Source organism: Equus caballus, chromosome 10 (genome assembly GCF_041296265.1).
Source record: "Equus caballus isolate H_3958 breed thoroughbred chromosome 10, TB-T2T, whole genome shotgun sequence".
NCBI classification, from domain to species: domain Eukaryota; kingdom Metazoa; phylum Chordata; class Mammalia; order Perissodactyla; family Equidae; genus Equus; species Equus caballus.
Genome location: NC_091693.1, coordinates 53010419 through 54163851, shown reverse-complemented (window position 1 = coordinate 54163851; position 1153433 = coordinate 53010419). Strand labels below are relative to the sequence as shown.

General features: G+C 35.2%; 2 long non-coding RNA genes across 6 annotated transcripts; one reads left to right on the top strand and one right to left on the bottom strand.

The window, feature by feature from the left end:
- Positions 1 to 700585: 700585 nt before the first annotated feature.
- On the top strand, positions 700586 to 704886 carry LOC138916048 (uncharacterized). Its single transcript, XR_011422682.1, has 3 exons — positions 700586 to 701728; positions 703092 to 703235; positions 704039 to 704886. It is a non-coding gene; the product is annotated as an uncharacterized lncRNA (long non-coding RNA).
- A 430686-nt stretch (positions 704887 to 1135572) lies between these two features.
- On the bottom strand, positions 1135573 to 1148573 carry LOC102148577 (uncharacterized). Of its 5 annotated transcripts, none has more exons than XR_002811196.2 (7): positions 1148397 to 1148531; positions 1148120 to 1148183; positions 1144767 to 1144904; positions 1143127 to 1143313; positions 1140069 to 1140163; positions 1136191 to 1136260; positions 1135573 to 1135801 (listed from the first exon to the last, which is right to left on the bottom strand). It is a non-coding gene; the product is annotated as an uncharacterized lncRNA (long non-coding RNA). The 5 variants fall into 5 exon arrangements; XR_002811197.2 differs by having other exon boundaries at positions 1148393 to 1148516; XR_002811195.2 differs by lacking the exon at positions 1144767 to 1144904 and having other exon boundaries at positions 1148393 to 1148573.
- Between the last annotated feature and the right edge of the window lie 4860 nt (positions 1148574 to 1153433).

Sequence of the window (1153433 nt, the reverse complement as noted above, 5' to 3'; positions counted from 1 at the left end):
GCCCTGGGCTACGGTCCTCATAAAGCTTTGTTTAATTTTCTCCTGCTATTCTGTCTCATGTGAATTTAATTCTTTCTCTGGCCAGACGAACCCAGAGAGGGTAGAGGAAACGTCTTCCTCCCCTACATATATTCCACTCACAGTATATCGTGCTGTGGTAGAGATGTGGAGAGTGATGAAAGAATTGTGAAAAAAAAATAACTCAATCTATTTCAGGGTTTGTCTCCAGGTTGTGCCCAGCTATGACAATGTTGACAAACTGTTAGATTACTCAACGAAGAAATTATTTCTCCTAGATTTTACATAGAAAATAATCTCCTGATATAAAAACATTTCTATTTTAGGGGAAATACTTAATGAAGCTTTAGTATGAAAACAGTGACTTTTAATAAAAGCAGTGTTCTGCTTTAATGAAGAATGAAGAATCCTAAATTTAAAAGGAGATCTGAACACCTCCTTGATCTCTCACCCAATAGTGTCTAGTACTACACTTTTATCTATGTTTATGTAAAAATATACTTGGGCTGGCCTGGCAGGGTAGTGCTTAAGTTTGTGTGCTCCACTTCAGCGGCCTGGGGTTCGCGAGTTTGGATCCCAGGAGCAGATCTACACGCTGCTCATCAAGTTATACTGTGGAGGCATCCCACATACAAAATGGAAGATGTTAGCTCAGGGACAATCTTCCTCAAGCAAAAAGAGGAAGATTGGCTACAGATGTTAGCTCAAGGCCAATCTTTCTCACTAAAAAAACAAATACTTTAAAAAAACCATATAGACAACAAATCTTACATACTAAAGAAAAGAAAACTCCTCAAGTTCAATGATTTCTTTCATATTTTGCTAAAAGTAAAAAGGTTATATACTGAGAGTTGTGGAGATAGTATGTTATTGTTTAATGATAATGTTATAATTACTCCTCACTTTGAAGAAAGTGGCTTACCAGCTATGGAATTCTAGGTGTGCTAACAATAATCTAGTATGGAAAGTCCAAACATATCATTCTAGTATACTGTGAATAGATTCATCACAACTAATATATTTTTTTATACAGGTCAGAAAATTTCAAAGTGGAGAAATAAAAGCTAAATCCAAAACTGTTGAGGAGCACCAGATGGCCAAGGAATTCAACCTGAGAAGAGCATCAAACTGCATAGGACTAAACATAAAAACACTGGTTAATGAATGGTGGGAACGAAAAAGAAATATTTGGGGAGATACTATATAAAAATTTTGATCACTATTATTGCTATCTAAATCATGTAACCCTCTAGATTTCAAATTCCATAAAGATCTTCCTTTGGGCTCCTGGATCCCATTCCAATGTGTGTTGGGAGGAGGGTTTCCTTCACACCAACATGTGATTCTTGGACACCAGCAGGCTTTCGGAGAATTTAACTCAGTTTTGAGGCCTCTCTGCTGGAGATAGCAACAGATTCCACAGGTGAAGGCTTCAGTCCTACAAGACTGTGTTCCCCCTAACCCCCAAACCTCCTACCCCCAGTTCAGATGCCAGTCACAAGCTCAGGTTGTAACTTGTACTTTTGAGTGACTGGCTATAAATCAGAGGTTCCCATGACTCCCTCCTTGGGTTCTATCAATTTTCTAGAGTGGTTCGCAGAACTCCAGAAACTAGATTACCAACTTATCATAAAAGGATACAACTCAGAAACAGTCAGATGGAAGAGATGCATAAGGCAAGGTATGTGGGAAGGGGTGCGGAGGTTCCATGCCGTCTCTAAGTGGCCATTCTCCCCAAATCTCCACATGTTTACCAACCCGGAAACTCTCTCAACACCATCCTTTTAGGTTTTTACAGAGGCTTCTTTACATAGGCACGATTAATTAAGTCATTAGCTATTGATGTTTGAATTCAATCTCCAGTCCCTTTCTCTTCCCTGGAGCTCAGGGAGTGGTTCTGAAATTTCCAACCCTCTAATCACAGGGTCAGTTCTCTTGGCAACCAGCCCTCATCCTTACATGGTGTCCAAAAGTTATCTCACTAACATAACAAACAATAATTTTGTTGCTCTTATCACTTAGGAAATTCCAAAGGTTTTAGGTGCTCTGTGCTAGAAAAAGGGATGAAGATCGAATGTACTTTTCTTATTATAAATCACAATATCAGGCATCCTGTATCTATTTATGCTTGCATCTTTATCATAGTTCCTAGCATTGAATTAAAAGATAAAAGCTTATCCTAGAAATTTTCATCCTAATATCCTGGAGATGAGTGTGAATCTGAATGGTTAAAAAATTACAGAAACAATTCAAACAACAAAAGTTATCTCGAAACTAACTTATTCCATACTACAGGGCCCAACAAGAAAGAGAATTTACAGATATTTCAAACGCAGGGATTTTAAGACAGAGACCTATATAGGGGTGTGGTGGGCAGCACAAAAGCGAAAAAGTGTAGGGTGAGGCAACTGCAGGCTAGCAAGAGCAGCGAGACTTTGTGGCTGTTACCAATGAAGGAGCAAAGGGAGAAAATACTGCTGCTGGTGCCCAGAGAGCAGTGGAACCCTGCGGGATTGATCGGCCAGGTGAGATGTGGCCCTAGAGGGTGACAAGTACTGCTAGGTACACACTACTGAAAGAAATAGAGGGCATAGAAAAAGCCTTCTGACTTGTCTGGTATCCCAATCAGCCAACTCTTGCTCTTTTCTTCCATTGGAAGAACTGGAAGCCAGCTCGCAAGAAAGTGGTGGTGTTGCAGTGTACAGAGATCAAACTCCCAAGGCACCAATTAGGGCAGAGAAGGATGAAGAACAGATCTGCAGGGGGCAAATCCAGGATACATCTTCCTCTGCAAGAGTGATTAATGGAGTAGAGAGATAATAATAACTAAGGTCAGTGGGGACGATCTAGGGAACAGACAGCCACACGAACCAAACTGACAATGACCGGCATGCATGAGCAAGGTGGGAAGCAAAGAAAGTCTAAGCATTGATTCTCTATCCAGAAAACATCTGCGACATCCTGGGACACCACCAAAAGGAAGAGAAGAGAGCAAACTATGGTAATTCACTGGGAAGACTCATATATGAAGAATAAATCTGCCAACTTGGGGGTGAAACCTGGGGAACATAACATAATTACTTAAAAAATATAAGTTAAGTCTACCTTAGTTTAATGAGAGGTGCTATAGTTGAATATACTATTTTTATTAAGGTTCACAAAATGTTCTTATAAAAACATATAATTTCTTAATGCCTTTTCAATCTTATCTAATATCTCTTGATCCACTATAGGTTAAGTGTTTTTATCATGAGACTTTCTCAAGCATTTATGAAGAATTCGTTTTGTATATGAATACGAAGTCTATGTCTTCACTCTAGTTAAGCATATGATATTGTGGAATTTTATATAACAAGTTGCTTTCCATACCACAGATTTTATTTTCATGTTTATAGCAGAATATGTAGTTATGAATCATTTTTTATCTTGTTCAGGAATTTGAGATTGGAGCTTTCTTTCTCATCTTTAGGAATTTTGTAGTAATAGAGAAAAAATAATACATATGAACTTACAATATTCTGAATAATCTGCATATTACAATATTACAGTCATGCAATAATCTGATTAATACAATATTCTGAATAATATCTTTACCCTGGAGTTGAATTTATTAACACAGTCCTTTTTGGATGCGAAGATCTTTTTGTTAAATTAATGAAGATAAAAGCTATTGTGCCAATTTTATCTTCTCTTGAAGAATTTGAAACAGTATTCTAAGTTGAGAAGAAGCAATAGAAATATTTTTTTCAAAGGTTCACTTTAAGGAATAGTAGCTTGAGATCCCTTAAGCTTTTATATTATCTCCACGGGTCTGGTGAACTGTTGCCTGCAGCCCAAGTCCTGCCCACGGCCTGTTTTCAAAAATAAGGTTTCATTGGAATAAAACACGTTAGTTCAGTTAAATATGTTATCGGTGGCTTCTTTCAGAGAAAAATAGCAGAATTAAGTTGTTGCAACAGAGACCTTATGGCTCACAAAGCTTAAAATATTTGCTATCCGGTATAGAGAAAGTTTGTCCACCTTTAGTATGCAGTGATATTCTCCACTGATATTAAGAAAGTAATACATTTTTGCCTGTATTTTTGGTGGTGCAATAAAGATATATAATTCTAAGAAAGTAGCTACTTGGTTGCAATTCTTTCACTGACAGATGAAATTTCGTACACAAAAGCCTTTTGGGAAAATAAAATCCTTGTTATAAAATGATATTAGGCCAGGACATAATAGGCACTCCATGAATTTTTATTCAACTGAATGCAATTAACTGCACATTGAAGAGCTGCTCAATAAATATATTTTTAGTATGAGTGACATATTAACTAATTAATATAGCCATGAAATCTGGCTTCATCCAATAAAGCCCCTTCATATTAGGCCAGTAAATTTACAGAATAATATATATTTAGCATTCCTCTTCATAAAGAAAAGTCTCTAATTTGATGATTTAATATTAATAGATTTAAATATCTCTCCAAAAGTGTACATCCAATAATTCTTGAGGTACCACAAGGACCATGCTACAAGTGAGACTATTTCAGGTGAAGATTGAGGACCAGAAAAGACTAGATGCTGCTCTCACCTCAATATTAGCTTTGTACCAGAGATTGCAGCCAAAGTAATGATAAAGAAAGAAAGAAATGGAATTAGTGTTAAGAGGAAAAAATAAAATTCACTCTCTCTAAATGATATGATTGTCTACCTAACACAACCAGGTGAATCAACTGAGAACCATATAAAATTCATAGTGTTTTCATAATACTGGCTAACATTTATTGATTACTTTAATTTTACCAAGTAGTATTAGAGGTTCTTTACACATATTACTTTATTTAATTTTAATTTTTAAGTTTGACAACTTTTTTGTTGTTGCTGGTGAGGAAGATTAGTTCTGAGCTAACATCTACAGCTGATCTTCCTCTTTTTGCTTGAGGAATATGGTTGCTGAGCTAACATTTGTGCCAACTTGCCCTATTTTGTATGTGGGACACCTACCTCAGCATGGCTTGATGAGCGGCCTGTATGTCTGTATCTGGGATGCAAACCCATGAACCCCAGGCCACTGAAGCAGGGTGTGCAAACTTAACCACTACACCAGTGGGCCGGCCCCTATGTTTGTCAACTTTTCAAAATAAATGCTATCATCTCCACTTTAAAATTGAGGAAAACTGAGACACCAAAAATTAGAATTAATTTTTCTATGGTCATATATCTATAAGTGGTAAAACAGGAGTTGTGTGGGGCTCTGAAGTCCATGATTTGAATCACTAAGCTTTACTACCTCTTTTAGTTCAGTCATGGCCAAGTAAGGGATATATTTATAAAAAGTTCAATATCAATTGTAACCATAAACTATAAAGTACGTAGGAATAAATCTGAGAAGAATCTGTAAGACAGCTCAGAAGAAAATACTGAAACACTACATAAGGACAGTAGTAAAAACATGAATAAATGAAGACATAAACACATGCAAAGATAAGAAGAGTTAACAATATAAAGATACTCAACTCTCCAAACTAATCCGTAAGTATAAGCTAATCCCACTAAAGTTCTGATACAATTATTATAAAACTTGTAAGAAAATATTCAATTTCATCCAGCAAAGTTGAGAGGAAAGAATATCCAAGATAAATTTGTAAAAGCAGAACAAGAAATAGACCTTACTCTATCAAGTATAAAATCAGATTGTAAGAAGTAATAAAATAGTAAGCCCAAGATACTCCACAGATACAAGGAAGAGCTTGGCTGCTACAAGAAGGAGGCATAGGAATACTAAGAAAGCTCTGTCCCTGAGACCCAGGCATACAGAGCCTGTGGCTAGACCAGGAAAACTGAGAACTACTCTGTCCTCAACACTGTATTCAGATTTAGTAACAATCCATAGCAATCTACAGCTGGGGGACGGACAAGAGTGGGGGAAATAACACCACTGTGATGGAGGCATACAGGCCCTACAGAAGCAGAGCATGAAACAACGCAAATAGGTTAGTAGCATCCTGACACTGAAGGAATTTGAAGTTTGTGGTGTGCTGAGGTAAATATATAATAATGAAAATCAAAACCAGCTCAACCATTGACTGATTGAATCCCCACCACCAAAAGCCTGAAAAAGGAAGAGGCATAATTCTGTTTACTGCAGTTTCTAGTGTTCTTTAGCATATAATGCCCATTATTCAATTAAACCCCCCCCCCAAAATCAAATCAAGAAGAAACAACAAATTGTCAGGAAAATACATAGTTGACAGAACCAGGCCTAGAGATCGTTCAAGTTGTTAGAACCATCACATAAGGAATTTAAAAACCTATGACAAATATTTTAAAGGAGCAACTTGGAAAATAGGACAATATGAAGATACACAAAGAGAATTTTGTTAGAGAGATGGAAAAAAGAAAAAAACAGCCACGTGGAAATGGTATGAAAAAAAGATATCAAATACAAAGAATTCTTTTGATGATATTTTCAACATACTGGACATAGCAGATATAAGAATTGTACTTCAAGAGAAATTATCCAAACTGAAATAAAAGAAAAGAAAAGAAGTGATTTAAAACAATTCAGAACACAGCCTCCAAGAGCTATGGGACAATATTAAATGGTCCTAACTTTTGAGTAATTGAAGTCTCAGTAGAAGAGGAATGATACAAGAGGGCAGAAGAAATACTTGAAGAGGCAATAGCATAAATATACACACACTTAGGCAGCCATAGTTAAATTGCTAACACTAACAATAAAGAGAAAATATTGAAAGGGAGAACTTATCTACAGAAAAACAAAAATTAGAAATAGAGCAAGATTTTGGTACAACAAAATGAAAACCAGAGGACAATGGATTGACACATAGGAAGTACTTTAAAAATAACTGACAACCTCACATTTTATATACAATGACGATTTATTTCAAAACTAGAGTCAAATAAAGGCATTTTAGATGAATAAAAGCTAGAGAATGGATCTTCAGCAGAACTGCCCTATATCAAGTAGTAAAGGAAAGAGTATGATAGCAAATGTCAATTTGGATCAATACGATAAATAAATAAAACACAATAAATAAGAGCAACAGAAAGGTAAAAAATGAGGATAAACATAAAACACATTTTTAAAAATTTCTTTAAAGGATAACTGCCTAAAACAAGAATAATAACGACGTGTTTTGGGAATTATAATATATAGACAGTAATCTATGAAAACAATGGCACAATGTATGGGAGGTGAGAAATAGGGAGTTTCTCACACTGTACATGAAGTGGTATAGTAATAGATGAAGGCAGTGTCTTGAAAATTAAAGAAATGTATTGTAAACTTTAGAGTAAACACTAAATAAAATGGAGTTCTAACTAATAAGCTAACAGTGAAAATAAACAAGACCATATACTTTACATCAATTTAGAAAATAAATATTAATCCTGAAATATGGCAGGAAAACAGGAAAAAAGTAACAAAGAACAGATGGGTTAAGTAGAAAGCAACTATCAACATGACAAATGCAAATCAAGCCACGTAAATAGTCTAAACACTCTAATTACAAGTTCAAGATTGTCAGATTGGATAAAAAAGTGACAGATTCATGGATCAAATATGACATCACAAGGAAAATAAAAAATAACTTAAAATGAATGAGGGGCCTGCCCCATGGCCAAGTGGTTAAGTTCTCGTGCTCTGATTGGCAGTCTGGGGTTTCACTGGTTCTGATCCTGGGTGTGGACATGGCACAGCTCATCAGGCCACGTTGAGGTGGCATCCCACATGTCACAACTAGAAGGACCCACAACTAAAATACACAACTATGTGCTGGGGGGATTTGGGGAGAAAAAGCAGAAAAGAAAAAAAAAAAAAAGAAGATTGGCAACAGTTGTTAGCTCAGGTACCAATCTTTAAAAAAGAAAAAAAAGGGGCTGGCCCCATGGCCGAGTGGTTAAGTTCGCGCGCTCCGCTGCAGGCGGCCCAGTGTTTCGTCAGTTCGAATCCTGGGCGCGGACATGGCGCTGCTCGTCAGACCACGCTGAGGCAGCGTCCCACATGCCACAACTAGAGGAACCCACAACGAAGAATACACAACTATGTACCGGGGGGCTTTGGGGAGAAAAAGGAAAAAATAAAATCTTTAAAAAAAAAAAAAAGAAAAAAAAAGACACATCACTCAATTGCAATGTGCCTTATTTAAAAAAAAAAACATGAATGAAGATAAAATTACAGTACATTAAAGATTATGGGATCAGATAAAGCAATGCTTATAGGGAAATTTATAGCATTCAATATGTATATTAGAAAAGAAGCAAAGTCTCAAATCAATCTTCTAAGTTTCCCTCTTAAAAACCTGGGAGAAGTACAACAAAATAAACCAAAATCAGAAATATGAAAATAATAAACATAGGAGCAGAAATGAATACAAGTGAAAACAAAAATCTGGGAAAATAAAAAATACCAAAATTGTTTCTTTGAAAAGATCAATGAAATTCATAAATCTCTAGCAAAACTGACAAGAAAAAAAGAGAGAAGATATAAATTACCAGTATTAGGAAAAAAAGTCATTACTGACTTCACAAGCATGAAAATAATAAGGGGATACTGCAAACAACTCTATGCAAGTCATTTCACCAACATAGATACAGTTAAAAATTTATATAAAAGGCACAAACTACCAACACTCATCAATGTGAAATATATAACCTAAATATATCTATTAAAGGAATTGAATTCATAGTTAAACTTTCCAAACAGAAAAATCTGCCTGCACGGTTACTCTCAAGAATTCTACAAAACATTTAAGGGAGAAATAATACCAATTCTACATAATCTCTTCTAAAAATAGAAGAGGAGGAAATATTTCCCACTTCTTATTTGAGGCCAGCATTAGCTTAATAGGAAAACCACAAAAAGGCAGTACAATAAAAGGAAATTACAGAGTAACATTCTTTATGAACACACATACAAAAATTTTCAACCAAATATTTGCAAGTTTAATCCAGCAATATACAAAAAAAAAGAAAAATGCATGATAAGCAAATATGGGTGGTCCCAGTAACTCCAGGCTCTTTTAACATTCAAAAAATAAGTCAACATGACTCAACAAATTAGCAGAAAAAAAGGAGAAATATGTGATTATATCAATTGCAGCAAAAAGAAAAAAGGAATATGAAAAAATCTATTCTTATAAAACAAACAAAAAACTAAGGCTAACATAATACTTGATGGTGGAAGATTGAATGCCTCTTGCCTTAGACTGGAAATAAGGCAAGGATACCTATTCTCACCATACCTGTTTAATATCTTACTGTGAGTCTTAGCCAGCACATTAAACTAAGACATTTTTAAAAAGTAGAGATTGAAAAGGAAGAAATATAATTGTCCCTATTCATAGATGACATGATTATCTACAGAGAAAATCCCAAGTATGCTACAACACACACCCTAGAACCAATAAATGTGTTTGCCAGTGTTGAAGGATAAAAGGTCAACATATAAATAATCACATTTCTATTTCTATATACTTTTTTATTTATCTGGCTGTGACTTTTTCTTTTTTTTAAAAAAAAATTTAAAATTCTTTTTATTGAGGTGACATTGGTTTATAACATTATATAAATTTCAGGTATTCATCATTATATTTTGATTTCTGTGTAGACTACACCATGTTCACCACCCAAAGACTAATTTCTGTATACTTTTACTAGATATTTGAAACTAAAATTTAAAAAGTAATACACCATATAATACCTTAACAAATAAAATACTTAGGCATAAGCCTAATAAAACATTTGCAGGATGTATATGTGGAAAATTGAAGAAACAAAATTCAAAGGAAATTTAAACTCTTGGAGACAAATACAATGTCTGTGGGTTAGAAACATAACATTTTTAAGATGATAATTTTCCCCTAACTGCTCTTTAGATTTAATGCAATTCCACTTTGGGGTTTGGAAAAGCAGTGGCTTATGGGGAAATTCAGAGCATTCAATGCTAATATTGGAAAAAAAGAAAATTAGTTTATATTAATTAATTCTCCACTAAGAATTTCTGTAGATATTGGCAAGATGATTTTAAAAGTTATATGGAAAGACAAATGAGTTAACCTAATTTAAAAATAGTTGAAGAAGAACAATGTTACACGGCTCATGCCACTTGATTTTAAGAATAAGTATGTAGTTACAGCAATCAAGACACTAAGGTTATAGGGAAATCTATATATCTGTTGATTAGAATAGACAGTCTAGAAAAAAATTTGCAGAAATATGGTGAATTGTTCTGACAAAGAAGCAAAGGCAATTTAACAGAAAGAGGCTAGTCTTTTTAACAAATGGTATAGAAACAATTAAATATCTATATGCAAAAATAAATGAACCTTGATCTATACTTCATGCTGCATACAGATTAAATTTACTATGTATAAATTATACCTTCTAATAAACCTGTGTAAAAGTATGTGAGAACATTATGATGTCCTTCATTTTTTTTACAACCATACTTTCTGTACATATAAATGTGTGTAAACACACGGAGTAGTTCAGAAATATACTCACTAAATATATGATTCTAAGCATATGGTGATTGGCAGTGGTGGGCAAAGGGAATTTGGGTTTTCTATAAATATTTAACAACATTAATTCAGTGCCTGCTACGTGCTAGCCCTATTCTGCGGCTTTACACATATTAACTAATTTAATTTTCAAAGAAACCATAAAAGGTAGATACTGTAATTATCTCCACATTAAAATGAAATTAAGGCACAGAGATGAAAAATAGCTTTGACAAGGTTACATTTATTGTATACGATAGATCAGTCATTCAAACCCAGGCAGTCTTACTCCGGGTTACATGCCCTTAACTGTGAAGCCATGTTGCATCTCCGCCCTGCTTCACTTCCACTCTGAACTTGTACAAAAGCGAAATTGTAAAAAACCTGTGGAATAAAATAATAAACTGTGAGGGGGTGGGAAAAAGGCAAGTCACAGTGCCTCAAAGTCTCTGCATGACCTTTTAAAGTAGGTTGCCAAAGATAAATCATTAAAACACATGAGTGGGAATCACATACAGGCTCTATCAATTTCTACTATTGAGCTATTTGGGGGCAAAAGAAATGTATTGCATCAGAACTTACTGGTATTAGTTTCACTTCTTTTCATAAGCCTCAATTTTCTTTTGGAACCTTTTTATAAAAATATCTATGATTATTATCTCTTCAAAAACATAGTAAAGCTTTATTTGGAAGAGTATATATTCATATATGAATATTATAGGGAGTCAACTAGTTTCAATCTCTGCACATCATCACCATAGTTTAGGTCTAGTAAACATCAAGAAACACGTATCAATGATTTAGTAGATACAGTGTGCAGAACAACTAGATAGGCCCCTCTCAAGGACCAGAATCCTGACTGCAATGAATAGATAAAATATTCTCAACTTGGACACCTCTCTATAACGTCAGGGTGAGAGGAAACTTTTAATGACTTTATGTCTATGATGCCTGTCAATGTCCTTGAGCCAAATACCACTGGGAGCATATCTGGGTTGCCAGTTGGTTTATCGAATCATACAATAATGGAGACCTCACACCATGGGAAAGGAAGGTGTTAGAAAGGACTTACAGGATTTGAGTTTGCGTTAGGTGATTGTGGGGGGAGGGGTAAAGGAAAAGAGGCTTTGTTCTGGATTCAGTCTGGTCCGGAAGAAGCAGTAGTATATAATTACATATCTAGAAGGAAGGAAGAATAGAACCGAGTTAAAGATAAAACTGCCCAACAGTCAGTCACAATAGCTAAGACAGGGAGCCACGTCGCATATCAGTGGTTTAGATACTGCTCTTGTTTTTGGTTGTGCTCAAACATGATTACAGAGTGGTCTTGTTTTTATCTTGATCAATCACAATCACGGAAGGGCCTTGTCTGATGTTGGTGTTCCCGGAAATGGTGTATGTTTGTCAGGAACGTACCAGTCTAGCTGTGAGCACCAGAACGGAGTCAGCAAAATGAAACCTTGGGAGCTGATGGTTCCCCAGCAGCTTCCAGCTGTCAGCAGCAGCTGCATTTTTCTTCACGGAGACAACGGAAAGAGTTGAAAAGAATGAGGAACTCATTATTAAAAGAGAACTCCATACATTTTACTCTAAAATGTACTAAAACTGATAATAAATAGTAAACTTGAATCTGATAAGCAATAGGTGTACCGATAATGATTTCCAACTCCCTTCTCCCTGCAGAAGTCAATAACAAGAGATGACAAAGCAATGGTTTGTGTTTAGATTCCTTCTGCTTTTCTGTTCTTTGCTAATCCCTTCTGATATCCTGGCTGCCTATGCACATAGATGGTCTCTGACCCTGGGATCATTTTACTATTATTATTTGTGGGAATTTCTTAAGATCTGTTTCCTCAGTTAATCAAAGTTCAATATTAGTAGGAATCCTCTATAATTGGTATTTATACAGATTTGCAACCTCCTTTTGTATTTTTTAGAGTACCCGCACACGTATTTTTTTTTATTTAAAGATTTTATTTTTTTTCCTTTTTCTCCCCAAAGCCCCCCAGTACATAGTTGTATATTCTTCGTTGTGGGTCCTTCTAGTTGTGGCATGTGGGACGCTGCCTCAGCGTGGTTTGATGAGCAGTGCCATGTCCGCGCCCAGGATTCGAACCAACGAAACACTGGGCTGCCTGCAGTGGAGTGCGCGAACTCAACCACTCGGCCACGGGGCCAGCCCCCGGCACACGTATTTTTATTTTTTCTAGATATGGCCCTGTATGTCTCTACTACGAATATGTCCCAAATTATTTGGGTCAAGTAAAAGTTTCCTCACTCTTGCTTTTTTTTCTTTACTCCTCACTCTCCACAATGGCAATGGAAGCCATCAAATTCTGTTCTTAGTTAGCACAAAGTATTACCCCCTGATCAGGCCCCCATAAGAAATTTTGCCCTATACGTGCAGACATATGCACACTTTTATTTCCTGTTTCCTGAATTATCTCCCTAGAGTTCAGCAGCTCTTAAATTTTACCACTTATCCACTGAATATGAAATATCCCCATCAGACATATCTTTCAGTAATATTTTTGTCAATTTATTATTCTTAGACTTTATTTTACAAAAGCTAGAATCAAACATCATATATATTTTTAAAAATCTCTGATTTGGGGGCCTGGCCCCATGGCCAAGTGGTTGAAGTTCCGCACTCCACTATGGCAGCTCAGGGTTCATGGATTCGGATCCTGGGTGTGGATATATTCCAGTCATAGGCCATGCTGTGGAGCCATCCCACATACAAAAGTGGACGATGAGTAGCATGGATGTTAGCTCAGGGCAAATCTTCCTCACAAACACACACAAAAAACATGAAAAAAAAAATCTATGATTTGGGTCCCTCCTGCAATCTTTTCGTCAAATAGGGAATTTCTCAATGAACTTTGCAACAGAAAATACTAAAATTTATAGTTACTTTGTGTGTGTGTATATGGTTTATTTTCTATAATTACTTTGTAAGTAAGCTATTTGGTCTTGTTGCTTACATATTTTTAAAGAAGTTTATTGTGTTCTAATCATTGTACATTATCATCATAGCTTATATGGATAAGGAATAAAATCATATCCATAACCTGAATTTTCACCAGGAGAAGAAGATGTCATTTTATTCCTTTGAAAATGGGGGCTGATTGGCACACATCAAAATGCAAACAAATTCCACTGAGAATAGGCTGTCACTAGGAAAGCAGACAATTTTGGTGGTAGCTCTGTGTGTGTGTGTGTGTGTGAGAGAGAGAGAGAGATTGAAGGGGTGGCGGGGAGAAGGGACCCGGCTGAACAATGATTTTACTGCACACATTCTGCTTCCAAGCAAAAGTGATTTTTGAAAAGTAAATCCTTGCTCAACTTATATTTCTCTATCTGCATTTTTCAGTTTGTTATTTCTGTAATGTAACTGAAAGGATTCAAATCTTCCTTTTTATTACTTTATACTCTTTACTCAAAGAGTAAGTGTTCAACCCTTCTATGTCCAGAGTATCTTAGGTCTCCTGCAGTATATTTGGAATATTATCTCTGATATTTTAGGGCCTCTGTTTCTGTAACATCCTACTAAATCTTTGGTGTGCTTCTGACTCCTGATACTATTTATTCTTGCTTTTTTATTACAGTTGTAATCCCATTACATTAAATTATAAAACTTAGGAATAAAAAAGACATACAGACTACAAAATAGACATAAAATAAGACCATATAGGCCGCTGACATATTGCAGAAAAGAAGCATAAGGTTTCAAGGTCAGTACATCCCCTGGGCACCCACTTGTAACAGTATTGAGACTAGAGTGTTCGACCAATTCAGTGTTAGGCCACCATGCCATGCTTCCTGTCCCAAAATGGATTGCTGCTAATCAAGGATTACTCAAAATTTATACAGCTATAATATATTAAAATTTTAACCAGAGTAGTATGTTTTTCAAAGCTGCTTTTTTTTTTTTCAGAGTTGATAATATAAGATGCTATTTTAAAGAAATATGTAACTACTAAAACAACCTGGACATTTAAAATAATCTCTGAGATCAATTCTGATATGATATTTGTACTTTATATTAGTATAATAATTTAAAATATTTAACAAGACAATTTTCTTCCATCTCCTTTTATTGATCTAACATGAGGTTCAAAATCACAAGCAAAAGAAATAATCCATTTGCTGATGCTTGGACTGAAAACATGGAAAAGAGTCCCATAGCATCCATGTAAATTTATTTTTCTGCATTCATAAAAGTAATGATCAATCTAGATATTATCTACTACTTTCGTATTTTTATACTTATGTTTATATATAACACAAACTTTTATGATAGTTATCCTAAATAAACAACTGGGCATATAATCTTTCAATACTTCTGGCAAAGTATTTTATAATAGGTAAATAGAATTAACAGTTCCCCATAAGTAGAACTGCTAAATTTCTGGTTGTTTTTCAATAATTTGGTTTCATAAGTCAATTTTTATTATTTCATTATGATATTTTATTTTGATCTATTTTTTCTTATTAATTCCAAATCATAAATATCACAGCATTCTATTATGAACAACAAATAATTTAGTTGTTGCATCAGATCAGTGTACCCTGGTTTTCCAAGTGGGTGCTTGTGGTCTCTGGGTATTCAATCTGTGAAATAAATTGTCCATCTGTTGTCCCAATCCATCTGTTATTTTGACTTTAGGCATTATGATTGTTTAAAACTTTCATAAAAATACATAATAATTTAATATTTTGGTTTGATACTTTAAGATTCTCAACCAGTCTATTCCCAAGCCTAGTTCTTATATATTTTAATTTAAAATGCTTTTCTAATGATAATATAATATTCAAGCCGGTTTACAATCAAGTAAATGTTATCTCAAGCAGCATAATCACACTTATAATACTGTTACTTCACTTCACTGCATGACATGCTACAGAACTATTTGTCCCTTAGATACACTCACACTTTTTTGAATAACTTTTATAATACCAATCATTTCTTTTTTGCAAATCTCTTTTTTCTTGATTTATTCTATCGTCATGGACTTATGCTTCTATGTAGAATTACTAACCCACGGATTAAGTCATTAAAAGATGAATCTGTCATTTCTGAGGGTAAAAAATGTGACATTTGAATTAAAAAATAGAAGCAGGTCAAATATAGGCCAAGGAAAAGGCCCACAGAAAAATCTTCTTCAGCTTTCCCTTAAGACATTCATCTGATAATGAAGTGAATGATTTCTCATTAAATCTAAGCCATTTAACATACTATTATTGTGGGTGAAAATGACAGTAGTTTGGCTACTAGTTTTGCACTTGGGAATTTTTGCTTCCTTTATATAAATGTTAACTTGGATTATCAATTAAATAGTTCCTGAAATTATTTGCTTAGTTTGTATAAGATAATCATCATTTTTTTTGAGTTCTTTTGTTTCTTTAACCAGCATGTTGTATTATCTCGTCTCCCCATTAAAAGCCTTCCCTCTATTTCTTGCCTCATTTCTCCTCTGAAGCTTTCCCCACTCCTCCACAATAAAATATGACAATTTCATCCCCTGTCAATTTAATGCAATGCCTGCGCTCACCACAATTTGTGGTTTTAGAACAATTGTAAGAGGTCTCAGCACATCATGTATTTCAGTACTGAGATAGTTTCTTCTCCATCAGATATATTAGGCAATACTAAACACATAGACAATCTATGGTTATCCTCGTTAGAAATGTCACCCAAGAGCAGGGGCAGATTTATCATCAGTCAAATGAGCTTAAGCTTTAGGGACTCTAATTAGCATGGTTCCTTTCCAAGGCTTTGGCAGGGGCCCCAAAATTTGTATCAGTAACATATTTTTCTTTTTTATAAAAGGGTCCACAAACTATAGAGGCTTTGGGTACCAGAAAACCTAGATCTTTTCCTGCCAAGAAAGTTTAGTTAATGATTAGTCCTCCATGTTGTTTCAACTATGTAGCTCCCCACCCCAACATTCTAAAGTGACTCAATCTGACATCCTTCCTTTATACTCTTGAACACAAGCTTGCCATTTCAGGCCTTAGACCTGCACATCTGCTTTGGGTCCCACTACAAGAAAAGAGATTTTTGTTTTGTGTTTGATGGTGCAATACCTGATTGAATCTTAGCTTGATTCTTAAAACTGTGTGAGCAGGGTAGTGATGCATTAAATAAGCACTATAATATCAAATAAAGAAAAATAACCTAGCATTACAGCAACACAAATAGATAAGATTGAAGAATTTAGTTTTAGACAGGATAGATTAGGAAAAATAAGGAGATGAGAGACAAAAGTCCAATTGAAGGAAAAATACTATGAAAACCAGCTTTGTAAATTTTAAGGTTAAATGTAAAGAAATGGAAGAATGAAAACTGAAAGAACAATTATAAAGAAACTTCTGCAAATTATTTTAGACTTTCCCTATTAGTATTTTAAAGGTGAAGATTTTTAAGTCTGTATTTCAATTTGAGAGGTGACAACTTTGTTTGTACTGTTAATTGAGGTCAGGGTCTTCTACGATCATTCATCTGCGAATATCAAAGTTTTCATTAATATTTTCATGTAAAAGTATGTAAAAATGAAATGACTGAAGATAAAGGACTTATACAGCAGCATAAAGAAAAGACCAATGCTTCTTCTAAAAGAAATGCACTGAAAATCAGGTCTGATTGTAAGCTGTCAGTTTGAACTGCTAGTTTTCATTAAGATTTCCCTGAAGGGATGGAGCCTGCTACTTCCAGGTTTTCTGTCTCTCGGGGAGCCTGAGAGACAGGTGACAGAAAATCAGATCAAACAATCAAAATGTCAGAGGTGCATGATTCTGCTGCTTTCATGCTGAGCACATAGTAGGCACTCAGTCGGCCTCTGAATGATGGATTGGCCCAGCTGTGTTAAGGTAAACATGCAAAAAGCAAGGTTAGAATTAAGAATAAGCCTACCATAAAGACTTCCATTATGAAGATCTTCTAAAAGTGCTAACGTTTCCGTTTGGTTTTAAATCCGATGCTTGCCTGCATCCCAGCTTGTATACTCCAAATGCAGTCCCTTAGTCTATGATTGCAAGGGACGTGTCCTTTTAGTCTCTGCAAATGTTGATCAACTCTACAGGAATTTGTTTAATTCTTTAAATATATTCCAGAACTGCCACATATTTTTACAGTTATTTTAAACCATTTTCAAGATTTATTTATGAAATTCAGTTTCTTTCTTCATGACTTTTGAAGCATTTCTACTGTGTGTGTGTGTTTATGAGAAAGTGAGTGTGACAGTGAGCAATTTTTCAATGGCTGCTTTTAGAAATTTATAGTATCATATATTTCAATTTATATGGTTTTCAAGCCAGGATATGATGGACTCAGTTAAAAATAAGTTGCGGGCACTTTTCTAAAATCTCTCAAGTTTAATTCTATTACAATATCCATATATAAAGAAAATGAGGCACACAGAGGTTAGGATGTGCATATGTAAAATTTGATTAATCTCTTTTTATTGTTATTTTGTTATTGTAAGGCTGGGTAATACAACAACCAATAAAGAATGGGAGAAAATTGAGAACTTTTAAATTTCAGTAGTTTCTTTTGTCAGAATAGTTCATTTTGTTTTTTGATCCATTTAAAACACAAATCAGTGAACTTCTATTTTTTGCAATATAGCAGATTTGATATTCTAAAAGACTGTCCAGAGTCAACAATTACATGCTGAATACATAGCTAAGAAAAACCTTGTTTATTTCTGCACATACGAAAATAGAAGGAAAATCAGAAAATCTGGTGACTGAGCACATGCAGGACTGGCTTCCTTACCTTCTGCTAAACCCAACATCATCAAGCGCAAGAAACAAGAGATAAAGGCTAGACCTCTCTCCTCTCCTTCCCCCTCAGTGTAATGCGTTTTACAGGAGATTGCAAAAGTCTGAGACCCCGAAGGTCAATGCTATCAGTATAATTATATTAATATCAAATTTTCTGGGAAAGGTCGATCAATGTAATGTCTTATATAGCTGATGAGGATGCAAATTGCTACAACTTCTTTTATAAAAGTTTGTAATTATATATTAACTTGAAAATTCACATGTGCTTATCATTCAGTCATTTCCGAATGTGAAAAGAACATGCACATATTTTTCTTCTTTAACTATTTGTTTATACTCTATCAAAATTCTTGAATATATATACACCATGGAACACAAAAAGAAATTTTTCTAGCTGTATTTTAGATAATAGCAAAACCTGGAAATAAAATTTCCATCAGTCATATAATGAAGTACTAAATTGTGGTAGGTACATACAATGGAATACTTTCAGCAGCAAAAAATAAATGAAATTTAGTTAAATGCAACAGCATGACTAGACCTCAAAAACGTCATATAGACTGAATGGATTAAGTCACAAAAGAACACATGCATTTTTATTTTATTCCTATAGAAAAACAGATTGAACCAAACATTTTATTTTTAGCAATGGAATGGTAAAAGCACTATTCAGGATAGTGGGAACTTCTGGGGGGAAGAAAGTTGGGATATTTTGGGAGGCAGCACAGTGAGTTCCTAAGGTCTTGCAAATATTCTATTTATTATTGTGGAGGGTACTTATTTAACTATTTTATTTTATTTTATTTTTTATTTACTTATTGTTTTGCTAAGGAAGATTCACCCTGAGCTAACATCTGTGTCAGTTTTCCTCTGTTTTGTATGTGGGTCACTGCCACAGCATGGCTGCTGATGAGTGGTGTAAGTCCATGCCCGGAAACTGAACCTGGGTCACTGAAGTGGAACATGCTGAATTAACCACTAGGCCATGGGGCCTGCCCCCTTGTTTAACTATTTCAATTTAAATTGTATATATTTTAAAATTTTGTGTATATAACATGTCACATTGAAAATAAAACAGTAAAATGAAAGATGAGAAGTGAAAGGAACATATAGTAAGAAAAATAGGATGAAGGAGTATGCCAATTGTCTTGGGTAGGGTCCCACAAAATATTGTGTATATTGGTGAGTGTGTTAATGACAGATGAAACAAATAAATGAGTGAAATGGTAAAAAAGAGTAAATAAGACATTAAGAGAAAGAAAGAAAGAGTTGTGGATAAGGAAAGTGGAATACAAAATATTAAATATGAGAGTGGCTTTTATTTAAACATGGTAGATTGAATATGTGTGTTTGTATCCACTCTTCCTTGAAATTCCTTCATATTGACATTAGGTGTAAGTCCACAAAGACCAATAGAGATGGAGAGGAAAAAACATATAATATTGCATGATGAAGTCTAGGCCCCTCCCTCTCTCTCTTCATAGATATTGAGAAAGAGACAGACATAGAGATATATCCATCTATCTACCTATTTCTCTATCTACGTATCTTGAGAGAAAGAGACACTAAAAATTAAATATACAATTTTGAACATAAGACCTAAGAAATATCACAGAAAGAAAAAAAATCACGAAAGCAGCCAAAAAAAAAAAAAAAGAGCAAAAACCATGGTTGAAGATTAATCCAAGTGGTCGAGCAGTCTTCCTTCTGAGTTGTAGGGGTTGCGGGGTTGCAAACATAAATAAATGTCTTTCCTCATCAAGGAAATTAGTCAAGAAATTTATTGGAATAAGAAGACTTAAATGTCGACATTGAAAGGGTTTACTGATTGCCTGGGAAAAGAAAGTTTAAAATGCCCCCGATAAGATAGATCATTATGAAATTTTAGAACTCTAGAGATAAAAAGTACACTTTCGACAATCTTCGGAAAGAATACTAAAAGGTCACAAAAGCTCAACAATTACAATGGCAGTGGATTTTAACAATATCAGGATTGGAAGTTAGAGGACAGTTGAGAAATACCTTGAAAAGTCTGAGAAAAAATAATTTTATACCTAAAATTTTGTGTCCAGATAAGTTAACATTCAGGTAGAAAGTAGAATAAGATGCTTCCAGATACACAACATCTTGAAACTTTATCTCCTATAGAATCTTTCTCATGAAGATAGAAGATAGTGTGGTCATGAAAAAGGAGGGAGTAAAGGAAGAAAACTGTCATCCAACAAATAGGAAAGATGAGAAGAATCCTCAGGATAATGACAAAGGGAGAGTCTAGGATTACAACCAAGCCTGGAGAAACACAAGCCCTGACAGGAGCAGAATGTTGGAGGGTTGCTGGAGGATGAATGTAGATTTACCAGGGAGTTAGAGGACGAGTTATTGATTCACACGAAGAGAACTAGGCAAGCAAACCAAAACAAGGACATATAATCACAGTATACGACATGTCTCAGCTTCAATAATATTCACATAGTCATCAGTAACAATTAAAAACAATGCTGCCTATTCATCTATATTAATAAACTGGCAAAAATGGGAAAAAGCAATAGTGGTGCATAAGGGGAGGTTGAAAAGGTAGATTTTCCATTTCGTCTTAGGTCTTAAGTCTATAGATCTTAAATGTAAGATTATATAAAAATCTAATAATATAGTTACCAATATGTGGAGGGAGTGAATAGGGTGGAAAATCAAGAATGAGAAGAACCAGCACTTTTTACTTTTAAGTAGTAGAATAGTATAAACTTATTGCTTTGGTAAAACAGAAATCAAAGCTGAGGAAGCAGTGATGCATAAGAAAGCTGGTTTTCATTCTAGTCTCGATTTCTTTGTTCTTTAAAACAGTTGTTATGCATAAAATTAAGTAAAAACTAATTTTTAAGAGCAAGTTGACAAGAGATTGATAAAGAAGATAAGTACAAAAAGTAGCGGAAGGAGGCTGATTACTCCTATGGCTATGACTGCAGAATAAATATTCCTCTTGATTTTGGGGAACAGATATTCCTCTGGCCCTAATGTTCCTTTTGATTTTTCTTTTTCCTTTTCCTGGACTCTCTTCCATATCCTTCTTTCCTATTTATACAATTTTGATTTTTTAACTTTCTTTTGGTCTCTTTAATTATCTTTGCCTTGGTTTTCTTTTCTTTTTTTTTTTTTACTTTCTTAATATCATAGGCTTTTATTAAAAAAATGTCAAAACTTGGACCATGTTTCAATACCTGTAGCTCCCCTCAGATATTTTAAGACCTCTGACTGTGTCTCTTTCGTTTACATTGGTCCGGTGGTCTCAACAGATTCAGAATAAGTGTAATACAGGGAAAAGTTATGAAAATTACCAGGGAAACATTTTCAAATTGAATATACCCTTATCTTCCCATTTGGACAAGAATCTCGAGTGTCCTATAATATGATAAGTATCTACAGATGGTTCTCGTAGTGTTTTAGAAGATGTCTCAATATGGAGTTTTTAGGTCTCACTCTGGTTAAATTAAACTTTATGTTCAAATTACCAAATGCTCTCAGCAGCATGATTGAAAATCCTTTGGACAGCAGGGACTAAAACTTTCCTCAGTCAGTAACCCAATAATGAGGTCTATAAGTTCCTTTCTATTATTGAAATATGTAACTTACGTCTCAACTGGGGCTTTGAATAATTTAGTTCACAGAAAGCTATTTCGGTAGCTACCTTTCTGTGTAAGGACATAGCTGATTTATCTCACATACTTTTAACATAACAATATATTTTAAATAAAAATACTTGATAATTTTAACAATAGAAGCCAAAATTCTAACTTGACTGATATAAATAAAATGAAAAATTATACTAAATCATAATGTGAAGTATATTTATTTTCAATAAAATATATAATTTGGAAGAAACAATAAACTAAAACTGCTCTTTTACTATATTCCAATATGTTGTGTATTTTCAAAACTCCATTTTCTGCACACAAGGATTTCTGTGTAAAATGTTCTTATCTCCATTTATCATGTGCCAAATTCACATACATATATTAAGACCCTCCTCTGCATGAAGTCCTTCCCAATTCAACAGATGGATTTAGTTTCTCCCCACTCCTTACAATCCTAGCACATTTCAAACTGCCTTTTTGTCAAAAATATAATAATTGTTTATAAGCTTGAAAACTATACCAGAATAATAAAACTCTTGAGAATAGTGACCACATTCTGTGCTTTTTTTGTATCTTTGGAATTTGGAAAATCAATATATCTTTCATATTTTATGGAAACGATTTTTGGGTAAATAAAATTACCCAAATTAAACATTACCTAGAACAATATTGTGAACCCCTATGTACACACGACTCATAATCACCAATACCTATAAACATGCATAAAACTTCAGCATGTAGCTCTAAAAGACAAGGCCTCTTTCTTTTTAACACTACCAGAATACCATTTTCACACCTAAAAAGGGTTTACAATAATTGCTAAATATCATAAAAAATCAGATTAGTACTCAATGCCCTCAATTGTCTCATTTCTTAATATACATATGAAAGGGTAACGAACTTGAGCCAGCACGTACCACCTTGTGAGAGTCTATTGTTGAATTTTCAGTAATTTTGTGAGCTCAGTGTTATATGCAGCCATTATTAAATTTAAATTATATAATCTTACAATTGAATAAATTATATTGAAAAATGAAAATAAGAAATACTAAAAAACTCATCCTTCCTAATTACTTGACCACATTTTTCTAACATCTATGACCTTGACGTTATTTACATCTATTGTATCTGCACTGCAAAAATATTATATACCGTTGTGTGACACTACATTTTTTCTCAACTTTGCCTTTAATGGTGCCATATTAGTAGCTTGAAATTAGCTATGGTGGGGGGAAAAAAAGACATGCATTTCTGCTCCTAGTTGTGTCCATTGAAAAATCTCGAAACAGGGAACAACTCAACAGCAATGAGAAACTGTAATGCCCAGATTGCTATCTGTAATAATATTTCATTAATAAGAATCAAAGATCCTTGGAGAAATCGCTGATTCTAGATCTGCAGTAGAATATGTGCGTGATGAGCCTGGAACATCTTATTATACAAGGTAACATGGAAGCTATAAAGACTAGTGGGCTCATATTAAACAAAACAAAACTTAAGCAGATACCTTCAGTCAAAGATCGGACAATACGAGCATCAAAAATAAAAACTGCAATAGATTGAAACACATCAAACACCATGCTGATATTCTTGGATTAATAATTCTAATAAAAATAAGCGTTTGTCACCTTAATTATGTGCTTTAAAATCAATTATTATTCTAAATAATTGGTAAATATGAGAACAATTCATGATTTATGCTGCATTTCCTTTGTGAATTATACTTCACCATACCTAGAATAGTGTAAAGAATTCCAGATAATGAAGGAGGAAGGTATGATAGAATTAGAATACCACCATTTTATAACCCCTAAAGAAATAATGGAAAGAGACAATCATTAATGGCAGCTAAAGTACTTAGGTGAAAGGCTGACAATGAATTTTATATGGACGGGTCAAACTGAGAACACCTTGACACACAATCAAAATTAACCTCATAAAAAGAGAGGTAGTCAGACATCTTGTGTCTCTCCATAAGGTGCTCTAAGAAGTACAGAGAACCTCTCTGTTATTTTTCTCAAAACCATACAGTATGAAAGATGTGTAAATGGATGTGAGAATAAATAAGCAGAATTTGAAAATTATTAGCTGAAAATTTCCCTTTTAAATTAATTACCTAAAATTAAATGAAATCACATTTTGCACTTGAACAGTAGGGCTCTCTATAATGCTAAAACAATATTTAAAAAAAATCTATTTCTTTAGAAAGACTAATATTTTCCCTAGGTAACTGTCATGGTAGTAGGGAAAAATTTTAAAGCTCATGGGATCCAGTTGAACATTTTGAAAATTATCTCCTTGTTATCAAATGACTCTTTGAAAAGTCTTTGGCAGTGAGGCTTCTTAATTAATTATAAATTATATTTTGAAAACTTTTGCAGAGAAAATGCATGATAATTGCTGGTATCTAACTTGCTATGTTATCCTATTAATTTAAATGTATTATTTCAAACATGAAATACATATTTCAAAGAAATAAAATATGTTCAATCTATGAAGTAACGAAGGTTTAAGATAGAAGTACCTGTAAATAAAAATTCTGTATTTCCAGAATCAGAAAAGTAAGGGTAGTCAATAAATGACACATCTTATATATTGTTATTTAATAGTATATATTTGTTATGTCTGCCTATAGATATAATAAAGGTTGGGGCTGGCTCTAGAGCTGAGTGGTTAAAGTTCTGCACACTCTGCTTTGGCGGCCAAGGTTCATGGGTTCAGATCGCATGTTTGTGGGTTCAGATCTTGGGTGCAGACCTACCCCACTCATCAGCCATGCTGTGGAGGCTTCCCACACACAAAATAGAGGAAGACTGGCACAGATGTTAGCTCAGGGTGAAGTTTCCTCACCAAAAATATGTATCTATATAATAAAGGTATTTATTTCTGTCTCCTTTACTATCTCTTTCATACATGTGGATGTGCACACGTGTGCCCACTATATCTATCTATCTATCCATCTATCTATCTAACTTTCCTGTGGATGGATAAGAACTCAATTTTTATTTTTGAATTTTATCGAATTCCACAATTTCATATTTTTCAAATTTTACTTATTTCTTACATGTGAGCACATCAACAAATTTCATTTCCATATTGTCACATGTGTATAGTATTAGGATATGTATAAAAATAATCCTTTGGTCCATACAGTTCTTAACGTGCTAACCGACAACGCAAACTATGTAAACTCCGCTTGGTAATGGGCTGCGTTTCCCACATGTGGTAGTAAAGAGTTGGATGGCTGAGTCAACTTGCTGCCTACTTGAGACAGTTCTACTTTATACCGTAAAGAGATGGGAGGGATAAACTGCATAGATGAAAAGAATTAATGACAACATTATCAGTCAATACAGAGATATCCCTCAGCATTACTGGCATGGTAAATTATTAAATAAAAAAAATACAGCACCGGCCACAGCAAAGCTAATGGTGCGGATCTTTAAAAAGAAGTAGCAGCCCTAGGTGGTAGTATTTATACAGTCTGCACCTAGAATGTTCAGTTTTTCCTTTAGAACGCATTGATTAGCTAGAAAGGCTTTGATTGAAGGGAAAGAACCTTTAACCTTCACAATGAATAGGCTTCACGTTGCTGCTCTAATGTTCTAAGTCCTCGGTTTATCTTTGTTTCTAGCACTGTGACTCTAAATCAAGATTAAAAAGCAACTCAACATGAGGTAAAATAAAAAGGAGGTCATTTAATCACCTTGTTAGCTTCAAATGATTATTGATTCTTGGAGGTGATGTCTAATTCTGCCAGAAAATCCATTTCAGTAATGATTACTGCCTCAGTTTTATCTATGATACTGGAGGCTATTAAAAGTGGGAATCTCAAGGGAAGTTTACAACCCTAGGCCACTAATATCATATTTAATTCTTTTTTATCAGAATAGAGTTTCTAGCTCTGCCCTTTAACCTACAACAGAATCAGAGTAGTCATTTTGGACTAGTCCAAATTATTATACACAGTCTTTTGGGAAACAGAAACACACTGAAATACCTGATAGATAAATATCAAACAGTAGAGGGCATATTGAACGTCTCATTGTTTCTTATTACCACACATCCACAGCACTCAAGTATCATGCCTAGAAATCTGACATGACTATATGGCATTTTGTTCACTCAAATTATTTCAGAGTCATGTCTGAAATGTTATTAGAATCACAGATTTGCTAATAACAAATAGAAGTTTGCAAACTGTTCAAAAAGATAAATGCGGACAGTATAGGTATCTCTAATACAGGTAACTGAATCTAGGATGACTCTTTATATAAGATTTGTTAAGGGTGATGTGCCACCAAATTGGAGATTTGCTTCTGTGAACACGTCTCTATACTTGTAGTTGCTTAGCGAAATCAGGCAGAGTAAGAGAGGAGGACGTAAACTAAAAAGTGATGTCTCGAGACTGAATTTATCATTTAAACTTCTATTGAACTGTAACCCAGAATAGATCTAATGAGCAACAGGAACCTCAAGCAATGGAAATGAAGAAAAGAGAGAGCTCTGAGAGTAGAATTGTTATGCATTTGGCAGCAAGTGTATGTTGAACATACGGTAAATAGTGTAATCCAAGATGACTACCATATTTATGAAATAGGCAACTGGATGATATCTCAATAAAACAAAATATAGTAGAAGGGGTAATTGGTAGGAAAAATTATGAGCTCAGTTTTGAAGAAAATGGATACTAATTCAAAGCTATTATCTATGAGGCCATTGAAAATATGACTCTAATGTTCGTAGAATAGGTGTAGCATGGAATGAGAAATTTGTGCATCTAAGTTCATATGTCATCATGACAGTGAATGGGGTGCTGAGGAAAAAAGTAATAAAATAAGCAGGTAAAAAGGTAGTATAGAAATTATTTTAGCTTCTTTTGAATTGTGTCTTTAAACTACCAAACACCACACTTCATTTAAACCAGATGCTAATCACATTAAGTATACTAAATATGGGGCCTTCAATTATAATCATAAAAAGACACATATTATAAAATAAAATAAGAAAAGCAAATTAATATAATATTACCAAATATAGGTGTTTTCACCCTAATTTGCAGACTAAAAAACATTCATGTGGAACTATCCATCTGCAAAAGATGCTGTCAAATGTTGCTATTAGGTGTTTATTTACTTAATTTGCATAACTATTCCACAGAGATTACATTCAAGCCAGGAAGGACAGATAATAACAAAAATAAATAAGTAAAAGCTTATGTAAATAGTGTTATATGCAATGGAAAAAACTAGAAGGTGGGGATATATGAGTATGAGAATGCTACAATTTTAAATAATCATCAGGGATAGCTCACTGAGAATGAAATCTTTGAGATGGCATCGTCTTGTTTTCATGTTAATAACATAAAAATGAAACTGCACTTTAGATAGATCAGATTTATCCAAATTATGTTAATAAAGTCTTGCTGAATGATAAGCATATCTATATTCAAACTTCAAATTTATTTTTCATTTCTTGCCTATAATTATAGAAAAGACATTCTAAAAGAATCTATCTGTATATTTATGTATGTATAGATATATAGACATAAATATATATCTACATTTATATTCGTATTTGCATACAAAAGTTATTTTAATTCTCATTACTTTTTCTTCTGAACACATTGAAAATATCAATGAAATTGATAAATAAAACATTCCTCAAAAAGCACTAACTACTATGACTCACACAATGTGACCTAGAAAATTTAATATCCCTAAACTAATAAGGAAATTGTATTCATAAAATTCCACCCAAAATATTGCTAATCCCATATTATTTCACTGGCAAATTCCACCAAACTTTAAAATAAGAATTAACACCATTTCTACACAATCTCTTACATAAAATATACAAAAATTAATTCAAAGTGGATCTTAATTGCAAAGGTAAAATGTGAAACTATAAAACTTTTAGACAGAAGTATAGCAGAAAACCTTTGGGATCTAGGGCTGGACAGGGCATACTTAGATTTGACATAAAAAATACAATCTAGGGGCTGGCCCCGTGGCTCAGTGGTTAAGTCCGCGTGCTCCGCTGCAGTCGGCCCAGTGTTTCGTTGGTTCGAGTCCTGGGCGCGGACATGGCACTGCTCATCAAACCATGCTGGGGCAGTGTCCCACATGCTACAGCTAGAAGGACCCACAACGAAGAATATACAACTATGTACCGGGGGGCTTTGGGGAGAAAAAGGAAAAAATAAAATCTTAAAAAAAAAAATACAATCTATAAAATAGAAAAATGATAAATTGGACTTTATCAAAATTAAAAACTCTTGCTTTGTGAAAGATCCTACTGAAAGGATGAAAATCTACATTCTGGGAGAAAATGTTTTCCAACCACAATCTGACAAAGGACTTGTATCTAGAATATTTAAAGGACTCTCAAAACACACTGTAAAGAAAAAACAAAAAATCAAAACCCACTAAATTAGAAAATGAAAAAAAAGATGAACAAACATCTTCCCAAAGAAGATATATGCACGACAAATAAGCACATGAAAAGATGTTCAACATCTTCAGCCATTAGAGGAATGCAAAATTAAACTACAATGATATATCACTACACACCCACCTGAATGACTAAAAACGCTTAAAAAAGTGACAACACCAAAAGCTGACAATGTTGCAGAAAAACTGGATTACTCATACATTGTTGGTATAAAACAGTAAATCCACTTGGGAAAACAGTGTGGAAGTTTCCTATAAAACTAAACAGTAACCACCACTAGATCTGGCAATTGTACCCTGGGGATTTATCCCAGAAAAATGAAAAGCTATGTTGACACAATATCCTGTAGATAAACGTCTATAGCAGTTTTATTTAAAATAGCCTAACCCTGAAACAACCCAGATGTTCTTCATATGGTGAATGGTTAAGCTAATACTGTTATAGTCACACCATGCATTACTACTCAGCAATAAAAAGGATCAAATTACTGGGGCTGGAGGTGGTGTAGTGGCTAAGTTCCCACACTCTGCCATGGTTCGCAGGTTCAGATCCCAGAGCGCGCCTAGCACTACTGGTCAAGCCACCCTGTGGCAGCATCCTACATAAAGTAGAGGAAGATTGGCACAGATGTTAGCTCAGGGCCTATCTTCCTCACAAAAAGAAAAAAAAAAGGATCAAACTGTTGATACACATAAGAACCCAGAGGAATCTCCAATAATTATTTCAGATGAAAAAAGACAGTCACAAAAGGTTACATGCTATATTATTTTATTTATACAACAGTCTTCAAATGTCAAAATAATAGAAATGAAGAATGATTAGTGGTTCTAGGAGTTAAGATGGGGGTAGGGTGTGAGGGAAGTGGGTGTGGTTATAAAAGGATAACACGAGAGATCTTTATTCATTTGTGCATTTCTAATGGATTAAGTCCTAAAAGTGAATGCCAATTTGAAAATTGTCACAAAAAAATTGTAGCAGTTTCAATTTATAAAATTGTATGAGAGTAAATTTTTCTACACTCTCTAAATTATTAGTGTACAAAATGAGTCAAAAATATTCCATGAGTATGAGAATATTTTCTAAGGTGTGTTTAGGCATGGATGGCAAGGAGGAAATCCGTTTAGAATCCTCAACTTGCATATTGTGTCTCTTAAAATGTAATGTACCATCTCAGGAGCTCATAAAGAGAGTACATCCACATCCCTGGATGTGTGGGACAGACTTGTAAACTTCCTGAAACTTGAAATAAATCTACTTCTCCTAACTTCTCATCAGAAAAGAAATGGAGCCCAGAAGGCAGTGGATGACATATTGGAAGCACTCAAGGGAAAAAAAGTTATCCAAGAATCCTCTGTCCAGCAAAATTCTCCTTGAAAAATTAAGAGTAAATAAGGACATTCCTAGATGAGCAATACCTGAGAATTTTTTTGTAAGCAGACCTGTCTTACAAGAAATACTAAAGGAAGTTCTTCAGGCTAAAAGGAAGTGACCTCAAACAGTAATTCTAATCAACACAAACAGAAGAATGCAGGAAGAGGTAATTATGTGGGTAATTATAAAACACGGTATAATAGCATATTTCTTTTCCTTTCTCTTCTTGCGGGAATGCAAAATCATAGGGCCATTTTGTAAAACAGTTTGGCAGTTTCTCAAAATGTTAAAAGTATAATTACCATATGACCTAACAATTCCAATCTTATGTATCTATGCAAGAGAAGTGAAAACAAGAGTATATATAAATACCTGTACATGAATATTCAGGGGAGCATTATTCATATTACCCAAAGAGTGGAAACAATGCAATTGTTTATCAAAAGATGAATGGACAAACAAAACACCGTGTATCCATACAATAGAATATTATTCAAAAATAAAAAAGAACAAGGTACTGATATATACTAAAACGTGGATGAACCTGTAAAACATTAGGCTGAGTGAAAAATGCAGACACAAAAGAATACATATTGCATGATTTCATTTATATGAAATATCTAGAACAGGCAACTATCTAGAAACAGAAGTAGATCAATGTTTGCCCGAGGCTAGTGGGAAGGAACAGGGAGTGACTACTAACGGATATTAGGTTCAGTTTTTGGGTGCTGGAAATGTTTTAAAATTAGACAGTGTCGATGGTTCCATAACTCTGTAAATATATTACAAAGTATTGAATTTTAAAAATTCATTGAATTTTTAAGTGAGTGAAAATGGATGGCTTTTATGATATGACTATTACACTTCAATGAAGCTGTTCTTAAAAAGTTAAAAAATTCATTTTAAAAAATATACAGAGGGAATGTTTCAAGGAATAAAGGCTTATGAAAGATTAATCAAGATAGGGACTGTTAATCTTTACAGTTAGCAATCTACTCTTTATCTTCGTAGTAAAATTTCAAGACGACATATGACTATGTTAAGTCTTTTTCTGTTTGTTTTGTTTTTTCATTTGTTATGCTTGTTTCTAGAAACACGCCCTTTGAATTCGGAGGCTTACATTTTTAAGCACTGAGGAAATCTTCATTACTCATTTAACAATATCCTCCACTCTATAAGCTGTGATCTTTCTCACTTGAAAGTTGAATACCCTGTGTTCTTGATCCAAACATCTAATATTTGATCGTATTTACTCTATCATCGTGCTTTTGTTTATTGAGTGTTATTTGCATTTCTGTATAGATTTCAAGAGATTTATCTTGTTTTGTTTTTTCTTTCCTAACTAAAGGACCCTAGTCTTATTTATGGATAAAATGTCTTCTTACATTTCTTCTGAGCATACAGTCAGAAATTTCTAAATATAATTCTGTTTTGACCTTTGTTTTTCTATCTTTTTGGGGGCCATTTTGGTTCACCTTGCTTTTTGGATTCTCTTTTTCCTTTTTTATATTTTCCACAAAAGTCTCGTGAGCTGTGACTGTACATTCACATTTAAGAGGAAGACTCCAAAAATTTGACTGGGAGTGCAGTATCCACAGGTTCACCTTCTCTAATGGTAGACTTCAAGTTGATTGCCCGAGTAACTGACTGTTACTCTGGAAACTCTAAATTGCTAAAATATGGTGGCAATTTCTCTGCAGTCATTTATTCTATCTGATGTTGACAGGGAGAGCTGTCTGGCAGGAAGTTTCCTGTTTTGAAGGTTGTGAGGCTTCGTCTCTTTTCTTTCCACATCCCCAAACGTTTATTAATCTGCTTTCTGTCACTAATTTTAGAATTTTTAAAAACTGGAATCATGCAGTATGTGCCTTTTTTAATCTATCTTTCACTCACTCTAATTGAGATTCATTCATGTTATAGCACAGTTTACTCCTTTTTATTGCTGTATTAATAGTTCATTCTATTTTATTTATCCATTATACAGATAGGCCACAATTTGTTTATCCCTTTACCTGTTGATGGGCATTTGGGTTTTTTCCAGTCTGGTTATTACAAATAAAGCTGCTATAAATATCATGTACAAGTCTTTATATGGGCTAATGCTGTCTTTTCTCTTGGGTAAATACCTGGGAGCAAAATGGCTGGATCATATGGTAGATTTATATTTTCCAAAGTGGTTGTATCATTTTACTTTTTCTTTTTCTTTTTTTGGTGAGGAAGATTGGCCATGAGCTAACATCTGTTGCCAATCTTCCTCTTTTTGCTCGAGAAAGATTGTCACTGAGCTAACATCTGTGCCAATCCTCTTCTATTTTGTATCTGAGAGGCCACCACAGCATGGCTTGATGAGCACTATGTAGATCCACACCCAGGATCTGAACCTGCAAACCCTGGGCCGCTGAAGCAGAGCATACAAACTTAACCACTATGCCACTGGGCTGTCCCCTCATTTGACATTTTCACTAGCAGTATATGAGAGTTCCAGTTCCTCTACATCCTTGCCAAACTTTGTGTCTTTTTAATTTTGCCATTCCAACAGGTATCCATATAAACCTCCTCATGGTTTAATTTGCATTTTCCTAATTTCTAATGATGTTTATCATCTTTTCATGTGAATAGTTACCCTCTGTATGTCTCAACTGGTGAAATGTCTGTTCTAATATTTTACTCATTTTTTTACATTGTGTTAATTATTCTCTTCTTGTTGAGGTTTAAGAATTCTTTATATATTTTGGATTCAAGTCTTTTATCAGATACATAATTTGCAAGTATTTTTCTACTGATATGTAGCTTCTCTTTGCACCCTCTCATCCGTGTTTTTCTTGATGAGCCATAGTTTTTCATTCTGATGAATCTCAATTTATCAATTTGTTCTTTTATGAATTGTGCTTTTAGTGTTTAATCTAAAGAAACTGATGCTCTGTCCTTGTTTAAATTCTATTTTCTGTCTGTATTTTATGTTAAAAAATGTGAAATGCCTAGAATTTTACCCTACTTATGAACTAACAAGTTAGTCAACCACGGTCTCATATATGCTGGCAGAAGACAAGAGACCCTGGGTCAGAGACAAAGGACTGTATTACTCATGGCACAGCAGGCAGGAAGAACTTCTGTTTCTTTTGCTATCCAAGCCCTAGATGTGCAATGTGGAATTGAGCTCAGTGGGACACTAGACACACAGTGGGTTTGTGCAGCTGAGAAATTTCAAGCTTGGGAACTCAAATCTTTTACAGGAGTCTCTGTTTATGTTTTCCTTCCCTTCTCCAGAGCCTGAAACTCTCTCAAAGTCAGTAAGTTTGGGCAATCACTGGATTCAACTTGTTTGTTTCCTGTGTCTCAATGATCAGTGTCCTTCATTGTCTGAAATTCAATATCTTGGAAACTGTTATTTAATACAGTTTGTTGACTTTTGATTTTTTTTTCCTGATTTTCTATTTTGACCAAAAGTGTAGAGGGTTCTGTTAAAGATTGTGGTTATATAGTCAAAGTGATATCAGACAGCTTGTGTGTGTGTGTGTGTGTGTATGTATATATGTGTTATGGTTACCAGCCATCCCAATTTGCTTTGGAACAAGGAGACTCCTGAGATGTAGAAATTTTAATGCAAAAAACAGGAAGGTCACGGGGCTGGCCCCGTGGCCGAGTGGTTAAGTTTGCGCGCTCTGCTGCAGGCGGCCCAGTGTTTCGTTGGTTTGAATCCTGGGCGCGGACATGGCACTGCTCATCAAACCACACTGAGGCAGCGTCCCACGTACCACAACTAGAAGGACTCACAGCAAAGAATATACAACTATGTACCAGGGGGCTTTGGGGAGAAAAAGGAAAAAAAAATAAAATCTTAAAAAAAAACCCAAAAAAACAGGAAGGTCACAAACAGACAGGGAGATTTTGTCATTCCAGGTTATGTGTATGAGTATGTGTTTGTGTGTTTATATGTGTGTATGTGAATGTGGTTTATGTGTATGTTTGTGTGATTTAGCTACTTTTAGTGAGTTCCATTCAGATGAACATTGTACACATATATGACTTTTGTGCAATGGAATTTCTAAGGAACTTGTCAATATGATTTGTTGTGCCTTTATTTAATTCAATCGAATTTAACAAATATGTAATAAGTGAGAGGGATAAGATGGGTACTTTCATGTCTTCTCCTCAGAGCCTTGACATTTAAATGAGCTGTGGTAAATTGCAGTAAAAGCTTCTTTGAGCTGTCTGATTCATTCAGGCTCTTTCTAAATGATGGTAAAACAAGCTTTGCTGTGTCATAAATTTAGTCAGTTATCTGTAACCATGCTGATGAGAGAACCAAAGTTTTCCATCTAAATTTAATCATTTACTTGAAAATTTTGTTATTTTTTGTTAGAAAGGATAATAGTCATGTGATACAAACTATAAAATGCCTATTTTATTTTTTAAGTTTTATCAGAGAGAAGTAAAATCTTATGTGACTAAGAGATGTGTTAGATCTAATTTAAAAAGATCATTGCACAATTATTTCGTAATTTATAGAGAATCATGAAACACCATTCCCTATTTTCAAGGTAGATGGTCACAATTAATCAGAATTCAATTTGTATCTTCATGTCAGATCTCACTGTATTTTACACTTCCAATATATTTTACAAAAATTGCTATTGACCCTATAAAGAGAGAAAAAAAAATGGAATGCATAAGATCCATTAATACTGACTAATACCATAGTGTATGATTAGGTTGAACAATTGTCTAGTACCGGACTAAAAACTGGCAGATCATTTCACATTGTCAGTGAATTCACTGTCAGCCTTACCTTCTGTTAATCCCTGCCCAGCTCAGTTTCAAGCTGTTGATCCATTTCAGTGATGAGACATTTCATGCTTTATTAAAAATTCCACTAACACACCTAGATATTTAATCTCCTCTATTTTTGTAAGACTATTTCTTAAACATTCATAAGTACTGCATACACTGGAATTCTACAAAAAAACAAACTCAAAACACTGCTGTATTTAAAAAGGTTCCACAATATTAGGATTATTGGAAATTTCTTTATCTGCTTAACTCACCAAATCCTTTAAATGGTACTGAAGATTTTAAAAATGGAAGGAAGGAATTTTGACCATTAAACATGTTTGCAAGGTTTCCAGCCCATTCAGTGAACTCTTGTAATGAAGAAAGAAGTCTGAGATGGCTGAGGAGGACAGAGGGGGCAGAACAAGAGAAGACATGGAATGGGATATGAGAGACTAACCTCCTCCAATGTAACAAAGAGCAATTAAGTTTAATAACACCAATAATTTACGCAATATTGCTTCTTTCCATTATAGTTAATGACTTGTTTAGAGAAAAGGGCAGTGAGAGCTAGAATGATGGGCACGTATCGAACTCAGGGAAGTTTATCTTGTTTATCTAGGGAGCTCACTATTGCACCTGTATCTGCTTGCTTGACACACAGGTGTTACAGTCTGTATTTACAAGACTGTCTTCCAGCCTGAAGACCCTTTGTTGTGAAGGGCGTAAGCCATTGTGATTATAGGCACATAAAATCGAAAGCGAGCCGTTCCCTAATCCTCCTCACTTCCATCTGTTTGGTTGCCACTTGGTGTAATTGAGACAGGCAGATGTGCAATCTGGGAATCCATCCAGATTCACTTTATTTTACTTCCTTTTTAAGAAAAGAGGAGCATTCAATATTGTCTCCAGAAAACAATTCAGTTTCCAGTCTGCGGTTATGTTTTATTCTCCGATCATAATGTGGGAGAAGGCTGGGTCCTGAGACTTCGACATTGGTCCTCTACTTCTTCTGCCTCTTTTGTCACCTCGGACAATGCTGTTCTCTGGCAGCAGTGTCTAGCACTTTCTCCAGAGAAAGTTCTTCGGTTGTGATTGTGGGTCTCTGGCTGATGGCAAAGGGCTAGAGGAAACCTACATAAAATTCCCTTAATATGTCCCTTTTGCTAACCCAACTGTGAAGGCAGCCAAATTCTTTGTATAATTGACATAATAGTAAGGTTTAGGGCTCTTTTAGAACCCAGACACAACTGGATATCCAGAACACTTGGGAATACAGAATGGTCATTCTGGGGGGCAGATCAGGGAGAGAGTGGAGACAGACTAACTGCAGCGACTTGTGGCCTGTAGTATTAGTCAAAATAGGCTGGGTTATGCTATGATAACTAAATTAACCCTGAGATCCCGGCAACTCAAAAAGACAAATGCTTCAGCCTAAAATGATGCATGCGTCCTTACAATGAATTGGTCAGAGCAGTCATTCGACCTCATTTAATAGCAAGTTGAAAACAAAAGGGTAATTTTCATGAAAGAAGAGTGAATCGAATATGCAAAGATGTTAACAGTCTTCACCATACTGACTTCATGAGTGACTGTTAATGTATAAGTTGATTTATTCTTTCAGTTCTTTATTGTTTCTCATTAGGCAAGGATCCTGCGAAGCAAAAAAAAGTCTATTATTTATTTATATGCACCCCACTCAAAATTAGATATATTTTTTCCTAGTTGCTAGAATATTCAGTTAGTCCCATAACTATTGTACCTCCATCTAAAGAACGTTTAGGTATATAGAAAAAGGAGGTAAATATTATCTCAGTTATGAAATATTTAGTTTTATTTTCAAAGGACACTGCCATCCCTGACTTAGTGATGCCTGACTTACTGAAAATGATGGCAAGATCATGCTTGGAGAGGTCAATTGGAAGCAGGAAAATGTGGTAGCAGATGGTGACATAGTGTGTGGGAGATAGGGTGGTGGGAGGGAGAATACACAAATAGAAATAAAAAGATTAACTATAGGTGACAGCTGCTGGTGAGGGAGTTGACAGATTTTTTTTTCTGGTGTGGAAGACTTTCACCACACTTGTTTTAGAGTCAGAAAATGTGAAACCATTGTTGGCACTTTTGATCTGTTTTGGCATCACCCGGAGGTCTTGCATTACTGTCATCAATATAATAAGCCAAGAATCGATCCTTTGAAATAACTGACAATACCAAAGAAGTACTGATAACCAAGTGCTCTTGTCCCTTTTGTTCTCGTCTTACTAAATAATTATTAAAGAAAAACCATAGGTGTCAACAAGAAGGAAGCAAATGTCAAAAGGTTTATGTTTTATTTAATTGTATTAAATCCTATTGTTATAAGAATCTGTTATTATGGATACCATGAAGGAGCTTGTAATGACTCAAAATTGACCTCATTTAATAGCAACAATATGATTCATTGACTTAGTATTCATAAATCATCTTAGAAGAGTGTTTGGCACATAGGAGGCACAAGTGTTTGTTAAATACACAATTAAAAAAAATTGGTTTTAGTCAAGTCAGAATTATCTTTCTTAGGTCATAAGTAGCTATGTGTTTCTACCAGGTCAAATTTAAAGAAATTCTTCATAAATGTTTCCTCTTTGTCGTGAAGTTCTATAAATTTTGGAAAAGAACTTGGATAAACAAGATTATATAAGTTAAAAAGGCTTTCATATATATATGCAATGTAGATAAGGGCAAGTAACACCTCCCAGAAGAACAGAAAGGGAACATAAGGAGAATAAGATGGAAATAATAGTTACAAAGATTTAAGGTTTTCTGTCCCCTCCCCCCTGTTTTCTTTTTTTATTTTCATGATGTGGGACTCTCTAGAGGAGAATAGGTTGCGCATAAAACGTTTTTTGATTTCCTGGAAGAAGGAAAATAAAGAGAGAGAGTTTAAAGAACTGATGAGAGAATATTTCTTGACAGAGAAGAGAGATGTTTATTTGCTGAAGGCAGAAATCCCTGGCCACTTCCACCACTCAATAAAAACTTTGGCAAATTGGGAAGCTTAAAAAGTGAAAATAGGAAAAATGTATGAAGGGAGAGGGGTTGTAGGTGAGGTGATTATATTTTGTGGATTGAGGTGCCCTAAAAATTCTCAGTGTTGCTTTATATTCTCATAATAAATTCTGGTTCAAATGACAATGGTATTGTTATTTAAGAGTCTCACTGTAATTTTATGGAAAAGTACTTGCATCCTAGGATATTGGGAAAAGAGAATAAACATCCAACTCCATATTTGATGTTAATTACAACAAATTAGAGTGACTTGAAAAGTTGCATGGGTAGAAGCGTTAGAGATCCATGGGTTCAGTTATCCTTAGTCACCACACCACATCTTGGAGGCGATCTAAATGCTCCAGAATGTGGTTGGATTAGAGAGCTATAAAAACACGAATTTAATCTGTCAGTATAATATTCAACGTTTATCGTTTTTCAGCAAATAATTCACTAGTCTATGTCTGCTTTGTACACTGAAGAGGAGATAGGCCATCAATACAACAGATGTCTATATTTCAGCCATATTTTTCTTGGAAATGTTATGACCCAAACTATTACTTTTGTATCATGGCACTTAAAAGTCATTACAGTCTCTTTTATGGTTTTCTATTTTTGACAGATAGTCCTGTTTAGATTATTGTGTTTTACACATAGTTAATCTGGCAGGGTACCACTGAGTACACTACAGCAACAAAGATAAATCCTTTCCTTAAGAACCGAGAGATTAAATATCCACTCACTGGACAGGACCAACTTACACCTGAGTTTTTAAAGATCAATCATATTTCAGAGAAATAGTTTCTAACTAAACACAGAGAAGCAGCAGGAGTCATGTACAGTTTTCTGACCTCTCAAAGTTAGGTCACCCAGTTTTACAATCTCATTTCTGATGATTTGTTTTACAATTGCAGGTACCACTATTGAATTAAATAATCGATGAAGGTGTCTCACAGCATCCATTACTCTCACTGGGTTGCAGGCTCCACTGGGCATTTCTAGCTTATTTCTCCATCCTTATCATCTAGCATATTGTTTCATTTATCAAGTCTCAGTTTCCACATAAGAATAATACAATATAATAACATATAATTTATTGGGAAATAGCATGGTGTTGTAGTCAAGAGCATTGATTCTGGAATCAGATAAACCTAGTTTGTATCTTAGCTATGGTAATTAATAATTATGTAAGTCTGGAAAATTCCCTAGACTACCCAGTAAAATTTTTACTTCAGATATTATATTTTTCCATTCCAGAACTTTAATTTGCGCTTTTTGGGGCTTCTTTTTCACAGGTCCTCTTTCCTATAGAGATCCTAGACTGTCTATCCCAGTATCTAGATTATTTCAGACTTATCTATTGATTTCCTTTTTTCTTGAGGATGGATCATGGTGCCTTTAAAAAAAAAAAACTATGTGTATTCTGGAAATTCTGGATTATATTCTAGAAACTGGATGATACATTGTGTGGATTCTGGGTCCTGCTATATTTCTCTAAGGAATATTAAGATTTTGTTTGCTTCCTTATTTTAGCAGACAGTTATCTCGGCTAAACTCAACCTACAAACTCTGTCTGCCATGTAGGGTGCAGCCATTGAAATCAACGCTCAATTCTTTATAAATAGCTGGCCTCCTTGGAGTCTGCCCCAGGCGTTCATAGAGCAGGGAGCAGCTGGAAAGTTGGGAAAAGTTTACATGCAGAATTTGGGGCCACCTCTCTGTGGCTTCCTCCTTTGTACAATTTCACTCTTCACATCCCAGCTGCTGTTGTACTCCTCATATCCGTTTCCTAAAATTGCCAATGCTATCCAAGTTCTAGCTGCCTGTCTTGGGTGCTGGCTGAAGACTTTCTTGAGGCAAAACTGATTAAAACAGGAAACTTACTTACAGCCATTCCTTTTTTCCAAATGTTGATTCTTCTCCAGGATGGGTTTGGTCACCCTTGAGCGCCTTGAGATAGTTATTTTATATATATATATATTTTTTAGAGTTTGTGATTGTTTGTAATTGTAGTCTGGAGAAGGTTACTCCACCATTACCAAAAGTCAAAACCTTCTCCCTAAACTCTCTAATAATTATTTTCCATATTTGTTTAAAAAAAGTACCAGCTAAATAGTAATATAACAGCTCAATAAGTTGCGGCAATTGTTGATTGAGATGATACATATCAATAACTCAACACATAGACTGGCATATAATGAGCGTTCAGTATGTGGCAATAGCACTTATAATAATTGCATGACAGGATTGACTGAGAAAATATACAGCACTTTAAAATAGTGAAATATCATATTCTCAGGATGAATTAATTTGATCAATATGTGGCCAATAAAGAAAATATTAAATTGAAGATTGTATCACTAGTTTAGATGGTTAATTTCCTTCTTCTGGAAATCAAACCCCTTCAGATATATGCTTTAGTTAGTGTGCTGTATTGTGTCCTTGAAGCATTTTCATTAATCAAAGAGTCTATGTGCATCAATCATCATAATAGATTTTTTTTTTAAAGATTTTATTTATTGCCTTTTTCTCCTCAAAGCCCCCCAGTACATAGTTGTGTATTCTTCGTTGTGGGTCCTTCTAGTTGTGGCATGTGGGATGCTGCCTCAGCGTGGCTTGATGAGCAGTGCCATGTCCGCGCCCAGGATTCGAACCAACGAAACACTGGGCCGCCTGCAGCAGAGCGCGTGAACTTAACCACTCGGCCACGGGGCCAGTCCCCGTAATAGATTTTTAATCTAAATCTCTTGATGTAGTTGGGTAACAACTATCATCCTTATTTCTTTATAGTAACAAAATTGACAGCTAGACTTTAAGCAGAAGTGCATTCAAACTACATAAAGAATCTTTAGGCTAGTCAATTGAAAATCTTGAATAAGCATGATAAACTTCCTGTTATCTATGTCACTTTCTATTTATTCTCTTTAACAGCAATTTCAGATTCTAGGAAGCAATGTTCTTTTATTTTTCTGCACTCAAGAGATGATGTTGATGGTTTTGGGTGTTACATTTGCAAAGCGTTTTCTATTTACAATGTAGCTTAGTTCTTCTAATGCCCTCGGTGAAGAAGACTTCCACCTGTGTGCTTCTGCCTGCACTAACGAAGATTATCATCGAAGTCCCTCTGCATTTTCTTCTGTCACTAGGAATAATGAATACACATAACAAAACTAGAAATTGCATTTGATGGCATGCTTAAACATGAAATAATTACTAGCTTTACAGTCATCCTGGCGCCAGGTACTGAATTTACCTTAAGAAAAATGTAGAACAGTTTTAGACAGAAATCATTTGATAAGAAATTAGCAATGCTGATTTTTACACACCTGTTTCAGAATAAAAAAGTTACCAAAAAAAGGCTATTACATATTTTCTGGAAAAATTTTCTGGGGCATACTCTTATTTTGAATTCATTTTGTGTGTTATTCTTTGATTACTCTTAAGATATTCGTTGATTTCTCTGTATAAAATTCAACTTTTTAAAGAATACTTAGAAACATTTTAATTATTCCAAAGGGTACAGTATGTGTATTTACATATATATGTATAAATATATATGCTATATGATTTTACTTACACACATACACACACACGTCACACTTACAGCCTAGTTCAGGCACTTTTTAATCCCTGCCTTGATAATTACAATAGACTTAAAATCTTTATTCAAGATTTCCAGCTTGGCTAATTGTAAAAGTGTGATTGTGGTATGGCATCGTGGATTAAATGGGAGATTCTTAGGATTTGGGAGTGTTTGTGGATAGGAGGAGAAGAAAGAGATTCTCACATGTATGTGAGCATGTGTGTGCATGTGTGTGTGTTATAGATAGACCTGCACGGAAATCCATACTCCACCATATAGTAACTATGTCTACACAAGTTCTCTATCTGTAAAATGAGGATATTAACTACCATCCAGGATTAGGTGATTAAATAATATATTTAAAATGCCTATTTAAATAACTGATACATAGTAGATATTCAATGTATTCATTTTCTTTCTATCTAAACTCACTTCAAGTTCCACCCTTGCTTAAAAGCTTGACCTGCCAGCCTTACTCCTCATTGATTACTCCCGTGTTGAATTCCCTAATGCCCAGGCCTTCTGCAACCTTTTCTTAGCAGATGCTACCAAGTATTTCCAGTTATATATTGATAAGCATCTTGCATTTTTCAAGTGAGGTTGTAAGACATTTAAGATATTGTTGAGGAGAGGGATGGATCATTATACCTTTCAATATATCAACCATTCATCCAGGAGTCTAACACGTAGGAAATACATAATTAGGTGTTCTTTTTTGCAGTACTTATCAAACAAAGAGAACCATGGAATTGCACAATTTTAGAATTTAGAGCAATCGTAGATATCATCTAGACTAGAGGTTTGCAAACAGTTATTATAAAGGGTCAGATAGCAAATATTTTAAGCTTGGCAGGCCAGATGGTCCTGCCATAATTAGTAAACTTAGTCATTGTGGCGTGAAAGCAGCCATAGACAATATGTAAACAAACGGACATGGTTGTGTTCCAATAAAACTTTATTTACAAAAGTAGGAATTGAGCTACAGTTTATCAACACTTAGTTTAATAGATTCATTAGATCCATAGGAAAACAGACTTGAAAAATATTTTTCCTAATGTGAAAGTCGTCAAAAATGGCAGAATGAGAGCTAGGATTTCTTTAGCAGTAGTCTAGCCCTCTTTCCAGAAACCCAAAAGCCAAAGGAACTAGCGGATTAAATGCGTAATAATATTTTAGCATATAAATAACATAAAATTCAACTTAATGTGATGAATTATATTTTTTATGTCTTTGGAAATGGCTCGTTTTAACTGTGTAGGGCCACAAATACCCAATTTAGCATTTCATTTGATTATCATATCAACTGAATCAGAAATATACTGTACGTTTACTCAACAACTGATATTTTCCATTCTTTTTATCATAATCATTTGAAAAATAACTGATCCCTTGTGGAGCTTATTTGACAGGTCACAACCTTCTTAAGGGTAAAACATAGATTTGAGGTTTAAAGGTTAAAAATAGTTCAGAACAGAAGGCACCACAAGAGTGGACTTTCTATGTCCTTGTAGAATGGGAAAAGACACAGGTGCCCAGTTTCATTGAGCTTCTGAATGAGTGGAATCCATACAAATAAGATTGTTTGCATTTACAGGAAATAACTTTGAAAATAGTCTATTCATACTGAAATAGACTCTAAGATTTCTGTGCCAGCATTAAGACTCTTATTCTGTAATGATTTAAGGAGCCTCATACTGCAAAAGGACTGCTGTGCCAACTCTGCAGAGTTGTGTTAACTTTGCTGTTATATTAAAGATTTAAGACATTTCACTTGGAGTATATGTTAAAATCAATTTTATGATATACAAGATTTATTTTTTTGCATCTTACTTGAAGATATTTTTAATAGTCTCATGACAATATTTGACTATATTTAGGCAGATAATAGATGTCTTAGAAATTTAAAATCTTGTCGTATTTCAAGGTAAGTCTATGATTACTAGTTTATCCTTATCTTTTACACAATATCTCTTAACAACCAAATCAAAGTAGATATAAAAATGTCATAGAGCTAATGCAAATGATACTAAATTTCAATTTTTATTAATCTAAATTATGTATACAGTTTTTAAAAACTGATATTCATATATACTCATTATATTTGACCACACATAGAAGTCTACATTCAGAATTGTGTATTAGGAGGGACAAGAATGTTCTTTATAGTCAATAGCTCCTTCCTTTGCTGGGTCTGGAACCTTGAGTGTCATGTTTATCTCTTTATGACTTTCTCCAAATGCAAGCTGGGGCTAATACAATCAAATGTTTCTAAACAGGAGGTTTTATGTGATTCTACTATTTGCAAAAAGGCTTAGCATGGGATCTGGCATATTATATGTATACAATAAACATTAAATTTCATAGTTATTATTAGTTCTGGGAATCACATTGCAAGAAGAATATAGATAAAACAGAGCCAGTAAAATATAGTAGAAAGAGAAAAAAATCTGAGGAATTATATGCCGTTTGACTATTAAAACCAGTTTCTTTATCTGATAAATGTATGCCAGTCTCTTTTTTAGGAATTTATGGTGAATTCATGAGCAAAACAAACAAAATTTTGGTCGCAGATGACAAACATAAAGAAGTACATGTATAGTATTTTCAAAGGTGATAAGTATTATATATGTGATATGTATATATATTCACATACATATGTGTAAATATATTATTTAATAATAAATATATATGTATATCTGTGTGTCATATGTATGAAAAGGTAAAGTAAAATGGAGGAGTTTATTGAGAATTGAGATGCCAGGATATATGTGGTAGGAGGAGCAATAAGAAAATCAGTTTAGGCCTGACACTTGAGAAAATGACATTTGCACAAAGATTTGAAGAAAGAGAGAAAGTTAGCAAGTCAGATATTTTGGGGAAGGGCAGACTAGACAGAACGAAGAGACTCAATGATGGGAGCATGACTCACATGTTCAAAAATAAGCAGGTAATCCAACATGGTTGTAGCAGAGTGAGGGGAAGAGTAGTTAGGAAATGAGGTTCAGAAAGGTCATGAGAAGCAGGATCACAAAGGGCCTTTAGGTCACTGCATGATTTTGGTTTTTAGTTAAAGTGAGATATTGAGTTACAGCAGGTTTTAGAACAGTGTGACATGATCATGTTGTTTAAAGGATTAGTGTCATTGCTGTGTTGATGACAGATTATAAGCGAGAAAGGGAAGAAACAAGTAGACCGATTAGGAGGCGATGGCAGTAATATAGGCAAGAGATGATGGTGGCTCAGGCTAGGGGAAATGTGATCAGATTTTATGTTAATTTTGATATTCTCATGGATTGAATGTGGGCAAGTAGAGAAAGAAAGGAATCAAGAATGACCTAACTTCAAGATTTTTGATGTGAGCAACTCGGAGGATGTATTTGCTATAAAATGAGAGGCAGAAGACTGCCAGTGGAGAAGGTTGTTAAGAGGGTCAGTAGGAATTATCTTTAAGCCAGTTTGAGATATATAGTAGACTTGCAAATAAAGATGTCAAGTAGGCAACGGATATAGGAGTCTGTAGACCATAAAAAAATATCTTGACTGAAAATAAACACATAGGAATTATTAACCCATTGATAGTATTTAAAACCATGAGACTGAAAGAAATCATCAGAGAAGAAGACCAAAGACTAAGCATCAGAGCTCACTACCACCAAACAAACAAAGGAAATTGGGAAGAAGCATCCAGTGTGATTTGAGGAAAATTGTATTGTCCTGGGAGACAAGTAAAGAAAATGTACTGAGTCATCCTCGTGGCCAGTACTTGTTTGCGCTGGGCTTCACCAGCCCAGGGTTTTGCTGGTTCAGATCCTGGGACCAGACTTGGCACCTCTGGTCAGGCCATGTTGAGGCGGTGTCCCATATGCCACAACTAGAAGGACCCACAGCTAAAATATACAACTATGTACTGGGGGGATTTGGGGAGAAAAAGCAGAAAAAAAAATAAGATTGGCAACAGTTGTTAGCTCAGGTGCCAATCTTAAAAAAAAAAAGAAAATGTATCAAGGTCAAATGCCATCAAGGTCAAGTAAATAAAGATTTAATATTGACCATTGAAACTAGCAACATGAAAGTCATTCATGATCTGAAAGGAGCAGTTAGGGTGGATATGATTAGAAGTCATTATAACAGAAAATAGGGAGAGACAAATTGGAGACTGAAAATATAGGTAATGTATTTAAAGAGTTTTATGCAAATAAAAGAAGAAAAACTGGTAGTGGTTGGTGGAGGAAATGGGGTCGATATGTTTTCTTAACATGAGAAATAGCATCATATTTATATGGTGATGTGAATGAGACAGTGTACTATGTTGAACGGCGTGCCCTCTACCAAAATTCATGTCCACCCAGAACCTGTGAATGTGACATTATTTGAAAATAGAGTCTTTGCAAATGTCAAGTTAAGATAAGATAAGCTCTAATCCAACATCTACTCTCCTTACAAGAAGAGGGGAATTTGGACACAGACATAGATAGAAGAAAAGGCTATGAGAAGATGAGACAGAGATTGAATGATGCATCCACAAGCCAAGGACTGTCAAGGACTGCTGGAAACCAACAGAAACTAGAAAAGACAAAGAAAGATTCCTCCTCTATGGCCTTTAGAGAGAGCATGGCCCCGCTGATACCTTGATTTCAGACTTCTAGCTTCCATGATTGTGATAGAACAAATTTCTGTTGTTTTAAGACACTCAGTTTGTGGTACTTTGTTGTGGCAGCCACAGGAAACTGATACAGACGGTACAGATTGTTGATGAATGGGGAAATCAGTGATGAATGGGGAAATTAGAGTAGTTCATCTATAGTATAAGATAGAAAGGCAGGGTATGTGGATGTAGCTTCTAGTAAGTGAGTAGATGTAGCGTTAAAGAGACTCCTATTTTTTAATCGTGAGCCTTATCAGGAGGACCTTAAAAGCTTACATGTAGACCATAAAATATATTTAAAAATTATTAATCTAGATTAGCTTCCATCTTTTAAGATGAAAAATTTAATAGTGGGGCCTGGCCCAGTGGAGCAGCAGTTAAGTTCACATGTTCTGCTTCGTTGACCTGGGGTTAGCCAGTTTGGATCCCAGGTGCCGACCTACACACCGCTTGGCAAGCCATGCTGTGGCAGGCGTCCCACATATAAAGAGGAAGATGCACACAGACGTTAGCTCAGGGTCAGTCTTCCTCAGCAAAAAAGAGGAGGATTGGCAGCAGACGTTAGCTCAGAGCTAATTTTCCTCAAAAAAACAAAAATCGAATAGTGGCATCTAAATGCTATGTATCTCCTATGTCCTTTCATAACTGCCTGTCTTTGCTCATTCTTATATTGAATGCCCCTTTACCTTACATATTCATCTATAAAAATCATATTTATACTTCTAAATGTAGACAAAATATCACCTTCTATCAAGCTTTTCCAGGCACCCTTTCCCTGGCTGTATGTACAAATAATATTTTGTCTGCTCATTTTTAAAATTTGTTTAGAGAACATTTCTCCCTATCTTTCTTGTGAATACGTATATTTCAACTAATTTTCAAGTTTCTTGAGATTAGGAACCATATTTTAAGTATCCTGAATCTCCTAGAATGTCCAACAAAGTACTCTGTACCTAAGTTAAAATAATAGAATTTTGGTCAGGACAAAATCAGAAGTCATCTAGATCAAATCCCTTTCATCAACCACCAGGAAATTTATCCCTATCTCCTTAAATGAATTGACTAAGGTATTTTTATTTGACCTAATGTGTAGTGACATTTTCACTATATAGTGTTGCCCTCAGCATTTTCTAAATTATTCTTTGATAGCACTAAGATATATACGATGTTTATAATAAAATTTTGAAATCATACTTGAGTAAAATAAAATAGTCCGCAACTGATGTAAAAATAAAACATTCCAACTTTTTACACGTAATTGGGCTGACTATTTTTCTTGGTCTTCTCTTCCATTTGGCTTCCTAAATTTTCATCACTTATCTCTACTCATTACCATCTGTATCTCATGGCTAATAGAAAAGAAAACAAGTTTGGGGTAAATTTAAAATGTGTCATTTGCTTATTTCCTGGAAGCTTTGACCAGAATTTAGTTAAGGATTTGAACATTAATGACTGCAGTAAGACCGGGGGTTATTTGAGAATTTCATTCATCCGGATTCTGCTATTTCCCATTTCCAAGGGTAACTGAGAGTTGAATGAATCATGAAATGACGTTGTCCCATTGGTATATCTAAAATGGTTCCAGTGGATGAGAGAGTTAATATTCCGCGGCCATATCTATGTGCAATTCCAGAATTGACTACTTTACAGCTAAAATGTCCTTTCTGGATCTTTTGAGAACTGAGTTTGACACAATGGAAAGGATATATTATATATTCATCTCAAATTGCTTATTTAAAGTGACTAAAAATAACAGTTTATTGAGAAAAGTCAAATGAGAATTGTCAAATAGATATGATCAGAGGGTTATGAATTTTTCTCTACTTTTGAAAGTAATGAAATGTTCTTTAAGCTTTTCCTGCATTTTAATCAAACACAAATATTTTTAATTTTTACATCTTCAAATTGCAAAGAACTTATTCAAATATTCAGTTGATCCAAGTGCAAATGAGTCTCAAACACAAACAAAACACTTACAACACTTTCACAAATTTGCCTAAATCTCAGTTAATTTCTGGTACTTTCTACCATATTTGGAAAAGGACATCTGAGTTTATCATATTAAATATAAAGTGTTGATCATTTAATGATCAACTTTTATGGTATTGTCTCCCCAGTCTAATTAAAATGATGCTACAAGGTTGCTTTTAAAATGCTTTTAGAGGCATTTCCTTATTTGATCTTCACAATACTTACATTGTGAAGTAATTAAGGCATGGATTATTATTATTAGCCTCATCTTAGAGATGAGAACTCTTTGGCTCATTTAGTGAGTAAGTTGTGAAGGCAAAGCATGAATTTGAATTGTAATACTCAAAATATTGTGCTCTTTCTGCTACCCATAGCTGATTTGGTCAGTGACGACTGAATGTTCTCAGACTTGGATTCTAATGCTGGTTCCACCAAACATTAGGAGCATGGCTAAAGAAATTTTAATAAAATGCTATGGGTGAGGACACAGTTCTACTAAGTATAGAACAGACTAACATCTTTTTCCACTTTCAAGTTGAACATTCTATACATCTTCACGTTTATAATTGTGTATGTCAATGCATGCATGTGGGCTTATATATAAAATTCTGAGAGATATTATTGCAATTTGAGGTTGAATAAAAATTAAGAAAGTTCTTTACGAATTCTTGAACTTTTAATGTATTAATAGATATTCTGAATTTCAAGCACCAGTTAAATTTTGCAAAATTTATATAATTTTATATAAATGTGAATTCTTTTTGTCAAGAAAGTCTATGGTATTCAGTGAAAGAAGTAATTTTCTGAATATATTTTGGAAAAAACAGATGGAATATATTTCTATTTTTAAACATCTAGTAATGAATTTATGAATCTCCTTTGGAATTGACATTACTTCTATTGCTTCCCTTGGGGGAGGGGAAGAAGATATCAAAGCACGAGAGATTATTGCTAATTTTGACTCAGTATATATTTGGCTAAAAATTTAAAGAGCTTGAAAGATTTCTAAGAAGTTGATTAAATAAGGAATTATTTTGGATGTCACTACTATCTCTGGGTATCAAGTGTCTTTACAAAAAGAATATGGCTACGGCAAACATTCTTCATTAATTGGCTTTATTCATTTGATTACATTGTGGATAAAATGATATGATCTAGAAATACATCGTTTTATATGCCAACTTCTCTACCTACTTGTTCTCTGATCTTAGAATGGTTGTTTAGCCTCTGAAAGCTTTACTTAGACGTCGGTAAAATGGGATTTTAGTAGTCATGTTGCAGGGTATTTAGAAATATTAAACATAATTTATGTAAAGTGAACTAGATTATAAATTCTTTGGTTTCCTGAACCATTGCTGTGTCATATGTACCTGTACTTCAGTTCCTCTCACAGTGGAATTAAGACCTGATATGCATGGGTGACTTCTGTGTTTTAAGCTGGGGTCATGATAATCACGATATCATTTATGATAGTGGGAAAAGTAGGTTACACAGTGTAGCTATTTTCTAAGGTGTTAGGAGAACTGAAAAGTCAGAAGGGGATAGTGGGGTAATCCAGAATTTGGGAATAGGAAGAAGCCTCTACTACTCCTATGGCTGGAAGTACAAGGAAAACATGGAGTTACCAAAGGCTGGGAGCAGGATCACTGGCTGCATCTTCACCCATGAAGGGCAGGCCTCCCTGGAGATTGATGCATCTATAGAAGAGAGATGGCCACTTCCACATATACCCTTGAGGTAGGAAGGGGGAGGTACTCTGTATCTACTTCCCAATCTCAAATTTCCTGCCAGAATCTTCCATTTGTCAAAATTATCTCAAATTCAGATTGCAAGGAAAATATAACTTCCAGAGAAAGCATGAGGAATGGATTGAGAGCAACTAGCCCAATGGAACACACTGATGAGATTGTCTGATACTTATATAAAAATTGCAGTTAGGAAAAAGAGTGACTGACCAAGACCAGAGACTTTAGATTGAGAAGCACCATGTAGAAGTTGAAGATTTAAGATGAATCTTCATATCAACTTTATAAAAAAATAACTAATTTGACGAGAGGCAGGTCAATGGGCAAGAGAAGGAGCAGAGGGAGGAGGAGGAAAAAGAAAAAGCAGAGGAAAAGACCCTACACAGGAATCTTAAAAAAGCAATCTGACAGAAAGTGAACAAGGAGGATATGATCTCTTTGACTACAAAGGTAAGATCGAAAGAGAAGGGAGGCCATCAAACAAATAATATCCAATTTCTAACTCTTCAATTTTACATATGTATATACATAATGTATAAATATGTATAAAATTGAATATATAATATATATTATACACACATTCATGTATGCATCTGTCATATAAATGTTATATATCTATATTTTTATCTATAGATGTAGCTGTATATAATTACATATATGTATAAATTTATTGTGCAAATCTCTCTTTATATATCATATACATACATGCACACACACACACATATATATGCTTCATAGAGATTGATAAATGTATTTCTTTATTACCTCTGTAAGGGTTATATAAAATAACTTTCTTTATATTTCTTTATATTTCTTTGTTATGTCTCAGGTGAAAAGACAATGAGGAAGCGTCTCCATGAGCTGGAAGCTCATCCTGTTCCAAAGTCCCTTTGATTGTGTGAATGTCTATACCTAGAAAAGGGTAGTGCTATTTTTCAGTGATGATTGAGTGTGGAATATCCTGTCCTCCATGGAAATCCTATTTTGTGTTTTAACCATGATTCTGCTCAAGAAATTAATTTTCATATTCAGTGTAATGTGTGTTTATTTTTACTTTACTTTGTTCACTCTTCCAAGGGCATAGAAAATGTTTATTTTTTTCTTCTCAACAAAATCCTCCTATTTTTAGAGCCAGTCTCATCACCCCCAATGTGACCTTCTAGGCCGGATCACTATCGTGTTTCCCCTGAACCATTTCAATAGCTCTCTCACTAGTTTCCTGCTCCCACTCACGCCCCAGTTCAGTGTAATTCAGGCTCCACAACAAGCTGTTTTATGCATTCAAGTGTAAATCAAGTTATTTCTAAAGTCAGAATCTTCCAGTGTCATTGCTTCCATATAAAAGCTAAAACCCTTAACATGGCCTACAAGTCTCTTCAACATCTGTCCTACGTCCCACCTGTGCTCCCTCTTTGAGTACATATCCTCCTGCTCACACCATGGCTCACTATTCTCCAGCCGATGGTCCTTAAACACGCTAAGTCCTTACCCCAAGGTCTTTCCTCTTTCCATTCCCTCATTCTGAAATAGTTTTCCCATATATAAAGCAATCATTTACCTTCTTACTTCCTTTAGGTTCCTTCCTAAATGAGAGCTTGTCAGAGAAACCTCTGATTATAACTTTCTGTCACTCTGTTGACTCGCCTAACTTTATTCTTCCTTTGTCTTCAAGTTCGCAGACACTTCCCTCTGTCACCCCCATTCTGCTACTGAGCCCATTTACATTTTTCATTTTATTCTTCAGTGATAATATTTCCATTTGCCTTTTCTTTTTATTATCTTTTTATTTGGTGAGAGTTTTTACCTTTCCATTTATTTCAAGAGGGATCACCCTTACTTATTGAAGTATGCTTATAATATCTGCTTTGAATGCTTTGATAATTCCAACATCTGTGTCATTTCAGGGTTAGCGTACATTTTTGTATTTTCCTTTGGGAATTCAGATTTTCCAGGTTTTTCACAAGCCAAGTAATTCTGGATTATATCCAGACATTGTGATATTTTGATTATATATTATGAGACTCAGTATTGTTTAAGTATTAAGAAGAATGGTATTTTTTCTTTTATTTTGTTTTAACAGGCAATTCGCCTAGTTAGGTTCACTGAAATAGATTTTTTTTTCATAAATTTCAATTCTATTTAAAAAAAATTTCAATCCACCTTTGCTGAGCTGTGTTTGCAATGTCAGTTCACTTGTCAAAGCACTTGCAATGCTATTCACCTGTGTCTTATGAGCATACCATCTTAGTGACCAGTCTGGAACTTGGGCAATGACCTTTTCTGTAGTTGGCTCTCTAAGTCTATGGTATGCTGTTCAAGGTCAGAACCATGGATGTACACCTTGGAGGTGAGCTTTGAAGTTCATATACAACTCTGAAGGCCCACTCTCTTCTCTGTAATCTACCTGGCATTTCCTTTCTTCCTACATACCTCTATTCCCTGACTTCCAGTCAGATTTCTGAGTTATTGATTTCCATATTTTGTCACACAGTTCCTTCTACCAGCAACATATCTGGAACCAAGCTATGGAAAGAGAGAAAGAGGGGAGGATATTTGTCCCACTGTCTGGGGACCACAGATCCACTAGTCAGATAAAAATGGTTATCATCCTCAGGGTTTTCGAGGTCAGCAGCTGCTTATGTCCACCTACTGCCATCACTGCTGAGGTTATTGCCTGGGAGCTTGTCTTGCAATGAAAGGAAAAAAGAAAAAAAAATAAAATCACAGTATTTTTATCACTTTCTCTGACCCATAGCACTCCTGTTTCATACTCTGGCCCAGAATGAGCAGGCTGCTTTAAGAACTCTTTCCGTCCACACCTGGTGTATGCAATGTGTTTCGATCTGCCTCTGAGTTCAGGAAGGCAGTAGTGGAGGAAAATGGTAAAACCTGCATCAATGTGGTGGGACTTTGAAGTTTGGTCTCTTCTCCAATCCGCCTGCTATTTTCTTCTCAGAGTTCTCAGAAAGCTGGTCCATGCATTGTGCCCAGGGCCTATAGTTGTATCCAGTGGGAGGGACATACGAGAGTCTGCTTACACTAGGTTCCCTGGGATTGGAAATGGTAATCCCTCATTAATATTTATTTGGTACCACAAAAGTTTTCTTCTTTGTGATTTTGTTTAGAAAATGATGTTGAACTTGTAACTGCTTAAAGTATATTTTTGAAACAGTCAGCTAAAAACTTTGTACAGACAATTAGCAAATCAATATATTTTATCAGTGACTAATCTACAAATTGGTAGTAAATTTAGTTTAGGGAAATACCTGATAACAACTTAAGCTTTTGATTGTTCAATCTATAAAGACAAAACTGGTGTCTCCTTTGCAAATACAACATTGAATTTCTTAATACTTAAGAAATACTCTTTTGGATACATACAATGCCAAGCTTCCAAAAGAAAAGGGAAAATGCAGTGAAAGAAAATTTAAACACAATTAAGCAGACTTTCAAATAACCCAGTTGTTTTTGCCTACTTTTCCATACTTGGGATATGTAATAAATAGTAAACTAATAATTAGAGATTTATTCAAAAATCAGTAGTTTTTAGGTCTTCTATTTGGGTCAGTAGGGACCAAGGCCAGTATCCTGTACTCTCACTAAGATTTCATCTCCATCCTCATGCAATGAGAACAGATGCTTAAAATGATGAGCCTGAGGCTTTTGCAGATCTTGAATTAGCACAGATTCAATTATCTTCAGACTCATGAACTTGCTAAGGTGGGCAAAAAGACTAATGCATTTGAGAAAGATTTTAAAATAATAAGGATTGACCTGAAATGATTGAGAGTTAATTCTTAGTATTCATGGACTTTTATTAACCATATTAGCCAAAATTTTAAAGCATTAGTGATAATCAAGACTTTTTCTACATATAGTCTTCTGGTTTGGAATTTACTTTGAATATTAAGGAATATATATGCAGAGAAAGAGTAAAAGTTTGTTCTTTTGTGATAGCAACAAACTCCCTGTGGAGACTTTCTATACCTATGAAGGAGTTCAATAGCTATTTTCTTTATCTTTAATCAGATAGAATAGTGTAGCAACTATGAATTTGTCAAGATAATAATATCTGGAAAATAAATGTTATTATTTATTATCATTTACTAAATAAATATTATTTATTTCTTCATTCTTTCATATCTCAACAGTTATTCTTATTTATAAGTAAATAGATTGTTTTAAATTAGGGACTGATAATTGATTAGAACTGGTATTTCATTGATGTTTCCTAATACATATTTAGTTATGCAACCATATTCCTTTCGTATCTTCATGGATACACACAATGAAGATCTTGGAAAATTGTCTATTTACAGGATGATATATTTTATTCCTGAAAGAGAGCAAGCATATATTATGCAATATGTAAATTGTAGCACAGCTTTTAAATATCAAATTCATAATTAGATATCCTGCTTAGCTAGACTTCATTAATCCTTAATCTTGTAACATGCTGTGTGCTTCTTGAACATAAACTATATCTGGCAGAAACTATTTCTCAGAGTAAGCCATGCAGACTTTTGTGACATAAAAACAAAATGATACATGATTTATCTGAGAACATTTAAAAACAGAACAAAGCACATTGCTTTAACCTCTGATTCTACAGTTTATTTTGTCAAACTTTTGCTTATTTTTCAGAGTGCACAAGAGGCTGACAGTCGTAAAACACTCAACTGAATACTTAAGTTGAGAATGGTCGAGCCACATGGGATGTTTCCACTAAATTGAGAATCAAAACATGCCATGTTTAAAAGAGAAAAATTGATAGTCAGATTTTCGTCAAGAAAGACATTGATTTGTCTAATAGAAAATGCCTGTATTTGAAGCATTTTAAACTTGATTTGAGTCATTCTCTATTACATAGTAAGCATTCAAATTATTTTCCCCTTCTATTGGTTTTTTTCCATAACAGTAATGTTGGAATGGTTTTTAAAATATGCAGAAGAAAGGAAGTAGAATTACGCTAAAAAATTGCAGTCTCTGTGTTTGAAATAGTGTTTTCTCAGGTAAATGTTCTAAGAAAAATCTCACGTAGAACCAATGTGGTATAAAGCAAAACTATATTTACCAATAAGATAAGACATAATTTCCCAGGATGGGGACATGCAGTAGCCCTAAAAATAGAGAGAACTTAGAGGTTATCTAATGATAACCTATATTTACTAATAAGATAAGATGTGATTTCCTAGGATGGGACCACATAATGGTCCTAAAAATAGAAGAAACTTAGAGGTTATCTAATGATGTGACATTGCCTGTGACTCTGGGTGACCGTAGGAAATTCTAAAGGTCACACTAGAAGGTAGTATAGAACTGGATCTAAATGCCCCCATCTGATTCAGAGTACTTGGTTCCTTGCACTATATCTGCTTTCTCTCAATTAGTGGCTTTATTTTTCTCAATTTAATAAAAATTTCATAACTTCCTGTTATTGTCCCTGCTGATATTCTGGATCAGAAGAAGTTTGATTCTTCTTTATATTTACATGCTTGCCTTTGGTTTAGTTTTTCTGCCATTACCTTTTTATTTATTAATGCCTACACTCATTCAACACCTATTTAGAGAGTACATACTTTGTATTGGACACTATTATAGGCGTCTGGGGAATGTAAGTGAACAAACTAGAAAAGGATTCTTGCCCATATGTTAGAAGAAATAAGTGCTAGGAAAAAGGAATTCAGAAAGCAAGACCTTGGAGAATTGTGAGAGTCAGAGGGAAAGAGAGAGATTTCAGTGTTAATTGGAGCGGTCAGAGTAGGTCTCGATGGAAAGGGGATATTTGAGCACAGACTGAAATAATTTAAGGGAGTTAAGAATGAAGATATATAGAGGAAGAACATTCTGGGCAAAGGAGACAATAAAAAGGGCCTTGGGTGGACTTGTGCCTAACATGTTCTAGGAACAGTAAGGTGGTCAGGGAGCCAAGACAGAAAATAACACAAAAGGCAGTCAGTGAATGGGATACCAGATCATGAAGGGCTTTGCAGGCAGCTAAAGAGTTCCAGGTTTACTCTGAGCATAATGGGAAGATCCTGGCAGTTTTTGAGCATAGGAATGGCATGATTTAACTTGAGTTAAGAAAGGAAGAGGTATCTACAAATGTTAAGAGATAAAATGGAACGGGAATTCAGAGAAATAGTGGAAAACTGAGGTGTGTAGTTGTTCTGAGCAGGCCCACAGGGCCATCCTAAGACTGAGGTTCAACCAAGAAAACAGGGTACCCCTATCCTCACCACAAGGCTAATGAGCTCCGAATACAAAGCAACAGCAGTCTAATGGTGGAGAAAGGGCAAGAGTTTGGAGAGGGACACCATCTGTGACACAGATCTGCAGGATGACTGAAATTTGACAGTGGAACTTTAACACTGACTAAAGCCCCCTGGTAATGTAGCCCCACTTAAGCACGAGTTAGGAAACTGTGAAGCCTATGGTCTACTTCATGTAATTATAGCAATGACAAAATGCAAACTCAGCTCAAGTACACTGACTAAATGAATTTAAACCTTCCACACAGAAACCAACTGCTTGAAAGAGCTGTGACCATTACTGAATGCAAATGCTATTTTCCTCAGACTTGTCTGCTCTAGAAAAGATTGCTCCATTCAGTTAAAAATTACAGAACACTTAAAAATCAAGAAAAAGGCATCTCATTAAGAAAAGACAAAGCATTAATAGAACCAGACTTAGAGATACACAGATGTTGTAAATCTCAGATACAGTGTTTAAAATAACTATTACAAATGTGTAAAAAGAAATCCAGTGGAAACATTGTACAACATGCAAGAACAGATGGGGAATTTCAACAAAGCAATAGAAAATATAGGTGTGAGACAAATGGAAGTGTTAGGATTAAAAATATAGTAATAGACACGAAGAAGTACTTTCCAAGACACATCAGTAAGCTCAATATAGCCAAAGAGAAATTAATTAATTTTAAAATAGGTCAACAGTAATTACCCAAAGTGGAAAAAAAAAGAGAGAAAGAGAGAAAAAAGATAATATATTAGATGTAAATAAACACTCTGATCAAAAGATTGTCAGACTGGATAAAAAAGCAAACTCAACTATGTGAAAGGTATAAGAAGCACACTTCAAGTATAAAGGCAAAGATAAAAACAAAAGAATGGAAAATCATTTAATGTGCAAGCAGTAATCAAAAGAAGGCTCAAATGGCTGTAGTGATATAAAAAAATTAGACTTCACTGCAAGGGAAACTACAAGAGAAGGAGAAGGGAATTACATAAATATAAAGAGATCACATCAGTGAGATGATAGAACATTTCAAAATGTATGCATACAATTATTAATTTACTTATAGTAAGAACACAGTTCTGAAATTCATGAAGCAAAAATTCATAAAACAGAAGGAAGGAATAGACAAACATAATTATGTTTGGAGGCAAATATTTCTTTCTCGGTAATCATGAACATAGACACAAAAACCCTCAATAACATATAGAAAATAAAATCCATCAATATATTAAACTTATAACACATCATGGCCATATCCTGGTCATACAAGCTTGGCTCAACTTTTGAAAATTAAAACAATATACTTCACCAGATCGATAGAATATTCATATATATTCTCACTCACTCACTAGGAATAGGAGAATCTTTCTTAACTTCCTAAAGAGAATCAATCCAAACCCCACTCCCCCTTGCCCCCAAAACCACCCTACAGATAACATCATACTTAATGGTGGAACACTGAATGTTCTAACAGACAGATATATTTGCATTTGTCACTCTTATATATCATATTACTGGAAGTTCTGGTCAGTCCAATTAGGTAAGAAAAAGAAACAAAGGGCATATCATTTTAAAAAGATGAATTAAAACTGTCTCTATTTACAGATGATATGATTTTCTTTAATTTATTTTTATTTAGATATAATTGACATATAACATTGTGTAAATTTGAAATATAAAACGTGTTGATTTGATACATTTGAATATTGTAATATAATTACCACCATAGCATTTGATAACACCCCTACCACATCACGTAATTATCATTTCTTTATGCAGTGGGAATTAAGATTTAGTCTCTTGGCAACTTTGAAGTTTGTAATATTGTCATCTATGATCTCTAGGCTGTGCGTTGGATATCCAGGACTTGATTGCCTACTAGTTGTGAACTTGTACCCTTAAACTACATCTTCCGAATCCTCTCACCCCCCAGCCCATGGTAATCACCATTCTACTCTCTGTTTTTATGAGTTTGGTTTCTTTAGATCCCATGTACAAGTGATCATACAGTATTTATCTTTCTCTGTATGACTTATTTAGCATGATGCCCTCAGGCTTCCTGCATGTTTTAGCAAATGGCAGAATTTCCTTCTTTCTCATGGCTGAATAATATTCCATTGTATGTATGTATATATACCAAAACTTCTTTATCCCTTCATCCATTGATGGAAACATGATTTTCTAGTATTGGATTGCAAAGTCTTTAAGGAACCGCTAGAACTAATGAGTGAGTAAGCAAGATCACATGACAATATGGAAAAATAAATTGAGTTCCCATATAAAAGCAAAGTGCAATTAGAAATTAAAATTTCATAAAAAGTACTGTTTACAATAACAGAAAAATTATGAAGACCTTTGGTATAAATCTAAAGACATATCCAAGATTTGTGTCCTAAAAACTACAAAACATTAACGAGAGAAAACAAAGATATAATGAAATGGATGTACATACAATATGCGTGGATTAGAAGATGTGATTTTGTTAATATATCACTTCTTCCCAAATCATTCTATAGATTCAACCTACTGCCACTACAAATCTGAGCAGGTATTTTATAGACATCATCAAGTTGTTTCTAAAATATACATGGAAAGCAAATTAACTTTTTTTTTTAAAGAATAGAGTCTGTGGACTCACACTATCTGATTTCAAGGCATAATGTAAAGCTACACTAATTCGTACAGTGTGGAATTGTTGAAAGAGTAAACATAGATCAGTGGAACAGAATAAAGAAGTGGAAGGAGACGTGCACACACAGATGCACACACCCAAACATATCTATTTAACTGATTTCAACACAGACATCAAGTCAATTTAATGGAGAGCTGATAGAATATCTAACAAATGATGCTGAGCAATTGGACATCCATACCCCCCCCAAAAAAGAAACAATCTTAACCCCTACCTTATAACTTATACCACATATAAAAATTCATTCAAAATGGACATAGGCCTAATGTGAAACCTAAAACTAATAGAAGAAAACATTCAAAACCATTGTAACTTTGTGTTAGGCAAAAATTTCATAGAATAAATAAAGTATGAATCATAGAAGAAAATTAGAAAAAAATAGACCTCATCAAAATTAAAAACTTTAGCTCTTTATAAGGCACTGTAAAGAAAATGAAAACGTAAGGCACAGATTGGGAGGAAATATTTGGAAAACACATACCTGATAAAGGACTGAAATTCAAAATATAGAACTATCAAAACTCAATAATAAGGGAAGAAACAACTCAACTTAAAAAACAGGCAAAATATTTAAGCCTACACTTCACGAAAGATGATCTACAAATGGCACATAAACGTGTGAATTGATGCTCAACATTATTTACTTATTTTTAGATAATGTGGTAAAATTACTCACCTATTAGAATGAGCAAATTAAAAAACAACAACAACAAGGAAAAAAAACTGACAATATCAAGTGCTTGAAAGAATGTGGAGCAATCAGAATTCTCATACTTCAATGGTAGGAATGCAAAATGCCACAATCAATTTGCAAAACTGATAATATTTATAAAAATAGATATCAACATATCATATGATCCATCAACACCTTTCTCAGATATTTATCCAAGGAAAATATGTCCATACAAAAACTTGTATTTGAATATTTATAGTTAATTTAGTCATAATTATCCATACCCCTAAGCATCCCAGATGTCCATTACTGGAGAAAACATTACAAATCTTAGAGACATTGATACATTGGAATACTTCTCAGCAATAAATTGGAGTGAATGGACTTCAAATACATATTACAACATGAGCAGATTTCAAATGTATTACACTAACTAAAAGAAGCTGAATTCAAAAGGCTACATACAGGTTTTTTTTATATTAGGTTTTTCTTTTTCTAAAGTATATGTTTTTGGTGAGGAAGATTGGCCCTGATCTAATATCTGTTGCTAATCTTCCTGTTTTTTTTTTTCTCCCCAAAGCCCCGGTACATAGTTGTATATCCTAGTTGTAAGTCACCCTAGTTCTTCTATGTGGGACGCTGCCACAGCATGGCTTGATGAGCAGTGGTGGGTGTGTGCCTAGGATCTGAACCAGCGAATCCTGGGCCACTGAAGCAGAGCATGAAAACTTACACACTTGGCCACGAGGCCAGCCCTGGCTACACACTCTTTGATTCCACTTACAAAGCATTCAAAAAATCCCAAAAACTACAGAAAGAAAAATGTCAGTGAATTCCACTGGCTCGAGTTTTGGGTAGGGGATTAATTACAAAGGAAACTTTCCAGGTCAGTGAAACTGTTCTATATCTTGACTGTGGTAGTGAGTATATGATGGCACACATTTGAAAAAATTGAGTACTGTACACTTAGGTTAAATTTTGCTGCATATAAATATGCTTCAATAAATGTACCATAAAAAAACTATCATGATAAAAAATATAGCTGATACTTGATTATAGGCTAGTTGGTATTGAAGACGATATTGACTTACTGCTATGGCTAATGACAATGTTGATTATTTTCTACTATATGTATAATGATTGATTGAGTGTCAGGCACTATGTTATTTTACAGATATTATCTTTAGTGTTTTACAAAATCGGGAATTATATGTAATATAATCCTTTTTTTCTCCACTGGGAATTTGAGTTTCAAATTAGTTAATGATTAGCCAAAACAATACAACTTAAAGGTGCCCAAGCCCTAAATGATAGGATCATTTGATTCTAAAAGATGACCCCATTTTTTCAGAAGTGAGAAAATACGAAGGAAAGGAGCTAATAGAGATCTTAGTGAGATTTGGAACATGTTGCATTGTTGTAAGAGCATGAGAAAGGTGCTAGAAAGGAGATTAGATTCAAAGAAGGAGATAGAGTGGCCAATGACTATGGTGAAAACTGAATTGGGATGACAATAATCAAAGCCCTGGAGATCAAATAAATGCGGCATTATGTTTTTAAGAGGGTCATTAACATGTATATTGAGATTTTTGAGGTTGATGGCAAACTAGGAGTAGGTTCATGTTTAACTCATTTTATTATAATTGAGAATTTACTTAGTTTGTGTATGAATTTATTTCTGTGTGTGCATACAACATTAAGGTCTTCAAATGCACAAACAGGGCTGTTTCTTAAAAGGAAAGGAAAACGTACTGGGGCTGAAACACTAGCACCTATTTCCTGACTACTGGAAAGAAAGGAAGGAGGGAAGGAAGGGAGCAGGGAAGAAAAGAGGGAGGAAAGGAAAGAAGGAAGAGAGGAAGAGAGAGAGAAAGAAAAATTAAGCTAGCTTGTTAGCCTGCAAATTGGAGGAAATACCAGCTGTACAAAAGTTTAATAAATAAAAAGTAAGAATGAAAGTGGGTATTTTCATCTTGATCCACAGGGAATTAAGTGCATAAATCTCTACATTTACCTTGTAGCCTGACCCTAGGAAGTAGAAATAATTGAGAAAGTGCCCACAGAATCCCATTATTAGAGAGCGAAATTACATAGAAAAGCCTAATCCTGAAATCCTCACGCAGGTGAAGTCTCCTCGCAGACAAGCTCGTAGACCACAGGGAGCTGACAAATGAAATTGTGTGTGAGATGATCAGCCTCCTGGAGACTCTTCTGTATGCTCACTTTATTGGAACTGCAACAAGAGCTTTCATCTCCTGGCAATGAGAAGTGCCTTAAGAATTTATCTATCATCTAGGAGGAGTGTGAAAAATATCCTGTACAATCATCTAAAAGTATGTTCATTTGCTAGGAATGAAAATTGAGGCCAGCTGCTTATAATTGGTTTGAAAATCATTCTCTAACATAAGAAAGGAAGGCTTCAGACATTTCACTAGGTTAAAAAAAAAAATCACACACCCTTGATCATGCGGCAGAAAATAAAATACTGTGCAAAATAATTTTATTTCTCCTTTTCAGGGCATTGGCTTTTTGAAATATGAATAATTCATAAAATTAATAGTACTTTTTAAATGTAAAATGGAGAATGTGCCAGGGCATTCCATTGCCATATTACTCCATCTCTACATTTTAAAAATGTTAATATTATTGTACAGTTCTAAATGCTTTACATATGTCATCTCAATGAATTATCTATGATGATGCATCTTCTGTTTTTGTCCCTATTTACAGAAGAGGAAGTGGAGGCAGAGGAGTGTGAATCCATATACTCTGGAACCATAAAGAATGTTTTTCGAATTTTCCCTGCAGAGCCTTGTTGACCCTGGGAAAAATTTGCTATGGCATGATTTCCTTTTTACCTCTGCTTCCTCAAAAGTGCCCTTCTGCTGGTTTTTTGTGAAACTTACTTGGGCCAATTTGGTGGGCAAAGATCCATGCTCAGATTTTTTTTTCTGACATTCATTTTCCTTCTTTATCAAAATTTATTTATTGGTCTTCATTCCCTGAGGACCTTGCTAAGTAATTCCTTCTCATAGGCTAATGGAACAATGTACTACCCTCCCAGCTAATAGAGTTGCATTTCAAAAGAGCCATTTTGGAGACATTAACTTATGGCATTACCTTACAGAAAAAAAATTGATATTGTTGAAGAGACTTTCAGGCTTCAAGCAGGCCTCTAACCCAATATCTTAAGCCATTTAGAAAGGCATTCTGTACTGTTCTGCTATAATGTACTTAGTCATAGCATTCAAGTCATCCTGGTAAAAGCTGAACTTTTAAACATCTGGGCCCCCTAGAGCTCTTCTAAATTGCCTTGTCAAATTATAAGATGTGCACAGCGACCAGAGGATATCAATTTCAACAGAATTGTTCACTTTCAGGAGATGGATCAAGATGTTTGTATTTAGCAGTTGGAAGACTGTTAAAATCTGAAACTGACATGGGTCTTTCTTCTCTGAGCAAGTGCTAACACGATACCACCAAGACATGCATTTCTGATATACTCAGCTACGTGCAATCTTAAGTGGCAGTAGCATGAAAAATTGTACAAAAGTACAAGATATTTTGTTGGCTATAAAATATTCAGAAGTCTTAGAAATTTTTCTGAGCAACCCAGGTTCATAGCTATGTATGTACTATTGTTAACAAATAAAACATCCTCACATTCTAATGTGATAGTTTATGACATACCTGATCAATTGTAGAATTTTTAAAACCCTTGGCTATATCCTGTAAATTATTGAGTATATGACATACTTTTGAATTAAGCAATTGATGGTCATGGGCATCAAAATCATATAAGCTTATTATTCTTGCTTTCAATATGAATCTATAAAAATCTTGTGTAAAAATTATGCAAATATATTCTAACTGCTTTATTATGTCACTGAATATTTATTAGGTGCCCACCAAGCAGAATGTTCACATGCCACATTTCAAAAGTTTAGATTTGTATTAAAAGTCCTCTCAGAGTTTCCTCAACAGTTATCTGATAGTAGATATTCCCCAATATTTATTTTGGCCTTAGAAAATTTGAGTTTACACAATACATCCAAATTCACATTATGTCCATTGATAAAAGGATTCACTTCTGATCTATTGGTTTTCTGTATTGAAAGTAGCATTTTCATATACAAAATTTTCCTATAAAATAGCATTGTATCTTAGGGAAATTGTGAAGTGGGTGAGATTTGCTTTTTGACCCTTATGTCCTATTCATATCCACTTATTTTATGTTTATTTCCTGAACACCAACCTAAGTTGATTGATTGATTGATTTTTTGTCTGGGAAGATTCACCCTGAGCTAACATCTGTTGCCAATCTTGCTCTGTTTTGTATGTGAGTTGCTGCCACAGCATGGTCACTAACAGGCCAGTGGCACAGCTCTGCACCTGGGAACCGAACCTGGGCATCTGAAGTGGAGCGTGCTGAACTTGACCACTGGGCCACCAGAACTGGCTCCTTAAGGTGATTTTTAAGATATGTCACACACATTAGGACTTTCCTTGTTGCCTTCTTCTTAAATCTTATGCTTCCATTTTTCTCCATGTCTTTCTTATATATGCATGTGTATATATATACATATGTGTGTGTGTATGTATGTATCTATATGTATATATGTATTTTTATACACACACACACACATATGCATTGATTAAACTAATCTCCAAAGGGCCATGACCACCCTCCCACATCTCCCACAATTTCATTACTTATTAGCTCTTCTTGATGGCACATTGGGATGAATTTCAATTTCTTCTTCTCAGGATATCATAACAATCCAAGACGGCAAAGAGCTGATCTGTTGAACCATTATGTACAAACAGAGAAAGCAAGAGGGATTTCCTAGAAGGAGGCAACAAAGAGAAAGACTTTAATGCGTGTTGGTATGACTAGATGGCGTAATTAGTTTTGGAAAGTTTCTTATCTTCCCTAAATTTGTTTTGTCATTTGTAAAAAATGAATCAATAGATCACAGGATTTATTTGAGATTCAAATGACTAAATTATGCATGCTTTTATACAAACAAAAGTGGGAGCACAGTGCTGGAAACTTGGTGCACACTCAATGAGTACCTATTGATTTGAATCTCACTTGAGGAAGTAGGATACAGAGAATTAGTGGCTGGTATCAGGCCTGGGGTCTGAGAAGCAAAATAATAAGAAGGGAGGTGGGAGAACGGGTGTTCTTGGGAAAAGTCCTGCTATCTGGACATCAGTGATTGATACGAGAAGGCAGAGGGCACAAGCGAATGCAGGAGGTTATGAGAATTTGGACAGCGCAGAGCTGGAGCTGTGGAGCTCTGTATACTGAATGGTAAATTGTTTTATGGAAAGAGGATAGATAAGGAAGGGAGGAGAAAAATGAGATTCTAGATTAACAGCTATGGGTAAATGAGATGAAGAGTCAGTGACTTGAAAATTGGTGAGGTCGTATGTAATAGTGATATAAGAAATAGAGATATAAGGAAGAAATAGTTTTATAAATCTGGGGAAGTTACATGAAAAGGAGTAAGACTTGGCCATAAAACTTAATCTCAGTTTCCAAATGTGACTTCCACACATTCCCTCTGACTCTTTATGTGATCCTTTTTAAGAAGCAGATTCGATATTCTTTGTAGGAAAAAAGAAGTGCCTTAAAAGAAGATTAATATCATGGCACTTAAAATCTCTGAGGTTGATCCTGTGCTCAGTGTTTTGTCTACTTAAAAAGGAGCCATTTGACTGTTGTGATAAAAATTGACTATTTATATGGCTGAGAAATTTAATCATCTAGGTTGCACTGCAAATAAGAGGCCATGTGGAAGCACTGAACAGGCCATACAAATCTTGAGTAATGATAATCTTTATCTGAAGATTCATGTATAAAATCATTTTAAGAATCTATTAGGGTAATAACTACACTGGCATTTTTCTTGGACACACGGAATATTTTATGATTTAGGAGATCTATATGTACTAAACTTGAAGCTGAAACAAAATATTCCGCTCTGTATGTCATCGATGGCTCATTTTTGTTCATAAGCAATTTTGAGTTATCGCGTGATGTTTAATGGCTGAGGACCTTCTAAAATAGGCTTACAGTTATCTGTGATACATAATCGCTGACTTTTAAAAGTTCAGAAAAAGTTGTTATGGTTTATTTGGAGATATCATATAGTTTACCGAAGGCTTCTGGGCTTGTTGACATCCCTGACACTTTGTGAATGAGACCTTTTTTATTCTCTCTTCATTTGTTTAGCTCTTTACCTAATTGATTTTCTGTGCTAATACACTAAAGGTCTGAAGAAGGCAGTGCCTCAGGTGTGACAGATGAAATAAGGCGCTTTTAGTCATTGCTTTTATCTTCCATATCTAATGTGTTGGTTACAGCTGTGCAGTTTAACAGCGAAATCAATACATCATTTGCTGCAGGTACCTGAAAGAATTTGGAAGCCCTTAAGTATTTTAACTATTAGATTTCCTCTGGAATTTTATTTATTTATTTATTACTTATTGACTTATTTGTCTGTTTTCTGAAGCTGCATGCTACAAGGTGAGGGCTCTCTTTTTTCTCCTTCTTGCCTTCTCCTGAAACATTGTCTTTTTCACGATCCAGTTAAGTTACTTTTCTTTGGGTTTGGAACATCTGCCAATCTAAATGAATCCTGTAAAGTGTAAAATAAATGTTTAAAAAATCTTTTCCATTTTGCCTAAATCATCTTTGAGCTTAAACATTTAGCATATGTTCTACTGAAAATGGAACCACTTTGTATTGTGCACGGAAGGCAGTATGTGTGGGGGCACTTGGGTAATTTCTCATGTAAATGGATGCTTTTATTGCCAGTTTTCCATTTTATTTGGCAATGACATGGTTTTCAGCCTGAAACGGAAAAAAAAAAATCCACTTGATTAGAACATTTTCCCTATTCAATATTCTCCATATATTTATGTTCTTTCTTTTATTCAGTTTTAAACAGTTCTCCAACTGTTTACTGCATGTTAGTTTTACTTTCATGCCTTGAGTGTAAGCTTCCAAAGGGCAGGAAATGTGGCCTGTACTTCTCTCTCACCCTACACAGACATCACAGGCCCACGATGAGTGAGGGCAGCTCATGCAGCTTTGAAACCCCACACATACTTTACCAAGTTGATTTACTCATAGTAGGTTCTCAGCAAAATCTGTGGAATTTTTTTTAAAGTGGATTTTTGCTAACAGTTGAGTTTTTCTGCATATGTCCATGCCCTTATATAATTTATGAAAGTAGATGTCTTATTCATAATATGGACTTATTTTTTATAATGACTTTAAAAGATGATTTTCATTAACATGCTTATTTCGAAGAAGGTGCATATTTAGGTGAAGTAGATATAACAGAGTGATGCTTAAGAGAACACACATTAATTCAGCAACACTTATTCCATATTTTAGCATGCTTTTTGTATTAAACCTTATTTAAATCTTACGATCTTAAATGTTAACATCTAGAAAGATTAAGGATTTAGAAGCCCCCTCATGTTAATGAGTTTTATAAGTGAGGACAAACAGCAAGTAAATGAACTATATTCATGAATTTATTTTAAGTGTAATTTTTAGGATATGTCATAATATAGGATATAGGCTTCTCTCTTTATGGGCTACAAAGGCCCTGTTTGCTCATAAAGATGACTCAAACAAAGTGAGACCCTGATTAATGTTAACTCAGTTTATACTATGGTTCATGTTAGCTCAGTTTATATAACCTCTGTATAAGTGCTTTTTAATTTAATTCTAGTTAAAACTTCAAAAATGTAATTAATTCAAAAATATGTAATTTCTCTCAGTTTGACCAGAAAGTTCAATTTACACAACGTCCTAATTTTCAACCATTCATTTTATATTTTTAAGAAATACCTTTTGTAAGTTTCATAAGTGGTATACAAAATTATTTAAATAGTTAAACTATTGATTTACCGATCTATTCTTAGATGAGATTTAATGTTATTCCTCTTGGATCTCCATAAAACATGGTGAGATTTGGATAGGCAGGAAACATGTATTTTATAGTTACACATAAATATACTTATATGTCTGAGCATATTTATGTTAGCAATTGCTTAGTACTTTATGCAAGATGTCTGCATTAGTCATCAAAGGATTTTTCTAAGGTGAGGTAGATTTCTCTTCCTGAACTTTCTTAGCTAGTTGTCTAGACAGGTTCAGATTTATTTGTAATAGTACAAACCTATGCTTTAATTGCTCTGACTGAAGCAAAGTATTGGAATGAGGCTGAATCATGACAAAGGCTTTGTCTCTACAATAAAAGATTCTTCATTAAAATTGTAGAACTTTTTTGTTTTTTGTAGAATTGATTACTTATTAGTGAACAATTGATTTGGTTCTGTTAATTAAGTGACTAAAAGAAACGACTCACGCCTATTATTTTCATGGGTACTTGTGCACGATACATTGGTTTTTGACCACAGAATGCAACTAGATCCCAAAGGAACGGTGTTGAAGTTGATTGTTGAGCTAAAAGAACACTGAATCAGAATATTTAGTATGACCTAATCTTAAAGTAGAATACAGACTCAAAGTCCTTCATGTTTTTGCCAAATATACCCGTCTAGAAGAAATACAGGCTATTAGAGAGGTGCCAAATTAGCATGCTTTAGACAGGACACAACTTATTTCCGGGGAGCAATAGATCTTCTTTTAAGGGAAAGGATTTCTTTACATTGCTTAAATGTAATTATGTTGGTGCAAATCAAACAGCCACAGGCAGTGCTGCATTTGCATTCCAATGGCATAACATTTTCATTGTTGTACTCAAGCTGCTTTAATCTGCTTCATTGTTTAAATTGGGAGAATAGCCAATTTTATGGTATACTGATCCTTTGGCAATCTTGCCCAAGATGGAATCATCAATCTTTTGAAAAATATGGACAAGAAAATTATAGACTTGTTGTGGTTGTTAGTCAAGAAAGTAGGCAATAATCTCACGAAAAGCAGAAGTAACAATATGTAAATTCTAATTCTTTAGGGATAAAAAGGCTTAAGAAGACATTCATATTCTATCTTCCTCTTCTGAGAAAACCTTACCTAAATAAGATATATGTATGTAGGATGTGTCATCTTTTAGAATTATATGACTAGCATTACTATGTAATTTGTATTCTTTAAGCACACTAGAAGATACAAAGATGAATAAGACTTTGGTCACTAGGAATTTATAATCTACTGGTAGAGGTAGCCGTGTGCACAGATATTGAGAATTTAAGCAATGAAGAGCAGACAAGGGACTGAGTGAAACTCTAGATTGAAAACTTAGCAGCTCAGTGCTAAGACTTCCCTGGAGTTCTTAGGAGACGGCTACTCAACTTCTTTCAGCAATACATTTCATCAAGTGCATTCTTCAATATTGCCCCAAGATGGTCACACTGCCATTTTTTTTTCTGTATGTACCCATTTTTCTGATAATTCTACCTGTAAGCTTCATCCTGGTCAAATTGTATTCACCAACTCCAAATATTTTTGTAGCATTCCAGAATATATTTAAAAATGAAATAATTAATAATTTAGAAATAAAGGCTCCCTGCTGATTTCTAATAATCAATAGCAGAAGAAAATAAATATAGGAGGAGTGCAATTTCCGCCTATATTTTAATGTGGGATCTCTCTTTCTGAAATTTATCTTTATTTAACTTCTAGCAAAGTGTAGTGCTACAGAGATAATTTTGGTGTTTGTTTTCTGATTAGCTATATCATATCAGGTGATACAGTGTAGAGAATACATTGAGCATAAGGTAGAGTAGCATATTTTCAAAATCTTGGTGGTTTGCGGTGAACACCAGACCTGGAATTCAGTCAAATCAAATTGATTATTTTCAAGTAATTTTTTATATAGCAGATGTAGCAGGAAAATTGGGTGCTGTCAATAGGACATATATATATATGTGTGTGTGTATGTGTATAAATATATACACTTGTATATAATATATAAATATATAAAATTATTATATATAATATACATGAATATATAAAATTATTATATATAATATACTTATATAGATATATTCTGGAGAATTCCAGATATGTCTTTCCAGGCAAGAGTAGCTCTGGCTTGAGATATCACAGTAACATAGATTCCTCCCCTCCACCTGTAACTTATATAAACACAGAACTCACTCATTCCAGAATGCCATGAAATCTACCTAAAACCTTGAAAGGCACGGAAGGTAACTAATTTGTCCGTTCATTAATTAAAAACATATATTGATTGCCTACTACGTGCCAGGTAGTAGAGAAAGGAACTGGAGGAATAAAAATGGGCCTTGGTCTCAATAAACGTGCTGTGAAAGAAGTAAGGATGGAAATCAGAGAAGCGAATCAGACCAGTGCATCTCTTTGGGGTGTTTTGTAATCCCTGTCCAAATCCACGCACAGAATGGCTTATGGGATAGTGCTTCAAGGCTATTCTAGGCCTGGCTTCACTCCCTAGGATATGTGTAGGAATCCTGTTTCTTCGAAACTAGTTTGAGCTATTTCAGTAAGTTTACTAAAAGAAGGTGGAAAAGACAAGTTGTAGCAAAGCTTCTCCAATTCTACAGCAATAAAGTAGACTTAAATACATCCATACCAATTTAGTATCACCATCCAGCCCGCACTTCCTACTTGCCACAACCAAACACAAATATAAGAAGCATGTTTTTTGGCACTATTTTAAAATATATTCCTTGAAGTTATATGACTTAAGGATGTATTGACCCAAGAGATCATACTTAAAAGGCAGTTGATAGAACAGCTATGATCTTTAGTACTAACTTAAAAAAAAAACAAACCCAGTTCTCTGGAGTCTCTGGGTGTTTTTAAATAATCAGCAAATTACGTGGTTTTTAGATTGTCAAATGGTTAGCTTTTTCATTTATTCATGCTTTTTTTGCCAAGGGTGCAGAAGGAAGACAAGTCTGCTATTTCTCATCTAATTTTTACCTGGCTATAGCCAATCAAGTAGCCTCTGTCTAGTCCCAAGGTACCCTATTGAAATGCTATATTACGTGGTTTTATATAAATGGTTAAGAAAAATTGTAGTTTTCATTTTTTTTTTGTTTTTAGAAAAAGGAGAGTGGTGAAGCAAAAGTCTTGTATTATGGGAGCATAGGGAAAGTAGTGAATTCGTCCCAAAGAAATTCATTCTTCAATTTATTTGTGCCTTTTTCCATGATAGTCTCAATTGCATCTCTCAGACACTATTCAATATATGTTTCCTGGGCATAGGGAGCAAAGGAAAAGTAAAACAGTGAACGTGTGGGAGGGGCTAGGTAAAAGTGGGAGCTTGTCTTTCATTCACCATGCCTATCGTCTCTGGGAGTACTTAGTTTCTGTGAGCGTTGCACTGTTTCCAGGACTTTTGTAACTACTTTTATTTACAAGATCTCAATGAAATCAAAAGAATCATTATAGGAGGCCCACTTGCTTCAATAGATTATTTTGTAGCAAATGGTTTATTGGTGAGCTAAATTTACACCGTTGTAGGCCACACAAGTTAGGAGTTCCAGCAATAGAACTATAAGTGGATGCAGACATCTGAATGTTATCAAGGCACATAGTCATGCTATAAATGGCTCTTTTGTCTAGTTTTTCTATATATTTCTGCTTACAAAGGATGTAACTCTAAATTGCCTTTTCCATAACATTGAAATCAGTTGATCTACAAGACTCATGGAATACTATTTCAGCAAGATACAATAGTATTTCAGTGGGAAGCAATGGGGTCCACTTTAATTTATAAAATGCAGCATTAATGCAGTCCTCTGTAATGCGAAAGTCAAAGAAAATGAAAACCAACACTGTTTGGTTCTTTTTTTACATGCAAGCTGTCAAATCAGATAAAAGGCTTGAATTCCTGTTATTATAAAAGGAGAAGACTGATCAGGGAGTGTGTATGAAACTCTTTGAGGAATTAAAAAAAAAAACTGAGTAGAGTTCATGTGGAAATAATTTCCAACATGAGTAGTGGTCCTTTTCTTTATATTTTCTGTATTCCATACTATTTTATTGCTTTATCTATTTCACCTGTGGAGGTTAAAGCCTGTCCTCATAGTTGGAATTGATGAAAATCTATAGTATGTCAAATGCTAGGTACACATCAAATGACAAGCCTTAAGGGTGATGGATGGTGAGTCTTGCTGTTAGGTGTTTGGCAAGTGAAGGAAACACTCTATATTCTAGCAGTGCTCCCAGTGACTTTTCTCCTGATTTAATTTGAAAATTATTGACCTCTGGAATCTCAATGCAAACAAGATATTGTCATTCCATAATATTTGCCAGTCACATGCCAAAAAAAATTGTGTAAGCTAATGTTAAAACAAACAAAGTATAGGATTTCTAAGATAGAGTGTGTCAAGTATTATTTAAATTAACAGTTCGAAAATGATTAATGGTAGAAATGACATCGCCATACTTAACTTGAGAAATTCCAAGTTACCCTGTGGTTGCTTAGGGACCATAGTTTTTCCTCACTCTTTCCTTGAAGTAGATAGAGGTTCTGTTTTACTAGTTCAAAGCATTCTCAGGAGAAAACTCCCACCATAAGTCAACAATAATCCAATCAGGAGTCACATTAGGTTCTCTGGACATTGTATGCATATCTAACATAAAACTAAAAGTTCCAGGGTACTAAAATTGTCTGGAGTCCCTAAGATTAATACCACTTCTTGACAAACTTCTCCAGAAAGCAGGACATACTTTATATATCAAGGATATGTGGCTTACGATGTTGATGTCATCAGCAATTTTTTTTTCATTTGAATTGTGATTTGGTGAATTTCACCAAGATGCATTACTATATTTGCTTTTCAAAACAGCTTCTTAGGCATTATGCCACGTAACAACTGGAAAGAGTTGTGATACTTCAGTTCAAAGCAAGTATTATTTTAGCAGTGGGTGAAGTGTGTCCGATGTATACAGCCCCTAGAGCATTTTCTTATTCTTTATGATGTAGTCCTGTAGAAGTATAGTTCACGTCATTACCTCTAGTGCTTTCCAGAGTAGAGAAGCACATTGTATTAAATTGGTAGTAGACAGATGAAAGCTTTTTCTACACAGCAAAGCAAAGCTGTGAATTTGAAATATCACTGATAAATTCCAAATCTCTTATGGGTTATTGCAGATTGCTCGCAAATGGTCACATTCTGACTCCCAAGGGAAAATCTGAAACATTCTCATCTTTTCTGATAGGAGTCTTGAGACAGTTTTAGGCAGAATACCTTTGTAGAAAATACAATTTATGTTTGCATGTATGTGTGTGTAGCCAAATCTTTCATCTGTTGTCAATAATCTATTTTGTTTTAAACCAATTACTATAACATTTTGTCCAATACAGGACATACATAACCTCTGTCTTTCTGTCTTGCAAAGGGAAAACTTAGACTATTATTAGTATTATCATTTTCATCATCATCATCATCAAAAAGGAAGGAGAGGAGGGATTTCCAATTTTAGCCATAAAGGAATAACAGTTTTAAGACTTATATTCCTCCTACAAACTTCTAGAAAACTAGGCAAAAAATATAAAATGATTGTTTTCACACGTTGAATAAGAGGACTATAATCCTTGACAAAAGGGAGACAATTAAGGGATGCTATATATTTTCTCTACTTTTCCTCTTGGGGAAATTTCCAAATCACAGCATAAGAAGGGGGACTTTCCAAAGTAATAACAGGGCCCCATAAATCTGTATAAATTTACTGTTAATCTTTGACAATTAACAATTAGCCCACATAGGGTAAAAATTGACAAGAGTGGTCACAGATAAATTTGGGGGAAAATAATAATGACCTGAATTCACACGTCCTGAAATAATCTAAATTTTCTTTAGCAAGTATGAAAAAAAAATCTTTGACTACATGGAGCTCTCGGTAGAGACCTCAGACGGGTTAGGCGTCAGTAGTAAGGCTAAACTTGTACAAAGGTAAAAGTATTACAGGCTAATCTTATAAAAATGAAAACAAAAAAACCTCAAAATTATCAAAACAATCTTCAACTAACTTTTTTTGTCTGTGTGTGGAAGATTGGCCCTGAGCTAACATCTATTGCCAATGTTCCTCTTTTTGCTTGAGGAAGATTGTCACTGAGCTAACATCTGTGCCAATTTTCCTCCATTTTGTATGTCGGACACGACCACAGCACAACTTGATGAGTGGTGTGTAGGTCAATGCCCGGGATCTGAACCCATGTACCCTGGGCTGCCAAAGTGGAGCATGTGAACTTAAGCACTATGCCACCAGGCCAACCTCTGCAAGTGACTTTTTAACTATTAGGCAGATCAAAGTGCAACATTCTTTAAAGTAATACAAAAATTTAACACTCAACATTATAAAATCATTATATTCAGCATCCAAACAAAAACTACTAGATGTGAAAAAAATGGTAAAACAGAACAGGAGGAAATTCAGTTAGTTTAGATCCCAAAACAATGAAGATGGAAGATTACGTTAAAGAAGCTCTCATGAATAAGCTTAATATGCTCAAAGATTTAGTAGAAAAGGTAAAGCATGATGAGACATGAAGGAAATCACAAGAAGAAATATCAAGGGATAAAAAATGTAATATCTAAAATAGAAAAGTCAGTAGATATGATTAACTGTAGATTAGTCAATGCAGGAGACAATACCAGTGAACTTAGGGCTCAGCAATATACGCTATCCCAAAAAATAGCAGGAAAAAATGACTGACAAAAAGAATAGATTCTTAGTGGCTTATGGTAATATACTAAGCAGTCTAGCATACAGTACTTGGGATGTTAGAATAAGGAGGTGTCATAAAAAATATTTGAGGAAATAAATGACATAAAACTTCCAAAATTTGGAGTAAACTGTAATCCTAAATATCCAAGAAGCTCAACATAACCCAACAAGGATTAACAGAAAGCAAGCTATTTTAATACACAGAATAATCAAATTGTTATTGAAACAGTGATAAAAAAGAAATGTAGCCCAAGAAAAAAGGTATATTAGCTACAGAAACATTAGAAAATCACAGACATCTTGTCAAATATTATGTAAGCCAGAAAACAAAGAAATGGCATCCCTATTAGAGTGCTGATGAAAATAAAACAAAGCTCTGAATCTAGAATTCTAGATTCAGAGGCAATATCTTACAGAAATTAAAGTAAAAGAAAGACTTTTACAGAGGAAAGACAAGGCTTATTTTATACCAGTATTATTATATTACATTAAATGTTGAAGGAAATCTTTAAGACAAAAGAAAACGATATAATTTGAAAACTTATATCAATAGAAAAGAAGACAAAGCACCAAAAGTGATAAGTATGTGGTAAATATAAAATTTATATTATGTTTTCTGCTGAGGAAGATTCACTTTGAGTTAACATCTGTTACTAATCTTCTTTTCTGCTTGAGGAAGATTTGCTCTGAGCTAACATCCATCCCAGTTTATTTTGTATGTGGGTGGCCACAACAGCATGGCTGCTGACAAATGGTGTAAGTCCAGGAACCAAAGGAAGCAAATCCAGGCCACTGAAGCAGAGCAAGCCAAATTTCACCACTAGGCCACGGGGCTGGCTTTGTCTTTTTAATTTCTTAAAAGGTTATTTGACTATTGTAGGTTTTACAACATATGTATAAGCAAATTGTATAATTATATGGTAATAAAACAGAGGAAAGGAAGAAATAAACAGAAGTATACAGTTGTAAAACTTTACTTACAATGTGAAAGAATGTAATTATCTTTTGATGGTAGATTGTGATAACTTAAAAGTGTACAATCATACTCCAGAATTACCATCAAAGAAAAATAAAGAAGGATAGATAATAAGCCAATATTGAAGATTAAATAGAATGCTAGATATTATTAATCAAAAAGAAGTTAGTAAGGACAAAAAGCTATAAGAATAAACAAAAAATGAGATGAAAAATTATATAGTAAGTTATTAGATTTGAAGCTAATTTCATTGGTAACAACAATAAATATAAACGGTCTAAACATTCCAATAAATAGGCAGAGAGAGTAAAACTGGTAAAAAGAGCAAGAGCCAACTATACGCTATGTATAGATATTCAATTTAAATATAAACATGCAGAAAAAGGAAAATATGTAGCATACAAAGAGAAATTATAAAAAATCTGAAATGGCTATTTATACAAGAGCAATTAGATTTCAGAACAAAATTTCATCACATATAAAAAAAGGGGAATTTCATAATAAGAAAGGGACCACTAATCAATAACAATAATAATAATAATATACAAATGCAAATGAGTATTCATACAGTAGCAGAGTCTGAAAGTACACGAACTAAAACTGACATAGGTGAAAAGAGAAAGCGGATAACTTCACAATTATAGTTGGAGTCTTCAGCACTACTCTATCATTAATTGATAGAGCAAGTCAATAGGAAACAAGTAGGTATAGAAGCTGTAGCACTATCAACTAAATTGACCTAAATAACATTTTAGAATACCACAACAAATAACTGCAAAATATGCATTCTTTTCACATGCATGTTCACCAAGATTGACCATAGGCTGGCCCATGATGAAAATCTACAAATGTAAAATTGCATCATAGCAAATATATAATATCAGCACAATTAAATTAAATTAAAGATCAATAAGAAAATACTCAAATATCCAAATATTTGGAAATCAAACAATGTAAGCCTGATCAATCCATGAGTCAAAAAAATCACAAAACATGTTGGAAAATATTAAAAATGATAAAAAATGAATCAAAATTTTTTGGCCTCAACTAAAGCAGTCTTCAGAAGAAAATTAGTAGATTTAAATGCTTATATTAGAAAGGAAATAAGATCTCAAATAAATAATATGACTTTCCAACTTTAGAAAACAGAAATAGAAGATCAAATCAAACTCAAAATAAGGAGAAGCAAGGAAATAATAGTAACAAGAGCAGAAATCAATTAAACAGAAAACTAACAAACATTAGATAAATTTAATTAGCTCAAAATCAGTTTCTTAGAAAATATCACTAAAATCTTTCCTAACTGACAAAAACTGATAAATTTTAAAGATAAATATAAATGATAAATAAAATAAAAATAAATGAATTGATTAAAAAGATAAAATATTATTTACCAACATCAGGAATGAAAGAAGGGTTATCACTACAGATCCCTGAGACATAAATGAAGAATAAATCAGTATTGTGGACAATTTTATGCCAATGGATTTGATGTATTTGAAGTGTTAGTGAAACAGACAAAGTCCTTCTAAGGCTTACATTTTGAAAACTGATCTTTAAGCCTAAAAAACCTAGAAAGGCCCTATATCAACTAAAATAGATTAAAAAATCAATTAAAAATCTTCCCATACGGCTAAAAAGTAACAAACTGATTCTAGAATTTGTATGGAAATGCAAAGGAAAAACAAAAAGCTGGTGGACTTGCATCTTTGGGTTTCAAGCCTTGTTATAAAGCTTCAGTGATCAGGAGAGTGCAACATTTGGCACAAGAAAAAACATGTAGATCAATGAAGCAGAAGACAGAATCCATACTCATATCCACACTACATATAGTCAATTAACTTTTGACAAGGTGCTGAGGAGTTTAAATGGGAAAGGATAGTCTTTTGAACAAACAGTGCAAAAGCAATTAAGTTATATCCAAATGGGAAAAAACCAACTTTACTACTGCCTGACATCATACCAATAGTTACTATGATGGGGACTTCAGACTTAACCTAATAGCTAAAATAATATAACCTCTACAAAAACACAGCAAAATGTATTTGCAAACTTTAATCAGGCAAGGATTTGTTAGATAGAACACAAAATACACAAGCCATTTTAAAAAATAGATAAATTGTACTTCAGCAAAATTAATATCTTCTGCTTTTAAACTATATCATTAAAAATGAAAAGATGATACAGACTGGGAGAATATATTTACAAAGTACATATCTGACAAAGGACCTATATCCAGAATATGTATATATACTCAACAAGAAGTCAAGCAATCCAATAAAAAATGGACAAAAGATTTGAACAGAAACTTCATGAAGGGAGATTTGAGTGGTCAATAAGCCTAAGATAATTTCGTTAATATCTTAAGTTATTCAAGGAAATGAAAATTAAAACCATAGCGAGATATGACATTGATAATAGAATGACTAAGATTCATAAAAATTGGCAATACTAAATGATGATCTGAATATGGAGCAAAGCACAGCTCTCATACACTGCTTTTGGGAATGTAAAATGTACAAATACTTTGGAAAACAGTTTAGTGGTTTCTTAAATATTTAGATGTATACTGACTTTATACCGCTTAGTAATTCCTTTGTTAGATGTTTACCAAGAGAAATTAAACTCTATATTCAAGCAGAAACCTCAATAGGAATAACATGGCAGCTTTATTTTGATAACCCCAAAGTGGAACCAACCCAAATGCCCATAAACAGGTGAAAGGATAAATACACTGAAATATATCTGTAAAATGCAATACTGTTCAGTAATACAAAGGGACACACTACTCACACACATAACATGAATGAACCCAAAAACACGCTGAGTGAAAGCCAGACATACAAGAGTACGTATTGCATGATCTTATTTTTATAAAACTCTAGAAAACGTAAATTGAATATGAAATGATAGAAAGTCAGTGGTTGCCTAGGTCAAGGTGTCTTGTAAGAAGATTTCCTTATAAGGGGTACACAGCAACATTTTTGGGAGAGGTACTTGTTTTACATCTTGACTGTGGTGGTGGCTACGTGGGTATTTACCTTCATAAAAATTCATTCAGTGGGGCTGGCCCGGTGGCCTACTGGTTAAAGTTTGCATGATCTGCTTCAGCAGCCCGGGGTTCATGGGTTCAGATTCCAGGCGCAGACCTACATACCACTCATCAAGCCATGCTGCGGTGGCATCTCACATACAAAATAGAGGAAGATTGGCACGGGTGTTAGCTCAGCGACAATCTTCCTCAAGCAAAAAGAGGAAGATTGGCAACAGATATTACCTCAGGGCCAATCTTCCTCACACAAACACACACAGACACACACACACTCATTTAGCTCAATGCTTAAAATATTACTGTACATAAATTATTGATTTATAATATAGGAGGGAAAAAAGGCAGCAGAATGCAAACGTAAGAAAATTTACCTATTCTTTTCCTAAGGGTCAGTAACTCAGGAAAGATTTGGGGTTTAGAACTCAAAATTAAATAATATATGAGGGCAACTATAAGGCCTCTGCAGAGCAGAACCATCTTGGTAGTTTTCCATTATGTTGCCCTCTCTCATAGTTGAAACGAACTGTACATACATGACAAGGCATCACTCTTCAAGATTAAGCAAAAGTTGCAGTGGGGATATCTCCAGGAGAACAAGTTTGAAATGAATGTGTGGCACTAGGAAGATGGGTCATCAACATAACACTGTACTAGCATGTTTACCAGATAAGAGGTTTTCCAGGACAGGGGATCCTGGTCAAATATAGGTAAGCTTCAAGACAAGGAAAGGAAGCAGAGAGCAATGAAGACTATATGGATAGGAGAAGGCATGTGCAGAGTTGAACCTTGGAAGCAAAATTGCCTTTGGTTAGTGGTGTAGAAGATTTGGGGTATGAGTAAGGGAGCCCAAATGAGTCTTGATGAAAGTGAAGGGCATGGCCTTTTTTTCTGTTTTGTTACATGATGTGTACCTAGATCTAGAGTAACGTGTAGCACATAAGAAGCACTTGATAATGTTTGTTGAATGAATAAACAAATAAAGTGATAAATATGGGTGATTATCAAAAGAGTACATGAAGCAATGAAAATAAAATTAATAGTCAAACTCCCAGCATAGGCATGGGGCATATATTGTACTCAATGTGCTATGGCTTTAATAAGTATTATTTCATAATTTTGGCTGAAAGCAACCCTGTAATAATTGAATTCTAGAGTCATCAATGAATATCATGGAATATTTTTTTAAAAAGGAGAATATGTAAAGTTAATTAAAGCAGGACAGTTATAAGGAATTCATTTTAGCGAAGTTTAAATTTCCTCATTTCCCATCTGTTCACATTATATTTAAGTGCTTTAGGGGAAAAACCACTTTGATCTGAAGTTCAGAGCTAAAACTCAAGTTAAAATAAAAACTGTTCAGTCTTAATTACAACAACGAAAGAAGAGAAAAGTTAGGGAACTATGTACTTGTGATTTAGTTACTCAAATAACTTTAGTATGAATGAAAGAAGATTGTTAACTCATCTGGATAAAAAAAGAGGAGGAGGGCCTTCACACAAGTATCACTCTTCAACATAGGAAGCTGTGCCTCTTTTCCAGGCCCCTAGCTTCAGTGGGCTCCTGTGTTCTGGCCTGCCTTCCTCAAGATTTTCTCGGGTCTCCTGGATCTGCCAGGGTAGACAACATTGTAAGAGTGAGGCATCCCATGTTCTGACCGGGACCCTTCAGGGTGCTCTGTGAACCTCTAACACACCCTACTCCCTCTGCCTGTGGAGTCAACCGTATGCCCCGAGAAGCCCTTGGACTCACACATAGTGTTATCCTGAGCCCCTGTTTTTGGAATGGTTCCAGAAGTATGGCTTAGGGAGAAGACTGATTCTGTTGCCCAGTGTGGTACATCTTTCCAAGGATTGCAGAAAATTGGGCTCAAGAGTTGTGCTGACATGCTGATTTGGAGCTATGCAAATTGTTTGTATACACAGGGGCTCTGTTAAAAATGGCTTTCTGTCTCTCTTATTCTAAACTGAGAGAAGAAAGATAAACTGTAACATAATAAGAAAATAGTAAAGTGACAATATCTGAAAGAAGATTTAACAAGAGTGAAATACGAGCAGTCCATTATAAACGTCATGCTACAAATGTAATTCCACTAAGGTGGAGTTGAGATGTAAAACTGGGGTAGCTAAAATGCACGTAACTCGATTAAAACAAAAATAAGGCATTTGAAAGCCAAAGCTAGGTAAAGTATGGAAGTAATTAGAAAAATCTCTTCAGATTGGGGACAGAAAATACTTTCTCTGTAGCTCCAAAGTACAAAATAATTGCCGAGCAAAATGACTCTAATCTAGAAAATAAACCAATGTACATTTACATCCAATGGCTATTGAACTAGGCATATCTAAAAGTTATTTAGTGAGGCATGATGTCATGCCTAAATGATTCCAGGTCTTTTAAATATTGTCTCTCACTTAGTAGACATGCAATAAATATTTGTAATCTAAATGGAGCTTATAATTTGTTGGATATTTTAAGGTTTTTATTTATTCATTATTATTTCTTTTTCTTATTGAAGTCATATTAGCTTATAACATTGTGTAAATTTCAGGTGTACTTTATTACATTTCAGTTTCTGTATAGACAGCATTGTATTCATCACCAATAGTCTAGTTTTTATCTGTCACTGTACATATGTGCCCCATTATCCCATTCACCCTCACCTCACCCCATCTTCCTCTGGTGACCACTAATCTATTCTCTTTATCTGTGTTTGCTTATCTTCCACATAAGAGTGAAAACATATGACATTGGTCTTTCTCTGCCTGACATTTCGCTTAGCATACCACCCCCAAGTTCCATTCAAGTTGTTGAAAATGGCACCCTTTTGTCTTTTTTATGGCTGAACAGTATTCTATTATATATATATATATATCACATCTTTATCCATTCATCTGTTGATGGGCATGTAGGTTGTTTCCATGTCTTAGCTACTGTGAATAATGCTGCAATGAACATATGGGTGCATATATCTTTTTGAATTATTGATTTCAAGTTCTTTGAATAACTACCCAGCAGTGGAATAGCTGGGCCACACAGTATTTCTATTTCTAATTTTTTGAGAAATCTCTATCCTGTTTTCCATAGTGGCTGCACCAGTTTGCATTCCCACCAGCAGTGTATGAGGCTTCCCTTTTCTCCACAACCTCTCCAACAATTATTTCTTGTCTCATTAATTATAGCCATTCTGACAGGTGTGAAGTGCTATCTCACTGTAGTTTTGATTTGCATTTCCCTAATAAATAGTGATGTTGAACATCTTCTCATGTGCCTGTTGGCCATCTGGATATCTCCTTTGGAAAAATGTCTGTTCATATTCTCTGTCCAGTTTTTGGCTGGGTTGTTAATTTTTTTGTTCTTGAGTTGCATGAATTCTTTATATATTTTGGAAATTAACGCTTTGTTTGGTATGTGATTGGCCAATATTTTCTCCCAGTTAATGGGTTGTCTTTTCATTTCATTGATGGTTTCCTTTGCTGTGCAGAAGCTTTTCAATCTGATGTAGTCTTATTTATTTTTTCTTTTGCTCGACTTGCCAGCTCAGACATGGTATTCAAAAAGATACCAGTAAGACCAATGTCAAAGAATGTACTGCCAATATTTTCTTCTAGGAGTTTTATGGCTTCAGGTCTTACACTCAAGTCTTTAATCCATTTCAAGTTAATTTTTGTGTATAGTGTAGGATAATGGTCTACTTTCATTCTTTTGCATGTGGCTGTCCAGTTTTCCCAACATCATTTATTGAAGAGAATTTCCTTTCACCATCATAAATTTTTGGTTCCTTTGTTGAATATTAGCTGTCCATAGGTGTGTGGTTTATTTCTGGCCTCTCAATTCTGTTCCATTGATCTGTGTGTATGTTTCGCTGCAACACCAGGCTATTTTGATTACCATAGCTTTGCAGTATAATTTAAATTCAGGGAGTGTGACATCTCCAGCTTTGTTCTTTATTCTCAGGATTGTTTTGTCTATTTGGGGTCTTTTGTTGTTCCATACAAATTTTAGGATTCTTTGTTCTATTTCTGTGAAGAAAGTCATTGGGATTCTGATTGGGATTGCATTGAATCTGGAGTTTGCTTTAAGTAATATGGACATTTTAACTATGTTTATCCTTCCAATCCACAAGCATGGAATATCTTTACATTTTTTTTATATCTTCTTCAATTTCTTTCAATAATCTATTATAGTTTTCAGTGTATAGACATTTCACCTCTTTGGGTAAATTTATTCCTAGATATTTTATTCTTTTTGTTGTGATTGTAAATGGGGTTATATTCTTGACTTCTCTTTCTGCTAGTACATCATTAGTGTATGAAAATCCAACTGATTTCTGAATGTTGATTTTGTACTCTGCAACTTTGCTGTAGTTGTTGGTTATTTCTAATAGTTTTCTGGTGGATTCTTTAGGGTTTTCTATATATAGAATCATGTCATCCACAAACAGTGAGAGTTTTACTCCTTCTTTCCAATTTGAATAACTTTTATTTCTTTTTCTTATCTATTTGCTCTGGCCAAAAACCCAGTGCTATGTTGAATAAGAGTGGTGAGAGTGTACATCCTTGTCTTGTTTCTGTTCTCAGAGGGATGGCTTTCAGTTTTTCACCATTAAGTATGATGGTGGCTGTGGGTCTGTCATATATAGCCTTTATTATGTTGAGGTACTTTCCTTCTATATCCATTTTATTGAGAGTTTTTATCATAAATGGATGTTAGATCTTGTCAAATGCTTTCTCTGCATCTATTCAGATGATCATGTGATTTTTGTTCTTCATAATGTTAATGTGGTGTATCATATTGATTGATTTTCAGGTGTTGAACCATCCCTATCTCCCTAGAATAAATCCCACTTGATCATGATGCATGATCCTTTTAATGTATTGTTGTATTTGATTTGCTAATATTTTGTTGAGGATTTTTGCATCTATGTTCATTAGCATAATTTTCTTTTTTTATGTTGTCCTTGAATAGTTTTAGTATCAGGATAATGTTGGCCTTGTGGAATGAGTTAGGAAGCTTCCTCTCCTCTTAATTTTTTGGAAGAGTTTGAGAAGGATAGGTATTACGTCTTCTTTGAATGTTTGATAGAATTCATGGGGAAAGCCCTCTGGTCCTCAACTTTTGTTTTTTGGGAGGTTTTCAACTACTGTTTCAATCTCTGCTTATGACTGGTCCATTCAGTTTCTTTATTTCTTCTTGATTCAGTTTTGGGAGGTTGTACGATTCTAAGGATTTATCCATTTCTTCTAGCTTATTCAGTTTGTTGGTGTATAGCTTTTCATAGTATTCTTTTTTGACCCTTTGTATTTCTGTGGTGTCTATTTTAATTTCTCCTATTTCATTTCTGATTTTATTATTTGAGACCTCTATTTTTTTTCTTAGTGAGTCTGGCTAGGGTTTCCAATTTTGTTTATCTTCTCAGAGAACTAGCTCTTAGTTTCAGTGATCCTTTCTGTTGCTTCTTTGGTCTCCATTTCATTTATTTCTGATCTGATTTTTATTATTTCCTTCCTTCTGACTTTGGGCTTTGTTTGTTCTCCTTTTTCTAACTCTTTTAGGTATAAAGTAAGTTTGTTTATTTGATATTTTTCTTATTTGTTGAGCTAGGCATGTGTTGAAATAAATGTCCCTCTTAGTACTGCTTTTGTTGCATCCCATAAGTTTTGGTATGTTGTGTTTTAATTTCAATTTGTCTTTATGTAGTTTCTTACTTCTTCTTTGATTTTCTCATTGATCCAATAGTTTTTCAGGAGGATATTATTTAGTTTCCACACATTTTTGACTTTGCTAGATTTTTTTTTTGAGGAAAATTAGCCCTCAGCTAAATCTGCTGCCAATTCCCCTTCTTTTTTGCTGAGGAACATTGGCCCTGAGCTAATATCTGTACCTATCTTCCTCTGCTTTATATGTTGGAGGCCTGTGACAGCCTGGCTTGATAAGTGGTGTGTAGGTCCATGCCCAGGATCCAAATTGGCGAATCCCAGGCTGCTGAAGTGGAGCATGCGAGCTTAACCACTTCACCACCAGGTTGACCTCCTCAACTTTTTTCTTTAATTAATTTCCAGTTTCATATCACTGTGGTCAGAAAAGATGCTTGGTATGATTTCAATCTTCTTAAATTTATTGAGGCTTGCTTTGTTTCCCAATATATGGCCTATCTTTGAAAATATTGCATATGCACTTGAGAAGAGCATGTTCTGCTGTTTTGGGATGGAATGTCCTATATATATCTATTAAGTCTGTCTGGTCTAGTGTTTCATTTAAGGCCACTGTTTCCTAGTTCACTCTGTCTGGATGATCTATCCATTGATGTAAGTGGGGTGGTAGGGTCCCCTACTATTATTGTGTTGCTGTTAATTTCTCCCTTTAGGTCTGTTAATAGTTGCTTTATATACTTTGGTGCTGCTGTGTTAGATGCATATATATTCATAAGTGTTATGTCTTCTTGGTGGAATGTTACTTTTATCACTATATAATGCCCATCTTTGTCTTTTATTATCTTCTTTTCTTGAAGTCTGCTTTTTATGGTATAAGTATGGCTACACCAGCTTTCTTTTGCTTGCCATGTGCTTAGAGTATCCTCTCTAATACTTTCACTCTGAGCTTTTGTTTGTCTTTAGAGCTGAGATGTGTTTCCTAGAGGCAGCACCTTGTTGGGTCTTGTTTTCTAATCTATCCAGCCACTCTGTTTTTTGATTGATGAATTCAGTTGATTTACATTTAGAGAGATTATTGATATTGAGGACTTAATACTGTCAATTTACTTTTTGTTTTCCAGTTGTTCTATATTTCCACTGTTTCTTTTTCCTTGTATTTCTGACTGCCATTTCAGTTTGGTGGTTTCCTGTGTTGGTTTTGTCAGTTTTCTCTTTAGTTGTGATTTGTGACTCAGCTCTGATTTTTTGGTTTTTGGTTTCTATGAGGTCTGTGTAAAAGATCTCAATGGTGAGAGAGTCCGTTTTCTGACAGCCTCTTATCCCCATTAGCCTAAGAACATTCTATCACTTTCCTCTTCCCCTTCTTTTTTGTTGTCATAAATTATTCTTCTTTTGTGTTTTGAGTTTGTGACCAAATGGAAGTGTTTATAGTTACTTTTGATAACTTCTTTACCTTTATCCTTTATGTTATAATTAAGTGTTTGCTAACCTATTCTGATACAGAGCTGCAATTTTCTGATTTTGTCTGTTGATTTATCTCCTTGCTCAAAGCTTTGTAAGTCTTTGCCTTTTTGTTTCAGGTATGAGGGCTCCCTTCATCATTTCTTGTAAAGCAAGTCTAGTGGTGATATGAACTCCCTCAGCTTTTGTTTGCTGGGGAAAGCTATTTTTCTCTATCATATCTGAAAGGTAATTTCACTGTATAGAGTATTCTTGGCTGATAGTTTTTGTCTTTCAGTACTTTGAATATATCATTCCACCCTCTCCTAGCTTGTAATGTTTCTGCTGGGAAATCCACTGAAAGCATGATTAGAGTTCCTTTGTAGATTATTTTCTTTTTTCTGCCCTTAATATTTTATTTTTGTCATTGGCTTTTGACAGTTTTAATATAATATGCCTTGGAGAAGGTCTTTTTTGCATTGATGTAATTAGGAGTTATATTGACTTCATGTTCTTGTATATCCAGTTTCTTCCCCCCAGATTTGGGACGTTCTCAGATATTATTTCTTTGCATAAGCTCTCTGCTGTTTTCTCCATCCCTTCTCCCTCTGTGATACCTATAATCCTTTTTTTTTTTTTTTTACTTTTCCTAATTGAGTTGGATATTTCTCAAAGAATGTCTTCATTTTTCCTCTCCTCCACCTCCTCCTGAAACATTTCTAGATTTCTATCTTCAAGCTCACTAGTTCTCTCCTCCATAAGGTCTGTTCTATATTTTATGCTTTATACATTATTTTTTTATCTCATTAATTGTTTTCTTCATATTTAGAATTTCTGTTTGGCTTTTTTTTTTTTTCTTTTACAGCTTCAATCTCCTTGGTGAAGTATTCCTTCTGGTCATTAATTTTATTCCTGAGTTCACTGAACCACCTTTCTGAGTTTTCTTGTAACTCATTGAGTTTCTTTATGATAGCTATTTTGAATTCTCTGTCAGTTAGATTGTAATCTTCTGTGATTTCAGGTTTGGTTTCTGGAGAGTTGTCATATTCTGTCTGTTCTACTGTGTTACTGTAGTTCTTCACGGTGTTTGATGAATTGATTGATCCTCTGCACATTTGTGGTAGTAATAAACTTTCTTTATTTGAGTACAGCTTTAGTTTCTCTGGTTCTGGCCACCTGGATCTTACATTCCTCCATTGCCTCTCTGCAGACTTGTATGCTGTTGTCCTGTGCACCAGCTATGCTGCCATTCCTGGGTTGCCTTGGTGTGTTGTTTGCACCACTGCCAGGGCTGCTGGGTCCATGGGTGTCACTGTCACTGGCAGGAGCCCATGAACCCAAAGACATGTGTGCAGCCCACACCATTGGTGGAGTTGGTGTCTGGGTTGCCACCACTGGGGTCTGGGTCAGCAGTTTTGCTGTGGCTCCTCATGCTTCTGGTTGCAAATTCTACCTGCCACTGCTGGGGAAGGTGTCAGGGGCTGTTTTTCTGTTCCCTCCCCATCTGATTGTAGTTGTGCCAGTCAGGCTGCTCCACATTTGCACAGGCCTGGCCACTGCCATTCAGCAGGATGCATTTGCATAGGCTAGGCCAGCAGTGGTTAGTGTGTGCTCTTGTGGGCCAGGGCACCACTGCAGCTCCATGGCAAGGGACAGACTGCCTCTGCCTCTACTCATAGTCACACTGGCTGCTGTGTGAGGATCTCCATCCTGAATCACTATGCTGGGGAGTGAGAGAGGATAGCTTCCCTAGTTCCGCTACTTACCAGTGGTCCAGTCCATCCACCTTCAGATGACTAGCTGTATGGATCTCTCAAGCATCCTATTGTGATAAGTAGGGAATCCTCTGTTGATCAATGGATGTCCATTTCGTTGTAACTTAGAGGGGAGAGACAAAGGGAAGAACTCATTCCACCATGATGCTGATGTCACTGTCATAATTTACTGGATTTTTATATTAATAATACATTAAAGTTCTGTGAGAAGAATAAGGCAAATTCGAAGGTATGTAAGACATTTTTGAAACACAACAGGGCATGCAAGGAGGAAGGACTTTGTATTATCCAAGGTGCTATAAGCATAATGTCACAGCATTGAGAATTGACACTCTACTCCTTAAAATAAGCCAATTAGGGTTTTTCAACTTTGAATTCCTCAGTATACAAATAGCATTTTCAAAATAATATATGGAACACAGAGTCAAAAAGAATGTGCCTTCTTTGGGCAAGAGGATCCAATCCTTGAAAATATTTTCTTCTTAAAATCTTCTATGAAGTAGGTCTTAAGGAACATTTAGATTATGCATTATACACAGACATTTATATGTATGGATGTGTGTTTCCATTTTGGAGTTGCTTTTATTTTTTGAAATATTATACTTAATCCCTGAGAATTTTAAGTAAAAATATTTCTAGATAAAATGTTTGTTTGGCTGTCATTTGGGCCTAAGATCAGATCAAGTTCTGATTCATGTTTTCTTATTTATCAATGATTGTTGAAGTATACATTTCATATAATTGGATATTTCCTATAGTTTATATTTTTGAATTGAATAGTGTTATTGTAACTCATAATTCAAAACATGGAAAAAATAATGTTTTGAGCTCTTAGCTTTAGAATTATACTGCTGCCAATAAAATGTGGCATTTCTCTAGAGCATGTGCATATCCAATTCTGTTTGGCTACAGGAACAGTTAGCATGGGACATATTTAATTGGGTAAGGCAGATTCTGGGTTCTCCTAAGAAACTAGATCCACTATTCACCATAAAAATATTGAATTTAAAACACCTTTTCTTTAAAAAAAAATTTGTTTTTCATAGTATGTCTCTTTTCTAGTAGATAACTTCTGAGAACTTCCAGAGAAAATATAATCTGATGTTAGGTCTTGTGGGTTGAGGTATATGTGATAATGTGCTGGGTAGACTAAAATTCCAAGTTCATTAAAAATAAATACTGGAAAATGGACAAGTTATACAGGATGGCCTTTCCATGGATAACCTTCATTTTTAGAAAATGTGATATGATTATAAACATAGTCATATTAAAGTGATTTTTCTAAGGATAGAGAAATAGGATATGTTCTCAAGTTGTGAAGAGTCAATTTTAAGTATTTTTAATATAGCAAGTCCAAGTATTTGAAACTAAATAGTCTGCCTTCTGTTTATTAGCAACTCTAGTTGAAACTATTTTCAGGATGAAAGATATAGAGACTGAGAGTGATGATTTAAATTGGTAAGTCCATGTTGACATTTGCCTACTAGCTAATTCCACCAACCAAAATGATTCCCTGTCACATCTCCAATAAATAATAGAATTCTTATAGAAAAGATTGATTAAAACAGGCTTCTTTTTCTCTAACCACAAACATTACTTCAATGCACTTTGTGCATTTTTAATTTTTATTACAATTTTATGCTTTTTAAATGGGGCTTCTGCCTAGGGAGAGTTAGTTCCTGGATCTCTCTGGCTATCTCATTTGCCTCTTTCTCTGAAATCGTGCATGAAACATGCTCCAAAACACCCCTACTGTGACATACGAATTACCTGTCTACTTGTGGCTGGGAAAACACGGAGGGGAATGTGCAATGAAGCTAAAACTCATGTTTTTGCCAAAAGCAAAAATTGGACAAATAACATAAATCTAGTAGTTTATTTATAAAAATTCCTATTCGAGTATGAATTTCTTTAAAATAAATGAAACAATCTTTTCTGTTTCTATGATGCTAAGGCTTATGCAGTTAACATAGATAAATATTTACTTAGCGTTTTTTTCTTTTTTAAGTTTCTATACCTAGTAGTAAAGAATTTCTTCAGAAGGTGAGGATACTTTTTCTAAACAGTCAGACAATGGAGATAAAACCAAACCCAACTGATCTCCTACAAAGCATGTTTATTATAGACATATTCAATAAATACACAGTTTTTAAACTCTGCTTACTACTTCTGTAATATCATTCTTTTAATAGTTTGCTACTAATTTCCATATATTCTCTTCTTTCTTATTCCAAAGATGATCTTCAGGGTCTGGTCAACAAAATCTTTTGAGGGAGTAAAACTCTTATCTTTCTTCTTGTTTTGTAAAAGAATTAAATTCTCTTCTCAAAATATATCTGAAGACAGCATCACTATTGTTAACATCAAGATGAGGTCAACTTTATAGAAAATAAATCAGTGTTTTCCAAACTAGGGTGCATAAGATGATTCACTCAAATTTTAAAAAAGTAACAGAAGACATTTTCATATTTGTATTTCATCATTTTCTAGTTTCGATCTTTGTGTACATTGTATAATATTCATGCAGTTTATACAATTATTGTGAAATTTATGCAATTAGCTTAGAAGGACAATATAGAAGTAATAATGTATTAAAGTGCTTAAGGGTGTGCCTCTGGAATCTGAGCACTTAGGTCTAAATCCTCCCTTCATCACCAACTAAATAAGGCACTTTGCCAAAATTATTTCTCTATGCCTTATCTTTAAAATACAGATGAAAATAGTACTTGCCTCGTGGGTGATGCGATGATTAAATAAGTTAACACTTATAAAGTACATGTTACATGTTAGCTCTTATTAAAATATTACTGAATATAATTTACAAAAAAGTAAACAGATATATTGAGAATGTATACATCTAGAAACTTAAGATAGTACATGATCAACATTTAGAAATAATTTAAATGTATGCATTATTAATCCAAGGATACACAGATGTCATGAGAATAGTTTTTAAAGTAAAAGCAATCATCATTTTATAAATGAGTAGAGAAGAAAACTTAAAATTTAGTGTATAAAAAGGTTTCCTGATGAAAATGTTTCCCTTGCGGAAGCATGTCAGAACAGAAGCATTTCAATTCCTGAGGACAACAGATCGAGCTTTGTTTCTGACTCTGCCAATGATTCTTCATGTGCTCTTGGACAAATTATTTCAGCAATCTGAAAATCACTTTTCTCATCTAATGAATTGCAATAGTAATATTAATTCATAGGTTGTTGTAAAGACTATGCAATGTGTGATGCATAGGATGCTGAGCATACTGTCTGCCACATCATCAATGTTGAAAAAATAATCAGTTTAGTTCCTTCCTTCTCGTGACCACAGTGCTTTAAATTCCTATATTTCTCAGCTAATAGGAAATTTTATGAATGAAAACCATGTTGGAATATCTTCTTTTGAATCATTGATTAGCTAATCAATTCATCTAAAGCATCCTGAGGGCATAGAATGAGTATGTTGATGAGGTTATGGAGCAGAATGGAGAAGTGTAGGTGTTTTCTGTACGCATGCTTAAACATGTCAGCAAAGTCTTTTCCTTATGGGGGACCTCCACAGGTTAAACTACATCTTACTCCCAATAATAATTCACATGGTGTTGTCCATGAGATTGCTTGACTAACACACTCCCTCAGCACAACCGTAACACCAACCATGACACTAACTTTATGTCCAGACCAATTTCCAACTTTTAAGAGTGAACTGGGAAGGAAGAAACTATCTTCTCATTCTAGGCACACTAAACTTTGGTCTTCTGAAGCCTTAAGTATGGGTTATTCCTGTACATCTGCTGGCTTTCGAAATCTCTGGGGGCCAGCCCGGTGGCGTAGTAGCTAAGTTCTCACACTCCATTTTGGCAGCCCGGGGTTCACCGGTTTGGATCCTGGGCACGGACCTACACACCACTCATCAAGCCATGCTGTGGCGGCATCCCACAAAGAAGAACTAGAAGGACTTATAACTAGCATATACAACTATGCACTGGGGCTTTGGGGAGCAAAAGACCAAAGAGGAAGATTGGCAACAGATGTTAGCTCAGGACCAATGCTCCTAAAAAAAAGTAAGAAATCTCCAGACCAGGATCAGGGACCAGTCCCTCTATTAAAGTATATCCTTTGCCATAAGGGACTGATATCCACACCTTTCCGAAGAGAAAATAGACCCTATACTTAGGCACCTACAATGTTCTCAGAACAGTCACTTTCTCTAATGTCTCCTTCAGATAAAGGGAGAAGTCGCCAAAAACCGGTTTGACTTCTCTTGAGCACAGAAGAAGATTAGGCATCTCACACCAAGATTTGCGCCCCCTCAGAACATAGGGTATGAGAATTTAATAATTTTCTTCTCAGCTGTGTGCTATAAACCATAATCTTAGGTCTGTTCGGCAACCTGGATGGATTATCTATCTACCCATCTATTTATCTGTATATCTATCTACCTATTTCATAGGGATGGATATCATATCATACTTGTTCATACCAAATAGAGATATATCATATATATTCGTATATACACACATACAGATTCACATGAACACATACGCAGTTTAATGTGAAATTTATGTCATTAAGCAGCCACATAAGGGGAATAGGATACAGAAAAATAATAGGAAAATACTGAAGGATGCTGAAATAAACTTCCTTTTTAAAACATATTTTTGCTATGCTTGGCCCTTAATTTAATACAACAGAGAACCCAAAAACATCCAATTTTTCATTGTCTGTGAGATATTTATTTTGGCAGAAAGAATGAAGCAGTAGTTCAAAAATCGATGGGTTCTGATCTGGGCATGTTAGATTCGAGATGCCTGTGGGCATCTCAGTGGCAATGGGCAGTCAACAGCTGGGTCCGTGGGTCTGGATTCATGGGAAGATTTACAACAGGCATCAGCACACAGGTCAACAGGGAAGCCTTAAGCAGGAATGAGATCGCTAAAAGAATGTGTGTGAAGTGCGAACAGGGTGTAGAACAAAAACTGAGCTACGCTGTTTAAAGGTTTGCACGGACAAAAGGAGTCTGAAGGGAAACCTAAAGTGTGTTACTACAATATTATGAGTTATTGCAGAAACAAAAAGGAGAGCCTTTTAGTAAGTAGGGAGTAGATAGCAGTGTCAAGATCTCCAGAGAAAATGTAACTGTATAGAATATATTGAAACAAAAACTAAGGGACAATTGTTCATTTGGTGAGACAAAGTTTCAAAAAGTTACATTGATAGAAGCTATACATTAATGAGTTAAGAATAAAAAATAGGTCAAAATATAGAGACCAAAGTGGATAGAAGTTTACAACATTTGAGGACTTAAGAGCTTTACTAAGAATTCTCTCATAAACAATCAAAAGCTTTATAGAAATATGCTTACGCAGTAAAATCTTTCCTCAATCTTTACACTGTCTCATTATTTCCTACATGTTCAACCTGATTCTTTGATTTCTTATCAATGCATTAGGTAGTTTGGATCAGGAGAATGGTCCAGAAGTTTGGGTAATGTGATTAGAAATATTGAGCAAAATACAGCATGCTTATTGTAAAGAAAAAGGCTGGTAGTCACATACCACTCGATATATGGTCAAGAACATAGTTAATGGTAAAGACAAATGCTGAACTGCTTCTGGAAGAAATGTGCTTTCAAAACCAAACTATCATATTTACTGAGAGCTGAGACTATGTATAGGTAAAGTGAGGAATATTCTCATAAACATAGTTTGATTTGAGATGAACCAAGAATTATACCCTATTCATAAACTCTTTTCAAATCCACCTGTGAGTGGGGCATGATCTAAATTTTAGAGACTTAATACCCTTTAAAAAGGGACTTACTTAAACAAATGTTTAGATATCACGTCTATGAGTGATGGTAACATTTATTGGTCATTTAAAGCTCAGGTTAAATCACTTCTTTCTCACCGTCAGTGAACTGAGAACATGGAAGAAGAGGCAACAGGGAGTAGAAGGCCTTAGAAATCTCAACGCCTGGATAGTGGAAAGAAAAGGATGCTAAGAAGGGACAAGCTAGAAAGAGATGATTGCCTGCCTGTGCTAAGCAGATAAATAGTTGCTCACATTCACCACCAAAATTTTAAGCCTATGAAGATTTAGTGAATAGAACAAAGTAAGTGCTGTAATTGAATGTTTATTAGTACCAGAGAGGACAGGCTCTTAATATCACATTATCTTTCTGGATTAGATAATTGCTGAGCAAAATTTCAAGAGAATTACATTGATATAGATAAAAGAAATGATAACAAGTGGCAGATTCATAATACCATTTCAGGCATCTGTTGATTCCGAAAGAAAACGTACATACTCATTCTGTTAGGGAGACTCATTCACTTACTACAATCCATCAGCTGTGGTCATGAGTGGATAAATCCATGCGAGAGATGGAGATTGTGCTATTCCTGAAGATTCAGCTTCACAAAGCCAGGATCTTTTTCCTTCATTCTTCCTTCCTTACACATTTTTATATTATTTATGTCATTACCTCATTTTCTTTCATAACGCTCTCAATATGTGCTGACTCATCATGTGCTCCCAGACAGGTAATCTGCAAGTTTTTATATCTGTGAAAACGGTCAAAGCTTCACAAGCTTAAGGAGAAAGGTCCATTACTCCTTTGCTTGCGTGAACTATGTACTTGTCACCACATCCAGACCTTTAGATGCTCAAACAGGTGGTGAATGGGCCTTCAAGAGATCCTGGGATTTGGCTGGTTTTCCAGATACTTCTTTGGTCAGTTGGGAACTTATTTACACTCTCAAATATTAAGATTTATGCTTTTCAAAAACTCCTCCAGGCTTTATGCTGTATCCATTCCTTAAGTTACAATTATCTTGGCCTCAATGAATAACAGAGGCCTGTATAACACAGTCCTGTTCAAAACACAAGTAAATTTAGCTAAAAACTGGCCCCTTTTCTGTAACACTTATTTCTTAACGTTTAGATCCCACAGCCCTGAGGAAACTCTTTTTTGGATTCCAGGCAAGTATCTGTGGAGTGCTATCGTCCAAACCCGTACTGGGACACACAATGTCGCTATTTAGTCATTTCTCTGATATTGATTAGTAGTTATGCATATACTTAAATTATTCTACTAATGAGAGAATAAACTCTTTGAAAGCAATTATTATTGTCATTTTTTATATTTACTATAGTATCTATATCAGTCTTTTACAAATTTTTAATTAAGTTAATAACAGATAGGATTTCCAGAATTCATGTTTTTTCCAGACACCAAAAAGTCACATCCTTTCAATATGAACAATTCATATGTAGAATTAAAGCAAAAAGTAGAGGACCCCTAAAAGAGAGAAAAAATGGACTCTGTGTGGCTAGCTGAGACCTAAAAGAAAACAGAGTCAAGCAGCTGTGCCAGCACTGAAGGGCAGTCGCATACTCTTTCCTTAGAAAAATCACAGCTTATCCCTGAAACTGAGTGTTCCTTCCTGATGGATGACCAGAGCCTGATCGAGCTGATTTTAGAAGACCAGTGTCTATAGGGGAACCAACGAATCAGAGGGCTTTCAATACAATCCCTGTGGTCTATGTTTTTGGCCTTTATTAGCTCTGCTCTCTTATACCCTACCCGGAACGAACTTTCAATTTGTTTTGGAGGCTGTGTCTCCCTGGTTTGCAAACTGTATGAGCAATAAAGCTTTCCTAACTATATTCTTGTATTCTAGGTATTTTTGTTGCCACATATATGTTTCATTATTCAGAATATCGTTTAAAAAGATACTATCTCAGAACCAATATATTCTTAAACAAAGGCTGCCTTCATCAGCACAGGCCCTCTAAATATATAAAAAAAGAAAAAATAAACTAATTCAAAACTTCTATATTTTACAGGAGGTTTTACTATATGTATCAATGGGAAAATTCCAATTCCAAATGCACGTTTCATGGAAAATCAGTGTGGCTTTAACAGAGTGAAGTCTCTGTGGAGGAATTCATGATGCATCTTTAGAAATTCACCAGCAGTAAATCCCTGGAACTGGATGAGTGCTCTCTGACGAGGTGTGGAGAAAATACAGTGTGAAATAGCAGAGATATTGACAAGGATATACCTTAAAAGCAATAAGCACTTCATGATTGGAAAGTTTCCCATACTCAAAAGGGAGTCTAGAAATCTCAGCGAAATCTGAGCTTAACCTCAGAAAAGCAGTAAATAATATAGGAAATAGATGATTCATTTCAAGTAATATAATTGGAACACACTTTATGGGTAATTGCTTTAAGGTTTGAAACTAAGATTACCAGCCTTTTTCTGATTAAAGAACTCATGTGTCCCACATGAACCTCCTGATTTAAAACATTTTATCTCCTAATTGAATATATTAAATTACTTTTAAATTTGTTTGGTTTGCATTATTCCAAAACATTACCAATCAAATATTTTAATCAGCATTAGAAAACCAGTGTTAACACAGCAAAAAGCAAAACATAATCAAAAACATTAAAATAGAAGATACTTTAGCCTATGTTGTTTTAAATATATTTCTTTCAGGCTCTTGAAATCTTGAAGCAACTTCTAAATCCTCATTTCTGTTAACATTCAGAGTCTTTTAAGTGTCTAAAGATCTCTTATTGAGAACAATTTACTAACACACAAATTTTTTATGATTTTATTATAATTTTTCAAACTATTTAAAAATTCCTCCAATGAAGAAAAAAAAACGAATCACAGTAAATATCTTTCTTTCAAAACGTTTTTGAAAACTGCTTAAAAATTTTTTTTCCTAATGAGAAATTGAGATATTAATTCCTGCCTGGCCGAACTGTCCCAGCTCATCTGGCCAGCCTTCTTTCTGTGGCACTCAGGTCGCTGACCCGCTAGGAGCTGGACTTTGGTTGTGATTAATTTACCTGTAGAGGTACCACTACCACCGGCAATGTATTACATCACAGAAATTTCCAGACTATTATGTTGTCAAGATTTATATCTTTTATGACCAGAACAACCAAAAAGTAAGAAGAGCAGTTATTGTTTTCATTTTACTTTCAAAGAAACTGGGACTCAGTGAAGTTATCTGAATTTATTTGTCAAACCACATAATCAGGAAAAGAAAAAAAAGAAAAAAGAAGACCCTTTGATTTCTCATTAAGTTTCCCACCCGCACCACAGAGATGAATCTGCGTGCCCCTCCACTTCATGGGTGCACATTTTCGAGCTGGCGGACCGGGTTAAAGAGGTGGTCTAAGGCTATGAAACAATTGTGTTTTTTCCCCCGTGAAGCAGTAATTGATGTGCTTGGTGGCTGCACCTCTGTCCTGACCTCATTATTAATATTCTCAACAGGTACGCTGATGAACTCTAATGAAATTAATACTCTTTTTTTTTTCTCTGTTGAGAAAGACGGTAGAAGAAAAAGATCAAAAATGTGAGTAGATGTTAGAAAAATTCTAGGATAAATTTAGTATCTCAGAGCTGGAGCGGCATCAGATCCCCATATTGTGTCTGAATTTACCAGCTCCTATAAGTGTGAAAAAGGCTTAGAAACTTCATAGATACCTCAATGTCCATGATCCACCCACTTTAGGGTGTGATTTGAAAAGCAAATGGTGTGTTGATGGCATTAAAAAAGGTATAAAAGACATTTTAATGACAGTGTAATCAAAGATTATACACCAGCTGTCACAACCAAGGCAACCATAGTAATTGGGGGTGACCAGAAGGCTTTCCAAAATAAGCTTCTTTTAAAGATTCGTTTAAAACTGTCACCAAGGGACTGTTGACATTTTAATTTTTTCTTTAGATTGGGAGTCGTTATTTTATTTCTTTTTATCTTTTCTTTGCAGAATAGTACAGCTCAATGTATCATCAGTCTGCTCTATAGTGAACGATCAGATACAGAAGCAAAGAAAAGGAAAACATTTGTATGATGGAATTTTTATTAAAATTAAGGCCATTTTGAAGGCAAGCATGGAACTAATTGATTAACATATCAGTTTGCCTTAAATATCACATAGAGATAGTTTGTACAACCATAATTAATATTTATATCATATATTTGGTTGGTAACATTTCTTGGTCTTCTGAGCCAATAATTCTATGCTCAAAAAGCAATTGCTAGTGTTAATATCATTGTCATGTTTAATTGATAATGATGCATCTTATTGTTCTATCTTTCAAGAGTTTTGTATAATAAAAGGTATAAATATACCTCATATATAAATGAATTATAATCGTGTTTTCAGCATTTTTGAATCTTTCCTATTAACCTCACTGAAATTATACTTTACTAATGTTTCATTATGTTAGTAAAGTACTTAGTATTTTATAAAATGTTTCCTACATGTTTTGCATTTGTTTCTCACAACAGCCCAAAAGCATATATAGGATAAGCATTAACAGCCACATTTTACCACAAATTCCAAGATGAGGAAATTGAGAATGAGAAGGGTTGACTGCTCTATTTAGACTACATAATGAAGAAAGAGCGTACCTGAAGCTTAATTTTGGGACATCATTGCCAATGCTTGGTATTGTCAGTCTATTTTAAGCCAATTGAATAGGTGAGTAGTGATATCTCATTGTGGTTTTAATTTGCATTTCTCTAATAACTAATGAAGTTGAGCATCTTTTCTGCTACATATTTGTCATTAGTAAATCTTTTCTGGTGAAATGTCTGTTCAAATCTTTTGCTCATTTTTTTTAATTGGGCTGTTTTCTTATTATTGAGTTTTGAGAATTCTTTATGTAATGTGCATACAAAGCACTTGTGAGACATATGATTTGCAAATATTTTATCCCATTCTGCAGCTTTTCTTTTCATTTTCTTCATAGCGTCTTTCAAACAGAAGTTTTTACTTCTAGTGAAATCCACTTTGTCAATTTGTTGTTTTATGCATTGTGCTTTCAGTATTGCATCTAATAAATCTTTATCTAACTAGGCTTACAAAGATTTTCTCCTTGCTTTCTTCCACTATTTTTATAATTTTACATTTTATCTTTAAGTCTATGATCCATTTTGAGTTAATTTGTGTATAAGGTATGAGGTGTGGTTTGAGGATTTTCTTTTTTGCATATGGTATGTAATTATTCCAGCACTGTTTATTGAAAAAGATTGTCCTACTTCTGTTGAATTCCCTTGGCACTTCTGTCAAAAGTCACACCAATATATTCTGTGGGTCCGTTTCCAGACTCTATTCTGTTCAATTTATCTATGTCTCTATCTTTCCAATAAAATCACACTGTCTTGATCAGTGTAATTTTGTATTAAATGTTAAAATCAGGTAGTGTGCATTCTTCAACTTTGTTTCTCTTTATCAAAGGTATTTTAGATATTCTGGTTTCTTTGTCTTTCCATATAAATTTTTATTGAGGTTATGATAGTTTACAACCTTGTGAAATTTCAGTTGTTCTTTATTATTTTTCAGTCATATTATAGGTGCACCACTTCACTTTGTGCCCACCCTCCACTCCCCTTTCCCCAGTAATCACTAATCTGTTCGCTTTGTCCATGTGTTTTATTGTTTTCCACACATGAGTGGGAGCATAGAGGGTTTGTCCTTCTCCATCTGGCTTATTTCGCTTAACATAATACCCTCAAGGTCTATCCATGTTGTTGTGGATGGGACGATTTTATCCTTTTTTACGGCTGAGTAGTATTCCATTGTATACATATACTATATCTTCTTTGTCCAGTCATCAGCTGATGGGCACTTGGGTTGTTTCCACCTCTTGGCTATTGTGAATAATGCTGCAATGAACATAGGAGTGCAGGAGTGTCTTTTAATTGCTGATTTCAAGTTCTTTGGATAGATATCCAGTAGTGGGATGGCTGGGTCATATGGTATTTCTATTTTTAATTTTTGAGAAATCTCCATATGTTTTCCATAGGGGTTGCACCAGTTTGCATTCCTACCAGCAGTGTATGAGGGTTCATTTTTCTCCACAACCTCTCGAACACTTGTTATTTTTTGTGTTGGTTATGTCAGCCATTCTAACGGGTATAAGGTGATATGTTAGCGTAGTTTTGATTTGCATTTCCCTGATGATCAGTGATGATGAACATCTTTTCATGTGTTTCTTGGCCATCTATATATCTCTTTTGGAGTAATGTCTATTCATATCCCCTGCTCATTTTTTGGTCAAGTTGTTTGATATTTTGTTGTTGAGTTGTGTGAGTTCTTTATGTATTATGGAGATTAATCCTTTGTCGGATATCTGATGTGCAAATACTTTTTCCAAGTTGGTGGGTTGTGTTTTTGTTTCAGTCCTGCTTTCCCATGCCTTGTAGACACTCTTTAGTCTGATAAAGTCCCATTTATTTATTCTTTCTTTTATTTCCCTTGTCTGAGGAGACAAGGTGTTTGAAAAGATCCTTTTAAGACTGATGTCAAAGAGTATACTGCCTATATGTTCTCCCAGAAATCTTATGGTTGCGGGTCTTACCTTTAAGTGTTTGATCCATTTGAGTTTACTTTTGTGAATGGCATAAAGGAATGGTCTATTTTTATTCTTTTACATGTAGCTATCCAGTTTTCCCAACACCATTTGTTAAAGAGACTCTTTTCTCCGTTGGATGTTCTCAGCTCCTTTGTCGAAGATTAGCTCTCCATAGATATGTGGTTTTACTTCTGGGCTTTAAATTCTGTTCCATTGATCTGTGGGACTGTTTTTATACCAGTACAATGCTTTTTTGATTACAATAGCTTTGTAGTATATTTTGAAGTCACGGATTGTGATGCCTCCAGCTTTGTTCTTTTTTCTCAGGATTGCTTTAGCAATTTGCCGTCTTTTGTTGCCCCACATGAATTTTAGGATTCTTCGGTCTATTTCTGTGAAGAGTGTCATTGGGATTCTGAGTGGGATTTCGTTGAATCTGTAGATTGCTTTAGGTACTATGAACATTTTAACTATGTCTGTCCTTCCAATCCATGTGCATGGAAAGTCTTTCCATCTCTTTATGTAATGATCAATTTCTTTCAGGAAATTCTTGTAATTTTCATTGTATAGGTCTTTCACTTCCTTTGTTAAATTTATTCCAAGGTATTTTATTCTGTTTGTTGCAATTGTGAATGGGATTGTGTTCTTGAATTCTCTTTCTGTTAGTTTGTTATTGGAGTATAAAAATGCTAGTGATTGATGTAAGTTGATTTTATACCCTGCAACTTTGCTATAATTGTTGATTACTTTTCATAGCTTTCTGATGGATGTTTTAGGGTTTCCTATATGTAAGATCATGTCATCTGCAAACAGCGAGAGTTTCACTTCTTCATTGCCTATTTGGATTCCTCGTATTTCTTTTTCTTGCTTAATTGCTCTGGCCAAGACCTCCAGTACTATGTTGAATAAGAATGGTGAGAGTGGACATCCTTGTATTGTTCCTGTTCTCAGAGGGATGGCTTTCTGTTTTGCCCCATTAAGTATGATATTGGCTGTGGCTTATCATATATGGCCTTTATTATGTTGAGGTACTTTCTATACCCATTTTATTGAGAGTTTCTATCATAAATGGATGTTGGATCTTGTCAAATGCTTTCTCTGCATCTATTGAAAAAATCATGTGGTTTTTCTTTCTCATTTTGTTAATCTGGTGTATCACATTGATTGACTTGTGGATGTTGAATGATCCCTGTGTCCCTGGTATAAATCCCACTTGATCATGCCTAATGATCTTTTTAATGTATTGCTATATTCAGTTTGTCAATATTTTGTGGAGGATTTTTGCATCTATATTCATCAGTGATATTGGTTTGTAGTTTTCCTTGTTCAGTTTTGGGATCAGGGTTATGTTGGCCTTGTAGAATGTGTTAGGAAGTGCTCCATCTTCCTCAATTTTCTGGAATATTTTGAGATTGATATGTACTAAATCTTCTTTCAATGTTTGGTAGAATTCTCCAGAGAAGCTGTCTAGTCCTGGACTTTTATTTTTGAGGAGGTTTTTGATTACTATTTCAATCTCTTTACTTGTGATCGGTCTATTCAGATTCTCTAATTTCTTCTTGATTCAGTATTGGGAGGTTTCAGAAGTCTAAGAATTTATCCATTTCTTCTAGGTTGTCCAGTTTGTTGGCATATAGTTTTTCATAGTATTCTCTTATAATCTTTTGTATTTCTGTGATATCTGTTGTAATTTCTCTACTTTCACTTCTGATTTTATTTATTTGAGTCTTCTCTCTTTTTTTCTTAGTGAGCCTGACTAAGGGTTTGTCAATTTTGTTTGTTTTCTTGAAGAACCAGCTCTTTGTTTCATTGATCCTTTCTACTGTCATTTTTGTTTCTATTTCATTTATTTCTGTTCTAATTTTTATTATTTCCTTGCTTTTAATGACTTTGGGCTTTGTTCTTCTTTTCTAATTATGTTAGGTGTAGTTTGTGATTGCTTATTTGAGATTTTTCTTGTTTATTGAGGTGAGCCTGTATTGCAATGAATTTTCCTGTTAAGACCACTTTTGCTGCATCCCAAATGAGTTGCTATGGTGTGTTTTCATTTTCATTTGTCTCCAGGTAACAGTTAACTTCTCCTTTGATTTCTTCAGTGATGCATTGGTGGTTCAGTAGCATGTTGTTTAATCTCCACATCTTTGCACCGTTCCCAGCTTTGTTCTTATAATTGATATCTAGTTTCATAGCATTATGGTCAGAAAAGATGCTTGATATGATTTCAATCCTCTTAAATTTATGGAGGCTTGCTTTGTTTCCTAATATATGATCTATTCTTGAGAATGTTTCATGCACACTTGAAAAGAATGTGTAACCTGTAGTTTTTGGATGGAATATTCTATATGTATTTATTAAATCCATCTGGTCTAGTTTTTTATTTAATTCTACAATTTTCTTGTTGACTTTCTGTCTTTATGATCTATCCATTGGTGTTAGTGGAGTGTCAAGGTCCCCGACTATTATTGTATTTTTGTTGATATCTCCTTTTAGTTTTGTTAATAGTTGCTTTACATACTTTGGTTCTCCTCTGTTGGGGGCATATATATTTATAAGTATTATGTCTTCAGGGTGGAGTGTCCCTTTTATCATTATATACTGCCTCTCTTTGTCTCTCTTTACTGCTTTGCTTTGAAGTCTACTTTGTTTAAGTACAGTGATACCTGCTTTCTTATTTTCACTGTTAGCTTGGAGTATCGTCTTCCATAACTTCACTCTGAGTCTGTCATTTTCTTTAGGGCTGAGGTGTGTTTCCTGGAGGCAACATATTGTTGGGACTTGTTTTTTAATCCATCCTGCCACTCTGTGTCTTTGGAATGGAGAATTCAATTCATTTACATTTAGAGTGATTATAGACATGCGGGGGTCTAGTGCTCGCATTTTATCACTCGTTTTCTGGTTCTCCTGCATTTCCTTTGTTTCTTCTCCCATGTGTTTTGGACTACCAATTCATTTAGATTGTTTTCTATGTTGATTTTCTTAGTTTTCTCATTTGTAACTTGTGTCTCTGTTTTAATTATTTGTTTAGTGGTTACTATGTGGTTTGTATAAAACATCTCATAGATGAGATAGTCCATTTTCTGATAGCCTCTTATGTCCTTAGACTAAGCTGGTTCTATCCCAATCCTCTTCCCCTTCTAAGTTGTTATTCTCACATCTTGTTTTCTTCTTGTGTTGTGAATTTGTGGTTAAAATGACAAGATCTATATTTATTCTTGGTGTTTCCCTTCCCTTTGTCTTTAATGTTATACTTCAGCATTTGTTAACCTGTTCTGATGGAGAGCTTCAATTTTCTGATTTTGCCTTACTACTTATCTCCTTGCTCAGGGTTTTGTAACCCCTTTCCTTTTTTTCTTTTCAGGAATGAGGGCCTTCCTGAGGATTTCTTGTGTGTGTGTGTGTGTGTAGGGGGGTGTCTTGTGGTGATGAACTCCCTTAAATTTGTTTATCTGGGAAAGCTTTTATTTCTCCATCATATGTGAAGGATATCTTTCCCTGGATAGAGTATTCTTGGCTGAAAGTCTTTGTCTTTCAGAATTTTGAATATATCATTCCACTCTATCATAGCCTATAAGATTTCTGCTGAGAAATCTACTGACAGCCTGATAGGGGTGCCTTTGTAGGTTATGTTCTTCTGCCTTGTTTCCCTTAATATTTTCTCTTTGTCATTGACTTTTACAAACTTCACTACTATATGCCTTGGGGTTGCTCTTTTTAGATTGATAAAGTTTGGAGATCTATTGGTTCTGTCATGTGGATTTCCACCTCCCTCCCAAGGTTTTGGAAGTTCTCAGCTATCATTTCTTTGCACAAGCTTTCTGCTCCATTCTCCTTCTCTTCTCCCTCTAGGATACCTATAATCCTTGTTTCATTTCCTAAGTGAGTTGGATATTTCTCAGAGTTTCTTCATTTTTTTTTTAGTTTTAGTTCTATCTCTCCTCCTCTGTCTGAAGCATTTCCATATTCCTATCCTCCAGACTGCTAATTCTATCCTCCATATTATCTGCCCTACTGTTCAGGAAGTCCAGATTTTTCTTAATCTCCTCCATTGTGTTTTTCATCTCCAGCATTTCTGACTGGTTCTTCTCTATAGTGTCAAGCTCTTTTGTGATGTAGGTCTTGAACTCATTGAGTTGTCTATCTGTATCCTCTTTTAACTCATTGAGATTTTTAATGAAAGCTATTTTGAATTCTTTGTCATTTAGGTTATAGATTTCTGTGTCTTCGAGATTGTTTTCTAGGTGCTTGTCATTTTCCTTCTGTTCTGGAGATTTAATATATTTTTTCATACTGCTTGATAGCATGGATTTGTGCCTTTGCATGGAGATAGAGTTTGGCTACTGCTTCCACTTGCTGCTGCTGGGGGGAGAGGGTAGGAGCTGTGTAATCTGCACTCACCAAGATCCCTGTCAGCTGTTCCTGATTGAGCCTGGGCCACTCTTTGAGATTGCAGTGGCCTTATAGGGTCTCTCATCAACTATAGGAACAATCACACAGGGCCTTTGGGTTGCTGCTGCCTGTTCCCACAGACCTGCCTCGACATGGTCTCTCCTTAGGGACTGCAATGGTGTTATGGGCATTCACCACAGCTGGGAGTTTGTTTGCCCACACTCACAGCTCTGCCACATTCTTGTCTTTATGGATCTCACCTGCTCCCTCTGGGCTGGAGCAGAGCTATGGGCATCTGATGCAGTCAGCAGTTAGCTTTCCCAGGAATATTGCATCTACTTCTAGGTCGCCCAGGCTTTGTGCTTGGTAGGCGAGTGCCTTTCCACTAGGGCTGAGCAGAGACTTTCCCTGGGGCCAGCATGGGACCATGGATTTTACCATGAGACCAAGGATCAATCAATCAAGCTGGGACTCCGGATAGTCACTGCACACTGTGTGGTCCCACTGGATCTCACTTGCCCCCTCAGGGCGGCAGCAGAGCTATGATTGTTTAATGCAGCTTGCGGGTAGCTTGCCCAGCTGTGCCACTTCTGTTCCCAGGTCACCTAGGCTTTGTGCTTGCTGAGCAGGACCTTTCCACTAGGGCTGAACAGAGACACTCCCTGGGGCCGCTGTAGGATCATGGATTTTCCCACTGGTCCACAGAGCAATCACAGGGGGCTTAGGGCTTTAGTCACCTGTTTCCAAGTTGCACTGAGGAGCACGCCCACCCTCGGGGGCTGCAATGGTGCTATGAGTGCTTCAGCCAGGATAGAGTTGTTTGCAGGTACTAGGCTGTCTAGGGGCTGGAGAGTTCTCACCTATCTCCACCTCCTCTCTGGGGGTAGTCCATCCACCTTCTGATGTATAGCAGCATGGGTCTCTCAGGCAACCTGAGGTGCTGTGTGAATATCCTCCATTGATCACTGAATGTCCATTTAGCTGTAGTTCAGGGGGAGAGACAAAGAATATCGCTCACTCCGCCATGTTGCTGATGTCACTCTTTCCATATAATTTTAAAATCAGTTTATTATTATCTACAAAAATTGTTGCTGTGACTTTGACTAGGATGGATGAATTTGAGAAGAAGTGGCATCTTAACAATGTTGAGCATTCATATCCATGGACATAGTATATTTTTCCCAATTACTCAGGTCTTCTTTGAGTTCTTCCATTTGTGTTTTGTAGTTTTTTGAAATGCCAATTCTGCACATATTTTGCCAGATTTATGCCTATGTCACTTTGCTTGCCTTATTTCCTCCTTCCCTTCCTTCCTTCATCTTACATTTGAATTATAATCAGTCTCTTTCTTATGATAAAGCTCTCAGGAAGCTGACAGAGGCCATATTTCCAGACTGACTTAGTCTGAAAGAATGAAGGTGATTTTCAGAGAAAAGCAGGAATGAGAGAGATAAGAGAAGCAGAACAGACAGAGAGATGCCAATCTGGAGGCAGGCAGATCTGTACCACTCAGCTCCAGTTTGATTTGGACTTCCATAACTTATATAGAAAAGAGCCATGACCAAACATTGAGCCACTTACATTTTTCTCTTCGATTTTACATAAACGGCACCTGTTGCTGAACCATTTTATCACTTATTAGAAAAATTAATGACATCCCATGGAACTGGAAAACACCCATTTGAATATGCTCTCAGAACAAGAAGCTGTCATTTATTTTCAAGTCAGGGTTAAGATAATAGCCACTGATATTTCACCTTAAGATTATGAAGCTTTCTTAGCCACTGAGGGGTGGGTAGCACTGATGTGCCAATCACTTCTGCTCTGGATCAATACCTTATACAGAGGAGAATTCTGAAGCAAATACTGAGGAATCTAGTATGATTATTAAGTAAGAAAAGAAAGTCTTCAACATCATTTATAGCCAGGTATTTATAATTGTAGCTATTGTTAGTATTTCATGATTATTTATTATACTCTAAATCACAACTCCCCCTTAGGATGTACAACCACACACTTGTTTCAAAGTTTGGTTGAAAAATAGCAAATGCCAGCACTTTGAGTCACTCCAAGGTTATGTTACACCACCCATGATGATCTTACTTCAGGGGGATTAGGGTCAGATCCTAAATGTTTCTGTGTCTTAAATTGAGTGTGACCAGGAGTAGAAAAATTACTCAAGGAGGCAAGCCTATAAAATCTGTTGCTGAGTTCTCTGTTTATAATTTATATCTTTAATAAAAAATTATTTTTATTATTGAAAGATGTTGTTTATACTAGAACTTTATCAAATTCCACGAAGCATATTTTGTATTCCAAATATCCAACAGTAAAGGATTATTTTTTTTTAAAAGAAAAGGAAAGGAAAGGATGCTACAATCATATCAATACTAGGCATTCATCGTAAGTGATGTGACCAGATAAATCAGACATTGTTTTTCATCTCATGTAACACAGTAGGAAAAACATAGCATTGCCTAGAAATTATTCATGTCAATAAAAATTAAGCCTGTATCTAATCAAAACTAAAGATCTAAATATCAGTTTACAGGAAACGCAATAGGGAGAGTAGCATGCCAATAATACCATAAAGATGAAATCAGTCAAATCCAGAAGGTAGAAAATCTTACGGTCCGAAGATCCGTTTATTTTTCTACAAATAAATAAGATAATGAAATAAAGCAACATAAAATTCTAAAAGATTTAAACTGACTTAAGAAAGAACCAAATTCAATGTGTACATCATTTGGATCCTGATTTGAACAAACCAATTGCAAAACTACAAGGTTGAGACAATTGGAGAAATAGTAAACTTTGTCCATTACATAATATTAGGAGATTATTGCTAATTTTGTTAGGTGTGATTATGTTATTAGAGTTATATTTTCAAAAGGTCCTCACTATTATAAATGCAAACTGAAGTGTTTATAGATAAAATGATATTACAGCTTAAATTTACTTTATAATACTCCAGAAACAAACAAACTATTAAAAAATTTTGGGAAGACAATAGATGAAACAAGCATCTACAAATAATGTTGCCAGTTGCTTATGTTGGGTATTGGGTACATGTGGGCTTATTATACTATTCTCTCTATTTTTGTGTATTTTTGAAAATTTGTATAATAAAAAGTAGAAAAAAATTAATGCTTCAGGAGAGCATATAACAACACAAGAAAGTGTTGGGACCAATCATATAAGCTAAGAAAATAGATACCTAAACTGCATATATGGTATAAACAAACCTATGTAAAATGTAACCTTATAAAAATTTGTATATGAATATGCAACTACGTACCTCAAAATGTTAAATATTAATGCTTATCTCTAAGAGAATCATTTTGTTTTTATATATTTTAGAACTTTTAATAATTAATTTGTATAAATTCCATAATTAGAAGAAAAGTTCAAAGTTATTTACAATTATGTTAATTATCCATTGTCTTTGAGGAAGCTTGTAACTCTTTGATTCATGGTTTTTAAAATTGCGTAAAATGGTCTTACTGCCGTTCTCAAACTACTGGCTTAACATTCACAGTTTCATGTGCTTTCATAACAAATTGAATTTATTCCAATTAATATTATAACACTCTTATTCCTTACAATGTGGTCTATGTTCACTCCCGGCCACATTAATAGAGCTGAGGACAATAAAAGCTTTTGATGTCTATGAATATTGAAATTCTCATGTGACAGTTTGAGTTTATGTTGTTGTTGTTTTACACTTAGGTTGGGAGTACATACAGCTTAAAGATCCCTGAACTGGGTAAATGTACAAGAAAAATGGGCAAGAATGTATTTTTATTGCTCTTTTTTAGTTCTTTTGTATCAGAATGTTATATGAAAACGCTGAGGCTCATGAGCTTAAAACAAAGGTGTGCAAAGTGATTACACATTCCAAGAGCTGCTGGGTCATTTGTAAGAACTTAATAAAAAGGGACTGGAAGAGCACACTTTGTCCCTCAGCACACCTAGAGGCATATGATGGGGTGACTTGCAGGGGAAGATGAGGAGAGAGGATTTCTTTACAGGAATTTGCCTGAATGCTGTACGTTTCCACCCCTCCCTTCTTACCACTTACAGAGTAGAGGTGCTTTTCAAGAGGAGAGATCAGCTCCTTCCCCCTGGCTGAATACTGGCTGGGTTGCGGAAATCTGTGAGGCTCAAGGCCGCCAAACTAAAGAGTAGAATGTGACAAGAGTCTGACCTATGTGTGTGGTAGTTTATGGGGGTTGAATTGGTGGTCAACCTTCAAAGAGAAACTCCTCAGAGAATAACATGGCTGGAGTTCCCTGAAGGCAGACTAGGCAGAGAGCTCTGCAGGGAGTACTGGGTGAAACACCCCTGACAGCAAGCCATGGTAGATGTTTCCTGCAGACTGGAGTGGACACTGAGAAGCAAACTGTGCTTGATTCATCTCTGGTTAGTGTAGTGGGTTCAATAGGGCCCCCCTTCTCCCAAATTCATGCCAGAATGTGACCTTATATGGAAATAGGGTCTAAATGTAGGTATTAGTTAAAATAAGGTCATACCAGTTTAGGGTGGGCCATAAATCCACTGACTGCAGTCCTTATAAGAAGAGAAGAGGACACAGACATACTCATATAGAGAAGTTCGTGTGAAGATGGAAGCAGATATTGGAGTTAGGCTCCCACAAACCAAGAAATGCCTAGAGCTACCAGAAGCTGAAAGAGTCAAGGAATACCAAGACTGTCCAGGAACCATCAGAAGCCAGGAGAGAGGCATGGGATGGTTTCTTCCTCGGAGCCTCCAGAGGGAACAAACCTGCTGATATCTTGATTTCAGACTCTGACCTCCTGAACGGTGAAAGAATAAATTTTGTTGTTTTAAATCACCCAGATTACACTAATTTGTTATGGCAGCCCTGGGAAACTAGTAAAGTGAGGGTAAATAAAATTTATCATCCTGACCAGAACTTTTTTGACAAAAGGCTTTACAATAGTTTAAGCAGCCCGCAAGACTGGCCCCTTACTGCTCTCTGACCTCATCTTCTGACGACTCTCCTCTTATTCACTCCCTTACTTCAGCTACCCTGCCTTCCGTGCTGCTCCATGAATCACCAAAAACTCCCCATCCTCAGTCCTTTGCACTTAATGTTCCACAGCCAGGCAGGCTTATTGTCCGCATAATTGGATGGCTGCCTCTATCACTTCCTGATGGCTTCTGACAAGTGTAACCTTATTATTAGCGCCTTTTCTGAATATCCTTCATTGAATAACAGAAGCACTAAATGTCCTTCTCTCTGCATTTGCTTTCCTCCATCATATTGCACATATTGCTTTCAAAACCACTTATCATGAGTTATATGTTTACCTATTTTTATCATGACTGTCGTTATCAAATAGACTATAAGTTTCTTGAAGGCACGAACAGGGTATTTTCATATGGCAACAACTCAAAAAATAAAGATAGTATGAATGAATTATTTATCAAGAGATATATGATAAGAATTATTTTAAAATAAAAAATGCAATTAGATATGCCAATGAATTTAATAATCTAGACAAAATTGATTAACTTATAGAAAGTGAAATTTCCAGAATTGGACTACGAAGAAAAATAACTCAGAAGGAAATGCTACTCAATACACAGAAATGGCAAACTCTTTACTCGAAAATTTTAAGAAATATACATGATATACAAAAAAGAAAAAGAAAGAATAAATAGAGGAAATGCAGTTCAATTAATTTTGTATATAATATATAAAAACTATAGGGGGCCAGCTCTGTGGCTGAGTGGTTAAGTTCATGCCCTCTGCTTTGGTGGCCCGGGTTTGCTGGTTCAGATCCTGGGCACAGACCCGCCCATCAAGCCATGCCGTGGTGGTGTCCCACATAGAAGAACTGGAATGACATACAACTAGGATATACAAGTATGTGCTGGGGCTTTGGAAAGCGAAAAATAAAACAATAAAGAGGAAGATGGGCAACAGATGTTAGCTCAAGGCCAATCTTCTTCACCAAAAGCATCCTTAAAAAAATTATAAATGCATATAGGTATACTTAGTTTCAAATATGTAAAGAAAATTTGAGATACCCTCCAAGAGAAACTCATGTATCTGTCATTTATTTCCTCACAGTAATTAAAGATGAAGCTGACAAAAATCAGACAAAATATAGTAGATTGGCATTGTACAGTTAATAGTTTGTTCTGGTGGGTACATGTAATTACTATACCCAATAGTTACCGAATACACCTTCTGCACCAGCATACATGGAACATTCTAAAACCCGACCACATATTAGATAAACAAACTAGTGGCAGCAAATTTAAAGGAAAAGATATTATAAACCACCTTCTTGGACACAAACAAAATTAAGCTAGACGTCATTCACAAAAAAGATAACTTTCTTTTTTCTTTTTAATTTTTTTTGAGGAAGATTAGCCCTGAGCTAACATCTGGCACCAACCTCCTCTTTTTGATGAGGAAGACTGGCCTTGAGCTAACATGTGTGGCCCCCTGCCTCTACTTTATATGTGGGATGCCTACCACAGCAAGGCTTACCAAGTGCTGCCATGTCCACACCCAGGATCCGAACCGGCAAACCCCAGGCCACCCCACTGCACCACTGGGCCAGCCCCAAAAGATAGCTTTCAAAGAGCCAATATAGTTGGTAATATGAAGGCATACTTTTTAAAATATGCTTGGGGGGAAGCAGAATTTTAGGCCCTAGTGTGTAAGGTTTTGGTGCTCTGTGGTAACTGAGAATGGTGTTTGAGGGCAGGACCAGATCTGGCTAAAATCAGAACTCTCCCTGATTGGAGAAGCTGCCAATGGAACTTTTCCAACTAAAATGTTGACTTTGTGGTCACTTTACTGCTCCTGGTCTGGTTGCCATCCCCTCCTTCTGCTTCCCTTCCCTCCTGAGCTGGCCTGACTACTCATGATGCCATTTCTTCCTCTGCATTGTAGGCAGAACAGATACCAAGATGTACAGCCAAGTGGTCTTTCAGCAAAGGTATTATGAAGAGAGATTAGTAAAATGCCTTAAACAACACCCTGAATGCACAACTAGAGGGTTGCCTTTCACCACTACAACCCATAGAAAGTCCTGTGAAAGCCATGAAAATGCAGCATATAATTACTGTGTGTTTTGTGATGTCTGGCTGTATAAACCAGGGGATCTACTTATCATTGGGACAATTCTCAAACTTGAGATAATTCTCAAACTTCCAGTAATGTTCCCCTCTCTCCAAGTATTTTTTTCAAGTTTCTGCAAACAGATGAAAAAAACCCCTTGCTTTATAAGGCATTTACCTTATACAGCAAACATTATGGACAACCATGAGGAGTGTTTACCATAAATTTTATGTTGGTTAGAATTCTAATAGTCTTAGTAATCTGGAAAATGCTTCAGTAACTATCTAGAGATATCTTAGTAATCTCATTGTTTTTCTGATTTCTGTAGTTATCTTCAAGGTTCTGTTGCAGTTGCTATTACAAGCATCTGCATAAAATAGACATGAGTGTTATAGGTCAATGTGCATTCTATTGGAGTGTTATTAAGTGATTTGTCAAGCTCCAGAAGAATAAAAGGAATGTGAGATTTTTAAATTTTTAGCTACACCCAGTTAAGCTACTGGAGTAGAAACTCACAAGATGGTCAATGGGTTATATAGCTACAATATACTCCAATGAAGCTCTGAAAGCTCAGGGACGGTCCTTGCACACGACTTATTCTTACAAAGATAACAGTACAAGGATAACATTCCTGGTCTTTGTAGAACATCAAGACCTTAAAGTTAAAGGAACATTCTTCTCCCATTTTCTAATAAATTCAGTCTTCATATAACCCGATTATAAAGCTTTGTTATCTAAGCAATTGAAAGAAAGCTCTCATCAAATAATTCTCTAAGTAAGACAGACAATATAAGTAAACTTTGGTCAGGGAGCCAGTCCATCAAGTATTATAATCTTGTAAAATATTTCCTATATTCTAAATTCATATTCTTTCCATACTCGTGCACACATAATATGCTTTCAGAATAACATTGTTAAACAAAGAACAGGATGAAAATTTATGAATAAATATTATTTATAATGATCTATATTAGAATATAATACATTTACATAAGGAAAAAGAAAGACAAAAAAAAACTTATGTAGACTTTTAATCAGCAGTTATATAGCTTTCCCAAAAAACTAATTAATTACTCCTACAAATTTTTTGAAAAATAACACATTCCATTTTTTTGTCAAATTCTTCTAGCAAATAGGAAAGGGAAATACAATTCAACTCATTTTGTGAGGCTAATAAGCTCATTTAATTTTATTAGCTATGCCATACGAGAAGGGCATTGTAAAGGGAAATTAGAAGCCCATCTCATAGATTATCAGTGTGGCAAAAATCCTTAAAAATATGTTAGCAAAACACACCCAATATTATATCATTATACACAATTAAATTTATATATGTTCAGATGAATTTCTGTAACTAGTCATATAGGCAAATAAGTAGGTCAAGGCAACTACAGCATGACTACCATGTAACTGCTCACTCCATGAGGCAGAAGGACCATTTTGTTTTCTGCTTGCTAGAAGGTCTGATGCTTTATCAAAAATCACTGGGCCCTTATCCTGCATTCCTAAATTGTGACACAAACTCACTGCATTCTTAGGATTGTGGGCCCCTCACATCACCCTGTGGGACTTGGGAGCAAGAGGAACAGGACAAAAGTGGTATGCTCATACTACTTGTCTGCCTTGAGAAATAAAGTCCTTTGTCTCTGACTCAAGAGTATCCTGTCTTCTGCCATCATCCCTGAATCAGTAACAGGCCATTAGGGTAAAAGCTGAGACTCTTCACAAATTTTGACAATACAATAATATAAATTCAACATTATATAATAAACTATATATAAATGCATATGTGAATATATAATCATTTCAGTAATGATTAAAAACTAGTTGATAATATTCAACAGCTATGCATGATTTAACTTTCAGCAAGAAAGGAACTTCCTTAACACAATAAATCCTATCTACAACATCCATACACCATGTATCATTTGTAATTGTGCATCATTAGAAGCATTCTGATAAAATCTGAAACAAGTCAAGCAGGCCTGCTATCAGTGTTCCAGTTAATATTACAGCAGAGGTCTTAGCTTATTAATAAGAAAGCAAAAAAGTAATGGAATGCATAAGGACTAAGAGGAGGAAACAAATGATCATTATTTAATGTGATATGATTTTTGAAATAAATATCCAAGACAATCACCAGGAACAAAATGAGCATATTAGTCAAATTGTAAGTATGAATGCAAGATATAGAAATCACATCTACTTGAGTATACAAGCAAAAATAGAAAATAAGGCTAAATGTAAGAGATACTATCTTCAACAGTAACAATATAGGATACATCATAATAAATCTAACAAAGTATATGCAAGAGCTTTACAGGGAGAACTAGAAAGTATTGAAAGTCACAAAAAATTATAAATGAATGTAGATTTATGCCATGGTCTTATATAAAAAGGGGCAATAATGTAAAAAAAAATAAATCAATTCATCTAAAATTAATCTCCAAATTAACTGAAATTTTACTAAAATTTCAAAGCTTTTAAAATAAAATTTTCAATATGATTGTAAGAAAATATGAAGAGAAATAGCCAAAAATACAATCCCATAGAAATTCTTCAATCCTGAAGACATAGACAAGTATGGTGGCTTTCCCATGAAATGAAATATCAATATTGATTATGGAAATTAAATAACTAATTTCGGCATGTGATTAAAAGACTTTTTGACCAATACATAAAGGAATAGACCATGAATGAACCCATATAAGGGATGCTGATATGTTATGGAGATGACACTCTAGAACAATTGGGCAAGGATGGATCATCTAATAATTTTTTTCTAGTGTATTTGGATATGCATAAAAATAAAATTAAATCTTTAACTCATGCTACATACAAAAATAAATTCTAGGATTATATTAATTATAGCAATTCTAGTATTTATAGACCTAAATATGGCAAATAAAACTGTAAAATATCTAGAAGAAAAAAGGTACAAGTTGAAAGGATTTCTTAAAGCCTGCCAAATCATTATAAAACTTCAAGAAGGAACTTCCAGTTTGCAGTTCTGCATGTAAAGAGCTTGCAAGTTGCCATTCTGTCTTAACAGCAAGTAAAAAGCTGAATAGCCTGAAAAATTAATAACTCTTCCTGGATCCCTAAGAGAGGAGAAGACACAGGGCAAACCACTGCCCCCAAGATTGGAGAGTCAGACAGAAGAAAACAGGCAAACACAGGAAGTTATGTCTTATCTGAACAGAGACTCACCAGCAGAAACCACCATAGGAACCAGTGCCAAGGTAAGAAAACCTGAACTGTAATTGACAAATTGCTGAAGGGTCAGTGTGGACAACTCTGAGAGTTAAAATCTCTAGGGGGATCCAGTCATGCAAGACCCCTACAGTATTGTGAGATTTACCACCAGGGTTCCACCAGATTCCCACAGTAAATATAAGAGAAAAATCCCCTCTGGCTTCTGGCAGGAGGAGGGGAAAAGAAACTACTTTGAAATACACCAAAGCACTCAGTTCTTCATAATAATGCCTGCCTCTCAGGAGAAACCAGTTAACAAAAATCTAATTGGCTGGGGTATTAGCAGAGCCTAACTGACATGGGGAAGGGAAATACCCAACTCCAGCTTGCTCTAACCATCCTGTCCCACTTAAGTGGGGAGGAAGAAACTGAGAAGTGCTTGTGAAGTTCACAGTTCAGAGGCATAAGGTCACTAAAAGACTCAGACCTAATCATAAGACTATAGAATGCTTCCTTTCCCCCCACACCTCATTTCCACATTATTAAAAGCCTGTTTACAACAGTTCCTTTTTCCCAGTACCTCATGACCTGCTATCAAGAAAAAGGCATACCAAAAAGCAAAAAATAGTTAGAAGAGACAGAGCAAGTATCAGAACCACATATGTAAGGATGTTGGAAATGATCAAACTGAGAATTTAAAACTATGATTAATGTGTTAAATGCTCTAATGAATAAAGTAGACATCATGCAAGAACAGATGGGTAATGTAAGCAAAGAGATAGAAATCCTAAGGGAAAAAAAAATGAAATGCTAGAGATAAAAAACACTGTACAGAAATGAGGAATAATAAATGAGCCTTTGGTGGGCTTATTAGTAGACTAGACACAGCTGAGGAAAGAATCTCTGAGCTACAGGATATATCAATAGAATCCTCAAAAATGAAAAGCAAAAAGAGCAAAGACTGAGAAAAAAAAAAAAACAGAATATACAAGGACTGTGGTACAACTGCAAAAATGTAACATACTAGAAGAAGAAGCAAGAAACAAAGAAATATTGAAATAAAGATGACAGAGAACTTCCCCAAATTGAAGTTGCACAGCAAACCACAGATCTAGGGAGCTCAGAGAACACTAAGAAGGACAAATTCCAAAATAACCCCAACACCTAGGCATATCATTTTTACCTACAGAAAATCAAAGATAAAGAAAAAAATTTCAAAGAGGAAAAGAACACCTTACCTAATGAGGAACAAAGATAAGAATTATATCTGGTTTCTCCTCAGAAACCATGGAAACAAGAACAGAATGGAGGGAAATATTTAAATTGTTGACAGAATAAACTCACCAAACCAGAAGTCTTTACCTGGCAAAATTAGGATTCAGGATAGAAGAAATAAAGAATTTTTCAGAAAAACAAAATTGGGGGAATTTGTTGCCACTAACTTGCCTTGCAGAAAATAAGTTTTTTGGAGAGAAGGAAAATATGTTATATATATATATAGAGAGAGAGAGAGAGAGAGAGAGAGAGAGAGACTATATATGTATTTATATATGAGTATATATAAGTGAAATGAATGATGGAAATGATACAAGGGACAGGAGGGGAAGGAATTAGCATTATTTTGTTATTATAAGGTATAATTATATTATATAAATATATTAAGGTATGAGTATACTATTATATACTACTTGTGAAGTAATATAGTGTTATTTGAAAGTGGACTTGCGTTAGTTGCAAACGTATATTGCAAACTCTAGAGGAACCACTAAAAAACGTTTTTAAAAAGTATAACTGATATTCTAGGAAGGGAGAGAAAATGGAATCAAATAAAATGTACAAATAAAACCACCAACAGTCAATGTGGGAGAATGGAAGACAAAAATAGAAACAAAGGACAAGGACAATATGTAGAAAATCATAATGGGAATGGTAAATATTAATGAAACTACATCAATGATCATTTTGAATATCAGCAGTCTAAATGCTCCAATTAAAGCACAGAGATTGTCAGAATGGATCAAAATATATGATCAGATTATATGTTGTCTACAAGAAACCTATTTTAAACAGAAAGACACGTAGTTTAAAAGTGAAAGGATGAAGGAAAATAAACCATCTAACACTAATCAAAAGAAAGCAAGAGTAGCTATATTAATTTCAGACAGAGCAGACTTCAAAGTAAGGAAAGTTATCAGAGATAAAGAAGAGCATTACAAAATGATAAAGGAGTTAATTCTTCAAGAAAACATAACAATTCTTAATGTGGAAATGCCTAACAACAGAGCAACAGACTATATGAGGCAGAAACTGATAGAAACACAAGAAGAAATAGATAAATCCACTATCATGGTTGAAGACTTCAACCCCCTTCTTTAGAAATGGACAGATCCAGCAGGCAGAAAATTAGTAAAGACGTAGTTGAATTCAACAACACTATCAATCAACTGGATATGATAGACATCTATAGACTGATTTATCCAACAACAGCAGAATACACATTTTTCTCAAGCTCACATGAAACATTCACCAAGACAGAGGGCATTCTGGGCCATAAAATACACCTTAACACATTTAAAAGAATAGAAATCATATAATGTCTGCTCTCAGATCAGAGTGGAACTAAACCAGAAATCAATAACAGAAAGATAACTGGAAAATCCCCAAATACTTGGAGATTAAATGACATATTTCTAAATGACACGGGTAAAAGAAGAAGTCTCAAGAGAAATTTTAAAATATTTCAAACTAAATGGAATGAAAACACAATTTATCAAAATTTGTGAAATGCAGTGAAAGCAGTGCTTAGAGGGAAATTTATGACATCAAAGGCGTATGTTGGAAAAGAAGAAAAATTTAAAATCAATAATCTAAGTTTCCATCTTAGGAAACTAGTAAGAGAGAAAATTAAATCCAAAGTAAGCAGAAGAAATGAAATAATAAAAATTAGAAAAGAAATCAATGAAATTGAAATGGGAAATCAATAGAGAAAACAATGACATCAAAAGCTGATTATTTGAAAAGATATTAATTCAAATATAAATGAGCTTTTATATTTCAAATCAATGAGCTTCTAGCCAGGCTAACTAAGAAAAAAGAGAGAGGACACAATTACCAATACCAGAAATGAAAGAGGGGACATCATTATGGATACCATAGAAATTAAAAGGATGATAAAGGAATATTATGGACAACTCTCTGCCCACAAATTTGATAACCTAAATGAAATGGACCAATTCCCTGAAAGATACAATCTACCAAAACTCAGACAAGAAGAAATAGATGATCTGAAGAGTACTATATCTATTAAAGAAATTGAATAACCTTTCAAATCAGAAAGTACCAGGCTCACATGGGTTCCCTAGTGAATTCTAATGAACACTGAAGGAAGAAATAATGCACATTCCCTAAATCTCTTTCAGAGAATAAAACAGAGGGACTACTTCCTAACTATGAGGCCAGCATTACCCTCATACCAAAACCAAATAAAGACTTGACAAGAAAAGAAAACTACAAATCAATATCTCATAAACATAGGTGCAAAAACCTTCAACAAAATATTAGCAAATCAAATCCAGAAAAGTATAAACAGAATTCGACACCATGACCAAGTGGGATTTATTCCAGGTATGCAAGGCTGGTTCAACATTTGGAAATCAATTAATGTAATCCATAACATCAATAGACTAAAAAAGAAAAATCACATGATCATATTAATAGATACAGAAAAAGCTTTTGACAAATTTCAAATCCATTCATGATAAAAAATTTCAGTAAACTAAGAATAGAGGGGATCTTTCCCAACTTGATAAAGACTATCTTCAAAAAAACTACAATTAACATCATAGTTAATGATGAGAAATGCAAAGCTTTCTCACTAAGATCAAGTAAAAGGCAAGGATGTCCCTTCTCCCCACTCCTTTTCAACATCATACTGGAAGTTCTAGCCAACGCAATAAGATAAGAAAAGGAAATAAAAGGTAAACAAATGAGGAATAACGAAATAAAACTATCTTTGTTTGCAGATGACATGATCATTTATGCAGAAAATCCAAAAGAATCAACCAGAATACTCCTGGAATGAATAAACAATTACAGCAAGATTAACATACAAAATCAATTGCTTTCCTATATGAAGATGAATAAACAATGAACCAACAACAAACAAGTGGAATTTGAAATTAAAACCATAATATCATTCACATTAGCACCCCCAAAAATGAAACACATATGTATAAATCTAAAATAATACGTGCAAAATCTATACAAGGAATACCACAAAGCTCTGAGAAAGGAAATCAAAGAACAACTAAATAAATGGAGCAGTATCCTGTGTTCATGCAGAGGAAGACTCAATATTACAAAAATGTCAGTTTTACTCAAATTGCTGTATAGATTCAAGGCAATCTCTGTCAAAATCCCAGAAAGTTATTTTATGTCTATCAATAAAGTGGTTCTGACTTTTATATCTAGGCAAACAACTCAGATTACCCAACATGATATTGAAGGAAGAGAACAAAATTGGAGGACTGACACTACCTGACTTCAAGATTTTTTATAAAGCTGCAGTAATCAAGACAGTGTGCCCATTCTTGGGAAAATAGTAGACAAATCGATCAATGGAATAGAATAGTGAACCCAGAAATAGACCCTCAAAAATATAATCAACTGATCTTATATAGAGGGGCAAAGGCAATACAATGGAACAAACATCGTCTCTTCCACAAATTGTGCTGGAACAATTGGACATCCACATCCAAAAAAAAAAATCTAGACACAGACCTTATAACCTTTAGAAAAATAAATTCAAAATGGATGATAGATCTAAATGCAAAACACAAAACTATACAACTCCTAGAAGATAACAGCAGAAAACTGAGATGACTGTCATAGTCTGCTGGGGCTGCTATAACAAAATATCGTGCGCTGGGAGCTTATACAATAAGTTTATTTCTCACAGTTCTGGAGGCTGGAAGTCCAAGATCAAGGTTCAAGCATGGTCAAGTAAGGGCTTATTCCAGGTTGCATACTTCTCATGCTATCTTCACAGGACAGAAGGGGCTAACGGAGCTCAGTGGAATTTCTTATAAGAGAACTAATCCTATTCATGAAGGTTGCACCCTTGTGACCTTAGTATCTCCCAAAGGCCACCTACTAATAATGTCACCTTTGGGGGGGTTAGGATTTAAATATATGAATTTTAGGGTGATGCCAACACTCAGACCTTGGCAATGACTTTAAGTTTGGATGCCATTTTAGATAAAATACCAAAGACACGATACATGAAAAAATAATGTTTAAGCTAGACTTCATTGAAATTAAAAACTTCTGCTCTGTGAAAGACAATATCAAGAGAAGTAGAAGACAAGTTACAGGCTGGGAAAAATATGTGCAAAATACACATTTGAGGAAGGACTGTTGTGTAAAATACATGAAGAACTCTTAAAACTCAATAAAAAACCCTGTTAAAAATGGGACAAACACCTTTACAGATACTTCACCAAAGAAGATGTACAGATTCAAATAAGCATATGGAAAGAAGCTTCAAATCATATATCATCAAAGAAATGCAAGTTAAAACAACAATGAAATGCCACTACAACCTCTTAGAATGTCCAAAATCTAAAACATGGACAACACCAAAGGATAGCAAGGATGTGGAGCAACAGGAACTCTCACACATTGCTGGTGGGAATGCAAAATGGAACAGCTACTTTGGAAGACGATTTGCTTGTGCCTTACAAGACTAATCATAATCTTGTCATACAACCTAGCAATTGTGCTCCTTGATATTTATTTATCCCAAGGCATTGAAAACATACGTTCACATAAAAACCTGTATATGATATTTATAGGAGCTTTATTCATGGTTGCCAAAAATTGGAAGCAACTAAGATGTTCTTCGGTAGATGAACGGATAAATAAATTTTCCAGAGAATGGAATATTATTTAGCACTAAAAAGAAATGAGCTATCAGGCCATGACAAGACATGGAGCAACATTAAATATGTAATACTAAGTATAAGAAACCAATCTGAAAAGGCTACACACTACATGATTCCAATTACAGGACATTCTGGAAAAGGTAAAACTGTGGAGACAGTAAAAAGATCCGTGGTTACCAGGGGTGAGGGGTGGAAGGTGGGGAGAAACCGGTAGAGAACAGAGGATTTTTAGAGCAGTGAAAGTACTCTGTATGATATTATAATCATGAATATATATGTCATTGTATACTTGGCCAAACTCATAGAATGCACAAGACCAAGAGTGAATCCTAAGGTAAACTATGGACTTTGAGTGATTATTATGTGTGAATAAAGTTTCATCTTTGGTAAAAAAAAAAAAACAAGTGCCATTCTGGTGAGTGATGTTCATAAAGGGGCGGGCAGGAGATATGGGAAATCTCTGTACTTTCCTTTTAATTTTGTTGTAAACCTAAAACTGCTCTAAAAAAATAAAGTATTAAAACAAATACAAAACAAAACAAAATCACATTTTACGTCTTAAATATGTACAAGTTTTACTTGTCAATTATATTTAATGTCTGGAAAAATATAAAATCTTAAAGTTTAATGTCAATAAGTTTGACATATGAAAATAAAATAAATTTCATCAAAAGACAATTGAAGAAATAGTAAACCTCTGGGTAGATATATTTTTCTCTTTTAAGTTCTTTAACATACGTATGGTTGTCTAAGGCAAAGGAAAAATTAAAATATTGTTTGAAGTGTTTCAACATATGTGGATATATGCCTATGACAACTACAACAGAAAAGGAGGAGAGAATAGAGATAAAATGGTAGTAAGGTTGCTACATTCCCTTGAAGAGGTAAACTATGAGTTCTGATTAATTTCTTAGTCTAATAGAAATAAATACCGAAATTAAAAATTAATATTATCCGTTGTAATCGCTAGAGCACACACATGAACAACGTGTACAAAACTTGGAATATAATGATGTCGGCAGTATAGAAGGAAATAAACTGAAAAACACAGCAACAAACACTAATCGAAAGAAATCTACATTGACTAAAATGCATGTATCCAAAAACATAGCTTCAAAATGCATAAAGCAAAAATAGATAGACCCAAAAGGGAAATGGACAAATCTGCAGTTATAGTTGAAGAGTTTCAGACTTCAACACAAGTATACAGGAAAACAGTACATGTTTAGCAGTATAGAACAATTATCTTGTACCAACTGTATATACTGCACAATATGGAACATTCACCAAAAGAACAAAATACATATTCTTTTCAAGTACACGTGGAACATTCACCAAAACAAAACATCCCATAGTCACAAAACTAAGCTAAATTTAAAACCTTTGAAATTATACAAAGTATGTTACCTAACTATAGTGACTCTAACTAGAAATCAGTAAGGGAATATTTTTACTTCTCTTTGGAGAACAATTTGGAAATACCTAGTAAAGCGGAAGTAACATCCCCTTACTATCAAGCAATACCATTTCTTGGCATACACCTTAGGGAAACTTTTTCACATGCCCACAAAGTGACATCTACAAAAATTATTCCAATATTGTTGTTTGTCACAGCAAACAGTATGAAACAACTTAAAGATCTCTCAGTTAATCAGTCTATCAATTCATAGTTCATATGAGAGAATATAGCATAGCATTGAAAGTGAATGATGGAGAGCTACATATATTAATAGAGATGTGTCTCTCAAACAAAATGTTGAGCTAATACATTTAAGGCTTAGTCAGACGTGGAAAATACATACTCAGCTGTTAAAGATATAAGACATTAAATGAGAAAATGAACCCTGAACTGAAGAGAGAAGGTATCCCTTGGTGTAGAGGAGAGGCCGCAGATGAGATGGCAGAGAGAGGATACATAGAGCACTTCAATCAGATTTTAAGGTTTTCTTTCCCAATTTCAATCATGGATAAATGAGTGCTTGTTGCATTTTTTTTGTGTAATAATATCATGTAGTTATAGGCCTGAAAAATTTCATATTTAATTTTTAAAATATAATCAGTAGATTCATAATTAAAGGTCCTTGCTTTATTTCAAAAATAGTGATTTGACCCCTACTTGTACATTTTAGATTTAAATGTTTTGGATAAAAAAAATGCAAAGGACTGGCAAAAATTAAGAAGATTTGGAATACCAGCTTTGTGATACCAGGAATTGGTGAGATTGTGGAGAGAGAATGCTTGCATGTTGATCTGAAGGGAATATACTATTCACCCATTTTGGAAAAAAATCTGGTGGTTCTTAGTGAAATTAGTGTGCAACGCCATCTGACTCAGCAAATACACTTCTGAATACATTTCCCAGAAGATTCCATTACACACCTGTCAGAGCTACACGGTTGCCAGTTAAAATATTGGACTCCCTGTTAAATTTGAATTTTGGATAAACAACAGGAATATATTTCCAGTATAAGTACCTCCAAATTTTGCATGGAGCATACTTAGACTAAAATTGTATTTGTTGTTTATCTAAAATTCAAATTTAACTGAGAGTGTCACTTTTTATTTGTTAAATTTGGCAACCCCAATAAGGGTCCATGTTCATATTTAGTTAGCAGCGAATTCACGGCAACATAATTTTTATTCTCTAGGCCAGTGGTTTTCAAAGTCTGGTATTTGAAGTAGGAACAGAAGCATCATCACCTGAGAACTTAGAAATGCAAACTCTCAGGCCTCATTCCAGTTCTAGGGAATCAGAAACTCTGGGCCATGTGCCAGGCAATTTGTATTTTTGCTAGTCCTCTAATGCTCACTAAAGTTTGAGAAACTGCTCTGTGCAAACTGAGAAGTAAAATGTTTGAGAAGTCATTATCTCTTACCTGGATTTCTGTCATAGTTGTCCACTACACCCATCTTTGCTCTGTTCCACTCCACTCTGGACAGAGCAGCTACAACATTCTTTTAAAGAGCTATCAGATGGTTACTCTTGGGTACAAAACACTTTATGGCTTCATATGGCCACTATAATACAATTTAAATATCCTTTACACTTGCAGAACTTTTTTCAGTCTAGCTGCCTGCCTCATCTTGAATCACTCTTGCTCTTTTTAGGCTCCGATGTTCTGGTTTTTGATTCCTTCAGGTACTGAGCTCTTGAATTTCAATGCTTCCATCAATCAGTACCAAAACATAGTTCTCTCAGTTTGGAACAGTTTCTCTCCCACCATTGTTTCTGTTTTGCCTTGCTAACTCCAACTTATACTTCAATTTAGCTAAAAATTAGCTACCTTAAGGGGACCTCCCCTGGTCCCTCAAACTCTTCAATTGTACTCTTTGGAAGGTAATCACTATGTACAGCCCATACCTGAGTGCCGATCTCCTTGAGGACAGAGGACAAAAATCATTCAGAATTCTTCTGCATGAGAGATCTCTCTATTCTCCCCCATTAATGAATGAATGATTTTCTTTATATCAGTATAATCTCACAGAAATATGTCTCATACTTTGGTTTATAATCCAGCACTACTTTACTTATTTTGTTGCTCATATTGTTCCAAATTTGGAATTGGGAGCTCTTTCATTTGCCACCTATATTTCTTTGACAAATTCTGTGTGTGTGTATGTGTGTATGTGTCTGTGTGTGTATGTGTGTATGTATGACAGAGGAAGAGCCAGAGAAATAGAGAGAGAGAACATCCTCAATTTGGGGTAGTACAGGATACTCCAAGATCATCTTGTATATATCCTACCCCAGTCCTGGAATCAGCCATTTGCTCAAGGCTCCTTTGTTCTTCCAAAGAACAGTATTAGAAACCAAGATCTGGATGCTAAGTATGCTTGTTGCTACTAGGATGTCATTGCTTCTAGGCCCTCTCAGCAAGGAAATATATGCTAACCTGTACATATTTGCATATCTATAGATATTTCTGTATGTAATCATCAATATCTGTATTAAGGTAAACATGGGTTCATACTGATGTCTCCAACATAATCTATTACCGTGTGGATCATTCTAGCATCCTCCTCTTGCTTATGTGTAACTTCCCACTCCAACAGTAAGAAACCTGGCTCCTACCATCCGCTATCCATTTCCTTAATTGTTCAACTGATGTATACATGTATGGTGGTTTCAGAAATGTTAACCTTCCCCCATGTGGGAATTAACTTTTATCACCTATAGTACAGCGCTTGTATGCAGTTTTTCTGCCTTTAGACTTAAGATTCCACTTATTTCCAAAGTTACTTACGTCAGCACATTTCACCCACTCCCTCCAGAATATTTTGCAACAGGAGTAATTTGGTTGAGTTAGCAAAGGGCAATGCCACAAATTTATTCTCAATCTTCTCTATCCAAACCTAGATAAGGATTTGTAATGGAAACAAGAATATATTCAACATATTATTACTATTGATTTTTACGTATTACTTTTGACTAGGAACCATAAAGCTGGATGCACTTGCTTCCTAAAATCACACCTAGAGTTACAAGGCTTTTTTAAATTTAAAGACAACTATACAGATAGATCACTTTGGCATCCCCAAACTGATTAATATCAAAAATGTTTTCACCCAATAGATTTGAAAACAGTAGGGACTATCTAAGCAAATTATATGAAAAATAAAATAACATTGGCTTTTTACCACCTGAAGATGTACAGTGAATGAAACAATAATTCTTCTCTAACCAATATAATTGCAAAAGTGAGGACACCTGCCATTTTCTTACTACTAGATATAGGATACAACTTGAAAGAAAAAAGAAATTCCATATCTGGTTAAAAAGTTTTGTTTGTAACATAAATAAAATATATATATATAAATCTTTAATGTTACATTTTTCTTCTTTTTATTCTATTAGTAACATGTTACAGAGATTTGTGTTGAAGAAAGATAGATGCACTAACGTGTAACTCTATCAACTTTTGTTTACCTAACATAATAATTGCACAAATTTTTATATAAAGAGAAACAACTAGCATTGCATTTCCCATTAATGATTAAAAGGGGTAGAATATTTTGGTGGATAAAGTGATGAAATTTATCGAAAATGTCTCATGATTTAACTTTAAATCAGCTTCTAAAGCGTGCCAATCATCTACATATAAAAAACAAAGATAATACCCCTGACTTCATGGGAATTTTATGAGGATTAGTAAATAATGAGTGCAAAGCTTTTTTCATTGTCTAGATTTAGTCACTAATTAAATACAAAATGTCACTGTTGAAAGATATACAGATAATATTCAGAAAGTGCTGAGATAGATTAAAAGTAGACAATGATATACTATGTTCCGAATTATTACTTAATCCAACCTTTCTCTACAAAGTATAATTTCGAAAGACTGGATGCTGTAGCTACCTATTGATCTGACTACTAATCACCATATACTAGCACCTTCAACATGTGTAAATCTTAGAGAATATGCTGAAATAACAGGCATTAAGCTGCAGACACATAAAAGAAAGAACATAGGAAGATATGATAGCATCTTTGAATTGTTGGTTCCATGCATAAGTAGACCTCATCAATGTTTTCTAAAAAACAAAACAAACTAGATACACATTCTTTATTCCATACAAATTTGCATACTCTGTTATTCAGGGGGCTAAGAAAAACATTTGACTAGGTAGTCCAACAGCGTCTTCATTAGTTTACGGTAAGTGTAATTTTTGTCTTTCTGTTCTAACAATGCTCTCGTGTTCTAAGCCAAGTCAAAGGTAGATGCATAATAATTTTTAAAACATATACACGTACCAGAAAGTAATCTCAAATACTGGCAAAAAACTGTGAAGACGTGATTATGGAAGCATAGTTTTGCTCAGAGTTTAAATGGCTACCGTGTGTTAGCTATGAAAGATAAAATCATTAAAGCACTAATTAGAAGCTGCTAGGCATACGCATATCATCTGTTTAAGTCAGGAACACTATCACATGCTGTGTAGAGCAGTACATAGGTGTAATTTGTTTAGCCTTTCCCTCAAACAGCCCACCGGCACCTACCACAGGCAGGTTTTAGTTTAGATGCACTAATTGTCTGATCCATTATACTGAAATTCATGGTCTTATTTGAAGAGATGATGAGAAATCATTATTTAAAGGATATCAAAGTGATGGTAATTGTGTAAAATAATCATTAGAGTCTATGTTTTGACAAGCATATCCTTTTCATCATTATTAACATCTATTTACTTCCTTGGGTTTATTTTTCTTTGTCAGGAGATATGTTAATTTTATTCAAGGAGCAAACACAATCCTTTGTCCAAGATTTTTCCAAAATTCAAATTCAGTACTATTGATGTGTCTTTGTAGCTTACTGTGATATTTTTTCAGAATGTGAGCAGAATATTAAAGTAGGCCCTTTAATATCGGTGGCTCTTAAGTTTAAATTGGGATCTGGTGTCCTATTTTTAAAAAATTGGTTGTATGGTGGTATTCTACACAGGCAATAGCTTAAGAGGCAAAATAATTTCTAAAATACCATATTAAAGATAGTAACAAGATATATGAGGAAAGTAGCATAGTCAAAATCATCAAACTCAAGAACCTACAAGAAATTGAGTGCACAGCAAAAATAATGAATATCTTCATTGTAATTTTATCAGAATAAAATATTAAGAACCTAATATTTGTACAAAAAATCAAAGATGTTATTTGTCAGAAAAGTATGTCAGGAATGTTCAGATTTTGATAAGATAAATCAATTATTTTGACCATATGACATTCTCGTAGTTTTTGAAATTGATCACAGCCAGAATGATCAATTATAAAAACAATATGAAAAAAATAGTGATAGTAGGAAACCCACTTGCCTATTGTGTCAGACAGTTATGCAAATAAACAAGACACAAAACCTAGATATTGCTGAAATTGTTTATACTTAAAAATAAGTAACACAGAAATGAGAAAATCATTGCTAAGGGAGAGAATTCTTAAGCAAATAGTATAGGAGAAAAAAAATAATAATGTAAAACCTGAAGTGACCAATTCCACATTCCTATGCAATATTTTATAATCACTACAGTAAAAATGTGGTGGTACAGTGGGAGGCAGACCACCCTGGAGGGAGATGGACTTTTCTAAACAAGCCTTTTTATAAAATTTTCAGGTTGAGGTAAGTTAAGGCTCATCATTTCATTCTCACAGATGGGTATAATTCTATCCCAGACCTTGGTGTGCAGTTTGCATTTCCATGCATGTTCGGAGTCCCATGCTGGAGCTGATAGGAATAAGATATACGGAGGAACTCATAGACTTAGTGGCCTATGGAGATTTCAAGCCGTATTTCCTTCAGGCCAAGGAATTGATCTTAATTCTTTGATATCCACCTAACTACAAAGAAATTAAGTTATTCTAAGAAATTCAAGCAATCTGTACTCAGAGGCCAAAGGTCCTAGATCAACCTTTAATAATCATTGAGTAATTTACATAATCTAAGAATCAGTTTCCTTATTTGCAGAATGGGAAGAGTAAGAATAGTTTTCTCATCAAGTCATGGTGAAGCTCAAATGAAAAATTACTATGTGAAGGTTTGTAACGAGCTACTAAGTGAAGTACAGTTGATATTTCCTTAATAATATATTAAGAACATGTACTTGAAACTTTCAGGTTAGGCTACCACAAAATGACCACCATTTTAAAGAAGCTAAAGAAAAGTTACCCAGGGCTCCCCTAGAGAAATTTGATGTGGGTGTGGTGGTTGGGGGAGAGCATTAAATATGTCCATATTGCTATTAGAGAAGGAAAGGTCTAGGGCTATCTTTCTTTCAGTTTTCTAAATATTCCTGTGGATATGTGCGTAGTCATCAAAAATTTAGAGCTCTCAAGTACACAACAAAATGGGTGCTATCAGCGTATTAGCAGCTTTAACTTTGGTTTTTAGTTTCTGCTTTCCGCCCCCCGAGGCAGGAGGGCTTTCTGAGAAGTCCACAGTCAGCTAGTGGCCTGTCCCCTGTGCGTGGGCTGTCTCCATTAATTCCCCGTCTCCAGCTAAATCGATGTGTCTGCATGCTGCCAATCCATAAAGGAACACTTTTTTTTTTAATAAATACCAATCGGATCTCGACATAATTTAAATGAATATATCTTATTTTGGCCACGTTTGCTTAGACTTTACGTTGCTCACTACAAGAAAAAGAAGTTAAATTTTTTCTTTCTATTGAACTTTGAAATTTGAGTCTCTTTCTCTTAAACAAAAATCAATAATCATGGTAATAAAAGATGTCTCAATAATCTGCCCAAAGAGTCTTCAGCTAGCAAGTAATAACTTAATTTCTGTATAGCTCGGGGTGGGTGGGGGGGGCGGGGAGTTGCAAAGGGAGTGTGAGAAGTTCATTATTATCCAGCAGAAAAAAAGGGAGCATGCTAAGAAGAAAGCAGCATCTTTCCTACTGGGATTTCTCTTGGACTACATGATTTGCATGAAGGGCGCCACATCAAACACAGTGGGTGCCCTTTTTCAAATATTAATGTGAAGCTTGTTTTAAGTTCTCTCTTGACTTTGTGCCACCTTGTATCAAAGGAACTTAAAAGTAGGACTTGGGGGCGGGGAGAACTTTTCCAACTGTTTTAACACTTAGTGGAATTCTTTCTGCATTTGATCAGTGTGCCTCAGATTCGTAATAATTTGACATATATGCACATTTTTCTAGGATGCCTATTTTCGTGACGATAAATCTTCTTATATTTTGTTGCTGTGTGGATTGTTTAAATATTCTAAACTGAAAGGCTTTAAGAGATGGATCAGTAAATGGCACACAGAAGCAATAAATGCAGACACTGATAGTTACTTGAATTTATTGTGGAGAGACGATTGCTAGTTGCTGTTATTTTAAATGAAAATTCTCAGCTATTTAAGTAGAGGCTTTTAATCTCCTTCCTTCTGGCATGATTAAAACAAATCAAATTTGGGGACTAGTATGGAGATGGGTCTGTCTGGGTGCAGATGTGCATAAAATAGGGTGTAGGTCATGGAATGAGATTGGTAAATTGATCCACTGTGAGTAAATCTAGATTTGTCTCTGTCTGTCTATGTGGGTCAAATAGTAATTTGATCTCGCTATTGCTTGTTAAATAATTTAGTGCTGCAGCAGGATAGTTCACGTTCAGACATGTTTTTGGTTATTAATTTCAAGAATTAAAATTTGAAATATTTATAGCTTGATGTCAATTTATGCATATTTCTTAAAACACAAGCTTGATATAAGATTCAAATTGAGAAAATACATCTTAAAATGTAAAATCCACATAAGAGACTTGTTAGTTCAGGAAGAAGATAATTTTATTGATTAATATTGATCAACATATTATTGGTTGTATGCTCTTAATTGCTCTCCACCATAAGATGTTATCCCTCCCACTTTTCTCTGCTTTCTTCCTTCACCTTCCTCCAAAGTTACATTAGTTGAAAAAATCATCAGCACAGTAATGTGCCTTATAACAACATTTTGGTCAACGACAGATCGCATACACGATGGTGGTCCCATAAGGTTATAAAGAAGCTGAAAAATTTCTATCACCTAGTGATGATGTAGTCATCATAACGTCATAATGCAATGCATTACTCACAAGTTTGTGGTGATGGTGGTGTAAATAAACCTGCTGTGCTGCCAGCTGTATAAAAGGGTAGCACATACAATTAGGCACAGTATACAATACTTGATAATAATAAAGGACTGTGTTCCTGGTTTGTGTATTTACTGTACCATACTTTTTATCATTATTTTAGGGTGTACTCTTTCTACTTATAAAACAAAGTTTACTGTGAAACAGCATGCCATATTATGCCGGCAATAGCCTCATACATCTCGTGTTTATTGTGTCTCTTGATCGCATCATTTTCTTTTGTGCTTGATTTAATATTTTGTTGTTTTGTTCATCATGGCTCCTAAGCATACAAAATCCACTGCTGAAATTTCTGGTAATAGACCATGTTGAGTGATTGACCTGGAAACAAAATTAAAAGTGATTAAGGGCTATGAAGGTAGAAAATTAGTTATGGTTATTGCTCATCAGTCAGGCCTGTCCCATTCCACCATAGCTATCACCTTGAAGAATAAGACCAAAGTGATGGAAGCTCTTAAAGGATCTGCTTCATTGAAGACAATGACACTAACAAAAGTTCCAGAAGGGCTTACGTGAGACATGGAGAAAGTGTTAATGACCTTGATTGAAGACCAGACAGAGAAGTGTACTCCTTTGAGCACCATGATGGTCATGGCCAAAGTAAAAAGTTTGTTTGTGGTGGGGAAAGAAAAGGCTGGACTTGACTATGATGTTGAATTTACTGCTAACTCTGGGTGGTTTAAACAATCCAAGAATTGTTCTTCATTACATGTGAAATGTGAAAGTGAGTAATGAATCTGAGCGAGCTGATGTGAAGGCAGCTGGAGAATTCTTTGAAACTGTGGACAAGCTGACTGGGGAGGAAAATTACTTGCCAGAGCAAATATTCAATATGGATTAAACCTTCCTATTCTGGAAGCGGACGCCTGAAAGGACTTTCATCCATAAGGAGGCCAAGTCAATGCCAGATTTCAAGGCTTTAATGACAAGACGAGAGTCTTGCTTGGGGAAAGATTTCAGGCTACAAATTGAAATGCTTTATGATCTATCACAGTGAGAACCCCAGGGCCTTCAAGTATATCAATAAGCACACACTGCCAGTATACTACATGAGCAATAAGAAGTCATGGATGAGCCAGCTCCTTTTCCCAAGATGCCCTCCTGAATTGCTATGCCAGTGAAATGGAGAAGTACTGTTTGGAGAATAAATCTTTGAAGATTTTGCTTATTGTTGATAATGCTCCTGGACATCCTCTTTTTATGGGTGATCTTCATCCCAATATCAAAACAGTGTTTCTCCCTCCAAATACCACCTCTTTGATCCAACCAATAGATCAAGGAGTTATAGCAGCTTGTAAGGCCTACTACCTTTGCCCAGGGTATTGCTGCAACTGAGGAAGACACTGAGGCAATTCTGGAAGGATTACAACATCTATGATTGGATCGAGAATCTTGCTTGAGTTTGGGGTGATAGCACCAAGAAGTGTATGAATGGCATCTGGAAGAACACACTTAAGAGGTTTGTCCATGACTTCAAAGGATTTGCCAAGGATGAGGAGGTTGCAAAATCAACAAGGCTGTAGCTGAGATGGCGAACAACTTTACCCTGGGTGTGGACGAGGATGACATCGAGGAGCTGCTAGAGGGGGGATCCTGAGAAATTGACTAATGAGGAGTTGTTGGAGCTGGAGCGGAATGCATAGCTGAAGAAGAGGCGAGAGGAAAGGAGACTGCAGGAAAAGAAAAGGAAGAACCCCCCAGAAAAGTCACAGTGAAGAGTTTAGCAGAAACTTTTTCACACTGCAATAAACTCCTTAAAAATCTGAATACATGGACCTCAACACAGAAAAGTTTTCATTAATAGAGGCACGGTTATGGTGTATTATCTGCTTACCAGCCAATCTATGATTAAGAAAAAAAAAAGGAACAAACCAAGCAAACCACCCTGGACATACTTCTGAAAAGAGTGACATCTTCTCAACAAGAGCCTCAGGTAGGTCCTTCAGAAGATCTTCCAGAAAAAGTCATTGTTATCATAGGAGATGACAGTCCATGGGTGTCGTTGCCCCTGAAGACCTTCTAATGGGACAAGATGTGGAGGTGGAACACAGTGATATTGATTATCCCAAACCTGTATAGGTCTAGGCTAATGTGTATGTTTGTGTCTTCATTTTTAAGAAAAATTTTAAAAAGTAAAAAAAAATGCCAAAGAAAATTTTAAAAGTAGAAAAAAGCCTTTAGAATAAGGATATGAAGAAAGAAAATATTTTCATGCAGCTGTACGTGTTTGGCTTTTAAGCTAAGCGTTATTACAAAAGAGTCAAAAAGTTAAAAAAATTTAAAAGTTTATAAGAAAAAAATTACAGTAAGCTAAGTTTAATTTATTATTGAAGAAAGATACTGTTTTCCAAATTTAGTGTAGCCTAAGTGTATAGTGTTTGTAAAGTCTGCAGCAGTGTACAGGAATGCCCTTGGCCTTCACATTCTCTCACTATTCCCTCACTGACTCACCCAGAGCAACTTCCAGTCATGCAAGCTCCATCCATGGTAGGTGCCTGACACAGACGTATCATTTTTTATCTTTTATTTTTACTGTACCTTTTCCACATTAATATATGTTTAGATGCACACTTACCAGTGTTTTGCAATTGCCTACAGTATTCAGTAGAATAACATACTGTACAGGTTTGTAGCCTAGGAGCAATAGGCTATATCATATAGCCTGGGTGTGTCGTAGGCTATACCATCTGTGTTTGTGTAAACGCACTCTATGATGTTCACTCAACAACTAAATTGCCTAAGGACACACTTCTCAGAATGCATCCCCCTTGTTAAGCAACACATGACTGTATCGTTAGGACAAATAAAACACAAATGGTAGGCAAAGCTGGTTTCAGTTTTTATTCATTAATAATAGATAATCGTTGGGTACATATTCTAGGGGTCCTGACGGCGACCTCTGGGAATAAAGAGTTTCACCTCACTCGGCACTATAGAGGACTTTGTAGAGAATATTTTACGCTATGGACTGAATGTTCCTGTTCCCCTTAAATTCATATGTTGAAACCTATCCCTGCCGCTATGTCATGGTGTTACGAGGTGAAGTCTTTGGGCTGTAATTAGGATTAGATGAGGTCATGAGGGTGGAGCCTCATGAACAGGATCAGTGCTCTTATAAGAGTCACAAGAAAGCTTGCTCCTTCTCTCTGCTCTCTGCCATGTGAGGATAAAATGAGCAGCCATCAGTATGCAACCCGGAAGAGGGACCTACCAGAACTCAACCATGCCGACATCCTGATGTTGGACTTCCAGCCTCCGTAACTGTGAGAAATAAATTTCCATTATTTATAAGCCATCCAGTCTATGGCATTTTTGTTATAGCAGTCTGAACAGACGAAGACACTTTATTTGAAGAGGGTGCTTTAAAAATGAAACTATGTGCTATGGACTGAATTATGTCCCCACAAATTCCAACGTTGGAGTCCTAACCCTAAATGTTAAAGAATTTGGACATGGGGCCTTTGGGAGGTAATTAGATTGAGATGAATCCATGAGGGTGGGCTCTCATCATGGGATTAGTGCCCTCATAAGAAGAGAAATCAAAGAGCTTGCTGTCTTTCTCCCTCATATGAGGACGTGGAGAGAAGGTTGCCATCTAGAAGCCAGATAGAGAGCTCTCCCCAGAAACCCAACAATGCTGGCACTCTAATCTCGGATTCAGCCTCTAGAACTGCGAGAAAAAATATTTTGTTCATGCCACCTAGTTGGTGGTATTTTCTTATGGCAGCACAAGCTTATTAATATACTATTTGACTACACATCTACACACACGTGATAAAACTGTGTTGATTAGTAAGCTGTTTTACACTATGCTAGGTGTTTTTGCCATTAAATATTTGAGATGAGTTACATAAATAAAATATCAATATAAAAATATTAGGCTATCATGAGTCTTATTATTCACAATGTAGTCTCATATTGCTTCCTCTATAATTTATTTCCCTTGTGTTTATACTTCCTCAACTACATAATGCATTATACGTGTAGTGATAGGAACAAATATGTACACTCTGAAAAGAATGTATATATTTCTCAATTTCTATGCTTAATGTATTGATTTTAGTTAAACTATCTCACCACAATAGGTAATACAATATAATGTAATAGGTAATATAGTGTGACACATTAGGTGTTACAAACAAAATTGTATAATAATACACTAAGTTATTAAGCACAATTTAAAACCCATGGACATACTGCCAAACTTAAAAATGTTAACATTGCCAGTCCCTTGCATCTAGCCATGTGCCTCTGTGTCCTCTCACTCGCTGGCCTTCTCTGTGCCCACAGAGGAAAACACTATCTTGGATTTTGTCTTCGTCATTCTCTTGTTTTTAAAAATAGAGCATTACCATAGGAGTTATTTCAACCAAAACAATATATTGTGCATTTTTGTGTGTTTCTGAGCTTTGCAAAAATTCTCTATCTACTTTGTGATACGCAGGAGAAGTCCACACCCTAGTCTCAGGAACCTGTAAATATGTTCCCTTACATGGCAAAAGGGACTTTGCAGATATGACGACTTTATTGAGGTGGAGAGGTTATCTTGGATTGGCCAGTGGACCTAATGTAATCACAGGGTCTTTATAAATTAAAGAGGACATGGGAGAGGCAGAGGCAGAGAAGGAGATGTGATGAGAGTACCAGAGGTTGGAATGATGCAAATGCTGACTTGGGAGGTGGAAGGGGTCTATGAGCCAAGGGATTGAGCAGCCTGTAGCATCTAGAAAGGGCAACGCAATGCATTCCCTCTTACAGCCTCTGAAAGGAATTCAGACCTGCTAACTCTGATTCTAGCTCAGTGAGATGAAGTTTGGGCTTCTGATCTCCAGAACAGAAAGATAACCTGTGTTGTTTTATGCCACTAGTTTTGTGATAATTTATTACAGCAGCCATAAGAAACTAATACAGAATTTGATGACACCTGTGCTTTTCAACACACTATTATGCATCCAAGATATATTCACGTTTTTAGAGTTAAGCAATTCCGTTGTGTGAATGTGCTACCATCTATTATTTTATTTTCCTGTTAATGCACATTTGTAAGGTTTCCAAAAGCAACAAGTTGGGTTTTTTGCTCTTGAGAACAATAGTGTTAAGAATATTAAGAACAGCTGGCATCTGATGCCTGAATGCTAATTCTCCCAAACTTCTCTAGGTTGTATAGCTGGAACTGAAATTTCAGGTTATAGTTTTCAAACTTTTAGTTTCACAGTAAAACAAACAATTATCTGAAGTGGTTGTACCAACTTTTTATCTCATCAGTTCCCAGTGCTCCACACCTTCCCTGGTATGTGCTACTAACTTCAGGGAAGTAATTTTCATTTTATGGGTACTATTGTTTTGTCAGTGTTTTATATGAAAATATCTTTCTTCAATTTGGGGCTTGGTTTTGCACTCATTTAATAGTGTCTTTTGTGTACAAAGTAATTCTTTTTAATGCATTAAACTTGAAAATTTTTTACATTATAGTTACAACTTCTCATTTTATTTTTCAAATGGACAATACATTGTCCCTGTCATTTATGGAGTGGTCTCTTCTCCCCACAATAATCTCAAAAACAACCTCTGTTATACTAAGTTTCTATTTATATGACAATCTATTTCTTGACTTTGTTCTGTTTCATTGTTCCCCAAAACCATTTTGTGTTTATTCTAATAAGTTTAAAATGAGTTTTGATATCTGTTAGGCCAAATCTTCTTTAGGAGTCTCTTGGCCATTCTTAGTGTGTTGTTCCATATAAGTTGAAAAGGTGAAATAGGTTAGATATATTAAAAATGTAAAATTGTTGTACACTGTTTAAAAGATAAAAATACCATGAAAATTAGTGTACACACCACCCAGAATAATAAACAGAATAGTCCAGAATCTTTGACAATCCCTTCATGGGCTTCTTCCTCAACACAGTCAGGAAAAGTAAACAACCTTCTGAAATTTCTGTCTAATATTCTTTGTTTATTTTTTTATTATATTAAAACTTCTGTATAAATGTCCCCAAAGGATCCACTGTATGTGTTTTTTATTCTTGCTTATTTGAGCTGAGCATTAAGTTTGTAAGTATCATCTACATTATTTTTTGTTTGTGTTTGGGTATAGAAATAAATGAGATTTTTTTTGTGTAATAATCTTATAGCTAAACAACTTGTTAAATGCTTCAATTATTTCTTATAATTTTGATTGTCAACTTATATGATTATATCATTTTCAAACAAGTCAGTTTGGATTCTTTTTTCCATTCCAATTCTTGGGATATTAATATTTATCCTCATCATACTGTGTTGACTAGCTGCCCCATCAAAAAAAATTGAAAATTGAATGTAAATGATAATGATTTACTTGACCTTAAATATTTTTTTTAAAGATTTTATTTTTTTCCTTTTTCTCCCCAAAGCCCCCCAGTACATAGTTGTATATTCTTCGTTGTGGGTCCTTCTAGTTGTGGCATGTGGGACGCTGCCTCAGTGTGGTTTGATGAGCAGTGCCATGTCCATGTCCAGGATTCGAACCAACGAAACACTGGGCTGCATGCAGCGGAGTGCACGAACTTAACCACTCGGCCATGGGGCCAGCCCCTTGACCTTAAATTTTTAAAATGAGTTTCTGTAATTTCTCATTATTAATATGTATTATAAATTTTTGTTAGATACTTTTAATGAGTTTAGTAAGTTTGCTTTTATAATATCTATTAATGTACTAAATGGCAATGAGCATGTTCTAACGTTAAACTTTATAATCCTGGGATAAATTGAAAGAGGTCATGATTCAATTTTGTTCAATGTTATAAATTAAGAAATTACAAAACAAAACATGAAATAAGCTTTATAGTTAAGGTAAGCACAGGAAAAAGCTTAAAAAACACATTTTGACAACACAAAATCATTATGTGGCATGTTTAAAATGAGAAAGATATAAAAGAAAATAACTCAATAGAAAACAGATTGAATGTATTAAATGTAAGATATGACAAACATAAGAAATGGATAAATAGCACTTCTATAAATATATATACACATATATATATCTGTATTATCATATATAGTCAATGGCTACGTATATATGTGTGTGCATATGTATGTGTGTGTGTACATATATATACGTATATATTATATTCATGCACTAAGATTTAAAACTCAGAGTATGACTGAGCCAGCTGTGATGGCCTAATGGTTAAAGTTCAGTGTACTCTGCTTCAGCAGTCCGGGTTCAGTTCCCAGGTGCAGGACTATGACACTCTTCTGTCTGTAGCCATGCTGTGGTGGTGGCTCACATAGAAAAATAGGACTTATAACTAATGGTGTACAATTGTGTACTGAGGTTTTGGGGAGGAAAAAAAAAAGAAAGGAAGATTTGTAAAAGATGTTAGCTCAGGGCAAATCTTTCCCAGAATAGAAAAAAAAAACCTCAGTGTATGAGTTCAACAGCACATAATGAAGAAGTGAAATGAGAACTGGTGAAGTGGCCATTAAATCTGAAGAATTAACCTAAAATGGTGGAAAATATAAAAAGAAACAAAAGCAAAAGACATGAAAAAGCAGTGCAGATTTTTGGCATATCAATTTAGAGTTCTAGAAGGTGAAAAGCAAGTGAATTAGAGAGAGAAAATATTCAAAAAATAAATGGTAAGAATTTTACAGAATGAGGAAGTTTTCAGATATGAGGAGCAGGACGAACTACTAACAATGAAAAAAAAAACCAAAAAACAAAAAATACTAACCCAGACATTCTGTAGTACAAAGTCAAAGTGCCAAAACCCACAAGAAATTCTTAAAGGCAGATTTTCAGATAAATGAGATTTTATAAAAAGTAATTAAATTTTAGAGAAAGAGCAACTTTTAACAGCAAAAATTAGAAGCCAAAGTCAATGGAATTATATCTTCTAAGCTATTAGACAAAATAATTGTCAACCTAGAATTGAATACCCTGCTAAATTATCATTCAAGTTTGAGAGCTGTATAAAAGCATTTCCAGAAAATAAAAACTTGAGGGGGCTTAAAATCAATACATATTTACTAAAGGAAATTCTAAGGATGTACTGAGAATGAAATAAAATTAATTAAAAAAAAAGTTTGGACATACAAGAAGGAAAGATGAGCAACTCTATTGGTAAATAGGCACAGAAATCTAAAGTAATACTGATTTGTAAGCCAATAGTAATGGGGTTTGGAGTTTCAAAACAACACAGAATGAACCTATTGGATTGGTTTGACATGTGAGATGTAAAAGTTTTACTTCAAGGTGAATCTTACAAAGATGTTTGTTGGGGAACAAAGAAGATAAAATCAATACATTTGACTTTAAGTTAGCCTGACTTTAAAAGTTTAAGTCACTAAAATAACAGAATTAGAGAAAATATTTTCCAAACCCGCAAAGTGAAAGTGGCCTGAAAATATTCAAAGAACATCAAGAACTACCGGGCTGCTCTCCAAAGTGGCTGCACATTATACATTCCCTTCAGCAATGTGTGAAGGTGCCAGTTTCTCTGCAACCTAGCCAATGCTTGTTACTCTCTGTCTTTTTGATTACATCCATCCTAGTGCGTGTGAAGTGGTGTCTCATTGTGGTTTGATTTGCATTTCCCTTGTGGCTAACTATGTTGAGCATCTTTTCACGTGCTTATTGTCATTTGTGTAGCTTATTCAAGAAACATTGATTCGGATCTTTTGCCCATTTTTAAATTTGTTTTTTTTTAGTAATGGAATAATAATTTATTATTATTATTGTTATTATTATTATTATTATTATTGTGTGTGTGAGGAAGATTCACCCTGAGTTAACATCTGTTGCCAATCTTCCTCTTTTTTCTTTTTCTCCCCAATGCCCCTGTTCAAGTTGTATACCCTAGTTGTAAGTCATTTCAGTTCTTCTATCTGGGATGCCACCAGAGCATGGCTTGATGAGGGGTGCTAGGTTTGTGCCCAGGATCCAAACCAGCGAACCCTGGGCTGCCCAAGTGGAATGAGCAAACTTAACTACTTGGCCACGGGACAAACCCCAGGAATCATAACAGTATAATTATTGTAAGAGTTCTTTATATTTTCAAGATATAAGTCCCTTATCAGATATATGATTTTGAATATTTTTCTCCCATTTTTCAGGAGAAATTAAAATATTCTTCCCCACAAAAATTTGTGCATGAGTATTTATAGAAGTATTATTCAAAACTGAAAATGACTCAATGTCCATCTAACAGATGGATAAATAAATTTGTTATATCCGTACAATGGAATACTATTCAATAATAAGGAATAAAGTACTGATATGGTACAACATGGATAAACCTTTAAAACATGATGCAAAGTCAGACAAATCACATGTTGTGTGATAGCATAATTCCATTTACATGAAATGCCCAGAATAGGCAGATCTATAGAGCAGAAACTATATTAGTAGTTGCCTAGAGGTGGAGTTGCAGGTTGGGGGATTGGGAAGTGACCACTAAAGCCTATAGAGTTTCTTTCTGTGGTGATGAAAATATCCTAAAATTGATTGTGGCAATAGTTACATAATTTTGTGGATACACTAAAAATCATTGATTGTACCCTTGAAATGGGCATGTTGTATCATATGTAAATATATCTCAATAGAGCTGTTACCAAAAAAAGTCAAGAAAACAGATGAATATGAATATAACAAAGAAAGACAGGAAGAAATACAAAATATTGTGAAAGAATAAATCAATCTAAATAAATTATACTTTAAAACAAATAAAAATTGCCTAAACTTGCCCTCTAAAAATATATAATTGTAATATTGCTTGAATATCTACTATAGAGCTGTAATCTGCTTACATTTAGAAGCAAGGTTACATCCAAACTGAAAGTATTAAAATTAAATGAAGAGGTGTACACATCAGAAAAATAATAGAAACAACAATAAGTGCATATGTGTCTATATTACCATGAGACAAAATATTTCAGGTAAAGAGAGTTGTATGAAAGAAACAATCCATAACAAAAATAGAACAGTCTAACTGATTTGCTTGTATATAAATACACACACACACATACATACACATTCACACATGCATACATATATATGATGATATTATGGGTCTAAATAAAATCTTTCAATTATATTAAGAATTTAAATAATCTGTTCAGTTACACATGGAGCATTTAACAAAGTGATGACATATTAGATCATAAAACAAATCTAAACACAGTTAAAAGAGCTGTTAGTATAATGAACATAGACTTTATATACTTGTTATACAAGGTAATTAAATGGGAAATCAAATTAAAAACAAAAAAATGAAAACTTTTACATCTGGAAATTTATTTGTTTATTTTTTATTTTATTCCAGTAACAGTGGATTTTAACATTATATGGCTTTCAGATGTATGTCATAATATATTTCGAATTCTGTGTAGATTACATCATGTTCACCACCCAAAGACTAATTACAATCCATCGCCACACACATGTGCCTAATCACCCCTTTTGCCTCCCCCTCCCCGCTTCCCCTATGGTAATCACCAATCCAATCTCTGTTGCTATGTGTGTGTTTGTTGTTTTTATCTTCTACTTATGAAAGAGATCATATGGTATTTGACTTTCTCCCTCTGACTTATTTCACTTCACATAATACCCTCAAGGTCCATCCATGTTGTCACAAATGGCCAGACTTCATCATTTCCTATGGCTGAGTAGTATTTCATCATGTATATATACCACATCTTCTTTATCCATTTGTCCCTCGATGGGCACCTAGGTTGCTTCCAAGTCTTGGCTATTGTGAATAATGCTGCAATGAACATGGGGGTTCATACATCTTTATGCCTTTGCTTTTTCAAGTTCTTTGGATAAATACCCAGCAGTGGGTTAGCTGGATCATATGGTAGATCTATTCTTAATCTTCTGAGCATACTCCATACTGCTTTCTGTAGTGGCTGCACCAGTTTGCACTCCCACCGGTAGTGTATGAGGGTTCCCTTCTCTCCACATTCTCTAACACTTGTTTCCTATCCTGTTAGCTCTAGCCATTCTGACAAGAGTGAGGTGATATCTCATTGTAGTTTTTATTTGCATTTCCCTGATAGCTAATGATGTTGAGCATCTTTTCATATGCCTGTTGGCCATCCATATATCTTCTTTGGAGAAACCGCTGTTCGGATCTTTTGCCCATTTTTTAATTGGGTTGTAGGTTTTTTTTGTTGTTGAGCTGTATGAGTTCTTTGTATATTTTGGATATTAACCTCTTATCCTATATATGGTTTGCAAATATTTTCTACCAATTGCTAGGTTGTCTTTTTGTTTTGTTGATGGTTTCCTTTGCTGTGCAGAAGATTTTTGGTTTGATGTAGCCCCATTTGTTCATTTTTTCTTTTGTTTTCCTTGCCCAGTCAGACATGGTGCTTGAAAATATGTTGCTAAGACCAATATCAAAGAGTGTACTGCCTATGTTTTTTTCTAGAAGTTTCATGGTTTTGTGTCTTATATTCAAGTCCTTAATCCATTTTGAGTTGATTTTTGTGCATGGTATAAGGTAATGGTCTACTTTCATTCTTCCACATGTGGCTATCCAGTTTTCCCAACACCATTTATTGAAGAGACTCTCCTTTCTCCATTGTATGCTCTTGGCTCCCTTGTTGAATATTAGCTGTTCATAAATGTGTGGGTTTATTTCCAGGATCTCGATTCTGTTCCATTGATCTGTGTGTCTGTTTTTGTGACAGTACCATACTCTTTTGGTTACTATGGCTTTGTAGTATATTTTGAAATCAGGGAGTGTGGTACCTCCAGCTTTGTTTTTTCTCAGGAATCCTTTGGCTATTCGGTATCTTTTGTTGTTCTATATAAATTTTAGGATTCTTTGTTCTATTCTATTCCTATGAAAAATTTTATTGGAAATTTGATAGGGAATGCCTTGAATCTATAGATTGCTTTAGGAAGTATGGACATTTTAACTATGTTAATTCTTCCAATCTAAGAGCATGGAATATCTTTGCATTTCTTTGTGTCTTCTTTGATTTCTTTCAACAATGCTTTATAGTTTTCAGTGTACAGATCTTTCACCTCTTTGATTAAGTTTAGTGCTAGGTATTTTATTCTTTTTGTTGAATTGTAAATGGGATTGTATTCTTAATTTTTCTTTCTGCTACTTCACTGTTAGTCTATAGAAACGCAACCGATTTTTGTATGTTGATTTTGTATCCTGCAACTTGACTGTATTCATTTATTATTTCTAAAAGTTTTTTAGTGGATTCTGTAGGGTTTTCTATATATAAAATCATGTCATCTTCAAAGAGTGACAGCTTCACTTCTTCTTTTCCACTGTGAATCCCTTTTATTTCTTTTTCATGCCTGATTGCTCTGGCTAGGACTTCCAATGCTATGTTAAGTAAGAGTGGTGAAAGTGGGCATCCTTGTCTAGTTCCTGTTCTTAAAGAGATAGCTTTCAGTTTTTCTCCATTGAGAATGATATTTGCTGTGAGCTTGTCATATATGGCCTTTATTATGTTGAGGTATTTTCCTTTTACACCCATTTTATTTAGAGTTTTTGTCATCAAATAGGTGTTGTATCTTTTCAAACGCTTTCTCTGTATCTATTGAGATGATCATGTGATTTTTATTCTTCATTTTGTTAATGTGGTGTATCACGTTGATAGATTTGCAGATGTTGAATCATCCCTGCATCTCTAGAATGAAACCCACTTGATCATGATGTATGACCTTTTTAATGTATTGTTGCATTCGATTTGCTAGTCTTTTGTTGAGGGTTTTTACATGGATGTTCAACAGTGATATTGGCCTGTAATTTTCTTTTTTTGTGTTGTCCTTATCTGCTTTTGGTATCAGGAAAATGTTGGCTTCGTAGAATGAGTTAGGAAGCCTCCCCTCCTCTTCAATTTTTTGGAAGAGTTTGAAAAGGATAGGTATTACGTTTTCTTTGAATTTTTGGTAGAATTCGCCAGGGAAGCCATCTGGTCCCAGACTTTTATTTTTTGGGAGGTTTTTGATTACTGTTTTGATCTCCTTACTGATGATTGGTCTACTCAAATTCTCTACTTCTTCTTGGTCCAGTTTGGGAAGGTTGTATGTTTCTAAAAATTTATCCATTTCTTCTAGATTATCGAATTTGTTGGCATACAGCTTTTCATAGTATTCTCTTATTATCTTTTGTATTTCTGGGATGTCCATTGTAATTTCTCCTCTTTCATTTCTGATTTTATTTATGTGAGCCTTATCTCTCTTTTTTTTTGGTGAGTCTAGCTAAGGGTTTGTCAATTTTGTTTATCTTTTCAAAGAACCAGCTCTTGATTTCATTAATTTTTCTATTGTTTTTTTTGGCTCTATTTCATTTATTTCTTCTCTGATTTTTATTACTTCCTTCCTTCTGCTGATATTGGTCTTTGTTTGTTCTTCTTATTCCAGTACACTTAGATGTGCTGTTAGATTGTTTATTTTGGATTTTTCTTCTTTGTTGAGGTAGGCCTGAATTGCTATAAATTTCCCTCTTAGAACCACTTGTGCTGTATCCCACAGATTTTGGCATGTCGTATTTTCATTTTCATTTGTCTCCAGGAATTTTTTTACTTCTCCTTTGATTTCTTCATTGTCCCAACTTTTGTTAGTAGCATTTTGTTTAATCTCAACATTTTTATTGCTTTTCTTATTTTCTTCCTATAGTTGATTTCTAGTTTCATACCTTTGTGGTCAGAAAAGATGCATGGTATTATTTTGATCTTCTTAAATTTATTGAGACTAGTTTTGTGGCCTAATATGTGATCAGTCCTGGAGAATGTTCCATGTGCATTTGAAAAGAATGTGTATTCTGAGGTTTTTGGATGGAATGTTCTATACATAGCCACTAAGTCCCTCTGGTCTAATGTGTCATTTAAGGTCAGTGTTTCCAGATTGATCTTCTTTTTGGATGATCTATCCATTGGTGTAAATGGAGTATTAAAGTCCCCAAATATTATTGTGTTACTGTCTATTTCTCCATTTATGTCTGCTAATAATTGCTTTATATATTTAGGTGCTCCTATGTTGGGTGCGTAGATATTTACAAGTGTTGTATTTTCTTGTTGGATTGTTCCCTTTATCATTATGTAGTGCCCTTCTTTATCTCTTGTTACAGTTTTTGTTTTAAAGTCTATTTTGTCTGATATAAGTATTGCTAACCCCACTTTCTTTTCTTTGCCATTTGCATGGAATATCTTTTTTCGTCCTTTCACTTTCAGTTTGTGAGTGTCTTTAGGTCTGAAGTCTGTCTCTTATAGGCAGCATATATATGAGTCTTAATTTTTTATCCAATTGGCCACCCTGTGCCTTTTGTTTGGAGCATTTATTCCATAGATATTTCAAGTAGCTATGATAAGTATGTATTTATTCCCATTTTCTTACTTTTTTTTCTGGATGTTTTAGTAGTTCTTCTCTGCTCCTTTCTTTTTCTCTTCCTCTATTCCTGTCTGGATCTATGGCTTTCTTTAGTAATGTGTTTGATTTCTTTTGTCTTACTTATTTGCTCTTATAGGTTTCTGATTTGTGATTACCATGATGATCCTATATAATATTCCATGCATATAACAGTCTATATTTAGTTGATAGACTCTTTAGCTTGACCTCTTTCTAAAAGCTCTACTTTTTCACTCCCCTTCTCCCACATTTTATGTTTTTGGAATCATATCTAATCCTGTGTTTTGTGTGTGTCTATCCATTACCCTCCTATCATTGAAATAGTTAATTTTAGTACTTTTGCATTTCAACCTTCATATTACCTTCACAGGTGGTTGATCTGCTACCTTTACTATATTTTTGCCTTTACCAGTGATTTTATTGACTGTTTTTTTGGAGGATTTCTTTTGATAATATTTTTATCCCTATTTGTGGGCATTGCTTTCCCACTTAAATAAGTCCCTTCAGCATTTCTAGTAGATCTGGTTTCTTGGTAATAAACTCCTTTAATTTTTGCTTGTCTGGGAAGCTCTTTATCTCTCCTTCCATTCTGAATGACAACATTTATGGATAGAGTATTCTTGGCTGTAGGTTTTTTCCTTTTAGCACTTTAGATATGTCATGCCATTCTCTTCTAACCTGTAGAGTTTCAGCTGAGAAGATCTCTGATAGCCTTATGGGCTTTCCTTTGTATGTCATTTGTTGCCTTTCTCTTGTTGCTTTTAGGATTCTCTCTTTATCTTTAATTTTGGACATTTTAATTATAATGTGTCTTGGTGTGGGCCTCTTTGGTTTTATCTTGTTTGGAGCTCTCTGTGCTTCCCATACTTGGATGTCTGTTTCCTTCCTTATGTTTGGAAATTTTTCAGCTATCATTTCTTCAAATAAATTTTCTGACCCTTTGTCTCCCTCTTCTCCTTCTGGGACACCTATGATATGAATGTTAGTGTACTTGATATTGTCCCAGAGTTCCCTTAGACTGTTCTCATTCTGTCTAATTCTTTTTTTCTGTTCATCTTGGGTGATTTCCCTAGTCTTTCATCTAGCTCACTGATCCATTCTTCTGTATCCTCTACTCTGCTATTGAGTCCCTCTAGTGAATGTTTCATTTCCAGTATTATATTCTTCATTTCTGATTGATTCTTTTTATATTTTCCAGTTCTTTGTTGACAAGCTCACTGTGCTCATCCCAATATCCGTGAGCATCCTTATGAGTCTTTTGAACTCTGTGTCAGGTAGGTCACTTATTTCTGTTTCATTTAGTCCTTTTTCTGGGGTTTTGTCCTGTTCCCTTGCTTGGCATGTATTCCTTTGTCCCCTCCTTATGTCTCTTTCTCTGTGCTTATATCTATGTATTAGCTAAGTCAGTAATGTCTCCTGATCTTGGAGAAGTGGCCTTATGTAAGTGATGCCTTTTGAGGCCCAGCAGTGTGCTTCCCTCTCATCACCAGTCCAAATGATCCAGGACTGACCCCTTTGTGGGCTACTTGTGCCCTTCTGCTGTGGCAGGGTTGCTCTTAATACAGGTACCCATGGAGTCTAGTCTTCCCTTGCCTGGCCAGCTGTTTGCAAATCTGGTTTGGGGAACCTCAGCACCATTGGCTACAAGGTCTAATAGCACACTCCTTTTCAGTTTTCCTGTTAATTGGGTAGGTACTCAATGTAGCTGGTTGCTAGGCTCAGGGGCTTACAGTTGCTATAGGTCTTAGGCCTACCAGGCTGCTGTCAGTTCTCTTAGGAGTACAGCTGTGTGGGGCAGCTTAGGCACTCAATTGTTTCAGGCTTTGGAAGGTGGGACTGATCCTTTTTATGGCTATTTGTGAAGCACAGGTCTTCTGCTGCTGATTAGCCTCACCCACCCCTAGGACCACACACCATCAACACAGTCCTGGTCCATGCACACTTCTCAACCCCCAGAGTGTACCCCGGCACCACACTGCAGAAGCCTCCACCTCTCCACCAATGCCCCCTACAGTTCACCTGGTCCTCAAACAGGCCCTGCCCCACAGAGGTGGACACACTTGCCTGCCTGTAGAGGATCGAGGCACCCAGTCAATGCAGGTCGAAAATTAGCCTGAGGGCTTGCTTTTAGGTGGGCTGGTCCCTAGGGCTGGCTGCCTGCCCTGGCTGAAGTGGATTAAATCTGGTCTCTAGTGGGTGTGGCAGACCCCTGGGCTAACAGGTGGGGGGAAGAATTTCAATGGTGTCTGCCTGCCGGGGTTGGGGGGTGGGGAGGCTGGAGGTGTCTGTGTCAGCATGCCTTGGACTAGGTTACCACAATGGGACCACCAATGTCTCAATCTCTGTAGAGGTCTCTCCTCTCACCACGATGCCCCTAGAGCCCAACAGATGACTCTCTTTTCTCCAAAGGACTGTCTGCCTTCTCTCTGATGATTTTAGGTTGCTGAGATGGGTGAGTTTGTGCCTGGGCCCTTTAAGGCCTAAATACTTTCAGCTTTCGACCATAGCTTTTCTTGGGGTATCCACGCTGCAGTTAATAGCCAGCGAAGCCAGATAGTAAAACCCTCATCTCAGTTGTGCTGAGTCTGAAGGACTCCAGGGACAGCTGCTTACCTTAGGGTGGCTCCTACCTGACTGGCTGAGAAGCTCCGCTGCTTCTGAAGGTGGCTTTTTTTCTCTCCAGCAGGAACTTCTGCCTCTTCTGCCTTAATCAGGACTGTCCCTTGTTGTGGGGATTCTTTTTATTCAGTTTTCACTTTTCTATCCAGGGTAATTTTTCCAAAAATAGTTGTAACCTGGTTGTGATCGTGGGAAGAGATGGGTTCAGAGTCTGCTTACACTGCCATCTCGATGAGATCTCCGACATATGGAAATTTACAAACACAACTTCTAAAGAAATCATGTGTCAAAAACACAAAGGATATAGAAAAATTCTTAAATACAATAATGAAATAATTCGTATATTCTTTGTATGATATACTCAAAGTGGTACTGACAGGAGAATTGATACCTTAAATTCCTAATGTAAATAAAAAGCTGAAATAACTGAGATAGGAATTCAAATCATGAAATTGGGTTAGAGGGATGATTAGTGAGAGTAAATTTGTAAAGAGTAAAAGGGGGGAATATTAAAGCACATAGGTTAATAAAATTGAATATACCAACAAAAATAACAAGAAAAGAGAGGCAAGCTTCAGCCAAGATTAGTCAGAGAGGGAACGGGCATCAGAGAAAACATATAAAAGTACTAGAAATGAATAAATAGATTTGGAATAGGTTTTTATGTTAGTAATATTGATACTTTTATTAAATGGACAATATAATAAAATACTATAATTTAAACAAATTAAAACAGAATATGGAATAAATCAAAAAACAATTGCATTATCTTGCATTCTTTTACTGATAAATTCTGTCAAATGTTCCATAATAGAAAATATCAAGCTATTTCATATGCTTTCAGAAAGCATTTTTTAAAAGGAGTAATGGCAACCTATTTCATGAAGCTTATAGGATCATGATATTAAAATCAGTCAAGGACATAGGAAATTACATCACAAATAATTATCACAATTATAAAAACAAAAGTTTGAAATAAAACTTTAGCAAATTAAAAACAGGAATGCATAAAAACATATTAGTGACAAACTGTCAAATTGAGGTTTATCTGCATTGCAGGAACAATTCGAAATTAGAACATCATCTAATGTAATTCAGCATAATGACAGATGAAGGAGAAAAATGATAAAGATAATTGCAATATACTCAAAACAACTTTTGATAAAATTCAGTATTATTTCATAATTTTAAAAAACCTCTTGCAAAATAGAAATATGAGAGAATATTAAGAACATTTCCTTTCAAAGCGACAAGAAAAGCGTGCTCACTAACGTTTTTTCTACTCATCATTTTCTGCAGTTCCCAGCCACTGAAATCAAAAGAGGAAACAAATGAATAAAATTACAAATATTGGAAATAAACAAATAAGTCATAATATGAGGATAAAATGGTTTTCCTCAGAGATAATGCAAAGCAATCCAAAAATTATAAGTATTAAAAATTTATCAATATTGATAGAAAAATATTAATATGTTAGAGTAAATTATATTCTGAAACACAAACATCAAAGATATGGGTCTTTTAATTTTATAAAGAATATATAATTTAGAATGACATCAAACACAGATTCCTAGCAATAAATCTAACAATCTATATGCAAAACCTTTTAATATTTTGAATGAAAAAATATTGAAAACCGTGAAATAAATAGAGAAATAAATGATGTATTATTTATGTGGAATTAGTAAGAGGAAAAATAATGATATAGGAGAAAGGGACAATTTCTAGAGGTATGTCCTGGAATAATAGAGATCAGGAAGGATTGAAAACATAAGTCCAGAGACCAGCTTTATGTAAGAGCAGAGAGAGTGTATCCAGTTACAAAGTAGAAGGCAGGGTGTAAGGGCAGCACGCAGGTGGATGGTAGATGAGGTCCTGGGTACCTGAGATTGCATTAGTGATGTAAGTGAGATAGGAAGGAAAATCAAACCAAGAATGACTACGAGGGAGAAGGTGTTAAAGGTTTGAGAAAAAAGAAGCATGAAATCATTGTACTGGGGAATGGGAGGATGAATGGGATATACAAATATAGTGTAATTAACAGATAGCTCTTTGAGGCTCTTTTGATTAGTAGTCATGAAATTAAAGTGAGACATAGCAGCATGTCTTTCCATTTTTTCTAGAACAGATTAAGATGCATGGTTTTAGGCAGAGTACAGGCAAAGAGTTGAATTTAGCCAGGATAGGATATTGCCAAGATCGTCTGAAGAGTGTGGAGAGAAGCACCAGATACTCGACAGCTTAAACAATGACAGACCAAGACAGGAAATGCAGAATACTGAGTACTACATGAATGGAAGGTAACAGGCAGGCAATCATTAGGAAAGGTGTGGTGACATGGGTTTTAGGGAGGAGAGAGTATCATTGATCTAGAAGTGTGGCAAGGAGGATCAAAAGAGGCCACTACCCAACCTCCAGGCTAGGGGAATGGAGGGTGAGAAAGTAGAAATATCCACTACCTACAAGGATTGTAGGCAGGCAGTGTCCTCAGCCGAGAGGGAAGGTAAAGGAATGACCAGAGCAAAGTTTGACTATTTGGAGGATTTAGATAATGACTGAGTATGTGTTTCCAAAAGTACAGGAGGTACATTTCAGGAGTTACAGAGAGGTAGAAAAGTGAGTTAGAATAGAGGATATAAAAGCTTACAGGGATGAGATTCCAGGAGATGGGGTGTGCTGACAGTCCCGGCTTACCTTGTGGTGTTGGATTTAAAAATGAATATAGGACATAATTAAGTTGGTTTCAATTGTCTTAAAACTTAGGCAAATGCTTTTTAAAAAATTCTATTCGTCAAGGAATATTGGTTGCTTCTTTTGCCAATCAGCCGTGAATTTTCAAAGTTTTAAAAAGTTTAAAAAGAATTTTAAATATTCTTTTTTGGGAGAGTTTCTTAGAACATCTAATATATCTCAAGTAAAGAATCCTAATGAGATATTTATTTCAAAAAGATTCAATAGCAATTGCGGCTGCTTTATTATGGCAGACATTACGTTATTTGCTGTACCTGAATTTTCAAGGACCTTACCACCATCTGAGGACACACTAGGGTAATGCTCAGGCAGGACTGTATTGTTAGTGATGGAGTTTGCTTGCTCACCTACCCTCTAACAGAAAGTGGTAGTCAGTTACCAGTATCCCGAAAATGTACAGGAACAAGCGCATCTCTTGGTGGTTGTTTGTCTTCCCTATTAAATTTTTTTTTCTATTTTCTTTGATCAGCCAGAAAAGAAAGAGTGACCATGGAATCTATCAGAATAACCAAGGAGACAGGGAGGCTTAATGTCACCTGCTGAAAAATGATTTGGTCAGGAAGAAGCATTCTGATTAGCTTTTAGTGTTTCCTGTGGCATGAGTAATGCCTTTATGAGAACAGAGGCTGCAGGATTATTATTGTGTGTAGGCATGGATGTGTGTATATGTAAGTGAGATGTGTGGATCCATTTAGAATTTTCTCTGGAAAGGATGACCCTTAATCATCAGGAAAAAAAATAACCTATGTAGGAGTTTGATCCAAGTGGTAAGTGGCATTTTTAATTACAAAAGAAAAAAAGTCAGTATTATATTATTTTCTACCTGAGGCTGAGAGGTAAGTAATCCCTCTTGGCTTGTTTCATCTCTACTGAAAAACACTTTCTGAAGGCTACAACCTTAGGCATTTTTATCCACAGCCTGCAGCCCTGGATTGCTCCCCATTTATGGTATCTAAGATATATCTACGAGCCCTTCTTCTAGCATTCCTAAATCTATTTTCATAGAGTTCATTTAGCCAGAAAATGATTAAATGAAACCATTTAACTTTTCTTTTCCTAGCCACAAAACAAATAAAGCTTACGCATCCCATAAGCTAGGTTTGTACATCTTCAGGAAAAAACAAAAAGAATGTGGAAGGATGCATAGTAAACTGTTAATAGTCATTACCGCTGGAGAGAGGGATGATCAAAGAAGCGTGCAACTCTCATATTGATTTTATACTGTTGGAAAAATTTAGGTTAATCATGCATTTTATAATTAAAAAGTGAAAACCTAATGTTTGAAAAATTCACACTAAATTTTCCATATTAAGAAGTAGATTATGAAACTTGAGGACAAAAATATAAAAATAAATCTGGAGAAAATCAAACTTGAACATCGCTGAATCACTTAGTAGAATAAATATATGAAAACACATGGCTAGGGGCCAGCCGGTGGCGCAGCAGTTAAGTGCGCACATTCCGCTTCGGTGGCCCAGGGTGCAGGCATGGCACCGCTTGGCAAGCTGTGCTGAGGTAGGCATCCCACATATAAAGTAGAGGAAGATGGGCACGGATGTTAGCTTAGGGCCAGTCTTTCTCAGGGAAAAGAGGAGGATTGGCAGCATTTAGCTAAGGGCTAATCTTCCTCAAAACAAAAAAAACCACATGACTAGTCAACAATCCTGCTGCCACAAGGGAAGTCAGGAGTGGGATGCAAATTTACTTCCAGTTCTTTAGTCCAGAAGTCTCCCTGGCTGATACCAAAGCACCCAAGGTATTGAGCTAAGATGACTCATAGAAAAGAAGTTTACTTTTTTGATCTTCATTTATCTCAGAATGCAGGCCAGGGATCTATACGCATCTGAAGCTAATACAGTGATTAACTCTTCTTTCTTTCTATTTTCTGTTATATTTGTCCGCTTGTTATCTTGATTTAGGGCTAGCTTGAAACAAAGATAAACTGAGCAATGAGGCTGCTGTAGTGGCCCATAGCAAACCATCCATCTTCAATCCACATATTTTCCCCAGACTAATCAAACTTTGACACAAAATCGCCATCCTCTTTATGGACATCACGGGCTCTCAGCACATTAACAATTGCACTGTGGGCTAATGTGCCTCCTAGCCATTTGGGAAAAAAGTTTGATTTGTAAAAGCAGAAGTTTCACATATAAAGTAAAGGATGCTTTTTAGTTTAGAAAAAGCAGTGACAGGTGGTGGGCAATCTGAAATGATTCAATTCAGCCAATTTTTTAAATCTGTTTTTCATACGGAACATCAAAATGATTTTGCTTTGACTCATCTTGGCTGCCACAGCAGTTTGTTTTAAAATTTCTCTAGTAAATGTCATTGTAATGATAGAGGCCATATCTTAAACTTGAATGTCATCTAATATTTGCAGTGTTTTGATTTTAGACATATCTGGAAAATTTAAACACTAATTGAAAACACAAAACTACTTTATTCATATCCTTCCTGCGTTCAAATACCTCTAATAAAAAAGCCATCTTTTACTATAAAGCAATTATGTAGTCTTAAAAAGTCCAATCCAAAAGCAAGATCTTGGATATTATTCCGCTGACCCAATTTCTGTACAAAATTGAATATTTTCCAAGTTGATAGTAATTTAACTAATGAAATCACGTAGAAGAGAACAGCAAGCAAAACATGCCTAACTGTCCATATTTTAAAATATTTCTATAAGCTGAATAAAGTAATTGATACTTTTGTTGGCCTAAACAGTGACATCTTAAAAAAAGGAAACAAAATAAAGTGGATTAAAAATATATACTTTAATGAACACATTTTCTGAACACATTTGCCTCAATAGTAGACAGAATAATCAAGATCAAGTTGCTTTGATGGTTCAAGCTTCACTTCTTAGTATTCAGGCAAAGTGCTTGTGATTTGTAAGAAATGAAGAAAGAGGAAAAAGTGTGCCCCAATACAATAAAAAGCAGTAAACAATATAACGTGGGAATATGTTTATTAAACATATGGCAAAGGGAGTCAAACATAAAAATAAACACGTCCTGATTTTCCTCTCTAATTTAAATATTTTCCAAAATCTTTTTAAGATTAATTTAGGAAAATAGTAGCTCTGATTGAAGTGTTAATGGGTAAAAATTAATGAAATGAATTATTTATTTTTCTAGAATACTTTTTCCAGAATTTCCAGGTGTTAGCTGTGCATATTCCTTAATACTTCATGAAATCCTTTTACGTAATTACATAAAATTCTGAGCTTCTACTCATTATGTTATTCATCCATGCATCATATGAAGCATGACACTGATTTCATCAGGGAAACCAGAACCTTATCTACTTGTTCAGCTCCCCTCAGTTTTATGAGTTGTTTTCTTTGGGAGCTATTGATTGAAGCTGAAAAAAGAAAAAAAAATTGTCCCTGCCGAAATATCGCCATGGCCCTTGCGGAGGGCTTTTTTGGATTGTCTTCAATGGTATTCATTCCAATTCCCTAGGAGTAACCCCTCTCTGGACTCAGATTTGAAATATATGCCTAAAATCTCCATTGCCCAGTTTCCCTTACAGCTACTGTTCCAACTTACATATAGATTCTTCCAATCATATCTGTCTTTTAAAGACTTTAAAGACATATGCAGAATAGCATAAGTTAGCTGCAATTATTCTGCTTCTGCTATCTCTGCTGGCGAGCATAATCATGGATGCCTTTACTTTTTGTGGAAACTGTAGCAAAAGTTCTCAATAGGATTGTGAAGGAGTACACAGGGCATCCATCCTTTTTTTTTCTTTCTTTTTTTTTGTTGAGGAAGATTGGCCACGAGCTAACATCTGTTGCCAATCTTCCTCTTTTTGCTTTAGGAAGATCGTCCCTGAGCTAACATGTGTGCCAATATTCCTCTAATATTTTTTATATGTGGGATGCCTCCACAGCATGGCTTGATGAGTGGTGTGTAGGTCTGTGCCAGGGATTCAAACATGTGAACCCTTAGGCCACCAAAGTGGAGCACATGAATTTAACCACTATGCCACCATCTGGCTTGCCCCCAGGGCATGCATTTTGATGGAGTGAATCATGAGCTTACAACAGTATGTCAGCTTCCTGATTTCCTAACTGACTCATTGTGGCAGAACTAGAAGCTCTCATGATGAGACAGACCTGTGGAGTCTTCATAGCCAATGCTGCTAGATTCTGTAAATATCACTCACCTATATTCAATCACTTTCTGCTATCTGCAACTTTATCCTAATCAATATACCTCCCCATCAGTTAGGGTACACAAAACTACATAAAGGCCTAATAACCCCCTCCATTGCTGAGTATGTCAGAAACGCACATACATTACCAAGTGTGGCAATCATACTCATTCCAGAGTGATGAGACCAGATTTCCCTCAATCACCCCACATCAAGACCTGCAGAATCTCAGTTTCTTGGCTTTCTCATCCTCGGCTATTCTCTTCCTTCTAAATCGGCCTTCTGTGAGGTTTCTTCCTTGGCCAAAGCTTTTCCTTTTTTCTTTTCTTTTCTTTTTTTTTGCTACCAGAGAGCAATACCAGGGCAGCTTGTGTTAATTTTAGAGCTTTTAAACTAATCTAAGGCACATGGAGATTTGTTTTTTAACTAAATGTATATATATAACTGAAAATGCAAGAGGGCATAGGCAATTCCAATTTTGAAGTGTTACTAAACATCCTGCATGTTTCTGGGGTAGATTCTAGAACACCTTGTGAGTTCCTATTTTAATTAAGGAAGAATCTAAATATAATATGTTTATTTGTTCTGTAAATATCAATTGAGCTCTTAAATACTTGCCAGGGTATTATTCAGTAGGGGAGCCATTGAGGTGTTCTATTGAAGAAGGTAATGTGATTAAATATATACTTTAAAAAAAGATCTCCGGCTCCAGTGTGGAAACCTGATTGAAGCTGACAAATACTGGAGATGAAAAGACCAGTTAAGGAGGTTATTGAAGCAATCCAGGTTAGAGATGATTGGGGCCTGACTTAGACAGTGGCCATGGCAAAGAGGTGAGTGACATAGATGGGTTCCATAGGTAATAAAGAGGTGGAAGCAGTAGGACTTTAGGGATGATTAGATATGTGGTAAGCAACCCTCGTGGTCTAGTGGTTAAGATTTGGCACTCTCACCACCACGGCCTGGGTTTGTTTCCTGGTCAGGGAACCACACCACCCATCTATCAGTTGTCATACTGTGTATTGCTCTGTGATTCTCAGAGCTGTGCCACCAGTATTTCAAATACTAGCAGTGTCACCCATCATGGACAAAGCTTTCAGACTAAGATAGACTAGCAAGAAGCAACGGGCCACGCACTTTTTAAAAAAATAGCCATGAAAACTCTATGGAATAACAGCTGAGCATTGTCTGATACAGTGCCAGAAGATGAGAGGATGGCACAAAAGATCATGCAGGGTTCCACTCTGCTGTACACAGGGCCGCTAGGAGTCAGAATCCACCCGATGGCACTAATAACAAAGATGTGGGGTGGTGGGAGTAGACGTTGGGAAAGGAGAGGAAATCAAGGATTATATCTAGGTTACTTCCTAAAGAACTGATATTATGGGCTGGGTGTTATATACTGTACTAAGAAACACAGGAGAAGGGAGAAATTTTCTGTTATTTTGAGAACTAGATAATTGTGGCAAAATATTTATAAAAATTTCAAATATTTTTAAAAGCAGATAGAGTATTACCGTAGTACTGTCTACTGTCATAAATAGAATAGTACCATTTACTGCCATGTATCTATCATGCAATTTCAGCAAGACTTTGCCACATTTGTATCTGTCCCTTTTTATGATTTTTCATTGTTAACATATTTTAAAGCAAATGGCAGCCATATCTTTTTACATCATACTTCAGTAAATAGCTTGCATTTCTAAAACTAAGGGCATTTATTTTTATATAACCACAATTTCCTTTTCATAGCAAATAAAATTGACAGTAAGTCTTTGCATCTGTCTATTGTGTGGAGCGTTGTTACATATTTATAATTAATTGTATTATTAACATTTTTATTGAAGTAGATGAGTCATACAAAACAATGTGCAAATGCAAACTGTGCAGTTCAGTGAATTATCTTAAACTCACTTCTATAACCGTCACTCAGATCAAGAAATAGTACCACCTTAATCTCCCTTCTTGCCTCTGTTAAGGAGTACTTGCTCCCTTTCCCAAATATGACCATAATCTTGACTTCTAACACCATGGTCTTGCCTCACAATTTATTTTATATAAATGGAATGACATGTTATATATCTCTTTCTATTTTTTTCCAAAGAAAAAAAGCGAACATAATATTCTGGGGAATGCTCTAAAATCAAGCTGTCCCACAGAGTCACGTTTTCCTAGATGATAATAAATATGGAATTAGATTCAAAGTTAATTAAAATTAATTTGAGACACTGACTATCTTTTAAATTCTTTATACTAAAACTGATATAGGTTTTTACTGGTAATTGGAAACCAGAGTAGATGACAAATTCAGTTTTAAAAGCAATTAGCATTTCAGAAACCATTTGGTGATGAATGACAGGGTAGTTGGAGATAAGTAAATTGTTCAGAACAACAAATACTAAACACATTGTATCTATCCTCCAAATATGGTGAGTAGTCATATTATAAATTATACCAGTAATCTTTAACATTAATTCAAAGATAATTACTAGGCCTAGTCCTTTATTTTTAGATAATTCCATAGAAAGCACTCAAATATCTACACCTTGGAGGATTTATTTCCACTGTAGTTTAATTTAATAAAGTCGTGCCCTATGGCTGTTCATCTTGGTTGCACATTAGCATCATCTGGAAGCTGAAAAACACCAACGCTGGGTTCCGTTACCCAGAGATTCTAATTGGAATTGGAATGGCACTGGATATTGGTATCAATTTTAATCAATTTGGAATGCCACTGAATATTGGTATTTTTAGAGTTCCCTGGTCATTCAAATGTGAAGCCAAGATTAACAATCTCTGGTGCTCATGGTGGGGGCAACCGCTCTTTAAAAACAGTGCTACTTAGTGTTGGCTGTGATTTACTATGATCTAGGAAATTATAAACTTCCAATACTAGGGGTCCTGCCTATACTTACTTATATGTATCTGTGGAAATGGTTGGAGTGAAGGAATTCCAGAAATCTATGTTTTTAAATATTCCATAGATGATTCTGATGCAGTCAGGAATGACAGCCATTGCTTTATTTATTTATTTACTTCCTGTGAGGAAGATTGGCCCTGAGCTAACATCTGTTTCCAGTCTTCCTGTTTTTGCTTGACAAAGATTGTCACTGAGCTAACATCTATGACATTCTTCTTTTACTTTCTATGTGGGTCACTATCACAGTGTGGCCTGACGAGTGTGTAGGTCCATGCCTGGGATCGGAACTCCCAAACCCTGGCTGCTGAAGCAGAGCATGAAAGACTTAACCACTATGGTCACAAGGCCAGCCTCAGAACCACTGCTTTAAAATACAAACTTTTGGGGCTGGCACAGTGGTGTAGAGTTAAGTTCGCATGCCCCACTTCAGTGGCCTAAGGTTCGCCTGTTCACATCTCAGGCATGGACATATTCCCCGCTTAAGCCATGCTGTGGTAGGTGTCCCACATATAGAATAGGGGAAGATGGGCACAGATGTTGTTAGCTCAGGACCAGTCTTCCTCAGCAAAAAGAGGAGGATTGGTGGCAGATGTTAGCTCAGGGCTAATCTTCCTCAAAAACAAAAAAAAAAATACAAACTTTCATTTAATCCTAATGCATTATTTATTATTTTATTTTAGTAACATCATCATGAGTATTTACTATTTTATGTTATCTGGTATCAGTTTTGTGACTCTTAAATTCTATTTATATTTTGGCTTAATTTTCTTGGGACTTCAGTTCTCCTCCTAAACTTTTGAACATAGTACCTCAAGCTAATGTATCAGTAAACATAGTGCTGAAAATTAAGGTGATTAGGGTAACATAGTTGGTGGACCTCCTATACTTAGTATGCAAAGGAGTTAGTAGTATGTAAATCATTTAGTAGTAATGAAGTCAAACTTCCAGATATAATGTCTATACAGCCCCACCACCAGAAAGCAGAATACAGCATTCTGAGGGGTGCTTCCTGGCCATTTGGAGATATATTTTTATTAAGATGAGCTAAAGGGAATTTCCAAGTTGCATCAGTATTATGACTAGCGAGCAAGAACTCAAGTGAGGGGCCGGCCCCGTGGCTGAGTGGTTAAGTTCTCATGCTCCACTGTGGCGGCCCAGGGTTTCACTGGTTCAGATCCTGGGCATGGACATGGCACTGCTAGTCAGGCCACATTGAGGCGGCGTCCCACATGTCGCAACTAGAAGGACCTACAACTAAGATATACAACCATGGGCCAAGGGGGATTTGGGCAGATAAAGAAGAAGAAAAAAAAGAACTCAAGTGAATTGGGGACTAACAAGAGTATTTATAGAGAAGCAGAGGACATTTGAAAGGGCGCTGAGGATAAACACTACATATAGGCAGTGAGGGAGGTTTGTGGTTCATATTTAACTTCAAGTGGAATGATATTCCTTTCCTTTTCCTTTGTTTCTTTCTATTTCCTTTCTTATTTAAATTGCTTTCACCTTTTTGATAGTACTTACCAACTTGATCCATTAAAACTGTTATCTATCCAGGGGGCTGGTCCCATGGCATAGTGGTTAAGTTTGGCACACTTCACTTCAGCAACCCTGGGTTTGCAGGTTTGGACCCTGGCATGGACCTACACCATTCATCAGCCATGCTGTGGTGGAGACCCACATGCAAAATAGAGGAATATTGGCATGGATGTTAGCTCAGGGCTAATCTTGCTCAAGCTAAAATAAAAAAAAAAGAGAGAGGAAGGTTGGCAACAGATGTGAACTCAGGGTGAATCTTCTTCAGCAAAAAAAAAACAACAAAAAAGCTGTTATATATCCAGATGGAAAAATACAAATGCACAAAATGCAGAGTGGGAGTAGGAAATAACAAATGACTTGACTGATCTTGCTTGTTGGATATTATCAGAGTTTTCTACTATAAATCCTGTTCTGCTTTTAACGTGCAAAATTTAGAACTACAAAAAGTAGCAAGACTTACCAATCTTTTGTTTTGCAAATATTAATTTGCACACTAGTTTGATTTTCTGACATTCTAAATTTACAGATATAACATCCACATTTTGAGTAATCTAATCTAATACCCACATATGTTTGTGTAAGTGTCTGAATTTTCACATTTGTATGTCAACAAGTGCTGTGTAGGCAAACGTGTTTATGAACGTGATTTCCTTTTTCTTAGCTTTTTATATAATGAAAGATCTTCAAATCATACTGCAGCTGAGTTAGGAGCTATATTGACATAACTTCCATGGCAGACAGGTCTGAGTTATAATCATGTTAGAGGCAATCCAACACAGGTTGCAAGGAAGGGGAGATTGGGCATTTATTGAACAGCTGTATCTGCCAGATATCAGATGTTTTCACACACAATCTCTCACAACATCAGTCATTACGCCCTGTTGGTTCTTCGCACTAAATACATCTTGATCTGCCCTTTTTTCTTCATAACACTGCTTGCCCTTGAATTATTTCGAGTATAAAGCATCACTCCTTCTAGGGATACTCCTATTATTTCCTAACTGTTCTTTCTGCCAAGAAGTTTTATTTCAACATTCTACCCTCAGTAATTCTCTTTCAAAGTCACAGATTTAATCATGTTTTTGTGTGTCTCTTGAAATCATAAATCATTTGCCTTTGAAATGAATGACACATGAAATTATTCCTGACCTACATACAAGCCTCATTTTCCACAACTTTTACCAACACTTCTTTTCTTTTCCCCATTCCCATCCCAAATGTACCTTATGGTCAAATTACTTACAGCTTCTGGTATATGAATATTGCTGTATATGAAACTCTATTTATCCAGTTTCCTAGTTTGCCCTTCTCTCAATATGCCTCTTGCCCTTCACAATTTCCTCAACCACTGGGCTGGGAGTTACATTCTTCTCAATGTTCCCATAATACCTACCGTATACCAGTTACTGCCTTACAAAGATCTTTGAGTGTCTGTCCAATCAACATCTAGTCTTCAAAAGAAGGGCAGAAATTCCCTATTTCTCCAATGAAGTATATTTCCCTGTGAGATAAATCAGATTATTGCATCAAAAGATCCTTCCATGAGATTTAACCAACGGGAGCTTCAAGCTATCTGTAAAATTATATGCAAGACAATTTTGATGAACCTTACTTTCCTCATCTGTAAAATTATTGTAGTGGAATAATATTTTGAAGTATTAATCTCTGTTTTGTTTTCCTGGCTTCTCTTCTATGTGACTCTCCCGCCGTTCAGTCAAAAAGATCCATTTAATTAGGCAAGATTAAAATTGGTTAGTTTATCTTTAATTAATTCAACCTCCTATCCATCTGAGAGAATTTTGAAATCATGGCACAGACAAGAACCTTGAAAGGCAAGTTTTTTGCTTTGTAAGAATAGAATTTACGAAATAGAGAAAATGTTTATGGAACTAAAGCAAAGCCATGAAAAATTCAGGCTTCAAATTTAGAATTAAGATCCCTCCACATTTTCTCTAACTGTTCTAGGAGACTACCAGATAAGGACTACCAGAGAGAATCGGAAGCGAAGGGGATACAGGTGAGTAGATCTCTGAAAAAGGGCCGCCATGCGCTGCTGCTACATAGGGACAAATTACATTGGGAAGGTAATAGAAGGTTCTGGAAATTTGATGAACAGAAATTATGGGACCTTCTCAGTTACATGTCTATTTATTTTAAAAGAAAGCAAGATTATCAAGATTTCTCTCTAAAGTCTTATAAAATTCTTTTCCAATCAGTAATAATAGTGGGCATTTTCTCTATTTCTATGGCAATTATTATGACCAAATCAAATAGGCTTGTGAACATGCTGTATGAATGGCAAAGTATAAGGAGATTTTTAACATGATCTTTAAATCTTGAAGATAAAAAGATTATTGTTTACTTTTAAATTATTTCCTCCACTCATACCCCATTTCCTTATCATAATTTTAAATAAAATTCAAGTATTTTATAAAGCAGGAGAAAAAGTGAAGGCAATGTAGAACGTTCTGGAAAACAAGAGAAGTTTTACACTTGCATTATCTCTAATCCCTAGGTGGGAGGATTAGAAATTATACTCGTAAAAATAAATATGCTCTAATAAAAGAGTTCTGTCTTTATATATAGTCCTGGTGTTTGTGCTGATTATAGGTCCTCACTAATTGGTCTATATTCTATATCTTTGGCAGTTATTTATTCTTTTTTACTTTGTTGGTACATTCTAAAATCAACTTAGAAATGCCCTTTTATCTTCCTTTTTCACTATCTACCCTGCTGTGCCTTTCCATGGCAATTCTCTCTTCATCCAGATTCCTAAGCAGACACGTTAAAAGTGAAGAGGACAAAAACATTTCCTTGGCTCAAGCTAAATTTAAACATAAAGTGACATATAAATTTGACTATTATCAGATAAATAGATCCATCTAAATAGCCAAACAACGTCAGAACAAAGAAAATCAAATTTTCTAGACTGATAAAACAAAATAGATAGTTGCCATATGCCCACTTCTCTTTCAACTCTGTGTATATCAAGCTAATTCCCAATGACAGTGCAGTGTGTAATCATCTCTGTAGCCTGCATATACCTTAAAGCAGCTTGTACCCTCACAGAAATCTTAGCTTCAGAAACAAAAATAGAAAAATGTATTTTCTATGTGGATGTATATTCCATTGCAATAAGTGACAAAGTTTGTTTCTGTTTTGAAATGACGGTAGTCAAGTAGAAACCTGTCATTTATAAAACTGAGAAGTCTTTCTCGCAACTCCATGCATAATCCCTGGCTGGCTTCAGAGTCAAGGGAACAGAAGGATAAAGAAGATGGAGGAGGGCAGTGTCTTCTCCAGAACTGTGTCACTCTTTGCCTACAGTGTTCCTTTGTCTGTCCCCTGTCATGATCTCCCAGGTTGGGCATGGAGGTAGAGTACTGGGGTTGGCGGGGGAAGTTCTAGTAAGTTTCAAAGACAAAATAGTACCTATTTAATATTATGTCTTGCCAGAATTAAAGAGAATGTATGCAAAACCTCATGATACAAACTATTACATGACTGCTTTTCTTACATAATTTGAACAAGATTACTTATTAAGTGGAAGATTGAACACTAAATCCTGGTCACCTGATGCCTCAATTAAATGAAATTTTCAATTGTGTAATTGTTGATGCATTTCTTTTTACTTTCTAGTCTTTGGTATTCTAGCGTTCTCATGATTTCTCCTTGAAGAAAAAAACCAAAATAACAAATTCTGGGTCTGGCTTTGTGGCCGAGTGGTTAAGTTCACATGCTCTGCTTCAGCTGCCCAAGGTTCCGCTGGTTGGGATTCTGAGCATGGACCTAGCACTTCTCATCAAGGCATGCTTAGGCAGTGTCTCACATAGCACAACCAGAAGGACCTACAACTAGAATATACAACTATGTACTGGGGGACTTTGGGGAGACGAAAAAGAAGAAAACAGAAAAGAAGATTGGCAACAGATGTTAGTTCAGGTGCCAATCTTCAAAAAAAACCAACTTGCACTGCAACACTTCAATAATCTCAAATCTCAAATGCAAATGAATGGCTACTTTTTCCAGCACATTTCTATTCAAGATACTTTACAGAATGATTGGTTCCAGCTTTCTAGTCTAATTTCCTGCAAACATTCCCATATATCCTATGATTCATAGTCAATAACTCTAAAATCTCCTGACAGACCCCAAGATTTTCCTCTCCTGTGTCTTTGATCATGACTTTCCTGGGCAATCTTTCCATGGCCTACACGGCTGAAGGTATTATGAACCCTTACCCAATTTTCAAGGCTAATTGCACAGGCCTCCTCTTTTCTACTATCATTTTCCTATTTTAGGCCTTTGTCATCTCCTGCTTGAACATGTTTACTGATTCTGACTCTAGCTTGGTTTTATGAGAATTATCACTTCTGCTGTTGCCTGGATGTTTTATCAGTATAACAAATTCTACCTTGCTACTCCCTTGCTCCACCAACTGCAGAAAAATTGCAGACTGCTTAGCATGGAAGGAAGTCCTTCATAATTAAGGCCAAAATATGTATATAGTCTCTCAGGTCACAAAATACCTGATTGGAAATATCCTACTGTATTAATCCTGAATTACTTGTAATTTTACTTACATATCTTGCTATTGCTTATTTCTTCTCTGCCTAGTGTCTGCTTTCTCCATTTTTGCAACTGGAGAGCAGGCTATTAAATTTTCAACATACAAACCTGTGGTAGGCAGAATTCCAAGATTGTCTTCAAGATTTCTGCCCAGTCTACACATTTTGTATAATCCCTGGGACTTGCGAATGTCATGGATTTCATTCTCATGTTTAAGTTTTGTGATATGGCACAGTTGACTTCAGGAAAGGGAGATTATCCTTAATGTATGGAATCTAACTGGGGGAAGCCTTCAAAGCAACTAGGTTCTTGCTGGAACAAAAACAAAAAAAACAACAGAGATTCAAAGCATGAGAGGGATTCAACATGAGGGAGATTCTCCTTTGCTGACTTTGAATTTTGAAGGACCATATGGCGAGGAATACGGGTGAACTCTAAAAACTAAGAGAGGCGACAGACTAGAACCACAGTCCTACAACTGCAAGGAACTGAAGTTTGCCAACCACATGAGCTTACAAAGAGAATCTCAAACTCCGGATAAAAACAGCCTGGAGGCCGGCCTGGTGGTACAGCAGTTAAGTTCACACGTTCTGCTTCAGTGGCCGGAGGTTCGCCAGTTCGAATCCTGGGTGCAGACCTACGTACCACTTGTCAAGCCATTCTGTGGCAGGTGTCCCACATATAAAATGGAGGAAGATAGGCATGAATGTTAACTCAGGGCCAGTATTCCTCAGCATTTAAAAAGAGGAGAATTGGCAGCAGATGTCAGCTCAGGGCTAATCTTCCTATAAAATAAAATAAAATAATAATAAAAAAAACCCCCACAACCTGGCCAGTACCTTTATATTAGTGTTGTAAAACCCTGAGCAGAGAACCAGTTCAGTTGTCACTGGATTTTGGTGTGGAGATACTATGAGACAAAAAATGAGTGGTTTTTTTAAGCCACTAAGTTGGTGGTAAGTTTTATACAGCACTAGAAAAGTAACAAAAACTTCAGTATTATTTCTCAAGAGACCATCTCTCCATCCTTTGCTTTCCTTCCAATTACCATTTCAATATTGTAGTTAGCTACAGCTCTTTGTTCCTCACACACTCAAAGAAATGGACTGTAACTCCAACTAAGAGCCTTTGTAAGGGGCATATAGCACTTGTAATTAATTTGAACTGAATAATGCAATGAAGAAACAAAGTATCACAGATGTTCTATATGCCCACAGACAGATGCATTCAGAAAACGAAATTATTTTCCAGCTTTTTTTAGCAAAAAGGTTACTACTGGTAACAATGAGCCTACTAGCACCAAATCTTGGTTTCTAATACCATTCTCCAATAAAAGGAATCATGGCTCCTTGGAGAAATGGCTGATTCTAGGACTGGGCCAGGCAAGATGCAAGAAGATCTTGAAGCATCTTGTATTGTCAACTGTAAGGCACTAAAAAACCAACAAAAAAGAACAAACAAGAAAAGAAACAATGATGAGTTAAATCAAATGGACACAAAAGCCAACTGAAAAAACCCGCAGTGGCCTAAACTGGAACAACTTGAGCCACAAAATAAATAAAGCAGTATTAGATTATGCTCAAAGCATAAAATAAAAATTCATTACCCATACTGATATAAATAAATGATTGATTAAATAAATAAGTGGAGAGGATTAGATCAATGTCCTGTGCAGAAAAATTCCAAATAATTTATGTTGATATTCCATAATGAAGGAGAACTTGAATCAAGTATTCCTTAAGTGAGGTGACTTCCTTCCAAAGAATCTTGTATGGAAACGGTGAAAAAAAAGACTAACTTTTTTTTATTAGATTGGCACCTAAGCTAACAACTGTTGCCAATCTTCTTTTTTTTCCCCTGCTTTTTTCCCCCAAATCTCCCCAGTAAATAGCTTTGTATTTTAGTTGTGGGTCCTTCTAGTTGTGGCATGTGGGAAGCCGCCTCAACGTGGCCTGATGAGCGGTGCCATGTTCACGCCCAGGATCTGAACCAGCAAAACCCTGGGCTGCCAAAGCCGAGAGCAGCAACTTAACCACTCTGCCACTGGGCCAGCCCAAAGAGTAGCTTTATAGTGGAGAACCTGACAAACATTACCTAAGCAAGCTGATCAAGGTCAGCATCAACAGTGATGAGTTGTGTTGATAGTATGTACTCTTGGCATGATGTGATGAAAATGGCGCTTTACCTCTGTGGTCCTCCTCCAAAAAATACATAATCCCAGTCTTATCATGAGGAAAACAAAAGATAGCTCCCAATTGAGGGACATGCTACAAAATACCAGACCAGTCCTCCTCAAAATCGACAAGGTCAACAAAAACAAAAGTGAGAAACTGTCACCTCCAAGAGGGGCCTAAAATGACTGTATGCAATGTGATATCCTAGATGAGATCCTGGGCCTGAATGTGAACATTAGGTAAAACTAAGGAAATCTGAACAAAGTGTGGGCTTTAGTCAATAAGAATGTATCACTATGGTTCATTATTTGTGACAGGTTTCCCACACTAGTGTTAGAAGTTCCTAACAGGGGAATCTGGATGTGGGATATATGGTAATTCTGTGAACTATCTCTGCAATTTTTTTAAAATCCGAAACAAGCTAAAATTGTAAAAATTATTTTAAAAATTGTAAAAAAAATTTTCCTTATGGTATGAGTGAGAAGATCAGGGAAGAGAGGGAGTAACTGTCTATAATTATACAGGAAGATATTGTACATAACGAAAAAAGTTTTCAGCAGATTAGACTGCCTGTGGATTCTTAAATACCCACAAGCTGTGGTTCACAGACGACAATGTGGGTGCAATTTTGTGCCAGAAATTTGGAAGATGCTTTTGCCAATATTTCATTAATATGTACCCAAATTTAGTTCAGAAATATTTGAATCAGATATCTTTATTTTTAGTGTTTGTTTCACAAATAGCAGGAGAACCAGGCTATCTGCTTTCTATTGATGGGAAACCACTAATTGAAATGCTAATAAAAACCTAACAGGTTTAGCACTTGCAATCCTTGAAGTAGACGAAACCGTTCAAATGTGAGATATACACAATTTAAAGTGAGCTTTTTCTTTACTTTATATTAAGACCTGTATGCATAGCCAGTTTTATTAAAATCTCTTTAAAATTTACTTCTTGGGAAAGAAATACCATTTGATTAAGTAGTTTCATTAAATTTAGAATATATGATAAAGATAAATGCTAGAAACACAGTAATCCAACCAATGTTGAGAGAATAAATAATAATTATTGAGAATTATTTTGAAAAGAAGCATCTAAAAAGCTGGAATACCACATATTTTGACTTGTGATGCTTTTAAAACACAATAAAATTTGTTACAACCTTCACCTTTCAGTATATCCAGTTTCTATCTGTCCTCTTGTTATCATTCTCAGAGGATCAGTCAGTTTCATCTACTACTTGTCTACTGTACATAAACTCTAATACTCTCACTGTGATGATGAACTAAACTGATACTCAGCTGTGACAGAAGTCATATACAATGTACTTCAAAATATCCTGCACATTAAATTGTGAAATAAAGAGAAGAACTTTGTTTCTGTCCCTGAGAGCAGCGATAAAACAATATATGGTAATACTGAAGCTGGAAGTGAACATACATTGTCAATAATGGTAAATGTACAATTACAGTTTTGTATAATGGAGCAGAACCTAAACCACAAAATATTTTCTTCTTAGTCCCCAATATCATAAAGTTTTCTGTGATATTGTCTATGGTGGCACTGCCATCAACTCTCCCTTTCACGTCTGACATATGGATGTTATTCTAGACTCTTCTCTCACCCCACCTGCCAGGTCTTGTTGGTCACTAAATCCATTTGATTATATTTCTTAGAGGTAAGAAATTAGGGAAAATTGGGGTGCCACTGCATGGCATTTTGATGAGATTATGCATGGATACCAGAATACCTTAATCTCGTCTTGGCGGAATCAACATCCTGCCCCCATATCTTCCTGGATGGAGACAAACAGGGAATAATGGAAAATGGAATAAAAGTACTCTTATTGTTAGGCTGGGTTGTACCAGAAATGTCACTAAGGGACTCTAGTGAACTGAGCTAATACATGTTACAGCACAGAAGCTACAGTGTGGGCACTATAATTCACACTGTGCTTCTTCACTCGGGAACACAATCTTGAGGCTAATACATTTTCTTTGTAGTTACTATCCCATGAACCTCTGATCCCTCAGAGGTGCCAGCTCCTAAGAAGCTGGAACATCTGGGCAATCTACATGATGCCCACAGATCCACAAAGATATCATGGAATTCCAAGGATTTATACCCAGAAGAGGTTTACCAGGAACTGATATCCAAGTGAGAGGCACTCCATTATGCCAGAAGCTAATGGACAACTACCTGGACCACTAAAAGGAGAAAGATGTCATAAATCTCATGACTTCCATACCTGTTCTCTCTGTCCTTACCATCACTAAGAGAATCCACAGACACATTTTATAACTTCTAAATCTGGTTCAACAAAATCCAATTGTTTATTATAAACCTTCTAATCTACAAAGATGTCCCATATGGGGACAACATATCTATATTGAAAACATTTCTGTCTCATCTCTGGATACACTGTCTCTTAGTCAAGGATCTAAAACCCTGAAAACTGTATTAGATAGCATAACAGTGGTGAAGACCTAACCCCAAACTTAGAAGTAAAAAAGTAAGGTAACATTTTATATCAAGCAACTTTTGAGAACCTCTAGCACCACTTAGTGAATGGGGTTTCAAGCAGGAGACGTTAGCCTCTCTTTGACCATGCTCTTACTTAAATGTTCAGGTCACACTCCTGAAAATGACCACAAAAAAGTTTTACACATTAATGAAGCATTTGTCTAAGAGCTCAGAGTTATCTCATTCTATACCCGACAAACCTTTTCTCTCTCTGGATGTGGACTATTGGTTTTACACTTGACTTTCCTGACTCTTCCTATGTCATTTTAACTTGGTAGCTTTAATCTAGATGATCTCTTTTATTACTAAATTCTTAAATTCCATAATTTTTAATATTTTTGTCTTCAGAAATTTACTCATTGTTTCATGCTGCCCAATGATGGCCAAAATGTGCATTTAGTAAATGAGAATGTGAAGTATTTAAAACCACCAACTATTCGGCTTAGATAGCAAAATGGGTAGACAATACAGGAAGAACAATAGTTTATGTTAAACGTTTATTAGTTCAGTGTTTTACTTACTGAAGTTGAAGTTTATAGAGAGTTAAATATTACCCAGGAGTAAATGTCATCTAACTGAAAAGATGTATGGCATGGTAGATCTGCTTATCAGAAGTGACTTAGGGATTAAAAATATAAATAAAGATGCACAGATATAGCTACACATGTTCTGGCTTATTAGGCTTAATATTAAGTATTCACAACTATAGTTTTCAAACGTTCCCAGGTGATTATGATGTATAGCCAGAGCTGAGAATCACTGGTATAGAAAAAGAAGTAAAAGATAAGGAAAGAGTCAGTATTCACACAGATAGAAGGAAAATTAGGAGAGAGTGTAATTCTTGATGATGAGGAAAGAGTAGGCAAATCTACAGATATAAGAGAAAGATTAAATAAGGGCAGGGAAGAAAGTTGTCTATTGAATTCTGCAAACTAAAATCATGTTTTGCAATAAAAAATAATTTTGATCCTGGAAATAATATTTACAGGATCCGCAATTGAAGAACAAGTAAATGGCAAGGTAGTAGACTCTTATCTCTGGCAATCTGGTAGCCTAGAGAACCTGAAAAGAAAACTTGGTACAGAACTCCTAAAATGCAATATAACATACGTAAGATGTATCAGAGCTGAGGTGGCAGTAGAGGAGGAGGAAATCTCAAAGGTCAAGACTTAAAAGGATGAATCCTGAAGACAGCACCTTGCATGGGGAAAACATACTGCTTGGTTTCCTGAAGCTCAGGCTGATACAGGCTGGATGCAGAGGAAAGACCAAAGACTTGAGGGTCTGCTCAAATGGAAACATCAGCATAAATCTGGAATCACTCTAAAGCAAGATCCACAATGAGTAATCTAGGAAGGAAAACAGTAAGCAACAACTACACTAGGAAGATGTTAAGGAAATTTTTGTGTCCTATTCTTAGCCTGGAGTGAAGGAAAAAAATAACTATGTGGAAGGAAAAATGACTAACTTGAAAAACAATTGGGTTTGGAATTTACTTTATTTTTATTGAAGTGAAATTTGCATAATATAAAATTAAGCATTTTAAAACGTACAATTCAGAAGCATTTAGTGAATTCACAATGTTTACAGCCACCACCTACGTCACGTTCCATCACATTTTCATCAGTCCAGGAGGAAAGCCCACACCATTAAAGTCACTCCACATTCCATAGATATCTATGGATTTACCCATTCTGCATATTTAATATAAATGGAATCACATGACGTGTGAGCTTTTATGTCTGGCTTCTTACAGTGAGCCTGTTTTCATGTTCACCCACATTGTAGCATTATCAGTGACTCATTCCAAAAGGAATTACTGAATAATATTCCATTGTTATGCATATGCCACATTTTGTTTCTCCATGAATCCACTGTTTGACATGTGGGTTGTTTCCACTTTATGGTAATTAATTGTGAATAATCCTACTATGAACATTCATATGTGTACAGTATTTGTTTGAGTACTTGTGTTCAATTCTTTTGAGTATACACCTAAGGGAGCAATTTTGGATTGTATGGCAATTCTATGTTTAACTTTTTGAGGAACCATCAAACTATCTTCCACAGTGGCTGCATGATTTCATGTTCCCACTAGCAATATATGAGGGTTCCAATTTCTCCACATCCTTGTCAACACTCATTATTTTTCATATTTTTGATTACAGCCATCCAAATCGTTGTGAAATAGCATCTAATTGTGGTTTTGATTTGCATTTCTCTAATAACTAATGATGATGAGCATCTTTTCATGTGCTTGTCGACTGTTTGGATAAATGTCTATTCAAGTCTTTTGTCTATTTTTTTAATTGGGTTTAAAAATTTGGGGGGGTTATTTAGTTGTAGGAGTTCTTTTTGTATTCTGGATATCCCTTATCAGATATATGATATCTGATATCATATATTTTATAGAATTTGCAAATATTTTCCCTATCCTGTAGGTTGTCTTTCACTTCTTTTTTTTCTGTAGGCTGTATTTCACTTTCCTTTTTTTTTAAAAGATGGCACCTGAGCTAACATCTGTTGCTAATCCTTTGTTTTTTCCTTCTTCTCCCCAAAGCCCCCGAGTACACAGCTGTATATTCTACTTGTAGGTCCTTGTAGTTGTGCTATCTGGGATGCTACCTCAACGCGGCTTGATGAGTGGTGCTAGGTTCACGCCCAGGATCTGAACCGGTGAAAACCTGGGCTGCCAAAGTGGAGTGTGCAAACTTAAACACTCGGTCACAGAGCCAGCCCCTCACTTTCTTGATAATGTCCTTTGATACACGAAAGTTTTAATCATGATGAAATTTATCTATTTGGAATCATCATCATTTTTATTATCAATTTAGCTTTTTTCTTTTGTTGCTTATGTTTTAATATCACATCTAAGAATCCATTGCCAAATACAAAATTTATTCCTATAATTTTGTCTAAGATTTTATAGGTTAGCTTTTATCTTTAGGTCATTGATCTATTTTGAGTTAATTTTTTGCATGTAGTATGAGATAAGTGTCCAATTTCATTCCTTTGTATGTGGATATCCAGTAGTCCCCACCATTTCTTGAAAAGATTATTCTTTCCCCACTGAATGGTCTTGTCACTCTTCTTGAAAATCAATTAACAATAGATGTCTGGATTTACTGATGGACTTTCAATTCTATTTCATTGGACTATATAGCCATCCTTAGCCAGTACTACGCTGTTTTGATCACTGTAGGTTGTAATAAGTTTTGAAATTGGGAACTACAAGTCCCCCAACTTTGTTCATCTTTTTCAAGATACTTTCAAGGTAGTTTTGGCTACTCTATGTCCTTTGAATTTCCATATCATGTATTTAAAAACATAAGATCATGCAGTTATGTAAAGGAACAAATTATTGATGCACTCAAAAAGATCAAAAAGATCCAACACCACGTAGAGCAAATGAAGTCAGAGAAAGAGGATTTTACGAATTATTCTGACATAAAATTGTATACAAAAATATTAACACATTATCTCAAGGTAAATCAAGAAATATATACGAAGAATGCACATTATAATAAATTTGGTTTTCATCCAGAAATACAGGTTGCTTCAATATTAGAAAATCTATCAATATAATTTCATGTGTTATTTGACAAACAAAACAAAGCAAATAAACAAAAGCAGCTCAATAGATGCAGAAAAAGTTTGAAAAAGATCAAATTTCATGTCTGATTTTTTCTTAATCTGATAAGAATAAATCTTAAAAAATTGTGGCAAACATAAAATTTAATTTTTAAAAGTTGCAAGCATTCACTGTAAAATCAGGAATGAGGTAAGGATATTTTCATCTCCTACATTTTACAAGACATCCTATTCATCAAATAAGAAGAAAAATTAAGTTATAATAAATGTCTTTATACAAAGATGATAAAATTATCTCCATAGAAAATACAGTAGTACATTTAGCAAAAGTTTTAGAATCAACAAGAGAGTTTATCAAGACTGTCACATTAGTCTAACATACAATATAAGCCACAAATATTTAAGACATCAAACATAAAAATAGGTGTTATAACAGCATCAGACTTTGAAATATATTGAATTAACTCTAACAAATACATAATATCTTTTATGGAGAAATTTATAAAGCTTTATAAAAATACATAAATGACCTTAATACAGGTTATATATATATATATACACATATATATACACACACACACACACAGGGAGATTTTAAAAGCTACATGAAAGAGGACTAACTAACAAATTAAGTATTATGTAAAAGTAGAGGATTTAGTCTTGAGCAGAATCAGGAACTCTGTGTCTCAGCGCACCTCACATTAATATGAAAATTATGGATGGATGCAGAAGTAGATATGTAGAAAATTTAAGGTAATTTTTGCCAAATGAACTAGATATTTCCTGGAGAATGTTAAGTAAGAATATTAAGTAAAAGAAAAGAGGACTGGGGAGATGGTTAAAATTTTGGATAGCTGCCTGTTATTTCCTCCTACGATGGAAGTTTCTCAAACACCTGTTTTAAGATATAAAGTAAAACATAAAGTTAAACCTACCCCTTTGTTTCATTATAGGATGTAAATTTTTTCGTAAGTATATATGTGCAAATTGGATGATCTATATGGTACTTTATATGATACTATGTCCAAGAGTAATATAACTTTTACCTACCAATCTTTACTATTATTATTTTAAAGGTATCTGGGATTCTCTTTAACCATGTATTTTAAGACGTGCAGAGTGGAAATGACCATCATGAAGGAAGAAGTTTTAATATACTCAAAGGTCCCTGGAAACAGGAGGCACGGCACCCCACACAGAGCCAGACAATGAAGCACCAAGGCCAGATGGGTAGGCTGAGTGAGAGAGAGAACTATGGGCTAGAGCCTTTCTTGTAGTTATGGCAGGAAAGGGGGAAAAGCAGAAGCTTCTTATTGGTGTAGGCAAGGAATGAAGATATGTTTAAATGTGATTGGTTATTGTACAATATGAACTGCATGCCCTCGTGAAAGGAGTAATGACACAGCTAGACCTAAGCTAGTACACAAAGGTGAAGATTGGTGTAAGGTCTATGAAAGGATGCCAAATCATCAAATACAGAAACTAGAAACATGGTTATTACAATTAGCTTCAAGCAGAATCCAATTTCCTCCATTGAGTTAAAAATGCATTCCTGTTTTCCAAAAAAAGAAACAATGAAAAGAAAAGAAAAGAAAGGAATAATAAGCTATTTCTCTTTACGTATTTTGCTACTATTCATATGTATTCTCTGATCCTCTAATTTTGCTCTCTTTTCTTTAGGTATATTGACTTTTTGGGTTTTTTTCAGTGAAAGTTTTTCCTGAACAAGGAGTTCAAAACTGGGTCTCGGCAAAATTTACTGTGGTTCCACTCACTTTGTAAAATGAACTCTTCCTCTCTTCCTCCTGAATAACACTGAGTTAAGGAACAAAGTCAATATAGGCCATTAAAAATAAGCTTTTACTAGGCCAATATCCCTGTACAATATTTAACGTGTATGCTACATAAAAGAGAATTTAATAAGCAGCTCTAAGGGGAGGTTATTGACTTTTAGGAGAAAAAAAGGTTCATCAGAAGATGTTGCTATAATTAAGTATAAACAGTAGCACTGTGCTAGCAGAGAGAATGATAATCAGAATAGAGCATCTCATCAGGAATGTACATTAAATGATAGAGCAAATATGATAATGCACTCAGTAAAATAGCTTTCTATGTTTTAGTTTTATGTTCAGGATTGCTTATTCCTAAAAAAGAAATGTAGAAAATTTCTATCTTAGAAACTACAATTATCAGAAGTGTCCAATATCCTCTACTTTTTGGCTGGATGACTTTCCTCATGACTGATATGCTGACCTCCCAGGCTCACATCAAGCTTCAACACTTCCTTCCTGCTGAGCGGCCTTCCAGAGACTCTTAACTTGCTCTTGGTTTGATCTCTATTCTGCATTCTCTGACTCCTATATTCTTAACTTGTTCGCAACACTCTGAACTTCTTATCTCATTGGTCACTCATCTTACACTTTTTTTACACTCTTAGCAAGGACAATCTTGATCTTATGCTTGTGTGGAGATTTTCTTTGAATGCCTTTCTGTCAACAAGTTTTTACAAATCTCATATTGACTTTTTTTCATCTCACCATTTTCCTTTAAATCTCTTCCCTTTCTCATCCTTGAGGTGTTTCATACAACTTGCTTTAATGTGGCTTCTCTCTTTCTAACTGGTACCTCCCAAGGAGATTCATAGAGATGGTAACATAATGGTGGCTAAGGAGAGAAAGATAAACTGCTCTGAGGCCATATGAGATTGTTTGGGGCCTTGGATGTATAGACAAGGAGAGTGATTTCATTCTCGGTAGGTTTCGGGAGGCATAAAGAAGCTTCTGTATTTCATCAGCACTAATAAACACATAGTGGAAAACAAGTGAATAGTGGGTGACCAGGCCCAGCACATTCCCAAAGTTCATTAAAATCATTATCATTGTGTACTCACTGTTTGGTAGTTTAATCTGGGAATCTCCCTTCAGATTCTCTAGCAACCAGGATCATACCCTTTATTGTATGAATCTATCTAATAATAACATGGAACAGTATTAAAATAACTAAGAGATTGGGACATAAGACAAGAATGCATTTAATGAAGAAGAAAGATGTCAAGATATGTCAGTCATGAAATTTAGAATATAAGAGAAATTGGAAGGAGTGGAGGCTACACAGTAGGAGGGCAAGATTATGCGGCATGCTATAATAGAAGTGATGAGCCCCAAGAAATTCCAGATGGAAGCTACAATGGTGACACCCGGAGATATCAACATCTCATGTTTCAAATCATGTCACAATTTTCCAAAGTGTTTCAGACCACCTGGGCATGGCTAGATAATCCTTTTCCAGGCTTTGACATCATGGAATAAATTCCTCTATAACAATACTTACAGAATATTCATATTATTTTCTAGTACAGAATCTCTCCACTAAATTATGAGAAATATGTTTCATTGTGTCAATATTTTTAATGCAAATCATATATTAATAAATGTTGAACATATAAACATTTGTAAGCATATTTATACATTGCCTAATGTCCTCCAAATTTTACAATGGCTGCAAAAGTCAAAAAAGATAAAGAAAAGAAAAAATGAATAAGAAGAGAGCATGTAAATGTGAAGAAATGAAGTGGTCCTGCAATCACTCAATAAAAACAACAGTAAAGTAGAACAACATTAAAAGAACATTTTAAACACACTGAGAAGCATCCAAGAGTAGACAGAAACAGAAAGAGAGTTTAATCTCAAACAAGTTAAAATGGTAGGAGTAAGAATTGAATCTTCCTTTCTCCAGGGCATTGACCAGCCTGCAGAGCTATGGTTACAGAAACCATAGGCTGGAAATCACAGCCATCAGTGCTAAAGACGGTAGAGATAAAAGATGAGGACTGGAAAAGCAATGTAAAGGGAAAATGTTATGACACAACATTCATGGAAAGAATGAGACTCAGCACTTACAAGAGAAGAAAATTATGGACCAATATCCCTGATGAATATAGATGAAAATCCTCAACAAAATATCAGAAAATCAAATTCAACAATACGTTAAAAGGATCATACACCATGAGCAATGAACAACTGGGATTTCTTGCTGAGAAACAAGAATCGTTCAACATATACAAATCAATCAATGTGGTATACTACATTAACAGACCGAAGGATAAAAGTTATATGATCATCACAATAGATGCAGAAAAAGCATCTGACAAACACCCTTTCATGATAAAAAGCTCTCAATAAATTGGGTACAGAAGGTCCATTCTACAACATAATAAAGACCATATTTGGCAAACCCACAGCTAACATCATATTCAATGATTAAAAGCTGAAAGCTTTTATTCTAAGATCAGAAAGAAGACAAGGATTTTCATTCTGGCCACTTTTACTCAGCATAGCACTGGAATCCCTAGCCAGAGCAATTAGTCAAGAAAAAGACATAAAAGGCATTCAAATCAGAAAGGAAGAAATAAAATTGTCTGTATTTGCACATGACATGATATTATATATAGAAAGCCCTGAAGAATCCACCAAAAACTGTTAGAACTAATAAACAAATTTCAGTATGGAACTCAAAGCCACAGAGCAGTTGAAAATTATGAGTATCTCTAGTAGCAAAGAAATCACAGAGAAGGTAAACCCTATTTCTGCTCAAGAACAGGAATCATGGTAAATAGAAATAATACTGTTTTAATGTTTGTAATTTTTTCCTGAAGCAATTCTACATTAACACTAAGTAAATAAGTATAAGAAAAATAATGGAAAGAAAGATAGCTAGAACCCAATAGTTAAAAGACAAAGAGACATTAAGACATAATTAATACAAGGGGCCAGCCGAGTGGCATAGCCGTTAAGGTCACGTGCTCCACTTCGGCAGCCTGGGGTTCACTGGTTTGGATCTCCAGTGCGGACCTACTCACTGCCCATCAAGCCATGTCGTGGCAGGCATCTCACATATAAAATAGAGGAAGATGAGCACAAATGTTAGCTCAGGGCCAATCTGTCTCAAAAAAAATAATACAAAATAATCAAAGAAAAGATGAATAGAGGAATGGAAACAGTTGAGACAAAGAGAAATTAGCAAATTTGCAGAATAAACACAAAAATATCAGTAATTATATTAAATGCAAATTAACCCTTCCAATCAATTGGCAGAGATTGTCAGACTGGATAAAAGGTAAGAATCAACTGTATGCTGCCTAATGCACTTTAAATCCAAACACAAACAGCATAATAGAGATTGGAAATAGGATGCTACACAGAGAATAGTCGTAAGAAAGCTTCAGTTGTTCTAAAGAGGTCAGGCAAAATAAGTTTAAAATGAGGGATTATTGTAAGAGTAACTTCACAATGATAGTGAATCAGTCTAGCTTGGAAATATAACAGTTGTAAATATATATGTAAGTAACAGCAGAGCATCAATATATGTGAAGTAAAAACTGGCAGAAACAGTTCTTCAGTTTCTTAAACATTAATCATACACTTACCACGTGTACCAGAAATCCCACTTTTAGGTATATGTGTAAAAGAAATAAAAATATATGTCTACTTAAAGAGTTGTATGAAGATGTTCATAGCAACATTATTCGTAATATTGCCAAACTGGAAACCATCCAATAACCCACCAATTGAAGGATGGATTAATAAATTGTGGTTTTCCCATATGGTGAAATACAACTCAGCAATATAAAACAATTGACTACTGATACACAGACTTCACACACCAAAGGCTATATGCAGTATAATTCAGTTTATATAACATTCTAATAAATCTAAGACTATATGACTAGAAGCAGATCAATGGTTGCCAGGGGCTGGAATTCAGGATAGGAAACCACAAAGGGATACAAGAAAATCTTTTCAAAGAAACGTTCTAGTATTATCATTAAGCTGGAATGTACACAAATGTATACATTTGTTAATTTCACCAAATCATACATTTAAATTTAGTATATTATATTGTTTGTAAATTACATTTCAATTTTCAAAAGAGGAAATATTAGGTTTAAAAAAGTAACAGGAATATGAAAATGAGATTAGAATACTGTTAAATCTTACACCATTGTTGTTAATACACTATTAATTTTGCTTAAAATTCTAACCTACGGTAAAAGATATGATCTAACACAAATTTACGAGAGCTGTAAGAGGAAAAGAAATAAAAACCTATAACCTAGGTAAAGTAGAATAATTCTTCATAATGAATCAATGGAAAAAGTTTTCTTAAAGTATGATAGAATGTATTTTCCCAAATATATGCAAGCCCTTCCTGAGAGAAGAATACATACCTCTGCCCTATCCTATCAGGCTTGGCTGTGAAACTTAAAATGTTTTTCCCGAAGGAGGAAGAAACAATCACCTTGCTGGCATCAGGAGTAGGCCTATTGATCCTAGCAACTTGTTATGCCAGATGAAATTGAGAAGTGGTGTGTGTGTTACTTCTGAATACATGTTATCACATTCAACTGGTGGTCCACCCCAAAATTTTCTATACCCTTCAAAACACAGGCCAAGTTCTGGTTAAGGGCTGCTTGATTAGCCAAGGTCTCAGTGTTACGACAATATGAAGCAGAGCCAAAGCAAGTCAATGACGGCAACGTAACATGACAAATGAGTATTGGTTCTTTGAGAAACTGAGGTGTTGGGTCACTTGTTTAGGAAGGATAACTAAGCCTATTCCAACTTATACTAGCTATATGAACTAGACTTTTTATTTCTGTTTTCACTGTTGCTAAAACTGAATGTCTTAGAAATAATTTTGTAGTCCAAAGTTAAAGTTGGATAGCAAGGCACGAGAGAGAATGTTTTAAAAGAGGGGCATTTTTAAATGTCTTTCTGGTAAACGTTTTAGTATTTGTTTGTTTCATAAGTTGTTATGAACTGAATGTTTGGTGGCCCCCAAAATTGATATGTTGAAATTCTAACCTCTCTTGTGATGGTATTAGGAGGTAGGGCGTTTGGGAGGTGATCAGGCATGAGAGTGGAGACCTCATGAGCGGGGTTAGTGCCGTCATAAGAAGAAGCACAGAGCTTGCTTCCTCTCTCTGCCGTGTGAGTATATAATGAGAAGACGGATGTCTGCAAACCAAGAAGGGTCCCTCAGACACAAGACCTCTTGGCACCTTGATCTTGAAACTTTCCAACCTCTAGAACTGTGAGAAATAAATGTTTGTTGTTTAAGCACCTCTGAATATGGTAATTTTGTATAACAGCCTGAACTAAGACAAAGATTTTAATAAATTAAAAAAACAAAAACAAATGTTTGAATTAAAGACCAGGAGTTCTAAGCACAATTTTTATTACGCCAACTGAAAGGCAGACCATATGTGCCAGGTATATGGGATAACTTATTTTATGATCTGGGACTCAGGAGAATGATAAACATAGAAAACATTGAATTTTTAGATTTTAAAAATATGTTTGCTTGAAGGGATTTCATGTCTAGTTTAATCTATGGGTAAACTAAAACTCCATGAAATTCTATAATCTAGCAAAGAGGAGGCAGAAGCAGCTCATGGATAATAACTGGCTATTCTGACCCCCAAGTCCAGCACGCTTTCCACAACTCATCTTTCTAATATTGGACAGTAAAGATTAAAACACTACTTTAATATCATGGAATCAATTAGTCAAAGATATCAACACCACAGGCAATACTTACATTTTATGTATTAAAAAATTAGTACATCAAAAATGCATATTAAATACTATGTGTGGAAGGGAGAATAATATTCTCTCCCATGCCCAAAGATTCCACATCCTAATTCTTAGAACCGGTAAGCATATTGTTTTACATGGCAAAAGGGACTTTGTAGATGCGATTAAGTTAAGGATTTTGAGATGGTGAGACTGTCCTGAATTATCTGGGTGGGCCCAACGTAATCACAAAGGTCCTTATAAATGACAGAAAAAAGGAGAGGCAAAGTCAGAGAATGAGCTGTGATGATGCAGGCAGAATTGGGAGCGATGTAACTGCAGGTTTTGAGGATGGAGGAAAAGACCATGAGTCAAGGTGTGGAGGTGGCCTCTGGTAGCTGAACAAAGCAAAAACAAAAACAAACTAACCAAAACCCAGAACAACAACACAGATTGTCCCCTAGAACTTCCAGAAGGAATACAGCCACGTGAACATTTTGATTTCAGCCCATGTGTTTCAGACTTCTAACCTGTAAGATAAATTTGTGTCGTTTTAAGCCACTAAGTTTGTGGTAATTCATTACAATGACATTAGAAAATTAATACAACATGTGCTCAAAATTGCTATAAATAAGAGTTATCAGAGAATTGGTGAATTTCATAGAATTTAGGAAATGGTCACTGATAGTATTGTCAATGGGATTTAATATAATGTTCTGGGGAAAGGAAGAAAACAATTAAGTATGATAAGTTGAGTGAGTTTGTTATGATCATCTAGAAAAATATACAGAAACCATGATGATCTATAATAAATATGACAATAGCCTGCACAATATTAAGAACAGTGAGAGAGCTATGTAGCTCCTTTTGTAGAAATTCAGACACTTGCAACTAAACTAAGATTAAAATAGACTATATAGGACCTCAAATAGTGATTTTCCTATGCCTTTTATGGAAATATCATCATTTCCCAGATTGTATATTAATACAGTTTGGCATGCCAAATGCGAAAATGCAAAAAGCATGGTTTTTTAAAATTGTATGTGGGGCTAGCCAGGTGGTGCAGTGGTTAAGTTTGCACGTTCCACTTTGGCTTCCTGGGGTTCACCAGTTCGGATCCTGGGTGCAGACCTACGTACCACTTGTCAAGCCATGATGTGGCAGGCGCCCTACATATTAAAAAAAGGTAGAGGAAGATGGGCAAGGATATTAGCTCAGGGCCAATCTTCCTCAGCAAAAAGAGGAGGATTTGTGGCAGATGTTAGCTCAAGGCTAATCTTCCTCAAAAAAAAAAAGAAAAGGAAATAAAAAAATAAAGTTATGTGGATCCTAGTTTTAACTTTGTATAGGAGTAACCTTGAGAACATTTGTTAATCTCTCTGCATCTCAGCCTTTTCAAAAATAGTGAAAAATGACACCCTACTTTACATGGAAGAGGTGTGGAAAAATAAGTGAAACACCTGACATGGTGTCTGATACACAACAGGATTTAATAAATGTCAAGTTTCTTTTCTGTCTATGCCCATCACTCCATATTAAGCATGCTAAGATACCTAGTCTTTACAATTATTACTATGTTTGGCGTATTTTGCACATATTTCCTCAAACTCTCTCTACTATTTGCTGTGAAAATTGTTGTGAGGTCTAACCCCAGTTTCTATGAATGCAAATAATTTCAATTGACCATTCTTTAGGAACAGCAGAGTTCTGGTAAAATAAATTCTGGTTCAAGAGGTTAATAATTTCTTTTTTTTTTTCTTTTTGAGGAAATTTAGTGCCAATTCTCCTCTTTTTAGCTGAGGAAGACTGGCCCTGAGCTAACATCCATGACCATCTTACTCTACTTTATACGTGGGACGCCTGCCACAGCACGGTTTTTGCCAAGTAGTGCCATGTCCACACCCGGGATCCCAACCGGCGAACCCCCGGCCTCCGAGAAGCAAAACATGGGAACTTAACCACTGTGCCATCAGGCCAGCCCTGAAGAAGATAACAATTTCTAAGATCTATTTTTTAACTGGAAGTTATTCAGTAATATTGCAACTAATGAGGGAGAAGAAATTAATGGGAAAATAATTTTGGGTCTAAGTCCTTTTCAGATTTAGCGACAGTTAAATAATTTAACATAGGGGCCACCAAGTGATTAAATTTGCTCACTCCATTTCGGTGGCCTGGGGTTCACTGGTTCCGATCCTGGGCGTGGACCTACATATTACTCATCAAACCACGTTGTGGTGGCATCCCACATAGAAGAGCTAGAACGAGGATGTACAACTATGTGCTGGGCCTTTGGGGAAAAAAATTAAGTTAACATGGGCAAAATCTCTTAGAAATGCTATGAAAAAGCAAAGTGTAATTATTCTAAATAAAAAATTATCGTTGTTCAGTAGAAGCAAATTCCACCATAACTATTTTATCCCAGCACTTAGAATGTTGATAGTATGTTGATTATTTGCAATATTAAAATAAGTGTAATTTTTGATGTTTGACCATTGACAGCTTTCAATCCCCATGCTTCTCCATTCCCCTTTGACCCACATCTGAGCAAATCTATAAGAAGACAGCCCTACTTCTCGGCCAAAATCGACATCAAAATCACCCACTTTCATCTCTCTTGTTTCCCTCCAGACCTAACCTGAGCCCTTCTCTTTGGAGAACCCTTTTGCAGGTTACTATGTAAATAATAACTCCCCTTTTCTTTTCATACCCATTGGTGCCTATGCATCATTTGTCCTGACATTTGTATCAATTCCTAGCCTAGGGGCTGCCCAGAGCCTCCAAATAAAACAATAAGACAAACAATATGCCAGCTGGGAAACTGATGTGTAATTTCTTCATCCTCTTTGGCCATTCATTTTCCTCCTTTCTCCCAATAGTGTAAGAGTGGCTTCTCCATCATATATATATATGATATATGATATAAAATATATATATATTTTTTCATGCCAGTAAGGAGCAACACCCATAATTACTGAAAAAAATGTGTGGTTCCTTTACACCCGCTGTGTGACATAGTACTTCGAAGACCAGTCACCTCATTTGTCTACTCAGGAAAGAGACTAAGTCTAATGTATACAAAACACAAAAAGGCTAAACACTTTGTCTAAGTTGTTTCTATTATCTTGAAAGGCAAATCTGTGGACATGTTTGTGTACTGAATTAAAACTGTCCCCGAGGTTTAGCTGGAGACGCATGGGAGCCAGATTGTACCTGTCAAAAGTCACTATTGAGAAAGCTTTGGTGTGGGAGAAAGTATGATTGTTTTTAATTGCTAATGTTTGCTTTGTGACCTTCCCATCAGCAGACACGTGTGCCTCTACTTACTGATACATTCATCCATCTCTCTAATGGCTCTGCCTCTGTACCTGCTCTTAGCACCGGTGATTCATCACTGCGAGTAGAATATGTTCTAATCCTGGCATGGCCTTCATTTCAGCTGAATGTGGGAAGGAAAAGTTATACATTCAGGCCAAGTTCTCATTTTTTATTTTCTATATGGCTTAATACTAATGTAAATTTGAAATTCAGAAACACAGACTTCTTTTCCCTTTGAAGTTTGCAGGAAAGGATCTTTTCTGAGCTAAAATATAAAATGAGGTGGAAGACAAATTTACCTTAAGTAACAGACTATTATATGTTGAAATACATTACAATATACTTTAAATCAATACTTGCTACACTTTGATAGTATTAGAAATTAAATAGAAAATAAATAATATATAAATAGGGCAGTTTTCTTCTTATGAAATGCAATCACATGGCAGTCCTCTTACTTACACCATTCAAGTGATTCTTTCCATTTATTCCATAAATGTTTACTTTCTTAGAATGAGCTATCTTTGTTATATTCTCTTTTTTTCACCTGTACACATTTTTATTCCATTTCTCATGACTAAGGATTTATTATACAAAAGCTTTCATTCAATTTCTTAATTATTTCTCTGTGGCACATGTTTTTGGCAAGCTCAACCTGACTAATCTGAGATGACTCATAATATATTACTAAAATATAGATACAACTACTGATTTCAAGAAAAAATCCTGTTTAGAGTATATTGAAAAAAGGATTGTGCAAAATAATATAAAAAGAAGGATATAATTTTGAAAAAAAGGATTACAATGTTGGAATTGTAGGAAAAAGGTTAACGACCTATGTATAAATGTGAAAGTATGACTTTGCAAATTCTAATTATCTTTTTTGCAGACTTAAATTGCATGTGTTTATTTTAACCACCTGGCTAACATTCATAGTTTCTAAGAATAATTGAAGATGTAGATGCTTATGTTACCTTCCTGAAATTTAATTCATCATTGGTATATATCCTACCACAGCCAAGGCTGACCTGGATTTGAGGCATACTAAGATCTCTGTCCCATTGAGCAATGAGGATTTGGCTGGGAATCTAGATCTGGGTTGGCCAGAGACATAGTCTAATATACTGCATTCCAGGGTTTAAGAGAATGTAGAGTGTCAGTGAACCATGGGAGCAGGATGTTTTAGGCATGGGTGGCATGAGAATTCAGGTAGACGGCATTGCATTCATACAATGTCATTAATTTGTTTAGAACAGGACCTTCTGCCATTGGGTTGGTGTGGAGATAATTCATAACATTGGTATCAGTCTTGTAGAAGTTGGATCGCAAAGTGAACAAGGCTTCAGCAAACTTACAACAGATCTTTGGGGTCAGGACATACATAAAAGAAAGAAAAGGTGTTCGCTTGTAGCAGAATGGCAAGGGTTTAGGGAAGGCTGAAGCCTGGGGCGCACATGTCTAGGGTTCATTTTACCCCTGTTGGAAATTTAGCCAACTCTAGATTGATCATCTCACATGGTGGCCCTGCCTGCCCTGGTCCTGAGGGAGTGAGCCTATGGATTGAAGACTTCATTTCACCAGCAGGTGTAATAGCCTATATTTCAAAGCCATCTGTGTGTTTTTTCAAAGCGATTAAAGCCAACAGTAATTAGAAGAGGAGGAACACATACCAAAGAGTATGGAGGATGTCAGGCAGATAAAAATACGGTGGTTTATTACATTTTAGCACTTTTATTACCATATCATCATTCAAACAGTTTGGTGCTTTTAAAATGGAAATATTTTATATTTTGCTTTACTATTAAATGAATCTTATTTGATTCTTATCATTAATATAGAAGGTTTCAATTGTAATGTTGTTCACTGAGATGATAGAAAATTTTTAATAATAAAATTGCCAAAATACTACCCCTTTGCTTTATAGTTTATAAGTAACTAAACTTCTTACTTTCATACATCAGACAAGTCTGGAGTTATATGTCTAACTCTTATACTAAAAAATACATAATTTCACTGGTCCAGAATGGTCTCTGAGACATATTTTTCCGTAAATGACATCTTTGCCAAAACTATAAACGAGTTTCCAATTATCACTAAGAATCCATGCCCTGAAATCTTTATAAAATTAAAGTTCATGTGAAATGAAATTTAAAAGTGTATTTATAAATATGAGATTATGCATTCATGTAGACATTCAATCTGAGATAATCCATTTCATAATTTTTGCAAATAAATTGAATGAATGATATAAATGCTGAAATTATCCTAGCAAGACTCTCAAAATGTAATGTATATAAAAATTTTTAAACATGAATCTATTGACAGGAATTATAATTCCCAGTTTGGGGATTTGCATTGAAAAAAAAACACCTACAAAATTTTATATAAATAAAATTACTTATAGAAACAAAGCACACTTGAAAGGCAGTACAGTGTAATGGTTAAAGCATGGACTTTGGAACTGGCAATGAATGCTGGTTCCACCACTTACTGACGGTGTGACCATGGCCAGTTTCCTAGCTTCGTGGCTCAGTTTCCCCAAATCCAAAATGGAGATAATAATACTAATTCTTTCATAGAAACTTTTTGTGGATTCATTAATTATATGTAACAAAACAGTGAGTGCCTAATATCTAGTATGTACCACGGTAGTTTTCTATTATTGTTGCTGAGCTTTTAACAACAAAAACCTAGTAAATCATTTTGACAAACCACGTTTTTCTCTCAATTTTCCTTATACCACATAAAAGCCAAAGTTATGAAGAAATTAAATAACTTTCTCAAAGACCCCCAGTCTTAACAAGAACCAGGTACTCAATTTATGTTGCATACTAATGGTCCCTACTTAAAAAATCAATAGTGTCCAAGGTGAACCAAGACACTAAGTTAATATATTTGACAATAATAACAAAGCTTCCATTGGTTGAGTGCATACTGCTTCACATGATGCCTCTCTTGGCTTCTCTCTTACTCTTTTATTGCTATTTTAATTCCCACAACAACAAGGCAAGGTAGGAAATATCAACCCACCTTGAATCTGAGAGAAGGTATAAAGATATTAACCTATTTACCCAAGGTTATCTACTAAGTGGGTGAATGGGGATTCAAACTAAGGACCATCTTTGTCCAAAATCTTAGCTTTTTCAACGGCATCGCTTTTGATTTGACTTTTATAAAATGTACACTTAGGGAGAATATAAGGTAACTTCACAAAGCTTCTTTTTTGTCTTTTGATAGTTTAAAAATCCATAGTGAGCTCACTTGCCAGATATAATCTGTTTCTTAAAATAATTTGATATTTTGCTCTCCTTTAGTTTGTACAGTGCTAGGTCAAGAACTAATCTGCACGGTATTCAAGACTATACTCCTGACTCTATAGATTCCTGCCAATTAACACTTTCCAGGAACTTTCAAACAGTCTGACAGGGCTATTGCTTGTGCAATGTACTGAAAAACCATTGAATAAAGTATTTTAAAATACAGAATATAATCTATTAAGTGTTTGCTATCTTGATGGGGTGGTGAAACAGTTTTGTTTAATAAGTCAGGGTGTTTCTCATTCGTGCTGGTTTATAAACTTTGCTTGTATACCTGTTTTAACCATCCATGCATGCTTAATAGCTCCTTCTATCTACTCTACCTGAAGGTTAATCTAATGTCTGTATTAGGTCAATAGATTCTGTAACAGAAATATATGCAGATGGGCTATTAAATATCAGAACTACTCAAGCAAGTCAGAGTGGCCATTTATTTTACCTTAATTCCCTTAGAGTCTGGGGAAGAGTTTGAAGGAGTATATAAAAACGGTAATGGAGAAGGTTGAAATCTAGGAGCTATTCCATCAGTTCGTCTCTTTTTTTTCCCAAGTGAGAAAGGAATATAGCTAATTATATTATAAGTATACAAAATATTGAAACTAAAGCTTTTCTCCTGGTATAATGAATTTTTTTTAAAAAAGTAGAATTAATCTCCTTCCTCATTTATCTTTAATCCAAGTTATAAATTTATTGAGGGATATACACGTGCATGTATGTGTGCATACATATAATCACTGTACAACTTAGTACAATAATAAAGGAGTCAGGTCTTGACTTCAAGAGTCCAACAATCTGGTGAATTGTGAAACAGATATTTAGCACAAGAAAATTTGGTTTTGCAGAGGTACACATCAATAGACTCAAGAAACATTTATTGAAGCTCCAATATGTGTAGGCAGTGCACTATAAAAATAGACTAAATAAATAGGACAAAACACCCAGAGTAAGGAAAAATGAAAACAAATATCAGTAAGTGTTCTAACAGTGCTATGCATCTGGTATTATAGTAAAATATAAGAACGATTTGGAAATCAGTCTGGTGGGATTGGAGGGGGAATGAGAGATTGAAAAAGAAGTCTTCTCATTAGCTATCTGATAAATGCCAAGCTAACGGACCTGCCATTCAAAGCCATCCATGAACTGGACTATGGCCATCTTTCTAGCCTCAGCTGATGTCCATTCCTGCCTCATCCCTCATGTATATATAAACAGAAAAGAGAACCTACTCCCAATCTTCAGACTCCATTCTGCACATGTAGTGTGAGCTATCACTTGCTTGCATTTGCTCATGCAATCGCCTTTTCCTGGATTGACCCTGCTCTTCACATATTATCTCAGAATTTAGGCTCAATGTTGAGTCACTTTATTTCCTTGACGCTACTCAGCTGTTCATCCAAAGTCAGGTTAGCAGCCATTTGACTCTCAGAAAATCCAATGCACATCCATAATCCTTTTCACGTACTTTGTATCATCATTGCTTTCCTCATAACATGGTAAGCTTCTCCAACACGAAGATTATATCTCATTAGCTTTGTAACTGCAGCACCTAGCATGGTTTACGATTACATAATAGATATCCAATAGAAATTTCAGAATTGAATACAGGTGACATTTATTTGAAACTTCAAGGATGAGGATAAAAGTTAAGCTGGCAGATAAGGGCATTAAGAACACTCTGGGAAGAAGAAAATGAATTTGAAAAATGCAGCTTTATGAGAAAATATAATGTTAGATCATCCTATAATGTGACTCAGAAATGAGTTTTTGGAATTTGCCTGGTTTATTATTGTATCCTCACAGGAGACAACATGGTTACACTGAAACAGTATACAAAGTCTGTAAGTCTCGGGTTGCAAAATTCAGAGACCATGATTTTGCCCTGAATGGCCTTCAATATCTTGATTTCTCATGTCATCAGTATGGCTATGTAAGCCTGTTGGAGAAACTAGGATAGAAAAAACATAAAGGAAAAGAACCAAGTAAAAACAGAGATTGTAAGTAAGAAAGAACTAGAAGTTATCTAAGTATTCCAACTTGGTCTTAAAAATCTCCCCCAAGACTTGAATTTTTAATTGTCTATTGAGCAACATGATTCCACAGACCAACAGGCACTTCTATTCATTCCCAGGTCTTCTCTACCTGCATTAATGCCTTCAGTTGATGACACATTCATTTCTTATCTTCATAAATATTTATTTATCACTTAGATTATATCTTTAATTGTGCTAGGGCTTGGGTATATTCTTGTGAATAAAAGACACATAATTTCTACATTTTAGGGAATATTTAATCCATGTAGCCTAGAAACCCTCCCAGACCTCTGCTTATCATCACATTTTCTGTATCCACTCAATTAGGTCACTGGTCTCTTTCTACCCTACTTCCTAAATACTATGTGCCTCAAGTCCATCTCTTCTCTGTTTCTACAATTACTTTGGTTTAGATTCTTAGGCTATATTCACTTGAATTATAATAGCTTCTTAACAGCTGTTTCTCTGCTTTGTACCCAATATGTATCTTCCACGATATGTTTTTATAAACAGATTTAATCATGTTACTATCCTGCTTAAAAATCTTTCAATGTTTCCACTTTGACTATAGGTGGAAGTTGTCTACAAAAGTCCTTTTCTTCCCTGCTTCTATACCAACAGAACACCTATTTTAAAATTTTTAACCTAACCCTATTTGTTTTAGGGAAAGGTGACCTCAAGTTGAGCTTCTGGGGCTGATGTTGATTATCTAAGCCAATCAAGGTCACCTCTTTTTCCATTGCCACTCATTGTTTTAGGAATAGGCACGTGGTCCCTGGAAAATGAGAAGCAATGAGTGTCTTTCGAGGGAATTCTTGGAAAAATTTTCTTTTCTCCTAGGAAAGATTTTTAGGAGAAAATGACAGCATCTCTCGATGTGGTACCTGGAAGAGCTGCGTCCGTCATGCTACCAGCTTGAGAATGAAGGCCACACGACTTTCAGTGAAACTTAACTCATCCTCTGAAGTTACCATCCCTGTAGTCCACCTTGACTCTGGACATTGAACAAATGTCTTTATCTTTAAATCCTCTGAGTGAGGGTTTCTTTTACATACATCTTTATGCATGCCAGACAATGCCTTCCGTGATCTGCTCCTGCTGCTCAACCTTAGCTCTTGTACCCCCTACTTTTGGGATTATGGTTTCAACTAAATCGGTTGAAACACCAAGGTGTGCATACAAATTATCTGGGGCCTTGTTAGAATGCAGACTCTGATTCAGTAGGTTTCAGGCAGGGCTTGGGATTCTGTGTTTTAGGTTACACAATGTTGCTTGTCCATGAATCACACTTTGAATAAGAAGGAACTAGAGGGGCATAATGATTAAGTTTGCATGGTCTGATTTGGTGGCCTGAGATTTGTGGGTTTGGATCCCAGGTGTGGACCTGCACACTGCTCATCAAGCCATGCTGTGGTAGTGTCCAACATACAAAATAGAGAAAGATTGGCAACAGATGTTAGCTCAGGGACAATCTTCCTCAAGCAAAACAAAGAGGAAGGTTGGCAACAGATGTTAGCTCGAGGACAATCTTCCTCACCAAAAAAAAAAAAAGAAGAAGAAGAAGAAGCAATTAGATTACCTGTAAGTACTCTTCTTAAACCATCAAGGCAGGGAAATGACAAAGCCAGCACTGAAGCTGTATATTTTATGAGTCATATTTTCAGTTCTCTGTCTTATCAATAATTTTTTATGAAACATTAGTTCCTTTGGAAATTGGTTGAGTTCTCCAATAGCATGAAAGGAATGAGCTACACATTGTTAACACTCAGAATCAGAAGATATATGTATGAACACTCACACACACACACACACACACAAATATACTTAAATGATGTTTTTCATTCTTATTGTCATGTTTCATTGTTTGCTCTGTATTTTTTCTCTGAATTAACTCCAGCAATCATCTAAATTAGGGATTTTAAAGGGTATTTTTCCTAAATTGGGTCATTAATTTCTAAATTCTATGCTATTTAGGTAGAATTCCTTGAGAAGGAACTCCAGATAAATTTTAAAGCAATATTAATTACTGGAAACCAGCTTCCTGCAGCTAAGGAAAGCAAATTACCTAAGGTAATTGAAAATAAATACCTACTGTTATTAGTATAAAGCTTTGTTTTCTAAATTACTGGTAAAAAATGTCTGGTTTTTACAATTTTTTTCTATTCACTGGTTTCCAGGGTGCTCTTTTCCTTCCTGAGCTAAAAAAGTTTGAAACACTGATAATTAGCTTCTACAGGATTCTGACGTTTGAAACATTTAACCATAGGAAAGAATTCTCTATCTTCTATTATGAACTTTTCTCTTATGGGAGAAAATGTAATTACAGATAAAACATCAAGAAGATCATACATGAGAATTGTTACTCAAACCAAGATATTAATAAATAATACAGTGTAAATATTTAATAATTCATACCTAGAATAACCACAAAAGGACAAATTATTTAAACTTTAATAAGAATGTTAGTACTTTTCACTGGGGACAAGAGTCTCAGAATTTTCCTAATGTATATATTGTCCAATTACTTCTTTGTCAGAAAAAATATAGATTTAGATTTATGATTTTTTTACATGTAGTTGACTATAGGTTATTTTTCATAAAGATATAATTTAAAATTAATCATACAAATATAAATTTAGTTATAAGGGAAAACTTTCATGTGTGAATGTGGCCATTTTCCCCACTCCATTTGAACTCAAAGAGTAACATGCTTAAAAAAACAGTCAAGCTAGAAATCTCGTGCCACAACTAGAAGGACCTGCAACTAAGATGTACAACTACGTACCAGGGGGGATTTGGGGAGATAAGGCAGAAAAAAAAAACCAAAAAAGATTTAAAAAAAAGGGAGAAATCTTTTCATATTTAAATTTCTCAATTCTTCTGCTCACATTACAGTAAATTAACCTGGAACAATTCTCTTTGTAAAACTCCCTTTTTATTAGAAACATCCTAAGGTCCAATATCCATAATCATTTGTAAGTATTAATATTATATTGTTTTTGTTTATTCAATTATGGCAAGATTGGGTAAAATTATTATATGTAATGGACTATAAAGAGATGTTGATAGTTGCTAGAAGAATTATTAAACTCTTCAAGGATTTTAATGAATCAGATTAACAATTAAAATAATAACAATAATAATAGGAACATTTACTGTGTGCCAAACTATTCTATTCTTCACAACAGGTTTGGTATCATTGTTTTCTCCGTACTATTCTAAAATGGAGTACAACAAATTTACCTGGGCAAATTGTTCTCTTAAAATTCTCTTCTTCCTAGAAACATCCTGAAGTCCAATACTCATAGTCATATATGAGTTTGAATAGGATGTTACTTTGGAACATGCAGATCTGTTACATTTGTTTTACCAGTTATGATATTTGTTCAGTTATGATTCAATTATGAAAATATTGTTTTACAATTTTTATATGAAGTAGATTCAAGAAATATTAATGACTCCTTCAAAGATTATTAACTTATATAGAGATTTTAATGAATCAGCTTAGCAGTTAAAATAATTATAAGACCAGCAATAATAAATTATTGATAGTAATGGGCACATTTACTATGTGCTAAACTAACAAGTTCAGTATCATTATTAAGCCTTGTCTTTCTCTGTACTATTTTACTACGCAGCTATTCCCCTCCTCTGTAACACAGGGTATTTCATGAAACCGCAATTTTACTTCAATCTGGTTAAATTTTTATTTGTTCTTTTCAGGCTTGGGTGCCTTTTTCTCTCTTTCTTTTATGTACAAAGAAACTTGGGCTTCTTCGTGATTTTTATGACGTTTTTGTAAGAATGCTTATTTATTTCCTTGTATTTTAAACGTACCCAGAGGCTCCATGCTCCGTGTCTGTAAATTTAAATTTAGGTCTAGTTATTCAGAAATAAATGAGAAGATATATAAAATATGTAGGATGGATGCAAGCAGACATACAGCAGAGCACAACACGGTTTGATTGTTGACTAGAAAACATGGGGAATTTTGTCATCTTTGATTTACCTTGCTTCATTCTGACCAAAACTGTCTTGACACAAATAACAATGTAGAGAATGGAGATGTGGTTTCTGGAACAGTTGAGATTTGTGTGTGTGTGTTTTCCCCTGAAGCAAGTTATAAGCACAGATGCCATTCAGTTGGAACACTGACTACAAGTTGAACACAAAGGGTCCTGACCTCATTGAAACAGTTATTTATGGTGAGGCAGTGTCTGCAAATAGCATCCATTAGGACTAAATGCCTAGTGCATGAGATGGGAAAAGGCACCGTCACACAAAAATGTAATATCCAGATTAGGTGCCTGCTCCTGAAATTACTGAATTTAGTAAGGCAAAGTTCCATTTGCTCTTGGCCCTGAGAACTACACAATACATTCTCCTATCTCCAAAAATCAGCCCTAGTTGAAAAGATACAATTTTAGAAGGAGAAAGAATGCTAATATTGAATGGATTTATTTCAAATTTTTCTTCACAGGGCATTTTCCTCTCAAATTCTTTCACATTCTAAGGCATATCTTGGCAATAAATGTGGATTTTTACATATGCAAGTAATCCTGATATACAAATGTTAGAACTTGCAGTATTGAAAAAATATACTGAGTAATTAATTTTAGTAATCTGCCAAAATGTTAATACAAATGTCAATGTTCAGACTGAAGAACATCGTCTTTTACAACGCAATCAGCTCTTAGAATGTGTTAGTGGTGTCGAGCTTTAAGTAAGGAGCTCAGCTGAGGAGGAGAAGATATGGGGCTACCATATTTCAAGCAAAATTTAGGGGCATATTATATGCATTTCGAATTAAATATTTTAACACACAAGTGTTAATAATTAAAATTGTATTTTGTTGATACGGAAATTAAAGCTCATATAAATCATATGTCATGCTCAAAGGTATTTCATTCATGAAAATCTGTGTTTTGAAAGTAGTTCTATCTGAGGATGCCAACAAAGTTTTAACAATAGATACATAGTGGAGAAAAATATATCATGCAATTGACGGAAATTTACGGAACACTTGTTATGTCCAAGGCCTTGTACTAGGTGAGGGAGAATTTACAAATAAATTTAAAAAAATCAATAAAGCCATTAAAATATTAGGACTTAAAATGCTTATACTCAAATCAGAAAGATAATATATCTTCAATACTATGATTTTCAGACGAGGGGGATACGCTTATCCTGATTCCCTTCCTGGATTGTTCTCCCCTTCCTATCAACATTTTTATTATAGCCAACTTCCAGTCTGCAGAATAAATTTAGTCTTGAACCATGTCAATGGAAATTTATGTCTCTTTCTCTCTTTTGTTTTTCTTCTTCTCCCCAAAGCCCCCCAGTACTATGTGGTATGTTCTGACTGTAGGTCCTTCTGGTTGTAATGTCTCTTTCTTGAACCACTGATACAACATTTATCCCATTACATTATATTCATCTGTGTAATCACACCAAAATGTATGAAGACGACAAGGGTAGGGACTTTAGAAGTAATAGTCAACACTGGATTCTTATACAATGCAGGTGATCAATAGATATTTCCTAAATTAATATATGAATGAAATTTTTACACTACTCATTATTATAATTGTTTCTTTTGTGCATATGCTATTGATAAAGTAATATATTTTTTAATATTCTCAGAGAAGAGGACTATGTCCTCCATTTCTCTGTATCCCTTATGTGCTTGCATAGTGATTTTCACATAGTAGGTTCTCAATATATATTTTTATTTTTTTCTCTTTTTTTCCTAATCAAAGAGATCTGCAGAGTGAATTTAGGTAGGTATCTTTCTGAATTAAAAAATAATCAAATCAACAACAACAACAAAAAAGCACAAACATTTGCTTACATATGCCCACACTGCCAATTAGTAGTATTTCCTAAGGGATTTAAAACTGTATATCATCCATCCGAATATATTTTAAACATAATGAAATGACTAAGTTTCTGAAATTCAGTAGGTAAGATGAACCTAATTTCTCTGTCTATGCATTTTAGTTTTAGTATTTATCAATAACATAATTTTGCAGTTCTCATATAGCTGTGGAAGGAGAAGTGCTTTAGATCTTCAAAAAAACTAGATGAAACTGCCATTGCATTGATAGGCACAAGATTTTGTTCTTGACATCCAGTGGCTCAAAGCCTGATTCTCTATGCTTCTTTTCTTTTCTTTTACACTGAAAACAGTTGATTCTTCCACTTTGATGCATAGCACCTGACTACTACTCTGAAATGGGGATCAAGACGCTGGTTCAAGTCTGTTCCTTTGGCGATCTGCGTTACCTGGAGGAAGCTGTTATATGTGTATGTATCCAACTCAACAGTACATAAGAAACTCTTCTACACTGGCATAATTTTGTGAAGGACTAGCTTGAATTTCTCCTATTTTTCTTTTTGTCTTCCCTCTTTACAATTGAGAATGAGGTATCAGCGAAGAGTGATATGTAAATTTCCAAATGTAACTTACAAGTAGAATATACAGCTATGTACTGGGGCTTTGGGAAGAAAAAAAGGAAAATTGACAACAGATGTTCGCTCAGGGAAATTTTCCTCAGTAAGAAAAAAAAAAAGAGGTGGTTGTTAAAAAAAAAGAATTTCCCAATGCAGAATAAAATTGATTGATGGAGTTAGAAGTAACTGTTCATATACTATATAGTATGCAATCAATTATAACATGCTGGAGGACTATTAATAATTTGATGTTAGAACCCAGTTCACTTTATTCGTCAAACGTTATGTTTAGGTTTTTTGTTATTATTGTTATCTCTACTTCTATTCATTCCTGTTCTTTCCCCATTCTCTGGATGCGATTCTTAAGCTTCACTCTCTTAAGATTTCTCATTTTGATGTGAACAATTGAAGTTGATTTGTTCAGCACTTTAACAGCTTGACTACTCTGTCTGATCAGAAAAATTACCTCTAACTTTTGTGACATTTGTAAAATACCTGTATGACATGCTATTACCAACGCTGGCTTAAATAGTAGTTTTTACACAGGCCAAGTGAAAGGCAATACCTGGTAAAATAATTTCTTTTTCTGAAAAAAAAATAATATTTTGAGAGGTTCAAGAGAAAGGAATCATTCAGATAAAACATACACTGTGGTCCTTTCAGGAATAGTAAACTTTCACCAGAAGTAAAAGCCAAGGTGTAAGAATCACCCAGCAACCCCCCATCCGCCTCTGGCTAGGCGAAAACGTGTAAAACGTGTAGCTGCCAGAAATAAACAGAGGGAACTCCTTTTCAGGACATTGACATTTAATTCTATTTGAGGCTTGTTAAAGGTCATTCAATTTCTTTGCTTGCATTTTGCTTTCATTATCTTGCAAGCTACTTTGGTGAATTAATTCATTTAATACTGTGAAGATGAAAATTGATTTGTATCAGATCAGCTCATCCTGTGGATAACTTGCTAATTTCAGAAACATTTCATTCTTATTTGTAATGAGGATGAAGGGGATGGAAAAGATTTATGAGAAAGCGAAGATCAGGGAAATTGGATATTATACTAAAGGCATTATCTTCCAGAGTTTCTTTTTAAAAAAATGACCATATTTTTATTTTGTTATAACAGTAAATGGAAGAAGGAAATGAGTGCTATAAAAAACTGTTTATCAAAAACCAAGGGAAAGGAATAAAAGTATAAATATGACTAGAAACATCATACTCAGACCCAAATAAAAACATCAGGAGAGATCTAAAGTATGTGTTCAAGCTGAGAGCAGTTATAGCAAACACGGAGACAGCAAAATTATCTCTACAAAACCTTATAGTTACAAATGTAAACAAAAGAGGGGTGTAAAATTGATAAGAGAATAGAATGAGCATGATTAGATCAATTCTATTAAAAGCTATGAAAGACGATAAATGATTCAACAGAAGTAATCTGCATCCGGGTTTGCTCAGTAATCCACTGGAGGTCTTTGTCAAAATCTTTTGACAAGCTAATTAAAAGCAGACAGTTATGCAGCATTTGGTGTTTACCTTTGTGAAATGAATCAACTCGTCTTCAAGTTCCTATATTCATATTTTCTCCATTGCCTTGTCATGGTGACCTTTACGGTACAATACTACGAATAAGCTGCATATTCATCAAGACAGCCTCAGAGTCACAGGGAAAATAAGATGTCCCCAGAAAAGATTATAAACCAGCATTTAAGTCAATGAAATAAACATTCCCTGAACATTGATTATGTCCTGGACATTACAGAGAGTGAGAGGCACACACAAGAAAGTCAGAGCCACTGCCCTTGAGGAGCTCATGATAGGTTAAATATTTTAAAAATATGTAGCCTGAAATTTTCATTGTTATATTGCTCTTATTTTTTTTCTGGGTTAGTGGGATATATTTTCCTCAGGATAATTCTGGTCCTTTTACAATACCAAATTCTACATAGCAGTATATATTCACAACCAGCAAACCCCAACAAGTTTACTAAAATAAGGGAAAGATAGGACAAAGTTTGATTTTTTGGTTTTGTTGCTGGTTTTAATACATATTTTGGAATAATTTTGCAGTGGCTCCATAGGATAAACTGACGCCTTCAGGCTAATATGGCTTATATTTTCCATAGCGCCTGACAAATTGGTGGAAACTGGAATGAACTATTCTTTACACCAGCAATGTCCTTCAAGGTCACTTTTCCTTTAACAAACTCCTCCTGTCTGGAAGATTCAAAGCAGGCCAACTTTTCTTCTGGTAATTCATCTCAGACTCAGGCTCACAACTAGGCCAGGAAGCTTGGGCAGGCCAGCTGTTTCTCCACACGGCTGGTTTTGAAAAATCATATTGCAGGGTTTTGAGTGCTTTGAAAAAAATGTTTGAATGAACATATTTTGAATAAAATGGGCAATTAGAATCCAACTAATGTGCTAAGGAAACATTTCTTTAAGCAGATAGGAGTATCAATAATAACTCATTTTGGGGGGCCAGCCCATGGCTAAGTGGTTAAAGTTCCACATGGCGCCTCTGCAGCCCAGGTTTGCAGATTCAGATCCTGGGCACGGACCTACTCCACTCATCAGCTTTGCTGTGGAGACATCCCACATACAAAATAGAGGAAGATTGGCACAGATGTTAGCTCAGGGACAGTCTTCCTCAAGCAAAAAAAGAGGAAGACTGGCAACGGATGTTAGCCCAGGGTGAATCTTCCTCATCAAAAAAAATCAAAAAACAACCAACTCATATTTTAAAATTCATTGAATATTTTAAATCTAGGGAGCATTAATGCAAATGCTTAAAGTAGAGTGATATTTCTGTGTTCTTGGCATTGATGCTTCAGTATAGATTCTAAAATGAAGCCAAGGTCTGATACCAACAACATTGAATTGACATCCTTTTATTTTTGTTTTCACTATAATGGACCACAAGATAGCTCATCCTATGTTTCAGTCCCAATACTAAGCATTTCACAAATATTACCTCACTGGATCCCCTTAACAGGCTTGTGAGGAAGATACAGCTACTTTTTCCATTTTGCAGGTTAGGAAATTGAAGCATCAATAGATGAAGTAACTTGTTCAAGCCCAACTTAATCACTGGTGGAGACGGGATTCTAAACCAGGGCCTGTCGACAGATTCTCAGCTCTTAACCAGACACATTGAAGCTTCTAATTGTACTTTTGATGTTGAGATAACTTTTGTTTTAATTTATTTTCAGCTCAATTAAACTAATACATGTACACAGACCTGCAAACTGAAGAATAATAACTAGCAGCCTTCTGCTCACTACTACTTGTCTGATTCTTACGGACTCAAAGTAATAAGGTTTGGGTTTTTTCTGTCATTTATCTATGTAATTCTAAAAATAAAACAAAGCCTGCTCATATTATTCTTTCTTGATTTTTAAGTGCGTGATATTTTCTACCTGCTACAAAGAGATGAAAGTCAGGGCTTATACATGGTAGACACACAACGCATGCATCCACTCCTGCCATCTCATCAGTGGTATTTCATCTTTTTATTAAATCAGTATTCATAATGACATGACACTATGTAAATTTTGGGCCTGGATAAGTGACCACAGGGATTACCTTTTATTCCTGTACAACTTTTAATTTTCCCTGAAGTTGCTAATTGCCTCATTTCATTCTCTTAGATTTCTGGGTACCTACCGTTAATTCATTCCCAAATATCCTAACAAACTATAAATTTCCTGCAATACAGTAAAACCCACAGTATATCTGTCAAGTGCATTTATTTCCCACCTCCAGTGACCTCCTTTCTTGAGTCCTCTGCCTTCCTGCACTGATCTGAACTGAATGGTCACCAGTCCCAGCAAGTCTTTTCACTATGATTCTGAGCAGCCGTCGTCTCCCGTTTGTCTGGGTTTGATCATTGATCTTTATAAATATTTTCAAGGAATTCTCCAGTTTTCAACACCACCCTCAAAAGCAACTCACCTTCAAAAGCATCTTTGTCACCAAATCTCCAGCCTTTCAAAGAACATTAATTTGGGCAAGTGGTGATAGCCCACATCTACTCCTATTCTCATCAGCATAGATTTCAGCTTTCTCTCTTCTGCTAAATTAAAACAATGTATTTATGTGTGTGTGTGTGTGTGTGTACATAGATATATACACACACGTATTCTAGGGAGGTCAAAATCAGATGAGCCTGACAGATCTCTTAGTTGAGGAGACAGAGCCAAGAGTCTGAAGAGACCGAAGTAGCTAGAATTCACAGAAGAGAGTAAAAGAGAGAGCTATACAGAAATGTGAGATCAATACAAAAATCAATCATGTTTCTATATACTACCAACAATCAAACAAAAGTTGAAAACAAAACAATAATACATATATAATAGAATCAAAAATATGAAATACAGATAAATCTGGCAAAAGACATGAAAAACCAGACACTAAAAACTACCAAATTAAAAAAAGATCTAGATGAATGGAGAGCTTTACCCTGTTCACGATTAGAAGATCAATATTGTTAAGAAGTGCAGTCTCCCAAATTGATCTGTACATTAAACACATATCCCAAATTAAAATTCTATTAGGCTTTCTTGTTTTGGTAGAAACTGACAAGCTAATCCTAAAATTCATGCGGAAAACAAAGGGTCTAGAATAGCCAGAAGATCTTTGAAAAAGAAGAACAGAGTTGAAGGGCTAACAGTAACTGATTTCGACTTATTATAAAGCTACAGATAGTAAGAACTTCATGGTATTGACAAAAGGTTAGACACGTAAGTGAGTGGAACAGAACAGACAGTCTAGAAATAGACGCATACACATATAAATGACTTATTTTTGATACAATTACAAAGACAATCAATGGAGAGAGAATATTTTCAACATTTGATGCTGAGAAACTTAATTAAACATATAGAAAAGATTAACTTTGATTCCTAACTTTCACCATATAAAGAATTCAAGATAGACAATAGACCTAAATGTAAAATGTAAAACTATAAAAATTATGAAAGATAATACGACACTTAGGTTAAACAAAGAGTTCTTGGATACGGCACCAAAAGCATGATCCATAAAAGGAAAAAATTGACAAAATAGACTTCATCAAAACTAAAAACTTTTGAGATATATAGAAGACCATATAAAATACAGTATAAATAAATATATACATATATAGAGAGAGACAATCTCAAAACTCAATAATAACACAACAAGCAATTCAATTCACAAACTGGAAAAAAATTGGGGGCCAAAAAAAAAAATATGGAAGACAAATAAACACATGAAATGATACCTGACAGTATTAGTCACTAGAAAAATGCAAACTAAATCACAATTAGATACCACTAAATACTGAGCTTACTAGAAAGGGCAAAACATAATTCTGATTGTACCTAGTGTTGTCACGAATGGGGAGCAACTTGAGCCCTCGTATACGACTGATGAGAATGAAAATGATCCAACCACTTTAGAAATCAATTTGGCATTTTCTTAAATTGTTAAGCATTCATCCACCAGATAACCCAGCCATTCTCTTCCTGGGTATTTGTTCAAGAGCAATGAAAGCACATGTCCATACCAAAACTCATGCATAACTGTTCATAGCCGCTTAATTTATAAAAGCCTAAGTTTGGAAACAACTGCAATATCCACTAAATAGTCAATGCATAAATTGTATTATATCCATACATTGGAATACTACTTAACAATGAAAAGAATTATCTATTGATGCAGCAACAACATGGATAAATCTCTTATACTGTGTGAAAAAAACAGGTGAAAAAATAATATATGATGTAATTCAATTTATATAAATTTCTAGAGAATACGAAACTAATCTAGTGACAGAAAGCAGATGAGTGGTTGCCTGAAGATGGGCGGGAGGTGTTGGTAGCAGCGAGGTGAGGAAGAGAAGGATTACGAAGACATACAAGGGACATTTTGGGTGATGGATAAATTTGCTATCAGATTGTGATGATGATTCTTAATTTTATACAGACGTCAAAATGCTTCAAATTGTACACACAGTGCTAAATAAGCCAATAAAAAGTAAGGGGAAAAAAGCATTTGCTGTCATGTTCTCTTTGTCTTTGTAGGATTACTCCTTTTAAAATGCCATCATTTTAATGGTTTTTTTTGGGGGGGAAGGGAAAACCCTAGTTGAGATAAACATGCATATTCAGTCATGTTTGACTAGAGGCAAGATTTAGTTTCAGTTTCTAGTTTATTTCATTTTAAATTAAGACTCTATTAAATAATAGCACCATATTAAGTCATATTCAAAAAAAAGTTTTAAAATGACGCTACTTAATTTCCACTGTATCAGCAACAACTTGCATACCAAAGCCTCTCTCCTAGTGAGAAATGCTATGAAGGGCAATGGGAAAACTGACGAAAAGTTGCTTGCTGATAACCTATAAATTACTTTCCCTTACACCTTCAAAACTTGTGAACATGGTAGGAGATGGGATTGTGAAAGAACGTTGTAGATTGCAAAGCATTATACAAAAGGAAGATGACCTTACTACTCAGTCAACTGAAGGAAGGCTATGAATCAGAGCCAGGTTGTTATGGTCGGATTCAGGGACAACATTCTATATAACCAACAGAAGAAGGATTCCTGGGAAACAGGCTCAGTTTTATAACTGTATCCTTAGGTATTTGACAGGAATAGACAAAGGTCCTGGATCCATTGATCCTAACTCCTCAAGGTGTATAGGACAATGCTGAAACCCTGTGAGCTGTGGTCATTTGTCCATGGTATCCAGTCACAAAGAAGTTACCTGGTTCCTGCCAGGAGGGCAGTATCTACCAACTCTTTGCTTGAACTTCATTTCACTACACCCAAAACTCCTACTATCCAGGGAGCAGAGCTTAGTGGCTAAAAGTCCTAACTTTGAACCCAGACTGCCTGAGTTTGCATCCTGCCTCTACTGCTTACTAGCTGTAACCTTTAGGTGTTAAGGCTGTTTGTAAGAATTCACGTCTCTTCCTTTCAGGTATACGGTAGGATTATACTTTCCTCTTTGAAAGTTGATGTGACCCTGTGATGATGCTTTGACCCCCAAAATGTGAAAAGAGTAACATGTGTCTTTTCTGGAAAGAAGCTTTAGGATCCAGTGCATGATTTGTCATGTTTATTTCCTCTTGTTGAAGCAAGATGGGAGCTGGTGTCAAAATGGTCCTCGGCCAGCTTGGGTCCCTGAGCAACAATACTGAGCATGAACCCCTGTAAACTTACTAACTTGTAGTCTTAGGATGAAACTTTTGTTTTGGCAAGCCCCTGAAATTTCTTTATTTATTGCAGCATAACCTAGCTTATCCTGAGCGATATTGTATGTGACTTCGGGTAAGTTGCTTAATTGCTTAGCTCCTCAGTTTCCTCATCTGTAAAATGGGAGTAATAATAGTTTTATTCTGAGGGTTCTTATGTGAAGTAATTGAGAAAAACGCATGTAAGAATATGCTAAGCACACAGTATTTTTATTAGTGGTAAATTATTCGCACCTTCTTTGAAAGATTGAAAAACCTCATGATTCTCATTCAAGGTAAGCTACTATGTAATGAATACCTACTGCAAGCCTGGTAGTACAAAGACCATTTTATGTGAAATATGAAAAATAATTGTCATGACAACATTGTAGGCATTATTCGGGTCTATAGTTTCCATTTATGAGTATTCAGAAATATTTGTATGGTTTTGTTGTTGGAGGAAAATGTCCTATTTTGATTTAGGCAAATATTTTAATTTTCAAGTTTTCTTTAGAAGGACTTAATTGAATCAAAATATAAGAAAGCAGATTATTATTCTCAACATAATTAGAACAGAGTTCTATATTGGTAGGTTTCTTCTGGCTACACTAACAAATTGACCCAAATCTGTGTAATGACTTACATACAATAGAAGTTTGTTTCTTCCTCATATGTCAATTATGCATCTTTCTTCCTTGTAGTCATTTATGGAATCACGTAGATGGAGACTTTGCCACTTTCAACAAAGAGTGTGTAGGGTCCCCTTGCATCTGGTCTCCATTCCAGCATTTTCAAGGGAGACAAACAACAACAACAAGAAAAGTAGAGGAGTCTACATGGGAGGTTTTTATGGACCAGGTCTAGGAGTCAAATACGTCACCTGCTCAGACTCTACTGACTACGGCTTAGTCACTGTGTCACCCATAGAGGAAGACCTGAAAAAGGTTTCTAACATCGGGCCCAGAAAAAGAGGCAAATAGATTGTTCTGACACATGTAGCAGTCTCTGCCTCAGCTTCTTAGATCCTGAAATCTGTGATTAAAGGAGCTTTTCCACTCAAGGTAGCTCCTGACAGAGTAACTCTAACATATTTATTTCAACATTTTCAGCTGGCTAATATTCTTTCATTCATTCTCATTTTGCTCCTCACAACAACCCTCTGAGGGGTAAGACAGGTGTTATGATTATTCTCCACTTAAAGTGGAGAGAATTGAAATAAGGGTTAAGAGTCCCTGGGTCAAATGGAGCAGAACTGCTTAATAGAGAAATTAAGTGGATGTGGGTAAAAGGGATAAAGCGAAGCTATGCTTGGTGCCCAAACCTCAAGAGAGGCTCAGGCAAGACCTAGCTTTAAGAAGCCTTCACTCTCAGGGACATTTCTTTATGTATATACTCACGTCGTGTTAAACTATCTTTTTCTAATTTTTCCTTAAGAAAAATGATTGTATAAGACTGATGCATAACACATATAATATTAGTGAATTTTTAAAATATTCATGCATATATAAAATCTGACACAGTCTTTTACTGTCCTTATCTTCTCCAAAGGCCAATTTATCTTAGATGGATTTCATCCTGGATGAAAATGGGGAGGGAATTATAATTTAATGAGCAGGTTTATTATGTGAAGCATTCTGCTAGTATTCTGCGTATATTATCCCATTTAAAGAAAGTTTTAGGACACAGTATTGTCTAAATTTTATACTTGTGAACCCTGAGCTAGAGAAAGTAACGTTTTTTGGGAATCATAAAATCACGAATGAAATTCTAGAAGATTAAGTTTTTCCTGAAATAATGGTGATAGAGGTAAGGGAATTGTTCCAAAGATTGTGAAAGCAACTTTCCATAATAACTATCACATTAACAGCAGGTGAATTTTTACAGAAATCTATACCAGGTACGGTTGGCAATATTGACTTTAGCAAAACTAAATGTTAATGGTTGAAACATTGAAGGAGTTCTGTTGTGTTGATAGCTTGAGAAGTCAAATGACGAAATCTGATTTTGGTCTAACCCCATTATTAAAAATAAGCTGTAAGACAATGGAGATGTTAATTCTTGAGTAACTTGTATTAAGCATGTTCCAGCCCTTCAAGTCCAAATGGTCGACTCTTGTGCCAAACAACTCATATATCCCAAGTATGCAAGCTGAGACCCTGGCAGAAGGAGGAGTAATTCTTCAGAGAATGGGTGGACAGCCTGCGGACGCAGAATCACAAATAGCACATCTCGAAGCACATCTCCACTACTAGCCTTTTGTCCACATACATTTTAAACAAACTATTACGTTTATAAGAAAAATCAACTAATCTGTGTTATCATCCTTCCAGTCACCTTGTAATTCCAGATGAGGACCTACAGTTTGGAATTCTATTTTAGCCTCTGTCGTGTATTGGCTGTGTGGTGCTACTTAAGACACCCTATTTGAGCCTCAGTTTCCTCATCTGTAACACTGAGAAAATAATACCTCTGTGGCAAGTTAAGAAGATTAGAGATATTATTAAAATAATGGAGACTATTTCTAGCACAGAGTAAACCTTCACAAAATACTTTTAGTTGTTGTTATTGTTGTTATTGTGATGCTAATGCTGGTGAAGGGGATGATGATATTTGGTCTCCAAAGCCCAACTCATTTAACATACCAGAATACCTTCACAATGCTTATTTGCATTTTAGGCATAACAATTTTAAAGTTAACTTACATTTACTGAAAGCTTTATTTTTGGGAAAATATTTTCAAGCATATCATCTCATTTGACTCCCGAGATATTTTGATTCCCATTTTAGAAATGAAGGGAGTCTAATATTGACGTCTCATGGCCAACATTATGACTGTATTCCAAGGCTGTTGCTATCCTACCTCAACATTTCTATGAGAAATGTTTTTCAGTATTTAACACAAATATAAGATTGAGCATAAAACTGATCCGCCAAACTCAATTATATAATTTTACTCAGAAATGTATGTCACTATTCTCTGTTTATCGGAAGCCAGGCACTGCATATATATGAGCACAAATTACTGTAAATGATTTCCCCAGGATAGATTCAGTGCTGAGGTAAGTTTACTTTCGCTTAGAGTGGATACCATAAAAGGCCTAATGAGGCCTCTGGATCCTGGAGACAGAAAGGAGTGGGAGCAAGTTTAGATGTTGCCCTTGCCCTCAGAGAGCAAAGAACATAATCCAAGAGAAAAACAAAAGAGTAAACATTTAAAAATAGAGCACAAGAAGTGCTCTAATGCAGGTACAAAGCAGCGCTTAGGGAGCTGCATGTCCTTTGTGCAGACATGGGTCAGTAGCAGGAACAGACGAGCAAGGTCCCAGACACACACCATGAGGGAATGAAACTTGTTTTGTTGTTTGCTAGGTTAGTTGGTCAGTTGATCACATCTAAAGTTTACAGAGGGAAATCAGCATTTTCATGTTATCATTCTGGAAATCAGCAACATTCTTCAAACACAGAATAACAGATGGAGTCATATATCAGCCTCTCCAACAGACACACAACTGCATAGGGCAGCCTGGCCCAAATACTTTAAAGAACATGGAGTTATAGAACCAGAAAAGGCATCTGTTACACAGGCGTCCCCAGAGTCATCACGCCCTTACACCACCTGCGAGGTGTCTCCCGTGGGAGCACAAACAGAGAGGCAGTGCTCTGGAGCATAAAATCCCAGACATTCTCAATATTTTGGAGTTGAGCAGAAGAAGCAATGTCCTTATTTGGAAGTTAACTGATAATGATGAGACTGGACTTTAGGGCCAAAGTCAATGACCAGGATTTGGGGGAAAGGATTCAGTCTGAGAAGGGCAAGGTAGAAAGTACCATGCTGGCAACAACCGGAGGGTTCAACCCTCATGTCTGGAGCATTCACTGGGGTCTAGGTATGCACTTCAATTCCAAGTTCCGTTATGTGGGGAGCAGGCATGGAATACTGAAACTGTTATTGTGCTATTGACTTTGTGTCAAAAGACGGGAAAACTGAGTTTGTCGATTTTTTGTGAATCCAATTGTTTGAAGTTGTGGAAGTGTAGGACAGAAAATGGGAATACCACCAAAAAGGCTGGTAGATAAGAACACATTGGTCAGAGAAGTAGATAAGTAGGTCTAATTTAGGAAGAATTCTAATTTTTCCATGTTAGCCTGAATCTGCAGCTCTTTTTTTCCCTCTAGGAATCATGTTATATTGTTTCTTGAGCTTTAGGCCAAACAGAAGAGTCATTCCTAGGATTTGAATTCATTTTCATAAATACAATTTACATAAACTATTTAATTTGACTCACACAGTAATCCTGTGAGATAACTATTATTACTTTACACTTCTTAACAAATAAAGAATTTGAGGTTTAGCTAGGTGTAGTGACAGCCAGTAAACGATGGCGCCGGAACTAGGTTTCACATCCCAGATGCTTTCAACTCCACTTGCCATGCTACCTCTCTCCCTGGTCTTTCTCTTTCCTTCTTTTTTCTTGAGGTTAATTTTTATTGGCTTTTATTCTTATTATAAAATAATATTTTAATTTATTGTCAGACAATAAAGTACATTTTATTAAAAAAATGGAAATTGAAACTATGCATAATTTCATCACCCGCAGGTAATTATAACTAATATTTTGCTGTACTTCCAACATTTTACCTGTGAGTATGGGTATGTGTGTGGGTATATGTGTAGGCTCAAGTGTACAAAAATGTTATCATAAATGCATACAAACTTGGAAATCTACTTTGTTTTAAAATTATATTTCAAATATCTTTACTCATAATTATATATTTGAGTTTCCAGAATATTTTTATAAAAAATAATATCTTCTCTTGGTAAAATTTCTAATAATTCAGAGGGATGTGCACAATAAAAATAAAAAATCTCGCCAATTTTCCACCAGAAATAAACACTGTTAACATTCTGATAAATATCCTCTGACTTTGCATATATATGTAGAATAAAGGAATGAAAGAAAAAAATAAACACGTGAATTCTTTTCATAAAGAATGGAGTGCCATGAAGTGAAGTCTTGATTGTGAAGTCAGGTTACATGGAATCAAATCTGGTCTCAAACACTATGAAATAGGGATTGTTACAGTGCTAACCTCAGGGACTATCCTGAGGATTTAATACGTTATTGTATGTAAAACTTAAAAGAGTAGTGTGCATGGTCATAAAGTAAGTTTTCCATAAATATTACCTGCTATTATTATTGTCATCATTGTTGCTTTCATAGCCATCATGACTCTAATTGTCATATTTTTAAATAATGCTGATGGATATTATTTGTGTTTACTTTTTTGTTTTGAACATTTTCATGTTCGCCTGATATAATACCACAGAGCACTGCTTTTATGTCCCTTGGGAATAATAAACACTCTGACAAATAAGCCTTTTATAAGTAACAGTTATCTGCAATAGCTGGAAAGATTCATTGTAATAAAAAAATGACAGGTTTGGGGTAATCAGTCAGGACTCCCTTTTTTGTTTTTCAGGATCCTCGTGAGACAGAAACTTAGGTCAGTGGTGATTGGTTTCAAGTTGTCCAGACTGAATTTCTGCAAGATTGTGGGAAACCTGAGTGTGGCTTTCCAACTTCTCAACCTCCAACCAGGTAATGCTGGAACTCAGACAATCGCCTTTTACAGTGCCTTTAGCAAGCCGTCTTACCTGGCTCTAACATCCGGGTTCTGAACATAATTTCTTACTGGAATGATCTTTCTTACTTTTCCACGATTTATAAGAAGAAATAACCAGACATCACTCTTGCACAGTTACGTAAGAATAACGACATGTTGATCAGGCTGTAGACGGAACTGTCCCTTTTGTACAAGAGCAAAGAGGACCTGAGAATTCTAGACCTGTGTTGATCCTATTTCAACAGATTTTTGTGTCCTCTTTACTTTTTATGCTTCTCTAATTTATGTCCTCAGATAAATTTCTAAAGTGGGATTTCTGGGTGAAGGATTGTATATAGTTTATGTGTTGATATCATTGCTAAAATGTACTACGACAGAGATTAAACATCGTATTCCTGGGCAAAGTTCACTGGAGGAGTCTGAATTTCTGCTGGCTTGGGGGCACTGCTCTAGGCTCGCCTCCTACATTCCAATGGTAGGTACCCAGTTCCACCGCAGGGAGCTTTCTCTAATCCAAAACCATCACCACGTGACACTCACCGTCAACGTCATGGTCCAGGCTCTTGTCCACTCTCTAAATCTTCTCAAAAATCTTCAGACAATCTCCCTGGCACCACTCTGGACTCTAGTCCACCTTTTCTCACTCCTGTCAGAATGATCTAACAAAAAACTCAAATGGTTATGATTTTTACAGGAAGAAAATGATTTTCTTAAATCATTTCTGAAACATCTGAGAAGCAAAATGTCCCGTTTTATTGTCTCTAAAAAAACCTTGAAGAAAAAATTTTATCCTGCAGTCCCTGATATTTATGCTACCTGAAAGACGACTGAAGGGCACGCATTTATCAGAAAGCATCAAGACTCTCCCTGAAATTTTGCTATACTGCTTAATGCAGTTTGTAATTATGAAAATTGCACCCTGTTGTGTTTTATTGATTAATATTTTTGGCTTAGACCCATGTATTCATGTAATTTATAATTTGCATACCAAAGCAACTTCTGTGATAAGAAATGCAATACAATGTCCTAAATTTGTCAGTTCAAGTGTATGTTTAGTCTTTTGGGGTAATGCCATTAGTTTAAATCTATGCTTCACAAGATTTAAGGGGAATTTTATGCATTAAGTGCAAAAATATGATACAAGGGATATTTTTTATTCCGTTGCTGAGGAGAATTGGCCTCTTGAATGTTTCTCCAGAGGACTAGTTGTTGCAGTAAGAGGCCAGAGTCTCCCCACTTGGAAGGAAGTGTTCTCTCATTTATCCCCTTTGCTTTACTCCTCTAGAGAGACAAAAGGAATAAGACTAAATTTCTGAAAAAAACAGTAAGGGGTGAATTAAGCCTTCAGCAGTAGACCTTATTTCTGAAAGTTCAAAGGGGTCTGTGGCTCCCTCAAATTATTGCCCATCTCACCAGAAGTTTAATTTATATTCTGGACTCAAATAAACAGCTTGGGTGCCAATAAATCAGGGTATTTAGCTGCAGACACTTCGCCTCTCCCTCAAAAATCTGTGGCATCTGTGGGCAGCCGGTTTAAGGAAAACTAGATTGTTGTTGTGGTTTTTATCTTGTTTTCCAAATATCAAAATGTTTATATGACTAACAAAAGAAACTGGGATATAATTTAGATTTATTCACTACTACCATTTATGATTTCCATTTTACACACACACACGAACACTTGGACCCAAAGCCTGTCCAGCAGCTGAATTCAGCCTGCAGCAGCCTCAGCCTGTGAGATAGAGCCTGGACCTAACAGCGTAGATGAAGGAGCCCGTCTGATGGGCCCCTCGCCGGTACTGATTCGGTATCAGCACTGCGCCCGCCCTCTCAGCTTTTGTGTAGTGATTTCACTAAGCTTTTTGCCTGTGTTAATATAACTGTTTTGTATTGCTCTTTAACCACAATTTAACTAACTCCTTTATGATGAGATAATCATATTTCTCCACATCTTTAACTTTAAAATCCTTAATAAAATTCCCTTGAGGGCTTCTGTCTTCCAAACCAAATAATAATACAGCCATTTCTGTTTCTCTAACTAATACCAGGAACCATGTAGTTCAGGTAGATACAACACTATAATATAATCACAACATCAAAATTGAGACAGCGTGGTTTAAGAGATAAACAGAAAGTTGTAATCCGAAACGTGCTGTTAGTTCCCTAAGGTGGGAGGTGCCAGAAAGACACAAATAAGGTATATGTGCTCGCTATTAACTCCAGGCTGTACCAAGAGTTGGCAATACAGCATCAGCAATCATTCTCCGGTTTATTCTTAAGATATTTTCAATCACTAATATGAGTTTCTTGTAGCGATGCAGCCAACATTGAGTGTACAGATGACCTAATAGCATTGCTCTGTACAGTCATAAATTTACACCAGTGATAAACATAGGCTGTTAGAATTTTCCTATCACTCGGTCACTCCATTTCTTTGGTTTCTAAGGTGCTCATTCTTTTGAAAGATACAAAGAAGTTTGTTTCCCATGTCGATTTTAAGTTTACTGATAAAATAGCCAGATGGTGAAGTCACTATTAGACCCACTCTATGAGTATCATCTTCATCCTTGACTTTATTTTTACATTAAGAGGACTTCCCTGCAAATACCTGTAAGTGCATCAAAAGTTCAGGCTCAAATCTGGCAAACTTTGTTTTTCTTTAACATGAAAATTTGGGTTCCATCCCTTATAAGTGCGTTTCTGCCATCAAAGTTACACATAAAATATAACAAACTAAATGCAATGACAGTGGATAACAAACAATTGAAACAGAATGATATAATACTCTCAAGCTAGATTATGAAATTAGAAGCAGCACAAAGTACCTTGATAACAAACAATACACGGAGTAGCTGAAGCCTAACTTTGGACCTGAGTCCTGTACAACATTGGCCGAGTTACTCTTTGTGCTTTAGTGGCCCGATGATAGCAAACACTCCAAACTCGTGATGCTGTAGTAAGGATTAAATGAGTTAATATGTGTTAAAAAGAACAATACCTGGCATTTGAAAAATGCTATTAAAGTAAGCTACTATTTCTTGATAGTTTTCAGGCTTTAAATTTACAATTTGATCCTTTCCTTATCGAAGGGAATGCAGCAACCTATCCTCCACTACTTCCTTTCCCCCTCAAGAATCTTTGATAGATTCAAATATGATATGCATTTCCCAAAATATGTACGCTAAATGAGATTTCTCTGTCACTGATACATTGCAGATTTAATTTGGGGGGGTAGTAAATCATTTTATTCTTATTTCCTAAACATCTGAACTGCCATGGATCAATAGAAAGGTTTTTCGTTTTGGTTTTGATATGTACGTGGTGTGTGTGTTTACTTATTACTAAAAACTCTCTGAGAAGCTTGAGTTCTTTTTTTTCTTTTGTTTTGAGTTATTTTTATTGAGATATAATTGACATATCACATTGTACAAGTTTAAGGTTTATGAAGCAATGATTTGGTACACGTAGATAATATGAAATGTTTACCAAAATAAGGTTAGTTAACACATTCTTCACCTTACATTATTGACATTTTGTTGTTGTTGCTGTTATGGTAAGAACATTAAAGCTCTACTCTCACAGCAACTTTCAGTCTACAATATAATATCATTAACTATAGTCACCACACTGTGTGTTAGATCCCCAGAGCTTATTTATCTTATACCTTAAAGTTTGTACCCTTTGCCCAACATCACTCCATTTCCCCCACCCCACAGCCCCTGACAACCACTACTCTACACTCTGTTTCTCTGAGTTTAATGTTTTTAGACTCCACGTATATGTGAGATCATGTAGTATTTGTCTTTCTCTATAAGTATTTGTCCTTATCTGTCTGGTTTGTTTCACTTAGCTTAATGCCCTCAAGGTCCATCCATTTTGTAAATGACAAGATTTCCTTCTTCTTTTATGACTGATATATATGTCACACTTTCTTAATCCACTCATCTGTCAATGGACACTTAGGTCGTTTCCGTGTCTTGGCTATTGTGAATAATGCTGCAAAGAACACGGGGGCGCAGATATTTCTTTGAGATACTGATTTTGTTCCCCTTCAATATATAGCTAGAAGCAGGATCCCTGGATCGTATGGCAGTTATATTTTTAATTTTTTGAGGAACGTCCATAGTGTTTTCTATTTTACATTCCCACCAACAGTGCACAAGGGTTCCCATTCCTCCACATTCTCACCAGCATTTATTACCTCTTGTCTTTTTGATGATAGCCATTATAACAGGTGTAAGGTGATATCTCATTATGGTTTTGATTTGCATTTCCCTGATGATTAATAATGTTGAGCACCTTTTCATCTACTCGTTGGCCTTTGTGTCTTCTCTGAGAAAATGTCTATTTGAGCCCTCTGCCCATTTTTCAATTGGAGTTTTTGGTTTTCTGCAATTGTGTTGTACAAGTTCCCTGTATATTTTGGAAAATAACCTCTTATCAAACACGTGCTTTGCAAGCATTTTCTCCCAATCTGTAGGTTGCATTTTCATTTTGTTGATTGTTTTTTTTGCTATGAAGAAGCTTTTCAGTTTAATGTAGTCCCACCTGTTGACTTTTGCTTTTGTTGCTTGTGCTTTTGGTGTCATATCCAAAAAGTCATTGCCAAGACTGATGGCAAGGAGCTTTTCCCTGTGATTTCCTCTAGGAAGTTTACAGTTTCAAGTCATTAAGTCTTCAATCTATTTCAAGTTAATTTTTGTGAATGGTGTCCAATTCTATATTTTTTTCATGTGATTATTCAGTTTTCAATAAACACTATTTATAGAAGAGGCTATCCTTTCTTCCTTGAGCATTCTTGGCTCCCTTGTCAAATATTAGTTGAATATATATGCATGACTTTATTTCTGGGCTCTCAATTCTGTTCCATTGTTCTGTGCATCTGTTTTTATGCCAGTATCATACTGTTTTGGTTACTATGGCATTGTAGTGTAGTTTGAAATCAGGAAGTGTGCTGCTTCCATATTTGTTCTTTCTCAAAACTTCTTTGGCTATTCAGGGTATTTGTGGTTCCATATTTGTTTTAGGATTTTTTATCTATTTCTGTGAAAAATGATATTGGAATTTCGATAGGTATTGCACTGAGTCCTTAGATGGCTTTGGGTAGGATGGACATTTTAACGGTATTAACTCTTTTGATCCATGAACACAGGATATCGTTTCATTTATTTGTATCTTCTTCAATTTCTTTCATCAGATTCTTACAGGATTGTACAGGTCTTTTGCCTCCTTGGTTAAATTTATTCCTAAGTCTTTTACTATTTTTGATGGTATCATAAATGGAATTGTTGTCTTTATTTCTTTCTCAAATACTTTGTTATTAGTGTATAGAAACACAACTAATTTTTTACATTGATTCTGTATCCTGCAACTTTACTGAATTCATTGATTAGTTCAACTGCTTTTTGGTGGAATATTTAATATTTTCTCATAAAGGTCATGTCATTAGCAAAAAGGGACAACTTTACTTTTTTTCTTTTTGATTTAGATGACTTTCATTTCTTCTTCTTACCTAATTCCTCTGGCTAGGACTTCGTATGTTGAATAGGAGTGATGAGGGTGGGTACTCCTGTCTTGTTCCTGATCTTAGAGGAAAGGCTTTCAATCTTTCACTGTTGAGTTTGGTGTTAGCTGTGGGTTGGTTGTGCATTGTATTCATTATATTGAGGAATGTTTCTTCTATATCCAGTGTGTTGAGGGTTTTTACCATGAAAGTTTATTGAATTTTGTCAAATACTTTTTCTACATATATTGAGATAATCGTGATTTTTGTCTTTCATCCTATTAATATGGTGTTTCACATTTATTAATTTGCTTGTATTGAGTTATGGTTGATTCTCAGGGATAAATCCCACTTGATTATGGTGTCTGATCCTTTTAATGTGCTCTATATTTGGGTTCTCTTGTAGCTCTCTGAGCATCTTCAGAACAATTGTTTTGAATTTTTTGTTGGGCAATTCATATATTTCCATTTCTTCGAGGTCAGTTACTGGAAGTTTACTGTGTTCCTTTGGTGGTGTCATGATTCCCAGATTCTTTGTGATCCCTGTAGCCTTGCATAGGTGTCTTCACATTTGAAGAAGCAGACATCTCTTCCAGGTTTGATGGACTGACTTTGGTAAGGAAAGAACTTCACCTTTAGGTGGGGACACACTGGAGCAAGCTGTGACCCTGGGTCTAGTAGTGCAGGGCACTGAATGTGAGGGCATGTGGCAGCTCTAGGTCAGATAGATATGAAGTCTCTTCAACTCAGGCCATTGGGGTCTACAGCATCAACAACTGTGTGGTCCTTGGTAAGTGTTGTGGGGGTTCAGCAGTAGCTACAAGGGATGTTGGGGCCCTCAGCAGTTCCACCAAGTCCAGTGGCCAGGCACCAGGGCAGAGAGCAGTGGTGGTCAGAATCAGTGGTGTGCACACACTCAATCAATTATGTGGGCCAGCTCCAGGTTCCTGTGTAGTCACAGGGCCTCTTGCAGACACACACATATTGGTGACGGGTAGGGCCAGCAGCAAAGACCAGGGCCAACTGCAGGCATACTGGCAACTGTAGGGGCTCTGAGGTCAGCATGCACTCCTGTGGCTGCGGGTCTTATCAAGGACGTGTGCTTACCAGTGAAGGTTGGTGATAGAAGTCAGGGCAGCAGGATGCAGGACCCAGCCAGAGTGTTTAGTTGCAAGTAAGCTCAGCAGAGCAGACCAGTGACAGCAGATAAGGCCAGAGCCAGGCCCACAAGCAGCTAAGGGACCCTTAGCTGTCAGCATACATTCTTGCGGCTGCAGGGTCTCCCTATGGGCACATTCATGGCAGTGGAGGCCAGTGAAGGGACATGGATTGGAGGTGTGTATGTGCACAGCTGGCAGGGCTAGCTGTAAGTGAGCCCAGAAGTGTAGGCCACTGAGAGAAAACGGCCTAATCAGGGCCCACAAGCAGCTGTAGGGACCCTGGTTGTCAGTGTGCATTTCCTAGCTACAGGATCTCTACCACAGGCATGCACATGGCAGTGAACCCAGTAAGAATCATCAGGTCTGCAGTGTGCAGGTGTACAGCTGGAGAGTCTAGTCCCAAATGCGCATACAGCAGTGGGGGTCAGTCACTGATGTTTATGCTGGTTTCTTGCACTCTTGCAGCCATGGTGGCATGGGTCAGCTGACTGACCAGATCCTGGCTATGGCGGAGTGGTAGAGAAAAGGAGGGGGAGGGACTCAGGAGGCTGGCATCTTGGAACATGAATACCTGTGGTTTCTTCAGTAGTGAAAGCTGCTGGGGCCCTCTGCAGAGCAGGTCCCTGAGTACCATGGTCATTCCCACCATGTGGCTGATACTGGTAGCCCCTGCTCTTCTTCCTTGTTCCTAGCCATCTCTATATATCTCAGCAGGAAGAACTCATATCTTTGTGGAAATATTCCCAGTATCTTTTCAAGGCTGTTTATGTCGTGAACAGCTTTGGAAGATAAAATTGATATCGTCTCTCCAGACCAAACAGCAGGTTATCCTTAGTACTTTTCTCCCTCACATCCCGGTTCTAATCCTCCAGAAAATATGTGAGTTCTTTCTTAAAAATATATCTAGAATTTAACACCTTCTTTATATTTCTGTGGTTCAACTCTCCAATGGCTCTCTATTTCAATGAGCAAATTCCAAAGTCTTTAGAGCAGCCTACAATGCTCACCATGATCTATATCCTAGCACCCTCATCACCTCTCTGACCTTATTCCTTACTACTCTCCTCTCCACTCCTTCTGCTCCAGCCACACGGCCTTTCATGCTGAGCCGAAAGCATACCTGGCATACTGCTTCTTGAGGCCTCTGCACTGACTGCTTCTTCTTCCTGAGATGTTCTTCCTCCAGCTATCCCATGGCTAACTTCCTCGCCTTTTTTAAGTATTTTCTCCCCTATCACCTTTTCATCTCTGGATCGTCTTATTTATATTTACAATCTCCCTTCATTCCCACTCCAGCCCTTATACTTTCTTATCTCCTTATTTCTTGTTTCCATGTTACCTTCTAACATATATAAATATATAATTGGCTATATGGAGAGAGTCTTTATTCCTTTGTTACAATTTGAAGTCAAAGGGCATATTTTTGTATGTTTTCATTGATGTTTCCAAGCACCTAGAAAAGTACTGCGCACATAATCAGTGCTCAATAAATGATAGCTTAATGGATGATGAATGTTTATCCCACAAATTTTCTGTGGAAGAAGGCAAAACATACGTATATCCATACGTAAGTCCGGTTCATAATTGTGCTGTTCCTATGCTTTTCTTATTAGAAGCATATTTTAACAATGTTCCAGAATGCTCCTAACAGGATAAAACCCTTCCTACTTTTAAGTTTTGAATATGCTACTGGTCATGACGTAGGCATATTTAGGGTCTCAGCTAGAAGTGACCTTTGTTCTAAAAACCGTGTTAGGACTGATAGGCAATGCTTTCTTGGAGACAGAATATAGGCTCCTTGTGGAATTTGCAGTAAACAGGTCTTCACTGTTTGCTGCACATTTTCTTGTTTCTCTTAGAAAAATATTTAGCAAGTTTCAGGTTACAGCTTCCTATTTTTCTCTTAAACAATCTTGCCTCAATTTTTATTATATGATTATATCCTGGTGTTCTATCTGCTTTAACTACAAAGATTCCGGCACAAATTTGGGAAATTGCAAAAAGATTGGATTGAAAAAAAAAAATAGAAGTGACCTAAGACGGTAAACATTAAAGAAATATGGAAACATGATGACTTCTTCATGGCCCTCTTCTCTTCTGTTAACAGAGGAACTAAACAGATAGCAGTGTAGAAGTTAAATTTAATGTTATTATTCTACAAAGTAAAAGTTAAATTAATGAGCTTTAGGACGAATATATGATAAACAGTAAATATTATTCATGCCTTCATGAAAGAACCATAAATTTAGAGTTCAAAAAACCAAGCACATTCTAGAAAAAAAAGAGCAATTGTTAACTTTATGAAACAATATAAGGTGATACAATAATAAATTATGCTGTATGAATGTTTTGTTTTTGGTAACAATGTACAATCCTATCAGACATTTGTGAGACTTCCCTGCCCAAAATTAACGTTCAATAAATATCATCTCCTTTTATTAACTTGCTTCTATGCCGTCTTGCCAAGATTTGGTATTAAAATAAAAAATTCCAATGCGAAATAAAGTATTTTATTATTGTTTTAACGTGCATTGCTTTGCAATTCGACATGTTTTCCGTAAGTTTATTGGCCGTTAGTACTTCTTATGCTTCTTGTTTGGGTCTCCCTTTTATTTTTCAAATAGAGTATTTATCTTGTGATTATTGATTTGCTAAAATTTTATAGAATAAGAATATAAAGACTTTGATTTATATATATGCCAAGCATTTGTCATTTGTTTGTGATGTCTCTTTCTTTGTACATTTGGTAGTGAAGTTTTTACATAGCCAAATCTATCAATCTTTCCTTTGTTAAAATACTTAGTAAGACCTTCCTCAGCTTGAGATCAGACATATATTTTCTTACATTTTTTAAAAGCTATTTTCTGCTTTCATTTGTCACACTTAATCTATCTGGAATTTATTTTAGAAGAAGGTACAGGGTAAGAACCTAACTTGTTTTTTCTAAATAGATAACCAATCTTCATGAGTTTCATGACATGATATTTATTTAGAGAACTAAAACCAGGCTGTAATTGTAGTGATTTGGGATAATTGCAAGTAACAAAATTCATAACTCTTAAATGTCTAAAATAGAGACATATGCAAGAAAAATTTTTTTAGTGTTTAATTACTCAATGCCTTTATTTAAGTTCTGAATGAAGAAATCCTAAATGTGCACATTAAATGCATTCCATGAACGTATTCATGTAAGCATATTACTATTCTAGAAATTAATAATAAAATGATACTTTATAGAAATAACTTCCTAGAAAATAAAATAAAATTCAATGGGGAAAGAATCAATAGATCCTTGAAACATAATATAGAGCCCTAAAATAGATACACACAAATATAGTGCAAAGGAGCAAAACCAATTCAGTGGACAAAGGATAGTTTTTTAAACAAATGGTGCTGGAACACCTGGACAACCTTGTGCAAAAAATGAATGTATAAATGCATATTACCAAGTGAAAGGAGCCAATCTGAAAAGGCTACGTACTGTATAATTCCAGCTATATGCCATTCTGTAAAAGACAAAACTGTGGAAACAGCAAAAGTTTCAGTAGTTTCCAGGGGTTAATCAGGGGTTGGTAAGGGATAAGCAGAGCACAGAGAATTTTTAGGACAGTGAAAATAGTCTGTATGATACTATAATGATGAATACATGTCATTATATATTTGTCCACATCCACGAAATGTACACCATCAAGAGTGAACTCTAATGTAAACTACGGACTTTGGGTGATTATGATTTTATCAATATAGACTCATCAATTGCAACAAATATACCACTCTGGTGGGGGATGTTGATAATGGTAGAGACTAGGCATGTGTGGGAGCAGTGAGTAAATGGAAACTCTCCGTACTTTCCTCCCAATTTTGTTGTGAACCTGAACGTGCTCTAAAAAGTAGGCTTTATATATAAGGAAAAAAATGAATCTAGCCACAAACCTTACATGTTTCACAAAAATTAACTCTAAATGGATCATAGACCAAAATGTAAAAGGCAAAACTATAAAAATTCTGAAAGACAGCATAGGAGAAAATCTAGATGATCTTGGGTTTGGCAATGATTTTTAGAGACAACACCAAAGAAACATTTTATGAAAGAAATAAATGATAACTTGGACTTCGTTAAAATTAAAAACTTCTGCTCTGCAAAAACACTGTCAAGAGAATGAGGAGATAAGCCACAGACTAGAGAAAATGGTTGCAAAAGACACAACTGATAAAGAAATGTTATCCAAAATATGCAAAGAACTCTTAAAAGTCAATAAAAAAGTGAACAACCCAATTAAAAATGGAAAAAAGATCTGAACAGACACCTCGTTACAGATGATATGCAGATGGCAAATAAGCGTATGGAAAGATATTCAATACCATATTGCATTAGGGAATTAAAATTTAAAATAACAGTGAGATACCACCACAGGCATGTGAGAATGACTACAGTCTAAAACATTGACAAGACCAAATGCTAGTGAGAATGTGAGCAACGGGAATGTTCATTCACTGTTTGTGGGAATGTAAAATGGTACAACGACTTTTGAAGATAGTTTTGTACAAAACTAAACGTACTCTTACCATGCTATCCAGCAATTGTGCTCTTTGGTATTTACCCAAATGAGTTGAAAACTCATGTCCATACAAAATGTCAGGAATGTTTATAACATTTTCATTCATAACTGCCAAAACTTGGGAGCAACCAAGATGCCCTTCAGTATGCGAATGGATAAATAAACTGTGGTACCATAAGACAATGAAATATTATTCAGCTCTAAAGAGAAAGTCCAGGGCTAACATTTGTACTCAATCAGGATAATAACACGCTTAATTGAGTGTTACTTGTAAGTAATAGAAATTTAACCTCTCTTTATAGTGTGAAATGTATACTCATCCGTATACATATATTATACATTGTGTTGATTAGAATATGGTTCTTATACAGAAAAAGGAATATTAGATGATATCTGGAGAAAATAGAAAATAAAAAAGACAATTTAACAGAGCTTCATAAAGATAACTGAAGAAATAAGGTGATTTCCATACACTTCGTACTTCCAAACACTTTGACTACTTTCTATTATTTTGGGACTCAATTACTAGAAAATATCTCTAACAACTTTGTATGATCTACCAGAAAAACTATAACAAGGGAAAATCTTGTATAGTTTCAGATACTAACCTAGCAGGGTCAGTAGGAGAGGAGAATCATAAGTAATCAACCCTTAATAGTGTAATACAATTACATTTGGTAGGATAGAGAAAGAGAAGTCACCAGAGAAATATATAGGTGGATCCAGATAGTCTTGTGGTAATAGGATGAGCCTTAAAGTAATGGGCGCAACTGAGGGAAATTCTATTTTAATCAGTACCAGTTTGGTGCAAGAGAAATTGGCTTAATAGCCAAAAAAAAAAGCTTGAGGTTGTCTGACTGCAATACAAAGAAAAATTCTCCATATGGCTAAATACAGCATTAAGATAAATGGAAAGCAATGTTATCATCAAGAGCAATTTAGAATAAGCCATTATTTACATAAACTTTTATAATTAAATCTGAGAGAATGCCATGGAATTCTCTTTTTCAAAAAGGTGTAAAAAGGAGGAGGCGGAGCAAAATGGCAGGGTGAGCTGACCTGGGACTCTCTCCCCTCCAAAGTACAACAAAGGAATGACAAAAAAAACATGAATTTCAGCTAATGAACCTAATGCCAGGACTCAAAGACCTACAGTATCAAAAGACAAAGGCCAGAGCCCCTGCTGCCAGCCTCGGAGGAGCTGGAACGGGGTAGGAGAGAACATCGCTGCATCCCCTAGAAACCAGGATTGCCGCACGGGTCCGGGAAGGAGTGGGGGAGGGGCCATGCGACCAGAGGATTGTCTAGGACTCCTGCCGCCAGTACAGTGGAAACCCGCTGATGGGGGAAAGCTTCCATGCATGGGGACCCCATAAACCCAGGGCCCCGGGAGACCAGAGAACAGAACTAATCGAATCCAGATCAGTGCGCGAGAGAAGCTGCCCCTGCCCCCACCCCGGAAAAGCGCACTGGGCGCCGCCATCTTGCCTGAAGGCGGAGAGCTCAGACTGTGTGGCACTCTACCCCCATCTAGTGGCGACAGGCTGTAACTGTAACTGAATTCCACCACCATGTGAAAAAACTGCTCCTCTACCATTCAGCAATTTATAAAAGCCCCAGACCAGAAGGAAAGCAATAAAAACATAGAATTAAGTTTAGAGGACTTGGAATTAGGTAAACTAAATGAAAATGAGTTCAGAGCAGCTATAATCAAAAAACTCAATGAGGTAGAGAGAAAGAGAAACAAGCCGAGTTCTGGAGTTACTTCACAAAAGAGATTGAAATTATAAAGAAGAATAAAACAGAACTACTAGAGATGAAAAACACAATGGACCAGATAAAACAGAATACGGATTCCCTGAATGCCCGGGTAGACTCCATAGAAGAGCAAATTAACATAATCGAAGATAGACAGGCTGGATGGCTCCAGACAGAGGAAGAAAGAGAACTAAGGATTAAAAGGAATGAGGAAAGTATTAGAGAGATAGCAGATTCAATGAGGAGAAAGAATTTAAGGATCATAGGAATTCCCGAGAACGTCAAAAAGGAAAATGGAGCAGAAAGTGTGCTTAATGAAATTATAGAAAAGAACTTCCCAAATCCAGGGATTGAGGGAGAAATGTGTGTAGAGGAAGTTTTCAGATCGCCTAGATTTGTCAATGTAAAAAGACCTAATGCAAGGCATATAGTAATATAAATGGCAAAAATGAATGACAAAGAAAGAATACTCAGGGCTGCAAGACAAAAGAGAATTACCTACAAAGGAGCTCCTATGAGACTTTCAGTGGATTTCTCTGCAAAAACCTTACAAGCTAGGGGAGAACGGAGTGACATATTCAATCCTCAAGAAGGCTCCCATACCTGAAAAAAGAAAAATGGGAAAAAGGGGTCACAAACCACAGAGTAGGGAGACAGATAAATAGAACCAGAATAGGATAGCAAATAATCAACTATAGCATTAGGATAAAGGTTAGGAAACTACCAAAACAAAGACGATCTTATCACTCTAACTACAAACTCATAACACAAGTTGGAACAAGAAGTGAAAATAATAATTTAGGAGGGGAAGAGCAAAGGGACTAAATTAGTCTAGGCCAAGTAAGTAAGAGACCACCAGAGAATAGACTATATTGTACACGAGATTCTAAATACAAACTTCAGGGTAGCCACTAAACTAAAAAACAGAACAAAGACAGAAAACATAAATAAGCAAAAATCTAAGAAACCCAGCATAAGAAATTGCAGTATCAAATGGGTAGGATAAAGCACACAGGAAGAGAAAAGCAGGAAAGCCAGATAATGAGCAACAGATTGACAGCTTTAAGTCCACATGCATCAATAATCACTCTCAATGTAAACGGATTGAACTCTCCAATAAAAAGACACAGAGTGGCAAAATGTATTAAAGAACAAGATCCAACAATTTGTTGCCTCCAGGAAACACACCTCAGCCCCAAGGACAAACACAGGCTCAGAGTGAATGGGTGGAGGACAATACTTCAAGAAAATAGCAAGGAAAAAAAAAGCAGGTGTTGCAATTCTTATATCAGACAAAGTGGATTTCAAAATAAGACAGGTAAAGAGGGACACAGAAGGACAATATATAATGATCAAAGGGACACTTCATCAAGAAGAAATAACGCTTATAAATATCTATGCACCCAACATAGAAGCACCGAGGTTCATAAAGCAACTATTAACAGACCTAAAGGAAGATGTTAAACACAACACAATAATAGTAGGGGACCTCAACACCCCACTCACATCAATGGACAGATCATCCAGACAGAAAATCAACAAAGAAATAGTGGAGCTAAATGAAAAACTAAAACAATTGGACTTAATAGACATATAGATCACTTCATCCTAAAAAAGCAGAATACACATTCTTCTCAAGTGCACATGGAACATTCTCAAGGATAGATCATATGTTGGGAAACAAGGCAAGCCTCTACAAATTTTAAAAAATTGAAATAATAACAAACATCTTCTCTGATCATAGTGCTATAAGGCTAGAAATGAATTACAAGAAAAAAGCTGAGAAAGACACAAAGATGTGGAGACTAAACAATACACTACTGAACAAGCAATAGATCATTGAAGAAATTAAAGAAGAAATCAAAAAATACCTGGAAACTAATGGAAATGATAACATACCATACCAACTCACATGGGATACAGCAAAAGCTGTATTAAGAGGAAAATTTATCACAATACAGGCACATCTTAACAAACAAGAAAAATCCCAAATAAGCAATCTTAAACTACACCTAACTGAACTAGAGAAAGAAGAACAAATAAAGCCCAAAGTCAGCAGAAGGAGAGAAATAATAAAAATCAGAGCAGAAATAAATACTACTGAAATGAAAAAGCCGGTAGAAAGGATCAATGAAACAAAGAGCTGGTTCTTTGAGAAGATAAATAAAATTGACAAGCCCCTAGCCAGACTTACAAAGAAAAAAAGGGAGAAAGCTCAAATAAACAAAATCAGAAATGAAAGAGGAGAAATAATAACACCAGACTCCGCAGAAATACAAGGGATTATAAGAGAATACTACGAAAAATTTTATGCTAACAGAATGGATAACCTAGAGGAAATGGATAAATTCTTGGACTCCTACAATCTCCCAAAGCTCACTCAAGAAGAAGCAGACAATTTGAACAGACCAATCACAAGGAAAGAGGTTGAAACAGCAATCAAAAACATCCCAAAGAATAAAACCCCAGGACCAGATGGCTTCCCTGGGGAATTCTACCAAACTTTCAGAGAGGATTTAATACCGATCCTTTTCAAGCTATTCCAAAAAATCAGGGAAGATGGAACACTTCCTAACACATTCTATGAGGCCAACAACACGCTGATACCAAAGCCTGACAAGGACACCACAAAAAAAGAGAACTACAGGCCAATATCACTGATGAACATAGATGCAAAAATTCTAAACAAAATTTTGGCCACCAGAATTCAGCAATTCATCAAAAGAATCACATATCATGATCAAGTGAGATTCATACCAGGGACACAGGGATGGTCCAACATCCGCAAATCAATCAATGTGATACACCACATCAACAAACTGAGGAATAAAAACCACATGATCATCTCAATAGATGCAGAGAAAGCATTTGACAAGATCCAACAGCCATTTATGATAAAAATTCTGAACAAAATGGGCATAGAAGGGAACTACCTCAACATAATGAAAGCCATATATGACAAACCCACAGCCAACATCATACTCAATGGGCAAAAACTGAGTGCCATCCCCCTGAAAACAGGAATGAGACAAGGATGCCCTCTATCACTACTCTTATTCAACATAGTACTGGAGGTCCTGGCCAGAGCAATCAGGCAAGAAAAAGGAATAAAAGGAATCCAAATAAGGAGGGAAGAAGTGAAACTCTCGCTGTTTGCAGACGACATGATCTTATATGTGGAAAACCCCAAAGAATCCATTGGAAAACTGTTAGAAGTAATCAACAACTACAGCAAAGTTTCAGGGTATAAAATCAATTTGCATACATCAGTAGCATTTCTATATTCTAATAATGAACCAACAGAAAAAGAACTCAAGAACACAATACCATTCACAATTGCAACAAAAAGAATAAAATACCTCGGGGTAAATTTAACTAAGGAAGTGAAGGACCTATATAATGAAAATTACAAGGCCTTTCTGAGAGAATTGGATGACGACATAGGAGATGGAAAGACATTCCATGTACATGGATTGGAAGAATAAACATAATTAAAATGTCCGTTCTACCTAAAGCAATCTACAGATTCAACGTTATCCCAATCAGAATCCCAATGACATTCTTTACAGAATTAGAACAAAGAATCCTAAAATTTATATGGGGCAACAAAAGACCCCGAATTGCTAAAGCAATCCTGAGAAAAAAGAACAAAACGGGAGGCATCACAATCCCTGATTTCAAAACTTACTACAAAGCTACAGTAATCAAAACAGCATGGTACTGGTACAAAAACAGGTGCACAGATCAATGGAACAGAATTGAAAGCCCAGAAATAAAGCCACACGTCTATGGACAGCTTATCTTCAACAAAGGAGCTGAGTGCATACAATGGAGAAAATAAAGTCTTTTCAACAAATGGTGCTGGGAAAACTGGAAAGCCATATGTAAAAGAATGAAAATTGACCATTCTTTTTCACCATTCACCAAAATAAACTCAAAATGGATCAAAGACCTAAAGGTGAGACCTGAAACCATAAGGCTTCTAGAAGAAAATGTAGGCAGTACACTCTTTGACATCAGTATTAAAAGGACCTTTTTGGACACCATGTCTTCTCAGAGAAGGGAAACAATAGAAAGAATAAACAAATGGGACTTCATCAGACTAAAGAGCTTCTTCAAGGCAAATGAAAACAGGATTGAAACAAAAAAAACAACCCACTAACTGGGAAAAAATATTGGCAAGTCATATATCTGACAAAGGCTTAATATCCATAATATATAAAGAACTCTCACAACTCAACAACAAAAAAATCAAACAACCTGATCAAAAAATGGGCTGGAGACATGAACAGACATTTCTCCAAAGAAGATATACGGATGGCCAATAGGCACACGAAAAGATCTTCATCATCGCTGATCATCAGTGAAATGCAAATCAAAACTACACTAAGATATCACCTTACACCCATTAGAATGACAAAAATATCTAAAACTAATAGTAACAAATGTTGGAGAGGTTGTGGAGAGAATGGAACCCTCATACACTGCTGGTGGGAATGCAAACTAGTGCAGCCACTATGGAAAACAGTATGGAGATCCCTCAAACAATTAAAAATAGAACTACCACACGACCCAGCCATCCCACTACTGGGTATCTATCCAAAGAGCTTGAAGTCAGCAATTCCAAAAGTCCTATGCACCCCAATGTTCATTGAAGCATTGTTTACAATAGCCAAGACATGGAAGCAACCTAAGTGCCCATCAACAGATGAATGGATAAAGAAGTTGTGGTATATATATACAATGGAATACTACTCAGCTGCAAAACAGAACAAAATCATCCCATTTGCAACAACATGGATGGACCTTGAGGGAATTATGTTAAGTGAAATAAGCCAGTTAGAGAAAGATAATCTCTGTATGACTCCACTCATATGAGGAATTCAAAAATGTGGACAAAGAAAACAGATTGGTGGCTACCAGGGGAAAGGTGGGGTGGGGGGTGGGCACAAAGGGTGAAATGGTGCACCTACAACACGAATGACAAACATTAATGTACAACTGAAATCACACAAGATTGTAGCCTATCATTAACTCAATAAAGAAAATAAAAAAGGTGTAAAAATATAACTTGTATCAAAAGGACATTAATATGGTCTTTTCTTTGAAACTAAACACTACTCATGGTCGTACCTAGAAGCTATGGGCAGGTCTGGAGTGGAGCATTTTTAGAAACTTTAGGAAATTAAGAATTAAACTCAGAATATATTCCCATTACATTTTCATGAAGATCTTGAGGTTTCTTAAATTTAGTATGTTCATGAATATATTAAATTTGCACTTATATACTTTATTAAAATGCCTAATACACACATACATAGACAAACACCCCTGCTAGAATCCAATTAAAGTAGCAGGAGCAGGATTTTCCCTCTGAAATGCAGTTACTGTGCCTGAACTCCAACTATACCCAACACATTACTTATCACAGCATAAATACTTGCTAATGATCACAATTGTAAAGATAGTTACAGTCTGCACTCTAAGACAGGATTACAACTCTTTTGGTGACAGCAACTCAAACTACAGGAGTGACATTATGGAATGAGGACCCAGATAATTCAACTGTGCTCACTTCCTCGAGAGGTTTATTAGTATCTGTGGAGTATATAGGCATAGACGGCTTCTTTTCTAAATGATTAACTAGTGAAGTTTATTTATATAATGTGTCTAGAACACATAAAAGTGAGATGATCGATGATTTGGTTTTATTAACATCTATCTAGATATGTAAAATGAAATGAGATACTTTAAGAACAAGCTTAACATTTTAGTTGTATCTAGTATATTGATGTAACTAGACCAAGAACACTGGGGTGAAAATGCATAATATCTACAATTAAAGAGAGCAATCTTAAAATATACCAAAGGAAAAAAAGCAGCGTACTCATTAAAAAAAAATTAAAATCACAGATTTGTGAGGTTTTCTTGTTACTTACAAAAATCAATGGCAGAAGAGACCAGAATAAATTTAAAGTGATCAAAAATATCATCTTTTAAAGGGAGAAGTAACTATGTGAGACAAGATGTAGAAATAAAATAAGAAAGACTTCTTTCTTCCCATTTCAAACAATTAGAAATTCTGATTAAAATTTAACTACAAAATGATTTAATACATAGAACTATAAAAGAAATAATAGTAAATTTCAAGGGCCTAGAACTAAAGAAAATGTTGGAAGACATTCTCTGTGGGTTTCTGACATTAAGTCATCTCTTATGAGGGAGACACTGTGATTTTGGTCCTGTCTTTTGATGGACTTCTTTATGGCAAACAGCTTTGGAAAACAGGATGGTGTTTCCCTCTGTAGCAAAGGACAGATTTGGTTACTGCCTTGGAAAACAAAGATAGTGACTTTTGAGAAAAAGTCAGGCATGCCGGTTGCTCAATATAAAGGATTCAGGATCCCTAAGCTCATGGGTCCTCTCCTACAATATACCCACTGAGTGTTCAAGTTTCATTTGGGCCTCTGCATTTTCTTGTTGGATTTCAGGCTTGGTAAACCAGCACAAGAAAATATTGATACTCTGGTTAGTGCTATTGTTGTGAACAATAAACTATCCTTCACTTCTGATCCAGGAGTCTCATCTCTTCTGTCAGCATCCGTGGAACTGTGGCAGGCTGACTTGATTAGCTTGAAAGGACGGTAAAATCTCTAATCTTCCACAGTTTTTGACAGAGGGAAGTAATGATCTGGGCAGTCATTTTGTAAATTAGTGCTCTGGAAGCCCAGAGAAGTATTGTGTTCAGATAAATCCATTAGAAGCCAGAGATTGGAATTGTAATGGCTTCACAAAGTCCTGTGCACCAATGAATTCACACAGCTATATAAACAAAGAAAAACTATCATCTCTTTTCTGGCTTAGGAAAGCTTGACTCTATATGGGGCTGTGCACGGGGGAAAATGCTTCCACTAAGCAATAGAAACTCCACATGTACATCATGCATGGATGTATGGACAGACTGTCCACAGTCCACACGGTGTTGGAATCCAGGAGAGCAGATAATATCATAAAAACAAGTAAAACCCTTGAGGTAGAAACAAGGTCAAAATCACTCTCTAGAGATATCTCCTCATTTTAGGAATATATAGGCATCTCATAAAATACACTCTTCCAATGAGAGTAAGTTCAACAACAAAAATGTAAAACTGCATAAAGAAGCAATCACCATGAGGGAAGAATAGAAGATTAACTAAAAGAAAGTATTACAACCCCAAGACTAAGAGAGAAAAAAGTAATCTGAAAGACAATAGAAAATAAACGTGCTTAATTGGTTAAAAATATAAAAGAAAAATGAAAAGCAAAGTGAAAGAACAGGAACACAATAAAACAATATACACACACCTGCACAATAGAAAAGGAGCTATATTGAAATTCCAAACATAAAACAAATCACTGATATATAAGAAGAAGCAGATTAATTAAAATATTAGATACAGCAGATAAGAAAGTTGGTAAGTGGGGCCAGCCCATGGCCGAGTGGTTAAGTTTGCGCACTCTGCTGCAGTGGCCCAGGGTTTCGCTGGTTCGGATCCTGGGCACGGACATGGCACCACTTGTCAGGCCAAGTTGAGGTGGCGTCCCACATGCCAGAACTAGAAGGGCCTGCGACTAAGATATACAACTATGTACTGAGGGATTTGGGGAGATAAAGCAGAAAAAAAAAAAGGAAAGTTGGTAAGCAATGAAATCTGAAGAAATTATACAGAATGCAATATATAGAAAAAATCTAAGGGAGTTCAAAACCAGGGTAAAATGAAAAGGCCCAATATATATCTAATAGTTCATTGATTTATTTAATAATTTGCCCATTTATTGTGTCTGTGCATGTTTATTTTATTTATAGTTCTTAAAAAACTTAGAGTTTGAAGAAATATTATTTCCTTAAAGATGCAAAAATGTGAGGAGTAGAGACAATGCTGCAGTTTAGAGATTTTTGAGACATTTGTACTTTAAAGATAAACTAAAACCTTCTAAGTTAGACATCTTGAAAAAAACACTATGGTCAATTATATTTTGTGTTTGAGTTCTATTTTTTAATTAATTAATTAATTTTCTTTTTGAGGAAGATTAGCCCTGAGGTAACATCCGTGCCCATCTCCCTCTACTTTATATGTGGGACGCCTACCACAGCGTGGCTTGCCATGCAGTGCTATGTCCGCACCCGGGATCCGAACCAGTGAACCCCGGGCTGCCGAACAGGAATGTGCAAACTTAACCACTGCACCACCGGGCCGGCCCTGTGTTTCAGTTCTAAACCATCAAATAAAGAAGGTGATTTTGCTTATGTTGTCATTTTGAGTGGCAATCATGGACTTTGCGCTGAATGGGCTAAGGAAGGCATGTGACTAGAAGCAGTCTAACAAAATCAGACACATGGCTCGAGCTGAGAGAAAATGGCTAAGCATCAAATCTAATGGGCAAAGCTGAGATAGAAATGGGAAACCATATAGTGTGTTCATGATGGAGAGCATTGAAAGGAGGACATGGAGTCGTGGGAAAAGCAGGGTCAAGATGTAGGTTTATGACTGACTGTGAACTGCAATGACATTCTACGGAAGTGTTTCTACATGGTACCTTGTCACTTACTTCCTAGTAGATTGATGAATATTGACATCAGGTAGACTATATCTTTTTCAAAGAATGCATAGCACATTACCATTACATACATACACACACACACACACACATCTCAAACACGGTCTTAAAAAATAAATTAATATACAAAATATACAAAGAACTCATACATCTCAATGACAAGAAAATATGACAACCCAATTAAAAAATGGGCAAAAGATCTGAACAGACATTTCTCCAAAGAAGATATACTGATGGCCAACAGCACATGAAAAGATGTTCAACATCACTATCAGGGAAACGCAAATCAAAACTACAATGGGATATCACCTCACACCCATCAGAATGTCTATAATTAACAAGACAGGAAACAATAAGTGTTGGAGGGGATGTGGAGAGAAGGGGGAACCCTCATACACTGCTGGTAGGAGTGCAAACTGGTGCAGCCACTATGGAAAACAGTATGGAGATTCCTCAAAAGATTAAGAATAGATCTACCATATGATCCACTTATTCCACTACTGAGTATTTTTCCAAAGAACATGAAAACATGAATGCATAAAGATACATGCATCCCTATGTTCATTGCAGCATTATTCACAATAGCTAAGACTTGGAAGCAACCTAGGTGCCCATCAAGGGACGAATGGATAAAGAAGATGTGGTATATATACACAATGTAATATTACTCAGCCATAAGAAATGATGAAATCCGGCCGTTTGTGACAACATGGATGGACCTTGAGGGTATTATGCTGAGTGAAATAAGTCAGAGGGAGAAAGTCAAATGCCATATGATCTCACTGATAAGTAGAAGATAAAAACAACTACAAATAAACACATAGAAACAGAGACTGGATTGGTGGTTACCAGAGGGGAAAGAGGGAGGGAGGGGGGTGAAAATGTTGATTAGGCACATGTGTGTGGTGAAGGATTGTAATTAGTCTTTGGGTGATGAGCATGATGTAATCTACACAGAAATGGAAATATATAACGATCTACACCTGAAAATTTATATGATGTTATAAACCAATGTTACCATATAAGAAATAAATAAATAAATTTGCCAGTGAATATCGACTGCATGTTGTCTGATAGACAATACTGAACAAAATGTTTACGCAATTTAAAACATAGCTTCTCTTAACCAAAGAAATAATAGAGTGAATTACAAGTATTAGATGGGGAGTAATGCAAGATTTAGTAAAAAGAGCAATTTACGTATATATTTTTTGTATTTTATATCTATATGGCAGAGAATGATAAACATGTGAACAATAAAGTGATTTCAGTATAGAGGAATATATATTTATGTATATAACTGTCTGAATTTACTCTCATTAATTTATACTGTTTGAGACTTTGAGACCATTCTATCATTCTGATCACATTGAGTAACAAAGGGAAGCAATAGAACAAAAACATGTTTTACTTGCTTTTTAGAAAGCTTGATCGATAGGCCTATAGATTTTCTTGATTTTGATCCATTAAGGGAAGACAACATATATTAAATATGGTTTCCAATTTCCAGAAACTAGCTGCCATGTATGTGCATTTGGTTTCAAGGCTGATGTGTTCCTACTGAATTAGTCATATTCTAAGCAGCCTACCCTGTGTATCTTCCTTTCCATGCTATAACAGTTGTAATTCAAGATAACATCTACTTCCAGCAGAATGTTAGAGATGATTGGGCCTTAAGGAACATATATTTTAATCCTAGCAGTTTACATATGAAAGAACTGAGTATCTGAGAGTTTGAATTATTTTCCCAAGGTCATCTATCTAGTTAGAAGCTGAATTGCTTGGTTACCTTAAAAAAAATCACCAAAGTTGAAACAGAGTTCTTTATGCACAGCCTCAAGGAAATGCAATATTTATACCAGTAAGGAGAAAATTAGAATATTCTTCCTCTGCTAAACTCTTTAAAATTTTCATCTCCTTTTGCTTTTTTGCAAATCCTTAAAATATTTTGTAATTTGGTTTACAAATTGACACTGAATAAAAAGGAGTGTTTAAGATGGTCTCTGTCAATTCCTTGTGGAAATTACCATCATTATTCTACACTAGTGCTAAAAAAAAAAAGGGAGATTCCCTCAAGACAAATGGGCCCTGGAGGCTTTTCTCCTATTTCTTCTGGACAGGAAGGATCAGATTTAAGCATTCTTATTTGAATCAACTATTATCTTTGTGTGTGTTCATTTTAAAATAACTTTCATACTTCCTCTTATTTATTATAGACCCTAATATAAGCTAAATATGCCACACAATGCCCTTGTGGCATAAGTACATGGGTCAGATTTTGAACTAGAAACATCTCATGACATTAAATTTGATTTTGTTCTCAGATATTCTTTTATTTTCTTCTATTTTAATGAAAAGTCACCTAGGTTCATAAACTGATCATGAAGTCCCTGAAGGTAAATATAATGTCAAATATCCAGACACAATGTGAAAAAAAATTAGAATGGATTTATGTGTATGATTGCAGAGCTCGTTTGATAAAAAGACTGGCTGGTTCTCAAATGATGCCCAAAGGTAGCCCGTCAGCACGAAATATAGAAAGATTGCTTTCTTCGGTTCATAAAGGTAGATTGCTAAAGTCCTTAAAGGAGTGGGCTATGGCATGACTCAAAGGTAAGTGGTATAGCTAACTCATCATTTAAATGGAGATGTTGCTGTTTACCTTAAATAATTTTTGCAGGATTAAATGGCAGTGTATGTAAAGTGTATAACCACGTGTCTGGCACCTTGTAACCAACTATTCCATGTTTCTTTCCTCTCTTTACATGCTCACGTTCCTCTGCCAACCTCTACTTATTGAAATATGGCTACTTTTATTTACCATCTCTGCAGAAATTCTTAGACCTCCTGGTGGGGTAAATCACATCTTCCTCTAATTACTCTTTACACAGGGCTTGCCCCTCTTTTGTAGTATTTCCCTTTCCCTCTGTATTAAATTCCCTTATGTCTGTGTCCCTTTGGAAAGGAATTGCCCCTGGAGTGCTGTATCTTATCCAGATCTTAGCCGTGTATACTAAAATGTACTCATAATGTCAGTAAACATGCATTTGTTAGCCGAGTTAAATAATTAAATACTGAAAAAAATTAACATCACTAAAAAGAGTATTATGCCATGTCTGCATAATATTTTATATCTGGTCAGCTAGAGGTTTGCTTATTTCCTTAATACATAGCTAGAATATATGTCTTTGTGTTGTCAAAACATTATCATACCTGATGAAGTTTGTTCATAATTTGTGCACGTTTACATTGAATTTAGCCTTCAAATTTGCCTCTATATCATCAAAATTGCTGAATTTGTCTACTTTGTATAAAATTTTGTGTCTCTAGTAATGTTTTCAAAGCATTAAATTTAATTTAATAGCATAACCAATATGTTGCTAATGAATTAAAATTCAGTTATAAGCTAATTCTGGGCATAATTTCCAGTATAACTTATATATAAAGCTTCTCAGAGGCTAGTTTAATTTCTAAAAGGCTAAGGAGAAAATTATCCTTTAGGTCATGTGTAATAATAGCTAGGACAATGTGTTTTGATACTTACAAAAAAAAGCATACATATGCTTTATATTAAAAAGTCAATTTTCCCAGTTTCACTTGTTATATCTTAACTTTTCTTGTTACATCTCAAGTGACAGGGAAAAAGAGGTTGATTTTACTTTAATCTTAGGTCATTGACATTCAAAAATGTAATTAACATCAAAACCTGAAATGGAGAGAATAGAAGCTTTAGAGTTAAATTCTTAATGCCAAAATATTTGGCTTACAATATAGGACAATATGAGGAAGCATTAAACCTGGTCTCAATATCTGTTTACTTTAATGTATAATTTAGTATTTGTTTGCTCAGATGGAAGATATCTTCCTCCAATTATAGCAGATTTTGCACTTCCCTAAATGTTACATGTCATCTGTTACTACTTGAGTATACCAGCACATAGTTTAATAAAGCCTGGGGTGTTTAAAAGGAAAGTAAATAATGATTGCTATTTGTGATAAGTTTATTATAGAATTTCAACCTTATCTCCTCAGTAGGTTGAAAGTAGGTGTTTTAAAATTAAATACTCCACATGAAAAGGTCATCCTAGGTTGTGAATCTGCCTTTTGCCTTTATCCTTCCAGTACAAAATTTATTTGTTTGCAGTCTGGAACAGATATTTAAATTACTCTTGTGGGACTAATTATATCTGAATCAGTGTAAGTATCTTTAAGAGCAATTAAGGAATCATTTTCATGGTATAAGTTCTATAAATATCTAAGATGAATTAGTTTGAGAAATTTTCATCGCAGCAAGAAAATAATTGTACAGTTTTCCTGCATACCTTTATTATTCATCCATATCAAAATGCCATCACCAAGTAGGTTGCCTTTCAAAAGACAACCAAATCGCTTAGTGCTTGTTACAAAATTAACCTTTATTTTCTCAACTTTTTGACCTTAAGAAGCTATGTTAGCTATTTACACCTTAGAAAAATCAAAACTACAGCACTGACTAGAATTATTTACAGACAGAAATAGTTTACAGCAATGGATAGACACTATGGGAAGTATTAACTATCATGGGTTATGCTCAGAGGCTACACAATTTTCTAATAGGAACTTTAAAAATACTCTAAAACAAAATTAGAGAGAGACAAAATTCGCTGACGTTACGTACTCAGTTGCTTCAATTTGTTCACCTTTATGCTTTATGCAACCTTCTAAAGTTGTCACTTCTCTTTTAAAAATTTTCATTTCTTTTATTGTTCTGCCCATCAAAGATGTCTCATTCTAATATTTTTCTCACTTCCAGATGATGCCTATTTAAATTCTTTGTAATTTTAACTAAGCATTTGCAAGATATTAAATATGCAAATACAAGAATATATATGCACATACAACACTTCTAATGTTAAATCCTTATACACATACGTATAAAATCTCCAATTTCATGTCATTTTCTACATAGGTGCATATATACAAAGAATGAATTATGTGAAAGAGAGACAGTTAGTAAAATAATATTATGTATATTTACAATTTGGAAAACATAACTAATATCACCAACTCATTTTTTTATAGGTTTTTGAGACTAAAAGTAAAGAGAAGAAAATTCCTCTTTTACAGTGTCATTCTTGTTTGACCAAATCAAAAGCCACACAAAATTTAGAACAAGAAAATGCTAATCTTGTTGATTAGTCTCTTTTTGGTTGTTAAAGGGAGATATATGCACATTTTTTGGTGAGGAAGACTGGCCCTGAGCTAACATCTCTTGCCAATCTTCTTGAAACCCAAATTTAATTTCAGAGCAAGTGTATATGTAAGTACTGTGTCTTCACAATCACTAATTGTAGGATGTCATTTTCTAATAATTCTGTATTGGACACCCAATACAACTTTGATTTGTTATACAAAAGCACAAGTAATTTTTGGCACTTGATTTCTTTCCAGTACATGTAATAAAAGCTGTAAATATATTGTTTATTATTTACATTTGCATAGCAAATCTATAAAGTATTGCATTAAACTCAACTATATTATCTTTGATATTTAGATTACCAGTAATTTGAAATTTATTTTTTGTGTTTTCCAATTCTTATGTAATGTGTCCATGACTTTTGTAATCAGAACAGAACTTTTTCTCTAAAGAGAAAAAAAATTTTAATTTAACAAGTTTTTTAAAAAACTGCCCTCTCCTTCAGTGTCTCCCTGGAAAGTCCCAACAGGCAGCACGGGAACTTCTTGCCCCTGCCTTCGTATTTCATCACTCCAGTGTATGTTCCATTTTAGCTCTTGGCTGGAGTATAGATTATGTATTTGGAATGATTTTGTGTTGATGCACACAACAACCCCCAACTTCTAATCTAGTCTGTCGCAAAAGAAAATCAGTATTTAAGGATATTCTGAACAAAATGAAGACAGCTACACTTGTCCAAACTATCTAGATCACCAAGAATGTATTGTGTTATTTTAATTCAAAGTACTATCACTTTATAATTATGAATGACATCATTGATTTCATCTGTTAGTGTGAGGCTCAAATTTCATATTATTTTCTATCAGCAAACAGAATAATAAGCCCAATTTTGCATTATCACAGCTCTGTGCAACTGTGATGAAGAGTTTCTAACGTCACATATATTTGTAGAATTCTATCTAAGTCATCTGCAACAGGAAGATTTGGGAGCACACTTGGCCACTGATCATGCAAATTTAAATGTAAATCTTGTCACAGACAACTCAAAACAAACTTCATAATTCTCTTCTCCAAAATAGAATAAATGCCTAGTGTGTGAATCACCTAATTTGACTAAAAATTATTTGAATGTTCTTTTAGCCATTTTGAGCGGTTTGTACCACACAAACAGTAAATTTTTTTCAATCCCTGTTATTTGTATTCTTATCCCTAGTGTTGAAGTGCGTTTATTCACAGTCTTTGGATTACACTTTCTGTTTTAAGTAAAACATCTGTGTGTTACCACCCGCCTACAACCACCCTTGCAAAAATGTGGATTCTGGCAAGCTAACAAGAACAAACTGACACACCAGATATTCATAGCTGCAGGTGGGCCGAGGTCTTCCATCTGTGGTGCACGCCACTTATGGTCATTTGACAAAGGTTATAGTATAAGTTGGAATAATATGTGCAAGGCAAAATTAAACTAAAAATTTAACTTTGTGATATTGGCATCTTTTCCTCCTTTTATTCTTTGATTGTATTGCTAAATAAAGATTAAAAAATTTTGATAATATGCTACAAAATTATTTTCCATGCAATTTCACCAAATAAATATTACTGCAATTTTAGCACCAAAATTATAAGGTTATTTCACTTATTGAAAACAATAGGGTATTCTTCAGAGGGGTTAAGATATTCTCCTCTGTTTTTTTGAAACTGGCCTATAGCTGTAACACAGTTGAAAGTGTTAGCTTCTACTAAGCGTTTCTGAAATTTTACTGTAGCGACTTTAATTATGTAAGACTGTCCCTCTACTGTGGCCCTGGACCGGGCACCTCAGGCTGCTTTGGGGATGGTTTCATTTTGATTGTGATAATCTAAAGTCTATCAATAAATTATAATGCCTTTTTAGTTATGCAAAGTTTTTATTTTAAAGAAAATTTCAATACATAATAGGAAATTAAGCACTTTTGTTATGTAAAAATGAGCATGTCTTTCTACTCCACATTATATAGATTAATTTCAAGTATTTATTTCTATCATTCATTTGCAAGAAATAAACCTTCAATCAAATGACATTTATTTCCCCATTTTTATGCATAAATGATTAAACTGTGTAAATTAAATAATATTGGATGCCTTATTTTTTCACATTTATAACAGAACAGTTTCTCTTCTTTCAATAAAAATTTTATAATACAGGGGCCAGCCGGGTGTCACAGTGGTTAAGTTCGCACATTCTGCTTCGGCAGCCTGGGGTTGCCCTGCTCGGATCCCTGGTGTGGACATGGCACCGCTTGTCAAGCCATGCTATGGCAGGTGTCCCACATATAAAGTAGAGGAAGATGGGCATGGATGTTAGCTCAGGGCCAGTCTTCCTCAGCAAAAAGAGGAGGATTGGTGGCAGATGTTAGCTCAGGGTTTTTATATTTAATGAGCCTTGCTTTATGAATCACTACATGGATTATTTCACACTTGAAAAAATATTTGTATGCTACCATTATTGTGTACAGCGTTTTTGATATGCAAATTCATTAAGTTGATTGATACTGTTGTTCAAGTATGTAAGAAGAAGGAAAGCTGAAATTTTAAACTATAGTAGCACATTTGTCTATTTCTCTTTTCAGATCTGTCAGTTTGGCTTCACAATTTGTGAAGCATTGCTATTAGGTATATACACATTTATTTATGATTATTTTGTCTTCATTATTTGACCCATTTATTTTGATATACTCTTTTTATCTCTGGTAATATTTTTTGTTCTAAAGTCTCCTTTAATCTGATAATATTATAGCCACTCCAGTTTTCTAATAATGCATGTATACTTATGATTCATATACGAATATATTTGTATGATATTTATCTTTCATCTTTTTACTTTGTATCTGTTTGTCCCTTTATAGTTAATGTATTTTTGTTGAAAATGCATACTGTTACTTCTTGCTTTTTTATCCACCCAGATAAATTCAGGGTGAATTGTTTTTTTCCTGATGTGTTTAGAAAATTTACATAAAATGTAATTATCAATATGACTGGCTTTAAATATATCATCTCGCTATTTTTTTTAACTTGTTCTATCTGTTCTTTATTCCACTGTGGTTGTTTTCTGTCTTCTTTTGGAATACTTGATTATTTTTAGGAGTCTATTTTATCCTTATTATTGGCTTATAAAATATACCTCCTTTAAATATATATTTATATTCTATGGTTACTGTAACATTTGCAATATTCAGTTTTAACTTATTATAGTATAGTATAAAATATCCTCAAACTTCAAGTGCAGGGTAGGAAACATAATAGTATGCTTCCATTTTTCTCTTTCCACATTTTGATATTGTTTGCATATATTTTACTTCTAAATAAATTATGAAAATGCACAATGCATTGACTTTTTAAAAAAGCAATTATTTTTTATAGAAATTTTAAGAGTTAGACAAAAGTTTTTCTGTTTATCAACATATTTATCATATCCAACACTATCCATTTCTTTGCCTAGATCAAGGTTTGTTCTACTCTTGTTTTCTTTCAATCTCAGTAATTGACTTTTCCATTTCTTAAATGCAGATTGGCTGGCTGAGAAGTGTATCAGTCAGCATTTTTCTGAAAAAGGCTTTTATTCTCCTTTCAGTTTTATAGGTGATTTTTGCTTGATGCAGAATTCCAATTTGACCGTTGTTTCTTTCAGCACTCGATGTTATTAATGTAGCCTTTGGCTTGATTGGTTTTGATTTTTCCCCCATGAGAAGTCAGTGTTCATTCCATTCTTTGTAAGGTGTTTGTTTTTTTCTGTGTTTTCAGTATTTTCTCCTTATGGAAGGGTTTCAGTAGTTTGATTTCCTGTGGTTTGTTATAGTTTTCTTCATGGTTATTCCACATGGCTCAGTTAGCCATTTGGATCTTAGGTTTGTAGTTTACACCGAAGTTTGAAAGTTTTCTAACATTCAAGCACTCCCCATTCTCCTTCTGTGAATACAATTATACATGTGTTAGACTGTTGTATACTGATGCACAGTTCACCCTCTAAACATTCTGTCACATGTAGATGCATTTCTCTCTACTTCAGTTTAAATGGTGTCTCTCACTGTCTTCAAATTAACATTTGTTGTAACTACAATCTAACTTGCTGTTAAGCTTTACAGTAATTTTTCATTTTAGATAACAGATTTTTAGTTTTTCTTTTTTCTTAATGTCTTCTATTTTTCTATTCATTATGTTTTTGTTTTCTATAATTCTTTCAACATATTTAAAAGCAGTTTTCTGAAGTCTTTCTTACTTTCAAGTCTGTTTATATTGAGTGGTTGTTCTCCATGGTACAGATATTTATTTATTCTCTTGCTCTTTACCTCTTTGTCTCACTCTTTCATTCTCTCTGTCTCTCTCTCTTTCTTCCTCTTTTCACATACCTCATACTTTTGATTAAAGGCTAGAAATTGTGATTGTTGCATTTTTGGCCATCCTTCACACGTTGCCTACTCACTGTGTTGATTTTGGAATAGACTCAAGGTTACCTCCATCTCCTTGCCCCTACAAATAACACTGAAATGAACACTTTTATATATAATCCCTTATGACTCACTGTGATGATTTATCTGGAAACTATCTCCAGGAATATTATTTCTGGGTTATAAACATTGCATCCTCAACTTGACTACAGAGTAGCAAATCACTCTATGGCATGACTTCCTCAAGGGGGGGTTCACTCTCCTCCAAGATTATAATTTTATCATCTAGTTATAAAATTCATACAATTCTTATAGGCATGTCATGATATCTTGTTGATGTCGTTTGCATTTCCATGATTGCTAAATCATTTGATTGCTATTTCTTTCCGAGCATCTTCACTTATTGGATGACCTCTTCTGTAAATATTCTTCTCATATTATTTGCCCATTTCTCTCTTTGCTTTATAGGTGTACATATGATCATTCTGCAGCTGCAAGGCCATATTTAAAAGAGGTATTTAAATACTTGCATACTGGCTGAAAGTACTTATTACTAAAGTCAAATTTTTGGCCAGCTTGGTTATGTCTTCAATTTGGGCAAGATGACTTGGGGAGACAAAGAACAGATCAGAATGCATTGGGTGACAACGACAATACAGAGAATACTTTTTAAAGAAGAAAAACACAGATGTAAGTAAGGGCAGAGATGGAACCATTCCTCTTGTCCAGAATTAGTCTGATGTCTCCCATAACACAACATTTAACTTAAATATAGATTGAATTCTATAATTAATAGGTAAAAGTGATTAGTCAAAGAAAATAGGGGAGAAAAATCGAGGGAGTATATAAATAGTCTGTAAAACACACACAAACAGAACAAGTCTGTAGGAAATTAATTTTAAAAAGTGGTTGATATATGAGGTTTGTACTTGTTTATATTGTAAAATTTTAAGTTCTAAGCTTCTTTATAACAAGCTCTATTTGTTTTATTTAACAGTCCCCAGATGCTGCAGTTTTCTCCATTCCTTATTCTTTAAATAAGAACATTCAAATCAGTCATGTTTAATATTTCTAAAGTACTGCTTATAAGAAATACTTTTTGCTAATATTCAGGAAAATAAGAAAGGAATAAAAAAATTGATCTAATTCTAGTTAATCTTTCTTATTACTGTTAAATTTGGGAATTTGACCCATACTTGACAGAATGGGAAAGTTATAAACAATTTTAATATATTCACAATTAAACATATTCTACTGACCATCAAACTTTCTTGAATCCACTTGCAGTCACAGTGGACTGACCACTTACTCCATCACCTCTCCTAAGCTCAGTATCTAAACCCCGAAAGCCTCTTACTATCCGTTTGCTTTGTTTGTTTTCTAAATAAACAGTCATCTTTATTGTCTAATAAGGGAACTCTTTCAAGAGACATCTCATTATATTTTTGCCTCCCTTCTTTACTGAAATCTATCCTTTTCAAACTGTTAGATTCTTATTCTAAATCGAAATATTCATTAAAAAATTTCCCATCTCAAACATGTTCAATATTCAAGAGTTTGCACCTACGTTATTTCAGTTGATGAGAAGAAAACAACCTTGCAAGGTGTTAGGTAGAAATTTTTACAGATGAAGCTAGTGAGCTTTGGAAAAGTAAATTCTATTTTCTCAACTTGTTTGTCCTGTATGTGCTGGAGAAAACTGCAAACCTGAACCTACATTCTATTATAAAGTACATAGTCTTAATAACGACACACACAATAACTGTCTTTCATTTTTGTTTTGATCCTTATCTTTTCTGACACCCTACAAGAAAACTCTAATTTAACTACAATGATCTTTTCATTGACTTATTATTGTGTGCCTCTTTGCCATTATGCTTTGGTTCATAACAATTTTGTTTCTCTCCTTTCTTCCTCTTCCAGTAGCAATTTCCTTCCTTCTCTTCCAGATGTGTAAAAATCCTTTCAGAAATTCCAGTTCTAAATCAATTCTATAAAAACGCTATTTAACTGCATAATTGATGTCTACACACTCATAAGTATAATTGTATTTTATTTATGTAATTGATTCACTATATCATTTTTCATTTTATATATTTAGAGGTTTTTTTTTAAGAGGAATGTATTTGCTCACCAGGACCCTTCCCACCACATTGGACCATGAGTTTTCAAGAACAAGAACTATCTGCAATTTCTTACCTTATGTAAGTTGGTAATAAATAAATACCATATAGATATCCTATTAATTGATATAAAAATAAATAACCTAGTTGCCAATGCCCAGTTTTGTCTGATATTAACAGATCATTCCAGCTATTTCTTTAAAGGCAAATTTTTGATTATTTAATCTGCCAGTAATCTATATTACAGTCTCTTTGGAAGAAACCAAGTCACTAGGAATGGATTGATACAAACTTATTCAGCTGATATTAGATGAATAATCCTAGATTAGCTCATCTGCCTATAATTTGTACTAGTTTGCATTTTTCAGCATTCAGCAAAGCATTTTACATTTACAATTGAAGTTTTTCTCTTGTATATGAAAAGTTAAAGCTTTGATAATCAAGCAATACTAAGCAGAAAAGATATACAATCCAAACATACTTTTTATTTCTGCTTTTGGTCAGAAGGAAAGAAATAGTATTGGAATTACACTTTCATAATAGAAAACTGAGAAAAATATATGAAACAACTGGTTTCAGATATTGGACAACAGGCAGTGCTGAAGAGACAGATGTCAGAGTTTGGGACACTCAGCAGCTGGAATGTGTGAAGCAGATTATTGGAGAGAAGGAAGCTACACAAAGCAAGAACTCCAGAAATCTAAGTAGGGGTAATCTTGAGTCTTTCAGTAAATACTTACAGGTACATTCATAGGATAAGAATCTATAAGACCTGGCAAAGAACAAATTCAGGGGAAAGAACAATAACTAGGCAATTTAAGATGAAATGTTCCCCAAATTGAAACAGGGCTAGAAAATGTTCAAGCTTCAACCAGCCAGATCAGAGAGAATTAATTGAACAGCTATGATAGTCATTAAAGACCTCAGAAAGGTCATACCTTGTAGAAAGGCTTAACTAATCCTAAGGTAAAGACTATGCTAACTTACCCCAGCAAAATTGAAAGTGTCAGACTGATCCCCAAGTAGCTTAACTGCCTTCTGAAACAAAACTCATCCCACTTTAAAGATGCTACTCTTAGAAGCATTAGATTAAAAATCACCTAAACTCACACATGGAAGTTAAAAATCATAGTGTTCAGTGAATCAAACACAAGCAACATCATAAGTTTAATAATATAATACAATAGTAATTTTTTAAAGGAACATGTTGAAACAAGCAACAAAAAAAGGATGGTATACAAAGATTGCCTGTAGCAGAGTGAAGAGGGGTAGGAAGGAAAGTGGAGTATGTGAGTGAAAGAGAATGGGTGAAATAAGAGAAAGTCTTTCTGTGGAGCAAGGATGATACTGTGACACTTACAAAAGAATATTATTAACCCAACCCTCTTCAAATGAGGTTGAGAACAAAGGGCTTGATAATACCATATTTGCAAGAGTGTTTATTAGCTAAGGTCCACAAAACCAAAGCAAAACATGCTATGAACAGTGTTTATTTGGGTTAATGTAACATCAGTGTGTGTGACTTCCATTGCACATTGACTTGTTTTTAATTTACTTGAATAATCTGACCAGTTGCTTCAGTTTTTCATGGCTGCCTTGCAGCTCCCTGGCTGACACATTATTCAGGTGACACTATTTTGTTATCAGTTAAGTGGCCACAGGTAAAACTTAACAGTCTAGAGAGAGAAGAAGCAAGCAGAGAAGGTGAACAAAAGAAAAGCAAAAATAGAGGAAGAAAAAATGAGAGATGGAGGCAACTGAGAGAAGCAGCAGCAGAAAACTAAACAACAAGCCGGACATTGTAAATCCTTCTCTTTTAGGGGTCTTCTCTTCCATTGCTCCCTCTCTCTTTCCTTTTTGTAAATTGAGTTTGTTTTACTAGTCATATTCTCCCGGAATGTAAAATCTTACTTAGTTTGCATTAAAGGAAATTATATAGAGGAGCTTTCAGTCAGCTGGACGGTGAAGAAAAGGAAGTATGGAGCTAAAGGGCTGTTTTAGCTGCATGTCTCTAACCCTCAAGTCAGGGTCTTATCTTCCATCAGTCCACGTTTCCATAAGTAGCGACACAGTTGCTGATGTTAGGAAGTCCAAAGAATCAACATGCACTATCTTGGAAAAATTAAAGCTGGTGACTATAAGTAAATAGGGGTATAGTAAATAAGATACATGGACAGAGAAGATCAGTAAAAGATACAGTAGAGGAAGAGAAACAAACACTGTTAATTGGTCTGGTGCAAAAGTGAACAAATGCTATTACGTTTGGAGGAACGAAAGAAGAGACGTTTCAAAGACAATACAAAGACGTGTGCTTCTGATACTGGCTGTCTTTAGCATTTTGTCCCTTCTTTTTTGATTATAATATGTTTAATTTGTTTATCTTTACTGAGAAACAAAAATGCAGTAACACATTATACACAAAAGCAAACCCTGTGGAAGGGAAGGAGATTGATCGGCCTCAGGGAAGGTGGTGAAGTCCAGTGATTGACAGACAGTAAAAGAACAAAACAAAAAGCCTCACAATCTTTTCTGTTTTTGTCATATATATGAGAATTTTTGCTATATCTATATAACGTATGATATATCTAATATATAATATATACAATATCACCACTCATTTTTTCAATAGAGCCTGCAGATTCTTTGCCTTTCTCACTCTGCTCTGAATAAATGGCCCCTCCCACAGCTGCCTTCCTTGTAAATTCTGCACCAACCACCACTGATAATTGCTTGTGTTAAGCATAATGTTTTCACAGCTGCAAGCAGGATTTTTAAATAGCAAAGGTGCACTGAAGCCATCCTCAGCAATCAATAAATACAATAGTAACAACATTTGCGCTTGTGACTTTTTTATTCTGAGCATACCAAAGCACTTTACAAATAAACATGTGTTATTAACCTAATTTTTTACAGATGGGGGGAAAACCCACTAGATTTAGGTTAAGGCCGCGTAAGTGACAAGTCAGATGCATGACCTTGAACAGAACCCAGAACTCCAACAGGGCCTCTGCTCTGCTTTGTGAAATCCAGCACATATTAGCATTTGAACTTTAAATGAACACCACTTAATGAACTTTGCACATCATCATATTTGTAGTAACATTTGCCATGAAAACCAGTGTGTCAGTTCTGATTTCCATTAACTTTTTTTCTATAAAAGAGCAAACATTATGTTTTAGAAAGATTTTTACAGAGAAAGCCAAGCCTCAAATCAAACCACTCAGACACTGAGGAATGTGTCTTCTCAGGAGTCCTGTCAATGAACTCCCTGGAGCAAAGGAGGAACTGTTGGTAGGCATAAGGGAGGAGATTCCCAGGCCCTGGATGGCTTTCAGAGGATGGAAGGCAGGAAGAGACTAATGGAAGGCCCAGGATGTTTGTTCAAGAGATGTGTTCCTAGCCAACTACCAAAACTCATGAGGCTTTTTTGTTTGTCAACATAGAGAGATTAGATATTTGTAATATTATATCTCAAGTTCACATTTAATGCCCAAAGGCCAACTTGTCCACTGGTAATAAAGTGTGCCTTACTTTCCACTAGCCTACGAACTCTGTAGAAACATGACTTTTGTGCTACATAACTATATTTATAGTCCTTTATTGTTTAAAAGACTGTGAAAGCAAATTTTAATTCAGTATCTCAATCTTCACGAACACATATGCCCTCTGGTTTGGATTTTGATCCCACCACAGAAGATTGTTATCTGTTGGGACATTTTCCCACCACTCTTCTCCAAGTCAATATGGCAATCTTAAATGAAAATATAGAAAATATAATTAAATGTGTTGATATATTTAAACTTCAAAACCATAAGTTTATCTACTCATGATTATGATATTTTAAAGCAACATTTTTATTAAAAACAGTACATGCGAATGCATAAAAATTAGAATAGTCTGATATTTAACTGAAATATAGCTGTTTTGTATGGAGATTATGCAAATAACATTCTTCTACACAGTTTTTCAAAAACTAATACATTGGTTTTTTTTAGAGTTAAAGAGCAACTGAAACACAAGTGAGATAATATATGTTTGCAATCAGAGTTCCTCTGGCCAAAAATTAGTTTTTAAAATAAATAAGAGTTAAATGATTATAAAAAAGGAACAGTTTATACCACTGACATGTATATTACAAAAGGAAAGTATATAATATGTGAAAAATCCTGTGCTTAAGTACTGTACTGTGGGAAACACCAAGAAAAATAGAATGATAGCTTCCTTTATAGGATGCTTCAGATTACAAAGCTCTAATCATGCCCATCATATGTAAGTCCTGTAACAATCCTTTCAAATAGTATTTATTATTTTCTTTAAAAATCTTTCGCTTTTTCCATTAACTGCGTACTTTTATATTTATAAAAATAATAAACATGTTTAAAGAAAGAAAATATAAAATAATGAAATACATAACTCTTAAGTATAACATTCCTCCTTGTTTCACAATGCTCCAGTTGTACACCTGAGTTAAAAAATTAATACAGACACACACATATATTTTTATAAAGACTATATGCATATTCATATATGCATCTTAGCGCCATTATGTACATAAATGGAAAATATTATGCATGTTCTCCAAAAACTTGCTTTAAAGTTTGCAATGGAATTTTAAAGAATTTATGTACCAGTACAAGTAGATGAACCTCATTCTTTTCAAGATATGCTTAATATCTAACCAATCCTCAATTGATAAACATGTCTATTTTTTCCTGGTTTCTTTCAATTTCAATTAATTCTACAAAGCCAACGAATGTATAACTACTTCACAATTTTTGAACATATCTCCATAAACTTCCTCAAAGTGAAATTATTTGGACAGCTAATACATAAAATTTAGAATGCAAATAGATATTGCCAAATTGCCCTTTAAAAGTCTGAACTAATTTACAACTACTCTAACAGTTTCTGAGAATACTAGGACAAATGTATTTGTCTCTAATTAAATAAGTAATACATTCAACTCAAAATGATGATATCGTAGAAGCCCACAATATTGTCTATATGAAATTTTCAGTAATATAATCATAAAAACATTGGTATACTCTCCAAAATGGACTCTCAGAGAATTGAATGCCCGAATTGTGGACATATCAACACTAAAAACAGACGAAGCCAGTTCGAAAGAAAATGCATTTAGGCTTCAACTTTTTGCCAACATGCCTGTGTTTCAAAATGTGATATAGACTACCTAAAAAACCCTAAGGATTACTCAGTCCCTTCTGTCTGTTTTCTGTATTAGAGACTCACAATATGTAACAATAAGAAAACCGGACAAAGCTCAATCTGCATCTTCGAATTTTGTTCTAGTCACCTTTGTGCAACGTCCACGTCTTGGATACTATCTTTTGACATCTTTTCAGAACGAGTAAATCACACAATATATTTGCACATAAAGAGTGGACTAGGGAAGAAGTTCTAAAAAGGAATTGGGGGAAAAACCATTGTCTTTGCTGTTAGAGGAATATTTTTTCAAACATACCACCGGAGAAAGAGTAGAAGACAAGAAAAATGCTAGTAATTGTGCATTCTGGAGAACTTTAGTTTGCACGTTATTTAAAAGTATTAGAGAACCAAGTAGTGGAGTATGAGGTAGGTTCTGGAGAAAGGCTAAAAATATCCAAAAAATGGTATTAGAAATATGTCAAATCAACTTGCCCTACATTCAATCCCACATATGAGAAATGGATTTCTTTTCAATTATCAAAAATAATACTGACAAGGGGGAATAAGTACATATTCATAAAATATGAGCCAAGACCATGTTATTGAATAAAAAAAAAGTCTGAAATGTCTCCAATAAAAATATGTTGGAAGGAAAAGGGAATACCACAAGTGGTTACCCTTGAGATAAAGATCTAATGCAGAATTCTCACTCCTCAAATTTCAGACAAACATTCGGCGTTATCATGACTGTGAAAAAGACATGTCCTTCATGAAATAAGAACACAAGAAGAAAAGATCACTAGTAAAAAAAAGTTAAAAAATGAAAGAGGATGCGATGAAATAGCAGTAGAATGAAATAAAATAGGAATACAATAATATAAGAAGGAAAAAGAAAATAAAGTACCATAGTGTAATTTATACCTACTAAATCACAATACCATAATCAAATAATTAACTCCTAAACCAAAAAGCCAAATCGATATTAAGGAAAATTAAACCAATGAGGTGGAAACCAATTTAAAGAACACCCACAAAATGCAAATGAAAATGCCTGACAGTGGAAAAAAAATCATTGAGGAAGATTCATATGCGTAATTCATAAAATGGAAATACAATTAATTTTTAATTGGTATTCCCGAAGAATAAGCCAGGGAAAATAAAGGAAACGTAATAAAGTAAAAACAGAAATATAAACTGAAAAAACTCTAAATGATATTCTAAAAGAAATTGCACACTTTAATACACACTGTGATTGCATTCTCAGGATAAAGAAAAATCTTATTGAACACAAATGTGTGTAAGGTAATAAAGTTCAGACAAGACCAAAACCTCTTCTACAAATTTAAATGAAAACTGTTACCATGACAACACATATACAGTATTGATAAAATGTCTATCACGGACTATTTCTATACCCAGCATTTTCATATATAAATTTCACAGAAAGAGAACATCAGATAAGCAAGATATCAAAAAATTTTGACATATTTACTCTTCTAAAAATGATTTGAAGGTATATTCTAAGTGACAAAGAAATACTTGAATGTTAATGTTAGCCAAAAAAGTGAATGTTATTTTCTAATTGAACTTGTTGTGGGGACTGATTACAAATTAAACATATAAAAAAGTAGAAAATTTCCGGCCATCTTATTATTAGCAAATGCAAATGTAAAATTTTTTGCAAGGAGAAGGTATGTATAAAAATGAATTCTAACTTTAAAGGCCAGATGTATCAAAAATTACTGAAAAGTGAACAAAATTGAGGGACTGTGAGGAAAGAGATTGAGTTCTGCTTTAAATGGAGAGCTGTCCTTAATGATTCTGTTCAATCTTTATTCAAACAATTAGAAAAATACAGTCAAGAATAAGAGCAAAAGGGGCCAGCTCAGTGGCATAGTGGTTAACTTTGCGCCAACCACTTCGGCAGCCCAGGGTTCACATGTTCAGATCCCGGGAGCAGACCTAGCACTGCTTGTCAAGCCATGCTGTGGAGACGTCCCACAGAAAATAAAGGAAGATTGGCACAGATGTTAGCTCAGTGACAATCTTCCTCAAGCAAAAAGAGGAGGATTGGCAACAGATGTTAGCTCAGGGCCAATCTACTTGACAAAAATAAAAAATAAAAAATAAGCCCACAAAATATATATTTCATACAAGTCTATGCGACTGAGAGAGAAAAAATTTTGATCAAAATGACAAAGATAAGCAAATATAGCTTGTAAAAATAAATTAAATGGATTGGAGTTCTCCTATTAAGAAATGTTCCCTGAATTTTCAAACACAAAATATAGCCTATGCAGGAGAGAGAAGGTATACCTTAAAAAAAAAGATACAAGAAATATTAGAAAGGAAAGGTTGAGCAAAGCCATGTCCAACTAATGTAAATAAAAAAGCCTCCCAAATCCATGTTATTATCACATAAAATAGGACTGAAAATAAGATTACATTATAACTTGTATCAAAGAATATAATTCATTATCAAAATATAATTATAATGAAAATTTTGCAGTCAGTCATAAAAATATTCAGTGTAAAAGCTGTCAGGAAATGCAAATATAAATAGAAAGAAATAAAAAGCAACATTACATTTTTGTATTCTCCATCTTCAGCAGATTAACTGAGCAAAACGTATACAAAGATTAAGTATATATTTAATAGTATAAATAATATAGTTCATTTATTGAAAGAATAATACACTTTTTATTGTTCTTTGTACCTTCTTTATAACTACATTTTCTACACCAATGGAATATTTGCCCCAAGAAGAGTTTATTCAAAGCCTACCTTGATCAATTTTGTGGGCCATAATCTCTATACATAATATGAATATGTACACTTTCACAAGATGAGAATATAACAAAAAAATCACTCTCATATTTACCATTTAATTTTTTAAAAAATGCACTGCTATGGAGTTGTCAAGTGAACTGTATTTATTGACTGTCTAAACTATTTCTTTCCATCATTATGTTAATTTTCTTAATTGTTATATAGTTCATTTATGCTTTTTAACTTACCTAAAAGTTATGCTACAACTTTTCTATTTCATTGCTTCTTAAAAAAATAAAATAATTAGAATAATTTTTAAAGCAATTATACTTATATTTTAAATGATATTATACACTTTTTAGTATTAAATCTGTCTTACTCTTTTTTTAAGTCTTGTTTCATTTGTTAATATTTTTACTTTCTTGGTTGATTATTCAGTTCAAATAAAATTACTTACAATCAGATAACGCTAAAATCACTTCAATATATACCAAAATGGCATTTGATAAACTTTGTTTACTTATGAAAAAATTCCATAAATGATAGATAGAAAGCTATTTTATTATATCAAAAGCTAAAATTATATTTATATTAAAATATGAATGGATGGTGTCCAATATTGATTGACTTATAAATGATTGTAATGAAAGATGTGGCTAACACTTATGCATAAATTTTGGGGCATGCATGCACATGACAGACACTGCACACACACACATACACTTCAACACACAAAATTAAGTAGAAGTTAATCAGTGCTCTTTACAGCAGAATGTGCCATAGCCCTCAGTATGCTAAGATGCTTTTAGAAATTGTTTTCCTGTTATCTCTTCAATAAAGTTGTATTACTTATATAATTGTAAAGCATTAACAGTGTGCTTATTTCTGAGTATTTTGATTGTACGTGCTTATCCTCTTCCTCTAGTCTATATGCATTTTCTCATTGTTCTACAATCAACACGAATTGATATGAGAAATAATGTTTTTCAAAATAGCATTTAACTAGAATAAATTATCGGAGATTTGAAATCTTAGAGTGGGAAAATTTTTCTTATAACATAACACCTAACAACCATAAAAAAGTGATAATGTTAACCATTTTATTAGGCAAATTTCAAATGTGCCCAAAAGAGAAAACATTAAAAATGAACCCCTGTGCAGCATTTCAAAAATTATCCACAGTTTGCTGATCTTGTTTCCTTTATTTCCATCCACCAACACCATTTTCCCTTTTTTTCCACCGAATTCCAGGTATTTAATTTACCTATAAACACTTCTGTATGTATCTCTAAAGACAGGTTTTACTAGCATAAATTCAGTATTACTTTTAAGCATAACAAATTTCCAAAATTATGTTAATTTTATCTAAAACGTCTGTAATTTGATATTTGTCCCCTTTTTACAAAAAAATGTTTTTGGTTGATTTGTCAAATAGGATGGTTTTGCTTCAATTTACTAGTAGTACACTGTTGAATAATACTGTAGTGAGCAATAATTATAAAATAATATAATAATAAAGCAAGGTCTATACATATATTTCCATTTATTTTTGTTTAGATATAATTTTACGTGTAACAATTTCCCTCCATTTCAGATTTCCTTTTTTTCTTTTTTTAAAGATTGGCACCTGGGCTAACAACTGTTGCCAATTTTTTTTTTTCTGCTTTATCTCCCCAAACCCCCCCTGTACATAGTTGTATATCTTAGTTGCACGTCCTTCTAGTCGTGGGATGTGGGATGCCGCCTCAACATGGCCTGACGAGCAGCGCCATGTCCGCGCCCAGAATCCGAACCCTGGGCCGCCACAGCGGAGCGCGGGAACTTAACCATTCGGCCACGGAGCCGGCCCCTCAAATTTCTTATATCTTTTTTTTCTACTTAAGTATAGTTAACACACAGTAAAAGACACATCTCAATTATATGGTTTGAGTTTTGACAAATGAATATATCCATATAACTCACATCCATATTAAGATATAAAATAATCTTCACCTCAGAAAGTTCCCTCCTGCCCCTTCTCAGTAAATTTACTGCCAACAGGAAGACACTTGCAATTTCTGTTACCCAATTTAATTTTGCCTGTTCTGGGACTTTATGTCAATCAAATCAGAGGGTAAAAACTCTGTGTAAGCACAGCATGAGTTTTTGTGGGATTCAACCCTTTGTTGCCTACAATGGTTGTTTACTTCTTTTAATTGCTGCTAATATTCCATTTAATATTCCATTGTATGGCTATTTCACTACCTGTTTGCCTATTCAACCCTTTTATAATGAACTATTTCCGTTTTAGGGGGTGCATTATGAAGAAAGCTTCTAGGTATATTACTTTAGAGGCCATTTATGAATATGTTTTTATCTCACTTGGGTAAATACAAGATTGGAACTGCTAACTCACAGGATAGATGTATGTTTATTTAAAAAGTTACCAAATAATTTTTGCAAAGTGTTCATATAATTTCATACTTCCACCAATAATTTAAGAAAGCTTGGTGTACATTTGGAGTTTCAGTATTTTTAATCAAGCCATTCTAATGGTATATAGTGGTACTTCATTACTGTAAAATTTCCAATTTTTGATGAGTATTATTGTGTACTTTTCCACATATTTCTTGGCTATGTGCACATTTTCCTTTTAGAATTATCTGTATAAGTCTGTTAATCATTTTTAATTTGGTTATTTATATCTTTACTGATAAAATAATTTTAAATATATTTATATATTATAGATAATATAGTATTTATAATCTACTTTATAATATAATATAATAATTTTATTATTATAGCTCACTACAATATTATTCAACAGTAACAATGGCTAGTACAATAAGAGAAGAAAAATAAATAGATGACCTAAAGATTAAAATGGAAAAAAACTGTCTTTATCATAAGTATTGTACTGATAATAAAGATAATATAGTCACAAACCTTAAATGATATAGAAAAAAGGCATTAGAACAGCTCCTTTTTTCTTTTTTTTGGAGCAAGATTAACCCTGAGCTAACTACTGCCAGTCCTCCTCTTTTTTGCTGAGGAAGCCTGGCCCTGAGCTAACATCCATGCCCATCTTCCTCTACTTTATATGTGGGATGCCTACCACAGCATGATGTGCCAAGTGGCGCCATGTCTGCACCCGGGAGCTGAACAGGCGAACCCTGGGCCCACTGAGAAGCAGAATGTGTGCACTTAACGGCTTTGCCACCGGCCAGCTCCCACCCCCTTTTTTTTTTAAATAAGATTATTTTTTTTTAACGATTTTATTTTTCCTTTTTCTCCTCAAAGCCTCCTGGTACCTAGTTGTGGGTCCTTCTAGTTGAGGCATATGGGATGCCACCTTAGCATGGCCTGAAGAGCGGTGCCATGTCCATGCCCAAGATTAGAACCAGTGAAACCCTGGGCCGCCAGAGCGGAGTGCAGGAAATTAACCACTCAGCCACGGGGCCGGCCCCTAGAACAGTTATTTTAGCAAGGTCACAGGACAAAAGATCAATATGCAAATATCATTTGTAATTCAGAATACTGGCAATGAACCAACTGCAATAGCATCAAAATTAAAATACCAAAGAATACATTTAGTTACATATGCTTAGGACAGGGGACTGCAGAGACTTGTGAAGAGAAATTAAAGAAAATATGAATAACTGGAGATGTGATACTAAGGGATTGAAGAATTCAATATCATTAAGTTGCAACTCTGCCCAAGTTGACATGTGATTCCAATTAATGTCCTAGTTTTTTAATAAATAATCAACAGGCTAATTTTAAAATTTTTATGAAGAGGTAGATAATCTAAAATAACCAAAAAAGCCTTGGAAAAGAACAAGGTTTGAGCTAGTCCTGGTGGTCTAGTGTTTAAGATTTGGTACTCTCACCAGCATGGCCTGGGTTCGTTTTCCAGTTGTGGAACAATACTGCCTGTCTGTCAGTTGTCATACTGTAGAGGCAGCTCACATAGAGAACTCCACTAACAACTAGGATACACAACCATGCGCTGAAGCTCAAAAAAGAACAAGGTGGGACAAATGCTGAGGTAATTCAATATGGAGTAAAGTTGACTTCACCAAGTGGTGCTGAATAGCCATATAGATATCTGTATGGAAAACTACTTGGGTCTTGGGGTTTTCTGTTGTTGGTGGTGGTTTTTAATCCTTTCTGTCAATCTTTGCCTTTTAGTTGGAGTAGTTTGTCCATTAGCATTTAATCTAATTATTAATATTGTTGAGTTTGAATATACTATTTTATAATTTGTTGTGTAGTTGTCCCTGATTTTATCTATTTCTCCTTTCTTGTATTTCTGCTTGTTTGAATTTCAAAATTCACCCCATGTTCATGTCAGCAATATTCACAATAGCTAAGACTTGGAGAAAACCCAAGTGCCCATCAATGAATGAATAAGATGTGGTATATATACACAATGGAATACTACTCAGCTATGAAAAAAAATTAAAAAGATGAAATCTTGCCATTTGCGACAATATGCATGGATTTTGAGGGTATTATGCTAAGTAAAATAAGTCAAATGGAGAAAATCAAATACTGTATGATTTCATTCATAAGCAGAAGATAAAAACAACAGCAACAAAAACACAGATACAGAGATTAGATTGGTGGTTACCAGAGGGGAAGTGAGGAAGAAGGAAGGTGAAAGGGGTGAGGGCACTTGTTTATGGTGATAGAGGGTAACTAGTCTTTGGGTGTTGAACACGATGTAATCTACACAGAAGTTGAAATATAATGGTGTACACCTGAAATTTATATAATATTATAAACCAATGTTACCTCAATTAAATAAATAAATAAAAGGGACATTTTTAGCATATGTTTAATTTGATCTCAAAGTATTTTATTTAGGAATTGACATCTTTTTTCGTAAGTGAGAGCTACAAACCTCACCTATCACATCCTCTTTTTAGAAGACAATTATGGAAATTTGCATACCAACTGATTGTGCGGTATAGAAATGTATAATGTCTGTTTTTTCCACCAAGAATTCATCTTTTTTAAAGAAATAAACATAACAACTAGAGCAATGACTATTACACTCAACACATTTTGTGATGTACTAGCTTGTAATTTTTTGTTTTGTGTACTTTTGGCAGGTTTTATCAGAATTATATGTGCTTCATAGTCAATCGTTTTCTTAGATCTATCTGTACTTATGTTTCATGGATATTATCCTCATTTATAAAATTAAAAAGCTAAAACTCAGAAAGTTTAAGTGATTTCCTAGGGTCATGCAACTAGTTAACGATGGAGTCAGAATGAGAACCCAGACCATATTATTTCTAAAACATGTCTTTCTAAAACAACATACAGCATTATATTTTCACATCTTGCTTTCGGAAAGCTCACATTCTCATTAGCAAAATTATCATGTGTAAAACAATTTAATACTATAAACTGGATCTTATTAAGTAATTTAAGATAGTATAAATACAGTCCTGGTTAATATTTGCATTAATATTTTTGTATTTCAAATTATCAAAATTCAGGATGGAACTTTTGATTCATCCTCTAAGTTTATACAGACCCAAATTCCTAAAGGAAAGGACTCCATCATTAATTGAAAATAGGATCAAATGTCGACATTTAAAATTTGGTATCAAATTCTATAGTATAAATTTAGTTACTTTTGAAGTTATTCATTCAATTGATATCATGGTCAAAAAAATTTTATCATGCAAAAATTTGTCCCAAAGTATTTCATTGTGTTTGTCATATAACTTAAGTAGACTTGCTCTTTCCAAAAAAATATTACTTTATATTTTCTTTCTTTTTTATTTAATTTTCTCTAGTAGCTCTTAACAACCACTCACTGGTCCCAGAGTTTATTATCCTAATTGAGAAAATGTGAAATGAAGTACCTCAGCCACTCAAGTTGTAAAACTACCACATCGTTTAGCTTGGGAAATGGGATCTCTGTTCCACGACTTTCCATTCTCATATTCAGAGAAAGCCAATATAACCGAGGTGAGTTTGTGGGAAAATATCTGAAATGAACAAGTAGATGAGGCTTTTCTTTCCTCTAAACCATTGAACATGTATTTCTTATTGAGAAAGGTAAATTACCATCCCTCTGTGAAGTATATTTGAGGCAAGTACATTCAGCAGTAAGTGGGAAATGCAATTCTCTGGCAGAAGTAGATCTAAGAAGTACTTTTTAACTTATTGGAGGAGGGGGAAATAGATAATGTGATTTTCTTGCTGTAAATTCTATTCTCTGTTACAAATTCACAGGGGAATTTTGTGAAGCAGACAGTTTAACTAGTGACTACCTCGAGTCAGGAAACATTTGAATTCTGTTAAATAATTCATTTAAAAATATTGATTGATTGGTTGATTGATTTGGTCGATTAATGGAATGCTGTCTATCTGTCAGGCAATGGAGCTAAAATTTTGAATGTATATTTTAGTGAAGAAAATATCTTCTTTGCTTTCTGGGGATTTTTTTTTTCTTGCAAAAATGATCTATATTTATTCAGACCTGGAGGAGAAATGAAATGATTTTTCAACTGAAAGGGAATTTTTAAACTACTTCTTAGATTCAGTGCATGCAGCGGAAGTCATGGAAATGCTGGGAGATCTTGAATTAAATCAAATTTTCCAAAAGTCTCCCATAACCATTTGACAGTAAAAAAATACAAGAAGACATCAATAATTTCAAATTACATTAACTGGTTCTTTATAGAGATATACTATTTATGTGCTTAATATTAGATGTGTTTATTCTATAGCATGCATTATTGATCCTTTAAATATAATTATAGGGCAAAATTCCTTGTTTTATAATTATCATAATCCAGCAACATTTATATTTTTAGTATTTAAGCAATACATATAGCAAGGCATTGTTCTAAGTGTCTAAAAATGTTAACATTTAAAACTCATTGCAACTCTATAAAATAGGTAGTAATATTACCCCCACTTTCAGCTGAAGAAATTGAAATAACAATGTTAGGAAACTTTCTAAAGTGCACACAGCTGTTAAGTAGTGGACCTGGGATTTGAATCAAAAAAGCTCTACTCCAGAGTCCATGGTTGTTTAGGTTCATTTTGTTTCATTTGGAGAGAGACTAGCACAATGAAACCTCATACCCATGACCCAGTTTGAAAAATTAGAAATATTTGTCCAATTTTGTTTCAACTATATCATCCCCTCATATACTCATTTTTTAATATTTTTTGGTGAAGTACATGTGATCAAGCAACTAAGGTCAGCAAGGACCCTTCTGACACTCATGCTGCATTTGAATATATGACGAAAGAAAATTACCTTTCGGGGAAAGATGATGACTTTGCTGACTTAGAAGAACTTTCTTCCCAAACTGATAGTGGAATGGACAAAAGAGACACCTCAAAGGAGTGCCTTTCTCTTGAGCTAGAGGAGCTAAGGAAGGCTCAGTCACAATTAATCAGTTCCACTACGGAAGTGCAGGCACAGTCAGCCTTGAACTTTTCAGGAACAGAGAGTGATGCTGAACTGAAGGGGGCCCTAGATTTAGAAACCTGTGAGAAGTGAGACATAATGCCAGGGTGGACAAGCAGTCTGATTCCCCAGAAAGCCAGGTGGAAAACACACTGAACATACATGAAGATCTAGATAAAGTTAAACTCATCGAATATTACCTTAATAAAAAAAAGAAGAGTCACATTTATCTGAAAACCTGCAGAAGGCAGAATTAAGCGATGGCAAAAGTATTGAACCAGTGGGAATAAACACCACCCTTAGCAGTTCTCTTCCCCAGAGAAATGGTCCCCCAACTGAGGGGGATTGCAAGGAATTTCATTAAAAAAAAATTTAACTTAAAACAAAATTCAAAAAAATCCTTTCATATGTTAATAGTATGTATTTTGAATAGATAGAATTTTCTTACAACTTTAATTTATTAAGCACAATTAACACAGTTAATAATAATTCTTTAATAGTTTCTAATACATAGCTCATATTCTAATGTAATCAATTGTTTCAAAAGTATATTTTTATTGTTGATTCATGTGAATTAAGATCAAATAAGATCTATACATTACATTTGGATGATGCATATCTTTATGTCTTTTTTACCCTAGGGCATCATCTATCCTTTTCCTTGTTTTGTCAGGCCGTTTATTAGTTGAATATATGGTCTAATTTGTCCTGTAGAATTTCCCACCTTCACATTTGGTAAGAGGCGTTGCATGCACTAGGGTGGGTTATAGGAAAGTAAAGCTAAGTTTAGGGAACTTTAGTTTTTTATAATAGTCAAAAATTACACCTTCTCATTGTTCTGGAGTGAGACACTACATTTATTGTATTGGACACCAAGCATGTCTGCACTTTGCTCTTGAGGGAGATATTATGTCTATCTCCCAAGAGATCCTCTATGCAAACGTCATTGGAGAGAGAAATCAGTACCTCACTCACAAGACATGTAGAGACATGAGAGATCTGTGGAGAATTGTCTCCTAACAATATTCACCTCTCATTTCGACATTGTCTTGAATTCTGGTGAATTTTCCAATAAATATGCCATTGTATCTGCCTTTCTGTTTAATCTGATCTACAGAGGCTAGGAGCAAAATCCTTTCAATTGTTTCATACAACATTTAATTAAGGATATTTTCAGTAAGATTCCAACCAGCCTAATGAGGACAACCTGAAGTCTTGACTAAGATATACCATCCAAGTTACCAGACACAGCTGAGCGAACAAATCAGGTTTTAAAACTTAGAAGTCATGGTGTCTTTCTCTATAAGTTTCAGCATTGACCTTTCCACTTGGCTCGAGGCATTAGTCCGGGCACAGCAGATGGATTAGTGATTGCACAGGCTTTGTCTTGGCCAGGAAGGAACATGTTTCAGGCAATCATCCATAACAACCATGACCAGTGAGTCCAGGCTGAAGTGAATGCCTTCCAGGGCCATTGCAATGGATTTGATCACTTCAGTTAGAGTTGGGGATAAATTTTGTACCATGGTTTCTAATTTATTGACTCACATTATAGAGATAACTGCCTCCGAGGAACACATAAATAATAAATCCATTATCCCTCTGGGAAGTATCCTTAAGCAACCAAAGTAGCCTCATTTTGAAAAGATATCCACAATCATACATGGGCTGCATTATCTGCTGTTAGTGTTTCATAAAACACCTGTAGGTCTCTTATATCTACCCATAAATTATAAGTCTCTGTGTTTTGGGGAGGGGGGTAAGTTAGTTTATTGTTACCAGATAAGAAACACAATGCCAGAGACAGATATAGTGTCCCTAGAAAGAAACTCTTTTTCAAAATTTTGGAGTCTTGCAAGCAGAACTAATATCCTTTGGGAGAGGGCAGAGATTAAGAATGCCTCCAATGTAATCTCCCAAAAAACTAATGAGCTTTAGATTGCTAAATTCAATTTGAATAATCAATCTAATTTTTGCTTCAAAGGGAGTGTCTAAGGTACCAGGAGGATGGCATCTGTCTGCCCCACGTAATAACAAAGTGATGGCTCTGGAACGTGGGTGGGTAAGATATCCTAAGACCTTGACAGATGTTTTCTTTTGCAGATGTGGTTACTGGGGACCTCCCCTCTGTTCCAATCTAAAAGATAAATATGCTTAGCATCTCTCCCTCTCCCTTACTTCCTAGCATGTGAAGTGTTGTCTCCTCAGGTGATAAGGCTATTGTTTTGTCTCTACCACCACAAAATAAGGGTGTCTTGTCATCAATTCTCTCCTTATGCCATATACACAACCAGAATTTTTCCCATTAGGCTCAGGAGAATTTGAAGGCAAATCTAAAAAACTTATCCAAACTGAAATGCAAAGAGGAAAATATTAAAAACACATAATAGAACATCCAAGAGCTTTGGGGGAATATGAACCTGTTCAACATATGCATGATTAGTGTCACAGAAAAAAGAGAGAGAAAAAGGAAAGAATAAATATTGAAGAAACAGTGGCCAAGACATTCCTAAAGCTAATGACCGACACCAACCACAGAACCAACAATTTCAGAGAAAACAAGATAAGCAGAAAAAAAAATGAAGTGACAAAATATACATCAAAGGATGTCATTTTCAACTATTGAAAATTAAACACAAAGAGAAAAACTTGAACATGAGAAAAACACAGAGTATCTACATGAGAATAAGAAAAATAATCTAATAAGACATTTGTTGGAAATTATGTATGTGAGAAGACTATATGATGACATTTTTAAAGTGCTGCAAGGAAAAAATATCTCAACCCGTAATTCTGTACCCAGCTAAAACAGTCTTCCAAAACGTGATGGAGGATGACATGAGTGAAAATGATGGAGTAGGGACTGCTGAAATTTGTTTCCTCCATAAAATGAGAAAACTGACAAAACATCATATTACATTTTTTTCAGAGCTCTGGCTATCAACCAAAGGCTTGCAGCAACCCAAGGAATATTTTCTTCTTAAAAAATGAATGATCTCAGTAAGAACAAAGAGTTTTGTGGGTATTTTAATTTGCCTTTGTCTGTAGCTACATAAGAGCCACTACAGTATCTGTCTTATGGGTCTGTGGAAGACTCCTACTTGCAGAGATGTATTTATTCAAACTGACTCAGGGCTCATTCAGCAAAACCTCTCCCGGTCTGTGAAAGTTATGAGCAGCAACTGCTTGACATTCCAGCTGCCTGAGGCTGTGATAACATTTGAGGCAAACAAGAGACTGACCAAAAAATTTAAAAGGAAATGTTGGTGAATGGGTGCTCACAGGGAGCTTTAAAGATCTCAGATATGTCCCTGAGAATGTAGAAGACTGCACACGTGCACAGAATGGTGTGCATGCCCAAGATTTGTGCATGCCCAGGAAAGAGCTGATAACTCCTAGCCCTCAAGTGTGGCTTACCTTGAGGTTCTGCACAAGCCAAAAGTGAAGGATAATAGAGTGTGGTAAATTACTTGCCTGCACGTTGAAGGTATATACCAGAACACACACAGAACACCTCAGCAAAGACTGGAAGACTTCTGAGTCCAAGGCATTTGAGGAAATCTGTCCAGTCATTAGCTGGCCACTAAACTAGCCAAGCAGAGACTTCAGAGAGCACACATGACAATAAAGATAGACTTTACAGAATTAATTTAGAATAGTTACTAAAACAAACAACAACTGTAATAAATAGTAACAACAACAAACCATGGGGGAGGAGAAGAGTCTGATTTCCACAGTTGCCTCATTATATAATTTAAAACATCTATTTTTACAAAAAATTTAAGGGCATACAAAAAGTAGAAAACATGGCCAATAAAGGAAAACATAAGGAGTCAAAAGAAACAGCCTATGAGGAAGCACACACACTGGATTAAGAGACAAAGACTGTAGATTAGCTATTTCAAATATCTTCAAAGAACTAAGAAAAATTATGTCCAGATAACTACAGAATAGTATTATGAGAGTAATGTCTCACCAAATAGAGACTATCCATAAAGAGACAGAAGTAATAAAAAGGGAACCATAGAAATTCTGGAGTTGAACAGTACAATAACTCAAATGGAAATTCAATAGAGAGACTCAAGCAGACAAAGAATCGGCACACTTGAAAATAGAGCAATTGATATTACCCACTATGAAGGAAAATGGATGCCAAAAAAAATGAGCATATCCTCAGGATAGATCATATGTTAGGCCATAAAACAAGTCTCAAAAAATTTAAAAGGTCTTATCATCAAAGTTTTTCTTCAATCACAATGAAAGGAAATTAGACATCAATAATAAGGAAATTTGGGAAATACACAAATATGTGTAAATTAAACAACATATTTCTAAATAATCCCTGGGCCAAAAAGAATTAAAAAAATAGTTTGAGATGAATAAAAATGAAAACACAACATACCCAATGTTTTGGAATGTCGTTAAAACAGTGCTTTAAAGGGAAAGTTATAGCTCTGATGCATATATTAAAAAAGAATAAATATCTCAAATCAATAAACAAACTGAAGTAGAAGAATAAGCCAAACTCAAAGAGAGTAGAAAGAAGGAAACAGAAAATAATAGAGTAGACAAATGAAATAAAGAATAGAAAAATAGAGAAACTTGGTGAAACCAAAGTTTGTTCCTTTACAAATTTAACAAAGTTAAAAACATCTTTAGCTAGACTGCACAAGAAAACACAGAAAAGACCTAAATTACTAAAGTCAAGAATAAAAGTGCAGATATTACTCCTGAGCTTACGGAAATTTTTAAAAAGGATTATAAGAAATGCTATGAACAAGTGTATGCCAATAAATTAGATAACCTAGATGAAATGTACAAATGCCTAGAAAGACACAAACTACTGAAAATGACTCAAGAAGAAATGGAAATCTGAAGAGATTTATGATAAGTAAATTATTGATCCCAAAACTTCCCCCAAGTAGAAGTCCATCCCACAAGTTTTCATTGTTGAATTCTAAGAAACATTCAGAGATTTACCACTGATCCTCCACAAACTCTCCCAAAAAGTAGAAGAGAAGGGAATACTTCCAAACTCAGTCTATTATGCCAGTATTATGTTGAAATTAAAACCAGATTTAGAATCGCAAAAAGTACAAAATACAGAACAATGTCCTTTATGAATATAGACACAAAATTTCTCAACAAAATACTAGCAAATTGTATCCAGCAACATGACCTAGTGAGATTTAGCCCAAAATGATAAAGTTGGTTCAACATATCAAAATCAATCAATGTAATATTCTACATTGAGAGAATAAATAACAAAAACCTCATGATCATTTCAATAGATGCAGTAAAACACATTTGACAAAATCAACACCCTTTGAAGATAAAAACACTAAACAAACTAGGAATAGAAGGGAACTTTCTCACGCGGATAAAGGGCATATATCAAAAAAGAAAAAAACCCACAGCTAAAATCATCCTTAATGGGGAAAAATAGAAAGACTTCATCCTAAGAGCAAAAATAAGACAAGGACGTCTACTTACGCCGTTGTATTGAACTGGAGGTTATAGCCTGGACAATCAGGCAAGAAAAAATAAAGAAAAAGTATCAAGATTGGAAAGAAGTAAAACTATCTCTAGTCACAAATCACATGGCCTTTTATTTAGAAAAACTTAAGGAATAAACAAAAATGTCTTAGATCTAATAAACAAGTTCACCAAATTGGTAGGACACAAGATCTATAAAGAAATCAATTGCATCTCAATACTTTAGCATTAAACAATTCCAAAATTAATAATTTCATTTCCAATAGCATCAAAAAGAATAGAATTTTGAGAATAAACAACAACAAAAAAAACTGTAAGATTTGTACATTGAAAACTGTAAAACACTGTTAAAAGAGGTTAAAGAAGACCTAAATAAATGAAAAGATGTCTTGACTGGAAGCCCAATATTGTTACGATAGCTAGACTTCCGAAATTGTTCCACAGATTCAATGCAATCCCAATCAAAAACCCAGTTGCCTTTTTTCAGAAATTGACAACTCAGTCTAAACTTCATATGGAATTTTAAGGGTACAGATTAGTCAAAAAAAAAAATCATGGGAGGAAAAAATAACAAATTTGGAAGGTATTGGAGAACACAGGCTTCCTGTTTTCAAAACTTACTACAAAGCCACAGTGATCAAGATAATATGACACTGGCATAAGAATACACATATATGCCAACAGAATAGAACTGAGAGCTGAGAAATAAACACTTAAATTATGGTCAATTGATTTTCAACAAAGTTTCAAAGATAAGTAATAGAGAAAGAACACTCTTTTCAACAAATGATGACCAGACAACTGAATATCCACAAGCAAATAAATAAATTGGACTCCTTCCTCATATACATACAAAAATACACAAAATGGATCGCAGGCCTAAATGTAACAGCTAAAATTATAAAAGTAGTGGAAGAAAGCATAGACATAAATTCTTGTGATTTTGAATTAGCCAGTGGTTTCTCAGATAGTTCTCCAAAAACAAAGCAAGAAAGGAAAAGTAATAGATAAACTGGACTGTATAAAAATTAAAAACCTTTGTGGTTCAAAAGACACCCTCAATAAGTTGAAAAAACAACCCACAGAATCAAGAAATTATTTGAAAATCATTAAGGGACTAGTGTCCACACTATATAAAGAACTTTTACAACTTAACAATAAAGATAAAACCCAATTTTAGGAATGGGCTGACTTTAAATATATTTCTCTAAAGAATCAATAAAAATGGCCAGTAAGTACAGTATAAGGTGTTCAACATCAATAGTCATTAGTGAAATGCAATCAAAGCCAGTGAGATACTACTTCATACTCAGTAGGATTGCTCTAATCAAAGAGATGGACCAGAACAATTATTTGTGAGGATACTACTAAATTATAACACCTACATATTGCTGGTGGGAATGTAAAACAGTGCAGCAACTTTGAAAAATAGTTTGACATTTCCTTAAAAATGTAAACATAGAGTTACCTTATGACCCAGCAATTCCACTTCCAGATATGTACCCAAGAGACCTGAAAACTTATGTTTACACAACAACTTGTAAACAAATGTTCATAGAAGCCTATTAATAATAGTTAAAAAATGGAAACAACTCAAATGCTTATCAACTGATACATAGATATTTATGATTTATCCATACAATGGATAAATATTTAGCCATAAAAAGAAATGAAGCACTAATATATATTACAAAATGATTGAATTTTGGAAACATTATGTTAAGTGAAAGAAACCAGACACAAAAGCCTACATTTTCTATGATACCTCTTGTAGGCAATGTCTCAAATAGACAAATTCATAGGGATAAAAAGTAGATAATTTGTTCCCAGGTTCTTAGGAAAGGAAAAAAAGAGAGTGACTTCTAATAGACACAGAGTTTCTTTTAAAAGGTGATAAAATGTAGTGGTGATGGTTGCACTACTTTGTGAATACACTAAAAACCAAGGATCTATGCCCTTCAGAAGGGTGAATTTTATGGTATGTGAATTATATCTTAATAAAACAAATTAATATTTTGAGTCACTTTATATTTTCATAAGGAAAAAAAAGACCTTGGGTTCCACATATCACGATATGTTATAATCATTTCCTCATAATTTTCACAATGAAATGTGAATTTTAAACCAATTATGCTTCTGGCAAGTACAAGAAATACCTTCATGACAAGCAGATAGATAATGATAGCTTAGACACAAAAAGCATCAATCATGAAATAAAAAATTGATAGTTTAGACTGCATTAATATTAATATTTTTAAATCATAAATAAGTGAGTGAAATCTTTGATGATAAAATGGAAAAAAATATCTTCAATATAGTTGATTGACGAGTCCTAACCAGATTGGATAAAGATCATTTACAAACCAATTAGAAAAAACAAGTGACCTAATAAAACAGGTAATTATCAAAACATAATATTCAAAAAACCAGGAAATACATTACTTCATATTTCACATGATTATGAAATGCAAATTAAAACTGCAATAAGATGACATTTTATATCTACCCGGACATTAAAACAAAAACAAACAAAACATTGACCACGTTAAGAATTTCCAAAGATGTGGTGTGATTGGAACTCTCATACACTGTTGTTTAGAGTATATATCGGTAGAATACATTTGGAAAGTGGCAACATTCACTATGGTGAAGATTAGATACCATATGACTTAGCAATGCCACTTATATTTTCTACATACATGCGTATGTTCACTCAATTACATGTACATATTTGCACTAGATGACATGCATAAGAATGATCTTAGCAGTATTGTTCAAAATTACCCCAATTTGGAAACAACCTAATGTTCACTAATAGTTGGTGGATAAATAAATTGTGGTATATTTTCAGTGGAAGACAACACAGTATTGGAAATGAAAATAATATTGTAACACGTAGTGACATGGATAGATCTCACAATCAAAACATTTGAGCAATAGATGTTGAAAAGAAAAAGATACGTACCGTATGACTCTGCTATGTAGCATCCTAAACCAGGTGAAAAAGATCTATGGAAGTAAGAAGAGCACTTATCTTTGTGTGGATTATGACTAGAAGGAAGCATAGCAGAGGTTTCCACAATGTGGATATAGTTCTATTTCTTGCTTTGTTTAATGGTTGTATGGTGTGCTTATTTTGACAAACCAAACAAAGTTGAGGTAAATTAGGGAAATTACATAGATTTGTATATGAATAATTTTAGCATAGTTATATTAATTCCACACTAGTTTTTACACATTAGGAATTAGAGTAGAAAATGAAATTATTTTTCAAGCCACCACCATAGCTTACAAGCCATTTTCTTCTATATCTTCCCCTATGACATTTCAGTCGTGGGCCAGAAAAATATTTATGTTAAATTCATGAAATTACTTTCTAAATAAGCTTGAAAATAAAGATGCTGGCTTGTATCTCATTCTATGTTTACAAGCTAATAGATAGTATAGTTAAGAGAATTAACAATATGTATATCTCCCCAATAAGTCAAATAATGGGCTCCTTAATATTTGTGTATTTGTGAATTGTATTGGCAAATACACTTTCCTTGTACAGAGACTCTGTGATAGAAAAGTTTTCTCCAATTGAAATACACAGGAAAAGTCTACAAGCCAACACGAATATCATATTCTTATAATATGTAGCGAATCATTCTCTGGATGAAATATGTAACCACCTTGTACCTGCTGAATAACTGAATATTATTCTCTTTCATTGTTTCTTTTCAAATTCATTAATGTACAAAAAAACAACAAATATGCTAATATTATCAGAGCTTACTTTAAAGAAATACGTTTATAGAATTAGTTTTTAAAAAATCATTTCATCAATTTGGGCTTTGATAAGTCTGATTACTAATCAAAATCTATATATCAGTTTTGAATATGTTTATCAACTTAAAAATGATGCTGTCAAGATGAATACTTGAAGCAAGGTTTTAGTTATAGTCAAAATTTACCACTATTACACAAAATTAGAGTCCTTCCCCCTAATTTCATAGAAGGGAAAGAAAACATGTAAGTGTTCTTACTTACGCAGCACAAACAGGACTCTGTGAAGCTGGCAAACCTTTAGAGCATGAGAACAGGACAACTACTGCCTTAGGAATTTATTTTGATTAAGCTGTTTCAAAATAGAAGCAACAGCACCAGTGGTAGCTTCAGAATTTCTATTTAAGAGGGGCTGAGGAGAGCCGGTCTGACTGGAAGGGGACTGTAGGGGATCTGTCTTGAAGATATATTTGAACAGTAAGCACACTGTATTTCTACTGGTATTTATACGGGGGGACCTAGGAGAACTGATGGAGATGGAAAATAAAGTAGCCCCAAACATCGTTATTGCTGCCACTTAATAGTATTTTATGGAAATACAACTTCTCTTTAGAGACTTATGAACGTTCTCCACAATCTGGTTTGCAATGCAAAGAATGGACTGTTTTCATAAGGAGCTCCTCTGGTGTGCTGGGATGAGCCCAGTTTACTAGTCTCAGTTTTATTCAGATACTAAAAATTTCATTTCCATGTGTTGGAATTTGTGCCCTGATTCTCTAATATTGACAGAAGAAATAATCATGACAATAAAAAAATTCCGTTTTTGTGGAAAATAAATATGCACTCTCCTAGAACTGAGTCGCTCAAACTAGTGTTCTTCCCTGAATGTTATAGCAGAAATAAGGCAGAAAGCAATGGAAAACATTTTATTTTTTGAAAGCTGTCAATATTTGGGGGAAAAAAAGAGTTTGAGGGCAATTTTTAGAAGAATTGCATCTGTTTTGCTTAGCTTACCTGTAGGGAACTCCACAAAGTAAACACATGCAGTATTATGAATAAACTGTGAAGTGAGTTTTCTTTAAAAATTTCTTTTAATTATTACTGGCACTTGTGAGCATAATACTAGAATCAGCTGAAAAGTGATATAATTGTTAGCTGGCCATAGCAATGTGAGACTCAAGCATAAGTGACTGGTTATGGTTTAATAATCCTAAAAAGGACACATATATAAACCAAATGTTTAATTTCAAATACCTAACATCAAAGGCACTTTTTTTTCTTCTGACAGTTAAACTACTTTTAACACAGTCTGGAAATTGGTTTACAGACTTTTCTTACAGCCAAAGACATAAGAACAGAGATTCTGGCCATGTGGCTGCCTCAAGCTGTAGCCCTTGGCCTGCCATAGATGATTAAAAATGTTCTATAGAGAAAGAGTCAAGACTTGCGGTCTATGATTATAAGTGAGTGTGGTTTGGAACGGTTTTAATGGGGAGAGACCTATATTCTTGGAAACCTTGACTCTTCTTTACTTTTTTTGTTCTTTTCAGCTGGCTAGAGCCTTTGCTTTTCTCCAAATCAGGTGCCTGTCTAGATAGAAGCCAAATTTTTAAGAATTACATGGAAATAACACTTGTTATTTCATATTTTTGAATGTCAAATCTCCACTGAAAGGTAAGGGCAATTTAAACCAAAAACATGCATAAGTTGGCTTGGAATTGCTAGGAGGAGTTAAAGGAATAGATATGTTGTTGTAAATCATATGGCAGAAGTGCCATATCCAACCAAAGTCACACCTGGTTTTCTTTAATAGAGAAGTCACTCCCATTATGCAAAGAATTTCCCTGTAGCTATTCACATCCATTTAGTGTTCGACAGCTTGCTGAAGTGAGAGTCTTTGAAGGCTTAAATATATTCATACGTTCATAAAAATGACATACTCATTAGCAATTATTGGACCAAAGGGAGATTTGCATTTTCTTCTCAAAAAAAAAAGGTAACTTCATGAATAGCAATGGAAGTGTTTTTGTTTTGTTTAGTTTTTCAATCATTATTGATCATGCATTATATGCAGGCCCCTTACAAAGCATGAGATGCCCTGGAATCAAATCACCGGGGACCCCAGACCCACTTTCTGTTTGATCTTGAGCAAATTATTTAACCTTCATTTGTCTCATTTTCTTATTCTGTAAAAGTGAGAAATAATAATACATAACTTATGGAGCTGTTGAAGATTAAATAAAAGTATCTAAAATTTTTAGGAGAGAACTTAAGGACCACATCATACTAAGGACCACACTTGTTACATAGTAGGTGCTCAACAAAGATTATCTGTTGTTATTATCATCATAACTGATCTTCATGACAGCCCTATGAGTAGGCATTGACAATCTGAATATGACACAATTGAGAATTTGTAATGCCAAGTTATTTTCTCAAGTTCATTCAGAGATCATAAGCAGTAGAGCAGGTGAGCTGGTACACAAGCCAGGTCCCTCCAAGCACAAAGTCAACTCTTTTTTCTGCAGTTAAGCTTCTCACACTTCTTAGGACTATTTCTTTCTTTCTTTTTTTTTTTTTTTAAAGATATGAGTTTTGTTGGGGAAGATTGGCACTGAGCTAACATCTGTTTTCAATCTTCCTTTCTTATATATTTTTTTTCTCCCCAAAGCCCCAGCATGTCGTTGGTATATACTAGTTGTAAGTCATTCTTGTTCTATGTAGGATGCCACCAGAGCATGACTTGATGAGCAATGTGTAAGTCCACACCCAGGATCTGAAATGGTGAACCACAGGCCATCGGAGCAAGACATGTGAACTTAACCACCCAGCCATGGGGCCGGCCCCCACAAAGTCAACTCTTCTCTCTAGCTTGTCAAATTACATTCAACACAAATATATTGAGAATCAATATATTGAGTATGGGTCAGGTCCTCTACCTGGATCTAGGCAAAGGTGAATAAGACACAATCCATCACCTAAAGAGACTATATTCTTCACAGTTAGACATATGTGAAAATCAGTCATTTAAATAAAGGATGATAAGGGCCTTACAGAAACATTAGTGTAAGCATGAAGGCACTGCTTCACTGTTGCGGTGTAGACTGTTGCCTCTGAGGACTGGGAAGATACCACAGAATACTCAGCATCCTCAACCAGGCTTGCATACACAGAATCTGTATCTTTAATCAGATACACTTTTTTGTAATGAAACTAAAAGCAAAATCCAATAAAACTTACCTATAATAAGTGGGGTTTTTTAGAAATCTTTGATACTCAGACCTATAGTTTTGGATATCCATGTCAAATGTGTTCACTATTTCCTTCTAAATAACCAATTAAACATCAAATTAGTATAACTAACAACTTTCAGCTAGATTTTAGAAATTTTATTTAACAATACCTTAAATCCAGTTGTCTACAATAGTAATAATTAAGGTGCCATGCAAAGTGTGCTTTTCCAGTTTTTATTGCTTTAAGATTTATAAAGAAATTTTAAAATACAATTTTTGAGATTATTTGAAACATTTTCCAGTAGTTTTTTTCAGATGAAATTAGAAAATTTTCAATAAATTACTAGCAAACACCAATATAATTGAAAAGTTCTATTACATTACTCTACATTTTACTTTTATTGTTATACCTTCATTAATTACATTTAAAACCATGTGTAGCAGTCTTCATTTAAACTTCTTCCAAATTACAAGGATTTATCAGACTTGAATCTGTGCCTTTGCACAATCAGCAATTTGAGGCTATTTGAGATCCTGCCACTTGGCATTTTTCTGCTTCTTTCATCCCATATACATTGCACTATCTGCCCCTAATGTAATAACAAATAATTAGAAGTTGCAAGAAGCATGTATACATTCATTTTTCATAAGCAGTGCAGTGTATATTTTTAAATAACTGCAAATGTCCCTAGAACACCCTGCTGGTTTTTAGTGAAAGATATTTTGTTTTCAACATATTTGATACTACAATATATCAAATGCAAAATGGAATGTGACTACTGCAAAGAGTGGCACTTTGGTTTCAAAACAGCAGTGAGTTGATATTGTTGCTCACAAAAGCACTATCTATAATTCATGACTTCCTTTTGTTTAATTTTTTAAATCTTTACTTATTTATTATCTAACAAAGTTTGTATCAACAGCCCAGAGGGTGATTTTCAATGAGATTTATTAGTCAGGAGTGAAGTAAATGAAAAACAGAAGTAACTTTTCTTTAAGCCCCAGGAAAAAACTCTTTAGTTCAACTTGATGAAGCAAAGTTTATCTGTAAAATGTCAAAATTAAAATGGCTTTGGCAGTTTTATAAATTAGAGAAGAGTATTGCAAATTTAGAAATACTCAAAGGAGAATGGAGACCAATCTAGTAAATACTTAAGTAATGTTCTTTTGATAATGTTAGACCTTTTTTGAGATTTAGACTTTTTGTGTTTCAAATTGAAGGCATCATTTAAACAATTTTATAAATTCTGATTTTTTTAAACCAAAAGAAATATGTATGTTAAGGTAGAAAATTCTTAATTATAATCCTACTTTGCTTAGTCTAAAAATGTTCCAGTACATTCCATTTTTATCTTACTATTATAAAAAACATGAAATACACAGAAAAATGAAAGAATCTTATAACAAACACCAACAGATTACATTCATTACTTTGATTAAAAACTCTTTAAAGTTTTGTTATAATTGCTTTATCTACTTAATACTATTTATATATTCATATTGTTCAGAACTATTTGATAGTTACAGGCTAATGATATTTTATCTGTATATAAATTGGCATGTTTTCCTAAACAGGACATACTCCTGCAAAACCACAATACCAACATTTACCAAAAAATAATAGTATTTTCCTAGTATCTTGGCTTACATATTCATATTCAAAACTCCCCAAATGTCTGCCAATATATCTTGTATTACATTTTTAATTTCAACCACGATTCAAAGTTTCACACATTACATTTTTTCATGTCTTTTTATTATTTTTAAAATATATTTTAAACCCTCACCTTTTTATTCTTTTAAGACATACATTTTTGAAGACAATAAGTCTGCTTCTTTTAGAATTTTCCACATACTGAATTTGTCCAGTTGTTTCCTAATGATGGCCTTTAAACTTTTCCTCAAACGCCATATTACCTCTAAACTGGAAATTAGGTCTAAAGGTCTGATACGATTCAAATGAAATATTTTGGTGAAAATATGGCACAAGTTGTGCTATGTATTATATGTTGAATCCTGTCAGTTGGCACACAGCATCAGACTGTCCCAAAATAAGTGGTACTAATTTTCATCTCCCTTTGTCAGATGATAACAGACCGTATCTCTCCATTATAAAGATATATTTTCTTCCTTTTGTAATTAGCAAGAAATCTGTGAGATAATACTTTTGACACTTTAAAAATATCTGATCCCCAATAATCTTTCATTCACTTTTTTGCATATGCTAATGATCATTTACTGAATCATCAATTTAATAAGTAATTTTCTAATTTTGTTGTTCTTTTTATATTTTTAGCTATCCTTCTGTATAAGAAAAGCTTTTGATTATCAACAGGAGATGAATTATAGCTTTTTATTAAAGAGCAGCATTTATGTTTAATTCTGCCTCTTTAATGAATTTCAGATAACAGAGTTGGGGTAAAATTGGTGACAAATGAGTTTTTCTTTATACTTTTCTCCCTCTATTTTTTTAACATCATCATGAACTCATCAATTTTTATTAATTGATTATTTTAGAATCTCGTCCAGTCATTATTCATTTGGATGCTCAAAGGCTGGAAACTTATTTTATGAAGAAGAATATCTATGGAAATAGAGAAAATACCTATAAAAATAAATGAATGCTTTTCGTTTGTGCCCCTGAAAATGTATTTAGTTTAACATATAATATCTTAGTCCCTGACAGTATTTAAATCATTATGCCATGTGCTTTCGTGTTATACATGAACTCAACAGAACCGAATGTTACTGAAAAATTCAGGAGATACAAACATTCAGCTAGAAATTAAATAATCAAACATTGTTTGACTTACTCTACAGCATTGCAATGACTGTCATTATCATCTTCATCAAATATTTAGTACACCACCATCTAGGAACTGTCTTTCTCTGCTACCTAAATAGATCCATTTATGTTACTACACGTTTTTCTAATCTTTCTTATACCAGCATCAGTTTAAAAGAGAACAGTATCACTTCTGCATTTAAATACTTTGTGTTTTATTTTCGTGTCCTATTTTACAGATCTAAGCAGTAGCATTTATTAGAAAATCTACAAATCAAACACTTGTCAACATAAATATTGTTGAATTAAAAAGGGTTTTAATGTTTTACAATTTGTTTTCTAACCCATGGAACTCAAGGAAGGTAGGAACTGCTTCTATTAACAATTAAGTATAAGTCCTTATAATGATATCATATTTACAAAGATAAAATCTGCAAAAGTTATCAATATAAACAAATTATAAAATAATATTTAATAATAATATTTAACATCATAACATCCAAAAGAAGCATTAAGTCAGTCATTTTAGAAGTGGACTATCTTACATTAGCTCTATTGTATCTTGGCGCATGGCTGGGTCCAGATTGCTAAGTTTTATGGAATACTCAGACATTTGAGGAAGAAACCTACAAGTAGACACTCTTGCTAGAAAATGGGAGACACCAAGGAATCATATGATGGGGGAAAATTAAGCCCAGCATTCAGAATATGATAACCAGCACTTCAGGTCATGGAATAAATGTGTGGTGGCTACCAGTATTCAAAGGTATCAGGGAATTTAACAGCAACTAATGAGTAGGACGCATTCATAGAGATTATGAAACCCGATCCATTTAGAAATTTAATTTGACAATTCTAGAATTTACATCTAGGTAGACAGTCAATCGACATTATGAAAATCTGCCTTATGATAATGGGCAAAAAGCCATCAGAATAAATTCAATACAACTTTGGTTTACCAAGAGAATGTCACAAGCTTGACAAGACTCCTTGGCTTATACAGACAAGGGCACTGGTAAGCTACTAATAGAAGAGATGTCAGGTACAGGAAACGGCAATGGAGTCCAGTTAACACAATTATATTATAAGGTGGGTCCTGGGTTTGGGGATCAGAATGAACATCCTCTAATTTTAAATTTAAAAAACATAACAAAGCTAGTCTAGCTTCAAGAAATGACTTGATGTGCAGTCTGAATATTAAGCTGGAATTTCTTAATTTTGTATAGACCAAGATGAAGTAGGTAGGGCCTGAAGTATGATGATTCAATCATAGTGATATGGAGGGAAAACATATGGAGGCTGAGAAGAGACAGGGCTTGATGGACTGCAGACCAAATAGATTTGAGATGCCTTAAACTTACAACTAAAATTGGTTCTAAGTTTAAAACTAAACGAATAGAAAAATGTAATTTAAATAATTTCAGGAGTTCCTATATTCAAAAATATACATCAAACCATACACTTATATTTAGGTAACTACAATGTTTAAAAGGTGGAGTTTAATAGAGACTAACTTTTAAAGTTTTTGATACACATTTCACATTTTGATAAATTGTTCTAGTCCCATATGACTGAGGTATTTAATGTTAAAATATTTGCATGATTTATTGAGTGAAATTTACATCTTAAGGTTTCCTTTTATTCATGCATTTACTCTAATGCAATGCACCACTTTTGTGCCATATAAACACTCCCACTGGCCTTTTTTCTTATGAAAATATGTTGATTTTTCCATGAGACACATTTCAAAATAAGTATCAAAGTTTTTTTTTTGTTACTGTACTAGTTTCATGTCTTCTTAAAAGGACAGGATGGCCCAGCTAATCAAACTTCATATTTGAGTCCAGATAATTGGACAGTTTTTTCTTATTTAAACTTTCAATGTATGAAAGCATTTCTATGAAAGTTTAAAAAAACCCACAGAAGCAGGATCCTTCACAAACTCGAGTAAAGCATGCATTATTATTTAGTGTGGTACATTAAACACATGATTATGTATAACAGCTTTACACCATCATTTTAGTAGCACATTGTTTTAATTAGTTTAACTAAATCCTGTTCATTGAAAAATGTTGTGACAGATTGTCTGGTGACAGTTCATTTTTCCTGATTATACTTTTAATAATATTTTATTGATTACATGGAATACAGTTTTATCTCTGCAATAACAGATCTCATGACAAGGAATCTTTCATAAATACACTGAAATTATTATCTTTGCTAACTTTTTAAGACCCAATTCTGAGTTTGTTTTAGTTTTAAAACTTTTCCCTATAGTTGGAAAAGGAATAATAAGTATTTTACCCATATTCAGTGACAAAAAGAAAAAAAAATTGTTGTTAAAAGTAGGAGAAGTGGCATGTCTACCAAAATTTAGAGTAATCAAATTTTTCCCTTTTTATAGTTCACTTTCGTGCCTTGTACCATGTTTTAATGCAGGCTTTGTAAATGTGTTGAAGCCTTTGGAGTGGCTCTGCCCTGACAAATAGTGCCAGTTTTCCTTTGGTCAAATTTAGTTCTCTGGGGGATGACTAAACTTGTGTTCCTGATCTAAGCTTTGCTTCTCAAAACCCTAGTTCTGGATTGATAAAATGATTGTCTTTGAAAATGCAAAATCTTATAAGAATTATATTAATAGTACTAATATGATTATATTATAATTATGTTAATTATATGAACGCCTTTTTTCTAGATTATGGGATCAGTATATAACTTATTGATGCTTAGTGCTTTCTCTCTCTCTCTCTTTCACTTTCATTAGCATACCTCTTCTGTATCATATTTTCTGTTCTTGTCCTCTCAATTTTTGGACACATCTGTCTTAAACATTTATTGTACTTACACTTTAAACGGAGTAGCCAAATTGTGCAATGAAAACATGACTTTCATGGCAGAGGTCCTATGAATAATGGCTGATACTTATGAAACTTATTTATTTATTTATTTCAAAGATTGGCACCTGAGCTAGCATCGGTTGTCAACCTTCTCTTTTTCGTTTCTTCTTCTTCTTCTCCCCAAAGCCCCCCAGTGCATAATTGTATATTCTAGTTGTGGGTCCTTCTAGTTGTACTCTGTGGTATGCTGCCTCAACGTGGCCTGACGGGTGGTGCCATGTCCAGCCCCAGGATCCGAACTGGCAAAAACCCTGGGCCACCGAAGTGGAGCCCATGAACTTAACCACTCGGCCCTAGGGCCAGCCCCATCATTTATTTTTTTAGCTATCATTTTATACCAGACAAGAATAACTGTAGTTTTGAAAATATGGCCTTTCAACTCTCTGTGTTCAGGCTCAACAATCAATATGAGACATGGTCAAACTGTATGCAGCTTTTTAAAATATGAAACTAATTTGCTCCAACTCATTTTAATGACTAAGAGTAAATTGCATGCTTTCAATTTCTGGTAGATAATTTTGTCATATAGAACATCCTATGTTCACCATCTGCTCTCCTATCTTAAAAAACAATATAACTCCTTGACCTAAAACTACATGCTATTATTTTTGTCGTCTTTATAGGAAAAACTGTCTATATGCACAGTCTCTAAATTTCTCTTCTCCAATTTTTTTTTATTAAGGTTATGAAAGTTAACATCCTTGTGAAATTACAGTTGTACACCATTAGTCATGTTGTAGGTACACCACTTCACCCCTAGTGCCCTCCCCCCACCCCCCCTTTCCCCTGGCAACCACTGATCTGTTCTCTTTGTCCATATGTTAACTACCACCTATCAGTGGAGTCATACAGAGTTCGTCTTTCTCTGTCTGGCTTATTTCACTCAACATAATACCCTCAAGGTCTATCCATGTTGTTGTGAATGGGATGACTTTGTCCTTTTTTATGGCTGAGTAGGATTCCATTGTATATATATACCACATCTTCTTTATCCAATCATCAGTTTCTGGGCACTTAGGTTGGTTCCATGACTTGGCTATTGTGAATAATGCTGCCATGAACATAGGGGTGCATGGAACTCTCTTCTCCAATTTTTCAAATTTTACTTCAGTTGAGATTTTTGTCCTCACAATTGCAAAAAGAAAAATTTTATTTTCAAAGTCTTGTTAACACAAGAGTCAAAATCAGTTCTTAATTCTTTTCAGTCACCAGCATTTAACCCAGATGATTATCCTCTTGTTCCTAAAACCATCCCTTTGATCCCCACTTCTCCAGATGCCCCAGCTCCTCAGCTGGTTTGTTACTTTCTCCTCATTTTCCTGGTCACTGTGGTCAGCATAACCTGGGTCTCATCTCTGACATCCTTTCTTCTCTATATACTCTGTCTCCTCCTTAGAGGAGCTCATCAAGTCCCATGCCTTTAAATACCATCTCTATCCTGATGACTCCATAATTTATATCTCTAACTTGATGGCTTGTCTAGACATGAGAATTATAAAGCCAACTACCTATATACCTGGATACTCTGAACATCCAAAGGCATTTCAACTTTAATATGTCTGAGAACAAACATTTGTTTACCCTCATCATACCTGATCTTCCTTATTTCTGCCCATATTAGTAAATCCCAAGATCATTCATTTGTTTGCTTAGGATAAAAACCCCAAAACACATCATCTACCATAGGTCTCTTATACATCACATCTACTTTATCTGCAAAAGTTTTCATGCCTTTATTCATTATGCATCTCAAATCAACAACTATTTATTGTTCCACCACTATCATCCAAATACACTGGTATCTTATCTTACTTGAATAATTTCAAAACCCTTAGACCTGGTGTCTCTACTTCTGTGTTTAACCTACAAGTCTCCAGTTCACATTGAAAGCAATTATATACAAATATGTCAGATTCTTACTCCTCCCTTGCATAGCCCATGATTGCATTCCATCTAATTCAAAGTAATACCTAAAATTCAGCAACCTTAATGTGACCTAAAAGGTGCTACGGAATCTGGCTTACCTAACTCTTCCCTTCTGTGACACCCTATTCCTCTGCTTCGGTCACACTAGACTTCTTGCTCTACAACCTACATGTGAAATAATTTTCTCCCAAATAACTCCATGGTCTAGACCCTTGTTCAATTCATTTATCTTAAAAGTCATGACAGGCATTCCCTATCCACTTTGCATAAAAGAGTAACTGCCACCAAGTTGTGACTATTTATCATTTCTTGCCTTATTCCTTTTTTTTTTTCTTCTACGGACCTATCAAAACAGCTTAAAAATTTTACCTAGAGTTATTTCAGATTTGGAAGATTTTCTTTCTTTCTCATTCTTTTTTTTTTTTTTATCTCTTTCTTTCTTCTTTTCAATCAAATTTCTCTTGTGAGGAGCAGTAGAGCTATAGAGTGAAAACAGGATTTGTGTTAGCATGAAAGAGCCTTTATTGCTCAGGGGTAGAGGACTTGCACTGACTAGTCCAGGAAACTTCTCATGATGTCATGTGAAGAAGCAGAGCTCCAGGGGTGAGGGCCAATTTAACTTCCTTACTATCTCTGAGACAATTAACACAGGGCATGTTACGAGAGAAGGCACTGAGCAAATATCGTATTGCTCTCTAGGGTAGCCCAAACCTATGGTCCTGCTAAAATCAGTTTGCGTCGTGAAATGGTAACTGAGTTGCATCATTGACATTCTTTGTGTTGAAAGTTTACCTTTATTAGATTAGTTTAAAAACTAGTAATGTACCATATTACGTCTTACATAGACGAAACAGGAGTTGGTGCCAGCATTTCAAAAGTCAAAGCCTACAGAGAATAAGTAGATGGAGGAAAAGAGAAAGGAGGGTCATACTGGGCTCATTTAACAGTATTCCATTCAAGCATGCTTCACTTCCCCTCAGGGCATGGTTATCAAGATGGTCCCTGCTGAGTTGAGGTCTACACATTACTCCTTATATCTAGAGGGAGAGACAGTTAATGGTTTTACATACCCCTTGCTGTGCTCAGAATCATATGTCTTCTCAATCAAATGACACAGATAATTAGTAATTCTAATAAAGACTCAAGCTTGACAAATTTTACAGAATTGATTTTAATTTGTTTGCAGCATGTTTGAAATTCCCGAAATTTTAAGATAATCTTTTATCAATATAAAGTCCAATGGAGAACAGACTTGGCCTTGTTGTGCATAGATCTTAACAAATTGATCCAGGAGCTATTGTCTAAGTCTCTCTTTTTGGAATCAGATTTTAGATCTTTAACAGAGTTTAATTTTTCAGTTTTTTCACCTATAAAATGGAAGTATTTTATTAATAGAATAAAAGTCAGTAATCAATGGAGCAAAACTACAAAAATAGAAAAAAAAGATATGAGTTTTATAGCTGTTGTTTTATTCTCTACAAATTTCATTGTTCTGTATTGCAGAGTTAGATAAATGACAATTATGTAACATGAGTTTAATTAGTTTTTATTAATGTACGTCTTGGGAAAAAGAGTCAGGATACAACTTTAAGATAATCCCTAAGTCACTTAGAGTGTAGCATACCTTTCTAGGACAAGATAGTGTAAAAATTAAAATTTATTAGGTTAGCATTCTTGTATTTTATGAAATATAAGAACACTTTTTTCAATGCATGGTGGAAGGATTTCTGATCGAATAAACTGCAGAAACATAAAGCATTGCCTTGGATAATTCAGTACGAATAAAAATTTTAAGCATCTAAGAATCCTTACAGTAAATATATGGATTTACCTTTGTTTAAATAAGAATTTTCAAAAATTGCTTCATTATAGCATATATTCAAAGAACATCTATTTATATTATGTATTGTGAGGGATCAGAATTGTGTCTCCCACCCCAAATGTGTCTTTTTGGCTTGATTATTCCTGAAGAGAAAAGACTCTGAAAGAGACTTTGACCTTCCCCCTAACTGTCTAAAAGAATTTAAGACAGAAAGTCTGTTCCAAGGACAGGCCATCATCATAGATAACTCTGGGTATAACAGACTTGGAGGATCCTTGCTAAGCTCGTTCTTATCAAAGCTCTTCCTCTGGAGTCACATTGTCTAGAGACAGCCCAGCAAACATTTGTTTACCAAACATTTGCTTTCCCATCTCCTTGTGAATTGCCCTTCCCCCCTTTGAAGTCCCAATCCGCTACCCTCAACATCCTCCTTTGTCTTTAGCTGAAGATGGTATTTAGGTAGTGGCTTCAGCCATTTTGCCTCGTTACTCAGTTTTCCTGGGTTTCTCCCGTGTATACATGTTATTAAATTTGTTTCCTATTCTGCTATTCTGTCTCATGTCAATTTAATTTGTAGACCAGCCAGAAGGACCTAGAGGGTAAAAGAATATTTCTTCCTCCCCTAGAGTACAATACCACTTTAGCAGAACATAGTTTGGAAAACAGAGGTAAAGTTATGATGGCTTCTTTGATTTCTTCTAAATATTAATACTATGTAATTATCATTGAAAACTTTTACTTCCTTTTATCATTATGGAAGAAATTGAAAGCATAATTGTTCAGAATATTTTATCATCTTTCTTTTAACACAAGACAGAAAGGTTTGTTTCATTACTTTCCATGTATTCTATGGATTATTTTAAATTTTTATTTCTGTTTAGTTGTTTTCTTCTTACCTTTGATTTTTGCAATACAATGAAACATGAGAAAAATTAGAAGTATAGTATAAAATCACTATACTACCCCCACCACTAAATTTATAATTTAAAAGTCACTGCTAGTGACTGTAAGTTGATTGTATCTGTGGCTAATTTTTTATGATTTTAGATTTATAAAAGGAAATTTATAAAAGACATTGAACAGTTGGGAAAAGCTGCACATAAAAATACTATCTGAGGGTCGGCCCTGTGGCACAACAGTTGGGTTCGCACGTTCCGTTTCAGTGGCTGAGGGTTCACGAGTTCAAATCCTGGGTGTGGTCCTATGCACCACTTGTTGAGCCTTGCTGTGGCAGATGTCCCATGTATAGAGTGGAGGAAGATGGGCATGTATGTTAGCTCAGGGCCAGTCTTCCTCAGCAAAAGGCGGAGGCTTGGTAGCATATGTTAGCTCAGGGCTAATCTTTCTCAAAAAAAAAATTGCTGTGTGTTTCAGCCTATGCCATTTTTTATATTATCCTGTATTATTCCTGTGGTAATTCACACAACTTATCATTTTGCATTTGCCAATTAATTATTGCCTCATATTTTGAATTCTCCAATTGTGGGTTTTGTTTCACTGTTCTTTCATTTACTGCATTGTTTGTTGATATAATATGAAGAAGCTGTCCAAATTGGTCCAGAAGAAGAAAAATGGATCATGAAGGAATAAACATATTTATCCTTTCCTTCAAGGAAGTGAAGATAAGATATTTTTAAGTGCTTACTAAATATATTTGTGATGCTAAACTTTGGGGTTCTGTTCTAAGATCATTAACTCTTCTGGCCATATGGTCATTATATACGATTTTTTTTTTTGAAAAAGCAGATTTGGAACTTTTGATTGTAAGAGATAGTGAAAATGTGGACAGAAATAAAATGTAAAAGTGATTGGGTGTGGAGGGTAACCCTAGGTCTAGGACCTTCTATCTTGGGTGAGGTCTTAGCAGTTCAGTGGTTTGGAGAAAGCCAATTTACCATAAGAAAGAGCCCATGATATGATATTCTGTAAAGTAAATGGAGACATGATGAGTCCCAGTACAATATCTTCCTGTATAACTGCAAGAACAGTGGTAAAAGGGACCATTGACCAGCTTGTAGATCCTGCCCTCAGACCTCCAGAGTACTGCGGGATATTTGTATCATTGAATACATAGTGGAAGGAGGGGAAACCTATATCTGTAATTTGATGTCCTACTATGACATATTTGTGCATCTGGGCCTAGGTAGATAAAACATTAAACACTACCATCATTTGACGTTTTCAAGTTTTAAAGCTCCACACATTTTCAGATTGATGTAATCCTATTACTGTGCGACAAGAAATTACAATTCATGTATGTTTTGTTTCTTTTTGATATTTTAATTTTGAACACCTTTGTTTAAATTACTTTATTGTGACCTTTTCTGAATGGCAAGGTCAAAAGGGCAGAGAATTTTTGTGCTTTAAAGAGAAGTAGATAGCACAAATGGAACTATTTCTGATGGTTGACCTTTTGATAATTCAGTCCTGAACTTTAAATTCAAAATAAACCAAAGTTGTCAGAATTGGCCAGTTATGTTGGTGCATACAGACCCATGGGAGCATGCAAATGCAAATCAAGTCCACCTGCAAATGCAAATCTTGAGTTCTAACACAAAGGATGGACGTTTAGACACTTTTCTAGACTTCCTGGCTAAAAAAAAAAACTGGTTTTGAATTAAAATGAGAGGAAAGAATGAGAGTTGAAGAAAGGCAAAATCATGTAATGTCTTTAACAAAAAAACAATGACAAAAGGGTGGTTTTAGTAACAACTTGAAATGCAAATTAGCATTGAGTAGCAAACAGGAACCAATAGTAAATGCTGGGAAACAGCATATTGTACTGGACAAAAAAAGAATAGTAGATGGTGGGGGCAATCACAAAAAGACAAAGCAGTTAACACACCACGATATACTGAAAAGGAGAAAATAGCATGAAAGGAAAACAATAGTCCAGTGAAGTGAAAAAAGGAGACTATTCTTTAATTTAAATAGTTTAATTATTTTAAAACTCTCATCTGATGATTGTTGCTTCAGAAATTTCCCCTGTCCTTGCTTTTCCCAGAATTAGTCTCAGCCTTCCTCATATCTTTATCATCAAAACAAAAATGGTTTGGTAATTGTTTTACTGTAAAAGTAAACCTTTATCTTTGTTAAAAAAATCTCCAAATTATAAAAATAAAAATAAAACTCTCTTGATACGATTATCCAGAGAAAATTGCTATTAGCACTCAGAGTATATCTACTAATTTTTCTAATTGTTTTCAATCTGCATAGATATGTATTTTTAAGCAGAAATCAATTTTATATCTATACATTTAAAATAGGATTAATATGCATTGTATAATCCTTTTTTCATGTGAAATTTGTCTTATTTATTTTTACATGTCAAATTGATCTGTGGCAATTTTTTATTTTACATATCTAGATATATTAACCCATTTTGGTTGTATTAAAATTTTCTGCCTCTATAAACAATGTTGCAGTTAGTATGTTATATGAGCATGTCATATAGTTACTAAATTCTTTTTTTGGGATGAATTCCTTGAAGTGGAATTGCTGGGTCAATGGTTATGCATATTTTACATGATTTTATGCATATTTACCAAATGCCTTCCAGAAATTTTATACCAGAGTCTCTCTTTGAGTCTGTTAGATTACCTGTTTCTTTCTTTTTTTTTTAAAGATTGGCACCCGAGCTAACAACTGTTGCCAATCTTCTTTTTTTTCTCCCCAAATCCCCCCAGTATGTAGTTGTATATTTTAGTTGTAGGTCCTTCTAGTTGTGGTATGTGGGACGCTGCCTCAACGTGGCCTGACGAGTGGTGCCATGTCCACACCCAGGATCCGAATCAGTGAGACCCTGGGCCGCCAAAGAGGAGTGCAAGAACTTAACCACTCGGCCCCCGGGCCAGCCCCTACTTGTTTCTTAATAATCTCCTCAACAACGGAAGTTTTCATGTACATATTTAAAATCTTTAATCTTTCATGATTTTTTCTGTTTTGCAATAATTTTGTATATAATGAACGTGAATCCTTTCTTCACCATTTATATTGCAAATATTTTCCCTATTTTCCCTTTTGTTCCTTCGTTTTATTTGAATTCTTTGTTCTGTTTAAAAGCTCTTTAATTCTTACACCATTAAATTATCAACTAATTCATTTATGATAATTGCTTTCATATTATGCATAGAATGCATTCCTAAATTAGCCACACAATCAGAAGTCATAAAGATTGACATCAAACAAAACAATCACTTATATAACAGAAGACATCATGAATAAAGAAAATGCTGTGATAGAAGGGGACATTTTTAGCAGTATCCAGAACAAATAATGATTAACTATTACACAAGAATTTAAAAATCTTTGAGAAAAAAATAATGTAAAACATTTTTCTAAAAATGCTGATTATTGCCAAATGATTTTCACATCAAAAACACCAATGACTAATACACATATATACATTATACTCTGCACTACCCTTTACTAATAAATGTATTATTATTCATCCATCTGATTATGGAAAACATAAAATATTGGTAACATTCAGTTTTGGCAAAAAAGCACTTGATAAGGAGTTTGTATCTTATTTGATATGTCTAAATTAAAAGAAAAAGTAGAGGATAGACCAATTTGAAGCACTTTTCAAAACTGAAACTATACAAATTTGACTCAAATAAGCAACTTGTAGCAATTTTTCCACAAAAAAATAACTGCACATATGCATATCGATATTGATGCATGTTTCATTTTGGTGTGATAATAATATATATATTATGTACATATATATGTACATATATACATATAAATATATACACACACATAAAGAGAGACATAGCTCTCCATATTTATTAATTCTGGTTGCAAGTGACAGAAGCTAACTAAAACAAAATTAAGGAAAACATAATATATTTTATATACAATGAAAATGTCCAGAGATAGTCCTGGCTTTAGTCAAAGAGACATCCAGCAGTTCCAGCAATATACTCAAGACATATTATCACTTTCTCTGTCTTTTGAATACTGTATTATTTGTGTTCATTCTAGGTTGACTCTCACTGGTTAGTGGCAATATAGCTGCCATTAATTTCAGGCTCAGTTTTCAATCCAGCAAAAATATAAATCTTTTCACAACAATAAAACACTTTGAATTGTGTTACAATGTACATTGCCCATCCCTAAACTAGACACTGTGCCAAGGAAGATTCCATAACCTACTTAGCCAAACTTGAGTCATGTGGCCACACCTAGGGTTAGCCTGAAGTTGGCACATCCAATCCACTTGAACTGGGGTAATGGCTCAGAAAGATGTATTCTGTTAAAAGAATGGGAGGAATGGATGCTGGAAGCCCAATGATATGCTCTAATGAGTTATACTGTTAGGTGTGAACAATACAATTTTCAGAATGATAGAAATTATATATCTTTTTATAAAAAGTAAACAATAAGTAAAGATTTCCTTAAGATATACATGTGTGAGGGGGCCATCCCGAAGTTAAGTTCGCACGTTCTGCTTCGGCAGCCCAGGGTTCACCAGTTTGGATCCAGGTTTCAGACCTACACACCACTTGTCAAGCCACACTGTGGCAGGTGTCCCACAAAAAATAGAGGAAGATGGGCATAGATGTTGGCTCAGGGCCAGTCTTCCTCACCAAAAAGAGGAGGATTGGCAGCAGATGTTAGCTCAGGGCTAATCTTCCTCAAAAAATAATAAAAATAAAAATAAAAATAAAATAAATAAAATAAAAATAGATATACATGTGTGAAAGCAGATATAAAAAGTACCTAATGTACACAAATCTGTCAGTGTTGGTTACCTCTGGGGAAGGGCTGAAATTCAAATGAAGTCCTTTCATTACTTAATATATTTCTGAATCTGTAACCCTCTACAATATTAATTAACAGGTGACATTTACTGAGATGTTACTATATCTAAAACACTGCTAACTTGTTTTATATGTACAATTTCATTTAATTACAACAAATATTTTAAGAGGAAAATTCTATTTTTATAATGATTTACAGATGAGCAAAATGGAAACAGACTTAGCAATTCATTAGTGTTACGCCAGAGCCTTTATTTTTCTTAACTACAAGGCTATATATGTTAAAATATGTATATATATACACATACATATATATGATTGTTTATTAATATATGTGTATATAAAAGTCAGTGCATTATTTTGAATCCTTAGTGGATAGTATATTATTATGAATTACATATAAATATAAAGATTATAAACTGCATTTTGTGTTCATAGTTTCATTTGATATTAAAAACATTCTTTTCCATATTCATACTATAAAATAATGACCTAGGTATCAAGTACTTCTAAAATTTTCAGTTTTTCATTTAAAATTTTAATTCATATGGAAATGACATATAAGACATTGATACAGCCTTAATATTTTCCAAGTTGTTCCTAAACTGTCCCAAGAAAGTTTATTCAATAATTCTATTTTACCACTAAATATAATGACCACTTTACTAAATAATAAATAATTTTAATATTATAATCTGTTTTTGAAATACACGTTCTGCCCCACTAGTCTATTCTGATCCCAGAAATATTTTTATTTCTAAAAGTTCTTTCTAATCTCAAACTTATATAAGTCCATGTGATATTTAGAAAAAATGAAAAGTCCATACCTTCCCAAATCCATCAGTACTCTATTTTGATAGAATTAGATTTATACACTATTTTAAGAAAATTGGTTTCTTTATAATATTGACCTCTTATGTCTATAACAGGGGACTTTCTCTCCCTTTTTTAAATAACTCCTTTTATAGCTCTTAATTAGTTTCATAGTTTTCTTCACACAGTATTTCTCATTATGGTATTAATGTCCCAAGAGATTTTACATTTTTTAAAATTACTGGAGTGCAACACTATTTATATTACCATTTCTAAATGGTTATCACTGAAATATAGGATAGCTAGTGATGTTTTTCTTCTTCTTGCAATATTAATTTACTGTTTGAGTATATTTTTTAAATGTTATTGAAATATACTTCACTTACCATAGTTTCATCAACTTAAGGTGGTTTTTCCTATATTCACATGTTGTACAACCATCACCACTGTCAAACTATATGTGCCTGGCTTTTTGCACTTAACAAAATGTTTTCAAGATTCACCCATGTTATAGCATGGGCCATTGCTTCATTATTTTCATTGTTGAATAATATTCCATTGTATGGATACACCACATTTTGTTTATCCACTCTTCAGATGATGGACATTTGGGTAGTTTCCATCTTTGGGGTATTATGAGTTTAGAGGGGCTGGAGTTGGGTATTGTATTAACTGTGTGTTTTCTTCTCTGTATTCTGATGCTTTGACTTCTGGGGCCTTGCTGACCCCAGAGAGACTGCCCCTCCCAGGGTCAGCCAATCCTTAGAGATAGTAAACAACTTGCACATGAGCATGCTTTTCAAATGAAAACCATGCAATCCAGAGCCTCCCCCTTCAACCACCCGCTTTTTCAGACTTTCAGACTGTGGGCCACTGACCATCTGCTCTAATCACCCAGGGACAGGTACCAGAAAACTAAAGAGAGGCTTTATGCCCCTGAGCCTGCTGAAATTATTCAACTTAGCCTGCTTACCATGCCTGGCTCACACCTTCCCAAGGAAACCACAATAAATGCTCTCGCCCATAGTTCTTCTCTTCTCCCGCAGCCTCCTGACTGACCTGGTGCTTCCAGGTGTGAACCCCCATGGAGTGGTGTGGTATGCTCCTGCCAGTTGGAAACTTGAGTAAGAAACTATCTTTTTTTGTGGCAATCATCTCTTGACCTGTTGGCCTTATTATGCCTCAAAATTTCCATTAACACACTATACTTTAAAAAAGATGTCTTTTCCCTAGGTCATTTAGGCTCTGGTAAAACTTAAGTCTGTTAGTCTCTGGTAAAATAGTTTCCACTGAAGGCAATTCTTGTTAAGGAAATGATAATGCTCTGGGTGTATTTCAAAATAGCTACATTTCTCTTCCTTCTCCTGGAAGGACGAGAAGGTTTTTCTTCCACCTTCACTGAGAACCTAGCAGGGTTTGTAATAGTGAAGCACATGAAAGTGTGACCACCAAATGACTGGGTCACTATGGTGTTTTTAACTCTCAAATTTGTCCACACTGAACCTCTAGCAATTCATCTATTCAGGTTAAGTTGTCCTACCTACGTGCTGGCTCCAGCAGAGATTTCTGTTCCTGTGCTTCTGCTCAAGTAAACTATAATTTTACATGTCTGCCTGTCTATCCCTCAAATTTTGGGGACAGGTTTGCCCTGTGACATCAAGTCTCTGAAAAACTTAAGAAGAGTTGTTAATTTTCAGCTTGTTCAGTGTTTTACTTGTAGTGAGGTTGGGAGTGATGACTTCTAAGTTCCTTACAGACTGGGCTAGAAACTGGAAGTCCAGTGTGTTTATTTATATTCTTTAATATGAAGATTATTTAATTTTATATTTCTCTTTTTCCCTAATTTTTTATCAGACTGTATTTCATGTTTTATTATTTTTAAAAAGTAAATTAATAAGCTTCTCATATACTTCTCTGCTATGTAACAGTTTTTTTTTAAATGTTACCTAAAGGGATGATTTTTATGAAAAATATAGTATGCTAACATGACCATAAATAGGCAGTAAATCAGAATAAGTAAATAATGGTGTATAAATACAACACTTAATTAAAAAATTATCCTCAATGATATTATATTTGAGTTCTACCAATCCTTTGAGAATATACCATTCCTAAGTAATAAAAACTTTTACACTATTTAATCTCTTGTTCATAGATTTTTCTGTAGAAAATATATATATTTACACAGATTGCACTCTAATGATTAGGCTCTCCCCTACAGCAGCATATCATTTGAATAAATAGAGTATTACTTGGTATTCAGATTATAATGAGGCAAATTGCCAGCATTTGACATGAGTTTAGGGCAATGAAACTTTCATCAGGCCCAAGAGATAACTTCCAATGCCCCTTGCTGGGACAGTAATTAAACATCAAGCACTGAGACTCTGGAATTAGAAGACCAGAACTCCCTTCTCACTCTGTCCCTTGATAGCTCTGTTAATTGGGCAAGTTACTTAGCCTCTCTGTTCTTCAATTTCTTCCACTATGAAAGTGCTACATAATAGTCCTTCCTTATCATTGTCATGAAAATTAACGACGTCAAAATGTACTGTGCTTTGAGGACTGCCTGACACACAGTAAGCAGTCTGAAATATACCAACTATTAAATTCCTTTTAATGTATTTCTGCACATACAAAATTTCAGAGATTAAATCTTTATATATTGTACCCATATGTCCAGTATATAACCTAAGGTGTCTCTGAGCATTTGCTTTAGGAGTTTACCATACTTCCACAGTGGTACGTTATTCATAAACCCAGTGTTTATTACTGAACACAAATCCAAGACAATACTATTTAGAAATAAAAAAAATTATTAATTCATATAACTGTGAAATTTATTTGTGGAATTATCTTCAGACAAGCTGTATACAAACACTCAAAAATGTCATTCCATTTCTTGATTTTCTTTCTCCATCTCTTATTTCAGTCTCTCCTTTCTATTTGCATACTGGTTTCATATCCTTCTGCAGATATGCTCTTCCAAAGTGCTCTGAGACACGACTGTTCTTAGCTCCATATTACATTGTCTACTTTTGAAAAACAGGAGACTAGAGAATATCAATTTTTCAATCCTAGGGGAAATCAGGATCATGATTCTTCTTCCGTTTCTTTATACAAATTACCACCACCAAGAGACAGTGTGCCCTTATTTGTCAAGTTAACTCACTTGCCCCTCTCTGTTTAGCTTGGGAGCATCCTCTCCTCTCACAGCAATGTGGACATGTAGAGGTGGTTCCTCAGTGAAAGAATGCTGTGTAGGCTGGAGCAACATATAATCCCTAAAAGAAGTATAGAACATTGTGAAACCATTTTCACTTAATTTTCCTCAATATGTTATTGCTATTTTTTGAGGTTAGATTTATTTGTTACTTGGGAAGATAATGTAGCAATTCAAACAATATTACTACTGTCAATGTATAAAATAAACAGCCTACCACATAGAAAATAAAAAGAAATGCGTATTTCTTCATATACATCCTCAAAACCCAAGATTGACATTATGAATGATAGATGCTATCAACAAAAATGAAAATAAATGATTATTTTTTATATCTGCCACTATTGCGTTTCAGCCTCTTTATGTCACTCTAGGAATAGTAACAACTTAAATTTTAAAAATGACCTCAAATACATGATTATTTATCATCCTAGTATTTATGTACGGATGATGCTAATGCAATAAGTATTCAACACCAATGTACTACTTTTGATTTTCTAGGTTGATATTTATTATGATTTGAAATGGTCTAATACAAAATAATAAAATGAAATCAAACTAAAAAGAAAAGTATAATTTTACCCATTTTTATGTATAAAGGATATATGAAGGATATATAATCTAAAAATGATCTTTTCCCTCAATTATAATCACTTTACTGAGTACATTTTATCATAGGCTCTAATGTTTGCAGAAGCAAAGTGAAAGAAAGAGTAAGGGTCTACAACCTTATGTCAGACATCTTCATAGTCTAGTTATTTCATTACTGTGTCAAAAAAAATAATAACAAATACACCTTTTCATGTTCAAAAATTTAATAATAGTTAATATGAAAGAATTTTTAGATTATACTTCTTTGACTCTAGTTTTGTATGAAAAAAATCAAGTTAGAGCTTCTGTGATTTGCTTTTGTTCAAATAATCTTGATAAATTTGAAGCAAGGAAGAGGGCTTTAAAAATTTCTAAATAACATTTGGACAGTTAAATTGTAGGACTAGACAAGGCATAAATATAACTGAGTTTCTCTTTTTCCTAAAATGGATCTATGAATAATGAGATTGGTATTTGTGGTTCCCTCATGGTCAGAGGGTTATAAAAACAGGCCATGGTGAATCAGATTGATTTAATCTTTTGACCATGTTCAATTAGACTGCACACATATGAATATTTCCAATGTTAGAAGTTATTGACATTCTTATGAATTAGTGTGTTGTCTACACACTAATGTGATAGTTATAATAGGCTATTCTAAAACACCATTGAACTTTCATTTGGTCTGATTGAAATTGAGATTATAGTTAAGATCTGTTGACTTGTTATCAGTCTAACATTTATTTCAATGTTTTTCCTTAACACATTATAGCAAAATCTTAGTGTAATTGTTGTGTAATGAAGAAGTTGGCTAGTCAGTGTCCCCATTTCCTAGGATAGAGCCTCTGAACCCTCAGAATTCCCCCACTTGAGGAGAGTGTATTTATTACTGATGGTGGGTCTCTTGGACCACACCTGAATTTATGCTAATGAAGTGACTCAAGTAGGCCCTTGATTGTTTTAGGATGAGGGCTGGTCCTACCAGAAATGTGAGCCATGTGATTAGAGGGTTGGGGTTTTGAGTCACGTGACACCAGCTCAGTCTCTTGGGAAGAAATGAGGGTTGGAGATTCAGTTCAACTGCATGACCAGCAATTCAATCAACCGTGACTACATAATGAAATCCAGTAAAAACAATGGACATCCAAAGCTCCAGTACACTTTCCAGTTGGTGATATACATTGATATGCCAGGAGGGTGACTCATCCTGCCTTCACCGGGAAAGGACACAGAAGTTCCAAATTTGGGGCCCTCTCAGACCTTGTCCTATGGGTCTCTTCTTTTGCTTTTTCTGATTTTTCTGTTTTATAACAAAACTATAATCATAAGTATAGTGCTTTCCTGAGTTCTGAGAATCGCCCTGGTGAATTATCAAACCTGAGGGGTTAGTGGGAACTCCTAAATTTGTAAGCCGTTGACCAAAAGTGTGTGTGGCCTTGGAACTTTCAAATGCAGCTGGTGTTTGATTTAAGGTAGTCTTGTGGGAGACTGTGCCCTTAACCCGTGAAGTTTTACCTAACTCCTGATAGTTAGCAATCAGAATTGCATTGCAGTAATATAAAAATACTTTTTAATTAAAGTAGGAACTACTTAATGAGAACAAATTACTTAAAGTTTCTGTACCCATAAGAATAAAATATTGAGCAATCTATAATAACAGGATGATTTATTCTTTAAAATATAAATAGCTCAGTGACTAGGGCATCATGAGCAACACATTTTATCAAACTGAGTAGCTTTTTGATAAACTAAAATATTTACAAATATTATATTTGAAATAAACATTGAGTATTTCCAGCATCATACAATTTTCATATAAAATTCATCAAAGTAAGTCTTATGGAAATCTATGAGAAAAACCAACTGAGAGAGATATGGCAACAAAAGTAGTTGTGAAGATTATTAGCAAAACACACAAAAATCTATTTGACTCATGATATTTAATATCTTGGTATATACAGGCAAATAATAGATTTTCCAATGTGTGTGTGTATTTGTGTGTGAGTGAGTGAGTGTGTGTGTTTATATATATGTATATGTACATATATATATTGCATTAATCACCTGAAAAATTGTACAAATTAAATATATAGTCAGAAAGAGAAATTATAGTATTCAAAAGCAGGAGGAATTACTCAAGTTCATGTTGCTATATCTCAAAGCTATTAACAGGGTCTGAGTTACTAATGTCTCTTTTATCTTTCCTTGATACCAGCAGGAGTGGCCAGAAGTGATGGTAAGTGAGACTGAGAAAAATCTAGTCTAGCAACCCAAACTTACCTATGTGCTCTGGTGTTAGAAGGGTAAAACTCAAAGTAAAATAATGTTGGTAATTACATTCTATATTCTATCCATCTCAGAATGTCCCCATGTGCCTTATTGTTGGCAATATAAGATATGGTTCCAAGAACATAAATAACACTGAACCCTTCCCTTGGCCTAGCGTGGTCTAATTGCTATATCTTCAAGGACATGTTGCTTTTCTGCAGGTTACCTTGATAAACATCTAGCATGCTTCCTGAATTGAGGAGTAAATTTTTTAATTGCCTCTTTTCTCATATATGTATAATAGTCTACATCGATAGATAAACATTTATATATCAGAAAGGAAAGATTGATAATGGATGTAAGCATATCTGACACATTTTTTCAACTTATTTTCTCAATGCACCTTTTTTGGACAATGTTTCAGGAGCTGTGTAAAATGCTAGAAGTGCAAAAGTAAGCCTTCAAGAAAGCTTCAATCTGGGACTAGAGATAGAAGTACAAAACAATGAATGCAATAAAATTGGCAAGTACTATAATTGAGATAAGTTGGTACAGAAAAGAGAAATAGTGCTTTATTTTCAAGAATTACTTGTCTTATATTTTGAGGAAATAAATTAACTACTCAAAGCTACTGTGCCTTTATTTGTGAATGTATGTAAGAAGACATAACTCTCAGATTGCCATATTTTTTCTTTTTTAGAATTGAGAAACTGTATAAATTATGCAGCTCGTTTATAAAATGAATTTTAGCTATTTTTTTTGCTTTCAATTTGTCTAGAAATGCATCTCAGAGCATGTTCAGAAAGTACTCAAGGGAAATTATAGTGAAATAATAATATTTAGGTTGCGTTTTAGTGACTAGCAAGTTCCTGTTTGGATAATGTGTGGATGGTTCTTAAAGTAGAGCAAAGGTAGTAATTTTTAAGCTATAGGTAAAGATGAAACAGTACAATTTCAGTAATGAAAGTGTTCTTTGTTCAGGGGATGGTGTAATTAAGGCAGAGCATCTATAGAGATTGTTTGGATATGGGATTCAGGACAAGAATAATATCTCTTCTATAGTCTTCAAAGATAGTAGGCTTTAATAACTGCAGTCTTCACGTCATTTTTTAAGAATGTATTCACCATTCCTTGAAGCAGACAGTACCCCCTTTATCTTAGTGAATAAAAGCCATTTTAGTAAATAGGCTGACAAACCACAGCCCTTGGACCATATCCAGCCAACAGACTGTTTTTATGAATAAAGTTTTATTGTAACACAGCTATGCATTTTCATTGCCTGAAAAGCTTTCACACCTATAATGGCAGAGGTGAGTGAACAGAGACCTTATTACCCACAAAGCCTAAAAGATTTACTCTCTTGCTGTTTATATTTTAAAAAGTTTGCCAACCCCTGTTCCACAACATTCAGGAAGATGGAACGGAATAAAGGGAGAGAGAGTAGGTAGTGGACCACTGTGTCAGTACCAGCAAAGCAAAAAAAATGAAAGATTGGACTAGGGTGTGGCCATGAAATAGTGAGGAGGAAAAAGAAATAATCAATCTTACCTGAGCTCAGGACAATGATGTTCTATTATAGATAATAGTGCTACTACAAATACTCACAGAAAAATTCTAGCAGTAAGGAACTTTGGGTTGTTTTTATTTTCTTTGCTTTATGTCAATGAAAAAATTTAGCAGAGTGCTGCAAAAGTTTGTAAAGTGTTCAGACCAAAATCAGACCCCCATGGAGCAGTGGTCCTACCAGGAAGTTTTTACTGTTATTTTAGTAATATACCATTTTATTAATTTTTATTATTATTAGGATTATATTCCCAAGCAAAGAGTATGTTCTTTTGCTACTCTACTGAGCACTTTCTAATGTAATGATTACTCTTCTCTTTTTCCACAACTCAAAGTCAACCATTAAAGAATTCCTGTAGCAAAAATAATTCTTCCCTTTGACAGTGTAGCAAATGTGATTGTCCCTTTGACAACGACAAAGGCTTCTCTTCCCATGAAAGTCTGGTGAGTAAACATAACTTTTCATTCCACTTAAGACTTATTGGTGTCAAATTCAATACCCTTCACATTTAGTCACACATTCTGATACCACCCAATGGGCTCACTCTGTTGGCCACAATTTGAGCCAATTAATCAAAAAAAGTTAGAGGTAGAGAAAGGAAGTTTAATTAGGTTAGATTAGCAGGCAAATTGGAAGATGAGTGACTAATGTCTCAAAAACCCATCTTCAAGGATTAAAGAATCTGGAGGCACTTATACAGGGAAAACGGGCAGTAAAGAGGGGGTTTAGAAATGTTCATGACAGACTCTAGGATCTCTTATTGTTCTTTTCCTCTGTAATATTCTACAGGTATTCTTTCTTCCTGGAGGTCTTCTTATTCCTTGGGAAAATTCATTGAAATTGTTAAGAACAAAGCTATCAGAGTACTTCGGCAGGGGTATGTGCACAGGACCAGGGCAGAAAATCATGGAAGTGTGCAGCAATTTATAATGAGCATATGCTAGAAAGATTTCAACTAAGAAAGGGTTATTCAGTGTAGCAAGATGGGCTCACTTACGTTCACTTACAAGGTGGCTTTACTTATGTTCAGTTACAATTCCCTTCCCAAAAGAGCTTAGTATTGGCTAATTATTGTACCCCTCTCTGCCACTTCTGCAAGTTTTTGTCCTTCACTAGTTTATCCTCTCTCTCCAATAACCCAAATTCCCAGAATTCTTCAAGTCCCAATTAAAGTGCATTTTTCTAGAGCTCTCTAGATTACTTCAACTCACAGTGGCTTCCCTCACACTAAAATCCTGAATTCTTATTTATTGATCTAGTAATTAATTAATTAATTAGTTACTATTTTTTGCTGAGAAAGATTAGCCCTGAGCTAACATCTATGCCAGTCTTCCTCTACTTTATGTCTGGGTCACCACCACAATGTGGCTGAAGAGTGGTGTAGGGCCACACCCGGTATCCAAACCTTGGCACCTGAGCTGCTGAAGTGCAATGCACTGAACCTAACCACTACATCATGGGGCTAACCCCCTCTTGAGTTATTAATTTCAATCCCACCTTACATTTTGATATCTCTTGTATTTCACTATGAATTGTTTGATACCACTTATAATGTCCTTTGCATTCTATGTTTATTTCTCCTTTCTCCAAGCACATTGCAAGGTCTTTAATACAGAGGACCATGTTGAATAGCGATATGTATCTATATCATCTTTATCCATGAGTGATAATTTTTCCATCCTCCTATGTAATTTTTTCGTTTTAATTAATTAATTAATATAATTTTTTTTTGTTGAGGAAGATTATCGCTGAGCTAACATCTGTGTCAACTGTCCTCCATTTTTGTGTGTGTGACGTCACCACAGCAAGGCTTGATGAGCAGTGTTGTAGGTAATCCAAACCCACAAACCTGAGGCCACCAAAGCAGAATGCACAAACTTAACCACTATGCCACCAGGCCAGCCCCTTTCCTTTTATTTTAAATCACTACATTGCTGAGGGGTCTTTTGGTGTGAGATATACAACTACTTCACATCTGTGAACAATTTTTATTCTTTGCTCAGAAAAAATAAGTAAAGAAGAAATGATTAATTTTTTCCCAGAAAACCAGGCATGTAATACAGCCAGCATCATTTTTATGTCAGCATTTGAGGAAAAGAAAGGGATTTATCTCTCAGTTGCTGACATAAACTCCAAATTTCTAGGATTCTGTGAGGACTAAAAGTGAGCAAACGACAGAGGCCGTCCGGCAGATAATCTGGCACAGATTAAGCGTTGAGCGAATGCTAGCTCCACTGCTGCCTGCTTTTTCTCTGGAATAAAATTCTCATTCTTATTTTGAAAGTGTTCACTTCAAGAAGTATGAAACTCCATGCTGTGGATGACACGTGGATACAACAAATTTGTCCAATAAAAGAATTAACTGTTTATTTTTTGCTCCCACCAGCTTTTTGGCTTTCTTCTATATTTGTGAGCGATACATGCATATTAGTTTCAAAAATACATTGTGGAGTACAAACTTCTTCTTTTTTTGTTTTTTGGGAAGATTAGCCCTGAGCTAACATCTGCCACCAATCCTCCTCTTTTTGCTGAGGAAGACTGGCCTTGAGCTAACATCCATGCCCATCTTTCTCTACTTTATTTGTGGGATGCCTGCCACAGCATGGCTTGAGAAGTGATGTGTAGGCCTCCACCCGGAATCCGAACTGGCCACCAAAGCAGAACATGCAAACTTAACCACTGCACCACTGAGCCCGCCTTCACACTCTTGTTTTTTAAGGATATACAAATAATATACTTTTTCAGGTCTAATAGGCAAACTGTAATATTAAAAATATGATTGCATAATACACTAAAATTAGATAATTAATTTTTACATTTGTTCTGAAACTAATTATTCAGCTCATCCAGAGATAGCATCTCTGTGATTCTCACACTCAAATAGGGCCAATTTCAACAGTTCATGTGGTGGATACTGTGTTATTGCATCTAGATATAATCTTACATTTGAAGAATTTATCCTCTCAGTTTCTAGAATCACTCCCCAAACATATTCCTCAGCTGTCAGCCTGTTATAGCTTTGCCTTAGTTGAAGCAAACAGCCTTTCTCAAGGTCACATATTCTTCCAGAGGAATCCTTCATTCAATACTTGATAAACACAAGGCTGTATCGGTGTGGCCCCCTCATCCAAACTTGAACAAATCTGAAGGTCCATACAAGGTCCAGAGCTCCCGCCGTTTTAGCTGAGGCCTTTGTTAGAAATGCGTCCACTTCCGTCCTTCCCAATACTGCTTGCTTCTTTCCCTTGCATAGCGTCGATCCCAAGAACACTTCCTTGTAAACATCCTACATGCTAATACATGTCTTAAAGACCCATACTTGGGGATACAATTTGAGACAGTATTAAATAAATTATGAATATTCTTCTTAATTCATAAAGATTTCTCTAGTTCAGAGCCTTCGACATTTAGAAGCACAAATATGATATTCTGTTATGACATTGTGTTTTTCCACTTAAATTGTTTTTTATATTCATAAGTGGGGGGGAAAGAGATGTCACAGCAGATCCTATGTTTCTCATTTCTGGGTTCAATTATCAGATTGGTTCAATCTAGACAAACTAGAACACTATTTCATTTTTCATGTAAAGGTGATGGATAGAAATTGGAATCAATCTGGATATTAAGTTCACTGGACAAAGTATGAAGAAAGTAGCCAACGATTTTAAGAACTTGGCAGAAGAATTTAAAAGGCCGTCTGGAAGTAAAACCATAGGTGAATAGCTGTGACAATTGACAACAATGACAAAGGGATAAAGAAAGAAATAAAAGTAGAAGGAAGGAGAGAAAGATACAAGGAAAGAATGAAGGAAAGATGAAGGAAGGATAGGAAAGGAAGAAAAGAAATTGGTTGAAGAGAGAACTTTCTGTATCAAAATTTATAAAATTCCATATATTTTTTAGGTATTGCCATTTGTATAGGACTTAATATTAATGATAATGAAGTTAATATGTAAATGTTAATATTTATAATAATTTAGTATATGAAATATTCACATGTCATAGTATGGTAAATAAAGACTCATAAAATGTATTTTTGGAAATGATTTTTTTATTAGTGAAGTTATATCTGTATATCACTAATTACACTGAGAATAATTCCAAATAGAGTAAATATTAAAAGGTAGAAAATAATCCTATGGGATGAGGACCTTATATATAACACAGACACAGACACAAACACACACACACACATAAATCATACAGCAAAAGTAAAGACTTTTGTGTAATAGTATTATATAAACAAAATTAAAAGCTGAAAAATGTACTTTTAAATTGATCTTCAACAACAGAAAGAGATGCCCTACCTCACGAATAAGAAAATTCACATTTTAGGAGCCAGCCCCGTGGCTGAGTGGTTAAGTTCGCGCGCTACGCTGCGGCGGCCCAGGGTTTCGCTGGCTCTGATCCTGGGCATGGACATGGCACCGCTCATCAGGCCACGTTGAGGTGGTGTCCCATACGCCACAACTGGAAGGACCTGCAACTAAGATATACAACTATGTACCAGGGGGTGTTTGGGGAGATAAAGCAGACAAAAAAAAAAAGATTAGCCACAGCTGTTAGCTCAGGTGCCAATCTTTAAAAAAAAAAAAAAAAAAAGAAGAGAAAATCCACATTTTGACAATTATATTGTTAAGTTTTAAAATGATAATAGCTAGTTATGGTAAAGTTATAATGGAACAGAAACTCTCATTGACCTCAATTTGATCGCAATGCCAAAAGCCTTTTAGAACAGCAATGTACCTTTACTATTTACCTTAAAAATGCATACACATTTTGACAAGCAGTTACAATTCTAAGAATTTAGTGCATACAAAAACATATAAAACTTTGCAAACATATTCAGCAGTACAAAAGTATTTACTGTAGAATTTTGTCTTATTCAAATTCAGAAACATTACAAAAAATTACATTTCTAGTGTATGATTTAAATATAATTTAACCCAATGATGAAGTCCCACATGCATCAACAGTGGAAGACATCAATGATATATTAGTGAGTAAAAGAATAATTTCTAAACAATATTTATAACAAACTCTCATTTTCTCACTTATAAGTCTAATATAAAGGTTAAAAGTATTGAAAATAACTATTGCTACAATAATTTGTTAATGGATACACAATATGGAATAAAAAATGTAAACTGTAACATCAAAAACATAAAATGAGGTGAGGTAGAGAGTGAAAACATATAGCTTTGGTATGAGATCAAATTAAGTTATTATTCGCTTAAAATAGACTGTTGTAAGATATTTTAGGTAAGCCTCATGGCAATTATAGAACAAAAACCCATAGTAGATACACAAAAGATAAAGAGAAAAGAATCAAGGTAGAAAATCATAAAATCACAGAGGAAGACAGCAAGAGAAGACGAAAGAAACAAAAGACTTACAAAACATGTAGAAAACAATTAAAACTGTAACAGTAAGCTCTTACTTATCAATAATCACTTGTAAATGGATTAAATTCTCCAAACAAAAGTCAGAGAGTGGCTGAATGGATTCATAAAAACAAGATGTACCTGTATGCTGCCTACAAGAGACACACATCAGCTTTAGGGTCACCCATAGAATGAAAGTGAAGGGATGGAAAAGATATTCCATGCAAATGGAAACCAAAAGAGAGCAGACATAGTTATAGTTATATCAGAGAAAATAGACTTTAAGTAGAAAACTATAAACAGAGAAAAAGACGGTAATTATATGATGATAAAGGGATCAATTCATCAAGAGGATATAAAAATTGTGAATATTTATGCACTGAATATCAAAGCATCTACGTATATAAAGCAAATATTAGCAGATCCACAGGGAGAAATAAACAACACTACATTAATAGTAGGGGACTTCAATACTCCACTTTCAACAATGAATAGATCATCTAGACAGAAAATAAATGAGGAAACACTGGACATGAACCATATGTCAGACCAAATGGACCTAAGAGACATATACAGAACATTCCATTCATGGCAGCAGAACACACATTCTTCTCAAGCACACACAAAACATTCTCTCAAATAGATCATATATTAGGCAACAAAATAATACTTAACAAATTTAAGAGGATTGAAATTGTAGCCAGTATCTTTTCTAAACACAATGATACAAAACCAGAAATAAATAACAAGATAAAAACTGGAAAATTCACAAATATGTGGATATTAAATAACACAATCTTGAGCAACCAATGGGTCAAAGAAGAAATAAAAAGGGAAACTAAAAAATAAAAATGAACATTTGAAATGTTTCATTTTATTTGTGCAACAAAGGCAAATGGAAACAAAAAATACCAAAACTTATGGGATACAGTTTTATAGGGAAGTTGATAGCAATTATCACCTACATTAAGAAAAAAGAAAGATCTCAAATAAACAACCTGATTTTATGCATAAAGGAATTAGAAAAAGAACAAAGCCTAAAGTTAGCAAAAGTAAAAAAAAATAACAGAGATCTGAGCAGATACAAATAAAATAGAGACCAGGAAAACAAAAGATCAACAAAGACAAGATTGGTTTTTACAAAAGATAAGCAAAAGTTACATACTTTTAGCCAGACTAATCAAGAAAAAAAGAGAGAAGTCACAAAAAAAATCAAATCAGAAAAGAGAAGACATTACAACTGATACCACAGAAATACAAAGGATCCTAAGAGACTACTGTGAATAATTATACATCAAATTGGATAACCTAGAAGAAATAAATTCCTAAAAAGAAATAGCCTCCTAACACTGAATCATAAAGAGATAGAAAATCTGAATAGATCAGTAATGAGTAAGGAGATTGATTCAGTAATCAAAAACCTCCCAACAAATAAAATCCCAGCACCTAATGGCTCTATAAGAAAAGAAAATTACAGGCGAATATCCCTGGTGAACATAGATATAAAAATCCTCAACAAAATGTTAACAAACTGAATTCAAGAGTGTGTTAAAAGGATCGTACATCATGATCAAGTGGAATTTATACCTGGCATGCCAAGATAGTTTGCCATATGTTAATCAATAAATCAATAAAATGAAAGATCAAAATCATGATCATCTCAATAGATGCAGAAAAAGCATTTGAAAAAATTCAACATCCTTTCATGTAAAAACCCTCAACAAATTAGATATGCATGGAATGTGCCTCAACATAATAAAGGCCGTATATGAGAAGGCCACAGCTAACATCATAATCAATTATGAAAATAGGAACACTTTTCCTTTAAATTTAGGAAAATACAAGCATGCCCAATGTCACCATTTCTATTCAATGTAGAACCAGAACTCCTAGCCGGAGCAATTAGTCAAGAAAAAGAAATAAAAGGGATCCACACTGGAAAAGAAGTAAAACCGTCTCCATCTGCAGATGATAGGATCAATATATAGAAAACCTAAAAGTGTCCACCAAAACACTGTTAGGACAGATAAACAAATTCAGTAAAGTTGCAGGATACAAGATCAACATGCAGAGATGAGTTACTTTTCTATACATTAACAACAAACTATCTAACAAAGAAATTAAGAAAACAATTTCATTTACAATAACACCAAAAAAAAAAAAGTACTTAGGAATAAATTTACCAAAGAGGTTAAAGATCTGTACACTGAAAACTGTAAAACAATGATGAAAGATATTGAAGAAAACACAAATAGATGGAAAAACATTCTGTATTCATGGATTGGAAGAATTAATATTATGAAAATATTCATACTATCCAAAGCAATACAGAGATTCAATGCAAAAATCTGCCAAAATTCCAATGTCATTTTCCTCAGAAATAGGAGCAATAATCCTAAAATTCATATGGAATGACAAAAGATTCTGAATAGCAAAAGCTATCTTAAGCCCAAAGAGCAAAGCTAGAGGAATCACGCTTTCTGATCTTAAACATAATTTTTGTTTCAAATATAATTTTCGTAAGGCTTTGATTACAAAGCTGTAATAATCAAAACAGTTTGGTATTGGCATGAAAACAAACACATAGATCAATGGAGCATAATAGAGAGCCCAGAAATAAACCCATACCTATATGGCAATTAATTCACAAAAAAGATGTCAAGAATACACAATGGAGAAAGGATAGTCTCTTCAATAAACTGTGTTGGGAAAACTGAACATCCATATACAAAAGAATGAAATTGACCTCTTTACACCACACATAAAAGTCAACTTAAAGTGGGTTAAAGACTTAAACACAAGATCTGCAATTGTAAATCACCTGGAAGGAAACGTTCGGGGAAAGCTCCTTGACATTGGTCTGGGAAATGACTTTTTGGACTTGACACCAAAAGCAAAGGCAACAAAAGCACAAATAAACTAGTGGGATTACATCAAACCGTAAAGTTTCTGCACAGCAAAGAAAACAAACAACAAAATGAAAAAGCAACCTAAAGAATGTGAAAAAATATTTGCAAGTCATATATCTGATAAGGGGTTAATATAAAAAAATACATAAGAAGCTCATGCAACTCAATAGCAAAAATCAAATAATCCAATTAAGAAATGGGTGAAGGACCTGAGAAGACATACACATGGCCAATGGGTATGTCAAAAGATGCCTAACATTACTAATCATCAGGAAAATGCAAATCAAAATCACAATAAAATATTACCTCGTACTTGTTACCTCTTAAAAAGACAATAAATAACAAATGTTGGCGAGGATGTGGAAAACAGGGAAACCTTGTAGATTGTCAGTGGAATGAAAATTGGTACAGCCATTATGGAAAACAGTATGGATGTTCCCCAAAGTATTAAAATTATAAATACTCATAATCTGCCAATCCCACTTCTGGGTATCCAAAGGAAACAAAATCACTATCTGGAAGTGATATCTTACTGCTATGTTCATTGTAGCACTACTCACAACAGCTAAGACACGGAAACAACCTAAGCGTCTGCGAGAGAATGAACAGATAAAGAAAAGTACACACACACTCGGGAATCTTTCTCAGCCTTAAAAAAGAAGGTAATCTTGTCATTTGTGACAATATGGATAAACTTGGAGGGCATTATGCTAAGTGAAATAACCCCTACGTAAAAAGACAAATATTGCATGTATTCATTTATATGTGAAATCTAAAGAAAAAGCATAAAACTCATAGAAGCAGAGAATAGGTTGGTGGTTGCCAGGGGATAAGGGTGGGAGAGAGGGTGGTAAAAGGGTACAGACTTTCAGCTCTAAGATGACTCTGTTCTAAGGATCTAATGTATAGTATGGTGACTATATAGTTAATGATTCTTTACTGCACACTTGAAATTTGCTGAGAGTAGGTCTTAAGCATTCTTACCAAAAAAAAGATAACTGTGAGGTGATGGATGTGTTAATTAACTTCACAGTGAGAATCATTTCACAATGTATACATATATCAAATCATCATGTACATTTTAAATATATTACAATTTTGTGTGTCAATTATATCTCCATAAAGCTGGAAATGATTTTAAAGAATAAAGCAGAAAATAGGAAAGGGGAGAGATAAAGTGTTTTAGAAGCATACTTGGATATTGACTAAATGTTAATGATTGTCTTTTAGGAATAAAGATACTAGAAGTCAGGGAACTTTAAATTTGTTTAAAGCTTTACATTATCTTGTAATTTATATAATTTCGTGTATTTTCATGATGGAGAAAGGATTACTGCTGATTCTGCTCTAGTTCATTGTTATGACGCGTTTTCCATCCACATTAACGGACATATCATTCACACGAATTTTTTCCACAGGAGTATCTGGGTGCAATTTGGTGGATCTCTTGTCCAGGATGTATGCATCATTAAATTACAATAGTTTTATAACACTTTACTAACCACATTTTTAATTGTTTGGCCCAAACTGTATCTGTACACTATTCGGTTTGAAAATTGTTTTCTCTCTGGATAGCTTCCAGAAACAAAGAGAAAAATATATTCTCAACCGTATACATACTGCCAGAGTCTAGAAGTGCTAAATAACACACTAATAGATAAGTCTAGAGCTAATTTTATTTACAGTTCTTATGAGGGATGCGGTTGCAAAGAATTTGTGAAGCTTTTTTTAAAAAAATCTCTCCTTATATACATATATTCTTTAAAAAGGACCATTTGACTTTTCTTTATTCTGACCAAACCATAACAGAATCAGTGAAATTACTTGAAAAATAAATTTGATTTATCTCAAATTATATTGAAGATTCAAAAGAGAAAATATGGGAGAAAAGTTTCTGGCTAAATGAAAACAGGAGGACAGAACAAATTTGGAAAACATCCGAGTTGACAGAAAAGGCAAGTTTTGTTGAAGGAAAGAAATTGTATTCCTTGGATATTCTCAAACATAGAGAATATGAATATGAACTTTCGAAGCCTAGAACAAGCAAATTATGAAAAATGTATACTGCAAAGATTAAGCCACTCATTAAAAGTGCTTTTCTATTCATTTTAGTACTTTTGTTTGAATTTCTCCTATTTACTCCTGCAACCAACTATATTTGCCCAACAAATATAGTGTATTTGTAACTTTTTTCTCTACTATTCCTGGACTTACTTCCTCTATATTCTTTTAGTTACATAGACTTAAAAGTCTATCAAATAGCGTAGTGAGTAAAGAATCTATTTTCTGTGCCAGATCTATTGCAACTTAAAAAAGTAAAAAATATATATATTTTAATTTGTGAGGTTAGTCTCAATACAAATCACAAACAATGTATTGTTCACTCTATAAATGAGATTAAATCATGCTATGGTATTTTTGGATTTTGGTATCACAGGCACTATGTCTTAATGTCCTTTGATTTTCTTTTTTCCTTCTTCTTCCCCCCAAAACTCCCCAGTACATAGTTGTATATTCTAGCTCTGAGTGCCTCTGGTTGTGCTGTCCTTTGGTTTTTAAAATTACTTCTTTTACATTGCCACTAAGTCTAAATCGCCTCTCTTTTGAATTCAGCAGCATACTCCTTTTATTTTACTAAATGTCAAAGTGGAAATGATCCACTTATTTTACTTGCTTTAGACTGTTTAGACATAACTCATGGAGAATGCTTGCGTCAGAATGAAATAAAGGTTTTTAGTTAATCACAATCAAGCCCAACTAATCCATGACTAATTCATCTGTTTCTCAGTGTGGCTGCAGAAAATGAAGTTGTGATCAACTCAGAAGGAGGAACTAGAGAGTTAATAACACTATTGATGTTACCTAAGAAAGAATTTCAAATTAATTAGCATGTCTACAGTAGGCCACTCAGTTTTCTTTCTAGTATCATGTGTACCATGAAGGTTCAGATGCTCTGAAAGTATAATGACAATTGTTCCTATTTCTGTCTCTCCATAAAGTGTGAACTACTAAAGATGTCCCAACACTTAATTCTAGCTTTTCCTACAACATGCAAACATTTAGTGTATGTTGAAATGCTTTGTAAATTGTAGATATCAAGGTATTAGAATGATAAAAAAAAAATATGCCTATCAAGCAAAACAGTTGGAGAATATAGATTTCCAATGATTACTGCAAATAGTAAGTTATATATTAAAGTTTATTTGTCTCATAAATACTGAATTCAAGCCGGTGGGTATCACAGCCCAGGATTTCAAATTCTTACATAATTTGAGTTAATGTCATCAAAATAATCTAAATAACAATATTGTGATTTTCTTGCTTTCTTACCTATTTTAAACATGTTCAAACCTAGACAAAAGTTGAAATTTTCAGTGCATATTCTTGAATAATTTACCTAGATTTTTAAAAATATTATTTTTGCCATTTTTTGTTTAGTTCTCTCTGATTTTGGTATGCTACTTGAAAGTAAGTTGCAGACTTCATGTCAATTTATCCCTAAGTATTTCAGCAAAAATCCTATATATTTTTTTCAATTTTTCATACAATTAAAACAATGTTATCTTCATTTTACTTAGGAGAAGCTGAGACAAAGTTTGTTTAATTGACTTGTTTACTATAGCAAAATGTCAGAATAACATTTTGAATTGAAAACTAAACTTCCCCTCAAATCTATTCCCTGATATTTGAATCCTACAGATCAGGAATCAGCAAACTGTAGCTCACAATCCTGCTGCCTGTTTTTATAAATACAACTGTATTAGAACCCAGCTACATCTTTTTATTTAAGAATTATCTATGGTTGCTTTCATGCTATGCTGACAAATTAGAGCAGTTGCAACAGAGGGTGTGTGGTCCACAAGTGTAAAATATTTACAATCTGGCTTTATAAGAAAAGTTTGCTAAGCCATGTTCCAGATTCTACAATTCTTTCAACAAAGCTTCCTGTACTGAAACTTGGACCAACTGAAGAGACTTGGTTAATTTATTAGTGCATCTGGTTTATTTATCAGTACACCACTAACCAGTTGACCTGGTTAACTTATCTGTACTCCTAAACATGTCATATGATGCTTTTCAAATACAAAAGAAGTCCGCCAAGCAATGTCCCCCCATATTGAGTGACAAGAAATAAGGTATAGAAAATGTCCTCCATTTTGAGGGAGAAGTCTCAAGATGCACAGGACTCCCTTTATCTCAGGTGATTTACCAAGGGGTCAAACCTCTGCATGTTATCGGATATATCTCTGATCCTCAAAGGAATACTAGTTATTTGTTAATTTCTAATTTCCTGTTTTATCAATATAATATCATTAATTTATAGACCAATATGAGGGTTTATGGAATGAGGAGATGATTAAAATCTTTACAATCCGAATTGTGGCATAGAATTTAAGAATTCACTTAATCTGAAGGAAAAAATGGCAAAGATGTTCTAATGTCCTTCATGGAGGAAAACAAACATTTCTATAATCTTTTTATTTAATGAGACAGAGAAAATCAAGGACTTTCTTGAGCAAAAGCTGAGTACCAGTTGCCTTTATCCCTTAGCCCTGGTACCAATATATATTATTCTGAGTTTTCCTAGTTGTAAGCAATAAAAATTGACTCTTAATTAGTTAAATAAAAAATAAATTTATTGATCATAGAAGTAGTAGGATAATTGAAGAACTAGGCTCTAGAATGAGACAGAAATGAAGAGGCTGGGTAGCCAGAGTCACAATCAAAATCCTAGCATGGGGTTGGTGTGTTTAGAACACTGCTATAGCAACCAGTACATGTCAGATGCAACAATTTGCTATAAAAGACCATTTTTTATGTAATCTTGCCATAAAAAGACCAATGGACACTGCCTCTGCCATCTTTGTTACCTCTGTTTGTTGAGAATAGAAATTGTTGTCACCGCTTCTGCCAACACAAGCATGACTTCCTCAGTCTTGCTTTTGGTATCTTTGTCTTCCAATTCAAAAGCCAGAGAAGGTATGTGTAGGTCACTCCTAAGATTTCAGTGCATGGGAGAACTGAGCTATGAATATCAGATCTTTTTGGCTTCAGTAGTGTGAGACAAACTCTGCTGTCCCATAAGTAGGTAAAGTTTTTAAAGATACTGAGGGAAAAGGATATTCCAGAGAGAGAAAGAGAAGAGAAAATGAACAAATTTAGGGACAAGAGTGAAAGGCATATCTGAGACGTCTGATAGAGTACTCTAGATGTTCATCATGCTTATAATGAGTATATATTGACTGTATATTGAGTATATACTGTATATGGAGATATAATGTAAGAGTAACTCTTTCGAACCAAATTTAGGCTGGTCTTGAATGTCAAGAAGAGAAATTATAAAGATTTGTTTATTGGTGATTTTTCTAATCTTAATTGGAAGTACAAAACTCAACCCCTCAGAAGAGAGTGGTCATGGCCCAAGTGTTATGAACAGAAGAATAGACTAATCCTACTACGCAAGTATCAAAAACCTGCTGATGAAGCCAATGTGATTCATAGAAAACTATTTAGTAATGTGGTCACACATATTATTGTACCATAAGTCTTAAACTTTAGGCCTATTTGGTGACACTCCCTATATTATTATTCAGTTCTTACTTATCTTTGAAGACCAAGAAAAACTACACAGTCTCTAGAGCCTAGACAATGATAAAATACAAGTTACAGTACTTTCCACTCTTTTGCTTTAGCATGTGTTAAATTACACTCCAGTTATACTCCTGATGCTTAAAGGGTTTATTTTGATTTATTTGAGAAAAATGCCATCATACTGCAGAGAAATGGATCTAATATACAAAAATAATACATCAACATCTTAAGTGACTGAATACAATGTAGACTTTTGAGAGCCCAGCCCGGTGGCATAGTGGTTAGGTTCGCATGCTTCCCTTGAGCAGCCCAGGGTTCACAGGCTCAGATCCCAGGTGCGGACCGAGCACCGCTCGTCAAGCCACACTGTGGTGGCATCCCACATAAAATATAGGAAGATTGGCACAGATGGTAGCTCAGTGACAATCTTCCTCAAGCAAAAAGAGGAAGATTGGAAACAGATGTTAGCTCAGGGCCCATCTTCCTCACACACACAAAATATAGACTTCTGATAGTTATTGCTTAAAACACAACAGCTATTATTATTATTATTGATTAAATTCACGTCACATATAACATATTAGATTATTTCTTTTATATCCTTAACTGCACAATACAAACAAAATCGTGACCTCATTCTAATAAGCATATAGTTGAAATTGATGACATCACCAAGATCAGAAATTTTCTCAAGCTTAGGAAGCTATTAAATGGATTCCATTACACTGTAACTTTTACAGTGTGCACCATCAATGATAAAAGTCTATAGCTCAGTTTCTCTTAAGGTAAATGGATTGTTTTATCTCAATAGAAGGTTAAAATTAGAAAGCATAGTCAAATATTTTAATTTTGTGGTACTTTTCCAAGGGTATAAAAAAAATTTTTGGTAATCATAGTAACATAATAAACTCCCAATAATATACAGTAATAAGGGCAATAAAAGTAATTCTTATGCTTTATAATTACTTTAAATGACTACAACACAAAGTACTGCATATATATATATATATATATTTATGAAGTCATTGCCCTCCAACAAAAGGCTTTTACCCAGCAGCCAATTTCCTTAATAAAGTTGTCAACATTTGCAAGTTGGAACAGTTTGCAGAAATGCATACAATTCCAGATTCTTTTTGAAGAATCTGAAGATCAGGAAAAATGGGCCCAAATTCCCATACTCACAAAAAGTCAATTAAAGCACCAACATGGAGTAACAATGTCGCCTCTTACATGGAGTGCGTTCTCTTTTTTGCACTCTAAGCCACACCCACTCCATCCCAGTTCTGAAGCTAGGTGCCCATCGCTATTTATTAAATGTTCGTCCCACCCCACACTGCTTTGCTTTAACCCCACCTGCCTGGCCCTGTAGGCACATGTATCTTTGACCACATGCTACTGGATGAGGGGGTGGTAAGGACCTCGCCCCCTAGAGGCTGCAGTGGTGCACTGGGTCTGATTGAGAAGGATTTATTCCTATCAGACAAAGTATTTTCAGAACAAGACATGAGAGTCAGCCAGAAAAAGAGATTTAAGATTTTGCAAGAAAGTAAAGAAAAAGTACAATCCCTGATGATCTGTTGAGGAATGAAGCTCAATGCTTCTAAGGTACTCCAAGCTGTGCACGAAAGGCTCCAAGTGCCCCGGAGGATAACACTGTTAAGGTGTTGTGAATGAGAGCCCTCCAGAATCTTCCTTATCAATTTACCTTTAAACAGTTCCTTCTTTCTTGCCTCAGTATGAAGTGTCAATTCTGGTATTTTTAGAATTTTTTTCTTCCCTTGAATGGTTACCCCAACAGGCCCTTTTGAAAAAATGGTACATTTAAAAGTTTTATGTAATTACAACCTGAGGTCCACTAGCACTGAGAGGAGCTTTATAGTTAGAATGCCTTGCTGTTCCCACAGAAAAACCCTGTGGTTCACTGCTTGTCTGATACTTCAATTATTTGGCTGCAATCACATACTAAAGCAGATATTGATTTCCTGGGTATTCAAATTACACCCCTAACTGCAAGCACCAGTAAAAGGGTTTTTTATCATTTTAAATGATAGACAATTTGGTGTAATGGGCTTGTTCTCACGTAAGGGTATACATTCATGAATTTTCAAAGCTATATTATAAAACTCTATCACAGGGCTAATTTCTTAGACGTATTTAGACTTTTTCTTGCAGGAGGTATACTTTTCATTGGCGTATAAAAGGAAAGGTACATTATGATGAGAAGATTGGGACATTCATGAAAGTAAACAGTTATTTTTTTCTTCTCATACAGTATAAGCAGTGCATATGTATTTATTTTTATTTTGTGTAGTTTATAAAAGGTATGTGATTATAGATTTCCCAGACACATATAAAATGTAAAAATAGTGGTAGCGATTGAATAGAACATTGCCTTGCCCAGTTTTGTTATTGAGCTATTTTCTTTCTCAATACACTATGGGCATTTCAGAGAAAGATACTTAATGCTGTGCCAATTTGAAAATGATCAATTACATTAGTTTTATTTCATAATTAGTGTTTGAATACTCCAATGAAAAACCCAATACTGGCAAGAAAAAAAAATCTGACTAGTTATTCACAAATTTGGCTCTAATTTTTTTCTACCAAAGAAGTTATATTTCTTTCCTATATGTTTCAAAAGCTGAAAGATAGAAATAATGCTCATAAAGTCCAGAAGGAAATATTTTCTACTTTCTCTTATAGGTTGGGGTAGCTGGTTTGAGTTGGAACACACAAGCTACACCACAGGAGAATGGAACTGGTACATCCTAATATGTTTGAGCCAATAAGTAAGATCTTTTTGAAATGGGCCATTCTTCTTATCTGGGAAGAGTTTTGGTTAAGTCCTTGGCAAATGTGTACTACTGCCTTGTCCAGAAATAAGAATCTCTTACCTTTTTGCTCTCCTCCAAGTAATTGAAACACTGTGATAAATCTGTAATTAGTAATTAAAATTTTGCATTACTTTCTTTAATGGCCATAGTTTTAAAGGATGAGAGCATGTACAAGAGTTGAATATTTAATAATTAAATTTTGTGTCAGTTCTTTTCTTTTCTTAAGGATTTACTCAAACCATCAGAAAGATTTATTTTAAAATGTAGTCACCATGTTTATCTTGACATGCTTTCTCACAGGTTTCCATTGATTAAGCAATAATGGAAATCAAGATTATATTTTTATGCTATTTCTGAGTTGTCATTAAATATTTCATACATAATCAATATACTTAAAATGACTTTAAATCATAGTTTACATTATTTATAAGGATACCGACTATCAAACTGAATATACTGTCTTGACTTTGTAACAACTATTTTTATTTGACTTTATCTGCCCAAAATAGATTTATTGACAACTATATAGCTGGATGGGTAAAAATAATCTAGTGGGTGTCTGTTATCTCAAGGTTTTCTAATTATATGCAGCCGTGAATGATAAGCACTTACAGAGAATGCTAACTCTAGGGAGTTAATTATATTGAGAAATAATTCTACAATTGGTTTTAAATCATATCATTTTTGCTCATTTTTAAAAACTACTGAGAACATCAAGAAAATTAAACCGCTTGCACATATGTTTACAGCATGCGTCTGTACAATAATAAACATAGTTTTCATCCACAAACACAGAAAATCAAGTGTATCATGAAGTGAACAGCAGTATCTTACTGACCAAGCCTAATTATAATTCAATCTTTCTTTATCTTTCTTTTTAATACAGTTTAAAAATTATACTTTAAAAAGGTGCTATACATTGATAACCACAAATCATTTGGCAGCAGAGGGAACTATGTTAGAACTCAGTTCTAATTTACCTATTGTATGACCCTTAACAGATACTTGATTTTTTGAATATCTGTGTTTCATTTTCAATAAAATGATGATGATCATTAAGCACACTGCCTGGTAGCTCCTAGCATTTTTAATTGATACAAGAGAGTTCCCACTGGTATTATCTTTAGTGTCTCTTTCCTTTTATAACCTGAAGGTTTTCCAATTATTTCCAAAACAGCAACTGGTACAGTGGCCAGACTATTAAAGGTACTCTGTAAATAGTTGTGTAAGAACCAAACGAGTTTTTTAAAAGTTGTGAGTTGAATTGTGTACCTCCTCTTAAAAGATACGCTCAGGCCCTAACCCCCTGGTGTCTGGGAATGTGAACTTATTTAGGAACAGGATTTTGAAGATGTAATCAAGTTAAGATAAGCTCATACCAGCTTAGGGTAGGCCTTGAGTCCAATATGGCCGGTGTCCTTGTGAGAAGAAGAGAGGACACAGAACCACAGGAGAGACACACAGGGAGAATACCACAGGAAGATGGAGGCAGAGATTGGTGTGATGAATCTATAGGCAAAGGAACTCCAAGAACAACCAGCAGCAACCAGAGGCAAGGAAGAGGCAAGGAGAGATCGTCCCCGAGAGCTTTCAAAGAGAGCATGGACTTATTGACACCTTGACTTTGGATGTCTAGTCTCCAGAACTCTGAGAGAATAAATTTCTACTATTTTAAGCCACCCAGTTTGTGGTACTTTGATAAGACAGCCCTAGGAAACAAATATAATTTGTCATAGTTCATTACAGTGTGAAATTAAACTCATAAAATAAATAAGTATTGCTTACATTGTGCCAGGTGTCATTCAGATAGATATAATTTTCTTTGGTGATATGCTTATGGATGTATAATTATTTACATTATATACATTAATATTGACCCTATGATTTTATGTAAATTTCCATATACTTATTTATTTAATTCTCAGAAACTCCAAGATACATACATATCTCTAATTTACAGTTAACTAGGCCCAAAGAGGTTAGGTAATTTATCTATGACCTTACAGACAAAATATCAGGGCAGAGGTTAGGATCTGCTTATAAAATTAAAAAAGAAAGGAAAAAAGTTGCTATTACTATCTCAGCAAAGGACACAAATTCACAAAACTGAAATAATTGTACTGGATACCCACCTTTAATTGTTCAGAAATTTGGTTGCACTTTAAACCTCCTTGACCTGTTTATTTTCCCCTGTGAACACAGTTTTCACAATTTTCTATCCCACTCCATTTCTTCTTCAACAGGAAAATCCCATGATAAACCTATAACTGATCTATTAGCCAGGCCATCCATTACCATCCAAGCTGAAGAAGCCACACACACCCCTATAAAGCACACTTGATTTTGTCACTCACTTTAGTTTATTTCATTTGGTGACCACAGTAGCACCAAAAATGATCTTCAAGTGCTTGTTTGTTTATTTTCCTTTTTCTCCTTGGAATAATTACCACCACAATCAGCAGAGCCTAGAGTAGCACCTAGCCTAAATAAACCTATATAACCTACTTATTTCCTTAGAACTGTTTTACAGTGTTTGTTTTTTGTTTGTTTATTATATTTGAATAAAAAAGGTAGAAATACTGACAATCAATCCTCTATCTTCCCAGATTTGATATGTACAATTTATCCAAGAAGAGGATTTGTCTTAGCTACGACGCGTGGGTGCTGATTTCATCAATATCCTTGACGGCAAGATATTGGGAACACCAGTATCCATCTGGGAATTGTTAGCGCTTATAGAGTTCCCATTCCATGTGGACATGCTGTTATACTGTGAGCATCACTATTTGTTCAGTGCTTGATACAGTGCCTGACACACACCTGGCACTCAGTACTCTTTTTGTCAAGTAAGTGAAAAGACTTGATAAGTCGAAAGGTGCTACAAATTCATAAGAAGTAAGATGTTTAAAGAGATTCCTGAGCGTTCACTGGAGGAATGCATCCCATGAAGAGGATTATCCTCACCCTTCTATCTTCATAGAAAATATTCACTCTCGAATTACTATGGAATATGAGTTGCTGTTCATAGTAAGAGGAACAAACTGAAAAGAGATAGGAAAAATGATGCAACAGGGAAAAGGCTTAATCTATATATAAAACTGTGCTAAATCCATTGAATATGAAATCTTGCATTACCTATTTGAATTCCATGTTGTTCATATTAAACAGAGTGTTATGAATCTGTATAAGTGTTGACCTTTGTCCTCTTCAGGCTAACCCAGAAATTCCATGAGTTATGGAGTATCCTAAAGCATTAGCCTCTTTTTCTCAAAAGTACTCCTATGGTAGAGAATTATTTGGTTGTTGAAACTTGAACAGTTTTTTTTCAGTTAAATTAAAAAATGGTTCTTTTGAACATGTTATGGTACCAAACGTGCCATAAGTTTGCTGATAAGACTGGCGAAACAGAAGATGTGTCTTCAGAGCTCACTGGATTTGGCAATAAAACCTGGCGTTTCAGTTACAATACATAATCAGAATGACTGCTACCTTTGGCAGCTTGAGAGCAGTTAATATGTGTAGTACACAGAGCAGTAAAGAGTCTCTAAGATTGATTAGATGCCAAAGATAAACATCATTCTTGTCAGTTAATCAAACTTAAATGAAGCTTATTGCAAATATACTACAAGGTACCTAAGATTATTGCTGCTCTAAAACCAACTAATACAATACGTAGAAGTAAAATTTAGGAGAATTTGGTCATATGGCTCTAAATGGGAACTGCCTAGTCTGATACACTGAAATTATTCCTGAATGACTATACGCTGATTCATAAAACAGTGAAAGTCCACAATCAGTTGCATCAAGAAATACAAAGTTTTGCCTTTTAGTTGTGTTCTGCTGCTCATTTTTATTTTGTGACTACGATAAATCAAATTGCAACTTGTTCTTAAATGAATTCCTAGATGCTTAAGATCACCTATGAGTTCTGAATAACTATCCAAGAGCTAACTATCAAATATTTGGAACTATTAAAAAACTTCAGATAAAAATGTTATACACAAATGCCTATGACTTAATAAGAAATATGAAATTATTTCCATAAATATAACAGAATCACATTTTATTGTCTTTAATAAATTTTCATGAGCTGTGCACTTCACTGAGTTGCTTTAATGGAGACAATCCATTAGAGATATTTCACAGACAACAGCAGTCACCTTAATTCTTTTTCGGAAGGCACAAAGGCTAGATGTACAAAGAGAAGAGTCACTCAAATCCAATCTCTCTCTTTCTTTCTCTCACTTTGGCTCTCTCTCATCTTCCTCTCTTCAAGTGTATGTCTTCTTTATAAGCCTGAACACCCTACTGTTGACAAGTACAAAATAGTTTACAACAATTTGTTTATATGACTTAGAAATTACCTAAAGGTCCTACGTTAGGTGAATATTTAAGTAAACAAAGGATCATTTAATCAATGGAAAATTCTGTACCTACTGAAATGTATCAAAATGAAGATCATCAACATCTAAATACATTTGCATTAGTGTGATCTAAGGAAAAAGGATTTTTTATATTGTGTGATTATGACCACTTAAGTTTGAAAAACATAACAGACTGGCCAGAAAGATTTGCAACAGAATCTTAATAATGGATGTATTTGTGCTATGGAGATCATGACGATTCTTTTCTCCTCTTCTTTCTTCTCCATCCTTCTTTAAAGAAACATCATATATATTCGCTTCAAGTGAATAATGAATTACTCTAGAACAAATTAGAAAGCAATATATTCTCCTTCTTCTATAATATATATATAAAATTATTATTTCCTGTGTACTTACTCCAAATACAAAAGAAAAGCACAGTTTTGTACTAGTTTTCATCCCATTATACTTGGGAAAACTCATATAATTTTTACGTAAATAAAATTGAGAGTTTTTCTTCACATCTACTAATTCTCTAACTCCCTGGACACTAACTGGATGTCCTACAATTACTTTCTTTTCTGACACTATCTGGAGTTAGTGCGGCCTCACAGGTGAAGAGCTGAGTCCCACAAGACTGCCCTCACTTCAGATGCCAGTTGATAGTCCAGACCTCCCATAATTCTGACCAACGACCTATAAATCAGCAGTTCCCATGACCCTCTTCTTGGGTTCTGTAACTTGCTAGAATGGCTCACAGAACTCAAAAAGGCACTTGAGTTACTATTACTTGTTTATTATAAAGGATGCAACTCAGGAACAGCTAAATGGAAGAGATTCAAGGAACAAGGTACGACAGATGGGGTGTAGAACTTCTCTGTCCTCTCTGGGTGCACCACCTTCCTAGTACCTTCATTTGTTCACCAGTCCAGAAGTTCTCTGCACTCTTAAATCTAGGAGTTTTTATGGAGGTTCAATTACATAGGCATGAGTGGTTAAATCATTGGCCATTAGTGACTGAACTCAATCTCTAGCTCCTCTCTTCTCCCTGGAAGACTGGGGAGTGGGGCTGAAAGTTTCAATCCTCTAATCAATGGTTGTTCTTCTTCAACTAGCTCTCACCCTGAAGCTATCTAGGGACCCACAAAGAGTCCCCTCATTAGCACAATTTTAGCAATGGTTGAAAGAGGCTTGCTATGAGTAATAAAAGATGTTCCTTTTACGCGTTCAGGAAATTTAAAGGGTTTTAGGAGCTCTGTGCCAGTTTTCGGGAATAAAACCAAATATATATTTCTTATTATATCACAATATTTTAATTTTATATAAAATAAGCTTTATTATAATTATTAATACCTTAGAATTTGGAGAAAATATTAATACTTTGGAAAAAATATTAATGTGGATATTTGATTTGCTACTAGAGCATTATGTGGAACCTCTTTGAGTTTCAGTTTCCACTTCCATGTTATTATATATGTTTGTGTAACAATCAAAAGAAGTGATGCCTGTATACAGCCAGGAAGGATCTGAGACACAGTGACTGCAAAGCATGATACATATTATTAATGTCTTGGCTGCTACTGCTACTATTATTGTTGCTGCTGCTGTGTCTGTCATTTAAGTTATAAAACAGTATATTTGATTAAGCTTTATAATAGACATAAGGCTTAAAGAGTTTTAAAATAGAAATAATGAAAAACTTGATTGATAAGTGAAATAGAAGCTGGTTTGAGGAATTTGGGGAAATGTGGGGCAGGTCAAGACTAGGTTATGGGAATGGGCAAGACAAAAAGACGGGTAATTTCCAAAAAAGAGTTTGAGTCTTCCTTATGTGCTTCCATATCACCCTATGCTTACCATGATTAAACCATTTAATACTCAATTTGGGGATGATTTGCATCTGTGTTTGTCTTTAGACTGAAAGTGATTTGTAGAGAAAAAACGTGTTTGCTTCTCTTTATTCTTTACATTCACAGAGTAAACCCAGAGCCTACCACTTAGTAGGTGCTCAAGAAAGATAAGTTGAACAAATAAGAATCCCTGTCTCAAGGTTTTTTCTCCAGCAATATGGCTGTTTTAATAAATTTTAACCATATCTTTAAGACACAAAGATATTGTGTATATCTGTGGTGTACCACAATAGAACCTCAACATGCTAGTTTATGGGTCAGAATACCTATCTTTTTTTATTCTTCACTGTTATGCTTTTAATTATTCCTCTCTATTTTAATGATATATGGAGACTCATAAGTTTTTTTTTTTTTTTTTTTTTTTTTTAAAGATTTTATTTTTTTCCTTTTTCTCCCCAAAGCCCCTCGGCACATAGTTGTACATTCTTCGTTGTGGGTCCTTCTAGTTGTGGTATGTGGGACGCCGCCTCAGCGTGGTTTGATGAGCAGTGCCATGTCCGCGCCCAGGATTCGAACTGACGAAACACTGGTCCGCCTGCAGCGGAGCGCGAGAACTTAACCACTCGGCCACGGGGCCAGCCCCCGAGACTCATAAGTTTTTAAAATTTATTTTGTTATATACAAAATATTTAAGTTGTTTCAATATCTAATATATTTTTAAATGTAGTAAATTTCTAATTTATTATTTTCCAAATTAACATTTCTTTTTTTGCTGAGAAAGATTCACCCTGAACTAACATCCACTGCCAGTCTTCCTCTTTTTGTATGTGAGCTGCCACCTCAGCACGGCCGCTAACAGATGAGTGGTGTAGATCTGCACCTGGGAACCGAACCTGGGCCGCTAAAGCAGAGTGTGCTGAACTTAATGACTAGGCTGCTGGGGCAGGCCCTCCAAATTAACTTTTTGCCAGAAAATTAATTTTCCACCAATTGATCATAATTGGTAGTCATTATATGTATAATGGCAGCCATAATCAATAAATCACACTCTAACATAATATTTTCACATTGGTAAAGTATATTTAATTGAAAACACTTAAAAATGAATTATATATTATAAGGAAAGAAAAATAATGGAAAATAATTCACAAACAATATGTTATTCAACCTAGACATAATCCTATTAGCCTTAACATGCATCCTAAGTGTCCATGTTTCGAAACTATGTATTTATATTAGTCTACTTTAAAAAATTACAAATACGTTGAGTGAAGAAATAACATCTAAATAAAAATAAATATATGGGGAAAAAAAGATTACCTGTCATCTCACGCCCCTCCCTCAACCACTGCTAACATATTACACTGTTTCCATATAATACATATATTTATGAAAAAATGACTCTCCTAAAAGAGGTAATAAGGAAAACGCCAACATTAAATAAGGAAAATCTAGCCTTTGTGCACATTAACATTGAGAACTTCCCAAACACCTGGAAAGTTTATCCAGTTCACTACACGCCAGCTTGTTGCCATATTTTAGCTGCTACTTTACATTCTAATGACATGGTAAGGAAGAGACAAAACTCTTGTTTCCCTGCTGACGAGGTAATCAATATACACCTGTTTTCTGCTGGGAAAACTGCAGCAGTAGACACGGTGGCATTTTAACCTGTAAGATGGTGACAAAGTAGCATACTGAAAACACATGAATTTGACAAACTTTCACATACTGTTTGCAAATTGAACACAAGCAGTGGGATGCTGGCATATGTTACTATTTCCATGATGACAAATTATGATGCCTCAGGTAAAAGTTAGAATCCTTCATGGAAAAGAAGAGGAAACCCAGTTATGAGACAAAGCCATCGAGTGTGTACTTTGCGTTTTCTAATATCATCCAAATACGTTCATTTTGGTATTAAGGTTCTTCTAAAAGCAAAGATGTTAAGTCAGCAATATCCATAGAAGAGGAAGAATGGAGAATACTTTAGACTTGTTCTTGAATTTTTTGTATGAATGTATTTCAGATAAAATTAAAAGGTTTGAATATAATGTTTTGAATAAGTGTTTTAATTTTCTTTAAAATTAATTATTTATGCAATGCATATGTAAAGATAAGCTATGTCTGAATGTATGTGCACCATCAATTATTTTTCCTCCAAATCAGGATGCAGTATCTACAATTTTTCTTCTTTAAAGATTGACACCTGAGCTAACATCTGTTGCCAATCTTCTTTACTTTTTCTTCTTCTTCTTCTCCCCAAAGCCCCCCAGCACATAGTTGTATATTCTAGTTGCAGGTCCTTCTGGTTGTGCTTTGTGGGATGCCGCCTCATCATGGCCTGATGAGCAGTGCTGTGTCCACACCGAGGATCCGAACCAGCAAAACCCTGGACAAGTGAAGAGGGGTGCATGAACTTAACCACTCGACCATGGGCCGGCCCCCTATTATCTATATTTTTAGTGTATGTCATGCAAAATAAAACAAATTGGCCACATGATCAAATGCTTTCTTCCTTAGAACAAAATTAACAAAACCAAATATTGAATTTTTGATCAATTATATTTTGTCATTTGTTGAGTTTGCTTTTAAAGGCTGTTATTTTACTTTTATGATGGAGGAAAAGCCAATAGCATTTTAGAAACTGTGCCAAAACTATTTGTATTGGCAATTTTTTTAAGTATCCTTCTTAATTATTGATAACAAATAAAATTTCAAGTCTTTGTGTATTTACCAATACATTTATTGATTTATTAGTCAGTTATTTTTCTTCATATGTGATCATACAAAAATAAAGTCTATTTGAATTTGAGCTCTGATTTTAAAAAGTTGATATAAAGAGGGGCCGGCCTGGTGGCACAGTAAAGTTTGCATGTTCCCTTTCGGCAGCCTGGGGTTCGCCAGTTCGGATCCAGGATGACGACATGGCGCAGCTTGTGGAACCATGCTGTGGTAGGTGTCCCACACATAAAAAGTAGAGGAGGATGGGCATGGATGTTAGCTCAGAGCCAGTCTTCCTCAGCTGAAAAAAGAAGATTGGTGGCAGATGTTAGCTCAGGGCTAGTCTTCCTCAAAAACAAAAGTTGATATAAAGACAATCTCTAACCAAAGCCACTGCACTTTGAAAGAATTACATTATAACTGGGAATCATCTAAAATTATGATTTTCAACCATATTTTTTCAGGTAAAAGAGCACAAATTTTCTAGTTTTTTTTTTTTATCTTGCTTATTTTGGACATTATATTACAATATTTAATTTTGTTTTGTATATTATCCATATCGTGCTGTTTTCATCCAGTATTAAATAATAAAGCAGTTTAGAATGTGATGCTAAAGATTCTAATTACACATGATTCTGCTTACAGCAGGAAATTGTCAATGTTACTGTAACAAAAAAAGGAAAACCTGAGATAGAAAGTATTAGCTTTCCCTTTTAAAAGTTTGCATTGTATGTAATGAAATCAATCAATCTCTCAGTGGACATCGCAGGAGATATGGCTCCAAACATTTCTCTTATCCTAATTAGCCAATAGACCCCTCCATCATTTGCAATTTATAATCTACTGTTTACTGAGGGACCAAATAGTTATGCTGTTGAGATGCCACTCACGCTTCATGTGTAAACTCCCAAGTTTACCCCCTTGGTTAACGCTTTCCCTGACTCTCTCCTATTTTGTTCAAGTATTTTACTCTTATTTGTAACTGTTTTGTTTATTTCTTTGCCTTTGGTTTTGTTGAGTTTGTTGTCTGATTTCCTAAAATAGGATGTAGAAATCCTTAAAGGAAGAACTCTTGGCTATCTGAGTCATTGCTATTCCCCAGATGTCAAGAACAGTGCATGACAAATATTACATAATCAACACGGGAGGTTACTGGGGTGAAATAATAAATAAATGAACAAATGAATTGTTTAAATTAATAATAAAAAAGTGTTTAGGAACATGACCCACATTGTCTACACTATGTAAGTTTTATTCTGACTAATCTGTGACCATTTAATATAACCCTCTGTCAATGATAAGGATACTGTCAAAACCTAGGCTAAATCTTTAGGGCCATTAGGAAGTTCTAGTCAATCTTGCTGATAAGACAGATATTTATCTTCTCTATTTCTTTTCCTCAATGAGTTTTATTTAGAAACACAGAATAGACACATAATTTCAGACTTGGATATTCATCTATTTATGTTTACGCTTGCTTTCCTTGAATACCCTATAGTGGTAGAATGTAGGGTAGTAGTTATAGATTCTTAATTCAGTATGGAAGAAAATCTCATAAGGAACATTAACCTTGAAAATACTTTTTGAATCCATGATATTGCACTCTTAAATACCATCCCACAATCAATCCAACTCAGCTAGTTTTCCTTCCAGTTTGAAATAGATTATTATTTCTTAAGTATTAGACGATATAGTTGACTTGTGGTTTAGAGCCATTTTGATTAAAATACAAGCCTTAAACATAAGAATTTCACTTAGCATTTTGTCATATTTACACTATCAGAGAGCATAAAGGTACATATTACAGTCTGAAATCTTATGCTCACTTCTGAGCGTATGCTAATGGAGTGAAAAAATGGGGATAAATGCCTGCACAATTAAACTTTCTGTCTCTCAGGAGTAGAATTCAACCCCACTCTAATATATAAAGTTTCCTTGATGTTTACCCATTCCAAAGGGTACAGACAATAGCTTTTCTTGCCTTGAATTCAGAGAATTATTATGAGATTGAACAAAGCAGCAATAGCAGCTTACCTTTAGTGCCCCTCTTCTCTGTGCTCAGTGATATATTTAGCTGGACAGCCTGTGCTTGACTGGTGTTTGGTCCATCTCTACATTCTTAAATCCAACTGTCTTGGGATCTGACTCTGCCAAGGCCTGGTCTACACCATCTGCTCTGACTGAGTGCCAGGATTCCCGGCTGCCCTGACAAGCCTGGAGAGAGATTCTGGTTTTTGTCTCTCCTGTGAATATTTGAGGTTTTCAAATAAGTGACTCTCAGATAAGTGAAATATTATAGTGTCCCAATCATAGACAATAATACTTTTATTCCATTGATATTTGAAGTGATTTCCAGTTGAAAAAATCTCCAACACCTAAAGTATAACACTTTGTTTTAGATGACAAAATTGACAAGAAACATTGACAAACGGAAGCGTATTCAGAATTATATTAGTGAATATAATAATGCTAATTCTTATAACTATATTTGAGATGGAATATCTAAAGAAACTGACATGTATGTCCTGGAAAACGGAATATTAAGGCATAACATGCTGGTGTCGACTTCATGTTAAAATGAGATTAAAAACAGTTTAAGGAATGAGGAGATTCTTTTCCAGAGTCCACAGCCTCTCATTGGGTATTCATCAATGAAAAACTCTCTCATGTCAATTCAGTTTAGCAAATGCTTACAAAACTGCAAACACTTGACTGTCCTCCGGACTTGGGGTATCAGTGTTCTAGATCCTCAGGGTCTGATGGTCAAGAATCGCCCATAATCGTCTCTAAATTGGGTGACTCATAATAATAGCCTACAAAGCATTGACATGGTCTTTTTTTCTTTTTTTGAGGAAGATTAGCCCTGAGCTAACTGCTGCCAATTCTCCTCTTTTTACTGAGGATGACTGGTCCTGAGCTAACATCCGAGCCCATCTTCCTCTACTTTGTATGTGTGGCGCTATCACAGCATGGCGTGCTAAGCGGTGCCATGTCTGCACCCAGGATCTGAACCAGTGAACCCTGGGCTGCTGAAGGGGAGCGTATGCAGTTAACCACCACACCACCAGGCCGGTCCCTGACATAAGTCTTTGCATAGAGTAGACATTTGTATGCAAACTATTTCAAATCACGTATTATTTTTTTCCACTTTCGTCATTGGTGAAATAGAGATACTGATGATCATATCAATCTGATTACTACTTATGTAAAATGTTCAGTCTTCAAGATATTTGAAAAACTCTGAAAATATTAAAATCTAAGTATTAAGAGAGCAATATATTTTCAAATAATTCAAAATCAGAAAACTTTTAAACTACTTCTTATTTTATATTTATCATTGTTATGTAGGTTAGATTAATGGGTTGAAGAAGAATATTCTGTCTTTGTTTTCAATTCTGCTTCTTAAGTTTGAGTCATTTCTATAACTGGAACTATTTTAAAAGAATGAAATTAGAGTGGTTCTTGCTTTGAGAATTTATATTCTCAAGATACGCTCATCTTGACTGCTGTAGGCTTTATTCGTTGTAATTAACACATGTCGAGATTTTCTGTTGATTGTTTAAAACACTTGCAAGTATATTTTTCTTAAAAACAATGTATAATGCATCATATTTTAAATGCATTTGGAGAAGCTGTGGAATTGGATTACCCATAGTAATATAAAAGGCAATATAAGTGATAAATATTATAGTTGTTTAATCTAGAATAAATATTACTTCTTGAGCATTTGGCATTTTTGTTTATGGTTTGCTTATATCAAGTTATTAAGCAGCTTTAGCTAACATTTTTAAAGCCAGAGTTTTAGAGAACATGTACTTTAGGAAATATAAAATTATGCTGTGATTGGAAAGTCTCTCTCTCAATCTCTCTTAGATACACACACACACACACACACACACACATATACATGCATATCTGTAACCACACACATATATAGGTATAATATTTTTTTTCCTGATATCAATAATAGAAAAGGAGAGAGAAGTAGCTGAGTAAAATAAAGGCAGCATCCAGGGGTAAGAGCCAGGAAGAAAGAAGAGTACGAGTTTGAATGAAATCCAGAAAATTAACAAAACTAGAAACTTTGCTCACTGTATCTAATGCATCAACTATTTTTCCACCTGTAGCTCAGGGCTAATCTTCCTGAAAAAAAAAAAAAAAAAAAAAGCACATATCCTAAATGATAGAGCAGCAGAAGGACAAAGGACTAAAGAAATAGGCAGTGCAAATATTTTCAAGGGAAAGGTTAGGAATAGCACGAACTTTTAAAAAAGGACAGATATCATCATGCCCATTTACAATGATATAGATGCCATTCTGGGAGTTAATTTTTTCAGACAAATGGTAAGCAATTGGTGGATACACAATTTCTATCATTTAGATTCTTTAACAAAAGCCGTTCTTTCCGCTCTCTTGATAAAATTTGGCAAAAAATTACTTTAGAAAACAGTCATAAAATTGTAGTAGATAAAGATTAGTAGCAACCAAAAGACCCAATAAGGTAGCAGTTCTTGCGCTCTTGAAGAATTTAAGATTTCAGATTTGTTGACATAGATTGTTGCACTAAAAACCAATGCATCCAAGGCCACATGGGTATTTAAATGTCACAAGTAACACATATCACATTTATATTACCTCTATAAAATGACATTAGGTTATTTTCTGCCTACATTGAGAAGATTGTTAAAGCTTGCAATGTAAAGTACTAATAACCTCAAATTTTCACTTGTGATAATTTCTCATTCTTTGTAAAAAAAAAGGAAGTTTAATTGTGGGCTTTCTAATGTCAAACCTGAACTCACTTCCTTATGTTATAATATTGACACTCATTTACTAATTTATATTCTCAAGAACAATGTAATTTGCATTTTAGATATTGTGAATAAGGAAGAGTATGCTTGATCATTGTTTTAAAATCATGATTCCTTTTATCTATCGATCTAGATTATATCCAATGAAATTTTCCCCTTTTGGTATACAGTTCTAATGAGTTCAGACAAATACATAGAGGCACATACACCTTTCACCAGTCAAGATACAGAACAGTTTCACTACTCCACGAAATTCCTTGTGCTGCCACTTTATAATCAATCGATCCCACACTCCCAACCACAAGCAACCACTGATGCTTAAGTAAATGCAGTCATTCAGTATGAGTCTTTTGAATCTGGTTCCTTTCACTTATATTTTCTTGTAGATTCATCTGTGTTATGTGTATTAACAGTTTGTTCCTTTTTATTGTTAAACAGTATTTCATTATATTGATGCACCACAGTTTGTTACTCAAGCACCAGTTAGACTTTTTGCAAATTTTAGCAATTATAAATAAAGCTACTACAAACATTTGTATACAAGTTTTTGTATGAACAAAATTTTTCATTTTTTAATCATATGATAGATATGTTTAAGTTTATAAGAAATTGCCAAACTGTTTTCCAAAGTGGCCGTACCATTTTATATTCCCACAAACAATGAATGAAAGTTACAGTTCAGTATCTATGTCAGCACTTGCTATTGTCTTTTTAAAATCTTACTTTAACTCTGCTTTCTTTTATAAACCATTCTCGAGCGCAAATAGCACAATCTGACATAAGTATTTATTTTCCTCCTTCAAAGCATAGCTGTGCCACAAACTATGTGATCAGGTGCATGTGATTGATTTTTTTTCTTAAAAAGTTTAATATTTATCCTTAGTATAACTGACAATATCGTCAAACATTGCACACATTTTCTCAAATCTCACTTTACCTCTGAGGTTTTGGGGTTTTTTTTCTTCTAATTATTATACAATCTCTCAAGAAGTGCAACCCCTATTTAATCACTATAAACAGAATGCTAACTATTGTATGTGCAAACCTGCATTTGGTCTTCACGTACAACGATTCAAAGGTAAAGAGCATACATTTAAAAAAATGTGATTAAACACATTACTAGATCAATCCTTGTTATCCAAACATGTATACAATCGTGTGATTTGAGTTTGTATACATGCATACATCCATAATACATGCATGCATACACAAATTTATATGTACACAAAATTTTTATTTCTTTTGTAATGATGGCAATGATAAAGAAATTTTCTGTAGGTTTTTTGTATTTAAATGCATTATGCAGTGATTTCTAATAATATCAAAAAACTATTAAGTTGTGAAATAATAAAAATGATTACAAACTATATATGTCTTATTTCAAAAATGTGTGTGTACATACATCTTAGAGGAGAATCTTTATATAGACAATGTCCTATTGTATGTCCTTGGATCACATTCCACAAACAGTTCTTTAATACGCACATAGATTATGGATTGAAAGACTGTATCTCAAAAGCTAATGGCAATTATCCACTAGGTGGTAGAATTTTTTTAAAAAATTATCACATGAACTCTATCGATTAATAACTAAATATCATAAAATCTAATTTTACTCACTCTTAAGGATTTTACAAATTAACAATAATTTTAGAACAGTTAAATTGCGTATAGACACAATGTGAAAATAAAATGAGCATAAAATAAAACGTAATACTGTGAGTATTTTCAAAAAGGGTACACTTAAAATTGCTGGTTAATTTTATAACCAACTGTCATTATTATAATTCTGCAAACTAATAGAAGAGCATTCGTATCTGATGCTTTAGCACTCAAAGAATTATAATGTAAAATAAAATAATTACTTATAATGTTTATATTCCTTTCACAGCATTACTTTCTATAGACATAAAAAGGCACACTTAGTTTTAATTACTTGTACAAGTAAAACAATTACTCGTTCAGTTTTGCAAAATTACCTTAAAATATTTGTTTTCAAGACGTTTCGCAAAAGTAAATAAATATTTATAAGTAAGGAAAAATTACTTGGTATAACACCAAGTGTTTTTCACTGTAAATTTCTTATAAATAAGCCCCATGGCATTACTTAATACTATTATTTTACTTTATATATTGGTTTAATTTAATTTAGTCAGCTAATTATTTAAGCCTGTCTCTGAACTTTTAAAAGAATTTACTTTTCTCTCTACTTCTTCCTGAATTCCCGCATCACGTCCTGGGGAACACAGAAACCCAGACCCTGCACGTTGTCCGGCTTCCTGCTTTCGTCTCCACCTACAGTTCATCCCCCTCTAAGCTGTTTTTTCTTCTCAGAATTCCTGTACCACTCTTTCACTATGGTTGGCATGTTATTGCATTAATAATTTCTAAAAATTGCTTAAAATGCCACTTTTTAAACTCCACTTTTGCTCTATTAGGGTTTTAGTGATAATGAAGTAAAAAACAATTCCTGGTTACTTTAAAAACACCTCCACTATGAAGCCGTTTGTTCTCAAAGAGTAAATTCTACCAGAAGGACGATTACTTTGCATATTTCCGTCTGTTGAACTTGTCTAGACTTTTCATCCTCACTCCGTGCTTTAGAATGACGTTCATTCTTGCTGATTTGAGTCTCTTGTCCAATAAGATAATGCAAAAGATTAAAATTACTACGTATTTTATAGCTTTTATAGTTGAATATTCAAACCCAATTACCTATGGTAGATATCTACTAGATGCGGTACGCAGTGTTTACCAAATTACCGCTCGTCATGGTTTTTGCTATATATGTGTAGCACTAGAAATCTTATTTCAATATATGATCCAAAAGATCAAAACTGTTTGCAAAGAAATTCAGACACATATGTAATTAAGCCTCCCTTGTTGTTTCTGCTGGCCAGGCATCTAAATACTTTTTGGGGAAGAATAAGTTGCTGCAGTCATAGACATGCCTAAGTACCAGGTCTCTGATTCACGTGGTCAGAACAGACTAGAACGTTAAAATATTCCCCAAAGAGCCTCCTCCTGAGCAATAATATCCATAAAACCATAGCTTTTATGTGCTATATATTCTAACATGTACATCTAAGTATATAAAGTAAAAATTAAACTTCATTATTGTGATGTAAAATTATCTCACATACCACTGGTGACAGTTTGGGCAATACTCACCAAAAAAATTATTAATGAAAAGAATTCGTAGAATTTCTATCATTGCCTCCTAACTTACTTCCTTTTGATTGTGTTAGATTGGTACCAAATGTAGCTTATGCATGCACATCATGTTAAAATGATCTCTAGGCTATAAATACTATGGCCCTAGGGATATAAATGCTATAGTCTTACTGTTTTATGAATCATATTTATTTTTTAAGGGAAAGAATCTGACTTATTTCTCTTTCTTATTACTTTTTGCATTACTGGGACCTAGCGTATTACCCAGGTCGTAATAAACATACAAGATATATTTTTTAAACTGAATCCTGAAATAAATTCAGCTTTTAAGAAACATAATTAAGCATATTTGTAATAGTATGATATGGTACTCATTATATTCATAATATTCACTATCTACGTGTACTATTGTAGTACTATAATTACTGTGCAAATTTCCCATCCCAAATATTTTCTTTTCTATACTTTTTTGAAGAAGAAGATTGGCCCTGAGCTGACATCTGTTGCCAATCTTCCTCTTTTTTTTTTCTCCCCAAAGCCTCAGTACATAGTTGCATATCCTAGTTTTAAATCTCTCTACTTCTATGTGGGATGCCTCCTCAGTATGGCTTGCTGAGTGGTGCGTAGGTCCATGCCCAGGATCTGAACTGGCAACTCCTGGGCTGCTGAAGTGGAGCGTGTAAACTTAACCACTTGGCCATGGGTTGGCCCCTACACTTTTTAATGTTACATCTATAGTCTATGTATTTCCTTCCTTTTTTTCTCCCTTCCTACTTTCCTTCCTTCCTTCTTTCCTCCCTTCTTTCTTTTCTTCCTTCCTTTCTTTTTTGCCTTCTTTAAATATAGCCCAAGGATCTCTACAAATTCCTGAGTTACAGTCTGAGAGATTCTGATATACTAGGTCTGGAAAGGTACAAGGAAATGAATTTTTTAAATATCTCTGGTGATCCTAATGCAGACGGTCACTGGGCAACACTTCAGGGTATACTATAATCATAAAAGGAAAATAACTTGGTTAATTTTTTAAAACAACCCATATGCTAATGAACCATTTTGGTAAATTATAATTTATTATAGGTTTAACACAAGAGATCAAGAAATAGAGAAATCAACATAAACTAGAAATACAGTAGTCTCTCCCCAATTTGATGTTTATTTATTTTATATAATCAGTAGGAAACTTTTGGTTGAGAAACATGATTCCTAAAGTAAAATTAATTTAAGAAGACCAATAGCATGAGTGAATCTATGAATTCATTTTAAATTTTAACATGAGCAGCAGCACTACCACCAACAATAGCAGGATAGTAAATAGAAAGGATATCAATAATATTTTATATATGTTACATATATAGCAATGAATTCTTCGTATCATAATTTTTACATAATTTTCGGCAGGAGAATTTGTTTTTCGCCTCTCTTAGACACAGTTCAAGGTCTGTCTGAATGTGAGGCCTGGGTTTGCTGAAGTTCGCTCTCCAAGAGGACCTGTGGCCCAGGGAATCTAGAGACTGTGAATTCGAGCATTCCAAGCCAGCCACTATTGCATATGCTGTTCTGGCGCCACAATTACAATAGCTAGCGTTCCGTAATCCTATATTCATATCTTCTCTTTTATTTACAGAAATAGAAAACCAATAGAGAAATTTATCAGTAACCAAAATGGCCTCTACATTCCCCTCCACTTGACTAATCTTTACACAGGTTTTGTCCTGACTATAGGCCTAAACCTTCCGTTTTCCCAGAGCATTTACTTTAGAAACTTGGAATTGCAAATTCATTCTCTGCCCCTTTGAGATGTATGATTTCTCCCGGCCTCCTGCCAGTTTGACAAGTTAGGCATGCCCTTCTCAAGGACCTGGAAGCCATCCCTTTGAAAAGTAGTCCTAAAGGAAGACAGTACCCTTATCTGCCAGTCTCTGTGGCAGGGTAGGACCTTAACTTCCAGAAGTGCCAGTTGGCAAACAGATGGCCTAATCACATCCACAAATCTCCTCCATAATGTCCTCCAGTATTTTTTCCACTTCCTCACCTTTCCTGCCTTTTGTTTTGGGGAAATTGAGTTCCCTTCCTTCCCCTATAGCAATGGTGTTAAATAAAGTCTTCCCCGCCTATTAACTCTGTTCACTGAAAGTTTTTTTGGCATTAGTACTTACTTCTTCACCTTAATATTATAAGGAAAACTCTTACATTACTGAGAAAACCTTAAAAATTCAGAAACATTCGATATATGTGATATCAGAAAACTCTTCAGCTCCAGGATATCCAGCTAATCAATTGCTTCTTAATTAGATTTATAATTGCCAGTGACTCTCACATTAAAAATTGCACTTGATATTGATGTGTCATTTTAACTTATCTCTCTAGTCCCACGATGTCATAAGAATACCAACTAACAGCCTCTTTCTACAAGCTGCATATTTGTTTTAACATTACTTCCTAATTCAAATAAAGATATTCAAGATACAAAAATGATGGAGGCTTTTTTGGAAGAGTGGACAGTCATTATTACTCTCCAAATCTCTGTCTTCTGATCGCAAATTCTCTTGCACCATTTGAAGACTGAAGCAATTTACCCTGTAAATTCTTTGTATGCTATTTTTAAAATGTAAGAATACATAATTAAAAAATAGTGGCTATTCAAAAATATATAAAAGCTGATTCATTCTACTGTGGGGGATCAGAATTGGCCACCCCAAAATGCATCTCTTTGCCTTGATTATTTTTAAGAACAAGAGACTCTGAAAGAAACTTTGACCTTCCCCTTAATGGCCTAAAGGAATTTAAAATAGCAGGGCCTGTTTCAGGAAGAAGCTAACATCATAAGATAACTGTAATGTAATGTAAAATGTGTCTCCCAGGTCACATTGTCTATAGTTGGCCCATTTGCATTTCCATCTCCATGTAAATTGCCTTCCACTCCCTTGAAGTCCCAAACCACTACCCCCAACATCCTCTTTTGTCTTTAGCTGAAAATACTATTTAAGGTGGTGGCTCTGGCTATTCTGTGAGTTACTCAGCTTTCCTGGATTTCTCCCATGTATACATGTTATTAAGCTTTATTTAAGTTTCTCCGGTTATTCTGTGTCATGTTGATTTGATTCTTAGACAAACCAGAAGGACCTAGAGGGCAGAGGAATTGTCTTCCTCCCCTACTCTACCAGAGGAATGTATATTCACCATGCCCTAATTTTAAGGCATCATCAATTAAATCACTTAATTTTCTATAGACTTAATCAGAATAGTCTTAAAAGATACAAAATGACCAGTATAAAAATTACTTAATATAATTCTACTGGTATTGTTGATTATTTGAATAACATTCAGATCATTATGAGACAAAGGCAACCATAAGTTGGCATATAAATCATAATATGATGGCATTAGTGATTCTATTGGGGAGCAATTAAGTTTCAATATATAAGGAAGTGCTTTGGGAAATTTAAACTTTTTTATGACCTCATTATATTAAAATTTAGCAATACAGTTGAAGCACATATTCACAGCTTAGGGCTTCCTTAAACTATACAAGAAAACCGTTTAATCTTTGAAAATGGGTTATATAGCCACACTTTTACAAATTTTTCTCATGAGACTGATCTTTTTCCTAACTTGAAAAAAATTTATCTCAAATACATAATGATGTGGGTTCAGTGAGCCAAGGAGTAGAAAGAAAGATTTCTTGGACTCTCAAGTTCTGGTAACAGTGCTCCTTTATTCAAAGAATAGCATGGAGTAGCATGCGGACAGGACCCATGGGCAGAGAAGAGCTGCAGTGGGTTGAGGGTAGGGCTAAATTTATAAGGCATAGGTATGTGAGTTATTTCTTTACAGGATAAAGGAAAGATCATGTAAAAAAGTCGTTAACATGGTATCAGTGCAGGTGGGGTCTGGTTATCAAATGGTCATATAACTTTGGATACGAGTCAGGTTGGATCAGGTCAGGACGTCCTATGCTTCCTGGAGGATGACATAGGTCAGTATGTAGGCCAGGACGCCTTGGGCTTCTCTCCCTGGGGCAGCCTTGATCCTCATCACATAATAATTATTAAAGCATGCACTTACTGCATGAAAATTCTTAACAAAAAAGCAAAACAAAACACCTCTGCCCTCCCTTTCATCATGTATACCACTTCTCTCAGCTTGTCCCAACTTTCTCTCATATAACACAATTAGGACTCAATATGTTCATCCAGTTTTTCTTAACATTTCTCATTTCTTGGCTGTAGTTACTGGAAAATATGACTTAAAGTCACAGCTATCAGATACTGCGCTTTGAATTATCCGAGTTTGGAAGGCAGAAAATATCTGCCCAATAGAGGGTTTGTTCAAGTTCTCATTTAAGCAAAATCCTTAGTCAGTAAATCTTGAGCTGTTCAAATAAAATCAACTTTCAACTAAAACAGATCTATTGGATTGTTTCTGGAACCTGTAATTCTATAACATTGGGAGATTGCCCACAAAAGAAGCCAGTAACGAAATAAAGATGGACTGATCCTTGTGCTGTCAGTCTCTCTAGAAGGGAAAAGCAAGAGGCAATGTGACTGTTTTGATTTTTTTTTTTGAAAGCAAACATTTGTTCTAGTAAAAGTGTAGTCTTTTCTTCCCTTCAAAATATAACTGGCTTTCATTTTCAAACATTTTAAAAGAGATATTCTTTAATAAAATGACGTTAACAGTTAACGTAATTTTTGTTAATGTTAAAAATTTAAATTAAAAGTTTATTTTAAACTTTTTAAATAGAAATAAAATAAGAAATGTATATCCTTACTATTTGTATCTGGAAGGACCTTTTACATTCATCTTCTTGTATTTACTTTGAGCCCTGCATTTTTTAATGTCCTCAAATATTTAAATGGAAATAATTTATTTCTCACAAATTTGCTTTCTATAAAAGTGCACAGATGCTTGAAATACATCAGCCTCTTCCAAACATGCATATTAAAATTGCTAAAGCATTAACTTTTATACTCAAAACAGCACAAAATATTGAAAATTATAAGAGCAGAATATCTGCTTACTGAATTCATTCCCACAGCTCTTCAGTATAAAGTAAGTTTGGAAAATTCAGACTTTAATATATATCTGACTCCGTAGCAGCGCTTCCAATAATTTATTGACATAAGTTATGAACATAGGTGAAATTGTAAAGCAATAAAAGGAATCTAGGTCATTAGTAGGGGAAAAAAGAATGTGGAATGCAAATGGAGTGCAGTGATGGTGAGGTGTAGACACATTGACAGGTTCAATGATTTCCTTTTTGAAAATAAAACCACAAATGATTCAAGAATAATAAAAAGTCAGCAGTCTTCTTGACCCATTGCTAATTCTATACTTAAATTGAGAGATGGAATAACCATATTACTAATACTGATGATCATCATTTAATTACATTGGACATAACATTTTGATTTTCTCCCATTTAATATGGAAAATTGCTTTGGCTAAAAAATGTCCATTTTTTCCTATTTTTAAAATGCAGCCTCTGTATTTTAATCTATAATCTCCTAAGGTATTGAATTACGTGGTTTGACTTTACACTAAGTGAAGATTAAGTATTTCCTTTTGTTCCTTTTAAATTAACCTTCCATTAGTTTTGAGTGATCTCTCCTTCTTGTATTATGGAACAGCATATAAAAAAGGATCTTATCAATTTTTACTATACCCTTCAAAATCTTAAATAACTCAATTATATTCGCTCTATCTCTTCACATTTCCAGGCTAAATAATCTTAGCTTCTCTACTCTCCTTTTGTATATGTGTAAGTTTCATTCTACTTTAACCATCTTATATGTCCTTTTGTGAACTCTTTCATCCTTATCTTCCCCCAGGGAATGTATCCCAACTTAAGACAGTGCTTCACATTCAAAGATTCTATATATAATTATAACATACATTAGTGCTATTAATTTGCATTTATATACTATTTCATTTATGCAAAGTGCTTTTCAGTTTATCTTTACAATATTGCTGGGAACATATTAGCAAAAGGTTTTGGAACGAGAAAGTATAAAGAGGTTGAAACTAACCCCAAATCAGTAGAGGTACATCTAAATCATCTTTTTAAAACAACAAAAATGATCTTTTTCATTTAAAAAATCTATTTAAAATGCTAATTTTATTGATAGGAACTTACTAAAAGGCACTGTTAATTTTCTAGCAATAAAAAGAACTAGTGAACAAAATGATAATTTTGATTAGTTATCCCTTTCAAACTAGTAAGACCCCTTTTTAATGTATATGAGAGTGACTTAGAAAAGTATAACTTTGTATTTATTTTCAGTCTAAAATGATTTTGTTCAAAGAATAATGAATTTCCAATGTTTTAAAAACTAAAGGTAATTGCACTCAAAATTAATTGAGGTGACTTGAATCTTGGAAATACCCAAAATACATAGAGATTTCAGTTTTATATCCCAGGAAATGCCTCCTCTCCATTCTTACATATATTTGAGGTGCCTGTTCTGATTATTTGAGTTACACAACTCTGTTTTGGATTCTCAGCTTAGTGGAAATTTACCATATTAATGCCTGGATTTTCTTTCTCTCACATTAGGTGTAATGTCTGAAATTAAGGTCCAATACTGTGTACAGTCTTGACTGGTGAAATCAAGAAAGCCTCAAATGGCCTAATCAAAGGTTTAAGGTCTTCTCTCTGCACCTGCAAATAAGGTCCCCTAAGCAAACCAAGCTTATCAAGCAGGTGAAATCCCCGTGAGTCATTGGATAGCAGGTTTCAGTTCCATGCTAGCCCACAGAATGATTCAAACAAGCCCTTCACATCCTCCCTGGGGAGTCAGGGGGCACACTACCCTCTTGCGGGCCTGCCTCCCGCAGCCCCCGGTTCTTCTCTCTGTTCCAGATTGCAGCCCTTTTGGACTGTGGTATCCTCCTCTCCTGGGCTCTGAGTGTATGTGACTCATAAATTGCTGTCTATCTTATCTACCCAGTGTCAGTTTTCAAGTGTCTAGCCACCTCTATAATTCCAGGGTGGGCATCCCTCCTTTAGCCAAGGGAAGAATAAGAGGTGATTAAACATCACATAGTGACAATTCTTGCATCACTAGATACATTGTCCACCAATGAGGGACAGCCATAAGGAGTGTTTCATTTGTTAGCATGCTTATATCCCACATTGATTTATTTAAGAATGTGAAGATGTGGGCATTTACAGATAAACATGAATGTTTTCCAAGAAAATATTTTCATTCTACAGTCCCCTAGGGGAGAGATGTTTGCAAATCAATTTCTTATAATAAAATCAAATTCTTAGGGCATCAACTGTATTTTCTAGACCATCTAAATTTCTAGATTTTTAAGAACCTTGGTGAAATGTGGCTAATTTCATTTTGGCATGCAGAGCTACCAGAAGAAGAAAGCAAGGAATATCTCAGGAGTAGAAACAAAAAAGGCCTATTAATAAATACTAAACTTATAGATAAGATGCTATGTGACAAAATAAATACTAGGACATCATCTCACTTAATCTTCACAATAATTCCAAGGGCCAGATGTTATTTCTTCATTTAAAACAAGAAGAATCTGATTCTGACAGATATGTAACCTTTTCAAAATTTATACAGTTGGTGAATAGTAAAAGAGTATTTTGGTTGGTTTTTAAAAATCACATTTACTTTTCATTATACTAGAAAAAAATGCAAGAAAGAAAAGAAAAGAAAGAAAGTAGAAAGAAAGAAAGGAAGGAAGGAAGGAAGGAAAGGAGGGAGAAAAGGAGGAAAGGAAAGATGGAAGGAAGGACAGACACAGATTGGGGGGATCAGTTTCATTACTCTTTTTTTTTTAATGTATGAATAATTAAAACTATGGAAATAGGGTAATTCTGGTACTCACTTAAAAAATGGTCCGCAGGTTCCCTTTCAATAAAGTTACCATGGAGACTAGTGGTCTTCCTTACCTGTCTCTCATCATTTATTATTGTTGAAAAGTGTATGAGAAGCGTTATATAAGAAAAAGCAAATTTAAACCTAGAAATGAAATTAGGCATTATAAAGTACCAGAACCATCAATTTCTAAAACCATTGAAAATGTTCAGAAGTCCCCTTCAAAAATGTTCATCTTGGGGCCAGTTCGGTGTGGCAGTGGCTATGTACAGGAGCTCTTCTTCAGTGGCCCAGGGTTCATGGATTTGGATCCCAGGCGTGGATCTACTCACGACTCATCAAGCCATCCAGGGGCAGTGTCTCACATACAAAATAGAGGAGTATTGGCACAGATGTTAGCTTAGCAACAATCTTTCTCACAAAAAAAAAAAAAAAAATCCTTGTGTTGCTTCTTATTATCTTCTATTTAAAATTTCCTTTCTTTAAGTACCAGCAATCACGATAAAGGCAAAAACCTAGTTTATAGTTATGTTTTCAGTCTGATTTAAATTTTTTATTTGACTGTTATTTTTTTCTTTTTTACATTGAATATCTTGCTGATGATAAGGGACCTATAGTCTTTTATGGAGTGGCTTAGAAAAGTTTAGAAACATAATCTGTATAAAATTATTTATGTGAAAAATGCTCTCTTAGTTCTAAATAGTGGAATGACTTATCATTTTATTAGTACAGCAAAGGGAGAGAGTGGTGCTTTATTTAAGAAAGAGAAAAGTTGAAAATTTTGAATACAATTCATTTGAAATATATGTTTAGCACTTTTCTTTTTGGTGAGGAAGATTTGCCCTGAGCTAACATCTGTGACAATCTTCCTCCATTTTTTTGTATGTGGGATGATGCCTCCACATCATGGCTGACAAGTGGAGTAAGTCTGTGCCTGGGACCCAAACCCATAAACCAGAGGCACTGAAGTGAAGCGTGTGGAACTTTAACTACTTGGCCACAGGGCTGGCCCCTGTTTAGCACTTTGTAAGAGAGAAAAGCACAGTGCCCTTTTCAAAAATCTCCACAATCCTTGTCTAAGTCTTAGTTAGTAATCCTCGGGTCAAAACCTTCAATGGAGGTGATGTTACATACATTACTGATCTTGACTCATATTTACCATATCATCATAATTAGCAGTGAATGAATACAATGTGACTTAAGTTAAATTAGTCAAAGATTCTCTGTACTCATCAACCTACAGAATACTTCACTCACTTCGCTTGGACTTAGAAAGTGAGGGTAATCGTAACTTTGTTTTCAAAGTGGGGAATAAAAAAATATATATACTAATGTTTCCTGTTGTGGTTTACTTTAAAAATCTCAAGTTTGGAAAATCTTCCCTGCATCCTCAATATTTGTGATTGTTGAGGAAAGTAAAGTACTATTTTTGAGACAGAAACTATCTACATAGCAAGTACCCTTTATAGAGGAGTAAAGGGCCTTTTTGTGATTGTTGCTACAGTCCAGTATCTAAAACTTCTCTGATCGTAAAAATTCACCTGGGAAACTTGTTATGAATGGAGATGTACCCTCAACCTGCACCTTCAGTAGGCCTGGGGTGCCCAGGGAACCTGTATGCTAGGGATTTTCTTTGTACTAAATGTTAATAGTTACCAATAACTAGTTATGTATTAAAATTTAAAGCTCTAAAAATCAATAAAGCTACTGGAAGTCTTGTAAGAATAAATTTGTATTTTAGAGATTCCTTTAATTTTGATAACTTTATCCTTTGTCAAAATTATCAACAATTACTGATAATCTGGTCAGGATTATCATTTTTAAAAGTTAAAGTCTTTGCAGTTTGGAAGAAATATTTCTTGTTTGTACCTCATGTCGCATTAAAGTTGAGTTATTGATGAGCAATTTGAGCTTAATTCTTTATTCTAGTATTTGCCAAACCTGTGACATTTCTCTAAGTTCTTTTCAATTTTTCCCTTACCTGAGTATCACTTGTTCTTTTTCTAATTTAGTCTAACACTAGTTTTTAGACTCTTTCCCTGTGAACATCTGTGACATCACAGGTTGTCTTTGTTTAGGCTGCTGTAACAAAAATACCATCATCAGGGTGGTTAAAACAACAAAGATTCATTTCTCTCAGTACTGGAGGCTGGGAAGTCCAAGATCAAGATGCCGGCTAATAGTTTTGGTGTCTGGTGAGGGCTCATTTCCTGCTTCATAGACAGCTGTCTTCTCTTTGTGTCTTCAAATGATGAAAAGCGCAAAGAAGCCCTCTGAGATCTCTTTTATAAGGCCACTAAAATCACCTCCCAAATGCCTCACTTCTAAATATCATCACATTAGGAATTCAGTTTCAACATACGAAGTTTGGGGGGGACACAAACATTCAGTCTATAGGACAAGTGTAGTGATTTAATTATATTTTTCTAATATACAAAATGAGAAATACGTAACCAGGAAGAACTTTTAAAAAAGTCATCTGAAAAAAACCTAAAATCTCTTAATTTTCATCATTTGCATGCATACCACACTTTGAGAAAGACTGCTTTGAGAAAGCCATCAATCACAACACAAATGTTTTTGCTAAACTAACTGTTGGAAGTGCAACTGACACACTGATGGGGCTTAAAGATGGAGCTAAGGCAATACATTTTAGTAGATAAAGTCTTCAAATAAAGCAGTGTTGTGCAAGTTTGAAAGAGAAGAGGCAAAATACCAAGGAAGTAAATTCAGAATGCCTTGGTGTCTGTGTAGGTGTGTGTATTAATATCCTAATACTGATTTAATACATTGCTACAAACTTAGTGACTTAGCTCAAATTTACTATCTTACAGTTCTAGAAGCCAGAAGTCCAAAATGCATCTTATGGATGGCAATAAAGATGTTGGCAGAGCAGTGTTTCTTCTGGAGACTCTGGGGGTGAGTCTATTTTCTTTTCCAGTTTTCTAGACTCTGAATTCCTTGGGTTGTGGCCCCTTCCTCCAGCTTCAAAGCAAATTGCTTCAACTTCTGATTCTGTCCTAGTATCTCCTCACTGACTACGATTTTCCAGCTCCCTTGTAATTACCTTGGGCCCACCTCAATAATCCAGGATAATCTTCCCATCTCAAGATCTTTAACTTAATCATATCTGCAAAATCTCTTTGCCATGTTAAGGTAACACGTTTGCATATTCTGGAGATTGGGATATGGGCATCTTTGGAGGACCATTATTCTGTCCGCCACAGTATGAGTAGATGAAAATGACATCAAAATGATAACAGAGAGGTAAGTCAGATTGTGATCAGGGATGAAGGGGAAGGAACAGACTGAGCGTGCACAATGCATGTATGTATTTGTGAATTGATAGTTAATTCAGTTATTCATGTTTTGGATACTGTAAACCAATGTTCCGGATGGAGTTTGGAGGTAGAACTCTAAAGACAGAACTATAAATTTGGGAGACATTAATATAGAGGTAATAATTTAATATGCTGGACTGGATAAGAATGCTAAAAGAAAATATATGTAGAGGACAAGATTCTGGAGTTAAGAGTCAGGAGGAAGAAAGGAAAGATAGTAAAGGATTAGAGGAGACTGCAGATTTACTAAAACTAAGGAGGAAAGTGTTTTAGGGAGAGAATTGTCAAGTCAGAGAGTGAGGTAGATTAGAATCTGAGCAACAGTTATTGAACCCCAAGGGAAGAAACAGAATTAAATAGAATGAATACAGGTTGATCACTCAATCTCTGTCAGTCTCTATGCTAGGTATTTTATGTATCTCATTCTCACAGTAAAATCATGGGGTATATGACGTTAATAATTTTTCAAAGTTGAGGAAAGTGAAGCTGAGCAATGGACTAGTCTTCCATAGTCAGCTATCTAATGATTGCTGAGATTGGAAGCAGTTGTGTCTAATTCCCAAACTTGTGGTTTGTTCATGACATCATGCTGCCTATTTGGGGAGGAGAAAGCAGAGAAGTGATTCAAGAATTAGAATATGTAAACAAAAAACAACCAAAAATGTGAAGACAGTGGGGGAAAGTAAAGAGAGATAGCTTAGAAGACAATTCCATAGAACTATTAAACTGAAGAAAAATAAGTACTTTTTAGGCCAAAAAATAGAAAGTCTATTTTTTAGGTTATGTATTTGTGTGCTTAGAATAGGAGAGAGAAGATATTATTCATGGAAATGAGTTCTTTGAGAGATAAGAAAGAAGGAAATAAAAACTATAGATTGAAGAATCAATCTTGGTAAGGAATCCCGCAATGTGGGGCCCAACCCTTATATTCAGTCACATTCCTACATCCCACTGTGTCAAATTCTTAACTGCTTAGCTAACATCTTATCTGTTTTGTAGTTCTAGGGCAAATGTCCTCCCCATCAGTGGGTTCTGCGTTGGCAGACTCAAACAACAACAGATGGAAAAGCCTACAATGGTTGCATGGTTACGTCTGTAGTGAACATGTACATACTGTTTTTCTTGTCATTATTCTCCAAGTAATACAGTATGACAACTATTTACATAGAATTTACTTTGTCTTAGGTGTTATAGGTAATCTAGACATGATTTAAAGTATACAGGAGGATGTATGTAGGTTATATGCAAATACAATGCCATTTTACATAAGGGAATTACATATCTGCAACTTTCGGTATGAAGGGGGCTCCTGGAACCAATCCTATATGGATACCAAGAGACAACTGTAGTTTCTTCAACTTGAAGTTCCCTTTCTCCTATTCTCTGTCTAGTAAAATTCCACTCATTTACCAAAAGCCTGCAGCTATATAATCATCATTCATAAAGCTGTATCACTTCCACTTACAGAATTGTTCTTTTCTGTTTACTTTCTCACTTGGCACCTCTCTTTATGAATGACTTCACAGTGAGTCATAATAATATTATTATTATAATAGCTATGATATTACAACATCCTTAAGTTCCAGATACTGTGCTATGTGCTTTGTGTATAATACTTCATTTAATCCTCATGCAATCTCATATCTTCATTTTTATCAAAAAGAAAACTGAAGAATCAATGTTAACATTTTCTTAATATTATGCAATTAATTATGAGAGTAAGAAGGATCAACATTTCTTAGTCTTTTGCCTTATGTCACCTCTAGTTGGAAACAACAAAAATTACACAAAATACTTTAAATAAAAGAAAATAGGGGTATTATTTTAATGAAATATTTCTCGTAAAATCTATAGAAAATTTTACATCTGAGTCTTAGGGAGATTAGGAACTGCAACAACTCTAGAGATCATAGCAACAGGTGACGACAAGCCTGTACCTTCATGCTCCACTCTTAATGTGATTCCATGATCAACTGACAATTTCTAGTCAAGAATGCTAATTGAGAACGACACCAATAATCCTACACCACATTATTTCATGAGACAAAAATTTGAGCAGGAAATATAAAAGTATCTTATAATTAATCAACAAATAATTATTTAACCAGGGGAGTTAATATTTATTCAGGGTTTATTTTCTTGTAAGAAACCACTCAAATTTTTTTAGGTAAAAAGAGAAATGAATTAGAAGGTGAGAAAGCTATCTCATAGAACCTAGGCACAGTAAGAAAATCAAAAGCTTTCAAGGAACTAGTGTTGGGACCTGAGAAACCAGAAGTCTAGGTCACTTGTCTCTGCTTCTCCATTTGGGTTGATTTTATTCTTGTCTCTTTCTGCTGGTAGATTTCTTTTTGCCTCAAACATAGTTTGGTATAGCTTTTGGTTAAAATTTCCATCAGAGATTACATTATTTGAATATTAACTTTATTATTGAAAAATTCCAGTTTCGCCTCGTTGCTCCCTCCTTATCCAACCAGCTAGAGCTCGTAGAGCATTCTACGAGCAATTCAGCAAAAGCTGGGGGAGAATATAAGGTAAGAGCTTGACAACGGAGGGAAGATTCTTCATAAAAAAAGGGACTGTGTACCAGGAGTCTCCCCAAGAGTTTGTTTTCTATTCTCCTCCTAAGGGTAATACCAATAACACTCATGCTCACTTTTATTTGTAGATATATCTATAGTTAACATATCCATTAATTTGGATTGAAAGATTTAATTAGTAAGGCTATATAACAAGGAAGTTTAATAAGGATTTTTAAAGCATGTCGAAAGAAAAACAGACATTTCTACCTTTTGATACTTTTGTCCTTGTCTAACTCTGTCTTAAAATATGGCAAACCAATGATTTGCACCAGTTTTTTTACTGAAGGGAAATGATTCAAACATCCATAATGATACCCTTATGTGCCTATGTAAGCCTGAAAAATCATTCGAACATCGTGATTGATGAATTTGCTGCTGTCTCAGCTTTTAAAATTAATTGGAGAGAAATGAAAATTGTAATACAACTTGCTTTGTCTGCACAGCATGCCTTCTATGTAAATCACTAAATGAACACAAGAGGGAATTAAATATTTTGGAATGGTAAGAAAATAAATTTGAAATAAATGCAAAATTATGGAATGAAATATATAAAGATTTTCTTAAGTTTATTATAATATAACCATTAAAATTTAAAACAGAAGGATGTTCGGTCTTTAAAGATAATAGTGTTAGAAAATAAGGTTAATTAGGTCAGGGTTTCTGCTCATTTTGTTTTATGCTTTAGAATAATGTTGTTTTATTATGTTTATAATATGACAATCTAAATTTCATCAAATCATATCTTTTATGTCCAACATTTCCAGAAGCAGAAATTCATTCTACATAATTTCCTTTTTTCTTTTTTTTCCTTTTTCTTTTTAAAGATTGGCACCTGGGCTAACAACTGTTGCCAATCTTTTTTCTTTTTTTCTGCTTTATCTCATCTCCCCAAACCTCCCCCTGTACATAGTTGTATATCTTAGTTGCAGGTTCTTCTAGTTGTGGGATGTGGGACGCCGCCTCAACGTGCCCTGACAAGTGGTGCCATGTCCGCGCCCAGGATCTGAACCCTGGGCCGCCGCAGGCGGAGAGCACGAATTTAACCGCTCAGCTACAGAGCCAGCCCCTACATAATCTCTCAAAGTGAATTTGATCCCTTTTCAAAGTCAGGGCTCTAAACTCAAGGTAGAGAACTGGGGCTCCATTTCCTCGGCACAGACAACTCAACTTGATGTCAAGCTGATAATCTACTTAATTGAATTCCTGAAGCTGGCTTGCTTGCATTCTATGTCACAGTGATTTACCTTTTGAATAAGTAATCTGGTTTGTTTTAGTTTATTGATGTCAACAGTTTATCTAGACTATTCTAGGCATACCACGACTTTACATTTTGGATGCTAGGCTTGTTATTTCCCCAAACTTGGCCGTTCCTCTGATATTTGTCATACTCTAATATGTTAATATTAGTAAGTTAACTTTGAGTACTTCCTTTGTTTGAAATTTTACTGAAAAGCATAAACCATGAAAGACAGAATATTTAAAAAATTCAGGAATGTATTTTGGCAAATGTAGTACAATTTTTATTTCACATTTAGCAGCTTAATATGAAGTGCTTCATAATACTTCAGGAGAATTATATGACGGTCAATACATTTTGTATAATTCCTGATATTGAATAAATAATTATATATTTCTATGAATGCTTCTCTATAGAGTCAAAACCCATTATGAGACACAGGATTCATCATCATTCTAAGGATGAGGAACGCATCAGACAAATTCCAACCAGTGGACATTTTACAAAATACCTGACTAGTGCTCCTTAACACTATCAAGGTCATGAAAAACAAGGAAAGTCTAAGAAACTGTTCCAGCCAAGAAGAGTCTTAAGGAGACATGACAAATAAGTATAATGTGGTATCTTGAATGGAATCTTGGAACAGAAAAAGGATATTAGCTAAAAAATAAGGGAATCTGAATAAAGTATGTACTTCAGTTAATAATAATGTATCAATACTGATTTGTTACTTGTGAAAAGTTTGCCATAATGTAAGATTTTAATAACAGGGGAATATGTGAACTCTTGGTACTATCTTTGCAACTTTCTATAAATCTAAAACTATTCTAGTATAGCGTGTTTACTAAAAATAAAGTTATGTGTCTTTTGGGTGATTCGAAACCAGAATATAATGTGCTGGGATTATAATTAAAATCTAGTGACTTCAAAGTTTAAAAAAATCTTTCTATATTATAGAATAAAAACATACATTTGATGTCAGAAGTATTGTCAGAAGTATTAAAGTTGCTTTAATATAAATTATTCCCTTACTCCTCATAGAAATGTTTAAAGAGAGTTTCATGTATATATGTAAGACTATCTACAAAAACACTACAGCCTCTCTCACCACTCCTTTTCAGCATAATGCCAGAAATCCTTGTTAATGCAATAAGACAAGAAAACAACATTAAAAGTATACAGATTTGGAAGGAAGACATAAGCTGTCTTTATTCTCAGATGACATAATTGCGAATGCAAAAGAACTAACAAAAAACTTCTGGAACTGAAAACTGATTATAGCAAAGTTTCAAGATAAAAGGTTAATATACAAAAGTCAACTGTTTCACTATATACTAACAATGAACAAGTGAAAGCTGAAATTGAAAACATAGTACCATTTACATTAGCACCCCAACAAGAAAATACTTTTATGTATAAAGCTAAAATAATATATAAAAGATCTATATGAAGAAAACTATAAAACTCTGATGAACAAAATCAAAGAACTAAATAAATGGAGAGATATTCCATGTTCATGTATAGGAAGACTCAATATTGTCAAGATGTTAGTTTTCCCCAAATCAATCCGTAGATTCTATGCAATCTCAATCAAAATGCCAGTAAGTTATTTTGTGGATATCAACAAACTTATTTTTAAGTTTATAAGGAGAGGCAAAAGACTCAAAATAGCTAACACAACATTGAAGGAGAAGAACAAAGTTGGAGGACTGACACTACCCAATTTCAAGACTCACTATAAAGCTACAGTAATCGAGCTTGGTGGAAAAATAGACAATAAGGTTAATGAAACAGAATAGAGAACCCACAAATATCGTCAACTGATCTTTGACAAAGGAGCAAAGTCAGTACCATAGAGCAAAGATAGTCCCTCAACAAATTTTCTTGAACAAGTGGACATCACATACCAAAAAAAAAAAAAAGAAAAATAGACACAGACTCTTCACAAAAATTAGCTTAAAATGTATCACAGACCTACCTAAATGCAAAGTGTAAAACTGTAAAACTCCTATAATATAACATAGGAGAAAATGTAGATGACCTGGGTATAGCGATGTCTTTTTAGATACAACACAAAAGACACGATCCTTGAAAGAAATAATTGACGAGCTGGACGTAATTAAAATTAAAAACTTCTGCACTGAGAAAACACTGTCAAGAGAATGAGAAGATAAGCCACAGACTGGAGAAAATGGCTGCAAAAGACATATCTGATAAAGAACTGTAACCCAATACATACAAAGAAATCTTAAAAGTCAACAATAAAACAAACAATTTGATTTAAAAATGACTTAAAGACCTTAACTGACACCTCACCAAAGAAGATACACAAGTGACAAATAAGCTTATGAGAAGATGCTCCACATATCATATACCCTTATAACCAATCTCCACCCTACCTCTAAGCTCCTGGCAGTCACTGATCTGTTCACCATCATAATTACAACTTTACAGAGAGTCATATAAATACACTACTTCAGTGAGTGGCTTTCTAAGTCTTATTTGTTTCACATAATATAAGGCATCTATATTTCACCCATGTTGTTGAATGTATCATTAGTTCATTCCCTTTGATCACGGAATAGTATTCCATTATATAGATAGATGCAGCAGAGATAACTCATCTAATCATGAGATGAGGAGTTTGCTTATTTCCAGTTTTTTTGCAATTATGAATTAATCTGCTATAAACATTTATGTACAGGTTTTTGTCTGATCATATATTATTATTTCTACTAACTCAACACCAAGAAGGGGAATTTACTGTACTAAATTTCCTTCCCTAATTCTAGAATCAGCCATTTTCCTAAGGAACCTTGGTAATGGAAACCAAGATCTGTATGCATAGCGTATTCATTGCTACTGAGGTGTCCATTCTGGGCCCTCTCAACTGACAGAACAAGAAGATACATGTGTATGTAGTAACCCATGTATATACACATATCTATATGTAACCGTCTATGTCTACATTAAGTTAAATATAAGCTAACAGTAGTCTCTCCAATGATAATCCACTATCATATGGATAATTGAGCCTCCTTTCCTTGCACATCTGTAACTTCCAGTCTAACAGTGAGAAACCTGGCTTGCATCACCCAAAAAACATTTGATTAATTGTTCAAGCCTGTATACATGTAGAGTGATTTCAGAATTGGTTACCTGTAACCCCACTGGAGACAACTTTGTCAATTAAAGTACAAGGCACTTGTACAGCTCTTTTGCCTTTTGTTTTAAGGATTCCACACATTTCCAAAACTACATAGGTAAATATCCTTCCCCCTAATCCCATCAGTGAGGTTGGTTCATACATTTATAACACAATTAGAATGTTTGTCGCAGTCTGGATTCTGTCTTGGGATGGCCTGACTATCTAATTGATTTATTTTTAAATTTGCCTACATTAAGTTCTTTGTGATGTAAATTTATATGGGTTTTGACAAACGTTTCAGGTATCTACCATTACCATATCAAAAAGAAAAACTTGATTTGCCCTAAAATATCCCCTGTGAATCAACTATTCAACTTTTCCAACCCTCCCTGAATTTAGGTCAAACACTGATCCATTCAGAGTCTCTATAGGTTTGCCTTTTCCAGAGAAATGGAATGCAGCGCTTTCCAATTGGCTTTTTTCACTTTTTAATAAGCATTTAAAATTCAAAAGCCAAGCCTTTGTTTGGCTTTATAGCATATTCCTATTTATTGCTGAATAATGTTCTGTTATATGGATATACCACAGTTTATTTTTTACCTATGGGAAGGCATCTTGATTGCCTCCAGTTTTTGACACTTGTGAATAAAACTGTTGTGTATATATATAGCCAGGTGCAGGTTTCTGTGCTGACGTGTTGAATCAGTTATCCTGAGATTTTGATTGACATTGCATTGAATCTATAGATTGAATTGGGGAGAATTAACATCTAAAACATATTGAATCTTCCAATCCATGATCATGAAATCTCTCTCCATTTATTTAGATCTTCTTTTGTTGTTTTCATTAGTGTTTTGTGATTATCTGCATACAGATCCAGTACAGATTTTATTAGATTTACACCTAAGAATTTCCTTTTTTTGGAGGAGGGAGTACAATAATAAATGGCATTGTTTTTAATTTCAGATGTGATTAATTCATCCAATTATTCATTGGTGGAATATAGAAAGCAATTGACTTTTATATAGTGACCTTGTATCCTGACACATTGCTGTGTTTGTCTGTTAGTTCCAGGACTTGTTATGTAGCTTTCTTGGTATTTTCTATATAGATAGCCAGGTTTATGTCTTTCAGTGAATTGGTCCATTTCACGTAGGTTATGAAATTTGTGGACACAGCTTTGTTTGTAGACTTCACAATTATCTTTTAAATGTCCATGTGAACAGTAGTGATGAACTCTCTTTCATTTATAATATTGGTATTTTGTGTCTTCCCTATTTTATTTTGATTAGCATGTTTAAAGGTTATCAATTTTATTGATCTTTTAAAGAAACCAGTATTTGTTTTTTTTCCTATTGGTGGCCTGTTGTAAATTTTGTCAGTTTCAGTAATAATTTTTATTGTTTCTCTCCTTTTGCTTGCATTAGGCTTAAATTGCTCTTCTTCTTTTAGTTTACAAAGGTGAAAGCTTAGGTTACAGATTTTAGATCTTTCTTCTTTCCTAAGATATGCATTTAATGCTATTAATTTCCTTCTAAATGCTGCTTTCCCTGTACTCCACCAGTTTTCAAAAGCTGTATGTAGTTTTTGTTTAGTTCAAAATATTTCTTAAATTCTCTTGAGACTCTTAATATGACCCACATACTATTTAGAAGTGTGTTGTTTAATTTCCAAATATTTGGGGAGAGGTTTCCAGGTATATTTCTATTATTCATTTCTAATTTAATTTCATTGTTATCTGAGAATATACTTTGTATTCTTTCTCATTTGTTAAGTAGTGTTTTATAAACCAGAATGCTGCTATCTTGTTAAATTTTCCACATTAAGCTTGAAAATAATGTGTTTTTCAATTGTTGGATACAGTATTCCATAAATGTCAAAAAGATCAACTTGAATGTTGGTGTTGTTCATATTATTTATAGTCTTACTGATTTTTTGTCTGCTTGATCTATTATTTACAGAAGGATGCTAATTACCAAACGTAAAAGTAGATTTGCCTATTTCTCCTTTCAGATCTATCAGTTGTTGCCTCATATATTTGATGCTCTGTAGTAAGTGCATCTACATCATGGATTGTTATATCATCATGGAAAATTCACCCCTTCATCTTTGTTTAGTGTCCCTCCTTACTCCAGATAGTTTTCCTTGCTTGGAAGTCTGCTTGTTTTGAATTGGTACAACTACTCTAGCTTCTTGTTGTTTGTTCTGGCATGGAATATCTTTTTCCATCCCTTCGCTTTTAATCTATTTGAATCTTTATATTGAATCTTTACATTTAAAGTAGATATAGAGAACATATATAATTTTTTATCCATTCTAACAATTTGTCTTTTAATTAGTGTATTTAGACCATTCACATTTAAAATTATTTCTAAAGTTCCATTAATACATTTCATGTTTGTAGTTGATTAGGATTGATTGCCTTTGTTCTCTGTTTCTTTTTTTATCCTGCTTTATCTGGTTTTCATTGAGCATTTGATATTATTCCACTTTATCTCCTCTCTTAGCCTCCCAATTATTCATTTTAAAAATGTTTCTAGTTGTTGCCCTAAAGATTCCAGTATACATTTTTAACTAATCTCCATCCACCACCAAATAACACCAAATAATATCACACATAGTGTAAGCACCTAGAAGAGTGTATTTCCAACTTCTTTTGCACATCACTTGTGTCATTCCTGTTACTCGTTTCACTTATCCATGCACTATAATGACCAAATATTTTCTTACTATTATTTCTTTAAATAGTTATCATTTAGATTAATTAAAAATAAGAGAAATAAAAGACTTGACTTTACCTTTATGTATTTTTTTCCTATAATTCCCTTCCTTTCTTTACGTAGAACCAAATTTATGACCTATACCATTTTTCTTCTACCTGAATTTCTGTTAACATTTCTTGCAGTGCAAGTGTACCAGTGATAATTTCCCTCAGTTTTTGTTTTTTGAGAACACCTTTATTTGTCCTTCATTTTTGATGGATCATTTTGACTGATATGGAATTCTAGGTCAGCAGTCTTTCTTCATCTCTTTACATATGTCATTCTACTCTACTCCTGCTCATCTGGCTTCTGATGAGAAGTCCACTGTAATTCTTGTTCTTATTCACCTGTGGGTAAGGTGCATTGTTTTCGTCCTTCTCTCTGACTTCTTCACGATTTTTCTCATCTTTGGTTTTCTGCAGTTTGAATATGATATGCCAACATGTATTTTGGGGCTATGATTGATGTTTGTTGTAGCTATGGTTTAATCTGTGTTTGTAGTATATGCCAGAGACTTCAAATTCCTCTAGTATCCTTATTTTGTTCATCCCTCTTGACTTTGATCTACCCTAAGTACTTAGAGAATCTGTGTCTACTGCTCTTTCAGCTGTAATCTATTGTGATGCTGAAGCACTGTTGCCTGCTGGCGTGATGGTAAGGTGTGAGGAGGGAGAGTGTTCTACAATCTTAAGATTATGTCTCAGTCTTTTAGTGGATCTGTGTCTCTGATCTTTCCAAGTGTTTCTTCAGTAATACAGCTTTTCCCCCTGCCTTTTCATCTCTTTCCAGGGTGCAGCATTCCCAACCCATTTCCTTGAAGCCCTGATCCCTGTTGATTACATTTACTCTCCTCCCCTTAGGTAAGATGGGAACACTAGAGGGGACTGAAGTGGGAGGAATGATCTTTTCTCAGCTGGGATACGCCTCAGGAAAGTCTTTTCCCTTAGAGTATAGGCCTTTTTGTATAGAGAAGTCTCTGGGACTGTATCTGCGAAATAATGATTCCTCTTCCGCTTCCCCTGCCAGAGTCATGGGGGCATCATTCTCAGATCTTCACTTTGAGAACATGGTGGGATTCCTGGAGGTAAAGCCCACAAAACTGTGCAGCTTCTCTAACAACATAGACCCTAGGAGTTTCTCATTCGCACACTACTCCACACTCAGTGTCCCGCTTTCATCAAAATTACTGTTTAAGCGTTCTTATCAGTTTACAGCTCCAGAGGCTTCTGCTTCTGGAAAGCAGACTCTGCTCTTAGCTATGACTCTCAGGATGCACCTGTCTCTCCAGATTTGAGGTTGGTGGTTTCCCTGCAACATTGGTTGTCTGAAGCATCCAGGAAAATTCATTCCTTTTCAGTTTGTCCAGATTTTTCTTATGGTAAAAATGGGAGTGATGATTTGCAAGATCCTCACATATTGGAACTGAAACTGGAAATCCTAACCCATTGCCCTACCCCCTCCTCCACGATTGGTTTTGTCTTATTTTGAGTCATGAGACATTTTCTCATTGGGCACAAAAGTCCTTTATTACATACCTTATTTGAAAATATTTTGTTAGTTTTTATTATTATTATTATTTTTCTTTTAGTGCCTTCTTCAGAGCTTTTAAAAATTTTTAATAAAACGCAAGGTATTTTGTTTTGTTTTGTTTTTTTGATGTCATAGCCAAGGATACCATGTCAAATCCCTGGAGATGTTTATTTTCTTCTATAATTTCTTCTAAAGCCCTTATTATTTTACTCCTTACTTAAATCTCTGATCCATGTCAAGTTCATTTTTCACACGGTGTAAAGTATGGAACAAGGTTCATTTTTTTGCATATCACTACCTTTTCTGATGCACTTTTTTTCCTCCCACAGATCCAGATTTCCCTCTCTATCATTTCCTTTCTTCCTGAAGAACTTGATTCAACAATTCCTTTAGTGAGGTTCTACTGGGGAAGAATTCTTTCAGTTTTTATGTATCTGTAGATGTCTTTATACTGCCTTTTTTTGATAGATATTTTAATCTGATATAGAATTCTGAGTAGTGGTTTTTTTTGTTTTATTTACACTGAAAGATGCCATTTTCTTGCTGAGTTGTTTTCAATGGGCAGTCTACTGTCAATCTTATTTTTTCTTTCCTTTGTACATAATATCTTTTTTTCTCTGTCTGCTTTTGTGATTTTCCTTTATCACTGTTTTTGAATGATTTGATTATAATGTGTTTTAGTGTCACTTTCTTCAGAATTCTTGTACTTGGAGTTCACTGAAAATCTTGGATCTGTGGATTATAGTATCTTCATATTTGGAAAACTTTCAGTCATTATTTCTTCACTTTTTTTTCTGGCCTCACCTCTTTGAGAACTTCAGTTGTATGCATATTAGCACTCTTGAAATCCCAAAGCTCATTGTTTCTCTTTTTATTACTTTTTATTCTGTGTTATATTTTAATATCTTCTACATTTTACTTTGAAGACTTTCTATCACTATGTCTTCAGGTTTTCTAATCTTCTCCTCCTGCCATGTTTAACTAGTGTATGTTTCATCCCAGTTATTGTAGCCATCAATAGACGCTATATTTGTGTCTCTTCATATTTCCATGTTTCCACAAAACTCTTTGAACATATGGAATATTGTTTTAATGTCCTTTTATCTAACATATGTGTCAGTCCTGGGTAGATTTTGATTGACTCATATTTTCCCATTCATGGATCATATTTACCTGCTTCTTCGTATGCTTGATCGTTTTGGATTGGATAGCTTACATTGTGAATTTTACAATTTTAGGTGCAGAATATTTCTGTTCTGTTCTGAATAGCCCCTAAAGCAGTTAATTTACTTGGAAGTTCTTTTACCTTTTCATGTCTTGTTTTATGGTTCATGGGGATTGGTGCAGTGTTTAAGATTAAATATTCTCTACTACTGAGGCAAGATCTTTCTGTGTACTCCACTCTTACCCCATGAATGATGAGATTTTTCCAGTCCGCCTAGTGGGAACAGGCAGTATTCTCAGCCCTTCCCAAGGGCTGTACTCTGCTGTCTCTAATTCTTCAAATGGCTATTTCCCCAGCCTTGGGAAATTTCGTCACATGGATACACTATCAGCATTCTTCTGAATGCTCAGGAGGGTCCCTCTGTAGATCTCTGGGGTTCTTTCTTGCAAAGCTGTGTCTTGCTTTATTTGTTTGTGCATTCATTGGTTTGTTTGCCTCTGAAAGTTCTCTGAACTACTTGAAATGGTGGATTATTGTCTTTTATTATTTTTGGAAATTCCCAGCCATTTCTTCAAATATTTCTTCTGACTCATTCTATTATCTTTCTACAATTCCAATTACATATATATTAGACAGTTTGATATTGTCCTATATCTTCTGCATTATTATGATAACGATCACTCTTTTTTTTCTCTTTGTGTTTCAGTTTGAATAATACCTATGGGCTTATCTTCGAATTCACTGATCCGTTCCTCTGCTGCATTATTGCTTTTGGTAACCTGTCGAAGGAATTCCTCATACACATCTTACATATCATGTTTTTGGTTTTGTTTTTGTTTTTGCCACTTAATTCTTTAACACGTTAACTCTAGTTATTTTAATGTTCCTGTGTGACAGTTACAACATCTGTGTCATAAATATTGTGCATTTAAAATGAATATAATGATATATTCAATATTTCTGGTAAAATTGACATAAAAATTATGTAAACCCTCAAATATATAGTGCAGCTCTTTATGTTCTAAAATTGCCCTGTTAAATAAGATTTCTACAATAATGAAAACATTTAGTTTGGTAGGCACTAGCCACTTATACCTAGACAGCATGTGAAAAGTGACTAGTGTGACTAAGGAATTGAATTTTAAAATTTTCCTTAATTTTAATTAAATTTAAATAGTCACATTGAGCTTATGGCTACTCTATTAGCACAACTGTAGAGTTTATCAAATCTCAGCATAGTCTTACTATTTTCAATTAAAGAAAATCTAATTCAGCACAGATTACTCCACTGTATGCTGGAGTACATAAAAAGAAAGTGCCTTAAAGCACTTAGCAACCCATCAGGTGAAGGGGCGCTCTAAATATGTTCACAGCTAAGACTTTATCAAGAATGACCAATAGTCCTTCATGTCCATAACTAAAAACATTCATAACTGCTAGAAAATGGAATAAGGGATTGCACAAAAGTTCAAATAACCAAATGCTTTCGTTTTCTATATTACTCCTGGAATAAAAGATCCCTGGAGTCCCTGGGGGACTATGTGGCTTATTCTTCTGGATAATGAAGTGTGTGTGAATTTAACAAAGTATGATTACTCAAAATAAAGGGAGAAACTTATCACTGCACTCAATTTTCACGTATTTGTAAATAGCATCATGGTCCCACACAGAGATGTCAAAGTTGGAAATTAGAAATGGTCATCCTGGCTTATTGTGCACCTGTCTTGAGCATCAATTCTTTGAGCGTCATTTTCCTCTTGTGTAAATTGGAGATGATTTACCTCATGCAGTTGCTGAAAGTGCAGAGGAGATATGCATATTTCAAGGATTGTGATTTTTTTTGTGTGTGTTTTGCTCAGAACAGTCGCCAGGATTCTGACATTACAATTCAATATAAACAGTGACGGCATCAAATGTTTACATTTATTTGTGTATATCATGTGCATGGTACAAAATATTAAATATGCATTTTAATTACAAAAACTCACATCTACATGACATTGAATTTAAAATACTTGACCAAATCTCATTTAAGTGGCTTCATTTATAATCATTTATATGAGATAGGATGTGTGATAGTGAGATCTAATTCGAATGTCCGTAAACAGATCTATTTATCAATTTGCAGGTTTGCCCCATTCACCCCCTACAGTTTGCCTGCATTATTTCAACTAGATGAGGTGGTGTACACACTGCTGGTAATTTAGCCAGCTGTTAATAGATGCATATCGTTTTAACATTACAGCAGGGAGTCCTTGTCTTGCCTTTTCAGTTCACAGCATTGTTGCTCAATGTAACACCAATTAACACTTAAGTGATAGAGTTTCAGTTTCTACGTCAAAACTGGGAATCTTTCTTTCATGCCTCTGTAGTGGAGCCTGTGTGGTTATGCTATTTAATCAGCTGAAAGCCCGGGGCATGCACTCGTAGTTGTGTTATTATTTATAATTGAATGCAGCACTGCTGCTGTGGCAAACCTTACCGGCATCATTTGTGGAAGGTTTAATGGTTTCTGGTACTGCTCCTAACTCCTCACTCACCAGGCTATTCTGCTATACTGTGGCAAAGTATTTTAAAAGACTTATTTGTGACTGAAGTCAATAGGGGTGTGGGAGGGAGGAGAAACAGTACCGAAAGCTGAAACATAATAATTAATTTTCAAAAATAAGCATGATCCTTCTTCAATCCTGGCCAATTTTCAAACTCACAAACATGATACAATGACTCAAAAGAGGATAAATAGTAAGGTTTAGAAGAGGATAAATAATAAGTCAAATATCCATTTTAAAGTTTAAAGAGACTTTAGCATCTGGTCTAGTTACACATACACACACACACACACAATATACAAATGAGGAAAGAAGTAGGATTTCACAAATCATATTCTGAAAATCTACTTTTCTGAGCGTTAATGTGCTGAAGCTTGGCTATATTCACAACAGAACTGCTGGACTGCTGCTAGCATGGAAATTGGCATCACTGCTATTACAATGTAAGTTTTATACAAAGACAGCAGTATTCCAATACAATAGGATGTGAAATAGGCCTATACAAGTTTCTTTCACTAAACATACATTAAATCCTTAGGCTATCATATCTTTAAGGGAACACTATGAATGCATGTTTATTAGACAAAAATATAAGCTACTATTGAGGTAAATTCATAATTATAATAACGATGTGCTTTGCGACTTCTTCCAATATATCCTCTAATTTTCCTTTTCAAATCCTTGTTTTGTTATCCAAATGTGGATCCAAAGATTTATTGATGTCTTCAACAACAAAAATTTGTGAAATATCTGCTATACTCTAAACTGTAGTCAATATTTTGGGGATGCCTCTTTGAACAAGATAAATTCAAATGTATCCAAAAAGTTTCCACAGTCCCAAACGTCTGCCTTCATGGGGTTTATAGTCTACTGTAAATATCCTTGCAAGGGATCCTGTCACTCTCCCTTCCAATGATATGCAAATGCAATGAAGAACCACCATACTAGCACTAGATTAATTGGCATGCATAGTTTCCACATAAGTGTCCTTGATCTTGAAAAGCTATGGCTAAAAGCCAGCCTAACCCTGTCTTTTCTGCTTGCTAACTTCTTCCTGAGTTTTGAGACTGATAGCTGTTGTAAGAGACTGATTGTTGCTACTGCAATAGTTTTTCTATGCAGGAAAAGCTGCTTTAAGAGCAGCTGCAGCTTACACACTGGAGTAGTAATTTGGAAAATATAGTAATATAATTGAGTTTATTCATCTATATTTTTAAATATCATACAGACAACATCAGCAACAAACCTCTATTGTACAGTTGAGAGGATTAGATGCATTTGCATATGGAATACCCCCTTCGTAGTTCCTAGCACATTATAGACACTTTTATGTATTATTTTGCCTCTTTTATTATTTCTACCAGGCAGAGAACACATTATGTGGTGGTCGACATTTGTTACCATACCTTATGATCTAGAAATTAATGGCATAGGAAAGAAAAAAAGAGGTATATCAGAAAAATCACTAGATGAGGATTTAAAAGATACGAGGTTAAAATTCAGATGTGCTACAATTAGCAGACTTCCAGTTTCCACGATTCTCAAGGGCTGAGGATAGATGAGCTAATAATTGAAGGATTATTTTATAATTTGAGAGAGAATTAATTGCAAAATAGTTTACTCTTCTTAAAGTACTAAGAATTATGTGATACAAATATTAGCTTTTCATTTAAGTGATTAAATATATTTCCCTGTGAATTAATATGATATTAAATCTAATCTAAGGTGTTTATAATGATATGCAGTGCTTCATCCCCCCTTCACCAAGAATGATGAATTAACAAGAAACTAACTTTGTTTTTAATAACTTGAAATTTTATGGTAGACAAAAACGATAAACTCTGTTAGAACTGATGAATTACTTGCTTCTTGCTTCTAGTGGGTAGAGGCCAGGAATGATGCTCAACATCCAACAATGCACAGGGTAGCTCTGCACAACAAGGAACTATCCAGTCAAGATGTCAATGGTGCCAAGGTGGAAAATCCTGGGTTAAAGAATCAAACCAGATAGCAGGACACTCGAGGAGGATACCTACGGGGGGACACAGTTCCCACCTGGAGGACCTCAGGGAGAAAGGATAAAATAGTTACTGGTGTTCAGTGAAAGCTAGAATCTTGGATAAGTGGGCCTACTAGTGGAAGTTATGACCACAGAGGGATGCTATGACTACTAGGGACAAATATGACAACATGGACTTAAAACTTAAAATAAAGATAACTGCAGACTTCTGTAATGCCTTGAGGAATTGTACATTTTAAAAACATGTTAAGGAAGCTCTTCTGATTTTAGTATTAAATAAGTCCTCTAGTACAGTGCTTTTCAAACTTCAGGCTGCATCAGAATCATCTGGAGGCGAGCAAATACCTAAGCTGCTGTCTTCTGCTTTCAACCACCTGTGCTACCATTATCCGAATCCAACTGCAGATAGCTATCAAGGGAATCTCAGAGATACAGTGTCCAGGAGTCAGCCTTCTGGACTGAGAGCAGTGTGGAAAACGGTGGGGAATGGAGCTGGGGTGGGGTAAATGGAGGAAATAAAAGCTTGCCTAGTAGAATTTAGTTTCTTTTGAAACTTTATCATATTACATGGATTAACTTAGTCTCCTAAAAATCACATACAAAAAGGAAATTTGGATAAAGCTCTTTTCCTCTTTATTTCTAAAACAGGTATTCCTACCGGTGTATTTTTTTTAAAAGATGAGAAATTTGGAAAATTCTAAACTTAGACTACAATCTTTTTTTCTTCTTTTTATAGAGGAAAAACATTTTACTTCTAATTTCACGGTTTAAGACATTTGAAACAGTTGCTTTCCATTCACATTTTTGTTTAATATATATTTTCCAGGAAACTGTTCTCAACTAATGGCTTGTAGCAATTAAACCTGTGTGGGAGCAGAAGTTTTAAGAAACTTGCAAAATGTTATTACCTTATAATCTAACTATATTAAAAATCGGCATTGCTCATAGAGAGTCAATTTCAGTATTTCTCTTTTGCTCTTAAAACAGGACCCCTAACTGAGGATTAAATTAAAATAAGTCTTTTCATAGATGGCTCCCACTGAAATGTAAATTACAGTTCTAAGATTGCTGGTTCTCATGGTCTGTCTTTCCTATTTTTCTATTAAAGCTTCTAATTTTAGTAGACACTATTAGTGCATTTTGGATCTAATGAGAATAGGATAGCCAGAAAGGATGAAGATTAAAAGGTAAATCACACGAGTCGGATCAGTTTGTGTCAAGAGACTGACTCGGTAGACGCATGTGTCTTTTACTCCTCAGAGACTATATGAGTGAAATACTCTGGGGTTTTTTGTTTGTTTTCGATGTTCTAAGTAGAATTTCACCTTGGAAAGTAAACAAACAAATAAACAAAATAAGAAGTATTGAAGCTGGGAACAGATGCAGCTCTTTTTTTGTATTTTGATTGTTTTATTTTGGCTTCATTTCACGATGATATCTCAATAGTCTTAAATATGGACTACAGCAATGCTCCGTGAAGTGTGGGCCATGAAACAGAAACATGAGCCTCACCTGGAGGACTGTCACAAAGGCAAAGTCATGGGCCCTGTCCTGGACACAGTGAATCAGAGTCTCCGGGGTTAGGGTCCAGGAATTAGCATTATAACAAACATTCCAGATGATTTGGATGCAAGCTAAAGGCTGAAAAGCACTATACTACAGGACACATTTAATAAAATCAGAAGACCATCCTTAATATGTTTCTAAAATATATAATTTCTCAAGGCCTTAGAGGTCTACAGTTACTTTCATTTTAAGATTTTTAAAGTCAAATATGCTATGAACGAATACTTGAAAATCATTGGTTAGTTATGTTTACTTTAATATTACGTTTTCTGTCACTAAAAAAATCTATGACAAGAATTGTTTCCTACTACAGATTCTGTCCCCACATTGTCTCTTCTCTGGAAATAATGTAGGCTGATCACACTTGAAAATGATGATACAATTTACAAATGATTTTGGAAATAAATGCTTTACGGTAATTATTCTTCAAATTCTTCTAATCTGTTTGATGTGAAGTTATCAAAAAGCAAAACTTTACTTGAGGCTAATTCCAGTAGGAATTATCAGCCTCCATTAAAAATGTTTTATCAGTGTAGAATATCAACTTGTGTGCAATTCCCACACAGGGAAACAGAAAAATAATCTGTTGATATGAATAAAGTTAAGCAGTAAGAACTCTACACGTGAAATTGTTGCAACAATTATCAAAGTCATAAATGGTTCCAGAAAATAAATATTTTTGGAGTAGATATAAAAAATGAAATTTTAATGTATATTGTTATTTTGCCTTCAAAAACAAGACGATATAGCACTTTCCCTTAAGAAGCACTTCAGAAATTTAAATTATAGGGACAATAGAGCATAGATATTTTTAAACCAGGCTATAAGTCTATAGGCCTTAAATTTGTTCTAATCCTTACTCTGCCAAGCTATAGAACACTGACCAAGTTACTAAATCATTCAGACTTTAGTTTCTTCTTCTTTAAATTGGAAAAATGACAGTGCCTAATTTACAGAGTTATTGTGAATATTAATCTATTTAATACAGGCAAAAACATTTAAGAGTATGTCTGGCCCTGCAAAATAAATATCAACCATTATTAGCTCAAATTTCAGGAAATTGGTGTTTCTGTACAATTAGTTATTTCTTTCCCAACTATTTTATTCCTCCATCCAATATAAGTGTTGTGTTTCTTTTGAGCCCCATCTATCTGACTAATTTCACATACTTGCAGCCAACCCAATGGCACTTCACAAATGACTATGCAAAAAAATGTGGTTGAAAAGATTTTTTATGAAAAATATTTGCAAAGCACTTACGCATTGATCAAGCCATTCTAGACTCCTAGAATCACTTTTCATCAGTTTACATATCCGTTCAAACTACTAGTCCTTCGAACCTACGTTTTACACCCTTTCAACCCTTTCCTTAGCTCCACTCCCACTACTATGTCTGCTTCTTCAGTTTAGTATCTTCTCAAGCTCTAACATCCTTCTCACCACTCTATTGCAGTGACTGTTCTAAAGCCAAAATTTCAATACCCAAGCAGAAAGCAAATTAGTGCAGGAACTATGCATTCTAGACAGTATTACTAGAAAAGGAAATATGTGTGAAAGATATGAAGCAACTTATATCAACAGAATTTATTTTGAGAAAAAAAGAATGTTTAAGATGGCCCTATTAACTGGTCATGTCATAGTTACTATTAATGACTATCAATTTCAAGCTGACACACCTCAATTTTGTTTATTAAATGAAGGGATGAGTGAGCAGACATCACATATCACGTTATTTGCTTTTTTTTCCCCAAACAGCAAGTTTTAAATAAGTCACTGTAAATGAAGTACAGGAATAGAAGTAAAGAGATGAGTCCTAGATTAACATCTCTTAGCTAGATAGCAAGGGTGTCACATAATTGTCTGGTTCTATGTTCATTGGGGACTAGAATCTGACAGCATGATCAAGGGGGAAAAAAGCATTAAAAAATATCTAAAGTTTTAATTTCCATTGTCCCAGGCAGAGGTTCACTATAATTATGATTGGGAGTTAGGCAAAAATTTTATTTTAATGTATCTCACATTAAAATTCTGTTCACCACTCCATCCTCAACATCTAGCAGAATGCTGGGAAAGAGTAGGGGTTCATTGAGGTGATCAAAGATGATGGAGGGTCTGCATAAATGCGTATGTGTATGAGGGCAATCAAGTGAAGATATTAGGCCAAAGAATGATTTCAGTAGAAGTCCTTACCTAGGAAAATTGCTTCCCTGAGGGCCTCTACTGGGCTGCTTTATCAGAGAGGAGCTGGAAGGTTTTAGGGCAAATCAATTGAAACCTATGGGATACAGATATTACCAACTGAGCTAAGTGAATTTTTCAACACTGCCATTGGACAGTTACAGACAAATCATCTTAAGATCTAAAGTATATAACAGAATTTGTCCCCGTATACAAGATCAACTTGGGAAAAGCCTAAACTTACAGGACAAAATATCTACCACTGAAAATTCATGGAGGCCTTCCATACAAATTATAATCAAAGGGGTCTTTGATGGGTCCAAGATTTGACCAGAATGCTTCAACTTCAAAATATAAACACCATGAGATACATTTTCTGGAGAGATTGTAAATATGTGTGTGGGAGAGGTGAATAGTATGGAACTTTTTAAAATATATTTTATCTGCCCTCTCATCTAAAGCACCAGAGAGCACAATTTTGCCATATTTACAACAATATCTCAAAGCTCTGTGTCTCCTGACTTGATCAAATTTCAGAATGTTTCTGGAATCCTTTGGAGATGCAGGCTTTTTCTGCAATTCTCTTGCTCTGAGAGTTTCTCTAGCAACCTCTGAGACTGGGGAATTGTCACATATAATCAGACATGCTGTTTGTAACTTTCTAATTCTTTTCTGCTCTTATGTTCACTGCATCGGCCAGCATCTTGCTCTGCTCACTGTCAATGGCTCTACCCCATCTGGGCTTGTCTAATTGGTCAACCTCTGTGCTCTTTTCTCTCCCTACTCCTAGCATGGAAACTCTGCATCTCATCATAGACAGCTCTTTCAGAGAAGTTATCCATAGTAAAGCTTTGGTGCTGATAGTGGTAGCTTCCTTTATTTATACCATAGCTTTAAAGGGCGTTAGATGAAAGAGCCGTTGGGCACAGATGCGCATTATAGCAAGAAACATTACCTAATCTCACATTCAGGCCCTGTCTTCCTTTGTGGCTCAGATAGTCATACTACTTCACTCCTATGACTTTTCCTTCAGTTTTTCATTCTCTCCCTCTATTTCAAGCTTCTGGGGCATCTAATTTATTCTAATTAGAACTTTAATAGTGGATTAAGATTAACTCCTCTCCCCATTAAACTCAAAGGGCCTTACTGTGTACGTTTCACTATCCCTGACATTCTGAGACAATTAAGATAGACTCTAAATTTTCTGTTCTTCGTGAGAGTAGGCTTCAGAGAACCCACAAAGAATCACAGAGGTATTATTGCAGAATTTCTCAAAATAAATTCAGACAGGTTCTGACTCAGCCAACACATGTCACAAATAAATCTCTTATGAAAATTGAAATTTTGAGCACTGATACAGAAAGAATTAGACTGGATGCTATGAGGTAAGAAGGAGATAGTCATGGTCATTTGATATCACAGGAGAAACACCAGAGAACTTTTCAGTCAAATGGAAAAGATGAAGGATGAAAAAGTTAAACTACGTGAACTAGCTGTTTTTGTAGGTCAAAAATAGTTTAATATTGGCATTCTAGTGATATTTCTGTTGATTTCAATCATGGGAAATCCTTCTGGGTCTGTGGTATTGCTACTCTTTTTGTAACCTATATTTCAATTCAGGTCTTCATAGTCTAACAAATCAGCATATTGACGTTCAGGGCAAATTCTATTTGCTGAGACATGAAAGCAACACTGTCCAATTAAATATGATATAAGTCACAAGTAATTTTAAATTTTCTGGTAGCCACATTAAAAAAGTAAAAAGAAATAGTGTAATTAATTTTAATAATATGTTATATTTAATGCAATATGTCCAAAATGTTATCATTTTATCATGCAATCCATATAAAAATTATGAGATATTTTACTTATTTTTTTACTGAGTCTTTGAAATCCAGCATGCATTTTATGCTTACAAACATCTCAATTTGGCTTAACTACTTTTCAAAAGCTCAATAGTTGTTCCTGGATAATGGGTACTCTACTAGAGGTGCAGCATTGGATTTTTAAATCTGTCTTTGGTGGGTTAAATTGTATTTATATATTTTTTTTTGGCTGGGAAAGAGTCACCCTGAGCTAACAGCTGTAGCCAATCTTCCTCCCTCTTTTTCCTTTTTTTTCCTCCCTAAGTTACACAGTTGTAGATTCCAGTTGTAAGTCCTTCTAGTTCTTCTGTGTGAACTGCCGCCACAGCACGGCTACTGATGGGTGGGTGATGTGCCATGCCCAGGAACCAAACCGGGGCTGCCAAAGTGGAGTATGCGGAACTTTAACCTCTAGGCCAGTAAGTTTTTATGAGAAACCAACTCATACACAATATATATATTTCCATAATATATTAAAAATAGTATCAGGGTAATGCTAGGGATATTATATTTTCACTGAATTTTGAAAAGAATAAATATCCTTTGGATAAACTTGTTCCTGTGCTTTTTGTGCAAAATTCATATATTTTTAAATGTAATATTTTAACCGAGTAAAATATATTACTAGCATTCTAGAGCTATGAAACAGAATAAACAACGTGATTTAAAAAACCTACTACATTAATAAAAGCATAACTATCAAATAAATGAAAAATCTTATTAATAAATTCTGGAGAAAAAAGTACTAACTAGATTAACATGGAAAAAATATCTAATTTCAATATCAATTGGCCTAATTTTAATCTGAAAAACTTTATCACCTGTTTACAGTGCCCTGTAGAGATACAACCAGAGCCCAGATCTGTGAACTGTTGGTGAACAAAACCCATCAACTATAGTACATTTTTTCTGTCCATTTTAGCCATGTTGATGGCAGTGAAGGTCACACAGATCATCCATATTTGATCACAGCCATCGAACTAGTGATCCCAACTGAAAATTGCAGAGGCTCAAGGTTCCTTGTGAAATTGGATTAAACCTTTTAGCAAGCGTCAGGGGCATTGCTAAAGCAGGTGAGATGCATTAATTTAGCTCAAGGGCCAGAGGTAGGGAAAAGGGTCCTTAAACTAAGAGCCCTGGTGGTGTCCAGCATGTTGCAATGCAGCCGCAAAGGCTGTGGCTGAAGGATCCACAAAGCAGAGTTCTTTAGATGGTTCAAGTGATAGTGACCAGAAGAGATCCCCTGGAGTACAATTGTGGCTGGAAAGCAGCTGCCAGTGTCCTTCTACTTCTCCTTAAGTGGGAGAAGCTCTCATATTTCAGTAGGTCTCATTAGATTGCCATGACCAGTCACCTTCTCTCCTAGTAATCTCTGAGAGGGCCATTAACTCTGGAGAAATGGAAAGAAGTTTAGACACTGTGAGGCTCACTACTATAATCTTGAAGTATGAAGTTTTTCTACCTACTTATTTGCTTAAGAGCCCAAAATTAATGGCCCAATCATAGCCAAATGTCAGTTTTACATTAACAGAGCCCAGATTCGCTTTGCCATTATTGTGACATATGGGAAATACCTTGGGGCTTTTCTTGATGTGACTAAGTGTTATTGATTTTTCATAACTTTAAAAAATATTTGCTGGTGTTAATTTAATCTGCAACATGATGAACACCAAACATAAAATAATACAATCATTTGCTAAAAAGAATTAGTAGAATTATTTGTGGGTAAGGGTGAAAGAAAATGAATTTTCTTATAAACACGGAACAAAGTGCATGCTTAGCAATGTAGTTAGGAAAATAACCTCAATTTAAGCTCACTTTTGTCATGAGTTTGAATTAAATGATTGTAAAAGATCACAGCTGGCTTGTTGTGCCTAAGCTAGCCATGCGTAAGAATTATTTAGGAGGCTTTTAGAAATACTAATTCTGACATTCTGGTTAAGATAGTGACCACGATGACCTTAAAGTTCCTCTCAGGTTGATGAAATTTTTGACCGGCTTCTTCCTGACTATAGGCACCTCATCTTCCTTTACTTAGACGATTTACTTTATAAAGCTTACAATTATAAATTCTTTCTCTGCCCCTTTGTGATATAAATCTTATATAACCCAGGAATAAATACATTCCTATTTATTGAGTATTCCACAAATGCTCAAGGACCTGGGAGCCATTCCTTTGAATGTAGTCATCAAGAAAGATAGGTCCCTGTCTCCCAGTCTGTGGGAGGGTAGGAGCCTAGCTTAAATAAGTGCCCATTAGCAAACACAGATGACCTAATCACATAGCCAATCCCTTACTAATCTCTTCTAGAACTTTTCCACTAACTCACCCCTGCACTTACCCCACCCTTGTTTCCGGGCAGTTGAGTTCAATCTCTCTGCCCTATTGCAATAGTCTTGAATAAAGTTTTACTGCTTATTTAACAAGTCCAGTGCAATTTTTCTTTGAAGATGATTAACTAAGTTAACTTCACTCATGTACCTCCCTCCTCTCTCTCTTTTAATCTCATTAAAATAACCATAAAAGTATACCATGAGGGATAGACTTGTAATGCCTCTGAAAGTAGTGGAGTAGTCATAAGTGGCTCAGAAACTTAAAAGAATTTCTAGAAGATAACAATGGAAAAATTGGAGGAATACACCAAAGTGTAGGAAACCATAAGTGAACATTTTGGAGAAGAAGGTACAAGTGGGGATGGGACTCCTTTGCTTTCCTTTTTAATGAAGACTTTTGTCTAGAGGTTTCAAGGTAGGAGTCTACATATATTAGAAGAAAGATGGAGAAACAGGACTGTGATCAGGTCTACATAGGAATAACTGTGTCAGTTCTCTTACTGACTTACTCAACATCCTTGCACATATAGGATTAGTGACAGCAGTATTGGCGTCTGTGCTGAATTTAGAGATCTTTTCCTTAAAAATACTGAATAATCTGCTTGACAAGATGATTTGGGATGTAAATTACAAAAATTTCAAATAAATGTAGCTTATATAATATGAATGTTTATCGTATACGAAAAGAAGTCTGGAAGAAGTATTACTTATGATTTGGCCCTGAAGTCTCTTCCATCTTCTTCAGCCTATTGTTTGGCCCTTAAACTTGTACTGTCATTGTCTCAAAATTAAATCACATGTGAATACTCCAACACTGAAACAAGAATATACCTATTTTTATCGGCAAATTTCTTTGGAATGGGAAAGACATATTTCTGTGTTAATTTTCTTCTTGGTACTAAGTCTGGCAAAGTCAGAATATAAAAATATAAGAATGTGTGTGAGTGTGTGTGATGTAAGTGTGTGTGCGTGTAACTTCTGCCGTGAAAAACCAGTGTCCAGTGTTTGTCAGGAATTTTCATCATCCATCCTCTGAAGGGACGGCTCTACGTTTTTTAGGGAATTTTTTAAAACTTCCTTTTTTTCAACTCCACTTTTATGACTGTAGAGTGACTGTATATTTTAAACGTGCTACTCCCATGTGCATCGAAAATTTTACTTGAAGCTGTCGTTTCAAAAAGCAACCTAATTAACTAAAACATATTTGACCTAAACAGAGGAGGATCTTTGTTCATTTATTTTTTTAATTACCTCAAAATTTAAATGTTATATAATCAAGTTCTATTTCTCTTAAATTAACACTTAATACAACTTGAAAAATATTTTCAAAAACTACCTGAGAGAATGCCATTTAGTTGTTATTCATTTGAACATTATTCATTTCTTCTTTCTTTAAACATTTAGTGTCTACTTTGCATCAGACAGTGTATTGACCACTGGGAAACTGTCTAAGCAAACTAGAAGGAGACAATATAAATATATGTCATTATTATGTAATATATAAATATATATGTTTATTATATAATAAAGTAATATATTCTGTATTATAATTGTATATCATCCCTCTATATAGAATATAAAATCATGTGATTGTAATTATATGAATTATGCATAAAATATACATATTGTACTCTTTCTATATAATAGAATGACATAGGACTAACATAAAAATGGAGTCAATGGCAAATAGTGATGTCTTTGCAGCTGAGGTGGTATTTGAGATGAGTCTGGAAAGATGAAAATATGTAGACCAAGTAACTTAAGGGATGGCTAGTTTGTCACTTTAACAGCAAGAGGAAGAGCAAGTGGAAAGCTACAGTATACTTGTTAAGAGCTGAGCTGCGAAAGCTGAGCTGCCAGGTGTTGGTGCAGTGGATTAAGACAACAGGCCAAAATGAAAATAACAGTAAAGTCTTTTATCATTTAATGTAATAGTGTAAGCAAGAGACTAAACAGGAGAATGCAACAGCTCCGCAAATGTTGTTCTATTTTCCCCCGTGGGACAGCACTGGGTGAGGATCAGGTTGATCAGTGCAGACTTGGGTGATTATCCCTGCAGAAGGGAGCTTGAACAAAAGCCTCCAGTCATTTCATCAACCCGGCCTCCAGGGACAGAGGTTGGAGGGAGAGGGGGGGAAGAGGTAGAAGTGGAAAAGTAACGAACACTGAATCAGAGTGGAGACAAAGTATCTTCAAGTTCCCCAATAAGGAGACCTCCAAATGGAGGCATCTAGGCTACAAATGCAAATATGCATAAGAGCATGGCCACCAGGGGAACTGGAGGTCTTTTACTGCAACTCTCTTCAGTGCCTACAGTACATTGGCTGTGCACCAGTGTGTTGTGGGGAGGGCAGCTATCCCCCAGACAGTCTGCTGGGTAAATCCTTGGTAACTGCCTGCAGTTGGGTCTGAAAGATTACACCTAGGTTTTCGGCTAAGAGCTAAACTCCTCAGTCCTCAGGAGATATTCATTCAGAATGACTTGGCCATATAACATCAGATAGGGATGATGGACGATGTAATTAGAGAGCTAGTTTTATGAATGATTATGGAGGGTTTTTGAATGCTATGTCATGGAATTTATCCTTAACTGCACAGAGATTTTTAAAGGATTTTTGCGTTAAACTTAGAAAGTCTTGCAGCCTTAATCAGGCACATATATTGAAGGGTTTTAGCAAGTGATTGAACCAATAATATTTGCAGTTTAGAAGTATAATACTATCACAAAATATTGCTAGCAGTGAAAACAAATATTTCATAATGATTAAAAATGAAATTTACCAGGGAGATATAACAATGCTAATTTTGTATATTATTAGTAACATAGCCTCAAAAATGTAAGGCAAAAATGGACAAAAAGGAGAAAATCCAAAATCATAATGGGAAATATTCACTCTACTTTTGTAGAAACTGATAGAACAACAAAGAATTAGTAAGGATACAAGAAATTTGAACAATTCATAGATACAAATAGATTAAAAACATATTAGCAAACTAATTAGGGTATATAAAAACAATAACGCATTATAATCAAATTTGCTTTTACCAGAATTATGAGTTTCATTAAAAAGTTTTGAAAATCAATCAATGTAATTCTCCACATTAAGAGAATAAAGGAGACAATTTACATGATGACATCAATAGATTAAAAAAATTGTTATGATAAAAACTTTAGCAAAAGAAGAAGAGAGGACATTCATTCATTATTCTGAGAGTATGGATAGTTAGATGGATAGATGACATTTATACAACTTACATTACATTTAATAGTAAAATGTAAAAACAAAGATATTTTCTAAATTGAGAATGATTTGAGAATGATTTAAGAATGCTCAGTATGACTATTTTTATTTATTAGAAGAGATAGCCAGTGAAAGAGTACAATAAAAAGATAAAGTGAGTGATACAAAATGAAGAAATAAAAGTATCATTTATATTAATTTTGAAAATGGAAAATTAAACAAACATACAGAAAAATATTCAAATTAATAAGTAAGTCAACATGGGTTGATGAATGCAGGGTCAATATACAAATATCAGCTGTATTTCTATAAACAGGTAGCAAGCAATTAGAAATTAAACTAAACAGAAAGTAGTTTTCAATACCATAAAATTTGGAAATATAAAATCAAGAGATAAATTTAATGAAAGATGTGTGGAAATTCTTCAAGTAAAATTTTGAACATCATTAAAGACATTAATAAAGACATAAAAATGGAAGTTATATTATATCCATGAAATAGTTAGATAACATAATATTTTAAGGGTATCAATTGCCCCCAAAATAGTCAATGAAATTCCAATGAAAATCTCATATATTTTGTGGTGGCAGTTGAAATAACAATTCCAAAATTTATCTAGCAATGCAAAGGGTCATGGATAAAGATAATTCCTATATACTTGAAGAGGTAGAGCAAAGTGAGAAGAAATTCTTCACCGGACATCAAGATTTGTATTAAAGCTGTACTAATTAGAGAGAGGGAAGAAAATGATCAGGCATGGAATTCCAAAATAGCATCTAGCACTGATTTATGACAAAGATGGCTGATGACAGCTGAAAAGTGTGGTGTTTTTAATAAACAATGCTAGGTCAATTGGATATACATATGGACAAATAAATAAACAGCAATAATAATAATAAATAAACAATTTTTGTCTCATATCCTACACAGAAAATAATTCCACGCAACTCGTGGAAGTAGCAAAACAATAAAACTTCTAGAAGAAAAATAAAAGAATACTTTAATAACCCTGAGATAAACAATCATTTCCTAAAAATTAATCATTAGAGGATTAACAATTGCTCAGCTGACTACATTAAAAATTTTTAAAGTTGTCTATTAAATGACACTATAAGATAAAGAAGGGAAGCTATGGAGTCAGAGAAAATATCTAAGACAAAAAGTTCACATTGGAATTATATAAAGAACTATAATTCAATATGAAATGGCAGGCAAGCCAAAAGAAAAATGAGCAAGAGGTTTGAATGGACACTATGTGGAGAAGGATACTCAAATAGCCAACATGCCTATTAAAAGCAGCTTAACCAAAAGATGATATCAAGAAGTATGTTTAAAATTTAAGAAGATTGACAGTTCCAACTGGTGAAGATGGGAGTGAAAACTGGAAAGAAATCAAATGTCCTTGCAAAAGGGTTTAAATAAAACCCATGTAATGGTTTATGAAGGCAGCAATGAAGAAACCACTGGAGAGGAACATATAATATCGCGAAAAGATTGTCATGCCCTGTGTGCATGTGAGAAAGAGAGATATTGAGAGAGAGGGAGAGAGACAAGACAATCTGAATAATAGTACACACATAATGATTTGATATTTAAAAAGCAAACCAGAGAAAAGACTAAGATGATATAAAGAAAAAACGCTTTTTTCTCTTAAAATAGGAAAGTAAAAATATCATAGAGACATCATCAAAATAAAATAAAATGTCATAGAAATATTTTATTTTCATTTTCTGCATGTATGTTTTAAATATTACAAGATAAGAGGATTAGTATGACTATATTAAGCTACTTTCTACACTAAAAAGCAAACAAGAAAGATATGGGGGAATTCAATTTCTTAATTTTCCTTGTTTCAGTTGATAGTGCAAGTACTAGTCTTTAGTCTTATCCTACCGGCTCCCTCTGCCAAATTACACACATATTCCATATGCCCCTAGGAGAATAGCAAATTATCCGACTGATGCTTTTGAATAAGAGACTGCCAATGTGCCCCTCAGCCCCTTACCTTCCTCTTCCTCTTTGGTATCTCCTGCCTTCGAAGTCTGAGTCCCATGTGACCACAGACATGCAGTGAGCTCAGTGGGGCAGGGCTTGCCATGTGCCAAGCACAAGGCCTGCAGGTTTTTAGCTGGGCCAATGCTTGTGCGATGAAAGGACCCTTATTTGCGGGTGAAGAACGAACAAGCCACTGAAGCTACCACAGATCTAAGCAAGCTGCTTCATTACCAATCTGTAATAAAACTTGTGTTTTCATCTCCATCTCTTTGTCTCCCTTGTCTATCTTCTCATTGGATTTCAACTTGGACAGTGAATATAGTGTTACTTGTCAGATTGCCTACAATGCTAAAGAAGAAAAAAATGGTAAAATGTGTGGCATTATGTCCGTCCTTTGAATCAAGTTTTTCCTTTAAGATATTAATCTCTTTGGGACTATTTTATATTCTATTTGTATTGAATATTGTATCACATAATATGAACGTTTTCTAATTCACTGCCTCAGTTATCCAGTTAACAGTTGACAGAGTAAAATATTTCTATGTCCAGGACTGGTTTGAGAAGTAGCAGAATAACAGTTACCACTGTTTAGGAAAAAGTTAAAGTTGTGGAAGAAGGAGGAAGGGGGTAAATTCGAAAGGATGGAGTAGAAAGTCTCAAAGAACATTCTAGAGTATAATCCTTTCTTGTGGTAATGTCCAATGTAGTACCTCTGCATTAATCTGTGGCTTATTTAACTTAAATTAATGAGATTTGGAGATTAGTATTTCAAAGAATAGCCTCTAGAGTTAAATTCTCTAGGTTCGAATCCCTTTCTACTGCTTACTGGATCTGTCCTTCAAGGTACTTAACCTATTTATGGCTGAGTTTTATCATCTGTGGAGGAGGAGAATGACTAAGTCTCCTTCACAGAGTTGTGTGGAGGATGTGAGAAAATATATATAAAGCATTTTGTACAATATCTGTATGATGACCCCATAAATGTGAGATCTATTATGATGACTATTTATATTATCATCATTACTATGCTAATGCGGACCATTTGTTCTTGGTATTTTAAGGACAAAATTACTTAATATTCAATTTTAGCTGACTATAAAACTCAGTTTTTTATTAAAAACCTTCTTTGGTTTGTAGCTTCTTAGGAATTATCTTCTGTGTAAAAAACTCCGAAGAGCCACTGAAAAATAGAGAAGAATCACTTGGATTTATATTTTGATCTTACACGAATCCACGCTGTCTTCTTCTTGTTGAGCAGACTGAAAATTTGTGCTAGAGATGAGTTAACGCACTAGTAGTCCAACACTATTAAAGTTTCCAGGAGCTTAAAATAAAGAGACTCTGCTTTTTTTCCACAGCTTTGCCACTAACAGGCCCCAAAGCCCCACTTGATAGTCAAGTTATCAGATGACTGTCAAGAGCCACAACAAATGTATTCAAATCTCTGCAGAATCTCTTTCTTTCTGTCATTATTTCCATGGTCTGTAAGTCAATAAGAATATGCCAAATGCCTTTAGAGCACTGCAACTTGGTGTTTTGAGGGGTGGGCTCAGACGATGTTTCTTACTGTTTAATATAAATTCAGAAAAGAGTCACTAATGCCTTTGGTAGCTTTAGGACAGTGTCTAATTCCCAACGCTGCATATTAAATCAGTGATGCTATAGAAGCCGCGGTTCCTAAATGGTGTTGTCAATTCCTGGGTGTATTAAAAGCAGTTTCCCTCTCTCTCTCTCACTTTCTTTCTTTCTCCTTCCCTCCATCCCTCCCTTCCCTGTCTCTCTTTCTTTTTTACCTTTGGGATGGTTGTAAGATCTCGACCTGCAATTAATGTCATCATTACATTTTGTTTATGAATGTATCTTAAATGTCATGAAAATATTTTCAAGTAAGAAGCATATATTAAGATATTTAATTTGGAATAATCAGGTAAACGTATTAAAAATGGACAAACATGACTGAATCAGGGGTTACATCTGGGAAGTGCATCCTAAGGTTTTATTCTTTAGATTTTTCTGTATTCTTTTCAAAATTTTCTTAAAAGAACAACCATTCAATTACAAAAAGGAAACAATAAAGCTATAAAACAAAATACTATATATAAAAGTACTGGGTAAATTTTAATCTTTATATAAATGTAAGGAAGTATTATAATTTTCCTATTTGCCTCCTTCAGGAATATACAAATTACATCTTACAAATCACATTTCATTTCAGGAAGAAGATTTTCTGCTTGCCCAAAGCAACTCAAAGTGACTTTCAAACACTGTTCTATCAATATTCATTACATTTCTTTGAGGTTATTAGTAATTTTTTTTATGGTCAGAGAAAATAAAAATAGATAGTTGATTATCTAAGGTCATACAATAGGTCTACAAATGAAGTCAGCTTCTCATACTCAATATCTGATTTAGATTTTATTGCTTCCAAAATACTGCTTGGAGAGGATATCCATCAAGGTTTTTACAATATTGAGAAAGTTCTCAGATAATCATGCACATGCCGAACAAATAAATACATCCCAAGATCTTTAAGGATAGCTAAAGGAGAAGCAAATTTAAACAAGTTGATAAAAATGATTTCATTCCCTTAAATTCACAGAGATATTAAATTTTCAAAGTATAATAAAGAATAAATAGAAAAACAAAAGCAATATGCACATGAGATTGCAAATAAAAATTATGTGAAGCAGCAAGTCAATGAAGGACAGGTAATAAATAAATTATATTATAAGTATTTACATACAAACTTTTCTACAAACTGGTTATTTGGAATGTCTGAAATAAACTAGGAATAAGATTCCTCATCCCTTGGGATAAAACTGAAGACAGTTATTATACTTAGGGAAAAATAAAACATGAAAATATATGACAATAACATATGGCTTTTTGTGCAAAATTAACAGGCAAAATATTATTGCAGAATCTTTTAGAATCACACTTTATCAGAATTGTGGCAATCAATATTTATTCCATTAACTTGGTGAAACACTGGCCACAAAGTGCTGTAATTGCCCTTCCTTCTCCAAGATTTAGAGAAAAGTGGATTTTAAGTTCTGGATAATGCAACTGCCTTAAAAGATAACCACTTACTTTTGGTTCACAGGCAAAACATGTTTATTGTTTTTCACACAGATAACGTCCGTTACTACTTAAATTACTCTTCCCCAGTGACCTGAAACAGAAAAATTGCAGTGAGATTTGTAGAGGAAACACATTAAAAGGAAAAACAAGCATTATTGAATTAAATAACGTTTCTCTCAATTGGACACCTACAAGATAATATTTGCGAGCATCTCTCCTTGGTCTGATCCACGTAAAAGATGGAGGCGTCTCTCCTTATAACAAAGGAAAAATCGCTTCCTTGGTTTTGGTATGAATCTCATTGTCTTCCTTATTTTCACTACCTTCTTCCTTCCATTATTCTTTCCTTTTGCCATGGCCAAGCCTTTTACTCTTTACTGGCTCTTTTTTAATAAACATCTTTAAAACAACAATAAAAATTTTCTATAAAAAGCATAATTTTGCAAACATTTTATAAATTCTTAACGTATGTGACAAGTTTTTTAACTCACATTTGAAGAAAAATGGAAAAGCGACAAAAAATATATATGCACATCTTAGCCATTTATTTGATTAACACCCTAAATCCTTTCTTCTATTTCACTGTGGCAGTCACTAAAATGCAGTCATTGCTGTATTTTCCTCTAATCCATTTTGTAATTTCATATAGTTATATCTATCATTATTTTTATTTGAATCATAAATTTTATCATTGAAAAATATTCAAAAATTTCCTTGTTTTCATAAATGACTGGGTTTTGACACCTATCTTTATTGATTGTTTTATATTAACTACTTCCATTTCATTGCTATATACATATAATGAAAGAATATACTACATTTTATTTCTAGCTATTGCTAATGGTGCCTTAACCCCATACTGAGAATAAATGGGTCTTTTGGAGATTTATATGGGGCGAGGTTTAGAAGAGGAGTTTTGGAGATATGTTTTGGTTTTCTATGAGCTCCCAGGATAAAGATTGCCTGTTTCTCAGTTCTGGTCCGGTGAAAGGGACTCAAGACGCCCATGTCGGATGCTCCATATGCACTTCCTGTAGTTGGAGGATGTAATGGACTGGTGTCAAATTCCTGCTTGACAGATCTACAGGTCTAGAGAGTCTAACTAGATGTTGATGGACAAGCCAAAGTAGATCTTTCTGCTTCAGTAGGATCTGCTTGAACTAGATCTTATTAGGGTAAAGGACGAATATATTAGTGTTTTCTATAGACTGGTTGGAGACTGAGAGAAGAGTGTACAGGAGGGTGTCATGCTAAGCCTTTCCATAAAATGTCCCTGGCAAAGAAAACAGACTTCAGCAGAGCAAAGCTGGTATCAAATCACTAGATGCAGCCAGTCAGAGAGGGAAAGAATATGACCCACAGGAAGGGCACTGCTGTGAGATATCCCAAGCAGTAGGAGAGTTACTCTGATGAACAACAAACACACTCCAGGATACGAGTCTGCTTTTAACATCTAAGCCAACACATGAAAATGTTACCAGTTGATAAAGACTTGTTATGTCCTCTAATTTCCCATCTTTCGTTCTATTGCTAGACTTCCATCCTTGGAGAATAAAGAGCTAAGGAACTCTGAAGGTGAACAACAATGAGAGGAAAGATGTAATACTTTGACTATGTTCTTATTCTCAGAGTAGAGACTCCCCACTCACTAGAGGTTGGAACTCAGGTTTGGAAAAAGAATGCAACTAGAGTTTTTTTATTATTATATTATATTTTATTGTCATCTTTTATTTTTTTAAAATTGACATTACGTTTTATGATTCAGAATCTTCAGAAAAGAGTAAGAGTCCTGCAAAAATTCTCAGAGTAGGAGTGTTACCAGGCAAAGGGTACAATCCGCTCACTGCAAGACAAGAGCCAATCCATCAAGAGGCAAGATGGCGACAGAGAAAGCGCATTTTATTAAGTGATGAGCGAGCTGATCAGAAGATGATAGACTAGTTCCTAAAGAACCATCTTAATGGAGTACAGAATCTTTAAGCAGTTCTATAGGGATATTGGGTTACGGGGGGGGCTGGTTAGGAATGCTGACCCTGTGGTGTTATAGACTAGGAGTCGCCATACCAGACCTTTCAGCTGTCATTGATGATAGAATCTGTCCAAGGGTCATCAGATTCCTAGGTAACTTCAAAAAATTATCGTCTACTGCAGCCAGGAGGTATATACGCAAGCAGAGGCCATAAAATCTACAAAGCACGCGTGTCTCCTGGAGAGTGCATATCCAGCTGGGTTAGTTAATCAGAGGTCATTCAAAGTTACAATATGGCTTCTTTTCTATACTATGGCTTCCCTTTTGCTAACTTTGTGTTGAGCTGGTATCAAAAGACCTAACTCCATCAAATAAAGATAAAGGAGCTCTGGGAGATGAAAACAAAACTGCTTTATTTCTTCATGCCATGATTCATGTCTTCTCATCATACTGATTTCTACCATTTGGTCATATGAAATGATAGTCTTGCTTTATATAATCACAGGTACACACGTGGGTGCTAAATAGATGCTTAAAGTAGAATTCTTAGAATTAGAATTCTTAGAGGCCTTAGAGTATATGCATTATAAGTTGTACTAGATATTGTCAAATGGTACTCCAAATTGGTTATAATAATTCGTACTCCCACAGCAACGAATAAATATATATTTTCCATAGCCTTGCCAACAAGTGGAATTTTTAATCATATCTAAATTTTTAATTTTTCTGTTCTTGCACCTGTCATTATTTCATTTTCAATGATTTTTACATTTTATATTTTGTGTAAGAAAATATGGTCTTCTGCAAAAGTCATAAAATTATTTGCTTTTAATTGTTTTAAAGTTTTGGTTTATTTATATTTAAAAATTTAATCTACTTTGAATTAATTTTTAATCATCATGAAGCACACATATATATTAAAATTCAATGAATTATTTTATTACCATTTATTAATTAGATTATATTTTCTTTACTGGTTGCTCTCTTCTATTTGATTATAAAAGAGTTTTGAGTATAATTCCACTTTTGCAAAAAGTGGCAAATGTATATATATACACCAATGTCTGTGACCATCTTTATATCTATATCCATTTACATTTAAATATATAATTTACATATGCAAATAGTAATTATTTTGTCAACTAATTTTTCTGACTTTTTGCATATAAAAACCATAAATTGTTTTTTTTTTTTGAGGAAGATTAGCCCTGAGCTAACATCTGCCTCCAATCCTGCTCTTTTTTTGCTGAGGAAGACTGACTCTGAACTAACATCTGGGCCCTTCTTCCTCTACTTTATATGGGATACCTTCCACAGCATGGCTTGCCAAGCAGTGAGTAGGTCTCCACCTGGGATTCAAACCGGCAAACCCCGGGCCACTGAAGCAGAACATGGGAACTTAACTGCTGCGCCACTGGGCCGGCCCCTATAAAATATTTTTAAAGGTGATTGTACATAGACATTTTTAAATAATAGGTATAAAAATAATGATTATCTCTTAAAAGGAAATAAAAATTTAAATGTAACATAAAACAGTGGCATAAGCTATATCAAAGTGGATGCATTGTTTAGTTTTAAGACTGTTGGTGTATACATTTTCTTTCTGTTATGCAAGAGACAATATGAATCAAGATTTTTTTAAAACTTTATGTTCTTTTATCATTCATTTCAGTTCTAGAAGCCTATCCTAACAAGTAATCAAAACCGACTATGAAAACTTATACATCATATAGCTCATTGCAACTGCTTATAACATAAAAATTATAAATAATCTAAACTTCAAACAACAGTTTAACAATCAAAGAAAGATCATGGGGCTAGCTCCGTGGCCGAGTGGTTAAGTTCGCGCGCTCCGCTGCGGCGGCCCAGGGTTCGGATCCTGGGCACGGACATGGCACCGCTCGTCAGGCCACGTTGAGGTGACGTCCCACATCCCACAGCTAGAAGGACGTGCAACTATAGAGATATACAACTGTGTACGGGGTGGGGGTTTGGGGAGATAAAGCAGAAAAAAAAAAGAAAGATCATTAATGAAGATGTGAACTTTATATTCAATTAGAATAAAGTTTTCAAATACATTTACTCCCACAGGGAAATGTTATTAACATCATGTATGAAAAAATAAGTTTGAACAAAATGATACACACATTTGTTAAATGAAAACTGCAAGCTATAGAATAATGTATATGATATGGTATTATAAGTATAAATTCCTGAGTAGTATTTATCTGCACATTCTTGTATTCACTGGTAAAAATATTGAAATAGGTGTGAAAAGATAACAGTACATGTTAACTTTTTTTCATGAAGCATCTTATTAGAGAGAAGGGGAAATGATTAACTTTTCTTTTATATGCCTATTTATATTATTTGTTACAAACATGTAGTAAGGAAAATAAACATGTATAGAGTTATTTCAATTTTTAAAACTATAAGAAATATACACACAAATATACATAAATAGAAAACAAAGTAATTTTCCAGAAATATCAATAATTATTGATTCGTTTTTTAGTTTTTAAGTTTCTAATTTCCCAATTATTATGTACTGATTTTAAAGAATACATTAATTTACCAGAATGGTAACTTCTCAAATTTGTGTTTGAAGTAACAAATAGAAACTCAAAAGATTTTAATTCATACATACATTCATACACAACTGTATGTAATTTCCAGAAGAAAAGACTACAAATAAAACCTAATATTTAAAGTGGTTATTTTAATATCAGGGATATAGATAATTTACTCCTTCATATATTTTTCAAAGCAAATGCTTTTATACAGTTAGCCATAAATTATTTCATAAAAAGAATTCAATTTATTTTCATTTTAAAAATAAGTGTTTATGGATAAAATAATAATGCAGTTATGAATACTAAAACCTGTAACACTTAGTTGTACTTTTCAAGAGCAAAAGGACCTACAGAGACTTATCATAAAACATACATTTCTGTCTTTGTCTGCAGAACCAGCATCCAAATTTACAACAATAAGCAAGTGCCACTCATGCCGCATCCAGATCAAAGTTGACAGACAAGCGCCAGAGCAGGTGGATTGCTTCAGTCTTTCGCCATCTATGATGAATACAAAATAAGTTCTAAAGCTTTCCGGAGCTCTGTAGGATGCTGGTGATAGTTCAGAGGAATATGACATTGGTGATGAAGCTTGGGCAAGATAAAAGTTCCCCAAAAAAGACAAGGCATTGTTTTTTGTGGCCTTTGGTTTGGCGGCCATTTAACTATAAATGCAACAGCTGGCCACTGAAAGGATGGTATCAGGACCAGTTGAAGGGTGCTGAGATGTGATGCTATTGGCAGGCCGCCTATGTATTTGAGATGAGATAAACCCAGCAACTGGACGTTTTAGCAGCTGGCCAGACAAAGGATATTGTTCAGATATTTAACAGCTGATAATTGAGCATTCTAGTAATATTTGTTGAAAAGAAAGTGGTTACCAAATGGGTTGGCAAACGTTCGGAGACAATCGATATTCAAAGTTTGAGGCAAGAATTTATGGGAAGATAAGCCAAGAAGCATGAGACTGTCATTATCTCAACTCTTTCAGGAAGACGTTCAAAAAGATTAGACTAGAGATTGTGTGGTATAACATGAAATGGATCATACTAAACTCCAACATTAACGAACAATTTTACTCTCTGGCTTTCTAGTCACTGCAAATCCATCCTCTTGCCATAATATAATCCATTACTTATTTATTGCCACCTTACCTCTCAAATACAGTAGAAAGATGTAGCAATTTAAAGCATCTCTCTGAAATTTTGTTTCCAAAACTTAAACTGTACCTTATAATGATAATTTTTACATCACTTAGAAAGTTTTTTTGTGGTGAAATATATATTTATTTTTAAAATTAAGAATCATCATGATGTATATTAGCAGTGGTTTACAAACTCAAGAGTTAAGTCAAAATGTTAACATTGAATTTTGATTTCCATGCAGATATTTGCAATTTGTTTTTAGATACCAAGCTTTCAAACATTCCTAGTTGAGAAATCACTTTTTACTCAAACTCACTGCTTTAAAGTTGTCCTTTAGCATTGATCAAGGAATTTCTCTTGTAAAAAATGTTCTATAAAGCCATAATTGTTTAAAGAAACTGGTAAAATTTGATTACAGCAATTCCTATGATTTAACTAGAAGAGATTTCTTCTCTGAAATGAATACCTAATGGATTTCCCAGGATTTGATGCCAAATGAAATACACCGTACAAAGTTGAGACACACAAAGAAAGATCGCATCTTATCTCACTTTATGTTATATGCACCATATTGAAGACAAGGGTCAGAAAGTGAGAGAAGAATGATATATTACTCTGAAAGGACATATGGGCAAAACAATAAATGTAAAGACATTAACCAGAAAAAGAGTTCAAATCCATGAAATGGCGACTTGAGCTCTTTAGGGTTTAATGAGCATTGGAAAGAGTTTATAAGCTTTGTTCAAGTGGGGTCATGTTTCACTATAAAATTCATGCTGGCCAAAGAAAGAAAAAATAAAACCTTCTTGCTTGCCTTAAAATAATCCATAATCCTTAACATAACTCAATATTTGTGAGAAATAGGAGTTCTTGAAAGATAATGCTTCTATTTTCAATACTCTTTTTAAAATGATAGAACTTAGCATAATTAAACTTCAAAACACTTTCAAGACAAAAATCTCAATAATTTTGTCTATTTTACAGAAACAATATAGACTACATTAAAAAAACACAATAAGTATGCATGTTTGCGTGTGTGTAAACTTGGCCACATGTCTATATATATATACGCATACATATTCACCTATCTACTTTTCTACTTTCAGAATGATTGGTTAGACATCCAGTATTCTTAAAATGTCCAATCATTATTTGTTTTATAAAAATTATCTGAAAATTATTGTGTTCTTTAATTTTTTATAATACCGTCTTGATGTTGGTAGAAATAATAATTAGGAAAAGCAAAATTTTTTATGAAGAGTGTTTTGATCATCTGTTTCCATTGTTGTGTTTTGATGTCCTCAACACACAAGCTAGTATAAGCATTTTACGGTCATCATTATTTTACTATTTCCCCTTGGTTTTTAAACCAGCTGTCTTACGACTTTACAAATGGTGTTCTCATTCTCCCAGTGTTGACTCCTATGTTTAAAATATGATGCTATTTCCACTTAACTTAGAAAAAGTAAATATTGAACAGCCATATTACTTCTCTAAATATATTTTAAGAAACAAAATAAATAATTTTGCCTTACAATTTATGTGTATATTTTATTATTTTGTCTTCATGGCTATATGCATAATATTATTATCCCTATTAACTGATAAGAAAATTGGGAAAGAATACTTAGCGATGTTAACTGACTCATTCAAGGGAATACGTACTTGAGTGAACACTCAAGTTCAAATGTTCTTTCTAGTAACCGCGAGAAAATTATAATGGTGAGCTCACATTTTCTGGATTCCAATAATTATGAAACAAAACTATTTTGTTTTATGTAACTAATCTAATTTATTTAGCAATAGAATTTTAGAGTAGAATAAAAATTAATAAAATCATCAGTTACTTCATATTAAGATATGAAAATCAGGACGTGGAGAGGTAAGTAACTTGTTAGAATTCTAGCTGTATTTTGTGTCCGAGGCAGGGTGATTAGAATGATTCTTAACTCTTAGCATGAGGCTCTTTCAACTACTCTATCACTTCTCTGCTCTCATCCTAAGTATTCATACAGTTTAATATAAAATACGTTAAGAATAGTCTATATAATTTAAGCCCCAAATTTTAGTTTCCATTATTCCTTGGGCTTTACATGTCCAAAGGTAAATATGTGAACAAAATTCATTAAAATAAAAGTTCAAAAACAGATGTTTAATATTTATTCCTCAATTTAACTGACCTATAACTCTAAATTTTCAATCCAAGCATCAGAAACATGAGACATGTAATTACTTTTAACTGCTCCCTACTCTTGCATTCTGGGCCATCCATTTATATTTCTGCTTTGCAGAAAAGTAGAGAAAATTAATGTGACTGTGAATCAAAATGATAGGCGTGAAAGGAAAAGAATACAATCTTTGTGGTTTTTGTACTAACTTTTTAAGTTGAAAGAAGAAAACTACAATAATTGAATTTTATTTCTTGCCTTACTCCTATTTAAACTTCAAAAGTATCATTGACATTAAAAAAGACACAGGAATCTCTAGATACCTTGTAATAGAGAGAAAAAAGTTCCTTAAACCTACATGACAAATCTTATATATGTCTAATCCGAGATTGCAATAAAATAAAATAAATCACTTTTGTATTAGAATTATGTCGGTGTATTATTATTTCCATAAATTATGACAATGACTTTTTAAGTTGAAAAAGAAATCACTGAGGTTCATTCATAAAACTCCTTTGAAACTATGATCCAGTGTTCAAGATCTGAGAAATTTTACATCTATTACAAAATTTGACAGTCAACCATTTAATACAAAAGAAAATGCATTCTTTACCTCTATCACTCAAACACATTAAAGGCGAGACAACACTTAACCTCCCCAAATCTCTTCTTATATACTCTATAGGCTTGAACTCAGTTTTATCCCAGTCTACACCATAAAGCCTATTTTCTCCATCTCAACTTTTCTTTCCTCAGTTCTCAGCCCATAGGACTTGTACTCTCTTCCTCAATAAGTTCCTTCTTAGCACTTTTACATGTAGATTAAATATAAGTGTTTTCCATCCTCTTCCTGGCATTCATTGTAGAAGAAGGTTATTTCTTTTAAAAAAAGGTCTATAAGTATTGGCTTGGAGGCCAAAGAGTGGCTAGCAGAGGCCGAGTTGTTGTTTTTTTTTTTGAGGAAGATTAGCCCTAAGCTAACATCTGCTGCCAATCCTCCTATTTTTCCTGAGGCTGACTGGCCCTGAGCTCACATCCGTGCCCATCTTCCTCTACTTTCTATGTGGGACACCTACCATAGCATGGCATGCCAAGCGGTGCCATGTCAGCACCCAGGATCTGGACCAGCGAACCCCGGGCCACCAAAGCAGAACGTGCGAACTTAACCACTGTGCCACTGGGCCGGCCCCAGAGGCAGAGTTTTATATGCTTACAAGATGGCAGTCAACATTTTACAGTGGTAAAAAAATAGCAAACATTTCATCTGAAGTACTTGAAGGCGGATAATGTATGAAATAAACTTGTAGGATGAGGAGAAAGCACAAAATAATGTTATTACTGGGTGTCTATTTGCATTGACCTCTCTTTGATGAGAAAGAGAAGAGATCAGAAAGAGTTTCCCAGTTGCAAGCAAGATTGCAAAAGTTTTAAAGAGATTCCAGAAATTCACGGCTTTGCAATGCTAGAAAAGCCAGTCAATTTTAGACTCCAAAGAATAAAATGAGAAATTTTTTGAGGAAAAAAATGATTGATTTAAGGGCACGACATCACACACATTATTAAAACCCAAAAATGGATAGAAGTGTTTCAGACAGAGACCAATTAAGGATCTGGGAAAAATGAAATCCTTTCAATTAGACAAAATGCCTCAGCGAAGGAAAAAAAACTGAGAATATTGACTGTCCCACCAAAGTTACATAAGCTTGAGGTATATGCAAGCACAACTGAGTAAAATGGAACCAGAACAGGGATACGAAAGCAAAAGAATATACTGCTTCTGGAAAGTATGTCTCGAAAAGAACTCTCGGCTTGCTGTTTCACACATGGATTTGGCTAGGTATCTACGAGAGATGTCCTGCTAAATGATGCACTGGCGTGGCCAAAAAGAAGGGAAAAGTTACTCTTTAAGACTTAAAACTTATCTTTAGGCCCCTAATATACTAGGCTCAGAGAATGAGTTGAAAATCCTGTTCCTCCGTGCATTCCCTGATGGCCTCTTCAGATGCGCGGAGACAATGGAGAAAAAGGAGCAACTCTCAGAGTGCAGTGTCACGTGAAAGTCAATTTATTGCAATAAATTGCAAACATATACATTTGGGGATAAAACAGCTTAAGTAATTTTTTCAAGTCTACAATGTCAGCCTTTTTTATACTGGTTTTAACAAGTTTAATGATATGTTTCAACTGGGTGAAGTGGAGATAGGAATTGGTTTAACTTCCTCCCACCACTGTCTTAAAAAGACTTTCCATAGAATTTAAACTGAAGCTCCCTGAGGGCAAGCATTTGGTTTGTTTTGTTCATGGGTACATTTTCAATAACTAAAGCAACGTCTGCTATGTGGTAGATGCTCAGTAAGTAGCCACTGATTACATGGAGCAATAACTGCTCTTTCAAATTGTGTTTTCTTGCCTCCCCCAATTATATCGTGTGCAGATCCCATAAATTTTGAATCCCTTTCTATTCTTAAATGCAATTTAAAGCTTCAGTTTCAAAGTGGATTTAAACTTCATCACTTCTCATGCCCTCAGGGCTGACTTAAGCTGGGATTCTGGACTGCATGAAATAAAGGAGAAGCATGGTCTGCCTCTGAGATGTCTGTCCTCTCCTTTGTCTTCAAGGTATAGGCCTTTTGTGTATTTGGCTGGGGAGAAAGAAAGGGAAGTTGGCTTAGCCCGGCAAAAGTACTACAATATAGTTGTAACTTTCTTGAAGTTTCCCTAGACAACACTAAAAATAAGAGACGCTCTTTGTAGGCTAACAGTTCAAATGCTGGTCCTCTCATGGAGTTTTTCAGCATCCCCTTCTTGCACTTCCTGCCTCACAGTTTTCTGTGACACCCCCAATGGGACATTCTTCTGAAGCCCAATGTTCTCTCCCCTTCAGCTGGCTGCAGGTTCCTCTCACTGTGCACCTGATGAGCAACATGATCAGAGATGGGTATATTTGTAACTGTATGCAAGATATTCTTTAGTAATATATTAAAAAATATTTCATATATTTTTATGTTCCATAGTTAAAATTGGATTTCCTTAAGAACCAAGTGAAGAGCCATAGAAATTTCCAGAACCTCAGGATCTGAGAAGTTTTATTGTATATTAAATAAGTCATTGAACAAGCTCTCTTTATTTAACTGGCAATGCATTATAAATATCTTTTAACTGATCTCTGCCTCTCAACTTTGTAGGAATGAGTGTGTAAGTAGAAGGAGCCCTGTCTTTCATAGTCAAGCCCAACTCCACACCACTTGAGCACTTACTGCATTTCTGTGAATTACAGGGCCCTGTGGGAAATGAAGAACCAGAACAACACATAAAAAAAAGTCACACTGCTCTAATCTATGTGATTGATTTGCAAAAATCACACTTCCCTGTACGAAATGAAGTGTCTTGAAATTTTGGAAAGGTAGCTTTCCTAAAAAATTCAAGATGCTTTTGTATTCATGAAATTGTTCTTGAGCTAATGCATAATTTTTACATTAAAAATAAAGTGCTAATAAATAAACATGACTTACATGCCTTGTCACTCACATATAGTTTGACACTAGAAGTAGCAAAAAGAGTTTGCCTAAAGAGAGAGTCTCTGAAACACTAGAAATGAAGACAGTGGAAGGCAGCGCAGACGAAACAGAGCTACAGTGGTGACAAGAGAAAATGACTATGATTTTCCACATGCTATTAAGGAGGGCTCTCAGTTATAGGTGTTAAAAGTGTGTTGAAGAAATTATTATATAGCTGAGGAATATCAGAAACCACAAAATGTCTGCTTATATCAAAAGTTAAGATGTTTTGGTTTGGAGCAATTCTAGGGTTATGAAGCTAGAATGGCATTTAGCACAGTTCAGTCATAACTGAGATGAAGGACAATAGAATAATGGAAATCAGTTTTCATGGGAAATGGGACCTGAGTCAGCTTCAAAGCCTGGACTCCCCCTGAGCCTCCGCTGCGGTGCAGAAGGCAGAAGGAGAAGGAGTACCGGCAGTGTAAAAACACACAACCAGGGACGTGCCTGCACTCAGCCTCACACCCATCCTAACATCCTTTGTCATCAAATGAGGCAAGAAGAGTAGAAAAATATTCCTTTAAGTTGTCAAAAACACATTTTATTGTGGCATTTTCTATCTTCTAAACAGAGTAGTATAATTTTTATTGGTAAGAGATAAATTCTTTATAACTCCTTCCACATCCAAAGTCCAGTGGAGAGAAAGGGGAGGATTAAATGGTAGGGAGACCAAGGTTTTTGTTTCTGTGGTCTTGAAGGTTGATAACCTAATAGATACAGCTTTTGTTCAGAGTAATTTAATGTGCTTTCCTTTATATATCAATATAGGCCCAGAGGTGAAAATCCAGATTGATTTCCTGAAACTTTGAGAATAATTGAGTTTGGAAGGCAGCTCTACAGGAAACTGTTTTAGTAAGTCTGAGAGACAGAGGCTTCTCACAAAAGCCTCTCACAGCATTTGTCATTGCTGATTACTTCCTCCCCTATTAAAACACATTTTTCACTTGGTGTGATGGTTAGTTTTAGGCTTCAGTTTGACTGGGCTAAGGGATGCCCAGATCACTGGTAGAATATTACTTCTAGGTGTGTCTGTGAGGGTGCTCTGGAGATTAGCATTTGAATCCATAAGCTGGGTAAAGATCCACCCTCAACAACGTGGGTGGGCATCATCCAATCCATTGAGGGTGCAACTAGAACATAAAAGTGGAGGAACAGCAAATTCTCTCTTCTTCTTGAGCTGAGACATCCAATTTCTCCAGCACTCAGACATCAGAGGTCCTCTTGTATATCTATATATATCCTATTGGCTCTGTTTTTCTGGAAAACCCTGACTAATACACTTGGTTTCTTAAACACCACACTCCACTGGCTTCCTTCTTACCTCACTGGTTTCTTCTTTTCAACTTCATTTTCTGGATTGTTCTCTCCTTGCAAGACTCTGAATATTAAATTATTTCAAGAATTAATTCTTTACACTTACCCTTTGATTGATTCTGTACAATCTTGTGGCTTTAAATGTAATTGATAAGCCGTGACTTTCAAAATAAATATATCCAGCTTTGACTACTCCTCTGAGGTTCAAATTCTTATACCTAACTGCCAATTTGATGTCTCCACATGGATACTTAAATGGTACCTCATTCTTTATGTGACAAGACTATTCTTTTTCTCCCTTCCAAATCTACTACTCTCTCACTCTTCCTCCCCTCATCAATTGGCACCATCATTAATCCAGTTGCTCTTATAAAAATCTAGAAAATCACCTTTTACTCCTCTCATTCTACCTCATCCTATATCCAATATTACTTCATCCCCATTATCTTTCACAGGTGTTACTCCCCCCAAAACCTCCCACTCCTCCAATTTCCTCTCAGTGCCTGTGTATTGGAGGACCTGGACTGACATACTCTCCATGGCCTATGAGACTGTAGAGGAACTGGCACCCGTCTACTCAAATATCTGACCTAGTCATATACCACTCTCTCATATTCTTGTCATTTCTTAAAACAAAAGCAAAAACAAAAAAACACAACCTCTTTTCCTTTGCTTTTGCATTTTTTATCAACAGCATGATCAGAGCTCAGCTCAAACTGAAGAAGTTAGCCAGGGAGAAATTGCTGGTGGCAGTTGTGCCAAATCTTTAAAAGAACAGAAGGTGTTATGTTGAATTACAATTTATTTTCTAGATTTCATGCTAGCCCTTCACTTCCCCATCAATAATTTGCATATTCTGAAATATATGCCTGCCTTTTATGAATGATGATTTTGAGAAATCAAGAATAATGAGGCCACTTTCCTCATTTAGATTATGCCAATGGAGATACAAGACAAACTACAGGGAATGAAATTGAGAATGTTTCTTGGTCCCTGTGTGGGAAAACGTGAGTCTCACTCTCTTAGTTTCTGGTTTGACAGACTATGGGATGGGGAAAGAAAAAAACAAACATGAGCTCTTGGCAAGGTTGACCTAGCAGGATATGAAATCAAACACTGAAGAAGCTTTTTAGGAACCTATAAAATGTTAAACTTACTATGAATTTCTTATTGTACCACAAAGCATAAACTTAATATATTAAATCATTTTGGAGAGTCCTAGGTCTAACTTTTAGAACTGATAATAAAAGCGATTTTTGAGCATAGATGTTCAAGTTTTGGCACTCACAAGAAAGGGTGTAGATAAACAATGATGTCACATATTGTTCAGGATGCTTATCTCTCAGAATTTACAGCATTTGGAACAAAGCTTCTGGTTTCCTGGTGCCTAGTGTCTCTTGAGTCTGGGACCCTGTATTGTTCTTCAGAGTTCATTTAATTTAACTGTGCTCAATGAATGCTTTAGCTACTAGAATTATTGAATGTCTATTCTTTCTTTCTTTCTTTTTTTCTGGTGAGGAAGATTTGCCCTGAGTCAACGTTTGTTGCCAATCTTCTTTTTTTTCTTTCTTGTTCTAGGAAAATTGGCCCTGAGCTAAAATCCGTGGCAATCTTCCTCTATTTCGTATGTGGGATGCCTCCACAGCATGGCAGATGAGTGGAGTAGGTCTACGCCTGGGATCCGAACCCATGAACCCATGCTGCCAAAGTGGAGTGCATGGAGCTTTAGCCATATAGCCACAGGGCCGGCCTCTGAATGTCTATTCTAGGAAGAACTCTGAATACCTTGATGATTACTAGCCATTCTATGAATGTAAGTCATGTTTCAGTATAAATTCACTGAACATTCTGTCTATACCTGTGCTGTCCAATAGACTAGCTATTAGCCTCATGTAGGCCTGAATTGAGATATGCTATTAATGTAAAACACACACCATATTTTTGAAGGCTTTACATTAAAAAAAGAAGATAATTCGTTAATTTTATATTGATTGCATGTTGAAATGATATTTTGATATATTTTGCTAAATAGAAGACTATTAAAATTAATTTAATCTACTTTTTATTCTTTTAAATGTGGCTACTAGAAAACATAAAATTACATATGTGACTTGCATTACATTTCTATTAGACATGTCTAGTCTATGCATCTTTCTAAAACATCATCTCATTACGTGGTTAGATAGTCCATCATACACTAGACCTTATTAATGAGCTGCCAGATAGTGTCTCCCGGGTCTAGTCTACACAGTATGAAAAGAAACAGAGGTGCAGGCACAGTAATTCCATTATTGATCATTGGGATGCTCTATCATCTTGTGGAACATTTTACCAAGAAAAACAGAAGTTTGTTTGTGGCATTATTGACCTTTCCTGATCTTTGAATATATTCATAGGAACATTTCATTCTATATGGTGATGAATACACTGCTGGCTCTCAGTTACTAATGCTCATTTAAATACTTACTTTGTTTTGTTTTTCTTCATTTTACTATGAACATTTGCAAACATACAAAAATTGAAAGAAAATTACCTTGAATACTCATATAACCAAACACTTAAATTCTACCATTAAAATGTTTTTCAGTCATGAAATGTTTATTGAATGTTAAACCATGTACTAGGTATCAGGGCTACAGTGGTGAAGCAGCGAGAGCTTCTCAGCATCATGGAGAAAACGATCTAGAAGGCAAACACAAAATGCATAGACACACCATTACAGCTTGTGGTAAATTCACAGGGTGCAGTGAAAAAAAATTGTGTGTGATCGTTAGCTTTGAAGTTGCCAAGTTCTCATTCTCTGAGAATGAGCTTGGCTGGTTGGTGAGTAGGAATTTTGAAGCTGGAGGAGCAATCAAGGCAGAAAGACCAGCCTGAACAGAGGCCCAGAGGAAGCAAGGACCTTGGTAGGTTTGAAGAATTGAAAAAAGGCCAGTGAGCCTTGAGCATAGGAGGAAAGGAAAGAGGACAGGCGCTGAAACCTGAGGTAAGAAGGAGTTGATCTTACAGGACTTTGTTGCCTGAGAAAAGGAAACTAAATTCTATTCTGAGAACCATGAGAGGGCATTAGAGGTGTTTTATGTTTTTATTCAGTTTTATAAATAGGGTATTTTCTTCCATCATATTTCTTTTTATAACTCATTTTCTGTTTGAAAACTTTCTTCAGTCTCTTTTTTAGAATTTCCTGGCAACAGATTCTCTTAGTTTTACTTCATCTGATAATAGTCTTGATTTCCCCTCATTGCAGCTGGGAGAGAGTAAAAGTCCTGTTAGAGGTTCACTCAACCTCTTGAATCTGTAGATTTTGCCAAATTTGGGAAATTTTCAGCCATTATTTCTTCAAATACTTTTTTCAGATCCATCCTCTCTCTTCCTTTCCTGGGAATCTAATGAGATGAATGTTACATCTTTTGTTATAATCTTACAGGTCCTGAAGCTCTGTCCATTTTCCTCAGTCTTTCTCTCTATTACTCATATTAGATAATATCTATTATTCTATCTTCAAGTTCTCTCATTCTTTCCTTCATCCTCTCCATTCTGTTCTTGAGTTGCCAATCTGTTTTATTTTTTGCTTTAAGTTCCTGTATTTTCCAGCTCTAAAATTCCCATTTGGCTTTCCTTTATATCTTCTATTTCTTTACTGAGAATTTGTTTTGTGTATATTCATTTTATGATTGCTGCTTTAATATCCTTGTCATACAATCCTAATATCTGTATAATGTTGGTGCTGGCATCTGTTGATTGCTGTTTCTAATTCAAGTTGAGATTTTCATAGTTCTGGTATGACAAGTAATTTTTTTACTAAATCCTGAACATTTACGGTATTATGTTGTGAAATGCTGAATTTTACTTAAACTATGTGTTTTAAGAAGCCTCTTCTGACGCTGTCCCAGCAGGGAAAAGGGGAGCATTGTATCATTACTGCCAGCTGGAGTGAAAGTCCAGGCTTTCTGCTCAGCCTCCATCCAAACCCAAGGAATTAGGAGGCATCTCCCCACCATTGGGCAGAGTGTAGTAAGGCTCCTCAGTAGGTTTTCACTGATGCAACCTTGGCTGGGAGATTAGGGCTGCCTCATTACTGTTCCACATGCACCCTTCCTTCCACAGGTGAGAGACGTGGCTCATTATCTCTGGGTTGTGGTGAAAATCCTAACTCTCCAATGGGCCACCTCTGGCACCACTCTAGCAGACTGAAGGGGAAGGGATTCTTATTACACCTGGTTGAAGGTATAAGTCTAAGTTCTCCATGCGGTCTCCACTGACAGCATGGGGAGAGAGAGAAGTTCTCATTATCATCCAGGGGTGATGCAAGTCCCTGTTCTTCATTCAGGCCTCTGGCCTCCTGTGATACAAGTCTAGTGGCAAGGCAGGGGTGCCTCATTACAGCCAGCTGAAGGTAAAAGGCTCAGCCCCCGTTCAAACTTTGCTCACAAGAGGTACAAGGGGTCTACAGTTTATTCTGTGGTGTTTGGCCAGAGTAGGACACGTATTAACTAAATGCTTTCTGTTTTGCTAGGGTCCTTTCCTGGTTTTTTGACTAGAGAGAGGTTTTTGTCGAGGTTTTTCATCTCCCTGCCCATTGGTGTGTTGGGGTTGCCAGCTTCTCTAGTATTGAATTAATGACATATAAGACAAAAAGAAAACCCGGGGACTGCACTGCCATGCCATTCCTCAGTCCAAAGATCCATAGACAGTATGCCTTCTCTCCACATTTCAGAGTCCTCTTATGTTTGTTTTATATAACTATCAATGTCCATGGCTTTTAGCGATACTTGATGGAAGGAACAGGGAACAGTGCGTCTATTCCATCTTGTTGAAAATACTGACTTTTACTACTACTTTGAGGCTCAAAGACTACATGAATAATTTCCTTACACAAACACAAAAGAAGATATAAATTTCTATATACTTATATCCCCTCACATAACTTGTGTCAGCTATGTTTTCTCATTAACTCATTTATAGCCCATTTTGCATAATATATAAAAAAACAAGGCTCTCTTAAATACTGATTACATAGTTTTGTTTTCACAAAAAAAATAAGGTTTCTCTTACCAAAGAAATGTTTTGATGTTAACAATTCTAAAATACTTTATTTATGCTTACAACATTTAAATGGATCATATCTAATAATGATATTAAAATTATTTTGGGGGAAATTCTCAAGATAACGATCTCCATAAATATATTATTTTGATTTCAATAGTTGGCAAAAATGATAGCAGCACTTACTTTTTCTCTCCATAATGGGTGACTTTAATTCCTGCTTGAAATTTTCAAGTTTACTTTAACTATGTTGTATAATTTGTAATTTTAGGAACTCAATACTTCTATTCTCTATTGCATTAGATCATTTGTATTCTTAGAAGCTGTCACAAAAATCTTTGTGTAAAATGGAGGTTGTCTTAAGTTTTATTCTTGTGTGAAGTAGTTCAAGTAAACACTGAAAAGGGGAATAAAAGTGAGACATGGAAGGGAAGATACATTAATATACAAGTTTGTACTTTGGGCTACTGGGGCTAAATCAATGGACCTCTTGGAGGCCATACAAAACCTGTTCAGAGTTGTCCCACCCCATGACTGGGACATTAAGTGTATTTATTCATTCACCCCCACCTGTTATTGGTTGTGAGCTGAACTTGGGGAATTAACTCCCTGGCATCTCTTATGAAAGAAGTTTCAGATATTGCAGAAGAAAACCGTTAGTGTACAACAGAATGGGAAGTACAACGGTTATATGTGCAGGTCCGTGATTGTGTGTGTCAGACTGGGGTGAGTATAAGTAAAACATTAAATAATCAGACAAATAAACAACAACTATAAACAGGTATCCCACGTGTTGGAGCAGTCAGAACTGAACTGCTGCGTTAGAGGTCTTCTCCCTTTGTTTACTGAAAGTCCATCTTAGGACAAAGAGGGTTTAATTTTTGTTTTAGGCAGATCACTGGTTAGGTTTCTTAATTTTAACAAAATGAGGTCCATTCTATCACATATCAGTCCTGTCTCTAAAAAGTTTGTCTGGTTTTTGAAAAATAGAATTTCATCATTAAAAGAAACCACTAAGATATTCCAGTTACTTCCTTAGTTAACACCATACAAAATGGTTGGTTTTAGTCTCTGCTTAAATAAATACTTTGAAAAATATTATAATTTATTCCATCAATGGGCAATTATAATAGTTATATTTAAATACTGCCTACTACCCATTGATTGCTTAAATTTTGCCTGTTATGTATATAAAAGAGATAAATAAGAAAGGGCTTAAATCACTCAGAAAATTCCCTTGATATTTTTATTATGCACAGTTTGGGTAAAACACCAATCTCAGCCTGTCTCTGCCCACATAAACGCAAGCACCACAACCACATATTCACCACCTGATTACAACCTCATTCAGCCATTGTCCTGGACCTTCCCCACTTCTGTTTAACATGTTCTCACTCAGACCCTGTCTCTGAACTCTGTCTCTTCTCCTGCAATTCCTACCTCTTGGTCTCTAGATTCATTCTCCATCGTGGGGGTGTCCCTGCCACTTGGTTCCTGGCTTTTCCCAAATGACTTTTGTTGATTTCATCACTATAGCTTTCTCCTATCCCTTTTTACACCAGACTGCTATTCATAAGTTTCCACATTACAGGTTTGTTCCCTCAGAATTATAGGCATTTTTCACATGTCTTGGGGTTAAAGAAAGGTGGGAGACAAAAGATACTTTCCACGTATCCGTATGTATTTAAGCAACTGGAAGGTACGTTTCTTTCTTCAAGGACTTAAATGCTCTATTTCACCTTCTCTAGAAAAGACAGTAAGAATGTTTTCTGTATTCCTGTTTGATATTTATATTAACAAGTGTTATAATGCGGGATGATACGCTTTTCATTTATACATTCAAAATTCAGGGTACTCATGCAATAGTTAAGGACAAGAAATGGCACCCTCAATTTCTGCTTGTCAATAATTTTTGCCTCTTCATAACTATGACCAGAATTGAAGTAAAGAAATATTTTAAATTCCTTTGTCATTATATGCATACACAAACCTGCACACCCACACACATGCACAGCTGCACGTCTTTAAAAAATGCCCCCTCACAACAATAAAACTGACCTATGCACTTCATCTGCTCAAATAAAGTAGAGTTTAACACGCTCTGGCACTGCTGTTTAGGTTACTGCCTACATATTTTGCCCTTTATTCTCTTTTGCTATTTTACTCAGAGGCGTCTATCAAGAGAACACGTACAGGAATATCAAGTAAAATCTATCATAAAAAAGGAACTCTGAGAACCTAGTGACCTGAAAAAATGTTACTTATGAAACTAATGACCTAAGAATGCCTTTAACTCAGAGAGCATCTAGTATGGCAAAGAGACCTTCAAAATGGACTTGTACGCACTGATCCAGACAGAAGATTAAATAGCACGATATATTAAAAAGCATAACGTAAAATAGGAAAAGTTGGAATTTTTCACTGCACACAAGTATGTCATTCTGTTGCTGAGAGAGTATTTCTTTCTTTCTTTCTTTCTTACAGTATTTTACTGTCTCTTCCTGTTTGGATGTCAGATTAGGTTATACTATTCCTATATTTGAAGAAACTAGAATAAGATATTTATAGAGCAAGTCAAATATTGATTCATGGGTATAAAATATGCCATTGCACTATGCTAACTAGGATTTTCATGGGCTTATTAGTGCAATTAATCTGAGGAATAAATGCAAATTATCTTTGGATGCTTGCATACAGATAGTTCTCCAGTGAAAATATATTTTAAAAATCTTAAGGATGTCTAACAATAAAGTTTTAAAATAATTATTAGTACAACTTGCTAGTTCTTAATGTGTCTGATTATGAGTCTGCATTAAATTTTCACGTTGGCCATAGTGAATAAAACTATTGGCTTTCCATTCTCTAATCAATGAAATATTGACAAGCTTTAGAGCCAAGTGGCAAGACCAAAAGGAGACATCCACAACACTTCGCTAAAGAGTAAATCAATAGATGAAGTTTTATTAACGTTCAGAATGACAGTTCTATTTTATTTGACAGGAGAAAACACAGTCATTATGTCCTTTTCCATTTAGGATGGTGGGGCAGAGGTCAAATGTGCATAATGAATTTGAATCTGCAATTTCTTTAGATCAAAAATACCCTCGAAGCTCAGAAATTCACTTTTAAACAGATATATTATCCCTAGTATACAGTTCAATAGACTTCATTAAAAGTTATGGATGAACGATCACAATTCTGAAATGGACTACGAGCCTGTTTATACACAACTCAATAATCTCATAGTGTTGCACAAAGTACATATTCATTTACATAATCAGCTGGTTATTTTTCTTTCTACTTCCTGCCATAATTAAATAAATAAAAAATGTTATCAGGCAATTTGTGCATCTCAAAAAAGCTTCAAATAAATCCACATCAAATCTCAAAATTAAACCTAATTATAAATCAATTTGTTTCAGATTTGCTTTCTAATGCAGGGTCACGAGAGGAAGTAAACAACATATATTTTTATTCCACTTCTGATTTTGATTGTTATTCACTAGATCTAAAAAATTTGTATTCTAGGTTTGACAATGTTCTGCCTGCAACAAACTTTTGTATATTTTTATTCATTTTCATAATCTAGTATCATTTAATAGGAAACCAGTTCATATTTATTGGAAAAGAAATCTGTTTACACAGAAAAATTTCACCCATAATTCTACGTTCCTGAGTAAAACATTTTTTATATTTTTGCATAAATACACATGCTGTAATTGCCACACAATCTACTGTTGGGCTTGCTTTCCAAACTTGTCTTTTCCAGTCACAAAATAGTATTCTACCACGTAACTTTGAATAGTTGTATGGAATGCCATTTACCTATGCAATTTCACATTTGAGGAAACTTAGATTGCTTCTTATTTCGTACTATTGTAAATCATATTGTGATGAATATTCTTATAGTTTTCTTTTCTCTAGTCTTTTTGGAATTATAAATTCCTACAAATCTTTCTAATAGGCAGAATATAGTATTTTAATATTATTTAATTTTATGCTTTCACTACAAGTGAGTTTAACATTTTTTCTGTTTATTATTATACACTGATAATTTTTCATGTGTAAAATGTTTATTTATATTCTTTAACAAAATATTGTTTTTCAAGAGGTTCTCTCATTGTTGTTTTCTATTTATATCAATTTGTATTTTGCCAATACAAATGAATAATGTATTCATCATATCTAATATATCAATTTTTCCTACTTTGTCCTTAAACTTTTATTTTCTTATTTTTTAAGAAGATTGAAAAAACTTATTTTAGGCCTTATGCTTTTCTTCCTGTCATTTTAATGTACTTCAGGTACACACTCTTAGTTACATTTTTAAAGGGTTGTATTTTGAATCTATAGCAAGAGACCAAAGAAAGGTCAAAGAAAAAATAACCACTTTTACCATTTGGTTTTTACTCAGTTGCAAAGGTTAATGTAGGTTTCATAAGATCTGCTTTAAACCTTGACCAGAGATGATAATTGAGAATGAACTCTGGTTTCTTTTCGGAGTAAGGGAGGAGTGCTGAAAAAGCGTGAAAAATCTCAGAGACAAGTCATTTCTGGGACAATAAATAGTTGAAGACAGCACTTAGCAACGAATTAAAGGAAAATCAACCCATTCCTATATTTCAACACTGCAGAAGTCTATGAATTAGTTACTGCTAAGAAGAAATACATTGATGAAGAAGCATGAATTTCTGCAACTGATGTTAAAAGATAAGAACCAAAGAATTGACCTTACAGTGGAATAATATGACTTCAAAATTCTCTGGATCAAAACAAGAGGATCAGTTAATGCAGAAAAAGGAATTGGATCGATTCTGGAACAGGGTAGATATATTTCCTTTAACAAATTCTGGCTAAGAATTCTCTCAATCACTTGTTCATTAGGAATTAAGAGGTAAAACTACAACCGAATTAGTGATGCTTTATATTACGCATAAAGTTCAACCATAGAAAACATTCTAGGTGCAAAGGGGTTACTGCCTCACCATTAGTTTAAAACAAAAGATTGGGGGGGGGGGATATATCTAGCAGCCTGGGAGGATCCTAAATAGTACTTGCAAACAAAATCCTCACTATATAGAAGGGATAGAAAGAATTCATCTTATGGATTAATATAATGAGTAACCACAATGACAATATTGTGTGTTTAACGTATGTCCAGCTCTGCATTCAGTACATTATATGCAGTTCCTTAATTTTTCCTTTTAACAGCCTTATGAGGTAACTCTACTTTTATATGCAGATGAGAAATTTGAGCCCAGGAAGGCCAAATAAAATGAAGGAATGAATGAAGGAATAAACAAATAAGTAGAATCAGGTCTTTCTGACCTGAGAACCAATGCCTTCAGCCTTGCCGATTCCTTTAAAATGTTTACAAATGAGTTGCAATAATTTAAATTGTTTTTACTGATTGTCTGATGATTTCCCTGAGACATTTATAATTTTTAAACCTTTTTTCCCATAGATTGTCTTGCATCCTAATTGGTCTGTACATTCTACTTTAAGTCCATATGTCTCAGGTAAAAACCTGAGCTGTTAACATTAAAATCTCTGTCACAACCCTGTTGCAAAGATCAATCATGATAATGGCTTTTAAATTGATTTTAAATTACCATCCAAATATAAGTTATCATTACACCAGAGTTTTTACTCCTGTAATAGTTTTATGCATAAACTTGGCTGGGTGATAGTCCCCAGTTATTCAATAAAACATGAATCCAAGTGTCACTGTGAGAGTATTTTGTACACATGGTTACCATCTACAATCACTTGACTTTAAGTAAAGGAGACTTTTCCTTGATAATGTGGATGGGCCTCAACCAATCAAATGAAAGTCCTTAAGAACAAAGCTGAGGTCTTCTGTGGGAAGAAGAGATTCTGTCTCAAGGCCACAGCAATAGCTCCTGCCTGGCAGTTACAACCTCCCAACCTGCACTACAGGTTTCAGACTTGCCAGTCCTCATGGCTGCATAAGCCAGTTCCCTGAAACTTATCTGTCTGTCCATATATCTGTCTATCTATCTATCTATCTATCTATCTATCTATCTATCTATCTATCTATCTCCTACTGGTTCTGATTTTCTGGACAACCCTAGCTGATAAACTCCCTATCAGTCTGAAACTTCCTTAGGAGGGATCCATGCAGACATCAATTTCTCCGAACTGATCTCAGAATCTATGAGTGTACTTTGGGCTCTTAATAAGTATATGCCAAATAAATGAAATTTCATGATATTAATGCTAGAGAGGGAGCATTAGGGCTCTCACAATAGCTTAAGGAAGAAGTTGGGATATTAGGATAAAACATATCTAAATAAAAATATTTTATTCCATCTACTCTATAGAAATCAAGTCCAATGAGATGTCTGTTCTACCTAACCTCCAAAGAAGTTTCCCTTATCTGTAATTGCCTTGTTATCCTCATTTTTGTGGTCAAAATTTTAATATACTTACTTTTCAAATAACCTAGATTTTAGAAATAATATGTCCTCAGGTTCTTCCTGCTGCTTGTACCTATCAAGCAGAGAGTGTGACGTATGCATCTTTTTCAAAAGAATCTCTGTATCTTTTCTCCAAATATTGGTAATAAAGAGAAGATATTTTATAATGCTAAAATTCAAAAGTTATATGTAAAAGACAGGGTAGATGTGTATATATGTGTGGTTTTGTGTGTAGACGTGTATCTGTATCTCTCTCTCGCTCTCTCTCTGTCTCTATACACTGTTCAAACAAATAATGTTGCCTTTTATATCTACCAAAATCCAGGGCTAGTTTAAATGGAAACAACGGACAGCAGCATTCTAAAATCCTCTTGTTTCTTATAAATATATTTTTGTAACTTTTTGTGCCTGACATTTGTACTTTAAGTCACAAGTGCTTATATGAAAGCAATTGTTTTTTCTTCCTTTTTTACCCATCTTCTCCAAAATTGTGTGGGACAAAGTGAATCGCTACCACTCAATCCCTGACATTAATTCAACAGAAATATATTTTGCTTTCAGAAGAATTATGGAAACATTCTTTCAGAAGTGAACAATGAAAGATAGCATTCTGAGTTTAGCACAATTCAGTTTTCCTGGTGGCAATGGAGCATTGTAACGGCAAAGTAAATTGCTTCCTATTTCTATCTGCTTTATAAAACTGTGACACTGACAGAGTTGAATCACTGAGAACACATCTGTACACAGCTAAATGAAAAGTTTTACATGATGGTAGAACTAGGCAGAATTATTTTGTCCTTGGATGTTTTGATGACTAACGATGCTTAGGCCATTGATTTGCACACACTAGAGTAATAGTCAGGATACTGTCAGGAAACTCCGTTTTTAATTTAACAGATTTTTATGAGGGGACTCTTTACACAGGTGTGACCTGGATTAAAAGACACAGCAAGTTATGGTTGTATACTGGAGTGTTAATGGCAGGCCTCCTGGGAAAAGGGTGGGAATGATGCTCTTGAAGCCTCACAGAGAGTTTGAAGTATCAGAAGCAGAGCTGTCCAACAAGAATTCCAACCATAGAATACTGGCATTGCCCACATTGAGGCAAGGCAAGGACAGAGATCCTTAGGATTGATAAATACCTCCTAATTTCTCTCCTCTGATTTCCTGTGATACCACTGACCAAAACCAATCAGAGGCCAGAAATCAAGAGAGCCTGAGTGACACCATATGTAGGAGTAAGCCTCCTTGAGCACAGAACAGGGCAGGGAAGGGTGAACAATAGAGTTTTAAGGAAAGCAGCAAATCCACATAGTAGGCATACAAGGTTTATATACAAGCTGATTGGTAGATGTACTGTACAGTGACTTACTTCCTGGTTTCCAGACAGGAATCTTCTTGTATCCTCACACGGCAGAAAGTGGAGAAAGAAACTATCTCTCTCTTTTCTTTTCTTTTTCTTTTTTCCCTCCCCAAAGCCCCAGTGCATAATTGTAAGTCCTTCTAGTTCTACTACATGAGCCTCTGCCACAGCATGGCTACTGACAGACTAGTGGTGTGGTTCCACGCCAGGGTAATGGACCTGGGCTGCAGAAGCAGAGTGTATTGAACTTTAACTGCTAGGCCATCAGGGCTGGCTCTCTCTTACATTTTCTTCTAAGGTCATTAATCTCATTTATGAGAGTTCTACTCTCATGACCTAAGTACTTCCTAAAGGCCCCACCTCCAAATACCATCACATTGGGGTTTAGCTTTCAACATATGAATTTCGGAGTGACACAAACATTCAGTCCAGAGCATACTGCAAGACACCATTGCAGATAAAGGTGAACAAGGCAGATATGATCTCTGAAGTTCAGAATTTCTAATGGCCATGTCATAAAAGAAAGAAACAGCGTGTTGAGATAGAGAATATGAATAGAGGCCTTGTTTAGATAGGGTGATCAGAAAAGTCAATGAGGTGATGATTTTTGTTTGAATGGATGAATAAAATAGACAAGCAAGGGGCTGGGATTGAACATTCCAAAAAGAGGAAACAGTAAAACCCTTAAGCAGGAAGACACTTGGCATATTTTAAGAAATGGAAAGCCAAAGCGGAAGGGAGTGGACTAAGTGAAGGAGGCATTGGCATAAGATTAGGATGGAAAGAAGGGAGAGTTGAGATTCTCTGGGCCTTCTTGGTCATTGAGAAGCCATGCAGCAGAATGATATGATCAGTTCTTTTCTTCTTAAAGAGCACTCTGGCTCATGTATTTTAAGTAGATTTTAGAGAGGCAAGAGTGGGAACACAGGGATCATTTAAGAAGTCATTGAAATAACCACTTAAGAAATGATGGTGGCTTTAATAGGGTTGAAGGAGTGGGAATGAGGGAAAGCAGACGGACATCAGATCCATTTTAGAGATAGAATGAACAAGATTTACCCAAATTGGCTAAGGGAGGTAAGGAAAAGTAGTAAGTGGAGCATAATGCCTAAATTTCTGGCTTTAGTTACTTGGTGGACAATGATGCCATTTACTAAATGAGTAACAGGTTTTGGGGAAAAAGAGAATCAAGACTTCCATTTTGCACACAACAAATTTGACATGATTAAGTGGAAATGTTAAGTAGAAATTTGAATATACAAGTCTGAGGTTCAGAGGAATTGTTTTAGCTTGAGCAAGAGGAGGTAGGTGGTGGGGTGGGAGAAATGGGTGAACTTGTTTTTTATTAGTTTGAATAAACTGAATAATTTCTTTTTAAAAGCCAAATAAAAAAAAAATAAAGCACCTAACAAGAAAAAAAAGGGTCAGCCCCACGGCCGAGAGGTTAAGTTCGTGCTCTCTGCTGAGGCGGCCCAGGGTTTTGCCAGTTTGGATCCTGGGCGCAGACATGGCACCACTCATCAGGCCACGCTGAGGCTGCATCCCACATACCACAGCTAGAAGGACCTGCAACTAAGATATACAAGTACGTACAGGGGGATTTGGGGAGATAAAGCAGAAAAAAAAAAAAAGAAGATTGGCAACAGTTGTTAGCTCAGGTGCCAAACTTTAAAAAAAAAAAAGAGAGAGAGAGAAATGTTGATGAAAATTATCCATAACCAATCTATAAATGAAAATTTGGGAGAGTTTATTCTGAGCTAAAATGTGAGGACCACAGCCCAGGAGAGTCCTTCCACAAAGGAACGGAGCACTCCAAAGAAGCGGGGGTATACAGGGTGGTTATATATCCTCAAAGAGGATGTTTCACATATGATTGAAATGTCCCTCTTACAATAGTCACAAGACTGTGCTGTCGGCACAGCCGTTTGATGGATACAACAGGGTGGGTCTGCTATCTCGGTGGGCGCAGCAGGAAGAAAGTCTATTGTCTCAAGCTGGGTGGTCACAGGTGAACACAGCAATCAGTTCCTAGCCTAAGGAAAGATGCTTAATCTTTAAGGAAATGCCAACATTGGGAGGGGGAGGGAAGTTGCACCTTTATCTCAAGGGCCTTTGTTCTTGCCATTGGGAATGTCTAAAGCAGATATACAATGCATGCTCAATGGCCTCGGTCAGGCCCTTTTGGAAAAACAAGGTCAGGCCGAATTAGGTTTACACCAAATGGCTTCCTCATGTACTCCAATACATCCTATTGCTTGCCATTTCTATTTTTCAGAAAGAAAGATAATTTTGAAAGTAATCAACAAACAGATGGCTTTAAGATTCGGTGAGCAGTGCATATAAAGTGAAAAGATAATGACCTAGGACATAATTCTTTAAATCAGCAGAGAATATTGAGAATAAACGGCCAATAAATTATGGAGAAACCCAGGACTGCATATTGTCATGAAAGTTAGTATGAAAAGTTAAGAAGAAATTTATAAAAGGTGGAATGGACAAATCTATAAAGTGCTACTGAGCAATCCAATGAGATTAGGATAGAAACGTTTCTTTTTGGTTGGAAATATGTAGGTCATTGATGGACTTGAATGCACAGCTTTTGTGGACCATGGTGGAGATTAGTAATTTTTGCAGAGCAAGTAGAAACTAATGAGTTGTCTAGACAATTAATCCTTAGAATTTTGCTGTAAAAATAGGAACAGAGAAATGGGTTCTTAGAGAGATTTTGACAAAATTGCTTTTGTTTTTCATTTGCCTGAGCTGAAACAGAACAGAACATGGGATCGTAAAGGCAAGAATGCTCCAGACGGAAATTCAGAAAAAAAGCTATGGTACAAAAGAGAAAGAAAATAGGCAAAGGAAGAATGTGCTTGAGAAGAAAAATGAGGATAGGCTCTCGTTGTCAAGGCTAAAATACATTTAAAGGACCTCCACTGTTTTCTGACCACATAATTCAATATTCATAACAAGAGTCAAGATTAATATCTCAGGATATATGAAGGAGCAGAGAGAAAAATCTCAAACTCTGAATCAAGATACAAGTGCACAGCCTTCATTTTATTCTTATTATTGACCTCTGAGTTTTTGAAACTTCTGCTTCCATAAATTCACAAGACAAATACAAATCATCCCTAAAATGTCTCTCTTTACGTGAAGAAGTGCTAAATTGAAGAAGAAGAATATAATTTCTTTGAAAAACTATGAGAGGTTTGGGGACCATAATTTTAAAAAGCCTCACAAAGAATTCTGATAACCTCTCCAGGCAGGCATGGATATTCCACTTGGAAAGGAGATTTTACAACCTGTTTCTTACGCTCCAGACTTGTGTATTCATCTACATACTTGACATCTATAGTCTGATGTATAATAAGCATCCAAAAATTAACACATCCAAAACAAGCACTTGAAGAGGAAGATGGGCACGGATGTTAGCTCAGGGCCAGTCTCCCTCGCAAAGAGGAGGATTGGCAGCAGATGTTAACTCGGGCTAATCTTCCTCAAAAACAAAACAAAACAAAAAAAACACTTGATTTTCCCCTTCCTTATTCCAAATCTGTTTCTCTTCCAGAACTTTTCATCTCTGTAAATGGCAATAATGATTCATCTAGTTGAGCAAGGAAAAACTCTAGGAGCTATCATTGGCCCTTTTTCTCTTTCCTGCCTTTTCCAGTTGAATACCTCATCAGCTTGGATTGTCTTCAAATCGCACATGTATATAGAGTCTGTCAGATTCTATTTTCACCATTTATACCCTACTCCAAGCCATTAATGGCTTTTGCCTAAAATAATGGAATAACCTCTACCTGCTTCTCACTTTTGTCTCTGTTATCCATCCTCTACAAAGCAGTCATAGCGACCTTTTAAAAACAGAACTCAGATCACCCCCGCTCCCTGCTGTAAACTCTCTAATGTTTTCCCATCACCCTTAGCCTCGAAGGCCTCTGAACACCTCTTCGATCTCATTTCCTACTCTTTTGTCCCTTACTTACTACTCTTCAGTCACCCTGTCCTTTTGGTTCCTGGAATCAGCCAGATACTTACCCACGTCTTCCCCCGGGGTCTTGAAGGGGTCTTCCTCTAGATCTCTGGGCCTCAGCCTTCTTCTTATAATGGTCTCAACAGAAATATCATCTTCAGCTAAAAACGAAGTTAAAAGTTACAAAACAACTCAAGAAAGAGACAGCACTGTGAAATAGTAGTAAGTCAAATCTGTTCCATAATGGAAAAAACAGTTTTCTGCTAAGTGTTGTTCTCACAAATACAAGCAATAGTTAAGAAATACTATGGAAAGCAATGCCAGGGGTCTGTGATTCCTTAGGCTGGCACAGGAAAACAAGAATGGTGTGATACATGATTTTCAGATGAAGTACAATCTTAGTAGGCCCCATGATTTAACCACATTATTCATATTATTTTGTAAGATTTCTTAATTACAGTCAATGAGTACAATAAATGAATTTTAATAATGTATTGAGTGTATTGTTTTTATTGTCATTTTATTTTTAAGCTGTAACTTTGAAATAGCTGACAGTCTTTGATTATCACTATGCAAAGTTTCAGCACTTAACAACAGCTTAAATCTCAATTAATTTTGTCAGCAGGGTTTTATTAATACTTGTGCAATTAGAAAACATCAAAAAAAAAGATAACATAGTATTACAGATTATAAAGGTTTAGCAAGACTCCAAAATCATTTTTCCAACACTTTTCATCACGGACTATATTTTGAATGCCTTCCACAGTAACCAAAAGAATTAGTCTTCAAACCTACTCTGAATCAATTACAGAAAATGACAACCCGCTTTGTTACTGAAAAACACTTTGCATCTGGTTATTTCCGTCCTGTGGTCAAAATTCTATTAGTTAAAAAATTCCAAAGCCAGGATTCTTCTTCCTTATGACCTCAAATATTTAATACAGTTGCTGTGTTCACTTTCATCATTTTTCCAACATTTTATTCACTTAACACATATTTATTTTTCTTCTACTATATATCAGACATTGTGCTAGAGATCTATGATACAGAAGTGAGCAAGACAATCCTGGTGCCTGCCATTATGGAGATGACATTTCTCAGATGGCATTATTCTGCATCTCTTTACAAAGTTGGCTTCCTCCATGTACTAAGTGCAAACAAAACATTAAACACATACATAAAACTAAAGTGAATATGATCCAATGAGGACAGAAAAGAATGATCATATCCCCTTTATCCTTAAACCATGGCTCCACTTAATACAGCTTAATGCTCACTATTTCTTAAACTATTGCATGACAGTCTACATTTAAATCATATTTCACTTTCCAAACAGCATATAGAAAAAATTTGTATTAACTACAAAAGAACTCTTTGGATGGCTCTATTCTTCTCTCCTGTTCAATTGTTTATCTTAATAAATCATACTTTCCTATCAGAATATTCCAATTATGGGTCTCATTCTACTACACTTAAAGGTATTTGTATGGTTAAATTTATATTGTTTGCATTTTAATCTCAAGACCACTTTCTTCATTATTGTATTTTTGGATTAGAAAATAGACATGTGAACCCACATCAACCATACATTTTTTTCTCATAAATTATTAGGCAAACTCATCAGTGTTTTTTCTGTCTTCACTCAATAAATATCTACCATGTGTTAGAAATTATGGTATTTGTGTGATTATCAGTGGTTAACCAAAGAAACATAACTCTTGGCTTTGTAGATATGGATATAGATTATACAAATCATAGACAAATACATAAAAATAGTGATAAGTTCTGTAAAGGAAACTAACAAAGTAGTGATGGAGAACAAGGTAAAGAAATCTCCTTAGAGTTCATGGTCAGAGGAGCTCCTCAGAGCAAGAATTTTAAGGGTCTAGTTATGGGAAGAGCAGAGAAAAAGTGATCCAGGCAGATGAAGTTTGTTGTATCTGAGGCACAAAAGGCCTTGTCGTCTTCAAGGAACTGAAATGAAAGATGACAAAAGTACAGAGGTTGGGCAAAAGCGTGGGCAGTGATAAGGTTGAGGAAGCAGCAGGAGTCAGATTCTGCCTATCCCATCTGATATTCTTCACAGTGAAGGCTTTCCAATTTCATCTAGTGTTTTCCTCCTCCATATATTTTAAAATTCTCTGCATTTAGTCAGCTGATGTCATTGATGATCTATGTATCTATGTATCTCTCTATCATCTATCTATCTCTCTATCTACTTATCAACCCTAAGGTGGTTTTTCTATGATCACAAGGTATATTTTGAAATTCAAACAATATATACCAAACAAAGGTTCAGTTTCCTTATGACTATTTTTATTTCATCTGAAATCGACAATATTTATCAGATAAAATAATGGAAAAATTATCCTGGCATTGTGTCTTCTAGATTCCGCCAAAGCTCTCAGAGACTCCAAAGTTGCTTCCTGGCTGCCTGTCATGTCATTTACCCCTCTCTGTCTCTCTCCGTCTCTGTCTCTCTCTTTCTCTCTCCTATTATGGTTGGTCCATTTGATAAGCCTGAGTTTTCATTGAGAACATTCCAAGATAATGCTTTAAGGAAACCAGCATGCATTCTAACAGGACACATCAAGTCTCCAAGTCTGCATTAAGCTAACACCATAGCCATAAACAGAAAGGCATCAGCCACTAAAAAGAGTCTTGTTTCCAGAGCCAGCATACATTTTCTTATTCTTCAATATTTCTTCTCTAGAAAGTATGGGTTTATAGAGTATCGGATATTATTATTGCTTGCTGTGTAGCTTCCAATGAAATGAATTTCTTCTTTTCTTCTCCCATGCTACATCATGTTCTCTACATTTTCTGTTTGCAAATTTTTATGAATATGTTTATGAATACTTGTGAACCTCATCTGACTGTTGAAAATTTTATAAACCATACTTTCCATTTGACATTGTATTCCCTAAGCATATAGATGGACATTACTGAAGACTTTTTACTTTTTCCTACGTAAGTGGCAACTTGCTCTCATTTACCAAACATACACTTGGCTCTGGCAGAAGAGCAGATTTAACACATTCCCTCTTTGCTATTAAAACAGTTCCCCAGCTTCCATATCCCTTAGTTAGATTTGAAATGTCACATAAAAGTAAAGCTCTATGTGGCTTCCTTTTATAGTATTTTCAGCTTACTCCCTTAGCAAATTGCTGCCAAACTGACAGATCCTTATTTACTATTGGGTACTGATAACATCAAATACTAAGAATTTGTTTTTCACCTTTAAGCATCTCACAATCTCTTATTTTATTACACCTGCAGAGTAGGACTTTTTCCTTTGTCCATTGCCAAAAGATTGCCTCTAAATAACAAGAGGGCATTTTCTTTTTCCAACAACCATCAGGTTACAATACATCCTCCAAATGAAGGATAGACCTCTAAGCTTTGGCAGTTTCCTTTAAAGACCAAGACTTAGAACAGAAAATCTAGAAAGCCTTAAATAACTCTCTTTGTTTGATGTTTTAACTTCTGAATTGTCAATGATCTTCTGATTTAATTCACAGATAGAGGACAATAAATAAGGGCATACCTAAATTACATAGATCCTGAATTGCATCTTGATGGGGTACTCGAAAAGAAATTCACACATATTGATTTGGCTTTAATATGCAGGTCATAAATGATGAGATTTATCATAGCATTTGCAGTTATGTAATTTCTTATATCCCATGGACGTGTGAAACTTGCAGCAAAAAGTTGAACCTCACATTTAACTAGTCATCTGACAAGCGTATGTGCTTCATGACAGCAAAACTGGGGGCAGCACAGTCATCAATAACTGGTACCACTCGAGGATATATTCAAAGCTGACCCAACTGTTGCTAAGTCAGTTTTGTCACCGTTAATACACATATGTAAACCCACATAGCCAATGTGTGAAAATAAATTTACGTATATAAGCTTACGTGAAAATAATAGAATGAATGTGTATGAATTACACTTGTGTTAGTTTACTTAAATAGTAGCAAATTTTCCAAAGGTTGAACAGTAGTATATTCAATTTTAAATGAAAGCACATTTTGACTCTGTCTCTGTGAGTAGTAGAAACGTAAGCTCTTCGATGCCGTTTATAAACCCATGCCTCAGTGTCTGTTTCAGCCTGAGGCAGAGCCAGGATGTCATTGCAGAGGGAAGCTTCGAGAAGTGGTAGACTCGGCTTTCTTTGCTCCAAGTAATGTGAAAGGAAAAAATGCTGGCTTAGAAATTAAAACTTTCTATTCTGCTCACAGTCTGCTTTGGCCATAAATTTAACTAGGAATAGATTAAAAATGGGAGTTTTTTCTTTTTACCTCAAAACTTCTTCTCATGCTTGGCTTCTTAGAGTTTTAAAGCAAGTTCAGTCTTAGTCATGGCCTCTTTAGATGATACGTCTGGTTAGGTCGGAATTGAAATTCAGTTGTCAAATCTGGTTAATTCTGTGGAATTTTGATAATCAGGAACCTACTCTTTCTCATTGTGTGTCTTTCACAGTAAAACATAGTGCTTACTTCTGTTTCTGAGTGAAAGCAGAACAATGGACACCTGATCACTGATAGTGGTCAAGCTGAGTTTTCATGATCATTTGCTAAGGAGACTGAGAAGGAATTCTTGCACTGGATGGCAGATTGGACTGAGGTGATCACAGGGGTTCATTCTAATTTCAAGATTCTATGATTCTATGGAACTACTTGTAAGCAAAAAAAGACCAAAGTACATCAAAGTAGGGATATTTCAACAGGATTTCATCTTTGGAGCTAATTCTGTTGAACACTGATGCAAAAAAGCATCGAAGGAAAGAACATATTATATCTACTAGATAATAGGACCTCAAGCTGACAAGCACATTTCCAATCAACCAATTGGTAAACTGCCTTGGACCTATTGTGGCAACTTTTTCAACATTTTCTATCATTTTCAATATGCTTTATTGCTATAAATTCTCAAACTTCTTCAGTTTGTATTGATTTACTTTGCAGATGTACGCTAAGAAATAGAAAATAAAATAGAAAGGGTCCTTATTACAGAAATGGCACTAACTCCTATTAGTAGTTCCTAACTCCTACCTCCTACAAATAAGAATTTGACACTCTAGGAAGGACAAAAACTAAAACAAACATCTCTTTGAAGAGACTTCCCTCTCTGGGGAGACTTATAAGGACCACCATAAAACATCAGCTGCAAGGCTGAAATCGCTGAGCAGAGATATAAGCTGCTACCCACTGCAGGAGAACTGAAATCTGAGTTTGAGACTTGCCAAGTTAGAGGCAACTGGTGAACACCTCAGGCTTCCCATTGAAACTTCATTTTTGGAGTAAAGACTATGTCCATCATCATTTTCCCTAAGCCAGAGGGTAAAACCCAGCATACTTGCACTAGCAAAGTAGAGAAAAACAAGATTCTCCAAACTCAAGGTCATCAGCTACTATTTCATTACCTGCCAGAGAAAAAAAATCAACACACTTCAGAAGAAGATAATACATCTGGATCATCTAAAATTATCATCTATAATTTCTACTCACAATCAAAAGTTACTTCACATGCAAATAAACAGGCAAATACATCTCAAAAATAACAGAAATGTGCAGTTAGTAAAAAAACACTCAAGGTGATCCATACATTATAAGTAGTAGGTAAGGGTTTAATGCAGTTAGATAAATATGTTCAAGCACTTAAAAAATCTAAATGAACGAATGGATTGAAAATCTCAATGAAGAAAGGAAACCTACTAAAAGGAATCAAATGGAAATTTTAGAACTGAAAAATACAATATCTGAAATGGAAAAATCACTGGATAAAATAAAAGTAAATGAGATTGCTGAAAATAAAATGTCAGTGAATTTAAAACAAATCAATAAACCTCATCTACTCAGAATAAAAGAGAGAAAAAACAAAGTTTTAAAGATGACCATAGAGACACTGTTTCTGTGATTGAAGATGATGGGGTTCGGGGCAGGCAGCCCCAAGATGCACCACTCTGGTATGTGGATTATTTCGAACTGAAGACAATAAAGACTCAGCAAGAAGATTTGACCTTTCCTCCCTAACTGCCTAAAAGAAATTTAAAATAAATGCCTGTCCCCAAGACAGGCCATCACCATAGATAACTTTGGGCTCTGGTAGACTGGGAGGATCCTTGCTAAGCTCACTCTTATCAAAGTTCTATTTAACAAACATTTGCTTTTCCATTTCCATGTGGGTTCCCTTCTTCCCCTTTGAAGACCCAAGCCACTACCCCCAACAGCCTCCTTGTCTGCAGCTGAATATACTTAAACAGGCAGCCTTGGCCAGTTGGCTGAGTTGCTCAGTTTTCCTGAGCCTCTCCCATGTATACATGTCATAAAGCTTTGTTTAATTTTCTCTTGTTATTCTGTATCACATGAATTTAATTTGTTGTCTGGCCAGAAGGACCCAGAGCGGCTAGAGGAAATGTCTTCCTCCCCTACAGTTTGGCAACTTGGACGGGTAAAATTTCGCTGGCTGGACACTGCTCACTCCTGGACTGCTGTAGCTGAGAGATCCTGGACTCCTGATGAGAGCTAGCAAGAGGTAAAAGTTCTTAACATGTCAGTCTCCGGGATCTCTGCCTGCAGGGTCCAATGGAAGTGAGAGTGGTGTGGATTTTTGCTTTTCAAAATTTAGATTAGCAGGAGAAAATTTTGGTGAGATTAGCTTCTTGGATTCTGTGACTCTAGGATTTGGTAGGGTACTCATTGATTGTAGATCCTCTTCATCCCAGAGATAGTACTTTTCCTTGTCTCTGTCTTTTTTTGTTGTTTGTCATAAGACACAGGCATCTCTATAAGCTTGTTGACTGGGAATATGAGCATAAGTGGAAGCTGTTGCTAAGGGCATCTTGGAAACCAAAAATGCTGCAAATTTGGTGGGCATGAATTGAGCAGTTAAGAGCCACTAGGGTGTTTGCCACCTCAAGAAGTCTCCCATGAAAGGATGAGTTGGTCACAGAATGGGGTAGATGACACAGATCCTCCACCAACTTCAAGAAAATGTCTGTGCAATGACAAGGTACTCTGTAAAGCACACAGGACCCCCAACCCTGTGCCACCTCCCTCCTAGGTATTATTCTGGCTCCAAGAGCCCCAAAGCTTAGCTAAAACTGTTAATGTGCATATTAGATGAGGTTTGTTCTTTTGTCTTGTTCTATGTCTTGAGAACTCGGCTTTGTGACCTTTCTGGTCTCCGCCATAGGAGGATGCATGTACTGGCATGCTTGTTGGCAGCTAGTCGAGTAGACTGGGGTTCTGGGACACACTCTCTTTGTCCATCTGTGTCAGCTCTCAGGGGAATTTGTCATAAGGGGTCCAAATTGCTTTCATAAGGGGCCTTTGTCATCTGAACCTTTGTTGCTTGCTGTGCAATGAAGGCCTTTACGTTCTTAGACTATTTTTGTGAGTGAACTTTCTGGATCTCTTTTGGGGATGCCTCTTGCATCCACGATTAAGCTTATTGGTATAAGTCACTGTTAAGATCCTACTCGTCAAGGTGGCCAGATGATGGATCATTTAAACTGGGAAAACTGCTGAATTGGGGAAAAAATTTGTGAGAGCTCTCATCATAATTTTTACTGGTACCTATGAAAAGGCCAAATTAAAAAGGAAACACACATGCAAAAAAAATAATAATAATAACAACTAGCTTTAAGCCCCTGACTCAGGTTACAATTGAATTGATGAAATATGAAAGTCTAAGTGTTGATAAGATTATAAAGGTTGGAATGTTTGAGCTGATTTTTTTTTTATAACGAGGTTATATCAACTTTGCCTGAGTATGTTTTAAAATGTCTTGCTGGGAACACTTCTCTATCCAATATTATAAGACCAAGATCTATTAATAAAGTCCTGCCCATGGGTGCTGTACCCATGCTATTCTCTGATTAAGGAGCACTACTACCAGACCTTGAGAGTCCAAGAAATCTTTCTGTTGACTCCTCACCTCGCTGAGCCCACATCATTTCTTCTGGTGGCCCATACAGGCATCTAACTTCTCTGGCTTGTGAGCTGAAGTTCTAGTAAGTGAACTTTTCTTCCTTGTGCCTTTCTCTTTTTCAAAGATGGATCTAAATTCATTTCTTCATCCAGAACCTTCTCAGACAGCTGCATGTATCCACGTTTGCTGCCCGTGTCTACTCTAGGGGGCAAACCATGGCAATCAGCTCAAAGAAAACCAGTACCTTAACCCTGAGGGTGATGAAGAATGAATTAATCCATTCCTTCCTAACCCTATCTCTAACATATAAATTTTACATGGGCGCAGATCGACCACTTAGGATGGTCATCAATCTCCAAGACTCCCGTGGCAGGTTTCTTTGCCTAAGGCTGGATTGGGATCCAATTCACCAGGCACCTATTGCTGCCATGAATAATAGGGAATATATACAAGGGATGCAATGCCAGGGGACGCCCCCATCACCCCTTGTTATAGGAACCCCACAGGCAGAACAACGGGTAGGATGCTGCCCTAGTTTCAGGGGGGAATTTCAAGGTAATGGACCCTTTCTTTCCTCTTTCTTAATGTTGCAGTGGCCATTTGGGGCTCCTTTTGAGCTTTGCAACTGAGAAACAAAGAGATCTTTAAAGTGTCAAAGGGTCAAAGGCTCCAGCCCTGGGAGTTCCCACTCTGGTTTCCGGGCCTGAACACTCCGACAACCTCAAGTGGGGTGCCCTCTCTTGGTGGTTGACTCATTATTTTAGGCACTTACTGAGTCGCTTATGAGGATTGCAGACCTGTGATTTATTCTGTGAACTGTCCTGCTGGTGTTGTGTGCTCTGGCACAAGAACTGTTGTGTTGAGCCTTATCTTGATAACCGTTGGGAAGAGGCCATGAGGGTGAGGCCTGGTCTCCTCTTTTCCTTTCTTTGTCTGTTTGGTTTGTCACCTCCTCTCTTGTCACCAAGTCAAGATTAAGTTCAGGCTTGACCTGAGCAGAACCTGGACCTTCTATAAAACTGAAAGCTTGAAATGCTTTTGCCAGGGACTTAACTCTCAACCCAGGCACTGGGAGCCCCAGCCCCCAGCCAGCTCTAGGCCTTTGCCTCCTGCTTCCCTGACTCACCTTGTACTGGCTCAGGGACTACGTGCCTGGGCTGAGTGGGACTTAACTACATCTTATAACTATATTGATGCCCACAGCGGGGCTTTGCACCCTTCTCTGGGCCTGCTTTCAGTTGGACACCAGATTTGTTGCCATGGGGAAAACCCCAAGAATCCCCAGAGACTCGTTTTTTGGGTGCATTTTAATTGGAAACATTTTTAATTAGATGGATTATGCCCCAGAAACTCCATATTGGAGAAAACTTGAGGGGTTTCTCTGTGGCTTTATGATGTAGTTGGACAGGTAGATCAACCTATACTGCCCAATTTCTGGGAAATCAAGAGCAACTATCCTTAAAAAATTCTTGTAAGGCTGGAAAAGCAGTTCTAAAGTCTGTTCAGGTTCCACCCATTTCTCTTATCTCAAAGAGCTTACAAATCCTCTGGGGACTATCTAGCCCATCATTACTTCCCAAGACTGAAGGAAAAAAAGAGGAAAAGGCCAAAAAAAAAAAAAAACAGCCATAAGCGTGCCCTTGCCAAAAAAAACTAGCATTTGAGTGTCTTCTCTACAAATATTAGTAAAAGGCAATTTGGATTCATAACTGGTGAGCTTTGTATTACTGTACCTAATTCATGGTAGTAATTTTTAAAACAATAGCTGTGGAGTCTCTGTGTATGTGTGTCTATATGGATGTAATATATGTGTGATATTTTACCACCAAATGGTATGGCCAAAACTACGAGCTCTGCTTAATTGGCTTACACAAATTCTAAATGTAATAGAAATTAACCCAGTGTCTTTTAAGTTAAGATGATATAGATTAATCTTTGGTTAATGGAAGTTTAAGGGTGTTGGTTTGATTAAGATAGACATGTCCTCCAGAGTTAGCATTGGATACGATGCAGACATGCAGCCTGGGTTTACTAGTTAGGGGAAAAAAAAAGCTCTCGTTATCCCTGATACAAATTTGTCAGCATAATAACTTAGACTGATAGATAATTTTGCCTAATGTCTCATAAAGTTTTTGTGGATAATCTGTACATCATTATTGGGAACAAATGATTTAAATATAAATGAAATAAGAGTTTATAGATAAACTTTTAGTGGTAATTACAGTTTATGGCATGTGTATTTAAAATAACTTCCAAAATCTTTTTGGTAATTTGAAACTTTGAAGTTTTGCTGGGTTAATTTAAATGATAAAATTCATTGAGTATCTAGATCATTTCCAAATAAGATATTACACATTAATTATTAAGTGTAAGTTTATCTACTTTTGGCTTCTTATTGCAGAGAGGCTAAAAGTGTTTGGGTATATTACTGTAAAGTGATATGTTTCTAGAAATTATGAAAAATGTTTAGAATGTTGATATAAAAGGCAATTCATAATTGCTTATGTTTTTAGTGTTTACTAGGGTCTGTTAGGCGTTAAAAGTTCTAATTAATATATATAATTAAAGCTGCTGGAAATTAATAAGGAAAACAGCTCTGTATTCAAGGAAAGTAAAATGCATGTTTTCTGTAAAGAAGGTATAAAGAATGGAAATATTTTCATTTGTTGGGTTAAGAAAGATAAATCTGTCCTAAAGTACTAGCAAGGAAGAAAGAAAGCGTGGGACAAATTCTGAAGGTGAAAAGAAAGTTGTAGAAGTTTGTGAAGGAGAAATTCTGAAAGGAGTTTTGTGTTGTTCAAGTTGAGTAAGATTAACTAAATGGAATTAAGTAAATGAGTTTTAATGTTAAAAAATGAGTGGGTGCAGAAGTTAAAATTTGCTTTTTCTCTCAAAGGATAATTTTCCTGAACTTTTAGTCTGCTCTTGGTAAAGGGATTATGGAAAGTTTTTTTCTCTAAGTAGTCTAGCAGAAGGGTGGGGATTTTATGTTTTATGAAAATAAATTTCCTGTATTGTTTATGAAGTCTTTAATCACAGGTGCTAAGGTCTGACAGCTATTTAATCTTCTGGATTTGCCTAAAAATCTATAATTGTCACTATAGTTAAATAGATAACTAAACATTGTTTCAAAGGGACCTAAGGTATTATGTGGGTAAACGTTATTGATATAAGTGTTTTAAAAATTATATAACATTCTTAAAATTCTGATCTGTCCTGGTTGTCAGCCATAATTCTAATTATCTTAAAGTGTTGTATGTCACAGAAATAACCAAGTTTCTTTGTAATTTGTCATTTTCAAAGTCTTTTATCATTTACACACAGTTAATGTTTTACTCTGATGCTTTTTGCTTTTCCAAATATGTCTCATCTTCAGAGAGATTCATGGAAAAGGACTCTGACACTTACTCTGGAATGCAGGTTTCTGATGAACTTTCAGATCGCAAAACTGAACTGGGCAAGAAATTACAGAAATCTAATGGAGAAACTGATGACCTCAAATCTGCTAACAGAAGATTAAGGTCAAGAATCAATTATACAGGACTATATAAACAGATGAGAATAATTATAAATTTTTATGACTTTTGTTCGAAATAATGTTGATTTTTTTGATATTTTGTTTTCTCAGAATTAAGGAAATCTTTTTCTCTTTTCTCTTATGCTAACTATGACTTATAGCAACTTGGTGAAATTATACCTTTGTAAGCAGAACTGAAACATTTATCTTTTTCTCCCTACCTGATCCCTCCAGAATTTGGAAACTTAGTGAGTGAGTGGATATTGTTATTTTCATGGCAATATAGTTAGTTGCATAAGTTCAGTAAGAATCTGTTCTCCTTATAACACAACACAATTGGAAACACTGGTTATCTTACCAAAGCTTTGACTGGAATGTCATATTCGAGAGAAACAGGCATAGACTCAGATATGACCAAACAGCTTTTGAGAAACAAGGATTGGACTTTAGGGAATAAGGTCACTTGGAAATGGTGGCCTAGTACCTTGTTTACAAGGATTCCAGCACCCTGGGTAAGTAAGGAAGGTTGCTTATTTGGCAGGTGCCTGGAACCTTAAAATATGTTTGGGAACCTCAAGAGAAGAGAGGGAATCACCCAAATCTAAGGTATTGCAGGCTAGGTCTGATGGCACAAATCATTGGCTTGGCTTTCCTGGCCTCAAGAGGCCTTTAAAGTTCAATCTGATATTCCTTATAAAAAGCTCCAGCAAAGCATATTTAAAAGAGCCCATATGGTCAATTGCTATTCTTGCTGCGCTTATGTAAATAATTGGGCCAAGTTTACTGAAACTACACTTAGTTTGCAAATCAATTAGTCTTAATTTGGCTATCTTTGGTAAAAATGAGGGTGATTTTAGAGAGAAAAATTACATTTCAGTAAAAACTATAATGCCCATTTGTGGATATTAGATCCTAGTTCAGTTAATTGTCTTCTAGGTTTTTTTCTACCTGTAAACTGGATTGGATCCTGAATTCTTCCAGTCTCCCGAAATATCTGGCTACAAATCCCCAAACTAACATTTTCAATTTTTCCCCTCATTTTCATTTGGAATCATTGAGAATTGAACCTGCCCTTTTTCCTGAAGCCTTGCAAACTGAAGCTGAACAACTTGATATGAACTTAAGGGAGATTCCTGTCTGTTGCTGTGCCAGCTGTAAGCCACTCAGAAAGACACCCCAATGCCTGATGACATCATCAGAGGCATTTCAAGCTGCAAATGATATTTTGACTCCGACATCTAGAAATCTTCTTGACTGGCTTCTGCCTGGGCTCAGGAACCAGTTTATAATTTGCTCCAACCATTAACATTATTTTTCTTTTTATTTCCATAAACATACTTATTAAATACCTTATTGCTTGCTTCTAAAATATAGGCCCCTCTTTAGAGCCCACCTGCATCACCCTCTTCCAAAATGAATTTCACTAGACTGATCTGTTACCAGGACTAAGAAATGTATTCAGTGAGATGAAACAGTCTACCACTCAGCTTCTGGACTAAAAAGTTCTTAAACTTTCAAAGGACTAAGAAATTTAAAAGTTTCAAGGATGGGAAAATTACAAATTTTGATTCCTTTGTTCTTAAGATTGTGACACATAAATGTGCCAGTTGGGAAGTCATGGAGAATCCACTTGTGTATCACAACTCCAAGTTCCTTTCAGTATTTAGAGTCTTATTCCCCAGCTTTGGAGACGATGAGTTGGAAAAGGTGATCTTCAATCTCTCCATGGTAATGGAACAAGAGTTCAACATCACCATGCAAACTTTGAAAATACTCCAGTCAGAGATTAACAGCCTAGCCTCTGTGGTACTCCAAAATCAACATGCTCTGGCTACACTGACTGCCCAGTGAGGAGGAGCCTGTGTAATCATCAGTGAAAAATGTTGCTTTCATGTGAATCAAACTGGCCACCAGCTCAACTTTTTATATGTGAAACTTCCAGGGAAATTTCAGAGGAGGGAACTTCACGGCAGGTTGCCCCAAGATGTGCCATTCTGGTATGCGGATTATTTCAAGCTGAAGATAGTAAAGGCTCAGAATCAGCAAGAACATTGGACTTTTCCACCCTAACTGCCTAAAAGAAATTTAAAATAAAGGCCTGTCCCCAGGACAGACCATCACCATAGATAACTTTAGGTTGCCTTCCTCCCCTTTGAAGACCCAAACTGCTACCCCCAACACTCTCCTTGTCTGTAGCTGAAGATACTTAAACAGGCAGCCTCTGCCAGTTGGCTGAGTTGCTCAGGTTTCCTGAGCCTCTCCCATGTATACATGTTATAAAGCTTTGTTTAATTTTCTCCTGTTATTCTGTCTCATAAGAATTTAATTCCTTGTCCAGCCAGAAGGACCCACAGTGGGTAGAGGAAATGTTTTGCTCCCCTACAAAAAGCAACTAACAAATAACACTCTTGCACATATCACCCATAAACTCAATTAAAAAAATACATATCTGAGTGTGAAAAAAAGCAGGAAGATTTTGAAGGATAGTTAAAGTTTGGAAGAAGCAACCAAGCATGCAGTAATATTCTAGGTTTCTTCCTTCCCTCATTCTTTCTTTCTTTCCTGTCTTTCCAATGACAGCCACAATCAAGAAAGGGATTTAGGGTAGCTAAAACTCTAATAGAAAACCCAATATATTTCTGGAAAGAGAAATCTGGACACCAAGAACCTCCAAAGAAGGATAAGGGAATCAGAAAGGAGAAAGTCAAGGAAGAGGAACTCAAATCAGTTTATACATTCTGCCCAGGTATCTGCATGGCCCCTGGACCTGGCATAAGATAAATTAAAATGAAATTACTAAAAATGTAAAAAATAAACAAGACAGGAAAGAAGATACAATGGAACAAAAAGCAGACAGAAAACTAACAAAAGCAAATAATAAAATGCTATACCTAAGTCCAACCATAACAATAATTGCATTAAGCGTTAATATTCTAAACACTTTAATTAAAAGGTTGAATTTATAATAATAGATAAAAAACAAAAGTAACTCCTGAGCTTCTGGGTAGGAGTAGATGATCGTAGGTATGTAGTAATTAATCTTCAATAATTTCCCAAACTAAAAAGTAACTGAGTATGAAGAGAAAAATCAACAAATTACAACAATGTGGTCTCACACACTCCTGTATCCTCTTCCTTGATTCTTTTTGTGAGCAAAGACAGAGGGGAAAAAACTATGGAGAAACAGAAGAAGAATGCTGATAAGGAGCTTGATGGGGAGTAGAAGGAATGAACAGAAAGGTTAAATCTTTCTTAAATTTGAAAATTCTAAAACTGTAATGGGACAGTCAGAGCATGGTATCCAGGGGAAATTATTTCAAAGGGTCAAAAGCCTCAAATAAATGGTCTATCTTGTGATTTAAAGAGACATTGCCTCCAAAAGGCTCCAAGCCTGATTTAAAGGGAAAGGGACAAGTGTGGTTTAAAGGGATGCTCTTCCAAACACATAGCTTTTAGAAGAGAAAAAGGGCAAAACAAAGGAAGAAGAGCTTTTTGCCAAGTAAGTGGTGAAATGGGAAAGAAAAATAATTGGAATTAAGCTAGAAATATGGTAAAATACCGCCAATATAAAAAAATTAACTATAGGACTATAAAGTCCATTGAAGAAAATGAGAAATTATAATTCCCACAGATCATTGGAGATCTATATCTAACTCTCATTTCAAAAAAAAAAAAAGCATAAAGAAGAAAACTCTAAGTCTACACTCCAAACAAATTAAATGTACTTAAACAAAAATGAAAACCATCTTGAATCAGAAATTCAAAACCGAAGATGAAATAGGTGTAAATAGGGACAGATGAGAAAAGAGCAAAATGAATTTAGGAAAGAAATAGAAGAAGACATATTTAATTCAGGAAAAAAGTAAGTTACATGAAGCCTAAGGGAGAAAAGATTCAATAAAAATTTAATTAGGGACATTGAAGTGGGGTAGGAAAACAATGTAGATAGCTAAGATAATATAAGGAAGAAATTAAGAAAAGGGTCAAAAAGAAAGAAGGGGAATGCAAGACTAGCAGAGGAAGAATAATGTTCATGTTATCTCAGAATCCTTGATGAAAAAAATACGATGACAATGGAACAGAACTAATATTCAAATCTATAAGGTAAGACAACTCTCCAGAAATAGAAAAAAGTCTGAGTATACACATTAAAAGGGCTCACCAAGTACTACGGAAAATTAACTCAGGACAATCAATGCTGAGCTTTATCATAATGGAACCATTAGATTTCAAAGGAAAAATAAAACCTTCCAGGCTTTCAAGACAAAAGATCAAATGACTTGTAAAAATTAGACCAGCAGTTTGAAGACCAACGTACAAAGCAAGGCAACAATGGAGAAGTATTTTTTTTAAAACTCAAAAAATTTATGAACCAATGATTTTACATCCAGCTAAGCTCTCCTTCAAATATAGTGTTTAACTATTGAAAACAGTTTTCAGTGTGTAAGTAACAAGGCATTCCTGCACCCATCAACCTCCTTCAGACATCTACTTAGAGGATAAGTTTCGTTCACCCCAACAGCAGAAGTTATTTTTCTCCCATCTTTAAAAAGATAAAAACACGCCATTGTCTTTATTTATCCTTTATTTTGCTCCTTTTATATTTCATTGATATCTGACTGAAATTTTTGTCACTTAATCATCCTTTCTTCATGTTTATTGTTTTTGTTTTACCAATTTCTTAATGTGGACTTACAGCTCATTAAGTTTTAACCTTCTTATTTTCTACTATAAGATTTAATGTTACAAATTCCTCTCAAATATATATTTTTTCAATATTACAAGCTTTTATATAGAATTTTACTACTATTCAATTTTAAAAATTATTATTTTTAATTTTCACTATAATTTCTCCTTTAAATACATTTCATTTATGGACATCTTTTAAATTGTTTAATACATAATGGTTTTAGTGTATTTTTTAGGCCTCTATAATTATGGTGCTATAATTTGAGAATATTATATTTTCAAAACCTATTTTGAGTAGTTAATTATTTACTTGTGTGTTGAGAGCTACTATTTGAGAGGTCATATGTCATGGGCTAACCACATAGACTTTGGGGTCAAAATGATGGTTTTAATTCTAATTCTGCCACTTACTTATATACTTTTTAATCACTTCTTCCTCAGGTTATTCAGTGTAAATGGGCATAATAGAAGTATTCCACTTATAGGTTATTTGTGATAATTGAATGACTTAACATATATAAAGACTTCTGAACATTTTCTGGCATATGGCAAGAACTATATAAAATGTAGCTAATTAATATGCTAATTAATGTAAAATCACTTCTGTAAATACTTGCTTACTTTCCAACTGTTACATGCAGATTTCTATACACACTCAGTATATCTAGCTAGATGATTATATTTTTCAATTAATCTTTGTCACCATGCATTGTTTTTTTTTGTCTGATCTTTCCATGTTTAAGAGATATGTGTTAAAATCTCCCAGTCGGATGGTGGATTTATATAATTCATCAAGGAACAGATATTTTTTACCTTATATAATCTGGAAATTAGAAAAGGTATCAAAATTATTTTGTAAGGCTGATATAAGTGTGAAAATAAATAAAGGAAACCTTATTTAAAATGTAGTTGGGAAACCCTGAAGGGAAAGCTTCCACATACGTACCACACTAGTTGCAGTCTGCATAACCAGCAGGAAGAAAGAAGATAAGAATTATTCTGATGAGGGAGGACATTAATCACATGGGTAGTTCATATCCTGCTTTAAGAAAAAGAAAGAAGATGCCTTCCAGCCCTAGCAACAACGCACTAACCATCACTTTCTGACAGCGAGAAACTGTGATGACCTCAAACTCTTGTTTCTCTCCAATGAACTTTTGTTCAAAGCAATCTTCCTCAATTTCCTCTGAACTCTTAATAAAACCTGACCTTCCCTTTGTCTCTTTGAACTTTCCTGTATCTTGCTACATTTGTATTTCGCAAATTGCAACTCCTCTGCTATTCTTGAATAAACTCATCTTTTTGAGCTTGCCTCCATTTACCCCTTTATTTAGATTGACATTCATGGTGGTCAGAATTTGGATCTAGAGAAGACCACCACCAACTCTGAGACTAATGAGGAAATGGGTTCCAGTACCAACTGAGCCCACTGAGCTCACTGTTTTCTCACTGACCCTGAAGTTTGAGGGTAAGTGTCTCCTGGATCCAAGCTCCACTCCACTTGCATTTTGAGCTCTACTGCTTTATTCAGGATCCAGTTTAACAAAGGCATCATTGTTCCTGGTGAGTACTCCTTTGTTTTCTGATAATGGCCATTCTGGGGAACCATCCTTTCCAAACCTCTCTGAGACAATGGAGTGCGTTCTTTGGTTGGAATGCAGAAGTTTCTACAAGATAAAATGACTTCCAAAACATACACGCACACACACACACACACACACACACAGCTCTAAAAGGATCCTTACTTACAGCATGCAAACAAACAATCAAAATATCCTTAATGAAAAACTTTGGCCATCTGATCAGGTAAACTTAACTTATTCCATCTGAAAGAAAAACTATTTGGATCCAACTATTCCTTTGAATTTTATACCTGAGATATGACTAAAGTTTTTAAAAAACAAAATCTATAAGATCTCTATGTCTATCTGTACATTATATATGTCTATGTGTGTATGTTATAGGTATGCAATATTTTTCTGCCTCCTGATGATATTGCCAAAATTAATTTGTAAAGAGCTCTATTTAATTGGCTTAAAGAAAATTAAGTATTTAGGTAAATCAAGGATACTCTTAGAAATATAGAAATGAACTCAAATGTATTTCAAGTTCACTTGATCTAAGATAAATAAAAGCTAGTATATTGGTTTAATAAAAACAGGCATGTCTGCAGAGTTATCCCTGCTAAATACAATGCAAAGAAACCACTTTTACTCAACCTAGGTTTATTGATCAAATAAGTGCATGCTATCTCTGTGTTACAAAATTTTTTAATAAGGGGTTGGCCCAGTGGTGTAGTGGTTAAGTTTACAGGCTCTGCTTTGGTGGCCTGGGGTTCTCTGGTTTTGGATCCCAAGTATGGACTTATGCACTGCTTATCAAGTCATGCTGTGGCAGGTGTCCCACAAAGATGAAAAAGAGAGGAAGATGGGTACAGAGGTTAGGTTCAGGGCCAATCTTCCTAAAAAAAAATTGTCAACAAGAAAAATAACTTAAGACAATGGTTAACTATTTAATGTATAATTCAAGCATGATTGTTAAAAACGAGTGTTTCAAATAAATGTAAATAAGATAAAAGATTATCTGAAGTTAAACTAAATAATGGATATTCATTGAATATCTAAATCATTTCCAGAAATGTTGATTGTTAAATAAGTTTGTCTAGTTTTGGCTTTTTAATTTTTACAGAGAGAGAAAAGATATTTGGGTCTATCAATAGATATGTTGATGCGGGGTCGGTGAGCTGAGGAGTCGAAAGAAAGATTTCTTAGACTCTTAAGATCTGGCAGTAGTGCTCTTTTATTTAGAGAATAGTGTAGCATGGGGACAGGACCCATGGGCAGTCAGAGCTTCTGCTGCCCCAAGTTGAGGGTTAGAGCTAAATTTAAGGCATAGGTATATGATTCATCTCTTTACAAGACAAAGGAAAGAACATGAAAAAAAGTTAAAATGCTATCAGTGCAGGTGGGGTCTGGTCATTGGGTGATCCCATGACTTTTAGACAAGAATCAAATTGGATTAAGTAAAGGTTAGAAAGGTTAGACGCCACCACCCTAAACCAGTTACATGAGATTGCCAGACAGCAACCAACTTAAGTTCTTGCCTTCTCCATTAAGAGTTTCTAGGGATAAGGTCATCTCTCTTCTTCTTCCTGGTACAGAGAGGGAGGCACCTTTTACAGATAGAGATTTACCTTACAAATGCAAATGTGTCCCAACAAGGGCAAGTTCCATTCCCCAGAGCCTCCTTCCCTGTCCCAGTTTATCAAAAGCAATCAGCCCAAAACAATCCCGATGCCAAAGAGTCATATCTTGGGGTGGCCAATTTCAGGTCCCTACAAGTTCATCCCCCCCTTCCTTCACAAACGCAAATGTCTCTCAAAAGGGCAAGCAAAATTCCAGTCCTCGGAGCCTGCTTCTCATCTGTAGTTTAAAAAGTAACCAGCCTAAAATCCTCATCACTAAGACATAATAGAGAGGTCACAATTGTCTGCTTGCTAGTTTTCACTGGAAAGCAAAGGTTAAAAAGTTTTAAAAAGTTGGAAGAAGAGCTGAGAATACAAAATGAACCAAAGCAAAAATGTCAAAACACTTAAAACAATAAACATAAATTAACACTGCACTAACTATGTGTACTGATGCTGAGAGAATGCAGATAAAGTGGCAGACACTCCTTTAAAAGATGGGAAGCAATGGAACGCCCATGGGAGCTTCCTCCTACTATGGAAGGATTTATTGTCACAGACCATTGATAAGTTGTGATTAACATTTATTTAAATAGATAGCACACATGGTACCTTCATTTATCAACGTAGATAAATGAATAATATATATCTTCAATTTTATCTATAACTTAGACAAATTTATTATAAATTTATTATCTATATATAAATAAAAGTAAATAATTTCATAATATGTAAAATAGAATGCATGCACGGCATATACTAAAAATAAGAAATATATGTCAGTTAATTAAACTTTTACTTCAGTTACTTACATGGTTTTATATATGTACGTATGTGCTGGGCCATTATATTTCTTGCTATAGAATGATCCATCATGTTGGGAAACCACAGCTCTTATACCACAGTATACTGAGCAACAAAAATATGTGAGCAGCAAGCTGTAAAGGCCAATACAAGACCAACCAGTTTTCTGTCCTGTACACACAGGGCTAACTCCCTAAGGCCAGGCTGTAACCATTCCTTGATAGGCTCATGCTTTGTTACCTTGACCTTTCAGATTTGCAGCCAGGCAGCAATCTTTATTTAAAAGAACTTCCCCCATTTCTTAGAACTACTTGCAAGGCTGGGAATTCTGGTTGCGGCTTCCTAGATATTTATAGCTCCACCGTCAATTTAGAAGCTGTTGTCCCATCTTTCAAATCTTTATCCTGCCTACTCAACTTAGAGCAGCCCACTTCAACAATAATGTGGAGATCCTGTTGCCCCTGCATGTTCTACCATTCCCAGCTTAGCAAAGCAATATCAGGATGAACCTATAGACACGAGTGAATCTCATACTGTAACCTCCAAAAGGTATATGGTTTATTTTTTGTGGTCTGTAGAAGAAATTTATATTCATCTAATGTAATACATAGGCAATTATGCCATCCTCTAAGAGTAAATCTGTAATTATTCTGAAGCAATTGCCTTGCATCATTTCTTTCCTAAATAAACTTTGTAAGTTTTTGAAATTAAGACAATAACATTTGAACTAATAAGGATGAAAGAAAATAACTAGATATGAAAAGTAGGATGCAGGCAGAAAAAATAAGAAGCAAGAGAAGATATGAAAAATGGTGATGCATTTTTTGAGAAAACAATAATTGTGCCCTAAAATAAAATGATTACCAGGATAAGAAAAAAAAGAAAAAGATAAGACAAGGCTGAATGGAAATAGTAAATTGGAGAGAATTTATAAAAAAGGAATCCTTAAAAAGGAAATTTAATGTATGGTCAAGCTGGCTGAAATTAAAATGAACTTTAATATCAAAGGTACACTTATGCAAAATTAGAATTTGATCTTTCTTTCTGTTAAACAGATAAAGTTTCTTTGCCTTTAGTATGATCTGCCTAAGAGACAAAGATTCCGTGTTTTGTCTTTGTCAGGTCTTTGATTACTCAGAAAAGCTGAATAATTTTTTTACCAGAAAGTAGCTTTGGGAATTCTCAGAGGGCCCCTGGGACTTCTCAAAGGATTTGCTCTCTCTTCTTATAAAAAAGGAGATATTAAACTAATTGGGGCTTGTGATACGTTAAATTACCAAGGACGTATTGTCAAAGAAGAAATAATGCTAATCTTTCTTAGATTATATTTATGTGTACATATGTTATTAATATAAATCTTCAAGAAATTATAAGAAATTCCTAAAATTCTGATATGGCTTGGTATAACAATCATAATTCTAGTTGTTACCTTAAAAGGTTGTGTATAAGAAATAATCAAATTTCCGTCAATTTCATTATGACGAACTGTCATCTGATCTTTAGCAAGGAGCTTCTCTAAGTCTTTTCAAAGATAGTTACTGTTTTACTCCGATCTTTTGCAAAAGTGTTCCTACAAAATGCTTCATCTTCAAGGAGACTCATGGAAAAGACCCTGACAAGGATTCTAGAATACAAGTTTCTGATAACTTTAAGATCATAACACTAAACTGGGTAAAAATTTCTGAAACTTTAATGGAAAACTGATCGATTCATATAACTGCTAACTGAGGGGCCGGCCCGGTGGCACAGCAGTTAAGTTCGCCCGTTCGGGTTCTCGGTGGCCTGGGGTTCACCAGTTCGGATCCCCGGTGCAGACATGGCGCAGCTTGGCAGGCCATGCTGTGGTAGGCGTCCCACAAATAAAGTAGAGGAAGATGGGCATGGATGTTAGCTCAGGGCCAGGCTTCCTCAGCAAAAAGAGGAGGATTGGCAGCAGTTAGCTCAGGGCTAATTTTCCTCAATAAATAAATAAATAAATAAATAAATAAATAAAACTGCTAACTGAAAATCAAAATCAACAAGAACTAATTACAGGAGACTAAATGAACTAATGAGGATGATTATAATTGTTCATGACTTCTTATGCTGGTTCTCTAATATTTTACTTTTCCAGATTTAGGGGAACTTTTTCTCTTAAGCATCTATGACTAACAGCAATTTGGTAAAATATACCTTTGTAAACAAAGATAAAACAATTATCTTTTTCTTCCTAACTGATCTCTCCAGAATTTGGAAACCCTATTAAGTAGTCTTATTTTTCATGACAACATATACATTTGCATAAATTCAACAAAAATCTGTTCTTCTTATAACAGGACACAACTGGAAATATTGGCTACATTACCAAGGCTTTCACTGGAATATTGTATTTGAGAGAGACATATATAGACTCAGATATGACAAGACAGCTTTAAGAAACTGCATTAAAAAATCGACCTAATACTTTGCTTAGAATTTTCTAGCAAGGCAGTGTTGAAAGAGAGCTCATATGATCAATCACTATTCTTGCTGCATTTATGTAAATAATCAAGCCAAGTTTAATACAAAAAAGCTTAGTTTTACTGTGATTATCTTTGAAAAAAGGGGGATAATACGAAGAGAAAGATTATGTTTGCACCTCTGTAGATATTAGATTCTTGTCCCGTTAATTGTTTTTAAGGTTTGCTTACACACCTGTAAGCTGGACTGGATCCTGAACTCTCCCAGTTTCCTCAAATATCTGACTACAAATCTCCAAACTAATGTTTCCAATTTTCTCCCACCTTTCTGATTTGAAATAAAAAAGAACAAAGGCTATCCTTAAATCTCCTTGGAAGGGACTATACCAGGTATTCCTCACTACACAGATGGCAGCCAAACTTCAAAAGCTTGAGCCTTAGGTACACATCTCACAACTAAACGAGGCTCCAATTAACACCCGGTCTTATACAAGCAATCAAAACCTCTCAATCAAATTGACCAGGAATTGAAGCATACTACAACTGAGGGAAACAGCTTTCCTAAGATGACAGGGTCAGGCTTGTATACCTTTTTTCCATTGTTACTTCTTATCTTATCCTCTCCCTCTTTTTCTTGTAAAGACAACATTCCTAACTACATTTCTCAATCTATTACAAAAGGAGGAAACTTATGTCATTGTTGGATTTCTTACCAGAATCTTTGCTCTGTCTATGACAATGGTAACCCTTTAGTCCATCCTGTAACAATTTTCTTCTCACCTCTCCCATCAGTGGTAATTTCACTCAGTGTCCCTCTAACGTAAGCTAGAGACTAAGACTTTCGAAGCCTTCCATGGTCCACTCCATTAAGCCTCCATGGCTGCCTTAAATGAGACTTCCAATAGGAATACATGACTCCAAGTTTGTCTTTGTAAGGAGAGCCTTTCACCTTTTGGTTGAAATAATTGCCAATGAATGCATGAGCAGAAATTTCTTTCTACTTTAGGAGAGCTAGTCCATTCCACAGCCAAAGCAATAGTAGTCCGATAATGATCACTTGACTCATTGGCTAGAGTAGTTTTGAGAATCACACAGTCCTTGATTATCTACTTGCTGAACAAGGAGGCATTTGTATAATATCAAATACTCTTTATTACACATGGATAAATACCTCTAGAGAGATAAAAACTCAATTATGCAAGATCAGGGAATAAGACTACTGGTTCCAACAAATTTCACCTGATGACCTTTGGTCTTTTGATCTACTTACCTGGTTACCTTTAGGTTTAGGCTCTTGTTTTAGAGCCATCATACAAACTGAATTTGTTGAATTACTTCTAACTCTGCTTTACATAATCATTTTTAAGCTTTGTACTTGTTACCTGTCAAATCTTTGTAAAAATGACATACCCAGTAGGGAGATATTGGCTCAATGCTTTGAGATGATCTCCCATGCTTATGGTCTTGATGAGATATAGACTTTAGATATGAAATGCCTTAGAGTTCTCCCTCCTCATATGTAGCTTCATCTGTGCTTTCCCTCCAATGTGGGACATGACAACAAGGAAAGGTCCTTTCTGGCACAGAGAGATGAAACCACTACATGCAAAAAAACCTGACTCTTGACCAGTGATGCTTTGAGGAAAAATCTTGAACAGAAGGGGATAATGTAAAATAAAGGAACTTTTATTTTAAATGGAGTCAGGAAGCCCTGAAGGGACAGCTCTCATGCATGTACCACTCATTGCAGCCTGCATAAGCAGAAGGAAGATAAGAATTATTTTGACAGGACAGGACACTAATCACATGGGCATTTCATCTCCTGCCTTTAAGAAAAAGAAAGAATATCCCTCCCTGCCCCAGCAACAATGCACTAACCACCGTTTGCAGCCAATGAGAAACCATGGCAACCTCAAACTCTTGTTTTTCCCTAACGAACTTTTGTTCAAAATGAACCTTCCCAGTTTGCTCCTAAAACTTAATAAAATCTGACCTTCCCTTTGTCTTTTCAAACTCACCTGTGGCTTGCTACAGTTTGCATTTCCAAAATTGCACTGCTATTCCTGAATAGACATATTTATGAGCTTGCCTCAGTTTACCTTTCTATTTAGGTCAACATAACACTATCTATTTATTACATAAACATACCACAGGAAATAAAAAATATGGCCTAATGTCACTTAGAACCAGAAATATTAATATTAACATAAATAATAGCAAAAGAATACACAGGGATCTGAGGATATTAGTCCCAATGATAAATTTGTCTTGAAGATCTATGCCCTTGTTTAGTCCCTTCACTCATTCAGTTGGGGTTGGCCTATTTAATGAATAGAATCAAACAGAAGTGACAGTGGGTGACTCCAAGACTGTGTCAGAAAATGCATTGTAGTTTCCACTGTGTTCACTTGGGTTGCTCATTCTGGGTGAAGCCGTCCTCCATATAGTGAGGAGACTCAAGAGGTCCTATGAAAATGTCCACTTATAAAGGGAACAATTTGCCAGCACCAATTGCCAGGCACATGAATGAACCCACTTGAAAGTGGATCCTTTGGCCACCGTCAAGACTCTGGATCACTATATCTCTAGCTGTCTTGTGAGAAATACTGAGGCAGAACATCCAGCTGAGATGCTGCCAAATTTGTGTACTCACGATATCATAGGAAATAATAAATGATTGTCTGTGTAAGCTATTTGTTATGCAGCAATAGATAAGTAATACAGATTTCTAAAAATAATAATATTTCATGTGCAAGTTGAGTCAAAGAATGAAAGGCAAATATAGCTCAAACTAGGAAAATTTATCTACAAAATGATTTACATTAAATGAGAAAAACAATGTCATCATCTGAATAGATTCAGAAAAAGCATTTGGCAAAATTAAAATTAATTTCTAATAAAAATCTCAGCAAATTCAAAATAAAAGGAAACTTCTTTAACTTAGTTGACGGGAAACTGTTCATATCATACTTAAAAGTTATACATTTGTGACATTCTTGTTAAAGACAAGAATAAGCAAGTTTGCTTAATATACTACTTAGTACTATGCAATATTGTACTGGGAGATTAGTGACTGCCTAGGGCTGTGAATGGAATGAGGGATGGCTGTAAATGGGCACAAAAGATCTTTTTGAGTGATAGAAATGTTTTAAAATTCAATCACTGTGATAACTTCACAATTCTCTAAATTTACCAAAAAGCATTGAATTGTATACTTAAAACAAGTGAGCTCCATGGTATGCAAACCATATCTCAATAAAGCTTTAAAAAGAAAAAGCAAAGGGCACAAAATTAATAAAATGTACCAGGGTCCCAGTCAATGTTTAAAACAAACAACAAAACAATTGGAAATGTATAAACATTGTAAAAGAAAAGATAAAACTGTCATTATTTGCAGGAGATATTATCATCTAAATAGGCTATCCAAGAGAACAATAAGAGAGATCAGCAAGGTCTTTGGCTACAAGACCATCATATCAAACACATTATCTTCCCTATATGCCATCAGTAACCAGAAAGAAAAAGTAATGGAAAAAGTTTTCTGACACAATGACTCCAAAATAAATGATAAGATCTAAAATAAAATGAGGAAGACAAATAAGGCTAAAAAGTCTAAAACTTTACTGAAGAACATTAAAAAAGGACTTACTAAATGGAGAGGTCTTATCAATGGTCTGGATAGGAAACTCACCATAGAAAATAGGATATTTCTTTAGAAATTATTATATTACTGCAAACTAATCTGAATAAAATTCAATTTTTTATGAAACTTCATAAGCTAATTCAAAAAGTCATAATGGAAGAAGGAATGCACATGAATTACCAAGATGATAAATAAAGATAACACTGAGAAATGACTTGCCATATAAAATGTCAACTATGATATGAAGCTATGGGAATTAAAACAAACTGATGCAATTTTTAAATGTCAGAGGTCCATTGATTCAATAAGTTCATTTCTAAAATTTAACATATAAAAACACACACATAGGGGATGATGTAAGTATTAGGAAAATCATCGCTTATAATAGAAAACAGCAAAAGATAAGATAGTCAAAAGTATCATTAATAGAGTTTGTGAAATACTACACAATGGTTAAAAATACCAGTATTCCATAAATATTTAAGTGGAATAATCTTCAAGTTATATGGTTGTAGTTAAGAGCACAAATGCTAGAACCAAATTACATAGATTTAAATTCTGGCTCTACTCCTCATTAAGTCATGTAATCTTTGGCTGGTTAACTCAACACTCTGTGCCTCAGTTTTCCTCAATTATAACATAGATAAAATGATAAATACTTCAGACAACTTTTGTGATGTTAAAAGAATTAATACACTCTATCATCTATCATCTGGGAAATGCAAATTAAAATAACAAGATTCCACTATACACTTATTAGAATGGCTCAAATCTGTGATGCTGACAACACCAAATGTTGGTCAAGTTGTGGAGCAACAGAAACTCTCATTCATTGCTGATGGGACTCAAAATGATACAGCAAATTTAGAAGACAGTCATGATTTCTTCCAAAACTAAACATACTTTACCATATGATGCAACAATTGTGCTCCCTGGCATTTACCCAAAGGAACTGAAAACTTATGTTTATGCAAAAATCTACACACAGGTGTTTAAAGCAGCTTTATTCGCAATTGTCAAAACTTGGAAGTAATCAATATGTCCTTCAGTAGGTGAATGGATAAATAAACTGTGGTACATCCAGATGATGGAATATTATTAACTGCTAAAAAGGAATGACCTACCCAGCCATTAAAAGATGTAGAGGAAACTTCAAAGCATATTACTAAGTGAAAAACCCAATCTGAAAAGACTACACACTGTATGATTGCTATATGACGTTCTGTGCAGACCAAAATAGGGAGACAATAAAGAGATCAGTGGTTGTGGGGGCTGGAGGTGTGTGTGAGTAGACAGAGCACAGAGTATTCTTAGGGCAGTGAACATACTCTGTATGGTATTATCATGATGGACTTATGTTGTCATGCATTTGTCCATGCCCAAGGAATACACAATACCAAGAGTGAACACTAAAGTAAACTATGGAGTTTGAGCGACTATGATGTGTCAGTGTAGGTGCATCCTTGGTAAAAAAAAAGAAAAAAAAAGTATCTTTCTAATAAGTGATGTTGATAATAGGGGTGCTATATGTGTGTGGGGGCAGGGTTATATAGGAAATCTCTGTACCTCTCCTTTAATTTTGTTGTAAATTCAAAACTACTCTGAAAAAATAAAGCCTTAAAAACAAAACAAGAACTGATACCTGTGAAGTTCTTTGAACAGCAACTACAACACAGTCAGTTTTCTCAATTTTCTAAAATAATAATTAACATTCATTCTTACATGAAAAAGCAAGAAACGGTTGAACATAATCTACTATCAATTAGCAGAAACAAAAGTTTTTCTATATTTCTATGCAAACAAAAACAAATACCAATTATATATACAGGCATATGATCTCTCCAGGGGATATACGATAAATTGATAAATATAATTGATACTACATGCAAAAAATCTGGCTATAGAATAGTAGAGAGGAGGTAGTAGGAGAAGACTCACATTTTACTTTACAAGATTTGCAGGTATGTCTGCTATCTTTGCATTAATTTCCAAAAATTAAGCTGAAAGCTTATTTAAAATGACATTAGCATGGTATTTGTGTTGAAAGAAACAACTTTGATCGTTGCACAATCAAGATAGAGATAGTATAAAAATCCATTTATGTATGGAAAGTTAGTATGTGTAAAGGTGGCTCTTCAAAATAGTTACCATTTTTTTCCATTCAAAAGCAGTAAACATGATGACTGGCAAATGACTCCTTTCGTCATGGGACCAAAAACAAGAGTCAAGAGAACCTATTACTGTAAAAGACTTTCTTTCAGTTTAGCAGAGTGACAGTGACACTTCTATTACCTAATGATAAGCGGGCTAGTTTCCGACAGGCACATTCATGTGTTTAGTGACAACTTAACTGCAGTTTTTCTTAAAAATTCCTAAGAAATTTGTAAAACTCTTTATTCTTAGACTGAATATTGGTGTTCTTAACGTGACTTCTGCTTCCAGATATGAAAAAGTAGCTTGTATCAGACAAATCTTCCTAATGAAAATAATTAAAAGCTGGATAAAAGTACAAAAGACCATCTTTTGGAATTCACCTGACCAAGCAAGGAAGCCAAAACTTGAGGGACCATGATCTCACAGAAAAGAGAAGACAGACAAATGCATCCCCAAATCTAGCTGTACAGGGCCAGGGGCCAAGTACCCATGCAAAAAGTGACAGTTGAGAAGCTAAATAGCCAAATAGAGCATTTTGCAGTTTTATGATATTAAGGAGACAAGGATTGGATTTCACAGACCACTAAGAAACCAAGCAAATAGTCCAAGCTTTCATTTTAGATCCCTGAAGTATAAGAAGCTAAGAATCAGAGCAAATCAGAAATAGGTCAGCTCACAAATACTAAAATTCAGCCTCAAATCACCTTAATGTCTGCTTGGATCACACTAACTGCCTGCCAGAAGAAAAGTAAATCATTTATACAGAGAGATAAAATACTTTTCACAGCCCCCACACAATTTTTATAGACAAAAGTGAGTAGTAAATAAAAAAACACCAGGTCTGACAAGGGAGAGTATCAATTGATTAAAAATCAAGATATTATTAAAAAAAGTATAAACAGACCCATAAGTAATCAAGAAAGTAGAGGTCTGTGTCACAGTCTTAAAATGATTGTGATTAACACTAAAGAAAATAGGTGAATAGGCGGAGAATTTTATTAGAAAAATCAATAAACTTAAAAAATCTACATCTGAAATACATTAATAGGAATTAATAACATAGCAGATTTAACACAAATTGGAACAGTATGAGAAAGGATCAGTGAACTGGAAGATGGGTCAGTAGAAAATACGTAGGTCAGAGCATGAAGAAATGAAAAGGATGAAAGATACAGAAAAGAATGTGGAAAACTTAAATGGCACGTGGTAAAATTATATAATTTGTATTTAACTGAGGTGTCAGAAAAGAGATGGAGAAAAAGGAAAAAGCAACATTTGAAGATATACTGCTCAGGAATTTCCAATAGTAGCAAAGGACATCAAAAAACAAGTTCAAGTAATTCTAGGTATTCCCAGTTAGAAAAGGCGAAGAAAACTACACCTTGGAACATCATAGTAAAACTGCGAAAGATTAAAATAATAATAAAAATAATAATAAATTTTAAAATCATCCAGAGAAAACAAAGCGTTTTCTGAAAGACTTTAAATGTATGAAATATATTGAGATATTTGACTGGATAATTCATTTAAGAGTTTAGGTTTTTGTTTGTTTGTTTTCTCTTTTGGTGAAGAAGATTGGCCCAGAGCTAACATCTGTTGCCAGTCCTCCTCTTTTTGTTTTTCTCCCCAAAACCCCAGTACATAGTTGTATATCCTAGCTGTAAGTCCTTCTAGTTCTTTTATGTGGGATGCCACTACAGCTTGTCTTGATGAGTGGTGTGTAGGTCCACGAACTGGCAAACCCTGGGCCACTGAAGCAGAGTGTGTAAACTTACCCACTCAGCTATGTGCCAGCCCCATTTAAGAGTTTAGAGAAATTACATTCGGGAAATATTATTCTGTACTTATTCCAAATCAAATTCATCCTGGTTTTTTTCAGACTGTATATTTTTTTCTTTCTTTTAAGGCGTTATCCTTATCTAAATTGTCACAATTTCATGGCTTAATATGAATTTACTTTCCAAACGTATCATTCAGGTTAATGATAAACAACTCTTTCTATACACCTTATTTCCTGTTTTTGACTTGGCACCTTATGCTAGATATTATGGATGTGTATTAGTTTCCGAGGGCTGCAGTAACAAGTGATCACAAATTCAGTAGATTAAAGCAATAGAAATTTATTCCCTCACAGTTCTGGAGGCTAAAAGTACAAAATCAAGATGTCAATGGGGCCATGCTCCCCCTAAACACTTTAGGGAACAGTGCTTCTGGGCCTCTTCTAGCTTCTGGGACCCCAGTCCATACCTGTTTTGTGGCAGCATAACTCCAACTCGTCCTCTGCTGTCACATGACCTTCTTTCTGTGTATGTGTCACTGTGTGTCCCCTCCTCTTGTAAGGACACCAGTCATTAGATTTAGAACCCACTCTAATTCAGTATGAGCACATCTTAATTTAATTAATTATATCTTCAAAGATCATACTTCCAGATAACGGCACATTCTGAGGTTCTGGGTGGGCGTGCATATTTGGAGAATCCATTCAGCCCACTACAGGGTATGATTAAACAATTAATTTTGCTTGAGTGTAATCTATTTTAACCCATTTTTTTTATATAGACTGAAGATGAATGGCTCATGTTTGAAAGACAGACACCTTATTGTAAATCAGAGAGATTATATAACACAACTTGACACAATCTGTTACAAATTAATTTCACTTTTAAATTATTTGAAGTGATGATATATTAAAAATCTCTAGAAAATAAGAATTATTTTCTTGTCGAAAATAGATGGCTCATATAAACTAGTGACTTTCAGAACCTTTGGGGGATAGATTTAATAATACCATTGTACATGACCTAATTATTTTCCTTTTTCTCACCATCTGCATGTAGAATAAAATCCTGAGTGGGTGAAGAATACCCATAAGATTAAAGTGTAATGGAAGCAAAGTAGCAAAATAAATCACAAAAGTTTAGGTTCCCAAACTGGGTTGGTGCAGCATTGCTGGGTTTCTCTTGTTGGGAGGAGGAAATGTGAGGTCCCATAGAGAAATTTGGGGTCCCATAGGGAGAACATTAAAGCAGTCAGGAGAACAAAGTCTTAAGACAAGTAATGGAAATGGATAGAAGGGCAGTAAGGTGCAGAAAGGTAAAATAAACCACAGGCTGGAGAAAAGGCTCAAATGAGATGTTTAATGCGTTAAAAACACATTTCCCTAAGCTCTTTCGAACAACTGGATGCTGAGGAACAGATATTTACCTTTCTGCTCGGAGTTCACAATAAAGAACTTAGAAGACAGTTGCTAAATATTTCTTCTTTTCTGATTGGGATTCATCTAAAAAAGTCAGTAATTATAAATGATGCTATGTTTAAGTATGTTGAAAATATACTTCTTACATCTTGTGCTTCCATAAACTCTGTTAATTATAAGAGCAATGTAAAGTAATCCTGAATTATTTCTATATTGAATAGTTGGTAAGATCTATATATGTCAGAGCAGAAAGTTAGGAAGCATTCAAAGTAATTTTTGCTTAATTGACATAACGTATATCTAATTTCCACTCATAATTGACGCATAGTGAGTGAATATAAAGAGATGATGAAGGCTGCCTTAGGGGACTATGTTAATAACTGTATTAGGCAGCTTATGTATGATAATTTGAATAATAAATATCCTCATGCTTATTTTTAAAGTCATATTTTTTACTATTAATAACAATGTGTTTTAGAGTATGCGGCAATCAACAAAATAAAAAATAAATTAGATATTGATTTGCACATTTATTTACTGCAGCTCATGAGGAGGCAAGAGTCCCGGAGACATCAAGGAAGATGATGCTGACAAGGAAGATGATGCTCCCTTTTCCATTTACAGTTCATAAAAAACACACTCATCTTCCTGAAAATTTATCCACCAAATTTATCAAAGTCTATTTGATTTTTTATTCTTCGACTCTGACTATTTACACTCAGACAGAGTATTAGGATAAATTTTTTGTAGTTGAAGTAATCCCTGACCAAAGGAGACTAACAGAATAATACTAGATTACATTTTGATTACCGAGATGTTTTAAAGACCTTTCCTAAGAATTGAATTGCTAAAAGTACTTAAGATCTTTTCCAAGAATTTTCATGCTACTATCACTACCCTTAGTCAACTATCTTTCATGAGTATAAGATTCATTATTTGAAATTTCTTATTATTTTAAATTAATATAGTGAAATATTTGTAGCAGAAACAAGAGGATCACGTAAGACTATATGTAGTAAAAATTGTGAATCAGTCTGTCTTCCTATTTTTAAGTGACTACATCATAATCCACGTGAATTTTTAAAATAATAGAATTAAATAACTCATGCTTAGAATAGTCCACGTGTGGATCATACATAACTTGAAACATCAAGAAACTACTGTTACTCACTAAAAACATAAAATAAAATTAAAAATAAAGAAAACTTTCGCCCAAATCCGTTCAATCTGATCAATATATTCTGGAAAAAAAAGTGTCGAATGAACTCAAGTAATTTACCATAAATATAAAATTGAGCTGAAGATTCTGAGACTATCTATTTGACTTTGGCACATGCTATGGTTGTTTGTTAGAAGGTATTGGCTCACCAAAAAGACTGAACTCTGAGACCATGTTCTATAGTAGACAAGTGTGTTCAAGACTAACAAATGGGGTGGTGCAGTGGTTAAGTTCACACGTTCCGCTCCTAGGCGGCCCAGGGTTCATGGGTTCGGATCCAGGTGCGGACATGGCACTGCTTGGCAAGCCATGCTGTGGTAGGCGTCCCACATATAAAGTAAAGGAAGACGGGCATGAATGCTAGCTCAGGGCCAGTCTTCCTCAGCAAAATGAGGAGGATTGGCAGTAGTTAGCTCAGGGCTAATCTTCCTCAAAAAATAAAAGACTAATAAATAATTTAAGCAACATTTTCTCCCTATTCCCTACTAATTATTTAAGTGATCTCCAATAAAATAGAACAAAATAGAAAAAAATCAATCTTATTAGTGACTGAATATAATTTTATGAACCATATTGTTTTTCAAAAGGAATTCCCCAGTGGTCAAAGATTACCTTGTGGCTTTAGAGTCATAAATTTTAAATAGAAGAGTGCAAAAAAGTTCTGACAACATTCAGAAGGTGAACTTTATAAAAACATTGGGATAGCATCTTATCCCTCCCAGATACCTAGTCAGAAAAACATCTAGGTGGTTTAAAAGTTTGATTAATGTCAGCAAAATTTTTTCTTCTTGGCTTACATGAATCTTCTTATTTACGCTAAGTTCAATACGTCTTCCATAATATCTATCTTTTGACTTCCTCCCCTGTCTTTCATTTTTAGATTCTATTGGAGATACTAGTTTGTTGTCATTTTTGGATGCAAAGAAACAGCACTTTTAAATGAAATCAACCATGGACACAAGAAAAGCTAAGAGAAATCATGACTGAAGAAATGAATCTGTAATATCCAAATGAAGCAAATAATTCTTTCATTAATCTAAGAGGTTATGGCCTTAATGTATCATTATTTACCCACTTTGTAAATGCAAATTATACAAGTTACTGTTCCAAATATGCATCTCTATTCCTAGGGCTTTCACTCCCAAGGTCATCTTATTAATTCAGCAATGAATTCTCTTCCTTGTTCTTCTATAGAGCATTGTAAAAAAGGAGTGGTGATTACCAGTTTGTTGTTCTTGATGTAACCAAACATCTAATCAATCTCCCCTGAAAATTTAATTTGATAATAACATTCATTATAATGTGATTATATTTATAGCAAAAAGGGATAAAAGGCATTTTTTAAAAAGTGATCTAAAATGGAGCACTCTATGGAAAATTTAACATATTAAATTATTTGAATGAATGATCTCTATATATTCTCTGTTTAAATTGTCATGTTACAAGTTTTGTTTCAACTAAAATTAATTAAAATACAGTCAATGAGTTGAGGTTGATATCTATAGTACGTAAAATAAAATCTAGTGTATTTTCATTCATCCAAAAAAACTTCCATTAATATTTTGTCTACTGAGTGTCAGGTCACATACTTGGCATTTCAGATATGTAATTACAGGGCCAGCCCGGTGGCACAGTGGTTAATTGCACATGCTCCACTTCGGCAGCCCAGGGTTCACTGGTTCGGATCCTGGGTGCAGACATGGCACCACTTGGCAAGCCATGCTGTGGTAGGCGTCCCACATATAAAGTAGAGGAAGATGGGCATGGATGTTAGCTCAAGGCCAGTCTCTCTCAGCAAAAAGAGGAGGATTGGCAGCAGATGTTAGCTCAGGGCTAATCTTCCTCAAAAAAAAAAAAAAGAAAAAAAAGATATGTAATTACATAAAATCTCTTACCTAGCTTCTAAGTAAATTTCTCACCCTCAAGTCCAAAAATAGAGCTTGGGGGATTTAAATAATAATTCTAACTCAAATATGATCCATCTCTCTAGATATGCCTTCCAGCACCTTGCCTTTCCAGATCTGCAACACTGTGCTAAGCTACTTGAAAAACAGGTTGTTCACCCCTTGGGGCGTGGTCCTGCCAGAGAGTTCAGTTACAAAGATCTATCAAGGAACCTAGTGTCTACTAGGGGAGAAATACTTGTAAACTCACATCTACAGCTCTGTTTTAGAGGTTCTGTAAGAGAAGTCCATATGGAGAATGGTTGATATAAAAATAAAAGTGAGATTTTGTACGACTTGAGTCCATTTCTTGTCTTCATCATTGAGATAAAGAGTTCTAAATCTCGACATATAACTCAATTAAAAAAACCTTTTTTTCATATTCCAAGCATAAGACTGCATATCTGAAGAGACAAATATCTGAAAGATTAGCTTTAAACACACATACTAGCATCAGATAGAAATTTTATGGACACACAATTGGATTTACAAGAAATTTACCATAATGTAAATTACTGTAAGTAGGATTCCATGTTCTTTTTGTCTATAGCTACATATCCAACACTTTGAAAAGTGTCATTTTATTAAGACTGAATGAATACTTGTTAAATTTGATAAATACACATTTACTTTCTATGACATTTATTCCTATATCTAGTACAGACAGTAATCTTTGACTAACTTATGTTGTTATAGTCCTTAAAAAGAATAATGATCAAAATTCATAGGAACAAGAAATTATAGAAAACTACTTTTAGATTTTTGTTTCTTTGTTATTGAGTGACTGGTATAATTCTTGGCACATAGTAGATACTCAATAAATATTTTTGGTAATGACAGAATTGTTTAAGAAACGGTGTGTTACTCAGGTTACCTATTTTTAAGAATTGCATTCAGTTTTTACTCACATGAAAACTGCTTTTTAAAATTTTTATTTTACCCTATTTGCTTTTAAATGTCTCAGCAAACTACCAATTTAAATGCTTGGCCCTTTTTAAAGTTTCTTTTTGTTTTTGTTTTTTTAGCAGTTATAGACACACTTTTCTGAGTGGAGTTTCTAGCCATAGGTTGAAATAGTAAAAACCTTATGGCTTCATTACTGGACACATCTGTATTCCTGTAAGTGAGTTCCAGAGCCAAGGTGATCCCTGATAAGTTATCCCCAGGTGGTTTGTTAGTATTAGAAGAAAAAAAAATATGATGAAACAAATTTTTAACACATGAGTCCTAATATGAGGTAAAGTGACAAATTCTGGGATATAAAGTTGACAAGACAAACATAGTCACTGCCTTTACTCAGCATATATCTTATGCCTTAGAATACATTTTTTGCTACTATTATGTTATATTGTATCTCCAAATCATAGAAAATGGATCAATGCATTAAAAGCTGTTCAGTGAAGTAAAAATGGTAATAGTTTTATTGAGGTACAAATAATATCCTTGAACTACACATATTTAAGTTGTACCATATAAAAGTTTTCACACACACACATACACACACGTACAGACACATTACCACCGCAAAAATACACACATCCCGCATCACCAAATCCCCCAGCTTTCCCACATTCCCCTTTGCAATCTCTACTTCTTCTCTGTCAGCTCCAGACAACCAATGATTTGCTTTCTGTTACTACAGATTTGATTGTGTTTTCTAGAACTGTTTATAAATAGAGTTATATAGCATGCACTCTTTGATTGTGACTCTGTTTTTGCACACAGCATAATTACTGTGAGATTCAATTATAATGTTGCATGTTCAATAGTTCATTTATTTTTATTGTTGAATAGTATTCCACTGTATTTCTATAAACAATTTGTACATCCATTCGGCTGCTGACATTTGGATCATTTCCGTTTTTTGGCTATTACAAGTAAAGCAACTATGTATTCATTTCTCTTAGGTAAACATCTAGGCGTGAAATAGCTGGATCATACAGTTGATGTAAGTTTAACTTTTTAAGGGTCTGCCAAACTTTGCAAAGTTGTACCGTTTTCCATTCCAATCAGCCACATGTGAAGAGCTTCAGTTTTTTCGCATCATCTCCAGCACTTAATAGGAGCAGTCGTTTTCATTTTATTCATGAAAATAGATGTGCAGAGGTATCTCACTATGGTTTTTTAAATGATTTTAAAAGTTATTCTTGCTGTTCCTTGTATTTTTATCCATGCATATACATAATGTTTCTCCTCATAATTTTGTTTTTAATTGAGATATAATTCACATACTATAAAATTTTTCCCTTTAAAGTGTAAAATCATGTTTTTAGCATATTTACAGAGTTGTCAATCACCACCCTTACACATTTCCAAAATATTCTCATCACCACAAAATGAAACCCTGTACCCGTTAGCAGTCACTTTCCATTCCTCCCTTGCCCCAGTCCCTAGCAACGACTAATCTAATTTCCATCCCTATGGAGAGCCAATTCTGAACATTTCATATAAATTGAATCCTATAATATATGCTCTTTTTATATTTAACTTCTTTCACTTATAATGTTTTCAAGGTTCACTCATGTTGTATATGTCTTAGCAATTCATTCACCTTTTTGGCTGAATAATATTCCATTGTATGGTTATATCACATTTTGTTGATGGACATTTGAGTTTTTACTTTTTAGCTATTATGAATAATGCTTATTTAAATATGTATATACAAATTTTTGTGTAGGCATAGATTTTCAATTCTCTTTTTTATGTACCTATGAGTAGAATAGCTGGGTCATGCAATAACTCTATGTTTAACTTTTTGGGGAACTGCCAAAGGTTTTTCAAAGTGACTGCATTATTTTACAATCTCACCCTCAGTGTATGAGGGTTCTAACTTCTCCACATCCCCACCAACACTTGTTATTGTCTTTTCTTTATAGCCATACTAGTAGATATGAAATGGTATCTCACTCTAGTTTTGATTTATATTTCCCTAATAACTAATGAAGTGAGTATCTTTTCGTGTGCTTTTTGACCACATGTATCTCTTCTTTGGAGAAATATCCATTCAAATATTTCATTCATTTTTTAATCGTTTTTTTATTGCTGAGTTTTAAAGAGTTATATATATATATATATATATATATATACTGAATTCTTGAGCATTATCATTTATATAATTTGAAAATACTCTCCCATTCTGTGGATAGACTTTTCACTTTCTTAGAGTGCCCTCATTTAAAACGCAAAAATCTCACATTTTTACCAAGTTCAAATTACCTATTTTTTCTTTGATTGCTTGTTATTTTGGTGTCCTAGCTAAGAAACCATTGCCTAATCTGAGGTCATGAAAATTTAAACCTATGTTTTTGTCAAGAGTTTTATAGTGTTAGCTCTTGCTTATAGGTCTTTGATCCATTTTGAGTTAATTTTTGTGTACGAGGGAGGAGGGGTCCAAATTCATTCTTTTGTATGTGAATATCTAGTTTTCCCAGCAATATTTGTTGAAAACTCTGTTCTCTCTCCTTTGAATTGTTTTCTCACTCTTATTGAAAAGCTGTTGACCATAAATGCATGAGTTTATTTCTTGACTCTCGATTGTATTCTGTTGCTCTATATATGTGTATTTATCCCAATACCACACAGGCTTACTCACAGTTTATTTGCAGTAAGTCTCAATATCAAAAATGTGAGTTCTCCAACTTTCTTCTTCTCTTTTCAAGATTGTTTTGCCTACTCCGGATCCCTTGGACTTCCATACTAATGTTAGAATCAGCTTGTCAATTTCCGCAAAAGATGGCAGCTGGGATTTTGATAGAAATTGCATTGAATCTGTAGAAAAATTGGGGGAGCATTGGCATCTTAACAATTTTAAGTCTCCCAATACAAAAACCTCAAATGTGTTCACATTTATTTAGGTCTTTTTAAATTCCTTACAATCAGATTTTGTAGTTTTACTTCTAATTTCTTATTCTTGCCCAACTGACCTGGCAAAAACCTTCAGTACAAGGCTGAACAGAAATGTCAAGAGCTGACATCCTTATCTTGTTGCTAATATTAGGAAGAAAGTATTCATTCTTTCACCAGTAAGTGTGATGTTAACTGCAGGTTTTTTGTAGAAGTCTCTTATCAGATTGAAGAATTTGATCAAATGCATTTTCTGTGTCTACTGAGATTATCATGTATTTTTTGTTCTTTATTCTACAAGTATAGTATACTACATTGATTAATTTTCATATATTGAACTAACCTTGGATTCATGGGATAAACTCTACTTTGCCATGGTATATAATTTGTTTATGTGTTTCTGGAGTCTGTTTGCTAGTATCATTTGGTTTTAACTTACATGTTCCTAATGATTAATGATTTTGAACATCTTTTCAGGTGCTCGTTTGTCAATAATTTATTTGAGAAATGACTCAGTTAGACTTAGGTATGGGTGAAAAATTTCAAACAACAAAATTTCCTCACTAAATAAAAACAAGAACTGTTATGGATTTTAAATATACATTTTTATTTCGTTAAAACATTTTATTTTTAAAAATTCAGCTCAGGTTCATGGTCTGCATATTAGATGTATGTTCATGAAACTGTCATAAAGTAGGTCTGAGATGTAATATGAGCCCCACTGGGCTAATATCATGGTATTAGCAGGGCTGCATTATTTCCTGGAGGCTCTAGGGAAGAATCTATTTCCTTGTCGTTTCCAACTATTTTTTTTCAAGCCTGCATTCTTTGGCTTGTGGTTGCCTTCTTCCATCCTGTGATGTCACATCTCTGACTCTTCCTCTGCTGTAACATTTAAAACAGAGAAACTCTCATCAGCAAAGTCTCTCTGTTTTAAAGACTCATACGATCAGAATGGGCTCACCTGGATAAACTTTTCCCATCTCTAGGTCTTTAACCTTAATCACGTTGCAAAGTCTATTCTGCCATTTAAGATAACATAGTCACAACTCTCAGGGATTAGGGTGTGGATATTTTTGAGGGACCATTACTCTGTTACTGCATACAGGGATACTCACTTCTCGCTTTCTTCCCCGCCTCTGCATCTCCCATCAGTGCAGCTGATGGCCAAACCCAACCAGAATCTATCATGTTAGGCAATCGATGTAGGTCATATTGGTCAAATTAAATTTGAATTGGGAAAGAATTCTATGCCGATCCAAGGAAGCATTCTAATTTAAGAGTAAAATAAGAACATCTTTGAAAATTTAAGATCTCAGAAATTTTCTTATCCCCTGACAGCCAGGAGGGGCTCTTTCTTGACTTCTCACCATGAGAATCTACTGTGTTTCCCGGAAATAATATCAATAAAAATGTTATGCCCCCCTAAAACTTCAGTCCCCAAGAGGTCTCTTTCAAATTTGTCCACCCGCTGTCTCAAGCAATTCACCAAATTTACCATTTAAGTGTTCCTACCAGTTTATGGATCCAACAGTTTCTGCTGTAGGCAAGCAGTTCTTGGTTGTGATTCCCTAGATTAGCTTGTATCTCTAAATTCTGGGATGCTGGTTTACCTGCAACTTTAGTTCTCTAATGGGTCCAAAAAAAGTCAGTGATTTTCAATTATTTCAGATTTTTCTTCTTGGTTTTCTCTTGAGTCTTATGGGAAATTTGTTGTAATTCTTATCTTTATTCTTCTACATGTATGGTGTCACTCTCCAAACCTTATCTTCTCTCAAGATTTTTTTCCTTTGGTTTTATTCAGTATGATATGCCTAGGTGGTTTTTTGTTTTGTTTTGTTTTTATTACTCCTATTTGATGGTCTCTGAACTCCCTGTATCTGATTTGTTGTCTGTCATTACTTCTGGAAAGTTTTCAGCTATTGTCACTTCAAATTTTTCATCAGCTCTGTTCTCTCTTTCTTTTCCTTCTGGTATACCTATTATGTGTATATCACACCATTTTAAATTGGCCCAGTTTTTGTTTGGCCTATATTGTTCTTTCTTTTTTTGTTTTTGTTTTTATTTCAGTTTTGGAAGTTTCCATTGACCTATATTCAGGATCATTGATTCTTTCTCTCACTGTGTCAATTCTACTAAGGAAATCATCCAAGAAATTCTTCATTTATTTTACAATAGTTTTGATTTCTGTTCAATATATGGGCAAGAACCCATCTGTTCTTGCATGCTGTCTACTTGGTCCATTAGAGCCCTTAACATATTAATCGTAATTATTTTAAATTTCCTCCATAATAATTTCGACATCTGTGTTGTATCTGAGTGTAGTCTTCAGACTGTGGTTTTTGTTTGTTTGTTTTTCATTTTGGTGCCTTAGGGCCATAGCGTTTCACAAGTGTTCCTCTGGTGTTATAGCCTTTGTTCCTCCTCAGTCGCTTACTTCACTCTCTGGTGGTAGGATTACCATATGATTTCATTAAAGTCTTAACTCCCATGGACTTTGTTCCTGGCCCCCTCAGGTGAGACAGAAAGGCTATCAGGGACTGGAATAGAGGAATACACTACCCCCAAAGGGATGAAGCACTAGAAAGGTCTTTTCCTTTGGATTTTGTTATGGAGAAACTTCTGGGTATATTTTTCAATGATTATTCTTCTTTTCTCCTTGCCAGAGCCAGACAGAGTCTTTCTCATATCTTTATTATGAGAACCTATTGGATTTCCTGGAGGCAAAGCCCACAAAACAGAGGGACACCCTAAATCTATGGCGCTCAGTACTTTTTTCACTCTCATGCTATTCCACATTCAGTCTCCAGCTAGTCATCAAAATTACCACTGCTTTGTTTCTTCCATTTAAGTTTCTATTGACCTATCCAGAGGCTCTTGCTCCACATAAACCTTGGCTGTATCTCTGTGGCTTTGCTTATGTTTGTAAATTTGGGGATAGTGATTTGCCCCGCAACTTTAGTTTCAGATTAGACCAAGAAAAGTGTATATTTATGTTTGTCCCTATTTTTCTTATTTTACGGTTGGGAGTAAGAACTTCTAAGCTCTTTACATGTCAGAACTAAAATTAATAGTCCAGTCCATTCTTTTTTTTTTTTTTTTTTTTGGTGAGGAAGATTGGCCCTCAGCTAACATCTGTTGCCAATCTTCCTCTTCTTGCTTGAGAAAGATTGTTGCCAAGCTAACATCTGTGCCAGTCTTCCTCTATTTTGTATGTGGGATGACACCACAGCATACCTTTGATGAGCAGTGTGTAGGTCTGTGCTCAAGATCTGAACCGACAAACCCCAGGCCACTGAAGCAGAGAGGGCAAACTTAACCACTATGCCACCAGCCTGGCCCCCAGACTATTCCTTTTTATTCACCTTTTCTGGCTCTTCTTGTTCTTCCAGACATATGAATGTTGGACTGCCATGTTGGATTCTATATTCTTTTTCCTTCTCTATCCATACTCAATGATTAAGTAAAATCTTGCAAACTTGTGGCTTTAATACCATTTAAATGTATATGATTTCTAAATTCGTACCTTTAACCTTGAAATCTCCACTGTACCCCAGATTCATACATTCAATAAACTCTCATGTTCCTCACTTACAATCTCACATATACGTGTGGGGGCAGGCTGGGGAGAGGGTGGGTGTGAAATTTTCAGTGGAACATCTATAGAACCTGTATTTTAAGAGGAGGAAGGAATAATATTTATGTCAAAAATAGGACATGCATAGAGTTACTGACCCTGGAGGCATGCTGTCAGTCAAAGCTCATACCCTAAAAATAGCTAGCTTCAACAAACATTTATCAAAAGAATGCAGTATGATTTGCAGTAAATTCATGACTAAATACTTACATGTATTATGAATTTCATTTATATTAATTTCAAAACACTTGCTAGTTGTACAAGCATTTTGAGATTGCATTTCAATTTTATTAGATTTATGTTTTCATATATCTCACATATATATGATATCTTCTAAATAAAAAACCTTAAATATTTTAAACTTAAAAAATACTTTAAAGATATCTCTGGGCAAAGCATTTACATTATGTTTTTCTTTAAAAAATAATTTCTGGGGACTCAGTGGGGATGTTGTGTCAAGAATGACAGCTTATTCCTGAAGAAACTCTAAGGCTTTGGTTAAAAATAAGAGAAAACAATGATCTATAAGGAAATGAGAGAATGAAATTAGAAGGCTACTGCATTGCAGACATTTTAAATCCATTTGTTTCAAGTGAACCAATATACATTTTGGAATACAGCATGTCCCTTTCTGTTATTTTTAGCAGAATGGATGCCTTGCTGTGATAAGTGGAGCAATTGTTAATTTCAGCTCAAAATGGATTCCACCAAAGCAGTAGGTAGTGTTTTTATTTAAGCTGCTGAAGAGTTATTCAGTGCTATAAATAGTCCAACATATTATGCTAAAGATCTTTTTTAAAATAAAGATATTAAAATAATTGAAATAATATTTATTGGTTGCCTCTACACTTAGTATGTTTTCTGATTTAGTCTTCAAGATAACATAGCAACGCAGGTATTGCAAGACCTATATTATGGACATTAAAAATTAGTCCAAGAGAGGTTATCTTACCCCAGACACCATGGGTACTATGTACCAATGTAAAATTTGACCTGACTTCTGTGTGTTTCCAAAGTCCATGCCCTTTGCATTATATTAAGTGGCTCTTAAAATTGGATATTATTGTACATTCTTGTTCAGGTTCAACCTAAGAGTACACCTTCACACGTAAATAGTAGCATGAATTCAATATCATAATATTAATTGTCAGCCATTTAATTTAATGTCCAAATGTAGACATTTTTTAGAGTGAAAGGGATGCTGCTAATTAATTATATCATGGCAATAGATGTAAACTAGCACCTCTCTAATCATCCTGGGACATATATTTACTCTAAAATTAGTAGAACTCTAATGTAATGCATTAGAATATAAATTAGGGAGACTGTGACATGGTGGAATGCACACAGTACTTAGTTATTCCTACCAATACTGGCTTTACAGTTTTTGGTAGTATGACCTTAGCCAAGTCATAAACTCTGTCTGTAAAATCAGAGAACCAGATAATCTCCATGATCATTGTCTTGTATATAGAGGTGTTATTGTCTCATGTATTCAGTAAACTGTCCTTTATTGATTGTTTTTTATGTGGCAGGAACAATGCTAAAGGCCAAGATATATGGAATTGTTTTAGGTGCTGGATAATCTTGAAAATGTCTTGTTTGGCAAACAGACCTAAACAACGATCAAAATAATCACATTTATTATAGTTTTACTTCACTGATGACTCCTTCACTATAATTCAGGTTAGAGATTATTTCTGACAAAATCATAAAGCAAAACATTGTATGAATCGGTGGTTATGCATCACCAATTTCCATCAAACTAGTTTCACTGGACAAACTGGAAGAATATTCTTTCAAGGGTCCTGTACTGGATGTCTCACAAATTCTAACAGTTCCATTGCAAAATATCTCAGGTCTAAGTCAAACTTCAGGAACACATGGTGTCCAAAATATGAAGAAATCACCTCTAAAATGTTTGCATTATTATTCTTTCTGCACACATTCTATTTAACAATAAATAGGAAAACTTCATTTCTCGATCTTAGTAAAATGTAATTTGACTATATGGTACCAAGAATAAAAGTAACTTTCCTAAGAATCGAGGTTGCTTAGGGTATCTTTTCATCATTCACAGTACTGAAAGAGAAATTTAAAAAAGAAAGAAAATAGCAGGTAATAGCATAAGCACAAATAATGATTTGTGGGGGTTTTTTTGAGCATGCAAAACACTTCATATAAATATGTTTTCCAATTTGCACTATAGTTAACAAATTCTTTTTTTATTCCGACCTAAATTGTATTTATAATTAATATGTAGGAAGTACCACACATATGGCTTAAATGGCATATATACAGCCTCTCAAAACTTGTTTTCAGTATATAGTTATTTGCAAAGTCAGAGATCATCTGAAAAAGAAATGCCTACCCTTCTAACCATAAAGATCTAACTCCACTCTACTTGTATCACAGAGATATTATGAAATACCGCTCTTCTCTTTTTCTCCATGAGTAGAGTCTACTCACATAACAGCTAACGTCTAGCTTTTCCTCTGCCATGGTCTTTAAGATACAATTTCACACATGACCCTCAAAAAAAAGTTTCCAAGAATTATAGGATATGCCTTTCCAGATTATAGTACTCTAGAGACTAAAATGGATTTCCTAAGGAAATATTTCATGAAAAGTTTTCTTTCAAATACTGGTCTTTACAAATCTATCACTGGATTTTTCTCTCAGCAGGTAGTAAAACAATTGTTTAAATCAGACTTCAACTAGATGACTCTAGATGGCGTGGTTAACGTTAATGTTGTTAGCACACTTAGGGGATCGTTAACTGTCCATTTCTCTTTCTGGAAACGTTTGAGGTATTTAGCTACGTATTAAGAAAGATTTTGGGTTATATACGGCACAAGTCAATAGAAAAATCAGAGGAGATAAAACCAAATCCTAATTTACCTATTTTAAGCCAAATATAACAATTAGTCCTGAGAGTGTTCATTCAAGTTACATTGAACACTGGGTGGTCACAGAAGAGTAGATTTCCACGAATATCTCACCAGTTCCACGGGCCTTGAAAAATATGGATGCTGTACTAATAAAAGAAAAAATGAGAAATGCCATTCATATTAAAATTTTTACGTTGTTCATAATAAAATTTTATGTTGATTTCGCTTCATTTAATGTCATAATTTTACCTTCTTTAAATTAATCTTAAATAGCAATAGCATAATTAAAATAGAAAATTAAGAAATAGAAACTCTAGCAACAAGGCACCTGTCTTCTGAGATGAGGCAAATCACCATATTTCTTGCATCTGCATGTCTTTAATAATAGTTATTATTATTCGTTGCATTACCAAGATATAGAACATAATGTCAATATAGCACTTGGCAATCATGGCTCTACTGGCCGGGTGAACATATCTGAAGAAGTGTATTGACATTTGGCTTTAGTTATCTATTTCACATGATATCTTGTTTTAAAGGCCTCCCTATACTAATCATGTAGACAGAGCTTCTTTATATATTTCAGTCTTTGAAGTAAATGGAAGCTACAAGCTTGGAACAGATAAACTGGATTTCTGAAAAGTCTAAGATTCAGTCCACATTTGACTTGCTCAGATTATATTTTAATGGAAAATGAAGCTTGAAAAGAAGAAATGGGCATGTTGTCAGAATATCTAATTCAAGATGGTAGTCACAACCCAACCAAGTTGCCTTACTCCCTTTCAAGCTTTAAAAGTTTTATTTTCAATTTGAATATGATACTGCATTGAAGCATGGAAATCCTCCCCACAGGCTATAGTCAAATAGGGTGCTGCAATTCTAATGTTTATATCTTGGAAACTGTTGCTGGAATGTGCTTCTTAAAGAAATGGATCTTGAAAGAGAACAAGGATATTGCTCCTTCAGTGAGATAGCGAAAAATGGTTCACTGCATTCTTGAAATATGTATTGAATTGTTACAAAGAGTGCAAGAATCCAGGCAAATGAAGTAAAAGTGACAGAATTATAATTTTTCTGCATGATTACATGGGAAAAGACTCTTTAAACTTTAAGCTCTGTCAACATCCAAAAATAGAGCACAAAATTTAACAGATAAAAGATGTTACTTTTGTTAGTTTTGTGTATGTTTTTGTATACACAGTACAGATATATGAGAGGAAAATGAACACACAACTTTTATGGATAGAACTGTTCAATTAGCTCACAAATGCTTCACATATCAATGGAGAAATATTTCATTCATAATTAAGAGTGAGAGAAATTTAAAAAAATATACCTGTACAAGGACAAAGATGGTTATAATTCTGTATTTGATACTCTAACTTATGAAGTACTCTTTATGAAATGAAGAGAATTTTTAAAATCTATAGTTGTTTTGACAGCCAATACTTGACATTGATCTTTCTAAGCCATCCAAGTAATAGGTCCAATTGAGAAAAAATAATAATAAATAAATAAAGCTATCCTGCCTTTATCTGAATATTTTGGTGATAGGATTTTAAAAACTACCATATAGAAAATTAACTGTATACATTATTTACTGTTTTAAACACTTATATAGTTCTCATTTGCAATATGTTTTAAAATGCAACTGTGCCTTAGCAAATTAATAAGCAAAATAAAAGAAGATGCATTTAATAAAATTATTTTAACACATTTATGTTTATATTTGTCATAAACCTCACCTTACTATATTGGAATATTGCACTATTTAAAAAATTTCTTATGACCTGTATATACTGGGTAATGTAGTAAGACACTTTGTATAATTAGCATATTGTTATTATGTTTTTCTTCTTCTTCTCTCCAACCCCCCCCCCTCAGTACATAGTTGTATATTCTAGTTGTGAGTGCCCCTGGTTGTGCTATGTGGGATGCCGCCTCAGCATGACCTGATGAGCAGTGCCACGTCCCCACCCAGGATCTGAACTGGTGAAACCCTGGGCCACTGAAGCGGAGCGCTCAAACTTAACCACTCGGCCATGGGGCTGGTCCCAGCGTATTATATCTAAAGTACCATTAAAAAGATGAAAAATGGCTGTATTTCACAATCCCAAGCATTTTGGACAAATAAGCGTGAGCACTGAAATATTTCTGGAATATTAGAGCTGGATTCTATCAAATAATGAGACAGAGTTTGATTTTCATTTTATTTCATGAATAGATGATGCTGGAAAAAAATGAACAAATGATTTATTCCTTGAGAGTACATAGGGATTACGTGCTCTCAGAGCTAGAAATGTTAAAATTTTACCCTTTGTGGAAAATATGAAATGCCCAATATTTCAACAATCATTTTAAACTGTGGTAACAACTGATCTATTTTCCAAAAGAACATTTCCAATAAATCTGTGTGAGCACCGGGAGTGTGGAAATGAAGATATATACCATCCAAATGAAAGGACATTTGAGTACTGCCAATTAAGTAAATACATCTTTTAAAAACCTGTTTCAATAATGGAGATTAACTACATCTTAAACATTTAAGTAACCATATGTATTAAATGAACTCCTGTGTCGAATAAACTTTTTATCGATATTTGATATAGAGAAAAGTGTAAAAAATTATAGTGTAGAGCTTGATGAATTATTATAAATTTACCACAGCTATGTAACCTCCACCTAGATTAAGAATAAATATTCCAAGATCTCAGAAGATCCTTTAGGCCTGCTGCCACTTACTGCCCCTTCTTTACCCAGACAAAAGTAACTACCTTCCTGACTTCGAATACTATACACTTTTTGCCCGTTTTTGAACTTTAAAGGAAACAGAAGGCATACAGTAGTTTCTTTTAGTTTCTTTCTCTCGACACCATTTATGGAAGACTCTTTCATGTTGTTATGTAAAGCAAGAACTCATTCTTTTCCACTGAAATATATCAATACTCCTTTGGACAATTATAATACAATCATCCATTCCACTGTGGTTGGATATGTGTTTTTTTCCCGCAGTTGACTTTTGTATAATACTGACATGACCATCTAGTACATTTGTGATACATCTATGAATGTATTGTTGTTGGTATTCAGGCGTATATACTTAAGGAGAATTTCTATGTCACAGGATATGCATCTGGTAAACTTCAGTAGAGACTGCCAACAATTGTCCAGGGAGTGGTTCCAATTTACACTCTCATCAACAATGTATGAGAGTTTATTTTGGCAATACTCTAACCAAATCTTAGAAATGCCACTCTTTTTAATTTTAGCCATTTGGATACTAAAATAGTGTAATAGTATACGCTTATTTTGCATTTTTCTAACGCTTACCAATATTGAGATGTTGACCAAGTTTTAGTATGTTTATTGGCCATTTGGGTAAACTTTTTGTCAAGTACCTGTTGAAGATTTTTTGTCTATTTTCCTTAGGATATCTTCTGGATAGCCCTGCGTTATGTATAATGCAAATATCTTCTAAAGCTGTTAAAATGAAATCCTTTGGGAAATATGAGATTAAATATATTTTACATAGATATATAGACACATAAATCTATGCCTTTCTATATCTCTATCCAGTGACAGCTATCTAATTTCCTATCTATTATCTCTCCATCTGTATCTAATTTTCACCGTGGGTATTTCAATGTACCTATGAAACATCATAAAAATATTGTCCATAAAGCAGAATGGAGCTCAAAATTGTCACAGTAACAGATTTTAACTTTTTTGAGGTGATTATAAGAAAGCAGAAGTAGATACATCACTCAACCGCAGGAAAATCTCCATTTAGGAGATGTTAAGAAGTGTGAGAAAATATAATTGAGAGAGTCAAAATTTTCACTTTTTTCTTATATGTTTCTGAGATTATCCCTCATATTACATATAACATTATAGTGATTCAATTATGTGAGTGATTTACCTATTAAGTTGTAAGCTCTCTGAAAAAGTTTTCAATTCCTACTTTGAACTCCATGGACATTCAATGAATTAATTATAAGTGACAGAGCTTTCAATCCAGCAGACATAGTCAAAAGGTAAATAGCAGATAAAGTACTTCAATATCATATGTAAAAATTTTTTAAAATTTAAAATGGAATTAAAATAAATGCCATCAGATTAATTTCTAAACTAACAATACAGATCATTAATTCATGAAAGGGAGACATATGTAGGGGCTGGAAAGGTATTTAAGAAGAGAGATATTACATAACAAAGAAGGGAGGATTTGGATGTGGCTATATTTATTTCTCCTGATTTTAGCACTGGTGGTTAGTTCTGTTGTGATGACCTCATTGAGAGCTTAGAGCACTTAAGTAGATGGTCAAAACAAGAGGCATCTCTCGCCCCTCTGGGGGGCAATTATTAGCACGGCCTCAGCAGTCAGCATATTGGAGCATCTGGTGGCTGAAGGGTTTCATCCTACTTATGCCCTGTTGATAAATAGCCTGGGGAATTCATGGTGTCCATGCACAGGGGAAACCATCTTCCCTTATCTAGAACCATGTAATGAGGCTCAGAGCATTATTTTATGGCTGGCTGAGCTGTCAGTTACTTTAAGTATTAAAATATACCTTCAAACACACTTTCAAAATTTGTAAATCATCGAAGTTTCTAAATAAAAGTATTTGAAATTGTACCTCCTTTTGCTCCACTTGACCATTCCTTACCTTCTTGCCCCCTCCCTTTGGAAAACGTATTGTATTTCTTAGTGACATACATTTGGGAAACATATTAGTAGTGGTAGAAAAATTCCATTGTGAAAAAAATTAGGCGTGTCAGCACTAGAGAGGTAATCACTTCTCCTTGTCGGGAATGAAAACTAATTTTATATTGTTAAGTCAGAAATACTTAGTATGTGGTTTCGTGTTTTTCTAGACTGCAGTATAATACATCATTTTCAGTCTCGTGCAGCAACATCTCCAGCATTTTTCTTAAATTGTTATAGCCAGAAAAAGATGGTAACATTAGAGAACTATTCTCTAGATCAAAAAGGCCAGGTGACAATATGTACTCACAGGGTTTTAAGCAGTGGGGAATCACACAGTTTATATCCAAAACTCACTGTTTGGATGGCCTGGAGAAGGGGGCCAGATTGCATGCCAGTAGCCGTCCTTAGATACGAGAGAAATCCAACAGCTTATTCCGAACCCCAAACCTCTGCTTAACTGAATTGTAATTCCACCATTCAAAGTTAGTATATTATTTTCTTAATGTGCAATTTGACACAGGTAGACTTCTCTAGCTGGCAAAAAGCAAAGTAGTCTGTGACTGTCACTACAAGCTGAAAATTTAAAAACGTGATTGAACCTCCCTTTAAAAATCTATTATTTAGCTCTCACAATTGTAAGGCCAAATTCCCTCAACTACTTTGCCTGGAAATTGAGCGTCATTTATCATGATCGTACAAATGAAGAGGCCGGGGCATAAAAGGGAAGCGATCTGCCGCTGGTTACCTGCCCGAGTTCATAGGAAATCCAATACTTCAACTGCACAGGTGCTTGCCTAACCCACTGCAACGTTACCATTATCATTATTATTATTTCTAAAGGTTTTCATCTAGTCAATGTCTATTTCACAAAGAACTAAAAGTGCTTATAGAGATGGTCACTGTTGTATATTTTCCCCAAACCTAACAACTGTCTTTTCTTACATATATTTTCAAATGATGGCACTAGTGAATTACAGTGGTAATACTTGATTTCCTCTGCATATTATGAGTCAAAGAATAATTCAGAATAGAATAAAAGCCACAAAATAAAACAAAACAGCCACTACTGCTGCAATAAACAATTATGAGAGAAAAAATAGACTTTTACATTTGTAAAAATTAGATATAGATGGACAAACAATAGATAGGAAATTAGGTAGTTGCAGAGTAGGTAGAAATATAGAGAGACTTATGTGTGTCTCTATAGCTATGTAAAGTATATGCTATCTCATTTTTCCCAAAGGATTTTTTTTAAGAATACACTGTGACTTTATGTTCCTAGTTATTGGAAAATATATAAGGAACATGCTTTTCAGATAGTCTTTTACCCAAACTACAATACTGCTATGTTATATGTATATATTGAAAAAGGCCAAGTAATGTTAAGTAAAGTGCCTCTACTTTCCCTTAGTGACATCAAACAGGATAATGACCTCATAGAGACTGGGGTCTGCCAACCAGAAAAATTGGTGTGTGTGTTGGGGGAGGGTGGATGATATATGTGAATATGTCTAGAAAGAAAAATCGTATTCCATAAAGTACATTTATTCATTCAATAAATAGAACCTCCCAAAAATTGTTAGGCACCCATTTTGAGCAAAGACTTTGTTCTAGCCCATTGAAACACATCAAAAATAGAAAAATTTAAAAAATTAAACAGAATCCTGCCCTCATCGAGCCTACATTCTACAGGGAAACATATAGTGAGGTTCCAGCTCTTATTTTATGCAGCCAACTATACATTTTTCAGCAGAATTCTCCTGATAGTCTGCCCTCATATTCTTATTTGGTACATAGGAAATCACAAAAATATGTAGGAAAGAAAAGTAAAAGAGGGAAATGTAGCAAAGTTTCTTTGGACTCATTTCAGTGTTTATATAGTTAAGCTTATATAACTTGATCTTTATTTTCTAAACATGGAAACATCATCAGGTCTGTGATATCGAAATTGCTATAATATCTATAAATACTCATAACATCATTGTTACTTTCAGGTGTTTGCTGTGCCTTCTGTAATATCCTGGATTATAAACTTAAAAACATTTAAAACAAGAAGGAAGTAATTATTAGTTACACAGAATTAGGTTCATTTGAACATATTAAACCAGGTAGATTCCAGCTGACAATAAAAACAATTTTTTTTAGAACTGCCAAATTCAATAATAAGAAAAGTTCCATAATCCATATTTTTCTTAAACATTTAAAATATCATGAATCTATACAATCTAAGTTGATTTTCCACAAATGGGTTTCTTATATCTGTTAATAGTGTAACTAGATTAGATACTTTTTTAATCTCAAAGACTACCCCCATGCCTACAACAAATGTCTTTCCCGTTATTGAGTAAAGAAACATGCTAGTTATAGGAAGTGTCTAGATCATGTTTAACAGAAGAAATACTTGTGCACTTGAGGAAAATGATAGAAAATATTTTATTGGAGCAAACATGAATCATACAGATTTTACTGATTACACATCTTAGTAATAGGAGTGTTTCGATTAATAGTAGTAGTAGCAGTAAGTAGGAGAATTAGAAATAGTAACAACAATCATGAAATCAAGTAACCTTCAGTCTTCACTTGAATGTAGACACTTGAATACAGTAAAAGCAAACATTGCTTAGTACAAAGTAAATAGATGTTGCCATAGTAGTAGACATCTATGATTTCTGGATTTTCGATATTTGAAAATTCGTCTTAATTTGGGTCTAGCCTCCTACTATAAAGAGAGTAAAAAACTCTCCTGGCTTGGGTGAGGACACTAGGGTTTGTTTTAATGACAAGTTTGCTGATGAAAGAGAAATGCCTGCTTCGTGCCATGAGAAAACAACTAGAAAATTGGAAAAAATATATTAAACAAGTTTTCATGCAGCAAAGAAGAGTCAATAAAGTTCTGTGATCCTGGAAATAAGAGAAACAAATGAAGTAAGCCCTGCAACCATTCGGGCGTTTTGCTTGAAATCATTTTCCAGACTGTGAGGAAGAGAGTAAATATCCAGACAGAGCCCAACAGTGTCACCGAGTCAAAGACAGAAAGTGTTGTTTCGAGTGGACAAGTCAGCTTGATATTTATAAGGCAGAGTTTGACAGAGGAGTGATCAATGAAGAGAAACATGTCCACAAAGCTGTGTTTACGTCCTATTGCATCTTCAGCCAAATACCAATCTGCACATTTATACTGTGAAAGTAAATTCTCAACAATCACATGGAGCCGAGAGTCACGTAAATTCTCACAAGCTAGAGTAGAGAGACCTTATTGAATTCACAGTTGTGTGCCTTATTGAATACCCTAGAAGGGCTACACTGCAGGAGTAGGGCTAAACTAGTTCCAGATTGAAGGTTACTCCAGATGCACCCTATTAAAACTTAACAACAAACTTTAAAATGAGTAACCTGATCTATACATAACTCAACTGCCTGCCAGAACCAAGAGTAAAATTGTTTGAGTAAAAGAAAAGAAGAAAAATGCAATATTCAATCATGTAAAGTTTATAAATCTGGTATCCAATAAAATATTACCATATATGCAAAGAAATAGAAACATTTAACTCATAACTAGGAAAATTAAGCCAATGGAAAGTAATTGAAACATGGTGATAGAATTAACACACAAGGATATTAACATGACTGTTACCAACATACTCAGTACGTATACAAATGTAAAAGAAAGCATGAACATAATGATGAGAGGAAAGAAAGATAAAAACAAATAACACAAACATCTACAGGTGAAAAATATAACGTCTGAAATCAAAATTTCACTAGATTGGATTAATACAAGATTAATTTTACAGTAAAACAGATCAGCAAACTGAAAGACAAAGCAATGGAAACCACTAAAATTTAAGGAGACCCAGAAAAATAAAACTGAATAAAATAAGTAGTGTTTCAGTGATGTGTGTAAAATATTGAGGAATCTAACTCACTCGTAATCAAAGTTTCAGATATGGAGCAGAAACAAAAAAATATTTAAAAATGTAACGACTATTTTTTTTCATTTGGTGAAAATTACAAATGTACAGACTCAAGAACCTCAAAAACCACAAGCAAACTAAACTCAGGAAGATAATACCAAGACACTCCATAATTGAGTTGTTTACTACCACTGCTGAAGAGAAAATTCGCAGGAGAAAAAAAAGATTTACTACATACAGAGGAACAAATATGAGTATTATTGCAGATTTTGTCAGGAGCAACATAAGCCAAATATAATGTCATCCAAGAAATACTGTAAAAACAATAACCAAAAACGTGTGAATGTGGAGCTCTACACTCAACAAAAATATCTTTTAAAAATTCAGGCAAGAGATTTCTAATTTCTATTTGGGACATATAAAACTGGAAAGAGCATTGTTTCCACCCTTACAGAAATAAACAAATAGCTGAACAAAGTGGAAAATTTACCACTTTTGTTGAACCCATTGGAGACATAAGTTTGCAAGACAAAAACTAACCTGAAGTCTATGCAAATTGAAATCTATGAAATCTGAAATCTAGGAAATCAATGCAAACTTGCAAGGAGAGAAAGGACATGCTTAGACGATTATCTGGGCAGAAGCTGCTTGACACTGAGGAGAAATGTTAAATATTTGAAAATTGTTAAAGAACTTGTGAAGGCCAAATGTGGTCTACCAGAATACAGACTCCATGGGGGATGTAAATGCACACACTTGCATGCTCTTCCCCATGGATTTCACTGGAAACTCACCAAAGATTTGAAGAGAAACTTGAGAAAGCATCCCTTGTAATGATGGCCAAGGGAAGGCAGCTGCTGCAGGAAACATAGGAAACAATTCCTTATCTGCTACCTCCATAGAGAACAAAAGTCTTAAATCAGAAGGAAAGAATTACAAACAATATCACCCTTATGATAGTGGAAGGAAGCAGACACAAAGCTCCTAGCCCTGGGGAAAGGGCAGGAACATACCCAGAACTACAGCTATAGGGGAGCAGAGACAGTGAGAAAGCCACACTCTCAAGACTCAGAGAAAGAGTGCCTGCCTAAGACTGAAGCTTAATAAGAGTAATTGAGAATGTGCTTTCCCCCATAACCCAACAACTAAGTACCAGGCTAACAAAAGTCAAAAACGATCAGAAGCAAAATGCTCCTGCAGAAAGACCATCTCTGGGACACAGCAGAAAAGGAAGGCATAGAGCTGAATGTGAAACAGTAACTAAACTAAACAGGAACAAGAACGGTATCTAAAAAAAACACCTCTGACAAATAAATTCCCACTCTAAATCATTAGAGGACTTTGAAGCCTGTGGGGCATTGACAGTAACCATAGTAACAACAATATCCAAATAACCCACCTTTACTTCTGAACAAATTAACCTCGAACCTAACATGATAAGTCTAGCAGGAGAAAAGGTGAAAGAATGCCCATTTGAAAGCATAAATATTATTTTCTTTTGTCTTTATTATCCTTTACAAGCTTTCCTGTTTTTTTCTTAATTATAATGTGAACAGAAAAATCAAGAGATTAAAACATGCCAAGAGATACAACAGTCAGAAGAAACAGACTCAGATGTAACAGAATTGAAAATAGCTATGATTAATATGTTAAAGCTCTAGTGGAAAAGGTGGTCAACATCCAAGATAATATAAGCAATTTAGTCTAGAGATGAAACATGTTAGTAGAGAGAATGAGAGGATAGGAAGAGGACTTTTAGTTTCATAGATAGAATGTGCCAATCTATAGAAAATCCTATAGAAAAAAGTTATAATAAACTTTAAGATAGATGATCAAAATTTACCCAAACTGAAATATAAGAAAAATGACTAAAAAATCAGAAATGAGAATTCAAGAGCTGTGAAACAATATCAAATATTCTAATATATATGTAATTGAAATACAAAACTAGAAGAGGGAGAGAACAGTGTAGAACAAATATTCAAGGAAATAATGGTCAGGAATTTTTTTAAAGTAATGTCAGTCACCAAACCACAGAACAAAGAATTCAGAGAACATCCAGCATAATAAACACACACACACACACACACACACACACACACACACTACATTCTTAAGCATGTTGGGCTCAAAATTCTGAAAAACAAGAGACAAAGAGAAAATCTTGAAAGCAGCCAGAGAAAAAGACAAGCACTGTATACAAAGAAAATAATTACAGCATCCTTCTTATCAGAAATCATTCACAATGAAAGAAAATGGAGTGACATCTTTGGAGTGCTGAAATAAAATATCTATCAACAAAGAATTCTGAACTCAGGGAATATCTCTCAAAAATAAAGGAGAAATAAAATATTTTATCATACCATAAAACGTACAGAATTCCTTACCAACAGAACTGCGCTATAAGAAAGAGTAATTGTGATTTTTCAGACAGAATGAATATGATATCAAGTAGAAAACTGTATCTACATGAAATTTGAAGGATATCAGAAACAGAATAAATATACTTTAGTTTCATTATTTTTGCATTGCTGTAAAATATAATTTTCTGTTTATAACCAAAATAGTAGCAATATCGTGTGTTTAAATATATGTAAAATTAAAATGCTTGATGTGAACAGCAAAAAGGATTGGAGGGAACAATTGATAAAATATGGTTGTGAGTTCCGTACACTAGAAGTCAAGTGACATAATATTGCTTGAATGTAAATATTGATTAATTAAAAATGTATATTTTAAGCCCTAGGGAAACCATTAATATTTTTCAATGTAAAAATAATAAGTTAGTGGGTGACATAACAATTGCCTGATGTCTGTAACATGCCCAATTTTCAATATAGGCACAAAGACAGGCTAAAAGGAAACTGATGGGAGATAGATAGGCTATTAACACAAGACAATAAAGATTTCAAAACAAGAAATACTTTCAGGAGTAATAAAATATTATATAATGATAAAAGAGTCATTTCACCAAGAAGATGCAATAATTTTAAAATGTAAATATATCTAAAAATAGTTTTAAAATACCTGAAGCAAAAACTGATAGTATTCAAAGGAAAAATAGATACGTAAAATCAACAATTCAAGTTGAAGTTGCCTGTACTCCTCTCAGTAAACAATTGAACAGAAAATCAGTAAGAATATAGAAGACCTGGATAACACTATTTACCAACTCAACCTAACTGGCTTTTATACAACAGGCCATTGAAGAGAGCTGAAGACACGTTTATGTCAAGTGAACCTGGAACATTCACCAAAATAGAACATATTCTGGGCCATAAACAAATCTAACAAGTGAGAACCAGTGAGAAGTGTAAAAAGTGTTTCTGTGATCATAAGGCAATAAACTAGCAATCAGTAATAGGAAGATACCTGGAAAATTCCCAAAGAGTTGGATATTAAACAGCATCCTTCTAAATACACGTGTCAAAGATAAAGTCTCAAGGGAAATTAAAACAAAATGTGTGAAACTGAATGAGAATCAGAATGAAACTAAAGCAGTTCTCAGTGCTCTGAGAATTTCTTAACCTGTCAAAGGACATCACAAAATACCTACAAACAACTTCATACTTAGTGGTGAATGAGTTCAATGTTTACCCCTTACATTGGGAACAAGACAAGAATGTACTCTTTCACCACTCCTGTTCAACATTTTACTGGTATACTGGATGCCCTAGCCAGTTCAACAAGATGAGAAAAATAAATAAATTACATACATATTGGAAAGAAAGAAATATATCCATTTCTATTCAAAGATGATATGATTGTCTATGTAGAACCTCTGAAAGAAATCTAGGAAATAAAAGTTCTTAGAACTAATACATGAGTTTAGTAAAATCACAAGATACCAAATCAATATGCAAAATTCATAAAACTAGGCGTCTTTCTGACAGAGTGTCTGGGAATCTTGACAGCTCTTTTAATTAGGTTCCTTTGGTCTAGGCATCTCTCTTTGATAAAATTGTAGAAGAAAACAAAAATGAGTAGTCGTGAAGAACTAAAACAATGTAATAGTGTAAGGATGCTCCATTTTCTAAATGGTTAGCATAAGCCTAAGCAAGCACACAAAGATCCATAAATAATGTACAGAAACAATTACTTTCTGGATGCTGATGTTAGCATGAAAGACAGAAGTTGTTTTAAGTGAAGAGCAGTCATATTTGTGCCTTAAAAAATGATGTATGAAAATATAATTTTTCTCCGACTTTTTCCTTTAGCACCCAGATCCCTCATTCAAGTTTTAGTATCAAGAAAAGTACCACTTAAAAGAGCAATTCTGAAATTTGAGTTAGGTTTGGTAAGCCTATTTGGGAATTCCAACTAATTTTAATGATGATTTCATGACACTAAGTTCCCTATGTTCAAAAGAGCTGCATCTTGGAACACAAGCAGTTTACAAGTTTGGTTAATACTAGGATAGATAAATGCAAATGAATTGACCTTGAATTAAACGATTCATTTAAAAAAGAGAATATGGAAATTTTGCTTTTTAATCTTAGATTGAATTCAAAATAAGCCAATGATGTGCACTGGGAACTACAAGCTATATACATTGTTAGTGTATCCACAGGTAGTTGTGCTATCTCACTTCATACAAGTTGAATATATTCTGGAGTACTGTGTTAAGTTCTGCAGTTCATTTTTTAAGAGTAACAAAATCAAATTAAGGCACACCCAAGATCACGTGAAAGCGTTACTGAAGAATCTCATTCTCCTATCATGAAAAGAATGTTTAAAAGAACAACTGGATATATTTGGCCTAGAAACAAGAATTAACAGGAGAAAAACAGCTATTTTAATTATGATTATTCATTCACTAAATATGTTGAATGGTAACCATGAGACTGTCACTGTTCTAGACATTGAAGATATAGTTGTATCAAGAATGACTCATTCCCTGAGTTCATGGATTTTATAAATCAAATGGAGTAAGAGAGAATAGAAAGTAAATATATTCATGAATAAGAAAATTTCAGATAGCAATAAAAGCTACGAGAAAAATAAAACTATTATTTTACAGAGAGCAAATTAGTATTGTTAATTTAGATTAAGTGTTCAGACAATCTGAACATCTGAGCTGAGTTGTGAACCACAGGAGCATGTCATGTAAAAATCAAGGGGCACCGCCTTCCCATCAGAGGGGAGATAGTAATACGAAGGCTTCTGGGTGGAATTGAGCTTGATTTGTTTGGGCAACAAAAAAATAGTGTGACTGGAATGTCATGGATGGAGATTGTGTCAGAGGTAAGTAGGGGCTTTGAAGGCAAAGACATTCAATGCGAATCAGAAGCAGTTGTGGGGTAATTAGATAATCTGATTCAATTTAAAAGACTATTCTGTCTGCTGTGTGGATATGGATTGTAAAGTTTGGGACATTGTAAGTGAGCACACCATTTAACATCCCACAAAAACCAGCATAGACAGAACTGTTTCTGGTAAACTAGAAAATATGATCTTCCTAGGTATAGCAAATATTTTTTGTTTGTTTATTATTTTCCATTGCTTTTCTCTTCCTTTCTAATAAAACGCCAAATATCCATCCCTTCTCATGCAGCCTTGGAAAGCTGGCTCCAGTTCTACTCAAGCAGGCCTGATTTGTCTAAGTTTACTCCCATTCTCTTTAAGAGGAATTAGATCAGAAATGGGGTTTTAGCCAAGAGGACTCTGAGGGACATTTGTCTGGCAGTTCTGAGTGAGTTTCTGCAAGTGACTCTTTCTTTCTGTTCCTATGCATGTCATCACATGGATTTATCACCTCACTATGAGCCTAAAGCAGACACATAGAATTGATCACAGCCAAGAGATTTGCAGAGAATGAGCCAGTATCACAAAATTAACTCAAACCTGAAGCTTACCTCTGGACTCCATTTTAGTGAGCCAATAAAGGTCCTCATCATTTAAAACAGATTCAGTTGAGTTTTCCGTTAGTTAATATGAAAAATAAATCCTTCTTAAAACAGGAGCAAAAAGTGGTAGCAAGGAAATCCATTATATGACTACTATATTTGCCCAGGTAAAGGTGATTATGGCTTGGATGAGGAAAGAAGTGGACAGATTTGGGATATACTTTGGAGATAATGAAAATGAGCTTTGCGATAATATGGGTTTGTGGAGTACTACAAGGAAAGAAGCAAAGATGACTATGAAGTTTGTCACGTGTAAGCTGATCAGGTTTTTCTGTAACATTGTTGAGGAGAGACCTAGAACCAATCAGCCAGACAGATTTTGAGCTTAAGGAAACACTTTTTTAAATAATTGGTCTTGACAAACACTCATCCACATAAAAAATTATATCATTTGGCTTTTTAAACAATGAAATATGTATATTACAGAAGATAATCGATATGAGATTCATGCCCATTCCTCATGCATATTGTGGACAGTAGGAAGTTGGATGGTAATTTCTGCCATAGACCTCCACCCCCAAAAGCTGAGGAAATAGCTATCTTGGAAGGCTGGGAGGAGGACAGGTTTAAAAACACCACATTGTTTGACAATCTTAATAGTGTAATTAAGCCTGAACTCTATAAAGTTAAATCTTTCTTTCACTTCATAAAAATAGGCACCTAATCCTTCTCCTACTTAGCACAAATTTCTGTCAGAGGCACCCTTAAAGCTATGGAGCAGGCATCGGAGGCTTTGCTCCTGGAGAAATGTCTGTCACCAGAGGAAAGTTCAGCAGTCTCTGATATTTGAATATTCTTCTCTTTTATTACCTTTTCAAGCTTAAAAAATATTCTCATACTGGTGGGAATGGAAGAGTTTACACAGAGGATTAAAATGATAATACCGTTAGAATGGTCAGTTAGAATACAATGAGAGGTAATGCCATTTGAATTTTAAATAAACATGATGTTCATCCAAATATTCTATATCCAGTTAGACCATCAATCAAATGTGAGAGTAGCATGAAAGTACCATCAACCAAGCAGTGATTTAAAAAATGTCCCTCCCATGCACTCCTCAGTAATCTTCTGAAGGGCATGTTCTAAGAGTAATGATGAAAGAGAAAGATATAGAACCACAAAACATGGAATCCAGAGAAGAGCTTGGGAGGACCTCTGAGGAAAGTCTGAAATAACTTAATGAAAGCGACCATTCCACCTTGGAGCAGGGAAAAGAGACCTCTAGATGAGATGTCTCCAAGGGGCAAGAAAGAATCCTGACATGTTTAATTGCACTGAGTTGGGTTTTAAACTTCTGTTGGAGACTTGAGGAAACAGATGATAGAATAATCCAGACAAAAGTAATCCACATAAAAAGTGCAGTTACTAACCCTAGAAATAACAAAATGGTGTCCAGCAAAGGCAATGTGTTTGTTAAACGTTCCTCAGCTTGCCTGCAGCTTTAATAATTTAAAAAGATCTTTAATAGTCACAAGAATTTAAGAAATGTATATTCGTTTAACTGATCTTTGGTTATTTCATCAACTATTAGGTTCATTTTTTCCCCTATTTTAAGATCCCTGAAATCAGAAGTCATTTTATGATCAATCAGCAGCATCTTACAAGAGCTCTCAGCCAGGTATCATTTGTGACATAGTTGTCCCTTGCCTACACATGAAGGAACGTGGTTACTAATTCTGGTGGCTTGCCTGCACACCTATAACATCTGGATTTTTCAAGCAACAACTATTTAATTATCATTTAAAGCAGCAATGAGAGCACAGATGTGGTCTGAAAACATTTTATTGACATCTTTTATTAAGATCAAGAAAATGGCAGGGTGTTAGGGGCTTGGAAAAAATTCGAGAGACAATAGATTCAGTCTTTGACTGAAGATCCTGCATTTCCAGCACTCTTGATAGTACAGACGAAAATAATACTGCTTTGAAAAACATAAAAAATCCCTGAGTTGAAAAGTGATTCATAAGTCAGATTCTCAACAAAGAGAAATTTTAAGAAAGACTTCATCAATTTATTTCTACTGTATTTTCCTTTTTATGTAAGCAAAAGTATGACATATGACAAAAACTTATGTCTAAATATGTGTAAAAAAGCTCTTTAAAAACTCAATGACAAAAATAGTTTAATTAGCAGCATTTTATCTAAGCGATAGCATAAAATAATGCTGCCTTTTGTAACTAGTGGCACCTTCAACTTGGCTAAATCAGTAATAGAGTGGAGGACCAGGGAGAAGGAGGGCTGCTGTGGGTGGGGGTGGAGCATAACTCTGTGGACATCATTCATGTTCCAATCTAGACCGATGGTGCCTCTTGGAGCACAAGTCCAACACTGGGCAAAGTGGCAGCCCAGAGTGAATGAGTTCAAACACCGTATTTATTAGAGAGAAGTCAATACATAATATCTTAAATTGAAAGGTTAGGAAATAATAATGTAAGCATAGCATTTTGAAATATGAAGGAAAATACCAGAAGAAATTTCTAAAGTAATTGAAAGGCATTATTCATAGGCACTAAAAGACAGAGGCCATTTACCTCTGCTTTTTATTGTAAGAATTGTAAGTTTGTTTATAAACTAAGTGCATGAACTACTTTAATAATTTTGTTTTAAAAAATAAAGAATATAATTAAATAATTTTTATGTGGCAACAGATATTTGAAAGTTCAGTTTAATTGAACAGAATGGTGGAAAAGATAAAAAATAAACACCGATGTTCATGTGAATTACTTCAATTTTCTATGTATTTAATGACAATTTAGTTAACAAAATTTTAGACTGTTTATGAAGTGCTTTATACACAAAATAATCAACATAGGGCACAAACCTTTACCTTTGGTATGCTATATAACAGTGTTTTCTAAAAGAATAAAATTAAAGTGTATTATTGCTAATATTAAAGATGATTTTTAGACCCAGAAAGCACATAGAAAGAACAAAGGTTTCAGTAAAACTGAGTAAGGCAGGACAGGAAATGAGGAGGCAGAAAAGTAGAGATGTGCCGATAGTTGACGAGAGAAAGTCAGAAACAGGAACTCGAGGATGACATTGTTAGGAGATTGCCGGAGAGGGGGCTGACGGTGGATTTCCCTATTTTAAAAGCAGAGCATGCTTCAAATGCCCAGAGGTCTCTTACCTACTGTAAGAGAGAGTTGGACGATCACTTTTCCTTTCCTGACAAAATTGGAGGCTGTTCGAGTGATTATCTGCCATCTGTTGTCTACAGCAGTTCAATTGCTGAAGAGTCCTCTAGAAGGGGGGAGAAAGAGCTCATTCTCGACGGAAGGTTGAATGTACATTCAGAGGTAGGTTCAGCTGATCAAGTGCCCAGCTAATCCCCTTTGCACACAGGGACAAGGCTGCCACCAACTCTAATTGATTCTGAAATGAATCTGTATAGAAAATTAGAAGGTTTTGGATTCCCATGTGAGCTTCAATAAAGAGCCAGGATGTAAGCCTGACAGCTGAATGGATTCAAAAATGAAAATCTGATAAGCGGCTTAAAACTGTACTTAAGTCCAGAAATGATTTGAATGCTGTTGTTAATGGCACATTGTATGTTGTCACCTAGTTAATTATCTCTGAAGATGAGTTCTTGCAGAGGAGAAGATGTGCCATTCTTCCACAGCTTTTCCTCATCACATATTTATTAACTTCCCCCCCTTCCCGGACTATCATTACTAGAAGGCAGAAAGAAAGGATTAGGCCGCTGCAGCTCCTCTGTGGCTGTCAGTTCACTGTGCCAAGCTTCAAATGTGAACTGTTGCATGTACTGTCACCGACATTTCCTTTTACATCTTCATTTGCAAATGAGGAGCTGACATTTGTTAGGCCTTGTATTTGCACACAGTTCCACCACATGAAAAGCAAACACTGTCACTGCTGGCTACTTTGTTTATTCCTTTGCAGATAGTATATGGCCTATTTAGAAATTTTCCTCAGAATTTTTTTTTTAGCTAACTGAGAGAGATCGTCACAGAGCTACATGTGCTCATATTTTATTCAGAAGCCGTCTGCAGTTTATGAAGCGTGCACTGCATTTGATAGCTATTTAAAACTGTATTTTTAAAACCGATTTGCACTTTTCTGGTTTACATTCTTTGGGTTTATTTTCTCTAGATAAATGTAGGTTCATCTTGTGATTTAAGAGTTCAGGTTTCTTACCCATTGAGATTTTTTCTTTTAATAATAGGAAAATTTTCCACCAAATGAAAACAGTGAAGTGAATTTAAAACACATAGTAAAATTTCCAAATATTGTTCTTGGTTTATTAAAGTTTTATCTTTTCAAAAGTAGATTGACAATGTCAACATAGTCCAAGCCAGTAAGACAATCATCTCTTATTATTAAGGACCTTTCTATGAAACCAAAGCTTGAAGACAAGCTCATAGAGCAATATCTATGCTTGGAGGTGAGTCAGAAGTCAAGAGTTTATAAACAAATTAAATATTAGAAATGAAAAGTTTAGAACATTGTATGAAGCCAGTGCTCTCTTTATGTAAAAGATAATAGAGGGAAGTGACGTGTGTCTCTCTCACATATTAGGTGGTAAGTTCTTGGGGACCCATGTGTGCACACGCGTGTGTGTGTGTAACTTTGCATCTCACATTTCCCTTTTCTCACGGCTAAATAACCATCAGCTCACTTAAACTGAATAATCTCTCCTTCAATCAGTTGTTTTAAAATGTTTCCCTTTATTTCATATTGCCCTGCTTTGACATCTTGTGAAAGAAATACTACTTCATATGTTACTAAAATATTATTAAGTTGATGTACAAAAATACAAAGTATGATAAGTAAATGCCAAAGGGAATATCTGCCTAGATATCATGTCAATGACAAAGAACGAAAAATGGTAAGAAAATGTCAGAAGTGTAGCAAGTGAAGTTTAATTGAGCTCAGTTACTCAGGTTTAAAATTGTCTCAACCATTTATTTGAAAACTAAACACTATGTCCCAAATTGGTGTAAAAAAGGAGTACAAACTAGATATATGGAAAGAAATTCCTCCATTATTATACCGCTCTCATTGAGATTTATATTATTTATGCAGTGTTTTTCTCATAAGAAAATAAGAAACTTGAAACAAGTGTCAGAGAACAAGTATGTCCATAAAATATGCCCGTTATTTAGAGAGGTATTTAGTGAAGGTAGATAACACAAGAAAAAAGGAACTTTCAAAGTATCCCTTAGGATGAGCGTTTGCTTTCACTAATGAAACAAAAGTTATAAATGGGGTCACTTTGTGCCTTTCCACTGAGCATTTAAATATTTCTAGTAAACTTAACATTTTATGGTCCTTTTATCTCTGGTAAGCAAGTCAAGCTAAAGATCAGTGAAAGGAGCAGGCAGATCCCTCGTTAAAATGACTCCCCTCATCCAGACACCCAGGCTGCTTGGCCTTAGACTCGACTGAAAGTATGATGGAAAGTATCAATTACATTTGATCTTTCACCATTCTTGATTATTTAATTTATTTACTCCTCAGCTAGTTTGCTATCCTCCCATGTTGGTTTTTTTCTCACTTTAATTTTATATCATTTTCTTTTCAATAATTGGACATCAGCTACACCTTCATCCTTAAGGCAATGATAGATAAAATAATGTCAGTTTTGCTCATCATTTATCTTTTCACAATTGCTCAGGTAATTTGTTTTCATGTTTGCACAAAATGTTTGTTTTCAACATTATAAAACCAAAATCTTATGTTTGGTCTCTCATAGATAGTAGCACGTTCTAAAATTTTCAAACTACTCTAGTTTTTTCTTTTTTATTAAAATAGGATTTGTGATTGTTTTAATAGAGACAAATTATATCTTTATATTTAGACAAATTATATCTATATAGTTAGATATTTAGATATACATTTAGGTCTATATTTACAATACTTGCTTTAGAAATTATTTTTTATCCTAGGTCCTTTGTTTGAAATTTATTATGAAAATGTAACGATCCAGGTCATGGTGGTGCTGGATGTAATCCTGCAAGCGGTATCCAATTGCACAGCTTGCTTCCAAGCAAGCAGTGAGATGCAGCTCTTAACATGCAGGAGGCCACAATTAGTACAACACGACTTCCACACAGGCCACAATTTATTGGATCAGGAACCAAAGAGTGACACCTCAAATTAGGCTAGATAGTGACTCATGAAATGCAAGACATGGAAGCATGCTGTAGCAAAGTTACAGCCTGCTAGTTATGAACTGATTGGCTCTAGTAGATCTTACTTTGGGCTCAGTCCTCTTTTAAGGAGTGTAGCTTCAAAATGCCAAAAAAATTGGGCAGGACAAACCAGTAAGAGAAGTAGTTTCGGAAAACCTTACCCTCCCTCCCCAAATGTAAGGAGTAGTACTAGAATAAAGAGCAGAGATCCTTCCACAGAAAATAAGATAGAATGAACAACTCATTAGAGCTTACTCTATATAAAGTGGTGTGTATACTAACATCGTTTTCTATTCTTCTTTCTCAGTGTATCCATTCAGTAAATATTCACTAACAGAGTTAACCAGAACATGGCTCTCATTTTTCAATCTGAAAGAGGCTAAAAAGACAGGCATAGGATAGATGAAGGGTCAAAAAGTTAAGAGAAAACATATTTATAACGTTTAAATTAGAAACTCTCTGATCACAAGCCCAACTCTGTGAGCTCATGGGAGGGCACCAGAGAGACTGAAGAAGAGACTCGGAGACAGCGTAGGAGACATAAGCATTTATTGGAAACTTATATACAGGAAGTCCAGGAATGGCCGCTGGATGGGGTTGCACACTGTTACCGGGAACAGAGAGGGGGTTGCTTAAGTAGGCAGGGGAACAGAGGCTAGTGTTTGCCAAGAGGGACTGTCCAGCATGACCAGCATTCCAAGGACCAGTGGCTCACGTGGAAGGGCTCTGTGTTCCTTCAAGGCCGTGATGTTCTTCGAGATAAGCAGATCTGGGTTGGCCAGGTACTGGATCATTACAATACCAGATGGTTGGCAAGAAGGACACATTGTTGCTATATAGCATCTCCACAAAGGACAGAGTAAAGGTCTCACCACCCAGGGTAATCAGGTAAACTTCCATGCTTTTCACAGTATGGAAACCTGGGTATGTCATTAGTGTATATCAACCACAATATAATTGGTGACAAGTGCTAGTATTTACATTTGCTTTTACTTTCAGGGAGTTACATGGCAGAAGCCAAACTTGACATGATCACTGACCCCATGTGTCCCTAGCTTGGTAATCATGGCCACATGAAATAGTGAGAAATAATTTCTAAATCTGAGGAGTGTTTTTCTTCTCTTCAGTTTGAGTTATTCATCCCTTCTCTGTTACGTGGGTTGCTTTCTGTTGCTCTAATCCCCGTGATCCTGAAACTCACAGAACTGTCTTCAACAGAGCTTTCCATCCTCCTTCAGAGAAAACAAAGTATTTACTTATCAAGAGACTAGCAAAGAGATGATCCCAAATAGATATCGTGTTAAAAAATGTTTCAGGAGCCAGCTTGTGGTATAACAGTTAAGTTCATGTGCTCTGCTTTGGCGGCCCAGGGCTTGCAGGTTTGGATCCTGGGCACGGACCTACACACTGCTCAGCAAGCCATGCTGTGGCAGCATCCCACATACAAAATAGAGGAAGATTGGCACAGATGTTAGCTCAGTGACAATCTTCCTCAAGAAAAAAGAGGAAGATTGTCAATAGATGTCAGCGCAGGGCCAATCTTCCTCACCAAAAAAAAAAAAAAAAAAAAATCACATACTAGATTACCTTTCCCCTTAGACGGGGATGCTAAAAAAGTCTGATGTCCCCTGTGTCAGACCAGCTAGGCTAGATCATGCTGTTATTATGAGAAACTCCAAAATCTTAATGGTATTTTAACAACAAAGGGTTCTTTCTTGCTTACGCTGTGTGCCCATCACAGGATCTGCTGGAAACTATGTGCCATATCCTCTAGTGTCAGGTCTTAGGCTGAGAGGGCATCCATCACATGGAATATTTCCAGTCATTGTAGCAGGAAGAAGGAATGATAGTAAATCATTCACTAGCTTTAGCTATGTTTGCCTAGAAAAGAGACAGATACTTCCACCTACGTTTCACTGCCTGAAGCATTAGCCACAACTAGCTTCAAAGGACCAGGGAAGTCCAATCTTACCATGTCCTGGAAAAATGGGATAATCAGAAATATTTGACAAATAGCTTCAATGATCACCACACTCTCCTTCCAGATAGGCAGTGTGGAAGATGACTACAAGCATTAAATCTGGACGACATCACATGTGTCAAGACCAGCAGGATCGTCAATAAGCTAAAACTAATGAGGCATCTACTAGGTAACAAGCAAAGGGAGTTTAGGGATTGGAGACATGGAGAAAAACTATGACCAAAGAATCAAGGTAGATAAGTGAGGAATACTCAGAATGTAAAAATACATGGTGACTTAGATAAATGGGACAATGTTGGAAGAATTTTATTTGTTCTCAGTGTAACCTAAGATCATTGTGGCTAGAGCTACAGTGAGAATCACTGAAATAGCACTAGCAAGGGTAAAATGTAAAGTGCCTATTCGACATGAGAGTTACCACTAATTGAATGATTCTGGAAAGTTACTTAACTTCTTTGTTCCTCAGTTTTCTTATCTCTTAATTATGGTGATAATAATCCCTAACTTAAAGGCTGGTAAACAGCCTAATTTAGGCAATGCAAAGTGTTCAAGATGGATAAAACACAACAAGTATCCAATAAGAGTAAAGTATTGTTCTTTTACATATGCCAGACTCTAATCTCATTTCATATGCACAGCAACCTGTGAATTAAGCACTATTATTACTGCCATTTTACAGCTGGGTAAACAGACTAAAAGGGGCTAAAAAAAAGTAGAACTGCAAGTCAAATCTAGTTGTCTCATTTGAGGACCTGTAAGCTTCACCATGAAAAGGTTTCCCTACAACAGGCAGAGAAGAGAAGAGGACAACCTTTGGATTCGAAAGGGAAGGTAACAAATTACTCCCTTTATGTTTATGCTGTAGACCATTGATTTACACTGTTCTTTATAGCATCACATGCGTACACATCCATGGCAAATACATGGGAATACAAAGATTTTGAACACTGGTCATTGAAGTAGAGATTCTCAACTTTATTTTAAACCAATGACTCGTTTTGAAACGACATAAAGATGGCATGCCTCCTTAAAGATTCGAATATTTCCTTTCTCTTTATACCATCCCCAAGAGTCTTGCACATTTTTCTTTCTGTCTGTCATTAAAACTATCTGATTTAAGGGTGGCTACATTAAATAAGACATAATATGGTACCTGTGGCCAGCCCAGTGGCATAGTGGTTAAGTTCACACACTCCGCTTCAGTGGCCCAGGGTTCGCTAGTTTGGATCCTGGGCATGGACCCATGCACTGCTTATCAAACCATGCTGTGGTAGGTGTCCCACTTATAAAATAGAGGAAGATGGGCACAGATGTTAGCTCAGGGCCACTCTTGCTCAGCAAATAAAGGAGGATTGACAGCAGATGTTAGCTCAGGGCTAACCTTCCTCAAAATAAATAAATAAATAAAAATATGATACTTATTTCATGACAATTATCTTGTTGCGTATATCATGCTTTCAACATTCGTTTGTGCTGATATTGTGGTGCATTCATTCGACAAATATATATGGACTTCCTTCTCTCTGACTTACCTTGTTATAGGTACTGAGGATATAGCAGTGAACAAGAGGGAGAACACCTATGTCTCAGGTAGCTCACATTCTGAAGGGGCAAAGGCAGGCTTTAAAGGCATTATTCATCCAATTTATATGAAAAAAAATCAATTGAAGAGATTTACAAATGAGAAGAGTCAGCTTCTGAAATTTCAGGGATGAAAGGTCCAGGCAGAAGGCACAGTTAGTACAAAAACTCTTAGCTGGAAACAAAATGGATGTATTTGAGGGACGGATAGGTGGCCAGTTCTAATGGTATATTCTTGGTGAGAGGAAAGTGATACAGCGAGCAAAGCGGTAGCCAAATCATTATGGTATTGAAAGTAAAGGAAGAAGTTGGCATTTGATTCTGTTTGTGAGGTCAGTTACATTGATGAAGCACACTGGCAGTTACAGGTGCACCCTGAGAACTGGATGCCAGTATGCTTGCCAAATCCATGTTGCTTGGCTCCTGGTCTGCCTAATGGAGTCACTGCCTATTAGGGCTTGTCACAGCAGGCACAGCAGGGCAGGGGGATTTGGGGTCATTGGTTTTTATGTTCTCTTTCTTCCTTTTCTAAATAAGGTAGAGCTACTAGAGATGGATTTTTCACTTAGCACATCAATATGTTTACGTTATGCCTAGTACTTCATTGTATTTTCAATATTCTCATCAGTTAGTATAAAATATGCTCACATACAACATTATTTTTCTTTGGTAGAAGATTAAGATGAATGACCTGAATGAATATGCTGTAGCTCACACTTATGGGAATTTCTTAAAGGAACTTGAACTAGTTGACATATGCAGAAGACCACTATAATATTAACACAGTTAGGTAGTGCTTATGGAAGATAACCATTGTCTTTAAAATTTATTAAAAATCTTACAGAAAGCTTTCAGTCACAAAGAAAGTCATGGAGTTTCCCCCTGTGACTCAAGGTATATTTTGGTGATGAAATAAACATAGCCTGGGCTTTTTCCTCCCTTCTAAGAAAGGCAGCTACAGTTCATTCTCTTTGATCTGGCATATTTTCCAAGCTTGGAAAAAATCGAGAGGTATAAAAAATGTATTCAGGCAGGTAAAATGTTTTTTGTAACACATATAAATTTAGTACCTTAGATGAAAATTAGCTTTGTTTAGAACTCACCAACAGTTCTGAGGATGGGTTATGCTCTGAAAAGACCTAGTGGGCAAAATCAATGATGTCTATTGAAATTTCTTTATTGACTTTTTTCATTAATAACTATTGCAATTATAATTTCCTGTACATGAACTGAGCCTGACCTATCTGCCTATGTCAGAAGCCAGGAAATGCTATCAAGGCAATATTTTAAGCAGTTTCTAACACACCTTGGCAAAAATTCAAAGTTAACCTATTCCAGTAAAGAAATATCACATTTGGGAAATTAAAGTAGGTGTGTGACTTTTTGTGTGTGTAAAGGGAAGGAGGAAGTTGAAAGGAAGGATCAGAAGAACAACTTCCATAAGTTCATCATTTAAAGGGTCACCTTGGAAATGAAAAGTTTTGGAAAATTTGGTCAACTCTATATCCAATAATAGCATTTCAGTATTTTAGTTTAGAATAACTTACTTAATATTCTATTGGTTTCAACTGACATCAACTTGGGATAGCTCAAACAATAAAGGATTTTGATAGAAGGATCCCAAGGCAATCAAAGGCAATCGCAATGGGAATTCTTGGTGAATGAGAAACAGGAAACAGAAAGCTAACAGGGACCAGACAGTATTTTCTGTTAATCCCACTTGACTCTGCTTTGCATCTCTGATTCATTTTTTCTTCTGAAGATCAATTTCTCTATATCTCCATGAAAACTTATATCACTGCATTCATACAATTGTGAAATCTAAACACCAATCCCGAAGTCTTTTGGATTGCCCATGTGGCAGCAGATGTCTATCTCACTAGCAAGCATCCCCAGCCAAGAGTTTGTGGTCACATCATACAAACATGAGCATTTCATGGTGGAAGAGTCTTTTCTGTTTGAAAAAAAGAGTCATAAGATCAATGTCATCTTGCTACATGTAGAAAAAGATGTTATGTGTTCATATCTAACATTACAGTACAGATATCTCTGTTAGGATCAGGTGGTAATGACATCTCTGGAGTAGATTTATTGCAAACATATCAAGATGAGAGTGTGCGTGTCCTCCCACTCTCACCTCCAGAACAAGGAAACCCTCAAATTTGAATAGAACTTCACGGATTTAAGCAGGTATGCACAAATTTTCTTATTTTTCGTATCCAAAATTATTCCCTGAAGTACTCATACATTGACATGATGCAATGAACTTCTTTGAATTCTCCCTCACTTGAAAACAACTTACTTCTTGGAATAATATAATGAATAAAAAATTAAAAAGTCACTAGGACAAAATAGTTAAAATTAAGTATCTGCAAATGGAGGCTCTCTTCCAAGGCAAATTAAGACTAGGCGGAGACGTCCAAAATATAATTAAGGGAATGAAAATATTGTCTAAAGAAAGTCTGATTAGGTATTTAAAACAGGGCAATAGTGTAGAGGATTTTATTAACGTATCTCAGGAAAGACTATAACAACAGAAAGAATGGGATCTCCATGAATGTATATAGATGAAGTTTAGATTTGAATTGTGATAATTTCTCCAAGGTTCTACTGTCTTCTGATTCCATTTCTGGTCACTCTGTCTTGATCAACCCTTTACTTTATTCTATAACTTAAGAACCAAAACAAAATAAAAAAACAAAAGATGTAGAAAATCAATTAAGAAGATAAGCGACTATCCCAATATGAGATGCCAAGTATGTTGAAGGAACAGGATCCAGCCTGTGTTTTCTAACTCTCTCCAGGAACAAAGAATGTGGGGGTGAGGCTTAAAATGGAGAAAGGTGATACAATGTCACTTAGTTTAAGAGAAAAGTGTGTGTGTGTGTGTGTGTGTGTGTGTCTCTAAAGAGAAAGAAGCAATATATTACCCCTTTAAAGGTACTTAGAATCATAAATTGTGTAACAGGCCATGAAGGACTAAAAAATGTCCCTTTGACCCTTTCCAGCACTTAGCCTCCAAAAATTCCTCCCCACCTACATTGACCAACCCAAATTGTCCAACCAACAGCTTCTAATCCATGGCCCCAGTCTCGCTACCCTATATCTTATCCTACAGTTAACAAAACCTTTGTTTCCCCTTACCTTCTGAGAATTTGAACAGTGAACAATTCTCATAACAAAACTGAACATCGATTGTTCTTCCTCAGTCTATCCTACTAAATCTTTAACTTTGTTTTCCCTCTGAAATATTCATTTTAAAGCCACTCTCCTATTAGCTATGTTTTAATAAAAATTTGAGCTAATATTTAAGTGTGCTGGTGTATCTCCTTCAGTTTTTGTGCCATGTCGCCATCAGTGCTGGACTCGTAATTGTGCTTTGAAGAGGAAGGATGTCTCAGAGACCCATTGCCATTTCCCCTTTAGGGTTCCCAAGAATGCATTGCCATATGACTTCTGCTTCCATCTTGCACTGTGCCTTGTTATATCAGAGTACAGCTTGAGCATTAATAATCATAGTCCTCAGTTAAGAATTCCCCACTTTGTTTTTCCTTCACTTTCTAGGATGCTTTTGAACACACAGGTAAGAAAATGGTGTTGACATTTTCAGACTTATATGTGCATACATATTATGCTGCTAATTGCACAGATATTTGAAAAAGTTTTACTTAGGAAATTTAGAATTACAAGGATCACGTAGTACTTTACAATGAGAAAATCTGTTAATTTGAGAGGCACCTTAGAACCAACAGGAAGAAACTCTGAAGAGGTCATTGTCTTTTCTGTCTTTATGAGATCACACAAGAAAGAGGCTACTTTATTTAAACCAAATGTGAGAAATCTTTGGATGGGGAGTGTGTGTGTGCATGCATGTGTGCATGTGTATAAAAATAGATTTCCTGCATCTAATCTCCCTCTCCTTGCTTTTTACAATGAAAATTTATTTATCTGACACTGGCTCATCTTTATTATCCTTTGGCTATGTACTTTTACTTTCTTTCCCACTCCTTTCTCTATGCTCTTGAAAATTTTGTGCATTCATCTATAAAAATATTTTTCTGTCATTAGTTGTGCAGTTTAGGAATATGTACTACAGTTATAGAGTAAAATTTTAAAAATAAATAAAAATTATTAAACAATTATTAAACTGCATTTCTTTTTCTTAAAATGTTGATTAAAGAAAGTTAAACCTACAACTCTGATTATAGAGAAAAGAAAAAGCTTTTAAAGGTTAAAGAGTTTCTAAAGTTTAGTTTAGCAAATATAAATATATGAATTTTGTTATGAAAACACCCTTTTAATATTCTTTATAAAAAGATGAATCATCTATAAGTGAATAACATTTGTCTAAAGTCTATATCTTCTTCCAGATTTTATTATATAAAATTAATGTTCATACAATATTTTAGTTTATATGAGACATTAGAAAAACCACATAATTTTATATTTTTAAATTTCTATAATGGTTTTATGAGTCAAAAAAGTTATTATTTATCCAATTAAGATTTCAAATATACAAATTGTGTTTAACTAAGTTAAATTGTAATAATGGATGTTTTTAAAGTGTAAATCTCATTTCTTATAATGTTATAAATCAAAAGGGTTAATGTGTAGATGTAAATTATAATTTTCATATCCTTAATCAAATTTAGTAACTTGCATTAACATTAAATTGTATTAATTAGCAAATAATATTGGGATAATTGGATAAATTCGAAGTAAAAAAATTACCATATTAGTCACTAAACTTTGTTTTAGTTTATCCTTATTCTTATGTATTGCAGAAGAGCTGAAATTTATCAGTATCTTCAAATGCCTGTGGGTGATATGCATGCATTTATATATTTGTAAAGGTAACACAAAATAACTTTTGAAGAAAAATAGATAAGACATTTGAATTTCCTGTCTTCTAGCTTTAGGCCTGGAGGAACAAAATTTGTTCTGATTAAAGATGATAATTACCGTAAATTTTTGAGTTTATCCCAAGTTTAGCAATTATAGGTACAAGGATATATACAAACCAATGATTATGATCTGTCATTTTCTTAAGGAAATCATCATATTTTATTAAGATAGAATAATTAAAATAAAATATACATTGTTTTATTTTATATATTTGATAATGTTAATTATATTTTAAGGCTAAAGTCAATGTTCAACTTTATCTAAATAATTACGTATTTGTATATAAAGTATATCCCACACCTATATACAGATTATGAATGTGAATATGAATATGAGCAATAAAAATGAATGAAAATAATGAAATATGTTAAATATTCTAACAATGTTGCCTCTATGCTGATAAATTTATTCATAAGTGAAAAAGTTTATAGTTCTTTTCCTGCAAAATATTACTAGATAAATGCATAAAAGTAAATTGAAGTTATTTTTCCATAAAATGACCAAGCTATCCTCTGCCCAGATAAAAAGCTTTGTTTTTATCACTCTGTTAACTCAATGCTTCTAGACTATTCATGAACTGAATCATTTTTTGTGTCCTTATTTTGGAGAGTGTAATTTAAATCGCTAAAATCATTGTCCCTTATTGCCGTCTCTATTTCTTTGAAAAACATGGCTTACGTATGTCTTGTCTCCCCTGTCAAGTTCAATTTTTTTGTCTTTCCCAAATTCGGGCACCAAATTCAGGATAATAAATATATGTAGGCTTCCTGGAATGGCCACCAGGTACCAAAATGATTGCCTCCTTACCCTTATGAAAGAAAGATTATAAGATTAATCACATTTGTTTAGCATTTCAATTTTTATAGTTCATTATGTATAAGTAAGATATATTAATATAAATGTTTTAATGATTTTTCTTAGTTGAAATATTTCTTAGTTGAAAAGCATACTAATGTTCAAGCACAAAGACCAGTACAATATTTGTCTGTGAGCTGATTTATGTTTCTAAATTTTATGCACTAGTCACTCAGGGACAATCAGTAACCATTGTGGTATGTCTCATGGTATAAATCAAAAGGCCCCAGACAATTGTCAATGTCCTCGTCATGTTCTCACTACCGGGCAATCATTGACTAACTGTTTATAAACTAATTGTGTGCTATCCTTCAAGAGAGGTTTCCATTCTCTTTCCTTCTGATAATGCTGCCTAACATAATTCATTACCCAGAACAGTTTCATTTTATCCCCATAGCACAGATAAATTATCTCCAGTCTTAAATCAGCATTCATAAGGTAATTTCACTCAAAACTCCTGAGGATATTTCTGGCATATATCCCATCTGCCAAACTCATAAACCTGGCAAAACTGCAAAGGTAAGAGCCAAAGGTCTATATGAATATTGAAAAATGGATTTTAAGCATTTACCTTCTTCAAACGACAATAAGAATGCTCTTATCATTGTCTCTCTAATTTCTGGATGGTTTATTTTCATCTTATAGTCTTGGTATTTCCAACTTGGGGTATAATATTATTTATTCAGTGACTGAGGTACCCATTTTACAAGGACTGTAATCAAAGTGCTTTGTAAGACACTGCCCGCCATCCAGAAACACCATATCCTTATTGTCTTCGGTCACCAGTGAAAATTGAAAGATCAGGGGCCGGCTGCATGGCCCAGTGGTCGGGTTCCTGCACTCCACTTCGGAGGTCCAGCGTTTGGATCCTGGGCGCAGACATGGCACGGCTCATCGGGCCATGTTTGGGCGGCATCCCACATGCTGCCACTAAAGGGACCCACAACTAAAATATACACCTATGCACTGGGGGGATTTGGGGAGAAAAAAAAAAGAGCAGGAAACTTGAAAGATCAAATTATATATTTAAAACAAAGCTTGAAAATTATCTGAAGAATTATCATTGCCATGGCAAAGGGTATCCTTAGCTTTAATGCCTTTCAGAACTTCACCAAAGGAGGTCAGAAGACACCACTATATGAACTAAGCACAGCTCACCCTATGAGACTAGAATTACACCTCTCATTACTGATTATACATTTTTATGGGTTCAAACGGTGTGTTAGTCTGCTCAGGCTGCCATGACTAAATTGCATAGACTAGGTAGTTTAAACAACACAAATTTATTCCTCACAGTTCTGGAGGCTGGAAAGTCAAAGATCAAGGTGCTGGCTGATTCAGTTTCTCTTCCTGGTTTGCCAACAGGCGCCTTCTCATTGCATCTTCACATGGTGGAGGAAAAGAAAGAGAGAGCTCTCTGGTGTCTCCTCTTAAAAAGACACTAATCCTACCAGGTCAGGGCTCTATCCTATGACCTCATTTAACTTAATTATCTCCTTATAGGCCCTATCTCCAAACACAGCCACATTGGGGGTTAGAGCTGTATCACATGAATCTTGGAGGGACACAATTCAGTCTATGGAGAAATGTCAAATACTTCAAAGGTTTAAGAAAGTATAACCACCTTTATAACCAACAGGCCCAAGTGACTTTTCTCGAGGATAAATCACAAAAATCCCTGCAAAACCTTCAACCTGGAGACTTAGTTTTCCTGGAAATGACACCAACATAAGACTGCTCTTGAATTTTATTGAAAGGACCTTCTTAGGCACTACTAACTACAAATGCAGAAATTAAATTACAAGATTTGGATGCTTGGACCCACATTTTCCAACTCAAAACAAACCATCTCATTCCTATGACCCGGGGGTATTTACAACCCAGAGATGTATAATTGAGACTCTCTCAAGATACTCCAGAGAAAATGGCATCATGAAGGAGACAGGTTTCCCAAGAACCTTGGATCTAGGAGCAGACTTCCATATGTAAGCCACCCCAAAGATTGCTGGGCAAAGAACCCCAATATGCCAGAAGTCACTGACCACCATCACTTTCTTTGTCTCTTTTTATACCTTATGTTCATAGCAAACTGTTTCCTTCTGTTAGTTTAAGATTCTAGACTATTAATTATCAAAAATGAAAATGGTGATTTTTTCCTTTAATTCCAAAGCATTAGTTTCCGAGAGCTGACAATACCTGACTAACAGTAAAAAAGAGAAAAGAAAGAAAGAAAACTTAGAGAAGCAGCCACTACGCCACTTCCTGAGTCATCCACTTCAGAGAATTCAAATGGGGACTGAGATCTGTTTTCCTGATTAGGGCTGTGGAAAACAGGTGTACGGGAATGGGTCTATTTATGAATCTACTTTCCACATCCCTTGGCATCACAGTCCTGTTTTATATCTTGCCCAGTCTTAAATGTGTCTACACAGTTGATAACTTGGATCAATGATTGAAGTCCCTACAAGAAATCAGAAGTCATGGGAAAAACTAACGACTGTGCTCAAGACTCAAGCATCTCCTGAGATCACAGAATTTGCTTGTTCTCCAGATTCAGACATTTCAGACAATAGTAAGTTACCTCAATTCTGAGATTTGGCTTAAGCATATTGGCCCTGAGGCCCATGCTAGCCAAAAGACAGGACCATGAAAGACTTTGAAGGCATGAAGGAAATATTTCACTGCAACATTATGAGACCTTAGCGGCCAACAGTTTCTGCCTGCTCCTCTGGATAACCCCAAATTGTTCAAGCAATGCTGCCAAACTATGACTCCAGTCATGCTGCTCATACATCCTGTCCCAAAATTAATGCAACTTAATGTGTCTCCTGAAAAAGACTACTTCCTGGCAAATGTTTTTAAATAAATATACTTAAGAATAGATAAAATAAAATAAGGTTTTAAAATTGTTTTTGTGCTTTACATTGTTAAATTATATACTTCCAGGCTAACAAGGCATTTTTTGTTTACTTAGAACTTACAAAAGCAATGGTTAGAGTAACTCTGTGCCTGCATTTACTTGGGTAGATAAAATACAAGATCAAACAGAAACGTAGGAAATACAAAGGTGTTTTGGTAGGATTACTACAATTCTAATGATCAGGATCTGAGACTCAGTGTCATTTCATCTATTAGCATAAATTATTGCCTTTACATGTGAAAGTGATAGATCTACTGTCTTGTATCATTCAGCAGATTTTTACTGAGTATGTCTTGCATGCATGCATGGATCTAAGCTCTTGGAATTCAACAGTCAACAAAACAGACAAAAGTTACTGCCCTCCCAAAACTTAGAATCTAGTAGAGGAAAATAGATAATATACAAGTCACATAAAAATTAAATATGGGGCAACAATACAGACTCATGATCCGGAGAGTCCCAGGATATGCTTACTGCCATTGAGTTCTATCCATTTTAACATATTTAGAAAATTTTATTTTTTAAACTATTTTTTGAAGTAATTTTAGATCCACAGGAGATTGCAAAGTTAGTTGAAAAAGGACCTCTGTACACTTTCCTAGTTTCCTGCAATGATTACAGCTTACATAATTATAGTATAGCATCAATACAAGGAATTTGATATTGATACAATATATGTGCATAGTTCTATGTCATTTTATCACAAGTTTAGAATAGTGTAACCACCTCTGCAGCCAACAAACAGAGCATCCCTTTACCACAAAGATCTCCCTCTGCTGCCTCTTGACATTCGTATGCATCCCCCTCCCTAACACGATCCCCAAACCCTGGCAAACACAAATGTTTTCCACTAGTATTATTTCATTACTCAAGCATTGTTATACAAGTGGAAGCATACAGTTTCGACATTTTGCAACTGGCTTTTTTTTTCACTCAGAATAATGCCCTTGAGATCTATCCAAGTTGTTGTGTGTATCAATAGTTCATTCCTTTTTTATTGCTAAGTAGTATTCAATGGTATGAATGTATCACAGTTTGTTTAACCATTCACTCATTGAGGCACATTTTAGTTGTTTCCAGGTTTTGGCTATTGCAAATAAAGCTGCTACGAACATTCATGTACAGACTTTTCTGTGGACAGAAGTTTTCAATTCTCTGGGACAAATACTATTGCTGAGTCCTGTGGGTGTTCCATGTTTATTTTTTACAACACTGCCAGAGTGTTTTCCAGAGTTTTTACGTTTTACCCTTTTAGATTTTTACCTGCAATGTATAGAGATTCAGTTTCTGTGCATCCTCACCAGCATTTGGCATTGTCTTTATTATTTATTTATTTTTTATTATCTTAGCTTTTCTATTTGATGTGTGGTGATATTTCATCACAGCCTTAATTTGGATTTCCCTAGTGGCTAATGATGGTGCATATCTTTTCATGAGGTTATTTGCCAATCTGAGATACTGATCAGTGAAATGCCAATGTCTCCTCAAGTCTTTTTCCCACTTACTAATTGGATTTTGTTTTAACAGTTGAGAGTTCTTTATATATTCTAGATATGTATTCTTTGTCAAATATGTGGTTTGCAATAATTTCTCCCAGTCTGTAGCTTGTCTTTGCATTCTACTAACTGGGAATTTCACAAAACAAAAGTTTTAAATTTTGATGGAGTCCAATTTATCAATTCCTCTTTGGATCACGTGTTCAGCGTCAATTTTAAAAACTCTTCACTCAGTCCTAGGTCTCAAGGATTTTAGTCTACGTTATCTTATGAAAGTTTTTAGCAATGTCTTATAGTTTTCATTGTATAAGTCCCCCGCCTCCTTGGTTACATTTATTCCTAGGTACTTTATTCTTTTTGTTGCGATTGTGAATGGAATTGTATTCTTGAGTTCTCTTTCTCTAAGTTCATTATTAGAGTGTAGAAAAACAACAGATTTTTATAAGTTGATTTTGTACCCTGCAACTTTACTGTAGTTGTTAATTTTTTCTATTAGTCTTCCAATGGATTATTTGGGGTTTTCTCTATATAAGATCATGTCATCTGCAGACAGGGAGGGTTTCACTTCTTCACTCCCTGTTTGGATTCCTTTTATTCCTTTCTCTTGCCTAATTTCTCTGGCCAAAACCTCCAGTACTATGTTGAATAAAAGTGATGAGGGTGGGCGTCCTTGTTTTGTTCCTGTTCTCAGGGGTATGGTGTTCAGTTTTTGCCCATTGAGTATGATGTTGGCTGTGGGTTTGTCATATATGTCCTTTATTATGTTGAGGTAATTTCCTTCTTTCCCCATTTTGTTAAGAGTTTTTATCATAAGTGGCTGTTGGATCTTGTCAAATGCTTTCTCTGCATCTATTGAGATGATCGTGTGGTTTTTATTCCTCAATTTGTTGATGTGGTGTATCATGTTCATTGATTTACAGATGTCGAACCATCCCTGTGTCCGGCGTAAATCCCTCTTGATCATGATGTACGATCTTTTTGATGAATTGCTGAATTCGGGTTGCCAAAATTTTGTTGAGGATTTTTGCATCAATGTTCATCAGCGATATTGGCCTGTAGTTTTCCTTTTTTGTGCTGTCCTTGTCAGGCTTTGGTATCAGAGTGATGTTGGTCTCATAGAATATGTTAGGAAGCGTTCCATCTTCCCTAATTTTTTGGAATAGCTTGAGAAGGATAGGTATTAAATCGTCTCTGAAAGTTTGGTACAATTCCCCAGGGAAACCGTCTGGTCCTGGGCTTTTATTCTTTGGGATGCTTTTGATTACTTTTTTCAGTCTCTTTACTTGTGACTGGTCTATTCAGATTATATTTCTTGATTCAGCTTTGGGAGGTTGTAACAGTCTAAGAATTTATCCATTTCCTCTAGATTATCCATTTTGTTGGCATATAGTTTTTCACAGTATTTTCTTATAATTTGCTGTATCTCTGTCGAGTCTATTGTCATTTCTCCTCTTTCATTTCTGATTTTGTTTATCTGAGCTTTCTCTCTTTTTTCTTTGTAAGTCTGGCTAGAAGTTTCTCAATTTTATTTATCTTCTCAAAGGACCAGCTCTTTGTTTTTTTGATCCTTTCCACTGCCTCTTTTGTTTCAATAGCATTTATTTCTGCTCTGATTTTTATTATTTCTCTCCATTTGCTGACTTTGGGCTTTGTTTGCTCTTTTTCTAATTCAGTTAGGTATAATTTGAGATTGCTTATTTGGGATTTTTCTTGTTTGTTAAGGTGTGCCTATATTGTGATGAATCTCCCTCTTAATATGGCTTTTGCTGCCTCCCATATGAGTTGGTATAGTATGTTATCATTTTCATTTGTCTCTAGATACTTTTTGATTTCTCCTTTAATTTCTTCAATGAGCCATTGCTTGTTCAATAGCATGTTGTTTAGTCTCTACATCTTTGTCCCTTTCTCAGCTTTTTTCTTGTAATTAATTTCTAGCGTTATAGTTGTGATCAGAAAAGATGCTTGTTATTATTTCAATTTTCTTAAATTTATTGAGGCTTGCCTTGTTTCGCAACATATAGTCTATCCTTGAGAATGTTCTGTGAGTAATTGAGAAGAATGTGTATTCTACTGTTTTTGGATGGAGTGTTCTATATATGTCTATCAAGTCCAACTGTTTTAGCTTTTCATTTAATTCCACTATTTCCCTGTTGATTTTCTGTCTGGATGATCTATCCATTGATGTGAGTGGAGTGTTGAGGTCCCCTACTATTATTGTGTTATTTTTGATACATTTTTTTAGGTTTGCTAATAGTTGCTTTATGAACTTTGGTGCTCCTGTGTTGGGTCCACAGATATTTATGTGTTATTTCTTCTTGATGGAGTGTCCCTTTGATCATTATATACTGCTCCTCTTTGTCTGTCTTTACCTGTCTTTTCTTGATGTCTACTTTGTCTGATGTAAGTATTGTGACACCTGCTTTCTTTTGTTTGCTGTTAGCTTAGACTATCTTCTTCCATCCCTTCACTCTGAGCCTGTGTTTGTCTTCGGAGCTGAGATGTGTTTCCTGGAGGCAGCATATTGTTGGGTCTTGTTCTTTAATCCATCCTGCCACTTTGTGTCTTTTTATTGGATAATCCATTCACATTTAGGGTGATTATTGAGGCATGAGGGCCTAATGCTGTCATTTTATCACTCATTTTTCAATTTTCCTGCATTTCCTTTGTTTCTCATCCTGTGTGTTTTGGTCTACCCATTGAATTGTGCAGTGTTTTATGATGTGTCTCTTTGTTTTCTCCTTATTTCTTGTTTTTGTCTCTCTTCTATCTTTTTTTATTTAGCTGTTACCCTGAGGTGTGTATTGAAATTCTTGTGTATAAGATAGTCCATTTTCTGACGGCCTCTTATTTCTCTAGTCTAAACTCATTCAGTCCCCTCCCTCCTCCCCTCCTAAGTTCTTTTTCTCACATCTTATTCCATCTTGTGCTGTGAGTTTGTGGTTAAAATGACAGAATTGTCTTTGATTTGGTGTTTTCCTTCCTTTAGCTTAATGCTATAGTTGGATATTTGCTATCCTATTCTGATTCTGTCTACCTATTTATCTCCTTACTTTGTCTTTTGTAATCTCTTTCTCTCTCTTTTTTTTTTCCAGGTATGAGGACTTTCTTGAGGATTTCTTGTAGGGGGGCATCTCATGGCTACGAAGTCCCTTAGCTTTTGTTTGTCTGGGAAAGTTTATATTTCTACCTAATATGTGAAGGATATTTTTGCTGGATAGAGTATTCTTGGCTGAAAATTTTTGTCTTTTAAAGATTTGAATGTGTCATTCCATTCTCTCCTAGCTTGTAAGGTTTCTTCAGAGAAATCCACTGAAAGTCTGATAGGGATTCCTTTGCAGTTATTTTCTTCTTCTTTGCCTTTCATTTTTGCCAGTTTTGCTACTATATGCCTTGAAGTAGGTCGTTTTACATTGACATATCTAGGAGATGTGGAAGCCTCTTCCACACAGATTTCCCTCTCTTTCCCTAAGTTTGAAAATTTCTCTGCTATTATTTCTTTGAATACACTTTCTGCTCTATTCTCCTTCTCTTCTCCTTGAATACCTATAATTTTTATGTTTCATTTCCTAATTGAGTTGGATATTTCTCAGAGACTTTCTTCATTTCTTTTTGGTCTTAGTTCTCTCCTCCTCTGTCTGGAGCATTTCAACATGCTTATCTTCTATTATGCTAATACACTCCTCTATGATGTCCAGTCGAGCATTCAGGGAAACTATATTTTGTTTTATCTCTTCTATTGTGTCTTTCTTCTCTAATATTTCTGATTGATTATTCTTTATAGTTTCAATCTCTTTTGTGAAGTAGCCTAACTCATTGACTTGTTTCTTTACATTCTCTTTTACCTCGTTGAGTTTTTTGATGATAGCTATTTTGAATTAATTGTCATTTAGATTACATATTTCTCTGCCCTCAAGACTGAATTCTGGGTACTTGTCATTTTCTCTCTGGTCTGGAGATTTGATATAGTGTTTGATATTGCTATAGGAGGTGGGTTGGATCTGATGCATCCTGATATTATTTGCTTGCAGTTATCGTCTATCACCACTGGGTGGGGGTCAAAAGCCGTGTATTCTGAGCCCTCTGACTTGAGCTGAGACCCCAGTGGTGGAGTGGGCACAAGGCACATGGGGAGAGGGGTGTTTTCTCCTGCATGCTCTCTGAGCTTTCTCACTCTGCTTTTACTATCTGATCTCCTCTGTGTTAGCTTGATGAGGTCATCCCCTGCAAAAGCTCTTCCCCCATTTGAGATCTTCCCTCTAGGCTGCAGAGGCCCTCGGTGGTCCTTGATGTTCCTGCAAATGAATGTCCCCTCTCTTGTTCCTTCCCTCACACAGCCTCCTGCAGTTGCAGATCGAAGTCTTTAGGGGAGGGAGCTAATTTCCCTCTTATCCTGTTCCAGCTCCTCTGAGGGGGGCTCCAGCTTCTCCTGCCTCTGTCATGTGGCTGCTTGTTTCTCCGACATTTCGGTGTTGTGTTAGGATGTCCTCGATTGGAGTATGGATGCCCCTGTTCATTGTATGTTGGAGGGGAGAGAATCCTGGAAAGTTCACTCTGCCATGATGCTGACATCACCATCTTATGAAAGTTTTTAGTTATAATTTTATGATTTTATATTTATTTTTGTGATCTATTTAGAATAATATTTTTGCATAAGATGCGAAGTTTGGGTCAAAGTTTTTTGTTTTTGCCTATGCATACACAACTGTTTCTGCACCATTTGGTGAAAAGAATATTCTTTCATCATTGGATTCCTTTGACATCTTTGTCAAAAATTAGTTGGCCATACGTGTGGGGGGCTATTTCTGTCCTCTCTTCTGTTACACTGATCTATATGACTATTCCTCTACCAATATTACATAGTCTTTATTGTATCTATATATTAAATCTTGAAATTGGATTGACTGATTTCTCCTACTTTTTTATGAAATTATTTTAGCTATTCTAGTTCTCTTTTTTCTTTTTAGAATAATCTTGTCTATATCAAAAAAAAAAAACGTCCTGATAGGAATTGCATTAAATCTATATATCCATTTGGGGAAAATTAACATGAGTGGTCTGTTGAGTCTTCCAATTTATGAATGTCATGTCTCTTTACTTAGATCTTCTTTGATTTCTTTCAGCAGAATTTTATAGGTTTTTTAAAATAATAATTTTTGGCATGCATGCCCTGTATATGTTTTGTCAGATTTACACCTGAGTATTATAATTTTTATTTCATTTCCATGCATCTAACACTATGCCATAGAAATAGAATTGATTGTTTATGTGGATCTTTTATAGTGTGTCCTTGCTGAACTCACTTAGTTTCAGGAGACTTTTTTGTAAGTAAATTTCTCAGCATTTTCTACATTACCATGTCATGTACAAATAGCAACAGTTTTATTTCTCCCTTTCTGATCTGTGTACCTTTTATTTCCTTTTCTTATTTCCCTGGCTAAAACTTCCATGACTGTATTGAACAGAGGTGATGAGAGTGGGCATTCAGGACTTGTTCCCTAACATAAGGGGAAAGCATTCTTCTTTTTTTTGTTGTTGTTGAGGAAGATTGTCACTGAGCTAACATCTGTGCCAATCTTCCTCTAGTTTATGTGAGGCCGCCACAGTGCAGCACTGCCACAGCACAGTGTAATGAGTGGGCCCTACATCCACAACCGGGATCCAAACCTGCCAGCCCTGAGATGCTGAAGTGGAGCATGCAAACCCAACCACTATGCCACTGGGCCAGCCCTGAAAGCACTCAACTTTTCACCATTCAGTCCTATATGATTAGGTGTAGAGTTTTGTGGGGTTTTTTTTTTTTTGAGGAAGTTCCTTCTATTCCTAGTTTTCGTTATTGTTTTTTGTCAAATACTTCTTCTGCATCAATTGATTTGATTGTGTTGTTTTTCTTTTTTAGCCTGTTAATATGGCTATTGATTTTCAAATATTAAACCATCCTTGAATCCTTGGAATAAGACTAGGTTTATTCCATGCTCATGGAGTATAATTTCTTTTTTATATTGCTGAATAATATTTGCTGATATTTTGTTAAGCATTTTTGCATATATATTTATGAGACATATGGTTTTTAGTTTTCTTCTTTTTTTTCTTTTGTATTGTTTTTGTTTGGTTTGGTGTCAGGGTAATACTGGCTACACAGAATGAGATGAGATGTCTGCAGAGTTTGTAGCCATACCCTCTGCTTCATTCCTAATATTAGTAATTAGTGGCTTATTTCTATTTCTCTGTCAATCCTGCTCAAAGTTTATCAATATTATTAATCTTTCCAAAAAACAGTTTTCAGTGCCATTGTTTTCTCTATTGTTTTTCAGTTCTCAATTTTGTTGATTTCTGCTCTTAGCTTTATTATTTTGTTCCTTCTCCTTGTTTTGAGTTTTTATTGATCTTCCTTTTCTAATTTCTTGAGGAGAGAGATTAGATTTATTAATTTGAGTCTTATTCCCTTTCCTAATGGTATAAATCTCTCTCTCAGCATGATATCTTGTATTTTCCATTTCATTGAGTTCAATGTATTTTTCAAATTCCCCTTGAAACTTCCTCATTGACCAAAGCACTATTCAGTCTTGTCTTTTTTAGTTTCCAAATGTTTGGATATTTTCCTATAGTCTATTATTGATTTCTAATTTGATTCCATTTGCCCAGAGAATACATTCTTTATTATTTTAGTTCTTTAAATTTTCTAATGTTTGTTTCATGGCTGATGATATTTATCTAGCGTGTTATATGTTCAATGGTCACTGAAAAGAACTGTATATTTTCTTACACATAAGAAATGCTCTATAAATGTCAATTGGATCTTATTGGCTGATGGTGTGAAGTTCTACATATTGCTGACTTTCTGTCCAGTTTTTCTACCATTTGTTGAGAGAGGGATGCTGAAATCTTCAATGGTAATTATGAATTTGGTTATTTCGCCTTTTAATTCTATTACCTTTTTCTTTAGATATTTTATAGCTCTCTTGTTTCAGTCAAACACATTTAGGACTACAATGTCTTCTAGGTGGATTGATCCTGTTATCATTATGTAATATCCCTCTCTGTCTCTGGTAATTTGCATTCTTTTGATTAAGGTTTGCATATCCATTCCACCGTTTTATTTTCAACTTACCTATGTGAGTATATTTGAAGACCCAGCATAGAGTTTGCTCTTGTTCTCTTGTACATCCTGTCAATCTTCATCTTTTATTGCTGCATGTAGACCATTCATATTTAATATAATTATTGATGTCAATGCTTAAATCTCTCATTTTATTGTTTTGTTTTTTCTTTGTTCTCTCTGTTTTCATTTCTCTCTTGTTTAGCTTTTTAGTTGTTGCTTTAGCTATTTCTATATATTAGTATAACATATATAGTGTACACACACAAACACACATACACACCCCTATGGCAGTCCATTGATGTCATTTTACCAGTTCAAATAAGTTATAGAATTATTGCTTTTCTTTATGCCCCCAATGTATAATTTATTATTTCAATATTTCCTCTACATACATTGAGAACTACATTACACAGCATTAGAAATTTTGCTTCAACTGGAAAAATAATTTAGAAAACTCAAGAGTAGTAGGAAAGTTTATTATATTTACCCATACTTTTGCTCTATCCCTTGTTCTTTCTTCTTTCCTGAGACTCCAAGATTCCTTCTTTTATCATTTATTTTCTGTTTAGCGAACTTCCTTGCCATTTTTGGAGGGGAGGTCTGCCGGGGGCAAATTCTCTTAGTTTGCCTTCATATGAGAATGCCTTGATTTCCCCTTCTTTCCTGAAGGATAGTTTCACTGTATATAGTTCTTGGTTGATAGTGATTTTTCTTGAGGCTATTCCCATTTGACGTTTCCCCCCTATGTAAGACATTTTTTTTCTCTCAAACTGCTCTCAATGTTTTCATTTTCTTTAGTTTTCAAAAGTTTTTCTATGTGTCTTGACATGAATTTCTTTGGATTTATTCTGCATGGTATTCACTCAACTTCTAGAAACTGCAAGCATATACTTCTTGCCAGATTTGAAAAAAAAAAGCTGCTATTATATTTTTTAAATTTTTTTTAGCCTCAACATTTTTCTCCTCTCATTCTCGTACTTGAGCATACGCGTGTTAGATATTTTGTTGTAGTCCCACATGTCTCTGAAGCTCTGGACATTTAAAAATGTTTTTTACTTATTTTCTTTCTTTTGCTCAGATTTGATCATCTCTATTGTTCTAGTCTCAAGTTCACAGATTCTTTCCTCTGTCCTCTCCACTGTGTTGCTGAGATCATTTTTATTTTGACGATTGTGGGTTGTTTAATTTTTTAAATTTCTTTAATTTTAAAATTTTTTAAATTGCAGTAACATTGGATTATAACATTATATAGCTTTCGGATGTACATCGTAATATATTTTGAATTCTGTGTAGATTACATCATGTTCATCACCTAAAAACTAATTATAGTTTTTAATTTTTTAAATTTCTTTAATTTTAAAATTTTTTTAATTGCAGTAACATTGGATTATAACATTATATAGCTTTCGGATGTACATCGTAATATATTTTGAATTCTGTGTAGATTACATCGTGTTCATCACCTAAAAACTAATTATAGTCCATCCCCTCATATGTGAGCTTAATCACCCCTTTTGCCCTACCCCCTCCCCGGTTCCCCTATGGTAACCACCAATCCAATCTCCATTGCTGTGTGTGTGTTTGTTGTTGTTTTTATCTTCTGCTTATGAGTGAGATCATTCAGTATTTGACTTTCTCCCTCTGACTAATTTCACTCAGCATAGTGCCCTCAAGGACCATTCATGTTGTCACAAATGGCCAGATTTCATCATTTCCTATGGCTGAGTAGTATTCCATTGTGTATAAATACTACATCTTCTTGTCCCTTGATTCCAAATCTTCATTTGTCCCTTGATGGGCACCTAGGTTGCTTCCAAGTCTTGGCTATTGTGTGTAATCCTGCAGTGAACACAGGGGTACATGTATCTTTATGCCTTTGCATTTAGAATGGTTATAATTAACAAGACAGGAAACAACAAATGTTGGTGAGGATGTGGAGAGAAGGGAGCCCTTGTACACTGCTGGTGGGAGTGCAAACTGGTGCAGCCACTATGGAAAGCAGTATGGAGTATCCTCAGAAAATTAAGAATAGATCTACCATATGATCCAGCTATCCCACTGCTGGGTGTTTCTCCAAAGAGCTTGACCATTGTGTTTTTAATTTTAAAATTTCTGTTTGGTTCTTCTTTAAATATTCTATTTCTTTGTAAGGATTTCTATTTTTTCATCTGTTTCAAATGATTGCTTGTTGAAGCATTTTTATATTGTGTTCCTTAAAATCTCTGTCAGAAAATTTTAATCTTTGTGCTATTTTGATGTTGGTGGTGTTGACTATCCCTTCTCATTCAAGTTTAGATTTTTCTCGTTCTTGGTGTGATAAGTGATTTTCTATTGAAATATGGAAATTTGGTGTATTACTTTATAATATTCTAGGTCTATTTAAATCTTGTATTTTAGCAGGACCCCTCTGAAACAGTTTTGACAGAGAAATGAGGATGCCACGTTTTTACTTTCAGGTGAATATGGAAGTCCAGTTTCTCCACTCATCATCTTTTGACACCAGGAGGGCTGGGACCAGTGAAGGGCTTCTCGTTACTTTTGAATCAGGGTGAGATTTCAGGATCCCTACTAGGTCTCTATTGATACCACCCTGACTGGGAGGGGTAGGATGACTCATTACTGCTTCCCATGTGGCCACCATTGACATCACGGGGAATGATGAGTGTGTAAAAACTCTGACTCTGTACTAGTTCCTTTTTGACATAACCCCAGAAGGGAAGGGGAAGGCCACCTTGTTACTACTGGGTGGTTGTGGAAGTCCAAGTTCCCTCTGTGGTCTCTAGTGACTGGCATGGGGGATGGGATGAGGCTTTTCCTTCACACTGGGCAGGAATGAAAGTATTGACTCCCACTTGGTCTTCTCTAATACCGCCTCAGCAGGGAAAGTCAGGCACATCATTACTCCCTGGTAGGGTGGAAGTCTAGGCTTCCCACTCAGCCTTCGCTAGATGGAACTTCGGTTAGTTTTTGTCTTGTTATTTTCTGTAATGTTTGGCTGAAGTAGAGTGGTTATTGTGTAAAAGATTGCCCCTTTATTGATCTTTTGGCTAAAAAGTGAAAGCTTTTCTTGTGTTTTGTTTGTTTGGATTTTTTTTCCTCCGCGTGTTGATTAAAATTTCTGGGTCATTGGTTTCTCCAACAGCCGGTGTTGGATATAGGAAGCAAAAAAATCACCCACAGGACTCAGTACCATATCAGCCCTGTGCTCCATGTCCCTAGCCAGGCTGCCATCTTTCCTCCACCTTTCTGAGTTTTTGTATGGTTATTTTCTGTTTTACATCCAGGAATCCCTAAAATCAGCTGTATTTAGCTAAAAGTGAATAGAGAAATGTCTATCTACTCATGTTCCCTTAATCAGAATTCTTTTTTATTTTTATGTCAAGTATTCTATTTATTTTACATTAAAATAAGCAAAGGTAGGTTTCATAGATCTTATATTGTATTTATAGTTTTTACCATCATTTGTACTAGCACATGATACATGCACATTGGACAGGATTTTCATTTTAATATGACTAGCAATATAACCAGCCAGCCCTGGTGGTCTAGTAGTTAAGATCTGGTGCTTTCACCACTGCGGTGCAGGTTCTTTTCCCAGTCAGGAAACCACAACACTTGTATGTTGGTTGTCATACTGTGGTGGCTGCCTGTTACTATGATACGGAAAGCTATGCCACCAGCATTTCAAATACCAGCAGGGTCACCTATGGTGGACAGGTTTTATCACAGCTTCCAGACTAGGAAGAAAGAACTGGCCACATACTTTCAAAAAACCTGGCCATGGAAACCCTATGAATGGCAGTGGAACATTGTCTGATATAATGCCAGAGTTTAGAGGATGGCGCAAAAAGACCAGGCAGGGTTAAGCTCTGCTGTACACAGGGTGGCTGGGAGTTGGAATTGACTCAATGGCACTAACAACAAAGCAATACAACCCATATCTCTTTCCAAATACTTTGCAGATATGATGTAATTAACTCTTCCCTTTTAAGCACCTCATTTAGGGAGCTCACTGATAAAGTGAGTTCGGAAAAGAGTGGGTAGGAAGAGCTTAACTCCTTCTGCTCTACCTTGATAACACAAAAATTAATCTATGTTGCTGGACAGTTGTGTTCTCACCCAAACCTCAGGCTACAAATGCACAAATCTGCCAACTCACTGGGGAGAAAACGAGGAAAATTACAGGTTAAATACATGTGAAATACGTGTGGCAATATAAAGGTATAACAGTCCTAGTAAAGACTAAATAGAAATCCGAATGCTCTTGCTAAAGTGGTTTTATTATTCACTGTAAGACTTAAATCTATATATGTTTTTTAAATTTTGGGGGGTAACCCTTTTTATTGTTCAGTAACTCCTTTTGACAGCAATGGATGCAATATAACGAGCAAAAAAATGTATATTGAAAATTTCAATATTAGATTTCCATTTTTTATGAAAGTTGATGGTGAGTTTCAACATATTCCTTATCAACAGTCTCCAGAAAATTGTGTGAAAAATTAGAATAATAATTCCATATTGAAAAGAATGAATTTTTCAGAAAAAATTCATGATCCAGTACTAGAGATAGATACAGCCCAGGAAATGATAAAAGAATTTTGATAGGCACCAAGAATAATTACTAATGTTCATACATGTTATTTTAAAGTTCATATTACAATCAATATAAATATATAAATTTAATATATATAAAGATATATTAATATATATCTATATAAAGATATAAATTTTTATCTTTTGTCATATGTTCACAAAGATATGATTTTTATTCTATGGAAATAACTTTAGGAGTATATTTTGATAGAACTATTTAATAGATTCTTCAATATAATAATGCCAATTGTTGGTCAATAACTATATCTTTTAACTATGTCATCTTAATTATTTTAGCAACCTCTTTCAGACTCAAGTGTCCCAAATTCATGATAAATTTTATTATCAATCTAATTCTTTACTATATTAGAAGTTGAGAAGAGCTATGGAAAAACATTTAGAAAAGAGCAGGGAAGACTTATTGGAAGTACCAGGATGAGGACTGGGTGAGGCTCATGGCAAATGTAGAGTGCTCAGGTTACAGGTGATATTTGAGCAAAGACCGAAAGGAAGTGAGGATGTGAGTTGTGTAGTTATCTGGGAGAAGAATGTTCTGGGTAGAGGAAATGGCGATGGAATGATGTGTTGGCAAAGGCCTGGTGTGTTTGAAGAGCAGCAGAGTGTTAGGATAGGTGGAGCTAGAAAAGAATTGGTAAGGGGAGATTAGTAAGAAAGGAAGTTAGACAGGTAATGGAGCCATAGTGGTAGATCAAATTTAGTAGAGCCCAATGGGCCATTATAAGTACTTTGCTTTTTTATTTTTGTTGAAATTGGGAGTCATTGGAAGATTTTGAGAAGAGTTGTGTAATGATCTGGTTTATTTTTTAACTGAGACGTTCTGCTTCTGTTTTGTAAATAGATTGTAGGGTGACAAGTTATCAGGCTATTACTCTAACTCAGGCAAGAGATGGTACCTGAACTATAAGGGACAGAAGTGGCAAAATTTGAAAATTATAGCCTCCATTGGACAGACCCAGAGCCTAGAGCAAATGCTTTCCTCAGAATCTGGGTCTGGGTCACCAATCGTTAACAGTGAATTGGTCTTGGTGATTCTTATCCTTCCTGACCTCCAGCGAAGTTTAGCTTCAGTTGAATGCTCCTCCTCCTGCCCACTAGACATATTTAATGTGCACATTTTAAGAATAATTTTCAAAATCAAACCCCTTTTGTCTTATTCTAAAAAGCCCCAAATTCTTTCCTACAATAGTACTATCAGTTTAGTAGTTTTGATGCAGGAATAATGAGAATTAAAATAAAAAAGGTTAATGTTCAGTATTGCTATTACAGGTTAACTTCCTTGTCTATCGCAGCTTCCACCTTTTCCTCCCTGCCTTTTTAACCCATTACTTATCTTATGATGTCATGAAAGATACACTTTTGTTTGAGCATAAAGACCAATTTATATTATAAATTATTGTACACATGTGACAACAGCCTTATACTTATGAGAACCACAAGAGCACAATTTTTGAAAGGCATGTGATTATAGTGTTGGCATGTTAAATTCTTATAACCAGCTTATTAATGGTTCTGTCTCAATCATAATTTTTGCATTTATTCTAATCACTGTCCTACAATTGGGCCTTACACAGTCCTCCTTCACATTCAAGGAAAATCATCCTGGGTGGATTAAATAAGCTTTCTGCTCAGTTTCACTTAACTTTGTAATTTTATACCTAATCCACAGCTATCCTCTCCTATATGTTTGGTAAAACGTGTGGCTTGGGAGAGGTAGAATGGAAGGAAGATAATGGTTTCCTTTTGCACTCCTCCTCCAAGCCTTCCTTTTGGTAGTTCCTCTAAAGGGTGAGGATATGGAAATCAGGGGAGACAAGGGTCCAATTTGGCAAATTACCATATCAATGGTAAGGCAAGATTCCTGTGTGGCTCCGGCTTGGTACTTTTTCATCACATTCTAGTGGCTTCTGTCAATGTGGGAAGGAATGCATTTGTGTCTGGGTTATTATTCAACTCCACATCCATCCTATCCATTAATAAAGTCTCTCTCACAGAAGGTGGTATGTCTCCCATTGGTCCTACGTCTCCACTTCTCTACCCTGGTGGTGTATAACCTCATTTGAACCAGTGGCCACTTGGACAGCTCTGTTTTCTGCTTCTTCCTCTTACCACCTTCTGTTCCCTTTGAGATTCCTCTTTTCTATTTAGACTGTTTATACTATACTCTCCTCTTGCCCTGTCAATTATGTGTCACTCTAACATTCGCGGCTCTGGAGATTCTGCAGTTCAATTAAATGAGATCCCCTTTTGTAGGCCCTCTGCATGACAAGTCATTCTCTTGGAGACTTCCCATATGTCGCTTGCTCTCCCTTAACTTGTTTTAGACAAAGAAAAAAGCTCTTACTCTAAATACTTCACTTCCTTCAAAACGAAAGGTTTTCTACTTCTGTTATCTCCTTCTTTCCACTCTCCATTCTTCTTATAAAGGTGGGAATAAAAGGAGTTGGGATGGTGTCTGAGATTTGCAAGAATGGTTCTGACATCTCATAATAAGCCCTAGAGGAGATTTCCACTATCTCCATTACCTTTCTTTTATTTTAGTGTGTATTTAACATTGTAACTTGTAAAGTCCATTCATAGCATGGTCAAACTATATATAGATATTACTTTTTAATTTTATACAGTCTATATGAAATTATGACTATTTGCTTTTGTCTAAAAACAATTAAAACTTTTTAAAAGGAGGATGAATTCTTTAACTGAAACAATTAAATTTACTAATATTTCAGCTAACTTGCAGAAACATACAGTTTCTATAAAAAGAAATGATAAACACAAAACTTAGAGCATAGAAGTTGGAAGTCTATTTTAGGTTAGTTTTGTAGCATCATTTGACAAGAAAAAGTTCATATCCAGAAGTCTTCTTGTTTATGTCAGATTGGCATGTATCAGGCAATGTCAAGCAGTAAAGTAATGAGCTGGTTTCAAAGAATATATAAATAATGCAGGTTCACTGTCACTGCCTGGGTTTTCTGGGTTTTCTGTATCATTTTGCAATTAAGAAAAATATGATTCTGGAACAATAAAAAGCTCTTGTTTGAACACAAAAACTGTTCGAGTTACAATTAATATTTTGGAAATTTGTCCTACATTTTATCAACATGGCCAAATAATCATCAATAGTACGTGTAAAGCTCTGGGATAAAAGTAAGTGGTCTTTGGCATTAGAGCTCGGTTTTAAACCCGACTCTGTGACTTACCAGCTGGACTTTAGAGAGTCAGCCATTCCGTGGCACATTCTTCTTTCTATCTGTAAGGGTGAGACAGTAATGTCTGCCTTGCAAAAAGGCTGCAACAATTACAGATCAAACAAGCGCGAAACATGATACAGAATAGCAATTTCTAGTAACTGCCAGGATTGTCATCATTAGAAGGTTCGACTGAAAACAGAGAAGAGAACCATTCAGGGAGAGACCTGGTGCGTACTTCTTACTAGCAAGTAGGAGTGAAGGTATAGGAAGGGACAGGCTGCCCAGTAAAGACACTTTGGACTTTAGATCCGGCTGTCCTCAATATTTATCTTACTGATCTAGTTTGACAAAGATGTACTCTAACTAGACTAAATTACTATTCTAGTTTAAAAACTGGAGTATGCTCTTGTTACTTCCCAAAGTACATTTCTACTACCAAATTATCAGCAGCATTTCCAATCTTGCAAACTACTTTTATAGTTACCATGATTCTTGAACAGTTTTTTAGTCACATTTTTGAGGCAGTCTGAATGACAGGGACTCAAAAACGGTAGTGACTAACGCATCATCTAAGAACACAGCTGCTGGTTTTATCCCCAAGTTACTTTGCAAATGGTTGAATTGCTGTTTTTTCCCAAAGTCTAAATTCAGGGCATCCCCTTGAGTGAAATAAGGGAGAATACTGATGCTATTCAAGAATTTTATCAACTGCTAGTCTCTCACCCTCTTGGTGGGTTTAAATGAAACAAATGTATCATAGAGTGAAATTATTTGGACAGATGTCAGAGTAAACCTAAAGAAAAAAACCAGCCCACTGTGAAGGACTTCTTAGTTACCAAAGGAGTGCACAGGAGGTGTGCAGACAAATCCTATTACTGGGTAATGGGATTTATTCGCGTGTCCAGACACCAGTTTGAAAATGTGATTCTGCTCAGGACATAGGCAGAAGAGTTCTTAAATGGGACAAAATTTTATCTTCAGGAAAGATGGAATATATTTCACTAAAGTCAATCTGATTCCCCCTTTAATAAATCACTTGAAGGGAAAGAAAGTCTTTGCTGACACAGGAAACGCTGAAGCCTCCTGAACTTAGTCCTTTGAAGTAAGGTCTACAGTAAGCAGTAGGCAAGAGAACAACAGAATCTTGGCAGAAGTAGGCTCAGAAACACCAGGGATTTCTGGCTAAGTGGCAGTACTTATTCTCCCTAAGCAAGGCCAAGAATATGAATAGTAGACCATTTTAAAGTATTAAATATTTTGTACTAAGTAGAAAGTGAAATATTTACAAGATGCAACATCAAAATTTATTTGCCTCTGAAATAAAAGCCACATGACTTAGTGCTAACATATTTTTCTCATTGCTCAACTGTTTATCAATAATTGTTTATCAGAAAAATACATTAGCTAGAATTACGCTGTTTCAGAGCAGGAATTGGTGAAACTTTTCTGTGAAGAACCAGATAATAAATTTATTTTAGGCTTTTTTGCCAGCACTCTCTATCACTACTCCTCTACTCTGCCACTGCAGCACAAAAGTAGCCATAAACAATCCATGAATAAATTGCCATGGCTGGATTTGACCAGAAGGTTGTAGCTTGCTTATCCCTGATACCAGCCATTCAGCGTCTATATTAATATAGCCTAGCATCTATTACAGTTCCTGGAATGTGATATGAAGCAATAAATAAGTGATTAAAAAGCAATTGATTTATGTTCCTAGTGGTTCATCCTCTCTGTAGTCTTTCATACATTACTTCTCCTTTGATATGATTTCAATTGGTTAGTTCCGAGACCATCTGAACATTCTGAAAATTTTAACCTCAAAATATGTAATAGATGCAATGTCACTTCTGCGGTATCAATGTCAAAAAAATTGATATAATGAATCTAATCATGAAGGAAAATTAGAATAATCCAAACTGTGGGATCTTCTACAAAAATATCAAGGTCAAGAAAGACAAAGGAAGGGTGAGATAATGTTCCAAAATAAAGGAGGCTAGAGCAACATGAAAAATAAGTAGAATATGGAGCCCTAAAGTAGATCTCAGGTCAGGGAACAACAACAACAAAAGGGCTATAGAGGGCATTCATTGGATAAATGAAATGAAAAAATTGGAATATGCACTGTAGATTAAATAATAGCACTAAATCAATGTTAAAGTTCTTTAATGGGGTTATGGAAAAGAATGACCTTGTTTTTAGGTATTACATGCTGAAGTGTTTAGTGATGGGGCTTAGGGCAATGTTGTCTCCATCTCACTCTCAAATGGTTCAGATGAAATAATACACATACGTATAAATTGGTAGAGAATGATAAAGTAAATGGGAGCAAATCAGGCTAAAGAATATATAAGAGTTTCTTGTGAAAAGTTATCTTAAAAGTACTATCGCCAATCCCTTTCTCCTCCCCAGATAATGATATATATAAAATAAGAAACATCAAGATGCTTTCACAGACGATTTTTAGCTCTACCTAATATCTTCTACTTTGAATGGATAAAATAGTAGACACTAGGTAAGGTAATGAATGAACTTAACACTTGCAGAGATTTCTAAAAAACTAATGTTCATAAATTTTTCCCCTAGGAAAATCATTCTTAAAGAAATTCCAATAATGAAAACTATCATGACTTTTAAATCTTGAAAAATTCAACCAAGGAAGTTCCAAGTGATTCTCAAAGTACTCCATCAGCAAAAAATACTTAAAATACTTTCTTCAGCTCTTTTTAAATCAGATTAAGTTTTGCCTGTAAACCAGATTAACAAGAACAGGAACACAGTGTTTGAGCCGAGTGCTCAGTAAGAGCACAACAAAATAATTTGGTGAACACAGAAAACGTTTTCAAAATGAAACTGAAAGGCAATTTTCAGACAGACAGGGCCTGAAAGAATGAAGCAAACAACGGGAAGATAGAAATTCCTGAGGGTCTAGGTAGAAGTTGGTTAGAAAGACAAATGTTTTCTGGATGGATAACGTGCAGCATTAGAATACACCTTCTCTGGGCAATTTTAGAAGAGCTTTGTGTTCATTTTAAATGTTCTTTGCTTTTAGACAGGCTTACTTTGCCTATTTTCTATTTCTTATTTTTAAACTATTATAAATGTATGACCTCTACATGCTGGTTTATAGCAAACGCTTCCAACTTAGAATACTCGACAAATATGGAAAATCTTGAACTATCTTAAACTACTTTTTTAAAAATGACTTTATTGAACTACCATTGACATACAAAAAACTATAGATATTTAATATATACAATTTGATGAGTTTAGAGATAAGTATATACCCGTGAAATCACTGCAATCAAGGCCATAAATTTATCCACCACTTCTACAAGTTTCCTTCTGCCTCCTTTATTTATTAATTTATTTTTATATTGATTTCTTTCTGTGTGCATGGTAAGATCACTTAACACCAGCTCCAGCCTGTTAGCAAATTTTTAAGTATGCAATACAGTATTGTTAACTATAGGCTGTATGTTCTTCGGTAGATCTCCAGAATTTATTCATCGTGCATCACTGAAACTTTGTACCCATTGACTGTCCTCTGTTTCTAAGTGCAAACCTGAATCTGAACAAATCACTGGGACCTTGGCTACCAAGTCTAACTATTCGTACAACAGGGGAAATGTAATGAAATCTAAAGAACAGCTCAAGGTTGAATTGAAAAATATCCATGGTGTTATCAAAAAGAAGTTCAATTGTAAAAAATCTTGAAAACATACTCATATTATTATTTCTACTTTTTAAACCCCGGGCTGACCTGACACTTAGGTTCATTAAATAATGTTCTTTCAGCAAACCTGAATTCAGATCAATTCTCTAGTTACATTTTTTAAGGAGTTAATACATTTTATTGCTGTGAACATATCTGAAAACAGCAAATGGCAAAGTTGGAAGATTAACTTTATAGATAAAGCAATTCCAAAGCAACCAGTAAAAGAATTCTTTGAAAATTAAAGTATCCTCAAATTGTGATTTTCCAGAAATTGTGTTGATATATTTACTGCTTTGCAGCAGTATCAACTATTTTGATCTGAAATTGGCCAACTGACCTCCATAAATAGCCATTTATCTTACTCCAGACCTTGCAACATTTCTTCCTCTACAAACTCTTTCAAATTACAGATATTGTTATCACAGTGGAAGGTCATTTTAAATCTGTTTGTTGGTTCAAATAATGCTTAAAATCAATAGTATCTCCAGCATATCTCCACACTCTACCGGATTCAGCGGGTAAAGTGGTCGCATTCTACAGAATATAGAATTTTTGCTGCTGAAAGTCACCTTTATCAAAAGAAATAGCATTAGGACCTTATTTATTTTTGTTTTGAAGCTTTACTTTGATTGATTTATATCAAACTAATACCTATTTCTGACTGATGTTTCTTGAATATGAAATATATTAATATAACTATAGATCATAATTTGGTATAAAGGATTTTTTTTACAGATCTTACTGAATCTTTGAAGTAGCCTCTTTTTTTTAAACAAAGACAAGGAAATAGAAAATAGTTATCTGCTAAATGTCAATTACAGGTATATTTTTACACACACACAACTATGTGTAACTGTTTGTAGGGAGTCGTATTTTCAATGATTCCTGCTTTCTATCTCCAGCTCCAAAGGCATTTTTGATCCTGGCTGTGTGGAATATGCTATTTACAGCACCTATGGTCTAACCCACTGATTTGTCATTCTCCACCAGTGACAGCAGGCGTAGAATTGCAGTGGTTATTCTCCCTTAATATATTGTACTGAATTTTTTGTTTTAAATTACATATTCTTCTGGATCAGAAATACACATAGATAGGGAGTGACATCTCATCATTATAATTGTTTCTATAAATTTGCAGTGCAAAATCAATGTATCTTATCTTTTTTGATTATTTAATCACAGTTATTTCTCATCTCAAAAACTCTGAAAAGATTTTAGCAGTTACATCAATTCAGATTTATTCTTTTAATCTTGTATTTTTAATGAGAACATTTAACTATCATCTGATTTTAGAATTAATTTCAAATTGCAACATTTCATTTTTGTATAACAAACATTTACACAGGTATATTTTTATACACATGCAACTATGTGACCATATTATCTAGTGTGAGTATTATAATAATTCCTCTCATTCGTATCACAATAGACAAGTACATTCTCATCAGTGTAAAATTTTACTCTTTAAATCAAATCAATATATATGCATATCCTTCTACATCACATTGTGCTGATAGGTTTAGTGATGTTTGGCTATAGATTAGATAGATAGATAGATAGATAGATAGATATTTATATCAGATGAGATCATTCAATTCCCCCATTGCCACCAGGTACTTGGGGTGGCCCAGCAGTGTGTCTGTGTAGGTAAGCCTTTGGGGGAAGGCTGAGATTTCTAAACCCTCCAGTCAGCTGCTGTCAGGAGAATTAATGCAGACAATCAAGGTCACGGGCCTTGATGTCGGGGCTATCAACTCAGGGCAAAACTGTATAAAATCAGAAATCTATATCATCTTCTGTCGCTGATAGTGATCATCCAAAAATTCAGCCATCTCAACAAAAATAAAATAAAATAAAATAAAATAAATTTTAAAAAGTAGAAGTATTCCCTTTAAACTCGGAAATGAGACAAGGACGCCCAATATCATCACTTGCATTCAACATTGTATGTGAAGTCTTAGCCAATGCATAATATAAAAAGAAAAATAATTTAGAAGCATAATCATTGAGGACAAAATGCAGCCAGATAATAAATAAAAATGAGGTTCAAAAATGAGACCATTGTAAAGCCTATAATTAGGGTAAGTTTATTCATTTACTCATGACCGTTTATAAAATGTTGTTTTGTTAATGGAAGAACATTATCTCATGTCACTGAAATGCTTATATGTTCACAGCGCTTAGCTCTCACTTTAAAATCTAAGTGTAAGTGTGTTCTTGCACACACCAGACTGTGTTAGCATGTAGAAATTAGGTCATTATGAAAGCTTGTGGAAGTGCTTATCTATTTGCACATTTGTACATAAACTTGCTGAAAAAATATATATTTTTGCATGATTACCATTGATAGATTTTTTTGAATGATGTAAAAGGCCTTGCTAGATTTCACTAACACTTTTTATCAAAATTGCATTAGTAGAAGTCAACAGTATTGCATCTTTGTTCATGTTCCAGCTGTTAGCAAAGATTCATGTCTAAGGTTAGTAAATTAATATGATCTAAAACCAAAAGAAACATTGTATTAACGTTAAGCAAAAACTCTAAGGGTGTATATGTAAAATTCATATAAGTTCCCTATGGTGCCACGCACATATAAAATGAATTGGGGCTTTGCCTGTAAATTAAACTACTATAAGTGATATCTTAATTCTAAAATAATACACTTTATGATTTTATGCATTATATTGATAACGATCACATAAAGAAATATATAAATATATAAATGATCACAAAAGGAATATATAAGTTGGGAAAAGGACAAAATGTAAACATTTGCTATACATTTAGTAGCTTGGTGTTTTCTTAACTTGCTCTTTCTTATAAGATTAATTTCAATCACAATAAACAAAGATTTGGTTTAAAAAAGTATCATTCGTATCCAAGCCCTTTTTCTTTACTTTATTACATATAAACTTGAATATATTCCAAAACAAGATATATTAAAGATGTTAATGGACTATAAATCATGTTCAAATGATTATCTTCATTTTCTAAATTTAACTTTCAAATCCACTTATTATTTGACGCTGTGTGTAGAACTCTGAAAGTTGTGTTTGAGTGCTTTTCTGAATCCTTTAAAACAACTGTGTTTCTTTACATTGCTATTGGGTCTATTAGCTTTAGTTAAAAATACAGGTAGGGGGCTGGCCCCGTGGCCGAGTGGTTAAGTTTGCGCGCTCCGCTGCAGGCGGCCCAGTGTTTCGTTGGTTCGAATCCTGGGCACAGACATGGCACTGCTCATCAAACCACGCTGAGGCGGTGTCCCACACGCCACAACTAGAAGGACCCACAAGGAAGAATATACAACTATGTACTGGGGGGTTTTGGGGAGAAAAAGGAAAAAAATAAAATCTTAAAAAAAAAAAAAACAGGTAGGAGACTTATGTTGCCTAAATTTAAAATACAGCAAAAAATAATAATTCAGAAGAAAAACATGCAGCTACAGTTGATCATTTAAGCTTCTGACTGCATAATGCATATTTAGGATTAGCATAACAATATTAGCCAAGGGCAACGCAACAGAGGAGTTTTCCTTTTTAAGTCCTTTATTGGAATTTAAATCAGATCACCAGTGAGTTCTCTCTCAGTATTACCAGTAAACTATTTCTGGACAGAGAACTCAAAATGAGAGCCAAGTCCTTTTTCTTTGTTAGCAGCCTCATTAAAAACAGGACAGATCATGGTGTGCTGGATTGAAATAATGACAGCTACAAACTTTAAGTTAAAATAAATAGTATAAATGTTATTTACTGTTTATTTTCTATTAGAAGGACTTATGGTTATTTAATTGGTTAAAAATATGTATTAAATTCCAGCCAAAAATCATCTGCAGTGACAGGCTTTGGGGTAATTGCAGTGAGGAAGGCAAAGTGCCTGCTCATAAGGAGCTCTCAGTCCAGTCAGCGAGGTAACATTGACCTCCCGACAAGGAAATTCTACATGTTCTATTAAAACAGTCTCATCTTGATTTTTAGGATGTATGAATACAATTAGAATAAGACAATAATTGACTACTTTTAACTCAATCACTTGCTAAATTAGAACTAGTTAAGACTGAGGAGCTAAAAATAATAGAATTTGCTATAGAGAAAGCAGGAGAAAATCTGTGGATCTTCTGGCCATGGAGAGGGTTGGCATTTGGAGAAAGAGGTGACCCTATATGGAAAACTAAACCTGAACATCAAATAAAGAAGACTGAAAACAAAGTAAATCAAACAAAAACTTTGCCTATTGAATAATTTCCAGAGAATTGGCCTTGAGAACATGGCCCAGTGTCTTGCCAAGAATATGGGAATATCTATCTGCTCATTTGTTTTAATCTAATTCTGCGTGCGACCTTGAGTGACATGTTCTTTGTGATTGGCTCCTTTTTCGGAAACGTGGAAATATTAATTTATTCATTCAGTAAACATTTCATGATTATTTGTATCAAGTAGAATTTTTTCAAGGTTGGGAAAGGAGAAAGATGGAAGACATGATCCCAGTTTTCAAATATCTTAAAGTTTTGAGGAGAGTGACATTTCTCTCCTGGCCTGCTTCTCACGGATGACTCACAGCCACATTTATAGAGCCACTTTACGAAAGATGCAAGCAAATAAACAAAGCTGTGACTAGACAGCAACAGAGCTACACCCAAGAAACAAGGTAATATTTAAGGTTAGAAATAGATTAAGATCTCAGGGGCCAGCCCTGTTGCCAAGTGGTTAAGTTCACGTGCTCTGCTTCGGCGGCCTGGGCTTTGCTGGTTTGGATCCTGAGCATGGACCTACGCACTGCTCATCAAGCCATGCAGTGGCAGCATCCTACATAGAAGAACTAGAATGATCTACAACTAGGATTTACAACTATGTACTGGGGCTTTGGAGAGGAAAAAAAAGAAGACTGGCAACAGGTGTTAGCCCAGGGTCAATCTTCCTCACCAGAAAAAAAAAAAAAATGAAGAAGAAGAAAGAAAAATAGATTAAGATCATTTTTCTAAATTAACCTTCAAATTTAAGGATATAGATTACTAGTTTTAATTGTACTTTCTTCGGGATTTATGTTTAATAATTAACATTGTTAATAGCCATTAAGATTACTGTAGACCTTTTAACCGAGATTACTGAAATATTATTAGGATTTACGAGTAAACTATGATCCCTCATTCATCCAAATAAGAGTGTTCAGTTCAGTATAAAAAACAGTTCAGTTCAGTAAAAGCAACATGTGCCCTCACATTCTAGGACCAAGCAGCGAGATTATTATCGTGAAACTTTGTTGCTTTAACTGTGTATTAAATTACTACTTACTTGAAACATTTGCGCCATTTATTGTGAGAACTCTGTCGCTTCAAGAAACAATTGAGCATAAGAAGCTACCTAGCTCAGTAACTTTAGTGGCTGGGCAAAGTCATTCTCCACCCTCCACACCTTGCCAGAAACAAGTATATGAAAATTAAAGTTTTGACAGATTTACAATTTCAAAACTTTGGAGCTGAATATAAAAGTGTATTTGAAAACATCCATTCCATTTGTGGGGAAGAAAAATACATAAGTAGGACTATATTTTCTCCATCTGCATCAACTTCACAGATACACAAACACAAGAATAGAAACAGTCATTATAATCATGATATGTATGTAATGAATACACATATATATTATATGATAATTATATACAACTATTATATACAATTTAAACACATCCACATGCACATAGAAAGAGTTGTGTTACCAGATAATTACTACATATAATAAACCCTGCTGTTTTCTTTACAAGAGTTAGCTCATTTAATGCTCATAATAACACTATAAGTGAGGTAATAATGTGATTCTCTGGATGATATTTGATAATGAAAATGAGGGACAGAGAAGTTAAGTCATTTGTCTATGGTACATAGTTAAAGAGGAAGGGCCAGGATTTTTTGCTTTTAGAACTTGCATTCTTAGCTTATATTTATGCTGAAATGTTTTCTTTATCTACCCTCTTTTATCTATACGTGTATCAATATAAAATACACACATAATGTGTAATGTGAAGGCAGATTTTGATAAGAATTTATAAAATATATAGTTTATCTCTATGTTGTATAGAGAGATACATGATATCCACATTATCAAAAATCAAGCGATGAGTATTATAACTGAGGATTATAAAAATGTATAAAGGTCTTCAAAAACTCTTCTGTTTCCAAAAGTACTGAGAGATTGAACCAGTTCTCTTCCTCCTCAAACTCTGTTTAGTTAAAGATAGTCAATCACTTCTTCATTGTTGAAACCTGTTCCTTCCTCACCGTTAGCTGGAGTATTCTTCAGAATTTCCCCTCCCCTGATCATTCAGTCTGTCAGTCACTAGTTTAGACCTTGAACTTCTGCTCTTTTTATATACTCACTGTTTTTGAAATCTTATCACTTCCCTTCAATCTCTTTTCTGTCAATATGATCTCTAAGACCTTTAGCTTTACCTGTCTATAGATGACAGCTACATATTTTTTTTGTCACTACTAACAAACCAAAATGTCTAAAGAAAAATATATTTTCCCTCACGATGGAACTTTCTTCTTAGACAATAGCTTTAGTTTTTAATCATTAGTACCATAATTTTCTTGGTCCTCAAATTTCTAAATCTTGAGGTTAATTTCTTTCCTTTTTTCCATTCTTCATGAGAGTCTACCATTCCTCTTCAATTTCTCAGCCACTCTTCCTATATCACACTGAAAATTCTTCATTGCCTTCTACCTTGTCTTTTGGCTTTCAATAATTGTTTCTCGTATCTTATTGCTGATCTTGCACTTTCCTAATAGATTGATGTCCCCAAAAGCTTTTCACATAATATCAATTCCTTTTATAGGAAATTTACCTTGGGGCTTTATTATTCCTCGAGGAAAAAACAATTGATTTTCCATGTAATACTTAAGGCACTCCACAGTGCCACTTTAATTTTATTAACTCTCTCAAATCAATTCCTCTATTTGAGTCTAGCCACCTTTAGTACTGTGTTAATTCTCACTTCTTTGTTAGTTCCCTCATCAGAAATGCTCCCAAGTCTATTTCGAGCTGTATTCCATAATTTCTTCAACATGTAGTAAAGACTCACCCTGATTTATGCTACTCCATGGCCCTCTTTCTCTGTTTTCAATTCCTTAAGCATTTGTAAATGGAGTTGGGTAACTTTATACATTTTTCAACATATAGCTTTGGAATTAAACTCCAAATGTTTTCTCGTGCCATACAGGACTTGAATGTACACATAGACTCTAACTTCCTTTAGAACTATAACTGCTTTTCCTATGTCTGTAGGGAATTTATTGATTCAGAATTTACCAGAGATCTAGGTCTCAAAAGGAATTAATAAATTCAGTTGAATAAAATTATTGCTGCTAAGAATCTTCCATTTACATTTTGATTCTGTTAAGACCATTTTCCCCTTATATTGACATTACTATTTTATATTTCCTCTACTTTTTTGTTTGATTTTGTTTTAAATTAATTGCTGGTTCATAATTAAAGCACAGGGAAAAGAAGGAAAGGCAATAAAACTCAACTCCAAATCTACTTTGTACTGATTGGTATTTCTAATGGAAATATTCTGAGGACGATAAGTGCTTTGCGAAAAAAGGAAGTCAATATTTTTTTGTGGAATTATATTGAAATGGAATTAGTTCTAACAGTTCCTTGTAAATGTTCACTGCCAGCTAGATTTTTCATGCACACTGTTCGATTAAACGAAAGATTTTGATATTTTGGGAATTTCTTTTCTCTAGTTTTTCCTTATATCATTTACGTCTTCTTTATGCAGCCAGCAAATGCCTACAGATTCTTCCCTCAGTGGAAATTGCTATTCCCTCGCCAAGACTGAGAAGATTCTATTAAATCAGCATCTGGTTCATTGTCACTTATTGATGTGAGAGGAGAGAGAGAATTATTATTCTCTCCATTTACCATGCCCACTGGTTTTCACCTTCATTCTGTCTGTATTTCTGCTTCCTTCCCAATCATTTTGGAAAGAGAATATACAGCCATTGTTTCCTAATACTCTTCCAACTCCCTTGAGCTGGTATCATTAATGAAAAGGAATCATACAAATCTACAAATCCTAATTACAGTAATTTCTTTTTGAGATTTTTTTCAGGAACAGGAGGATAATGAAGATATGTCTATATTTATATAAAATAAAGATATACAGGAAAACATACAAGTCAAGCTACATCAGTTCATATCCTGGTTTGTCTCTTACAATCGTGTAATTTAATTCATTGGTGCCTCAGTTTATTCATCTATACAATAGGCATAATAATAAGACAACATATCGTGTTTTTGGAGCATTAGACAATATGATTCACAGTGATAGGCATGCATGTGTGGTTAGTGTTATGTTGTCATTCTTTTAATTGTTATTTGCTAGGAGATTGAAACATGGTGAAACAAAGATTGACACCATTTTTCCAACTCTTTCTAATTTGTTTGTGAGATGTCTTTGAAACATGAGGTTGAGAGAATTTTAAATGAGTAATTGCAGTTACCTTCATCGAACCAAGAAAGCAGAACAGAGCTGGTGCAGTGAGTAGGTAAACACAACTCTCAAATCTGCTCCCCAATCTCTTTGCTATATTATTTGTAAGCCTTACTCCACTGCACATTGTCTCAGCCCCATATAAAATTGTGCAACTAAAGTGATGCACACACAGCATGAATTCATACACATATGTTCCAGCTGTGTTGATGGTAGCAACCATATGTTGCCTATTTCACATGGGATGTTCAGGCCCACTTTGCTTTGCACAGAGGGAGAAATTGGGTTCAGTGGGAAACATGACTTACTGAGATGATGCACCTTTTCAGGTGAGAATGCAAATCAGCTGTAGATAAAAAGAAATTAGTGTATCTGATGGCAGAGAAGTTAGAAGGAGAATGCACACTGATTGTAGTCAGATTGCGCTACAGGAGACAATTAGAAATAAACAAGCAAAGGCAAAATGAAGGGGTAAGGACACCCAGGGCAGACTAAAAACAACTCTTAAATTGCTTCAAAATTAAATCCAGTATCTTTGGAAAGTGTTATGAAATGGTGCCCACTGATTTACCTGAAAATTAGAATATGGCGCTGTGGACCATTTGGATCGGTGATTTGCAGTGAGCAGTTTTCTGATCACTGGTACAAATGCAGGAATTTACAAAAGTCAAAAATTGAGGACAGATAATGCAAAAAAGAAGATTTTAGCAAGAGTGTTATTAAAGCAGAGCAATGAATAGATAGATAGCTCTGATAACCAGTGACTTTCTTGAAGGCAGCTGAATATATTAACAAGGGGAACCCTTACAAGAACCCAGCAGCGCCATGATTATGCAACAGCTTGACCATTACTTAATCAGAGGTATCTCTAAGAAATTGGATTTCTGAATACAGATTTAGCACATGAACTCTGAAATTTATTTAGTATGTGTTTCTAAGACGAGTGACCAGATTTATAATGTAGATTATAATTATCCAGCTGAGCATTAGTTAAGGATATTTATAAAGTAAAACACACCACCCTTGAATCTGAAAGTTGCTGTTTCATTTTTTTCCTAAGGAGGGTTTTAAAAATTTTTCTTCATGTTTCATTTGACTGATAAGAAGCAAATACAATAGTTTTCAAAAGTTCATCCATGATTGTTGGAAGTCCATGATGTGCAAGTGTGAATATGCAATTTTCATATTTCGTATGAATTTACTTTGCTTTAGTTTAGATTAAGGTAACAATGCCATTTTGCATTAAATTGAATATATTACCATATGTTTCAACTGCCATTAGCAGTGGATGTACCAAGAATTCTATAAAACAAGCCGACTGCCTATTTTTGTACAGCCTGAAAGCTAAGAGTTTTTACATTTTCTCAATGATTGAAAAAAGATCAAAAGAACAAATTAGTTTATGACAGGTGAAAATTCTATGAAATCCACATTTGTGATCACAAATAAAGTTTTATTTGAACACAGCCAGACTCATTCATTTATGTGCCGCTTTCCTGCTACAATGACAGAGCTGATTCTGACAGAAACCATATGGCCTGTCCATTAAAAGATGACCAAACCACATTATAAGGCAAAATAGGACAGCAGCACATTGCACCTTCCTTAGTAGGTTTAGTGGTCCAAGAACTGACTTTGGTGGGAACTAAGGGTGACAGGATTTAGACTAGAACAGCTAGATGGTTGGATTGATAGGAAAACCACAGGTGTAAATGTGCTGGGTTCATGGCACCACCATGCAGAGTCTTCTCTTCCTATCTTTGTTTATATCGGAGCAGCCAGAAACTTCCATGACTCCCTTTGAGCCCTCTAGGGCCTATTTTTATTTTATTTTTTTTCATTTTTAACTTCATGAAAATTAAGAGTTAAAAGGTAAATCTATGTATTTTCTAACAGAATATTTGTGTTTATTTAAGGCTAGGAAAATAAGAGTGTGTCAACCCCTCTGATGAACAGAGGTCATCCATCACTCTCCTGTTAGAGCGATAGTCCATTAGTGCCAGGATAAAGATGCAGGGCAAGACTACATCACCCTCTAGGTGCCTTCAGTCACTTACCCTTGACCTGTGGAAAAGTCGCTTTGGAGAAAGGGTGGAAGTTCATGGAGTAAGGTTATATTTATGCACCACAGCTGCCCAATTAGTGGGGCATGGTGCTGAGCTTAAGGAACAATTATAAGAAAGAGATGGACTTCCCTACCCCTAAATCCCTTCTGAAAAAGGAGTGATGGAGTAACTGATCACAAAAGTCATGAGAAAGTGAAGTGTCAAAAGATCATAACATGTTTACAGCAGCAACTTTAAGAGAATTCAGAAAATGGGAGACGGAATCTTTTGGAGATGGCGTTAAGATTTACGGAAAGCTGGGTTCTTGGGATGTATTTTTCAGTTCTTTTGGCTTGAATATTTTTAATCCCTAAACATGAGTTGTTCCCCAGTTTTCTATGTTGTTCATTCACAACGATCTGAAATGAAAGAGGAGAAAGAGAATTTATTGCACAGCATGCATTCTCGAGCAGTGATGTGCTGATAATGGGGCTTATTAGTAAGTACATCTAGTGGCAGTCACTGTGGCCTGATATGGATCCTCTTGTAATTCGTTCAATGGCAAGTGCTCACACAGATTATTTTCTGAAAATCTAAGAGGCTCTTAGAAAATGACAATACTGTCTGAACCATCAAGCATTCACTAACGGCTCAGTCACTTGAGTTCTTTTGGTGCTATTGAACAAAATGCTGCACTTTATTTTATCCCACCCACTGGTCAGTTACAAGTATTTAAAGGCCTTGTCAGAATTTGGAGTCTTTCTTTAACGTTTCTTGATATGCAGTAGAGGATGAAAAGTTCTGCTCTCAACCAGCTAGGATTTTACTTGATTTTGTCATTTTGACGGGAAAGTGCTTACTCTGAAACAAACACAAAATGAACACTGTCTTGCTAAATATATCTAAAGTTTAAAAGGAAAACTTACAACAATTCTTTTGAATGAATAGGCACCGTCTACTCTTCCGCTACCAGTACTGTTATATTTACCTCCATCAAAAGGTTAGTGAGGCATGATATATTATTAGCAAATAGAAATGAAGATGAAGAAACAATTAACATGGTGAAAAAGAAAATAAGAGGTGGCAGCGAAGAGATAGTTGCTGTCTTAACTAAGAAACATTACATGAATCCAAGTCTGGTCCAATAAGTGATATTAAACAAAAATCAAAGTGCTATTCATCTCGAATAATCTATAATTTTTAATCTCATCAACCAAAATAAGGAGAAATTCCTAGGGTATCCATCTATGAAATCCTATATTTGCCCTAGAAAATATATTAGCAAGCAAAATTGAGGTGGTCCTTTACTATTTAGTGGGTATGAAAAAGAAAGTAAACAAATGTATAAATTAGCAGACATTGTGACTCTAAATCTGACAGTGTCATGCTGTGCCTGCTGTTTTCAACCTTTCATTCCTGGATATTATTAATGTTATTTATTAATCTTAAACTTTACATTACCCAAACAAGCATTATTGAGGTATTTTTCTATTATATTATATGGAACTTCAAATCCATAAAATTTACACAACCAAAATCACAGTACACTTTATTCTTAGTTATATTACTGAGGAAACAAGAAATGCGTTTGGTCTCTTTTGATTTCTATCCTGCCAAGTCATGCCCATTTGCAATAAAACACTAAATTAGAAGATGAGGTCAAGTTGATTTATGTTTTTTTTTTGTTATCTTTATTTTATTGAGTTATTGATAGGTTACAATCTTGTGAAATTTCAATTGTACATTAATGTTTGTCAGTCATGTTGTACGTGCACCATTTCACCCTTTGTGCCCACCCCCCACCCCACCTTTCCCATGGTATCCACTAAACTGTTGTTAGTCCATAATTTTAAATTCCTCATATGAGTGGAGTCATACACAGATTGTCCTTCTCTCGCTGGCTTATTTCACTTAACATAATTCTCTCAAGGTCCATCCATGTTATTGCAAATGGAATGATTTTGTTCTGTTTTGCAGCTGAGTAGTATTCCATTGTATATATGTACCACATCTTCTTTATCCATTCGTCTGTTGCTGGACACTTAGGTTGCTTCCACGTCTTAGCTATTGTAAACAGTGCTGCAAAAAACATTGGGGTGCACAGGACTTTTGGGATTGCTGACTTCAAGCTCTTTGGATAAATACCCAGTAGTGGGATGGCTGGACCGTATGGTAGTTCTATTTTTAATTTTTTGAGGAATCTCCATACTGTTTTCCATAGTGGCTGTACCAGTTTGCATTCCCACCAGCAGTGTATGAGGGTTCCTTTTTCTCCGCAACCTCTCCAACATTTGTTGCTATTAGTTTTAGATATTTTTGTCATTCTAATGGGTGTAAGGTGATGTCTTAGTGTAGCTTTGATTTGCATTTCCCTGATGATCAGTGATGATGAGCATCTTTTCATGTGCCTATTGGCCATCAGTATATCTCCTTTGGAGAAATGTCTGTTCATGTCTCCAGCCCATTTTTTGATTGGGTTGTTTGATGTTTTGTTGTTGAGTTACGAGAGTTCTTTATATATTATGGATATTAAGCCTTTGCCAGATATATGACTTGCAAATATTTTTTTCCCAGTTAGTGGGTTGTTTTTGTGTTTCAGTCCTGTTTTCATTTGCCTTGAAGAAGCTCTTTAATCTGATGAAGTCCCATTTGTTTATTCTTTCTATTGTTTCCCTTCTCTGAGAAGGCATGGTGTCCGAAAAGATCCTTTTAATACTGATGTCAAAGAGTGTACTGCCTACGTTTTCTTCCAGAAGCCTTATGGTTTCAGGTCTTACCTTTAGGTCTTTGATCCATTTTGAGTTTATTTTGGTGAATGGTGAAAAAGAATGGTCAATTTTCATTCTTTTACATGTGGCTTTCCAGTTTTCCCAGCACCATTTGTTGAAAAGACTTTCTTTTCTCCATTGTATGCCCTCAGCTCCTTTGTCAAAGATAAGCTGTCCATAGATGCGTGGTTTTATTTCCGGGCTTTCAATTCTGTTCCATTGATCTGTGCACCTGCTTTTGTACCAATACCATGCTGTTTTGATTACTGTAGCTTTGTAGTATGTTTTAAAGTCAGGGATTGTGATGCCTCCCGTTTTGTTCTTTTTTTCTCAGGATTGTTTTAGAAATTCGGGGTCTTTTGTCGCCCCATATGAATTTTAGGATTCTTTGTTCTAATTCTGTAAAGAATGTCATTGGGATTCTGATTGGGATGGCATTGAATCTGTAGATTGCTTTAGGTAGAACGGACATTTTAACTATGTTTATTCTTCCAATCCATGTACATGGAATGTCTTTCCATCTCCTTATGTTGTCATCCAATTCTCTCAGAAAGGCCTTGTAATTTTCATTATATAGGTCCTTCACTTCCGTAGTTAAATTTACCCCAAGGTATTTTATTCTCTTTGTTGCGATTGTGAATGGTATTGTATTCTTGAGTTCTTTTTCTGTTGGTTCATTACTGGAGTATAGAAATGCTACTGATTTATGCAAATTGATGTTATACCTTGCAACTTTGCTGTAGTTGTTGATTACTTCTAACAGTTTTCCAATGGATTCTTTGGGGTTTTCTATATATAAGATCATGTCATCTGCAAACAGTGAGAGTTTCACTTCTTCCCTCCCTATTTGGATTCCTTTTATTCCTTTTTCTTGCCTGATTGCTCTGGCCAGGACCTCCAGTACTATGTTAAATAAGAGTGGTGATAGAGGGCATCCTTGTCTCATTCCTGTTTTGAGGGGGATGGGGTTCAGTTTTTGCCCATTGAGTATGATGTTGGCTATGGGTTTGTCATATATGGCCTTTATTATGTTGAGGTAGTTTCCTTCTATGCCCATTTTGTTCAGAGTTTTTATCATAAATGGCTGTTGGATCTTGTCAAATGCCTTCTCTGCATCTATTGAGATGATCATGTGGTTTTTATTCCTCAGTTTGTTGATGTGGTGTATCACGTTGATTGATTTGCGGATGTTGAACCATCCCTGTGTCCCTGGTATGAATCCCACCTGATCCTGATGTATGATTCTTTTGATGTATTGCTGAATTCTGGTTGCCAAAATTTTGTTTAGAATTTTTGCATCTATGTTCATCAGTGATATTAGCCTGTAGTTCTCTTTTTTCGTGGTGTCCTTGTCAGGTTTTGGTATCAGCGTGATGTTGGCCTCATAGAATGTGTTAGGAAGTGTTTCATCTTCCCTAATTTTTTGGAATAGCTTGAGAAGGATAGGTATTAAATCCTCTCTGAAAGTTTGGTAGAATTCCCCAGGGAAGCCATCTGGTCCTGGGGTTTTATTCTTTGGGATTTTTTGATTGCTGTTTCAATCTCTTTCCTTGTGATTGGTCTGTTCAAATTGTCTGCCTCTTCTTGAGTGAGCTTTGGGAGATTGTAGGAGTCCAAGAATTTATCCATTTCCTCTAGGTTATCCATTCTGTTGACATATAGTTTTTTGTAGCATTCTCTTATAATCTGTTGTATTTCTGCAGAGTCTGTTGTTATTTCTCCTCGCTCATTTCTGATTTTGTTTATTTGAGCTATCTCCCTTTTTTTCTTTGTAAGTCTGGCTAGGGGTTTGTCAATTTTATTTATCTTCTCAAAGAACCAGCTCTTTGTTTCATTGATCCTTTCTACTGCCTTTTTCGTTTCAATAGTATTTATTTCTGCTCTGATTTTTATTATTTCTCTCCTTCTGCTGACTTTGGGCTTCATTTGTTCTTTTTTCTCTAGTTCAGTTAGGTGTGCTTTAAGGTTGCTTATTTGGGATTTTTCTTGTTTGTTAAGATGTGCCTGTATTGTGATGAATTTTCCACTTAATACAGCTTTTGCTGTATCCCATATGAGTTGGTATGGCATGTTATCATTTTCATTTGTTTCCAGGTATTTCTTTATTTCTTCTTTAATTTCTTCAATGATCCATTGATTGTTCAGTAGTGTGTTGTTTAGTCTCCACATCTTTGTGCCTTTCTCAGCTTTTTTCTCATAATTAATTTCTAGCCTTATAGCACTATGATCTGAGAAGATGCTTGTTATTATTTCAATTTTTTTAAATTTGTAGAGGCTTGCCTTGTTTCCCAACATATGGTCTATCCTAGAGAATGTTCCATGTGCACTTGAGAAGAATGTGTATTCAGCTCTTTCAGGGTGGAGTGATCTATATATGTCTATTAAGTCCAATTGTTTTAGTTTTTCATTTAGCTCCAGTATTTCCTTGTTGATTTTCTGTCTGGATGATCTGTCCATTGATGTGAGTGGGGTGTTGAGGTCCCCTACTATCATTGTGTTGTTTTTAACATCTTCCTTTAGGTCTGTTAATAGTTGCTTTATGAATCTTGGTGCTCCTGTGTTGGGTGCATAGATATTTATAAGTGTTATTTCTTCTTGATGAAGTGTCCCTTTGATCATTATATATTGTCCCTCTGTGTCTCTCTTTACCTGTCTTATTTTGAAATCCACTTGGTCTGATATGAGAATTGCAACACCTGCCTTTTTTTCCTTGCTATTTGCTTGAAGTATTGTCCTCCACCCCTTCACCCTGAGTCTGTGTTTGTCCTTGGGGCTGAGGTGTGTTTCCTGGAGGCAACAAATTGTTGGATCGTGTTCTTTAATGTTGATTTATGTTTTTAATGTATAATCATTAAGATGGTCGACAGTAACTTTTTTAAAAAAGTCTATTTAATATTTCTGTTCTTTTTCTCATTCCATTCACAAAAGAAAATACAAGGTAAAATAAGATATATTATTAATTTTAAAATTAATTTCAATAATGAAAACAGAGAGCAAGAATGAATGAGAGAGACATTTACAGGAAAAATTTGGCGCTTATTATTGGTTGTCTAACATTATATTTGTGTTCAAGTTTCCAATGCAATAAAAAGCATGATTTAAAAGATCTCTTTCTCTAAGGTTTTCCTCATAACCTCCCACCAGGTAATATAAAACATTAAGATGTTGTTTCCTACTGGATGATAACTGATAGCAGAATGTGTTTTGAAACTATGACTGCATGTATAACATAGTCTTCTGTTGAGCTAAACTATCATTTTATTCTTGCTGGGAAGGTCTGGTTTGTTTCCTTGAATGTTTGTTTGTAACTCTGCTTACTTTCTCACTAGTTTGAAGTAGGAAGAGACCAAATCCAGCACAGCCTTGCAAACCTGCTCATGAGAAAAAAAGCACATGTTTCTTCATTCTTACTATTTAGCTTCCCATGACAATCTCTAATAAAGTTGCTCTCTTTCCTAGGATCTTCTTTGTCTCCACTTCTGCTTTGTATCTTCAGAACTACAGTTCCTTTGTCTGTTTATTTCCCTTTTATTTAGAACAAAAGAAAAAAGCAACCAAAATCATGACATTTATCAACAAGAGCTATTATCTTCCTCGGAGCAAACACGCTTGCATTTACCACTACAAGACTTGAACGTGTACTTGATTTTCAATAACTATGAAGATATTAAGCTTTCCATTAGAATAAATTTTAACTAATTAATTATAAAATGTTTATACAATGCACTTAAACACTTTCAATCACTAAAAAAATAGTACTGTTTCAAATTATTATAATCAAATCACACTGGACTATCTAGAATATAAATAAATTAGTTATATCAAAGATTAATTTGAGTTCTAAAGTATCTTAAATGAGGCCTTATATTTGAGGAAAGGCATCCTTCTATACAAAATGCATGTGTACATAACCATTTCTCTCATTTTAAAGTATCCATGTACACTTGCATAAAATGGATTTGGGGAACCAAGTATTCATTCTCCCATTAACAACAAATGCATACTGAAAGTACCAGCCTGAGAAGAAATCTTTACCTAATTTACCATCATATAATATGAAAGAATGGTCTTTAAAACTTCTCAAAATTACTGATAATTTAAGTATCAGGGATTAAGTTATATAATAAAATAAAATATAAATCAAAAAGCTGTAATATGAGTGGCTGCAGAAGGAAAATACAAATCCTGAAAGGAAGGTTAGCAGGTCACACTCTGGGTAAGGCTGATAACATTAATTATAGAGTAATTTGATTAATGCTGAATTTGCAGTGTTCTTACTTTGCATAAACTTTGCAATTTGTTAGAGATTGTGGAAAATTTATTATCAAAGAGTAACCTGTTCTTTAAGATCACATTCTCAATAACTTTTACTTGGCTTTATTAACTCTTCGTGTGCCTTAATAGATCAGTGCTACTGCAAAGAGCGGAGACATTTATAAAGAATTTCAAGTCAATTTTGTTATAATATTTTCAGAGGAAAAGTTCAGTAACTTCTTGTGGAGGATTAAAAATTTAACGGTTTATTTTTGAGACTGTGTGTTTTTTTATTTTTCCATACATTTTTCAAGACGAAAGAGAAAAAAGTATATTATTAGTCAAATAAAACAAGAATTATTATAATGTGCTATCCTTCCCATATGAAGATGATACTACTAACCCACTGAAAAAGGGGTGATGGATTTGGATGAGATTAATATTCTAGCAAACAGACCTTACTGAGATGTTTGGGCATGTGGATTTCACAGGGATGAACCACAAGGTAATTTGTCCACATTTTAAATAACTGCCTATATCCTTCAAACATGCTCTCCATCTTTACTCCTTTATCCAGCCATCAAAACTAGAAACCCAGAAGTCAACCCAAACACCTACCTCTCTGCACCCCTCACATCCAATTGTTCAGCAACTCCAGCCATTTCCTCATACTAAAATCCCTCAAACACAGCCCTCCTCTCCTCTCCCACTATGTATGTCTTACTTCCAGACCTCATTTTTCTTACTTCTGTTTAACTTTTTTTCAATTCATTCTGCACACTCTTCACTTACTGATCTTTCTAAAACAGATCTTTTCACATCAGTCACATTAATAGCTCCTTCAATGACTCCCTGTAGTCTTAGGATAAAACCCACTTTTTTTAGCATGACATACAAGGACGGTGCCTACCTCTCCAGCCTCACTACCACTTCTCTACTTTGTACACATCTCTACTATGGTTTTCCATGCTGTGTTCCTCTTTCTGCTGCCACAGATGCTCATCTCATTTTTTACTGAAGAGCTTCTGTTTCATTTTACTAGAGATTCAGTTTTATCACCACCTCCTCCCAGACTCCTTCCCTAGTCTCAGTCACAGTAGGTGTACTTCTTCATGGCATTTTTCAGTCTATTATAACAGTCTGTGCTCCACCCCCACTGCTGCACAGTTGACTGAGCATCTTGAAGGCTGGTATGTGACTTTAGCATTCTATCCCAATGACTAGTAGAATTTTCACTTAATGAATATTTGTTTAATGAGCCACTAAATGAATGAAACCTATTCGTTTGTCAATAATTATACTATGAGTCCAGCAGCTATCTTGTTTTGTTCCAGAATTCTTTGGAAGATCTCTAAAGCTAGCTTTATTCATCAAAGCATAGAAAATAATGTGGTATGCATAGATTTCAATAGTATGTTGAGTGCATAAGATAACATCACTTTGGAATAATAGTGGATCATACACATACAAGAATTTCTCTATGTTACTGTCTATTTAGATATGGTCGGAGAGAAGGGGATTGAATTTATTATGTCAAAGGGACTTTTACATTAACATGATTGCTGCAAAACAATTGAAAGAGTAATTCTGAATATGAATGAGAAATTTCCTTTGTATTTTTTAAACATTTAACTTAATACTTTCATGATCAAGTTTTTAAAGAAGTCCAAACATTAAGAGATAAGAGATAGCATGCATCCCAAATACTGCTTGAAATAAAAGCAAATAACACAAACAACAATAAAAACTAGAAATAAGAAAGCTTCTAAAAAGTAGTTGGGTTACTAGGGCAAACGTCTGTCAACATGAGCCCAAGCCAATAAAATGGCAATATTTTAAGTATGGAAAAAAATACTTAATGAAAAAGCTATCATGCTTTAATATGGAAGCATATTATGGCAAAGTAAGTTTAATACCATTTCTACTCAAGCTAATTTAACTTTATGCTGTATTTGTGAAAACATGGTTAGAATTCTGGTTCTATAACATATTAATTATGCTAACCTCCTTATGAACCTCTTTCTCATTTGTAAAATATGGAAATTAATAATACATAGAAAAAGATGAAAATTAAATGAAATAATCTATGTGAACAACTAAGCACAGTCCCTAGTCTATATAGGCATTTAATATACACTATTTGTTTACTTATAAACATAAATAAAACCTGAGTCATATTTGTATCTATGGCTTAACATTTAAAAAAAAAGAAAAATCTCTTTTTCTAGTTGAAATGTTTTAGTTTGAGCACATATTGAAATCAAACAGGTCTACTTTTTCAACGGTTTGAAGCAATCCACTTTTATTGCATTCTTTTCTGTCTAACATTTTGTTTGGCATTATATAGCCTTGATCTACATCACTTTCCAAAATCTTGCAGGGTTTGTTCCCAGGAAGTTACTCAAAGCATAATTTTTATTCTAAGTAGTTTTTGTTGTCATTGTTTTCAACCACATGTTTTTTAGAAGACCTAATAAGAAAATTAAGTACAAGACTTTCAAATATAATATGAATTATTAGCATTTCTTAGGAAAAATGTATTTGTCTTCTGTTCAAAGTTCTATCATTTGTATTGACCATTTGTAATAGTTGTTACATAAATATACATATATATATGTTACAGAGAATTCTTTTCAACTATTTTCGCATATTGAAGTCATTATAATGAAAGACAAAGAATAAAAATGTTCTATATAAATTGAAGTCAGGCCACAAAATCTTTAAATTCAAATTTAGCTATTCCCAAAGAGAAATTGTTGAAGTATTGCTTTTTTTTAAAATCATCTCTAGGTGTTAGAATTAAATAGGCTCATATTAATTTTTAAACATGCAACTATTGTATGCATTCCATTTCAAGTCTTGACAATTATTTCCCTGTTGAGTCTAAATCAGGAAATAGATGCCAGTAAGCTGAACTATTGTTATGCTTACAGCTGCAGCTGCACCATTTCAGAAATAGCTGTGAAAAATAAAAGAAAACAACACTGGAGAATGGTTTGGAAAAGGTATGGAAGTCATCTTGGATTTCTAAGAAATCTCAGTCAAACCACTTGCACCTGGGTTCCCAAGAGGTACATTTTCTTCTAGATGACAATAGTGTAGTTGGGAAATTTCTTTATCATGGGTACACAGAAATATGTTACATCTATTTGAGTTTTTGTTGTTATTTCCATCTTTTATTATCCTTTGAGATAATTTAAAAAAAATCACTTACGCTTTTTATTTGTTTGCTTATTTGTTTCTGATTCTAAGTTTAAAATGCATGTATGTGTAAATGTGTGTGTGTTTTATAATAACCATCATTGTTACAGAATCCTTAATGGGTAATGGACAAAACTTCAATGCTTAAGCATGTTAGGATAAGGGGAGAAAGATAAGTTTTGCCTATACATTTAAGCTTATAAATCACTCAATCAAATAACAAATTTTCATTAGATTTTTACTAGATCTGAGGCACTTGTTAGGCACTATGCAGAATTCACAAAAGTATAGATGTCATAGTAACTTCAAGAAGCTCTCAATAGCTTCACAATATGGAGGCAGTAAAAGAATAAAGATGATTCTAAAAGGAGAAGATAACATACTCGTTGTCTAAATAATCCAGTCTAAATAATCCTGGCTAATCCAACACTTCAGTTCAAGGGAAAGAACTGGCGATTGGAGGTTCTGAGACTGTTTATGCAAATATGAAAATATAATTAAGACATCTTAAATATCTTAACTATAGTAAAGTTCTCTTATGAGTTATCTCGGAAGTAAGAGTTGACAAGTTAAGTACCTCAGAAGAGAAAGCCTGCAAAGTTAATCTGCAAGTAAATTAAAAATGAGTAGAACATCTTTAATTGCAGTATTATAAAGAGGAATCATAAGTGGAACATTAAGCTTGGGTTAAATACTGAAAGTTCTCAGTTCCTTTTTCAAGAAAAGAGTTTGAGGAGCAGGAGATGCAAGTTCTAACCTTAGCACTGTCACTACTTTCTCATCTATGATCTTCTATTCTTATGTGTAAAATGAGGGGATTCATGTAAAATGCCTTCTGTCTTTAATATTCTCTGATTCTTTCATTGACCTGATGAAGAGAACAATACATCCTTTGACCTGTCTTCAATCAAGTGGCTCCATTCGTTTTACTGTAGATATTAATGTGGTCAATGGGTTTTCTGCAGTCTGCAGACACATTGCTCTTTTGCGAATATTGCAAAAATTAGCTCTAGGTGAGGCACTGTTATAGAAGGCACCACACTCTCTTCTGTATGAGTTACTCGTAGATATTCTCCATAAATGCCCTCCACACCAACTTCCTGATTATATGTTTCTTTGTTAACTCCTAATTAATTGAGTCTGAGACTCCATCTGAGTGAAGTAAGAACTGAATTTTCATTGCCTTGACAAAGTGGTTGAGAATCCCAATCCTAAATATCATTTTCTTAAGTTCAAATGTGTCCCAGTTATATTTTATTATAACCTGTAAGTTAAAATGCTGAAATGATTTTTGTAAAATGATATTCACAATATTTATTATATGGTTATAACTTGTGCACTAGAATCTTGACTGAAATTGGGAGGATGATTCAGTTTATGCGTCTATCTATCCTTATAACCAGAAGGAAATTTTTAGCTTAAGATTTACATCAAAAACAAAACATCCTCATTCAGGAATAAGAACATTGTGGATTTGGGTGTTTCATAGCCTTATTTTAATCTGCTGAGAATTTTCAATTACTGCTGAAAAAAAATGCCCAAAGTTATCTGTAAATAAGTTCACACCAATGGATTTTCCTCTAATTTATTTTCTTCAACATGCTCTACAGTGCTGGATGCCTGCTTTAACTTTGACACATACACACACATACACACATAAAAACGTGTGTTTTTGCTCACGTGACTCTAACTTTCACTGTAAACTGAGTACATTTTCTTGAAATGCCAACTTCTTAATCACTGATGGACAAGGCATCATGAACTTCTTTTCACAAGAAGAATAACATGACAATTATAGTTAAAACCAGATCATATCATTCCAGATCACTGTAATACTTCCAGCGTAATTTCTTTTGTATTCTGTTAGCAAGATCAGTGCTATGATAACATTTCATGATTGCTACACTGGTATTTCAGATGTAAGAAACAAGATCATTCAATATTAAGAAAACCAACAACCCATTAAAAATGAGCCACAGACCTTAACGGACACATCACTAAAGAAGATACATAGATGGCAAATAAGCGTGTGAAAAGATGCTCCACATCATATGTCATCAGGGAAATGCAAATTAAAACAGCAATGAGAGACTACCACACACCTACTAAAATGGCCAAAATCAAGAACACTGCCAACACCAAATGCTGGTGAGATTGTGGAGCAACAGGAGCTCTCTTTCATTGCTGGTGGAAATGCAAAATGGTACCGCCGTTTGGGAGACAGTTTGATAGTTTCTTACAAAACTAAACATACTCCTACCATGTGATCCAGCAATCTCACCCCTTGGTATTTATCTAAAGGAGGTGAAAACTTTTGTCCACACAAAAACTTGCACACAGATATAGCCACTTTATTCATAACTGCCAAACCTTGGAAGCAACCAAGACATCCTTCAGTAGTTAAATGGATAAATGAACTATGGTACATCCAGACAATGAAACATTACTCAGCACTAAAATGAAATGAGATATCAGGCCATGAAAAAGCATGGAGGAACATTCAATGCATATTACTAATGAAAGAAGTCAATTTAAAAAGGCTACATACTGTATGATTCCAACTATATGACATTATGGAAAAGGTAAAACTATGGAGACCCTAAAAACATTAGTAGTTGCATAGGGTTGATGGAGGAGAGATGAATAGGCAGAACACAGAGGATTTTCAGGGTAATGAAAACAATCTGTATGATGTTATAATGATGGATGTATATCATTATACATTTGTCCCAACCCATAGAATGTACAAAACCAAGAGTGAACTGTAACGTAAACTATGGACTTTGGGTGACTATGATGTGTTGATGTAGGTTCATCCTTGATAAAAGTGTACCATTCAGGTGAGTGATGTTGACAACGGAGGAGGCTATGCATGTGCAGGGGTTAAGGGTGTTTGAGAAATCTCTGTACCTCCCTCTCAAAAACCTAAAACTGTTCTAGAAAAATTATCTTCAAAATAAAACAAGTCCATCATTTTCACTTTATTTATAAACGTTGTGCATGAATCATTTCCTATTCTAGTCTTTTTTTCTTCTGGAGTTAAGTTTTCCATATCATTTTAGTAGCATTTCCTTCAATACCCCATTCCTTGACAGTTTTATCCCAGAGAAAGTAGATTTCAGAACTAAAATGTATAACATGGCACTGATTTATCACATATTAAATACCTTTTTTTTTCATTTGTTTATCAATTCTATGCATACATGAAGGGGAAGAAAAAGAATGAGATTTAAATTTAGAAAATTTCAAAGTACTCAAACAGTGCCATACACCTCAAATGCAAAGGTCCTTTCCATTTGGCCATTCTCATTCCCTTTTCAACTGCCTGCAATGCAATTGGCTTTTCATGAGTATGGTGCTGAGTTTAAAGAATCATTAATACCTTTCTTGATGCTCACGTTTTTTAAAAAAATTTCTACTATAAAGTTCACCAAAGGCATTTCTGTATCTTGAGAGATCCCTCTACAATGAGTACCTGGTTGCTTCCTGGGTCATAATGGAGTCACAAAAGGCAGTTTGTCCAAACCTAGGCAGAAAAGATTGTCAGTAATGAAGAGAGGGTCTTGAGTGCTACTTTCTCTTCTCTAGCCCTCACTCCATTCTTCTCCAAGACAGGCCAAGACTTGAAAGTCCACCTTCCTCTCCAAGGAAGAGGTATGCTTGATTCCAGGCTTTCCCTAACTGTATTCCTTGGTTTTATTCCTAAGCATAACAGGAGCTTTGAAAATCAAAATGCTAAAGGATGAATCACATTTGGAAAACATTGTGCTAAACAAAGATAAACAAATTTCTTTATGGCAGGACTATTTATTGCCTACATATGCTAATATGCATTCTGATTCTCCAAAAGGAAGACATAGTCAGTAGCTTTTCTCAAGTTTATTTGACCATGGGAATTTGACCTAGCTGAATAGCTGATAATATTTGGCAAATCCAGTTTGAGAAACATAGCCTTAGCTAGTTATCAAGTATTTATACTTTAGTATAAAGGAAGGACAGGAGAGTAGGGTTTGATAAGAATAAAATTTACTTGATGTCAATGAGCTTTCAAATATGAATGCTTCTTTTGGAGACAATTTTACTTGGGGCTCATTCTGGAGCAGGTCACCAGCACAGGTGTAGCCGATGGGCATGGCAGTAGAAGAAAGAGATTTTCTGCTTTTGCATAAATGTGTGCTGACAGTATAAGTGCAATTGTTTCTTTTCGCCACAAGATTGTAAGAACAGCTACATAAATACTTCCGCCAACATAACCTGCAGTGCAGGAGCAGAATAATAGGTGTCTTTAAGTGCCACAGACAGCAAACACTTAGGTAACAGAATAATCTTACCTAAATGTGCTAATAGGCTACTGAAAAAAAGCAAACAAACAAAAAAAAACAGATCCAGTTCAGCAATTCCTTATTGAACCAGTTTGTTTTTAATGTCAAAGTCACTTACAAAATCATTCCCTCTTAGTAAGTTAGGAAGGTAGGAAGGTAGGAAGCAGCTTGAAGACTCTACTTCATTATCCCATTAGCACGTACGTACTTAGTTTCTGTGTCAGTAAAGAGATGTAATAATGCTGGAGTTGATTTTGATGTGCGTATGCTCTCTGTCCCCAATTAAGTGGTGAACCTAAGGTGATGCCTATTTGGCTATTATTTTTGAACTTTTTCATTGCTACCTTGCTTTTTACAATTTGGGCATTTAACATATTCAGTCCACTTGACGCTCAGGCAAATAAGACAGATCAGCGTCTCACAGCTGTATTTAATGAACAGGACCTTGCTCAATTGAAGGAGTTCAGGTGTCTTCCTAAGTACCTACTTTAATGCCTGGATTTACTTAACTTGTAGAGTAACTTGAGATATTACTTGTATTTTGTTCTTAAAGAGAATCACTCATTGCCTTTTCTCATTGACATCTCATTTTATGAATAAATGCTCCAGAATGAAAAAAATAAGGGTGATAAAATGTCTCCTCACACACAGAACCAGAGACTTTACCACCAACAGGGGAATCTGTTGAAAACATTCTTTATACTGCTTATTTTCTGTCAAGAGTCTTGTAATATTTAGATGTGAATTTTCTTCGAAACATCACAGTAGATTGCAGAATTATCTCACAACAAGGAAAACCCAATAACTGTCAATTTCTCTGTGACCTGGTCCTTCAATCAAACAGTTTGCAGCAAAGCATAGCTACTAGCTACAAACAGGGTCAATTATTACTCAGTTACAGAAGAAAAATTCTACTCTTGCCTTTTACCTAGCAAAAGGCACACATTAATTTTATTTAATGAAGACCTATGATAGTTTTCTGAGTCTGTGAAGTCTAAAAATACCCAGTCAAAGGCCCGGCCCTCAGAGCCTTTGTGGGTGAGTTGCACTCTATTTACCCGTGTCAGGCAGTTGATGCTTTTCCTTCTCTATTAACAGGACTAATGGACTTTGAGAGATTTGCATTTCTTCGGCAGTATTATTCTGCCTCATTTTCTTAATGCTATCCTGTGGGTTTTGTCAGCCTCCCCTTTTATCTACGCCTTCAGTCTAAATTAAATTCAAACAAGCGTACATCATTCTCTATGAATATTATAAACCCTACAAAGCAAACTCTTCCGTGAAAATAGTAAATAACACTTCTGAAGGTAATATTTAAGTGCAATTTTAAGCAAAGTCATCCCACTTTGTAATGGAACTAGATAATTAAACAAAATAAACTTCTTAAAATAACATTAAGAAGCTGGCTGCAAGAAAACTCGGCAAAGCAAGACAATTGAATGAGGAGTTGTTTTCTCCTCATTAGCTCAGGCGGAGTGCCCAGGTATGCCATGTTGAGATCTTTCCTTGTCTCTCTCATAAAGACTGTTTTGTCAGGTTTCTGAGTAATTTTCCCTGCCTGTGAGGTTGCTTAGGATGCAGGATCCTCAGGTATGGAAAACAGAGAGGACTGTAGAACAGATATGCTGACCTATTTCTACGCAATATCCTTCTCTCTCCTTCCACCTGCCGTTCAAGTACCCTGAGAATTCTGGTAAAAAGTGAAAAGTAGGCCTCAAGGCTGCTATTTCACTGTGCTACAGATTTTCTTCTCAGGAAACCTAACCGCATAGCTAAAGCCCACTGGTAGTTAAATGGAACCAGAGCTGGTTCCCAAATAAGAGGCTATTTTCCTTCAGGTGGCTTCCCTATGGCACGGACACACTTGAATTCATTTGCCCTTTGTCCCAGATGGGAAAGAGGACCTGTGTAACCAAGGCAACTGACTTTGACCGAAAGCAGGAACAACAGAAAAGAAGTTGGTTGTTCCCACTGGACCTTCCTTTTTAGATAGCTGGCAGATAACTTTGGCTTCCAGCATTTCCCTCATCCTCTGCTAGGCCAGAACTTAATCAGGGGCACATTCACTTTCTAACCTGACTTTCTCTGCTTATTCTCTCTATTCCTCATTTGTAAACAAACAGGAGACTGCAGCCCATATTGGCCTTTCCTTACCCCAAATTTCAAAGAATTTATTAAAAATGAGCCATACAAATAACTGTAGACCTTTGCCTCCTATTCTTCAGAGACCCTGTGTTTTAGCTGTCCTTTCCTAACTGCCCAAGATAGACAGGCCAAGTGTGTCAAGGAGATACCTCGTAACCACCAGAATCTAAGTATTTCAGGATCAGTATAATATCTTTTACCATAATATACTGCCTTTTATTGAATTAATTCCCTTTCTCTTTTAAGAGATGGTAGCTAGTTTTGTGCTTTCATATTCAGTACCTCACCAAGAGAATTTACAGTTTCAGTAAAAAGAGGTAAGAATTCTAAGCTATGACTGAATTACCTACCAAACTGAGAGACCAGTTTGCTCTTTACAGAACCACAAACTAGGATAATTATGAAGCCAACTACAAGGACAAAATTAGGTGCCAGAAAATTTGGTTGCTTCCAAACATCTCTTTGATCTATCTGGGGCCTTCTTTGTCCCTGGCAGCCTGTGCAACCACCCCTACTCTGGGGCTTCCTCACCACTGAGGCTCAGGCCAGGGTGAGGTAACCCTTCCCAGAGATCCTGATGTTACTGCTCTCCTTACTGTTATATTTCAAAACTTATCTGAGATCTCATTTTCTTCCCTTTTTTGGAGCCCTCCTTGGATAAGGAGGCACTTGAAACCCCTTCTCAGAGTCCTTCAGTGCATTGCTTATATTTCTTTCAACTCTTTTTCCCCTAGCCTTCTCATCTGGGGGAGTGTTCCCCAAGGGGGAATCTTTATCTATTATGAGGATGGAAAAGAAAACGAATGAATACCCTTCCAAATATTTTCTGTCTTATATCTGGGTTAACGCTTTTGAGCTTTTCAATTAGAAAATGAAGATTTTGAAGGTTGAGCCTCCTATTTCTACCAAGACAGTTACTTCTCCTTTAAAGGAAGGTTTCAGTGTAAGCAGGGCATATGGGGAGATGGCAATAACTTAATAAATTACTAGTATATTACATTTGGTTTTGTTGGTTGAGGCTACTGTTTGATTGTGTGACAAAAGGGTTGAGGCAGTAAAGAGTAGTTACGGGCAGTAGTTAGAAGCACAGAGAAGCCTCTTATGACTATAGGAAAGTTCTTCATCTCAATTTTCAGGATCGGTGTGAGGATTGACATATATAAATCACTCAGCACAGTGCTTGACACATAGTAAGAGGTCCACAATAGCTACTAGCTATTACTAATAGTAACATGGAAAATATCAATTTCAAAATAAAGCATGGCTACCACTGCTGTTTGTACTTCAGTTAAAGCGTATCTTGTCTGTTAGAATAATGCAAGCAATTAACACATGCTGTACTAATGACTCTCCTAAAACTTTCTCTGTGAGAGGGATTGACTCAGCTAATTGGATACTGATAATCTCATCACAGGAGATCCTTATATAACACTCCTGTGGACAGATGTTTCTATGAATCCTTCATGGTAAAGAATGGTATTTGTTTTTTGAGTACCCGGGGGAGAGTATATACAGATTCCCATCTATGTTTTCAATATTCTTTGATGTCCCTCTATACTCCCACCAAGCAAAATCTTATGGATTTTTCCAGCCAAGAGAGGACTGAGTGAGGGCAAATCTTACTAGGCCCTTTCCTTAAATCTCAAGATTCTAGATTTAGAGGGGAGTAGGCAATAGGAGTAAGGAAGGAAAGAGAGAGAGAATAAGCCATCTAGCTAGTGTATTCCACAATTGATCAAGGATGCCACTAAAAGAATTAATAAGTTATATTCAATTGATACCATCTGGGAGAGGAGAGGAAAAAATCTACCTAGTCTTATTATGTTAAGGACCTAAGATATTGTGTACTGAGCCCAGCTCAAGCTCTAACCCACTGGGCCTCTGAGTCTGATGAAGTGCTCACAAGGAATGGACCTCCTTGAGGTATATCACAAGCATTTGGGTATGTCTCTAACGCAGTAATCGCATTCCTGAAAAGCCCCAATTGTTTGTCCTTGAGAACATCAGTATTTGTAATTTTTTGCTTGATTAACTCTTTTGTCAATTTTCTTTTAAATTTACTATATATTTTAAATATATTTAAATATGCACTTACTTTGATCATAAACCAATATATGATCACTAAAAAACAGAAGCCAGTCACAGAAGGACAAATACTGCATGGTTCCACTTACATAAGGAATCTAAAACAGCCAGACACATAGAAGCAGAGAGTAGAATGGTGTCTGGGGGCAGGCAGAAATGCGGAGTTGCCATTCAATGGGTTTAATGTTTCATTTACGCAACGTGATTAAGTTCTAGAGATCTGTTGTATAACATTGTGCCTTTAGTCAACAAGACTGTATTGTACACTTGAAAATATGTTAAGAGGGTAGACCTTACGCTAAGTATTCTCACAACAATAAAATAGAAAGCAGGGCCGGCCCCGTGGCCAAGTGCTTAATTTCGCGCGCTCCACTGTGGCGGCCCGGGGTTTCGCTGGTTCAGATCCTGGGCGCGGACATGGCACTGCTCGTCAGGCCACGTTGAGGCGGCATCCCATATGCCACAACTAGAAGCATCTGCAACTAAGATATACAACTATGTACCAGGGGGGATTTGGGGAGATAAAGCAGAAAAAAAAAAAAAAAGAGCAAAAATTATTTATGTATATATATATATATATATATATAAAATCTCTAAAATAGGAGAAAGCCCCCATAATTCTATCTCTGTCATTTCTCTATGCTTTCTAGCAATCACTTCACAAATTATATTTTAAAAGAGATGTAATCATAAAGTATGTGAATTTTTGCTTGGTGATTTTCTATGTTTTCCTGTTTCTACATAGTCACAATAACTGTGACTTTTTCTACTGCGTGGGCGTCAATGTTCTAGTGAACAGATGCTTGATTATGTGTCTCCTACTGAGACACATAATGGGTAGGAGGCTATGTTCTTGGACCACCTGGGCTAGAATTCTGACTCCCCATTTATTACCTGTGGGATCATGGGAAGGTTTCATATTTGCTCATGCTTTGGTTCCCTTATCTTTAACAGAAAAGTACCTAGACCTTAGGGTTGTTGTGAGACTTAGAAGAGTTATTAAATGACAAGTACTTAGAACAGTCCTTGACAACACAGTAAACCCTCAACATGAAAGCTAGCATTATTTTTATTATTGGACACGCATGAGGTTTCAATTTTCAACAATTGCCAATGTAATCCTATCATGAAAAAATTTTAATAGATTAATATATTTTAGGTATTTAGGTATTACCTTAGATACTAGATTTCCTTAGATTTTTTTGCATCCATATTATTGTTTCTAAGGCAGGGAGTAAGAGAGCTTTGGTAGATACCTACTGTCTTCTGAAATGCATACAAAACCCCAAAATACCTATTTGAAGTTTTATGCAATGGAATTACTGAAGGTATCTTCATAAGGTTCTACGAATATTTGAATATATAAATACAGTTTAAAGTTGGTCCTCTGTATTATAACAACTCACCTACCTGGCATTCTGTAATTTTCCAAACATATCTTGTAAATATACAGACAAAGTATACGGAATAAGGAACAAGAAAACTTCTGAAGCAACATAACTCATGTCACATAGTACATGAAATAATGCTCAAGCACTAAATACAGTCCAGTTCTCATTCCTAGTTATGGAATCTTGTTTTATGTGCGTTCCTTACAGCCTTTTCTGAGTTGCCAGTGGAGAAGAAGCAAAATAAAATAAAAGTTAAAAAATGTAAAGTAATGTAAAACTAAATTGAATTAAATTAAATTGAAATACAGACTAACAGTTTCAGCGAGAACAGTAAAATATGCCAGCCTACAGCCAGGCATCAGAGGAAAATATAAAAAATATCCACAAAACCAGAACATAAGAACTACAAATACAGCACAGCATAAGGCATTTAGCATAATGGCAAATGGCCTTACATAACTCAATATGCGCTGGGGGCATCTCTGTATTAGACCACAAGACAATAAATTCTGACTGAATCATCAATGACAGTTTAAATGGTTTTCAACGTGTTCTCTTCATACATATAGAAAGATATATAATAAATTTCAAAAATGTATGACAAAAACAGCTACGATTAAGTGCCTTTGTTTTAAGAGTTAGAAAAAACTCATAAAACAAATTATTCAAAATGATTCATTCGCAGAAGGTTTCTATTTTGTTTCAGAGACAGCCACAGCCTAGTGAAATTCTGCATCTATTTCCCTTCATGGGTCCTCACAGACACACTGACTAGGAGAAGCGTGGTAGGGAGAGGCTGCCTGGACAGGACAGTTGTTACAAAGAACCAGGAGCCCCAGTAACCTGTCCTCTGTCCTACCCTAGAATTGTGTAATGAAAGAAATTCACCTTCAAAAATTCTATACATTGTATTCTCCATGTCCCATTTTTAAAATTTTAGAATTAATGGTCCAGTTGAAATAATACATTTCTTTCTGCCACTTATTTTAAATAAAAATTTTTACATTGCATTTTCTGAATTTTCATATTTTTTCTTCTGCTGGTTCATGGTGGAATATCCCAATTTTATTAAGAGAAGGCTATTCTCTTTAGAACTATCATCCCACAGAAACCATAGCAGCTTAGTCAAGAAGAGATGAGAACTATTGGCTTGATATTCTGCTCCATTAAGCAAAGCAAGACTGTAACATCATAATGAAACACTCAGATGTATAATTTATTCAGTGAAAAGAATATTATGGTTATATTTATTCATTTCAACCACATTACAATTATAATTATCAGCCCCTTCCAATGTTTACATTACAAAACTGTCTCTCATAAAATATATGTTAGCAGTACTTCTCATTCATGCCGCTTAGATATAGTAGTAGGTTGTTTAAAAATTTGACAAAGACAAAAATATTAAAGGTTCCTTAGGTTTATAAATCTATTTTCTATTTAATTGAAGCCAGATGCTAAAGACAATATCTCAGTAATTCAACAATGACGTAAAGCTGTTCATTATTTGTAAATATATGTTTAACCTGTTTGAAAAAACAACAAAAACAGAAAAATTGTACCCACAGATATTTATTTGATTCTTAAGATAGGGAGTAGAGTTTTGATTTCTTTTTTCCCCTTTAAATGCTGCTTCTTAAATTGCCTGAAAATGCTGCCTGACAGAAGTGGTCTGGCTAATACTGTAATTTAGAAGAGCATTGAAATGTGCCCTCAGCAAGGAAAGTCACAGGTTCTTGGTTCTCCTGTTACTCCTGCAATAGGGAGTTTATAATAGAAATGACAACACACCATTAACTATAGCACTGCTTGCGGGCATTGATATAAATATCATTACAGATTAAAGACCTCTGCAAGAATTTAGTCAAGTAGGATTAGCAAATAAACTATTAGAGCTGAAGATTAAATTGTGATAGACCAAATAAAGTAAATTTCCTGCTATACTCTCAATTTCATTTGTTTCCCAGCATGACAATGATTCTTCCTGGTTCAGAAAATGCCTCATAAGTGAGTCCTGTGGCTAGAGAGAGCAGCCAAGAGGGGTAGAAGAAAACCTAAGGTTATGGTGGCCAATAAGGGGATGGGAGAGGAGACGCTGGGCTCAATGTGTTTCAACTGTGGCTCATAGTCCTTAAGAATTTAGAGAAGCTGAAATTTCAGAGCCGTTCGTTGCTGTGCGTATCCACAATCCTCAGCAATATTCTGACCTCTTGGACTTCATGGCCATGTTAGATATCGTGGCAAATCTACCAGTCTTTGAAATCTCCTTGATAGTTATAAGGAGCTCAAAATTACAAAGATTTGAATAGCTGTTTACAAGTTATACCTACTTGATCTATAGGAATATGATTACGTATGTATGTGAAAGTGTATTTGTGAGTATGTGTGTGTGTTCCCTCCAAGGAAATGTATTTATCTCTGTTTGGCCTCCCCTATCTGTTGATTTTGCTTTTACGGATGTCATGATCCATGTAAGCAATGACATTTTTGTCTTATTACTGACAGGTAAAAGTTAAAATTTCATCCATGCTCACTCTCATCTTTTATATGCATTCACTGCGTTAGAAGCTTTATTAGTTTACATTTATAGTCATACTTTGGTTTCATGTGCTAAATTTTCACCTACTTCTAAATTATACTATAATACAGTTATCTCTGTGAACACATTAAATCATGCTACAGAGAAATAGAAATTAATTATGTTAATTTATACATTTATTTATTAATTCTTTTTGTCATTCATTTTGTTCAGATATTCAAAGTTTGCACACACTATAGTTTTGAAAGGAAGTCCCAGGTCAGCTCTGCTTTCTTTCAAACAACACTGACTGTGAATCAGGAAGAAAGAATGACACTGGCGTACTAGAGCTCCAGCAGGAAAGTCAGCTCCTTCTCTCGGTCACTCCCTTTCAGAGAAGAAATAGAAAGCAATAGAAAGTTCTTGCACAGCAACACCATATTGAGATATGAACTGATAGATGGAATCAAATATATACACACAGAGCACTGCTTGGTTCTATATCTTCTTTCTTTTTCTCAAAAAGAGAAGTAAAAATTCTGAGGTCAGTGTTTGTCACCAAAAGCCTAAAGTAGTGACAAAGAGCTGTAATAGAAAAGCTCAGAAGAAAAGATGGATATCATAGTAAAAAAGAAAAAAAAAACTTGTTTATGATGGTGAGTGCTGACAGGACCCATGAGAACCAGTCAACAAGCGAATCCAAACAAAAAGTCACACAGGAATTGCAGTGCCTAATGTCAGGCTAGAACTGGTGGTAGGATAAAAAGCCAGTGACGGATGCAAGATTGATAACAGTGGGCCACGCTGAGGCTCCGGCTTCAGTGAATAACGCCAGGAAGCTAGGCGGTGAGCCATGCAGCAAGAACACAAGAAGTTCCCCACTGCACGAGTTACAACGGCTTCCATGTAAAAACATTTGGGGATAGTATGTGTTTTGATTTTATGTTGGGGCAGAAGTTTGAGGAAATTCTATCCCTTTCCTTATGACTAAAAGAGCATCTTTTGGCTAAAATAAATATCTTAGATTGTTAGAGACTCATTTATACATTAACTTAATGATAGAAGCACAATATGCCCATAATATCATAAAAAAATTTTAAGCATTTATATTTTTATTAAGTAAAAAATAAAAGCAAAACACACACTATAGTGCTTGTTATGGTCCAGGCATTGTTCTAAGCACATTACAAAATTTTAACACATTTCATTCTTATAACAATGATATGAGGTTGATACTATTAATATCTTCATTTTACAGGTAAAGAGCCTGAGGCCCAGGCCTCCACTAATAAGCTGCAGAGCTGGAATAAAACCCAGGCAATCTGAGTACCTAGTAAGTAATTTGTGATGGCTGCTGGCAAAACAGCACTTGGGTATACATTTGCGAGATGGCCTCTCTATTCCTGGAATGCTTAGAAGTGGCATTAGACATTTTGCAGAGCAGTGGTGAGCCAGATCGAGGAGAATTTGGAATATGTGCAACTGTCCTCTAACTTTAGCATCTCATGTATTTACTGATGTAAGGAATTAAATCTACTGTGTGCTCCCACAGCATATTCCATATATAGTAATAGAGATCAGTTCTTGGTAAAAAGATAAACAAATAATAATAATAGCAGTTAATTGAAGACGAAGGTGCTACAACAGTCCCTGAATTTTCATGAAGTAACCTAGAAGCTGTGTTTTGTTATACCGTACTATTTTATTATACTGCACTGATTTATATACTCTACCATATCTTTTCCGTCATGGATACAAGTGAGGAAATGTGTATAAAGATGCATGAATAGGACAATTGCATGAAGTATGTCTGTATGTGTGTGGGGAAGGGTTCCATTTCTCTGATTGCTTCACTATGCTTTTGGTTTTTACAGTTTAATCTTTCATAACATCATGGAATTATTGTAAATGTATACCCCAAAATTTAATTTCTATTTTAAGACTGTTCTTTTGAATTTATGTTCTGATACAGAGTCAAGCTTATTTAGGTATCTTGGGCAAAATTTAGCTAGCAAAAACCTCTTTTTAAAGAAAATCATTATAATTAAAATTATCTATGAACAAAAGAATTTACAGTCAAGATCTCATTAGAAGGAGGAAAGCACAACGTGTATTTGTGGACTATACTGGTGTACTAGATAGAATAGGCTAGCCCATGAAACTGTATCAAATTAGTCCCAAAATACCATTAGTGTAATCCCCAAAACATTTATTGCTTATTCAAGTAACATGGAGGTCTGGTGGCCTGCCTTCGTCTCATAGCTATACTACCTGGAACACCTGGCCTCTGACATTGCTGTGACTTGAGAAATGAGCAGTGGGAAAAGCACACCTTTCTCAGATTGGAAGTGAAACACATTGTTTATGCTCTAAATCCATTGGCTAGAACTAGTCACAGACATCAACTTAATTCAAGGGATTATAGGAAATATATGGGAGCATGGAAATATTTGAAAGGTTAAAGAATTATTTTTCTCTCTCTGTTATAAAACAATATTGAAAGGAATAAGAATCTAAATTGTAAGAACTAGTAGAAAGATAAAAAGACGAGCATATTTCTTTATTTTTAAAGATATAGTACCTATAATGGTGCTACTTGCATATATTTTTAAAAAGTGAAAGTTAAGGAAGACATTCGCTAATATATGTGTCAACCATACTTTGACAAAAATAAGATAAATGAAGTTCAGGAGGGCTGGGGACTAGAAAAACAGGTAGACTCAAAGGAATGGATGCAAGAGGGAAAGTAAAAAATATTAGAACACGAACAGAGCTTAGTTTACTCAAGCCATGGTCAGAATTATTGCTGAGTCAGCTGTTCAACTACCAACTTAGCATTCTTTAATTTAGAAATTATTATCGATTGAGAAATGTGAAGAGCTGAAACTAGGTCAGCTATGATATAACAAAACTTGCAAAGCAAGATGGCAAACATACCCTATGACCATAATCAAGGTCCTACTGCCCTCCTGGAAGTAACTATTTTCATAAAATGCAAATATAATTAAGAGAAAATAAATGGTCTTTTCTCTCTGGCTTTTTGTTTAATTTTCAAAAGTAGGCCGATCTCGACCAATAAACTAAGGCACCAAGTCCTAGATGATTGAGAAGCCACCTCTGGAATATAATTAGGAGTCTTGATTCCTACCATGTAGCAGATAAACTCTGAAGTCATGAAGGATTCAGTGTGATGACATAGCTGGGCATACATCTTAAGTCTACTGAGGGGATGTGTATACGTGGGCATACCACTTAAACACACTGACCCTCATTAAACTCCTCTTTAAAATGAGGATAAATTATAGCTAGCAAGGAAGCTTGTTGAAATTTTAAGAAATAATGTATGTAAATTTCCTAAGACAATGCTGTGTACAGAAGGCATTAAAAAACAGTGGTTTTCTATACAGTAGGCATTTAAAACAATAAAAATCAAAGGTAAAGCTGTGTAGGAGTGCACATTGAGTGTGCATTCCAGGAACAAAGTCCTCTCCAGATATTTTCCCCTCAATTCCTACAAGCACACAGCAAGTAGGACTGAGTGGAAAAATCTTCCTTTTTTAGGGCAAACACGCAATAGGACCATGCACAATAGAATTGCCTCTGCAGAGCTCAAGGGAAAAATGAAGTTGGAAAGGACAATTCTTTTTCTATCTAGCCTGGAAAAATAGCCGTCCCTCAAGCTGAAGCAGAGAATCAAGGTTGTTGATTAAGTATTAAGTGACCACTGAGGGAATTAGCTAATCTAGAGACTACATCATTTAAGTTCAACAATTAACATTCATTTCAGCAAAGAAATGGAAAAACGCATTCTCGGATTGAATATATCTTTTGTAATGTTTACAAAATGTCAAGAACTGGTGGAAATAAGCTTTAAGACATCAACAGTCATGGTATCATTCATAAATTTATTTCAAAATCAATTATATTGATATAAATTTATCATAAATGAAAATCAATTATTGAATTAATTTCATTGGTTCTCCAAATTTGTTTATCAAATACACATTTTTGCACATTAATATAAAAATAAGTTGTAGAGATTAATTTATAGCTAAAACGAAGATCTTTAGTTATAATATTGTATCCTTTAGGGTTTAAAATCAAAACCAATTCAATAATAACTTCTTCCTAGTTCATACAATGATAAATATCTATATTTAAGCAATATTTAATTAAAATAAGTTGATACACTGCTTAAAAATTGCATGAAAATCTTGTGACTTAATTTCTGTGTTAATAGAATATCTATTTACATTGAAGACCTTTTACCGGTGTGAAAACAAAATAAAAATGCTAAAGGTGCAACCTGTGCTCTCTTCCAGTTTTATTTATATACAACAACTATTCTTTGGTTTGATAAGGTTCAGTAGCTTTGCCTCCAAATATTTACACGTGGATAAACTGATAATAGAATAAGCAAGGAGCGTCCCCATGTGATTTCTCTAGAAACAGTACAATATTGCACGGGAAAGTTCAGGACACTTTCAGTTTAGAAAGAGGTTACCTTAGAGCTTCCGGAGAACTTGGTTTCTATTTTTTAAAAATTGACTGTTATTTTTTCTAAAGATCATTATAGTCTAAGAGAGGTGAGGAAGGAATCTGTTCTATATAAAATGCTGGAGACTCCTGGAGTGACTTGAAAACTCTCCAGCGCCTCAGCTTTACTTCATCATTCTGCTCTCCTGATCAGAATAATCACTGGTGGAAAGTAAGTGAACAGAATAATCATTGGTGGAAAGTAAGTGAACATTCATTTTTCTACATCCTTCCTCCACGCCTAAACCCAATTCTTAGCAACCACCTTTGCTTAGACTAAGATTTCATAGGGTGGGTACTGGAAGACCAAATTTATTATCCTCTTAAAACTAGCTTATGCTTCTTAAATTGGGAAGCATGCCTTCAGTCTTCGACACTGTTAGACAGAAAAACTGTCAGAGGAAGTGTGATGGTTAGTGTTATATATCAGCCTGTCTAGGCTACAGTACTCAGTTATTTAACCAAACTCTAGTCTAGGTGTTACTGTGATAGTATTTTGTATATGTGGTTCACATGCCTCTCCTAAGTAAAGGAGATTACACTTGACAATGTGGGTGAGCTTCAGCCAATCAATTGAAAGCCTTAAGAACAAAAATTGAGGTTTTGGGGGAAGAAAAATTTCTGCCTCAAGATCACACCATCTACTGCTGCATGAATTTCCAGTTTGTTAGTCTTCTCCATAAATTTTAAAATTGCCAGCTCCCATAATCACATTAGACAATTCTTTACAATAAATATCTCTTGACAGATAGATGATGGATAGATACATAGATATATGGATACACAGGTGGGTAGATAGATATAGAGATTTAGATATAGCTATAGTTGTAGCTGTATATCCTATTGATTCTGTTTCTCTGGAGACCCCTGACTACTGATACAAGAAGTGACATTAAAAATTATTAAGTTCATATAATGTGTCAGCGATTTGACTCCTTAAATTTATCTTTAAAAAGTTTTTAAATGTGGCAGTTATATTTTATTTAAGAACATTTTCTTGTTCTCTTAATGTTGATTTTTCCAAAAGACCTTGTTATTCTTCCATGTGTGGAATGTTTTCTCCTCTTTCTCAAGTTATTAATGTTTTTTTTTCTTTTAGCTATCTTCTGTGTTCATGGTGCCTTGTGGGGCTGTTGAATTTTCACTAAACTGATATTTACTTCATGCACTTGCTTTTATAACAGTCCAGGATCTGTGCCTATCTCCCATCGTACCGAACTCCTTTGACTTTTGATTCTCACTAGGATTTTATCTACAAAGAAACTAAAACATTGAGAAATTAACTAATTAACTTGATGCATCTTCATAACTAGTAATAGCAGATCAGATTTCTAATTCAAGATGGTAGACTGAGCACAACAAAGAGAGAATAAACATACTAAAAGGGAGTAAGTATATCGACATCAATGCTAGTTATATGAATGGAAGAAATCTGTGACCAGAGATACCAATGATTTCCCACATAGGGAAAGCACACGGAGTTGTACTGAAAGATAAACAAGAATAGAATATTTTCCAGAAGAGACCATGTATAGTAGAAATCTCAAGTAAAACTGGGAGATTTTTATGAGAAGTGGATGGTACCAAGAACAGGAATTGGCTAATGTTTGGTAGGGAACAGAATTAATTCATAGATTCTTAGAATAAGACAAGACTTCTCCTGCTGTCCTTTGTCTTTATCTCTGTCTCTCTCTACTTTCTTTAGAAAGCTTTTAGAATTTTTACTTTAAATTTGGAGTTGTAAAATTTTACAAGATATCTAATGGTTTTCCATTACTCTGTGGGTCTTTACAATAGCATGATCTGGGTTTTATTTTCAATCAAATTAATTTTCTTCCATTACTTCTTTATATATTTTTTCCCTCAATAATCTGTTTTCAACTTCTAGAACTCCTACTGGTGGAAGTTAAGCATCTTGGAATTTTCCTCAGTTCATCTATTTCTTTCATCTTTTTATAGTTTTACTTTGTATTGTGGGTAATTTTTATGACTATTTTTTAGAGCAGTTTTAGATACACAGCAAAACTGAGAGAAACATACAAAGAGTTCCCATATATCCCCTACCCTCCACATGCATAGGCTCCCCCTTTATCAACATCTCACAAGAGAGTCATATTTCTGTTACACTTGATGAATCTACATTGAAACATCATAATCACCCGAGATCCATGTTACCTTAGAGTTCACTCTGGTGTTGTACATTCTATGGGTTTGGCCACATGTATAATTACACATGTCCATTATTTTAGTATCATTCAGAGTATTTTCTGTAGTCCATTTCTGTGCCCTCTGTTGTTCATAGTATTCCTTTATTATCATTTTTATATTCATGAGCTCTATGGAGATGTTCTTTCATTTCTGATATTAGAAATTTGTGTCCTCACTCTTTTTTCCTTAGATTACTTGGCTAGAGGTTTATCAATTTTATTGATCTTTTCAAAGAAACAGCTTTTGGTTTCATTGATTGTCTCTACTGATATCCTGTTTTCAATATCATTGCTTTCTGCTCTAATTTTTATTTCTTCTGTTTACTTTAAATTTAATTTGCTCTACCTTTTCTAGTTTCATAAAGTGGAAACTTAGATTATTGATTTTAGATCTTTCTTCTTTTTTAATATATGCATTCAATGCTACAAATTGCTTCTAAGCACTGCTTTTGCTGCATCCCATATTATTTGATAAATTGTGTTTTTATTTTCATTTAGTTCAAAATATTTATTAATTTCTCTTGAGATTTCTCCTTTGACCCATGGGTCATTTAGAATTATGTTGGTTAATCTCCACATAGTTAGGGGTTTTCTAGTTATCTTTCTGTTACTGATTTCTAGTTTAGTTCTGTTGTGGTCTGAGAGTAGACATTGTATGACCTATTCTTTTAAATTTGTTAAGATGTGGTTTATGGACCAGATTGTGTCTGTCTTGGTAAACATTACCTTGAGCTTGAGAATGTGTATTCTCCTTTTGTTGGATGAAGTCGTCTGTAAATGTCAATTATATGTCGTTCATTGATGGTGTTGTTTAGCTCAACTATGTCCTTAGCATAACACCCTCAAGGTCCATGTATGTTGTTGCAAATGGCAAGATTTCATCTTTTTTATAGCTGAGTAGTATTCCCCTTTTCTTCGGATTAGTGTTTGCATGGTATATTTTTCTCTATCCATTTACTTTCAATCTAAATATGTGTCCTTATATTTAAAGTGAGGTTCTTGTAGATAACATATAGTTGTGTCTTTTTTTAATCCACTCGGACAATCTGTGTTTTTACTAGTGTATTTAGTTCATTGACATTTAAAGTGATTAGTGATATAGTTGGATTAATATTTAATAAACATAGTTGTTACTGTTTTCTATTTGTTGTGCTTGTTCTTTGTTTCTGTTTTTGTCTTCTATCCTTTTTCTCTTCTTTCCTAGCATTGCAGTTGTACACCTTTTTAGACTTTTTTTAGTGGTTTCCCTAGAGTTTGCAATATACATTTACACCTAATCTAAATCTATTTTCAAATAACACTATAATGCTTCACAGGTAGTGTGAGTACTTTACAATAACAAAATAATCCTAATCCCTCCCTCCCATCCGTTGTTTCATTGTTGCCATTTATTTCATTTATATGCAAGCATACACAAGAACATATATGCACATCATATATATGATATGTATATATACATAGATATGTATATCTTATATATAATCAAATACATTTTTGGCGTTATTTTAAACAAACGATTACCTGTTAGATTAAAACTAAGAAGAATTAAAATATTTTTTAACCTTGATTTATTCCTTCTTCAGTGCTTTTCCTCTCCTTATACCGATCCTGAGTTTCTGATCTATATTACTTTCCTTCTCTGTAAAGAACATCTTTTAACATTTCTTGCAAGGCAGGTCTACTGGCAACAAATTAACTCAATTTTTGCTTATCTGAGAAAGTATTTCTCCTTCATTTTTGCAGGATAATTTCACAAGATAAAGAATTCTAGGTTGGTGGGATTTTTGCTCTCAGCACTTTAAATATTTCGCTCTACTCTCTTGTTGATTGCATGATTTCTGAGGGGAAATCACATGTAATTCTTATCTTTGTTCCTGTACAGGTGAAGTATATTTTTCCTCGGGTATATTCAAGACTTTTCCTATCTTTAATTTTCTGTAATTTGGAAATGATATGCCTAGGTATAGTTTTTTTAGCATTTATCTTGCTTGATGTTCTCTGAGCTTTCTTGATCTGTGGTTTGGTGCCTGATATAAATTTGAGGAAGTTCTATGTCATTATTATTACAAATATTTCTTGTGTTTCTCTCTCTCTTATCCTTCGGCATTGCCATTACACATACGTTACACCTTTTGAGGTTGACCTACAGCCCTTAGGCCATATTTGAATATATTTGTATATATTAATTTATATTTATAACATAAGACTATTCCTTCGCTTCCTTTTTAGGATTTTCACCTCTTTGCTGACAGTGCCCTTCTGTTCTTGCATGCTGTCTATCTGTTAGAGCCCTTAGCATATTAGCATACCATAGTTGTTTCAAATTCTTGTTTTTATAATTCCAACATCCCTGCCATGTCTGGTCCTGATGTTTGCTCTCTCTTCATATTGTTTTTTTTTGCCTTTTGGTATATATACCTTGCAATTTTTACTTGATAGCTGGATGTGATGTACTGGGTGAAAGGAACCATTGTAATTAGGCTTTTAGCACCGTGCCGCTGAGGTGTGGGAGGAAGGGAAGGCTTCTATAGCCCTATTTTTAGGTCTCAGTCTTTTAGTAAGCCTATACATCTGGATTGTGAACTTCATAAGTGTTTCTCAGATTTTTTATCCCCCCTTTAGTTGGGACAGGATGGTGAGAGTGGGCTAGAGTTGGGTATTAACCTTCTATGTGGAAGGCTAGAGCAGACTAGAGTATTTCTCTTTCTTCTGGTGAGTTAGACTCTGGTTAAGTAGTTTCACCTGAGGGCAGGCTTTCGCTAGAACAGAGTACTCTGGCATATTCCAAAATGGCTCCTTTTCCCCTCCCCCTGCCAAAAGCATAACGGAATTTTACCCTTGGTATTTACTGTGAGAACTTAGTTGAGCCCCTAGGGTTAAACCTCACAAAATTTTGGTGTCCTTTCTATGACTGTCTATGTTTGGAGTTTCTAACTCTCAAAGTTGTCCACATTCAGCCTCCCATGATTCAGTTCAGTTTTTCCTACCCCAGCACTGGTTCCTGCTGGTCTCTGCTTCCATAAACCGTGACTCCCTGTATTTGACTGCCTGTCTCTTCATTCTTCAGAGCAGTGTCTTGCCCTGTGTCTTCACCAATCTTATGGATCCTAGAACAGTTGCTGATTTTTCAGACTGTTCAGCTTTTTACACATTGTTAGAATGGAGTGGCACCTTCTATACTCCTTACATGCAGAACTGCAGTTTTGATCTTTTCTAATTTTTTAAATTAATGCTCTTTACTACATGAGTATCTTGGTTGTTATCCCTGTTTGTTGTATTTTTTTAATTTCTGCATTCGTTTCATTTGTTCATTTTTAGAAATTGTGTTTCAAAATTCTAGGACTATCTTTTTTCTTTATTATCTTACCTGTTAGATGCCTTATTTACTTTAAAAACAATTTTATAGAGCAACACTCTTTTGAAATCTTTACATCAAGAAGTATTTTTTTTTTTTTTGTCTTTTATTTCCTAAATTGACTATTGTCTATCCATGGTTATCACTCTACTTGTCACCTTTCTTTTTCCTTTTCATGCTCTCAGTCTTCAACCATGTGCGGGTCTGTGGTTAGTCTCACCCTATATTATGAATGGATATCAAACATATAATTAGTGTACACAGCTGGGTCTCCTCAGCTGATGTGTAAACCTAGGTCTCTCATCATATTTCCTGGCTGTAGTATGATTGACTGCAGGCCCTTAGAATAAACGTAGCATTTTAACTGGCAGGCTTCACTCTAAGGCTCACAAATTGTGAACAAGCAGGAAGGACATAGTCTCTCAAAAGTCCAAATCTTGATTGTTCACTGTGGGGGTTGAATTGCACTTAGGTGTAATACTTTTCTGCATATAATTTTTCTCTTAATACTTCTCTTTTCTTTTATAAATTTCTGGATTTGCCTCAGTCTCTCCCCTGCTTTTCTCCTTCTGCAAACACTCTCATCCCAGGCAAAGTTCTCACTATCTTTAGAGTTCAGCTTTCTGGGGATACCCAGTAAACAAACACTCCTACTGCAAGTGTCTCAGTAATAGAGATTCACGTCAAGCCAGCTCAGTCTTTTTTTCCTCTTTTTGTGAATAGTCATATAATTATTTACCCTGATTACTAACACAAAGCTCACTCCTAATTTATATATTTATTTATCTTAAATTTAGAATTTTCCAGGGTTCTTTTGCAGGGGGTGTTAGCTCTGGAGTAAGTAGCTATATAGATTTTTTTTCTGGTTTAGAACGATGTAGACTAACATGGATGCAGAGTGAACTATTGATTGGGGAAAAAAAATTGATTTACAGAATCTTGGTGAGAGTCAGAAGTCAGAGGAAGCTGGTGCAATAAGAGGTAGGTGCAGATCCTGGATAGTTATGAAAACAGATGCATGAAGTGAATGTCAGTTTACAAAAGAATCAACAGACCTGGTCCCCAGGAGCAATACAGCAACACAGAGGGAACCACAGAGGAAAAGCAAAAATGTACCAACAGGATAACTAAATGAGAAAAACAACTCATTAATAACCTGAGAGAGAAAACATTTCACACATGAAACAATAACAAGATATTTTGGGAAAGTAGATGATAAGAGAAGAAGTGAACACTCTTAAATACAATATAACTGCTACATTTGAAAATAATTTATAGATAAATCTAAAATTTTCTCCTAAATGTAGAACAAAAAGAAAAATGACATGGATAAAGAAAGGTAGAAAGACAAAGAGAGACATTAAAATATTAGTCTCAATCCAGGATTTTCAATATCCTGTTAGTAGGGGTTCCAAAAAATTTATAAAAAGGGAATCAAAGAGGGGAGAAAGCTATCAAGGAATTTCTACAAGAAAATTTCACAAAAGAAAAAGGCAAAGGCCTTAAGAGTATTGTACAATTAATAAAAAAGACTCCCAACTAAAAACATCATCAAAAAATTTTTAACACCAGGGATAAAATAAAGACACTAAAAGTTTTCAGGAAAAATAGTTTAGATATAAAGGATTAACAATCAGAATGGCAGTGGACTTCTCAAAAGCAACTCAGGAGGCTGGAATAATGGAGAAACGACTTCGAAATTTTAAGGGAAAATAATTTTCCACCTAGAATTCTATGTAAGCCAACTAATCAATTAAGTATAAAGGAATAATTAAGATACTTAAGAAATGTAGGGGGTCATAAAATTTTTCTCCCCTGTACTCCATTATGAGAGTTCTTGAAGTGCTCTAAATGACATGAGCATATACCAAGAAAGAAGAAAGTCTAATCACCATCAAACAGAGGGTTCAACACAGAAATACAAACATGGCAAATTTGTGGTAAACATGGCGAGTAAACCATATTGGAGCAGGAAGGCTGAGAGTCTTAGGATTGAGGTCTCTGGGTAAAAAGTAGGAAGCTCAATAGAATATCTACTATGGGCACATTTTGAAAAAAAAGATATTTAAGGATATGTGAATTTCAAAATATGCAATAAAAATGAAGAATACACAATATTTGAATAATAAAATAAATATGATCATAATATACTAATTCACTCTGCAGTGGACTAAATTAATGAAATTGAAACGATGATGTAAATACCCATTATTAATTAAACTAAAAACAGTGATAGAACCTTATAGAGAAGAAGGAGAAAGAGGAAAAGGAAATTTGGTGTAGGTACTAAAATTCACTATTATAACAGAAAATCATGTGAATGCATTATATTAATTATTCACACATATATAGTGATATACAAAATATATATCGTGTGTGTATATATACACATACAGAGCACAGAACCTATACACCAAACTATATATATAACATAGCATATAACACATATCTTTGATTTCAAGCTAAATTCTGCTTTACCTTAGTTGTAGAACCTTAGGACAAATTGGGTAAATTTCTAATCTTCATTCTCTTCATTGTAAAGTAAAAATACATACAAAATCTACTTCAGAAATAAATATGACATAATTTAATAGACATAATTTGCATACTGCCTTGACAGATGAATTGTCAATAAACATTAACTTCTAATTACCAGTAGTTTTATGAAATTTTTCTTGATTTGTATATTATGTCAATCCAAATGCATTTGTTTCTACTATAAATGTTTACTCAAACTTTCTGATCTACTACTGGATCCTATTATTTTTGCTGCTCAGCATATTATTGTTTTATTCTTCTTGTTATTCTGTCATTTCAATGGCATCTTCACAGCAAGAAAGAAAATTATATAGACTTAATCAGTCAACTGGAATCCAAGGTCCCTTCTCTAAACAAAGTGAATATAAATATATATAATTATAAATAAATGCATATATGTACATATATACACTTAATACTACAATCATAAAATCAGTTGAAGATGAAAATTATCAACAGTGAAGTAAATACAATAACTGTTACCACATTTAAACTTCTAATATTTTCTGGAAACTCTATTAAAAGTACCTCATTTAGTCTCTACAATCCTTCAAACTGTTACCGAACCTGAAGTGAGTTCGCTCACCCGTTGTGCAGCAAGCCAATCTCTGACACCGGGTGTGGTGGAAGAAAGTAGGAATTTTATTTTTGCACAGCGCTGAGCAAGGAGAGAGTGCAGCTAACCCTGAAATCCCAAACTCCCCGAAAAGCTAAAAGGAAGGGTTTTTATTTGGGGTTTTAGGTGGGGGAGGGGGGGAGCATATTGCCTGGCTGGTCGGAACTTTCCCACCAGCCTGTCTTTGGCCTTGAGACACTTGCAGAGAGAAGGGAGCCCATGACCTTGCTGCTCAGCAGCTTTCCCACCAGCCTGTATCTCTTTGTGGGAAGAGATAGGCCAGGTGCTTGTCCTTGACAGTGTCTGTCTCCATGGAGGATAGTGGATTCTGGAGCCAGGAAGCCAGAGAGTAAGTAGGGAATGAGTGTTTTGGTTTTAACCCCATATATGCTAGGTTTAATTCGGGGAAACTGATATCAGGGTCAGTATCAAAACTAGTTATTTTATTTTAATTTACACATAAGAAAACTGAAGACAAGTGAATTAGAAGTCAAGTAAATTTCAATGATTTACCCAGGACTATAAAACTCATCACTACTTAAGCCCATATTTGGACATACATCTATCTGATTTTAAATTCAATGCCTTTAATGTTACACTATCTTAGGATTTAATAGTGTTTAAGCATGCAAGAATGAAGTCACAGAACTTTTTCGAGCAAATGATTTTGTTTCAGATTAAAATGATCATAAACAAATGTGCAAACCTAACTTTTAGAGAGAGAAAATTAGCCTTCTCAGAATTACTCTATCAAGTGTAAATTTTGTATTTTGATGATATAGTATTCTTGAATAAGCATAATAAGGTTATACATCTTTCAGTCCAGTACTGAAAATATTATGATGCTCAATAAAACTCAGTGATTCCAAATTTCCCCTGGGTCTTTTCAAGATGGTACAATGTCCTAATTATAGAAAAACAGAGTACCCAACATAATCTTTTTGAATAAAATATTTTTCTTTACTTTTAGTTATTCTGAACTGGAAAAAATCAACTTTGTTGATAGAGGAGAAAATTAAATACTAAGAAAGTAGAGGCAGTAGCCAATGTTGCCCAATACATTTACACATCATTGGACTTTCATGTAATAAGATGTTTTCTTTTTCAATACACTAGTGAAATGCTGCGGAAACAAGCTATCAGTACAAACAAGAAAAATATTTTTGTTAAATTAAAGTTATTCAGATTCTTAGATTATATTGCCATCCAATTCTGTAAAGAGCAAAAATTTAGGTGAAACTTTGCTAAGGAAAGTTCACTAAGATCAACTTACTCTTTCCTGTTTCATCAAACTCTTTCCGAAAACAGTTGGAGAAGAGAAACGTTTTTAATAAAAACAATGTAAGCCGATATCCACAAAACCTTCAATTTAAGCTGCTGAAATTGTGTGATTTCATTATAAACTCACCATAGAAGAATGATTCAAGGAGTGCTATTTATTGAAAGATACAAATTACCCTAAAAAGTAATAACAAACTAAAGTTTCAGCTGCAAATATGCAAAAGTTCTAGTAGAAATCATGATGAACAATCCTAATAAGCAGACTATATGGCAATATATTAAATCTCTCTATACACCTCTCACATTCTGAATGCCATTCCTTTTTCCTTACCTGGATTAACTACTACTCAAATCTATTTAAAACAAACCCCTCTTTCAAGTCCTGGTTAAATTTTCACTGCCTTCTCTGAATAAGCCAGTCCAGTAAATGCTCTTGCCTCCTTCAAGCACCTTGGATACTTATTGTCTTTATTACTTAGGACATTTTATATTTTCTGCCTTAGGTAGTTGTTGTTTGTATGTGTTTTACGTCTCCAGTTAGGGTTCATGCTCTTGGAAGACAAGGTCTGCCTGCACACCACTGCAATGCTCGCTACCGCCCCCACACACCCACACCGAAACGTCCATTATTAACCAGAAAGCCATGCAAATAATAAGCGCTTAGTAATTTTCTTCAAACAACATAATGTAATTATATTTTAAAAGAAACTCTATATTTCTTGACAAACATGATAAATGTGTGTAGGGATCAAGGGGGATGAAGTGGGGTTTTCGAGAGGTTCTTTCGTTTTTAAATAAAAATGGTATCTTCTAGGAGAAGGAGCAATAAAAACATCCCTTCAATTCCTATTCCAATGTTGAGTGTGTGTGTGTGTGCGTGTGTTTATGTGTGACATGAGTTCCTAACACTGAGAAAGTATGGACACAACAATTTAGTATTCAAGAAATTCAAGAAATGTCTTTCTGCTAGATATGGAATGGATGTGTGAGATTTAGAACATTTTGGACATACAGCATTGCCCCCTGTGTGGGAAGGAACAGACACCTTGAGGAATAAATGAAGTGTGTTTAGCAGAGTCCCGCTAACATCCTTTTACGTAGAGGCATGAGGACAGAAGGCACTGGTACATCAGATCAAAAGGAACAAATCAAAAGAAACGTATAGATTCCTTAGCAACTCCAGCAAGAGAGTCAGATACAACAGGCTACACTCGTTAGAGATCTAAACTTGCAATGGCTGCTGGTTTATGATTTTTTGAAGCAACCATAATGGGCAAAAACTAAAGGCACTGCTAAAGTTGGTTTTTAAGGATGACTACCATGCCTCATATACAGCAGAAAACAGTCACCCACCAAAGCCTGAAAGCCAGGCCAAACACAGTTGCGGGAGAACCCTAAAAGAGAAGAAGATAACCTTCTGTTCAAATTACATTGAACTTTAGCTACCTTACCTTTTTCCTCAAGCTATTGGATAAATGAAGCAGATAAGTAGACCATAGAAAATACAATATTTTTCCTCGTCATTTGTCTGAATCTGAAAGATGCCAACAGAATTCATTCCAAATATGAATACTAGGAAATCGAAATAAGTAGCAAGAAAAAAGAACTCATGAGCTATATGAAAAATACCATATTTTAAAAGAAGGAAACCACTCTGAGAGACAATTGTAAGCAGTATTATAATAAGGAACAACTTATAGAAAATGTCTTATACAAGTCTTCAACACAATTCAATGAAATTTATGCAAAACTGAAGACTTTCTGATTAGAAAATGAAAAAGAGTATGACTATATGATGGCTTAAATAAAAAGCACAAAGGAGAGAGATCATCATAATTGGACATTAAGTAAAATAAAACTAACAAAATAAATAACAATTTAAGAAATTATCTCAGAAGTCAGAGGGGAAGAAATTGGAATACTGATTAAGATGACCCAACCCAGAAGCAAGGAACAAAGCTGACAGGTTATACAATAGTAGATTAATAATAATTTTAAAAATCTTCTCGTGCTAAAGACTTGAATTTGCATATAGGAAGAGTTCACAAAGGACTGGGCAACATTAATTAAAACATACCGGAACTTAGGCACGGCTTTGAGAAAGTGTTGTACTTCTAAAAAACTTTAAAAATAATCTCTATAAATAGCTTCTAGTAAAAACAAATTAATACCTACAAAAGGGAAAACTATTAGGCTGACTTCAAACTCCTTAAAAATAAAAATGCCAGGAGACAATGAAGATTGTGAAACAAGATTTCTAGATATACCCAACCTGATGTGTGCTGTTTTTTGTTTTTTTTTTTTGAGGAAGATTGGCCCTGAGCTAACATCCGCTACCAATCTTCCTCTTTTTGCTTGAGGAATATTGTTGCTGAGCTAACATCTGTGCCAGTCGTCCTCTATTTTGCGTATGGTACGCTGCCACAGCATGGCTTGATGAGTGGTGTGTATGTCCATGCCCAGATCAGACCCACAAACAGAGCACAAGAACTTAACCACCATGACACCAGACCAGTCACATCCAATTTGACTTTTAAGAGAGGGAAAAATAAAATAAAATAAAAATATATTTAAAAAATTGTTCTTAGATAAACAATGCCTCATAAAATTTGTCATCTACATGTTTCTAAGAAAAAACAAGTACTTAATGACACACACCAAATAACTGAGAGATTAATTAATCCTAGAATCCCAGAATGGGACTTTGTATACAAAAAGAAGCAGTAATATTCCTAGTATCCAATAAAACACAGAAAGAAACATATGTAATTACTTTAATATGATAACAAAGCTTCATCCAAGTATCCAAAATAATTACCATAGAAAATTTCTTCATTTGAAATAATATCATCATTGATGATGATATAAAATTATAATTCTGTTTATAAAAATAAAACCTCAACAGAGAATAAAAGAGCAAGAAACTGTTGTATCTGTGGCAAACACAGAATATAAGTAGCCCAAAATAACACTAAACCAAGAATCAGACTACAACATAAAATTACTGAAAGATATTTAAGATGTGAAAAATGCTCAAAATAAATTAAGGGAAAAAAATCAACTTCTAAAATTGTACAAACACATAACTACCAAATACATGTTCACACACATAATACATACACAAATACTGACAAAATGTTAGCAGTCATTCATTTTGAGTGGTAGGTTCACTAGTGTTTAATATTTTCTTTTTCATACTTTTGCATATTTCACAATTTTTAAAATAAATATATTCCTTTTATAATCAGAAGAGTTTTCATAAAAAACAGTTTTTACAGTAATACAGATAAAGTAAAACTAATACATATGATGAATTTTTTTCAGTCTCTCTAATGGATGGAAATTAGATTATTATTCTTAATCTAATGGATACAAATTTTCTATAAATAGCTCTGTAAGAGGTTGTCTCACCTGGGCCCAAGTAGTTATTGGACTGGTGGAGCCTGGTCCCAGACACTGATGTGTATTTGCATCAGTGAATATGCTAGTAGGCTTTAGTTGTGTTTCTTCCTTTGTTTGCTTGGTTTAGCTAAAAGAGCAAGAAATTAAGCACAAAAGGCAAATAAAAATGTCTAAAGAAATGGAAAATGGAAGACATCATGCTGGCTCCTGTGAGAAAGTGGTACAGGTAGGATCTTATGCTTGTTCATTTTGAAACTTGTTAAATTCAGAATAAAAAGTGCTACTTGTAGAACTAAGAGGACAAAATACACAGTGGAATTGAAGAGAAAGACTGCACATTTGCTAATTCTTCCACTCGTTCTGGGGCAGATTTGTCAACCAAAGTCTTTGGGACCACAGGTAGAGGATCATTGTGATGAGTGCAAAAATAGGTGAGATGGAAGCTGTCTACAGAGAACATTTCCATGAATGAGAATAGCAACACGGGACAGAAAAATAGTGTCAAGTAGCTTCCTGTGCACAAGTTAGAATAGAAGAGAAAAATTTCTAGGAAAACTTTTTGATAATTAGCCATCAGAATGGTTCATGAGATGTCCTCTGAGACTTTCAATGGTTCTCGATTATGTTTTCAATACACTTAGAATAATTGCCCAGGGCAGGCAGTGGCCATTGCCTTTCTACCTAATATGGCATCTCTCTTCCTCATTAACCTCATTTGTTACCTAGTCAACCCACACTTTCTCCAATACACTTATGCTTGATTCAATGAAAATAGTTGACTCTTGCTGTGCCCATGTCTTTCTTTGTTCATATCATTTACTTTTGTCATTCAGGTCTAATGTTGTCTCCTGAGAGAGAGAAAATTTCCCTAAACATGTTCATGAAAATAACCACTTCCACCTGATACTCCTCTCTGGAATCACTCTTTATTGACTTGCCCTATTTTTATTTAATTCACAGGATTTCTTCACATCTGCAAATTGATCACTTATGTATTGGTGTATTTTGTTATGATCTCACCCACTATGACAACGGCACTGACTTAGTCTTATTCATTGCTATATAATAGCACCTTAAACAGTACCAGAAACTTTCTAGTATTTCAATAAAATGCAGAGAGAGAGAGAGAAACAGAAAGACGGTGTAAAAGAAGGAAGGAAGGAAGGAGTAAAGTAAAAGCAGTATGTAAAGGATTTTTGTGGAGTGCTACAGGAGAAGATAGTGGCCAAAGCCAGAGAAATTCAGTGATCATTAATAACACTGTCTACTGATGAGACACAGATACATACTTGAATAGGTTTTTTAGGATTATGGCTAAAATATCTTTCAGAAGCAAGAATATTACTGTTCTCTAAAAATATCATGGGATTTTTTCAGCTTCAGAAATGATGCGTTAATAAAAATACAATATTTTATACAGTAGGAGAATACCATGCTATTATTTATTAGTAAACTTTCATAATACTGAATGTTAGCTGAGCAGCAAACACTATTATCATCATTCTATAAAGTATTTCAATAACTTGCTCAGAGCTATAAACAAAATAGCTCCTGGCTAGATGTAATAGTCAGGAGGTTGTTTGCTAGCGCTGCTCTCAGTCATGGTGCTTCCTTAAAAAAAAAGACAGCGACCGCATACCACTTCAAAAGTTTCTCTCGGTAACCCTTAAATTAAGATCAGGCATTACCACTTTGTCATTATTACATTATAATGTCCATTAAAAGCAAATCTGCAGTTATAGGCATTATAAATCTGTACACAATAATGTGCTAAATTCACTGGTTATATTTACTGTTCAAATATTTTATATTTCCTCTAGAATATGTGATCCTTAGGCAAACAACTTTTACTTTTTTTCTTCTATGAAAACAGTTAAGTGCTTGATTAAATTATTACTTTGGATTAAATTTTTAATCTTTTGGCCAACCCAGGGACTAGTGTGATTTTTCTTAAATTATTATAAAGTTAATAAATAAGAGTTCAAGCCACATCCTTAATACATAGTTACTATATATATGCTACCTACCTCATTTCGGCTACCCCAGCTATGCAGTTACCCTGGGAAATTAAGTATGAACATTGAGATATTATTTCATCTTGATATTTTATGAGTAACTAGATAAAAATGGGCTGTGCATGGAGCATATTCATATAGGTTTCTACTAAAATTAAGTGAAATGTTTTCTAAGAAATGCAATAGGTTCCTAAGACTATAAAGAAATTTGAGAAAAACCCATAGGAAATAGAGAAATATCTGAAGCATGTCAAAATAACAAGAAGGTAGCATATCCATGGTCAAACAACCCAATGACTGCTTGGAAAAGTGAGGTGTTATTGATTATATTGACTCCTTATCCTCTACACCAAAAAAAAGTCTTTTTAGGGACACTTGAAATGGCCAATTGGCATCAAATGAGATCACAATGTTTATAAAAATGAGCCTACAGAAATACAAAGACATTCTGTGAAAGAAGATATTTAGTTTTGAGTAGTTCCGACATCTTTAACTTCTGATACTCTGGTTTGTAACCTTTCGGTACTTTTCCTTTCATGAGTAAACCCAGAGACAATATTAAAATAAGAAAATTTTAGTCATCTTTTAATTTGATTGACTCATTCTATACTTTTTTTCCACTGGCTATTTTAAAAAGCCATTCTAAAACTATTGTGAAGTTTCTCACTTGGAAAGAATAAATGCACTGTAATTTATAAAAGGAAATTTTCTTCTTCCATGAACAATCACATCCCATTGTTCGTAACATTTATAATCATGTGTGGTTATGTACAAAAATCTTGAAAAATACTGCTTTGCTTGTGTTGTTTAAAGCTGCCAATTTGCCCAGGCTTATTAAAATCAAGGCTAAATCACTCCAGTGAGCAAAGTCTTAAAGTTTTAGTTGCTTTGTCACAGGCCTAAGAATAAATTAAAATGTAAAACTTGAACTTGGGAGACATTTAAATGATCAAACTAAAGCGTTAACGCAGGATAAACCTAATCTTAGCAGTACAGGAATGAGGCTTTACTAGCAAGTCTCTTCCAAGAATCAATAAATGTTAGTGAACAATATTAAGTGATGTGCTTAACAGCCCAACCATTAATCCACTTAACCTGGTTTTCTCAAAATAGATGGTTTGGCCACCTTGGATAGAAGCGGCTTGACATAGTAAAAAGTAAATTAAATGCCTCTTTCCAAGAGATTTTTTTAAACTACATAATCCATTAGCATCAAATTGGACTTTTCTAAATTAGAATAAACCATTTCTTTTATATATGGTACAATTCAATATAAAAATATGATTAATATAAAAGCTGGATAGACCATCCAGGCTTAAGCAATATCCTTATAATAATATTCCATGGTAAAAAGAATCTTTATTAATAATTGTAATCTCCTTGAGTTCAGAATATCTATTTGTCCCATCCTCTAGCACACACAAAAAGTCAACCATAGGCAACAAACTTTATTTCAGGCAGTTTTATTGGTTCATCAACTCTCCTTGACTTACTAAGGTTGCTGTGTTTTTGTTTACCTGGTTCTAAAGATCACTGCTATCTATATTCAGTTTGATCTCTACTTTTGGCCACCACGCTATTGAGTCATCTCTTTTGCTTATTGGAATTCAACTGAATATTTAGCTCTTGGTTCTGCTAACTCATCCCCTTTCTTTATATCTTCTCCAATCTGTGTGGCGAAGCTTTCTCTCTCACTGTCAGAGCCTGATCATCACTCAACCCGTCAGTCCACTATTGAGCCCCAGGAGAGAAAAGTCAAAGTTACCCATAGTGGGTACTCTAATAACTCTGTTCACTTATTAATCTTTGTTCTTAAGGAAGAGTGGTTACATGGTGGCAAATTAGAAGAAAGACATGCACACACACAAACACACACAATATTTTACACACACAACTCTTGCAGAATTTGGCTGAAACATAATAATCTATATATCTCAGCATGGGTTAGATGAGTCATTCAGGTTAGTTCTTATCATCAGCCCTGGTAACATGATTTATTGTTATTCTTATTACAGAAATGGAGAAAGCAAGTCAATCAGTTAAGCGATGTACATTGTACTTATTGAATTATAAAGTGAACACTAAAGAACTCTACTAGAAATAAAGTAATTTACCAATGCTATCTTATGTAAACCTAATCATTATTTCAAATTAATATTTCAAAAATAATTATTCAACACCTGTTATGTGCTAAATACTGTTCTACAAATGAACAAAATAGAAAAATCCATGCTGTCTTGAAGCTTATATCCCGCTGCTGGGAGATAAATTACAAAATAAAGTTTAAACAAAATATAAAACAATATGTTAATTGCCAATTTTATAAATGCAGTAGAGAAAAGTAAAGAGGACAGAGAATGCCGTTGAGGAAAGAGACATTACTGAGAGAGTGAGAGTTGAGTAGTGACCTAAAGCACACAAGGGAGTGAGCAATGAAAATAGAGGGATTTCTTTCTAGACAAAGGAAACAGCAAATGCAAAAGCCTGTGAGAGAAACACGTCTGCTGTGTTCAAGGAGCAGAAAGGAGGCCACTGTGGCTGGTGTAGAGCAACTTAGTAGAAAGTAACAGGAGATAAAAAGTGAGAGAAACACAGGTGCCAGATTATATTGATTTCTGTATGCAGTTTAAAGGAATTTATTGTTCACTCTTAGTGAACCAGGAAGTCACTAGGTGGGACTGAGGAGAGGAGTGACATGGTCTAATTTACATTTTAACCAGATCACTTTGGCTGCTGGGTTTAGAAGAGTTTGAACAGTGTGAAGCAAGGACTGGAGAAGAAACATCAGTTTACAGGTTGTTTCACTAATCCTGGTTAGAAAATGATATTAGCTTGCACAGGAGTCTTAGTAGTAGTAGTAGCAGTGTAAGGCGGTAAGATTTTATATCTATTTAGACTGTGGAACAACTAAGATTTGAGTACATATTTGTGAAGGAAAGAGGTCAAGAATGATTCCAAGATTTTTGGACCAAGTCACTAAATAGATGAGAAAACTGTAGGAGGAAAAGGTTTGGGGGAGTTTAGGAGCTCAGTACTATATGTTAAATAAAGAAAAGACCCTCTCACTGAGCCCGAATAAGAGGCTGAAATGTTGAGATATTTGGTTCAAATGTGGAGACTGGTGATGCCACACACACATCAAGAGGGTATGAAAATGTTTATTACCTACATAAGGCTTTATGGTGCAAGCAGGGACTTCCTTCTGAACTGGTACAAAATGGCTTGAGAGAGCAAGGAAGGGAGACTGGCTTGGGGTTTTTCTTGTGGTTAGGGGTGGGGTCAAGTGAGGGTTCTCATGCACAGCCAGGGCCCTGCCCTCATCAAAGGAAGGAGCGCCCAAGCTTTGTTATCAGTTTACTCAGTTGTGGGGCTGAAGGGGAAGAGGGAGGGTTGAAGCTGAAAAGATGTCAGCAGTTAAATATAAAAAAATGGACTCGGATTTCTTATTTCAGAGCTAGAAGTTATCTTTGAGTTAGGAGGTATCCAGAAGAGAAGTGGAAACAAAGTGTTTTGAGGAGGATTGAGTCATCAGCTGGGCCAAATATTGATGATAAGTCAAGTAACACAAGTGCTAGGGTTAACCCCTGGATTAAGTATTACAGAGGTCTTTATGTCCTTAGAAAGAATAGTGTCAGTAAAGCGGTAGGGAGAAAGCCCTAATTAGAGTTATCTCAAGTAAGAATCAGAGAGGAGAAATTTGAGGCTGTAAATCAGACATTTCTTTATCCAAATTTTATCACAAAGAGGAAGGAGAGAACTGGGAAGAGTGGGAATAGGTGGTGGGGATTAATAGGAGCCAAGAGAAGCTTGTACTTTTAAGTGAATGTGATGCCTAATATCACCAATTCAGTCACCTCCATATGAAGCTCAGATTGCCCCGGCCAAATAGGCATCAATAAGTAAAAGCACTTATGTGAAGCTTCCAATTCACTATTGCAAACTTACACAGTTTTACCTACGTCACCTCCCCAAATCTAATTCAAATGATATAAATCTATTAAAGTTCTGAGAATGAGAGGGCAACAATTTATCTTTCATGATCACATGGCATTCTATTAAGGGATGAGAAAGAGTGGAGGAAGACACAGACTGGAATATGTTAATTAGAGTACAGAGTGGCAGAAAGTCTCCTACCTTAGTGGATATTCAGAATAGTAATAGGCTGTGAGACAATAATTAAGGTAAGTTAATTAAAAGGTGCATTCACAAAAATGAGAATCTCCTACATATTTACTCCTTCTACATTACAATATGGTGGGCTTTATGCTGCTCCCCATCCTCCACTGTACACAGGAATATTTCTAGTCTCTAGTCTAAAAAGTCAATAAGTCTGGGATGGAGTAGGACACCTGGTATGGCTGTTGGGTTCCAAAAGTGAAGCTCTTTTTTCTTCCATATTTTGTATGGACCCCAGAATATCCACCTGTCTCTCATCACTATACATGAAAGTGTATTGCTAGTCACGAAGACATTCCCACATACTCAGTTCACTCAAGTAAATCTTCCAATACTGAGGAGAGGCCTGTTGTGGAAACATAATGCCACATACACTAGCTACTCATCATAATTCTAGTCCTAAATTCACCGTTTGCATAAGAATTACCAGGCATTTGAGAAAAATTAATAGTGTGAAGAATCAAGTTGAAGAAAGATAACTTACCCCAAGTGAGCAAACCCTTTAAGACATTAATTATAATGAATATATCTAGAGTTATTCACGATGAAAAAGAAGGATTCAGGAACAAGAAACAGTGTTAGAAAAGTAAAAATAAAATATGATTCAAAAAGTTGAATAAAAGTTTAGAGGATAAAGTTAAGCAGAAACAATAGAAGAAAAATAAAATATACACGAGAAGAAAGAATTTTGAACTGTGGTTAAAGTTAAGGGCTCAAAAAGATAAATGAAAACATTTCCATTCTGACATGTGGCTTGTGAAGGCTTAGAATATCAGAGAAAATTAGAAGCTACAATAGCTTTGAGAGGGAAGAAAATCAGCTTATCCTACAAAGTATGAAAGTCAGACTAACCTCTGACGTCATCAGTCACAATAGATGTTAGAGAAAAATGAAGGAATGATTTTACTCTTCATAGGAAGATAAATTCTATCTATATATCTAAACTACAAAATTATCAAATATAAAGTAAAGGTGTTTTCAATTATTCAGAAAAATCAAGAATTAAATTCTACCTATTTTTCTGTTTAAGGTGGAATAAGAAAACAGAAAAATGGGAGAAGACTGTTGTAAATGATGAAGCCAATTCTCCACAGCAAATCTGCTAATTATATGAATATGAAAGATAGAAGATTGGAGCGACTAAGAAGGTCAACTTTAGAGTTCCACTCTCAACTGCACTACTCACTAGACAGAGAGGGGGAGAAAGAGAGGGAAAGAATGAGGCAGTCCTTATATCAACGAACTGGAATGAACACTTCTGCTAGTAATAAGCAATGTTTTGGTGTTCACTCAGGTAGAGTGAGCCAACTATCCAGCAGGGACTGGAACCCAAATTACTTGACCATCTTCACCTTATGAAACCCCAGGGGAAGAGGAAAGGAATTAACAACAAAAATAGAACATTAAGCACCCAAACTACTATTGTGTAGAGAATTTTGTTGCTACCCTAGCAATCCATACATAGATATGCATAAAACATCATTGTTAGACAAGAAATTGAGTAAATATGATCAGTTGACTCACCAAGAAACTACCCGCACTCAAGAAGTATATTTATAACTCACACTGTTATTCTCTTCTCTTCAAAAGAATAAACCACGAGGAATCAAACACTCAAGATGGTCTTGAGGTAAAATTGCTAGTTAACGAGCTGTGCTGAATAGTTTCTTCAGCCACAGTTATAAACTGCTTCAGACAGGCTGGCTGCCTCAAATGAGCCACACAACGGTGAAATGAGGGTAGAAAAAGACACTTTTGAACAAGATTTGGGGGACTCTGTTAATGCATTAAATGACATGATGCAGTTTCTTGATGAGGCCATTTCAACATTGCCTAATTTCTACCACAATTTAACAGTTACAGCAGACCTGGTTTCCTTGAAATTTGTTGTGAGGTTAGTAATGAATTAATTCTACCTGCACTAGATAGAGAATTAAAGAACTCATTTTGACTGAAAATAGCTGCAAATCCTATTATGTCTGACTGTCAACATCTTTGTCTGTCTAAGAAATCTTAGCCAACTATTTCTACCCCCATCCCCAGGGGATCAAAATTAAAGTCAAAGAACAAAATTAACTGTCCCCCAACACATCAAACCTAAATACATCTATATTTATGCCCTTAGAAGTTTTTTTTAATCATCAGTCTCTCTGGTGAATATTTGATATTTTATATAACCCTCTTGAGTAAAGTGTAATATCTACAAGTTTATTAATATTTTATTACTATACCATTTTCACTAGAATAGTTGTAACTTTAACATTGCACTAAAAACTGTTTCATAATTTTAACAATTCCAGATAAAATCAAATATTAGTATCTCAATAATCTGGTATATTATTTAATATTTTGAAAAAACTTATCTTTAATAGCAACTACTGAAATACAGGCAGTGACACTTTAAATTCTCTTGTTTTGATAATCATAGAAATGTAACATGAAGTTTATATATAGGAAGCTGTCATTTCTTGCAAGTTCACCATTTGCAAACCGTGCCATAGAGTCCTCTTATATGTGTATTAGTCTAAACAGTCACTCTACTTATTACTTTTTAAACGTAGATCACAGCATCTACGTCGTTCTGTTACTTTAAACTTAACCAAGTGCTTCTCAAACATTGCGACAAAACCTTAACAATTTGAGATTAACAGTTGCATTTGTAACTCCACCTTAACAAAATTAATTTTAAAGTAAGTATTTAAAGACATCCTGTAATATTAGATGCATTGTTATTAGCACTGATTCATTAGTTATATTTGGTATATATGTTATTTTATATTTTATCAATTTTATAGTTAGGAGTCTCATTAATAATGCTGTGATTGGCACAATACTGGATGAATAATGACCTACCCTCAGGATTTTATATATTTTTATGGGATCTTGCCTAGAGTTTAAACTCTCTATTTTTAACTGACCCATGTGCCAGGTAAAAATATAATTTTTAAATAATTACATTTTGGGGCCAGCCCCGATGGCCTAGTGGTTAAAGTTCGGCACACTCTGCTTCAGTGGCCTGGGTTCAGCTCCTGGATGTGGAACTACACCACTTGTCTATCAGTGGGCACACTGTGGTGGCAGCTCACATAAAAAAAAAAAAAAAGGAGGAAGATTGGCAACAGATGTTAGCTCAGTGAATCTTCCTCAGCAAAATAGATAAATAATTACATTTTAAAAAGCAAATAAAACACAACAAAAATTAAATATAAAACAAAGTAAACTTCAATATTCTGCACTACCTATTGGGTCGCCATGTGATTATTATTCATTCGTGTTATCATTTACATTGATTTTGAGAATGAAAGGGGTAATTAATAGTAATCAATTCTGGACAACAGGCTTAAACTGGGACTTTCAAGGGCAAACCAGACAAATGATCATCTTAGGCATCAGGGAACTCATTGTGACAAGACATAGAACATAGCATAGTTATCTACTAGCAAACAAAGCATTTGCTTCATTAAGAACTAAATATGGAATTGCTTTGTGGCAATCCATGGTTTTGATGTAATTAAAAGTTTAAAACAAAACAAAATTCAAATAGAAAATAGTAGCTTTAAGATAGTAACACTGTTTTCCACAAAACCAGCCTTGTAGGCTCCCAAGGGTTGGAGGGAACCAGCAGAAAACCTTCATTCCTCGGAGAGGATTGCCGGTATTACCCTAATTTCATCTTAACACAGCTGACTCCATTCATTTTGAAAGCTTATTTCCATCCAGTGTCATGATTACAGAACAAAGGGCCTTTTAAAATCAGTAAACACCCTTCATTCCTCCTCTTCTTCCATTTTTGCCTAAATCTTTTCTCTTCAATTCTCTTCTCATCTATCTTTCAAAATTACACTCATCATGCCACTTTTCAGTTCCATCCTTCCCTAATTTTCATGGCATAAATTTCCACCTCTACTAGAGCGCTTATTTTTCTGCCTAGTCTTATGATTATATATATTTGAACAGATACATTTGGAGCTTCTTAAGGTTATATTTTCTATACTTTCCTTTGTCTAATCTATTGTACTTTCTAACATAGAGTTTCACAAATACTTACTTACATACGAGTAGAATAATGAGTTAAGTTCTGCCCACACAAGGAATAGCACAGGACACCCACCACTCTCCTGAACAATTATTTCCCAAAATTTTAATGCCATGTGAGGCCTAAAAACAATACAAGGGGTTGTTGAGGTTGGCAAAATGCTTACCAGAATATCACAATAACCTTCTATCCACAATAGATACCTAAAGTAATCCAGAGCACACTTGAGTTCCTAATAGTTATATGATAGTCTATCAGGGAAATATGTATCTTAGGAAAAAATTTTGACTGAAGAGCTTTAGTATATAACAAATCTCATCACTAGAATCATAAAACTTTGGAGTTTGAGTGAACTATAAAATTTATCTTTTTTAGAGGGCTATCTCCTCCAATCTCCTTATGATGCGCTAATTTACTAGACAATATACTAGAGAGATGATTGCTCTAATTCGCCTTAATAACTCCAGTAATGGGAACTCATTACCAATTGAAGAAGCCTCTTTAATTTACAGTTAATGTGTTCTTGGGGCTAATTTAGAAAACTTCATTGGCCTATATACAATATATACACATGAAACACACACACATATATGTGTATATATGTATATATATGTGTATATATGTATGTGTGCGTGAAATAGTACCCTGTTCCTTGCCATTACTTAATATTTCATGCTATCCCAATGCTTCCTCCTATTCATATGATTTGGCCTGTTGTATGAGGATGATAAGGTAGAATGCAAAATAACAAGAGCCTTGACAGGAAGTTAAAGCTCAGCGTTTAGGGGTGGGATGTAAAGAATCCATGTCATAGCAATGGCATTAGAAGTGCAGTGGAGAAATGTGAGCGGTACTTCCGCTCTCTGGAAACCAGATTAATAGGCCCTGCCCTGAGGAGGGAGGGACTCAGAAAGAAAGTGGAAAGAATTTACATGCAGGTGTGAGTCCCTGAGAAGTATGGGTACTCCAAAATCCAAATTTTTGTTAGGGAGGAAGGTTGACAACAGAAACTCCAAAGATTTTGAGTGATCCAAATACAGATATGACAAATGACTCTCCATCACTCATTCCTGTTCCCAGGAAAAGCTGAAATTTTGCAAAACCTAGAGAGCCCATATAGATTAGTCTTCCAACAAAGAGAACAGCTTTGAGAAGTATAAAGAATGTACCTGGAGAGACAAAGAGAAAACGTGTGACAGAAATGCAGTAAGATTTATGGAAAGGCTGAAAGCTCACTTGAGATTTGTGGTCATCAATTCAAAGAAAGACCGGTCAGTGAGATTGCGTGCTCTTCTCCAGCCCCTACATTCAGCAGTCTGGGTATACTGCAGAAATAATTGGAGAATTCGGGTTTTGACAGGTAAATACCTTAAATGGTGAAAAAAAAAAAAAGAATATTGGAATAGATTGTGTTCATGGTATTGATTATACTTCTGGACCAGGTTATAAACTGAGAAAGAAAAATGATAGACCTCCCATCCCCCAAATAACATAAGCTTAATACGTTTGAGGTAACATTGGGGTTGGAACATTTTAAAATTAAGGTACCAAAATAGGTAAATAGGAAAGTAGGAAAGAGTGGCCAGAAATGGAAATATTTGGGATTTTTGGAAGTGATACCTTTCTTGACAATTCAGAGTCGAAATCTGAGCATGGCAGTGTGTTGCTGAGGAGATGTGTTAATATAATGAACTCCAGGGTCTTTCTAGAAGATGCTTTCTTCTACTAAACTACATTAATTTTAAAAGGGCAGATGGTTTTGAGGAGAAATTCCTGATGTTAGTTAGTCAGGGGATTTCAAATCCTTGTACAGGTACTAAGTTAGAAAAAAAATCCTCACAGGGGTTTTAACATGAAAATGCTAATCAATTGATTTTTATATATTGATGGCGCTCATTCTTTATCATGAGGCAAGAAAATTGTCAGTACATGCAAGAACGCAAGGCATATAGTCGGTATTCAATATGTATTTGTTGCATGAAGAAGGGTGTTTTATGGAATTACTATAATTTCAAGAAATAATGGGAAAATAATTATGAAACTGTTTGTTCACTCATACTTCTTCTTCTTTGTGCCATACATGAAAAGAGGAGAGAGATACTTGAAAGCTGTCTATGTCTTAAAGCTTCATAATCATTATTATGTTTCTGCAATCTTGATGTATTAATATCTATTAAACACTCATTTATAGAAAGATGCTATGGAGAAGGAAATAAAAATTTCCAAAATCTTTAATATGAGACATATGTCAGTTGGGTTCTCAAGTTGGACCTGACATCCATCAAATGCACAAAGAAAGAATAGCCTTGAAAATACAACCTTGTTTCTTACTTTCAAGTTCTACTGATGCAGTGTTTTGTTTACCTATTTTCTTTTTTGTTTGATAGAGAAATGTTGCTTTAAAAGACTTTGGATAAAATTGTGACTTACTTGAAATGTACTAAGCCTTTCTCTTCAGTGCCTTCCTTTCAAACTATAAGTGAAATGAAATTGGTGTTAACCTTGAGATCAAAACAACATGAATTAGAAAGCATGTAGGCTCTGGAATGAGGCAGATTTATTTTGAACCTTAGCTTCATCACTTAATAACATTGTGACCTTGGACAAAATATTTTCTCTCTCGTTATCCTCTTCATGTTGGAATAAACATATTATTAAACTTGCAAAGTTGTTGGGAGGCATAGAAGTAATAATATATGTAAGCTATTTTACATGGATTTATGAATGGTATGTATTCAAAAGGTGATAAGCAATTCTGGGTTGATGGAGAAGATATATTTGGAGTTCATAATAAAAAGTCTGTGATGACCTGTAAAAATCTGACAGTCATCTAGAATTGAGAAAGTCACTTTGAACTGTTGAAATAAAATATAACTGTACAACTATGGCCTATGATTATAAATGGGGATATGTATATACATATCCCCATTTATATGTATATATCCCCATTTATATCCCCATATATATCCCCATTTATAATTCAATACAAGGTGAATGGATGACTCCAAAACAAAAATATAGTGGTGTCTGTTTAAACTTTTAGCCATTCTTCAAATCTGATAGATTAATTTTCAATATGATGTTCAACATCATTTGACATTGGGGAAATGCAAATAAAAATCACAATGAGATACCACTGCAAAGCCACTAGAATGTTTAAAGTTAAAAATACTGACCAAGCGGGCCGGGCCCGTGGCCAAGTGGTTAAGTTCACGCACTCCGCTGCGGTGGCCCAGGGTTTTGCTGGTTCGGGTCCTGGGCGCAGACACAGCACCGCTTGCTCATCAGGCCACGTTGAGGTGGCGTCCCACATACCACAACTAGAAGGACCCACAACTAAAATATACAACTATATGCTGGGGGGATTTGGGGAGAAAAAAGCAGAAAAGAAATACTGACCAAGACATACATAAAAAGACATACCAAGTGTTGACAAAGATGTGGTGAAACTGGAACTTTTATACACTGCCAGTGAGAATGCAAAATGATACAACCACTTCAAAAAACATTTTGATAGTTACTGAAAATTTTAAGATAAACCTTAAGATATGCTCAAGCTATTCCACTCTTAGGTATTTAATGAAAGAAATTTAAGCACGTGTTCATACAAAGAGTTGTACACAAATATTCTGAGTAGCTTTTTTGTATTAGCCAAAATGTGGAACAATGCAAATGTCCATCAAGAGATGAATAGATAAACCAATTGTGGTGCATCCATACTATGCAGTACTAAGCATCAATGAAAAAGAACGAACTATTGACATATGTGACAACACAGATGAATTTCAAAATAATCATTCTGAGTGTAGAAGCCAGACAAAAGAGCGATAATATTAAATGTAAATATTTATATATAATTATATTTATCAAATTCTAAAAAATGTAAACTTTACAGTAAGAGACAGTGGACTGGTGTTTGCCTGGGCATGAAAGTAGAGTGGAGATTGGGGGGATCACCAAGATCAGGAAAATGCTTTCATAGTGATGGATACAATCATTATCATGATTAGGAAGATGATTTCATGGGTCATATGCTTATAAAGTTGTACAGTTTAAATGTTCATTGTTGTATATCAATTGAAATAAAGCAATACAAATGTAAAAATTTTAAAAATATGAATTGTTGAAACACATTTACAAAAAACTCTGATAAAGAAGAAAAGGTGTGAACATGTGACTAATCAGGAAGAGTCCAAATTAACTAAAATATACAGACTAATAAAAGTAATTGGATTAAGAATACATATTTGGAGAAATAGCAAACAATAGAATAAAACCTAATATATCATTTTGGAATAAAGCCCAAAATTAGTTAAGGTAAAGAATATTGCTTAGGTCAAGAAGAAGACTCTTTTTTTTTCTTGTTTTGTTTTTTATTAAAACTTTCTTTTTTTAGAGCAGTTTAAGGTTCACCACAAAATTGAGGGGAATATAGAGAGATTTCCTATATATCCCCTGTACTCACACATACATAGCCTCGCACCTTAATAACATGCCCCATCAGAGTGACAGGTATGTTACAAGTGATGGACTTGCATTGATTCAGCATAATTACCCAAAGTCCACAGCTTACATTACAGTTCACTCTTGCTTGTTGTGCATTCTATGGGTTTGGACAAACATATAATGACGCGTATCCATCATTATAGTATAATGGTATAATACACAGTATTTTCACTGCCCCATAAATATTCTGTGCTCTGTCTATTCATCTCTTTCTCTTTCCCCCAGCTTCCGGAAACCACTTATCCTTTTACAGTCTCTGTAGTTTTTCCTTTTCCATAACGTCATACAGTTGGAATCATACAGTATTGTAGCCTTTTTGGATTGGCCTCTTTCACTTAGTCTGCATTTAAGGTTCCTCCAGGTCTTTTCATGGTTTGATAGCTCATTTAGTTTTAGCCCTGAATAATATTCCCTCGGTTGGATGGACCACACTTTATTTGTCTATTCACCTACTAAAGGATATCTTGGTCACTTCCGTGTTTTGATTATTATGAATAAAGCTGCTACAAATATCCATTTGCACATCTTGTGTAGACACAAGTTTTCAATTCTTTTGAGTAAATACCAAGGAGCATGATTGCTGGATCCTATGGTAATAGTATGTTTAGTTTTGTAAGAAACTGTCAAACTGTCTTCCAAAGTGATTGCAAAATTTTGAGAGCCATGAATGAGAATTCCTCTTGCTGTACATCCTTGCTAGCATTTGGAGTTGTTACTGTTTGGGATTTGACCACTATAACATGTATGTAGGGGTATCTTCTTGTTTACACTTGGATTTCCCTGATTACATATGACATTTTTTATATGCTTATTTGCCATCTGTATATCTTCTTTGCTGAGGATTCTGTTAAAAGTTTTTGCCCCTTTTTAAATCAGGTTGTTTCGTTATTGTTGAGTTTTAAGAGTTCTTAGTATATCTTGGATAACAGTCCTTTATCAGATGTGCATTTTGCAAATATTTTCTCCTAACCTGTAGCTAGTCTTCACATTCTCCTGACAATGTCTTTCACAGAGAAGGAGTTTTAATTTTCATGAAGTGCAGCTTATCAAATATTTATTTCATGGATCATGTCTTTGGCACTGCATATAAAAAGACATCACCATACCCATGGTCATCTATGTTTTCTCCTATGTTTTCTGCTGGGGGTTTTAAAGTTTTGCATTTTAAATTTATGTCTATGATCCATTTTGAGTAAATTTTTGTGAAGGGTATAAAGTCTGTGTCTAGATTAATTTTTTTGCATGAAGATATTCAGTTGTCCCAGCACCACTTGTTGATTGGACTATCTTTGCTTCATTGCATTGCCTTTGCACTGTCAGCAAAGATCAGTTGACTCGATTTATGTGAGTCTATTTCTGGGCTGTCTATTCTGTCCCATGGATCTATTTGTCTATTTTTTCACCAATACCACACTATCTTGATTATCATAGTTTTATAGTAAGTCTTAAAGTCAGGCAGCGCCAGCCTTCCAGCTTTGTTTTTAACCTTCAATACTGGGTGGACTATGCTGGACCTCTGGTCTGTCTACATAAATTTTAGAATCAGTTTGTTGACATCCACAAAATAACTTTCTGTGATTTTGATTGGGATTGAATTGAATCTATAAACCAAACTGGGAAAAACTGACATCTTGACGACATTGAGTCTTCCTGTTCATGAACATGGAATCTCTCTCCATTTATTTATTTTGGCTTTGACTTTGTACATCAGAGTTTAGCAATTTTCCTCACGTAAATCTTGCACATATTTTGTTAGATTTATACACAATATTTCATGTTGGGGTGCTAATGTAAATAGTATTGTGTCTTTCATTTTAAATTCTACTTTTCCATTGCTGGTATACAGGAAAGTGATTGACTATTGACTACTAACCATGTGTCCTGCAACCTTGTTATAATCACTTATTAGTTCCAGGAATTTTTTTGTTGATTCTTCCAGGTTTTTCCATAGATCGCCATGTTATCTGTGAACAAAGACAGTTTTATTTCTTCCTTCTCAATCTGAATATATTTTATTTCATTTTCTCGTCTTATTGTATTAGCTAGAACTTCCAATATGATGTTGAAAAAGAGGGGTAAGATGAGACATCCTTGCCTTTTTCTTGATCTTAGTGGGAAAGCTTTGAGCTTTTTACTATTAAGTATGATATCATCTAGGGATTTTTGTACATATCCTTTATCCAGTTGAGGCTATTCCCCTTTATCCCTAGTTTACTGAGAGTTTTATTACTAATGGGTGTTGGATTTTTTCAAATGCTTTTTCTGCTTCCAATGTTATGATCATACAATTTTTCAACATTTTTCCTTTTAATTTTTATTTTTTCTAGCCATTAAAAAAAATGCTCATTTTACGGGCCAGCCCAGTAGTGTAGTGGTGCAGCTCGCACACTCCACTTCAGCAGCCTGGGGTTCACAAGTTCAGGCCCTGGATGCAGACCTAAACATTGTTCATCAAGACATACTGTGGCAGCATCCCATGTAGAAAAGAGAGGAAGACTGGCATTGGTGTTAACTCAGCAACAATCTTCTCATACAAAAAGGGAAGATTGGCAACAGATGTTAGTTCAGGGCCAATCTTCCTCACCAAAAAAACCAAAACAAAACAAACAACAAAAAAATGAAAAATAGACTTAAAAAAATGCTCGTTTTCAAACAGTAAGAAATCTCAAAGTCAACTCCAGATAGCAATATCTGTTTTCTGTGGCTATATGCACATATAGACATATTGTAGTAATCTATATATTCATGTATACCATTAATATATTTCCTACAAATAAAGTTGATCTAAAAATTATTTTAATTGTAGTCTAGTGTTATTTGCTATTGTTGTACCATAATTTCACTTTCCTATGTGTTCTATTTGGAGATATTAAGATCACTCCTAATTTAAAATATGCTTCCATGAACATTCTTGTACATAAATCTTTTCATGTTTAATTTGTACACACACATTTTCAAGAAATGAATGTATATGTCCATAATAAATGCCACCATCATCTTTACCTGAGCAACTGTAACAACCTAAACTCCTCTCTCTACTTCTACTCTTGGCTCCATCCATCCTACTGCTGACCATCATGACTCATACACCATCCTGCAACCAGAGCGATCTTTTAAATGCATAAATCATATTATATCGTTTGTAGGTTTAATTCCTTCTCAAAGTGTTCTCAGTTTAACTAGAATAAAATACAAATATCTTTCCGTGACCCAAAATGCCCTACAGGATCTAATTTCAGCTTATTTCTCTAATCTTCTTTCTTTCCACTCTTCTCCCCTTCTTTTATCTATTTATTTATTACAGGAGCACAGACATTGTTTCTCTTCTTACAAGAATAGAAAGAATACCAGCTCATTTCACTCGCAGGACTATACACGCTTTTCCCTGTGCTTGGGAAGCTCTTCCTTCAGATCTTTTCATAGTTTACTCTTTACTATCTTTTAGGTCTCAAATCAAATATCCATCCACTCTCTTCCCTGGACACCTTTGCAACTGTAGCATACCATTCGTTTTTATCTTTATCAAAGCACTTATCAACACTTGAAACTTATCTTGCTTATATGTTTAGGCCTTAACTCACACTTTAGCCCCCACTGTCATGTAAGCTCCTTACCCAGCACCATCATGTAAGCTCCTTAAGGTCAAGGATTCAGTCTGTTTTTACTCCTGTGTTCCCAGCTTAGAAAGGGCTTAACAGACAGCAGGTTCCCAGAGAATATTGGTTGGTTTCCTAACAAACACTAAGAAATCTGTACTTCTTTTCTTTTAACATTTCTTTATTGGATACCATAGTTAAATAACAGTTCTGTGTCAGCCAGTCTAGCCTAGATACAGAAAGTTCATCAGAAAATTTAACAGAGTTTTGGCATAAAGAATTATAAACCAGATCTTAGACAACTAGAAAGACAAAAAGGGGGCACTAAGGTGTCACAGAAGCAAGCAGATACATCTTCCAGGCTAGGGAGGACAAAATAAGGCTGGAATTATTAACAGGCGGAAGCTTGGAGGAAGAGTCCTGTGAATCTGAGACTCAGAACTCTCAGGAAGGAGTGATGCTACCTGTGAGATGCCAAGCATGAAAGGTATGTTTTTCCATGAGTGGAAAGACTGAAAACTGGAATCAGCTGCTGCTATGGGAATCAATTCTCTGTTGCTGCAAGGATGAAAAAGTACTGTCTGGTGATGATGACAGGAGCAGGAAGCAGACAGAAGGAGCATGTCCTTCTTCCTCTTACAGCCTTACTCTATTTACTCCCATTGAAAGGAACCAGCTGTCAAAGAAGAAACGTGGTTTGCAAAGTTCCAGGCCCAGCCTCACAAAGCAGGGTACAGAAGGGTCAGTTTGAAGCTGATAGCAATAGTTTAAGAATCAGAATATTGGCTGATCCAAGAATATTTAACTTACATTTTACTTGGGTAATTTTCTTATTATTAAATTAAAAGATTTAAAACATTATTTTAAATACTTAATATGTTTTAAGTTTATTTTGTTAAAAGTTTTGAAATATGTTCTAATTAAAACTTTTCCCACAGTTAGCCATTTTCCTCATCATTACCCATTGAATAATTCTCTCTCTCTCATATAAAATCACATCTTTTTATAAATTCTGATGAAAGCAGATAGGAAGAAAGATAGATGATAGATAGATAGATAGACAGATAGATAGATAGATAGATGATAGATAGATATATGTTCGGTTTAATTTTTTTACTCCCTTGGTCTATTTTTTGATTTCCCCAAATCTTCCCTTCTTTCAGTATTTCTTTCTCACTAAATGACACCTGTTGGGTCAGAAAGTTGAGTGTCATCTTTGACTTCACCCTCTGTGCTTTCCTTTCTTGTCCTTCTGTTTTCCCCGAACCCTTTTCCCATTTTCAATTTGTTCTCTCACTGCAGTCAGGGGGATTTTTACAAAACACAAATAGGATTATGTTTTCTTCTTACTTAAAATGCTACAATGATCTCCCTTTGCTCTTAAGAACACATCTTTAACATCTCTGAACAGGACTACTATCATCCGATATTTACCCACTATCACAGTTTCACTGTGTAATGTACTTCCTTTTGCTCACTGTATTTTAATTCCACGGGAGTTTCTTCCCAACGCTACTATGTTTCTGCCTCAACCAGGGTCTTTATCATAGGTTCCCTCTGCCTTAAAGGGGCTATCCTCTCCCACTGTCTGCACCTAGGAATCTCTTCATTTTAGATTTTAGGTATATTGTCTCTTTCTTAGATTTTTAGATCTCTTTGATCATTCCTATGATCTTCCTGACTACGTTACTGTCTTCTATTATATAATAACTTTACAGTGCCATATGGCTAATTTACCTCTGCAACTCAACAGTAAGCTCTGTAAAGGCAATGTTTTGGCTCATATATTTTATCCATGGAGTACCTGCCATATACTGATTATTCAATAAACATCTGCTCAATGAATTAATAGAGACAGGACCATCTATTATTAGGTATATATATCCAATTATTTGTCTGTTTCATTTTCCTTCCAAGAAATATTTATAATGCGCATTTTTAAGTTCTGTATATCTTACTTCATTTATTATTAGGCATTTTTATATTTTATGTTGCCATATGGAACTATTCCCATTTTATTTTCAAATGAGATACATTCTGAATTCCAACAATGTTTTAATTAAATGTCTTGGGAGATACTTTTTTAAGAATATTATCACTTCTGCAAATACTAATGACAATTTCCCTCTTTCTTTCAAATATCTATTTCTCTTGTTAGTGTTTTTTTATTCTTTTCTAGAACTCCCAGAAAAAATATGTAATGACAAGAGTGATTGTGGCATTCTTACAAACAGCTTTAAAAATATTTCAGGCAATAAAAGTGAGAGAATATGCCACACAAGTAAGAAGTAGCAAGAAACGGAACTGTTAAAAGTCTGTTTTACACTTACCTTGTCGCAAATACTGCCCCTGCCTGGTAGCTGCTCTTCTCCTTCTGAGACGATGTTGCATTTTCCCCCCTTGGATTCCTATATCCACATGAGAAGCTTCCCATTGTGCTTTTTGGGTAATATACATAGTTTAATTGTTGGTGTTTACCATACATTGCCAAAAAGTTCCAATAAAGCTCAGAGAACTCTACTCAAAGCTGCTCAGATTTGAATTCTTGCTTCCTTCCTTACTAGTTTTGTGACCTAGGCAAGTTGTTTTATTTCGCTGTGACTCATTTCCTAATCTGTAAATAGTATGAGAATAAAATAAGTTAGTATACATAAAACATTAAAAGATTTTGAAGATTAATAAACAATATAATAATATTAATAACAATTAAAAATAATATTGATGAGGGTTTTGGTGAGATATGGATAGCATGAGAGATGTTATGCAGGAGATGTTAGATGAGTACAGTTTTGAAAAAGGAGTGGGATTAGAACATTTGAAAAAAAATAATATTCTGGGAGGCGGCCCAGTGGTGCAGGGGTTAAATTCACACGTTTGGCTTCGGCAGCCCTAGGTTCACCAGTTCGAATCCCAGGTGCAGACCTATGCACTGCTTGTCAAGCCACGCTGTGGCAGGTGTCCCACATATAAAGTAGAGGAAGATGGGCACGGATGTCAGCTCTGGGCCAGTCTTCCTCAGCACAAAGAGGAAGATTAGTGGCGGATGTCAGCTCAGGGTTAATCTTCCTCAAAATAAATAAATAAATAATATTCTGTCGTTTCCAAGCTCCTATAACAAGAAATATTTACAAGGGCGGTTTGATCCATGATAGAAAAAGATTATTAATTAAAAAAAATCTAAAGTCATGAGGAACATTTGCAATCCTGGAAAATGATACAGTAGGTAAATCAGTTGAAATTTTGGAAGGTTTAAATAGCATAATTTATGAACTGCTCTAATAGATATGTGAGTAACACTGCTCTACTCCCCCAAAAACATTAAGAATACACATTTTTTCTTTTTAAAATTTTTAAAATAAAAATTATATGTATTTTAGGTGTAAAGTATGATATTTTGGTATACATAAACACAATGAAATGATTACTACAGATGAACTAATTAACATAACCATCTCCTCATATACTTACCCTTTTTTTTTCCAGGAGACTAGGGTGTGCCAAGTCACTTCAGTTTCCTTAGACAAGCAAGATAGAAGCCAGTTCCTCCAGAAGCAGCTGGAAAAGTTGGGGTGCTAAACATGTGGTCCAATTCCTTCTCTCCTCAGGGAGAAGCTGGGAGCTGGTTATGGGCCACTTGCTCTGCACCGAGCTGGGGAGAGGAGCTGTGGCAAACACCTGCACTCTTGTTCAGGCCTCACACGCCTTTGCACCATTGCTTTCTCTCTGTTGCTTTCAGGGGACAAGTGAATGCCAGGCCCCATCAGCTGGCAGAGATAGGAGGTTAATTGGAGGCTTAGTTCCATCTCTGGAGCAAGAGGGGAGGCGGGGAGCTGCAGCAGGTGCCCATCCCCCATTTCAAACTCCCAGGAGATTAGTGATTGCTTGCCCCTCAACTCCCAGACTTCCCTTGGCCAGCCAGTTAGAAGCCAGACCTTGGGGAAGCAGCTGGAAAAGTCAAGGCCCCAGATGTGCAGCCTCACCCCTTCCAGGGAAAGCTGGGAGCTCGGCCTTCTTGCGAGCCCACTTCCCCGTGAATGGCGCCACCAGAAGTGATCTTGCGTCTGCTTAAAATGGCCCCTTGGTACTCTGGTTCCAGCAGACTATCAATGGCTGGCCCTGTCAGCTCCCAGAAATGGGGGAGTTAAAGGACAGTCCCTCAGGTGGCAGCAGTAAAAGTGGGCATTACATGTGTAGTACGAACTCTTCACTGCTCAGGGGAAGCTGGGAGTTGGAGGTTCCTTCTGGATTGCATGGAGCTGTGCCAGGGGTGGGGCTTATAACAGTGTGTCTCAGCTTTTCCTTTGTTTCAATGTGGGTATTTTCTCACTTTCTCTGTGTGTAGGAGTTTCTCAACTAGTTTCTGGATTTTTTTCAGAGGGAAAAATCCGTGTGTAGCTATTTGGTCCCTGGATCTGTCTGTGGGAAGAGGGACAGTCAGGAGCCTCCTATTCCGCCATCTTGTTGATGTTATTCCCCACATTCTTTTCTAAGATTCATGCAACATTTACAAAAGTTGGCTGCTTCTGGTTTGCAAAGAAAGATTCATCACAATACAAAATATCAGCTCCACATAGAGGAACATTCCTTGACTGAAATATAACGTTAGTAATTCAGTAACAAACAGATGTTCTCAAACCTATAGATCCGGAACACAAAAATGGACTTACGAGTAGTGGATGAGTAAAATACTTTACTAACTACTATAAGCTAATTATGATTGAATAGCAGTGTGATTTGTGAAGTTTAATGAAGCTAAGAACTTGCAGAAAAATTTATATTATTAAATTTGTTCTAGAAAATAGGAAATATTAAATATTAATGAGCATTTTCCTAAACATGCTGAAAAAATATTATCAACCCAAAGGAACTGTAAGAGAGAAATTGATAAAAATTAAAAAGAGGAAATTAATCAAAGATTAGTCAACTACCCATAGAAATGACCAGCAAAAAGCAAGATGCTATTTTTAAAAAACTAATAGAAAGATCTTAGTATAAGAAAATAGAAATGAGTACTTAACTGATTTATAATTTAATATAAAAGTAGTGTAGGAAGTACTTCACAAGCTTGGGCTATTGTAAAATTTGAAATCTTGCAATTCAAAATGTTAAAAGAGAAATTTTAAATATAGTTAAGGAACTGGAAAAATATTTGGCATATATGAAACATACAAAGACAATCATTAGACAATATTATCATTTAAAAAACTAATTAAGGGCATAAACTGATCACAAAAAAGGAAATAGCTAAATTTAAAAATCAAAATAGAACTACCATATGATCCAGCAATCCCTCTTCTGGGTATATATCTAAAGGAGATGAAATCTGTATCTCCGAGATATCTGCACTCCCATGTTTATTGAAGACTTGTTCACAATGGCCATGATGTGGAAACAACGTAAGTGTCCATGGTGGATAACTGGATGGAGAAAATAGGTATGCACACCATAGAATATTATTCAGCAATAAAAAAAAGAAGAAAATCATGCCATTTGTGACAACATGGATGAACCTGGAGGGCATTATGCTAAAGTGAAATAAACCAGACAAAGAATATGATCTCACTTATACGTGGAATCTAAAAAAGTTGAACTCATAGAAACAGTAGACTGGTGGTTGACAGAGAGTAGGAGGTGGGGGAAATGGGAGATTCTGGTTAAAAGGTACAAACTTTCAGGGGCTGGCCCCGTGGCCGAGTGGTTAAGTTCACGCGCTCCACTACAGGTGGCCCAGTGTTTCGTTGGTTCGAATCCTGGGCGCAGACATGGAACTGCTCATCAAACCACGCTGAGGCAGCGTCCCACATGCCACAACTAGAAGGACCCACAACAAAGAATATACAACTATGTACTGGAGGGCTTTGGGGAGAAAAAGGGAAAAAATAAAATCTTTAAAAAATAAAGGTACAAACTTTCAGTTATAAGATGAATAAGTTTTGGAGATCTAATGGACAGCACGGTGACTGTAGTTAATAATAGTATATTATATATTGGAAATTTGTTAGGCATAAATTTTAAGTGTTCTCATTTCACACACAAAAAAATGGAAACTATACAAGATACGTTAAAACTTGATTGTGGTATTCATTTCACAATGTATATGTATATCTCATCATAATGTTGTACACCTAAATATGTACAATTTTTCTTGTCAATTATACCTCAGTAAAGCTGAAAAAAGAAAGCCCTTCCGGTGATTCTGATGCACACACAGGTTTAAGAATCACTGCCATAGAGATTTTAATTGACACTGATTTAAAATTATACTTTCCACTTTTTGAAATTTTTATTGATTTATAAATAAAAATGCATACTATTCAAAAAGTAAAACTAAAAATATTTGTTTCAATCAAAGAAATTAAATCTATGCATAAGATATTTTTTTCATATGCAACTAAGCAAACTACATATGCTGATAAGAATAAATGGTGATGTTAATGGTAACCGTACTTTGCATGAGCATTCTTACACACTTGAGGCAGAAGTTTAAGTTGAAACAAATACTATGAAAATCAATTTAGGAAAATATAATAAAGGTTATATGAAAATTTAACAAGATTTGTACTAGTAATTCTCTTTCTAGGAATCTATTAAAAAGAAAAAAGAAAACAACAGAAATTCTTACCATGATTTATCTACAAAGGAATTTAACAAGACATTGCTTATGATAATAACAAAGTAGAAACAATCTAGGCATGCTAAATGGAGGACTATTAAATAAATTATGGGACATGGATATTATAGTGGACATTTGTGAGGGACTACCCATCATTCATTATTTCTTTTCCCCTTTCCAACAGGACCTGGATTTTCCACATTTTACAGCATCTATATGGTTTTTGTGATGTGGACCCTGCTTGGCCTGATTTAAGAATATATCTAAGTGGGCAGAAATTAGTGAGAGGAGAGGCAGTAGACCAGACATGAGCCAATCAATTCCCATCATTCTCTGTGAATACAGTGACTGGTTCAGGATAAATGAGTCAGGTATCATGTTCAGCTGCTTATAACTGAAAACCCAAATAATAGTGACATAAGTAAGTATCAGTTTATTTGTGTCATGCAGCAAGACCAGGGCCTGGCAGGCTGGGACTGGTACAATGGCCCCATACTCCATCACAATAGTAAGTTCCCTCTTTCTTTTCTCAGCCATCCTTAGCAGAAGGTATGTTTCATACTCGTCTCTTCATAGTCCCAAACTGGCAGTTCCACAACTAGCACCATGTCCACCTTTCATTCAGAAAGAAGGGAAAAGGCAAAGGGCAAAATATGCATTCCAGTGAGTTTTTCACACTTAAAGAACTTCCTTTGGAGCCCTCCAACAATACCATTTGCGACTCATAGGTCATATGCCTAGGAAGTGTAGGAAATGCTGTTTTTAGTTATTCAAGGTACTGTTAGTATACAAAAGGAGGAAACTAAGTAAAGTAGGCAGTTAGTGGTTTCTGACAAAAGTAGATATCAAAAATGAGTTGGTCCTGACAGGGTGATGTCCTTGATTTTTTCCCACAGAGCAGGACACAAGATTTGCTTTAAGTATTTACAGTTACTTTAAATGTCATTTTTGTATGAATCAAATAATACTTGATTAGTATCCATCATCAGTGCTCAATCATATTCTTAACTGTTTTCACTGTTAGAGAATAAGATAATAAAATTGAATATTCTGTGAAAATAATATGTGTTCTTATAGAAATAAACTACGTAAAATTCTCTCTTATGATAACCTATGCAAATTGTTTTTCATTCCATAAAAATGTTTGCCTTTGATATATATATACAACTTACTTTAGAAAGTTAAATGTGCCTTGAGTATATCTATTCTATCATCCTCTCTCTTAGGATGATGTTCAGTGTTGGAAAGAGTAAAGAATTTGTCACAGGAGATTTGGGTTTGAGTCCAGACCCCATATTTACTAATTATGGCCTCCTAAGCAACTGTCTGAAAATTAGTTTCTTCATGTATAAAATGCAAGTAATTATGAGGATAATCAGAAGACTCTTACAGGGATTAAAGGAGAAAATATTTGAGAAGCATTTTTAAAACCATCCAGTTCTGTACACGTTTTTAAACATTTTTTTGTTCTTTTTTTGTTTTCCTTTTTATTTACTTATAAAGCACAATGTTAACTTAGCCTAATTAATGTAACATCCTATAACCACAGTTTTATTCAGAGCTCTACCATAATGAAATTTTCTTTCACTTATACTTTAGAAACACTCTGGCGCCGTTTCCTGGGCAGAAACAAGGGGGACAGCTAGCCCTAGGCGGAGGTCTAACAGGTGGGGCTCTCACCAAGCATATGGGCAGGCAGTGCTTCAGTGGAGAGATCAAAGCTCAGTGGCTGGCCTTTCCCTGGATGACTTCCCCAGATGCTTAAGGTTCTTGAAACAGCTGTTTCAGTCCAGGCACAGCAGGTCTCCCACTCTATCTTCCTCAAATTGTGGATTCTTTGCAATATCCCCAGTGGATTTTTTCTCCCTTACAAATTGGCCTATAGATTAGGCATGACAATTAGCACTAGTCTATAGACTCAGAGAAAGAAAAAAATTAGTCTGAAACTAAAAGAAAACATGCAGTGCACTAGTAAAACATATGAAATAAATTAACTCAGAAGATTATAAATGATGGAGCTCGAAGGGAGCTTTGAGACTGCAGAGCCCATTGTCCTCATTTTTCAGATGAGGAATCTGATGATGTATTTTGTTAGGCTGCTCATCGTTACCATTTCTAAAATTGCTAACTATGCGGTTGGGGAAGCAAAGAGAATTTTGCAGACTCATTTTATGTATGGCTATATTTTTAATCTAAGTAGAAAACAGAGTCTTACACATTTCTTCAAAACACAGAAATCATTTAAATCTTTGTAATCTATAAGAGAATACTCCCAAATTTAAAAATATTGCATTTTTTCCATTTATGAATGTTTTGAGTCAAATATAGTTTTTATTAGTATTTTAAGTGCAGACTCTTGCTTCAGTTCTGGCCAAATCTTATTTTTGATGAAATTCCACCAGATCAAAGTGAAAGTACTCTATTAAAATATTCACTTATTCATTCATTCCTTCATGTAATGATCCAGTAAATATTTACAAAATGTCTATTACTTTTCCGGTGTTGTACTAGACAGTGAAGATATGGAAACAGAGAAATGGTTCTGGAACTCTAAAGGAGAGACCATATAGCATATCTGTTAAGATAACTGGCTCTGGAGCTACCCTCTCTAAGTTTGCATCTTGTCTACATTACCATCTTGCTAAGGGCATTCAGCAAGTTACTCAACCTCTGTGACCCTTAGTTTCCTCATCTGTAAAATGCTCATAATACCATTATCTACTTCATAGGGGATTATGAGGATTAAATGAGGTAATCTGTGCATAGTTTTGGCGTACTCCCTGGCAATTACTAATCACTGAATAAATGTTCATTATACGTGGCATTAGAAAACTCTTCATCTAGTGAGAGATATAGAAAATTGCACCAGTACTCACAGTGTGATAAAATAAGATCTGAAAATGGTATGCACTTTTGTATGTCCCTGAAAAATATGTCCCTATTCCTATGAGACTAAAAAGATACAGCACCAAATCTATGGTTGGAGGATAGGGCGATTGTTCCCTGGGAAGTTGATGCTTGCGTTCCTTTTCAGATTTTTTTCGTAGTTACTAGATGGTGATTTAGGAGAAACATAATATGTAGAGTGACTACTCCAGGTAGCGGAATGAAGTTGGGTTTTAGAAGGATTGCTTTAGCAATGATGTGGAAGATGGCTTGGACTTAGCCTGAAGGTAGGTGTTATGAAGGTAGACTATTAGTATACTGAAACTGGGACATTGCATGCAGAATAGCATAAGAGAGAAGACATATTTGAGAAACATTTAGAAGATGGAATTAGTTAGACTTGGTTGTTGATTACATGCAGAAATTGAGGGAGAGGAAGGAATTGTATAAAACTGTTCAAATTCTTCTCTTTGAAAAAAGTGACTATGGAGTGAAGACATTTACTGCAATATGGAATCAGGAAGAAGACCAGGCTTGATAAAATGATGCCACGAGTGTGTCTGTGTTTGACACGAATAAAATTTTCCAAATGATCTATAGTTAATGAGAGATAAAGATATCAAACATGGATATGAAGGTAAATACATCTTCACTGTAAAGTGTCTAGAAGTCATGGGTGTGGATGAAATTATTCAATGAGAAGAGAAAGGAACGCTTTGGTCACATCCAAGATTAAAAGCCTTGGAATGGGAGAATTGAAGAGATGAATCTGTTAGTAAGCCTGGCAGGCGCATTTGAGATGAGGTAATGTAAAGAAGGGAAGTACTTGAGGTACCTAACATTTAATAAATGTATACTATAACCTGAGCTGTTTACATGTTAAAATGTTTAATTCTCAGAAGAGCCTGTGAGGGCCAGCCCACGTTGCCTAGTGGTTAAGTTTGGCATGTTCCACTTTGGTGGCCTGGGTTTGGTTCCTCCATGTGGACCTACACCACTTCTCAATGGCCATGCTATGGCAGCAGCCCACATACAAAATAGAGGAAGATTGGCAGCAAATGTTGGCTCAGGGCAAATCTTCCACAGCAAAAAAGAAAAACTTAAAAAATTAAAAATATTAAAATGAGCCTGTGAGACAGTCATCACTGTTTCAAAAATGAGAAGGCTGAGGCTCTGCTCACACAATATTTTCAAAATCCCACAGCTCCTATATGGTAAGACTGAGCTAACACTCAAGACAACTTGACATCAAAGATTTTATGTTTTAATACCTCATTTTACAACCAGAAAAGCAGGAGGAAAACAAAACAAAGAGTGATACACAAGCCAAAAAAGGAGAAAGTTCCATGAACAAGGATGCAGGGAAACTAAAAGTAGAATATTTTTGAAGAAGTTTGCAAATGAAAAGAATGAGACTGTTTATTTGGCGATTGATATTTTTGTTATTGTTTGAAGACGGGAGAAATTTGAACATATATATTTCATTAAGGGTAAATGTTAGTAGCAAAGGAACAATTGAGTATAACCTTATGAATAATTAAGAAGCCTTTTCAGAGACTGAAAAATTGTTCCACTTCAACCTCTCCACTTAATACCTACAGGATCCATATTTTCTTAATGAGGCAACTTTGGAGTAACTTTTTATTGACTGATTGAATGATTGGTTGAGCCATAAATTCATTTATCTGTTATGAGGTGAAAAAATATGATAACTAGAATTTATTCAGGAACACTTTATTTCAGGAGTATCATCCTATTTGATTGGAAGATATTCTATGATTATCCAGAATAGAGTGAAAGCTAGAACTTTAGGGGAGGGGGAGTTGACTCTGGCAGTGAATCTGTATTTCAAGGTCTAGAGTTTCTTGTTTGTAAGAAATAGAGAATGGAAAGAGCAGGAGGAAGAGAAAAGGAAGAGCCAACTGGGAAAGCAGATGGAAAGAAGGTCGTGCAGTATATTACATGGATCCCTCCAAGGGAGCATCTCTGTTCTGTACAAGTGTGTAGAGTACCAAATATCTTCACTTGAGCAGATTTCTGCTTTTATTGACTGTTAAATGGGCAAAATTAGCTCTAGGAAGTCAGATGTTAAACTACTGTAGGTTCTTTATAAGAAATCCTTCTCTTTCCCATAGTTTTGGCTTATTTTAATATTTTTGTCATTGGTTTTGTCTTTCAATAATTTCAATATGTTGAGCCAAGGTGTTGATTGCAATTTATTTACCATGGCAAGGATTCTTTGGCATTTTTAAAAATATGGGTATGATATCTTTTGTTCATTTTGGAAAATTCTCAGCCATTGTCTCTTAAATACTTTCTCTCCTTAAATTTTGCTTTCCCATTTCTAGGACTCTATTAAAGGTTTGATCTTATTGTATTCTCTATTTTTCTCACCATCTCTTTCAAAATGTCTTGTCTTTTCATATCTCTGTGCTTCATTCTCAATAGCTTTTCCTGATCTTCCAGTGTCCTACTTCTCTATTTAGCTATTCTGTTTAATCTATCCGTTGAATTCATCTTTATGCTGTTTTTCATTCTATGAGTTTTATTTGGTTGGTTTATAAATCTTTGATAGCATTTGTAGAGTTGTTTGTTTCTGTTTGAAAATTTCAAACATATATACTCTTTCTTAAATAGTTTGTTGGAATGATGATCTTCCCTGAGCCCTTAAAATTCTTGCTGAGGTTTCCAAAAGGTGAAGTTTCTGAAAGCTCTTTACTTAGGCTGTTTCTTAGGGTTGTCTTTGCAGTGAGCAACCATGAGCGATGGGGGAACATGTCTCAGCACAAAGATCAAGCATCCTTTCATTTACTATGACAGTGGTGAATCTAGCAAGCTCTCCCATAACACAACCCACTGCATATACAGGTATCTGCCACAGGCACTGTGCCACCCTCATGGACCTCGTGAGACATGGGGACGCAGTGTGAGTATCATGCTGACTACATTCTCCCAACTGTTTTACCCTAAATAATATAACACTTTGCCTCTGACCCAGGAGTCTAGTGTCTACTTTCACTATTTACAATATGGTAATAGGCTGGCTTTTTATTTTGTCTGTATATGTCCAATACCCACTGAGAGAAATAGAATATGTTCCCATTAAATAAAAGAGCTTGATAGAGAAATACTTTCTTGAGGCAAATATATAACAAAGTCATGTAATTAAATATAATTTAATTATTTTATTTAAAATAATTCTATCGCAGTTTATATCAATTATTTTCCCAAAACTATGGGACTGTTCTGCAAAATTCAAATCTTCTGCAGTGACTATTATTGCTTTCTTCTACCTTTGTCTGAAAATTTAGTTTTTCTTAGAGCTGGTATAAGATAGAGTTAACTGCAGTGAAATGATTGTGAATACTCTATCTGGACAGGTTAGATTAAAATATTTTGCCGTCTCATAGAAAAGGAAAAGTAAATGAAAACTGTACTGATATGTGCATATTTTCTAGAGAAGGTGGTTTATTTGGCAGTAAAATCTGATTACCTATTGGAAAACAATAAAATAACATCATTTTAAAGAATCCAATGCAGAATACTTTAATATAAATTTATTCAGAAATTCACATTTCTCTAGTTCATGGGCCCTGCTAATAAATAAATTGAGTTAGATGAAAAAACCTAAACAAAGCCCTACTTGTAATTGATACAATTTCAAAATATAAGTTTTAATACCAACTTTATAATTATTTAGATCTAAGAAAACATTCATCTGATACATAGAATTTGGAACAGAAAATTGTTTTAGTTAATTTATGGTCACTTTGCTTTTCATAGCAACTGATCAACTTTAATTTTCTCATTGTGAATTCCTTTGTATCAAGCATAGATCTTAGCAAACAAATATTAAATATTGTTTTTGAAGGAAGTAATTTTTTCATGGATAGTCAGGAACAAGCAACTTCACATTGCACTTTGATGCTATGTAGGTGTATATACCTTTAAAATGAATGTATCAATCTGATTTGCACTGAATTTTTTATCCTTTGATACTTTATGTGGTGCTTTACAAGATCTAAAAGCCTCAAAGCTTTGGTTTGAGTGGTGCCAAACATAAAGCGGACAGCACTGAGTTTGATCTGGAATCCACAAAATCAAAAGTTTGCCTGGTCACGAATCCAACATTTTACTGTCTAACTGTGGTTTGCAATGGGAACTAAGGTATGCTTTTATTCCTTTCATCCAACATTTTGAAGGACATTTGAGGACTTGATTTATGGCTTTGAAGAAGTGAGTCTGAGTGGTAACAAGCAAAGAAGAATTTAATCATCCAATCATGTATGTTCCTCCAAAGACATACTGTTTGTACCTGATGTACTTGTTGAACTCTTCGATTAAGTGGTTATGCCTAGATTAGATAGCCAATAGAGGAGAATTCTTCCCAGTCTAGGTTTTTCATTGATGTGGCTTTAGCAGAATTGCTCTATGATTTATATTCATTTATCCCACAAACTTTATGTTATCTAAAGGGTGGATTGAAGTTATAATTCATGTAATTGCCAAATTGTGATCAAGCATCTAAAATGCCCATGCTTGAGGAGCGAGCACACACCAGAGGAGCGACGGTGGAAACAGGTGACCAGAACCCTACCTAAACACCCCGCAATTACTCCTAAACGCAGAGAGAAACGCTAGAGTTACACACTTGAGCCTGTGGGGAGAGTTTCGCCCCGCCACTGGTGGGGAGATCCCGGCTGGTGTCCACGGCACCCGGAGGGTCCCAGAGAGAATCACAGAGGGCGTGGCTGCCCCCTGGCTGCCACTGCCTGCACGGCCGGGCAAGGGATTGCCAGAGATGTCAGAGAGGACTGGGGCTGGGTGAAGCTCCAGAGGCTGGCTCTGCACCCCAAAGGGGAAGCTCCAGAGTTCTGCGGGGGCAGCAGACAAAACTCTCTGTCTGCCATTAGTGGAGGGGCCTCTCCCAGCATCCACAACACCGGGAGGGGCCCGGAGAGGAGACTATCAGGCAGGGCAGCAGCTGACCAGCTACCATTGAAATCAGGATCTCCGGCTATCCCCCAGTCAGGGCAAAGGGCCCCCCGAGTTCCTGGGGAACAGGACTGGGGCTGGGTGGAGTTCCAGTGACCCAGCTCCGTAGCCTAGGGGGAAATCCTACAGGCTCACAGCAGCCTCAGCGAAAGCCTATGCACAGCACTAGTAGAGAGCACCCATCCAGCAGCCACAAGGCTGGAAGACCCTGGGACAAAAGTAGCATAGCTAGGTGAGCTAACCACAGACTGAAGAAGATGCCAATAGCTCTGCTGTGACCCATAGTGGACAAGTGAGATTTTGTGGGTGCCGACAGTGACGGAGCAGCAAATATAAGTGATCCTACCCCTGGCTGCTGGAAAAGCCCATAACACCGCTGCAGACCCCAAGGAGGGAGCATGTCTAGGTGGGCTGCAACAGTAGGCACCAGCAGCCTGAAGCCCCCCCGTGACGGCCTCCATGGCAGAAGAGGGAATCCAAAGGACCACTCTGACTACGAGGAGGGGCCCAGGCCCAGTTAGCAACTGCGGATAGGGTTCCTGGTTGGTGCAGTATAAACAGCTGCTCCCCCACCACACCAGCAGAAACAAGTGGAAGGAGCAACTAAACTCTATCTCTATGCGGATGCACAAATCTACAACATCAAGCAATATGAAAAAATACATTAAATCTCCAGAACAGAAGGAAAATAACAAATACACAGAAAACAATCCCAAAGAAAATGAAATATATAACCTAAATGACGATGACTTCAAAACAGCCATCATTAAAATACTCAATGACTTAAGAGAGAATTCAGATAGACAACTCAACGAGTTCAGGAGCTATGTCACAAAAGAGTTTGATACGATAAAGAAGAACCAAACAGAAATACTGGAAATGAAGAACACAATAGAGGAGATCAAGAAAAATCTAGATGCACTGAACAGTAGGGCCGATAATATGGAGGAAAGAATTAGCAATTTGGAAGATGGGAATATAGAAATGCTGCAGGCAGAGGAGGAGAGAGAAGTAAGACTAAAAAGAAATGAAGAAACTCTCCGAGAATTATCAGACACAATTAGGAGATGCAACATAAGGATTATAGGTATACCAGAGGGAGAAGAGAAGGAGAAAGGGGCAGAAAGCCTATTCAAAGAAATAATGGCTGAGAACTTCCCAAATCTGGTGAGAGAGATGGATCTTCAGGTGACAGAAGCCAATAGATCTCCAAACTTTATCAATGCAAGAAGACCAACTCCACGGCATATAGTAGTGAAGCTAGCAAAAGTCAATGACAAGGAGAAAATACTAAGGACAGCCAGGCAAAAGAAACTAACCTACAAAGGAACCCGCATCAGGCTATCAGCAGATTTCTCAGCAGAAACTTTACAGGCTAGAAGAGAGTGGAATGATATATTCAAAAACCTGAAGGACAAAAACCTACAGCCGAGAATTCTCTACCCAGTGAAAATATCCTTCAAATACGATGGAGAAATAAAAACTTTCCCAGATAAACAAAAATTAAGGGAGCTCATTGCCACAAAACCTCCTTTTCAGGAAATCCTCAGGAAAACCCTCATTCCTGAAAAATCCAAAAAAGGAAAGGGGCTACAAAACCAAGAGCAGAGGAGATAAGTAGAAGGACAACAACAGAGAGTAGCAGCTCTACATCAGAACAGATTAAACCATGGGACGAGAAATAAAGGAAATTGAAGAAAACCGGAAAACAAGACATAAAATGGTAGTGGTAGGCCCCCACATCTCAATAATCACTCTAAATGTAAATGGATTGAACTCCCCAATCAAAAGACACAGAGTGGCAGGATGGATCAAAGAACAAGACCCAACAATATGCTGCCTCCAGAAAACACACCTCAGCCCTAAAGACAAACACAGACTCAGAATGAAGGGATGGAGAACAATACTCCAAGCTAATAATGAACAAAAGAAAGCAGGTGTCGCTATACTAATATCAGACAAGGTAGACTTCAAAGCAAAACAGATAAAGAAAGACAAAGAGGGACAGTATATAATGATAAAAGGGACTCTCCACCAAGAAGACATAACACTTATAAATATATACGCACCCAACACAGGAGCACCAAAATTTGTAAAGCAGCTCTTAACAGAACTAAAAGAAGACATCAAAAACAATACAATAATAGTGGGGGACCTCAACACACCATTAACACCAATGGACAGAACATCCAGACAGAAAATCAACAAGGAAATAATAGAATTAAATAAAATGCCCATGCTTGAGATGGAGACAACGTGCAAATAGACATACCAGGTCTTTCTTATAAGAGGCAAAATTATTTTGGAAACATGGGATGGAACGTAGGATTTCATTGAATAAACTGGGTAGCTCAGAAATAATCTCACAATTCAGATTAGAACAATGGGCCTGTACTTTGGCCTTCTAAACTCACATGCCAACGTATATTAATTGTTGGAAAGCAGTTTTGTAAGAATCTCCATTGGAAATATCTCCAGAAATCTCTTGCCAGTCTGATCAAAATATTAGAAACATATGCTAATATCCATTGACACTTCTTTCCTATTTTCTTCATCATTTTTCTGCCTTTAGTCAATTTAGATTGATTCCTTCTCGCTCGAAGTAAAAAGAAAAAAATAGTGGGAATAGAGCTGGCAAAAAGCAGACATTGTTCTAGAGGAATAGGTATGTAAGATAGAGGCAGAACTAAGGAGGCAAACTGTAGCCTTATGAAATCTCATGAGAAATCAGCCTGAATCACATAGGTAGATTTTTGTGCTGCCAGATATCTGTGAGTGCCCTAAGTTGATAGCATGACTGTAACTGGGCAAGGGATGTGCATTCAAATTGGCAGAAGTTAAATCTCAGTACATAGCTAAGTGCTTGTGTCTGATATTTTGAATAGCACTTTTCAAACTGTCCCACAACTGCAGTGAATTTAAGAAAGTCCCTTACTTTCCTTCATTTTGCAATAAAATATTTGCATCAAGTTGCTTGCAATGTGAATTAATGCTAAGTATTCAATATGAAAAGCAGTGTGACATTCATTTTTAAATTTCATGCTTTGTGTCACTTCACCTCTCTCCTTACTAAATTACATTTGGTCACACTTTAACCACACAAGATGATGCAGCAGTGTTATATCTGGAAGAGGGGCAAGGAGGTGGAAAGGTGCAGAAGTGTAGTGCAAAAAGATTAAAATTTTGTTTACAACTATCCAGTAAAAAAATATAAAGCTATGGTTCACAGGTTAAAATATTTTTAAGGATAATGAGACTGATTCCTGCAATCCTATGTATATTTATATTTACACTGAGGATTAATTCATTCCTTTTAATTTATTCGCATGTAGGCATTAAAATATTTTGTATATTACTTTTTCTGTAACCATTTTGCTTATGAGATTTACACATTAAAAGATTAGACTTATTACATTATATTACTTTATACAATGCAAAAAATACATAATGTTATATTCCGAAAGAACTTGAAGAGAGAAGGGAAAACATTCTTCAAGATCTTAAAGAGGTGAGACATAAGTGGAAGTTAAAATGGACTAGTACCTTATATTGAATCCTTAAATAGCATTGATTCAGTAAGTAATTACTGAGTGCCTGCTATGGGTAAGACACTCCTTACACCCTGCAATGTATGTATTGTAATCCTCATTTTACAGATAAGAAAACTAAGTCTCAGAGAGAAGCCTTTGTTTTTAGGCTGTACTAGTAGTAAATAGAAATCTTGGATTTTTATGTAGACCTACTGGCTTGGGGGTTCATGCCTTTGGGGCATGAATCCCTTAGCCAGGACATCCTTTTCCTCTCTACTCTCAGTCTCTGCCTGTAAACTCCACACCATTTACATATCACAAGAGATAAGTGTATAACTACTTATGGGATTCTTAAGTATTTTCAAGGCACTATGCTAGATTGACATGGATTATCACATGTAAACCTCATAAAAACACTATGGATTAAGTCCTATACAGCTTACTTTATAGATGAGGAAACTGGCTTTAACGTCATGCCATAGGAAGTAGTAGAAGTTGGATTTTTAGTCAAAGCAGAAGCAGCCTATAGATTGTGTGCCTAATTGACTACAGTAAACAGTTTTTTAATGTTGCCTGTAGTTATTTATGTGTCTGCACTTAAAAAATAATAATTTTATATATACTATATTTAATTGTATATATACCACTTTTTGTTAAAGGACTTTGATTAGATAAGTAACTTCTCCAGAAAACCTTATCTGACCACATTAATATTTTTAATCATTTTCTAACACAGCAAGTGTATCACACCTTATTTAGTTCCTATTTCATTCTAATTTTATTATACTTAGTTCTTTATATCTCTCTCCTTTACATTAATCTTCTCAAAAGTAGAGACTCAGTTACGTCAGAGAATGTGTGGGATGAACCCCCACATGGGGAACCCTTTGGGGAGAAGAAGAAAAAAGAAGATTGGCAACAGTTGTTAGCTCAGATATGGCTCTTTTAAAAAAACAGAAAAAGAAAGAAGGAATGAGAGAGGCAAAGTAGACACCAAATCTGGACACCTTGATTAAAATTATTTCTTTTCAAACAATAGAAATCTACTCTGAGCAGCTCAATAGAAAAGAGAATTAATGAAAAGAATTTAACAGGACTCACAAAAATTGACACAAAGTCTAGAAAACCCAGGTGGGTAAAGATCAGTGGTCATAATCACTCAAGATCTTGATTAAAAAACACAGTAACAACCAGGCATTCCAGTTTCATCACAGCACAATTTCTGGCTTAGCTTCTCGCTCAAGACTTAGATTCCAGGGCAGAGGAAAAATCAGTATAGACTGGGTCACTTCCAACCTTCTGCTCAAGCACAACACTTTGATTAACATTCCAACTTGATTAGGGCAGAAGAATGGCTGATAATTCCTCCGAAGGAATTGGGCTTTATTGTCAAAATAAAATTAAATAGATGCCAACCATCCCCTCAAAATTACTTTTCGATATGCAGAGTCAAGACTTTGAAACCAGGAGGTTAGGGAGCCAGAGTGAGAGAAGGTCTAGAGAATGAGAGGTAGGGTTTCTCGTGACTGTTGTGACCCATTGTAGGCAGCTTGATTTTATGAAGGGTTATTGTTTTTTCTTAAAGGATCAGAAGCAGAGTGGAAAGCATCCCTGTGTTCCTGAGTTAATGTGTTTATGACAAATAGAGTTTTCACTTCAGTTATCTTTCGATCTGAGAATTTAGATCTATGTCTGGATTGTAGCTGGTACTTAAAACTTGGATGAAAGTATAAATTAGTAAAATAATAGCTTCGTTGTTGTTTTATATATTTTATATCAAGTCCTTAGGATAGATTCCTAAAAATGAAAGTTTATAAGCACTTCAGAACTCTGGACAAAATTAATAACTATTCTAGAATAAAAGTTAATTAAAGAACTTCTGGCTTCCAGTTCTGCACTTGGAAGTCTCCAGTCGGTCTTAACAACAAGTAAAAAGCCGAACAGACTGAAAAATCAACAAATCCTAGATCTGTAAGAGAGGAGAGAGCACAGGGCACATCAGTGCCTCCTAAATTGGTAAGTCAGGTGAATACAGGCAGTCACAACTTACCAGAGCTGAAACTTATGAGCAGAAACCACCCCAGTAACTTGGGTAGGAAAACCTGAACTGTGATAGATGAACTGTTGTAGGCTCAGTGTGGACAACTCTAAGAATTAAGTCTCCAGGAGGACCCAATTAAAGGGGGGGCCCCCACAATTTTGTGAGATTTACTTCCAGGAGCTCCACTAGATTTCCACAGTAAATATGAGAAAAATCCTTTCTGGCTTCTGGCAGGAGAGGGGAAAATGAACCATTTTGAAATAGGCCAGAGTACTTTGTTCTTCTCAACAAGGCCTGCCCTCAAGAGAACTAGTTAACCAAGGTCAACTTGCTGGGGTATTATCAGAGCCTAATTAAATAGAAAAAAAGGAAATACACAGCTGCAGCCACTCTAACCATCCTGTTGGACATAAGGGAATGCTAAGGGGAAGAAACACTGGTGAAGTTCACAGTCCAGAGGCATAGGCTCACTAAAAGACTGAGACTTAATCACAGGACAATATAACACTTCCCCTCCCCTCACACTCCATCAGCACATTACTAAAGGAATATTTATGGTGGTTCTTAACCCAGCACATTATGTTTGGCTATCAAGAAAAAGTTATAAGGCATACCAACAGGCCAAAAAAAATACAGTTTGAAGAGATAGAACAAGCATCAGAACCAGACATGGAAGGAACAAGTATAATTAATATTTCAAGTATACAAGTGTAATTAATATTTCAAGGGTTCTAATGGATAAAGCAGATAGCATGCTAGAACAGATGGGCAATGGAAGCAAACAGATGGAAATCCTAAGAAAGAATTTTAAAAAATGTTAGAGATAAAGAAAACTCTGTAACAGAAATGAAGAATGCTTTCAATGGGCTTATTAGCAGACTGGACATGACTGTGGAAAGAATTCTGAGCTAGGGGATATAGCAATAGAATCCTCAAAAATTGAAAAGGAAAGAGAATAAAGACTGAAAAAACAGAACAGAATATCCAAGGACTGTGACTCAACTACCAAAGGTGTAATATACGCATAATGGGAGTATCAGAAGGAGTAGAAAGAAAGAACACAAGAAATATTTGAAACAATAATGACTGAGAATTTCCCTAATCAATGTAAGACACCAAACTACAGATCCAGGAAGCTCAGAATACCAAACAGGATAAATACTAAAAGATCTACACCTTGGCATATCATTTTCAAAATACGTAATTTCAAAGATAAAGAAAAAATTCTGAAAGAAGCAAGAGGGAAAAAACACCTTACTTATAGAGGAACAAAGATAAAAATTATATCCAACTTCTCCTCAGAAACCCTGCAAGTAAGAAGAGAGTAAATTGAAATATTTGAAATATTGAGATAAACATACACCAATCTAGAATTCTACACCCTGTGAAATTGTCCTTCAAAAATGAAGGAGAAATAAAGACTTCCTGAGACAAACAAAAATTGAGACAATTTGCTACCAGTAGACCAGCCTTGCAAGAAATGTTAAAAGAAGTTCTTTAGAGAGAAGGAAAATAATATAGGTCAGAAACTCAGATCTGTGTAAAATAAGAAAAGCATTGAAGAAGGATTAACTGAAGGAAAAATAAAAACTTAATTACTTTTCTTATTCATAATTGATCTCACAGATAACAGTTTGTTCAAAATAATAACGCCAACAATGTTTTTGATTATGTATGCTTATGTATGTATCTTATGTATATATGCTTTTGTATGCTTATATATAAGTGAAATGAGTGGCAGCAGTGATAGAAGGGAAGGGAGTGAGGAATTAAGATTATTTTCTTATTATAAAGTACTCATAGTAACTGTGAAGCATTATAGTGTTATTTGAGAGTGGACTTGGACTAGTTGTAAATATATATTACAAAATCTAGAGCTCTCACTGAAAAAGTGAATAAAGAAGTATAATTGATATGCTATGAAAGGAGAAAAAATGAAATCATAAAATGCTCAATTAAAACCACAAAAGGCAGAACAAGAGTGGGAAACAAAAATAGGAACAAAGAACAGGGGTAAACAAACAAAAACCAGTAAATATTAATTCAATTATATCAATAACTGCTTTGAATCTCAATGGTCAAAATTCACCAATTAAAATATAGAGATAGTCAGAGTGTATCAAAAATGAGCCTCAATTGTGTTATCCACAAGAAACTCACAAGTCACATCTAGATCAAAAGTGAATGGATGCCACGAAAAGATATGGAGGAACTGTAATTGATATACTTAGTGAGAGAAGCCCACCTGAAAATGCTACATACTATATGATGCCAACTTTATGACATTCTGGAAAAGCCAAAACTACGGAGACAGTAACAATATCAGTGATGACTAGGGCTTGGGAGCAGGGGAGAGGGATGAACAGGCAGAGCACAGGGTATTTCAGGGCAGTGAAAACTCTCTGTATGATACCATAGTGATGAATATATGTCATTATGCATTTGTCCAAACTCAGAATGTACAATACAAAGAGTGAATGGCAATCTAGTTATGATGTTTCAATATGGGTTCATCTATAGTAACAAATGAACCACTCTAGTAGAGGATGTAGATAATGAAGAACGTATGTTTGGGAACAGGGGATATATGGGTAATTTCTGTGCCTTCCCCTCAATTTTGCTGTGAACCTAAAACTTCTCTAAAAATATCGTCTAAATTTTTAAAAAGTTAGTTAAAACAGCTCTGAATGCACTCTAAATATATTCCTGAATTTTTAAAAATCAAATTACTATGTTAGCAGCAATGTGGGCTAACTCTAACCTCAAAACAAACACAAATTAGCAGGTACTCTAAGCAAACAAAAACATCAACCAGTGTAATCCTGCAGGAAATAGATTCTCCCCTCATTGTGAAGTTTGTGTGTGTGTTTTAATCCAAAATGGGGACCACTCTTTTTGAGCCTGCTCTGATGGTAATAGGTATGGCAATAGCAGTAACTAACTTCCCTTTAGCAGTTGCAGTGGACAAAGTGGGCATACTCTCACTTTGAGAATATGGTGAGTTCCAGGAGATTTAACCAACAAATCTACACAGGAAGTTATGGTGGAGACTTTTTTTTTTTTTTAATAATAATCTGTTATCAAAGAACTTTGAGAGAAAATAGTTTCAAAAAGTTTCATTGAAAATAAATTTTATTCAGTATCTATTAAATGTAAACCACAATGCCTACATAGAAAGACTAAAACCATTATTGCATTTATTTACTTCCTCAGTGCAACCCTTTTAAGTAAGCATTGTTTTCTTTATGGTACAGATTTTAAAAAACTGCTGCATTGAAGCTTAAAAATGTTCACAAGTATGTGTATTTTGTGGTGGTAGAACTAGGATTTTACTTCACATCCTGTGGCCTTTTCCATATAGCAATAAAGAAATGCAACATTAATCTATAAATTTTCCAGAAGACTCTGCATAACATAGATCTCATAGCAAGACTCACCTTTATTCTAGTTCTATTGTTCCAGATAAATAGTAAGGAGGTAGAAATAAAAGTCATGCGAGGCCAACAGACAATCTAAAAGTGATATATTCTTGCTCATCTTTGGAGGCCTTAGTTAAAGTTACCTGGAGAAAAATCAAAGAAAGTCTTTAGATATTGCCAGATTCTGCTCAGATGATGAATGTGATATATTCAGCAGTGGCAAAACTGGCAAATCTTATTAGCCAAGACTCTAACATGTTGATTATAATGTGTGCCATCTATTTGGCTTGGACCATTACCTAAGGGTCCTAAGGCATGGGTTGGTTAAAGTATTATTCCACAAAAATTCCATAAGAAAACAAAATGATGCCCTCACAAATGAAATCCTATGGGAAATATAGCTCAAATTAATGAATTCTAAATGCACTTAATTGCTTAGGCATTTTCTCCATCAAATAAATTTTTATATCCAGTTTTAATAATGAAGTTAATCTAAATTGTTGTTTGTTTAGTTAACTTGAGAAGGCACTGCAAATAAGTCTTCTAACAAAAAAGACAAATTTTAATCTCAGTGAGGGCCATGCCAGAGGAGAGGCAGCTGTGGTCAGGGGTGAAAAACAAAGCGAGGCTCAGAGGGCTTGGGTTTGCATTCCAGCTTTTCTACTTATCAGCTGATTTCTATGAATAAATCATTTCCCCTTTTGAACTTTATTTCCCTCTATGAAAATGGAGATAGTAAAATAGCTCTTAAATAAAGCTTCTTGACCTCAAGTTTGCAACCCTATAGGGTATTTATACACATGGGTATATTTTTAGGGGTTTTATATTCTCCAAAATTTTACACAACTGTCTTAAAGGTGTCAGGACATCCCCTAAGGGTTTAAGAATTAAGAAATTAGACTGTTTCAAAATAATTATAAGAAATTGACTCTAATTAAAGTACTGGACTATAGTTCAGTGAAAAATTGATTCTTAAATATGAATTTGAATTCAGAGCAGGAGGATAAGATATTGCCCTTCAAAGATTGTGCATATTCAAATGGTCAAGTATGCCAAAGCCACGCATTTCTCTACTTCATTTTCTTATTTCTGTTTTAAATTTTCTTTCTTGTTATGTAACTGTTTGAGGGTAAGGAGATGTTGTTTATTTGTATAGCCTGGCACAGAGTTGGTTGTTGATAAATGCTTATCAGAATAAGCAGGAAAAAGCCAAGTGTTACATACATTATGATGCAACTAAAACAGCGTTTCCCAAAATGATGTCTTGGGAAACAGAATGGCTCTGTGTGAAAGGAGTTTTTTATAAACTAATAAATGCAACAAGTTGGTTTAACACGACAAAACTGTGTCAACTGCAGGACCACTGAACCCTTCGGTAGGTTAAAATGTTGCATGACTGTTGAAACCACAGAATAGCCTTTTCCTTAACATTTTCATTTCCTACAAGACTTTTGTTGTTGACATGGTGGGTTTTGTGTTTCTTGTTGTTTGGGGGAGGAATCTGTTATTATGTCTCACAACCAGAACACGTGGTACATAATTTTCACACTATCTATAGGAGTTTATAGATTGTCTTTTGAAACCCAGTTATAAAGAAACACCTGTAGCCAATGCACGCTCTAAAGGGAGGTCTGTAGAGGGAGTTGGACATATTTTTAAAACTTATTTTCCCAGTAAGTATATTTGGTGCCCAGAATGTGGCAGATATAGTTCCAGGTATTGGATATACACATATCAATTAATCACACTGATACTTTTAAAGCTTGCTGACTAGACTATACCACAGACAGAAAAAAACAAAAACTAAGTGACGATATGCACAGGAGTAGGAAGGGGCACAAAATACCACCCAAGGGAATGATGAATGGTGTCAGCAGAAAGGAGCTTGAAGAGGAATTCTGGAGTCAATGGAATCCTACTTGGCTAAACAGTGAACCATACTATTCTAGGAAAATTGCAAGGGTTTAACTCTGATTTGTGGTTGACATTATTATTGATTATTGGGCATTTTGGTTCCTTGATTCTCTGTAATAATGATCAGAAAGAGTTACCTAAATTGCTTTGATTCACAGGTAATTAAATGACTCTCTACCTCACTTTATGCTGTGAAAGAACATTACACAATCTATCTTGTCTAATAAGGCAGAAAAATAGTAGTGATATGCTATTACAGTGTTTCATTTTTTTTAGCACATGAATTAGTGATAGAAATAGACTTGAAAGGAAAATATTTAAATGTGTACTCTCCACTTTTAAAGCAATTTTGTTGGATGTCAATTCATTGTGCTTTTTCCCACATTGCTCTATGGGTGCTGGTTATGTGACTGGCCAAGGATGTATACGTTGTTTTTGAAATGAAATGGTTAATTTGAGCTATTCTTTATTTCCTTCAGAAATAAAGGAGCTGGAAATCTTAGCCATTTCAACAATCACTAAATTTTCTACCTTAGTAATAATATTTTCTTCATTACTGAGAAAGTGAGAGTTTGATGACTTTTGTATCAAACTAATTCAAAGTCCTATTGTTTTAATAGTTATCTATTCCACTATTGTCCTTCAGAAATTGTACTGTATAAAATTGTTCATCATATTTAAGTAAAAATGCAGTTTAGATGGACGCAGATTCTGGCATCCAAACTCTAATACTTAAAAAGTATATATCCTAAATATATATGAAAACTTTTTGAATATTTTTTTCACAGTTACTAGCATAAACTTACTAATGGAAGAATTTACCTACAATTCTAGATGCTGACATCCAGTGTAGGATGGTACCGTGCTGCATAGACGTGTTTTTTTAATGAAACAGTCACAAAATGCCAGCACCAAGACCAGCTTTTAGGCAGGAGTTTTAAGTGAACATGGGTGTTCACTTTGAAATAGAGATGAATGAGTCAAATTTTACATGTTGTTAAAAAGGACAACGCATATTAACAAACTTATCGTAGTTAGAGATCCTGCAGCCATCTAGCACTTTGGGATCACCTTGGGGATGAAAGCTTGCTATGGAGAACAAGATAGAAGGAGCCTGGTTCCTGACACTAGGAAGCATCATATACAGCTTGGAAACTTCCAGTTAGGAAAACACTTTGATCTTAATGGGACGGGCTATTTTGTTGCTGTTGCTGGTGTTACTCTCAGCCAAGCCCTAATTCCAATAATTCAATTTGCCATCAGGAAATGCTCATAATGAATGGTTTATGGGGGAAACAAAGGATATAAATAGTATGATGCTAATTATGTGGGAAATATATAATGATAAAAAGGAGGATGATGAGAAGGAGAAAAAGTAGGAAGACTGGAAATAAGTGTCTTAACCTTGGTGTTTATCTTACATAGAGATTGTAAGTAATCGAATTATTTTCTTGGTATATTCTACATTTTCTATATGAAATACAATCAGTATTAATAATTTCATAGTCAGAAATTTACAATTACTAAAAGTTTTAAAAATTGATTATGTCTAGAAAAAGATGAGGAAATTTCTTTTGTACATCACTGGCCGGATCCTGTAAGAGTCTCTCCCACTGGTTTCCTTGTTCTCTACCAAACTCTGTTGATGATGGAACACATACCTATTCTCCAGCGATTATAAAAAGGGAAGTGCAAAGGGGAATAAAGGGTCATTCTAAACACTGAGGGAACAATCAGGGAAAGCTTTATCTATATCACAAAATCACCACTATCTTCATTAAAGTTCCTTAATGGAAGTGCATAATAGATTTAGTAACTTAAAGTGTCTTGTAGACTTTTGCAAAATTAAAAATTAAAAATTGAAAATTGAAAATAACTATCAAGTAAAAACACACACAGACAGCCCTCCTTATCTGCAGGTCTTATATCCGTGGATTCTAACAACTGTGAATGGAAAGGCCTATGATGTTTGCATCTGTACTGAACATGTAGAGACGTTTTTCTTGTCATCATTCCATAAACAATAGAGTATAACAGCTATTTACATGGCATTTAGATTGTATTAGGTATTATAAGTAATCTAGAGATGATTGAAAGTATATGGAAGGGTGTGCATAGTTCATATATAAATACTACGCCATTTTATATAAGGGACTTTACCATCCATGGATTTTTGGGGGGTGCAGTCCTGGAACGAATCTCCAGTGGATATGGAGGGACGACTGTGGAAGAGAAATCTATAATGACATCCTGTGAATTTTGTAGATCACAAAGGTACATGGGAGGCTTGCAGTGCTTTGTTTACTGAGCAATGTAAACCTAGGCAACTGAATGAAAAGAACATTTCAGTAAAGAAGGTTCCAGGTGACCGTGTTCCTCTGTTGTGGGTTGAATTGTGTCCTCTCCCAAATTCATATGTTGAAATTCTAACAGTCACATCGGGGATTAGAGCTTTGACATACGAATCGGGGGGAACACAGTTCAGTCCATAACGGCGTCTTTCAGTGATATCCCTTTTTTTATTTTTTTAATTTTTAAAATTTATTTTATTATCTTATTATTATTTTTTTTTCTGAGGAAGATTAGCCCTGAGCTAACATCTGCTGCCAATCCTCCTCTTTTTGCTGAGTAAGACTGGCCCTGAGCTAACATCCGTGCCCAACTTCCTCTACTTTATATGTGGGATGCCTGCCACAGCATGGCTTGCCAAGCGGTGCCATATCCGCACCTGAGATCTGAACCAGCAAACGCCGGACCACTGAGAAGGGGAACGTGGGAATTTAACCACTGCACCACTGGGCCAGCCCCCCTTTCTTTTTAGAGTGAAGTTCAAACTCCTCCTTTTTCCCACCAGTCATCTCATGACCTGGCCCCATCCCACCTCTGCAGTGACTTTCTGTTACTCTTACCTTGTGACTCTTCCGGTGTCATGTGAAGAACTTTCAGTTTCCAAGAACAAGTCATGCCTTCTCTCCTCCCTTCCTACTTTTACACCTGCTGTTTGTGCTGCTGGAAACATTTTTCTCTCTTCTTCTTTATCCTGTTCATTCTTCAGATCCCAGCTCAAATATCTCTTCCTTTGGGGAGGCTTCCTTGTCCCTGCAAGATTGCCTTAGCAGTGCTCTTTCTGTGTGCCTCCTTAAGTACCCTTTACTTACCTACAACAGAACACTTATTCCTTTGCATTGTATTGAATTGTCTATTTACTTGCCTATATTTTCCCCTATCATGTAAGTTTTTTTGGAATATGAACTGTGTATTTCTCACTATCTCATCCCAGGCACTTAGCCTTATAGCTGGCCCATAATAGGTATTTGAAATGTTACATATGAATGCATGAGTGATCAATAGAGTGAGCGCAAACCTCTCATGACAGTTGGGCATTGTTTGTTGGGCCAAGTTAGCCTTACTATAAGAAAATTATTATTTATTGTGAAGGATTAAAAAAGGCTATTGATGCGGCCAGCCTGGTGGCAAAGCAGTTAAATTCATGTCTTCCGCTTCAGCAGCCTGGGGTTTGCTGGTTCAGATCCTAGGTGTGGACCACTGCACCACTTATCAAGCCATGCTGTGGCAGGCGTCCCACATACAAAATAGAGGAAGATCGGCACAGATGTTAGCTCAGGGCTAATCTTCCATGGGGGAAGAAAAAAGCTTATTGATACTATCTAGAGGTACTAAGATTTTCTAAGTGAAACTCTAACATATATTTTAAAATGCAAATGTTCATATATGATACATGCAAATTTATAGAGTATGTGGAGGAGTGTTTCTTAAGTGATTTGGTCTTAGATTTGAATATAATTTGTATAATGCTGAATACAAACTAATATGCACATAAAGATTTTCTGAAAACCACAAAGCAAGTTTAAATCTTAGTTACTTACTGACACAATACTCTATTATCTTATACTAATTAATAACTTTGGGGAACTTAAAGAGGTTTCAGAGATTCTGATTCCTAAAATGATAGAGTATACATCTGGGGGCCACTCTGGGTGCCAAAATAAGAAATGTTAAAGTTTTCTCCAAATGAACTTTAGGGAAAAAAGCACTTGATTAGGATTCAGCAAACCTCTACTTTAATCTTTATTATCACTATCCATGTGCTAACTCATCTTTACTGGACACCAGATTCTCCATGAGCAAAATGCAGAAATCATGGGTTGTACCCATTTCATATATCGCCATGGAAAATCAATGCAACAATGTAAGTGGAAGGCATGAAGAATGAAGCTGTACACAAACATGAGAATCCTTATTGATGCTTTTGGGCTAGGAAGCATCCTATATATAGGTTCTCTGGGACAGTTCAGTGTTATGGGTGCAGAGAATGAGATGAAGAGTCTCATTTAACTAACCATCTGGAGAAGTGACAATTTGATGATTTACTTTTTATGGAAAAGGAACATGGAAGCAATATTAATAACTCAAATTAAAAACAAGAAGGCGAAAACAACAGTATATAAAATGAGTCCACATATTTTTACCTTTTCACAATTTGTGTTAAAATGTTTTAAAAACACAAAAGTAGTACATATATCTTTATCTTATGCATCATTTTTTGGAGCTCTTCATAATTCCACCAATAGGTGGGGAGAATATTTTAAGTACATTTCAGAAGTAAGGAAAGTAAAGCTCAAAACTGTTGAGATACATTTATGAGATTCATGAAGAAAAGGCATATGGATGGGACTAAACACTTGACCTTTTGCTTTTATATCCTATACTTTTTTCTGTACAACCCATTGCTTTTCCTATGAAAAAACGATAATTACTGCATATTGAGATCAGATGACATGAGGGACACGGTGTTCAAGAGCACTAAAAATAGTCCGGCTAAGGATTAAAAGTCTCATGATTTGTGTCAGATGGCACCCCTTTCAGCTTCCTGAAAGAGACATTCTGGAGGTTGATATGACATAAGCAGCCATGAAAATTTATATTTTTGGTAAAACCAGTTGCTTCTGTCTTGCTCGTTCTATAATTTCATGCATGAAACTGCCAGCAAAAATACTGGAAAACAAGTCGTTTTCAGTACATCAGACATTTGATGCCCCTGTCTAAAGAAGGTGGAGGGGTGGACAGGGAAGTACCTTATATTTCCAGGCCCCAAAGCATGATCTGAGTGATCTTATACTTCAAAAATGTATCTTAAGTTCAATATTCTGTGTGGTTAGGTATCTTACAAACAAACAAACCTCCTACAACACCTCATTTTTATGTTACTGTCATTTCGTTTTGATTAAAGAATCCATCAGCCAACCTCCCTTCTCCAAGGACTATTGCTTGAGGCCCTGAGGTCAAAGCAAGAGCCTTAATTTGGAGGCGAAATGGCATGTTTGCCATCACCTTAGCAGCCTAGACGAGTGTTTTCTTATGCATCTGCCAACCACCTGCTTGCTTACTGCAGGCCCTTTGAATCAGCGTCTCTCCAGTGGGAGTTGAGCAACTGCAATTTAGAGCTCTGCTAGGATTCCTGATGCACACTATTGCTTGAGAACCACTGGCTGGGAGACAGTAGTGCGTCACAAAAAGAGCAGCTCATTCTGTCCTCTTCGCAAATGATTTCCGTTAGGATTATTTCAAGAAGACTTTAGAGCTTCTTCTGATTTCCCCCAGACTATATTAGTAAATGATGCTCAATCTAAGATCTTCCGTATATTTACCTCTAGAGTCCATCTGCACTTCTGGTGAGGTAAAGTCTTCCTGACAATATAAGCCTTTCTCTTTATCTTTACAGCTTCTCTTGACAACACATCAAAAAATAGTTTTGCTTTGAATGAATGTCCTAACTTAAACACAGTCTAATATAGGAATAACTTGATAAAAATATTGCTCTTTCTCCTTTTTGGATAACATATTCTTCTCCTAAGAAATTGAGACTACAACAGGAAAGATGCATACCCACGCATGGTCAAGGGTGTCTACAAAATGATGTTCTCTTATTTATATAATAATAGATTATGTGTATATGCATGTATATTTTTATTTGTAGCAGATATAATTCTGCCACATCATTATGTATTGCCAGAGAGGCTTTACCTTAAATTAAAACTCATGAATCTTAACCATGTTGTATTCTTATTTTATTTGTCCTTATTTACATAAAAATATTTAATTTCCATACAACACTCTTCAACAGAGGAAGCCCTTTCCTTTCATTTGGAATCTCTAAGGTGTTGAAATGTTTGCTTTCATTTGACCCATCCCATTGCTAAAAGAACAAAACGATCCATGAGAGTTATCAATTATAGCCTAGAGTGCTGTCTATGAATATCAGCCACTGTCTCCACTCTCAGAAACAGGTAGTAAAAGAGAAGAATATGAAAAAGCCTCCATTCAATCATATCTGGTGTCATTTCTAGACTGTTCCCTGAGAAAGTTTCTTTTTGCTCTTGCCAAACCAGAACATTTATATTAGAAAATACCCTCCTACTCAGAGACTCTTTAAGCAATACATGGAAGATTTCAGAGGGATGTGAGTAGAGAATTTATAAAATTATCTATAGTAATTCTGTTCAAAATCTTATCTTAGGTGTTCCTTCTTAAATTTTAATTTTGTGCTTCAAATCCATGAGATCTCCCAGCACCCATACTGTAGTATTTAGCTTTCCTACTTTTATGCTCCCACTTTCCAGTTATCTGCCAGACTCTCCCTCTTCCATCCAGTCATGATACAGAGCACCACACCCCTCTCCAAACTTCTGCCTCCTCACTTGAAGAACATCACCTGTTCGGTATTTAACAAGGTCTTCTAATTTGATGATTTCATTTGTGCTTAATAAATTAATTTTTTAAAATGCTTTGTTAGAGGACAACTTTTAATGAATGGACACTTCAAATTTGTTTTATATTGCAAAGTCTTTCCTTGCTAAAGATCTGAAGCAGTGACTTCCAACCTGTGGGCATAAGAATTACTACAAGTTTCTCCAAATTCCGTATACATACAAAAATATTTGTAACATACATGTAGAATGACTTTCCAAGTATATTTTAATAAGATGCATGTCATTAAAAATCAATATTGGCAGCACTTAGAGGCATATTTATTTAAACCAGTAAAATACAAATATCACATGAAACGTATCTGCAAAATTTTCACCTAAATTTTTTTTGGGAGACAACATACCTAGAGGAGACAGACCAGAAATTCCAAATAGCTACTTCAATCTCAGATGGAGTTAACACAAGCCTACTCCTCATCATCCTCGCCCTAGCTCTATATAGTCCATTTTTAGTTGAACCGGGACTAAATCTCTTCAAAAAGCATCAGAAATCAATACTAATATGAAAGGACTTCAATGATTTTTCCCCCACTATATTTTGCCCTTTACAGACCTTATCAAGCAGATCAAGACTGAACATTTTCATAGTGTCCCTTCTAGCTACAAGGCCACACAGTTCTTCTGTTATTGATTCCTACTTTGACTCAAAAATTATAAAATTTCTAAGGGTACAGAGACTCTATCCTATCAGAAGATCTCAATTACGATTGCAATAATGGGGTAGACACCATTTTTGTTTGTTTAGGTTCTTAAATATCACAATTGTCACTGAGAACTGAAGCTAACTGGTTTAGTGGTTTAGGCAAAACCTACTTAATAAGGTATTCCCTCCCAAATCCTACACTTTACCAAGGAATAATTATGTTACCTAATGACAAAAAGGGCTTCTCATCTTCATGCCTGCTTATGCCTACTTTCTGAAGCTTAAAATTTGCTGTTTTGAAAACTGAAGATGAAAATATGAGTAGTTTGAAACTTGCTATCAGTGATATTCTTTGGTTTATTAGGTATCACTGATAATTTAGGAATCATATCATAAATGGGAGTCATATCATAGATGGCCTGAGGAAATTTGTTACTATTGCTCTGGTTCCCAAATTTTCATATCAACATCCATTCAATGTTACAGAATCAATGCTATTTTAAAAGTCTCATCATCCTTAAAAAGCAAAACTTATATAGAGAAATAGAGATAGAGCTTTTCTGTTGCTTTGGTAAATTATGTCTCTCCCACCATATATTTAATATTGAGAACAAAAGAATGTTACAGTTGTAGTAGGAGAACTTCATGCATTATAGAAGATTTTGTTCTAGAGATATTTCTTGTACTTCTACACAGAATTTTTTTAGGTAAAATGTATGACACCAAAACAGAACAATTTCTTATGCTCAGATACCAGTAACTGGATCATTTCTTGCTAAATGATCTTGCTATAAACTATTTGCTGTCATGAATAAAACAACACTACATATTGTAAATGGAACAATTAGAGACTGTGGTGTGTCGTGATACGTAGCAATTATAATACTTCCTAAGATGTGGTTACTCAGATCCCTGAAGTTGTACTGCCTTTTCAGCCAAGTATGAAGTGCTAAATTTTTTTCATAGCAAAACTATAATGAACATTAAGTGTTGGTAATTATTATTTTTTTCAATCCCTTATGTGTCGTGGTCTAACTGGACATAAAAGATCAACTGAACTAAAGGTACCTTTTCTTTTCCTCTTTCTATCTCCTCACATGATTTCTGTAGTTGAGATCCAATTTCCCATTTGGAAAAAACTAAAGAAGAAAGTTAAGATGATTAAGGCTATGTCAGCAAATAACTAAATGAATTTGGTTAATTTTTCAAACAACTAATTGATTCAGTGAAAACAGTTAACAAGCTAACTGCTTGTTAACATTTCAAATTCATAAATCACTTGAAGCAATCAATTGTGTAGCCCTAAATCTAGCTTTAATTCCAAGAAGGAAAGACTAAGCCAGGAAATACACAGTCGGTTTGAAAATTCCAAAGGAGTGTTTTACAAATAGAGCTCATTTCTCTGAAATAACTTACACATCATTATATATAATTTAAGAAAATAATTCCAAAACATTTTAAAGTGTTTGTCAAATATTTTAAATATTAAATGTGGAAAAAGCATAGACTTTACAACTAATGATGTAAAATAGTTGGGTTCTTTGGACATATTAAATCAATATGCCAGTTAATATGCTTTCTTGAGAATATATTTTCTAAAAATATACTTGAGTTTTCTAGTAGTTATATTTCATTCCATCAAATCCATGCATTCATTTTAGTAAACATTTTCCTTTTACTGTGATTTTCAAGTTGTCTACTAAGTAGGCTCCTATAAGAGTTCCTTGTTTTCAGGGTTATGCACTTCTATGAATAGCATTTTATATTTTAGGATGTTTGTTTCATTGGGATATATCTCCAAAATATTGCCCTGACAGTATTATATACCTTTTTTCCAATAAGTATTTCAAAAGCTTTGCTACATATTGTCTGTTGGTCTCCAGAATAACTGAACAGATTTACAGCCAGCTATTGTCTTAACATGTGCATGCTTCTACATAGCATGGCAAACCACAGTTAATGATTGTAACTAGACTAACAAAGGGGTAAAGTCAATCATTAAAATTATTTTAACTTCCATTATTATGCATGACTTTATTAATGAAGACATTTCTTTCTTAAATATCTATATTTCTGTAACAATAAACTTTATTTTTGTCCTTTGCAATAATTTATCTATAATAATTTATCTTTAACAGTGTCTATACTTGTATCAATTCTTACTAATTTGTAGAATAATTGTCGTTTTTCCCATTATTGTTATATTTGTTTGATTACATTTAATTAAGCCAAAGGCTTAAGAATTTAAGTTTATATGGCTCTCTTAATTATACCTTAGTTGATTTTCTCTATTTCTTTAAGATTACTAAATTTTGTCCCATCTTCATTATTGTGTTGCTTCTAACTTGTTATTATTGGAATAGCTTTGATCTATATCAAATACTATGATACCTTTTGAATTAAGATTTTGGAATTTTTTTAATGGCTTATTTGGTACCTGTTCCATACAGCTCCATCTTTAAAATGGTGAGATACATTTTTTCCTCATAATCTTCCATAGCAAGTATTGTGGACTATATCATCAGGATTCCCTTGATTCATTATTTTTCCATAAGTTGCATTGTCTATACCCTGGTGGTAGAATTTCTTTGCAAGTGCCTATTGTGTGCCAGGCTATTTTGTTTATTAACTCTTCACAGGAGTGTGAAGTGTTCTTCAAAGTCCAAGTTCCTTCTCTGTCAGTCACCTAAGGTGTTGCAACAAAGACTGCTGCGCCAAAATGTCTGGGAACCTGAGGACTGGGCCACGAGAATCCATCTTTGGTTTTGTTTTGTTTTTGTTTATAGTAACTTTTACTGTTTTTTTTCCCCTGCACACCAAAGGCCGAGGACTGCTATTCCGTAATACAATGGTCATCGCTCTCTTTTTAAATATGCAGAAATGAAGGCCAAGAGAAGTTAAAGCTTAAAGCCACGTGACCTGGGATCATGGAATCAAGATTACAGATCTGGCAGCCTTTCTCCCAGTAAATATTCTGTCTACTTGTAACATCTGTAACACCCTCACAACCCCTGAGGTGATGATTCAGAAGGCTGCAGCTTTTTATTCTGTCTGAGCTAAAATTAACTAGTTTGCATTGATTCAAATGCTTATTAGACAACTAAAACCTGGATTTCAAGTATATCTGGATGGCATTGAGGCTAAAAAGACAATCCTAGTAGAAATAATTATTCATGAAACATGCACCTTTAGAATTATGACTGTATCATCATATAATCTATGAAATGAGCTACATATTCTGTGTCATAATTGCATAATATTATGCCCATTACCATATGCTTTAGTGGCTATCTTGTAGCAAAATAATATGAAGGTGCACATACACACACACAGAGATGCACACCCAGCTTGAAATTACTATTCCAACCTAATTCTTTTCAAATATATCTTTTCACACGTTAGATGTACTTATGATAATGTGCATCTCTTTGGAAATTCAGAATTACAATATGTTTGGAGAAACAGTGATGGCAGATTGTTACAGAAAGAATTATAAGATCTAACAAAATAGTTCCATTGAAATGGAGAATCTTTGATTCTAATAATTAGTACTAAGTAAGGAATTCTGCAACTCATGGCCTATGGCCAGAGCAAATGAAGAAATGCTATATTTACATAAATAAATCTATAAACTAGTTAGGAGGTTCTTTATTACTTTGAGAGAAAAACAACACAAAATTCAAAATCACATAATTTTGAAGAAAGAATAGGGATACAAAATAGTTTTGAACAAAAAATTAGATTCACATAATTTTTAAATAAAGAATAGGGAACATACAACAACTTTGAACAAATAAATTTTTAAAATTATTTTAATGATATATTCAAATCAAGGGAAATGGGAATGCAAGAAAATAATGAATATGGTAGAGGGTCAAGAAACAGAAAAAGAAAGTCAAAATTAAAAGAAAGGCAGGAGAGAGAAGTAGGTAGGGTATCACAAAACTTTGTATTTTGCAAAATGAAATGATCACAGGAGGTAAGCCGGGGGTCCTGTCTGTGAGGTAGCAGTGGGATAGAAGGCGAACCTGGTGAGCGTTACCGTGGTCAGATGAGATGTGGAGATGGCCAGCATGGTGAGGACACCTGTGGGATGTCCACTGGCAGTGGTAAGTTAGGTAGTGAATGGGAAGTTGAGGTAAAAAATCAGGGAGGTTCAATTTAATTTTCCTAGCTAGAAAATGACTCAAGTGGAGCTGTTGTAAAGATTAGTGCCTCATTTCTGACCCAGAGGAGTAGAGACGTAGGAAGAGAGAAAAAAACCCACACACAGCAAGAGGAACAGGGAAGAGGGAAAGTTAGGGAAAAGCATACAGATAGAACAGTAAGTTCTCCGGTACGTGTGAAGAAAGGTGCCCTTGACATTCAGAGGTGGTGGGCCTCTGAGGGTTATCACTTGTATTGCCTTAAATATGGTAGCTGATTCTGTTCAGAGCTATTTGTTTTTAATCCTCAAATTATGAAAGTGTTCCTTTATCATAGAACTGAAAAGGTAATGAACCAAGAGAGAAATTATGCTACAAGGTTGTGATGACCTTGATTAGAGCTTTGTGATCTCCAAAATTGTGTGTATGTAATCAGATAGTACATGCCTATGAAATCACACCTTGCTGGTAGATATACAGGGATGCATAAGTGATTGAATGAAATCAATTAGTGTGACCAGAGGATCTTCACACACAACATCTACAATTTTAAAGTAATAATGATGTATTAATTTTCACCTCTATGTCTAATGCTTATTTTCCTGTGATTAAGGAGACACAAATCATACAGCGATAGAGCTCAGTTCTGCACTTAGACACACCTGAGTTGGAAATTTTCCTCCTCACTAACTCCCCTGAGCAAGCTGCTTAACCTCTTTAAAGTTCTGTGTCCTCGTCTGTAACGTGAGGATATTTATAGTACAGACCTCAAGAGGTTGTACGGATTTAATAAGATAATATATTGCATATATTAAGTGTTCACTAAATGTTAGCTATTGTCATTAAGAAGGTCAAAAAAGCCTACGAAGCTTAAGCTTGTGCTTTATTAGAATCTCTCTCTGGAATGGAATCATTACCATACCGTTTCTGTCTGAACATGACGACCTCTACATATTATAAGCCCAGCAGAAACCAGCCCTTCTGTGAATAGCACATAGAACTGACAAAACTGCCAAAAACTTTTTTACTGAGGCCCAATTTTGGAGAAAAAATTCAATAAAACAATGAACTCAGCGTACATTTAAGAGTAAAAGTCCTGGAAGGAACCAACCATCTACAATTGAGAGCTGCTGCTTTTCAACTAAACGGCATTCCTGAAAATGTTTTGGACAGAAATGGCAGAACCTATCAGTCCCCCATTTCTGCATTACTTTAACTGAAATTACACGATTATCGTCTCAAGTACTTGACTCGCTGAACTGGATGTCAGAAAATGTGTTGTAAACTTCATTAGCAGGCCAATATTGCATAGCTGTTGACAGTGAAGACATTAAGGATTGATTTCTTGAATAATATAGAAATAGATCATTACGTTTCATGTATCTTTTTAACAGCCTTTTTGAGGATGATTGATACACAATAAACTGTACTTATTTATAATATAGATTTTTATAAGTTTAGATATATGTATAAATCATACTACCATTATCACAATCAACATAATCAATATTTTTAACACCCTAACAGTGTCTCTTTGTAATACCTCTCTCCCTCTTCCACCCTTTCATGCCCACCCTTGTCCCAGGCAACCTCTGATGGCTTTCTGTCACCTTCTTTCTTTTTTTGCGAGGAAGACTGTCCCTAAGCTGACATCTGTGCTCATCTTCCTCTATTTTTTGTATGTGGGATGCCTGCCTCAGCATGGCTTGACAAGTGCTGTGTAGGTCCTTGCCCGGGAGAGGAACCTGCAAACCCTGGGCCCTAGAAGTGGAGTGTGCTAACTTAACCACTATGCCACTGGGCTGGCCCCTTCTGTCACTTTATGATAATTTTTATGACACTTTCTGTCATAGTTTGCTTATTGTAGAATTTTGTGTAAATAGAATAATACAGTATGTACTTTATTTTCCTGCTTTGTTCATTCATTATAATTCACACTGTTGTGTGTATAAATATTTTATTCTTCTCTGTTGCTGAATAATGTATCCCATTGTCTTGATATAACACAATTTGTTTATAGATTGATCCAATGGTGATGTACACTTGAGTTGTTTCTAACATTTGACTATGAAAATTAAGGTTACTATGACCACTTGTAGACAAATCTTTGTATGGACATGTGCTTTTACTTCTCTTAGGGAAACATCTAGGAGTGGAATGCCTGAGTCAAGTGGTAGGATTTTGTTCAACTTTTTTTTTTTTGAGGAAGATTACCCCTAAGCTAACATCTGCCGCCAATCCTCCTCTTTTTGCTGAGGAAGACTGGCCCTGAGCTAACATCTGTACCCATCTTCCTCTGCTTTATATGTGGGATGCCTGCCACACAATGGCTTGACAAGTGGTATGTAGGTCTGCACCCAGGACCCGAACCAGCAAACCCTGAGCCGCTGAAGTGGAACACGCGAACTTACCGCTGTGCCACCGAGCCAGCCCCCAACTTTTTAAGAAACTGTGAAACTGCTTTCCAAAGTACTTATACAATTGAATATTCCTGCCAACAGCTTATGAGAGTTCCAGTGCCTCCATATCTGCACCAGCAGTTCAAATGGTCAGACTGTGAAATTTTTGACGTCTAAGGTATGTATAGTAGTATCTCATTGTGTTTTTCAGACTTTATTTTTTAGAGCAGTTTTGGGTTCACAGCAACAATGAGCAGAAAGTACACGCAGTTCAGATATACTCCTTCTTCCCCACATACAGCCACCTGCTTTGTGAACATTCTGAAACAAAGTAGTATGACTGTTAGTATTGATGAACTTTGCTGACACATCATTATCACCTAAAGGCCGTAATTTATTTTACGGTTCACTCTTAATGTTGCACCGGCTGTGGGTTTAGACAAACATGCAATGACATAAATCTATCAGTTTGGTATCATACAAAATATATTCACTGCCCTACAACTCCTCTGCCCTCTGCCTGTTCATGCCTCTCCTTCACTCCCAAGCCCTAGCAATCACCGATCTTTTTATTATTTCCATAGTTTTGGAGACATATAGGTATATCCATTTCCAGAATGTCATATAGTTAGAACCATAAAATATGTAGCCTCTTCAGATTGGCTTCTTTCACTTAGTAATATGCACTTAAGGTTCCTCCATGTCTTTTCATGGCTTGATAGTTCATTTTATTTTTAGCACCAAGTAATATTCCATTGTCTGGATGTACCAGTTTGTTTATCCATTCACTTTTTTTGAAGGACATCTTGGTTGCTTCCAAGTTTTGGCAATTATGAATAAAGTTGCTCATTGTGGTTTTCATTTGTTTTACTCAAATGATGAATTATGCTGAATACTAATTATGCATTTGCCATACGTATTTCTTGTTAATGTGTTTTTCTTCAATTTTGCCCTTTTTGGTTAACAGCTTTATTGAAGCACAATGTACTAACATAAAATTCACCTATTTTAACTGTACTGTCCAATTAAAAAGAGCTGTGCAACAATCAGTAGGAGAGAGCTCCAGTACGTTTTTATCACCCCCGAAGGTTCCCTCACAGACAGTTGCAGTGAGCTGCTGCTCCCATCCCCAGTGCTGGGATCTATTCCCATCCCCTGTTCCACTGCTTGCTTAATACCTATATGGTTTTGGTTTGTCTAGAAGTTTCTTGTAATTGACTCATACATTATATAACTTTTTCCTTCTAGCTCCTTTCACTTAGCATAGCATTTTTGAGGCTTATGAATGTTGTCGGGTGTTTCTGAAAAGCTTTCCACTATATTCCACACTTGTTCATCCAGTCACTGTTATTGTCCTTTTGGATATTCTAATTTCAGCTATTTTGAATAATGTGGCTATGAAGACAAACAGACAAGACTTTGTGTGGCTATATGATTCCAGTTCTCTGGGATAAATAGGTAGGAGTAGCTTCCTGGTTCATATACTAAGTATGTATTTATCATTTAAAAAACCAAAACAAAAAAAACTGCTTTCCAAAATGGCTGTACCACTTTACTCCACCAGCACTGTATAAAGGTAGTGCTTTCTCTGCTTCATTGATGACACCTTGTATTGACAGTCTATATGACTATAATCGTTCTAAAGGGGTGTATGGTGGTATTTCATTGTAATTTCAATTTGCATTCCCCAATGATTAATGATGTTGCGCATCGTTTCATGTTCTGTTTAGCCATCTATATATCTTATTTTACAAAATGTCTATAAAATTCTTTGCCCATTTTATAAATTTATTTGGTGACGGTGGATAATCTTTTCTATATGTTTTTGGATTCACTATGCTAACATTTCATTAAGGATTTTTGTGTCTGTTCATTCTGGATATCATTTTCTAGTTTTATTTCTCTGGCTTTACAAACAGTGTAATACTGACTTTGTAGAATTATTTTGGAAGTGTTCCCTCCATCTATATTTTGCTAGAAAGAGCAAAAGTAGACTTAGTGTTACTTCTTTAAATATTTAATAAAAATCACTAATGAAACATTCGGGTCCTGGGCTTTTCTTTGTGGGAATATTTTAATTACTAATATTTTAATAACTAAACAAGTAAAATTTCTTTACTTGTTATAAGTCTATTAATATTTTTTACTTCTCCTTGAGTCAAGTACAGTGATTTTTGTCCTTTCTAAATATTTGTCCATTTCATTTGTTTTCTAGTTTGTTGGCATAAAGTTATTTGGAATAGGTTCTAATGATCCTTTCAATTTTTGCAGTGTTGTAGTAATGTTCTATACACTTCCATTTTCTGTGCAAATTTGTATCTTCACTTTTTTTCTTGCACAGTCTAGTTAAACGTTTATGAATTTTCAAAAAAATTTTTGGTTTTGATATGCTCTATTGATTTTTTCAATAACTTGTAGTGTATTTAGAGTTGTTTTATATCTTGGTATATGGTTTATCCTGAAGAATAGTCCATATGCTTTTTAATAGTATGTGTATTCTGCTTTTGTTGGGTGAAGTATTCTGAAATTTCACTTAAGGTGAGTTAGTTGACAGTAATGTTCAAGACTTCTATATTCTTACTCATGTTTTTTCTAGTTCTTCTCTTAAATCATTGAGAGAGGGATAATGAAATCTCCAATTGTTGAATTGTGTATTTCTCTTCCTAAATTTCTCAAGTTTTGCTTAAAGTAGTTTGGAGTCCGTTGTTGGGTACATAATTTTTATACCTCTTGTATATGCCTGACGTATAAACCTCTTATTTTGAAACGTCCTTGTTTTTCTATTAATATGTCTTGTCTAAAATCCACATTTTCTGATATTCATATAGTCACTCCAGCTCTTTAAAGTTACTGTTTGCATGGTATATCTTTGCATCCTTTTACTTTCTCCATTTTTGTGTCATTGAATTTTGTGTCATCCATCTTTTTGTGTCTCTTATTGATAGAATAGTCGTTGCTTTATTTTTTACCTATTTTTCCAATATCTACCTTTTGACTAGAGTGTTTAGTCCATTCACATTTAATATAATTATTTATGTGGTTTGATTTACATCTACCATTTTTCTGTTTGTTTTCTAAATTCCTCATACGTTTCTTATTTTTTTTCTTCTTTATTTTTCATTTGTGTAAAATAATTTTTGTTGTACTATGGTAATTTCTTTTAATTTGTAACAGATTTATTGATATAGTTAATGTCCAATATCTTGAAAACCATTTTCTCAAAAATTTTTTACTTTTTTAAAGTTGTTTCAGGCAGCTTCTCATTCAACTTGGCTGGGAATGGAAGTCTCTTTATTAGACTTCATTTGTATGCTAAATATAACTGTTAACAAAAGTATTATGTTGAAAAGGAATTTCCCCTAACATTTTCTTTAAATGGTTGCAGAATACAGAAACCTCACTAACGTCTAGATCCCTTTACCCTCCCCATTGAAAACCTTATCATACAATTTTATAATTTTTCTTTCAACTGTCCTACATGTTTAATTCATACACAATATTTACCTTTTCTGATGCTCTCTTTTTCTCCTTTTCCTCTTTCCCTCTCTTCCTTTTCTTCTCTTCTTCCTTCCAAATAGTGGAAGTTTCTCTCTAGTATCATTTCCCTTCCATTAGAAGAACTTCTTTTGTCATTTCTTTCAGAATCTTTCTGCTGGAGATAAATTCTGTACATTTTCCATTACTTCTCTTTTAATTGGTATTTTTAGACATTTCACATTTAATTATTTACATAATTGTAATTTTTCACTATATCAATTGTTTTCTGTTTGTTTCCTTTATTTTGTGTTTCTCCATGTCTCCTTTTCTGTCATATTTCATTGCAATATTTCTAGAATTTCATTTCCTTTTATGTATCAGTTTTTTAAACTATATTTCTTTTTTTCTAGTATTTGTTTGTTTCCCTGTCCAAAGAATTCTAAATTCTCATATTTTTCTTTCAGCTTTTTAAAAATGTTGGTTTATTTTCTTTTTGCCTCTGTAATTTCTGGTTAAAAAAAATCTAGTCATTCTTTACACAGTCAAAGAATCTTTTTTTTCTGATTGTTTTATAAGAATTTTTTTCTTATCTTTTTCTTTAGAGCATTTTTATGATCTAGGGAGGGAATTCTTTGACTTTATTCTGTTTTATTTCTCTGATCTTCTTGAATCTCTAGTTTAATATCTTTAACCAGCATTGGAAAGTTTTTAATCACCATCTCTTCAAATATTTTTTTTTTTTAAATCACCAAACTCTTTCTTTTCATCTTCTGGGAATTTGATGACACAAAAGTTTGATCTCTTTTGTGTTGTCCCACAGGTCCCTGCTTTCTAGTACTTATACTCAGCTTCAAAGAGTCTTTATTCTATCATCTCCATTCTGCTGTTGAACTAATCCAGTGAATTTTGTATTCTTGCAAATGCATTTTTAGTTCAAAAATTTCTATTTATTTAATCTATTTCTTTGCTTTTCCTTAATCTATTTCTTTGCTGAGATTTTCTATCTTTCTATTTCTTTCAAGTGGGTTCTCCCTTACTTCTTTGAGCATGGTTATAATATCAGCTTTCAAGGCCTTTATTGATAGTTTCAACATTAATGTCATCTTTGAATGTCTTTTTTCTTGTTAGAAATTATCCTGGCTCTTTCCATGCCCAAAATTTTAAGTTGTGTAATTTAAATTTGGATATTTTGTTGTAAGACTCTGGGTCTTTGTTTAAATCATAAAATTGTGGGATTTCTTTGGTCTGCTTTTGTTATGATGAGAAATCTACCAAATTAGATTCAACATGAATGTTCTAACCTTCTTTCTGTAGTGTGTGGTACTAATCTTAGTTCAGTTTTCAAGATGTTTATAATGCTATTCAGATCAACCTCCTAATGTGCCAACTAGTAGTCATTTTCAGCCTTATGTGTTGATCAACCACGTAGCTCAGTTCTCAAAGCCTACTGTATACTGTTTAGGGTCAGACTCATGCACACAAATCTCTGAAGTAAACTCACGAGATTTTACACAACGTTATGAGATTGTTCTGAGTTTTCACCACCCTGCAATCTTTCTGATGTGTTCTGATTCCCTAGAGGCTTCCCTGCCAAGTCCTCTGGCCACGTAGCTGGGGCTTTGGATTCTCCACTCTATTGCTCATTTCTTACAAGTGAGGCTGCATATGGAACTAAGAAATAGAAGGACAGAGAGAGAAAAAAGAGCAACAGGGATTCAATCCAAAACCTTATGGCTGCAACTCTGCTGGATAGATAGAAGGATTCCCCTTCTGTAGAGTTTTGATGCCTATCAGCAGACGCTGATTTCACCTCCCAGTCACAGCAAGATCGCTTAGGGGCTGGGTCAAGAGCAATGGACAAAGAGGAAAAAGGCAAAAGAATTTCCCCCATTCCACTGGACTCTTAGAACAGAGAGGGATTCTTTCTGTTCTTCAGTATCCACTTCTGGCTGCCTTTGAGTCTAGGCTGGGTGATACCAGAAGAAAAAGAACTCAACACTGATTTGTTAGTACTTCGAATTCTGTCACTAGTCTTCCTGCTAACAAATTTACCTCTTGGTCCTCAGATAGCTGCTTCATGCAATATGTCCAGGATTTCATTTCATTCAGTGGGTGGACAGGATGGAGTGAGTCTTTCCATCTGGAATTGGATAGGACCCCTTCCAGTTCCAGTACTTGAACACTTTGGCCCTTTACTAAGAAGACTTCATCAGTCCAATCTTTGGAATGAGAATATTTAGAATATATTGAGAACTCACTAGATATGGTACTTAAGCTTGTTCCTCATCATAATGTTAATTGCTAGGGCAGATAGGATACTTTTTTCTTTTACCAAGAGTGAGGGGTTGTGGGGGTAGTGAGAATAGAGCATATGCTCCCTGGCTGGTAGAGAAAGCATAACAGAATTTCCAAAACTAAAGAGAAAGAAAAACATACTTTAAGCATGACCCGGAGATAGTACAACTATCCCTTCCTTGTGGGAGTTTGGTTGCTCCAATCCATACTCAGATAAGATGACTGTGCTAAAGGAAAAGTTGTAGAGAGAAAAATGACTGAAAAAATTGCGTTGATAATGATAATAATAAATTGAAAGTCTAGGGGACTGCTATATCTTCCCGTGATGACAGGCTTTCTTGATGCTACTCATTTTTTGGGAATCTTTTTTTTTTTTTTACAATATACATCAACATTCTAAATACGTCAATTATTTGATAATATGATTCATTATAGCATTATCAAACATTTTTCCTCCATGACATTAGCCCAATGAGAAGTTGTGAGGGTTCTGAAGTGAAAGAATTTTCAGAGATAGTGTTTACATTTTTCCTTTTTAGAGTTTCACAATGAACATTACTATTATAAGTGCTCAGAAAAATTATTCAGTAAAGAAAGCTATTAAACTTGGTTGAACCCAATCCTATTAGACTAGAAAAGGTTTTTTTGTCACTTAACACTTAATAAGTTTGAAGAAACTAGTGTTTCATGAAACATACTTGAGAATTACTGTTCTATTTTAATTGAGGAGATTTCATCTTAATTTGATAATTTATATTAATTTATGAGCAACAGGAAAATAATATCCGATCAGGTAGTCTGAACAGATGTTACCATATTCATTGTTTTACTAAAATCTTAGCATATATGACTTTGGAAATGAATGCAGACATAAATGAGAAAACAGGCAGGTTCCTTAATTTGTAAGAACCTTAGTATAAACTGTCAACAACTCATGAAGCTGATTAAGGAGTAAAAATATATTAAAGTTTAATTATTAATTGATGATATTAAGAAACAGGCATAAATAAATGTTTTTTTAAATCCAAACTTAAAAAATAGTAGAAATACTGTTCAAATGGAAACCGCAGATTAGCAAAAGGAAAAATAATCATCCAAATTCCTAAATCAATGTTTACACAATTATCACTGGGGATATATTTATTTATAACTATCAGTTACCCGCAATATATATTATTGAAGAATAGTAGTACACGGATCAACAAATACTGCAGTATTGATCAACCAAATGTGCTTTGAATTTTTACTTTACATATAGAGTGGCTATAGAGTGGCTCCTTCATCTGCTTTAAACGGGAAGTTCATTGTGATCATGTTAATATGGATGCACCCTAATAAGGTGGAACAAATCCACACAACTGTGTGTGACTGGTTAAGACAAAGTCCGTTGTCATTGGTGAGGAAAGAATATTCAGTTAGGTCCAGTGAGAGCCTAGCATATCAGTGTTGCTCAAGGCTTATGGTCACTGTCAGCATCAGATATGGGCCACTCCAAACTGATAGTTGTTATTCAACTTTAGCTGGTTAGAACTAGTTTTAGTGAGTTATAACACCCAATTTTGATACTGCTCCAATCTCATGCAATTCCACTATCTTTATTAGGGTTGCTTCAATCTTCTTTTGACATAGAATCATCTAATGTGTAAACGTACAGGATGTTAAGTGTGCATCAGCATTTTAAACACTCATATAATTGACCAGAGAGTACTTAGGAACAAAGATGGAATTAGCGTAACCAATATTTGTAGAGCACCTCTCTTAACCAGCTAATCCATGAGATGAAATCTCATGATCCTGTTTGTCCCACTTACAAAGTTTTTCCTTTTATCCCCTCCAATGTCAACATCTAGCATAACCATATTATAATCTTCAAAAGAAGACATTAATATCGCTGCAATATTATTAACTCAACTACAGACTTGACTTTGATTTTACAAAGTTCTCTAGTAATGCATTTTCTATGGTCCAAAGTCCAAACCGAGATACCACATCTCATTTAGTTATCATGCCTCCGTGGTCTCCTTCCATTTGGGAAGGTTCCTAGTCTGTTTTTCATGACTTTGACATTTTTGAAGAGTATTAAGCAGGTTGTAGAATCTTCCTCAATTGGGATTTGTCAGGTGTTTTCACATGCTTTAACTGGCGTTCTGCATTTCCAGGAACATTTTCACAAAGGTGAACTGCTTTTCTCATTGCATCATACCACAGGATACAAGACATTAACATGACCTACTGAAGATGTTTCCTTTGGTCATTTGGTTAAAGTAGTATCTGCCAAACTTCTTCCTGTGAAGTTTCTATTTTCCCTTCCCATAAACACCTTAAAGTTTACTAATCTTGTCTACAGTAACTATTGCTGTGCTACTCTAATTGTGATTTTCTGTTTCCTTTATTACTTCCACATCTATAATTTGAGATTCTTCTGTAAGAAAGATGTGTCCCTTTTCTCTCATTTATATATTTAGTTAAATATTTTTTTATACAGTATGAACTCATAGGTATTTATTTGATTCTTTGGGTTATCTAATTCTCTCACTATTTGTTTCCCATATTATTTCAACTTTAACCATTGGGGAGGCTTTCAGAATGATTCTTTTGTTCCTGTATCCTTTACACGTCCCCCCATACTTTGTTTTATTGTTGTGTGTGTGCGTGTTAAATCAATTCCTTACTTTATGGAACTGTAAGCATTTGGCCTGTTTTTGACTTGACATGAAGTGTTTATCCAAATGCAGCTAAAGGTGTTTGCTACCAAGCCAATACCACATTGTTCTGCTAGTAAATAAAGCAAAGCAATCTTATTGTCTAGCAACATTGCAGCCAGCAAGTTAAGGTTCTTTAGCTGAGCTTGTGTTGCAGCAACACTTTTATTTGCACTGATTGTTATGGTAATAAAAATATTTCGTATGCTACATTACAGTTGGAAAATATTCTCGTTGACTCCTCTTGGGATGTCTGCGCTTTGATGAGCAAATCACTGTTAGATGATTATAAGGCCATTTTCGATTATTACTATGAAGTATAGAGTATTAAATCCTCAAAATGGGGTACAAAACCATTTTTCAACGGCAAACTCTCTCCTTTTTCTAATCTGCACATTGTGTGGCAATATTATCTCTATATAAATACACAAAATCCAGAGGAACTTAACAAGAAAAATTTTGGTGTCTTTTATAACGATATTTCTTAGGTATCTGGGAGCCATATAGTAAAAGTTTATCTTGAATTAGGAGAAAAATGTAGTTTGCCTAATCAGTACAATAATATGTCTTTTGATAAATTACTTTAGTTTAAACAGTATTATTAGTTACTTCTGGTGATATCATACCATCAGCAAGATTATACATTACAGAAAATATGTCATTCTTTATAGCTGTGGCAGGTATCTCATATGTACCATGGCCATTGTAATGCCATTGTAATGCCATTTCATCCCTTTACAGATTTTAACCACGACAGTTTTGTTTTTCCCTGAAACTGGTTTCTGAATAATATCACTATAGAAGGTACATTTTTAAAGATAATACTATTAATTGTGATTCAATCAGAAATTAACTTTAATAGATGAAACTTACCATAAACAGCTGCTAGTACCATTTTAGTAGAATACCCTAGGACTTCCCCAGTTTTCTATGGGAAAAGGGATACATCTAACAGTTAATGAAATTTTCTAATCAGTTATAGTCTTATTGAATCTAAAACAATGTCCTCTTTGAATAGTTTATCCAAGAATCACCATGGTTAGAAAAATAATAATATAAATTAAATGCATTAAAATATATGTAAGTAGCCTTATTTATAGGTATTAATCTTGAACTGTTCCCAAGTAAAGTTACTTTATATTGTTAGTGGCACTGAAATTTTGTTACGAATTTTTTCTACTAGTCTGATATCAATACTGCCTCGCACACACATGTGCACACACATACACAGAGACGGAGACATATTTATTATTTATACTAAGATTTATTGATTTATTATTTATATTAAGATTTATATTCTGAGATGTATTGCAAGGAACTGCCTTATGCGGTTGTGAGGGCTGGCTAAGCAAATTCAAAATCAACAGAGCTGGTAGTCAGGAGGGAAGGTCATGAATAGTACCTCACTCTACCAGCACAGACCAAAGGTATGATCTGCAGGTGGAATTTCTTTCTTTTTTTTTTTTCTTGGGAAGGCCACATCTCTGCTTTCAAGGCCTTCCAACTGATTAAGGCAGGCCCACTCAGATTATCTAGAATAATTTCCCGTATAGAAGTAAACTGATGAGACTTTAATTACATCTGAACAATCTCTTTTCAGCAATACCCAAATAATGTGTGATTGAAGAATGAGGGACTGTAGCCTAGCCAAGTTGACACATTAAAAAAGCCGTGATAGCCATTAACTGATAGTTCAACCTCTCCTCTTACATATTTTTAAACTTTATTTAAAGCATTAGGAAAAAAGAAAAAAAATAGATAACCTGAATATTTAAAACATTGAGTTTTTTCCCCAAAAATCATTGAATGTTTTCATTTTAAAATTATATGAGCATATATTACTCTCTTCATACCATTCAGCATTGGAACTAGAGTTATAATTAGTAGATATATAGAAAGCTGGGATTTTCTTGAATTGATGTTGTTAGTTTTGAGCATAAAGACTGTATGTTTGATACAGATAAAATATTAACGTACGACAAAGGAAAGCTACAAGGAGTAACACAGAGACATTATCAATTGAGTCAAATATTAGTCATTGAAGTTCAAAATTTTAAATATTGTAAAAAACTTGGAAATTGATAAGGTATATACAGTCGCATTTGGAAGACACTTCCTTATTAAAGTACACTTCAGTGTATTACACTTTATTCATAATTTATTTTCTGTGAGAACACTACAAATATCTAAGGATCTTAGATAAGATCAAAAGTGCAAAATTTAGGAGTGACAAATTAAATACATATCTATGATTTCCCACTAGGTCTAAATCTAAGCATGATTTAGACTTTTTAAATTTTTTTTATTAAAATAAACTTACATGCCTCTTAAACTGTGATGGAAAGAGCACTTTATCAGATCATTTCTTAAAAGGAATAGGAAATATTTTATACTTGCTTGAAAACAGAATGTCTGGAACAAATCATGGACAGAGACACACAGGCAAATCCTTTGGTCATTTTCCCTTTATCACTTGGAAGTCTACTTTCCAGGACACCTTCTACTCAGGGATCTCTAGTTCTTTCTTTCTCCACAAAGGACCTTTGCTGACATGCTTCAGGTTCTCTACCTGAAATAATATCTGTTCCAACTTCCTGACTAAAGGTTAATCTATACAGGTAAGTAGGGGAAAAGCTCAATGAGAGACCACATTTCCATCGTTTCTTGAAATTTCCTCTTTTTACCACCCAACCCTGAGTTATCTATATCGTGAATACCTGAAGTGCTTCTTAAAAATCCAATTTCACAGGCTCCAGCCCAGAAAGTATAGACTCAGAATCTCCACAGTAGGACCCAGGAAGTCAGCAGGAAAAAACAAGCAGCCCCGAATATTCTCCTGTGCACTTAATTTTGAAAACAACTGACCTTAGGTAAAATTATTCCATAACACAGGCCTTCAAATATTTAAACTTTTGCAAAATACTTCTTTTTCCGGAATGCATTTTGACTATTCTTCGGGAAAATAATAAGAAACAAGAACCATTTAAAAGTACACATCAACTAGTTTAGGTCATTGGAATTAATCACCCTGGGAAGGCTTCCTACCTCTCCCGTCAATTGAACAACTTATTTAAGAAACTCTGTCTGATACAATCCGCTTTACTTCACTTTGTCCCCTGCTGATAGTGTCTTACAGGGGATTGCCAACACGCTGAGTGCCTGAGGGATCTAAACTCAGATTACAAAAGCAAACGCTGAATGCATGCTCCCTGGAAGGTAGACTCCTATGGACTACAATACGAAGTGTTTATGAGTGAGTCAATAAGAGTGACACCACCTTGCAACTATTTCCCTTTATGAGATGTTCTTAATGCAGAGCCTCAGGAAAGGATTCTCATGGACAGATTACAAGCGTTCAAAAACTTGCTGGAGATCAGAGCGCAAAGCCATGCTGCATATGCATTCTGCAGCCCAAATTCCATCTTTGGTTATGACCTAGAGATGAGAGAATAATTCAAATAGTGCCCTCTCCCACCCCAACCCCTATCAAATAATTGTTTCACCTTACTTTTGCTAAGAATCTTTTGAGCAGCATTTAGATGCTATTTCTATAACCTCAGGGCAAGGTAAATCCCTCACTTGGAGATAAATGTCCTAGTTCTTTTGCTATTATGTCTGGAGTTTAAGGCTTGAACTGGAAACCTCCATTTGTTTCCTTGCTGTTTGAAGATCGAGCCCAATTAGTACGCTGACAAAATAAATACTTGATAAGAAGAAGGCTGAGGAGTGCATTCTGAAAGCTATCAAAGAATAATATACAACTGGATTTTAAAATTCACTGTCACTCACTGCCTGCTTGTAAAGCCAACATGGGGAGCTCCACTGGAAACTATGTCAGTAGCCAGACCTTTCTTCTCATTCTGCTACTGGGCTCAATTCTTCGAATCTTTTCCCTGGAAGATTTACATAGTCCCATCAAAGCCCCTCAGCCCATTGTATCTGAAGTCGTTTGGGCAATCTCATTTCTAATTAGGAATGATGCGAAGCAACCAAAATAAAACAAGCAAGGAGGTCTTGATTCCTGCCAGCTTATCAGTGAGAGTCGTCTCACCACCAGCCCATATGCGAGGCTTTCAATTTTTCCCTCTACTGACCAGCCTTCAGAGAGCTCACATTCTCCCTCTACATTAACTACCACTGTTTAGCAGATTCAATATTCAATTAAATTCAGTACTCCTCAAATTCAGTACTCTACACTATGAAAGGCACAGTAGGCATAAAAATAATGAAAAGAAGTCTTCAAGGAACTGACTCTTAAAACTGTGAGTGAATGAAGACAAAGTAGTTATGAAGATAATATGATGCCATATATTAATTGTCTCAAAAGAAGAGGAAAAGTGCGATTAGGTTCAAAGGCAGGTTATGAGTCCCAAGTCTTCAAAGTCATCCTGGCTTCTTCAAGGTAACCAAGAAACTACTAACTTGAAAAGCAGTAAATACATGAATGCTTAAATTTAGAGTAAAGAGAAGGATTTTAACATATTAATACGAAGCCATAACACATCAATTTGGAGAGTATTTCATCTGTTTGAACTTGGTGAAACAACTTAGCCTCTCAAATTATGGAAGCAATACAACCTAGAGCTTTTTGACAAGGAAGTAAAGTGGCATAAATCACAGTACTACTCCAACTTACTTGTATGACCTTGAGCTGATTACTTTTCTTTGGACCCCCATTCTCCACATCATTAAAATGGTGAAAAAATAGTACCTAATTCTTAAGACTGAATTACGCGAGTGAAGAAAGGCACAGTAATTCTAAGGCTTGTTTCAAATGCTTGACACACAAATAATTGTGTGCACATAGATAGTCTTTAGAAAGCTTGGAGTTTGCCATCCTAAATATTTGGCAATTAAAACCACTCTGAATTTCTCATCAGGGAAAACCTTTAATCTCAGAGCAAATAAATATTGGAAAATATCTCAGCAAGAGATATAAAGAAGAATATATTTTTGCCCTAGACTAGGTCACAAATTCAAATGCCTATCATACATTTGCAAGTAATATAAAGGAGGAAAGTGAGCCACAAAGGAATGTGTTTATTCCCATTTTTCTTGAAATCTGCAGTCTATGGGTTTGTCTTTTGTCTTTCCTCTTCTGACAGAGACATAAGTACAGATAATATTTCTGTAAGAATAGCAGCAGAATAAGGACAACAATAAATGGCAACTGACACTTCACTGTGATGTCAGGAAGATGAAAAACAATGATGGAAACTGTGTTGATTTGGACAGTTTATGTCCTTTGTAAAAAGAGCAGCTCTTACTCATATCTTGACAACTCTTGTCATGTGGAAATTCAGATCTGCTAATAGACTTTTCAAGAGCAATTGGAAATTTAGATTTTTTTTAAACAAAATGTACTGGTTTAAATGTTGAGTAAAAACAAAACAAAAAGTACTCATTTACACTCATTCTGCTGAACAAACATGTCTGTGAAGTTGCCCATGTAACCTCTGCCCTGTTGTTCTATTTAATGTAATCGTAAATACGTGTGCTCCTCTCTTGTCTGTTTATTTTAGCACCAAAGGCAAATGGCAGTAGGCAACCACTGGGACTTTTTTTACTGCCTAACTCCTGCCATTGTTTGCCCTCAGCATCCCAGAAAAAAATCAGAGGAGCAACGTTATCACATTTGGCATCACGAGTGAAAAATTGAACACTGTCTATAATTTAGCCTAATAATTCTAAACCGTAGCTTGCATTAAAACTACCCAAGTTTTTTGATTTAATTAGTTGCAAGTGGGCTCAGGGCAACATTGTTACTTTTAAAGCTTTCTAGAAAATTCTAACACATAGACAGAGTTACCAATAACTGCTCTAATTTGGACTTATCTTTTTACACATAAGGAAATTGAAGACATGAGGAAATAATATAGCTAGAATAGCTACTATATACTAATTCCACACTATTCCTGGCATGTGTGCTAAACGCTAGTGTTATTGTATAGCTGCTGAAGGGGTCCCTGTTAGTCTAGATGTTAGTTTCCAGTCATTGTGGATTTGTTTTCTACTGTAGGACTTTTAGTTTCCACAAATTATACAACAGACGAAAAACAAAGCAGCTATTAGAATCAAGGACTTTATCTTCTGTTATCTATGAAGTAAAGTTTCAACCCCTGAGTTCCATTTGAGGCTATGATCAATGGACTTATTTTGTCAGGTGAAACACTAACATTCTGCTGGAATCAACACAAAATACATTTTCTCTTGGGTGACACCCAGAGTGGTCCCATTGAATCAAGTTCTTTTGTACTTAAAGTGTGTCACCTCTTGTTTAATGTGACAGTTGGTTGAGCTGGTAGTTTTCTTTTCAGCAAACTCATAAGAGGAAAAGAAAAAACATGATCTGCTCAGAAGGAAATACATAACAACATGGTATAATCCAGACTCCTCAAGGACCAGATTTGCATAGGCACTTACAATAGTATCTTACACTAAAAAAAGTTGTAATAATACTTATAATATTATTTCTAGGATTATATTCTCATACTTAGAGAGTGCTTTAGAACAGTTCATAGAGAGGGTATATTTTGTTATTTGATAATGTTTTATATGATTTTGGAGCAGAGGTCAGCAAACCGTTTTTATAAATGGCCAGATAGCAAATATTTTATGCTTTGCAGGCCAGGTGGTCTCTGTTGCAACTATTCAACTCTGCTATTGTAGTGGAAATCAGCCATAGACAAAACGTAAACAAATAGGCATGGCTGTGGCCCAATCAAACTTTATTTATAAAAGCAGGCTTCAGCTTGAAGTTCGGATTGAGTCCATGGACCATAAGTTGCCAACCTCTGCTACAGAAGATAATAAATGACTTTCCATTTCTGAATATTGATCTAATTATAAATAGGTATGCATCCCTAAAAGCTGCAGGGATCATCATATAATTCAAAATGAAAATAAAACTAGGCAATATACACAATTAGTGAAGTAAAATTATTAAATTAAATCTTTTTAAAATATCTTGATGAGCTACTAAGCTAGTGATAGAGAAGCTAAAATTCTCTAAGAAGTTGCCAAGCATTTCTTTCCCATGATTACGTACGTACTCACTATTTTGAAAAAGAAGATCTAACCTATCATTTTTTATTCTGACGATTCAAATAAGCCAAAAAATAAAAGTCACAGACATATGATATTATACTACAATGAGTACTCATCAAAATCATCTCATTTCTGTTGATCCTTACTATAGTTATTAATTTTGTCAATTTCTAATTAAATGTCATGGAGACACTTCATCAATTTCCCAACTTTATCATGAGACCTTAATCCTTATGCAAATTCTACCATTTCTACCTTTACTGGATAATAAATACCACAGCATGTACACCTGTCTACACAGTCCCCTACCGAACAGATGCAACAGCTGCTGGTAAACATTGCTCAGGACCTTGCTGCTCAAACTGTGATTCATGGACCACCAGCATTTACGTCATCTGGGATCTTGTTAGAAAAGCGAAATACTGAATCAGAATTATCTGCATATTAAAGTTCAAAAACCAGTGCTTGGGACACAGACATGAAATATGCTCTCAGCTACTCAGTGGAAATCTGAGATGACTTTATAATCTTATAATGTTTATCTTAATTAGGAATTTATCCTAAGGGTGCCCTAACAAGGAAGGACTCAGACCTTGGCTAGGACTGCAAAATGAATTCAACCAAATGGGGAAAATATTCTTTAGCCAATAAAAATATACAATTGAAAAATTTTACTTTTCAACTTACAGCTCTTATATAATACTGAAGGAATCATGATGATGTAGTAGTCATTATGTGGTACGTTGGCCCAAGTGTTATTACTTTTTATTCTAAAAATTAAATGTGACTGTTGCACAGACGTAAGCTGCCCAATGAGAGGTGCATGGACCACAGAATGAGAGGACTGGAATGGAGGATGGAGGCTACATTTACGAGACATTAGAGGATCCACTGCATTCACCTTAGAGAGTCAACTCAACAAGGCTTCCTTCTTAGAGGATGAAGGAGAGTTAACTCTCCTTTTCAGAGCCCTGATACTCACTTTAGCACATTATTCCCAGGAGTGCACTAATATAGTCCTCACTCAGATTCCCTTTGAATTACACCTAGACATTTAGGAGACTTGCCTGCTTCTGCTGTACACCAGGGGTTCCTGGAGTAGGTGATTGTGCACTTCACAGTAGGTGTGCAGGGTCACCTGTAGGGAGCAACATAACAATATTAAAATTTTTAAAATTATTCCAATTATTTAATTTCCTCATACTTCACTTTTCTTTCTGTACTACTTATTAATACATAAGTATGCATTAATAACTAAATTAATATTAACTAAATATTCATGTATAGGAGATGCAGACTCATTTTTTTTGTTTTACTTAGCGTAGTATATGTTCAAAATATGTAAATCTTTAGAGTAGAAAACCAAGAAATCTCCAAGGTGATTATCTTTCAGAATTCTTTTGTATATTTGTGAATCTGTATACATAATATATGTGAGAATGACTTCTAAAGCATTTCTTAACAAAAATGATCAATGTTGTGGTATTTTGTTTCATTTAGAAATCTACATTTTAGGAGAACATTATTTTCTTCTGTAATGCATAGAAAGCCGTAGACATTATACGGTTCAAGAAACTGGATTTATAATTTTTATGATAAAATATCAAAAAGGCCATTATTTCTATAAGCAAGTGATATCAGTTGCAGCCAAGACAACATATAGATCTTAAGTGAGTAAAGTGTAGTCATTTTCACACACATAGAAGACTTATATTTCAACTCTCTTTGGCTTCTATTATCCTCACTAGATGCTTATATATTTTTATTATGTAGTAACTCAACATAGTAGTCTTCCATTTATTTTTCCTATGTTTCTATCCTAGCTGTCAGTTTCAGATATAAATTGAGTAGCTTTAAAAAGAAGGTTCATCCCCAACCCTCCTAACTGCTATAAATGTTAAACTACTTGCTAAACTGAAGTCAGTCATTGCCTTAAATTTGCACTTTCTGAATATTTAGCAGGATTCTATATCTTTAATGTTTGAGTTTAATGGAAACAAACACTGATGCTTTTAAGTGAAACCAAAAACAGTGTTACTTTGTGCTTTGAGGAGCATGACAGTCATGAAACATAACTCTGATCAGTTTCAACTGATTGCATCCTATTGGTCTGTATTTATAAGCATTAAAGATAACTTTTTCACACTTATTTATAATTTTGAGATTGCTGTAAAAGAATGAGGTTGATCAACTGTTCTGTTCTATATTTGTACATCAGTCACAGAGATACATGTCTACGCTTAACTCCACATTCAGAACAGCGAGAGTATACACCACCTCATAATCGTATTTGTAAAGACATCTGTAGTTCCAAAGTACATTGATAAGTTTTGAGAAATTAAAAAAAAAATCTATTATGAGATAGTTTGACTAGACTTAAACCAAATATAAATGACTTTTGACTAAGTAATGACTCTTAAAGCTTAGTTAAGGATCCCATTGAAACCCTGAAGACCAGGATCATACTGGCTATTAGCATGATGTTGAAACTTTTCATTATATTACAAAAAAGTCATACTAAGCATATCGGTCTGAATTATTTTGGCTTCAATTTTCGTTTCTTTCTTTACATCCCTTGTTGCATTTTAGACTCTTAGTTTGTTACCTATTTATCCATTAATATAAAGTATACTCATATAATCGAGATTAATACTATATTTAGATATTTATATATGTATATTCATAAATGCAGTTTTATACAAATAAAACACTATAGATTTTAGTGGATTTTGTAAGATAATCTTTAATTATTTCTAGATAAAGTAACAACCTGAGAGCTGGAAAACCTGAGTTTGAATCCACCACTAATTAATGGCATAACTTTGGGTATGAATGTCAGTTACATTTCTGGACTGCAGTTTAATCACGCATAAAAAGGAGACAAAATCAATTTTACAGATTCGCTGTAATTTCTGAATCACAAAATAGATCATTTGAAATCTTTAAAACTCTAATAAAATGTGGCTTGTTACTAGTAATTTCACAAAATAGAGCAGTGTTCAAGAATTAAAGTCTTCCCATTGGGCTCAAAGCCAATTTGATTTCAGTGTGAATGTCTATGTGTGCATACATATGTCTGAATATCGCTAAAATTTATTTCTAAATTTTGAACTAGATTTTATCAGTACTCTCTATTTTTTCCTCACTAGGCTAAAATTCTAACAAGATTTGTCTATGCCTCACTCTACCAAAGTGACACTACTTTATTATATGTCTTATATGAGATAACAAAAGTATGGTTCAATATGCAATCATTCAGAGACTTCAAAAAATTCTATACTAATAGGAATATTTTTTTAGTTCTTTATATTTTCTATTAATGAGTGCCTGACATGAACAATCTCTGCCTGAAAAAAATAAAAGTAAAAATTCAGAAAACCGTAAAAATGACAATTTTATAACCATTAATGGAAGGATTGCTTCTGAAAAAAGAATGTCACTTTAAATGTATATTTTCATACAGTCATATAGACAAAACCTGTGCTCTCAATTGAGGATGTAATAAGGATGTAATTCTTAGTAAAGAGAAACACAAATCCCAAAAGAAAGAATCTCTTAAAATACTGTTCCTAATGATCTTCCAAATTAGCCACACCACTCTTTGCCTCTCTTCATAGAAGACCTTACATTTTAATATAAGTGAAGAATAAGATGAGAAAATGAAAAGTAATAAGATGGAGTTTGCCTATTTATTTGCTTAATAATGTAATACGTGAACATGGAATTTCTCACTAAACTAAACTTGAACAGGTCTGTAACTTGCTACAGGTCATTTACCATTGACCCAGATGGCTGCAGGAGCTCTTTTTCAAAATGCTGTGTGATACATCTGATGCTTTGGGAATACTAATTGTGAAGAAAAACCACAGACTTTTATTAGTGATCAATCCGACAGAATCTCCAAACAGTAGATTTACTTGTGTAATTGCTGGTTTAAACATTAGGACAGAGGAATAAAATGATTTTTGTTTTATAGGGAATAGCCTGGTTAATTGTTTTAGAGAAAAGAAAAGTACATTTTTAATTATTTTAAAATAATTAAAATAATTAAAAATTGTAAGGCCAAAAATGTAAGTGGAAAGTCTTTCACGTAATAACTGTAAACCTACGTGAACAATTTTTCATTTTTAACTATTATCAAAATAACTATTTGAATACATTCGTTCAAGTACTTGCTGATTTTCACCAAAAAATAGACTTGCTTGATGGTTTACTGGCTACCTATCTGAGGTGTCTAGAAACATCTGTTAAAATGGTAGATGCTAAGCAGGTTGTTACAGTCCTTTTACATATGCAGAAAGATAGAAAATGCAGCTTAAATCAAATCAAAGCTGCACTTTGTATGAAGTCTACAATAAATTGTGAACATAGATAGATTTATGTGTAATATAGCTTCTTTGTAATATATTTTAAATAGTATTAGAGGTTTAGTGCAGACTTTTGCTCTTATAATCTCCCGTGTGTCTATGTATATGTATGTGTGTGTTTGTGTACACAAGCTTTGAACTTTCAGGTTTTGGCAAAAATGATGGGAAAACATCAGGCTTCAGGTTTTCTTAAATTTGGCAATTTCCAGCAAACACTGCTTTTTGGCTTTGCAGAAAGCCAAACTGGTAAGATATTAAATGGAATTTACTGTGAAAAATCTGGGGGATTCTTCAGTTGAGCACTTCTTTTACGTGTACTAAACAAAGATGTTTGAAATTGTTGATGCTGAATTCAGTTCATCCCTTTTCTATTTCAAATTATCTTTTTGTTTCTTTAAGCTTACTAGTTCTGCAGGGAAATCTGCTTAAAGATTGACATCACTAAATTAGAGTCTAAAATCTAAGAAGATAAGTTCTAATAAACTGAAGCTTTAAACTGTATTATAGGTAGCTCTTAGAGTTTGTGTTCCCAACATGTCTAACCTACTGCAGTGGATTAGGTTGTAGTTATATGAACACAATTATTGGACCATGGCATGGTTTGTTTGGTGAGCTCAGCCATCTTATCTGATTTGAATTACTCCACAGTCACTCTAATCAATTCAGCTGTGATCAGTGGTTAAATATGGCTGGAAAAAAATCAACCATGAAGCAGTCAATTTAGAGACTGGCTAAAAATACAGACATACCAAGGGGGAAAATAGATTCTAATGATAACAAAAGAGTTTGAATAAAACAGCTGAAAATAAGTTGAGATGAAATAGAATTTATTTTAGCACTTGAAATCCTCTAAATACTTTTTGGGGGTAAGGAGCAATTTCTCAAGATAATATAGATCTTTCTCTATTCCAACTGCCACTTTCTGTCTTTATGAATTTTTGGTAGAAACAAGAGAGATAAATCATAATTTATACAGAAATTTTTCTAGAAGTGTCCTCTATTTACACCACTTATTCACTCCATTCTTCATTCAGAGAGTAGTGAAAAGCATAATCCTCTGCTAAGTTTGCTGTGGAAAAATCTCATTGCATCTCAAATTAGTCATCTTTTTTGTGCAAAGACAGCATTTTAAAAGGTTGAATTGGCCCCCCATGTTTTTCTTAATGAGGTACCTGAGAATGAAAAACACAACCGTCAAGATATCTCCTGACTGGCATTACAGGAAACTTAATCCATTTACTCTCCAGTGTGATGTTCTGCTAGCAGGAAGCCAGAATATACTAATCAAATGCTTCGATTTTTTATTCAAATGCCTATATTCCCCTCCCCTCCCGCAAAAGATGTCCAGAGCAGTTTTAGGGTTTTTGACAAGTGAGAAATTCAGCTATTTATTCTTAAAAACTATGTAAGTAAAGAAACATATCTTACAAGTTAGACAATTATAGCTACAAACAAAACAGAATAAAAAAACATTCTGAAACATGGTAAACATGTATACTTATTTTTTAAGATAGAAGATTTCAAGTAGATCTCATGTAATGAACTTAATTTGTTTAGAACATAAGGACACACCTAAAGCCAAACAACAGATAAGTGACTAAATTTCAAAGAACTAGCTTCAGAAGTAAAAGAAAGTTTGTGGGACATCAGACTAAGATTGGTATTGTCATTACGGAACCTCCCTCCACTTTAAAAGCAGATAATGCGTATGGAAGACTAATTAAAGGATGGCAGTTCTTTTTATAGAGAATACGACCTAACCCTATAAAGTAGATGAGACTCTGAAGACTTAGCTAAACTTTCAAGATAAGGTAGTTTCCCTTTTTTCTTTTCCATCGAATCTAACATCAGTCTTTAAAATGAAAATCTATTCCATATGTGCATAGGTCTATGTATAAACTTGTTTGAACACACTTGTGTTAGCTAGTTATACATATTTTATATGTGTTAAGAATCTTTTGCACTAATGCAGTGACTTGCTGTCATCAGTTTTCTCAAGTACTCTTCAGAAATTTGCTTTGGTTTCTCAAAAATCAATGAAGAAATGAGAAATGTTTCTTTAATAGCAGGGGCTGACATTATAGTGTTCTTTATTGAGCACCACCTGACATAACTAGATAAAAAAGAACAATGAACTGATCTTTCAGTAAGAGCTATATCAACTGAAAAATATTTACTGTTCCTATTAAAAATGAATTAACCCAAACAGACAGCCTTTTAATTGAAATCTTTATCACATTTCCTTCCTATTTAAATGCAAATGTAAAATCCTTTTACAAACTAATAGAAATCAGAAACTAAAAAGTCAACTACAACTTACATGATTCAGTAACCTAAAATAAGTTTAGATCCAATATAACATATGAAATACTAAAACTATTAGGGACTTTTATAGAATTAAATGTAATTTGACTATTATTTTAAGAATTTCTAAAATAACTGCTCATGTTTCAAGCATTGAGTTTTATTTTTATACCAATTGATATTTCAAATATATTTTTCTATTACTAATTTTCTTAGAATAGTAGAAAATCATATTTTTGTCTGATAAAATACTGTTTACATCACTCTAATGTACTGCATTATAACACCTATTTTCCTACGTGAAGTATTAATAAATGCTTGTATTGTGAACACAACATTGTTTATTTAAGCTTAAGCAGAACAATGCCTAGATTAGGCACTGTAACCACTAGGTGTGACTTAAGCCACAGTCTACAGGAGAAAGAAAATTTGAAAATTCCTTCATGGCTCCTGTTGCAAGGAAAGAGCTCAGGGTTCAGTTGCATGGAATAGATCAATTGGGGATTATGTTCTGAAGTAGCTCTGGTACTTGGCAACGCAAAATCTTCATTGAATTTTTTTAACTTTTATGGACCTGAATTTCCTAATTAGTTAGTCTAAGAGATTTTTAGAAAATCTAGTGTTTTAGGCCCTAGGAGAGCTGAAACTCTCACAAGTATATGTTTCTTGTAAACTCTCATAAAAGTGTATGTTTCTTACCTAAAGAAAGCCGGTTCTATACGGAGCAAACTGGAAGCAGACACTGGGCATCTTGAGGTCAGCCTGTAGCGTTTGATACAGTATACAGTTCTCAAGTAGTTGACTGAGTGTTTAACTCTATACACGTGCTTTACATACATCTCTTTTAATCTTTTGTCCACTGTTTAGCCTCCAAAGATCTGAAGCTAATGCTTTTACCCGTGATGGAGAGAATAATTCAGGCTGCTGGGTAAAGATGAGTATGTTACTAACTAGAAAAGTATCATCTTAATTATTCTACCCCCAATACTCCTGATGCACATTTATCAGTACTTAATATAAAATACACAGGAAGTCCTTCAGAATACACTGTTTTTTAAAAAAATTATCCTCCCTTTATTGAGAAAGTCGGCACTGATAAACCTAATTCATTACTTATTCACAAAGTCTTGAATTTTAAAACTAAAAGATAGCTATGTGCTTATACACATTAGATGCAAAATTCTTGTAGTACAAATCTGTATATTTCTGCTTGCCCAATATTTGAAAACTTTCCCTGGATTGATAACATGTCTTTCTTATAAATCTTGATGGAAGTTTTTATCAAACTTCTTTGCAGCCAGGATATAGTTATGCAACCCATGTTTGGCCCCTCAGTCATTCTCATTTTGAATTAGAGCTAATGACACAAGAAGCAGGACTTGCAAAGAACTGTTTTGGCTACAGGTGCTGGATTGTGATACCCAGGATCTTAAGACAGCAATGTTAGTGGGGACAATTAGTATCAGTGCCAGCCATGCTGGAGGGGCTCCTGAAGATTCTGGTATGTATCTTTCATGTTATAGGGTTTCTATGTGCACTCGTTTATCTCTGATTTTCTTCTAAAACTTCAAAACAGCTTATTATAAGCTCTTTGCTGTCATGACTCTCACCTTTGGGCTTCACCTTAAGGTGATCTGGTTGTGCCATTTCATCTTATTATGGGCATCTGTATATCTTTCTTCTTAGACTGTTCAGATTCTCCAGAGAAAGCTTTACCTGAGTACATTAAGGCAACCTTTGCAGGAAGAAGGCTTGTATCTTGGCCTTTGTGTGTAAATATTCACTTATTTGACTATTATTAAGTATAGAATTCCTGCCCTCGACTCTCCCCTGTGTTCCCTTTTCTAGAGAAGGCCCTTTGCTTTACAGACTGCTAAGAATCACTCACCAGGCTTCTTTGGAGATTAAGGGCAGCCACTGTTACCAATACGGTTTCTGGAAAGGAGGCTCTGGGATCCAGTTAGTGTGCAGGATGTTTATTAAGGCAATTCCTTAGCTCTGATACCTGTAGACAGGAGGGGAGGAGATTATACTTGTGCAGAGGGAAAAGTCAAGTTCTGATGTAGTCCCAAAGACAGACTTGGCTAATCACACAGAGAGCTCTGCAACTAGAACAGCCTTTCAGAGTTGTACCTACATGGGCTTAAATAGTTCAACCTTCATCAATATGCATTGATTAGCCATTAGATGAAGGCCTCCCTAAGCAGGGCTGAGCCCTAGGATGAGATGGCTTTCTGTACACCAAGGTAATCCCTCAGGTCACTGATAGCTGAAGCCTGTCTAAGGCAGCACTCCCAGCAGTGGGGTCACAGTCATTCATTAGAGGGAAATCTGGGCCATGCATTCCAGTGTCCAGCAGCACAGGCAGTCACGGAGCTGTGTGGGGCAGAGAGGGGATTTTAACTGTTCCTTCAACAGTCTTTCATACAATCCTCCTGTTTTCTCTCTGCCATTTTCCCCACTTCAGAAATCATCCAGTGCTGCCAATCTGTACATCGTTTCATGGTTCTGTTGTGTAAATTGTGTTAATCAACTTTCTCCACTGCCAGTTTAAAATTCAGCTCTCTTGGATATGCTAAGTCAGTCTCATGCGTCTATCATCATTCCAGATTCCAAACACTTGGTTGCTATTTTATCTTTCCCTGTTTTCTTTGTTTTTGTAGGTTTATGACTCCTTGAAAATCCTTTTCTCCATTTTTAGTGGAGAGCAAAAAATAGCGGATGTGTTCAACTGTCATCTTTATTTATATGTCCCTAGTTTCACTCCCAATGTATGAAGTTTTATGCTTCCCCTACCTCACCTTTTGCTTCCTCTTTTCAAAATTTTACTATGCATTTTAGTTACTCTGTACAATTATCTTTTCCTGTGCATAGAGAAATTGAGAATAATTTTTTTCAAATCTTACCTCAAATTTTATCTAATTTTTCTAAGTATGTATTTAATAGTCTCTAGTTAAACCTTAAATAAAAATATTTCTGCATATAAAACAAAGAAGATGCTTTTGCCCTCTCCACACAGTACACTCTGTGTCAAGGTGTTTTGAGGTAGTCATTATAGCTAGGCTAGAGGGGTACTCTTTTTCCCCAGTTTGGGCCCCTCTATATTAATATTTTCCTATTATGATTGGATCTGAAGAGAAACCAGTCCAGGTAGGTAGATAGGACTTCTCTCTCATGAAGAATTCTGTGTGTAATGTAAAACTTGTAGTTTAACAAGTACATTTTAAAGCAGGAAGTAGTGTTGACTTTCTTCAGCCCCTGTCCCTATGGAAAATCATAGTATATATTGAAAAGGTCTCAGGGTAAAACAAACAACATTTACATTTTTGCTCAGAATTTTGCTTTCTTGCATACTTGAGGCTTGAGATAAATACCTTTGAATTGCCCTTGGTCTTGAAATTTATTTTCAAAACACATCTGAAGCCATTAATAGATAAGGATTTATAATGTATATTCGTGTCGTGATTGAATCCACGCCCTGCACTAAGTTTTGCCCTTTAAGTCACTTCTCTGTTGGGTTTGCCATTTCCTTCCTACATCTCAGTTTGGAAAAAAATAAAATCGAGAAAAAGAACAAACATTTGGAAAAGGGATAGAGATTAGTAATTCTGTTATCATAACATTAATGCTGCTGCTGAGTGCTATGAAAAGGAACATTTATCATTTGTCATAAATTAGCAATGTTAGAATCTATCTAAGTAATCCACAGACCATAGAAACAACCTAGTGGGTTCTTGGGTTCACTTGCTCAGGTCAATCTTGTGGATATATGAATGCAGCACAAGTGCATATGTGAAAGGATGGCCTGTGCCCAGCGATGGGAAGGGGCTTTGCTTATTAGTATACTAAACACACAGGGTAAATCAGACATCACACAGATTGATATTAGCTGGTATATAGAAGAATATACTTATGTATAAGTAAGCTAAAGCTGACAATTTTTTTTTCTTTCTGGAAATCTTGTAAATGCTGAATAAGCCTTTTATTTGATCTTCCTTTAATGCAAGCATCAGTCGTTCAGTATAGAGGGAGCCGATAGAAGAAAAAAATCAAACTCCATCCCCCAACACTTGTCTCTAAAAGGTTCCTTTCTAGTAAATGGCAGTCTATTAAGGTTCTTCCTAGACTTAATCAAAGTGTTGTACAGAGAGCTCTGCCTCTGTGTGAACAGCTCTCTACTCTCTCAGTGAGAGCCCAGGTCTCTAATTCTATAGCTGGCCTAGTCCTGCGAAGCTCACACTCTGCACAGTGTGTGGCTTCTCACTCCCTGTGGTTCTTAGTGGCAACAGGAAGTTGGGGGAGAGGCTGCAGTGCCAGGCCTGCAGGCAGGGATGCTGTCAAGATTGCCTTCCTCTCTTCTCTGCAAATAAGGGGCTAAATCCAATTGACACACACTGAGGTAAACAGGCAGTGACATATTTGTAGACAAATTGTCATACTGTAGATTATTCACAAAACAAATTGTTTTTGATTTGCACTCATAGATTGGGGGGGGGAAAGTCTGCCAGCACTAACAGCTGCTCCCTTTTCAAGGGAAACAAGCATTTAATGAAAAAGTTAATTTAAAAATAATGTTCTACTGTTGCTAAAATTCCTTGGGGGAAATGTTTAACATGGCTCAAAATGAAAGGAAAAGATATTTGTTTCAAGTCCATGTAGAAATATCCTAGTTTCCCTCAGGAATCTAATAGGTCTGTACTTAAGTTTTTAGAATCATTTGAACTTTCTTAGTGTTGAGAGAATATTTTTTTAAAAGTCATAATACAATAATATAATAATAAATGTCCATATATTTTTCCTCTGGCTCTTTTTTCATTCATCAAGCTTTAATAGTTTCCTTAGAATCGATTTGAGCTTAAAAAAATTATGTCATCTTTATAGGGAGTCTATTTTCTTAATTAAGATACAAACAAGTATCTTGAGGAAGCTTTAGAATCATCTGGAAGGCACTACTGAAATTGCTCACAGGAAGAATTTACATGGATTCCAACTTCTTCTTTAAGACCAGGTCAGTTGTCACCAAGACCGTGACCCATTCTACTTGCTTCAGATTTTAACATCACCTTTTACGGACTCCTCCCAACTTCAGGAAGTGTGCCTTTATTGATGTCATTGATAACAAATAACCTTCAGTACCCTGCTACCTAATCCCAGATCCTACTTCCTAAATCCACTACTCTTACACAGCTTCTTAATTCTACAGTTCCCTCCCTGGATTTTTTCAAGGGGAATTTCATTTCCCATATTTATTTCTTTTGGTTTGCCTGCAAGGGGTCAACTAGCAAATTTAAGGAATCAATTTGAACCTGTTATCTATTCATGGATGAGACTTAGAGGGTAATTTGCAAGCAATATATGTACAGGCTGATCATTTGACATTATAAACATTTTTTTAAAGGAAAACAAACATATTTTTGGTTAGTCTGACCTGTGAGGGTTACTCTAGCCAACCTCTATGGGCTGTCACCTAGCCTAACCTAATCTACCACCTCATAGGACTAATTTTGCCTCAGGGTGCGTCTCTCCTTTCCTCTCTCATTATATTGCTATAAAAAAATCCTCTGAGCTGTGAACATTCTTTGGGTCTGATAAGATAAACCAAATATGGCAAATATAGTTAATATTTTGTAACTTATGTCTCATCTTTTAGCATTGCTATTTAAAACCCTCCTTTTCTCAATTTTTCTTACTCCTATTTTCCTCTTTAGTGGCATTATGACTGAATACTTTAATTTTTATCTACAATCATTGCTTTGTATAATTTATATTATACAGTATTTGTTGTCTTGAATTATTTAATACTTTAAAACATTGAGGGTATATATCTTATATAATGTTTTTCTCCCTAAAGATAGGAACTTATATGCTATTTAAAAGCATTTCAAATGTTAATTTCCTTCTACATTTCTTTTTATTATCTTCAATATTAGATCCCAAATGCAGTGCCTAATGTTTTATTCTCTGGCAAGTAAATAAGAACATAATGTCTGTCAAAATATGTCAGAACCAGAGGGAGCCCTGTAAAAATTTTGAAGTTGTTATTCTTTATTGTTGACAGTGATTGCATTATTTCAAAAAAAAAGGAAAAATTAGTCACATGGTACTTCTGGTCTCTCCTGTGTAAGTCATTTATTTCTCCGTTACCAGACAGTACTCCTTCCCCTCAAAATATTCAGGGATTTTCAAGCCATTTCTATCTTCTCTTCTATTGGAAAGTTCTTTCAAGAGGAGAGCTAAAACAGTCATTTACTACGCGTACAATGACTTAAAGATTAATTGATTAAAAAGCAGCCCGGTGATAGAAATTTCTTTCCTTTCATTGCCCTCTGTCCAGAGCACTGTTCCAACCTGCCATAAAAGATGCTTCCACCAGGGTGTTTCACCGCCCACCCCCAAAACACACACACTGAGTGGTCCTAACTGCCATTTCTGAGATAAATGGAGAGACAGTAGAAAGGAATTCGCCAATTTCACAGCAAATAGAACATCTTTAGATTTTGATTCTCCAAATGTGATTCGGTGGCAACACAATGACTGACATTGTGCTTGAAGAGAACACAGAAATAAATAAAACAAAGATTTTTTGCGTAGTCTAAGGAAAGAATTAGACATGGAAGCAAAATAATAATGAAGTGAACATGATAATCAAGTTTTATATGAAGTGCTACAGCTGCAAAGAAGTAGAATTAAACAATCTTTTGGAGTTGAGAGTGAAGGGAAGTCTTCACCGAGGAGGTGACATTTAAAGTAAGCGGTGTTGGGTGTGAAGATCTCTTTATGTTCCTTGAGCAGAGACATGGACATGAGAAAGAGCATGGGATGTTTGAGAACAGGGCAGCGATTGGTGGTACTTAGCTTACATGGAGCATTGATACGTCTCAGAGAGGAAGGGAGAATAAAGCGAAGCTAAGCTTCTTACATAAGCAATACATAAATGTTCTGGAATTACACAAAATTCTTTGGGGTTTGAATTTTACCACAATGTAGATAATGGAGATAAGATCTTGCATTATCTGATTGGAATCAGGAAGAATTTGGAGAGGCCGTTTCGAATAATGTTAAACACTTGGGCTTTGAAATCAAACAGAGTTGGATCTGAGGAATGGCTCTATCGCTTACTAATTGTTTAGGGTAATTGCTTTAAAGTCTTTAAGTCTCAACTTATAAACATTATAAAAATAATATTACCTACCCCATCAGTAGTTGTAGGAGTCAATGAAATAATAGGTTAGAACCTAGTAATATTCTATTTGAATATGGTAAGTCTTCAATAAGTGATAAATATTATTCTTTATCTCCATAGAAACAATGCAGAACAAGGTCATAGCATTGTATAGCTCTATTCATTTTACAGTCAGCTAATCCGTCACTTAAGTCCATTTTGTCTGCTGGTGTCAAAGGAGCAGCAGGTCAGTCAGGGGTGCAGGTCAGAACAGAAGGTGCATACACCTGCCTGGCCACTAAATGAATCCATATTTGCGGGACAGGTATTGGCAAGCAGTCTCAGTAGCAAGAAGTCAAGAAATAAGGTGGTATCTGTATACCTCAAGCTCACCACTCTCTCACTCTCTTCCTTCTCTCTCTGTCTCTGTTTCTGCCTCTCTCTCTCTCTCTCTCTCTCTATTTCTCTCATGTGCTCTCTCACTCTTGTTCTTACTCCAAACCTACCACTCTAATTAAACGGTTCCTACATTGAACTCATTTCTAACCCCTAACCCACTTCCACTGCAATGTCCAAACAACTCTGCTCAAATTAAGGCATTAAAATGGGAATACGTATCGATCATTTAATCATCTGGATATTACTTTCAAATACTTACTCCTCTCTCTCTCCAAGTCCACTCCAGTTGTTGAGCCACCAATGCTCTTGGTTGGATAATTTCAATATACTATTATCTCTATCTTCTCTAATCTTTATATAACTGGTAGAATTTTTTTTTTTTTAGCACAAGATAATCATATTATTTTCACTCCATGACCTGACCCCTGGCTAATTCTTTAGCCCAATCATCGTCTCTCCCTATCTTGGCTCACTTCATCCTGGGCCACAGTATATTCTCTGGTTTAGTGTAATGTGTTCTGTCTTATCAGGTAAACATTTGTGGATTTGAAATCCAGACCAACCATCACTAACTATATAATTCTGTAAAAAAATTATTATTCCTCGCTGAACTTCAGTTATGTCATATGTAAAATAGTGATAATAATATCTGCATTGAAATAGTTTGTGGTTATTTTAATACCATGAGGTACCTAGAAAAGGCCCTGGCATCTTGTAGACTTCTAAATATCCGTGATACTAATGAGTACATGAAATAATGAATGATTCCTAAAATTAATAACTCAAATTGTTAGTAGCTTTGTATCTGTCTTTGTTTGGGATGCCCTCTACTGTCTTGGACAACTAATATGATTATACTCATAAGATTCACCTGACTCTGAATTATTCTCTTATTTTCCGAAGGAGAATTAACATTTTAGTCCACTATTTCCTACTCTGCTATATGGGGCCATCTCTAGACAAGTGAGGAGTTCAAGTAATTTAACCAGTCCTATATTTGCCTAAATGATCTTACTTAAAATTATCAACATCTTTCATAGGTCCTTTCAGGTATTGTTAAAAATATAAACTTGAAATCGAATTTTGGTGAGGTCCTAAGAAGAGGATAAATTGCATTGTCCTATGGACTGCCTCTTACCCAAGCATGGAGCCAAGAACAGTTGTCTCAGTTGTCCTACTCAAGAAACATTGTTTCTAATCCTTTAATCTCATTCTTATCATGCTCAGGCATTTCTTTCCTTCTCCAACAGTTTCTACCACTAGGAAGTTCATCAAGGGCAGGGGATTTCTTTGACTTCCATATTTGCAGCATAGTTCCTAAATCAAATTGAAGAGAAATGGATTGACTTGCCTTTACCAGTCATGGTAGTCATTGTTCCACTGATAGTATAGCTGTAGGCATGTCAGAGAGTTCTAGAAAAGGTAATGGGTAGGTGTTCCAGTGGGGCCAGGGACAGAAAGGGTAATACAGAAATGAGGAGTTTAGAAGAAAGTTGTGTGATGAACCAGGGAGACTAGGCGATTAACAGAATGCTCTCCTACATGGATTCGAGGCCTGGGATACCTAGGTTCAAACCCCACTCTTCTTCGTGCCTAGTTCTGCGATCTTGGAATAGCGATTTAATTACTCTGTACTTCAGTTCCTTATACTGTCCCAGCTTCAGACGGTTGTAGTAATGATCATATGAGATAATATATATAAATGGCTTAGAACAGTTTTATGTAAATGTTAGTCATTATTGGGAAAGGTTGGCAGCAAGGCCATTTAGAGAGCTAGTACTAAAAGTCTTAGAGGACTTCGGGTAATGTTATCAAAACTGAGGTTTAGCAAAAAGAACAAAGCAAAGACTCAATCATGAGAACTAAGTTTCCTGGATAAGCACAAGAAAATAAGCCCAGGTGCTAATGTTGGATCTAATCTGAGACAGGACGGAGATTATATCTAAGGACAGTGAAGGGAAAATTGTCAAATGGCACTTGCAATGAGGAGTGGGAAGACGAAGTGACAGGGCCCCAGAAAGGCTTTGAAAGATGATTTGAAATGTAGTCAGACTTTATAAACTTATTTATTTGGGAAAAAAAATGATGCTCTGAATTTTAAGGAAAAAATGTATAACAATGTTTAAAAGTAATTCCATATTAAAATTGTGTTTTATCTCATTTAGCATCATAAAATTATCTACTTCCTGTTTTCATCTTTCAGAAAGAAAACAAATTCCAGCAGACTTGAAATATCCAGACAATAATTTAAATTGCTAAAGAGTACTGAAAACTTAAATTATACATTCATGATAGTCAATGTTCCACACCACTCAGAGTACCTACGTGAGGTCAAAGTGGCCATAGAAGCCTTCAGTTTTCTGTTCCTTTATGACACCAGCCTGGATCATCTTTTGCCCTCTCACCTTCTCTCTCAATTAGAGGCTATCACACCAGACCAGAATATTTCCTATGTCTTTCTAATTATGACCATCAAAATAAAATATTATGATATAAAGTTATGTTCAAGGAGCCAGCTGAGTGTTAAAACTATTCATGTTTGCCCACAACCCTGTCAGAGAGCTCTCAAAGGCAGTGTGACCTCCCTCTGAAGGGCAGGAAGGATGAAGGGAACACCTATTTATGCTTTGTGCCATTGTCACCCAAATTTCTAGTGGCTTCGAGGAGCAAAGCAAAGAGGGAAAATGAGAGACTGAGAACAGCCACATGTAGTTGGAGTGGCTAAACCCTTTTTTTTACTGCTCAGAGCCTGATGGGGATCATATAAATCTGAAATAGAGAGTTGTGGAAAGGGTCAGTTCCCTAAGTCAGAGCCAAGAGGCCAGTTCCGGTTTACTGAAGGAGGGAGTGGTGAGAGACAAATGGTAAAAAGTTAATCTCTCTCTGATCAGTGCTTCATGTTTGCCTCCGACCTTAACTTATTTAATCTTCCCAGCAAAATGGTGGCTATAACTCCTTTAAACACAAAATAACTGTCTTCTTTCGCTGATTCAATAAAACATATTGAATAATGCAAACAAAAAAAGCCTGCTTTTATTATTTTCCAAAATTAAAACTTAGCTAAAACGTTTTTATTATATTTTTGTTTTATGCTATGGGACATTTTCATTCTATAAGTGAAGCAGTTAAATTATCAAAACTAAAATTAACCAAACTTTCCCCTAAGTATCTGAGGAAAAGAGGTGAGTCAGTGGAGTTGTTTATGAGTTAGTAATATAGCCCACACTTTAGAATTAATGAAAGAAAAGAAACTACTCACTGGTCCATATAAAGCAGAATTGTCCTAAAATAAGCAATAAAACAGTGACATAACCATAAAAAGGACCAAGATAAGCTTTTTAATGCACACTGCTCATTCTCTGTTGTGTAATTTTTTTTCCATTGCTTCTATATCTTTATAATTGGACTAATCTTTTTTGACATTAATAAGCATGCATTGTTTGCATTTAAATTCTGTGTGTGACATCTTGACACTTTCAGAGGACACTTACAATGAAAGTCACATAAGTTAGCTAAACTAATTAATGTATATCAATTTTTCTTGATATCCTTCATTTCCCACCCCATCTCCTTGATGGCTGGTTATAGCATTAAAATGTTGAAGTTTCTCCATGGTTCATATCCAAAGGCATTTATGAACTTAATTTGCTTTTAGCATTCTCATTTTTAAGGATTTATGGAAGGATGAAGTGGTAACACATGGTAACTTCCACCAGCCTGCAGTACCAGCTGGTGGTGCCTGGTTGTTAAATAATCACCCAGTTTTGCTTTTGTCATCTGGAGAAAGGGATTAATAATAAATTTTAAATGAGAATTTAATAATAACAAGCATAATGTCCTTGATAATATCTACAGAGGAGTGAAGTTAATCACCACTGAAAATTTTTCATCTTCTCTACAGATTGGTTAAACTGATTAACAACCAAGAACAAATTTGCACAACAGTGTAGCAGGTGGACTAAAAAAACACACTAGTGGGTGGAGATGAGTTCATGCAAGTTAAGAGTAAGGATGGGCAGTGTGCTGGAACACACCCACGTGAAATATATGCCATGGGTATTTTTATAACCGTTGCTGTATTCCTAACTAAAAGAATACAAGTTTAGTTTCTTTCATTACTGAATATTGCCTTTCTTTTCTTGCTAGTATTTTTCCAGAAGTTATATTAATTAAAATAATAGTACCTCAGTTGTTTGAATAAAACTTCACAAAGCATTTTCAAAAGTACCCACGCAAACTGATAAGGACAATGTCATCAATATTCAATTTTACAAATGAGACAGCCAAGGCATAGGAAAGAATTTCAGTAAGAATTAAAAGGCAGAGGCAGGATAGAATACACTATTCTAAAATAAACCACTCACTCTGATGGCACTGGCCTCTAGGGAATGAAGTTAGAGACACAGATTAGTCATATATTAATTACAAATTACCTATGATTTTTGTCATTTCTCCTGAATGCCATGGCCCTTATTTATGCTCCTTACATATCTATCATATAAATGATTTCATTAATTAACATATACATTTTTCAGTTCACAATTAACAGACTACTTTTTGTTGTTTTTTTTTCCCTAGTCATGACAGTAGTCATTGGATATGGCCACCTGATGGACAGAGCTCCATTCTACACCACTCACTTGTACAAGACAGGAGTTCAATTGGAACCAACATAAAAACCTCCTTACAACAATTTATTAAAATGGACAACATGATTTTCATCTAAAAACAGTCCTATAAATGTATTTCTATCCCAATGCTTAGCTATAACCCTATAAACAAATGAATAAATAAAACAGTAGAGGAGAATTCAATGCCAACAAAAAGTCATCTTTGATGCAAGGAGGAATAATCACAAACCCAAAGTGTAAAGAATGATTGTAAAATGCAATGATATTTATTAAACCAAAGGAAGAACCTGGCGAGTAGACACATATCATAGTAGGAACAGAATCTGGAAGTTACTGATCAAAATAGTGAAAGCAAAGAATCATTGGCAGCAAATATCACAATATATGTCGTATCTAAACACAAAAATATTTGACATATCAATATTTGTAAATGAGATTCAATTGTTTTTTAAAACTGAATGCTCGCAGATTTGATCAAAAATAGAAGCTCCAGTCCCTGGCATATGCTGCATAATTACTTGAAGCTTAAAGGAAAAATCCAACTACTTGGTAAATGCAGAGCAAAAGAAATCAGTATTGATATTAGTAATAAGAGGTCAAATTTAATACAAATAATATAAAATGAAGCAAAGACAACTTTATAGTGATAAATTACAAAAATCTACAATGGGAAATTATAAAGAAGTTTTATACATGGACCAGAATTCATACAGCAAAAATTTCCATAAATACAAAAACGAATAAACAAAACAATTGTAGGAAACAAACTCAGTCCTTCACTGCTTATCTAGACACAAACAAGTGAAGATGAGAATAATAACAAACTTAGAATACTGTAAACTAATAAAGGAGATGTAAAATTCTCTTCATCTCACTCTCAGTCTTTTCACAAACACACACACATACACAAACACACTCCCCTCAAATATATTTTATGCCTCAAACATAAAGAGTGTGCTTTCATTTCTCAGGCCCATGAAACATGAAAAGACATCCTGATAGTTCTTCATACTTCAAAAGATTCTATAAAAATAGAAATAGTACAGACCGTATTCGCTGGCCATAATGCAATGAAATTACAGTTAGTTTGAACCCTAATGTAAACTATGGTCTTTGGATGATAACGATGTGTGAAGGTAGGTTCATCAGTTGTAACAAAGGTACCAGTCTGGTGGACGATATTTATAAAGGGGAGGAGGCCGTGCATGTGTGGGGCAGTAAGTATATGAGCAATCTCTGTACTTTCCTCTAAATTTTGCTGTGAACTTAAAACTACTATAAAAAATAAAATCTACTTTAAAAATTAGTAATAAAATTTTGATCATCTTGAATTCACCAAAAACCCAACAGAAACAAAAACACTCAAACTTCTCTTTTAAAAAATTCCTCTTGGCAAAGTCAAGACCAATACCTAAGATGTATACTGTCTAGAAAGAAATATAAGGAAAACACTATGTATTAGTACTCATGAGCACAATTAGAAGTTCTCAGATGAAGATCTATGCCCTAAACACTTTTATTTTCTAAATAAGAAATATCTTAAAAGACAGACTTAAACATTTGACTAAAAATGATAGAAAGAGATGATCAAGAAAAGTAAGGGAAGATGGAAAAAGTATTAATAAAGGTGAAAGTAATAAATGAATTATAAAAAACATTTAACAAATACAAAATACTAAAATAGTAAATCTGCAGCAAACTTAATCGAGTTTAATTAAGAGTGCCCTGCCTCCTTAGTGCCATAGGCAGCACGTCAGTCTCATAATCTGAAGTTTAATCAAGAATGAATAAAATACTAAACCTACAACAAACGTAATAAAAAAGATGAGTAATTATAAAAGCACACAAATAAAAATGACTAAATAATTAGAATAAAGGGACATTGAAATACTTATGAGATGATAATTGGTAAATACTATTCAAAAACTTTGAAAATCCTGGATGAAGCAAATAATATTCTGAAAAAATAAACATTATCCATAATTTCCAGTATACCGTCAAAAAGTACTGGTTCATTAAACAGGAATCAGTATGATCACGAAAAAATTCAAAGTGGGAGGAGCTATTTGCAATGTATATTAATATTATTAAGATTTTATAAAGAATTCACAAATCCACATAGAAAAGGCTGAAAATCTAATAGAAAAAATAGGAAACAGACTTGCATATTAGCTCTGTAAAGAGAATATCCTGATGGACAATGAACATATTGTTCAATATCATTAGTCATCAGGGAAACGCCCAGCAAACCTACAATAAATTATATATATGCACCAAATGACTACTTGTCAGTGAGGAGGTAGTATTAGTAAGGAAGAGAGAAACCGAAGCTCTCATACACTGCTGCTAGATGTGTGAATGGGTACGACAACTTGCAACACTGTTAGTATCTATTAAAGTTGAAGAGGTGCATAGTCTTCTAAACCAGTAATTCTCCTCCCAAGTATACACACAACGGAAATAGGTAAATATGTGCTCTCAAAGATATACACAGGAATATTCATAGCCACTTTATTCAAAATAAGCAAAAGCTGGAAACAACCTAAATATCCATAAGTGGTAGAATACATAAATATAGTGTAGTTAATTCATAAAATAAAATAAATAAGAGTGATGAACTAATGTTTCTATACATGGTGATCAAAAGAAAAAATAATTAATTACTGATTCTAGCAAAATCTTGGATCAATCTCTTGGAAAATATGGATCAAAAGAAGCCAGACACTGTATGATTTTGGTGATATAATGTTCAAAACCAGACAAAACCTTTCTATGGTGATAGAAGTCAGAATAGCGGTTACCTCTGAGGGCATCAATGAAGGGAAGAAGGCAGAGAGACTTCTGAAGTGTTGGTAATGTTCCACGTGTTCATCTGGGTTATGGATATATTAACGTGTTTAACTTATGAAAATACTTTGGGCCATAGCTAAGATTTTTGTTCTTTATTTCATTGTTGTATCCAGAAAAAAATTTAAAAGAATGCTTTTAAAACCTTAAGAGGAGGTGAACACCCCACTTGAAGGATGGGTAGGTAAAATTCATGATTAGGTAATTATCAAAAGAAGACAAGCAAATGGTTCCTTCTGGAAAAATTAATATAATATTACACAATTAATATTATAATAAGAAACCATTTGTCAAGTTTTGAAGATAGAAAATATCATATCAAGGTTTTATGAGGCTGTGATGGAATGACATTCTAATAGACAGCTGTTGACTATGTACAAGATCACATCATTTTAAAGAAAAATTTGGCAATTTATTTAAACCAAATAATGAAAAACTTAAAATGTTCATATTCTTGAACTAGTTATTTAATCCTTAGCCTTTTATTCAAAGATCAATTCAAATAAACAGATGTTGGCACAAGATCTGTGAAAGAAAAATCTAATGATAATCTATAAAAATAAATTATGATATAAAATGTACTTTTATGATATAAAGTACACTTTTCAAACATTAAAAATATGTTGAAAATAATAATTACAGTGAAAAATGAAAAATATTATTAATTGACACAGTAAGTTAGAAGATGGGATGTCTGATATGAATCTTATTTCTAGGGAAAAAAGCTATGTGCATATCTGCACACACCATATCACAAAGGACTTATAATTCTATAAAAATTATAGTTATCTCTATTAATTTTCCATATTAAATATTATTTAGTAGTGTATTAAAAAGAAAAAATATATATGGTTTTTATTTTTTTGCTGAGGAAAATTTGCCCTGAGCTAACATCCACTGCCAACCCTCCTCTGGTTTTTTTCGTATGTGAGCTGCCACCACAGCGTGATCACTAGTACACGAGTGATGTAGTTCCGCGTCGAGGAGCCGAACCCAGGCTGCTGAAGTGAAGTGTGCTGAACGTAACCACTAGGCAACCAAGGCTGGCCCAAACAGAAAATAATTTTGTCTGAAAACATATTTACGCAACTAGGGCTAAGAGTAAAAACACATAGGATCCTGAAATCCTGGGTCCCTGGCCACCTCGTGATTCTGTTTGTTCAGTGAATGGTGAAGATGCATTTGAGCATTCACTGATCTTAATTTTTATGGTATTTTTGTATATTTTCACTGCTTAACTGGAGAGTTTGGCACATGAACATTGGCTACGTTTGGCTAAGTTTCGGTCCCCACTCACCCTGTATACTGGGTGTGCTGTTAGGTACAACCAGCACAGCTGTTTTCATTAACCTCATTATTTCTTTAGGCCCACACAGGTCCACTGCATGATTTTCTGTTGAGATCCTCATGTTCTGAATAGCCACCACTGTCACTAACCCAGAACTACTATCAATCAAAATTTATTATAACCTTGAACTCACTTCCAAATATAGATTAAACATTTTTTCAACTCTCTGTGAATAATATCTCAGAGTAAAACCTCGGAGACAACCTTCGGTACATTCCTTTAGTTAGTGACAGATTCTTCTCTCAGTCAATAGAACATTCAGATTATTTAGGAAGTCAGCTCTATTTTAATAAATGACATTTATTGGCCTTCCTAGTCCTTGAAATCACGTACGATGACTGTGCCATATGCTCTGATTTCTGTACATATCCCCTGTCATATTAAAAAGTAAGGAGTGGAAATTAACATTTATTAGTCACTAAGCTCAGGTCAAGCACAATGCTGGACACTTCTCATTATGGAAAAATGTTTCATTCTTACAATGACTCTTGAAAGGTGGGAAAGATCATTTTTTACTGATGACAGAAAAATAAAGCTCAGAAAACTTAGGGAACTTCCAAATGATTAAAATTAGTATGTGGCAGAACTGGTATTTGCACACTTATGCCTTATCTCCAAAGATCATGATCTTCTAACGGGCGACAGGGGCTAAACCTATCTGTGCTGAGAACCTAAACCTTCCATCGGGCGGCAGCACAGCATAATGATCAGGACATCATGCTCAGGAGTCAGACTGCCCGCCTTGGTCTGAACGCTAGTTTCAACACATTGGCTATATGACTTGGGTAAGGAAAGTGATTTAACATCTCTTAGCACTACCGTCTGGGTATAAAAGTAGTTAATACTGCGTCAGTTTGTTGTGGGGATTACACTAATTAATCTAATTATTGGCGTTAATTAATGAAAAGAATTTAGTAGCGCATGGCATTTAGTAAGCATTTAGTCATTGTTAGGTATAACTCTGATTTTGTTTCATCCTTATTAGTATTAAATATTCATTTTCAAGATAATCAATATCCTGATTTAATTTAAAAGAAGATAGAATCATCTTGTGATTTGACCTAAAGATAGGAAATATTTATCTTTAGGAATAAACACATTAACTGAAATAATTTTCCATTAATACTTACAAATATTATAAACTACTGCTAAATTTTTTTCCTCAAGCTCCTTGCTGTACTTATTTATGCTTTTGAGAAGGAGGAAGTAACGTGGAGGCTTATTAAATCTCTATGTTTTACCAATTCCTAATTTTATTGCTACAAATTAAAGAGATGCCACATGGTAATAACATTGGTTTAATAAATTGTCTACTTTAGGTCTACATAAAAAAATAAGTATATATTACTAATGGAAATACTTCTGACCAAAAGAGTTAAAAAAAAAAAGTTTAGAAACAAATTCAGTTAACACTTTCCAAAGAGTATTAGAAATAAATAAATAAGTTACACATTAATATAAAACTTCTCTTGATGACTGACTTAGTAGAAATTTCCAACATTTTTCAGCACTGAAAATTTTCACCACTGCTTTTAAGAATTTAATCTTTCATTCTAACAGGACTTAAATTTGACTTTTTAAACTCCAAAAAAAGTTTATTTGATTTTCCACAATTTCTTACCTTGTATTAAGTGAAGGATATTAGATGAACATTTTATGTTTCTTTGTGAAACAGATTTATTAATATTTAAACATTCTTAATCATTTCACTTCCCGAATGCATGTGGATGCTATAAAAGAAGAATGACATAATTTCTCATTTATAAGATTTCTTTTCCTTTCTTCTTGGTTATGGTGTGTACATTTTCTTTTCTTGAGGAACTTTCTTTTAAGTCCATCTGAGACTGTTTCTATTTGAATGAATGCAGTTGAGTCAGAAAAAAACAACAGAAAATTAGAATGAGCATAAAGTAAAGACTGGATAATTTTTTGTGTTTATCTTTGCTTAAGATGAACTTAGTGAAAAATCATTTAGTGTATCTGTGTCATCTACAAAAGGTAAACAAAGATTTCTTACAATTACATTTCCTTAGAATTTGAGTGAGGGTTTATGGCATTATGTCTATTACAGGGTTCAAGGTCTTTTGAGTAATGTCTTATAGAAGCAAATATAAGAATTACTCATTTGTTCATCTAAAAAATATCTGTGCAAGACCTACCATGAGCCAGGATATTTATCAGCTCTGAGACAGCAAAGAACTTTTCCCCATTCTTGCAGCATTTGTGTCCTGGCTGAGCTGGAGGGATATTCAATAACTAGCAAGTATAAACAGATAAAAAAAATAATTTCAGATTGTGGTTAGTTTTATGAAGAAACTAATGTTGAGTGAGATTAAAGAAAGGAAATAACTTCAGATTGCTTAGTGGTTGGAGTTACTTGGATTGAGACCTGAGATGTAAGAAACAAGAGGAACCTGCTACTTATAGATCCAGGTTAGAGTATTCAAGACATTAAGGAAGAGCCTCTGCCTTAGAAAAGGGAGAAAAGATGTCTGTAGTGTCTGAGTGGCAGAAAGAAGATAATGTGGTCAAAATCTAGATAGCTGGACAAAATGGTTGGAGAGCAGGTCTTGCAAAGACCTATAGAGTTTTCATTATAGAGTTTTCTGCAATATACACGAGGTATAGTTTCCCTTTTAAAAAGATCACTCTAGCTTCTCATTTGAAAATCGATTAGATTGAACAAAAGGGAAATTAGGGAATTTCATTATTGTGATTGTGCAGGTAAGAAATGATAGTGATTTAACTCATGGAAGTTGCAAAGTTGATGGAGATAAGTCAACAAATATGAGCTAAAATTTGCATAGGATCCATGGTGAACTGAGTATCAAAGTCTGAGTGATACAGAGGACTCAAAGATGACTCCTCCCTTTGGGTTCCAAGTAACGGGGTAGTTGATATTGTCAGCTACTGAGGTAGGGAGGAAGAGTTTGGGAGAATTAGTGTTCTCTCACTGTATTAACAATGGTCTTTATTAGCACTTTCCTCATTTCATATTTATTTTCTAGCCAATGTAGAGTGACATTGTTTTGACTAGGTTAATATATTTTCTTAGTTCCCGATACTATGATTTATCCAAGTAGAAGAAGCTCTCCAATTAAACTCGTGTTAGAACCCTGAGTGTTCTCTTCAAGGCATAATAATCACTGCAAGTAATTTAGACAAATTTCAAGTTTTACAGACATCCATATTGGTAGACTACAAGAATGTGCATTAATAACCAAACTTTAAAGAGAATAATAATAAAAACAATAATAATACATTAAATAAGTAAAATTAAAATCCCTTGCCCCCCTTTCTCTTTGCATAATTTCACTTAAGCCATGGTACTTGTTCTAGTTATTTATTCCTGCATTATTAATTATCTTAAAATTTAGCAACTTAAAATGACAGCAATCTTACTTTTGCTAACAAATCTGCAGTTTTTGCAGGGTTCAACAGGAGTGGCTTTTCTCTAGTATAGATGTAGCATCAGCTGGAATGTTCTAGTGAAACTGGAGGGTTCATTTCCACGGTGGCTCACTCACATAGCTGGCAAGTTGGTGTTAGCTGTCATCTGGGAGATCAGTGAGGGCGTCATCTGGGTGCCTCACTTCATATGAATCTCTTGGTGGGTCTGCATGTACTTCTTCGCAAATTGGCAACTGATTTCAATCAGCAAGTGTTCCAAGAGGCCCACATGGAAGGAGCAAAGCTTATAACTTAGCCGTAGAAGTCTGAAAACATTTCTGCAATTCTATTGGCCAAACAATTCATAGAGACTTAAAGGAAAGGGAATTAGTCTTCATCTCTCAGAAGAAGTAGCAAAAACTTTAGGGTCATCTTTAATCCACAAGAGCCCATCTTAATAAGTCCACAGTACTACTAATAAATAAATTAATTAATACATTAAAAACATATTTTGCTGCTCTGCCTTCTTGAAAGAATTGCTATTAAGAGCATTTCCAATGAACTTTGCATGGGTGCTAATGAGTATGCCTATGGTCCAATGAAGATTTGAAAAGAAAATTCACACGTGGATAAACCATAAGCTCAATTGCAGGTGATTATGACAAAACAAGTTTTCAAGTAGAATTTCCATTACAATGATTCAATGCTAGAAAACAAATTGAAATGCCAAATAATGTTCAGTTGAGTTGTGTCCTCAGATTACATTTTTCTAATTGCAGTTCTTGCTGTAGAGAACAGCAATTAGAAAATTACATATGCCAAGAAAAGAGGCCCAGAAAAGGCCTTGAGATTCTGGCTCACCATTGTTAATGAAGTCATACAATCTGTCTTTACTTATTAGGGTTTTTAAGCAGAGAACAGCTGAAAAGTAAGGCCTATTTAAAATGAAATTACAGAAAAGCATAAAAAACTTTGATAAATATATTTGAAAGAGTAGTATTTTTTCACCTGTTCACGTGGTGAACATCTGTGGTATTTTGGCAATTCGTGTTTCCAGTCTAAAAGAGTCTCCGAGTTCAAAAGCCCCATCCTCCCTTGTATCTACTTCTTTGAAGTATTCTCTTGAATCCCTTAAACTAGGGGTGGTCAAATGATTTTGGCATGTGGGATATAGGTTCAATACAAATGGAGTCTGAGGATTCAATATTTTATCTTCTAGTCTGTCACTACCTGCTTATACTTTTACCCAGGTTGCTTGACCACTTAGCCTTGCAGTTCAGCAGAAATGCCACTTTCACAGGCAAAAGAATAGTTAGTCTTCGCCCACAAATTTTCACATGAAAAGAAGTGGAACAAAGATGGTGAGATTGCTAAGTGAGTGTGGTAACAGGTAATAGACTATAGAGAAGGCGAAAGGAAGCTTCTCTGATTTGCTTAAACGAAAGTGCTTACACTACCTACTTTTGGAGATTGTCAGTAGTGAAATGCAGCTTTTTCTTTGAAATTTAGTTTTAAGAATAAGGTTCAAATTCCTTAATTCAAGTTATGACTTTAAAACAAAGTATTCTAATTTTCACTGTTAAAGTATACAAAACACCTTCTATACAAGAGTTAGATGGGCAGAATTATATACATTTTCAATCACAAAATAAGGTTAATAAAACCTAGTCACTATCAATGAGGTAAGCATATACCGTTCAGGTTACTAGGTTTTACCAAACCTTAGAGTAATTAAAATTCTCTAGTGATCTGCCAACACGTATTTAAAAACAACCTCAGATTTTATGTATCTCGTGTTAAATAAATACTGGCCTGCATTAGAGATATTGGGTCTATCCTGAATTTTTTTCTGAAATTGTACATGGTAAGAAATTTCAAGGGGACATATTATTACAATATACATTTATTGAATTGTTCTATGTTCCTCCCTCAAATTAATAAAGTTATTCCGCAGAATTTTTAAAAAATGAATATTTTAACTTTTTCTCTTTCATGGAAAGGCGACAGTGTTTTTAGAGAGCTAGATCTTTAACACAAGAAAAGGGTGAACAAAACGCAGGTAATGGAGTAATCTTTCTAAGTATTCAGCCAAGTACTGAACTGATCATAGTTCTATCAATAAAAAGCCTTGTATAGTTTCCTCACTTATTCTCCAGAACATTTAACCCGGTAATAGGAAGCGTAATTGTTAAGGTAATATTATGATTTGTATTCAGTACTAACATATTTTGATTTAAGGCACCACAATGATGATAGATGACTCTCCTTTTATTTTTTGAGAGAAAAGATGAAAACTTTACATGTTCATCTTTGACAGGAAAATATGTCTGTTTAGCGAAATTTGGTATTTGCTATTTCATATTCTCATAGGACATCGATATTTATGCATAGACATATTTACCTACATTGCTTCACCTTAGTAAGGACTTAATAAGGATAATTTGCATGATGACCATTTATTCTTTTTATTGCTCTTCTAAATTGTCTAAGGAAATATACATTTATTTACAAACTGAAACTATAAAGTGATTAAATTGATTTTAATATATATATATTTTAGTTATGTTCCCCTTGACAATCATAATAATAACGATTATGAGTATAATAATGATTGTTAACATGCATTGATCAATTAGTATGTGCAAGGTGATGTTCTAAGAATCTTTTATTGACTCATTTAGGACACACAAAATCCCTGAAATGTATGTGCTATCGTTATACCAAATTTAACTGAGGGAAGTCAAGTACAGAAAGTTTGAGATACTGTCCCAAGATCATACAGCTTGTAAATATCAGAGTCAATATTTGAATCCGTGGAATCTGATCCCAACTTCTAAAATTTAAATCTCTTGACTATACTACTTGAGGAGCCTGGATCCTGATTAAAATCTTTTGTGTCATTTTTCAGGTTTGACGATGGGCAATTAGAAAGGTTTTACCTGGCAGGCCTCACAGGGTACAGCTGCCCCCATCCCTCCAACACACACACGCACCAGACCTGGTGTACAGCGAGAACATTGCAGTTGCTCTCAAGGAAGTTGCAGTCAGGGACTCAGGTTCCCCTGACCAGTCATACTGTTAGTAATATTTGCATTCCTAGCCCAGGCATCTCACTTCTAGCTCTCTTTACCTGAGGGCTCGGTTCTTCAGATGCTTCTGAGGGCTCGGTTCTTCAGATGCTTCTGCAGAGGCCCCATTATAGAAGAGAAGAGAGGAAGGAGAAAACTTGAAGACAATTTTCCCCACTCTGACTCAGTACCCAGTACTTTTCCACTCTTAGCCCTCCTCCCTCCAGCTTCAGGGTCTGTAAAACTGCTGGAGCTTTTGTTTCAGGGCTCCCTCAATAGTGAGATGACTCTCACATCTTTGTTGACCTACCTAAACCTCAACTGGTGCATGCTTCCATGGAGGAAAATGGAACGGGGCAGTCGGCACTTTTTCCAATTTAGACTATTGCTTATACCATGGCAGTAAGTGACTAAAGGCTTAACTCTTTCATTTTTGGCTTGTTGTTTAATGAACTCCTCCAACACCTGGCAGCTCAGCTGAGCTCCTGACATTACTTGCTCTGGTTACTGTTGTGATATAATCAGAGGTAAATTTCAGAAAGATCATTCTAGCTGTAATATGGAGAAGTGATTGGAGGAGGATGAGACCAGAGGTCTTTGCAGAAATCTAAGTGAAACCAGATACTGCCATAGACTAGGTTAGTGCAGTGTGATGGAGAAAAGTAGACACGTTAGAAACATATTTAATAGGAAGAATCAACAGAGCTTGGTGATTGATTGAAGACAGGGAATTGAGGATGAGGGAGAGATTAAGGATGTGTTATGCCAAAATTCATGTTGAAATACTAAACACCAGTACCTCAGAATGCAAGTGTATTTGGAGATAGGGTCTTTCAAGAGTTAATTAGGGTAGATCCCAATCAATATGACTGGTTTGCGAGAAGAGGAAATGTGGACACACGTTGGGGGGGGAAGTTCGTATGAAGACTCGGGAAAAAGATAGTCATTTACAAGCCAAGGAAAGAGACTTCAACAAAACTAATCCTGCCGACACTTTGATCTTTGACATCTATCTTCCAGAATTATGAGAAAATAAATCTGTTATTTGACATAATCAATCTGTGGTACTTTATTCTGGCAACAGCAAACTAACACAGGGTGATGTCCAATTTTTTTTTTAATTTTTATTTTTTTCGGATGTACATGATATTACAAATTCTGGATACATTACATCATGCTCACCACCCGAACACTAATTATAGTGCATCCCTCACATGTGACCCTAATCACCCCTTTTGCCCTCCCCCCTCCCACCTTCCCCAATGGTAACCACCAGTCCAATCTCCAATACTATGTGTTTTTTTTTTTTTGTCGTTTTTATCTTCTACTTATGAGTGAGATCATATGGTATTTGACTTTCTCCCTCTGACTTATTTCACTCAGCATAATACCCTCAAGGTCCATCCATGTTGTCACAAATGGCTGGATTTCGTCATTTCTTATGGCTGAGTAGTAGTCCATTGTGTGTAAATACTACATCTTCTTTATCCATTCGTCCCTTGATGGACACCTAGGTTGCTTCCAAGTCTTGGCTATTGTGTATAATGCCGCAATGAACATAGGGGTGCAAGTATCTTTATGCCTTTGTGTTTTCAAGTTCTTTGCATAAATACCCAGCAGTGGAATAGCTGGATCATATGGTAGATCTATCCTTAATTTTCTGAGGATACTCCAAACTGCTTTCCATAGTGGCTTCACCAGTTTGCACTGCCACCAGCAGTGAACAAGGGTTCCCTTCTCTCCACACCCTCTCCAACATTTGTTATTTCCTGTCTTGTTAATTATAGCCATTCTGACCGGAGTGAGGTGATACCTCATTGTAGTTTTGATTTGCATTTCCCTGATAGCTAATGATGTTGAGCATCTTTTCATGTGCCTGTTGGCCATCTGAATATCTTCTTTGGAGAAATCTCTGTTCAGATCTTTTGCCCATTTTCTAACTGGATTGTTGGTTTTTGTGTTGTTGAGCTGTATGAGTTCTTTGTATATTTTGGATATTAACCCCTTATCTGATATGTGGTTTTCAAATATCTTCTCCCAATTGTTAGGTTGTCCTTTCATTTTGTTGATGGTTTCCTTTGCTGTGCAGAAACTTTTTAGTTTGATGTAGTCCCATTTGTTCATTTTTCCTTTTGTTTCCCTTGCCAGGTCAGACATGGGACTTGAAAATATGTTTCTCAGACCAATGTCATAGAGCGTACTGCCTATATTTTCTTCTAGAAGTCTCATGGTTTTGGGTCTTACATTCAAGTCTTTAATCCATTTTGAGTTGATTTTTGTGCATGGTGTAAGGGAATGGTCTACTTTCATTCTTTTGCATGTGGCTGTCCAGTTTTCCCAACACCATTTATTGAAGACTCTCCTTTCTCCATCATATGCTCTTGGCTCCCTTGTCAAATATTAGCTGTACATAAACGTGTGGGTTTACTTCTGGGCTCTCAATTTTGTTCCATTGATCTGTGTTTCTGTTTTTGTGCCAGTACCATGCTATTTTGGTTACTATGGCTTTGTAGTATAATTTGAAATTGGGGAGTGTGATACCTCCAGCTTTGTTCTTTTTCCTCAGGAATCCTTTGGCTATTCGGGGTCTTTTGTTGTTCTATATAAATTTTAGGATTCTTTGTTCTATTTCTGTAAAAAATGTTGTTGGAACTTTGATAGGGATTGCATTGAATCTATGGATGTCCAATTTTTTGACTTAGGGAAATAAATGTTTGGTAGTTGTGCTCTATAACATATGAAAGTTAGGAGGAAGAGTGATCTGGGAATGAGAAGGAGAGCTTATAGGTTCAGTTGAGTGGGAGATGTCATTGTGCATTCAAATTGAGAAGCCTGTATACAACCCAATCTATTGATCTGAGGCTTAGAGAGATACCTGTAGTAGAAATAGCAATTCATGAAGTAATTTTTATAGTAATCATAAGTAATATGTAAAATATCATTGAAACCTTATACCAAAGGTGAAATCAGTCACAATATCTATATACTTGGATGTAACTATATAGACGTGTCCTATATTTTATTCCAGTACAGTGCTATTAAGAACCTCCTACAAAGGAGTAAATATAAAATAATGTCAATGCTTAAAGAAAGTGCTTCGTGAATGCAGAAAATATAAGGTGGAACAAAGATAAAATGCTTAGAATATAAGGTCAGGGTGAGTGGAGGAGGTCTATAGATGTGGTAACGAGTTAATCTTTATTTAAACCTACCCAGATTTTCAAAGGAAAATGAAGTGAGCCTTAAAGAGCAAAGAAAATATTTAGAGAGAGACTACAGATAATTATTTAGAGTCCATTCAATATCAGTTTACAGAATTTTTACAATTTCATTTTTGACATATCACCTGTGACTATCATCACAGGAGAACAATAGGGACACAACAATAGGAGAACATACTAAAGAAGTTAAGATGTCAGGAAAATGGAACCCCACCTTCAGGGGCAAATAAGCATGGGTAGTCTTTGCGGCAGCAGCAGTATGCAGGCTGGACAAGGAGCTGCAGAAGCCAGAAAACACAGGATTTGCATTGACAGAAGAATCCTAGGGCACGTGGCTTGCAGTGACAAGGGACAAAAAGAGAGAAAAAAGATTTTTGACCTTCCCTCCTCTTGGTTCAACACATTGACACATATGAAAAGATAAATTCAGATACTTGGAAAAATGCTTGATCCAGTCTCCTTACAATTTCACAGTGGGTAAAGTGACCTTTTGATTTTAATCTAGGTGCTTGCTTTTCCTCTTTGGTTTGAGAAAAACCAACAGTTTTCTTTTAATAGCTCTGTGCTCAAAGTCATGAATTCTTTTCCAATATACTTGACACAAATTCAATGCTCTCTGAAGTTTTGAATTTTCCTTATTATGATGATGGTAGATTTTTAAGGTGCAGATATACTTTTGCAATGGATAGGGCTAAAAGATTTAATTTCAAGAATCAGAACATAAAAATCAGTAAAATTTCTATAAGCTATTTCCTGAAGTCTGTGGAAAACATCATACATTTCTGTACACTTTTTTGAACATATAAAATAGACTATTGTCAACCATGATATGGAAAAACACACTCAGCAATAGTAAAGCCTTTTCAGAATTAGCCTCTCCAAAAGTCTACAACTTTTCAAGTTGTTGGAGTGCTGCTTAAAAATATCAAACTGCAAAGATGCACTTCTAGAAATTATAAGTAATTTGTGCATCAAACAATATGTACAATAGTACTATACAGTAAATTGGACCAGCTGTCTATGCCTACCATTACAGCTGGTTGCAAAGTATATAATTTATGTTTTCTGCAGTAGAAAGTGGGAAGGTTTTTTAAAACTGTGTTCATGCTTTTATAAAGAGCCTTTTCCTGTTTCACTTTTTTTTAACCATTGTAAGCTCAAAAGAGGTGGTATTTTGCCATTATGTCTAACGTAAATCTATTTCTATTATAGTTGAAGGATCTATCTAAGCACTTTGCCTATGACCTCTTATCCCATCCTTATAAGTAGATTATTTATATCCCATCCTTATAAGTAGATTATTTAGACATATATTTATCTTCATGTTTTTATTAAAATATGAAGTTATTTTATGTTTAAAAAGAAGGCCTTAGCAATGACTAATAAAAGCATACTTGATAGCAAATAATTGGCTCTTAAAATTCAGTAAACGGCATGTATTGATCTAAAAAGTTAAAAAAAAAACAATGTTTTCTATTGTAAATTGTGAACAAAGCTTCAGAATGGCACTGTTGTAATTTCTTTTGCTATTTCTTAGGTCTATACATTTTTTATTTAATATCAAACATTTTTTATTTAATATCAAACAATGCGAAGTATATTTACATATTAATCATTGTTTTCCAGTGTGTATAACAGAACGGTTAAAAATCTGGGGAAAAGATTAGATGTAGAACAACTGTTTAGAAAAACAATCTCTGACAAATTTATTTTGTGTTAAAATAGATTTTATTTCACCAGCAGATATTCTAAATATGAGTTGAAGAACAGAAGAACGTATGCATTAATGTCTCTAGTATCGAGTTGGTGAAACAGATGTGCTGAAAGTTTCAATCTCCTTACCCTTATGATTTTGACCAAGTATATGGGGAAAAGTTACAAGACAGGTATTTGGTCATTTTATTGTATTCTAGAATTTTCTAAAAATACAATTTTGAGATTAAAATATCTGTCCCATTTTAAAAATGATTCTTTTAAAAGTTTGAAAATAATTAAATATCTGGCTTGGTTGTAGGATTCACTTTTTAATTCAATAGTGTCATGGGAAAACCCAAAATGTAGATTAATATCTAATGAAAATGTTAATGGACTTATAAAATTTTACTCACGATTTTAGATTTTGTTTTTGGTTAGGAAGATTGCCCTGAGATTGGCATAACGTCTATGCCAATTTTCCTCTACTTTTTATATGTGGGACACCGAGATAGCATGGCTTGATTAGCAGTGTGCTGGTCCATGCCCAGGATAGGAACCCACTAACCACAGGCCACCGAAGTTGTGCACGTGAACTTAACCACTACGCCACCAGGGTGGCCCCAAGATTTTATATTTTTTAATGACAAATTAAAAATCAAGTTACAAATTTTAAGCTTTACTGTATAAACATTCATATCGTCCAAATTTATTGAAACAACTATTATGCATTTAGTATATGGAAAAATTAATCAAATAAATTATATCCCTCAATTAATGAAGATTCAAGTGATATAACTTATGAGTGATTTATATAGATCAAAAAATATTGTGACCTGATTAACTTTAGTATAAACTCTTAATATTAATATGTATCTCCTGAAAGTAAAATGCAAATATGTAGTTGAATATCTAATAAAATCCTGTGAGGAATATTTCCAAGTTATTTTCTTGGTAATTTCATTCACTTATCTGGTTTTATTATGGTTCTGTTTTGACTAACCAATGAGGACAAGAAATATACTCTCAACATTTTGCCCATGTCTCCAGGGTGAAAGGAAGAGACACCTAATGGAAATGTCTCTCCTGTACACATCAGCCCAACCTCGGGGCTCTGCATGTATATGGAGGCAGAAATTCCAAGCCTACTGCAGAATAAAGGAAAACAATTTTCTTGTCTTAGGGAAAGACAGAAGAAAAGGGGATGCCTCTGCAGGGAAGCTACCTCCTACAAGAGCTTTGTCTAATCCTTATCATGCCACCAGTTGAAACTGCAGTGGAGGAGAAGCAACTTGAGTTGCCAAGAGCCTAACGTAGCAGGTAAATAAAGGGGCAACAACAAAAGAAAGGTTCATTTAAAGTGAACCCTTAGAAAATGCAGTTAGTGTATTTTTGAACAATAGTTTTTACATACTTATACATAATAATGAAACTTAATATAGATATGGTTTTACTCAGCTAGGTTCTATGCATTATGAAGAAGATATTCACACCTGAAAAAAAAGTAAATCTAATCATTAAACAGTATCTCAGAAACATAAAAATGACGCACTGATATTAAGCTCATGGTCTCATTAAAATTTCCACAAATGTATATAATTTTAGTTACAAAAGAAAATGTTGCGTTTCTTTTTCCTGTTTTATCCCTTTAACTTCCTATTCTTTAGGTCTGCATTTGTTTATCTAAAGATATGCTACCCTCAACCAGGTTATCCTCTTTGAGTCTGTTATCTCATCTATAATATGGCAATAATGTTAACTCCCCCTCTGGATGATTGGGAATATTGGAGATGATAGCTCTAATGAGCCTTAGCACAGACCTGTTTATTATACCATGCATGCTACTGTTAAACTCCCTCTGATGGTTTTTCACACTTTGCTGCTCTGTGTAAGTAAATGAAAGGATGATTGACTTTTTAAAGAATAAAGTAGAATGTGATTCCTTTCAATAGGAAAGTACGTAAGCAAAAGAATTTTTTCTGTTGTCAGCTTGAATAAAGATAACCTCTGTTATGGGGCCGAAAGATCATGAAACTGGGATCAAGCAGATTTGGTTCAAATCCCAGCTATGCTATCCCAGCTATTAGTGACCTGGGTTATAATTTATTCAGCTTCTCTGAAAGTCACTATCCTCTCTCTTAAAAATAGGAATTAAACCTCCTATTTAGGATTGATATGAGGATTATAAATATCACAGATCTTGTCAGAGTAAACGTACTCCTTGCCTATGTAGCTGGCCTTTTTGGGGTAAGGGGATTTTTAATTATCCTCATTAAAATTTTGCCTTACTTGAAGAAAGGCATTCACTTCTCCACCACCCTGGTTTCTCTGGGCCATGTCTTTGAAATCTGTCTAATTGTTCTAATTGTCATGACCTACTCTCTCTTTTGTCTTGCTTAGATGTACTTTTTTTCCATATTTCTATCCTGAACTTTTCCCCTTCCCACCCTGGTTCCACGTTTTCCTCCTTGGTGATCTCACAGACAGCTGGCAGGGCACAGTGAGGCAAAAGAATCCAAAATAAGGGTCAAGTAAGGAAAGCAGAGCCCTCTGAGTGTCCCTAGGTCACACAGACTGGCCCCTCCTTTGAACCACTCTTTCCTTGGGGCCCTTGCGCTCTTGGCCTGTGATGCCGTGGTCACTGAATCTCCTCGCTAGGGAGAGGGGTCATCCTTCCATTGCTCAAACAGCAGCTCCTTGCTTCTGTGGAGATGGCTGACTAATTTCCTTATCAAAGGTTCGTTTAGCCACACATCTAATGTTCTCTCCTGACCACACTTTTTCATTTTTTCAATGTGGATAGGCCGAGAATTTTCCAAATCTTTAAGTTCTGCTTCCTTTTTGATTAACAATTCCATCTTTAAGTCATTTCTCTTACTGCATTTTATAATAAGCAGTCAGGAGAACCAAAGCCACACCTCCAATATGTGACCTAGAAATAAATTCGGCTAAATATCCAATTTCATAACTTGCAGGTTCTACCTTCCACAAAACACTAGGACACAAACACAATTCTGCTAAGTTTTTCTGCTACTTTTAAGAAAGATGATCTTTCCTCCAGTTTCCAATAACGTGTTTCTTATTTTCATCTGAAACCTCATCCGAATGGCCTTTATCATCTGTATTTCTACGTTCAACTCAAGATTACTTAAATATTCTGTAAGACTGAGGTCTTCTCCTCAGCTGTCCTCTTTTCTTTCTGGGCCCTCACCAAAGTCAGCCATAGCAACAGTCTACTCACAGCAACGTGGGCTTTTTCTGGCGTGCACCTCAAAACTCGTCAGTTTCTACCCATTACCTAGTTCCAAGGCTGCATTTGCAGGTATTTGGTAAAGCAGTACCCCACTTCTCAAGATCAAATTCTCTCTTAATCTCTTTCATCTACTATAACGAAAATATCATCGACTGGGTGGCTTAAACAAATATTTATTTCTAACAGTTCTGGAGGCTGGGAAGTTCAAGATCAAGGTGCCAGCAGATTAGGTGTCTGGTGACGCCCACTTCCTGGGTCATAGATGGCCATCTGTGTCCTCATGTGGCAGAAAGAATGAGGGAGCTTTTGGGGGCCTCTTTAATAAGGGCACTAATCATATTCATGAGGGCTCCATCCTCATGACCTAATCACCACCCGAAGATCTCACTTCCTAATACCGTCACATTGGGCATTAGGTTTCAACTTACAAATTTTGAGGGGGGACACAAACTTTCAGTCTAGAGCTCATTGAGGCAGTCATATGTAGGCCAGGTTATTTCCAATCAACATGAGACAACTCTGATGGGCTTTTCTTAGTTCCAGAGTACCTCCCCGTGGGGACAGCTAATATTATAGTTCAGTCTGTTTCACAGCTGGACTTTCTATCCACTTTTGCTTCCTTCTTTTCTCTTTCACAGTTGTTAATCCCAAGACCACTAAAAAATAAATACCCTGCGCACTAATTCACCTTGGAATCTGCTTCCAGAGGAATGCAACCTGTGAAAAGATTTCATGGACATATCAAAATCAGTACTTTTTAAACTTCAATATTGCCCACAAACTGGTTCCTTTCCTGAGTTTGTTTGTACATAACTTCCTGGGCTAAAAATAAGGACTTTATTCTCATTTTTAAATTAACCTTTTTATTTTGAGAAAATTATAGATTTACATGCACTTCTAAGAAATAATACCAAGAGATCCCAATTACTCTTTACCTAGTTTCCCCCAGTGGTAACATCAGGCAAAATTACAGTACATTATCACAACTAGAATGTTGCCACTGACATAGTCAATATACGATATACATCAAAGGATACCATGTGTTGTCCTTTTAGCCATACTGGCTTCCTTCCTGCCCCCACCCCTCCTTAATTACTGGCAATCACTAATTTATTCTCCAAATCATAATTTTGTCATTTCATTAATGTTATACGAGTGGAATCAAACTGTACAAACCTTTTGGGATGAGCTTTTGTCATGCAGTATAATTCCCTGGAGATTCATCCAGATTGAGTGAATTTCTTTTTATGGCAAAGTAGTATTCTAAAGTATTACTTAGCAGTGCTCCATATTTTGTTTAACTATTCATTTATTAAGGACATCTGGATTATTTCCAGTTTGGGCCCTTATGAATAAAGCTGATAAAAACATTTATGTAGGGGTTTTTGCATAAACATGAGTCTTCCTTTCTTTGGATAAATTCTCAGGTGTGCAATTGCTGGGTTGATTGGTAGTTGCATGTTAAACTGCTAAACAGTTTACCATAGTGGCTGTACCATTTTATATTTCCAGCAGCAATATCTGAATGACTCAGTTTTTTCATATCCTTGCCAGCATTTGACTTGTTCTCTATTTTCTTTTTTTTATTTTAGCCATTCTGATAGGTGTGTGGTATTTCTTGAGGTTTTAATTTGCATTTACAAAGAGGCTAATGATGTTTAGCATCTTTTTCTTTTCTTATTTTCCATGTTTGTCTTCTTCTCTGAAATGTTTCTTCGTGTCTTTTGCCCATGTTCTAATTGGATAATTCGCTTTTTTTTTTTCTGTTGAGTTTTGAGAGTTCTTGATATATTCTAGATACTAGTTTCTTGGATATATAATTTGAAAATATTTTCTCCCACTGTTTTACTTGCCTTTCATTCTTTGACAAGTACTAACATAGAGCAAATATTTTTAATTTTCATAATCTCAAACATCCATTTTTTTCTCTTATAGATCATGTTGTGTGTGTCAAGTCTAAGAATTTTTTGATGAGCCCTAGATCTTGAAGACCTTTCTCCTGTATAGTTTTATAAAATTTTGACACTTTATATTTGTGTACATAATCCATTTTTATTTAATTTTTGTATAAGATGTGAGACTTGGGTCAAATTCATTATTTTTTCTTATGAACATGTTGGGACAGGGGTTATATTGGAAAATCTGTGTACCTGCCTGTCAATTTTGCAGTGAACCTTAAACTGCTCTAAAAATATAAAGTCTTAACTTTAAAAAATCAATTGGGTGCATTTGTGAGTCCATTTCTGGATTCTCTATTCTGTTCCATTGATCTATGTGTCCATGCCTCCATCAATACCACACAGTCTTTATTACTGTAACTATATATTGACTTCAAATCAAGTAGACTGATTCCTCCTATTTTTTCTTCTTCAAAATTGCTTCAGTTGTTCTCGTTCCTTTGCCTTCCCATGTAAACTTTAGGATAATACAGTGTATACTTACGAAACCTGTTTCTGGAATGTTGATAAGAGTTGCATTAAACCTCTATCAATTTTAGATGAAGTTCAATAGTCATCTTCTCCAAATCCATCAATATCTGTTACTATGATTATTACAACAGTGTCAAAATCTGACTTCATTTTTTTTTAGGCAATCTATGTTTGTTTCTCTCATTAAATTATAAACTACTTCAGGGAAGGGCATCTTTCAGTATCCATCCATATATATCGGAGGTCTAGCTTGTTAGTGTGCAAGAGAAGATATTCAATAAATCTTTGCTGAATGAATTGCATTAGTATTATTAACTTCAGCAGGTTACACTACGCTGTCAAAGTCTATGTGCCAATGCATTATTCATTACTCAAATTAATGCCATCCTTTTAAAACTCGATTCATACTTCTTTCCTCCATCATGATGTGTTCCCACATACTATTTTTGGTAGTTTAGAAAATGACTCTATTTGTCTAATACTTTATTCCATGAGAGCATCAAAACTTATTTTAAGTTTTGTTTTTGTGTGTAGGCTTTGATAGGAATTGTTGATCATTATACTTACCTAGGAATTTACATTCATGAATTTACGTCAACAGGTCAGATCTTTACAAGAGACAACTGGAGATGCAAGCCATTGCATTTTTTTCTCTCTGTTGTCTGTGTAAAGCCTAAGATTACAGCCCACTCTCCAACATTTGTTTTTCTTTATACATTTTCAAGTCAAAATTACCTTTGTAAAACTATCTTAGCCATTTATGGTTTTTTTCACCTGTTCAAAAACAACCTGTGGCCCATACATAAATAAAGGTGCTCTATTATATCTTCTAGTGTGGGTTACATATTGCATATGAAACTTCTCTTACCATTAATAATATTCCTCTGCTCTATTTTCAATTGTTGTGCATTCTTCTAGATCTATCTCTTATGTAAATTCCTTTCTCATCAAACTTACCCGATGAATTATTTTCAGTTTGTAGATAATATTCAGTTTGTTGTATCACTTAATGGGAAATTAACTTACAGTTTCTCTTGATGTGCCTCTATTGCCCTTTAACCATTGGTTAAATATTGTTTGATTTTCTTTTGCCTCTTTTCATATACTTTGCTTTTCCTCCAAGCTGTAGATTCCCAGAAATGTGAAATATAGTATGTTATAAATACATGTTTACAATTGGATTTCAAGAATATTTATACCCCAAGAGCACAGTAAATGGTCAGGTGTGACCCAGAGGCTGTGCTTTAAAAGGCTTTAGCAGCATCTTTCGTCTATTCTTATATTTATAAGAATGGCATTCTTTATATTCATGAGAATATTGGCCAAACAACTGTTCAGAGTATTTTTATCACAATGAATAGTCACATGATCAGATCATATGAAGGTTAAGAGCTTAGCTCTCTGGAGAGATGGTCTCCATTCATATGTTCGCTATACCATTCTTATTACGCCTGTGACTGAGTCAATTATTTAACCTTTCTAATATATATTCATAATGAAGATAGTAAAATTATTTTGTTTTATTACAATAAGAGGAAATGTACAACGTTGTGATAAAAAAGTAGTCAAATTTCTCTTTGATCAAATTTCGGTAAATATCATGCACTTTTGAGAAATGTGTCATTCTGTACCTCAGTGCTGTGAGATGAGGATGAAATGAGATAATGTATGTAAAGTACTTAGCATGTGATTGTAAGCACATGATAAAGCAAGCATACAATAAATGTTACTTTTTATTAATGGCATATCTTTAAGGTGAATTATTTTTCCATTCATAAGTTACATTGTATAAATGATTACAATTATTTGGGAGAATGTTACCAGTTACATCAGATGATGATGATGATGATGGCAACTATGCTACTATCCTACAAGAACAAGGTTACAGCACCTAAAATTTTTGAATACAGATGATGAAAATCTCAGTTTTGAGTTTTTCCTCTAAAAGTACACATATTGTATTATTATAAAGCATATTTTCAATGACATTTAATATTAATATAGAGTACTTTGTTGAATTTGTTCATTTTCTTTTTCAACAACATTCCGCCTACATTTCTAGAACACATGCTCAATTTTAACAAATTCCGATTCTATGGAAGACTGTTAGCAGTCATGATAACACTACCCTCCTAGACTAATTTGCATCACCAATGATGTCTCAGTGCTCTGGTAAAAAATAGTCGGATTCTGTTTGATCAAACTGCAGTAAACATTCTGTAGAATGTATCTCACTGGCTTCTGTTTATCTCCTGGGCATGATTTGAGTTAGAGGGCAAGCCTTGGGGACAGAGCTTTGAAACACCCCTTTAAAGAACAAATTGTCTTTCTGCCTTGGCAGCAGTCAGCTCGTCTTTGGTTTAATCCTAACAAAATTGATACTCATATATTTCTGAAGGGTGTGAGAGAATTTACATCATGGCTATTCTAGCTTAATCTTATTGTTTGTCATCCCTCTAGGTTAGTATAAGTCCTGAGTGATTTCAGAAAATTGAAATAGTGAAATAATACCAATTGAAAAAATGACTGCTGCTTATAGAGTATTAATCTGTGGAGTTCAAACTCATTAATCTAGATCACCTCCCTTTGAGAGAGCAGGAAACACATAGGACAATACAACTGAGAGGTCATATTGAAAAGAAAAAAGAAGTGATATTAAAGAACTCCAAGGTTACATAATAAATCAAAGGGGAGTAAGAAAATTTGCTAAACTTCTAGTTTGCTTAACAAGGGATAATGGCACTTCTCAAAGTCAAATTCAATTATTTTGGTTTAGAATGCCCTACTAACCCAGAGATGAAAACCTCAGAATTAAACATAATAACACATATACAGAGAAAAATGTTCTACTAGGGACAAATTTTGAATTTGTTTCCATTCCATTATAAACTCCTCTGTTACAGCTAATAGAACTCATTCCAAGAATATAATTAGGCTCTTTGTGATTTTACCTCTTTCATTCATTGTTCAGATGTTACTCTTTGGAGATTTAGAGAGATAGGTATTGAGGATGGATGGCATTTGTTACTGTAGCAGGTGTGACAATTTGGATGGCAGGAAAGACATTTGGTAAAGCATAAGTATTTCTAACTTGGCAGGTAAGTCCTTAATGACAACAATGGAGCCTCGTAGCATATTGGGACAATGATGACAATATCATTGTCTATATAACGTTTTATGTAAACATCCCATAATAATGCAGGAACAAAGATATAGAGATACTTGTGGAATCTAAAAATTAAATCTAATGTCGAATTTTGTAGCCATAGCACTGAGAACATAAACAAGATTCTTAGGAGTTAAATAACCTGATTAAGCAAATGCAACTACTTTGTTAGAGAAATTCATTGTCCAACACAAATGGGGTATAAACTTAATCTCCAGTGCCGAGATTTCCATGAGAGAACAAACTACTCTAAATAAAAGAGGGATGAGAAATTTTAAGTGTTTTAGAGGATGAGATGGAAGCATTTAACAGGGAACTACGCAGAGAGAAAAGTCCCATTGGTGGCAAGTTCGAGACAAGACTTTAAAAACCAGCAATGTCTAAAGTGAGATTTTTTTTAGGATTGTTTACTGTGTGGTATGTCTGATGTAGAACTTCTTCCAAGGACCATAGAAAAATTTTACTTAAATCTTCTTAATCACATACAGTTTCTTTGAAAATAAGAAGAGGTTTCGAATTTTGTGTCCAGTAGGGCATACTGTAATATAAGACCCAAAGATTGAAGGAGACATATTGGAGATGTATTTTTACATTAAAAGGTTTCAAGAAATATAAACAAGGTTTCCTTTAATAAAGGAAACATTTTATGCTATATACTATCTTTTCATCAATAAAATTATTATGTTTTCTGATTTAATTTTAAATGTATAATGACTACATTTGAAATACTACCAATTTTGCTGCCTAAACCCAAAATGCCCTTTCAAATTTCCACTTATAAATTAATCCTAATAATAGTAGAGTTGAAAATATTCTAAGAAATGGAATATTTTAACTTTTCTTTTAAAGCATACAGATGCCCAGTTATAATCATGGACATTGAAAAAAGTTTTGTGTGCCAAGGCAGAAGTGCATTAATATCGTCATGAGGTTAATTAAAGGAGAACAATAGAAAATGAAAGTATTCAGGGAATGAATTTAGTTTTGTGTCTGTCTGTGAGGAGGAGGAGTGTGTATTAAATCTATGTATTTATGACAGGTATTTTTGTGTGTGTTTATTTAAATTCTTTCTCACTTCCCACGTTTCTCCCTCATTATTTTAAAGGTGAGTTAGGATGCCAAATATTTATGCTGTTGGAGACTGGAATCTGAAGTTGCTTGTTTTCAAGCGTTTATTATTTCCTTAAAACAATGTAGTGATGACTACTGAAGTAAAATGTTGTGGTCTGAGAAAAAACATTGTAAATGTTGGCTTTGTGTTTCTTTCTTAATCAAGACAATTTTAGAGAAAGCAATTAATGGTGGAGAAGTTAGAAATATATATAACCTCAGTATTTTTTCGTGTTCCAATGTTAATGAAGAGAGAGTAATGGGGAGCACATTTGAGATTGGAAAAGCAAGTACTTCCCACGGATGCATGGATTTTATGGAGTATATGGGGTATTCGAACTCTTTTTCTCTGTTGGTGGCTGCCAGATAGCTGTGCTTTTTGGTCTCTTTATGGAATTAGTCAAGATCCCCCAGCTGGCTAATAATTAATTAGTAGGATGGTGATTTTTATCCTTTCTAGGGAGCATTATCTAAAGGTAAGCATTTCTTACCTTTATAGCTTTCTTAATCCTAGATTTGTTTTCATATATTTAGTTTGGGAAGATTTTAAAATATTGAACTCTAGAAATCAAAAACTCTGTATCTTCAATTTCAGCCTGACAATAGACTCCTGACTTTGTGTCTCAGAATATTCTATTTTTCTGCTTTTAAAGTCACAATAACACTTGTTACAAATACAAATTGAATTAAGGTATGAGGATGTGAGGGTCGTATTAAGTAGCCATATTTTTAGTAAAAAAGAAGTGCCAAATACTTTTTATGTTAATGCCAGCCTTCTCGGTCTATAGCTAGAAAACAGTATATACTGCCCCAAGCAGGAAGGGCTCCATCTGCTTCTCCCTACTTTAACCAAAGATGTTCCTCTTGCATTAGTTGTTATAACGAGTTTCTTAGTAAGATTTTAGATGAATAAATGTCTTTTAAATTAAAACAAAGTTTTAAAATCCAGGGACTAAGGCAGACAGGCTATTATGTTCTATAGTATTTAAGGGTCCAGGTTCTAATCTTGGTTCAGTCACTAACTTTATTTATATATATAATTATGGATAAGTCATTTAATTTTTCTGTGCCTCAGTTACCTCATCTGTCCAACAAGGTAATAACAATACAACATACTCCATAATGTTGCTTGAGAATTAAATGCAAATATCATGTGGAACACTTAGACTGATGCCTGGCAAAATAATAAATCAATAAAACCAAAATTATTAGTATTTTTATTGTCATTACTATTACGTATTTATCATTATGCTCTTCAGCCCTTATCATATTTCTTCTTGTATTGACATTGTAGTAGATGTCTAATTCCCCTTTTTAAATTGTAGGTTGCGTGAAGAGCTGAGGTAGTAATTAGGCCTGCTCACAAATATTCTGGTTATCCTTCCATGTAGCTTGTAGGACTGAATATTCCTGCTCTTGTAGTTAGGGATTGCCATGTGACTTCCTTTGGTCAAGGAAATATGAATGGAAGTGTGTACGTCACTTTCAGGTAGAAGCTTTAACAGCCAATGCACAATTTACTGAGTCCTCTGTCTGTATCTTGGTGATTGTGGAAGCAAGTGTTAAAATAGAGCCTCCATCAGCCTGAGTGGCTATAGTGAGCAGAGACTTTTTCATTGCTCTGCATGGAACCTGCAGCAAAACCAAGAAGTAACTTTTTGTTGCTTTAAGATGCTGAGAATTTGAAATTAGTTTATTATCATAGCATAAATTAACCTATTTTGGCTTATACAGGATCTAAGTATTGGTATTCCTCCCCTTTTTTCCTCATCTCATTCAACAGAACAGTATCTTGTCAAATAAATGAGAGAAAATATCTTTACTGAAATAGCTGCTCATCCTTGTGAAAATATGTGAATTCTACAAACTCCACCATCTTCAATCAAAGAATTATTTTCACCTTGTGTTTGACATTTTAATATCAGTTGGCTGTTGCCTAATCCTGCTTCTTTCATTTCATCTCATCATGAATCTACCCTATGGAGCTATTTTCATTGTAAAATTTATAGAGAATTGCAGTGTATCACTATAAACTACACTTTGACATTTATTTCCTTGGAAATGACAATAAAAGAACAATTGTTTAGTTGATATTATGAAAATATTCTGTGTTTTCTTGGTATTAGTCACAGAAAGTTGGAAATGTTCCCATCTTGCAAAGATGTAATTTCACCTTTTAAGTACTAAATTAAGATTTCAGAAAATACCACGGCTTGGGGGACTCAATAGAATCAGGGAAGGGGAGTATTGAAAGCTCTGGGAAGAAGTGAGACTTTGAGAAAAGATATTGGCTTCTAGAAAATTTATTGTTGCAGCTTTCTAAAATCTTACAGGTTTTTGTGCTTCTGTGTGCACACACATGAGACCAACAGATGCTGTTTGCATTGAAGTATGTTGGGTAGAAGGTAGCAGAACAACAGAACACCTTTTGTGAAATCAAAGTTTTCTACTGAAGGTATTGTGAAGGGCAGATAATATATCTTCTGTGCTATCTGTCAATATTTTAATGGGTTTTATATGTTTAATTTCTGTTTTAGATTATGATTTCCCTAAATACAAAGTCTGCATCTTTGTCACTCTTGTTTCCTAACTTCATAGAACATCTAACACCTGTTAGAAAAACAGTAAAAGTTTAGTAAATAAATGAAATGATGTATTTAAGAACTGAACAAAGGAGAATTTAGAAAAAGCATAATGAATTGCTTAATAAAAAAGTTTGTTTAGTAAAATATTTTGGCTGGAAATGTATAAAAAGATGATAATAGGAAGTTAATTAGAATATGCATATTTTCATATAGAAAACCAAAATATGGCAAGGTCATTGAATTATTTTGAGGATTTCAGACTGTTTTCAAAATAAACACATATATCTTCTCATTCCATCTGTCCATGAGCTCCTGATCATTCTTTCCTTATTATGCTCATAAAAGAGATTGTAGGGTACTTATGGCTATGGGTGAATGAGTTACTCCCCCCAAAGTAACTATAAAACTAGTATGACCAAATAACCATTTCAAGAGTTTGGAAACTTACCAAAGGAATACAACAATCTGATAAGCATTTCTATTTGAAAAATTGTTGAACTTTAGGCAAGAAGAATGAGAATCTTGTCCCTCTGGCCTAGGGCTGATTCCATCTCCCTGTTCCCAATTCGGGCAACGTTTAAGTTCTGCCAGGGCAAAGTAGGCCATGAGGACCAGTAGTTTCTTTGCTATGGACAAATGGGTTCATTATTCCCAAATAAAATTATCTTTTGGAAGTAGCAAGTGAGGGATAGCCAATGGCTGGCTCTGCTAGTCTGATGCTGCATTCTGGTTAGGTCAAGCATATTCCTGGCTGTTGCTCTGCACAAGAACAGAAGAGGCCTAGCTGGAGAGAACACTTGAGACGCCCTAAGCTATTTACACACTCCTGGCCTATCCTGAGCTTGTACAAATAGACATAGGAGACTCACAACAGTCCAGTAGAAAGTGAAAACCAGGACAGACCTATAAATGACCTAAATATTCAATATTCAAACAACCACCCCCACACACAATCTGTACACCTTGCTGGTTCCAGGATTTTAAACACAATCTCTGTCCAATCATTGAGTGACTACTAACCTATAAACATAAAGCTCAATTCCTAAGAAGGTAGGCTTACAAATTAGAACAAGAATAATAATAACAAAGATACGTTTGGAAGATGGTGGCACACAAGGATCATGAGCTCTCCTACTCTGATGGGCACAACAAATCTACAACGACATGTAGAATAATTTCCTCTGAGGGAGATCTGGAAACTGGATGAAAAGAGCCTCTACAACAAAGGACAGCACCGAAAGGTGGGGGGAAGAGGCAGAGATATGGTCCTACTGAGGAAAAAACCCACACCTAGTCACAGCATTTCACCATTCAAAGTGATCTCAAAGGTATAGAGCATTTCCCAAAGGAGCGAAGGATTCAAGCTCTACATTAGGCACCCCAGCCATTAGACCCAGCACAGAAGAGACAAGATCCCAAAATACCTGGCTTTGAAAACTAATGGAGAATATATCCAGGAAAACTTTAAAACTACAGGGAAAGGAAAATCCGCTGTTAGAGGGCTCACACACAGATTCGCTGGACCTGGAAACCAGTGCGGAAACAGCAGACAGAAAAATGCATAGTCTATAGGTAAAACAGATACACTTAACAAGCTTGCAGCACCTCCTAGAGAGACAGAAGGCAATTGCCTGCCCCTACCCCCACCACACCCCCAGACTGAGACACTGGCAGCAGTCATTTTTGTCACTTTGTTTAGCTGTGCTGATGCTGGCACTTGCGGGAGCCATTTTGGAATCCTCCCTCTATCCTGTTATCACAGGGCCCTGTTCCACCCGCCAGAGTGCCCACACTGGTCGTGGGCCACAGGATCTTGCAGCCAGCCTTTCTGGGGGTCTGCTTCACCCACCAATGCACCTGCAACAGTCATGCTCTTGCAGGTTGCACAGCCAACCTTCTTTGGGGCTTGCCCCACCCACCAGTGCAGGCAAGGTAGTTGCATACTGCTGGGCTACACAGCCAGCCCATGCCAGAGGCTTACGCTATTGACTAGCACACCCATGACAGTTGTACACCATGAGGCCTCACAACCAGTCACACGGAGGGCCAGCCCTGCCTACCAGCACACCTCCATTGCTCATGCACTACTGGCTGCCCTTGCAGCCAGCTGTACCTGGGGCCTATGCTGTCCACCAGCACACACAAAACATTCATGCACTGCCAAGTCTCACAGCCAGTCATGCTGAGTGCCTAAGCCACCCACCTTGCATCTGCACTGGTTGTGCACTGCTGTAACTTGCATTCAGCTGTGCCAGGGGCCTGTCCCACACAATAGTGCACTGCAGCAGCCACATGTACTCGGACCTTACAGCCAGCCATCCTGGGGGCCAGCCCCACTTGCTAGCTCGCCCACAGTAGTTGCAGCCATGCTGCAACAGAAGGGCACATGTAGACCACACAGGGAGTACCTCTGGAGCACCTCACCTAGTGATCAAAGGGGAACACACTGCCGGGCCCTACAGGACACCTCTTATATAATGCCACCTTTGCAAGTTCAGGAGATGTAGCTGATCTACCTAATCTATGGAAATAAACACAGAAATTTAGGCAAAATGAGGAGACAGAGGGATATGTTTCAAATGAAAGAACAAGACAAATTTCAGAAATGAAACAGAGAAAAGAAACCTACTTGATAAAGAGTAAAAAGTAATTGACATAAAGATGCTCGTGAAACTCGAGAAGAATGGATGAACACAGTGAGAACTTCAACAAAGAGGTAAAAAATATAAAAAAGAACTAAGTAGAGCTGAAAATACAATAACCAAAATGAAAAATTCACTAGAGAGAATCAACAGCAGATTAGATGAATGCCTACAAGCAGAACAGCAGACTTATGGATCAGCAATCTGGATGACAGAGTAGAGGAGATCACCCAAGATGAACAGATAAAAGAATTTTCAAAAATGAGGATAGTTTAAAGGATCTCCAGGATAACATCAAGACATCTAGCATTCACATTATAGGAGTTGCAGAAGAGAAGAGAGAAAGAAAGGGACAGAAAACTTATTTGAAAAATATAATACCTGAAAACTTTTGTAACCAGGGAAAGGAAGCAGTCATCCAGGTCCCAGAAGAACAGAGTTTCAAATAAGATGAACCCAAAGAGGTCGACACCAAGACACATTATAATTAAAGTGTCAGAAATTAAAGATAAAGAGAGAATCTTAAAAGCAGCAATAGAAAAGCAACAAGTTGGGGGTTGGCCCCATGGCCAAGTGGTTAATTTCAAGTGCTCTGCTTTGGCAGCCAGGCGTTTGCCAGTTTGGATCCTGGGTGCAAATGTATGCAATGCTCATCAAGCCATACTGTGGAGGCATCCCACACAGAAGAACTAGAATGACCTACAACCAGGATACACAACTATGTACTGGGGCTTTGAGGAGAAAAAAAGAGGAAGATTGTCAATTGGCTTAGGGTCAATGTTCCTCAAAAATAAAAAAACAAAAAACAGAAAAGAAAAGCAACAAGTTATGTACAAAGGAACTCCCATAGGACTATCAGCTGACTTTTCGGGAGAAACTTTGCAGGCTAAAAGGGAGTGGCATGATATATTCAAAGGCTTAAAGGAAAGATCCTACAACCAAGAATATTCTACCCAGGAAGGTTATCATTCAAAATGGAAAGAGAGAGAAAGAATTTTTGAGAGAAGCAAAAACTACAGGAGTTCATCACCAGTGAACTGACCTTACAAGAAATGTTTAAGGTACTTCTTTAAGTGGAAAAGAAAATGCCACAAATAGAAATAAGAAAATTATGGGGAAAAAGTATCACTGGTAAACGCAAACATATAGTAAAGGTAGTGGGTCCCCCACTTATAAGGCTAATATGAAGGTTAAAAGACAAAAGTAATAAAATCATCTATATCTACAATAAGAAGTTAAGGGACATACAAAATTGAAAGAGGTAAAATATGATGTCAAAAGCATCAAATGTGGGAGCAGTAAAAATGTAGGGCTTTTAGAATGTGTTTCAACTTAGGAGACCATCAACTTAAAATAGACTGCTATATACATAGGTTGTTACATATGAAATTCATAGTAACCACAAACCAAAAACCTATATTAGATACACAAAAACAAAAGAGAAAGGATTCCAAATGTAACATTAAAAAAAGTCATCAAATTACCATGGAAGAGAGCAAGAAAAGAAGAAAGGAACACAGAAGAACTACCAAAACATCCAGAAAACAATTAACAAAATGGCAATAAATACATACCTATCAATAATTATTTTAAATATAAATGGATTAAATATTTCAATCAAAAGACAAAGCGTAGCAGAACAGATAAAAAAATAAGACCCACATATATGCTACCCACAAGAGACATACTTCAGATCTAACGACAGACTGAAAGTGAAGAGGTGGAAAAGATATTTCATGCATATGGAAACAAAAAGAAAGCTGGGGTAGTAATATTTATATCAGACAAAATAGACTATAGAACAAGAACTATCACAACAGACAAAGAAGAGCATTACAGAAAGATAAAGGGAACAATTCAACAAGAAGATAAAACACTTGTAAATACCTATGCACCCAAAATAGCACCTAAATACATAAATCAAATATTAACATACATAAAGGTAGAAATTGACAGTACCACAATAATAGTAGGGGACTTTCACACCCCACTTACATCAATGGATAGATCATACAGACAGAATTAGGAAACATTGGCCTTAAATTACACATTAGACCAGATGGACTTAGACATACACAGAATGCTCCATCCAAAAACATCATAATACACATACTTTTTGAATGCACATGATACATTCTCCAGAACAGAACACGTTAGGCCAGAAAACAAGTCTCAATAAATTTAAGAAGATTGAAATCATATTAGGCATCTTTTCTGACCACAACAATATGAAACTAGAAATCAATTACAAGAAGAAAACTGGAAAAACCACAAACAATTGGAGGCTAAACAACATGACACTAAACAACCATTTGTCGATGAAGAAATCAAAGAGGAAATAAAAAAAAACCTTGAGACAAAGGAAAATGGAAATGAAACAGTCCAAAATCTATGAGACACAGCAAAAGCAGTTCTAAGGGGGAAGTTTATAGTGATACAGGTCTATCCCAAGAAAAAAGAAAAATTACAAATAGTCTAACTTTACATCTAAAGGATTTAGAAAAAGAAAAACAAACAAACCCCAAAGTTAGTAGAAAGAAGAAAAGAATAAAGATCAGATTGGAAATAAATGAAACAGAGACTAAAAAAACAGTAGAAAGGATCAAAGTAAGTAAGAGTTGATTCTTTGAAAAGATAAACAAAATAAAAAAACCAACAGCCAGACTTATCAAGGAAAAAAGAGAGAGAGATGAAAAAAATAAAATCATAAGTAATACAGGAGAAGTTACAACTGATGCCACAGAAATACAAAGGATCATAAGAGATTACTACAATTATACACCTACAAATTGGACAACCTAAAAGAAGTGGATAAATTCCAAGAAGCATACAATCTTCCAAAACTGAATCATGAAGAAATACAAAATCTAAATAGACTGATTACTAGTAATTAAATTGAATCAATAATCAAAAAACTTCCAACAAACCAAAGTCCAGGATCAGACAGCTTCACAGGTGAATTACACCAAACATTTAAATAAGAGTTAATACCTCTCCTTCTCAAACTATTTCAAAAAAATTGAAGAGGAAGGATTGCTCCCCAACTCATTCAATGAGGCCAGCATTATGCTGATACCAAAACCAGACAAAGATATTACCAAAAAAAAATTACAAGCCAATATTATTGGTGAATATAGATGGAAAATTCTCAACAAAATATTAGCAAACCTAATTCAACGGCACGTTAAAAGACTCATACATCATGATCAAGTGGAATTTATTCCAAAGATGTAAAGATGGTTCACTACCCACAAATCAATCAAAATGATACACTACATTAAGAAAACTAAGGATAAAAGTCATATATCATCTCAATAGACGCAGAAAAAGCATTTATCAAAATTCAATTTCCATTTATGATAAAAACCTTCAACAAACTGGGTATAAGGGGAACATACCTCAACATAATAAAGGTCATGTATGACAAAACCACAGCTAACATCATACTCAACAATGAAAACTGAAAGCTTTTACTCTAAGATCAAGAACAAGACAAGGATTCCTACTCTCGCCACTTTATTCAACATAGTATTGGAAGTCCTAGCCAGAACAATTAGGCAAGAAAAAGAAATAAAAGGCATCCAAAGTGTAAAGGAAAAAGTAAAAGTGTCAGTATTTGTAGATGACATGATACTATATATGGAAAACCCTAAAAACTCTACCAAAAATCTATTAGAACTAATAAATGAATTCAGTAAAGTTGCAGGATACAAAATATATATACAGAAATCAGCTGCATTTTTATACACTAACAATGAACCATCAGAAAGAGAAATCAAGAAACAATTCCATCTATAATCATATAAAAGAATAATACATAGGAATAAATTTACCCAAGGAAGTGGAAGACCTGTACACTGAAAACTATGAGACATTGATGAAATAAATTGAAGACAACACAAATAAATAGGTAGATATACCATACTCATGGATTGGAAGAATTAATATTGTTAAAATGTTCATACTACCCAAAGCAATCTACAAATTCAATGCAATCCTTATTAAACTACCAATGGCATTTTTCACAAAACTAGAACAATTAGTCCTAAAATTTGTGTGAAACCACAAAATACCCTGAATAGCCAAAGTAATCTTGAGAAAGAAGAACAAAGCTGGAATTATCATGCTCCATGATTTCAAACTATACTACAAGCTATAGTAATCAAAACAGCATGGTACTAGCAAAAAAAGAGAAATATAGATCAATGAAGCAGACTAGAGAGCCCAGAAATATACAAACAACTATATTCTCCTTTTTAAAAAAATTTTTACAAAGCTTTACTTTCATTTCTTATAGATTGTTAATTAGCTCTTAGAATTCATCCCTGCCTATTTCCCTTCCTCAGTCTCACTATTTATAAAGCAATTTCTTCTTTCCACATATTGGTTTCTTTTTTCTTTTTTTTAATTTTTTTTTATTTTTTAGTTGCAGTAACATTATATAGCTTTCAGATGTACATCATAATATATTTTGAATTCTGTGTAGATTACATCATGTTCATTACCCCAAAACTAATTATAGTCCCTCCCCTCACATGTGAGCCTAATCATCCATTTTGCCCTCCCCCCTTCCCCCTTCCCCTGTGGTAACCACCAAATCAATCTCCAATGCTATGTGTCTGTTTGTCATTGTTTTTATCTGCTACTTATGAGTGAGATCATATGGTATTTGACTTTCTCTCTCTGACTAATTTCACTCAGCATAATACTCTCAAGGACCATCCATGTTGTCACAAATGGCCTGATTTCATCATTTCTTATGGCTCAGTAGTATTCCATTGTGTATAAATACCACATCTTCTTTATCCATTCGTCCCTTGATTGGCACGTAGTTTGCTTCCAAGTCGGCTAACGTCAATGGACTATATTTTCAATTAATCAACAACAAAGCAGTCAAGAATATACAATGGGGAAAAGACAGTCTCTTCAATAAATGATGTTTGGAAAACTGAACAGATAACATGCAAAAGAATGTAACTGGACTGCTTTCTTATACCATATAAAAAATAAACTTAAAATAGATTAAATGCTTAAATATAAGACCTGAAACCATAAAACTTCTAGAAGAAAACATAGGTACTAAACTTTTTGACATCAGTCTTAGTAACATTTTTTTGGTCATGCCTCCTCAGGCAAGCACACCAAAAGCAAAAATAAGCAAATGGAACTACATCAAACTAAAAAGGTTTTACACAGCAAAGGAAACCATCAACAAAACAAAAAGGTAACCTACTGAATGCGAGAATATATTTGTGAATGATATAGTCAATAAGAGGCTAATATCCAAAAAATATAACGAACTCATACAACTCAATATGAAAACCAAACAATCCAATTAAAAAATGGGCAGAGGATCTGAAATGACAGTTTTCCAAAGAAGACATACAGATGTCCAACAGACACATGAAACATCACTCGTCATCAGGGAAATGCAAATCAAAACCACAATGAGATATCACCTCACAGCTATCAGAATGGCTAATGTCAAAAGACTATAAAGAACTGTTGGGGAAGATGAGGAGAAAATGGAAACCTCATGCACTGTTGGTGAGAATGTAAATTGATATAAGCACAATGGAAAACAGTATGGAGGTTCCTCAAAAAAGTAAAAATAGAAGTACTATATGATTCAGCAATTCCACTTTTCTGTATTTATCTGAAGAAAAGGAAAACACTAATTTGAAAAGATGTATACACCCCCATGTTTATTGTAGCATTATTTACAACAGCCAAGGTATTGAAGCAACCTAAGAGACCACTTGTAGATGACGAGTAATGAAGATGTAATATATATATATATATACAATGGAATACTACACAGCAATAAGAAAAATGAAATTCTGCCATTTGTGACAACATGGATCCATCTAGAGGGTATTATGCTAAGTGAAATACATCAGAAAGAGAAAGAATACAGCATGATTTCACTTATATGTGGAATCTACAAAAACTAACAAAAGAAAGCAGAAACAGATACAGAGAACAAATTGGCGGTTGCCAGAGAGGAGGGAAGTGGAGGGAAGGGCAAAATATGTGAATGGAATTAGAAGTATAAACTTCCAGTCACAAAATAAATAAGGCACAGGCATGTAATGCATAGCATAGGGAATACAGTCAGCAGTCTTTTAATAACTGTATGATAACAGATGGTTACTAGTCTTATCAGGGAGATCATTTCACAATGTATATAAACGCTGAATTGCTAGTTTGTACAACGGAAACTAATACAACTTTGTGTATCAACTACACTTCAATTAAAAAAACACAAAGAAAAACAAGCCCAAAGCAAAATAAAACAAAACAGAAATATACAAATAAAAAAATTCCTGAGCAGAGTTTTTAGTGCCCCTACACTGCAGGAGAAACAGATATTATACATTTAGCCCAGGCATATTATGAAACATGGAAACAATTTTAAAAAATAAATAGTAATAACAACTTCCAAAAAGATCTCAGAATCCAGTGTTGCTACAAAAATTATCTGAAATCCAGTTTTCGATAACAAATTTATGAGACATGTAAAAAAACTGGAAACTGTGACCCTTGTTCAGTTTAAAAACAGTCAATAGAAATGATCTTTTAATATCTCCAGATGTAGGATTTAGCCTACTAAGACTTCAAAGCAACTGCTATAAATATATCCAAAGAAATAAATGAAATTCTATATAACAAGGTTAGGGAAAGTATGGCAACAATGGATCAACTAAGAGAGATTCTCAATAAGGATATGTAACTTATTGAAAAGAACCAAATGATAACTCTGGAATTAAAGAGTACAATAATTTAAGTGATATTTCATTGGAGAATCTCAATAGCAGATCTAAGATGGCAGAAGAAAGAATTGAAAATTATACATTTAATAAACAGAGAAAAAAAGACTGAAGAAAAAAGAAAAGAGCTTCAGAGACCTATAGGAAAAGATCAGGTATATCAATATAAGTGTAATTGGAGTTCTCAAAGGATGAGAAGAAGAAAGGCACAGAAAACAGTATTTAAAAAACAATGACTAACTTCTACAAATTGATGAAAAACATTAATCTGCAGGTCCAAGAATCTCCACCAATCTCAGACAGAATGAACACAAACATATCAATACCTAGAAACATCCTAGTCAGACTTGAAAAACAAGGGCAAAATACCTTGAGAGCAGCATGAGAAAAACAAGTCACTGTGTATAAGGAGTATCTATATGATAAATGAGTAACATCTCATCAGAAACAATGCCAGAAGGCAATGGAGTAATGTACAGTAATCAAAGTGCTTAGAAAAAAAATTATCTAAGCATTCTATATCCAGCAAACCGATCCTTCAAAAGTGAAGCTGAAATGAGAACATTCCTGGATAAGCAAAGAATGAAAGAACTTGATGCTAACAAACAGCTTTCAAAGAAATTCTAAAGGAAGTCCTTCAGGCTGAAAGGAAATGCCACCAGATAATAACTCAAATTCACAGGAAGAAATGAGAACTGAAATGCATCTATTCCATTTCTTCTGAAGAACTATTCACTTACCTACTCTGAAATGGTCGATGTGGAGATTTTCTAGCCTCTTCTTCCTAATTAACCTAGGTCTATCAGTCTATTCCATACCCCTATCTCAGGGATTAGCTCAGAGATGGACAGAAAAATTAATCAGGGCCAAACACTCTGCTTCTATGAGAGAAGCACTTTCCTTCCAGTCTGTCAATATTAGAAGAGACTATCTCTCTGACGTTCTCCATTTTTGTGAGGATGTCAGACTTACAGCTGCCACTACAATTTACAAACATGGAAGATTTAGTGGAGGCCACCATATGGGAAAAAAAGGGATAAAACACCTCAGAAAGCAAAAAGGAGATACAGGACAAAGTCAAGTTCTTGGTGATATCATTTCAACCACTAGATGAAGCCTCACTAACTCACTTCTGCACTTTTTAAAAAATACATTTTATCTTCCAGCCGTCCTAGGTTCACAGCGAAATTGACTAGAAAGGACAGAGAGTTTCCAGATACCGCCTACACACACAGCCTCTCCTACTATCAACATCCCACACCAGAGTGGTGCACTTGTTACATTTGCTACACTGACTCATCATTGTCACCCAAAGTTTACACTGAGGTTCACTCTTGGTATTTTACTTTCCGTGGGTTTGGACAAATGTCTAATGGCACGTATTTACCACTACAGTACCACATAGAATACTTTCACTGCCCTAAAAATGAAAGTTCTTCCCTCGCCATGCACAATCCTGGCAATCACTGATCGTTTTACCCTCTCCATAGTTTTGCCTTTTCCAGAATGTCACATTGTTGGAATCGCACAGTAGGGCTACCCCTTTTATATTGGCTTTTTTCACATAGTCATATGCATTTAAGGTTCCCCCATGCTTTTTCATGGATAGCTCATTTCTCTTTTAGCACTGACTAATATCTCATTGTCTGGGTGTTCCAAAATTTATTCATCTATTTACCTACTGGAGGACATCTTTGTTGCTTTTAAGTTTGGCAATTATGAATAAAGCTATTATAAACATCTGGGTGCAGGTTTTTGTGTGGTCATGTTTTTAACCCTTTTGGGTAAATACCAAGAGCACAATGCTGGATTGTATGGTTTAAGAGCATGTTTAGTCTTGTAAGAAACTGTCATACTGTCTTCCAAAGTGGCTGTACCATTTTCATTCTCACTGGCAATGAATGAGAGTTCCTGTTGCTCCACAACCTCACCAGCATTTGGTGTTGTCAGTGTTTTAGATGTTGGCTGTTCTAATTGGTGTGGAGTGGTATCCCATTGCTGTTTTAATTCACTGATGACATAGCATGTGGAGCATCTTTTTATATGACATGTGTATATCTTCTTTGGTGAGGTGTCTGTTTAGGTCTTTTGTCCATTTTTAAACTGGGTTGTTCATTTTCTTATTGTTGAGTTCTAAGAGTTCTTTGTATATTTTAGATAACAGTCCTTTATTAGATAAGTCTTTTGCAGATCTTTCCTCCCAACCCGTGTTTGTTTTTTACTTCTGCACTTCACTTTTTAATTCTGAAAGCAAATATATTCCCTTCAATTTATAAGCCATTAAAAATGTCCATCTGATACAGTGTTTTTCAAAAGAATTATTGCATGGTGGCATAACCATACAGAGAAGAGCATTATTTCAATAACTTTAATACAATGCATTTTGACTCTATATCTCTATTGAAATATAGGCTAAGGATATAAGAGAGAGAGAAACAGCGGTGGGGGCAGAAATCTTAAACTGCATTCACTAGGAATATTAGTAGTAGTAACATATGTATTATTTTTTTACAACTACTTTATGTATATGTAAAGGAATTATCTAACATGTTAATTTTTTAGAACCAAGATTTCAATGTAGGGGGAAAAAGATAGAAACATAAAATCTTATAGGTCAAGTAAAACACTATAATCATAAATTTGAATTTGTAAAATCGACATGAACTTATGATTTATATTTTCTTTCTAAAAAATATCTATTTTCTAGCTCTACACATTAAAAAGAGCAAGAATCAACAGCAACCCAGTGGCTATGAGCATTCATTTGAGGTATCTCATTGGAGTTTACCACTAAAGGAACCAGGGATCCTTAGTGAAATGAGTGATTCCTGGTCCAGGACAAGATGCGAACATACAAAAGGGGTATAGAAACATCTTTTCCCAGGAATCATGAAATTTGTCAAAGACTAATGTGGTAGTGTTAAAAGGACACATGAGTCAACCTGAAAAAGCTCTCATTGGCAAGTGAGAAGACAATCTCAGACTTAAAACAAAGGACAATATTTATTGAAACAAAACAAAAAATAAGAATTCATAAACTCATAATGATATTCAAAAAAGAAATCTAGTTGGTCACCATTGAATGTTGTTAGGGCAACAATTTTCTCTGAACATTAAAAGTAAATGGAAATAATGCGTTTTTATGAAACAAAAAGACAAGGCAATTTTTACTGATTGCTGAAGCCAGCCCACACATAGTTAAGAATAGTTTAGAAAAATTGAGTCATTAAGCATTACTAAAAACTGCCTAGTCAAGTATAAAGTGGAAATTTGAGCCTTGGAAAAATACTTTAAAATGCGATCTATACTTCATTGAAATTGAGTGGTGAAAGGATATGGGTGTCTAGTGTCGCATTTGATAGAAAATAGATTTTACTGAATCTAGGATTGTTAATGTCCAATTATTTATTCCCGAAATTGGTTATTGTACCTTGTCTCTTTTTCTCATCAGTCTTCCAAGGACTGTCATTTTATTAGTCTTTCAAAGAACAAACATTTCCTTTGTTCATCCACTCTATCATGTTTGTTTTTATTTCATTAATGTCTGTGCTTATCTTTATTAGTTATTCCTTCTGCTTTCTTTTATTTAATTTTATGCTACTTTTCTAACTTTTTTTGAGGAAGATCAGCCCTGAGCTAACATCTGTGCCCATCTTCCTCTATTTTTTATGTGGGACGCCTGCCACAGCATGGCTTGATAAGCGGAGCATAGGTCTGCACCTGGGATCCGAACTGGCAAACCCTGGGTGGCAAAAGTGGAGCGCGGGAACCTAACCACTGTACCACCAGGCTGGGGGCCCCTCTTTTCTAACTTTTGAGAGGAACACGTGGATAATTTATTTTTATCTTTTCAATATTTTTCTAATGTACACTTGGAAGCCTATGAATGCCCTTCAAAGCATGGCTTTAGCTGAACCCTACAAATCCCCCAAACATAAATGTAGTTTTTTTATTATAATTAGTTCAGAACATTACCAAATATTATCTAATCTCTGTTAGCTAGTCCTCTTTAACTCATGGATTATTTAACGAGATTTAATTTTTAAGAACTGGGAATATTTAATTACCTTTTGTTTTTGATTTCTAGTAATTCCATTATTGTCAAAAATCCCAATCTCTATGATTTCAGTCCTTTAGAAATTTATTACAATTCACATCGTGGACCAATTTATGGTGTACTTTGGTAAATGCTCTATGTGCACCTGGAAAGAATAAATGTTATTCAGTTTTTAGGTGTCATACTCCATTCATGTCAATTAGGTAAATTTATTGGTCATATCTGTTCAGTTCTATACACTTACTCATTGTTTTTTATTACTGTCATTCACTGAGAGAGGGGTGTTAGAATCTCTCATTGTTTGATTGTGAATTTGTTAATTTCTTCTTTTACTTCAGTCAAGTTTGTATTTCTCTCTTTTGGGGGATTACTATTAAATGTATCATAATAGAATTTTTATATATTCCTGATGGATCGACCATATTATTATTATGAAATGTTTCTCTTTATCTCTAATAATGCCCATGGCCTTAAAAGAGATTTCGTCTGATACAGTACATTTCCAACAGCTTTACTTTAGTTAGTGTTCATGTGATAAGCTTTTTCAATATTTTATTGCCTATTATTTTTGTATCCTTACGCATAAGATGTCTTCTAAGAAAAGTTTAGTTTTATCTATTTTCATATAGTCTAACAATCTTATCTTTTAATTGAAATATTCAGACCTTTTATGTTAATGTAATTTTTTATATATATTTGGAATTAAATTTATCATTTTACAATTTGCTTCCTGTTTGTTCTTCATGTTTTATGTTCTCTTTCCTCTACTCTGTTTACTTCTTTTCACTTCATTCAGTATTTTTTAAATTATTCCATTCCTCCTCTTTTAGGTTGATAGTTATATATCCTCATTACTTTAGTGGTTGCCCCAGAGAGCACTATATCTGTGACCTTACCATTTAATTCACAAAGCAAAGGTATTAGAACAAATTAATCATATTTACACATTGCATTTTTGTAGAATATTCATTTGTATTTTAATTTTTATGTTTTTAACCCATGAGGTACAATTATTGTTATTTTGCACAGTATTTTTAAATTTATTTACATATATCTTTTTTTTTTTTTTGAGGAAGATTAGCTCTGAGCTAAATTCTGCTGCCAATCCTCCTCTTTTTGCTGAGGAAGACTGGCCCCGAGCTAACATCTGTGCCCATCTTCCTCTACTTTATATGTGGGACGGCTGCCACAGCATGGCTTGCCTAGTGATGCCATGTCCATACCTGGGATCCGAACCAGTGAACCCCAGGCCACTGAAGTGGAATCTGCAAACTTAACCGCTGTGCTACTGGGCTGGTCCCTTTTTTCTTTTGACCTTTATTGTATTCTTATATATTTGGGGTAGTTTTCTTAGCTTCCCCAAATGATTTTTTTCTTTGATTCCATGGGTTACTTAGAAGCATACCATTTGATTTTCAAATATTTGAGGATTTTCCAGGGGCTGGCCCAGTTGCATAGTGGGTAAGTTCACGTGTTCCACTTTGGCGGCTCAGGATTCACAGGTGTGGATCCTGGGCACAGACCTAGCACTGCTAGGCAAGCCAAGCTGTGGCAGCATCTCGCACAAAATAGAGGAAGATTGGCACAGACGTCAGCTCAGGGCCAATCTTCTTCACACACACAAAAAAAGTGGAATCTATGTGTCAAATATTTGAGGATTTTCCAGAGATCTTTCCTTTATTGCTTTCTAATTTAATTACATTTTAAATATATTGAGAGTTTTTTATGCCAAATACTTTTGTCTATTTTGGTACATGTTCTGTGTGCACTTGAAATGAGCATGTATTCCGACACTCCCAGTTGCAATGTTCTACAAATGTCAATCAGTTCAAGTCTTCTATATCCTTACTGATTTTCTGTCTCCTTGTTTTACCATATAATGTGGGATGGGTAGTGAAATCTCTGACTACAAATGGTGCATTTTTCTCTTTTCCCTCGATGCAGCAGTCTTTGCTTCAAGCAGTTTGAAACTCTATTATGCGGAGCATGAACACTTTAGGATTGTTATACATTCCAGATGAAATAACCCCTTTTATCACATGAAAGGATAATTTTTACTTTTGGTAAAATTCTTTGGCCCAAAATCTACTTTGTCTGAAGTTAATCTACCCAATTCAGCTTTCTTTTAACTAGTGTTAGCATGATCTATATGATTATTGACATGGTTAGATTTATTATCTTGCTATATTATCTCATATGTTCTTTGCTCTTATTTTCCACTTTGTGTGCTTTCTTTTGAATGAAGTATTTTCTACAACTCCTATCCCCCACTTTATGACTTATTAGTTATAAATTTGGTTTTGTTATTTTAGTGGTTGGCTTAGGGTTTATAGTATTCATGTTTAAATCGTCACAGTATACTTTCAATTGACATTATAACATTTTACATATACAATAAGAACTTCCTAGGCTTTATGTTATCATTTCCATGCATTGTGCATTTAATATTATAAACTCCACATTACATTGATATTAGTTTTTAAAGAATTATATTTTCAAAAAGATTTAAATGGGAAGAAAACATTTCTTATATATTTGTCCATGTAATTACCCATTTCCAGTGCCTTTTGTTCTTTTATATAGATTCATATCTCCATTTAGTATTACTTTTTTTCCACCTAAAGGACTTCCTTTAATATTTGCTGTAGTATGGGTCTGCTGGAGATGAAACATTTTAGATCTTGTATGTAAAGTTTTCCAGTTGTTTTCAGCGCAAATGTTGATCTGAAACAAATTAGTCTACCAAAGCTGGAAGCAGAAATTCCCCAATAATACATTTTAAAATACTTGAAAGAAGGAAAAAATAGAGATACTAACTAAATGCCTTCTTGGTTAAGATATTTTAGAATTTAATAGACATCTGTCAGCAATGAGTTAAAATGTGAAAGGAAATCATAAAGGATTTTCCTCCATTGAGGTATGAAAATATTGACTGAGTGCTCACTAACAAGCAGAATAATTATATTATATTAAGCATTTTAAACATATAAAGACAAGTTTATACTTTTATAAAATCTCTTTTCATCCTCAGAAGGGAGTTTGAAAAAGGTAAAGCAAGAATTTTATACCTTTGAAATTTGAGACACTGAGTTATTTTACAGAGTTACAGGATTCTTAATTATAAATAGAAGGAGGAAAGGAAATATTCAAACTGGAAGTAAACAGTTAAATTACAAATGATTTATTTAATCAAGTAAAATGCAATTCAATTCAAAAAACATTTATTGAATGCTTCCTTTTGCAAGTTTCTCTGCCAAGCACTGGTGAGAGGGAACATTAATACACAGTCTTCACCATATTTATTATTAATTTGGATGGAATCATTTTCACCCTTGTATGACACGGGAATATATTTTACCCTTGTTACTGAAAAATTCAATTATAGAGCGACAGATCTGGTAGAGTCTTTTGATGCTATGAGCATTTAAAAGACAGGGAGATAGAAGATTTTATGCTGAGAAATGGTGGCAAAAACCTAGCCTTTCAATGGTTCATCAAAACCCACTAAATATATCCAATTTGCTCTGTGTGTGTCTTTTGCTTATATGGCCAGCCTCATTGCCCATCACTCTCCTTAATCTTGAGCAGTAGCCATTGGACTATTTACCTTCAACATATCATGTTTGCATATACTTATTTCTCAGCATGGTATAATCTTTTCTACCTCATTTAACTAGAAAACTCCTACACAAACTCCACAGTTTAGTTAAATTATTATTACATCTCTGAAGCATTATATGACAGCCTTATCTAGGCTTAGATTCTTACTTTCATAACAATACCTTTTATGTTTAGTCCAATCCTGCTTGTTTGTTTTGAGCGTTATATGAGAAGTTTCATTTGGAAAAACTCAAGTGATTCAAACCTACTTCTGAAAAAGTATAGTGTGTAATTTTTAACAATGAAATAGACACTACCATGAGTCAATAGATTAAGCCAAGTTCATAGTTCATTCTCGCTAAACATTTTGAAAGTATGCTCATTTGATGAATTTTTAATTTGAGGTTGGTTCACTCTATTTTGAAGTTTTTGCGTAAAGTGAGACTTTATTAATATTTTACATTGCGCTCTTTCAAATTTTCATGATTCAAATTTGCATAAGATCTAAACACAGTGCACTATTGTTATGGCACTTGTTTTATTATAGCGTATCCATCTAACTAATAGACTTGTGTAATACGCAAACATGGGACAATATTTTTTCATTTAACTATCACCAATGTCTAAAACTGAAGCTAGGATGGTGTTAAGTGTTCAGTAATTGTTGAATGAGTCAAAAGACAAGAATAGGCAGACCCACTAAGCAATATAATTGTTTGAAAGTAACTTATCTTCTCCATAAAAGAAAAAAAGGAACTAAGAGAAGGAAGGAAGGAATGAAGGAAGGAAGGAGTGAGAGAGGGAGGAAAAGAAAAAAGGAAGAAAGGAAGGAAACGTGGAATCCAAGAGTAAATAGAAAAACAACAAAAAAGTTTGTGTGCTTCTATATCTGTGTGGATGTACTTCTATACATACGTGTGTTTGTATCTATGTTTGTGTGTCAATGTGTGGATTTCCACATTGGCAGACAGAAAATACCCATATAGGCTGATTATTGATCAAAGTCAATTGGTAATTTTTTAGTTGTTCCATTTCTTTTTAATGTAATTTTTACATTTGCTAATGAACAGTATACTTTCATTCACCTAAGCACGATAAACTATCCTTTTGATTTTACTCTTTAAAAGTATTTGTAAAGAAGTTATGACACGAATTCGATTATATCTGGTCCATTTATTATTTAAGAATTCTGGTTTTCAGAAATTTACTTGAAAATGGAGACTACAGTAAATCATTATACGTACTAGCATTATTCACTAAGCTCCATGAAAAATGTTTAAACAATTGATGATATGGAAATGGGATTAGAAAGAATTGTAAAAATAATATATTTTCTTTAAGTTCTATGTTTATATGCTAAATGTAAAAAATTAATTTTGCTGTTTTTGACAGATTGCATAAATATGACTACTCAAATACTCTCTACACAGTAAACCAAGGCATGGTTTTTTCCTCATATTTTGTTATCTATGTTTTTGGATCAAATATATGAAACATTTTTAAAATACTGTAAGTGTTCATAGTTGATTAAAATTATTATTTGAAATGCTGAACATGTTTAGTTACCTGGGGCCACATTTCAGTGAGAAATATCATAAAATAATAGGTAAAAAGTCATCACATCAAGAGGAATTTTAAAAATCTATATTTCTTCAGAATTAGCATTTGAAATAACTACTTGAGATACGTATATATGCATTTATTTATCTATGCACACACGTACATTTTTTTCCTGAAACTTATTTTTATATACTTATTTAATATATCTACCTGCCTCTTTTTATTAGAATTTTCAATCAAATATTTTAGTTGGCAGAATCATAAAACATATGGGGCGACATTCTTACCCCTGAATTTTGCGAGTGATACCAGACCTATGTAGTAATAACACCATTAATGTTGGAAAATCCGGTAACTGAAGACAATAATAAAACTCCCCATATATGGTTCTCCCTTCCAGTGGTGTAGACTTGGAGAAAATTAACATTTAGTTTAGGATGAGAGTGGAGATTCACATGATGGACCATTTTTCTGAATAGCAAAATGCAAGTTTTCAAACTAAAATGAAGTGTATACCTTGATATTAAATAGGCTTTGTGATTAACCTCATGCTATGGGAAGAAATTTACTTATGTAAATTCCAGAGAGTTTATCAAAATAGAATTGTTCTTGGTTGGAAGTTGGCAAAAAGACATTTGGCAGTAGAGTTTTGCCCAGAATTTTGCTATAGGTTTTTCAGCTAATAAAAAAAGGAAAAAAAAAGAAAAGGAAAAGGGAAAGGAATATGATATTGGGATGTTTATAATTCAACCATTTATAAGCTCTTTCTTTTCTCCTTATTTCCGTGTTTTTTTACCCATGGACAAGTGCCATATGCCATTAAAGCAATTGGCTCTTTAAACTGGACACTATCCAAAGCCCAGTGTGTAAAGATGAAAAATAAATAAATATTGGAGCCAGGATGTTACACATCTTATCTTTGGAGAGTTATTAATTCAGAGGTACCATATGCGATGGCTGTCTATGGTTAGCGTGGTCAAAATCATTATTAGACATATTGAACCTCCAACACTAATTCCAGTGTCATGAATTCAGTTTAAAAGCAACTCTTTTGCAGTCAGGTTCTGGCAAAACTTCAAAGCTAACATTCAAAGTCGGAAAGCTTAAAACCGTGCAAGCTTATTTAGATTCCTTAAATGGTCTGGTTTAGGAGATTTCTGGGCATTTGAAGCTTTGTAAGCCATCGCAGAGTGAAAAAAGTTAATCTGTGCAGCTACATTTTCAATAACGTGACATTAGATTCATTTCAAAGGCTTTTCTTCTTGGGTATCAAACCACACTCCGGATTTCTCCAGGGTCTAGGATACAGGCGCTTCCTTATTTATTTATTTATTTATTTTTAATGAAGGGATTGCTTCACATGCTGAGGATTATACAGTCAGAGTCTGAAGATATCTGTGTTTTTGTTATACCGAAAGAGCAAAAACGGGCTATTTTCTAAAAAAAACATATGCTTGAAGCAAGAGAGAAACTGCATTTTTAGGCAGACAACTCCTAAAAATATAGGTGAATTTTGGCGTACAACTGACATTTATGACTGTAAGTGCAAGATCAACATGACATTTGAAATACAAAATTCTAAATGCACATTCTCTCCCTCTCTCTCATTTTAATATCTTTAGAAAGCATCTAGTTCTCTCAGTTAGTAGGATGTATGAGATGAATATTTTTATACCATTGACTATCTAAGCTTCTTTCTATGTAATTCTTTCAAAATGCATTTTTAAATGTTAGGCAACTTAAGGGTTATGAACTAAGAATAAAAAGGGCCCTGAGTAGCCAAGAAATGGTAAATAAATGTTTTAGGGAAAAAATTTCTATTTTGTTTTCTTTATATAAGAAGAAATTTTCCCTTTGACATGTTTTATCTAAGTGTTTCACTCTATTTCTCTTCATAAATAGGGGTAATTTCCCATCAAAATGTGTGATTAATACTTAATAAAATCTGTATATTTCCCTAATACTGTGCTCAGTTATGGTCCCTGCATTTGGGAATATTTTTGTACTTGAAATATAAGTATTGGAAATTTCAAAAAGCGATATATTTAGCCACATAGCCCGACTTGAGTGTTTTTTTTTTTAATGGCAAATTATATGTCATATCTCACCAACTTGATTATAAGTGTCTAGATCACAATGACTTCCTCTCAAAACACATTTTTATCTCTCTGGGTACCTTTCACAGTATTCCCCACAGAATAAATTAATTTAAACCCATTTGGATAAATGGGTATATGAAATAATGAATAATTGAATTTTGATAATTATTTGGAGATTCACATTCTTGACCCCAAAATCAAAATCGAAATTTAAGTTCATCATGCATTTCCTTTAAAAATCAAATTTTTATTTCATGAAGTAATTTATGTTCTCTCCATGTTATTATTTTACTAGATTTTAAATCATATCCTTAAATGGCATTCATATATATACATGATGAATATATGAGTATATAAATACATATTTGAAACTTAAATTGGCAAAATTGGAAACAATATTTCCAAAATTGCATTAACTGAGAAAATTATGTATATCCATAATTATACAGTAGGCAGCCATTAAAATAATGATGACCATGTTTAATGTTCTTTGTTAACTCATCTTTATCTCTGCCCCTTCCACCATCTCCAGGGAGAAACTAGAAGTTCATTTCCCATAATTTTTTCCCAGAACTCTTTTGGATTAGACTGTGAAGGCAAAAGAGGAGAGCCCTTGTTTTCTAGAGGTACATGGACACAAGCATCCTGTGGATTTGGAGGCCCCAGCTGAGGATCACCCACTTCAAGACCTAAGGTCTTGCCTTCTTGTGCCTCTAGACATCCTCTTCAGAGCCACTCTTTTTGATACTGAGATTTGACTCTGATCATTGGTGGCAGCATCTTTGTAATTCTTTCACTTCCAGGTTGATTGAATGTGGCCTTCCTGGTCTTTACCCTCTCAGCCCACTGAGCAGCTCTTAAGTCTATAATTTCCTATATTATACCATTTTCTATTCCAGTTTTCTAGACTGGCTTCTGTTTTCCTGACTGCACCTTGAACGTTTCATCTGATTACATCACATATTTACATCTGTGTATATGGCAAAATGTTTACAATATATTATTAAGTAAAAAATTATAACAAGATATGGACTGGAATGCAGAAAATCATATTGCTTTCTTCCTCCCATTATTTACATTTTTATTTATAAGCATTGAAAACATCCAAAAGTACATGTATGACATTGATCACATTATTAACAATGCTAACAGTTTTTGGTTTTGTTTTCCAGTTTTTGAACAATTAACATAGAATACTTCTCCAATAAAAATGAAGAAAAAAGGACATTCAAATGTAGTAATACATAGTTTAGTATAAATATATGTGTAAATTTAAGTTAAGAGAAGTAAAAACTGGGAAACATGCTAAAGTATAACAGTCAGCCTAGATTAACCTGGGAGTAATAAATCTTCATTGAGGCAAATTGTCAATTTACTTTGTGCTTCCTGGACATAAAATCTATGGCAAAGGAATGACAGATGAAAAAAAAAATACATCACAATTCAAGTGAGGTGACCCACGAACATGAATTTTTTTAATGCTAATACAGAACAAATGTTGTTAAATGTTAAACTGAGGCATAGCAAAATTTTAGGTATTTATTTGAGCAAAAACCAGTGTGAAACAGGCAGCGCCAAACTGGAGGCTGTTAGAAGTGCTCCAATGACAGGAGCTGGAGGAAAACTTTTATAGAGAAAAGGCAGAAGCAAAATAAGGAAATTACTGAGTGACTATAACTTAAAACCCAGTCTGTTGTTGGTGACTGGTTGTTGCTAGGTTACGCTTTCACAACATGAGGAATTTACAAGCTTAGATTTTGGTTTACTTACCTAGGCACTGCTCATTAAACCCACCTCAGTCTAATGGCCTCCATGTTTAATTGATTTAACATTATTGATGAATGACTGTCCTGAACTATAGACCTTTTTAAAAATACTCAAAATATTTTGAGTTTTCCTTAATTGTTTTACTTTACAAAGTTGAAAACAAATATGATTAATTTGTTTTAGAATATAAGCAAGAACATCTATAAAGGCTTTTTCAGGTTGTTTGTTTTTTTTTCTAGTTTATAAATTGTTAAACGTCAATTTTGTCTTTTCTATTAACGTGCTTGGCAGATTAAATAATAATCTCATACTCTCTGGGTCCCTTTTTTAGTAAATAAGACCCTAAGACAAAAATTACTAAGGACTATGGGGTTTAGACAGGTGCCAGATTAAAAATAAAACAAACTTTGTCATAGTCGATTAAAACACTAAGTCAAACTTTTATCTTGACTAAAATTGAATCTGATAGTCAGATATCTCCGAAAATATTTCAAAAGTGATTTTCTTACAGAATCAAATTAAATCAAGGCATAATTATAGTAAATTATCAGTAATTACTATCAGTAATAGTAATTATCAGTAAAACATCATAAAAATTTTTGACTGAATTATTTGGAATGAAAACAGATATTTTACATCTAATGCTTACAATTTTTTCCCCATTTTCAGGGAGCTTTTTCACATATCGTATTTTATACCCACTTCACAGACTAATTTCATAAGAGTTTTCTCAAAATACTGGACAGATGTAACAGAATGAAATAAACACTTCTTATGCTCTAAAGCAAAAGAATGCCTACTATATTCTAGAAGAATGAAAAGGGCTATTGTAAGTGAGGTGCAATTTGCAAATACCTAGGAGATAGGGCAAGAAAGAGAAACTTTTTGTTGTGACAGTGGGGGCCTGACGTATTAGCCATAAAGTACTTTAAATATCAAAAGTGAGTGTAGGAGTTAGCTGAAAACATGCATTTAATACCAGAAACATAGTTGAAATACTTGGATATTTATTCCTGTTTAGGAGAAACAGAGCCAAAGTAGAAACCTGAAGCGGTCCATTAGTGGAAACAGACCTGGGAGCTAAACTGTTTTTTGCGCATGCGTGTGCCCACCCTTGAGCACATTCGTATTTTGCTGTTACAGGTGAGTAAATGCTAAAATGAAAATTAATATGGAATTAAAATATAAGAAGAATTAAAGTTATTTAAATCAGTAAAAATAAATGTTAAATATAGCCTCAAGTAGGTATGATTCACCAAATGATCATTAAAATAGTCTTTAGATGTCAAAGATCATCATTTTAACAACTTTATCGTAGTAACACTCAAAATGTACTTAAAATGTAACTGTTAAAACAGAATTCAGGGAGAATCATGTCAACATATTTTGAGAAACTATTGTTGTTGATTTTAATGAAATAAGGTGTAGGCTCATTGAATATCGTCATTGAACTGCATACTAATAATTTAGCACTCTACTCTTATACACCACAGAATCCACGTGAGAACTTGCACCCTCGTGCCTTCACCACGCACCAGTAAATTCATAAGTGGCGGCAGAATGAAATGAACGTTCTCACCATTAGGTTAACACCACCAAAGCTAAGTGGTTTTATTTTACATAGTGCAAACTAGAACTCTGCTCACACAACCGCTGACTTGCAAACAGTTTACATAAGTTACCAATTTGAAATGTCTATTCAGATAGCAAGGGCAGTATCTCCATGTTTCAACTGTTTGACACAATGATGGATTATTTATTTACTGAACAGCACTGGTGGCCAGAAAATCTGATTTCCATGCATGAAATCCATGAAACCTCAGCCCCTGAACAGTTGCTTTTACATGTGGCAAAGGTCATCTACCAAGGGATTTTCTCACGTTTTGTGTGATTGGTCATGCCTCATTTCCTTCAAGAAAATATGATTTCCCTAAAGTCTGTGCATTTTAAAAGACTCACAAAAGACCCAGAAAGTTATTTTCTCTCTGTTTGTGATAAGCACAGAATATAGAGGCTAACCTACAGGGAACGACAAGCAAGTGTTTGTAGCTAGAAACCATATTTAATCCTATCATTAGGAAAGCCTTAGCTCTCACCAGGTATAAAAGGGTTGCAAAATTAGACACTTAACCTTGTCATTTAACCTTACAGAGTTTAATTTGCATTCAAACTTTAATAAATATGTCCCACAGACCTATCCTTACATATTAGAAGGGATTTGTTTTAGATAATATATTTCAAATTTAGAGTCATCTGGTGAAAGATGATGTGAATATTTGGCTACCTTAAAAAAAAGAGAATCGCCATTTCCATTTCTGGCCTGAAAAATCAGAGAGAAAGAACAATGGGATTGGGCTTTTAGTAAAACTTTTAATAGCAATAAATATGAAACATGGTGAAAATCAAGAGCAATTTAAAGAGCACTGTTTGCTCGAGAAGAGATTATGACATACAATTCTTGGAGATTAAAAAGAAAAAAAAACCCTAGTATCCTAATTTAATTATGTTTAAAAAATATTCTTTAGGCCATAGTTCAGAAGTATCTTAGATTACTGCAAATGGCCAAAGCTCAATGCACACAAATTCTGTCTAAAAACTTCCAAATAGCCAATGGCTGGTTGACATAAACGAAAGTACATCTATGAACTCCATCAGTGTGCCCATGAGCCCATTTCAGGCAAGTGATACAGGAAGACCAGGAGTATTCTCTCATTACTAGTGGTATTGTGATATAAAGGTGACAGCTATACAGAGTAGACCAAGGGATACGGCTAATGATAAATAATACTGTGTTACTTACTGAGTAGACTATAAAACACTGCCACAGGTAGCTTTCTTGGGAATCTACTGAAGCTTAAGCTTCAGAACCCCTGATTATACAGGCTCTTTTCAAGGCCTTGTACATAATTTTGAATTAGCAATTTTGAATATTTTTCTTAAGGAAGGCATCCCCTGATTATATAGCTTCAGGCCCTCAAAATCTGAATCCATCAAATCGCATCATTTCTGCATGTCTTTTCTACTTTTAGCTCCCTTATGTAGTAAAACATTCATCTGTGTGCCCAGAAGCATTCAAAGTTTGATTTGCAGGACAATCAATAGGAGGTTGGGGAAATCATACTGTGCATACATAGCATGCTTCAGCTTTCTTACGCCAAATGTGTGTGTATGTGCTTGTGCACATGTTTGTACATGTGTGTACTATTGAGTTAAATTTAACTGGTACTGACATCTTCTTAGGAGTAAGGATATAATCATCAGGGACAACCTCATAATTAACACTGTGTTTAGAGAAAGTGGTACAAAACTAGCAATAAATTTCTTGAGGGAGTTTCAAAAGAAGGGTAGAGAGTTTTACAAGCAGATTAATGCAGTATCGTACACACTGACATTTGCATATGGGAAAAATGTGTTAATACACTCTTTCTCTTGCAGTTTTCATGACAGTTAATACATGTGGAACTTGGGAAAAATCGCTCCAAATTTCTTTTAGTTATAGATTTTCCTTGATAGGGAGCTGCTTTGATCTGTCGAAATTAATAACACGTAAATGCAATATATTTACGCACGTACACTCACATACACAGATATGCTATCTTTGATTAAGTCAATATATATGTACGTGTATATGTGTGTATGTATTTGTGTGTATGTGTACACATCATTGAGAACAAGTATCAGCTCACGTGAATTTAACTTCTATAGAAACAAAATTTTTCAATTACTAAAGAATAAGTACTCAACTGACTTGATATTTAACACATATTTCCTGGCTTGGTTATAATATCAAAATCAATGATAGGAGTATTAGCAGTTATAATTGTGACAACAATTTTTTTGATAATTCATTGTGTAAAATACTTCTGACATCTTTCCTAAATCTTAAGAAAGGGTCATTTCTGAGTCTTTTTATAGTACCTTCAGTTTTAAAGTTGAACTTCTGTCAAGGTGTAATAGTTTTGAAGAGAAAAGAATGCTGGAGAATTTGCTGCAAATAATTAGAATGCTTGTTTAACTATTTTATATTATACTAAGTTCAATTCTAGATTCTTAATATTTCCTGCATTATATTAATGCTGATGGTAAATTATTTTCTACCTAACGCTTTAATATTTGTTACCATTAATATTTTAAATTATAAAAAATGTTTTACCATTGTCAGTATGAAGTAAAATGCAGCTTACATGGCTATGAATGATATCCCTCAACTATAAAAATATATTTTTCTTTTGAAATTATAGTTAGTATATATACTTTTGGAGTTTCTACTTCATAATTGTGAGGTATACGTGAGACATGCATTTTCTTATACTAAATCACATTAATAGTTAAGTTACATAGATTTGTAAATAGATACTTTGACAATTAAATGGTATGATTTTATTAATTGTGCGTTAAGGAATTACAAAAATCTTCATCCAAAGGACTAGTTGTGTTTATTTTCAAACATAATTCTTACTAAAAGTAGATAGACAGTCTTTTTGGTGCTTTATTTACTAGTTGTATTATGAATAAAGGAAGAGTCTTTTTTATGAATTTTGAAAATAACAAATAATCACTAGCTATTGTGAGTTTTTGACAGTTTAAGGAAGAAAAAAATCAATTTCTATAAAACCCATGTCCACATAACTCTTGAAAAGAAAACTACTTCACTACTACTCACTTACAGAATTGATTTTCAGTGCTTGAAATAGGCTGACTATATTTAATCTATTTTACTTTTTTATTGTGTAACTCATATATTCAGTGTACATGAAGTAAAATATAACTTCTTATGTCAGTCACTATACTTGACAGTTAATTTTATATGAATGATAGCAGTGCTAAGTAATTTGTTGAGTATTTCAGAACAAAACTAGTAATCTTCTCCTTTATTATTTATGAGTAGCAAGAGGTCCACAACAGGGCTCCTCAGGTGGCCTCCCCTGTGAAGACCTGACGGCGCATCTAACAGCTCTACACTGCAGCTCCTTGTGCCTTATGCTCTGTGGTCTCTCAATGCCCGAGGTGATGGCGAGTCAGTGGATTACAGAGAAACTAAACTCTGAGAGAACATTTGCTGCTTTGATGTTACAAATTTCAAATGAAGATGCAGTAAAAAAGTAGGCTGATGCACTTCCCAGGTCAAAATACAGAAATGAAGTAATAAGACACCCAAACTCCCTAGTATTCAAACAATTCCCTCTGATGAAAATAAAAAGTTCAGTTCACAAGAGACTAGTGGAATTCAATTTCATAATTTCTGCCTTGTTAAGAAAATGCAGAGGTCCCTTGAGAAAAGAAATACAAAAGTTTCTATCAAATAAATGTAAAATATGCTAATATAGTGATTGGAAAGTCAAGTGCATATGAAGGCTGACACTAGGGATTGCTTTGGCTTCGAATGTTACAGTTTGTGACAAAGATCAGAATTATTTGACACAGTAATTAGTTACTCTTTTTGTTAAAGTTCAACAGAACAATCTGTTCCATTACCCAACACTCACCCCCACCACTTTTCTTTCTTTTCCTCCTCTCTTTAAGGAGAGTGTTTTTCATTCCCATGAATTTATGGCATTTAGAACACCATTCAGTCAAACTGTAGGTTTCATTTTTAGATTTATTTTATCTTTTCTTAGAGTAATAATATGATGACTCTTTCCTTCTTTCTTTTTATTTATTAAACTTGTTTTTTGTCTTGAGAGTAATATATCAAAGTTTAGGTTTTCAGTAAATAAATCTAAAAACTCAGCATTCAAAGATATTTGTCCATTTCTATTAGATTATCAGATTTTTCTGTGTTATTCTGAGTTAATATAATGTTCATTTTTAAGTGTAATGAATTTTACATGCTACAGTGATTTGTATGTAAAATAATTGAAATCATGTTATTTCGTAATTATTCAAACCCAGTATTAAATGCTTGAAACATTTAAAATAATACAGATGAATAAAGGAAGAAATTGGTTTTGGTAGAGAGGTTTAGATAATAGCCACATGCCTGTTAATTTGCAGAATAAATTATAGGTGACTATGGATGAATAAAATCACTGCTTATTTCAAAATGTAGGGGACATCTGGTATTTTAAACTTGGAATCTTAAATAGGTTACTACACTGAGCAACAGCTCAGGCTGTGTGAGTTTCTATTTTCAGGAGCAAAGAAACATGAGGCTGCATTCTGAGAATTGAGCATAAACTCAGTGGAAATATTCTCAGATGTCAAGATATGGAGAGGTGGTCACATAACCCTGACATCCCACAAAGTTCAGTAGGGTGACAAGCTGATCACTTATGTAAATCTTTCATAAGAACTAAGTCGTTCTCTTAAACTCTTATGATTTCACTCCTCCTGCTTTGGTGAATGTTGAGCCACTACTCTACTTTTGCCTATCCATTACTTCCTAATAGATTTCCTCCACTCAAATCAGGTCAAGCCCTTGGCTTTTTCTCACTGGAAATGCCTTTGATCTTGCTCTTCTTTTTAATATACACAGTGTTTTCAAGTTTCTTTCAAGGCTTTTTTTCTTCCAGTGCAGAAGTTAAGCTCTGAGAGAACAGAAGTATTTGATGCTCCTCACCACTGAACTCCCCTGACTAGGATAGTGCTTGGAAGACGTAGATGACTAATAAATGTCATTTAATTGATAACAGTAAGTGATAGATTATAATCGATCAGCAAAAGCCATAAGGATAGCCCTGATAATACAACAATTTAGTGAGTATATACTGTGTGCCAGTGTTCCAGAAGTTATCTCCTTTATTCGTTAATCCACAAGGACTCTCTGAGATAGAAACTGCTATTCTCATTTCACATGTGGAAATAAAGCCCTAAGATTAATTTGACAATAATGTTCAAATGTATCCTGTACCTGGTCACGTAGAACCTTGCTTTTTATACTCTGGATTGGGAGTATCTAATGATAATATTCTGCATGTATCTATTGCCACATCATGCCATGGATTATTAGTGCTCTCTTTACTACATGGAAATAGAGTCATTAGTGCTTTTAAATCTAATCATATTAGAGAACCATTTCCGGAAACCTCAGAACCAATTCAGAAAACCGATCCTTAAGATTGCGTTCCTTTAGAACTACTCTTGGCACCAAAATCTGTATCAGTGAGGCTTCTCCAAAGAAACAGAAGTGATCGCCAAGAGTACCAATAGTTTAGATAGACACCGATATAGATATATACATCATATCTGTCTATGGAGAGCTAGGGAATTGGCTCATGCTATCGTGGAGTTTGGCAAATCTAAATTCTGCAGGGTAGTCTGACAGGTTGGAGACCAAGAAAAGAGTTGATGTTACACCTTAATTCCCAAGGCAATTTGGAGGTAGAATCCCCTCTTCTCTGGGTACTTCTGTTTTTTTCTTCTTAAGACCTTCAGCTGGTTGGATGAAACCCACTACATTATGCACTGTAATCTACTTTTCTCAAAGTCTACTAATCTAAATGTTAATCTCATATGATAAATAGTTTCACAGTGCTATTTAGACTAGTGTTTGACCAAATAGCTGAGTACTGTGGCCTAGCTAAGTTGACACATAAAATTAACCATCACAAAGCAGCAAAACTGATTTGCTATGGAATGCCCTAAAAACATACTTAGAATGCTTTCAGAATTATCTGCCTGAAGGGATGGGACGATGGGGCATTTACTCACTAGCTACTCCCCCTCCTGCCCCGACATTTGTTGAAGTTTGCCCTCTGGGGTACTAGACTCCCTATTTTTCCTGGCTGGACTAAATGGGATCCTGTGGCATTGGACATGCTCCTAGACAAAATTAATAAAGACCCAGTTGAATCTGAGCTTGCAGGGAACTGACTACAGCAGCTGCAACTGAAATTGGGGGTGGCAAAGAAGATGCATTTGTGAGAGTTCCAAAATCCCTATCTTTAGTCCTGCCAACTCTACCTCTGCACCAGTAATTTTAATAGTCTAATAATTACCTCAAATATAACATATCCTGATTAGCAACACATTCTTTATTTTACCCAGCTGCTAGTCTTCCAGCATTTTCCTTATTAATGAGTGGCATCAAGGCTCATCAATTTGCACAACCTATAAAAATGGGAATCATCTCAATTCCACTCTTTGCCTTATACCAATATGTTCTCTTGGCTTTACCTTCAATACATATCCTAAACTGGATGCTTTCCTCACTTCCACTGCTGCCATCCTACTCCAGGTCGTTGTCAGTTCTTGCTGAACAAGCCAAAATAGGCTGCAGAATGAGCATTAAAAAGATATAAATCAGATCTTGCTACTCTTTTGTTCAAAAGCAGCCAATGTCTCTCCATCACAATCATAATAAAACCCAAACTTTGTACATAATTTAATCTGACTCTTTCCTGACCCTTGAATGCCCTCTCTTATCTCCTCCATTCCCTTATTTGTTGTACTCCAGTCATATTTCATTCCAGTATCTGCTCAAATGTCACCTTCTCACCAAGCCTCCACAAGAACCCCTTATCAAAAACTATCCACCCTTTCCTTGTCTCTTACCATCACAGTCTATGCCTCACCCTGTTTTATTGGTTTGATAGATTTATCAATACCTGACATTATAGCCTACATTTATTTATCTGTTTTCTCTCCCTCGTTAAAACGTAAGCTTCATGCAGGTAAAATTCGCCTTATTCCTGTCTTTATTTCCTATGCCTAAAAATGAGACTGGCACACACTTGTTCTAAATAAATAGTTGCTGAGTGAAAGAATTGCTGTTGAATTTAGATAGGTGCAATAGTTGTGAAGAGGAAAATATAAATATTACAGTCTGTTTATATATGACATAATTGTAATAAAAAGGGATTCATTCAGGGGCTTGCCCAGTGGCACAGCAGTCAAGTTCGCTTGTTCTGCTTTGGGGGCCCAGGGTTCACCGGTTCAGATCCTGGATGCAGAGCTACGTACCGCTTGTCGAGATATTCTGTGGCAGGCATTCCACATATAAAGTAGAAAAAGATGGGTATGGGCACAGATGTTAGCTCAGGGCCAGTCTTCCTCAGCAAAAAGAGGAGGATTGGTGGCAGATGTTAGTCAGGGCTAATCTTCCTCAAACAAAGGGATTCATTCAAAAACCATCCTAGATATTTTTGCAAAAAGAATAAACAAAATAATTGGATTATGGCATTACCTTAATAAGTAACTTACAAATAAATATATACAATGTTAAAATTTACTAATGATATTCTTAATTTATATACACTTTCAACTACTAAAGTCTTTTCACTAAATTAGCATTTGATGGTTTAAACAATTCCATAAGGATAAAGGGCCACAATATTATCCAGCCATGTAATACATATTTTTATTTCCATTTCTTTTGTAATTTTAAAACTACAGTTACAAGACATCTTGACATATATGTATTTTCTCATTTTAAGATTAAAACATACACTCAATTACTCTTTATTGTTTTAGCATTTTTTGTAATAGGATTACTTTTCATTCCCCCATGGCTTCTTTGTATCCAAGAGTTTGGCATCTTAGACTCCATGCAATTCTGCCTTAATAAATATGTGCTTGATATGTCTAATTAAATGACAATAGCTAACACAGAAATTTGAGGCAGATTCTGTGCCAGACTTCTTATATTAAAGCATAGTGAGACTGAAACAAACTAAACCCAGGAAGCATTTCTCTGGCCTTAAGTATAAAATTGCTGTTTGAATTTGTAGCTTATAATTTGACATTCACAAAGGAAAAGCAATGGCATTTTGAATATTTAATTGTAGAGCAAAAGAAAAACAAGTGGATGGTCTTATATTTAACCTTGACATTTAAGATATTAAAATAGTCATTATTACTATGTTGATAATTAGCTCATGGTTTTTACTTAATATTTGTTTAATGAATGAATGAGTTGGAAAAAAAAGATCTCCAATCTTTTGTTTTGTGACTAGTCTAAATGCCATCTCTGACTCAATTTGACTTTTGGTAACGTAACTTGAGGAGCTAGACAAGTATTCAAAACTTGTTTCAAATGGCAAATTTCAGAGCTTCCTTTAAGAATTTCATAAAATCATCAAAAGCAGTCTCCCTAATATGATGTTGCCTTAATGGCCTATGTTCTACACAACGTCGTCTCTTTATTCTCAGTTATACAGATGTAGACAGTTTTACATAATTTACACTCATACTTACAGTACTTAAGTAATGTCTTCTCACTGAAATTTTTGAAAAGATAATTTTTCAAAAAATCGGTTCTCCTTCCATATTAAATTTTTATTTTTATTTCTCCCTCACTGTCCTCTAATTCATCAACATCTTTCCTAGACTGAGGTATGAATCTGAGTAAGAAATCAAAGAGATCAGATACTGCAAAGAATCACGTTTTCAAGTGCCATGTCTCATTTCTGACACATACCAAGTCTGATTTCTGTTATCAATCCAGTTCTTTTCAGCCTAACTTGGTTTCAGGTTCCATTTGACCATTAAGTGTTTCAATATTATGTTCTGTTATTTTCCTCCAGGCACAATCATTTTCTCAAATGGAATTTCTTTCTACTTTTTTCCAACCAGGGAGTGAAACTGATAGTTTTGAACACCCCTAGATGCTATCTTCAGCTTCACGGTGTAGCATCATCACCATCCTACATCTGCACAACACCATCCCGCACAAATCTGCCGCTCCATATGGCGCCTCGTGCAAGGAGATTACAATGGGCTTGAATTTGGATCTCAGTCAGAGATTCCCTGGAGACGTTCCACGGGAAAGAATATCGCTCAAGCCAATATTTAAATCTTTGCCTAGAGCTACCCCGACTCCGAAGAGAAATATAATGAGAACGAAAGCACAAGTCCCCAAATCGAACCACCACATTTTTTTCTTCTGTTGAGGCGTTTGTCCTGTTCTCCTTGTTGTGATTCCTTTCTGTTGGTACTGGCAGTTGCCAGATGGGCCTTATTTTTAAATCTAAATACTTTATTTTGTGGTAGTGTTGCCCATTGTATCATATTCAATGCCAGCTCTTATTTCTTTAAAATACAATTGCTGGCACATCCTTAGATTGTGTAAGGATCAGAAACTAGGAACTCGTATAGGGAAAGGAGAAAATGTGCATATTTCTATCACTCTAATATTGAGACTACCTGAGGCACAATGGTTATTAAAGGGAGTCTGAACCTAGCCATGTGTTTCTTTCAATCACAACTAGTGGATAAACACTGCTCACAATATGCTGACAAATAGTGGAATCTAGAAGAAGGTAAGTTGTTAAAGATATTCAACAGTGCAGAGAACAAAGATACTTTGAAAAACAAAGCTGATGCATCCCAGTGCCCATACTTTATCAACACAAGCACAGTGGACAGAAACTGGGAGGGGTGAGAGCATTGAAATTTAGAAAGTCATTTACTAATAGCAAAAAAAATATTCAACTTGAAATAAAAGCAAAAAATCGATCTTGTAGAAATACTGTTTTTCTTATATGAGTATATTGACATATTAATGTTTATTAAAAGTGAGTAGAATTTATTGTTTGGTGTATATAGTTTTCAACAATATTCTTTAAATCTAGTTTGGCAGAGGGGCCAGCCAGGTGGCACAGCAGTTAAGTTTGCACGTTCCACTTCTCGGTGGCCTGGGTTTTGCCAGTTCGGATCCCGGCTGCAGACATGGCACCACTAGGCAAAAGCCATGCTGTGGTAGGTGTCCCACATATAAAGTAGAGGAAGATGGGCATGGATGTTAGCTCACGGCCAGTCTTTCTCAGCAAAAAGAGGAGGATTGGCAATGGTTAGCTCAGGGCTAATCTTCTTCAAAATAAAAAGAAAAAGAAAAAAGAAATCTAGTTTGGCAAACTAGTTATTTAAGTATTAAGATTATGTATAAATGTATCTTCTGATAATCAAAGACAGTTCTTTTGTGTGTGCAAATTATTGTCTGAGTCTCAGCTAGAATCCATGTGTGAGTAAACTAGCTTCTCGTTATATCCTTCTGGTATGGAAATTATTTCTTTTTTCAATCTATTCACTTCAGTAGTCAATAAGGCACACCTTATTCAGTAGTCGATTGAGTCACACCTCAATTCTGCCTCTCATCTTCATTTAAAGTACAATCATCTGGCAATTTCAACATTTTAGAACATACATTACAAGGAAAGGAGACTCATTGGCCTCTAAGCAATAGCGAGATCATTCTAAAATCCGTACACGGATGTGTGCATCCTCAGCAATTGCTTCACCTCTGCCTGCATCCACTCCTCCCCAAAGTCCCTCTGCTTCGAGATACATTTTTCCTCCTTTCAAATCTCAGCTTCAATGCTTCTCTGACTCACAGAGGCAAAATTAGTTGCTCCCTCCTCTGCTTTGTCATTTCATTTCTATTATACCTCTTATCTTTGTAAAGTATTTCTTTTTAATTATATTTAGTATGAGTATTAATGAGAAGCAGCAAAAATGTATTTATCTTTATATTTGCCAACAAAATTATCCACGGCATAGTGAGAACTCAATAACAACTATTTAGTTAGTGCAAAAAATGAATTTTAAAATGTCACTAAGTAAAGTTCTCATGCTGAGATCATTGACTCCTCCTCTCAGTTGTATCATATTGCATTTTATTAACAGACCAGAGGAAAATCTGTGAGACATTTGAGAAGAGCCAGCGATGGGGGAATTATTAAGCAAGGACACAATGATAACAATGATAATAATAGACAGTAGTCATGAATGTGAGAGAGAAGAATTCCAACGGCAAAAATTGAATAAAAAGTAAGTTACAGGTTATTACACTATAATATGATCACTGAAGTTCAAAATTCTTATCCAGAGTCACTAGGAATATTAATGTAGGGAAGTGAGCAACAGTGAAAAAAAAAAAGATAGACATTTGAGCACTTGATTTTATCATTGTTATTTATAACAATAGGATAAGGCACTGAAACATCCATCATTACTTAAGCACTGTGGTGTTGGAATTTTTGAGTGAGAAAACTGACATCATAAATTGTGATATTAGAAAACTATATTTGTCTTAAAAATGTATGAATCATTTGGAAGAAAGTACTGTATTTGTGCCAAAGACTAACTCTCTTAAGTAAGGAAGTCTTTTAATTTTTTTTTAATGGAATGACAAAATAGTAAAATAAATTTTGTCCCTGGAATTGTCATGCGTTGACTAAAGAGTTAGCATCCTTGTTTAAAAGTTGCTACAAGACTTTGTTGTTCTACTCTGTCCATCTTTGTAGGCGACACCTTATGGAGCTCTTTAGATAATTTAGGAAGAAGGAGACAGAAGCAGAAGCCTAACAGGATATGTTGAAAGATGAGACATCTTGAAACAACCAGCTGGCCACTGAGGAGGACAGTTAGTTAAGAATGAAAAAGCAGGCTGATACTCTAAACCCGGAAAGGCTTCTCAGGATTGGTAGAACAAAGCAGCAAATGATTCTTTTTGCTCTCCACTTGTCCGCTTTTCATGTTTTTCATAATCAAGAGAAAGACTGAAGAGTTGAAGATGTTGTCTGCAATGCAACCTAGAGAATACTGACCTGTCAACCCCTTCCTTTATGCAGATTTGTTCCAGAAGAGAAGCCCACTCATATCATACACACTGCATGGAACCAATGAGGTTTGCAACTGAAAGAGCAAAGCAGAACTTCTTAGCTAAAAGATAAATGTTTTGTGAGATTTTAATAATATTTTAAAATTTAATGGTATATTGATCCTCAATAGTTTCTTTGGTTCAAAGATCATTCTTATAATAACAAAATGAAAAGGAAAAACTCCTTTCACCATTTGCCCTCATAATGCCTGGTTGCCATCTTCCTCAGCTTCTAATTATTTTATGGTTAATAAAGGAGAAGGAGTTCTTTCTAAAACTTTTGCTTGCGGCCCTGGGTTTGAACTCACACTGTTGATTGTATTACTTAATCCAAAAAAGGAAAAGCATAATTATACTCTAAAAGCAGTTCTAAAACCATTTTATTAAATTGGTGACTAACCCAAATCTTTTTCTTTTGGGAAGAAATGAAAGGAGACTGACTTGAATTTTGAATACCATGAAAAGTTTAGTGTACATAAAATAAATATATTTTTAAATCGAAGGACAACAAAACATTGTTATAGATCTATGAAAGAATGAGATATTGTGCTCTCTTTTTAAACTAATAATTTAAGTAAATTATATTAGAATCACATATGATTTGCTTTTGAAAATGACTCACAAAGTGGAAGTCTTTCTGATTTGTTTCTAAATTAATAATGGGATGAGCATCTTTATATACCTGTTAATTCATTGTAAGTAGAACAATAACGTCAGAGTCTACAGCAAATGAACACAAATTGTAGAAAAACTTAACCTCCCATATGTAACATAGCTACATCTTTAATTAATTAATGCAATTATCTACACTAATATTAATAAATGCAGCTTTCTCAAAACATATGTGTCCTCAATTCTGTACAACAACATACCCTACAATAAAAACATAAAAGGAAACCTCAGGATGGCATAGAAAGCCCTTTGATCTTTTGAATAAAGTGATAGAGAGAGAAATGCAACTTCATGGAGTTGATAGGACATAAGATAAAAGGAGTTAACTGAAACATAGCTGATGTTCAGTTTTCTCTCAGCTTCTCCCTTATCTTTACAACTAAACTAAGCTTTTGCATTCTCAAAAACTCTTGTGTCAACCATTCATTTACTCAAAGTTTCTCATCAAGTACGTTTAAAACATATTGTCCTTGGGGGTCAATCAAACATTTAACCCAGATTATATCAGAGTATTTTTAAATGATACTAATTTTACTTCATTTGAGTAAAGATGTGAGAATCAGATAAGAGTCAAATCAGGAGATTCAATGCAACATACGTTTTAAATATTACTTCAATATTTATGTATTTTTTCCATAGAAATGATTCTTCTTCTTTCAGGGAATGGGAAGGTAAAGAAAATGGGAGTTTGTGCCATCCTCCTCATCGTAACCTCTTCTCTGTGCCCTGCTCATCTCCCACCCTCCTTCTGGACAGTGTCACTTATCCCTTTCTTAATGAAGCCCTCCGCATTACCTCTTGGTACCTTGTGCCCTTAACAGCTTGTGCTGTGATCTACATACTGCAACCCCCAGGTGGCCTAAGAACACCCGAGGACAACACTTACGGCTCATTAACATTTTTATTCCCACAGCTAAAACAGTTAAAGACATGGTAAGAGGAACCAGCTTTCTTTTTAATGAATGACTAATATTTGGAATGAATTAAACAATGAGATTAATACCTCATCTTTCCACTGTAACACAATAGTGGTTTTAAAATGCCCATTACTTGAAGTGACGCTTTAATGATAGAATTAAGGACAAGAGTTACATGTATCACAGCAGAACATTGGAAAAAAGGTTTTTTTCAGCAAGTATCAGGCCCAGTTTCTCTTGAATCAAATTACCTAGATATTGATTTTTCTCTACCTATCTTTCCAGGTCTGCATTTTCTCTAGTAATCAAACAACAGGAGATAGTTGCATATTCACTGAAGTGTCAAGAGAGAGAAGTAGAGTAGAAATAGACACTATTCAATTTGATATTTTAAATTTATCTATCTATCTATCTATCTATCTAATTTCCAACAGCATGCAAAGGATTTCCAGGTTGATACTAAGAGGGAAATTTTTAAAAAGGTAAATTGTGTAATATTTTAAAATTTTCTGATAACATAGAATGAATTGAAAACCACTAAAAGTAGTAAATAAATACTTCATGCCTCATTTGTTATTCTAAAATAAACATGTTATTTAAATAGCAACTATCTAACATAGAAAATTAGGTGAAACCCTCTACTGATAGTTCAGAATATATATATTGGGGTTATTTAAAAAACCAGAGAAAGACAGAGACAGAGAAGTAATGTCTCAACTCCCTCACCCACCTTAATGTGACATGGGAAGGATGGTCACAAAGCCCTTTTCCTATGTGCACCTTAGATGTGTGAACAACACCCCTGAGTGCATATGAAGAGTGGTCGCTGGATGGCTGTGGCCTACAGGACAAGGGCATCTTATTTGTGGTAGCTCAGCCAGCTGGCTTCTGATTAAGTTCTCAGATTTGTAGTCATCTTGAGGTAAGTGTAACATTTCCCGTTTTATAGAAAATACAACCCCAAATCAGGCTTTCAGGGTTATTCTGATGACGTTAGTGTCAACTGAAAAGCAGAGTACTCTTGGGGTTGAGAGAAGTGAAGTCTATAGTTTCCTTTCATTTTGTCTACAGGAAGAGAAATGATTATCAGCTTCATATGAAATATATCATTGACTAAAAAGTTTCAGTTTAAACCATCACTAATTTGCTGAAATTCTTCATTTTGAAATGTGAAGATCATTATCAAAAATACAGCAAATTTCACAAAATCATGAGTGCAGCTGGTTTATTACCTCAAAGTATCTAACAACAGGCTGGGCATTGGTGTGTCAGTGTAAAGGAGAGGAACATCAGATATAGTTGAATGCTGTCTACAAACCCTTAGAGAAATGCATTGTCCGGAGGAAACGTACCTCTTAGCAGCAGGGTTAAGGATCGGGTGTTGTTTGAGAAATATGCAAAGATATGTTTGTCAATCTGCTTTTGTCTACCGCCCCCACAACTTTTCTCTCCTCCGCTCTCACTCATGCACACTTCTTAACAGCATGATTCTACCGATCACTGTTCATGGTTATGGTCAATGTTCCTGCACAGTATCTAACCCAACTCGAATAAGATTAATGGAATTAAATGTTAATATTGAATGAGATTTTGTACGCAGAGTTTTATTTTTTTTTCATGTAGGGAAGTTTCCCTGACTGAAGTAAAAAGTAGATGTTGCAAGACACATGGAACTTCAAGTTTTATTTCAAAACCTCAAGTTTCCCAGTCTTCAGGGTATCACATGTCCTTTTAATACCTGGCCAACACAAGTCTACACCCAAAGCCTCCTTCCTACCTGTCTGCAGGAAATCCAGGCTTCCTTCCTTCCCTTCTGCCTTCTTTGTTTCCTTCCTCTGACATATCTCATTTACTATTGCTGAAAATCCACAGAGAATTCTTGTTAAATCAGATGGATGCCTATCACCTCTGTGCATTGCTGCGCCAGTCATCTCTTTGGGTCAGCTGTTACAATTTCACATCTGCTTTTCCTTGCTACTGCAGGTCTTTCTGGTTTACTTTTCTCTAAACAGAACAAAGAAGAACTAAAAAAACTTTCCTGAAATCTTAATGAAAATAAAAACTTTACAGTGTAGTGAAGGAATAGAAAAAACTAATAAAAGACAATACAACTCTGAGAGTTCACCAGTATGGCCCATATTTGCCATGTCTCTCTCTGACTCCTTGGCCTGCCACGATTGTCAAGGATCTTCCTATTAGTTACTCACTTATTCTCAGGCCCATTTTATTGTTATTCAAAGCCCACTGTTGCAGCCAGAAGAGTACTAAAAAATTACTTGCGTTTGTCTTTGTAAAGATTGAACTATATCCTCAATGCAGACAAAGATTTAATTTTTAGATTAAAATGCCTGCATTAGATTAATTCACCAGTAAAGCTTCTGAGAAGTGTGCACTTCCATTACATTTGCATGACACCCCCTCGCCCACCACACACATGCACACCTGTCAGCCCAGAGGTAGGACAAAGGACAAATTTCCAAGTACAAATTCTACCCAAGTTTACAAAGATTTCTTATGATATGACCTTCACATGGCAATTCTGCAGTCAACTGATTTAGATAATACCCTTATAATAGGAAGAATATCACAGCTCTTTCTTTACGATAAACCTCCCTCCTATACACAGAAAACAATTTTTAAATGTATATAAAATGAAAAATAATCCATTATCAATGCATACTTAGCATTTTAAAGTCATATTTTGTCGTAACATTGTTGCTTGTTGCCCACATCATTTTAAGGCATAAAAATCCACACCCACACACACATATATGCCATATACTGAATGCTATGATTCCCTTCACTTTTCCCATAATTTGTAATTAAAATGATCAACGTATTTAGACAAAAGGCAAGATGTTCACATCACTTTCTTTGGTAAATGGGGATTCATTTTGTTTGAATTTGTGCTTGAATGTCTAATTATGTTGTTTTGGGGACTCTGGGGGTTTTACAATTACCTCTTCAAATGAAAATTGATCAAGGTTGAATATCAAAGGAAATAGAGAAAACCTTTTAAATACAGTTGGTTTCAGAAACTTCAAAAGTATTCTCTAGTAGGTGCTCTTTCTAGTTAGAATGGGGTGTCTAGTTCTTAGTGTGTGGCACTATGCAGCTATGTGAGTAGTAATAGACCTAATACTTGTAGGCTTCTATTAGGATTATCAGCTGGTAAATATTTTTTGTAAAATGTAAATGGAACCCTGAACCTGGATACAATTTATTTATTAATTCTACAAGCTCAATATCTACTAACATTTTCTTTTCTACCAAATTTTATGTTTGGTCTGCTTTTCTCTGCGTTTTTTGTTTGTCTACTGTAAGATCTAAGGATATATTTATTATAGACTGATACTTGTGTTAATTGGTATTTAGAACCGTGATACATAAATATTTATGTATAATTGCCGATTGAAATTTTCAAAGTAAAATTGAGTTTTAATCAAATAACTTTGCAATGCAACTTGTTTATAACTGACCATGAACTTTTTCTTCCTCTGAGTTGACCTGTGGGACATGACTATATCACACTGCCTCTATGGTGTGAAGAGGGGTCATATCTCGTGTGTCTAAAGCTTAAACTATGAACATTATTTATTAAATCAAACATTTTTCATGCATCTTTGAGGGAATCAACCTTAGTAATTATGCAACCATGCCCAAAAGCAAATAGAAAGATGCCTAGTAGGATTATATTCAAACAGTGGAAATAAAAAATAATTAGTTAGTGAAATGTGCTATCATAGGCAAGGAATAAATTGATCATGCAGCAGTAGGCCCACAAGTTGATTTTTTTTCCATACTTTTCTACAATTGTTTATCAGATTTGGGTAAAAGCCATAATATAGCAATATTTTAAGTCATAAATATCTGTAGAAAATCCACGTAGTCATGAATGAGCAATCCTCTTCTTATTTCTATAAATGTAACATAAATTTTGTCAAGATAATTCTGTTTTAGAAACATGAAGAACTGTTCTTTCCCTTTGCAACCAATATCTAACTTTAAAATCTTTTAGTTTTTGGGTAAAAAATATTTAGACTGCCACTGATATTCATGCTGTTAGAAATAGTCACAGGATGCTTCTTCATTCATTTGTTCAAATAAGTCAGCGGTGACTTGCTACATGACAGCTCTGTACCCCTCCACAGCAGAGCTGTGTCTGACCAAGTTACGTGAGAAATGATATTGTAATCACCCCTGATACTGCATGTGTAAAAACAGCCTTAGGCTACTCTCCTAATACATCCTGTTTACACTTGTATATTGGTATTACATGAGATATTGGCACTCTTCTGAAAGAAAAAAAAAAAATCCAGAGTTTTACCCATTAAAATCCCATTATGGAAATTATGAAATTATTCGTATCCAGGTCTGGTCCCAAGAAAAATCCTGAAGTTGGCACTTGTCCTGGGTCCTGTGAAAGGTTTTGCTCTTAATATCTGTGCAACTAATTACATGCAAGGTACAAAATGAGAAGGGCTTAAGGTGGTACCTCACATAATAATCTCAGTATTTTTTAAAAGGTTCAAGAAACAAAAATCTTTATGACCTTTCGTGTATCTCAGTGAATGGTGTCACTACCCATTCAGTTGCCTGCGACCACAAACGGACATTCTTGACACTTCCCTCCTTCACCATCACATGCAATTGTTTACCGAGTCCTATTGGTTCTTCATTCTTCATATGATGCCTTACATTCCTCCTTCTCTTTTTCACACTTACTGCCAGTGCTTTAGTTCAGGGGTTCAAAGTATCCCACAGGACTAATGCAATACCCCCCCATCCCATCTCTGCCTCTAGCCTTCTTTTATTTCAATCCATCTTCTACAGTGCCTCCAGCGTTGCCTCTCTAAAGCGCAAGCATGACTTTATTTTTCCACTTAATTTCAGTCTGTATCTTCCTACACGTTCACAAATTTCTTTGATTATCAGGCCTAATTTTTCTACTATATAGACCACTCAGCTGTACAGAAACACTAGGAGGACTCACATACAATGTACTCTTTCACATCTCCCTTTTCTTTGTCTGTTGTTTGTTTGTTCATTTGATTGGTTTTCATGTTATTTCCTCTGCTTGCAATTTCCTGCCTCTCCTTTCCTTATTATCAGTATGCATTGAAGCAATTCAAATATAACATCTTCCGTAGACTCTACATGACTGTGAGTACTCCTTCGTCTTTGGATCACCAGCAGTTGTGTCCAACATACTGAATGAACAAAGAATGAATGAGTTGAAATTCAAAGGAAAGCATTTTGAGCGGTGCACAGGTAATGGGAACCTCTCTAAATCCCATCTTGGCCTTGGCCAAGAGCTGCAGCATTACAGTGAGTGGCATTGTGGTACATTTTCAAAAGAAAAAAAAGCAAATCTGTAGAGGCCACATGTAAACATGCTTCTAAATGATTAAATCGTTAAAAAAAAACCTTTCCTTGTGCTTCTACTGCAGGCATTTTGAGTCTGTGTCGCATGGGATGGCTGAGCAGTTAAATGCATTGTTAAGTTTGCTTTGAAGTTGGATGGGGGCAGATTGCACACTTGCTGGTACTCATCACGCCACTTCCCCTCCACCTGTCAGACAGGGGTATGGAACATGGGAAAGACTGACACAGAGGAGGGAGGGAGACATTTGTGAATGTCCAGAAAATCATTAGAAGTTGCAGGGATTGAATGAGACAGAGTCAATCTGTCAAATGTGCGCTATCCCCAATCATAAGTACAAAAACACAAATAGTTATCAATTTAACTAGGTTTTTTTGTTCACTCAGTTCCATGATTCCATTTCCTTCAGTCTGATAAAGTGATTATTTCTAATGCCAATCTAGTTCGACAATTAAGATATGTGAACACGTTCCATACGATATTTTCTTTCCACAGTGTTTTGTTTTTTGTTAAAAACATGTCATTTTGGTGGTTTTGAATCAAGAAACCTTAGAAGCACTAAAATGAATAGTAATTTTCTCTACTGCTATGAGACAATGTCCACTCCTGTACACTATTCTCATATGCATTTGGGTACTTATCCTATAATGTCAAATATGATTAGGCACATGTATGCCCTTCTCTTTCTTCTGAGATATCTCCTTTGTCTTCCTACTCTGAGCTCTGTCTAGCACAAGCAGAGAAACAGTGCCTAATCTAAGTAGAGACAATTCTAGCATGCATAACTTGGCAAGGGAGAAGAATTGGGCAAGAGGAGGCACTTAGAAAAAGCACTGTTTCAGACTGCCTCCAGTACTGTTATCAGGGTCTTGTTCTACCACTGCTTCCGCTAATGTCTTTTTAATACATTTATAATAACTAACATTATCTTTAGAACTGCTGAAAAAGCACTGTTTTTAAAGAAAGTTCTCCGAGGTAGCCACTATTTCATCTGCCTTCTGCCCACTGTCTTCCCGTGCTTCTTTGGACAAGCACATACTGTTAAATAAGCATTTGCTTAGTAAGTGACCCATTTATTGATGAGGGTCACTGCTAATATACATGTTGGACAGGGAACCATTCCATTGTTTGGCTAAACCCCAATGATCTTGAACACTATTATCTAGAGCTAAATGAGAGCAGCTAAATTTGCTTGAGGAAAGTCCTAGTATCAGGCAGAAAGGATATATGTTAAATTTTTAAATCAAGTTCCCAGCAGTATTGCTACATTTCCCTGGTAAATTCATTTTCTATTTTCCAAGAAAAACTATTTCACAATTCTTGACTTTCTTCAAACTTTCCATATTAATCTATTCTTTCACCCAAACACCTGTCCTAACACACTCAGATCATTGCATCACTCTTCATTGACAAAAACAAGTAATTAATTGAGTTTTCTCATTTTCCCAACATTATAGCTACAAATCCTGTATGGTCTGTACTGTATTTTCTGTTATTCCACCATTTCGTTGGAAGATCTTTCACTTCTTGCATCAAAGTTTAGTCCCTTGATTTGTGCTTTTGGGTCTCATCCGCTACAGTCTCTCTGGCATGTTTTCTTCTGCCTTATCCTTTACTTCTTTTCCATTGCAACACCTTCATTATAGCTGACACAAAAACAACAACATCCTTAAACCCATCAACGTCTTAACACTAATACTGATTCTGTGCTTCCGTCTTTGAAAAAGTTCAAATCCATAGCTCCATTTTCTCATTCACTTTTTTATCCATTCTTGACTGCAATAAAACTGTGATGTTTGCTTTTTGCCACACTAGACTGTAAGCTCTATAAGGGCAGCACTTGAATGCATCTTGTTTACAACATCACCTTCAAGATGTAGAAGAGTTCCAGGCAGAAATACTCGCAATATTTGTCAATTAAATGCATGAATGAGTGCATGCACTGAGACTGTTTTAAGCAAAAATTAAACCACCTCTTTTACACTTCTATTAAATAATTTTCATATATGAAGTAAATTAGCACATGCTCATAAAGAAAATTTGAATAATACTGAAAAGTATGAAGGAGAATTTTTTAAAGACGTATGAATTTTACTACATGGTGATTACCAATATTTCAGGTTTTCATTCCATTATTTTTCTATACATTTACTCCGTATGTTTTTATACCTTTTATTACCACTTAACATTATAGGCTAAATATTTCTTCTTCCCAGAAATATTTGATAAACATAATTTAAATGATTACATTATAATTCATTTATAGTTGTACTATATCAATCAAATATTTCCTTATTGCTAGACATTCAATTACATCCACTGTTTTACTATTTGTTATAATAGACATACTCTTCATATTTTAGTTATGTCCTTAATATAGAAACCAAGAAGTGGAATTAGTGGATAAAAAGACAGAGAAATGAAAATATCGTAAAACATATTATTGTACCGCTTTCCACAATGTTTACTACCGTATCTATTTTAACAATCTCACTACGAAAGTTTCATATCTACAAACTCTCAGCAGCTTTGAGTATTTCCATTTCTATAACTACTAATTTGATTGGTGAAATAAACACAACATTTTAATCAATGTTTAAGCAATCACATATAAAGCCAAAATAGTTTCTATATATTCATTGGGTACTTCTGTTTACCTTTCAGGCTAATTTTTATTCTTTGTCCCTTTAAACATCAAGTTCTTAACTTTTCCTAATAATTTGAATGACATCTGTACGTTTAAGGGTATCAAAATTTGTCTTATTGTTTTTTACTGTTTTTCATTTTGTGATTTGCATTTAATTACATAAACTGGCATACAGGATATTTTACATTTAATGTACACAATTGATTTTTCAATTTATTAATTCTAAAATTACCACTAAGTTTAAAAAGTATTCATACATTCAGAAATTTGATTCAGTTCATTTCTATTCCAGCTTTCTTCTTATTTGTTTAATTGCTTATATTAAATTTTCAGCCAGCTGTAATTTCAGCTGAGCGATGTAGGCATTAGGAATGCAGCAATTTCATCACACTAATGTGTGCAAACATGCAATTACGGTTCCTTGACCCTGAGGGTTTTTAGGGGATTGATTAGCTCATTCAAAAGTAACTTTCTAATTCAAAATTGTCTTTGCTTATAAACTGTAAGGAGGTCTACAAAATAAAAGGCAATTTTCCAGCAATGAAAGGAGAACATTCTGGGGAGAGGAGCCACCTGTAGATAGTCTAGCACAGCGTAAGAGTCCTACTCTAGGATCTGTTTCCATAATTTTAGGCTTTGTTCTCTTTTTTTATTTTTGAATTCACACATTTTCACAAAATTCTGTCCCAACAGCAGCACAATCATGTTGAATGGAAGAAAAGTTGGTGAGTGACCCAATGACAGGGTTTTTACAGCCAAGTAGTTAACCCATTCTTCAGATTTGTCTATGGTTTATTAATACTGGCCTTTTTATGGCAATTCGTATGCTTATTTAATAAGGAATCCGCTGGTAAGTCAACAGAGAAAGTAGCTTTAAAGCAACTTGGAATTAGCATGTTATTAGTAATTAAAAAAATGAAATGAAATATAGTGAATTTGAAAAAGTGAGCTAGAAAATGTGACTAGCTCATCCCCTAATTATTTCAGATCCAGTGGACAGAGGAATCTATGGTTCTTTAGACGCAATTGTTCCTATCATTGTCAGGAAGTGAATTTCAGCAACAGAATCTTTCTCTTAGTAGGGCAATCGTGTCTGATTTTGCCATTGTCCTCATTGCATACACCTGCTATGGAAATTTAATATACTAAACAACATGCCTCCTTTTTCCTGTTGCTTCCAATTGAATCTCATACATTTGCATTTAGCTCAGAAGACTGTCAAATTATATGCAATGATTTAGATTCAGCATAGTTTAATCACATCTAAAGACGATTAAAAGAAAATTTTAATCATCCATTTTCTTAGTTTGACCTAATTTCTTATTAAGTCGGTGCTTTGTCTTGCATTTCATTTTTACTGAATATTCTATATAACTTTAACATTTTCTATGTAAAAGGAAGGAACAGTCTTTAGAAATATGTTAATATGGCAGCAATAGGGAGCAGTTATAAGAGCTTTGCAATCATTCTCATTCTTTCTTTAGACTGTACTATTTGCGACAACACATTTGACCTCACAAGGCTCAACACTGTTCCCTCACATACATTTCTTTTTGCCTTTCATTTCCAGAATGCTAAGTTGAAACCATTAACATCTGCCTAGACCAGATGCCCCTGAAGTTCTCCTGCAAATATAAAATTTCCTTGAAAGCCAAAAGTATAGGTATAATAAAGAAAGGCAGTTTTTAAACATATAAAATTTATTGTCTTCTGTTTTTCTCTCTTGACATGATACCATTTATTCTTTTGAAGAAATTCTTTCACATGATTATTCCTGAGTTTGCTTCAATTTTTGCGTTGTTTTTAACTCTATATTTTTGAAAAACTAAGATGTTCAAGACAGTTTAATTTTCATTAAATTAAATCTATTAGTAGTTTACCCATATCTTTAAACAGTATTGAATGATTGCTCTTTATGGTGCAAAGGACATAAAACTAGTAGTTCAGAGGGAAAAATATATGACTCAAAATTTGTTAAATATATTAAACTGCACTAGAAACAAAATGAAATCATTCCAGAAAATGAAATGTTATAACTTTTCCTACTAAATTGTCAAATATTGAAGAGAGAGGAGGAGAAAAAAAAACAGTAAAACCCTCTCCCCCTTCTTTGCACATTGACTCTGGGCTGAGCTCTCCTTCAGCACTAGGCCAGGCCACTTAAACCTCTGCCGTTGCCTTCGCTTCTGCATCGCACTGACCCTAGAGATCACCCAGAGGTTGAAAGTTCAGCGTCTTCTCACATTTTTTTCTGAGTAAGCACCCCGGGCACGCATGTGTCTTTCTAAACTCCCAGTATACATGGACTTTTTAATGCCCTAATTTCCCAAAGAAACTCTCCCCAGCTGTTCCTCCCGGCTTTTAGTGCTCTTTTGTATGCCTTGAGGATGTAATCTTTGGACTCAAGCTGCCACAGGTTGTTCATTCTCCTTACAACCTTTTTGAGGAATGCGATTTACTCACCTTGAGTAGGTTCCTAGTTAGGCAAAACAAAGACAAACACTTTGCATCCGTCCTTCAGGTAGCTCCCAGATGGGTTAGACAGACAGAATTCTTTGTAAATAAAGTCTGCTCTGCTCCCTTCAGAATACCTCCAGCACGGGGGGAGGGGCCAAGGGCTGAAGAAAAACATCACAGAGATTTCTCACTCTCTAAGTTGGTTGGCCATGATTCAACATTTGCTTGGTTGCTGTAAACATGACTGCTTTTCAAATTCTAACAAAGTTGGTTCTGTCTGTTTTTGCTTGATTTTTTATGGTTTCTAAGGAGGGATGAGTGGCATGGAGACCCCCTACTCCAAGATTTTCACTGACGTCGCTTCCTACTTCTTTATATTTCCAGTACATTTTAAATTTTATGTTAAAGATTATGGATGATCCATTGTTTTGGCCTTTGTTCTGGCAGGGGGTTAGTGGAAAATTCTCTTCATCCTGTGAGGTTTTGTTTTTTGGCTTTTTTATGATGAGTTAATTTTGATTTTGTCTTAGTTTTAGGTCATATACCTTAAAGTGGGGTCTTCCCTAAGGTGTTGCCTCTCTGAAGTCTCAACCAAACGTCTGAAATGCTTATTGAGTGCTCTCCACTTCTGGAATTTCTCTTCAACTGTTTGTTCCCAAGTACTCACTCCTTGTAAGCCTTTACAGAGTCCTGATGTACACATCAGGGCCCCATCTTTGGCCAAGGACTTCGAGACATTCCCCACGCAGCCTTCTGGGTTATTTCCACCCATCTACCATGAGTCTTCCCTCTGTCCAATGTCTTTCCCTGAAAATTGCAGCCATTACAGCCACCTGAAACTTATCTCTTCCTCTTCATCCCAGAAAACACCGTTCCCCATTTGGGAACCATCTCCTTGCTTGGTAATTGGGAACATGCTTGCAAGTGGCAACCTATGATAATTGTGGCACTCACCTAATCTATTGCCCTTCTCTCCAGGATCCCACCTATTTCTATTATTCAGTGCCTGGGAACAGTTGCTTTATATATTTGGTCTATTCTTATAGTCAGACACAAATTACTCTATCTTGACTGGAAGTAAAAGTCAAAGATCATTCTTAAAATGTTTACACCTTTCAATGTAGTACTCTTGTAAGAAATTATTCAGGGGAACTATCCAGAAATTATCATAGTGGTATCTGCTCAGGTTCATTCACTGGAGTTATTAATGTTTTAAAATAATTTAAAACAACCTATATATATATATAAATGGCTCTTATTCTTTTGATTACCTACTTGTACCTAGTCATTTTCATTTTAAATCATTAGTATAAAATTATGAGCAGTGTGAAAAATTTCCACATTACATTAAAAGATAGATTTAAAAATAGGATATACAGTATGACCCAGTTGTTAAAATGTTTGTGTTTGTGTGTGTGTATCTACATGCGTAAAATTTGTTCCTGTATACCACCTGTATGTCACAACAAAATATGATCAAGCAAGCTATTTAAACATTTTAAATTCTTCCGTTACCTACTATAAAAATAACTGCATAAATAGATAAGCTTTTTCCTTAGCATCCCAACGACTAGTTTGGCTTCTTCTTTGCTTCTTACTAATTGTCTTAAAGTAAACAGCATCTCTTTAACCAAATTGGTCAGTTTTCCCGGAATACTCAATATTTCTCATGAGCATTTTTGTTACTCACAACTGAATTATCCTCCAAAAATAAGTCTACAGAAATCTACCTATTCTCTAACTGCTATTTCAAAGCCATCTATTTCCTGATCTCTATAACCAGACATTCTACCCACTCGTTAAACTTCGAAGAATTTTTCATATTTGCTTTGTGGCATTCTACCTTGCACTATAGCTGTTTGTATATCATATATGTTTTATTCTTTCATTAGTTTATAAGCTTTATAAGAATGGAAAAGTCTTATTTTTTTCCCAGGGTCTTTACAATAATAAGCCACTGGAATGAATACTGAGTTTGTTTTATCTCTCTACTTCTTTTACATCCTGAACCTTCAGGTCTGTGTTCTCTTAACGCCCTACCCCTCTTTTTTCCCTCCCTTGGTAGTTGTTATTTACCTGTCAACAGTCAGGTCAAATATTTTCTTCCTTTTTCAGGACGTTTTCCATGAATACCCAGTCGTCTAATTTTGGTTCATACTTCTGTCAGACTCTATAGGAATCCTTGATGAATTTACCTCTTTTTTTAGATTGTTATCTCCTTTAGGGAAGGGCCTAAGTTTTCTCTGATACAATTACATAGCACAGTCCCTGACACACAGTAGACACTCAATTATTATTTACGGAAGGGAGAAAGTAATGAGGAAAGAGGAATTGCTGAGCTCTTTACACTAAAAGTATATTTTTAAAAAAGTATTCATGAAAAATAAGAAAGTAGTTACAATCATCTCCCATTTGTGTAAAGTTAGAAAAATATAAGGAAAACATAAACAAGGCCTAATCCATTGCCTTCTGCAATCTTTAGAATACTATAAACTTTAGATATATAATGTTAATCAAGAAGAGGAAGACAGGATTATGCTTTTGATTAAAGATAGCATACCCATTAATGTAAACACTTTATCATACATATTGTAAATATACATTACGTAAACATTTTGTCACACATAACGTGATATCCTAATATGAATTTTTTATCTTATGTGTATATTTTATTTTGTCTTTTTTTGACCTTTAGCTACATTTCTGCTGTTTATAGCATAACATGTTACTTTCAAGGTTTAACGTTTATAATATTGAAAACATTCACCAGATGCTCATGATTCCTGTGATTATCAATAAGACAGATTACAACATATAAGAGTGGTGTAACAGCATTTTACTGTCCAACGATGACTATTTTTATACTTAAAACATAACCATGTCCATCTGAATTATTTTTAAAAAGAAACAAATTGCAGGGCTGGCCCCGTGGCCCAGTGGTTAAGTTCGCGTGCTCCGCTGCAGGCGGCCCACTGTTTCGTTGGTTCAAATCCTGGGCGCGGACATGGCACCGCTCATCAAACCACGCTGAGGCAGTGTCCCACATGCCACAACTAGAAGGACCCGCAACGAAGAAGATACAACTATGTACCGGGGGACTTTGGGGATAAAAAGGAAAAAAAAAAAAAAAGAAACAAATTGCAATAAAAAAGTAGGTTAAATTTAAAAAACACTTTGTTCCTAATATACATCTGTAAAACACCTATTTGTCTGTTTATCTCTGTATCTACCTATCTATCTTTTAATTGCCTGGACTGCAGCACTGAAGGATGAACGTTTATCAATAGGGACGGATAGAGCCTGAAAAGAAGTTCAAGTGATGTCCCTCACAGGTCTGCCACCGTGTCTCCCTACTGTAATTTTCCATATATTTCTTAATAGCTGAAATGGCATTGCACCTGCAACTCATCACTGACTTAATTATCTTTCTGCTCTTATCTAGCTAGGACAGGAGTAGAATAATAAAATTACAACTATCTTTGTTGTTACTGTTATCTAATCAAATTTCCTAGATGACAGTTGCTCTTGAAGGAAAGAAATTGTATCAAATTATTGGTGGCAGAGACTAAAAAGTACTATCTTCTACTGTCATATAAAGGCTCTGAGAAAAACTTCCCAGGTTATGAGCCTCACTTTTGTGTATGCATATAATTGCATCCCTTTTAGGGCCACGATGCTAAGTAGCATGGATATTTATTTCATATCTCTTTTAACATGATGTCGATAAATCAACATAAGAAACATTTCCTTTTAAACTGCCATTTCTTTGTCTGTTAAGAAAAGCTTTCGCCTGATATCCTAAGATGAGGAAATAAGGATCTAATGCATGAAGGCAAAAAGGTGAGAGTTGCTCTGAACAAAAAGTGAGAAAGGGGGAATGTTCAAGTTCCCTTTTCAGGTGTATCTTCAGTGAATGCAACAAACATATTGCTGTGTTCATCTATGAATGAAAAGGAGAGATTAAGCCATGATCTAGCTAGTATGTATTCCTTTTTTATCAGTTAAGAGAAAAAGAAAGAAAATAAATCAGTGATATTTTTACCCTCAGGAAAGTTGGGAAATTCTTTTGTAGTTCTACCACTGACCAATTTAAAGAGTGAAAGTATAATAGCTTTTCAAGACCTGGGTCAGTGGATACATAACTACAGGTCACTAAGTTGGCTGTGATTTTTGGGTTTCAGTTTTTTTAAGCCTGAAGAAATAGAATAATTGGTATATTCTGTCACCCAAAGAACAATACCGCCTCTCCTCTAACACACACATTCAAAGTGTAAATATTATAACATTTATATTTATTTATTTTATTTTATTTAAAGATTTTATTTTTCCTTTTTCTCCCCAAAGCCCCCTGGTACATAGTTGTGTATTTTGAGTTGTGAGTCCTTCTAGTTGTGGCATGTGGGATGCCACCTGAGCATGGCTTGATGAGCGGTGCCATGTCCACACCCAGGATCCAAACCAGCGAAACCCTGGGCTGCCCCAAGTGGAGCGCGAGAACTTAGCCACTCGGCCATGGGGCCAGCCCTACATATTTATTTCAAACATTCATAAATCATAAGAAAGTACTAATTCAATGAGAAATTACTTTCTTATTTGGAAATAATAATTAGTGTTCCCTTCTTTTTGTCTATCTTTTCCCCATCCTCAAAAACTGATGTACTAAGTAAATATAGATGATGGTATATAGGCCTTGTATAAATATGATTATACAGACGTAATACAGGAAATTTTCACTTTGTAGGGTAATAGAGGACAGCAATAATGACCATATAAGCTGAAACTGTTCAAAGTAATCTTTAATAATCAATGGGAAAAATTAAAATTGTTCTGTGACGTTTAAAAACTTTTGTCACAAATATTAAAAATTCTTTTCTTGGCAGTTATACATGTATAGAGAAGTGAAAAAACAGTAAAACTTAGTACACTGTAACTAAAACATCAGAAATATTGAAAATTAAAATGTTTGATTTCTTTGTAAAAAAATCAGAAGTTTTTTGTACAATGCTTGTCTTCTTCATCTCATCATATAATTTACAATACGGAGTGAGAATCTTTTCTATGCCTTGGCAAATTGTCTACCCTTTTCTAAGTTTGGGTCAGCTCCCAACATCTTATCCTTTGCACTTTTAATGTTATGAAATACCTTGAAGAGTTTCTTTAATGTAAACTATTTTTGACAATGTCACTTCCTTTGGAACATCTTCTACCTTTGTGTTATACCCAATTTCCTAATTTATGAGCACCCAATGAAAAAAATACAACAGATCAAGTGGAAGGCAATATTGTTTTCATATTTAAAGAATGAACTGATCTCATAAAGAGTTTCTTGCAGGAATCAGAATAAAAAATGGAAGCCTTCCCTGTTGTCAAAAGAATAATAGAAAACACTACATCTGAGAAATTGGAACATATAACAAGTTTCTCTAGAAACAGAAATAATAGAAAAGTAAATGTGAAAAAGAAACAAAAATTTAAGTAAACCAAGAAAAATGTGATATAAAACATTTTGTGCAAGCCAATGCAGAGCAAAATTGGCACTAAGAAAAACCAAGTCAGTAATTTTGATGAAAAAATCCTGAAATAAATCTCTCCAAGAATGAAGAGGAAATAGAGCAAAGAATGAAAAATTATCTGATATAGTGATTGGATTGAGAGCAAGAAAGATAAAAATGAAGATAACTTTCCAGAGCTGGAATAGTCTCAAATACACAGATTGAAAGATTACGATATTATGGGGAAAATCAACACAAATATTAAACTCAAAAACATCAACAGATTAAAGAAGTCACAAATTCAAAATTGATAACCTATGATGTGAGTACTGAGAAAGTCTATTCCAAAAGTTGCTATCAACTGTGTTAAAATTTGAATGGGTCATTTACCTAGTTGGGCTTCATTATAATCTAGCAATAACATAGTAGTATATTTAAATAACAGAAGTGCTTCTCTTTGTCACACTTATATTTATACCTTAACATGTACTAAATAACATTGAACAAAAATATAAAATAAAGGGGGTCGGCCCAGGGGCCCAGTAGTTAAGTTCACATGTTCCGCTTTGGTGGCCCGGGGTTCGCCAGTTCAGATCCCGGGTGCAGACATGGCACCGCTTGGCAAGCCATGCTGTGGTAGGCATCCCATGTATAAAGTAGAGGAAGATGGGCATGGATGTTAGCTCAGGGCCAGGCTTCCTCAGCAAAAAGAAGAGGATTGGCAGCAGTTAACTCAGGGCTAATCGTCCTCAAAAAAAATTATATATATAAAATAATGGTGACAATATGTACTTTGAGTGTGGCATAATTAATGCACTACATAAACAAAAGTGGGCGATATGCTAAACAATCTCTATCCCGATTTCCCTATTTGTGTAGCTAAAGCTGATGCCCCAGAGTGTCTTAGACTTAAGAGACTATCCAATACTGTGGACTAGGGCTGGCCCAATGTTGATGCCCAGCTTCTCCATTCATATCTATTTTTCCAGTCCCTCCATATTGCCTCATAATGTCTCTTATGTCCTATTTGCTCAATCTCTGCTACCACCATACTAATCTCTTACTTGGACTTCAACGGACAACCACACATGACATCCGTCTATTGTGGCATAAAAGACCCCCATTCCCATGCCATTCAACCCTAATCTCTATACTGATATAAAGCCTTCTTTTAAAAATGAAAATCTGATGGTATTTATCTGCTCTGCTTCTTCCTCTTTTCCAGCAAAACATAGTCTCTGTGAAACAGATATAACATTGTATTAGTTTTCTACTGATGTGTGGATAAATTATGACAAATGTAGTGGCCTAAAAAAACCCCACAAATTTATTATCTCACAGCAGCCATGGATCAGGTGTCCAGCACAGCGTGGCTGAGTTCTCACCAGGTTGAAATAAGGTGTCAGCTGGATATGCCCTCCACTGCAGAATACAGCTAAGGCCACTTTGAAGCTCTCTCATGTGGTTGGCATAATTTATTTCTTTATGATTGCATGACTGAGGTCTCTGTTTTCTTTCTGGCTGCTGGCCAAGCACCAGTCTCAGTTCCTAGAGGCCACTCTCAGGTCCTTGAGAAGTGGCTCCCTCTATTGGCCTTCTCACGCTTCCATTCTCTAGCGTGTTGATTGACCTCACATGCTCTCTCTCTTCAGGAAAGGACCAGTCTCTCTTAGAGTCCCTCCAGTTAGGTCAGGCTCACCTAGGATTATCTCCCTTTTTGAAAGCAAACTGTGCCATATAACATAACCTAACCATGGGGGTGATATCCATCGTATTTACAGGTGCCACCCACACTCAAGTGGAGGAGATTATACAGGATATGCGCAGCAGGGGCAGGGATCTTGGTGGCCAATTTTAGATTTCTGCCTACCACATATACAGTGTTCCTCACCATTTTATTTCCAGCAATGAGCACAGTGCCTAGCCTACAGTAGGTTCTTAATACAGATATTTTATCTCAGTCTGAGCTCCAACTTGTGCTGTATATGCATCTGTCAACTTCACTTCTCTGTTTGGATGCCTGGTAGCCATGGAAAATTATTGTCACCAAGGCAGAATGCTGAATTTATGTCCATCACGTCTCAAGTCTTATCCAGGCCAGGGAATTGGATTACCATTCAACTGCCGTTCAAGCCAAAACTTGGGCATCATTTCTGGTTCCTCCTTTCCATTTCATCTCTCATATCAATCCATCCACAAATCCTGTCAACTTTACTTCGAAAGCTAAATCTGATACTTGGCTGTTTTTCCTTTGCTTTTATCCTAGTCCGGCTCATGTTACTCTCTGGCATACATCATTGTTCTAACTGCCGAAGTGCTTTCACTTCTTCCATGCCCTGCCCCGCCAAGTCCTTTCAGCGTGTTCTTTAGAAAGGTATTTTTAAGTAGGTAGGCAATCATTTCTTTCCAATCTAATCATTTCTTTCAGCCCTCTTGCCTTCTTGTGATCCAGCTTCCATGGCTTTCATTCTTTCCCTCAGACACCAGGTGCGTTCTTGCTTTAACATCTTCATACTCGATGATACCTCTTCGCATGCTTGGTTCCTTGTTTTCACTAATATTCCAGCTCAAGTGTTACTTTTGCCAAGTTTCTTCTCCTGACTTCTCATGCTGAAGTTTGTCACACTTCTGTCATTCTCTATCACATCACCCATTTAATTTTCTTTTTATCACCCATTGCTCTCTGAAATTCTCTTGGTCATGTATGTATTTATATATTGGCTTTCTGATTTTAGTTACAACAATGGCTGAAACACAATAGGTGTGCAATGAAAATGTGTTGAATAAAGTGATGCCACCACAATAGGATGTGAATAGATTTTAAAGATCCTTACGCTTATCATCCTGATAGGCTTGAACTTTCTAACGTTAGACTAGCACATGCCTTAACTAACAATGGAGGAAGGGGAGCTCTATCCCCTGGAGACTGAAATGAAAATGAACTAATTGGAGTAGCAAGCAGCCTTGATGTACTAGTTCATTAGAATGTGCTAATTCATAAAACAACCTACTTAATTACTGAAAATCAGAGCATATGGAATTTGATGGTCAATTTTAGGACTCATGACAACAATAATTTCTGGAAAGTTCTCTATTATCTAGCACATCCTGGATAAAGCCAGCTGTGTCATATAACAGAACCATAACATGCCATCCTGATAAAACAAAGATTATGTACTTCAGATGTAAAGGTTTTGAGAAAGTGAGTAGTAATTATTAGAGCCTATCAATCACTTTATGCACATTATTTCATGTCTAAAGTATTAGTATTTTTCCTCATTTTTCTGTAGAGACAATTAAGTCAAAGAAAGGGTAGAATACCCGCCCAAGGTCATCCAACTAGTAATAAGTGGAGCTGGTATTTGAATCCAAGAAGTGGAATTCCAGAGCCAGCTCATTCTTAATCACCACACTACACTGTGTATGGAAAGAGTAGGAAGTAAAAGTTTTTCTTTTTCCCTAGAGTAAGTCCCATTAGTATAATAGTATGCTTAATAGGGAGATGCAATTAAATCAGAATTTCCCCAAATGTGTTACATAAAACACTAATAACTCTAGACAGTCTGTGAGGTGAAAATATTCTAAAGTAACATCATTTTAAGAAAACCACATAATTATAATGCCTTTCTTAGGGAATCCTGTTTCATGTCAGCCTTCTGAGAGCTCGTCTGGCTCTGAAGCACTCCAAACGACCAAAACGGAACGTGCCCACGCTATTTTTACAATGGATCAACTCCTCTCCTCCTCCTTTTTCTGTGTGTGTTAAACTTATTGATATCCCAAGAGACAAAACATACTTTTGGGAGCCCTTTTTAAGATGAATGTTTAGGACACTGAAAACATTTAGCAGAACTGGCAACAGAATATCAAGAAAGACCATGGGGGCAGTTGTGTTGCACCTCCGTCTATTAATGAATATCAACAGTAGCTGACTGAAAATGTTTTAGTCCTCACTTCACTGGCAGGCTATTCACGTTCAGAGAAACAGATCGACTTGTGGCGTGCTCGTATGAAGTAAGTCAGCAACACTTAGGAACACAGATCTCTGTGTGGGCGTGCATATGGGCTGTGAGGAGGAAGAAGCCGGGCAGCTGAGAAGAGAAAAGAAGCTTAGTTACATGCATATTTAAAAGTCAAGAGGATGTAGTACTTAATTTTTTTCCCTTGGATCCATTACTCCTCTAATCCTTGACGTTGTTGCTTTTAATTTTGCTGATTAAAAGGTATTATGTGGGTGAGTTTGTCAGTGCTATGGTGTTACCGAACAGCAGGTAGATAGGAGCTACAGTTCGTTTATGCAGCAGGACAATTAAGATGTAATCAGCTTTGAAAACTGGAGGGTAAGAAAGAAATACCACGAATAGGCATAGATCTAAATAACTGCCTGGCTAGTAGACGGTCATTGCACATTACCAGAATTTGGATAAACTCTTTGTAAAATTTGGAGAAGAGTCAGATTAGAAAAGAAATAATTTTTCTGATTGATCATTACATACAAAAAGGCTTGACTTATGCATCTTGCAACAGAACACAATGTAAAAGCTAAAAAATGAACCATAAAATACAATGCTGAGAATTTCCATATCACAGCTGCCCAGAGTGCATAACAAGGAGAATATTAGTAATGTCCAGATGCACACAAGTCTACAGGGATGCCTCTTGCCAAAAGCAAAATGAAAGGAATGACAATGTCAATCACATCCAATAGACTATGGTAATGTTTTTCAAACAGTTCTTTCACACTCAGAAATAGTGCTCATTAATAATGGATAGTACTATATGAAGGAAAAGGAATGTTGCCTACAAAACTGATGGAATTCATTGTTCATTGCTCATCTCCTCTCAACAATGACCTGCATTTCTGCAGGATGATTTTTGTTTTGTCTTAAAAACTATGCCAAAATGGTTTCAAACCTTTTAAGCTAATTGATCCCTTTCTTTTCTGAACATCTCATATGTGGCACTAATGCCCGTCCTCACTTTTCCCTCTTCATTCTTACCTGTTCCGATTTCAAGCCACCTCCTTGTTAATCAGTTTTTGACTAGTACTGCTGAAATGTGCAAGAAAGTTTTCAAGCTTTCAAAACTGCCTTGAAATCCTGATGATAAAATCAAGATTGAATTTTTTTTTTAATTCTTCTTTTTCCCCTCCTCTGCTTGGCTGTTCAAGCAGCTGTCAGTAGGGCCTGTGGGGTTGCTGATATATTTGGAGGTTTCTAGATTGTATAATCAAATATAAGAACTGAAAAAAATCACTGAAATTCAGAAAGGTTACCAATTCCATGGAGATTAATTTCCTAATATACCACTTTCTTTAGGGAAGCACCTAATTATCTCCCCTTGACTAAGAAGCCATTTGGAGTCAATTTTGTATAATGACCTCCATTTTTAACGTTTTTAAGCAAATGCTGTTTTGAAATAGCTTTGAATATCAGACCAACTACCTATTATTCTGTTCACATTAAAAGCTACCTTTTAGCAATATATTGGAAAACTCATATACAGAAATACAGGATTCAGCTTAGAGCTATAGAAAAAATTATATTTACACTAAACACTCTAATGATAATACCTTTCATATAAAAAAGTGAATGCCAAGTGAAAATGACAATTTATATTAAGATATAGAGCGATAAAAAGAGAAATTCTATCTTTGGATATAGATCCAATTGCCAGTTAGTTGACAAATTCCAGTTTTTCCATCTCTGTAATTGAATTACAGGAGAGATTTCCTGTCAGTTGGGATGCATTTGTCTCGGTGAAGTTATGTCTTACCAAGGGATGAAAATAAGTGCATACATGTTTAGTTATTCTAGCTCCAAATAAGCAAAGAACTCCTATGCGGTAGGCAAAATAATTACCTAAAGTGTCTCCCCTGCCAAAGTTGTCAAAGTCCAAATCCCCATCATCAGTGACAGTGCTATGCTGCATATCAAAGGGAAATTAAGGTTGCAAATAGAATAAAAGTTGCTAATCAGCTGCCCTTAAAATAAGGAGATTATCCTGGATTATCTGAGTGAGTTCGATGTAATTACAGGAGCCTTAAAAGTGGAGGAGTGTGGCAGAAGAGAAAGAGCGATGTCTTGTGAAAAGGACTCCACCTGCGGTTGCTGGCTTTGAAGATAAAGGAAGGGGGCCATAAGCCAAGGAATGCAGTGGCCTCTAGAGGCTGGAAAAGGCAAGGAAATGAGTTCTCCCCTAGAGCTTCCAGAAAAGAACTGATTTTTGTTGTTACCTTGATTTTAGCACAGTATTTCCAGCCTACAGAAATGTAAGGTAATAAATTTGTGGTGTTTTAAGTCACTAAGTTTCTAGTAATTTGTTATAGGAGCCATACAAAACTAATACATCATATGCCTGGATTTTTGGATGTGGTCACACTTGTCTTTGTCCTTTAAAATGAAACAAATTACAAACCATAAAAAAACGTTCCTCCAGATTTTCCTTCACAATTTCTGACTTCAGTAATTTGGAATGGAAGGAAGGGAGAAGAAGTGAAAAGGATAGGAAAGTACTTACCTCACTGGTGATTCCATGACCTCGCCTCAGGCTTTTTGGATCTGGCAAGTATTTAAAAGTGACTCATAGAGGGGCCAGCCCACGGCCGAGTGCTTAAGTTTGCACACTCTGCTTCCGTGGCCTGGGGTTTCCATGGTTCGGATCCTGGGCGAGGACATGGCACCACTCATCAGGCCATGCTGAGGCAGCATCCCACATAGGACAACCAGAGGCACTCACAGCTAGAATATACAACTATGTACTGGGGGGATTTGGGGAGAAGAAGAGAAAAAAAGAGAAGACAAGATTGGCAACAGACGTTTGTTCAGGTGCCAATCTTTAAAAAAAAAAAAACTGCTTCATAGTTCCATGTGTTCTTTGGTGTCTCCCCTGCTGAGTACCCTTGAAGGTACTCCTTCGATCTATCAGGGTTCACCCAGAGAAAAAGAACTAGTAGGAAATATATGGATATATAGATTCTTACAAGGAATTGGCTTTTCCCGTTATGGGGACTGGCTAAACAAGTCTGAAGTTCACAGGGCAGGCAGTCAAGAAGGAATGATCACAAGCAGACTGAAATCCCATGAACAAGGGCTGACACCTGTTGCCCATTAATTGCACACGCTTTCTCTGTCTCAGGGAAGGTTTACTTTTAAAATGCTAACAACTGATTAAGTCAGGGCTACCTGAGATAATCTACTAAATTAAAATCAACTGATTAGGAACTTTAATTATATCTGCAAAATCCTTTCAGAGCAGCACCTAGATTTTGGATTGACTGAATAACTAGGAAAAGGTATATGTGTATGTGCTACAAAATTTTGCTTTCCTTCCGTCTTCAAACTGCAGGAGAATAGCTTTTGAACTGTCCCTCCTCCATCCAGACACGTCCTAGAAAGAGAGTTCTTGGGAGTGTAGTTCGGCCTAAAGGAATTGACACACCACAGACCCTCAATTTGGGAGGTGCCTCTCCTTTCTTGTAACTTTCAATCTCCCTTCAGCCTCTGTTCCCAAGAGGATACAGCTTCTTACTAACAAGTATATTTTGCTCCTTCCAGAGTATCAAAGATAGCAGTGAAATCATGAATCTCAAAGATAACAGGTGGTCAGAGATGGTGAGGATACTGTGTATAATTCTCAGTAAGAAACAAAACAGAAAACATTTAACATTTTATTGTGAATGAGATCCTATATCTTACCTCTCTAAATTTACTCCCTGTCACTCTTCTTATTCACTGACCATCTTGCCGTCAAACTGAAAACACTTGTCTGTTTTCCTCATGGTGGGGATGACTTTGCCCATTCTTATGCCCTGGCCTGGGATGCTCTCTGCAGTATTTCACAAGACTTTCTCCATTGCTTCAATTAGATCTGATCTACTATCACATCCATGTTGATCACTCTTCATGCCTTCATACTCTTTCATTTTTATCCCTAGCACTAATTACTACCTTAAATTTCATTGGATGTTTGCTTACTTCACTATTTTCTCCTCTCCCACTGGAACTAAAGCTCCTTGACAGCAGGAACTGTCTCTCTTTTGTTCAACATTGTACGTCTAGCAACCAGCATAGTCCCTAGCACTGTCAGTAAAATGTGGTCCATTCTGAGGTTTAGCTTGAATCACTGGGTGATTGAAAGTTCTCACACATCAATGGGAAAATTCCTAGACATTTAGATATCTTAGTATGGAATGGAGAACTTAAAATTTTTCAGTGAATAAATATTCCACTAATGTTCATAAGATAGTGAAAGCCAGGCTTTTTATATTTAAAATATAAGGTTCACAGTTAGTTATATTCTGAAAAGTTTTTTTGGTATAGAATGATTATTTGCTTATTACTGGGAATATTCAATATGCTAAATACTAACTATGAGATGGACGAATGCAGAGAGACCTGAGCTGGATCGTAGTTCTCTCACTTCTCAGCTATGTGACTGAACAAACTAAGTCTCAGATTTTCCATGTTCCAAGTGGGGATAATACTGGACGCAGATTTTAATGAGGATTACATGAAGTCCACATATAACAAATCCTCAATGAATGCTATCTACCTGTTCATTTCTCATCAATTGTAAAATAGATAGATTTCACTTGTTTATTATCCCATAGAAGTTACACATAATCTCATTAAGCAATCATATTTAGCATTGGCTGTCTATAAAATATGGATAGCAGCATCCTCTTATTGCATTAAATGTTTGATTTTAAAAGATATGTCTAATTTTATTCCTTGTTAAAATATATTTCATATGGCACAACCACAAGAATGGCTAAATTAAAAGAAAGGCTAAAAAAAATGGGATGTCACTGCCAAATGGCAAAAATTTGAAGCTAACTAGATATTCACCTGAAGGCCATAAGTCCCAGCTTGCTGTGACACTCCAAAGTTACACCTACTGTTATGAGGTAAGTAATAGTATCTCCTTTCATTCTCAAGACTGTCTTGTTTTGGCTTATAAATTATATTATTGACCTAATTGAGATAAACAATACAAAAGATGGAAAGAGAGACAAGTTACAGATGTTTCAGAGATCAAAAAGATAAATGAAGGATATTGTGAACAATTGCATACTAGTATATCAGAGAACTTACATGAAATAGACATATTCATTTAAAAGCAATGTATTAAAATTGACAACTATATATATAACTATATATGTAACATAACTATATATATAACCTGAGTTTTCCTAAAATCATCAAAGAATTTGAATACATTAAACATCTTCCCACAAAGAAAATGCCTGACTGAGATAACATCCAAAGAATAAGTAATCCAATTTTAACATAATCCTTGCAGAGAAAAAAAGAATTAATCTCTCAGTCTTCATGAGGCAAACATAATTTTAGTAATATTAGATAAGGATAATACTACAAAAAAAAGAGGGAGTGAGAAACTGAAAAACAACCTTACTCGAGAACATAGGTACAAATGCTAAACAAAATATTGGCAAAGCAAATACAAATATCTTACTTCATAGAAAATCCAAAAGGGTGATCTAATGGACATATATAAAACATAACATCCCAAAACATGGAATAGTACACTTTCTGTTCAAGACAAAGGGCTTATCTTCAATCTAAATCTTTCCCCTTAGGTAAAGTTCATGTATTCATCTCTTTACTAGAAACATCCAGTTGGATAAACCCACAGGCCCAGTGAATTCAAAGTCTTCAAAACTGCTTTCACCATCTATTTAATAAATCTTTCTCCCATCCTCTTTCTCCTACAGTACCAGTTCACCAAGCTGGAACTCATAAAGTCGTCATAAGCTACTTCCATTTCCTGCCCAGAGGCTTCCAATTGGTTACTGAGTCCTGCCAGTTCTTTTGTCTATATGGCTCTGAGAGCAGCCCTCTCCTTTCCATCTCCGTTGATTATCCCTTAGATAGGCCCTTGTTATTACCATTTAGACTACCATGGCAGCCTTCCATATCAGCATCCTCTCACCCATTCTTCCCAGTCTTGAGATTCCTGTAGATTGACGTCTTTACTACATATATCTGAGCATCAGTCTCTACTTAAAACCCTTCTGTGGTTTTGTATCCCTTCATTATAGAATCTCATCTCAGCATAACATATAGAGCGTTTCTAGCCTCTGCCTTCTAGATACATTTCCATATTTCTGTACACTGTGCTCTAAATTACTTGCAGCACCTGAAACCAACATCTTAACTTATGGTTCTTTGCTTTTGCAAATGCTCTCTTTTGCGTGTAATATTCATTTTTATTTCTTAAATGGTTAATCCATAATATCTTTAAAGATTCCAATCATAGAAATCATCTGCTCTGAGACCCTTCCCAACAAATTTGTGTCCGCCTTTCTCATGGCCCTCCACCTGACCTTTTTGATTCCTACTATACTTATCACACTGTAGTTTAACTTTCCTTTTCCTCTTTTTCCCTATCTAGACTGCAACCTCCTTGAAAGAAGAGATCATGACTTGACCTCTGTGTTCACAGTGCCTAGTATATACCCTCAATGAAGGTTTGTTGACTAAGTGAACAAATGAATATAAAGAAGCAGAATTTCAAAGCATATGTACAAGTAGACATACGTATACTTAAATTTTGAAAGCGACTCTTTCTGTTTTGACTAAATATGAGATAATTTTTTCTTTCAGTATCCTTCTTAGCTTATATTTTGGGAAATAATGTGTACATATGCAATTTTTAAGGTGGACAAATCAATATGGAAATTCACTGTTGAATGAGTTGAAGTATGTTTGGACATCTTGTGTTCCTTTTTGGGTTGCTAAAAAGCTTTAATATTAATCTGAACACTTGAAAGAAAAAGAAACAGAGTAATCAGTAGAAACTACACCGCTTTTTGGTGTGTGGCATGCAATTGCTGAAGCAGAAGCCTCCCATATGCCATACGTGATATGCCACCCAACTTTGCCATCATTCAGTGAATGTATTGTATCATGCAGCCAAGCCACATGGGCATGACATGCCTTCCACTTTGGCATTTCTACGAACATTTTTCCACTTAATTCTGTCACACATGGTATCCATAATCTGTTAGGAGGAGTTCTGCCCATTTTGTCACCTTTAACATCTGAGAGCTTTTATGATGGTGCCAAATTGATTGTTCTTCTGATTTGAATCAGATGTGAGTCATTCTGGGTGAAATTTCTAAAAGAAAGTCACTTTTCCATAAAAATTGAAACAGGAATGGGTAATGGCACATACATGAAATCACTTGGAATGTAGTTAATTACATATGCAGTTATTTTTTTTTACTCACACGTTCTTTCATTGACCAAATATTTATTGAGCCCTCATGATGTGCCAAGCACTGTGGTGTATGCTGAGGAAGAAAAAAAAGAAAAAGAAAAAGAATACTAAACTAGGACCCTCCTCCTCAAGAAGCCTGGGGGAAAATGAAAAAAAATCAAAAGGAAGTTTTTATTTCATTCAACTCATCTTATCTTGTTATTCGAAAATGATTTCATTCTAAATTTTTATCCAGTCAAATTTTCTCCTTGTCATTTTGAAAAAAGAAAAAGGTGTATGAATAGAGCTATTTTTTTCAGAGCAGAATGCCATATACAAAAATTCAGAAGTATAGAGAAGAGTCAGGAAAATTCTGTGTATAAACAAAGCAAATAAATTCTATGCACCCCTTTCTACATGTATATTTTCAGTAAAAGTCGTTTTTGGTCTTTGGCAGAAAAGATGGCATGAAAAACATTTCCTTATAGGTCTTAATTGGGAGGAAAGAGAGAATGATTTTCACCTTTTTTTGTACACACACATTTTGGTGGTCATACTAAGAGTGTCCTCAAAATAAATGTCACATAAATACTTAAGACATTTGCCTTTTTGAAAGAATATTACAATTAGTGAGGAAATGACTACAGACTGAAATAATGGAATAGGTAATTTTCAAAGCTAATTTTTAAACCAAAGATGGAAAATGTGTGTGAAATATCAATAGTAACCAATATTTATGAATGGAAATGAGTACTTTTCACAGACTTTGACATTTGCATGCCAATCAGAATTGAATTTTTGAACATAAGAACTTTGCTTACTGTTCTTTATATATTCCTACAGGCATTCATTCAGTTTAGACTATGTGGCATTTATTAAAGTCTGTTAGCATATTTCATCATAATGAGAGTTGGCCTGGATAAAATTGAAAGTAAATTTTTGGTTTGAATGTTTATTTTCCTTATAAATATTAATAAACTTGATTATTTAATTTTATATCTGTCTTCCAGAGATATAACGTACATAAAAATATCTGACAATTTATTGTCCATTAATATTTTCCTAATCATTAGCTAACACCACATTAAAACCATAGCATATGATAAAAAATTAGAAAAGATGGGCTTTCCCGGATTAATTTTAAAATGAGAAAGGTATCGAATTCAACAAGAGATAAGGAAATAAATAAATGTTAGGATTTTAAGAACATTGTTAATATTTTATAGAAAAAACAAATGCAATTCTGATAATAAAAATTCTCTAGAATCTCACAATTCTAGAAAACTTATTGTTTAGATGGATATTTATTTATAGTGAGATAACTTTGTTACAAAAGTGCATAATTTCTACATGCCCTTACTACTTTGAGTCAATTTTATGCATGACATCACCAGCACGCTAATTGATAAATAATAATATAGGAGCAACCGTAATATTAAGGCAGCCATAGATACAGAAAATACTTGAATCTACTTAATAAAGATGGAAGCATTAAAATGACTTTTACTGGTGAAAAGGCAATTCGTATTGACTGCGATTGCGTGGCTCACTAAATCAGGCCTCCATCACAGACTCTCATCAGTAGCCACAACTCGGTGAGTTTCCATTGCTGTTATCGTGAGCACAACAAGCATTCATGAACTCATTCTTGTTGATCACTGCCTTACTTCAGAAATGTCATTTGTATTTTATGTCTCTCTGCAAATATTTTGACAGTGCCTGAATAAACTGATGTAGCATAAAGAACACTGGCTGGAGAATTGTGAGACTTGGGTCCTTGACAGTAAATATATCTAGGAATTCAGAAAAGTCAGCTTCTTGGAATGTTAATTTTCCGTTCTGCAACATGAGGAAACTTAAGAGATGACCTCTAAGGTACTTTATATCTTTAACATTTATAAGTATATCAGTGATCAGAAAGTGTCTTGTGGGTATTATAGTTTTATTAATATTTATAACAGTATTAGATTGATGTGCGTAGATATAGCTGAAACCTAAGCATTTAGAGCCTCACCCTCAATATTCAGCGTGCTGACCTTCATACCTTCTTTTCTTCCTTTTGTCTGTTCTTTCCTTTTCCCCTCCTTCCTTCCCTCCAATTTCCATAGAGTAGGACAACATGTAGGGATTTTATTTTTTGTTTTGGTGTATGTGTGTGTGTGTGTTTATGTATATGTGTAAAGGAATTAAACACAGACATTTGCATCAGCCTCCGCAGTGATAATGTTGGATTCAGCCCCATGTTAAATTCCTTCTATGAGTTTTCTGATGCATGAAAATTGCCCTCTATCCCACACATTCTCAAGTCTATGAGTTTCTTATTCTAATCCACAGCACACCTAGATATATATGAAGTATTTTTTTCCATTCTGGCCTAAATTTTAAATTAGATACTTCCTGCTGGCTGGATATAGAATACCTCTATGCAGCATGATACAGAAAAGGAAAAATTCTAGTGATACTAGGGAACTTAAATGATTGGCACTGTAATCATTTTTTCTTGCCATACCAGAAGTAAAATTATTGAAAATTTGAAGAGGTATTTATTTTTGGACAATTGATTGATAATTTCAGGTTTCTATGTGCGATATGAAAGAAATGATACCTTTTAGGCCCTCACTGAAATACTAGGGTGAATATTTATTCATCCATATTTTTAATACTTTAGCCAATAGATTGGATTTCTTTCTTGAAACTAGTAATCTATTTTCTGCAAGTATTGTTTAGTTTTGAAAACAGAAAATAGGGAAATGTTATCCTAATATGTCTTTGTGTCTGTTCCCTTCCTTTCCACTCCAATGAACCTAGGCCGATCTTTTTTAAGGTAAATATTTACACAGTATCAAGAATCATCATTTTCCCCATGACCACACCCATTGGAAGTCATAGTGAAAAGCATCAACAAGCTAAGAGTTTATCATTGAGAGATATCAGATGGGTTTGAGGTTGGAGGGCAGGAGAGGACACGGAGAAATCTTTAGTAGACTCCATTCACATGGTTAAATTAAACTCAAGTAAGGGTCCACCTATGCTACCATGCTCCCTATTTACTTTCCTTGAATTTTTTAAAATTTTGTTTTTTAATTTTTTTGCTGTGAATTTGACCATCTGCCAGAATGCTTTCTGCAGAAGACAATCAGTCAGAAATGAGTGCTATCGTGGTCTTTGTTTTATACTCTTTTAATAACTGACATCAAATAAACAAATGGGTTAACATTACACAATATCCTTGAACCCCTAAATTTTGATCAGTCCTTTAAAGTTCTTTAGACTCTAGATTCTCATTGCTTGTAAAGGGATGCTAAGTTAGTAGTGATTTGTTTATTCTCCAGGTAAGCCTTCAAGATAAAGTATGAAAAAGACATAAGCTTAAAAGGGATGTAAGAAAATTGCAAAATTCATCAACTCCCATCCTCAAATTGTCTTAGATATTGCCTTGCAGATTTATGTTCTCCATTATCAAAGAATAATATGTGCTTTAACTTTGAAAAAAATCCTCATGGATCATTTGCCGTTTCAAAATCATTTGTTAGTGGATCCCTGGTTTAGTTTTAAAAAAACAGATGGAATTTCTAGAGGTTCATATATCACATATATATATATATAAAATATATGCATATATGCACAGACATATTTAGCATATTGTATTACTAAGAGTAAGTTTTATTACCAATTTTTATTATGTATAGGTATTCACAGTTTGTTTAATTTCTTACTTCTCTTGTACTGTAAAATAAATCTGAGGGGCAGCCCAATGGCATAGTAGTTAAGTTCATGCACTCTGTTTTGGCGGCCTGGGGTTCACGGGTTTGGATCCCAGGTGCCAACCTACACACCACTCATCAAACCATGCTGTGGAGTCATCCTACATACAAAATAGAGGAAGATTGGTAGAGATGTTAGCTTAGGGCCAATCTTCCTCACCAAAAATAAATTAAAATAAATAAATCGGAAAGATCTAAGTTTAAATATAGCCAACAACTCTGCCTTCGATGTTATGTGATGAAAAATATCACAGATTTGAATGTAGTTTACTGTATAACACTGTTAGATTGATCAATGGTATGTTATTAGCTACTTCAAGATGTCTTTTAATATATTAGGTTTAGAATTGCCTTTTTGTTAAGGAATTGGTGTCTGCATCTTCAAAAATCATAATTAATTTTATTCAGAAGGAAAAAAATTATATAGAAAGACTTTTTATTGTATGTGATTAGATTGAATTGTAACTTAAGGATTGTGAGATAAAGATCTTCTAATAGGTTCATAGTTTTTATTCCACATAAGAGAACTTATTGACCAAAGATTTTTAATTACTGTAAGTATTACAGCTGTTATTATGGTTTAAAAAATTTATGGTTTAAAAAATCAAATTAAGATTTCACCACATAAAAACAAAAATATAAATAATTCAGTGGGGTAAATCCAATGTATTGTATTGTTTATTAAGAGATAATCTTGCCAGAGTGACATGAGTGAAAACAGCAGAATAAGGTCTCTTAAAAATTCTTTCTACCATAAAAGCAATGAAACACTAGCAAAAGTAACCAGAAGCAACCTTTTAGAACTCTTCAAATTAATCAAAGACTTTCACCATTAAAGGGAGTGTTTATTCAAGAAAAATGACTGAATCTCATTAAGAAAAATCAGTTTTATGGCATTTTAACATGACCTAATCCAGTCCTCCTCTCCCGAGCTTTCAGTAGCCTTGAAAATCACCAACCGTAATTACAGGGCAAATCAGCTATTTGGCAGAAATGGGAGGAAGCAGAATGGGATTGGAGTACCTTCAAAGCTCCATTCCCAGGGAACTGTCATTATTTGACCTATCTGTGGTTCCTAAGAAGACCCCACTTAAAAGGCCATATTTATTGGACCTGACTCTGAGCTTGCTCAGTGCAAGCAGTCTTTTCCTGTGGGACATTTGTCAAAAATAATCAGAGGCAATTGTTGAATTGTTGAATAGCTCTTGAATTGCCTGAGGCAGTGGATAATAGTTGGAGAAAACAATAGGCTAACCAAAAAGCTTTAAAGGAAAAGCTAGGAAATGAGATATCCATATGGGGCTTTAAAAGTTCCAACATACTCCAAGGAATCTAGAAGGCCATATACATGTATAGGGCTGTGCCCATGCCCAGAGTGGTATGCATTCTCAAGAAAGAGGTAACAGCCCCTAAAGTCTCAAGTCAGGCTAACTTTGAGGCTCTACCCAAGATTTTAAGGGCTAAGGTGTAGTGGTAAACTTCCTGGCTGAGTGTTGGAGGCATGCCTCAACATGCGTACAGAGCTTCTTGGAAGAGACTAAGAGACTTATTAGTTCTAGGGAGCTAAAGAAATGTCTATTCAATCATCAGCTGACCACTCAGCTAACCAAGCTGAGACTTCAGTGGCCACAGACACAAAAAATTCGTTCAGACTCAGTTCAGAAAAGTCATTAAAGACGCAAACAACAAGAATAAACCAAGAAGGGAGGAGGGAGAATCCGACTGCCAGAGTTGCCATTTGTATTATTTAAAATACCCAGTTTTTCACAAAATTATGAATTGCAAAGAAAAAGTGTGTCCTACACAGAGAAAAAGGCAGCCAATAGGCACTCTCTCTGAGGAAGCATAGATGCGGGAATTACTAGATAAAACTTTGTCAGCTATAAAAAAACTATGTTCAAAGAACCAAGGCAAGCACTTTCTAAAGGATGAAGGGAAACTAGAAGAATAATGGCTTATCAAATAAAGAATATCTGAACATATAGAAAGTATAAATAAAAAGAACCAAACAGAAATACTGAAGGTGAAAAGTCCAATAATTGAAAAGAAAAATTTACTGGAGGGTCTGAACAGCAGATTTGAGCTGGCAAAAGAAAAATTCAGCATACTTGAAAATAGGTCAACTGACATTTTATGGTCAAAGGAAAAGTGAGAGAAAAAGAATAAAGAAAAATATCAACAGCCTCAGACATCCATGAGACACCATCAGGCATACCAAATGACATATAATTGGAGTACAAGAATGAGTGGAAACAGAGAAAAGGACAAAAAATTCCCAGATAACCAAAAACTGAGAGTCATTACTAGCAGATGTGCCCTACAAGATTTGCTGAAGAACATCCTTTAGGCTGAAAAGGAATGACATCAGAGAGTAACTTCCACATGTAGAAATAAAGAAAACTGGTAATTACATGGATGAAAATAAAGGACAATATAATGTAATTTTTGTTTGAAATTCTTTTTCTTCTCATATCTGATTTAAATGACAACTGAATAAACAATGATTTGTGTTGATTAACATAAAATGAATAAAGATGTAGTTTGTATGAGAAAACAATAGACTAGGTGGATGAAGGATAGAGCAACATAAGAGCAGTTTTTTTGCATACTTTTGCATTTATGGTAGTATTACTACACTAGTTAGTTATAAGTTAAGACATTGTCATCCACAGAGAATCCCCAAAGGTATAACCAAAAAAATATGAAAATAAATGACAAGGGAATTTGACTGGAACAATAGAAAATATCTATTTAACACAAAAGAAGATAGTATTGGAAGAACAGAGAAATAAAAAAGAGACATATGTCATATAGAAAAAAACCCAAAAGAGTGGAAATAAATAAAATAGAGAATAGGAAAACAATAGAAAAAGTCAACAAAACCAGAAATTGGTTCTTTGAAAAGATCAACAAAATTGAAAAATCGTTAGGTAAACTGACTGAGAAAAATTTACAAAAAGAGATGATTTAATTTACTAAATTGGGAATGAAAGAGAAGAAAACACTACCAAACTTACAAAAATAAGATGTATTTTAAAGGAATGCTATGAACAGTTGTATGATGACAGATTAGATAAAGTAAATGAAATGGACAAACTCAAAGAAGGACATAAACTAATGAAACTAACTTAAGAAGAAATAGAAAATCTGAATAGACTTAGAACAGATAAAGAGAGTAAACTAGTAATCAACAAACTTTCCACAAAGAAAACACAAAGACCAGACGACTTTAATGTTGAAAACTATCAGACGTATAAGAAGAATTAGTATGTTTTCTTCCTAAACCCCTTCAAAGTAGAAGAGGAGGAAACACTTACAAACACATTCTATGATGCTTGTACTACCCTGGTGCCAAGTCTAGACAATAATATTGCAAGAAAAGAAAACTAAAAATCAATATCACTTATGAAGATAGACACACAAATTCTCAGCAAAAACTAGCAAACTGAATCCAGCAAGATATAGAAAGGAGTATACACCAAGACCAAATTGGATTTATCCCAGGAATGGAAGTTTGGCTCAAAATACAAAAAGCAATCAATGGCATAGGCTTATTAACAGAGCAAAGGATAATAACCACATGATCATCTGAATAAGTGCAAAGAAACATATTTAACAAAATATGACACATTTTCATAGTAAAAAAAAATACTACATAAAGTAGAAATAAAAGGGACCTTAACCTGATAAAATGCATCTACAAACAACTCCCAGCTTACTTACTTAATGGTGATGAACTAAAACCTTTCCTACTAAGATTAGGAATAAGATAAAGATGTCCCCTCTCACTACTATTAACATTTTACTGGATATTCTAGCCAGGGTAATTAAGACAAAGAAATAGAAGGCATTCAGATTAGAAAGAAAGAATTGAAAGAATTTCTGTTTACAAATGCCATGATCTTCTATATGTAGAAAATCTTAAGGATTTCACAAAAAAACTATTAGAGCTAATAAATTGGTCCAGCAATGTGCTGGATACTAGATCAATATACAAAACAAGATTGTATTTCTATACATAGAAATCTGCAGTACAAAAACAAAATGAAATTGTGAAAACAGCTCCACTCACAAAGCATGAAAAAGAATGAAATGCCTAAGAAGAAAGTCAACAAAACAACTATAAGACATGTACAGTGAAAACCACATCACCAAAAGAAATTAAATACCTAAATGAACGGAAAGACATCCTTGTTTGTGTATAGGAAGACTTAGTTTTGTTAAGATGCAATATTCCCCAAATTGATGTACAGATTCAGTACAATCCCAATCAAAATCCCAGCTGCCTTTTTTCTTCAGAAATAGATAAGCTGGTCCTAAAATTCCAGAAGGAATACAAGGTACTCAGAAGAGCTAAAATAGTTTTGAAATGCAGAGCAAAGTTGGAGGACTCACACTTACCAATTTCAAAACCTAATACAAAACTACAATAATCAAGACTGTATGGTACTGGCATAAGGATAGATCTATACATCAATGGAATAGAAATGAGAAGCCATAGATAAACCCGTATATTATGATCAACTGATTTTCAACAGGGGTGCCAAGGTGATTCAATAGGGACAGACTAGCGTTTTAGGCAAATGGTGCTGGGACAACTGGATATCCACATGCAAAGAATGAAGATAGACCCTTACCTCACATCATACATAAAAACAAACTCAAAATAGATCAAAGATCTAAATGTCAAAGCTAAACTATAAAATTCTAAGAAGAAGCCATAGATCTTGGATTAAGCAATGGCTTATTAAATATGACAACAAAAGCACAACCAACTAAATTAAAAATAGATAAATTAGACTTTATTGAGATCAAATTGTTTTGACTCCAGAGGACACTACTAAGAAAGTGAAAAGACAGCTCGCAGAATGGGAGGAAATATTTTCAAATCATATATTTAGGAAGGGTCATAACATATAAAGAACTCTCTATATACCCCAGCAATAAAAACTAAAATAAACCAATTGAAAAGGGCAAAAGATTTGAATAGACATTTCTTCAAAAAAAGACATACAAATGGCCAATAAGTATGTGAAAATATACATACTCAACTTATTTAGCCCATAGAGAAAAGCAAATCAAAACCACAAAATAAAAATTCTATACCCACCAGAGTGGCTATAATAAAAAAGATGGATAATAACACATGTTAAGGAGTATATGGAAAAATTGGAAAACCCATACATTGCTGGAATTGTAAAATGGAACAGCTGCTTTGGAAAACAGTGGTATTTCCTCAAAATTTGAACACAGAGTTACCAAATGACACAGCATTCCATTCTTGTGTATATACTCAAGAGAAGTGACAACCTTTGCCCACACAAGAACTTGTACACAAATGTTTAGAGCAGCATTATTTCTAAGAGCCAAATAGAAAGAACTCAAAGATCCATCAGCAGATGAATGGATAAACAAAATATGGTATATCCATACAATGGAATATTATTCAGACATAAAAAGTGAAGTGGTATTTCATAGTACAAAACAGACAAAGCTTGAAAAAATTGTGTTGTGAAAGAAGCCAGATAGAAAAGCCCCTATATTGCATGATTTAATCAATAGAAGCTATCCAGAACAGGCAAATCCATAGAAACAGAAAGTAGATTAGTGGTTGCCGGGGGCTTGGGAAACTGAGGAATTAACGGTATTCCTAGTGGATGTGGTAAAGAAAATCTTCTGAAATTAGATCGTGCTACTGGTTGTACAACTTTGTGAATGTATTAAAAACCAGTAAATTGTACACTAAAAGGATAGATTTTATGACTTGAATTATACCTCAATAAAAAAAGAAAAGGTGACCTTTGCCTACTATTAATCAGTTACTTGTCTTATAACAAAATTTTTGAGAAAAAATAATACGGATCATACAAGATACATAAATACTGTAATGATGAAATCAGTGGGATATGGTCTGTTTGAAGCAGATGACTACAATTGTGTCTATAACTTGAAAATACTATGATTATACCTAGTTTCTTAGCTATATTTTACATTCATTTTGATTTTCTAATCTTTTAAAAATATCTCGTGCTCTCTCTTTAGATAGACAGACCACGGTACCCATTTAAGTACTTTTAAAAATAACCATGTATAGAAACTCCAAGATAAGATTTAATGAATGAGAAAATGTTTGTGGTTTTAGACTGAAAGAAGTATATTTTTAATGTTAAGTCTAGCAAAAAAAACTAAGAATTTCAGGACGCAAATTAATTTATGTCTCCTTGTTTGCTTTATTCCTTAATTGAAACTTAAGATACGTAGAATGGAATTAATCACAATCCTTGGTTCATGGCACATTGTCATCATGGATCTAGCCATAATCCTTTTTTATGATGTATTTTATGTGATTTCATTCATATACTTAATAATATACTAAACTACCATGAAAATACCACCCATCCTCAAAACTACCACCCTCTCTATTACTTATATCTAATTATATAAACTTCCATTATCTCATTCCCAAGTCTTCCCTTCAGAAGCAACTACAATTTTTACATGACCATTTCCTCATTTTTTCACAGATATAATTAATGCCTAAACAATCTATGGTTAAGTTTTACTTGTTTTCAATCTATATTAAAAAGATATAGCAACTATTTGCTGCCACGAGTTTCTCTTCCAACACAAATATGATGTTAATGAGATTGATCATTGTCATCAAATATGCCTGCTGTTCATTTATTTTTACTGCTGTATATATATCATTGCATCGGTATACTTTATTGTTTATCCACTCTCAATCAATGAGAATTTCAGTTTTTACAGTTTTCTGGCAATGTAAAGATCACTGCTATAAAAATTCTTATTCATGTTTTTTGTTATACATGACCTAAAGTTTCTCTTTTATGAATTTCAACTTTAGAAAATATTGCTGAATTGTTTTAGCAAGTGTTTGAAAACTCTCACTGGCAATGTTTTAGCAATACTGATGGTGTGCAAACCCTCAAACCCTTGGTTTGCTCAGTCCTTTTAAGCTACACCACTCAAATGTTTCTAAACTGGTATCTCATTTATGTTTTAATTTGCTTTTCATTGATTAATAATAAGGTTAAACATTTCTTAAGAAGCTTTTGAGTCATAAATATTGTATAATACACCTATTCATGCTTTATGACATTTTCCTCTATTGGTTCATTTGTCTATTTTTAAATTAATGTGTAGAAGTTTTTAAAATTACGCATTTTTAATCATTCCTCGTACAAGTTCTTTGTGACAATGTGTTTAAAAATCTTCTACTTTATAGCATATCTTTCACTTCCTTCAGATGTCTTTTGATGAATTAATTTTAATGCTATGTTCGTTATTTTCCTTTAACATTATGTTTTTTTCCTTCCTTCCTTCCTTCCTTCCTTCCTTCCTTCCTTCCTTCCTTCCTTCCTTCCTTTCTTTCTTTCTTTCTATGAGGAAGATTTGCCCTGATCTAACATCCATTGTCAATCTTCCTCTGTTTTTGCTTAAGGAAGATCAGCCCTGAGCTAACATCCAAGCCAACCCTCCTCCATTTTGTATGTGGGATGCCTCCACAGCATGGCTGATGAATGGAGTACATCTGCGCCCAGGATCCAAACCTGTGAATGTGGGCCACTGGAGCAGAGCATGTGAAACTCTAACAATTTAGGCATGGGGCCAGCCCCAGGATTAATTATTTTTGTATTTATTGAAGTCTCTTCTCTTTCCCAAAGTCAGAAAGACATACATGACATTTTTTCTAAAAGTTTAAAAATTTTTCTTTTCACATTTAAATTCTTAATCCAGTTAGAGTTTATTTTTGTGTATGTTTGCGTATAAGATGAGTTGAGATGTTTTTTCCAACCCTATTTATTGAATAATTTTGTATTTCTCCAGTAATCTTTCATTTCACTTGTCTCGTTTGTCAAAGTTTTAAGTAAATGTGAGTCTGTATCTAGGCTCTCATTGGGTTCCTCTGATAAGTTTAGTCTATTCTTTCACCAATACCACTTCATATTAGTTATAATATTTTACAATAACTTATAAGGTAAATATTTCCTTATTCTTTTGTTGCTGTTGTTCATAGCTCCTCTTGGCACTTCACTCCTTTTTTATACAGTTCAGGCAATCCTTTTTTAATTCAGAGAAATTATTTTCATTTCTTCAAATAATTCCTCTCCATTTATTTTTCTCTACAATTCATTTTATCTGAATGTTGTGTTTCTACTTTTATCTTCCATATTTCTTAAGTTTTACATTTTCTCTTTCTTTATCTTTCCTCTTTCCTTCTGAGAGAGTTCCTTAATATGATCGACTAAACAACTTGATCCTCAGTTGAATTCCATCTATTGTCCTCATTTATCCTGTGTTTATTATATTTTTACAACTAATATTTCCACCTGACTCTTTTAAGGCTTTCTCATTCTTATTTGAATTTGCTAATATAACTCATTTCTTTGTTTAGATTTTTGGTCTGACAGTTCTAATATTTCTGCTTTAGATGGGGCTTAATGTTCAGTCGTTTTTTTCCTTTGAAGGTAACAGTTCTCTTTAAGTGTTTAGGTATTTTGGTCTATCTGCTCTTATTTTCCTGAGTCTACCAGCTGCTCTGTTTGGTAATATGCATTAAGGGATTGAAGACTAGCACCTGGTTCAAGTGAGTTTGAGGAGACCATGGAGGATGAGCCCTCAGGTGGAGAGTTCCAGGCCCCAGCAAACCACTGTTAACGACATACATTTGCTATCATTGCTACAAGATCAGTTTTAGGACTTCACTTTAATAGCTTGAAGAAGAGCAGCATTGGGAGAAGGCAATGTTCTTAGAATATCAGTAGAAAATTCATAGAAAACCAATTACTTCTCACATATGTCATTCAGCACCTCACCCCAAAGGCTTTTGTGGTGCCCTGATTGCACCCACTGACCTCAGCAGAAGGGAGCTGCTGGCCCCCTTGGAACAGCTAATGACTGTTCCAAGGTGGTAGGTGGTGGGAGGGAGGGCAGAATACGTGCAAAAACAAATTCCAACTGATTTTCATCTTATTTATCATTCTCTCACCACCATGGCTAGCCTAAATAATTCATTCAGGCTACAACCGCCTAGAGCTCACACAACTTTTACAAAACCATCTTCTGTTTCGCTGAGCCTTGTAGCTTTTGATGCTGTCGCTCTACTGTGGATCCCATTGTCTCCTCTCTCCTTTCTCCAGGGTAGGTTTTGACAGAAGAAGCCAAAAAAGGAGACTCATTTTCCTTAGCTCAGAAACCACAGTTGTCCTCCTTTCCTCTTTGCTTAGATGTATATTTGTAAGTTTTCTTTATTTGAGAAAATAATGACACAGGCTAATGTAAGTATTTTTAAGTGTACTTTTCTGATCTCCTCTTTCTATTTGCATTAGATAAAAAGAACTTCTGTAGAACAGTGTTTGACTATCTCATTGCAAATTCTGTTCCCTCCCTAAAGAAAGGTGACACTGTTTTTTACTATGAGAGTGACAGAAAAGAAATTGACAGTGTATGCATGTTTTCTATGAAATTCCTCTGTACACTGGAAAGCACTTAGATTTTTCAACAGCTCTGATATCTTAAAGTTATGATCCAGCAACAATGACTTTTTTCCTCAAGTCCACAAAAGCTAAGTTAACAAATCCATGCTTATATTTCTATACTTTTCCTTCTGCTCCAATTATATTACTAATGTAATTGCAAAAATGAAAAACCTTTTTAATCTGTGATGGCAGGTCAATCCTTCTGCTTTGCCTACTCTAGGTTTGGACAATTCTCTTGGGATCTTCTTATCGCTGGTGAATTTCTTAGCAAATTACTTCAATAATTGTTCAAGCCATCACTGATTCATTTATCACCTACTTAAGAAAACAAATATGCTATAGATGTCAGATTTAATAGTGCTCTGTGATAAAAGTTGCCATAATGCGGCGCTTCAGCCATTTTTACACAGAACAATACTACTTTCTCCATGCACACACACCCACTACAATCTGTAAGTACGAAATGCAGTTTCAATTGTTTTCTGAGGAACAGTGGAGATGAATTTGTAGTGATCCTCTGAAATAAGCTCTTCTGGTAAAGTTTTCTGCCAAGGGCACAAAGGTGAAAGATGGCTAGCTAGCACTTGGCAGGTAGTGTGGTCTCATGAACTAAGTAAGCTAATTGGTTAATTCTGGGTAGAAACTGGTTTTTTCTTCATTAGCAACAAGGTCTATAGAAGTGGTAGAGAATTGACATGTAACTGCCTGAATACCAAAAGAATGAACATTTTCATCAGTGATAAATGATTGTACTGTACATGCTGTCAAGTAGTGGAAACCGAAATAAACACCAAACATTTTATTTTTAAATCAATGGTTAAATTTAAAGTATATACTACCAAATTTAAATATGTATGTGGATATAAATGTATGTGTAAATATACACACACAAAAACGAACGTGTTTGAGGTGGTGAGTGAGAGTGATAGGGCTCATCAGAGACGGTAAAGCATGCATGTATGAGAAACATTAATCACCATTCAACCCAACTAATAATCACAAATGCATTTGTCAACAATTCAGAAAATATGACTAGTTTTAGAATACTTCATATTGACTTGACTAAATGTTAGTTTAACTAAAAATGTCTGCTTAATGAGATAGCTAAACAACACTTTCCTCATACTTAACTATGTATATATTTCAATACAAAAACTGTTTTCAGCTTTTAAAAATTTAGGTACAAAGGGATTTGCTTGATAGTTTATAGTTTCTATTTATTAGTTTTTCCTTCCTCATCTCCCACCCTAGCCTTCTGAATTCAACTAATACATGGGAGGGGAAACATATTTTCTGACCACAAATATAATATTTTGAAGTGATTCAATTACATTCATGAAGTGTATCCATCTTTAAATCCACTTATCTTCTGAGTTAACTTAGAATTTCTTTCTGTTGAATGATGTTCCATATACATTGAGTTCAATTAGTATATCAGAAAGTCACAATATAGTGTTTGAACTTAATGTTTAGAGATTAAATTTTTAAGGAAATGTTGAATGAATCAGTAAAATATTTTTTTAAAAGAGGAAACAACATTTATAGAACCATTATATTTCAGCTTTCACTTATGTGTAGAAACCTATTGTTTTTCACCTGCCAGCATCCACCTGTGGTGCCCCTGCCTTCCCACTGTGCCCCTCCTCCCCTGCTCCTTTAGGTAACAGCCCTTAGGTTGTCCTTGTGGGACTATTCATCATCCATTTGCTATTCAGTTCCAGTAGAGTTGACCCCACTCACATTTTAGAGTGTGGATATGGAGCTCAGGGTAAACCAGAGTGAGCATTTCATTTTCCTGGATTCAGTGACTCATTCAGGGATGAGCAAGTGATACATGCAATGCCATTAAGGGCAGGGAAATGCAATCCTGAGACTTAACATTTAAACAGTTGGGGGATTTTAGCCTCTGACAATGGCTGGCTGGCTTACTTTACACCAATCAACCACCTAAGAACAGCTAATATAGCTGGAAGACTAATATTAAGCATCTGTTTGAAGGGGGAGGGGAAACATCACATTGCTACACTTAGCAAGAAAACTCCAGAAGGTGAGTCTGACATTTGGCGTCACTTTCTTCTCAGATATTTGCCAAGTAGAAACAAAGAACAGGAAGCTGAGAATCTGAGCAAAAAGAGGTAGTTGAGAGGCCAAGATGTAGAGCAAAGCTTTCATCAGTTTCAAGCCTAGGGGCTCAAAGTTGGAGGGGTTCAGATAAATGCCTTGGGTTTTCATTTGGGAAAATAAAAGTCTAAATGCTAGGAGTAGAATCATACCAGAAAAGAATAGTTCTAACAAGGACTAAAGTTTTACAAACGAGTTTTACTAGACAAGTTTTAAATTAGCTCCCTTCCTAATGTGTTAAGGCAGTGGTTCTTAAGCAGGGGCTTCACCGCAGTCACCCCCAGGGGACAATTGGCCATATACGGAAATAGTTTTGATTGTCAAACCTGGGCAGAATGCTACTGGAATCTAGGAAGTAGAGGCAAGGGATGCTGCTGAGCATCCTACAACACACAGGACAGCCTTGCAAAACAAAGAATTATCCTGTCCAAAATACAAATAGTGCTGAAGTTTAGAAACCTGGTTTAAGGTGATTTGCACTAACCTGACAGCTGGAAGGAAAATCTGGAGGAATATATCTTCTATTTCTTAAAATTACCTCTACAATTTTTATACTAAATTTCTTCACTCAAAAATCCAACCAAAATAGCATATAATCAAAACAGCAAGAAATAACTAAAACCAAGAGAAAAAACAGGTGATAAAAACAGATACGACAGAGATTTAGAAATTGGAGTATTCAAACTCTGATTTTAAAAGGAATGAATATTTCAAGAGTTTTAAGGACAAAAAATGTTGACAGAAACCTAGAAGTTAAATAAAATAGTCAAATGGATTCTAGAAATAAAAATTAATACAACTCTTAAATCATATATTGGCACATAGAAAAAAATCAGGAAGTATATAGAAGACTTGAACAGCACAATTACCTAACTTTAGAACTTATTTGGCATGTAGATAAAACAACTGCAGGGTACACATTTTTTGCTTCAGTTATTCCTGGTGCATTCAGAAGTAACCATATGCTGCTCCACAAAGCAAGTAAACCTCACCAAGCTTTTAGGGATTGATAATATGCATAATGTGTCCTCTGATCACAGTGGAATTAAGCTAGGAACCAATAACAAAAAGATAACTAGAAAGCACCAATATATTTCAATATTAAGAAATCGTCTTATAAAGAGCTAATATTACATAAAAAATGTTTCTTAAATGTTGTATGCAATGTTTGGTATATAATGTTAGATTTCACATTTGTTGTTATTATTATCTTATAACATCCAATCCTATGCTTTGTACTCTAAAGTTAAATAAAATAACAGATTCTATAGGTCTACATCCTTGTTGCCTTATTCTCTATACTGTTCAACTCCGGTTTCCATCAGTTGGATCCATTCTCAGGAAGTTTCCTGCTTTGTGTAACATGATGGTTTTCTGGAACCACACTGTGCATTCTAACCTCATGGAAACCCAAGTTGATACAGCATTTCTATTCCTTAACAGTTCAGTTTGCTTTCCAAATGAATTTTTTTAATCGAAGTATAATTCAGTACAGAAAAGTTGGCAAGCATAAATATACCTCTCCATGTACAGATCAATGCAAAATGAGTACAGACCAAGTAACCACCACCCTGTTCAAGAAATAGAACATGGCCAGCATTTAGGAACGTTTTTTGCCACAAGAAGTCAAAGGAGCAATCAAAGTGGAAATTAGAAAATAGTGAAAGTACTACAAATCAAAACTTATAGGATATAGTCAAATGACATGATCTAAAGGATAAAAAATTGGGGACATAGCTAGCACATTCATCCAAGGGGGTATTACGGAAAATTTTGAGCAGGCTAATTGTACAGTATTTTAAGAAGCTTAAATAGGCAGTTGTATAAAGTGAACTAAAGAGTAAAGAAACTGCAGTCAGTAGGTACAAATAGGAGATTATTGTAGTGACTCAGAAATGAGGTTTTTATTTACAAATAATCATAGTGAGAGTTGGAAATGAAGGACGAAGACACAGACATAAAGTAAGGAATCACTAGCTGTAATGTGTCAATTATTTGGCTGGAGGTGGAGAGAGAGGAGCAAAGGATAGTATTGTGACTGTTCCTGAGTGGCAGTCACATACAAGAGAAATAAGGAGGCTGAAAAATGAGTTTAGATAGATGGATATTAATTATCTGGGTGTCATCAAAACAAAAATAAAAACAAATTTGTGAGCAAATGTAACTAATAATAGATAAGCATCTTATGGCAATATTAAAAAATATTTTTAAAAAGCAATTTGGTCTTTCTGCACAAAGAGAAACATCTACAATATGCAAAGGTTGGCCATGTTTAGATCATCTCTCCTCAACCCAACAGAGTGTAAAATGTACAGTTTACACAAATATTAGAAATGCTTAACCAAAATTGAAACCAGTTATGACACTTGATGGAGGTAATTCTTAAACTGGAATCACATTCAAGTTTACTATATATATTTCCCTGAGTACTTGTAAAATGGAACCCAAACCTGAAGAAAGGTGAGTGACAGTTTTCAGAGTGGCTTTTAAAGATACCTGGGCCACAGGAATCGTTCGAGGAGAAGTTGTCTAATTTGATCTCCCTTTAGCTACTATTTGAGGCAAGTGAGTGATGGCGTCACTTCTCCAGATGTTATATCCAGGGAACTCTGTCACTGTACTGGAAAAAGCATCTGAAGATTACATGAGTACACAACTTGAGAGAGTTCGGTTTTAGGCCTGCTACATGCATGCTGTTTCTAAGTGAAATCAAGGATAGGGTTGTTTTACTTTTGAAAATAAGGGTCAGTTGTCTCCTTGATTGAATATGTTTTTGTTTTCTGAGTGCTTCAGATCCTTTTCTTCTACTACATGTGAAGCTTCTGTTTGGCATTAACATTGATTTCATTGTTTGGATACCACCCCCCTTTTTTTCTTAATCAGTTGTAACACACTTCTAATTCTTTCTTTATTTTTTTTTTTTTTGGTGAGGAAGATTAGCCCTGAGCTAACATCTGTTGCCAATCTTCCTCTTTTTTGCTTGAGGAAGATTGTCCCTGAGCTAACATCTGTGCCTATCTCCTATTTTGTATGTGGGACACCACCACAGCATGGCTTGATGAGCAGTGTGTAGTTAGGTTTATGCCCAGGATCCAAACCTGTGAACCCCAGTGGCTGAAGTGGAGCATGCAAACTTCACTACACCACTGGGTCTGCCCTCTAATCCTATTTTTAAAATCCTGTAATCTCCTCTTTCAGCATCCATAGGTGTGCAAAGATCTTACGTATATAAAAAATATGGCTTGGGGACAGAGAGCAGAGGAATTGATGGCTGAAATATGCAGCCTGTAACTCTGATACTTTTCCCCTTAAAATAGGAAAACCAGCTTTATATTAATTAAATTTAATTAATCTAGCAAAGAATTAAGTATATTAATAAAAATGATTTTAAATTAACAATTTATGAAAATATCTCTGATGTACTTTGAATACCCAGAAAGAGTTTTTATTTCCATTAAATTAGATAAAACAAATCTACTAAAAATTTATAATGTTAGGGCTGGCCCTGTGGCCCAGTGGTTAGGTTTGCATGCTCTGCTTGGGTGGCCTGGGGTTTGCCAGTTTGGATCCAGGGCGCAGACCTGTGCACTGCTCATCAAGCCATGCTGTTGTGACATTCCACATAGAAGAACTAGAGTGACCTACAACTAGGATGTACAACTATGTACTGGGGCTGTGGGGAGGAAAAGAAAAATTATAATGTTAACATAACATAGCCTATCATTGGTATACTGTTATATTATCTTCATTTAGAGACAACAGGAAAGAATATCAATCTTGGTCCAAGTTATCACAAAGTTCAAATTAATGAAGTTTTAGTTCATGAGTTCTGACTACGTAGTTTTTTAAAAGATAAAATTTGAATTTTGAGGAACTTCATTTTAAGCAGATACCAGAGGGTAATTCCGTACGCGGGTTCCTATCCCAGAGTAATTTAATACACACAGCCATGTGGAAGACTCTCAGGATCAGTGAAGTCAACACACCAGTGAGGTGTGTTGCTGCTACTGAATCGCTCAGAAGGCAAGAACTCCATCCAGCAAATCACTAGGGGATGTGTCAGGGTCTTTCCCAGCTGTAAATTTCTCTGTGCATGTGTTACAAACATGTCCAACACTAACTATGACTGTTAGAGCTTAGCATTCATTTCCCCTGATACATCGACACTGGAGTGAAACATGGCGGTCTGGGACAAAGAGATTCAGTGTTCTCACGGTGAATCGCCCCACACTGGCTACTGATAAAGCACTGCCACAAATCATGGAGAGCTGGCAAGGTCCTCTGCCCTAATTTGTTTTTTAAATTTTCATTCAGGCAGGGTAACTTCATTACATCCCTGCAAGCAAGACCCCAGGCATTGTGTGAGGGAGATTTACAGCCAAGTAAGACAGCCATTTCAGAGTGCAGAGAAATCCCTTCAGCTGCACAGTGTCTGCACTTTTCCTCTTAGTTTAGGGAAGTAGATTTCATACGATATTACTCTTTTTTTTTTTTTCTTAGAGACAGATTTTTTTCCTCTCCAGTGACTGGTTGAGGGAATTTACTGCTGGATGTGAAGGTGCAGCTAGCATTCATTATTATTTCTAGTCACAGTTTCATTGAAAATCAATGTGTAAAACCTCTCTTTAATATCCTTTACTGTTATTCCTTAAACCTACTTCTCCTTTTCCTGTTAAAAGGTAAAAAGAATTCGGCAGATTGACTCCTGGTGAGGGTATACGTTCTGACATAGGGCTGGAAGTACGACGGAGTAAGAATGTATCATGTCAAACACCTTCAGCCACCCTGTTGACAAACCAAATCTTGTCAAGTACTGGACAGCTTGCTTTCCCCCCAAACTGCCTCTTATGCTTGAGCCGCAGCATTAAAACATGGCAGATCAACTTTTAACACTGACAGAAATGTTGTTGCCTACTTACCGTTGCTTGGAGAGTAAACAGTCCAACTGAACTATTAAGGAACTTTGACACCCATAAACAATTTATAAAAACTTCAATTTGGCGCAGTGAAAACAATTCAACTGAAAAGATTTTCAGCAAGAGCATATTGGAAAGAAAACCTATTTCCTGGAAAAGGATATTATATTTCTCAAACAGAGGAGCCATTTAAAATAGCATGTGATTTCCTGGTTGGAGGTAATCAAAAAATCCTACCCTTTCTTTTCTGTTGAATTTGTGTTAACAGTAAAGAATGTCTAAATTGCTTTAAAAAATAATTTATTCTTTCTGTCCAACTGATGTAGTTAATGTCACTACACATGGTAGAAACTTTTTAAAATATTATACTCTGCTTTGATTTCTAGAACAATAATTACATTTTGAAACACTACCTAGATTTAATCCAAAGCTGAAATAGACTAGTTTAAAGAGATAAGCTAAAAAGAAGGCCTAGCTCGCAGCACATACAATAAATATACAAAAGCTTGCAATTACAGCTTTTCTAAAAGTTTCTTTATATTCAGATGAATGTTTTAAAATCATTTAGAGTTTAATCGAGGATGATATATGTATTTTAATCTCATGTGTTTCTCATTCTCTGGAAGAAAGGACTTTTTCTGCATCAAAAAGGGACTTCAGTTTCAGCCTAGAAATGTGAATCTCAAAGTAATGCAAAAGACTGTTTATTATAACTTCGGTGAATACTTCATCCATATATGTCGTAAAAACCTGTCAGTAATGTGATGAATAAGTGTTCAGTTCTCCACTTGTAGCTCAGCAGTTCCTGGTGGCATCAGGAGAAATGCTGATGGCAGGTATGTGGGCAGCATCTGCCCACAGGCCCACAGCCCGTGAAGTACTCAGGAATGGTGAACTTTGACTATCTTTAGTATTGTTTTTTGTATTGATGCAATAAATCTGAACTATGTCAGTTTAAGATGTTGTTGGCAACATAGTTGTACGTTCCCAGGAGCGAAGGGACATTCTGTTATCTCTCATAGACAGAGCAAACAGAAATGTTAAAGTAGAAAACAAAGTAGAATAGAAATTAATACTTCTGCATTTGAGCCAAGCCAATTTTTTCCCTTCTAATAAAGTGAGAATAATGAATATGCCATTGTTACTTTTGGGTTATCGCACATATTCGTTTTGAAAACCATGCGTTTGAAGTTTATTTATTAGAATGGTGAATATCCTATTAAAATATGTTTGAACTCAGTGATGTTTTTTGTTAAAACGAATAACAAAACATGTTAATAAATAATATAAATCAATTTCCAAGGACAGCAAAATATCTAGATCACATTAAGAAAAATGACATCAACTTCTCTACTTCATAGCAGAATAAGTTTATGTTCTCTCTTTTTGCCTTTTTCGCACACTAAGAGTAGTGCAGGATTCCAAAGGTGTGCTGCTCTTCTCCGCCCAAAAAAGTAAATCTATTTATTTCCTCATTCAACAGCAGAGAGTGTAACCAAATGCTTCAGAGAAAACACAACCTTTACGATTGTCTGAATTTTAACTGGCTGCTGTGTTTAGATCTTCCATTTTCCTTCTTTTTCCCTGCCAGTTTTGAAGAGAGTGTTCATATGCCTCACAATATGCTGAGCCCAAGATGATCAGCCAAGTCTTGGCTTCTTTGAGAGCTTAAAGCCTTTAAACTCGGTGCTCTTTCCAGCTGGCAGGTCAGCAGCAGCGCGCCGACACTGCAGCTTTCTGCTTAGTTAAGTTTCCACAAACGCGTCTCTGCTTATTCTTGGTGAGAAAGGGGAAAAGTTTCTGCCCCGGGAACAATTCCTTCCATCTTCCTTTTCTTAGTTCCCTGTGTCTAATCTGTTTGGCATTGCAGGCTTTTTCTTTTCTTCTTTTTATGCATAAGTTTTGATTGACAGATATTATTGAAAACAAACAAACAAACCGTAAGATGTTCATGTTTTTCACTCCTGAAGGCATATATATTTACTTCTCATGAAACCTCAAATGTTTCACTCATTTTCCCATTTTACATTAATAGAGATGTTTGGCAAAATAATACTCCGTAGATTTACTCTTCAGATGTGAGCTTTTACAGAGAGATTAAGGTTACAAAAAGGCAATATAGACTTTTTTTAATCTCATTTCGTTCTTCAAGTCTAAACTCTAATTCAGACATTTCCTCCTTAACGCTTCAACTCTTGTTCAAACACTGACAGCTTTTCTTAGGATTACAAAGATGACTCAAACCAGCTAAACAAAGTTTGAATGTCTGTTTATTCTGGACATTTTCTTTAGGTCATTACTAAAACCTCAACGTAACAATAAGATTTAGCCTAGCACTTAAATCGCTGATGTAGCTTGTGGCTGAAGTCAGCTTAAATACATTAGAATCAGTAGGCAATCATTGCATTGTTACATGGTCTTGATTTTTTTTTTTTTTTGAGGAAGATTAGCCCTGAGCTAACACCTGCTGCCAATCCTTCTCATTTTTGCTGAGGAAGACTGGCCCTGAGCTAACATCCATGCTCATCTTCCACTACTTTATATGTGGGATGGCTACCACAGCATGGCTTGCCAAGCAATGCCATGTCTTCACCCAGGATCCCAACTGGCGAACCCAGGGCTGCCAAAGTGGAACGTGGGCACTTAACCACTGTGCTGGCCCCTGCATGTTCTTGATTTTTGTATATATCTGCAGGTGAAATTACTGGTTTGCATGGTTTTAGTTTGATTGTTTATTTGACTTTCCTATGGCAGAACACTGTAAACAGTTGATCTCAAAGAATCCTGCAATAATGCCATTTATTAGGTAATTATTGGGCTTAGTTGTGGGCAAAAATAATAATAATAACTTGATTTGGGCGTTATGTGTAACAAGAGGTCCATACCAATACGCTTTATTTTAAACCAATTATTCTAATTAATTCCCTCCTTCAGCTGTCATTCATTTATCGTTAATTGTTGGCTAACATATCATATTTTATATTTGTTTTCCTGAACTTTAAGAGAAAACCAAATCCTTTTCCTGACTTCCTACTCATATATTTTGTCCATCTGACTTGCATAGTGCGCTCTACATACTGTGTCTTCTTAATTAATTAGGGATTTCTGAGCCAGAGGTTTTTAAATGTTTTTGGACAAGAAAATAATCCACATCTGTGAAATTACTCTATAATTCAAGTTTTATTTAGTGGCATGGCCAAGCGTTAGAGGGTGAGGGGAAGAAACCCTGGAAAGTTATCAGTGAGATAGAAAACAGGTTCACAGGAATATGAGACAAGAATCTCAGTCCTTTAAAAATTTCTCTTTAAAGCCACACTTAATAATGATAAGGATGATAGCATTAAATATTTTTCTTTTTTAAATTATGAGGAAATCATCAAAATCTATTTTTGCCAAAACTCCTCTATCAAGCTTAAATTTTCTGTTTGCTATCCATGGCTCCTCTTTGTCTCTGCAGTAACCTAAAATCATTATGTAGGAAAGGTTTCATTTTTGACATCTCCAACAGAAAGCTCACACCTGAGAATCTGAAATACAAAACTTAGATGCTGTAAATCCAGCCCCCAAGTTTTTGTAAAAAAGTGACTTTGAGCAAAAATTTGAGAGAGAAAAGTAACTAACCCAACCTAGTTATTATTCAGTCTCCTGGAAAAACATACGTTTTTATTTTTAACAAAGGTTTTGGCAAGGTTAAGAAAAACCTGTAAGGGCTGGAGAAGCATCCATTGTTTCAGCAGAAAGCGGTTACTACCTTTCTGTGTGAAAGGACAAAGGAAAAAGCTGAAACCAGGACTCTGTAACGCCTACATCTGCCGGAGAGGGCTGCCTGATTCTTAGAAAGAAAGTTTCCACTGGCCCAGTGGGGAGGGATCTAGCCCTATAAATATCTTAACATGTCTTCTTATTAACCACTAACACACTGCTGGTAGTTCCCACTGGTCAAAGCAACAGGAAGCCAGAGAGCAAGGGAATTCAATTGATGCAGTTCATAGACGCCAGAGTTCGGGGGTACAGAGCAAAGTGGAAGAGTGGAGAGAGATCTGGAGGAGGATGCAAAGACCATGCAGTACAACTAACAAACTAAAATATACAAAGTATTGGAGTCATTGGCTAAAGGGTACATTTCCAGGTAAGGGGATAGTATACTCAAGAATATACGTGTTGGGCTGGCCGGTGGCGCGGCGGTTGTGTGCACTTCTGCTTAGGTGGCCTGGGGTTCTCCGGTTTGGATCCCGGGTGCGGTCTGGCACCACTTGGTAAGCCATGCTGTTGTTGGTGTCCCACATAGAAAGTAGAGGAAGATGGGCATGGATGTTAGCTCAGGGCCAGTCTTCCTCAGCAAAAAGAGGAGGATTGGCAGCAGGTGTTAGCTCAGGGCTAATCTTCCTCAAAAAAAATTTAAAATTTAAAATTTAAAAAATTTAAAAAATTAAATAAAAAGAATATAAGTATCATTTATAATCATAAGAAATCCTCCAATTCCTCTGAGAATAGAAAGTGGTGTATTCTCATTTCACTAAATGTTCAGAAAAGGTTGTTTTTCTTAATTAATTATTGTGTTTTAAATTAGTTTATAGAAAAGAGTTGGTGCCTTTTTTTAAATAGAAAACTCTAATAAATAGAAAACTCTAGTAACTGTCTGTAGCTGTCAAATATTTACCATAATGTAGGAGAATAATATTATAGTTTGTTCTGATAGCATATAGAAATTATCCAATCTAATGGTAATTGGTTATTAAAGAGTAGATATCTAGTTTGGGAATATAGAATCTATATTGTGTAGATGCCTGAAAAAGGATGCTCAGTTGATAAGACATAGAAATAAAGGGAAGTAAGATGGAAACACCACTAGGTTGCCAATATTCTAGTCAATTCACCTTCAACAGTCATAGTATCAAACACCTCAGCTGTATTTAAAAACTAACTCTGCCAATTGCCTATTTCTGTCCTTGATGCTTCCATGTTTTTAAGACTTTTAGACCATTCATCAATACACTGTCTTTTTCTCTTTCCCTATTTTTCCTCCAGGCTATGTGCATGTGCATTATTTCTTAAATGCTTTTAACAGGCATTCCTCAGTGAAAACACACAAATAGAACCACACATGGGTACACATACATGCATGTGTGGGCACACAGGTTCTTTGAAGAGAAAAATGCATACTATGATGTTTGTAGAATCTAAATTTAATTTTAAATAGAATAAAAGATTCAGAGTAAATAGTGCAGAAAAATTGTATAATGATTGGAGCCAATATGACCAAAAATTGCAGAGCAGAAAGCAGCACTCTTTAGCATAGATAGGAAATAGAAATATAGTTAAGGATGGAAATGAAATTAGATTTTACCCTACATGTTAAATCTGGGGAGAGGGATAGATATTACTCAAAGAATAGCTGATGCTGCTTGCTGGCGATTAAAGTAAGCTTCCCTGTGTTATCTCTTCACATAAATTGTTAGTGCCTCTCACGTGTACCGGGGGTATTCTAATCTAGGACTTAAACTGCTGATGATATATAATAAGTGTTCTCAAAAAAATTAGGAATATAGTCACACAATTTCAGGTATATTGTTCTTCGGATTCTGCTCTTACAGATTTTGATTCAGACAGAAAGTTTATCTTGGCTTTTCTGGAGTGTGTGTGTGTGTGTTAGGAAAGAACCAAGGCATGTGTCTCACCAAAAGAAATATGAATATCTTTTAATTTATTGTCTTGTAATGTGATCCTCTAAGTCATTCTGTACTTTTTAAGTTCTTTCTTGTGTTTGGAGAATGAAACAGGAAGCAAGAGATCCAAGAGGCCTTCCTGAATAGTGCCCATACCAAGATTTTTGTGTTCTTCTCTACAAGTGGGTCACCAAAAAGGGTAAACTGTCACCTTTAATATCTAGGAAGATCATCACATGTTTGTGCCCAATGATAACTCAGGAAAATTGCCAAATAATGTTTCTGTTTCATTATGATAATCACTCAGGTTTTGCTGTAGGAATTTGTGCATTAGTATAGATTTTTCTATAGTTTGTTTAACCTCCTGGCTTCAGCCAATCCTCTAAACAATCTATAATGGTGACTGAGAAGGGCTAAAGATCTAAAGTTTCACTTTAAAGAATTATCAGCTAATCCTCAATTTGTCTATAAGTCTTTTTTGAAATTTTGGGGGTACAATGGGCTTAGTAATTAGAATACTTGCATTCCCACTTTTATCAAGTCCAAAATACATTTTGTCAGATCAAAATATGTCAGATTCATTTGTTGCATCTTCCTTCAAGATACATCTTCAAAAGTTTTTCCTTATTATTTATTTTTTGTGAGAGGAGTTGAACTTCTGACAGGAATATTCTTAACAATGCCACCAAAATGTTAGCAAAGACAGCAACGATAGGACAACAAATATATTTAAATGCCTACCAGTTGTCAAACACAGGGCTAAGTATCTTAAGTGGAACTGCTCCTTAAATCTTACAGCATCTCCTTTTGACAAGAATGGGTACCATTTACATATGAGGAAACTAAAGAAAAGGTCAATTAAGTGTAGTGCCCCATATCCACGGGACAGTAAAATGGACAGATAGATCCCACGGTTTAATTCAGAGCCCTACCTTGAGGTTTCCTTAAACATAATTCTAACAGGGCTTTTTTCTTTTCTTTTTTTCTTTCTTTCTTTAATAAGATAGACCATCAAAGGGCTTTGGAAATTAGAATTTATTAACAACCATAGGAGAAATTATTTTTGTCTCAGTCTCATATAACAACACGAAAATACCCTAGAATTTGGACTCAGGTACTAATTGGAAGGGAAAAAAAGTCTTAGTGAATAATCTTGCACAGGAGCCTAAAAAGTGAGAGAAAAAAAAATTGGCAGGCTCAAGGGTTTGCAAAGTAAATTTATCAATAGACGTTTTGAAGCCTCTATAAAAAGACTCGGGGGGGGCCAGCCCTGTGGCCGAGAGATTAAGTTCGCACACTCTGCTTTGGCAGCCCAGGGTTTTGCCAGTTCGAATCATGGGTGCGGACACGGCACCACTCATCAAGTCATGCTGAGGCGGCATCCCACATGCCACAACTAGAAGGACCCACAACTAAAAATACACAACTATGTACTGGGGGTCTTTGGGAGAAAAAGGAAAAAAAAATAAAAATAAAATCTTTAAAAAAAAGACTCAGGAAAGATATGTTAATTTATTATTCAGCATCAAGTGATAATAAAGAAAATTTACTCCATAATTTACAATTTTAGTATTCCCTTCCTGTAAAGCTAAAACTGAGGATCCCTTTGTATGTCTAGCAACATGTGTTCAGTGTTTATTCTCTTTCACAGTGATACTCTTTAAGAAAAGTAAATAATCATATTTTATTCAAACCTAGATAAATACTCTCACATTATTGACATACCACAAATGGTATAAAAAGAATGACATCTTAAATTTATTCTTAGAAGAATCATAGATCTTCTTCTGTTTTTTTTTCATTTATTTATACTTGGTCTTTGTCAGAAAGTATTAGATTTCTATAGTGTTTTATCAAGATGGCACACATAGAAATCATTTAATGAATTTGTTATATTACACATTAATTTATAAGAAATGTGATATTTATTTTCAAAAGCAAGAAAAAAGCTGTTTTGGAGATTTCTTACATATCTGAATTTTTTTCCCTTTGATTTTTCTAGGGACTGATTGCAATATTACAGATACTGTAAAGGTATAATTTGAAGGGAATCAAGATAGGTTTGTTGTTTGCATGCTATCCATAACTGTCATCACCAAAGAACAAAACAATCGTGTTTAGAAACTAAAGGAAGAATATCAACACAGAAGACATCATGGTTCTCACCTTGTTGGTAAATAGTCCAATACATGACTGTAAAAACTCTCTTTTTATTTAGCTGTTAACTCTCTGTGATTGCCGTAGGCCACATCTCTTTCTAAAGAGAGACTTTAGCAACTGTCAATAGTTTACACCTCTGAGTGATCTTCAAATGAGTGCAGGTATTTCCAAAGAATACCTTAAAAACAGAACTTGGAAAAGTATTGTGTTTATAAACTTGGTGCTTTAGTAGTTCAGGCAACTTAACTGTCTGGGGAAAATCTATAAATCATAGAAAATACGTATTTGATAATGAAGTCTATTATTTTACAAAATATCTATTCTAAATTTATATTCTGTTTTAAAATTTCTAGTTAAGTGGGAGTGATGTCAGCATCATGGCAGACAGGGCTTCCCCAGTAATCTTTCTTCTCCAACATACAATGTAAAGGATATTCATACTCCAACAGAGGACATCCAAACACAACACAAAAAACATTGGGGAAACCCACACAGCCATATGATGGAGGGCAGAGAGGCTGGAGCCTCCCTCAGAGGAAGGGGTAAGTGAAAACTTCACTCCCTCCCCTAAAGACTTCAATTGAGAACCATAGGAGGCCTCCAAGAGGGAAGGAACGGGGGAAGGGGACCTTCATTCACAGGAACATCAAGCATCCCCGGGGGGCCATTGCAGCCCAGAGGGAAGCCCTCTACCAGGGTGAAAGCTTTCTCCAGGGCTGACCTTATGAAACCAACACCCCAGGAGAGCAGACACTGAGAAGAGAGTGAGAGAACCCCAAGTGCAGACAGGAGAAAGTGTCCCTCTCCCCAGTCACCCAGCCTAGCTCCAGTGCCTGGGATCTCTGCTCAAGGCAGAGAGGGCTCAGAATACGTGGCTCTTGGCCCCAACCCAGTGGCAATAGGTGGTAACTGCAACCAAATGACACCAGGATGTGAAAAAACAGAGCCACTCCTTCTAGCAATAGCAACCATTATATTAGATCTCCATACCAGAGAGAAAATGACAACTACCCAGAAATCAGTCCTGAGGACACAGAAATATGTAACCTAAATGACAAAGAATTCAAAATAGTTATCATCAAAAAACGACTTTAAAGAGAATGTAGAGAAACAATTCAATGAGTTCAGGAGCTACTTCACAAAAGAGATTGAAACTATAAAGAAGAGTCAATCAGAAGTATTAGAGATGAAAACCACAATGGAAGAAATGAAACAAAATATGAATTCCTTGAATGCTTGAGTGGACATCATAGAGACGTATATCAGCATAATTGAAGATAGACATGTTGAAATGCTCCAGATAGAGAAGCAGAGAAAATTAAGACTAAAAAGAAATGAGGAAAGTCTCTGAGAAATAGGCAACTCAATTAGGAAATGCAACATAAGAATTATGGGTATTCAAGAATGAGAAGATAAGGAGAATGGGGCAGAAAGCTTGTTCAAAGAAATAATAGCAGAGAACTTCCCAAACCTAGGGAAGAAGATGGAAATCCATATGAAAGAGGCTATCAGATCTCCTAAATATGGCAATGGAAAGAAGAAGAAAATAACCTACAAAGGATTCCCTATCAGGCTTTCATTGGATTTCTCTGCAGAAACCTTACAGGCTAGGGGAGACTGGAATGACATATTCACATCTTTGAAGGACAAAAACTTTCAGCCAAGAGTACTCTATCCAGCAAAAATATCCTTCAGATATGATGGAGAAATAAAAATCTTCCCAGAAAAACAAAAGGTAAGGGTGCTCATAGCCATGAGACCACTGCCCCACACAAGAAGTCCTCAATAAGGCCCTCATACTTGGAAAAAAAAAAGGGAGAAAGGTGTTACAAAGCATGGGGTAAGGAGATAAATAGGTAGACAGAATGAGAGCAAGATAGCAAATACTCAAGTTTAGCATTACAGACAAAAGGAAGGAAGAAACCCAAAACAAAGATAATCTTGTCATTTTAACAACAAACTCATTACACAAGATGGGATCAGATATGAGAAAAAAAAACTTAGGAGGGGAAGAGGAGGGGAAGAGGAAAGGGACTGAATTGCTTTAGTCTAAAGAAAGAAGAGGCCATCAGAAAATGGATTATCTTATCCATGAGATTTTGAATACAAACATCATTGTAACCACTAAACAAAAAAGCAGAACAGAGACACAAATAATAAATAAGGAGAAAACAACAAAACACAACATAAAAAACTACATACCTCAACTGATACACAGGACCAGAAACAAAGAAAATGCAGGAGAACTGGAAAACACGTGATTAAATGGCAGCATTAAGCTCTCATATATCGATCACTACCCTAAACATAAATGGATTGAATTCTCCAATAAAAAGACACAGAGTGGCAAGATGGATCAAAGGACAAGACCCAACAATAAGCTGCCTCCAGGAAACACATCTCAGTTCCAATGACAGACACAGGCTCAGAGTGATGGGTGGAAGACGATACTTCAACCTAATGGCGAACAAAAGAAAGCAAGTGTTGCCATACTTATATCAGACAAAGTAGACTTCAAGATAAGAGAGGTAAAGAGAGACAAAGAGGGGCCGTATATAATGATCAATGGGACATTCCATCAAGAAGAAATAACACTTGTAAATATCTATACTGCCAATGCAAGAGCACCAAAATAACAAAGCAACTATTAACAAACCTAAAAGAACATATTAATAATAACACAATAATAGTAGAGGACCTCAACACTCCACTCACATCAATGGATAGATCATCCAGACAGAAAATCAACAAGGAAAGAGTGGAGTTAAATGAAAAGCTAGACCAGTTTGACCTAATAGGCATATATAGAACACTCCATCTGAAACAGCAGAATACACTTTCTTCTCAAGTGCGCATGGAACATTCTCAAGGATAGACCATATGTTGGGAAACAAGGCAAGCCTCAATAAATTTAAGAAGATTGAAATAATAACAAGCATCTTTTCTAATCACAATGCTATAAAGCTAGAAATTAATTACAAGAAAAAAGCTGAGAAAGGGACAAAGCTGTGGAGACTAGACAACATGTTATTGAACAAGGAGAAATCAAAAAATATCTGGAGACAAATGAAAATGAAAACATACCATACCAAATCACATGGGATGCAGCAAAAGCCATATTAAGAGGGAAATTAATCACAATACAGACACACCTTAACAATCAAGAAAAATCCTAACTAAACAATCTCAAATTACTCTTAATTCAATCAGAAAAAGAAGAAGAGACAAAGTCAAAAGTCAGCAGAAGGAGAGAAATAATAAAAATTAGAGCAGAAATAAATGCTGTTAAAACAAAAAAGACAGAAGAAAGGACCAATGAAACAAAGAGTTGGTCATTTGAGAAGATAAATAAAATTGACAACCCCATAGCCAGACTTACAAAGAAAAAAAGAAAGAAAGCTCAGATAAATAAAATTAGAAATGAAAGAGGAGAAATAACAATGGATACAATGAAAATACAATGGATTATAAGAGAATACTATGAAAAACTATATGCCAAAAATTGGACAATCTAGAGGAAATGGCTAAATTCTTATACTTTTACAACCTCCCAAAGCTGAATCAAGAAGAAATAGAGAATCTGAATAGACCAATCACAAGGAAAGAGATTGAAACAGTGATGAAAAGCATCCCAAAGAATAAAGCCCAGGACCAGAAGGCTTCCCTGTGGAATTCTACCAAACTTTCAGAGAGGATATAATATCTATCTTTCTCAAGCTATTCCAAAATTTAGGGAAGATGGAACACTTCCTAACACATTCTATGAGGCCAACACCACTCTGATACCAAAGCCCAAAAAGGACAAGACAAAAAGGAAAACTACAGGCAAATATCACTGATGAACATAGATGCAAAAGTCCTCAACAAAATATTGGCAACCTGAACACAGAAATACTTCCAAAGGATCATACATCATGATGAAGCAGGATTTATACCAGGGACTCAGGGATGGTTCAACATCTGCAAATCAATCAATGTGATGCACCACATGAACAAAATGGGAAACCACATGGTCATCTCAATAGATGCAGAGAAAGCATTTGACAAGGTCCAGCAGCAATTATGATAAAAACTCTCAACAAAATGGGGATAGAAGGGCATTACCTCAAAATAATATAGGCCATATATGACAAACCCACAGCCAACATCATACTCAATGGGGAAATACTGAATGCCATCCCTCTGAGAACAGGAACAAGACAACAATGCCCACTATCACCACTCTTATTCAACATAGTACTAGAGGTTTGGGCCAGAGTAATTAGGCAAGCGAAAGGAATAAAAGGAATCCAGATAGGGAGTGAAGAAGCGAAACTCTCACTGTTTGCAGATGACGTGATCTTACATATAGAAAACCCTAAAGAATCCATTGGAAACCTATTAGAAATAATTAACAACTACAGTAAAGTTGCAGGGTAAAACATCAACTTACAAAAATCAGTTGCATTTCTGTACTCTAGTAGCACACTTACAGAAAGAGAACTCAAGAATACAATTCCATTTAAAATCACAAGAAAATGAATAAAGTACCTAGTAATAAATTTAACTAAGGATGTGAAGGACTTATACAAGGAAAACTATGAGACATTATTGAAAGAAATAGGTAATGACATAAAGAGATGGAAAGAGATTCCATGCACATGGACGGGAAGAATAAACATAGTTAAAATGTCCATGCTACCCAAAGCAATCTACAGATTCACTGCAATCCCAATCAGAATCCCAGTGATATTCTTCATGGAAATAGAACAAAGAATCCTAAAATTCATATGGGGCAATCACAGACCCAGAATTGGTAAAGCGACACTGAGAAAAAAGAACAAAGCTGGGGGCATCACAATCCCTGACTTCAAAATGTACTACAAAGCCATAGTGATCACAACAGCATGGTACGGGTACAAAAACAGGCACACAGCTCAATGGAATGGAACTGAAATCCCAGAAATAAAACCTGACGCATATGGACAACTAATCTTTGACAAAGGTGCCAAGAACATACAACAGAGAAACGACAGTGCCTTCAATAGATGATGTTGGAAAAACTGGACAGCCACATGCAAAAGAATGAAAGTAGACCATTATCTCATGCCATACACAAAAATAAACACAAAATGGATCAACGACTTGAAGATAAGTCCTGAAACCATAAAACTCCTGGAAGATAATATAGATAGTACACTCTTTGACATCAAACTTAAAAGGATCTTTTCAAATACCATGTCTTCTCAGACAAGGGAAACAAAACTTCACCAGACTACAGAGTTTCTGCAAGGCAAAAGAAACTAGGATCAAAATAAAAAGACAACCCACCAATTGGGAGAAAATACTTGCAAATCACATATCTGATAAGGGGTTAATCTCCATAATATATAAGGAACTCACACAACTGAACCACAAAAAGCCAACGATCCTGATCAAAAAATGGGCAGAAGATATAGACAGATTTTTCCAAAGAAGATATACAGATGGCCAATAAACACATGAAAAGATGTTCAACATCACTAATCATCAGGGAAATGCAAATCAAACCTGCACTAAGATACCATCTTATGCATGTTAAAATGGCTATAATCACTAAGACTAAAAATAACAAATGTTGGAGAGAGTGTGGAGAAAAGGGAACCCTCATGCACTGCTGGTGGGAATGCAAATTGGTGCAGCCACTATGGAAAACAGCATGGAGATTCCTCAAAAAACTAAAAATAGAAATACCATATGACCCTACCACTCCACTTCTGGGTAGCTACCCAAACAACTTGAGATCAGCAATCCAAAGTACCATATGCACCCCTATGTTTGTTGCAGCACTATTCACAATAGCCAAGACATGGAAACAATCCAAGTGCCCATTGACTGATGATTGGATAAAGAAGATGTGGTGTATATATACAGTGGAATACTACTCAGCCATAAAAAAAGACAAATTCACCCCATTTTCAACAACTTGGAAGGACCTGGAGGGAATTAAGCTTAGTGAAATAAGCCAGACTGAGAAAGACAAACACCAGATGATTTCATTCCTATGTGGTATATAAACAAACACATGGACAAAGAAAACAGTTCAGTGGTTACCAGGGGAAGGGGGTGGGTGGTGGACACAGGGGTTGAGCGGGAGCACTTACGTGGTGACAGACAAGAAATAATGTACAACTGAAATTGCACAATGATATAAACTATTAAACTCAAATTTAAAAAAATAAAAAGTTAAAAAAAAATCTAGTTCAGTTTTAATTTTCCCCCTGTCCTTAATAAAATGTCTCTCTCTTTCTAAATTATAGTTGACATGATTGAAGTGTAGGATAAGAAAATTATTCTATATTAGCATACTCTATATTGCTTAATGGAAACATTATAGCTTATGACTGAGGAATGTATCATTATTTTAACATTTATTAAACATCTCTTCCACTTTACTTATGTATGTCAAGAAACTTGCATCTTGCTTTTGCTTCTTCAGTTAACTCACTGTATGTCCTTGATTGCTGAGCCTGTATCTCATATGATAAATGAGATAATTGAACTAGGTGACCTACAAGATATTTCCAAATAGATATTTTGTGAATTTGGTTCACAAATTTAGTAGTAGTTGTATATGAATATAATTTCATTGTAAATCTATTAGCATCATCGTTGCTTGGATCCAGTCAGCAATTGAACTTTTGGTGTTGCAAAAAAATCTATTCTAAGAAGACTTGACCTGTAAAATAGCAAGATAGTTCTCTAGTGAGGTTCAGAGAAATATGCTATAATTTTAGGCAACACGCTTTGTGTTCTCTTCTTCCCTAGAGAAGAGCTATCATAGGAGACCAAACAGATTTATGATGAAATCTAGTTAAATGTAACGATTTATATATATTCAGTGTTTGAAAGGGAAATAGCAGTGTCCATGTGGAGGGCTTAGTGAACATTGACCTTAAGAGTAGGTGTGTTGGGGCTGGCTTGGTGGCGCAGCGGTTAAGTTTGCACATTCTGCTTTGGCGGCCCTGGGTTCGCTGGTTCAGATCCCGGGTGCGGACATGGCACCACTTTGCAAGCCATGCAGTGGTTGGCATCCCACATATAAAGTAGAGGAAGATGGGCACGGATGTTAACTCAGGGCCAGTCTTCCTCAGCAAAAAGGGGAGGATTGGCAGCAGATGTTAGCTCAGGGCTAATCTTCCTCAAAAAAAAAAAAAAAAAAAAATGACTAGGTGTGTGTTTTTGAACTTTTCAAAGATAGAGCTCCTGCATAATTATCTTCCGTATCTTCAGAAAGACTAGTCACAGTGAATAATGCCTGAACTTGCTAACAGTGTCTGTGATTTGGTATATGGATATTCTTATTCCAATCTGTTTTTTAGCTTTGTCATTGGCTTAATCCTGTAGCTACAGATCAGGGGTGCAAAGAATTTGACTTTGTTAAGGTTTTGTAGCTTGTACCAAATGCCCTAATTAACAAGTCCAACAACTTATCTCATAAATAGGGTTATATAAATTTAGCCATGTTCCCCTCCTCCAATCGTTATGATCTCAACCAGAATGCAATAGAATATATTAAAGTTTTCAGAATCATACACTTTTCTCATGTTTTTTTTTTTTTCTCTAACTCCATTAACAATACTGAATTTCAATTTTCCTGTTTCTGCCACTCACTTCATTGGATCCTCTCCCTCTTTCCAAGCGGTAACCACCATGTTTGCTGGTTTTCCAATAAGACCTTTATGGTATTGTAGTCGGTGCTGTGAGTTGCAGCTCAGAGTTCCTTTGAGGACTGAAAGACATGGTCCTCACTGCTGGAAGTGCTTCCAGCTCTTAGCCCTCTTGGGAAATTGTCCTCAGCTGGAGAGAATCATTTCCTTCCTAGTCTTGCTCCTTCAAACGCATATCACTGGTGGATGCAGAACCCCCTGACTATGAAGTGGGATGTTTCTGATGAGTTCTCCCAGACTCTGTATTCCGTGTGGGCTCAGCAGATGCTTTTAAGACTCAATTGCAGCCCAGCTTTCCCCTTGCCCACTTATTCTTTCCTTCCTCAGGTGCTGATCCTGCAGACTAGTCTCTGTTACAGAGTCTGCTTCTAGGAGACCCAACCTGAAAAGGTATCAAAATTATTTATCATCTTTGGACATTTTTTGGCTTCATACATATTGTTTTAGTCATCTGTATTCCTATCAATAAGCAACAGAACTGATTTATTTGCTAGAAATAATTGGAAATAAAATGTAGTATGTTCTCTCTGTAATTGATTTTAGAATATAGGAATCAAGCATATATATTTTTCCAATAAAAATAAAGTTAATATTCACTGTTTAGAATTCATCCTTTTACAATTATCAGTTGCCTGCTCTTTTCACTAATTTAAGTGGAATAAGAGCTCTCTTTGAGTGTGGGTACAATCGTGACAGTGGGTAAATTATTTACCTAGGTTTTCTATCAGCTAAAGAAAAAAGAATCAAAGTAATGAAAACCAGACTCTTGATTTAAAGTATTTTTCTTTATACATTTAAACTTATTTTTAAAGGACTTGATCTAATATTTACAAAGATGTTTTCCATCTTTCCTTCTCTGTGTCATACTTAACTGTTCCCATAATTTGACCTTTTATTGTCAAATTATCCTGACTATTCTTATATCTTGCCACATGTGGAAAAAATATACAAATATATTAGAAAAATGTAATAAAGTGTAAGCTTGTTTTAGCAGAATCAGCTATTTAAACTCCCTCCAAGTAAGTTTAGTTTATGGAGTAGGGACAGAATTTTAACCTAAGGGTAGCATACTATACGTGAGATCTGTTGAGATGCAGAATAATAGGAAAGACAATCAAAATGGGAACTGAAATAGAAAATACTAATTGTCTAATTAAATCCGCTTTCTGATTCTGAGTGAATGTGCCATTATATCTGTTAGGTCTCGCCTATGAAGTCCAAAAATTCTTTGCATGACTGATTAAATTAAAGGCCCCACATTAATCACAAGCTGTGTGTTTATCTTTCATTTGTTTTTCTTAATTTAAAAGAAAAATGAAAAATTAAGAAGTTATCTTCTACAGTGTTCTGGGACAAGGTAGCATGCATATCTGGCCTAATTTATTTAGAGATCCGTTAAGTTAAATGTTTTAATATATTCACATATGAACTGCCCAAGAAACAGATGTACACATTCTGTTCAATTGAACAGAGAATAAACTATAAATCTTTAAATAAAAAATTACTCAGGATAAACTTATACAGATTATTTTAAGAAAACTGTCGCTTAACACTAATGATTTCACATGATGAATTCCAACATCACATGATTCCCCAAACCCAAAGTGTGCTGTTTTGCAACAGCATCTGCACTTGCTGCTGATCTCAGGCCATAAGTGCTGGCACTAGCATTGAACAGGTAGAATAATGCCTCAGGTAGATAGTCACTTCAAAGAACAGGCAAGAAACCTCATACAGAAGACAAGCAACAATATACCCTTCTCAGCAGCATATCCCACCCCTCACCATAACCAAAAGAGCTGCTTGATAGGGAACATAATCATAGAGCTGTCTGATTTAACAAAGGAAAATAGGATGCCCAGGTCAATGTAAATTTCATACAAACATGGATATAATTTCTTCATATAAGCTATGTACCAAATATTGCATCCTGTATTTTATCTGGCAACTCTATATAATAAACTTCCAAAGACAGATAATAAGAATATATTCAAAGTCCAGTAAGGAAAACGGAAACCACTTTACACACTGCAAACAGAGGGAATTTGATACAGTGTATTGGTTACATGAGTGTTGAAAAGCCTAACAGAGCAAAAGGGAAATAGAGAGGTAACTTAGACAGTAGTAACTGCAGGAAACAACTATGATCTGCAGGGCTAGGTGACAAAGGGGAAGGGATTATTTCCCTGGAGCTGACAACGAAGGTTGTGTGGCTGTACCCAGACCTTGACAGGGGTCCCCACCATTGGCATTACAACACAGAGGAGGAACTGCCTAAGCCAAATTATGAACCCCAGAAAAAGTGCTGGGTGGGCATAAGGAGACCACCAGAGAAGACCGTGGTTGGTTCTCAACCGCCGACTGTGGGAAAGAAGCTCTTTCCAGAATAGGTATCAGTTGCTGCTAGGTTAATGCCAATTATCAGTCCTCCTTCTCCAACCATTAGCACAGCCCATCTAGAAACCAGCTGGCAAGGAACTCTAAGAAATTTTGATTCCCACCCCCTAAAATGCATAGAGGAGCACAGAAAAGTGGGACTAGGGTCTGAGAACAAATCGTTAAGCAAAGAATATTTTTTTAAAAAATCTGGACAAAAGCATAAGACTGAAAAAATTTGAGAAAAGAACAGTAATTAAGTTCCCAGATTAGCAAACTAAAGAATTAACAGCTGAGATGATAGAATTAATAAGAAAGACAAAGATTTTATTTAAGCATAAATAACTTCATCAGAGTAGTTAGGATAATATTTCTCTTATAAAAAAGAAAAAATTAGGTTTGCTATAAATGGCAAATCAACTTTCCAAGGTAAAATTAAAATTATTTCAACTGGTAGGCAGAAGAGAAAAATGGCCGGTGCTGGAGATCAAGTTAATCAAATGGAGGAAGGACACAGAGAATTTTTTTAGACTGTGGTATAAACACATAAAGAAATGGAAAGTATTAGAGAAAGTAATGAGACATGGAGAATAGAGCTAGACGTTCTGAAATCAATCAAATGTAGTTACAGAAGTAAAGAAAACAGAAAAAAAGTAGATACGTGATAAATACTTCTTAAAACTGAAGGAGATTTCAGACTGAAAAGGTCCTCCTAGTGCCCAGGGAGGGAATGGCACAGCCAGGACATCTGTGGTGAAGTTTCAGAATCCTCAGAATAACAGAAATGAAATCCCTAAAAGCTTCTATAGCCAAAACTCTAGTTCCAAGCAATTGACCAAGTCTCAGACATTTCGTCAACAACTCTGGCTGCCAGGAGACAATAGAATAGTACCTTTAAAGTTGTCAGGAAACACTTTCCAAATTAGTAAGTGAATGCCCCCAAAAGTGACTTTCAAAATTAAGGAAAAGTAAAGCCAAATAGGATCTTGTTTTATTTATTTCCAATAGAATTTTGAAGGAAATACACAAAGGTATATTTCATCAAAATGGTAACAACTTAAGGAAAGAAAGAGAAAGATATAATTAAAAACTAAAAAAAAAAAAATGAACAAAGAAACTAATAAAACACAATAAAATAAATTAAGCACATACCAGCTAACACTCACAGAAGAAGCTTCTCAAGTGTAAATTTATTGAGCGTTAAAAGTGGTCTTAGAAAAAGGGTTTGATATGCTGAACAAATAAATTGGTAGAAACTGTAGGTAAGTCTAATAAGGTAGGATTCAGAATGGGACAAAATATTGATGCTTTATTTGTTTTACAAACCTTACCATAAAAACAGAAATAGTAACTGGAACAGCAGTGAAAACACACAAGCAACATCCTCAAAAAACTAGGTTACCAGTTACCCCCCTGAAATACCCAGAATGCAGTGCAGCAGCAGGACCCCCACAGTCCTCTCAAAAGTAGCTGGACAGAGAAAAAGGGAGTTTGAATAGTTCTAAAAGTCTCAGAATCTAAAAAATGCCAGCAGATCTTCCCCCCACATTGAGGAAATTGAGAGAAAAAGGGAAAAGAATCTATAGGCTGTAATTTGTGGGTGAGATCTTAAAAACATTCATCAAGCCCCATTAACTGGCAGCATGAAGATCAGAGGATAGTGGGGTGGCTAGTCTCTGGAGAGCTGTGCGTAAAATGTGGTAGCCACTACCCACATATGATTACTAAGATAGTCTGGATTGCAATTTACTGAAAACATAAGATACTCACCAGGTTTTGGAGACTTAGTGCCAAAAATATATATACAACAATATATCACAATAGTTTTTATTTCGATTTGAAATTGAAAGGGTATTGTTTATGATAAACTGAATTACATAAAATTCATTGTTAAAATTAATTTCGCCCGTTTCTTTTCAGCTTTTGTAATGTGGCTAGAAAAGTTAAAACTGCTTATGTGACTCACACATTCCTGTTAGACAGTGCTGTTGTACAGGTTCAAAAATACCTCGAGAATTTTCCTTACAAACTGACTGAGACGTCCATTAAATACTGGGAGTAGAATTAAAATTGAGTGGAAAAGAAACACTGGAATAAGTGAAAAATTTCAGATACTTGGATAAGAGGGTTCCATAAGAGGTACTCAAATCCAGAATGTGGGACTTTCTATAGGAAAAATAACTCAGTTTCCCTGACAAATCAATGGTATGAAAAAGGGAGATGGAATTTAAAAGAATAAAACAGATGAGAAATATGACCATCAAATTCAATATGGAGCCCTATTTGCCTCTTCACTCAAATAAAGCAACTATAAAAAGTATCTTGAGATCACTGAGTGTTATAAGTATTAAAAGTTATTAATTTTGTTTCGTAATAAAATAACAGTCATTATGAAGAAGTAAAAAAATCTTTCAACTAGAGTTGCATATTGGTCTATTTTATGAAAAACTCTAAATAAAGTTTAGCAAATCTAATACACCAGTATACAAAGAGACTATAAATCATGACACCGTGGAGTTTATCTCAGCACTGAAAGTTTGTTTTAATGTTTGAAAAACAATCAAAGTAACGCATCATAATAGAAAACTATAAGGGAAAAACATATGATGATTTCAGGTAGAGAAAGCATTTGAAAAATCCAACATTCATTTTTAAATAAAAATTCTCGGGGAGCTAGGAACGTGGGGCCTTCCCTCAACCCGATGAGGGACATTCATGAAAAACCAACAGCTGACATTATATTTAATGATGAAAGTCTAAATGCTATCACCTTTAACATCAGGACAAGATTAGGATTTCATCACCTCTTTCCAGCATGGTGCTGAAAGTTCTAACTAGTCCAATGAGGCAAGAATAAGATATGAAACACTTACGGACTGGAAAGCAGAAGTAAAACTGTCTTTATTTGGAGATGATGCAATCATCTATGCAGAACATTCTATTAAATATACAAAGGCTCTTAGAACGAATTAATGCTATAACTCAATGATAAGAGCAAAAATCCAATTTTAAAAATGGGCAAAATATTCAAAGATATGTTACCATGGAGGAGATAGGACTGGCAAACAAGTACGTGAAAAGATGCAACACCATTTGTCATTTGGGAAATGTTAATTAAAACCACAACAATATGCCACTGCATGGTTATTAGGATGGCTAAATTTGAAAAGACTGTCATACCAATTGTTGACAAGTATGTGGAGGTACTGGAACTCTCATACACTGTTGGTGGGAATACAAACTGGTACAATCACTTTGGAAAACATTTTAGCATTGAAAAAAATTTGAACATACAACTACCATATGACCCAATTATTCCATTCTTATATATTTGCCTAAGGGAAATGAAAGTGTATGTCTATACAAAGACCTGTACATAAATACTTATATCAGCTTAATTGTAATAGACAATAAGACAAAAAACAAAGCAAAAATCTGGAAAAACCTAAATGTCCACACTTAAATTAGAATGCTAATATATAAAATAAAACACAGGCAACATAACAATTGAATCCAAAAATAGTTATGAGTGAAAGAAGCAACACAAAATGAGTACTTTATATGATTCCATTCGTATAAAACTGTAGAAAATTCAAACCAGCCTATTTTGACAGAAAGCATTTTAGTAGTTGCCCGGGAATGGGTTGGGGGCAATGAGGAACGGCATGTGCGAAGGTTACAAATAAACCTAAGTGAATATTTAAGGATGATGGAGATGTTCATTATTTTCATTGTGGTGATTGTTTCATAGGTGTTCCTGTAGGTCAAAATTGTACACTTGTACAAATTGTCAATGATACTGTAAGCAAGCCGTTAAAATATAAAAAGAAATACTGGAAATATATAAACTGGAGTAAAATTCAGGAGGAACAAATAAGAGCAACAAATAAATACAAAGTAAAGTTTGCATACTGAAGGAATAAATGAAGACGGGAGCAGAAACTAGTATTAACCTATGTCACTCGTAACTGTATTCCTATTGGTTGCTATTCTACTCAGAATTTGGTCATGCTATTCATTCATTAAAGATATTGACTTATAGTCTTCTGCCCCACCTAAATCCTGCCACACTGAATGTCTTCAAAACCCATGGTAAACAGTTGTTTCTCAATTATATGGAATAACTTGGACGTTATAAATATACATATATTTATAATTTGTATATTTTATATATTACTTTTATTTAACATATAGTTATATATTTCATAATATTTTTAATAATTTATGTTACATTATATAATTACTTTTATTTGTATACTCAAAAGCAAAAACATCAGGCAAAGTATATGCCTTATTTCGAGTAAAGCATATGGGAATTAAGTGATCAGCATTTTAGATGTCATCCCTTTCTTATCTAATTCAAAGTATAGTCAGTAAGTACTTACTGGTTCTCGAATAAATGTGAGAACTCAATACCATAAGCATTGGAAAATAATTGGAAGAAAGAATCCTATATCTTGAGGATGGAATTTTGTCAGCTGTCACAGAGCTTCACTTTGGTACAGAAATGCAATTGTTTAGAAAAATATCTTCAAGTATGAATGATGAGTTCCTAAGATCTTGTGACAAAATGTAAAATATGACTAAGCTGCTCTGTATAAGAATTTAATGGTAATATAGGGGTAAAGAGAATAGTACAAAATCATAAAGAGAGGGACTGCAGCATGGTGGGTGGACGAAACCTGAGAAGAAAATTGTCTAGTTGCCTACCCTTCAATTTTAAGTTCTTTGTATGTTTGTAGCAATTGCCTTTATATAACATAGCATGCAGAGATGATTCAGAAAATAAACCTATTAGGCATGAGCAAGAACATGAGTCCATATATGAGTAGGAAAAATATGCAGCATTTTTAAATAACGCTTGTCCCAGCTTCCTTCCCTCAACCCCAAGAATCTAGAGAGATTGGGTTTGTTAATATTATTCCTACTGTATAACATGGGGATTTAGAACTATTGCGTTCAAATCTTAAAGGAGAAGATGATACCATCTAACACCTAGGTTATACAGGGATATACCAGATGTAGGGATAAAATGCTATTAAATAAATATATTCCATTATTATTCCCTTAAGGAGATATTGGGATAGAACAAGGAGTTTTCTGGGAGATAGGACTATAAAAATGACTAAGACAGAGCCCCTTATCTCAAATAGTTCACACTCCAGTGGGAAAAATGAAAAATAAGAATTTTAATATGGAAGACCCGAATGTTGCTTGGTGATAGTGGTCGTGGGCTAACCAGGGAGGATTTTAAGAAGAGGACACAGGGAACTACAACAGGCCCTAGATTGGAAATCCTGATTTTGCCATTGAAAAGTAGCTTACACTAGTAATAATATTGAAAAAAAATGTTACGTTTTGTTTTTATTATATTCTATCTTGTAGCTCTCTATGCTTTCTGTTTTTATTATTTTAATTATTTAATTTTGAACATGATGTAGTTTATCATTCATTTAATTTTAAAAATAAGTTATCTTAGGAGCAGGATGACTAACTTACTCATTAAGGTCCTGTAGCAAGCCTGCCGTGGAATACTAGCCAGGCCTCATGTCCTCAGACATGTAGGGTGGGCTTTATTTTTAGAAACACAGAAATAAACTAAACTACAGGACACCAACTTTCTTAAAGAGTATTTTCTTTATTTATAACTCTGAAAAATTTATACTCTTGTTTTTCAAGAAAATATTTTTCTAACAAAGATGCAAGTGTGAAATTCACACATGAAAACATAGACATACATACATTCACACACTTACACACATATTAGCTGACACTTTTCACAGATATCACTACAGAAGCATAGCCAAAAACTACATAGTAAACTTCACAGGACTGCCATTTATTTCCAAAGTCTTATTTGCAATGGGACGTCCATTTTGCTCAATCTTTGCAAACAGTTTGGCTTCTTTCATTATCTAAGACTTTCATGAAAAGATATACATACACCATCACTCTACACAACCTTCTGACATGTGTAGTCAATGGCTCAGAACGATGGGATCCCAAATGAAATATGACATAGCATTTCCTTTCAGGATAAATAAGCAGTACAACAGGGGTAATTTAATAAGCCTGAGTGAAACGTTACAATTTTCAAATATCTGTTCAGTGATGACAACTAAAGTCATCTCTCTTATAAGTATATATACATATATATGTATGTATATATATATATATAGTCTGTGTTCGTGTGTATATATACATATGTATGTGTGTATATTGTATATAGATGTATATACATCAAGGTGTGTGTGTATATATATATATCTCAAGATATGTGTGTGTGTATGTATATATATATATAACAGAAGGGGACAAGTCTGTATTCTGATCACACATAGTTTAACAGGTAGAAACATAGAAACATTTATTTGTGATACACATGCACATAATTTAAGAGCTAAAAACATACATTTGTTGCCTGTTAAACCACATGTGATCAGAATAGGAATTCACCTTCCTTCCTTGATGAGTTCCTGATGTTTCAGGCCACAGAAGTTGTTAAAATGCACAAGGTACCAATAATGATATTTTATTGCTTATTTTCGTTCTTAAAAAAAGTCTTCCCATAATTAAAGTTTTTCCTTTCTGAAATTTCCAAAGCAAACAATAAATATAATCCTACTATTTATTGCTTAAAAGAACACCAGATTCCACCAGTCATCATGCAGACTTTAAAATTTATTTTTATTCTGATAAATATATCATATACGTTGAAAATTCATGCATATTAGAAAATGTGTGCTTAAAAATCTCACTTTTTTCTACTGTTGCATTTTCTTTCACAGCAGTCTCATTTGCAAAAGAAATAGCAGACCTATTCCTGAGAGAATTGAAGCTCTCTGATCTTTGATTTTGGCTTGAGGGTCTCATGGAGGCCTTGCCAAACTTTCCTTAGACTGCATGAATGGACATTGGCCTAGAATGTTTCCACATAACCTTCTTTCCCTCTTTCTTCACTCAAGATCAGATGTGTATATATATATATAATATACAAATATTTTGTGTATGTACTACTTGTACTGGTACTACTTGTGTGTACATACGTGTGTATGCATGTAGTCACAGAAAATAGGCATGAGTTGGAGGTTTGGTTCACAGGTGGGGCATGGATAGTCTCTGGAAAAAAAGTGGCAACCTAATATCAAAGATTTCATGGGAAGTAACCTAGGAAAATATTTTGGTGGTGCTTCTTTGTGATACATACAATGATACAGAAATTTGAAAAATATGAACAGAATTATGCCTACAACAGAGTTGACAGGCACTGCTGTTGATTTGATGTCCTGCAGAAGAATGCTGAGAGACTGTGGGATGATAACAGGCAGTTAATGGCTAAGTATGAGAGCCACAGGGCTTCTGTGGTAGCCTATAAAGAGGTCTGTACCTCCTAAAGTTCATGGCTGAGATTCTAATTGATAGAGTCAAAGTTTCAGAGACGCTTGAATGCTCAACCAAGGCCAAGTTATTTAAAGTTAGGCCCTAGTGGGGAAAACCTGGGATCATGAAACATAGGACAGTTTCCCATACATATATGTATATCTATCTATATATATATCCCATATATATACATAAGGGAATATATATAATAACAAGGAATAATATACAAGGATGTCCCTGAAGACGTTGACTTTTCAACTTCCCCTGCACTTTCTGAAGTTGTACAAGGGACCACCTTCTATAATAACCACTGGCACTTTTGCTGTGGTGGAAGAAGTTGCAGAAACCACTCCCACACAAGGGAAGTGATGCCTCCCTTAGCAGCTGCCCTCAAGGGCTCTCCTGGCTGCCAGGCTAAAAACTAACATAAAATTCTAATATAACCTTTCTGGGGTAAACCTGGATGATAAAGGAGGAAAAAGACCATACTTGTAAATAATTGCTAGAACTAGCTGGCATATACTGGCATGAGTGAGAGCAGTACTCATTGATTGGATTTTAATGATGCTTGAACAAGTGAGGCAAAATTTATGACAGGATAAGCAATAATTCATTGACATGAGGGCACTTTCTCAAGACATGGGATTCAACCTCCTGGAAAGGACCTCAGTTGGCTCTTAGAAGTTTAGAAACGCATAAGTTGTCCTACAGATAGTAGAGGAAGGAATAACGAGGCTGAAAGAAATGAACATAACGGAATGGGTACATTATGAAAGGCTAGAATGACACCAGTGACTTATCTTCCATGAGATGGTTATATTGTAAGTGTCCATCTTACTATCAATGGAAACCAACACTATGTCTCCAACAAGGCATTATTTCTTTAGATGACCCATCAGCCACTTTTGGGAAAGCTGTCTATATTGATTTCCTGCTCTTCTGGAAATGCCAGCCATTCATTCTGACAGCATTAGACAGTTATTCCAGGTATAAGTTTTCCCTTTTTGCCTGTAAATTCTTGAGCAGTACTGATATCTAGGGGCTCACGGAATGTCTGATCTGCAAGTATGGACAGGGGACACTCTTTATGGTGAAGGAGGTGTGGGAGTGGGCCTACGACTATGGGATTTGTTGGTTGTATCACATACCTCACCATGATCCTAGAATACTAGAATGACCTTCTAGAAGTGAAGCTGAAGCTACAACCTATGAAAGGATGGGATATCATCCTTCAGGACTAAGTGTACTTATTAAATCAGAGAATTATTTTGTGCTATATTCTCAATAGGAAGGATACATGGTACCAGGAACTAAAAGACAGAAGTTGAAGTGGTCCCTCTCACCAGCACTCCTAATGACCCACTGGGAGATTTTTTGCCCTCTGTGCTCTCAGCTTTGGGCTCTGTAGAGTGGGAGGTCTTACTTCCCGCACAAGGCACATGATTTCCAGGGGACACAGCAAGGGTCCCACTGAACTACAAGTTAGAGCTATCACCAGGGCACTTTGTCATTCTTGTGCCCAGAAACAGGCAAGTAAGATGAACAATCACCCACCTGGCAGAAATAATTAACTCTGAACAGCAGAAGGTTGTTTGCTTCGTTTTATTGTTGTTGCTGCTTTATAGGGATATTTTTGCACAAAGGGGACAGGGGAGAATATGCGTTAAACATAGAGGATCTATTCGGGCACCTCCTGGTATTTCTTTGCCCCCTTGTACCGTGAATGGACATGTGTAGGGCTGAAAGGGTACAATTACCAAGGATAGGAACATTTTAGTAATGAAGGTTACCACCTAGTAAATGACCAGGACCTGCTCTGGTGATCTCTATGGGTGAGAGAAATTTACAATGGACGGTGGAGGAGGAAGAAGATGAGTACCAGTTACCAGCCAGAGATCAACTGCAGAAATGGGAGATGTAGTTTATGACAGAAAGCTTCCCTTCAGGAAGAAAGGCCCAAGAGAACCAAGAAGGAACTGATCCCTGAATCTCTGTGGAGAAGGAGACCTCTAGCAAAGCTTCTGAACTTTGAAATCTATTGCCCCATTTGCACCAAAGCCATGCTTCCCATGAGCTGCTCAAAGCCGATATCTGAGCATAGCAAGGTATTAATATTAAGGTAGACCCACTCTTGGAAGAAATGGGATTTCTCCGATGGCTGAGTCTGTCTTGCATTCTCCTTGAGAGTCTAACCAAATTTTCTTAAGAATGCATGATACCCATCTGAAACTGCCTATCCAAAGGCTTCTGCTTAGGAAAATGAGACTAGGAAATGTAACATGCAAAAAGATAGCCTTTCTTTGGGCCAGTTAGAGCATCTGCTCCACATACTAATCACAGAGACTGATCCGTGACCCTCATAAAGAGCTCTACCCAGTAGGCGTCTAACCAATGAATTAAGCCAACCAATCTGGGCAAGAGATTATGAAAGGAATTGGCGAGAGGAGAACAGACACAGGAAAAGAGCATGTAAAGACACCTTATAGGATTTGAGATAGTAGCACAAAGCTTAGAGCTGTCTCAGATTCTGAATGATTCTGCTTCTAGCTCACATGAATCCTTTTAGTAGTATCTCTCTTTCTTTAACATCTGATGAGTTTGCAGATGTTTAACCCAAAAGTTCTTACTAGTACTGCAAACCACAATTCGATTTCCTTCCTTCATGTCCCCATCTTCCCACTGTCTTTAAACGTCTCATATGCCTTTTTTTTCCCTCTTAGGTGATTTGTTTTCCAGGAGACCTAATACTTCTAAAGCAATTGAACCCTTCTAGGTGCCAAGAGGGCACTTATACCTCCACTGCCATATTTACCTCAAAGGATTATGTTGCTCCTGTCTGATTTCACTAGGTGAATTTTTCAGGCAGTTTGGGACAATCTTCTCTACATTGACCTCTTATGTTCTAAAATACACAGACTGCATATTTTCCCCATGTTCAACAAAGAAAAATAGACAATAAAGAACTACAATCTTGAAAAATTCTCCAACTCTTCAGAAAAGTAAAGAATGACGTAGACAAATAACATGTTATTTCCTGGAATCAAGACTTAGTTTTGAGTTCTAGCTCTCCTGCTTGCTACTGTGCTTGACCTTTAGAAGTTTTAATCAGTCTTTGCCTTGTATTCCGCCTCTATACAATGGTCATTACAGTAGGACCTGCCTCCTTAGGATAGTTGTGAGAATTAGATGAGATTACATTTAGTGCACAGTTATTAAAAATGTGCAATATTCCTTTCCTTTCTTCAAAATGAAGACAGAATTGCAGCCTAAAACTGTTATTCCTGATACTTAATGAATACTTTTAAATACTTTTCATCAAGAACTCTTAAAATTTTGACCTGAAATCAGTCCATACTATATTCTGCACCTACCTGAATCCTTAGCACAGAATACAGAGCATAATTCAACCTATTTTTGGTGGCCCATTTACCAATACAAGTGGTTATTGTACTAGTTTGAATTCAGTAATGAGTCGGTTCTTGGCTTTCAGCTCTGTCGGCAGAAAGTAAGAGTCTCTTTAAAGGCTGCCAAGGAGACATTCTGACTATCACACTTTGTCTTAAATTAATGATTGATTTCCCTGAGCCTGTCATTTTCCTTCTTTAAGCATTAACGATGTTTAGCAGCAGCCACCAAAGTCCTCAGTCCTTATCAGTACTATTTATTTTCTTTCTTTTTTTCTTTTTTTTGAGGAAGATTAGCCCTGAGCTAACTACTGCCAATCCTCCTCTTTCTGCTGAGGAAGACTGCCCTGGGCTAACATCCATGCCCATCTTCCTCTGCTTGATACATGGGATGCCTCCCACAACATGGCTTTTGCCAATCGGTGCCATGTCCACACCCGGGATCCAAACCGGCGAACCCCAGGCCCCCCGACAAGCGGAACGTGTGAACTTACGGCTGCGCCACTGGGCCAGCCCCTCTTCACTGTTTCTAAAAGGTCAGAGACATTACACAAGCCAGTGCAGCCTGTATAAACTGTATACCTGTATCCCATCATTTTTCACTACAGGTTAAAATCTTAAGAATCACACTTCCAAGATCTACCAATATTCCACTTACCACCAGGGAGGGGGTTTTCATTGCCTGCTGACCAGGCAGGTACTTGATTCCACTTCAGAAACCTATCCTTTGTGCCTGCTTCATAGAATGATTCCTGGTAGCAAAATTTTTAGGTCAGATTTTCTAGAAGCAGAGCCTAAGACAGGAATTTGGGTGAACACGATGCTTTGCAGGAGTGCTCTTCAGCAAAATCTATAAGGGAGGAGGGGAAGCAGGATAGAGAAGGGGAGTGAACTGGGCGAGGATGTGCCCTCAAGAAAGTTATTCTTTGCCTAAACTGTGGGGTGAGTAGAAACTTCTAGAGCATAAATCTGTACCAGATTTGCGTCCTCTGGAGATAAGTAGTCAGCCTTCTGTACTCACAGAACTGTCATTGCTTATAGGCTGCTCCCAGGACAAGAGTAAGGGTGTAGGGGGTTAACCTCCTGGACAAGGGGGCTGCCATCAGCAGAGAGGTGCTGTGGGGATGTATGCACTGGCATTTAAAGGGGAATCTGCAAGGGGCACAAACAGCATCTACTACAGGTAGACCACTACTTACCCACAATTCACGGATGGGAAAGCCCCTGTGTAGGGAATGGAGAGCTTCCCTAACCAGTAGGCAAGCCTCATATCTTGAAGCTCACAGTTGAAGCCAGAGTTTTGTCACCAGAGTCCATGGTCTTAACCAACCTAGCATATCATCTAACACAGGGAAACAAGGAGTATTACATGAATTGGAGAGAAAAGGAAAGAGCAGAAAAAATGGGGACCGATTCAGGATAAGAGTATGACTAGACTTTCTTCTAAAAAGAGGAATATCAGTGAAAGAAATCAAGGAAGTTTGGATATAGAATCGTGCTTAAAATAATTTTACCTCAGTTACATCTCAAGAGAAAGAGATGAGACCAAAACATTTTAGAACGAGGAGAAAAAAAACCTCAAGAGAAAATGATGAAAGAAAGAAGATACAAAAAAGAGGAAGCACTTGAAATAAGCCTGTAGGAAAATATATCTTGATTCCAACTATGGAAAAAAAAAGTCTATATATACACATTTTTAAAACAGAGACTCAACATAGCTATTTTAAAATGAGGTGAGGCCGGGGTATGGACCTCCAAATTTAGCAAAAGAATTATATAATTTCTGGTTCTCTGCATCAATAGAAACTACAAGTTCAAAAAACTCTTTGAATTCATTTGAAAGCTACTTTTAAAATTAATATGAGGCATTTCAACATGCCTATGCTTATTTATAAAAGTGCTTGGTGTCTAACTAGTTATTTAGAACTAACTTTAGTATCCATGTTTTCTTTCTAAAAGAGAAAGTGCGAAAAATATATATTATCATTAATTTCCAAGTACGGATACTTAAAAAAAGAGTTTTGAAGACATTGCCTCTTGTCCCCATATACTTGGTCATCAGTAGTCTTTTTATAATCCTTTAGCATTCTTAATCAAACCTTCAAAAGCTTAAATTATTATTGAGCAATTTATTTAGGATTATGGCTTAATTCATGATTCTAAAATGAACATACTATCAAATTTTAGGAGTAAAATCACAAGTAACAGCATAATTGTCTAGGCCAAATAGGGCTTAAGCAATTTAAAATACCCAGGATTTGAAGGAATTAATAGATAAGAGGATAGACTCATTATGTGGTCAAGAGGTCACTTCATAAAAATATTTTAAATTAAAAAAATTAAAAACCTTTTGGTTTTAAGACTGAGGATAAAATGGATTGGCAAGAATTAAAGAAAATGTTGAGAAAGGCTGCAAATTATGCACCTGATTGAAGGGCTAATTAAAATTATCTTGAAGGCACTGGAAGTTTTTATCTTTGAATTTTTCTGTCTTTGGGTAAAATGTTCTTTTATTGTTTTCCAAAGGAAAATATGCATAAAAACCTAAATACTCTACCTCTCTCTCTGAAAGAAATTTTACATGAAATGTGATATAAAGTCCAGTTTTGTGCCCCAACCATGTCTGTGTTATGCTATTCCTGGACCGTGCATCCAGCCCAAGGAGTGTGAGTGTCGGAGGCCAATGTTCACAGTGGCACCATTCCGACAGTTGCCTTGGGTCTAGTAGAACCATCATATGCAGAAACGCCTGGAAGCTAAACCTTTACCCTAGGAGCAGGATAGTGATTTAGGAGTAAGCAAAGTCCTATTCCTTTCCTCAAGTTAGGATTCATTAAAACTACAGGTTTCCCCCATAGGATCAGATTGTAGCTAGACAAGCTGCATCCTCATCTTTGCCAAGATGCTCTCCCTCACTTCTCTCCAGATTCCACTTCAGAACACTCCCTTAACAGAGCACCTGCCTAAGAATCCCGCTCTCAATCTATGTTGCAGTGGTCCTCAAAGTTTAGTCTGTACCAGAAACACCAGGAGGGCTTGTGAAAACACATTGCCAATGCAGTAGGTCTGGAAGGGAGCCTAAGAATCTGCATTTCTAACAATCCGCACGTGCTGCTGCTACTCTGTAGATATTATCTTGACAGTCGTTGCATGGTAGTCAACCTAAGAGAGTGAGGAAATATTTATAAATTGTGTGCCACTAACTTTGATTCCTTGAGTAAACTGAAAACAATCATAATTTATTAATATAATTTGGCATTCTAATGTGTAAAAGTATGTTATGGATTAAAAAGTCAAAACTACCTTGAAAGTTAGGAAAATAATGTAAGCTAAATTCATTAAACAATTTTATTTTAAAGACTATTTAATGAGCATATATCCTATGTTAGGCAGTTGCAGCTCAGTACTACAAAATGCATGGAAGAGAAACCACCCACACCGAAGAGGGCTACTGGGGACGCAGCATCCTGTGAAAGCCAGATTTCAACTAGAACAAAAAGATGCAGCGATGGAGGATGGAGGGGATTTGCTGATGATTGACCATGAGATCTAGGTGGTAAAGTGGCAGGTTTCAAGAGAAGGCAAGGCACAAGAGAGAGAGTCTGGAAAGGTAAAATGCAGGACTTTACAGGGATTAAGGTCCAAGGTATGAGTTGACCTGGGCTTCAGTTGGTGACCGACATGAGCAGGGTCAAAGTCCTTGTTGAGACTCATGCTCAATAGCCTCAAGGTAAGTAATAATGGAGAGACTGTCAAAAAGAGGAAAGACACAAAGGGGCACTTGTAGGACAGAGTCCTGGAGCACCTCCAGATGGAAGCCTCTAGAGGTATCAATTATCACGTAGCACTAAGGCTCTTTTCTTTACTTCCACTAAAGAAATCCTCAAGGCCGAAGCTAGTAAGTCTTACTTTGACCCATACCACTTACTTTTCCCGCAGCATTTGCTCATTAATCTCTTTCTTACTGACTTGTGATGATATTATATCATTTCCAAGTGCCGAAAAATATGTATCTTTTTCTGGGCTATCTATACTTTGCATTGGTCTATAAGAATACTTCTGCTTCAATACCACACTAATAAATTGCTATAGTTTGTAAAATCTGACTTAACATCTGGTAGAGTCAATTCACTCTCTTTGGTCTATTTTTTCAAAACGTTTATAACTATTTAAGAGCTCTATTTTTCTTTGTGTGAGTGTGTTTGTTGATTAATTAATAAATTATTCTTACACACAAAGACCTTTTATTCTCTTGAAAACCAAAGTCATTTGTGTAGAGATGAGGAGAGAATAGAATTAGACTCCAGGCTTGGGGAAAGAATTGGGAGCATAAAATGGGATAAAGCCAGTATATGTTAGGATCTTGGCAGCAGCCAAGATAAACTATTTTGCATCCAACAGAGCAGTCTGTAGGGACCTTAAATTTGGGATATATATGAAGTTGGAATGAGAGTATCAGATGATCTGTAGAAACTAGAGGGACACAGACAGGTACCTTCAGTGCATCTGGATGGTGGTGTCCACGTTTCTCCTGGAAGGACTGAGTTGACTTCTCCATGAAGTAATTGCCATTGCTGAGCTTCTTGCTGCTTTTGCTGAACATGCTTGCATTTTTCTTTCTTTTTGCTGTGAAGTTCTTGAGCTACATCTGAAGAGCTATACACTAGAATTGTTCAATGTATTGTTGGAAGTTCTTGTTTATACAGCAGAATACAAAAAATAAGATATAGGAGTGAAAGACAAAGAAGAATCAATGTCTAAATTATCACAGAGAGAATTTTTAAACCTTCTAAAGGACATAAAATTACAACTGAATAACTGGAGAGAGATGTCATATTTGAAGCTGAGAGAACCCAATAATGCAAAGATATCAATTATCTCCCAAATTAATCTAAAAAAATGTAAAAAGCACAACGCAATATTAGGAATTTTAACAAAGTGCTTCAAAAATAAATATGGAACGTCTTGTCAATGAATCTGAACACATGCACAGAGCAAGATTATAAGATGCCAGACTCGGAGGACCTCACTAAGGCTCCATGCTCCACAGACACAACCTAATGGAAGCATCGATATTCCTGTGAGAGAGGGATTTGAATCATTATTACTTACCAATGAGACATCTGGGACCTGAAGAAGCAAATTCACTTGTTGAAGAACTGTTGGTGTGGACTCTGGAAACCCAAGAGACCTCCTACAATTGGCTCATCCTCTGATGACTTCTTGAACTTGAAGGAATCCAGAAAAATTCTTGATGTTACAAGAAGCAACCCATTCATGTAAGCACTGGAGGCATCCACAAAGGAAATAAACTATGTTCACTGAGAAGCATTTGAAAGATTTGAATATATTGTTCAATTACTGCCCATACTCCAGTAATTGGGCAAGAAATGGCCTCAAAAATGCACATTAATACAACAAGCCACAAACAAACGAATGCCACCAGCCACCAGAAGCTGGAAAAGGCAAGGAGCAAATTCCCCCTTAGGGCTTTCAAAGGGAAGAAGACCCTGCCACCACCTTGATTTTGGCCCAGTGAGAAAAATTTGGACTTTTTGCCTATAAACCTGTAACGAAATAAATTTCTATTGTTTTAAACCACCAATTTTGTAGTAATTTATGATAGCAGCACAGGAAATTAATACAGAGCCCTCCTGGATAATCCAGGATAATTTCCCATCTCAAAATCCTTAACTTAATCCCACGTATTTCCATATAAAGTAACACTTAAACTTTTCTTATATAGGTTAATATTTACAGGTCCCAGGCAGTAGGATGGGGATATCTTTTGGGAAAAAGTTATTTACGCTACCACACTAGTCTATAATTTATTTTTACATTCTCCTATAAGATATTTTCTACTGTCCCTGTCTAGTTATGACATCAAAGTTTTATGAGCCTTCTGAAACTTTGAAATTTGCTAATAACTACCATGCTGATGAAGAGGTACACAAACTTACTAGTAATCAGAAAAAAAAAACATGCAAATTTGATCATGAATTTTTACTTTCGCCCTTCCCAACTGAAAAAATTAGGAAATTGAGTAATATCAAGGTAGTTAAGGATTCAAGAAAGTAGAAACACTCATGCACTATTGATGAAATAGTTTATTGCAGTTATTTTTAAAATAATTTGGCAACTTTTGTAGAAATTAAATATGTAGATAAGTTTGACATCACTTTTGTTTCTTGGATAATGCTGTAGAAATACTCATGTTCAGGGACTCAGATTCAAGGATATTGATTACAGTATCATTTTTTGTAGCAAAGACTAGGAGGCAACATAGTTGTCCACATTGGGGAAATGTACAACAAAAGTATTTTATATGCATTCTAAAAAAAACTACTTAGTAGACATAAAAAATACACTTTGAATTTTTATATGCATCATTAATGTTAAAATAAAATTTGAGGACCTGTTAAAATTTACATCATATGACCATATCATAAATGGTGACAAGGAAGGAGATGGTACGGAAAGTCAAGTCAGAGATATTATAGGTTACTATATTAGTTAGGGTTCTTCAGAGAAACAGAACCAGTAGTATATATCTCTATCTATTTATGCATCACCCTGTCATTTAGAATTGTTGTAAGGAATTGGCTCACATGATTATGGAAGCTGAGTTCTAAGAACTACAGTTGGCAAGCTGGAGACCCAGGAGAGTCACTGGTTTTAATTTGAGTCTAAGTCCAAAGCAGGAAAAGACCAATGGCCCTGCTCAAAAATAGTCAGACAAAGAGAAAAAATTCTTTCTTACTCAGATTTTTATTCTATTCAGGATGTCAACCGATTGGATGAGGCCCAGCCACACTGGGGAGGGAAGTCAGCTTTACTTAGTCTAATGATTCAAATGTTAATCTCATTCAGAAACACCCTCATAGATACATCCAGAAATAATCTTTAACTAAATATTGGGGAACGCTTTGGCTCAGTCAAGTTGACACATAAAATTAACCATCACAGGTACTACATTTGAGGAAAAAAAAAGGAACTGATACTATAGTGCTGCATATATTTAAAGATAGAATGCAAAGATGCAGTGAAATAAACCAAAAAGGTGGGGAAATAAAAGAAGGATGCATGTGACAAATTTCTCCAGGAGGTTGGTAGAGCAAGGATTCAAAGTGAAGCAAGTGGTATGTCCCAGCTTGTCACTTACTATTGGGAGGTACATTGAGCCCCATCTTGGTTATCTACTAATGAACTTTGTGGGACTTGAGTACCACTTTTTCCTTTCTAATAATAATTTGGGTACGTTGAGATAAAAGAATCTTGTCTAAGAATGACCAGCTGAGGAAAGATGAATGATGCTTTACAAATTGACCGTCCTTGCTCTTCATTCTCTTCCATGATTGGAAATTCCACAATACATTCTAATGGATATGTTGCCCCAAAATGAACTAATCATCCCTCTACATCCCAATCTTCTACTCTTTTTCCTGAATTTCAGTCTACCTGTAATAGATATATGGGAAACACATTTTCTGTTTTTATAATAAAACTATAGATGCTCTTTCTTCACCTCAACCAACATCAGTTGATGTATTTGAGGGGAAGGGGGGAAGTACTGTCTATGAAGTTTTAAAAAACGTATATATTTTTTTTTTACTTCCATCTTTATTTCCAAGATCATCCTAGGATAAGAAGTGCCAGCATAACTTTGTTCTCTTAAGCTCCTTCCTAGGAAACATGTTATATTTTGTGAGTTTTTACAGGTCCTTGTGTGGTGTTTTCCTGGCCTGGTAATTTGCATTAATGGATATTCAAGAAACCAATTTATACAGCTCAGTGATGTAAGTTATAACAAAGTCTGGAGACATATGAGGACACATTTTCAGTAGGCTTTTGAAAATGTGCTGACACATTTTAGGAGTGCATCTGTTTTTGCTTGCAAAAACTCACATTTATGTGTGCAACATGAGAAATTGAATGCACAAACAGGTGGTTTTAAATGGTTTTAAATACTCAAGCAGAATTTAAATGGAGACACTCACAACCTTATTGGAGCCCATTGCGAATTCTTCCAAATCTCACATTTAAGCCAGTGGCAAATGCCTTGGTATCCCTGATATTTGTGACTTTATTCTTCCACTTGAAATAGCACTAGATAGGAAGCCTTCTAGATAGCTTTCTGACTTTACTAATGATATACTGTATGAAACTGAATAAACTGTAAATCTTCTTTACACTTTAGTGTGTCATACATTAACTAAATATAACACAGCAATCTCAGAAAGTAAATATATATATAAATTTTGTTTCAAAACCCAACTTCTTTTAAAGAAATGTGGAAAACTATAAATAATGTAAAAATGATACATGGTAAAAGCAAAATTAGGCCTTTAGTCACTTCTATGTGAATATTAAATGCACATACACATGTGCATGTACATACGCATATCAAACATTTGTTTTAAGCTGTATAGTGGATAGGATATTCTGCTAATCAATAGAAATATAAAAAAGCTAATAATGGTTCTGGCATCGAGGTATGTTCAGCCTATTACAAAGATATTCAAATACATATTTTATGAATTTTAGGTAAAGTGAGAGGAAAATGGAGAGAACACTGAGAGTCACAAGAATATCACTGTAGGGAAAAGATGGCAGTGTATGATGTATAAGGGACAGTTAAGATAGTTATTGGAAAATGGAGTTTGAACTGAATTCTGAAAGTTGATAAGGATCAAATGAGAAGAAATTAGATTCATACAGACAGAAAATTGCAAAAAAGATAACATTAGGAATGGAGTGAAAGGACGATAAATGATATTGGTTAAGATGATAAAAATTATAAGATCCAATGAGAGATAGAAAGGAGTCAATTATATCTCCAAGTTTCTGACTTGGGTTATTATATGGATGGTAACGCTAATGACAGAGTTAAAAAATATAGAAGATTCAACAGCTTTGTGTTAGAAGGGATGGTGATTTCTTCTTTAGACTAAGACGAGCTGGAGCTATCTGTGGGTCCTTATAGTGAATATGCCCAGTGGGCAATAAGGGCTATGAATTTAGAGCTTAGACACCTTCCCAAACAGAAACATATACCAGAATCACTTAGATTTTTTCCCCCCATTTACAGAGACCACGGCCCCAATCCAAATCTACTGACCCAGATTTGTGGGAGAGGGACACAAGATCATATTTTGAAAACTTCTCCTTGTGTTTTGATATGCTCTTTAGATTTCAATCCCCTCATATGGGTGTTGATTGAAGCCACTTGAGTGGAGGATACTGCCAAGAGGAAGATCAAGGACTGAATCTGGGAGATAATCAGGTTAAGATATGGGCAAATAAATGGCATTAGCAAAAAAAAAGGCAGGGAGATTTAGAGGTGAGAAGTTAATTAGAATAAAGACTCATCTATGCTGATTTCAAGAAACAATTATCATGTTCAAAGGCCGCAGAGGTCAAATTAAGGAGTTAAAATGAATGTATTGGCTTGGGCAATTAGATGTCCACCAAGGATTTTGCCAGTTTTGATTCCATAAAGTAATTGTTCAGAGTGGGTCAAACGTTCCTTACAGGTACTTATCTTGGGCAGAAAGGTAATGTGTGTGTGTGGGGGGGAGGAGGCATCCAAGATCAAGGGAGAATTCTTCAACATGGAAGACTCTTCAGCCTGTTGGTAGCCGCCCTAGTGTAGCAATCAGGAGGGAGAGAGAAGTTGAAAATAGAGAAAGGACAGGAAAACCAACTGATGCAGTAAGATTCAACAGGAGAAATGGTTAAAGAAGTTCCACATGAAATTAAGCCTGTACAAATATTCACTAAGACTATTTGTATTTGGCTCTGTAGAAGGTAGTATGTCCCCCAAACCTGTTGGATGTTATCCCTGGCTTCTATGTAGTCACTGTGTGGAGTAACTAACACTGATTCTGACCGAAAAATAAAAGGAAGGATACATATAACCTGATTCCTAGGTTAAGTGATAAAGTTATGCCTTGTCTAGATTGTAGAAGTGGTCTCTTGAAAAGTATCCCAGGTCTCTAGAAGTTGGATACAGATACAAACTATTGTGAATATACTAAACTTGTACCTCTTTTTGAAATACCTTCTTTTTTTAAAAAAAATCAAATACTAGTAGATATATACAGTTCTTGAGAAAGAGCTGTATTTCTCAAGGCACCTGCCATTTGGTAGACTTGATTAACATAATATCATTTGGATGCATTCATATATTCATGGCACAGCAGACTGAACAGACAATGAGAAGTATTTGAATTGCTTCTCATGAAAATCTCCTATCAGTGTGAATGTCAGAGTGAATGAATCTTTACAAACCATATTAGCAATTAGACCAATCAGAAGTAAAGCAAATCAAGTGGCAATACTCTAGCCTTATATAAAAGCAGTAATATTTGTTTCTGAATCACTTTTTATGTTAATTTATACTAAAAGGTGGAAAATCATAAATCTTCAGTCTTATTTCCAGGAGGACTTACTCACAGAAGAAATGTAAGAATGTATCTAATTTCAAAATTTTGCGGTTATTTTACATTTCATGTACATATGTCCTGCCTCCCCAACTAACTTTTAAAGTCTGCGATGGCAGGCAATATGTTTTTGAAAGTAGCTATCTGATGAGCGCTCTTTGAACACTCTTAGTCATGTTTGTATCTGTTTACTAATTACACTGGCTGGTGCATAGTTGGATCTCCAAGCTGCATTGAGAGAGAATGAACAAATGGCATAATTAATTTATAAATGCATTGACATAATTGTTGTTAATTTAAACACTATTTCTTTCCTGCTGCCCCCTCATTGTTGCCTTTAATGTTTCTATAGAGCCAAAGTCAATCATTATAGCAACCCGAACAGTGTTGTATATTTAGAGACTTCCACTTTTCTACAAAGGCACAAAAATGTAAAATAGATGAATAGAAATACTGATATGACATTTGGATCTTCTCAACCAGAGTGACAATTCAGAACCACAAAGGTATATGGACATATTGTGAACACTACTGATATTTTTGCTTTCAACTCTTAGTTTGAGTCTTTGTAAAAGTTTTTAGATTGTACAGAAACCTGGGAATTGTCTTCTCTTCAGTAATGTGTCTGGGAAACATCACAGCTGTTCATTAACATATGAATTTAGTCGAGTTTCAAAATTCCCCAGTCATTGTTGTCTCTGAGTATATTCTTTGTAGTGAAGGGAAGTGAGTTGTTATTTTATTTATCTGAAGATTGTACTGTGATAAGCAAAGTGTCAGGAATAATCATACCAAATGCTCTCGCCCACAATAGCATCCAATTACACTTTACGTGTCTTTCATCGAGAAAAGAAGTGAAGGAGTTTTTAAATTACTTATCATGACTAGATGAGTTGAACATTTTAATGAGAGTTGCTTAAACTCTGAGTAAGATCACTAAAGATACTAATAAGGTAGTTTTCAGACCTGTCATATGTCACAGAACATAGATTCCAGGAAAATTCCTAAAAGGTACAAAAGATTACTTTAGCTCTCAAAATCTAAAGAGTTCACATTAATTTTGGTGAAACAAGAAGCAAGGCATTAAATAAACGTAACTATCTAACAGCTAACATTTGTCTATGGGGATTTTCATATCTTGGAGTTTAAGAAATGGACCTTCTTCATGAAAACATCAGTAACTCCCTGGAGAGGAGATTTCTGCTTGACTTTTCCTTCCTTTACTTCATTGCCTCTGATGGGTGTTTTCTTTCCTTCCCACCTCCACCACAGAGAGGTTCGATGTAAGTTCAGGGATGGTTATGGGCTGTGTTCTGGGAAGCATGACTCAACTAACTAGAACTGTTACCCAAAAGTAGATTTATTGAGAGATACAGAGCCGAACACAATAACAGCATTTTTACGATCCTTCCATTTTGTTATGTGGGGAAGTTGCGTTATGCCAAAGCAAATGCAGTCTCTTAGAAAAGCAAGTTTAACAGAGAGTTAAAGGAAAGTAAGAGAGAATGGAGTAAAATATCTATTTTAATACAAGATTTTATTTCAAAGAGATATCACTAGAGGGAAAAGGAAAATGATGAAAGGAATTTATTTCCCATTAAATACATTTATACATTCAGTGTGTACTTCCTCTGGCAATCTGAAATATATGGCTCAATTTTAGCTTTTAGTTTATAATTCATTAACCTCATTCTAACATTATAAAGCCTGTGAATAGTCTGGTCTGAACACATCACACTCCTCAAAGCCTACTGCAGGTCATTATTTCCTACAGAATAAAGAGCAAATTCATTAGTCTGAATTCATTAGCCTGAAATTTAATATTTTCTCACTTGTATTTCTCGTAGGACCCTTATACCACATGTTCACCTAGATGTGATTACTTTCCACGATTGGTGTGTTGAGCCAAATAACACATTTTCAAGAATTTTGCCATATAGTTACTAAATTTTTTTTTTAGCTTGACATAGGCCACAGTGGGGGTATTTGTACCACAGAAATTGGCAAATGTCACAAATCATTATTGTTTTTCTTCGAAGAACCATTTGTTAAACATTTAGTAGCATACCACTGCTCAGTTCTTCGGACACACCTGCACTCTCCAAAGTGCATGCCCATGGCATTCTGTTTGGTCCCTGGATGCCCCTATCCTATCTTTGCTTGTCGAATCCCATCTACAGTGTCCATTCTTCCTAAGATCTCACTTAAATGTCCTATTTCTGGCTTAAATTATTTTCTCTTGATACTCTGTTTCCGTACTGTCCCCTCTCCTTCCTGATACATGAGTTGCTAACATTTGGATCACCAAGAGTTACCAGTCCTCTGTGATTGCTCAAAATTCAGCAAGAAAGAAGTTCAGATTTGTCTGCAGCACTTTTGCTACTCTCTGTTCCTATTTGCTCATGCCTAAATGTGTAGGCTAAAGCAAATGCAGAAATTCTAATCTAGTGAGAACAGATCTTTTCTAGGTACGAAACTACTTCTACTTTTCCAAATTCCTTTTATAAAGCTCACTGTGTTGATGTAGTGGGAGTAATACACTCAAATAAATAATTTCTGGTTTGAATGCTACTAGGAAGATGCTTCCACTCCTTAGCACTAAGTCATTTTCTTTATAGCTGCCTCCTGTTGGCCTCTATCAAATGCCTACTTAATGGCATCAGCTAGGAGGTGGGAGACTAGCTTAGACGGTTTTCTTTATAAAGTGGCAGCCAGTAAGTGTTAAGAGACAAGCTTAGATTGTTTCTTTTAAAGCTTTCTTGGATTGTTTTACATGTAAATTTAATTAACAAACATACACGTGTATTTCTTATGTTTTGAATATTTTGAGTGTCTAAATTCAATCAATATAAAATTAATTTACATTTTTTCACATTTATTTTTTCAACAAAAAAATATTAATCATGTACTCTATACTCAGAGCTGGAGACATTGTAAGGAGGGGCATAACAACATCCCTATGGTCGTATGGATTTCATTATGGTGAGTGAGAGACACAATTGTCAAATGAAAAAATCTATATACGCAGTGATAAGTGCTATAAAGAACAATAAAGCAGGATAAGAGGATTAAGGGCACTCAGTAATTAGATATAATTTCCTGCTAAAAGTAATCTTCATAATAACCTATTCTAAAATATCCTCTGTAACATGCGGTTTCAATCTAACACCTCTTTGCAAAAGCCTCCTACAAACGTACGTGTGTGCAATGTTAGCCAACATACTGCCAGTTACCAAAGGTGCCAAAATTCTTTATACGTATTCTCATATTTAATCTTCCTGACACTCAATATTCAGGTGTCATTACCCCTATTTTGCAGATGTGAAAAGTGAAGTATCTCTTTTTTAAAAATGTGGCCTAGGTTGCCTATTAAGCAAAGTGTTGTACAACAGTTCAAAACTAATTTAATTCTGTGTGCTCTTATGTTATATATCTTGCTAATGAATTTTATCCAATTAAAAAGGAAGGGGTCAGTTAAAAAAAACACTACAATTGTTATGATCAGCTAAAAATATGAGTTATGTGGTAGGTGATATCTTGATATATTTACTGATGAGGAGTTTCCTCCATCCGTGTTTCTCTAACCCTGTGACCTTTCCCTATTCCAGCAGGTGAACTATAAGTCTTCTGTCTTCTCCAGGAGATGTTCTTACAGCTGAATACAGTGAAACAAATTAAGTTTTTTGCCTTTGATGTTCAAAATCCAAGGTCTGGATATAGTGTTAAAATCTTTTGAAAGTCTGCCTGGCTAAGTAATCCCAGGAAGTTTTGAAGTTCTACCTAGTAGCAGAGGAGATCTGTATTCCACGTTTACCTAAAACTTGGAGACACAGCAAAAACTCATCTCCTCCATGTCATGGAATGGCAATGGGCCAGAGAGCCTCAGAGTTTTGTCTGCAACCCTGATTCCCTGTGTGCTAGAGTGTGTTATTTCAAAGACGGTAAAGAACCTCAGGAAGCCTGAAAGAGCTCCAGGCAACCTTGATGTGGTTGAGAAATAGCTGGACCTGGAAAGGCCTTACATTCAGGATGCAGGGACAGGTATCGGCAATCCTGAAGACCAGGTGGGGACAAGGATGTTTGATGAATGCCAGCATACAGTTCAAGGAAAAGGCAGTCTACCCAACACCTTGGGGTGGCAAAGGCTATCTGGATATAGATGCAGCACTATGAAAGTGGGTGGTAGTGTGGGGGTTGGGAGTATTCTGAACCCACAAAGCCAGGTTTCAGACACCTAAGTGAATGAAGATTTCGTATAGCACACTGAGTTGCCCTTTCGAAAAATAATGTCACATTTCTTGCCAATTTATTTTGGTGGACAAATTTTGTAGCCACTATAGAGGGAATGTAATCTTAGAATTAAAATATTCTAAAGTATTTAAGAAGTAGAAACCATTCTCTCTCTCTTTGTATTAAAGCATAAACTTATAACAATATCCTATAGCAGAAAATAAAACACTTGATTCTTAGTAGATGTGATAGGTAAAAAGAAAAGAAAAAAGAAAAAAAAAAGAGTAACATCTCCAGCTCTTGGACTGCAGAATAAAAGAGTGGGAATCCCAAGGTAGTGTTTCTCTATAAACTCGGGGAAGGGGACAGTTGTGTGCAGTATTCAAATCAAATGCTGAACTTGAATTAGCTTAGATATATGTAGGATTTAACATAGAGGTGATTCAGAAGGGGACGACACAGAGAAACTTTAAGAAAAAAAAATTGTTGCTGACCAGAACCTAGATAGAAACAGGGTCAGTGGCCAGTAACACCTCCACACATAGACACACCAAATTTTGCATACATTTTAGAGAGTTCCTAGGTATGCTAAAGTTTATTCATTTACTTCCTCTTTTCTTCAAACTTTCAGGTTTAGAGAAAATAGGATTATATTTTTGCGTGCCAGTTGCTAAAAACAATCAAGGAGAAAAATATCATCCAAGGTTTCAAAAATTTTAATCACTTTTGGTGACATTTATGTACTTCCTGATTTACTAATTGAGAACCTTGTCATCTTTTTAATTAAAGAAAATAACATAAAGCAGTATTCTGTGAATTCATACTTACAACATACTTCTTTTTCCTCTTCCCTGGTTATAAAAGATTTCTTTTAATCGATGGCATTAGACAGAATTATGTCCTAGAAAACAAAATGCTTATTTAAATAAGATAACAGCCATTTTTTTCCTCAAGGTTGATGTTCTAGAAAAATGTGATTATGGTAAGCACAAGTTAAGCAAGGTAAGCACGGAACCCTCTTTTGTATGTTAAATAGTGGAACTTGATTTGAAACAATTTTGTCATGTGTGGCCCTTTTTACATGGAAAGAAACAATGCCTCTGTCTTTTAGTCCTCAATTTTCAGTGTCGTTTTTTACAGCGGCGATCCCTTGCAAAATGTAAGTCTCAAGCTACGCTGCAGAATCTATTTTTATAGAAGGAAATATCCTTCTGTATGATCCTCAAATGAAAAGCTGTCATCCATCTTCTGAATAGGCTTTATCCCTCCTTCAATGGCTAGTTTTTGAAAGTGCTGATGACTAGAAGCAATTCTTTATAACTCCCTAAATAAAGACATCAGTCTATCAGCAAAAAACAGTACATGAGCTGGAAGGGGCAGCTGTCTCAGGGAGGGGGTGGGGAAGAAGAACGCTTACCAGCTTAGTTAAAAGCTGCTAAATGTTATTATTGAGCATGTGTCAATGTGATGTGTCCTTACAGTTTAAAACGCTGCTTCAAGCAAAAGCTTTTTTTCTTTTTCTTTTTAATTTATGCTATATTAACCTAAGTATATAAATTCTTCCGTGCAAAAGAGCCTTACCCTACCATCAAAGGTAATTAAAGTCGGAAAGGAAACTTCAAAGCCGAAAGGAGAACTGAATCCTAAAATGATCAGTTCATTTTAGGATTAAAGAAAAAGCATTATTCAGAGTGTCTTCGAGGAAAGCAAAGGTGAAGCAAAAGAGTCTATAGTTCATCTACATGCCCCGCCCTCCCTGCCCCTGACCTTGCCTCTTTATTGTACTCTTCATGTGAAATAGGATATATTAGAATCAGAATCAGGGAAAAGGTGCAGTGTGATAAGCTATTCAAAAGCAAATGGGTAGAGTGCGAGTGTATCCTCCACAGAGCTCACATATTTTCCTTGTAGACTTTCCCTCTCCCTCGGAAAGGTTTTAGGATCTTTTTCTCCCTCACGTTTTGAAAAATCATAAAAATACACCTTCTTGGGGATCTTTTAAAAATCTGTTTTTGCTGGGCATTTGTTCAGGTTCTATTATATGTAAAATCATGTTCTCCCATCCTAAAAAATGTTCTGGAATTATTTCATTGATTTCCTCTCTTCCATTTTTAATCTTCTCTCTGTTGGCTGTTAGGTGGGTCTCCTCATTTTTTTGTTTGTTTTTTTCTCTCATTCAGTCTGTCTTTCTCCCTATTTGTCTGTCTGTCTCTGTCTCTCTCTCACACATGCACACACACACACACACAAGAGCTGTTTTCTCTTTTAACTTTGGTTCTGAAATATCGGTATGATATTTAATAGCATGGGTCCTTTTTCACTTTTCCCTTCCTTTTTGTGCTATGCCATATATATATATATATATATATATATATATATATATATATATTAATCCAGAAAACTCAGGTCTCTCCATTGGATAATTTTCTTTTCTCATTCTCTGATAATGTGTTTATTTCTCAAGCTCATATTAATTGAATATCAGAACTCCTAATTTGATCCTAAATTCATTGAATCTTACTTGTCTTTTTTTGCTATGGCATTCTCTTTTCCTTCTCTTTGCCTGGAAAATTTTCTTGTCTTCTTCTTTTAGACATTCTATCAAATTTTCAATTCCTGCTCTTGTATTTTTAACTCCCAAGAGAGCTACCTGCTGTTCTCTAATTTTTTACCACTTTTCTGTAATAACGACTTGTTTTTATTTCGTGGATGTAATATCTCATCACTTTGTGAATTACGTATGTGTGTGTAAATTCTGCTTTCTCTATTATTTCCATTTCCTACAGATTGTTTTTATTTTTTGTTCTTTGTTTGGCTTGGTTAGGGTATTCTTTATCTTTCATACTACAGAATCCAATGTCTATTCTGTTACTATTTGAGAATGAAGCAACAAAAAGTTCATTGTAAGCTCTGTGTATGGATACACATGTCCGAGAACTTTTAAATGGTAATTTTAGTGTGATGTGATTGGTTGGAGGATGATCTTGCCATTCTGTAAGGAAGCTTATTAAATATGTGTATTGAGTATGATTTTTTTCTTGGTCCATTTGTTTCCTCCAGATGCAGGTGCTCCGTTTGCCTGCCCAGCGATAGAAACCTACCTGCCAGTGTTCTACGATCAAAGTAAGTGAACGAGAGGAGAGGGTGGATCTACCCCCACAATTTTCATTGTGGCCATTATTTGTCCAGGTAGTATTTGTGTGTATGTGTATTTACATATACATACTTACATATATGATACACATAAAAACTATCAATGTGGATATAAAATACCTGCATCTAGACCAGTGTAGGCAATTTCTAAAGTTATATTTTTCCTTGTACAATGTGACTAGGCCTTTCTTATCAGCTGGCGTGGAAGTGTAACCATTGACAAATTGCAGGCCACTTAGAAGTGTTTCCAAAACGTGACTGTGCATTAGAATCAACTGGATAGTATTTATTTACTATATTTGACCATAACCCAAACCATGCCTATTAAGTCAGAATTTTGGGTTATGAGGCCCAGGGATCAGTTTCATAATCATAATTTTTATTTCACCTGCTCATTTTGATACATCTGAACCTTTGAGAAGCATATACTAATAAATGGCCAATAGCGAAGGCCTTATAAGAATGAAAATAAATTCTCAGAAATAAATTATCACATTAGTAAAAACTAATAAATAAGGAAAATTTCCTTCTTCCAAAGTATTTATTTCTGCCCTAAACCACCAGAGTATATAAAAGTCCATTTCTTTCAGAGAAGAGCTCTGAGGAATATCATAACAGAGAATTTTGAAGCTGGATGCGTCAGCTCAGTTCTTGGTCAGTATGATCAGCATGCTTAGGAAGAAGAGAGGATTTAGTATCTCGGTCACCAACCTCATGATCAGGCAATCGAAATGGATAGTTCACAGAGTATCAGGAGAACTTACATGTATAATTGAGGCTAACTAGTCAATGATTAAGTCAATAGACAAGTACTTTCCAAACTTATTTGATCCTAAATATCACCTGGTATTTTGTTAAAAATAAAGATTTCTCAGCCTAGTAAAAGAATTATGCCACCTTAGAATTTAGGGTCTTTAAAGAATATTAACGAAAATCTTTATTTTTAGCAAATGCTCCCTGATTTTTTTTTTTTTCCTTAAAGATTGGCACCTGGGCCAACAACTGTTGCCAATCTTTTTTTTTTTTTTTTTTTTCCTGCTTTATCTCCCCAAACCGCCCCTGTACACAGTTGTATATCTTAGTTGCATGTCCTTCTAGTTGTGGGATGTGGGACTCCGTCTCAATGTGGCCTGACGAGCGGTGCCATGTCCGTGCCCAGGATCCGAACCCTGGGCCACCACAGCAGAGTGTGGGAACTTAACCACTCGGCCACGGAGCCGGCCCCTCCATGATTTTTTTAAACAGACACATTTGGGCACCTTTGTGCTGGACTCTCAACTTCATGAGATCAAGGACATGTGCTTTTTTTTTTCTCATTCCTGGATTGGCTTTCCACCTGGACTCCTGCCACTGAAGCATTCAATAGGTAATGATGGGTAAGTAAATTTTTTCGAAGTAACATGAATTGCAGACTTTCGAAAACGAACATGAGAAAAGCCAGGCACAGCATGACATAGCAATTTGTAAAGGTCCAGGGCGTAAAGAAGAAACCTAAAGAATAGCAAATTTCATCCATGAAACCACTGAAGCTAGGATTTAGAGCTGATAGTGGCACACTTCATGAATACACATTTTAAAGAAATATTGGTCATTGGGAGGGATCACTCCATGACTAGGAAAAAAATGTTACAGAAATTGTAAATTTTTGTAAGGACATATGTTTGAAAATGAGGGAAAAAGAAAGAAGCAGACAGTAATGAAGAAAATGAAGAGGAGGAACAAGACGGAATTAATTCAGTCCCCTACTTGACAAATTAAACTCTTGGTTAAATCAATACAGTTGGTTCAGACTGCTAATACATTCTGACTTCTTGTCTATTTTTAAAATAATCTCTTTCTCCTTAAAGTCACAATTTAAAAAGTACTAATTCTGGGTAAACCCATCTATCAGCTATTAGATATACTGGTGTCAAAGTTGGACACAAATAGTTATATGGAAAATTTTCTTCCCATTTCCTTTTGTCTCTCTACAATGCCATTTATCTAACTAAATTAAATATTCAATTTATTTATTTTAATTAGTATTAATAATAAAATATTTGCAGCTATAATTTTTTCTCTGATCATAGTTTTAAAACTGAATATCGTAAAGTCTGACATTCTGTGATGCCTATTTGAATCATAATCTACTTACAATTTTAATTTATTTCTCTCTTGTTAGGGGAGTTTTACGTTTTGATTTGTATTTTCAAGTTTGTTTCTAATTTTTAATTTTTTTAAAGTTTCAGTTATTGGTTATATTGCATTGTGGTCATAGAATGTGCTATGTAGAATTTCTAATGTTTTGTAATTAACTAAATTTTTTCTTAAAATATTTTTGGTGGTTGTAATTGCTCCTTGGACTCTCATGTGAAAAATAAATATATTCTCCATTTCCAAGGTGCACAACGAAATAAATTTAAAAATAAAATTTGCTGTATTCATTGTATTTTAAAAACCCTCCATAGTCTTCTTCGGTGCCCACAAGATCTATCCAAAGATGATTTGATTTATAATCAACTTTGTTTTTTATTTTCAGTGTAGTATCATTTGGTACAGTAATATCCCTATCATCTTTATCAAGTAATATACTTTCAGTGATATGAAGTCGAATATAAAGCATCTTGCCTTGTCTCTTGTTCTATTTGATATTGATATTCAAAATCCTACTGTTTTGATTTTGCGTTTATATTTCATTCATTATTTATTTTAATGTCTATGCATTATGGAATGCATAGAAACTTGTATTTATTTGTTAATACTATTGCTTTGAACTAATCTGAGAGTGTTTGCCCTCTAATGGAGAAGTTTATATTTGAATATAAACCATTTATATTTATTGTCAAATTAAAATACTTGGGATTAACTTTGTTTTATTGCTTTATGCTTTCAATTTGAGTTTTATTGTTGTTTCAGTTATTTTTTTCTAAGTCTTTGATTCAGTGGACTGAGTATAATCCTTAAATACATTATTTTTCCCTCCATAATCTGGAAGTTTTACATCCAACTTGTATTGCATTCAAATTTAACTTGAAGTTTAAAAATGAACTGCAATACAAATATTTATATCTAATTTTCTCTCGTTATGAAGACTGAAATCATATCCTGTTGTAAAATATATTCTAGGATAAAATTAGAAATTTATCATCTTTTAACTTGCTAAATTTTCTAAATTTTAAACCCTCCAAGAATCAGTGGGTTTTCAGCACAGGTTATCGGTTTTCTTATTTCAGCTATGCAACAAGCATTTTTTATTTCAGTTTTGTGCCCATTGAGGATATCCTGTACAAAGTGCAATCATTTGTTATTATAGCTTTTTTTTTTTTCTGAGGAGAGATGTAACACACATTTCTGGTTCTTTCTACCCGGCAAAGCTGTAAGAATACTCTATTTCTCTGCAGGAGTAAGGCTTATATCTACCTGATCCTTGGTGAAATACACGTGTGATTTGGAAAGAGTTTTCTCCACTTACTAAATGATTCATTTAGAAAATGGAGAAAGACAAGTGTATTCTCTCTACTCGTTGTTCCAGTTCCATATTTACTTTATCTGTCATATATTCCTCAAAGTATGATTACTAAGTGTTTTTTGTTTGTTTGTTATTTGATTCAATAAATTTAAGTGATTGCAAACATAATCCGGATTGGTAAAATGCGATTAGAAATTTGGAGATGGGTGTGGTGAATATTATTCAAGAATTTTTATGTGGTTAGAAGACAAAAAGACTCCAAAAATAGTCAAGAAAATTCAGGTATTACTGACTTGTATCCTATTATTAAAAAATAATAGAAATCAGAATCCAGGAGTTTCAGTTAAAAGTGATTGGCTCCACATTGCACACAGAACAAATTCTAAATTCCCCTATATACCCTCTGACTCTGACTTGTGACTTTGACATTTCTTCATAGCCTTAAAATCCAAGATTATTATGTCTGAACCCAGGCTCTAACCAAATTTGATGTCTCTCTTTGTTGAAAATTGATTTCGTGTTCTCATTGACTATTTTTTCTGACAAATATTTTACTTCCTCCTCTCTAACTGTGCTCATTTTTAAAAGTCTAGCTAAAATTGCAGGTCCCACTTTATAAAAAGATGCCTGTAATAAATGATATTGATTGATGAGGTAGCGGGCTGATTATTTCACTTTGTGTCTCGACGTGTTTGAGTTTTTGAAGATAGAAGCCACTAAAGTTTCTGTCTCAGTTAATGATCTTTAACCAGGCTGATCATAAAAATCACCAAGGATGTTTTTGACAAATGTCCCCAAGTTGGACTTCCTGCTTTAGTAGGTGTGGGATGGGTCCTGGGAAACTTTGGTTTTCTACGTGTGTCTGATGAGAGTCTAGCTTTGACAGTACAGCTCTAAGCCATCTGATTTTACACCAGACTACTCTTTAGAAATTTGGAAAACCAGGTGCCGGCCCAGTGGAGTAGGGGTTAAGTTCATGCACTCTGCTTGGGCAACTCCCAGTTTGCTGATTTGGATCCCAGGCACACACCTACCCACCACTTATCAAGCCATGCTGTGGCTGGGCTTGCTATAATCCCACATATAAAATAGAGGAAGATGGACACAGATGTTAGCTCAGGGCCAATCTTCCTCAAAAAGAACAAGAAAGAAATATGGAAAACCAGAAGGAAAGCGACTGTCTTATTTCTAGGGTATAGTATAACACGGAAAGGTGTGAATGAACTGAGTGACACATGGAGGATTACACTATTACAGAAATTTTCTCAATAGCATTGGGTTCATCAATAGTATAACTACCAATCCTGAAAAGAGTACTCCATGTTGCCAACAAATTTGAAACTTGTGTATTAATTTATACATGCCTGTAATTCTCCCTTGGTTTATTCTATTCTCCTCCATTGCACTGGTGCAAGAATATCATGTTCCTACTATCAGGCATTACGAAATCTACATTAAAAATTACGGAGTAGGATTTTAGTAAACATGTAAATGAACTCCCCAAATCTCAAGCTTAAAATATGATTGATTACAAGAAATAAATTACTGACAACAGTTTTGAAAACTGGGTTATTTATGGGCGTAGAAATAAAATAGCATCAACATACAAAATTTGGGGGCATTTGTATAATACAAATAGCTTTAATTTACATGACATTTTACATTTACAAATATTAAATTATTTTGACATTATGAACAACTTATTTATTTATGCTGATAAAGGTAAAAATGTAAAACAGAACAAACATTAAGAATTTGAAATATTTTAATCATTATATCATTATATAGTGTATATTATATTAATTATATATAATTAGATTTTGTATATAATTGTATATAGTTGTATAAAACTATATACTATATACATATTGTATATATTTATAGCTATTGTAAATTATTCTAATATAGATTGCATAGAAATAGAAAAGATACCTAAATTTAGGTACAATAATTATCCTAATAAGTAATAAATGATTCTGTAAATTAGAAAATTTCAGATCCATAGCAAAGGCTTCCTTAGATCAAACTGGTAAATCCATGGTAGACACTACAGAGACTTTAGTGCTTTTCAATGATTAAGTGATGTTTTAAGTCAAATTGACACAAAATTGTATATATCTAAGTTATCCTAGTAATGCAAGAGCCAAAAGCAGTAGAATGTAAAGACAGGAGTCCTCTATTCCTATTTTTATAATAAAAATTATATTCTGTTATTCTATTTAATTGAGAAATGTAAGACATAGTTTTGTTTTAGTGTTGTTGAAATCAGTCTCTGTGCAGGTCAAACAAAAGGAAAGTTTTGGTAGGGGGAAAGAGATACTTCCTTTGAATTGCTTATACAGAGTAGAATCAAAATAAAAAATCCAGTTCTCTGAAATAGTTCTCTTTTGTGAATATTCAGTGTGATCTTATCTGCCTAGAAACAAAACAAAGAAATAAAATATTAATTTAAAATCATGATGAATTAATAAATTGTATATAAAAATTAGAAAAATATGGTATAAGGCAAATGGAATAGTTAGGTTACAAAATAATAACTTTGGGAACTTTACAGAGATTGAAAAATATCTCAGAGAAAAGCACTGATATGATTGTATTTCAAATTTTCTATATGGAAAAATAATTTAATGAAACAGGAAATCAACAGACTGGGATATATTTTAATTAAGATTAGTTAGAAATGATTATTTTGATACATATGAAAATTGCTTTATGTCATTATATAAATGAACAAATAATATGAACAATAGAAATAGAATTATGAATGATAAATAATACCTAAAAATAAGGTTACTGTTGCCAGTAATCAGAATATAAAAATTAAAACAGTTTTGAGATATTATTTAAAACATACTAAATTGCCCCAAACACTGATTAACAGAATATTCCATGCAAGTAAACTACTGAATTTGATAAAATCAATTATTCATTGCTTGAAACAATATACTAAAAACATTTTCAGTGATCATATTCACATTGATTAAGTATACTACTCTATGGAATTTATCCCAGAGAAATAAACACTTTTTCCAAGAGGTGAAAAAGACTATTCCATGATTGAATTTACTTCACTGATATAATGCAATGAAGGAAACATTAACATTATAAGTAAATAAATGAAAACAACCTAAATATCCCCAAACAAATGAATAACTAGATGATATTGCCCTATATTGGAATATTAGGGAACTATTAAAGTTAAAATCGTGAAGTCAACCATAAAACATGAAAATGAATATTAAATAATGTAAAACTAATCACAAGACAAAATTATTTGGATAATGTGATTATAAAAATTTATATCATATATGAATGTTTGCATGTGCACAAAACAGCTTTCATTTTAGGTTGATGGGCTTAAATTTCTACCCTTTTTTGCAAAATGGTTTAAAAGTTGCCATTGTAAAAAATAATATATTGTTATCACATTTCTACTATCAAGAGGGAAATGTGCTAATTCAGAAAAACAAAGAATGAAAACAAAATCTTTCCATTAAGTAGGTATACAACCTAATTAAATTGGCTTGCTGTATTTAGAAACATACATTCTAATAAAATTTAAAGAGAAAGATAACAGATGTTAAGTTTATTTCTTGTCCGCATTATTTTATAAGGTAATTTCTTAATACAATAAGTTAATGTCATAAAAGACATCGACTACAGATGTATTGTTGATTAAGTACAATAAACGTCAAACAAAATGGAAATAGTTAGCAAAAGACATCATTATATATACAAAAATTATGCAGGTATAATTTATACACATATACTTAAATACAAAATAAATTAATGAAGGACAAACTTTAATGTTTAGCATTTACTCTGTAGTGGAAAAAGGTACAGAAAATCTGTTCTGAAAGAAAGACATTTTTAAAGGCAAATGTGGTTCTAGGCATTAGACTTGGAAGAGATAGGAGAATGCTTTTTAATGAATGTGAAGTAATATTTCAAGGGAAAACTATTCTCTAATAGAAAGTTACTATTCATAGAAACTAATTATAAGAGAAGATTTCACTAATTTTAAAGGTGTCTGACCAAGGTGAAAAATTAACAATGAATCATATTGCCACTGGCTGATCTCTTGGTGATGTGCCAGTCCTTCATCATGTGTTCCTAGGGTAGAAGGCCCATGGTGTCCACCAGTCCGCACTACAGATGCGTTCACCACAAGGCTGCTGGATGTGTGCATGTAGAATGCGAAATCGTTAGATGACATATTTAAAAATCCTGAATTCCAATGAAAATTCTTTCCTTTTCCACTACGATATTCATAATCCTTTATAGTGACAAGTAATTACTCTAAGTGATTAATTGACATAGACTTTAATTAGCTAATGCTGTGTTCGTAATTTCCTAATTTAAATGAAATGTAAAGGAATCAGTCATTAATAAAAATAATATTTGATTGGATTGGTTTCCTTGAGCTTAAAAAAATATGTTCTTTTCAAACTTTTACTTCACCAGTAGAAAATATAAAGATTTTGGCCACGTTAAATTTGCTAGCATTTATACAAATACTTTATGTGAAAATCTAATTGACCTCAGATCTTCATAGCTTGGATGAGGTTTTCATGTATTCATTTGGTAATGTTTTGGCAAAATGTGCTGGTGACTTAAATCGTGTGGAAAAAGATAAAACATATTTCAAAAGCACACTTTTTGTTTTTTGAACTAAGAAATCTAAGCTTCTATACCGGTATTATATGTTGTTCGATAAAATCATTGCGTGTCTTTGAAAGGACTCAATACAGGCAAAGGTTTTGCATATCAAAACGGAAAAACCCTAAATTAGCATTTTTTAATAATACGGGAAGAAATTGGTTAGTGTGCAATAAATGTGATTTCTGCAGGGAGCAACTAACATATATCAAAAGATAGTAACATTTTCTCTGTTGATATTGAAAGTTTGACAAGCTTCTTAAATTTCATTTAAATGATATTTGATAAATGATGTATATGTTTTAATTAATATCTATTTTTTTGACAAGATATGTTTCCTTAAAGATATTTCCTACATGGCCAACATTTCCTAAAAAAAAGATTCTTGCTTGAAGAAGAAAGAAAGATACCTCAAATCTCTAATATCTGTAAAAGAACATGGTCAGATTTTTATTTGCCAGAGGTTTTTGTATATATTGTATGTGCATGTGTGTTTTCTACAAAGGAAAAAAAAACTTCACTCAGTATACTTGCAAGCATCTGTAATTTTTAGCCAGATTTAGATGTGTATACATACTTCCTTTTCTACTAAGAGAAAATAGTAAACTGGGCAAGTCAAAAGAAAATTCGTTTCTAGCATCCACTGAGACTACTTGTTATAGTAGTTCAATACTACGGGTTGATTAACTTCTTATGCATATATTATACTTTTTAAATTTACATTTAAGGATGTTTTCCAAATTGGCTCTAAAGATAGAAGGTCCTTTTACTGTCTTTCTTCATAGCTCTTTGCAATCTCTAAAAATCATTCCGTCTTCTTATATTCTGCTGGTGAGATTATTTCTAATGTACCTCCCGGGAAATATTCTCTTTGAAATTGGCAACACTTAATGAAAAATATATACATATTCATCATTAGAAGGAAGATACTGAAAAGATATTGCTGGCATATAATCACTCTGAGCAGAAGAATTATTTTGAACATGAAAGAAATCATTAACTGTAAATAATCCAGGGATCAAAGATCTGAGGGGGAAAAAAAAAGTGGGCTAGAGAGCAGAGTGCAAGCTGTGTGGGCAGAATGAAGGGTTGTCTGAAACCCCAGCTCAGAGAAGAAATAGAGTTCGCAGGGTGGTGCCAACCCTCAGCTTTCCTTCAGGACAAGGCCCAGAAGCGTTAAGGGAAGTTACATCAGCCGTTATAAGTACTGGAAAGGAGCGTGATTTGCAGTTAACTGCATTTTGCTTCAGCAACTCTATTAACGATAAGGAGCTTTTCTGTAATTCTGGGTAACCTTATAATGAAAGAAAAGAAATACATGGTTTTGACAATTTACTTTTCTTCAATAAAACTCTTCCACTCTAATTAAATAATGAAGATCCCATTTAGATGCATTTCCGGTCACGCAAATGATATGTGCAGACTTAGGATTGTCAAAACAGATCATTAGGCTCAATGGTGTCATTTTAGGATTTACATTTAAAGCTAACCCTACAGTTAACTGTGTGCATTTAAAATTGGGCTTATTTTCCGAAATTTTGCATTACATACATATTTTTCTCTACATGACATTCTTTTGGACATAAATGTATTAAGGGAATTATATTTTTATGGCCAAGTTTTATCAAAAAGCACACAGGTAATTGTTTAAACATTTCTTTGTTTTCAGAAATGCCACTATGTCAGTTAGGAGTATATTTATCTTCTAGACACAAATTTGAAACTTTTTGAAGTTGACAATATTGTAATAAATTTTTGGATCACTCAGTTTTTAGGAGCTTAGAAAAATGCATTTATTAGAAAAACGAAGTGGGGGCTGGCCCGGTGGTGCAGTGCTTAAGTTTGCAAGTTCCGCTTTGGTGGCCCAGGGTTCGCCAGTTGGGATCCCAGGTGTGGTCATGGCACCACTTGTCAAACCATGCTGTGGCAGGTGTCCCACATATAAAGTAGAGGAAGATGGGCACGCATGTTACCTCAGGGCCAGTCTTCCTCAAAAAAAAACAAAAACAAAAACAAAAAAGAGAAGAAAAGAAAAACGAAGTGATGAACAAATTCAAAGATCATAGAAAGCTGGAAATAACAAGTTAATTATTCTCTCTAAGGTGACAATATTTAGCACAAAGACTATGATGAATAATAATGAAAAACAAGAATGTATGTTTTCCAAGGTAGTAGAGGGAATGAGATATATTGAAAAAAGTTCAACTATTTTCTATTATCTATTTCATGACAAATTGAAATATCAGGAAAAGTGTCTATAAATTAAAAATATGAAATGTGATAGCTTAGTTAATTAGGTTTGGAAGATTCAAGAATAGATCTTCAAAATTCTTATATTTAGATAGATTATGGATAGAAAGACATAGAGATATATAGACATGGGGAACTTCCAAAATAAACTAGATATATTCATAAAGTATCATCATACAAATATTTTGATATTATGAGTAAATATCAAGATCCACTCCCCTGGCAATAGGTTTATATAGTTCTGAACAATTTCCAGTTATCTGCTGGCCCTTGGGATGAAGTGGAAAGAGCATTATCTTCAAAGTAAGAAAGAGATTTTATTTCTAACTTTGCTATTTATTGGCAGTCTGACATTGGGCAATTTAGAGAAACTGTCTGAGCCTCAGGTTACTCACACTGTCACAAATGAGAATAATAAGCCATATTCACTAGGTGGTTGGGAGAATTAAATTAAGTCATATATGGAATTAGAGTGATAGGAAATTACTAAGTGCTTGATCAAGTAATATTTTCTTCCTTTTACTTACAAGACTCAGGAAAAAGTTCGAGTGCCTAGGTATGGAGAATAATTTAGTGGAATTAACTGGATTTTGGTGATTTTTTGACCTGGAAAAGGATGCATACTACACATGCAAAAGTGGGGCTTAAAACTACACCTTTGTCTGTTTCCACTGGTTATAAACTGACCCAAAGTGTTGTATAATGTGGGATTTAGTGCTATTCTTATGCTGTCTCTGGCTAATAGGTCAGTGACTATAAGATTACGGCAAAATGACACCTCCTTGGATATAATCTTCATTTTCTCCCGTGTATAATTTTTGTGGCATTTATGATGCTTTGCCTTTGAACATTGGCCACAAGCATCCATTATAAAAATTATTTGAATTTGCAAATAACTGCAATCCACTGCAACAAAATGTTGCATCCATTGTAAAAATTATTTGAAATTTACTTGTTACACTTAATCTACTATGATCATCATTGGATAGATTTCTAATCCTAAGAAAACATTAAAACTTTAATTTGGGTGACCATTTTGCAACTTCTCTCCTGCAATCTTGACAAGTTTACTTCAAATCCTAAACAAAAGAAGTAAGTGCAGATCAGGAATGGACCCAATAATAACAGGTGCAACTTCTGTCCCATCATGTGTATTCACTATGAAGACTGTGCCTGTTGCTCTACCGGAAGCAGGGGGAAAAATTAGTCTTAAAGAACTTACATTTTAAGGAAAATAAAGATACATAAACGGTATATCTTATGTAACACCTTTCAGACAGCCTGTTATTTTTGCAGTATATTTTAGAATTGATTTAAACTTAATTGTTTGTTCTAAAAGATGGGAGATTTGAATTTTCTTTTGAAAAGAAAATTGGTTTATAAGAAAGAGACAAATGCCACAGCTGGTTTGTTTTGATTTATCAAACTGAGCTTATTCTCACTTTAATAACATCAATGCACTATTTAATTTATTTAGTGTACTTTAAAGTAAAATTTACAAATATATGCAATACAGTAATAAAGCCATAGCTTATTAATAAATTTGTGTACATTCTCTTTGAATACTTTCCCTGTATTTGCTGATTGTTCAATTACTGGCCTGAGACACAGACATTGCTTTATTTGTCACTAAATGCAAGCTTACATTTGAAAATTATTCTGCCCTCTTTCGGCAAATGTATTCCATTCAGATGCTAAACTTATCATGATGTTATTGGCACACCATATTTTGCAATCAGAATAAACATTTAACTGAGTCTTCAGCCATTAACATTTCACTTTATTATTATTTTTTCAATAGCATAGAACAGAAACTCAGATAACAAAAGGACATGTTTTACTTGTGATTAAATCTATTGTTAACTTAAAATTTTTTTATATTTTCTTATATGAGTTGTGCAATTTTTTGATGGGAGTTTTATCTATTTGGTAAAACGAAGTCGAGTAGTGATGTTTCATTAAGTAATGCATAATTCATTTTGAGATATTGTGGCATTTTCTCTCAAGAAGAACTTTAGGGGGCACTGTGCTGCCAGTAGAGAGCTCTCCCAGGACAAGTCAGCCAGTCTTGTTTTCTTTCTTTGCATATGAAAATATCTGAGCAAATTTTTCAAAGGAAACATCTCAAAAGTATTAAACTGTTTTAAATTTGTGTTTTTCACTAGGACCCTGCGTGAAAGGACAATTTTGAAAGTTGTTGAAGAGAGTATGTTTTCAGAAAAAAAAGTTGGATTTCAATAGTAACTTGGAGCTGAAGGTTGTTGTCTCCAATTTGTTTTGGAGTCAGGAGGCAAATCGTCCAGCAAACAACATGCACAGGAAAAAGAGAAAAATCACCTCACCTAAGAGCAAAAAGGGTGCGGTAAGAATTTTTACAATAATAATTGATCATTTTGTAACTGAAAAAACAATTCATGTTAGCTGTCTGTAAACAAGAGCAGGCAGCCGGAACCAAAAGTCAGGGTTCACAAGTCAAAGAATCCTTGGTAAATTGTAGTTAACAGGAAGGCCAGCAGGAAAAGGGAAACAACAATAACAACAAAAATAAAAGGATGCCAGCGCATAGACCCACTTGGTGTTTCTGAGGACTTAGCCTAGTAAACCTCTCCCCGCCCCCGTCCCCACTCCATCAATCATCTCTGACATCTGTATTATATTCTGATTCCAAAGAAGATCTTTTGTCCTGCGGAGAGATCAAAGCAAAGGCTTCTGAAGAAACAATGCAACCTGTTAATAAAAGCTCCTCCCCTTTGCTTGCATCTTTCAGATTGTCTGACTGTAATAATTTGATTCAATTGCTTCCGATAGAGCTACCTGGAGTCTTTCTGTAGTCTACTAACAAATCATGCAGTATTAGCTAAAATAGTTATATATTTGCGCATATATATGTGGAAGTTGTGCATTTTTATTTTGGATATTTTAGGCCAATTAAAATATTCTCCTTCATGTTAGAAATGAAGCATTAATATCTTCTCTTCTTACCTTTTCAGCTAATATTTGAGGGTAATGTTTATGACACGTGTGGATTTCATAGTAAGGAGGCAGAATTGATCAATTCAGAAGAGAAAATATCTTTTTAGTGTATGTCTTAATTTCCCAGAAAATATATTAGGAAAAAATAGATATGAAGGTCACATGTAAAGAAAACAAATATTTTTGATGTAATCACAAATATTGAAATAGAGGTATATTAACAAACCATGAGATTTTTTTTTTAAATCCTGAATTTTGGGAAACGTGAATACTCATGCTACTGGTAAAAAGGAACTTAGTACATGTAATTGATCTGTTCACAGGGGGTGTAATTATTATAATGTGGTGGGATAATACAAAGAGCACAAGTAGGCAAATAGTTAGCATTTAACAAATATTTTACTATCAATATATATGACACAAATATATATATTTCATGCATATATGAAAGCAAATATCTAGCAGTGTTGTGAAAAAAATGAAAAGATCTAAAAATTGTCTTGGATTTTTTCTTTGCTAGAGAATAGAAATTGTAAATAAAGTAAAAATTCAAGTCAGTTCCTGATTATTTCTTTAATTAATGCTAAAAAATTTATGTAAGTGGCTAACTTTACTTAAAAAGCTATTTAAATTTAACCCTGCATTTGTAGCATCATTGGTGCTCGAAATGAATTGCTTTTTTTAAATTTTATATTGATATAATTATTGGGAAAGTTATTTGCTATCATGACGTTTAAGCATATATGGCAGTCTCAAGATGCGTTGCTTTTGAATGTCAAAGGTAATCAGCATTTCAAAATACTTTTTCTGTTGCCTTATTTCCAAGCATTCCACTTCTCATAAGGTTTAAATCAATGAGGAGAATTAAGAAGAGTAGAAGAAAGAATATCAGATAATCCCAGATTTTATATCTTTATCAGTGTTCATTGGAAGAATTTTAGGAGATTAGCAACAGGCTAAGTGGATTTCTTACTTCCTCCTGTGAAATTTAATAATGTTCTTTATCTCCTGTTTATGTCTTTGAAGATGCTCAACAAAGTTTATAAGAGAATTTCTTGGAACTCTTTGCCGTTTCCTTCCCAAATAGGTATGTAATTCATGGAAAATCCCTTAATGTGTCTTTTTCTCTGAATTTCTTACTTAAAATTAGTGGTTAGGCACATATAACATCTGTTGCTGTATGGATTTTGTGATACTCAGTGGAAATTGTTAATATTTTAAAAATCACAATCATGATTTTAGTTCTGCTTTGCACTTTCTGTAGTGAATTTCTGGTAATGCCTGGCAGATTCAAACATTACCGAGTTCCTACATCACAAAGTATATGTACATTCTCCAGGATATGGTTTTATTTCACAGTAAACAATATATATCATCTTTTTTGAATATTTGTTTGAGAGACTAGATTTTAAGTGTAAGCCTTTTTTTCCTATATTAAAAGTTTAAATTAAAAAAAAAAAGCTAGCAAACAATAATCTATTCTGTAAAGTTTGTTTTTTTTAATTTTAAACTACAAAGAATATTTTTAAGTGTTTATTTAGATTTTTTCTTTCTTTATTTAAATCTGTTAGTTTTCAGCAACTAGATTTTCTTTTGACAATCACACACTGAATTACTGGAAAGAATAGGATTGTTGTATGTTAATATGCACACATGTATGAATACATATATCAGTAAAAGTAAATATATTAAATAGCTAAATATTTTGTGCCCCTGAGTAAGGAAAATATTCAAAAGCAACAATGTTTTTATGAAGAATATACAAAAATTGTAAAGCTGACTTAAAGAGATAACTGAAAACATTTTTCTCATCTATATTTATTAAGAGCTCTCCCCAAAATATATTTAGATTTGTTGCAATCCAGAAACGTTTTAAGAGTGAAGTAGAATGGTTATTTGTGTACATGGAAGGATATTTTTACGTGTAAGAAAAACAGTCTTCTCTACTAAGAATATCAGTAGAAAAGTCCTTTTTGGACTAAATTTTGTCAGCCTTCATTTGTTTTTCAGTTGTTTATACAAGAGTGATAAAATAACCACCAAAGTCTCCTCAGGGATAACGCATTTGCCTTTTTCCTAACATGCTAGGTTTTAGTCCTTATGGTGAAGTCTTGTATTCAGAGTGTGCTCTGGAGCCCAAAGCATCAGAATCGCCTGGAATCTTGCTGGAAATACAGCTCATTAGGCCTCACTGCACACCTACTGAATCTGAATGGGCATTTTAACAAGAGCCCTAGGTGATACCTATGCCTCATTTTTTAGAGGCATTAGTATAAGGTAACAAAGTCTGGAAGTAAAATTTAAAAGCAATAACCAGGAAAGGGCAGAATAGAATTAAGGAACCCAGTAAAATACTGCTAATCCTTACAATTTTTTTTCCCTCGGGTCATGGGGCTTTATTTACATCCAATTCCATTATTCCAGTAAATATGCTATCTTTTCTCTAGTTTTATCCTCATTTATCTCCAGAATCCCCCCTCCCTTGTTACAATCAAAATATAATGTATAAATATCAAATTCTCAGTAAGAAGTCATTAAACACTGATGGTGTTCAAGGAAGGGAAATGCCACCCCTGTGACTTCAAGACACAAAAAAGGCACTGGCTGAGTAGTTGACGACTTCTTTAAAGTGCGCTAATGGAGTCACCTTCTTCCAGCAATGCCTGTCTGACGCAGCCACCCGTAGGGAGAGTCGAGTACCTTACTTGAGTGTTTCCGGTTTCTTAATTGAGCTATAATCATATGGATGCTGTGCTTCGTAGGAAAGAAAACTGACTTTTTTATAGCTTGTGCTCACTCATTGGGAAAATAGAACTCATCATAAAAACTCACCAGGAATTAAAGAAAAAAAAGGTTGAGTTATTTTACTTTTATGAAAGAAAAACTAATGATTAAGAAATGGGAACTTTAAAAAAAAATTTTTTCCCTACCATAATATGTGTGACGAAATATATGAATAAACACATAAACCTAGTGCCTGGAATTCTTATTTATATATTATCTTTTTTTTCCTTTAGAACTATGAATAACCCACTCTGGCATGCTACATGTAATGTTGAGTGTATTATTGTGAATATAAGATGGTAATTATGTGGAAACAATAATGTAGGAACACATTTCCAATTGTGTTATTATATTCTTTTTTTATCTCCATATTTGAAAATACTCAAATATTTTCAAAATAGTCAAAGTTTATGATTAATGGCCTTTATGTTTAACATAAAATATTCGTTCTAAATCAAGTATTTGCAAACATTTTCTGTAAAAGGGTCAGATGGTAGATATTTTAGTCTTTACAAGCCATACTATCTCTGTCTCCACTACTCAACTCTGCCTTCGTAGCACAGAAGGAGCCCTGGAGAATATGAAAATAAATGGGACATAACTGTGTTCAAATAAAACTTTACTTACAAAAACAAGCTGCGAGCTGGATTTGCCCCACAGTCTTTAGTTCACCAAGCCTTTTTCTAACAATTTTTATTTGCAAATAAAAATTTTTAAATAAATAAGCTTATTTAAAAAATCTAAATTTGTACCTTTCTGAGTAATACAAGTTTAAAAATAATATAAATACATATTTGCCCAACTTTGAGGAAAAACATTCATTTGCTTGGTGTCTTTGGACTGGCATTTAAAACTAGATAATTCCCAAGCCTCCTATAACTTGGATCATGCAATTTCATGAATTAAAATAATGGAATATTTACAATCTTTCATTCCATGGGCAATTTCCCTTTACTTAGTTCAAATAGGAGGGGATTTGACTGGGAAGTTGTTGGGTTTGGCATGTACTCTTGTACCAAATAGTGCCAAAAAAGAATAAATAAGAAAGAGCCTTCTTGTATCCTCTGGACTAGTACTTTTAGCTTACTTTTTCTCTTTCTTCTGAGCAATTTATAAGATATTGACTGTTTTTGCCTTTTTCAGACTAGTTTTCCTTGCACACATTTAGGTGTTTGTTGACTGTAATTTAGATTATATAATTTACAAAGTTTCCTTTGTGAATATTGATTGATTTAACAGAATTCACATTCTCTAAAACTTACCAAAAAAAAATAATTGACGATTTTAGCGAATCATATTTCATTCCAGAAATATTCTTCAATCCCTTTTGGGAACAAGGGATGTGGCCCAGTGTATATTGTATTTTTGAGTTATAATAATAATAATAATAATAATGATCATAAGAATAATAAATGAGTTTTTTGGTTTAACTGCAAATTTTAATTCTGCTAATATAATTAGTAAGTAACATTTTCAAAGAGAGTCAGGGGTTATTGATATGAATAAATCATTTTTATATAATTTTCCAATCAGACTGATGTGAATTCGTTTTAAATCTGAAACTTAATGGAAATATACATCAAAATCTACCGTTCATATGGTGATTGCTATTAGAGTCAGTATTCTGTGCAACCAGTAGACTCTAAAACGATAATGAATAGAAAGGAGTGTGCTCAGTCCCCAGCTCTACTGCAGATATTGAGATACACATCCAACATTTCCTATTAAGACATGATGTCTTCCACAAATACAAACAGATAAGAGGGGCGAAAATGCTGCCAAGGTGGGTTGTGTTGAATTAATCCACTTAAATCTCCTACATTTCAAAAGAATTTCTATGTATTTAGAAAGCCTTTAACAACATTTCTTGCTTCCTTGGGGCTCCTAAAAAGCTATGTGGTAGCAATGAAAAGCTCTTTACCACAGGGATCCCTACAATTAAGAAAAGCAGAGATTGTAAAAGTTTGCTAGTTTTGAAATATTAGTTTGCCTCCTACTTAAATCCAAACAAAAGCACACTATGGCTCTAGGTCAGCCCAGTACAGACAAAACCCGAACTTTGATTTGCCCCATACAAGGAGCTATAATGGAGTGGAAGCAGCAGCTACTCAATATATGAGTTAAAATTACCCGTGACTGAAGCAAGCACATCAATCAAAAGTTTTGGCATGTAGTGGGCCAGACAAACCAGTGTGGTGAGCTTGAGGGCAGGAAAAGCCTCTGTTCTGTATTCAAGAGTTTTCAAATTACCATGACATCCCTTTGCATACACCACCCGACTTCCAGCAGGTGGATTTTTAAGGCATTGTGTTTGGAACACAAAGATGGATCAGCTAAGAGCATTTCAGATAGTTTCCTGTTTTGTGTTCTGACAACTAGAGTTGCATAAAGCCTTCCAGATTCTTAGCATTTTTTAGGTGTTGGGGAAGGAATAAATATAGATCACCAAGAACAGAAAATTCCACAATTAGAGACAGAACAGAAACATCTGTAGATGCCGATTTCTGTTTTAAGTAAAATTGTACATCCATTTGAACCATCTCAACATAAATGCAATTTGTTAGTTGAAGCGATTTCATTCAAAGTCCTACTGCGTCTGGTTCTTTATCAATTTTAATTAATTTCTAAATATCTCGAAAACTGTAAGACAGCCTTTCCTAATAATTATATGTATAAATAGGAAATTTGTTCAAGCATGTCTAGAGGAAAGTGCAGTCCATGGTTATTGCAGAATGCATCCCATCTCTCACTCATGAATTCAGTTATTAATCTCAGAGCGAATTCTGCCCACAGCTGTATATAACTACTTCCCGCTAACTCTCTGAGAGGCAACTACGGAAAACCTAAGAACAGAATCTGCTTCAATAAGAATATTGACGTGCAGAAATACGATTAGATAATTCTGTCTGCTTCCTTGTTCTTTTTTTTTTCCCCTTTGGCATAATATAAGCAAGTAAGATATTCTGTTTTCTTCAAATACCATACTCATTGTTAATTAATCATTTAAAATAACTCAGTTCTGAGTTAGTATTAGGAATATTTGAAAAAAATCTTAACACTTAAAATCTCATAATTGCAAGGTAATACACAGACTCATGTCTGACACTACAAATTAAACAAAATAAGAATCTTGTAGACACAAAATATGTGCTAAAAATGTTTTACTTACAGGATCAAAAAGTAACTGAATTGGTGAATGAAAATTCTAAGAAGTGCTATGTCAATGCTGCAAAGCTGGCAGGTAAATAAATTATTTACTTCAATACTTGTGAATCGACGCTGGATAGAGGAAAAAGGATGAGGGAAAATCTTTTGTCTGATCATTTTTACCCACTGATTTGACCAGTTGAGATGACTGTGAAGTTAACACTTAAATGACTTCAGATATGAGTGTCTCAGGTCTCAAATGATAGTTTCCTCCTGGAACACACTCCTTTGCTGCCTCTCCTTCAATTTTTGAATATTATAATAATTAAAATACGTATGTTCCTAAGACGGGCAGGGTATGTATAACTTCTTTTAAAAAGAGAGATTCAAGCGAATTTTCTAAAGAGATATTTAAAATGCTTTAGTTGCATTCATTATGTAACCACTCTAACCAGTCGTAACTTCGTATATGGAATGATGGAATAAGCTTAATATTATAAACATCCCCTGCTGTATAAGACAAAGTATATAAAGTATTTAGTCCAATAGTCTATTTTCAACAGTAGGTTATTCTTCTAACAAAATGAATTTTAAGATTTGACTTTAGCATATGCAAAAGACAGAATTATAATATGAAGCATATTAAACTTGTGGCAGTGCTAACTGGTATATTTTGAAAAGAATTTAACATTATCTTGTAAACTGAACATATGCAAACCTTACAGAGAGCAATGAACTCAGAATACATCCTATTTAACTTTGGCATATATGTACCAGGAAATGGTACAAAAATATTCATAGCCCCATTGTCTATTATAGCAAAACACGGAGAACAATGTACATTTTCACTAAGAGGAGAACATATTAATACACTGTGATGTATTTACAAAATAGAATATTATACACTAGTGAAAATGAACACAACTACACGCAATAACACAAGTGAAACTTGGGAACATAGTATAGACTGAAAAAAAAAGTGAGTTCAAGGCATCAATGTTTAGTAAAATAAAACTAAACAATCTATTATTTCATGAGAAAACCAAAAGAAAACTGAAGGGAGCTTTAAACACAAACATCAGAATTTTGGGAGACAATACAAGTGAGTAACACATAGCCAGATGCAAGTTATTGGTAATATTTCAGTTTTCCAGTTAAATAAATAAAGATAGCCTGCCAAAGGACAATTGATAATAGTGGTTTAGAAGCAAAAATTATGATCAGTCAATTCTGTGTACTTTAGATGATCAGTAAGAAATGATAACAATGATGGCGTGTATTAGTCAGGTTGTGCTTCCATAACAAAATATCACAGACTGGGTGGCTTAAACAACACACATTTATTTTCTCAAAATTCTGGAGCCTAGTCCATGGTAAAGGTGCCAACAAATTCGGTTTCTGGTGAGGACTCTCTTCCTGACTTGTAGAAGGCCAGATTCTTGCTCATCCTCAAGTGACCTCTTCTCCCTGTGGTGGAGGAGCTCTCTGGGGTCTCTTTCTCTTCTTATCAGACACCAATACTATCGGATTACCCCCACTGTTATGACCTCATTTAACCTTAATTAACTCCATAAAGGCTCTGTTTCTAAATTCAGTCACTTTGGGGTTTAGGGCTTCAACAGATAAATTTGGGAGAGACACAATTCAGTTCATAAAACTGCATAATGGTGATACTACAACACTCACATTTATTTTTATATGTAAAAAAGTTTAAGAAACAAAATGCTATATAAGCTTACATATTTATATTCATACTTAAATATAAGCATATTTATAATAAAAATTAAAATATTTTATATATTTAGAAATTCTTTCTAAAATGAAAAATTATTCATCAGTTTTATCCCAATTTATAAGGCTATTACCTAGTGTGCAGACAGAATGAAGACATGGGAATATTAGAAAATGATGTGATTTTTTTGAACTAAAGATATCAAAATTATGTATCTAAATAAATGTTACCGTTAAGTAAGTTATTTAAATGATGCATATTCTAAAGTAAGGATAAATAGTCCTCTTTTAATGATAGCTGTGATTTAAAAAACAGAAAATTCAATTAAAGCCAAGCCTTGTAAATAAAAATATAACCATGTTAAACACCTTACTTTAAAGTAAAAAGTAAAAGAATTATACTAAAGCTGTATCTTAGCTTCATTATTGAATTTATTTTCCTACGTAACTAATTTGAGGAAAATGGTTAAATGATGATGGAAATTCTCTTTGTTTGATTAAAACGAAGCTTCCTTCTTTGTAGATACAAGTGCTATATGAAAATAGTCACTAGAAATAGTCAGTACCCTATGGAAAAGAGTAATATAAAAAAACAATATTTTTACTCATATTCAAATTTACTTATTTTTTAGTATTGAGAAATTTCCAAACAACGTATAAAATTATATATTTTTCCAATTATGTAGATTTTGAATTTTCATGCCTTTATAATTCTACATGTTTATCAGAATAAAATTACAACACTAAAATATTGCAGAATTAAGACACTATATTATCATTTTTTAAAAAATTCATTTAGCATCAACAAAAATTGTTTAGAAAATTTACATAGGACATTTTTGTTTTCCTTCTGAGTTCCTCTTTAAGCTTTAGATGGACCTTAGCCAAGATGTTTATTTATATATTTTTACAGGCAACCGAGCACACATACTCACCTATAAAATTTACAGCTCATCTCTCTAGCTATTTCTCTGCTGTTTCCTTTTTAATCATACCTGTAAAAGGTTAGTGATCATGTAAGAATACTTGGCTATTCTTTTAACCTTTTGAGTTTGAGTCACGGCCTAGGACTTTAGTCTGAGTATTCTTCTGCTAGTGGTACCTTTTGTAACATTACTTGCGAAAATATTGAGAGTAAAAAAAAGCGTATCTATTTAGAAAGTTGCGTCTTACAATCGTTTCCCTATCTTTACTTGGTGCATCTGTTTCATGGAAGTCTCAGTGAGGTCAATGAGGATTCTGAACATGTGAAGATTTGGACCCATGCTAGTATATGCTGGGCTGCTCTAGATCAGTATCCACAGAAGCCTGCTGAAGGGCTGGTAGGAGCGGCAACAAAAACTCATTAGTGGTGGAGCTCCAGTCCAGAGCACCGCAAGCTCTGGGCTGGATGCTGTACCATGCCAATGTTTGCACATGTGAGACTTCCAAAATGGGGGGGAGATGAATGCAGGGGATGACAATGACTGAATGAATAATCAAGGCTGAAAGAACCCATAAGGTGAACAATATGTTTGCAAGGTGAGAGCCAGGTTGAGAGTAGCCTTGAAATTTAATTAATAAAATTAATCAGGACACTTCCCCTACCATTTTCTTGACTAGATTTCTCACATTGCAATACAATGAAGCTCTATGAACACTTTTATTGGATATAATTGCATTCCAGCACTCTAAGGTCAAACATAAGCTTTTCGGAAGCACAGCGGTCCCATTAGTAGCTGCTTTATGTACATGCTCCTAGGAAGAAATCTTTATGAGGTTTTCCTTCACTGTCCTGTGACTTATGCATCTGATTTAACAGCAAAGACCTTTGCTAAGAGTGACTTCCTCTCACAGGAAGACACCTGGAGACTCAGGTGTTCCTCGGTGACAGAACTGTGAGAATTGGTGACTATATAACAGGTTTAACTGGTTTTAACTGTTCTTTTTAGCAATTTGTCTTTAGTGTTCCACCAACTTACGTTTTTCTGAGATTGCACAAGTAGAATCTAATGAGCCTTTTTTGTCTTAGATAATTGTTATGTAATCCTCACTAAGAGGAGATTCTTTTTAGATGTATTTCAGCTATGGACTAAAGATTCAAAGAAAGAGACATGGTATTTCAAACATGATGTCAGGGAGGGAGGGAGGAAGCCACCCCTTGGATTACCCTGTGCAGGCTGATACTGTTCTGCTTGCAAAGAGCAACTCTTTTGTAAGAATGATAAGAGCCCTCTAAGCCCGTCTCTCACCAAACTAAGGAATCCCTTCAGCGACCATCTGGACGGTTGTCCAGTGCAAAGCTCTTTGATTCATGAAGCTAGCAGTTTCAGTAATTGAAGTAGTTTCACTCACTTTTTTGTTATATGCTGAGCTGAAATCTAGTGCTTGTTATTTTTCACCTTTCCATCCTGCCATGTTTGAATCATAGGAGAAGCCTGTCCTTCCTTTCCGTAGTAGAATAGATTGATTTATTTGAAGCATGAAAGCATGAGGGTGCATGGGAAACTTTTGGTCAGGTATTCTTTTCTGAGCAAATGGAAAAATGACAATAATCTCACAAGTAACACTCAAATAATTATGCACACTGTTCTAAGTACATTACGTAAATTAATCCATTTAATCCTCATGAAAACCCTGTGTGTTGGGTATTATTATTATTATCTGCATTTTACAGGGGAGGAAATTTAGGCACAGAGTGGTTAAAAAATCTGCCTAAGGTACAGAGCTACTAAGGGGAGAAGTGAGGTTTATTAAACATTCTTACAAATTAAAAATGTATTTTAAGCAGAAACAACAACTTCGAATATGAAAAGTCAAAGACAATAACAGTTGGTCATCCTGGTATCCTTGATTTATTTTTCTGGAGGGGATACTCACAGATCCTACTTTGTACAGCAGCCACAATTTAAATACCAAGGATCCTGGGGAAAAATGAAACATTTTATCAAAGAAAGGGGATAAAAAGAGAAGACAGAATTTAAATAAAATGTTTTGGGTAGTTTTGGAAAATGTTTTTTTGATCAATTGCTATCAAGGAAGCATAGATTAAAAATGTATATAAACAAGGATGCAATAAACAACTTGAATGTCCCGTTCTGACCAGGCTAATGTTCGGGTTTAAGCATGATTGATATTTAAATACAATTCTTACTGTATAGTTTGCTCCCTTAACTCTAACACTCAAGCAAATGTTATGTTCAGGTATATTTCCTTCATGTTTCCCTAGTCTCATAAATGTTGAGTAGATAATAAAAGCAAAAGTCTTAAAGGACTTCAAAACCTAAATAGATTAATCTTGCAAATACTTTTGAAAACTAATAAAGCAAGATAAAAATAAAAATGATGTTTTAGGTATAAGGTTATGTTTTGAGTTATAATTTGAAAATATTTATTATCAATATATTAATATAAGCACACTGTTTTCTACATATGAGATTATTTTGGAAATTGACAATCTTTAAACTTGCATCAACAGGTATTGATTTTTCACATGGTGAGGATAAATTGTACTAATCCATTCAGAACCTTCTTGAGTCTCAGCAATAACCAAGAGCAGACATTATCGGTGTATAATGCCAATCAGAATAAATGAGTAATAGCCCCAGAAAAATTAAACTCCTAACTTAAGTTCCAACACTGTCACACGAACTAACTCGTTAAACCACAGTTGTAAAATATAAATAGATTTTGAAAATATGTGACATATACTCACTATTGACACTTTTATTTTCTTCTTATTTCAAGCAATACTTACTGAACCTCACAAAAGACATAACAGATATCCTTCATTGATAGCGTGAATTCCATGCATTGCGCTGCTTTCTGAGGTGACATTAAGTAGAACCTAGTCCTTCCCCTCAAGGAGGTTATAGTCAGCTAGATAGTAGCTTCGTATAAAAATGCATGTACTATCATCTTAGTATACTCTCTCTCTTTCTTAGTTTTTTTTTAATTTAAATTTTTACTTAAAATATAAATCAGCATCTACAAATGTTTCTGTTCCATATATATATATAGAGAGAGAGAGAGAGAGAGAGAGAGACACTGTAATCTACAGTCTACGTGCTAAAGTGTGGACAGAATGCTATAACAATTCTGTGATAATAGAGAAAAATTCCACCAAGGAAGTATCTTTTGAAATGATCTTAAAAAACAAATGAATATATTAAGTGGAGAAGTTAGGAAAGGGCATTTTATTGAGCGGGAGTGGCCCGTACACAGGCATTGAGAGAAAAAAGCATGTAAGGAGTACCTGAAAAGATCAATGCTGTGAATGCACAGGCAGCATGGGTGGAGGTGCCAGAGTGAGCTTGGAGAAGTACTCTATTACTTGTGGAATCAAAGCTATTGGTTTTAAGATGCACCATTATTTTACTTACTACTGAGAAAGGAAAAAACTGACAATTAAACTATAACACAATGTTTCTTATCAGTTGGAGTATATGCCCAAGAATCTGCTTCCTTATAACTAGGTGGGTTCTTATCCCACTATGGATACATAGATAGATAGATAAATAGATGGATAGATAGATAGAGAGAGAGAGAGAGAGGTAAATATTTTACTTATTAAATGAACTCTTTTAAACATCATTCATTGATTTTTATCTTTAAAAATTTTGTAATACATGAAAATGTTACCATGAGTGAAATAAATTGGTTAAGCTATACTGAAATCATTTGATGCTCAAGTCCTTCAAGCCAGAAATAGTCTTCTGATAACTTGACTGATAGCCATCAATATCCATGATTTCCACACAATAGCATCTTCTTTGCTACAAAAACTATTTTCTAACAGTGTCCCACTATTGTCTCAAGAATTTTCTTCCAAGACCTTGACACCCATTCTGCAAGTTTAGTGTGCCTCTGAAGGCAAAGACAGCCAAGTCACAAATGCTGCCATCCACAGAATATTAGAATATGAAAAAGTAGACTTCTAATGGGGAAAGGTCTTAGAAAAACTTTTCATTATTCTCAGGATAACCTTTTGCTTCATATGTTATGATGATACAGGAACTTTAGTAAACTTTAGTAAATCTTTAAGTCAAAATATATTTTCTAATGTAGAGCACCTTTCCATGATTTTATGGTCATAGATACAAGTGATTGGATTTTGGTATCTCTTTTAACATCTATGTTCCTAATTTCTATTTACCACCGGTCCAAGGCAGGCACTTTTTTTCATAACCAAATTTAAATTTTATTTTGTGTCAATGCAGTTATTGCTAAATCTTATAATTAAAAGTATAGAAGAATAATCTCTAACATTCTAATATTTATAAAATTATAAATTTATAAAGCTGAAAAAAATTATAAAATTGAGGGTCAATAATTTTGACGTTCACCTGGTATATTTAATAGAGATGGGCTAACCCAGTAGCCACAAATTATCAAAGCAAATTCTCTCACTTTTAAAGGAAAAACTTTAAAATGTCATTTCCCTTATGATTTTCTTTAATTGTGAAGCTTCACAAAATAAATTGCATATACTCTACTCTTAACCTGAGGTCATATAGTCAGCAATATGATTAACAGTGTCAATGTTAAGGACAGAAACCGAAGACATGGGAATGCATCTCATAAGGCTCCCTCAATCACTTAAAGCCTTGGTTCTAAAATAGGTATATATTTAACTATATCAAATTATTTGTTCACTGAGGTTGAGATTGAAGGAAAGATTAGATAGGTAGATAGATAGATAGACAGACAGAGATAAGGTGGACCAGAAAACTAACAAGTAAAAACCTTCAGTGCTGCGTTTTGGCAGATAACACTCATACAATATTGAAATCATTGGCATAGAGGCTTTTAAAAGGATACCAAATGTGTAAGGAGTACTATTCAGTCTAAGCTAAGAGCACTGTGTTTAAAATATAAAAATTGCACAACAACAACAACAGCGTGATAAATATTTTAAAACGCGACACGTAAAAATAGAAGATTGCAGAATTTGCAGGAAACTATTAGTTGGGTATTTGGGGATAGTAAGCTAGTAGGACTCAGGAATCTTGCTATTTAATACTTGATCTTGATATTACAAGGTACTTTTGCAGCATGCTATCTTTTCTTCAAGAACTCAAATTCAAATTATGAGGATAGAACGTTTTTAAAACACATGTTTTAAAAAGCCCATCCATAGAAAATACTGTTAATATTCTCTATTTGAGTGTTACAGAGTTTTATTTTCAAATATTTTTAATGGGAATTATCCACAGTTTGAATATACTCTCTATAGCTTGTTTCCTTTTCCAAGTGGAAAACTGATAAAAACCTCAACAGAATTTTGTCACAAATTCTACTTAGGTGACACCCAGTTCAAAAGATAAGACAACCCAATACTTTGAATAAACATACTCTGGCCTTTCTATGCATTGCTGCTTCTTAGCCTCATTAAAGAACTCCAGTGGGTTTCCTCTGAATAATTTACTCATTGTGAGAGTAAATCTAATATTTAAAAAAAGTCTTTGTGTTTAAATAATATATTTTTGTTTCACTATATAGGTAGAATAAATACAAACATTTATAATTATACTTCTCTAAAAGTATACTTAAAAACAATTCACACACCATAAAAAGGATTGGCAATTTTTCCTGAGGAGGAAACAAAGTTGAATATTTAAATTATTATTTAAAATGTCACAGGAAATTATATTAATATTCATTTTTAAATCTCAGATCCTATACCTTAATTTTATATTTAGAGCCGTGCATCTGGCTAAGAATCAAGGTAGTTTTGTTAACTAAACTACGAATTAAATATGATGTTACTTTTGGTTTTGTTAAATTCCATAACATGTGATACATTGTTCAACTCATGAAATTATTATATTCCAGAAAAGATTATTTTAGTGGACTGGGAAGTAGAAACAGTAAAATTAAATACAAAATAAGCAATCACTCATTTCTATTCTTTTCTAATAAATGCCCAAAGATCTGACTAAGTAACACTGCATGTACAGTTTCCAACAGCTTTCAAAAAAATGGTTTTTAAAAATAAAAACCAATGGAAGGTCACAAATCGAGAAAGACTGTAGCTGAGTTTGAAAAAAAACAAAACCAGGCTATCGCACCAGATGTCAGTTTCATTAAAGGAAAAGCTCCTGATATTGAGAAATCTGCTGATAAAAATACTCAAATCCACCAAATAATTGGGTCAAAAAACAGATCCCATAGGATATGCAGACAGTGGATGAGTGAGACGGGAAAGGTCCGTGGGCCTGTGAAGAGACAGTGTGAGTCGAAATATGAAAGGAAATGAAAAATCAAACGAAACAAACTAAGCCTCCACTCTGGCTTCTTTCAAAAAGAAGCCTGGCACGACAGAGTTTATTTCACTTTTGGCCAAGGAAATTGTCCCTTTAAGCTATGGGAATGAATTGTCTCTTTTTAACTGCCTTTTCTCCCTGCAGTACATAATCACTGTCTGTCACACTTTGATGTCATAATCATCCGCTGGAGCTCCCCCGTTAAAGAGTAAATCTGCTTAACTCACAAAAAAAGGAGGAAAATTGCATAGAGCCACTTGCTCCCCTTGCCTCAATGGCAGCCCATTTGAATTACAGAAGTGCAGTATCATGTCACTTTGGTATTACGGGTGCCATTTCAAAAGCCAAAAGCCTATTTTTAAAAATATATCTTAATCAGTTCAAATAGAAACAGCAACTATTTGCCATTAAATGAGCATAGTGCTGTGTGTATGGGTGTGTGTGTGTGCGCGCGCGCGCGCGTGCATGAGTGAGCAGCATTAAAAGGCTGAGGGATGTTCGTATATCTTCAAGCTGCCACTCTCCAAAGGCTAAAGCTCTTAAACTTAGCATCTACTGTTCTCTATCTGAAGAAATATTTTGCATGAAGTGTTCACTCCTAAAAGATATTTCACAACTTGTCCTCTTTGTGCCAGATGAAAGAATTTGGTCAACCTCGTGAAATAAATTGGGAAATTTTTACAGTAATTATTTTTATGACGAGCCAGTGCGATTATCATTATTTAATGTTTTTTTAAAAAATAAAAACCTGAAGATTTATTCAGTTTTTCTTGATCTTGGCTTACCTGGCTATTGAATAATTTGCTTTTATAAATTATTCATGGCATAGTTCTGATCAGAATAATTTCAGTATCAGTGAAGGAAACCTTTTTCTTCTTTTTGCTTTTTGCTTTGCTCTACCATTCTGCAGCTGGATGCTGTGTTAAAAAGTTCACAATTTCAAGAAGGAAAATTGGGTTTCCGTGCATGTACTCCGTCCGTATTGTCTCTTCTGCAAGCATTTTCCAGTTGAATTCCAGTTTTCTTTGAGTTATCTCATATTCTCCAATAAGAATAGGAAAAAAAGCTTAAAGAAAGATAAAAATCCCACTTTATTAGTTTCGTGTCAATAATACTTTGTGGCGTCATAATGGCTATTATATATGTTGAAGAAACCCCATAGGAAATTGTGTTGGTCTGCTTTGTGTATAAAATCCTAAAAGCTTGTCCTGTTTGGAAGAAGGCATTCGAACTTCTGTTTAACTGGTTCCCTGCTGCTGCGCATGCTCTTACTCCTTTAATAATAGTAAAGAACTCCTCAAAAGAGAAATGTCCTTTCAAAGATTGCTTTAAATCAACTTCCACAGAAGATAGAAAAACAATCATTGTTTTATGTTGTGAGATTTTATAAAAGCAGTAAAGGAATTGCTGCATTGAGTGCTCACCGTTGATTTTCCATGAAGTGGATAATCTTAGGTTAATTTTCAATCCCTTAGTAAGGTGGCAAAGTCCTTTCAATGCAACTTTCCTGATTTAATGGATTTTGGCACTGTGTTTCCCTTACTACGGTGTGTCTAGTTGCCATTTTTTTTGCAATGGTTAGCAAGATATTTTGATCTTCTATCTTCAGATTTCCTCAGTTTCATGATTTAAAACTAGGTTAGGTCTCTTGCCATGATAAGGTAAAGAAGTGATTGCATCTCATTGTCTTTATTATGTAAAGATTTGTTATTCAACAACAAACCCACGCAAACAAGCTGTTAAAATATATAATATTCATTAACCCTCTTTCTGTATCTCTTAATACAGTCAAACTCATCCAATCCATTTCAACCTAACCGCTGCTTTTTTCATGAAATCTATGATTTTGGTGTTTCTAATTACAACTTTTAAATTACAAATTTAAGTGATTTATCCCGAAACAAGAAAGCTATGGTAAGAAAATGAGACCCTCTTTATCATAAAATGAGGACAAATTGCTTTCATAACTTGATCAATGGAAGCAGTACCTGCCTTCCTAGACATAATTTTTCAGATTTTGCTTTTTCTTGCATGTATACCATGATAAGTTTTGAAACTTTGCTAATGGATAAATCCTTTAAAAACGAAGCTTTCAATCATATATGTAAAGAGATCCAGCTCCATTGTAAGATTGCCCACTTTTTCTTAGCACCAAAAGGAGATGCTATTCACTAACAGGAGAAAGGCTTGACACAACGAACAGTATGACTCACAGTTCACCCAGGGCTTGTGCAGCTGTACAGTCAGAAAGCCTCCATAAATCAGGACCTTCGGGGCTTTCTGCCTTCCCACTGCCTCCACTCCTTTGGGGATGATACATTCTGAGTTGCAAAACAGTGTGCACTGTATCTAATAGTCACCAGTTCCGTATTCTGCACCATGTCCCTCACCTCTCACCTCAACCTAGCTCATGAGGACAGGGCCCTGATACATTTAGTGAATGTCAACATTTGTAAATGAAGTAAATTTAAAAATTATGTTAGCCACAACTTACTTCTTTCCAATCAAATACGTTTTCTTTAAATGTTTAGCAATTTAAAAGCCACATGTTCTTAATATGGAAGTACTTGTTTGTACTAGTTTTCCGATGGACTGAGGTTTGCGACGGGAGAATCCTGGTAGCAGCTGTGTGTGTGTGTGTGTGTATAATATTGCAGTCAATGGAGTTGTGAAGCCTCTGTTTACCATGATTTCCCATATATCCATATATATACATGGATTTGAAAGGAAATCAGACGAGAGAGAGCTCCATGAATGCTCTAACGTTGCTAACCATTATTGACAGAGAATAATCTTGCAGAAGTAGTTTGCAGTTTGCAGGCAGGGAAATAATAGTCTTAAATGTCATATCAAGCATTTTGCTACCGAGCCTCACGTGCGAGAAGTGACATGACTGTTTCTGAACTTTAGAGAGACACATCTGGAGGCAGTTTGGATAATGGCTTGGAGAAATTGATAAGGAGAATGCAGGGAAGCTGGTAAGAAAATAAAAGCAGAAATTCAGATCTGTAATTATGAAGACCTGAGTTAGGGATTCTGCGGTAAGAAGGAGAGGAATCAGCAAAATTGGGAACATTTTTTAAGATGCACTGAATAAATTTAGGGACCAGTTAGAAGTCAGTTGTGGTAAGGAGGAGGGTGGGTTGTTTTTGGTTTTGGGTTTTTTGGTTCATTTTTTTTTGTTTTTCCCTAAACCCAAGGCTTTTGGAAATAGAAAGCATGAATTTGTACTGTGGGTGCTAACTTTACGCTTTTTGGCCTGGATGTCTTGGCGGAGGGTGAGGGTGACTGAGACACAGGTACAGGAGGAAAAGTTATGTAAGAGAAGCAAAGAGAATGGTCTTGGAAACGTGAATGAGTTATTGCGCTCAGTAACACAGAATTAGCAACAGGAAAGGGTTTATAACATTTCGTTCATATTATTTTATTTTTGGCATTTTGTTTCCTCCTGGCACTGACGCCTGCCTACTCACCAGCCATGGGAGGCACCCTGCCCTTCTCTCTTGTTACACCAATTACTCCCAGGCTGACCCCAATCAAGCTAAGCAATTTCTTTCTCTATATGCTTATTCAGGGACTTCCAGATATCTGTCTAGTGAAACTCTGTTCATCCTTCGATCCACTGATCAAAAATTTTCTCTTGTTTTAAATGATCCTATCCCACTCCTTTCATCTCTGCGCTCATAGCCTTGGATTTGCACTGCCGCCATGGCACTATTTCCTTGTGTTGGCTGGGGTTGTTTTTTAATCCCTCTCTTCACTCCTGCTCAAGAGATTGTGAGGATTTTAACAGTAGGGGCTGAATGCTGTTCACACTTGTATGTCTGACACGCAGTATCTATGACGTGACCTCAATAATTGTCCATTGGATTGAATTGAAGAGATGAAATATGTTGCCCATTAGCCAAGAACATTGCAGAATTTAATAATCACATTGAACCACCTAAGAATATATTCCTTATCTTACCATGAAAGCTGGATGTCATCAGAGGTTTCCCTGCCCATTGAAAGGTAACTGCTTCAGAGATCCTTCTCCCTCATATCATTCCCATTGGAATTCCAGAGCGTTCTCCAAGATTTCTCTACTGTATTGAAGGCCTTATGATGGCCTTATGTTCTCATGTTCAACTCTGGATCTACACTCTTTTCTTTAGTGACTTAACTCAGTTCTTAGCTCATGTCATCATCTCCTGTGTGTTCCCCATGTTTCAGATTACTTTGGACCTAGGCATACAGCTGAGCTTTAGTTACATTTCACAAAGAAACTCTTCATCATCAAATATGCATGTATGTCTGTAGTGGCCTTTATCACAGGGGAGTGAGGCTCAGATGGGATGCTAATTTTGTAGACACAACTTACCTCAAATCTAATACTTGACATTACATGTATCTTTTCTGAAAGCCATTTGATCAACTATCAGAGATCTTTTAGTGACCACTTCCCAATACATTGTCCCTAGCTTCAAGTAACCTTATGGACTCTGATTGCTTTTTCCTCTTTCTGCTTCACTACCTCCCTTCAAATTCTCCTACTTCAGTTATTCAAACTGATCCAGCTGTAACCAGCCCCACATTAACCTCTCTGTCCACCTTTGCTGCTCAGATCCACCTAGGAAATTATGGTTGTACATAGCAAGGTCTTTTTTTTCTCCATAACATCTCTATATCAAAGTTACGTTTTCTTTAGTGTAAGTGGAAATAAACTGAGTTACAAAATTAGCCTAGAAATGTGTTTCCATTATGTGAATGTAAGAACAGTATGTCTTTCTGTATCTTATAGCTGTACAGCTCACAGTGCATATTCCTGCATTCTCTGAGAATTCTTCAATTTCCATGTGTGTTTTCTTCCTGAGTGTCTTTTTGGCCTTTTTCTACAGGGTACTCATAATATAATTTTTCACCTCTACTTTCAAAACCTTGAGTATGGTAAGAAAATCATTCACTATGTTTTTCAACCTCAGATATCTAAGTTAGCTTGTATGTCTCCCCTTGCCATAACACAGTCATTTACAAACATATTTTAAAATAAGCTTAAATAACTTTTTGCCTTGATCTTACCTTTAAGCTATCTTACATTTATGTTCAATATAGAATTAGGACAACTATTATCCTCTTGATTTCTTGACATTCTCTATCTTATCCTTCTCCTGACTCCCACGGTTTATTTTTTGTTTTGACAATTTAGATTTTTTATTTTTATAATTAAGTCTTTGTGATTCTGTTCTTCATGCAAGATTAAATACTCTACTTTTCATACCCCAGGCTAAATTGTCAAGAAAACTTTTCCACTGAGAAATCATTAAGCTACTTCAAAACCAGAAACCATCATAAGTCCTCTGTGTTCTCTCAGTTTTGTTTTTCTTACCATCATTAGATCAATATCACCTTTTTGTCTCCTCGACATGTGCTTCACAGCCATACCACTTCTCATACACATTCCATGTATTCCAAATCCTGTTTCTTCCCTCACATCTCTAAAACACCATCCAAAACAAACAATTCTTTCTTCTTCTTCTTTTAAAAACATGTTTTCTCTTGTCCCTGGGGGCAGATACTGTCTCTCACATGGTGGGTCTGAAATGTTTTGAGAACAGATGCTATAAGAGAAATAATCTTCAGGACACAAAGCTGCGGGTGGCACAGAATTTATTACCAGAATGCATCTCTGGACCTGGCTGTTCCTCCACTCCTTTCATCCTTGACCCTGGATGGTGGTTGGGCGATGCCTGTGTTTAAGTAAACTATGAGCCTTTATGCATAGTACAATGCTTCACTGTCTTACAGTGCTCACAGGTGTTTTCATTGATTACTTAAGAAACTCTGGTTAATAACTAAGATACTGATGTTAATAAAGCAAAAATATTGAATGCAACGGTAACCGCGAATCAGAGGAATGCCTAATTAAAAACATGCAAAAGCTTATCAGCCATGTTTTCAAACTAAAATGTTTTGAGAAGAGTCCAGCTTTGAGTGAAAAAACTCTCATATCTCCACAGGGAGAGCTTGGCACTTTTTTCAAATAGGAGGCTTTAAATGAATATATCCTGAATGATTCTTAAAGTCAGAGACAGAGGAGAAGTTCAATATCTTGGAGGAAGTAAAAAAGAGAAGGCTGATGGCAAACATTGCCTAGGCAATCATTCATTCTGCTCTCTAAGAACTCTGCTTCTTCTCCCTTGCAGGCGCATGATAGGATTACACTCCCCTACCCTCTTCTTGTTAGTTGTGCCCATATGGCTTGGTTTGGCCAGTGAAATCTAAGTGGAAGTGACCCAAGTCACTTCCACATAATAGCTTTCACAGCCCACGTGCAATTTGCCACATTCTCCTTTTCCTTCTGGTGTGGTGATAAGCACATTTGAGATGATCACTTCTCCCTCGTCCTGGGCTTCCAGAGACTTCATTGCTCAGAGATCCCTGATGCCACATAAATTCAAGCAGGGTAAGAGACACGCTGTTTTAAATGGTTGGGATTTAGTGGTTCATTGTTACAGCACCATATCCTAGTCCAGCCTGTTTGACACATTTGGTTTTCCAACATTGTTACACAGCATCCTGAATACAAAAATATTCCACTAATTGCTTTATGTAAATTTTTTTAAAAAAATAAAAACTTCCTTTCCTTAAACCTTGATGACTGTACATGTTAAAAAACTAAAAAGTAGAAGGTAAAACTTCTATTATCATCCCATCCTCACCAGTGGACAACATCATAAGGAATCTCCACTTGGAGCAGAAATTTTTTTTCTTCTAAAAGATTATAAAAGTGGAGGACAGAAAACTTTTCTTTTCTTTGAAGACTCATCCATGGCTGAGTAAGAACGTTCACGCAAAGCTCATGACAAATATTCATAAGGAATGTTCTTGAACAAAAACATGAATACTGAAAAAATAACAAAGTTCTCAGTGGTTTGAAAAATTACCATAGGAAACGCTTTATCAGCAATTGTAGTATATATTAATGAAGAATCCAAGTGAAAAATTTCTTCCAGAATAATAATTTTTACAAAAATATCTACTTAGAATTTTGAGATTGAATTCTGGAGAATTATGTAGAATAAAAATTTAGATAATAAATTGTTTCCTAGATTTAAGATATTCATACTAAAATTTAAAAAATGACAAACATCTATTTCAAAATAAAAGTCTTGTAAGGCAAATAGTAATTTCCTGTTTACTCTTGCAAATTTATTTCAAATGTGTATTTCTTTGTTAAATAAAATATTTAATTTTATTAATTAAACAAGTATAACATTTATTAAACAGGTATTGACCAAGCTTAGATATAAAATACTGAGCTAAGTGTAATGAGGTATGTAAAACTATATAATGTGAGCTACAACTTCAATGTATTTACTATGGGAAAAATATAAATGTATCAGAGAAACATAGATATTGATATAAATGAAGATGAAATGCCATAAGAATTTGGAGAAAAAGAAAAACATTATTAGCTCATATTTCCTTTCTTCAAATATCTAGACATGCTTAGAAAAGCTACAGATCCTTTCATGGTTCAGATCTAAGCTGTTTCAGTAGATCTTGTCAAAATTAATGAAATAAAGTAATAATGAAAAACATTAAAGTTAGTAAACAACAAAAATATTAAAAACACCTAGTCCTTGAGTCATATTTTTTTAACATAATTTCCAAAAGCATAGAGTTCTTCCTTTTCAATCAATGCAATTGTTTTAAATTGGCCCTGCCGGGTAAGTATCATGTGAAAACTGTTTCTCGTTTTCTACATTCCCTAGACCACTTCGATTAAATTCTGTGTGGTTAGTGGGCAAATCCTTGTGTTTATAACTGCCCAACTTTTTATAGCTAGACTTAATTTGCAGAATTAAAGCAATTCATTCCACAATATACACAACTAAAAATCTATACAATCTGGAAGAAAGTAACTCTAATAATCAGTTATCATCTAGTATCTAAGTTCACCTGAATGTTGGGATCACTGTTGAGTATTCATTTACATAAACAACAATAACAGAGCGCTATTTACATAAATAACAATAACAGAGTTCTAAATGTGTGTAATAATATACAATTACTTTTGCATTCTAAAGTACCATCCATCCACACTGCCTAAACATGCACATTTAAATCAAAGAAACAAATCCGGAAGAGAATAATTTTATAGAAAATATGCATTAAATCACAAATCATTGTAGGCAATTTTAATTTTTTCTTTCTTTTTTGTTCTAATAGTGATTTTGCATAACCGCTTCTTGAGATATTCAAAATTATTAAAATTTAAGTTTCCTCTAATTCCTGTGTCAATCCCTTCCATAAATATGTTCAAGAGAACTATTCTTAAGGGTAGAATATACTTTAAGATTGAAAAACATTTGACTGCTAAAGAAAGGTCGTTCATCTCCGTAAAGCAAAAATAAAATGTTATTTCTTGGATTTTCTCACATGTTTGTGTATCTAAAGGGCTCAGACATAACCTGATGATGGAGAAAAATGTCCTTTGTCTGGCCACACAGCCACACTGAAGCTGGCTTGATGCTCTGTAGGCAAAGGTATGTGTTGATAAAAGTATTGAAATATATCTGCCAGACATCCTGGAAAATGGCTATGTTTTCTGAAGAGAAGGTAGAAGAAAATCTGGCTTTCAACCTAAATTTTCATTTGCTAGAGTTTGGATGGTATCCTAGCAAATAAGAAATCACTTGCTACCTGTAGGAACATTGCTATAAAGAACTTTATTCAGTCTTATTTCAATAGTTTTTTCTTGGTAATATGAAGGATGAATTAAGTTGATCACAAAAGACTTTCACTACTCTGAATTACCTGTTTCACCTTGGAAAGCCACACAGAATGAACCTCTTAAGCCTTTTGAAAATGACCTTTTTTTCCTCAGCAATGATTTATCTTTCCCCTCCAAAATCCGTTTTACAAAAGGGAGTATGATTAAAGGAAGCCAACCAGCACAAACACTCGCTGAAGATCCTGCTTATCTGCAACTCACTTGACAATGTATGTTTTTGGGGTTGGGAATGCTGCAGGTTCAAGGGATAATTCTGCCTTTCAGGCACTTCAATTTATTTCATGCCTGAGCACTGTCATTGTACGCAGACAAGATGAAACGCATCGTTGTGTAAAGAAATTGAAATGGAATCCTACTTGACCCAGCAGGATGGGGCATTATGTTTGACTCAGTAGTGATTCCTGGGATAATATCTAATTCCAGGAGGAAAATTTCTTGATATGGCCACCTGCTGTGAATGGCTTTGTCCAGGGATCACAAGTTGTTCTGGGTGACTAGGCTCAGGACATGCCTAGAAGAATGCAGCTCGTCTCCTGCTGGCATTTAGATCTCTTCATTTTCTCGATGCTTTCTATTCAACAGGAACAACTGAATGGAGCAGGGGGGTTGGGAGAATATGAAGCACTGCACACTCTGGCGGCAATGGGAGTCAAGGCCCGCTTGACCTGAGACTCTTATTTATTTAATTTTTTAGAGAGCCATCATTATTTCTTCACAGGGCACTTTTTAATTTTTACACTTCTCCGGCCAGCCCCCGTGCATGTCTTTCTCTGTTCAGTGTGTGTGAAGTATTTACTTTGAAAAGGCTGCACACCAACAGATTAAATAAAATAGGACCACTCCGTGTCTCACCACAGAGAATCGTGCAGACAGCTTTATTACTTCCATCAGAGAACAAAGATTTTTCCCAGCATGCAGAGGATTATTAGGCCAGAAGCAAATAAACGGAATGTGTGATGTCAAAGCTTCAAATGCGATCAAGAAAAATTGTCTAATTGATTTTGCTGCAATTATGGCTTTGGAATACAATTCCTCGTGTTTTGCTTCTGAATTTCTCCTCTTTTTCAGAATTTTTAAAGATTTATTTGGACACAAATATAAGGAATAATCCGTTATCTTAATATCCTCTCCCCCCAAAATCTAGACAGTATAATTTTAAACTATCCTCACCCGCCACAAAATTTTCATAGGTTAACATGATAATTATCAACAGTTGAGAATACTCCCCTCTTTCTACCCTCCTTTTTTTTTTAAGAATGATGATGCCATGATACATTCATTATCTAAACTTCAACATTCCTTACTTTGGTCAGTTAAAAGTGAATTCTGTGAAAAATGAGAAATTTGTTCATAGTTTTTCATTTTCCTCCTGTTTTCTTAATTTCACCCTGTATATCAGCTTGAAGTTAGAAGGATCTAACTCATTGTGAAAAGGTATTTTTCTTTTCTATTTTATTTTATTTTTGCAAGATAACTCTGAGAATAAAAATAAACAACGACTGTTTGATCTCCCAAGTAAAAGAAACAAGCTTTCCAGCCTCAACTCTTAATCTAATGAAAATGAATACTTCTGAAAAATACATGCATAATAATATATGTATTAACTATGTGCATGTATATTCGCAGTACCTACAAATACTTGAAATAGAAACATATGACTGATTATATGTGATGGATGCACACACACTATATAATACAATATACATAACAGTGTATATTGTAATCTCCATGTAGAATATATTTATGTATTACTGGAAATAATTACATTTTTCCAAGTTTTGTTTAATTATGAATAATTTCCAAGGCTGTGAAGTCTATTTAGAAATTACTCACATTTTACATTTTAAAGCAGTAAAACTCCAAAAGTATTTGGGTGGTATGTGGGAGCACTTTCTGTACTCCCTTATTAGATATCCCTGAATATCAGTCATTTGAGAAATTCAAGAATATATTTCTTTTTTTTTTTAAGATTTTATTTTTTTCTTTTTCTCCCCAAAGCCCCCCAGTACATAGTTGTATATTCTTCGTTGTGGGTCCTTCTAGTTGTGGCATGTGGGATGCTGCCTCAGCGTGGTTTGATGAGCACTGCCATGTCTGCGCCCAGGATTCGAACCAACGAAACACTGGGCCTCCTGCAGCGGAGCGCGCAAACTTAACCATTCGGCCATGGGGCGAGCCCCTCAAGAATATATTTCTATAAATTCAACTAAAAAATCTGAAGTCATTGACCTTGTTAAGCCTCATTCTTTAATAACTGCTTCAAGCTAAGAAGTATATGCTACAAACAAAATATAGCAATTGGTCAAAGATTTTAGAATTTTAAAAAACTGCACTATTTTAAAAGGCAGAGTAGCATAAGTTTAAATGTATTCCTTTTATAGACAAATTATAGATGTGCAGCATTAGGGTACAAGGAATGTATATTTCATAAAAATATGATGCGGAATTTCCAAATGGTCTCTTCCTTTTTCTTTTTCCCTTGCTTTTCCTTCCTGATCCCTTCATTCTAACAGCCCTTATGTAGGGTTGTGCAAGGGAGGGCTCGGTACAGGGAATGCTTAACTGTGGTGGCTGTGTGTGAGGAGTTCAGCCCCAGCAAGCATGTTGAGGAGGACACCTGTGCAGAAGGGTGGCCTGGCTGAGGGTATTGGGGCCTGAGTGGTTTAAGGAGGGTTTCCCAGCTGAAGGCATCTAAGCATGCTGTGTCACAACCCAGGCAGGGTGAAGAAGGCATCTGTGTGGGTGGTGGCCAAGTATGGAGCGTCAGTGCCTCAGTGGATAGAAAGGACATCCCCAGAGAGGAGAAGAGGCAGTGCAGCATAGGGCATCAGGAATCAAGAGGAGTGAGGAGGACTTCTGAGTAAGATAAAAGTCAGCTATGGGCTTTCAGAGTCAGTGTTCATGAGAAGGGTGTTTCTAGGGGCAGTCGCTTAGCTCAGAGTGTTGGAGCCTGAGTAGGAAAGAGAACATCCATGTAGTGGAGGTGGGTATGGTCTGGCAGAGGCGTATAAGCCGAAATTAAGTAAAGGGGATGTTGGCAAGGAAAGGATGTTGGCATGGAGACAATGGCAATGGAAGATTTGTTATATAAAGGAAGATTTGTTTAAATAAGTAAATATATTAATGACAGGAGTAGTTATGGGAGATGGAGGACATATATAAGGAAGAAAATAAAATAAAGCTTTTTTGTGGTAATGGAATTAGAGTTACTGTGAAGTAAAGTTTTTAATATATGTAGCTATTTATAGAAGTATATGTATGAAAATGTGATATTTATATGTTTGTACATGCATGCTTATATGTGTACATGCACATGCAAACCACATACAGACATGCACACACACACATATTCACTAACTCTGTCAACTACAAGGGTCTAGGAATAGGGAGACTCCTACTAAGTAGGCATGACTAGTGCCCAGGTCTTTATTTCTATATACCATTGTCTCCTGAAAAGAACTAGAGCACTCTAGAGAAATACTTTATTTTAGGGCTGGGCAGGGAAAATAAAAGATGATCTGAAACAACAGTTTGTATGGAAATGAAGAAGTGCTCAGAGAATGATGGTGACATGCCAAAAGGCCAAAGTCTGCTCGAAATGGCTTCCATTTGGCAACTCTGAGGTGACATGATGATTAAAATAAATAATGACAGTAGCAGATCATAAGTAATTGAATAAAATAGGAAATCATAACTTAATGAATAAATTGAAATTTTGATTAGAAACAGGATAACTTCATAGACTCAAAGGACCTTGCCACAAAATTATTATTAATTACAAGAGAAACAAATAATTCTAAAAAGTAGAGGCCTGGAAGACACCATATTATCCAAGTGATCAAAATTAACACCACCAAAGATAAATAGTTCCAGAAAAATGGAGGAAGGACCTCTGAAAATCTGCTCCTCCATAAAACCAATGAGGACACAGAAGGAATTGTCAAAAACAACTTTTTCAGAACTCTGGAAATTAAAGACTATTAGCAATTTGAGGAATGTTTATTTAAGAAAAATGGCTGAGTCTCAGTAAGAACGGTGGGTTTGTGGAAGTTTAACTTACCCTATTTGCATCCCCTCTTCACAGATCACCAGGAGTATAGAAAATCAGCAGCCTCACAACCATGCTCACAGTGAAAACTGGGAGCCTAGAAGCCACTGGAGAGGGAAAAATAGGTTTGGAGATCCCCACAAAGCTTCATCCCCAGAGAAGTGTCATTATTTGACCTGTTTACCAGCTTCCCTGAAAAGCCTCATTCAAGGGCCTGTCTTTCTTTGACCTGATTCAGAGCTTACTTGTGGGAAAACTCTATCCTCTTGTATTTGTCTAAAAACTAAGTGACAATTATTTAACACAATTACCTGCGATGGTGATATCAAACTGGAGTTACCAAGAGTCTGGTCAACAAATTTAAAAGGAAAATTTAAGAAAATATAAGTCCATGGGAGGCTTTGAAAGATCTGAAATATTCTTAGGAATCTAGAAGGCCATGCACATGTGCAGAACTGTGCACAGGACTGGGAAAGACTTGAGTACACCCAACCTCTCACGTCTGGCTCACCTTGAGGCCGTGAACAGTCAGGAATTGAAGACAAGATAAATTTGCAAACTTCCAGAGCATTGAAAACTTACTCCAACAAAGACAAAGAGCCCCTCAGCAAAGAATGGAAGAACTAAGGTGCTAGGCATTTAAAGAAGTCTCTGTTCAATCATTCTCTGAGCACTAAGCTCAACAAGCAAAGAGTGAAGTTGCTATACAAGACAAAATACAGACTTTACAGAATTAGTCCAAGAAAGTTGCTAAACGATCAGCAACAGCAATGACAGTAACAAACAGCAACAACAATAAATCCTGGGAACAGTGGGATCTCACTCTCAGAGTTAGCACATTATATAATTTAAAATGTCTAGTTTTCAAAAAAGAAGTTATAATACACACGAAGACTCAGGAAGGTATGGCACATACATAAGAAAAAAACAATAAATAGAATCTGTTCCTGTGGATGTTTAGATGTTGGACTTACTAGACAAAGACTTTGAATCAGCTATTATATACGTTCAAAAACTAAAAGAAGCTATGTCCATAGAACTAAAAGAAAGTAGAAAATAGTGTTTCACCAAGCAGAGAATATAATTAAGAGATTTAAAAGAAAAAAAAAAAAAAACAGGAGCTGGCTTGGTGGTGCAGCGGTTATTTTTGTGTACTCTGCTCTGGTGGTCCAGGGTTCACAAGTTCAGATCCTGGGTCTGGATATATACACTGCTCATCAAGCCATGCTCTAGCAGCATGCCACATACAAGATTGAGGAAGATTACCACATAAGTTAGCTCAGTGACAATCTTCCTCAATTGAAAACAGGAAGATTGGAAACAGATGTTAGCTCAGAGCCAATCTTCCTCACACACACACACACACAAAATGTTGTAGTTGAAAGGTATAATAACTGAAATGGAAAATTTACTAGAAGGGCTCAACAGCAGATTTGTGGTGGCAGCAAAAAGAACAAGCAAACCTGAAAATATGTCAAATGAAATGATCTAATCCTAAGACAAAAAGAAAAGTGAATGAACTAAATCAAGAGTGACTAGAGATCTATGGATAGCAACAAGCACACCAACATTTGCATAACCTGAATCCAGAAGTAGAGGAGAAAGTGAAAGTGAAAGAAAGAATATACGAAGAAATGAGGGACAAAATCACAAATTTAATTATAAAAAATTAATCTACACATCCAAGATATACAATGAATTCCTCCAAGTGGGATATTTGCAAACAGATCTACGTCCAGGCACAACACAATCAAATTTTTGAAAGACAAAAACCAACAGAATATCTTGAAAGCACAAAGAGAAAATTGACTCATCACATATAAAGGGTCCTCAAACAATTAACCGTTAAATTCTCATCAGAAACTCCAGAGTCCAGAAGGCAATAAGATGACATATTCAGTGTTGAATTAAAAAACAAACTTCATGCAAGAATTCTATATCCATCAAAGCTATCCTCTAAAAATGAAGGAAAAATTCAGACATCTTCATATTTTTCAAAAAAAGAGAGAATTTATTGCTAACTAGCACATACCCTACAAGAAGTACTAAAGGAGATCCTCAGGCTGAAGTGAAAGGATACTAGACAGAAACTTGAATCCACACAAAGAAATAAAGAACACAGGTAAAGGTAACTAACAGATAAATATAATAGCATAAAAATATTTTTTTGTTTGTAATTCTTTCTTTCTCCTATCAGACTTGAAAGACATGTGCATAAAGAAATAATTATAATGGTATGTTGATGGACTTATAAATAATAAAGACATAATTTGGATGATAATAGCAAAAAGGATGGAGGAGGAAATGAAACTCTATTGGGGCAGAACTTTTATATAATATTAAATTGGTATTAATATGAACTAGATTTCTTAAATTAAGATGTTAATTGTATTTCCTAGGACAACCACTAATAAAGAAACTCAAACAATATAGCAAAAGGAGCAATAAGTAAAAGGATGGAAGAAGACATACCAAGAAAATAGTAATTAAAGAGAGTTGGAGTAGCTATCCTAAATCAGACAAAATGGATTTTAAGACACAAATTGTTACTAGGAACAAAGAAGGATCTTTTGTAATGATAAAAGTGTCGCTTCATCAAGAAATTATAGCAATTATAAATATCCTTAACATATCCTTAACAACTGAACCCCAAAATACATGAAGCACAAACTGACAATTGAAGGGAGAAAGCAACAATTCAAAATAATAGTTTGAGACCTTAATACATTACTTTCAATGATGAATTGATCAATGAGGCAGAAGATCAAAAAGGAAATATAGGAATTGAATAACATAATAAACAAACTAAAACCAACAGACATGTATAGAACTTTATACCCAAGATCAGCACAATACATATTCTTCACAAGCACGCCTGGAACTTCCTCCAGAACAGACTATATGTTAGACCATCAAAAAAATTCAATCTACTTCAGAAGACTGAAATCATACAAAGTACATTCTCCAACAAAAATTGAAGCAAGTTATACATAGTAACAGAAGGAAATATGGAGAATTCACAAGTATATGAAAATTAAGCAACGCAATCCTAAGTAATCAATCATTCAAAGAAGAAATAATAAGTGAAATTAGAAAATACTTTGAGATGAGTGAAAATGAAAACACAGCCTACCAAAACTTATAGGACGGAGCTAGGTCAGTGCTTACAGAAAAATGTATGACCCTAAAAGCCTGCCTCGAAAAAGAAGATCTCAAATCAACAAACTAACCCAACACTTTAAGAAACTAGAAAAAGAAGAGTAAACCCCAAACCCAACAGAAAGAAGAAAAGTATAAATATTGGTGAGGAAATAAATGGCATAGACAATAGAAAACAATAGAGAAAATCAACAAAACCAAGCTTGGTTCTTTGAAAAGATCAACGAAAATAAGAAACCTTAACTTATACTGACCAAGAAAAAAAGAGAAGACTCAAATTACTAAATCAGGAAATAAAATCAAGAACATCACTACTAAACTTATAGAAATAAATAAGATTGTAAGAGAATATTTTTAACAACCAAGCCAACACATTAGATAACCTAGGTAAAATGGAAAAATTACTAGAAGTTCTAGACACAAACTACAGAAAATAACTCAAGAAGAAATAGAAAATCTAAATGGACCTATAAAACATAAAGTGATTGAATAAAACAACTTCCTACAATGAAAAGCAACAGGCCCAGAAGACTTCCATAGTGAAATCTCCTAAACATTTAAAGAATTAGCCCCTTTGCTTCACAAACTCTTCTACAAAATAGAAGAGGAGGAAGTACTTTTCATCTCATTCTAAAAGGCCAGTATTACCCTGACGTCAAAATCATACAAAGACATCGCAAGAAAGAAAAAAAAAAAAGGGAAGGAAGGAAGAAGAAAAAAACACCAGTATAGCATATGCATTGCAGCAAGAAATCTGGAAAAGAAACTGAACAGCAAAATAGAATGAAATGAATATCTAATGATTTTTCCTTAGAGAGGATTTAAAAAGTAAGTTAAATAATTCTGTGCCTGTTTTGTCTAGGTGAATATCACCTAGCTAGTGATCAAGTTGGCAGGTATCATCTCAAAAATTCCATCATTGGGTGATAGACACATGTATCACTTCCCAATATCCATGCACAAAGGCCTTTTATAGATGAGACAGGCTCTATTTACAATTTCTGAGTGAAGCAAACAAATAACAATGACAAAAGAAAAATTCTTAAATAGAGCCAATTCAAAAAGAGGTCTCCTTTTGCATCTACAATTAGATGCATTAGCTGCATCTAATTTTCCTTTTGCACCTACAAGTAGGTGCAGATGTGATCATTTCACACACAACTCACATAGTGATTGTTTTTGGTTAGAGACAGAAAGGGCCCCTTGCTCTGATGCTTAAAGACTCAAATGCCAATTAAGTTATTCATTGGTCCTTCAGAGTTACTGCTGCTAATGAAATCTGCACCTGCCAAATTTTGAACTTCAATTGTTCAATATAATTACCCAAATTTTATGATGCACCAAATAAGGATGACTTGTGGTATTGGAACATTTAATCATTAAATATGAAGCAAATTTGTATTAATATATATCTTTTTAGATTTAGGGAGAAAATGCCAAAATTATTATCAAAAGGAAAGAGATTATGGCAAAGAAGAAAGAATTAAGATCAACAATCTAAGTTTCCACCTTAGGAAACTAGAAAAAGAAGAGCTAATTAAATCCAAAGTAAGCAGAAGAAAAGAAATAACAAGAATTAGAGCAGAAATAAATGAAATTGAAAACAAGAAATCAATAGAGAAAATCAACAAAACCCAAAGCTGGTTCTTTAGCCTTTAGCTAGGCTACCTATGAAAAAAAAATGGGAAAGACATAAATTACTCCTATCAGAAATGACAGAGGGGGCATCACTATAAACCCCATGGAAATTAAAAGGATAATAAAAGAATACTATGGGCAACTGTATACTCACAAATTTAATAATCTAGACGACATGGACCAACTCCTTGAAAGATACAATCTGCCAATTCTCACACAAAAAGAATAGACTATCTGAATAGGCTTTTATATGTTAAAAAAACTGAATCAATAATTAATAAACTTACAAAACAGAAAACACCAAGCCCGGATGGGTTTACTGGTGAATTCTATCAAACAGTTAAGAGAGAAATTATACCATTTCTCTACAATCTCTGTCAGAGGATGGAGGCAGACAGAATACTATCTGTCTCATTCTATGAGGCCATCATTACCTTAATACCAAGACCAGACAAAGACATTACAAGAAAAGAAAACTGCAGACCAATATCTTTCCTCAACATACATGCAAAAATCCTCAACAAAATATTAGCAAATTGATTGCAAATAAGTATAAAAAGAATTATACACCATGACCAAGTGGGATTTATCCCAGGCGTGCAAAATTGGTTTAACATTCAAAAGTCAGTTAATGTAATCCATCACATCAACAAACTAAAAAACAAACATCATGTAATCATATCAATATATGCAGAAAAAGTATTTGACAAAACCCAATACCCATTCATGATAAAAACTTTCAGTAAACTATGAAGTCGAGAGGAAATTTTTCTGTTGATAAAGACATGATACCTAAAAAACCAGATAACATTCCAGGAAAACTAATGATAATTGGGGAAGATGGACACAGATTTGCAAGATGTAAAGTTTTTATGTGGTAAAGAGCAAAGTAATCTTTATTCCCTGTTAAGAACAGAATTTATTCTTAGACAATTTCTTGGACTAACCTTACTGAGGGAAATATATCACATACATATCCTATGTTTCTGAGAATCTGAGTACCTGAAATTTCCTCCAATTTTTTTTCGCTAAGTAAATTAGCAGGACACTCTAAAGAGCAAGCCATGGGATCAACAAATAATCTAATTCTCATCCTAAAATAGGCTGTAAGAGAACAGAATTGAAAATTGCTATGTCGCCAACTAGGTCCTGCTAAGTGCTGAATAGCTTTGTGCCACATTTAAGCTTCTTTTTTCCCCTCTCAGAAAATGGTCTGGAAGTCATCCTGGTAATGATATTCAAGGATGCAAATTATCACAATACTCCCCTGTGAAATTACTGGTAATTATTTCAGTTTATTTCTGGCTATTTATCATTCAAAATTATTATTTTGTTTTTGTGTCCTTTCTGTCCAAACTGAAGAATCTCTCTCTCATAAGTAGGATAAACTATTAGCAATTCATCAGCTCACAAATTAGGGAATTAAAACTATCCCAGTATACTTGATTTCTAGATTTTGAGACCTTATCTACCTTATATATTGAATATTTTCTGTATTCTTTCAAAATTAAAAAACATTAGCTTATTTTACATGCTCAATTAGTGATTAGCAATTATATATATACACAATCTAAAAACATATATATTTATATGTGTATATTTATAATATATATAATATTTAAATAATATATATTATATATAATTATAATATATATAATATATATAAATAATATATATACACACATATAATCTAAACTCTATCTATTGAAGATCATAGGGCAGTGGACTAAAAGTGTCTAAAAAATTCAAGCTCCAATCAATAGTGGAGTTTTATTACATTCTTTTCACCCTAAGTTATATATCAAAATATAAAACCAAAGATAAAAGAATACAAGTCTACCATCTATACTATACCGGTTGATTTAGTTTACTGATTCCTTCACTCTACTGAGACTCATCATTGTTCCTTCATTAGTGGTGGCCAGCTAAGGCAACTTCCACCAATCATCCTTGGTCACCACTCCGCTCAGCAAATTGAGTTAGCCATTGCTGTTCCAGTTATTTCTCCTTTCCAACTTGTCCCATCCCTGCTGTTCACCTCCAGATACTGATGCAATAGATTCCCCTGCCTTGCTACAAAGCATCTCTGATGAATTGTGTGTGTGTGTGTGTGTGTATATGTGTAACTCTTTTGCAAGAAGGCCCTGCCAAGGGTTCCCATGACAGATTTCAGCGCAGCTCCTGGAATTGTCTTAGGGAATAACAGCAGAGTAATCATAATGTATAGCCTCTCTTACCTTCTATCAACCAAGTTCTGAGATATAATGGAAGTCCATCTACTTTGTCTGTTCTAGTCCTCATTATATTGCTGGATAGGCAGGGCGCAGCCCACCGTTTATCCTGGAATAGCATGAATTTTTGGATAGCCCTGATTCTTTGTAAAATCCTTATGTTTCTTTCATATTTTCCTTCCCCTCACTGGTCATTTCTCTAATGTCATCCATGAAAATTAAATACTTACACACATCCCAGGATGTAGATTCCTTTCTAGCAATATGTCTTGATTACATAAAAAGGTAACAAATGACAGATTATGAAAGATAGCTAGATATTCAATCAAAAACAGGATATTCAATCATCTATTCATTCATTCAAAAAAATGCTCATTGAAGAATACCTGTTCCATTTCAGGCAACATGCTGGGCGACTGTGAACAAGACAGAAATGATCTCTATGGTCCCTGACTGTATGAAGTTTCTATGCTGATGGGAGACAAAAAGCGTTATCAAATCAAAATTCCTGTGAAGGAGAACACTCCTGCTTCCATGAGGAAAATGAAATTTGGAAGTAGGCAAAAATTGAGACAGGAAAATAAGGAGGCTTGGTCCTTTAACCTGGCCAGGAATTGAGTAAAGCTGTCTCTGAGCCTGGGTCTTCACTGCCTAAGGAAGTCTCCGGATCCAGGTGTCTACTTGAGCTAAGACACATTTGCAGGTTTATTTCCAGGAGGAAAGGGTTCTTCTTCCTTGTGGGGCTTCAGTGGTCCCTCACAAAATGCACAGGGAAACCCTATGTTGGAGTAGGAGACAGAAACCATCAGCCCACTGAACTCAGACTGACTGATGGCTCACTCTGGCTTCCAGAGCCTTCCAGAAAGAGGCAAAAATGTTTACAGTGGGGTGATTTTTCCAAATTATTACTTGATTTTGTATTTATTCATACCCAGAATTTCCCTCCTTTGACTTCCTTTATTCAAACAACTACTCCATTCTCAGCTCATTGCCACAAGGGTGGGACATGTCACTGTGGAAAGTAGAAGCTAAGGAATCTTTCTGGCTTTAGTTTCTAAAAGTGCAAAGTACTTAAAGCAGAGGTCTCAAATTAGCAGACTTCAGGCCAAATCTCTCCTAAAGAAATGTTTTATTCGTTCCTGTAATTTGGGCTCACACATAGTTTTAAAATAGGAATAGTGGCCAATGTTTGAAGTTGGAAGATTTAATGTTTATATCTAGTTGTTGGCTTCTCTAGCTAAGATTCAGAAGATCTTGCAACTGGGTGATATTCCCACATAGCAACAGTGGAAGGATCTGATTATCAGCTGTCTATTTTTGCTGGGACACATGCGTTGCCGTCGGCCTCAGTCCCTGCCCGTGTCTTTGTCTCTCTTGCACTGAGGCAAAATACCAGTTACCTTTATCATCTTACATCTACTAGACTCACTTAGTTACCTGCCTTGAACCTGAAACTCCCTAAGAGACTCTTGCCTTCACAGAAATGCTAACATTCTGGTTGTAGCCAGAATTTGGGGTAGAAATGATGTGACATAAAAGCGGAGTGTTTGAGGACCCTGCAATTTTGACAGGAGATGACAGTAAATTCCAGGGATGGGAGGAGAAGTGATAAGAGAACGCAGTTAGTGGCTCAACTGAGAAGGAGCTTCCACACTTTGCTTTCCTAGCAGAAAACAGAGAGACAGCAAAACTCCCAGCTAGACGCCTTGTCTGAGAGCTGTGGGTATTTATGCCACAGAGAGGTGGCAACACGTGAGCGTGGAAATACTTCTGTGATGTGCTTGGGCCTAGGCTGACTTTAGGAATTTCAGAGAGATTCCTCCATCCCAGCATGACCTGGAAGGGGCAGAATGATGGATTTGTGTGTGCCAGTGCACGGCACAGAATTAACTGTGAAGGCTGCTGGACCTGAAATTGTCCTGCCAAAAGGAGTCAGAGATGTCCCAGAAGATGCCTGCATGAACCAATCATGTGGAGGACCAGATTCTAGTACACCTGGATCCACCCCATCCATGTCCATGAACGCCTTGGTGTTTAATGAATTCTTGGACAATTGACACATTCAATTGATGCATTGAATTTATATATACTCATTATATAAATGAAGTTATATATCATGTGCACCAGGCTTTGCAGACTGGGATATATACCCTCCAAAATTTAGTGATAAAGGCAATGCTTTGAAAAAACTTCATAAGGGAAAATAACAACTGGATATTCAGAATAGTAGGCTTTCCCAGAACAGATGTGATACCAAGAATCTCTAGACCTGAACAGCCTCCTTAGCCATACTGGCTAAAGGTGATCATAATCTCTCAGCGAAGAGGGATATATAATATTCTACTTATCTAGTTTATAGTACCTTCCTTAAGCTACATATATATATATACATATATATATATATATATATCTTTTTTTTTAAGCAAAAGTTGTTCTCCTTTTAAAAGGTGAATTTAATTTTCTTCAAAAATCTTTTGTTGTCCTGATACAGTCTCCATGAAGAATTCCCACAGACTCTGTAAAAGAGGTCTGAAATTCATGCTTTAGGTCTTACCTGACTCCAGCATTGATTCTGGAGCCCAGAGTGGGAAAACCCAATAAGCAGATGCTGCCCTAATGAGGTTTATTTCTTCCTGGGTGTGTTGCTCGATATCCTTGTGCCTGATCCTCCTGGTGTTTTCTTACAAGTAGATCATGTTTTTTCACTTCTACTTTTGAGGAAGTGGATTCACATGTATCACTGAGTAGGTATCATCACCATGCCCTTTGCTTTTCTTGACACTTTCTTCAGTAGTCAAGTGTACTTTTCAAAAATGAAACAGGTGATGAAACAGAGGGGACAATGTGCAGAATGAAAGTCCACATAATGAGTGTCTATCGACGCTACCATCGCACGATGTACAGGTGGACGTGTTCAAACAGCAGCCTCAGCACGGCACCAAATGAGAGTCTCGGAAGCTAGCTCGTCCTGGATTTTAGAATTCTATGACTAAAGGTAAAAGATTTATATACTCCTTATTACTGTTATTCCTTTCTCTTGTGCTATTGTCTCTTTTCCCTGTTAATACTTTTCCTGGGAGCTGTTTTTCTATGCCCTGAGGACCATTGCTTGTGCTGGTCCATGCCCTGCCCCCTACTTCTTATTGTTTTGGTTTCACTGTGGTGTTTCTGGTGACACTGCAGAACTTCAAAGTGGCCCTCACTCCATATCATTTATCAACTTTTCCTACCAATTCAGTGTCACTTTGAAGTCCCACTGAGCAGCTGGTAACAGCGCAGCAGGCCTAAAACAAGACAGAACTGGAAGGACCTGAGAATGAATAGTCCAACTGGAAAACAGTGTCCAGTGTGAGCAACTCAGAAACAATCTAATCACAGCACTACCGTCTTCACGTTCCACTGCAGCTAGGAAAAGCAGAAACATAAAATATGTATGCATATGTATGCATATCCTAAAGCTTTAGTGAGCATCTAATATTAAATCATAGGACATTTGAACTTTAAAGGAATTCATAGATCAACAACACAATATGAGGAAATTGAATGACAGAAAAGTAGGTAGTTCATCCAATGTCACCCGTCAGGTTAGGGGTGGAGATGCACAGAGTCTTGTTTTCCTCAGTCTCAGACAAGTTCCAATTCCACCATTTAGGATATTGCCAAGATAAATGTGTGATTTTCGTAATTATCATAAGGGTTTAAACATCAGCTGTTTTAAAATTGTCACTTTTTTCTCTTTTTAATTAACGTAGTCCTAATGTTTGGTATCAAGAACTTTTGTAATTTAGACTATAAGTTTTCACTGACGTACTTCCAAAGTATTTCTCTTCTGTTAAAACCTGGGTTGAAATTCAGTCTCCAAGTCATCTGTAAAGTAATTTTTTATCTTATTCTGTTTTACTCTATTTTCAAGTGGATAACAGGTTTATCTTATAATCTTTAAGTTTTGGGGGCTTTTTGCTACTATGCTTTATATTTCTAAGAGCTGAGCCTTGCTCTCAGAAATTTTTTATAGTAATTGTTCTTATTTTATTTCATGGGTGATATTTGTGTTTATAGCTCTGAGAATAATAGTACTTTTTATTTTTACTCCTTATTTTCAGGTTCTCTCCCTCCTACAAAATATCTTTTTTCTTTAAGTTTTGTTGATGTTTATTGGTTTGTTTCTTCCTTCTGATCTTTATCTTTAGGTTAGAATTATTTCTCAGATAACTGGCAGTCCTTGACTGTTTGCTCATATTTAGGGATGAAAGACTAAAAAGCTGTTTGGAAATTCTGATACAGGTGCAGCACAAAAAGTGTGAACTTCATTTTTGGCTAATCTGACTGGACCATTTCTCTAGGGACCTTTAATATAAATATCTTTTCTTGCAATGGTTAGATTTTGAGAAGAGAAATTTCTAATTCCACACCTTGAATAATAAACAAGTCTGCTAACATTCTGGACATGGCTAAGAGAGGAGTGCTGGAAATCTCAGAATTCAGCATGCAATGTTCACTTTATCACCCTTTTTTGAGTATGATATGTTACCCTACCCTGGGCCCAGTGTCCTTCAATCCGTATTCATATTATTACGTGTCTTCAAGGCAGCTCTAACTCCTGGCAACCCTATGAATGAGTGACGCTCACTCATCTGAGTCTAGCTCAGTTTTGCATACAATATATTCTGCATACAGGTTTGACAGATAGGGAGATAAAATGCACCCTTGTCTGACAACTTTGCTTATAGAAAACCCTTCTGTCTCTCCATATTCTGTCCTGACGGTGGCTTCTTGTCCTCAATACAGGTTATGCATCAGGACAAGCAAGTGCTGAGGCATGCCCATTTCTTTCAGAGCAGCCCAGAGCTTCTATGATTCAGGTAGTCAAAGGCTTTACTGTAGTCTATAAAACATAGATTAACCTTCCTCTGAAATTCTTTGGAGCACACCAGTAGCCAATCAATAATCACAATTAGATCTCATGCGCCTCTCCCTTTTCAAAATCCAGCTGGGACAACAGGCATTTCTTGTTCCATATAAGGTAAAGGAATTTGTTGCAGCACCTTCAGCATCACTTTACTTGCATGGGAAATTAGAGCAAGGGTCCTATAATTACTGCACTCCTCTGGCATCTCTTTTCTTGGCGATTGGGATATATATTGAGCATTTCCAGTCTGTAGTCCATTGTTTCATTTTCCATATTTGCTGGCATAGTCTCGTTAGGATTTTGAAAGATTCAGTCTCTGTGGCTTGAAATAATTCTACAGATATCCTATCTACCCTTGGTGACTTATTTCTTCCCTGTACTTCAGGGCAGCTTTCACTTCATTTCCTAGAAATATGGATTCTTCCTCATAGAAATCTTCTTCAAATGAATCTGTCATCTTTTTGTCTCTTCTGCATAGATCTTCAGCGGATTCTTTCCACCCTCCCTTTATTTTCTCCTGGTCAGATAGTGTGCTTCCCTGTTGATCATTCAGCATTCCTTATCCAGGTTTAAATTTCCATTTGATTTCTTGAAACTTTTGTAACAGACCTCTTGTTTTTACTTTTTTGCTGTTTTCTTCTATCTCTTTGCATTGGCCATTATACTAATTCTCTTTATCTCTACGTGCTAGTCGCTGAAAAACTGCATTCAGGCTTCTAATCCTGCTTTTGTTACCTTTTACTTTTGCTTCATGTCCGTCCCTAACAATTTTTAGCATTTCTTCTGTCATGCATTTCCCTTTTGCTTTCCTTTTACTTCAGGCGTTGTCGTTTGCATTCTTCCTTAATGATGTTTCTGGATTCGGTCCATAGTTCTTCTACTTCTTGGTCAATTACGTTTAACAATGCAAATCTGATTTTCAAATGGACTTGGAATTCATCAGGGATGTTGTTTATGCTATATTTTGTCACTACACTTATTTTAGTGCTCTTCTTTGGCTGTACTCTGGTGTTTGACGTTAGCAGTTCATGGTCACTTCTACAATCTGCTCCTGGTCTTGCTTTGGCAGAAAGAATACAGCTTCTCCATCTCCTGCTTCCAACTGCGTAGCATATTTTGATTTCTCTTTGGGCCATCTGGTGAGGTCCATGTATAGAGTTGTCAGTTAGGTCGCTTGAAGCATGGATTTGTATGGGACAGTTTGTTGGCTTTGCAGAAATCCACGAGCCATTCATCTGCTTCATTGCTGACCCCTAGACCCAATTTTCTGATAAAATTTGATTCTACTTTATTTCCTTCTTTTGTGTTTCCATTACCTATAGTTATCAGCATGCTTGTTTTGGTGTATGATCAATTTCTTCTTAGATAGCTATGTAAAAACTTTAAATTTCATCTTCTTCAGTGTCTTTAGTTGGAGATGATGATGATTATATTAACAGGTTTTCCCAGAAGTCTGGTTGATATTATTCAGTCAGAGCTTGCATTATAACCCCCTAATTGGTTGTGCTACATCTGGCCTCAGGATTAGAGCCACTCCGGTTCTTCTGAGTTTGTCTTTTCCACACTTTGTGGTTGTCCCATTCCTGTTCATTTTAGTTTGCTAATGCTAAGCACTACAATATTTAAATGGTCCCTTTCTTGCTGTACAATTTCCAGTTTACTTTGGTTCATGCTTCTCACGTTCTATGTTCCAGTGCTGTGTGTTGTACAGCATCAGACTTTCCTTTCATCTTTGTGCACTTCAGCCCCAGAGTCCTTCCTGCTTTAGTCTAGTTGTGTCATTAGCTGCAATGCTATTGGTACTTGCTCGTTGCTCTTCACCACTAACTGTTTGAGTACCTTCCGACCTGGGGGTCTCGTCTTCCAGCACTATCTTATATTTCATTTTGGATTGTCTCATCAAAAGGTTTTCAAGGTAAAAAAAAAAAACGTTTAAAAGAAAGAGAAAAAGAAAAAAAAGGAAAAACATAGCAGTGGTTTACCATTGCCTTCTGTTGTACTATTTGTGAGTCCAAGCCACGTGTGCTGCAGCCCATGGTGTTGCAATCACCAAATGCTTACAAAATGCAGGCATTTAATCTCCCTAATTTTTTGCCATCACTGAGGAGGAGATCTGAAGGTCTAAAGGCTTCTAGTATAGACTTGAAACCAAGTCTCCTGCTTTCAGCCCCACATTCACTCCCTCTTCAGTGATGCCTTCTACCACCAATCCATACCCCTTTGCCTGGCTGTGCATCACACATTGCTTCCTTGCTTACAGCTTTCTCACTTCTGATAGGCCAGTTATTCTTTTTTCATCTGCTTTCCCTTACCAAAATTTTATTTTAATTTTCTCCATTCTTCCTCTTTGTAGATTTGTCTTGACTTATTTCCCATTCACTGGGGTTCTCTGAATATTTCATCTATTTAATCTTCCATCCTTAAATTGTAGGTGTTTCTGTTGTTATTAGTACTTGTGAAATCAGTAGGGAAGAACTCTAGCTTGGTCTTTTCTGCCACTTAAAATAAGTGCCTGGTGGAAGAGATATATGAGAGTAATCCAACTCAGACAAAAACAAGCCAAACAATTCCCAAGATTTAATCTCTTCTCTATGTGGTTAGACAAGAGATTTCTTCCTTCTTTATCATATTCACCCATACCTCATTCAAGAAAAACAGGATGACTTTCCTAATATAAGCTATAGTTAGTTAAGGGTAAGTTAGCAAATGTCCTTGCCTATTAGAAGATGTTAGACAAACAGATGTTTAAAATCGACTACCCTTCTCACTGTCATGAACTAATAGCATTTCAAAGCCACCAAAATAGAGGTGGTGGAAGAGGAAGCATATGTTACATTATACACCAAGAGAAGACCTTTCTGAACTAGACTCTCAACAGTAGCACAGTGAAGAAATTTCATGATGCCAAAGGAATCTGATATAACTTGCTGGGCAAGGATTTGACGTAAGTATTGCCCAAGGAGGATGCAAAGGGCACTCTAATAAGAACCATATTACCACCTAAGATGAACAATTGTCAGAAACAGGTCTATTGGCCTGCAGATTTATGTGGTCAGTGTGTTCATAACTGAGACACACTTTCCACAGCTGAAAGAGCACACTCCTAGTCGGGGAGAGTTTGAGCCAGTACTGGGTTTGATAGTGTTCCCTCCAAAATTCATATCCTTCCCAGGACCTCAGAATGTGATTATTTGGATATAGAGTCATTACAGTTAAGATGAGGTCATACTGGAGTAGGATGGGTCCTTAATCCAATATGGCTTGTCCTCTTATAAGAAAAGAAGACACATAGAGACAGAGACACGAGGGAGAATAACATGTGATGACAGAGGCAGAGATTGGAGTGACGCATATATAAACCAAGGAACGCCAATGATTGCCAGCAACATGAGAAGCTAAGAGAAAGACATGGAACAGATGCTCCCCAATAGCCATCTGAGAGAGTGTGGTCCTTTCATGCCTCAATTTCGGACTTCTAGCCTCTAGAGGATAAATTTCTGTTATTTTAAATCACCTAGTTTGTGGTAATCTGTTACAGCAGTCCTAGGAATGTAATACATGTACCATTCCCTCAACTCAGCAATGGAAGCTTCTGGGAGGATACTGAACATAACACAATATGTAGCCGGAGCCAAGACCAGGCCAATTAAAAAGCCAGGTAGAAAAAGTTGACCCATTTGTGCAATAGTTTCAAAATCCCCATAAAAAGATCCAAGCAAAGAGAATGTTACCTCCAGAGGTTTCCTATAGTCTTCATAAAATGTTAGAGCTCTTGAAGGTTTGCACCAGATATACAAATGCATTCCTCAGTCTCTTACATGTAAATTCTACAGGGAGAGTTTTTATAGTACTAAGTCAGTAAGGCAGTAACCAGAGGAGAAGTCACAAAAAATATATTTGTACCTGGAGAGTACACATTAGGGTAGGGTAGATCAGACACAGAGTCCAGAGTCAGGAGCATGCACATAATGGAGGCACTGGTTTTTGATAAGTAGTGTTTAATCACATTCTTTACAACTCTCAGGTCAATATAGTCTCTATGCATCCTGCTTACATGAAGATCACATCTCTCCAAACTTCTTAGAATTTAAAGGAAGAAAAACAGAACATGTAAGAGATGAAGAAGAAAGCTACTTGTGAAGGCAATCAGTTCAAGGAAACCAAAGTATATTTTATGGAACAATTGTTGTATACCCTCACGAAAATCACACCAAACATAAATTCTATGAATCTATAAATAATAATAGTAATAAGAAGAAAATTACTGCCTTACCATGTTCTATATAATGTATGAAATAGCTTTACATATAGTATCACATTTTATTGTCTCAACTATCCTACTATAACTATTTTTATTTTATAGATGCAGAGGCTCAGGATCAAAGTGAATCTCTCCTGATTGTTTTGGTTGTCCAGCCTGGGCCATCCGACTGTACAGCCAATGATTTTCATCAGTACACCACATCACTGAAAGTTGAGAAAAAGTGAGGTGATAAGAAAACAAAAGCAAAAAAAAGCTCAACACAGACAGACTACATGGGTGCTGGAAAAGTTAACAAAAATGTAGTTGAAGGAAATAATATATGGTAGAATTTAAAACAGTTATTAATAAAGAACAGAAATGGCACAATAGTAAATCAAATCATGTTGGAGTACAAAATGGAGAAAACTCTCCAAAAGAAAAAGGAAATAAAAAAGATATAACAAGTGAGGGGAAAAAATCAAATTGTTTTGGGATGGAGTCTAAGAGACTGACAATTGAGAGAAAATACATGGGAAAGTCATTCTTCTGAAGATTAGAACAGAACAAAGGGAAGAAAATAAATAATATATTAAGTTACATATATTGAAGACTCAATATTTGTCATATTATGTCAGGTGCTTCACAAATATTATTTTATTTTAACCTCCAAATTATCCCATTAAGCACTAGTAGTATCTGTATTTACAGATAAGTCAATTAAAACAAAGATTTTTAAACAACTTGACCAAGTTTTCACAGCTATGAAGTGATAGAGTTCAAATCCAAAGACAGATTGACCCTACGACCTTCACCACTGGCCAGTAGGAATTTTCTACAATAATGGGAATATTCTTCTACCCTTTCCAATATTATATCCACCAGCCATGTGTGGCTGTTGAATAATCTAAATTTGCCTAATGTGATGTAATTGAGAACTTGAATTTTTAGTTTTATTCAATTTTAATTAACTAAAATTTAATTAGAAACGTGTGGCTGGTGGCTACTGGATTAAAGTGGCTACTGTATTCTACCTTCTAGAGACACGTAGAACAAAAGGGCTCGCTATTTGCAGAAAAAGTTTGTGAAAAGTAACCAAAATCCAGATGTATTCTAAAATGTTGAATCTCAAGATTGAGGCTAGAATCTACCATGTGTCAGTTTCCTTCCCCGTTCCTTTATGCATAAATAAATTAATTTGTTCTAATTGCAATCATAATTTTAAATGTTTCAATATTAAATGCTTGACAAAAATGGTTTAATAACTAAAGTCACCAGTTATAAAATGTGTAAACAAAATCAAAAGATTTAATATATATTTACAAATTTATAAATACTCCCATTTATAATAGTAGGCAAAAATATTAAATACTAAGGAAAGAAGTGAATGAGAACAGTGCAGAAATTTTATAAGAAAAGTTTAAACATCCCCTAAGGGTCATAAATTTACTTGAGTAAATGGAGAGTCATGTCACCCTCCACATGTGAATGCTCAATTGCATAATTTTGTCAATACTCCCTAAATTTATCTGTGAATTAAATTCAATGCCAATAAAGTTACGCTGGCCAATAAACTAACTTAAAATGAACAGGGAAAGCTCAAAAATTATTAAACCATATATAATTCTAGAAAGGGCTATATATTTTTAAATCTATAAAGATATCTTACACAAAGGAAAGTACATGTCAATAGAATAAGTGGGCTAGGAACATACAAAAAATGAAATTAACAAAATAATTTACAAACATTTGATCAAGAGATGGTACAAGTTTTATTTTGAAAGACCTTTTCTTAAAATTTTGAAGAGTAGTGATCATTGTGCTTCCGGAGTTCGAAGGACTACATTAATAATTAGTAGCTGACAATTAACATTTGCCAGATTACTTTTGCAATCAATAATGTCTGTTGTTGATTCTTGGTTTTCTATGTGAACAGATAATTTGCAAAAAGAGCTTTAATACCTCTTGCAGTGGAACCAAAGGTGAATCTATGTGTGTGGCACGTGGAAAGCTTGGCCAAATGGTTCCACTCTACATTCTTTGAAGGTAAGTTTAGACAAGGTAGGTATAACCTTACGTGGATAAATGATCAAAAGCCAAGGATCTCATGTAAGAACTAGAGAAGGCTAAGTTGGAAGAGAAAAAGAGGTTGTTTATCCCCTTTCATAAGCATATAAAGAGAGAAGTGAAGATATACCAAGTTGATTGTTTGGCACTCTGGAAGGGGACTCATACTTCTTATCTTTGATTATCACCGAGGGATTGTGGATGCTGTCATACACACTTTAAGAACAATACAGTGATTTAGATAAAAGCTATCGCTATCGGATGAAGTATCCAGACCGTATTTTTAATATCCTGACAGTGTATTTAAACTCCATGAGGACAAACTTTGTTTTGTCACTGTTGTTTCTCTAGCCCTAGTGTCTGGCATATATTTGTTGCTCAAAAAATATTTGTTAAGTGGATGAATTAATTGATGTTCAGTTAAATGTTTTCTCATTCTATCCAGTTTTGATACACAAAATTTTCTTCCCTTGTAGCCTCCAGTTTACTTCTGAATTAGAGGACAAATATTAGAAAATTTAACAGAAATTTTATAGCTTATTCCTTACAACTGTAATTACTGATTGAACCTGTATTTTTGTTTCAATTTTGAAAAATGAAGCTGAGGTGAATTTCAAAGGGAAAGGGAGATAAAATATAGAGGAAATTAGGAATAGTATGGGAAAAGCAGATGGGACTCGCAAGATGAACTATATAACTCACCCAGAAATGAGAGTACGTAAGTTACATTAAAGTAGGACAAGAATATATCTGGAAATCCTATGTTTCCTTCTTCTACTGACACACTTAAACATTTAAATTTCATGTATTTTCACTCAACGGACTACTCATTCTTAGTTGTTTTATTTGAATAAAAAAATAATGAAGGTGACATAGGTCAAATCTGTTACAGGATATTTAGCTAAATGATTTATGGAGCAATATATTATAGCACCTTTCTTATCTCATTTTCTGCTACCTTAAATGTTGTTTTTCAGTCTCTTTCAGTTTTGATACAAGGCATTTGAGGTGTTTTGAAAATGTATTTTCAGAATTGGTGACAAAAATATATTTCTCTTTGCGTGGCTCTGATGCCTAATTTACATCTGGTTGCTAAGAAAGCCTTCTGTGAGTGTGTGTGCATGTGTGTGTGTATGCACATACACACATATATCTTGTTTGCTCATTCTCTTGCTCTCAGAACTGATGTTCATAAAAACTGATAATGGTTTTTAGATGATGAAGTGATAAAATAGATGTATGGCAAAGATTTTCAAATAAACACTTCTCCACCGTCTTCATTGTCATTTCTTATAAGAAAAAGACAGGGTTGGTTGAGAAATGATATCTGTTTTAAGAGCAAACTATAAAAATTGCACGTTTTATTACTAAGCACATACTAAAATCATTTTGTTTCACTTACGTCTGAATGCAATGGCAACATCACAGTTCAAAAGCTAAATATAAGGAGCATTTAAATTATTCCCTGTATTTCTCCTGGAAGGTATATGTAGATTCACTTAGAGATGGTCTATAAGAGGCTAAAATTTTTTGTAAAGCCTCCCCGGATGCATCCTTTCTTAATGACAATTTCAGTAGGAGAGAATAAAAGACCAAACTACCTGTGAGTTTATGGCTGTATTAGCTTTCTATTGCTGCTGTAACAAATTACCGCAAATTTAGTGGCTTAATCCAATCGAACTTATTATTTTTTAATTCTGGAGATAAGAAATCAGAAATCAGTTTCACTTGGCTAAGATCAACGTGTTGTCAGGGTTGCATTTCTCCTGAAGGGTGGAGGGGAGAATTCATTGCCTGGCATTTTCCCAGCTTCTAGAGGCTACCTTCTTCCTTTACTCCCAGCCCTACATCATTCCAAACTCTGTTTTCATCATCACGCCTGCCTCCCTCATAAGAACTCTTGTGATTACATGAGACCAATCTTGACACTCAAGATAATATTACCATCTCAATATCCTTAACTTCCTCACATCTGCAAAGTCCCTTTTGCCATGTGAGGCAATGTATTCACAGATTCTAGGATTAAGAGATGGGTATCTTTTAGGGGTATTATTTTACCAAGCACAGTTTCTGCATAACATTTTAACTTGACCATGTGAATCACAGAACATATTTTGAAAACAAAGAGTTTATATTGCGAGCAAGTAAAAACGGTTTCTTCTTTTATTGCTCTTGCCTAAGTACTTTCCAAGCTGTAATTAGAGATTAAGGAGGTAGCAAAATATCCATGATGTTCTCCTGGCCCAGCCTAGCACACAGTAGGTGTTCAGTTTTAAAAATCATTCAATAGGGCATAGCATCTCTTTGTCTAATGGAAAACGTCAAAATAAGTTTGAAAAATATGCTGTTGAATGCAAAGGATGGGGTAGCAGGTGGCTATCAATGATCTAAGGATCTCAGATTGTGAAGAGATTGCCTTACTCCACTTCCCTAACCATTATCCATTAAATCGCAGCAGGTCTGGCAGGTGGATGACAATTTTTCTCAATCATAAAGAATATTCTGTTGCTATGGCACCTGAGGTTACTGAGGATGAGACTTCAAGCTAACCTCAGAAATCAAAGTCTTGAAGAAAGTATACGTTTTCTACCTTATTTCCTTTTGCTTTAATATGAGATTACATAAACTTAAATTCACTTCCGAGTCTCAAACACAGTGAAATCTGTCAGAGATTCCCATTACAGACCCACATTTTACATTTCAAAAAAAAGAGTTTAAAAGTACAGTCTGGGCATATGCATTTGTGCATAGGTAAAGCTTTAATATTAAAATTGGCCATGAACAATTCTTTCCAGCTCCACAAAGAACACTATGGTATCCCTCTGATTTGGCTAATGAGACAAAAATGTACAGTTTGAAAGATGAAGAGCGAAAATGAGCATTAGCTACAGATCTTAGAGGGCTGGAAGCAGAATATTCTGCCTAGCAGGAACAGTCTGGCAGTTAGGATAATTTGTAAATAAACTTTTACATAAATATTAATTTGGAGGTTACAGTAATTTACAAAAGGTGTAAAAAAAAGAAATAAATTGGTTAAGTAAAGTGGTATAAAATAGAATTTAATTTAACGGCTGCTTTAATGACTTAGAATATTTATAATTACATAAAATTTTAAAAACAGAACTTAGATTTATGCAACTAGGTTTAGATATGGGGCCAGCCTTAGACAGCTAGTTGAAATGTTGTGCCATTTTATAACAAATCAAATCTATAAACATTAATTGATCCATAGTATGTAAGAGCACATAACGAGAGACTGTATCTATAATGTTTAAGGCAATTTAAAATCTAATTTGATGACATTATATTACTTTAAATAGAAGTTTAAATTTATGGCAGAAAAGATGTGTGAGTTTGGAAAGAAAAAAGTTGGTAGGGAAATTCAGAAAAAAACACACTTCAGGCTAGGTAATGAAATGGAATCAATGATAAATTTTAAAAAGTTTCTGATTGACAAATTTATTTTTCATTATACACTAATATTTGTCATATGTCAAGAAGTTATTTAGATCTAGTTGGTTCTATGGATCATGTTCCATTCCTTCTTTTTCTTTTCAAGATGTTTTACTGATATAGTACTATAATCAACATTTTTAGAATTGGACCAGCTTTTTGAGATCAACTAATTCAGTTACTTTCACACTTTATGGACAGCTCAGAGCAAAGGTAAAGTAGGGATCAATTGGTTTGCTATTGTGTAAAAAAAAATCACACAATATCAGTGATTTATAACAGCAAGCATTTATTCAGTACCCTCACCTGTCAGTTGACTGTAGGTAAGCTGTACGTCATCTGATATAGGTGTTGCTTGGCTGGGATGGCGCTGCTTCATATTTCTTTCCTCTTCCTCCTGGGACCACTGGACTAAGTTGGGCACATTCGTTGCATATTGTTTACAGAGGTAGAAGTAAGAAGTCCTAACTAACAAGTATATTTTAACCTTCTGCTTGCTTTGCCTCTCTTAAGACATCATTGACCAAAGTCAGTCAATTGCTGGGTCATATGAAAATTCTATGTTCAACATTTTGAGGAATTACCAACACATTTTCCAAAAGAGTTGTGACCATTTATAATCCCACCCACGTATGAGGGCTTCAATTTTTTCACGTTTGTTAATAATTATTATTATCTGTCTTTTTTCATTATAGTCATCCTGGAAGAATTCACCAGTCAAGCCATTTGATCTTTGTCTTTTCTTTGTGGAAGACTTTTGTTTATTATTAATTCTAACTCTTTAGATATCTATTCAAATGTTCTACTGCTTGAGTCAATTTGTGTCTCTCTAGGTATTTGCCCACTTCATCTAGGTTTTGTAACATGTCAGTATACAATTATTAATTTCAGTTCATTATAACATTTATACGTCTTGTTAATCCCTGCTTTAGTAGTTTGAATCTTCTTTCTTTTTTTCCTTGTCAATCTAGGTAAAAGTTTAGTCATTTTTTAAAATCTTTTCAAAGAATCGACTTTTGGTTTTGTTGATTTTCTCCATTGGTTTTCTCTTTTCCATGTCATTTGTGTCCAATCTAATCTTTACTATTTCCTTCCTTCTGCTTGCCTTGGGTTTAGCTTCCTCTTTTTTTTTTTTTTTGCTAGTGTGTTAAAGTGGTGGCATAGGTTATTGATTTGAGATCTCTCTTAGTTTATAATACAGACACTTAGAACTTTAAATTTCCCCCATGCACTGCTTTTGCTGCATCCTGTAGCTTTTCGTATGTTGTATTTTCATTTTCATTCATTCATCTCAGAGTATTTTGTAGTTCCATTTGTAATTTTTTTACTCTGTAGTTATTTAGAGGTGTGTTGTTTCTATCTACATATTTCCCCAAATTTTTATTTAGTCACAATTTTATTCCATTGTATCTGGAAAATACACTTTTTATTATTTCAATGATGTTAAGTATATTGAGGCCTTTTTAATGGCCTAAAATATGTTCTATCCTGGAGAATGCGTCCTGTGCTCTTGAGAAGAATGTGTATTTTGCTATTGATGGTTAGAGTGATCTATGGGTGCCTGTCACTTGCAGTTGTTTCAAATCCTCTATTTTCTTGTTGATCTTCTTCCCAGTTGATCTATCCATTACTGAGAGTGGGATATTTGAGTCTCCAAATAATATTATTGAATTGTCTCTGCCTTTAATTCTGTCAGTATTTGCTTCATGTATTTTGGAGCTTTGGTGTTGTGTATATGTTTTTATTTTTTCTATCTTCTTGATGGATTGACATTTTTACCATTAAAGAAATGTCCTTCTTTGTCCCTAGTAATATTTTTTGTTTTAAAGACTATTTTTTTTTTTCTGATATTAGGGTGGCCACTTCTATTCTCTTTGTTTTCTTTTTCCATAGAATATATTTTTTCCATCATTTTGCTTTCAGCTTTTTAGTGTCTTTAAAATTAAATGTATGTTTTGTAAACAGCATATTGTTGGCTGCATTTTGACTTTTTAAAAATCTATTCTGCCAATCTCTTTCAGTTGGAGTGTTTAATTCATTTGCATTAAATGTAATTACTGGTAAGTTAAGATATAAACATATAAAGTCTTTCATTTTGCCATTGGTTTTCTAAATATATTTTTGTAATTTTTGTCTCTATTCCTCCATGACTACCTTCTTTGTATTAAATAGATACTAGCGTAGCAATGAATTTCCTTTTCATTTTTTTATTTATTTTTTTTTAGTTTTTTTCCTTATTGGTTTCTCTATGAATTGCAATTACCAGCTTAATTTATAAAAATCTAGCTAACAGTAATATCAACTTAATTTTGGCAGTATAGAGAAAATTGATCCAATGTTGCCCCATTACCTTCTCCACCTTTGTGCTATTATTTTTATATGTATTACATCTTACAAATTAAACATTATTTATCCATCAACAGAGATTTATAATGATTGCTTTATGCAGTTGTCATTTAAATCAGGTAGAAGAAAGAAAGAATTATAAAAAATGTATTTATATCATTGTTTATATTTACCTAGTGAACTAGTGGTTTTTACTTCTTCATGTGCATTCCAGTTGCTGTCTAGTGTCCTTTAATTTTAGCCAAGACTCTGTTTAGTATTTCTTATAAGGAAGCATTGCTAGGGATACATTCTCTCAGTTTTGTTTCTCTGAGAATTTCTTAATTTTTCATTTATTTTTCATATGTAGTGTTACTGGATTTAAGATTCTTGGTTAATGTTCCTGTTTTCAGCAATTTGAATATGTCATCCCATTGCTTTCTGTCCTCCATGATTTGTGATGATAAATCAGCTGTAATCTTATTGAAGATCTCTTGTACATGATGAGTCATGGTGATCTTGCTGCTTTCAAGATTCTCTCTTTGGCTTTGGCTCTCATCAGTTTGACTATGATGTATCTCGTTGTGGGTCATTTTGAGTTCATCCTACTTTGAGTCTGCTGCACTACTTGAAAGTGTAGATTCATGTTTTTCATTAAATTTGGGGAAATTTTTAACCATTTTTCTTCACATATTCTTTCTACCACTTTCACTTTCTCCTCTACTTCTGGGCTCGTATTGAGTATATTTTGGTAGGCTGAATGATGTCCTATATATCTCCTAGGCTCTGTTCATTTTTCTTCATTCTTTTTTCTTTCCATCCCTCAGACTGGATAATCTCAATTAACCTATCTTCAAGTTGCTGATTCTTTTTTATGCCTATTCCTATCTCCTATTGAGCCCCTGTAGTGAATTTTTCATTTTAGTTATTGTACTTTTGAATCAAGAATTTCTACTTGCTTCTTTTTCATAATTTCTATCTCTTTTTTGCTCTTCTCACAATACGTGAGACATGTTTTCATGTTTCTTTTTGGTTCTTTAGTGATTGTTTCCTTTAGTTCTTTGAACATATTTATAATATGATTTAAAGTGTTTCTCTAGTAAATCTAACATTTAGGCTTCTTCAAAGGCAGTTTATATTGAATGCTTTTTTCCTGCATGTGGGTCCTAATTTCTTATTTGTTTCCCATCTCTTAGTTTTTGTTGAAAACTGGAGATGTCAATAACCTAATTCGGCAACTCTGGAAATCAGATTTTCCCATCTCCCCAGAGTTTGTTGTTGTGGTGATGGTGAAGGTGGTGGTGGATTTTTTTTTTTTTTTTGGTGACCCTTTAGAACTAATTCTGTAAATTCCATATTCTTTGTTATGTTGGGCCAATGAAGTCTTGCTTACTCAGTTTAGTTGTCTGCTAATGATTGGAAAGTTATTTCTTTAAATGTCTGAGATCAATAAATCTGCCATTTTTTTAACCATTGACTCCATGTTTTGGGAGGCTTGTCTTCAGCACTCATCCAAACAGTTTAAAACTCTGCTTTATCTCTCCCTTCCTGCTTACACAGATCTTCACAGTTAACCTGAGGTGATAACTTGGGACCTTCCCAGTCCTTTCCTGAACACGCATACATCTCTGAGTATACACCCAGCCCTACACATGAGTGTCAACTTCTAAATACCTAGAAAAATGTCCATAATTTCAATACTCCCTATTGGCATCTCACATCCCAGCTTTTCTTTTTATGCTTTTGGTTAGCTTATTATTTGCCCCACTTGTTATCCTCTACCTTAGGCCATTGGTATATTAAACAATTATCACTGATTGTTTCTGACAAGCATTCCAGGAGAAAAGACTATCCACATTAGATAAGCTCCAAGTTAGGTGAAATAAAAACATTCTTGTGGGTAGGATTTTCTGGGAAACAACCAGTAAAGTCAAATAATGGCTATTCTCTGGCAATGAGTCTTTGAAGGAAAACTAGCCCTGTTCTGACCCTTCTGGTAGTTGCTAGCCTGCTAGTTTTATACATGATTGATGTTGTTGGCTTAAAGGTTACCACAGAGATGGGAATAGAGTGAGTTAACACCAAAATTCCTGTTCTTACTGAGTTGAAGCTGTTTTTCTTGAGTGAATGCTCTTGATATTTATTCAAGTCTTTTGTCATTTTCCAGCCTCCTGAAAAACTTGATTTTGATAAATTTTGCCTGTGTTCTTATTACTTTTGTTAAGTAGAATAGGTTTGGAAGACTTTACTCAACTTTTTTTTTTTTTTTTTTTTTTTGGTGAGGAAGATTGGCCATTAGCTCACATCTGTTGCCAATCTTCCTTGTTTTGCTTGAGGAAGATTGTCACTGAGCTAACATCTGTGCCAGTATTCCCCTATTTTGTATGTGGGATGTTACCACAGGATGGCTTGATGAGTGGTGTGCACATCTTCACCCTGGATCCAAATCTGCAAACCCTGTGCCACCAAAGTGGAATGCACAAACTTAACCACTACACCATTGGGCCAGCCCCAACTCAGCCATTCTTGCATAGATAGATTTTAGGCTCTTGCCTGCTAACCTACCTAACCCAACCATCAACTTTTTCAGTCTGAGTAGCTAGTGTACAGTAATTTCATAAGTAGGATTTTGACTCCTAAACTGCTTAATAGCTCTTTCTTGTCATTGAGATTTTGGCTTAAATATTGCACACTCAGAATTTTTTCCTGAAAAACTAATATAAAGTAACTCTCTGCCTCACCATCAATATACTTACACACACGTATTTTCTATCAGATGACTTATTTTCTTAAAATTATTAATATCTGACATTATCCTGTTCATTTGAGTACATTTTATTGTCTTTATTCACTCTTTAAATTATAATCTTCATGATAGAAAAAATATATATCTTTTTACCACTATATCACATAAACCAGAACTATAGCAATCACTTAACATGAATGAATATTGAAATAATGAATACTGGACTGTAAGTTTAAACTTTCACTCACAAAGAAGTCTTTTAGAGTTTCTAAATCTTACGTAGTTCTAACTGAGTTCAACTTTTGATTTTCAGATGTAGAATCTGTGAACTTGCCCAAGCTACACAGGCTAGAACTCTAACAGAAGTCACCTCAATAATTATTTTTCTTCCTCTCCCAAATAATTTTTCTTTATTTTTTCTGTGAATAAGTGTTTTCCTTATTTGCTCGTTTAAATATTATTGCTCTTATATTGGTTTAAGAAGAATGGAGAACATGTTGTAAGTAATAGCTGAAAATATGCTTTCATTAAAATGATTGGATTCAGTTTTCTTTAGCAAACACTATACTGCTACAGATACATTGTTTCTTCTCTCGTGTTCAAATCGATGAACTCCATAATAATTTAAATTAGTCCCATAAGTTTGAAGAGATCTACAACTGGTGATCAACTAGGTAACGAGCAAGTGGTGGATGGATAACCTCTACTCTTTCTTTCTACTTATGTATCTTGCAAGGGTCGCTCCAGGAAGCTGCAAGATTTATTCACGGATAATGTTGATATTCGATCCATTACAATTTATATTAATTGATGTACCAGTGTATAGTATATAAATACTTAGTATTTAATAGAGAAATATCTGAACTGACCCTAATCACTTGAGCTTGTGTTTTATTAGATTTGCAGTCCTGCTGTCAAAAATAAGAGCAAAAAATTTCCTCTTTCACTAGTTTTTTCTTGCACTATTTAGTATTATAAATAGAACAAATTTACCGCATTAACAGGATTTTTTTCAAAAGTACTTTATGTCTTTATGTAGATATTTCATTGGAATATGTAATCACGTGTTCAGTGAATCTATATCTATATCTGTATAATTGAATGCACTGAAAAAAATCATATCAACAAAAAGTTTCTATTTTTAAACGTGCGGTATATCGTTTTAAATAAAATTCCTAAAATATGTTTTTAAGCTAAAAGGATAAAATATCCCATCATTTCAAACCAATATTCCATATTACAAAACCATGTGCATATACAAAATAGGGAAATATTATCATTGAAAAATGAATAATTAAATACATATACCCATGTGACTATCCACATACACAAAGTTCATTTCTTATTAACAAATATATTTAAATATATAGAAATCGAATTCTCATTTTGACATTCCAAATAAGATTCTCCTATAATAGGATATGGGGCTGAACCTTAAAATAGATGGAACTATAGATCACTGAAAAATAAATTGGCATTGGTTTGAATGACAGAAATCTGTGATAAAAGTAACTGGCATTTGTAAATACATTAGAGTTTACAGGGCATTTTAAAAAAACTTTTACTCCCCTAGTTCAGGTTCACAACTAAGTCATGAGATGGTTATTCCTACTATCTTTATATTATAATTGGAAAAGCTTATAGAAGTTAAGTTACTCATTAATAATCTCAGTAAGTGATGAGAAGGACATATACTTAGGTCCTTTGACTCAAAAACATGTGCACATTGCTTCCATCATACTAGACTACTACTCATAAAATTATAACATGAAAATATTATTAATTATTAATATATGAGATACATTTCCTCTAGTCATCAAAAAATGCCTGTGTGCATAATTATTAAGAGAGATTCTTATAGTTTATAGCTCGTTATAGCTATGAAATTACATATATTGGTTACAAGTAGTTTGTGATTTCTAATGTTGTATTTACTAAATTAACACAGAAATACGCTGAATACTTTTATTTTTTCCCATGAAAATTATTTTATTCCACCACTTGGTCTCCAGAGAATCTGTACTCCTGAGTCAGATGTTTTCTGGTTGTGTGAAGGGTCAAAAATGCACATGTCTTCTATCAGCTATCAGTTTCCTATCTTATGTTCTAAAATCACAAAGGTCCAACCATTTCTTTCACTTTGGGTGATATTTTCCTCAGTTAAGAAAATCCTCAAGTTAATTTCTGACCTTGAACAGAAAAATTCTTGGCTGAAAAGTTCAATTAACACAATCACGGTCTCTATCACAAACTCTTCCAAAGCGTGTGAAAATCGAGTAGTCATGGCAGCTCTCCCTTCAGAAGGCCACCAGTCTTCCTTGGAGGAAGAGGAGAGAAAAAGGCATCTTTTTTCTATCTCCATGTTAGCAGTGTGAGCTGGGATAAGTGAACCCGCATCTATACACACCCATTTCATCCTCTGAACTTCCTTTGACTTCTGCAGGTCTTCCTTTTAAGATACTTTCAGTTTTGAAATTCTTTAATATTCTGAATATATGAATATATTGGGCACACTCAGACTGAGACATGAACTTTTATTCTGACCAAGAAATGATGCTATTCCTTTTATCGATCATGCAGGGATGAATATAAGAACAACGGCAACTAATACTCACTTTATTGTTCTGATTTATTTGGTAATTCTGTAACTTTTATAAAATAATCGAAGTCCATTTTAATTTTAAAAATTATTCAATTACTTACAGTTTATATTTACCAATATTTCATAAAAATATGTATTTACCCCGGCAAACATATTAGACACCTCAGCATTAAGTTGAATAAAATAGACTGCCAGTAGTTCTTTCTTAGAGTGTCTCCAAGGAAAACTAGTAGCACTGTATTTAATACATTGATTTAATACAACTAATAGCATATAATTAACCTAAGTGTTGGAAGATATTTTTGCGGTACTCTTGAGGATGATGTGAGAGTGTTCACTCACTCGGTGTTTGCCAAAATGTCACAACACCGAATGACCAGACAGCACATTGGGAAAATATCTGGGCACTTAACAGGCAGATGACAGAAATCACAATGCATCCAATAAATATACCTTGTTTGGGCTTAAATGATGAATCAAAATTAAGGAGTCCTAGAAATCAAGGATGAAAGAAATATGTAGAAAATTGAGCTCTTTTTATTAGTGTTATCTTTAAACTAAAACTCTGGTAGTTATAATGCATGTTTCTCAGTTGTATAGACATGAAGGTAATTACTTTGAATCAAATGATTTGATGGAAAAAAAAAATCCCTGCCCATCAGAACATTATTTCACTGTTTTCTCAAAATTGACATGCTAATTTTTTGTTATTATTTGTGTACTTCATTCACGGACTTCACAATGAACAACATTTTCCAGAGACAAATATAATCTCCCCGTTTTCACAAACAATATAAGGAGCACAGATACCTGAATAAGTAAAGTCAATTCAGCGTTTCTAAGTACTAGGAATTCAACCACCAAATCAATGTATTTTTCTGACCGACAAATGGTAAAATCTGAAAAATTTTCTCTCTTAGTCAAAACAACATAACTCCTTTCCCATATAGTAAGTTTCAAATGTTAACATTCTTCAGTGGGAGAGTTGCCAAATTGAAGCGGGGGTTTAAGCTTAAATAGGATTCCATCTCGTTCCAATCCATATTGTAGATTGCTCCTATAAGTGGCTTAAATTTTATGTCCCTTCTTTCAGGCAAATATGAAATTGCAAAGACCCTATGAAGCTGCTGTCATCTCCCTTATGGGAAGTCAGCAGCAGGCACTACCCGAGAAAGAGGGTCGCAAACTTTACTTCCCTACTTCATGCGTCTCCTTCAGTCAAGTCTATCCCAGGAGAAGAAGAACCAGTGTTGCTTGTCAAGCTAAAGAGTAGGCTGAAATAAATGTCACTTTTAACTTGGAGATAGAGAAGGAGAAAAGAACAGGCCCAGAAATGAAAAACAATTTACTATATATTCAGAATCAAACTGTGTAAATAACATCCTACCATATTACCAGGTGTGGAAATTGCATGTTACTTCTGCACTATGGAAAGTAATTGGATTATTATAGCATAGCGTTGTACATATCCACTTCCATGTTTTCTCTTCTCTCATTGATAATTCAACTCAATTTTCAGAAATCCATTCTTTAATGAAAATCTTTAAAAATAATCCCTTAATTATTGCACTGCTGTAATTGATCTGGAATTTCACCATGAATGAAGAGAAAATAAAAGTTATCTGTTAAAGAGTAAACTAAATATTATTTTGACAGCTATTTTCTTTTTATGTTTACTGTTTACTAATTGCTTTCATTTGAAATCTGTGATAGTACCATGTACTTCACTAAATGGACTATCTTTTAGCACAATCATTTGTTTTCATACTTGGAAATATAGACACAATGAGATAGCAAAATCATTGGAGGCAATTGAATGAGTGTACTAGATCTTTCAAGTTGCCTAATAACATCTGTTGTAAAACTATAAACGTTTTGAAAAATAATCACAAATCTTTCTTTGTTCAGCCTAGTGGAATGCTCTTTCTGTGTTTATATTAAAATGAACTGTGGCATATTATTCAAATTTAAAATAGATTACATCTACTTTTGAATGGTTCTACTGATTATAAAGAAATGCTATTTTTTTCAAGGATTTCTGAACTTCTGGCTTCAAGAGTTCCATTTTATTCTTTTTTTCTTTCCACGGGTACTTGATTGTTTTCACTCACTTCAATTTTGAAACAAAGAATTGCTAGATACTGGGGAAATACTCTTTATATACAAAGAGCCCATTTAATCACTTGGAAGAGAGACTATCTGTGCACAAAGAACTCTAGATAATAGTGAAAGCTTATAGAGAAAAGGGAGCTCCTAGTAGTAATCAGAAAAACGGCCATGTTGCAAAAGACAATCCACCCTACTTCTAATCAGTGTAGGTTTAGTTTTTTATTTAGCTAAATAAAGCAATGAGGTAGCGTTGTTTACACTTGTAGCAGTTCCTGTCCCATTTGCACTATCACACCCACATAAATCAAATGGGCTACCAGAAAATAAAATAAAATGGCAAGTTTGAATTTTAAAATACAATCTGCTCATTACACACACCTCGCCTCTGTCACATAGCTAATCTATCAGCGGAGTTGTAATTTGTGCATTTACCCTGTCATTTTGAAAACTTTTGTCATAATGTGATTGTTTTGGTTTGCTGCCGAGCATTATTCCGGAAAAATAAAAATTATACAAAAATTGCAGAAGCAAATCTAAAAGGATTATATTGTTGAACAATATTTTACCATATCAGTAACAAAAGTATGACAATGTTTTCATCCATTTGACCCATATGACCTATGTGTTCATGCAGTAATGAAAGTACTCAATGACTGTTTAAAAACTTATTATATGCTTTGCTTGAAACATGTTTCAACCTCTCAGTAGGAAAATAATAGTTCAGTTCCCTTAACAACTCATTTGAGGATGAATAAAAAAGACTTTCTAAAATTAATAGTAACTAACATTTATTGATAGCTTACCATATGCCAGGCTGCATTATTGCTGCTTTTTGTGGATTAACTCTTAAACCACGCAACACTCTTACAGAGCCATTATTATCCCCATTTTTCAGAGGAAACTAGGACAGAAAATGTTGAAATAATTTCTCCAAGACCATATAGCTTATAATTGGAATTTCTGGGATTCCATCCAAGATAGTCTGATTTTAGTATCCTTGCTTTTATCCAGTACACTCTAGTCTTTCTTTACAATACAATGGAGCTTGGTATTTACTGATAGAAATCCTTTGGTTAGTCTATTAACTATCTATGCAGAATATGAAAATGTACATAAATTTAATTTGTGGAATCTGATCATAGGATTCAGAAAGCATTTTTCAAAGCAACTGTGTCAAATAACCATTTTTAACTGTAAACTAAGTGGCTTGCAGTGGTCACATTTGGGGGGAAGCAGTTTAGGGCATCTTTTATTCCTTGAAGCAGAATTTGAAGTGAAAGTCAAATGAAGTTAGGTTATATTTAAGTGCAATGAAAGTTAATATTCCTGAATTCTCTTTCCTTAAGTTTTAGTTTATATTTCACTTGTTTTTAGACTGAAACACAAATACAAAATAATAATTTATAATAATTTTAAGTTGGCTTAATTTACAGAAAAAAATTAAAATTAAAACAGGTAGCAAAGGCCTTTGGCTTAATTTCACAAACACCTGCTGGAGGCGTTGCTAATCTGTTCTCCAGAACCTGCTGTCCCTCTGAATGCTTGGTCATGATTGTCAGAATTGCAAGGAGACCATCTGAGGCAGAAAGTCTCTAAGAAAGCCCCATTACTAGTTCTGTCTTTGTCAGTGTCACCAAACATCCCATTCTTTCTAAGGTCGGTTAAACCACGTAGTAAAGTTACTAAGTGTATTTAGAGCTCTGTGAAGCTAAACCGAACATGTTTTCTTCAATTCTGTTCCCCTTGGAATTTTTAATGAATATACTGCTGATTCAGAGGAGCACCTCACTTTTTAAAAATGCAGCAACTTTAAAATTCGCTATTCAGCTCTGGAACAGAAGCCCACTGCTATTGATTTAGTAGTTACAGCATATTTACACCAAAATAAATTATTTCTGACTATGAGTTTGAATCTTTTTTTTTTAATGGGAAAACTAAGTCACTATTCTACTTGGAAACACTGCATTGAAAATTAAAGAGGGGGAAAAATAACATTATTTTTCATTGTAAGGCTGACTTTTAGATGTACACAAGATATCAACAGATACTTTTATTTTTTGAGTTTTATCTTGATACATATTTCTCGCCCTTTAATTTTGTTGGACTTAAAATTTCTAAGTGAATCTAATAAAGAAGTTAGGTAGAGACACATGGCTGCCCTACCATTTAAATGCAGTGTAGTATGAATCAAAGAAGCCTAGAATCAGTGAAGCCTAGAAATGACCCAGACATAGGCTCTATCTGATTTAATATCTCTGATTGACGGTCTTGAGCGCAGACTGTAGCTGTGATGCAAACAAATCCTTTAAGATACCAAACTGGAAAATAGCGCCCTAAGAGCATTAACCTCAAAAGCAAATTTCTAAAACTTAGCCAAACTAAAAGTTTTGGCACTCTAAAACCATGCATTTTTACATATGTGATTGCTATCTGCTAATCTTCTGAATTTTTGCTACCTAATAACTATGTCTAGACTTGAAGTGATTTGGCTGGCTTCCATAGAACCAAAAATAAGGCCAAGAGTGTTCATTTTATTTACTTGCCCTATTAATTAATCAAGAGATAATTTTCAGATATTTATTAGAAAATATAGATTTTGCAGATTTACTCCTGAATATGGTGAAACATTCCTGAAATGTATCGATAAAACAATGGTAAACAAAAAAGCAATATAAAATGGTAAGGGCCAAGTAAATTAAAATACCGATAACTTGCTATAGTATTTGTTAAGGCAAAACAAGCAACATTCTCAGTTATTCTTATAATGATGGATTTTTTCCCATAATAACATTTTACTTATAACCTGTGATTAGAGGCAGATTGAATTTCTCTCTGCAACTATGCGACTATAAATATCAAACCCAGCACTGCAAACTTCACTTTGTTGCTTTATTAATGTGCTTCAATTCTGAATCTAAAGGTCTACATTATAGTGCTTTGTCTTTCTGCTGAGATTTTCAGCAGTGACTGTTGCCAATGGAATTATCTTATGCAATGCAAATACTTTAAATGACAATGATCTCCATCTTTCCATTGCCTAATAGATTTGTTTAAATGGGGAACATTTTGTTCACACCTATGGGATCTTTGGTTTAACTCTGATTTGTAAAATTCAAGGCCTTCTACTTTATTACTAATTTATTCTGAACCTTCCACGAAAGTATTTTTTGCATCTGCTCACGAGCCGCCCCCGTCACCCCCACATTTTCCTTGTCTGCTTTTAAGCTCCATAGTATAACGTGTTTGAACTTTGAATCTTTGATATAGTCAACTTCCTCTTGTTTTAATATCTAAAGCTGTGGCTGGATGCATTATTGATAAGTGCACTGGAAACTTCTGCTGAAGCTTGTGAAATAGCTATTCGGTGTCTGAGTCATGAAAAAAAGATTCTTATGGAAACTTCATTATGCCTTTTCTTACACATGGCATGTGTTTGATTACTTCTGCCACCTTCTTAATGTTGATTGTCACTTTATTTTCTTTCTCCTTGAAATTGCTAGGTATCATTTAATGCAGAGAATATACCCATCTGTAGTGTAAATTATGCATGTTTTTATTTTAGCTCACTTGTTCTCAAATCCAAATTCTTTTTCTGAACAGCAAAAAGTTAATTTTATATTTATGCATCTTTCCATGTGCTTTGTGCTCAGTTAGATAAAGTTTGAAAAGCAGTATTCACTTTTTTCCCTGTCTTTTTTGATTAAAAAAAGAAAAAGAGCTGAAATATTTTCTGCATTTTTTTCCAAAGGAAACGTAAATTGCTACACCATGACCTTGCACCAAGTGTACAATCAAACTGCTTAAAACAGCCGATATTAACTTGTCTCATATTCAAAATGAAACAATAGTTTAATGAATGCAGCTTTTATCTAATTTCCTTTGCTTTTATTAGAATGATACACTTTACGTTTGTGAGATTTCTCCCATCATTATCTATGGACATTGACACAGAAGTATATCCCACTGCTCTGCCTGACAGAAAGGGACTATCCGTGGTCAGCTGGTTGCTTTTCTGAAGGGACTTATTCTTGCTAGAAAAAGTAAATTCTTTGAAGAGCAGAAGCTAAGAGATATTTCAATTGAGTGAGTTTATAGAACATCTAAAAGCTAAACCAATACTGCCTTTCCATGACATTATAGACCCTCTTAAAGAAACTGAAACCTCACACATTTTCTGCACCACGAATATACCATGTTCCCATATGATTATTACTGTAAGTGAATGACCTTAAGAGATAAACACATGTGTTTAGTATACTTGGCGTTCAGATTATTTTGTCTAATATACGCTAATTTTTATATTTATTTAAGATATACTGATATTACACTGAATTTAATATTTTAAAAAATAGTTGTGTGGTTTTTTCCCTTACTTAAGTAATTCTCTGCTTATGGTCAACCAAGATCTATCTCTATGTGCACAATGACTACTCAATAGCTTTCGTTACAATCTGCCAGATGTGAAGCATTTAAATCATCGACTAGTTGGCATTTAAGCTTTATTGTTGGGTTAATTATTTTTCTTGAGATAGTAAGAGGTTATTACTTTTCCCCAAGCCTTTAAATGTAGTAAAGTCTTCATTCATTCATTCAACAAATATTTATTGAGCACCTACCATTCTACTTTTCTAAGTCTTGGAGTTCATCAGTGATCAAAGCAAGAAAAAAGCTCTGTCCTCGTAAACTTTTCATTCCTTCAGGGAAACATACAATAAACATAATAAGCAAGTAAATTACATGTAAGTTAGAAGTTGATAAATGACGTAAATTAGAATAGGGTTAACAGGGGCATGAGCATTGGGTGGGAAGTGTTATTTTAGAGTGGTCTGGATACCCTTGTTGAGAAGATGAGTTGAAGGGCATAGGAGAATTGGACATGTGGATGTACAAGGAAAGAGCGTTCCAGGCAGAGGGACAACCAGTGTGGAATACACTACTGTGAAAGCATGCCAAGCATGTTGGCGGAAGGTAAGACCAGTGCAGTTGAAGAGGTGTGAGACAGGAGAAGAGCAAAAGATAAGGTTGGAGAGATGAATTTTGGGTGCAGGGCACGTGATGTAAAGATTTTGGCCATCATAAGCAATTGAGCTTTTACTCAGGGTTTTGAAAATAGGAGTGGTCTGATTTCTTTGTGTTTTTTTTTTGACCAGGCAAATACCTTTATTGTCCATTACAAGAACTTACCCCCAAACCATCGACTCTTCAATAGAAAGCACCAACAGACAGGTTATTTCCTTAGTCTCTTTGAAACCCTCAAAATCCTCACCTTGCCATTTGTGTAAGTCCTAACCTGTTAAGTCATGATCTTTATCCAGTCCTAATCCAGTCCGAGCTCTCACACTGGAAAACCTGCTTTAAACCAAATTTTTAATTCTCAATAAAATTGGACTTTGCCTTTCCCCCCTCTGAAGCACCACCACAGCTCTGTTGAGGGAGTGTCCTCCCTTATCTCTGTAAGCAATAAACAGTTCTGTCTTATCAATATGTGGTGGTGGTGATATTTGATCATTATAATATGAGAACAGAGCACTGGTGTGTCATAAGGTTGTGGCATGAAATACATGGCATGGTCAAATGAGTAATTAGAGCAGAGTTTAATAAAAATACTATTTACAGTATGGAAAGAACTTAAGAAAATCAAGTGTGATAGAGTAGAATCAAGAAGGAGTGGTCTGATTTGTACTTAAAGGATTGCTCTGGACGCTGTTGTGAGAGTATCTTGTAGGGATGAAGGGTAGGGGAGGAGAGGCCGATTATGGGGCCATTGCAGTAACTCTAACCAAAGATATCAAAGGATTGGACCAGAATGGTAGCAAAAGGTTTTGAGATTCTTAATATATATTTGGCATCATTTAAAGGTTAAAAAAAGCAGATTTTAGGACATATTTAATGGATCACAGTTATTGGTTATTCTAAGAATTATATTTTTGCTCTATCATTTAATTTTCCTTGAAGCATTAGCATAGTTTATTTAATTACCCTGGTAGAATAAAATTCTAAGAAGAAGTTGGATCCATTTTAGACTACCATTTTTAAATACACATAACTGCCCTCCTGTGCACAATGGGCATGATATTCTTCATTCATAAACTACATCATCAATGACTCTGCCTAGCTACCATAAAGGTATTTGTTTCTGATGGGAAAGCTAGATGTTATTAACCTCTAATTGTTCCTTCAATAAAGAATGTGTTCTGTCCATCATCTCATAAGTGAAGAAGGCAATCAGTCACATAGGGAAAGGGGGTGAATTTTCAATGTAGCAAACTCAGAATCTGTGTTGATTTCATCAAAAGAAGCAATAGAATAAAAAATAAAGTAAAAATGAAGTGAAATGTGACTTGCATGTTCACTTTGAGTAGAATCTAAAAAATCATGAAGTTATTAATCAGTCAGAAATAAAAATTCAGTGAGATAAACACATGCCCTACTCAATCCATACAACTGTTAGCTCCCAAACAGATCTTATACCGTTTATTCTGCATTTAAAGAAATCTAGATTTCTTCTCTATGTGATATTTTAAGTTTCCTCATTGGTATAATATTATTAAATGCACGTGACCAAAAAAAAGTCAGTTCAAATATTTTCCACTTTATTATTTACATTATGTTTCAGTCATAGTCTAATATTATTTTATGTGTCCTCTTCACAATGTTTGCCTTGTTGGTATTTGCTGCTCTCAGAGGATTCTTTAAATCAGATTCATAATTCTTCATATTCATATATATTTTAACAGTAATCAAACCTGGCAATCACATACACATACAAACACACACTCTCACATATGCTAGTTATACCTTCCTGAAACAAACATTTTAAGAATTCAAAATAGATCCGAAACTCTCATGAAAATTAGATGTCCCTTTCAAGAGAAATCCAAGAACAGTAAATCTGCATCTTTATTAAGCATATTTAGCACCTAAAGAATTGGTAGCAGTTAAAGTAAATCTTATATTATACAAGTTACCAGTTTTAGTCTCTTAACTCTCAGGGTCTTCTCTCATGTTTCTTGCATTATGAAATTATTTCTCACATTATTGCTTTCATATATTCATGATCCTAATGATACTTAGGAACTGCTGAGCAGAAATTGTTCTTCTTAACAACTCAAAGCATTTAAAACTATTATTCATTCTCAAAAATGTTTCTCTGAGGTACAAAAAGCCAAATGTTATTCTGCATCTTTTACTTAATAGAAAAAGTGAATTCATAGATGGCATTATAGACATGGTACTCAACCTTATTTTGACTAAAAGAAATGAGAATAGCCTACTTTTATTAACTAGTTAGTGGCAAGAAAGCGTTAACTTGCCACCCAGAAAGGGTCAATATAACCATGTCACACTAAAATCAAGCAAATGAAGTAGTTATAAATAAAACTGGACTTTGTGTTGCATTGGCATTTAAATAAAAGCCATCAATCTCATTAAATGTGTACTGATAGGATAAGGTACACTTGTAGGGCACACATGTAAAGTCAAACCATTATGCTGTACACTTATACTGCGATATATGTCAATTACATCTCAAAGAAACTGGAAAAAATAAAGTCATTGTGCTAAATGTGAAACCCACATAAGTTCAATGGAACTTTTGGGAATAGATCAATTGTGTTTTAGGCCCTCAGTGAAGAACATATCCACTTGATTAGCCATGAATATTTTTTTCTTGTTCACAAATGACTAATACTAAGCAATCCCAAATTTACCAATATTTCACAAAGTAAAGGAATATGGATAATTTCTTTTGCAACTCTGCTGGTTTTGGTGAACATAGAAATTTTGATTAAAGCTAAAAAATAAATTAGGCACTAAGTTTGGTTTATGCTATATATTTTTAGTGACTAATTCAATATGCTGTAAATAATATTTTCTTTTAAATGTATGCCATACTATTTTGCCAGAAACTGTAACTACGTATATAAGGACATATTGAGCAATTTATTAAATTCCAATTTTTATAATGAATATCTCATATATTTATAAAGCATCTAATAGTCAAACTCAACATTTGCAAAAACTCACATCCTTGAAAATATAAACAGACAAAAACAAAAGTATCTTTAAACTCCTTAGTTCTTCAAATAGACTACTCACTTTGACTCAGACCTTCTAATATCATCTATCTATCTGTCTATCTCTCAAGGTAACGTTGATTTATAACATTATATAAATTTCAAGTGTACATCGTTATATTTTGACTTCTGTATAGACTACATTTGTTCCCCACCAAGAGTCTAGTTGATATCCGTCACTATACAAATATGCCCCTTTACCCCTTTGGCCCTCCCCCACCCCTTTCTCCTCTGTAACCACAAATCTGTCCTCTGTATCTATGTATTTGTTTGTTTATCTTCCACACGAGTGAAATCATACAGTATTTGTCTTTTTCCACCTGACTTATTTCACTTGGAATAATAGTCTCAAGGTCCATCCTTGCTGTCACAAATGGCACGATTTCATCATTTTATGGCCAAGTAGTATTCCATTGTGTATGTATACACACACACACACACATACACCACATCTTCTTTATCCATTCGTTTGTTAATGGGCACTTAGGTTATTTCCAAGTCTTGGCTATCGTGAATAATGCTGCAATGAACATAGGGGTGCGTATATCTTTTCCAGTAAAGGTTTTGGTGTTTTTTGGATAAATACCCAGAAGTACAATAGCTGGATCATATGGTAGTTCCATTTTTAATTTTTTGAGGAATCTCCATGCTATTGTCCATAGTGGCTGCACCAGTTTGCATTCCCACCAGCAATATATGAATATTCCCTTTTCTCCACACTCTCTCCAACAGTTCTTATTTCTTGCCTTTTTAATAATAGACATTCTAATAGGCATGAGGTGATATCTTACCATAGTTTTGATTTGCATTTGCCTAGTAATTAGTTATGTTGAAAATCTTTTCATGCGCCTGTTAGCCATCTGTATATCTTCTTGGGAAAAATCTCTCTTCAGATCCTCTGACCGTTTTTTAATTGGGTTGTTTGTTGTTGTTACTGAGTTGTATAAGTTCTTTATGTATTTTGGATATTAACCTATTATTGGATATATGATTTGCAAGTATCTTCTCCCAGTCAGTAGGTTGTCTTTTCCTTTTATTGAGGGTTTCTTTCTCTGTGCAGAAGCCTCTTAGTTTGATGTAATCTCATTTGTTTATTTTTTCTTTTGTTTCTCTTGTCGGAACAGACGTCTTCCAAAAAGATACCGCTAAAAGTGATGTCAAAGACTGTACTGTCTATGTTTGATTATAGGAGCTTTATAGTTTCAGGTCTTATACTTAATCTTTAATCCATTTTGAGTTGATTTTTGTCTATGGTGTAAGGTAGTGGTCCACTTTTATTCTTTTGCCTGTGACTGTCCAATTTTCCCTACACCATTTATTGAAGAGAATTTCCTTTCTTCAGTGTATGTTTTTGGCTGCTTTATATAAAAATAGCTGTCCACAAATGTGTGATATTTTTTTCTTCTCACTCACCTGTCTTATACAATATGATACCATGTTCTCCTGTTTTATCTACCTTGAAGTCTACCATATGCTATCACTTTATTGCTGTTTGCTCCTGTGGTAGTTGAGGCCATTTTGATTTGCTACTATATTTCATTATTCTCTAAATGTTCGTTACTGCCTCTACACAGTAATTCATGATCAAATACAGCTGTCAGATTATCTTTCTAGAGCATGCTTTGATTACTCTCCCTCACTACTAAGTATTTTTTAAATGCTCACTGAAAATAAAGGTCAGTTTCTGTTTATATAATAAATTCATAATCTGACTTCACCTCATTTTCTTATCTCTCTTAATACACTTTACTTCCCATAATTTTTCATTCAGCCAAATTATAATGTTCACCTTTTCCTAAACATGACTTGAATTATCCTTTTATTTCCCCCACCTGAATTCAGTCCAGAGACATTTATTGAGGACTTGAACTGTGACAGTTTCTGTGCCAGAAAACAAAACAGATTAGTATTCATCTTCTGCTTTGTGAAGAGTTCTCAAAGCCTGATGGGAGAAAAGACACATAAAAATTATTTCAATAAAATATGAGAAAATAACAGAAATAAGTTCAAAATAGCAAAGAACTAATCTTCCCACCACCCACACCCACTTTCATCTATGAATTTCTTCTCCAAATGTCAAAATTCAGGATAAATGGTACCACTTCAGTGAACCATTGTACAGTTTACCAGCTCACTTAGTGCTGTTTCCTGCTAAGAATTCCATTACCCATTAACTTCACCTTCCCCCAGCCCTTATTACCCACTGCCTTACATTATAGTGGTTTATGAGCAGATGGAATATCCCCTGTTATATTGTAAACACCTTGAGCAGAGGACTTTGCCCACTAGAAGGTAAAATTCAAATAGCAGCATATGTGTAAGCTTGTAGTGGGCATTCAATAAAAATTTTCATGAATGAATGAAAGTATCATGTAGCATATCTTTGCAATTTTCACAGAACCTAATAATTATATGACATAAAATTAGACTAAAATAGTATTTGTTGAACAAATATGGTAGCGTGGTGTGTTAAGTTTATATCCTTTGTAGTGTGTAGTGATGTGCTAGCAAATGCTTAACAACCCATAGCAACTTCCCCCCAAAATATACACAGATTGATTTGTAGCATTTGCCAATTTCTTTGGTGTAAGCATTCCCTGTATAGCAGATTTCAAGCTAAGGATGTGATGTCACTAAATGCAGAGTTGGGAAGAGAGGAGCACAACAGTCTTTCAAAGCTGGTGCAAGCCAGCTATAGCTACGATGTCTAGCACACACAGTAAACTCTCAATGATTATTTAACAGCTAAATTAATAAAAGTTTCAGACATATGGCTGAGCTTGACAGAAAATTACTTACTGCATAAATAAAAAGATAAAATATCTTTTTCAAAATCGAAGTAAAAGTTCAGAAGATTGGATAATTAAATCATAAAATGCAAGCCTCATATCATGAATAAAGTTAAGGGAACTACATATTAGAAATATTTTATATACATACGACTTGCTATTTGCATTTGGATTTAATTTTGTGTTATTTTTTGCTTGGTGAATGACCTAATCAGTCATTTATCATTTCAAATCTTGAAATAAGTCATTGTTCCAAAAGCAAACACCAAACAAATGATGTTTCATTAATTATTCCAGGGAAATTCTCTATTCTGATTTCAGATTTGGAAGATCTTGGTAAATAACAGAGCAGAAAGCTTATTGGAGTGTAATATTTGTTTTGACTTTGATCTTGTAGAGTTTGGTACTCTCCAATGGACAACAGATCTAGGGGGCTTTATGACATTTATTATGATCACCAATATCCCTAAGGACAGATTTTCATGGATAATAAGGATATTTGTACCTTACTTCTCTTACCATATACTGGATTTGATTTGAAAAGAGTGAAGTAGTTGGAATTATGTTTGGCTACAGATGAAAGCATCCAATTATCCAGCTTAAACAAATTGTTTTTTCACGTAACACAAAAGTCTGGAAGTAAGCCATTCAAGACAGTTCCATGTTGCATGTTGCTGACAGAGTCACCTTCCTTCCCACTCTCAAGCTACAGCCTCACATCAGAGTTTAAGCTGCAGAAAGAAAGGTGGAGGTCATATGGCTCATGCCAGCTGAGTTTGTCCCTTTATTTCAAGAGAAAATAACTTTCATGACCCCACCCCCACCCCAGTTTAATTTCTGATTTCATCTCATTGGCTAAAACTTTCTCACATGGCATCTTTTAGAAGCAAAGGAGCCAGGGAAACTGAACACTTTTCTACCTCTAACTAACTTAGGATTATACTAATAAGGCTAGAGGACAGGGAGTCTATTGGGCAAGACACTATAGTGACATAAGTCAGACTTACATAACTGCTGTAGTATGAATAAAGAAATTGTAATCTCAGTGTATAAAATATAGCAATGCTAAAGTAACTTTACTGAATTCTATTACCTGATATGTCATTTATTGAGCAGGACTGACTATCTGTGACATGTAGGCCACGTACTATTTCACCGACTATTAGTAATTCAGCTCATACTCTGTTAATAATACTAGAATAGTTGCTACTGAGAATGCTGGGTATTACAGCGCTAGTCCTCGCCCTGGGCTGGTGCTGTTCAACTTAACAGCTATCACACACTTGCGGTAGTACATAGCTAAAGATCATAATGCTCGTGTTTACAAAATATTAATTTCTATGTGTCTTTATTTTACGAACTTCTGCAATTTTTCGTTGGTAAGATATAGCTAAAAGGGTGAAAATAATAAATTTTATGGCAAACATTTGGGATCTCAATTTGGGAGCCAAAAACTTCTCTGGACCTGAGAGAGAAAGCAAGCAGGCACACAGAATATACTGTGTTGACTCTGAAGTAGGATTGAAAACAGAGGAGTAAGACACAAATCTGTTCATCTTGTATTATGTCAATTTCTATGAAAATCTAATGACATAGGCATCTGATTTATACTATTATAGCTTATTGTCCTGGTTTATTTTCTGCAGGTAGTGGCGAGAGAGGCAGCTACAGATGCAAGAGCAACAGAAAACTTTCCAGATGTTCCAGAGAGAAAAGGAGAACAAGAGCATGAGAGTGTGAGAGCAAGACCAAGAGTGCTAGAGAGAGAGAGAGAGAGAGAGAAATGGAGAGAGAGAGAGATGAGAGAGAGAAATGGGGCAGGAGGAGGGGTGAGAGGAAGGTTGTGCAGCTTTGGGAAATTTTCTAACATCTTGTCCTCAAACTAGTTATGAAGACAACCGTTACCAAAAACTTGAAGTACTGAACAGTAATGCAGAACACTGTATAGGAAAAAGCTCCAAACTCAGGACTCAGGATAACTTGTGGATCTAGTCTTAATCTTGCTGGTTGCCATTTTTGTGATCTTAAGCAAGTCACTCAAATTCCCAGCGTCTAAAATTCTTTCTTAATATATTACAGACTTAAACACCATAATAACGAATTTCTATTCTTGTTTTCCAAATGTTATATAATGGCATAAGAAATGTCATTGGACACAGCATGGCAAACTACTAAGTGAAATAAAACTCTTCAAATTTATTACTCAGGAAGATTTAGGGTACACTGTGAGCTGGCATGGTTATAGAAGGCTAAGGTGAAAATTAAAATTTGTGCATAATTTAGAAAGATAGATAAGATACAAGATGTTATTTCAGGCTGTGAAAATGGCACAGGCAGAGATACAGAGGAAGGTATAGATATCCTACATAGTATGGTGAGTATAACTCAGTTTTAGAGTTAAGGTTTTATTGTATCTACTTCAAGATAAGTTGAGAAAAATTTAAAACCTTGAAAATCACATTAAGAGTAAACTTTGCTTGTAAGTAATGAGACAGCCTTAACTATTCTGGAGGCTATTGACACGATGAGATCATTGTAGTTTATTTTCTCTTAGTGGGCATGTGCTTTGTTTCTTCCAGCAATCTTCCTCCAAACTGGTGACTATATTGGAGGTAATCATGGCATTGAGAGAAGTTATTTTAGGAGAACTGAATTCAAACAAATAAAAAACATGCAATTCTTGACTTTTAAGCCCAAATGACTTATTTTAGGTATTAGAAGAGAAAGATTTCACAGAATATAAAAACAGTTTATCAAGCAGAATCAAATTTTCCTATTTTTCAAAGTAGTGAAGGGGAAATAGGAAAACTGAAAAGAAATAAGAGGATTAGATCCTGTGCGCAGGCTTTGGGCCCTCCCTTTCCCCTGGGGCTGAGTGGCAGTGAGAGGAAAGAACATGTCCTCTTGGTTAAGCAGTGGGCAGAGGAATTTGTGTTTGCTTTCTGGTGGAACCGGCAAGGTCTGCAGCTGTACAGCCGAGCTAGTTTCACAGACAACCTCGTTTTTGATGACCTTGACAGTTTTGAGAAGTTTTGGTCAGTTGCTTTGTAGAATATCACTGTATCAGTCCATTTGTGTTTTTCTGATGTTTTTCTCCTGATTAGACTGGGGTTTGGGGTTTTTTGGGAGAAAAATTACAGAAGCAAATGTCATTCTCATCACCTCATATCGAGGGCATGTACGATCAACAATGAACATGAGTTATGTTGATGTTACTCTTGATCACTTGACTGAGGTAGGGCTTGTCAGGTTTCTCCACTGTAAAGTCACGCTCTCTCCCTTTTCCATACTCTTTTCAAGGAAGTCACTTGTGAGAACACACTTAAGAAGTAAAGAGAGATGATTTATTTTTAAGTGGAAAAACTAATTTACTTAGAGATTTGTCAGAATGTACTTTAAAGTAATTAGAGAATAAAATTGATTCTTTTAAAAGTAAATTAAGAATTGTAACCACTGTATGAAAACATGTATTACCCTCTCTTTTCAGAGGAAAATGAATTTATAGAACAAATAAAATATATACAGTTTATATATTGCAGGATCTTTTAGTTTTTATAAAAGTGTCTGACATGTCATGAATACATTAAAGAAGGCTGGGGATAATTCCTAATCAAATATGTATTAAAATATAAATTAATTTTAAATTGAGCTACTCAATATAAATCCATATTTTGGAACTTTTCAGTGTATGTTCCTATTGTTTTTAGGGGGTTAAAGAAAGGCAAGAGCAAGGCATTAGACATAGTTCATCAAATTGGAAATAATGTACCTGAATCCATTGCATGGACTGACATGACTGCCCAATCAAAGCATCTAAGATATAGGACAATTCTAAGAAGTCACAAACAATTATGAAATACCTAGGTAGTCTCTCTGGGCCAAAAGGCTTTGGAAACCAGAGGTATCCATTCTGCAGTCAAATATATTTCCTGTCATTCTTCCACAGGGAATTGGACACAATCTAGATTGGTGACCAACTTAAAATGGGTTGGAATAGATGCTTGTTTGCCTATTCATTGAGTACTTTTGTATCGTGTGTTCTTATTACTAGACACAGAGATGGCTGTGTCCATTTACATACTGTCTTTTTTTTTTTTAATAGTACACCATTCTTCCAGGACTGCTGATTTTAGGGAACCTATACTGTAGGACCATCAGTTATTGAATCTATAGTTCATCTTGATATAGCCATCACTTTCTCCTTTCACATGCTCACCCCACATCTCACTTAATGAACTTCTTTCCTTGCAGACCACAATCCTCGTTATTTTTTTTCCAGTTTTATTGAAGTAAAATTGACAAATAAAATGGTAAGATATTTGAAGTATACATCGTGATGATTTGATATGTGTATACATTGTAAAAGGATTCCTCCCATTGATGTAATTAACATATCCAAGCACATCCATCACCTCACATATTTAACATATTTATCTTTTTTTTTTCTTGGTGAGGACATTTAATTTCTACTCTCTTAGCAAATTTCAATTATATAATACAGTATTATCAACTGTAGTCACCGTGTTATACTTTAGATCCTCAGACCTATTCATCTTACAGCTGAAAGTTTGTATCCTTTTACCAGCCTTTCCCTATTTCCACTTACTCCTCAGACCCTACTCTATTTCAATGAGTCTGATTTTTTATCTAGGTTCCCCATGTAAGAGTTCTCTTTATACAGTGTTCTGCATATATGGTGTTTATCTTTCTGTCTGGCTTATTTCACTCAGCATAATGTCCTCGAGTTCCACCCATGTTGTCACAATTGGCAGGATTTCCTTCTTACTTGGCTGAATTATATTCCGTTGTGTATACACACCATGTCTTCTTTATCCATTCATTTGTTGATGGACACTTAGGTCGTTTCCATGTCTTGGCTGTTGTGACTAATGCTGCAATTCTCTTATTGCTTCTTCTGGTGGCACACCAAGCAACAGAAAATGATAACAGTGGGATTAAAAAAACTCTACAATAAGACATGTGAGAAGAGTACATGTTTCACTTCATTTCTAACTACTCATTGCCTTCTATTATTACAAAATCTGGGCAAAAAAGTGATTTCCTCCAAAAAAGTAGTTTCTCCTACTGATGACTATCTTAAAATTATGTGTTCTGGAAATTGAGTTAAGCAGGATTTTTTAACAACTAATATTTATTCACTGTGAACTGAGTGACTTTCTCTTTTAGCTCCTGACTTTCTTGTGTGAGTACAGAAACGTAGGACTGAAAAATGTGCGTGTGTGGTAAACTTAGCTCCTTTCCTTTTTTTCCCTGCACTGAGATTTTGCTCAGCCCCAAGCAAGTTTCTTCTTTTTATATGACCCATTTTAACTTCTTTAGATTTCATGGCCTACCTGACCTATAATAAACAGACCTTGAGTTTTATGAAGCAAAGTGAATAATTAAGAGCTCAACTACTTTCAATAAATTAGGAGCAAATTGAATTTTTATATCTACTATTATTCTACATTATAGTTTCTTTCTAGTCATGGCATCCTTACAATGACCACAGCACTTGTTTATATATTTTATGCTATTTTTACAACAGTTATACTATATAAAAATAATGTAATTAAAATATATTTGAATATAATTTTAAACTTTTAAAAGATGAATAATTATACTGTGGAAAATATACATAGAAATGCTCTCCTACTACTCCTATAAAGTTGAAACCTCATAAATGATGACCTAAAATCTACAGATCAGCAAATGATTGAAGTATGGTATTTTTGCATTAAACGTATGCACTTAGCCAATACATTTTGTACCAGTTTTTAAAAATAACTGTAATATTCATTGATGTGAGATTGAAAGCCACATTTTTGTAGTAAATATTTTTTCCTTTTAGGTCTGCCAGTAAAATCTGGAGAAATTCAAGTTATTTTTTCCATAATTTTTAGAAGTGCACATGATTTTTATGAAGTTATTTGAGGCTTTCAGGTCAAAGATGCTATGAACTGCTGCTTATTATTCAATATCATGACTTTTTTAGGATTAAGATAACCATAAGATCTGAGGATTGTTCAAATGGAAATGATCCCAGGTAAATATTCTAATCAATTCATAAAGCAAATTAGAAAAATGGAAGCCAGAGAAGGTAAATTACCTTTTTTAAAAACTCGGAGACATGCATGACAGATTCCATTAAACATGCTTTCTAAAGCACACATAGACATACTCACCCAGTACAGACATAAAAGCAACACACACAGTCAAATTTGTTATAAAGATAATTAGTGGAATTTGGGGAGCAAGTACTTACAAGGAGCTAAGAGGAAAAGGGCCAATCTGAATTATAATTAAAAAGTTAAAAGAATTTGCAAATAAGATTATCTTTTGAGAATTAAACAGGAAGAGCAAGACATAATCAACCTGAGTGGGGTTAGAAAACCTATCTTAGACAAGGATTCTCTTGGAAGAGCAAGCCTTGAATGAATCCTGATTGCGTGAATTTATACACTCTACAAAATATCAATATCAGTCAGAAGACGGGTAGGTTAAGCATAAAAAATAAAATAAGCAGAGTTCAGTTTCAAATACCGTCACTGTCCATCCAAGGACAGTCCAAGGAAGTGGGTGCAGTAGAATTTCCTGCTCACTTGTAACAATGTAACTTCATCTAACCCCATCAACTATTCAAATCTTATGACTAATTCCCTGGTTTTTGTTATTCCATATTAACTAAGCTATCTTCTGACTAATCTGTGTTTTCCCATTGAATTATCTGTAGAACAGAATATCCAGCCCAAGGACTTAAGTAGTGCATATATTAACCTTGTCTGTTATATTTCTAATTGTAAATGAGTAGCCACTTGGGTGGAATTTGACAATTTCTAAATTATGCAAAGGGTAAATGTGTTGGCCACAGGACCCAAATGTCTAGTACCTTAGCAATTAAAGTTTATGCCACAAAACAGCATACATTTGACTGTTTAGCATCAGCATGGTGGGCTTGATTAATATGAATTAATGCCTGTCAATTGCTGACGAATCAAGTTTGCAGGCTGCAGAAAACAGGACAGATTCTGACTCACCTCGTAAATTCATCATCTAAGAAATCTAAAGTGAAAGTGAGCTAACTATAGCTTCCCTGGTATGACTACCTCAATGGTAGGGTAGGCGTCGTCTAAATTACCTGTAGAGGACTTTAACTGGAATTGTTCAGTAAAACAGGTATTGTGATTCCCATTATATGTATGAGAAGCTTGAGGTGCAGGGACATTATATCTCTTTTTTTCAAGCTGACGTGATAAGTGGAGCTGGCATTTGAATTAGATTTTTCTAGATAGGGGTTACAAACTTAAATGCCCACAAAGTAGTATAATAAGTGGGTAAAGAAGGTGTACTGAGGGCTGTTTAGACTCTTATAGCAACGTAGGTTGCAAGTTTCCCATGAAAAGGCAAATATCCTGATTTTAAGTGAAATCTGTTGATTTTGAAATATTTTTATCTAATTCAAAAATAAATTTTGGCCACTATTGGTTGAATAAATCATTTATATGTGAGCCCCTTCGGCCTCTGGGACAATAATTTAAGGCCTCTTAGCCTAAGTAAGTACTTATGACATCTATAATCAAATAAGGTTTTTCTAAATTCTCAGGAAAATAATTACTAGCCTGAAAGAATATTCTGTGATAAGGACCTGGAGTGCTAATACTTTGTGCTACTAAATGCTGGGCTATGTATATGATTTAGAAGCCAGAAGAACAAGTGAGATTGGCTTTTTTGTACATATGTGAGATGATATCATGCCTCTTTTGAACGAGGAATTTCACTCAGATGTATCTGAAGGCAAAGCTAGAATTTTCCTAAAGAAGTCGTTACCTGTTATTTCACCACAAGAACAAGTGGTTGAAAATTTTCTGTGAAATTATATAAAATAAGCCAGGACTGTGATGATTTGGAATTGAGTAACTTTTAGCACAGACATTGCCAACAAGACAGAATCGTACATTAGAACATGCATAATTTGTGATATGGATGATTACATATAAGTAGGCTGCTTTGAAAACTATAAATCATTCTCATTCTTTAGCAGATGCTCAATATTCTCAGCATGCCTTGGGTTTGCCTTTCCTAACTCCAAACATAAAGAACCTCTGGATTTGGAGAATCCAACTGAAAATTTTAATTAAACCCAATAAACAGCATGCTATGGATGATGACATCCTCGCAAGACATGGTCCTGTCTGAGGGTGCTATAGTTAGGCACATTCTTCTTGCTCTCTCTGAAACTTGCAAGAGGGAAAGTTGTTCACTTCCTTTCATAAGGTTGCCTTATGCTCCTCAGTATATACTTAGAGGGATCCATCTCTTTACATTAAAAACAAAGAAAGAGGCTAAGGCCATATATCATAGTGCCTATGGAAACCGTAATTTTATCTTTTATACCATCTACATAAGTTAAAAGTTTAAAATAGTTGCTCTAGGTTTTATTTAAAGGGAGAACATTCCCCAAATAACTGATTTGAAATAAATGCTAAGGTATGAGAAGAATATGTCAGTCTGTGGGCTTCCTGAGCCAAAATATTATCGAAGTAAAAACTACAAATTATGGGGCTGGCCCCATGGCCGAGTGGTTAAGTTCGCGCGCTCCGCTGCAGGCGGCCCAGTGTTTCGTTGGTTCGAATCCTGGGCGCGGACATGGCACTGCTCATCAAGCCACGCTGAGGCAGCGTCCCACGTATCACAACTAGAAGAACCCACAACAAAGAATATACAACTATGTACTGGGGGCTTTGGGGAGAAAAAGGAGAAAATGAAATCTTTAAAAAAAAAAAAAAACTACAAATTATGCTTCCATGGTGATGAAGGTTAGACAAACTGGACACGGATCTGATTCTCATACTTTGTATTCAGATATGTGCTCATGACATGAAAAGAATCATCTAATTTCACTAAAAACCAGGCAGACAAGCGCATTCTGTAGCAGTTTTCCCGGCTGCATTCAGAGCTGCAGAGTTACGAGGAAACCCATAAGGTAGGTCAGGGGGAGTAAATAATTCTCAGTTGAGAAAACATTTGCCTGTTGACTGTAGACTGGGCAATTTTTCTTCAGGTTTCCCACCTCTTCAGGGACCCCACCTAAGAGACAGTGTGAGCCCCATTGTGAACAAATGAACTATCCATCTTCACATCAACTCCGCTGAGGCTTCAAGCAATATCAGAAACTGACTGAATGGTGCCCTAGATATTGCAGTTCTAAAATCAAGTCTTGAGACACAGAGCCTTTTCTTTGATTGTTTAGAAAGCAGGGACTTTCTGTGTTCAAAGACAGGAACTAAAATCACAAAAACGCATTATTACAGAAATGTGTAAAATTCATCTCACAAATGGAAATTTAGCAAATCTTGCAGATAGGAGGTCTTTCTATTAATAATTTTCCTAATTAGAACCCCAGCAGTGCTAGTATTTTCTGGTCCAAGGATAATAATTAATTAAACTACTGATATATCTTTCTTTTTAAAATGTAGAGGGTGTTATGTCATTAAGTTAATAGCTATTTATTAAGTACCTACTGTGTGCTATTTACCTACAACTGAGCTAAGAAATGCCAAGTCCAAAATGAGCTTTATTTGATACATTCTACTGATGGAATGATACTGCTGGGAGGTGTCAACATGGACCTGCTCGGTAGGCTTCTCCTAAATCACTCCTGATTGATGGCTATCGCTGCCGGCCTTAGAGATCTCCTAGAGTAGAAGTGCTACGAACTCATTAACAAATTCCAACAACGGGAAGTTCTCTCTAATAACCAGTGTCATCACGGAGCCAAATCTGCTCTGTCTAATCAAAATTGTAAATAGCGAGACTATTAACATGTCGTAATTTAAAGCACATAAGCTTAACAATTTTTCCTCTTTCTTTCTTTTTCCTTTATTGCTTCAATGAAAGATGCCTCATTTTTCATATCTAACACTAACCCATCACAGTCCAAGTACTGTGGATTTCACCTTACAGATCCTGCTCCGTTATTTGTTTTTTCTATTTTTCCTATATTAGCTGACCCTTTCTCCTAAGCATGTACGTATGTGTAAGTTTCTCCCACGTAACAAAAAGCCCTGATTTATTCCTAGATCACCCCCTCTGTTTGTTAATTTCTCTTCTTTCCATGCTAACCAGGTTACTTTGCTTTCTCTTCTGGTCTCTCCTTAACTCTTTGTGAGCTGACAACTTTTCTCACTACTACACAGACAGGCTAACTGCAAGATCTAATTCTCACTTAGCATTTTCACATTACTTGAATGTACAAGATATTTAATACTATTGACCACTGCTAAAACTATTAAAATTCCTGCAATTGAAAGCAGTTTAATATAGTCTCCTTTAAATATTAGCCTCTCTTAGATTTTATGACTACAGTCTCTCCTGGTTTTTTTTCCACTCACTCCTTACACTACCGTTTGTGGTTTCTCTTTTTCCACTCACTCCTTAGGTATTGGCATTACTCAGAGTCCCAAGCCCTTGTCTCTTCTCTGTGTATATTCTTTGTGGATGATCTCATGCACATTCACAGATTGTGCTGCTACTTAGAGAAAACTCCAAATCCATATCCCAACCTAGACCCTTTTCTATTGGTCAAGCTCCAGATGCCTTCTGGTAATTTAATCAGCTGAATATGTGAACTTCATCCCCAGTTCTAATTGACAAGACTACCATTCTACTTGTTCATCTGCAAAGATATGAATCATGGCTGTTTCCTCTCTTTCCCTTCACTTTCCACATCCATTTAGATTCCAGTTCCTGCCCCATGACTCAGACATCATCTCCATTATGTAGTCCTTAATCTCCAATCCCAATATTCCTACTTTGTTCCCCAATTGGACCACTGCTTTCATCTTCTACTAGTTTCATCTTCCATAGTCTTGCTCCTTTTCACGTCATTACTGAAAGTGTTTTCAGAGTAACCCTTCTCAAACACATATACTACCACGTTACTTCTACTTATGAATTATCATCTGTTCTCCAGGGCTTATCCCTGGGAGAGTTCAAGTTTCATCCTTTGGCACCTTCAGTCATCAATAATCTTATTCCTGCCTGATTCGATTCTTATTCTCTGCCACTCACTGCCCACAGTCCTCTGCATCTCCTCTGCCCCCAGCCACACACACATGCGCACATCCTGTGCCTCAGCTATATCAAATTACTTTAAAGTCCTCTGTAACAAATTTCTCTGGTACCTATGTCACACCTCTGCCCACCTCTGATTTGAGCCACTGCTGTGGTAGACAGTTCTATGCAAGCTCTATCTCATTGCACCACCTCAAGTATACCGAACACCACACGGCATTCTGTTTCAGGGCCTTCTCCCTGGGCTGCAGAAACTCCAATGACCCTGGTGCCATCAGCCGGTGTGTGGTGTTATCCCTCTGTGGACAATCCTCAACGAATAGTGGGCAGACATGATGGATAAACGTTCCATTCTCCTGACTTTTAGGGGGACACTTTGGAGGCCTTCTCTTTGTTTTAAGAGTCACTGACAGAATTGAGCCCATGTTGCCTACAGAAGCACCTCAGAATGAAATCTTCCATTGTCTTTACTCCTTTTCCTTTCTCACTGTGCCCTTTCCCTCAGTCCTGTTTACTAGGTACGTCTCCCAAGTAAACTGCATGCATTTAAGACATTATCACAGGTTTTACTTCTGAAACCCAAACCAAGTCTCTGCCATACACATCAGCCTTTGTACATGTCATTGTCCTCTTCTAAAATCCCACCTAGAAACAATGGAATATTATTCAGCAATAAAAAGAATGAAATCTTGCCATTTGTGGAGACATGGATGGACCCGGAGGGTATTAAGCTAAGTGAAATAAGTCAGACAGAGAAAGACAAACACCATATGATTTCACTTATGTGTGGAATCTAAAAAACAAAACAAATGAACAAACAAAACAAAACAGAAACAAACTCATAGACACAGAGAACAAACTGGCTGATACCAGGGTGAGAAAGATAGGGGGATTGGTGCATTAGGTAAAGGGGGTTAAGAGGTACAAACTTCCAGTTATACCATCAATAAGTCACAGGAACGCAATGCACAGCATAAGAAATATAGTCAATAATATTGTAATAACTTTGTATGGTGGCAGATGGCTACTAGACTTGTCATGGTGATCATTTTGTAATGTGTATAAATGTCAAATCACTATGTTATATACCTGAAACTAATATAAAATACCTGTCAACTATACTTCAATTAAAAAAAGAAACAGGTTGGGAGAGGTCATGGTTAAAATATCTGATGTTTAAAATATTTGATTATCAAAGGTGAGAAGTTTAATTTTTTAAGAAAATAAAAAATATTTCCTTACAGACAAAAGATAAAATAAAACTTCCTATCTACACGTGATTCACATGAAAAAGTCCCATATCATTCCACATTACAGTTTGTGAGCATTTATTTGGCAAATGTTATCAATCTTTTTAGAATATCACCATTTTTTCTTCTCTTGGAAAGCGACTGTTAGTTTATCATCATCTCTCCCATAATAGACCATTAGCAGCTTCAGAGTTCAGACCAGGCTTAGTTACCTATGTGTCCCAGTGCCTAGTATAGTGACCAGTACAAGGTGATATTGAATTGTTTGTATTGAATAAATGACATTTGTGTTTTAATATGATGGCATTTGATTGAAGGAGATGAGGCATTTTTCTATCATTCACTGATATCAAGAATTCTTCAAGTTGAATTTTAAGAAAAAATAATGATAAAATCAAGCTCAAACTATTTTTAAAACTTTCTATGCTAACGTATATCATATGAAAGGAGCAACAAAAAGATCCCAAGAACTCAGAGGGTGGTGGAGGTAGTGCCAACTGGAGCCAGAGGGGACACAAGAGAGTGGCGAAATTGTAGGTGCTAGAGACTAAAGAGCTAAGCAGATCTATTGAACCTGAGAAGACAGCCAGATTATGAGGGATAAAAGCACACAGGAGAACAAAACTAAGAAAAGCCAACATCTAAATAAAGTTGTCTTAGGAGCGACAGTTTATCAGAGCAACTTGGAAAAAAAGATAGGAGTTGAATTATCTTGAATTTATTGGAGGCTCAGGCGGCTTTGAAAAGGGAGTCCAGTGACATCTTTCCTTGTCTTTCAAAGGTTTATTCCCAATGAGGCTGTGAGTAACACATAAAGTCAGAATTCTGTAAATTAATGTTAAAATATGTGTATTTAAGGATATTTAAATTTTAGTACAATTGAGTGAGTATATTTCATATTACAGGTTATGATATTTCAAGGATGTGCCTGGTTCCAAATGAATAGCAAAGACGATATTGAGAAAGGAACTACAATTTTTTTTAATTTATTTTTTTGGTAAGGAAGACTGGCCCAGAGATCTGTTGCCAATCTTCCTCTTTTTGCTTGAGGAAGACTGTCACTGAGCTAACATCTGTGGCAGTCTTCCTCTATTTTGTATGTGGGATACTGCCACAGCATGGCTTGATGAGCAGTGTGTAGGTCCATGCCCAGGAGCCCAAGCTGCAAACCCCAGGCTGTCAAAGTGGAGCATGCAAACTTAATTACTACAACACCAGGCCAGCCCCAGAACCACAATTTTTTAAATGTTTCAAACTTACAAAGAAATATGCAAGAAGGAAGTACAGTTTTTTTTAAAGTCCCAAACTTACGTAGAAATATGCAAGTATTAAAGATTAAAGTAGAACCAAAGAGAAATGATTTAACTGTAGAAATGCATTACATGTTGTTCACCCAATGAAGGTTAATATTGATGTACTCAATATTATATTTAACAACTTTTTCTGGGACAAATTGTAGTGTGACAGTTTCAGTTGGCTAGAAAAGGCACACATAAGATAAATTTTAACAGATATAAAAATAAAGTACCACATTTTAGTCTTTAAAAGTTAATTGCAATTGCAAATCCTTATCAAAATATTAGTAAACCAAATTCAGCTTATTAAAAAAAGCATTAAACACCATAACCAAGTAGAAATTATTCAAGGAGTGCAAAGTTAATTTAACATCTAAACATAAATTAACATAATATATCATATATATTAGTTTCCTATTGTCATGTAAGGTAGCATTTTCACAAGCCCCAGGATTAGAACATGGACATGTAATATCTAGGCTATTATTCAGCCTACCACAGTACTCTGCTTGGTCCCAAAGGGAGCCATCCCACATGCAAAATACATTCACCACCATGTATGACAAACCCACAGCCAACATCATACTCAATGGACAAAAACTGGAACGCATCCCTCTCAGAACAGGAACAAGACAAGGGTGCCCACTTTCACCACCCTTATTCAACATAGTACTGGAGGTTTTGGCCAGAGCAATTCAGCAGGAAAAAGAAATAAAAGGAATCCAAATAGGCAACGAAGAAGTAAAACTCTCGCTGTTTGCAGACGATGTGATCTTATATATAGAAAACCCCAAATAATCCATAGAAAAACTATTAGAAACAATCAACAACTACAGCAAAGTTGCAGGATATAAAATCAACATACATAAATCAGTAACATTTCTATATGCTAACAGAGAACTAACAGAAAAAGATCTCAAGAACTCAATCCCATTCACGATCGCAACAAAAAGAATAAAATACCTTGGGATAAATTTAACCAAAGAAGTGAAAGATCTATACAACGAAAACTACAAGACCTTCTTGAAAGAAATTGACGACGACATAAAGAGATGGAAAGACATTCCATGCACATGGATTGGAAGAATAAACATAGTTAAAATGCCCATTCTACCTAAAGCAATCTCCAGATTCAATGCTATCCCAATCAGAATTCCAATGTCATTCTTTAGAGAAATTGAACAAAGAATCCTAAAATTCATATGGGGCAACAAAAGACCCCGAATTGCTAAAGCAATCCTGAGAACGAAGAACAAAGTGGAGGCATCACAATCCCTGACTTCAAAACATACTACAAAGCTACAGTAATCAAAACAGCATGGTACTGGTACAAAAACAGATGCACAGATCAATGGAACAAATTGAAAGCCCAGAAATAAAACCACACATCTATGGACAGCTAATCTTTGACAAAGGAGCTGAGGGCCTACAATGGAGGAAAGAAAGTCTCTTCAACAAATGGTGCTGGGAACACTGGACAGCCACATGTAAAAGAATGAAAATCAACCACTCTTTTTCACCATTTACTAAAATAAACTCAAAATGGATCAAAGACCTAAAGATTAGGCCTGAAACAATAAGTCTTCTAGGAGAGAATATCGGCAGTACACTCTTTGACATCAGCTTCAAAAGAATCTTTTTGGACACCATAGCCCCTCACATGAGGGAAACAATAGAAAGAATAAACAAATGGGACTTCATCAGACTAAAGAGCTTCTTCAAGGCAAGGGAAAACAGGATTGAAACAAAAAAAACAGCCCACTAATTGGGAAAAAATATTCACAAGTTATTTATCCAACAAAGGGTTAATCTCCATAATATACAAAGAACTCACACAACTCAGCAATAAAAAATCAAACAACCCAATTACAAAATGGGCAGGGGACATGAACAGACATTTCTCCAAAGAAGATATACGGATGGCCAATAGACACATGAAAAGATGCTCATCATCACTAATCATCAGGGAAATGCAAATCAAAACTACACTAAGATGTCACCTTACACCTGTTAGAATGGCAAAAATATCCAAAACCAAGAGTGACAAATGTTGGAGAGGCTGTGGATAAAAGGGAACCCTCATACGCTGTTGGTGGGAATGCAAACTGGTGCAGCCACTATGGAAAACAGTATGGAGATTCCTCAAAAAGTTAAGAATAGAAATACCTTATGACCCAGCCATCCCACTGCTGGGTATCTATCCTAAGAACCTGAAATCAGCAATTCCAAAAGTTCCATGCACCCCTATGTTCATCGCAGCATTATTCACAATAGCCAAGTCATGGAACCAACCTAAGTGCCCAGCAACTGATGATTGGATAAAGAAGATGTGGTATATATATACAATGGAATACTACTCAGCCATAAAAAAGGACAAAGTCGTCCCATTCACAACAACATGGATAGACCTTGAGGGTATTGTGTTGAGTGAAATAAGCCAGACAGAGAAAGACGAACTCTGTGTAACTCCACTCATAGGTGGTAGTTAACATATGGACAAAGAGAACTGATCGGTGGTTGCCAGGGGAAAGGGGGTTGGGGGGAGGGCACTAGGGGTGAAGTGGTGTACCTACAACATGACTAATAATGATGTACAACTGTAATTTCACAAGGATGTTAACTTTCATAACCTTAATAAAAAGAAAAAGGAAAAAAATAAAAAATAAAAAATCTTTAAAAAAAAAAAAAGCAAAAGATAGCATGAGGGGCCGTCCCGATGGCGCAGCGGTTAAGTATGCACATTCTGCTTTGGCAGCCCGGGGTTCGCCGGTTCGGATCCTGGGTGTGGACATGGCAGCGTTTGGCAAGCCATGCTGTGGTAGGTGTCCCACATATAAAGTAGAGTAAGATGGGCACGGATGTTAGCTCAGGGCCAGTCTTCCTCAGCAAAAAGAGGAGGATTGGCAGCAGTTAGCTCAGGGCTAATCCTCCTCAAAAAAAGAAAAGAGACATGATTCTATATATAGAAAAATCCAAGGAATACATACACACATACTGTTAGAAATAAAAAATGAGTTTAGTAAGGTTGCATAATATAAGATCAATATACAAAACTAAACTGTATTTCTATATACCAAAAATGAACACTCCAAAAATGAACTTATGAAAATAATTCTATGTACAATAGCATAAAAAATAAAACAGGACAAATTTAACCAGAGAAATATAAGACTTGCAAAAAGAAAATTACAAAACATTGATGAAAGAAGTGACAGGAGAGCTAAACAAATGGAGAGACATTTATAATGCTGTCTTCTGCCCTTTGCACAGAAAGTTTTCTTGCCCAGCCCTGGCTACAACACCCACCCCAATGTGGATGGCTACTGCTGCCCTCTCATACACACTTAGATGCTCTCCTCCCCTCGCTTGTATCCAACAAACCATGCTGCTTTGCCCTTCCATCTGGATGAGAAAACCCACCTTGATTAGATGAACCTAATTGATTGTAGACTGAATCATTCAGGAAGGAAGAAAGAAAGACAGAGAGGAAGAGATGGAGGCAAAGAAAAAAAGAGGGAGGATAGGTTTATTCTCTTTTAAAATTGCATAGTTTTTTCCTTCAAATGTATTGCTCTATGTCTCCATATACAGTCTACAGACAAGGTATAATCATCCTATATCCCATGTGAGTCATATCAAGCTGGAATTTGTATTTAATGCCAAGCACCACATTAAAGAGCAGGAAGAAGAGGACAACAGGATGGAGGAGGGTACTGGGATTATTTAGCCTGGACATGTATTAAGTGAAGACAAAACCGTCTTCAAGTATTTGAAAGAATATCCTAGGAAAAGGAGAATGGTATAAACTTTTTTTGTAGATTTCAGAAAGGAAAAGTAGTCTCAGTAAAAGAGCCTTGGAACTGAAAATGGGGATCATGAAGATGTTGCTCCTCAGAGTCCTCAGTCAGAGACCAGACAGTCATCTTCCATGTGGTTCAAATACCCCTTGTTCTCAGGTCGCAGGTCATTGCAAGTCTCCTTTAACGTCAATTCTAGAGCTCATATGTTAAGAAAGTATGAAGTGAATCATTGTAGACTAATCTTGGCATATTTGTAACTTCTAGAGGGAGCCAAACTTCCTTAGTAGATGTCAGATCCTGTTTCTACAAATGTGTTGGTTGCTTCACTGATATCCATGACTAGCTCCTGAAATCATTTCCTCTGCAGTCAGCAAAGTCATGAACTTGTTGCCACATGGGGATATTAAGCCTTAGGTGAATTTACGTGACCTACACGTATGTTCAACCCACATTGAAATGGACAAGTGCCCTTTAGTTGGTGATACAGACAGTTTCAAAACAGTTCCTTGATAGTAGCAATGGAAGCAGAGAGATGCCAAACTTTTGCCACAGGTCTTTCTTCTTGACAAATCAAAACATACGCCTGGTTAGAAAAATTCCGAATGCTATAAAAAATACCTTTACAATGTTGCAGCTTTAAAAACATATTTAAAATATATGAAAATTTCAAGCACCTGCATTTTCATTCATTGACTTACAGGATAAATCAATAATAAAAGCCAGTAACATGATGCAGAATGAATGAACTCAATTTAGTGAGCCAGTCATAACTGAGAAGTCTACACATGCCATATTCACTAACATGTCCAGTCTTTATATTAAAAAAATCTTTTTCTTGGAGCTGAGCCTTGCTTTTACTTTATAACATAGTTTGGATAAATATAACATAGCAGCCAAGTACACTCCTATAAATCAGACAGACTTCATAGGTTTTCACCATATGCACTGAGAAAGAAACAGGTTTACCAATTTATTCTGGTAAAGGGTTAGTGGTTGAACTCTGAGAGGAAGCAAGCAATATTAAAGGCACTGGTGTCAAGCCACGCTAGTATTTGAGTCATTAAATGAAGATTTTTTTCTTAAGGTTCATAATTTAAATGAGTCGGCAATGTGATTAGGTAGCATTAAAAATGAGCTTTTAGCTGCTAATAAGCTTCCCCTTGGTTACACAGCCTGTTGTTTTCCCGATGAAAAGAGAAGAAGGAGCTGCATGAGGCACTGTTTGCAATGTATGAATAAGATGACAAATGGGAAGAGGGCGTGGATGTTGATGAAGAAGGTTTGATTAGCAATTGGCAGCACAAAAACTTCTGAATTATTTTGCAAATTTAAAGAAAGGTTACACACGCAGTTGGTGAGCAGAATTATAGACACAAAAATAGAACTATCTGAAGATGCAGACATTTTGTTTTCATGAATGTGATTTGGGTAATTTTGCATCTCTTTATCTTTAATCAAAACTCAAGCTAGGACCTTGATACAAGGCAAATGGAATTTGCTTGCACGGTACTTGGCCACCAAGCAAATGTTGCTAGCATTTCCCCAGGCCATACCAGTCTGGGATAACAGTGGAGTGACAATAAGTAACAGAATGCAAATGATAAGTGAAAAGCTTCACCAGACTGTGAGAACACACGAGATCACATTTACATTAATCCTCAAATCTCTACACACAGAGCCTCCACCTGTTTGACTAGCATAGGGAATTCCAGGCTATTCCAAGTGTTCCTCTTTCGCAAATATTTGCAACCCCCCAAATATTGCATGTCCCTTTGGGATGTCTCAACAATAAATAACAAAAAAAAAGCAACTAGACTCGGCTAAAACAGGAAGAAAAAATATGCAGTAGTAACAAGAAGACCAGAGGAAGTGGAGTTTCATCCCGGGATCACCAGAATCAACGACCCAGGTTCTTTCCATTGCTCGCCCTGCCACTGACGGAAGGCTGCCTTGGTGTACTAGTTTCCCAGGCCCGCCGTAACAAAGGGCCACAGAGCAGGTGGCTTGAAAAAAATGGAAATTTATCCTCTCACTGTTTTGGAGGCTAAAAGTCTAAAATCAAGATGTCGACAGAGCCATGCTCCCTCTACAGAAGAATCCTTCTTTGCCCCTTCCCATCTTACTGCCAGAAATCCTTGATGCTCCTTGGTTGCAGCTGTATCACATAAATTATGCTTCATCCATCACATGATATTCTCCCTGTGTGTCTGTATGTCTGCATTTCCCTCTTCTTATAAGGACACCAGCCATTGGATTAGATCTTACTGTCATCAAACATGACCTCATCTTACTGTGATTATATCCATAAAGAACTTGCTTCCAAATAAGTTTACATTCACAGTTTCTGAGTGGACATCAAGTTTAGGGAGGGGATAACATTCAACACAGTACAACTGGTCTACCACCAGCTTCCTCATATTTGCAAAATGGTTGCTGGTGCAGATGTCACCTTCTCAACACAACTAGATCAGAATCAAGAAAAGAATTGTTTTTATTTAATTTTCTCATTTTCAGAAGGAAGAATGGGTTTTTCCTTCCTAGCAGACATTCCTTCATGTCTCATTTGTAAAAAATGGTTGCCCTTTCTAAACCATTAATTAACTGTGAGAAAAAACAATTTCCATGGTTGGTTTATACTAAACATGTTTCCATTCCTGGGTTATGAAGAGATGAGTCTTCTCCAAAGCACATGACTACCTATTTCTGAACAGAATTAGTGTTCTTTAGCAAAAAAAAAGACACCTGTGACAAAGGAAGAGTTGTAAAATGACTGTTAAGTTGGCAGTAAAAAGAGTGTGCCATATTCAGGCTTTGTTACACATGTAAGAGACTCAATCCTGGTGATGCTTGTCATTAAAAATAAAAAACAATAAATCAGTGAGCAGTTAAAGTTTTCATACTACAATATCAATTCTTTATTAGTCCCAAGAAATTGCCAATTCATCTAAAATCCTCACATTGGCTTGTCTCAATTGTTTCAAGCAGTGGGACCACAAGAGGGTAGTCCAGAGACCAGCCACTATAGAACACACTTGCCTCCACTTTTGCCTCTAATGAAAAACAAAGAAACACAACACTAGTGGTTTTTTCCTTTATTCTATAAAGACTTGAGAGTCTGCGACTGACCGGTTCCAGTTAATCATTCCCGTAGGCCTTAGTACAGATCCATACGTTCATGGAAGGGATGGCATTATAGACTACATTTGTCCCCCATCCCCGAAATTCACATGTTGAAGTCTTAACCCTCAGTACCTCAGAATGAGACTGTATTTAAAGATAGGGTGTTTAAAGAGGTACAATGAGGGCATGTGGATGGCTACTAATCCAACATGACTGCTATCCTCATAAGAAGAGATCGGGACACAGATACGCACCTACACAGAGAAAAGACCATGTGAGGACACACTGAGAAGGTAGCCATTTGCAAGCCAAGGAGAGGAGCCTCAGTAGAAACCAAACATGTTCACACCTTGGTCTTGGACTTCTAGCCCCCAGAACTGTAACAAAATAACTTTCAGTTATTTAAGCCACCCAGTCTGTGGTGGTGTGTTATGGCAGCCAAAGCAGACTAATACGGATCATTTCAGGAGCTGAGTGACTGAGGATTCACACCATCCATGTGCACTTAAGGGATAACTCACAGGAAGGTCACTGAAATTCTACAGTTTTCATATTTTTAGTGAATCTTATCTTTAACACACATGTATACCCACACACACAAATACACACAACCATTCTTTCAAAAATGAGCCCAGACACCAGAAAGGCAGGTTCAGAACAGTTCTGAATATCTGTTTTACGTCACTCACCTAAGTGGTTGCCCCTCTTTGAATTCCTTCTCAGTTACTTTAATGACTCCTCATTGCCAGAATTGCCCGGGCCATCTTCCTCGTGAATACACTGCTCCCTGACCACTGTGCTGACAACAGGCATCCTGAGGGCATGGTACATGGTTGTTAAGCACGCACGTTCTGGAGTCAGATTCCCTGCGTTTGAATCTCTGCTCTTCTATGCATCACTTTGGGCAGTATACTTAAGGCCTCTTTGTCCCTTCCACATCATCTATAAAATTAAGGGTACCTACCTCATGGACATGTTAGGATCGAATGTATAAACACATAGGAAGTGTTTAGTAAATGGAAGCTAGAAATAATAGTGGCAATGCCCTGGCCAGTTGAAGCTGCTCTGCACTGAAGAGTGGAGGCAGCAGGTCAGAAAGATAGAATGACCCTCTCTGTCCCTTTTTCACCTTGATCCCAAAGCAGCATTGTCCATGCCCTGAGCTTTCATGATTCTCTCTCTCATTATTTTCTTTTATTCACCTCTCTCTCTCTCTCTCTTTATTTCTCTACTTATCTCTCTCTAGCTCAAAACCAATTCCTAGCATCTAGTGGGGAAAGGAAGCAGATGCGTGTTTATTTAGACTTTCATCTGGTTCAAAAGAAAGTTACTGACCACCCACAACAAGCAATGAGCCGTGAACTGCGGTGCATTTACAGTGAGCAAACAGACATGTTCCCTGTCATCATAGAGTTTACAATCTAGCAGAAGTTATGGACAATTATAGTATTTTCAAATGTGAGGAGAACTACAAAGAAATACAAAGTTCTGTGGGTCTACAGGAGGAGGAATAATCTGCTCCCTGACCTGAGATTTTTCTGTCAATTAACTAAGTTATGATGGGGAGGGAGGGAGGGAGGGAGAATACTCAAGGTAGAGGCAAAGTAAGAGCGAAGGTCTTGAGACAATATAAAGGATGACACATTTGCAAAAATGAAATATGGCTAATATGTCTAAGCATAGAGCTTGAGTGCCAAAAGAAGTTCAATAAGGCTGCAGAATTCAGCAGGGCCCTGATCCCACGTGCCTATAAGTCACGTTAAGTATTTTCACGTTTATCTCAAGGCAAATTAAGGGTATTGTGCAACAGGGCAACATAATCAAATATGGGCTTTTAAAAGGTCCCTTTGGCTGCCATATAGGTAATGGGTTGCAGGACTGATGGGGAGGAGGCAGCACTGTTTGCAGGAAGGCCAGTTATGAGGCTGTAAGAATAGTTGAGATGTCAGGTGGTTAGGATTAGGACAGTTGTAGGGAAGCGAACGGATGGATTTTAGATAAATCAACGTATTTTGGTGACTGAATAACTTCTAGATTTATGATTTGAGCACTGTTTGGATGGTGTTGCCATTTACCAAGGAAAGCAGGATAAACAAAAGAATGGAGCAGAATTAAAGATGATGAGTACAGTTGGGCATATGCAGTCATCAAGGTGCTTGGCAGATGGTCAGATGGAATATTGCAGAAAACAGTTGTATATGTAAGTCTGGAGCTCAGAAAAGTGTTTTGAACTAAAAGTCAGGATTTGAGAGTATTTGGCATGGGAGAAACACCTACCACCTATGAAAATGTAGTCTAGGTAGAGAATTTAGTACAATCTTAAATAGTTGCTGTGAAGATTAAAATTAAATCACAAAATGCACTTGGCTTAATGTTGGCTATACAATTAAATACCATTCAACAGTGGGTTGTTGTTATTTACATTTATATTCACACAAACTCATGAGGTTCGTACTAATGTCATTTCCACTTTACAGATTAAGAAATGGAAGCATAGAGAGGTTAACTTATTTGCTAGAATCACCCAATTAGTATAATTTAGAGCTAGAATTTAGTCCTATGTCCATGTCTGTCTAAATCCAGAGCCCATACGCCAAGCCCCCTTCCTTTTCTTTTACTCCCAAATAATTCAAATCAATTTATTATCATCACAATATTCCTTTGAATATCGAGTTTTCCTTGAAAAGAGCCCGGCTAATACACAATCTGGTCATTCAGAAAATGCCACCCTCTGTGATGTTGCCATTGGAAAATTATACTCAATAGGTAAAGAGTTTTAAAAAAAATGTAGGAATTTCCCATTAACCAAGACACTAGTATGCAAAACTCCATGTGTTTTTAGCAAAATATGACAACTTTTATTACCCTAAAATCCAGCCAAAGTGTCAAATATCATTGGTTTGAAAAGCATGCTTGATTTAAAATGGAAGAATCAGCTCTTGAAACAAAGAGAAAAATGAGTTACATCTTTGGAATATTCATTTGGAGGCTCATCGAGGGAGCTCCTGAAGGGCTCGTGTGTCTTATGCATTTTCATTCACACTGAGTGGAGCTTAGCCCTGCATTGTCATTTGCAAGGTGCTTGTTTGAGTTATCAGGAGCTGAATTATGAGAGCAACTCCATCTTTTAAGTGTTATTGCTCTTTCTGTCTGGCTCTTCACTCCTCTTCCCAGCCTCTGCTAAGGTACTTCAGTGGCTATAATGAAGTGAATCCAAATTACTAGTTTGAGACTAGCAAGAGACCTGACATGCACACCAAATATTCTTTTAACATTTCACTGAACTAATCATCCTAAAGGATTTACTCTGTCTTTCATAAGCTCTTACTCGGCTTTGATATTTTTTCTCTTAATGTATCCTGGTGGTTTAGCTCAAGGAAGTTTTAAAATTTCAACCTGAATCCTTCAGTGAAGTTGTCACAAAGAAGTTTTTTGGTTAATATATATAGTTGATGATTTTAAACTTATAAAAAATAACAAGATTGATCAGGCAAGTCTTAACAAGACCCTACGTTTATATACACATACAAAATATACATAGTGTGTTTGCTGTGACTAGTTACTAAACTCTGACTAACATGCATAGCAGGAAAACGATGCTTTAGGTTTCAATGTACTCTTCTGTGGTAAAGAACGTTACATCAGTTCACATGAAATTTCCTTAAGACATTGGATAATAGAAATCATATTTCAATTTTTTTAAAGAGCTTTAAGGATTACAGAAGAGGGACAAATTGAGGAGAAATGTTAGCATTTTATGGGATCAAATATATGTCATTGCCACTGTCATCCTTAACTCCTCAACTGATTCAAAACTTTTGAAAGATTGAGACTAGTCAACCAAGGAGATCAGCCCATTGCCTTTACAGTGATAAAGCCTAAATTGTATGACATGACTTGGTCTAAGTCGATGGGCTTGCCCAAAATGTAGTCATGAAGGAATATTCTCGTCTATGCAGTGGGCAGTGTGTGTTTCCACAACACAGGCAGTTTCCAAAGACAAAAGCAAGAGAGCAAGCCTTTGAACTAAGCAAGCGTAATTCCTTCTTTCAACCTGACCATTCATTTCTAGAAGGGGAAGGAAAGAGGAAGCAAAGTGGAGTCAGTAGAACTACTCAGATGGTGCTCTCTCCACCTGGAGGCATGAGGAAAGGCAAATGAATGCGCCTGTTTACGAAGAGTTCAGGTCAGGATTTACAGAGCAGATTGTCACAGTCTTCTGTGTCTGCTAGTAAACAGGCATTGGTCCTCAGTTAAAATGAAGAATATTCTGAATAGAGACCTCACTCAAGTTAGAGTCCTGCTGAAAATATGACTCAACTGCTAGGAAGCCTGAAGAGCTGTTGTTAAATTTCACACTCTGGTAAGAATTACAAGTTCCTTAGTGCTCAACATGCCATCCCTTGTTCAACAACAGGTGTCCATCCTGCTATGACCAGTGGAATTAGATCTCCATGGATGCCTCCGTCTCCATCCAGACCCTGGAAATCTTTTCACGAAACAAAAGATGTCAGCCAAATTTGCTGCTGAGCACCGACTCCACATTCTTTTGGCTACAAGTTTTTGCTGTCTGGGATCTAGGAAACAGGAGCCAGGTATGCTGTTACTAGTAAAACTGAGACTGTATGGTATGTTTTACATAAATTTCAGAAAGCTATTGGCTAGAAAATGATGGCCACATGGTTCCCCTTCCAAATACATTCTGCTCAGTGTGATTATTATAAAAAGATATTCAATCTCAAATGACAGAATCGGTAATTATATTTCTCATTTTTAGAGCATTCACACTGCGGTCACCTGGAAGCTTTGTATCTTCGGATATACAAGTGCGTTCTCGTCTCAGAGTTGCCACTTCCTGGTTGAAAAGTGAACTCAGTTACAGTGGTAAATGTTTAATGTTTGCCCTTGTGCAACAAGAATTCAGTGTTAGTATTGCAGCTTATCATGAATTCTAATAATTGTATACTTCAATAGTAATCCCAAAGAAATGTGGTCCAACAACAAGGAAAAAACTGTTCACTTCATCATTTTGATTTGCTGATATTTAACATACCTCCCAACCAGAAGAGAATCATACAAATTTGTTACATGTGTGTATATATAAGATTATATGCTTTAACACTGTACTGTATGTATTGACTCTTAACTGAAGGACATGGCTTTTTATCTTTCATCCTCTTTTCTTTGTGTACAGTGCCTCCTGCCTCTCCCACCCCTCAGTGACCCGGCACATACATATCTCGCTGGAAATGAAGACGATGGAGGTCCTTACCTAAAAATTTAACCGAGCCCTAACACGTGGTAATTGACTCTTTCCACTAGGAAGTCATGTAGATCAGGGCTAGCAAATAAGAGTTATATGATATAAAGATGCACTCTGATTCACTTTAGTTTGCTCTAAATTTTCATTAAATGTTAATACTGCCATGCAACTTTGTGTTGTGGTATTGTGAAGGAAAACAAAGGATGAGCCCATATGAAAGGAATGAATCATGCTCCAATGTCACCATCATCCTCCACTGAAGGCCTGAAGATACGGCACAGTCTCACCAAGATAAGGTTGGAATTCTTCAAACCTTTATAAACGTGATTAGAAACACGTGGTGGGTGGGAAGGAACATAAAATTTAGAGGAGAGGTCTTCAAGTGAAAAATGAAAAATACAATGTAAGACAAGTTTCTTTTCCCATATAAGCTAGAGAAAATAACGCTGTAAAGAGAAGAGAAAACCAGCACTTAGCTATAGAAATATTATTATGATACAAATATATAATATACATGACATATTCACCCAACAGTAGCTATTTAGAGTACAGTTCTAGGGGTTTGGGATAGTTTGGTGAATGAAATAGACAAAGCCTGTCAACACACAACAAAGAGAAAAGGCCCAGTCTATTGATCACTGTGTGAAATTTGTCTGAAACAGAAGTCGAACCATGTCATCAGAACTCAACAGCTTCCTGGCCCTTCTGAAGTGAAATAGAGGATCTCAAAGAGTGAAGATATTATTACTTCCACGGAAGAGCCTTCTCTGGGGAACTTGAACAGAAGAAAAGTCTTCTCATGGAGAGTGTGACCATAGATCCCCGTCGGCACACAATAGTCCTGTTTTTCATCTCTTTTCCAATCAGTGTCACAAGTACCACTTCCACTCTCAGTAGACTCTTGGTTTGAATGGCAAATGATATGGTCACTTTAAATGCAACCCTATACCTGTGATGAGGCTAAAAAGTGTCTCAATGCCCTGGACAAACTTTGAAGTCCAAGACTGCAGGTTTGGCCACTGCCTCAGACAAAGATGGGACCTTCTTTGGCCCAAGAGACAATCTGACTCCAAAAAAGTCAATAGCCTGTTTCTCCATCATGTACTTCTGTCAGAAGTCCAAGATTGATTTCTGAATCTGCCCCAGGGAGCAGGAAAATTGTCTTGCCCTAGCCACACTTAAACCCAGGTGCAGAATGCTAATTGACAGCAATGACTAGGGGACTGGAAAAAAGTATCTCTCAAATTTAGATTGCTGTCTGACAGTCAGGCTCCAGAAAACCAGAACGTTGTCATTTGAGAATACCAGAGTCTAAGTTAAGGTGGGAATAGAGGGTTATTTACTATTTCACTTATTTGCTTGTTCATACAACATTTATTAAATATTACCACGCACAAGGGTAAACTGGTCTTCAAATAGAACAATGTCAGCACAGTTTTTGACTTTATCATAATCTTCATTCCTTACTGGGAAATTAAAGGATTTCGTTGGAGGAAAGAGAAGTGCAATTCTAGGAATTACATAGTTTGAAACTTTAAACAAGAAATATTTTGGTCTTATCCCTCATATTTTTGAGGACTACGTTACACAAATTCTATATGTACACATAGAAAGGATGTAATCAAATTTTCTATGTGCTCACAGAGACAGACTAAGAAAATAAAGTTTGATAGAAACTATACAAGTGTTTCTAAGGAAACTACAAAGAAGGTAAGAGAGATTTTGTTACTATCTTGTTTGAGAACCAGGGTTTTGAGTATTCACAAATATAAAGGAAGAGTTCACCAAACTTGTGATCCTATTTTTCATCATGTAAATACTATTTCAATTTCCCACTGATGAAACAGTATCAACCTTCCTATTAGAGTGTATTTTATTGGCGAACACTGAATATGCACTTGGCGAATGGTTGTTACACGCAGACAATAAACAAAACTTGGCATCCACAGAAGCATGTGAGATTCTGAAAACCCTTTGCGGAGCATATCTTCCTAATAGTGCCCATTATCTACAGCGCGTTTGACTTCACACACATCAGCATATTCGCTTTACAGCCCTCTTTGTAAACACAAATTCCACTTTGCAAACTTTCAATTCACATTTTTATTTGTGCATCAAACACATCAAAGAACAAAAGATCTGTGGGAAAATTATGCACCGCCACATAACTCCTTTTGTCAGAGCAGAGAGCCTGAAGAAGTCTCCTTAGAGTCTTTTATTCAAAGCTTTGCTTCTAAAATGAGTTATACCTCCCACTTCCTCTTCATCTTTTATTGTCACCTACTTGGCGGTTCGTCTTCTTATTTATTCTTTTCTAAATTCTGACATAAGGAAAAAGGCAAAAAAAAGAGAAAATCTATTAGAAATGTGAAAAGACTATTATGGGACAATATAAATAATTAATAATAAAGGAAGTGATGAAAAAATATTGCACTATTACCGATTGATATAGTTAATCTGTCAACATGAGTAAACCTCCTGAAATGTAGTCAGTCTGTCCATACATGAGGTAAGGACAAATTTGTCTAGGAAACAAGATAATATGAAAAGCATAAGCTTAAAGCAATCAGAACTGATGGAAAGGGCTAATGAGAAAATTGATCTGTTTTCACGTAGGGAAAGTGGAAATAATTTCTTGCACATTACGCAAAGCAAGTCTTCGTAATTAGATTTGACACTAATACAGGTACAACATCATTGCATGGGACATTAGGTTGTGCTACAAAATAATTTAAGTTGGAAATGTAAGTTCTGTTAAGAAATAAGTTCCCCAACCTAATAAGACCAGAAACATTTTATGATAAAAAAGAGAAAATCAATAACACTTTTTCTAATTTAAATATTCAGTGTAGCCTGGGAGAACAAAATGGAGAAAAAAATACTGAAATCTAATTGTATGGCTCCAACTGAGTAAAATTTTAATAGTAAACAAGCCGAATACAGATTAAAACTCAAGTAACACTTTTTTCCCCCAAATTAGTCATGTTATTGTACACTCACTGAGTACTTGTTTACTATAGACAGTGCAGCAAGGACAGCTATCCAGACAATTTTAGAATTTAAATTACTTGTATATTTATTATCTTGCAGTTTTATTTAGCATTTAAAAAACACATGAACAAGTCATAGGCATTTTGTGTTTGGGAAAATAATGAGGACTACAAGAGGAGTATATACTGAGATATTAAACCTGGACCAAAGAGAAAATGTAAATATATTTTACTTTGTATTTATTTGCAAGGAATAGAAATAATATGTGGTTTGGTTTCATTTACTTCAACTGGCAATTTAGAATGTTCAAAAGAGAAGTTTTTGTGGTGGTATCTTAGATGATTTCACTATATATACCAAGCAATTATCATTTATTGTCTCTCAGATGCAAATTCACTTTTCAATATCTAATTTGAGATAATGAGCTGTCCTTCAGCATGTCACCTTTACAGTGAACATTATGTTCAACTTTGTCAGTAGAGGTCGCCAGAGGGGGCATTGCAGGAGGAAGAAGGAGGAGTTACCTTCCTGGCCCCAAAGTGCTACTTTGGCTTTTCCTTGCTCCTGCTGTGTAGAACGTCAGTCATACTTGTCATGGGGGAGTTGGGGAGCATCCTCCCCAACTACAAGCACAGAGCAGGCAGTCCCTTGATGACCTTTAGCCCTCCTGATGCACAATCCAGGACTCATGCCTGCATGGCCTAGACTCCATATGCACTCCTATGCACCACCTCAGCTTGATTGAGCCTCGGAGGGCTGGTTCCCTCCATCTTCCAACTGCAGAAGGTGAGCTCCAAGCCTCCTGCAGGGCTTGTTGACTCCCTCTGTGTGGCTGTGCACTAACCTTGCCTTGCCTGAGCTTTGGAATGTTGTTTCTTGCTTGCCCAGTGACTATGGATCAGATCTAGCCCAGGCAGTTCAACAAAATTCTCTGCCACCTGTTTGACTGCGACTGCATCTTCTTCAATGATATTGGAACGCCAGCCTTGGGGACAGGACCTCCCTTCCAAATTTATCCTTTCTGACTCCTCTTTACCTTTTTGTAAGTAATACAGTGTGTCAGGAGTCTCCAAGACCATTCCCAATTTCCATGATTTGCTAGAAGGATTCACAGGGATCAGCATATAGTTGTATTCATGGTTATTGACTTATTACAGGAAAAGGATACACAGAAAAGTCAGCAAAGGGAAAAGTTGCACGGAACCAGGCACATGGTTACAAGAGTCTTCACCAAGTTGAGTCAAATAGACTAATTACTTCAACGTTGAATAGAAACAGCATGTGAAGTATTGTCTACCAGGGAGCTCATTAGAAACTCAGTGATCTTATTCAAGTCTGGTCACATAGGCACCCTCTGCCCAGTATGTACCAAAATTCCAGATTCCCAGAAGGAAAGGAGGCATTTAGAATAAAACATATTGTTTGCGCAAACAGCTTAGGCACAGTGAGCCATTCTTATCAAGGATGGTGAAAATCCTTCCGAAATGCCAAAGGCCAACCGTCCAAGCAGGCCTTTTTAGGAAATAAGCTATGCCTGTTATGTTAACTTGTTTCTGCCAGCATAGTTTAATATTCTTTGTATTAAACTTCTTTTGTTGAAATTACTATGTGATTTCTGTCTCTTAATTGGACTTAGACTGATATAGTATATAAGTCACTTCTGGGGACATATTAGACTTGTTCAATGTTACGCTAATTTCTAATCTCTTCAGAAAATATTTAGAAAATTACTCCTGCAGAATACTAAATATTTTTCAAAAGTTAGCCTCATGACATCAAACAACAATTCAATTTAGACAATTTAGGGAAAGAAATCCAGACAGCTGGTAGCTAGGTTTATGTCTATACCCAAAAAGTCATTTTAGACTAAAGCAAGTAAAAAAAGGAACAAGTGTGAAGTCTGTAAAACATGTTCTTGTTTTTATGTGAAAAACTTTTCTTTCAACTATTTTGCTATATTTTGAATATTCAAATTATTTTAAAATATTCATTAAGGAAAAGGATTGGCTACTTTAAAATTCTATGAACTTAAAAGTGGGAAATGGGAAAATGCTAAAACTGGAGACAGCAGAAGCAAAATATATTTTACACATGTCCTAAGAAGCAGGTGGAGAATTGAAAACGCAAAGCGATCATGCAGGAAACGCATTCTGGGTCCTCTCTGATAAGGCAAAGCTGCCATCAGACCGGGGCAGGACCCAGGATGCTGCGCCAGCCTTTAAGTTTTATTTATTTGGCTCCAGCAAAAGCGAAAAAGCAAATCTGAGTTGAAAAGGGCAATTTTTGTCTGTGGATTTCAAATTCCTTGAATTCTTGGAAAGCAAAACAGAAGAATCCCTGAGTAAAGGCTTTCTGGTAAGTACCTATGAAAAGCTATGCTTCCTATACGTAACAGGATGGAGAGAGAGTAGTATAAGCCTCTCTGGTGTTGCAGAGTAGATAAAAGGGAGAGGCCATCTGTCATCAAAATTCCCCTGAGAAAGCAGGCTTTGGTTGGACTTTGTTGGCAGAGAATCAAATAATTTCAGAGGGTAAATATGCTATACGTAAAAGCCAGCGAACCTTACCCTGTAATTTTACAGATAGGAAACTGAAGACAGGAGAGTAAGTTATATACCAAAGAAGCACAGCTATTTAAAGGCATTGGCTAGTTAGTAGGAAGCTGGTAGGAGCAGAGTTAGTAGCTATAATACACAAAAATACAATGTTCTTGTCATAGACCACTTGATCACCTCAGAGAGAACAGACAACTTAAGAGATGTGTGACTCCTTGCACAGGAGAGCTGAATAAGACTGCAATGTGATAGGCATCAAGAGACCTTATGTTAAAATCATTCAATACTTTTTTTGTCTAATTGAAGCATAATAGATGTACAATATCTTGTTAGTTTCAGGTGAACATCATAGTGATGCGATATTCATATACATTACGATATGCTCACACGATAAGTCTAGCTACCATCCGTCACCGTACAAAGTTATTACAATATTATTGACTATATTCCCTCTGTTGTACATGACATCCCCATGGCTTATTTATTTTATAACTGGAAGTTTGTACCTCTTAATCCCCTTCACCTATTTCACCCACTGCCAACCTCTCCACACTCTAGGGAACACCAGTTTGTTTGCTGTATCTGGGAGTCTGTTTCTGTTTTGTTTTTTTTTGTTCGTTTGTTTTGCTTTTTGGATTCCATATATAAGCGAAATCATACAGTATTTGTCTTTCTCTGCCTGGCTTATTTCACTTAGCATAATACCTTCTAAGTCCCTCCATGTTGTCACTGAATACTGGAAGAATCGGGAAAGGGGGATCATTTTGAATTTTACACTTTGTAATCTTTGTTTACCTGCTATATATTCTATAAAAGTTTTTAGAGATATTTTAACTGTTATTCTTCCTGATAGTTTGCAGAATGTATCTTCTTTAAGTAAACAGTTTTCTTTGACTATTTAAATTTGTCACATAAAATCTAATGTATATAGTACATGCTTAGCACCAGTACTTCAGACGAACATTCAGCAAGTGTTAGTATTTGTATCTTATCCCATAATATTTTACACCTTCTGACAGTCTATATCGCAGCCATCTTTGCTATCTCATAGCAGTAATTTAATCATGGTTTAAAGGTTTAACTCAGCTGCTAAATTACAGACGGGATGTGTGTGGTCTTGAGATATTACAGTTTTCTTTTCTGGGTTGTTCTGTATCCTCATTTAGCTTTTAGTGACACATTTCATCCAATGAAGATTCTTTTCTCCAGTGTAGCTGCTTACCTAGAATGTCTTCATGAATGGGGAACTGACATATTATTCATATTGTTGGCCAATTTTGAATGCAAGGAAGCATATCCTTATAATTAGGCGTATATATTTCCATGTAACTTTCTCACATTTGTTTTAGCTTTTCCCCATGGGCTGGAGATGAAACAAACAAACAAAAACAACAAAGGCAATTCACCAAATGTATAAAACAGCTACTGTGACCATGGTAGGGCCTCTCTTCTCTGGAATAAACTCTCTCATTTCATTAAACCTACTTTTGATGGTATTATTTGTACCCTCTACTCCTTCTGGACTTCTTCCTTAGAGTACTCTCAGATATTTTCAATGCTCCCCTCAAAATGAGAACTCAACAACCGAGCTCAGTGAATTCATCAATGCAGGATGCAATAGTATGTTTCTTCTTTTGACTATATACTACTATTAATGAGATAATAAATTACTTTAATTTTTAGACAATGTTTTCACAGTTACTGAAACTCCTGAGGTATAGTTTCACACAAACTGATATACAACCAGGACCATTTTTTTTTACTGTACTTGTGTGGTTAATTTTATGAACATAAATGCATTTCTTAACTTTTATTTCTATCGATTGTGCTTCTTAGATTTTGATGCTTTTGAACCCCATGTCCATCATGCATTAGCTCTTCTTATTCATTTTTTTACACATAGATTTAACAAGAAAGCTATTAATATGTTCATTTGTAAACACTCAGTGAAGGTTAAAGACCCATGACATTAAGTATCAGAATATACTTTACACCTTGCTAATATCAAATCAAAATGTGAGGTATACTGCTGGGAGGTTGCAGAAGAGCCTTATGGGTACAATATCCTATTATACTAAAAACTATTCTACTGAATTTCTTTATTGGTACTCTTTCAGTATGTTTGCTTAACCAACTACAAACCCTTCACTAAATTCTGCATGTACTTCTCTGGATTTTACACAATGATATCACGGAAGACTTTGAAAAGGTCATGGAGAAATTAAATCCTAGATATTGTGTCTATAGTTGTCACTTTATATATAATCCTTGGAAAATGGAAATGAGGCTAGTTTAGAGTTATTTGTTTATTGGTATCCCATGTTTTTAATTGTTCTTGATCCTTTTAAAGGTATATGTAGGAGGAATCAAATGACCTGAGGGTGTATCTCATTGGAAATCCCCATATATACATGCTAGGGAGTCACTGAGGGGAACATGGACAAAGATGGGATTTATTTTCACAAATAGAATCTACTACTGAACATAAAAGTGCTGTAATAGTTCCAAAAGTTGAGAATTATTTTATCAAGAATGAAATTTGGACACTACTCTAAAAAATACTAAAACCAGGAGATACTACTTTGTTGCCAAAACCTCTGCAGGTCTATGGAAATAGCTCATCCAGACACAGAGAAACACATTTGATTTTGTATAATAACAAAAAAACAGTGGAAGTATTGTTAATTAAGAGTGGCAGGTCAAGAGAGGGTGTAAGATTCTATTGAGGGGGTGGAAAGCCTCACTCCTTTTGATCAAGCCAGGATTCAGACCCTGGCTTTTGGGCCCCAGAGTCTCTGCTCTTGCATCACCACACTACTTGCCTGTAATTAGCATCTCAATGTGCAGACAGAGGGTGGTGATCTGTTTGGAAAGGAGCTGTATGAGGAATCCAGAGGTTACAGGTAGAAAAAGGGCACTTGAAAAATGACTTATATCATTAACACATCAACACTCGTTATCAATCATTATCATTTACTCTGTATCAATTTATTATTATCAGGCTGATACAGATGGGTTCTTCTAACCACATCTAAGTGAGAGAATAAAGGAACCCAATAACTTCTGAGGATCCGTTATCAATACCAGCAAATACCAAATAAATTTTATCTGTGTTTAATATATGTTTGACATGTTTTGTTTTCTTGTATACATTATGGGTATAATGAGAAATGGGATTATGCTTATTAAGATTTTACCACCCCTAGAAGTCTGTTTTCTGATGACAGGACTGGATAACACAAGACCCTGTAGCTAGAAGTACTAGGTCCTGATCATCTTCTGTTCCTTAAATCATTTGGTAGATTCTGGCTGCCCTCACTCTGCAAATTTTCATATTATCATCCATAGTGCTGCCTTAGTTGTTTTCAAGTAATCCAGTTTGTTGCACTGCAAAGCATCGAGTCAGTCTATCAGAAGACCAGCAGACGTAACCGTAAGTGCTAGGGGAACCCAACCAACATGGTAGTAACTTAGACCAATGTTGCTTGAATACTGATATAAATTTGACTATTAAAATGTATCAAGGACAATGCTAAATCCATACATGGTTTGTCTCATTTCATCCTCAGAACACCCCTATGAACTAAATACTATCATTACCCATTTTTCAGGAGATACACTAATGCTTAGACTTGTTAAGTAACTTGATTGAAATTACATAGTTACTGTTTGACTACCTGAAGTCTCTCACTCAGGCTTCCCACTGGCAACCAGTCTGCTAATCTTCTATTCTATAAGTTAGAAAACATTAGAGAATTAGTATAGAGCAGATCTTTTAATACAAGTCAAGTAAAAATCTCACGCACTTTCTTAATGATTTATCCCAGTCTCCTTTCTTGGATTCTGCTAGGATTTTGCAATAATTGATGTTAGACTCAATAATCTTAGGTTTAGAAAAAAGCTAACAGAAGTTTCTCTGATGATGGAAATATTATATTGTATGGTGTTCAAAGTGAAACCCAGTAGATATTGTGGCTATTGTGCACTTGAAATGGTTAGTATGGCTGAAGAACTACATTTTAAATTTAACTTAATTGTAATTAATTTAAATTTAATTAGATACACATGGCTATTGTTTACCACATTTAACAGTGCAGTTCTAGAACATAAATGTTCCACTTTTCAAAATAGAGTCATTTGATTATCTAAAATTGGAGTTACAGATCTTTTCTAGCAGCAAAACCATTTCTTAAAATTTCATGCAAAACCTCAACATATAAATCAAAAAAGAGCCAAAGTGCCATTATTTGAAAGTAATTGATAGAAATATTGGAGCACTTCTTCAAACTTTTATGATTTCTTAAAGATTTGTAAGATTGGTTTATAGTTAACTCATTTTAAAAAACACTTATCAGGAACTTACCGATGTGCTCTTAACAATGGTACTAACATTAATAAAGCACAAACCTTGTTCTCATGTAATTTACAATTTGGTTGAAAGATTTTTTTTTAAATCCAATATTGTAAATATGGAAATATAGTGTTTTAAATGCTGTACAAGTACAGAGTGTGGGGGCATGGGTGCACAACGGAAGGAGAGGGAAAGCTTCACAGAAGACTTAATCTGTAGCTTGAATCTTGAAGAAGTAGTGTAAATCAGAAGGACAAGGATGTAGGTGTGGAGGGGACATTCTAAAAATATAAACTCTCTCAGTATTTTTTTTTTTGAGAAAGATTAGTCCTGAGCTAACATCTGCCGCCAATCCTCCTCTTTTTTGCTGAGGAAGACTGGCCCTGAGCTAAGATCTGTGCCTGTCTTCCTCTACTTTATTTGTGGGACGCCTACCACAGCATGGCTTGCCAAGCGGTGCGTAGGTCTTTAGCAGGGATGGGAACCAGTGAACCCTAGGCTGTCGAAGTGGAATGTGGAAACTTAACCACTGCACCACTGGGCCAGCCCCTCTATCAGTATTTTCAGTAGTAATTGTTTGAAGACATGAATCTATTTGCACTCTCCAAGGGCCAGGTAAAAATTTATTGTGTCTTATTCATTGAGTTTTATTCTTTATCATAATCATTTTTTCTTTTTCCAAATGAAAAAAGTGAGAAACTAAATAGAATTTGAATATTTTTGCTGTCTCGTTAAGATTCTTCAAGGCATATTTTTCAAAATTGAAAAGATCAACTTTTTTCCCCTTACTTTTCAACATATCTGGCAAAACAGAAAACAGAGACGTGTTCCATTGGGAATATCATGAAAATTTTATGTAAAACTGTGTACTCCTGAATAGCATGAGCCAAAAATTCATTAAAACAAGAATAACTTACTTGTGTGGGAATTTATAATTTTTAACGACCTTTGCATTTTTATCTAATTCATTATATAAGGTTGTAATGGACAAATAATTTGTTTTTGTGAAATAATGATTTCACATGTTGTTTGAAAACGTGAAAAAACAAGTGCTCAACTATTGTAGAAATTTTCGATGTTTTAGAAATTTGTGTTAACAATCACAAGAGGCAGATAATCTCAAGAAAAAAATGGATGTCTAGAGGAAAGACAGTTTTAATAAGTAACACCTGATTCCTAAATAATTGATTCTTTTAATTCTTAAACATTTGAGCTCGAGGAAAGAATAATGAATCATGAGAAAGAAAGAATGAAAAGAAAAAATAAATTAATAACAAATGAACAACAAGGCACAGAATATTTTCTAAATAATAAGAAAATCTCAAGAGTCAAGAATAGCTATGGGGCTGGCACCGTGGCGAAGTGGTTAAGTTTGTGCGCTCCACTTCAGTGGTCCAAGGTTCACCAGTTCGAATCCTGGGCGCAGACTTATGCACTGCTTATGAAGTCCTGCTGTGGCAGCATCCCACATAGAAGAACTAGAATGACTTACAACTGGGATATACAACTACGTCCTAGGGCTTTGGGGAGAAAAACAAGAATAGCTAGTTGTAAAAGCATAGGGACTCAGATTAACCCAATTAAAGATCTTCTCACAAAAATGCTCAGAATTGCATTCTATAAAATATCAAAAGTAGATACCATAGGTAAGAACATCTATAAATAAATAGGAAAGATGAGAATTGTATGCTCAGAGGAAGAGAGTATATAAATTTATAATTATTAAGTGGGAAAATGATCTCTTTTAAAAATCAACATCTGCTGAAATTCTTATGTAATATGTACACTTACTATATTCTTTTCTCAAATACTGTTGTATTAACGCAGACTTATTGTCTATATATTTTCTTATAACTTGACATAAATATATGGGTTACAGACTGTAGGGAACTCAAAGAATATTATTTCTTGATGTTCATTGGTGTCTAGCTGATTTATTTTTGAACACTCTGCTATGTCTATCCTGATGGCATGTGCTATAATGATCAATGTGAATGAGATGTATTTCCTGACCGAGCCAATATAAAAAGCATGAAAGTGAAACATTGCAGAAGGGTAAAGTCATTTTTACTTCTGTTCGGAAAAAAACATACTTTACTGCCTTTGACCTTTTAGTGTTTTCTTGTGGTTAGCCATCACATCATCCAATTCTATAAAAAACAATCACTTCCAAAGTGGCATAAAATAAACTAAAACATTGAGTAGAGGATGAAAGCACTCAGTAACACCCAACACATAACAGAAAGGGTAAATTTACAAATCATCTACTACAATGTATTTTTGGTTAAAGCTTTCATTATATGAAGCTTTTAATTATATTTTAAGGTGCTTTCTAATAATTCCTATGGTAAGATTTCCAAAGTTCTATTATTGTCATGCATTCTTTTTGTATTTTTCATCCAGCACTAAATATCTATCCAGCTAGATAAAAGTGTTTGAATGCAAAATGGGTTCCAGTTTAATTAAGACAATTAAGAAATTGTGGACTTCAAAGGACACTAATGTTTATTTAGTTCCTAATTATTTTAATTGTATTATTGTATATGTCTCACATAATCCATTTTCATAAAGGACAGATTGATTTGATTAAGATGCTTGCTCAAGGTCAAATATAAATAAATGATTTAGTAAGGTCTTTCTGATTACTGAATTCTATCTATCTTACATACAGTATTTACGTACATATATATTCACACATACACATACATTTCCTTCCAAATATTTAAATCAATAATTCTTAATGTAAAACCCTGTGGGTCATCTAATCAACCCTCCTTGGTCTGGGTTCAGGAAACTGAAGGACAAAGGGATTATGTGAGGGGTCCAAGGTCAATGAGTGAGTTGGTCTGAGAGCCAGAATCCAGGACATGTCTCCTGATCTTTCTTGAGAGGACTTTCCATTAGATCATGCTGTGTCTGCATGTTACTATAATTTTTTGTCTATTCAACTTAACATGTTTTTGAGTGTTTTTACTGAGCTGTGAAAATACAAATCTTCTGCCACTTGGCTCGCATTAATAACTACCCCAGATAGTTATGGTTCAGTGGTTCTCAACCTTAGTTGTGCTCCAAAATCAATCGCTATGTATAATTATCCTAATACAATGGCTAAATATCGCCCTTAGTGTTTCTGTTTTAGTTGGTATAAATTGAGGCCTTAGAATTTGTATTTTAATGAAGTGCTACAGGCATCGTCACAAACACAATAACAATGGCAGTAATCATAGCTAACACATAATCACTTAGCAAAGCTTTCTCAGTGTCAAGCACTGTCTAAACCCTTTAAACATATTAACTCATTTAATCTTCAGAACAACATTGTCAATCAGGTACTATATGCATGCAATTTTCAGATATGGAAACCGAAACAGAGAGAGTTCAGGTGATTGTTGCAAGGTCACATAGCCAGAGAATGAGAAAGCTAGGATTAACCTTCCATGTCCTGGAGCTCTGTGCTCTTAAGTAGTTTTATATTCTTTACTCAATCTCACTGCATCTCTTCATCAGGGGAGGAAAAAAAACATTTTAGGTAGATGGAATCTAATATTATGTTTATTTACATATTAAAGGAAAAAAAAAACTTCTGAGAAGTTAAATTTCTTTCTCCCACTCACAAAACTAGTCAGTGAGAGACCTACTATGCTACTCCAGATCCAGCATTCTTTCTCAAAAAACGTTACTTTTCAGCCATAGTAATTTTGCTTTCTCTAATTGTGACATTTAATGTAAGGACTATATTATTCATAATTATTAGTTGAAAGCAACGGAAGCAATCTTTGGTTCTATAATGCAATAAGAGTTAATCAGAAATATATTGAAAGCTCACAGAATTGTTAGAAAGGTGGTTCAACGCTCAAATTCCAGGAACAGAATCCCAAAACACTCCACGAACTGGCCTGAGGCAAAAACAGCTTGTACAGTTGCTGCCTCTATGATGTTCAGCTGCCAAGAATGCGACTTGACTGTGACCAAACTCTGCCAGCGCTGACATCAGTTCTAGGACAAGAAGTCAAGATTGTAACCACTACCACTCCTGGAAATCCAATGTCAATTAAATGAACCCTACACAGGGTGTGCTTACTACCCAAGTGGATTGCTGCCAAATAAAATTTCACTTGGGCAAGTGCAACTGTAGGAGTCCTGAATCATGGTCCTGTGTTGCACCGCAAAAGAGAGCCTCTTTGAGGAGGTGAGACTCTTAAAGCAAGCAAAATATGGCAAGGTTATTCAAAAAGTGCTGGGAAGCCAGACAAATATGGGGAGTCAGAAAGGAGTTTAGGGAAGAATGACTTTCATGCAAACAGACATTTGAAATCTAAAATCTTGGACTAGGAGTTAGATGAAGAATATACAATTAGGCGGATCTTTTAAAAGTAAATTTTAACTGTATACTTCAATAAAAGACAGAGAGTTGTTTTTAATTTTGCATATTGAGTTGGATAGTTTACGGTATATTGAAAAAAATAATAGAATCTGGGAGAAAGATCTAGATTTCAAAACTACTTCCATTCGTTGTTAGCAATGTAGTCTTAGGTAAGTTTTTGCTACTGTTCAAAAAGCCATGTCTCTATCAGGGAAATAGAAATGGTACTTACTTCACAGGGTCGTATGAGGATTAAATGAAAAAATGCAAGTGAAATACCTGACACCAAAATATTAGTCCAATTTCTCCACCCCTTTTGGAAAATTTTGCGTTATATTGGAAACACTTTGAAATCAATACTATTAATAGAGAAATATGTGCAAATTATTCTATCATGACCTTCCAAACTAGTCTTGACTACCACACCCTTTATGACCCACAGCACCAAAGAAAAGACCCTTATCATAACTCCTAAGCTTCCATTGTTCTTTGTTTTAAAACGTTATCCATTAATCTTCTTTGCTAGATCCTATATGCCTTGAAGGCAGGGAGAAACTGTGAGACAAAGACAGATGATTGCCTACCAAAACATACATTTTCCTTTCCTAGTCATTAATAGAATCCTGATTTTGTTCATTGAGATCGTCAGCCCTGCTGGAAGCACAGAGCTTTTTAAAGCAGCTGTGCGATGTGACTAAGTTCTGAGAAGTGTTTTGAGGAACTGCTGGAAAAGCGTGTTAACAGGACCGGGTAAGTTTTAATTTTATTTCTCCTTCTGCCCTCCTGCCGCTTGGACCAAGTATATAATAGCTGAAGCTCCAGCAGCCATCTTTGTCCATGAGGTAACCTTGAGAATGAAAATCACATGGGGCAGGGAAGAGAAACAGAAGGAACCAGGGAGCATGATGACTTTTATAGCTGCAGTATCAGCACTATGCTGCCTTCCTCTGGACTTCTTAAATGTGAGAGAATAAACATTTGTGTCTTTTAAACACTATGAGTCGAATCTCCAAACTCAATACTTAAGTGAGCCATACAGTCTTTCATTGAAATGTGCATTCCTAGTACTTACCACAATGCCTAACATAGTGAGTATTTCATAAAGTTTGGATTAATTAATTAGTCTATGGCTTTAAGCCAAATATAAATGACTTCTGATTTGTCTATTACTTCATTGGAATAGTTAGAATAATTGAAAATTTCCTATCTAAAGAGAGAATAAATACAATAATCATCTGAAGATGAGAAAAATACGGGATATTCATTTACCTTTCTAAGTATAATTGTATTTGAATGAAAAGTGAGTGAATTAAAACGGACTTGTCTATAGCTGCTTACTTTTCTATAACTTTTTTTGGGAGCATGTGAAGTATTCTTTTTAGATAACTTGTTGCTAGTATGCAATAGACTAGAAAGAAATTTCAGAAGAGGAGTTTGCTCAATCATGTACATTCACTATTTGGGGTGGAAAATTTAGTCCTAGCATGAGTATTGTTTCAGAAAAGAAACTATAAAAGGAACATGAATAATAGATGTAAAAAATTGATATTTGAGTACACAATTTATTTACCTTTTCTACTCTCTCTCCAAAAAAAAAGAAAAAAGACTGGGTTTGTCTTTTGAAGAGTTTCCTTATGTTATTGAGAAAGGAATGGGAAGGGGATGGGATAAAAGGCATAGTTGGAGATTGACTTCTGATACAAAGGAGAGACATCTGACATAAAAGCGAGAATACGGTTCAACAGCCAGTGGAGGTAGACGTGACAATAGAGTAGGAGAAGGGTGAGGGAGTTCTGCTGTGATGGCTGTTTTCAATGGAGGTATGTGTCCAGCACATCAGGTGTGTGGTTTTGTGTTGTTGAAATCTTACATATCTTTATTGAAATGTTTGTCCACTTGTTCTATATTACTGATAGAAGTGGGCTAAAATCTCAGCCTGTGATGACAGATTTGCAAACTTTCTTCATAGTCTGTCAATATTTGCTTTATGTATTTTGAAACTATTTTGTAGTACTAGAGTTCTGCCTTCTTTTTACCGTGTAAATTAGAAAGCTTGTCACATATTTTACACAGTCAATCTATGTTTAGATACCAAATATTCATTCTTAGATTACAGACTTTTATTACGAGATCATTTTCCTTAATGTTGATCATATGTTGGATCCAGTTTACCTGCCTTCCCAGATTTGGTTGGTCCCTTTGTCCTCTGGGCCTTGGCCTTTTGTTAAATCGAAAGACCCCGTCACACACTGGCTGGTTTCGCCTAATCTCCTCGGACCTCCGGCTGTCTGAACCTTCATGGGGTGAGGACCCAGCTGCAGAACAGCCTTCTCATCAACATGCTTCTGGGGAGTGCTCAAGAGGCTAATACCCAGCTTTCACTTGACATGACCCGTGGAGGCTGTGACTATTCCCTCCACTCTGAGACCACTTATTGTGCTTTCTTCTCAGGTTTGGCTTCTGGAAATCTTTCTTACTTTATTACTATATATATGTGCATACATACATATATATACTTTATTACTATATATATGTACATGCACACACATGTATATATATATGTGTGTGTGTTTATAGATGTATATATGATCTTTTCTACAAGGACAGTTTTTCTTTTTTTAAAGATTGGCCCTGAGCTAACATCTGTTGCCAATCATTTTTTTTTCTTTTTCTTCTTCTTCTTCTTCTCCCTGAAGCCCCCCAGTACATAGTTGTATATTCTAGTTGCAGGTCCGTCTAGTTCTGGTATGTGGGACACGGCCTAAGCATGGCTTGATGAGCAGTACTAGGTCTACGCCCAGGATCCGAATCGGTGAAACCCTGGGCCGCCAAAGCAGAGTATGCGAACCTAACCACTCAGCCATGAAGCCGGCCCCAAAGACAGTTTTTCATGACAGCAAATGTGGATGATATGGCATTACAGAGAGATTATTTTTCTTGTATTTTTCAATTTTCTTATTTTGACAATAAACATATCTTATTTCAATAAGGGGAAATACCAATGAAGTTATTTCCAAAAAGAGAAGAGAAAATATGGAATTATCAAATAATATCCAAAATAACATCTCCTCCCTAATATACTTTGAATTTGAAATAATTATATTTGGCTCAAGAAAATATTACCCCTTCTTATAGTATAAAATAGGAACTTTTTGGTGGTGAAACATTATTCTCTGAGCAATTTTCACTTTTCAGATTTGAATTTAAAAACAGTAATTTAGAAATAAAGTATTTTCAAAGTTGATTAGTTGTCTAGCTAAATATACTTTTTTCTAATGTTAAATAAATGTCCTCTAATTTCATTGTTTCTTATATGTAAGTACATTGTAAATTGTCTATATTTTATGTTTTGATAAACTAATTTGAGAATATCTTATCATTATTCAAATAAATGATACATATAATTTAGTATAGGTAAATGAAGTCAGAGATTATGAAGAGAAAATTAATAACTTATATGTGGATGACACTTCATAACACGGTTTATCTGGGGAATAGCTTAGATTAGAAGTTTTCATTGCTCTAGAGGTCTGTAACAGCATTAAAATACATTTCTTGATTATAAAGTAATTACATTTTTTTCAGCACCATGGAAACACTTTACTAAAAATGTAGAAATGAGAGAGAATTGAAATGCTTATAACATGTACCCAAGTACTTCTGAAATATCAAAAGGCAATCACTGACTCCAAATAATCAACTGAAAAAAGACCCAGAAAATTCATGAATAATATAATAGGTAAATATAATTATTGGGATGACAACTTTTGTAAAATAATTGTGTGAGAATACATATTTTATAATAAGAAAAAAGTAATATGTACTAAAATATTTCAAAGGCATGTTTCACTAATAAATTGGAGAGTTCTAGAATGGCGACCAGGTGTCCGCATGCTCCAAAGCAACTTGGTGGTTCCCAGGTGAACCAATGGCAAGATCCACTGGTGTAGAGTATGTAGGGTAGTCGGGGCTTTACACCTTGAATTTAGGACTTAGAATTTTATATATCAATGGGCAGCCATTGGAAGGTTTTAAACAGAGGATGGATGTATGCTTTAACATGGTCTCTGTGTCTATAGTATGGAAGCAAGAGGCACAGAGGGTATGGAGATGAGCGGGTGTAGGAATACCAATTAAAAAGCATTGCAAACTCTCTGGTGCAGAAAAATTCCAAATTTATATAGATACTCTGCCCTCAAAGAGGTGGAGCTTAACCAGTTACCCCTTAAGTGCAGGCTGTGCATAGTCCTTCCCAGATTAGAGTATAGCAGGGGAAAATAAGTAAACGTGCAGTGGAGAAACCAGGTGATCAAGGTTAACATTGACAGTGATGTCATCCTGATAGTGTGCATCCCTTGATAGGATATGAGGAGAATGGCATTTTACTTCCATGATAGTCCTCCTCAAAACCCACAGCCTCTGGCAAAACATGAGAAAAATGCCTCAAAACTGTCGAAGTTATCAAGAACATAGGATAGTCTGAGAAATTGTCACAGCTGGTGATTAAAAAGAGTGATGGAAGTTTAGAAGAGTTGATGAAAGAGTAGAATGAGGAATCCCAGGGGCAGTGCAGGAGAATCTGGGTGCTGGATGGAAACCATAACTTTCAGTTAACATCAAATGGAATTATGCCTTGATCTTCTCTCACAATGCTCAGCAGCTTGGGGGAGCTAGGAACTGCAATGATAGAGCCAGTACATTCAGTTTAAAGATGATGGGGCAAGAGTTAAAAATAAAGAACTCATTCACCAAGGAATATGCATGAGAAATGCATAAATTGACAATATAAATACTGATTGAAGACTAAGGTGAAAAGCGGGCCTATGAGGAAGTCGATTAAGGGATCAAGCCAGAAAACAAGCCAGAATTAAAAATATCTAATGAATTTGTCATGGCAAGACAGACCGGGAAAAGAGAAGAATCCTTTTAGCAAAATGGTAAAAAAATAAAATAAAATAAAATAAAAATAAAAATAGCATTGAAATCAATAAAACAAAAAAGAAGGCAGGTTTGACTGAAGTAATTTTGTGTTCTAACAAGTGCGTAGTTTGGTAAATTATAACAACGTATTGATAGTGGCTTTCACATTTAGAGCGAGGAATTTAACTCAGGGATGTAACCAGAATGTCATGCACCTTTGGGGTGAGGAGTCTCTGATAGGCCCCCACTGGCTTCAAGATACCCAAGAATTTATAACATACAGTTAGAATTGAGAACTGCTGCGTAGGACCTTCCAGTAAAGAAAGATAGCATAAAGGTTTTTATACTATCTTTTAGTTCCCATTGTTGCTTTACCTTCAAGGCTTTCTTTAACCTTACCTCCCCACTCCTTACTAACTTTAGTAACATTTCAGCAACGCTTCCACCTAAGATTCAAGTATTTATTTTTTATCCTTTGTTCTGCAGTCCCACAACTTCCTCTCTCTTCTGGCAGCATGTGGGCTAAATCTGGTGCCCACTGGCTTGAGTTCAGACCTCTGAAGACCAGGACCAGGCTGGAATCTTGAATCCATCAGAATATTTTCCATGTCTCTTTCTCCATTGAGGAAAGATCTCATGGCCTTAAGAATTTATATGGCCATATCAGAATGGTGTTTCTTAAACTTTCTCAACCTATTGAAATATATAATGTGATACATACCTAGCTTCTCATTATAAACATTCCATTTAGAATTGTGCATCTCCTGAATTTTAATCTCAAGAGTAGTTGACACAATTTACCTTGGACTTTTAAATAGTACGTGAAGAACCATGAAGACTCTTGTCAGACCATTCTTCAATCGCTTGCATCATAAGTGTAACAACTTGGCCACCATGGTGATTGTGCTGTTGGCTTTCCTGGATGATGACTTAATCAGAGGAGCAGCTGGATACTGCACCTGAGATTCAAAAGTCCTGATGATAGATCTCCAAATTTCATATCAATATTACTGGATCTCCTTGGATTAGCTGTGCTATGACGCAAGCCCTGCTTGAAGACCAGTTTCTGCCATAGCATGAGGAAGGAGGAGACCATAAATAAGACTAAGTCTAAAATGTGTGAATAATAATCTGGAGTTTTACTTAGTTTTTTGGTAAGACAAGAAAAAAAGACCCCAAGCTGAGTGTGGGAGGAAATGCAATACATAATATGTCTGATAACAAAACTTCCTAAATTAAGCTTTGAACATTTCTAACAGTGGTGATATATCTAGGGATGCCCCAGCTCGTGGGAAAATGGTTATGCCCAGTGGCGCTTTGTCTAGAGGAGGGTCGTGCCTTCACGATGCTCCCTCGCCATCAGGTCTCCAATTTCCCACCGTCTGTTCAGAGCTCTTTGGAAAGTGGGTTGTCCACAGGCAAAGGATGAATCAGATGGAGGAAAGTGGAGGGAGAAAAAGATGTAGGGGTTTGAAGGCTCTAGATGATTAATGGATAATTTCTTATAAAATCTTTTAATCCCCTTTCTGCTTCCCCAGTCTTCATCAATTACAGCAGTGATCACCTCTGGGGAAAAATTAAAAGGTTTTCCTCAGAATTGACCTTTCTCAAAAGGAAGGGAATGAAGAATTATACATTTATAGCATAATATTTGTCCCTGTGATTATATATGCCATACAAACTTTTTGAAATTTCTTAAATTGGCAAACAACATGGAGAAAATAATGCTTGGGGAAGACAACATCTTCACAGCATTATGAAGGGGTCATTGACTGATTGCGGCTGCAGGGAGAAGTTCTTAGAAAACTGTGACTGCGGATTAAGTTCAAGTTGACTAAGTGAAATTACTAAGTTAAAGTTTGAGTACATGTTAGACAGAATTTGAGAGAGGCTCACAGAGAAATAAAAATCGTACAAAAACAAACAAACAAAAGAACTTCCAGATTTAAAATTATATCTATGCGGAGACAAGGAAGAGAGGAGTCAAAATAACTTCAATGTTTCTAGACTGTACAGTGGTACCATATGGTGAATTTGATTATCACAAGGCAGCCCTGGCCTCTGTTTCTCTGAGAGCGTTGACAGCTCTGTCCCTTAGTTGGCACTCAGCTTCTGTGTCCACAATACCCATAAGCCTTTTCTCTTCATCTAACTGTATTCCATCTGGTGTACTAAAAGTGGATGCCATACAAATGTATACACTTCAAAATGCTCCAAAGATATCTCACCAAGAGAAGACTATGGGATTATTTTCCTCTCTTATTTTACTTTTAAACTCAATTAAGAAGCAACTTTTTATCCCCCTCTGAGTCATCGCCTTTTATCTTCTCTTCTGCTCAGGTTCACTGTTGTATTTTTCTCCTTCATGCTAAGATGGTGGTACAGAATACTGATGAGAAAATGCTTATTTTAAAGCCGCTCATTTCTTTGAGCACAGCAAACCTGGTCTGCATTTTTACAGATGTTCCTCTGGTCTGACCTCAGCCTTACGAGGGTTATAGGGAGTCCCAAAGCAAAAGGAAAAAAACAGAAATTTCACACTCCAAGTTCTTCAGGATTGGCAAAGGAAGAGTTAGAGAACAAACTAAGCTACATCAAAAGCAATCGCTGGAGGCTATAGGATTTTTATATTATTCCTAAATTAGTTTCTCTATATAAGAGTAGGTCCAATTTTCAAGACAGTCACGTTCAGTGAACACTTTTTGTGGGGAGGAGAGGAAGAGAAAGCGGATTGCGTGTAGGAGCAGGGTTGGTCCCTATTTCGCTTTAGAAATGCACAGATGAATAATATGACAATACTCAAATTAAAATAATAGTGGCTTGTCTTAGTATGAGAAACTCAGCAGCTCTTTTTAAATTGAAATTACAAGCATGGTTGAAACTCTTCCTTTAACGGACCCCTATTATTTTTCAGACTCTGAATCAAATTGATGCATAAGGATAGTTTTATAACACTCTCACATTAGAAACCTCCAAAATGGTATATAGATTATTTCACTGATTTGATAAGATTTGCAAATATCTATCACTTTTGTCTAATGTAAAATAAATTTACAATTGAAAAGAGAATGGATAATTTCCCAAAGAAATTAGCATTTGTCCAGCTGTTACGATTCAAACATTTTGATAGTAATGGCCATTTTACTGTTTGAAATCTTTCTGGTGTTTGCAAGAACTGAGATAATCAGTATAAATAGTAGGCTTGTGTTGATTCTGCTGTGAGGAACCCAGTGGAAGAAATTCAGTGAGGCAGCCTTCATTCCTCTAAAGAGGTGGAAATTAGACAACAAAGTGAGATCCAGTTATAAGTAAAAGCTGAGTAGGCAAACACTGATGTGGCAGGAATTGACATCAGTCACTCACATGTCTATATATTTACTATTATAGGAACTCTCCTATTAAAACTTAGGATCTGGATCTGAGGTACAGTGGGTCACTATTTTTTTTAATTCCTTACAGTACTTAATGTATTATCATGTGCAGCTTGAAGCACTCCAATATAAATAATTGAATAAAACGTATCAACACATTCTTTATTAGATGCATTCACATCCACCCAGCATCCTCAGCACACTGCATGCATGTGCACATACATACACACATTTTGGGGTCAAGTTAACCGTGAATAGGGGAAGGAAGATATGACAGAATATATTACACTGCTATCTGGAAATCTAGCCAAGTCATTTGGAACAAAAACAGTTCCAGAGATACTAAATGTAGTTTGGGCCTACTTCACAACCCTCCCCAGAGTCATTTATATTTTGGGTACTCATCAATGGAATATTATAATAAAATAAGCTGCCTATATATTTCCAAGTGATAGCAAGAAGAAATATATATATATATATATATCTGAATTATGTAAACTTTCCTTTTATTTATTCACTTATTCATTCCACATGTACTATAGTCATACTAACTATGAGGCCCTAAAGAAACAAAACAGAATAATACGTGCTCCCTTACCTCAAAATGTTTTCATTCTTGTGGAAGGTATAGAAAAGTAAACAGACATTTTCAGTGAAGATTTCCAGTCTTGAAGGATTAATTTTTTTCAAATGTGTCTACACATATCCTTATAATTTTTTCTAATGTGCTTCTAATTATTTTTAATTGAGCTTTGAACTTGCAGGTGTCAATTTAAATGATGAAGGTTGCTGGAGCGGGGAGGAAGTATCAAGGGGGAAATCAACCTGAAGAAATTTTGCCAGGCTGTTATGGACATTCTATGGTAACTCTGAAATCTCATGTATCCATGATACTATTCCATCACAGAATAGAACAATAGATGCTCATACCTGGGAAGAAATCCAGAGATTCATTAGTTCGTTCACTTATTTCACAGAAGAGAAAACTTCGATTGAGTTTATATTTGCTGACCAAGATTACAGAACTTAGTGACACAGCTAAGTGCAGAGTGGGGTTCTTCACACACAAAGTTAAATATAATTTATATCTCACAATCATTTCTAAAAGATTGAATGATTAGAAACGTATAAAAATGAATGAACTCATAGAATTAAATTAAAAGCATGACATCACAGTTTATTTATACAAATTTGTTCTACTTTTATTAAGTACCTAAACATCGATACTATTCTTTTATTGAGTTTGTAGGCTAATCAAACCAGAAACAATTAAATGGACTAGAATATATTATAAGAGATTAATTCTGAACATGTTGATGTTTTCTTTTATGAATTTTGTATCTATTTCTAGTAACATAAGCTTACAATGAAACAGACATAGTAGTCACTAATGGTGACTCAATGACCCTAGGAAAAATTAATACGTTACATAGATAATATATTAGACGAAAAAATCACCTGAAAATTAATATGATTACATATTTTTATTCAGCAATACATAATGTTTATTTGGTGCCAGCACTAATAAATAGCACTTTAAAAATATTATCAGATTAAACCTACAGTAAAATTGAATTCCAACTTAGGTTTAAAAAAATATAAAAGGTCTGCAAATATAATCAATTTATAACTTAAATAATAGTATTACTCTGACTAAAAATGTAAGTTGAGAATAGAAGGTTAAGTAAGAGGGGGGTAAAGTTGTTAAAATCTACGGAAAGTTGACCTCCCCCCCACCCCCACAAGATGAATATTTTGGTCTAACTGAGTCCTACTGATTGCACAGTTATGGAGCAGCAGAGTGTTCCTGTCTGGTGCGTGGGAATGGCTCTACAGTGCTGATATGTAATTATTTATTAGGCTATCCCATTATCCCATTCGTTCCCTTTATTCATTAAGATTAGCAAATTCACTTTCCTAAGCTCTGATTTTATGCTTGCTGTGCAAATAGATACAGAGAGCATGATCTGTTCAATAAATGCAAATATCGTCTAATAATTTGTGTGTATAAATTTTATGCAAAGAAGTAAGTTTAAGAAGACACTTTATGCATTGATCTTTTCAATCTTTCTGTCATTTCTTGATTCCTTTAAAAAAATAAATTTTGCCTATTGACTCTCCAGGACTTCTGTCAGATGTCAGTGATACAGACACGAAGGGCCACAGATATACGGCCCTTGTATAAATTCCACAAAGCAGGACAACATTATAGATGAGGCGGGAGGGCTAACAAACAAACAAATAACAAAACGAGTTGACTCTTCTAAGGGAGTTGTAACTAGAAGGCAGTTTGGCACAAAGGAAGCACTCCAACACCAGAGAATCATTTGCAGCTGAGCTAGTATTTGAGCTGAGCCTGGAAGGGTTTAACAGTTTGTCAGGAGAACACTTGGGAGAGGGTATTCCATTTCGAGAAAAGAGTTGAGAGAAGAAATGAATGCCTGAGTTAGCAGAAACTACAAATAGTTGAGTTTTCCCAGAAGATCACTTATGATTTAATAAGCATGTTAGGTCCTGAGTAACTTATTACATTTGGCTATAGCAACCAAATCATGTCTCTGAACTTAAAAGCAATAATTCAGCCCCTAAGCCATCATGGCTACCAGCAGAACGGCATCCTGTGAGGCCTTGCTTGGGCATCAGCTGGGGCCTATAGATAAATCTCCTTTGGGTTTCTTGCCAACTGCTGCAAACACCCACATTTTGAAATTGCTGATAGGGAAATAGGGGCACTCTCTTAAAATAAAAATTATACTTTTCTATCAAAATTGTCTGCTAAAAACATATTGACCAAAAAAATCAAGATAGATTTTTATATCTTTTACATATTTTAGGCAAGGAAGACAACAATGATATAACAGACTAATTCAGATTGTTTAACCTCTTTCTCTCTTTCCCTCTCTCTCTCTCTCTCTCTCTCTCTGTCTCACACACACACACACACACACACGCACACTTTCCCACTTTCCAGGTTATGTAGATACTTTCCAGGGCACATCAGGTGGTGCTTTGTTCATTTATTCAAAAAAACAGAAATATTGTGGGCAATACTATGTGGTGGTGAGAGGAGGCACAAAGAAGAAAGAAATGTTGGCCCTGCTTTCAAGACATTTGGCTGGGATTAGTACATATGTGGTTTCACTTTATACCCCAGTGAGTCTTAGACAGGGCCATAGACTATATGAATCATGAATGTCAGCTTGTCCTTTTTCTTTTTTAGCATTATACCGGGAAATAATGGCATCCTAATTTCATAATATAAATTTAAAACTAATTGTGCTGGTAGAAACATCACTATGACACTTTGGATACAAATTCAATCATTATATGAGTACAAAGAAAAAGGCTGTCAAACTTAAAGTGATCAAATTATTTCCAAGTTCTTCTGTTGGTATCCATTCACTACATTTTCATTCATTTTGTCATCCGCTCTTACTTTCTAACAGGTGCCAAAGGTTTACGAATATCTAATGTGAGTAAACGTAAACTTGAGAAAGCTCTATCCATTTTTTTCTTTTCTTTTTAACAATTGGAAAGGTCCTTCTACTACTTAGTTTGCCTTGGTCAAGCCAGTAGAATGCCAATGTTCTTTAGTTTTCCAATTTTAGAACTATTTCTTAGTCATTTTATATCTATATTATTATATTAGAAAATTGTTTTCCAACATTTTCTATTAAAACTTTTAATCATTTTAAACATGATTCCTGATATATTGTGTTTAACCAAAGTTTTCAGTCAATATTCAGAAATTTTTAAAAATATTTGTATTTCCAGAGTGGATCACAGAAATGATGCTTATGCTCCCTGGAGAATAAAGACCACAGTAAGCCTTATTTGGGCCACATGCTATAAGGGGGCCACTTAGCTAGTTAGGTTTCTTAGGACATCAAAAAAGAAAAAAAGTTTACTCATCAATCAGGCTCTACCAACCTCACTGATACATATGTAAGGGAGTGTGTTTAACACGGTCCTGGAAAGTGGATACGGCTTCACACACATATACATATTGAATAAAAGCTATTTTGTGATTTCAGATACCAATCTCTTGTTTTTCTTCTCAAAGGAACCAATTTGGAACATGGCATTATCTCCAGATGAATAGGTTCAAAATATTCTTCTGAATTCACTCTTTTATTCATTTATTCAACCATAATTTATTTCAGAGATTAGCAGTAAATAAGAGAGACAAAGTGCCTGCTTTCAGAGAACTTCAAATTTGAAGGGAATATGGACCTCAATAATTAAGAATTTATTGTTTCATTTAAGAAAGCAAATATATAGAGGGATTACCATAAAGCAAAAGTGTGTTTAGAGATTCCAATCAAAGGGACCATATGAGAGTTAATCAACTTAAATAAGAAATAGATTCTAGACCTTGCCTTTTAGTCTTATTTCCTTGTATCTTAATTATCAGATTAATTGATAGCAAACACATGTTTCCTGGAAAAAAAATTTGATAAAATTTAATTTATAATGAGAGGTAAAGTCATATATTATTCTCTCAGATTTATAAGAAAACATTTCCATAATAGCATGACAAGATTATACTTGTCTTTTTTCCTTTTCTCTTATACCTAACAAGTTTTGATAGCAAATGTGTGTGAGAAAAGTTTTTTAATCCATTTAATTTGTCAAGAAAGAGTTAAATGACATCATATTCATCAGAGAAATTTAAGAAGCAGATGAATTTTTATATCTTTCTGACTGAAGGACAGAGAATCAACTAGGTCATCTTTGAACATTTATGTCATTTTTACAAAACAAATCTTGAGCAAGCCTCAAGTAGACTGCGTGATAAAAAAAAAAATGGGTTTAACTGAGTTTGTTATTTGGAATTGACTTTCCCATAAAAATCATATTTTAAATGGCTTTTACCCAGATTCACCCCAAAAAAGTCTAGTGAAGGCGTAATGTGTATGAATAGTAATAATAAAAATCATAGGATTGCTAAAATTACTGATCATTTTTTGGCATTGTGCTAGGTGTTTGAATACATTACTATTTTCTCTCTTTATTGCTCTATGAGGGCAGTAGTATCATTCTTATTTTATTCATGAGGAAATTGCAGTTCAGATAATTCAAACGATTTTGAAGTTAGAGTCAGAACTTGGAACTCATGTCTATCATATGGCTCCAAATCCATATCTTTAACCATTTAGTACACTATATTGTATGGCATGTTTATATTAAAAATAGGAGAAAAAATGTATATTTACTTATTGTATTTCGACAACAGGAAAGCAGGCACTAGAGGCACAGATACGCTGCTGATAAATTGCTGGGGACATCATGTACACTAGTTTAAGCAAGATGCGTTTAATAGACTGCACTGAAAAGGCAGGCACTCACTGGAGGGTTAAATTGAGGCAAGGAGATGTTACTTCCGGGAAAAGTAAGAAAAAAGAGAAAAAAGGAAAAGAAGTTATCCAAGGTGACCAAGTAAAAAAGAGCCTGGTGAAGTAGATCAGAGGTCTGAAGAGAGATTATCTGTGAAAAAAACAAAAACGAAAATATAAAAACAAAACGTGGTGAGGCAGGATTTGGAAGAGGGAACTCACAGGAATGCTGAGTGAATAATATTAGACCGGTGACTGTCAGGGGCAATGGGAGAAAGTTAAAAAAACGAGAGAATGTCTGGGAATGAGTGTAGAGACATAAACATATTTTAGGAATGGAGGATGTGAAAAAAAAAATAGGGGTGCAAACAAATGTGCAGAAAGCCCGTAATTTTGAAGAAGTATGTGCTGTTCTCTCCAGTAATCTCCAGTCGGGATCTGAAAGTGACTGTAATTCAGGATTCTTGAGCTGAAGATTGAGCCAGCTGCCATTGCTGTACTCCCGTATTTCATTAAAAGCATTCGATTGTTTCCTAGAATGCACTTAAAGCTATATGCCTGGTCTTCAACATATTATTAACACGAGATTGGACACATGGGCAATCTAGACCTATGGGTTATACACCGTATTATCCGTAATCTGAGGGTACTTTCCTTCTCCCACTTTTCTATGTGAAATGAAAGACAAATCAAAATAGATTAGGTTGCCTAGGCCAGGGGTGGGAGGGTAAGAGGATGGTGGGCCATTGCTATTTGGTGAAAGGTTTCTTTTTGGAATGACACACATCTTCTAATCATATGGTGATGATTACAAAACTTGGTAGACAAACTAGAAATTGTTGAATTATAACTTTAATTGGGTGAGCTTTATGGTACATAAATTATATCTCGTTAAACCTGCTTTAAAAAAAGAAAATGAAGCAACTCTAAAGGTTTCGGGTCAAATGGTAATGAATTGAAAACTTACAACATTCACCTGTTGGTGGATGAACTTGCCTTTTCAAAAGGCTCCTAAGCTCCTGACTCCAGGGAGAGCACAATTAGCGTTAACAGAGAAACCTTCTAAAAATACAACTATAATTTTTCAAAAAGCTCTTCAGTACTCCTCTACTCTCAAATGGTCTTGAAACAACTGGCTCAAAGTATAACTATAATCTACTTTCATGTAATTTTCTCTTAGCATAACAGAAAAATGAAGAGCAAAGGGCTCACAAGGAAATTTTCCAGTATGATTACAGTTGACCCAGTACTATGAGTTTGGGTTTTCTGACTGACTTTTCACCCAATTAATTGTTTTCATAAATTTTCACACGAGACTTTTACAACCTAATCCCCTCATCCAATATCTACTAGGCTGTCAGCTTTGTTTATAAAGAAAGAGGTTATTGCTGTCCATCACAGAATTTATGAAATAAAAAAAAGGCAGATAAAAGGTAAATATTTAAGCAACTAGGTGATTCAACATGGAATTTGGTACCTAAATCTGATCTTTAAACATGTATTATTTTATCTCCCAATTTCACCCATTTTATTCTAAATATTAATTTGATATATATACAGACACATAATTGGTAATATATATTTTCATCACAAACTGTTTTATAAGTTGAAATGTATGTGTACATAGAGCAAAGCTTGGTTGAGTAATTCATTGATCAGACTGGGGCAAATAGAAACCATGTTACTAGATTCTTAAGCCTCTTTACAGTAAATAATAAATTTTATTTGCAAGTGGACATCAAATATATCAGGAGGTAAAATAAATGAGAATACATTTTGTGAAACAATATTAAGTTTGTCTGTGCTTAGGCAGTACTGTCTAGCGCTAAGACTGGAAAAAGGCAGCTTGGGCTTCAATCCAACATCTTCCACATATTACCTACACAACCTCAGACAAAGTACCCATTTCTCTTAGCCTCAGTTTCCTTATGAGGATAATAATTTTACCTGAATGTTTTGCTGTAGTGATTGAATGAAATATTGTATAAAACATTTATCACATTATGGGACATAATAATTATTTTCTAAATGTTTGCTACATACATAGAATTTGATTTGAAATTCAAATTTATCTAACATGTGTTTGTGATGTAGACAAAAATCTCTTTTGTCCAGCACAAACTGTTTCAGGAAACCTAGAATTAAAGCTTGCCTTCCAGATAGTCCATGGGATGTAGAGTTTCCAGTTTGGAACCATAGTATTCAAATGGAGTTTTACATACAACACTATGGATTTTAAGAGAAGTAAGCCTTTACCATTATTCCCTAACATACTTTCCAGGATTATATTTGCTTGATAAGTTTCATATCAACTTGTGAATTAAAAATAGAGCTCTGATAAGGGCAGTCTAATGCTTCAACTCATTGAATCTGGATTGGGCCTGTATCTTCTTAGACACAATATGGTGGAAGTGATACTTTGTCACTTCTGGATCTAAACTCTAAAAAGACTGGCAGCTTCCACTTCTCTTTTGCAATCTAGCCGTCATTCTGTGAGGAAGCCTAAGCAGCCATATAGAGAGGTCCATATGGCAGATAATTGAGGTCCTCAGCCTGCTATTCCAACTAAACTACCAGTCAAAACCAGATGGACATTCGTCGACGTGATTGAGCCATCTTCAACTTGATCCTCTGGCTCCTTCAGTAAAGCCTTCCTAAAGATGTCATGTGGAGCAAGCGTGAGCTGTTGCCTCCAAGCCCTGACCAAATGAGAAAATTTTTAGTAAATAAATGATTCTTGTTTTAAGCCACTATATTTCAGGGAAGTTTATTGTGCAGAAAAACTAACTAAAACACCAACCATGAAAATAAGTAATATCTTCAGAGTTTAAAAGATATCATGGAGAATCCTTCCTCTCTACTTCATTAGGAACCTGTAAATACTTCTGTTAAAACATTTACAAAGTCTTATTGTAATCACTTATCGATATCCATTTTATCATTAATTAACCTGAATCCTTCTCAAGAGGTAATAAATTATTTCTTTAGACCCTAAATAAAATTTCCAATACTTAGTAAATATGCAACGAATGCATATAGAATGAATGAATAAATGAATCAATGAGTAAATGTCTGATTTCCTAAGAATTGCTGTCTTCTTTGTTATTTTAGAAAAGAATAAATGACTGTTAACCCTGATCCTTACAACTTGAAGGTATATATGAATACATCAAAATAAAAGTATTTATTTTGAAGAAAGGATACAGTTTAGAAAAAGATCATGTGAGGAGAATAGGCAATCAGGACCTTGATTTTGGTAATACAAATGTTAGAAGAAACTCAACGTAAAGGAGTAACAGATCTTTTAGAAAAGTGAAAGTTAACTAGAGTTCTCGTTTTTTAGTGACACCCTACAAAATATTAATTTTAAGCAATGAACACCAAATTCCTTGGGATTTCCATGATCTTTAAAACAACAACAGCAACAACTAACACCTTATAATTAGCAGCAAAGAGTCTGTGTACTGAGTTATTATAATGTACAGTCATTCCATTAGGTGCATACCACCGCGTGGTGTGAGGCGAGAATAATTAGACACCAGATGGTGATATCAACTCCAATAGAGAATGCCTATGCATTATGCATGAGAAGTGACTTTATTGTTGTTTTTATCCATTTGGTACCATTATGTTGCTCTTGGACCTCAATCAGTGTCTCAAAGAAAAAAACTCTCTTTGAATCTGGAATTTTTCTGTTCTGAACAATTTGTAACATCACTTTGTCATATTCTGATCAGTTATCTCCCTACTCAACTTGCAGAATTTCTAAGAGCATATTATTTTCTGGCAGCACCAGAGAACTGAGCTTTTCCATTATCCAGAGCATCTGAGCTTACTGGATATAATTTTATGTTTCTGCCAGCAGTATAAAGTTTAAGATTAGTATCTTTAAAAATTGAATCTGATTTTTAATGATTGTGGTGTCACATTTCTAGGCTGAGGTACTTTTAAAATGTCATTAGTAGATATGTGATTAATCATTTTATGTCTTTTGACCACTAAAAATATCTTTTATTTTCATTATAGATGTAATGAATTTGAAAGTAGAAAAGAGCTAGAATATATAGTGATTAGATAGTAGATTTCATTAATATTATTAATTCTTCATTGGCGGGCTCGACACAATGGTTGTTTATCTTGATTCATTTTGGAAAATGGCAGCATTTAAGGAGGTTCCAAGATATTGTATCAGAATCCAAGGACATGTTGCCTTCTAATCTTCAGCCTCCTAGTGACTGATCGATTCTGTGACCCTTAGCTCTTGAAATAAGGCAGTTAGTGCTCAATAAATAAGATTTTTTAATAAATGGTCCTGGCAGATTACATAGTTGTAGCAGGCAAGAGAAACACAACCATTAGGGAAGATACAATATATGGGATTTATTCTATGGATTTTATTTTATATAGCTTAGGAATTGGCTAAACAGTTTATGTTCGTCTCTTGCTGCAGCCTCCGGTGGCGGATCTGAGGTCAGCAAGGCAGGCAGCTGGGAAGGTAAGAAGGACATGAAGTAGGGAGAGTAAGGGCAAACAGGAATCCATGAAAAGGAGCTGGGACCCAGAGTGATTCATCACTGCCTCCAAACCTCCACCTTCAATGATGCCAGTGACTTGCAGGAGAAGCTGATGCCCTTCATCATGGACATAAACATGCACGTGGCTCAGGAGTCAGAGAAGCTGAAGAAGGAAACCTGGCAGAAGCTAGAGATGCCGAGGGCAAGGCTTCTGCCCACACAAACTGAGCTAACAGATGAGTAACAAAGTCTGTGGCCTGCAATAATGCCTGGAACACATTCTTTTTAAATAAACTTTTTTATTTTAGAATACATTTATATTTATAAACAAGTTGTGAAGATAGAAAGAAACTTCCTATTGGGGGAGGTCATCTCATGCACAGTCTTTGTCTGCTCAGCCACATAAAGACTGGGCCTTAGGCCTTAACCTTCTCTACCAAGAGATGAAGAGCCCATGCTTCATCACCTGGCATGGGAAAATCTTTCCCTTTTTCAAACTCAGTTAGCATTCCCTTGTTCTTTTTAGGCGTATATGTCAACGGCCCTCAGGCATGCCCCCTGGCTTTCAGTGTTCGACTCCACAGAGGAGGGGTTAGGGTCCTTCCTAATAGCACTAAAAGGGTGTGAGTAGGCCAACTGCCCTGCTAAGGCTGCCAAGGACACCAGCTGGCCATGAGGGACTGACACACGCTATTGGAGCTGATCTTGCTTTGTCTCTGAGTAAAAACGTTGCTCCATCCAGTACTTGGCTATGCTATGCTTTCCTTGGCAACTCAGATACCAAGATGCAGTGGGCAGAAGTGTTTGGATCTCTAGTCCTGGAGGCTGGCTGTGGGAAGATCTTTGCTACCGTCCATGCATTTTGAGTCCTCCGCTGGCATTGTTACTGGGCACTGTCTTCTGCTCGACAATGTTCATATAGCCCCCACTCAGTCTCCTCTATTGTTAACATCTTATGCTGCTATGGTACATTTGTCGCAATTAATAGGTCAATATTGATAGATTATTAACTAAAATCCATTTTCAGATTTCCTTAGATTTTACCTAATTTTTTTTTTCTCTTTCAAGATCTCATCCAGGACACCATATGACATTTGATCATCATGGCTCCTTCAGCTCTTCTTGACTATAGCAGTTTCTCTGACTCTCTGTATTATTGATGACCTTGACAGTATTGGAATGTACTGGCCTTTCCAATACCATTGTAAAATGTCCCTCAATTGGGATTTGTCTGATGTTTGTCTCATAATTAGATTGGAATAAGAGGCACATCTTAAAAATCATCTCTAATCTTAGAACCAAGACTTTACTCCCATTAACATTTTGGAGATTGCTTTTCATTTAATATCTCTAATTTGGAAAATTGCCATAATGTATTTTGCTTTCTTTCTGCAGCATTATTTTGTTAGTTTCTCCAAGGCCATTAGAGGTCTTTTAGTTGCTGCATAATATTCCTACATGTGTGTATCATGTACTGAAGAAGTAGTTTTAGCTACTGTCATGAAAGAAGCCAAAACAACAGAAGTTTAAACATGAAAAACCTTTATTTATCTTTCATAGAAAAATCTCAGTGGTAGGTAGTCCAGGAATTTCCTGCAGCACCAAAATCATCAGAGGTCAAATGTCCATTTACTTTGTTCCTCTGCCATCCAAGCTCCCACCTCATGGATGAAGATGGCTGTTGCAGCTCATTCTACCAAGTCCACGTTACTGCAAGAGAGAGGAGGACTAGTGGACTAGCTGACATTTTCAGGTCATAAATTTGGCGCGTTTATTTTTGGCTTATGTCCAATTGGCCTGAATGTAGTCATATAATTACCCTAACGAAAAGAAAAGCTTAGAGTTACAGTATTTATTTTACATGGTTATGTATTAATTAACATTTGAATGGTGTTTTAATAAAAGAAGTAGGAGAAAATGAATCATTAGGTAATATTAGATATTTCTGTCTTCTACTTTGGCCATTATTTTTTTTAATTTTTAGCTGCGATTAATGATGCTAAACAACATATTAAACAACATATTTCTGCCCACATTTCTAATTTTCTAAAAATGTATCAAGGGAATTATTTTAGAGGCCATGATAAATGTTGCTAAATTGCTTTCCTGAAATTTTGGGCCAAGTTGACATTCCCATTAGCAGTATATAAGAATGCTTACAATATTATTTTAATTCTCAAGTTACTTTGGCTAACCTAACAGATTAAGCATACCTAGTTACTGATTTAATTTGCATTATTTTTATTATTCAAGAGTTTGCACATATTTTTTCATTTATAACCATTTGATTTTCCTGTTTTTAAGTGCTTTGCTCATTGTTCTTTCAAGATTTTTATGTTGATTTGTAAAAGCTCTTATGTATGTAACTTTGGGAACATATGCAGCAATACACTCACATATTGATATACTTTCTGGAAGCCAACTTGGCAATATTTATCAAGAACATTATAATACTCATATGGTATGATCCATTATTATTTCTAGTTCTAGTGTTTTATTCCATAAAAACTTCAGAAGTATGCATGTATAGTATAATTAATAAAATCAGTCTAATGACTATTGAATCAGACTGTTAATAAGACTATTAAAAATATTTATGTTAATAGTAGATAAATGGATAAATTATAGACCACTTATATTGGTTGATGATGCATCCATTATAAAATGTTTCCAAAGATTCTGGATGTAGTAGAAACATGCTCATGATGCAATGTCAAATGAACATGTGCATTAGAAATCTTCAAGAGTGCGATGTAATGTGCAGAATTTTATAACCTTACTTTAATATAAAACTCCTTTTCTCCTAGGATATTTTAAGGACCAGTATTATGCAGAACACACTTTGGTAAATAATAACCTTCTTTATCAAGGTCCTTTAAAAAGGTGTTATTACACCACTGGTAATTGAAGAAGGACTTGAAAGAGTTTGAGGGGCTGGTACACCGAGGAAACTGTTATAATCTTATTAGTCTATATCGGTTAGGTAAAAAGTCAAGGCTGCATTTCATAGTCATGGAACTACCACCATGTTTTCCTTTCACTTAGTCCCTCTTAACATATTTACATTTTAATTTCTACTGATAGGGATATTTAAACCCTCTCCTATCTATTTTAGAATTATCTGCCCATTTTCTGCTTCAAAGAATAAAATATATGAGGACTAGGTTAATCTTTGAGAGTAAGGTTAGTAACTACTCTTCTGGAGTTAACCGTAGAGATTATGCTTACAAATGCTTATCTGTCAGATACGTTTAGGAAGTTGGAGACATTGGAGAAACTTCCAGTATTGAAGTTTAAAACACAATCCAAAATTCTTCCTGTTTTTGTGAAAGGAACAATTTGATGCTATTAAAATACTGTTTTTACTTTTTATGTTTTTTTTGGAGGAAGATTAGCCCTCAGCTAACTACTGCCAGTCCTCCTCTTTTTGCTGAGGAAGCCTGGCTCTGAGCTAACATCCGTGCCCATCTTCCTCTAGTTTATACGTGGGACGCCTACCACAGCATGGCTGCCAAGAAGTGCCATGTCCGCACCCGGGATCCGAACCAGCCAACCCTGGGCCGCCGAGAAGCAGAACGTGCGAACTTAACCGCTGCGCCACGGGGCCGGCCCCCTGTTTTTACTTTTTAAATCATGGTGTGGAGTGCTGATAATGTTGAATGGTTAAAAAATGATTTCACTCATAAATTTTTTTATTTGTATCTGTGAACTTTCTTTGAAAGTGCTAGAATGTCAAGTCTAAAATAGTTCAGAAGAATTTCGTGCAAATCTATGCTTAATGGTAAGAAGAAAATGTGAATTCATATTGCCCAAGAGTGTTTTTTGTGGAGAAAGTTATTGCCAAGATGATATATAAACCAGAGAAATTTTTAGTGACCTAATATTTGACATATGATATCTGATATTTATTTTCTAACTGTCATAATAAATTACTAGGTTAAAATGATCTGAAAAGTATAAGTATGCATGTATGTGTGTATGTGTGCATATGAATCCAGATATACAGATGTAGGGAAAAAGATTTCTCTTGATCCTAACAGGCAACAAACTGCTCCTGTGTAAATATTAAACTGCTTTACAGTATCAATAATCTATATCCAGATGAATAAATTCTGTTTTTGAAGATACATATTGAAAAGAAATAAATTAGCATCTCTAGTATCATCTGTTAATAGTTGCAAAGTCCATTAAAACTACCTTACTGAAATAATACCTACCTGAAATTGATGATATTGGCAACAACTATAATTACATAACATTTAAAATGACGAGACTCCATTTTAAGCTTTGATCCATTCAAACTGCAACCTGCAACTCATAGTAAGCTTTCCATTTATGAAAAAAAGAAAGCTACTTTTCTTAGTTAACACAAAATGTGGAATTTATATAATAATAAATCAAGTAATTTTTTCAAAATATTTCATTTTTCAAGTTAATGAACTTTTATAATAAGTAACGTTCAATGAGGGAAAAATGTCCCCAGAGAATAAAACCACCAAAGTGTATTAATCTGTAGAAGACCCTTCATTGTCCATTTACTTATGCACCTGTGAGCTTATGTTTTGCATGCTGGAACAATTTTCAACATAATTGTTAAATGTTCACATAAGATAGTGTAAATATAAAAGCATGGGCCATAGAATATATTTAACAGTATGTTTTAGAATCTAAGCACCCTTGACTCTTTTTCTGAACAGCTAGTTGATATATCTATCACTGTCTGATATTTTTCCTCTGTTATCTTTATCTATATCTCGTATCATTATAATTCATTGCCCCCTACACACACACACAAACACGCACATAATAGGCCCTTTTGTGTCTCTTTTATGCCAATTCAATACTCATTTGGAAATTTTTATAAATTTCAAATAAATACCACCTGCACTTCTGGTATTACTTGACATGTTTTAAAAAAATCTATTTTTCCTCAAAATATTTCTATATAATCTAAAATAAAATAATGAGCTGAGTCCTCAACTGTCATTTTTTAATGCAATGGAGTTTTTATTATTCTAGAAGTCTGTGATGCATCTGAACACCCACTTCGAGTGCCAGCGTGGTGTGCTCTGAGTGTGCCCTGCCCATTTATCTTCCTTTTTTAAATAAGAAATGATGACAAGACCCAACACAACTGAGAGGAAGATAAATTTTCACTTGGCTTCTTTACTCTTGCAAGTTATTAAAAAGCACACAAAACTAAGGTCACATTTTTCTGAAATGTACTCAAACCCTAAACCCTCCTGCTTCTCCCAGACCCCTGTCACTCTACAAAATAATTTGCAATGAGAACGGTGGCAGGAAATCCATAGGTAGTAAAGAGAATCTCTGCAGTAATTTGTGGAGTTCCTTTGGCTGTCTCTGAAGAAATCCTAAGGATATTCCTGAAACTGGAATTTTGAAATTGACAGCTTTAAACACAGTAGACAACCAAAGAAGAAATGATGACCTAGTCAATTCTTAGGGCTTTTCATGTATGTTATAAATGTTGAATGGATTTGGTCGGGGGTAAGACACGGGGGGAGACAAATAGTAATGGCTTGATTTTGAGTGGTTAAAGAGTTTAGTTTTGACCTATTTATTTTGATTATTACAAAGAGTTGAGCCCCGTTTACATTTTGGTTATAGTAACTTCCTAAGGATTCCTTTCTGCCCACCTTCCAGCTTTAACATTCTGATGCCCATGAACTGCAGGCAGGAAGCCATCACCTCTAGAATTTTATAAAATACACCATAATCACATAAGCTTTGGTTCATGCAGAGTTAACTTATATTATGTGTGAACATTTCTAACAAAAGAATATTTACTAACTTCAACTGAGCCCCATTATTCTTTAAATTCCTATGAGTTAAGTTATTAAAATTTAAATGATGTGTAAATAATTGGACTGATGATCAGACAAAACCAAGGCTTGCTGAACAAACATATACGCTGGAGTATAGAAATAGAGGTGGATTAAAACAGAAAGAGCACATAGCAAAATAGAAAATATTCATTCTAGTCAGATGATTTGAAAAAGATTTGATGGATAATGTATTTTAAGTCAAAGAGTTGTATAAGGCAATCTAAATCAGAGATACAGGGTATGAGTGAATGGAACCCTAAATAAGCTGGACTCTTTTGCTGAAATGTGTACAGTAAATTGCATCCTGAAAGAGGCATGTGACTTTAGAAATAGCATTTTTATCTCATGATATAGTCAGGCAAGTTTTGTTTTATTCTACCATGATTGTACATCGTTTTTTATGGTGATTTTGCATTGCTTACCCGGAACTTTTATTACACCGTTAAGAGCGTTTGCCTTTAAGATGAAATAAAAGTATCTCCCACCCACACTATTATTTTTTAAATAGTTACAAACTTAAGAATTACTACGCCATCTAAATTGTAAAAAGTCTAAACAAGATCACTATCCCATAAATTGATGATATTCCTGATGTGGTAGATTATAGACGGGTAAAGTTAGACTGAGTCATTTTTACCTGGTGATAGAAAAGAAATAGTATTTTTACATTGAAAAAAATAGACTGCCTATTTGGTTTATAGGAAAGTATGAATTCATAAGGGTATTTATAGATATTTTCTGATGTGGTGTTATTTTGAAACAATGTTGTTACTGGGTTTTTTGGGGAGGGGTGTTGTTTGCACACTTGTATTTGTTTTGTCCACATGGTGTTTTCCAAAACACTGAAGGGTTTGAATCCTCATCACAGACAAGCTTGGTTCAAGCACCTCTAAGTTGTGAAGCACCTGCAGTGCTGAATAATGATGGGGATGCTTAGGAAACTTACATTAGTTAGAACTTTCTGTTTATATTGCATAATATTTCACAGCATCCAAAGGAAAAACACAGTAAAGAATAGCCCTTCCAGATGTCCTTATTATTCAGAAAGTTATGTACTATATTTAATTTGCTGGTAGTATGCTTAACCAAAAAGAAAAAAAAGAAGGCAATTAGGCTGTTAGCAGTAGTTTAGCCGCCAATCTAAAGGCATTCTAATTTTGTAGTGAGTCTCAGAGAATTTACTCCTGAACTGAGGCTACTTAGTTTAGAGCTGAGATCACGGTTATAAAAGACGATGCTCAGAAATTCAATAGATTTAATTGTCTCTTTTTTACATAAGAAAAAGGGCAATTTGGGGCTAGCCCGTGGCTGATCGGTTAAGTTCTCGCGCTCCGCTTCCGCAGCCCGGGGTTTTGCTGGTTCGGATCCTGGGTACAGACATTGCGCTGCTCATTGGGCCATGCTGAGGCGGCATCCCACGTGCCACAACTAGAAGGACCCACAGCTAAAAATATACAGTAACTGTGTACCACGGGGCTTTGAGGAGAAAAAGGAAAAATAAAATCTTTAAAAAAAGAAAGAAAAAGGGCAATTTAATATATATGTAAATGATAGAAACTGACAATTACACAAATTTTGAAAAGGAAGATTTTTTTGCTTTTTTGATTATTGTGACATATGAAAACAAATTGTTTTTTGTAAACCCAAATCACATCTCAAAAAAAAGTATTTGTTCTTTAGGAAAAAAAAGAGCATTTCAAGAAAATCTTTACCATCTTGGGAAATGAAACAGAAATAAAAGAAAAAATCCACTTTTTACCTATTTTCCCAGCTGATTTTCCTTTTCACTATAACCTATTTAATAACATCATGCAAAATGTAAAAATTATTTTTTCTTGCAATTATTACTTAGTAAACATGACTTTTGGAAGTCAATTTTACTTTCTTGGATTTTCTTCAAACCTCTAGCCTTGAAGCATTGATAATTGATGTTGCTGCTGTGGTTGAAACGCTTTAAAAGGCCCCTCGCCGATAGGATAAAATTCAGATGACTTGATATGACAGCCAGGCCTTCCCAACTTCCCTTTTGCCAACTTCTCCAAAACCCTCTTCCACTGTGCCTAATGAACCTCCAGGAGGTACCAGGAACCTCTAATAATTTTACTAACGGGGAGCATGGCATCCAGAGAATGCCTCATAAAGGAAACACATTTAATTACTGGAAAAGCAGGAAGTAGAACTCAAGTATTTTTTGAGACAGGTCTAGCTCTCTACCAAAACCTTGACTAATTTAAGCAAGAAAAAAATGGTGAAAATATCACCCTTATTTTGCTGGGCTGAAAATCAAATATTTGGAAGAAACCACCAAAATGAAATCTTAGTTATCAGAAAATCTATTTGGATTAAGCTAGTAAATTCTGAGTGGTCACTTTCTTTTAGAAGGTGATAATTTCTATGAAGTGTGACTCTTTATGATTCATGATCTACACTAAGTAGAAACCCAGCTTACGTTATGCAAGCTCATGTGTAGAACAGTTGCACATCTATGAATCATGTTACCAAGGCAATCATTATTTCAGTTTACACCAATATTGTCTTGAATTTTTTTCTGACTTACTGTAATTTTTGGAATTTCCACTAAAACATTTCTTGCACTTCTGGAGTGGCTCACTCCCCTTGCTCTACAAAAATGATCTCTTGAGCTGAAAATATCAGTGCATTCTCTAGAGTTGCTAAGAATTTTCAGTGTATTGGAAATGTAAACATCTACATTGAAATGTTTTTTAATAGACAATTTATGGAATAGCTTGATAACCTTTTACTGAGAACTGGTTTCATTACTTTCTCTTATTTTTAACTGCATGGCAAAATATATTTTTACAAAGCCTCAAAAATAAAGGGATGGAATACAATTATAAGTTTACCAAGCCAAACAGAGGGGCAGACTATGTAGATGGATGTCATTTAGCTTTAAGTGACACTAACTTGCAGTACATTGTTCACAGAGAGATGGATGACAATTCAGATTGTTATACAGATGCTTAAGTCAATGGTGGCATTATAATTTTGAAGATGCCATCTGACTTGCACATATTAGTATGCCATACTGATAGAGATATGATCCAGGGGATTGGAAGTCAAAATTGTTTTATTTTTCCTACTCTTTCTGCCTGACATCCTTGACTCCAAGACTCAATCATTATGGCAAACACATTTCTAGCAATTTGGACCTGGGAATTTATTTGGGTAGGAAAATGCTTAGTGTTTATAGGGTTAATTTGAATAGCTTAAATCTTTTGGATGTTTAGTGATTAAAAAAAAATAAGAAATAGTATTATGGTTTAGCACCCAAATTGTACTTGACTATACAACCAAAGAATAACCAGTAGCCAATGCAAACATATACTGTAGTAGCCTGCATACGTTGATTGCATCCTGCAAGTCTATCTCCACATGGGTCTTGGAAACACTGTACAGTAGTGCAAATTCCCAAACTAAGTGGGAAAGAACATCTGCTGAGGGGTTTATGCAATTTTCCAGTCAATTTGTTCTGTCAAGAAGATAAAGCATTCCATTCCTTTGAAAAAACCAGTAGCAATGGGTGGAATGGGGGTGGAGCTTAAAAGATTGTACAAATTGATGACAACATCTCTATATTTAAAATGATTCTTCTGTCACACAGAAGGATGCTAATGCTGCTTTAGTCTTTTATTAAATTTCTCCTATTTCTACTATGAGCATTTCTGATACAAAAGTATATTATTTTCCAAGAACATGTATGATTTCATGACACTTCAAAACTGCTTTAGTAATTAAATTTAACGATTTTAACTGGGTTTAAGCAAGAATGTTACTGTCCATGCAGTCTATCTTTCTGATCAGACACTAAAAAAAGTTTTCTACTTTTGAGTCAACTTGTATTTATGTTATCATAAATGCTTTTCTTTTTTGTTTATTAAACAATAATTAGGAAATTATTAAATTAAGAGAATGGACAAAGATGTGATTTTGTTCTGAAATAATTACGTCTCCACAAACAACATGAGAATATTTGACAATTATCGTAAATAATACCAAGGAACAGAAGTTGTTTTCACTGCCATATTTTTTACTGATGCTTTTTAACAAGTATTTACTCCTACGGATAGAGGAAGGGGAAGATGATAAAGAGTGGTCGCTGTTGAAATACACTGTTCCTCTTACTAACGTGAAGACGTGATGTAAAATGTTAACAGAAGAATAATTTCTACCAATGGAAAAACTTTAGTGCAAACATTCCCACTGTAGAAACCAAAATTTTATTAAGAAATACCTAAAGAAGCATGGCATGCACTGCTTTATTTTAGCCAACAGAACTTTTGAGATATAGTTCTTCAATTATTTAGAAAGTCTCATGGGTGCCTTTTAAACAGATGTTAATGCTACTTAATAAGTAACGAAATTTAAAGTTGCAATAAGTAAATTTCTCATAGTTACAATTAGAATTATTACAAATGTCTAATATTGTGACATTAGAATGTCACAAACCTACTCTATAAAGTCGAAAGTTTCTGATTTTCAAACATGTCCACAAATATTTGTATTAACTTCTATAAGTCTTGACTATTCCCTTTACTTATATAGAACTCAGGACTTTTTATTATGCATAAAATAGTATCTTGTTTCAAAAAATATGTATTTTTAGCATTGTCAAGAATAATGTATCTAGTGTTTACTGAAATTGACTCTTGGATTGGGAAAGACTGTAATTTTCCCTATGTGAGTCTAGCTCCACCCTGACAGATATTATATGCATTGAGACCTGCCCTTCCTATGACAATTAAAAATTCACGTTGGGAAACGAATCCTTCATGGAAAGGGAGCGTGTTTATCAGCATGAGGAATGGAATGTTCATCAGATGAGTGGCAGGATGTGTGCCCTCTTGGTGACTGATGCAAGCTGGTGTGGAACCCCCTGATGCCCTTGCCAGTCATCTGGAAAAGATCACCAATCAAGAACTGGCCTTTCCTGTGACACATTCATGTCAAAGGCAACGAAAAATAGGTATTTTCAGTAAACTAGGGAAGCGAAGTTACAGGGAGAAGAACAAAGCTATTTTATGCCTCTATCAAAATATTCAGGACATGGTCTTATTAGTTACCTTCCTGCTCCCGTTCCTCTGTCGAATTTTTCAAATCCACTCTCTTAATGCAATGTTTTCCAAACTTCAGTTAGTCATATAGCAGTTTCGTGATTTATGTCACATTGGAGCATTACGTATGGTTGTAAATCAAGTCATATATTACTTAAATAAATGATAAAAGAAATTTCTTATCATTGTTATAAATGAAAATGTCAACATCACTTTGCGTTAAAGTAGAGCAAATAATTTATTTTTAAAAATATATTAATATATCATGAAGTTTTTAAAAGATATGTTCAATATATAGAATTTGAAGTAAACTCGCATGCCATACTTTGGAAGTCATTTTTCTTAGGCTGCCTAATGAAGTAGAAAGACGTTAGCTTTTTCGGGGCAATATTAAAACACATTTTCTCAAATCCATTAACTCATAATCTTACTCTACTTAAGCCTGTACTTATTTACAAGTACAAGAATCCCACATGATAATGACAATAAAGAAGGGAAGAGTTGCCCAACTGATTTAACCTGGATGCTCCCTACATTACACACACACACACACCCCCCCACACAAACTCACACCCGTGCACATATATGCTCACAAGCACATTAGACCCAAATGGCAGAAATGTGAACGAGACACCTCTGTCCACTCTCTAGCCCCTCTCAGTCCTAGACCACTTGCTATGACTCACTTGTGGCCCCGCATCGTATCTGACTTTTGGAAAGTCTCCAGCTAAATTTTCCCAAGTACAGTTATAACCAACTCATGAACTAAATGTTCCTTGGTGTGTTCCAGGCTCAAAGTCAGATCTTTATTCAATTTCTTTCTCACTTTGTTATCATAGAAAATCTCTCACTAAAATAGTCTTGGTTCAGTGTTGCTTCTAGAATATGCCATTACAGTAGAGTCCACAGCGTGATACCCCTACTACATTTTCATCAGATTCTATAAGCAAGATCACAACCCTGGAGAATGGGGAAGAGAAGGAGAAAAAGAACACATTGGAAAAAGCATTTATATGTAGCCCAGGGAAGAATAACATAAATGCCTCTGCTTTAATAACATTTCTGATAATGTTTAACGTTACAAAGTAGTCCATTTCATGAAGCATAAAGAAAGAATTAGAAATAAGTAATCATCATAATAATCATTGCCAGCACTTATTGAATTCTATGTGACTCATTGTAATCAACAATTTAAAATATTAATTCATTCGCACAAGAACTCCATGAATTTGGTCCTATAATTATATGCGTTTTACAGATGGAGATGCTAAAGCACAGAAAAGTAACATATCCAAAGTCTTCCAGATAGTAATTAACAGAATTTAGAAAGAAAGCCTGATATCAGAGCCTGAAATTTTCACCTCTCTATAGTCCATAATCCATTAGCCAGAAATAAACACTATTAACATTAGGGCATATCTATTTTCATTTATTTAAAACTAGGGTGTATGTACATTTAGATCTCACAACATTCAGATCATACTATAATACTATATGTTACGTATGTTATTTTGCAAACTTTTTCACTTAATGGTTTCATCATAACACTTTCATAAGAAATTAAATGTTTGTTTTATGGACCAAATACTATCCTGTAAGGATTTATAGCAGAGTTTTCCAAATTTTCTCAGTTTATGGGGCTCTTAGTGTCTCAGTATTTGTTTTTCACAACACTTCTAGAAAAAAATAGTTCTATTTATTAGGAAGGTAGGAGAAAACAGCTTAATAAGGGTTTATATCCTAATAGCTTGATGCCATATGAATAATGCACATAAAATAGAGAAAAAATATTTTATTGCTTAATAACTGTAATTGCTTACAAATGGGATGTCTGCACTCTTGGGCACTGCAATTCCAATTCAAACCTTGGAATTAAATGGACGCTACCATCCTCATTTCCTTTTCTACATTGTTTTTCAACTGTACTTGCTTTTTTCCCTGGAATTGCTGAAAACCAGTTTTGTGAAGATATGATGTCACTGAAAGAATCGTGGTCCATTCTAATGTTGAAACTGTGAACTACGCACACAAGTGACTCATACAGCATCTAATGGGTGTCAAGTATTGTATTTCTCTCTAAAATTTAAGATGTCCCGTGGAAGCCCTGGGGGTTCACTACCGCACCCAGGATGTTTCAGTGTGCAGTTTGGAAACCATGGGCTTGTGTTGAAATGATCACTAATATGCTTACAACTTTGGTTTTGTAACCTCGAGAAGACAGGGGATAGCTCAGCTTACTCTGTGTAATCTTGGTTGAGGAGGCCCAACTGAATCTGGCGTGTCAACTTGAAGATGGCTCACTCTCATGGCTAGGAAGTTGACTCTGCCTTTAGCTTGGAAAGTAGGAGGAGTGCTCAGATTGAGACGCCAGCAGTCTGCCTCGTGGACTTTTCCATGTGACTGTGTGGGCTTCCTCACAGCACAGTGGCTATATTCCAAAAGATAGTGGAAGCTGCTTAAAGAGCAGACCCAGAACTGGAACATTATCATTTCTATCATATTCTATTGGTCATAAAAGTCCAGAGTCAATGGGATGAAGAATTAGGCTGCACTTCTCAGGAGAGAGTGACAAATTTTTGGCCATCTTTAATCCACTATAGTTGGTATGAAATGTATTAAGCAAACATAATCCTGGCAATAGTTTAGGAAATAAAGTAAAAGCTCACTTAATTTAAAATGCAAAGGATTATATGTAAAACTTCATTTTAACAGTATAATCCTGAGGAGAAAATACTATGGAGTATTTAAAGGGCAGTGTTTAGTTCTAGGACTCCTGAAAGAGTTTCTGCTAATCAATGTAAATTTTTAACACATTATCTGTTTTTGAACAATTTGATTACCCCATTGTACTAATCAGGGTTCTCCAGAAAAGTCGAATCAATAGGAGATATATGTATAATTATAAAAAATAAAGAGATTATTTATAAGGAATTGGCTCATGCAATTCTGGAGGATGAGAAGTCCCCAGATCTACAGTAGGTAAGCTGGAGACCCACGAGAACCATGGTGTAGTCCCCGTCTGAGTCCAAAGGCAGGGGAAGGCTGATGTCCCACTGGAAGACAGGCAGAGAGAGTGAATTCTCCCCTTCAGCCTTTCTGTTCTCAGCAGACTTTCAACTGACTGGATGAGGCCCACCCACAATGGGAGAGCAATTTGCTTTATTCAAGTCCACTGATTTAAATGTTAATCTCATCCAGAAGCACCTTTGTGGACATACCCTAAATAATGTTTAACTTAATATCTGGCATCTTATTGCCCAGTCAAGTGGCATAAAATTAACCATCACACTTATTTTTTTACAACAGAAAATTTCAATGAATATCCTAATATATAAATATTTGTTCTTAGCCTCCTTATTTCTTAGGATCAATTCCAGAAGAGATATTGCTCTATCATAGGATCCAAAAATCTAAATTTTTTCTACATATTGTCATATGATCTATAGTGTGAGTATCCATTCCCTCACATCCTCACCAGCACCTAGATTTTTCTTTTACTTTCTAATCTTCATTCCCCTTATGGAAGGATCTACAGTCAACAATGCTTGGGATGAACAACTTGGGATTTTTAAGGAAAAAATATGATTTCTGGGAAAGGGATAAACCAATATTTTACAGTGAGAAGTATATACCTTTGTACTTTGTTATAACAAAAACTGTAAATACTATCAGTTTCCAGTTGCTGAGTTGTCATGTTTGTGGTCTAGTTGGCCCGTTCCCCTCAGTGCCAAAGTTTTGCTGTCGCTCTCCTGTCAGTCTTTGACAAAGTTCCTTGCTTCACAGTTTTTTATGCAGTGTTGGTGGCTATTTTGTCTCAGAGCTGCTACTAATATATTCTTAGTGGGTTTAAGAGTTACGTTTGAATGAAACTTCTAACATTTTAATTCAATAAAGATCCTCTTCTTTCCTTTATGCTCTGTGAAGATTTCTGCTTTGCTTTGTTTTTGCAAGTAGCATCTCTTCTCTAATGGAGGACTCCTCAGGAATCTTTGTTCTGTGTTGGAATCAACATAGTCTCCTATGTGGCAGTGACAGACGTGTGTGCATTATCTGTTCCCTTTGTTGGGGAAAGCAATTTCTCATCGCATTTCCAAGAAAACTGACCCTCTATTGAGAAGTGACTTGGCACTTCCGGTATCACATTGTTAAACATCTTTCTGGCAGCAAAAGTTCAGGGATAACTGCATCTATCTAGTGCAAACTAAATTTTATCCAGACTTCACTTATCCCAAATTGTATTATTAAACTTGATACATACAAATCAACAAACATAAGAGCCAAATCCATGTAGGAACTTCAGGTTTTATCTCAACTTTCAACTACTAATATCCAACTTCATTCTCTTTGACTTGAAATTTGCTCCATGGTCTGTGAATTTTTAAAAAGCAGTTTACATCAGTTAGTATTGACCTTGAAAAAATTCTTTCGGTCTTTTATTTTACTAAGAGCCTATGTAATCAGGACTTCATTTTGCATAGTACAAGGAAGCAATTAAATATTCTCTTTGCAAACTCAAATGTCAAAATATTAAAGTATAAAACAGCAAGGATGATATGACTCACTGTTCTTAACTCCACTCACGTGTTGAGCTCCTTTAACGATTGCCACCAGATTTTTTTCATTTTTTGGCCTGCTAAAGTTTAGTGGTCCTACTATAATTGACTTCTGCAGACCTGGATGGGAAAAATTCTTTTCCTCAAGATACCACTTTTTCTCCTATGTTTAGTCAGCAATTTTTCTACTTGAAATGCTTCAAAATCTGTCAATCTAAAGTAGGCAAACAGACTTACCAAATTATATACACACCAAAGAGGATGAAGACCTCAAAGAGGCATCATTTTCAGGAATGTATTCCAAAATCTTTACCAGCTAACTCTCTAATTATTCCAAGATTCAATTAATGGAAGGAATACAAGCTAATATTTGAATTTCCGTTTCTATAAACAGAATCTCTCTGGCCCATCCCAATATAAGTGCATCATGTGAAAAGCAATTACTTCTTCTGCATTTTTATTTATGGGAAAAATTAATTAAACAAACTCCTTATACAAATAAAAAGAACCATTTAATATGACACTTGTTTTTAAAGAATTTGACTAATTCTAATATGTAAGTAACTTCAGTTAGGAATTAACAAATATCACTCCTAACAACGCCTGTATGTGTTTGATTGCAAGGAAAGGAGTTCTTCACATGCAACGTGCCCTCCTCTGTTTGGCTTATTAACCGTATTAAGTTAACTTCAATTGCTGTTTCCAAAGGTCATTTATCACTTTCTAATCAAACATCCTATTCATTCACCATCAATGCATCATGAATATATCTGTCCCTAGAAACGTGACTAAGTTTTCATTGTTTTTCTGGAATTAAAATGTGTTATACTGAAAAAAATACTTCAAGAAAAATGAAACAAGTACCTAGAAAAAAATTAGTAGTAAAAAAATTTAGCTGTGAGGAGAAAAATATTGATATACAAGTATTTTTTGCAATTATTTAAAACTAAGAAGTGACATTTTCTGTTACTGAAAATAAGTAGCAAATTAATAAATATAATAAATAAAAATTAAAATATGTACTATTTAAATAAATTTAAGTAATGCTAATTTTTAAATTTGTCAGCAAAATGTAGGTAAATTATTACTCTTTTATACTATGGACTTAAATTTATTGATTTGTTTATTATGCATGCTGGTATCCATGAAAAAGAGTACAATGTGATTTGCCAAAAAAATATAAGGTTTAAAAAGACAGTGTGACATGCATATCCTAGGACATGTGTATTAAAATGGTTAAAAGGGAGCTAGCATTACATAGTGAAAATTACGTAGACTTTGGAGCAGAGAACCTGACTTCAGATCCCTTTTCACCACTAACAGGCTCTGTGATCATTATCATGCATGTAACTTTGCTGAAAGTCAGTTTCGTCATTAGTAAAATGGATATAATAATTGTAATATTGGAAGGTTAATAAAAAGATAAAAATATGGGATGCTTATAAGGTCCTTGCACCACGCTAGGCTCATGTTTGGAGATCAATTAAAGATAATAATAATAATAATAACTGTCATTAATACTAATGATGATAAGTACCACTTGTAGTAGAGAAATATAGGTTGAGATGACAGACAGTTAACAAAATCTGGGGTCTGCTCCTATTCATAGATATAAAGACATACAAAGGTGAAAGAGTCTCAGTGAGAACAGGAATAAAGAATAGAGTTAACTATATTACTAGAAGCAATGAGGAACTTTGCTATCGGTAATAGAGAAAAGATGAACTAATAGAGTTATGAATAGCATAAAGTTTATAAAACAATGTGACCAAGTAAATGAAACTGGAAGATGAAGGTCAGACTCCTACTTTCAGAGCCAAGATTGGATTATAGAAGATACTGCAACCAATGTGAACGAGTACCCTTTCACCACACACAACTTGTTTTCCAAGGTAACCAGGGTGGTGTTCCTTCTCTCTCTTCTCCGCCCAGTAAGGACCTTGCCATAGCAATATAATGTAAAGAATATCTAGACTGTATATTTAATCCCTTCTATGGAAGAGAAGAGTGAATCTGTTCAACATCCAAGTTCAGGAGCAAAAGCTCTTAACACTTCTGGTATTGTTGTTCTTATATAATTTTCCCAAGAAGTGACCTGAGAAGTAATCTCACAGAGGAGCTGGGCAGTGATAGTTTCTATGACTGACTTTGCTTAAATCATTGTTGGTTCTTTGCCCAGTCATTGAGAAACACAGAGGAAGTATTCTGATTTGGTAGGCCCACTTATAACTAGGATTTTGATGATAAGGTCAACTGCAGCTAAATTTGTGAGCAAGAATACTTTATAGTAAATAGAGGTTCTTTTGCCAGAAGAAGTAACCAAAAGTGCTGAGTGGATGAAAACACGATTTCACTATAAGGATTAAATAAATGTCCATTGTGTTTAGCAATGTAGGGGTTACCAGTGACCTTCAAGTTATTAGATTTGAGGAAATGAAGACACAACAGACAGTACAGAAATAGAGACAGCTTGATGAGAGGTACAGAGACAAGGTAGTAGCTAGAAGAAAAAGGGGATGGGAGATTGTTCTAATGAAAAAAGCTTTGCCAGTTTAAAAGTTAATGGAAAGGATCTTTTTGAGAATAAGTGGTTAAAGGGTAAAATCCAAAGGAGGGATTGCTCCTTACCAGGGGAAGAGAGAGTTCCTCTCTTTTAGCAGGGAAAAAGGACAGGTGGGGCTCAGGTATAGGTAAGTTTGTATGTAATCCAACAACAGAGCTGATGGCTTCTATTTTCATGGAGAAGTATAAGGCAAGATAGAAGGAAATGAAGGGGCGTCAGATGTCTGAGGAAATTGGGGATGGTTTAAAATGGTTGTGACTGATGGTAAATATATGATTGTGCAGAGAATCCTAGATTCTGCTGGGTGTGAACTGAGGCTGATAATTGAGATTTTATAGGCTTCCAGTGTACAATTCCTTGTTGTGTGGCTTTCTTCAGTAGTGTTGACTCCCCTTGATACAAGCAAAAATAAAAACTAAAACAAGAAGCAGAATTGCATTCACTCAGGATTAGACTTCTGACTGTTGAGGCAACAGAAGGAGAGGGTCAATGAAGTCTGTGCACTGCAAGAGTGTTACAATAATTCAAGCAGGATATTAAGCTGGAGGAGAAAGGAAGAAAGAAAAAAGAGCTAGCAAATCGAGAGTACTCATAAAAAGCAGTGGACTGGAGATCCTAATACAATATGATGACAATTGTATTAGAAATATCTGAAAAGCCAATTAGAAAGAGATAAGATCAACATCAAAAAATGTATTGCAAAATTTAGAGTAGCATCTCCATGTTATGAAATCTTTAATTAGAAAGGGAATGCAGAGAATAAAAGTATGCTCTAGTCCTCATCTTATATTACCACAGTCTATAGATTCTGCTTCCTTCATGAAGCTGAAAATTAAAGGCAAATGAAGAATCAATGATTGTAGAGAGCATGAAGGTAATCAGAAGCTAGGGGTATGGGGGGAGTTTGCATATCCTTTTAATCAATGGGGAGAAAAAGATAGAGAGGTCCTAGTCCAATTTGGTATAAGACCAGAGATTTAAAAAAAAAAAGGAAATAAATAAGCCTTAAATAAAATTGAAAATAAAATGAGATGCACTGATTATTTCAGTTAAGACTATTTTGCTTTTGATACAAAGACAATTTGGATAAAATAAAATAGAAGAAACTCTAAAAGGAAAAGTAGAAATGCTCACAAAACATGTTCAAAAATAATTCAGTTTTAGGCCTGGCCCGGTGGTGTAGTAATTAAGTTCAGTGTGCTTTGCTTTGGCAGCCCAAGTTTGTGTATTCAAATCCCGGGCACAGACCTATACCACTCATCAGCTATACTGTGGTGGCAACCCACATACAAAATAAAGGAAGATTGGGCACACATGTTAGCTCAGGGCAAATCTTCCTCAGCAAAGAAAAAAAAAGTTTAACTTTTGCATATATTTAAATTAAATCAATGAAATGATGTTTTATGATCCATAAATTGGTAAAAGAGTAAAATATAATATCCAATGTTGGCAAATGAGGGTGTTAAGTAAGCCCTTTCATATATTTGAAGTAGGAATAAATTGATACATTTCAAGAGAATGATTTCTAATATGTATAAGAACTTAGATATGGTCAGACATTGACCCAAGTGCTGAATATCTAAAAATATATATTAAAGATAAGTGCAAAACTTTGTTAATAAGGAAATCGATCAAGTTTTACTTATAAAACCAAAATGTTGCCACATGTTGTAGAAGGTTGTTTTATAAACTAGGAAAATATTGATGATATTCACAAATCACATAGAAAAAACTGATAATAATAGTTATTATCAACATCTAATAGGAATCTTATAGGATTATGGGTACAGTTATGAACCATATAACAGCATTTCAGTTCATGATGGGCCATATATATGGCGGTGGTATCATTAGATTGGTACCATATAGGGTAGGTATGTAGTTGGCTATACCATCTAGATTTGTGTAAGTACACTCTCTGACGTTCAGATAGTGACAAAAATCACCTAACGATGCATTTCTCAGAACGTATCCCCTTTGTTAAGCAACACATGACTGTACTTTATTCTTCCTTCTATATTTCAGTAGTCTTTGTTTATGTTTGGATATAGTATTCTCATAATGAGAAAGAATTGAAAATTTCCTAGAATCATGAGAGAGGGTTTAGTTAATGTTTAATTTTAATAAATAGAGTAAAATAAATTTTTTTATAATATCTATTAGAATATGAAGAAAAGCACATTTAAAATGCCACAGAACAAAAAAATCTCACTATGTGCTGTTAAAAACATACACAGCCAAGAGCAGGAGGATACATATTATCCTCATGTGCACACAGAACATACTCCAATATAGATCACGTTAGGTCACAAGTCTCAATAAATTTAAGAAGAAAGAAATCATATCACGTATCTTTTTTGACCATAATAAAATGAAACTAGAAATCAATAACAGCAAGAAAACAGGACAATTCACAAATATGCGGAAATTGACTAACACTCTTAGACAACACTGGATCAAAGAGGAAATCAAAATAAAATTTTTAAAATATCTAAAGAAAAATAAAAATGAAAACACAATTTACCAAACTTATGGAATGCAGCAAAATCAACACTAAGAGTGAAGTTTATTGTGATAAATACCTACATTAAAAAGAAGAAAGATCTCCAATAAACAATTTAACTTTACACCTCAAGGAACTGGAAAAAGAAGAAAAAACTAAAGCCAAAGTTAATAAAAGGAAGGAAATAATAAAGATCAGAGCAGAAATAATGAATAGAAAGAAATCAACAAAGCTGAGTTAGTTTTTTTTGAAGAAATAAGCAAAGTCAACAAACATAACTATACTAACTAAAAAAAAAAATAGAGAAGACTCAAATAAGTAAAATCAGAAATGGAAAAGGAGACATTATAGTGTGTGTTTCAGAAACAAAGGGGATCATAAGGGACAATCATGAACAATAATAAACAAACAAATTAGATAAACTAGAAGAAACGGATAAATTCCTAGAAACGTACAACCTACCAAGACTCAATCAAGAAGAAACAGAAAATATGAATAGAACAATAACAAATAAGGAGATTGAAGTAGTAATCAAAACCTCTCAACAAAGAAAAGCCCAGGACCAGGTGACATCACAGCTGAATTCTATCAAACGTTCAAAGAAGAATTAATACCAGTACTTCTTGAACTCTAAAAAGATAGATGTAGAAGGAATAATTCCAAACTCATTTTATGAGGACAGCATCATCCTGATGCTGAAGCCAGACAAAAATACTACAAGAAAAGAAAATGAAGGCCAAATCCCTGATGAACATAGATGCAAAAATTCTCAATAAAATACAAACTAAATTCAACAACACATTCAAAAGATTACACACCATGATCAAGTGGGATTTATCCCTGGGATGCAAAGTAGGTTTAACATACACAAATCAATGTGATACACTACCTTAAAAAAATGAAAGATTAAAAACTACGTGATCATCTCAACAGATGCAGAAAAGGCATTTAGCAAAGCTCAATATCCATTCTCAATAAAAATTCTTAACAAAATACATATAAAAGGAAATGTCCTCAGCACAATAAAGGCCATTTATAGAAAGCCCACAGCTTTTCCGCATAATCACTGGGGAAAAACTGAAAGGTTTTCTTCTAGATCTGGTACAAGACAGGGATATCCACTCTTACCACTTCTATTCAACATAGTACTAAAAGTACTAGCAAGAGCAATCAGGCAAGAAAAAGAAAGAAAAGGCATCCAAATCAGAAAGGGAGAAGTAAAATTGTCCCTGTTTACAGATGACATGACCCTATATGTAGAAAACTCTAAAGACTCCATTAAAAAAAAAGTTGGAACTAATAAATGAATCCAATAAAGTTGCGGGATACAAAATCAACATTAAAAATCAGTTGCATTTCTTTACATCAACAAGGATCTATCCAAGAAGAAAATCAAGAAAACAGTCTCACTTCTGACATTATCAAAAAGAATAAAATACTTAGGAATAAGTTTAACTAAGGTGAAAGACCTGTACACTGAAAAACATAACACATTGATGAAAGAAATTGAAGACAGATAAATGGAAACATATCCTGTGTTCATGGATTGCAAGAATTAATTTTCTTAAAATGTCTGTATTATCCAAAGCAGTATGCAAATTCAATGCACTCTCTATCAAAACTTCAATGGTATTTTTCACAGAAGTAGAAAAAAAGTTCTAAAATTCATATTGAACCACAAAGACACTAAATAGCCAAAGTGATCCTGAGAAAGTAGAAGAGACTTTAAGGTATCATAACTTTGATTTCAAACTATATTACAAAGCTATAGTAATCAAATAGTATGGTATGAAAACAGACAAATAGACCAATGGAGTAGAATAGAAAGCCCAGAAATAAACCTTTGCATATGTGACTAACCAATTTTCAACCAGGGTGCTAAAGACACACAGTGGGGAAAGGATAATTTCAATAACCAGCGTTGGGAAAACTGGATATCCACATGAAATTAGACCCTTCTCTTACACCATAGATAAAAGTCAACTCAAAATGGATTAAAGACTTAAAAGTAAGACCTGAAAACATAATGCTTGTAGAAGCAAACACAGAGGGATAATTCCTTGACATTGGCCTTCGAATATTTCTTTTATATGTTAAGATATTGATCTTTTTAACATATTTTGCAGATATGTTTTACTTATTTATAGTAACATATAAAAAGCACCTACAATTTTCTTAGAAAAAGACAATATGATTTTTACAAAAGGCAAAGATAATGGACAGGAGATCAGCTTGGGAAAATTGCTCCGTTTCACTAATGATTAAGGATATGCAAATTAGGCAATGATATTATTTTGGGTCTACCCTATTGGCAAAAATTTCAAAGAATGATAGCATTCAGAGACTGCCAAGCTTATATAACGAGAATATATAAGAGATTTGTTCATCAGTATGTATATTTTCGTCTTTACTACTTGGTTTCACATTGTTCTCCCAAAATGTGTGGACCTATTCAGACTCCCGCAATCAGTGTACAAGAGAGCCCACTATCAACATATGATGTTATCAGGCTTCAAACATTTTCGTTAATTGTACGGCTATGGAATAATATTTCATTCACTTTTAATTTGTATGACTCTAATTTGTATGACAGTGAGTTTGAGAATATTTTGTATGTATATAAATTAGCTTGATTTTTTATTTTGTGAATTGTCTATTTATATCCTTTGTCCACTTTGCGATTGTGTTGGTTGCAATTTCTTTTTTATTTTAAATTATTTTATTGAGGTCATATTGTCTTATAACATTGTGTAAACTTTGAGTGTACATTATTATATATCAGTTTCTGTATAGACTGCATCATGTTCACCTCCAATAGTCTAGTTTTTATCCGTCTCCTTATATATGTGCCCTTTACCCCTTTTGCCTTCTCCCCTCCAACTTCCCCTCTGGTAACCACTAATCTGTTCTCATTGTTCATGTGTTTATCTTCCACATATGAGTGAAATCATACAGTGTTTGTCTTTCTCTGTCTGACGCATTTCGCTTGTAATTTCTTTATTGATCTGAAATGTGTTCTTTTAAAACACAACTCATAGCTTATCATTGCAAGGAGCAAATCCCTGCAAAGGCTCCTGATTCACTCTGAGTAAAAGCCCTTGTCCTAACAAAGGCCTCAAGGATCCACACAGCTTGGATTCCCCTTACTTCTTTGACATCCTCAACTACTACACATCTCCTTCCTCATTCCACTCCACCACACTAGCTTCTTTCTTTTCCTTAAATACACTGCTACAACACGAGTGCTTTTACAACATCTCATCTATCTAAAAGGTGGGTACAATGAAAAGATAACGCCATGCTTCTATAAGCCTTCACTCAGATGTGAGGTTCTCAGCGAGGCCTACCCTGACCATTAGACCAAAAATTGCAATTCATCCCCCAGTCTCCACGCTCCCAGTTCTCATTATTAGCGTTTTTCCCCCCACATAACATTATTCTTTATCTTTAGTCTCTCTTATCTAAAATTTAATCTCCCAAAAGTTTGAAATCTCTGTTTTTATTGTTCAAGAGCCTACAAAAGTGCCTGACATAAAACTTGTACTTAATATTTAAGTTTTAAAATAATAAACGAATTAAAGACATGTATTTAGGTGCTATTCTTTTGCCTTTTAAGTGTGTTGTAACTCTCCTATTCACTCCTTGGCATGTTTTTCAACTTTGTTCATGGTTTCTTTTGCTTTATGAAAGCTTTTGATTTTCATGTAGTTAAATAAACTTATTTTTAATGGTTTGTGTTTTCTATATCCTGTCTCAGAAATCTGCCACTGTGCTTATGTTTATGTGTGTTATGTTATAATTTCTTATATCCTCCCTTACCATTTTAGGGTTTTTTCCAACATTTATTGCAGGAACATATAAGGTATTTTAATGCATGGCAATGGGTCTACTTTTTCACATCATAACCAAAATTTTGCTACTACAGCTGTTGAAGAATCCATCTTTCGTTGACTAAATTTTTTCCACATCTGTCATATCAATTTCCATATATGTGAGCATCTGTTTCTCAGCTCTCTATTGTGTCCAATTTGTCTGCTTTTGTATACTTTTATACTCGTGGTATCTGCAAATAATTACATTTATTTTTCCCCTTCTTGTATTTTTGTATTGTTCTCTATTAAATCTTGAGTATTTTTGTACGTTATTTTGTGAATGAAGAGTATATATACTTTTATGCATATACATGTATAGTATTTAACCTGTACTTGTAATACTAACATTATAGATTATCCACTTACTATTTTTAATAAGAAGTTTGCTTCATATCTGGAGGTAATGCTCTAATAATTTGAGAGGTCTTTAATCTGAAGATATTTTACATATATTTATTCTTTTAGAAGCAAATAAAAGAAGGTACAGAATGGCAGAATGAATGATAGTTTTGTTTACAGCACATAGCAAGTACATATATTCTGCTTTTTTCTACTTGGACATCACCTAAAAAGATGTGAGCAATTTAAATGTGTGATACCACCCAAAGATTAGAAGCATAATTATTCCTACCATTAAGGAATGCTAAAGTGAAGGAATATGATATCCCTTAGCAGGGGAAATATGATCAAACAGGAATATTGCACATGTGATGGTAATTCTTCCGAAATCATTATTTGAGAAATGATTTCACACCAGTTACTAAATGGATTATTGATTATAAGATGACTTAAATGGTTTTCAGAGTTGATCAATTGGTAATACATCCACATAATATTCAGACAAGGACCACTGTTTCCAAGCTTATACTTTTCTAATTTAGAAAGAATCAGGATCAAAGTTTCTGCTCAATATTTATTCATAAACAGAAAGCGTATCAACTCCCACCCTATTGATAGCCTAGCCAGGCGTTTCTTAAATAAATTAAAACACCTATTCGATGCCATGAAGCATGCTAGGCCCTGGGTGCACAGTGGTGAACAAGAGAGCGGGCGCTCCTTCTGATGGAATTGAGTTTAGAGAGAAATGTAGAAAATGAAGGGGATTTACAATGGCGAGAGGTGGTGTAAGATGATGAATAAGAGCCAAACCTTAGAGCCAGATTTCCTGGGCTCTAATCCTGGCTCTACTGCTTATTAACTGTGTGACTTCAGGTGATTTATTTAACCTCTCTCTCCATTTTCAGTCAGTAATGAAGAGAAAAAAATAATATTAACCAATTATGTTGTCGTGAGGCTCAGTGGACTTAACTCATGCAAATTACAGAATAGTACATAGCATAGAGTATGTAGCACGAAATAGCTATTATAATATTATATTTCTTATCATTATCATTTTTATTACAATGACCTGAATGTGACCTTATGTGGAAATAGGGTCTTTGCTGATTCAGTCGAATTAAGATGAGGTTATACAGGATTAGGGTGAGCAGGCCCTAAATACAATGACTGATGTCCTTTTAAAGAAAGAGAGATTGGACACGGAGAGACACCAGTGAGAAGCCCATCCAACATTGGAGGCAAAGATTAGAGTAACGGAATGATAAACCAAGGAATGTTAAGGATTGATGGTAACCACCAAAAGTTAGGAGAGAGGCATGTAACAATTTCTCTCCCAGAGCCTGGAGAGGGAGCATAGCTCTGCCCGTTTGGGACTTCCAGCCTCCTGCACTGTGAGAGAATAAGTTTCTGTTGTTTTAAGTGACGCTGGGTGTGGTAATTGTTACAGCAACCCTAGGAAACTAACAGCAGTAGCAGTTATTATTATTCAACATTTAGGTAAGGAAACCAAAGCCCAATGGAGTTAACGACTTCCTCAAAGTTGCACGATAAGAAAGTGATGAAGCTGGGCTTCTAGTCTCAGGCAGTTTGATTTAAGTGCATACATTTTAACCACTTTGTCTTCTCCATATACCAACCTGTAGTCTGAATACCTGTTTTGTAGTCAATATTTATTGAAATGCCTTTATATGCCAAGCATCATCCTAAGCATTAGAAATCCAACAGTAAAACCCGAGAGAAACAATAGTTTTGTCTAGTGAAGTGAGTCAAAATAATTAAGAAAAAATTGTATTGTTCCAGATATTAATGTCGTTAAAGAGAAAATAAAATTGGTAAGGGGCTGGGGAGCTCTGATTGGGCAGTGATGGGGAACACGGAATTTTAAATTGAGTGATCAGGGAAGATCTCTTTCTTCATATGACATTTGAGTGAAGTATTGAAAGAAGAAAAAGAGTAAGCATGTTCATATCTGTTATAACAGAGTCTCAGATCAAGAAAAAAACAAGTGTATATGTCCTAAGGTACATATATGCCCAAGTATTTGAAGAATTACAAGGAGGCTATTGTGAGTGGAGTGGGATATAAAGAATAGTAGGAGCTGTGGTTAGAAAGGTCAGTTATTTGTTAAAGGAAAAGGTTTAACCTAGATATATATATATTGATACGTGGTATGTGTGTGTGTGTATATACATATAATATACATATACATATATATACATATACATATAATAAACCTGTGAGATAGGATAAGTTCGTGCAAGCGAATGTTGATAGAAAATAGAAGAGACCCACAGGCTGAGCTCTAAACCCTTCCAACTTTAAAAGCCCAGGGAAATGAGGAGGACCGAGCAAAGGATACTGAAAAGTAGCTGGCATTCAGTACTTAGAAGTTCCCTAGGGTGCATTGATCTGGAAGACAAATTTATTCTTCTACAAGCAAGTCTTATATGTCAAGGGAAATGGCAACTCAACATATGTATGAATAACCTTTGTATAAACTTTCTAGTTAGACTTTGTATTTATACTCTATGCATATAAAGTTTTATCCAGAATTATTATAAGGAGAAAAAGGCTGCTTCTTATAATACCTATTACTTCTGTTTTCAAAAACATTTGGTTCATAAAAGTATTTTATCAACTTCTCAAGATAAAAATTTAACATAGTTTATAAAGATCACTCTCTATGGGTGACGAGAATCATAAGGCTGATAAAATGATTTATTATTGCATCACCTCTTCTTTTTAGCTATTCAACCTGTGCTTCATATTGCAGTTCTCTTACTTAGGATTGGATGGCCATAATTAGCCTGAATTACTGGCACTGTTTGTCTACATTTTGCCTTCATATTTGGTCAGTATCTTGATACTGGCAGGTATATGAACTTCTTATAATAGGCTATATCCTTTAAATAACAATTTGATGTGTAATGTTCTTTGACATTCAATCTATCTTTCAAATATTGAACATATATGTCTTTGTTCCGCTTGTGACAAAGGTCAGAAGTATGGTCTGTGATCATGAAGTATTGGAAGGCAAATGGGTTGGCCTAAGAGTAGAGTTATAACCTCGGCATTCCTCATCTAATTAACTACTACACAGATGTGTTTCTAATTAACATTGTACTATTAATACCTACTGTACAGAAGTAGTAAAGAGTATTTCACAGGTTCTGAATTGAGTATAGCTTTACATGTTTTATCAGTGACCTAGAAGAATAAATGTGTGGGTTGGCTAGCCCTTTAGAGGAGATTATAATTCAAATTGCCCTTGACAAGTTGGGAGAGTAGTCAGAAATAATGAAAATCACGAGATCAGGTATAAAGCAGAAACTACTGTAAGGAAAAAACATGATACATACAAGACAGGGAATGGCTAATTAGGCATGATTGTGGTGGAAAAGAACTTAGAGATCACAGGGGACATGAATTGAACACAATTCAGCTCAGTAGCATTATTTTAGGGGTTTCAACACATAATACTGAAATATATTTTAAATAGCAAGCCTATTCTGATAGAAAATTATAACATAAGACTTCATGTACATTTTACATTGATCAGTTTAAAGCTAAAATAATGTGCCAAACTTTGGACCCCTGAAATCTGGAGAATTTGTAGACGGCCTAAAGATAGAAGTGAGATTAAGTGATTAGAAAATTGGAATTTCAAAGAAGCAATAATATTATTTGAAATGTGTGATTGTAAAGGAGCAGTGTGAGGAGTGATTTAATAACTGCCTTGAAGTACATAAGTAGTGATTTTAAGAATTGTTGACCAGCTGCTCTTGAGCTTCTTTGCAGTCAGAATTCTGTTAAAATTTCAGCAGTGATGATATAAATTGATGGCAAAAAAAATCACAGCCTAAAGAAAGAATATAACCTGGCATGGACTAGAAGGACTTATTTTTAACACTTTGCTTTCTGAGAATTAAAGTGTGCAATCAAGCCTATAGAAAATTGAGTCTGAATAAGAACTTCTGCCAACTCCATTCTCTCCCTCAACCCAACCCTAGTCATACATAGTTTAGATTCCTTCTACACAGGTACATACTTTGAGTTTTTAAAGTAATAGTGGATATGAGCAAACAGTATTTTAAGAATATTACTATTGGGGCCAGCCCCATGGCCTAATGGTTAATTTCAGCATGGTCCAATTTGGTGCTCAGGTTCAGTTCAGGGGTGTGGACCTACACCACTCATTGGCAGCCATGTTGTGGAGGCAACCCACATACAAAATAGAAGAAGACTGGCACAGATGTCAGGTCAGGGCGAATCTTCCTCAGAAAAAACAAAAGAAGAATATTTCTATTAACTTGAAAAAATTAACTAGTTGCACAAAGAAGATGGATTGAAATTAGCTCCCAAATCCAATCTTTATTTTTATGTATAAATTATCTAGTTAATACTTTTCATGGTTACTCTTCCATGGCTCAAGTTTGAGCTCATGAGAAGGCCTAGCTTCATGTGCAATCACAATAAATCATTTCACTGATATGATTTAAGTGACACCAAAAACATGTCTAAAAATATCTGCTCTAAATTATCCAATGGTTTGTTGGAGAGATAATATCTAGTGGGTAGGGGAGGAAAGAGTTAGGTCTATCTTGAGAGCATTGGATCCTGCCCATGTTAAGAGCACAGAGCCATGGGAGCACAGGCACATGAGCCACGGCAAGGCAGGAGGGATGGGACTTGCCCAAGAAGAGCTATAAAGCACGAGAAGGTGAATCTGAGGAGTCACCTATTTCAATATTGTGCTAAGGGCCAGCCTTGCCTATAGATGTGTAATAGACCTGCCATGTGTTATCAATGCAATTTTTTGTTTTCTTAAAGGATGCTGACAGAACATCAGTTTTATCTAATGTTAAAATTTTGAATGTTTTGGAGAGCTCATGTTTGTGACTCCCTGTATGAAGTCTAAGGGAAGAAGTGAGTTGAAAGGGAAGTGAAAATATATTCTTGAATATGCTACTTTGTTCTGAAATTATCTTAGTAGAAGCATGTAAATTATTGCTATTTTCTTAACAAATTGTAGCTATATCAGTGTCGAGAACTGAAAGCATGCTGGCCTTCTATGTCATTCCAAAGCAATTATAATTCCTTGCTTTAAAACTTTTTTTAAAGGTAATCAAATAAAAATTAAATTCAAGGGAAGTTTTGAACAAATTATAAAAAGCATATTATAATAATTTCAGGGTCTTCTAAGTAATCAGAATCTGGATAACTGAATAAGTCAAAAACACCATGTACTTAACCTCTCCTAATTATTAATTGCCGGGGTCCAGCCCCAGCCGGACAAGCAGAGGCTTAACTTGTAGGCTGACGGCTCCCGGCAATTAATATTCCTAGTCCTTGATTGATTGATTACCTAAACAGTTATTCTTCAAATATTTCATAAACCAGAAAGCATGCATAAGAGAAAAATTAATTTAAATATTCAGACCAATGCAGTTCAGTGTATCTGTGTGTATATTCATTTCTAATCTTCAGCCCATACTTAGCTGCATTTAAGGAGCTTAAGATCTATAAGGACAGCAGATTCATGAAGCAAAAGTTACCCTAGAGAATAGTAGAAGATGTTTTCCGAAGACAAAATAAGTGGCATGAAAGCAAACCACGTAACCATGGAAAACTTCACAGAGGAAATGCCTTACACATCAGCAACACACACCGTGCCATTCATTCTAGTTTTTGCTTCTACTGTCCCTTTTGCCTAGAAAGTTGTCCTTCTTTTCCACTTTCACCTAAATAACTGCTATTTTCTATTAAAATTGAGTTCAAGTGGCTTTCTTATAATACCTTAGTCTCAAATGTGTATATTTCTCTCATTGTATGTCTACATCAGTTTTTAATTATCTGTTTATATCTCTGCTTCCTAGGCTAGACCTCTTAATAGCTCAAGGTCTGTTTTATTCATTTTTATATCCATATAGAAAATAATAAATAGCTCTCAACCAAGGCAGGGATGAATGTGAGAACACTGGGGATGACTCGAATAATTTGCTTGAATCCAAAGAAGAATGCAATGGTTCTCGAAACTGAAAGATACAGAACTTCAATTCTTGCTTGATCCAGGAGTAAAATGATATCACCTATGTCCACTTTTTCTTTATTTTTTCACTCTATGTCCCTGCATGTTCTCTCTCTCTCTCTCTCTCTCTTCCCCCTACACTCCTTCCCTCTTTAAAATCCTTGGAAACATCTTATTGCATTTCAAAGGGTATCAATGGATTATTTTGATCGCCTCTAGCGCCAGGGTACAAAATGTTGCAGTGTGGTTTTTGCCATTTACCCGTCCTCAGCATTGGGGCCATTGTCGATTCCACCTCACTGGAAAACTGTGGAAACTGTGTTTATTCAGAGGAAAATAGTGATTCTGTCACCAGAATTCTTTAAAGGATTCTGGTTGCCAGAAAATAATTTTCTAATACACTACATTTTTCTCTTCATTTCTTCTTCATACTCCATTTAGTTTATTGTCATGAAACAAGCAATCATAGCTATTGAGATGCTATTGATACCAATCAATAAGTTCCAAGGCATAAATAAATAACAAATAAATAAAACAAAAGAAAAAACCCAAGCAGGTATTCAACTTGAAGTTGGGCAGTTTTAAAAAGGAGAACAATTTTTTAAAGGCTGTGTGCTAGTGTGAGAGATGTGAAACACCAAAGTTTAAGATTAATGGAACCCATCTGGGGTGAAAGAAATAATGAGTTTGTTATGTACACATTAAATTTGAGAAGAATGTTTATTGGCAAAATATTTATTCAGTGCCTATTCTGGGCCTGATACTATTCTGGGCCAGGAACTTCACATGAATTATTGAACAAGACAGCCAAGGTCCTGAGTTTCATAGAATTTATATTTTAACGGGAGTAAGAGACATTTAAACTTATATGCTTATTGCAGGTGGATATGTGAGTCTGTCCCTCAATGCAGATGTCTGTTCTGGAGATATACATCTATTTGAGAGTTGTTCATATCCTCATTACCCTCCTCCAAGTACGAATTAATGGAATGACACAATCCATTCTCGTACCTTACTATCTCCAGTATCAGTTCCCTGAGACAACCTGTTTAGGTTTCTATTTTCTGTTCTTCTCAAGGTTATCTCCATAATTTTAAATATTATGATTTTTCCTCTTTTCTTGATTTATCTACTCAAGACAGTATCTATTGATTATCTAATATGAAAGATGAGATTTTAACTAACTTTCATTATCCCTTATGATATATAATCACTTTTTCTGAATAAAAACAGTATCTAAAGTCATTGTGTAGTTTTTGTTTTTGTTTTTTTTTTTTGAGGGAGATTCATGCTGTGCTAACATCTGCCGCCAGTCTCCCTCTTCTTTTCGTGTGTGTGTGAGCTGCCGCAACAGCATGGCCACTGAGAGATGAGTGGTGTAGGTCCACACCAGGGAACTGAACCTAGGCTGCTGAAGCAGAGTGCAAACTTAAGCACTAGGCCACCGGGGCTGGCCCAATTGTGCAGTATTTTTTAAAAAAGGAAACTCACTTTGAAATTCAGAAGCATTTAATTTTTCCTCATTGCTTACTGAACTACATAGAGATATATGATTTTGAAATTTTGGGTCCTTTAATACCTAGGTCAATCTTTTTAGCTAGAATTCACCACCATTCCACATAGAACATTTCTCCTGCCAAGGGTGGCTTTGTTGCTGAATACACGTTTCCACTTCTGTGCCTTTGCTCATAGATTTTCCTTCCACTGACCTCCCTCTGTTGAGTTCCCACATATTCTTCCAGGTCTAGCCCACATGCTATTTCCTTTGACAACCTAATATATCCTGACCAGAAATCAGTCTCTGACTTTTTAGTCCTCCTAGACTTTCTTGAACCCCATTTATAATACAATTATCTGTTTTAGTTCATAATTATTTTGGAATCCAATTTTTTCTTAATTAAGTGTAAACTTCATGGAACGAGGGACCAGCTTGTCTATATAATTTTGTCAGAGTGGCCTGGTGCAATATACCTCACATATTACTTGATTAATGAATATATATGTGTATTTTTTCAAAGATTTTATTTCTTTCCTTTTTCTCCCCAAAGCCCCCCAGTACATAGTTGTATATTCTTCGTTGTGGGTCCTTCTAGTTGTGGCATGTGGGACGCTGCCTCAGTGTGGTCTGATGAGCAGTGCCATGTCCACGCCCAGGATTCGAACCAACGAAACACTGGGCCACCTGCAGCGGAGTGCGCGAACTTAACCACTCAGCCACGGGGCCAGCCCCTATATATGCGTATTTTTTGGTTAAGGAAGATTAGCACTGAGCTAACATCCATGCCAGTCTTCCTCTATTTTGTACGCAGGACACCACCACAGCATGGCTTAATGAGCAATGTGTAGGTCCCTGCCTGGGATCCAAACTTGAGAACCCCGGGCCAGCAAAGCAGAGCACACTAATTTAACCAATATGCCACTGGGCCAACCCCTGAATATATTTTTACTGTTGAATAAATATGTGGATGAATATCACAGTCTCCCTGACATTAAGAAACATTCTCAATTCTTATCTGACTACAATATGTCATGATATAGGTAACCTAAAAAAAATATATATGGTCAGAAAAATGTATTAGTGGAGGAGAAAGTGTACTGGTAGCATTTGAGTATTTGACAGACAACTGCTAGTTCATAATCACTGTTTCCATTTGACAGAGTTTGAAAAAATCAAGGCAATTTATTAAATCTTGAACGTTTGGGGCTCTGATCATTAGAACAATTGCACCTTCCTCAGTGCCTTAAGGGAAAGATAAAAATTTTCAGAACAGTTCCTTTTATGTCTCCCATGGTTAAGCTCCAGGAAGAGGCAAATGGAGGTCATTACTGGTAGAAAGATAAAATTTCTCATTTGAGTCAGGAGCCATTTTGTTCACAGGAAGAAAAATAAAGTGAGTTTATAAATATGTTTGTTCTTTTTTGATAAGAAAATATATAGAGAAAAGCAACAAACATACTGTTTCTTTCTCTTAATTTTAGCAAATTATTATATAAGGAGCGTATTATGAAAGACAAAATTTAGAAACCTTTGGAACTGCATAGAAATTGAAAGGAAATAGAATAAGTGTAAGGAAAGAGATAAAAACTGAATGGAGCAAAAAAAGGCACCATGAAGGGCATGGATTGCTCTAGTCTATATCCCAGGTCTGGTCTTTCCCCTCAACACTTCTGCCATTTGTAGACCACCTGGAAATTAAGCATTACAGGACGCCTTCCAGAAGCTTCCAAAACCATAAGGAGTGCTGCAGGAAGGAGGCTGCTGAGATTTTGCAAAGAGTCATGAGGTCCAAGTTTCATTTTTCATCTGGAAAATGTTTCATCAAACTTTATGGAGGGGAAAGTTGCTAATAAAAGAACACTGGACCGGTGTGCTAAGCATCAGAGAAGCCTACTACTCTCTCATGAAACTCAGCATTGGCAAACTCTTTCGACTCAGACAGGGCATAGGCTATCGTACTGACCTTACTTATCACTAGGGCTCTCCTATGAAAGGCAAGACTTGGGGAAGACAATTAGCTTAGGAAGCTGGGCAGGGAAAATTCTATCTCCTAACCTCACCACACATTGTTGTGCACTGAGTGAGCTGGCTCCAGTCTAATATTATCCCTAGTCATCCTATATAGAAAACCAAAAGGATTCTAGTATCACAGGTGGTAATGTAAAATTCCAACAGTTTGCCTCTTCATGTTAGGGATATGTGTCAATGCAATTAAGACCAGATTTAGACGACTAGGCTCTGAAAAAACTAAAAACCACTCTGATGTGCTGTCTTTAATTGGCTTAAGTTAAAACAGGATTCGTTAATTTTACTCCTAGGTTTTGATTTAAAAGTGGGCTATATCCAGTTGCTAAATCAAGGTGTAAGAACATATTTTAAAGAAATTTTTAAAAAATAATAAATTGCCATAAAACGTGACTTTGATATGCATGATTTGTGTCAATCAACAACCACAGGCCACAGGATTGACACTCTAAGACTAGGTAAAGGGAAAGATGATGTTAAATCACAGACAAATGCATCACTGTTTAGCTCAATTTGAATGAATAAATCAAACAATGAATGCTTCTTATTTTATTTAGCATTTTCCATCATTTTCTCCATCAGAATATGCTCACTCACCCAAGCCTAAAACACGGGAGTCTTTCTGGATTCCTCCCTCTCCTCAGCTTCCATACTAAACAGGCTTCTTAAATTCTATTGGTGTGTGCTAGTTAATATCTCCGGAATTTGTATTTTTCCATTTCTATTGGTAATGCTTCCTTCAATCCCTCATTTTTTAAAATCAAAACTACTACAATTTTACATTTTCTGGTCTTGCTATTTCTAATATTAACTCACACCCACCCTGGGCTAGCAATCACATTATAGTGCCTATATGTGTGTGTATAAAATAAAAGAAACAAAATCTAAAAAATACCGGAATGGCACACATCAAAATGCTGTGTGAATTATTGGATTCATGTAATTCTTCCTTGTACTTTTGTTTACACAATGTAAGTTTTCTAAAATAATTATAAATTGTTTTAATAGAGAAAAATATTACTATTACAAGTGAATTATCTCTCTATCACTTAATTCTGATCAGGCATTTACTTGCTTGTGATGATCCAGTGGCCCACGATTGTTTACACATGCAATAAACATCCCCCATGTCAAGCACATGATACTTTTAGATCCGACTCCCTCCTATATTTTGGCTATATTTTGGGTAGGTTAAACGTATAACTTATTGTCCAAACCAAGACAGTTTTCATAGTGAAAATGAGTCCTGTTAACAACTACGGCTAAACAGTTGACCTAAACTGAAACAGTCTGGCCAACTAAATAAAAGATAGTCCTAATTGTTATTTTTTTCCCTCTTTCTCGTGTATGTGAAAGGACGGGAATTGTTTTTGCTTTCAGTTTTTCTTCATCATATTTTGCCACAGATTCATTATTTATAACCTGAAATAATCTCCTTCTTCACTGGAATGTCTTTGTTCTTAAATTCATACTCTTCAAATTCCAAACATGTGATATGATACAGATATGATCGTATTTAGAATTTTTGGGTGTAATTCTAAACTATTCCAATAGAATGTAAGATCCATGAAAGCAAGGAGTTTTGCTTATTTTATAAGTACTCTTACCCATGGTGCTTTGAAAGGACCTGGCAGAGAGTAAGCACTCAATGTGTATTTGTTAAATGAGATAATTTGATTAAAAAAAGCTTCAATGAGATCATTTCTATCTTTTTTTGTTTAGGGTCCGTGTGCAGAGAGAGGTCATTTCTAATACTCCTGTTTTTGAGAAACAAGCAAAGCTTTATCTGTTATACTTATAATTTAAGTAGTATATTATTAAAAGTTTATTGCGTAGATTTGTTGTAACTAATATAATCTGATAATTTAGAGAAAGAAACCAGATTGGAGTGCATAGTATCCAACTTTATAATTTTACAGATGGGGAACATAACACCAGAAAGTGAATAAGGACACAAATTGTTAATAACAGAACCCTAATCAAAGCTCAGGTCTGTAACCCTACAGCGTTCTCCACTCTCCATGGGCCCTCCGATTTTTCTCCACTAAAAATTGCATTTGTCTCTGAATAAAGTACGGATTTTAGTTAATAATATCATATTAATATTGGTTAGTTAATTGTAACACAGGTACCAAACTAGTGTAAGATGTAAAATATAGGGGAAACTATTCAGTTGGGTGTATGGGAACTCTCTGTACTATCTTGGAAATTTTTGTAAATCTAAAACTGTTTTAGAAAACGAAGATTATGTTTCAAAATATGATTTATATTCAGCATAAAAATAGATGAAATAGATTACCAACATGGTCTACAGATACTGTTTTTGTTAGAGATGAAACTGAAGATTAACAGAAGCAGTTGTAATCCAAAAATACTCTTTCCAGTCCAGGAAGTGAGATTCCTGAACCACTCTGTGTGCCTTCCGACTGTAACATATTTTATGTCTTTACATGTTCATATATTACAACAGTGGCATTGGCTTACCATGTTTTAATTAATTAATTGGTTCTCTTCACTTACAAAAGATGTTGGTTTCAATATTGTGAACCAAATAGCCAGATAATAAGCATCCAATAATAACTGCTGCCTCTTTAGCTTTTGTTCACAGTAAATTCCACTTATTTCAAGGGTACATTTTGAAAAGTAAGAAGAGTACTCTTGACAGTGTGTTTAGATGATACAGTGCTATTCTTGATATTAAAGATCACCGCATACATAAAAAGTAGCACTGTCCTTCCTTATTATCTTATTATCTATTATCTGTCCTTATTATCTTCAGGCCAACAAAGTAGGTGAAGAAAATAAGTTTAAATACATGTGTTTTTGTTTTAAGTTGCTTTTTGGAGTTTACGCTGGTATTTGTGGAAACAATGCTTTAAAAGTTATAATAAAGAAATTGAATAAAGGCAACTTTTCACTCAGGTAATCAGCTTTCCCTTTGTAACTATTTTCATAGGATTTTACCGGGTGAAGTTTTGGAATGTGTCTCCATATTTTGTAGCCTGGCTCAACCAAATGTTTTTATAACTTCATGTACATGTCAAAGGTCCTCTGCGGGAATTCTGTGGGAAATATGCAGACTGACCTGCACATAAGGAACAAGGAAAACATCACAGCATGGGATGGTATGGAAGTTAAAATGAAATATTTGCGGCTCTGTGCATGGTTCTTTTAAAATCTTCCATAGGAGGTCTGCGTTGTGCTGACAGAGGAGTCCGATTTTTATGGTTAGGATGCTATTTAGAATTAGACACTGTCTGAATATGATTCTCTGCACAGATTTGGAAGCCATTAAACATTGCATGAAAAGAACAGTGGTATTTGAGACTTTGTCACTGAAATCAATTTTCTTTTGCTATAACACACCAAAGTAGAGGTGGGAGGGGCAGACTGTCCCTCCTAATCTTTGTTAGCTGATGTCTTAGTAAGAAATGGAAGCTAAAATGCGCTGTCAGAGGTTGATGTCAAATCTTTACTGCTATGTGATTAGCTGCCAACGTTATCACTGATTGTTGCCTTTAACGACAAAAAGAATGTTGTTATGTGAAGTTGTGAGGAGTTCTATTTGCTTAAGTTCTCTGAGATTTATTAAAAATTTCTACCTCTTAAAAAAATAGACAGTTTTTCAAAATGGAGTTAATTTCTAAATAACTTAACCACTATATCTTCTGATGGTTAGGAAGAAAGTTGTGATTTCCATGAGAATATTTTTGAAAGCCGTCATGAGAGATCAATGCTTGTGGTGTGTTGTTGCTGTTTTTCTCACATAATGACTTCTAATTATTTTGTTTCTGAGTTATCAATTCACTAATGTCTTGAGAATGTATTTCAAAAGGAGAACAGGAGAAATTAATGGAGCAAAATGAGGGAGCACAAAGCCCAGCACTGCCATCTCAGGATTAAAGAGAGACGTTAAAAACACAAAACTACCTTAAAAGGGTAGGATTAATAGGACGTGTTGCTTTCTTTTTTCCTGTTAACAATAAGTGTGTAAGTGTTTATTGTTAAAGTTAGGCTGCAAACCAGATCACAGGTTTAAAAGTCACATTGGAGTTGCAATGAATGATGCGTATTAAGCATAAAAATGGCTCATTTGTTAATACACCATAGAATCTTGCAAAGGCACATTCTAAGATTTATCACAAAAGTGATGTTATCCTTTGCTTGATCTTTCAGTTTATTGAATGATTTAAGATGTACATCCTTGAAGTTTTGAGTTAGTCCTCTCTAAAATAGTTATAATTATGATTGCCCTTATCACAAGCATCTTAATAAATTATTAATAAATGTAAAATCTGTAAATTAAAAGACACTTTTTAAATTAAGGCAAGAGTTTGGTTCCTGTCTGTTAAGGATGTTTTCACAAAGTTTTTGATACAATCATAAAGTTTACTAATAAATTGATAATATCATTAACTTTCTCAATATGGATGAGAGTCAGACCAGGAGAGAGAAATTGACAAAGTCAAACAAAACAAAAAGCTTGGAAAAATACTGACATTTACAAAGAAAGCCTGTATTACTTGTCCTTACTACGCTGTGATGCTGTGATACTTCATAACTCACACTCCTTCTCTCTGTTCTTATTTCTCAATCTTATTTTCTTACTCTTTTCAGCATTTATTTCTAAGTAATTGGTATATTCTGCCCTTTCTGGAAGTTTGTTTGTGAATAATTTCAACCCTACAAAGATCCAAATTGACAATTTATAACATTTCAACAATTTGATAATTATGGACTACATGGTCTTTAGCATTAATAGTAGAAATAGAGTTGTTCTGTAGAGGGACCATCTCCATAGGTTAATGAGATTTTGGAAAGTGTAGGCAAAGTACTAGGAAACTACTTATCTTTTCCACACAAAAATTCATCGAGTATTCTACTATGATGAAGTGTGGCGGGTAAGATTTTAATGTAGAGTTAAACTGCTTCCTTACACCAATTTATTTAGATACACAAAGGAAGCAAGGACGTTGAATTTGATTTTGAGTGCAGAAATGAGTACAGAAAATTTAGCTCTAAAAATTATTGATCACAGCACAAGTCAACATTAAGATGAGTGAGTGAAAACTTAAAACAACAAGTGTGCTTACCAAATTTTAAAAAGGAAACTACAGCATAGTGGAAGCGATGAAAAATCTAGAAATACTATTTATTTTTAAGTGAAAAATATTGAGTAGATTGTTTTTAAAAACAATTTTTGTGTGTTATTTGTACCGAAAGTTCCAACGTTGAAACAGAAAAAAACATTGTTTACAGGTCAAATTGTCAACTGTCAAGACAGATAGTCCTTAAATAAAAAATCATACTTTTAAAAAGTGGGAGAGTGAGTAAACTAAGACAGCAAACTGTCATGGGTTAGAGGCTATACAAAATTGGGAAAATATTTTTGCAAATAACAAATACCTCTCTAAATGTAGTTATTCTTTTTTTTTTTTTAATTTTTAGCTGGGACCGCTTTTAAATACTGTGCAAAAAGGATGACCTGATACAGGAGTAAAACCCAGTGAATTATTTTCCCCAAATCATCAGTGAAGAAAATCTTTCTGGAAAATCTTTTCTACTAATTCTTTTTTAAAAGACAGTGAATAAGAAAATTAACATAAACTCATGTAAATGTTTAGGATATTCTATTACTCTTAATTAGGAAACTAAATATCAACATAATAAATACAAATAAATCAAAAGACTATGATATTTTGAGAAATATCAGTATAAAGTTTCAAAAAATTGTATAGAATTTGGGATTTTCAGAAATTGTCATTATGCTTAAAGAATGATGGCTCATCATCGCGGTTCCTACAACTACAAGAAATGCTCCAGAAAGTTTTCTACGCAGATAGTTTTCTAGACCTGCACTGTTCAAAGTGGTATCCATTTGCCACATATGGTTATTTAAATTTAAATTAATTAAATAAAACTTAAGACTCCATTCCTCAGGTGCACTAGCCACATTTCAAGTACTCAACAGCCATACGTGGTAGCCATTGCCATCAGAGCAGAAAGTTCTATAGGACAATCCTGTTCTAGAAAATTAGTGATATTCATCCCTAGCTTATAAAATATATAAAAATTGCAACATCACAAAGTACTCATCTAGTATAATGCATGTGTGAGGGAAAGAATTCTATTGCTTATTAAGAAGAGAATTATGACTGACAGCTAAGAGATATCTTAAAAATTACATAAAAATGTGGATAGGGAGTCAACTAAACATCCTTTATTGAAACTGGAGCATAAACATATACTTGTTATTCTACCTAAAACAAAATTTTATAAGGACGATGATTATATTAAAATGGATGGTTTTGTCGAGGAGGAAATAGCATGCTGACTTTAAAAACAAAGGAAAATAGAGATGAATATAGAGGTGTGAGCGTGGTGGAAATTCACGGATAACTCCTAAATTTGCCTTTAAAAATAAACAAAATGCAAATCCTCAAAGACCATTTGTATAATGTAATATATTTAGAGTAATTTATTCGAATCAGCCTGAAAAGATGATGTGTTCTGAAGTACTAATATCCATTTGAGTCTTTGTATTACCTGAACAAAGAAGCATAATATTGTATGCAGAGCCCAGAAGGAAAACCAGTACTGGACTCTTTCCATGGCACTAAATTGATCAAAATCCAAAAACCACTTTAACAAATAGGGAGTGTTTCAGTAACCTGCACAAAGCCTGCAAAGTTACAAAAACCGTAGCTCCTTCTGCAATGCTCTTTCCCTTGGGCCTGGGGATGAAGTGTTTCTCTGATGCTGCAGTCTATTTTCACCAGGGGTACCTAGAGTAGAAACGAAGGCTTTGGTACATCCCTCTCCCATTCCTCCAAAACACAGATAAAAAATTTTGCAGAGATTTTGAGAAGATCCAGAAACATCGTGAAACCATTCTGAGGATTCCCTCAGATTCTGCCATCCAGAAGTTAATTAGCCAATTATAAAAGATATTCCAGACATTCATGAAGCTTGTATCTTTCAGAAGGAAGTGGCATTTTTAGCATAAATCTAGAAAAAGCTTAGATCTGCCCCAAGAACTAATGCAGCCTTTGTTTGTTTGCTTTTTTCTGAGTGCAGTGGTTTTCAAATTTTGTTTATGGGGGTATTCTGTGCTTAAGCCAAATGTTAAATGGAAATTATATTCATAAAATACAAAACAAGTGTTTTGATTGGTATATGTTTATTTAAATTAAAAAACATGCCCTTTTTTGTTATAAAGTTAATCCATGAGACTATTTTAATGAGCCCCAAATTCTATAATTGAAATTTTTGGATACTCACTATATCAAATAGTAATATTCTATTTTTAAACATCTACCTTATAATCTGAAGATCCACATGAATTCGTGTTCTAGTTTCTTTCTTTATGTCCATCATTTGATCAGCTTGTCTTCTGCAGAATATGGAGAAAATTTTTACTTGCATAGATAAATAATTGCCAATAGTAACAGTTTCTATTTTTAAACAACCTACCATGTAGTCTGAGGATGCTATTTAGTTTCACTGATTCAGAAGTTTGAATAAACAATAAGGGATTTTTAAAAATGGAATATTCATTGCTATGTTAAAGCCACTCTCATTCTTTAGCATAACAAGACAAAGAAAGTATTCACAACTTACAGCGAGAACTAAAATGATCAACAGTGAAATGAAATCATGAGCTATCCTGCTCCATATTCAACTATAACGGTTCAATTATTCTGCAGAAAACATTTTACACCAGGCATGTAACTTAACTCTTTTGACTACATGTGTGATGGCACATATCCACTTTTACATTTACTTGGGTTTAATTTATATAACAAAATGAAAAAGAATAATCAGTGTAAAGATATATATCTTTATATACATAAAAAATTAATATTAAGAACTTTGTGTTCATTGCAACTATCCCCTAGAAAGTGAAAACACAAACCACATAGTGGGAGGAGATATTTAGCACATAGATAACTAAGAAAGGGCTCATAGACAAAATATATAAAGAACTCTTCCTACCATTAAGAAAAGTCTAAGAATCCAGTAAGTCGTGAACAATATACTTGAACAAGTATTTCACAAAATACGTCAATTTTACATGAGCGATAAATATATGAAAATATGCTCAATATTATTAATTATCAGGGAAATGACAATTAAAACTAAAATAAGATATTCTTATATCCTCATCACAATAAATAAAATAAAAAGGTCAGTAAATTCCAAGAATTGAAGAAGATGTAAAGTAATGGAAAATCTCAAACATTTCTGGTTGGAATGTAAATTGATATAATCGTTTGGAAAACTTTCTGGCATTGTGTACTAAAGTTGAACATATGCCTGTCCTATGATGTGGCAAGTCGACACCTAGGAACATATCCAAAAGAATTGTGTAATCATATGCACAAAAGTACATGAATATGAATACTCAGAACAGCAATTCTGATAATAGTTAATACTAGAAAACAACTTAATGTCCAACAAACTAGAATGAGCACTTCAATTATGAAAGATCCACACAGTGGATGAGTAATCAACAAACTATACAATAAGAATAAATGCCACACAAAATATTTAGTGAAAAAAGCCAAATTAAAAAACTTACATACTGTATGTTTTCTTTAAACAAAAGTTGAAAAACTGGGAAACTTAATTCTAATATTTAAGATTGCATTATTATATAACAAAACCATAAGGGATATCAGGCAAATGATTATCATGAAGGCCAAGATATTGGTTATCCTTAGAAGAATGGATGAAAGGAATTGGGAGAAGACAGATAGGGAGCTTCAAGTTGCTGGCAATATTCTGTATCTTCATCTGAGTCAATAAATGTGTTCACTTTATGATAATCCACAAGCTTACATTTTTTGTTTTGTATACTTTCTGTATGTGTAATACATTTTTACAATAAAATTGTTTAAAATGCAACAGTTTCAATGACTGTTGAGGGGCCCCACTCTCTGTCCATCTGGGCCATTTACCAAGAGAGTTGCAGCTCAGAGATCTGGCAATGGTTACCCAGAAGGTCAAACTTTTAATCATATTGCAGCTTTTGTTTGTTTATAAGACTAACTGAATAAATGAAAGTTATACCCTAGGGTGTGTATCAAAGATCAAAGCTAAGGAAGACAAATTCAGTCATTAAGACAAACACATTAGAGAAGCTGACTATGGCAAGAAGCGGAAAGTGAGAACGCTGGAAGTAACCTTACGTGTATTTTTACTAACGACTGATCAAACTTGCTGTTTGAGAATTGGCCAGCCTAGCTTAGAGACACAGAGTAAAAAACAACAAACAATACACCAAATCCTCTATCATATGGACTCTATTAAATATTTGACCATGGATTTTCATAAGTCATGTAAAAACATAGTCTTGTTCTATTACTGTCAAGTCCTTTTAAGGTCCCCCAAACAAATACACATGCAGAGCTCAAGATCAAACCTAAGCATTTCAGTTACTATTACATTTTGCCACCAAAGCCCAACATGATCCTTTTTTGAGCTGGACAGATAAGGCACTCTTTTGTCTAGGTTAAAGGTGAACTTAAAAACCCTATTTCTACTTTTTCCTAGCCTACATGTATTCTAAAACTTAGACAGTAAGAGAAAGTCAGTCCAAACAAAAAAATCCACATGTATAAGAACAAAAAGCTTTTCCTAAGGATTAGTGAAGGCTTGGTCTTTCTAGACCTAGTTGTCATCCAAGATTCATAAGTGAATGAGATAGGAACATTCCAAGACACGGATTTCCAGAAATAAAGAACACTAATCTAAGATCATGGCTGTAGCTCTTGAGCTATCTGTATCAGCATTTCTCCCTGGGAGAAGATTAGAAGAGGGGCACAAAGACCAAATGCCATATTGTACATTCTTGGGATCAGGTGGCTGGGTAGCTATACTTCGTTCTTGATTGGGTCTAATAATAATGGTTACGGTTATTGAGTTTCTGTGCAACGTGCCAGATGCTGTGCTAAATACTATTCATATGCTATCTAATTTATATAACAAAAATTTAATGAGGAAAATGTTATTATAGTTTGTAAGTAGCAAAGTAAGGGTCAAAGAGGCAAAGTAAACTACATGAGGTCACACCTGGTAATGAGGGAAGCCAAGATTTTGATCAAGAACTTAATGACTCCTGAACAAATATTTTTTCACTCAACCACACTGACTTAGGCTCTTCCCATGCCACAACCTCCACGTAAGAATATCTGAATACAGTCTTGGATGACCATTTATGAAAACCCAAAACAAAATAAAAACAAAAACAGAAACAGGAAAGGTGTTTATAAGAATAAGAAAATTAAGCAAGAGGATAGACTACGTTCTCCTGTTAGACAACACTATAGAAGATTTTTATTTTGGAACTATGGAGATTAAATGAGAGATGGGTTACATTTATAGAATTATGAAAGATAGTGACATGATTTACGTAGACACGTATAAAATCCCAGAGTGCTCTAACAACTTGATCCTTATGAAACATGAAGAGGCCATTTTCAAATAAGTCAAATGAAAGATCGTTTACACAGAGGATAGGAGGTGTATAGATTTCTGCATCACCAAATATTATGCAGAATAAAGGGTTCAGTTAAATTCCTGGTTGTAGACAAAAACAGACAATAAAGAATATATTTGTGGGGCCATCCTAACTTTGCCGTTGTGTGAAGTATTCTGGCCAAAATTACCAAGAAATAGATCATGGAAAGAAAGGACTATTGGCCTGGTCAATATAGCCAGTCATCTATACTGAGACATCTATTCTCTAGTTGTCAGTGCCTAATTTATTTGGATTTTCTCCTTTCAATCTTTTATCTCACTCACTATATGAAAAATGTATAATTTCTACTACAAAAGTAGAGACTAATCATTTAAAGCTGCATTCCAAATTACTATGATGAATAAAAGTGTTTAATAATTGTAATAACTTTGTAACCCCTTGACAATCTTACAGATAATTATTATTTTAGACTATAAATACTACCTCCAAAAAGGCAAACTGTCATCTACTTTGAATCATGTAATTGTCAGTCTTCTGCTCAAAATTCTAAACCATAGCAACAGAAATTTACTTACCATTTTAAGGAATGCAAGTAAGAAACTAGGGAATAATTAACTAAGAGACCAATAGGCAGAAATTTAAGGATATTTAAACATCTGATATAAATTCGTTGTTTAGTTTGCTTTTGTTTATTTATAAAATATATATTTATATATATATACATATACATTAAATGTGCATGGGTATGTCTTCCACATACAAAAATATGCATTTCACATATATGTAAACATATGTGTATTCCATATACGTGTTCTACGTATATATATATTCCATATATATGTATTCATTCCATACACACACACACATATACAGACATAGGTATATAAATATATTCTATATATTTGTACATATCTATTTATGAAGCTGGAGTAGAAATCCATAGCCATTGCCTTTAAAATTGGTAGAGATAAAATGTGTAATGTTTCCTCTAAACATCTTGTTTTAGAGAGCTAAATCACATTACATGAAAGACAAATCAATATGTCTGTTTCCAGGGGAAAAAATTGGAGATTTGATTTATTTTAAATTCATGTTCAGAAGTTCAGCAGAATGTCAGTATCACTTTAATTCATAAGACTTTTCACAACCTTTATATACTGACAATTGTCAATAGAAACATTCGTTATGTATTATTAGCATCTTTGTTATTATTATTTATGAAGGACTCTAAGTATAACTCTAAGTGAAGTATAAAAATTATATTCAAGGGAAAATAATCTGTAATAATTTTTATTAGAATTTACTTTATGATATTGTGATAATTTAGGAAATCTATGTTTTCAAGAAATCTTCAAGTAATTTTGTCTCTTACTAGCAGCAACACTTTTGTGAAAGGTTGAAGTTCAATTATTTGATCTAGAGCCTGTCATAAATCAACATGTGTATTTGGTAATGTATTTCAGGGGATAACTATAAAAGTGTCAGGGGAAACACACTGGTTATTTAGATACCATGTAGAGATAGCGCCATTAATACAATCTGCTTGTTAAAATACAAACAAACAACAACAAAGCACATCAAACTAGTTATTACTTTTGCATGCAGAAGACTGATCATTTGACTGAATTCCAGGGTTGCGATTTTGTTGACAAACACTCACAATATGTAACTTTGTACCAAAAGGGAGGTTTTGCTGAGACCCTACGCTAGACAGGAATTACAAGGAGAGGTGAAAGCGTACATTTCCAAAGTGAGTTCTGAGAACCTTTTGTCTAATTCTTAAATCTCTCACCTGAATCCTGGCTGCAAAATCTAAAAAGTGAGCAACGAACTAAGCGAATATTCTGGTGATGACCCAGAGGGGAAGTTGCTCCTGCATTGGATTGGCCTGGACTTCGGAGTTTCTCAGAGCAATGAATGTATGTATGCTTCCTGTTGAATACATGTAGGATATGCAGGAAAGAGCCCTAGCAGATTCTGTTCAAGCAAGTTGCTTAGTGGTGGTTAGAAGGACTGGAAGTGGACAGCTGGATTCCTAGGAAGATGTGGAAGGGATAAAGCCAGATGTGAGAATCTTAATCCAGTAAAAAGATTTTAGTCATCAAAAACCACTAGCAATTATGAATACAGCAGGGTGGCTGTCACTGGAATTTAAATCTTTGAAATGAAAATGGTTGTAAGAAAAAAAAAAAGGAAAGTACATTTCATAAAAGCTTTGTTCACATGCACTGCTTTGGGACCCTCTAGTGGGATGTGACATGAAGGGAAGAAAGCTTTCTTCTTTTCCTTGCTACACTCCCTTTGATATACTTGTCTACTATTTTGGCACCATGAGTGCTTCGTGGCAGGGACAAGTGAGAGACAGAAGCAGGGGCACAGGACACAAATAGATATACCTGGAAGAGGGGTCAAAGTCCCTTTGTATCTGGTGAAGAAGTTACAGCTGTCTGGTGAAGAAGTTGAACTTTTGGCAAAGCATCAGGGGCATCCAAGTGGATGTAAATGCCCTGGAAGGCAGAAAGCAGCAGACCTAATGAAGGCAACTTTAAGGATCCGTAAAAGAGCAGTAGAAAGTGCGGTGTTCAATGGAACAGGAGTGGGCTCATGAAGAAAGCAAAGCAGTTACATCTAAAGCAATGGTAAAACCATGAGGATCCCGATGGAGACGACTAGCTTGGTGACCTGGTGCATACACTGTGGAATGACACACACGAGTATCAACTCTTAGAAACAGAAAATGGCTCTGAAAGAGAATAAGTAGCCCCAACAGAAGTATGTTTAGTCATGAGCATATGTAGAAACCAGAGGACTCCCCAAAGTTCTTGAAATCTTGGCAGGCAATAGGCTACGTGATGGAGTGGGCAGCGGAAACTGAGTTCCTGCATTGGCAGGTAGCAGCACAATCCAAGAGATTTTGAGCTATGTTAGCGTAAATAATTTACACCCACAAGCAGACAGGAACTAGGGAAAATCAACATATCATTTAAACAAGTGAAAATATAATTTCTTAAAGTTTTCAATCAATTTCACTTGAGTAAAAAGGGCAATTCAACTTTCTGGGAAAACTCTAAGTCAAAGTGGACCAAGTTTACTTTGCATTGAACTAGATTCCTTCAAATTATAAAGGAAAATTACACAAAAATTTAGATGATATTGCTAGTTTTTAAGCATATCATTTGCAGAGCTGGATAGTATTGAATGAATATTCCACAGTTTACATATGCTCCTTATAGTTGGATATTAAAGTTATTTCCAAATTTTAATATTGTAAATAATGCCACATAAAAATATTTTTGCCTAAGGCTTTCCCACCCCCTCAGGATAATTTTCTTATGCTAGAACTCAGGACGTGGAATTGCTTAAGGTACTTAACAAATATTGCAAAATTACTTTTAAAATTGGTTATACAGATTGCACTTCCATCAGTAGAGTAAGAAAATAGACATTGTACCTCTCTTTTGTCAACATAAATTGTTCTTTGATATTTCCTAAATTGAAAGGAAAAATTTATGTTTCACCGATGGCTTAATTGGCATTTATTTACTTACTACCAATAAATATTATAATTTTTTCATGTTAGTAATTTGTTAGGTATGACAACTTTATTGATATTTTTCACCATTTATATTTCAAGGTTTTTCTGTTGCTTATAAATTTGAATATTTTTTTAAATTATCTACTTTATATTTGCAGCCAATAATTTTCAAATGTATTAATTTTATCCCATATTAAACACATGGACATTTTCTATTACAATGTACTTAAATTTATCAGTCTTTTGTGTTTATTTTCCTATTATATCTAAACATAGAAGATTTATTTCCCTCTACTCCACCCAAATTTAATAAATATTCATTTCTTTCTGTTTTTATATATATGTAAATATTCAACATACTTGAAGCTTGTTTTGATACAAGGTGTGAAACAAGGGGTGTATTGATTTTTCTTTACAATTGCAAATCAGTCATTTCAATGTGATTTATTGAGTAGCATATTCTTTCCTCTCTGGTCTGTTAGTAGCTCTCCACATGTTCATGGTTAACAGTTATAATTGATCAAACCAGATAAGGTTACAACGCAATATATTTGTTGATTATCTACGATGTGGGATATTATAATGACAAAGGATATACTTTGCTAATTCAATCACTAGGCAGAAACATAGGCTCTATTTGCCCCACAGTTTTCTTAGATTCATTTTTTCATCTTTATTTGAAGCCCACATATGTGGAATAGCATGAGAACACTGTTTAATTCCATATTTCCTGATATACTGACCATTATGTAGTGCATGATTTTCATAATCTTTTCTAATGCTAACAAAACTTGATATAATATACAAAAAAATGTGTTCCTGATTTACCTTATGGGGTAGGGAACGTCATCTTATCATTTTGTGCCCACAGTGTATGGACTGTGCAGTGACTTGTACATGATTAAGTAAAACGAAATTAGAATTTGGAATCAGGTAGATTTGGATTCAAATTCTGGCCTGAGATTCTATTAAGCTTTAGGAAATTATTTAACCTGTCCAGTCCTAAATTTTGTTTTATACCTATAAATAATAAATGCACATTTTTAAATGAAAAATAACTGTCTAACAATCCTTGTGGCATATAGGAGATCCAAAGTTACATGTTTAATGGCTTGTGGTGTGGAATTAATTTCTAGTGTTTTCATTCCATACTTTAATCACCTAGGAACTAATTGCAACAGAAAATTAAAGACTCAGACAAGTATTTTCTTCAGAGGAGAGGTTAGATGATTTATCAACTATGCTAGACCATTCCGATCGCGGCTAGGGAAAACCAAGGAATGGGAATGATGTTTTATCTTATAATAATAGGACAGGTAGGGGTGGGGAGAATAGTCTCAATAAGAGGACTTTACAAAAGTAGTCAAGAAAAGAACACTTTGGTTGAACACATACTTCAAAGGAAGGTTTGAGTAGAAAGGTCAACTAAGTTCAAAGCAGCTTTCTGTTTCATTATAATATATAATTAATCCTTAAATTCTCAAGTTTAGATGGAAGCATCTTGTAGTCTCTGCTAAATTCTCTGATTAAGTTTTATCAAGAAAGCATAGAAAAGCACACAATACTAAAACTCAGTTATACCGGAGTCAAGGTAGGGGGCAGTTCTCCCTAAAACTGGGGACCTACCACTTATGAAGAAAATTACAGTGGAACTTAGAAATAAAAAGCAATAATTTTGAATAAGTTCCAAAACCCCTGAAATGTAAAACTGAGCCTATTGAAAGGTGTCGATGAGTCAGACTCCGGTCTAGAAAGGAATACAATAACAGCTGACATCACAGACTGGAGGAGAAATGGAAGCATATTACAATAAATGGTTTTAGGACAATTGTTCAACCTTATAACATATACCAAATAATTCAATATAGATTTGATAATTTCATATAAAATTTAAAAGAAAAATCAGATGGAAAGAGAAACGAACATTTATAAAATATCTGATTGAATGAGGACATCCAATCTTAAAACCTATGGAATATATCAATGTGAAAATGGTTTATGGACAGGACCAAGTAGTAATAAGTCAAAAATAAAATGGGAGAAGGTTTCATAACACACATGTCAGAAAAGTATTACTAGAGTCAATGTCCTCTTTCATTATTCAATCTCATAACAACCATTTATTGAGCGCCCAGATGTGTCAGATGCTGGCCCAGATATTCTGTGAATATAGTGCTGAAGAAAATGCACATACTCCTGTACTCATGGATCTTAGAATTTTTTGAGGGACAAAGACAATAAATATTACACAAGGAGTTATAGAAGTTAAATTTTGACACGTGCTACGAAGCAGAAGTACAAGAAATATTTTAAAACCGCATAACAAAAAAGATTTTAATGAACAAGTGACATGTTTCAGGTGAGCCCTTGAGAATATTAACAAAGTGAAAGGGACAAAAGGGGTCGTGTCAGGCAGACTGTGAGATGTCCCCCAAGTGAAAGGAGTTGCAAATCCTGGAGTTACTGAAAGAAGACCGGAGTGGGAAAGGTGAGGCTGAATAGATGTAAGGACCGGATCACAGGAGCCTATGTTAAGGAATTTAAAATAAAGATGAAGAGCAAGCTGAAGTCATTGAAACGTTTTAAGCAGAGGAGTAGCAAGGTCTGAATTTTGAAAACCTCATTGTGACTCTCGTGTGAAAATGATATTGGCAGGACTAAAGTGACTGTAAGAGGCAAGAGTACAGCAGAGGGAGAAGCAGGACTAAGGATGGCCCCAAGTGTCTGTCATATGCAACAGAGCAAATGGATGTTGTCACTTACTGAGATGGAGAGTAACAGGAAGGGAAATGGGTTTAAAAGAAAGGAGATACACTTACTCTTGAAAATGTCCAATTTGAGATGCCTGAAAATACTAAGTGGATGTTAAGTGAAAAAAAATACAAATGGTAATTATATACTATGATTGCAACTTAGTAAAATAAGGCACAGATAAAAAGTTGTAAGAAATCACACCAAAGTAGAAATGTCATTAATTCTAAGTTGTAAGATTTGGGATAATTGTTGTACTTTAAAGCTTTTTTTAAATTTCAAACAGTTTTTTAAAAGAAAGTGATTCATTTTTAATCTTAAAATCCTTTGTATCTAGTGTTTTAAAATTTCTCGTACATATTATGCACTTTATCTAATTTAAAGACACATCGGATCCTTCTTTTTGCATAGGTTCTTAAGACGAATATGCTAATGCAGACTCTGTTGTGTTCCTTAGGTGGGAAATATTGAACCACTGTGATGAACCAAATTTCATGCAGATGAGTTAGCTTCCTTTGGAGTCATTCTTCAGCATCTCTTTAGCAGTTACCTGCATTAATTGTGTCAGAAGCAACTGAACATGTATGTCATGACATTTGAAATAATAAACTGCACTGCATTAACTTAAATTTCTACTCTATTTTAATAATGAAGCCTCAGGAAGTCATTCACTGCCTTTCCAAGTGGGCTTGGTAAAAATTTGCGAATGCCTTGTAACAAATTCTATTTGAACTTCTATTATACTTTCCCAATGTTCCATTTTTATTTTAAAGGTAGGCTTTAAGCTTTCCATTTTTAAACAGAGCAATTCACCAACAGAGATCTCATCATAAACCAAGCTTTTGTTTTCTTTTCCTAAGAGAAATTCTTTAATAACTGGATTTGTGGTTTTTGAGTTATGGGCCCTTCACACTGATGATAAAAACCATAACATTCAGACTTATCCAGTGAGGTATATTAATGGTATATTCAACTTGACATTATGACCAATATGGCCCTCAGGAGTTGACCAATAAATGTCAAGAGTTCTCAAAGAATTAAAGGCTTTGTTTCTTACAAGGTATAGCAGCCACATCTTATTCTTTATCCTGTTGCTGGTGATGTTTCAAATGTAATCTCTGAATACACATTTATTGCCTGCATACAGTTTAAAGACAAAGTGCTGGATATTATCTTATTCCTGCCTTCAGGGATCTTATATTCTAATTGTAAAAATAAGAAATACAGAAAATGACTATCATATATGATTCTGTGTGTTATACAAGCTAAAGAAAATAATATGGAAAGTTTAAGGTGGCATTTATTGCCAAATTATCGTATGACTTCACACAAGTAAAAGAAAACAATATAATTTGTTAGTATGTTAAAAAAACAAAATTTAAGATGAAACATGAGAGTCCTGAATCCCAGAAGAATGAATCCGGGATTGCCTGAACAAAATCCTTGAAAGAAGTTTCCATACTATGCGAAGCCCAGAAATCTGTGTGTTTAATGTCTTCACCCCTTTCCTCCCACTGCAGCTCACTTGGGTGAAGACAGAAGAGACAGTGAGGGGCTCTCAGCACTGACTGCCACAATTTCTGTCCCTAAGTTAACTCATACAAGTGACCAGGAGTAGGAACATCGGCATTTTCCCAGTCTTGCTTCCCCAGAATTTCCTTCTTGATTTTTTCTTCTTGACCTCTTGCTGTCAAGAAACAGAGCATGATGGGGCTGGCCCCGTGGCCAAGTGGTTAAGTTCGCGCGCTCCGCTGCAGGCGGCCCAGTGTTTCGTTGGTTCGAATCCTGGGCGCGGACATGGCACTGCTCATCAAACCACGCTGGGGCAGCGTCCCACGTGACACAACTAGAAGAACCCACAGCGAAGAATATACAACTATGTACCGAATATACAACTATGTACCGGGGGTTTTGGGGAGAAAAAGGAAAAAATAAAATCTTTAAAAAAAAAAAAGAAAGAAACAGAGCATGAGATTGCTTGAATATGTGACTACATTGACTTGACCTAATTCAGTAGGATAAACCCAAGTTCTGTTGTACCCAAAAGCACTCTCAAATGCAAACTAAATTTAACCCTCAAAGCGTTGCTCAGATTCTGTTCATTTTAACTTGTGCTTTGACTATCTCCCAAGGTCAGAATCCTTCTCACTCCCTTCCTCAGAGTGGAGCTAGCTGGACCCACTGTGACTTAACATCTGATCTCTGATTACTTCATTTGCATGTAATATTTCTCATTAAATGGGAATCCTATTCTCAGGCCTTTGCCATGTTATCAAGTTCTATTTGGTTACACTCCTATTGAATTCTTGTCTCCCCTTAAATTATTTGGTTATAAGAATGTAAATACTTATAGTTTACTCCCTCATTATCGTTTATATTCAGTCAACAGTTTAACTGCCAAATATAATATCCTTAATTTTAAGCATACTACCTTAATTTGTTTTGATTCTAAAATTATATCATCCCCTTACTCCATAAAACAAATTTTCTCCATTTAATTCCCCATTGTTAATATAGCTGACCTAATATTCCCCCACTTTTACGTTTTACTAAAATTTTGTCTCCCCATAAAAAGTCCTGTATTTTTCTGTTTCACCCCTTTTTGAAATTCTTTTTCAGCCCCTTTTGCAATTCTTTTTCTACATTTTTTTGTTTCCACGATATAATTCTAAAAAACAAATTATACCTACCACTACCAAATTATATAAAATAGCAAGTATTAATTTTGTTTTCTTCCTGAGAGTATCATTCAGTCAATTGTGAATCTGGAAGCGTAGTTCAACCATCGTAGGTAGCTTTGACCTCTTCCTTGTTTTAGTATATAAAAGTTACCATATCCTTCCACCATTTTCTTACTTTGTAGTTTATTGGAAGCCTGTGTTTATAACTTTATACACTTGTCTTATATTATGCACCAACAAATTAGCTAGTTATCAACTTGCTATACCACCTGTGTTCTTTCTATCAAGGGCCACTCTACTTTCCTTAATGGTGCTCAAATGAGGAACCTCTCCATCTCAAGGGAGCCTTTCTGTGCACTCCACTAGACAAGAGTATTCATATTGTATGTTGCATGTGTGCGCATCATGACTCTCTCTATTGATCAGAATCACTATTCCGAGTTTCTTAAGGACCCAACTACAATCTGACATCTCTGATCATTGCATTCAAAACTAGATTATCTCTTGCTCATATCTTCTATAAACCTATATATCTCCGTAACATTGGACTGTACCTGATAACCTGATGTGTGAGTCACACTACTTCTATTCTAGACACAATTTCCCAAAACTCGCTGCTTGGGTAACTGACAAATAAGTTGCAAAAGTAATTCACCATATGGAACTACCAGCGGTATGAGAGTGCAGTTACCGAAAACATGGCAAAGGCCAAGTACACGACTTAACGGCTTCCCCTTGTACTCCTCCTTCGAAGCTAGCAAGTGCTGAAAGCTTTACAAACTGCAGATGTGTTCTTTGTTTGCATCACCCTTATCATCACAGAAATTAACAATATATATTTCCCAAGTGATCCAACAGAAAGCAAATGAGATTTCAGTAAATCCACACTGTTGATACTAAGGGATCATAATTTTCATAAGAATTTTCATAAGAAAAGGCTATTCAGTTACCTACTCATCAGACAGTGAGACTGCCACAGAATTATAATTCATTCCACAAGCAAGCTTCCTACTGGAGTGCATTGGGTTTATCTGATAACCAAGTGTGTGATGGACAGAAAACAGAAAAAGAAGTTGAGTACAACTCAACTCTAGTATAAAGCATACAGAATACCACCTAGAAGTGTGCAAAATATAATCCTGGTAAGGTTGAAAAAGAGCGAAAAAAGATGACTTTTAAAACTTAAGCTACTAAATATGCAACAAAATTAAAAATAATCTGATAAAATGTGCATACACACACATACACAAATATATAATATATCATTGCTGATTGGGTTCCCTTGAAGTAAGAGGGCAAATTTTAGCATGTAAGACATTTATTAGCAAATGCTCTTGGGACCAATACGTGTGGAAGGGAAGGGCGGGAAGATTGGGCAGAAGGAAGTGGAGGTGGTGGTGCCCTGCCCAGATTCCCTCGTCAGGACAAGGAATTCATTCCCACAGCTGCTTAGAGTGCTGGCTGCTGATGGAGTAGAGCAGGTGGCCATCTTCTCATTGGGTGTGTGCACGGAGAGAAAGCGAGATCTGTCTCTATTCCTCTTCTTATATGACCATCAATTCTATTGGATTAGGACTCCAGCATTAGGACTTCATTTAACCTTAACTGCCTCCTAAAAGCCTTATCCATAAATATGGCCATATTGTGGGTTAGGATTTCATCATACTAATTTAGTTCCCAGCAGCTTTCTTGAGGTTACATCTCCCCTTTCTTGATGTTTACTTTCAAGCATTTAATTATCTCCACTGCTCTAAGTCTAATATACCTAATATAGCCTTCCCCTTAAAAATCTGTAAGGCATAATTCTCAAGTAACGCCAAACTATTAGAAAAGAAAATGTAGAGATTTTAAATGCTACATATGGCAAATTAAAATAAAATTTACTTTACATCTATGGCAAGTCATACGGAGTTTTACACCAAAAGATGAAAAATTATGACTTATTTATAATGTATGACTTTTGACATAACACATTGAGTACTTTTATCCTTTTAGATACAGTTTTATAAGGTGTATTTTTCCATTTGACTTTCAGTTATGTTTGTCTCTATCCGGTATCTGGTTTTGTTGCTGTGATTATTTTCTTTGTAGCTATAATGATGTTTTATGGTTTAACTACCTCGACCACTGTCTGCTGCTAACATTCCAAACACACAATTTAAAAACACTTCAAACATAATTTGTCTCATAGCTACTCCATAATTCAGACATAATATTAGTCTTACCTCTAGAGGTATTGAAGTTGCCAACTAACTAAGCAAAAGTCATGATGTGAAACCATAGTGTGATCTTTCTTCCTCTCATTTAGGAATGTGAAATCTCTCACTACTGTTTCTAGTACTAACAAATATGTAGGGACGTGCATTTGAAAAGTATAAAGATTAACAAAAGTTCACCTTTTTTATTCCAAGTCTCCTAAATTTAGGTCATAAAAGTGATTGTGAATTACGACTCTGAAACGGAAGAAATCGCTGGAGTATGTTAAGGTCATCACCACCTGTAACTCAGGGTAGTGTTTCCGGAATGCACTGTGCATGTCTTTTACTGCTCCTGAGCATAACTAAGTCATTTTTAACATAAAATTTAATAAATCACATCATTGGGAATGTACTAAAAACTCTGTAACATGGAAACAATTATCATGATTAATGGGGGAAGTAAATCTTCAACTAGAAAGAAGGTTGTACTGCTTGAAAAGACATCTGAGTAAGAGGAAAGTCTAAAGGTCTCGTAGCTGGAGCCCAGAGATTTCTGGAAATGGTATATAGCTCCTCTGATAAGATTTGTGAGAGAGCTGTGGAGTTTCCAGGTCATTCACTAAGAAACAAATTAAATGCAATAATCCTGTGAAGAATTTGGTAAACTAGAGATAGGGTAGTGTTATAAAGTTATAATTAGTGGATTCCATTGTCCGTCAGACTTCTCCATGACAAGGTAGTCATGGTTACAGCTGACCATGGTTTCACACCACACAGCTCAGGACACTGCCTGCTTTCACTGAGAATTTTGAATATCGCCTAACATTAAAAAGACTGGACATAGTATGGCCCTGGTAACTAAATACAAGCATCCTTTCTACACAATCTTTGTCAGATTAACATAGTTCCAATTTAGCTGTCAGTAAAATTTCTTATCCTTCCTGTGGTTATGGGCCAGCCTCTGTCTTATGCTAATGACTTAGCGATAGTCCTTGCATCTCAAATGTACACAAACATTTTCTTCTCACCTCTCCTTCTTTTGTTGGATGGCAGACTGCGGCAATGACCCACTGTCTTCTCACATAGTTTAGCAGGGAAGGGAGTCGTGATGCTGTCTGGGGTTAGTGGCTACACAAAGAATGGATACATTAGACTAACAAACACATTGCAGCTCATAGCTCCACCAGGAGCTAAATGAGGCCTTTATTTTTTTCAAGACAGAAAGAAGCTCAGGCCCCACGGCTGCTCCATAAAATATGGTAAGAAAAAAAATCACTGAAATTTGAATAAAAAGGATATGAAACAGACTGAGTCATTCATGGTACCATTTGGGGATGTGCTATGTGGTTTGGGTTAAGAGTAATGAGAGCAATAAATCTATCTCCCCAAATTATCAAAAAGTATCTTTTTTATGTAAAGTGTATACACAGTTTTTGCTTATACTGAATGTGCCTGTGTGTCTGTGATAACTGTACTGTATATAATGGTACCACAGTGGGTGTTGATTATATAGCTTTGCTATGGGCTGCATATAAATACTTTGCATGCATAAGAGGCTTAAAGAAATATCTGTGGTAACTAGGGGCACCTACCAGCATTTATTTTTAAAATGAGAATACTTGTAAATATAGAATAAAAATATCAATAGTCTAAGTCTCTAACTTAGATCCTTTTTTTAAATTTTTTTAATTGTAGTAACATTGGATTATAACATTATATAGCTTTCAGATGTACATCATAATATATTTCGAATTCTGTGTAGATTACATCATGTTCACCACCCAAAAATTAATTATAGTCCATCCCCTCACATGTGAGCCTAATCACCCTTTTGCTCTCCCCTCCCAGGAATTTATCTTCTTATACATATAGTAAATGCACAATAGTGTAATTTTTGTCACCTCAAAATTTTAAAAATATAAGTCTCTGGAATTGTCCTGAATTTTAGAAATATTTCCATCACCTGCACAAAGACTTTGTAATGTTAGATTCAAGAAAGTGCAGCTGCATAAACTTTGGTAAAATTTTAACACCAAAATATTCTAAAGACATTATTTTCTTCAGTTTAAGGATGACAAGAAATAAGCTTAAACAAAGAAAGATGGACCTATGAACACTGAAAATGGTTCTGCCAATAATGTTAGAAAACCAAGCACCTCTCAAGTGTCATATTATTTCTGAAATATAAGAGCTAGGCAGAGACACGGCCTAGGTCATAGCATTCTTATGTTCCTCAAACAAAATTGCCTAAATGACTAAATGGGCATCCCAACACAAATGATCATTTCCATGAGCATTTTGCAACTCTGCATTAAGAAAGACTAAGAAGGGGCTGCCCCATTCTGTAGCAGTTAGGTTTGGCACGATCTGCATTAGTGGTCCTGGTTCGTGGGTTCAGATATGGGGCATGGACCTACACCACTCATCAGCCATGCTGTGGTGGTGACCCACATACAAAATAGAGGAAGATTGGCAGAGACATTAGCTCAGCACTAATCTTCCTCAAGCAAAAAAAGAGGGAGATTGGCAACAGATGTTAGCTCAGGGGCAGTCTTCCTCAGCAAAAGAAAAAAAAGAGACAGAGAATAGTTCTTTGTTAGTGAGAGTTCCTATAGCACATTCCTGAGTTCTAGTGCCATAGAGCACTATGTACACACAAATGTAAGATAAAATAATACAATCATAAGGCAATATTAAGCATATAGGAACTTACTTATTCAACTAAATTCTCTCTGTAAAATTAACCCCATATTGACTCTACACAGATTCCCATATTGTTTTCATTAATTAAAATGTTTGGAAGCTCTTCCAATGAGAGTGTCTGCATAACCATTGGATATGCCAGAGAAGAAAATGTATCATTTTGCTGAAATTCAATAAAAATTGCTCTATGAAATTTGATAATTCCCTTTATTCACATGACAAAGGCTCTGAACATGTTGGTAGTTTCTAAAAATTTGATCAGCCATCAAAATACAGAGGTGATGTCACTCTAGTCATTCAAAGCTTCACCCTAGACTGAAATCTAAAACCACACGAGGTCCTCTCTCTTTCCCTCAATCCCTTACACCATTCAACTCTTCAAATCTTGCCAATAGTAATTCCTAATTTGCTCAGAATCTGTCTTCTCCTTCTTAACTGTTGCAACCTTGATTTGAGTGGCACAGTACTCTCCTCTCCTGAGAACCTTCTTCTAGAAGGTGCACTAAGATGGCTTAGGAACAATTACGGATTTTTTTTTCACCGCACCAATACCAAACTCTTTGCAATTCTTTGGACATGCAAATTTATCTTGCATTTCCCTGCTTCATAAACTCTTATTTAGCATTCAAAATCTAAGAAATACGTGATTGTTTCTTATGAGGCTTTGACACTTTCCACCATCATTTCCACTTTTAAAAAACATTTGTTATCGTTAACATTCCTTCAATGACCATTTATTGGAGACATACTTAGGGTCAGTCCCAATGCTGGTTTTTGGGCAATCCCTTCTCTGTATAAATTTCAGTCCTATGAAAATCAAAAATGCATGCAAATTATCAACTATGTTTCAATGTCAAAAACTCTGTACTAAAATGCTGAGAGGATGCTGTGTTGCGGTGTTTATTTGTGAAATTCTCTCTCTCCCACTGGAGTATAAGCATTTTGAGGGCAAGAACTGTGTCTTACTTATTTTTCATCCCCAGCGCCAAGAATAATACCTGCATATATTATATGCCAAGTACTCAAAGTAAGCTGAATATTTTTGGTCTGTAGGCCTTAAAAGCAGTTTCAGAGAAAGACACGTAAATACGTTTGGAGCAATCATGGCATCAGTGAAACTGGTTTAAAGGCTTCCAAAGCTACTACAGATATTCTTCTCTTTTTTAGCACTTTGAGTTTTAATCATTTATTCAAACAGCAATTATATTAGCTAACATTTGTTGGGAGACACAGTATTTCAGTCACTTCTATAAATTTTTTTTTTCTTTTGCGGAAGATTAGCCCTTAGCTAACATCTGCCGCCAATCCTCCTCTTTTTGCTGAGGAAGACTGGCCCTGAGCTAACATCTGTGCCCATCTTCCTCTACTTTATATGTGGGACACCTGCCACAGCATGGCTTGCCAAGCAGTGCCATGTCTGCACCCAGGATCCGAACTGGTGAAACGCTGGCAGGCGAAGCAGAATGTGCAAACTTAACTGCCGTGCCACTGGGCTGGCCCCTGCTATAAGTATTTTTAACAAATTAACTTATTGACTTTTTTTAGGTTCACAAATCCTCTGTGAGCTGAGTTCTATCATTTTTTTGAAAGATTTTTAAGTATGCTTTTTTTTTTTTTTTTTTTTGGTGAGGAAGATTGGCCCCAATCTAACATCTGTTACCAATCTTCCTCCTTTTTCTTTTCCCTCCTCAAAACCGCAGTACATAGTTGTATATCCTAATTGTAGGTCATTCTAGTTCTTCTATATGGAATGCCACCACAGCATGGTTTGATGAGCAGTGTGTAGGTCCACACCCAGGATACAAATCGGTGAACCCTGGGCCACTGAAGTGGAGTATGTGAACTTAAAACCCCTACACTATGGGGCCTCGCCCCTGAGTTTTTTGCAGATATAGAAACTGAGGCACAGACAGTTCAACAATTTACTCAAATTCCCAAAGCTAATTAGTAGCAGAACCAAGGTTCAGCTCCTGGCAGTGTGGCCAAGCTCTGGTGTTTTTCTCACCTCTTTTGATGGTTTCTGCCTTAGGGCCACTGACACTCATGCCAGATTTTTCTGACGAATGCTATCAACAAGCACTTTCCTCAGCACCTAAGCCAAAATTACACGTAGCACATTTAAGATTATGTGAGCTTTTCCTTCAAAATATCCTGTCACAACTGTACCTTTAAGTTTATATTAGCAAACTTCAGGATTTAACAAAACTTTCAATATGTTTTCTTTAATTTCCCTCTTGAAAAAGCATTATTAAAGAAGTTTCACTATATTAATTGAATTAATATCAGTTTAGACAGGTGGCTGATACATTAAATGTTATAAATCTTTAAAATTTAACTTTAAATAAATTGAATTTGGTTCATAAAAATGAGTATATTTGATTTCTTCCCTTAGAGAAATTTTCTACATTTTAATCCAGTATTGTGTTTTCAAATGTTGTTCTATATTGATTCTCTTTTCATCTCAGTGTTATGACTTTTTTTAAAGCTCAAAATAATTTTTAGGTCCTGTGAGTGTAGGATTGAAGCTGGGAGCTGTGAAGAGCTTACCCTGGTAAGCAGTGGGTTGCAAAGCTTGTCTTTTTAGCTCTTTTATCTCAATATAAAACCACAGTGGGATTACTGAACCATTGAAAATTGGTGGCAATAAAAATATTAAGCATGAAAATATAGTTACAGTAAAATAAAACCTTCGTTTTAGATATGCAACATTTAAATGAACATTTTTTCACGTTGATCATAATACATAACAAATAACTGAGCCAAATTTAGAAGAAAAAAGCAGGAAGAGCATTTTGTCTACTGAAGAACCATGATTTTAATAAGTTCACATTCCGATGCTACAATATAATTTATTAGGCCGTGGAGGCAAAATTACAACGATATGGGTCATATGCTGAGGTTTCCTGCCAAAAATGCTTCAGGTGCTATAAAAATTGGGAATTACGTTCTTCTTTCAGGTTCTCTATTATTTTTTTCTATTATCTTTCTTTTGCAATTATTGAATCTAAACCTTTCTCCTAATCCTTAAATGAGATAAATATATATACGTAATTTCTTAAGGAAAAAATGATAATTATAATATTCAAGGGAAATAAACCAGTAAGTAAGCATTGCAACCAACTCAAAGTAGCTCGCAGCAAAACTGAGAAATTGGCAGGCTTGGTGGTAATATGTCCCATTGGCTGCTTGTTCCCCCAGACACCCGGCACCTTTGTGTCGGCTCCTGGTAACCAGGGGAGCCTCTCTACCCCAGAGGCAGTACACACACACGTATATATTCCAACTTATGGAAACTCTATTTATGTAACATGCTATGCTTAGATATTTCCTGGCACTGTCTCTTCCAAATGCTGTATGTGTCCCTTCTCCCAGTTTATCTCTTTATTAGGACTATTTAGAAAATCTAATAAACCCTTGTTCTGTATTACTGGATGCCGTATTTTCACTACAACTCTACAATGTAATGTGGAGTTTACTTGAGTGATTTAAGAAATAAAGCATTAATGAAAGAGTAGGCTTTAAAGGGGACTTCACCTCCTTGGGATCCTACATGGTACATCTTTCTATTTTCTTTCTCTGTGTGTTTTCCTTAAATTCATCATTATTAACAAATATTTAGTTTAGTCTGTGATGGAAGTCAGTGTGTCAAAAAGTGTGGTGGATGTAAGATGCTGACCATTTTGAGAGTTCATAATGCATGAAAACTGAAGAGGGTACATACTTGTGATGTTGAAGGAGTACTGTAAACACTAAAATATACGATCAGAAACTGATTCTGACAGGAAGAGCTGTTAGATAATTCTGAAGATTTTGCAGACGTTGTTATAGATTCTGCCTCATGCACATGACAATGATATATCAAAAAGGAAAACACAGAGGCTGGCCTGGAGGTGTAATGGTTAAGTTCCTGTGCTCTACTTTGATGGCCCAGGATTCACAGGTTAGGATCCCAGGTGCAGACCTAGCACTGCTCATCAAGCCATGTTGTGGCAGCATCCCACATAAAATAGAGGAAGACTGGCACAGATGTTAGCTCAGTGACAATCTTCCTCAAGTAAAAAGAGGAAGATTGGCCCTGGATGTTAGCTCAGAGCCAATCTTCCTCACCAAAAGGAAAAAAAAAAAAAGGAGAATGTAACAAAATAAAAAGTGGTCTCAAAATCAGAGATCATCTTGTAGGCCACAAAAAGAATACAAATACAAAGCTGAAGCCATAATACTGGGGGTTTCTGGCTTCCTGATAGCCAAGAGTTTGACTGCTGTGGCTAAAGAGACTAAATGTATTCAGGGCAAGACAACGGGCTCAAAGCCTGGCTCACAGCTGGAATTCAGGTGTTAGGAATGGACTATCCCTGTACATCGGTGGAATCCTTTTTTAAAAAAAGAAATATGACTGATATTATGGTTGCTGGTCCACTGTGGCTCTACCTGGCCAGGAAGACACGTGTATCATCTTGATACCAGGACAGAAGCAAGCCTCTCTTTGGCCTGAAGACCAGATGTGCAATATCACTGATATGCCTCTTGAGAATAAGCCACAGACTGAATGTAAGACTGTGAGCAAAGGCATAGATGGAGGTAATTGTGATGGAGACAACGGTTATTACTAGACATTGTTAATGCAATTGCTCTGATCCAGAGTTAGCCTCCCTACTCTATCACCATGATAAGGGCATGAAATTCTGGTTCAATTCTTTCAATCTTTGTTTTAATTGTGGTGCAAAACACATAAGATAAAATTTATCATCTTAACCTTTTTTTTTTTTTTTTTTGGTGAGGAAGATTCGCCCTGAGCTAGCATCCATTGCCAATCTTCCTCTTTTTTTGCTTGAGGAAGATTAGTCCTGAGCTAACATCTGTGCCGGTCTTCCTCTATTTTGTATGTGGGATGCCTCCACAGCATGGCTGATGAGTGAAGTAGGTCCACAGTGGGGATCCAAACCCATGAACCCGGGCCTCCAAAGCACAGCAAACAGAACTTTAGCCTCTCAGCCACAAGGCTGGCCCCTGGGATTAGCCATTTTTAAGTGTACAGAACAATAGCATTAAGTACATCCACATGGTTGTACAATAGAACTCCAGAAAATTTTGATTTTGCAAAATGGAAACTGTATACCCATAAACAAAAACGCCCCACACCCCATTTCCCCCTCCTCCCAACCCCAGGCAGTCACCCTTCTGCTTTCTGTTTCTGTGAATTTGACTCCTTTAGATACCCCATATAAGGGCAATCACACATTATTTGTCTTTCTGTGATTGGCTTATTTCACTTAGAGTAATGACGTCAAAATTTATCTAAGTTGTAGCATGCAACAGGATTTTCTTCCTTTTCAAGTCTGAGTAACGTATATATATGAATATTTCCTATTATAGCCAGCCTGAATATATCCCATATTTTGTTTATCCATTCATCCATCAAGGGATGTCTGAGATGCTTCTGTCTCTTGGTTATTGTGAATAATGCTGCTACAAACATCTCTTAGAGATTCTGACTTCAGTCCTCTTGGATATATACCCAGAAGTGGGATTTCTGGGTCATACGGTACTTCTATTTTTAATTTTAGGGGGATCTGCCATACTGTTTTCCACAGTGGTTGCACCATTTTACAATCCTATCAACAGATCAGAAGGACTCTAATTTCTCCACATTCTTGCCAATACTTATTAGTTTGTTTTATTTTGTTTGACAGTAGCTGTTATGAGCTGAATTTTGTCTTCGAAAATTTTTAAGTTAAAGCTCTAACCCTCAGTACCTCATAATGTGACTGTATTTGGAGACACACCCTTTAAAGAGGCAGTTAAGTAAAAATGAAGCTGTTAGGGTGGATCCTAATCCAATCTGACTGGGGTCCTTTTTTTTTAAGTTTTTTTGTTCCTTTTTTTAAAGTATGTAATGGCCATAATCTCCACCAGGACTCATCAGCATGTTGGGGACTATTTTTTGAGTGGTGTACGATTTTCTTCTTAAGATAGCTACGCTTTGCTCCAGAAAACTACATGTCTACATTGAGAGTCTTGCACTACGATTGGCCATAAACTCCACATGGTATCTTCTTCACACTGATTGTGTTGTCCAGGGTTTTTGGCTCAAGAGTCAGCACTGCTCCCACTGAGGCCTGGATCTGCTGCAGAGCTCTTTCTTGCTCTTGGCCTTGGGCAAACATGACCACCATCCTAATCACTCAATAAAAGGGTTGCAAAAATGTTCCAAGTATGGAATATGCTGCCCTAGATCAAAAAGACGCCCACCCTTCTGCAGCTGACGGCACTGGTAAGCCAAAATAATTGATTTTTTACTTTGTATGGGATATCCTACCGTTCCACAGAACACTAGATGCTTAAAATCTTTACTGATATAATGAGTATCTGAATCTTCATAGGGATTATCAAAACTGAGTTCCAAGGAGAAAAAGAATAGTAATAGTTTTTTTTAAGTAGGCACAGGGTACCACATGTACAAATATCAGAGATGAAGAACTAATGTTAAATGCTCTTAGAGAAGAAAGAGATATTGCGTATGCGTAAGTGAGCTATAGGAACAAAACAATCTTAAAAGAAAAAAAAGAGCAAAATTAGAGGACTTATGCTATCTAATTCTAAGACATTTTAAAGATACAGAAATCAAGACAGTGTGGTGTTGATGTAAGGATGGTGCATTGATTACTGGAAGGTAATAGAGTCCAGAAGGAGACCCACACACATACAACGGATTTTGGACAATGGCATTAAAGCTATTTAGTAGGAAAGTGTAGTGTTTTTATAAATGTTATAGCATGACTAGATATTATTATGTAAAAACAAAATTAAACCTTAATCTCTACCTCATACCATACTCAAAAATAATTATTTTAAAAAATATATAAAAGAATAGCTTTCCTAACACAAAGACAGTGGAACAGGAACATGTGTTACATGCTTGAAGTGTAATGAGAAGAGTAGTTTGGCTAGAATATATGGCACAGAGTGGAAAGTAGATTATATGAGGCATGTGAGGAGGGACAAGATCACGTAAGGTCTTACAATCTACAGAAGGAAGATTGGTTTTTATTGTGTATAATTGGTGGCCTCTGCACTGATTTAAGCAGGAGAATGATGTGATCTGATTCATGTTTTAGACTGGCCAATTTGTTGCTGTGTGGGAGACGAACTTGTAGACCAGCAGAAGAAGAGGCAAGGAGACCAATGAGATGGTTGCACAACTCCAGAAGAGAGATGATGGCATTTGGACTGGAGTTTTGATAATGGAAATAGTGAGAAGTGGTTAGACTCATGAAATATTTTGATGATAATGCTAACAAAAATTTCTAATGGATTAGAAAAGGGATGTATAAAAATGAGGAAAATCAGAGATGATTCATAAAGAAGAATTTCAGAGGAAAGCAGATTTGGTGAGAACATGTGAGCACTCGTTTCATTTTGGCCATGGAGTGGTTGCGATCCCCCACAGATGTTCAGCCTAGAGCCAAGTGAGAAGTCTGGTCTAGAAAGAGACAACTGAGAATCATAAGTGTCTAGATGTTATGTGAAATTTAAAAAGGGATCTTTGAGAAGGGGAGAGCAATAAAAAGACTAAGAAGAAATAACCACAGAATTAGGAGAAAAACTGACTAAGGCTTGAGAATATAGTATTTCAAGAAGAAAGGAAGGATTAATTTTTGTTAGATTCACAGAAAATTTGATTGAATTGATCACTGGTTTTGGAAAGATGTATACCTCTTGAGTAAGTTCGGGAACAGATGTTAAAATGTTACAAGTATGTAAGCACTAAAGACTAGAGACCATTTTAGAGCAGAAGATAAAGACAAATTCGTAAAAATCTTGTATGTTTCATTAATAACGTTAAATTTTGTTTCATAGAAAATATAGCACTCATGTTTGTTTTAGTTAAAATAGCGACATCATCAAGAGTATTTTCACCATCTGAACTCAACTGCATGAAGGACGCTGAGTGAAAATCGCCTTGCCAATCCTAGTCAACACACAGAGCTGTGAGATGTAATCATAAATGTTAAGCCACTAAATTTTGGAGTGATTTATTCTATAGCAAAGTAGTAACTGAAGCAATGGTTAACATTCACAGCAAAAAACAGAAACAAAAACCCATCTCCCTGATCCACCTGGTTGAATGTAATAAAACATCCCCTCATTCTTAAACTTTAATAGACTTTCTTTTTTTCAAATTTTCCATTCCTGGGGGTCTTTCAAGCTCATAATTTCCACATTGCCATTTTTTTGAAGATTTCTTGGTCTTTTCTCCTTTGTTATCATTTTTTTCCCAAATTTCACCATGGGCTTTCTACAAAAGATAATACCCTATAAGTGAAGACAAAATTAAATAATTACAAGAAAATGACAAGTGTACACCTGGCTGTTGTATTACTGTGTTAAACTTTCAGGAGAAAAATGTATGTAACAATTAAATATGATGTATATATTCATTTATATAATTTGTTGTATATTAAACTCTGGTTAGGAACATAAGTTCTATTATTTCATCATTTCTATAGGAAAATACATATAAACATAAAGAACTTAAGACCACTTAAATGATTAAAATAAAAGCATTTTATAGCTCTAAACAACAGCATAAAAATAAGATTTTTATTATTTCATTTAAAAATTCTTCATCCACAACATGATTGTCTCATTGTTTTAGGGCTTTTTAAACACAGTTTTCATCTTTGACAGCCTATTTTTTTAAAATTAATGCAATCTCATGCTTTAAAAATATTGTCAATATTAAATATCACTAAAGATTACTTAAAAAAATTCTAATAAGGGAAATAAAAATACTGTTGAGAAAAGATCTTCATCTACATTCAGAACTTCAGAAAGTCCTTTTTTTCCTCAGCATCACTAAAGTATGCTTACATTTATTCATGATAATACTTTGATCCGTTTTTTTTCTTTTTCACATCCTTGGAATTTCTGCGGTTTCTTGGAGTGTGCCACCTCCTGGCCTAGCTGCTTCTTTGTGAGTTCTGGAATAGGCCCTCTGTTTGAATTCTATGGTGTCATTGCAAACATTGCTGCCTTCTTTTTGAAGCGCGTGGCTCACATTTCACACAGATCCTTTAGGATGATTTCCTCTCGTAGTGGGAAGTTTTGACGTGTGGGTTTACTGGAGTCCCTCGGCTTTAAACTTGGCTCAGAGCAGATGGCGCTGCTAGAGAGAGCAGCAACACAGCTTTGGGCTTGAAAATGTTAGCGCGCACATGATGCTTTCTCCCCCCAGGTCTGGTATGATTGATGGGACTTTGGAACTCAAAACTGAGAAAAATAGATCTTTCACAATTGGCTATTTGCTGGCAAAAAAAAAAAAGAAAGGTCTCAAAGAAGAATAGGACACAGTTCATTGTTTCAGTGCCAAATAACAGTCCCCTGCCATCTAGAATGACTTGCCTCTAAAAATAAAGCTTTAAAACTGCTGAGTTTAAGGAAGCCTATAATAATAAATGTAAGGAAAATGAAATAGTTGTTTTGGTTCTAAAATATCTTTTAACATTCCTATTATACAGCACGGAAACTAAATGGCACTTAAACCCCTGCTTCAAAACTAGAAATGAAGGAAAAAATGAAATATAAAGCTTAAGAACTGGGTTTTGGTATTAAATGGTATCTAAAGGAGGTGTTAAAATGGGCAATTGATAGTAAATAATTAGAAACAGTACCATTACCGAATGGATGACATACATATGAGAGATGGGCATGTGGGAAGGAAAGAGTGAGAGATTCAGGTAGATTCTTCGTTATAGTTTATAATATTTTCCCATCAATCATAGAAACCAATGTATTTAGACAGGACAAATAAAGACAGCACAGGTAACTGCATAGAACCAGAAAATGAGGATAACATCAAAATCCTAGTAAATCATTTGCTATTCAATAATGGATCTACTAGGGCACAGATATATTTATACGTATATATACATATTTTTTCCCTTAAAAAGAGAAGTGGATAAATATTTCTTATCACAGATGAGGTCAGAAAATTTTTACCTTGAAGTCTATCATCTTAACTCTATTGGAAAGGTTGAAGGAGATCCTTAGTTATGTAACTATAGGGTAAAGTAACACTATGCAACAGAAACTCTTCCCATTCGTTAAGAGACATGTTCATTGGGATCCCAAGGCACCAAGGACTGGGTTAAGATCCTGGACCAGGGGGTCCCACTGAAGGCCCAGTGTCAGAGAAGTAGTAATGTAGGCTGCTGACCGACCAGGGGGCACAAGTACAGTTGTGGCGGATAATGGAAGTTCCTTTGGACCCAGAAATTCTTTTAACACTGTGTTTTCATGTTTGCTTCGGACAAGATGCTCTATGGTCATTATTCCTAGGAATCCTCAGAGCAAACATATAAAGTTTGTGTTATTCTTCCCATTTTATAGTTGAGAAAACTGAGGCTTAGTTATGCGCAGTATCTTACTCAAGTAAGAAAGTTAAGTAAAATTACAACTCAGGAAATCAGACACAAAAGCCCTAATTCCCTACAGATATGAAAATTCCATGCAGTGCAAATCAGTAAGGTTGAGATTTTTATCTTGTCCACCACTGTACAGGAGTACAGTGCTGATGGACACAAGATAAATATTTGCTGAATAGAAAGTGGAATAAAGGTGAAGAAAAAAAGCTAATTTTCCAATAATAGAATAAAGATTTAGAAATTAGTATATTAAATATATATTTATTAAAATGTGGTGCAAAAAGTTTAAATAGTGTAAAAAATGCACCGTTTTGTAGCATGAAAACTGTCAGTGATTTCATAATATGTAAAATATAAGTCCACGAAGGAATTTTGCATGTTAAAAAAAATTAAAACTTCTAGGGGCCAGCCCAGTGGCATAATGGTTAAGTTCGCATACTCCACTTCAGCAGCCCCGGGCTCACGAGTTTGGATCCTGGGCGCAGACCTAGATGACTCAAGTCATGCTGTGATGGCATCCCACACACAAAATAGAGGAAGATTGGCACAGATGTTAGCTCAGGCACAATCTTCCTCAAGAAAAAAGAGTAAGATTGGCAACAGATGTAAGTTCAGGGCCAACCTTCCTCACCAAAAATAAATAAATAAATAAAACTTCTTCCTATGACAAATTCTTAGTCACCTAAGTCCTCAAACTCAAGCACTGATGTATGCTTCCCCAGGAAGGATTTAAGAGTCCCCTCTGTAAAAATAGGGTTATCTTTTCTAGGTAACTGGAAATACCCTGGAAAGAAAAGGTCCACCTTTGTTAAGCAATAATTAATTATTATTTTATGTTGAAATTATTTCACATTTTGGCAATTTTTTCATGATAACAATTTATCCAAAACTAGTCAAAAGCAAGTATTTGCTGTATCCAGATTAGTCCAGACCACTTTGAGAAGATAAAATGAGAATGTGTGGCTCAAAACGCACAGCAAATAAAGGCTAGGTTTGCATGAAATTATTTGCATGCATGAAGCAATGAAAGAGAAATTAAATGTGTAAAGAGGTGGAGTTTAAACTCAAAAGTCATGTAGAAAAGAGAAAACTCGGGGAAGTCCCAATGAACACTTAGCGTTGAAATAAAGGTAAGACAGAGAGAGACAAGATAGGCAAAACCAGAGGGAGGCAAGAAAGTCAACTAGAGGAATTATTTTAAAAGAATTGTAAATGAAAATATTTTAGATACTAAAAAATGGACGAGGATAGATATAGAGACATTAAAATGATTTTAGAACTGATAATAAAATGATGTAGGTACTTAAATGAGAATAGTCCATCAACATCCAGGTAATCAAGGCCATCAGTTGCCACAGTTTTTAAAAAAATCTCTTATTAATTCTCCATTTCTTATAAAATTAATCACTCTTTGTCTGCTCTTTCCTTCTGTTAGCCAATTAGTTCACAATGGCTTTACATTTTGTTATTGAAATAAGAGAATTTCAGAGATGAGATTTTTATAGCAATGTTGTACACTTTGAGATCCAGTTTCTAAACTATAGAAGAATGTCAGAGCTAGTGATTTCTGGAAAGAGGTATCATGAAAATGACAGTGGAACTAACCTGCTAACATAAATAGAACGATTGGTATGTTCTTTTCTCTAAAGATATTCCGATTGATACAAGAAAGCCATGGAATAGAGACAAAAAGGGAAACTCAGCATCTGCCAAATTTTCAAGCTATTTAAACATTGGATGTGTTCCATCATTTTGCCCACAATGTCTTCTAATAAAAATATTTTCTGTCAGAATAAATGTTTAATATCTATAAGTGTTCTTTGGTCTCAAAGCGTTAATAATATCATCAAGTATTTCTGATTAAGTTTTTGCTCAGCATAGCAGAGAACTACTGATATAAGCATTTCCATATATTAAAAATTATCTTTTTTCTGCAAACTTCTCGAATGTCCTTATTTTTCCTGATTAAGCTCTTAAACTTTGACTTTTTAAATTCTATTTTATGAATACCGATGTTTCAAGATGGCTATGTCATACTTTAGTCAATTCGCTGCCTCTCTGTGGTATACGAGGAAAGTTCTTTTCCTTGTCAGTTTATTTTTATGGATCCTATAAACACGTTAAAACTGCAACACAATGTACTTATGAGTTTTGATAAGTCGGTACGTTTGTACAACCAGCACTGCTGTCAAGGTACAGATTGCCATTATTCTAAAGCATTTCCCTATAACACTTCCCAGTCCATTCCATCCTCACCCATGGCAACTACCAAACTTCCATTTGTCACAATTATTCTATTTGTCTTTGCTAGATTTTCAAATAAACGAAATCACGCAGTGTGCACTCATTTGTGTCTGGTGTCTTTCCCTCAGGATAGTGTTGCTAAGATCCATCCATATTGTTGCATGTCAACAATAGTTCATTCTTTCTATTGCTGAGCATTATTCCACTTATGAACAGGCTATTATTTATTTATCCATTTAACAGTTATATTTATGCTGTTTCCAGAAGTTTGGACTTCTGATCAGTAAACCAGCTATGAAAATTCATGTTCAAATGTTTCTAGGGACAAATATGAACACATGTTTTCATTTCAGCCTGGAGTAGTTGCTGGCTCTCGTGGTAAGGATATTTTAACTTGAGAAAAAATTGCTAACACGTATAATTTTGCAATCCCACCAGCAATGTAAAAGAGTTGCAGTTGCTCTGTAATATTGTCAGCTTTTGAGTTTTGCCAGTCATTTTATTTTAGACATTAAAAAATATATGTAGAGGCTTTTCATTCTGGTGTTAAGTTGCATCTTCACTGACGAGTGACATTGAACATCTTTTCATGCGCTTTTTGACCTTTCTTATGTCTCATTTTGTGAAATGTCTGTTAAAATATTTTGTTCATTTTTACTGGGTTGACTATTTTCTAGCGATAGAATTTTAAATGGTACTTACGTATTCTATATATAGTCATTAATCAAATATATTTAGTGCCAATATTTTCTCCCAATTGGTGGCTTGTCTTCTTATTTTCTAAACAGCATCTCTTGAAGAGCAGAATTATCATTTAATTTTTATGAAGGCTAATTTATCAATTTATTCTTTTTTTGATCTAAAAAATCTTTGCCTATGCCAAGGACGTGAAGATTTTCTCCCGTATTCCCTTATGTTTTCTATTTTATCTTTTGTGTTTAGGACTATGATCTATTTGGAGTTAAAATTTGTGTTAAGAGTCAGTGTTCTTTTCTTTTGCTTATGGATATCCATTTCTTTAAACATTATTTGTTGTAAACTATCCTTTCTTTACTAATTTTCCTTGGAAACATTAGAGAAAATCAATCATCTGTATATGCACAGGTCTGCTTCTGGACTTTCTCTTCTCTTGAACTGATCTAGCTGTTTGTCTTTAAGCCAAAACTACACTATCTTGCTTACTGTACCTTAATAGTGTAAGTCTTAAAATCAGATAGTGGAAGTTTTATAACTTCAGAAATATATGTTTAAATTATTTTGGTCATTTTAGGCCCTTTGCACTTTTGTATTAATTTTAAAATCAGGTTTTCAATTTCTGTAAGAAATCTATCCAGAATTTTGTTTGTAGTGTGTAAATATGTAGAACAAAATTGGGAGAATGTACACCTTAACAATCTGCATTTTCCAACTCATAAACATGACACATCTCTCTCTTAATTTTGGTTTCCTTTAATTTCTATTAGCAATGCTGTTAGTTTTTTATTGTATAGTTCTTGTGTATATTTTGATAAATTTATTTTAATTTTTTTCACATTTTTATGCTACTATAAATTATATATTTTCATTTCCCCTTTAGAATTACTCATTGCTGGTATATAATAAAAAGTTTTTTCCATATAGTAACTTTTAACCAGCAACATTGCTAAACTCACTTATTATTTCTAATACCTTTATTGTATATTTTTAAGGTTCTTTTACATGCACAAACTTATCATATACACATAGAAAGCTTTACTCCTTCTACAACCACTAATCCATTTATTTATTTTTCTTGTCTTATTAAAGTGACTAGGACTTCTAGCACAATGTTGAATAGAAATGGCGAAATGGACATTTTTACTCTCTTCCCAATCTTACAGGGAAAACATGCAGTTTTTCATCTTTAAGAATCCTCCCTCAAGTTTATTATAAGAATCTTAAAATGTATATTCTCTACATAATTATATTTCTTTAACAGCCCTTTGTGCTATTGATGACGTATAATTTTCTTCTGTTTATGTCATAAGCTCCATAATACATTGTCATTATTCTGTTTTAAATTGTCAATGATCTTTTAAAAAGATTTAATATAATGAGAAAAGAGGGTTTAAAAAAATATATTCACCCACATATTTGTCATTTGAGGCACTCCACATTCCGTATGTAGATCCAAATTTCTAACTAGTATTATTATCCTTCTGTCTTAACAATTTCCTTTAATGCTTCTTGTAGCACAGATATGATGGCAGTAAATTTTTTCAGCTTTTGATAGTCAATAAAAAGCTTTATTTATCTACATTTTTGAAAGGTATTTTTATGCATACAGAATTCTAAGTTGGTGGTTTTCTTTTCTTTCAGTAATTGACAGATTTCACCCCATTGTCTGCTGTAAAACACAGTTTTTGGAGACAAGTCTGTTGTCATAAATATCTTTTTTCTGTGTATATAATTTGTCTTCCCCTCACCCCAGCTGCTTTTAAGGTTTTCTCTTTATCATTGGTTCTAAGCAATTTAATTATGATGTGGCTTGGTGTGATTATTTCCTCATAATTATTTCCCTCATAATTATTTCTTCTTGGAGTTCATTGAAATTCTTAGTTTTGTGAGTATATAGATTTCATAAAATTAGAAAAGTTCTGGCCAAGAGTTCTTACCTCCTCTCTCCTTTTTGCTCTTTACTAAAAGGTCATGGATTCTCTGCTTTTTTTGTGTTTTTATTTCTCTATGTGCTTCCTTTTGAATACTTTATATTGCTATGTCTTTGCTTTCATTAATATTTTTTTCTTCTGAAACATCTAATCTTCTGTTAATCTCATCCAAAGTATGTTTCATTTCATACATATTTTTCATCTCTGGAAATTTGATTTGTGTCATTACATATTTCATTTGTTTCTCATCATGTTCATACTTTCTTCCACCTTCTTGGAAGTATTAAAAGTCTATTTATAATAATGATTTTAGTGTCCTAATCTCCTAATTCTATAATCTACATCATCATATCTATATCATCTGCATCATAGGTCTATTTCTGTTGATTACTTTTCTCCTAGTTATGGGTCAAATATCCCTCTTTGCTTTGAATCCTTTTGATCCCCCATGACTTGTTTTGAGCTTGGTTGCAGGTGCCCAGGGCAGCCTTTCATCTAGGTTGTAGTCTAAACAGTTGTCCCCATAACTAAGGCAGTCCCATTTTGAGGATTCTAAGTGATGCCAGTACTAAAAGGACACAACTTTGACTAGGAGAAACAAAAACTATTTCCAGCTCTGTGAGCTTCAGGGATGGTTCTGTCCTCTCTTCTTAAGTGATTCTCCCACCACCACCCTCCTTGAGTACTTTCCTCACATGTTCAGATAAGGACTCGAAGGAACCCTTTTACAGATCTCTGGAATGCTGTCTCTTTTCACAGCGCTCTCCACTCCGGTGTTTTGCTCTGCAAATTCTAGCATCTCTTTGGCTTCCCCTAATGCCAAACCGTATATTCTCTACTCAGTGAGACTGCTGGGCTCCCTTAGCATCTCCCTTCTTGCACTACAGCTTGGAATCTCCCCAGGAAATAATGGAAGGCTCTCACAGGGCTCTACTTCTTATTTCTTCCCCTTTTCTCAGGGATCACTGCCTTGCACTGCCTACTAATTAATAATTCATCACCATTCTTTCATATAAATTTTATAAATCTTCAGCAATTTAAGACATTAGGTATATCTGGTCCTTGTTACTCCCTCATAGCTGGAAACAGAAGTTAATAATCAAGAATTGTATTAGCTGTAAGTTTTTCATAGATGTGTTTTATCAGCTTAAGAACTTCTCTCCTTGTCCTAGTTTGTTGAGAGTTTTTCTCAGTAATGGCTGTTGAATTTTGTCAAATGTTTTTTCCACACATGTTAAGAGTATTATGCTTTTTTCCCCCTACTATCTGAAAATAATGAATTACGTTGATTGCTTTTTGTATGGTAAAAATCAAAACTTTCCACACCAGGAATAAGACTCACTTGGTTATGGCACATCACCATTTTTAATATATATGCTGTATTTAATTTGCTAAAATATTTAAAGCATTATAGTCTCTATTGGATGAGGTGTATTGTTTTGTTTTGTTTTTGTATTCTTGTGATATGCACTCTTTTCTTTGTTTGGTTTTGGTATCAGGGTAATACTGGACTCAAGTTAACGAGTTGGGAGATGTTCACTACATTTTTGTTTCTGAAAGAGTTTGCGTAGGATTAGAAATTTTTCTTTATTAAGTGTTTGACAAAACTAACCAATTAAACTATCTCGGTTTGGAGTTTTCTTTTGGGGAGGTATTCAATTAAAAATTCTGTTCCCCAGATGACTACTCAATGGACTACTTAATGGACGCAGCTCAACTATCTCACCATTCTGTGTGAGCCTGGGAATTATTCAGTTTGCAAATCCCTAGTCGGTCTTGGTTCTGCTTTGTGGCCTCTCATTCGATACATGTATGGCCTAGAACTCAGCAATATGAAAGGGGCCACCTACACAGAGTGGTGGAGGTCTTTTCTGTGTGTATCCTCTTTTCTAGAATTCTTCCCTGCAACTTCCAGCTGCCTCAAATTCTGCCAAGTCTGATCTTACTCTTCATCTCTGTGAGGCTAACGGACTTTGCTTAGCTTACCATTCTCTATGTCAACTGTCAAGAAATTGTCTTAAGGCAGGAAGCCACTATGGTTGTAAGGCTCCCCTCATTTGTTTTCCTTCTCTCAGGGGTCATGTCCCTGTGCCACTCATTGTCCAACATCTTATAAGAGTAATTTCATATCTTTGTCCAGTTTTCTGGTTATTTACAATGAGAAGTCTTTGTTATTCCATTATGGCTGAAAAGAAAAATCCCAAACTGATATTTAAATACAAATTAACCATAGCATCAATCACTTCTAGCTAGCCGAGAGTTGGTCTCTTTATTTTTCTATGTAAAGAATGTATCAGGACAGACTGTATTTTAACATATTTTCATTTTCTCTCAGGATATCTGGAAGATTGAAACCTCAATACTGATAAAATGCTTATTATTTCATTGACAATAATGGTTATAATAGCAAAATTAAATGAGTTATTAATATACTAAATAGTTACAGATCTCCCTTGACTTATGGTAAGGTTATGTGCCAATAAACACATCGTAAGTTAAAAATATTTTAAATTGAAAATGAATTTAACATCATAGCTTAGCCTAGCCTACCATAAAAATGCTCAGAACACAGCCTACAGTTGGGCAAAATCATCTAACGCAAAACCTATTTTATAATATAGTGTTGAATGTCTAATGCAATTTATTGAATGCTGTACTGAAAGTGAACAAAAGAATAGTTGTCTAGGTACAGAAGGGTGGTAAGTGCATCGCCTGTTGACCCTCGTGATTGCCAGGCTGACTGGCAGCTGCAGCTTGCTGTCAGCTGACCAGCATCATGAGAGAGCAACCTGCTGCATATAGTTAGCCTGGGAAAACATCAGAATTCAAAATTTGGAGTACAGTTTCTACTGAATGTGTATCACTTTCACATCATTATAGTTAAAAAAATCATAAGTTGAACTATTATAAGTCGGGACCATCTGTATATTTAGTAATAATTTTTAGCCCCACTGGACCCTGAAATTCTAGGATCAAAACTATATGGAATAGGGGCTGGCTCCATGGCTGAGTGGTTAATTTCACACACTCTGCTTCTGTGACCTGGGGTTCCCCGGTTCAGATCCTGGCCGCGGACCTATGCACCACTCATCAAGCCACGCTGTGGTGGCATCACATGGAAGAACTAGAATGACTCAAAACTAGGATATACAACTATGCACTGGGGCTTTGGGGACAAAAAAAAGGGAAGATTGGCAACAGATGTTAGCTCAGGGCCAATCTTCCTCATCAAAAAACAAAGACTACTTAAAAAAAATATATATATATGAAATATAGTCTTTACTTTCAATGAGTTTATAATATAAAAGCCACTTTGTACATTTTTCAGCCAGGAGGCTGGATTTCATTTATCAAGAAATATATATATATAAAGTATTTCCATCTAAGCAGTAAAAACAGTTACCTGTCACGTAAACACAATTTCAGAATGTGCATTAAGTTCTTGGTTAGGTTTCCCTTTTCTCATTGGCTGCTAGAAAACTTACAGCCGAGTTTGTGGCTTTGGTTTAGCATGCAGATCGATTCCTGTTTCACTTTTAGCCTCACTTGTGGGACAATTTTTATGTCTCAAATATTTTTCTTTCTTCTCTCACAAATGTATTTCATTTATAGTTATGTCTTTGTAGTTTATGATGTTTGAAGCTGCCTTAAATTTTTTTAAGTATGAGACAGAGTATAAATACATTCATAAATATATAGATAAACATACATAAGATGTAAACAGATAATTTAGAAGGAAAATATTTTCAGAGATGTTACACACACAGAGATAAATGAAAAAAGTTGACCAAATATTTACATTAAAATTTTGTCATGACTGAGATAATTTTGATCAGAATTGAGATAAGAAGTTTCATTTATTCCAATTAACAATATTAAAAAAAGGTAATTAAAATACAAAGTTTTAAAAGCAACAAGTGGTTTAATAGAAAATAACAATTATGAAAGGATACATAACACATAAACTTTATCAGTTCAACTGGTGAGCCATTTAGGGGTAATAAGATATTATAACTATCTCAATCCATGTTACACAAAAGAAATTTAGACCGATCAAGTTACTAAAAGTAAAAGATAATTTAATATCCGTGTTATACTTATGAAGAGGTGCAAACTCTTTTTTCATGAATACTTTTAGGGTGGGAAGGTCTTTCTAAGGTATCAAAAACTCAGAAGTCAAATAGAAAGTCTGGTAGATTTGATTAAGAAAATCGAAAACTGTCTGCATGGGAAATCGTCTGTGAATGAATTTCAAAACAGGCAATGGACTGAAAAGAACTATGTAAGACAGATGGAACCGCAATAGCTTAATTAGTTGTAATACAGAGGAAGGCCTATGCATCTACCAAAACACAGTCTAATACAGAAATAAGCGAAGCACGTGACCAGGGAATTTGAAGAAAAAATGAACAGAATGTCAACTCTGTATGGAGGTTACAGTGTATATCGGGGAAATGCAACTTAAAACATCAATGTGATACATTTTTCATGTGAACCAATTTGAAAAATTAAGCTAAAGCCAATGAAACCACATAATTTAAAGTATTTGGTCTTTGAAATGTATGAGGAAACCATTTTAGTGTGACTTGAAATTTATTTGGCTGTTTTAGTAAAACAGCAACTTTTGGAAATTTCTTTCATCCAGCAATTCCATATCTAATAATGTACAGTATAAGAACTAGAATAAATACATAAGTATATATTGTATTAAAATACTTATTGCATGATAACAAAAACTGTAAATAATTTAGATGTCCATTAAAAGGAGACATATAATCCTAAAGGAATACAATCCTACTGAGAAATAATATTTGCATGTCAAAAATTTAGAAAAATCTTTATTAAAAGATGTCTATAATAAATTGCCAAGAGAAAAAAGAAGTTTTGTGTGTGTGTGTGTATTTGCACGTGTGTGTATACATCTGTATATACATAAATGTATATGTGTATAGGTATATGTATATGTATGTGTGGCTAAATAGATATAGGCAAATAGACAGATCTAGTTGATAATGTTTAGGTTTGAATGTTGTTTTTGCCAGATGTTTAAGCTAGGGAAATTCATTGGTTTCATTAAACGTCAATTGTGTTCAATGTTTTTCTTTGAACTTTCAATACATTTGGGTTGAATTGAATTTTTTTTTCTTTTTTTTTACTGAGGAAGCTTAGCCCTGAGCTAACCTCTGTTGCCAATCTACTTTATTTTTGCTTGAGGAAGATTAGCCCTTAGATAACATCTGTGCCATTCTTCCTTCACTTTATATGTGGGTCGCTGCCACAGCATGGCTGATGAGCAGTGTAGGTCCACACCCTGGATCTGAACCCACAAACCCAGGCAGCTGAAGCAGAGCTCACTGAACTTAATCACTATGACACAAGGCTGGACTCTAAATTGAATTTTTAATATAAATGAATTGAATTTTTACCAAATATATAAACATGAAACTTTTTGCATAAAATATGTAATTTGAAAAGTCAAATGTTATCCCTATTTGAAAATATTTTTTGCAGTATCATGTTTTATTCATAAGCTTATTATCAATATAGTTTTTGTCTATTTAACTCAAAGAAAGCTACAGGACAGATATTTAAGTCACAATTATTAAGACTGTAAGAAATCTTCTAGATTATATGCATGATTTTTTTTTTGGATACCATATCAAAATATGTGAATGTTACATTTGTGCCTTTATTTGAAAGATTAACATTTGAATTGTTTCTTCAAAATATTCGTAACACTTTATGACAGAGGAAAAATTTTTTTGGCTACTCAGACTATGATTAAGAGATATTAAAACTGGTGAAGGAAATTTCCTTGGACTAAGCCTCCTGCTAATAACAAATAAAAACTCAGAATACAACTTTAAAAAAAAAAAAGACCCATAAGTATTTTAAAATATCAGATGGCAACAAAACGCAGGTGGAAACTGGAGGCACGTGACCTTTGAAAGAATGGAATGAACAGTGATGCCCACGTTAGTATAGATTTTACTCCTGAGAGCACACCTCGCACCACACTGTGTGTGTTGGCTGGAATTTAAGGAGAAAGTTTGTTTCACAGAGTGGAGCTGATAAAGTCTGGAGAATGAGACTATCAGAACAGATGAAAATTGAGGAGGAAAATCATAGAAAGAAGCCAAAAGAGAGAGAACCAAAAGCTATATATAAATTGCCATTAAATCCTTGATTTACCACAGAATTGAACGTGCATGGAATAGTCTTAAAGCGGCCCAGGGAAATAAGCTACAAGTTTGAAAAGCCTGAGCAGATATTTTCAGCTCGCGCCTACCATCAAGGAGATAGAGTTTGGAATTGGAGTCCCACCAACTTTGAGTAGCTTGATAAATATCTTGCACTTTCCAACTATGTCCCCATAAATATCTGGCCTTAGGAGTAAAACTGTATTTAGAGCCTAAAAAATTTGAGCTACAAGTGAAGGCAAAACATGAAGAGACTGCCCTGTAAGAAGCGTCAACCCAAGCCCACATGTGCTTAGAGGGATCAGCCAGAATTAACTGTCTGGTACAACAAAAATCAACATTCCTCAGAGAAAAAACCCTAAATTCAGAGCTTTTACAGCGTAATATTTAAGAGGTCCAGTATAGAGTAAAAAGTTTCTAGACAATTCTCATTTTCTTCTTTTTTTTTTCCTTGCTCATCTTTCTTTCTCTTCCTAAAAAGATTAGTCTGAAGCCAGTTAGTGCAGCCAAGCAAACAAAATAACCATATTTGGGAGAATAGGGAAGGGGGAGTCACAGTTACATGGAGCACAGATTGGAAACCTGAGCTGGATGAGGAACGAGTCCAGGTAGAAGGGCTTCTCAGTGTGAAATATCAGGGTTTAACGTGAAAATGGCAGGGGATATTTGATACACATTTTTCAAGCCTGAACATAGTAAGAATGATATTCACATGGAAGGATGACCTGATGTCCCTGCAGAGGGGCAGTGTGGTGTACTGTATGGGAGTCCAGATAGGATGAGAACAGCATCCATTCATGAATGCAAATAATATAAGAAGAAGAAGCAGCTTTCCACTGGAGAAGACATCGCCAATGGAGAGTTGAAGAACAAGTGGTGGAAATAGGGCTTCCACATGAGGAGACGACCTGGAAGGGTATGAAGGAAGCCAATAGAGTGAGTGGGCCTGGCAGCAGTTGTTGAAGCCTGAAGTGAGAGACTGAGAGGGATTTCTCCACAGTGGGATGGCTGAGCGTGGGGTACTGGAATTTGAGCAGTGTAAAGAGGCAACTGTATTAGTCTGCTAAGACTGTTAAAACAAAATACCATCGACCAGGTGACTTAAACAACAGAAATTTCTTTTCTTACAATTCTGGAAGCTGAAAGTTCCAGATCAGGGCATCAGCAAGTTTGAGGCCTCCTTCTTTGGCTTGCAGATGCCACCTTCTCATTGTGTCTTCATGTAGCCTTTTCTGTGCATGCATATCCCTGGAGTGTCGTCTTATAAGCAAACTAGTCATACTGTATTAGGGCTTCCCCCTTATGACGTCCTCTAACCTTAACTATCCCCTGAAGGGTCCCATCTCCAAAGAAAGTCACATTAAGGGTGAGGGCTTCAAATTATGAAATTTGGAGGGAAATAATTCAATTCCTTACAGCAACCTACATGGGACGGGAGACACAAGAAGTTGGAACCTTGGCAAGAAAAAGACGGTATCTAAATAGTGGAACAAATGTGATGACACAGTGCAGTGTTAGACCTTGAGTCAGATGTGGAGGACATCCACCTGGATAGGGGTGGTGGCAGCAACAAGAGGTTGATTGCTTGCTAAGAGGTTGATCAAACAGGTTAAGTATATTAAAAATAATAAGATTTGGGTTTATCACTGCCAAAGAATTGTTACAAATGTGAAAAGGGAGAAAACCAGAATAAATTCTGTGTTGTCGAATTATGATTAGAAGTATTAGTATAAACATGGTTTATAGATACAGGTATGTGTGTATAAATATATACACATATATACATATAAATGTATACCTACACATATATACATGTAAATGCATATATATTATACATACATATATATGTATACACTCACATACATATATAACAGACGTTTATGTCTGCGTGTATATAACACCACAATAGACATTACCTACTAAATACTATTTTTCACCAAAAAGAACCATGAATGCTTGGATAAATGGATAATTCTAGGGCTGGGACACTAAATGTGTAAGATGAACCAGAAAACAAAGAAGTGCTCAAAGATCGGTGGAGATATGCCACAAGGACCAGAAGTCAGCTTTAAGAGGCTTCCAAATCTGGGACAATTTTAGCATTAAAAATATAATGATGGTAATGGATTATAATTCTTTGAATAAAATAATAAAATCATGAATCTATATAAATTGAAATTAAGTGCCACTTCAGGATGCAATGAGCATACAACTTCATTTCATTGCTATCTGCAACGATGCATTACTCAAATTTAATCTGACAAAACACTAGGCAAACTCAAATAACAGGGCATTCTACAAAGTAAGTGACTTGTAATTTTCAAAATCGTGAAGATCATGAACACCATGGAAATAATAGGTAACTTTTCCTAATTGTAGCGTCTGAAGAAGTGTGACAACTAAATGCAGTGCATTATTCTAAACTGAACATTTTGCTAGAAGGGACCTTAGATCAATTGGCAAAATTTGATGTAGTCTGAGTACTAGATGCTAGTAATGTATCAATGATACTTTCTTGACGCTTACACTCATGCTATGATTACATAGGAGAATATTATTTTTATAGAAAATACACACTACACTATTTAGGGGTTGATGAGGCAACATGTCAGTAACATGCTCTCAAAAGATTCAGGTAGAAAACTTCTTTGTGCTGAATTTTAAACTTTTCTGGAACTTTGAAGCTGTTTCAAAATATATATATACACATATATTAGCCACAATAAGAAAGAAGTAAAATTGACCCACTTGTCAAAGAAAGGGTATTCAAGAGAAATGGAATACAAGGCAATGCAGATATAGTAACTTGCAAACATGATCAGTAAATTAGCTGTTATAAATATCTTCAAGGGCTTAAAAGAAAAGATAAACTGATGGAAATTCTGAGGTACAGCAATATTTTAAAATGTTAAAAAATTGAACAGTGCATGAGTAATATGTGGTAAATAAAAGTGTTCTAAAATTTGTTTAATTGAAGTCCCAAAAAAGAAGAGGAGAAATACAAGAAATACAATGCAGCATTAAAATTTTACAAAATATAATAGCCCAAAATTTCTCAAATTAAGTAAAAAACATTAATTTAAGATTCAAAAACCTCAGCAAACACATACAGAGTAGACACAAAGAAAACTACTGCTAGGTTTTACTAAAAAACAAAGATAAAGAGAATCCTTCAAAGCAGCTAAAGGAAAAAGATTTATTACAAAAAAGGGAAGAATAATACAAATGATGGTAGACTTCTCATTAGAAATTGTAGTCTCAAAGACACTTTTAAAGTGCTGTGAGAAAATCCTTTCAACTACGATTTCTCTATCCAGCAAAAATTTCATTCAAAAATAAAGATGAAATAAAAGCATTCTCAAATAATGGTTGAGAATAATTGTTGCTAACAGACCTGCACGCAAAAATTGTTAAAGTAAGTTCTTTGGGCTAAAGTGAAATAAGACCAGACAGATGTAACACCAGATAGAAATAATACCAGATAGAAACTCTGAACTAGACAGGAATGAAGAGTACAAAAACAAATGGTAAACATATATATAAATATAAATGATATACTTTTTGTTCTTTTCCAAAAGAAGAAAAAGCTTACAGTTTAAAACAAAATTCAAAACATTTTATTGTGGGATTTAAAACAAATGTTGACATAAAAAATATGAAAAGAGTAGCACAAAAAAAATGGAAGTAAATAAAACTATACTGTTTTAAGATTTACCCATTTACTATAAAGAGGTAAAATATTAACTCTAAGTTAGTAATAGGCAATACTGCATACATAAATCTAAAGAATGGCCATTAAAAATGTAATACAAAGAGGTATAGTAAGGGGACAATAAAGGTATTAGCACGGATTACTAAAAATTATTTTATTAACAAAAAAGAAGACAAAAATTCAAAGACAGAGAAACCAGACATAGCAAATGGCAGGTCAGCGGGGGGTGGGGAAGCAACCAAACAAATAATTACATTAAATGTAAATGGGGAAAAAAATCCTCCAAATAAAATTCCAAGAAAGACCATAAAATGAGTATGATAAGAACAGATACATGTAGTAGTGGTCACATGGACGTGTCCGTATGTTAACATTCATCAGTTTGTACACTTTTAATATGCACACTTTTTTAGATGTCAATTACTCTTCAATAAAGTTGAAAAACAATTTGCCCACAAAAAAACTTCACTCTTACATGGTTTCACTCATGAATTCTATCAAACATTTAGAGAATAAAAGCAATCAATTGTATATTGATGGTTTAAAAAGTAGAATAGTGAGGATCAATTCACAGTTTACCCTATGAGGCTAGCACTACCCTGTTCCCAAAATCTAACAGACAATACATACCAATATCTTCCATGAAGAGAATACAATAGTCTTTAACAAAATATTGGCAAATTCAATCAAGCAATACATAAAAAATATATTTTTGGATAGAAGGGATTTATCCCAGTAATATAGGTTGGTTTTACATTTTAAAATCAATATAATTTACCATATTAATGAAGTAGGGAGACGAAAGACATGATTATCCATTAGATGCAAAAAAAATCATTGCACAAAATATAACATCCATTTAGGATAATGATTCTCAGCAAGCTAAAAATAGAAAAATACGTTCTACATACAGTAACAAGCATTCTTAAAAACCTATAGCTAACATTACACTTAATGGTAAAATAGTAAATGTTTTGTTTTCTTAATTGTGTATCAAGCAAAGATTTTCATCACTATTCTCACCACTTCTACACAGCATGTATTGGAAATCTAGCCATTACAAAGGCAACGAAAAGAAACAAGTGGCATAAATATTGGAAAGATAAGATAAAACTCTCTTTATTCCCAAGTGATATGGATTTACCAAAAAACTCTATAATTAATGAGAGAAATTATCAGTCTTACATAAAATTATTTTACAAAAATAAATAGTAATTCCATATATTATCAACAGTAAATTAAAAGCAAAACAATTTACATAGCATAAATACCAACATAATCTACTTAGAAATAAAGGACCTAAATAAAAGGAACTATATAACTTATTTATAAAAGAGAAAACAATATTTTTAAGATGTCAATTTTCTCCAAATTGATCTAGAGATAAAATGCTATCCCAATCAAAATCTGAACAAGGCTTTTTTTTGTAGAAATTACCACAATGTTGATTTTGAAATTTATAAGGAAAATGCAAAGAATTTAGAATGATAAGGAAAAAATAAAAGGAAAACTAAATTGGATGATGCAAGCTATTTGATTTCAGACTCACTATAAAGCTACAATAATTAAGACTAGCGGGATTGGTGTAAGATTAGACATTTGAATCATTGGAAGAGAAAGCAAGAATCTAGAAATGGACTCACACATATATGGTCAACTGATTTTCTACAAAGGCACAAAGCTAATTCAATAGGGAAAGAAAATTTTTTAAGCAAGTGGTGCAAGAGCTGTTGGATATTCATATGGAGAAAAAAGAATCTCAACCCTTACCTCAAACCATATACAAAAATAATTTGAGATGGACCATACTCTTAAATATCAAAGCTAAAACTATAAAATTTCTTGAAGAAAATATAGAAGTATATCTTTGTAACCTTGGAATGGGCAAAAATTGCTTAGATGAAACACAAAAAGTATTAAATAGAAAAGAACAAATTGATAAATTCAACTTTACCAAAACTAAAATCTTTTGCTTATCAAAATACTCTATTAAGAAAATGAAAAGGCAAGCTACACACGAGGAGAAAATATCCTCAATATATAACTCTAACAAATGGCTTGGATCCAAAATATATAAAGAATATCTACAGATTGATAGTAAGATAAGCGATACAATTTTTAAAATTGCGTAGCATAACCTTCATGTTGTATAACCTTCATGCTAGTATAATCATGACAGTATAAACAAAATAGTTTAAATTTAATGAATCCTCACATTTCTAGCACTTAAAAATCCCTGATTTTCCCCTTCAATGAAAACCCTGATTTTTCCACCCAGGTGAACTATTCAATGAACATCATCATTGGTGTGTGTTATCTGGACTGACAAATAAATAAATTTGCCTCTTTTTTTTTTTAACTCTGATGGTCTTGTTTAATTTTTTAACAATAGATAAAATTGCCGAGTGTATATTAAGCAGACATGCAGTTATGTGTACATATCCAACAACACGTACACTTAAGTAAAAGTTACTGGCAACATTAACTTTAGTGTCTTTTTTTAGTAACTTTTATTAAGAAGATGTTTGTACATTATGAGGTGTGTCTTTCTCAATTACAGGAATTTTTTTATTAGTAATCATATTATAAAACTAATGTCTGGCTTTGCAAGACAGTCCTATAATTTAATGATAAGCCTTGTGGTCATTCCAATAATGAGCTTCAGAGCCACACTGGCTGAATGGAAGTCTGGCTCTGTCATTTAAAAACTTTGAACTCAGACAAATTCTATCAACAGACTTTCCTCTTCTGCAGTTGATAGTACCTACCTCATAGGATTTTTGAAGATTAATTGAGTCAATTCATATAAAGCACTTAGCACACTTCCTGGGACAAAAGCAAAACTTAGCGTCTCCTCTTCCTCCTCCACTCCTCCATCCCTCACCCAAATTTACACATGTGCACTTTTTCGCAGATACAGGCTTTGACAGCTACTCTATTCACCTCTCTTTCCCTCAGAGAAGTTGTGATATATATTTATACCTTGACGTTCTCATTGGAATGTGAGCCGGAGGGCGGGGACCAGGAATAAACCGGGCCCTCCTATTACCCAGCACGGCATCCTGTGCTTCTAACACAGCATGACATCTGTGAGTTTTATTATGGGAGTGTTTTCTGTTATAGGGATACTTTTGTGTCTCTAACTCAAGAATATTTTTTCTGTGTAAATATTAGGCCCTTGAAACATTTCTTGTTCATTTAGAATCTCTATACATTTTGTTCAGTAAGAATAATATTATTAAGGCTAATTTGTTACTTCTCAAACAATAGGACAGCAGGCTGAACAAGGCTAACACTGACAGCTTTCTCTTTGGACCTTAACTTCCTCACTGGTGGAGTGATGTAAGACTGTGTACATCTGTGGTCTTATTCAGTGTTAAAGCTTTGCATGGCTCCAGTCATGACTCTCTGTTCCTCAGAACCCTTCAGTAGTTTCTCCATTGCCCTCAGAATAATAAACCAGCAATTCAGCACAGCTCAATAGGCTAGTCCTCACTGCATAGAGTACCTTTGAGGCTGCATTCCCCATGTCAGCCTTCTACAGACCTTGTTCCTCAACCGCAGAGAACCGTTGTCATTACCTGGACACATGATGTGCTTCCAGGCAACGGCACCTAATTCCTCAGCCTGTAACGTCCCTTCCTAACCACCCACCTACGGAGACTATCTCAATTACACCTTCTTCTTTAAAGCCCTCTCATCTTCAGATTAAATCTTTTGTGCTTTTCACTTTCAAAGCATATTACTTGCTCTTCTGCTTTCTCTTCATTCTATTGAAAGGGAATGTTTATTTGTGTGTCCACCACTTGATGAAAGGAATGTGTCTGGCATAGTTTTATGGTTTGTTCCCTAGTAACATCCACACACACAGCTTACTTAACTCATTCTTTAATAGTAAGTTAAAACTACAAGTAACTTATCTTCGTTATTAAATAACCTTCTGTCCATTGAGAAAACATTACTCATTCTGATTGCCACAAGAAGACTCACAAAAATTCAAGCCTAACATCCCAGCCAAAGCTTTAATCTTCAGCTAAGCACATTGCCTGGAATCTCACGAGAGACTGGGTCTGAGATATATTTTATGCTGGTTTATCACTCTTAAGCCCCTTATTAGCATGAGGTCTCACAGAGTTGCTAGACAAGACGGTCATTTCAAAAATTACTTAGAGTTATTGTGTGTGTTTTTTTAAAAAGAAATTGAAAAAAGGTGATGGAAAAGAAATCTAGGGGCCATTTCGCTCTGTATCCCTGCAGGCTTGATGTAAGTGGTGTGCACACACTCTCAGAATGCCACCGACTGGAGCGGAAGGCAGTCAGGAAGATGTTGATTCCTATCCTGGCTCTGCCTGTAAGAAAAGAGGCATTCATGCCAAGGTACTTGGACAATCTCTCAGGTAATCATATTCCTTTGTTTCTCAGATACATGGTGGGAATTTAGAGATATAGAATTGTAAAAATGATAATACGGCTCTAAATCACTCTCCTTTAAACAGCAAGATCAGAACATACCTGTTTTGGGATTCTGATCATGAGTTAGAATGTGCTGTGCAGCCTGGATTCAGAATTGGTTTCAGACTGAAGAGAGTTTGAAGTTCACTAAAGATATCACAAATGATATCTAATGGCTGGAAGTTGGCTATGAATGATTTAGGTTTGAGTTAAATATTGCAGGATGAGACTGAAATCCATGACAGATCATATTTCATTCAGTCTGAGACACTATTCACTGTAATACACACCAATACTTTACACATGAGCAAGAAAGAAAGCCCACTGGCAGGTATAATTGTAAGACACTTCTGCCTGTGCTGTGTATTTGGATTTTAGAAATATTAAAATAGGAAAACAATGTGCTTCTTAGAAGCAAGAAAATGAAATAGATATGCATATGTATATATACATATGTTCTTAGTAATCATCCCACATTCAACAAAAGCTCGGTGTGTCCAAACTACAGCAAATATTTGTTGTTAGTGCCATCAAGTCCATTCTAATTCCTAGCAACTCTGTGTACAGCAGAGCAGAACCCTGCCCGGCTTTTTTGCACCATCCTCTCACCTTCCGGTGCTCTATCAGACAATGCTCTGCTGCTATTCACAGGGTTTTCGTGGCCAATTTTTTCAGCAGCGGGTGGCCAGCTCCTTCTTCCTAATCTGTCTTAGTCTGGAAGCTCTGCTGAAACCTGTCCACCACAGGTGACTCTGCTGGTATTTGAAATATAGGTGGCATAGCTTTCAGTATCATGGTAACATGCAGCCACCACAGTATGACAACTGACAGATGGGTGGTGTGGTTCCCTGACCAAGAGACGGTAGCAGGATGTCATGGTGAGAGCACCAAATCTTAACCACTAAACCACCAGGACTGGCTAAAGTAAATACATCTATTCCCAAATTTGTTCTTTTCTCTCCCTTCTTTTTTATGCTGAATGACACCACTCTTCTGGCACGTGCTTGACCCCCTTCTCTCTATTGCAACCCGTGTCTCATTAGTCATCAAGTTCTTTGGCATCCTCTGTTCTCTCTGCCCAGTATATTTTTTGCCTTGCCTCGTTGTTTGGCTAACTTTGCTCCACTTGTTAGACTATGCTTTTGATGTTGCTTCCTTTTAAAAAAAAATCTGAATGTGACAAGTCTGAATCAGTCTATCCTTCAAGTTCCCAACATTTATAGAACCCATATATTTCCATTCATGACCGTTATTTGTCATACTCCACCACCTCCTTGTCCGTATCCACCACTAAAACACAAGTTCCTTGGGGACAAGGATGTCAGTCTGTTTCACAGTTGTGTCCCTAGAACCTAGGACATGCCCCACAGGTATTAATTGTATAAAACTCAATGACCGAAAAAATGAAAATATTAATTTAGATATTAAAAATAAAAGTGATTTTGGTTTTTGTGTATTATGAAGAATACAAACAAATAAAAACATTCTCAAATTGAAAGAGGTCCAAGAAAAAACAGCACGATGTTGTGCAAAAGAGAAATCATTTAACAAATAAAAGCCAAAATGTACTAGATTTCTAACATATGTAAAGTGTTCATTTTATCCATTTTACTTTCATGCCAGACACATACTGTATATCACAGTGAAGAAAGTTTTATTTTAGCAGTTTAATTGTTCTAACTCTGAATTATCCTTTTAAACTTTTGGGAGAATGACCAGTAACCTACATTGATTGTATTTCTGCTTCTGTGAGACAAGAGGCTCTTAATGGAGCCTGTAACCACTGTGGGTCAGAGAACAAAGAATATAAACCTATTTCTTTCCAAGATATTGTTTTAGGAAAAGTAAAAGGTTAACTACCTTTCTTGAAGAGCTTGCCTGAAAATAAAGTTGAAATTATTATCGACTGGCTGCATATTTTTACACTACAGACATTCTCATATATGCGACAATTAGAAAGTTCCTACAACGAAAATAGCATGGTCTCTGGACTTCAAATTCCTTTAATTCTACATAAGAATTCAGTAATATTGAATAAATCAGTTAATCCGTGAGTATCAGCTCACAGCTCAATTTGTAAAATGGAGGTCACATCTATGAGTGTTTCTAAGTATTTGAAGTAAAATTAAGTGAGACTTCTTTAGTTTTTAATTTGTCAGGTGAAGTTCCTAACACTTAAAAATGTAAAACAAAGTAAAACAATGCATAATGTTATAGCAGAAAAACAATAAAAATTTATTTTTTTGTTTTTAAAAATTGACTTTTCTGCTGTACATTTTGCAATAATGTGGCTGCTTCATTTCTCAAAATCAAGTGGGGTTTTTAGCAGTAGTCCAGACTGACTTTTTTCCAAAGCAAATTAAGACCTAAATGGCACATTGAATAACAAATGCCAACCGTAAACATCCCTTATTTGATGCAAAATGCTGAAAAATCATACAGCAAAATACTGATGGGCTACTGAGAGCATGTCGGAATAGGATAATCTTTACACGAAAAAAATATTTTTGCAGAGATAATTAGCAGGTATTTCTTCACAGCTGCTTATTTGTGTAGTTGTCTTAATTTCTTCCTACTGTAAGGTTTCCCCTTAATGTTCTATTAGGATTAAAGAGTTAGAGTGACATGCAATAAAGTTCTTTAAAAAAATGTTCTTTTCTTCCTGATTCAATATGTCACTTTTTTCTTTCTCATTTGTAACATGATAGATATTTCTGTCCTTTGGGTAAAGTATTTGATTGAACATTTAAGTTGCTTTTTTAAATCTTCAATTTTCACTGATTCATCTCAATAATGCTTGGCTTTTTCACCTCTCACCACCCATAGCTTTAATGTATCCCAACACTATAGGTAACAAAACCACAAAAATCATTTTTTTTTGTGATTTTTGCATACTCTATTATTGAGAACTATAAATGGTCTTAGAGATTTGTTGGCTGAAAAATCACATTTTTTTTCAATGCAGTCATGTGTTGCTTAACTACGGAGATACGATCTGAGAAATTCATCCTTGGACAATTTCATCATTATGTGAACTTCATAGAGTATACTTACACAAACCTAGATGGTAAAGCCTACTACACACCTAGGCTATATGGTACTAATCTTATGAGACCATCATTGGATATGCAGTCCCAAACTTCCTTATGTGGCACGTGACTGTATTAAATCACAAATATTTGCCATAGTTTAATTGAATACTTCAGTGCCTTGCACATGCTAAATATTCAATGAATATTGCTGATTGACACATATATATGACATCCATTTTTTAACGGTTTTAAGATTAAGGTCACAAATGTATTTGGCTAGTTCTTTCTTTTATGAGAACGCTAAGCTTCTCATCTCTAAAATAAGAGGATTGGATTATGTAAATTCTTAATTTTCTTAAACCCTCAAAGTTGTCTTAGTCAATGATTCTAATAGCTGGGTGCCATAGCATGGACATAACCAATGAGTTCATGAGCCACTGAATGAAGATCAGGATTTTGCAACTAATCTTATTTTTACATGTAGGTCTTGTACACTGACTTCAGGGAGGGAGTATGACAAATTTCTGTGTTGAAAACTATAGATTTGAATCTGCTGCATTGAGCATAGCCCTCGGTATACTGAAACATCATACTGACCTTGCCTACAGAAATAAAAAGTTGGATTTGCCCAAACCATGCTAAAAGAAGTAGAGTAAGAGGAGAAAATTCAACAATCTAAATGCTCTCAAAAGCAAACAACCACTTGCATACTTCTAATAAGTATATTATTTTATAATTTTGTCTCTTTAAATTTTCTTGAAGATTGAATCCTCCAAAAATGTTTGAAATTCTTTCTTTGTTGTTAGCATAAAGACTTAGAAACAAGAAGGATGAAATTAGGGGGAATGCAGATGTTAAGCCATGAAGTTGAAAATTATATGGAAATATAAAAACAAGGAAACATTATGGTTGATAGACATTAACCTTGAAATAATATTTTTAATCAGCAAATGCATTCTAGATTTAGAAAATATTTTAGAACTTATGTTCTTGTTATGGTGAATTTTGAAAATATTAAATTGATAATAGGGACTAGATAATATTTGAAAAGAACACATAATATTTATATCATTTAAGCACTAGATAATTATACCTTTATTTCATGTAGGCCCCTAAAAGCAGGCTTCTTTTCATTTTGCTGACATTAAAATCTAATTATATATTTGCATATTATTAAATAAACATTTAAACAAAAGATTGATGATACTTCTCTTTTTATTAACAGGGTAACATCATTCAGAAAAAACATATCCAAAAGACAGTGAATAAGTAAACCAATGCTAATGCAAGTAAGAATAACTTGAGAGGTAATAAAATACTCACAGGAAAAAAGAAAGATACCTAAGATGTATGATTTAGGAAATGAAATCACAAAATTTTTGCTTGTTCATATTTAAAATAAAATCCCTGCACAATGATGATGATAGCTAGAGGACTATTAATTCTAGCCCCTAATGAAAGAGAGGAATGCAGAAGAGGTCTAGTGAAAAAGGAATTTCTTTTCTGCAACCAGTACACTGAATGCCTTTATGGAAAGGATATGATGATAGAGAGCTCAGAGGAGCCCATCTGAGGAGTAAAAGGAAGCAAAGGACTAATCTAGAAACCAAAAGGACATCACATTTTTGTTTTGGATAGGAGCAAAGCAATATATGCATTTAACATTAAAAAGGAATCACGTTAAGGTATTGGATAATACCTCTGCCATTCAGGAAGAGTGATCCTGGACAAATTACTTAACCTATTAGAGCCTCAGTTTTCTCATCTGTATAGAAGATAGAAGAATGGCATTTTCCACATAGGGCTTCCATGGGAGTAAACGAGAGAATGTTTGTAGTGATCAGTGCAGTTCTTGACACATTGACAGTGTTAAAATAAATATTTACAATGCTGCGTTTATTTTTTTCAGTGACAGGGCAATATTTTTTTCTATTGGTAAGCCTAACATTTCTTATCTAAACACAATAACAGTTGCATTTATTGAATGTTTCTCTCAGGTACGACACTGCATCACTTCCATGACGTCTGTGAGTTATCTCCTGCTCTCCTCATGCCACACTGCTTCTTATTCTTCTAATACAAGGCACTCCCTCTTAGAGTCTTTGTACTGGCTCTACCCTTTCCTCTGGGAGATCCACATGGCCATCCTTTTTACTTGCTTCAATTCTGTCACCTTCTCAATGGTACCTACCCAACATCGCATATGAAAAATTGCAGCGTCCCCCACACCCAGCTCTCCCAAATCCTTTATCCTTCCCCACTTTTCTTTTTTTCCAAACTACTTTCTAACATAAGAATAATTTATTTATTAGTTATGTCAATTATTCACTTTCTATCTCTCCTCTTTAAGACGTAAATTGCGCAAGTAGTGAGGTAATTTTCTGTTTTGTTTATGGTATATCCCAAGAACCCAGAAAAGTATCTGACCCATAGTAAGCACTCAATACTTTTTTTAAGTTGAATTAAATATACAAATTATCTTTAACTCATTAAAAAATAAACATAGGTATTATTAGCTCCAGTGCACAGATGGACTGAGAATCCAAGAATTACTTGTTCAAAACTTCATACCTAGTAGACGGCGGAGCTAAAACTTAAATCCCAATCTGTGTAAACCCATAGTCTGCTTTTTCTACTACAACACACTTCTATCTAGTAAGGAAGAGTACAAGAGATCCTTTACTGCCCCAAAGGAAGTCACCCAAACAATAGGTGTTATATTTTGGAATCAAAAAGGCTGTGTATTCTGATCTTTTCCCTTCTGCTTCAACTGTTAACGCTGTGATAACGTTAGTAGTGAATAAGTTAAAGAAAGGAGATAGTGATGGAACATGGAAAGGGATAGATCAACTTGGGAAAAAAGGATGGGAGAGGATGAAAAAATATTTATAATAGAAGAAAAAATGAAAAGAGGGCCAGAGTGTCTATGAAAGGAAGTATTTCCCCAAACTACATATGTTCTAATCCTTCTATTATTGGAATAGTTCCCACTCACGGGGTGTCAATGTATTATTTTTTCTTATTACTTCAAAGTCTTCAGTCTTTCATTTTGTCACTTGCCAGACAATAAGAAATATAATTCAATAGAAGTTGTTTGCTACTCTCCCCGTAAAAATTGGAGGGAACACTCTATTGGCTTATCCATGAGAACTAACAGAAATTGCATCTTGTGTATTTAATTTACTAATATTCAGTAGTATTGTGTATAAGTGATTTTCATAATTAGTAAATAAAATCCATTTAATCATAAAATATTGTCACTCCATACCACTTCATTAACTAGGTTTGCTTTCCACCAACCATAAACATGGCCCATTTTTCAGTGATTGAGGGCATAAGTTTGTCAGAAAACAGACTGGAGTTGGAGTACTGGCTCCGTCACATCCTAGATGGTTTCTCTGCTTTCTAAGGCTCTGTTTCCTTAATTGTAAAATGAGGTTAATTTGTGTTACTGCCTTAAAGAGATACTGTGAAAATCAAAAGGAGATAATATTTCAAAAGTAGTTGGTAAGCACTCAATAAATGTTAGTTTTCATTTTCCTATATTTTTATACTTGATGTGTCTTCATATACTCATCTTTTTTCTCTCTCATGAACACCATAGCATAAGCTTAGGTCTTTAGAAATATAAGTTTAACATCATCATCAATGGCAGTGGTCCTGTTGACATTGTTAGGTATTTTTGAAGATAGTCATAAAGTCCTTGACAGAGTTAAAGGACCTTAAAGTGGGCCTTACAAAAAGAAACAGGAAAAATAACTAGTGGACAAATACTTGCTAGGGAATTTTTTTAAAAGAGAGAGAAAGAGCATTTTTATGATTCTCATGAGTCATCCTAAATGGATTGCATCCAGGCCAACATTAATTTGTATGATTCCTCTGCTGAAAAGGGAATATAGCAGATGGAGTATTACTGTTCATATCCTTTACAAACAATACCTGATAAATGCCATTAGGGTTACAAGTTCTTTGGGGTACATAATTTTATATAGTGTAAACTCAAATAAACCACCCGAGTTTCTAAGTATCCAAAGTATTACTGAGAATCAGTCCATATTCCTCATTAATATGGTAAAAAAAAAAAAAAAGATGAATGACATTGAAATACAAATTATTCCCACTAACTTTGAATAGAAGATAGTTCATGATCGAAAAATTTCACTATTTTCTTACCACTTAATTTTTTAAAATTTTATATCAAGTTCCTATTGATCTCCATTTAGTTCTCCACAGCTAATACTCTTCCCTCTTTGATATAAGTTTTTCTTGTTGTTCTTGTTGTTAGTGCTGTTGAGTTAATTCTGGCTTCTAGCAACCTATGTACAGCAGAACGGAACCCTACCCAATCCTTTTGCACCATCCTCTCACCTTCCGGAGCTATATCAGATGAGGCTCCATTGCTGTTCATAGGATTTTCATGTCCAGTTTTTCATAAATGAGTGGCCGAATCCCCCTTCCTAGTCTGTCTAGTCTGAAATTTCTGCTGAAACGGGTCCACCATGGGTGACTCTCCTGATACTTGAAATACCAGTGGCATAGCTTTCGGCATCACAGCAACACACAACCAACACAGTATCACAACCAACAAGATGAATGGTCTGGTTCCCTGACCAGGAAACTAACTCGGACCACTGCAGCGAGAGAGACGAATCTTAACTGCTAGACAGCCAGGGCTGGCCTTCCTGTAAGTTTAGGTTCTCTATAAACACAAAGGAAAGATTCTCAAGTTATTCTGCCACACACAATTAATTGCTATATTAATATAAACTGATTTTTGTTGAATTGAGATTTCTCCATTGGTGAATTCTTATTATCCCCTTGTAATTAACAGTATTTCAAGAGAATTTTGAAGTGAGAACTCAAATCTTCTTTACAGACACAGCTACAAGGAGAGAATTTCGCTCAGATTTCAGAGCGGCCAAAGAGGAGCACCACCAGTTAGCACTGTAGTCATCAGATGGCACTATTTGGAGGTGCCAAACAGTGGAAGGACGGAAGCAAATCGAATGAAAGATAACGACCAAATCTTTCAGTTATGAAGAGTTAGTTATAAGAAATTCTTTGTAAAGGGTTAATTTTGAAGAGTTACTTATGGAAAGGTGAGATATAAGAAACCTGAGTGAAAGTATAAAACAGCTGTGAAGGGTTAGTTTTTCCAATAAGAGCCACTTTGAAAAGAATATAATAATTATCATTCTAATTCTCCCTTCACAACTTAAGATCTCACAACCATTTTAGCCTATGGAAAAGTGAAGTGTGCTTTCTTTCCCCTGGGTACTTAAATAAGCTGATATTATGTGCAACAGAATCAACGAGTCCCCATTCTTCTCAAGTCTTTGTCTCCGTAAATCAGTAGGGGGTGCCACGTACTCACTATTGTTTATGGTATCTTTATAACTAGCAATTAATTTCCAGATTCATAGTTTAAAAACATTATATTGCAAATAACATTATATGTAGAATCATCACATCTTTGACTATCTAAAAATTTCATTGTTAAATGTTGAAATAGATTAATAACATAAATAGTACATTGTTAGCTATTGGAAGTTATGCACTCCATGTTTTAATTTAGGCATTATCACTTTTGCATTTCTTGAGTGATAATTAAAAATATATCAGAACAAAATAAATAGTAAGATCTGTAGGACCATATCCATCTTGTTTTTTAAATTTGCCGTAGAGTTGGTTGCTAACAAACGTATTTTTTTAAGTAAAAGAATGACAGTTAAATTAATAAAGTCAATTTTAGCATGGAGAAATGGTTGAAAATAATTTAGGAAAGATACTACAAATTACCTGTGATTAAGTCTAGAATAGAATCTAGTCCTTTGGATTTACAGCTCTATAATCAGAGGCCCCCATCTAATTTGTCTCACATGTCGCACTACGTCACCTGTGCTATTCAGGAGAGAGAGAGAAGGAGGAGGAGACAGAGAGTGCCTGAGCTTTAGTTCAGCTTTATTACTGAATCAGCTATTTATTTCCTCAACATTCTTCCTTAGTAATGTCTACATGTTTTAAGTCACTTTTATCCCTCATATGTAATTTCTGATCATTGAGTCCATGGATGAGGCAATAAGTTAATAATTGACACAGAAATTGCATTTAATTTTTTTGTTAAAAAATCAGCAAACATTTAATGGAAACATTAAATACGTTAAGTAATAAAATTAGGCTTTGTATTCGTAAGGAGTCATTTTGCACCATTTACTTTTAAAAGAATAGTGAGGGTATTCCAACCCGTCGATGTGAGGTTACCGTCCCTACTGCTCCAAAGAGGAGCCGTTTAGCCAGTGGGTTCACCATGAGTCGTCGGTGTCACACCACTGCTGTTTAACATGGCGGCTTATGTTCCAACAGCGTCACGGTGAAGGTTATTCTCAGAATGCAGCCTTAAAATAGGTCTGTGGGTTGAAGGGTGGGAGGAAGGTTCACGCTGTTATTACAATGCAGCCTGAATCTGCGCTCCAAGGACATGAGGTGGTTCTAAACCTGTGGTGGAAAAACCTGTGTGTTTTCCACAACAGATGGGAGTGGGAGGGGAAAATGGTTTCTTTCCTTGTGTGCTCCCTGTAACTAATATTGCTTGACTAAGCCGAACAAACACAAGTACTCGAGAGTGGAGTGGCATCATACAGCCCACACGAATAACTGAGGGTGAGGCTCGGTGCCAACTCTGTGTTCCACGCTGCTATTTTAGTTGAGTGAGAAAGTGTAGTCTCCACCAACTACAGACCAATAAGCCTGCGGCAACCCCTGCAAAGTACGACAACGGGATGCAAACACCGGAAAGTAGAGAATATATTTTAAAGTTACTAGCATTCTTCATATGTCTTGATACCAGCAATAGCATTTGCGATGCAAGCTCTCTGCTGCCTAGTTCACTGCACTATCTAATTAGAGCTTCTCCTTACTAGAGTAATAAGTCAGGATTCAAATAAACAACTCAGGATTTTGACATTTGTGGAAAACAGTACTGAAAAATCATTACAAGAAAATGAATATTAAATACCTATAAATGAAATATGATCAGCTTAGTCACCTACTGAAGAAAGTGAATAATTGCATTTGTAAAAGCAAATTCAAAGAAGGAAAAACACTAGCCAGTTAAAATAGAGATAAATCACTTTTGACCCCATTGTTGTGGCACTCAGCTTTGGGACTTGGACTTTTCAGAAATTCGAGTCTGCTGAAAAGAATTTCTTGCCAAGAGTGGGTTAGCATGTTAAAGCAGTGTTTGGGATTACTCTACATATCTCTAAGATATATAGGATACTTTCGAAATGCTGTTTTGAGCTATTCAAGTGAGGTGGTGATCAGAAGTGGCAGACTTCACAATAATGATGGTCTGACATAGGAACAGAGGAAAGGGTCATCATTTCAGATGGATGAATCTGATTAATTCAAACTAGAACCCGTAATCTTTAATTTAAACAAGCCACTTAGCTGGTAAAGGTAATGATTTGTCATGCGGCTTATTCATTTACTGCTAATCAACAGGATTCACGTATTTGAAATCCCTAGCATTCAGAAGCCTGTAAGAGGATTCATGCACGTGTTCTACTTTATGCTACTGATTTGCAAAACAATGAGGCTGGTAACGATGTGAAAGATTTAACTGGCTCTCCTTGTGTCTCCTCTATCTGAACTGATTGTTATTTGTAAAGAGGCATCTTCGGAAGCCTGTGGTTCCCACAGGATGCTGAGCAGCCAGGCACCAGGTTGAGGATGACATCCTGTGTCAGGGATCAGAAATCAGCCAGTTAATAGCTTTGCACTTAGAATTGTCTAATATTTTTTCTCGTTAAAGACCAATTTTCTAACATATAAAGTCATTTTCACATCCCTGATATATTGTAGACTGGAAGATTCTTTGAAAATAGCACTAGTTTAAATGATTTCTTTCTAAAGCACAATAACTTGCTAAATATTTTATTCATCAAATCATTTTATAATTTAGATTTATGTAATCCAGACCCAAGAAACACAAAACAATTCTTGCCAGCCTTTATATTAGAGATTCAGATTTTGCTCTGTTATTTTACAAATGGTATGTTGAAACAAGATTTTGCTCTACTGAAATAAAAGTGAACCAATTTTTCTCCCATTGTCAAAAGGCTAAATTTGTGTTGTTTCCGCTGAACATGCTATTTTAATTATTCTAAGAAAGAGTTGAAGTAGTCATCATTTTCATTTTTTTTGTGGTTACATATAAGAACATTTAAACATCTCAAGTATTAAGACATGAAAAACTACTATAAGTAGATATGTTCCTATAAGTTTTGAAAATTTAAATTATTTCATTGAGGTAAAAAATAATAAATAAATTTCAGGCAAAGTGAAAAAACTCAGAGGAAGGATTTAAAATTGGCAAAGACACAATGTACAAAATGTTACTATAATTGTGCCCCTACACACACAGAAATATTCTCTTCCTTTCAAAAAGATTTAGCCAAAAGTTATTTCAGTGATTATATACTTTGGAAAAAAAGAAGAGTGGAGGGAGACAGGGAAGGTGGGAGGAAAAAAAGGAAAAGAAAAGAAAAAAGATGGAAATAATGACATATTTCATATTCCAGAATTCAAAGTAGCATCTTCCACCTTCTAGCCAGAGATGAACCTTTAGATGTCGTCTTTAAAAAAGTCAAAGCTAAAATCCAATCATTAGTGCTTTATCAAAACCCAGTGTCACTAACAAGCAAATAAAAAATTTATTACATCTGCCATTTTCTTCCTCCTTCTACTCCTCATTTCTTCTCCCTCCTCCTACACAGCTTCTGTGCTCGTGTTACAGTTTCATGATCTGTCCATTGTGCATTAAGAACATTTCGTTGGCAGCTCTCCTTACCCACGGGCGCATGATACATTGGCCTCTGTGACACTGAGTCAGACCCTGCTCGGATTCCTACAATTGCTAGTAAATACCATCACTCCCAAGGCAAGTGAGAGTGCAAAACCAGAAACAACAGCAGGCGCCGCATCTGTTGGAAGGGAGCAGAGTTAAAAAGTGTCGATGACTCAGTGACAGTTCTATTGATCTGTTTTGGGGGTTTTTTTCTTTTTTTTTTCTGAGGATATGATGCAAAATAAATGCCTCAGCACCAGGGGCCTCATGGCGATGAGATTTACACGTCGCTATTATTTTTAGCTTGTTTTCTGAAATGCTATGCTACAATTACTAATAATGTTACAGAATTCATTTATAGTCTGTTAGCTGAGAGCCCAAGAGCTGCCACCTGATTAAATGTGGAAGCCAGGCCTCGCAATTATTTTCCAATTTATTTTGTAGTTAGTTTCTCAAATGATTGGAGCAGTTTTTTGTTTTTTTCAAATATACTCATATTTGTTCGAACAAAGCATGTTCTGTTCTCTAAAGCTATTACTCAGCCCATTTTAGCCAGGTAAATGCCTTTGATTATGCCAAGTAAATACCTAAAAAGAGCAACAATATTTTTTACCTTGAGGAGATCAGAGTATTACATTGTGTTGATTGTCAATTAAAAACAATAAATGTACAAGGTCACAGTTGTCTGCTTTGATCTGAAATGTCTCTATCTGTTGTGCAATTAATAGGAAATTCAGTAGACAAATATATTTTCCCTTCTTTCAGCGATTTTTTTCTGTTTGCTTACTTGCCTGCTTGCTGGCCTTAAAGAAAATACCTGAATATAATCCCCAAAAAAGCCCCCATAGTCATTTTCCCCACAACACCTCACCTTTCCCAAGAGGACAATTTTTAGCCAAAAAGCAAAGCCAACACACTCGTTTCATCAATAGGAAAAGCTCCCTTTTAAGGAATCACGTATCTTAAAAAGTAAGCTATTTTCATAATTTTGATAAAGTGCATAACCCCTTGCACTGACTTCTATCATATTTTATGAGCCTTGTTCCTGCCTCTTCTCTGATTCTCACCATTGGCCTGGCCAATTGAGTAGGTGACCAACTAGAAAATCACTAATGTACACTTGGCCAAGATGATGGCGTTGTATTTCCCATAGCATTGGCAAACATTTTTCTGTTATTTTAGAGTGATAAAAGACGTCTGGAAAGAGAAAGAGTGTATAGTCTTGGAAAGACCCCATTTTATGTATGTTTCCCAAAAGGCTACTTAAAAGTTGTTTCAAAATTCCATGATGGTGAATTTCTATTCACACTGTCAATAAATATTATTGAACAACTGCTGGGTTCATGACGCTGCATCACACTACCAGGGATAATAAGATTCCTATTTATTCACCCTTAAACACTGCTCAGTGCAGTTAGGGAACCATCATATCAACCAAAAGCCTGGAGGAAAAATACGCATGCCTAGAGCTCTTCAGCAGAATTAGGTGCTATTCTGAGTACTCTCCTTAGTTTTCTATACAACAACCCTGTGAATTAGCACTTACTGGCCGTACGTTAAAGATGAAGAGCCTGAGTTCAGGAAGCATAATTCAGTTACTTCAAACCAGGGCTAATAAGGGATAGGGTTGAGATGCAAACCAGATTGTTACTGAGGCGAACATCAGGATTCTCCTATGATCAAAATGGCTTGGAAGTTTTGAGAAGAAAGAAATCATTTCTGGCCTGAAAGATCAAGGATAGCTTTACCAGCACCTTGATAGATAGATCACAGTGGATAGGCAGTCACAGTGGAGGCAAATGAGCAGCATTGCCAAAATAAGAAAGAAATTTGTTTTTAGGGACAAGTACTACTTAACTGGAGTCGACAGATTCATTTAGATAGATAGATAGATAGATGAAAGAGATTCAATGCAGATTCAATTCAAAGCAAGGAAATCATTGATTGCCAAAAAAAAGTCATATTGCAGTATTATGAAAAACTCAGAAAAGAAAAACCAAACCCGGAAATGTATATATTTTTAATCTATGGATTATATAATAAACCATTTCTATAACTTGTTTTTTCCTCAATAAATAGAGTATAAGCACTGTTTCCACATCAATAAATCATTTACATATTTTACGGATGAATTTATTTAACCTGCAGCCTGTTTGTAGCTATTTGGTTTGTTCCATTTTCTGCCTCTTTCTTTTATCATTAAAAACAATACTATTAAAAAGCAATACTAAAGTGAATATCTCTAATCATATACTCTAGTGTATGTCCCATTATCTTCTTAAGATTAATTTTTTAATTTGGATTGCCAGGCAAATACTAAACACTCAAATAAAAGAATTTTGATATTTTTTATCAAATTATTTGATAGAAAGTTTCCAATAATTTATATTCTTAGTCTGTCAAATTAATCTTTCCTAAATAACACTTTCTATACGCCACTTACATAATTTTTTCAAAATGCTCCCCTTTTTTCCCGACCTGAGTTGCTGAAGATGCCCTTCTTACGCTCACCTCCGCGTATGTTAATACAGTACCCTCCTCTGTGTATCTGCTTTCCAGATTTCCTTCTCCAAGTCCCAGATGTGATTTTTCATGAAATCCAGACAACAGCAATCTTTCCTGAACTATTCTTCCATTTACTTATTTATTTACTAGTCTGTTTATTCAACAAAATATTTCAGGACCTACTATGTGTTGGAATTGCATATACTCATTGGATATAGCGGTTAAACCACTCTTTGATTATTTTTATTGAAAGGATTATGTAAAAATTATCCAAAGGAATTTTTAAAGACCTGAAGTTCCAGTGTCTTTCATAACCCTATTTTTTTCATTTTACCTCTCACACTTTACCTATGTGCATATTTGATGACAATATTGAATTCACATTACAAAGTTTGTTCATGTGTTTGGGATTTTTTATTTAATATTTTAATTTGACACTTGATTATGACTTCATATTGTAATTTATCTTTTACTGCATGTTAAATCCTTACCTTCCAGTTTTAAACTCTTGATATTAAATAGAATGAAATAAATGTGAAAAGATAAAATGAAATAAGTAGATGTGTTTAATCTCTCTCTTTTAAACGTAAACATATTTCTGGACATATAGATAGGAGTTATATAAACAACCTATTAATCTTGGCGATAACATGAGTCAAAATCTGAAGAATAAAAAACTGCATATTTTCACAGACAGTATGATCTAGGATTAAGTAAGAAATAATGCATGTATTTCTCTTGGGTGTTTCACCTGGCTTGTATGCTAAGAAAGAGTGATTCAATCATCCCATATTTTAGAAAAATAATATTTGCATTCTAAATAGCTGACTCTGGGTATTGCATTTCCAAGAGCAACGTGGAAGGGCTGGCCCCTGATCAACAATCATACCTGCTAGAGATGGGAGGAGGAATTAAAACGCTCTGAACCTAGGCCACAATGTTAGAGAAGATAGGAGTCTCGAAAGTAACAGCAATGTAAAGAAATTCAGTTGGTGAAAATTATTCCAGAAGACTCCTGTTTAATGATTTTCTGGGACCACACATCTTCACACAAAGTTAGTCAAGGAGGTGTTTTCACATCTTTGGGAGAGAAACCAACTAAATCTCTCCATAAATTCCCACAACACTACTTGTCCAGTTTAGAACCATGATCTTCCTGTTCTCCTCCACTACTAGCCCCGACTTTAGCCTGAAGAGGTCTTTTGCAGGCATTGCTCCTGACCCAAAGGCTCTTTAAAAGTTGCATTGCTTTTGGAACTGGGTCAGAGTGTAGATTCAGTCTGGAAGTGGAACACTCCCTGTAGTACATCAGTAAACAAAGAACGTTTATATGGCAGCCCTGTATTCACATGACAACCTGTAGAGGTCCGTCCTGGGGTCTGTAAGAACACTATCTGATGAGGAGGTGCAGCCCATGGTTAACACTGCAGAGCCAACTCCTCACTTGTGAGGATGTCGGTAATTCCTGATAAGTGTCCAATTGTCATCTTGAAATAGGGGACATTTGGAGCAGTACAGGCTCCTATAGTAAATGATTAATGTGTATTTTTCTGATCCTGACAGATTCCAAAAGAAGAGCAGATTGCTACCCATAAAACTAAGCAGCATCAACGTGGAATTACTGGAAGAATCCGAAAGTCTTTGCAGAAACGCTGTGCTTCCTCCAATGTTTCTCAAAAAACAGCTATTTTAAAGGGACCAGGGTCAATATAAATGAAATAAATGGAGGCTAAGATAAAATATGTCGGAAAATTTGCAGAAAGGTTATTTTAAGGTGGCATGTTAAAAACAATAATGGGCCATTAGGCTGTCTTGTTAAAGGCATTAAAGTCACAGGCACAATGTATGAGTCACATGGGCCAGATTTTCTACTTTATATATAAAAACTTCAATATTGGATTTCTGGTAAAAGTAAAATGTTACATTTCTGTGTATATTATTATAAATATTTAAGTTAAATTGTAGGCAGAAGAGTAAGCAAAGTATTAATGCCTCTAGAAATGTGCTATCAAAATGCTACCCGTTATAATTACTATTACAATACAGACATTTATGTAATTATTCATTATAATTAAGTATGCATTTAAAAAATCTTTCAGCAAATTATTTTACATGCAGGCATACTGCTTTTTATAAACAGGCATGTCCTTGTCAAAGGCATTAGTAATTAATAAATAATAGTAAAATAAAATTTTGTCACCTCCAATGACTAAGATAAGGTACTAGATCTTTAATGATGTCTAAGAAATGCTTATCTCACCTTCGAACTCTTTACGAGTTGTTGATAATAAAGAAAAAATAGTTTTAGGGGACATGGAACTCTGTAGTGAATTTGGCTAGAAAACTTGCCTTTGCTTTTTCAAATTTATTTACAAAATTATTTGCTTTTCTGTTGGATTGTTTACTCATTTCTAGTTTTAGACTGTTTAGCAGCATAGCATTAACAATAAAAAAGGCTAGCTAAAGATATAGATACAGATAGAGATAACTCCCATTTAGGTATAATGTTTCTTGACATGTAGTTAAAGCACCAGCTTCCTTCTGGTGGAAACTCAGGATCTTTAAATAGTTTTGACTGTTTCAATGAAATATCTTATAACAGATATAGCATTTGGGTTTTTTTTTTTTTTTTTTTTTTTGCTTATAGTATTTATACTGCCACATGTTGCCTGTTTAATTACTTTCTGAACGTCTTGCATTGTCTTATTTTTTTCACCTTTAAAATTAATTGAAAAACTTCTTTATTTTCCACCCGGCAGTGCTCAGGAGGTTAGAAGGGAGCTGACTCGTGAGCGCTGTGCTAGAACACTGCCGAGTCCCAGCGGGCTGCCGTCGTGTGTGTACTTTGGAGCTCCATCGCACAAATTCACGTCTTGAATGGGGCGAGAGGAGGGGGCGTCTGGAGAGTCATAGGAAAGAAACAGAGTACAGCAGAAGCCTCCAGATGCTAGAGCTTACAGTTACTCTGATTACAGGAAACTCATATAAATGATGACTGCGCACAGAATAGATGTGAAAGGGAGAAAGAGATAAACGGATCGCAAGATATGCATCTGTCCTCAGAAAATCACGGGGGAGATTATGGAAAACAATTGTTGGGAGTTTTGTGATCTAATTCCATTGACTGGATCACTGAACAGGACACTTTTTACTTCCAGTATTCGTGTTTTGGCTGACCTAGGAAATCTCATGTTTTTGCTTTGTGACACATGCTTTTAGGAGAACCTGTTATTTCTGCTGCTCTGCCCTGCTCTGTCTCTACTGAACTGCTAGGCTTTGGCGGAATTTAGAGTTTCAGGGCAGCAAACAAACGTGGGGGAATGATATGGTTATATAGCTGGAGCACTAATGATGACAGTCCACTCCGGCGTTGGTGGCTGGAAGAGAGAGGGACTGCCACCCAGTGTTTTCACTGCGCCTAATTCAGGCAGCTTCTAAATTGATAATGAAAAAGGGTGGTAGGGGAAAGAAAAAAGAAAGATTCTTTTTCCTTGAGGGGGAAAAAATAACTCAAAATGTCTGACAAAACTTAGGTATGGTAATTCCCTATTCCAAACATACATAAGTCACAGGCAACCTTACTCTTTGGTTTCTAGGCACATTTTTTAGTTTTAGCACAATAGGGAGAAGAAAATTGGAGGTTAGTGAATCCAGTGGGGCAAGAGGTGAAGAGGACAAAATTTCAGTCAAGACAACAAGGAAAGTACAAAGAATACACTTTCTCTTTCATGTGCTTTGATCGTCTTTCCTGTTTTACCCTTAATGAATACTTTCTAAAAACTAAAAATAAAACACTGCATTCTATTAAGTTGTGCTCTTCCTCCTAGGGAATTCTAAATGGGGAAGTGTGTGTTTCTCATCTATGAATATGACTATATATTTTCATATGTATCATTCACACACATATACATGCATATGTATATTTTTCTTTTGCTGGGAATCAGGAAATGGACAAGAGATAGAGGAAAAAAGGAGTCCTTACTAGAGACCCAAAAGCAAATGTTAGTTTTTTAAAATTGCTTTTACAGTTCCAGTGACTGGTGCTGACCGCACTCAGTTTGGTGCGTAGGAAGATTGGCAGTGGAGGCACAAAATCACGCGTGTGCCATGAGAAGCAGGGGAGGGTAAGTACACAGATGTTCACAGTCCTCCACCCTGTGTGATAGAGAAAGCCTCTGCCCCAGCCCCACATGGGGAATGAGCTGAGAAAGACAGTTACTGAGTAGGAAAAATACATTTCAAGTCAATAATTAAGGTGCGCCAGGTGTGCATTCTCTGGGTGAAACTTGGTTTTTCTTTCCAGATACGTGCCCACAAGGTCTCCTATCATTCTGATTGGAGAATAATGAAATAAGAGATGTTATCCCAGATGCTCTGATGCTTTGATTTGATTTTACTAGCTACTTAATGCCTTACACAAAGGCCACACGTTTGCCCTCGTAGTGCATGAACACACATTACTCAGAGCTGTATTATCATTCCTTGATGCTACTTAGAGCTCACTTACTTGTGGATGGAACCTTTGCCATGGTGGAAAGACACTAACATGTCCATGGTCAGTGACTGTCCTCATTACAAATAAACTCCCTCCAACTAAATGATTTAAATAATCATATTAATAAATACATGATACTTGCACGTACAAGTCACCTTTTCTCCCCCACTGATGGCTTTGATTACTTTGACAGACTAAGATACGCTAATGATACAAATTAGGAGCAAGAAGAATTAAAAGGGTGTTTAACTCTGATGCCAGGCTGTCAATTTCCTATAGTGCTACCAACTTACAGATAGATGATTAAAATTGTTTCGTTTAGGAATTTTGAATATTTTAAAAATTGAATGGGTTTCTGGGGGAGGAAAAAAAGAAAGAAAAATCTGTGCTTAGCTAATTAGACGTCCTATTTGATTTAACAATAGAACAGGATTCTTCTTTGAGCCTCGAGATCATCCTGCATTACTCTAAGAGCCTATGTTTTGCTGTCACAAAATGTATTTGCAAAGTTTGCCCAGTGTTTGTCTTATTCCTTAAATTTGATACTATTCATACATTTTCTTTACTTGCAAGTTATAAAGAGAAGTGGTCATTCACTCCTTAACTTGTTTCTAAAGCAATTATTTCCAAAACATGATGCCAGATATTGTAAGTCCTATATACGTGAAATATGATTCTTTCTCTGAGGGGATAAGAATCTGGCAGAAAAAAAATGGCACATATACACAAACAACCATATATTTTGTAGAATCTTGTGAGTGACATAATAGTACAAAGTACTTTGATTGCATCGAGGTAATATGGAGCCTGGGTTTTCCAGTCAGACAGTATAGTTTTAAGCCTTGATCTGGCCACTATACAACTATATCCACTTTGAAAAATTTAATTTATTTAGGTGTCCATTGTATTATCTGTATGATGAGGAAAATAATAATACCTATCTTTGAGATATATGTGAATATTAATTGAGCTAATACATGTAAAATATTTAGAACAGAGATTGGCACAGAGTAAGTGCTTTCATGATACCTAGTACTTATCCTAAAGAGCAACTGTATCTCTGTGGTTTTATCAATTTATTTCTTTGTCCTATCCATTAGATTATAAACCACTTGAGGTCAGAGACTATATTTTATTCATTATTATATCCCCACTGATTCAGTAGAAGTTGACTAAATGTTTATTAAATGAACAAACAAAGGTATGGATGAATATTTGGTAATCAGTTGGTTAAATAATATTTAGTTGTTTAGAGGCTCTAGCAAGATCTGCATCCTCAGCTCTATGGGATAGTCATCATCTTTACCTGAGGATGCAGTATTGGAATGTGTGTGACAGGTGCACAGAAGAAAGCAGAACCCCTATCTACTCTGTCAAATGAACTGAACCAGTTCTGGAGTCAGTGATGTGACATGCCACTCTCCTATTCTACTGTATTAAAATAAAGCTTTAGAAAATTAAAAATGCCAAAAAAAATCAATAATAACAATCTCCAATTTCTAAGAAAATTCAGAGGTTGCCTACGTCAATTAGCACTCTTCAGTGGGTATAGCTGAACGAGGATGGAGTAAGGGAAAGAGCCCAGTACAGGAAGTCAGAGCCTTCACACTCAGCCCCACCTGATGGTTCCCTGACCTTGGACAAGTCGCTTTACCTCCTGAGTTTCACTTCCATCATTTGAAGATAGGAAATGGAGGACTAAAAGAGTCTCAATTTCTTCTAAGTGTAAAGTTCCGAATCATTTCATTTAGTTTTCTTATTTATCTGAGTTTTAGATAAATGTGTTTGCTTATGTTCTTTTAAACACAGTTAAAGGATTGTTAAAGTGGGTGGGGAGGACTCGAAGACAGAAAGAGCTGAGGATGTTTGAGCCCAAATGCAATTTTTGTTTATGCATGAATTTTTAATTAACTATAAGGATAATTCAATAAGCAAGTAAAAAATAATTTAGACATTTTGAATGACCATACTTTCCTGAAAAATATAATAGAACTAGAACTAAAATTTTGTTCTTTAGCTGGACATGTTGCAGATCTGTATTTTTTGTAAAAAGAATTGCACTCTAATCCAATCAATTGTTTATTAAGGTTTCAAATAACATGAAATAATGGATAGCTTTATTCATTTCAGTTTACAGTTTACTGGGCTCATTTACATATATGATCTCATTCTTTCTCATGACTATACAGAAAGATCAATGTATTCAATATCTTCATTGAGCCTCCAGATCTATTCTCAACCCTCCTCCATTCATTCTTCTGCCCCAGTAGACTGACCTTTATGGACCATATGAATAGACTGCTTTGCCCTGGCAAAGATCGGCAGAAGAAGGGAAGGAGAGTGAAGTCAGATTCCTTATTTCCGTGATTTCCTCTTCTGGGGTTTCCTTCAGTTGGCCAGGGCTTCCTGTGCTTGCGGGTTCTTCAACCCCGGGATGGAGAAAATTCCCCGGTTCCTCCACAGTTCCTTGCAGTTCCGCTACACCCTACCCACACTTTCGTGATTAGTATATTTTTAAATAAACTCTGATCAGATTATCCAAATTTGAATGTGCCATTTTCCATGTTTTTTAAACAAAGAAGCTAAATTTCAGTCTTACTTAAAGCTATTTCTTGAAAGTGTCCATGGAAGACAGGACTAGATCATTGCAACACGCAACCTCTGTACATGCTTCTGGGCTTCCATTCTTACCAATTAGGCATATTTTTTTTAATACTCACTATGTGTATTCTGAGAAATACATTGAACGTTTTGAAAAGTATAAGAAATTTTTTAAAAGTACCTGTTCTCATGTATCATCCAATCTAGTAAAACAATATACACATGCAGCAGCAATATTTATGTTAGAAAAGAACCCAAAGTACCAGATTGGAAGTGTAAAGACCTACCTGAGTTAAAATCTGGAGTCTGTCACTTACCAGATGCATGACCTTGAATAAATGACTCAATGCTGTGAAATTTACATTTTTCTCCATTTAAAAATAAAATTACTTGTCCTAACTATAAGATGGATATTTAAAAAGCATTCTTAAGCAATCTGTGTGAGTGTGTGTGTGTATACACATTAATTAACTATACTGTAGGTTTTTAAGGCTGGAAGATGCTGTACCATGAAAATATGTAATGATCAAAAACTTTTAGAAAAACAAGTCTAATACACATTAAACAACAATTAATATTGTCAGATTCTATGTAACAAATAGCTACAAATGTCAGGTACTAGGGTTAAAGTGGATGAAAAGTGATTACAAACAAGTTTCTAAAGTAGAGATGAATTTAAGATCAGTCTTACAGAGTGGGAATAAAATTGCATTAAATCTTCAGAAAAAAAGCATTTTAGAGAATTCCTAATTTCTACCTTTCCAGAAACTAAAAAATTAGGTAATTTATTTCAGCTACTTGGGTCTACTAAGTTAGAATTAAAAATATTCTGTTTGGATATCAAAGACATCCTTTAAGTTCTTTGCATTGCTACTGACAAAGCCCTCATTAGATAGAATTTTAAATGACTTCTGATGAGGATGATCCCTGGGGAGTAACTGATTTAGGACAAATAAGCTCATATGTTCTTCTCAGGCACACTTATCCAATTGATACAGATCGTTGATGCTATTAGGACCATCTTACACTTAAAAGTAGGTCATAAAAAATGCCATCCATCAGGATATATATATATCTATATATATACACATAAATGAACCACTTTGACATGATGATGATGATAACAGTAATGATAAAGTGGAAGAGGAAGGTAACAATAATAAGAATATTTAATATTCAGTGAGTACTTACTCTCAGCAGATAGCATGATAACTGACTTATGTGTGCTACCTTATTTAATCACCTAAATAACCCACAGTAGGACAATGAGATGTGTACTATAAATTACCATAATTTTTAAAATGAGGAAACAGAGGCACAGGAGATCATATTTCAGTTATATAGTTAATAAAAGCTCATGACGTTTTAAATCAAGAATTTTCTCTCAAGGATTGTAGTAGACATTGTAGTTATTTTATTTTTCCCATGGTAAATTTTATCTGTCCCCTCTTATATAGCAACCAACTCTAGGACTGCCCTAAGCCAACCATTAAATGTCATTTTTCTGGTCAAAGGGATGTAATCCTTTATTCAACAATGTTTAAATGTTAATTAAGCATCTACTAAAAGCCAGGCTCTATTCTAGGCACTAAGGACTTGGTATTGAATGAAGCAGAAAAAATCCCTGCCCTTAGGGAGTTCATAATAATGAGACTGACCTGCACACCAAAAAATATGAGTACAGTAATAATGTAATGGTTGTGATCATGAACTTCGAAATTAGAAGATGTGAATTCAAATTATCCTCCATCACTTTCTACCAATGATCTTGGAAAAGTTACTTAATATCTCTGAAAAACAATTTCCTCTTCTGCTAAATAAAGATAATGTCTAATTCTAAACAGGGTTGTTGTATGATATGAAATAATATTTATAAAGAGCTTAGCGGAGGACTTACAATAAGTGCTTGATAGGGGATCTATTTTTAAGTGCATCACAGATGCATGTACAAAGATACTGAAGCAGGAGTGATTACACATACACATACACATACCTCCAATTTCCCCCTCCTAGATCATCACACTTCTTCTTTCCTGTATTTTGAGTGTCTCTTAAGAACATGATTTCCTCCAGGAAGAATTTTAATATTAATCAATTCAGTTCCCACAAAAATTCCTTCACCAAGCTCATCAACACACTAATCCTTAGCTCATGAGCCTTAAAATTCCCTTAAATTAATTTTATTTTGTGTTTGGTATTTGGTGATTTTCAACCATGCTCTTTAAATTGACTCAAGAAAGAACATCTGACTCAATTAGGACAATTAAGTTTTCTGGCAGATTCTGAGAAAGAAGCTAGCTTTGTGTTTAATTCTTGACAGGGGGTTGTGTGAATGTAAAGTGTAACTCTATGGCAGTCACTTAGCTACTGTGAGAGAAGCCAGTCTAAAGATGTGGCTGACCCTGCATAAGGCACGTGGAGTGGCAACACCCTGAGCAGCTAAAGCAAGTCCATTCTGATTTCTGCCCAATTCCTGGATCTTCCAGTTACAAAAGCCAAAAGCAAATAAGCAAAACCCATCACTTATCAGGTATCATTTAAGCCAGTTCGAATTTCTTTCCTTTTAGCTGAGACATAAAGAGCCCTAACACACACAAAGATGGCTCTATTATTAAAGGGTAGAGAAATCAAGGGATGAATATATTTTTATGCATTTTATCCAGCCAGGAGGCACAATAAAAGACCAAGTTCAAGCCAATATGTATGCTCCAACCCACACTCTGAGCCAACCTCAGGCTCATGGAATTAACATGGTACAAACCTGTAATAGCTCATGAAAGGAGAACGCTGAATTTTTGAGTATGAGGCCGCTGTTATCTCTAAGCACTGCTTACTAATATTTAGAGAATAAAATGCTGCAATTTAAAGTCTTAATCTAAGTTGTTTGTCTTTTGCAAATGAAAATTGCAATGAGGAAATAGCAAGATAGCTCACTACCAGAGAAATGGTTTGAAACAATTTCAGAAAGTTCTTAGCTAAGTCTGATTTATTTACAACTTTTTCTTTTGGTATTAGATTCTTTGCCCCGCCCCCCCCCTTTCTTCAACAGGAACCTATTAATAATATTATGGAACTGACAGTATCTTCCTTATCTCCAAGGAACCTCTTGCATTTGTGTGCATGTTTGTTTTTCTGCAGTTTCCTGAACACCCAGAGACGGAATTCTGGTGCAGATTGATTCACGTAATTGTAAAAGTTCTTGTATGAATTTTTTTCAGTTAGACATGTCAGGGAAGAAACATGCAGCAAATAATAAAATGGATGCAAACACTCATCAATCAAGAACTGCCTGCCACTTCAGTGCTACTAGAGGGGTCCTCAGAGTGACAGCACAAATGCATGTTGGCAGGCCAATCAAAGCTTTAGAAACAAAACACAATGTTTCATACTGGCCCCTCAACTCTCTAAGGCTGTGACAGACTAGTTGCAATTTCATTTTTTATGTTAGTTTTGAATTTCTTTATTAAATCATTTTCATTATGACCCTTTGGCTGTCATCCACATGCCAATATTGTTGATGGCTATAAAAAGTAGTGTATCCGTAATCTTTGAAGAACAGTGTTCTTTAGACATATTCATGATTTATTCTAAAGCTCAATGACCATATCAACATTTTTACTCTTTCAGACAGGAAGTTATGTAATCACAACATTAAAAAGTACTTTACAACCAAAGAAAGACAAAAGAAAAAAAACAATTTTTTTATCGATTTCACCACTATTCTTATACTTATAATCTGTAATTCTTTTTAAAGTTATATAAATATAAAGAGGTGTAATGCAACAGAAATGCTAAGATTAACATCTACACTGCTCTTAATTTGCTTTAGTTTTGGCTTGAGGAGCGCAAACGTTCATGGCAAATTTATTTACAGTGGAGTTACTTTTTTTTATTGGTTCAGTCATAGATTGTCATTTTAATAACAAAGTCCTCAGCATGATTTGTGAAGTTTTAGATCTGCCGTTGGGCTCGTTTAGGACATATGAAGCACGGCAGTGAAAGGAAGGATCTTGTTAATGCATAAGGATGAATAGAAATTTCCATTTCGATTTTCATTTCAAGCTGGGAAAGCAGGAGTATTTTAAGAGACAGTGCCACTGAACTAAATTCTTCTTTGCACCCAGCATTTCTCTCTTGAGGCAAATATCCTTTTCCTTTTTTCCTAAATAATTCACAAATTGCTTCTGCACAGAGGCCAGAGAGGGTCAGAACAAAATTCAATTACCTCCTATCACCATATTCTCCTCTTACAAGGAAATGCTGTGGTGTGAGGTTTACTCTCTTAATCATATATGAAGGTTAAATGCCAAACAGATGATTATAAAATCGGGGGGGAACATATATTCTACATGTTTTATTTTATTAAAAAGGGTATGTTCATTCTCACCTTTTATTTATCTATCATGATAATTCATTAAATCCTTCCAAAACTGCCCTTTTCCAGAGTTTTCCTTGTTATCTATGCCTACACGCAGACCACAAACCATGCCCTGTGTCACGTTGGGTCTCATCAACATGTCACATCGTGTCCTGTCACTTTATAGAGCACAGTGTGACAGATGAGATTCCAGAGCGAGGACTGCATTATCTCTTGGCATAATAAAACATGAAAAGAAATAGATTTCTCATCTGATTTTTTTTCTATCTATTTGCGTTTGCACACACCATATGGGTTTGTCCGTAAGATTCTCGAAGTTCATTAGAGTTAAATAATTCTAAATATGCAGTCTTCTAAACATTGACTTTTCTTCTTCCCTTTTTTTTAAACCAAGAGCAGTGGTTTTAATCATGTTCTAGTCTCAACGACGAGAAATAAGATAAGCACTAAATTCTTGAAATACTATGTTTACTACTATTTACTTATTTCCTGTTTCCTTATTTCTTATTTCTTGATGCTTACATCAGCTCAGCAAGTAGGGTATGGTAAAATGTATTATTCCTATTTTAAGATAAAAATACGAGGCACTGAGAGATTAAATGATGTCTCTCAAGTCATACACTGTCCAGTCCCAGACAAACTTAAGGGCTGGGTGGAGGAGAATCTGAGCCTTCTCCTCACCATTGGCTTGGCCCACGTCTTCATTTGTTCTCCGGTACTCCCAGCCCATGCTGACATTCTGTGTGGCTCTCTAGACGGAAAATAAGGGGCAGAGTGGAGGGATGTGAGGAAGCCGAGGGATTGCTCCACTTTTTGGATCTTTGTCACACCTCCCCAAGTCCCTACTGCCACCTGCTACATTGAAGCAATATGATCCTTCATAAATACTGTGGAGAACAGTGCCTGTCTCCCATTTTTATGTTATATTCAACTCAAGGGAGTTCTTAGGGTTCCAATAAATTAATGTGGCAGGCATGACTGTGTACTATTTACAAATCTTTCTTAATTATACATCATGTCTTCCCTCTATACCCTAAGATTCAGATATAAATGAGTGCAATCGTGGGAAGGGTTTAGTTTGGATTGAGAAATAAATCATGTTTCAGAGCAGTGCTAGGCTCTGATCCACTATCATTTCCCAATACAGAGGCTTTCTTTTAAGGCCAAGCTTCTCATACATGAATCTTTCTACCCTAAGGACAGTATTCATTTTACAAGAAGCTTCAGATTTCCTCATGTAAAATGACTTCTGGTGGGTCAGCTGCATCATTTATCTGGGCTTGTGTAACCATTCATGAACCATAGTGGTCATCCAGCTAGGGATTGATTCTCGATGCCCACAGGGCAGGATTACCTTTGAAGCAGTAGTATCAGTGTTTCAATGGGGAAAACTATCACAATGTGTGCTTATCATGGAAACAATTTTATAAGCCTCCATTTCCTTCCATCGTATACAAAGTTCGAGATATTATGGTATGGTTGTTGATGTTTATTAATTTCTAAGATCATTCATACCATGTTAAAAGTCCTTTTTCATATTTACCATGATGTGGAAATTTTGAAGTTATTCTGGATTTACATGGTACTGAATTTAGTAAGGAAATACTCTGTGGATTGCCTTCCCAATATCTATTTCTCTCTCATCCTTTACCAGCAGAACAATGATTTAGTTCAGGATGGTGATGTATCAATCTGAATACTTTCCATTCCAGCTCCTTTGCAGACAAATGTGACCACAACACTGTTTTGGTCCATGAGTTGTAAGCAGAAGGCTACTGGGGGTTTCTGGAAAAATATTTTCTTTCCTGATAAACCAGGATGGACAGAGCTGGTGCCATGGTCCCCTTGCACTGCTCCTGTCTTTTTTTTCTCATCATAAAAAGATGATGTCTAGAGTTGCAGTCACAATTTTGTGACCGTGAGGTAACAAGCGTAATATGAAAGCCAACAGACAAAAGATAGCCGAGTAGAAAGAATGGAAAGAGTCTGTATCCTGTGTCTCTGCAGGCACTGTTCTGCTGAACCAACATCTGCAACCACTTCCAGAATTCTTGTTATGTGAGAAAAACATTTTGCTTCTATTTGTTTTAAATTATTCGTTATTTGCAGGTAAAAAAAAGTGTCTAACGTATGTTAGGTTCAACAACATAGAATTTCTGATTTTTACCATTTTTATCTTACAAAATTGATAATTTCATATAGTCAATCCATTATAGGTTAATTTCCATCTGTTTTAAATATAGATCATTGAACAGGACTTTCATCTGGCATCTTGCATACATTTTTAGGCTTGTTCTATCATATTGCTGCATGTAAATACAGGTTTCAGCATAGGGTAAATATTTCTTTTTTATTCATAGTAAATTAATGTCCATTTTACTGATGTCTGGTGTACAAATAATATGATACATTGGTTGGAACACTCTCCTGAAAAAACATAGAGAGAGAGAGACAGGTAGTATGAACACTCTTAGATGGAAGTTTAAAATATAATGCCCAATGCTAAGATGTAAATAAAATTCCACACAGCACATATTGTGTATTCTCCGTGTATTTCCCAGTGAATTAATTTGGAAATATATTCTAAGGAAATTATATAAAATAATGACAAATACCATGCAAAAGATGTTCATTATAATATTAATTTTAATGGTGGAATATTAGAGCAATGAAATACCTGGAAACAGAATTAAAAAATGGGTGAGCAAATTCTGGGGCATCCACTGCAATGCTCATTAAAGAATATATTCATAAAAAGCTTAAGTTAGCAATTAAAATTCTTTATGCTCTATAAAACACATATTGCTGGACCTGTCAAGCAATTTTCCCTTTTTCCTAAATGGGATGTCCACCTTCTTCTGGGGAGTGATCCATCAGAATTCTTACTTGGGTTATTTTTTAAATGTGGGACCAAATCATAAATCAGCCCTTTTTGCTGGTTTGGGATCTTTGGTGTGTGTGTTTCCCACCAATTGGAGGAGTGCAATGAGCAGAGAGAAAAGCTGATGTGCAGAGAGGAGTCAGTAAAAATGGCAGAAAAATGCCTGGGATGGTTTGAGTGCCTGGTAATTTTTGAGGCTAAACAAGAACAACTTTTCCTTTCAGAATTTGAAAGTTAAAATTTCCTTCAATTGTCTTATATAAGCTACTATCTTTCTAACAATTGTTTCTTTTCCCTTAAACCAATTTGGTTTGCTTTTTTTGTCACTTGCATACAAATGTGTCTTGAGCTAATCACATTAGAATGTTAGGTGAAAAAAAGAAAAGAAAGTTGGACATAAAACTGTTTTCACATGTATAAGAATAGCAAGTACATGAAATATGCAAAGTAAAAATATATTTTAAATTCTATAAAAATTCAGAACTCATTCATTTAAAGATTGTTATTGAGCACATACTCTCTACTAGACATGTTTTCTTAGGTACTGGGGTTGCATGTAATTTTTGTCTTTTGGTGTTGGGATTACTGTTAATTTTATATTTCTTGTTTTTCTTTTCAAAATACTTTTAAATGAACTGGTATTTTTTTAAGGAAATATAAAAAGTGTAGGGTGGAAAAATACAACTTTTGTTACAATTAGATACAAAGATTTTAATTTTAACAAGTAAAAGACATTATATTCGTAAACAATCAAAAATGGAGATAGCAAAACATTGATTTTAGTTTTCTAACCTGTGTACTGAGGAGCACAGTATGCTTACAAGTAGGCTAAAGGATGCTGATTTGTGATACCCTCAGCCTTTCCAGGAGCTGAGTGGAGCCTGGGCTGGTCAGATGCCTAGGTTAGTCGCCAGGAATTAAAAGAAGGTTTACACAGTCTACCTCAGTGACCATACAGTTATTATTACTTTCCGAGTGGGCCATAAGAGAGGTGTGGGGACATTGTTTTAGATGATCACCTAGGTTCTCCTTCTAGTTGTGATAGCTGTGAATTTTGAAGGTTAACATTCAGTTCCTTCAAGACGATAGATTAGCAGAATGTAAGACCCTTCTGCCACAAATGACTAGATACATTTGAAATAAAATAATTAATTAAGATAATGTAGATGCATGTCTGAGTTACTAAAAATGTAAGGGAAATCTCAAGATTCCAAAATTGAAGAGAAAGGAAAAATAAAAAAAGAGAGCTTGTAAACTTTCCATGATTTCACTGTAGAGATACAGTATTTCAAAACCTACCCATTTTGTATAATGTTCATATGGGGACTAACTTTTGTGTGCTCATGAGGCCCTGAACAAAGTCAGTGCTAAAAGCAACCACCACTTGCAGGAAGTCTGAAAAAAGAAAACATACCCGAACACTGGCTCAAATAAAAGCTAATGCTTATTATTTTGTATTTGATTTAGCCTCAGGTGAAAGAAAAAAATGTCTCTCCTGGGAAATCAAAATCCAAGATCTTTATCTTGAATATATTAGGAGTTCAGAATTATCCATAAGTTCTGGGTAACTCCAATAAAATATTAACATGAAAAAATTATGCCCTCTTTTGATAAATCTGGGATATCTATCTGGCAGAAGCATTGAAAAAGAACTCAGGAGGTAATGACCACAACCAAAGCTACAAGAATACCACCACGCAAAGAAAGAAAGTTAAGACAGAATGTCATGACAAAAAGTTACAAAATGTAAAAGGAAACAATCTACTTCACCCCCGAGTCAACAGACCCAACAAATAGGAGCAACCAAGCCCCCAAAACTTGAAACAAGACAAAAACATAAATAAATTTTAAAAAGCTACAAAATAAGTGTTTAAAATGGCTACTAAGATTTTTTTAAATAAAATCTCTATAAAAAAGGTAATAGGAGGTACAGACTTGAAATAGAGCCAAGTGATGTTTCAAAAATTGAAAAATTGTAATCAAATTTAAAAACGCATTACGTGAGATACACACCAGTTAAGGCACAATTGAATATAAAATTGGTTAACTTAAAAAATCTGAAAAATTTACCAACATGGAGCCCAGAGAGATAGAGATGAAAATATCAAAAAGAGATTAAGAGACCTGGAGGATAGCGTATGAAAATCCAGGAGCCGGCTCCACGGCTGAGTGGTCAAGTTCACACGCTCCGCTTTGGTGGCTCAGGGTTTCGCTGGTTCAAATCCTGGGCGCGGACATGACACCACTCATCAAGCCATGCTGAGACAGCGTCCCACATAGCAGAACTAGACAGACCCACAACTAGAATATACAACTATGTGCTAGGAGGCTTTGGGGAGAAGAAGGAAAAAAAAAGGAAAATCCAGTATAAGTGTAATAGGAGTTCTAGAAGAATAGCCTGGGTGTACTAGCAGAAAAACTGTTTTTGAAGATATAGGAGCTGAGAACTATAAATAATTGATGTTAAAAAAAAAACCCAGACTCCAGAAGCATTACTACCTACATAAATAGAAAGAAATCCCCACTAGACATATTGCAGTGAAAGTGAAACAACAATAGAAAGAGAAAAAACTAAACAGCTACAGAAAGATAAATCCTAAAATAATGTTGAAGTAAAGGAATACTTCCTGAAAAACAGCAACAAGACTGAGAGTGTGTTTCTCATCCATAATCAGAGAGGTCAGAAAACAATAACATCTTCAACATACTGAGAAAAGATGACTCAACCTAGAATTATATTCCTGGAAAAAAACATTTTTAAAAGCACTCAAGAAATAATTGTTTTTATCACGTGTATACTGAAAAACTCCACATCAATAGACACTCATTTAAGGATCATAAAGGAAGTCAATCCCATAAAGAAACAACAGAACGCAAGAAATAAAAGTGAACAATGTGTAAACATAGGTAAATCTAAAGAAGCATCTGCTGTGTGAATAAAAAATAAAAACAATTGCTAATATAGATATCTTTAAAAAGAAATTAGGACTAATATTATACTCAAAAGAGTTTGATTGAACTAAATTTTCCAACTTGTCTGGGAGTAGGAAAGAAACACTGATAAATTTCAGTGTTGGTTGAGTGAAATTTGACATCAAAATCTGTTTGTTTTAGAAAAATAGGATTTTATAGGTTTCAAATCATAAAGCCTAAAGGTATGTTTTGTTTTGTTTTTATTTTTTTTTCATTGTGGTAACAATGACATTATTATGTGGTAACAATGAATTATAACATTATATAAATTTCAGATATACATCATTATACTTCAATTTCTGTGTAGATTACATCATGTTCACCACCCAAAGACTAGTTACAATCCATCATCACACGCATGTGTCTATTCACTCTTTTTGCCCTTCTGCCTCACTCCTTCCCCTCTGGTAACCACCAATCCAATCTCGGTCTCTATGTGTTTGTTTGTAGTGGTTGTTATCTTCTATTTATGAGTGAGATCATACGGTATTTGACTTTCTCCTTCTGACTTACTTCACTTAGCATGATTCCTTCAAGGTTCATCCATGTTGTCACAAATTGCCAGCTTTTGTCATTTCCTATGGCTGAGTAGTATTCCACTGTGTATATATACCACATCTTCTTCATCCATTCCTCCCTTGATGGGCACCTAGGTTGCTTCCAAGTCTTGGCTATTGTGAATAATGCTGCAGTGAACATAAGGGTGCATGTATCTTTATGAATTCGTGTTTTCATGTTTTTGGATAAATACCCAGCAGTGGAATAGCTGGATCATATGGTAGGTCTATTCTTAATTTTTTGAGGAATTTCCATATTGTTTTCCATAGTGGCTGCACCAGTTTACACACTCACTAGCAGCGTATGATAGTTTCCTTCTCTCCACACCCTCTCCAACACTTGTTGTTTCCTGTCTTGTTATAGCCATTCTGATGGGAGTGTGGTGGCATCTCATTGTAGTTTTGATTTGCATTTCTCTGATAGCTAATGATGTTGAACATCTTTTCATGGGCCTGATGACCATCTGTATATCTTCTTTGGAGAAATGTCTGTTCAAATCTTTTGCCCACTTTTTAATTAGGTTGTTAGTTTTTTTTCCTGTGAAGATGTATGAGATATTTATATATTTTGGATATTAACCCCTTATCCAATACATAGTTTGGAAATATCTTCTCCCAATTTTTAGGTTGTCCTTTCAATTTGTTGATTGTTTCCTTTGTTGTGCAGAAGCTTTTTAGTTTGATGTTGTCCCATTTGTTTATTTTTTCTATTGTTTCCCAGCCTGGTCAGACAAATACTTGAAAATATACTGCTAAGACTGATGTTGAAGAGCATACTGCCCATGTTTTCTTCTAGAAATTTCATGGTTTCGGGTCTTACATTCAAGTTTTTAATCCATTCTGAGTTAATTTTTGTGTATGGTGTAAGATAATGGTCTGTGTTCATTCCTTTGCATGTGGCTGTCCAGTTTTCCCAATACTATTTATTGAAGAGACTTTCCTTTCTCCATTGTATGTTCTTGGCTCCTTTGGTGAAAATTAACTGTCCACAACTGTGTGGGTTTATTTCTGGGCTCTCGATTCTGTTCCATTGATCTATATGTCTGTTTTTGTGCCAGTACCATGCTGTTTTGATTACTATAGCTTTATAGTATATTTTGAACTCAGGGATTTTGATGCCTCCAGCTTTGTTCTTTTTTCTCAAGATTCCTTTGAGTATACAAGGTCTTTTGTTGTTTCCATATAGATTTTAGGATGTTTTGTAAGATTTCTGTGAAAAATGTTGTTTGAACTTTTATAGGGATTGCATTGAATCTGTAGACTACTTTAGGAAGTGCAGACATTTTAACTATGCTAATTCTTCCATCCAAGAGCATGGAATATCTTTCCATTTCTTTGTGTCTTCTTCAATTTCTTTCAACAATGTTTTATGGTTTTCAGTGTACAGGACTTTCACCTCTTTGGTTAAATTTATACCTAGGTATTTTATTCTTTTTGTTGCAATAGTAAATGGGATTGTATTCTTAATTTCTCTTTCTCCTACTTCAACTGAATTTTGTGTGTTGATTTCATATCCTGCAACTTTACCACATTCATTTATTATTTCTAAAAGTTTTCTAGAGGATTCTTGAAGATGTTCTATGTATAAAATCATGTCATCTGCAAATGGTGAGTTTCATTTCTTTTTCAATTTGAATCCCTTTTATTTCTTTTCTTTGCCTAATTGCTATGGTTAAGACTTCCAATACTATGTTAAATAAGAGTGGTAAAAGTGGGCATCGCTGTCTGGTTCCTGTTCTTAGAAGGATAACTTTCAGTTTTTTTCATTGAGAGTAATATTAGCTGTGTGTTTGTCACATAGGACCTTTATGATGTTGAGATATTTTCCTTCTAAACCCATTATATTCAGAGTCATTATCATAAATAGATGCTGTATCTTGTCAAATGCTTTCTTTGCATCTATTGCGATGATCATGTGATTTTTATTCTTCATTTTGTTAATGTGCTCTGTCATGTTGATTAATTTGTGGATGTTGAACCATCCCTGAATCCCTGGAATAAATCCCACTTGATCATGGCTTATGATCTTTTTAATGTATTGTTGTGTACAATTTGCTAGTATTTTTTTTTTTTTTTAAAGATTTTATTTTTTCCTTTTTCTCCCCAAAGCCCCCCAGTACATAGTTGTATATTTCTCGTTGTGGCTTCTTCTAGTTGTGGTATGTGGGACGCTGCCTCAGCGTGGTCTGACGAGCAGTGCCATGTCCGCGCCCAGGCTTCGAACCAACGAAACTCTGGGCCGCCTGCAGCGGAGCGCGCGAACTTAACCACTCGGCCACGGGGCCAGCCCCCACAATTTGCTAGTATTTTGTAGAGGATTTTTGCATCGATGTTCATCAGTGATATTGGCCTGTAATTTTCTTTTTTTTGTGTTGTCCTTGTCTGGTTTTGAAATCAGGGTAATGCTGACTTTGTGGAATGAGTTAGGAAGCCTCCCATCCTCTTCAATTCAATTTTTTGGAAGAGTTTGAGAAGGATAAGTGTTAAGTCTTCTTTAAATGTTTGGTAGAATTCGCCAGGGAAGACATCAGGTCCTGGACTTTTATTTTTTGGGATATTTTTGGTTACTTTTTCGATCTCCTTACTGGCGATTGGTCTATTCAAATTCTCTTTTTCTTCTTGCTTCAGTTTTGGAAGGCTGTACGATTCTAAGAATTTACCCATTTCTTCTAGATTATACAACTTGTTGGCATATAGCTTTTTGTAGTATTCTCTTATAATCTTTTGTATTTCTGAGATGTCCATTGGAATTTCTCCTCTTTTGTTTCTGGTTTTATTTATTTGAGCCTTCCAACATTTTTTCATGGCAAGCCTAAGTAAATGTTAATTTTGTTTATCTTTTCAAAGAAACCGCTCTTTGTGTCATTGATTTTTTTCTGCTTTTGTTTTTAGGCTCTATTTCATTTTTTTCTGCTCTGATTTTTATTATTTCCTTCTTTCTACTAATTTTAGGCTTTGTTTGTTCTTCTTTTTTCTAATTCCTTTAGGGGCACTGTTAGATTGTTTATTTGACATTTTTCTTGTTGTTGAGGTAGGCTTGTATTGCTATAAGCTTCCCTCTTAGAACTGCTTTAACTATATCCCACAAATTTGAGCATGTTGTATTTTCGTTTTCACTTGTCTCCAGGTATTTTTGATTTCTCCTTTGATTTCTTCATTGACCCAATCGTTGTTCAGTAGCATTTTGTTTAATCTCCACATATTTGTGGCTTTTTAAATTTTCTTCCTGTAGTTGATTTCTAGTTTCATACTGTTGTTGTCAGAAAAGATACTTGGTGTTATTTCATTCTTCTTAAATTCATTGAGACTTGTCTTGTGGCCTAATATGCAATCTGTCCTGGAGAATGTCCCATGTGCATTTGAAAAGAATGTGCATTCTGCGGTTTTTGGATGGAATGTTCTGTGTATATCTACTAAGTCCACCTGGTCTAATGTCTCATTTAAGGCTAATGCTTCCTTATTGATCTTCTGTTTGGACGATCTACTCACTGGAGTAAGTGGAATGCTAAAGTCCCCTACTATTATTGTGTTGCTGTCTATTTCTCCTTTTATGTCTGTTAATAATTGCTTTATATATTTAGGTGCTCCTATGTTGGGTGCATAGATATTTACAAGTGTTATATCCACTTATGGGATTATTCCTTTTCTCATTGCGTAGAGCCCTGTTTGTCTTTTGTTACAATTTTTGCTTTAAAGCCTATTTTGTCTGATATAAGTATTGCAACCTCAGCTTTCTTTTCATTGCCATTTGCGTGGACTACCTTTCCATTCCTTCACTTTCAGTTTGTGAGTGTCTTTAGGTCTGAAGTATGTCTCTTTTATGCAGCATATATATGGGTCTTGTTTTTTTTTTATCCCATTGGCCACGCTATGCCTTTTGATAGGAGCATTTTGTCCATTTACTTTCAAAGTACCTATTGATAAGAATGCACTTATTGCCATTTTGATACTTTTTTTTCTGATCGTTTTCATAGTTCTCTGTTGCTTTCTTCTTCTCTTGCTCTCTTCTCTTGTGTTTTGATGGTTTTCTATATTATTATGTTTGGGTTCCTTTATCTTAATTGTTTGTATATTTATTATAGGTTTCTGGCTTGTGATTACGATGAGGTTCATATATAATAACCTATGTATATAGCAATCTATATTAAGTTGATGGTCTACTTTTTGACCTCTTGCTAAAAGCTCTACACTTTTACTCCCCTCCTGCCACATTTCATGTTTTTGATTTCACATCTAACCTCTGTTCTGTGTGTGTGTGTATCTGTTACCCTCTTATCATGGAAATAGATAATTTTAGTACTTTTATCCTTTGATCTTCATATTGGCTTCATAGGTGGTTGATCTGCAACCTTTACCATCAGTTAACCTTTAACAGTGATTTTATCTTATTTTACTTGTTTTTGATAATTGTCTTATTCCTATTTATGTTCTTCTCTTTTGCACTTAAATAAGTCCCTTTAGCATTTCTCGTAAGTATGGCTTCATGGTGATAAACTCTTTTAGTTTTTGCTGTCTGGGAAACTCGTTATCTCTCCTTCCATTCTGAATGATAACCTTGTCAGGTAGAGCATTCTTGGTTGTGGATTTTTTCCTTTTCAGCACTTTAAATATATTGTGTCACGCCCTTCTACTTTGCAAAATTTCTGCTGAGAAGTCACCTGGTAGCCTTTGGAGTTTCCTTTGTATGTAACTTGTTGCCTTTCTCTTGCAGCTTTTAGGATTCTCTCTTTGTCTTTAATTCTTGACATTTTAATTATATGTGTCTTGGTGTTGGCCTCTTTGGGTTTATCTTGTTTGGTATTCTCTGTGTTTCCTGTACCTGGATGTCTGTTTCCTTCTTTAGATTAGGAAAGTTTTCAGCTATTCCTTCTTTGAGTAGATTCTCTGCCCCTTTGTCTCTCTCTCCTCCTTCTGGGATACCTATAATATGGATGTTGCCCCAGAGGTCCTTTAGACTGTCCCCATTCTTTTAAATTTCTTTTCTTTTATCTGTTCAGGTTGGGTGATTTCCTTTAGCCTTTACTCCAGCTCACTGCTACATTCTTCTGTATCATCTACTCTGCTTTTGAGTCCCTCTAGTGAATTTTTCATTTCCACTACTGTATTCTTCATTTCTGGTTGGTTCTTTTTTATATTTTCCAGTTATTTATTGAAGTTCTTACTGAGTTCATCCATTCTTCTCCCAAGATCAGTGAGCATCCTATGACCATTAGTTTGTACTCTTTGTCAGGTAGATTGTTTATCTCTGTTTCATTTAGTTCCTTTTCTGTGATTTTGTCCTGTTCCCTTACTTGGAGTGTATTCCTTTATCTCTTCATTTTGCCTCTTTCTCTGTGCTTATATCTATGTATTGGATAGGTCAGCTATGTCTCCCAATCTTGGAGAGGTGGCCTTGTGTAAGAGATGCCTTATGAGTCCAGCAGTGTGCTTCCCTCTTGTCACCAGTTACAAATATTCCAGGAGTTTCCCCTGTGTGGGCTACACCTGTCCTTCTGTTGTGGCAGGGTTGCTCTGGTTGCAGGTTCCCCAGGAGGCTAGGCTTCCCCTTCACCGGCTGGCTGTAATGCTCAGCTGTGTGCCACTGCTATGGTCCCTTCAGTTACTATATTGGGCATGGGGAACCCCAGCTCACTTGACTGCAAGGTCTAATAGCACATTCCTGTTGCAGTTTTTCTGTTAAGTGAGTAGGCCACCCATGTGGCTGGTTGCTAGGCTCAGGGGCTTACAATTGCCATAGGCCTCCAGACTGCAAGACTCTTGTCAGCTGTCTCAGTATTGCAGCTGAAAGGGGCTGGCCCCAGGCATGGGACCACACAGTTGTTTCAGGCTTTGGAAGACAGAGCTGATCCCCTATGTGGCTATTTGAGAAGCACAAGTCTACTGTGGTTGACAAGCCCTACCACCTGGAGTGCCACACAGTCAACACAGTCCTGCTCCATTTGCATGCTCCGACCCACTGAAGTGGACCCAATTGCCCCACTGCAGAGGCATCAAACACTCCACCAATGTAGGCCTGCCCCTTGTGCATGCCCAGCACTGCAGATGCAGACCCACGCATCTGACTGCAGAGGTTCCAGGCACCCCATCTATGTGCACCCAAAAGTTGCCCAAGGGCTTACTGTTGGGTTGGGCTAGTCCCTAGGGTGGGCTGCCTGCCCTGGCTGAGCTGGATTAAATTGGTGCTCTAGTGGGTGGGGCAGAACCCTTTCCTAACAAGCCAAGGGAGGAACTCCAATGGTGTCTGCCAGTGTCTTTGTCAGCACACCTATACTAGGTCACAATCATGGCTACTGTCAAAGTCTTGGTTCCTGGGAAAGTAGCCCCAACCTGGGGAGGTCTAAGATGTGCCCTGAGCCTATCAAGTAACTCTCTTTTCACCAAAAGACTATGCACCTATCTTTCTGGTGATTTAGGTTGCTTTCTGAGATGAGTGAATTTGTGAATGGGTCCTTTAAGAGCAGGATTTTTCCCCTTATGTCTGATAGCTTTTCTGGGAGTATTCTCCATTGTTGTTAATAGCCAGAAAAGCCAGATATTATGATACTTGTTTCAGTTGTGTTGAGTCCAAAAGCTGCTTATTGTGGTAACACTCCCCTACTGACATCCCCCACTCCTCCAGGCAAGGCTTTATACCTAAAATTGCCCTTGGCCAGCTGTGAAGCACCATGGTTACAATGTAGCATTTTTCACTCCAGCAAGGAATTTCTGCCTCTTCCACCTTAGTCAGCACTGTCCCTTGTTGAGGGGCTTCTTTTTATCCAGTTTTCAGTTCTCTCTCAGGCGTAATTGTTCCAAGAGTAGTTGTAAATTTGTTGTATCCATGGGAGGAGATGAATTCAGAGTCTGCCTCTGCTGCCATCTTGAGACTTTGACTTCAAAATTTTAAAGGTAACCACTATGAGGCAAACAGTATACATAAATCAGTAGAGGAAAAAAAAATAAAGGTAACCTGACTAATCAAATAAAAGCAGAAAAGTAATGGAGCAAGATTAGTTCAACATTCAAAAATAAATTAGTGTAAAATATCACATCAGAAGATTTAGAAGAAAAATCACATGATCATATCAACAGATGCAAAAAAAAGAAAAAGGATTTGACATACTCCAACACCCATTCATGATACAAATACTCAGCAAACTAGGAATAAAGTGGAACTTTCTCAGTCTGATAGAGAATATCTACAAAAAAACCTATAGCCAACATCATACTTAATGGTGGAAACTAGAACCTACCCCACTAAGATCAGGAACAAGGCAAGAATGTCCTCTGCTACCACTGATTTTCAACATTGTACTGGAAATCCTAGCTAAGGTAACAAGACAAGAAAGGGAAATAAAAAGTATACAAATTAGGAAGGAAGAAATAAAAACATCTTTGTTTGCAGATGACATAATCAGCTATGTAAAAAATCCAAAAGAATAGACAAGACTCCTGGAACTAACAGGAAATTATAGCAAGTTTGCAGGATCAAAGGTTAATATTTATGTCAATTTCTTTCCTCTATACTTGCAAAGGACAAGTGGAATTTATCCTAAAAACACAATATCGTTTACATTTGCACTCAAAACAATAAAATACTTAGGTATAAGTCTAAGAAAGTATATATAAGATCTATATAAGGAAAACTATAAAACTCTGATGAATGAAATCAAAGAATAACTAAATATATGGAGAGATATTCCATGGACAGAGAGACTCAATAGTCTCAAGATCTCAATTCTTCACAACCTGACCTATAGATTTAACATAATACCAATCAAAATTCCAGCAAATTATTTTGTGTATATTGCCTAACTGATTCTAAAGTACATATGGAGAGGCCATAGACCCAGAATAGGCAGCTCAATATTGAAGATTGACACTACCTTGCTTCAAAACTTACTACAAAGCTACAGTAATTAAGATGATATGGCAAAAGAATAGACAAATAGATCAATAGGACATTATAGAGGACCCAGAAATAATCCCCCGTAAGTATAGTCAACTGATCTTTGACAGAACAGCAAAGGCAATACAATGGAGCAAAAGTAATCTTTTCAACAAATGGAGCTCAAAAAACTGGACATCCACATGTAAAAAAAATGAATCTAGACACAGACTTACTCCTTATAAAAATTAACTTAAAGATGAATTATAAACATAAATGAAAAATACAAAACTATAAAAATTCTAGAAGATAACACAGGAGAAACATAGATGAACTTGGGTATGGCAATGACTTTTTAGATACAACACCAAAGGCATGATAAATGAAAGAAATAATTATTAAGCTTGACTCATTACAATTAAATACTTCTGCTCTGCAAAAGACACTTTAAAGACAACGAGAAGACAAGCCATGGACTGGGAGAAAATATTTGCAAAAGAGACATCTGATTAAGGAATGTTATCCAAAATATATTAAAAATTCTTAAAATTCAACAATAAGAAAACAAACAACCTGATTAAAAAAATGAGCCAAAGACTTTAACAGACATCTCACCAAAGAATAAAAACAGATGGCAAATAACCATATGAAAAGGTGCTCAATATCATATATCTTTAGAGAATTGCAAAGTAAGACCACAATGAGATACCACTACATACCTATTAAAATGGCCCAAATCCAAAATACTGACAACTTCAAATTCTGATGAGGATGTGGAACAACATTAGAAACTCTTTCATTGCTGGTGGGAGTGAAAAGTGGTACAGCCACTTTGGAAGACAATTTGGAGGCTTTTACAAAACTACAAGTCTTCTTACCATAGGATCCAGCAATCATGCTCTATGGTATTTACCCAAATGAATTGAGAAGTTGTATCCACACAAAACCTGCACACGGATTTTTACAGAAGGTGTATTCATAATTGACAAAACTTGGAAGCAACCTAAATATCTTCCAGTAGGTGAAGAGATAAATAAGGTACATTCAGACAATAGAATATTATTCAGCACTAAAAAGAAATGAGCTATCAAGCCATGAAAAGACAGGGGGAAACTTAAATGCATATTACTAAGGGAAAGAAGCCAATCTAAAAAAGATATATGCTATATGATTCCAACTATATAACATTCTGGAAAACGCAAAACTATGAAGACAGTAAAAACATCAGTGGTTACCAGGGGTTTGGGGGAAGGAAGGATGAATAGCAACATAGGGGATTTTCAGGACGGTGAAATTATTTTTTAAGATACTATCATGGTGAATACGTATCATTATACGTTTGTCCAAACCCATAGAACGTACAATACCAACACTAAACCTAATGCTGTACTCTGTATGTTTATGTCTCCTTAAAATTCTTGTTGAAACATAACCCCTAATGTCAGTACTTGGAGATAGGAACTTTGGGAGGTGATTAGATCATGAGGGTGGTGCCCTCAGGGATGGGATTAGTGCCCTTATAAAAAGGCCCCAGAGAAATCCCTTATCCCTTCCACCATTGGAGGACACAGTGAGAAGACCACCGTCTGTGAATCAGGAAGCCAGCTCTCACTAGACACGGAATCTGTTGGAGCCTTGACCTTGGACTTCCCAACCTATAGAACTGTAAGAAATAAATTTCTACTGTTTATAAGCCACCCACTCTGATATTCTGTTTTAGCAGTACAAAGGGACTAAGTCACATAATGTAAACTATGTCAGTGTAGGCTCATCAGTTGTAACAAATGTACCACTGTGGTGTGGAAGGCAATAGTCAGCGAGGTTGTGCATGAGTGGTGGCAGGGTATTTGGGAACTCTCTGTCCTTTCCCCTCAGTTTTGCTGTGAACCTAAAACCATTCTAAAAAATAAGGTTTATTAAATAGAAAAAGTAAGAGGAAAAGAAAGAAAAGCATAGTAAATATAAACTAAAAACATGACAACAGAAATAAATCCAAATATATCAGTAATCATGATAAATAGAAACAAGGCAATCTCATCAGTTGATAAAAACCCTCAAAATGAATTAAAAAAGAAATCTGTTATATGATTTATATGAGTAGCACACATAAAACAAAATGACAGGAAAAGACTGCATATGAAAGGATATGAAATGATATAGGCAAATACTGAAGAGGGAAAAGTTGATATAATGATATTAATCAGACAATTTTGAATTTAAGGCAGAGTGATTATTAGAGATAAAGTCACTACTCGACACAATGATTAAAGGGAGAATTTGACAAGATGCTATAATTCAGAGCTGGTATGAGCCTAAAACAACCCCAAAATAGATAATTCAAAATTTGCCTGGATTGTGAGGAAAACTGGACATATCTTCAACTTGTGTGGGAGATAATAATATTACTCTTTCAGAAACTGATAGATTAAGCCAAACAAAGATAAAAATATAAATGATTTAAACAAAACTAATAACAAGCTTAATCTTTGTATATTGACATGCATGCCAAACTCTTAACTCCTACAATTAGTGGATATCTTCTCTTCAAGCAAAAGCTAACCGTGTTTGAAACAACAATACAATAAATACCAAGGATCATATTTTATAGTCCATACCTAGCATACGCAATACTTTCGAGAGTAGACTGAAGACACAGCCATACCAGATAATAAATAAAAATTACAACCACAATAATAATAATAAATACTATATAACAGTTATAGATATATGTTATTCTTTTAATAAAAAATATGAAAAATTGGTGCTTATTTGAAAACCTGTTTCTGTTTTCTGTTATAGCAATTTATTTTCTCTTTTACTTTCATTGGATATTACAATTTTTAAGATATGTTATTGTGTTTCTTTAAAATTCATACATGTAAGACCTTACAGAATGAAATAGCACAATAGGACTAATTAAACAAGTAATAACCTATATTTAACAGGAAATAATAATAATGATCTGTTTCCTTCTACTCCATGATACAGTAGGATATTTTTATTCTTTCTGCTTCCTTTTCAATAATTCTTTTCTGAACTGCTTTCAGCCTTTAGAATATCATTCTTTTCTTTCATTTACAGGTTAAACTGAATACAATCACACATTAGATTCATTTTGATTCTCATCTCTGTTTTTATCAAGTCCCCCTTACACTGATTTCTGATGTCAGTCTGATTGATAACATCAAGCTAAATAGCCTCTCAATAAAAGCAGCTGAGCATGAATATTAACATTTTACTTACTTCAAACAGCACATTTTTACACTTGTCAGAATTATTTTCTGGTTCTCTAAAAATGCCTGTGTATTTTGTATCTACCGTCTTGCTTTGGTAGACCAGCTTCTGTAATCAGGTCCTTTACTTCCATAAATTCATCAAATAGACTATCCATATCTAAAATATCCATCATTTTTAAACACTGAGTCACATTTAATGTCATCAGAATTTAAACCTCCAATTTTCAGGAAAAATTATTTTGAAGCATAGAGGTAATTAGAACTTGTGAAATTGAAACTAGATTCCCAATAAGTTACACTTTTAGTACAGAAACTGGAAAAGGCCTGCTTACCTTTACTGCTCTTTTCTAGTCACATTTTGAGGTTCTGAAGCAGTCTTATTTATATATTTAAAAAATTTGGTCATTTTGTGACAACCAACACGTCACAGCTCGCATTCAGATTACAGTTAGTTCATCCTTTTCTAGACTCCTATGGTCTCTTGAAAACACCACCAAAGAGTTTTGGAGAAAAGTATGTAAGTTTCTGTGTTATTGTCATCGTTTTCTCCATATTCATGGTGAATGTATTTCCAGATTGGAGAAGGATTTTCCTCTTTCCCACACTTTGAAAATATGATTTTACAGCAGATTTAAAAATCTTTTATATGGGAAGCAACAATGATATACATCTTATAAGCACTTCTATAAATCAAAAACATCATTAGTTGCTTCTGCACATTTTAAAAAGATGAACAGTGACAAAAAATTTGCATTTTAAAGCCCCAGTATCGTAGGTAAGCCAATTACACCTCGTTTTCGTAACGTGTGCAAGGTACACAGGACATTTAGCAGACGAGAGCTGTTCATTTTCCTCAGGAAGAAGTATGTATATGAATGAAATTTGCCAGTTTATATTTGTACTTTCTGCTGAATATGTAGATAGATGCGCATGGCCTCGTTTGTATTTGCACAAGATATCAGCAATCTTTTGTTTCGTAGTTTCTACAGTTTCATTCTGCTGGTCTAGTGGTTAAGATTCTGCGCTCTCGCCACTGTGGCCGGGTTTGTTTCCTAGTCGGGGAACCACACCACCTGTCTCTCCCATTGTCATGCTGTGGTGGCTGCATGCTGCTGTGATGCTGAAAGCTATGCCACCAGTATTTCAAATACCAGCAAGGTCACCCATGGTGGACAGGTTTCAGCAGAGCTTCTAGACGAACACAGACTAGAAAGAAGGACCTAGCCACCCACTGCCCGAAAAGTGGCCATTAAAACGCTATGAATAGCAGCAGAACATTGTCCAATACAGCACCAGAAGGTGAGAGGATGGCACAAAAATACCAGGCAGGGCTCCACTCTGCTGTACACAGGGTCACTAGGAGCTGGAATTCACTTCATGGCACTAACAATAATGACTTTCTTAAAATTTTCATAGAAATTAAGCAGGTTATTCGAACCTTCGTTTTACAAATCAAAGTAACTAGGAGCTAAGGGGAAGACTTTTTGTTGTTATTATTGTTTTCGTTGCTGTGATTTGACACATCACTTGATGTGTTATATAAGAAAGTAATCATTGGTAAGATCTGACAGAAGCAGCTCTACATTGTAAGGAGCAAATGCCAGATATTTTATTACTTTTTAAACACAAGACATGTTAGCGACAAACTGTATGCTACAAAATCTACCTTTACTCATTACCACTGAGCAATCAAGAGATAGACATGATTACGCATGTTTGTGCATGTGGTATGCACGAGCTAATTTAGCAGCCACAATTTTCAGCTGAGCATCGGTGTCTTTGGGAGATGAAAAACATTGTGCTGTTTAGGAGTACTTGCCGGTCTTGACTTGTGAGAATCAGTCTTGATGTGTGCTTTCTCCACCGTGCCCAACCCCAAATTATTTTTCTGCATATTTTACAGGATGTTCTGTTCTGTTCTGAATTCTCTCTTATGTGTCCTTCCACCTGGCATTAAAATTATACACTTGCTTAGCCTTCTTCTCCTTTGAAGTCTAGATCATGCTTCTGTTGGATTATATTTGTACTCATTTTCATTATTTAAACTTGTAGGAAAGCTGGTCACAATATTCACAATGTTAAAAACTAAACTGGTGATATCTTTATGCAAAGCACAACAGTTAATCCACAGGCAAAATCAAAGGCAAATTGTTAATGCTCACAAATCCAACACACTTAAGTTGCACAATTACCTTGCATCAATCAAGTGATGGGACATTGGATGATTCATTATCAGGAACTGCAAATCATGATCGTCAACATCAGCAGTCCAGGAAAAACAGCAACAGGAACTGTGGAAGGCAGATCACCCCTGCTTTCAATGTTGCTTTCGGCCCCTACTTTCTGCTCTAAGACTTTTGTACTTTTCTTCCAAACTTCCACACCCATCACAGAAAAAAAATGGGACGTTTTGCGTTCAAGGGGGCAGTTTACCAAGATATAGGACCTTCGGTGCTAAAATCAAGATGGTCCCAGGAAAACTGGGAAGATTGGTCCATCTGGCTGTCCATGATGTAATAATACACAAAATTAATCCAAAAACAAAAAGATATGCTCTTAATCCTCATGCAATTTGAAAATGGAAGACATATTTCCAGATTTCTAGATTTATCTCCTGAATTCAGGTATTGAATATTAGATAATCTACTAGTAGTCTTCACCACGTTAACAGATTAAAGGAGAAAACCATAGGATAATGTCGGTAAATGCAGACAAAAACATAACACAACGTCCACTTATGGTGAAAACGCTTAGCAAACTACTAGCATAAACTTCTTTAGCCTGGTAATTTGTAACTAACAATAAAAAGTAGAAAATATACTTCTTATTTGATTGCTGGAGGCATTATCTTCAAAATCAGAAGCAAGACAAGAAGGTTCATATTTTGCATTTATACACATTTTATTGGAGATTCTAGTCAGCACAAGACAAGAATAAAAAACTGAAAGTGAGGTGAAAAAAAAGTACTATTCATAATAGATAGACAATGTAGTTAATCAAGTTTGACGGATCTGAGAACAATTTCTGAAATCAATAGCATTATTCTACCTCAATAAAATAATTAGGAAATACAATTTAATAAAGATAACATTTACAATATCAACCCAAATCGTAAGATTTCTGGGAATTAATCCAACCAAAGAACTGCAAATTCTCTATGGAAAAAAATTACAGAACTTTATTAGAGGACGTAAAAGAGGGCAAATAAATGGAGAGATTATAACGTATCCAAGAATCAGGGCACTCAAAATCATACATACATCATTTTGCCATGTTAAATAAGAAATTAAATATAATGCAATTTCAATCACAATCCCAAAATGTTATTCGATGAACTTATAAAGCTCTGCTAACATGCATACGTGAGACTTAAGGTCCAGGAACATCCCAGCCAACTTTGAAGCCTTACCCAACAACATATCAAAACTTACAATAAAATTAGACTAATTTTAAGAATACTATAGGAGAATGAGGCAATGTAACAAATGAATGAAACTAGAAACAGACACACAGTTGTGCATGAGAAATGGCATTGCAAACACGAATGCCAAAGAATGGGATAACTGGCATTCTATATAAAAAATTTTAAAATTGGATCCGAATGTAGACCAATACATTAAATACCAAATGGATTAAAGATGTGAATGTAAATATTATTGCAATAAAATATAGAAGATTTCTTTATGGCATCAGAGAAGGCCATCAACTTTGATAACACTGACATTTAAATTTTTATATTAATAAATAATCAAACAAACAAAAACAACCATTTACCAAATGAAAAATAAGAGAAAGCTTGGGAGAAAATATATGCAACACATATAATTAATACCAGTTCAAAATTTAGAGAATATGAAACTCCTATAAATCCATTAAGTGAAAAAGCAACAACATTCCCCTCCATCAAAAAAATGAGCAAAAAGTCTGAAAAGGTAATTTATTGAACAGGAAAATCAAATTGACAGGATGTTCATCTTCACTAATAACCAGAAACTGAAAATTAAAATGACAAAATACCATTAAAACCATATGATCAGAAATAGTTAGAAAGTTTGAAAACACTAAGTGCTGATGAAGCTGTGGGGAAATAGAATCTCGCTTGCATTGCTAGAGGTAGAGCAATGAGATACAATTCATTGAAAATCAATATGACAATATGTAACAAAGTTGTAAACTTGCATATCCCTTATTATTTAGTAATTTACATCCATGGGTCACAGCGACATTGTTCAAGGGAAGAGCCACAAGATCTGTGAGAGTTATTTTGGCAAAATTTACGCAAGAAAAAAGAAGAAAGAAAAACAGATTAATCATTTTTGGTTGTTGACACAACCAGATAGGATTCATCAATGAGTAACAATTACAATGAGGCAAATATCAGTCCACTGGGTACTGTTTTAGTTTCCTGTGGCTGCTATGACAATTACCACAAACTTAGTGACTTAAAACAAGATAAATTTATTCTTTCACAGTTCTGGAGGCCAAAAGTCCGCAATCAGTGTCCCTGGGCCAAAATCAAGCTGTGGGTAGGCCGGCACTGACTCTTGAGGCTTGAGGGGAGCATCCATTCCTTGCCTCTTCCAGGGTCTGGTAGTTGCCACCATTCCTTGGCTTGTGGTCATATCATTCCTATCTCTGCCTCGGTGGTGCAATGCCGTTTCCTCCTCTGTCATATGTCTAATTGCTCTCTGCCTCTCTCTTATAAGAATACATGTAGTTGCATTTATTCTTATAAATGCACTCAGCCAATCTGAACGGAAAGACAGTGCTCTTAATGACCACTCTTGCATCAGCCCTGCTCCATTCCTGATTTCTCAGTTTTGTGAGCTGGTTAAACCCCTTTATTGGCTTCAGCTAGCTTGAACTGGGTTTCTCACAATGACCAGGGTTGTCTATCCTGCAGTGGAAGGAATTCGCAATGAATGTATAACTGGACAGTAAGATTTCAGTGTTCCTTTCAAATGCTACAACTTCTTGCTTCCAATGCACTAAAAAGACAAAAAGCTGGAAAAATAAAAATACATCATTAAATGTTGGCAATGAATATAAATTTTCTGAAACCAGTTAGGTCTAACACAATTGTGCTTCCAAGTCACTATTGAAGAAATGGATACAATGTCAAATGCAAAGGAATTTAAGCTTATTTTTGCTATAGAGAATCTTGCAATGATCAAGAAAAGCTATCAAGATAAGCATTCATGAACCAGCTTGCAAAGAAACAAATAAACAAATATTCAAACAAAATCCAGCAGTCATCCTTGGGATTCCTAAAAGTACCTTAAATCTTCCTGCTAAAATTGCTTCAAGGGATCCATTTAAATTCTATATTCCTGATTAATGTTTTCTTTACACCTCTAATTTCTTAAAGTAAAAGAAAAGATTTATTCTAGAATTCTGTGTTAGAATTCATAAAATGTTCTGTACTTGGGTAACGTGTTGTCCAATTCAATAAACACACTGAAAAACATCATATGATTTGTCTCGCAAGTATTTTTTTTATATTTGACTTAAGAGTTGATGAAATAGTTTATTTGTAGCCATTTCTAAAGAAAACAAAACTGAAAATGCATCAGGCCCTTGGTCTGCAACCTAACTTCCTGTTATAACATTGTTTCTACGGGAACATCAGATCTGATATTCATTATTTCAACTTAACACCGACTTTTCCAGGAATGCAAACCTCAGAATATTTGAAGGGTGGTTATAGAATATTACTTTTAAAACACAGTGTCGGCAAGTATGAGTAAGATACTGCATTCTGATTGAAATGATTAGAAACATCACCACTGTGAATAAATTAGACAAATAATCAATAGATCTTAATAACCTAAATGTTGTCCTTAACCATCAACTGGATCACCCTTGAGATGACTAGCCCAAGAGTTTAAGTAGGATTCTAAGGATCACAGTAATTAACTGAATAGGTACTTACAAGATTTGTAAAGGGAAAAAATTCTCCGCACTAACACACAGCAGCTCTTGTAATTTGTACAATGTGGACTAAAACTTCTTTTAAACATGAAGAAAGGACACAGAACAAAAGATTACACTTCGAAAGAGAATCACTGTAGTGGGTAGCTTGATCACTTACACAGCCTCTTCCCCTTTAATAAAAATCCTAATCTGGTTAAGATACCCAAGTTTTAGCACATAGCTAAACCTCGGGTGCCTGACCATATCCCCAATTTCTAAGATGGGCAACGTTTGGCTTAAATTAATCAGTATATTCTATTCTCACAACTGGAATCAAGGCACGCATATGATCTAAACATTCCAATCACAGTGAATCTCAGGGTTTTCCTGGCAGTGTTAGGACAAAGCATTCTCGTCTTACCTTGCATGCTGAAAGATGCCAGTGTGAAAACTGGAGCCACCTTGAGGAATGCTGCCCAAAGGTTAACCCAACATGGACAATTAAGATATCACACACACACGCAAACGGAACTAGGATACTGAAACAAACTGGCCCTGAAACTATCTTATCTTTGGACAACCATTTATGAGTCAACAAATTTCTTGACTGTTGGAGACAGTTTGAGTCAGATTTTCTATGACATGTAACTGAAATAATTTATCAGATACAACCACCAACAGTAAATTAAGCATGTTATATTAGTACCGTGATCTTCAGTGTATGAAGAATAAAACCTAAATGCATGATGAATTATTGATATCTAAACAATATTAAAAATATATCAGTAGCAGAAAAAATGTTAGGTCTCATTAACTAGAAAGTCAGGTAGGGAAGTGGAGTATGAAGGAGATTTACTTTGTGAAATACGAGCCTTGTTAATGTCTTCACAGAGGTTTCCAATAATAGGATCCTGTTCTTTAGTAAAATCTCTATGCTAAATCTCCAGGAATGGCCCCAAAATTTAAATATAAAGAACAGCTTTCTTTGACCTTGAAAACCTTCTACTTTCCTCTCTATTCATAAGGTCTAAGGACATTCCAAACGGGTTTTGCTGTAATGGGACTCCCTAGGATATTCTCCAATAAAGGGCTGTCAGGTCTTAGAATAAAAGAAGAAATTTATAGATTCACTTAAAACAGTAGTCTCTTCGAGTTTTAGGTACAGCAACCTATTAAAATAGTACAGAGATTGAAATGTTGCTGAAAACATTAATATTGGGATGAGACCGAAGGTCAGAGTAGAATTATCACAGGCACGTAAGAAGAATCATGATTTCAAACCCCAGAGGAATATTTGTTAACATTCCCCTTGGTATAAACACTCTCTTGATCACTAATAAACTGCATCTATATCTTTTCTCCCAATCTGAATAGGTAGCATGGTGTAGGAGGGCTTATCCTTTCTATTTTCTGCGTTCTTTCCTTGGTCCATGAAAAAGAAATTTCTCCCCATAACCTGTGCTGTTCCAGGGAAGTATGGCTAAAAAATGTCCGTCTTTCCTCCATCTCTTATAAGCTTTAACCCCTCCCCATGGTAGCAGTAGTGACTTATCTCATTCTCCAAAACACAAAAGAAGCTAATGTTTGGATAATTTCTGAAACTACATTTGTTTTTCAATTTGTTCATAATTCTTAGAGGCCATCTCAACTCTGTGTTGCAACAAAGAACTTAAATATACTTCGAATCATATAAAACTCGGCATTTAAATGCCCACATTCTAAATACTGAGTGGATATCCCCTGATGAATAATAATTTCGCTGTAGAGGAAAGAGATATTTCAAGAAAAAATATTGATAAAACTAAATGGTTATAGGGAATAAAGGATAAAGGTGAAATAATGTCTAAAGAGAGTAGTAAGAAGGTGGCATGATTATAATGTACTGATCCTACATGATGTTGTCTTTTGCATAATATTAATAGTGTTAAAATTGCTCTCTAAGTATATATTTTGTTGTTAGATTATTATTTATATTATTACAGCAGCTCCTATGTATTAACTGCCTACTCTGCTTCATGCATTTAAATCTATTCAAATATCTCATTTAATTCTCACTACACTCTATTAAAAAAGATATCACTAACTACATTTGATAGATAAAAATGTGGAGAATAGGGGGCCGGCCTGGTGGCCAAGTGGTTAAACTTCCCCGCACTCCACTTTGGTGGCCTGGGTTTGCAGTTCGGATGCCGGGCATGGACCTACTCATAAGCCATGTTGTGAAGGCATCCCACATACAAAATAGAGTAAGACTGGCACAGATGTTAGCTCAGGGCTAATCTTCCCCAAGCAAAAAAGAGGAAGGTTGGTAACACATGTCAGCTCAGGGCAAATCTTCTTCACCAAAAACAAAAATATATGTGTATATGTGTGTATATATATATATATATATATATATATATATATATATATATGGAGGATAGTTTAAAACTATGAGCCAGTTCTAAAGAGCTAGTGGGATAAAAAGGTAAGAGATCTTTTTCAGTGCATAAGCTATAACTACAAATTATACATTTTGCTACATAATACGAAATTTTACTCTCCCATTAAAAAGAATTTTCAGGGTTTTGAGACATTCCTAGGAAAAATAGTCAAAACTACCCTTAGTACTTTAAGTTAAAAAACCCCCTATAAAATGTGACATTTTTAATTTTAAAAACCCATCATTTAATAGGGTTTTTGCCAGACTTTAATTACAATATTTGAAGAACAATGAGCACATAATTTACTAAAACCATTTACTGCATTATTGCCAGAAGCAGCAAACAATCCAGCTTGTCTTTGTTTTGCTTTAGTATTTGGGTGGTATTTGTGAAAATAGATAATATTGAGTCACAAAAATGACACACGCATCTTGCCTGATTCATTAACTATTCACTTAGATTACCAAAGAAACGAAACATCTTCTTCAAATTCATCAGACTTATTCAGCACAATTTTCTAGTCCTGACTCCACAAAACACAACATCCCCCGAAAATCATGGTGGAGAGGACATGGTCTCTTTACCCTTTGCCAAAGGTGTCTTGTAAAATTATAAACAGTTTCAGCCTATGGTCTTTAGTACCCTAATCTTTAATTTATTCACACTTTACTTACAATATCCCTCCATTCTACTTGTGCCTCCCTTTTCCTCTCCATTTATCCAAAACTTACCCATTTGTCAAGGCCACTACACACCATGCCTAGACAATTCCTCAATAATTCTTGCTCAGAACTACTCTTTCACATAGTTTATATCACACATATTAACACTTTATCGTTTATTAACAGTATTGTCACATATTAATGTGTATTTTATAGTGATAAATACTTTAAGTTCTATGAGGGTATTGCCTTTTTTTAATCTCCCCACAAAATTTAGCATTCTTCAATTATAATAGATACATATTTGCTAAATTGAATTAAATACCTCTGTGAGACAGATGGGTCTAACCAGAGGACATCCGTTGGAATTCTCTTCAAAATGCATAAAGTTCCTTTAATTCACATTTCTGTAGAAAGGTAGTTGTGAATGGTGAATGTAAATCTATTCTCCCTTCTTTTTGCGTAGATTCAAGGAGCTTCCAATGGCAGACTCAGTGATCAGACAACAGAGTAGATTCTATTACTAGTGTGATTACAAGTTGGTTATTTTATCTAAACTCTTTGTTATACCTTGATGAAGATCTGAGGCATTTCTTATAATGGCCTGAGGTAATGTATTCAGGGCAGCCTCTTCTCCCAGAAAGCTGATCATGACACATATAAGATAAGATAAAAAGTTCCTATCATTTATTATAAAATATTAGCTGAATTCATGCACATGCAGACATGATCCTTTTGCTTTTCCAAGTTAGAACCATTGCTGAAAACTGGCTCCGTTTGCTAACTGACCTTGAAAATGCTTGATTTGGCAAGATGTTTTGAAGATGTTGATCACTATTTCCAGCCCAAATCTCTTCTAAAAGAACCTTTCTGACCAACAGCTATGATTTACCTGTTTGGAATATGGGATACATGTCCTCCCTCTAGGCTGAGGGCATCTGAACAGATGAGGAAGACTCCTACTCTAAAGAACAATCCATCAACTGGACTGATTCATTTAGATATTCGTCTCTCCTGATAAATCTGAGACAAAGATGCTGAGGAGATAAGAAGATAAAAAAGTTAAGATAGAAAAGAAGCTAAAACCAATCTCTTATTAGCAAGTCATGACAGTCCAAATTCCCTCTCTTTCTGAGCTTTTAGGGATATATGGCTATATATATCCATAGAGATATATGGATTAGATGATTACTTCTGAGTATAGTAGGCAAGATTTTGAGAAAAGATTAACTTAAGTACTGGAGTGCTGATATTAACACACAAAAAAAGAAACTCATACTCATCTTCATCTAAGAATACTTTCTCTCTCTAATCAGCATGATAAAACCTCTAATAAGTGAATTCAGAAAGAAATGTAGAACATTCTTGAAATTTTCCGATTTTTAATTATGAAAATTTTAAACATATAGAATTATTGAAATAATTATTCTATAACACCCATATACTTAGCATCTGGATTTAATAGTTTTTGCTGTAAAATTATACACACATAAAAAGAAAAAACTTTATTTCCTAAAACGTTTGATAATCAGTTTCAGATGTTAGACATCTTTTTTTCCTAAATCACTTATCATGCATCTTCTAAGAATAACATTACATTTGCCTACGTAAATACTTCATTATTATACCCAAGGAAATTAGTAATAATATCCGAAAATAGCCTAACATTCAGTTTTATTCAAAATTGTTTATATCTAGCAATTTAAAATAAAGTGAATGGCACCAAAAAAGAGAAATAAGCAAACCTACAATCACGGTAAAAATTACGCTTTTTTTCAGGAAGAAAAAAGACAGCAAAACTCCGTGTGAGTACAGAATATTTGAACAAACTTGACCAAATGATATACATAGGACACCGCAGCCAACAAGGATTGACTTCACATACTTTTCATGTATTGATGAAGACAGAAAAAAGAATTGATCGTATTCTGGGGAAAAAAAATCCCAACAAATTTCAAAGGATTGATAATGTGTAGAGTTTTTTGTTGGTAAGAACAGAATTATATACAAATAAATAATAAAATGTACTGATAAAAATTCTCAAACATTTGGAAATAAAGAGAGTCACATAAATAGTTTGTCAAATGAGAGATCACATTGCAAAGTAGAAAACACTTTTGAAACGCATATATTAGGGAAAATAGAACATTTAAAAGTCAATTTAAGAGGAGGATTGACAGTAGTTCCCTCAGGGCTAATCTTCCTCAAAAAAAACAAAAAGTCAATTTAAGATTTTCTGTAAAATATTGAAACAGATAATTAATGCCCCCAAAAGTTGAAAGAAGAAAGTAAAAGAGTAGAAATTAATAAAATAGAAAATAGAAAAAATTCAGTAAAGCCAAATTTTACTTTTTTAAAAAAGATTAATCACTAATGAACCCATAAAAAATTTGACCAAGAACTAGAAAAAAGGGCACAAATTATCAACATCAAAAATGAAAAAAGTGAAAACATTACACTGGTAAAGGCAATGTAAAGAAAATATAATAAGAGTATGGTAGACTAATTGCAAAAATGGTTTCGGTGCCTCTTTTTCCCTCTATCTTTTCTTTTCTTTTTACAATGTGACTTTGCAGCTCCTCCTATAGAAAGGTTGAATCTATTTCAACATCCCTTGAATTGGGTCGTATTTTGCAATTTTCTTAGCTGATAAAATGTGGTGGAAAATAATGGTATATGAGTTGTATGCCTAGGTCTCAAGAACTTTCCATGATTCCACTATCTCTCCCTGTTGGACCCACACTTTCTCTTTATGAACAAACCCAAGCTAGTCTGAATGGATGAGAGACTGTGCAAACAAAGCTGAATGAGCCCTAAAGAGACAGCTGAGGTTCCAGGCATGTGAGGGGGCCCAGCCAAGATCAGCAAAGCTGCCCAGCTTAACACAGTTGAGTGCCAAAGCATGAGTGACCCCTCCAAGGACAGCTTAGACTATAAAAACTGTGCCAAGTTTACAGGCAGAAAGAGCAAAGTCAAAATAAATGGATGATAGATAGATAGACAGATAGATAAGTAGATGTGTAAGATTGGGAAGGCAGAGACAAAATTCTCGTTATTTGCAGACAACATATTTTTACATAGAAAATACAACCAAATCTACACTTAAACTACTAAAGTTAATGAATTTGTGTAGTTCACTGGACCCAAAGTCAATGCACAAAAAGCAATGCATTTTTCAAGCCAATAAGGCTTAAGGTAGCTTGTTTCACAGAACTATTGTGGCAACACATTACCAAAAAAGTTCAGATATTATAAATAGCTTTTATGCCAATAAATATGAAAATTTAAGTGAATAACCTAGAAAAATATAGTTTTTCAAAATTGATAGAAGAAATAAAAAATTTAATTAGCCCTATTATAATGAAATCTAATTAAAATAGCCCTCCAGATACAACTAAATGTGAAAATCTTGATAGAAAGAAACAAATAAATAAAAAATACTAATCTTAAATACTGCTTCCATAAACTCTGGGGTGGGACTATTCCAGACTCTTTTTTATGAGTCCAGCAAAACTTGATGCCAAACCCCTACAAGTACAGTCTCTCTCATGAATAAATGCAAAAACCCTAAAGAAATTATCAAAACGAATCCACCAACTAAAAACAGAGACAATATGTCATCAAAAACATTGAGTAAATTTTAGCAATAATTAAATTAGTTATCAATTTTTATAAATATTAGTTTTATAAATTACTAATTTTAGCAATAATTGGAATTATTCAGTTCAAAAACATTGAATGATTTTAGCAAGCACTGCCAACACTTGCCTGAATCAATTATTTCATTGAGCTGAAAAATATTGATAAAAAAATTATTAGCTGGTATTCTTCTGCAAAAAGGAGGTTTTCCACATCACTTGGAGGTTATATTTCCTCCTTTAAAAATAGTAAATATCTCAATTTTTTTCCCTTTAATTACCAATTTTTAGAATAAGAAATTGGTATTGTAATTACCTCTGCTAATAGCAAATTTGTTTTCTTTTAGTTTTTTTTTAGTTATTCTCAGCTTTTCTTTTTTGAAGATCATGGCTTTTCCTTTCTTCTTCCCTATCTACTTTCCTCCCTTCCTTCCTTCTCTCCTTCTTTCCTTCTTTTTTCTTAATTCTCTCTATGCTTGAATTGTTACATAGTTGCCCATGGGGTGCCCCTTCTGGCTGGCATTTATGTTCCTTAAAATGCATTAGTTTGTCTTCGAATATTTTCCTGCTATGTGGCACTGTGAAATATCTTACAAAGTCTGGGACTTTCTTGGCCCTAGACACCTGGAGCAGCCACTGTCTCATGGAGCCCTGATTCTTTGTTAATAGAATGGTATTTAGAAACCAAATTCTGAGCAATACTTATGCTCATTGGTGTGTCAAATTTTTAAGCTGTTTTAGTAGTCTGAAATATAAAATCTATATTTATAAATATCATTTGCTGATATTAAAATATCCAAGTCAAATTTGATGTTACAGGTTTTTACTTAATTTCTTTGATTTTTATATTAGTATTTCTCTTCAGTTATATTTAGAAATTTCTTCCTAATAAGATTAATAAAATTCCTCACTTGTTTCATTCCAAAACATTTATAAAATGGCTTCAAAATTACATTATCAATATCACTATTGACAGTAAACTGCTAAGTGAAGTGTAAGATTGTTTTGCGGATTATTAACAGTACTGTGCTACTAAAACTAGAATTAGAGCGGCGTAAATCCACATTATGTAACTGAAATAGAAAGAGTAATCTGCAGAGAGAAAAAATAAAAAGAAGAGTTGGAAAGAGAAGTGAAGATGTGAGACCGTGTGTCCCCCGATATCACAGAGCATGTCCTTGGCTCATCCTTAATGTCTTCCTGAGTCCTTATTTCCAGATAGTTCTGAAGCCTATTGCTTGACTCATCTTCGAGTAATATGAAATATCCACTGTAATATTTCAACACCACCATATTTTTTTTTGTTTTTGCTCATTGCATCATGCTTTTTGTTTTTTCTCAAAAATAATCAATTCTTTGCTAAATTAATGAGCTCATTTTAATTTTAAGAAAACTAAGAATTAGGGCTGTTTTGAAACTAGCACAAGTCTCATATATACATAAACTAGAACAGCTAGGAACTAAATGGAAGTTCGCCTAACTAAAGCCCGTCTCCTTCAGAACTACACTATACTGATATAATCCTTTAAAAAGTCAGATATTTCCTATTGCCCACATGATCTCAAGAACTTATTTCCATGGCTTGACTCTAGTTTTGAGCTAATATCAGTACCAGGATTTTCTTCCTGCAAAGCATTACTTGACCAGCTGAAAATATGTCTTATGAGCAGAGGTGAATATATTGGAAATTCCAAAATTGTAAGAGACCATAGCTCAAATACATTTGGCCTTTTATGGTTGATTAATTCAAATAATTTAAAAAATAAATACCATGCAAGAATTACTACAGGTGTGACCAAGAAAATAGGTGTGTTCCTAACAACACTTACCTAGCAGCAGATGTTATTGGAAAATGGCCAGAGGATTCTGTGCTCCTTGTAGTTTTCAGAAGAGTAGAATTCTCTCGGGATCAAGTTTATCACATCAGAGAGTGTGAGAAGGAGGAAGAAATAAAGACATCCTGTATTTGTTGACTCTATTCCAATCTCAGATGGGAATTTTAGCAAAATTTTGTCTCTGGATTGTAAAAACAGAAATCTGGCCATGGTGGATAAGTGAGAATCTACACAAGAATATGAATAATTACGACAAACTTTAATTTCTGATTTAAATCTAATTCTAATACATACAGTTTGTCTAAACCTTTTTTATAATAATCATGATATTAATATTTTGGGAGTCAAATACTTCACATGAAATAAATCTATTTTCAATAGCTTCTAGTATCTTTAATGTGAATGTCTATTTGTTAATCTACCTCAGTGCCCTTCTAGGTAAATTTACTCATTTTATAAAGTTATTGGAATATTGTAGTATTTGCAGAAATATTTTGCTAATATCTTAAAACTTGCATTTGCCTCAGCTGAAAAGCAGTTTAAAAGTACATGCCCACAAATAGTATCTTTAAAATAAATTTCAACTTTTGATAGAACTATTTACTGGCAAAAAGAAAAAAACCACATGCTTTCTGCTTTTTCTTTCTAAGGTAGTTCCAAAATTGTACTCAAAGGCATGGCCAAGAAGAGTAGCTGTTATTTGCACAAAATGTGTGTGCCTTATTTCGCAAGTCTGTCATTCACCTTTGCATATCGATTTCTACCTCCATTCAATAGACTTTTCCTTGCTTTCGAACTGCCTACCTCAGTTTATCTCTAGCAAATTGTGATAATGTTGTTCAATCTCAAGGCAGATAGATTTAGAATTAGAATATACTCATAATGTACTGTTTTACTATTAAAATATTAGCAACAAATAAAAAATATTGACAATTGGAAACATGCACATTTTAATATAACTATAAAGAGTCTATAAAACACAATCGTGATGGATATGACATCAATTACTTTTGAAAGGGAATGACGACTCCGTTGATAATGAGAACCAAATTTTGAGGAGTCGTTTCGGAATTAAACACCTGCAACATCTTCTGATATCCAAGAACAGAACTAGGCTGAAGCTAAAATGGAGCCTTGTGTGATCATTTTCAGCATTATAATTTTCTGCAAAATTTGAGTGATTTGCAGAACTGTGATAGATTTCCCATGAATAGGATGGTGGCAAAGTCTTTGTAGATTCAAAAATACTTTTGCTGAGGCAATGAGAAGTAATATACTATCAGATTAGAAGCTGTTCATATTTTACCAAGCTGTTCATATTTTAGAAGCTCAGATAGAATTTGCCTCTAAACGTTACAAAGTCCTGATTCCCTTATTTTATGTTTTTGCATTTTGCTTGCATTATCTTTTAATTCTCTTACTATCTCTCCACTGACAAAAAAAGATTATTGTATTTACAATTTAATAATGAAGTATTGTCTATTATACAACAATAATTTTATAAGTGTAATTATCAAAATTTATGTTTGCATGTCTGGGATGATTTGAAAAAAATTCTATTCTAAAGTATAAAAAAATCAGGAAGAAAAATTCACAGAGCCCTATGGAGGTATCAAGTCCTGTTAGATGGAGACCTGAACTGACTGAAGAATGACCGTCATTTTGCTTAAGATTATGACAGAGTTTTCAAGTACGTTTCACAGGATTACTCTAACAGGACCATTTACCGAAACTCCACACTGATGGATTTCACACAGTTTTGTTTGTGTTCATGGGCTCTGATTTATATTGATATCACATTAAGACCTCCTTTTTCTGAGATACCAAGCTTAGAGTGGCTTATGTCGTTTAATCAGTAGCAATATGCTGGCACACAAATACTTACTGATACGCAAATGCTTACTTAATAAGATTATTGAACTGTAATGCAAATGTTAAAGCAAAAGCTAAAGAACACAGAATATCTTTGTTAGATATATATTTTGCAAATATTTTCTACCAGTATCTGTTTTGAATTTACAATTTTAATGCCCTCTTGGATGAGCAAAGTTTCAAATTTTGATAAAGTGAAATTTATTTTTTCCTTTTATTGTTAGTGCTTTTTGTATATTACTAAGAAATCTTTGCATTCTCCAAAGTATGAAGATATTTTCATATGTTTGCTTACAGAAGCTTATTTTTCTAACTTTTGCATTTAGATTTTTGATCCATTTCATATTAATTTTTATTTAGGGAGTGAAATAAGACTTGAGGTTCATGTTGTGCTGTTTAGATATCCACTTTCTATAGCTCCATTTATTTAAAGTACTTTCCTTCCCCTATTGAATTGCAGTGACACCAGTGATGAAAATCAAAAGGTATCAAATGAGTTAATTTCAGACATTATATTTTAAAGCTCTAAAGTGTCCTTTGACTCTTGTTAATGGATCTAATTCTCTAATTACCCCATCTATTAGTCCATTGGGTTCACATTTTTCTCTAATATGTAATTTAACATTTAATCATATTTGAAGTTTCGTCACATTTGTTAATATCAGTTTCCTCTCTGGGTCTGTGACTATAGACTGCTCTATCTGTTGAATATGTACCTATCACTTGTTTCTTTCTTATTCACATGCCTAGTGAATCTGTATTGGATGTTGGCCATTGATGAGGCTCTAGATTATGTTATATTCCCCTAAAGAACGTTATTTTATTTTCCAGTAGGCAGTTAAATCACCTTAAAACTTGGTTTTAAACTTCTTCTGGGGCAGATCTATTTTAATTTTGTCCTTACGTCTTAGGTGTAGCCTCAAAAAGAGCTTGGTCTTTTTGAAGTCTGAACTCAATGCCTGCGTTGGTCATCAAGGTCATTACACTCTGGCTTTGCTGGAACTCTAACATCTCCACAGCAGTTTGCAACTTCTGAAATCTCTGTTCAGCTCTGCTATGCCTACCAGAGTCTTGCCTTGTCCATGCACAACATATTAGTTAGCCAAGGATCTGTTGGAAGTTTTTATGCAGAATCTCGAGATTTGGTCTTTGTGGTTCCCTTCTTTTCTACACCCTGTCCCCAACTCAACTCCCTTTAGCAAACCTGAATAACAATCTCTGATTCCCCATCCAGTAAAACAGTTGACCTCAGCTAAAGCTCTGTTTCCCTGACAAAGCTTGGAAAATGGTTTTTGAGAGAAAGTCAAGGTAAATGAGTGGCTTACTTCATGTGCTATTCTTTTCTCAAGAATTATAGCCCTATGTTGTTAGCTGTCTAATGCCTGAAAAATTTGCTTAATCTATATTACCGGTATTTATAATTGTTTATGATAAGAAAATGAGGTTTATATAATGAGGATAATACCAGCTACTTCATCATGGCCAGAACCAGAAGTTCCAAGTGTGTTTTTTAATATAGAGAAAACATAGTTTTCTTTGAAGTTTCATAGTTTAATCAATTTCTAACTTTTTATAATTGTAATATGTTAATGGAAAATTTTGAGTTATAATATTGTATTTGTTTTTTCTAGAGTTCTTGAAAAATATAGAAGAGAGTAAAAGCTTCCCAAATGAACTAGAACTTCCACACACAGCTAAGACCTAAAGTAGAGCTTATTTCTTGACCCATTTAATGGTAGACCTAGCTGAGACTTTCACCCAGATGAGGTTTTAGTTTGAAGTAATAAAAACAGTGTGTTCGCTAGAAATTCAATTGAGGCAACTAAATCTTTTGTAGCGGTTCTCGAATGGTCATGAGATGCAATGATACGTGGTTACTGACAATGGACACTGGATTTAAATGTAAAACTTAGAGGTGAAAGGCTACGCATCCCATTATGTGTTCCCTCAGCCACAAAATTGAGGCTTTCTAGGGATTGAAATATAGAGATTTCAAGCTTATTAAAAAAGGCCAAAGTGTAACAGTCCAATGAAATGTGACCAATTTGGAGGAAAAAGTCACTCTTCACAAACGGTGAAGGATTTAAACAATTCTTTAAAATTTCCTGATATAGGGAACGCTAGTGAGGATCCTACAATACATATTCATTAGGTTAAACTGCTACTTACAGTTGAGCACCAGTAAGAGATTATTTTTAATGTGGCAGGAAGTTGTTGTTGTAAACTGTGTGCTGGACAGAGAAGAGGTCACAAAAGTATAATTATTTTTCCAGCTTAAGAGGCCATAGGGTTTTCTTGCTTGCATGAGCAATTCAAGGATTCAGTAATTTGGCTGTGGTTTGGGTTCCTCATTTCCTGCCAAATCTCGTGTTGTTCAGAACAGGCAAAAATACATCTATTTTGACTGTAATTATGCCAAGCATTTTTTAACAGCCTATACACGAGACATAAAGAAAAAAGCAAAAGGGAGATGCTTACTTAATTCAGCTGAAGGCTTAATTAGGAGCTCCATTCTATCAGACATTTAATATTGCATTTTACTCTCATTTACTCTTTTTTTTTCTAATAGAAAATAATGACATGCCAATTGTATATGATTACGGATAGCTATTTCTGGAACTGGGTCTTGCCTCTACACTTAATTACATTTTGTTTGGAGGTTAATATCATATTACAACTGTAGCTTTTATTTGAATCTATTCTTATAGTTTTCCTCTCATTAGATCTTCGATTGCTGGTTCATAGATTCTCTTGTTTGTGATTTTCTCTATTCTTTTTTCTATTTCTAGGCCTATTCTCTAGTGCTGCATTATTCTTTTTGATGACTTTAAAGGCATTTAGGGGTAGAGGGAAAGAAATAATTCATTTTCACCATACGCTGAAGGCTTTGATAAACAATGTATTCATAAGCTAAATAAAAACACGCCATATATTTTGTGATTCCTAATGAATACATTAGGTTTTTATTTAACTTGTCTCTGTGTCCTTTATAATGTATGCTGCTACAGGATTATTGTGATTACTGTAACCTACCATCTCAAATTATGCAAATATGCTTTGAAACTAATCATGGGTATCTACTATGTGCATTGTTCAACGTATCTCGTCACTTCATGTTTCTTTCTCTTCTGCAAAAAAACATTTATAATCCTTCTGTTATTTATAAAAATCATAGAACCAATGCATCTCCTGTAACCAATAATAAGGCTCAAGAAAGATATGTGTAGATTCATGTTTCCATTAACACCCTTACTTGACAGCAGCATGATTTCTTTAGAGTCTAACCTTATTCCTGGCCTAATTGTTTTCATTATTTAGTCATCAGTGACTAAATATTTTGCAAAGTTACTTTAAGTTATATTGGATAAATCTACTTAAATTAATAAATCACATAGTTGCACTTTTATTATTATTCCATATTACCTAGGAATGAAGTCAGTATGATCCTTCATAAATTGAAACCATGCCTTCCTAACATGTTCTGATATGCCAACCAACAAATAGATTCTTATTTTTATTCATGGGATTCTGTGACCAATAACTGGCTGGTAAAGAATGTGTCGAAATCAATCAAGTTGTAGCTACATGCTCAATAGATAAATAAGGAGAGTCACTAGGTCTGCTCATAAAACTGCACTTTCCATCTAACAACGGAAGCTATTTTTTCATTAGAGTTCCAAATATCTCTGTGTTTGGTGAAGTCTCCAGGTAATATATGCAGTGAAGAACATTACTAGGCACTGGGAAACAATAGGCTTCTATCAATCAACATATATTTGAATATGAACAGCTTTTAGGAAAGCTTTGGGTATTTTTTCTTTCACTGACATTGATGTTAATTAAGTATCATAATTTAATGAACCCAAAAAAGATTGACATTTGTACAATTAGTCTTCACATGGCATGGAAATCTGATCCTCTAAATCTGAATTTCAGACAACTGGTACTGCCATTGTGCACATAGAACTCTGACGCCAGCTTCCAAGTCTCCCATTATATTCCTAAGTATGGCAGCATAAAATAAATGAAACGAGACAGGGCTTCAACCACAATCTTGCTTTACTCAGTTGAGGAGAGTATAGAGAATGAATAGGGACATCATCAACTCTGGCATAGCTTACTAAAAATCCAGGGAAGCCATAATAGGGTAACAAAATATTAATTTGTAATGTGTCTTCCATTATATTTGCAAAGGTTTTTACATACATCCTGATGTATTCCAGAGTCGGGCTGATGTCTTGGCTTTTATATACCTCCATTTCCCCACTAGTTATCCCACTGGAGGACCCGTTCCTTTTGTATTTTTAGTCTGCCTTTGTTTTGAGGGATAAAATGCTTAGCTTTCTTACAACAGTCACTGACAAGCAAATATAAGCACAATGATTGGTTTAGTTCAGTGTTTTCCCACTTCTTATGGTAACATTAATGGGTTTGTGATATCAATTTGTTAAAGTGAAGCTAGCATTTAATTGTGGAATAGAATAGACTAGAATAGGACAGAATAGAAAATAGTAGTGAATTGCACATAGTAATCCTAGATGTTTTCATTTATGTATGTGTGTATTTGCATTAGATTGCAATGCAATATGTTTATGCATTTATCATTGTGGGTGAAGTTAAGAATGTTTCAAAGACACTTACTTGTTCTAATCATGGCTCACTCCAGAGACAAAGTATTGTTCCCAAATTGGATGACTGCTATATAAGGGAAAGAAGAGAAATAGATAATGAGAAGACAACCACAACATCAACTATGATGAAATTGTAATAGGACTCCATTCTACAATACCTCCCCTTAAATTGTGGATGACATCTATAAATATAATGAGGTCACACTTATGATTAGGTTGCTTATGTGGAAAAGATAAAGGAAATTTGCAGATATAATTAAGGTTTCTATTCAGTTGAATTTGTGTTAATCAAAAAGGCGTTTATCTTAGGTGGGTCTGACCTAATCAGGTGAGGCATTTAAAGGTAAAAGATGAGAAGATGTAGTAGCTGTGCTTACGTTGGCCTTGAAGAAATCAAATTGCCATGTTGTGGAAAAGGTGATGTGACAGAGAACAATGAATGACCTCTAGAAGCCAAGGACGTCTGTTCTATATCTACAAGAAAATGAATTGTATCAACAACCAGAGAGCTTAAAAGAGGATTTGGGGCTTCAGATGAGACTACAGCCCCAGCTGACACCTTGATTTCAGCCATGTGAGACCTGGCACAGAGGACCCAGCTAAGACATGGGCAAGTTTCTGACCTAAAGAAGCTGTGAGATAATAAACGGGTGTTGTTTTAAGTCACTAAATACGTGGCAATGTGTTACACAGCAGTAGAAAATAAACCCAGTTGTCTGTCTCGATTCCAGGTGGATGGGAGCCCTCTTCTTGTCATGGAGCCCTCACTGACCACTATCGGGAGAAACAGCATTTGCTTGCTACCGCCCAGCGGAGCTTCTGTAGCCAAAACCCACCACGACTATAGTTCTCCTCCCACCTGCACCTGTCAGATGAGAGTCTTTCCCTTTTTGGCTTTTCTTTTCCCACCTCAATCCTTTTTAAAAGCACAGGGAAAAATACACCTGGGTAAGAAAGGGCTTTGGAATAGAATCCTCACACCTTTGTAAAGTGGATAATCTTAACCCGCCTTAAGAAGAGAAAGCTAGAGGCTAGAGAGGCTCAGGGAATTTTTGTTTTTTTAGAAACACAGCTTCTATAGCGAAGCCTTCCACCTCAGAGCACAGGAGTCACTCCCTGATTCTTATTTTCTCACTAAATTTCTCAAAGCCAGAAGAAATCCAATTTGTTTTACCATAAAGCAGATTTTGAAGTGAGATTAGCTGTATGGTTTTAGCAAAGTTAATGAACCTATCTGAGGCTCCACCTCCACATTTGCTCATCTGAAGAGTGTGTGTGTGTGTGTGTGTGTGTGTGTGTGTGTGTGTGATGGGGGGGCGGGGAGAGAAAGAGAAAGGGAGGAAGAAGAAATTATATCTACACTCCAAAGTTGTGGAAATTAAGAGATGACTACTGAATACATATTTATTTTAAAATTACTTAATCATGGTCCTAATTCTGTTAGCTCTCTTTTATCAGGTAACAAAAGAGTTTATAATTTAATTTCAAAATTAAAATGGACTAATACCTCCAGCAATTCAGTGAAACCTTTCAATGCAATTCTTCACTAATTGAAAATTTAAGATGACTTAAATAGAATAAGACCTGAAATTAAAGAGGAAAAAAAGAATAAGTTATGAATACTAATGGAGCAAAGAAGACACCTGGAAGAAATTTAATATATTTTAAAACATATTTTATTATAAGAATGCATTATTTACTATAAATTGATTTTATATAGACTAAAAGATCCCTACCTAGCCATTTTTCATTGGATGTTATCATGGATATTTGTGTACTTATTCTTGTATTAAGGATAACTTTTTATAAATGTAATTAAAATTTACTCCCAATAATTTATTTGCCACAGATGAGTTTTTTACCTAAAGTTTAATAAAAACTTATTTGAACATATTAAAACATAGAAATGCCTAAAAAACTTTTGTAAAAATAAAATCTCTCTAATTTCTGAATAATTTTTTGCCAAATTTTTGAAAATTCAGTAAAGTCGAACTCATAGAAACAGAGAGTCGATTGGTGGTTGCCAGGGGCTGGGGATGTGGGGCGATGGGGAGATGTTGATCAAAAGGGCGCAAACTTTCCGTTAGAAGATGAGTAAGTTCCGGGGATCTAATATACAGTGTGGCGACTCTAGTTAATACTACTGTATTATGAATTTGAAAGTTGCTACGAGAGTAGAACTTTAATCTTTTCAGAACACACAAAATAATGGTAGCTCTGTGAGGTCAGGGATGTGTTAAGTAACCTTATTGTGGTAATCATTTCACAATATACACATGTATCAAATCATCATATTATACACCTTAAAATTACAGAACGTTATATCAATTATATCTCAACCAAGCTGGAGAAAAATAAGTTCTCATGGCTTAAAATGGTACATGAAAAGCATCTTCTGATAAACAGTCTGAATTTAAAGCTAGAAACAATCCATGATTATGGATCTCAGCAGAAGCTAATTGTGCCCCTCTCACACACCTGCACCACAAGAATTCTCACACCCCCCTTAGTACAATAGAACAGGAAGCTGTCTGCTTTTGTAAAGCTGAATCAATGACATGTTTTTAGCTATGTATGTATCTTAATGCTTTATACATTACGTTTTTATTTGTCAAGGATCATGATAATTATGACTATGTGACTAATGTTCTATACCACATCTATCGGAACATTTCCTTAACAAAGCTCACCACAGTACCTGTTGTACAGTAAAAGATTTTTCTTCGTAGAACCTACTTTTAAGCACCAAATGAAAGGCATTTTTCCCAATAAATTGTCACATCTACTATTGATAGCTATGTTACATTATGACAACATCTACATCCACAGCTTTTTCTCCAGATTTTTGTACCTTCTTTAGAATCTGTTTCCTTTCCGCTGATTAATTCTTCAAAACTTGTCCTTTGATACAATGAATGGAGGATATTTTTAACCAAAGAAAAGGAATGATTGTAAGATATTTAGGAGTTGCCTTGGAGGAAAAATTTTGGATTTCTCCACTTCTAATTTTAGGCCAAAGCACGGAAATTCACATTAAAACAACAATAAATGCGAGAAAAAAATGGCCTCAATAACAACAAGGACTATATTACAAATGAATTTCAGTCACAAGAGCTTTCAAGATAATTTACAATCTTAAGTTTTGAAAATGTCTAGCTTCTTTTAAAAAGCATTAAGTAAAATATGCAAAATAAATTGTGTACTATGATGTCTTCATGGGCTCTGCTACCTTCTCAGTGAAACTTTCCTGGCTGCAGACCTGAGATGAATTGTGAGGGGGCAGCCAAAGATGGGCTGAGGGCGGGCACAGTGCTGCCAAAACCCACCCCGAGGAGGCCTCCCCTGAGGGCTGTGATGATTGGAGCAAATGGCTCTCTACCGAATTGGACCCGGAAAAAACAGGGGGTAATTCCATGTGAAGAAAAGAGTAAAACTAAGAGAACCGTAAAGAATGAAGGAGACACAACAAGGGCCAGGAGTGAGAGTCAGTGTATAGCTGATCTAGAATACTCTCTGTCCATAATGGAGTTACAGCTCTTCTTTCAGATCTTACATATCCTTACACTTAAAATCTCTTTTAAGACCTCTTAAATGAGTTTCATACTTCATCCAAAGCATACTTCATCAAAAAGCAATTGGTTCAGAGAATTCCTTGGATTACTAATGAATTTTGGATGCCTCAACTCCTCCATTACTTACTCTATAAAATACCTACCATTTTCAATTATGGAACGTGGAGTAGGCTAGATAGAAAAAGAAACTAGGAGAGAGAAATAGAATGCTGTTGTATTGGGCCCATTCCTGTATTGACTTGACTCCATTTGGTAGGTAGACTTTGAGTTGACATAGCTGTGGGCAAATTGGTGACACTCAGGGTATTTTACTTTTTATCTAGCAACTTTGGATATTTGTTTCAGAATGGAACCTCTGAAATATGGTAACTAAATAACCAAATGATAGCATATTTTTTTCAAATGAACAGCAGCTTGGTAGAAGAGTGTATTAACTCCCATTTTGCCACGAAACCTAGATAGTCTCTATGGCAATGGTTCTCAAATCTTTTGGTCACAGGACCTCTTTTCCTCTTAAAAATTAGCAAAGACTCCAAAGAGCTTTTGTTTCTGTTTTATGTCTATTAATATTTTCCTTGTTAGAAAATATAATGGAAAAAGTTTTAAAATATTCTTTTAAAAATAATAAAAACACATCACATGTTAAAATAAAAATTTTATGAAAAATAACTGTACTTTTCCAAAAGAAGTATGAGTATTGCTTTTTTTCTTTAGTAACTGGATGATAGAAAATAATTGGATTCTCATACCTGCTTCTGTGTTCAGCCTGTGGCAATATGTTGTTTAGGTGAAATACGTGAAGAAAGTCTGACCTTAACAGATATGGAGTGGGACAACGGAGGACCTCATAGACCTCTGAAAAGGTCTCAGGGAACTCCAGGGGATTTCAGACCACACTTTGAGAAACCTGTCCTATGGTTATCCTTCTACTTCATTTTCCTCTGTTCCTTAGCCCCCTCTCACTAATTACCCCGGTCTCTCTTTTTTCCTTTCATATCATACGTGTTTTTATTTCTCTCTCCTTCCCTGCTTTCTACCCTATTATCTCTTTAATTACCCCACTCCTTTCTGACCTATGGTTCCCTTCTCCACTCTTTATTCCTCCCCTGGAACCCTCTCTACCCTGTTCTCCTCAAGCAATACATGAAAATAAAGTCTTTCTAAAAAGGAAATTATCTTGGGGGACCTTGGAAAGAAGTACATTTCTAATTTACTCTTTCATAAATTTTCTCTATAAATAGTCATACATACAAAAAGTCATCTTTAATCCCCACATTCTCTCAATCCACTCACCCATCTAATTACTCTCCTTCCAAAATGTATCCTAAACCTCTCTGCTTTCCTTCAACTCCGCTTTTCTAAGTCCGCTGCCAGTTTAACCCACTCTCTCCCCTCCCTTGTAATATTCCAGCAGTCTACTGCCAGGTTTTCCTCCTCTCCACTTGCCCACTCAGCGGCCAATGTGATTGCAGTAGATGTTCGTGGTGATCCATGTTCATCTCCTTTTCTAGCTATTGCGAGGACTGGCTGATAACAATATACAGCTGCCCCTGGTCTTTTCTGGAGAACTGACTTATACCAACTAGGAGCTGCATCCTCCAGAGGCTATACCCTCTTACAGCCCCAATATAGAAAATGGCCTGTGACTAATGGGGTGGGGGCGGTAAAAAAGGCTGGCCCCCTGCCTCGGGGACTAACTCTGTGGAGTGCAATTAGTGCTCCGGAGCTTTGCCATGGGATCAGACTGAAGGTAGCATCCATCGAGACCACATTCTTGCTTCCCTCACTGCCACTCTCCTCAGACTGCTGATTGTCTCATGCTCTGCTTCTGAGGAACCCAACCTATGACAGTAAAAATCCAATATTCTACATCAAATTACATTATCTTTCTGCTTAAAACTCTCCAATGAACTCCAACCTCTTCATTACTGCCTACAAAATACTGCTTTAACTCCTGACTGCCTACCCATCTCACACCATTTCCTGTGAGCCTGCCAAGGGGAAAAGTCCTTCCTCACGGCATTTGCTCTTGCTAGTTCTTCAGTCTGGAATGTTCTTCTCTGGATCTTTGTAGAGCCAGTTTGTCAAGTTCAGGTTTCAGTTCTAATATCACCTTCTCCTGGAGACCCTTCTGACCTTTCTATCTAAATTTGCCCTCTACCTTGCCTTCCTCAGTCATTCTGTTAAATTAACATTTTCTATTTTTCAGTGAATTCATTACTCTTGGAAATTATCTTATTTACTTATTTGTTCACTTTTGACCTCTCTACTCACTAGGATGGAAGGAGTAGGTTTTGTTTGTGTTGATCTCTGCTGAATCTTTAACATATAGAACAGAGCGTCTCTCATAGTAAATGCTGAATAAACATTTGGCTTGAATTAATATTGAATTGTAACATTTACATATTTAATTTTAAAACAATATTTTATTCTATGATAATTCATTAATTTACTCATCCATTCATTCAATAAACACTTTAGAGCACTTATTTTGCAGAACCTTAAATTAAATGTTATAAAGGTTAAAAATCTGTAGTAGATACTGCCAGTTTTCTCTAATATCTGGTTCTCTTCTTTCTGGGAACAAAAGAAAACTACCTTTTCCAGCCTCCTGTGTGACTAGGCGGATCCATGTGATGGAGTTCTAAATGGAATAAAATGTGAATGAGAAATGAAATGAATCTCTTCCATTGTAAGACATTAAAGAGCCTACGTGCCTCTTCAAGCTCTCTTTTCGTTCCTCAACTATCTGAATGCAGGGAAAGAAACAGATGTTTCTGAGGTGACTCTAGTGAACAACGGAGGCAAAAGATGCCAGGAGCCTAAACATCTGAGTCACCACTTGGAGAGTAGACACCCATATTGGATTTGACATTAACCAAAAAATAAACTTATTGGATTAAGCTTTTGAGATTTTATTTTTTATGGCTGCAGGCACATATTATCTAAACATAGAACTAAACATAACTAAACATAGAACATCAATGTAGGTATTCTTATCTTCAGAAAGTTCATCATTTAGTAAAAGACAAAGTAAGGAAATGTAAGTGCATTAATTATCTATTGCTGCAAAGCAAATTACCCCAAACTTATCAGCATAAAATAATAAATATTATCTCACAGTTTCTGAGGGTCAAGAATGCAGGTGTCTTAGCTGGGTGGTTCTGCCTCGGAGAACCTCATGAAGTTTCAGCCAGGCTGTTGGCTGAAGGTGGAGTCATCTTGAAGTTCAATGGGGAACGTTCCTTTCCAAGGTCACTCACACTGGCAAGTCTCAGTTCCTCACCATGTGGGCCTCTCCAAGGCTGCCTGAGTGTTCACACAATACTGGTTTCCCCCAGAGTGAGGGATTCAAGAGAAGGGAAGAAATAACACCTTGGAAGGAAACCACAGATCTTTATAACCTCCTTTTGCGAGTGACTTGCCATTACTTCTGCCAAATTCTATTCACTAGAAGAGAGTCACGAAGTCCAACCCCCACTCAAGGGGAGCTGAGTTAAGCTGCACCTTTTGCTAAAAGAAGTATCAAAGAATCTGTGGACATATCTTTAAAATCACTACAATAAGTAATGCAAGGTTATGTGTGAAAAATTCCCTAACAGTGGTATAGGCAAAGCATTCTAAGAATGTATGAGAACATTATGAGAATCATAAGTGTATGAGAACACGTGATAAGCAAAAGTCTTAATGAAAAGGTAATCATGGATGCCTGTTAATAAATGAAGGTTGGAGTAAAATCATTTTAAGCAGAAGACACCGGATGAAAATATGAGAAAATGCAGAATCCAATCAAAGAATAGAAAATAGTTGGGCCAGGACAAAATTATATGTGGGAAAGGAGCATTTGAATTGCTGACCTGCTGCTTAAGGGAGAAAGCCACAATTCCTGCTCTTCCATGATTTACAGATGGCCAGAAAAGAAAAAACAACAACAAAACCTCTTCAAATAGTCGTGGCTTAATCAGTGTAGCCCTGCTCTTACAGAAAATGAAGCAGCAGCTGTGCGACATGTGATTCAGGGTTTCACCCAGCTGCCTGCTTCCCAGCATCCTTACAACGCGGATGGTGCTAGATGTCGATGGATCTTTCTCACCAGCGGGGAAAGATCTTTCCTTTCCCTTCCGAGCTTGCGCTCCATCTAATACTGCGCCCCATTACATTTCAATGGATAACACACTTTATTGACTAGTACATATCAAAAATTTGATAAATACTTTTATGGTCCCTTCTATTGAACAAGGGCTCTATCAAAGTGCAAATATATCTGGATAAGCTTCTTCACCTGAGACTCTACTCATACACAAAACCAGGCTAAGAGGTTACGCAGATAAACAGCTCAATCAGGGGCAGGAGGTGGGGAAGGGGAGGGAGATGGAAGCAAACTAATTAATTGACAATTTTCAAACTGATCAATCAATCAAGTCAAAAGCTCAACCCAGTTTATCCGCCAGACTGAAGTTTTGTTTAAACCTCATTAATTGCAAACTTGGAGAACAAAAGAAGATAACTGACCACCAAAGTTTGGAATTCTCAAAATAAATTTAAATTATTCCTTTTATCTTGGGAGGAAAAAAAAACATTACTCTCATCAAAGTTTGTACAATGTGTGATCCTAATGATGAAGTTAAGCTCCTGAGACCTTTTCTAGAACAAAAATCTTCAGTATTTAGCATGCTGTCCGAATGGATCCCTCACCACAGGCGAACATGTTATGAGATGCATTTGAGCCACTGTTTCTAAACAGAAGCCAGAGAAGCACCAAGTCTTGTAATGGCTGAACTGGGAACATTTGGGTCATCATATCAGATTGCTTACCCATTTATGTAACACACAGTTAGGAAATATGTTCTGACAGTTTCAAAATCAATGTAATTATTTTTGAAAATTGAGGATGACATAACTGTTTCATGATTTTGTAAATGTAATAAAATATAGAATCTATCTGGAGGGAGATTCCACTTTGATTTTCAATTAGCTTAACCAAACAGGGTAAACACAATTAGTCACAATAATTTTTGCAGCCTCAATCATTATCAATCAAACTGCTTGGGGATCATTTCTGCTTTTATAGTTGGGATAAATAAACACGGCATAAAGCACAGCAGGTCTTTTGGTCCCTGTGCTAGCTCAACTTGCATATCTCCCATGTATGGGTCATTATTCAAGCTGGAAAGCGCTTTTGTAGGTTCTGCATAAGTTTTAAAGATGGATGACAAATGTTTAAGTCAAGGAAGGTAGGGGGAAAAGGAGAAAACGTGTACTTATATTTAGTAAACATTAGGCAAAGTATTCATTTAGAAAATATCTGCTTTGTCGTACTAATCCAGAATGTGTTGCCGCACGCTCATTATCAATGTCTAAAGCTGACCAGGCAGAGTCTCTAAAGGTTATCCATCAATCCCTAATAATAAATAGGCACATTCCAGGGAAATGGTAATACAATTTGTAAAACAAATGACTATTGAGTTTATTTGTGCTCCCCATCCTCACTCACACACAAGTTTGAGCCAATAATTCTCATCATTAATTTCTGGGAAGTAATAATTAACCCAATGCTCTAACATCATCACAAGGGTCTCTTAATATGCCACATCTCTCTTCCCAGTCTCACACTGTTTTTTCCCTCTTGTTTTGTTTGTTTCTTTAACAAATTATCCGTCAGTTTTGACAGCACCGCTTGTGAAACCGTTCAACTCTGTTTAAGTCTTTAGAGCAACTGAATGCAAAAAGTACAGTTTAAAATCTCACAGATTCTATTTTAAGGAGAGGAAATATAACTTCCTAGGAAGAATAATATCCACCACGGAGGGTAGAAATGTTAACAAGACAGTCAGTGGTAGAAAGCTTCAAATATAGTTCCCAAAACATCATTCTTACACACTACCTCCTCTTTAATTTTCCATTACTGTTTTGACACAGCATATTCCTTACGTCATTTAAAAATATCTAGCAATCCTGTGGAAAAAAATCTTTCGGTAGCCCCAGATGACTCCTAAAGAAGGTCAAAGTCATAGAAATTCCCTAACTTGTGCCAAGTCACACAAGCATTCAGCCCTGAAGTTGGAACTTAGCCCCAGGTCTCTACTTTCAGTTCAACTCTCTCATGACAATACCCATTGGAATCTGTTTCTCCACAATCTGGAAAAGTAATTTTTCTGCTCATCTCAAAATGTTTCTTTGTGAAAAGTTCTGTGGACTGAATTCTGTCCCCTTGAAACGCATATGCTGAAGCCCTAACTCTCAATGTTATAGTATTTGGAGATGCGACCTTTGGGAGGGAATTAGGGTTAAATGAGGTCATGAGCGTGGGGTCCTCATGATGGGATTAGTGGCTTTACAAGAAGAGGAAGCGAGCTCTCACCCTCTCCTCGCTCTGTGAGGACACCGAGAGAAGGCCATCTGTGATTCAGGAAGAGGGTTCTCACCAGGAACTGAATCAGCTAGCATCCTGCTCTTGGACTTCCCAACCTCCAGAACTGCAAGATCTAAATGCCTGTTGTTTAAGCCCTGTAGTCTGTGGTATTCTGTTAAAGCAGCCCTAGCTGACTAATGCAAATAGTTATACAAGTCACATCTTCACAAATGCACTAATTTAGAAATATACCCCCCTTATCACAAATTTTCCTTATTATTGAATTTTCAAACAATTTTCTCAGATTAATTCATACCAGTTATGTTAATCTGTCTCTCCTTTCATTTGATTCCTTCTTGTTGACAGAGTATTCACTTCTTTTTGCCATTCTGGTGCTTTCTCAGGATGGCTTCAATATGAATGATTTAATTATTATAATTTTTGTAGGAGTAAGTAAATAATCTTGAGTTATTAAGGACATGGCTTAAATGAAATGAACAGATACGGAAGAATCATAAAAATAAAATTAGTTGAGCTACTAACTTAAGTATGAAAGTTATTCCAATTCCAGAAAATTCAGTAGAAGTGTCCAGAAGGTGCACTACACTTTTCAGAAGATCAAACAAATGGTGTTTTTAGTTAAAAAGCAAAAGAATGTACAATAACTTGGATAAGTCCTAAATAAAAAGCTATATATGTAAAGACAAATTCTAATGTCTTAACATCATTCTTATATTTGATCATTGTCTTTAATCTATTTTAATTCTTATCTCATTATGAGAAGAACATGCTCATATTCATTAAAAATGGGCACCTGTCACAGGTTGGGTATTCTGAAGCAAACGCTGAGGTGGAGTTTGGAATTCAAGGTGTTTATTAGGAATTGATACCTCTGGGAAGAGAGACAAGTCAGATTGTGAGGCCGAGCTGACCGAGGCTTGACCAATGTTGCCCATCAGATTATCTTGGGCCAAAATGGCCCGACCTTTTTACTTTCACCTTACCTAGCCACAGAATGGGGGCTGCTCTGGGAAGGGCAAAGGGGATCTCTGGAGCTGAGACACATCCTGAAAGAGTTGACTTCTGGAGATGTCTACTAACTGCCCTCCCCACAGCTGAGAGGGGTCGTGTTGGCACATCTCAGTTTCTACCACAACACCTAGATTTTTAAGATTACCCAGTACCATTACAGTGTACCTAAAGGTAAGCTTTCAACATCCCAAATGATGTCCTATGTCAGAATATCCTGAAAAATTCAATACACTGATCCCACTGAAGTGATTCGAATGCCCCTGGCTACTTCTGCCATGTCCACACCCAATCACCCAGCCTTCTAAGGTCACCAGCTGGCTACTCAGAAGAAAATGATTCACTGTGGAAGACCACACTGGCCATCTGCTCATGCTCTGGTCGTAACCCTTGCTCCATTAGACCCACATATGGTTAATTCCCTTTACCACACACTGGGGTATAAATTTGGGAAAGAATAGCTGGGCATACTTGGCTCCACTCTGCCCTTCTCGCTCCTCTGGTGAAGCTGCCCAAAGAGAGCATGAGTTCTTCCCTGCTCTTCCACGACAGCCCTCTCATATGGGGCTGTGTGTGAAAAGAGGGTAAGGACCAGCCTACTTCTGCAAGTATATCTTCACCTGGGGTGAATATCGCAGGGAGGGAATCTTAATACCCAAATGCTTATTCCCTCCTTTGGAAATAGAAAACACCTTATGCATTGCTTGATTACCACCAGGAATATAAGATGAAATGCTTAGAATACTTTAATTCTCAAATATTAAAAGAATCACTTAATCTGAATAGAGCTGTTGGCAAATACAAAATACTGTTTTTCTTTGTTTATTTTTAACAGAACCAAATCTTTCATCCCCAATTCTCCTTTGAAAGGAGATCAACTAATATAACTCTGGTCCTCTCTCTAACTTTTTGTTCATTTCATCCCTGGGAGATGGAGTGATCTAAGGAATTTGTAAATTTGGGAAAGAATAGTTGGGCCTACTTGGCTCCATGCTACGCTTCTCCCTCCTCTGGGGAAGCTGCCCAAAGAGAGCACGAGTTCTGCCCTGCTCTTCCATGACAGGCCTCTCATGTGGGGCTGCGTGTGAATGGAGGGGAAGGACCAGCCTAAGTCTGTAGGTATAGTCCACATCCTAAACCTGACCACTAGCCATAATAAAACAGATATTTGCTATCGATCTTTACTCTTTGTGTAATTTCTTCCTATTTCAGTATCCAAACATGAAAGAAAGTACTCTGAGGGTTTTCCTCAGAAACTCCTAATAACTGTAATAAAATAGACAAAACAAATAAAATACTGATTTGTTTCATAACAATGAGTTTAAATTACTTTTTACATAAGTAAAAGAGAAAGGAAAATTAACAGGTAAATTTAAAGGGGAAAATGTATTTTTTTGATCCTACAGTGTTAAAGCTCCTTCAAGATTCAGCTTTGACTTCAAGATAATCAAAACTCTTATAAATAGTATGAGTGACAATAATACAACACAATATATAATGAAAGCATCTCAAGGTTTCATCGACTATGCCAAATATGATTCCTCTAGTTTCTTTTGGTTAATTGATTTATTCAAGAAAATCTTTTAAAAAACAGGATTGACCAAAGGGGTTACATGTCCTGGCATTGTATAATAACAGCCAGAAATGTTTAATAAATAAATCAATATGATGGATTTGTATATTAGAAACAACAAGCAGGGTTTGTCCTAAATGTTTGCCCCATAGCCAGTTTACTTTGAGCCAGCATATGAAAGATTTTGTGATTAGGCCCCAAAGCACAAAAATACCAATTAATTATGATGATTAGATATGTCTTCATTAGTAGTCTATAAATAAATCATGCACAGCATTATGTAGTCAGCTATCCTGAAAAATATTCTTCCAGAGGGCTGTGAAAACAGCTTAATTAATTATAAATGCTCTGCAACTTATCACATATTATATTTTGAAATGTTAAAGCATACATATATACACATGTTATATCTGTGTGGAGGTATTTGTCAAACTGTTTCAGTGTTTCTTTATGCTACTTAGCACTGAAATGCTCTCCAGAATCAAGATGGAAGTCTGTTAAAAATCTGTATTTATTGTTAAAAATAAAAATGCTATTTAGAATGCTTATATTTCCAATTCCTTTCATGTTTTCAGATGACAGTGTTTCTCTTTGATATTTCACTTCTGTGCTTCCAGAAATGTTTTGTGAATGTGCTCCTTGCTTCTTTCCCACTCCGCTCCCTCCCTGCCCTCAGTATATTTTTTTCATTTATTCAAAAGAATTTCCTCCTGAACGTGTTGCTGTTATTAAAAACATATTAATTACATTTGCAATTGACTCATTTGGGCAAGACATCCCCCAATCACTCCTCCAGATCCTGTTCCCCCTTGCCCCCCTGCTAGACCCCCAGGGAACTGACCTCTATGACCTGCACCAAGCATTTCCCTTGCCCTCGGGTTTCCAGTTGAGCTTGGCTAATGGGGATCCCTGGCAGGAGATCAGAGGTAGTCAGGGGGATTTATTCTCCTTGTTCCTTCTCTGCAGGTTAACTGTGTACCTCAGTCAAAGGTCACAACTCCTGACAGGTGATTCTTGCTGGCAGATCTCTCTATGGGTTTGAGGTTTTTCAGATCTAAAGGTGGTAACAGACTCTCCAAGCAACTCGCCCCGGCATACTGCATTCTCTCTCTTGGTGTCCCTGTACCCTACCCTAGTTTTGTAAATAGTCTTTTTATTAAATTCACCTCAAATTACTCATTTGAATATGTAATTTGTTTTCTGCAGGACCTTGATTGATACATGATTCTTCTTGTAAATTATTCAAACAATACAAAAATAAAGAGAGTAAAACATGAGTATCCTCATTACATCTTTTGATTGTGAATACTAAAAATATACTTGAAATTGGCTTAAGTACCTGGATTGTTCTAGTTCTCTGAGTCAATATATCCCATGCAGAAACACAAGCAGAAAGATGCACATTTCAGAACTAGTTAGGGTTTAATTCGGCCAGAACAGGAGTTCAGGGTACCATCGAGCTCTCTTTTGCACCTACTACCCTGGGAAGGAGTTTGTGCCAGTCAAGGTCATTCAGGAGACAAAATCAAATCAGTTATTTTAACAGAAACAGTTTAATATAAAGAATTGTTACTTAAGTATTGAAGAACTAAAAAGGCAAACAAAAAATTATTACAGAAAGGAGGTCTACATGCTGCAGCTACCGTAGTAGGGCTGAGGTGTAGACATACAAAGTTGGAGGAGGGGCCTCACAGAGCTGAAACTCAGACCTCAAAGAAGGGGGTGCTACTTGATCTATGCTGGCATCTCATAGGTTGGAGGAGAAACCTCATGGGACCAGGACCCAGCCCTCTGAAGAGGGATACTGAGCAACAGAGCAGGTGCTGGAGTTTCTGCATTAGCACATTGATGCTGTTTCAGCAAGTGTTGAAAAACTGAAAACTCAGTTCAACATTTTACTGAAACAAACTGCTGCTGTCAGGGGGAAGAGGTGAGATGAGGCTAGGGTGATGCTGATAGACTCAGGAAGCAAACAGGAAGCCAACAGCAAGCGAAGAAGATGGAGAAAGTTCTTCTTCCTCCATCCTTATGGCCTCCACTACTACTTTTTGCTGGCCAAGACTAACAGGGAGGCAGCTGGCAAAGTCAATGTGAAGATTGCAGATTTCCAGCCCTAGCATCACAGAACAGAGTCTAAAGGAGAGAGTGTGAGAGCCAGCCCTGATGGCCTAGTGGTTAAAGTTTGGTGCTTTCGCTGTTTCGGCAACGCGGGTTCATTTCCCCATTGCAGAACCACACCACCTGTATGTCAGTTGCCGTGCTGTGGTGGTGGCTCACATAGAACTAGAAGGACTTACGAGTCGGATATACAACCATGCAGTGGGGTTTTGGGGAGGAAAAAAAAAAGAGGAAGATTGGCAACAGGTGTTAACTCAGGACAAATCTTTCTCTGAAAAAAAAAAATTGCATAGAAGAGAGAGTTTGAGCTGAGAGGTGATAATTTAATAAGTGGCATAGGTAATGGCCAGAAAATAATGACATTCATTTATTGGAAACAGTTTCAGAGTTCTTCCTTTATACCAGGCCCCACCCCATGTGAGGCTAAACTGTCTTATCCACAGGAAAGTTTTAGTCCTATTTCTAATAGGGAACTTAATATGATAAAGAAAGCAATTGTAGTATAGTAGGAGAAGTCTCATGATAGAGGTAACAATATGAAGTTTTTAGAGTGGCATTTAAATAGTCATGTAGGGTCAGAGAGGATGCTCCATTGAAGATGATGTTGAGGTTGGAGTTGAATCAAAGCTAGAAAATCATGTTTTGAAAAACAAGAAGGTGAACATCAGGAACCACAAATAAGTTCCATCGGAGGAATTTCCTGATTAGAACACAGTGCCCCTTGCTCTGCTGCCCCTGGATACCTTTGTACTAGACCTGCTGTCACTGGGCACTGCTGACATGGACACAAGAATTTCTAACAAATCCTTGTTATTTGTATCACACCCTCAAAATTAAAAATGGAGCATCCAATTGGTGGAACCAAGGTCAATTGCCTTGCTCTAAGAGCCTGAGGGAAAAAAGAAGAGCATCCTACCCTGTTTGACCTTGAACTCTGGCTCCCTCCTAGATCCTCATAATGAAGACCTTATTCCTGAATAAGTAAGCATTTGTATCGTCCCAAAATATGCCCACTAGAAATTGTTCCTTTGGCAATCGAAAATTCATGTAAAATCTTCTTCCTATTATGACAGAAAAAAACTTCCCTAATACAATGCAACTTCCTTTCATTGCAAAAATCCATTTTCACCAGTGTCTCAAAAGAAGAAAACTCTCTAAGTCTCCTCAGTCACCGCATCTAGCTCCGAGACCAGAATCCTTGAATAATATCCATTCTGACCCTAGTTTTGGATCCAGTCTTGATACTTGCTATGCAGTAAAATATCTAAAATTATAAAATTAACAATCACTTCTTCCTGTCACAGTGCTGCCTGAAAGGAAAGGAAAGGATAAATAGATTACAACTATGTATATATATTTTAAACAGCCACATTTTCAGAGAATATATATATATATACATGTGTGTATATAAGTGTGTGTGTGCATACATATATCAAGATAAGATATATATATTAGAGCCATAGTCGTTATTTTTACAACGGTCACAAAATTATATATATATGACTCTTATTTTTCTCTATACATTCCATATCCCTTTTGTCATCAGCTGCTGTGGAGTTCTTTAGCCAGTAGGATGGTCAAACTCTTTATTCCTAGGAATCAATTGGGTACCCATCTTCCTCGATGCATCATCAACCCTCTTTTTGCTTGATTTTGAGGATCTATTACCCCAACCAATGCACTAACCTTCGTTTTGCCTACTGATTCAGCGTCATGAGACTATAAATTATCTAGATGTCATCGATTATTTCAATGTAACCATCGCTGACTCCTGGTAAAAATTTCTTCCTTAGTTATTACTAATTTCTAAACAAGTATTTCCCATAGTTTAAGGGATGGAAATTTTAAAAATGTGAATGGTTAATTAAGTCTAATTGAGAAAGGTGTTAATTTCAATTCTATTCCTTAGTTTCGGGACCTATGTATAACAACTATGAAAGAAATAGTACCATGTTTTGGCCAATATTTCAAATCATAGGTAACATCCTATGATCTGGTACCATAATTGATTCTTCAATAAGGTGTATGATAAGACTAAAATAGCCTAAAAGCATTATTCCATCGTCTTGCTTCTTTCACGGAAAGTTGAGCTCTTTCATAGAAGAAATTATGAGAGAGATCATGATGTTGAATAAGGCACTCAGTTGTCTAAGATATTCATGCCAGTGCTGACTTGAGGCATGATGGATGCAGAAATCAAGTCGAAATCGAAATCCGGAATAGGTATCTAATCTACATTACAGGATCTCTTCATGACAAAAGTAGTAAAATGGAAAAAATCATCAAGTGACACTCAAATGTATGGTACAATATAATAGGTTCAGATTTACTACTTTTGAAAAATATCCTCATATACTGCAAGGGGAATCCTGTGTCATTGCATTTGTGAACAGCATCCATCTTTATCACCATCACCACTTTGTTTATTAAGTTCTGAAGTTGCTGTGGAAGGGAGATGACTGACATTGAGAGAGATCAAGTTCTCTTGTCCACCTAACTATTATGAGTGGAAATGTCTTTTGAGTTAACATGTAGCATGGATATTCTTTATGTTTTGAGCCCATTTCAAGAAATTCTTCCCTGCTTTTGCTCTCTCCCCCAAATACTTGTCATTAGTCCCCAGGTTCAGTTCCTTTGAGATTCCTTATTATCTAGGAAAACCGACAACCACTTCCCATAAATTTTGGTAGATCCTTTATTAAGGCAATGTGAAACAATTGTCAAGCTCTACATAATATACTAGCACCAGAGAAAACTGGACTTCCTGTGGCATTATTTTGCTCCGTGAGCTCCACAAGTGGCCTTGTAGGTCATAAAGAAAGAAAATCCACCCAATAGGCACAATGGACTAATATATGCTTAAGGCCTGGGTATAAGCATCTCCCAAAGATTTGTACATTTTCCATTCCCCAGAAAACCCTTACTCTGGTAAGTGGCTATGGGTGTCTTTAGGGAGAGATATAAGGCAGTTTCTTAATATGTTCTTCAGTGTCAATGAACTATCAGTGAGAGTTAGTGTTCAGGGCACAAACATTCTCTTTTCCTACCAATTCTCTAATTTTCACATAAGAGAGAAGGAAAAGCTCTGAATTCTGTTGATAGTCTAATTTTACTATCTCTAAGACCACATTTTGTTTTTTACCCAGTTCAGTCCCTGCAGCAACAAAAGATAAGAGATGCTTTTATCTTGATCCTAGAAACTCCCTGGATTTCAGTCAGTGCTATGAGCCTAGAATTCGAGGATTTTAACTTGTCATTCTCTTTCTTGAAGCTGTCCATTGATGTTTGAAGCAGCTGCCCCTTTTCTAAGTCCATAAATTCCTCATGTACATCTTACCATTTTGTGGTAGGAGCAACTCAATTCCCAAAAGTCATGCCTGCAATGAGCACTTGATGCCAGGTGACCACAGGCAATGATTTGATTAGCTTTTTCACTGCTGCTGAATTCCCATCTTGGCATTTACGCAAGATTTTGACTAGTTTCTGACCCAGCTATGCCAGATAAATAATTGATGGTCCCCGCATTCCCTTGCAGGTATCTAATGCACCCCATTTCCTGAGAACAATTTCTCAGTTAGGGATCTTGGTTGTGAGCAGCAAAAACAGCTCTATCTAATAAAAAGAGAAAATAAATTTGTTGAAAGAATGTTGGATAGCTCACAGAATTAGCAGGCAGGATGAAAGACATGCTAGGAAAATGGGCAGAAAACAACAGAAGCTTTGTAGGAGGAACCAAGCCAAGATTTTGCTGAAGAAATGCACTCATTTGGATGCCCCATGGGTATCACTTATGCCATTGTACAGATCTGCTGCTGGATACTACCACTGCTACACACACCAGAAAATGAGAGATGATAAACCCAAAGGACATAAATCCAAATAGAGATCACTGGCAAGCATGAGAAAGAATACAGAACAAACAGAAGAGAAACAAAAGTTCACCTGCCGATGATACACAAGAATGCAATAGAGGCATTCACAATTTGAGATTAAGTGGAAAGGGGTAGTAAGAGACATTTGATTAATATGTCATCTTCATCGAACTATTCCATTATCAAATATTAGCTGTATGGCCTTGAGAAAGTCACTTATCCTTCCTGTGACTGATTCATTATCTCTACAATGAAGATAATAATATCTACCACATGATGATGTCATGAGGGAAAAATAAGTAATATCCACAAAACTCTTAGAGTAGTACCCAGCACATAGTATGCACTTTATAGGTGTTAGTTAGCTGGTAGTAGTAGTAGTATTGAGGTAACAGCAACATTAGAGCCACCATACAACCATACGGTGGCGCTTTGGGGAGAAAAAAGCAAGAGGAAGATTGGCAACAGATGTTAGCTCAGAGCGAATCTTTCCCTGCAAAAAAAACCAAACCAAAAACAAAAACAGAATATCCCTTTGGTACTGGACAAAAACTAAACATGAAAGAGAGAGAGAGAGAGCTAGGAAAGAAGGTAGGGAGGAAGGAAAGAAAGGAAGAAACAAAGTATCTAGGTACTGTCTGGTGAATATGTGAATTTCAAGGATTAAAATAATACTAATCCCTCAGAAATGGACAGATCAGCGCATCAGTAAGGACACAGTTGAATTCAACAATACCATCAACCAAATGGATATAATTGACATATACAGACTGCTTCAACCAGCAACAGTACAATTCACACTCTTAAACTAACGTGGAACATTCACCAAAATAGATCACATTCTAGGCCATAAAACACACTTTAACAAATTTAAAAGTATACAAATTATACATTGTCTGCACTCAGACCACAATGGAATTAAACTAGAAATCAATAATGGAAAAATAACTGGCAAATCACAAATACGTGGAGATTAAACAACACACATATAAACAATACATGAGTCAGGGGCCGGCCAGGTGGTGCAGCAGTTAAGTTCAGACATTCCACTTCGGCAGCCTGGTGTTCACCGATCTGGATCCCAGATGTGGACCTAGCACCGCTTATCCAGCCATGCTGTGGCAGGCGTCCCACATATAAAGTAGAGGAAGATGGGCATGAATGTTAGCTCAGGGCCAGTCTTCCTCAGAAAAAAAGAGGAGGATTGGCAGCAGATGTTAGCTAAGGGCTAATCTTCCTCAAAGAAAAAAAGTAAATAATACATGGGTCAAACAAAAAATCTCAAAAGAGATTTTCAAATATTTTGAACTAAATTAAAACAAAACTTATCAAATTTGTGACATGCAGTGAAAGCAGTGCCTAGAGGGAAATATATATCATTGAATGAATATAATAGAAGAGAATAAAAATTTAAATCAATAATCTACATTTCCACCTTACAAAACTAGAAAAAGAAGAGCAAATTAAACCCAAAGTAAGTAAAGAAAAAAATAAGAAGAATTAGAGCAGAAATCAATAAAATTGAGAACAGGAAATCAACAGAGAAAACCAATGAAACCAAAAGCTCTTTCTTCGAAAAGATCAATCAAATCAATATGCCTCTAGCAGGCTAACTAATAAAAAAAGAGAGAGGGCACAAATTACTAATATCAGAAATGAAAGAGAGGATATTACTACAGATCCTATGGACATTAAAAGAATAATAAAGGAAGACTATGACCAACTCTATGCCCACAGTTTTGATAACCTAGATGAAATGGACCAATTCCTCAAAAGACCCAATCTGGTAAAACTCACACAAGAAGAAACAGACAATCTAAATAGAACTATTTATTAATGAAATTGAATAAAATATTAATAACCTTCCAAAACAGAAAGCACCAGGCCAGTAAGTCTACAAAACATTTAAGAAAGAGTTTATATCAATTTTCTAAAATCTCTTTCAGATGATAGAAGCAGATATAATACAATCTAACTCATTCTATGAGGCCAAACTCACCCTAATACAAAACCCAGACAAAAGCACTGCAAGAAAAGAAAACTATGACCAATATCTCTCATGAACATAGATGCAAAAATCCTCAACAAATTACTAGCAAATCTAATCCAACAGTGTGTAAAAAACATTATACACCATGACCAAGTGAGATTGATGACAGATACGCAAGGCTGGATAACATTCAAAAATCAATTAATGTAATCATTCAAATCAATAATGAAAAATCACATGATCATATCAAGAGATGCAGGAAAGGCATTTGGCAAAACCCAATACCTATTCACGATAAAAACTCTCAGCAAACTAGGAACAGAGGGTAATTTCCTCAACTTGATAAAGAATATCTACAGGAAACCTACAGCTAACACCAAAGCTTTCCCATAAGAACAGACACAAGGCAAGGATGTCCCCTATCACCACTCCTTTTCAATATTGTACTGGAAGTTCTAGCTAATACAATAAGAGAAGAAAAGGAAATAAAATGTATTCAGATTGGAAAGCAAGAAGTAAAACTGTCTTTTCATAGTTGATATAATTGTGTTTGTAGAAAATCTAAAAAAATAGACAAAAAAACTCCTGGAACTAGTAAATCATTACAAAAAGTTGCAAGATACAAGGGAACATATGAAACTCTTTCACATAAAGTCTGGGCACCTCTCCATCAGCTGCTTGTGCATTGTCTCCTGGTGGTTGGATTTCCTATGCCAAGTACAGACCTCTGAGCTCTGGAAATTTGGAGGCAACTGATCGGTGCCCATGTCTGGGTATGTGTGGGATGGCTGTATCTCAGGGAGGAAGTCAGCAGCACAGACGCTTTCCCAGCCATGAATTTTTTCACAGTTATAATTTTGGAGATTGAAGGAAATTCTGGAAGAATTATCCCTATTAAGAGACCAAAGAAGTTGATAGTAGAGACTTGGATGGACTATTCCTAGTCCAAGAACTCCTGGGAGACTTTGAGGGTTTACCCCAGAGACCATCTGGTTTTGCTCATGATCCTTATGAGAATTCTAAATTGATCCCCACATTCAAGGAAACCCCTTTTCTTCATTTCATACAGAAACTTCTGACTGAGCTGGGTCCAGGACCGGCCTCTTCTGTGATTATTTCCAACCCTGGAGGAAGCATCAGACCCATCTCTGCACAGACTGAGATTTCACAGCCATGCTGGAATTCTGAAGAACAGCTAAGGGCTTCATTTCACAACCCTCTGTAAGGTTTCCTTATGTGGGATGAAGGGGAGAGTGAGGTTTGTTAGTGACCACTGTGATCTTGCAACCGAGGCCCAGACTAGGACTAGCGGTCAGCCAAGGAGCACAGCCTAGGTCTGTTGTTTCCTATGCCAGTCCATTTTTAGTTTTTAAATCCTCTTCTTGGGGGCCGGCCCTGTGGCTGAGTGGTTAAGTTCGTGTGCTCTGCTTCGGCAGGCAGCCCAGGGTTTCTCTGGTTCAGATCCTGGGCGCAGACATGGCACCGCTCATCAGGCCATGGTGAGGCGGAGTCCCACATGCCACAACTGTAAGGACTCACAACTAAAAAATATACAACTATGTCCTGGGGGGACATGGGGGAGAAAAAGCAGAAAAGAAAATAAATAAATAAGTCCTCTTCTTTTTGAAGCTGACATATTATTGATATCTATCCAGTATTCACAGAAGAGGGAGAATGAAAGGGATTATTAAAAAAATTGTAGTTTGAACTTTTAAAAGTTTGTAATGAATGGGCTGTTTCTTCTCTGAGTCCAATTTCAAAATGTAAGCAAAAATGGCTGTTACATTTCTAAAGTATTAGTAATACAGTAAACACTGTGCTTATTTCTTTTCCTTCCTTGATTGGCACCTGAGCTAACATCTGTTGCCAATCTTCTCTTTTTTGCTGCTTCTCCTTGAAAGCCCTCGGTGCATAGTGCTATATACTAGTTGTAGGTCCTGCTGGTTGTGCTATGTGGGACGCTGCCTCAGCATGGCTTGTTGAGCAGTGCTATGTCGGCACCCAGAATCTGAACCAGCGAAACCCTGGGCCACAGAAGGAGAGTGCGTGAACTTAAACACTTGGCTGTGGGACTGGCCCCAGAACAATTTAAACAGATAATAAAGTTGTTGCTCTTTTCAAGTAAACTTAATGATAGGTGAGCTGGAACTTCTCTGTCAAAATGTAAAAACACGAAGACAAAAAATAAATATGTTTTAGAGATTTAAAAAAATGATTTTTTTTTTGTTGCTTTTTATATAAAGGAATAGTCTTCCTGAACTAAAACGGTAGCTGAAAGCATGCCTGCAAGGACAAGCTTTAGCTTGGGAAGCTCCAGTCATCTGTACTCAGGGACTCAGCCTATTCCCAGAGGAGCGTCTAAGGGAGGTAAGGTCAATACCTAATTTCAGGTTCTTGCTGCTTTTAACTCAATGCAAAGTCTAGTCATAGCAAAGATTTAAACAATGCTTTAAATTCTGTATAAGTTCATGGATTTCATCCAACAAAAATTAAGAGTTCTTGTTTTCTTTTTTTAAAGTAATAATAGGGAAGAGGCAAACAGCACTTTTCCTGCTTACACAATAAAATCTTACAAAATCTTACCTTATAAAATCTTCGAATTCAACAATTCAGGGTGGCCAGCTGCAGTAAACCTTTTATTTCTTCAAAATGTGGCTTCTGCCAATAGAATTTCATGTTCTCGTCTTTGCAGACAGGAACTCCCATACATTCCAATTGTAATTTTGTCTGCCCTGGAGGAAGCATATAATTCAGTGTAATTGTTGCATAGTGTTCTTCTGGCCACTTCCTACGTCTCCATTTCATGACAATCTTTTTATTTGTTAACAATTCCATATATTCATCAGTGATGTTCCATCAGACATTTGAAATTCCCCTCTCTTTTCAGCTTCTAACACAGCAGGAGCTTTAGAAAATGTTTGCATCAAATCTTTCACAGTAAAGATGCTGCAGAGCTGCTCTACAGCAGTCATACAACAGTGCCACAGTAGGAACCCTTACACACAAGGCTGCTGGAGATGAGGCCATGGTGTTCTCACTCAGTTTCCTTTTAACAGTCAATTCCTGGGTTGCCATAGCTTTGTCCCTAAAATCATTCCCATCATAAATTCTGTCTTAAGTGCCTTTAGTAATTTACAAGGGCCTCCCTGACTTTGGCAGTGCCTGTAGTTTACGGAAGATCCTTCAGTATATCCCTATCTCCTTTCTTTTTGCTAATATTCACCTCAGTGTCATCTACTTCATTTTCTTCAGAAAAGTTGGGTGTTTCAATCAATCCCTTGTGCTTTGCACCAGATTCTTTAGTTGTACTTTTCCAGCTTAGTTTGATGTTCCACTTGTAGAAGAAAATTGGCTTTCCTTTGTGGCTACTGCAGGAAGCTTCCTCCTGCTTCAGCTCACTGATCTCTCAGTGGCCAGCCTTGCTCTCCACAATGATGCCCATCAGGAGCTCACAGAGCTTCCCCTTGGACCAGCTGGTGACATCTGCTTTGTCCAGTGCCAGTTATTCATGTTACACCTGCTCTCCTACTCCATGATCCAGTGCAGGTCCCCTTGGCCCCACTTGGCCGTGTCTGCTCTGGATGCTGCATCTCCCTCAGACTCAACATATGACCTATCCTCAAGAATGTTCCATGTGCACCTAAGAAGAACATATATTCTATTGCTGTTGGATGGAATGTTCTGTATACATCTGTTGGGTCCATCTGGGCTAAGAGGTAGTTGAAGTCCAATGTTTCCTTGTTGATTTTCTGTCTGGATGATCTATAAATTGTTGAAAGTGGCATATCAAAGTCCCCTATTATTGTATTGCTATCTATTAGTCCCTTCAGATCTGCTAATATTTGCTTTATATATTTAGGTGCTATGGTGTTAGGTGCATAAATATTTACAAATGTTATATCCTTTTGTTGGATTGACCCCTGTATCCTTATATATGACCTTCTTTGTCTCTTATTGCAGTCTTTGTCTTAAAGTCTATTTTGTCTGATATAAATATAGTTATCCCTGCCCTTTTTTGGTTTCCATTTGTATAGAATATCTTTTCCCAACCCTTCACTTTCAGCCTGTGTGTGTTCTTAAAGCTGAAATGAGTCTCTTATAGTCAGAATATAGTTGGGTGTTGTTTTTTTATCCATTCAGCCACTCTATGTCTTTTGATTGGAGACTTTAATCCATTTACATTTAAAGTGATTATTGATGGGTATGAACTTACTATTACCACTTTGTTGGTTGTTTTGTGGCTGTTTCATAATTCCTTTGTTCCTTTCTTCTTCTCTTACTCTCTTCCTTTGCGATATGATGATTTTTCATAGCGGTGTGCTTAGATTCCCTTCTGTTTATCTTTTGTGTATCTATTATATGTTTTTGCTCTGTAGTTACCGTGAGGCTTACAGAAAACATTTTATATTTATAACAGTCTACTTTAAGCTGATAACAACCTAACTCTGAAGACATACTAAAGCTCTACGTTTTTATTTTACTGCCCACACACACACACACATTTTGTATTTTTGATGTTACAATTTATTCCTTTTTACCTTGTGTATCCATTAACAAATTACTGTAGTTTTAGTTATTTTTAATACTTTTTTCTTTTAACCTTCATATGAAGTGGTGATTAATTTATTCCATCAAAATTTTAATGAGTTCATTTTATTTTCACAGGAAAATAATTGAGCACAATTAAATAATGTAATTATTCAGCTTTCACCTGCATTTATTATATAGATGATTTAAATATTTTATTGAGTAAATCATTTTGCAAGATTAAAAGACTATTATTTCTGATCAATGTATATTGAATTCCTAAGTATGACTGCTCTGTACTAAATGACATGCCTAAACATGGACTTTATATTTAACTTGAAAGCTGTCTAAGGTTTTCTTTAACTTTTAAAATTATCTTTTTATAACAAGCTATTGTTGAGGTACTTAGCTATGAAGTTGAGATATTGAAGTTGCCATTGGGATTATAATAATGGAAGGAATTTAAGATTCTGAAAAAGGTGATGTTTCATGTTGAACCACTCACTGTGATGCTAGGTCCCACTCGAAAGCAGGAGCTGATATGTGCAGGGAAGTTTCCCAGGTTGGATTTGTACTCTGAATTGGATTCTTGATAAAGATACATTTCCAATGTGGGAGAGTATAGCAGAAAAAATTTTCTTCTTCTTCTTCTTCTTCTTCTTCTTCTTCTTCTTCTTCTTCTTCTTCTTCTTCTTTTTCTTCTTCTTCTTTTCTTCTTCTTCTTCTTCTCCCCAAAGCTCCCGAGTACATAGTTGTATATTCTAGTTGTAGGTCTTTCTGGTTGTGCAGAAAACATTTTTTAATAATATGTTCTAATAAATTGAGTTAACAGAATTGTGTGCCTCATCATCCTTTCCTTAATTAATTTTAGATTTATTTCTTTGCAGAATTCTAGACTGTGTTTAGGTGTTTCTCAAGGTCATGCATAGATCTTGATGAAGAACTTGGACTCCAAGGTCATAGAGAACTTGGCCTATGTCCTGATAATATCATTTAACAGGCTTATGAGTTCAGGAACAGCACATAACCTTTTAAACCTGCATTTCCTCATGTATGTAAGAGATAATAGATAATAGTACCTGCCTCAGAGGATTGTGGTGAAAATTAAATAAGAAATTGCATTTAAGTATTTATCTCATTCCTGATACTGAAAAGTTCATCTTGTGCCTGACACTGACACAGTAGAAAAGACTGAATAAATGTTAACTATTATGTTATTATTTATTTGACAATGCAACTTCCTTCAGTGATTTTCCTAGAAATGTTGCAAATAAAATCAAACTGGACCCATCCTCTTAAAACTCAATTACACCATAGGCTCATGTCTACACAAAGCTACTGATGGCACTGGATTCCAAAGTTGTCATTCAAAACAGAAGATCTGCTTTGTAGTGCACATGACAATGTACACAAACGTCTTTCCAGAGGCCTACCTTCTAGATGTGTTTAGCTTCCATAATACAGGTACAAATTAACTTAGATTTTTTTGCAAGATAGACTGCACAGGCAGAGTGATTTGAAGCAATTGCAGTAAGTGCCTTCTGAGAAAGCTAAGCACAAATGAAATGTACTTCATTATGGGGTTATGCTTGAGATGCAAAATGCATTTTAGGAAGCCTAAGTCTTGATGTATTAACTTCTGCATTTGCCCCTTTTAGTTCCTAGTTTCAAGGCAGACCCAGATGGGAATATCAAAAAGCAAGTGCCCACCCTATGTGCACGCCCTTTCTGAGACCCTTGACCATACAGAGATATTTGATCTTGAGACAACAATTAAACTGGCCTTATTCAATATCTCTTGCACATTACATGTGTGCATTTTTAAAAAGAGAAAACAAAACCTGACTGCGAAGCATAATTATAAATGGTAATAGTTACATTTTCATCATATTTATGCAATAAATACGTCTGTCAAAGCTAGAGTTTGGAATTTGCCGTGTGCTTCCTTCCTGTACTGATATAATTTACTTTGCTCCTCTGCTAATGAGGCTGGCTTTAGATAGCCATAAGCATCCGTCTCAAATAAAAATTAAAAGTCAGTATATTACATTTCTCCTTCTGTTCCTTCTGCATATTGCATTGCTCCATAAGCTCATTGATGCTGGAATTCTATCTCTCCTTTGGCACAATTTTCCTCTGTGGTATGATGCTATGAATATTTATGGGACAATAAAAATAATATAATAATAGGCATTTCCTAAACTTGTGCTGCATATATCTTCAGCCAGGAGCTGGGAGGGCTGTATCCGTTACCTCCCACTAGAGAAGATCTTTATGTCCTGTGAAATAGCTGGCTGTCCCAAAGACTTTCACTTCCATGTCAGTTAAATGGCTTCTGTACTGAAAAATTCTGAGAAGAATTTTTTCTTCTTCCATATATAGTTTTGACTATCATCATCTCTGAAACATTGCCAGATTTTTCTCACATTGAGTAGGCATCAATTGATATCCTTATTCATCCTTCCTATGTCAACTACTACAATTCATTCTTTTATAGCCATCTTAAATCTTTAGTCTCTGAAATTCCAGGGTCCAGAATCCTCTGAGCAGACTATTATCTTGCTCGGTGAAGCGGGACTGTTTTACCCTCACTCCTCTTCCATCACCTTAACTGACTGGATTTCTCTTCATTTATAAATTTAACTCACATGGTTTTCTTTTTTCAAATATTTGCCAAACTTTCTCATGTCAGCCTATTTTCTCAGCCTGATATCTGCTTAGCTATACATAATGTGCCTAATTCTGCGACTTTTCAATATTGCCACTTATCAGTCTCCCATTTATTATCTACAGTCATTCTTCTTACCTATGTTCTTAATGTGGCTGGAATTCTTTCCATTTCCCGTTTATAATTACAAAGGGGCTGGCCCAGTGGTGCAGCGGTTAAGTGTGCACCTTCCCCTTCGGTGGCCCAGGGTTCGATGCTTCGGATCCTGGATGCAGACATGGCACCACTTGGCAAGCCATGCTGTGGCAGGCATCCCACATATAGAGTAGAGGAAGATGGGCACGGATGTTAGGTCAGGGCCAGTCTTCCTCAGCAAAAAGAGGAGGATTGGCAGCAGATGTTAGCTCAGGTATAATCTTCCTCAAAAAAAAATAAAGTTAGTGAAAAAGTGGGGTATGTTTTTATCCTACCAACTATAAAAGAAATTCTGAGGTTCTCCTCAAATGAACATCCTGATGTTTTTATTGTAAAATTTCTGAGAATTGTTTTAAAGCTGAAAGACAACTCAAAAACACTTCGACATTTGCTGTGTGCATGTAAGAGATGGAGACAGAGACAGAGACAGAGACAGAGCATGCGCTTTACTATGTTTTTACGGGTTAATGGGCGACAATTCTCCAGGGGTCTATCACATTTCTGCACGTCCTGTGAGCAGAGGCACAGGCCTTTGTTCTGGACTGTTATTTCAAGCATGTTATTATAGCAAATAGCCTCAGGAGACACAGGTAGTTTCTCCCTCTGGAGCAAAAAGCAGTTTTGTTGTTTTTTGGTTTGTTTTGTTGGTTGGTTTTTGTTGTTGTCGTTGTCGTTGTTATTTGTTTTTGCTACTTTCCAATATAGTAAAAACCTGTTTCCCTTTGGGTAAAAATCAGGCATGTTTTCTACCTATTATGAAGGATTTGGTTTCTCTAACTCGTGTTTTCTCCCTTGTATTATAACCCACTACATGTACAGTTATCACATGAACCCCTCGGGCCGCCCTATGGGAATTGGAGCTTGGGGAATCCGTGTAAATACTGATACTCTGGCTATTACAGTCATTGAAAATAATAAAATCCTTTGTCTCATATCCAAGCAGTTTATTATTTATTTATTTATTTATTGTCTTATATGAGCATCCATGAAAGAGAGGCAGAATAACTTGTGAGTCAGGTAAAATCTCAAACTCACCCATTATCCTGAGAGATGGAGTACTAATGGAGACACGGCTTTCTGCAAGAGGGAAGATTATGGTCTCATGAGCCAATTATCTTGAGTAGAGAGATGTTCATATATGATCAAGTGAGTAATAAAGGGTCCTTTGCTTTGTTGGCTTTTAATTAAGAGGACTTGAGAAGATGGTTTCAGGCCAAGCACTAGGAAGTAGGTATAAAGACAGCTACCCAAATGATGCCCTGGGTGTTGCTCAGTCTCTTGTAAGAGAAGAAACTGAACACTCCCATCTGGGGCTCATCCTCTGATCTGCTGCTTTGCAGTAACTGGTACTAAAATATCCTGGGGTTTGGTGGTAGAAAGCTCTACCATGATTCATTCAAAAGAGACGTGTTAAGGAAGAGAAGAAGGACTGTCATGACCACTATAGGCAGAAATCATGCAAACCATTAGGAATTTTGTTAGTTGACTTGGGAGATGAGACATGGGGAATATAATGCTTGACTTTGGCCATATAATGCCCATTAAAGAAAAATGGCAATAGATGGGCTGTCTTATGGCCTAGTCCCTTCTGCAGTCTAGCACGCCAATCCTGGATACTTTCAGAAATGACAATAAATCGTCTCAGGGGTTATTTTGCAGCAGGTCCTGGTTACTATAAGGTAGCTTTGGCCTCTTTAGGAAGATTTCCGTAAGAAATACAAACACTCTGGGAAACCACAGATGAGGCATTGACCAGTATTTGGGCTCTTGCTGCCTTAGACAAGCTTTACGATGCTTATGAAAATGACATACCAATGTGTGAGAAATGGACCCAAAGAAATCTTACATAAATTTGATTAGTTTAAACAATGCTATCTTGGAAAACTCCATTAGGCTTTATGTTGAAACCAGGAAGGAACTTAAGAGTTGTCTTTTTCTTTTCTTTTCTTTTCTTTTGGCTGAGGAAGATTTCTCCTGAGATTACATCTATGCCAATCTTCCTCTATTGTGTATGTGGGTCGCCACCACAGCATGGCTGCCAACGAGCGGCATAGGTCCACACCCAGGAACCAAACCTGGGCCACCGAAAGGGAAAGAATCAAAATTCACCACTAGGCCACAAGGCCAGCCTCAAGAATTGTTATTTTGATAATGGGGCTGCAGATGCCTAGATTAAGGTGGAATCCTTTAAAAAAAAAAAAAGGCATCACTGTATATATCACATCCAAATCAGCCAAAGGGAATAAATCCCACTACCTCAATCAGAAAGCAATGTGACTATGGTTTTTGAATCAAGAGGCCCTCAAATCTAAAGTAGATGGTGTCGGTAAGGATGATCTTGCCTCTCATATAGGGCTTTGAGAGGACTGAAAACAGCTGCAGTCCATTTGGTTGAGCTGCATGCAGCCACCACTTTGCTCAAAAGTAAAAGTAAATGTGCCTTGCCCTCTGACTGCTCCAGGCTCTCTGATTCCTCTCTCTTCACTACCCTGACTTCAGCTATTTTAAGAAAGATGATTGTGGATGAGTTCTACATGTCCCTGACCTCAAGGAGAACCAAAAGCCATGTGCACCCATCCAGGTATGCTGGGGCATTTGGAGGAAGGAAGAAATTTAGACTTTTATATAATTATGTTGGATACAGGTGCCCAAGTCACAATCTTCCCTGGTTCTATAACAATAAGGGTACCCAGATTCAGGTAAGGAGATTTGGGCTGGGCTGAGGTTTAGGGAAAGGGAGCTAATATGTCCTTGTGGATGGGGCCCCTTGGGCCAATTCAATGTACTCTTGTGGTTTCCACTGTTGAATGTACATTAACATTTTTATATGTGTATACTGCAAATTCTTATAGAATTCAGAGTGGATTCACCCAATCAGGAAGTACTACATATAGGAAATTGCTAGTGGGACATGTAAATCACTTCCCAACTTGTCTGCATGCCCACTCAGGGTTATCCAATGGAAACAATATATAATCCAAGGACGACAAATAGAAATCACAGCCTTGACTAAGTCTTAAAGGTAGCAAGTGTAGGTTGCAATATCAACACAACAGCCCTATCTAGCCACTGGAAAAGGATAATGGGAGATGGAGGCTTACAATGAATTATTGTCAACTGAATCCAGTTGTTGCTACTATAGCCCCATAAATGAGTTCATTGCACAGATTGATGGCACTTGGTACACTGAATTGAACATTGTCAACACCTTTTTTTCTATCTCACTGGCACCCAAGGACCAAGACCAACCTTCACGCAGCAAGGCCTCTACATACATTTGCAGTAGTCCTCCAAGGGTACTTAAGATCACCTGCCATTTGCCCCCAGGGAGTCGGTCAGGATAACACGAATGTCTCTGCTTTCTGATGTCTGAAGTTTTCACTAAATAGATGATAACTTGTTGATTGGTGAGTCAGAAGCCTCAGTGTCAATGGCCTTAACGGCCGTGTTATTATTTTTCTACCAGCAAAAGTGGTTGATAAACCCCAAGAAAACTTAAAAGCCTGCCAGCCAAAGAATATCTTGGCCCTATGTGAGTTCATATCAAAGTTCTCAATTCCTCTGGCAGTCAAAGAAAACTACTGTCTCTTTGTCACTCCCTAAAGAGAAATCCAACAGTTCTTCTCGGAACATTATATTGGCTAGTCCACAAATAAGCATTCTTTGAATGGGACCCAGACCAAAAGGGTGTGTTGGAAGCTATCCAGTGAGCTTCGCATGTTCTCCACACTACTGAACTCTTTGGGCTACAGGTTTCTGTGACTTAAGATTTTGCTTATCAGAGTCTATGGCAAAGGGATGCACCCTATACCTAGAGATGCCCCTTGGGGTTTTAGATTTTTTGCTTCCATGACACAGTTACAAGGTACACCCCTTTTGAAAAGCAGTTATCAGCTGGCTGTGGGACACTATTTGAAACTGAATACCTGACCCATGAAGACTTTGTGACTTTCCAGTCTAATGTTATCATTTAGGATTGGGTTGACTTGGATTCAGTGAGTAACAATCACTAATGGGGAAGAGTTCAACAATCCGCACTTATCAAGCAGAATGGCATATTCAAGAATGCTGCTGGCCTGGCCCCTGTAGCATCTTTGACTCACATTAAGAGAAGAAATTGATAATCACCTCTTTAGGGAAATCTTTATCCCCCAGTCTGTCAACTGAAGAAAAGCTGCTGGCACAAAAGGGTCCATGATTCACAGAGGTTGCCCTAAAAGCCTGGGCCTGGTTCACTGATAGTTCATCAAACTTAAGCCTGATGGTGTCCACTGGATGGCTGCAGCTGTTGAACCATAACACTAGCTATGCAGAACTGAACATAGATATGGTTATTCAACTCAGTAGACCAATGCTACCCTTGATGAACATTGTTTTATATTTACTGCTTCTTGAGCAGTTGCCAGTGGCCTAAACTATTTATTCTGCCACCTGGTAAACTACAAACTGGCAGATTCGAGACATCTTTCTTTAAAATCACAAACTGTGGAAACAAATCCTGCTGCCTATTGAACCATCTGCCTCAGTCATGGAGATGCCCACAGTGAGGGCCTGTTCTCTGATGAGACCAAGTGGAATCAGTCTGCTGATTGAGCCTGTACTGCCCAGATTGCCACTACTTCTGCCTGGATCCATCCTCATACCAGATACGGGAACACATCCATCACCACAGATTGGGGACAAAGAAAAGGACTCTAAGTTTATGATGCACAGTCTATCGCTTCATACCAAACATATAACCTTGTCATAAGAGGATGTGTTTGGTTCGTGGTAGGAGAAGCCACATAAGATTGGGTGTTGCACTCACCTGCTCATAGCACACTGACTACACCAGACTGTGCCCTCCTCTCAGAGGGATTAGCAGTGCCTCACAGCTGTCAACATTTTTCAGATTACGGTGCTGCTGTTCCACGGTCTGATTAGCCTAGTCTGGCATACCACTGTGGCTCTTTAAACCAGTCTATGTCATGTTTTCAGCTCTGTGGACCATTTAGAGCCTAATGCTGGTGTATTCTTTATCAAAAAGACACATGACAATGGGCTACTAGTCAAGTTATTCAATACCTTCCTATACTATATAGCACTCACAGGCATCTGGTATTGTAGAACATTGGCATAGCCTCAAAAATTGACTCAGAGAGATTTCTGGCTATACCTCCCTCAACTCTTCCTCATTCACACACCTTAGTAAAGCAGTTTGGCCACTGACTGCAGCTGTCCCCAGAAATGGATCATCTTTTCTTCATCACTTCCTCTGAGAAGGATAAGGAGAGCATATATATCTATTCTGAAATTTAGAGATCCTGCTTTGACCATTATTGGGTGCGATACTTGTTACTTTTCCCCACTAGCAACTCTAGGCTGGCTTGGTTTGTACACCCTCTGAGTGGCAGCCTGGCCAAAAGGAAGCCTAGGACATTCAAACTTAATTCTTATTCAACTACCTGTATTCTCTTGGAAGAGTGACATAATTAAATTATAAAGACAATGACCACTTGACTGAGTACAGTGGTTGCCGAGTTTCCCTACGGTAGCCCACATTGGCCAAAATGAGGGAAATAACAGCTCTATAAGTATTATTAAAATACCTCTGTCGCTTTGCACCTATCCCTTCTGAATGAAAAGTGTGGGAGTGAGAGTATGGGATGATTGAGAAAAGATGAAGTTACAGCTGCTGTAACGGGACACAGATATTCTATGGCAGTGGAGGGACAGCAACAACCTGGCACCAGGGGAGAGAACATCTTAGACCCCAGGAGACATGGATGAGAAAAGGACGTTAATATTTTTTCTTCCTCAGACCGTTCCTGGAGTCTATCTCAAGAAAAATTCCCTTGTGTGTTTCTCCCAAACTAACAAGACAAATTTAACTGATTTCTGGGTCCGTAATCCCCCACCAGGCAGCTTAGGCCACCATTTGATTGTCATTCCACTTAAAATTACCAAAAAGTCTGTCAAAAGAGCAGGTTATGGCCCAAATCCCTACACTCTGCAGGATAATTCACGTCAATACCTTTAGTTATCTTCTTTACCCCCATTCCTATTGCTGTTGCTTAGAATTCCCTGGAGTAGATGAATGCTACCTGGCTGATGAATGGTGTGGATAAGTAGGACAGAGTAGACTGACTGTCCTCAGACATTACTTTAAAAAATAATGACTAGACATTATTCAAACTGTATTGAGAAACTTAAAACTTACCGGCTGACTAAGAGGCCAAATTGGAACAATGTCACCTCGTGCTCCTGGATGCTGTAGATCCCACTTCAGGGGCCTTGATAGTTGTGAATAGCACTTTCTTTAGCGTTACCGTGTACATGCTTGGGATTATATGCCTTGCGTGGAGGCCAAACATTAGCTTATTTCTCTCCCCCAAAATGGTGATTGTAACCTTAGGCATGGCCATAAGGGACCTCCAAGTTTTTAAGGAATCCACACCAGTGGATAATGTAGCCCTCAGATGAATGCACTGCTCTCCAGAATGAGCTACACTTGGTTACTTGGAGAAGCTTCCCAGAGGGGTAATTGATTTGCTGCTTATACCCGCTTTGTAGTTAGTTTTCCCTACAATGTATTCAGATTGATCTTAACTCAATTGTCAGACTTGTCATAGATTATATTGGCCCCAAATTTTCTCCTCACAGGCCAAGGCAGAGTCTGTGTGATCTCCAATAGATTTTGCTATACCTGGATTAATGTCTTGGGCCAAGTGGAAAGGTCATTGTGGAAACTTATGGAGAAAGATGCTTGAATTTCTAAGGGAGATCCAGATGGTTTATGAGATTTGCTTAGCTTGTTGTGGCTGGGACAGTTGATGAAGCATATTGCCTCATCCTGCTGCTTAGAGTCCTGTTGATTGTAACCTTAATTAAATTTAGTATGAGACAAATTTAACAGATTTAGTTTTAATCTCTATGAGTCATATTAATCAAAGTGGCTGACAGAGTGGTGTACTCACAGGAAAATTTTCCAGAAGTCAAGACAGTGTTGAATCAAGGGATGAATATTGTTAGAAGACAATTCTCCATAGCTCTTTCATGTTGATTGTTCAGTATGACAAATATAATGTTTCCCTTTGGGGCAAATATCAGTTAGATTTACTGCCCATTATAAAAGATTCAATTTCCCTAAGGTTGGAATTCCACTCCTATAATACAAACCACTGTGTGTGAGCAGGCACTTGGCCCGCTTAGCATTGTCCTGTGTGACACCAGCATAAATGCTGATCCTATGACTACTGCTATTGCTGTGAATAATAAAGTCCTTTGTTTCTGATTCAGGAATCTCACGTCTTCTGCCAGCACCCATGAATCTGTGGCAAGCTAACTTGGCACACAGGTAGGGTAAAGTCTCAGACCATGCTAATTTCCTGACATGTATATTCCTAATGCATACTAATTATGATTCCAGTTACATTAAGGAGAGTGGGGGGGAAAGTTTTAGTCTACAGATTTTATAGCTAACATTTTCAAGGAATATTGGACTTTAAAATAATTAAGTGAATAAATGAATGTGATTATACACGAGATAATTCAGTACTGTTCTGAACAGAACTTCCCGTTTCTGCTAAAGGGATTTATTTTAATATTTTGGAGAAACTGATGAAAAGTACAGAAAATGCCCAATGCACAAATCGTGCTTTGACGTTTGTCAATAGTTTGAAGTCTGTGGACTGTTTAATTGAGAATCCTTGCTCTAAGTGAACTTACTCCTTCTCTGGAGTGGAGGATGAGTATACTTCTCCTGGGTCAACATTCTGGCACCTTCTGGGAATGATGCAAATAGGTTACAATATCCTCTCGCTAAATTCTAGGAAATGCAACATACTGATAATCAGAACACTAAAACGCTAGAAGAAAATCTAATGCTGGGTAGATGAGTACATATTAGTATATTGTATATCTGGAGTCATATGACTCAGATAAATTTCTAAATGCATTTTGGCTTTATACATTAGAAGTAGAAAATAGGGGCCAGCCCAGTGGCACAGCGGTTAAGTTTGCACATTCTGCTTTGGCGGCCTGGGGTTCACCAGTTTGGATCTTGGGTGTGGACCTACGCACCATTTGTCAAACCATGCTGTGGCAGGCGTCCTACATGTAAAGTAGAGAAAGATGGCCATGGAAGTTAGCTTAGGGCCAGTATTCCTCAGCAAAAAAGAGCAGGATTGGCAGTTGATGTTAGCTCAGGGCTAATCTTCCTCACAAAAAAAAAAGGATGTAGAAAACAAAATGATTATTCCAAAGTTTAAAACTGTATACACTATCTGACTAATGGATGTGCTAATAGTCATTTTCTGTCTAATGACATTAATGCAGCATTTTATATGTCACTCACATGAAGTTAAAAATGTCAGGTGAACTAGAAATGAAAAAGCATTATCCATTTAGAGGGAGTTATATAGCCATTACTATAGTATGAGTTGCTTAATGAAAAATAGCAAAGAATGGTTGGTCAACTCCTAAAGAAACATTGTTCTACAATGCCTTACGCTTACAGCAAAATGGATCAACACTTGTAATTCTAAAGTTTTCTTCGGAAATGTAGGGGCAGGGGAATGTACTCTGGAAAAAATATTCAAAATTTTCTTCCTTTTCTTTTTTCCTCTTTTTTTACTAGTAGTAGAAAAAGGTACTGAGGGTAGGAACAGGTTATTAGTCTGTGATTACTCAAGCCCTGCTGAGCGCAGTAGAACATGAACTAGGAATAAAGAAAGGAAGTCAGCTTCCCAATGCCAGCTGCAGGCTGACGAATCAGTTAGTGATTAATTGTTGCTACTAGTAATTGAAATAATCATATTTCAGAGAGAGGAAAAAAAGCATTTGGTCTCTAAAATGTTTTTGCCTAAAACCGTAATTGCTGCAATATTGTGGACTTTTTAAAAGGAGATATAAAGATCTTAATGTAAACCTAAAAGGAATATGATTCCCAAGATGGACCCAACATCTGGCATTAAGTTTTTTTTTTTTCCAGGAAGATTAGCCCTGAGCTAGCTGCTGCCAATCCTCCTTTTTTTGCTGAGGAAGCCTGGCCCTGAGCTAACATCCATGCCCATCTTCCTCTACTTTATATGTGGGACGCCTACCACAGCATGGCTTGCCAAGCCGTGCCATGTCTGTACCCAGGATCCGAACTGGTGAACCCTGGGCCACCGAAGCGGAACGTACGCATCTAACCGCTGCGCCACCAGGCCAGCCCCAGGCACTAGGTTTTGACAACCCTCCCCTGGCTGGCAAAATCAGTAGTCCCCTTTACATGAGCCCTCTTATGTACTTTTCTTATATACTTTTCTGTTAAATAGAGTTTGTTTTATGAAGAACACAGCAGAATGTAGAATGCAAAAGAACAATGAAAACAAAAATCTATTTAATATACACTGCCTTGTTTTCAGCAAAGCCAGTGAGTTCACATTTACTCCTTCTGAAATGATGTTTAAACTTTTTAATTAATGTTAATGTGAGTCAATCAAAAGAATTGATCACGTTCCAAATTCTAAATGTATATGGGCCTATGCCAAAGATTTGGGAAGTCACTCCTTCAAGGAGCGTACTCTCTTATGGTGGAGATATAGTGTGTACATAAAATGTTAGCAATAAACACGGTGCACACAGGTGCTGCAGAAAGACTTCGCAAAGTTGGAAATTTGCATCTGGTGAGTGCTTAACATGCTAAGGCCCTCTACAAAGTTTTTTTCAAAACTAATCTCCACAATGACCCTGAGGTGACAGTATCATAGCAATTTTAAATGACGAATAAATAGGATCAGAAAGGCTAAGTGATTTACTCAATTTCACACTACCAGTATAATGTAGAGCCAATTTTCAAATTTGGTCCTGGTTCCATCTGATTGCAAAAGGAAGAGAGAAAGGTAACTCAACATTTTAAATCCTGACGAGATAATAGCATTTATAGTATAGAAGAATTATGAGAAAAAACTGGCATGGGAGGAGAGGTGAGTTTCTTTACGATATATTGTTTCTGAAGTGATACTAGGTCATATAAGAAGAAATGTCCAATAGACAGATAGAGATAAAAGATTCCAGCTAAAAAAAAGAAATCAGGATTGGAGATGTGGATATGGTACTTAACAGTGTTTTAATGTAGACATAATGAAAAATAATAATAATAAGTGAGCTGTTATATTCTTGATTCCACACAACTAGAAGATGCCATTGGGATGTTCAAATTCTAGAAGGTGCGATGAATAGTCGTCAAAGAGAGCTGTAACCCTTCCTCCTGAGCCTGTATGTGTGTGCAACTCCTCACATTAGAAAAATGGAATCTGTTTCTTCTCCCCTTGAATTGGTGCTGGTTTTGGGCTTGCTTTGACCAATAGAATGTGGAGGAAATGATGCTGTACTAGATCAGAGCTGAGGCTTTACAAGATGTGGCAGCTGCTGCTTTCATTCTTTTGCTACCCTGAGGCTCCTGGAGAACGAGTCCAGGCTGTCCATCTGGAGAAAGAGGCCATGTGGAGAGAGGGGCCCGAGCCGACAGTCTAGCACTAAGGTCCCCAACATGTAAATGCCATCCTTGATCTTCCAGCCCAGCTACCACCTGAGACATTGAGCCCAGCTGACACAACAGAGCAGAGATGAATCATCTCTGATGAGCCTGCTTAAATTCCTGAACCACAGAATAAGCTTCATAAACTCGTTGCATGTTATCCACCGTGTTAGGGTAGTGTATTACATAGTATTGCTAAGAGAGAAGAGACTGACGATAAGCAGTTAAATATTTGCTTTTCCTTCCTGGCAGCTAATGAAACATTTTATTAAGAAATATAAAACAGGACTTAAACAGAGAGAGCTACCAAGGAAGGTGGTAGAGAAGTAGTTGCTTTGGGTGGTCAGAGAAGGCTTCCTGAGGAGGTAACTTTTAAGCAGAGAAGGAGGTTAGAGCACCGAATGGGTAACAGTGATGGAACATGAACATCAGGGAAAAGCTAATTTCCAAATGTTTGCATGATGTGTGATAAGCAACATATCCAAAATCAAATTCACCCTCCCCCCCATGTTGGTATCGATATAGAAGGCCTTTCTCACCATCTCTTCTTTTGTCTGTATTACTATTTAGCTTTAAAAATCAATTTGGATGCCACCTTTTCCAGACAGACCTAGTTTATTTCTCTAATCTGATTTAGTGTTCCTTTCTATGTCATCACATCCGCCTGTATTTTTTCCTGTGAGAGAATAGAACACATTATGTAGCTTATTTTTCTTTTTGCCCAAACCTCACACCATTAAACATAAAGCTCCTTTTGACCTTTCTAACTTTGCAATATATATATTGTAGGTGAAATGGCTGTGCTTTCTTGCCTCGACTTACAATGAATTCACTATCCTTTCTTTTATTCTTCTATTTTGTCTCCCATTGGATCCAGCTTAAGCACTTCACCAAAATTTAGAGGAAACCAAGAAAAATGTTTTTGACTATGGATGCTTAATCTGTCACTGAAAAGCAGCAACAAACGACGCTTTTATCAACCAGAAAGCATCGTGGGTTTCCTTTGGAAAGGTAAACAAGACAGCAGAGGCAGAAGCTTCATTCAAGAGAGAAAAAGAAACTGAAGGATTTTCGGAGTAACGCCTGTCAAATGGAGCAGTAATATGTACTGTGTGACAAAATAGGCTGGTGACTGTCAAAATAAATAATAAACCTTCCAGCTCTGGCTAATGACTGAACTACACAGGAAGACCTGAGAAAGCATTCAACAAAATGCAAAATTGAAAGGAAACTTGGAATGGTCGGCACAGCCTCGCAGCAGCTAAACTTCAAGTAATTTTGGAAAAACTCAAACTGTTCACCAGGTTTCAAGGCAGAGGGAAAAGTTACAAAAAGTCTTCTGATTGAACATTCTACTTTAGTCAGGAGATCGCATCTCTTCTGATGGACTGCCAAGAAGTTGGTTTCTGCTTTTTCAATACGGAAACAATCCTGCCGTGACGGTGGCATTTTCTGTGCATTCAGCGAACTGTGAATATTATCATCAGGAAGAGCAGCCGGAGATGGACCCCTTTGTACGCTGAGTGCGACCAACTGCAGAAAAGGCAGAGATCCAGGGCCAGTCCATTTCTGATACCTTTCTACTTTCATTTCTTCCCAGTTGAGGCACCTCTTTTCCTTCTCCCATAGCTCCTTAGAGCATCATCTTATTTTCCCTTTCCAACAAGCAAGGTGTTCTAACCTGATTACAAAGAAAACTGCCCAGGTGTCTGCTGATAATGTTATGACCCTTTCCAGGGGCAGTTTCATTTAAACAAATTGTTTTTTGGTGGCCCAAAGAGCCTCGATAAATCCCTGCTCTAAAATTCAATAATACATCGCAAGTAGAAGAATTCATTGTTAGTGGAAGAGTTTAAGCATCTCAAAAATATCGTTCTGCAAAAGCTGTCTTGCTTCAGGAATTATCCACTTATGCCTCAAGTTCTAAATAGCAGAGGCGAGTACTGGTTTCTCCCTCAACCCAAAGCCTTTTGTTGTGCTTTTGTTCAAAAGCAAAGCTTTTCTCTGGGCTCCCTAAGTCAAAGTGAAAGAGAGCGGAGGAAAAACCTACACAGAATATCTGCTTCTAAAGAGGGGCCACGTCTAGATATTATTTAGCCTAGAGTAACATGGCTTGCTTTCTTATTTAATTTTATTTATTTATGTTCTCCCATTATTTATTCCCCTTGGTCTGTTTTACACATTATATTATATTGACTCTAGTTCCAAATATGTTTTTCATAAGGATTTGATTCTAAGTAAACAATTTTGAGATGTCAAATAACCAAAAAATCAAATCTAAAAATATACATTTAATATTTGTTTTCTTTCTAACCAAAAGTATTTGCTAAAACCTGCAATTAAAAATATATCCTGCCCATTTTATTTGTTTATTTCAAGCACTATCTTGAGAGTTATACTAGTCTAAAAACTGCATTCTATAGTATTTTGATAGCCTTATTTATTAAAGCAAAAAGCCAAGACATATTCAGATCACAGAATGAATATCTGAACTCAGGCCCATCCCAGATATATGGGCAGAAAGTGAGTGTTCATATTTGTCATCAATAAAGTGAGAGGTTGGTTCTCTTGAATATCCTTGACTCATAAATGGACAGGAATCTGGATGCCTTTGCTTCTTACTCAGTGATTTTGACATTCTAGGATGATTTGATTCACCAGCCCATTTGGTTGATCCATTCTACCCTGAAAGGGGGTGATCCACCTTAGTCACCATCACGTCCAAGGAATCCTGCACTTCCTGCCACAATTATTCTGCTTGGCAGGACTCTCTTCTCTAAAACCTTCTCTGCTTATTATTCTTGCTGCCTCTGCAGGGTCAGTAATGTGTCTGCCAGTAAGTGTTGTTTCCTTCCATTTCCTATTCCCATAACCACAAGGAGTAGAAGCAGTTCCCCAGTTGAGGAAAGAGTATTTGTCCATTAATAACCACACTAGTCTAGCAGCCAAATCCCTTGCTGATGCTCTGGTCATTTTTAACTTGGACTACTATAACCACATTCTGAGCTGTCTCTGAGGCTTTGTCCTTCTTTCCAGCTTAAAATGATCTGCATTCTGCAGATCAAATCATTTTCTAGATGGATTTAAGTTATACCCAAGGGAAGGACGAGCCTGGGCTTGGCAACGTTGCATATAGGGAGTGTGGTGTGGAATGGGGAGATGTGTGCCTAAAAGAGGCATTTAAATACACCATATGATGACAGAGACGCAGCTTAGTAGCTTTTTGCATTCCAAGAATTGGGAAATCTCAAGATCTTATTACAATTTTAATGACTATATTTGACGAATTGTGGGAATTTGCTCTGCCTGTATCCCACTTTATTACAAAGTATTGAAAAATATTTTGTGTAACTTTTGCAAGCAGGAAGAGTCTCCAAGGAGGACCGTCATGCTGTTGTTTACTAACTTCCACTCTGATGCAGCTGAATCAGCAGAGAGAATTTTTAAGAAGCAAATTGAGCAGGTACATTGTCCACCAAACTCTGCAGATAAGAAAGGAGTAAAAGCAATAAATAAAAGGAGTAAAGTAAAAAGGAGTAAAAGGAATAAGAGAGAGTGATTTAAAAAAAAAAAAAAAAAAGAGCAACTGTCTGCTACCCCTGGAAACTCTGTTTAATTTCCTGGTATCCTAGACATTTTTGTGGCTTCTATTTTGGAACTGCTCTAGCCCTCTACGAAAGAGTTAATTCATTACCAAAAGGTGAGCCATTTCCTGTCTACTCAATTGTAGAATCAGACTAAGTACTTTTTTATCAAAGAACATTGGCTGTCACCCAACGTTAATCATTTTCAGAACAATTATGATTTACTTTAGACATAAGGCTAATGGATCTCTATTTCCAGATTCCGTTTTGGCAACTTTGAGCCTTACCTCATATGTAGGATTATTGCTGAAAACAGTTCTTCTCCAAATTGTCTTTCTTCATTCTTTTTGTCTCTATCTAAAAGAAAAAAAAATACAATTAATTACATTCAAGTTAGTGAACCTATGTGACTGCCAATGCTAGCTCAAATATTGTTTGCATATAATCCTACACAGATGTGAAGCCAATAGGGAGCTGGATGGCTGTGTGCTTTTATACATCTTTTAGTCAAATTAAAAATCCAAAAGCTAAATCTTGTGTTCTGGGACAGCATGTGAATTTGACATTTCCTGGATGCTATTAGAACCCGAAACCAATGAATAGACTATATTCATCCATGTAAGTGGTTTGTGACTGTAAAAGACTAGATATTTACAATGTCTTTTATCCTTGGATACAATATAATGATTTCATCATTTTAATAGCTCTTTACTCAGATGTGGCTGCATCCCAGTTAGATTTGAGAGACATGCATTTCAAATAGTTTGCGTCTCATTAACCATTTGAGTAAGGCCCAAGAATGACAAAATATATAGCAAGAGTTCGAAGCGTTGATATCATGATTTTAGTTTTGATTTATGTCTTCCCTCCTGAATCTTGTGCTATTTACCAAACTTTGCTCTAAACATTCAGAAAAGAAGAGATATTTGTACAAACACAATTGGTCAGAAGAAGCCACTAACAGATTCCAGGCGTCTGCTTATAAAAGCAGGGCTATGCACACAAATAGAGATTGGGCAACTGAATGTGAATGAACCAGGACAAAACTATGGCAGCCTCTATAGGAGCAACGGAAGCAACGTGCCCCACGGAATGCTGCGTCAATAGCTTTGTGTGGATGGGAAAACACAGTATTATCCCATAAAACCCGTTATCTGGTCATTTGCTTTCCTTTTAGAGTCCTAAAAATGCCTGATTGTTCTTCCTGTCAGTTTTTCCCCTATCTATTCTATTAAATCTTGCTGTTTTGGGGGGAAAAAGATGAGTTGGTGTGTTTGGCTAATATTATTCTTCTCCCATCACTTCCACATAGGATGAAAGCTAAATCTGGTTTATTTTCAACATAGAAATGTAGGGACAACATTAAATAGTTCCTTTTGTATTTGGCTCTTAATCACAAGTTTTCACTTACGTTAATAGTCAATCTTTTACATAAAAAATAAAACACACTGACTGACATAGACATTATCACAATAAATTTGTGGTTACCCCCCTCTAAGGTGCACAACGGATATGATCTATTTGAACTTTTGTACTAAGACTCCACTCATAGTGGTGGACCTCAATGATTATTTCATAAATCATTGTCCTAAAGAACCTATCAAAAATGTTTTATAATACCTTGGTTGGATCATCTGTCAAGCCATAGTTTATGTCATGATGAAGTTAAAGTCAAAATAAAAAAAATAAAGGCTAAGGGATTTTTTGGTTTGTAATATACTGATCCTTAGCAAATGTTCAAAGAAAGTCAAGTACATACAAAGGGGTAATTTTTCTTTCTACCCCACAGTGAGGAAAATACACATATATGCACACACACATACATATATACACATGTGGGATTAAATGCAATGTTTATATAACAAAGATTATAATATACTGGAAAGATATTAAGCTATAGGTAAAACAAAACAAAGCAAATATTTAAAACAAAGGTAAAACTCTCAGTTATTGCCTTTAATACTCAATTTCCTTATCTGTTATAGGGGAACAATGTCCACTTATAATACTTTACAAACTTATTGAAAGCAAAAAATGAAACAATGTGCTTGAAAGAACTATGAAAATCAAAACCAAGATGTAATTAGGAATGTCATTAACTCATTGATACTGCTGGCAAGTGAGGATATAGGAACAAGACCCTGTGTGTGCTCTCATATATCAGAAGAATCAGGCTCATAAAACGTCATCAGTAAAACAGTAGGGAGGGCTCAGCTGCCTTGGAACATACCAGAAAACTATACACAAAGGACAACATTTGGACCTGGTATTGGAGGTGAAGTAAGATCTCTTCAAGTGGAGAAGAAAACAGTATTCTGAACAGAAGGAATAATATATACACATATAGATAAACATGAAAAATTACAATGAATTTCTCAGACCCGCGGTTGAGACGGGGAAATGGGAAGGGAGTGAGCGAGAGGTGGTTGAAGAAAAACACTGATATACCAGAGTCATTATTTGTTAATCTGATGAATCAAGATTTCTTTGTCTAATTGATGGAAAGCTCTGAGATTTTTAACATAAAAATTGTATAATAAGACTTATTTTTTGGAAAAAATTTAACCTCAAGTCAGTAGTGTGGACCTATTATGGAAAAAGGATTGATAGACAGAGACTAGAGATCAAGAAAAATGGTTATTACAATTATCTAGAAAGAAAAGATTAACAGTGTACGTTAAGTTGGTTGTTTCGAAAACGGTGAAGAAGAGATGGGTTTAGAGATAGAGATGAGTTAGAATTAATAAGATCTGATAACCATTTAGAACTGGGGAGTAAAGGAGAAGTAGTGATATATTGGTGTATAAGGGATATCTGATGTATAAAATGGTATAATTCTCTACACATGTACTTAAAACTCTACCAGCATAGAAGGTATCCTCTGCTCTAGTTTGTGTGGTTCTCTGTGGTGCTTGCCAACACTGTAACTAGTTTATTTCCTATTTGAGCCCCTTTTCCCCACAGCATATAAAGCATTCAGAAAATATGTAGAGTGGATGAAAGCTGCAATCCCTTCCCTTAAGTAATTTCTGAGATGAGATATGGAAGATTTAAGGAAAATCCCACTGCACCTACCCCTTCTTATCATGCTCTCATTTGAACAGCACTCAGTCAAGTCCTGGGATTTCGACAGGGTTCTTTCCTACATGATTGGTGGAGTGGCTGTGAATCACCATGACATGCATCTCCCTGGGGTCTCCTTTTTCACCCAGTTCAATGATATACTTTGCTCAAGGGTGCAAATGTTCATGGTAAAAACTTACTTAACTCCTCTCTTTCTGCATGCTTAACGCATAATCTTAAAATGCCCCCATCATCGCTGTCTGGACATCACACATTCTAACCTCCAACAAGGCAGGAATTAAGCCAAATTAATTCCAATTTGTAACCCTCAGTGCTGCGTCCTAAGAATATGGAGGTTTAATAAATGTTTTGGTGATAATGGAATAATTTATCTCTTCCAGGGTGCATCCCTTTCAACTGAACCAAGAAGAGCAGACTTTGTACTGGTTTAGAGAGGATAAATGTAATTCCACGACAATTAAAAATGATAGGAGGAGTAAAAACCCATCCATCTGCCTAATGACTAAACTTCAGTGGTGAAGATTTGATAATTCTAGTGGAATTTGTTAGTGGAAGAGCCTTTTATTTTAATACATTTAAAAAATTCAGAGGAGTCTGACTATATCTGATAACTCAGTAGTGTCAAGCCATTTAAGGCAGTCTCAGTGAACTCAACAAAAAGACAGGATCTGTATTTTCACTTTAGAACAAATGAGAATATGATTTTTTTCTGTTCAAATTAGCTTAAATTTTGTCTATATTGTTTCCAATATGGTACACAAATCATAAAATTTAAGCGACACACACGTAAATATGTGTGCGTAGATATATGTGTGTGTATGTTAAATCATGTGTAGTATATGTATGACTTAAGATAAGATCTATGTGCATGAGTTCCCCTTGAAAAATAATTATTTTTCATCATGGTTTATTACTTTAAAGATTACTATATTCGACTTTAAAATCTAAAAGTTGCTTACTAACTGAAAAGGGCATATAAATCAATTTAAAATAAGTTTTTATTGATACAAACTTAAGAATTTGATTGTTTTTATTGATGTGGTAGTTTGTGCATGAGTTTGTATTTTATTTTAATACTTACGCAAATTGAACCGTGCAGTTCCTAGAAATTGCTTGCTGGAAACTTGGCTGATTGGTTAAGGCTTCTCTTGATAGTGACATAATTAGTACTGTGAGCTTGGGAAAAAGAAAAAAAATCCCAAAGTGAACAAAAAAATTTCTCATTCGTACTAGAACACGTTTCACAAATCTGTTCTATTTAGGTTAACATGTCTTGTCAAATAACGGGAAAATTAAAAGTACAGTATAACTCTGTGTCCTAGTCTATTGATTAATTTTTCTTGTTCAGTTCCCAAAGCAGAGTAAATTGTATCAGTTATTTCAATGACTTTGAAAAAGCATTACCTGCACATTTTCAAATCAAGCCTTTTAAGCTACTATTGTAAGTGAATTATATTCTACTAACATATAATATAAATTTAATTTAATTCTTTTGCTGCTGCTATTATTGTGTTGGTAGTGGACTCTAAAAAAGGAACAGTATACTCAAGTCACTAGTTTCTAGGATGCATCAGAAATGGGATACTTAGAATTTCATTTATAGAATTTTAAATCATGGAGTTGATTTTGTAGATACCACTGAAATATTCATTGAAGAGATACATTCTTATTTTAGAAAATGTAGTTCTCATTTAATCATTTATATTTATATTCTAGTAAACTTGCTTTCTCCTTTGATTTAATTTGATCCACTGGAAAATTGCCTCTGATGGGTTTTGAATTGCCATCCCCCTCCAGATCTGTCCTTACATGTTTCACAAACAGCAGATTTACTCTGGTGCTGTTAGCAATTTCTGCCACCAAAGGAAGTTATACACTTTTTTCCTGAGCTCCCTTGGAAAAGTTTAAGAGAAATAGAGCTACATTTCAGTTCAAACTGACATTTCTTTCTAAAGTTACTTAGTTATTCCTTTTAAAATTTAATTTTCATGCCTCAAAAGAAATAACCATTGTTAGCTTATCTTGACATTTTTAGACAAATTTTACTGTTCCTAATAGTATTTCACTTGTTAACATTTTTTACTTATATACTTAATTTTTAAAGATTTTCGGCATTCATAATTAGATTTATTATGTCTTTGAGCCAAATGACTTCTAAATTGTGTGTCTAGTTTTATATTACTAATCAATAGAAAAATAGCATTCAAGATGTAAAGTTTCATTTTCCCCACTGGAGGGACCTCTTTGGATCTAACTGCTGCCATTCTCCACCTCTGACAGTAATTTGAATAACTTGGACTTTATTTTCCTATTTGTGCAGGAGGATCAAAAGACTTGCACATTATTGCCTTAAAACTCGTACCTATTCAAGAGAAAGATATTGACTCCCTCTTATGTGTCTATATTGGCAATATAAATGTTACTGTAATAAAATTAATGATAACGATAATAAGAATTTATCAAGTGCTTTCTGAGTCTCAGACATTGTGATAAGGCTGCATCAGTAAGAAGAGGATAGGTTGTGTTAAAGTAAAATATTCAAAATCACAGGCTGATGTCCAATGTGGGTCAACAAGAAGGCCTAAACTGAAAGAGGCCCCTTCTCAATAAATGTTTCCATAATAATTCCATCAGGGGAAAGGAGACATAGCAAATCTTAATTGGCTCTTCCTAAAGCTTCCACATGCAGTTCCTCTCTGAGCCAAAGCACGTCACTAGGCCATGCCTAACTCTAAAGATGGTGGAAAGTGGAATCCTATCATAAATCAAGAAGAAACAGAGTATGTGTGCACAACTCTAAAGATTTGGGGGTCAATCTTCAAATCAGCTTCTCTAATAACTACCAGGACTCTCTGCCAGCTCTGTCAAGGTCTATTCCCTTACCTAGCTTTATTTTCTTTGGAGTACTTATGAATATATGAATTTATATTGTTTGTTATATCTAGAATGTCCTATATCTAGAATGTACTCTCCATGAGGGCAACGACTTTGTCCACCTTTCCTTGCCTCCTCTTCCCGTTACTTTCCTTTTTTTCATGTCTTTCCTTTTTTTTTCTTTTCTCTTCATTTGATCACTGTTCACTACATTAGCGCCTAGTACATATTAGGCACATAATAAATACATGCATAACAAATACATTAAGGAATGAAATATATCCATTTTACAAATAAGGAAACTGAATCTTAGAGATGTTAAGTAACTTAGGTAAGATCTTCTAGCTATGAAGTAGCTGAGTTGGAATTCAGAGCCTAAGCTGTGTAGCTACTGTGCTTAATAATTACATAGGTTAGTGGGAAAGGCATTTAAAATTATGAGATAGCATGAAAAACGCCATGAGAGAAACATATATAAATTACTATGGAATCACAAAGAGTAAAAGCTGGCCATCGGGTAGAGCGTGTCTGAAGGCGACGAGGAATGGTGGGAGGGAGGGTTCCACGGGGGAGCCCCGGGCTGGACTTTGAGTGAGGTCTTGAAGATCTGTTTATTACTTTTTTGAAATCATTTCTTTGACTTTCTGCTATGAGCCAGGCATGTCTAGCAGCTAAGAACACAAAATCTCCCAAGACAGGCAAAGTCTTTGCCCTTCTAGTGCCTCTAATCTCATGCGATATGTTCCAGACACACACAGGCCAGATCACTCCTCAGTAAGAGGCTGCTGGTCTTATCTGTGGCTTTTGGAGGGAGAGCTGTGGGTAAGGAAGAGGCGCTTTCACTCAAGTCAACTGAGCAGATGTTGACAGGCCCACATCTTGCAGAAAGGTCTTTGGGAGCTATTGACCCCAAAGGCTGCCTGGCACATGACCATGGGAGAAGGGGAAGCAGGGCCTGGGGCTCTGGCATATCTCTTCTTCCTACTTCACTAAGCATCTCCCAATGCTATTCTTCCACATCGCCTTCCAAGCAGAGTCAGAAAAAAACCCAGCTTGTCATAAGATAGCCTTATAGCCATAAAGAAAATACTTAAACTATCAGTCTTCTGCACTTAGAAGGCTGTGAAATTTGACTCTTCCTAAATAAATGGTGGAAGTATCGTTCTTATCAATAACAAACATTGATTACAGACAGAGTTCAGGGCATGTTTCCTACATTTTGGTTGAGGGACGGTGGATGGTACAGGAATGGTAGATAATGATACCTTTAGATATTCTCAGCCCAAAGTGAGTGGTGAAGGCACTGAATCCGTTGACATTCAGAGGAAGGAGACACGTCCGCGGGATACAGTGGATGCTGGGATGAGGCCAGTAAAGCAGCACTTTGCAGACAAGTGGGAGAAGGAGTTATCAAAGCGAAGAGTTATGGCATTGAGGATTATGCTTGGCTGCCTATAATAGAAAACCCCAGAATAACAGTCTTTAAAAAAGATAGATTTGATTTATCTTTTACTAAAAAGTCCATAAATATGACCTGATATTTTTCCAGGGTCCTCTTTTGGTTCTGTCAATTCTTCTGGGGGAGGAAAATGATTGCATATCCAAAGGAATAATAGTTAAGAGTTGAACTATTTATAGAGGTGTGGGGAAGGCTAAGAGCAACTAAAGAGGATGGTGAAGATCCCAAGGACAAGCGACAAGGGCACGCCAACACTATCCTTAGGCTGTTCCAAGGAACTTAGAGCTATGGCCATAGGAAAAGGAGCTGTGGCCTTAGAGAAAGTAATCCAACTACCGCTCAACTTCAGCTCAGCAGAGAAGGAGCTCAGTATAGGGAATGAATAAACACTCAGCTTCCTACTGCCCTCCATTCTGTTGCTTCCCATTGACCAAACACAGCTGGAAGCTACAGGGTAAGGGAGCCCAGAGAATACTCTTTGTCTCTCGGAGCACAAAACGGGGTGGAGAAGAGGAAAGAACTGAACTGAAAGAACAAACCTAGAATAATCAGCACATCTCAGCTTCACCCCTCAGCGCTGTACTTCACAGCACCTATTCTTTTCTTTTTTTTTTTTATTTTCCATTTTGGACAGCTTGAGTGGCAAGATCACTTGGTGTCCCCTGGTTAGGCATTCAGAGTTTACCAGGACCCTGTTGTATGCCAGGAGCTGCTTTTCAAATGGAGTATGTATAGTTGTTGGCAGAATAGGGCATGAATTTAATCTAAAACCCAAGAGAGTCTCTGCTGTTATCCTCATACTTGCCAGAGACCTCACAAGTCTCTCTGTCGACCACAGCCACTTTCAGGATCATTGTGCCTGTCACGTCATAAGGTCCGTTATTTCAGGAAAGCATACACTGCAAGCCTAGACCTGCTGTGTATCCTTCCCTTGCTCTGGGCTCCACTCAAAACTGCAGCCTTAAAAGGCTACCTGATAAATAGATCAAAACATATCCAAATATTGTGTAGATTTGCTTCAAAATCTAAAGAGGTTAATCAAGCATCATGCCTATTTTTGGAGGTTAGTGAAAGTGCAGCAGCTGTCTTTCACTTTAAGAGAGTACCCCCAGACATGCACCACCTAGGGGACCCCAAGAAACTTTATAGATTTTGCAGGACTGCATGTGTCTTCCTAAAGCAGCTATGGTGCTTCTGACTTCCTTCTTGCCTGTTTCAGTTAACATCCTACAATGGATCAGTGTGTAGCCTATGGAATGCTACACGCAAACAAACAAACAAAGAAGGTTCCTCCATACTGGATTATAACAGAATGCTAAGGAATTGTCATAGCACTGAAAAAGACAGTAAATAGTGCTGCTGTCCCTGATAGGTAAAGACACCCTGTTTCTGATTATGTTAATCAGCTGGCAGTTAAAGACAGTGTTTTTTAGAGTAACAGCATACCACGGTTCTGGGAATCTATTCATTTGCTCCAGTGAAGATATCGTGTGCAGAACAGCAGAGACAATTGTTGTATTATCTGCTTAAGGTTGTTACAGTCCTTCTCCAAGATCCCTCTAACTTTTTCAGCAAACAGGAAAGCTAAATGGGTATAAAATAGAAATATCCACTCTGGTATCTCTTAAGTCCTTGATGGTGGCCCTAATGTCTGCAGTACCCACCAGGAATGCCACATTACTTTTGATTTAGTATCTTTTGATTTATTATCTTGGGGAAATACACCATGAGAGGAAATTGTTTGGACCATTTCTACAGTAATAGCTCTCATTCCATAGCATAGAGAACCAATATGAGGACTCTACCAGTTACTAAGTATATATATTTACTCTAAATATTTCAGAACTTGGGAAATAACAGGCAAAACAATTCCAACGAATTTAGTGTAAGATTGACTTTGCCAAGACTTCATCTCTCACCTGATCTCCGTTAGTCCCTAATTGGCCCGTGGACCACATGGTTCCATTCAGAGTCAGTATCTAATAATCACGTAAGGTCTGGTTATTTGCTTTTTCTCAGTCACATTATTAAGGGATCAGAGCCTCTGGAGAGGACTTGGAGGAAGACACACAGTAGAGCTGAGGCCCTTTTCGAGGGTCTTTCCTCAAAGGAGGCTGGCCTCCCTGCCAATCAAGTCATTCTGGGTCTGTGAGATAGTTTAAGTTTCAGAATTGAATAAGAGGCCATGAACCCCAGTACAGTATTTCAAGTCTCGTTTTTACTCAGCAGACCTGGAAAATTTCTGCACATTAGAAGGCTGCCAAGATAGTTCATTCCCAGAGCCCTGGGAATAATGAGCCACTGCTAGACCTCGGTGGCTAATTGTGGTAATTGTGCCCATATATCTCTAAAGCTTACGTGCCAATACCTGACCTCTACTACTCTGGCATCCCATCATTTCCCCTGGGGAGCCTAATTCCATTGCAGCCAGAGCTCACTGTCTTCTCCAGCCTATAGAGGACAATACTATAGCCCTTTTCATAAATTCGAGTGATGTCCTCAGCAACGTATTCCTTAATACCTTAGTGAAGAGAATTTCCCACAAGATGATGACTGTCGTGGTGTAGAAGCAATTCCCTCCTGGAGGAAGCCCTGATTTATCTGTCTGAATTGTCATCTGGAGCATGGAGTCAATGAGGGATGTTGGGAGTATATACTGAAGAAAATCAGCACCTCCTTATGTAGTGTCTGCACCAGGCAACATCATTTAAAGTTTTTTGTTTTGTTTTGTTATTTTGTTTGTTTGTTTTTTAGCGTGAGAGAGGACTGGTTCTCTTAGGCAGGAATGAGTGGTTGAGAGGTAGGATGGTAGGAGCATCTGCTCCATCAGAAAGGTCCAAACAGATTTCAGGGTTCAAACTGTCAGCCTCATCTGAGTCTGTCCAACTAACCCCAGGTCGCATCTCAGGGCCTTGCTTTTTCCCAACTACCCTCTAAACTTATCCTAAGAGAGCTGGTGGGAAGGTAAATTTAGTTTTGCAATCTGCTACTTTCACAATAAGGCTTTATCTCTGTGTACACAGTATCTAGGAAGCTGCTAAATATTCATCAGAGTTTTGAGATGTCTTGGCCATCCAGGATGGAGTGAAGAAGTATGTGCTACAGCTTGAGAGAGACTCGAGTTCAAGCCCTTCCTCTACTGGAATTGCTGGCTGTCTGACTAATTACACAAGCTATCTAGGCCTCATCTGTTTTATTGTTAAAATTTGAGCACTGTATTTTGGCCATGCTAAGTGCAAGGAGAAAGTGAGAGGACACATGTAATGTTTCTAGTGAAAGAAGTGCTCGCTATGAATTCCTGACCTTGTCCATCTTTCTCTTTCTTTCCTCTTCCTTTCTTTTACTTGCCCCGTTGTAATTCTAAAAAACATTACTGCTGTGGTCCCCACTTCACCTCAAGAATGCAAAACCTTCTAAATTCTCTACCATTAAGGAAATATAAAGATGCTGGAGACACAGTTGTATGTCCTTGTGGTATCCCCAAACAGGGAAAAAATTATTAGGGAAAATATTAATGAAGCATTGTGAACATCTTGGGAAAATAAGAACTCAAATATTTATGCAAAATTTTGTAACATTAGCTATGTAAACAAAATGAAAACAAGTTTTATTAGAGATCATAAATATTGCACATTTCAATTCTGTTAATTTTAAGGACACTGTTTCCCAAATACAAGATAGGAGTTGGAAACCTCTAAGAAACTTAAGAATTGAGTTTATGCTCTGTGCCCTCTGGGGGCTAATGCTAAAACTGATAGGTGGGTTATTTCTTTTGACTTCCCGTTAATATTTCCTTGTTAATGACTTGAAAAGAATTAACAGTGCCAGAGGGGAAAGAGGTTTTCTGTTTTCTTATTCTTATTTACCATACAAACATCCATTTGTTTGATTTCAGTTTTATTCAGTGACTACAAATTGGTCAATAAAATGCTAATAATTGCCAACAGACTATATTTCTCACTTGGAGATCACCATTTAATTCTAACAAATGCCAGTTGGATACTTGTTAAAACAGCAGGAACTAATTCATATATTCAAGCTAAATAAATAAACTTTGATTGCATATTTGTTCCACTCAGCTCTGATAACTGGCACTGTTAGAGGCGCTTTGTATAAATTACCTTGGAAATGCCTGATAACCACATCTCACTGATGAAACTGGCATGTCAGCAACACATACACTGAAAAATGCCTCTAATACTTCTTTGTCGTACATCTGAATTTTCTATTAGTACTAGCGTATTTGATTAAGATTTTGTCTGTATTTTTAAATTCCAAGTGCTGATGTCGGCATGTTATCATATTCATATACTCATATGCAGAATGATTCATCTCAACTGAGGTGACTGGCCAGGTCATACTGATGACACTATGTAAATTCTCAGCTGGTGGACAATTAATATCAGTTACTAATTAGTTAAAGATCTCTTAGGATATTCAAATATAAAATGATTATTTAATATGTATTTGTGTACAGAGTAATTATAACTTGTCTCTTTGGCATAATTTGACTGAGAAGATATTGAACTTTCTTTAATCTATGTCTTAACAACAGGGAAGATCCTGAAATAGAGTTGAATTAGAAAGCATCAAAATTTTTAAATGGAAAAAAAATGAGCACAAGCAAAACTAAAGTGTATAAGAGAGACAGAGAATCCCAAGAGAAAAGTTAAAAGGCTAAAATCTGAAAAATAAATGTTTAAAAAAAGGTGACAGCTAACTGACTAACAAATATATATTAAGCATCTGGCGTCTGCAGAACAGCTTGCTTGACCCCAGTTCAATAATAAGTTCTTTACCATTTTGAGTAGACATGCCCAAGAGATAGCCATTTATCAATGCGTCAGCAGTTTAGTTGTTATTCTGTGGGGTTGAGAAGAGATAAAAATAAAATCACTTCATTTGATGCTCCAGATAATAAAAAGTTAAAAGAAAGCGATCTCATAATGCTTCTTATTTGTACAGCCCACATAAGGGCCCAGAGGCTGCACTCTCCATCACACTGTATTTATGCACTCACTGTGTGCTGAGAGCTGCTCTAGGCTTTACAAAAGCTGCCATTAGTTGAGTACCTACTATGTGAAGACAGAATGTCCAGTGCTTCATATATATTAGCAATTTTAGAAGTTGGTTATAAGTATCCCTATTTTGCAACAGATGACTCCAAAGTTCAGAGAATTAAGCAAATTGCCTGAGTTCACACAGCTAATGAGGGGGCGGGGCAAACGGAATCTCTGTGACCCCACACTGGATACTTGTTCTGCTAAATTCCAGAGCCACCCACAGAGGCATTGTGATGTTAATCACCAAGATTCACCATCAAGGTCTTGGGTGAATCTATGCTTGTATCTCACCGTAATGCTGTAATACTCAACAAACCCAGCTAGGCTTTGAGCTGACCAATTATATCCTAATACATTGAAATGCACTCTTTTTCTTTTCTTCAAACGAAAAAACATTATATTAACATCACAGGAGAATTGCTAATTGCACTCCCTTTTATCTACATAGCATCTTTTTTTCTGGGACTTACAAGCACAGCTAACACTTATTGGTGTTTAAAATCTCAAGTGATACTAGTGAGTCAGTGGTGGGAATGGAAATAGCCCTCATTTCGTTGTAATTCATAATTTCTTATCTTTCTTTTACTCTCATTACTAACAAGACTTTATATAAATTTAAAAATCCAGTTTGCTTGAGACACTTTATTAGAGGTTGAAATCACTTAGGTTAAAACCAGACCAGACACTATTAACAGTGCTAAAGGATACAAACAAATAACTACAGTATGTTGATGTTACAGTTAAAGAGGCGTGATAAAGCAGCTATCAAAGCTGCCTTGAAAACAATTTATCTTAGTTTTCATGAAAAGAAAAACATTTAAAGCTGTAATTCTCTAAAAATATAAAATATCTATTATGTGTCAGACCCTAAGTAGGTAGTGGTGAATAAATAAAATGAGTTCAGTCCCAAACACGTGGAATTACAGACAGGAAACAGATGTCCACAAATAAGCGTATAATTACAGAATATTATCATAGTAGGAAGATAAGGAGAGAATGCCAAAAAATAATAATGATGATGAGGCAAGAGCCATTAAAGATCGTGAAATTGTAGAGAAAGTCATAGAAAATAGCATTTCAGGTAAGCACTGGGGGATAAGTTAGAATAGACAGGTGGAAAATGGAAAAGGGAGAGCTCCAGGCAGACCCTGTGCTGCCAGGTGTTTGGCACATTTAAGGAATTGAAATATCTGTTGGAGCCTTGTGACCCAGGCAGAAGCTGGAGCAAGATCATATCATTCAAATAAGCAAAGGGCGGATTCTGTAGATCATAGACCTAGCATTTTAAGAATTGATGTGTTATATTAAGGGAAAGACATTAAGGGTTTTAAACATGGGATTGAGATAATTTGATTTAGATATAGCACGATCACAGAATATAATTAAAACATTACAAATGTGCATAGAATATCTGGATTCTGTTGCTTGTCTATATTTTTTCACACTTGTCTTTAACTTCCTCCTGTCTCTTAGTGATTGGTCAGCAGGTGGAGGGGAGAATAACTAAATTCTCGATTCTGCATAAAGATTAATCAGACCTGATCATTACAGTTCCTTTCATGTCTCTTGGATAAAACACCCAAGGCTTTGATTTGCTGCCCATGATTCTCTCCCTAAGGTGTCATTTGGACATTTCCAAGGTACAGGCTAGCTGGGTGATCTCATGGGGTGGGAAATGGAAAAGGAAGTGTGGTGATTTTCAGATTCTCTTCTTTCCCTGGCCTTCTCCTTCCCCCATCTCCCTACACTCTACTCTCCAGGCCTTCAGGTTCCTTCCCCTCTGTCAAATCCTCCTAACACCAGGCAGCAGCATTCATTGCCACACATGGAAGGAGAACTTTTTTCCAACAACAGGAAACACTGTAAAATGAATCCTAAGCCCTCGCCCCTTGCGAAGATAAAGGTGGAGATGAAGGAACTCAGATTATTTTTTCTCAACAAAATTTACTATCAAGCAATTTTCTTTCTGCAAAATTCCCCTCAGGAAGATTGGAAGAGGAATGTATTTTCCATATTTCTCAGTGTTTATTCTGCAACAAATCTAATCTACACAGTCCACTCCCTAGATCCTGAGGCAGAATGGTGCTTCCAGAATGACGGGACATAGTCACGTAATCAGAAAGGCAAGACAGAAAAGTTCTTTAACAATTTTTAAACTTTATATGATCTTTGCATAGTTTGTAAAGATTGTCTACAAGGAAGATGAAGGTGGTTTGCCCTATAATGGCAGCAGAGGAAATAGTGAGACGTGAAAGAGTAGAATGGACAGAAATATACAATGGTAGATACAAGCGAGAGTAGGGGGAAGTGTCTAACATTTCACCATCAATCTTACGTAAAAAGTTGAATATACTCCCCAATTCTTCAAAATTTACATATATTTTAAGTGTTTGAAAAATATTTGACTTGAAATCTACCATATTAGGAAGAAAAGCATCCTCTTATCACTAAAATATTTAAAGGAAATTTCTTATATTTCTTAAGGGCTTTGGAAGGACCATCTTCAGTGTTAGTCTTCTGATTTAATTTGTTTAAACCCTATAATGTTTAGATAATACACTCTTCCGTGGCTGAGAAGAATAAAAGAAACTGTCAACTTTTATGGCTCAAGGACTAAGTCCCAACATTTTTATGTTTATACTATTTTATTTGTAATCATGTTTCCACATCACTGTTTATGTGGGCCGTGGTATCAAAAATATAGTTTTTGATATGCTTGTAAACTTTACCTGAATTTAAAGAATTAAACATGTTGTTTTCTATCACCTAATGATTCAAATTCTGAGAAAAATTACATGAGTTTTAAATACATTCACATGGATTCTGTAGGATACCAAACCCATAATGGAAGGTTACAAAGTTTCATATTAGGTCAGTCAAAAAGTGTTTATTGATGGGGCCGGCCTGGTGGTATAGTGGTTAGGTTCATGTGCTCTGCTCTTCAGTGGCCCTGAGTTCACCAGTTCGGATCCTGGACACAGACCTACGCACCACTCATCAAGCCATGCTGTGGCGGCATCCCACATGTACAGTAGAGGAAGATTGACTCAGATGTTAGCTCAGGGCAAATCTTGCTGAGGAAAAAAAAAAAAGAGAGGAGAAAGTGCTTATTGAGCACTTGTGTATTAGCTACTGTTCTAGACACTTGAGCTATAGCAATGAACAAAACCAACTAAAGCCCAACTGTCATGGAGCTTGCAATCCAGTTTGGGGAGACATGTAATAAAATAAGTAAACTATTGTTCCTATTAAAAAGTAATAAGTGCGATGGACAGAAATAAACCAGGGAAGGTAGATGGAGAACTCTGGGCCAGCATGTAATTGCAATTTTAAACAAGTGAGCTCAAGGAAGTTCTTATTAGGAAGTGCCGCTTGAGAAAAGTTTGAAGGAGAGTAGAGAGCAAGTCTGTATCTAAAGGAAGAAAATTCCAGAAGATAGAGCAGCAAGGGCAAATGTCCTGAGGGAGTGTGCCTTGTGAATGAGCCTGGGGACATGGGGCAGAGTAGAAAGAGAGGAGGTCAGCATAGTGGAGGGAAGCCAGATCAGGTAGAGCCAGGTGCACTGGACAGGGAGTCTTGCTGCAGAGCCCGTCTGCTCTGCCACTGTCTGAAACACACAGACACAGTAAGAGAGCAAATACCAAAACCTAGCTATGTATGCAATTTGTGCTGAGTTCAATACAAATGTTTTTCTTCCAGAAATGTCAAACGTTTCCATTTGTCTCATCTACCTTTTCATCCAAATATTTTTGAGTGTTATACGTGCATCGGACATAATATTAGTCTCCTGGTGAGTGAAAAATACATAATCCTGGTCTTTAAAGGAAGTTGCTATCAAATTTTGGCTCACGAGAAGCACTGGGGATGCTTGCTAAGAATACACATTACAAGTCCCGTCCCAGAGATACTGATTCAGAAGGTCTAGAGCGGGAACAAGAATCTTCGTTTAATAGACACTCTAGTTCACTTTGACTAAGGTAGTCTAGGGGCCACAGTTTAAGAATCACTTATCCAGGGGGTGTATTGTACCTTCAAAATAGTGACAGGTTACACATCCTCAGAATTGTGTTTCTGCTTAAGAATACATGACTATAAGTAAAGAACATTTGGATCTTTATTAGTTTAGTACCTGCCTTCCCAACTAGAGGGAGTTAAACTGATAAAGTTTGTACCTGAAAGATAGTAGTCTGTGATGTAGATGTCAGATGATTTGCTGAGAGTAAGAAGGAGGGGAGTAAAGGACTGGGAGATTCAAATTAACGGAATGTGCGTGGTGTACCAGAAGTCAATGACACACAAGGAAAACTGCTGTAAAATAACCTTGTTGAACCAACCATCTGTACCAGGTTCCATTGCACAGAATTCTCATAAAATCCTTTCACTTCTCACAAAGAAGAGTGTACAGCATGGTATTGAGTAACCAGAGTTTTAGAGAAGGTAATAACTTGTCCTTGGTTATTCAGGTAGAAAAAAATATCGTAAACTCACATCCATCTCCTTCCAAAGCCATGTCCTATCAATTGTACCTTCTGCCTTCCTTAGGAACAAAACAAATAATTTTCCAACAGAAAAAGTGACCCCAGCTATGTAAGAAAATTTTCACATTGAATTTTTAAACTCCATTCTCCATCTTCCACATACTGGTCTTGTCCTACTCGTCTCTAATCCCATTTCCATGTGATAAGACGTCAGTTCTTTAAAGATAAATTCCATGTTTGTTCACATCTACTACATCCAAGACCAGTTCAGAAGTTGTTTGGGCTACTCCAGCTGTCATTAAATCTGCATATAAACGCCTAGATCTGTAACATATTTGGTACTCATTAATGAGTGATCCTGGGCACATTACTAAACCCCTGTGTGCCTTATTTCCCCCACCTGGAAAATGAAGATAAGAATAGTGCTAATTCACTGAGTGGTTTATATATATATGCATCACGTGTGTATGTACATACATGTAGAATGTGTTTTATGTATATAACATATATATGTAAAGTGCTTAAAATTGTGCATGGCAAATGGTAAGTACTATTAAGGTATATGGTTCAGC